General features: G+C 43.0%; 6 protein-coding genes and 3 long non-coding RNA genes across 17 annotated transcripts; 7 read left to right on the top strand and 2 right to left on the bottom strand.

The window, feature by feature from the left end:
- The first annotated feature begins 25,962 nt into the window (after positions 1-25,962).
- FOXA1 (forkhead box A1) lies at positions 25,963-31,977 on the top strand. The gene is made up of 2 exons (XM_006264253.4): positions 25,963-26,462; positions 29,534-31,977. Exons 1-2 carry the CDS (start codon positions 26,388-26,390, stop codon positions 30,767-30,769), a joined length of 1,311 nt encoding a protein of 436 aa, XP_006264315.1. The 5' UTR covers positions 25,963-26,387; the 3' UTR covers positions 30,770-31,977.
- A 38,137-nt stretch (positions 31,978-70,114) lies between these two features.
- On the bottom strand, positions 70,115-429,538 carry MIPOL1 (mirror-image polydactyly 1). 5 transcript variants are annotated; one of them, XM_019488729.2, is made up of 15 exons: positions 429,449-429,538; positions 370,218-370,309; positions 362,037-362,098; positions 359,222-359,359; positions 357,771-357,850; positions 326,822-327,035; positions 322,360-322,492; positions 319,365-319,470; positions 299,776-299,905; positions 292,761-292,794; positions 292,331-292,501; positions 247,915-248,022; positions 164,345-164,439; positions 111,494-111,724; positions 70,115-75,789 (listed from the first exon to the last, which is right to left on the bottom strand). In XM_019488729.2, the coding sequence occupies exons 4-15, from the start codon at positions 359,224-359,226 to the stop codon at positions 75,723-75,725; spliced, it is 1,374 nt and encodes a 457-aa protein (XP_019344274.1). In that variant the 5' UTR covers positions 359,227-359,359; positions 362,037-362,098; positions 370,218-370,309; positions 429,449-429,538; the 3' UTR covers positions 70,115-75,722. The 5 variants fall into 5 exon arrangements, with proteins under 5 accessions (XP_019344274.1, XP_059579047.1, XP_019344278.1 ...); XM_059723064.1 differs by lacking the exon at positions 111,494-111,724; XM_019488733.2 differs by lacking the exon at positions 292,331-292,501.
- On the top strand, positions 273,262-311,787 carry LOC132248800 (uncharacterized). Of its 2 annotated transcripts, none has more exons than XR_009460222.1 (3): positions 273,262-273,346; positions 279,920-280,063; positions 309,645-311,787. It is a non-coding gene; the product is annotated as an uncharacterized LOC132248800 (long non-coding RNA). The 2 variants fall into 2 exon arrangements; XR_009460223.1 differs by lacking the exon at positions 309,645-311,787 and adding an exon at positions 299,443-299,781.
- A 248-nt stretch (positions 429,539-429,786) lies between the features above and the next one.
- LOC109283500 (uncharacterized) lies at positions 429,787-431,027 on the top strand. Its single transcript, XR_002090666.2, has 2 exons — positions 429,787-429,864; positions 430,355-431,027. It is a non-coding gene; the product is annotated as an uncharacterized LOC109283500 (long non-coding RNA).
- Positions 431,028-440,022: 8,995 nt separating this feature from the next.
- SLC25A21 (solute carrier family 25 member 21) lies at positions 440,023-885,115 on the top strand. 3 transcript variants are annotated; one of them, XM_019488791.2, is made up of 10 exons: positions 440,023-440,372; positions 710,920-710,968; positions 794,594-794,677; positions 844,697-844,763; positions 851,705-851,764; positions 856,715-856,822; positions 859,884-860,048; positions 875,710-875,891; positions 876,716-876,768; positions 882,605-885,115. In XM_019488791.2, exons 1-10 carry the CDS (start codon positions 440,306-440,308, stop codon positions 882,664-882,666), a joined length of 897 nt encoding a protein of 298 aa, XP_019344336.1. In that variant the 5' UTR covers positions 440,023-440,305; the 3' UTR covers positions 882,667-885,115. The 3 variants fall into 3 exon arrangements, with proteins under 3 accessions (XP_019344336.1, XP_019344338.1, XP_059579045.1); XM_059723062.1 differs by lacking the exon at positions 440,023-440,372 and adding an exon at positions 486,384-486,582; XM_019488793.2 differs by lacking the exon at positions 851,705-851,764.
- A 350-nt stretch (positions 885,116-885,465) lies between these two features.
- PAX9 (paired box 9) lies at positions 885,466-910,244 on the bottom strand. 2 transcript variants are annotated; one of them, XM_019488799.2, is made up of 5 exons: positions 910,025-910,244; positions 908,626-909,252; positions 905,859-905,998; positions 899,694-899,846; positions 885,466-889,995 (listed from the first exon to the last, which is right to left on the bottom strand). In XM_019488799.2, exons 1-5 carry the CDS (start codon positions 910,026-910,028, stop codon positions 889,741-889,743), a joined length of 1,179 nt encoding a protein of 392 aa, XP_019344344.1. In that variant the 5' UTR covers positions 910,029-910,244; the 3' UTR covers positions 885,466-889,740. The 2 variants fall into 2 exon arrangements, with proteins under 2 accessions (XP_019344344.1, XP_019344345.1); XM_019488800.2 differs by lacking the exon at positions 899,694-899,846.
- A 131-nt stretch (positions 910,245-910,375) lies between these two features.
- LOC132248799 (uncharacterized) lies at positions 910,376-923,488 on the top strand. Its single transcript, XR_009460221.1, has 6 exons — positions 910,376-910,460; positions 912,219-913,018; positions 914,053-916,013; positions 920,289-920,393; positions 922,019-922,343; positions 922,643-923,488. It is a non-coding gene; the product is annotated as an uncharacterized LOC132248799 (long non-coding RNA).
- Positions 923,489-1,002,238: 78,750 nt separating this feature from the next.
- NKX2-8 (NK2 homeobox 8) lies at positions 1,002,239-1,004,164 on the top strand. Its single transcript, XM_019488688.2, has 2 exons — positions 1,002,239-1,002,715; positions 1,003,241-1,004,164. The coding sequence occupies exons 1-2, from the start codon at positions 1,002,568-1,002,570 to the stop codon at positions 1,003,747-1,003,749; spliced, it is 657 nt and encodes a 218-aa protein (XP_019344233.2). The 5' UTR covers positions 1,002,239-1,002,567; the 3' UTR covers positions 1,003,750-1,004,164.
- A 66,444-nt stretch (positions 1,004,165-1,070,608) lies between these two features.
- On the top strand, positions 1,070,609-1,073,231 carry NKX2-1 (NK2 homeobox 1). Its single transcript, XM_006268394.2, has 2 exons — positions 1,070,609-1,071,068; positions 1,071,834-1,073,231. Exons 1-2 carry the CDS (start codon positions 1,070,702-1,070,704, stop codon positions 1,072,502-1,072,504), a joined length of 1,038 nt encoding a protein of 345 aa, XP_006268456.1. The 5' UTR covers positions 1,070,609-1,070,701; the 3' UTR covers positions 1,072,505-1,073,231.
- Positions 1,073,232-1,120,870: the final 47,639 nt, after the last annotated feature.

Genomic DNA, 1,120,870 nt, shown 5'->3' with positions numbered 1-1,120,870 from the left:
AGGGCCTTCTCTGGCTCCTGCCATCGCCAGCCGGGAAGTCCCCTTAGCTAATGTTGAGGATGCCGCTAAGACAGAGCAGAGTTCATCTCGCACTTCCGGCCCTGCCGCTTATGAGTCTAACAAGGGTAAACAGGAGTGAAAACAGTGTTGTGAGTGGCATCTTGTCTCTGTGGCTCTAGGTACAAATGGCCAATTGACCTAGCCTTCAAAAAATAGGGGCATATCGACTATATCAGACAGCAGCAGTAAGAGCTGTACATTATAACAATAGGCCTCTTAACTGACAAGAAATGGAAAAATGGTCTGTTCATCAAAAATGGGGGGGAAAGCTACGTGGAAAGACTTAGAAAATTCAGGGATAAAGTGAGGATTGCCAAAGTCAGGCAGTGTTGTTAGGCCTTGCAAAGGAGAGTACAACACATCATAGATGCTCTTTAGCAACAGAAAAAAACAGAACAACACATTAAGAATTGGTGGGCTACCATGCAAGGAAAAAGGAGTCAGAAGTTAAGTTACGGCCCAAAAACCATGTGAATATCTTGCCTCAGTTTCAGTAAGGGCAACACTGTAAAACAGTGGTTCTCAGCTCTGGCACTGCAGCACTCCAGGGTGCCTTTCAAGGGTGCTGTGGGATGCCACGCAAGGTTAGCTTGTTAGGTGTGCAAACATGATTCATAAGATCAACCCAGATGTTTCAAATAGAAATCCAGTGTTATAAACATTTGGACCTGTTGTGGTGTTTCTGAGTTCTTTGCAAGAGAAGAATTGCTCTATTGTTTTTCTGTAATGAAAAGACAAGTGAAAACTAAGAGCTGGCATTTTCTCAGAGGGAGTCTTTAGTCTAACAAAGGGTGCCTTGAGCCTAATAAGGTTGACAATCACTGGGTGTGTCTACAAGTGCATTAATGCACCTCAGATACTGCGCATTTAGTTTAGTACTTCCTTAATAAAGCATTAACTAAATGCATGGTACCTAAAGTTACTCTGCAGTAGCACCAGCACACGGTTATTTAGTGACGCTTACTGCACATTAGCCTAATAACACTGTGCAGTAGACTGTTAGTACGGTTTTTGCTGTGACACACTACTGTGCAGCGTTATTAGGCCAATGTGCAGTAAGCATCTTGTGTAGACATGTCCACTGATGTAGAATATGGGGACAAAGGCAGCACATCCAAAGATGAAGCAAAAGTCAAAAAGCAAAATGGTTTAAGAGGAGAATAAAGGAGCTAAATAATTCCCATTCCTGACTATTCAAAGAAGTGACATGTGAAACAGCAGTTCCAGTGGAAAGACATTTTAATTAATCCATCAAATTTGTGCTAGTACCATATGACTGGAGATTAACAAAAGCATCTAGTACCTATATTTAAGAAAGGTGAAAAAAAAGTGATGCAGATAACTACAGCCCTATTAGTCTTGCTGGAGACAGAGCTTGTCCAGACCTACGTGCAAAATTCAAATGAATAAATCATAACAACAGTGCCTTTTGCACAAGAATGCAAATTTGTGATTGGGACCCATGAAATACAACAATACTGTTAATCACATCTTTGGCTTCTAGTATTGAATACATCCCATGTCTAACAACCTGAAATCAATTATGAATAGGTTCCCCTTTTAAAGTGATTGCCCCTCCCTGTTACCACATTCCTCAGCAGTCTAAGCATCTAGGCTGGTTAACAAATATTTTGGAATCTGACCTATACAGTGACCCATCATGGTCTGAGGTGCTTGATTCAATTAATCAAGTCCTATTGCTATTAATTGGATGATAAAACTCTGGCTTCAGGTGCTAAATTTAAGTAATCAAGCCCTGTTATAGTTAAGTAAATAATAAACCTCCAGAGATCAAGGGTTTTGTGCATGTCAGTTTCACCAACAACAACCAGAGATGGATCTGAAAAGTTAATATCTACAGTGCAATCAAAAAACAATGACCCTCCACCCTGTTGGCTTTGTCTGGGCTCTAATCATGAGCCCATCAAGAAAATATAGTTTCAAAAACTAGTATAAGAGAAGAGTACAGATGCCAGCACAGGGTGGTCATCCTAGGAGAGAAAAACCCCATAACCTGCACCCAGCTGACCACCCTCAGAGATGGATCCATGCCTGGTGAAAGCTACAACAATCAGAACTACTTCCTTGGTGAGAGAACATTACTACCACTAGAGATTTGCTGGACTTGATTATAGCTTGCTTTATTTGTTTATTGCAATAGCCTACCTGTCATTTTCCCATTAATCTCATTATCTAATTAATAAAGCCTTTCTGCTTAATATGGATGGAAGTGTTGTGTCAATCCTCTTAAAGCACTAAGTATCCTATTTTAATTGCAACAAGCCTGATCTCAGCAGAACATGAGGCTTTAGAAGGAAAAAATAAGTAAAGACAAGGAGGTAAATGGAAAATGGGATAAAATGCATTGTGGCCTCAAGGGTAGTTTTTGCCAGATTAATAAGGTATTTTTCTTTGAGAAATAACTGCTTCTTTAAAACAAGGGAAATGTTATAGATCTAACCTAGCTGGACTTCAATAAGGCACTTAATAACAGGTGGCAAGTTACTAGTTATGATAGAGAATAGGGGGATTAGAACAAAAATTGGAATGGGAGTAAAGAACTGGATAAAGGGGAAAAGACAACATGCTGAAAAGCAAGCTGTTAGGTTAAAGGGAGGTTATTAGTGGAGTTCCTCCAGGAGAGGTCCTAAGAATTATATGATATTTTCATTAATGAACTTGGCACAAAATGTAGGAGAATATTATTCATATTTGCTGATGACAGAAAATTGTGAAGCCTCACCAGTATGGAGAAGTATTGGAATACCATACAGACTGGATGAAAGGTGGATGACCTCAGAGAATGAAGTAATAGAAATAGAATGAAATGTAATACAATAAAGTGTAAGGGATTCAAAACCTGATCAAAGGTGCTGGTTAATCAGAGGCTGACTACAAGCCATCAATGTCCTATGGACAGGAGAAAAGCAATTGTAAACTTAGGATGTATCAGGCAAAGTATTTCTAGCAGAAATGGGAAGTATTAATGCTATTTTATAAGAGATCTCACCTGGAATGCTATTTACAATTTCTGGTTGCCCATGTTCAGGAAAGATTAAAGTCAAAATGAAAGAACTACAGAGTGGGTTACTAGGATAATTGGTAGAATAGAGAAAGAACCTATTGTAAGAGAAGCTTGGCTTGTTTAACCTACCAAGACAAAGACTGAAAAGGGTACTTGCTCCCCATAAACATAATGGTGGTGAGGGATAAATACCAGGGAGCAGAAAGAGCCGCTTAAGCTAAAGGACAAGGTTGGTGCAAGAATACATAAGTACAAACTAGCCATAAATAGATTTAGAACGGAATTTAGAAAAAAGTTTCTAACTATCAGAGCAGTTAGATTCTGGAAGGGATGTGAAGCAGTAATGGCAAAAACCTCACTAGTTTTAAGGTGGAGTATGATCACTTTATGAATGTGATTGTGTGATGTGTATGCCTGCAATAGGTCTAGGATCCAGGTTTCTCTCCTATTTTTCTTTTAGAAGTTTTTGAGTTAGGAGCATGAGGATCCCACAATAAAAATGGCCAGCCTCAGTGAAGTAGGAAACCATTTTAAAGATTTATCTAAGATGATCCTTGGCACCATCATACGTTAACTCATCATTGATATACCAGGCAGCCCCTGAGCTGGAGGGCAGGGGTTCCTTCCCTCCGCCACGGCAACACCCCCCCCAGGCATGGCTGAGCAGGCTGCCAGTGGGCTGGGTGCTGCCTGAGCTCACAGGGGCCAACTTCCCCAGAGCCCGCCAGCATGCGAGGGCCCAATCTTTTTTTTCACTTTGACAAAGATCAAAGCGAAAAATAACTTATCCACCGGATATATGAAAATCTTTTTTATAAAAACATTAGGGTCGACTTATGCACCATGAAAAACGGTAAATGGCCATAATCTCCAATGTTTATATATCATTCAAAATAAAAAAGAACCATAATTTCTCATGAGAAAGTCTGAGATGAAGAATAGTGGAAGTAAGACTAACAAATACGAATCCTGAAATGCTTCAATTATTTCTCTGGCAACTCATCTAAACGCAGAAATTTCCTTATGTCAGGAAAGTGCTTTCTCTTGACATAGAAAATGATCCTCTTCTCCTAAGAAAGTTTGTCATCATCCATTATGTTCATATTAAGGTGGAAGGGGGAAAATAAACAAGATATGCCAGAAGAACATTTTAACAATAGTAAATCTCAAATTGAATTGTAATTAAACCTTTCATTTTCACAACATCCAGGTACAACTGCTATCAGATGCTTGCTGATGATTCTGTTAAATCAGAGATGTTCATACCTAAGTGATATGGGCAGAACTAAACCCCGTCCTTCTGGTTTCTGTGCTTATCCTTTCTATTTTCACTTAATGTGCAACCTGATAAGAGAGACCTCCTGGCCTTCCCCTGTTATAGATCGGACTGAGTAATCCCATAAATATTTATATATAAAAAAACCCAAATTGTTTGGTAACCTCTTGATGAGAGTCAGTGCGTATTCCTTCTGTGTGTCCAGTCCACAGAGGATATGAGTCTGATAGCTTTAGAAGGACAGTTCTTGATGTCGGGTAGTAGAGACTTTTGCCTTCAGCACAATTCAGTCCTTTATGTTGGCTGAGATGGTAACCATCACAACTGCATTAGAAAAATGTTTAAAGCAAGCATATGCCATTCACCATAATCTGCATCAAGTGAAGGCTCCCTTCCCTTGCGAAGCAGTAATTCAGTTGAAGTCTAACAAGACCTTAATTACCAGACTTCCACCTCACTGTGGTGCTCCAAACACCAGAATTCTGAGACTTGGCAATGCCCATGGCTTTCATACCGTGCCTTTGCTTTTCCATCAGTCCTTAGGAATTTCTCCTCTTTACAGAAATGTTTTCTAATAAGAATACATGGTTCCTAATTATACCCATTAAGGGGGAAGGGAACCTCAGAGACAAGTTATCCTTATTCCCATGACACACTGCGCCATCAACATACAAATCAGGCAAGTATCCATCTTTTGTGATACAAAGCCCCTGTGATAACTATCCAAGAGTTCCTGGCTGCAGAAATTTGCAAAGCTGCTTCCACAATCCAAACTTTAGATTATGGCTACACATAGATGTTTTTCTTTCACCAGCTGTCGCACCCAAACAGATGCCTGATGTTGATAAACTAGTGACTGACTGCCTCCATCAGATCCAAAAGCACTGAAAGACAGTGAAGAGCACAGAACCAACATTATGATGCTCTTAAATAGCCAGTGTCTTTTCTGATTATTCTCTTTCTGTCTGCATAGCTCAAAGGTGTATTTGCTACCTATTGGGTTGCTCTAACTCAGGGGAGTAGCAAGTGCATTTCTTGTAAAAAAAAATCCTAGTTAGATTGAAGTAGGAGGGAGATTTCTATTTTTTTCATGCAGTTCAGGACCTGTTGAAATACAGCAAACTCATAAGCCTGTCACAATACACCCAGGACTACATGAATGGTTTTCTTCTACTAGCAAAACAGGTGATTAAAGCATTAGGTTCTTCTGACTGCACTCCATGATTTCAGTGTGGAATATTGTCAACTTCAGCTGCCCTCAGTTATTTGCTATGTAATTTGTTTCTCCTTTTCCCCAATGCACACATTAATATAAGTTGGTTGTTTTATATTGTGGAGACCTGGTTAATCATTCAGGACATCATACTATCATTCTGCACAAAAGGAATTGAAGCAAAAGTTTATAGTGATTGCTTCCTTCTCTGACATAAGGATCATTAGCTGAGCAATACAGCTGGGATTCTAGGGAACAGCTGAATCCTAAATTAGCTGAGTGGTAAATAAAGCATGAGCATTTAACTTTACCTAGGACAGTTCTCTGCAGGAATCACGGTGGGATATGGAAGAGAAGGTGCTGAATATGAAGAGGTATTTGCATCAGGAAGGAGACCCTGAATGTGAAGAAATATTTGCATACAGAAGCTTCAGGAAGAGGGCTTAAAAGATGGCTTCTTCCAAGTCAAAATAGTGGTGCATTACAAGTTAGCACCATGTACTGTCTATAAGGTAATTGTTCTGTTTTCCAGACTGAAAGAAGCAAACTGGAGACTAGTTCAAATGTATTTAATATGGCTACAACGCAGGTTTCAGTTGATAATGTTTTTTTTTCCTTTACACTATCTGGCTTCTGTGCCATGTGAGTTAGGGGGGTCAGCACAGGATGATGGAAAGACAGAAACTAACATTGGAAACTGCCAATGGGGATGATAGCAATTTCAATCCCAACTACCATTTAGTTAGCTGTATAAGAAGTACTGTTACTCAAAGGCCATTCCACTTAACAGTTTATTATCTAATTATTTGCTTGAAAAGTGAAGACTACACAATCTGCATTTCATGAAGCAGCTCAGGAGAAGTAGTGACTGGTTGGGAGATCATAAACATGATCCATACATGGAGCTAATGTTTTCCTTTTCATGTATATTAGGGTTGTCTTTGCCCTCTTTGCTGATAATTTCACTATGAAAGTGAAAAACAGACCGGACAAGGGAAACCCCTGCTTCATCATCACTCTTCTAAGATATGAGTTATATGCCAGAATTTTAAATATAGCGTACTTTGTCTAAGCACATAGCCCTGAGACTGCAAAAAAGCACTTACCCAGAGTATGCATGTATCCAAGGCGCTTAAATTGCTGATTAACCATGGGAACAGCCTAAGCTAAGCTTCTTGCACTTCATTAGACACTTTGGGCATGTCCAGATGAGCACACACGTGCTTCTTGCAGCATCCTGAAGCCCTTTGAGATGCTGCAAGAAGCAGGTGCAGGAACAAAAAAATGTTCCAGTGCTGCAAATTTGCAGCACGGGGGCAAAATTAGACCCCTGAATATCCAGAGGTCAAAAAACACCCTGGGGAAAAAAACAGGGCAGGGCACAGGCCAGGACTGGGCCCTGAAGCAACCAGAGGCCTGGGTCCTCCACAGAGACACTGGTAGCCAGCCAAAGCTCTCAATGGTTGGCCCTCATAGTTTCATAGTAACTAGGATCAAGAGGGACCTGATCAGATCATCTAGCCTGACCCCTTGCCACAGGCAGTGCTGAAGCACACTGGCTGCCCATGCAGGGCAAGCAGCGTGCCAGCTGCAGGGAGCTGAACCCAGGCTCCATGCCAGTAAGTAGGGGGTGGGGGGACCTGGAGGAAGGGGGAAAGGACCATGGGGGGACCCCCATTGGCCCCATCCCCCACCTGCTCCCTGAGCCCCCCCATCACTGCCCTGCCTGGCCCCATCCCCTGCCTGACACCCGAACCCTCCCGATGGCTGCCCCATCCAGCCTCAGCAGCCCAGCAATAAAAATAAGAATTTTTTTTTTAAAAGCCCCACACTCACTGTCAGTAGCAGCTGCCGTTGGGGCACTCGGAACTTCTGGTAGAGCCCCCTGCACAGCAGGGGGCAGCAGGGACCAGCCCTGGCCACCTGGCACCTGCACTGCCACTGCTCCATTGTGTGGGTACAGCTTGGGTCGGCAAGATGCCACGTGACTCTGTGGGCTGTTGGGCCACTGGGGCTGAACAGTGCCAGGCCCCAGGTGACAGCTGCAGTGGCCCCAACAGCGCATGGAACTGTGCAGCACCCTGCCAACCCAGGCTGCACCTGCACGATGCGGCAGCGGCAGTGCAGGTGCCAGGCACCTGAGGCCAGTCCCTGCTGCCCCAGGCTATGCCATGAGATCCCAGTGACCCCAACAGCAGCTGGTACTGCCAGTGAGAATGGGGCTTTTTTCTTTTTTTATTGCCACGATGCTGGGGCCAAGCAGGGCAGCAATGATGGGGGGGCGCTCGGGGGCAGGCAGGGTATGTGGCCAGTGGGGGTTGCCTCATGTTCCCCACCCCCCTCCTCCAGCCCCGCCCCATCCTGTACTTACCAGCCAGGAAACCCGAGTGACCCTGATGGCGGCTGCTACTGCCAGTGAGTGCAGGGCTTTTTTTTTTTTTTAAGTGCCAGGAAGCTGGAGCTAGTTGGGGCAGCCATCAGGAGTCTGGGGGTGCAAGCAGGGGATGGGGCTAGGCGGGACACCATTGCGGGGGGCTGCAGGAGCCGGCAGGGGATGGGACAGTAATCGGGAAGCTGGGGGAGCAACGGGGGTGGGGTACATGGGCCCTGCAGGTAGGGGGTAGACCCTGCTGGGGCAATGTGGCCCCTGTGGGCAGGCAGTCCATGAGCTGTGCGGGGGGGCTTGTGCCTTATGCGGGGCAGGGGACCCACCCTTCCTGAGCAGCCCCCTCCTACAGTCCCCCCACGATCCACCCACACCTACCCACACACCCCATGGCCACCCACATCCCCCCACCCCTCTTCTGCAAACCCCACATCCCCCCCAGCATACACCCTGCTTGCCCAGCTGCCAGACAGGATGAGACCTGCAGGGGCAGCTTTCCCTACATCCTGATTAGTGAAAGGGTCAAGGGGAGCTCTAACTGCTCTATGGTAAGAAAAGCAAAGGCAAACCACAAACATATAGGTATTTAGAATTCATTTTATTGTAATGATAGAGACACTAGTAGGCTTCCAAAGTGCTTTAACACTGTAGATATATCAATAAAACATTGCCCAACTGATTACTGTGTCTCTGTCTCTTTTTCACTCTCTATATAGTGGTCTTTTGTTTTAAATTGTGGAGGAACATGGATTTGGGGGTATTTTACAGAGTGACTTTGGGATTTTTTTTATCAGGGATTTTTCAGTTTTCCAATAGGGAGCACCAGAATTCCTGCTAGGGAGGCAAGTGGCAGACCCAGGCAGAGAAGCCTGCTCAGAGCTGGTACCTTGGACCCATCTGGAGGTGGCTGACCTCCTGGCCAATGTTTTGACAGTTCAAAGCAGGCTACCACACTGGAAGCATCTTCCGGTGTTACACAAATTGCCAATTGCTCAAATCATGAGTGAGACCTTATGAGGGAGGATAAGGCAAGATGCTGCTTTTATTGATTAAGAGCTTAATACACACACACCGCCTTCATACCCCAATTTCTGTTCTGCACTGGTATACATTACAAGTCTTATCAGTACTTGGATCAACTTAGTGGCCAGCCAAGTTGAACATGAGTGGGAGCCAGGCTCCTGCTGGTCCATCTTGTCAGATGAACCAATGCTCCAGGATGACATGCAGAACAAGACCCAAAATCTGTATGTCTCACCCCATCTTTTATAGCCTTGTCAATTCACCCAGTCGTCTTGGCTTTTGCTGGGTTATCACTGTGTTCTTTCTTGAAGGTCGATTGCCATTGTTTTTTTGCTGTTCTGGGGCGGATTTTTCTTGCTTGGTCTTCTGCATTCTTCAGCCAGCCTCCAGCTGATGTTTTCCTTTTCCACAAACACATTTTCACCCGTACAGCATACAAAAGAGTAAAAGGTTGAGCACTTATGTCAAGCTACAGAGCAATACAAAATGGAGTTTAAGGCAATACAAAACTCAAGAAAATACATAACATTAAAAGCAATAAGCAAAAGTCTATTTCCAGGTTATTTATCTAACATCAATCTGGTATTTATGCTATTTGCATAACACCGGGCAATAGTTACCCAAATGGTCGGGCAGGGGGCACACATGGCAGTAGTGCCACACAAAGGCCAACCCTGCAGCCACACCTCACTGGCAGCTGGCCCAGAGGGGCAGATGCCTCTACTGGATGTTCAGTCCCCATCTGGGTCTAGCAGGTGCACAACAGGTCACAGCCAAGCAACAGCCCCCACTGCCAGACTGCTGCACTGGGTAGAGGGCGCAGGGAACTCTCAGAGCTGCTTCAGCAGTCCAGCTGGCACAAGGGGTACTGTCCCCAGGCACCAACTGACTGGGCCCCAGAAGCTCCTGAGTGATAGTAGCCCTGAGCTACTTGCCAGGGCAGCTTTTTGTACTGATAGGGCCAGGACAGGGCAGCTTTTTACACTGCTGGGGCCAGCACAGGTGCTGGCCCCAGGCTTTAGCTCCCCCTGGCTGAAGATCTGGGAGGAGCCAGGCAGGGTTATTTTGCCCCAGTGGCACAATTTGCACCGCACCAAAGTGCATGTCTGGGCGCATGCGCTGAGACAAAAACCCCTGGCTCAAATTTGCACCACTTCTGTTTGAGCAGCTGCAAGCGCACCTGCCTGCATGTGTGGACACACCCATTGTCTTCCTTCTAAGACTGTGTGGTTCTCAGCCTTTTTAGTTATGGGACCCCTCAGAAAGCTCTAGCTCTTTCAGCTTTTGGCTTTCATTCATTTTTTTACTATTGTATTTTGGAAAAATACAAGATCAATTTGTATGTTACATAGAACTTAGGAAGACCACAACAAGTCAGAATGTTTTGGTACCCTGAATTCCTATTTGAAATCTCTGGATCTGTCCTGTGAATCATGTCTGGGTAGGGGTCTGTGCACCTATCGGTGCTTATATTATGTGGCTCCCTACTGCACCATAAAGGAATCTTGGGTGGCAGCATGGTTTGGAATCACTGTTTTGATATCAGCCTGAGAATTGATAGGACCTTGTTGGTTCAAGTCTGTCTTAGAAACTTTGGCTTCAAATTAGTTTTAACAATTATGTAATTAAAGAGAAGATTACCTTAAAAAGCAGTCAGTGGAGCAGAAGCCACTAAAACAGTTATGCATTTAACTAATACAGTAAAAGCTCTGTTATCCGGCATCCCCTGGGAATAGGGGATGCCAGTTAATCAAATATGCCGGTTAATCAAATGTGCGCTGTCTGGTGCACTTCCCGGAGTCAGTGTGCTGGGGGACAGGGAAGGGGGGGGCCTGCGCAAGCTGCTTTGCCCCGTGCAGGCTGCTTTGCCCCAGGCCATGGGCCAAAGAAGTGACAAAGAAAAACTCGGCTTGCGGCAGCAAAACCGAAAGTCCCCCAGAAGTGGTACGTCTGGTTTTGCTTTTGCCGCATCCCTAGGAAGCCAGTTAATAGAGTTTTCCAGCTAATAAAGTGCCGGGTAACACAGCTTTTGCTGTATGAAGAAAAGTAGAATGTGTTACACTGTAAGCAGTAAGCAACTGACATGATGTTATGCAGATAGAAGTGAGGAAGCGAAATATTAAGATAGACAATGTTGCAGGAAGTGTAAAAATGCACACCTGCATTAAAAAGAACAAGCAGTATTACAACTAACTGATAGCAGTGGAGCTCTGCAACACGGAATGACCAAGATGGAATCTGTCCAGCTATGAGCAGTTTAGGAAAAATATGAGCAGTTGGCTCTCAGTTGTAATTGTAATTTTGTTGGCTGTAGATGTTTCCTTTCAATTCTGTATCTGAGAGCATACTGGCTTTCCTCATCTGCTTAAGTTCTTTTATCCAGTTTGTTAGTTTGAGGTTTTACTTTGATGCAAGTTAAACGAGGTGATCACTGAAAAAAAAACTTCTCCAGAGAAAGCATAGAGTAATGAATATAAGAGAGCAAGTAAGAATAAGCCATGGAATAAAAAAAATGAAAACGATTGGCAGGATACTTGGGGCTAACAGGAACACTTTAGAAATTCAGAAACAATGTGACTGATAAATAAGATTATGGCATATCTGACTTTCAGCTAAAAAGAAGGCATTTTACCTATGGAGCAGAGATATAAGAGTTAACCAGATCATCTAGTGTCAGATACAGGTGGTGCACAGTAGCATCAAAGAATCACTAGGAGAAATTGGAAAACTAAATGACTGGATTAGGAGCCAGGGGAAAGTCAGAAGCATGAAGGGCGGGGGGGGGGGGATCAGAAATACATATAGAAGCACTGTGCATTTATCTCATGGATGAGAACAACTGGTGACAGAACAGATTCATTGATTCATTTTCAATAGAATAAAGAAAAAAGCCTGTCAAAAGTACAGATCTGTTGAAATGAAAATTTAAACCAAATTGATTGCACCTGAGATAGGCAGAGGTGAAAAAAGAAAACTACAAATAGCATTCTCCATGCTCCGAGACAAATGTAATTATTGACAATATTACAGCAAATTGTATCTGTAGTACTTAGGAGTATTCTAAGGACAATCACACTGGGAAATGTGTGTAGTTTTTTTGTAATAATGGTATGCTATACATGAGTATTGCTAAGAAACTGAGGTACATTTCCTGGCCTCGGTGACATACCACAAGACAAAATCTACCTCTGCCATGTAACAATGGCTACTGTTACAATTTTCGTTCCAAAAATCTAAATCAGAGACCAATTTTGTATTTGATTAACAGTCCTTTTTCAGGGAGAGCTTCCATTGTAATCAAACTGAGTTTTACTGGATAAGAATGATAGCACTGATGCCCTAACCCACAAACATTTTTATGTACCTAATTCTCCTTAATTTCAGACTAACCTTTTCACTATGTATACTATAAAAATTACACTTGAATGCATTTAATTATAGTGCATGATACATTAATAACAATATCCAGAAGAGGGGTGGTGACTTGCTAATACTGTAGGGAATGTGGTAACAGGGAGGGACAATCATTTTGAAAGGGGAACCTATTCATAATTCATCTCGGGTTGTTAGACACCAGGTGTATTTAATACTAGAAGTCAGAGAGGGAATTAACTATATTGGTGTATTTTGGGTGGTCCCAATCATGAGTTTGCATTCTTGTGCAAAAAGCACTGTTATTATGATTTAGTTGTTTGAATTTTTCCTGTAGTTCTGGACAAGATTCTTTCTGGCCAATAGGAGGAATGTCATTTATTATAAATATTTAAGCCATGATAGGCCTAAGGCCCAGATCCTTTAAGGTATTTTGGCACATAACTCCCATCACAATCAATGGGATTATGTGCAATCAATAGGAGTTATAGGTGTCAAACTGCGTTTGAGGATCTGGACCTAGAACACTTGGGACCCTGATCCTAATGAAGTCAATAGCGAAACTTATACTGATCTAAACAGGCCAAAATTGGCAGAGTTATTAAAGACCCAGTTGCCATTTCTGCAGAAAACCCACAGCAGAGAATGGAGCTTATAAACAAGGAGGGAATAATTCAGGGGTGGGCAAAATGGCCAATCCACCCGGCAGCCAGACTCCATTTCCCAGCAGCTCCTGCCCTTGTGGCTTGGGCCAGTCTCCATGGAGATCCCAGCTGCACCTGCGCAGGGAAAGCTCAGACTGGAGTTGCCATGGAGAACAGCCTGAGCCATGCTGGCAGCACACGAAGCAGAGCAGCACAGGGGGATGCTCTGGAGCTGCTGGGAACTTGGGATGGGGGCAGCTTGCTCCAGAGCCAGGGCAGAGCTGCAATCTGTAGCCTGCAAGCTCCAGGCACAGGATTGGGGCTCTGCCCTGGCTCCTTGCAGCGGTGACAGCCTGGTCTGGAGCTGGGGCAGAGATGTGATCCCCTGCCTACGTGCCCCTGCCCAGAGCATGCAGGCTAGCTCTGCCCTGGCTCCAGAGCAAGCTGCCCCCATTGCAAGTTCCCAGCGGCTCCAAAGCAGTTTCCTGTGCTCCTCTGCCATGTGCACTGCCCACATGGCTCAGGCTCCTCTCCATGGCAACCCCAGTCTGAACTTTCTGTGCAGATGCAGCTGGGGTCTCCATGGAGACCAGCCCAAGCCATGAGGGCAGGGGCGGCTGAAAAATGGAGTCCACAGCCGACTGGATCCAGCCTACAGGCTGGAGTTTGCCTGTCCCTGGAATAGGTGATTCCTCCCTCCCAACTCAGTGATTGTTCCCAAGACCTGCAAAGGTACCAGGAAAGCAAGGCCATCTACACAGAAGACTGTGCCTCTGAACTGTCTTGAATTTTCTATTTTTTTAGTGTAATGTGGTAACAGGAGAGGTGTAACATGGACAAGCGCCCTAAGTGTTTAACAATTTAACCTCCATCTCTAGCCTTAGTCCAAAGATGTAATTAATAGATGAATCCCTATACACAGCAGACAGACCTAGACTGGAAAATTATGTGGAGTTTAGTCCCTAGGTGCATGCTATTTGCTGGACACACAGCTTGTTGAGACCTACATGCAAAATTCAAATGACTAAACCATAATAACAGTGCCTTTTGCACAAGAATGCAAGCTCGTGATTGGGACCACCCAAAATACAACAATATAATTAATTCCATCTCTGGCTTCTAGTATTGAATACACCCCATGAGATCAATTCTAGTATTGAATACACCCCATGAGATCAATTATGAATAGGTTCATAGGTTCAGCCTGAGATCAATTATGAATAGGTTCCCCTTTCAAAATGATTGCCCCTCCCTGTTACCACATTCCTCAGCAGTCTAGGCATCTAGTCTGATTAACAAATATTTTGGGATCTGCCCTGCTGTAACAATGACCTATACAGTGACACTACTCATGGTCTGAGGTGCTTGACTTGATTAATCAAGTCCTATTGCTCTTAATTAGATGGTAAACATCCAGTTTAAAGTGCTAAACCCCAATAATCAACCCCTGTTATAGTGAACCTCCACAGATCAAGGGTTTTGTGCATGTTAGTTTCGCTAACAACAACCAAGGATGGATTTGAGAAGTTAACATCTCCAATGCAATCAAAGAACAATGACCCTCCAAGCCATTGTCCAGGCTCTAATCATGGGTCCATCAAGCAAATATGGTTTAAAGAACATGTTTAAGAGAAGAATACAGCTGCCAGCACAGGACACTCATCCCAGGAGAGAAGAACCCCATAGCCTGCGCCCAGCTGACCACCCTCTGGGACAGATCCACACTGGGTGAAAGATGTAACGATCAGAACCACTTCCTTGCCCCTGATGGGTGAGAAAAAATTGTCAGGCTAGAGATACACTGGGCTTGATTATAACTTGCTTTATTTGTTTATTGCAATAGCCTACCTGTCATTTTCCTATTAAGCTCCTTATCTAATTAATAAAGCCTCTCTGCTTAATATCGATGGAAGTGTTCTGTCAATCCTCTTAAAACACTAAGTATCCCATTTTAATTGCAACACTATTATTTTTCTTACTTACACTTCACCATATCAGCTTTCTAACTTCATGTAAACTTCGCCTTCTAGGTAATTGGGCTATCAGTGTTACAGCGTTCAACTGACTGGAGAGAAACTGTAAACCCAAACAAATCTCTTAACTCACACAAGCTTTGTTAAGAAACATTTCTTGAATAGCTAAAAAATTAATAATTTTTAAATAAAAGAGATCAAATCTTTAGAGCAAAAGGCAACAAACTTGCACAGAACCATCTGTCTATCCAGTTACTCTGATAATACACAAGTGATAAGAAATACATTTATTATCTTTCAGTAGGAATCTCAAGAAATACAAAATTGAAATTAAGTAGAAAATAGGACACTAAGACACAAAGGGTTACCTAACATCGCAAATAGAATCAGTGGCTGACTCAAGAACTGACTTTGTTTCCTGACTTTTAGCACAGGGCTTCTCTTCTACATCCTCAATCCTTGCAAAGTAGAAATAAACTGATACAAACTGCTGAGACAGTAGTCCTATACTTGCTGTTTAAAAACGTTAATATTTCTATTTTAATATTTTGATTCTGTCACATACACAGATAAAAGAACCAGAAATGTCCCAGAGACAATTCAGAGCAACCCTGGTTAATAGAAAAAAATATTTTATGTGCGTGTCTACATGACACGCTAATGGTGCAGTAGACTAATTCTACTGTGCTTTAGTGTGGCAGGCAAAAACCATGCTAATGCACTAATATGCAGTAGATTTAGTCTACTACACATTAGCATCACAAAAGCATGCAGTGGTGCTACCGCATAGGAGTGCTAATTACCGCACATTAATGAATGTGTAGACGCGCCCTATTATACTTGTGTGTGGCCATTAGCTAACTAAACCATGAAGCATATTACAAAACAAATTGATATTTCAGTTTAACCCTGAGGAAACAGATTTATACCTAATGGATATAACCTAGAAGACTGATTCTCAACCTTTTTTGAATCAAGGCACCCCTCATTTTACTTCCCCCCTCTATAACATTTGTCAATTGACAGGCATTCCATTTCAAAACTAATTAATTTATTCCAATGCTTACCTCCTTCCAGAGGGGCTGGGCAGTAGGAGCAGGCAAGGGGAGCCAGAGCCTGTGCTTTACCTGCTTATCTCCTCACAACTCTTGGCACCTTCAAAGGACCTCATGGTACCCCAGGGTGCTGTGGGCACCAGTTGAGAATCACAGACCTAGAACCACCTGATTTCCAATGTTTTAGTGAGGCCATTAAAGAGGCCCATCATCATGCATCGGGGGCATTGGGAAGAGAAACGGGATTGTCCTGCAGTAGGACTTGCTTTGCCTCAAAATTGTTATCATTTGAAACATGATTCTATTACTGACATTCCACATGACACATTCCATGAATTCAAGCAAAAATCATGTGGGGATATCAGCTCAGACCTAGTTTAGAACTGAATTACGTCTTTGGTGCAACTCTCAATGACTAATGAGAGTTGATAGGCCATAGTCATCTGCAAGATGTATAAATTAAATACACCATCTTTTTTAAATACTGCTTATGTGGGCTACAGTGTGAAACTGCAACCAAATTGCAGTTTTTAAAGTAACTACAAAAATGTAGACTATAAAATAACTAGCCCATATTGGGATTTTTTTCATAGCAGCAGACACTAGTTGTAGGAGTCACATTCTGAGAGTTACAGTATCTAGAAGACTGCAGTTCTTCTAATCATATCATCATATCTCTGACCTCCACAAATTTGCACACATTGGTTCTTTTAAGTTCCTCTGTGCATGCAAGATGTCTGTGCTTGCCAACATTATACCAACAGAAATAGCTAAATGTCTCTTTTTTCTTATTATTTTTGTTTTATTTGTCTGCCAATTTAAACATATATAAAACCTGGCATTTCCTTTATAGCTCAAAGTAGAGTTGATAAAATATTGATGATGTCCCTTAAGCAATATGTAATGAGCAAATGTAGCTACTTTTTGGAAGCGTAAGTTTAGCCTTGTTATGTTGTAATAGTAATTGTAACACGGATAAGTGTCCTGTTTCTTCATACGTGTGTCATGTTATTTTATAGCCTAAGAGAAAATGTCTGATTTATTTTTACAAATTAGTCATAGTCTTTTTCACAATAAGAAAAGCAATTTGTCTTTTGTTTCAAAGGCAGCCATAAACAGTAAGTAAAAATAAACCATGTCCCACTGAATAATGAAGCATCCTCTTTAAACAGCCAGACCTAACCATTCACTAAATCAGTGCATCTATTCATGATTTTAAGTATCCACCTAAATCTTCCCTGGATTAGGCCCTAAACTTTTGATTTAATTTTAAAGTTCGATCTGATTACTGCCCTCCTTCTTTGATTTATCCTGACAGGTCCTTCAGACTTCTGTCCCAGCCCCTTCTCACCTGCTGTCTAAGGGCCACATCTTGACTTTGGTTTCATATGTGCTTCACTCTCAACTGCATAGTTGAAAAGCTCTGTCTTTTGAAGTGTGCAAGTCCCACATAGATACATGTGGAAGCTGCATGCTAGGGCAATCTGTTGAAAAAAAAGGTCAAGCCACTGAATGGAATAAGGAGTGTAATCTGCTGCGATTCCAACAAAACAGAAAGAATAGGGGAGTCTAGCATGAATGTTGCTAAAAAAGAGTGAAAGGATTTTCTCCTGACCCTGCAAAGGATGAGGTGTGGTACGACAAGACTCTCTATTAGTGATCCTGCAAAAGGTAATGTAGAACAGGTCTCTTCTACCTGATCCTACAGATCAGGGCTTCTGCTTCTAGACATGGTATGTCAGGTCCTTTATGACTGCTGTTGGGAGGAGGATGTGGGTTCCCCTCTGTTTACCCTATCCAGTAGCATTGCTGCTGGAGCAACAGCCCGAGGCACTAACTTGAGGGGTGGTAGAAGGACAAAAATAACAGCTGCTTTCTTTGCTAGCTGGCTGTGCTTTCCACCAGTGGCAGCCAGGAGTCATTGATGCCCAGGGTATTGAACTATCCTGTTACACCTATGAACCTATCGCTGTTTTAGACAATTTCTCTCATTTATCACTTGAAGAAGAGGGGAGATGGGGAACCTGAAGCTGGGTGGATTCCAGAAACTCTCTTTAAGTGAGTTCTCATTTAATGTTGTCAGAGAGAGATGTCCTGCTGTCCTACCCTTCTAAGGTTCTTCCCAGCTCACTGATTACTGCACTCCATCTGAGGATATAAGAGGAAGCACTCAGTCCACTAAGTACCTTTCCTGATGCCATTTCCTTGAACCTGAGCAGAGTAGGAGTCAAGGCTGTTGAGTGAGTTGAGGTACTGTGTAAAAAGAAAATCAATGCCATGCCACCAGCTAGGAAGGGAAACCAGAACTGGGAACAGGTACTGTAGAAAATGGAGCTCTGAGCCTTGGAGAACTTGGGAGGTCTCAACAGTGATTTGACAATATTGGTCTGGATAAAGCCCTAAAGACTATGAACTGAATGTAGCCTCCACACCTGCTTCCTTGGGCCTCCTGTTCTTTATCATGGGCCTGGTGGTTACAATTTTAAGGTGATGTCTGATATTCAGTTCCCCACAGTAAAGTCATCAACTTTATAAATATGTAAAGCCACAGAACTTTAAATAAACCACCTATACATTTTTATATTTGGCTTTTCTATTCCTGTGAATTCAAAATAAAGGTAAATCTAGGACAGCATTTATGACAGTCATTTGCCTCTACCATACTTCTCTCCTATGCAGATACACAGGTAGGCCGCATATAGATGACTGTGGACATATGGTTCCCTGGGATCAACTTGCAGTGGGACACCTTGCGCTACTGCTACTTGTCCCCAGGGAACACCTGTGCCACACGCCCTCCCATGCACAGCAGGTTACCCCAGGTGGGGTAAGGGAGCCTGGGTTCAGCACTGGGCTGGCTCCAGCAGCCTTACCTGGGTCCTGGGGGTCTCTTGGGGCTGCAGCAGCAGCAATCTTGTTGCTTAGAGCCTGGCTGGCAGCTGGAGCATGGCTGCATCTGCCCAGGCTCTGGTTTTGAGCAGCAGATGCTACCCCCCATGCACCACTCTACTATATATGTTTGTTTGTTTGTTTGTTTGTTTGTTTGTTTGGGTTTTTTGGGTTTTTCAAAACCCTGTGCTGCTACCTTGCAGCATGGAGAACAAATGAATGTATAGTATGTGGCACCACAGACATGTCTGCAGCACCACATACGTCATCGCAGTGCTGGTCTGGACACAACCATAGAGGCAACTGGCTGAATTAAATCTCTCTCCTTAGCTGATTTGAAGGAAAGATAGAAAATGAAGAAGCAAATGTTTGACAGCATAATGCCACAGAAGAAGAATGGTGCTAGACTATACTTTGCACTTACCTTCCACAATCCTAATCAGTCACAATTTGAGTGAGCAAACAAGTGCTTCCCTATACATAGGGGTGCCAATTCAACAGAGAATTTGAGTGATGCATTTACATGCAGATCGTGGTTAAATGGCCTTCATCAATTAGCTGATCTTCTCCCTGGACGAATCAACCTACTGCAATTCTAGGATTCATACTATTTAAGAGACCTTTGGTTTCCACAGGTTTTAAGGTACAGTTCATTTGCAACTGTTTCTTATTTCCATGTTTTTGCACTGTGAAAACCAAAGCAATGATTGAAAGATTGTAGTTGAAGTCTGTATGGAATGCCACAAAATTGGAAGCCAAAGTGGGTGGGTGGGTGTACTAAATTAAGTCCTGAGCTACTGTTGCTGCACAATGTATCTTGGACATCCTATTTAAGAGACTACTGAATGTACCCAATAAGCAAGGTAAACAATTATCTTTAAGGTTCACTAAGTCATCTAATAAATATTACACCCTACATTTGAAACAAATGCCTGTTTGAATACTGTTGCACCTTATGTGAAAGTAGAAATGAGTTTTTTAATAGTCTGTTCCCATAATTAAACAATGTTACCTGTGAGTATCCAGGCAATTTGAACTATCCAAAAAACACGTACATAAAAAGCATCGGTCACAAAGGATTGTGTTACCCCAGATTTTGCATAGCTTAAGTAGGTTTGCAAAAATAATATTGCTTTAAACAAATACGGAGGAGGCTTCCTTGTTACCCCGCTCTGAGTCTGTAGTAATCACTGGGTCTCGGTTTGTTATTGGCAGTTTTAATTTTAAAGATAGTTTTCATTTTTCTCTTGTTTAAAGGGCTTGGGACACAGGGATCTTTTGATTTCTCTTGAATCAAGTATGTCGGTCATGTAAATGGATTCTGAGGACAGACGCTACAAATTCAATCTATATACAAAGGAAGTCATGCTAATGCAATAATAAGAAAATATAGCACAAAATAGCACAACCCCCCCCCCCCCGAGTTGCTGCAACAACGTGCAGAACAGTTTCCTAGGATTGATATCCCTTACACCCTAATTAGCCTAAAGAAACACACTGAAGTCCAACACGTTACAGTCCAGCAGCGCCTACTGGCGAGTGCTCTAGCGTGTGCCCAGTGCTCTCCAGGAGCTGTTGGGCATCTACATGACCTTCTCTAGACACATCCTCCCTAGGGTCTTGTTTCTGATCCCCTGCCCTATTATAAGTATCTTCTGAGCCGATCCTGCTCAGGATCAAGCCCCCTACCAGTGCTTGGTCAACCTATTTTACAAAGCTATCTGCCGCGTCCTGGGTGGAAAGACGTCTTCTTGTGGACCTGAGCGACACCTGCCCTTCGGCTCTCCGCACAGCATGCCCCGGTGCCGGGGTGCGCGGCAGAGACGGGGGCGGGCAGTCTGGCAGCGGGACTGTTCGAGCTCGATTGCTGGTGGAGCTGCGAAATCCACCCGGGGGATGAAGGGTTTGGGGCTGGAGACAGGGAAAGGCGCGATGTTTGTGTTGATGTCCATGTTCCCGGCTCCTGGCAAGTCTCCAGGACTCTGAGGTGGGGAGCAATTAAGGACTTTGCATCGCTGCCTCGTGAAGTTTACAGACATCCGCGCATCGCGTGGACTCTTTGAAGGGGTCGCTCCAGCTGCTGGCCCGTGTCACCGCCTGTCACTAAGGAACCTGTTCAATGTGCTGTACTGTATGGAAGGAGTAGCAAGCCCGGTCGAGTGAGGACAGCTCCCACTCTCCCATCACCCCCCCTCCCCCTTTATTTGCACCGTGCATGCGAAGGAAAGTGAGAAGTAGGAAAGAGCGATCCACTGGAATAGGTTAATCCGGATGCATTTCCTAACTGGTCCTTCGCCTGCAGGCAGCAGGGCAATGACGGATTCGGTTCAGAGCGAAGTCCGTGGAGTGGGACCCATGACCCACGGCGGGGCAGAAGTCATTTGTGTCCAGGGCATGCGGGAGCAATGGAAACTGCTTCCCCGCGAGTGCATTTGAAGGGGCAGATTTCTCGGTGCAGTTAAGCAGACAGGCAAAGAGGGAAGGGAGAGCCGCTGTTAGGGCGGATCCTTAAGCAAGGAAGTTTCAAAAATTAATTAGCAACCCTGCTTAGCTGGCAAAGGAGGAGGCAGGGAAAGTTCAGGTGGAAAAAGCTACAAGAAACTGCTGACCCAGTGAAGTGTTCCTGTCTGGGCAGGTAGAGGGATCCCGAAAGAGCGGAAAGCAAATGCAACCTTATCTCATCTCACCTGGTCTTGAACTCCTCGAGCGGCGAGGGAAGAGCTGAGCCTGGGAACCAGAGGCAGGTCCGAAAATGAGGAATAGAGAGGGAGAGGAGAGGGAGAGGGCTGGGAGCTAGGGGTGAAACGCCGACTGTCCTGATCGCTGCTCACAGCCTGGCAGTGCCGTGAAGCGCCCGAGCGGTTGTGCTGTGCCCGGAGAAGCAAGCCCTCCTCCCCTGGCACTGCGGCTCCTCTCAGCTTTTGCGGGCCCCTTCCCGGAGTTCAAACTCTCTTTCCATGAATCGAAACCCGTTCAGGGAAAGAGACAGGGAGCCTCAGGCTACAGCAACCAGACCTGCCCCGGCCGCGGGTTTACTGGGAGCCTTCGCTCCCCTCTGCCACCTGCCAACCGCGGGATTTTCGTTCGCTTGGGGTTTCATTGCCCTTCATGGGAGGCTTTTCTTCCCCAGTTGTTTTTTTTCTGCGGCAAAGAGCAAGGCTAGGATCCCTGACTCCCCTTGTTCGGTTCTGTAGAAGAGAAACAACCTTGCCTGGATGGCCGGACTTTTGGGGCAAGGGACTTCTGGGGGGCAAAGATGAGATGGGGGGACAGAGGAAGGGAGCTTCCCACCACCAACTTCAGAGCAAACAACTTTCCAGGTCCCTTCTGTCACACTCGGATCGGCTGGAAATCCTGGCTAGCAGTGCCCAGCTGCGGCGCAGGGCTCTCCAGTTAAACTGAAATGCAGGGCAATGAAGCAAAGTCTCCACATAAGCCTAGACGGAAATGCCCTTTGCTTGCATGCAGGGGACAGGTGTGGAGATACCCGCTTCCCCACCCAGCTGCGGGGGGTTTCTCGCGGACCAGACCCTCCTGTCTGGGTGAAATCAAGGAGCCTCTTTACAGGAAATGCAAAGAATCAGCCGCAGCAAATTCCCTCTTAAATCAAGTACAGAGGCTGTTTTTGTCCTGGGGAGCAGGGAGATTAAAAGGCGGCTTCCTCCTTTTCTAAAGCAAAGACCTATAGCCGGAGCAAGCAGGAATGGGGAGCGCGTGTGGACGCGCCTGACCGGGTGACTCGCTCTTTGCAGGGAGCAAATGAACTGGATGATCGACGGGAATTTCCAAGCTTCGCCCTTTAGCAAATGCAATGACAGGCCGAAAAATGTCCCGTTCCCCTCCCTTCATGAGCAATACTTTCTTAGGGAAGGCCTCTCTCCAGCATCCTTAGTCAGAAATAAAGTACACAATGTCCCCCAAGGAGCCTGTTTCCTAAAACCGGGTTTAACAAATGCTTCTATGGCTCAAAAGAAGTGATCTACATTATTGAAGGGACAGTTCCACACATCCGCTCCCAGCAAAGCCATTCTCTTTCCTAATTTTGATCTGTTCCCCCTTAATCTGCAACTTTCTCTGGTTTGTGATACAGCGAGAAATGACTGAAAGGAGCAGAGGCTCTGCCCCCGGTTAGGCGAGCTCCGTCCTTCTCTGCTCTACAAATCAACTGATCTTCCTGGTCCCCCAGACTTGGTCTAACTACACACAGGCGGCACCGTGCCAATAAAAAGCTGTGTCACCTGAATCAGGGGCATGTTCCTAGACCCTGACAAAGACATCTTGATAGCTAGATTCATCGTCTGGCCACACGCCTTATGGACACATACCATAGGACAGTTAGGGGACACGCCTCCTTTTTCTTCTTGCTTAAAGCCCGTGGTCTCCCATGCCAGCCATGTTAGCACACAGACTCAACACCTAGCTGGGTAATGAGATTGAGTGAAACCTGCTTTTTTATACCCCCCATATCAGCACAGATCTCAAACACCAGAGCCACCTAGAAGCACTAGGCAGGTGACCAGGAGCCAGCGCAGGCTGCCATGCAGGGTGATGGGAGCTCCCAGTAGCCGCGGCTACTTTGCCCCAGGCAGCTTGATTTGTATGAATAAGTGGAAAGTGCTGTCTGAAGATTATAGACTGCAATTATTCGTGTGGTATCCTAACCAGTAGCTGTGTTTAATACAGGTATGTGCGCTTGGCGTGGGAGCTGGCCAACAGGAGGCGCTGTGACTTTATGCAATCAAAGGAGTTTCCTGCACACCTAGAAGTTCAGTGACACAAACTTCTCTTACAATCACCCTTTTAGCAGAGGAAATCTAGCACGGAATCAGCTTTTTAACACACCTATTTAATCCGGGTCTTTAATCAGCTGTGTATTGCCGTCGTTGCTTGGAGGATTTTTGGTTTAGCTTGGTGGGCATGGAGTGATTTTGTTTGGTTATGTTTTATTCTGGAAAGATAAAAAATATCATTGTGACCCGGGTTATATTTTGGCCCCTAGGTATTGCTGCTCGCCTAGGAAATGTGAGCATCCTTTGCAAGTGTATCAAACTGGTAGGCGTACAGTCCCCTTCCTTCAGCTCTGCAGCTGAGCTGTCTGGGAGTGTACGACATTGTGGAAAATTGTTCTTGTCGTTTTAAATTGAAAAACATAAAATAAAATTCACGATTTTGCTTGTGTCATACAAATGGAGAATAACTGATCGGACTGTCTCAAAAAAGAAGAACAAGGAGACTACTGCTGCTGAAAGTGCCTCCATGTTTCATGGTTTATTTCTGCAGGAGTATGATCTCCAAACGGAATTGGAGCATTGACATAAGAGTACTAATTCATATTGTATCTGTCTATTCGCTCAGACAGATGGTTGGTTGGTTGGATGAATTGATGGATGGACGGATAGCTTGATATAACATAGCATTCATTGTCTAATGTTATCGTCTATTAATATTTTCTATGTGGATTTCATTTCAATGTCTTTTTTTTTACCTAGTGTGACAATTTAAAAAAAACAACAGATTATAGTCCAAAGGTTTTATCTCTTTAGATCCTTAACAACACATTTGCATCCCTTGTTCTCTCCTGCTGATTTCACGGTTTTGTTTGTTTCCAGGATTTAACTTAATTCTGTTGCCAGATTTTAAAGGGAGAAAAGAAAAAGAACAAAGAAAGGGGTAACAGAAAACGCATTTAGAGGACAAGTTAAAACATATTTCTCCAACCCGAGATATTCTCTCTCTAGACAGGGCGTTAATTTATTCTCAGCTACTTTAACAAGAAACTTTTAAAATTGTTTTTGTGACGACTGAGAATTTTTTAAAGAATTAAAAAATATATATTAAACTCAAGGACAGGTAAACGTGCACCTAAACGCAGTTTAATTTTTCGACGTGATAAATATCCAGCACAGACATTCAGATCAGTTGGGCTGGGTTTTTTGTTGTTGTTTTTTTTATCAGTTCGGCATGATTAGCTCAGGATTGCTTTTCAAAACATTAGTTTACCTAAGGTTTATAACCCCCCACCCCCGCCCCACAACTTCAGAGACTTTTTACTCCGAAGTAGTACAAGTTCTACCCTACTACCCGGGACAAGCATCAGGGATGCTGCTGAGACACCCAAGGAGGAGAGTCTGGGATCTTAACATCAGAGCAGAGAACAGAAATGGAAAATATATTAGATCGTCCTCTTCATCCCTCTGCAAAGGCTGGATTGATCCCCACCGTTTATTTCAAGTGCTTAGTCCTACGTAATTTTGTTTTATTGTCATTGCCCTTTTCCCCTTTTAGCCAACAGAAGACTTTCTTGCCAGGACCTGAAACCACGCACAGTTTAGGATGTTGATAATATATCCGCTACTTATTGTTACGTGTGTTATTCCTGCTCCTAGGTGACTATTTCCAAGCACGCTTCAGGGCTGAGCCTTTCTACAATAAAGATATCAAACGGTTTCGGTGACTCACCTGGTGTTTGTCAAGTACAGGTTAATGTCACTGGATCCGCATTCGAGCCTCTGTTCGTGTTTATTGGGCGACTTAACGTCATGCCTCACCGCTGTGACTCACATGGTTTCTGAACGTATGACATAGCACAAAAAAAAAAAGGATCATAAAAAAAAAGCCTACAGCTACACAGACGCCTCATCTGAAGGGCTGACACCTCCTAGGTGTCAATAAAAACATTCAAATCAAGATCGCAGGTTGAAAGGGCAGCTCTTTTTCGGGGGGTGGGGGGGAGCCTGGGGGCGGGGAGAATTGTGTGATGAGGACTAGATCTCAGGGTGGGGGGCGCGTGTTGGTCGCAGGACTCGGCTTTCGGAGCACATCCCGCTCCTCAAATTAAAGAAGCATCTACTGTACTTTAGCAAACATGGCCTCTTAATCTCAGGGTTGAGGCTGGCCGGCCTTTTGCATCCTATCCAAACAGAGGGGGCTGCCCTTCCTTATCTCCCTCATTTCATTTCCCCTGATCCCTTGCTAGCATTTGCCCTGGCCATTTGAAAGGAGTCGCTTTGCCTTTCCTCCGCTCTCTCGCTCTTTCCCCTCCCACCTCGCGCTCTCTCTCCTTCTTTCCCCATAGTTTAAACCAATTACACTGCTTTGCAAATAAAGTGCCGCCCCGGGGGAGTTGCAAGCGAGTGGAGCTGCCTTGTTTGCAGGTGCATCTCCGGCTTTGTAGGTGCGAACGTCTTTGTGCGGCGGACAAATGGGGAGAGGAGGAGGAGGAGGTGGGCACTTCTGCGACGTAAGATCCACATCAGCTCAACTCCACTCACATCCCAGCCGGCACTTCCTCACTTTCTCAAGTGTCTCGCCCCACACCGCTCCCTGCCTCCTTTTTGGCTTGTTATAGCCCGGGAATCCAGCCCCTTCTGCCCAAGGGCTGGCTTCCTGCTAGGCTGGGGCTCTCGCGCTCCGGCCCCGCAGCCCGCGGCTCGCAGAAGGACTGGATGGTTACCCCGGGCAGGTTGGCTGCATGATGTTAGGGACTGTGAAAATGGAAGGGCATGAAACTAGCGACTGGAACAGCTACTACACCGACACGCAGGAGGTGAGTGACTCCGAGGAGGGGCGCGTGGCGGAGCGGGAGGGGGAAGGGGGGAGAGCGGCGAGCTGGGGAATCACTTTGCGCTCCAGATCCTGCCAGTGCAAACGTGTCTTTTTCCAACACTGAAGCCGGCCAAGCCAGAAAGGAATCGACATCGTTTCCAGTAGCCCAATAGGAGCCCCAGTGCCGGTCGGGCGGCTGCCTGCCTGTTGGGAGCGCGTGGGAGGGCCGGGGCCGGGGCCGGGGCCGGGGCGGAGAGTCTTGATCTCTTTCAAGAGGCCACATTTGTACTTTTGCGGTCACAAAAGCGCCCCGTAAACTCCTGGCTCGGGGCAGAGGGCTGCGCCTGGGCACTCCCAGCCCGCCTGTGTCCCACACGCCGGGAGGCCCCGGGCCGACACGAGCCGCTTCCGCGGGTGCTCTTGTGCTTAAGGGCCCTCTTCGCGGGCAGCTTTGTTACGGCCTCACCTGTCAGCTCGCAGCTTTTCCTGGGCAAAACAAGCTCTCGTTTGCAGCCTGCCACCAGCTCTGGGGGACTGGGGAGCCGTTCTGCTCGGCGGCCGGCGGGTGGCGCTGCGGAGAGCCCGGCCAGAGCGGCCTGGCAGCGGGAACCGGCCTCCCGCGCCCCGCGCCCGCGCCAGCCAGGCCGTGCAGAGGGCAGCGCGGTCCAGCCCGGGCAGCGGGGCGCGGAGAGCAGGCAGGGAGAGTCCCGCCGCGGGCCGCGCTCCCGCCGGAGCTGGGAAGTGGCCGAGCAGGTCGGAAAGGGGGAGGAACAGGCTTAGCGACAGTAGGACAGCGAGCGCAACATCCAGGGCCGCGCACGGCTTCAGGCATGGAAAGGAAGCACTTTGCCGAGCAAGTGTGGAGGGCTCGTGTGCCGTATGATATGTATACATATATATTCTACCTTATCATTTATAATAGCATATATATGTACACATGCATGCACACAGTACATCTAAAATGTTAACCCGCAGTATTTACTACAGACGCGCGCACATAGATATATACACAGGTCTATAAATATTACTTTAGTATATAGGTAGTATACACACATAGTATACACTAGTATACAGATGTGTGTGTGTGTGTGTGTGTGTGTGTGTGTGCGCGCGCATGCGCACATAAATTATAAGTAGTGGATACACATAATATACACTAGTATAGTATACACTAGTATATACACAGTGTGTGCTGGCATGCACAGAAATTATAAATTATAGGCAGTGGATACACACAGTATACACTAGCATATGCACAGTGTATGTGTGTGTACACATGTATGGATATAGCTGTGTGTGTGCACATACATTATAGGTAGTAGATACACAGTATACACTAGTATATGCACAGCGTATGTGCATGTACATACACACAGATATCTGTGTGTGCACACATAAATTATAGGTAGTGGATACACATAGAATACACCATGTGTAGTGTATATGTGTGTACACACACATACGCAAATCTAGATAGATCTATGCGTGTGTGTGTACACACAAATTATAAATTATAGGTAGGTAGTGGATGCACACAGTGTATATGTGTGTACATACACATATAGATATATCTGTGTGTGAGTCTGTAACACATATACACTGTGTATATCCTTGTGTATACTATGTGTGTGTCCACTACCTAAACAGTACAGTACTATTTATATACCATATATATGCATACACTAGATCTAGGCACTGTACACATGTACATACAAACATGTGTATATACATAACTACTCTACACTTGCTAGCTTATTTAATGTGGAAGGAGCAAATAAGGGTCATATAAATAATCTAGCCTTTCCATTCCAGTATTGGCTAATAGGAAATTCTGCGACCCTCCCATTTCCTTCTTTAGGGTCGATATCCTCTTCTTATCGGTTGTTTTAATTAAGCCATTGCCCAGATTCTATCAGGGAAACTCATTTCAGTACTAACTTATGAAGTGATTATTCCCCCCTCCTCCCCCCCCCCAAATTAAAATGATGTTTGCAAGAGAGAGAGGCAGCCTGGAAGCTCCCACGCTATTCATGTTGCTATTCTGTATACCAGCAACTATCTTTAAGCCTAGTTTCAATTTCGAACCTGCATTTGTTTTCTGCAAAAATAAATCCACTGAAAACGGCTTTTCCACTTCTATTACATTAAATGCAGCATTGATACGTCTGCCTTTAGCCACTCTGGGGTAGGACTGAATAACAGCTTTGCTCTATGCCAAGCTGGTAAATATTTTTGCATCTTACATTACAGAAAACCGCGGGTAAGGAAAGTTTGGAGTATTTACACTTCAAGGAAAGTTTTTAGGTTAAACTGAATAATCGGAGTCCCTGGCTGTGAGATAGATACAGATACACAAGGTGCCCTGCAGAAATGTATGCCCAGATGAGCTGGTGAATGTCCTATAATAGTAATATTATTAAAGCTTAACCAAGAAAGAAGAAAAAAAGGGAGAGAGAGAAAAGCAGCAGCGTGGCGCAGTTGTGATTATCCGTGGGGAAAGAACCGCGGCCAATTCCATCTCGCCCGGGTCACACGTTTCATCAGACAATGCGCCCGTTTGTTTCAGGGATTGTGCTAGTTTTAATACCCAGCTAGCAGGGGCAGGCGAGACCTACATCTGTGTCCTTGCATACGTGGGTAGGTACGAGAAAAACGGGGGCGATCTACCGAAGCAGGAGCACGCCGGAGCACTGTTTGCCCGCGCGGTGCCTGCCTGACTTGCTGTGGGGACGAAAACCCGAGATTGAAGTTTTCTAGCACAACTCTTGGCCGAGTCCTGCCGGCCGGCGCAGCCTCCAGGATGCAAAGCAACCAGGGACACTTTCCAAGGGAGGTGCGGGGGGGGAACTGAGCCTCGCACCCTACCGGGAGACGACCTCGGTGCGAAGCAGAGCGCGGAAACAGGGGGGCTCGCCGCGGCCCCGCCGCGCACCTCTGCGCCCTCGCGCTGCGCGGGGCAGGGCAGGGCAGGGCGCCCTTCCCGGGGCGGGGGGCATCGGGGCGTCGGGCCAGGGCAACCCCTCCTCCTCCTCCTCTTCCTCACCGCCTGTCCCGCTCTGTCCCCTTCTGCAGGCCTACTCCTCGGTGCCCGTGAGCAACATGAACTCGGGGCTGGGCTCCATGAACGGCATGAATACCTACATGAGCATGAACCCCATGACGACCAGCGGCAACATGACCTCCGGCTCCTTCAACATGTCCTACGCCAACCCGGGGCTGGGGGCCGGGCTGAGCCCCGGCGCCATGGCGGGCATGCCGGCGGGCTCCAGCGGCGCCATGGCGGGCATGCCGGCCATGGGCGCGGCGCTGAGCCCGGGCGGCATGAACGCGGTGCCGGCCGCGCAGCCGGGCGTGAACGGGCTGGGCCCCTACGCGGCCATGAACCCGTGCGTGAGCCCCATGGCCTACGCGCAGTCCAACCTGGGCCGAGCGCGGGACGCCAAGACCTTCAAGCGCAGCTACCCGCACGCCAAGCCGCCCTACTCCTACATCTCGCTCATCACCATGGCCATCCAGCAGGCGCCCAGCAAGATGCTGACGCTGAGCGAGATCTACCAGTGGATCATGGACCTCTTCCCCTACTACCGCCAGAACCAGCAGCGCTGGCAGAACTCCATCCGCCACTCGCTCTCCTTCAACGACTGCTTCGTCAAGGTGGCGCGCTCACCCGACAAGCCGGGCAAGGGCTCCTACTGGACCCTGCACCCCGACTCGGGCAACATGTTCGAGAACGGCTGCTACCTGCGCCGCCAGAAGCGCTTCAAGTGCGAGAAGCCGGCGGCGGGCGGCAAGGCTGGCCAGGAGGGCCGCAAGGAGCAGGGCGGCTCCGGCGCCGGCGCCGACTCCCCTTTGCACCGCGGCCACCCCAAGGCCGCGCCGCTGGAGCCCGCCGGCGCCAACCCCGCGGCCAGTCCGCCGGCCATGGACCACAGCGGCTCCAGCCCGGAGCTCAAGACCTCGGCGGCCGGCGCCTCCTCCATCAGCGCCGTGCCCGCCCTGGCCGCCGTCCCGCACGCCCCGCACTCCCTGGCCCACGACTCCCAGCTGCACCTGAAGGGGGACCCCCACTACTCCTTCAACCACCCCTTCTCCATCAACAACCTCATGTCCTCCTCGGAGCAGCAGCACAAGCTGGACTTCAAAGCCTACGAGCAGGCGCTGCAGTACTCGTCCTACGGGGCGGCCATCCCGGGCGGGCTGCCCCTGAGCGGCGCCTCCATGGCGGGCAGGGGCAGCATCGAGCCCTCGGCACTGGAGCCGTCCTACTACCAAGGTGTGTATTCCAGACCGGTGCTGAACACCTCCTAGCTCGGGGGCCGAGGCTTTCCCTCTCCGCCGGCTCCCCAGGACTGTTACTTCATTATCGTGTGTATGTTACGATCCGACGAGCCCTCCCGCCCAGCTGAGCGGGCCCTCTTGTACAGACCCCCACCCACCGCCCCGCCAGCGCTCGCTGCAGCCCGGGCAGGGGGGCCCGGGGGGGGGAGACATTGTTGAGCTTGTAAACTATTTGTTTGTGCTTTCCATCTCCTCCCACCGCCCCTCAGTGCTCTAGACTCTTATGTAAGTTTACAGGTATGTGGCAATACTTTCACCCCACGGAGATGAAGAAGCGAGTAGGCATAGGAGGCGCTTGTTGTTTTTGTTTTTAATTAAAAAGGCTTTGAAGGACAACTCAGCTGTGAAGTAGCTACACACTCGCCCCTCAGAAACAGGGGGCTGTTTACTTTCTCAGATCATCCTTTTCATACTTGCACCCCCTCGGGCGAGGAGAACACGCGCACGCAGGCCGGGGCCGGCTCCTGCACTCGCCCGGGTGCCAGCGGGAGGGCGGAGGGGGCAGGAGCCAGTCCTTAGATTTCCAAGTGTGAGGTGGCTTGGGATGTAATATAGATACAGAGGTCACAGCCAGTCGGATATTTTTTTTTCCTCCGGAGCTGTTACTGCAGATTCTCATCCATCAAGAACTCTCTTCAACATGTGGATGACATGCTTATTTAATTTCAGAGTCTTTTCATCGTGTACAAACTAGAACGATATATGTATAACGTTATCCCCACCCGCCCCCCGAAAAAAATATTGCCTATTAAGCCAACCCAAGGGAAGAGGAGATCTCCCTCTCCTTTGCAATTCAGTTTCATGATAACGCCTCCAAAATATGTTGTGGCCGTTCAATTATTGCCATGGGTAGCTTGTTTCATCCAGTGTTAATGCACTTTCCACAGTTTTACACGGTGTTAGCATAGACAGACGGGTTTTATTATTATTCCTGTTTGCTTTCTCAATGTTCTTAATTTATTGCATGGTTTATATTTTCTTTCTTTACAGCTGAAATTGCTTTAAATGACAGTAAAAAAAAATTACACGTGAATTTAAAAAAATAGTTAATTTTATAAATGTGATTGTAATTCAAAAAATATTTTGATTTAAAATGATAACTGAGAATTTAAGCCGTGAAGTATGTTTTTGATTATTTGCAGTTAAGGACTTTAAATAAATCGAATGTTAACAATGAACGATTTCTGCTATTTTCTTTGAATTGCATACGGTGGAAGGATAACTCAGGTTTATACCAAATAAAAATAGAGGGGTATTAGAAAGGAAGGATACCTTAAAATAAAAATATTTTTATTATTAACTATTCTAACCCCACGGGGCAGGAGCGGGTTTGCCGACTGTGCAACTGTATATATGTGTGCGTGTGACAGCTATTACACTCGAATACACTGGTATTGAATACAGCAATAAACATATTCATGCATGACCAAATTAAATATTCATTTTGGGGGAAAAATCATTGGAACGAAAGCTATATAGGATCTCTTTTGTCATTATTTTTTTTTAAAGAATTCCTCGGGTAGCAATATTCTTAGCTTGTAGAGTGAAATGTCATTTTAGGGACTAAACCAACCGGCTGGTAGAACTCGGTACCCTACAGGACACCAGAAAAAATAAAACTAACCTTTCACACGGTATTTCCATTTTAAACCTCCACGCTTATTTTCTTAATTTAAATGTAATCCGATCTCAGTGCCATCCGTTGCCTGTTTAATCTGTAGCAATGGGAAATTTATTCAGATATTTCTGAGTCCAGTTGTGGATCCTGGAACTCATTTAACAAAAGATGCCTCTCTTTCTTACCGCGGATCCTAAGCATTAACTGAAGGACGTTGGTTTTGGTGGACAGATAGATACGCATGGAGCGTGTATTTCTTTTTCTACTGAAATGTAGCACAACTATCAGCAGTACACAAGGAAACAGGTTTATGGCATTGCCTGAGCAAACCCCCTTTTTTTGGCCCCGATTCTTCCAACGACGCGGTTTCCAGACCTCATGCTGTTGGTCATTATTACATTTGAAGAAAATCTCCTACATGCAACTTCACACCAAAAGCGCTGCTCTAACCCACAGAAATCATTCATCTCCTTGGATGCTAGGCTCAGTTTCCAGACATCAATAATAACAGCAGCAGCCCTGGCGAACATGGATCCCCAGCAAGCCCTTGTTTGTGTGAACTGCATCATCGGGAGGGGTTTGAACTTGAACAGCTTTTGCTTTGATCAACCCACTTCATCCAAGAACGCGAGACAAAAGAACTGTAATTCTCTTAATTATCACACAATTGCCCCCTGACTGGTCGGGGAATCTAAATTGGTGGGGGAGGGGGAAGGGGGCCAGAAATCCCGTAGCAAAACAGATCCCTCAAACCCGACTGCCCAGCGAGGAAGGAAAGAAAAATATACACGTAGCCCCCCGCGCTGGGCTTCTTAAAGCAGTTTGGTCGTCCAGACACTGGCCACCCACTGAAATAAATCAAATCCTCACATTTTGCTACAATTGTATATTTGATCAGCTAGAGATTTCCAACGACCCATCCTGGACTCTAGAACAACATGCAAGGCACGGTTACGCTGCTTCAGGAGGTTAGCAGACTATCCTGATGACACTATTTTGCTGTCCCATCGCATAAGACGAGACATACTCGTCTGCTTTTCAGAAGTGCTAAATGCTGGCGAGCGCCGGGGCAGACAGTAGGAGCTGCAGGTTGCTGGGCACCAGGTTTGATGGGCCCTGTTCCTGAGTCTTTCCTCTGTTAATGGGAGTTTTGCCTGTTTCAGGATCAAACCGGTTTTCAGGAAGACTTCAACAGTCTTCCATGGAACAGACCTATAGATAATATGCCACTTCAGAACGGAATCATTGATGAATGCTTTAGGTCTGAGCACAGAAATATCCATTGACCTACAGCGGTAAGACAGCAGGATTCAGACATCAATTGTGGGACACAGGCTGTATGTAATTGACCTGGAAGAAATACTTGGGGTGTGTCTAACAACGTGTATTAACTAGGCCATTGTGGTTCAAAGTTATGCCCAGATAAAGCATGCAGTCAGCTCTAAGTGGCAGATATTTCCAGGATTTACATTAGAAATAATAGTAGACTCTCTCTCTTTTCTATGACTGAGAAATAGTGACCGCTCGGGGGAAACTATTTAACTGCAAAAGATTGGTACGTGGCCAGCAAGGAAAAAGTATTTCCTTCAAGAGAGCGAAGGCAGCTTTTTGTGCTCCGTTCAAGATTTAGAGTCAACAGAAGGCAGCGAAGTCGGCTGCTTTCTGCTCGCCTCTCAGCTCTTTGGATCTGTTGTAGCTGCTGCACTTTAATCCCCTACTCATGAAGCGTTCAGCAGCAGCCTCAAAATAAACTGAAACCAGGATTGCCTGGGCAAGACTGCGAACCACCAAGCCACAATATTCATAGGAGAAAATAGCAGCAGTTATGTTCTGCTAGTAACTAGTTCTGCCGGGATCCAGGTAACTCTACAGCTCAGGGTCTACCTATATCCCAATGTCCAGTGCTTTAGCCTAGGAGAGGGGAAAATTCATGTTGAGACCCGCTGTGCGTTTCGGACACTATTCCCGTTTATCAGGAAATTTCTGCCTCTCTGAAAAGGCAATTATCTTTAACCAGCCACGTGCTGGAAAGCTGCAACTGCTGGCATCCATCGGCTTCTTTTAACTTAATTAAATGTAAGCGGGCAGTAATCAGTACATGACTGGACCTCTTAGAAGATCTAAGTGGATTTTACGTAGTGTCAAAGACCTGAATTTGGGAATCAACCGAGCTTCCCTGCATGGACATTTTTTAATTTGAATTTGATTTTTGGATCGGACCCTGGGCTTCTGGTACAACGTAAAAGAGTGTCCGTACTTTTTCATTTAAGCCTTTTTAAAACGCTGAAGTAACTGGGATCCTGGCAAATTCTATGAGCAATGAACAGAAACATTCACGCCCAGACTGTCGCAGGTGTAAAAGGAAGCACTTTCTTTCTCCCTTACCTTAAAAAAGACTGAGGGAATCTTATTCCGAGCAAAGGTCGATTGGGGGTTTTACTCCTGATTCCGATGTGAGCGGGATCGTCCCCCCCAGCACAGAAATGTTCATTCCTTTTTTAGTGAAGAAGAATGAAATTGTGAGAAGGAATTAGAAAAAAAAAAGTCGGGGTGGGGATATGGGGGGACGCCTCCGAATTAGGAAAAGAATACAGGAGTCTGGTGTTTGCTGTCTCTGTCTAGAAGGAATGATATCTGCAATGGAAAAGCAATTGGAGGTTGGCTACTTATTGAAAGGAATCGATAAAAATGCAATATCAAATATAACCCCCCCCCAGAATTTAATGTTATGTTTGTCTTAACTTTAGGTGTTTGAATAAAGAGAAGGGGAAAACACCCTGGCATATCTGTTTAAAACGCATTTGTGCTTTGACATTATTTCCACACGTTGTTTAAAAATGATGAGACTGAGCTGACTTTTTAATGATTTGTGATCAGTCGAGGCTGAGCAGAGTCTCCCGAAGCAAGTGCAACTATAACTAGCCTTTAAAAAATCAATTGAATGTGTGTTGATTTTGCTTCAATATTGTATATAAAACACGTGATGGAAGTAGCCCAGAGTAATTGTTTCCAGTATGATAACTAGTGGTTCTAGATTGGGGGGAGGGGAAGGAGGGACTCATCCAGAAAAAAAAAAACTATTTAAAAACTACAAGGAAAGAAAAATACTTGTTAAACATACAGTTGTTAATGCAGGATCGGACTAATAGCTCTGATTTCATGCGAACCAAGCCACCTTCACCGATTGTGGGACCGGGATTTTCCTTAGAGATGTATATATATCCACGAATTGTGTGTATGTATATACAAATATATAATTAATATGCACACGTTTCCATTATAGAGACATTGAAACACACCCACCCACAGGTATAAGGAACAAACTGGCATTATATTGGGATTGTTGAGTGGTATGTGTCGTTTCTAATTGATTCTCCCTTCCTAAGCCAAAACCCCAATTTTGTAATATGTTTTATTCCAGTGAAGAAGTAAACATAAACATTGCAATGAGTTCACTGATTTGAATTCCACGGTCGATGCTGCAAAACAGAGGTCACTTTCCTTAATTGAAGCACAGGTGTCTCAGTCTCCCTGCAAACGCAGAACAGCAGCTCATACATTTAGACGGAACGGTCTCTTTAATTTGTAAGGTCGGTCTAAAGCTCCTTATAATGCATTTCCAGAGGGCCAAGAGTTAAATAAAGAATTGAAAGCGAAGGGTGACTGATGATAAGAAAACCTGTCTACTCTCGCTGGTTAATTCTCACCAATTATTCTTCCCATTGTGACAAAGTAACATTTAAGGACAGATAAGTCATTAGCCCCAGCCATTCCGTACTATTCGTGTTTCTCTTTTTCGTCTCAAACAGAAACTCACATTGAGATTTCACATATTTGAACTTTGGACAGATAAAACTAGCACTCCTCACCTTTGTTTTCAGTCACTAGGGTTTGAAACAGACTCAGGCTCCGGACAAAATCCATTTTGCTCTAAATAAAGGCGATTGCCAGCTTCTCCTCTTTCCCCTCTTAACCTTCTCAGACTAACCCAGTTCACTGAAATGTGCCATCTCCAGAAAGAACAATCTTACTGCAAAATAGACTCGGTCAATTGGTTTTTGCAAAGGTGAACTATTGTAATGAAAGCTCATTGCAACTCTTAACCATTGTTTTACTAGTTATTATTGTTTTAAAAAACGCATGAGATCTCGTTATTCGAGAGCAGCGTCTGGCAGAAGGGCGATTCGTTTACGAAGGGGGAGGGAAGTGTTGTTTTTCCACTCAGAATGCTGAAAGCCCAGTAAAGAGTTAATATTCCCAAATCTCAGCCTTGTACTATGTACTCTCTCCTCTGGAGCCTTGTAAAGGTAATGTGGGGCGGGGGGCGGAGGCAGGCACCCTAGCTAGCCAGACAGTCCAAAAGATCAGTCCTTGGAGCCTTGCTATAACGCGGGCTACACCCAGGGGGAAGGGCCCGCGCTACAGCGCGCTGCGGCAGGGCGCGGGGTCTCCCATAGCCCACCTGCCGAGAGGGGAACCCAGAGATCCAGCTCTATTAAGCTCTGTCCCGCTTAATGCCTATGACTATAGCAGGACTAACAGGCTGCTAAACTGACTTGTTCAAGGCAATTTCCGCCCCATTTTTAATCCCATTAGTCCCATTTTCTGGGTGCCTGACCCTGACAGCCACTTGCGGGGAACCAGCGGCTCGTAAGCAAGGTGTCCGTGACGCCTAGCAGGTGCCTGCCACCGCACTCAGTCGGCTCGAGGAACGGTGCCCTGGACCAGCTCCCTCAGGGGAGAAGAATGAGTCGTTAATTGACGTGAAATGGCCCTAATCAGCTGAAGAAAGGAGCATCTGCTCCCAGTGCGGCCCCTTTCTCTTAGGAGCGCTGTGAATGAGCCTTGCACTGGCCTTGCGGGGGTGCCTTGTGACCCCGGAGGTCTGCCTTGCTCAAGTCCCCCCTGCGGCTTCAGCTCATGTATCCACTCAGTGCTGGCATGGCTGAAATGCCACAGGCTGTAGCAGGACATCCCTGCCGCAAAGGGGCTGGGAAGCAACTCTGGGGATGATCCTGCCTCCGACTGAACTCAACAGAACAAGCCCCCACCTCGGGGCTCTATAGGAGCAGGATCTGGCCGGGCACTTAATGCACCAGTTGCATCGCAAGCGTTGCTTTTGTGCCCGAGACTCCTAAATGCTCCCCAGTTCAATCATCGACATTTGAAATGGGCTGTGTGCAGCAGCAGAAATCCATCTCCCCTTTATTCCCTCTGCTCTCCCAGCCGGCCCTGCATTCATGCTAACACACGGCTCCTCCTGGTTCTGACTGGTGGAAAATGTAAACAGACTGGTAACTAGGAGGTGTGGTTCCTCCGGCTGAGACCCGGGATCTCTCCATAGTGCCTCTTTGTATTGCCTCCTTTAGCATAATGACGACCTGGGGGCGGGGATCCCTGAACTCTGGGAGGGAGGGACCTGGAATAAGAGCATGGATGAATTTCCTGCAAAGTATGCAACAAGTTGTCTAGTTCTGAGGTTATCTGATGTGACCAAGACACGTTACTTCTCGTCCTTTTCCCTTGCCCGGCTGATTTATCTAAGGAAGCAATTTATAACCGGGCGTTATGTAACCGCGTTACACGAAGCGACAAACGTGTGCCATAAAATACCCAGCTCTCTAGTTAGACAATTAAACAAAAATCACATACAAATTCCCATCGAGAAACTGCAAATGGCCCTCGTTTTCCAGCACAGCCGCAGAGCAAAAGCAAAGATTTGGAATCAGATCTATACACAATCCTCCCAACATCAAGGGGGGCGGAGGGTGGGGGCAGAGTTATTGGTCGCATCCTCTCGGGGTAAATTAATGTTCTATATTAACGGAAACTTCACGGTCTTTCTAAGAAACATCCTGCTCTTCCGCACCAGAAAGGGGCGGGAGGGGGGGGCGATTATTAAAAAGAAGACCAGATTTCTAAAAACCAACACCAACACGCCAGGCAGAATCTCATCAAACCTCCCGTAAAGCATCCATATTTCGTGTCCCAGAGGTCCAGAGAAAGAGCCTTTAGCTGGTGCGATCCGGGCTGGTTTCCTCCCCCGCCCCAGCCCGGGCAATTGTTCCCTTTGAGCCTCTATTAATGCGGGACATATGTTATCCGCAGGCAGTAGGCAGCGGCAAGACTTTGCCATCTAACTTGTTGCTCAACTTACGAGGCGGTTCTCATCTTCTCATCAAAAGCCGTCGGTCTTTCTTCAGCCGTATGGGCAAAAATTTGAACAACAATGCTCGACCCCCTTCACTTCAAAAGCCGCTATCAGGGAGGCTACCCAGAGAATTTTCTCCCTGCCTTTCATTCCCAGTTTGAAAAAAAAGCCACTACAGGGCCAAGGCTCTCCTAATACTCTTTGATGGGGATTGAATTCATTATGTCCAATAACACAATTGTGCTTGGCCAACGAAAAGAGCAAAGCAATACTCATCTAGAATTAGAGAGAGGGGCTGAGAAGAAAGGGCGAGGAGCGGGTGAGGGGGATGGGGACGTTTCAAAGGCAGAGGGGGAGGAAAGGAGAAAACACCTAGACGGACAATCGGCTTGGAAGAGGGGGTCCCCGGCAGTTGAAATGCCCCAAGTGCATTGAGTGGCGCATTGTCGGGATCAAGGCACGTTGGTGGTCCGCCTCTGCATTCCTGCCTCGGCCCTCGATAGGGTGCTTGACCCAGCTCCGGCCACGGAGCGCGGGGACCCGCTCCCGGCTCCCTGCCCTCCCCGGCGCCACCTGAGCCGCCCCTGGCAAGCGCCCCGCGCCACGTGGGCGCCCAGCCCCCTCCTCGCCGGCACCACGTCCTGCCTGGCTCCCACGTGCGCTTTGCAGAGGGGACTTCAGTGCCAGTGAGCCGGCCTGTGCCCAGACCCGCCGCTCCACGGAGTGGGGGAGACCCCCAGCGTGTGCCTTGGCAGGAGCAGGGCGGTGGGAGGGTCTCGCGGCCCGGCTTGAGGCAAGGGCTGGGAAGAAACGCGGTCAAATGTGAGCACAGCCGGAGAAGCCGGGTAGTGGGGCAGGAGCCCCTGCCTACACAAGACAAGGCTCCTTGGGTACATGTGGTAACTGTTATTAGACCAACTAAAGAGAAAACTTCTTTGCAAGCTTTCGGACACAGAAATCCTTTTCCATGCATTGGGAGGTGTGCAGAAGGGTGCTTGTGCCCCAAGCTTGCAAAGAACAATCCCCCCAACGATTTCGTGGGTCTAATAGAAGATATCACATCTGCCCAAAAAGCCTCGTCTGCACCCAGCTCCCCCCTTGCCAGACGTGCGAGATTACAGCAGGTCCAGGCTTGGTCGAGACGCGGACGCGCTGCGGTTTTGTATCGGAGATGCTCAGTGTCCAGAGCCGGGAAAGGGAGGAGTGGCCGCTTAAATAAATAGCGCGGGGTGGGGGGGGCAGCACACGCACAGCCCTGCTCACGCCGCCTTTATTTCCGCGGGCACACGCACATCCTGACCTGGGGAGGTGTGACCCGAGTGGGCGACTGCGTCCACACGCGCACGTGGGCGTTTGCGGGCAATGTGTGCGTGTCACGTGGGCCCCGCCAGCATCCACTCCCTTCGCACCTCCCGCCTCCGCGGGCTGCTGGCGCGGGCCGGCCGCGTGACCCCGCGCCGCCAGTCAGCCCCGGAGGAGCGGGTCTGGCAGGCGGCAGCTCGCAGGTAGCACTAGGATAAGGAGGTGCAGAGTTCAGGACTCTGGCTCGGGGCTGCATCGTGTTAGCGATTTCCAAGCAGAGCTTTCTACTAGAATCAATGGGGAGACCTGGGTTTTGGCCCTTGCTTTTAAAAAAAAAAGACTCGATGGTGCAATAAAACACTTTGTCATCAGCCCCAGCACTGGCCGGGCTGCCCAGAGGCTCCCTGCCTCAGCTCCTCAGCTCCCCCTCAGGTGCAGGCTGTTGCGGGGAACCCCCCTGCCTTCCTCGGCCACTCTCATTGCAATATCAAGCCAGGGATGGGGAGAAGAGAGGGAAAACCTGGCTTTGCAAAGTGTTCAGCACCTGTTGGGAACAGTCCCCTTCTAAGGGATTATTGCAGTGGGAGTTGACCTCATACATTTGGGCCCTAAAAGCAACCAGGCCTTCTCATCTTAATGGACCCTTGTTAGCATACAATTTAAAAGAAAAAAACAGAGCCACAATGAGAGGAGGGTAGCAATGGGCTGGGCGGTGTTCAGGACAAATGCCAGTGCCTAGTAAGTCAGCATTAACAGTTTTATAACTATGTGGGCATTTGGCTGTGGTGAGTATGAGCTACCTGCAGAAATTCCTGAGAGAGGGGCACTTATCCTCTCTTCCCTGACTTTAGACTTAAGCAGAAATGTGTGAAAGTGAGTGAAGGGGGGAACCTAAATGATACTAGAAGAAATGTCAAATGCTAAGGTATATTTTATAATTTCCTGGCTTCTGTATATTTGTCAGACTTTTCAAATGACATTTTAACACATATTTTGCTTTAGCGGAGTTGTCTTTTATAATTTAAATCTTTCATGGAAGATTAAAAAAAGATATGGATTAGTTAAACTAGAGGCTGTCTATTAAGACTAATATGTCCTTCAGTGAGAAATAATTATATAAGGTTTTCATCATAAGGTTTAAAGAACCCATGACATTTCACAAGTGTAAGAGCACCCTCACCAAATTCCAATCTGGGTAACTAAAGGCCTTCCTAAAAGTCCTTACTATTTCAACTGAATGTGACAGTATTGTTATAAAGGTCCTACCCTTCATTAGGGCCAGAAGCAGAATTCTGTGGAAAAGAATATCTTATTGACTTCAGTAGAACTGTTACCTGAATGAGGATGGCTTTAGTTTATGTGACTGACTGGGTGAGGGATCCGGGTCAGGGGAGAGATTGTGCCTTCTGAACCTATATGGATTTCCCCACATGCAATAAAGCTGACTCTGTCATCTTTCCTTTCACAAAACAGAGTTGACCTTGACAGGATTATTTGATGTGGATTCCTACTCTATGCTCTCAAAAACAGCCTGAAAAATTTTATTATTATTATTATTATTATTTTGACCAAGTATGAGTTTGAAGCCATAGCCACATAGGTTTCAGTGGAGGTTTGGGTTAATTTAGGAGTTCAGGATCTCCCAGCTTGTAAAGAGTTTTAGGTTTCTTAGGTATTAAAAAAGAAACAAGCAAACAAAAAACCCCCAAGAACAACACTACTTACATAGAGGTCCAATCCTGCTTTCATTGATGTCAGTGGCAAAATTCTCTCTTTTCTATGGAACAAGAGCAGACCTCATATCCCTGATGCTGAGGTCAATATAGACCTACATGAATATATTGTCATTGGTTAAATAAACATTTTACCATGTTTATGATTTACCTAATAATGCTTAATGACTCCTCCAAAATAGATTATCAAAATGAACTATATTAAACTAACTAATAAAAAGGTATCTAACTAGTAAACCGAACTGGTCAAACCAAATGAAAATAATCAAAATGAAATTAAGTCACTACATACTGCATAGGTGCAAAAATTATTTTTACAAGACTATATGCCTTTAATATCAATATTCTATTTACACACATTCAAAAATGCATTTACATGGTACGGCTTAATCACTGAAAAGGAGCCCTTTGGTTTATAACAATGAAATGGTCATAATCAACACTAAACAGAGAATGAAGAATTTAGGTAGCAATAAGGAGCAGGAATAGTTTAACTTCTAAGGAAAACGTGTTTTTATGAAAAAAGTTTTTACTAATAAAAATCAGAAAATGACTCTATTTTCACCACAAATAAATAAAATAAATGCATCCATTATTGTGTTTTTGTTTGTTTCTATCTTTTATATGCTTCTATTTTGTCTATAGTTCTACAAGCTACATGGAATACTATCCAGTGCTAAATAAAATTAGAGAAGCTCTACATAAAGAAGAAAATGCACTAATTAAGCATAATTATATTTTTTAAAATATGACATAAATAATGAACAAGTAAAATTGTGTAGATCTGGTGGCTAAAAAGTTGTTATTTTCTATGAATTCAGCAAAGGGCAATTGAGTTTCAAAGCATTCTTTCCATTTGTATTGATAGCTGAATTTTTAAATCAGCAATGCGTCATACAGTTTATTAAATCACTGTGTATAATAGAGGAGACTCCTGCTCTATCTTTCAGACTTAAACAATAATAGCTACTAATCATTGCAGTATCATAAATGGGCAAGGCATAAAAAAAAATTCTCCATTCCTTCTTCATTTTGCCTGGACTATCCATGTGAGATTTTGGGATGATGCTGTCATTATATAACTTTCAAATACTGTTGATTTTTATTTGAGAATTCACTTTGATAAATCACATAAGATAATATCTTCAAATGTTTGCATACCAGTGGCCAAAATATATTTTGTCTAGGGACATACCATCATAACTAACATGCATGAAAACAAGTTAAGCGTTTCCTTCTTTTAAAAAAGGACCAGTCAAGCAAACCCAACCAGCCTTTATTTAAAATACTAGTACAATTGTTTGAAACAAGCCCACTATTAAAGTGTATTTTCCTTTTGAGGAACATAAGGGGAAATATACATTTGTATTGTGCTTACAAAATGGATCCCTTTACTCCCTTACTCATCATTGCACTCTTTACATTTTCCCTTCTTCACTTTGGGTGGGGTTTGTTGGGTTTGTTTGTTGGTTTTTTTTGCTTTTACTTTTGCTCTTTTTGTTGTGGCGATAATGTTAAAGATGGAAACTATTTCTGGCCTTCTTATTATTTAAAAAAAAAATCCGAAGTCCAGTTGTTGCTAAATGAAGGATGGGGAGAGAGAAAAATGCGTGTGCAGTGTGTAGATTTCAAAATTTAAAGAGGTCCTGAGATAGCACTGTGATGGGAATCATGTATGGATCTAGATACATAAGAAATACTAGTCCAAGCAGAACACAGAGAGCAAGATCTCTGTGACTGGAAATCTTATTGCCTCTTCCTCCTGGTTCAAATATTTTAAAATATTTTCCCCCACTTCCATGTATAAGAGGATGGGCAAAATAAACAAACAGGAACAATATACGTATCTCACCACTCGAATGATAAGGTAGTCAAAGAAATACCACTGGAAACTGAGAGAGAACAGGTGCAGGGATTTATGGTGAAAATAGTTTTTGTTCTCCTAACCCCAGAAAAGTAGCCATGTTGCTACATTCTGGAAGTTAGCAGAATCTGAAATAGTATGTTTCTTCCCTTTCTGGTGTTAGAAGCATAAAAATGGAATCAAAGCAGCTTTGAGAACTGGAGAGTGCTATGGGATCCATTGCATTGCCTGTGCTGGACTTCTTACAGTTACTATTAAGGTCAGAGAGAATTTTGATATCAAAAAGCTGGGGCCTTATTAGGTTCTGTGTACCTTCAAAAGTCTATTGTAGACTGTAAATTCTTTAAGCCAGGGATTACTTACTATAGCCCTACTTTCCTATGATCCTATATCAAGGTTCAAATTACACTTTGACTCTTGGGGAGGTCTGCAAAAAAATTGGGCTGCCCATCATGATGCCCTAATTAAATCGGAGACCCCCCGGGTTATGAGTTTCAAATCTTACAGGGGGAGCTCTCATCTCTTCTGGGGGGGGTCTCAGGTCCCCAAGTTCCCCTGGAATTTGAACCCTGTCCTATATGTTTCTATAACACAAGCAAAATCTAAAAGCTATGGTAGTGTAAATGAGTACAGAAATACATAGAGAAATCACCCTCAGCATCATGCTGAATTCCCTTAGCAATAGCTCAATACCTTGTGACTAGAGTCCTATGTAGCTGGTTGTGAAAGCCATATAAAGTATTTGTAATGGTTGCTCGGATTGTTTTAACATTTAAAAAACTCTTATTATGTACTTTAAGTGTCGCTGAAGTTTCATCTTGTTGTTATGGAAATTATACAAGAAAAGTTGTTTTTTGCACTTAAATAGGAATTGAAAAAGAAAGAAAACTAGAATATAGCTTTCAGGAAAGGTCATAAAGTGGGGATTATTTGCTCAAGAGTCCAGAACTCCTTGGCAAATACATATTTATCTGATAAACCAAAGCATTTCCAGCTTGGTCTACTGAGTGTATCTGTAGGCAGTTTTTACAATGCCTATTATGTCCTGGATAGCCTGACACACTTAACTAGATATTAGTTTTTCTAAAGGATTGTATTTTTCTAAAGGATACATTTGCATTTGTCGTACACATTATATAGATTGTGAAAGTTTATATTTAGAATACAAACTATGGGATATATATTCATATAGAATATAAATATTTGTGGAAACATTATTACACATATATAAGTTATTTTTCAATCTATTTTACTTTTTAATTAAATAGAATGACAGAGAGTTATTTTATTTAATAAGATAAACAAACAACATAACAAAACACTTTTGAGTCCAGTAGACAATACCTAGTTTGGACTACATACTCCTTAACAATGGTTGCTGTGGTGGATGTAATTGTTATGTCATAAACTGTGGATTCTAGCTCTAAGTGATGAGAAAGCAGCAGGAGTAGATGAACTCATAAAGTACATCAGTCTTGTTTCTATGCAAATTGCCTTAGTAATAAATAAAACTGAGAGAAAACACATTCAGGAAATATAGAATATGTCATTAGAATTTTAAACATCTATTTTCTCAAGTATTTCTGGAAGCACCAATAACTCTTTTCAATATCCAGTGTCAAACTGCACCTGAAAATCTATAAAAGTACATACCTATATATATGTGCACATTAATAAACCGAGCAACTTACATCACAGAATATACAGAGAAATACTTGTAATAATCCATAAGAATCTGTGGTTTATAGACTGTGTGGACTATGCATATATGCAATTCATGAATCAATATCAGTTTAACATGAAACTTAGAAAATTAAAGACCAATAGTGAAATATCAATATATCTATCTATATATATAGATAGATATATTGATATATATATATTTAATATGACACTCATTTTACCTGAAAAAATATTGACCTCTGCCACTTAAAAATTAATTCATAAGGAATTAATTCATATTCTGGTTGTAATTTTTTTAGGTCTGTGATAAAATATTTATTTCTCTGGTAAGATAAGAATTTGCATCTGCGAAAGAGAGTTATAAGAAGGTACTGGATCCTGTGTGGTGCAGATTATCTTCAACTTCCACTGATCTCAATAGGAGTTAAAGGTGCTCAGCAGCTCACAGGATGGGGTCCTTTCAGAAAAGCCTAAAGGGAGAGATGAGTTACACTGAGCAGCAGCAGGTGTTGGCTTAAGTGTGGAGGCTGGACGAACAGACTTAGGGCCCAGAGGCCACATACGCATGTGAATTAATGGCTGGAGAGGGCTAGACGGAGTGTGCTGTGGAAGACAAGGCGTGAAAAGATTTGGTGTAGTTATAGCAACCGGCTCAGCCCCTGTCCTCTCTCCCTTCTCTAAAGCCCTTTCAGCTCAGGCTGCCGGAACACGTTTTTAATTAAAGCGTATAAAAAGTTGTTTTGTAAGGACTTCTCATCCGATTGGTTTCAAAATGGTTAATCAGGCTTCAGCTCCTTTTGATGCTCAGAGAAGCATGGGACACAGAGGGGCTCGCTGTAACTGCTGCTGGGAGAGTTATCTCTCAATCAGCTGGATGGGGAACGTGAAGCTATCCAATTTATTGCACAAGGATTGAAGGATTTGGCCCCTAATGATTTAACACAACACATGAGAGAGTTGTTACCTGGGGATTGCCAATCTGAAATGCACAATGGACATTTGGCAGCCCATGTCCTTAGCATTTTAGAGTTCCCCACCTCTGACTGTGTGTGTGGCCTGCCATCTATGACAGGAAGCATCATAGACTCAGGGGCTCCTACCCTGATAGAACAAGTAGGTTGGCACTAGCAGAGAAAGTTGGGCTGGGGAGACTGATGCTAGAAACAGTGACAGAGATAGAAAGTAATGTCCATCGTTAGAGCAAAGGAGGACGGAGAAGGAGGGGGAATGGATCCTATAAGCTTGTTGGTCTTTGAAATTTATTGTGACTAAATCTCTTTCAGCAGCACTGGTCACTCAAGCTACTCCTCCCTCTTCCATCTCTTTGGGGTGAGTGTTTTCACAGAGGTCAAGGGAGCACTAGTTCTCAACCCCTATGCTCCCCTCTCAGTATTTGGGTGTTAAGCAAAGTCTGGCCCATATCTGATGCTTTTCTGGAGGAAACAGGCAGCAAAATTCAAGCACCAGGACATGGGGAGTTCCCAGTGGGTGTGTAGTAGCTGGAGAATTCCTGCACGCTGACGTATTTATTGACTTATGTTAAAGGGCTACTATCAGAATAAAAATTACTTGTATCTCTCTTGGTAATAATAATACCCTGGATTATTTAAACCGCAAGGCCATTTTATACCTTATTCACTTCTGTGCATACTCTTTGGTTCCTTTCTCCCTGCCCTGAACTCAGTGAAAATCAGTGAACTCAGTTTCACTTTTGTTTGTAATCGGTTTCACTTTCAAGATGTTAGGACTGCAGAGTCTGGATTGCAAGCACTATGTCATTGTTCATGCTTAGAAACAACTCTTAGTACCAGCATTTTTGAAAGCATTAATTACATTTCTATTAAGCCTCAGTTTTGTTTAAAAACATTACCAAAATCTAAATTTTGGGCCAATTTTAAACAAAAAGGTTGTGTCACAAGCATAAAACCAATCAATCTGTTCCCTCCAGTCCTCTCTGGGCATCCTTAAAATATGATGAACTAGTCTGGCATGGATGTGAAATCTGACCTTACTTCTGGTTCAATTAAAAGACACCAGTGATTCATGCTTTACTCTTTCCTTGATATTTCTCATTTACAATTTTTTCCTGCTTCCTCCCTCCAATATTTTTGTGACTAATAATTTCAAAAAGTCCTTTAAAAATAGAAACAGTGTCAGAACAATGCCTCATGTAATGGTATTCCTTGGGGGACACTATTGCTACATCTTTTTTTTTCAAAGATAGAAGCAAAAGAAAAGTGACCTGTAAGATTTTTCTTCCAAAAAAAAAAAAAAAAGTTAAAGGCGGGGAAGCAGGAGGGGAGAAGTGAAGGTCTCAATTTCTCTGTAACTAATATTACCTCCTTTTCTTGTGAGTTTCACAATAATTTTCTGTTTTCCTTTTAAGCATTCTGTGGACTTTCTGATGTTTTCCCTCAGTCTTGCAAAGTTTTCCCCTTTCCCCAAATGACTCTCATCTCCTTGTTAACAGGATTGATGCCATATATTGTTCTCAGAGATGTGGCTTTTACACCCCTTTAATCTTTTTAGGTGAAATTGAGATTTTTCTCAGCAGAGAAAGCAGCTCCCTTCTACAGTGTTTACCAGGACTGAGCCCAGGATGTTTTCATGGAATATTGTTTCCTTGTTCACAAAGCTAGAACCATGGAAGGGACTGGCAGACGTGGGACATTAAGGAGAAGGTAATGTGAGGGGGAAAGTCAGATGAAAGTGGTATGCAAACAGAGGGAGGAGAGTGTTGGAAGCAGGAGGCTGACAGAGAGTGTAAAAAGGGTAAGGTGATATAATATAGGAGACGGGGGAATAATAAGGGAAGGGAGAAGGCGTCACATAGGAGAGTGGGGGGAGCCTAGCTGGAGAATAGAAATGAGGTAACTGTCTATACTTTCAAGGTAGGAAAGGGGGTAGAAGAGAAATAGAATGCAGCTCTCCACAGACCAAAGGGCAAAGGGGATTCAGTAGGGTCCCCCTCTGAACAGCAAACAAGGAAGCCTGCTTTCTGTGTGTATATCTAAGGTTGAATTTTGACCCAGAGATAACTGTGTACAAGTTAGGGGCTGGCTGCTTCCCCCTGAAGGTGAAAATATGATAAATGAAGCTAAAAACAACACAGTTTATTATTGCCCTTTTGTTTTGTGGTTTTTGGTGTGTTTGATTCATGGTTTCTGAGTGCCTGTGGTTGGCAGAAAAGTCCATTTAAAATGTTACCTTTACCAATGGTCCAGAATAATAATTCATTTGCTGGATTGTCCACTATGTGCTAGGTACTTTCCAAACACTGGGGAAGGACAGTCTCTGCTCCAAGCAATGTACAATCTAAAGATTAGAGATTAATTAGGGTAGGATTACTATTCTATTCATCAGAGTAGAATTTCCAAAAATCATGAAGTCAGGTTCTTTTCTAGAAGTTCACCTCAAAGCATGTAAGAGCATGTGGAGTTTACTATGGCAAAAGTTACACAGCTATAAGCAATAGAGACTCAGGTTAGATAAGGGGCTGGATGGGTGGAGCCAGTGAACAATACATGAGAGTGCTTTTCTTTCACTGATCTTGGTTCAAATTAAGGTTAAATTCCAAGGGGAGTGTATTTTTTTTCCAGGAAGAGGGTTTGAAGGACATCATTTTTGGTTTGAAAATCACAAAGGAAGATTCATGTTAGCAGAAATGTAGTCTTCCACCGGGGAACAAATTAAACTATTCTGCCTCCTTACAAAAAAATGATCCTGTCAATTTTGAGCGCGCACAGTTCCCTGTGCAATCGAGGCAGATTGGGTATTTTCAGAATCTGGCAGGAATTGACTTAACCCCGTGGTAGAACTTTGTCCCATTAGAGTCAAAGGGGTTGTTTATGGGCTCATAGGTGCTGAGTACATGGGGACCTGAGGGCCCTGCCCCCCCTTAGGAAGAGGCCAGAATGACCAGCCATCCCTAAACAAAGACTGACAAACCCAGGTTACTGTGCACCCCTGCAAGGGGCTGTAGGGAGCAAGACACAGCGGGTGACGTGTGTGTGTGTGTGTGTGTGTGTGCATGTGCACACATGCAAGTGGCCAGGAATACAGGCCCAGGCAGTGGTGTAGAGCAGCTCCCCCAGCTACCTGCAGGATAAGTCTATGGTTGGGGTGGGGGTGCAGATTGAGGCCCCCACAGTGTGGGAGGGAATGGGGCAAGGGCTGGGCCTGGGAGCAGTACCCAGCCAGGGTGGTGCAATGGGCCCAGGGTGGGAAGTGGGACAGTCACAGGAGGCTCATCCAGGGCTGGGGGGGAGGGACTGCTGCTGTATGCACTTCTGGGGAGGGAGGCATGGGGGGACACATGCCCCCTAGATTTGTGCACAGGGTGGGGGCAGATGTGGGCTGTCCATGGCAGGCTCAAGTCTCCCCGCCATGCTGCCCTGCCCTCAGAAGCCCCGTACTGCCATGGTGAGGTGCCCCCTGCTCACCCAGCAAGTGCAGGGGCATGGGCAGTAGCAGAGTTGTCGCTGCTGCCAGGCAAGCAGAGCAGAAAGCACCTTGCCATGGTGGCACTGGGCTGCTGTAGGGAAGGCAGCAGGGCAGGGAGCCCTGAGTCTGCCACAGGTAGCCTGCATCCACTCCTGCCCCCACACGGGCTCTGCTTAGGCTTTGTGCCACTGGGGTGGGGGGGTGGGGGGCATCATCTTAGCCCCCCCCCGAAAAAATAAAAGTTGGTGCCTGTGTATGGGCCTAAACCTGGCAGATACTGATAGCATGCCACAGAAGCTGTTGAGAGTACTTAGTTTCCAAAGAAGTTAGCAAAGTTACAAGCAATGAAGACCTTGCAGATTAAGTCATGTGTAGTTGGTGTACCTCATCTTGTGTAAGGGGACAATGCTGGCTTCACTGTGCTCAGGGCTGTCTGTAGTTGTCTCTTAAAAATAAAATGTCTCTATAAACACATCATGCATGTAAACACACACAAACATCCAAAATCAAATGCCTCCATAAGGACTCCATTCTGTTGTGCAAATAATATGTACACAATAATGTAAACATGTGAACATTATCTGTCTTGTAAATATTCCATTCTTTGTTCCATCAAAACATATCAAAATGTCTCCAGCTCACTATAACAAAGCCTTATCAGGGATGACTTATTTTATGGGTATGGAAAAGAATATGTTGATGCAAAAATATTCTTATGACACACTGGGTGTGTCTACACAAGATGCTGACTGCCCAGTAGCCTAATAACACTGCACAGTAGTGAGTCACAGCACCAACAGTGCTAATACACTACTGTGCAGTATTATTAGGCTACTGTACAGTAGCGTCACTAAAAAGGCATTCACTAGTGCTACTGTGCAGTAACTTTAGTTACTGTGCATTTATTTGATTATACTTGATTATACAAGTTCCTGTGCAGTAGCGCCTCATGTAGACACATCTGCTGTTATGCTTCTAAGTCAACAGACAGTCCTTTCTGCTACAGTGAATCATCCATGTTCCTAATGCTAGTTAATTAAATTAACACTGACATCCTAAAGAATTTTACCCCATGGACAGATTGGTACAGACTGGGTGCATCTTCACATGCTTTTAACATGGATCAATAAACTCTGGCACAGTTCACACTGCAGTCAGCTGCTCCTGGGCACAGCATATACATGTGCTCCTGCGACTGCAGCATTTTGAGCCAGGGCAGAGTAGCCCCGGGTTGGCAGGGGGACCAGGGAGTCAGCTCTGGACTCCAGGAGATGGCGTCAGGTGGCGGAAGGGCTAGCTAGGGCATAAGGGTGCTTAAGTGCGGGGCTAGGTGGCAGGCAGCCCCTACACTTAATCACCCTTGTGCCCCAGGAAGCCCCTGTTACCATCTACATATGTGTTTCAGTGCATGTATTAACTGTAGGTGTAGTTGACTATGGTGTATTTAACTATGGTGTAGTATTGTAGGTGTATTTAACTACAGTGTAGTTAATTTACTCTTCCTTAATACCAGTGCATGTGTAGAGAGTGACAGCCTACTAAGGAGTTAATTAGTCATTTGCAGTAAAGTACATGTGCAGATGCATCCATTGTGGAGGGTTTTGCTGTCCTCTGTACTGGGGTGTGTGGCCTTCTACCAGGGATCAATTGAGCATATATTGATGATATTTCATAGAAGGACATTGGCTGCCATAGTTCTCCTGATTTACCTGTGGCAGGTTAAGGTGTTAGGTCTGCATTGTGTCAGGATTGACTGTAGTCTTATGTAGAGTTTAGATTATGATTGTATGGGATGGCTTGATTCATAGATTCATTGACATTAGGGCTGGAAGGGACCTTGAAGATCATCAAGTCCAGCCCCCTGCCCCAGGGGCAGGCAGTCAGCTAGGGTCAAAGGATCCCAGCAAGATAAGGGTCCAAATGTTTCTTGAAAGAGTCCAGAGTAGGTGCCTGCACTACTTCTGGAGGGAGTCTATTCCAGGCCTTGGGGACTTGGACAGTAAAGAAGTTTGTCCTTATGTCCAACCTAAAACAGTCATGGAGGAGTTGATGACCATTGGTCCTTGTTATCTCTTGGGGCACTCTGGTGAAGAGACATTCCCCCAGATCCTGATGCACACCCCTTAGGTATTTATAGGCAGCCACCAGCTCACCCCTGAGCCTGCGCTTTTCTAGGCTGAAGAGTCCCATGGTGCTCAGCCTCTCATCATAAGGCCTATTGCCCTCTGATCATGCGCATGGCTCTCCTCTGGACTCTCTCAAGCTTCTCAGCATCCTTCTTGAATTTGTGGAACCCAGAATTGGATACAGTATTCCAGCTGCGGCCACACCAAAGCCGAGTACAGCGGGAGGATGACATCCTGAGATTTACTTGAGAAGCATCTATGGATTCCAGCCAGAGTTTTATTTGCTTTACCAGCTGCAACATCACATTGGTGGCTCATGTTCATCTTGTGGTCAATCATGACCCCCAAGTCTCTTTCAGTCATGGTGCTAGTGAGCATAGCACTGCCAAGCCTATAAGTGTGCTGCGGGTTTGAGCCCCCCCCCCCCCCCCCCCCAAGATGGAGTACCTTGCATTTTTCAGTATTGAATGTCATCAGGTTTATCTCCATCCACTTACTAAGCTTATCCAAGTCAGCCTGGATCACTAGCCTGTCCTCAGGTGTGGACGCTATGCCCCAAAGTTTAGTGTCATCGATGAACTTGGCCAGTGCACTTCTGACACCAATGTCCACATCGTTGATAGAGATATTAAAGAGAACTGGTCCAAGGACAGAGCTTTGGGGGACACCACTGGTCACGAAGCACCATAGTGATTCACTTCCATTGACTACTACTCTCTGGGTCTGACCCCGGAGCCAATTTCCCAGCCATCAGACTGTGGTGTAGCCCAGGCCACAGTTGGCCAATTTTTCCATGAGGAGATCATGGGACACCAGATCAAAGGCTTTTTTAAAGTCCAGATACATGATGTCAATCTCTTCTACCTTGTCCAGGTGATATGTCAGCTGGTCATAGAAGGAGATGAGATTGGTCAGGCAAGACCTACCCGTGACAAACCCGTGCTGGCTGTGTCTCAGGATGTTGCCATCGGCCAGCTTATCCAGAAGGATCTCTTTCATAATATTCTCCAGAATCCTACTGGAGATTGAGGTCAAGTTAATTCCCGGGATCTACTTTCTGCCCTTTCTTGAAGATGGATACTACATTGGCCTTCTTTCAGTCTTCAGGTACTTCACCTGAGCACCAAGAGTTTTCAAATATTTTTGCCAATGGATGGGCTATGACACTTGCCAGCTCCTTGAGTAGTCTAGGATGTAATCTGTCAGGACCAGCTGACTTGAAGATGTCCAGCCTCTCAAGGTGCTCTTTTACAAGGTCTACACCGATGCTGGCTATAAATACGCCCTCAACCTGGCCATCCCACGTCATGCAAGGCAGGGCGGTCCCTTTGGGCTGATGAAAGACCGATGCGAAGTACCCAGGTTGGCTTTTTCCTGGGTGTTGGTTATCAGTTGTCCCATTTGGTTCAGCAGGGGTCCAATGTTACCCTTGCTTTTTTCCCAACTCCCTACATATCTGAAAAAGGACTTTTTATTATCCTTGATATATGAAGCCAGATGGAGTTTGATTGCAGCCTTGGCTTTCCTGGATGCTTGAATAGGGATGATCCTGCCTCAGGCAGGGGTTGGACAAGATGACCTCTGGAGGTCTCTTCCAGCCCTACTTCTCTATGATTCTATGATCATCCCAGTTATTTCTGAGGTATGCAAGAGAATAGGTAGGAACTCCATTAACTGGGAGGGACAAGTGCTTTCTTTATTCAGTGTCAAAACACACAGGTAGACTTAAGGTACAGCCTTGTGTATACTGTAAGATATCTGCTAAAGAAAACTACTGTCTTTGTTCAGGTCTCCTTACTGCTGATCTCCCCCTACTTGAGTCCATTCAATATACTGCAGTTATATTCTTCCTCTGCCACTCTGATCAAATCCCTCCCCCACCATATTGAAGTCCCCCCACACTGGCCTCTCCGCTCTCTGTTGGCATCATTTTCATCCTTCTCAACTTCACCTTCAGTTCTCTGTGTAGTGCAGCCCCACCTACATCTTGTCTGTCATATTTACCTGTTTTTCATCTTCACACTTCTGCACCCTATTCTCTATGCCAAGAACTGCCTCCCCCTCTCCCTACCATGCCAAAATCACTTCTTCCAGCTTGCATTTTGCTAAGAACTGCCCACCCACTGCTCTTACTCTACGGCATCTAATAATCCTTTGAGTTAGCTCATGTTACAGTATAATTAAAATCACTACAACACAAAACTAAGCCAACAAGATTAGCTGCTCAGTCACTTAGCTTTTATGTTGCAAACTTTGTCCTTCTCTCTGACTTCTATTTATTTAAACTGTACGGTCTTTGCAGCAGAGAACTGTCCCCTTACATGTCTATGAAGCCCCATGGCACAGTAGCAGTACTATGGAAATAAGAACCACCAGCTTTAAAATCAAATCAAATCCTGAAGAAATAAAACAAAGTTCATTAAGCTGCACTCCTTTTTACTTGTATTGTCCCTTCTTCCATCTCACTCTGTCTTTATCTCCACTGCTGCTTTATTTTTTATTTAATGTTTTTACTTCCCTCACAAAGTGCATAGATCTTGAGCCTAACGGGACTACTAGATTACCCAGGCTGATCTCCTGTGGAAACAGACCCTCGTATTTCACTCATTTTTCCCTGGGTTGAGCCCAATAATTTTTGTTTGACTGAAGCATCTCTCTCAGAAAGGAGTCCAGGTTTAATTTCAAGACATCAAAAGAGAGAAAATCCACCATTATCCATGTCTCTCCTTTTCTCTTCTTGTTTGTCTTTTCTCATTCCCATCTCTTTGTTGTCCTTTCTCATGATTTGGTACATCCTTTAACAAGCTACCCCTCTCTTGTTTTTCTCTTCTTTTTCTTTGCATCTTGTCTTTTTGGCCCGTTTTCACTTTATGACTGTCGCAGGGCACCTCGGTGCTCTGCTCCTAGAGAGGGGAAAGCTGCCAGAGGAGAAGCTCTGACAGTACATAAGAAGCCCCAGCAGAGATAAAGAGCACAGCTGCAGGTTGCCAGGGCAACTGATAAGAGTCAGCTGGCCAGAAGGGGGCAGGGCCTGGCCTTTATAAAGCCCAGGGCTGAAGCCAGGCTAGCAGTTCCCTGCCAGCAGCCAGAGAGGCAGGAACTCATGGGGCTAAGATACGAGTACTGCTCGAGCAGGCTGAAGGATGGTGGCTCTGTGGCACAAGAGCTATGTTGTTGCAGCCAGGCGGCCTTAAGTTAAGTTACAGCCAGGAGGCTTGTGTTTTGTTTGGTATTAAGTGTTTGTATTACTCTGGAGATTTGGGTGAGGCTGTAGGGGTTGGAGGAGGCCTCATAGGGACCCCATAAGGGTGGGGTGCTCTAGTGCCAGGAGGGTGCATTGACCTCGTAAAGGGCCCCACGGGAGTGCGGGGGCCCCAGTGCCCGAGGAGGGCGCAGTATCCTCATAGGGAACCCAGAGAGTGTAGGGTGCCCTAGCGCCAGTGAGGGCACGGGCTAGCGCCAGGAGGGCGCATCATTCTTACAGCGCCAGTGAAGGCGCAGTTTATGCACCAGTGTAGGAGCAACTGGCGGCAAGGGGCACAACCAGTGGGTTGCGGGCAGGGAACGAAGACCCCAGGTTGTGTGTGGGGTATGTAGACCCCAGCCCTGGAGAGGGGTGGCTTTGTGAGGCCCCAGTGTGGGCATGATGAGCCCCAGAAGGGGGCACTGCTAGGAAACCCTAGCATAGATGTGGTGAGCCTCAGGAAGGGGGAGCGCACTTCTTAGAGGAGCCCAGTGTGGGCCCAACGAGTCCCCGAGAAAGGGGGGGACTATTGAGGAGCCCAAGGTGGGCACGGCAAGCCCCGAAGAGGGGGGAGCGCCATATTGAGAAGCCCGAGATGGGTGTAGTGAGCCCAGCTGTAGGCTAGTGTGGCAACACCCCTCAGACAGAGGCAAGGCGCTGCGGTTGTCCCTGAGGAGAGGGGATAGCAGTGCGATGAGCCTGGATCAGAGATGGTACCCGTGTGGTTGGCCTGAAGGACCAGAGGCCCGCTAAAGGGTCCGTGAGTGGGACCACACTTTCAGAGAAGGCCCAGAGTGGGCTTGATGAGAGTCCCAGTGAAAGGCTGGGTACTAGAGAGAGCCCAGAGTAGGCTAGACTATAGAGGAGGCCTGGGAAGCGGGCGTGCAGACATACGTTGGTATGTCTATACGTCTATTACATCTGCGAGGCTTGGGGTGTGGTATTAGGGGCTGGTAGGAGCCACGCGTAGCCCATAAGGCTAGGGTGCCTGGGGAGCACCCAGTACACCGGGAGACCACAGGAGTCCGGAAGAACCGCAGGGACAGAGGTCCCGAGTAGCCGGGCCCAGGGAGTCATAGGCAGCCTCCCAACTAATATATATCATCAAAGACGTGGCGGGCGAGAATAAGAGGGTGCCTTGGGCCGGCCTTGACACGGAGCGAGGGACCTCGAGGAGATCATGGCCCTCCTGCAGGACCCCGCCGTGACAATGACCCTTCTCTTTTATAATTCTATCTTTTGCCTTGCATTTTCCCTCTCCCATGTTCTTTCCTGTTCTGCTTATTTTCTGGTCACTCTGCTTCTCACTGGTTTTCTGGAAAGGCTTCCCCATCTTTTCTCCTTCTTTTCTTACAGTCCCAGGAACTCAACTTCCTTTTTCTATTATCTGACACTTACAGAAAGTGATTCGGGTTGATTTGAAGAGCATATTTTAATACAGACAAATGCAAGTTCATTTCTCTGGGGATAAAAAACATGGGTCATACTTGAAAGACAGCAGATGTTATTCTAATGCTTTGGCACTGAGTAGGATATAGGGATCACGCTGAATAACCAACTGACCGTGAGTTCCCAGTACAATGCTGTCACTAAGAAAGCTAACACAATCCTGAAATATGAAGTAGGAATCAACAGATAATCTTTACTGTGTATAGTAATAAGACCATCAGTTGAATACAATTGTCCACTTCTAGAATCCACACTTCCCAAAGGATTGAAAATTTGGAAAGGGTTCAAAAAAGATCTGTAAGAATGATACAAGGTATGGAGAAGACTCCCTTAAGTGAGAGATTGCAGAAGTTCAGTTAACTTAGTTTATCCAATAGAAGACTCAAAGGTGACTTGATTATAGTGCATAATTATGTGAGGAAGAAGTCTTGTGGGTCATATCTTTTATTGGACCAACAGCATGGTTGGGATAGACATAGCCTCCTGTGAGAAGGAGGGTTCCTAAGAGTAGACAGTACTCTATTCTATTGGAAAAAGGCATCATGAGATACAGTAGTTTGGAAGTTAAGTTAGATAAGTTCAGGCTAGACATAAGGGGCATTTTTACGTGTAGTGTGGGATGCAGTGCCAGGCACTTTTAATTAGTGTGGATCGCTAAATAAAGTGCCCATGTTCAATGTGTATCAGAGTCTCTGCGTGTCCCCACACTTAAAAAAAAAAAAAAAAAAAAAAAAAAAAAAAAAAAAAAATGGCAGCAGGGTGATTTGAACTAAAGCTCATCAAACGTGTTTTATTTCAAAGCACCCTGCTGCCATTTTTTTCAGCATGGAGACACGTGGTGACACTGATACATGTGACATGGAAGGCTGCCGGACTGTGTTAATTTTTGTGCTCCAGCAGACTCGATTAATTGATTAATCAAGTCTGCTCTGACACACTGGATTTCCAGTGCATAGGAGTAGGCTCCTCATACATGTATAGGAGCCCAAGTTGCATAACCACTGAAACAACTTAGCAAGTGACTTTGTGGATTTTTTTTCATATGAATTTTTTTAAGTCAAGAAAGACCAACAAGAGGATGTTACACCAGTGCTCCTCAATCGTCATAAATTCTCTATTCAATTCAAGATCCACATTAATATCTTTGTGTTTAAAGCTTCAGTCATGCTTAGTTGTTTTAGAGACTGTCTTTTCCTTGTACCACCCCATGAACCACTTGACATTCTAAAGGAGAGGTTGGCAAATTTTCAGAATTGCAAGATGCCAGGTCTGAGGTGGCCTGGCATTGCAGTGCATGTACCATGGCCCTGGCTGCTGCCATGGTGGCTTTTCTCTGCTGCCACATTTCTTCACCCCCCAGCTGCAGTGCGGAGAAGCACATATGAATAGATACAGGGGATGTTCTTCATTATTATTTTTTTCATTTTGAAATAATCTACCAGATGATAGAAGGATTCCTTAAACTTAAAATAAATAGATTTCAAAACCAAAGAAATTTTTAAAGTGTGATAACACATATGGTATTGTAACAGGGCACAGAGTCTGCTCTGTTACTCGCAGGGGCATGAGCGGACAGCAAAGCAAGCTGCAGGTGGCTACACTCCCAATCAGGCAAAACTGCCTGATTGGGAACAGGGCCCAGCTGTTGCCTATAAGAACAGGTCACTGAGCAGTGTAGCCAGCAGTCTTCTGCAAGCAGCCAGGAGAATACCACCTGGCTGGAGCTGCTGCTTTTGACATCTTTGAGGTACAGAGTAGGAGCTATGGGGATGGCTGGAGGCTCCTCATCCTGGGGCATGACCTAAAACTACACCCTGCTGGGGAAGATGGTGTGGTGGGACTGCCGGTGGTGGGGCAGTCTTCAGAAAATGCCACACCTGTGTCGCCCTAGTGAATGGTGAGTATGAGGTGCCAAGAAAAAGCTTCAGCCCCTGCTGCCTTGAGGGTGATCCTGTGGAGGGGAAAGGCTGAAGAACAAAGCAGGAGCCCAAGCTCACAGTGAGTCCTGAGGCAGGGCCCAAGTCAGGAAGGGACCTGAGACAGCTTCCAGGCTCACTAAGAGACCTGAGTGGTGTTTAGGAGTCGATGTGAGACTCCGGGGGGGGGCAGGGGGCCCTAAGCTGAGGGAGCTAGATGTGAGGCTCCTCAGGCAAGGGGATAAGGGGATTGTTGAGGGCCATTGTGGGGCACAGGGGATGAACTTGGGAATTGGGAAGCCCAGTGTGGGGTGTGTGGGATGAGGCCCTAGAGTGGGGCATGAAGGGACCAAGAGGGTCCTGAGCTGGATCGGAGCCTGAGAAAAGGTAAAGGCTGGATACCCTGAGTGGGTAGGGGCTGGGAGCCTTGAGTATGTGGTTTTAAGTCCCAGTGTGAGGGTATAAGGATCACGAGACATGACATGAGGGTATGGGGACTGCGAGCTCCTGTGTGAGGGCATGGGAGAGAGAGTCCTGGCGTGTGGCACTGGAGTGAGGGTCCCAGTGTGAGGGCACTGGAATAATATGGATGTCATCTGTGAGGCATGGGACATGGTATAGGGAAGGTTGGAGTCATGTATGTAAGCGCTTGGCATCAGGGCAAGTAAATGGGCAGCCTCCCACCTTGTTGTGAACAATAAATTGTTATCATCAAAGGTGTGGCAGGTGAGGTAGGCAGATGGTTAGCCCAGAGACAAGTGGGCGGGCCAACCATCTGACTGGCCCCAGGATGCCCACTTGTTACAGGTATAATATACACATATTGTATGTAATATATGTTATACATATATATTATAATTCACAATAAAACAAATTATTAGGATGTGTAACCAAAAATGAGTCAAGGACAAAGTTTATGCTCTCTGCTAGCAGGAGAGGCATTGAAGATAACTTAAATGGTTGTGAAAGATTAGATATGCATAGGAGGGGGGGAAATAGCAGGTGTACTTAACAGCATGCATCATCATCTTTAAAGGAAATGAAGAAACAAATGAGTGGAGTCTTAAATATAAAATGTCTTAACTGACATAATTAACAATTATTTGATCAGAATCAGAGTGACTGGAAAACTGCAAACATAATGCTGTTCTTCTTTTTTTAAAAAGAAGTCATTAGACATGAGAGACAGTTTATAGACCTGCCAGATGAACAGGAGCTGTGTAAGAATATTGTAAACAATTCTGTAAGCTATCATGAGAACACATCAATGACATGCTTAATTTGATTAGACACAGCTGATGTAGATCTACAAAAAGGAATGCTTGCTTTACTAACTTGTTAAAGTTCTTAGAAGATAAAACTACCATGCATATTTGATGCAAAATTAGGAGGGAGTATTCATTTAGACTTTTGAAAAATATTTGATACAGATAGCTCAGTCATGTGATCACAAACTAACGTGATTGTGGAGTTTTTTGGCTGTTTTCCAGAGAACTTTATGATGGTGCTTCTTGATGGCTTGTAAATGTTTGATAATACAGAACAATATATATATTATTCATACTAGTGAGGAGGTGTAAAAACCCAGATTATAATCTAACGATCAATTTTTAGTAGTATACATGTGCACAGATTTGTTAGATTGAATCACCTGTTCTGGCTTGGTGATTCATTCATTATCATCAGTTGCTGAATCCAGTCTTTCACTGGGTCTGACAACTTATTAATTCCATCCATCTCTCTCTATATTCCCACCATTTCTCTGCTCCCAGGAACCACCCCTTGTAATCATGTCCTTCATCTCAACTTCTCATCTTTTCTTATGATTTTCTCTGGAGACACTTTACTTCATTATGGATCTTCAGCATTCCATATGGTACCCTATACTTAACAGATTCTTTTCACATGTCCAAACCACATCAGTCATCATCTATCTGGGTCTACTGCCTATTCTTATTTTACATGCTGCTTATTCAATTATTTCTCATTCCAAATCTTCAAAATAGCTCATGTGCTCCTAGAGTCATTTCTATAGCCTGTACCTGGCTAAAACCCTCATTCATTAAATACCTACGTTCAACCTATGGGGTTCTTTTTTCTTGCTACAACAATCATGGTTTCACTCTTATTTTTACTGATCTTCAACCAAATTCTTCTGTACTCATGATCCACATGGCAATTTTTCTGTATTATTGCATTTTTCTGTATTTCCACCCCCAAATCATCACAGTATCAGTGACCAACATAGTCTTCTTCTTTACTCTATTCAATCTTTGAAAAAATTCCTTCCATAGCCATATTAAAAAAGATGGGATCCAACACATTACTCTGCTTCAAATGATGCTTCAAATTAAAACTATTCCAGATTCCTCAGCCTAAATCCAGCCTAATATCATTGTAAATGGTGGGCAATGGCTGATATGTGCTAAGAGAAATCTATGACAACAAAGATGACCTAAAAATAAGTCAGCCATACTAACTGATTGCCTCTGGTGAACTTACAACAGGCCTAACCATAGAGGATTTTAATTTGCTCAAAATAAAAGAGATATGTTAAACCTAGAGTAGATTTTTAGCTACCTGGATCATTCATTATTAATCTATTATAATTTATTATTAGCTGACAATGCAATCAAATATAACTGACTGTCTAAAGTGTATATGTGTGTATATATATTTATGTAGAGTGTGTATGTGTGTGTGTGTGTATTTTTTATTGTATATATTTAACCCAATATTACAGTCTGGGAAACACTAGAAGTAGAAGGTGTATTAATTATTTAGCAAATAAATGAAAATTAGAACATGAAAATCTAAAGCAACAACAGTGTGATATATACAAGGTTGTGGGTACAGCAGCATCTTGCTAACTTGCACTATTGTTTGAGAGAGCTTATTTTGAATGCCAGAATTCTGTGAACTAATAGAATACTGGCATCTTTTCTTGCAGTGAATGGTGCTTTACTGGGGAGACTGAATTGCTGAGAGTGTCACAACTTGGATATAAGTGGTAGAATCTGGCTCTAGAGCAGTGATCTCCAACCTTTTTATGGAAAGGATCACTTGTTGTAAGTTAAAGGGCACCCCAGAATCTACCGCTCCTACCCCACCCCGCCTCACCCCCCGCCTCCCAGACAAGCCACCTGGCTTCTGACCACACTCACCCAACCCGGCCTGGGTGGCAGGGGGCATGGCTTAGCCCAGCTATGTGCATCCTGCCACTCCTGATCATGGAGCCTCTGACAGACTGAGATCGACTGTCAGAGGCTCCACGATCGACCAGTTGATTGAGATTAACTGGTTGGTGACCACTGCTCTAGAGGCTCCCTGCAGTAAATAGAAAAATTCTCATTGACTTCATTAGGTTTGGATCAGACCCTGTATGACTAGACACAGTAAAAACACAGACAAATACATGACTAAGTGCACTTTTAAGATTTCTTTTGTCAGTTTGAAGATAATAATGTTTACCTCCATTTGTAAAGTGCCTTGAGATTTACTGATGAAAAGTGCTAGATAGAAGCTTAACATTGTGGTTATTAATTGTAATGACATCTTATTTATTTATGATAATACATCATACCATACTAGCAAGTGTATTAGGACAAGGAAGCCTTGATCATAAAGGCAACTACAACCTCTGGTGATCAAGGTCTGAGAAGCAGCAGGAAAACTGACAAGGTTTTATGTTGATTCTAAAGTGTTTGAGCTCTCTAGTGTGACTCAACAAAGTGCTGCTTTATTATGAATTTGCCTGCCTCATCAGATAAGAAGTCAATGAACAAAATCCACATCCTAAATCCACATTTAGATACTGTAGTGAAAGAAATCTGATACTTAATCTGGTGTGTTTCTTAAAACTTGATAGGGTAGTCTTGCTAGAGGGATCAGTACCTTGCGAGTGTGTCCAGACAAGTGTGCACATGTAGTTTGCAGTACCTCAAAGCTGTTTGAGGCACCACAAACTGCACACAGTGCACATGCACCTGTTCACCATGCTGCTAATTAGATCTTGGTATTAAAAAAATGCTAAAAAAAGTGGTGTTGCACACATAGAAGCAGCATGCACTATTGGAAACAGAGCTTGGCTAGCCAGAGCCACACTCTGGCTGCTGGCCAGGCTCTGTGCAGCCAGATTGGTGATGCTGCTGCCCTGGGAGGCCCCCATGACACCAGGTAAGGTTGCTGGAGCCAGCTTCCCCTACCCCATCTGGGTCAATTTGCTGCATACCAGAGTATGCATCCAGGGGCATGCCCTGGGGCAAAAAGCTGGGGTACAAATATGTACTGCTGCTATTTGTGCTGCAAGAAATGCATGCCCCTGAACATGCAAGCTCATCTTGGAAAACATGTGCTCTGCATGTCCAAAGGGAAGTAAGTATCCAGCATCTGGAGAACTAGGTGGGAGTGCTACATGTTGCAAGCAGGAATGGACCCAAAATACACTGTGGACACATCTACATGAGACACTATGTCTATGTAGTGTTGGTGGGTACTAACCATGATGTCACTGCTACTGTGTAGTAGCTCATTGCTACTCTGCAGTAGAGTCGAAAACAATTACTTTAGCAGGTACTAAATGACTGCACAGTACCAACTGCACAGTCAGAGGCACGTGTAGATGTGCCCAGTGTGATTTTTATTCTCCCCTGAGAATTTGTCATGTCTAGTGCCCCACAGTGGTGGTAGTTTCTCCCAGGGGCCACAGCTGGTCTGATATAGAGCTCAGTAGATGCACCTTCTAAGTAATGGCCTGGCTTCCAGGTCCCCTGAAGCAATAGGAAGGATTGTGCCTGCATTAGACACAATGCTGCCAACTGCTAGAGCTCAAGTAGTCCATTAAATGAACAGAGCTGTAACCTGTGATTTTGCACTTGTGCATGTAGCCTGAATATCATCTGTAAAAACAAGGGCCTAAACATTCAGGAATTAAGTAGTGTTAGTTTTGGTGAGATGTAAGAAAAGCATTTTATAATCTTTTTTTTTTTTTCCATAGGGTTGTCAGATGATAACAGAATTATAAACAGTTTCTTAGATTTTACACAAAAATGTTTGTCCTCCAGACATTAATAATTTAAAAAAATCTTACAGAGGTTAGATAGCTTCACATCTATAAAATTATCAAAAAAGATACACATTGATATATTGATTGAAGAATGAACATTTCAGTTTCAATCTATTTTCAATGCACCAAAAATAAGCAACCTTCACTGAAAGAACTGCTTAATTTTTTCTCAACATGCTCTTGTGATGATCATGATATTTATAGCTCCTCTGTAGGGAAAGCAGTTGGCCAGAGTAGTCTGCTTCAAGCCTTGCCAAGCCTCTGGACTGCCCTGTTTAGAGGACAAGGCCCTTTGAAGCAACATGGATGAACTGGAAGATTGAGCAAAGATTATAAACCATAGGACTGTGGGTATATCAGAGATGGCAGGGAGTTCAGGCTCTGAAAGGCTCATTATTGTAACACAGATTTCTTGTTCAAATTAATTTGGATTGGTCAGTTGCTTTGGCTTCAGAGGCTCTTTATCAGGAAGACCTCTTACTTGAACAAGAAGACCTTGTTGCTATAGTAAGCTAAAATGTGAATGGAAAACAGGAAGAAAAATTACTGCAAATGGACCAAAAAGAAGGCTCTATGAAAGTCAAATATAATTTCTAAAAAGGGTAAGGGAAAACATTAATCTGGCCTGATTTACAAAGCCTATACTTTGTGTGTCCGATAAGAAGGACTTACTGCTTTTTGGCAGTTATACAGCAGAAATATTTTCACAGGGATGAACAAGTAATTTTTTTAGTTTAAGTACTAACATGTTTTCTGTCAATTTCAGGTATAATCATATTCTTCTCCCACTCCATTATTTTCAAACTACTGGGGCCATCACATAAAATATTCCACTTTTTTGTTTCCATTTTACAACACACAACAAACCACTAGCTGATCTTGTTCCAAATCCACCTCTGTTTCTGGACCTTGCCATAGCACAGTTCAGTTTCTAGTGTTCAATGACTTGCACTGATACTATGTCTGCTCTACTACATAAATCTTATAATGGAAACTGAGGGGAAAGTAAAACTTCCCCCTGTGTATAAAGGGGATAAAACAAAAGTACTGGTTCCATAGGAAATATGAAGGGACTGGAAATGGTGGGGTAGATATTAGAATCATCTGTTTGATGCAAACTTACTGTTTGTAGTTCTATTTCCTGGTCTTGTATACTCTGATAGAGACTGCTGCTCTGTTGATGAATAAAGCATGCTGTTCAAATAACTAATGATCAAATAGCTATTGAGCAACAGCCTCGAGTTGCAGCAAAGGAGGTTTAGGTTGGATATTAGGAAAAACTTTTTCACTAGGAGGCTGGTAAAGCACTAGAATGGGTTACATAGAGAGATGGTGGAATCTCCATCCTTGGAGGTTTTTAAGGCCCAGCTGGGCTGGAATGATCTAGCTGGGGATGGTCCTGCTTTGAGCAGGGGGTTGGACTAGATGACCTCCTGAGGTCCCTTCCAACTCTAATTTTCAATTATTCTAAATAAAGTGAGTTATTTTACTGTCAGAAAGGGGCAGTCTAATCTACTGATATCTCAAATCCTGCTTAGACATAAATAGCCTCATATTCTGAAAGTAACTTTTATAAAAAAGCACATGAAGCACACATACATTCAATCAATCACAAAAATAACTCCTGAAACAGTAAAGCTACATCTGTGAAAATCAAATATTGAGGAACACAGCTCTAAATCTTTAGATTGCAAGTTTATAGCAACACCAAGGCGGCTTTTTTTTTTTTTCCCCCGAATGCATCTTAATTTTTGGAATCTTTTTTTTTTAAAGAAAGTTTTGCTTCAGAAACTTGTAACAAAAGTGTGGTGTTATAGATTCTGGCCTTCTGAATCCTTTGGGGGTATCAGTAACTAATTCTTCAATTTTAATGGGGGATAAAATTTCAGATCCATTTAGAACTTGTAGGTGCAGACAGAAGTGACAATTTTTACCTGATCTGGCTGTAGAAAGCAGTTCATAGCCATGACCAAACACAAGTGCATGGATGCAAACAGCTTAAAAAAATAGCTGATTGGGTGAAAATCTGAGCCCTCATTGCATGAGGCATCAGATAAAGAATTTCAAAATTAGTATCTTTTGTAACTTGTATCTGCAGAGCTCCCAGCCTGTCTCTGTTTTCAGAATAGGAGGAGGGGGAAGGGGAAAGGGAGCAGAAGGAGTTCAGTGTGGGGGTGGTTTCAGCAACTCAAGTTGTAGGCCTTCATTTTCCTAAGGGATACAAACCTATAGCTCCCATTTCTCAAAAGGGTGATCAAGATTCCTAGCTAGGCTAACTGGGAACCTGTTCCACCTCTCTTGTTGAACCTATTCCACAGGGCAGCCAAGAATGCAAGATTCATAAGATCAGAGGGACAGCAAGCGAGATGGAGGTTGTTTCTGGGCCTGAGTGGTTATGGCATCCCTGAAAGAAGGGAGAGTCCTGAAACCAGGACTGTTTATGACTTCCCAGACAGTCACTGATGAAAATAATAACATGCGCCAGAATCTAGCACCCTTCCCTCTTAGGGTACTGCTATAAGGTTGAGTCATACTCTCATGGGCCTAGGACTCTGGCATTCTTGACTGCCCAGTAAGACAGCTATAACAGGAGGTATGAATGCCTTCCCAGTCAAGCTTAACCTATTGCCTATTGCAGTGATTCTCAGCCAGCAGCACCCTAGTTGCTGTGGAGAGTAAAGAGGAAGCACATCCCTATCCTTTACTATTCCTTTTCCCCCACTACTCACTGCCCAGCTCTGACTAGGTAAGGATAGGCTTGTTCCTGTCTGGCTGCTCCTTCTCCCTCCCCTTCCACTTGGCCCCTGTGCAACATGGTAATAAAAATCAGGTTTTGAAATGGGGTACCGCTCAAGTTTATGGATTGGTACCTGGAATCTAAAAAAAGTTGAGAATCACTGGTCTGGTGGCTTGGGCATTCTTGTAAGGAATGGGAGATATGGTTTCAAGTCCTTTCAAAATGAGGAGGGCCTAGAAGACATGTCTGACTTCCTGGGAAAGTGATTTTACTAGTTGACTTTTAGGCACAAGGTACAAATCACCTCCACCCCAGAGTGAGCAAATGAGTGTGCTATGCTTTATACTGTAGTGAATGATTTTGTTACTTGTGTATCCTGGCTCAGGCAGATGCCTCCACTCTGAGCAATGTGGATCCTAAGATGGTGGAAGAACTTCCCTTGCAGCCCTGAGAAGGTGCCTAAACTCTGAGGAAAAGTAAGTTTTCAGACATGCTCCTTGCACTAGCATTCCTATAGGCTAAATGTAGATGCCTCTCTGCAGAAAAGACTAGGCAGGACTGCCCTTCTGAAATCTAGGCTTCTTACCCTATTGATTTGGATTGCCCATCTGGGGCAAGGCACTTAAACTTTAGGGCTAGGGACAAACCGTCAAAAAGCCTGAGCCTGAATTGAGTCAATCTTTGCAGGTTAGTCTAACCTGGCTAGACTGAACCAATTTGTAACTGGAGACATTCTCTCTGGACTGAGGAAATTCAGGCAGATGCCTGCAGTGGCTCAGGCTAGAAGCCAAGGTACACTAGAGCAGCCCCCCCTTCCCTTGTGTAGTGCTGAGCTGAGGGGGGCGTGGCCAGGCCTTGGCAGGACGTTCTGATTAGTGAGGTCTGCCTGTACCATCCCAGGCTTTCCCCCGCTCACTGCTCAACGGGTAGGAGTGTTGCCAGGCCCAGGCCCCTGCTAGTACTCTGAGGCAAGGTGGGAGGGTGCAGTATATGCATCTGTTGATGATACAGAGCTTTTCAATTTTCCTCCCTGCTTCTTTATACTGTCTGCAGCAAACTGATAGGTGAACAAGCCAGCTGGGGGTTGATAACAATATTTATCACCCAATCAGCAAAACAATATCCTCTCTACATACTTCAAACTGTTCTTAAACAGTTTACCAGCTGACCTGCTGATTAGCTCCAAACAGCCCTAAGTGGTTACTATTCTATCTGCCTGTCCCAGTGAAATTGGAGACGCATACACATCTGTATTAGCTAGCATACCACATGCCTAGTATCCGTGGGGCTGGGGTCCCTGCTGTGGGAGATGGTGGGGGGGGTGGATTTCCTGCTTGAGCAGCAAGGGGGAAGTAGGGCAGGGGGAATCCAGACGGACACTGCTGTGCCTGTAAGTCTCTGCCAGAGTTCCAGCCAGGGAGCAAAGGGGAGGCGTCCAGCCCAGAGAACTTGCTGGGGTCATTTGGTTTATCTTAAACCAGCAAGGGGTTTGGGACAGACATTGCATAAACTGGTTTGACGCAAATCAGTTAAGTCTAATATTACATTCAACTGGGTTTATCTCAAGCCAGTTTCAGCCATTTTCAAACTGGTTTATGTGCACTGAACATCTGTTCTGTTACAGGTTTAAACCAGGTTCTGATCACTTAAACCAGTTTATGTGTAATGTCTTCCCCTAGCCTAGGTGCTATAATATCTAGATGGAGGTGACTATAAGGTCAATTTGGAACTGATTCATAGTGTATGCAATTACTCATACTTAGCATGAGTATCACTCCTAAAAAGCTCTGGTAACTGATACAATGGATCTCTGTTTTGGTCAGTGTATAGCATAACCTCCCTTTAGAATCACCATTTAGAGAATGTGGGGCTGGTTTCTACAGGTATATTGTCATTTTATCTCATTCCAATGGATACACTTATATTTAATCCATAAATTATTTCAGTGGTCACCAACCGGTCAATACCAGTCAACTGGTTGATTGTGGAGCCTCTGACAATCAATCTCATTCTGGGACGGCTGAGCATGGGGGTGTTCAGCCCCTCCCCCAGACTGAGATCGACTGTCAGAGGCTCTGGGATCAGGAGCAGCAGGGCACATGTGCGGAGTGGCTGGGACACAGTCTGGGAGCACCAGGATGGTGGCAGGATGAACATGACTGGGTTGAGCTGTGCCACCTGCCACTGGGGCCAGGCCGGGTGAGTAGGGTGATTCCCCTCCATGTCCTGCAGTGCGGGAGGGACTGGGGCAGAGGCAGGAGTAAGTGGGGCCTCGCTGGGGCCAGAGGAAGGTAGGAGCCTGGATGGCTCATCCAGGGGCACAGGGGTAGGGGTCTCCCATGCTGCATGCACCCTGGCAGAGGCCTGGGAGCCCATGTGCTCTCCCAATCTGCATGCAGCAGAGGCTGCTGCTGCTGTATGCTGGGCTTTGCATCTGGAGCTTCATGTACATACTGGGGTTACATGCCCCCCAGGCCTTCACCAGGGTGTGTGCAGCAGTGGGAGCCCCTGTGTGCCTGGATGAGCTGTCCAGCCCCTGACCCTCCCCCAGCCCCACTGGGGCCCCATTCCCCTGGTGGCAGGGGGCATGGGGGCATAGGCAGCAGAACAGAGGGGGAGCTAACAGGGCTTAGCTCCCCCAAATGCAAAGCAGTTGCTGCAAGGCAACCCAGCCGCAAGCTTTCAGCAGCAGCATAGGGTAGATCTTGGATTGCTTTTTAATTCAAAAAGTGATCTCCTACCCAAAAAGTTTGGAAACCACTGACCTATTTGAAGGCCTGTAGACTTCTGTGAATACAATGCAGTCAGGATCTAGGGGCTGAATTTATCCCTGGTTTAAGCAAACCAACCTCCCAAGGAAGATGGGATCTGTACGTGTTTCTTCAGAACTCAGAATGATCCTTTATCTGTGGGCCTAAAGCACTGAAGTCCATGCTGAATCGCAAGAACCCAAGAGGTTTAAAACAAAAGATGGTGGTTTCACTTTGCAGGGGATTTCACTTTTTCTATTTTAGACTCATTATAACAATAAAACTCAAAGTAAAACATAGCTTGTTTTTTAATATGAAATGATAAAACTCTCTTTTACACTTCTGGGGGAAGAAAAATGAAGTGAAAAATCTTCAGCTTCTGGCATAATTTAGGATTTTCCTTTTCCTGAAATTATTCTACTTTATCAATTGAATACACAGCCAAGCTGCTTCCTGACCCTGAAACACTCTGTAGTATTAATACTTATTAACTCACAAGAAGAATTGTTTCTAAGGGTTAGGGTCTGTAGAACCAGGTTTGTAATAATCTATACATTTTACAAAGAAACCTGGGCCACCAACATGAAGCTCTGAATTCCATCTGACATGTTTGGAACTGCATTTTTGGTGTTACAATTAATTTTGATTCTCATTAATTTAATGAAAATTGTTTATATTATTTTTTTTTTTTTTTAAGCCAACCTTTTCAAAGACTATTTTAATAAAGAGATTTCAAAATACAAAAGGAGAGAGAGACAGGTAACTTGAGATGCAATTTTGGTATGTATACTCGTAGTTCAAATGTGCAAGCTTGAACTTAACAAATGTTTAAAATATTTGAGTTTTTTAAACCATGCCAAAATAAACCACATCTTTTCTAAAGACTACATATTTAGCTAGGCACTGGCAATGTAAATCTTTCAACCATTTCAAGTATTTGTTTAAAAGCCTCACAGAACACGTGCACTCCCAACAAAACTGAAGAATGAAATGTTTAGACCACTGAAGTCCAACAGCTGACCTCAAATCAAACTAAAGCAAGACATGGTCTTTAGTTTTTTTGTATTTGCTAATATATATTTATTTATCAATGCACTATAGGAAAAACTAAAAGTCATTTTGTGCCCACACCTTTTGTTAAATGGTGCAATGATAAGTCAGATGCACTGTGTGTAATGCTTTAATTCTGATTTTGTATAGTATCAGAAATATTCCATTAATTTATTAGATTAAATTAATCTGCTCTCATATAAATTGTTTATTTTGATACAAAAGAAAAAACATTGTGTGGTACAGTATACAGAAAACAATTTCCATTTGGAATTATTTTAAATAAAGAAAACAAAGGCATAAAGAAACCTTGGTATTAAGATAACTTTATTTTTTACATGAATTAAAGCATTTTACAGCTTGTGGTCTCCTAATAAGACTCTTCATAAAGTTATTTTAACTTGGAAATCAATTTTAATGAAAATCTTGTAAAATGTCCTATAAAAAAAAACAAACAAAAAAAAACCAAAAACCCGCAATTATTCTGTGACAACAGTTTGACATTACTCAACTATTTCAATCTGATGACTTATTTGGAAAGGCAGTTTTAAAATTCTTGCACATTAATGTTAACTAATGAGTCTTACTGAATCAGCTCTCTATATTTAAGAGAGTAATAAATTATTTCCTCTATAGGCTTCCACTAACAAGGCTGCTAGGGCTATGAACTTTTTAACTATCAGCAGTTTTCCTGACACCAGTGTATAAAACTATGTTATCATGTTTAGTTGTGGGCTGAATGAAAAACAGTGCTAACTGACTAAAGGTCCACAGTTCTTTTCTGTTAAAGTTGACTTGTCACAATATTGTTAATTAGTGAGGGCTTACAGAAGGCTTACTATGAATATAATTACGCTGCTGAAAAGCATTAATAATGTTCTTATTCTAAGACAACGTGATGTTATTTACATATTTTATACCATGGCGTGCATCATCAATGGCGCATAATGCTGTAACCTGCTGCATGATCACAGGAGTATGCAAAATCTCATGAGGGATATGAGATGTGTGTGTATCTTTCTGCTATATGGTGCTGATAATATAACTCATACCGGTATAGTTGTTAGTCTTTGCCTGTGAAAGACAGTCTTTTACTCACTTAAGAGTGTGAATATTGGTAAGAGGCAAAGGAACTACCATTACTCCTTTGCACTCTGACACATCCTCATCCTTTCCTCATAAATTAGGACACAAATAATTGGAAATGATAATAATAGTTGCTATTATATAGTAGTTTGTATTTTTGAAGTACTGTGTGGACATTAACCAATTAAACCTGATAGTGAATCTATGAGGAAAAGCAATTTAAGCAAAACACTCCTTTCCTAATCCTCTAAATTTTTCAGATGGTAAAAATAGACAGAAGGTGCCACCTCACTGAAGTGAGTGGCAAAACTCCTGTTGACTTTGGAAAGGCCAGGACTTTACCCACAGATGCTAGAAGCCTGATCCTGCATTTTTCTGCATCAGGGTTTTGCCATAAACTTCAGTGGGTACAGGGGCAGAGATCAGTTTATTTCTGTGGGAGTTAGATGCTTAAATGCTTTTTAAAATCTTATTAGATGTCCATCTGCATCTTTAGGTTCCTACATACTGACTTAATGGAACTTTCCAAAGGCCACACATTTCACCAGAGTAGCAGAGTAGCTCTAAAACCCATGAATTCCTGACTTCTAACCTTTCCTCTAGACTAGATTTCTGAAGCAGTCTGTTAAAGACAAAAGATCTGTAGCTGAATTTTTAAAAGGTGATGGCTCACTTAATTACAAATCACAATAGTTTAGGAAAAGTGATACACCCTTTGATAAATGGTAATTAGATACTGAGCTCCAAGGTGTTACTAATAACACAGGGACAAGAAGGATTCTTTTACCCCTCATACACAGCATGACAACTGTATTATGGGGATTTTCATCTTATACTGAAGAATCAAAGATTGGCCACAAATCTGGCATTATGATGGCTTCTCTAATCCTATGCACGTGGCCATGCTATTTTCCTAAACAAGGTAGGGCATAATAAGAGGAAGGATATGAAGATGTAACATTGTGTCAAACAGCAGAACTATGTGGAGTCTGCACTTAAGGGACTACCTGACCTTAATGACAGACACAGTGGGAGGGGATAATTGTAGACTTACTTAGGTAAAGGTGAAACCTAGGTCACTCAAGCATGGCAAACAACTTCTTCCTTCCTTGCTTGGCCATTGCCTTCCAGTCTAATTGGCTAAGTACAGACAGTCAAAAAGCCCAAAGCTGAATTGATTCAGTCTTTTCAGGTTAGTCTAAGCTGCAGAGATAAGCTGAGAAACAACTGGACAGACATTCACTTTTGATTCAGGAAATGCAGCCACATACCTGCAGCGGCCCAGGCCAGAAGCTGGAGGCTGCTGGAGCACAGCTCTCTGGCACTTAGCCAGAAAGGGCTGTGTGTTTGCTTCCTCTTTCTGCTGCTTCTGAGGTCTCTGGGATTTGCAGTCCAAAATCACAGCAGAAGGATTCTGCAGGGTTGCTCATCACTATCTCTTCCTGCTTTCAGGAGCCAGCAGTAAGTTTTTAGCAGGGCAGTGTAGGGTAGGGCAGCTCTGTACTTGGGGGAAGGGAAGTTTAATTCCCCTTCCTGGCCCCAGCCCTTAGCCGGGGTTTGCCGGGGGGGGGGGAGGCAGTCCCTCCCCCCCCATTCTGCCTTCCCCTTCTCTGCTGGACAGATAGGGCTGGAACCAGGAAGGGACCTGGGACAAAAGTTTCATAAACTGGTTTGACCCAAACAGTTAAGTCTGATACTACATTCAACCAGGTTTATATTAAAACAGTTCCAGCTATTTTGAAACTGGTTTATGTGCACTGAACTTCTGTTCTGTTACGTTTAAACCAGTTTCTGAATACTTAAACCAGTTTATGTGTAACTTCTGTCCCTAGCCAAGGAGTCCACATGAGAACTCCCCTTTCTGCTCACTGCACCAAGAGGTCTAATGAAGATATTAGAAAACAAGCAGCAACAGCTTCCAATGGCATTCCCAGGACTGTTGTCATAGGCTCACCTTGCACAGGAGAGTAGCTAGGAACATCTGTGGGCTCTTCTGGGGTTTTACTAGTGGTCAGGCCTAAAGGCTCAGGATTATTGAGAACTGGGGCTGAGAGGGTGTTAGAGCAGAAAGGGCGGGTTCTCAAGAGATCAGTCATATGGGCATAACAAATACTAGATTCTGCAAATAGAATTGGCTTGAAGGAGAGCTACTCCTTTTACAAGTGCTCTAGCTTGGTGCTCTGAAACTAAGGCTAGGTACAGATATTATACATAAACTGGTATAAGTGACTGGAAACCAGTCTAAACCTGTAACAGAACAGAAATTCAGTGCACATAGGCTTGTTTAAAAATGGCAGACCCACTCTAAAATAGACCAGGATGATGTAGTATTCATTTTAATTGGTTTAGGTTAAACTGGTCTACTGAACTTCTGCACCAGCTCCCCTCCCAACTCAAGTTCAATCCCAGTCCCTTGGTATCCTGGGTGCCTTTGCAGTTCCCTTGTTAACACCCCCTGCAGGGTGGGTGGGCTAGTCCCAGCCCACACTCATCTGCTCTTGCTGAGCACTGGGCCAACCCTGCCCCCAGTCTGTTACAGAGCTGAGGCAGCAAAGCCTTTGCTCCCCACCCCTGTGTCTTGTCTGCATCTGTCAACCAGAACAGGCAGCTGGGGGTGAAAGAGCAGAGGCCCTGCCCCTAGCCCAACCAGTATAGCTAGCGGCGGCTGCATGGTGGAAACTTTCCCCCTTCCTTGTGGCCTGGCCCAGCTGGCCAGTGTGGCTTCTCTCCCTGGCCCTGCCCCCTGCCAGCTGTCAGAGAGATGGAAGAGGGGGAAACCAGAGGCCTCTGCCCCAGCCCCTCCCCCGAGTTATTCTGGCTCAATTTCCTCCTCTCTTCCCCCCACCACTGATAGCTGGCAGGAGGGTGGGGCTGGGGAGAGAAGCCACACTGGCCAGCGAGGCCAGGCAGTCAGGAAGGGGGAAGCCCCACTGTATGCCCCCTCCCTAGCTGTTTTGGCTGGGTCTAGGCCAACCAGGTTCAGAAAGTGGGGGCCTCCACTTTCCTCCCCTCTCTCCCCACTGACAGCTGGTGGTGGGGGAGAGGCCTGGGGAGAAAAGTTGTGCTGGCAAGTTAGGCCAGGCAGCAAGGAAGGGGGGAAGCCCCTGCCGCATGGACCTGGCCCATCCAGATCCAAGCAAACACAACTGGGGCAGGAGGGTGGCCTGCAAGGCAGGGGGCTTCCACTTCCTGTTCTCTCTCCCGGTGATGTGTGGCTATCACCCCTGGTTCCTGCCTTCCCCTGTCAGCTGATCTGGGAAGTAGCCAGGGTGCAAGTGGAGGCCCCTGTCCTGTGGACCGAACCCCCTTGCACCTGAGCAAGCACAGCTGGTGAGGGCACCCCCCCTGCTGCCTCTGACAGCTGGCCACTGGTGGGGGGGCAGGGCTGGGGAGAGAAGCTGCACTGAGAGGAATGTGGGAGCACCCCCGCCTTTTAGCCTTGGCCATTAAAGGCATTTGTGTGCCCCCTACCACCATAGGGCAAATGTGTTCTGTTTGTTCCCAATCCAGTCTACACAGTTTAGAGAAACCCACCTAGACTTGATTGATTCCATCTCAGGGTTTTTAAATATCTGTATCTAATCAGAGAGTAGGTATACAGATGAAGGTAGTTCTGCAATATCTGACAGACACTGACGCTCCACAAACCATGAAATCTTTTCTTCTTATATTCTTCTTTCTGCTACCCTTCTGTTTCATTATTGCTGTAAAACAAACTTTAAAAATCAGACAGCATAAACAAGCTAAAGCAAGCTAGGGAGACTGAGCAGAATGCCCAGTGTTTCCCTTTGAAAGAAGGCAAAAGGACTGATAGAAAAGAGGTGAAGCTGTGCCTTACATAGTAGAGCTCTTTTGACATTACCAAGTGGAGTATTAGTAGATCAGAAAGGTTTTCTTCCATAGGAGAGGGAAGAGGAGTGACACACAGCTATCAGGATAAGCTTCTCCTTGGCTTGAGATCCTATGCACTATAGTTGCACTTCTACAAAGTAATACATCATTCACTTATTTCTGTGAAATATAACTCCACGCTTGTGTTTATGATAAGCTGAAATTGCTGTGTCATAGGAATCTGTATTAGCTATAGGAATTCTTTACAAAGCCATGTGCATACCTTCCCTCTCCAATGCATTTGCATAATTTCCCATACTAATCGCAATACAATGGGTTACAGTGTGCTTCAGGAAGAAGGTTTCTACAGCATATTAACCAGAAATTGTTCTTAAATCTGGATGCCTATTATCCATTGAATATTTTTATGTTGAGTATATTTCTCAATTGTTTACAGACTCATAAATAGCAAAGGGGATTTATATTTTGAGACTCTGCTTTATAGGATTTTGTGCCTGAAGCAGGTAGCATTTAGAACATGATCATCTTGGGCCTGGAAGCAGACTGCAGTCCAATAATATTAAGAGAGCATTCTAAAATATGCATCTCAAATATTTTCAGACTCTTCACTGACTATGCTACAATACAACTCCCTAAAAACAAACGCGCTTGCAGTGATACATTTTGACAAATCACCAAACTCAGCAGCAAAGTGGTTAAACATTTATGATTTGATTTTATCTCAGCTTGGAATGTCGTTGGAGTGTCCCACTTCTAACAACTGTTTGCTAAGTTAAGGCTTTAGTGTTTACATAGTGCTGAATGAAGCAGCCTGGTCACCAGATGTGAATGCTTCCCTAGACTGGAGCTTTCAATCAGATCACGGTCCTAATGGTCCCTGCTCCAACCTTCTTCCTCAGGACATCCACCAGCCTTTCCAACCTGAGGTGGGGGTGGGGGAGAGGGAAGGAGGGGAAAAAAAAGAAGCTAACATTAGGAATGTTCTGCCTGAAAGAGACAGTGTTTGCATTGAACCAAGCTGTCCTGGTGGTGGTCATACTAAGAAACAAAGCATTACTGTAAAAGACAGACATTAGGGCAAAATGCAGACAAATTGAAAAAACTTTTAACCTAAAGCCCGGCCCAGTCACAGTCAGAGGTGTTAGATCAATTAATCTTCTCCTTTGCAATATATACAGTATCTGCGATTCCTATGACACACTAGTTAACACAGGACTGCACACATCAATATAGGTCTGGATATTCCATTTTACAGAAGCAGCACATTCAGTTCCTGAAAAAAGAATCAACTATGTGGATATAGCTGTCATTAAATAAAACATTTAGCTGCTGTACTTCTTTTGAAGAAACTCAACACCTGTTACTCAGCTCAGTTTTGGAATGTATTTTAGTGCTGTGTGTTTACCTCTAAAAATCCCAAAGGCACTATGTCAAAACCTCTTTTCAAAATACAAGAAAAATAAAGTCTCTGAGGAACTAGGGATGTATTTTATGTTTAAACTGGTGAATATGGCTGTTCTATCAATTCAAACAACAATATATGATAATTCAGGACCTACCTCAGCAAGGTACTGGGTGGCTTCAACTCCCACTGACTTCAATGAAATGGGAATGAGGGTGCTGAGCATCCCATCAGACTGCGTGCTTAGTTACCTCTTTCCTTCTTTAAAAGCACACAGCTAAACTCAAAGATTTAATTTTGTCCAGGATTTTGCATTCACATATATTTTTCTTAAGCACTCCAGGAACAGTGTGTAATAGCCATTTCCTTTGTTCATTCCATTTTATAGAATCCCTCTATCAAAGTTCTCCCATAAATAAACACATAGCGTAAAGCCTGACATTGAGGGCAGAGAACTTTTTTCAGAGTTGTGCCCAATGTATAATACACACAACACGCTGTTAAGAAGAGATGCAAGTCCAATTAGCTGCATGCAGTACTGAGAGCTCACTATCTTTTCTGCTCTGAAAAGGCCATTTTTACTTTCTTTTTTTGTTGCAAGCTGCACAACAGAGAGAATGTAAATACAAAATAGAAATAAGCCAACCATTTTAGAACTACAAAATGTGTTTGACCTACTGGATGTATAAATGATCTAAGGGCAAAAGAATTAGTTTGTGCTTCTTGGATTTATTGTCCCAAGTCATAACATATGATAATGACTACTACATACAATAGGTATTGAAACACTCAGATTTTCCGGTAACCTCTGAGCATCATGAAACTATACCTTTGATTGTACTATTTAGATTACTTAATTCCTGAAACTAGATTAGGATTTCATCACTCAAAAGCAATGGAGGGGAAGATTATTAATAGACACCAGGAAACAAAACACAGTTCTCCAGGGTACTGGAGAAATGGTTTGTCAAGTTTGGCAATTTCACTTTCCAAATGATATATTGATATTCTGATTATAAATCTACCTTTTGCCTCCTAAAGAACTGTAACATTTGAACTCAATTTTCCCAGCTTTCTTGACTTTTGTACTTGTATTATTTTTCTGCATGCAATACCATATCAGAATTATTTTCCAGTAAAAAAAATTCAGAACTTTTCTTTGTCATCTTAGTTGCACAGTAGCATTTTTCCCCCAAAGCATAAATATACAGTTCCTCATCCATGTGAAGGGAAGACATGGACAGATGATAATTTCCCATGACCTACACAACTATCAAAATGTGGGCTTCTTAGTTTATCCTTACTTGAAATACTGGCTAGCGAGTGGCTTCCAGATCCTAGAAAATCTACTGGACATATTTTTCCTCCCTTCTTTCTGAGAAGTTCACACATTTTGTCATTTCTGATGTTCAATACTTTAAAAAAATAATGATTTGGAACACATTTGCCCTCATTTTTAGCAGCTGCTAGAACCTTTGAATTTTACAGATAATTTATTTATGCTCAGCAGAACTATCCTGACCTTCTCATCCACATTAATCACCAATGGAAGCTTCTCACTCACTGGTACTCTTCCTCTGTGTGTGTTAGGAAAATACACCCCTGCTAGGAAGCAAAAAGAGTTGAAGAAATGGAGCCAAATATCTTTGACAAATTGAAAGTCTGAGCTGATAGGAGTTTTTATTATTTTCTGAAAGACAGAAGGAAAATAGTGACATCTGACAAGCTGGATTATTTAAATCACTTTGTGGCTACACACACATGAAAAACAACTCTAAAATTGTTTCAGTTTCTTAAGTGCCTTTAAAACGATAAAGGAAATAGAGAAATGGGCATCGTGGCTTATATGTTATCCTGCACAGTTTTGTGTCCAACCAATGGCATTGCACAACAATGCAGACAGGTTAGTGAAGAATTGCCCATGTTTGAAGAGAAATACCAGTAGGATGAAAGTTGCTGTCTTCTGTTTAACCTTGAAACTGTCAGGCCTCATTGAAAATAATGAGGCTTAACAATCATAGCTTCTGCCCTTCAGATGAATGATGACTGCAATCATCAAAACAGAGTTTCCAGCATCAAGTACAAGCTGTGCAGAGCTAATTTTTTGCCTTTTGTTTCAGTGTTGTAGAGATTTGCAAACTTAGTTATTCTTTATTTGGGAACAAAAACAGTAGGGGATTAAGAAACTGGGTCCCTAAAATAGATCTAAACAATTCTGTGGAAGGGAAACTGTAACAACTACTCATGAATTAAATCTCAGAGGGTGAAATTCAATAGGCAGCTCGAGACCTACTGTGTCACTTAACTCCCACAAAATCCACAAAACAATGCTGTAGCCCTAATCAGTGGTTAGAAGCCCCTGGTACAAGCCTCTATATTAGTACTTCAGGAACACACAATTCTAGTCCCTGTTATCTTTCACAGGGCCCATTTCTGCCACTCTTACTCACAGTGAATAACATCTTTCTCTGTGAACAGGCAAGAAGAGTTAAATACACTACTTATGCTGTAAGGTATCACCCAAAAAGGGTTCAGCTGATAGAACTGGTCCCTTAATGATCAGACTCAGTAGGCTGCTGCAGTACAACTACCTCCCTTTGAAGGGTAGGCAGTCTAGGGTGTTTTACACAGCTCATAAAGAGAGCTCAGGCTCACAAAAGCTTATGCATCTCTGATTTAGGTACTCTATAAGGTGCATCTCTGCCCTGCCTTCTACTAGGCAGACTAATTCACAGCTCTAAATGCCATTCTCATAACAGCAGCTTAACTTTGATCGTGGGTTAGAGCCCGTATAGCTAAACAGGAAGTATTGGGAACTAACTGGTATACCGGGCTCCTAATTTTGGCAGTTTCATGAAAAAGGATGGAAGCCAATGACTTAAAGAAACAACTTCTATTGCCTACTAACTGCATCATCGCCATATAATCCAGAAATATAATGATAGCATCTTTTACTTAACTGGCAGCTATATTTACAGCATTTGACTGTGATCCTCAACACTGAGCAAATTAACCACAGTTGCTTTTTTTGCTAGAACGGGTTTTAGAATGTGACTGACTAACTTGTGAAGGAGGTAGTCTTTGTAGGATGACTGTGATGTAAAACAGGGTACTTAAGTAGGTCCTAGGGGGTGCGTGCAGGTGGGTGGAGATGGAGTGCCACCATGCATGATCCTACGCTGCTGGCGCTCCTGGCTGGAAGTGGTGGGGAGGGGAAGCTTGCACGTAGTGGCTGCCCCACACCACCTGCCTCCCCCCGGTTCCAGGTCCAGCCTCCGGGCCAAAAAAGGTTGAAAACCCCTGATGGAAAAAAATGGAACTCCGTTTCCTAAGTATAAAAAGGACAATAATCCAATTCCCTTCATCTCACAAAGTTGCCCAAAAAGCGAATTTGCAGAGAAGATATTCTTTCTGATGTTTAGGTAAGACAGAAGAACGATGATGGAAAAATCAGCTACAGTAAGAAAGGATCGTATGTCTGAAGATATGCAGGTTTCTAATAATGCTAAGAGAGGAATATTCACAAATACCCAAGTAGGTCAGAAACCCATTTTCTATTTACTTCTGTAGGATGATGCCTAACCCACTTAGGTACTTTTTAAACCCCCTAGGCACCTATCTGCACTTAGGTACTTTAAGCACCTTTAAAATCCAGCCCAAAGGAAATAATTCACCTTACAAATGTTGCTTTGTTTATATGTAAACTGTCTTCTATTTTTGTGTTTTCAGAAATTGGCATTAACAGGGAAAAAAAGGCCGAGCCAAAATGTTCTTAGAAAAATAGCTGCAACCCCAGCATTTGTCATATTGAGCTGCATGTATTGAAAGGTAGAAAATTCCATGCCTTCAGGACAGATGGAATTTGCTGTATTTGAAGAGCATAAAAAGAAAGAGTGAAAAATATTCTCTATACGCATAAGTTATTTCTGTAGTGTGCATTTAATGGCTTCTTCTAACATCCCTGCTCCAGAAGCCAAAAACAGTTGTTTGTGAAGGGGTAACATAACCTCATTTTTTAAAGAGGCAATGGCAAAGCTGATACACAAATATTTCTTACTTTAGCAATAAAAGCACTGCCTTAAAGACTCCCTGATTTCTGAGGGGCTGATAATGACCTTTTGTGAATATGGAGTTTACATTAATTCTAGGCCAGAACCAAGATTATCTGAAGTTAAGTTTAGTAGCAAACAGATTTACCTGTGGGGTCTGCTATGGTGATGATATCAGTTGGAATAAACATTCATACTCTTTGAAAAGTAAATCTCTCCTGCTGAAGCCTAAGCTAGAATATTTGTCATTAGGTATTTATTTCCAAAGCTATATTTTAGTTGCTTCCTTATGCAGTTATATTTAGTTTGTGCTTTCTTGTCACCTATGTATGCCACGTGCCTGTGGCTTATATGGATCAATAACTGTTGGATATGGTTATATAGTTCTTGAAGTAGTCTAGTAATGGTCTTGATTTTAGCAGACTTCTGAATTTTCCTTCAATTGTGTTACCCTTTAGACCACACATTAAAGGTGACTCCAGATATTCAGAGACTGGTGTCAACTCTGAAGGAAAATATTTTTGTTTTTTAAAGTAGTTTCTTTAGTCTGTGTCTGTGTATGTACACATGCATATACACACATTCCTAATGACAGACACTTCTGCTCAGAGTATGCGAATGGATAGCTGCAGAACAGTTTTTGGGCTCTGTTGCTCTCTCTGGTGCAGGGTGTGCATGTGCAGTTTCTGTCCACTGTCTTCCCTCAAACATTCAGATTATGGCATGAAGCTTCAGGTTGGGGTTTCAGTTCAATAAATGCTCAACCGAGTAATGTTGGCTGAGTGAGGTGTTGGATCAGCGTATCCTCCAGCTGTGTCCCTTCTCTGGCCACTTTAGGCTAGACTGTGGCATTTAACTGTAAGCCCTGAATAAGGGTAGTGCTGCAGTGCCCCAAGTGGATCACCAGATAATGGTTTAGGAATACCCACAATTAACCCCAACAGAACACAGCATCTGCCAATTAGCCTTATGTCCTAATCTGCAAGGCAATACATAGACTAGGCTGAAACAATAGTTTCTAACTGAAGCTGGATGAGTTAAGTGATAAAAGCAAAACTCTTCTGGGTTTTGAAATACTACATACATTCTTATTAACCTAAACTATAACCTTTGGTTATCTTTCCGGCAGATTAGATTAGGCTCAGGCTATGAGGATGGACTTACTTGGGTGCTTTCAGGCTTCTTGTGGAATGTGTTTTGCTCACACTAACCTTCCCTCGTGAACCTAGCATTTCTGAAAAAAACTCTTATAACTAGAATGCAGCAGACAGAAACATCTGTGTTTAACGGTAGGGTTATGTCAGTAATTGATTCTTCAGGTAGGTGGTTAAATTAAAAAAAATAAAAGTCAATTAAAATATTTTCTCCAGTTTTTCTCATTGGAACATTTCCATTTGCCTGCAAATGTAACATTCCCTTTTCAGGCACCTGTCACAAAAGCAAGAGAAACACATGCCTGAGGCAGGATGGGGATGCTATTGTGCTCTTACTATGCTATTGAGTAAAAATGGGTATTTAGGGATATTCCCACAAGAGACAGGCAGAGAAGGGACCCCTTTCCCTGAAAGGCTTTGGATCATCAGGCACCAGAGTACTCCGACCTGGGTTGCTCTCATTCTGAAGTTTTCTCCCTTTCTATACAAAACCTTTAAAGATTCATTGGAGGCAGGCATGGACTCTAGGGAGACCATCTCACAGGTGAATGGCATAGCTTCCAGAGTCATTCTCACTCTCCTGTTCTCCATAGCTCAAGGAGTGGTGGTTGTTTTTTTAATAAAAAGTATTTTTTTATAAAAAGTATTTTATACCAAAATTACCAAATATTTTGGGCCACCTCAAAACTTCATTTCTCAACCAAAAAGGATTAACTGAACAAAAATTCAGTTGCATTGAAGGGGAGTAAGTAGTATATATGCTACAAGCTTTTAATACATTATTTTTATGATAAAACCCTAATACATTTTAGATGGATCGTGCTACATTCCTCATGCTTAACAAACATTATTTGATATCTTTTAAGTCACAGCTGGACTTCTTTTTAAAAGACATACTAGCTTAGCCAGAAATTAAGAACATAGTGGAGGAATTACTAGGTGAAATTCTATGGTCTGCAGGTGTATCTACACATGCATTTGATCTGGGATCCGTTTACGCAAGAGTAAACTACTCACATGTAAACAGTCCTGGGCAGGTGTCTACACATGCAGGGTAGTGGGAACAGATTTGTTGCTAATGGCAGCAAACTGCTTTCATTTCCTGGGGCCCTGCAGGGAGCACTGGGCCAGGACACAACTGTCTCCTGGCCTTGGTTCCCCAATCAGGGGCAGGAGACTTGGAAAGAGCTGCAGGGGAAGGCAGGTCCCAGCACCGCCTCCCCTGCCCCCCCTCCCCCCCCAATGTGCCGGTGTGGCAGCTAGCAGCTAGCTTGCTCCTAGCTGCTCCACCAACAGATTCAAGGAGCAAATTTACTTTCGATTAGTAATGGCACAGTAGTGCTTGTGTAGACAACTGACTGGGAGCAAATCTGCTCCGAGTTAGCTGTCCACCAGAAGGCAAGGAAGAGTTGTGAGGCTGGCACTGCTCCTCATCTCCCAGCACCAGCTCCGTGACCGCAGGGCTGATGCTGGGAGAGACAGATCTCTCAGCGCTGGCCTCGTAACTGTGGAGCTGGAGCTGGGAAATAAGAATCTCCCAGCCACTCCGCTCCCCTATCGCAATGGCAGAGCAGGGGGCTTGGAGCTCCCTGCTGCCAAGGCAGGGGGACATAGTGGCCACCCAGGCTCTGGTGGCAGACCCTGCCTTGGCAGCAAGCACCTCCTGGGGGCAGGGAGCAATCTCCTGCCCCTTGGTGGATGGCTAACTGGGAGCAGATATGCTCCCAGTCAGTCATCTACACAAGCGCTACTGTGCCATTACTAATTGAAAGTAAATTTGCTACTTGCATTTGCAGGTAGCAAATTTACTCACAATTAGCAAGGTTTACTCCTTAGTAAGCATGTGCATATGTAGGTACACATGGTTACTTTTCAGTAAACTAAGCTACTGCACAGTTAAGCGTCTTGTGTAGATGCTCCCAGTGTTACGCAGGTGGTTAGAGTAGATGATGATAAAGGTCCTTTCTGGCCTTAAAACCTATCTCAGAGACTGATTCATCAGAGTCAGTCAGCTCTAAACCACAGTACATCATAAAAATGATTAATTTAATTACTTCGGGAATTGCCTCCAGCTACTGACTGCCCAACAGTTTGTTATGTCACTCCAGAAAGTATCTTCCATTTAACTCTAGGCCTTAAATTTGGCAGTGCAAGTTACTTTCACAGACATGCATTGACACACAAACAAGCAATTTTGAATAACACTCCTTCAGCTTCTTTGCTTCCAGAAAGAATAATTTTGTATATTACTAAACTGAGGTAAATACAGCTGGTTGGGCCCCTGACAGCAGGCAGATTTCAAAATAAATCTATCTTACATGGGCCTTGGCTTAAATATTAAGTATTTCTCTCTGGTCAACAGAAACTAATTTGGTCAAATTGTTTTGTCTATACCTTCCACTCTGAAGACTTTGAATCTGCTCCAGTGCTATTCTCCTTGTCTTGCAATTAATACCAATGAAAAGTTAGAGTTGAACACTACCATTGCAGTTCTGATAGCATCTCACTCCACTTTTCATTGCACAAATTACTACACATGGTGCATGACCATGGAGAATCAGGCCTTGTGTGCATATTTTGGACTTACATCATTTGTGCCAAGTTGCTAAAGGTGCTGCTGCTTTGCTGTTTTAAAACACTTAGTCATAGAATATATATTGGTTGCCCAAGAGGAAATAGTTTATTACAAACAAAATAAAAAATCCTGAAACCATCATGTTTGGATTTCAGTTGGTTATGATCTACCATGTCTGAATAATCAAATCTTGACTAATGGCCTGAGCAGGGACTGTCTGTAATTTGATATACTATGCAGTTCTGAGCATGTGGTGGAAACAAAACAAATCATAACTACTTAATAGTAATTAACATAGATGATGGATTATTCTAGTCCAGAAAAGACCATCAGATCTTTTAATTTGACCTCCTGTGTAATAAAGGTGATAGAATGGCACCCCATACTGAGACTGATAGCTTGTCTGTTAGTTTAATCATGGCTTAATGGTATTTGTACATTAAAAATCTCCTCCTATCTTTAAGTGCAAATTTATATTGGTTTCTGGATGATAATTTGTCTCTGTCCATTGTTGCTTCAGGCCATTTTGTTTTACAGTTTGTGCCCCTTGAAAATGCATCTGAAAAACTCTTATCCTCCAAACATATATCATAAAATGGTGGCATTTTCCTGGCACTTATGCTGATATTAGCAAGGGAGCTGTTTGATTTACTTGCTAAATATTTATTGGAGAAACTCTGTCAGATGCACAAGAAAAACTAGCAGTTTTTCTTTAAAGGTATCTTTACCACAGAAAGCATGTGTGCTATGGTACTTATGTAGACAAGGTTCCTTGGGTGAATTTGATATCTTTTATTAGACCAACCCAAATAGTTGGAGAATAGTTATTAAGCAAGCTTTCGAGTTCAAAAACCCTTCGTCAGGCTAAGGAAGCTGCAGCAGTTGGTGGATGGAATGAAAAGTAAAGAAGCCAGGGGCTGGGCTGGGGAGTCAGTTGCCAGGCAGATTATAATGTGTCAAAAATCCAATGTCTGTGTTTAGTCCATGATCTCTAGTATCCAGGAGGTTGATGAAATGGAGCTCATAGGCTCGTCTCTGGGAAGTGTTATGTAAGTTTCCCTTGAGGATCAGGACTGAGAGATTGGAGAGAGAGTGACCCTCCTGTGAGAAATGTGCCCCCACCGGTAATTGGGTGTTTCTGTCTTTGATAGATTTCCGGTATGCATTCATTCTGGTGCGCAGTTGTTGTTTGGTCTCTCCTACGTATTTTCCATCAGGGTATTTGGTGCATTGGTTGAGATATATTACATTTCTGGAGGTGCAGCTGTAAGATCCAGGGATGCTGATGGCTCTGTTGTGGGGTGTAGCAATAGTGGGGGTGGTGGAGATGTGTTGGCAGGTTTTGCATTTCTTGTCCTGGCACGGTCTGGATCCTTTCAGTGTGTTCTGGGCTTGAGGAAGTTTGCTTCTGGTGATGAGGTTGGCGAGGTTCGGTGCTTGTCTGAAGGCTAGGATGGGTGGCTCTGGGAAGATCTTTTTAAGAATAGGGTCTCTTTCTAGTATGGGTTGCAATTTTTTGAGGTACTTATGTGGAAGATAGAAAATTCATTGTCATACCAACTACTAAATACAAGTCTTTCATTTTTGTAGGGCTGTTTAATGTTATTAAAAAGTCCTGAACTCTAGCAAGGCTCATTCCAATTCCTCACAGTTCCTCAACCTTCCTCTCAAGAATAATCTTTCCCCAAAAAGGAGTTATCCATTGTTATATATCATGCATGTACCATGAAGAGAGCCTTAAGTGTGTGTGTATATATTTGATTTGTTCACATTCATTTTGATCACAGAAAAATGTGGATTTTGGGTTACTTTTTTTAATCTGAAAATTGGGGATTTTTTCAATCAGAGAAAACCAGGATCCTTGCTAATTAGTCACCTTTGAGGGTACAGAGTAGTTATCTTATAGTTGTCAGTCGTTGCTTTAGCAGCAATAAATACAAATGTTAAGAAGTATGTTGGGTTTTATGCCAAATGGCTTGGATATTACAGAACTCTGCACAGTATGTCACCCCATCAGAAAGTATATCAGAACAGTAGGCCTGAGTTATCTTAACTTCAATGGAATCAATGGAACTGTTCTGATTATGGCACTTAAGGCTCTCTTCATGGTAGATAAACTGGAAAAGAAGTGTAGCAGTTTGTGTAGATCTCTATCTCTGGGATCTAGGTCCCTAAAGTGGCTACTAGGCTGCAGCAGAGGCTTTTTGTTTCTTTCACTAATTAAAGTAACTACTGTATTTACTTGAATATAAGATAAACCTGAATATAAGATACCCCCCTGATAATTAGATTCTATATTTGGAAAATGATACATTTGGTATAATTTTCCAGATATAGAATATAATTATTGGAGGCTTGCCTTGAATTTTCCCCCTTTCACTGCTATAGCAGGAAACATAAATCTGGGGGGTCAGGTAGCCCCCTTGCCCTCTACCTCCCCCCAACTTCTTCCCCTTGTATCCCCTTTCTCCCACCCCCTTGCTCTCCCTGAGCACATGGAAGTGAGGAGAAAATTTGAAAACAATGACCTTGAAAAAAACATACCTATTAGGGGTGTGCGAAGCAGGCTCTATTCAACGTGGATTCAGCCTGAGTCAGGGACAGTGATTCAATTTGTTGATTCAGATCGCTGTCCCCGATTCAATTCGACCCAATCCGAATCTGAAGATTTGATGCTGATTCGGAGAATCGGCGATTTGGACATAGAAACAACTTTAAATGTTTTTTTTACATACCTTGAGGTACCAGGATGGCTTGTGATTGCTGAGACGCTGGAGCGCATGGAGCATCCCAGAGGAGTTCAGAGGAATGCGGGGAGGCCCAGCACGCTCCCCGGCAGACCCAGAAGTGGACCAGAAGTGCTTCTGATCCACTTCTGGGTCTGTTGCCGAGTGCATTGGGGAGACCCCCACGCTTCTGTGGGACACTCCAGGCGGCCCACCATCACAGCATACACAAGCTGCCTGCTACCTAGAGGTATTTAGAAAAAACATTTAAAGCTATGTCTATGTGGAAGTGGAAAGGGATCTTGGAGTCCTAGTGGACTCCAAGATGAACATGAGTCGGCAGTGTAACGAAGCCATCAGAAAAGCCAATGGCACTTTATCGTGCAACAGCAGATGCATGACGAATAGGTCCAAGGAGGTGATACTTCCCCTCTATCGGGCACTGGTCAGACCGCAGTTGGAGTACTGCGTGTAATTCTGGGCGCCACACTTCAAGAAGGATGAGGATAACCTGGAGAGGGTCCAGAGAAGGGCCACTCTTATGGTTAAGGGCCTACAGACCAAGCCCTACGAGGAGAGACTAGAGAACCTGGACCTTTTCAGCCTCCGCAAGAGAAGGTTGAGAGGCGACCTTGTGGCTGCCTATAAGTTCATCACAGGGGCACAGAAGGGAATTGGTGAGGATTTATTCACCAAGGTGCCCCCGGGGGTTACAAGAAATAATGGCCACAAGCTAGCAGAGAGCAGATTTAGATTGGACATTAGGAAGAACTTCTTCACAGTTCGAGTGGCCAAGGTCTGGAACGGGCTCCCAAGGGAGGTGGTGCTCTCCCCTACCCTGGGGGTCTTCAAGAGGAGGTTAGATAAGCATCTAGCTGGGGTCATCTAGACCCAGCACTCTTTCCTGCTTATGCAGGGGGTCGGACTCAATGATCTATTGAGGTCCCTTCTGACCCTAACATCTATGAATCTATGAATCTATGTCTGAATCTCCGAATCTTTCCAAATCAATTCGGAGGATTCCGATTTGAGTTGGAGAAATTAAAGTGTCCTCTGATTCAATTTGGATTCAGAGATTTGGCCACCAAATTGGCTGAATCTCCGCTGAACTGAATCACAGACTGAAGCTTTGCAGCCCAATACCTACAGTAATTTGCATGTGGCACCCATAGACTTGGTTTAACCAGAGTAGGTACATTTTACTTTTTTTGAAACTGCTACAAATTTTAGTACAGGTACTCCATTAACACACTTTAAAGCAGCCCTTTTATACCTACTTATATATAGTACAATCTAAACATGATTCTAATCCAAAACCAGAGGCCTATGATTTATCATATAAATCATTGGGCTGGGCCCCAACAGAGTCAATAGTATTCCAAGCCATGTTGGTCCCACAGCTCAGCACTGCTCAGTATCTGAATGTACTCCAGATACTTCCCCCAAAAAGGATCTATGTGCCAATTAGCCCTACAGTCATGACTGCAACCAAGTATTCTTGTCACAAGTCCTGGGACCCTCCAAAAATGTATATGCAGATGGGGTGCAGGGCAACCTGGTCTAGTTCCAACTCATGGACGGTGGGGCCACACTAATCATATACAACAGGGGGAGACAGAGTGATTCTGGGTGAACTGTTTTGGGCCCCAGTTGATGATATTTGCCAGACATTTAAGGCTGAAGTAACAGGAATAATTGGAAATAGAAAAAAAAGGCACCGCTCAGCTATGGGAGTGAAGAGTAAGTCAAAACTTATGCAATATGCATCTCACCATGGCTTGAAAGAGCCTGCACAGAGTGGGAGTGTGTTCTATGGGCACTACCATATATCTTATTCAGATGGGCTGTGCTAACTTATCCATATGGTAGGTTCCCTTTATAGATTCATAGATGTTAGGGTCGGAAGGGACCTCAATAGATCATCGAGTCCGACCCCCTGCATAGGCAGGAAAGAGTGCTGGGTCTAGATGACCCCAGCTAGATGCCTATCTAACCTCCTCTTGAAGACCCCCAGGGTAGGGGAGAGCACCACCTCTCTTGGTGGTGCTCTCAGGCTTGGGAGCCTGTTCCAGACCTTGGCCACTCGAACTGTGAAGAAGTTCTTCCTAATGTCCAATCTAAATCTGCTCTCTGCTAGCTTGTGGCCATTATTTCTTGTAACCCCTGGGGGTGCCTTGGTGAATAAATCCTCACCAATTCCCTTCTGTGCCCCTGTGATGAACTTATAGGCAGCCACAAGGTCACCTCTCAACCTTCTCTTGCAGAGGCTGAAAAGGTCCAGGTTCTCTAGTCTCTCCTCGTAGGGCTTGGTCTGCAAGCCCTTAACCATACAAGTGGCCCTTCTCTGGACTCTCTCCAGGTTATCCGCATCCCTCTTGAAGTGCGGCGCCCAGAATTGCACGCAGTACTCCAACTGCAGTCTGACCAGCGCCCGATAGAGGGGAAGCATCATCTCCTTGGATCTATTCGTCATGCATCTGCTGATGCACGATAAAGTGCCACTGGCTTTTCTGATAGCTTCGTCACACTGCCGACTCATGTTCATCTTGGAGTCCACTAGGACTCCAAGGTCTCTTTCCACTTCCATGCCACCCAGCAGGTCATTCCCTAGGCTGTAGGTGTGCCGGACATTTTTCCTCCCTAGGTGCAGCACTTTGCATTTCTCCTTGTTGAACTGCATTCTGTTGTTTTCTGCCCACTTGTCCAACCTGTCCAGGTCTGCTTGCAGCTGTTCCCTGCCCTCCGGCGTGTCCACTTCTCCCCATAGCTTTGTGTCATCTGCAAACTTGGACAGAGTACACTTCACTCCCTCGTCCAAGTCGCTGATGAAGACATTAAAGGGTATCAGTCCCAGGACCGAGCCCTGCGGGACCCCACTGCCCACACCCTTTAGTATGTTTTCCCCAGCATGGGCCATGTATTTTATAGTCATGTTCAGTGTTGGCTACATTTAATCAACTTCAGAGTTGGTTTCCATTACTGAGCACGTGCTGATTTTAGCAACAGTTTATATATAGATCATGTATTTAATAAGGTTTCCTTGCATGTGAATGTAAGACAAGGAGCTTTTCCCCCCATGCTGACTTGCGGGGGGAAGTGAACCTCATCTTGTAGTTGAGTAAACAGGGTATTCTTTGAACCCTAGAGTGTCTCCACAGGTTACAGAAGAGATAGGACTCAGAGTGCAGCAAAGCCAAAGATAAGTCTTAACTTAATCTGATGAGCCAAGCCCAAGATCTACTTCTTTATTTCTTTTAGATCTTAAAGTGCTTTACAAAGGCATATAAATCACATTAGCTCTATTTTTCAAATTGGAAAACAGTGTCGGAGAAATGACTGACTGAAATGCAAACAATACACCTGGAAGGCCCTGATCTGGCAAACACTTATAAGCTCATTTAACTTTACTCCCAAGTAGTCTCAACAGTTTGCAGGGGATTGCTCATGTCATAAAGGTAACCACATGTACATACGTTTGCAGGATTAGCACTTGAAAGTATAGGTCTCAAGACCGAAGTCTTGAAAGCAGCTACAGAATAATACCCTGGAGTGGTCTCACCAATGTATTTCCAAGTTTGGAGCATGTGAGCAGGAGAGGGTGGGTGAAGCATGCTTGGAAATATCCTGGTCAGGACATACCACTGCACATAGTGTGAGCATAGTCTAAAAGAGCAGGGAATAGACTCCATACCCCGGACATATCCACTAGACTAGACACTATGGGCAGGTGTGAACTAAATAGGAAAGTTCTCTTTGGTGCTATGCATCAGAGGATATATGCTGCGGGGGGGGGGGGGGGAACGGATGCAGTAGCATAGCGCAGTTAAGCTATACATACAGAAATGTGAATTCAAGCCTTGCTCTGGACTTGCACTTATGTCTGCTTCCAACTGACCAAACTGCTAATGAGTATCTGGTCATCTGAGCTGGAGAGTCAAAGGTGGACAAGTGTGATGCTAGCTACTTTACCTGCCGCGTGCTGTTGGTTATCTGACATGCTGTGTAATCATGCATACACTACATAGAGTTGGATGGACAGTTTCACGTAAAAAACAAAACAGAACAAAAAAACCACAACATACTTTTGGAGGGTTTCTATGCCCCAGATTACTTCTGGGAAATATTTTGTATTTCTGAGAAGGGATTTGAAATTGGCTTATCTGAAAACTCTAAACATTTGTGTGCGGGCCGGGAGTAATCCGGGCCCTTTTTCGTGCCGTGCGGGCTGTGGCCAGCAGCCCGGGCACGCTGGGTCGGAGAAAGCAGGCGACATGCTAGAATTAGGCACAGACGCGTAATGGTTGATTTAAGATTATTTTACTTACACCAAAGATGGTCGCGGTGCAGGCAGGAAAACTTGCTTGAGTTACAGTTACAGATAGAAAAGAAGAGAGGCGGACTAGAGTTCCTTCCCATGAACATTCTTCTAGCCCATCCAGTTGGAGGCTCTAAACCGCGAGACCGTTGCGCCAACCGAAGAAAGTACTCGAAGCAAAGAGCTCTGAATAGACTCACACGAAGTTTGCTAGGCTCCATGGAACTTGCGCGCAGGGAAGAAGGATACGTCGAGGATTGCGCTCGGCGACAGGGAGAGGCTAGAGGCTGATCAGACCCCTGTTGCCTTCTTGATATTCACGCTGGGTCCAATAGGCTCTGCAGCGCTTAGAGATCTTCACGAGACATGAAGTCTCCTCCTCCTGATGTTCGTGGAGTCCTCCAACTTGGGCGGAAACCACTCAAGCCTCTTATACGGCTAGCAAGCCAATCGCTAGCTGCCACGTGTGAATAATTTAGAACTGGCCAATAGTGGGGCACAAATTTGAATACAAATGGTGGGAACTCCTTGCAGTGCGCATTTCTCTTTTGCAACCTAGAAATGCACCCTGCAAAGAAAGCTACGAGTGGCGGGAAACAATTTAGCAGTGCCAAAGCACGTACAAACAAAAATCACACCCTTGGGTTGTGACAATTTGTAAGCATAAAAATAACAGAATAATACATTCTTAATAAAGCACAATAGATATATTATGTTTTTGAAGCATAATAAATAACAGTTTTAGAGTATTGTATGTTACACAGCAGCAGCCAACCTGTATATTTTAAGAGTCTCTAGGGCAGATGGGATTATCAAAAGACTGTAAAAGTTAAAAGTTAATGGTGGCACCCTAATACCATCATGTTATACCTTTCTGCATGTTTCAAACAAGCCTTCCTTGTAAAGCCAAGTCTGAACTTCTTGCCTGTCTATTCCGAGCCAGCCCCACCTCCCTTGTGCATGCCTGAGTCAAGTCTTGTTTACATGAGGTTTGCAAAATCTTAAATAGTGTTATACTGTCCAGGTTGTGTCTCTCAAGTGCATCCCACCAAAACGCAGTTTTGGCGGGGCTCTGCATAAAAGACCAAACACCCTCTTGACGCTATAAACAATAAAGACAGGATTGTCTTTTTTCTTGATTCCATGCATATTTTTTACAAACACTGATGCAGACTTATTGGCTCTAGACAGCTGTTCATGTTGTTCTCCTTTCCCTTCAGGTAGTCCCACCCTTATGACCGACAGCAATTTGAAGCCTGTGGAGAGAGAATTCCTTTCTACAAGTCACTGCCAAATCCCCTTTACATGCTATTTAACAAACCCCTTTTTATATATGTTCGATGTATTTTAGTTGATTTTTCTTCTTGAGGTGATGTTACCCAAGTTTAAGACTATTGTGATATCACAGAGAGATCAAACAACAATATAAATAGGTTTAGAAGCAAGTGAAAGTCTCACTTCCATCCTTGCTAAAGTCTTTGAAAAAATTGTCAAGGCTCACATACGCGAGACCCCGGCAGGACAAATTATGGTGAGGGGAAACCAGCACGGGTTTGTAGCAGGCAGATCATGCCTGACTAATCTAGTCTCTTTTTATGACCAGGTTATGAAACACCTGGACACAGGAGGAGGGGTGGATGTCGTATACTTAGACTTCAGGAAGGCCTTCGATATGGTATCCCACCCCATACTGGTGAACAAGTTAAGAGGCTGTGACTTGGATGACTACACAGTCTGGTGGGTGGTGAATTGGCTAGAGGGTCGCACCCAAAGAGTCGTGGTGGATGGGTCGTTTTTGACCTGGAAGGGTGTGGGCAGTGGGGTCCCACAGGGCTCGGTCCTTGGACTGATACTCTTTAATGTCTTCATCAGCGACTTGGACGAGGGAGTGAAGTGTACTCTGTCCAAGTTTGCAGATGACACAAAGCTATGGGGAGAAGTGGACATGCCGGAGGGCAGGGAACAGCTGCAAGCAGACCTGGACAGGTTGGACAAGAGGGCAGAAAACAACAGAATGCAGTTCAACAAGGAGAAATGCAAAGTGCTGCACCTAGGGAGGAAAAATGTCCAGCACACCTACTGCCTAGGAAATGACCTGCTGGGTGGCATGGAAATGGAAAGGGATCTTGGAGTCCTAGTGGACTCCAAGATGAACATGAGCCGGCAGTGTGATGAAGCCATCAGAAAAGCCAATGGCACTTTATCGTGCATCAGCAGATGCATGACAAATAGGTCCAAGGAGGTGATACTTCCCCTCTATCGGGCGCTGGTCAGACCACAGTTGGAGTACTGCGTGCAATTCTGGGCGCCGCAATTCAAGAGGGATGCGGATAACCTGGAGAGAGTCCAGAGAAGGGCCACTCGTATGGTTAAGGGCTTGCAGACCAAGCCCTACGAGGAGAGACTAGAGAAACTGGACCTTTTCAGCCTCCGCAAGAGAAAGTTGAGAGGTGACCTTGTGGCTGCCTATAATTTCATCATGGGGGCACAGAAGGGAATTGGTGAGTATTTATTCACCAAGGCCCCCCCAGGGGTTACAAGAAATAATGGCCACAAGCTAGCAGAGAGCAGATTTAGATTGGACATTAGGAAGAACTTCTTCACAGTTCGAGTGGCCAAGGTCTGGAACGGGCTCCCAAGGGAGGTGGTGCTCCCCTCTACCCTGAGGGTCTTCAAGAGGAGGTTAGATAGTCATCTAGACCCAGCACTCTTTCCTGCCTATGCAGGGGGTCGGACTCGATGATCTATTGAGGTCCCTTCCGACCCTAACATCTATGAATCTATGAATCTATGAAACAATTAGAGGTGCACCGATATATCTGTTGCATATTGGATTGGCACCAATAAAAGGAAAATGCCTGGAGAAGTGCAGGCTTGGGGGTGACATGGTAGCAGCCTATAAGTACATAAGGGGTGTGCATCAGGATCTGTGGGAACACCTGTTCACCAGAGCACCCCAGGGGATGACAAGGTCCAATGGTCAAAAACTCCTGCAAGACCATTCTAGGCTGGACATAAGGAGAAACTTCTTTACTGTCTGAGCCCCCAGGGTTAGGAATAGACTCCCCACAGAAGTGGTGCAAGCACCTACTCTGGGCACTTTCAAGATACATCTGGACACTTATTTTGCTGGGATCCTTTGGCCCTAGCTGACTCCTGCCCCTTGGGCAGGGGGCTGGAACTGATGATCTTACAAGGTCCCTTCCAGCCCTAATGTCTATGAAATCTATAAAAATTAACATCATCTGCAGTTATCTTTTCTTGGCTGGTGTAGCTGATAAAGTCACCAATAAATAACATGTGCATATGCACAGCCGCCTTGCATATGGCCAGGAATGCAGCCCGGCAACTTGGAGAGCAGTGTCTGGCTGGTAAATCTGTGAGGAGAAAGGAGCATTGGGGGAGCATATTGAGGCCCCCATGGTAAGGAGGGAGTGGAGCAGGGGCAGGCACTGCCCAGCAAGGGCAGTGAATGCAACCCTAGGGTGAGGTTCAGGGTGGACCCATGGGCGGCTTGTCCAGGGGACACAGAGGGGCAGCTCCCTGCTGCTGCGTGCACCCCTGGGGGATGCATGAGGGGCATGTGCCCCCCCAGGCTTGTGCAAATTAAGGGTGGGCTGCCCGCTGCAGGCTCAGGGCAGGGCTGCACCAGGCTCTTTCTAGTGTGAGGCTGGGCCAGAGCTTCGCTTATGGTGGGCAGGGGCAGGGCAGGCAGTGGTGGTCCTGGGAGGGGTTGCTATGGGGAATTTTGAGGTGGCTCTAGGCCACCCCATAGCCACCCCTCCCAGTGCCACTACTGCCCGACCACCCCCAGCACAGCCTCTGCCCAGCTCCCCCACTGGGAAAAGGCTAGCACAGCCCCTGACCTGGAGCCTGCAGCAGGCAGCCCACTCTCACCAAGCACACAAATGTGGGAGGGCACATGCCCCCCATGTCTTCCCTGGGGTTGTGCACAGTGGCGGGAAGTCACCCCCCATCCACTGTGACCCCTGGATGAGCCTCCTGTGGCTCTTCCCCATGCCCTGCCCTGGGATTGCATTCACTGCCCTGGCTGGGCAGTGCTTGCCCCTGCCCCTGTTTCCCTCCCTCTCCCACCTTGGGGACTAGATCTGATCCTCCACACCCCTTCCCCTCCTCCCCCAGACTTACTGGCAGGAGGCTGCTCTCCAAGATGCCCAGCTGCATTCCTGTATATCAGCTATTGGATCGGTATTGGCTGATATGGCTGGTTAATAATTGGCCATCAGTATCGGCCAAGAAAATCTTTATTGGTGCACCCCTAGAAATAACTGAATAAAGCTCCCACTTGTGAGAGCCTCATTATCATGTGCTCAGAGTGGTAGCTTGAACTCCCCAATCCTTCCATTGTAATTCAATGGCACACCTCTAGTTACATTTGACTCATGGTTTTCCATACCTCTGGATTAGGAGCTATTTGCATTTAGTCACAGCCCCATAAGCTTGTAAAGAAAAACAAATCAACAAACTGGAAAAAATGCCTAAGTGCTCACTTAAATGTAACAAAACATTTTAAATGTAGTGCACTAGGAATTAATATTACACAGCAAAATGTCATCGGCACCTGCTTAGAACCTTCCTATAAGCACTGTGCAGACTTCTCACTAAGTTCTCTGTTAGGGTCTGTTACATTTCCTATTAAAGTCTTTCTACTACCCCACATGTCAATAATACATGTCTGGCCTTTAAATCTCTCCACCACTCTGCACTGTCAGCCACTTACAAGTTAAAACTTCTTCTCCTTGCCTTTAGTGTCAAATCTAGGATTTTTGCTGAGTTTCTGCTTATACAGTTTTATCTAGTCACAACATTCAGCATATTAAAAAAAATTATATTGATATAAGGGACCCCAAACTTTTCCTTTCAGCTAACAGATAAATACTGTCTCCCCCCCCCCCTTTTTTTTGATCAAGCTGCTCTTGAAAACAAACAAAATACCATCCAGTAACAGTAACATAACTACCAGGGATTTATTTCACTTGGATATAAATCATTAAAGGAAATAATTATTTGATGTGATGCTTCATCAGCTTGGAAGAAAAAAAAGCAAGCCTCATAAAATCTCTTTTACATTTCTTTAAGGACTACTCAGTCTGTTTTCAAAAAGGAAATTTAACAGTTTGTCAGGGAACAGTTGACTATATGCTTTAAAATACTATGTCAATATGCTTCTTAGTACTGGATAAAGAGCACAACCTCAAGATCTAATTTGTGTTATTGGTCTTACTAAATATTAGTCTTTGCTAGTCTGGTTTACACCATTTATCTCGACTATGCCAACATTCTGATTTTGTTCTGAAATATTCCACAACAAGCTGATGTTATACAATCCTAGGCCAAGAGTTAGTGTTTCCAGTTTACTGAGTATACTTAGTATATTTTGTTACTGATAAATCAATAAAACCATGTTGTAATCTACAAACTTCCATCTCTGTGAAGCAGCTATAAGCAAACTGTAAATGAACACATAGGTCAAAAAATAGGATGCTGTGATTATGTTGACTCTGAAAACATTTGACTTTCATAGAATACACATTACTCTTTGGGAGAAGTAAGTTGTAGCACTTACAACATAATATTTTCTTGAAAGAGTAAGATGATGTCTATTCAAATGATAAATATTTGTGTTTATATCTTTGCTACTCATGTTTAAAAATGATTAATATCTGTGTTGCAGGTCACATCTTAAAGTGGATCAGTAAATTATATCTATTCATAGTACGGAAAATACTTGACTTAGATTGTGAACTTGACTTCGCATTCTGTTCGTATCTGAAACTCCTTGAAGTCAATGCATGTTGTGCGTGTTCAAGGAATTCAGGAAGAGCCCCACTGTAAATTCCTGGTGGGTGCATTCTCTTGTCTTCGCTATGTTATGCACAGTATAGAACAGTATTGGCATTCAACAGAAAACCCCAGATGCCAGAAATCTGACTGTAACCTCTGATGTCTGGGATGTTAATAAGAAACATTTATCATTGTGTGATATCATACAGCGCAAGACTGTAATGAGGCTATGGGTACTGGTATCAGACTGATGCATTATGGAAAATCTTAAGGAAAAGTGGAAAGTGGCTTACACTCCCTATGCAGTGCACAGGGAGAAATAGATGAATGGGATTCACAATAATTAGCATGCAGATTGAACTGCTGCCTATGCTAATAGGAACAGTTAACGAGGGGTGCATCTTATATCCCTCTCTCCTGTAAGGATTAGGCTCTTAACTTCAGGCTGCAGAGACTACCTCAGACTTAGATTCACATTCAAGAACCCTCCTATAAAAATTTTTCTGCCTAAAACACCCCTTTAAAAAGAAAGAGTGGGGCAGGGAGGCAATCCTTCCTTTTCAAGATGACAGTGACAATGATGCCATCACTCCCATTTTATGCAATTCACCCACAATGTGGGAGGCCTGGGTTCAACTCTTGCCTGAGCCTGAGAAGATTCAAACCCAACATCTTTCACTATCCAGGAAAGCAAGCTCTGCTTTCCAGAACTCTTCCTGCTGGAGTCATGCCATTTTGCAGAAATTAATTCAAGATATAATACTCCAGAGAAGGAAACAAGAGGAAGCAAGGCACTCTGACCAAGGAATGAGAGCACTCACTTAGGAGAGGTGAAACCTGGTTTCTAGTCCTAGCTAGCTCCCAACAGTATTTCTTTATTTTACAGTTAGTTTTTAGTTCCTGGATAAAATACAGAAGCCATCTTGGAAGAGAAGAACTGAACCCAAGTACCCCTTTCTCCAGGTGAGTGCCCTAATCACTGGGCCACATAAGCATACTTCCTCTTTCTAGTGCAAGGAGTCTTGGTACTTAGGGCAATTTCCTGGGAGGTGTGACTGAAGCTCATTAAGAGGATGAGGGAACTAAACTCAAGTCTCCAACTTCTACAGTGAGTCTTCTAGCTACTTAGCAACTGCATAAAACTGATACAGCCTATGTTTTTGAGTGAAAGTGGCCAGGGTTACTATCTGGCACAAACCTCAGTCCTGCTGCTGTGTGTTAGGTGTGGTCCAAGCACACTGGATCAAACCCTTCAAAGACTTATGTGAAGGAATGCTTACACTGAGGATCCTGATTAGACTCGGATGTGAGACAGGCACTCTGCTGCTAAACTTTAGCAAGGTGGTGGCAGTTCTGCACATGCATCTTCATGCTATTAATGAACTTTATAGACAAAACTTTGTGGCCAAACTTTAGAAGTTAGGTGGAATGTAGGCACCTAAATCCATACATGAAGCCCTCAAAATTCCACTTAAGTCTTACTTTAGGTACCTATGTAGCCTTTTTTGGACATGGCTCAAAAACATTTAAATAGATTAGATATAATTTATTTTTATGCTAAGTGTTCCCTATTGTTTAGCTGGGAGATGGCTGGGGGCCATTCAACACCTGAATCAGCGATTAACTGAGTTTTCATTCTAATGAGTTCTATTTAAATATTTTTGATTAATTAATTGCTTTAGATTTCATTATATAAATGTGATGTAGCAGACTCTACCTAATTAGTATTAATCATTACATAGCAAATTGCTTTAATATTGAGGATAGATCAGTGCCTGAAACATAGTACTTATCTGTGTATACACTATCAACTGCCAACAGCCTGCCATCTTTTGTGTTACTTAGTCATACTACTTTACACTTGGAAGAGAGTTACAAAAATGTTCTGCTGACATTTCAGATGTGTCAGGAAGTTCCTAATACTGTAATTCCTTTTTATACTGGCTGCAGAATCTGCAGAATTTTAGAAAACATTTGGCTTGAATGACTTAGATCAGTGATGCTCAACCTCTATTCCACAGGCCAGATTCAGCCCATAGAGTCATGTCATCATCCATCCTGGGGGTGCTCCCCCCCCAGGTCTGAAATTTTGGCAGCAGAGGAGTGGCAATTAACTGCTCTCCAACTCCAAATTTCCAGACCTGTGGAGACCGCTGCAGGCTGAATGATGTGGCTGTATGGGCTGAATCTGGCCTGTAGGCTGGAGGTTGAGCACCACTCATAAGCCATTCAGAACAAATGTTTCCCGAACTCTACCTAAAAACTTCCCATGCCAGAGATTCTACAACCTCCTTAAGTAATCTATTCCAGTGACTCACCACCTTTACAATGAGAAAGTTCTTTCAAATATCTAACTTAAATGTACTTCAACCCTACCAATATATTCTCATGTCACACAAGACTCCATGTGTTTCAAGACCTCTGATTTTTTTTTTTTTTTTTTAAACACACCATCAAAATAAAATTGACATATTTTGCTCAACTCTTTCTGGTACATGCTAGTCAGACAATGGTTTTGGTCATTCACATTAGAATCACTTGATTAATGGGATACTGTTAACCTAGAAGAAAAATCTGTGTTTGAATCAGACCATAATTGATGTTTCTGATGCTCCAAGATATTCTTCAACAATATTAAAACACTGAATTTCTTTTCTAAGACCACAAGAAATCACTGTAGCGAAGATGTTGCTTATCACATGGTTCAGACTGTACAAACATAACAGTTTAATCTCAACAACGTGCTGGTCAATTCATTTTACAGTAGACTCAATGGTATAATGGTTAGTTTATATGTGGAATTAATTCCCACAAATGAATGATGACCTTTTCCCAACACAAATAATACAACAATTTCCATTTTACTATGCGGGAGAAGTTTTTCTCTTTCAGTTTGAATAATTGGCACTGAAGAAATGGCAAATGGACTAACAATTAGCATATATCCACTTTGTTGACTATCAAGTGTCGGTGTAATCCATTTGTTTTGACAAAAACCCTTGCAAAATATGAACTTTTGCTAATGATGCCTTTAGCTTTTCTATTTTTTTAGTCAGTTTCAGTTTCCATATTCATGAACAGAATTTTCTTAGCAATTTTCTGGCATAGTAGCTGTGGACATTAAGATTTGGAGAAGTGCCTGACTAAAATTAAAAGTATGACAGGTTCCTAGGAACTAGTAACAGAAAATGTGCAATAGCCTTTAAAATGTAGGCCTTGTACAGACATTAAGTTTCTCATGGGAGAGTAACTGCTCTCCTAGAAGAAACCATGAATGTACAGATGTTCAGGCTTTTCCTCCCAAAGTAGAAGTGGCTGCTCCAGGAGAAAAATAACCTGGGAACAGTCAGGGTTAAATCACTCCCAGAAGAGTTTCTCTTTGGAGACTGAATGTCTGTACAGGCTGTTGGAGTTATCCTGTTTAATTACTTTTCCTGTCAATACAGCTGGATATGTTTTACCTTTCATATTGCTCCTTCTAACACAGAGTACAAGATTCTAACTGGATGCTAACTTGGGGTAAGAGTGATTTAAATTCGCAGACAAAATGCCATTCTACTTTAAAACTATCCTTAGCTTGGCAAGAGGTAGGTATGTAGATATCATACCTAGGACAGGTACATTTCATGATGATTCGTGGTGGAACTAGACCAGTTTTGAGGAAAAGAAAGCCTGCCAACTGATGTGAGAAATGTAATAAACCTAGAATACTGTTTGTCTGTCCAGAAGAATTATCCTGAAGTAACTAGATACATCCAACATAACATTAGTATTAAGCTTCAGTCCAATGTATGACTAACAAGCCTCGTGGGTCCAGCTCCCATTGCCCTACCACCTGTTGCCCCCTGAGGTCCAACCCACCTGCAGGCTCCTTCCAGCCCCACTTCATCTCCAGTCTCTCATATGTCATGCCTTTGGTGTTTGTCTTTGGTTTACTGAGGAGGCAGTCCCTGGAGCTGGGAGTAGCTACTGTGGTTTCTTCACCTACTGGCTTTATCCTTGCTGCTAGGTTCAACTCATGCCTGGGGGACTGTGCTTCTTTTGGGGTGTTTCTCCTTTAAGGGAGCACCCTCTCAGACCTCCAAGCACCTGTCAGAGCTTTAGCAGTCCTGGCCTTGGCCCCCTTTGTCTCTGGCCAAGTCCTCAGCCCTAATCCACTGTCTGAGACTTCAGCTCCAGGGCCTCTGCCCTAGTTTTCTACAGCCCCTCCTGAGGTTCAAGTTCCACTCTGTCAGCTTCAGTCTCCTCAGCTTCTGTCTAGCTCCTAGCCTTGATGGTAGCAGTGCTTCCCAGGCACCCCACCTGTGTCTCCTCTTCCCCTGTACCCAGAATCTAGCCTTCCAAGCCAAACTCAAACAAGAAAATCCCCATCCTGACTGGTCTGACACAAATACCAACCCTTCTGGGTCACCAGGTACATCTCCTAGGCTGGCCAGATTCCAAACTGCAGCCAGATCTACTGGGAGATTCATATCCTATGGCAGCCACTGCCAAATTGCCTGCTCTATGGCCAGAGGCTGTGTTTATATACCCCAAGCCCAACCCTTTTCAGTCAGTTGACCCTGTATCCTGTTCCTAAGGCTCAGGTGCTCTTAATTCTGCCATTAGCAGCCTGCCCTTTTCTAGCCTGTGACTCAGTTTGCCTGGGCAGCTCCCACCTGCTGCCACTTTACCCTCAGACTTCCTGCAACCTATTTCTGGCAACACTCCACTTCCTATGCCCCTCCCCCCCATCCTAGTAAGTGGCTGGGGTTCCCTGTTACAATGACTTATTTATTTCAAAGCTGGGAGAGGAAACCGCTTTCACTTTATAGCTTTATTACATGCCTTTGGGTATCAACATATGCTAACCAACTTGTGTTTGGGGTTTCTGCCACCACAATTACATATGTCTATATGTATAGGCTTTTTTATCAACTGTAATTTCAGAATACATGGTAGTTCCTGTGGAGCCCCCTTTTCAATGCAAATGAGATGTCAGTGTAATTGGGATTCCCTCAGGGTTTAATATAATGGTGATGTGTGCAATCCATTTTAAACACCCAAATATTACCTGTTAGTACTGTTTATAGCTTTTATTAGATCACATGTGGCCTCCTTTGCACAAATCATGGTGTAAATTCTTCACAAGCTTTGATCCTTAATCCCCCAGTTTCCACACCCACTGTCAAAAATCCAGTGATTCTTCAGTATCCTTTATTGACACCATTGTTAAAATCCCAGTTGACAGCAATTTCTCCATGCTGCGTGCTATAATTTTTTTTCTTTCAGACTTTCTCCCGTAACTATCCAAGCCACAAAGACCTAAGGAACACTGCATCATCTGTGCCACACACTGCACAGATGGATGGCAGGCAGTGTAGTGGGGAAGTTTCTGCCTTAGTGGGAACAAGGGTCCAGGCTAGAACCCAGGGCAGCAACCATTTAATTCAGCCACATATCCTTCATTCAGCTACATTCAGCTTGTTCTTATCTTCTTGACCCCACGTATCTCCCTCTCTTTGCTGCCTAGGGTGTCAGCTTCAAAAGGAGCACTGGAGAGGGGTCTGAATAATGCCTGATCTATGGTCAACATTGGAACATTTTGGTTAGACCACTGTACTGGTCAGACAGACACAGGTTCAAAACCCCATCCTAGGCAAGCAGAAGGAGCTAGAACGTGGTTCTCTAGCCTCCTAGAAGAGTGCCCTAATGATTCAGCTATCAGAGTTAAAGCATGGAAGATCCTCCCTTGTCTGGATGCTAACACCCACTAGTTGTGAATTATGGAATGCTGAATTACAATATTACATGAATGTTATCACCCTAAATCAGTTTTCACAGGGCTAGATTCAATGGGGTGTTGAACACCATCAACTCTTGTCTATAATAAGGACACCTGTCCTTGCTCAGGTATCTTTTGAGTAAACACTAGAACATCTGTTTTACTATAAACTATGGAGCAGATCTTTAGATGAAATAAATTACTGTAACTCAACCCCAGTCAGGTCAATAGAGCCTTGTAGATTTGCACCATCTAAATATCACACTCTATATTGTTATCCTTTAATATTACTACTGGTAAAAATTTAAACTGAAATGGTGTTATAATGTATCTCATTATGATCAAACCAACTTTTGATATTATGGGTCAGATTCTCTTCAGGCACAAAATGGTGAAACACCATTAAATCTATGGAACCACATCCACTTATAGCAGTAGTAAATTGGGTTCTCTGTTCCCTAGCATAGTTTTATAATCAAGCAAAAGAAAAACATGTTGAAATTTAATAACAGAATTTGTATACAAATATGAACATCTCAATAATAGAACAGAACCAAACTAGGTCTAGATATTTTGAAAGCTCAAAACTAACCACATTTATTCCTAAAATTTAAAATATAACCAAATTAATTCTCTAACCTTAGGTAATTTCTCCAAAACATTTTTTTCACTCTGTGAATGTACAACCAGTTTCTTTTGTGCAGTGCTTCTGCCTGAAATCTTTAATTAACTAGACTCATTCTTATCTTTGAAGAATGACTTTAGGCATATGTGCTATAACATGTGTCACCTACATATATTTAGGTCTATTTTTAATAAGGAAGATAAACTATTTAATAGCATATACATGGAACAAAAAGAATCATTCACGTAATTCTGAAAGCTAGTTTTTCATCTGTTTCTTGATTAACAGAAGTTGTGCTCTATAGAATATAATCTGTACATTAAAGATATCATGTTTACAGTTAAAAAACTGAAAAGACTTTAGACCTATATATAAAAGATACTCGTTTTATCCTTTTCTGAGACACTGACCTGTATCCTCATTTAAAAATGAACACCGCATCTTTATGTTATTAAATCTTTGTTTTGATCTATTAGTATTCACCAAAGTGCCATTTTATAAAACCCCACACTGAATAGGCAAGGCTGGAGGTAACCATCTGCAGCTTTAGAGTCTGCGTTTGAATTGATGAAAAGAGCTTTGTGTTTTCATTGCCAAGTTTGATTCTTCCAGTCATTAGGCATTCCCCTCAGATCGCATCAATGAAGCTGACTCTCTTACACCCATGTGTTAAATTCTCTTCTCCTCGTGGTTTCCTTTGCCAGCTATACTCCAGAAAGACTACTGGGTCTTAGGCACATTCTTCTCACAGCTGTGTTAAAAAAGAGCATCAGAGCGTCTTCCCAAAACCCATATGTGTATCTGGTCAGTCCCCTGTCTGAGGGTCACCTCACATTGTGGTGTGATTATTCAAAGATTCATTCTTGTTCTTGAACTGCACTGCTCAGATCATTCTGGGAAAGATTAGACCCCTCCAGTAGGCACTGGAGAACGTTTTGGTCATTGATGTGAAATGCACACAACTCCTGTACTCAGAGGGCAGATTAGTTTTACTTTCAGAGGAATAGGAGCCTAACATTTAATAAATGTTCAGTCCTCCTTTCTCTTTATTTTCATTTTCTTTTCACATGTCAAACGCCAGTATAAAATGAAAAGAAAAATGTTTACTTGTGGATGTAGTAAACATTTAGTAGATATATTTATCATGCATAGCAACAAAAAAAAACTTAAAGTGAATAATAACACATCTGAAAGCACAAAGCATTCATACCAGAAGTATAACAGACTAATCCAGGGCTCCCCAGAAATGGATATGTTCTATTAGCAGTGAAATCTATGCTGTCAAAGAGGGGGAAGATATTCTTATTCTATTCTATACTAATAAAATCACTAAAAATTAGGCAGATCAATTCTATTACAAATTAAATACATCTTCTACAGGATACAGAAATTTCACTTGCTGAAATCACCTAATTACATATGATGCAGTTTAATTTTGTCTTTTACTTCTTCCAATAAAATACTTCATGCAAAAACAGTATAGATTTTTTTAAAAGACTGTACCTTTAATAAATCATACAGAATAAAGAAACCAAAAGACATTATTATATTGCTTCAGTATTTATTTTGAATACTAACTTAGCAAATCATATATACTATATCATATTTCATGGCTTTTTTTACATGTGAAGTACTGTTTCATTGGCATACATGTCACTGAGGCATATATAGGAATATCTTCTATACATATATACAAATGTGTGTATATATGCATGTAAATAAATGTGTGTGTGTGTACATACATATTTATGCATGTGTGCACATGTAAATATAGATAGATATATAGGCAGCCAGGCAGGCACACATATATTTACATGCGCACACAAAGTCAGACCTTAGTGATCTATTCAGTGTCATTGTATTTAAAAAACCCTAAGGGGTGAAACTGTCACTAAATTCACATCATCCTCAATCCGCAGAGAATGAAGAGTTCACTGGGAAAATCCATCATAAACGTATCTGTCTTTATTGATAACTGATTAACATTGATATGGTATTATATTAAGAGCTATTCCTCCTCCCACTGAAATCATAAACCATTGCTCATCCCCAGAGATTCTACCAGGGAGGTCAGCTTTAAAATACCTAGTTTCATCTGATTCCTGCTGGCAGAGACACTAATTAATTCACAGAATCTTCCAGCCACCTTCTCCAGGTCAGCCCCCATTTCCCTTCTGGGCTTGCACCAGCTGGCTCTAACTCCCTTCATCACTACAAACTTGCAGGGGGGTTGTGCCTTGGTGCCAGCACTCCTGGTGAACGTTATGCCACTGGCCCATATTCTTTGTTTATAAAAAAATAAAATATACACAACAATCACAAATTGAGAATTATAGCTGTTCTCTGCAGTATAATGATAACATGATATAATCATTCAATAGATCATAATGCTCTACAGAGTAAATATGTATTGTGCTTTGCATGCATATACACAACAGATATATGTGTGCACACACACACACACACACACACACACTTAGCATATGTATTTGCTTTATAAACAAAAATGATGCCTTACTTCAGAAGGCAAATATTTACCTAGGTGATATTTTTAAAGCATAGTAGAAAAATTCTATGATATTCATGGAAATAATTCAGAAGAGCTGTGTGGCCATATTCTGACTTGCAATATCTTTAATGGCAGTGTAACTCCAAATGGCAACTCATATATTGCAATATATTAAAAAAAGTGAGACTTTCATTCTGCTTAGGAATAAACAGAAATTTACTATATCCAAGTTCACTGTGAGCAGATTCCACTGTATTCACCTTCTGGCTCACAGCTGTTGCTTCATGGGGGGTTAAATCCTGAAATTTTTTAGATGTTTTGTATTCATATGCCAAAGGCAAGACACTATTCTTAGTGAGATACTAAATTTAGCAACAGTTACTTACAAAGTGACTTACTATATATACAGATTGATAAAATCGAAAGAAGTACCTTTGATGGGCAAATTAAATCTATACTGTTTTCTGAATGGTTGATGTGGTGCACATTGTAAATGTAAAAAGAAAAATTAAAATCTTAATTTCTGTAGTACTGCCAAAGGATCAGTCTTCTAAGACATGAAAGTTAGTAAATGAGTCCAAGAAAGAAATCATTGCTTATTTAACTTGGATTAGTTTTTTCTAAAGATGATCCTAGGTAACTTAAATATATTATTCTTAGCAAAGCTCATAATTATTTTCCTTTTGTTGTTTCTTTCTTACTGTAACTACATTCTTAATGTATCTTACTAAATAATATAGAAATAATTACTTTAAAAAGTGCTAGAAAATCCTTCCTTTACATGTTAGGATTAATTTTTGTTTTCCATTTTTAGGTCATGGAGAAGAGAAGTTAAGCAGCTAGACAATTCATGTTTGGGCTATGAAGCTTAGGTTCATATTTTAAATCAAAATAAGTATCTCCCTGGAATAATTATAAGACAGCACAGTTAACAAGCTTTGAAACTGTCAGTTCCCTTTTGAAATGTAGAACATCCTATATCTTCAAAAAACCCCAAAGCTAACAAACTAGTTCCTGCCTAATTGCCAAACACTGATTTGTATGAAGCAGTTGAGGTTACAAAGAAATCGTGAATTCTCAGCCTGGTTTCCCTGCTGATGAGTAAGAACTGTCTGTGTAGTTCTCCCAGAGGTGTCAGTGGAATCTCTATAGTGTCACACAAGGGTTCTTAGCTCAAAGTAAACACACTTTCCACAAACTCAGCTGCTTAATCTGTTTGCAGGTTGAATTATAAGATGGGGGGTGGGTGACTCTGGGTGCTGGGAAGATGCACTGAGCATTTCCACAGTTTCTTGATAAAAAGGGCATGCTATTGTCATCAAAAGACCTCACCCAACTGTGTAATTTTACTACAGGCTCAAAGAACTGATTTTAACAATAATTAAATCTAACCTGGCCAAAATTTTCCCAAGTAGTTAAGCACGTTAAATTGCATAAATTCTTTTCATTATTACAGTGCATTGGCAAAACTGTCATTCAGGTTATTTCTGCACTTTTATTATAACCACCTTGGTTTCAGGGGATTAAAATATGACTGAAAATTTTCCTCTGGGACAAATCTCAGTCTATAAATTCACAGTCCACAAATAGCAAGTATTTTTTACTAAAATTAAAAACAGTAACATAATCGCTTTCCAGTTAGAACATTACAGGGTACATTTTTCTCTTATGTTGTTTTTAATATTTGCGTAAGTTGAATACACTGTGAATCGGAAATCTTAATTTATCAGGCTAAAATACTTATAATTATATAAGTATGTACTTTATACATAAAGTCCTCAGAAATGGTCCATGAAGCCTTCACAATCTATACAGCATCAAGCACACTTTGGACAATCACAAATAAATAATAACAGACAACTTATATGAATTTGTCAAAAAAATGATATTAGGAAGTGACTCCAGAATAGATGCTGTAACTGCTTCTCATAAGTTTATTTTTAAGTAAACATGGCTAATATTCTGAGTATTTCTTACATATACATAAGTATTTAGATCACAGAACTTAAGGATTCTCAAGTAACCCCTGTGGTTTCTGAAGTGATGCCCTATTATACTTTTTTCTACTTATTAAATGTATGTTTGAATTAATTTTAATTATGTACTGGTCCCTGCAATGTTTATGGGCTAGTTTCTAGCTGCAATGTGAACTATGCTGGGCTAGGGTGTTGTTGCAGTTGTGATAGTCCAGGGAATATGTGAGAAACAAGGCGACCGGGGGGGGGGGAGGAGTGGCAGGGGGCGGTTGGTGATATTTTTCACTGGACCAATAGGTTCTTTCCCAGACCTGAGGAAAGGTACTTTGTGCCTGAAAACTTGCCTAGCATCTCTCCCAACTAGACAGTTGGTTCATTCAAAAATATAATCTAAACCCTGCTTATTTCTTGCATGTGAGTTATGGCACATGCTTGGAAATATATAAAGATATGGGACAAATGATGGGAACTTTCTGTCTGAATTCAGAAGCCACTGCCTTATGTGGAGGCCATCTGGGATCTCCATGTATCATGAATGTGTAAAGCAGGGCCAGTGAGTGAAAAGGCATGGTTTGCACCTTGGCTCATGACAACAATTTTATGCACATCCTGGGTTGGGGCCAGGCACTTGTGTCTGTTGTCCTGGAGGACTGGGTTCCTGAAACTCCAGGAGTGATCCCATGACAAAAACAATGTTTGTTTGTAGCTTTAGTGTTCAGTGTTTAGTAGTTCTTTTTAACATGAGGTCTTACATTAGAAGGTATTTTCATTTACCTAGTTTGATCCAAAGTCTGCTGAAGTCAATGGGAGTCTTCCTATTGATTTCAACAGAATTTGTATCAAATCTATAAATATATGGCCCAAAACATCCCAGGCATACAAAACTAACACAGTTGTACATTATTAATATCGTTGTACATAACATAAATGAAATTGCATTGCCATAATATTTCCATGTATGCAAAGGGCACTGAAAACCATTTCAAACTAAAAGAAATTAGTTTAAGAACACTTTTCATACCTTGGATAGACATAAAAACACTTAATCTATGATGCTATGAGAAAGCTTATCATGCATCCTATAATTCTTATATAATAAAGGGCTGAGTCCATCTATCTGTCTGTCCATAACACTCTTGGAGCACTCTGATTGGTTAGTGAAACAACCAATCAGCCTGCGGAGCACTTCCGTGACTGCAGAGACAGAGGGGATGGAGTGGGGAGGTGAGGCCATCGGTGTTGGTCTCGCCCCCCCACTCTGTCCTTGCAGTCATGGTGGCACTCAGCCGCCTCTGAGGAGCAGGGCTGGGGGGGGGGTGAGGCCCACAGTGCTGGAGGTGGTGGCATGGCGTGCTGGAATAGGGGGACAGAGGGGACGGCAGGGCAAGCTTCCCTCCCCACCTCTGCTCCTGGGAGGCGGTGGTGGCACGGGGTGCTGGGTGGCGGTGCTCCATTTCCCCCTCCCCACCACCATCATTCTTGATGGACAATTGGCTAGTTTCATTATAATGCTGTTGAAAACATTAACATTTAGAAACCTTTGACAGAAGTGGCCACAGAACTCAGAGTTTTACCTTTGATGACTCCTTTTCCAAAATGAGCCATAAGTGAGCATGTCTACATGAGACACTAAATATGCAGCAGACTAATTCTGCTGCACATTAGTATGTCATGGCAAAAGCTGTGCTAATGTTCAGTAGAATTAGCTTACTGCGCATTAGCATCACAAAAAACTTCACCAGCACTACTACGCAGTAGTGCCGGTTACAGTGCATTCAGTTAGTATCTGTTATTGCAGGTTACTAAACTGAATGCGCAGTAACCATGGTGCCTTAATGAATGCGTAGATGTGCCCAGTTAGTACTGAATCAAAGCTAATAGTATCAGGAGAATCCCATTCAGCTCAACATGCCTTAATTTAAAACAATGTAATCAGAAAAGTGACTGGCTTTGTGAGCTTCCAAGTATGGTCTCCTCCTGACTTCCCCATTTGCTAAATGTACAAATGTGACAATATTGCCCCTCATATCACTGTACATTCTGTCTGGATTCTGAAAATCAGTCTGGGTTAACCTCTTTCTACCTTATTCATCACCACCTAAATGATACTTCACTGATCTTAGTTAATAATTCTGTGAACGATGCACAAGGCTGGATGAAATCCAGTTCATTTTCCCAGAACCATGTTGGCTGTACCAAACAAAAAGAACAAGCAGTAGAAAAACCTGATTTATCATTGAAGCAAGTGGAAGCAACTCAATATATAACAAGAAACTGAGCTATAGAATAAGAGCTTACTACTCTTACTACTACAATTTTAAACAGCCATTTTTTTACCTCAACTGTACTTTAAACTGTAGTCAAAATATTGAAAGAAATGATATTTCATAGGGCTGTGTGAAATAGCACCATTTGGTTTCGACTTCTGTTTCACCATTTTGAAGAGACAGTGTTTCATTTTGCTTTTTTGAAGGGCTATTCCATTTTGTTTCATCGAAACTATTTCACTGTTTTGGCCCCTGGATCTCCATGTGGGATGACAGCAGGCTGTCGCTGCCGGCTGGGGCCAGCGCCAGCACTGGTTTCTTCCCAGCACTTGGCACAGGCTGCCTTGGGCAAACTTGGGTGCTGGTGCTGGCACTGGCCCCAGCTAGCAGCAGCAGTATGCTGTCATCCTCATGCTTCGCATCTGGTGAGTGCAGAGCTTTTAAAAAAGCTCTGCACTCACCGGCTCTGGCAGCAGCAACTGGGGCCTCCAGACACTTGTGGCAGAGCCCCCCCGTGCAGTGCGGGGCAGTGGGGATTGCCCCCCTTTCCCCTGCCTGGCACCCATGTGGCAGCTGCACCATTGCGTGGGTGCAGCATGGCTCAGCAGGGCACCGTGCACTGTCCCAGAGCTGGGGCAGATCCACCTGTCAGCTGGAGCTCCCGGTTTGATTCTCCAGCTCTCTGATCGTTCCTCCATCTCTTCCCAGGGGATGAGGCCCTTGGATCTACATGTGGGGTTTCAGCAGACTACTGCTGCTGGCTGGGGAAATAGCCCAGAGCCACCACCATCCCCAGCTGGCAGCAGCAGCCTGCTGTGATCCCACATCAGCCAGGAAGAGCTGGGGAAAGACTGGGGAGCTGGGGAATTGAACCAGGAACTAGGAGAATGTTCTGGGACCTAAACATTCTCCCAGCCTCTGGTTCAATTCCCCAGTCCCTGGTTTGATCCCCCAGGTCCAGCAGGCTGGAGCCAGCAGCAGCACCACAGTCTTCCTGGCACAGGCTGCACCAAGCAGCTGCTGCTGGCTCCAGCCTGCAGCAACAGCTTGCTGAAACCTGCTTGGGGGCCCATGCCCCCTGGGAAGAGCTGGGGAAAAGATCAGAAAGCTAGGGAAAGTGATCAGAGACCTGGTGAATCAAATCGGGAGCTAGATGTCAATAGCAAACCAGTCCTTCCCTCCCCTCTTTCCCCTCCCTCTCCTTAGTTTCTGGTTAGTTGCAAGCAAACCCAGCTTCGAAACTTGAAATGTTTCAAAACTTTCAAAACATTTCAAGTGCCCCTGTTTTGTTTCCAAGCTGTTTTGAAGCCTTTCACTTCATTTCAATTTCGCCATTTCGAGCTCAAAACACATCAAAACAGCTTTGAAATGAAACATCCATTGAAATTTCGCACAGCCCTAATATTTCATTTGGCATATACATGCCATTTTTCTAGAAGTAAAGACAACTTGACTTACTTTTGAATTTTTTTGTCGGCCTCTTCTGAAGCTTCTAAAGCTCCCTGAAGTTTCAATTCCATGTCTTTTCGGTCTGTTATGGCTTTCTGCAGTTTGGTTGCTAACTCTTGATTTTGGCGATAAGTAGTGGACACAATATCCTCCCTGCTTTTCAGTGCGTCTTCATATGTACTAAGGGTACAGTTAAACTGATCCTTCAGGCTTACTTCTTGGGATAAAGATTTGTGTAAGCTGGTAAAATAAAGATACGCATATTATTAACTCACAATATAAGCTCCAAAGTTGAATGGTAAGAATATCACACTTAGGTTAATATATTTACAATTATTATACATGGATCAGTATGAGGCAGATCTTTATTATATACCTAAACTGGAAGACCTGGAAAAACAGAGAAAGATGTAAGTGGACTGGTGGTACATATGATGAATGAAGAAATTGTATATAAATGTAAAGTTGAGCTGACAAATCTCTCTATTATTAACTCCAAGGAATGTAGAAATTAAAAACAATCATTTTTAAAATGTTCTTTTCTTAAGCGTATAACTTGCAAAGAAAACAAAAAGAATGCAGAAGGCATTCTCAGATTAAGAAAAAAAAGGAATACATCTAAAAATTAAATCTTTGTAGATGAAATTTGTGTTCAATTCAAGTTCAGTTTTACGATATGTTCCATGGAAAAAGTTGCATATATGATTTACTGAGTGTGGATTCACTAATATAACAAGTATATCAGACTTTATTTCACATGGGAAAACCATGGCTATATATTCTCTCTTTCTGTCTCCAGACCCTTCCCTCCCCCATCACTGTTTCTCTGGCCATCCCTTCTGTCCCTCCTCAAACCTAATGAGAATAGTGCTGGAATCTGCACTGAGATCCTGTTTGGGAAGGCACTATACACATGGACAGTCGAAGTACATCATGTCCATGTCCTCACCACCCATCCTGACAAGACCTCAAGGCAGCACCTAGTGGAAATGACATCAGAAGAAGCCTGTCCAGCCTGATGCACCCTGTACAAACCGCCCATCACCAAGAGAATTGGTGATTTTCAGTAGCAACTGCTGCATGGGGCTCTGGCCATGGGCACCTCTGTCTGCCACTTAGACCCAGCAGCTTTGGCAGCTTTCCCTTTCTGCAAAGAGGTAGTAGAGGAGACCCTGTCTTCCTGGACTGTCCCCAGCTCCAGCCACTCTTTGCTGCCCTTGACATACTAGACTTGGACTTCTCCAAAACTGTGTGTACTTTCTTTATCCTATACCAACAAGCCAAAGGGAGCATGATCTACCTAGTTAGTTTTTCACTACGCCAGGCCAACATGGTCACCCTGAAAAGCTGCCGAAACTAGCTTGCAAGGGCTAGCTCTGAAGAAACCCTCCAACTCTTCCACTTCTTTGTCTGGGCACAGATCACTAAAGAACTAAATATGTGTAGTGTGGCTAAGCCAAAAACAAAGAGAAATGTGTAACACCAAGACCTGAGTGATTATGTAGGATGGTACATAAGTTAAAAAAGGGAAAATCTGAATGACTATCAGGAAAAAACTTCCTATGAGTAAGTTTTATTAGGGTGTGGAACAAATTCCAAGAAAACATCAAAGTTAGTAAGAAAGCTGTTTTTATTAATAAATGTCCTGTGAGGGACAGTCTCGCACTGACAGGCTAATGGATTAGTTAGTACATCTTTTCCATTTCTAACCATCATCCTTCTATGATTCACCTGAGTGCGAACTGACTCCAACAGTAGAAGAAAGCTGGGAACTGATTTACTACAAAGTTGGCAGTAACAGGTGCAGGCTGTTAATAGCACAGCTGAGGTTACTTCAGGACTAGTTCATGAATACTAGAAGCTGTTAGTAAACCGATTACTTAAATTTCTTCATCTGAGTGATGATCATGAAAATATCAAACATTATTTACAAAGTCCTTTCCAAGTCTCATATTTGAAATGCAGACCAAATAGAATACTCCAGCCAAACCCTGCATCCAGGGTTTTGGCATGCAGAAACACGTTTGTTTTTTCTTTTAAGATATTTCTTTTAAGATATTGAAGACGTCACTACCCCACCAAGATATATAAGGATATCACATAATAATTAAAATATAATGTACATGCAGAAGTAAACTGTAGATGGATGAATAGAAATCTAAAAGTTAAAGGTCAGAATGTTCATATGTCATTACCCCTACTGCTTGAGGTTGTTTGAAAATGGTGTGAAGCACTTATTCAGTAAAATAAAGACATTTTGAAAATGCACATAGTCTATAAAGGGACATGAAAAATCCACAGAGGAGAGGCATTAAAAATTAAACAATTTTAGAAGTTGTATATAAAATGTATTGACAGCAGTTTCACTATTGATGGTCAACTCTTGTGTGCCACTAAGAAAAGCAAATAAGGTCTGGAAGCCATGCTCTGACCTGAGAACTGAGGATGATTTTGCTTATTGGAATCCATTTTTTAAGTACCTGGCCCAAGGTTTTTTAAAAATGGGACATTTAAGTTAAACTCTTGTGTAAATCTTTAGGCGAATGGCCTGATTTCCAGCTGTCCTGAACATTCAACTATTCCCATTTCCTGAGAGCTGCTGGTTTTCTTCAGGATTTCTGCAAAATCAGTTCATTTATTTCAGGGGCGGGCAATTATTTCAGGCAGAGGGCCACTTACTGAGTTTTAGCAAGTCATCAAGGGCCACATGACAGGCAGCCAGGAGCAGATAAATATTAATTTTCTAAATTTTTTAGGGGCCTCATGGGCCAGATAGAATGGCCTGGTGGGCTGCATCTGGCCCATGGGCTGCATTTTGCCCACCCCTGATTAGATGCCTGAAAGACTGACTTTGGGTGTCTAATAATTAGGCTCTTTTTGAAAACTGTGGTCCTGAGCAATATGTGTGCAATGTAGTTACACGTTTCCCTCATGTTGATTTCATTTCATTAGTATATAAAGTGATTCTAACATATACTAAATGCTGTAAACTAATCTGAAATCATTACATATAAGGTTAGTATTATATATAAAGGTAAGTTATCTTACTTATATTAACTTTTTTTTCAAAAGATTATAAAACACAAATTGAAGTTTACATGTGATTTAGTAAAATGTCTTCCTTAGGACCATGGCACTTGCTCAGCCCCTTCCAACAGTTATTTATTTGTTAATAAAACTATTTATTTCTTTAGCATTTTAAAATAAAATGCATCAAGGACCAGCCCTTTCTGATGGCATAGACTCAAGGTATATGGATGGCTCAGGCCTGAAGAATGCTCTGTTTGAATTATTTCCAAATTTTTTCAGGGCGATGAAAATTCAAATTTTCTGCCTCTTGGATTGCTCTGCCACTGTAAACTTATAGCTTCCCTTGTTGATCTTAGATGCAATAGCTTCATTTAATTTCATTCACATGAATTATGTCCAGCCTGGAAGGGAGTGAATGTCAAAAGTAGCAGGATGCTACCTACGCACTGTGTGACCACATATATAAGTGACCTCAATGTTACAACAGCTTCAAGGCTGCTATAAATTATAACTAGCTACAACAGTCCACAAGAGGCTCTCACATTAACTGGAGATCATTCGCTTGGTCATGTCACCTCCCTACTTCTGATGTTTATTTGTTTGTATATTACCTAAGATATTGATACAGACCTTACCTATGATCAGGACCCTTTTGTGCTGTGATACAAGCAAAATATCAAGGCTAGGGACAGACATTCATAAAGCTGCGCCTGAATGGATTCAATCTTTGCAGGTTAGTCTAACCTGGATAGGCAGAACTGGTTTGTAACCTTACAGACATCCCTTCTGGACTGAAGAAATGCAGGCACATGCCTGCTGTGTCTTAGGCTAGAAACCGGGGGAGAGGGAGCTAAAGCAGCCCTCCCTTCCCTTCTACAATGCTGAGCTGAGGGAGGCATGGCCAGGCCCTGGGGGGACCTGTGATTAGGGAGGGGTCCTCCCTTACTGCTCCTGACCAGCCCAAAAGGGAGTTGATAACAGAGCATTTAGCTCCCTATCAAGAAAACAAAAGCCTCTCTCATTAGTTCAAGCTCTTCTTAAAGAACTTTTTCCAAGGAAAGACATTACCAGCTGACCTGTTGATTAGCTCCAGAAGCCCTAAGCGGACACTGTCCTGTCTGCCTTACAATGACACCTCTCAGCATTACCTAGCATATCACATCCTGGCTACAGTCTGTGCTGTGGGAGAGGGGAGGGGGGAATCCCTGCTTGAGCAGGGAGTAGTGGTGGAGGGGCATGGGGAAGCCAGGCAGATGCTGCTGTGCCTGCCATCTCTGCCAGAGCTCAAGCCAGGGAGCAGAGGGGAGGGGCCAGCCCAGCTTTCTGCAGCAGAGAGCCCCACCAAGGGCTGGGAGACTCTGGTTTAAGTTAAACCAGGAAGAAGCCTGGGACACACATTGCATAAATCATTTTGACTCAAATCAGTTAAGTCTGACACTACATTCAACCAGGTTTATCTCAAACCAGTTTCAGCCATTTTTAAACTGGTTTATGTGCACTGAATATCTGTTCCGTTACAGGTTTACAGGTTTAAACCAATTTCTGATCACTTAAACTGGTTTATGTGTAATGTCTGTCCCTAGCCAAAGTAATAACAACTAGAGGAAACCCCATTTGCCTTTGGATCCTTCTGCATTGCTGTATCATGGCCAACTACCAATCTTCCATTCCTTAGCAAGATCAGAGGCTGTGATGGCGGCGTGTCGCCATCACGGGCACAGGCTAAGGGCAGGAAGGGTTGCAGGGCGGATACAACCCCGAGACAGAGCCCCGGGTGGGGGTACTTACCTCCCAGAGAGACAGCGGCGTCAGAGCCGAGACCACGGCAGCAGCTGCAGCCTCAATTACAGCTGCACGAGCCGGCATTACGCCGGTTATTTAAGCAGCTGTTCCCGGTGAGGGAAACAGCTGAGCCAATCACAGCGGCCGCTGCGGCCACTGTGGGAGAGTTTAAAAGCCCTGGCATCACCCGCGGGCAGGGGGAGCGAGAGAGAGAAGGAGAAGGCGGGCAGCACGACCGGCGTGCTGCAGCTCCCCCATTGGAAAGTCACCAGCAAGGCTGCAACGGATCCACACTGCAGCGGAGGCAAGGTTTGGAGCCCCTGACGGAGGCAGGAGGAGGCTCGAAGCCTCTATCAGAGGCAGGGGGCAGGAAGCTCCTTGTCGTACCCCAGGTAGGGAGTGGAGAAGCTCCAGGATCCCTCTCGGGAGGAGGGAATCAGGGGGAGCACCGAGGCTCCCTGCACGGAGGAGCAGGTACCCTAAGGGAAATAGGGGCAGAGATAGGTGGAGCTCTCCCTAGGAATCGCTGGGTACCTGACATCAGTACGGGAAGTCTGCCCGCCCAGGCGGAATATTATTTCTAGAGGAAAAGGGGAGGAAGAAGGACTGCCAGAGCTAGTGGAGGAGCCAGCGAGAGTAGAAGACAGGCTGGCCCAGTGATATCGCTAGGCCTGGGTACACATAGTTGGAGGAAAACCAACCCCAGGCCTGCAGTGCACCGTAGGCCACCATACCACCAGTACATGATCGGTTGAGAATGGACGGGGTGTAGGGGTGGCGAAGCCCCGTGGAACAACAGAAGCGTCAACCGTGAGTACACCCGCACCGGGGAACCCCTCAACTAAAAAGCTCCACTGAAACCCTCTCACAGATCAATCATAACAGCAAAGTTGTGGCAGGCGGGATGAGGGGAGGGGCTACCTAGATGACGGGTGGTACTGGACTCAAGACGTCCGTCATCACAGAGGCCAATTTAAAACTCCTTTAACCTCTTTGTGTACAGTTTCTCTATCTTTAAAATGCAAACAATTCTACTGACTGCCTTTGTAGAGTGCTTCAAAATCTACTCATGAAAAGCATGATACAATAGCTATCTTCTATTATTACCATAACCAATCATATTATTATTATTATTTTAGTTAACATCCTAGCCCCAGCCCAACTGCAATCCAGGCCTGGCAATGGAACTGAAACCACATCAGTGGCACTGACAGATGGATTTCCTCATATCAATGCAAAGAGTAAAAAACATTCATTCTCATCTTCCTGGACTTCTTTATACCATTTAATACTGACAATCATTACATTTGCCATGTCTCTCATTTTCTCACTATAAAGACAAATGTGCTAAATGTGGCAAATGTGCTAAAATAGTTTAAGTATTCCTTGAGGAATGCACCCAAAAACAGTGATGGGAAACTGTACCTACTTTGTTAGACCTCACATGTGTGCAGTCCAACAGAATCAAGTCTCTCCAGTTCTACTCAACATCTATATGCTATCCCTAGGTGACCTGATCAGACAATATGGATGCATGCAAATGCCAGCAATATGGATGTGACAGAGCTCTTCACCACATATAACCATACTGATAGGAAGGCCAACTATTTTTACAAGATTAGTTCACAGATGAAGCACAGCTAAATGAAGATGAACCTGTGTAGGACAGAGGTGATTCTGATGGTCGGAGGAAAGCATTCTGAAGACTTTTCAGTGATAATGCAATTTTTATGGTTGAAAGCACTTTTCACAATTCATCAATTTAATCTGTAACTCGAAGATGCTCCTGGATTTTTCAGTGACACTAAGTTCTGGCATTGCAGCCTCTACAAGTTAATGCTTCCTATACTATTTAGTTGGTTAGAAGACTCTCCCATTTTGGCAGATGATTACTGGGTTTCAGTTTTCCCATACTACCTGTACCGTTCAGCTGGACTGCAGTATAACCTGGTCATGAAAACATCAACACTAAGGAAACTTCAACTCAGTGTGAAACATTGCAGTGTTCACCTCAGCAACACTGGCTGTCATGAGCACATCAAACCTGCCTACTGCCCCTTAAATGGCTTACAAAAAATAGTAAATCAGGTTCAAGGTCTAGATGCTTATTGTGAAGTTGCATGTTGGTCTAGGCCCATTCTAAAAGACTGAGTAAAGTTTTGAGATGAAGACAGAGACTGACAACTACATTCCTCTTGCACAAAGGTGTCAAACTCACCTGGCTCTGTGTCCGATCTAAACTGTGGAGCTTCTTGCAGGCTAGATCCAGAGGTGTGGCAGCAGTGGTAGGATAAGTGGGGGTGGCATAGTAGTTCATGCAGGCATTGGTCAGCCCCTGCTGCCAACATGTATTCCCAACAGAGCTCTGTATCCTAGATTCTGGAAGTAGGATTTGCCATCCCTATTTGTCATGCCCCCAAATTCCCAGCCCCTAGGAATCCTGCAAGCCAGAGAACATGTCTCCATAGGTCAGATCCAGTCTGTGGGACATATGTTTGACACCCCTGATCTAGTACAATGAAACTTTCAATAGTAAGGGTAAAGTATGACTGCTCTTAAGGTTGACCTGTCTTGACAGCCAAGCCAAGACTGTGAAATGTGTTTGTCCATGCACTAAAGACCACTGCAAGCTTCTCCATCTTGTGCTGTAAATGCAAGATGTATTTGACCTTACCTTCTTTAACATAAGTGTATAGCAACATATGTGCATATATTATAAAAATCCAAAAGACACTTCACTGTATATACTTTTGCTTAGTGGGAGAGAGAACTAATATATGACAGATGCTGATCATACTGAAGGTAGTCAGATGCTACAGTGAGGAATGCTATATAGAAGCCTACATAGAACAGAACAAGACTATCTGGATTTTCTGCTTTAAGTTTGAATTTCTCTCAGTACATATGTGTGTTAGCAATACCTTTTCAGAGATTCTCCAAAGATATGTCCATATAATTTGCACTGCACATCCATTCAACTGCCTAATGGTTCTTTGATATCATAAATATGGATTTTGTATTTTCAAGTTTGTGCAACTGCAATTAACTGTCACTGCCCTTTGCATTACTTATTATATAACTACATATTACTGGAGTGTTTCAGATGTGCTCATTAGACCCGATTCTTCATACATTTATAACAAATAAAGTATGGAACTTTGCATAGGCCCTTCCAAAGCATGTCCATGAAAAGGGTATTCACACAGCATGTCTCTGAAACATTGCTTTTCCATCTTACCTTTCATATTGTAGTAGAGTCGGAGTCATGATGATCCAGGGAATATACAAGATGCATGAGTTTTCTGGCAGCATCCTTTATTGGACAAGTGTTTGGAAAAATGTTGGACAAGCTTTCCTTAGGTTGAAAAACTGAGACCTAAGGAAGACCACTCTGTGCTCAAAAGTTTGTCTAGCATCTCTCTCAACTATACAGCTGGTCCAATAATATATATATAAATCCACACTTCGCTTCTCTCTGATTATAAAATTTATCCTAATTTAGAGTATCCATATTTTGCATAGTGCCTTTTGTTTTATTTTGCCATTAACAGTTATAGAAAAGATTTTTGCTATCTTTTATCTACTTGGTATTGTCAATTCATACACTTTGGTCATTCTTAAATATTTGCCAATTGCTTTAGTTAACAAAGGAACTTTAACTTAGTATTTGCAGTACTGTAGTTATTCCCTACAGTAATAGATTGTTTAGGTAATACTGCAAATACTGAGGTAACCTTATCTATTAATCGAAGGCAGAACTGGCATCAAGTCATTAGGAGTGACCTTAGTATTTGAATGAAAAGGATGTTTAAGATGGTGCCAAAGATTTCACGTTTTACAATTTATTAGAAAAAATATTAGCCATGAAAGGCCAAATTCCTCAGCTGCACTAGAGAAGAACTTGTTTCAGTTAACTGAGAAGGCAATAAAGGGCAAAGGTGGTTCAAAGACCAGGTATATTTCCACCTTCCCCAACCTATGTGCTGAGAAAAGTAAACTGGACCCAGTGCACATAAAACAGTTTCAAAATGACTGAAACTGGTTTAAGATAAACGTGGTTGAATGCAGTATCAGACTTAACTAATTTGGGTCGAGCCGGTTTATGAAACTTTGGTCCCAAACCCCTTCCTGGTTTAAGTTTAATCACAGTCCCCCAGCATCCCAGCATGTATTTCAGCCCTGGGCTGGGCTGTCTGCTCCAGAGAGCAGGGCTGGCCCCACCCCTCTGTTCCCTAGTTGGAGCAGTGAGGGCAGGCTGACAAAGGGGTGGGGGGGGCAAGCCTGGGTGGGGATGCAGCCCAGTCTGCAGGCGGTGGGGAGAACTGCCCCCTCCAGGCAAATCCCAGCTGGGGTCTGGGGCCAGGGAGTGGGGTTAAACACCCCTTCCCTTACTTAAACTTACTGCTGGCTGTGATTGTGGCCTACAAATCCCAGATGCTTGCCCCACCCCCTCCAGTTCCTAGCCTGAGCCACAGCAGGCATGTGCCTGCATTTCTTCAGTCCAGAGGGGATGTCTGTACAGTTACAAACCGGTTTAGTCTAGCCAGGTTAGACTAACCTGCAAAGACTGAATCAATTCAGGCTCGGGATTTTTGAATGTCTGTCCCTAGCCCTGATGTTTTGCAGTCCACATCAGGAAAGAAGAGGAGGAAATGATAAGCAAGCCTGCAGAGTCCTGCTGCTGTAATTCTGGACTGCAAATCCCAGAGACCTCAGGGGCAACAGGAAGTGGAAGTGAACACACAGCCAGAGAGTCATGCTCTAGCACCCCCTGGCTTCTGGCCTGAGTCACTGCAGGCATGGAGCTGCATTTTCTGAATCAGAAGTAAATGTCTGTTCACTTATGTTTCAATTTAATCTGTCCCAGCCCCCTCCTTTAAGTTAAATTTTAAGTTAAATGAGAGTTTCCTAGAATTCAAGCATACTTTTCAGCCCTGGGCTGGGCTGCACTGTGCTGTCTGCTTTAGAGAGCAGGGCTAGCCCCACCCCTCTCCTCCCTAGCCAGATCAGGGGCAGGGATGTGGCCCCCTGAGGTGAAGGGAGGGCACTTATTCCAGCTGGGGTCTGCCTGGCCAGGGTGCAGCAGCCCATCAGGACCAACCCCCTGCTCCAGTGGCAGGGGTATGGCCAGATGCCAGCTTGGCATGCCCCCCTATGGCAAAGGGGGAAGGGAGGGAGTTTATTCCCCCCTCTGTCCCCTTTCCCACCAAAGGACCAGAGCTGGGGTCTGCCAGCCCTGGGCTGCTGCCTTCACTGCTCGCAACTTGCCAGGCAGACCCCAACTGGTGTTCGCTGGGGGACACTTGAGGGGCTATGGCTACCTCAAAATTCAACTTAGCCCTTGCAGCCTCCCCTCTGAGCCCCTCCACCACTGCTTGCCCTGAGCAGGCTGTGGCACCTTTGCCCACCCTACTCTTGCCCACAGTGCGCCCCCCACACCAGGAAGAGGCTTGCGCTCCCTGGGACACCATGACAAGAGCTGCTGCCCCATCAGGGTCACTTCCCTCTTGCTGCTCCAGCACCAGGGGTGGGGTGTGGCCAGATGCTGGCCAGCATAGTCCCTTGAGACAAAGGGGGCAGGGAGGAGCTTTATTTCCCCCTCCCTCCCCTCTCTCTCCCGGGGGACCCCAGCTGGGGTCTGCTTGGCCGGGTGCAAGAAGTGGAGGTGGTGGCCGGTGCTGGCAGACCCCAGCTGTGGTTCCCCAGTGGGAGAGGGGGTGGACAGGGGAATGAACCTCCTCGCTGCCCGCTTTGCCTTAGGGGGCCGTGCTGAGCCAGCATGTAGCCAGGGGCCAGCCATGCTCCTTCCCGCACCTCAAAATCCTGGCAAGGACTACTTCCTCCCTCCCCCTCCAAGTACACCCCAGCTGGGATATCTGCAGGCCATGGCTGGGGTTTAAAACCCCTCCCCAATCATATTCAGGCCTGCCAGGGCCTGGCCGTGCCTCTTCCTTCAGCTCAGCTCAGCTCAGGTTATCTTCCCCCCACCCAGCCACTGTGGAAGGGAAGGGAGGGCTTGCTGTAGTGCCCCCAGCTTCTGGCCTCAGCCTTCTTTCAAGGCCTGGCAGAAGGGTTACATTTACCTTATTTACATTTACATTCAGTAAAAAGTTTGCAGATTCTCATTAAAAAGTGTTTTGGGTCCAGTAAAGTGTCCACTCATTTGAAATTGATACTTAATATATATTAGCAGTTTGAGAACACTGGAGCATATCAAGACACAGGCATCATAATCACCTAAAAGCAAGTTCAACTTAATAACCACGCTGTGTGTTATTTACTTTTATTTTCGTCTCCAGGGAATACTGTTTACCTTGCTTTAAAATTTGTATGAGTCATTTTGTTATGCGCCTTTTTTAATTAGTCTGAAGGAAATAGTCATTTAGGAAAGAGAGCGGAAATCAATTCTGATTCGATATTGATAGCTACTGTGTGATGTAAACTGTGTGTTCTTTCTAATTAAATGTAAACATGTTCAGTTTTAAAGTCCAGCAGGGATGACAACAACCACTAGAAAGGATTGCTTAAGTGTTGATCAGCCGATTCTCCTGAACCTTTTGTTCATACCGTAGGTGAGCTTGTGCAATCTGTGGCAGGGGGAATGCCAGTTGTAACTGACTTTAATTTAGGTCATCTTCAGAGAAAAGACTTGACAAGAATGTGGAGTGCTCTGTTATACCTCAAGTTACTCATTAACTATGTTCTTCTGATAGCTAATCAATAGCATTGCAAAGAGCCAAACACACTGCACGGAACTGCCCCTCTTCCAAAAGCCAAGTCTTGGTAAATATTTAATGGCAGTAAAGGTGTTCTGACTCTTATCAAACTGATATGTTAAAGAACTCTTACAAGAAATTTTATCTTGCTTCTCCCTGCATAAATAATTTGTTCAGTCACTATATGGTCCTGATGCAAAAGCACTCAATTAATGCATTTGAATCAGTGCATTCAACAAAGAATGCTGAACTTTACTCTGGGTGCTTAAATAATGAAAATAATTTTGCTCTCACAAAATAAAGAAAAATCAAGGTTTATTTCCTTGGTAAAATGCCAGTTTCAAATATACAGCAAGCAACCCAACCCCTTTATATTATAGTAGTAAATGCTGCACCAGGCTTGCTCAAAACCTGTTATGCAAGTGCATGCTTGAGGTTCTCTTACAAGGCTTCTATTGCTGTACAGTTTCCAGAACACTCTAGAATCAGAACGGACTTCTATTTTCATTCTTTGATTGATGTGGAAAAAACCCCATTTTTAATTACGCTATCATCTGTGTATTTTTATTTCTCACAACCTTCCTATACAATAGTTCTCCTCTAAAGTGGATCTATCCCTAGCCACTGAATTTGATTAGGAGGTCTTCTATTTGTCTTGATTCCCTCTATAAAATCAGCATGTATTTATTTTTCATGTAAATACTTAAGCCTTGACCCTATAATATGGAGTATGTGGTCACACTGCCATGAGTAACTGACTCCTAGGCAGGGCCTAACAGGGCTGAACAGGCATGGGTGAACTGGGCGGCTGCCCGAGGCCCGGGAGAAAGGAGGCTCAAAAATGGTAATTTTTTTATTATTATTATCATTACCTCTGGGGAAGGGAGGCCCGATACTAAAAGTTTGCTCAGGACTACCAGGAGTCTAGGTACAGTGCTGCTTCAGGAGGGTTCTGTCAGTATATCAGTGTACAGTATATGACAAGATTGAGGACTTAGATATCTTCTCCCACAGATTGCATTGAAAGATCAGTTCTTAATCTAAGTTTATGTGTTTTGAAGGAAACAACGGTTTAATGAAATTTTCTTGGAAAATAATATGGGGACGTAATATTATTAGTGCTTTGGCTTCTGAAATTTAACAGACTACAAATGTTTTCCTAGAAATACAAACCTTCATGTTTGTTTATATCTATGTTTAGAGGATTCCTGTCAGTGCTCGGGAAGCTATTCTGCAGATTAAAAAAATACTGGTTACTGGAATAATTCCTAAATATGAACAGGTACAGGTAAACTGGGCAGCGAGAAGTTTTTAAATCAATAATTGCCCAAGAGTAAAACAATGTTAATAAAACAACAAAAGTGTATCAACCAGTCAGGAAAGAAAAAAAAAAAAAAATGTAGGGCACCATCTGGGGATGAACGACCACTAGTTAAAGAAAGATTATTATCAGCAACCTCAGAAAATGTCCCACATTTCATATATTGTTATCACTGTAGATCAAACACGTGAATATACACGTTAATGTTGACGGTATGGACAAACCTATGCTTGTAGCTGTTTTAAAAGGGGAAAGGAGTTATTATGTCTTCAAAAGCCTGTAGTAATACATGTGAACTAAGTCACTGTAACTTGGACCCTATGCTGCTTGCAGATGTGGAAAAAAAATTGCTTTACTTTAAAACTTGGCAGGTTCCTGTGCTGAACCCATTGCATGCTCAGAAGAGTAAGCACCTTAGTAGTTCCCAACTTTTCCAACATCTGTAGAGATTGGGTGCTTTAGTGGTGCTTTTCTGGTGCTTTTATCTAATAGCTGATTGAATCAGCTTTAGCTAAAAGTGCTAAAAAGTCCTGCTGAAGCACCGGATCTATACAGATGCTGCAGAGCTGTGTCAAAGTAACATACTGCTGCTTCTGATAAGAGTATGTTTTTTTTTCCTATGTCTGTCTGTGCCCTAGATAAAGCAAGATTAAACCTGGAACATTTTGCTATACTTATCTCACTACATAATCATGCAGATATAATAGTGGCATTGTAACAGCTTGTAATGGTATCCTTTGATAGCAATGCAATTTTTCCATTTATGTCATTAGTTCTATGGGCATCAGTTTAGTATCATGACTGAATGACTAAACTCCATCTTGGATGAAGGCAGAAAGATATTATTAGACACAGAGAATGCATATATTGTGCTATGTTCTGTTACCATTCACTTATTTGTTCATAAATACAATGGGTCAAAATTTTTTACCCAGAATTTTTCAAATTAAGAAATGTTTACATTTTTTCCACAAAAAATGACAAATTTTCAAAATTTTGCCTGAGTTTAACAAAAGCATAACTGAAAATATGATAGAAATTCTAGGACTATAATGAAGTCACTTCCCTGAATAGTCACCTGCTCAAAGGCATGGAAATAAACAATGACAATGAAAATCAGATATCCTGTAATCCAGTGATTCTCAACCGGGGTGTTAGGGCATTATAGGGTACTGCAAGATCCTTTGAAAAGTGCTGCAGGGTGTTAGGAGATAAGAAAATAAGCACAGACCCAGGCTTGTCCCTGCCTGGCCGTTCCTCCAGCCCTGCTGCCTGACCCCTCTACACAGAGGTAAGTAATGTAATAAATAAGTTAGTTTTTGAAATTCGGTGCTGCTCAAGTCACAAAAGTTATGGAGGGGTGCCTTGAGTCTAAAATGTTTGAGGACCACTGCTGTAATTCATCCTGCTTCTGCCAAGCTCTTACTCATAAAAATGCTAAGTGAGTCCCCTTGAACATTTAGGGTACCTACACACATGCTTGGGGGTGGGTAAGGGACATTTTAATTAGAGTGGTTCCCCAATAGCCACTCTAATAAAAAGGCTCACCATGACATGTATTACGCCCCCCCCCCCCATCTAAAATGGCCCCAGGAGCACTTTAACTAAACCTTATTCAACGAAATTTAGTTAAACTGTCTCTGTGGCCATTTAAAAATGCACAGGGGGCTTAATACACGTGATGGTGAGGTGATGCTGGAGCACTGCATTGAGAACGATGAAACAAGTCTGCTGTGATGTGCTCTAATTAGAACATGAACCAGTATATCTATAGGCAGCCCTTAGGCCTATGAAACAAGAGGACTGAAATGTCAGCTGTAAATGATGAAAGGAAAGCCAGAAGCCTGGAAAACCTAATTTGTTGGAAGCCTGCTCACCAGTACAGTGATTACTGAGACAAGTGGCAGGTTTGTTTGGGCCATGTGCCTTAACACTGCAGTATTGTTTTAGAACACGGACAGGAGAATGATCATGTAGTTAAAGCATTGGGATTCAGAGATCCCTTTGGTTTTACCACAGGCTTTCTGGGCAACACTGGGCAAGTCACAACCTCTCTATGCTTCAGTTTCCCCACACAGAATAGGGGAAAAACACCTGCTTTTCCCTCACTATGTTTCCTTTACTTAGACTGTAAGATCTCTGATGCAGGGACTTCCTCATACTGTGTGCAGAGCACTTTGCATACCATGTTTTTTGGCTGAGACTTTTAAGTACTATTGAAATACAATTTATTATTATTTGTTGTTAATGAAAAGACTTGAACAAACATATTCTTTGTAGAAATTCACTCATCAGGCCTAAGCCACATGAGTCTTGTAGGAGTAGGAGTTAGCTACACTACTGCTGGAGAAAAATTAGAGAAGCCGTAGCAGAAGACTCCAAGTGTTAGAAGGAGGCTTGAAAGTGGATCTTGAACTAACTTCTGCATTGCTGGGCTCTTAAATCAGCTCGTCTAATTTTTTTCTTCCTTTTTCCTGAATCTCACTGCTGGCCTCTGTAAATCAGGTGTAAAAAGAAGTATGTTGTCATGTACCATAAACAAATCTAAGCTAAGAGGAAGAAATACTTCATGTACCTAATGAGGCAAAAGTTCTCATGAAAAACTGCAGGTTTTTCATTTTGCCAGCATATCACTTCTCTATAACAGGCAGGTAACACTGAAGTAACAGGAAGTGTGTTCACTGCACTAAACCAAATGGCTAATTATTTTCAGAGAACATGACAAGGAAGCTGAATGAATATAGGATCCTTCTGAAATGTAGCCAATCCATTTTGCACTGCAATGTTCAATTACTTTTTTTTGAGAGGACGAGGAAATAAGCTAAGTATGAATGTAAACTAAGTAAAATGTTTTTTCTACTACAGTATTTTGCTTCTCTCTCATTGGAATTAAATACTGCCTATGACATTGAACCTGAAGTATATCATAGGTCACTCCTAGTTTTTACCATTATAATTGAGATGAAAGTAGTAAAACAGGCTTCTGATCTGACTCTGTAGATTAGACAGTTAATTTTCTGTAAAGGGAAGAAGATGGTTCCTCTGCATCTCCATCAAAAGGCTTTAGGAACAAACTTCAGCCTGTGGAATGCTCAATTGTAAAATACTCCTGAGACAACTCACATTTAAAGTCATATTAGCTTAGACCTGAAAGCTAGAGACAGAAGTTACACATACACCAGTTTAAGTGATCAGGAACTGGTTTAAATCTGTAACAGAACAGAAGCTCAGTGCACATAAACCAGTTTCATGATGGCTGAAACTGGTTTAAGATAAACATGGTTCAGTGTAGTATCAGACTTAACTGATTTGGGTCAAACTGGTTTATTAAACTTCTGTCCAAGACCCCTTCCTCATTCAAGTTAAATCAGAGTCCCCCAGCATCAGCATGCTTCCCATCCCTGGGCATCACTGGCTCTGCCCCTCTGCTCTCAAGCTGGAGCAGTGAAGGCTGGCTGACAGAGGGATGGGAGGGCAAGCCTTCCTGGGAATGCAACCCAATCTATGGGCTGGGGGGGGTGGGGGATGGGACGGGGACTGCCCCTCCCCTCCACAAATCCCTGCTGGGGTCTGGGGCCATGGAGGGGGGTTAAACACCCCTTTCCCCACTCAAATTTACTGCTGCCTGCAACTGTGGACTACAAATCTCAGAGGCATCTGGAAGTGGGAAGAGGAAGAGATGAGCAACCCTGCAGAGTTCTGCTGGTGTTTAATTCTGGACTGCAAATCCCAGAGACCTCAGAGGCAGCAGGAGGAGAAAATGAACACACAGCCAGACAGCCATGCTCTAGCATCCCCAGGCTTCTGGCTTGAGCCACAGTAGGCATGTGGCTGCATTTCCTGAATCAAAGGTAAATGTCTGTTCAATTTAATCTGTGCAGTTTAGACTAACCTGCAAAAATAGAATTGATTCAGCCTTGGGCTTTTTGACTCTCTGTACCTAGCCTAAAAGTACAGTCCTGTTGGTTTAGAGATTAAAGTGAGGGAAAGCAGAGAGAATGGGGAGGGATAGTGGTGAAAACCTACCCTTTCTCTTTAACTAGTGGGACAAAGGGTATAACAGGAAGCCTGGGGCTCCTGCTATTTTAAGAAGAAAAAGCAGTAGTAGAACACACTTGGGGGGACAAACAGAGGCTAGTTGCAAAGGGATAAACATGAAAGCTAGGGACAGAAGTTACACGTAAACCAGTTTAAGTGATCAGAAACTGGTTTAAACCTGAAACAATAGAAGTTCAGTGCCCATATACCAGTTTCAAATGACCTGAAACCGGTTTAAGATAAACCTGACTGAATGCAGTATCAGACTTTAACTGATTTAGGTCAAACCGGTTTATGAAACTTCTGTCCCAGAACCCTTCCTGGTTCAAGTTAAATAACAGTCCTCCAGCATCCCAGCATTTTGCATCCCTGGGCTTAGCTGTTTGCTCCAGAGAGGAGGGCTGCCCCTGCCCCTCTGCTCCATAGCTGGTGCAGTGAGGGCTGGCTCACTGGCCCCACAGGCAAACTCCTGCTGGGGTCTGGGATTAGGGAGGGGGGTTAAAATTCCCTTCCCCCAAGTACAGTGCAATCCTGCCCTGCTTGCTTAGTGCTGGCTGTGACTGTGGGCTACAAATCCCAGAGGCACCTGGAAGCAGGAAAAGGAAGTGATGAGCAAGCCTGCAGAGTCCTACTGTTGTGAGTCTGGACTGCAAATCCCAGAGACCTCGGGGGAAGCAGGAAGAGGAAGTGAACACACAGCCCATGATGGCTACATGCCAGAGAGCCGTGCTCTAGCATCCCCCACAGCTTCTGGCTTGAACCCCTGCAAGCATGTGGCTGCATTTCCTGAATCAAAAGTGAATGTCTGTTCATTTGCTTATTGGTTCAATCTTTGCATCTTAGACTAACCTGCAAAGACTGAATCAATTCAGCTTTGGGTCTTTTGACTGTCTGTATTTAGCCCTAGAAGCTGAGAGTGACTATTGCATAGCAATAATACAATAAGACAGAGGACTGCTGCAAGTCACTTGACAGGAAGTAGGCAGAACTGGAAGCAGCATATAAGCTAGGGCTTGAGCCACAGTGGTCAGTTTGGCTCAGGAAGTTGCAGGTGGAATACTGTAGTGGCAGCAAGCTGGCTGTGGCTGAGCTAATGGGACCCTGCTATGCTGAGAAACAATAAGTAAGGAGCTGAGGGCTGGCAGGGAATGGGGACCCAGGATTAGTGGGGGAGTTGATATGCAGCCAGTGTGCTGAGAATTTAGTTACGGCTAGAGTGCTTATGTTTTTCACTTGAAGTTTTTAACTGGTGGTTTGGGTGAGACTAGAAAGAGGTGAGCAGAGATCCCAGTGATACCCAAGGGGCATGTGGCTGTCTGGAGCCCTGCCAGAGGGCAGGAGCTTGGTTACAACGAGAGAGAATAGGCCAGTGAGCCTGCAGCCCCAAAGAGGCAGAGATTGGGACCAGAGGCCCATAGCCCAGGAGGAGCAGAGATAGGGCTAGAGGGACCCCAAAGCCCAGAAAGGGGCAGAGATAAGAGCTTGGAAGCAAAGCAAGGGTCAAGAACCCATAGCCCAGGAGAGACAGAAGCAGGGCTAGTGAGTTGACAGCCTAGAGAAGAGCAGAATTTGGGGCCCACAACCCATGACAGGCAGAGATAAAAGCTCAGGAGAATGAGGTAGGGGCTAGAGCCTAATACTCCAGGCCTAGTGTGGTGAGCCTAGGGCAAAGGGACCAGCCAGAGCAGTTGGGGATGGAAGCTCTGGCAAGAGAATGGAGGTTGGAGGCAGCCTGGTGCTTTGGGGCAAAATGCCCAAATAAAGGATGGTTGAAAATGCCTGTGAGGTATGGACAGAGCTGTAGGGGAGGGTTCAGAGGTCATGATTAGCTCATAAGTAGGAACATCCTCAAATCATGATTTTGCAGTTCCTGTAGAAAGCATGAAAAATGACCATTTCTGTGAACAGTGTGAAAAACCCCAGTTTCCATGATTTTGTGCCAAATTGCCAAAAACAAGCTTACTGAAAAGAAAATGTTTGCTCCCCCATGGGAGCCAGCAGATGCTGTGGTCCAGCCTCACAGCCCACCTGAGGAAGGAGAAGCCACTGGTATGAAGGGGAACAACCGAGATAGTTGCCATCCCCTCCTCCCTCTGCTGCTGATTGGCCAAGAGGGCTGCCTTTGAGGCAGCCACACTCCTCTCAGTCAATCAGCAGCAAGGGGTGGGGCTGCATGAAGGGTAGCCTTCAGCCAATCAGTGTCAAGGGGTGGGGCTGCTGGGGCACCTCAGCCAGTTAGCAGCAAGGGGTGGTTCTCACCATGAGAATACCATGAAAATGGTACCAGGTGCCATGAGTAACCTGCATTTTTTTTTCTTCTTTGCCTCAGCACAATTTAAGTAGATCCCTACCTATAAGGTAATGAGTGCCCTGGGGAGGCATGTTTTGGCCAGGAGCGCCCATATAGTAGGGTTTGAGAGGGATCTGTGAGCAGATGATAGGTCGTAAAGCAAGTTGTATGGGCAGCCTCCCTTTTCAGGTGTTATTAACAAGATCAAGACATGGCAAGTGAGAGTAACCTTAGAGTTTGAGCGGTGCAGGAGTCAAGCCCTCACCAGGGGTGTAATGGCTGCCCCTGGTATGCTTGCCCTCTTACAAGAGATAAAGGCTCCTCATCCTATTCCCACCTACTTTAACTGCTGAGTAGGTTGAGGTAGTTAGCCATGTTAGTCTATAAAGGTGCCACCCTGCCCTGCTTTTTGCCTAACTTCAGACTAACTCAGGGGTCAGTAACCTGTGGCCCATGGGCAAAACCAGCCTGAGAAGCCACTGGATCCATCCTGTGGATGTGGGGCTTCAAGAACAGGGAGCTTCATCTGCAGGTGCTCTCCCTATGCTGCTGCAGGCAGAAATACTGGCTATGGAGAGGTCCTAGTACCCACCTTCCAGCTCACCTCTGACCTAACGTGCGTCTTTCTGGCATACAGCCAGAAAAAGTTGCCTAACACTAAATTAACTCATTCACAGAGACATGAGCTGAGTAGATCCTTCTGAGGGCAGGGAAAGAGTTTATTCCATGAGGTTGAGGAACTTTAATGTGGATTTCAGAAGGGGCTAAAGACTGGTAATCACTGCAGATCATACTGCAGGGCTCCATATATAGTACATTTTTATTCTTTCCTTTTAATCTTGGAAGAATGGCCACTGTCAGTGGCAGAATAACAGATGAAGAGGAGTGCTCCTAATGCTTCTACAAAAATATCTTAAATTCAAAAAGAAGGGCAATTGGACAAAGTTATTTTGAGACCAAAAACAATTAGCAATAGTCTGAATACTAGAAATTTGGCATTAACCTCATTTAGCCTGATAGCAGGAGATGGCTATGACACAAACCCTCAGGGGCAAATTCTGAACTCCCTGTACAGGGGTTTCATGTTAATGGAAGACAAACAGCCGAAACCCCATGAGTCAAGTTGATAATATGTTCCTAAGTCAGTGTTCCAGGGATAGTGAGCAGCAGATGAACAGAGGATGCCATTCCCCTGTTTAATCAGGAGTTAAAGCATGTACAATAATTTCTTATTTTCACAATATTCCTTCTGACAAAGATAACAACCATGAGAGCGGTTCCTAGCTGGCTAAACCTGACACACAGGTTTTGTTAATAAAAAAAATGCATGACTTAATTAATGAAACGGATCTATTAAGACTGTCCCCCCAATCCACTATGGCTGCCCCACCTACAGCTGAACTTCAGATGACCCATCTTATGCAAAAAGAATTGTAGTAACTTGTACTAAAAGCTGTTACAGAGGAAAGGTTGCTAAGAAGACAAACTATGACTCAGAAATGCATATGATGCCCCTAGAGGAGAAAGCTTAGTAAATTCATCTTTAACCAAAGTTTACATTTACAGTGAATAAATAGTTCAAATAATTTTGTTAAACTGTATAATTATTTCATCAACAGTAATTATGTTTGGTTCTATTAATACTTGATACTATCTATTATCTAAATTGGTTGCATTCAATCCACAAATAATGTCAATAGTATTAGAATAAAGTCATTACTGAGGCATTAGCTGAGTAAAGATAATTTTTAAGGGTTCTACATTTTTATAACCTTCTCTACAGTAATCTCAAGAAGTGAGACCATGCCACCAATATCTTTGTTTTTTTCAAAACATACATCTTTACTGAAACCTATTAGGTTCAGAATCTTTAAATGCAAGAACAATTTATTTGTTTTGTCCTGGCAAGCATGAATTTGCAGCAATCAATTCACTTCATGTTTCTCTGTTTGTTGTCCCAGCATAAACGGGTTTTCAAATCCACCTTCATCAACTTTGACAGGCTCAACACCTTCACTTCTTAAACTGTTTTCCCCAACAATAATGCAAGACTATGCCACTATCTCAAAACAAAAAGGACTCAGTGAATTTGAACCTATAAACTAATATGGTTGACTTATCAAGTGCGCTATTTCTGCTTCAAAGTAACATGCCATTTCAAACAAGAGGGTTCAGGTACAGGAAACTGTACGCTGGTAGCGGCTTCAAAAGGGGAGGGAAAGCTGCTGCTCTGGACTATGTAGCAGCCGTTATGCTGTTAACCATTAGGTCTGAATGGGACAGAAGTGTAGCAGAACTGCTCAGATGTTAACTCTGCTTCATACAGGGCCACAGTTAGGGTGACTTAGCCCACTTCAATTCCTACAGGCTCATTATAGTTTAATAGTTATGTTAGATACTGTCTGGGAATAAATTCTCACTTTAGTTGATGAATGCCACTCACCCCTTTATATATATGATAAAAAAACTGTCATTTACCTCCCTTTGCCTAGGGCTTCAGAGTAATTTAGAGGAACTAGGTCAACTAATTGTTTATGAAGCACCATGTGCATCAAATAGCATTCTCAATACATCATTAGCTAGCAAAAGCAGCTTAATGTTCTCCAGCTTTGGAAAATGTGCCGTAAAATGTTAGCTGCTGTAAAATACTTGCTTTTCCCTGGCTAAAGCATTAACAAGAAACTAATTAACAAACAAATTTATATAGACCTCACAGTAATTTCCAAACATGTACAATGTCATTAGTCTCATTTTACAGGTGTAGAAATGGAGGCTGCAAAAGGTAAAGAACAACACAGTCAAAAGTGACCTCTGATTTCTAGTTGCCAACTTGCAACCCCAAAGCTTCATTTTCCAAGTGCTTAGCAGGTGCAGCTCCAGTTGAAATTAATGGAAGATGAACTACAGGCCCAATTGTCTCTGGGTAAAGGCTCAAAATCACTTATAAACCCATGGCTCTGGGATCATGTCATTCATATTAGTCCTGCTTGGTTCTTCTGGAGACCTCAGATCCTGACACACCAGTTGTGTGCATCTAGTTGGTGGCATTTTCTCAGTTAGTGGTATGTTTGAGAATGGAACTTCAGCAGGGCAAGTAAAAGCCCCTTAACTTCAATGTAGTCTCCCTGTAGTGCATACCCTTATCAAAGATTCTTTCAGTGTTTCTGAAGTTAAAAACAAATAACACCAATTTCCTAGCAATGAGATCTTATTTAAAAAGATCAAAGGCCCAGGGTATTTTAAATGGCTGACCTACTCTGGAAATGACCTGTTTTAGCTTGGTCTTGAGCAGAGGACTAATATAAAGTATGCTACTTCAGAAGCTACCATGAGAGATACTACTGTATTTACTTGATTAGAAGGTGAGGTTTTTTCCCCACTTTTAACATGGGAGAAAAAGACCCTTACCCAGTATGAGGCAGTGGGAGGCGGCAGACGCAGCTACCACCTGCCCCCTGGTGCCTCTGCATGTGGAGTCACCTCCACTCCACACACCCCCAGTTTCCCTGACATGCTGCTTTTCCCCCTGTCACACTCCTTACCTTTGCTCTGCTCTGGCAGGCTCTGTCTTTGCTGCAGCCAGGCACAGAGAGCATGTGCTCCAGCCTGGCCCTGTAGCAGCAGTGCCGGCTCTGTGCCACTGCTATGGGACCGGGATGGAGCCATGCTCCATGCCCCAGGCTGCTGCAGGGACAGAGCCTGCCAGTGTGTAATAAAGTTATAGGGGAGGGAAGGGAGGGAGAGACTTTGGGAGAGGAGGAGACGGGAGGAAGGGAGGGGTTGGGATCTGAGCCTGTGGGAACAGAAGTGACATGAAGGGAGAAAGAAGGCAGGGGACAAGGAAAGGGGGATCAGGGCAGCCTGAGGTTGTAGTTAGGGCAGGACAGTCCCAGAATGGAATCATTAAGTCCCAGTTCTGGGCTGCATGAATCCGGGACAGCATTTTTCCCGGATTTGCAGCATTCTGCAGGGATCAGGAAATGGTGGGTTTTCCCTTCCACGCTGGCAGTGTTCCAGCCTGCAAGGGGCTGCCAGGAGCAGGACACGGGGTGCCATGGTCATGTATGAGGCTGGCAAGACAGTCACGCAGTGTGGACAGCAGCTCCCTGCAGGTAAGTCTATGGGGGCAGGGTGCAGAAGAGGGCATTGGGGAGCAGACTGAGGCTCCTACAGTGAGCAGGGAGTAGAGCAGGGGCTGGGGGTGGGGTTGCTACCTAGCCGGGGTGGTGACTGAGGCCAGGGCCCAGGACAGGGAATGTGATGGAGCCACAGGCAGATCCAGAGGGCATAGAGAGGGGGGTGGTGGCTCCCTAATGCTGTGTGCATCCCCTAGGAGGGGTGTGGGGGGCACACATGCCCCCCCCAGATTTGTGTGTGGGGTGCAGGCAGATGTGGGCTGCCCCTGCAAGCTCAGGACTCCCTGCCTTGCTGCCAATCCTTTGGGAGTCCCATGGTGACTATGGACTGGAGTTATGCCCTCTGCTGCTACCGGGCAGGCAGGGGGTGCATGGCCAGCATGGAGCTACCAGGGGGAAAGACAGCAGGGTGGGGAGCCCCAAGCCCTCAAAAGGCCTCCTGCATTTACCCCCGCTCCACTCAACTCAGCTCCAGCAATGCTGCAGGGGAAGGGGGGGGGGTGGGAAATATATCCCACCTTTCCATTTTGAAAAGGTGGTCACCCTAGCTGCAGTGGGGGCAGGCCCAATGAGGGGAATGTAGGGGAGACAAGCATGGGGCAAGCTGCCTTTCTATCTCACTGCCTGCCCCACTGCCTCCACATTACCTGCCCCTTATAGCCCTCCACCACCTGCCCTACCATGTATCCCATACTGCATTCCCCTCCACCATCTACCCCATTACTGCCCTTCTCATCACTCTCCTCCCACTGCCTGCAGTAGTAAGGGGACAAATTTAAGATGATATTCCAATAATTAGACTCCATACATGTAAAATTATAATATATTATAAATTTTCCTGGTATAGAATCTAATTATTGGGGGTTCATCTTAAATTTAGGGTTGTCTTGTATTCAGGTGAATATAGTAACACTACAAACAAATAAGAAGGTCCCCCCAGCCCTTGTTATTCATGACACAGAATGATGACACGGGAAGATCATTTAGTGTTTCTCCTTCCTGCTACAGATACAACTTTATTTAGGTAGCCACAAACTCCAAATTGTCTCTGATTCTTATGAGCACCACCCAAACTCAAGAAGCAAGAGGACTGATTAAAGCTCATTGAAATGAAGAGAAAATATTCCGTTGACTTCAGAGGGCTTTGTTTCAAGTCCAAGATAAGTATATAGCCCCACCAGGGGAGACACCTTGTTGGACCTGGTGTTGGCCACAGGCGATGACCTCATGAGGGGGCTGCGGGTGCTTGACCACCTGGGCGACAGCAATCATCGCCTGTTGGAATTCACCATCCAGCGCAAGGTGGCAAAAGCCTGCAGTAAGGCAGCAGCCCTGGACTTCAGGAGGGCAGACTTCAATGAGGTAAGGAGAATAGTCGGAGAGGTACTGAGGTCCCGGAGGGGAGGGGAGTCGGGTGTCCAAGAAGAGTGGTCGTCCCTTAAGGAGACGATCCTCCAAGCCTAAAGGGAGGTAATCTCAACATGGATCAAAGGGGGCAAGAGGGCGCAAAAGCCCCCATGGCTCACCAAAAGCATACGGGAACGTCTCCTAGCTAAAAGGGAGACATACATCTAATGGAAGGGAGGGGCCATCACCAGGAAGGACTATACCTCGGTTGCTCAGGGCTGCAGGGGGCGGTCAGGAAGGCCAAGGCAGAGATGGAACTGGAACTAGCTACCCAGATCAAGGACAACAAGAAGTCCTTTTTTAAATGCATAGGGGGTAAAAAGAAGGTACTGAGTAACGTGGGGCCTCTGCAAGACATGCTAGGAAATCTGGTCGTCACACCAGATGACAACGCTAACCTATTTAACAATTTCTTTGCCTCCACTTTCCTGAGCAGGGACCGAATCAGCCCGCCCATCGGGACCCCCTCAGGCCCCAGAGGAGGTGCACCCAGGCCTAGGGTCCATGAGGATCTAGTCAGGGAACTTCTGGAAGAACTGGACATATTTAAATCAGCTGGTCCTGACGATCTCCACCCCAGAGTGCTGAGGGAATTAGCAGAGGTCATTGCGGGACCCCTGGCATGGCTTTACGAGCACTCATAGTGCTCTGGTGTTGTGCCAGAGGACTGGAAAAGGGCCAATGTGGTTCCCATTTTCAAAAAAAGGGAGGAAGGAGGACCAAGGAAACTATAGGCTAGTTAGTTTTACCTCGATCCTGGGTAAGCTTTTTGAGAGAATTATCCTGGCGCACGTCCACGAGGGGCCAGCAGGGGAGGTTATGCTTAGGGGCAACCAACATGGGTTCATTAGAGGCAGGTCCTGTCAGACCAACCCGGTGGCCTTCTATGACCAGGTCACAAAAGCCTTAGATGCATGGGTAGCAGTGGACATAGTCTTTCTGGACTTTAGGAAGGCCTTTGACACTGTCTTTCACCCGATTCTCATTAAAAAAACTAGAGGACTGTGGTGTCAACACCTACACAGTCAAATGGGTCACTAACTGGCTGGAGGATCGCACCCAGAGAGTGGTGGTGGACGGGTCATATTCGACCTGGAGGGATGTGGGCAGTGGGGTTCCCCAGGGCTCGGTCCTCGGGCCCGCACTGTTCAACATCTTCATCAGTGACTTGGACAAGGGGGTAAAAAGCACCCTGTTCATATTTGCTGACAACACTAAGATGTGGGGGGAAGTGGGCATGCTAGAAGGGAGGAATAGGCTGCAATTGGACCTAGACAGGTTACAGGGGTGGGTGGATGAGAACAGGATGGGTTTCAACACTGACAAATGCAAGGTGCTGCACCTGGGGGGGAAGAACCAGCAGCAGACCTACAGGCTGGGGAACTCCCTTCTCATCAGTGCAGAGGCAGAAATGGATCTTGGAGTCATTATCGATGCCAAAATGAACATGGGCCGGCAGTGTGGGGACGTGGTCAGGAAGGCCAACCACACCTTGTCATGCATCCACAGATGCATCTCGAGCAGGTCCAAAGAGGTGATCCTCCCACTCTATGCGGCACTGGTCAGGCCACAGTTGGAGTACTGTGTCCAGTTCTGGGCACCACACTTCAGGAGGGATGTGGACAACTTGGAGCGGGTCTAGAGGAGGGCCACTCGCATGATCAGGGGCCAGCAGGGCAGGCCTTATGAGGAGAGGCTAAGGGACCTGAACCTGTTCAGCCTCCACAAGAGAAGGCTGAGGGGGGATCTAGTGGCCTGTTACAAACTACTCAGAGGGGACCAGCAGGCATTGGGGGAGTCCCTGTTCCCCCGAGCACTACCAAGAGTGACAAGAAATAACAGTCACAAGCTGCAGAGGATAGATTCAGGCTAGACATCAGGAGGCGCTACTTCACAGTCAGGGCAGCTGGGATCTGGAACCAACTTCCAAGAGAAGTAGTGCTGGCTCCTACCTTGGGGGTCTTTAAGAGGAGGTTAGACAAACACCTTGCTGGGGTCATTTGACCCCAGTACTTTTTCCTGCCATGGCAGGGGGTCGGACTTGATGATCTGCTCAGGTCCCTTCTGACCCTACTAACTATGAAACTATGAAACTATATGCATTCTCAGAAGGGGGGGGGGGGGTAGGGGAGGGGCAGGAAGAGTTTTCTGGTGCATATCATGGAGCATGTTGTCTGTGTTCTGTGCTTTTAGTATGATCTCATGGTTTGTAGCCCACCCACCACTCCATCTTTGAGAGAAAATAAAAATTGAGTCTTTATTTAGTTCCATATTAAACTTTGGGAAAGAAAACAGTTCAGAGTTAGAAGAATCCAAAGAGTGGAGGTACAAAACCAATATGCCTGAAGCTATATATTTTTCAGAATGAAAGTAGCTCAGTTGAGGAGTCATTTGTCAGATCAGAGCAGATGACAGGACTTTTTAAGGTGTACAAAAGCTTTGGGACACAAAAAACAGACCATGGAGCAAGTCGAAAAATCTCATTCGGTGCTCTTAAATAATCATTGTGACTGAAAGAATCTAGGTGTAAATGTGTCTAAATAAGAGTAATACATTGGCTAGTCCTAGAACAGGTAGTTAGTTGTTAAATTTGGGGAATATTACAGATAAACCTTCATGGAGAGATCAAGGAAAGAAGCAGAATATGCAATTCTCAAAGTAACTATGGTTGGGGGCAAGATTTCAGCAGCCTGCCTCATCAAGTACTGACAAATGGAATGTGAGAACTATCCCTTAGATGAAAGAAGGCAGACTGAACAATTCAGCTAATGGGATCACATTGAGCTAATGGGATCACTCAGACTTGCTTTGCTGCTGTTGGTATATGTCAAAACTCTAATGTTGTTTTAAAGGCATTTCTTTTTATTTTTTATTCAACACCAGTGGGGCAAAACTTTTTTTTTTTAAACTGTAGGGACTGGAAAAAAAACACATCCAGACACTTTAAGGATTGTGAGGAAAAAAATGAAACTTCTAGGTTTTAAAGTTGTAAGAACAAATTTTCAAGCCCTTTTTAACACAGAACAACCAGGAACTTTGTTTTAAATAATAATGCACTAAGCAGAAGTTTATTGCCCCTACAATCACTTTGAGATGAGAGCGTTGCAGACTGTTTGTATTCATGCAAGTCTGTAACTGATGTTTCTTGAATAAGCAATTGAAGGTTGAATAAAATCAAACTGACCTTCAGACTTGCTACAGTACCACATATTTTGGTAAGAAATTGTATAAATAATCCATTCAACATAATCTATGGCCCCAGCTTGCTTCTACTGATGTCAGTGACAGAACTTCAGATGATGTCAGCAGGAGCATGTTTGAGTCAGGCCATGGGGAGTTAGCTGTGTGGCTCTCATGGAAGTAAGCATCAGTACACGTAATTTTTTCTGTACTACTTTGAAAGCTAATCCATCCAAGTGCATAATACAGTGGGTGTCTAGTAACAACAACAACAATAATTTCTACAAGCAATGGACATCTTGCATGGTATCAGCATCTAGGACCTAACTCACAGTAAAGTTCTATGTTATGATACTAACAATTAAGGCAAAAGAAATTGGTTAAAATGGTCAAACTTAGATGCTTGAAGTTTAGCTGGCTTTTCAGAGGTGCATGTGTAGTTCCTTTGGAAGTCAGCACCTTTGAAAATTAACCTGCTGGCCACTTACCAGGTCCTTATATACAGACTTAGGTCATGAACAGGTGTTCATTTCTAGCAGAGGTAATGTTTCCAAGACAGAGAATACCACAGGTACTTAAGCCTGCCACTACCCTCTTCTTTGCTCCTCGTACCTTCCCAAGATCAGGTAATCCTGGTTTGGGGAAAGTGTGGGGAGCAGTGGCTGCTCCAATTATCTCATTTTCAGGGGGACTGAAACAGCAGAGCAAATAAATGATCCCAGGGAGGAATCAAGCAGCAGGGAAAGTGTTTAATCTCTTGGGAGAAACCCTCTGAGGAGGGATCTTTACCAGGTTGGAGATGGGTTATTTTTTTCCTGGAACTGGGAGAAACTGTGTGAATGCCTATACACTTGTAGGTTCTGTTGGGAGTGTGGTGATTCTCCTGCTAGAAATTTAACGCCCATATGTGGCCTGACATGACTAGCCCTATGCATTTATGTTAAAACATTCTAGCTATAATACTTTATGTTCATATCTGCTGGAAATCTCCTTGTATTCAGATCTCAAGAAATCTTAATTTACTGGTATACCCTGTCCAACCAACAATTACAAACCACCACTTTCAGTTTCCTCCAAGTATTGTCAAGAATTTTGATTGACTAAAAAAATTTGGTTATCAAGCCCAAAGACCAATCTTGGCTGGAAGATACTTTAATAATTGTGATATAGTAGTAACCATCTGCTTGTCTTAGCATAGAAAACCATCCCAAAATGTAATTATCTAGGACTCAAAGACTGATTCCTGAAGTCAAAGGGAATCCATGGGCATAGCAACTCAACTCTGAGGCAGTTAACTGAAAATGTGGTGTAAGCGAGCTCCTGCTTATAAAACCAGAAGAACTGATAAGAGTGCTTTTATTATCTACCACATCATTAGTTCTGATGATACCAATGATTAAACTAGATCATCTTAGGAGACAACAGTGGTATCTCTTTATCTTGTAACAGTAGGTATCCTATTGTGACATTATGCTGGTTGGCTTCTAGAGAACACTCCTCTTTCTTATTATATTTTAAAAGATGTTAATGAAACAAAAAAAAAAAAAAGCTTTTCTGATGCCAGTGTTAAAGTCCCAAAAGAACAAAAGCAGATTAATATAAATTATAATTAGGAGTAATTATATATTTTCCCAATTTTTCTATTGTCTTTAAAAAAGAAAAAGAAAACAAGCAAACAAAGAATATAAAATAAACTACTGTATTTGCAATTCAGTTTAATGGTTATTTCATGGATTTTATTTGGTCACACCAGTCTAAAACAGACATCATGGAATGCAAATTTAAGGAATAAATTAAAATGGAGAATTTCCTGGAATAAAAATAAACTAATTGCTATTAAACAATATTTGCCCACAGATTTTCCATAACTGCTATGGTTTTTCCTATCCCAGCTCAAATCAACCACCAGTATCTCAGATTCAGCAAATACTAGACTTTTAATTTTGGCCTCCCTATGGAGGTATGGACATATAATGTTCCTTTCAAGAAATCTTACCACTAGTTTAGGGCAGATGATCCTCAGCTTTCTCGTAGGATTCAACTTAATCTTGGAATCCTCCATCCTGCTTCCCTGCCCCCTGCGCAACTGTCTTAGGAAGCAAAGGTGAACTTTAGTCTGTGAAGTACTTTACCCTGTCTCTCATAGATGCAAGGCCTGCTAGTAAAAACCCAAGTATCCTGAATTTGTGGGAGGTAATTTGGAACAAAGTAAGCATTCCTATAAGCTGCTGAATATTAAATGTCAAAGTCCAACAGTTAACTGTGCTTGCTTCCCAACCCGGTTTAGTTATATGTGAAGATATTGTGTATCTAGCTGATTTGCAGCAGAACTTCAGCATCCCTCCTTCCTGTTTTCGTTCTGTATTTTTAAAGCAAGTCTACACATAGCTTCATAATCCATAGATCTCAAAGTGCTTTACAAAAAGCTAGAAATTCTTATTATCTAGTTTGTACAAATAAAGTAGCTGAGGAACAGATTGGTGAAGTGACTCATTTAAGTTCACAGAGCATTGAGGTATTAAAATCAGGATTTTTAACACTCATTCCCATGCTCATCCACCAGGTAACAGAATCCAGAGCTTTAGCATATGTTATTTATGGCTTTTCCCAGATACCTTTTAATTGTTCTTATACTAAAAAGAACAGATATTACATTCTTCCTCAGTTTCCTTACTGTCATGAGCCATTCTATGGAAATAACCTACTTTGTTTTATTCAATGGGTTATTTATAGACTATTTTTTCCCAGGAATGTTACCCTGTCCTTCTAATTCCCCATTGTTCAGGGCTTTATGAAATTTGGGAGACAATTCAAAGAATCTCCTGAACATGTCTGTCACAGGGCACCTCGGTGCCTGCTCCTGGACAGTAGAAACTGCCAGGGAGACAGAGCGAGCCCTGGCTGAACATAACCACAGCTGTGGGTTGCCAGGGCAACTAATCTGAGTCAGCTGGCCAGGAGGGGGCAGGGCCTGGCCCTCATAAAGCCCAGGGCTGAAGCCAGGCTGGCAGTTCCCTGTCAGCAGCCAGAGGGGCAGGAGCTCCTGGAGTTAGGATGTAGAGAGAAGCCTTACAGCAAGTATTGCTCGAGCGGAGTTAAGCCATGATGTTAAGTTATAGCCAGGCGGCTTTGGGTTGTGTTTGAGTTATAGCCAGGAGGCTTGAAGTTGTGTTTGTGATATTACACTGGTGGTTTGGGTGAGGCTATAGGGGTTGGAGGAGGCTTCATAAAGGGCCCCACGGGAGTGTGGGGGCCCCAGCGCCTGAGGAAGGCGCAGCTTGCAGTGAGGAGCGCAACCAGTGGGTTGCAGGCGGGGAACATAGACCCCAGGTTGTGTGTGGGGTACGTAGACCCCAGCCCCAGAGTGGGCAGCTTTGAGATGCCCCAGAGAGGGGGCGATATTATTAGGAAGCCCAGTGCGGGCGCGGTGAGCCCCTGAAGGAGGGCTAGTGCTGTGACAAACCCCGGAGCAGGGTAGAGTGCTGCGGTTGCCCCGATGAGAGGGGGTAGTGGCGCGGGGAGCCCTGAGAGAAGGGGGGAGCAGCGTGGTGGGCCCGAGAGTCAGGGGGTGTTGTCGGGAAGTCCCCAGAGTGGGCGCAGAGAGCTCCAGACGGGGGGCTGTATTTTAGAAGCCCGAGTGCGGGCAACCTTTCAGGGAGAGCCCCAGGAGGGGGCACTATTGCAAAGGCCCCAGACAGGGGGCAACATTACAGAGAAGACCCCCAGAGAGGGGTGACATTCCAGGGAAGCCCAGAGTGGGCTCAGAGAGCCCAAGAGAGGGCAACATAGAAGAGGAGGCCCAGAGAGTGGGCAAGAGCACGCAGAGGAGGCCTGAGAGACGGGCAGTGTGTGTGTGTGTGTGTGTGTGTGTGTGTGTGTGTGTGTGTGTATATATATATATGAGACATACCAGCGTCTTTCCCATCAGCGAGGCTTGGGGCGTGGTATTAGGGGTGGTAGGAGCCACGCGTAGTCCATAAGGCTATGGTGCCCCAAGGCACCCATGGGTGCTGGATAAGACCCACGAGGGGTCCAGGAGTTTACATGCCCAAGGAGACGCAAGGCAGCCTCCCTATTATATTTACCAGCAAGACATGGCGGGCGAGAATCGAGGGTGCCCTTGGGCCGACTTGGCACGGAAAGGGGGCCGTAGGGAGATCACGGCCCTCCTATACGACCCCGCCGTGACAATGTCCTTAACTCAAAAACACAGAATAAAATTCTACTCTCAGTTAGACAGCTAGCTGCTTGAAGAAAGTTGAGAATGGATAAAGCTGATAAAGAACGAAGGCAACAATGGACAATCCCAAAGAACCAGGTGAAAGAGAGAGGAAGGGAATCTCCTTAGATGTGAATCAGAAAGTTTGTATGAGGGGTACAGAGAACCACAAGATTTTGTAGCATCCAGTTACAACGAATTCTTTTCTGCTGAGTCAACCAATGACTCAAGACAGCAAGTTCCCTCAAGACTGTACATTTTTAGAGTTGCACAAGAAATTATTTTACAATCCCATACAATTTTTCCTAGTCCACATTGTTGGGGTGGGGAAGGGGGAGGAGAAACTTAGATGTGTCAAAATTTTTACAATCCCCCCTACCCCAAACCTGAGAAAGGAAGAGATGTCCAAGAACAGACAATTGCCTGGTGGCTAGGGCAGGGAAATGGGGTGTAGGACAATTCTCTGCTTTATGTTCCAAATAAGTGCTTTACGATTTTGTATTCTAGGATGGGTTCTTCTCAACATCTCTTATTAGAACAGCTATATTTTGTATAAAAAATTAAGAATTAATTGGAACGGAAACATAGACATAAATTACCCACATCATAGGTGCCCTAATGATTAGATTATAAAATCTCTCTTTAACAGTTATTTATATAAAATGGAACTATTCTAAAAGGAGAGACTGACATGACTGTCCAGTAGTTAGGGTACTGATCTGGGATATGGGACCTTTTTCAAATGCTTGTTACAATCAATATTTAAGGGTTTACATAGGTGGAACAGCATCTACAGGAGAACACAAGAAAGACCAGTCTAAAAAAAGTCAATAATAGGTTGGTGGCTACAACACTCTTGAAAGGTGGTAAGATGGCAGAACAGAAACATGGTAAGATGGCAGAGCAGAAACATGAATGTGGATCTCCTTTAGATGAGTGCCCTAACAATCAGAATATTAGCTCCTTTGGGAGCAATTTTTCTCTCTCTCATCTCCTTGAGTCTGCCAGAAACTAATTTTCCTGATCAGTTTCATCAAAACTTGCATGTTCCAGTGAAAATCTATGGTTCTAACAACTTGACATTTTCTGATTTAAAAAAACTGTCAGAAAATTCCCAACCATCTCTAGTAATTAACACTCACCTTAATGAATCAGCAGGTTAAAATCATACATATAAAAAAAGTAAAGGCCAAATCTCTATTCCTTGACACCCAAAACTCACTGAGTTCAATGGGACACATCTCTTAGGTAGTACCTGTGAGTTCTTAAAATAACAAAACCTATACAAACAACTCAGTGTTTCCTTACATTTCCATTGTTCTATACAGTTGTGCTGTATCAAGTTGCACTGGGTTAGGTTCCTTCACATGAAGAGAATAACTCAAGACATAACATTGTGTCCCACTGCATAATGCATGTAAACAAACACCTCTTTTTTGGTAGAACAGAAAGAGAATCTCTCCCCTTTTAAAGGTTTTGTGCCTAAAATTCTGAACACAAGGTGAATATTTGTACCATTCCTCAGTCTTTTTATGGTTTTATGCTTGCAATTGTGAGCATGAGATGAATGTTTGAAGCCACCATGTCTACTTCACAGAGAACTAGACACAATATGGTTCACCAGAAACAATACCATTTTAGAGTACTTAAAAGAAATATCACCAGAACAGAAAGAAAAAACAAGAGCAGGAGAATATATAATGATTTAATTATTTAAATTGGTTTTCTTTAGCAAGACTATAGCTAACCATATTACCATGATTCTGAATGAGCTAATGGTAGCCCATGGGAAAAGCAAAGAAGGAGGAAGCAAAGGATGGAAAAAAAGGATGAAAAGGAGTTAGTTAACATTACTATTTCATAAACCAATGTATTTTTTTAAGTTTAATTTTTACTTCTCTCGGGTGAAAATTGACATTTTTCAATCTCAGCTAAAAGACATGAGAAAAAGGCAGCATTTTCTTGGATAGCAAAGATGAAAAATGTGAATAGAGTCAGAGCCAAGTATGCCAGATTTGCATACGGTATTCACAGTATTATTGAAATTATTAACCACAAGTACCCAAGTCCTTTACATTCTATTTCAGATCAGCTAACACAATTGTAGCAGCCCAACAGAATATGAGTATGACTGTTGAAAAAGTATGTACCATAACTATATATCAATAAAGCACCTGCATTCAAAAGGCAGGTAATGGTATAAATGGGGACAAATTTATATTTGTCATATATTATATGAGTCAATGTACAGAATCCATGTAATCTAGTTGAGACAATCCTATTTCAGTATTAAAAAATCATAATATGTGCTAAAAATGTAAGTGAAATGAATGTGGACCACAATCTTCAGAGCCTGAATTATTCCAAGAGTGCAAATATTTTCTTTCTTCTTTGCTTCTACTGTTACACAGTTTCTCAGTCTGTAATTACAATGAAAATTGAGTGTCTCTCTGCCACTTGCAAAAATTATCAACATTTTGATTCCTTTGTTTTTCTTGTCTGCCTGTTTTAAGGTTTAGGAATCTCAACCCTCATGTCAGTGTACAACAGGGGTGTACAATTATTTCAGGTGGAGGGCTGCTTACTGAATTTTGGTAAGCTGTCAAGGGCCGCATGGGTAGCCCTGCCCCTTGACAGCTGCCCTGCCCCCTGGTCACCATCTTGGGACCCGAAGTCCCACCCCTAACCTCTGACCTTTGCTACTGGAAGTCCCTCCCCTTACCCCTGGAAGAACTCCTTTGGGGGAGAGGGTTTGCCATCTTAGAACAGGGGAAAAAAACAAATTATATACTAAAAATCGAACACCCATAATAATATATTTTAATTTAATTTAAAAAATTGTTTTTGTCCTAATCTGTGTGTGTTTGTGCTGTATATGTAGAGGTGATGGCATAATAGCTCAAAATGCAGTTTTACTTCTTGTATAGAGTGTGGGGTTTGCAGGGGTGTCAGGGGGGTTTGCAGGGATGTGTGGGGGGGTATGGTATTTGTGGGATGTATGATTGTGTGTGGAGGAGGGTGTGGCTGGGGGTTTGTGGAAAGGGTTTGAGGATATGTGGGGTGTGCATGGGAGCCCCCTCTGAGCTGGTCAGCACCCACCCCCACCCTGCGACAGCCCAGATCCTGAGAGCCCTGCAGTGCACAGCTCCAGTGCACCCCACACCCGCTCTGCACCACCTGGCTGTGGCATGACCTCTGCCCTGGGTATGCAGTGGTAGTGTTGGGGACCAATGCATGCAGCCGTGACCCTGCGCTGACTCCAGACTATGCTGCTGCTCAGCCCTGTCAGGTGAAGCTGGGTAGAAACTGCTGTTTGGCATGGGGGAAAGTGGCCCCTCCCCCTCGCCACCACCAGGCAGTTTTTGCTGTGGTTGCCCGGAGGCCGTGCTGCACCAAGCTGTGGTATGGTTCCTTCACTGCTGCCTCTGGGCTGCCCAGCCCAGCAGCAGTGACAGTGTGGAACAGCTTCAGGGCAGTTCACAGGTGGTGGTGAAGGAGCTGCAGCACAGCTTGGCACAGTGCAGGCTCTGGGCAGCTGCAGCAAAAACTACCCAGTGGTGATGAGGAGGAGGGGCCACTTTCCCTCACACTGAGCAGCAGTTTTTGCCCAGCAGCTGCTGCTCCACCCCGATCCGCGAGCCCAGAACAGGTGCTGGGGCCAGGCTGAGCTGTGGTGGCTCAGGACAAACTGCTGCTTAGCATGGGGGAAAACCACCCCTCCCGTTACTGGCACTTCTTGGTGCAGTCACTCAGAGCCCATGCAGGGCTGCCCTGCATCTGTTCTCCACTGCTGCCCTATGGGGCAGCCCATTGGTGACAGTGAAGTGGTAGACATGCAGGACAGCCCCCACGGGCTCCAAGTGACTGCACCAGGAAGTGCTGGCAGTGGGAAAGGGAGGGGCTGCTTTCCCTCACAATGCTGGACATCAATTTGTCCCACACTACAGCTGCTCAGCCCAGATGGGTGAGCGCAGAGCATGCAGGGTCGGGGCTGTGTGCACTGCTCCCCACCTGTACCACGGGTCTGGGGTGGGGCGGACTGGGAGTGAGCGGACACACGGGAACCAGTGACAGCTGCATGGGAGTGCAGGGCCTGCACAGGTGTCCTGGGGCCAGTGCCAGTGGGTTCCAGAGTGGGGTGGCAGGAGCGCCAGGTCCATGCCAGTTCCCCTCTCTCTCTGCTGGCACAGCCCAGCCCACCTCCATAGACCCCTGCCAGCCCACACATCACACTTCTGCTGCCCCATTCTGGGCCCCACCAACGCTGGCCCTGGAACACTGGCTCAGGCCTTGTGCTCCCAAATGCCCACTCGCTTCCACTCCCCCTTGCCCCCGCTTCCCCCCCTTCCTGCCTGCCAGCCCACTGCTCCTGCACCATGTGGGTCCTGGCTGCATGGCTGGACCGTGGGACTCAGCAGGAGCTGGCCCAGTCCCAAGGACTGAGGCAATCAGCCATGGTCCTCCCCTGCCTCCCACTCCTCCCCCCACTCTTACCTGAATTTCCCGCTCCGGTGCAGGGAGGCATGAACAGCCCCACAGTCCCAGGCCAGAAGCCTCTGGTAGGCAGGGGCTTCCGGCTGGGTGGGTGTAGGGGGGTGGGGCCAGGCAGACCTTGCTGTTGTAGGGTCCTGCCATGGTTTCCCCTGGGTCCTACTGCCCCTGTCATCTTTAACAGGCAGCCAGGGGCAGATAAATATTAATTTTCTAAACTTTTAGGCGCCCTGTGGGCCAGATAGAATGGCTTGGCAGGCCAGATCTGGCCCATGGGCCATATTTTGCCCACACCTTCCAACAGAGTGGCACGGTGCCAGCACCACCTGTGGCGGGCATGGCCTGGCGCAACATCAGGGAATGAGCCTTTGGGAAAGACTAGGCTGCTCTTGCTGTCACCTGGGGTCCTGGCATTGCATGCAGGGGACACACATCAGGCTGGCCCAGGTTCTGTTTACATGGAGCCAGCCCAGCCCAATGGCGTGTGGGGCACTTGGAGGCAGGACCTGGGCTGGCCTGATGTGAGGCTCTTGCATGTGGTGCCGGGACCCTGTGTGACAGCAAGAGCTGCCCAGTCCTGTCTAAAGGTGTACACCCCTGGGCCAGGCCGCACCGGACCCACCACCATGTGGCACAGGTGGTGCTGGGTCTCAGGTTGCTGGGGCCATGCTATGCTGCAGGGGAGCTCTGCCAGCAGTGGGTCCTGAGTGCCTGACAGCTGTTGCTGCTACTACAGGGGGGCTGTGTACTGTGCTGGGGGGGGCTGGGTTCCCACTCCTCCTGACCAGTCCCTCACCCCCACACAGTCCCCCCACAATCCACCTACAAACCCCATACCACCCCCACAACCCTGGACAGGTTGGACAAGTGGGCAGAAAACAACAGAATGCAGTTCAACAAGGAGAAATGCAAAGTGCTGCACCTAGGGAGGAAAAATGTCCAGCACACCTACTGCCTAGGAAATGACCTGCTGGGTGGCATGGAAGTGGAAAGGGATCTTGGAGTCCTAGTGGACTCCAAGATGAACATGAGTCGGCAGTGTGACGAAGCCATCAAAAAAGCCAATGGCACTCTATCATGCATCAGCAGATGCATGACGAATAGGTCCAAGGAGGTGATACTTCCCCTCTATCGGGCGCTGGTCAGACCGCAGTTGGAGTACTGCGTACGATTCTGGGCACCGCGCTTCAAGAGGGATGCGGATAACCTGGAGAGGGTCCAGAGAAGGGCCGCTCGTATGGTTAAGGGCCTACAGACCAAGCCCTACGAGGAGAGACTAGAGAACCTGGACCTTTTCAGCCTCCGCAAGAGAAGATTGAGAGGTGACCTTGTGGCTGCCTATAAGTTCATCATGGGGGCACAGAAGGGAATTGGTGAGGTTTTATTCACCAAGGCGCCCCCGGGGGTTACAAGAAATAATGGCCAGAAGCTAGCAGAGAGCAGATTTAGATTGGACATTAGGAAGAACTTCTTCACAGTTCGAGTGGCCAAGGTCTGGAACAGGCTCCCAAGGGAGGTGGTGCTCTCCCCTACCCTGGGGGTCTTCAAGAGGAGGTTGGATATGCATCTAGCTGGGGTCACCTAGACCCAGCACTCTTTCCTGCCTATGCAGGGGGTCGGACTCGATGATCTATTGAGGTCCCTTCCAACCCTAATATCTATGAAACCCCCCACCCACATACCCAGTCACAAACCCCAAACCTCCACACAAACCTCACCCCCACAAACCCCCCAATTCTCCCCCACAAACCTCACCCCACACCCCTTCCTCACCCCCAAACTCTACACCCCCCCCTCCCCAAATCTCACACCCTCAGTGTCCAGTCAGCCAAATGGGATGGGATGGGAATTGCTGGCAGGAGCCATGGCTGCAGGGGCAACTACCACACTGCAGCCCTGCCCTGTGCTAACACAAGTGCTGGTACATGCAGCCCCAGCCTTGGGCGGTGGGCAGAAAGTCCTGGCCCCAGGAGCCACTTGGGGGTGTGATGTGCTGTGGGGAGAGATGGAGGTGGAGCAGGGGTGTGTGAGAGAGAGAAAGAGAGAGAGAGATGGGAATCAGGGATGGGGGAGGCTCTGGGTAGAAGAGGCCACCAGAGCCAGGTATAGAGCCCCCGCCCCCCCCCCCAGGGCAGCCTGTGCAGGGGGAGACTGGCTTGGAAGGGAAAGTACTTGCCCAAGCCAGTCCCTGACCCCCACTCAAGGGCTTACCAAGAACATCATAGGGATTGCTGGGGCCTGGGCACAGGCACAGGGAACAGAACAGCAAGGGCTGACACTGAGCCACAAAGCAGCAGGTGGAACAGCTGCAGCTGGATTTGTGTCCTGGTGCTGGGATGGAGCTGCTGCCAGGAGAGAGCTACTAGAGGCAGGCAGGGGCTGCAGGTCAAGAGTGGGGAGCACTGGTTCTGGGGCGGGGGTTGCAGATTGAGGGAGAGGGGCAAGGGCAGGGGCAGGGCACTGGCATATCACTGCTACTCAGCACCCCATATCCTGGTGAGAAAAGGGGGCAAGGGGAGCTCTGATTTTTCTACGATAAAAAAAGTGCAGACAAGGTGGCTGACCTGACCATTTGGGGCTAGGAGGACATACTTTGACAGTTCAAAGCGGGCCACTGCAATGAGCACATCTTCCAGGAGATAGCTGCCCAGATGGCAGAGTGGGGGCACCAGAAGACATAACAGCAGTGCCACATGAAGGACAGCTGTGCAGTCATGGCCCACTGACAGCTGATCCAGAGGTGCAGGAAGCTCTGTTATAGTGCCCATACCACAACCCAGGTAGCTGTGCGGTCCTTGTCTGGGTCTGGCAGGTATGCAGCCATGGGGCTGAACATCCAAGGGGGTGGATGCTGTCACAGGTGCAGGTCACAGCCAGGCACCAGCCTCCACTGCCAGACTGCTGCAGTGGGTAGAGGGTGCAGGGGCCACTTTAGGTTAGGGCTACTTCAACAGTCTAGATGGCACAAGGGGCTAGTGTCCCAGATACCAACTGGCTGGGCCTCAGAAGCTCCTGAGGGCAAGTAGCCCTGAGCTGCTTACCAGTACAACTTTATATACTACTGGGGTCAGCACCCGTGGGGAGCCTCTAGCTCCCCCTGGCGGAAGATCTGGGAGAAGCTGGGCAGGGTCAGTTTGCCTCAAGTGGCACAATTTGCCCCACACCAAAGTGCATGTTCAGCCAAATTCATGCTGAGGCACAAATCTCTGGCACAAATCTGTGCTGCTGCTGTTTGAGCTGCAGCAAGTGCATGTGCCTGCATCTGTGGATGTGCCCACTAGATGCATTGACACAAGGTGCTTACTACAGAGTTCCCTAATTAGCTCCACAGTAAAGCATCACTATCTACATAAGCAGTGCTATTAGGCTGGAGTAAACTAATTAACTACACTGAAGGATAGTACTACCCAACACATGTACTATTCTATGGCAGAGTTATTTACTCTGCTGAAACACACAAGGATGCTACAATGCAGGGTTAGCTGGCAGGCAGCCCCTCATTGTAACACCCTCGTGCTCCAGCCAGCTTCTCTGCAGCATGTTGAAATGGGCAGCAGCAGTCCCAGGCTGGCAGGCTGACCTCACAAGAACCCTGCCAGTAGGGGCTGAGCTGCCTTGGCTCAATGTGCTGCAGTCCAAGGCGCGCATGTAAACACTGCACTTGGGAGCAATAAACTCTGGCACTAACTGTGCTATTTATTGCTTCAAATTAATTTTACATGTACATGAGTCCACTGAAGCCAATCCTACATGTTTATTGAAAATCATCACACATTCATGAACCAAGTTGCCCTCCCAGTACTGTCTTTGGTTATAGTGACATAATTTTCAAGAATTGTGTAGTATGTAATTCCCTGCAGTCTGACTTGCAAGCACCCATAGAACTCAGCAGCCACATACCAACAAAGATAGCCATAGTAAAATTCAAAATCTCATCCTAAACTAACAGGTGTTTTGGAGAAATGTCTGCTTGTTAGACTATCTAATATAAAATAAATAGTTTTTTCCCCTGCTAATTTGAGCAGTCCAATGGTTTGGCATTTTCAAAATTTCAATGAAAAACTTTTTATAGTATTTTGGTGAACATTTTAAATTATTTTTTCATTAGTGTTAATATTCTCCTACCTTAATAAACATTTTGGTTTTGGACCTCACTTACTACATTATAAATAGCATCCTTAAATTATCAGGATGCTATCAGGTGGTTGATATAACTACATGATATCAGAACTTTCCTAAATTCTACATTTGAGCCTAGTCTTAACTTATCATATATTAACTTACCATATATTTCAAGAAGGGGAGGAAGGAGGACCTGGGCAACTATAGGCCAGTCCGTCTCACCTCCATCCTTGGCAAAGTCTTTGAAAAAATTATCAAGGCTCACATATGCGAGAGCCTGGCTGGACAAATTATGCTGAGGGGAAACAAGCACGGGTTCGTGGCAGGCAGATCATGCCTGACTAATCTAGTCTCTTTTTATGACCAGGTTACGAAATGCCTGGACACAGGAGGAGGGGTGGATGTTGTATACTTAGACTTCAGGAAGGCCTTCGGTATGGTATCCCACCCCAAACTGGTGAACAAGTTAAGAGGCTGTGACTTGGATGACTACACAGTCTGGTGGGTGGCGAACTGGCTGGAGGGTCGCACCCAGAGAGTCGTGGTGGATGGGTCGGCTTTGACCTGGAAGGGTGTGGGCAGTGGGGTCCCGCAGGGCTCGGTCCTTGGACCGATACTCTTTAATGTCTTCATCAGCGACTTGGACGAGGGAGTGAAGTGTACTCTGTCCAAGTTTGCAGATGACACAAAGCTATGGGGAGAAGTGGACACGCCGGAGGGCAGGGAACAGCTGCAAGCAGACCTGGACAGGTTGGACAAGTGGGCAGAAAACAACAGAATGCAGTTCAACAAGGAGAAATGCAAAGTGCTGCACCTAGGGAGGAAAAATGTCCAGCACACCTACAGCCTAGGGAATGACCTGCTGGGTGGCACGGAAGTGGAAAGGGATCTTGGAGTCCTAGTGGACTCCAAGATGAACATGAGCCGGCAGTGTGATGAAGCCATCAGAAAAGCCAATGGTACTTTATCATGCATCAGCAGATGCATGACGAATAGGTCCAAGGAGGTGATACTTCCCCTCTATCGGGCGCTGGTCAGACCGCAGTTGGAGTACTGCGTGCAATTCTGGGCACCGCACTTCAAGAGGGATGCGGATAACCTGGAGAGGGTCCAGAGAAGGGCCACTTGTATGGTTAAGGGCCTGCAGACCAAGCCCTACGAGGAGAGACTAGAGAAACTGGACCTTTTCAGCCTCCGCAAGAGAAGGTTGAGAGGTGACCTTGTGGCTGCCTATAATTTCATCATGGGGGCACAGAAGGGAATTGGTGAGTATTTATTCACCAAGGCCCCCCCAGGGGTTACAAGAAATAATGGCCACAAGCTAGCAGAGAGCAGATTTAGATTGGACATTAGGAAGAACTTCTTCACAGTTCGAGTGGCCAAGGTCTGGAACGGGCTCCCAAGGGAGGTGGTGCTCTCCCCTACCCTGGGGGTCTTCAAGAGGAGGTTAGATAACCATCTAGCTGGGGTCATCTAGACCCAGCACTCTTTCCTGCCTATGCAGGGGGTCGGACTCGATGATCTATTGAGGTCCCTTCCGGCCCTAACATCTATGAATCTATTAGATATAGTGATAACTGCCCTAAGTAGCCCCATTTCAAGATTATGAATAGCAATGTAGACACCCAAGTGCATCTTAATTAGAGGGCAAGCGTCCACCGGTTTGATGCCCATCTAAGGTCATAATTTCACTGAAGACAGTGCACAAATTACAGGCTAATATGGCTGCTGTTTGTTTTAAAGGACTAGAACACCTCATCCTCTAGGACAGGACTGTCCAACTGGTGGCCCACAAAGGGTAAACTGGTGGCCCATAGACTCCAACCCAACTGCCACTCTACCCATTATTTTTGTGGTGGCAACTGCTGGGGTCTCCAGGCTCCCACTCCCTCCTCTGGCTTCTGGTTTCTCTGTGGGATGGGGCAGTGCAGTGGGAAGGAGTCAGGCTTCCTATGCTGAGTGTGGGGTGGGGAAGGGTGGTGGGCTGGGCATGCTGTATACTCAGGAAAGGAGAAAGACAGGTTGACTGTAGGCTGCCTGTACAACATGTACAGCCAGGGGGAGCTGGAATGCCCACGTGATATATGTGACTGGGAGTCAGAGGCTGTGAGTGCAGCAGTGGGGGGCAGAGCTGAGTTGCCCAGGCTGGGACGGGGGAAGGAGAAAGGAGAGAATTAGCAGGGGTCAGCCCCCAGGGTGGGAGACCCCTGGGTCTACAGCCTATGCTGCTTGTGGTCTCTAAATGCACAGAATTTGGACAGCCCAGATCCAGGACATATCACCAGGACATTCTTAAAGATGAGCAGGCTGGATTTTAGTGAGAATATAGGACCTGTGATCAAATTCTAGTGCTGGCTACTTGTATAAAAGATGGCTTCAGAAAAAGCTTAAGACTATTGCCAAGCTTAACAGCAGCCCATCATCCCATTTGGTACACCAGTCTTTTTGTCAAAATGATGTAGTTAGTCCAGCGGCAATGCGTAGGGGTTGCACAGGGGTGCACATGCACCTCCTGAGAGTACCGGTGCATCCCCTGTCAGGCTGTGCTCCCTGTTTGGGTGGCAGGCAGGGGGGCAGGTGGGAGGACCAGTGCCTCGCCCCCCCCCCCCCCCGAGCACTGGTCAGAGAATGGAACAGCCAGCAAAAGTGGCCATGCAACTTGCAGAAGTGGTCATGGGACTTCCAGAAGCAGTGCAGCTGCTTTTTGTTGAGTGAGATCGGCCACAGGGGGAACCCCACCCCCCTATTGCTGACTGGTGTCAGGGGGGGCATGTGCTCCCCCTAACTCAAGAGGCACCAGTCAGCCATGACTTAGTTTGAAGTCAAGTAGAAGGCAGCATAGTTTTGTACCTTACAGACTTACCATGGTGTGTGTGTACATATAGACACATTGTACAAATATACAAGTATAAATGTCTGTGTGTATAGTGGTTTGTAAATTCCCTTTGAGGATCAGGCCTGAGACACTGGAGACAGATGGTGTTCTGTTCTTGTCTTTGATGGATTTTTGGTGTGCACTTATTCTGGTGTGCAGTTGTTGCATGGTGTTGCCACGTATTTTCCATCAGGGCACCTGGTGTTTGGGAGGGTGGGCCACACACCAAACACGGGAGGTGCCATGGTCTCTCAGCCTGGCCAGTACCCCTCTACCCCCCAATTTGGCACACGGGGCCCATGGCCCCCTCCCTGCCCCTCACCCATCACTATACCACCGAGTGGGAGAGTGATGGCAGTTAACTCCACCATGAAATTTATGGACCTGTAGGGAACCATACAGGATGGATGACATACCTTCACAGGCTGGATCTGGCCTCCAGGCTGGGGGTTGTGCACAACTGTATCTGCTTTGATCCCACTGACTGGAACACACACCTTAAGGATCCCTATAATTACAATACAATCCCAAAATTGTAGCTACTCAAATCAACAAAGCCAGACTCAGACCTCACTCTGATTTGCTACAATACCAACCCCAGGAGAAGGAAAACAGATTCCTTCTGATTGTCACCTACAGCATCTGGCATGATCACTTTAGACATACCATTAATGCCCTTCCTGGAAAAGGATATCCATCTTAAAGTAGTCATGGGGGACAAACCTGTCCTGGCTTACAGGCAGCCCCGTCAACCTCAGAAGGTACATCTCAGGCAACAGACTTCCTAGTTCTCAGTTTCACTGAGATGCCAGGCCTTGCAACAGAACCAGATGTTCTGTGCCCCAACATTGATACAGACCACATCATTTCTGGATGGAAAAATATTGATATGAAGTTCATTCACTTTCAACTTTACTAATGTCAGATATGCCACCACCTGCTCACAGTGCTTTTCTGCTGGCCGCACTGGGCAGATGGGACAATCCCTTCGTGAAAGGATGAATTAATACTTCTCTGACATCAGCTATAGAAAGACATGCAGGCCAGTGGCAGAATATTTTAAACTCCCTGGACACTCCATTGATGACCTGAGAGTGGCTTCTTAGGAAGCAAAACTTTAAGAACTTATTTGAATGGGAAATCAAATCTCGTTACTTGGATTAGCTTCTGTGATTCCTTTGTTTTTTTTGGGGTAATTGCTTGTAAGTTTGCCTCTCCCAGGACTGTTCCTCCTCCCCTCTCTCCCTCTCCCTTGTGCCTACTATGTTTACATTCATGGGTGACTGGTACCACCTTAGTCAGGTAGAGCATGTGTCTCCCCCAGCAACCAGTCAGCAACAGGGGGGGGAGTCACCCACAGCCAATCTCATCGACCAGGGGGGAGGCCCTCCTCAGCCAATCCTGTGGACTGGGGTGGGAGGAGTCCAGAAGTGGCCACGGCACTGCATCTGGTTCTCCCACTTCTCAGCCAGTGCTCGCAGGGGGGGCACCAGTGCTCCTGCCCATCACCTAAGCGAGGAGCACAGCCAGTCAGGGGGTGCACCAGCACTCTCAGGGGGTGCACGTGCACCCCCGTGTACTGCCTACTCACCACCACTGTTTACATCTGTGTCTCCTTCTTGCACACTGCTTTGCACATGCCCTTTCACAGCATCTGATGAAGTGAGTTTCAGTTCGCAAAAGCTTTTGCTTCTTTATATCTACTTTGCTTTGCTACATGTGCATGACAGGAAGTGTGCACATTAGATTCCATTGCACCTTATTGCTGGTTGGATAGGGAGGGGCAATTCCAGGCTCCCCATACACCAGCAAGCTCCCATGGTTGGGAGCCTCACATGTCCCGGTTGGGAGCCTCACAGCCACAATGCACCTTATGTACCCTTGGGGCTGAAGGATTGCTACTGCAGCAATCCTCCCTGCCCCAGGGTTGCATGGAAACCCCTGGGTCCAGAGGATAGCCACAAAATGATCTCCTCACCCTGGAGCTGAAGGATCATTGTGATCCTCCAGCTCTGGGGGTTTCCCTGCACGCAGAGCCCTAGGAATCATGGCAGCTGCAATCCCTAGGACTCAGGAGTGCGGGAAACCCCCAGAGCCTGGGGATCATGGCTACTGCGATCCCTACGACTTGGGAGTGTGGGAAACCCCTGGACCCTGGGGACTGTGACTGCTGTGATCCTTAGAGCTTGAGGGTTTTATGCTGGGCATGGTGCACCCCTGTGGCTGGGGCCCTGTCAGCCCCACAGGGGAGACCCTTCTACATGTGTAGATTAAAGCTTGATGGCAACCAGCTATAAAGTTAGTACACATTTTCAAGGCCTATCTTTATAGCTGGTTGGAGCTTTTTATTGTGTGATCTTTTTACTTATTTATCTCTGCACATATAGCTGTTCTCCTGGTAACTGTGCAATTAACCAGTTAATTGTGCAATACCTGTAACATGTAAAGGGAGGCTCAGTTTTACTAAGGTAGGTGGTAGATCCTACAGAACTGCTTTTCCATGATAGGTGATTTGGGGTGCACAAGGGAAATAAACACATGAAGATGACAAATCTCTAATAAGGCTCTGTGCTAGTACTCATATTATTGAACCTGCACATCAACAAACTTCCATTTACTCACAGAAGTAATCTACCCAGACAACATCTGCTTCAGGAGCCAAGTCAGGTCATTCTCTGACCCAGATGCCATGTTAATTGCTGATATGATCAAGCTAGCTAAATACTGCAGCAGGAGGTGTATTCAACTGAGTTCAAACAAAAAAAGTGACAAGAACGTTGCATTTGCACAATGCTTCCATTACCCACAAACTAAATGTAATTCTAAATGGGCAGTCTCTGAAACATGAGCCACATCCGGTTTACATTGGCGTGACCGTAGATCTGACTTTGATCTTTCATGAACACTCAAATAAAAGAGTTTCTAAAGAGAACTTGTAATAATCCCAGTAAATTGCCTGGTCAGCCTGGGGAACATAACTCACGTGCTCCAATGTCCTTGGCTCACCATCTACTATTCAATGTCAGAATACTCTACACTAGTTTGCACTAGTTTGGTGCTTTTTATTACACATACTCCTTGGTCATGTGCAATAACATTTAATCTATATGCCTCACCTCAGAAATGCTGTGTCCTACCTCACTACCATCATTGCTAGTGTTAAGCAATGTAGTGTCACAGTGTCACTTCAGAACATTTATGGCACAACTCTCAAACTATTAGAGAACTTCTGTGACAATCCAGATTTACTATTCTAGGTGGATCCCTTCAATTCATCTGCAATTTGCTTGTCATTGAGGCAAGCCCTGTACTGCAACAGGCTAGATCAGAACAGCAGTTATGCCAACAGATGAAACTCCCTATACAACCTAACAATGCCCTCCTCACCATATACATCTTTTGTTATATCAAAGAAAAATACCTTAAAATGCATTAAGGCTAGTGTCAATCACTCAACTTTTCAGAAATCCCTGAATTTAGGTTGCTTCTCTAATTTGATTTGGTCATCAGGTGAATACATATATTACATGCTAGCTTTAATTACATGATCATATGCTACTTCATTTTCTGAAGGACTTTAATCTGGAGCAGAGGAAGACCTGACCACAAGCTTCCCTTCTATTTTCCTTCACAGTCAGCTCTGAAAAGGCCCAAATTCCCAACCAACTATGCAGCTATCTACTTACAGACTTGAAATCTGGCATTTTCAGATTTATTAATATTCTTGAGGAAGTTGAACAGAAAATTCTAAAAGCAACTCTGCCGCACCATATGAAATACTATTTCAGTTTATTTGATGAATGTGTCTTTGAATGAAAATAAAGGGACTTGATTGTACAAAACTGACAGATTTTGCAATTGAAAATTATGCAGTGGAAAGAAATATATACGATCAAATTCAAACAGTAGAGCCATCTGACAAGATGATAGTAATGTAACACTCCTACATACTTCAGAACTGATTATTCTAATACATCCTTCTTGGGTCACCCAAGTTTCTATGATTTGCATTAATCCTCAGGCTAAAGAATACAGTTGTGAAAGAATTACAATAGCTAAGTTGGGAACACTATAGCTCCTAACTGTTATGCAAATTGTGGCTTCAGACGTACATTTTCAAGTTACGCACCAGAAACTGAAATTTGGCTTTTGAGCCACAATATAAAAAGAACAAACACAGAGGCAGGGAACTTGCCTAACTTCATTCTGAGCCAACTTTCCTTGGCTTCTACAACTGAATTAGATCCTGATTTTTTTCATATCTCTTCTCTTTTAAAGGAGACTGAAATTAAGGTTTTGCTGACCCTGACTTTCAGAAAACTGACACTTATGCTGAAATGCATGAGCAGCCTTTGTCCTTCAAAAAATATTTTTAATTTGCTTTTGGAAGGCTATGTTCTTTTCCTCCATGAAACTCCTTTTCTGCTGGGTACTGTTTTGTATCTCATCTATAGGGGAGCACAACCTACAATAGAGGCTTCTGACAGAGAAAAAAGACTAATGTCTTCAAACAGCAGCTACCACATGGCAATATTGCTCTCAGAGAGGCAGTACTGTGCACATGTTCAGTGCCAGTTAGGTTATAAAGCCTCCCATGAGAGGTGAATTAACTCCTCTCTTTCATATTTCACATGAAGCCAACTGCCTTTGTCCTCCTTCCTCGTGGCCCTTTGATGTGCTGGAGGGGAAGCAAGGTCAAGGGGGTTGTACAAGCAAGTTTCTTCTTTCCCAGATTCTCCTTGTGTGCAAAAGTGGGGTACTCAGTACTTCCCCTGCCCTTTTGTGACTAGGGTCATAGGTGGAAAAAATCACCTTTATGTAAGTATATGAACATATACCCACTCCCAACTAGATAAACATACCTACACGGAATCACTGCACACTATGTGGTAGCATATGTGTTAACATTGGGCCATGTTACTTTTCCCCAAATTTCCTGCTCTTGAGTCAACTCATTATTTGAAACAACCAAGTTTCCTTTACAGTTGCAGAGGAAAACTTGAAAATAGGAACATGTGTTCCTCACACACTGTCCCTGTGCCATTGTTTGCCATATCCCCTGCTCTTGTCAGGAGCCCTTTGTATCTATCTTCTGCTTTCCGCAGCCTGCAGTTCTCCTTGTGTCAGAATCCCCCATTCTCTCCTTTCTGCCACAGTGCTGTCCCCCATCTATGCTTTACTTCTCCCTTTTCCCTCCCATTATTCCCATCATTTTCATTTTTCGTTCTTGGGAGAAAGTCTTTCAGGATATCAACATCTTTGAAGTGTTGGGAGAATTGGCAGAGCTGAGATGAGGGGGTATGCTGTCATGTTAGAAATTGTTAAAGGGTGATTCTTTGATCTGTGCTAGAGATGGATGGCTCTGGTACACAGATGGGCTCCACATGTTTGTCATTTCCCTTTTCTAGTTTTTCCAAATGTCAACCAAAATAAAGACAGCTCTGTACAGTGATATCTAGAATATTCTCTGAAATATTTAAATTGATGAGATACTACCATTCAATTGCATTACAGATAACACAAAAGCAGATAAAGAAAGAAATGCTAAGGTTGAGTATTAGGTTTCTTTTTGCGTGGCCAAAAATAAACTTAAATGTATTTTTCTTTTAATTTCATCATTTCAAGCTGATCTTATTGTGTTTTTTTAGGACTAGCCAGTGGTTTTTGAAGACTTGGAAATGCCAGTTCTGTATCTCTTAAATACCTTGGCCACTTTCACTTGCGCTCTGTTCCCCAATACATCGCCCGCATGGCAGAGTTCTAACATTCCAAATAGCTGGCGTTCAAATAAAACCAGCCTTCTACCATTTTCTTTCCTTTCTTAATTCCCAAATTTGGGATTCTTTCCTCACTTCTTGCTTTCTGCCTTAAAAAAGATGCTATCCAAAATTAGCTATATTTTTTAGTGTCAGATCAATTCATATGATACCTCACAATTTTTTGCAAAATGACATAACCAATTTCTAACATCTGAGAAAGGAGACCTTACTTCTTCAGTGAAACACAAAAAAAGAGGTCTAGCCCTGGCAGGATGCAAGGTAATGAAAGTAAAATTAGTTAATGTTATGTATAGACAAGCAGTTCTAGAAGATCCTTGTGATCCCTCCCAACCTTTCGATACTATGACTATAGTTTACTTGTAAAGGTTTTTTAACTATATTAGCTGTACATTTTCCTCAAAGAACCTGTTGGACTCATGGTAACTAGTCTGATTATAGTGGGTCAGAGGAAAAAAGTAGCATTAATAGATATTTTAAAAACTCTTAATATGTTACACATGCAGTATACAAGAGTCTGTTATCAAGATTTTACTGATGTTCTAGTATTAGCTTGAGAAGATCTGCAAAATATACTCATTGTTTTAGTATCTTCAAAGCATTAGTGGTTTTCAAATTCAAAGAATTGCTTCAAATCCCCAAACATTTCAAGTTAATGCATATGCATATTTCTTTTTTGTATGTGTAACTGTGCTCGTCTCCACGGTTTGGTCACTTCCTTAGAAAGTTTGATGTCAGGGCTGACACAGGCCAACATAAACTGGAAGCTTTTAAAGAACAAGGGGGGTATGAGAGCGACAAGAGGGGAAGATTTTTAGAGAATGTTTTCAAAATGCTTTTCTTGGTGTGCATTTTTTACATTCAGCCATGGGAGTGAAACAGAGTAAGAGGGAGAGAGGTTTGTAAATGGCTCAAAATCTTAACATTTTTGCTAAGCTTTCAAGTAAATTTTACATTGTGCCAAGGTTGTAATTTTCCTTTTTTTTTCCCCCTCCTGTATAGCTCTTCCTTATTTTACTACATAAAAATGAGAGGCAAAAAAGTTAATGTCATACTCCCAACTCACCTCCCGATGAACCTGCGTTCCATGTGATAACAGAAAACTTCATATGTGGGATTACTATCAACTACACCAGACTGTACGTTGGGAAAACTAGACGCACCCTCCAGCAAAAAATTATAGAACATTAAAGTACTAGTATCAGTTATTAGGCATATTAAATCTTGTTTTGTTGGCAGCACACAGTAGGATTTAGTTAGTGTTTAATTATTTCAGTTTGCATCTTCTCTCAACAATAGGAAATATAAGGAAGCATTGAAAATCAGCAGAGACTTAGGCATACTTTTTATTAGAGAAGAGGATGTCATTATTATGCCGGCTGAGCCTTGGAATGTAGTGTTACTGGTTTGTGACCCAAAAAGAAAAAAAAAAAGATCATGTACTGAACATGACTCTGACTGCTGTAAGTTTTAAAAGCTCTTCCTTAGAGTAGTTTTTCAGGCCTAGTTTAATACATCTGGCTAGTCACCACAGTGTGAGTTCTTTTATTTCCCAAAGAGAAACAGAGGTGAAAATGCAGAAATTTTCGATTTAACATCCTGGAATAAATTTAAGCTCTTTTTATTCTTTATTATTATTTTGACTTTTGCAAAAGTGTTATTGTACTCTTAAAAGCTGTTTTACAAGCTTTTCTGGATGACACATATGTATGCATCGGGAACCCAGCTCTAAATGTACTAGAAAAAACAATGCTTTGGGACATAAAGGTATAAAGAAAATTACAAAGCCTTTTACTCTAACCTTATAAAAGGATCTATAACCTAGTTACTAATGACACCAAAAACTCTCAGACAAGATGATGATATTTTTATTCAAATATACATTTTGAATATATAATGAACAGTCCTTGCAAAGGTGTATAAAGAAATTTCCACTAAATCATTGCCAGTTGAAATTAAAGGCCAGAAGTTAACTATAATACTGATATTTGCAAGTAAGCATGATTCATGTTACAGAGAATTAAGTATTTGTATCAAGAGACCATGGCCTAATAATTGCTGCCATGAAACTTTTTATGTTGGAAAGCAAAGTGTTGTCAGTGAGCTATACGTGCAATAAAAGTTTATGTAAAGGTTTTCTTGAATTTTTGAAACACCATGACAAAAAAATCTAGCTATTTGTACAAATTTGTAAATCATTTTTAATATAATAATTCTGACTTACTAATGCATATCTAGAATTTTTTTATTAAGTGCTGGGCAAATTTGTAAAAAGCAATAGTGAGAGATTGCTTGGAGTTTCCATTAACTTATAATAAAGGGGGAGGTTTTTAAAAATGCCTCCAAGATATAAGAACTCAAGTCATTTCTAAAATGTTTCCCCTAAAATTTTTAATAAATATAAGGAGCATGGGCAGCATTAGGGACTAACAGAAATCTGCACATGTTGTCACCATCTTAACTGTATCATTGTCTGGAAGCACTGAAAACACAAACAATGCACATTCAGTTGTTGCACAATATTTTTATTTGCAACTAATTAGTGCACTGTTTGCTTTAAGTGAAAAAAAGTATTTGTGCTGGACTTGATTATTTCAACAGCTCACATACCTTGTCATAACTATATGCTGAACTTTTAGATTTCTACTTTTCTGCTTGTAATGTAGCCAAAATTTTTGCATCTAACCTGTTGCCATTGCCATAGCCAAATTAATGAGGAAATCAGGATGAAGAGAAAATAGTAACACAACTGCTCTCCATAAAACAACCTAACTCTTTCACCAGACCACACAGAGGTTCCTTTAGAGACTAAACAAATCCAGTGATCCATGGAGGTGTTTGTCATAGCCCTCAGAAACTAAGGAGAGAATGGCTGTCACCTCCATTATATAAAATATAAGAAAGTAAAACATGCATTATGTAGCAATCTAGAGAAGAAAACATTGATCTAGAATTCAGCAGACTTTGCGTTTGTTAAATAAAGCTAAGTGCAAACAAACAACTACAAAATATACTCATAGTCAGTTGGTTCTTTTTGTCCTTACATTTTGAAGTGAATGTGTTGCTGTACCACAAATTTTTATCAAGAATGTTTCAAGATTATTACTGCCAAGAGACAAAAATGACAATAATCATCAGAACTATAAAAATGAAATAGTATTATTAGCCACAGAACTTTTCCTAGAAAAAGATACTTTGTTCAAATAACATTCTTTGATTCATTGACAAAAGACCTTAATCTTAGGGGATGGGACCTAGAAATACCAGTGTGAACTTGGTGAGCAGAAAAGGAGGAAATCTAGAAGAAGAGTTTGTCAACTACATCTTTGGATTTAAGGCTTTGATTCATCAAGATACTAACATATGTTCCTAACACATACCTATCTAATAGGATCATTTCCTCCCTTACAGTTAGGATGCCACACAGAAAATTTCCCCTATAAGTCATTGACTTACAACAGTATGAATTATTTTACCTGTAATAAACTCGCAGAGTCTGGATTTCTTCTACTAGTTTTTGACACTGGTGAACAGCAGCCTCTCTCTCTTGCTGCAGAGTTGCCAACTGCACCTGAAAACAGATAATTGGTAATTATTTTAGAGAAGCCTACTGTAGTCTTTTCAACACAATACAGCAAACGTTGAGTGTCAATTTCAGCTGTATTGCATGTTGTATTATATATAAATTCTATTATTTTGTAACATTGTTCATTTGGTCTTTCAGTAAGACTTTATTTATTTATTCTACTAGTCTAATAGTGTGAAAATAGCATAAACTTTCACTGGATAGTGTTCTAAATATGATCCCTCAAATTCTCTAAAAAACAGTTCTCACCATTCATTTCTTCTTCATTTTATCTTGCTGTTTGTCAACAAACACATTCACATGACATTCAAGGTGATTAACCTTGAACCAAAGTACCAATTTAGAGTGGTAAACATGGGCATTGACCATGCAGTGCTATGGCCTCAGAGAAGATTGGGAGAAATAAATACTCGCATAGGTTTAATGTGGTTCCACAGCTTAATCACCAAGAATTTTAAAAATCCAGTTCTAATAGTGATGGAGAACTCTCAGGAGTATCCAGTGTTCATACAATTTATTTAATAAATCACAGGATGATTAGCTGATTTAACCAGAAATCAGATTGAGCTTGCACTTCATATCCATATCATTTCAATTTTTTTTCTTGCATTGTACAGTGATCAGCTCTTGCAGGTCAATCAAATGCACAACATATAGGACACAAAACCAAAAATACTTGTGCAGCTATCTAATGTATTATATGTGAATTCTGCCACTGGTGGCACCTACCACATTTTTCATACTACAAAAAAGCTTCTCAATGAATTCAAGACTTGATACATGAGAAGAATAAAACATATTATTATTTTAATATTTAGAAGGGCCCCCTTAGCTTTAAAGTAAATAGAAAAAGGCAACGCAACATGACTCCTTAGGCTAGGGACAGCAGTTACACATAAACCGGTTTAAGTGATCAGAAACTGGTTTAAACGTGTAACAAAATAGAAGTTCAGTGCACCTAAATCAGTTTCAAAATGGCGGAAACTGGTTTAAGATAAACCTGGTTAAATGTAGTCAGACTTAACTGATTTGGGTCAAACTGGTTTATGAAACTTCTGTCCCTGACCCCTTCTTGGTTCAAGTTAAATCAGAGTCCCCAGCTTGCTTTCCAGCCCTGGGCTTGGCTATGCTGTCTCTTCCAGCAAAAAAGGGTTGGGGGGCAGGAGGAAGGGACTGCCCCCAACACACACCAGGCAAACCCCAGCTGGGGTCTGGGGCCAGGGAGGTGGGTTAAACCTGCTTTCCCCTGGGTACAGAGCTGCCCTCCTGCTAAACTTACTGAAACTTACTACTGGCTGTGACTGTGGACTACAAATCCCAGAGGCACCTGGAAACAGGAAGAGGAAGTGATGAGCAGCCCTGGAGAGTCCTGCTGCTCTGATTCTGGACTGCAAATCCCTGAAACCTTGGGGGTAGCAGGAAGAGGAAGTGAACACACTGCCAATGCTGGCTATGTGCCAAAGAGCCATGCTCTAGCGCCCCTCCCCCTGCTTCTGGCCTGAGCCACTGTAGGCATGTGGCTGCGTTTCCTGAATCAAAAGTAAATGTGTGTTCAGGTGTTTCTCAGTTTAATTTCTGCAGTTTAGACTAACCTGCAAAGACTGACTCAATTCAGTCTCCCACTGTTTGACTGTTTGTACTTAGCCTTATAGACTAAATTGCTTAACTTCAGAATAATGTGGCTAACTACCTCTCCCTAAAGTAAATGGTGTTAATCTCTCAATTACAATACTTTATAGCTAAAAGGCAATGTACTTGGAACTGGAAATCTGTAACTCCTGGCAATAAGAGGTTAAAATATTCTGCAAGCAAGCCATTTAGGTCCTGAGCCTGGTGCTGCGTATAGCTTTGCAAACAGAATTCACAGAACATAAGAATGTTAGCCAAACCAGGCTATTTTCTATAATTATATTGTACTATAGGTGAAACAACATTCTTAAAAATTGGAAAAACATGCTTGAATCAAAGTAGGTGGTTTGTTCTACAGGCCAATAATTAACATCCTTGCCAATTTGCAGTGTACTGTGAAGTGCGATTGAAATGGTAGACTGGAAGGAAATGTTTGCAGCAGACACACCTACTCTCAGAGAGATTAACGGCTAGTCTCTTTAAAGAAGTATCACAAAAATACCCCTAGCATTCAACTCGCATTTTTCAGGATAAAGGTCAGAAGACATTGAGGCTTGAGACTCTTACTTATGCCAGTTTGTACTGGAATAACTCCACTGATTTCCCTGGGGCTTTACCTGTCTTACTCTACAGAAAATGAGAGGAGAATCAGGCTTGTTAGATTCAATATTCTCAACCACAACAAAAACAGAAAAATAATAAGCATGTTGCTAATCTCCTAGCTGTGCATGCATTTCATTTGGATAGACATTGGGCAACAGGGAGAAAGTAAGAAAAAAATACCAGACTGGGATTTTATCTGTGTGGTATGTCACCATCAGTGTCAGAAGTGCTAGATAAGAAGCCTGCAGTAGTTTAAAAAAACTGAAAGACTTTTAATATATAGTAAATAATTTTATAACATTTTCTATTGAGTTATGAACAAATCCCCAGAGAACTCATGACTAACAATAACTACAGCTATTGGGGATTTTTTTTTTTACAAGATTTTGTTTTCCTTTGCAAATGCTGGTTTGTGGGAAACAAACCTTTTTACAATAATACCAGTTTTGATTAATCAGCGGAGGTGGCTCTCAGGTGTGTGAGGGAGAGATTCTAAGAGTCTCATTTCTGTTTGAAGAATTAATACAAATGTTGACATTTCAAAGTTTTTCACAAAACAATACATTTCTCTTCCAACCAGCTCTAAAAAACAATGGAAAAGGCAGTTTACATTGTAATAGAACAGTTGCACTTAAAAATCTGAATTTAACTTAATCCTCACATACTGGGATTAAAGTAGTTACAACTTTAATAAGGAAACTTAGATGGTGACTTTTCTGCTGTTACGTTTGTTTCAAGATATTTAAGAACGTACTGCTGCATGTCTTTCTAATCCCACAGGTTAGAAAAATACAAGAGTTCAAACAAAGGAATACAAAGAGTAAACAAGCATTTATCCTTTACTAATTACTATGAGGCCAATCCTGATTGCTCTCAACTGCAATCAAAGTCAATGGAAGGTAAGAATATAGAGCATATTACAAGTTTGGGCTTGAGAACGTAAAATATGACTTTCCATGTTGTTTAAATGCTGTTTTTAAGAATTAAGAAGGGGGGAAACATTCCATGAGCTAGTATAGTACAGAAATAGTACTGATGGTTGGGCAACAGAGGTGTGTACTGAACTCCTTCAGCACCCTGGGCTGAGGGAGGTGGGGGATTATCCCAAACACCAGAGAGCAGAGGAAGTGGGGGAATGGAGAGTGGAGTCTTACCTGCCCCTACTCTCCGTACTCTGGTAGCAACTACTACTGATGCAGCTCTTACTGTAGCAGCATGGGCTTAGGCTATTGCAGCTTGGGGACAGACTCGTCACAAACCAGCTGCAGCAGCACCATGGTGCAGGCTCCCTGAATGCTGCTGTGGTGACTCATTCACTCCTTCTCTCCAATATACTACTGAACGCAAGGCTGTGCCTACCTGGCTTTTTATGCCCAGATGGTGCAGAGCTGTACCTCCTGTGGCAGACTCTCAGGGTGGCAGAGGAATGCCATTCTGGTGCTTCCTCTGAGTTAGTGCCCAGAGCTGATGCTCTGCTTGCCCATTCCAGTTATGCTACTGTTTAGAAAGCTGCACCCAGAAAATTCCACAAGTGTCCCTGACAAAGCCAGCCAGGTGTACTGCCAAAGGATGTGGCCTACACAGGGACACAGGATGGATTCAGAGAGCGCCTTTTTAGACCTTACACTGTAAGCTGAATAAATGTTAATCGGCTTAGTGTTGTTCGGCTTAATGAAGCAGTCACACAGAAGAATGAAAAACCTGCTCTGACTGTCCTTCATCTGCACAGCTGAGGCTTACCACTAGAGGCTTGGTGAGCAGGGGCAGAACTAGAGGCAGGATGCACTTGCTGCTTCCATAGGGCCGAGAACAGGTCCACCACTGTTTCCATGGGCGACTGGTGCCTCCTGAGTTGGGGGGGGGGCACGTGCCTCCCCAGTGGCCAGTCAACAACTGGGGGGGAGTCCCCCATGATCTCACCGACTGGGGATGGGTCCCCCGCAACCAATCATGCCAATCCGGAAGCCCAGAAGTCCCAGCGGCACTGCTCCTGCCTGGCCCCCCTGCCGGTCACCTAAGTGGGGAGCGCTCGCTGTCAGGGGGTGCACCGGCACTTTCAGGGGGTGCACATGCACCCCCATGCACCCCCTACATATTGCCCCTGACTGTGTCAATGGCAGTGAGACCAGAGACTCTCTGGGACACTTTCACTGAAACCAACACAGCAGCTCTGCACTCCCAGAGGACAGCAAGTTGCCCGGCTCCCAGCACGTGTTAGGGGAAGTGGAAGGAGTTTTTCTCCCCAAGGTTGCTGCTCTCTGGGAGACCCAGGCTCTGCTTCACCCAGGCAGGGTGTCCCTGGCTCCACGCATGGGTGGAAGGGATTTCCTCCCCTACCTGCCACCCCTGTGCTTGCTGCAGCCCTGAAGTTGATTGCTCTGCCTGGTGGCAGCAGCAAGCCAATCCTTCCCTCAACATATGCAGGGAGCTGGGGATTGTCTGCCCAACCACAGGCAACCTGGATCTCCTGGTCAGCAGCAAGCAGGGAGTGTGGGAATTTCCCATGCTTGCTGATTCCTGGCAGACTGGGGCTGTGCTGTGGGGGGGATCCCTGGTTCTCTGCACTTGTGCAGGGAAGGACCAACTCACTGCTCCTACCCGGCAGAGTGAGAGACTCCAGGGATGCAGCAAGCATGGGAGAGGCGGAAAATCCCCTCCATCCATGTACAATACCAGGGATATTCTGCCTGGATGGAGCAGAGCCCAGGTCTCCCAGAGAGCAGCAAGCGAGGGGGTGGGGATCCCCACCCCCTCTTGCAGGAAGCAAGCCATTGGCTTTTCTGATGGCTTCGTCACACTGATGACTCATGTTCATCTTGGAGTCCACTAGGACTCCAAGATCCCTTTATGCTTCCATGCCACCAAGCAGGTTGTTTCCTAGGCAGTAGGTATGCTGGACATTTTTCCTTCCTAGGTGCAGCACTTTGCATTTCTCCTTGTTGAACTGCATTCTGTTGTTTTCTGCCCACTTGTCCAACCTGTCCAGGTCTGCTTGTAGTTGTTCCCTGCCCTCCGGCGTGTCTACTTCTCCCCACAGTTTTGTGTCATCCACAAACTTGGACAGAGTATACTTCACTCCCTCATCCAAGTCGCTGATGAAGACATTGAAGAGTATAGGTCCTAGGACCGAGCCCTGCGGGACTCCACTGCCCACACCCTTCCAGGTTGATACCGACCCATCTACTAAGACTCTCTGGGTGCGACCCTCTAGCCAATTCGCCACCCACTGGACTCTGTAGTCATCCAAGTCACAGCCTCTTAACTTGTTCACCAGTATAGTGTGGGATACCGTATTGAAGGCCTTCCTGAAGTCTAAGTATACGACATTCACCCCTACTCCTGAGTCCAGGTATTTTGTAACCTGCTCATAAAAAGAGACTAGATTAGTCAGGCATGATCTACCTGCTACAAACCCATGCTGCTTTCCCCTCAGCATAATTTTTCCTGCCAGGCTCTTGCAAATGTGAGCCTTGATAATTTTTACAAAGACTTTGCCAAGGATGGAGGTGAGACTGACTGGCCTATAGTTACCTGGGTCCTCCTTCCTCCCCTTCTTGAAAATGGGGACCACATTGGCCCTTTTCCAGTCCTCCAGGACCTGGCCAGTGGCACATGAGTTTTCAAATATTCCCGCCAGTGGCTGTGCAATGACATCAGCCAGTGCCTTCAGTACCCTCGGATGGAGATCTCATTAAGTTAGATGGAGCTCAGATGGATAACCAGGGGTGAAAAAAAAAAAAAAAAAGGCGAAAAAAAATTGGAGCAGCACATGCTTGGGCAGCATACACAGGTGAAAAGCGGAGCCAGCGCTGCGGCTGCCAGCCAAACTCTGTCCTACAGGATCACCACAGCTGTAGACCTGGGAGGCCCCCAGGACGCCAGGTAAGGCTGCTGGGGCCAGCACAATGCTGGCCCCAGTCTCCCCTACCACCTACAGGGTAACTTGTCATGTGCCAAAGCACACATGGCATGGGTGTTCCCCGGTCACAAGTACCAGCAGTGCAAGGTGCGCTGCCGCTACTTGTCCCTGGGGAACCAAATGGCTACACACATCTGGACATGTCTTGTATGTCCACCAACTTCCTGACTTAAATAATTTGAATATTTTTCTTTTAAACTTGATGGAAGGTTGATGCTATGTTCCAGAAATTCCAGCATCTGATGCAGTGAGCTTGGGCTCACAAAAGCTCATGTTGTATATTTTCTGAATTAATTAGTTTTTAACCCTGCCTTTTTCTTAACTTTAGACTAACATGGCTAACTACCTTTCCCAGAAACATAGGCCATTGGCACATGAACAGGTTACTTTGTGGCAAGTCAAGCTGTTCCAAATTTTTAAAAAACAGCTAGCAACATATAACACAGCCCCTAAAAATGATGTAGCCTTTTCCCTAACAAGGCAAATTTATCCTTGGGTAAACTCACTGGAAAATCAATGTGAATTACAGCCAGGCAGTGGTTTAAGGGCTGATTTTTCTTCTAAATTTTCATAGTGGCATCCAAGGGATTCAGGTAAATTAATCCAAATAACTTAAATGGGAGTCACAGAATCAGCAAGGAATTCTGCTTTTATATTTCAGAGGATGATTTCTGACTGTTTTAAAAATGATCAGTGTGTTAAAATGAGAACTTGGAATAAAATTATTTTCCTTTATCTGCACCATAGGCCTCTATGGCATATTACACAGACATCCCACATGCTAAAACACCTTTTAACATCAGTAAAAGCTTCTCATGGGGAATAAGGCTTCAGTGCTGTGAAGTACTTAGATGCATGCATAACTTTAAACCCTTCATCGTCTCACTGAGTTTAATGGGATTACTCACATATTTAACCTTACACTTATACTTAAGTACCTTGCTGATTTGGGGCCTACCAGCAGAATTTACAACAGAGATCCCAATGGGAGAGGACAACTGTGACCTTGTATTGCATATTCTGAAATATTTTCTGACAACTGCTCAGAAAGTAGTGTAACCAGTTCTCAAATGATTGTTTGGAATAAATCCGGAGCAAACTTGGAATTTTTACTTCACAGAAAATATTGACATTTTTCCTCATTCTCAAGTAGAATGAAACATTTTTAGGCATTTCCCATAAAATAAGCTGTGAAATATGTGAGTTCATGGTAGTCTGGGAGATAGTGACCATCACTTGGTCGAGTTCACTATCCAGTGAAGGGTGGGTAAAGTAACTAGTGGGGCTAAGGTGCTGGACTTGAGAAGGGCCAACTTTAGCAAGCTTAAGAAGGCTAGTTAGTGAGGGGATGCAACTCAAGAACATAGAGCAAATGGGGGTCCAGGAGGGTTGGAGGTAGCTCAAGGGAGTGATCCTTGGGGCTCAAAAGGAGTCTATCCCATTATATAGGAAGGGAGGTAACAGGGCAAAAAAGCCCCCTTGGCTGAACAGGGAACTCCAGGAGAGTCTGGGGGCAAAGAAAGAGATGTAAAGGCAATGGAAACAGGGAGCAGCCACCAAGGAGGAATATATCTCCCTGGCACGCTATTGCAGGGAATCAGTTAGACAGGCCAAGGCAGGGCTTGAGCTCAGGCTGGCTTCAACAATCAAGGACAATAAAAAGTCCTTCTTCAGGTATATAGCGGGCAAAAGGAAAGCTCAGAGCAACATAGGGCCCCTGCAGGACAAATCAGGACGGTTGGTGGTTGACGTGGGGAAAAAAGCAGAACTCTTCAATGAGTTCTTCACTTCAGTATTTCTATGTACCGACCAAGCCAATTCCCCCATCTCGATCACTGACGGATGTCCACAGGGCACCGGTGTGCCTATGGTTAGTTCTGAAATAGTTAAGGAGCTCCTGGAGGAGCTGGATGGGTACAAGTCAGCAGGCCCAGATGGCCTCCATCCACGGCTGCTGAAAGAATTGGCCAGTGAAATAGCTGAGCTGCTGGCACACATTTTTGAGCACTCATGGTGCTCCAGCCAGGTCCCCAAGGACTGGAGAAGGGCCAATGTGGTGTCCATTTTCAAGAAAGGGAGAAGGGATGAGCTGGGTAACTTTAGACCAGTCAGTCTTACCTCTATTCGTGGGAAAAAGCTAGAGAAAATAATCAAGGAACACATTTGTGCAGGCCCAGCAGGGGAAACGATGCTGAGGGGAAACCCAGGTTTGTCACAGGTAGATCCTGCCTGACAAACCTTGTAGCCTTCTATAACCAAGTCACACACTGCCTGGACGCGGGAGCCAAGGCTGATGTCATCTTCCTGGACTTTAGGAAGGCCTTCGACACAGTTTCGCACCCTATCCTCATTGGGAAGGTAGCAGACTGTGGAGTGGACACCTACATGGTCAGGTGGGTGGCTAACTGGCTTAGGGACCGCACCCAGAGAGCGGTGGTGGATGGTTCCTTCTCGGCCTAGAGGGAGGTGGGCAGTGGGGTCCCGCAGGGTTCGGTCCTCGGACTTATATTATTCAATATCTTCATCGACGATTTGGACGAGGGCGTGGAGAGCACCCTCTCTAAGTTCGCTGATGATACCAAGTTATGGGGCAGAGTTAGTACACTGGAGGGCAGGGAGCAGATTCAGGCTGACCCGGACAGGTTGGATCAATAAGCAGAGAGAAATAGGATGCAATTTAATAAAAATAAATGTAAGGTACTCCACCTGGGAAGGAGGAACCCCCAGCACACCTATAGGTTGGGGAGTGTCCTTCTCAGCAGCTCGGAGGCAGAGAGGGATCTTGGAGTCATAATTGACTCCAAGATGAACATGAGCCGGCAGTGTAACAAGGCCATCAACAAAGCCAATCGCACCTTTTCATGCATTAGCAAGTGCATGACTAATAGAACAAAGGAGGTGATGCTCCCCCTCTATGCGGCACTGGTCAGGCCGCAGTTGGATTACTGTATCCAGTTTTGGGTGCCGCACTTCAAGAGGGATGCGGGGAATCTTGAGAGAGTCCAAAGGAGGGCCACTCGCATAATTAGTGGCCTTCGTGATAGACCCTATGGGGGGAGGTTGAGAGAGCTGAATCTCTTCAGCCTTCACAAAAGACGGCTGAGGGGAGATCTTGTGGCTGCCTATAAATTTATTAGGGGAGGTCAACGGGGAATAGGGGAAGCACTGTTTACAAAGGCGCCCCAGGGAGTGAGTGGGAATAACGGGTGTAAACTAGTTGACAGTGGATTTAGGTTAGATGTTAGGAAGAAATTTTTCACAGTAAAGGTGGCCAGGATCTGGGCTTCCAAGAGAGGTGATGCTATCACCTAGCTTGGAGGTCTTCAAGAGGAGGCTAGATAGTCACCTGGCTGGGGTCATTTGACCTCGGTCCTCTTTCCTGCTAGGGGCAGGGGGTCGGACACAATGATCCATTGTGGTCCCTTCCAACTCTACAATCTATGAATATTTCCAATTTGAAAAATTAACTTCTGAAAAATTAAAAATTTAGCTTAAGGTGGTTTTGAAATTTATTTCATGTGTTTTCTTTTCCTTTTTAAATATTTTTATAACATTTTCTAAGTCAGTAATAGGGCAGACTATGACAACACATACGTTCAAGTCATATTAAGACATCATTAAGACATAATACTTTAAATATTCTGTTAATTTGTTTTACATTAATTTATTTTTAAAATACTTAAGAGCAGACATTACATAGCACACATTGAAATATATTACCTTATTTTCTAGATGAAACCATTCATAGTATCTACAGTTTAATTACAATACAAAAAAGTGACTTCTTGATCTAGAAAACAAGATAACCATTTACTGGTCTAATTAGAGAATCAGAGGTTTTCAATATCCTGGGGAAAAAAATTCTAGACTAGCACAAAGATATTGAAAACACCTGGTATACTAATTAATATACTGACTGCTAATCTTATTTTTTAGATCAAACTGACAATGTATCTAACAGTTCCATTACAACACAAACAGGAGATAGGCTAATCTAGAAAATAAGATAAAATGTGTCAATATATAGTTAGTAGCAACCACTCTTAATTATTTTAAAAGAAAAGCTACAACTATAATAACAGCATAATATATGAGGTCATTAGTTCTAATAGACTGGAGTCAGCAACAAGGCACGGCAGGATAGCAGCACCTTAGGGCATTTATACACATTCCAGGGAGGGTGGGGAGGGGAGGCTTTAATTAGAGCGGCTCCAAGACACTGATACACATGATGTTAGTCTGCTGGAGCACAGTAATTACCATTCTCCAGCAGACTTGATTAATCAAGACTTGATTAATCAAGTCTGCTCCGACATGCTGTAATTACAGCGTGTTGGAGCAGGTTCCCTGCATGTGTATAGGCCCCCTTAAAAATTAAATGGTTTAGAGGCATAAGCTTACATAGGCAACAGCCTACTTCTTCAGATGTTATGTCAGCTGTCATCTATGAAAGCTTAAGTCTCTCTGGACCAGTCAGTCTTGAAGGTGCTAACCTGCCCTGCCTTATATTGTGTGTGACATTAGGTACTGATATTATAAAAATATAAATTTAATAATTAATTAATTTCTGAAGTTTTAACATTACAATTTGTATTTGAAATTGTATTTCAAAATAGAGTTTAAAAATTAAATGAAAGTTTGTGGAAACAATTTTTCCTTTTATATTTTTAAATAGAAAAATCTGTTCATTTTTATGGGAAAAAAAATCAATATAATTTTTCATGAAAATACTGAAATCAGTTTTAAGTAAATTTTCCATGCAATGTTTCCTGAGCCTTGGTTTTGACTGCTTTGTTTTAGTGACATAGATCTCAATCAGAAAGCAACCCAAAAGGAGAAGCTAAGGATCACCCCTTCATTTTGTGTGAATTCCTGATAGGAACAAAGCTTGATATAACTGGTTCTGCATCAGTGGAAGGAGTGAGCAATAATATTGGGAATGGCAACTAACTGGAAGAGTTAGCAACCACAACTGCTGTTTAGCTGACATTACCTCAGGTGTATAAGGGTGAGAGAGAAAATATGGTCTTCATTAGTTTGCATCTAGAACCTGGCAAATAAGTAGGACTAAGTTCCCTTCTGTATGTTAAAGGCATCACCTAATTAATTGGTTAATTGCACAATTACCTTAAAACCAACTACACTTGCAAAGCAGGTATCACACCATAAAAAGCTCCAACCAGTTGTAAAGTTAGACCTTGAAAATGTGTACTAACTCCATAGCTGGTTGTTATTGACTTTTAATGTGAGGGTTTTAGCAGGATCTCCCTTGTGGCTGGGAGACCAATTCCCTGAGAAACCTAGCTGAGCCCTGGGTTTCAACTGATGGGGCTCCCAGCTGCGGGGGTGCACCAAGCCCAATGTGAAACCCCCAAGCCTGCAGGATCATGGCAGCTGTGATCTCCCAGGCTGTGGGATGCATGAATCCCTTGGGTTTCACATACCCTGAAGCCTGGGACATCATGACTGATGTGATCTCCCAGCCCTGGGGGTGCATGGGGCACCCCTGAGGCTGGGAGCCCCTCAACTGAGAAGGATTCCAGCTATAAGAGCTTTCTTTTTGCTAGTGCAGGGGGAGCCCAGGATCAGGCTCTCCCTGAACTGGCAATAAAGCGCAATAGGATCTAATGCACAATCCCACAATTACAAATCCTGCCATGCATGTGTGGCATGGCAGGAGTCATAAGTGTGTGGACTGCACATTAGATCCCACTGGGCCTTTACTTGCATATGCAGAGAGGGCCTAACACATGGCACCTGCCACTGGTAACTATTTAACTGAATATGGGATTTCTGGAAAACCAAAGAACTGTTTTAATCTAAAACGGCTGAAGTCAGGGTAGTGTGGTATACTTTAGGCTAGGTAGAGAAGTTACACTTAATGTGTTTTAAGTGTGCTGAAAATACTTTACAGCCATAACACAACAGATGTTCATAGATGATCACAGCCTCTGATCCCAGTCCACAGAGCCTGGTGAGGGTGGGTCAAGGGAATTGGGGTTTCTGTCCCTGCAGCTGCCCTGGCATCATGGTGCACCTCAGCCTGGCTGGAGGAGGTGGTGGTGGGTGCCTTGCAAGGGAAGGAATCTGGGTTCTCTCTTCCAGCAGCCACCCTGACTGGGTTGCAGCACATCACTGCTTGGTTGGGGGGGGGAAGGGTAGGCTGCAGAGGAAGAGCTCTTGGGTCTCCCTCCAACAGCAGTCCCAGCCAGGCAGAGCTGTAGCCTGGCCTGGCCAGGGCTGCTGCAGGGACACAGATGCTTAAGCCCTTCCTCTGCAGCACAGATGGACTATTACCTATGTAAACTAGCTATCAAGAAGGGCTGATCTGGGTTTCAACAAAAGGGCCACAGAGGCAATGGCACCAAGATGTACATTAAAATAAATATCAGATTGGACTTTGTAGGCAAGTAGTGTCATAAGCTGAGATGCTAACTCTTCCAGTTAGCAAAATTTTATTATAAAATTTGCTGGAGGCACTTCTTCAAAACAAGTAGCCTGAACACAGAGACCCAGCAAGTACTTACTTGTGTTACCAATCAAAATAGAAACTGTGGAAAGGTGAGGAAACAATGGACTTCATTTCCATATATCAGAAAATAGTCTTTCATCAAGGTAATTTTTGGATTTTATAATCTTGGCTTTTAGAATACATACACCAAAAAAAATCAACTCTGATAAAGAGCAAGAATGAATCATTCCCATCCTAGGGCAAAGACTTGTATAACTATAGGCAATTGAAAAGGGTATATACTTTTCCTCTATTCCTTGGTGATATCAAATAGTCTGTCACTGAAAATCCATGAGAAAAAAAAGTGTCCACTCTTTACGCTTGAAAGAATAGATTCTTGTGAAAAAATAAGGAGCAAATTTAATTCTGATAGGAAACCATGCCAGAGTGTTTTGCACATGATGCATTTAAAGCAAAGTAGATCTGCTGCATTAACTGAAAATACATTTTTTATCAGATCGCACACTGCTTTGTAGATCCTTTATGGACAGAGGGGCTGGGATAATTAGGTACATAAAAGAGAAATATTGTTTTAAAGACATGCTGGGTTGTCACACACAAGTCTAAAAAACAACCAAACAAGAATAAATCTATGATATGCATTACTAATGGGTATGTTACCTTACCCTTTAGTATACTGAAGACATACATACACCTCTAGTGCACAAAAATTATTATACTAAATCCTGTCCTTGTTGGCTCTCCCATTAGGAAAGGTCAAGTGGATTAGTGTGGGGACTAAATTAACTTCTTCAATCTAGGTGTAGTCATCCGGGCTGTGTTTGAAGCTGACTGGTTGAGCAGTATAGGTAAGTTTCAAATGTCTGTATCTGTGACATACCTGTTATTCCAATAGAGGACATTAGTCACCCGTGACAGGGCTATCCAATTTCTAAGTGGTCAAGGGGCAGACCCCCACACCAAAATAAGCCACAGGTCCCGCAAGCCACAGGTGGCATGGACACCCCCTCTGCTATACTGCACAAGTGCCCCCACTCCGCTGTTGCAGTGCACGCCCCTAGGCTTGCCCTCAGCTCCCTGTACCACACCACTCTAACTGCCCCCCCCCTCCCGCCCCCACAAAGTGAGGGCAGGAGACGAAGCTGGAAGAGGTGGAGCCTGGAGACTGCTTGCTGTTACAGCAGGAGCAGTGTGTGGAGTGGCAGTGAGGAGGGAGCCTGGGAGCTGCAACTTAAATCCTCACTCAGGCACATGGCTTGTGGGCTGTTGGTTGAACAGCACTGACCTGTTGTATGAAGCTAGCACCTATCACAAACATTAAGTTAATTTAGTGTTACTCATTTCAAATGCATCCTGGTAATGATCTCTCAAAATATTAAATGGGGACTGAACAGCTGTACACAATAAAATGAGCAATAAGTGGTCCAGTTCAGTGTTGAAGAATGCTTGTAGGAGAATATGGGGAACTTATTATACCTGTTACCTATGTTATATCTGTGCTGCATCCAAATCAGATTTGTCAACTTTTAGACCCATCAGTCCATGTCTTTCAGAAAAACCCAATTTCTCTTTGATAAGAAAATGCATGATTTTAAATTCTTCATACCTCATAAATGAGAAAGAGAGGAAAAAAATCACAACATATTTAAACAGAAACAAAAACAAACCCTGCAGTCAGTAAAATGGAGCTATTAAGCAATTTGTCTCCAATGCTAATCATTTATGCCAACTGACCAAGCATCATTTTTGTTAACATTTTTTGTTAATTTGTGAATGTCCTGTTTGTATCCCTGAAACCAAGCATATATCCTACATCAAACTCAGCTACATTTTAGCTATAAGAGTAGAAATTTCTGTATATTTGATATTATTTATAAGTGGAAAAGAACTCCAAATGCTAACATAACATTTGTATTTACTTTTGCAAAGACAAACTAAAATTTGGAAAATAAGATCCAAAACCTTTTATAAATTGTTAAATGCTCCAATACCTTTACATATATTATAAGTGCAGAAAGCATAATTTTTGCATTCTACTCATGCAATGCTATTGAGCCCATGTCAATCACCACAGACTATAGTGTACAAAAATCATGTCCTGTTAAGCCCACACAGTAAACATTTCCCTATATGTCACTATGCTTCTACAGTTAGAATTTTAGCCAACACTTTTGTTTTTGTTTGTTCAAAGAACCTCTTATACTTTCTCACTACACCTACTGTACACTTCATCACTTGAACACCTGCTGAACTAAACTTGTCTTGCCAGAATTTTTTTTATATTATGCAATCTACATGCAGTCAATGGCAGGGTCTTGGGTAGAATTTCTTTCATACCTTTCAACATAACCAACAGACAATTAAAGAAGAACGGAGTGTTCGGAACTATCTGCCAAATGTTAGTGAAGCAAGTTTAATCAAGTGATCTTTGACTAACCTTTCAGCAAAGATTGACTGTTTCAGGGCACTAGCAGAATGCTTAAAAATAAAACTTGAAAGACTAAATACAGCTTCATGTAGACTATTTGGTTGTCAAAGTCAAATATGCAATCTGGGTCACACTTTCATAATACTTAAGGCTCAAGGTCAACTAATATTTAAGCGTTTCCTCTGCATGTATAAAACAAGTACCTGAATGAATGTAAAATCTAGCTTCATCTTTAAGAAAATTAAATTGTATGCAGGAGATTTTGCTCCACTGTAGTCCTTTGGAGTTTTTCATTTAAAATAAATCAAGTTAAGATTTCCCTCTACATGTATACAGGCACATATCTATTTAGATATATGGGTTTTTCAAATGGGCATATAATGCATGCAGGAAAAAATATGCAAGGTAGGTATTTATGTGCACATTATCTTTCTCTGATTTTATGTTCATTGACAGATGCTAGAAACCCAGGCTGTTAAAACAAGTAAAACATACCATTCTCGACAATTCTATAATATCAAATGATCACAATCTGTCTATTCCAAGCTAATAAATGACTGCCACTTTTAAACTGACCAGCATATGTATATTTTAAACAGTGATGAAAAAATCTACCCACCCTGGCTTCATTTGGATAGTCTGGATTGCAACATTAAACTTGTTTTAAAATGGATGGTCATCTGAATGACAAACATTCATTTTGGGAGGGGGTATAAGGATGTAAAACCTACATAGCGAAGAGGTCACCCAGAATTCTCTTTTGGACGCTGTATGAGTTGGCAGCCCTATTGCCTAGGGCACACTGCTATGGATTTTTGCTGTTGTATGGAACTCCACAAAATGCTTTTGATCCATTTTATCTTGTAACTTAGCAAAGAAATGTTGCAATACGAAACACCAACAAAGATCTGAAAAACTTAAGCTGTGGATTACCATATTGTGTTCTCCTGCCATTCAATGCATCAGACAAAGGCAGTGGTGTTCAAAGTAGAAGAAGAAAAAGAAAAAAGAAACTGGTCACAGAAAGTGTAGAGCGCAAAGTAAATAATATTCCTCCACATCTCTACTCTTTCACAGATTTGTTGTTAAAAGAGTTGCAGCAATTAGGCTTTTGTTAATTACCAGCTGTTGAAACAGATGTGTTGACTGTCCTTATTAGCCAACAGCTGGGACAGGAGAACAATTGATGCTCCCTAAAACCAACAGCCAGCTGCTTTGTAGTAATTATCTCCAATCAATAATACAGGTGATAAGGCAGTAAAAACCTTATGAGTTTCAATAACTAAGGCACTGTTACTGAATATCACTGGAATTCATGGTTAATTATAGAAAATGAGGAAAACAGTAAGTTGCTATGGCTGCCAATCTGTAATATGTCATAAAAGGGGCAAGAAACATACAAATACTGAGGAATGCAAATAGAACAGCTACTTAAAATTTTTCATCTAACTTGCCATATTTCAAATGTCTCTGCCTATCTTCAAGGGCTATTCTCTCTCTCAGGTGGCTCTCTGTGTTTTATTTTCGTAGCACTGATGTCCTTACCACATGTCTTTTCTTTACACTTCACTGTACATCATTTGAATTGGGGGGGGGGGGGGAAGAAGAAGGGAACTCTACTTGTAGCCAGTAGCAAACCTTGTTATATAATACATAATGACAGAGGTATAGACCAACAGTTAGAGCAGGGGTCTCAGTCTCAGGAGACTTGGCCTGCAGTTCTAACACGTCAGTGACTCCTGACAAATCACTTAATTTTTCTGTGCTCAATTTTCTGCATCTCTGAAATGGAATAATAATGCTTATCTATTTTTTTACTTTAGTTGGCTATAAAAGTGCCACATTAAAGCAAAGTAACATTGTTACGGTTTTCTCTGCTATTCATGTATGCCAAAGATTATAAAAGGTACAGACCAGCTAGTAGAGAACTGCCATTCAAATTTTCCACTGGCAGGGGCCACTAGCACAATAAAAATATCTGAATGGATCATACTACATCAACACAGATAGTCATATGGCTTTTATTTACTTTTGTGCCTGCTCTGCTTATATTTTCTTGTCTCCATATCCTATTGAAGTACATTAAAAAAGAAAAGCAATGTAAAACAGAGATTTTAGACCATTTATATTAGCCAGGCAGTTCATCTCAGGCCAACAAAAGGCATGTCTACAAGAATCTACAACCATGTCTATTCACTAATTAGTCTGCACTTAAAGACACTGCCTTACTGAAAACAAGGATTAAGGCTGGCTGAATACTCGTCCTTTCATAGACCTCCCTTATGTCTCTGTTGGGTCATCATAAGCAGCTTGTTCACTCAGCTTTAAGTAGAGAAGCTTGACAATCAGTTCTGCACTCATCAATAGGCATTGTGGCAATTAAGAGGAAATACAGAATTTTTAAGAAACATGTTAAGAAACCAGCTAACAAAAAGGTTTTATCCAAATGTATTTATAAAACCATACCATACTTTAGCTTCCCATATTAGTTATATTTAAAGAAAGAAGTATGTTAAGCTATTTGGGACAGCATGCTGAAATAAACCTAAGTAATTCTTCTTCTTCTTCCTTCCTCCTCCAAAAGAAAAAAAATCTTATTATATGAAATTAGGACCCCCTGGACACAGTCTTTGAACATTTATCATTACAACTATTAATATGAATTCGCTTCACACCATACAAGGAAAACCTGTGTAGAACTTGGATTTAGATATCAATTTTCTATACTTTAAAAAAATACCTAAAAATAGAAGTAACTACCCTCCCTCTTTCCCCACCAGGTACTTAGAGTTCCACTAGCAATTATAATACAATGCTTTCGAAATAGGAGAGCCATAAACCCCAGCAAACCACACAACCCTCCAAAACTAACTGATGATAGGAAATTATGAAGAAAATAGTAGAGAAATAATGATAAACACTCTTTTGTTACTGTTTTACAGATTACAAAAATATCTACTGAACTCTAACTTTTCCCCTGCCCCTAGTTGCCTGGATTTTTAATCCCCTGCTGATTTTAACCCATAATCTATCCTTCTTTAGACAGTTCTAATTTTCACTTTCTACTGCAGAAATGAAATATCCCATATTTTTTATGATAGGTAGTGCAAGCTTAAATTGGCACAAAGATCACAAACATCTCACGGGGGGAAGGGAAGGAGAAGTAGCTGTTTTAAGCCACCCACTTTTTGGTCTTTCCTTCCCCTCCTACCCAGCTGCCTCTTCCCTATAGAATCCGCCCTGACAGCGTTTTCTGCTCATCGTATGGGTTTTCCCATTAGTAGACAAATTTTGGCTCTCAGCCTCTTGTTTGTAAACCATAAATGAATTGAGGCAGAGGAAGGGAGTGAATATGCTTAAATTATGGTCTGGCTCCACTTTGGTCTAGTAAGATATTAGTAAAATCTAGATCATGCCACCTAGGCACAGATCTGAATAGTGGACAGCATGGTGCCACTGTCACAAGGAAAGCTCAGGGAAGGTCTATGCCCATGAGTGGAAGATGCTTTTAGATAAATTAAATTAGATCTCCAGCTAAACATCAGGAAATTTTAAAGTGTTGTCAGTTTTAGTGGGAGTTTTACAGTGCAGCAACAGCAACAACAATGGTAACAGCAACAGAAATTGCTGTATTAAGTGGAAACTCTTCAAATATCAGCAATATTAGCAGTGAAAAAGGAGGAATTGACTAGGAGCATTATAGTTATTATAACTGCAGGGACAGAGGACATGACATTCTGAGGTGAGTGTGTACATACACTTGGGATGGCAGAAGTCTCAGCTGCCTGATATTCTAAGGCTGTATGACTTCTCACAAACTGGGATGATAAACCCAAGTTCTTGGATTTATTATTATCAGCAGTCTACTGCTGCAAAATAAATTTGTGGAACATACTCGAATAGCAACAAACCACATTATAGTATATCCTACTTGGCCACTAGCATTTACCTGAACTGAAGGCACCTGGATTTTAGCCTCATGGCTTGCAACAGTACTATGGTGTACACTAATAGATCAGGAACACACACTCTTGACTTGGCTCATTGCATAATTAGGACAAGGCTTCTTAGCCTTAAGACAGACATAAAAAGATTTGAATTCATATCCAACAGGGCCACATTCTGTCTTCTGAGGCACTCATGTAATCCCACTGAATAAGGCTGAGAGCAGATTTAGCTCATTGAATTCATTCCAATACACTTTTATGTCTTAATCTTTAATCTTTACCTTGCTAATGAAACACATACATACTTCAGGGTATTACATATCATGATGATAACCCATTCTGTCCAAAGCTATAGTATGTCTTTGCATTTTATTTTTAAAGAAAACAACTGTAGAAACAGTAAAAAGAGTTCCCTAATAAAATGTTAAAATTACGCTTGCTAGCTATAATAAATCCTTTCTGATATGTCATAAAATGTTGGTAAATGTTCCAATCAAGCTCTCAACAAAATTCACCTGGCAACAGCTGCACTGAAACAAAGTTACTGCAGCAACAAGTAACGTCACAGTGTTAATAATTGACATGAAAAGAATGAAAAGGTGAGCAAGGGATAAAGAGGACAAAGGAAAGATTTCAGTATAAACTTATCCTGGTAAGTAATGAATCAAAATTAAGACTGAAATAGTTTGCATACGTGTTATATTAAAAACTGGGGTAAATTTGATATCTTGGACTCTTGCTGATCAATCCATAAATGAATATCAGTATTCAACTTTATACATTTCTTTTCTAGAACTTGATTTGTAAAATCCAACAAACTAATCCCCTGCTGATTTGAATCTACCTTCATTTGTTTCCCTCAAGAAACTACAGAGAACACCAGAACAGTAGCTCCTGATGTTTGCTGTACCCAAGAAAAATGTGTGGTTCAATTCCTGGTTCTACAGGTTAAAACAGGAATTAGTAGTGTGTTGGTAATGAATAAGTTTCTAGATTTACATATATCTATCAAAAGGTCACTCCCCTCTGAGGAAGGAACTATATCCTAGTGACACTGTTTGGATGGAGTTGATTCACATGACTAAAATATCAACAGCCTTGGGTGGATTCTGCTATTGTATTAATATCCATGACTACTTTTGCTGGAGGCACCACAGCAAAGAAGCCTTAAACAAAATAAAGTTAAGAGAAGAGAAAGATAGTGAAATAAAGGCTTTATCATTCAATACTATGTTTTTTGCCTACTATCCACAATTTGACTAGCACACAGTTCTTGTATACAAGCTTAAAATATCAGTGCTTCCATTTAAATTGCTGGTGCTTCATACCCTGCTATTATCATAACATTGACAGAAGTTATATTTACTGTAGATTATCACTCCATTTCAGAATTTTCTACAAAACATGAACATTAAACAATCAAATGTACTTCAAAGGCTCAACTCATAACAGTAGGGGTTTGTAAATTTAAGTGCCTAATTTGTTCTTTTCCAATGAAGTTAGCAGTCACCTATCCCACCCTCTTAATTCTGACTTTTTATCCAATTATCAAAATGTCATTAATTCTATTCAAACAGATTGTATTCTTAGACTCTATTAAAAAACACTCTTTTACACCTTTTGAAGTGCACATAAAATACTGCCTGTCTTCCTGACTCTTAAAGATTTATCATTATAGGCTGTAGGGAGATTGCATATTATTAAAAGTTAATTGTTTTTCAAAATATAATGCAGATTTAATGCTAATTTATGAACCTTCCACACTTACTAGAAGTTGAACAGTGACTGTCAAAATACATTAAACAAATATATTTATAATTTACTGTGGACTGGAAATGGGACTGCCATAATTACTGATCATTAATGAGGTTATTAGTAGACATTTCCTAGAAATATTTATTATTATTTTATGCTACAATAAACTAAACTATACATAGTGGCATTATTTCAGTTATTTCTATCTGTTATTCTTCCGGTGTCTGACATTAATTTAAATAAACATGTCTTATTGTAGAAACTCAGTTCCTTTATTTTGAATCTGCTTAACCATGGCACTATTAAAACACTGAACACTTTGTAAAATAAATAACTGTTGAATAGTGTACCAACCAAAACCTTCTCATTTTTATAGCATCAAACTCCAGGAGACAGGAGGCCATATTCTGTTACCTATTAGGTGAGTAAGTAGGCTTAGGTGCCTAAGTGTAGTTCTATGCCATCCTTCTTAAGTCTGTGAAAAACTGTTAATGCAAGAAGTAGAAAGGTCCTTCTTCTCCTTGCTGCTTTTTACATGATTCAGTCTTAAGGGTCAGGTGATGGTATATTACAAACATAAATATGGACTTTCAGGGACTTGAATAGGGTGGCATAGAATCACACTTAGGCACCTAAATCTACTTAGATTGTCCACTAGGTAGAAGTAAATCTCGCCCTGGGTAACCAGAACTGGAAAAAAGCTGGCTCAAACAACTGGTTATAGGGCAGAACATTTCACTGCTAAATAACCATTCATTTGACTGAGTTCCCAGCTGGTCCTACTGCTTCCCCCTCCCACCCTCTTCTCTTACAATCTTTAATATTAATTTATATTAAGCATCTAAATTTTAGAATATCCTCAGTCCTCCCTAAATAACAAAGCTTGACACTAATGTTTGCTCATAATAATCATTATCAGTCTTGTCATTTAAGGTTTAGGTTGGGAAACTTGTTGCTGCAAACGCTGAAACTGACAGTTAGCATCTACAATAAGCTTCACCACTAAGAAAAACCACAGAAAGTAAACATTGATTGGTAAATACAAAGTACACTTGACAATACAATGATCTTGCATATTGTTGCTACAGCAGAGAGTCAAGTGACTTTTTAACAAAACATGATTTTTCATATTACACTGAAGCTTTCCAGTGTCTCAAATGATGTAATATAACCTTCAGTTTAAGATGACCTCCTATAAACTCTCATCCTATACACAAATGTTGAGACTAATTATTCCACTGCAAAAAATGACCAACAATTACTCTTGCTAGAACCACAAAATTAACTCTTTCAGTCATCTATATGGATTTTAAAAACCTTCCCTGGCACTATACATTTTAGTACAGCAATCTAGATTTAATTTGTTTTTTAATTTTACAAAGGAGGGTATTTTATCAAGATCATTAGTACTTTTGGACCTAATACTTTAAAGAGAAAGGGAGCATAATGCTAAGGAAATCTGTTTCAAGGTTAGGATAATCTGCTAAATGTGTTTCTTATAGACTAATATTGGTTGCAATGGAAATAAGGAAAAAAATTAAACATAGTACTGGATTTCCAAGCAGCATACTTATTGCATTCATTTCATTTTAAAATCAGAAACTCCTTTGATGACTTTTTAAACAATGTTTAGATAGAAATCTATTGAATATAACTGATCCCAAGAACGCCTGGGGTCATTCAAAATGGAATGCTATTCTTTATTAATGAGGATAATCTCCTTATCACTGTTACAAGTATATCACATTCTGGGGGACAGAAGTGGTTCTTGTCAGAAGCAGATGAAGATTTGGGCTAAATTCTATCTCTCAGTACAGGATGACTGAAGCTCTGTTTTTGAGACCTGATTTCCAATATACTTTGCAGTACTGATACTAGGAAAAACAATTAATATAAAATATAGACATGAGTTAACACAAAAATATATATGTTGTTTTAGAGTTATGAATGACTGGAAGCACATATCTTGAACACGCAAAGAACAGTGTGCTTACCAGAACTCAGGAGGGGATACGGCGGAGGTCTATTATAGCCCATGAATTAACTCACCATATAGGATGCCTTTCTCCTTAAGCACCTTTCTGTAAATGATATAGAGAACTTCAACTTGAGTGACATATGCCAATTATAAAATATCACTATAGGTTCTTAAAAAAAAGAAAAAAACCCATACTTTTCTAAAATAAGGTACATCCAACAGAAGTTAACTCTTTTTGGAACTCATTTTTGATGCATTAAGAGAACTGAATCACTGCATTTTAAGGTGGTAGGTATCTAGACAGCAGTAAGCTTACCCTGACTCATTCGGTATAAAGAAAGAAACAGTCCTACCCAGTTATCTTTGGTTTTTCAGGTCTAATTTCCTAAATATGGGAGGAAAAAAATTGCATTGAAGAAATGTGAATGAAAATAGGGAGTTCTTTAAGAAGAATTTATTATATGGCCAAAAAGCTATTACTTAACAACCCAGGAAAACAACAACATTGGGAAAAAACCCAAAGTGTAAAAGCAGAGGCAACAATAAGAAATAAAAAGCAATATATTAAGTAATAAAAAACCTACAATACATAGTAATACCTAGAAGTTATGCAATGTATTAAATTGATAAGGGAAGCTAAAGCCAGCTGGGAAAAACCCACTGTTGGCAGGTCTCAAGATAATACAGCTTTTTAAAGTATATTAAGTGGAACAACAACAGCAACATACCAGCAATGGCACAATCCCATTACTAGATGGAGATAGTGAAATAATTAATAATTATGAAAAAAGGAAGACTTGTTCATTAAATATTTTTGCTTAGTATTTACAAAGAAGCAGTTGTTGTGCTTTATCAAAATGATACATTTTCTAGTCCATTAATAATGAAAGAAGATGTTAACCAGCATTTAGTTAAAGCAGTGATTCTCAACCAGGATCTCACAGCACTCTGGGATCTTTGAGATCCTTTCAAGGGTGCTGTGCGGTGCCATACAATGTTAGCACTGTTAGGTGAGCAAAGTTAATCCACAAGATAAACCCAGAGATTTCAAATAGGAATCAGTAGTGTCAAAGATTCTGATCTGTTGTGGTCTGAGTTCTTTTCAACAGAAGAATTGCTCTATTATTTTTCTGTTGTTAAAAAACGAGTGAAAACTAAGAACTGTCATTTCTGAGGGGAGCCTCAAATCTAAAAAGGTTAAGGCTCTTTTACCTAAAGGATAAATATTCTTAAAACAGCAGACCTGTATAACTTTCAGCCAAGTGTACAAAAATAACTGATTGAGATCATTGGCTTCTTGATACTCACTCTTAATGAATTTAGCATGCCAGAGAAACTCAAGATGATTGTAAGAGTATTTATATTGTGCAAATATTCAAAAAAGACAAATAGGATGATCCATAAAACTCGAGACCAGTAAACCTGATATCAATTCCAGGCAAAATAATGGCAAATGAATATGGGATTAATAAATATAGAATTAAAGATCAGGAATATAAGCCTAGCTAGGTAACATTTAAAAAATATCCCCTGTCAAAGAAATCCAATTTCATTCTTTAATGAGATTACCAGTTTGGTTGACAAACGTGCAAATGGAATATTCATACATCCAGATCCTATTTCACTTACGTGACGAGGCATTATCCTATTCCTGAAAAACTCTTAACAGAAAAGAGAGCTCGGTCTTCCTTTTCCTTGCTGCTTCTTGTGAATTAGTTTTAAGATAATCATGAAAACATTACAAAAATACATTTTTGCATGGACTTGAGTGGGTAGAATACGAGTGTACTAAGCTATCTAATAGATAGAATACGTTCTGCCTTTCAAACTTTTCTAAGGTGTTTGATTTAGCAAAGAACACAGACTCAAAATTAGCACTGTACAGTAAAAATAAAATACACATTATTGGAATAGTCTAACTGACAGACCTCCAAAAAGCCATTTTCTAGAGAAAATCATTATGGAAAAGGGGTGTCTCTGTAGGGCATTCAATCTTTTCCTAAACATTCTGGAAGTAAATATAAAATTACTGTTGATAACATTTGCCAATTTTTGAATCATCCACAAATAACAATGAGGACAGAGCAGAGTGATTTGGATAACTTTGTAAGCCAAGACTATTCAAACAAAACACATCTTAATGCAGCCAAACACAGTGTTATACAACTAGGAACAAGGGACGCAAGCCATATCTGCAGGGGGAGTCTACCTTGGAAAGCAGTAACTGAAAAATATCTCGGGGTAACAGTGGATAAAGAACGGAACATGAAGTGTCAATGTTATGCTGTGGCAAAAAGGACAAATCCAGTTGTTAGAAGTATAAACAGAGGAGTACTGAGTATGCTAAGGAGGTGATTTTACCTCCAAAGACACCTTGGTGAGATGGATACCAGAATACTGCAAAGTGTTCTGATGTCCTTATTTTGAAAAGGATGCTGAAAAATTGAACACAGAACAAAAAAGAGGTGCTCATGTGATTTGACTCCTAGATAAAAAGAAAGATCTAATGAGCTTGCTCTGTTTAACTTAAAAAAGAGAGTAAATAGATTACAATGTATATGAATCTTCATGAGGAGAAAATACTGGATATAATCGGGCCCTTTAATCTAGTGGAGGGAGCATTACTAGAACCAATAGCTGAAGTCAGACAAATTCAAATGAGAAAGAAGGCACACATAGTGAGGATTATAAACCAGTGGAACAAACCATACTGGGAAGTGGTAGACGCTACCATTTTTTGAAGTGTGTTTACATTGCATTCCCAGGGAAGGATGCTCAAAAGCATGTGATGCAGACAGCTCAAATAGTCACCTCAAACTCTATGAAGCTATGAAAGCCAGGTCTAAGTTGTCACAAATTCACCATCCAAACATGTGGACACTTTTGATCTTAATCTCTTTGAGCCTTATTTTCCTGTCTGCAAGATGGGGATAATAATACACTTTTGTTTAACAGGGATATTGTGAGTGCTATAGAAAAATCCATGAGGAAATTAATAATTTCTGTCTTCAGAACAGGACTGGAATAGTGTGCAGTAGATAAAGCATGGATCCACACACTGAACAGTGAGGATAAAACAAAATACTGTAAGCGCTATCTATCCTGTAGATTGCATGGTGCAAGAATGCTGCAGAGAAATTAGCACATGATCATTTAGTTAAAGACTTTACTATAATATATATTCCTAAGGACCCTAAAAAAGGTTGCCTAGTTAACCTGGCATTTCCTAACTTTTGATTGCTTCACTTTTCAATCAAAAGTTTGACTTTGACTTTTAACCTAAATGACTAGTTTGCACATTACATATTCAGATATAAACACTGATATATACATACACAATAAGTACAGCTTGATTCAATATCCTGTTTGCTTTAGAAAACATCCTCGTCCCGAAACCAAGACCATTTTCTCATCCTGTCCTATATTTCCCCTGCTGTTTTACTACTGGGAAGCCTTCAGGGGCCACCAACAGACTTTTCTTGCTTTACCCACTGCCTTGCTCAGCCAGCCCTGCTCAGCCCCGGGGGAGGTAGCATGGTGGGTCTGGGTTGGACTGCAGACACAAGGCCCTTCCCAGCCAGCTGCAGCTCCATGACAGCCCGGCCTGGCAAACACAGGAGGCAGGTGGCTGGGCGGTGGCACAGAGGCTATGCTGCTGCAGCTGTGGGCAGGTGCTTTGGCAGCCAGGGATGGCTCAGAGGCTCAAGCTGGTGCCACAGGATCTGTGCGCTGGATTGCTCCTGGCTCCCAGTGCTCAGCCTGGCAGCTCTGGGTGAGGTGGACAGATGATGGGCCCATGCTGGCCTCTCTGGCCATGCCCCCTGCCATGTGAGCAGCCAACAGGGCAGAAAACTGAGGAGACCCTGGCTGGGCCCCCACGCCCATGCCCAGGAGCAGAGACAGAGGAGTTTAATTCCCTTCCTGGCCCACTCTTCGCCTGAGGTTGCTGCCCATCTCAGCTCTGGTCATGCTCCACGCTGCACAAGCAGCCAGCAAGGCAGAAAGCAGGGTGACAACTATCCCTGCAATTGTTTTGTATTTAAAAACTTCCAATGACAGAGATTCCATAACTTCTCTAGTTTCATAGTTTCATAGTTTGTAGGGTCGGAAGGGACCTGAGCAGATCATCAAGTCTGACCCCCTGCCATGGCAGGAAAGAGTACTGGGGTCAAACAACCCTGGCAAGGTGTTCATCCAGCCTCCTCTTAAAGACCTCCAGGGCAGGAGCCAGCACCACTTCTCTTGGAAGTTGGTTCCAGATCCTAGCAGCCCTGACAGTGAAGTAGCGCCTCCTGATGTCTAGCCTGAATCTACCCTCTGCCAGCTCGTAACTGTTATTTCTAGTCACTCCTGGTGACTAGCGCTTGGGGGAACAGGGACTCCCCCAGTGCCTGCTGGTCCCCCCTGACTAGTTTGTAAATGGCCACTAGATCCCCCCTCAGCCTTCTCTTGTAGAGGCTGAACAGGTTCAGGTCCCTTAGCCTCTCCTCATAGGGCCTACCTTGCTGACCCCTGATCATGCGGGTGGCCCTCCTCTGGACCCTCTCCAAGTTGTCCACATCCCTCCTTGAAGAGCAGCGCCCAGAACTGGACGCAGTACTGCAACTGCGGCCTGACCAGTGTCGCATAGAGGGGGAGGATCACCTCCTTGGACCTGCTTGAGCTGCATCTGTGGAGGGATGACAAGGTACAGTTGGCCTTCCTGACCGCGTCCCCACACCGTCGGCCCATGTTCATTTTGGCATCAATAATAACTCCAAGATCCTTTTCTGCCTCTGCGCTGACAAGAAGGGAGTTCCCCAGCCTGTAGGTATGTTGCTGGGTCTTCCCCCCCCAGGTGCAGCACCCTGCACTTGTCAGTGTTGAAACCCATCCTGCTCTCATCTGTCCACCCCTGTAACCTATCCAGGTCCCAACGCAGCCTATTCCTCCTTTCTAGCGTGTCCACTTTCCTCCCACATCTTAGTGTCATCTGCGAATTTGAACAGGGTGCTTTTTACCCCCTCGTCCAAGTCGCTGATGAAGATGTTGAACAGCGCAGGCCTGAGGACCGAGCCCTGGGGAACCCCACTGCCCACATCCCTTCAGGTCGAATATGACCTGTCCACCATCACTCTCTGGGTGCGACCCTCCAGCCAGTTAGTGACCCATTTGACTGTGTAGGTGTCGACACCAAAGTACTCTATTTTTTTAATGAGAATGGGGTGAGAGAGAGTGTCAAAGGCCTTCCTAAAATCCAGAAAGACTACGTCCACTGCTACCCCTGCGTCTAAGGCTTTTGTGACCTGGTCATAGAAGGCCACCAGGTTGGTGGTAAGCTGTTAAGTAAGCTGTTCCAGGTCTTGCCTATCCACATAGTTAAAAAGTTCTTCCTAATATCCAATCTAAATTTCCCTTGTTGAAATTTAAGTCTGTTAGTTCTTGCTCACCCTTCTATAGTCACTTACAACAGCTGATCACCATTCTCCTTATTATAACAATAGTTTTTGTATGTGGAGACTGTTATCAATCTTTCCTTGACCTCCACTCTTTGCCTCCCTAGTCTTCTCTTCTGCAGACTAAATATCAATTCTTCCACTTTTTCCTCATAGGTTGCATTTTCTAGACATTTAGGCTACTTGCAGACATGGGGGAAAAAGGCTTTACCAGAAGAACTAGCGCATTAGTTTGACCTGGCTCTGCAGCATCTGTATAGATTGAGTGCTTCAGTGGGGCTTTTTGGTGTTTTTATCTAATAGCTGATTCAATCAGCTATTAGATAAAAGTGTCAAAAAGCCCCACTAAAGCACCGGATCTATATAGACGCTGCACAGCTGGGTTGAACTAATGCACTGCCTCTTCTGGGCATGTGCTGGGCCTGGCACAGGAACATGCCAAGTTTGAAGTAAAGCACTTTTTTTTTTCACATCTGCAAGCAGCCTTAGTTGTTTTTCTTGCTCTCCTCTGGACTTGTCCAGGTCTTTCTTAAAGCATGATGCTAAAAAATGGATAAAGTACTCTACGTGAGGCCTCAGCAGTGCTGAGGACAGCAGAAGAATCACTTACCATGACTTGCACCTGACTCTCCTGTTAATGTTATTAGAGCAACAGTATTACACTAAAGACTCATATTCAGCTTGCAGTCAACTATAACCCACAGGTCCTTTTTTGCAATACTGCACCCTTACCAGTTATTCCCCACTTTGCATTTGATTCTCCTAAGTGCAGTACTTTGCATTTGTCCTTATAGCATTTCATCAGATTTATTCAGAATTTTTTTTATAATTTATCAAGATAACTCTGAATCCTGATCCTCTGATTCAGTGGTGCTCATGATTTTGGCCCTGTGGAACAGATGAATGGCACGGGACCAGTCCACAGGTCTTGCACTGCCCCCACCCTTCTGAAATCGGGCTCCAGGGTCCCCACACTGTCCCTGCATGCTGGGATCAAGCCTGTACCGCCTTGCATTCCCAATCTAGTGCACAGGGCCATGGCTTGCAGGGCTCCCCACATACGTGTGGGGAGCCCTGTGGGATGAATAACATGATGCAGGGTGAAGGCTGAACATGCCTGCTCTAACTGAATCCTCCAAAGCATCCACTACACCACTAATTCTCATGGACAGATACCTCTCACTTCAGTGACTGATAAATGGGATGACATTCCTATTGAATATAACAAATATGGATTTGCTATATATCATTAGGCCATTGTCTACATGTATGTGACACTTATCAGATTTTATCTTGAGATCTGTATAACACATGTTTGAGAGAGGCAACTTCCTAATAAGGCATCAAACGAAAGATTGATATCATTCTCACTCTGTATCAGGTCTTTCGGCACTGACCTAGTGGCTAGGCCCCAAAGCAGTAATATTTAAAATCTTATCAGGATACATAACCTTAGTCATGGATGCATCTAGGATGGCATGGGCAGTCCAATTGGACCACCAGCAAATACAAGAGATATGATCATAAGCATCTTGGAACTCAGAGCCATCTGTCTGGCATTCCTCCTTATTCTTCAGTGCTTTGTAGTACAGACACTAGACTATTATTCCTTTTCCATCTCCTTTGAAGGAAGTTGATTGAGCTATGGAATTAGTGCATGGGCTGGGAACCAGCAGCAGCTTGGTGAATTTCCTGAGTAAACCATCTCTTATGATAAATGTGTGGTTTCTGCTGAGGTCCATTGCTTAGTCAATTATTCAGCAAAATACCCTTGCCACAAGGAAGAATTGCAAGTGTCTTTACTTTTGTTCCAGAGGGGGCATGAAGATGCAGTCCCTCTTTCTTTTGCACTGAAGTCAAAATTATGACTTCCTAACAATTCTGCTAAACCCAGAGTAATTGGCAAATTCAGACTAGACCCGGCCACTGTCTTCCTCCTAGTGCACACTGGCTGAGACTGTTGCAGTTTGACAGACTTGCTGTGTGTGTCCAGGTGATGCCCAGTGACATTCTCAAACTACTCAGACCTATTGCTTCAAGACCAGGTACAAGTGTTCTACCTAAACCAGTGTCACTACAGTTGCCATCCTAAATGCTGGCCACAGAGAGGCTGTTCCACGTTCAATCAACAGATCCCAGCTCAAAGAAAGATCAGCTCCTCCAAATGGAAGATATATAACAAAACAGGGAGCCCAACACCTTTCTGTATCTGATGCATGTCTTGATACCAAGGATTCTGGGCTACTTAATATAAGCGAAATCTTCTAGTTTCCCTTTCAGTTTAGTCAAGGTCTACCTGGAGGAAATATTTTATTACCTTCCAATATAACCAATTTCAGTATTCTTGCATCCACTGGTACTAAGATTTTTTTAAGGCCTGATACACACTTATAGACTAGTCAGAGAAGCTACTCTGTTAGTGGATTTCATCACTGGGGATGGTCCTGCTTTGACTAGATGGTTGGATTAGATGATCTCCTGAGGTCCCTTCCAACCCTAATTTTCTATGATTCTATGATTGTCCTCCTAAAGCTTATGAGCCCCTTTTGAAGTACTCTGAGTGCTCTGTTCACTGGTCTTTCTGGGGGCCATAATTCAACCTAAAGAATGAGCAGATGTCAGTTTCTAATGGCAGAACTCCCTGGTGCAAACACTTGGTTCCACAAGGACAAAGTGGTAATGAGACCTTAGGTCTTCTGAAATTGAGTTTCACTTTAACCAGTCAATCAGCTAAATTATCTTCTTCGAAAACCCATTTACATGAATAGCTACATACTCTAAACATCTCCTATTCTCTCCTATACTAGGTTGATAGGACCAAATCTGCTGTCCACACTAAAAAACAAACTTTTTTATTGCAGGGAGTGTCAAAGGGCATGTCTGTATGGTGCACATATTAAGATATGCCACACTACCTTTGTAGGATAGCTCCAGAATCGGAAGTAATATAGCTGCATTAATGCAGCTTTGGGTATAGGCTAATAAGTTCAGTAGGGCTCAATGGATCCATGCTGTGACATATACTTAGTACTGTGCGGGCCGAGCTGGAACCCGGGCCCTTTCGTCGCTCTGCACGCGGGCTGTGGCCAGCAGCCCGGGCAGGCCGGGTCGGAGAGGGCGGGCACCGAGCTAGAATTAGGCACAGACACTTAACGGTTGATTTTAAGATTGTTTACTTACACCGAGATGGTCGCGGTGCAGGCTGAGAACTTGCTTGAGTTGCGGTTACAAACAGAAAACACGAACAATCACGTGGAGTTTGCTAGGCTCCACGCAGACAGAACACGAACAATCACGTGGAGTTTGCTAGGCTCCACGCAGACAGAACACAAACAATCACGTGGAGTTTGCTAGGCTCCACGCAGACAGAACTTGGGATGTCCAGGACAAGGGCGCCTCAAATAGAAAACTCGTCGATACGTCTTATAGAAAGTTACCGCTCGAAGACGGGAAGAGGTGGGCTGTGGATCAGGCTGCCAAGCTCCTCTGAGCAACACACAGGGTTTCTATTACCCTGCCGCGCACACCCAGAGTCCCCACGAGATGGATGCGGAGTCCTCTTCAGCCTGGGTGGAAACTGCTCAAGCCTCTTATATGGCTAGCAGGCCAATCGCTAGCCGCCACGTGTGAATAATTTAGCACTAGCCAATAGTGGGGAACAAATTTGCATGCGAAGAGCGGGAACTCCTTTGCACCGTGCATTTCTGTGTTGCAAAGAAAATGCACCCTGCAAAGACAGCTGCAAAGTGGCGGGAACTCTGTCCTTTGCACGCGGGTTCTCTGTGCAGCAGAACTCCACCGTGCAATGAAGCTGTAAACCCACGGGGATAATTCTTAGTGCTGAAGCACACACAAAAAGTCAGACCTTTGGGTCATGACAAGTACATTTGCAGAGGACATCGTAACTCTCTGGTAATTTCTGTAGGTTGGAAGGAGAGCAATATGGAAGTTTATAAACATAATAATACCTTTTTGTAATATTACAGTCTGTGTATATATATATCTATATCTATCTATCTATCTATCTATATATATAGTCTGTACATTATATATAATTATATAGGACAAATGTTAAGATTTTATTAGGAAAGTGTTCAGTTTAAAAAAAAAGTCAAACATTTTATCCAGAGAAATTTCTCTTCATGTCCAGTATCTGTTCCTAATTAATTTGGCCTAACAGACATGATCACTGGAGAAGACAAGTCAGAGACTGAACTCAGCTGGCTGAGAAGCTTCTGATAGGACCATATTCCTAGAAATAAAAGAAGGAAACTCTCCCCACCCCAGATTTTGGAATACCACAAGAAACTGAAGGCAGGACACATTGTCTGGTGATGTGACTAATACAATATTTAATAAAATATTAAACTATACCGTTATGATCTGTTCCAATTTAGCTTTTACATCTGTTTTCTGCTACAACAATATAACTGGAATGAAACCACTGTAACTTTGAATCCATTTTATTAGGTTTAATCATAGAATCATAGAAAGCTGGGGTTGGAAGGGACCTCAGTAAGTCATTTAATCCAACCCCTGATAGAAACTAGTTTAGTTTCTCTGCTGGTACATAAGTGAACAGATAACAGTTAAAGGGGAATCTCTAATGTGTATTTCTGAGTGTCAAGAGACCCTCTGTTTTTAAAACAGTTTAAAGTTACACAGTGTCACAGACTAGACTCCTACGCTGCGTCCAGATGAGCGCGGACGTTTGGTTCCCTGGGGACAAGTAGCAGCAGCATACCCTGTGTCACTGCTACTTGTCCTGGGGGAGGTTACCCCGGGCGGGGTATGGGAGGCTGGGGCTAGCAACTCTGCTGGCACCAGCAGCCTTACTTGGGGTTCTAGAGGTTGGGGAAGCTGCAAGCGTGGCGCTCCTAGAGCTCAAAGCGTGGCTGGCAGCCAAAGCATGGTTCCAGTGGATCAGGCTCCAGTTTTGGGTGGCGCACACTGCTGCTGCATGCACTGCCCCACTTTTTTTGGGCATAGGTTTTCCGTGCAGGAGATCCTGGGGTCAAAAAAACCCTCCATGCTGCAGGGCAGCAGTGCGGGGAATGCCTGATTTTGTGATGTGGTGCCACAGATGATCTGCAGCGCCACATACCACATGGCCCTGCTTGTCTGGATGAGGCCCTACATGTTTTTGAAAATCTGGCCCTGACACCTATCTAGGTTTGGCAGTCCACTTTTAGAAAGACATGCAGCCCCCAAAATTATTTATTTTCATATACTGTTCTAATCTACTTTTTTTTTTAAAGCCATTTATTTTTGGTAGCATAGTGAGTCAAATACCATTTTTACTCAAATCTAAGATTGCCCTGAAAGTAAAACGATAAAAATTTACAAATTTGTTATAATTTTCCATGTATAGAATCTAATTATTGGAGGGGTTACCTTTAATTCACACCCACAACCACTGTGGAAGGGCAGGCAGTGAAGAGGCAGGTGGGTCAAGCAGCTTATTCCTTGCTTATGCCTGCCCCTGCCATCTGCCTGCTCCCCCAGAGCTTCAGGCCCCACCTCCACCTTCCACCCAGCCTTTGCTCCCCCCTTCCCCCTCTCCTCTAGCTTCTCTTCTCCTGCCTTCCCCACTGTTCCTTTTGTTCCATGCTGGCAGGCTCCATCCCTGTTCTAGCCTGGGGCACTGGACGTAGCCCCAGCTTAGCCACCCTAGCAGCCCTGTGAGCTAGGTGCCACTGCTATGGGCTGGGCTGGGGCCATGCTGCTATAGATTGGGCTGGGCAGTGCCCAAGGATGCAGTGTGCATGGAGCTTGAGTAAGCAGGGGGAGAGAGAGAGGGGCAGGTAGGGAAACAGGCTGTGTATGTGTGTTGGGAGGGGGAGGGGCAGAGATAAGAAGATGCCGCAGGAGGCAGATGGTGGGGTGCAGAGGTGGCAGGGAAGATGGAAGAGGCAGGTAGCAGCTGAGGCCAGACCCCAGGTAGGGGCTGAAGCCTGAGACACAGGGGCTGCCAGTCTACTCCCCTGTATTGCCCTCATACATGATTCTAAGACAAGGGGCTTCCCCCTTGTCAAATAAAGAAAAAAACCCACCTTGTTTTAGAATCAATAAATATGGTATTCCATTGCTGAGGCATGCCATCTAAATTCCTTTGGAGAGATTTCTGAATTTAAGTAGTGCTCCACTTTTACCATTTGTCCTATTTATTTCTTATTCCAAATGCTGGGTGCTATGCCTGGGCATAATTACATTGATTTTAGTGATTTTAACAGTGTTATCAACAAAATCAATGTATGTCTGTCCCAGAAATTCTTCTCAGGAGTCTTCCATTTGATTCATGTTGGGATCATTGTTTCAGTTCTTTCCCTGGTATATACCTGGTTATATGCAGGTTGTACTGTGGTGAGAAAGGGAGCCAAGCAACTTGCGCCAAAACATATGCTGGTACGAATACTGTTTTATGTACTGAAGTAGAACAGTGCTTTTTTGTACTGTTGATGCAATATTATTATTTAATCACTTTCTGGAACACTGTGGAAAGGTTGCCACTTTCCTACATTTTGTAAATTGAGATAATTGTGGTACCATTTCTAAGTCTTGAGGAAGTGCCAAGTCTTGGAGGGTTGACACGTTACCCTATCGCTAAGTCAGAACAACCTTATTACACTAACTGTGTTTGGGCCTAAGGATCTTGATTACGGGTTTCATGTTGTTTATTTCTATATACTGACCCTGCAGCTGTCTTACAAAACATATAATTCTAAGAGGAATCAAGACCAACAAAGAGACAGTATATAGTTTTATGATCACAGCTATGTTTTCCTTCACTCTCCTTCAAAAAGCAAGAAAACTAAAAGAGTTTGAATTATTAGGGAATATCACTACAATAATGAGATAATAATTTTACAATCAACAATACTTTAAATTGTATGTCATATAGAGCATGTTATCCGAGCAGAAAAGAGATTGCCTAACTAATTAAAAAAAGAGAATAACTCTTAAAGAACTGAAGAAGTTTCAAAACCATGCCAGTAATATTAAAATGGAACAATACATGGCAATTAGAAGTATTAGTAGACAAACATAGCATCCTATCTGCACAACATAAATTTCTTAATATTAAACCAAAGCAAATATTTAAAAACTGTCTAAATCACTAAAATGCATGTTAAATTTCAACATTTTTAGAGCACACAATCTACTGTAGGTAATTTTTAAGAGACAAAGCAATCCAGATGCCATCTAGCTTAATTTTCTAAGCTATAACAAGAGGACAGGAATTTTTTATCTCAATGATAAAATGCAGACAGACTAGTTACATTTTTAAAGTAATAGATTTATGTAAAATAAAATCTTCCATTCTAAAAAGGGCTCTAGCTGAAGTTTTGTTTTTGATTTTTTAAAAACATAATGTGTTTAATAAGCCTTTGCAAGCAATTGGCTATGGTTAGAATATCATAAATTAACTAAAAGCCCTATCTAGTTACTTTCTCAATTCACTTTTAAAAACAAAACAGAAGTATTTATTTTTTACTATTCAGATCTGTAATACGTTGGCAAAAAAACCTATGTTTTGTCATCAACATTCTATACCCTGTAAAAGTCAAAATATTAGAAAGTTCTGCTGAAAAGACAAGTTACTAGTAAGATTAAAATAAGCTTCACAGGTAGAAAAAAAATTCCAGGAATTATCTGGTATCATATTAAATGTAAGAAGAAGTCCAAGTGTTTTCAACTAGGGACAAAAGTGCTGTTAATGATTAGCTGCATAAAGAAGTCTGATTTTTGTCTCTCTCTCTTTTTTTTTCTTTTACTGCAGAGGCAACACATGCAGGTCTGTCTGTGTCATTCTTAGGCCACTTTCAGGCAGATTGAGAAAAGCTGGAAAGTAAACACAGGTGTTTTAAAACTGGAGCCGCTGTCACGGACAACCACAAACACCCTTAACTCTGATGTGGCAACGCCTCTTTCCCGCCCTCTCCTATTTTAAAGCAGTGCCCAAAAAGAAAATGTCAAATGTTTCACCTTTCACCACCTCAAAATAACTTTGAGCTTAAAGCATTGTTTGGCAAATCTCAAGCAAATAGATCATTTTTTCATTCCGTTTCAAATGTAGTCAATTAAAAATTAGCCACATAAAATAAAGAGTTGTTTATTGTTAATTACTTTATTTTCCAGATCCTTTTTCTCATGTATCCGCAAGCACCAGGTTACCAAATTGAATGTTTTCTCTTTTTCCCCCCTGAAAACTCACTGAGAACACTGCTTGTCTCAATTATTCCATTTCAGCTAAAAACTATGAAAGGGAATTTTGTAATGACTAACAGATAGGCTTAATCCAAAGGAAAAGAGGATAAGAACACAAAATAAAAGATCTGTGCTTTTGGATTATTGTGCAAGAATACATGCAACACTGAAAAGTACTAACTTGTAAATCAGCTATTCCAGGAAACTGCACATCCTGTTTAACAGCCATGAAGAAGTATTGGCACTAGCTAGCAGAAAGGTACGGAAAGCAAAAGCAGAACAATTCCCCAACAATTATGTAATTAGTCTCTGCTTAGGCAGCCAAACGGAAAAAAAAAGGGAATCATTTAACAAAAATGTAACCAATACAAACACAGCTAATATTTCACCTTCACAATCAGGTAAATTAAAACCCTGGACCCAAACCATCCACCCTTCCCTCAAAATTGACAGTTGGTTCATAACCTAAATATAAAAAGATATGACACATGAACCAAAAATTCCTGAAATTCGATACCCCAAGCTGATTGGAATCCTTGCCTTCCCTTGCATAAACAGTTGTCTTGCTAAAAGGACAGTGCCAGTCAAAACCAGGACAAACATTACTTATCTTAAAAGATGATTTTTCTCATCAGTCTCAATCTCAGGATTCTAGAACAATTTTCTTTTTGAAATAGATGCCTACATACACTGAACTGTTTTAAAAACCAGACACCAGACTTAATGTGCGCCTTGAGCTCTAAGTTAAACAAACATGTGCACTACTTCAGAAGAGACAGTGCTCACGCATGCATTTATTTATTTTAGGACACAAGCAGGTTTCCTTCTTTTTCTGGAATTTTTCAATGTAGGAAAGGGATTTTTTCAAAAGATCTAACTGGCCAGGAGTGAGCATCCTTACCTCCTACTAGCTGTCGTGGGAATTTGAGGGTACTCAGTCCTTCACAATAACAGGCCTTAAAAAAGATGACTCCAGAAATCACTGCACAAGAAAAGTCGGTTTTTACAGGGAGACATTTTTAGGCCACTTTAGCTTGACATTTATGTGTTACAGAAATCTATATTCACACAAACTATGAATTATTTTCTATCGTGTTATTAAAAGCGTGTCAGTGTAGGATTGTCCAACCCACATTCTGTGTAGCTAACAAGAAGCAACAGACGGTAATGAAAGTAAAACAAACATCTAACTTTTGTCCTCTTAGGATTCTCTCCTTGCCCAGTATCACCTCATATATGAAGAGCAATAGTAAACAAAAGTATATGTAATGTTAATACTGTGGTCATAAAACACAGATTCACCCACTTAGCATTAATTTTTCTTAACCCCCTTCCCCCATGTCAAGCACAACACATAAGGCCTATAGTACAATACACTATTCTGAGACTGCTGTACATAATGGTGCATATTAAGAAGAACATGTCAATATTATACACAAATTAACTGTTTTATTATTTTGTATTTAACATCATTTTAACAGAATTTTGCATAAGCACAAGAAGGATTTATACCTTTAGAACAGCCTTTTTCCTAGTGGTTTATAATAGAATTAAAAATAAAAATACCATCTACTTCTTTTCAGGCTTTCTTTAACCAACAGAAGAGAACTATACGATGCAACAAGAATCCTGGTTTACATATCTTATATGTGTTCTTTGCTGTTAAAGGACAAAGATTCAGTTTTTTAAATTTGGACTAAAGGAATTTGCAGAAAATTGCTAAGAGATTACTGCTAAGTGAATTTAAAAAATATTTACTCAATGAAGAAAAACTACAGTGTTTTAGAAGGTATGATTTTAATCTGATTGACTAGAGTCAGTCAAGTTTACTAAGTCACTGAATACCATTAAAAAGTGAATGATAGATTTAACTTTCACACATCATGCAACTACACCATCATCTTTCCAAGTCTTTGTGCTCAAAGTTATTACTTATGCACAAAAGCAGCTGATTTTTGAAGCAAAAAAATCGTGCCCTGATTCTGAGACGTGATAAATGCTTACTGTTGCCACTACCTTCCATAGCAGTTGCAGACACTCAGCATTATTGGATTTGTTAACTGACATACCTGTAAATAACTTTGGACAGGGAACTATCGGTTTCTACATGTCTTCCGGCTTAGATCTGTGGTTCTTGATAAAACAAAGAATTGTAATACATTTTAATAATTTTTGTTGTGGAGGACAAAGCAGTTTCTGGTAATTGAAACAAGCATCTTAAACTGATAACCTGATTTTATTTTAATAAACACCACACCATATATCAAACCAAGACCTCAATCCTGCAAGTCTTACTCCTGTGAGGAACACATATTCACACAAATAGTCCCCTGAGTAGATTTACTGGATTATGCCTGAATTTGTGAAGATGTTGTTTCTAGAGTTAGACTTTCTATTCTAAGTTTCAGGCTGGAATGAAGTTTTTACTACTGAGTTCGTAAGCCTCAAGATAGGGGATGAGTATGGAAACAATTTAGTTGTGTGAATTATGCTGTTGCTGCTACAGTAAAACTCTACCAGGCAATCTTTTTTTCAAATTACTGAAGAGAGGAACCATGAAGTCTGATGTCATTTTCTTTCAAACATAAACATACCCCAGCAAGACTGCAAGTCTCTTTTTTTGGAAGAATAACTGGAAAAACAAAACTATGAAAGGCAGACATTCCTTCCTAAGGACAGAACTAACAAAACATTTTATTTTGGAAGTAGCCATGATACAATTTGAGTTTAAAGGAACATTTCATTTTGTCCTAATGGTTTCAGTTTGACAACACTGCATGTCAAAAGATGTTAAAATTGTTTTGTGGTCCAACAAGTCACTCGGCAAGAATAATTTTTAAGCAGCTTTTCTTTTTGTTTCAGTTAAAATTAAAATCCATGCTATCTAATCCTTGGAGTCAATCTGTAATTAAGGGGATTTGAAGAGAGACCATGCACTGCATTAATGATAAAATTTAATATCTGTTTTAATACTCTAACATAAGAAAAAAAACTAAGCAACACACAAAAACACAATCATCTCTCTATTTTATGTGAATAGAGTATATACACCATTACTATGTCTAGCAGCAACGCTATATTTGATGTCAGCTTTTCTGTTTATAGACCAAATGTTTCAGGATTTAATATCTATGCAGCTTAAAACTGCATCTGGTTGGAAGTTGGCATACAGATTTAGTAGGCTAGATAAACAGATTTTATTTTATCTAGTATAGAAATTCATTGCTGTTGTTGCTACTGGTATATAGCTATTTCTATTCAGCATTCCTATCAATTATATTTTCAAGATTGCAGCCCCTTCTTCTCCCCAAAATATGAGACAACTGTAGCTCAAAGATGAGAAGAATGACTAGGCGATAAACTAAACTTGACTAATTTTACTTCATATTTTGAGTTTTAAATGTTAGAAATTCTACTAAACCTACTACAAAAACTGCTTTCGTAATAGATTAGTGTTATACTTCCATTTGTATTAGAAACGCTTGACCATTGTATGCTTCCTAGGACAGAGTTGGAAATCCTAACCATTTCAAATTGCAGCAGTCTGATACCTACTATAATTTTCAAACTGTCTACTCAGCTACTCAGCTAAATGTAACCTGGATTGAAGTATTTTTTAAATAAAAACTGATACTAAATAAATCCATACCATATCCATACACTATTTTTAACATGCTATTTTTTATAAAAATCTAACTAAATAAGGTTTACATGTAGCACTTAAAACAGAAATTCCTAATCACACTTCAGATAAGAAGATGTTGAAGGGATCAGACATTGGACCCGAGTGTTTTCTTATTACAACGCCTACCCTCCTGAGACTTTCTGGCAATTCTGGTGGACAATAAACTATTACAGGGACTATTAATGATGCTATGTAAAATACATACCTATCCTGCAACACAAATCTACATGCAATTTTTAAAGATGTCAGTAAATATATACGAAGACTTCACCATTTTTGGGCCCAATCCTGTAAACATTTGAGTGCATGAGTAACCTTAGTACTTCAAGACAAAAGAAAAAAATCAATTCCAAATCCCGCCAAAACATATGCCTTTGAGTAATGCCATTGTGCTCAAAGGGACTGTTCATATGCAGAGTCACTCCCACACCTGTCTCTTTCTACAGGATAGACTACTCAGGTATATACAATTACTTACATACTTAATGATAAAAGCAGTGGTTCTCAACATTTTCAGACTCCAGGCACCCCTCATTGGACTTAAGCCACCCCTCAGAAAACTCCAGCTTTTGGATTTTACTTGCTTCCTGACAATGGGAAAATAGCCAAGCAATTTTTCTGCTGCAAAGAACTTGGAAAGATCACAACAGGTCAGAATATTTTTGACACTATGGATTCCTATTGGAAATCTCTGGGTTTATTTTGTGAATCATACAGAAGGCAGGGCAAGGTGGTGCCTTAAGCTAAGTACAGACATTCAAGAAGCCTGTAGCGCTTTAACTTTCAAGCTTTATTTTTAAGCCTCTGTTTAGGTCAGGAGGAAGCAGAACACACGTTAACCCGGGGGGGGGGGTGCTCAGAACCTGTCTGCATGGTCCGAGCAGAGGGGGGGGGCTCTCGCACATCTCCCAGCATGCCCTGCAGGCTCTCTGGGCTGATGAAAACTCTTGAGCAGAGCTGAACAGCCAAGCCACCTCTAATTGACGGGTGGAGACATCATGGTCACCCATCTGGACCTGCAGTGGCTCGTCATGGCCATAAGCCATCAGCTTGTCCATTCCGCACGTGCCCACCCAGTGCACCTTGCACCCACCAAGAGTGTTTGTATGTATATGTGTGCATGTGTCCCAGATGCCTGGGTTCTATGTGTGTGTGTGCGCACGTGCATGTGTGTGTGTGTGTGTGTGCGCATGCACCCCAAACATCCTACTCCCCAGATGAGTAGGGCTGGAGGACTTTGAGAACCCATACCCTGGCACCAAGCCATGGGTCTCCTGCCATGGGTTCTTCTGGCCCAGCTTCATGGGCACCATCCCCCTTCCCCTCTCCCTCCCCAGCCCTTTCCAGGGTTACACACTGGGGTGAAAGGAGTGACACGCAAGGAAGTGATGTGCCTTATTTTATTTAAATGTTGAAGCTGCCAAACTTTTAGTGTGTTTATTAAACAAGTACTGTGCAATGTTGCCTGCTCCAGAACTTGGAACCTTGTTAGTTAACATTGAGAGAGTGGGGAAAGACCCTGCTTGCACCCGGCAGTTATGCCATTGATGAGGGGGAGGAGGGGTTGGCAGTCATGATACCTTCATGCTCAACTTAAGAAGCATGAAACCTCGGGGTGACAGGGGGAATGCTGTCATGAAACTTCTGCCCCTTGGTTTAATTAAATGTTGCAGCTGCCCAACTTTTTGTGTGCATAATAAAGAAAAACCGTGGAACACTGCCTGCTCTGGAACTTGGACCCCCATTCCTTGCAGAGGCTATGCTGCTCCCTTGGAGCAGGACCCAGGCCCACACTGGCCTGGCTCAATGTGGTGGTGGGATGCATCCCACCGTTCCACCCCTATTCTCTTTGGGTCTCTACATATACATTGGTGACTGCCAGTGCTAGAGGTAGCAAGTTGACTGTGGAAGGTGGGCTGAGTCAGTGCTGGCCTTGGTAGGTCTCAGGAAGCCTGGTGCCTCTCTCCTCCTATACTCTTGCTCCCTAGAGCAGGCCCCACTGGGTGCCTTCCTGGCTGCTTGGACCATGGGTTAGTAGCTCCCATGCACCATATCTCCTGTTACAGGGCTTCGCACCCCCCCCCCCATAGCTCCCAATCAATGTGCAGTGTGGAGCTTCCCTGCCCAAACACCACCCAAGGCCCCCTCCCCCTGTGGGACTCTTAGGCATATTCCCCCAGGGAGGAGTTTCTGAAATAGGGTTCTTCACTGTGGGGTGGGGGGACAATAGGGAGAGGTGGGCAAACACCTGCTACATCACTCCGGCCCGGGAGGGCAATGGTCTCCCTGAGGGAGGCATCGCTGACACCTTTCGGGGTGTCATAACTGTATCCCAAGTGGTGTTTGACCCTGTGCATAAACGTCTTATTCTAGTGCTGAGACTTTCAGCTCCATAGTGGCATGTGCAACCTCCCTCAGAGTGGCTGGGCATCCATAGACCTCATTCTTGGACCTTCACTGTGTATTCCTGGTCCCGGATGGCTCATTCAAGTGCTGTGGTAGCACAAGTGCAAACAGTTGCAAACCAGTCCATTCCAACCCCTGACATCAAGGGTCCCCTTTGGTCCTCATGTTGCTGGTGCCATCTATGCACATCTCCAGCAGCCTGCAAGTGTCCAAGCAACCATCCTGTCCAGCATCTTGGGCTCTGTGACTGGATCTTCTGCACACAAGTATGGAATCTGCAAACAAGGGAGACACCAAGAGACCTCTGGTGAGTTCTGTGTCTGGACCCTTTCCCCCATCTGGGGCTGCAAGCCACGCAGCTCCTCTTGACCTGGTGCTGACCATGACACAGAATGCCCACATTCTGCCTCCCAGCTGGGAAAATCTGGACACCTAGGTTCCATCTCCCAGCTGTGGGAGCCAGGAGCGCTGGGAAACCTAAGAGTCAGGCCCAGGAGGCATAAGCCTTCTCTGGCTCTCTGGGAAGAGAGGAAAGGAGGGAGTGATGGGGGATTGTGAGGAAGAATTCCCATTTCCCATTGCACCTTACCTGCAGCAATGCTCATTTGTAGCTGCTCTGCCAAACAGTGCCCAGAGGATCGCTGGTGAAAATGTGCAGCTTCACCTGTTGGTTACACCTTGGCTGTGTAGTTCAAAAAAAAGCTTTCATTGTATATTTGGGGTCTGTTTGGGTTGGGGTTTCATCAGGTGGATCCAGGTAAACATGCTGGCCTCTCTCAGAAAAGCGACACAACCTTTAGTTTTCAATTATCCAGATTTATGGCCCCATTCAATGTAACACAAATTGATAAGCCCCCAACAATAGTAGGGGAACTGAGATTGGTGCCATACCTTCATTCCAGGCCAGTGGTGCCAGGGCTGGGGGCGGTTATTTGAAAGGCATGAGGTCAGTGAGGAGCATCAATAAATCATTATAATCAGTTTTCCACGTGGACAATCCTTGAGCGAAGAGCATGCTGAAGGTCAGGGTAGGCAACCACAGCCTTCTCCACGAACATACTTACCAAGAAGTCACATTACAATGTTCCCTCACCTATAAAACATCACATTCAGAAGGCTAGCAGTAAAAGCCCCTACACGGGTAGTTGCCTTAAGATATTTAGCCAGCACAACATGGGATGCCAACTGCAAAGTGCTCAGAACCACTGCATTTGCCCAGCAGATTACTGTGCTCCTGTATGGTCCACAGATTGTCGCACTAAAAAGCTTGACACTGTACTGAACAGTACACAGACACTTATAAGTCATAATGCCCAACCTCCATACACACACACACATATACCTTACACCCTCAGACATTAGACCAAGTGAAATAAAACAACAGACCCTAACAGTTCCTCTGCTGCCAGGGTCTTCTGGGCCCATAGAGAGCTTGGTAGGCTGGGCACTGTGACCTTGTGTGTTGCGCTAAATTTATAAAAGGGGTGGGGTGATCGGAAATCAAATGATCATTCAGAGTAATCTGCTCTGAAATCTATTTCTACAGCATTTTATACCAATACCGAATGAGTCCCCCATTGGGCATAACCTTGACAGACAAGTGTGGGTCAAGCTGAACTCACTGAGATCTGGTTACAGATGCTTCAAAACAACACTTATAATAATCTTGGACAGCCCCCCTGTGTGAATGCAGTGTTCAGCATACAGCAAAGCACTTAACTGAAAGCTGCAATCATTACAAATGCCCAGATGGGGTAGATGGAATCCACACACTGAGCAATAGTACCAGACAGTGGCTCATAGCTGACTGGATGCAACAAAGGAGGTGGTTTGGAAACAGGGCCTTTGCTGACTCTTGTCAGTGACAGCCCAGGGGCAGGGCTAACCTGGTGCTCTGGGCACTTTTAAATAGTGTGGCTCCGAGAGCTGCACTAATTAAAGTGCTCCCACTTCCTGCAGCATGTGTATAAACGCCCTAAGGTACCACCCAGCCATGTTAGTCAGAAGGTAGGGCAAACTACCTCTCTCTCTGCTTGTGAATCACTTCGCACCCTGGTTGAGAATCACTAGCTTAGAGGAGTGGACTGGATGGCCTTCACACATAAAGGATATTAAAACTATGCTGACAACATTTAAGAAGCTCTCTAAACTTTCCTAAAATATGTGGACGGAATAATACATATGCTGCTGTGGTGTCATGTAAAAGTTTTACTGGCTCTCATTTGTAATGACCTCACTTGACTCATAGCTTAGACTTCTGAGAAGAAAAAAAGGTATACCTTTTTATAGCAGTAAAACCTTTATAGTATATCATATCATCATGTGTTCGCTCTATATAATTAATATAGAAAATGTAAACAAGCATGCATATTAGGTCATCATATTGAAGTCTTAACTATAATCCAAATCTGTCACACAAAGAAATTACAACTTTATGAAACTGGGTGGAATTTGAAAGTGCCTAGTAAAACTAAAGGTTATATGCATTAAAAGACATCTGTTCTGGTGTAGGGAATTAGCTCTGAAGGTGAAAAAAACAGTATCAACCGACACAGTTCAGAAGGTGAAGTCTCAGCAGATCGTGCTTATACCTGGTACTTGACTAGAGTGGAGTTTTAAATCTTTGAATTTGATCTTTAAAACCTCAGTTGAAAATGTGACTTCACAGTAGCTTAACACTATCATCAATTCATGCTAATGCCAAGTTTGGATAAGCCATGCCCTGGATTGTTATTATACAATTATATTTGCTTCTTCCACTTCCTATCAAAAAGTATGAAGTTAGCTCAATTTTAATTTTGTATTGCTTCATTGATGACCCATATTTACCTGTCTCTTAAATGAAGACTGAAATTTTGGAATCACAATACAACTTACTATATTCTGGAGACATAAGGGCTAAGTGCAGACAGTCAAAAAGCCTAAGGCTGAATCCATTCAATGTTTGCAGGTTAGTCAAAGTTGCATAGATTGAATTGATCAGCAAGTGACCAGACATTCACTTTTGATTCAGGAAATGCAGCCATATGCCTGCAGTGGCTCAGGCCAGAAGCTGGGGGGGCACGAAAGCACACCTCCTTCCTCAGTTGAAGCAGACAGCTTGGGCCAGGGTTAGCTTACCCACCAGGCAAAGTGGGGTTTGCAGGGGACGTGCAAAGCATATTGGGATGCTGGAGGACTATGAGTTAACTTGATTCTGAAGGGGATCTGGGACAGAAGTTCAATAAACCAATTTAACTTAAATCAGTTAAGTCTGATACTACATCCATCCAGGCTTATCTTAAATCAGTTTCAGCCATTTTGAAAGCAGTTTATGTGCACTGAACTTCTGAGTTAGGGACAGACATTCAAAAAGCCTGAGCCTGAATTGATTCAATCTTTTCAGGTTAGTCTAATCTGGCTAGACTGAACCAGTTTGCAACTGTACAGACATTCCTTCTGAATTGAACAAATGCAGGCACATGCCTGCAGTGGCTTGGGCAAGAAGCCGGGGGCGGGGGGGGGGCACTAGAGCAGCCCTCCCTTCCCTTTCACAATGTTGGGCTGAGGTGGAGTGTGGCCAGGCCCCAGCAGGATGCTCTGATTTGGGAGGGGTTCCTCCCCTCACTGCTCCTGACCAGCAAGGGAGCCAGCAAGAAGTTGATAACATAGCATTTAGCATTGAGAAAACAAAAGCCTCTCTCGTTAGTTCAAGCTCTTCTTAAACAGCTTTTTCCAAGGCAGGAACGGAGGGACATTACCAGCTGACCTGTTGATTAGCTCCAAAAACCCCTAAGTGGACACTGTCCTGTCCGCCTTACACAAACATCTCTCGGCATTAGCTAGCATACCACAAGGTGGCTATGGTCCATGCTATGGGAGAGGGGAGGGGGTGAATCCCTGCTTGAGCAGGGAGTTTTGGGTGTGGGGGATGGAAAAGGGAAGCCAGTCAGACACTGCTGTGCCTGCAGTCTCTGCTGGAGCTCCAGCAAGAGAGCGGAGGGGTGGAGCCAGCACTGCTCTGGAACAGAGAGCCCTGCCCAGGACTACAAACCATCTGGGATGCTGGAGGACTCTGGTTTAACTTAAACCAGGAGGTGGTCTGGGACAGACATTGCATAAACCAATTTGACCTAGATCAGTTAAATCTGATACTACATTCAACCAGGTTTATCTCAAACTGGTTTCAGCCATTCTCAAACTGGTTTATGTGTACTGAACGTCTGTTCTGTTACAGGTTTAAACCAGTTTCTGATCACGTAAGCTGACTTATGTGTAACATCTGTTCCTAGTTGTGTTACAGATTTGAACTGGTTTTTGATCACTTATACCAGTTTATATAATTTCTGTCCCTAGCCAAGGAGTTGAATTTCTAATTGCAAATACTATGGCAGTGTATTTACCATTTCAAGAGAAATCAGGCCTACATTGGTTGCTTTCCCACAAATAATTATTTTTTATTAAAAAATAACCAACTACTCTGATCCAGCTAATGTGTCACAGCTGTGCATTCAGATTCTGTCTGAACAGAGTCAGAGATATACTCACAGTCAAGAGCACAGAAAGTTTGGACTTCTCAGATGTGCCTGATTCCATAAATGAAGTAGCTTTCAACAGTAAAGATGACTTTTATACACTTTTTCTGGTGGATGGAGCACGGGTGGGTCTGAAAATCATTTCACAGTTAAGTATCTGGAGCTTACTCTTTAAATTATGCAACTTGGAACCAAAATACAGGTTCTAAATATGGTCCCTCCTCTGTTTATACAAACCTAAAGAGAATTCCCCCACTGGGGACAGCAGTATAGAAAAGATCTTCAGATTAGGGTTGAAAGAAAGATAGGTAAGAGCAAACACACATATGTGGTAGTTACTGAGTCAAGGCTAGTCTGCATTAGAGCTCCAAGCTTCAGTGTCTTCAGCTGCCATCTCCCCTTCTTCTACTCAAGCTTATTCACTATAAATACTCATATGCAAAACTTAGCAAGTGATGTGTAAAACCAGGATAAACAGGGGATAATTTAAGGTACAGCACTTCCAGGATCTATGTTAGAAATATACAAGACTCAGAAATATTTATAGTGACTCTCCTTACTTATGTCTCCTTAGTGTCTCTCAAAGGCATAAGTGGGTTCTATTAACTATGAGAAGCTTTTCAGATAAGGAGGTCATGGGTGGGTCAGAGCAAGACCTTTGCTATTTAATGCCTTTTGGGCGAGGGCTTAGATTACTACCTTTTATACATTTAATTGTAGGACAAATAACCAACATGTCACCATGCACTCAGGCTGAAGATATTGTTTACAGTTATTGCTCAAACATAAGTTGATTATTTTTCTGTGCATCTTGTAAGATGATGATGTACAGTAAGATATAAAGAGAGGTTTTAGAAAATTGAGATCTATTGCATTTTTCCATGGAGATGGAAACAAGGCTTACATATAAAATTAAGCTTTATGAAATACATAATGTAATACTTAGTAACAGCATCTAACTTGCTATGGCTCTTCCCATTCCTGCTTCATAAAATTTGGTGTCTTGTCCCCAACAGCAGCCAATTTGTTGCTTCAGGGAAGGAAAAACAATGACTGGCTAAACATTTTGGTATTAGTTTTGTTACGTTATAAAGCTATACAATATAGAAACTAAATCAAAATAAATCCACCAGGAACAAAAAAAGGGAGATTAAGAAGAAATATTCTAGATTCATGAACCAAATATATGACTAAAAGTTAAATGGCAACATCCACTTGTTCCTAACCTAGTTTATTCAAAGCTGAAATTCTCATAGGCCACTATAGCTCCCTCGTCCTGCATAAGACAATTTCTTCAATATTAGATCCTGAAAGCAAGAAAAAGGCTTCACTGATGAGCTGCAACCAGATGATGCTATGCTGCAACTATGATCCCAATATTATATTGATCCAAATTATTATTTTTTTGTATCACAAATGCATTCAAAAGAGAATAAAAGGACAGTTTAAACTGTTCAGTATTAACTGTTCTAGGCAGAAATGAGATGGTAAAATACCAGATCATAAAACTATCTCTAAGGTTAGTGGCCACAGAGGTAATTCAGGTGCCTAAAGTGTTATTTGGAGCAGATTTTAGGCATGTAAGTCAAAACAAGTGATTCGGAACCTCCTGTTCCAGTGGTCACAAAACCCGTCAAGCACCTAAATTCATTTAGCACCTAGATTTCATAGACATTAGGACTGGAAGGAACCTAGGGAGATCTCTGAATCTAGCGCCCTGCCCAAAAGGCAGGAAGTCAGCTAGGGTCAAAGGATCCCAGCAAGATAAGCGTCCAAACACTTCTTAAAGGAGTCCAGAGTAGGTACTAGCACCACCTCTGGAGGGAGCCTTGGGGGCTCGCACAGTAAAGATGTTTTTCCTTATGTCCAGACTAAAACAGTCTTGGAGGAGTTTGTGAGCGTTGGTCCTTGCCATCCCTTGGGGCGCTCTGGTGAACAGATGTTCCCCCAGATCCTGATGCACACCCCTGATGTACTTATAGACTGCTACTAGGTCATCCCTGAGCCTGTGCTCTTCCAGGCTGAAGAGTCCCATGGCTCTCAGCCTCTCTTCATAAGGCCTATTCTCCTGCCTTTTGATCATGTGCACGGTTCTCCCATGGACTGTCTCAAGCTTCTCCACATCCTTCCTGAATTGTGGAGCCCAGAATTGGATGCCTTACTCCAGCTGCAGCCTCATTTGGTCTATAGACCTACGTTTTGGTCTATAAAGTTCCTAAACATAGGTTCCAAGTATGAGGATCTAGCCACCTCACTCCTGCCTAGGCTCCACTATGATTCTGATACAAGATAGAAAAGGGTTTATACTCCACTTACATCCCATGAGGGGCCTGACCAAGTAAACATGCTAGATGAATTGGCTGCGAACATCACTGAATTCAGTACAAAGTGCTATAGCCATAAAACATACTTGTAAGGACTATGCACTGTTAGGTGCACAACCCACCCTGGGTTCATTGTGTACATGTATATGTACATATACATACACAATTATATACATACACATACATACACACAAACACACACATACCAGCAGCACCTAATATAGGATATTGGCATTAAGATTGCCTCAGTGACTAATAATTAGGGATCCTGGTTTTGTCTGTTTAAAAATCACAATTTTTCTGATTAAAAAAATTCACAAATTCTATGATTAAAACCCCCCAAATCTGTGTTTTCCATGATTAAAATGAAACACCACTATGTATACAGATACCGGTTGAACACAATCAGACTAGACATAAGGAGGCGCTACTTCACTGTCAGGACAGCTAGGATCTGGAACCAACTTCCAAGAGAAGTGGTGATGGCTCCTACCCTGGGGGTCTTTAAGAGGAGGCTAGACGAACACCTTGCTGGGGTTGTTTGACCCCAGTACTCTTTCCTGCCATGGCAGGGGGTCGGACTTTGATCTGCTCAGGTCCCTTCTGACCCTACCAACTATGAAACTATGAAACAATGTTTTATTGATATATTTACAATTTTAACTTGGAAGCCTACCAAGTGGTTCAATCACTATAATAAAATAAATTCTAAATATCTATAAATTTTGGTGTTTGATTTTGGGTTTTTTATCATGGAATATCAGAGCTCTCCCTTTTTCCTTTGCTCACTGGGACGTGGGTCCAGCTCTGGCTGTCCCCTCACACTGTCTTGTGGCACTAAGCAGTCCTTATATGCCAGTGCCCTGCCCATGTCATTTCCCCTCACTCCCAAGCCACAGCTCCCTAGCCTTGCTGGTGCTCCTCACTCCCCACCTACAGCCCCTAGCTCTGCCAGTGCCCCTCACTCCCAACCCACAAACCCCTGCCCCCTCCCCCAAGTCCTGCCACAGGGGGCCCCCAGCTGCCAAAGTTATGGACCAAGGACCCAGATCTACAGCCCTCTGCCCCCCTAGCAGCAACTGAGCCCTGTCTGGGGCCTGTGGGAGGTGGAGGTTCCTGCAGCTAGAGTAGAGCTCGGAGCCCGGCTCTCCCTCCCCCACAGGTGGCACAGCTGGACAGAAGCTCATTGGGGTTGGTGGATGCGGCCTACCTGCTGTGGGCTTGGGGCTCCCAGCCCTGCTGCCCTCCCCACAGGGGCCTACGTGGCCAAGCAGGTGGGACCTGACACAGCAGGGCAGAGCACAGGTAGGTGGGAAGGCTCAGTGCCACTGCCAGGAGCCCAATGCCACCATGGTGAGGTACCCCCTGCCCACCCGGCTGCACTAGAGGCAGTGGTGTGGAGTTATGCCTCCTGATGCTGCGGCATGGGCAGGGGGCACCTTGTCCAGGGGCGGCACTGAGCCACCTCGCTCCGCTCTGCCATGCCAGGTCCCACCTGCTGGGCCATGGAGGCCACTGGTGAGAAGGCAGCAGGGCCCCTGGGGAGAAGGCAGCTGCTGCCTCCCATGGGTGGAAGCTGGGGCTCAGGCACTGCTGGGGCGGGGGGGGGGGGCAGGGGGCTATGGACCCAGATCCCTGGCTTGCATCTGCCCCAGCCCTGCACACAAATCTGGGGACATGCACGTCTGCCCCCACCCTGTGTACATGCCCCACATGTCCCTCCCAGGAGTGTGTACAGTGGCAGGGAGCCAGCTGCCCCCACTGCCCACTGGACAAGCCGCTCATGCCTCCATCCCACTCCCGGGCTGGGCCTTGCAGCTGGGCATTCCTGCACTGGCCCCGGGCACCAAGCCCCAGGCCTCATGAACCGCCCCAGCTGGACAGCACCCCCAGCCCCAGCCCTGCCCAACTCCCTCCCTCTTTCCCTCACAATGGAGGGCCTCAATCCCCGCTCCTTCCCCCAACAGACTTACCTGTGAGGAGCTTCAGGAGATGCTCTCCATGCTTCCTGGTTGCCACATTCATGTGTGCACACATACATTCACATAGTGCTCCCTGCCTGATTGCCTCCTCCCACTCCCCGCAGCCCCTTGCAGCTGGAACTTTGCCAGCCTGCAAAGAGAAACCTACCATTTTCTGTATCTTTCTCCTTAAAATGAGAAAATCTTCACTTTTCTCCATAAAACAAGAAAATCTATGCTTTTCTCCTCAAAACGAGAAAATCTGCAGTTTTCTCCCTGAAGCTTTTCTCCAGCTTACATAGGACCCACCACCCTCTTTCTGGTGCTATTCAAACTTCTGGGAGCTGCTCTCAGTGGGCACATCTACATGTGCAATTAATTCAAAGGAATAAACTTCAGTGTTTGGGCACACAATTTGAGCATAAGCCCAGGACCACAGTATGTTGAGCCAGGTCAGAGCAGCCCCAGCTGGCAAGGGGTCCCAAGGGTCAGCCTGCCAACCCGGGCCTGTTCTGACTCAGCTCAGCATGCTGTGATAGAACTGGCTGGGGCACTAGGGTACTCCAGTGTGGGGCTAGCTGGCAGGCAGCCCCCACACTGAAGCAACCTTGTGTCCCAGCCAGCCACATCAGCATCCACACGTGCACTACCATACACAAAAAAACTCTGCAGCAGGACAGTACTTGTATTTACATGTAGTACCCTGTGGTGGAGTTAATTAGTTTCCTGTGGCCCAATCGGGCTGCATTGGTAGATGCAAGACATCTACTGTAGAGCTAATTAGTCTACTTCATAGTACATATCAGCTTCCAGCTCAGCATCTGAACTCCATGGGTGCATCCACACATGTAGGCAGGTGCGTTTGCAGCAGTTCAAATAGAAGCCATGAAAATTTGAGCTGGGACTTTTTGCCTCAGTGCACATGCCCAGACATGCACTTTGGTGTGGGGGAAATTGTGCCACCTGGGGCAAAATAACCCTGACTGGCTCCTCCTGGATCTGCAGCCAGGGTGAGCTAGAGTTTGGGCCAGCACCTGTGCTGGCCCCAAAGTATAAAAAGCTGCCCTGCCAAACAGCTCAGGGCTACTCACTCTCAGGCGCTTCTGAGGCCCAGCCAATTTGTACCTGAGGACACTACCCCTTGTGCCAGCTGAAGCAGCCCTGAGAATTCTCTGCACCCTCTACCCACTGCAGCAGTCTGGCAAATGGGAGCTGCTGCCTGGCTATGACCTGCTGCCACTTGCGACAGCATGTGGCCCCAAGGCTGCATGCCTGCCAGACCTGGATGGGGACTGCATGGATATTAGAGGCATCTGCACCTCTGGGCCAGCTGCCAGTGGGCTGTAGCAGCCCAGTTGACCTTTGTGTGCCACTACTGCCATGTGTATCACCACCTGGCCATCTAGGCAGCTATCACCTGGAAGATGTTCTTAGGTTGGTGGCCTGATCTGAACTGTCAAAGCGTGTCCCCCTGGCCCCAAGTGGCCAGGAGGTCGGCCACCTCCAGCTGGGTCCTGGATGCCAGCTCTGCGCAGGATCCTTCTGCCTGGGTCCTGCCACTTGCCTCACTAGCAGGAATTCTGGTGTTGCCTATATAAAAACTGCAAAATCCCTGATAAAAAAAATCCCAAAGTCACTCTTTAAAATACCCCAAAATCCATGGTCTTCCACAAGTAAAACAAAAGACAGCTAGACATTTTATATATGAGAGAGAGAGAGAGAGAGAGAGAGAGAGAGATCAAATCAAAATCAGTTAGGTAATGTTTTATTGATACATTTACAATTTTAAAGCAATTTGGAAGCCTACCAGTGCCTCCATCATCATAATAAAATAAATTCTAAATATCTATACAATTTAGCATTGACTTTTGGCTTTTTTGTCACAGAAAATCAGAGCTGGGACGCCCATACCCGCTACGGGACAGGGAAGTCCGGGTGAGGGTGATCCCCTGCCCTCCATTAATGCTGACTTCATGAAGGAACATCTTGAGAAGCTGGATACCTTCAAGTCAGCAGGCCCTGACAATCTTCACCCCAGGGTACTCAAGGAGCTGGCGAGCATCATAGCCCAGCCTCTAGCGCGGATCTTTGAAAACTCTTGGCGCTCTGGTGTAGTGCCCAAAGACTGGAAGAAGGCCAATGTGGTGCCTATCTTCAAGAAAGGGAGGAAAGTGGATCTGGCTAACTATAGGCCCATTAGCCTGACTTCTATCCCGGGGAAGATCTTAGAAAGTTTATTAAAGAGGCCATCCTAATGAACTGGCCGATGCCAACATCTTAAGGGATAGCCAGCACGGGTTTGTTGCGGGTAGGTCTTGCTTGACCAATCTCATTTCCTTCTACGACCAGGTGACCTATCACCTGGACAAGGGAGATGAGATTGATGTCATATATCTTGACTTCAAAAAAGCCTTCGATCTGGTTTCCCATGATCACCTTTTGGAGAAACTGGCCAATTGTCGCCTTGGGTCCTCCACGATCCACTGGCTGGAAAATTGGCTCCGGGGTCGGACCCAGAGGGTAGTAATTGATGGAAGTCACTCATCGTGGTGTCCTGTGACCAGTGGGGTCCCCCAAGGCTCTGTCCTTGGACCCATACTGTTCAACACCTTCATTAATGATGTGGACACTGGAGTCAGAAGCGGACTGGCCAAGTTCGCCGATGACACCAAACTTTGGGGCAAAGCATCCACACCAGAAGACAGGTGGGTGATCCAGGCTGACCTGGACAGGCTCAGCAAGTGGGCAGATGAGAATCTGATGGTGTTCAACACTGATAAATGCAAGGTTCTCCACCTTGGGAAGAAAAACCCGCAGCATCCTTATAGGCTCGGCAGTGCTATGTTGGCTAGCACTAAGGAAGAAAGAGACTTGGGGGTCATCATTGACCAGAAGATGAACATGGCCTGCAGTGCGATGCTGTGGCTAGTAAAGCGACCAAAATGCTGGCTTGCATCCATAGATGCTTCTCAAGCAAATCCCGGGACATCATTCTCCCCTTGTATTCGGCCTTGGTGAGGCCGCAGCTGGAGTACTGCGTCCAGTTTTGGGCTCCACAATTCAAAAAGGATGTGGAGAAGCTTGAGAGAGTCCAGAGAAGAGCCACACACATGATCAGAGGTCAGGGAAGCAGACCCTACGATGACAGGCTGAAAGCCCTGGGGCTCTTTAGCCTGGAAAAGCGCAGGCTCAGGGGTGATCTGATGGCCACCTATAAGTTTATCAGGGGTGACCACCAGTATCTGGGGGAACGTTTGTTCACCAGAGCGCCCCAAGGGATGACAACTAGGTCGAATGGTCATAAACTACTACAAGACCGTTTCAGGCTGGACATAAGGAAGAATTTCTTTACTGTCCGAGCCCACAAGGTCTGGAACAGCCTGCCACCGGAGGTGGTTCAAGCGCCTACATTGAACACCTTCAAGAGCAAACTGGATGCTTATCTTGCTGGGATCCTATGACCCCAGCTGACTTCCTGCCCTTTGGGCAGGGGGCTGGACTCGATGATCTTCTGAGGTCCCTTCCAGCCCTAATGTCTATAAAATCTATGAAATCTATGAAAGCTTCTCCTACCCCCTTTGCTCACCAGGATGTGCAGTGCTGAGCAGTACTGATATGCCAGTGCCCTGCCTCTGCCCTTGCCCTTCACTCTCAACCCACAGCACCAAGTATGTGGGTGAGGGGTTTGTAGGGGTAGCTTGGGGGTGTGGGGTTTTTGGGTGGATTGTGGGGGGCTGTGGGTGTGGGGAGGATGTATGGGGGGGCTGCTCAGGAGGGGTGGGTCTCTGCCACTTGCAGGACACAGTCCCCCTGAACTCATGGGCTGCTCCCCTCACAGGGCCACAGCCCCCCAGTAGGGGCCATGTGCCCCCTCCCCTGCATGGCCCACATGACCCCCAGCCAGCCCCAGCCCCTCCTCACTCCCCCATCATTTCCCTGCCTGGTCTCAGCCCCTGATCACTGCTCTGCCCAGCCTCAGCATCCCCACACTCACCGGCTGAAGCAGCAACTATTGAGGCTGCTGGCTCCTCATGGCACAGCCCTCCCTTGTGGCAGAGGACAGTGGGGATTGGGCCTGGCTGCCTGGCACATGCTGCTGGTGCTGCATCTTGTGTGGGTGCAGCCCAGTTCAGCAGGGTGCCATGCACTGTCTGGCAGCTGGGGGCCACTGGAGCTGAGCAGTGCTGGCCTGGGTGACAGCCAGAGCTGCCAGACAACACATTGGGCCCTGCCAAGCTGGGCTGCACCCGCACAATGAGGCAGCAGCAGCACGGGTGCTAGGCAGCCGAGGCCAAGTCCCACTGCCCCCATTGCACAGGGGGCCTCTGCTATGAGGCTCCAAGCAGCCCCAATTACTGCTGCCGCTGCCAGTAAGCTCAGGCCATGCAGGGTGGCAGGGCCGGGTGGGGAACAGATCGGGGTGCTGGGGAGAGCAGGAAAAACAAGGGGAGAGCAGGGGAAATGATGGGAGAGCAGGGTAAACAAGGGGCAGCAGGGGACAGGAGGAGAAATGAGGGGAGATCAAGGGAACAAGCAGGGGGCTGGAGATGAGCCCTGGAGATGAGCAGGAGAACAAGCAGGATGCTGGAGACAAGCCGGGGAACGTTTCTGGCTCGTCTCCAGGGGCTCATCTCCACTGGGGGGGGGGAGGAAGAGGGAACGCAGGACTCACCCCCCCTCCCCTCCTCTACCTAAATGAAACTGATTAAGATGCAGTGAGAGACACACCTAAGACCCTCAAGATAAGGGTGACAAGAGTGAACCAACTCTTGGTTCTTGCCCTAGGTCTCATTTACATCTGAGATGGAACCAGATGACTGTTCATTTACATGAGAGATGGAGAACAGAAAGCCTGAAGCAGAGACTGCAGTGAATTCTGGGACCAGAGAAGCAGGGGAGCACTGCATGATGGGGAATCTGTGCTCCAAATGTTAATCAACCCATGTTCACACACACCCAGCTCAGCATTTATCAGACCAGTTCTAATCTGGATTTACTAAGGACTTTCCCCCCCACAGACACACACACATCTCTAAGTTTAATAGGCATCTCGGGCCGTACACTCCCCGGTCCCACTATGGGAGGCCTATTTAAACTTGATTGACTAAAACTCGGTTGCTGGGTTAGGGAATGCTGAGGCAAGAGACCGAGTCAGAGGGGGTATGGGCAACATTTGAACAATGGTTAAGGGTTCATCACAACGTCTAGCCCGTTGGAACCCTAATCACAGGTGTTGTCATACCTTTCCCGAGATGACTGGTGGGAGTCCTCTCCACAAAAGGTTATGAGCACCCCAATAATTGTCTTAAGTCTGTTAAAAGACTATAGTAAGATCTGGAAAAGTCATGCTAAGCTGAGGCTTGTGCACAACAAGTAAAAATCCAAAATCCTGATGCTGCAAGCTATCTATTGTTTCTGAAGAAACCATGAGATATCCCATCAGTATATCTGCCATCCATAGGAATTTCAAGCTGGCTCCCAAGTATTTGGTTACTCCCTAATCTTATGTGTTTCCTGACTATCAATCAGTTTCCCGAGATGGTCCAAACCAGATAACCCCTTGTCAATAGAAAAGACAATGACTTATACAATTAAGGATGCTTCGAAGCAGCTGAACTGAGGGTATAAAAATCTGTAAAAAATGTGTGCGCTTAAAGAAGAAGAAGGAGAAGAAGAAGAGAGAGGTGCTTCAGAAAGAAGAAGAAGAAAGAAGAAGAAAACTCCTGTGCTGACACCATCCCCTGTCGTTCTTGGGACGCTGGAAGAACAGCTCTGCAGCCTGAGTACCTTTGACTGGTGAGATCCCAGCGCGCTCTCTCTCTCTTCTCTCTCTAGGCATAAACTTCTGAACCTGAACTGTATTAGTTAAGCTTGAGCTAAGTTTCCCCAAATACTTAGTGAAACCAGGGTAGTATTGTAATTGCTTGTGTTTTTCCTTTGCATGTCTATTACTACTAGTACCATTATATATTTCATATGCTTAGCAATAAATAACTTTTATAGTCAAACTGGTAATAATTGGGTATATTTTTTCTTCTCTGCTTCTCTTTCCTTCTGTGCTTTGCAGCAACACTTCTTTTACCTAAGCTAAAGATCCCTGTGAAGCCCAAAAATATTGTGGGGTCTGCTCATCAAGAGGCCAAAGATTGGGACGTGCTGAGTTTGAAACACATAAGGGGATCAGCTTGTACAGGCTGATTGACCCAGTTTGACTCAGACGTGCCCTTATGAACTGAATGCTGGCCCATGAGGGTGTCAGCTGGACACCCAGCAGGATTCAGAGGGATCCTGTTCACCTGTGTGCTTGTGTCTGACTGCATTTTATTGTTGCTCTTATGAACTGATTCTTGGCATATGAGGGTGTCAGCCTGTCCATGCTGATCAGCCCAGCCAGGTCAGGTGTGTCACGTTAATTTGTGTGTGTTTGTGTGTATGACTGATTTGGTGACTGGAGGAACCCAGTCCCATTGAGATTGAGTCCTGCAAGATAGCTCCATTGGGGGTGAGGGCTTGCAGAAAGGAGAGATACAGCTCCGTATAGTAACACAAGCAGCACATTGACAGAATCACCAAGACCCTAGAAACTATCCTTAATAAACGAGCACACCCCAAAGTAATGGGCAAATTTGGTAACATAAGTCATTATCCAAGTAGCTGCAGCTTTGGCAGCTGCAGCCCTGTTTGGAAGCTCTGAGTACAGGCTACAACTGGGGACTGGGCCCTCCTGCAGGTGAGGGTGGGAGCATATACCCCAGCAGGAATAGGTGGGATTCAGTTCCATGTGGAGTGCAGCAGGGACATTGCCTGAGGGGTTGGATCCAGCCCATGGGCCGTATTTTCTCTGTTCCTGCTCTAATACATAGGGACATCAGGTTGTAATCTAGCATTGATTGAAGAGCAAATATTGCAAGCCCAGTAAAAGACCTGTGCAGTTTTGAAAGCAAATCCACATTTGAAGGAAGAAACATTTTTGGTCCTCATTTCATTCTTGTTTCCTTTTGAACTGCAGAAAAACAAAAGCCTGCTCAGAGATTTGGAAGGTTCAAGGCAATCTTACTGATGATAGATTATTGGGCTGAATAAAGTAAGATTGTCAAATGTGTTCACTAAGTTAATTAACTCTTGGATGCCATAATGTATTATGCAAAAATCAGATATATAAGTATGCATATCAGAACAGAAGAAAAGCCAGAGAGTAGGACTGAAGTACTGGGGAGCTTGTGAACATCATTTACTATCTCACAGTTCTCTAAAGAAGCATCTCTGTTCAATTATCTACATGGCAGAATTAGGAAGAAGAAAGTCCTTGAAGCTGTGGTATTAACTATGTTATTTTCTTCCTCTTGTCTATGGAGATGCTTGGTCTGTTGTCCAAAGGTCTATCACCTAAATTTAATGGTAATTATGGTGCAATGAGATGAGAATGCATTCAATTCACATTGGACTTTAGTATAGAACACAAGTACTTATGGCAGTAACTGTACATTGCATTATTAATGTTTACTTAGAATATATTACAGCTGCTTATGCAGAATCTGCTTCTGCAACCTCCTGTGTTGAATAGTACTTAATGAACTCAATGTATTGAACTCAATACAACTGCTTAAGTACACAATATGAAAAAGAATTGCAGGCTTGGGCCTAAATTTAAAGATACCTCATATATGACCAGCACATGCCAGTGTTCCCTAGTTTATTAGGGATATGTACAGACATTACACTTAGACTGGTCTAAGTGAACACAGATTGCCCTAAACCCGTAACTGTACAGAAGTTTGGTGCAAATAGACTGGTACTGTTCCCCTATTGATTCAAGTTAGATCACTGTCCTCCAGCATCCCACCCTCCTTTGCAGCTCACCTTACTCCTCCTTTGCTGGTAGGCATGTTAGCACTTGGCTCATGCTTGGCTGCTCTAGCTGAGTGCCCAGCAGGCCTTGCACCCTGGGCTCTTCCAGTGCTGAGCAAGCACAGCCCCTCTCCCTAATCCTGCCTCCTGTCATAGATTGCATAGACATTAGGGCTGGAAGGGACCTCGGAAGATCATCGAGTCCAGCCCCCTGCCCCAGGGACAGGAAGTCAGCTGGGGTCATAGGATCCCAGCAAGATAAGCATCCAAATTTCTCTTGAAGGCATTCAATGTGGGTGCTTGAATCACCTCCAATGGCAGGCTATTCCAGACCTTGGGGGCTCGGACAGTAAAGAAATTCTTCTTTATGTCCAGCCTGAAACAGTCTTGCTGGAGTTTATAACCGTTCAATTTTGTCATCTCTTGGGGTGCTCTGGTGAACAATCATCTCCAGTCATCTTTCAATTGCAGGCAGACAGAAGGGGAAAGGAAGGCATCTGTGGCACCTGCATGAGTCCCAGGACCTGGGCACATGAGTCCCTGGGCCTTGCCCCCATACCCTCAACACCCTGTCACAAAGCACCCCACAACATACAGAAAGACCTCAACACTGAGCCCAGGAGAACCCCTGCACTTGGGCACAAGTCCATGGACCCCAACCCTGGCACCCATATACCCAGCCAGGGATCCCCCCCCCCCATGCCCCTGTGCTCAGGGACAGTCCCTCAGACCCTACCCTGGCACCCATATACCATATCTCAAGAGGCTAGAGCAAGGCACCCTGTGACCTAGAATCAGCATAGACACTCCCCCTCCCTCCTGAGCAGAAGCCAAAGTAGGTGGCTTACTCCTAGTGGGTCAGGGTGGCAGGGGACAGAACATCAGGACTGGCCTGAATGGAGGAAACCGTATGACCTCTGTGGCTTGGCCACTGTCAGCAAGTACCTGGGCCATGTGCACCTGGGGTGCTGCAAGGGATTTTTGGTCTGCAGCTGCAGGGTCCCGGAGTACTAGGCCAGGAGAGGGTGGGGTCTCTGAGAATCCAAGCCAGGGCAAGCAGGAAGATGCCCCTGGAAACTTCAGGAGCAGGTGAGCCATGGCCAGCTACCTCAGTGTTGCAGGTAGACAATGGAAATTTCTAGGTCAGGGCATAGGATTTGCCAGCATCTTCTGGAAGCTCATGGGAAGTTCATGATCATGAGGGTGGCCTGACTAATGGAGCCCTGGTCATTATTGAGGAGGGGCCACACCCAGCTGAAGTGACAGGGAGAGTCCTGTGCTAGGACCTGCACTCACCATTCCTTCCATTCATCCATCCCCTGCCCTCCAGCCAGATCCTTACCCACCTATGGATACTGAAACCCCATGGGCACCATCGTGGACCACAGAAGACCCTAACCCATCTTCCTCCAGCACCCAACCCTAGTCACACAACTGGGACTATAAATGATGAAGGATTTTGTCACCATCTGGTATGAGGAGACTCAGTAGACCAGGACTGTCCCTCCATGTTATTTCACCCTTTTACAAGCCTCCCCTGCACCCACCCCCCTCCAAAGGTGTATTCCCCAACAGATGCAAGCAGAGGGACACAACAGGGACTGGGTGCAATCCAAGCCAAAATGGCTGAAGATCCAGTACAAGCACATGCATAATGCCAGCAAAAAGTCTGGAGCCAGGAGGCAGAGTATGACCTTCTAATAGGAGTTGTTCTGCTTCCTCACCACAGAAAGGGTTATCACTACCCTGCACATGTCCCTGCACAAGGCCCAGGGATATGTGCAGGGACCCCACTTCAGGAAGGGCCCCACTGCAGGAGGCAGCACAGGAAGTCTCCAGAATAATGGGACAACCAGGTGCCCAGGACCAGGTCCCTGGGAGCCACGGGACCCAAGTTCTGCTGATGGCGATGGCCCCAGGGACTCTGGCACATTGGTGCTAGTCCCTGGATCACTGCAGGATCTGGGAGTGGGAGGTGCAACTGCAACTGAACCTGAGCTCCCTTGACACCTTCTCAGGCATTGTTGAGCACATGGAGCATGGTGTACAGGAGTAGGGGTAAAGCTCCAATTCCACAGACATTGCAGCCCAAGATGTGAACCCTGAGGCTGTAGTTTCCATCTTGTGGAAGTGTCGTCCTCCCCCCCCCCCATGTCCTTGACCCTGAAGACAGCGGCCAAACACATGGTTCCCAGGACACCACTCGCAAGGCAACTGCCACTGGTGTTCAATTCCAACTCCTCTGACACCTCCTCACTTCCAGATGCACAGAGCACCCTCAACCCCCTGACTAGCAGTACCTTCCCCCCCAGTCAGTCTTCCCCCCAGTTTTGGTCAAGATTCTGGCACAGGTTGAGGACACGTGCTTCCCTGGATGGTACAACTCCTACTTCACATGGCCATGACATGGAACCCAAGCACTAGGAGAAATGCAAAGCTCCTGGGGAAAGGCAGGGGAGGGGATTGAGCGGATTGTGCCCACAGCCAGCAGGGTAGAGAGGTAGCAGCACAATGATGGCCTGCCAGCCTGTCTCTAGAAGTCACCAAACCCAACCTGCCAGCCTTCCCCCGCCCCACCTGTAAAGCCCCTGGGGGCCCAGTGGCTGCCACAAACCAGTCTCATGGTCACAGCCCTCTCTCAGGCCACTGTGGATAAGAACCCCAGGGGGCAGGGGGAACGACTCTGGTGCACAGATGGAGGGGTGTGGAGGTCTGGTGAATCACTCCGCTCTGACTGCTCAGTACAGGATCCCAGGCTGCAAATTACTCAAGAAGTTTCTGCCATTCAGTACTGGGTAGACAAGTCACCCTCTGCCCTCCCCTTTCTGGAGTGCAACCAAGGCACCAATCCCTCTCCCCCACAGCTTGGGCAGTTTGTAGCCAATCTCACATTCAGTGGGAGCATAACACTGCCTTATTCACACCTCCCTGCCCCCTCTCTCAAGGCCATGCTCAGCTACTGGGAGAAGCTAAGTGTTATCCCAGCTGCCAAGAAGACTGGCACTCAGGAGCACTGGCACTGAAACACTACCTCCCGCTTGCACTCAAGGAAAGACACTAAAAGACTTTATTGAGCTCTGAAGTAAAAGTGCAAAAAACATGTACATGTGCTGGCACTCTGCACCCTGCCCTGGTTGGTAGTGCATGGGGTCAGGAGACAGAGAGGACACTGAAGTTAGGGACAGAAGATCCCAGCTATCTGTGAGAACACTGGAGTTGCAGTAAAGCAGGAACAAGAAAAATTCCCCCTTGCCAAACAACTCCTCTCCCTTCCCCCTCCCTGTCCAAGAAAGGCACAGATGTGATAGAAGGAGTCCCACATGGGGACTGTCTTGGACGGCCAAAGCCGACTCGAGGTGATTCAATAATTACTCGTTCATCGGGGCGGGCTGGTGAATAGAGAGGCCGAGAAAGCTTTATGGTTGTAAAACTTTACTTACGCCGCTTGCTGTTGCGACGGAAAACGGTCCGGTCGTCTGAACAACTACGTTAGTTGTTCCAGCTGGCAGGGCTCAGGCCAGCACGTCCGTCTACAAATCGGGCTGGCAGGGAAAAGGATACGTCTGGGATTGCGCTCAGCGACGGGGAGATGAATCGATAGGTGATCAGGCTATCGATTAGCTCAGCCACGAGTCAGATCTCTTCAGAAGCACTCTGCAGCGTGCTCAAGGTTCTCTGACTTGGGCGGAAGTCGCGCTAATTTTTAAACAGCCAGCAAGCCAATCACTAGCCGCCATGTGTGCATAATTTAGAACTGGCCAATAGTGGGACACAAATTTACATCCGAATGGCGGGAACTCTCTTGCACCGGGGGTTTTCTGCAGCAACAGAAAGCCTTTACTTTTGCAAGAGGCTCTCATGTGGCGGGAAAATTCCACCGTGCCAAGGCACCAAAACCACTGGGTTGTGACATGCCCCCTTGCCGACGGCACAACTGGAATTTTAGACACATGAGCTCATCATCCGGCATCTTTGTTTCGGGACTCACTGACCTGGCAAAGCTTTAACAACCAGTAATAAACATACATACAACTTGATAGACCGGTCTTTTCAACAAGTTACAAAATACAATAACTTCGAACGTATAACAACAACTGTTGATCATCGTCTGATTGGAGAACAGCGGCTTGGGACTTCCTTCGTCTGGTAATCAGTCCATCCTCTCCTACTAACAGACAATGTCAACAAAATACTTAATAACATAAAAAAAAGTGTTATAGTGAGTCCTGAGCTAATGAACGTTCCCCGTCTCAGTGTCTCCTTCACAATCATCACTCTACTAACTCGAACGAACTGCAGTCTGGAGCTCGATGAATCTCACACTCGGGCGGTTATGAATTACTACTTTTCTAGGGTCAGTCCTGTGAAGAGAGAAAACAACAACACAAGACAAAAGACTCATAATTGGATTTACTGTAAGGATACTGGGGAAACGTTGGAATGGCGTGTCATCCAGTTGTGATGAACGATAATAGGGGGACGATCGGACTTCTCTTCCAATTGGACAGAACAGGTATTGGGATATTGTCCCGGTCATTGAACGGTCCCTTTATGAACTTGTGGATGAGACTGATGGGGGTGCGGTATCGAAATTCACACTAACTCGTCAGGTTGGAACTTGGGCTCCCAAGGTGGAGGTTTTTGGATATTAGCTTCGTCCCATAACGGTTTAGCGGTGTTTAGTGAAATAAGGACATCGTGGTTAAATTTAGTCCAGTTTTTAAACGTCCCTCCTCCTCTAAGGCGAAGCTGCTCCTTGTACAAACCTATGTGTCTCTCCACAACCCCGTTGGACTGCAGATGGTATGGCAAATGAAGATGCCAGGCTACATTATGAAGACGAGTGAATTTGTCCAGGGCATTTGAGTTAAACGGGGGTCCTCCATCAGATTGAATCTCGTGAGGAGGTTGCCAGGTAGCAAATACAGCAGTCAAAGCCAAAATGACAGCAGTGGCATTACTCTTCCGTAGGGGGACAACCTGTAACTGTCTCGTTCCCAAATCGACAACAACTAGTCCTTTATTTGGCGGCTTAGACCCTGGGAGGGGTCCTAGCAAATCCACCTGCCAAACTTTTCCTGCTTGAAACTGTGAAGAATCGAAAGCTCCTAGCTGGTGCTTGGTTCTATGACACTCTTCTTTAGCACATATCTCACAGGCCTGAGCTACCTTTTCCCAATCACGCCGAGCTCTGTATGAAGCTGGCTCCGTAAGGGTTCGGCACCAACGCTGATGGCAAGCTCGTGGTCCCGGGTGACCCCAATTCTCATGAAGCCACGCGAGGAACGGATTTACTTCAGGATCAGTGGTAGATGTGACAGGCAAGACTATGTTGGTTCGGAGTGGATCTTCCAAAAGCTTATCAATTACCTCAAGCACTGGATCAGTATCTGGACGATGGGACTTAGTGTGCCTAATTAACGGAAGGTGCATGAATTTAGTTAACGTTTCCCAAATATCTTGCCAATCATTCAAATGTTCAGAAGGAAAAGCTGTGCCCGTAAGAATTTTATAAATATATTGCGAATCAATTGCGATGATTGGAACTGGGAGTGTATCGTTATGATGTGTCAAACAATGTTCCAGTACCTTAAGGAATCCTAATAATTCACATCTTTGAGCCGAATTATCATCTGGGTCAGCTTGAAAAATTTCCTTATCGTTGCAAGCTTTGCAATAATATCCATATCCTCCGCCATGTCGGGAGGTTCCGTCCAAGGCCATCCATGCCGGGGCAGAAGTTCCATACAATGTAGGGACCTTCTCCTCATCCTCTGGGCTTGGATCAGGTACCGTGTCTTCCAACCTCCAACAATGCCAGTTGTAATGGTGAGCAAGCACTAGCGTATTCCAGGTTTTAGATTCTCCCTGAAAATGTGGGTCAACTCTGTCTTCGTCCAGCAAGGGTAACAATGTGGCACCGGGAGCGTGTAACGTCCCATGCCCCCTTGCTAAAGGCTCCACCAATTGTTCAGCTAGGAGGATTTTTCCTACAGCTCCATATCTATGTTGTGCCGCCTGAAGTGTTTTATGGGCTGTATATACTAACTCATCATGAGAATTATGTGCGACAGTCCACACATGGTTGATGGTGAACCCAAGGGTTACGGTTAGTGACTCACCCAGATCGATGGCATGGAGTTGTGTAACTTTAACCGTAGCTAGCAGGCGAAGCAGGTTCTGCTGATCTCTTTTCGTCCAGGGCGTAGACTTTCAGGATTTATTACGGATCTGTCGCTGCAATTTGGTGAGGAGGGCCAAATCACTAGGTCCAATATAATGTCAATACCAATTCAAATGACCTAACAGCTGTTGAAAGTGCCTCTTGGTCGTAGGGAAGAATGTTTTCAATGGATCGACGTCAGGACCCTCATGAGAAATTCCTTGGCGGATGGAACCAATGTATCGAGTACCAAGGAACGTAATGTCATCTGCAGGTTGCAAACACAACTTCTCTTTGTTAATTGTCCATCCCTCACTTTGAAGGTGAGTGACTAATTGACTGACTATATTAGTAACTACGGAACTATCACGACCCATAATGGCGATATCATCCACGTAACTCCAAATCTTTAGTTCCTTCTCTTGAGGAAGAAAATAGGAAGCTCGAAAATTCTTCAGGGTGTTATTCATGGCACCTGTGGCTAGTGATGGTGCGTTACAGTATCCTTGTGGACAAACTGTCCACCTATACATGATGCCATCAATACACGTTTAATATTCCTTCCGGGTCAGTTATCGGGATGGAAAAAAACATATTCTTAAGATCCAATGTGACTCCAACCCACTTACTTTGTTGGAACTGTGCCATCTCAAACATACATTGTGGCAGAGTAGATGGATTAGGTTGTTGAAGTACTTGGCACCTTTTGTTGACTTCTCGATAGTCTACAACAAACCGGGCTTCATTAGGCTTTCCAGGTTTCGCTACCCCCCATCCTGATAACAGGTAGGTGCTAGCTGTTACCGTCTTAATACAGCCTCGTCGCTCAAGCTGCCTCAGGAGGTCAGTAAGGGACTGCTTTAGCGAACCCTTAGTCGGTATTGGTCAATATCGCCAGGTGGAGTTGTTACGAAATGTTGGTCGATGCCAATCCTGTTCTGGGATAATGACGGGTAATGCCTGTAGCACTTGTTCTTTAAGGTCAAGTGTTTTGATCCCCAGGATCTCTAAAATGTTGATGCCCCCTAGGACAGCCTCTAGGGGATATCGGTAGCCTCGGACCCAAAATTTGACCTTCGTTGTGACAGCGATAGCATTAAGCCCTTGTACTTTAATCATTTTGGTGGTCTTTTGATGAGGTATCATTGAGATAATCACATTAGTCTGAGCTCCAGTATCGAGAAGGAAGAATGCTTGTTGTTGGTCATCCAGATCGGTAGGGTTGCAAACAGTGAGTTCGGCGTATGGTCGAGAATCCGTAGGGTCAGGTCTGAACCGGAGAAGGCCGCCGGTGGAGCCGATGGCCATCACTCGTTTTTTGATGAGTCCTCGAATTTGAATCCCAATGCTTCAGCTAGACGAGACTGGCCCCTTTCTCCCAGAATTCGTAGCTGCACCTTTGTAAGTCCGGTGTGGGAGAGAAGAAAACCAAACATGGTTCTTTCCCTCAAGGTTCTTTCCTTCGGGGTTCCTGGAGGTGACCATCCTTGCTCTCGTTGAGGGATAAATTCTTGCCGTCTGGGTCTCAGTGTTCCAGCTGGGCATATTGAAGATCGGTCCCTTATGGTATCAGAAGCTTCTTCACTTTGTTGCATAAGTGCTTGTAAACGTGGGAGATGGCCTAAGAGATTTCCCACCGGTTGACCTGCCATTGAGTTCAAGAAGAGTTGGAGTGTAACAGCATTTGCTCCTCCGTATACCTCCATGCAGGCCTCTATAGCTTCCAAGGGTGTTGGGATCGCCCCAGGTTCTGATAGGTGGCGATGAGCCCATCTCTCTTTTCTTTGCATGGCAGTTAGTCCCATGGGATTTGTTCTCGGACTCCATGAAAGATATGACACCCCAACTATAGCTAGGAGGAGTTGCTCTGCAGTAGCCTTCTGTGGGCGACCTTCGTGCCAGGTGTGAAATTTGTGGGTTACCTGTCCCACTACGAGCGCCGGGATCGGGATGGGCCAGTGTGCACTGTCTGTGACCACATTCAAATCGGTAGCACGTCCACCACTCCATGCCGCCTGTCGGGTCAAGGCACTCGCTTCTTCTTTAGCCAAGGTATCAGATCCGAATTCCACTATTAACCGCCCTAACCACATTGCCAAGGTTTCTCCTGATCTTATTTTAGATTCCTTGCAAAGCTCTTGAATCTCTGGCCTGGTGCATGTGCATGAGATAACAGTGGTACGTGTAGCACCATCTTCATCTGCAACATGCTTTGTCACAGCTACTGGGTGAGCTGCGGTAGAGAAAGAGTTAAATTCTTCGTCTGAGAACTTTGGGTATATCTCTCCTCCCATTGCCCCCTCCCCTTGGCAAGGAGGTGGGGCTGCAGGGAACGACGTCACCTCAAGGGGCAGAGACGCTAGGCAGATCCCCGCCGGGTCTTCTGAAGCTCCGCCCCTCCTTTCCGGGTTCCCCAGATGGCTCACGCTTCTTTCAGCGTCATTTTCTGCTAGCGGTATCATGCGGCCGGTGCTATTAATAAGTGCCGCTCCGGAGCCTTTTGCCGCCTGCTCCAGCGACTCCTTACCCGCCGTATGCATCTGTGCCTCTAAATTTGCGTATTCCCTTAGTAAACTCGCTACTGTACGGAACAGCACATTCATCATTTTTCCCTTCTTCCATTTGGTTAGACCCCATCTCGGCACATAATGGCCCTTAGTTTCCAAATCCTCCCAGAGCTGAACGAGGAGCTCATGACCCCGCGATTCTGGCACCAACTCCGGACAGTTAAACCAGTCCGTGGGGGTGGATTCCCCTCCTTCCCTTAAGTATCGAATACATTGAGCGAACTCTTGAGCGGGGGTTAGCTTTTCTGCCTTCCGCGCTTTCACCCCGGTTAAAGATATGGTCGAGGTTTCCTCCGGGGGTCGATAATAGACCCGGTCGCTCCCCATTATACATCCGAACTCCCCAAGGGATAGCTTAGTTCTCCGTTCCTTCACTACTGCTTCTTCTCTCTTTACGGAGAAGTAACCATCAATATTTCTTTCATCCCCTTCTACCGCCTGGTGGTAAGCGATATGCGCCCATAGATCTTTGGCATTCTCTATGTGGCGGGTCCCGGTGCGCCAGGGGCAGCACCTGATTAGGTTCTTCTCCATCACCGTGCCCTTTAATCCCATCCTCGTCGCCATGTCTCGGACGGCCAAAGCCAACTCGAGGTGATTCAATAATTACTCGTTCGTCGGGCGGGCTGGTGAATAGAGGCCGAGAAAGCTTTATGGTTGTAAAACTTTACTTACGCCGCTTGCTGTTGCGACGGAAAATGGTCTGGTCGTCTGAACAACTACATTAGTTGTTCCAGCTGGCAGGGCTCAGGCCAGCACGTCCGTCTACAAATCTTGCCAGCAGGGAAAAGGATACGTCTGGGATTGCGCTCGGCGATGGGGAGACGAACCGATAGGTGATCAGGCTATCGATTAGCTCAGCCACAAGTCAGATCTCTTCAGAAGCACTCTGCAGCATGCTCAAGGTTCTCCGACTTGGGCGGAAGTCGCGCTAATTTTTAAACGGCCAGCAAGCCAATCACTAGCCGCCACGTGTGCATAATTTAGAACTGGCCAATAGCGGGACACAAATTTACATCCGAATGGCGGGAACTCTCTTGCACCGGGGGTTTTCTGCAGCAACAGAAAGCCTTTACTTTTTCAAGAGGCTCTCATGTGGCGGGAAAATTCCACCGTGCCGAGGCACCAAAACCACTGGGTTGTGACAGGGACGATTATCTCAACTGATCCAGTCCCAGTGCCAGGGTGGCTCCTGAATTGGGCACTTGGAGAGGCTTGCAATTGGCACCCCAGCACTCTTGCCCAAACCCATCTGATCCAATACCTGGGGAAAATCTGTGGATGCCAGGCAACCCTATGTCTCATGGTGCAGGCAGTCACTGTACTGATCCTTCAAGGCAACCTCCATACCCCCTCCCACAAGTGCAGCCCCATCCCAGTACCAGACAGCAGCTCCCCTCCCCAACCCCTGAAAGCAAAGCAACCCCCACCCAGTACATTCAAAGCAGAAGAATGGTGCTGCAAAGCCAAGGGCTTGCAAAGATTTCTTAGGCTTCTGGGGTGTGGCAAACCTCTCCCTGGGTCAGGTCACAGGTTCAGCTTCATGTCAGTAGTTGTGGTGATCATGAACACATCCACAGGTGTCAGCTCATCATAGAGCCACAGGTAGCATGCAAGTTGAATTCTAACACTGAACAGCAACTTGGGCTTCCCTTGCATGCCTTCAAAACCAATGGCCTCCTCCACCTGTCAAACATCTACCAGGGAACCATTTCCTGCAACAGAAGCAGGGTGTATTGCCTGGTGTGTCCCTGGGAGTAGTGGTAAAGCTCACCCCTCCAGGCCTGGCTAACTTTCACCAGGGAAATGTTGGGAGTGAGGTATCACTGCTGCTGGGACGCAGTGCTGAAATGTCTCTCCTGTAAGGGAAGGACAGGTTGGGAGGGAGCAGTGTAAGAGTTCTGCCAGCATTCCCTGGAGTGGTCAGTCCCTGCCCACTCTGGGAATGGTCTGAGTTCTGGTGGGACCTCAGGCCCCAGGACCCTCTGAAGGAGCAGAGCAAGTATCCACCACAGTCCCTGGAGAGGGACACAGCCCCTTCCTCCCTGGCAACCTGTCCCAGCACTGCCGCAGGGCCTGCTGGCCACCCACAGGACAGCAAGCATCCAGGTCTCTTCTGTGCCAGGTGGAGAGCAATAGCACAGCCTCCTGGCCCCAGCGTGGGGAAGGGTCCAGACAGGGGACTTATCATAGCTATCTTGCTGTCTCCATGCAAGTGTCTGGGTGAGTGCTAGGAGGGTCCCAGATGTCTGTCCTTACACTTCATTTTATCAGAAAAAGTCGAAAATTTCAGTGTAGGAGTGCTTGGAACTGGGGGGGGGGGGGGGGAGTGCTGCTGAGCCTGCTGAGCTAGGCTGTCACTGGGGTAGAGCCTGACATCAGGGCCTGCCCCGTCCTGGCTCATTCAACCACCAGACAGGGGTGCAGGGGGAAGATTCTCTGCTCCCTATGACCTTTCTCCTGGCCTGGGTCCTGCTACAGGGGAGTGCCCCAGCCATGGCAGGGATGGGCAGCTCCTGGGCTCAGTCTTGCTGTGAGGTGGGCCCGAAGCATGGCTGATGGTTTGGGGTAAGGGTCCCTGCAAAGAGAGAGACTGGGACCTGGGGCAGGGGCACAAGTCCCATAAGAGAATATGGAGTCCCTGGCCCCTGCTGCGCTGATGCTTCCCAGCCCACAGCACTCAGGTGGATAGTGGGTCCAGCTCCTATGTGTCCAGCACCTACATGGAGAAGTCCCTGGTCACTCCTCAATCTGGGAATTAGCATGCCAGATCTAAAGCTTGCTTCTCCATGCCTCCCCTTCAAATTTCTGTGTTGAGTTCTGCCCCTGCGGCATTCCCCCTGACACCATCCCCCTCCCCATTCCCCATCCTAACTGTCCCTCCAAGTTATTTCACCCTTTTACAAGCCTCCCCTGCCCCCATCCCCCTGCAAAGGTTTACTGTTTGTATGAATGGGAACAGGGACCAAGTTCTGACATAAAGAAAACCTGTTCAATGTTGCCTATTAAAAACAAGAAAAGTTTGGCAACTGCAACATTGTAAACTGAAGCACATCTCTTCCTTATGATACATTCCCCTGCATCTCAGCGTTTGCCCCTTGGTGGAATAGGGGGTAAAGGGAAATTGTGTCTAGGCAGCCAGGGTTGTTGGTGGTACTGGCACTGAGGGGCTTGAAGCCTTTCAAGCCCTAGTCATCTGGGGAGCACTGCCTATCCTCAAGGGCCAGGGGATAGTCAGCCAGGGCGTTGCAAGGAGTATTCTTTGTCACTGTTTGGGACCTCCCTGCACTGCTCAGTGTCCCATGCTTGGGTCTGTATGCTGTGCCTCCTCTGTCCAGGTTTCACAGAAGAACTCCCCCTGGTCTAGCAGATGTTTTGGAGGACACGTGAGGTGATGGTGAGGTGTGGCAGGTTCTCCTCCTTCACCTCGAGGCATCTGCTGAAAGTCCACCAGCACACCTTGATGTGGCTGAAGGTGCACTCCACAGTCATGGGGCACCTGCTCCAATAGTAGTTGAAGTGCTTCTTTTGGCAATCCAGCTGCCCCATATAGAACTTCATAAGCCAGGTCACTGATGAGTGGAGGAATGACAATGGCACCAGTGACAAAACTGGGGACTTCAGGAATGTAGCACCCACGCTCCAACATCTGGGGAGGGGGGGAGTTGTGGAAGACACAAATATCATGGGTGCTTGCCCACCCAGCCAATGAAGATGTGGGTGAAGCGGCCCAGTTAGTTTATAGTGACCTGCAGGATAATGAAAAAGTAGCCCATGCAGTTGATGAACACCTGGGTTCCTTCAGGCAGTCAAAGGATGGAGATGTGGGTGCCATCTACAACATCCACACAGTTGGGGAAGTCCATGCAGCAGAAGCTGGCAACCACCTCCTGCAGGCTGATGAGATGGATGATGTATTTGGCCACGATATTCTGGATAACCAGGAATACCTCCTGGATGGCCTCTCTATCTGTGGACTTGCCCATGACATACTGGTTGGCAATGGCCACCCACTTCTCTGGAGTGAGGGTTGGCTGCATGCTGACATCCTGGTGGGTGATTGGGGGGGGGTAGGGTGGAGCGGTCACCTGGTCAATGATATCCATGAAGATGGCCTGGTGCATACAGAAGGTGTGGGTTCATCATCCCAGGTGTCCAGGAAAATCCATTTCTACCCATCGCTGCTGGTGGTGCAGGCCCAGAACTGGCACTCGATCTGGAGGTGGTGCCAGAGTACCTCAGTATCCATGGAGTCCTAGACAGCCTCATCCTCATTGGCCACTTGGAAGACATTAAGCCGGTCCAGGATGCTTGGTAGGTGCATGGTGTGGCAGGTGGCCCTGCTTGTGACAGCCAACTCTTGGCATGGGTGGAGGTAGCCACATCCCAGGGCAACCAGCTGCTGCATCATGTGCAGACAGCTGTGCGTGACATCTTGCAGCCTCCTTCAACACCCATGCAGGGCGACAAGCAGGACACAACACAGCTTTGGGGTCTGTGTGCTTGGGTATGAGCAGTGGGGCATCATGGTAAGGTGCAGGGAGGATGGGATACAGCGGCACATGCATTTCACAAGGCAAGACAGTTGCTTTGGGGATCTTCTGGAAGCTTCAAGGCAGAAGAGGTTATGAAAAACTCCAAGGATGGAGGGCAAAGGAAGGGTTTATGTTGAGGTGATGGGGGGGCTGGGGGCATGGTTGTATGTGCCCAGCAGCCAGTCAAAGGTGGCTTAGGTGCTCAAGCTGTGTTCAGTAGTCTCCAGCAGCCCAGGGAGCTTGCAAGGCATGTTGGGAAGTGTGCAGGAGGGTCCCCTGCCTGTAGGCTTCAGCCAGCACAGGCTGCCTATGCTGCTCTCCCCCTGGGATGAACCTTTATGAGGCTTGCTTCCAGTGCCAGATTTAGGCATAAGCTAAATAGGGGCCTCACATTATGAGGGGCCTCTACACCAATCCCCAGGCTGCCGAACCTGAAGTGACTGAGCACCAGCAAACCACAGCCCTGCAGAGCTGGGTGGAGAGGCCGCAACTCCTTCTGCAGGGCTTGTGGCAGCTGAGGTTGAGGTCTGTGTTCTGGCTGTATATTCCAGCCACGGGGCTCTGCGTGGTGGTCTGCAGTTTGCCAGGCCGTGGCCGCTTCTGGTCTGCAGTTTGCTGGGCCGCGGCATAGAAAGGTTGGGAACCCCTAGTTTAGGGCCACAATCTGTCATAACCTGGCCCTGCTTGCTCCTGATCTAAACTAGGCTGCTTAGAGAAAAGCGTGTAAGTGTGCAACTTAGATTGATTCCTCCCTGGGCTTCTTAAATGTCTGTACGTGGCCTAGGAAACAAAATCTTTATTTAGTGACAGGACACTTTGAGGATAAAGCCCAGTCACCCCAAATCTTAAAAGCAAGGATATTCTTCCTAATATCCAACGTAAACTTCCCTTACTGCAACTTGATACAGTTGCTCCTTGTTCTATCATCTGCCACCATTGAGAAGAAGTGTAACTCCATCCTCTTTCGAACCACCCTTCACGTAATTGAAGGTTGCTATTAAATCCCCCCTCAGTCTTCTCTTCTCTAGACTAAATAAGCCCAGTACCCTTATAAGTCATGTCTCCCAGCCCCTTCACCTTTTTGATTTCCCTTTGCTGGACAAGCTCCAATTTGTCCACATCCTTTCTGTAGTGGAGGGCCCAAAACTAAACACAATACTCCAGATGTGGTGTAACCAGTGCTGAATAGAAGGGAATAATCACTTCCCTTGCCCTGCTGGCAACACACTTACCAATGCAGCCCAAGATACTGTAAGCCTTCTTGGCAACAAGGGCACCATGTTGGCTCATATTCAGCTTATTGTCCACTGTAACCTCCAGGTCCTTTTCTGCAGAGCTGCTGCCCAGCCAGTCAGCCCCCAGCCTGTACCAGTGCATGGGATTGTTCCGTCCTAAGTGCAGGACTTTGCACTTGTCCCTGTTGAACTTCATGAGATTCCTTTTGGCCCAATTCTCCAATTTGTGTGGGTCACTCTGAATCCTAGCCCTAACTTCCAGAATATCTATGACTCCCTGCAGCTTGGTGTCATCTGCAAACTTGCTGAGGGTGTACTCTATGCCATCTTCCAGGTTGTTGAGAAAGACATTGAACAAAACCAGCCTCAGAACCAACTGGGGCACTCTACTTGATACCAGCTGCCAACAAGACATCAAGCCATTGATTACTACTCTCTGAGCCCGACGCCCCAGACAGTTTTCTATCTACCTTGCAGTCCATTCATCCAGTCCATACTTCCTTAGCTGCCTTGCAAGAATGTTGTGGGAGACCATATCAAATTCCTTGCTAAAATCAAGGTACACCACATCCACTGGTCTCTGTACATCCAGAGCCAGTCACCTCATCATAGACGGCAACTAGGTTGGTCAGGCATGACTTGCCCCTGGTGAATCCATGCTGTCTGCTCCTAATCACTTTTTTCTCCTCCAAGTGCTTAGAAATGGATTTCTTGAGGATCTGCTCCATGATTTTGCCAGGGGCTGAGGTAAGGCTGACTGGTCTGTAGTTCCCTGGATCCTCCTTTTTCCCTTTCTTAAATATCAGCACTATTTTTGCCCATTTACAATCATCCAGGACCTCTCCTGATCACCATGAGTTTTCAAAGATGATGGTCAGTGGCTCTGCAATCACATCAGCCAACTCTCTCGGCACCCTCAGGTGCATCCCATCCACCCCCATGGACTTGTCCACATTCAGCTTTTCTAAATAGTCCCTAACCTGTTCTTTCACCACTGAGGGCTGCTCAACTCCTTCCCAAAACTGCTGTCTGGTGCAGTAGTCTGGGAGCTGACCTTGCACCTGTGAAGACTGAGGCAAAAAAGGCATTGAGCACTTCAGCCTTTTCTGCATCCTCTGTCACAAAGTTGCCTCACTCATTCAGTAAGGAGACACATTAAAGCTGAACTGAGAAATGGCTACAGCAGAAAGGTGTGCTTGCCTGCATTACATTAGGCAGACACAGGTGCCATTTCTACTACAGCTCTTCCTGGTTTGGCTCTGACATGACTCCTGAAACTGGAGCATACAGGACAGTTTTACCTCATGGCAGCAACAGCCTGCCACCAGGTGGAACTGCCCCGTGTACCCCAGCTTTTTAGGAGGCACATGGGAACTGAACCTAAAAGAGCTGCAGCAGAAACAGAAAACCTCCCTGCATCATGTAATGCAGGCAGGCATATATGCTATTTCTGCTGCAATCTCTTCTCAGTTTGGCTCTGATGTGCTTCCTGAAAACCAAGGGGTGCAGGACAATTTCACCCAGTGACAACAGTGGTGACAGCATCGTGGCATCCCTGGCAGGATCTTGCGGAACCCTGGAGTGCCATGGTACCACAGTGGACAGTCACTGCACAAAAAGCTCCCTATTGAAAGAATGGAAGAATTGTGCATCTTGACAGTTAAAATAGGACCACCCCATGTTAGACATGGTGACGTTATGTTTGGAAGAAGTGGAAGCTCAGTCATGAATATCTTTGTGGTAAACCAGGATCTGGCCCATAGCTTCTGGGCCTGCAGTAATTTTACAAGAACTCTTTGCTAACTATTTAAAAAAACAGACACAGAAGCATTCAACAATTCTTCTTTACCAGCCGTCTAGGTTGGGATTATTGGCTGAAGTTCAAGAGGTGAGAAATGAACTTCTTGCAAGTGAACAGACATTCACTTTTGATTCTGGAAATGCAGCCACATGCCTGCAGTGGCCCAGGCCAGAAGCTGGGCGGTGCTAGAGTATGCATCCCTGCTCAGCTTGAAGCCAAGGCTAGTTCACCCACACTGTGGGGGGGGGGGGAGTTGTGGGGGAGGTGCAAAGCATTCTGGGATGCTGGGGCACTGTGATTTAACTTGAATCTGAGGGGATTTGGGACAGAAGATCAACAAACCAATTTAACCTAAATCAGTTAAGTCTGATACTACACCCATCCAGGTTCATCTTAATCCATTTTTGGCCATTTTGAAAGTGGTTTATGTGCACTGATCTTCTGTTGTGTTACAGGTTTGAATCAGTTTCCAATCACTTATACCAGTTAAGGTGTAATTTCTATCCCTAGGTGGCACTTTCTTTGTCTCCTTTTAACCAGCTCAGACAACTTGCTCCTTAACTACAAGGTATCTGGTGAGCATTTGTCTTAATTGCATTACACTGAAATCAAGTTATTATTTTTTACAGTAACAAAGCAGTCACACTCATTAAAAGTGAAGCTGCACCAGGTTTTTTTTTTTAAAAAAAGGTAAAAACAAGTAAAAAATTCTCATATATAGGTGTTATCTGTTGCTCATACCTTTTGACACAAGCATCATCTTCTGCATAGTATGTCATATGTCTACATAATCTGTATATTCCATGTATGTCAGTATGATAAATGTTTGTTCTAACTGATCTTTTGGGTCCATGATGTTAAAAACTCTTCAAGGGTTGGGGCTTCATATATGATGGGCTGAATCCTCAGCTAGGTTGCTTTTTGGGTTGATGCAACAGAGTGGACAGAGGAAAGTGATCATGTCATCTCTCCATTCCAGGGGTCAACATGGTAATGACACAATTTAGAGAAGCCAAAGGTGATCTAAATTGAACTTTCAGAACAAGCTTCCCAGGGATTTCAACATCAACTGAAAAATCAACAGGAGTGCTATGTACTTCAATTCTGCTGCTTTTTGCCACTAACAAATTTCTTGTGCGGAGAGGAGGAAGTGGGTGACTCAGAGCCAACTATACTGGCTTTACACCACTTGAGGATCCGCCTACTCTACAGATATCCTTGACTGCTCCTTTAGACCACCTTCCTCCCTTGTGCACCTGGAGTAAAAATTGAGAATCTAGCCCCAAATGTATTATAGTTTTACTAAAAATTATGGACACACATAAAATGTATTCTATAGAAAATGATAGCTAAAAATTTGGCCGTGGTAGAAAATGCAACAAAAATAACCATGAAAATAATCACAGCTAAAGATTAACACTAACAGCTTTGAAGGGGATGAATAACCTTTAAATGTTCTGCTGACATCATACTTGGCTGGAATAAGCTCATTAAGTCATTAAAGGGCACCTGATTTGTGTATCATCGTGAAACAGTCTCTCTTCCCCCATTTTGAGAGTTTAGCTTGAAAGTAAATTAGTGTGTCTCTTTGGTGTTTAACGCAGATTAATAGCTGTTTTACAAAGAATGTGCCACCTAATTAAAACCTACAACATAAATCATAGGCTGGTGAAAAAAAATCACCTCTCCAAACATTGCATTCAAATCCGGTTAAATATTTTCCATGAGATTTCACATGAACTTACTGGTTTCATAAGACGACTTCTCTGTTCCTTCCCTAGCAAAGAGGACATTTATATAAAAATCTATTAATGTTATGATGATCATGCCTCAAACTTGGCAAAACATTCTCTCTCCCATTTTAGTGCAAATTCTTTGAACCTCCATAGCTAACAAAAATGATGCAATAAGATATTTTATAACTGGTGACAAAAACCTGTGATTCCTGAACAATTCAATGTTTAATTGGGTCAAATATTTCAGTGTAATATGGTAATACATTTATCAGAATCACTAGAAGCCTAGTGTTAATTCTGAAGGCCAAGCACAAATGAATATTCTTATACCTTGACTCATTAGTACTGCAGAGTATTTTGTGGATTTTATTTTATGAAGATTATGCAGGGTCTATAAATTAGGCTTTTAGAAAGCAATTATCTGGAAAAATATTTAGGTATAATTTGATCTGGAATCTAATGAAAGGTTTTAACAAATGCTTTATGCTAGAAGAGAATTATATTACTTTAAATGAAAGTATGGACCCAAATCCTCCTCACAGTGGCATGAATACAACTATGGATGCCACTGTCAGAAGGATTTGGAACCAGAATTTTCATTCAAATGAATGTAATCCCTTACTATCTTGGAAATATAAAAATTTGAAGAGTACAAATTCAGCATAAGTGGATTTGCATCACTGTCATTGGGAGGAACATTTGTCCCATTACATTAATTAGCAACATAAATTTAAAACTCCACAATGTGGACCTGATTAATAAAGATTGGTTATGCCAGACACTACTGAAAGGATGCAGATAAGACAAACTGTACAGTAAGAAGATGAAAGTGTCTGGCATTGAATAATGGACATGTTGTAAACTGATAACATCTGTGACTTGAGGCATAGTGTTCAGGTCTAACTCAAGACTCAAAGGTATACCAAAAGAATGGCTTTACATCACAATTGTGCTTTCCTGATTCTGGGCCTGGCCAGCAGTTGGTTCATCTCCAGCAAACCCCAGAGCAAATTTCTGCTTAGTTCAGTAATTTGCTATAACTTTATAAAGTACTGAGAATCCTCAAAATCCATTCCAAGGGTGGAGTGATTAGCAGTGTACTTAAAATACCTTGTGCCCCTAATGTCTTAGAGAAAGTACCACTCTACAGGGCAGACAAACAGCTTACTCAGCAGCAACTCATATAGTGCTATAGATTCATTTAACATTATGTATTTTTAACTTTTTATGGTAGTTTTACAGTGATGTTGTAGCTATGATTGTCCAACAATTATGTAACAGACAGGACTTCTTAGGGAAATACCTTTTACTGGACCAACTCCATAGTTGCCATAGTGTTGGACAAACTTTCCAATGCAAGACATTCATGAATGTATTACAGGATGAAGAATGTCTTGCATTCAAAGCTTGGCTAACGCTATCCCAACTATGCAGTTAGCCAGTAAAAATATATCACCCTAAGAAATCTTTCTCCTGCATATCTTTTTATTAAATTAGTCATTACCTCATATCTCATATGCTTTTTAAAGTAAAAGAGAACTGTAAAGTACAGTGGTCATTCCTGAGAAGAAAAAAGCACTCTGCAATTCCTCGTCTCTCCCTCCCCAACCCCCACTTTCCCTTTCCAAATTGTGGATGGTGTGAAATTTTCTTCAGCACATCCATAAGAAGAAAAAAAACATTGATCCTTTAAACCATACATATAATGTCTTAATCCCCTACTACTTTACTTTGGTAATATCACTCTCACAGCCCTTACCTGAGACCAACTTGGCATCTCCCTTCCCTTGAACTATTACTATTAATTAACTGAGGAAGAATGTCTTGCATTTGAAAGCTTGTCTAACTTTATCTCCACTACATAGTTGGTCTAATAAAAGATATCATCCTAAGAAATGATCCTTCCATCCGGGAAGGAGGACCCGGGCAACTATAGGCCAGTCAGTCTCACCTCCATCCTTGGTAAAGTCTTTGAAAAAATTATCAAGGCTCACATTTGTGAGAGCCCGGCAGGGCAAATTATGCTGAGGGGAAACCAGCATGGGTTTGTGGCGGGCAGATCGTGCCTGACCAACCTAGTTTCTTTCTATGACCAGGTTACGAAACGCCTGGACACAGGAGGAGGGGTGGATGTCGTATACTTAGACTTCAGGAAGGCCTTCAATACGGTATCCCACCCCATACTGGTGAACAAGTTAAGAGGCTGTGATGTGGATGACTGCACAGTCCGGTGGGTGGCGAATTGGCTAGAGGGTCGCACCCAAAGAGTTGTGGTAGATGGGTCGGTCTCGACCTGGAAGGGTGTGGGCAGTGGGGTCCCGCAGGGTTCAGTCCTTGGACCGATACTCTTTAATGTCTTCATCAGCGACTTGGACGAGGGAGTGAAATGTACTCTGTCCAAGTTTGCAGATGACACAAAGCTATGGGGAGAAGTGGACACGCCGGAGGGCAGGGAACAGCTGCAGGCAGACCTGGATAGGTTGCACAAGTGGGCAGAAAACAACAGGATGCAGTTCAACAAGGAGAAATGCAAAGTGTTGCACCTAGGGAGGAAAAATGTCCAGCACACCTACAGCCTAGGGAATTACCTGCTGGGTGGCACAGAGGTGGAAAGGGATCTTGGAGTCCTAGTGGACTCCAAGATGAACATGAGCCGGCAGTGTGACGAAGCCATCAGAAAAGCCAATGGCACTTTATCGTGCATCAGCAGATGCATGACAAATAGGTCCAGGGAGGTGATACTTCCCCTCTATTGGGCACCGGTCAGACCGCAGTTGGAGTACTGCGTGCAATTCTGGGCGCCACACTTCAAGAAGGATGCGGATAACCTGGAGAGGGTACAGAGAAGGGCAACTCGTATGGTCAAGGGCCTGCAGACCAAGCCCTACGAGGAGAAACTAGAGAAACTGGACCTTTTCAGCCTCCGCAAGAGAAGGTTGAGAGGCGACCTTGTGGCTGCCTATAAGTTCATCACGGGGGCACAGAAGGGAATTGGTGAGGATTTATTCACCAAGGCGCCCCCGGGGGTTACAAGAAACAATGGCCACAAGCTAGTAGAGAGCAGATTTAGACTGGACATAAGGAAGAACTTCTTCACAGTTTGAGTGGCCAAGGTCTGGAACGGGCTCCCAAGGGAGGTGGTGCTCTCCCCTACCCTGGGGGTCTTCAAGAGGAGGTTAGACGAGTATCTAGCTGGGGTCATCTAGACCCAGCACTCTTTCCTGCTTATGCAGGGGGTCGGACTTGATGATCTATTGAGGTCCCTTCCGACCCTAACATCTATGAATCTATGAATCTATGAAATCCTTGCCTCTTACAAGTTAACTACCTCTGATTTTAATGCCAGAAATGTTTGTAATGTCTGAGGGGCAAGTAATTTACTATAACCTTTAGATATAGCTTCACATGAGTAACTTTTCAGATTCTAGTCAAAGAACTTATTCCTGCAAAGCCACTTTTTTGGAGGGATAGACTGTAGATTATAATGATCTTTTAAAAATCATTAATTTGGAGGGTTTTTTCCTCTTTCCTTCCTTTGAAGAAAAAAGCAAATCAATTACAAAACAAACACTTCCTTACAAACAAGCTAAGGTAAAATCAAGGTTATGATCACACAATACAAAACTGCTTCCTGCTCCCTGTAGTCTGGAATCTGAACCGAGTGCACCATCCCTTTGGCTAAGAAATTTTCCACCCCTTCCCATTCTCAACTGGGCATTTGCCTAGAGTGGATGTTCTTTGAAAGGATGACAGAAGCCCTATGAACAAATAAATACACGTTTGTATCAAATTCTGCGCCAAGCCCTGAACTGGCGTAGCAATTTTCAACAAATCTGACTGCTTATAAAGAGACTTGTAAATTGAAAGGCAGGAACTTCAATACAAAAAAGTTTAACGAACAGCTCTGACCCCAAATTCCTGCTCTCCACACTGCTTCTATACTGAACACTGCAACTCTCTTACTATAACTCCTCACATTTTCTAATGGCTGTATAATACAAAATACCTAAGTAAACCCAATAGCAGAGGCAAGAGCTTAGGCTGCCTCTGCCAGGGAATTGACCTCATTACTAGCCTACAGAATCACCTTCCTTGCTTCCTTTCTCTTAGGCCAGGAGTCTTTGGCTTATCGGTTGTCTAATGGCACAACTAAAACAGATGAGCTGAAAGTGCCCAACCCAGACCAGCTGCTTTCCTCCACTGTTGGGGACATTCCATTTCTACTGTGCTCTGCTCAACCTGCTGGCTTCTGAGATTCACATTTGTAGGGACCTAATCTTTCCTGTTGGAGTTGCAAATTTCACTCTGCATACCAGGCACCTAAAATTAGGTGTGGATATACTGAGTGGCACCATACCTAAATCTCTCTGCAGATCTGGCTCTTATTGTTTGCAGTTACCATAATATCTGTCAAAGAATAGTTTCTAGAGACTCCAAAATCAAAATACCTCCATTACTGCAGTCATAAACAGCTCTATATCTATGATTTACCTTTTTTCTTGCTTGCTCTGTCAGTCATTCATTTTGAAGGAGGTTGTGTTGCTTTTCAGAGTGTGGACTCTATTTTGTAATATGCAGTACAGACTTCACTGTCAAGTTTAAACTTCTGCAACATTTGGCATTTATGTAGCATGGCATTTCTTCTAGCTCACTTTTTTCCTTCTAGTTAATTAAACATTTTCTAAAATTTGTAGGACAAGCTACATAGGTAGCATTCACACAACACGTTGCTTAGGATGAAAATATGAGATTTTATTAAATCATAAATATATTGATGCAAATCAATCCTCAATACACTATCAGACTGAACACAGAGGACCACAATATTGTTAATACAAATGGGGAAAAGAGGAAACCAAAACAAAAAAAGAAGACAAAATGAATTTTCTTCAGAATTAAACTTATTTTCCAAATGCTTAATTTATAAACGTTACTAGCCAAACTTTCAACAATGGCTTCTAAAACTGCAGGATAATTTTTAGCAACTAAATAGACAATTTTATGGGGTCAAGTTTTTGCTCATGCAAAAAGGTAATTTGTCTGTGCAACTTGTATCCTCAAATTTACACACAAGTCTGAATGCTTCTTGAATATAAAAATATATACTTGTGAGTTATGTCCTTAGAAGCTAAGATGAACCTGCTTTAAAAATTCAGCACTTTGTATTCAGAATGATACAATGTTGTACTTTACTTTTGAAATAAGGGAAGACATAACTAAAATAACAGGTATCTGTTCCAGCTGGCAGAATCAAGGTCTGTCTGAGAACCTGCCTCACATTTCCTGTCTTCTAAGTGTTTCCTGTGCATTATACCACGGAGGTTAACTTCTACTTTTTTTTTTGCAGTGAGGTTGCATACATTGCTATCCCTTAAAAGTGACCAGAGATGAGCTGACTTGAGTTCTATACCTTGTACTGACCAAATCCAAGTAACAATGACAAATATGTCATGATCTCAAGAATAAAAGATAGGGCAATATCTGACTACAAGTGAGATGCATCTCATTCCTAGTGCCTAAATAAAACACAATTTAAAACGACAAGATGAAAGTGGTGTAGAAATACCAGCTCATACACATCTATCTCTCCACACATAAAAGGGAACTACATGGAAGAAAAAAGATTTCCCAGGATTTTATTAGTTGGACATACATGCATACTTTTGCTTCCTAGCTGGCATTTCCTCTTGTGCTGGCAAGTTCTGGTTCTTCCAATTAGAGGGATACCAATTCAAAGTAGAAAAAAACTTATCAAACCTTTTTATTGTCCTTCCTCTGTCTCTTCCTCTCTCTCCCCCATCTCTTTTAATCTTATTGACAAGACTTAATATTCCTCCTCCCAATTCCAACTGAAATAAGCTACCCTTTTGCAAATAGTAGTATCAAGTGTGTGGTCACTAGTAGTATAGGTCAACAATGTTATTAAAAAACATACACTGCCAGGAACAGATCAAAGAGCCACGCTTTAAAATAATAGTTTTGTATAGGTACCATGAGGCAAATGGCAGCAGTTTTATACTCATAAAACTGTAATGTTGTAAGAACAGACCGCAAACAGAATCTGGTGTCAGTTACTGCAACAAACAGCCCATCAATTTGGAGAATATATTATTTCTTTTTGTTTTCACACACACACAAAATAAAATAATGCCATAACAGAAGGGTGCTGTATCTGTGTTTAAAGAAGGGGTTGTTGGCAAACACCACAGCTCACTTCTGCCGAAATGTACACAACTGATATATGCAGCACAGAAAGCTGGCACCAGGGGCTTACAACCTTAATTTGCCTGCAAGAAGGAACAGAGATTTACCTTCAGAGCACGTTCTTGATTGTTTTCAGCAGTCAGATGTCTCATGTTGTTTGCTGAAGTCTGGTTCTGCTCTTTCAGATGATGAAGCTCCTGCTCCAGCCGTTTGCACTGCAACGAGGAAAGAATCCCATTAAGTAAAGGAGCTGGGGCATATTTTCTCCAACAAGCCAAATGAATTAATGTAAATAACACCAGCACCATTTTTGCAGTGGAAAAAGCTTCAGGCAAAGCAAGTTGTAATGCAAGAGATGAGATAATACTAGGCCTATACTATTTTTAAAAATAATATTCAGTCTTTTATTTATTCCGTCTTCGTGAGCCAGTTGTTCATGGAAAAGAAAGCTCATTAAGAAGTATATAGAGAAACTCAGCAAAATACATATTTTTTAAAACTTGGCAGATAAATAAGACACTCGGCCAAATTCTTTTTCTAGCTGTACTCAAATGCTTTTTCTCTCTTTTTGTATAACACAAAATTAGGCTTTTAAAAATATATAAAACTAGATATGAGAACGTTGTAGGAGAACAATGTAAGAGCATATATTTTTATAGGAAAGTATATGCATAATTTCATAAATGGTATATTAATTAAGGTAAGAGACTATATTAATTGCCAAATGCATAACAGAGTTTGGAGGGAAAAAGCTAGATAAAAGTATATCTATTTTTTAATATTTAACTTAAAAAAGCTAGATAGAACATTTTAATTTTTCCCATTGTATGCTTATGTACACAAATGTTTAAAGCAGTAAAGTTGAATAAGTATTTTAAAGGGCAAAAGGTTAAGAATATCAAATTAGCAGCCAAATCACATTTTGCCAGTTTTAAAGATCGTAATAAGGGATAAAACCCAGCTATCTTGGCTTAACATAGTAATTAAATTGTTAGTAGAAAAAAAATCCCACATAAAAACAGAAATGGGAAGTGGAGATGAAGGTTCAGTGGATTACTAAGGGCATATAAGAGAATAACTGCTAAAGCAAAAGTAAGAGGAGAAAACATGATACCTAAGATCATGTATAACAACAGAATATTTTTAACATACCACATGTTACAAGGGAACCATTACAATATTAGTACTGAAAACTAAAATGGAAGACCTTGATGAGACAGGAGTTGAATATTTAAATGATGAAACATTGTGATGGATAAAATTTCAAGCCTGGAGGAAAGGAATGAAATCAGTGACTTGCTGGCCACTAACATAGTGATCCTAAAGCAGAAAACTCAAAAGCAATCATCCTGATGGTTTATGACCATGGGTTATATATAAAGTTCAGTAAAAAATTATGAATTTGTCAGTAATCTCTATTCATCTCTCCAGTATGCAGTACTAAAGTACTGAAGCATGACTCCTAATGTTTAAGGGGAAAAGATGTGAACCAGAGATCTATAGGCCACTGAATCTTGTTTCATATCCAAGTAAAATTCTGTTGATCAGTATAAACAGTCCTGCAGACTGATGCAATCTGCTCAAAACACAAACATTTGAAGACATACAAAAAAGTATGATACAAGATAACCTTATTTTCTTTATTCAAATTCTAAATCACAAACAATGTACTCTGTTGCCCATTATCAAGTATTTAGCACCAAAAGTAGGAAGACCAATAGTTGTGGCTTTGGCTATTTTGTGTACTTGCACTAGAAGCCTAAGCTTGGAACGTTACCAATTCTAATGTAATTTTCCAGGTTAAAGATAGGAATATCACTGGGACTAGCATATTACTTTGAACTAGAGTCATTTTGGATCCGTGCTGGCTGGACTAGAATATATCAATTTTTACATAAATAAGAAAAATGTTTTTACAATAATAGGAAAATCCAGAAAATTGTTAAATTGTACCACGACTATAGTTTTATAAAGCAATTACTGACATTTTGAGTTTAGTTTTAAGGGTTATCTTACTGAAAATGGCTATTACAAACTACAGCCTATACATTCCTTTTCAGTATCCAGCATAAAAATATGTTTCTGTGGATATCATAGGTAAGGTGATAGGAAAATTACCCCAACAACTTTATGAATCACTTAAATCCACAGTCACACAGTACAATTTCTCTAATGTATGTAGCCTCAGAACAACAGAATTTTAAAATTGACCTGTTAATTCCTTATCATGAATTATGAGGTTTCAATTGCCATTTTCCCTTGGTATATTTGTTATTTTTCCATTTCAACAATGCCTCTTTAAAAAAAAAAAATCTTACAAATCTTTCATTTTGAAATTCCTCAATTATTATTTTGATTATAACAGTGATATTTTGAACTTAATGAAGTAATTAAATTAAAAGACCAAAATCTTAATGCACCTTAAAAAAACCCCAAAAAACCCACATTTTTTCATGCTGCTCTCCTGACTCAAAAATAAGTTTGACATACCGCAAATACCAACCTTAACTACTTTACAATCCAAAAACAAGATGCACATCAGGAAGTCTGAACAACTGAGGGCCTCAGCATGCACTTTATAACCTGATTCTCCTGTGTGCTACACTCTTGTGAAGACAGACATTTGAATTAAGTAGAAACAGCAGGGTTCTTACACCATTCTGCCTGTTCACAGACAGGTAGAAGAACAGTAGTGCAAATGCTCACACATGGAATCTCTAGCTCAACAGCATCTTTTACTCCAATTAAATGTTCCATTAGGGTTTCCCCTATTTGGGGAGGGGGGGGGGGCGGGAGAAGAGAGGGAGGGGAAGATCCTCTTTTTCATTGAAACCTTTGCAAATGGAAAATCAGACATGTTGCTACAATCCGCTGAAAAGTTTTGCTTTAATTTGACCATCACAGGAAAAGGTGTCTGGTTAACCTCTCTGTAATAGATCATACAAGTACAAGACTCGTATCTCTTAATTCGCTCAAAATAATGATTAACTAAAGCTGTTTCAAGCAAATAAAAAATATTTATTTTTTTCTCCTGGTCCTGAATATAGAAGTTAGCCATGTGTCATCTGTTAAGAATACATATTATAGAGAAAAAATGTTATCTTATATTATTGTACATTCTGTAAAATGCTTAGCTTTACAAAAGTTGTATATTTAGACTATTATTAATATTAAAATACTCTACTGAAAACTAAACACCTTTTTCACAAAGGTCAAGAACATATGAAGTTTCCTTGCAAACAATATTTCTACTGTCCAGAAAGAAGTCTTAAAAATAGTTTTAAACAATGTGGCCCTTCTATTCAGTTTGGCCAACATTTTTTGAATTCGGTGTCATTGGAAGTTAGCTGGATCCAATAAAAATAGATATTCTTTTAAAGAACATGTGTTTTTATTGGTTACCTTCATTGCTGAAGGACGCCAACACCTGCTAGTAAGAAACTGGACTTCCTTCTAAAAACATATATAAAAATACTTTTTGAGTAGGGTGAAGAGAAGTCACAGACCAGTTTAGTATTGATGGCAAGGAAACATAAGATTTTTTCACAAAGCAGAGGCCTAAAGGAAGTTTTTTCATTTTAAAAATCATAACTAAGAACTTCTAAAACCTGCAGTACCAAATTTATTAGAATATATATTTATGAATCAGTTAGGATGAATCCTAGAGAAATCAGATACATTTTTTTTTTTCTAAATGGTATACTGGTAATTTTTTTCCCTAAATGGTACATTTTAATATGAAAGACAACTACTCACTTTGAGGAAATTCTTCATTAAATTACCATGTTTTGCCAAAAGTAATGATTATTTAAAAATTGTTTGTTTCTTATTTCAGCTATCACACATCCTTAGCAGTATTGGCAGAAGCATGTGCTTGAAGGTCAGAGAAGATAAGCATGGAAGAGAGTCTTGAAGATTTATCTAGAAGTCACTAAAGCCTTTGGGTTGGCAGTGGGTTGTATCCTTTCATATAGATTTTGCATAGTAACCCTTAAGGATCATTTAAATTATGTTAGTAAAATTCATGCACATAAAATAGGTATATACATTGAGTACTCAAATGTGAGGTAGGATATGCCAAAAAGGAAGTATAAGACAGAAAAGAGGAGAAGTTTTCCTAATCTTTTGTACATATTCACTTTAAAACTATCAATTCCAAACTAGCATTGTCATGGTCACAACCTACATGAGTCAGTGCTACACTTTAAGGCTATCTTTATCTTCACTCCCTTACCAATCAGCAGCTCCCTTTTGTAGAGCAGTTGCCAATAAAATATTCTTTCCCCAAGATTGGCCACTTTCAGTTGGCTGAGAGAGAATGTTGGCTTTCTCTTATTATTGCAACCAGAAAAAATTGTAATAGTCAGTGAACCACTGTGTGATAAAAGTTGCAAATACATTTTGAACACAATCATTACACCAACTATCAAAATATAATCATTTCAATATGTTTTCCCCCCATGCATTTCAGAGGTAGTTAGAATGGGAATATATGATGGGAAATATAACATTTCTCAACTAGGATCCTGACAGAAAAGCTGCCACATTCCCTAAGGTGATCAAGTTCTTTAATTTAAAATACAGTGGGCCAAGGAGCAGCTCCACTCACCCAGATCTTTGTGGGTCTATTCCTTCCTACTAAGCCTACCAGCAGTGGGGAGTGGGAGAGATACTCCTCCTATGGATTCCTTATGATTGTGCTCTGAAGACCTCTATAACATAAACCAGGTAAAGATACTTTTGTGGTGCATCCCGGTCCAAACTTGGAGACAGGTACTGGAGAGCATGCTTAACTTCTGCTGTACCAAGGCTGGAGATTGGGACCGACTGCCCACTAAGCATAGAATGAAGGACACAGACATCTGTGAATGCTGTTGCTAGCTTTGACCTCTACTTCTGATGTTAAGGACCTTTCTTATGATGGTACTACAACCCCACAGCTAGGAAACAGAGTAAGTGTGCATTGGTAGTCAATTTTGGGACAGAGAACACTAAATCTGAACAAATATATGTGACCAAGTGAAACAAAACTTAATGAGATTAAAAGGTAACATAGAGATCTGCCAGGCAGAGGAGCTGTCAGGTAGAAGAGACATAGAGGAAAAAGTGGCAGAGGGGTAGCAGTGAGATAAATTCAGAATGGGGTACAGAGAACAGATAGAGGCATGCTTAAAAACATACTCTGATTCTTCCTGTTCTCCAATTAAAGCCCCCAAGGCTAGGAACAGACATTCAAAAAGCCTGACCCTGAATTGATTCAATCTTTGCAGGTTAGTTTAACCTGGCTAGGCTAAACCAGTTTGTAACTGCACAGACATCCCGTCTGGACTGAAAAAATTCAGGCACATGCCTGCAGTGGCTCAGGCTAGAAGCCAGGGGGCACTACAGCAGACCCCCCTTCCCTTCCATAGAGCTGAGCTGAGGGGATGTGGGGGATGTGGCCAGGCCCCATCAGGACCCCAGCAGGCTTTGTGGCCGCAGCAGGGCCTAGCAGCCAGGCCTGCAGTGGTTCTCCGCCCCCCGTGCCCCATGACAGACACAATTGCACAAGCATCCATGTCACGAGTTTTGCCTGCCTGCGGCCAGAGATGCAGGGCCCCACAACCCAGAAGCCCCTGCACCTATCTCCTTGACAGCTGGCAGGCTTCGTGAGTTCAGCAGGTGCTAGCAGGCCTGCAGCTTTCACCCTGCTACTCCGTGTAGTTTCTCCTAAAACCTACCTACCCCTGCACCTATCTCCTTGAAACTTGGCACATATCATGCCCTCAGTTTTTGCTCTCAAGCCTTTGGGGTGCAGGTTCTCTGAACCCCTTGCACCTATCTTCTTGAAACTTGGCACACATCATGCCCTCAGAAGAGCTACCATTCCTGCAAGTTTAATCCAAATCAGGTCAGAAATGACAGTTATAGGCTGTTTCAACCTTCCCCATTATATCCTATGGGTGAAATGTCAAAACGGCAAAACATTTTGACTTGCCTCATTTTGTTTCGAGGCTGTTTCGACCATATCTGTTCCATTTCGATTTTGCTGTTTCAACCTCAAAACGAGTCGAAACAGTGTTGAAACAAAACTGGTGGCGAAATTTTGCACAGCCCTAGTGGATGTGGGTTAGAATAAGTTCTGGAGTTTTAGGAGACAGACAAACCAATGCAGCCAACCATCTCATTATGTTAGTCTTCACTTGAAAATGAGGCTGATTTAGGATAACAAACATGACACTACAATTAAAGGGTGCATCTACACAAGACACTGCTAATACGCAGCATTATTAGGCTACTGCGCAGTTGAGTCACTTAAAAGCTGTTCGCTGGCTCTACTGTACAGTAACTCTGGTTACTGTAAATTTATTTAGTACTTGATTATACAAATTCTAAATAATTACACAGTAACCACTGTGCAGTAGGCATCTCATGTAGATGTGCCTAGGGTAGGCAAATTACATCTAACATTGTGTGAGCTGGTGAGCATTTTATTCCATGGTGTATCTACAAGTAGCTGGCGGCGTGCTAAAACACTGCTTGTTTATCTGCAAAGACTCCTGAATTATTGTTAACCTATTATGTGACCTGCTTTCTAAGCTGTGTTGTCATCATATGGCTTCATTTTAGAGCAAGGACATGATCAACAGGGTTAGAGGTAAAGAGAAATGTGCAAGTAACTTGAAAGACGGATAACATCAATAACTGCTGAAGTACAGGAGAAAGGGAATGCTTAGAAACGTGAGAAAAGGCAGTCAATCATTATCCTGCATGTTTTGTATATGAGAAGGCTTTGCAGCTCTATAGCAGCCTGATCTAAAATACACAAGTCTAAGTTCCCATTGGCTTTAATGAGACTCACATACTTAGAAATAAACTTAAATGCTGTGCTAGACTAGGACCTAGTCTCCATTTTATCAAACTAAACCGTCTAGGTGAGGAAATTAAAAATGTCCCAGTGAAAACAGGATCTGAATGATGACTAGCTAGCTGACTATGACAATGTGGAGAAGAGTGAAGAACTGTAATGTTTTTATTGGTCGAGGAAGCAATCAAATGACATGGCAGGCTGAGCAGGGAATGAGTGGATTGCAACAAGGAAATTATATTTACTGGGCCTATGTAATCCTGCTAATCTTTGTGTGCTTTTTATATCACTGACTACATGTACTGTTTAGATAGGAACTTTTATTAAAATGAATTAGAATAAAATAAAACTACATTTATAGCAAAATGTTATGTTAAAAAGAGCAGAGATAGCTGTGTTAGTCTGAAGTCAGGCAGAAGAGAGGGTGTATTTGCACCTTATAGACTAACTAAATCAGAGATGCATAAGTTTTCAAAAGCAGTAGCTTACTAGTACTTGATGAAGTTAGCTGCTGCTCACAAAAACTTATGCATCACTGATTTAGTTAGTTTGTAAGGTGCAAATCTACCCCACCTCCTGTCATCAATTCCCTTTCCATATATGTTTAAGGGTCAAATTTGCCAACATCTTTTGACTGTATTCGTTTAACAGAACTGAATAACTTGTATACTAGTTCAGTAGCCAGTAACCTTTATAAACTGTGGGCTGGAACAACCCAGCTCTGGTCTGACACAGGCTGTGAGGTTTTGGTGCTGCACCAGTACATGGGGGTTTTCCCTGTACCCATGCAAGGCCCAGGCAGCTATAGGTCACACCCACACCTCCGCCATTTCTCCCAACATCTGGCTGAGGCATGAACACAGTTTCTAGCCACTGGAAACCAGTGTGGTGGCTGGACAGCTGGAAGCTGCATCTACACTGCTGTTCTTTCTCCTACCCTGCCTATCTTCCTACCTCCTAGACTGCAATATGGGCACAGCTAGAATCTGTCTTGTCCTGGCACAGCTCCCTACCCACTGGAAGCTGCACCCACCCTGCAGCCTTCCAGGCAGAAGGTGAAGGGGTGGGGAGAAGCAGTGGCAGCACAAGCATAGTTGGGAGTTGCCTGGGCCCAGAGCAGCTTCTTGCTGTTCAGTCCTGGCACAGACACAGGCACAGGCAAAAGTCTTCAGCTGTAAGGGCTGGATCTGGCCCATGGGCTATATGTTGCCAACTCCTGCTCTAGTGACATCTGGAATCCAATAAATATTCACGATAGATTAGATTAATTCGACTCAAAACCTAATAAAGGCCATTTATTTAGCTATGAAATCAAGGTGTATTGTTTATTTAGCTATGAAACTTTACTCTTTTGTATGTAGAGGAAAACTTTTAGTCTGTCCAAATATGCAATACTGATACATTTGTGAGTATTTTTGCAGGAGCAAGGAATAAATAAATACATTAATTTTACTGACCACACTTTTTACAGTAAGATTTTACTGAATTATATAGTAATACATTTAAAGGGAAACTACCCATTTGAATTTAAAATGAATAATTCAAAAGTCCATGTTTATAGGAGACAATTGTATGGGCTGACATTTTAAAACAATTTCTTTTCCCTTCTCTTATAAAAGTTTATACTGGGCTTTTCAATAGGTGAGAAATCAACAAAGGTCCCAGGCTGGTACTGGCTTCAATGAGACTGCACATGGATGGAAGGCTCAATCCTAATGAATTCTCTTAGATAATATAGGCCAAGATGACTATTTAGTTCAGCAAGGCACTTAAGTATGTGTCTAACTTTAAGCATGCAAGTAGACCTATTGAACTCAATGGGATTACTCAAGTAATTAAAGTAAGTGTATGCTGAAATACCTTGCTACGCCAAGGTTTATACCACTGAAACAGTGACAAGGTTTAAAAAAAAATTTCATTAACAAACACTAACAAATGTCACTATGAAATAATGGGGATAGAATCCAAATTTTCATTAAACGTTTTATGACAAATGTAATTACCGATAAGGATTGAAGATAAAAAAGAGTATTACTTTCCTAAAAAGCAATTCAAGAACAACAAAATAAATCAAGTAATATATTCCAGGAGAAACACAAGAGAAATTAAGGGCCACACACCTGAATACTGTACCATTTGCCAAGTTAGACATTACTCTTAATTAGGGGTGCACTGATAGAGATTTTTGGGGCCAATACCGATAGCCGATGTTTGAGGAGGCATATTGGCTGATACTGATCCAATTTCCAATACAGCTGCCTCCAGCAGGTAAGTCTGGTACAGTGCAAGAGGAGTGGGGAGGGAAGGGGCATAGTGGGGGCAGATCAATGCCCCCTGCAGTGAGGGAGGGAGTAGGGGCAGGGGCAGGGTGGCTCCTGCTGCTGCTTGCACCCCAGGAGGGAACGGGGGAAGGGGGCATGTGCCTCCCAGACCTGTGTGGGATGGGGTGGGCTGCAGCCAGCTGAACATCCCATTTCCACCCATGTGCCAGGAATAGCTGGGGCTGTGCTGGGTAGCTGGCGGCAAAATTTGGGTTGGATGCAGCATTCTCCCAGAGCTGCCAGCACCTGCTCCGAGCCCAGACCCTGCTGAGAAGAGTCCTGTGCAGCCCTGGCTGCAGCCTGCCTCACCCTGCACAGATCTGGGGGGCACACACCCCCTTTATGCCCTCCTGGGCCACAAGCAGTGGCGGGAGCTGCCTTCTCCCGCACTGAGCTGCAGCTCCGTCCCCCCGCCCTGCCTGGGTAGCACCTGGCTCTGCCCCCTCCCTCACTGCAGAGGATGTTGATCTGCGACCCCCACATCCTTTCCTTCCCCCCTCCCCTTCCACTACACTGGACTCACCAGCTGGAGGCAACTCTCCATGCTGCTGGCTGTGCTCCTCACTACCTGAGTGCTGTGCTGCAGCTGCAGCTGCAGCTGCACGCAGCACGGGCATTTATTGGCCAAATTATCAGCCCCATCAGGCCGATATCTGATACAGCCAGTTTTCTTTATACCGGAACTGATCCAATATTGGGCCGATGTATCGGTGTGCCTCTCCTCTTAATTGTTAAGTACTCAGTGCAACAAACAACTTCAGTACAAATATTTATTCTTTACATCAAGCACTAGAAAAATACATTTTTTAAACCATAATATATTTTCACCTGTGATTTCTTTTCAGCCACCATATCTGGATATGTGCAACAACACAACACAGATAAACAGTTCAACTGACTTTATGCTTATTTTAAGATTCTCTTCTTCTTTTCTTATAACAAGCTGCACAGGAGAATAGCTCCCAACTCAAAGATGTCAAACAGAATGCAAGCATTCTTAGTGTTTGACAGATCCTTCCGCGTGCCCCCCCCCTTTTTTTAACAGTCTGCCCCTTGTCCCAAATTCATCACCATTGCTTGAGAAGCAACCATCTCACCATTTGGATGCTACACAACTCTTTCCTTTGCAGACAAAAATAATACCAAACTCTTCCAGTCAAAACACAAACCAACCTTTGGTGTCAATGTGAATTATGTACTTTGAACTGCAGATGTTTGGAAGCACTTATATTTACAGAAATAGCTTTTATCCTTTTTCATGTAGATGAATTATTTTTGCTAAAAAATAAATGAATTCCTGGGCAATAATCACAATGAAGATATTTCCATTAAGCTGTAATTTGACTTACAGTTTTCTAAAATCTGAAAAAGGCTATTCTTCAACATCCTGGCAAACAGTCAAATGTATTTAAATGATTATTTATACAATGCCCAGCAGTTTAAGACTACCAGGATCTCAAGAAGGAGAAATGCTTCGGAAACATCTGCATCTTTAAAAAATTATCTTTGATTGCTAAAAGAAACATTAAGCTTAGAAACATTTTTCTGCAATGGTGTATTGGTGTCTTGCTCAATCAGAAGCCATCAAAGTAAATGTACTAAAATAAAGATGAAACAATTTTTCTTCATTGCTACTTTGAGCTAGTTGGAGTGCAGCATTAAACAAACCAGATAATATGCTGTATACACGACTTGGCTTTTTCTTGCCAAATGTCCACTTATGAACATGACAAAGAATGGCAAAGAAAAATTTTGTATACTTTCATTAAAATACTTCATGAGATCATAAATATATACAAAATAAAACAATGTCTAAAAGCTTAAGGTGATGTTGGTTAACTATTTTTCCTCTTCATTAAAATTCTAGACATATACAAGCAAAAAGTGTTTTTAAATTCACTCACAAAACTTCATTTGGGGTGGTCTCATTAGCTCTGATTTTTATAGGATTAATATAGATCTTATGTTCTTTCAAGGTTGACGATTGCAAGAACCAAGACAAAATCAATTTCCTAGTCAATAAGTGCTCAACATACATTTCCACCATGTCAACCTGGTATTCAACGTTTAGGGACGTTAGGTTTTACTATCTGGTACCAAATCATTGATTGGAAACAGTCTCAACTAACTTTTGGTTCTTACATAAGGATTAAAAATGGCAATGGCTAAACCGTAAGGGATATGGTGGGTTGATTTGAATAAGATTGAATGAATAAGCTTGAATCAGATTGGAAGTCTTGCTGGAACAAGCACTTTCATAAGATTTTGATGTCCATGTGTAACAAGTTCCATTAAGCAGATCTGCAACTGATTTAGGCTAGGAAGCTTGACTGGACCAGATTGTAAATGCTATTCTATTGTTGCTCTACTCAGTGTTGTAGGGCCCAAGGCCCAGATGCCTAACGGCATTCTGTTGCCTAACTCCTCTTCAGAGTTAAACACCTACTACACTACCTAAGTGACTTAGGGGCCCAACTTGCATAGACTTTTAACAGAGAAAAATAATTGAAAAAATGTAACATCTAAAAAATTATTACAAAGTGTTGTTTTTTTTTACCTAAAAAGTATCATATAATTAACAAATCATGATATCCTAGCCTAGCAGGTGTAGTCCTATGCTAAGTCTCACCAGAACTTGGGAAAATTCCATTTTCAATGGAACAAAGTTTCTGTTTTTAAATTTTACAAAGTCACATCTGATTTTAAAATCAAACCTTTATTTTAAAGGTAGAAAAGCCAGCCTACAAATGAATCTTAATAATAGGGGAGACCTTAGATATGTTACTTGGAGAAAAAAAACAGTTTTACTACTAATTGTGGTATAAAGCAGAATTTCTCAGAGGCTTGTTCTGGGGCTGGTATTGTTTAACATCTTCATTAATGATTTGGGCCATGGGACTAAGTTCACACTTAGCACATTTGCAGATGACACCAAGTTGGGAGGAGTTTCAGAACTCTGGAGGGCAGAGCTAGGATCCAGAGTAGGGTGACAAGTCTCGGTTTGGCTGGGATAGTCCCATATTTCATAGGTTGCCCCGGCATCCCAGGCAGTTGGTGAGAATTGAAGTAAAAGTCCTGGACTGACACCACTCCGCCCACATATGCCTGGCCTAACTCCTCCTGAGTAGGCAGGAGGCAGGCTAGGCTGAATACCACCCCTGTCTAGGCTGTGGCTCAGGCACCTGTCATCCCAGCTTGACCTGAGCAGAGTGGAGTGGGGCAGGACAGTGTGGAGGCCTGTGGCCAGGCTCCATCCCCACATGCAGAGGCTGGACCTGGTTGGAATGGCCCCTGTACAGTGAACCCCAGGGTCTGCCAGCCCACACTGTACGGCCACCCAGTGCCTCCCTGCCACTACCAGAAGCCTTGTGCCCTGCCATTGTTCAAGTTGCTGAGGCCTGGGCTGCATGTGGCAAGCCCAGGAGGGTAGAGGTGAGGCACAATGTGGCCACACAACACAGGCTGATGGAGCCTGGGGAGCACCACATAGCGGCCTCTCCCAGTCAGATCCAGCCTCCATGTGCGGGCCTCTGTGCTGCCCCAGCTGGCCCCACTCTGCCATGAAGGCTTCTGGGAGCCATGGGGTTGGGGCTGTGTGTGCACACATGCAAGAATCCTCATGGGGAGCAGGGTGTGGAGGCACAGCACATGTGCATGCATGCGTACCCTGTCCCAGATTTCCTTACCCTGCTCCAGATTTCTCTAAAATTAATATGGTCATCCTAATCCAGAGTGTCTTAGATAAACTGAAGAAATTGTTCATGATCAATCTGATGAAATTCAAAGACAATTGCAAAAGATCCTGCGCTTGGGGCAGAATAGCTATATGCACAAAAACAGACAAGGAAACTATTGGGAAAGCTGCAGTACTGCAGAGAATGACTTGGGGGTTACAGTGGACAATAAGCTGAATATGAGCCAGTAGCATGAGGTTGTTGCAAAAAGCCAACAGTATACTGGGTTGTATTAACATGAGTAGCTTGCAAATAGAGGGAAGTGATTTTTCCACTACTCTATTCACCATTGGTGAGGCCTCACCTGGAGTACTCTGTCCAGTTTTGGGCCCCATACTTCAAGAAGGGTGCAAACAGTTTGGAAAGAGTCCACTGCAGAGCAACAGAAATTATTATGGGTCTGGGTGACAAGACCTATGAAGAAAAGCTGATGGTACTAGGGTTACTTAGTCTGGAGAAGAGAAGACTGAGATGGGATTTAATAACAGTTTTCAAATATCCGAAGGGTACTGAAAGGATGGAAATGGGCTTTGTCTGTTGCCACAGAGGACAGGATGAGAAACAACAGCATCAAACTTTGGCAGAGGAAATTTAGGTTGGAAATTAGGAAGCGTTTTCTGACTATGAAGGTAGTCAAGCATTGAAACAGGCTACCTAGAGAAATTGTGGAATCTATTTGTGGGAATTTTCAAAAGCAAGTTAGATAGACATTGGCTGGGATAGTTTAGTCAGGGATGACCCTGTCTTGAGCAGGGGGCTAGAGTAGACCTTCTGAGGTCCCTTTCAGTCTTACATTTAAATTTCAGTGTATGCTGTTTGAAGCTGTTCAGTGGCCTGGAATATTGAAATCCAAGGAAGAGGCCAAATGAAGTAGGCTTAAATTCTTCAAAAAACTTCTGCATGTGCTTAATGTTAGCCATGTAAGCAGTCCCATTCTGGGGACACGGTGAGCAGCATTAATATGGTGATAAGCATATCATTCATGTATCTGTGCAATTTATCATAGGACGTTGTCTTTTATCAAACAACTCTTACATCAGTGCATATGACATATATGCTTGTGTCATACCTTTCAACTCTAGCATTTTATTTAGTTATGAAATGTTACCCTAACATTTTTCTTCACGCACTACACAGCAATTGTATTAAAAATGGGTGAATTCAGCAGAGTTCTAAGCCTTGCAAAACCTCTCTAATTCTTTTAGGTTTTTAAAACTCTGAGATTGTCTTTTGAATCTTCCTGGGAATTACAATATATACACACACATATACACTTATGTATATGTAGATAGGGGGGTGTTCCCTCTGCCAATACACAGCATGATATATACGTGTGTGTGTGTGTGTACATACACACACATATCATGCTGCATATTGGCAAAGGGAACACCCCTTAGATAATATTGGCATAAAAGGATGCCTTATATAACATGCATATTGCACATCTTTCTCTGGATTATTTTTCTCTTTATCTCCTTATCCCTGTAGATTTTCTGTTGGATTTTTAACTCTGCCTCACCTCAGCTGCTTTCTTCACAATACTTCTTAATCAGAATGTGAACCCAATAACTTGGAGTCAAACAGAGACAACAAATGTGATGCTCTACTGTGAAATTAAGCAAAACTGCATTCACCCTTCAGAATGTTTTCTTAATGCATCTCATATATAAATAAGCGACTTCTGTTTTACATGGAAGTCACATTATTCATTCAATTTTCTAATTTCATGCCTATAATTCTAATAAATTATGTAGAAACTAAGCATGTAAGATGATAAGTAGTACTCCAGGTAATAGGTTAGTATGCTTGCATACACTTTACCATCTTGAGATTATACACCATGGCAGAGTACATAGTACAATGGGTTTTAAATAGTTCACACCTTTGTGCATGGTACAAATAAAAATAAAAATATTACCACAATCCCAAATAGGTCAGAAAATAAAACATTTTAATAAGAGTTCATCATGGAAGAAAAAAAAGCATTAGTGAAAAAAAATAAATACAAATTTTTATTTGAAAAAAATGTCAATGACAATGAAACAGAAATGTTTATTCTAACCCAACAATCTGCAGATCTTTGTTAGGAAAAGTTTTGATCCCAATATAGAGGTATATTTAGTGCATGGTAACAATTCCGATGAAAGGATTTCACAGTGAGCAGAAAACAATTCTGATATAATTAACCTGAAGTATTAAACAGCATTATATAAATTATTTAAAATATGACTAAATGCATCACATACACAAATCAATTTTTTGTCTCTTGATACTGATGTGCTTGATGGTACTGGTTTCCAGTTCTACTATACTTACTGGCACAGTTCTACTATACTTACTCAGATCGAGTAATACCTTAATCCAAGAGTAGTCCCACTGAGGTCAATGGAATTTATTGCACTTTATAGCATTGTTCAGATTGAGTAAAGGTAGCCAAATTCAGCCTTTTATGAGAATCCTCTTTACCCAGATTTAGTGTCTCCCATTTCTTCTTCTGTATGCTATTTTGCAGTGTGGCTCAGGCTGCTCTGACTTCCACTCTTAATGTTTATTTGATTTGATAGTACATCTGGACACATTTTGAAATGGGTACACCAAGCCTCTAAAACTACATCTTCTGCTCTATCATGATCATAATACTATGTAAAGAACTAGCCAACTAGCCTTAAGACTTCAGAGAGAATTCATTAGATTTTTTGGAGGCCCCTTAATTTTTTTTTCCTATAAAAGAAAATCAAGGACCTTCAAATGTAACCCTGGCTATGGAGCTACCTGCAAAACTATAACCCAACTCTGGATCCCTGGAAGTGTCCACAGCCTGGAACTACCTGCCCTCCCGGAGTGAGGGAGGTTCCCTTCACAGGAGGACACCTAGTGTCCCTGGACCTTTGATTAGATGCCACACAATTTACAACTATTTACACGTTATTTACAAAGGTTTTAAGAAAAGGAAACGAATTGAAACACAACTGATAAACTGTCAGAAACTTAGTCACACCCTCAGTTAATAAAGCTGTACATGATAATAACATTGGATGATATGTGTACACGGGTAGTAGGGCTGTGCAAAGCTTTGAATCGCAATTCTGATTCGAAGATTATTCAGATGATTCGGAGGCCAAATCTATGAAACTGAATTGAACTGCTAGAAGATTTAGGCTTTCCGAATCGATTCAGAGATTCCAAATTGATTCGGAAAAGATTTGGTGATTCGGCCATAGGGTATAATGGGGAATCAATGAAATATCTATAACTTTGTTGTTTTTTGGCTGATCTGGATGAAACTTGCAGGTGTGGTAGCCTCTGCTGAGGGCATGAAGCCTGCCAAGGTTCAAGGTGATAGGTGCAGGGGTTTCTGGGAAACTGCACCTCAATGTCTTGAAAGCAAAACTCATGTCATGTGTGTGTATTAAGCCATAGTGGGGTGAAAGCTGCATGGGTGGTAGCATTTGCTGAGGTCACAAAGCCTGCTAAGTTTCAAGGACACAGGTGGAGGGGTTTCTGGGAAACTGCATGTGAAGTGGCTTCTTGCTGTGAGGGTCTCACAAGGTGTGCTGCAGGCAGAGCTGACCCTAGGGGAACGCAGGGCCTGGGGCATATCAGGCTGTGCAAGGCCTGTGTGGGGGCAGGGATGGGGTGGGAAATGGGGTGGTAAGTGACCAGAGCATGGAACTGGGGGGTGGGGGGGAGAAGTGTCCAGAGCACAGAGCTGAGGGGGAGAGGGGAGGTGAGTGCCCGGAGCACAGAGCTGCTGGTGTGCAGTGGCCAGTGAGGCCTGTATGGCACTGTCCGCAGGGCCCCGCAAAGCATGGGGCTTAGGGCGATCACCCCAAATGCCCCCCACCCCAGGACAGCTCTGGCTGCAGGCAGGTGCTCCCTCACTGAAATTCCTGTAATATTGCTTACCCTGCCCAGATCCTCATCCCCTAACACAGGGAGTAGGGTCTGGGCTGGAGACCCTGGCAATCTCCCCTGCCAACACCCACACACACCCAGTTGCCAGGCAGTCAAAATCCACCCCCTCCCTTGGGTCTTAACTCTCATGTCACCTAGTTCTGCCTGCCACCAAGAACTCACGTGAGCTAGATCAATTACTCTCCAGTCCCTCCCTCCCCCTAGTGCCCCTCACGCCAGACAGGGGGCTTGGAGAAGAGCCCTCCTCACTGGGGGGTCTCCAGAAGGGCTCCTCTGAGCAGCTGGGCAGGGCTCCTGGGGGGGCGGAGAAGGAGCAAGACAGGTATTGTGGCTGGGCTTCCTACCCCTTCAGCCCTCAGCGCAGCCTGCGCTTTCCTCAGGTCCCGGCAGCTCTGGGGCGGGCCGCTGGACTGAAGCTCTCCCTCAGCCTCCTGCCTACAGCCTACATTCTTCTCTCTACTCCTGGGAGACCAACCTCTCTCTATATATCATCCCTCTCAGTCAATCCTTGGCTTATCCAACGGCTCTCCCTTTCCCCAAGATGGCTCCCTCCACAGTGGGCTTCATTTGCCCGTCTCACATGATCTCCAGGGAGCCATTTTCCCCTTTCCAAAATGGCTGCCTCTGGAGAGGGCCTGTGTGTCACATGATCTCTGAGAAGGCATGCTGTCTGATACTGCTGCCTAGGCTAAGTTCACCTGGGACCTTGTTCTCTCAGGTAAGGTGCTTTTATTGTTCATGCCACAAGTTTCCAACAGTCTCCAACCACTGAAGAAAGTGAGGGCCAACTGTCTGTGCCAAGTTCTGTGAATAGCTGCTAAGAGATAATTCTTCAGATAAGCAAGGATTCAAGGGGCTATTGCAGCCCCAACAACTAAACATGCACATACAGTCTAGTAATACTGTAGATTTTCTTGTTTCTCCAATTTTTTAAGTATAGACTCCAGAATAACCAGCAACATCAACAACACAACTGCTCAAAATAATCTTCATGGATATGTTTTGTCTGACAGGGGGCACACATATCAGGCTCATATTTGTCTGATTAAATGAATGTGTGCCCCTTTTATTAAGATATTAGTCTATAAGTTTCCATTTTTGCTCTCTCCTCATTTACCTCATCTTTCTAAACTTTCATGTCTGAACCATGTACATCTATTTTTTGGCTTTCTCTAGTTTATTCCTTCCCTTCACTTGAAAAGCACTTTCTTCCTATGAAAATCTACCTTCCTTTATTTCTGTGTTGCACTGCAGTCTCCCATGTAAATGTACTCTAATTCTCACCCTTCCCTGTATCATCCTCAGCGATCCTGGTTTTATCTGATAAAAAATAAATAAATAAATAAATAAAAATCAGAAATTCTCTGATAAAAACCCAAAATCGGTGATTAAAATTAAAGGCTTCCCACAGCCTCCTTGTTCCTGCTGGTGCCCTTCACTCCCCTCTACAGTCTCCCCAGCCCTTCTGGTGCCCCTCTTTCATGTGTGTATCTGTGTATGTGCATGTGTTCACATGTGCACGTGTGCACCTTCGCATGCATACATATGTACATCCCTGTGTACATCTATGGGTGTACATGTGTGCATGCATCTGTACATACATGTGTGTGTATGGACACTGGACACACTCCCATGGCGAGCTGGCTGGGAGCTGAGGGAGTGAGGAGGTGTTGGGAGAAGATGTGGAGTGGCCGCCTGGCTGGCTGCACATGGACTGTGAGTCTGCTACTGGCCCTTAAAGGAAGCCACATGTGGAGGAGTTAAGCCTGGTTGGGTCAATAGCACCACTTGGGTTCTATGTGCAGCCAGCCTGTCACTTGGGCCGGAAGTAGGGCTTTGCAGCCTGCCAGGCACTCCAGCCGCAAGCAGGGAGGCTGCAAAACCCCTGCTCCCAGCTGGCTGCAAACCTTCTCAGCCAGCTGCAAATCTTCCAACCATCTGCAAACCGCCCCCTCCCCCCCACTCCCAGCTGCTGCAAACCCCCCAGCAAGCCCCCAGCTCCTAGCCAGCTGCTGCAAAACCCCCCAGCTCCCAGCCCACTGCAAACCTCTCACCTGGCTGCAAAACCCCCCAACTCCTGCAACCCCCCTCCCCCCAATTTCTAGCTGGCTGAAAAATCCCCCAGCTCCTGCAGACCCCCCAGCTCCCAGCCATCTGCAAATCCCCCCAGCTCCTGAAAATCTCCCCACTCCCTCAGCCTCCAGCCAGCTCCCCCCCCCCCAGCCCTGCCCAAGAACCCCACCAGCTCCCTGCAAGCCCCACTTTCCTTCTGGAGTCTGTGAAGTGGTAAGTGAGCCTGACCCAAGGCTTGGGACTGACTAAAAACCTCAGGCCCCACCCTTCCCCCTCCCCCTCCAGGCAGGGCTGGGACTTTCCCTCCATTTTTCCAATCAGTTCTTGCAGGCTAGAACTCAGCCAGCCTGCAGATTTCTTGGCAAAAGCAGGAAATCTGCAGGTTTCCCTGCTAAAAGGGGAAATCCGCATTTTCTCTGATAAAACTAGGAAACCCATAGTTTTCTCTGTTTTTCCATGGGAAACGGAAAACCCAGATCATCCTTCTCACTGCTTTCTCCCACATTGTAATGTCTACACTTGTATGGTTTCTCTGTTGTTCTCGATCTCCATGGATCAGTAATTCTCAACCAGGGTGCCATGGTTCACACAAATATGATTCATAGGATATATCCAGATATTTCAAATAGGAAGCCAGTGTTAGAAACATTTCTGAACCACTGTGATCTTTCTGTGTTCACTGTAACAGAAAAATTGCTCTGTTGGCTTTCTATAGTAAAAAACAAGTGAAAACTAAAAGCTGGCAGTTTCCGAAGGGTGACTTGAGTTTAAGGAAGTTGAGAACCACTGCCATAGATGTTCCATTTATTAAACTGTCTCCTTCTCCTAACTCTCTCTTTGAACATATAATTCAACAGTGTGTTATTAACTAATCTCCTTTCTGAAGTTAGTAGATAGATTAACAGTAGTATTCTAAAAAGCTGAGTGAGAAATGGAGTAGTTTAATTAAGTCTAAGGAATCCATGATGAAGCTGGAATTAATCTGTCCAACACCCTTGCTCTCAATACCATGCTCAGTCAACTAGACTATCTGATGTTTAGCTACTGCTTCTTATGGACATATATTACGTTGGCTACTTAGCAGAGGAACTGGTTTCACTGCAACCAACTGGCTTGTGGCCAGGAAGCAGCTTGTCAACCATCTGACACATACATCCCCCTTTTACAGATAGCTACTAATTGCTCTTATCTACCCCTAGCCCTAGAAAAAGTTAAGTAACCTACAACAGTGTTGTTCAGAAGCACACACATAATTGAAGGGTAGCAGTGAACATTGACTGGGATACCTGACTTCTTAGCCTGGTGAACTGGTGAGGTTATCTGAAAAAGTAGTAACCACAGCTTTAAACTGTTGGCTAAGTAATACATTTCCAGACTGGCCTTTTCTCTACAGACATTTCAGTTATGTAGGAGCAAATATCCAGCCTCATGTGTTCTCTTTTTGAACTATTTTTGGTAATGAAAATTCTGATTTTTTGATTCATTGCAAGGCATTTGGCTGCTGATATATACTGATTTATACAACAGTAACCTTGTTTTATGGAATGCAACAAATGTAAGTTGATGGACAGGAAAACAAAATTCTGTAAACAATCTGTCATTCTAACGAGCTGGTTTTCAAATAAGCTTCAATGGATTTTCTTGAAATCCATATGCAAACAAGACTATTGCCTAAATGTTAAGTTGGCAGTTACTGCACAAAAGGACAGGAATGCTTGTTGTCCTTTTTTTAAATACGACCACATTAGTTCAGGAAACAAGTATCAGGGATCACTGTGTGATAGCCAGAGTATTAATCTTGCTCAGTTATTGTAATCATGGGATTGGAAGTGCTTCTTTATAGTACACACTATCTGTTTGCTCTGATAAATACTGTACTCTCAATTGAGCTGTCAATTGCTTAAGAGCCTGTTTTCAAATTTCTTGTTGTGTAATGTGCGTTCCCCAAACCTATTTAAATCCTAATAAAAGCTACTTTAAACTACACAGGACACTGGAAACTAAGACACAACTAGGAGCACAAGAGAAGAAAGTTTCAGTGGCCCTAACTAACTATAGCAAGAGATACTTCTAGAATAAATAAATTAACTCAAGAGCAGCTGGAACTTTATTCTTACTGCACCATTACATCCCACCCCCAAACAAAACACAAACTACTTTACATGCTACACTGGTCAAGAATTTAATTCCATTAAGGCCAGACATTATACTTTTACTGATAAAATTATCAGAAACTGGTCTATACTCATAATAGAAAAGAACTTTGGCACACATGGACTGGTTTAAAAATGGAAGAACCAGGAACCAGGTCTAAGATTTGCTCCCTGCCACCAAAGAGTGAATGTGTGTTTGGTTTGCTACCAACTTAAATTATGCCACTTACAGAAAGCCACATAACTTAGATCAAGTCCGCCTCACAAGTTTTGAATGTCCATACTAGCCTAAGTGAAAGCTTATTTGTATGCATGCAATTATAAACCTCCAAAGCTTATGAAATCAGCTTCTTTCCTTTACTCGTGGTTGCGATTTTTCCTTATCAAGATCTGGCCAAAAGTAGAATTGAAATATTTAAATTACAGATATTTTGTGAAATTTTATCAAATGCACACCCAAATCAGCTATATAGCAAAGAAAAAAAAAAGAAATGTATGCCAAAATCATGCTAAATTGAGAATACAGATTAAAAAAAGAATGGTCTGCTCAACTTAAACAATAGTGAAATATATATTTCATACAAATGGACATGTATCATGGGTTTTTGGGTTATACAAAAGGACTTCCAATTGTATTAGTGAATTATCTAGAATTTTTGGCTTTTGTAATAAGGGGGTTTCCTCTTATACTTTGGCAATGAGTCTAAGCAACCCAGACTAGTGGAGGCTTAAGAGCATTCCAAACCCCAAACCATCCATCTTGGAATGGAAACTGACCATTACCTCCAAAAAGATAAGATTTTGGGCAACTTAAGTTTTAAGTATGTCTGCTTCCTGCTTCACTAAAAGCAGCTCAGATCATTTCTTTGAAGTGCAACCCACATTATGTGCAACTACCAATATCATCTGCACCCAGTTGAAATTTTCAGGCAATTGCTCCACTTGTGTGTACAGGGAAAGGCACCCTAAGTAGAGGGTGAACTGATGAAATTTTTAAGCAAAACAGAATACTGACAGAATGTTATGATATCCCCTGAAAGCAAAGTGGTAGGTCTGTCTGCCAAAACAAACACAATGGATAAATGTGTGACCACTGGTGAGAAGCGTCTGGATATCAGAGGACAGTATGCAGGACATAAAAAGAAAGTGTAATGAGAGACACATATGCTGCTTAAATGTAATTTAGTCCCACAGTGCAAAGAAGAATAGCCTGAGTGTTAGTTTAAAAACATTGGGATTAATGAATAAAAACTTTTGGAATTTCTTCTGAGAAGTTGCTGATAAAAACCATTATTTCACAATGAGATTTATTAGATTGGTTTTGCAGAATGATTTAAATTAAGTCTCCCTATGCCATCTCAAGAGTCCTATCACATTCTCATCATCACTTTTAGAAGTGAGGTTCAGAAAATGCTTTTAGACTGAAAAAGTACTTGGATTGTAAAAGCCAAAGAGATAAAGGAGGCAACCTACAAAAGGCAAAAAGATTCTTACTCCTGACCTAGGCACCAAAACGTCAGCTTCTTTCAGTCAGAGGGAGTGGAGGCCATTATTTTATAACTAGTATTAACAAAAGCTTCTTTGCAATCCCTTTCTGGGATACAAAAAGTAATTCACCATTTTATGAAGATGACAAGGAAAAAATACCTAAACCAAGGGCACCTTAAGCCTAGATACTATTCTACCTATTTGATGTCTAAGGATTTAACCTCTGCTCATCCCATGTATTTAAGTTCAGGAGAGTGATCCTATTGTACCCAGGGAGGCACATAGTTCTCCTGCTCTTTCACCAGGCAGCCTAATGCATCTTAAGAAATGGATGCTATTCTGTCCTGTAGAATCCCAGAACTGGCTGCCTTATAGGCTCCTCCTCCCACAGGCCAGAACAGGATTTCCCTCTGGAAACTAATAACTCTCCATTCTCTCAATGGTTAGCTTTAGGGACCCCTATCATGTCAGGACCCAAATGAAGATGTCTAGCTGACAGACTGGGACTGGTATCAATGGTGGTGGGGGTGGCAGCAGAGAAGCCTGATTTTTACCCAGTAGCACCACAGCTAAGGCACTTGCCCAGGACATGGAAGATCTGGATTCCAGGTACCTCTCAGCCTCAGTGGTTTAAATCCTTATTTCCCACTTCCCAAAAATATGCTCAGGGCTGAGTACTAGGGCTGTGTGAACTTTTGGCAGCCACTTTGTTTCAGAGGTGTTTCTGGCCATTTTGGTGCCCAAAACACCAAATCCAAATTGAAATGGAAGGTTCTGAAGTGTTTCGGAGAATTTCGGAGTTTCAGAGTCAGGCTTACAGGCAAATAAAAACTAAGAAGAGGGAGGGGGAAAAGGGTGTTAAGGACTGCTCTGATATTGACATCTAGTTCCCAGTTTGATTCTCCAGGTCTCTGATCATTTCCCCAGCTCTTCCCAGGGGGCATGGACGCCCAATCTGCGCATGGGGTTTCAGCAGGCTGCTGCAGGCTGGAGCCAGCGGCAGCTGCTCAGCGCAGCCTGCTCTGAACGCTGAGAAGACTCAAGTGCTGCCACTGGCCTCAGCCTGCAGTGGCAGCCTGCTGAAACCCCGTGCACAGATCTGGGGGCCTGTGTCCCCCAGGAAGAGCTAGGGGAAATGATCAGAGCTGGGGAATTCCTGCCACGCGACCTGGCTCCGCAGGGAGCAGAGATCTGAGCCAAGGACTCCTCCCTGCCTCTGCCCACCCTGTGCAGCCCTGGATCTCTGGTCTCTGCGGAGCCAGGTCACGTGGCAGAGACCAGCACTGCCCTGCTGCATGACCTGGCTCCACAGGGAGCAGAGCTTCGTGCCGGGCTCTCCTTGCCACTGCTGCCACCCACCCCACACAGCCCCACATCACTGGGGCAGCGCAGGGCAGGCAGCAGCAGTGAGGAGAACCCCTCAGTGCAGATCTCTGCTCGCGGTGGAGCTGAGTCATGCAGCAAGGACAAGCAGGCTTGCTCGTCACTCTGTGCTGCTTCCCTGCCCAGCGACTTGGAGTGACAGGGATCAGAGATCCGTGTCTGCATGGAGGGCAGTGGCCCTCCCCCTCTCCTGGATGAGCCACCCACAACCCTGTCCTGCTCCCAGCTGGGTCCCCAAGCCCTGCCTAGCTAGGTAGGGCTGTGTGAAGCTTCCCTTGCAGCCCATTTGAAACAGATTCAGAGGAGATTCTCTGAAACAGATTCGACTGAAATGAAACAGGACAGCGATCTGAAACACCGAAATGAATCACTGTCCTCCGAAATGGCTGAATCTGAAACCAAACTGAAACACACCCGTTTCACACAGCCCTACTGAGTACATCGTCCACCCCTATGACTTGACAGTCAAGTGAAAGATTCATGGGGCCAGAAGGAGAGCAAGAAGGAGTCTGACTTTATCACTCTGAGTTAGGCACTATTCTGAGAGGGTGAGAGGCCCAGTCTGTGGCCCCTACTCCCTGTTTCCAGTGTTGTTTATGCATTTTGCACTAAATAGTCACTGGGTAAAATTAAATAACAGTATTGGAAAAAGAGAGCATTAGCCAGAATGTAGGGCAGTGCTCACCTTACTGGGCCAATCAGGCTCCTTTTTGCATGCTCTTATTTTGTTCGTATACATTTTCAACCTCTGGCTGTTAGGGACAGTACTATCTTACAGCAGAGTAGTTTACTGTGCTGAAATGCACATGTAGATGCTCACCACAGGTGTAAATGATGCCCATTCAGCCCAACCAGGCAGGGACCTGCTTCACCTTGGCTTAAATTTCTGCTGTCCCGGGCACACATGTCGATGCTATACCTGAGAGCAGTTTATTGTGGCTCAAAGTGCCCTGGAGTTTGCACATGTAGATGCACCCACTGGACACATTTACATGCAACACTGTGTTACAGTGGTAAGTTACAGCGATGTAGCTCATTGCTATGGCAACACAGCATAAGCAGGCATGAACCATGACATTGATGCTACTGTGCAGTAGGGTCGGAAATGACCCATGCACCACTGGGACTGCGCAGTAACAGTGGTTACTGCACAGTCATTTAGTACTTGCTAGTACTAAATGACTGTGCAGTAATGACTGCACAGTTGGGTGCTCATGTAGACGCACCTACTGACACCTAAAAGTCAGTGTCCCATATCCAAGAGGCTGAATGGAATATAGGTCTTAGAATATGTCTAATGAAACTAATATGAACAAAATGAGCCCACAAATTACTGCAGTATTCTTCCCTTTCTTATTCCACGTACATTTCAGTAACAAGGCATAATTGTTTTCCAGAAAATAATTTAAAGGAAATAAAAAATAAACCAACTAAGGAAGTAGAAACTGTTGGGAATGTGGCAGGCACCCTGGGGTGCCTGCCACTTTAAGGGCACAATCAGGTAGCTACCAGGTGCCTGATTATGGCAGCCATTTTGAGAACAAGGGATACAAAAGGCTCCAGTCTGCTGCTACCAGTTCAGGCAGAAATGTTGCCTGGCTAAACTGCAGCAGGAACCTCAGAAGGTAGGAGGCTCTTGGTCCTGGGCATGACCTAAAACTGCACCCTACTGGGGATGGGTGGCCTGGTGGGGTTCCTACTGGTGTGGGAGCCCCCAGGAAATGCCAGACCAGTTACCTCCTCAGTGAGAAGCAAGGAGAGGTGCTTTAACCCCAGCCCCTCATCTCTGGGTGGGCTTTGGAGGCAGTTGGGTGAGTAGTGGGGCCATGCATGGCAAGCAGAGTACCACTTGAATCCAGGTAGGATGTGAGATCCCAGAGGGGGTAGCATAGAGATGTGAGAGTAGGGGGCTAGGTATGCTCATGTGTAGGAGCCTGAGCCCAGGAGGGATGTGAAATCCCGGAGACCCTAGAGGCGGTAGCATAAAGAGTGTAGAGTGTGGACCCGCAAGGAGTAGGGCTGAATGGGAGTCAGCCTGAAGGGCTGTGTGTCAGGGGGGCTGAATACATTATTTATTGACTATACTATTTAAGGGGATAAAGATATATCACTTTTGAAAATGACCACTTATTAAGGGTCTTTCTGTCTGTTAAGAGATTACAACTTGCAGAGTTTTAAAAAACACTCTCAATATAGTAATCGTGTTATAAACTTGAATTAAACTCTTCAAAGTATTTTAAAATGTATTTTGTACATACTGATAGCATATAGTACTAAATGTGTTTAAAGGCACACAAGAGAAACCACAATCTACACAGCAAAACGCCCACAAGTTCATAAACAGCACTAATTTACTTGATTGCATTGTATATCTTCAGCAAAACTTATAAATTATATGAATGTTATGTCAATATGTATAACTGTTATTGTTCATCTTAATATATTGTTTTGGTGAAAGTTGTAAATAGACAACTACTACAATATCTTCTGAACTAAGTAAAAGCCATGATGTATGATTTCAAGACTTCCCAGGTAAGGACTGACAGATTTGAAGAAGTTAGAAGTGGAACAGAAATGTGGATTTATCTAGCTTTGTCCCTTTTACTTTAATAAAAAAAAAAAAAAGATTTTTCCTAAAATAGTCTGTGTCCCATCTAGAGTTAAAGGACTAACAACAATGAGGCTTCCAAAACTTCTCGGGGAAGAATATTCAATTGTGTATTATACTTCAGTGTCAGGAATTGCACATGACATTCAACCCAACTTATAGTATGAAATAAAGCAAAATTTAATTCTTTTCTTTTTACCTCTCTGATTTTCCTCAATCTCCTCCTCTTTACTGTTCACACAGATTTTTAACCTTTTAACTGCATATTTAATTCCCCCCCCCCTTTTTTTTTGTAGTTGCTTTCCTGTAGTTCTCAATTGGTTTTCCACCTTTGTGCACTCCTAGTTTGTGGGGTTTTTTTTTGTTTGTGTGTTTTTGGACATCAACTCAAGTCTTCAATGTTTTTGAGACATTCTACCCAATTTCACCACAGTCCCCGCCCCTGCTTTGTTTGGACCTCCCAGTTTTCTCTTCCACCCTGACCACTACACTGCCTCCATCTTTGGCCTGATAGCTCAGACTGCAACAGGTAACTGATGTGACCTCAGCCTGCCTATGGTAACTTGCTCAGTGACTGTCCATGGCTCAGTTACTCTTCACAGTTTGCTGGAACTACCAAGACACCCTTGGTTCCAGAACCCGTTGGGGTATGGATCCCACCAAATCTTCTACAGACGGGGACACCAGAGACTGTGGTGAGGCTTAGATTAGGCAAGGCAGGACAGGACCAAGGCAAAGGTCTGAGAAGCGCGCACAAGAGTGGTGTTGCTGGGACAAGTCCCACAGGAAGTAAGAGAGGTTTTGTAGTCCCCCGGTTAGAAGCTTGAAGTTCCTATAAGTTCTCCCTTCTCTCCTGACTCCTCATCAATATTCTCATGAGACAGACAAAGCTGGGCTGGTGAGGTCTTAGCCCCTGACTACTGGCTCAGCAACTCTGTTTGAATTTCCATGGTCATAACATGTCTAAGACTTTGCAAAGCTTACTGAAGTTTAATATATGTACTACATTGGTAAATTATGATTAAAATGACTGTTTAAGAGCCATGGCCAGAAATACAAGAGAGTATCAAAATCTAGAATAACAATGTCAGTTCCTGAACACATTCCTTCAATGTGTTGCCTAAGTAAACTGATTGTAATAAGACAGATTTACCCAATAAATAACTCTTAAGCCAAAATTTGAGGTTCTGTAACGGGCAACATTTCTATTAAAGTCAATAGGATTTTTAAGTACTGAGTTGGCAAATCAGAATGTGGCCCAACACTGCACAAACATAACATTCCACATTGTCAAAGTACAGTGCAAACATTCTTTCCAATACCTCAAAACATACATTTCAGGCACCAATATGACTTGCTACATCCACAGTGAGTACCCTTCTGTTCTCAAATCAAATACTGTTGTTTATAATACATGGAAAATATCTTCTATAAGTTGTCACTCCTGAAAGAGGCTGCCAATAATAATGTAAACTTTTTTCTTTTTTTTTGTTTCATCCCAAGGTTTTGACATTAAATATTTAAATTAATTCTAGAAAGTGGTTGGGGAGTCTGAGCTGTGTGAACCTAGAGCTTAGCACTATGATAGATGAGTCAAATAGCAATTAATCAAACAAGCTTGCATGCAAATTTACTGTCATTTTCAAAGGGGGGAGGGATTCTTATGTCTTGAAGAAAAGATGAATGCTCCAGTTGAAAATTCATTAAAGCTTAAAGATGTACGACTTGATCATGCCCTCAAATACTATGCAGACATGTATCTTGTAAATTCTACACAAGACACTGTTTGCACAAGAACAACAGGTGATTTAACAATGCAAACAATAATGCGTCTCAGGGCAGCATTCAGCCAAAAGCTTGTGACATTACAATGGAGAAAATGCAATATTAATTAAAAATTTGCTTCAGAAGTTCAAAAAGACAAATTTTAATCCTTCTTCTGAAGGAAATTTTACATTCACATTTACATATTTACTCATATTTAGCATTCATAGACTAAACAGAGAAATTTATTATGAGACCTTCTTAAAGTTAGACTAGGAACTCCTTTAGGATCCTCTACTCCCATTCCTGCAATTACCCTGCCTAATTACCCCACTGATTAGGTAACTGGGGTAGCTGCCCTGGGCATTGCCTGCATGGGGGAGGAAGAAGAGGGAAGGAGTAAGTGGGGCAAAATTGAAATAAGTGGCTGCCACCACAGCTGTGCAATCACAATTGTCATCACAGTTGTGCAGTGTGGTGGTAACCGGAAGCTGCCCTTGTGTGGCAGGTGCTCTGGGTGCCTATCTGCCTGTAAGCTAACCTGTTCAGCAGCTCAGGAAAACTGCACCCTGTGAAACCAGTCAACACCACTTCAGCAGTAAAATTAGGAACAGTGAAAGAGAAACATTGACTTTTACCAAGTGAAATCTTAACCCCACTGAATTACTGGAAGTTTTACCTAGAAACACCCAACACTGGCTTATACAGAAATTACAGAATATGTTACTTCAAACTGAGTGGCTAGGGTTAATATATTCCAACAACAAGATCTCCTCAGATCTTTGTTGACTACCTCTTACTTCTCTCTGAATGGACTTTTTTTTTCTTCCCTTGCTGTTTCAACAGGGAAATCCGAACTACATGCAATCATTAAATAATATCACAGAGCACGGAAATGAAAGAATAATGTTTGTTTTAATTTTTTAGGGGTGAGAGTTTTATAGGTGAATCATCATATCTGACTCAAGATTGTGAGAGTACAATGTGCAGTGAGGTTTTTACTATAAAACACTAGTTGGTTACCACTGACAGTTTAAAAAAGATAGCCTTTACATTTTTTCCCAGCTGTTGTCTGATACAATGTCACTCACAATTTAGGAAAGATCCAGGGATGAACTAACACATTTTAAGACCGTGAATTTCAACCAGGATGCAATAACACCCTGGGGTGCTTTGACAACCTTTCAAGAGTGTCACAGGGTGCCACACAATATTAGCACTGGTAGGTGTTCAAACACGATTCACAAGCTAAACTTGGAGATTTCAAATAGGAATCCATAGCATCCAAAACTGACCTGTTGTGACTTAAGTTCTTTGCAACAAAATAAGTTGCATTATTATTTTTCTGTAGTCAAGAAGCAAGTAAAAACTAGGAGCTAGCATTTTCAAAGTGGTACCTTGAGTATAAAAAGCTTGAGAACCACTGCTCTAAGAAATATTCAGGCAGCTGTAAGCCTTACTTATAAGTACCATAATTAAGCAAGCCAAACATATACCATATTTTCTCGTATTCACCACACCCCAGAATATAATATGTACCTTATTCTTGAAAGGCGGAATGAACAACAACAACAAAAAAGATCTTTCTTTACATTAAGTAACTAAGTGGCAGTAGCTAGAGAGCACAGCCTGCTCACTGTTCAGCTCCTAGCAACTCACATGCAGATTTACTTTCACTTTTGCCTGTAACAACATTTCACACACATAATGCACACTCAGATTTCCAGCAGCTATTTTGGGAGAGAAAGGTGTGTATTGTATATAAGAAAATACGGTATAAGAAATTAAGAAGTTTTCATTCATTCATTCATTCTCCCTAACCTCACCTACATAACTACCCTTCAAAAAGTAGAATCTTAAGTCAGGTGGTAGTCAACCAGCTCTTTTGTAAGATCCTGGTGGACAGTGCTTTCCTCATGTCATTCCAAAAAGTTCAAATGGATATGTATGGGAAGAGGTTATTCTGTACCTCACAGCTTCTAAACTCTCCCAGCCAACTAGACTTGTTTAGCCTAATTAACTTCCTTTCAGAACCAGCAGACAAAATAAGGTGGTTTTTCTGGTCAGCTTTCTCCAAAACATGAGATTTGGTGAATTTGTGCAAGCAATTTCTTAAAGTGGCTAGATGTACAGAGTAAGCAAATATGACAATGCTAAAAGCATTTACCCTATCAACTCAATGGAACAGAACTGAAAGAAAAATAATACCACTAGTCACGTAATTGGACTTCACTTTTTTGGTCACTTCTTTAATGGGCTTCTGCTGTACAGTTTCTGTGCTTGGCTTCCAAAATGAAGAGATTAGGATGGTTTTCCTAAGGCCGAAATGGAGACTGACAACTCGAGTGCAAATGCCACCTCCCTTGATGTACCCTGCAACAATACTGTTCTGAGTTAAACCTCAGCTTTTTGGAGACAAAGCAGAGAAGAGTTGCACCTTATAGATTAACTAATTCAGGGATGCTTATCATCTATAATGGGGATGCTCAACCTCCTGGCCCATGGGTCAGATCAACACCTCCCTCCCCCCCCACCACCTGGCCCTGTGTCATTCAGTCAATGGGGGCTCCTTATGGGTCCAGAAATTTGACAGCAGGGGAGGTGTGCCACTGCTCCCCAGCTGCCAAATTTCTGAACGCATGGGGAGCCTTGGGTCCTGCTCTAGTTCCAGCACACGGGGTCAGGTGGGATCAGGCCCAATCCCGGCATGTCGGACCTGGACTAGGCCCCAGGGCCCAACCCTGGCACATGAAGCCTGATCTGGACAACAAACTGGCCCTGCACTACTTGCCTGGTTCATGGGGCCAAAAGTTTGAGCACCACAGATCTATAAGAGGGGGCGAACTTTTTTGGAAAGTGTGTCACAAATTTGCCCTGCACCCTCCCCAAGTGCTACTCCAATCCCTTTCCTCTGCTCAATCTATTGCTTTCTCTTGTACTCCCTACTTTGTGCTCCTGCCTGATCTCCTTGTGTCTTCTACTTCTTGCCTTATCTAATGCTGTGCTGCCTGATCTTATGCGTCACACGGGGAGTCTGCCTGTGTCACTTGTGATACTCAGGATGCAGGTTGGCCACCCCAGGGCTATAAAGTCCAACTGTGCCCTGCCTTTTCCCCAGTTTCTGGCTAAGACAGCTACCTCTCTCTCTTCAGCTTTTAAATGAGCACTTATTCCCCCCTGCTTTAAATGGGGCTCACTAACAATTTCAGCATAGCACAAGGGTAATCTTGTAGGCTGAGTCTATGAGCTTATGCTGACCCTTTCATCTGTTACCAATCAGAGAAAAGCACAAGAAATAAAGGCAAAATGAGAATTTGCTGTTGCCAAGAGAATCTGGGAGAACAAATCAGGATTGTCCAAAAGTTACTCAAATTAGCTACAAGCCAGCATAAAGACCTCTACCACCCCAAGTCATAAACTGATTATTGTGCTCTGCCTTTCTTCTCCTAACTCCCAACAAATATTAGAGGAAGCAGGAAGAGCAGTAGAAGGTACAGTGTCTTAGCACAGCAACTATATCACTATCAGATGTTCCTTCTGTTGTGCTATTGCCCATCCTAGCACAGTGAACTTGGTGAATTGGCCTTTAGAGAAGGGGGGGAGGGAATAAGAGGAAACCAGTGCAAAAACTAATGCTAATTTGAAAGATTCATTTTATAAAAGCATTTTAGGATTTTATAGCAAAGATTTCATAGCATGCTTTTACTAGTGTGGTCATGCAATATTGCTGCCCTTTAAATAAAAACACAGAATCCCCAAGTTTAAATTCCAGAGTCCTAATTCTTTTCATCTAACCACTTTGTTGTTGTTCCCAAATTTGGTGCAGCTTACAGGTGTAACCCTTAAATGAGAAATGTTCCCTCGCATGTGGTGAGAATGCTTGAATGCTCCACGAATCACAGAGAAAACTAAGCTGTGCAGCACATTTGGTGTAAAAGCAGAGAAATGGTTTGAGAACAGCCTAAAAAAGGTTAGTATGATGCCGTCTCATTGTGACTACTGACATTTATCAGTTATTAGTCATTAGCTGAAACTGATAACAGTGGGCAATCAAGCATGCTGCTTCCAGTCCTTACTTTCAACTGCCACAGTGGCATCTGTTGCCAAACAGTGCCTTGAAATGAAAAAGGGTGCTTTAAACTTGTTTCAGATGAGCAACTGGGAGCATGCCAATCTTTTTTACATGAACAGTCATAAGCATGTTCCTGCACAACAGGATGTGATCAAACTACTCAAAGCTGTAAAACCAGGTTCACTTGCCAATTACATTATTGCTTCAGTCCAGGGTATTAGAGACAATACCACACTGGCCATGAAACTATTGCTTTTCTTCTTTGACAAATTCTATACCTTTTAATACTTAAAATTTGTATAACAGCAGTCTGTTCCTGATTATAAAATATTTCTACAGGAAAAATTAGGACACAGTAAATACATGATCTTCTGCGCTATGTTCTCTGTAGTATTATCCACACTCCTGGCCTCCTTTTAAAACCACCTTCCTCAAGGTTTACTAACAAAAATTGCATTTTTCTTCCCTTCTGGGAGAAGAAAAAGGGATATGATTACTCAATGCAAGTCAGTTTCAGCTGCCAACTTTTTAAACACATTAACATTCCAGTCCAGAAGGTGTAAAATGGTTGCTAGCCTGCTGCTGCTTTGAGGCATTACACCATATTGCCTCCTGCTGGTAACTAATTCCCTTAACTATTACATAATTGTGCCTATAAGCATTGTGTGTGTCAATAGCTGATTTGGTTATTCAACTGTAAACAAACAGAAACTTAGAAGAACTGTGTTACAATCATCTGAATAGACAGATTATTTCTCTGAATGGGTTAAGACAAATCTGAGCATAAAACAAGAAACTGACTTCTTCATTCTTGTAGCAGTTGGCATCTTTTCTCTATTTCCTTTTCCAAGAGCAGCCATAAAACTAACAGGATCTACACACTGCCTGGGTTTGTTCACTAAAAATATACCTTGGAAAGTACAACCAAATGGTCGAATATTAGGTTTTTGTTGTTGTTGTTTTTTTAATGGGCTGGTGGCGGCGGCGGGGGAGGGGGAGTAAGATGGATGTCAATGTTTAGCCATCCGTTAGTTGCTTGTTTTTTATTCACTTGAAAGTACATACTAAAAGTAATATCAAATATTTGAGTTTATACCATTTTATTTGTTTTTGCATGTACAAAAAGTAGTTTGCATATTTGCTCAGCAATGTAGTGAATGATCTAAGATTACATACACATGTGCAACTTGATAGAGTAATAATAGTACTTACATCTTTCTGTTAATAAGACACTGAGTTTACATTTGAAATATCAGAGGAGGTACAGGGGTTCCTCAGTGTTTGGGATCCACAGAGAACTCTATTCTATAATTTTTCCTAGGACTGAAGTAGCACTTCTAGTTTGTTCACCAGTGAAAAATTCAAGTAAAATTTAAAAACAAGAAATATAACTAGTTAACTATTATCAAGCTACGTGTACTGTATCAGGCAAATTAAATGTTAACTATACAATATAACCACCATAACGTATTCCTGAATCGCACCTGAAAGACCAGATGATGATAACCTGTATTTGCATGCTCACGGAAGACACACATTTTACTATAGTGTATGCACACTTAGCACATTATTAAATATTAAACTGAAACCAACTCAGTAAATTGAGGTTACATGGCCTCCATATGTCATAGCTTCTTACAGAGAAAAATTGAAATCCTAACAACAGCAACAGAAGATCTTCCTGCTACTTAACGTAAATTGTGATCAATTTTCAAGAGCATACTACTGTGAAGACACTCACTGAGAGAGGTAGTAGGTGCAGCTTCATGACGCAAAACCCATATAAAATCCTTAATACCTGACAGGCAGCTTTTGCTCATGGGGACTTGGCTACATTGCTAGTGAAGACTGGTATTGCTGGTCTTGGCACCAGAGAATACTAAGCTGTGGAAAAGAGATGGTAGTCTTCACACCACCTCATAAGGCTTTTAGCCAACACCACCAAACTCTTAAATGCTGCATTCCAGGGAACAGTCACAGTCTACATACATCTAATAGTGACTGTACTCTTGCTTTGGGTCAGTCTTTGTGCACATGTGATCTTGCACTCACTTAAAATGAATTAAGCATTTACCTTTACCTTGCAGACGCTACCAAGACCTAAAGCGGCCACAAATCTCTCAGTAATTCAGGTTTATCAAGCTAAGGATACCAATGTTTTGAAATACATCTGGTCCTCTATCCTCTTTCTTTTATCACTGTAATATCTGTACAACCTTAACAACAGAATAACAATTTCTTTGTCACAAATTTCCAAAGTAAAAATCTACATTGAAATCATTATGAACCATCATTAAAAAATGCATATGTTCTATTAACAGTAATTAGTTTAAAATTCTACTACTATGAATTGTAAAGATCATAAAATGGAATAATACTGTTTGGTATAAAATACAGACAGTATAGTATAATTTACCTAAAATGTGCCTATCGCTTGAATTATCGATGTAAACGCCGCTATGAAAACTATTATACTGTGGTATTCTTGGCATCTGCCCCATTAGTGTATGGAATAACCAACTTTTTATTAATTTTCTGGTTAATTATCTGGAAAAGCAGTGTCTTACAAATGTGAGTCTGTGAAGTTTACTTTTATACAAGTTAAAAAAAAAAAACAAACTACACAAATATACTGCTCCAATTCCAAAATCCAATAGCTTAATAGGTTTTATGAACCATACATATTTGAAAACATATTGCGACAGAAAAGCAAAACAACAACAAAAGAAAAATACCAAACATATCCTTCTCTTTTGCTGAATTCTTTTCTTTTACTGGTTACCCAACTTTCAATGTCCTGTATAAAGATAAAAAGCCAACCATAATTAAAAAAAATATTGAAGGCCATAAACCTTTGGCAGGACAGTTGGGTTTTTTCACCAGTACCTATGTCGTTTACTACTTTTTTTTAACATGTAATCACGTAACCACATACATTCTGGCATGGCAAATGGTTGAAGGAAACAGGAGCCCGGCAAAGATGAGAGCAGGAGAAACATATATCAACATATTCAGGCAAAGTTCATCTAATTTAAATAAAATGGTCAAACAGTGATTAGAAGGTATCACCATGCCCTGAGGTTGCCTTTACAAATGTTTATGCTTTGTTCAAAATAACTTTTTACAATGCTACCTGGAATCCTTTTCACTTGCTTACAGTTTTTGTTCATCTGTAAATTGTGCTCTACTATTTTATAAATAATGTCCATTTGCTGTGTAAAACCCTACCTCATCCCCAGATCCCCAGGATGATATTCACATCCATATAGAGACTAACAAAAAATCCTATGCAGGACTTCAATGATCTTGAGCATCACCAAGGGGGAAAATAAGACTGGTTGAAGTGTGGACCTAAATATGCCCCACAAACAGAAATCAGCAGTAGGTCTTCTGAATCAAGTAAAGGTGGTCTATTCTGCAACATATTTACTATTCCTCATTTGAAATGGGGTGGGGTTGAAGAAGAAAACAAAACCAAAAAATAAAGATACCCCAATTTTAATATCTACTGTATTCATTCCCAAATTCTCTGGACCAAAGGATGACCTGAAAACTTCTCTATGTCAACTATGCAGTTGGTCCAGTAAAAGATATCACTCAAAGAAATCGTTGCTGCTGACATAATTCCTGGACCATCCCAGCTACAACATCAGAATAACACTATAACTTTATCAATCCTCAAAAATTTCTCTTGTACCACCATGCACCTTTATCATTAAAACAGATAGTATCTGAGGGAGGACCAAACTGAAATTTGATCCTAGTTTTGGATGAAGATGAGAGCTGGCATTTAACTTAATCTACCTACTCTGGCAATATTGCCATTATACTTTAAACAGACAGCTGGGATTGTACTTGGAGTTAATATTGGAGCAGCCATAACATGCCTACACTCACCCTGTCTGCTGTGGAGGAAGCTCCTTGCAGTAGCTCAGATAACAACAGTGGCCTGTATGCCACGGGATCAAGCCACAGGACAGGATGAGAATAATGCGCATCAAATGCATGTGTACCTAGATTAAGTGGTGCAAACTACCCATGGAAAGAGCACAGATAAGTTGTGGTTTCTATTGCAGACCCAGACACCTAGCAGTAGACACTAAAAGACTGCATTCCTATCTGGACTCAAAGAGCAGCTGTGCTCAGCACCCCTATTACTGCAGTCAGTCATGGGAAAAGTTTATGGAAAATGTAACTAGTTAAAGTTAAAAGTTAGCAGCCTTTAAAATTAAGTTGAGTTATTTAACTTTTAACTTATTTCCACTTTCAACTAGTTAAGGTAAGTTCACTTTTAACTAGCTACTTTCTTTTTAAGTTGATTCGTGAGAAATGTGTGAAACATGGTGAATTGCCTCTTAGCATCATTTTTCATTTTCAAATGCAATGAGTGGGTTTTTTTTCCAGAAGCCCACAGAAGCACGTTACAGCAAAAGATTTGTTATCCGGCACCCATGAGGAATGGGGGGTGCCGGATAACCAAATATAGCAGTTACCTGAGAGGCCCAAACAGGGGTCTTTGCCTGTTGAGGCCACCACCTCTCCTGCTGCATCACCACCCCTCCCACTGCATCAGTGTGCCAAGAGACAGGGCGAGGGGGGCCTCACGCAGGCTGCTATGTCCCAGGCTGTGGAGATTGGCAGCGCAGGCTGCTTTGCCCCAGGCCATGGGGGCTCAGAGAAACTGGAAGTGCCATGGTGGGCACTTCTGGTTTTACTCTTACCTCACAAGCTGGCATGCTGGTTAATAGAGCATGCTGGTTTGTAAAGTGCCAGATAACGTGACTTTGACTGCAATTTACTTGGAACTCGCTCTGCTTTACCTAAAAACAATGTTATACTTGTAATACAGTTTTCAGAATAACAATTTACCAATACCTATGTGATATTAGATCCTTCTCACCCTCTCTATGTGAAGTACTTTGTAAAAGTCAATGCATCATACAGGTATACCAGAATAATAGAAAGGAGATATTCATAGCCAGGTAACAAATGAAAGCTGTTTCCAAAGAAAACCTCTGTTACAATTTTTATTGCTCAAAAGGTAACAAAAGGGTATGAAATACATCTGGATTAGAAATAACGAAAGTGTATGAAAATCAAAATTAGACTGAAATGAGAAAAATCAGTTTAAAGGAGAAAAAAAATGTTCAGTTGCTTAGCACAAATGGTTTAAACATGCTTATTGAACTTCAGCAAAAGCTGCATTTCAAAATTTACATCTGACAATTTTCCTCTTCCGTCTTACAAAACTAAGTCCCCACTACTGAACAATCACTCTACATGAGTAGATGAGGGAATGCTTGTGTTATAACGGATGAACAGTTTTTTCATAGTAGGTGACATCTCATCTAAGTTTCTCACAGATGAGAAGTAATGCTCAACACAGGGATGATGTGTTGGGGGTGCACGTGGTTGCACGTGCACCCCCTGCAAAAAGGCACTGCCAACACTGTCGGCGGTGCCAGCGGGCAGTCGTTGCTCATCACCCTGCCGCTGGCACTGCCGATGCTGTCTGTGGGCAGTCCACGATCACCCTGGCCACTGCCAACACTGCTGGCAGCACCTACGGGTGGTCGCTGACCCCTGGTCAGAGCTCACCACCCCCTCCCCCTCCCCCTCCCCCTCCCTCACTACCGACAGTGCCAGCAGCGTCTGCGGGAGCTCCCTGCTCACCACTGCCGGGCGGGCTGCCACTCCAGCTGCTGGGGACATGCGTCATTCATGGCTCAACTTCTTGGGCCCTGGTTCAGATCTTCATTAAAATTAAAAAAGTCATCATCTGCTCACTACTTGCTCCCACTCTTACTAGGACCAGTGTCTCTGCTTGCCTCTGCTTGTTCCCTCTCTTGCAGCCAACTGGCTGCTCTGTTGACTTCTGCAAATGCACAGAAAATTCCAGCATGAACTAAGGAACTCTGGGACTTGTACTTCTTAAGAGATCATATCTCATAGGAAGGCACACTACTCTGTTTCTCAAATAAGAAGTCCTAGAAATATTTCAATAAAGAAATCTTGTTCCATGCAAGTCCTAGAGAGTGGCTGTCAGGAAAAAAACTCTGGGAAAGCTGGATTTTGATTTTTTTTTTTTAACTTTTAACTTATACTTAAAAAAAAAGTTAACCTTTTTTTTAACTAAAGTTAAAAGTTGACAGCTGAAAAATTTAACTAGTTAAAGTTAAAAGCTAGCCATTTTCTTAATTTTTTAACTAGTTAATTCCCATGACTGACTGCAATGCTTATGGAAGCTGTCACAACCCAAAGTTGTGGTTTTTGTTTGTGTGTGTTTCGGCACCGCTAAATTATTGTTCCCGCCCAAATTGTAGCTTTCTTTGCACGGTAGAGTTCTCTGCTGTGGGAGAAAACTCCGGTGCAATGGGGGATTTCCCGCCAATTTGTAGCTTTCTTTGCATGGTGCATTTCTTTTGCATCTCAGAGATGTATGGTGCAAAGGAGTTCCCGCCATTTGTATTTAGATTCGCGCCACATTATTGGCCGGTTCTAAATGTAGGCACATGTGGCAGCTAGCTATTGGCTTGCTAGCCGTACAAAAGGCTTGAGTGGTTTCCGCCCAAGTTGGAGGACTCCACGAACACCAGGAGGAGGAGACTTCACCCAGTGTGAAGATCTCTAAGCGCTGCGGATCCTTATGGACCCAACGCTTTTCTCAAGCAGGCAATAGAGGCTTAACAATCGAACCCACGGAGCTTTAACTACTCCGGAGGGGGGAACAAAAGAACAAACTGCCTCTAGCCTCTCCCCGTCACCAAGCACAATCCAAGACATATCCCTTTCCTGTAAACCCAATTTTTGAACCCACGGAGCCTTAACAACTCCAGGGGACCAGGGAACCGTGCTGAACCCGCGGAGCCTAAACAACTCCGTGGAAAAGAATTTGTCATAGTCCTCCAACGAGGATTTAAGCGGAGCTGCACCTGGAAAGCTGTCCAGCCTACACCACTACCATCTTTGGGTGTAAGTAAATAATCTTTTCAATCAACCACTACGTGTTTGTGACTAATTCTAGCTCGCCACCAGTTTTTTCCGACCCCGCGTGCCCGGGCTGCTGGCCACAGCCCGCGTGCACAAAGATGGGCCATGGATCGCCCCTCCCGACTTGCACTTGGTGGCGGGATCGGGGCCCGGCCTGCACATGGCGACTAGGATGGGATCAGGAGAGAACACGCTAGAGCTAGAGTTGGTTCAGAACTGCCCTTGGCGCAATAACCAACGCCAAGTGAAAAGCTTTGAGGAACTGGAGGTGCATATTGCTTACCACCAGGTGGGCAGAACGGGTGAAAGATTTGTGAGCGGACGCCTGTCATTAAAGGGAGAAGAGGGAGTCTCCGAAGACGGAGCCCCGAGAGAGAGGGAAGTGTACTTGCTCCCCGCGGCGTTCGGGTGTATAATGAGAGATGAGCGGGTCCTGTTTAGGCCCCTCGATACTGTGTCCCTTGCTGGACCCAACCCAGCGGGCGAAACGAACCCGGCTTTCACCCGGGAGTGTGCCCGATGCCTACGATATGCTCGGGAGAGTGAAGAACCGGAGTCAATTGGCCGGTTCTCCCCGTGTATGGTAATGCCTAGATTACGGGGTCGCGAGCTTCCATCTGAGCTCCGCGAAGATCTGGAGACGGAGGAACGCGCCGCGGATGAAAGAGTGGCCTTGCGGTACAACAAGGGGGGAGAATGTGGTACAACTTTTCGTACTGTGATGAATTTAATGCAAAGGAACTTAAGTTTGAAAACCCAGCTGCAGATGGCAATCCAAGCGGTCAAGGAGGCGGCTGAGAAAAAGGAACTTGAAACACCGGTCCAAGATGGCGCCGAGTAAGAGGAGACCGCGTGGAAGAACCAGAAAAGAAGGGTGGAGCTTCTGAAGAACCCGCGAGAGTTTGGTCAGCGACTCCGCCCATTGACGCAGCGTCGTCTCCGGCAACCCCGCCTAGCGACGCAGCGACGCCCCTACCGACCACACCTTCCTGCCGACGAAGGAGGGAGTCAAGCGGAGGAGTGTATCCGCCCCTCCTGCCTGAAGCAATAACAGCAGCAGTAACCCTCGCAGCAGCAGTTCAGCCTATAACAACATCAACTCCCGAAAGAACAGCTTTCCCTACAACAACAACTAACCGAGTTGCTACTACCTATTATGCTCGCACCAGAGCTGAGTTGCAGGATTTGTGTAGAGCATCAAGAATTCAACCTGAAGAGACTCTAGCTGTATGGTTAGGACGTTTAGTCATAGAACTTGGATCCGACCTGCTGGATCAAGAAGAAGCAAGCTTCCTAGTGAGGCAAGCCTCGTGGAGTAGAAGACATGTCACTGACATCGACATGATAACATGTAATACTCACTGGCCTATTCCACTGCCAGTGCTTGTTGCAGGACTGATTAGTCAAAAGGCCCACGTGTGGCATGCAGGACGGCCAGAATATACCGGCGCAGAGCATCTTATGCTGGCAATTATCGGCATCTCGTACTGTGCTTGGAACCAGAGAGCATGTGTCCTGGGACTGACATTGCTCCAGCGAATAAGACCATGGCCTCACCGTCACTTACGAGATCCTGAAACCGTTCCACTAACTTCTCACAGCCTAGACAGTTGCCTTGAGATTTATGGGCAAAAGAACATCGTCGCCCTTCGGATTCTGCTCAGTCCAATGGTGAATCAACCCGTAAGTAATCTTCTTTGTCAGTTGCCACGACTGCGTATCCTGATGGAGCCAAGGGTTGTCTCTTGATCGGGACTGTCAACACCCGACCAGACCTCAAGGCACCAGACGTCGTGGATCCGATCTCCCACCACTGCCACCGAGAACCCTAGAGGAGCGATACATGTTTGGATTTCTCCTACAGCGTTCCGGACTTAACAAGCGGCAGCTTTGGATTTTAGGAGACGCAGGCCAATGGCAGTTAGCTTATGAGTTAGGTTTCCATTATTTAGAAGAGCCAGATGATGAATCCTCAACGATTTCATCTAATTGAGCCATGAAAATTGTTTAAGTTTGTTGAATAAGATCATTAATCTGTTTTTTGAGAGTTTTCTGTTTACCGATCCGAGATTCAGAGTGCGTGGCAAAGAGGAGCCCTGAGAGGGATGACATCACCGAGAGAAGTGAGGGCATGACGTATGACTTCGCCACGACGCCCACTGAAACCCTGATTGTGCACTTTTGTTATGAATCAGATTATGTGTTTGTGTTGATTATTGCTTCTTGATTGTTATGTAACTTAATCCCAGGGCAATAAATTTTATGTTTGTTTATTTGTTTGTTAGCTTATCTGTTCGTTTAATGACTCATGACAAGATTCTAGATAGCTAGAAGAGTATAGCATAATTTAGCTATGCTCTCAGCAAGGGGGGGGGATGTCACAACCCAAAGTTGTGGTTTTTGTTTGTGTGCGCTTTGGCACTGCTAAATTATTGTTCCCACCCAAATTGTAGCTTTCTTTGCACGGTAGAGGTCTCTGCTGCGGGAGAGAACTCTGGTGCAATGGGGGATTTCCCGCCAATTTGTAGCTTTCTTTGTATGGTGCATTTCTTTTGCATCTCAGAGATGTACGGTGCAAAGAAGTTCCCGCCATTTGTATTTAGATTCACGCCACATTATTGGCCGGTTCTAAATGTAGGCACACGTGGCGGCTAGCTATTGGCTTGCTAGCTGTACAAAAGGCTTGAGTGGTTTCCGCCCAAGTTGGAGGACTCCACGAACACCAGGAGGAGGAGACTTCACCCAGTGTGAAGATCTCTAAGTGCTGCGGATCCTTATGGACCCAACGCTTTTCTCAAGCAGGCAATAGAGGCTTAACAATCGAACCCACAGAGCTTTAACTACTCCGGAGGTGGGAACAAAAGAACGAAACGCCTCTAGCCTCTCCCTGTCGCTGAGTGCAATCCAAGACATATCCCTTTCCTGTAAACCCAATTTTCGAACCCACGGAGCCTTAACAACTCCGGGGGACCAGGGAACCGAACCGAACCCGCGGAGCCTAAACAACTCCATGGGAAAGAATTTGTCGTAGTCCTCCAATGAGGATTTAAGCGGAGCTGCACCTGGAAAGCTGTCCAGCCTACACCACTACCATCTTTGGGTGTAAGTAAATAATCTTTTCAATCAACCACTACGCGTTTGTGACTAATTCTAGCTCGCCACCAGTTTTCTCCGACCCCGAGTGCCCGGGCTGCTGGCCACAGCCTGCGTGCGCAAAGACGGGCCGCGGATCACCCCTCCCGACTCACACTTGGTGGCGGGATCGGGGCCCGGCCCACACAGAAGCTTGCTCTGGCTTTATAAAGAGGAAATAAATTTTGCCACAGAAGAGAATAAACTGCAAAGGATTTTTTGCCTTGATATCTAATGGAGGAGGAAGCATATCAGCATTATTTAGGACTAAGGCTGCCATAGAAGTCTAGTCAGGACTTGAGACCTGAAGCAGAGAAAACTGGCCTTAGAACCCAGCATGACTCTTGGTAAGGCATAAGTGACCATGTGACAGGCAGCAAGCTCAGGGCTGGGTTTCAACCTTAACACGCCCATTGTTTCCTGCCACAACTTGCTGGTTAAATAAACTGGTGTTCTAAATGGGAGGCCGCCCATTATAATGCCGTAATGCCAGGGGGTGCTATCCATGGCTCCATACCATCTCTACAATGTGGCCCATACCTCACAGATGGCATCCAAAATCATCAAACTTCCCCCCACTCCCTTACTGAGCCATACCACTTGGCCTCCGGCCCAAATCTGGCCTCAGGCATCCATAGACTTACCTTGGTCCCTATAGTTGCCCGCTCACAAGGGCTCACTCTTGACACTTCACTGATCTTGCGGCGCTGGCCCTTGTGCAGTCCTTCACTTTGCCCCCCAGGCAACCTTTCTCTAGGCACCTCTTGGTGCAGCTCTTCAGGTCTAGCCCCTGGGCAGCCCCTACTCTACACCCCATCGTGCACAGTCCTTCGAGTTGCAAAGGCACCCCCTACTCTGTGCGGGCCACTCTCCTGCCCCCTCACACTGGGGCCACACTATAGCTCCTTCACACTGGGACCTCCAGGGTCTTACAACCCTGTGGGGCTCAGGTGGCCACAGCCATGCCTGGCCCTTGCTACTCTACCCACTGAATGGTGGGGGCTGGGGTTAAGGTGCCCCTACCCACCTTTCACTGGGGAGGTCACTGGCCTGGCATTTCTTGGGGGCTGCTCCATCACAAACAGCCCCGCCAGGCCACCCTTCCCCAGCAGGGTGCAGTTTCAGGTCATGCCCAGGACCAGGAGCCTCCTTACCATCCCCACAGCTCCTGCTCTTACCACCAAGGATGTTCCAAGCAGCTCAGCTAGATGTTGCTTGCTGAGCTGCTAGCAGCAGACTACTGCCTCCAGCCCTGAAAGCGGAGCTCTAAAATGGCCACGCTCATCAAGCACCTGCCAACTGCCCGCTCCAGTCCTTAAAGTGGCAGGCACTGGAGGTGCTCCGCCACAGACAGTCAGAACTCTGAAGAAAGTGAAGAGCTGAAGCTCTTTTCTTTCTTCAGGGAGGGGGGATAACGTTTATGTGGAGGTTGGGAGACAGAAGGAATCAAGTGTTGTGAAGTACCATAAGCTTCTGTTGGGGGGAGGGGGAAGAGATTAAGACACTGAAAAGTGAGAGACTACCAAGGAGAACACACATGTCTGTTCCTAAATGTAGAGCCTTTGGGGGGAGAAGGGGGATCTGTTCATCTTTGAAGGTTTTTATGGGACAGAATCATCACCTATTTCTGTAGTTTTCCACTTTCTAATACTTTACACATCTGTTGGACCCTGTATCACAGTGAGGTGCATAGTTGAACCTTTGGTAGTTTTTTATATACATCAATATCTTTCAAAGTTGTTTGCAAAATGCAAGGACATTTTCAATAGCATTCCTGAGATGCATAATCATTGTGTACTCTTCTGGCATTCTGTAAGAAAAAGTGAACTTTCAAAAGGCAAAATACCAGCGTTCCCTCTAAGGCGCATGGTGTGTGCGGGCACGCAGGCGCACCTGGCAGTGTGGCATGAGCACGCCTGCACTGTCATGCACACTATACAGCTTAGAGGGAATGCTGCAAAATACATTGAAGAATGTGCTTCCCCAAAGATAAAGAGGGGGAATTTGGGCACTAAATACTTTTATAGACTTGTGGAGACTTACTTCAGACAAAGCAGCATCCCTTTCTTCTATCACTGAATTCATTTCCTCAGCTGTTATTTTCTTTTTACGTTCCTTGGTCCTGTGTATTCGATCCACAATTATAGCTCCATTCTTCTGTATAGCTAGCCCTGTGTCTGCATTGTTTATTCTGTTCAGTAATTCCTGTAATGTCTACCAACAGCATTATATGTTAGTCAGACATGAAGTTTTAATATATTTTATTTAATATAGGGTTTTAATTAATAGGCACATGTGAATTGTAAATTGACTGAGTGAAGTTATTGAATTTTCATATTGCAGCAAAGATGTACATTATTAGTGTGTCAATTCTTCTTTTTCCCACATCTTAGTTCTTGAAACCCACTCAATTGAACTTAAGCCTCTAAGATATAAGACTGACATCAAGAAATCTCCTCAGAGAATGGCTTACCATGTCATTTTCTTCAGGGTTAATATTTTCTAGCCTAGAAAAAAGGGACACAGAAAGCCTGATCAGTAGCATTTCCTTAGTGCAGCAAAATGAGTTCGCTTTTTAAATCTTTAGAACCTCAAGTAATTTCATTCTACTAGTCTTTAGAGTCAACCATGACACTGAACATATTAAAGTGCCACCTGCTCGACTCCATCTTTCAATAATGCTCCATATCTTCAGCACTGACTTCAGACTGTTAAGTTATTAATGTTTACTGCTATATATGACTACAAGGATCAACTGTTCATATGTGCTTAGATGAAGAAAGTTCCCCAGTGATAGAAAGCACTGGTGCTCTTATTTTATTTATTTCTGGACTTACAACTTTTACCTGAAAATGTATTTTTCTTGGTTTTATTGCACCCCAAAATGAAATGGGATGGTAGGTTGGGGAGATAAATCTTCCCTTCCCCCCATTCAGCCCAGACAAGTACCAAAAATTAGTTAACAACTCTACTTGAATTTTTCTTATTTGGTTCCTTTTTTGTTTTACACCATGTATAAAATACAGGAGGTGAGGCGTCCATAATTCAAGAGTAAAAATATCGTACTTTATTTTTTTTGCTTTACAAGTACATTCACTGATTTGCCAGATGGAAAGAAACTGTATACAGTTTCGTCAAATGGTGTAACAATTGCTAATGTGGTTTGCAAGTGCAATGAATAGTACCACAAACTTCTGCACATAGATATGATTAAGGGGAAGTTATACATTTCTATGACAGAAAAAGCAACTTGTAATAATAATATTTAAACTACAGAATATTACTGTTTTAAAAATGAAGAAAAAATTAACATTTTCAAAAAGTTAAAAATTGAAAAAGCACCTTCCCACTCTTTTCCAAGCTGTTTAATGGGGATATTGAATCAAACAGTAGATCAAACACAACACTTGATCTGAGCTTATAAAAGGCCAAGCTAAAATGCTAGTTTGGCACAGACAAGCATACAGCATTTCATAAAAATAGATACAGCAACCATTAATGTTATGCCAGAAGACAACGACACATAACATGAGCAGTGATGCTGTTCAAGTTGTTCCACTAAAATCAAGGTCCTCCCTTCAAACATTCCTCAACCACAAAACATTTAAAAGTGTGCTAGATATTTGTCCATAGATATATTGGTTGTCAGCACACTAGATACAGTTAGCCAGTGATGAATTCTTGTCATTAAAGGAAAGTATTGCTGATGTATTTTGTAAGCAGGTGGTATTCCCAGCATGCCCCAAACAGGCAACATGGATTTGAAAACTTACACTTTTGCTGGGTTTTGACTTTTATTAACAAGTTAATACAAACCAAACAATATAAACTCCTGATTAAATCCTTACTCTTGACTTGACTATTCTTAGAGTTCCCCCTTTAGAGGAAAAAAAATCAGTTCAAGATCTTAGATTCCTCTACATAAAATCGGCCTGTTTCACTAATTCATTCCCGAAGTGATGGGCACTTGAGCTCTACATGCTCACTTCTCTCTGAAGGTTTACAGCACCTACTAAAAGGCATGTCAACTGAAGAACCCAGTCAACAAGTTACAAAAAGGAAGAAAAAAAGGATTATTTTTCCTGCTGTGGTTCTTCAAGATATTGTTATGGCTCACAATGTAAGTACTTCATGCATGCAATACCAGATCGTTTGGTCACAGCAGTGCCACCAGGTCTGTGCACATGTCCTTTGGATTCTCTGAGAAGGCATGAAAAGCAGAAGGATCCTCAGTTTTCTCACCATCTGAAGACTGATATTTGAGAACTCTGAGAGCAGAGACTGGGGGGGAGGAGGGGAGGTTGAGATTCATCTCGTCTACAACACTTCAAATAACCCATCTGTACAGTATTTAACCATTTCTTCTTTTTGTGCATGTCCCTTGTAGGTGACTGTAGGCATCAAATCCACCCCCTCATGGTGGCAAAAATGAATGGTTTCAGCTGTATCAGTCAAACAATGACGGTAGTGCTGCTCTCGTGAGCTTGGGAACTAATCACACAGCTAAATAAGCACCTGACACTGCAACATATCTGAAGTAGTGGAGGCAGTCACTTGAGTTCTAATGGCACGTGTTTTGATATTTGTTGTGCAAGATGCACTATAGATTGGGGAGGGTCTAGGATATTGAAAAGGGGTGGGGGTGCAGCCAGCATTGGGCCTTTGGCCTCCAGGGATGGCAAGATGTGGCAAGTGCTGCTGAATCTCCACCTGCCTTGGAAAGTGGGGGGAAGGGGAGGGAGGTGACAGCTCAACTAAGCATGACTGGGCCTTCAGTTTCTATGGACAGTAAGACTGGAGGAAGAACTGAACCCCCCCCCCCCGACCGATTCACCCCATGATACTAGATAACTGCTATTCCAAGGAGACGCATTTTGCAATATCTTCTGATGTTCTTTGAGATGTGACATTGACCTTTTGTACATTTGGTTTTCAATAGAAATAGAAGGGGTGACAATATAATGGTTTAGTACTCTCTGTATCTTTTCTCTCAGGGCTGAGGATTGGTTTGTGAATGCAGCAGGTAAACTAATGGTTTAATCCAGATAAAAACAGTAGGGTAAATTTGGGATGAAGTCTCACCATTTTTTTATCCCGATGGAACGTTGCATAGAAAGGTTCAAACTATGAGCACTTGAAATTCACTTTCCAGTTAAAGTAAGAGACTAGAAAGATTATTTTCAGAGTAAGATGGTGGAAGGAGCATTCTCCAGTAGAAAGAGAAAAGTCTAGGAGCCTTAAAGAACTGTTTTTAACTCAAGGCAACATTGCATTTTTTGATTGATGATGGTCACCTTTCAAGAAAGTTCAGTGTTGTGGTATGATGGAAATTCTGAAATTGTTATGAAGCAGACTTCAGTGATGATGGTGCCCTTATAGCCCACAACAAAGACCTACTACAAGAACTTATGGATCGCCTCTCAAGAGCTTGCCAAGCATTTGCTTTCACCATCAGCATAAAGAAAACACTTGTACTAGGACAGAGAGTTCCACAAGATCCATCAATCATCCTTAATGAGAATCCCCTAGCAGCAGTCCAAAAGTTCAGCTACCTAGGTTCTATACAGTGACTACCAACCTCTCACTGAATGAAGAACTTATGTTCACATTGGAAAGGTTACCACCACCTTCAGCAGACTAACTAAAAGAGTTTGAAACAGCTCGAAGCTTACCATCAAAACCAAAATGCTAGTGTACAAGGCTTTTGTACTCAGCACTTTCACATATGGTAGGGAAACATGGACAGCTTATGCACATCAAGAGAACAGGTTAAACAGCTTCCACCTGCACTGTTTACGCCTCATACTCAATATCAACTGGCAAGAGAAAGTTACCAATGCAGAGGTTCTTCAAAAGGCAAATTTACCAAGTGTGACAGCCCTACTCAAACACAGATGACTGTGCTGGCAAAGTCACCTAAGCAGATTGGAAGGTGGATGCATACCCAAGGACATGCTATACGGGGAACTATTGGGGGAACAAGAACAATAGGACGTCCCAAGCTTCATTACAAAGACACATGCAAGTGAGATATGAAGGCATTTGGAATTGATCCTGACCAATGGGAAACCTTGGCGACTGATCATAACAAGTGGCATTATCATCTTCATCAGGGCATCAAAGTCCATGACAGAAATTGGCTCCAACAACTTGAAAAGAAAAACAGCCCATGGGAAGCAAGCAGCTCCCAAACCACCCAACCATGACACACACATTTTTAACCACTGCCACAGATCATGCAAATCCTGGACCGGACTATTCAGTCACATGGGACATTGCAAACCACCTACATCATAGCCATCTCCCATAGATGAAAGGATGTCAAAGAGATCAAAGGAGTTGGATACAACAGACAGCGTTGCTATATCCCCAGTCTTGCCTGAAATGCAGCCTGTAGTCCATGATAAGGCTTGGGTTGGGTCTATGCCATCATGGACTTGTAATATAAATAATTATTCTCTTCCATTTGCAAGAATACATCCCCACTTACTCCAAAACAGGAGTTCTGAACTTTCAGTGAAGAGCCTCTGTCCATGGTGCTCAGGCAACAAACAGCCACATTACCAAGTATAGTGATTTTGGTTCTGGATGGAATCCCTAGCCGTGAGAATGCCAGATCAGCCCCAGACAGTTTGGGAGTGAAAGTGGTCTTGAGCCTAAAGTGATGGAATGAGAGAAGCAAGTCATTCACTATCCTGAATTTTGAAGGAATATATATTTAGTTTTTTTGGGTCTTAGGATGAAGATTTTTTCTTCTTCAGGATAAGGAAATACTGTGAATAGAAGCCTCTTTCTGTGTATTGCTGCAGAAATTCTTCTACAGATCACAGAGAAAGAAAAGAGGCAACTTCTTTTCATAACTTCTTCACAGTCAGGGTGTCCAGACTGTGGAAAAAGCTCCCTCCAGAGGTGGTGCAATCATCTACCTTGGAAAGGAGACTAGACATTCACCTTACTGGGGTCATCTGACCCCCTGTTATCTTTCCTGCTTGGTGCAGGGGGCTGGACCTGATGATCTTCCGAGGTCCATTCTGGCCTTACAATTTATGAATCCACCTCTAGCATTACTTTGTTCTTGAAGTACAGGCATAAGCTCACAGGGTGCTTTACTCTAAAAATGGGTGACCCTGTTTCCCCTTCAAGTTTATGACTAAAAGACAGTTATAAGAAGGGCCTCTGAAGTGGAATGGGAAAAGACATGTGATGGGTAAAAAAGAAGTAGAAGAGAGCCTCAGATGACTATATCCAGCTTCAACTGTTCTGAGGTAATACCAAACCAAACCTGACACAATGAAAAAAGGCATCTGCCAAAGGCATTGGCTGGTTCTCAATTAGGCTTTGGTATGAATCCCAACATTACCATAACATTTTCTGTCTTGCTGATGGGGTGATGCATCATAGAAAGCCTTCGTAATTTTCATAGTTTGTAGTCTGGTTATCAGCTCTGGAAATCAGGATGCAACCATCTGCTTCTGTTGAGGTTGTTATACTTATAAGAATTCTATAGAGGAATTGTGTATAAATTCCTTGGGACCTTAGTTGTGACCTGAGTCTTTCAGGGAGTTAAACAAAAACTTACCTCCTCAGTCTTTGAAAGGATATCTTGGAAGTTTTCTTGCATCTCCCTCGGCATCCCAAGGCTGATTTCCAAGAGGCTCATCTCAATTCAGAGCTACAGCCATATATCCACAGCCTCCAGAGCTGTCCTGGCAAACATCTAGACCTCCTTTGTAATTTCCTTCAGCTATTCCTTGGCATCTAGAGGCAGCTTGGATAAAGGGGAGGCTGGGTCTGCTTCATAAGGAAATTATATTTGGCAAATACTGTCTGATCATTTGCAACACATATCCAACAGATATCCAGTTGTCTGAGCTCCATTTGTCCTTTGGTTAATTTTATATTCCCTTGACTTAGATGTTTCTTGTACTACTAAGGGTCATTACCTATGGTTTGGCTGGAAATAAAAGTGCCTAAAACTTTTCAGAAAGATGCTTGGTAATGTTTCTGCACTTTTTTTGAAAGTTGCCTGAACAGTGGGTAGGGTTTGCCCCAAGGGTTTTGGTTGGTTCCAGGATGACTTCATATACTGGGCAAAGGGAGGGAGGATCCTGGTAAAGTTCTAGGCAGGAAGCATATTAAGAGTTTGAGTTTTCCTGACTAGTCTTATCTCCAGGATTTGCACAATACATGGAAGAGATTCTAGAAAGTCCTGAAATAGTCAATGGTTAAAACACAGGATGGCTGGATAGCCACATCCACTAGGAAGTAAGATTCTTTTAGAGAAGCTGATTTGTAACAAGCACCTAAACACTGGCCTCAGGTTCTGTGTAAAAAAAAGATGTAAAAAATTCCTCATCACAACTTTTCTGGTTATGGTGGGATGGGAATGGTTACAGGACATATGGGATGACAGTCATTAAGTAATGTAATTAATAGGCTGGTGACCTACTGAGAAATGGGCATTAGGCAGGACATAAGGAAAAAAACAGAGGGAAGAAAACTAAGGAAAGACAAGGAAGCAGGCAGAGAAAGCGGGAGAACAAAAGAGAAAAAAAGAGAGGTAAAAATATAATGGGAAGAAAATGATGCTAAATTCAAAGATAGAGCAAGTGGAAAGGACTCAAACTAGGAGGGAAAAAGCAGGAAATTATGCACAAATTGAAAACATGTTTTGCCTATTCATCTTCTTACCTGCCTTGTATTTGTCTGGCAGGAAGATAGGTTGAATTCCTTGACCATCACTGAGTCTAGGATGTTTAGTATGGAATTATTTTCCATCTGACCATCTTTTAGGATAGTTGGGGGGGGAGGGAGAAAGTAAAAGGAGGGACTGGCTAGGCAAAGAAAGTTGTATTTTGAGTGACTGTATCCCAAAATAAAAGGAAGAGTTATTTTTTTTTTCCATTATCTGGCCCCAACCTATTTTATTACTGACCAATCCTGTATAGCATGTGTCAAATGTGGGTGCATTTTGTTAATATGAAAATGTATACAATGTTTAAGAAAATAGTTAATCTTATATTAAGACTTGCTTTTGCTTTAAACAGGAGGAAAATGAAAATATGCATAATATTACCACCTACACAGTAATAAGTAAAAATTTTGCTGAAGACAATGTCTAGTAAGCTCAAAGCCTTGATTGATTTCCTTTACAGAGCAATCTCTGACTGACAACCTTGTACTCCAAGTGAAGAAACTCCTGTATAAAATGTCACACTTCCCTGATTTATCCCTGAATAAATCAATAGTGGATTTTTTTATTTTTATTTTTTTTGCAATCAGAGCCATTCACCTTGTTCTGTCTGTGGAGGAAAATGTGACTTCATTTGATAATTTTTTAAACAAATTAACCAATGGCATAGAGACTTCTGCAATCCTCTTATGTTCCTTCACAGTGAAATTCACATTAAAATTTACCAGCAGCATTGGATTGCCCTGGCTTCTACAAACAGCTATGTTTTAGCATATAACAGAAAATGCATACATACTCTTTGAGATACTGTTCCAAATGCTGTGCTCGGAGAAGTGCTTCATCTCTCTCTTCATTGGCTAACCTAAGCCTTGCCATGACAGCCTCATCGCGCTCCCGTTGAGCAGAATAAACTTCTTCTACCAGAGCTGCAAAAATAACCAGTATGTTTAACAAACAAGTTTGATGGAGAAATGCAGACCCACAGCTTTAGAAGTATCCCCACATGGGGCCTTATCCAATGTCTACTGAAGTCAGCTGTTTTCCCACTAGCCTCAGTGTGCTTGCAAGTTCCTATATGCTCTACTTCAGTGATTCTTAACCAGGGTTTTGTGGCACCCTGGCCTGCCACAAGATCCTTTTAAAGGTGCGGTGCAATATCAGCACCGATAGGTATGCAAACACCTACATGTAATTCACAAGACAAACACAGAGATTTCCATACTGTAAAAAACATTCTGAACCATTACAGTTCTTTGCAACAGAAGAATTGCTCTCTTATTTTTCCATAGTCAAAAAAAACAAGTGAAAGCTAAGAGCTGGCATTTTCTAAGGGGTGACTTGACTTTAATGAGAGGTGCCTTGAGATAAAAAATGTTAAAAACTACTGCTCTAGATCAGTGGTCCTCTATCTTCTGACCCTATAGGCCAAATGAGTTGCGCTGGACCAGTCCACAGGCCAGATCAAGCCCTGAGCCCCAAGAACAGGTCCTGGGGGCCTGGCACCACCCCTCCCAGGCCCTTATACTAGGTTTGAGCCAGAGGGCCCAGTGCTGCCCCTGTGTGCCTGGAATTAGGCCTAGAGACCAGGTGCCACCCTGCACTGGGATCACATACCCGATCCAGCACATAGGGGTCAGGGCTCCCCATGGGTCTGTAGATTTGCTTCCTGTGCCAGATTTCTGGACCCATGGGCACCCCTGCTCTAGATAAAATGCTCCTAAACCCATCAGCTCAATATTGTGTTTCACCCTTCTGGAAATGTTACCCAAGTGGCATTAATAATTAGCATGAGTATCTGAAGAATCAGAAAGGGTACAGGGTTTACCCTCAGAGTAATCATTCAAGACAAGATAACAATTAAAATGATCACTTCTGAAGCAGTGACTCAGAAAGAAAGGGAAAGTTCTGAAGCTCACATTCATATTGAATACCAGCACATCACAAAAAATTTAAGAGAAACTATCCACTCAAGTTGCTTTTAACACCATACAAACTAAATTGCCTAAAGTAGTGAACATAAATACTAAGAAATAAATAGCTGGTCAGACCACAGGACCATCTAGCCCAGTAACCTCATTTCCCCCTTAGATAGATACAAACTCTAACTTGCTTAGGTATTTGCATAGTGCTCCTTTCCTTGGTATTCAGAGGATGATAAGGTTAGCATCCCTTTCTTCCTTTCAAGTCTTCCCTTTATTATTTAATATATTGTTATATTATCTGTTAGAGCATGCATGGGCTGTGAAGCATTAGGTGCCAATAAACTAAGATTTGCTATCTATCCTTGGGAGTAAACTAAACACCTTCAAGTCATTCTTCACCCTGTGCTTTCTTTTGCTTCTTGCATTTCAGTTTTCAACCACCTCAGGAACATTGCCAGAATCCCTACTGTGACCCTGCTTTCATGAAAAATCTTATTCATACTTTCATCTTTTTCCTTTTTAATATCACAAATCTGTCTTTACAGTAGTCTTAAATCTCTGCTCTCTAAACTTCATGGGACTCAGGACATTGCAACAAAACTACTTGCATTGCAAGAAGAGGTACTATGACCTCTATCACTGTCACTGCCTTCCTATCCATCGCCAAATTCATTTAAAAATTAGGTTTCTAAAGGTGTTTATACACCTTTAGAAATCTTTATACACCTTTATACACATGTGGCAGCAGGAAGGCATTTTAATTAGAGCAGCTCTGTGAAGGGGTCTGTGAAGCAGGGCTGGGCTGCACCAGCAGGGAGAGGAGGGAGCTGAACTGGCTCCACAGAGCCCCTGCTGGCCGGGACCCCTGTACTCCTGCTGCCCTGCTCTGGGCCCTGCCAGTGCTGGCCCTGGGACACCGGTGTGGGCCCCATGCTCCCACTAGCTCCCTGCCCACTCACTCCCAGTGCCCCCCAGCCCTGCAGTACAGGCGGGGGGCAGTGTGCAGCCCCGACCCCCTGCTCGCCAGCAGGGAAGAAGCTGGTGCTGTGCATGGGGAAAAGCAGTCCCTTGCCCACCCTATGGCACTCATAGCCCATGCGGGGCTGTCTGGAGCAGGCACAGGCAGCCCCATGTAGGCTGCAAGCCAGCTTCAAGCTCACCTGTTGGCGGCAGCAGCTGTAGCTCCCCTGCTTGCTGCACCCGGGCAGTGTTGGCTGCTGCTTGCCACCCGGAGCCCGCGTGCTGGGCAGCCCAGAGGCGACAGTGGCAAACACTGCCCAGCGCGGCAAGCAGGGGACCCGCAGCTGCTGTTGCCACGTGTAGCCCCAACGAGCGAGCCGGAAGCTGGCACAGGTCTCAGGCTGGCAGCGGGACTGGGTTACAAGGTGGTGCTGAGCACGGGGCAGGGAAAGTGGCCCCTCACCCGCCCCATGCCTGGTGCCCTGCGCTGCAGCCACTCACAGCCCGCCTGCGGCTGGCTGGAGCAGGCACAGGCAGCCCCACATGGGCTGTGAGTGCCTGCAGCGTGGGGCGCCAGCAGGGCTGATTTTCCCTGCACTGGGAAGGAGCCCAGGGAAAAGCTGAGCATGGAGGGGAAAACACGGGGGGGAAGTGGCCCTTCCCCTGCCCCGTGGCCAGCGCCCCATGCAGCCCGTGTGGGGCTGCCTGTGCCTGCTCAGGACAGCCCCACGCAAGCTGTGAGCGACTGCAGCGTGGGGTGCCAGCCACGGGGTGGGGGAGGGACTGCTTTCTTCCACACTGGGAACGAGCCCAGGGAAAATCTGAGCGGGGGGAGGAGGGAAGTGGCCCCACACCCGCCCTGTGGCCGGCGCTCCCTGCTGCAGGTGCTCGCAGCCCATGCAGGGATGTCTGGAGCAGGCACAGGCAGCCCCACGTGGGCTGTGAGTGGCTGCAGTGTGGGGCACCGGCCATGGGAGGGGAGAGGGGCTGCTTTCCCCCCCTGCACTCAGCTTTTCCATGGGCCACTTTTCCCCAGGCTCCTTCCCTGCCCAGGTTCCCCCCTGCCCTTCCCCTTTCATTTTTGGCAGGAACTAAGGGAAGATAAATATTAATTTTCTAAATTTTTAGGGGCCCTGCGGGCCAGATAGAATGGTCTTGCAGGCTGGATCCTGCCCACAAGCCATATTTTGCCCACCCCTGAGATAGCAGTTCAGTTAGTGCGGTCATTTGAAGGATTAGCAAAAAGAATATCAAATATTTGGGCAAAAATGTGGTCTATGCAATGAATACTCTTTAGCCTATAGATTCCCTGAGCCCTTTCCCAAGGAAAGTAGCTCAGGGGCATAGAACATGAGAAGAAAATATAGAGGAATGAATCCTAATAGATCTCTAGAATTTCACTCAGGATGTGAAATCCTCCCTGTGCTTTTAGACTGTAACAAGCAACACTATTAAGAAGCAAACTAAAGGGTGGGGAGACGGACATAATTTTTGTAATTCTGGCATAGTGGACGAGGAGAATAATCTGACTGTCTGAATGAAGAGGGACTGGAGACAGATACACAAGTCAGTTCTAGGGCTATGCTCTCCTTTTAAAAAGGAAGTCAGGTCCACCGTGCCAACATGGTCATGGAAGAGAGATATCAAATTTCATCATTGATAGGAAAACAAGTGTCATGAATACTCTCACAAAACTGTCCAACCACACACACATTTTGAGCTTCTAAATTCCAATTTAAATATCATAAAATATTTTGAATATCCTTTAATGTTTAGAGCTAGAGGAGTTTTCTGCTGCAGAGAGGATCATTTCTCTCATTCTTAGACTGGACCCCAAGCTATAGTTAACTGAGTATCAACTGTGCTTAGACATTGTGTTCTGGTACCTGGAGTCTGTAACCATCCAACAAATACAATGACCTGATAGCCTTAAAAAATGAGGAACTAAAGCACTTAGAGAAAAAGCATCTTCAAGTGGTCTACAAATATCTATTTTACCTTAAGTCTTTCCATCTCTTGATAGTAAACTGGGCAAGCCTAACTTCTTCCAATACTCTAGCAGTATCTATGTTTCAGTTATTTCTTTTGAACAATCACTCCCCTTTTTAAGATACCCTTCACAAACCTGCCACAGTGCTTTTGATCTCAAATGTACCTGAGCCTTCTTCTGATGCTGACACTGTTTCTTACCCACCCTCAAGTATTTGCAAAGAAATGGCTTATCTTGAGTGATTCTTTTTTCCCCCCCATTTTGTTTCCCCATTTCCTCACAGTCCCTATTAAACTAAGCCAATATATTTATACAGTAAACCAGGGCGGGTTTCATCTTTTTTGGTCAGGGTACCCCTGGCGGCCAGTTAATGAGAAGGAGGAGGGTTTTCATCGAGGGGAGGGGGGCACTTGCGGTTTTGCCGCCATGCTGCTGCATACCCCCAGGGCCTTCCAAAGTACCCCCAGGGGTATGCGTACCTCCGGTTGAAAACCCCTGTAGTAAACATTCAATAACCAGGTCAACATATCTTTAAGACAATTATTACACATCCATTATAGCTTCATATCCATCACACCTGTAATTGTTTTTAAAGTGATACTGCATTTTTTTCATATTAAAAATATATATAATTGAAAGACCAAAGAAAATCATGCACGAATCTAACTTATTCAAGTGAAAAAAGATGTATTCCTAACAGTAGGTGTACTAAGAAATGTTTAAAAGATGTGCCACTAAATAAATCTGTAAACATCTGTGGAGACCTTGTAGGATCCACATGACTGATTACTGAAGATTTATCTACCAGATCCTTCCACAGGAAAGAGCTTCCATATGATTTTTCATGCACAAGGAGCTGTGTGTGTGTGCGCACATGTGTAAAATAACATTTTAAAAATTCTATTATAAAATTAGCATTTCTTTAAAAATCCTTTTTCATATTACATGAAAATATCATTACTACAATAGTTAAATAATCACAGACTTGTTCCTCAAATGCTAATAATGAAGAGATGCACCCTACTTACAAAAAAGTAATTTCTTTCACTTAAAGCACTAAAGCACAGGTTTGAAAATAAATGCATTAAAAATGGATTTTGCCTAGGTTACCTCCACATAGGTGCCACAGTGGCAGAAGAGTCTGCAAAGGACATTTCCTTTCACTCACTAGCAAGAAATTGAGCAAAACGTAACCCTTGCGATCTTATGGAAACTAGGGCTATGAAACAGCAGATACTTGACAGACCACAACGTGTGGCCAGGATCACACCCACACCATAAGCTTAAGGACAGCACAGTGAACTCAGATTCACAGGCTGTTCCAGGTTGCCACACAACACAAGTGTGTTTAGGACAGGGGCAGGCAAAATATGGCTCATGGGCTGAATCCGGTCCACCAGAGAATTCCATCCAGCCCACAAGCCCTGGCTCTGGGCTGCCCCCCTGTAAGCCAGCACCATTATGCAGGAGCCATGGCCCTGGTTGCTAAGCAAGCACCCTCCCCCACCCCAGCCTGGCCTGACCCACCCCCAAACCCAAGCCAGGGGGCAACAGAGACAAGAAGCCTCTGCCTGGCAGAGCTTTTGCCTGGCCACCCTGAAGTTATTCCTGGCCCTCCCTGCCTGCAAGTGGGAATTCAGGTAAGGGCTGGGGCCAGAGATTTCATTTGGGGGAAAGTGGACCAGGAGCATAGGGAGCAATGCGCTATGGAGCTGGCTGGGCTGGCTTTGCACAACACAGGAGCTGTCTGCTCTGGGGCAAGGTGGGGCTGGCCCTTCATGTGACCACCATGTGCGGCTGGGGACTGTGGTGGGAGTGCAAGAGCTGCACGCTATGGGGCTGGATGGGGCTGGCCCCGCACGCTGCCACCATGTGCACCCAGGGACTCAGAGGGGAGCACTACTGGGACAGGTGGGTCTGGCCCTACACGTTGCCACCACCTGTGGCCGGGAACTAGGGTGGGAGTGTGGGGAAACTGTTTTATAGGGCTGGGTGGGGCTGGCCCCACCTGCGGCCACCACATGCAGCTCCAGGGACTTGCACACTCCAGGAACGCCAAGGACCCCCACACCCATACACACTCCCACCCCACCACAGTACTTCCAAGCACACCCAAAACGTCCCACAGCCACCCCACTTTCCCACCCCCTCACCATAGCCCCCCACACTCTCCCACAGCCCCCCACACACTCCCACCCCAACATAACTCCACAGCCCCCACAATCCCATAGCCCCCTGCCCCCCACCATACCCACACACTGACACCCTCCCACACACCCTACTCTCCACCATACCCCAAAACACACCCACACACTCCCACCCTCCACCAAACCCACCTTTACCCCCACATCCTCTGCCCCAAACAAATACTCCACATCCCTCCACAACCCCCACATAGACCCCACACACAATATACAAGAATAAGACTATTTTGAGCTATTATGCAATCGCCTCTAGATACACTATGCAAACGCACATAAATCAGGACAAAATATTTTAAAAATAAAATTAAAATAAGTACAGTAGATGTTTGATTCTTTTCGTATACAATTTGTTGGGTTTTTTCCTGCTTTCAAGATGGCAACCTCTCTTCCCAAAAAGAGTACCTCTGGGGGCAAGAGGAGGGACTTCTGGTGGCAAAGGTCAGGGGTTAGGGGTAGGACTTCTGATCCCAGAATAGCAACCAGGGGGTAGGGTACCTGTCAAGGGGCAGGGCTATCCTTGCAGCTCTTGACAACTCACCAAAACTTGTTAAGGGGCCTCCAGCCAAACTAATTGCCCACCCCTGGTTTAGGAGATCTAGGAAGTATCTAGCCTTTTGAGAGTGCTGCCAAAAAAGGCACATAATCTATACTTTTTAACCTTCCTTTCTTGAAAAGCAAGGACCAAATCAACAAAAAAAAGCAAACAAAGTATTTTGCGTAGTTTGGTATGCTTATATAGGAAAATAAAACTACATTCTATAGTATATAGAAATACATAATATTATATTGTTCTGTTACATACACATAAATGAATACTACAAATTTATATATAGTATCAACCAGAAGCATCCAGAAATGAAATATTGGCAAATAATTCAACTTTTAACTGTAATGCAGCCCATTCTGGGTTGTAACTGCACATCAACACTACATTCGGGGAAGGATGTGACAAATATTATGTGACAAATATTATGGGAGATATGCAGATCAGAAGAATGCAATCCTTCAAGTTGGAACATGATTAAGGTAATGGGATCAATGCTGCTCTGCTTATTGGAAAAAGCCAGAGGAATGGATGCCATGGGAGAAGTGCAAGTGATTATAAGGAATCAGATTTTAAAATCCCATTCAAAAGATGGCACCTCCAAGTTTGAAGCCAACATGTGTTCAATGCCTGACTCAGTGAAAAGAGTGCCAGCTACTTAGTCACCAGCTCCACTTTCTTTGGCACCTGGGTTTTCCTTGGAAGCCTTCCACTGACATACCAACCAACCCTGTCCATCCTGTTTGTTCTGAGGTTTAACCAATGAGGGAAAAAAATGTACTCACATTTCAAGAGAGAAAATTACATATAATAATTGAATATGAATAGTTGGCTTATTAGGTTAAAATAAAGAGTACTTTAACAAAGCATGTGTATTATATCTCTATATCTATAAATATATAGATATATCTATATCTATAGACATATATAGATAGATAGCTATAGCTATCTATCTATCTAATGATGTGTAATAGTCAACGAGTTTATTTCTATAATGCTGTATAAAACTGATCTAACATAAAAAAGCACTAGAGATTATTTTCCACAGCTTACTAAATGTGTGGTAGTAATATACATAAATATTACACTGCTATATAGCGTTATAAATTCTATCTGCTTTGGAATAATTTAATAACATCTTTTTTATAATAACCCCCCCAGTTATCCTGTAAGAGCTCTTTATTTCAAAACCATCATTATTCTAAACCCATCAACTCTAAAACATTTTTAGATTTTAGTAAAGAAAACAATTGTAAACAGAGAGCTTTTGTAAGGTAGATAGCTATTACAAAGTTCACTTAGAAAATCAATATAGCATTTTAGTTGGAATTTGCTCATTAAACACCCACAGCTCTAATGCAAATTATGATGGAATGAATAAAGCAAATACATATGCTTCTTTCTTTTTATTAAATGTAAAATCTACTGTTAATTGCGTCTGGTATGTCATATAAACTTTTCTCCTTAACTATTAAATGGGAGCTTTTACAAAAGTCATTAGAGATTCTCTTTCTTTGACTTGTATAAATTTCAATATTTGTTCAGTAAAGGTTCACAGCAGTTAAATTACATTAACAAATATTATTAGCTACTATGTAAGCCAACTAAGTAAAATACTTATATTGCAGGTAAAACAAATCATTGCGTGTTTACAATAATATTTGGATATGTCCATTTTTAAACAAGCTTATCAAATATCCTGTAATTCTTAGTCAAATGAGAGAGACTCAAAGTAGATTTTTCCCCCAAATACTCAAATTTGTTTAGTAAGCTAATTGTTTTCTAATATGGGAGAAAGTAAATATGAAGAAGATGAACCATACTGAGTATGAGTTTACCAAGTCAAAGCAGTGTACATATTTTCTTAGTTGAACCTGATTCTTTTGGCAAACCTGCATTCCACACTTTTTAAACTACCTTTAAAAATACAGTAGTGTTGGAAATCATTCTAGTTTAAACAGTGGTTCATGATTCTCCAAACAACAGAACTTTGGGGGAAGGGAGGGAGTACTTTCCCAAGAAAGGAATCTGTTTGCCGATTTCCTGAAGGTCATCTGTGTAAATAGAAAACTAAATGGGAAAGGCAAGGAAGAAAAAATGCTTAGGATTTAAAACAACTACCTCAGCAAAATCACTTAACATTATTCATATTAAAAAGCCAGATAAAAAGATAAGACCTTATTAATAGAGTGGAGAACATTATTCACAATGCTCTTTCAGAAGTAATAATAAATATTACAATATTCTAATGATTGGATTTCAAAATATTTCACTATTACAAAAATACAGTGATATTTTAAGATTCTACAAAGTATTTTGCATTACTAGAAGTAGACTTTTCAATTTTTTATTTAAAAAAAAAAGCTCCAAAAATTAGAAACAAAAGCTTAAAAAAAATTACTGCAGGATTTCACTAATTTTTTTAATGCTTTTTTTACTTTCTCTCATTAATTCTAGCTGCAATGGTTTATGAGAGATTTTCATGGAACAAGAGGGTGTCAAAAATGCCATAAATAATAATTTTCTGTTGTAGGGCATTAGGGTTCTTTTAGTGTTAGATTTAGTATTCAAGATTAGTGGTTGTTGAACTCTGTGTGACCTAGGATTTTCTTAGCATTTGTTCTGCAATCATCACAGCACTTTAAACAGTTACCCCCCAGTATTGCCATAACAGTAAAAAGACAGTGTACATGACAGGATATATATTTATGATAAAATGCTTGGAGTACCCCAAGTTAAAATATTTCAAAGCTAACTGAAAATAACATATTTGCAAGTCCTCTGGCACCATAATTTGACCCCCATTTCAAGCTGTATACAACTCTGTATGGAATTAAGGTATAGTTTGCAGAAAAAAATTCTTTATTCCCCTGCCTTTGAAGATATAATCTAAAGTCACAACAAGAAACAATATGCTTGGTAGAATTGTACTTTGAATTTAAGATTCCTGTAATGAGTTAATTCTGTTCAGTACTTTCCATGAAAGATTTGTCAGCTGACATTTATCTGGTGTGGTGGTTGTAACTGTTGTTCCCTCTCTTTTAGGGATGGGAGGGGGAAGGCGGCAGACAATTGCGGGAAGAGAAAGGAGAAAGGAAAATAGAGAAGTTCACCAAGGAATATCTTCCTTTTCAGCTTTGCCATCCCGCTTCCATCATCTCCCACAACACTGGGTTGCAAAAGCATAGAAAAGTTCCAAATCTGTTCTAACCAGATAGGCCATTACTATGGATATTTATTTGAAATTACTTCCCAAAATGAAATGTTCATTTATGAAAAACATTTTCATTATTCATTTATTTTAGAAACCCAAATACATTAACACTTTTTTTTAAATTGGGGTTAATGACTATGACTCTAGCTCTTAATTCAGAAACTGATCTTACTGTAATCAAATAAATGGAAACAGATTGATTACATTGCTGTGAAAGTCATTAAAATGTGCTATCAATCTGTTTCTGCACACACATGTTGCAAAGTGCTGATAATCCCTGGAAATATTCTAAAAGTAAGGGACTTATTCAGCTCCCACTGAGGTCAGTGGCAAAACTCCCATGATCTTCATTTTTTTTAACATTCTGTGATGTTCTAATATGGAGTAGGCAACTTGGTCAGGTTCTTTAGCTACAATTTTGGAAGTTGCAATCACATATTTTAAGTTTCATCTGGTACCTGGAAATTAGAAGTAAAATGACAAACAGTAATAAGAAAATGGCAAAAAACAACATTTTTGACTGGTCTATACTAGGAGTTAGAGAGTACAATCTATTTACATATAAATGTGGCACTGTAGATAAAACAATCTGAACAAACACAGATAGAATGCCCTGACACCTTTATTGCTCTGTGTTTGTTATATGTATTTAGTATGTAGTATTAATCTGTTCCTAAATTTCTGATGCTGTAAACACACTGATTTTACTAAAGAGCTAAAATTGCTTAGTTGGCAACTATCAAATGGAGCTCTGCATGGTGTTTTTATTATGTACACAAATCCCTGTTCAGTTAAAAACAAAATGGGGAAATTTGGACATAGACCTTCAGGACTTACCCAACTTGATTATTGTGAAAACTAGTTATTGTACAACTTTAACCCCTCCATTTTCAATATTTCAGTATTCAATCAGCTGTATTTCACACAGCCGATTTTACAAACAAAAAAACCCCCAAACCCTTGATATCCATCCTATTCAAACTTTTTCTATGAATGACCACTGTTGCCTGAGTACTTATTTCATGAAAAAGGATTAGCAGATAAGGTGGGCTTGCATACGGATGTCTACAGATTATGTTCATCTTTGCCTTTTATAGTTTGACATGTTCTAGTTTGTCATGTTATCCCTTAAACAGATGATGATTTAGGATTCCCCTTTTGATTTTAGGGATAGGGGAGAAGAAGAACATTTTTGTGTTTTTATTTGACATTCCAGAAGGGGGATAACACACGCACTCACTACCCAGGCCTTATCAGAAATATAACTGCAAAAAAGTCAGATGGATTTTTATGAAGAAACAAAAGCTATAAATGACTTAATACGGTAATATCAATCTTGTTATATATTCAGATTTTAGAGTGTAGACGGCTATGGCATGTACGCTATTTTTAGAACACTGACATTTTCAATCATTTCAATGCAGACTTTAAAGTAATACAATTTAAGCTACCAATTTTAGAGCTTTCAGTTTGAGTCACAACAAAATTTATTTTCTGTCCCTTTGATAGGGCAATACACATTTCCATACAGATAATGCAAATGGATGCTTTTGTCACTTGTAAATATTTTACAAATGCTATTGTCATTTTAAAAATATTTTATGATGTATCAAAAAGTTTTGTAAAACATTAAGAACATATTTACATAATGCAAGGTTAATATAATAAATAAAAATGATTATTTATACTGTACACATAAAGAAAAATTGAATAATTAGTGAATGTATAGCTATTACATACTTTTTATAAACATATGATAACATATATATTTAGGCTTATAAACATAAAGGTTGGGAACTACTGAGTTCTTTTGGCTAAAACCCAATATTGGCCTTAGTTCAGTTTAATTGGAAGAGGATCTTGAATTCATCTTCTCCATGAGATATCAGGAACCTGGATTTCTGTTTGTACCAAAGGTTAATAAGAAATGTGTCTGCAAAAGTCAAACAGCATTAAATACCAAAAACTGATTATTATTCCACAGGAGTTGTTCTGTCATTCATAATCTCTCCATGCTCCAACCTTCCACAGCTAATCTTTAATGGATGACATGCAAGAAAGAAAAATAACTAACATCTAAAGAGAGGACTCTAAAGTGGAGCTTTGAAGAAATGTAAAATACTTTTCTTCTGTGCTAGAATCCACCTGCTCTTACTAAAGAGATCACTTAAAGTAAGAGGAAATAAGCAATGTTAAATCAAACATTTAATTAATATCCAACAGAATATTTGTTTTCATTTTTTGCTGTTGTGAATACACAGAGAAATTATTTTTAAAGTTAACGCAGGTCATTTTTTATGGTGCTATGCACTTCATTATATTCATGTTCATATCTGAGGATTCAAACAACTTCACAATCATCAGTTCCCAATATTATTACACATTGGAACAGATAAAACATTTTACTTCACTGTAGCACTCTTGCTACATTTTTTGAGACACAGGCATAAAAGCAAATGAAATGTAATCAGCAAAGAGTTTCAGAGAAAGGTAGTTTCTTCCATTTTTCATTTTTGAGAGGAAGAAAAACAGGACACAGCTTTGGAAGAGGGGAAATGGACTTCCCAAGTACATAAGGCTTAGCACTTAAATGGTCAACTCCTTTCTGTGTTAACATTCACACAGACAAAAGTAAACTGTCAATATTTTTTGCATATATTAATTTATAAGCAGATCCAAATAAATGCTCCACTTAAAATCTGATAGATTTCTATAACAACACTTGGCAGTTTCAAAGATCTCAAAGCATTTCTCTCTGTTTATGATGGTCTAAAGCAGAGGTGATGAACCTGCAGCATGTGTGCCACATAGGCAGTCTTTGTGTATGGCATACAGCAGATTGGGGAGGGAACAGGTAGCATGCCAGCAGGTTAGGCAGGAAGCAGACAGCAGAGCAGCAGATCACAGGATGGGGAGTAGAAGGCAGAGCAGCAAATGGTAGGGGCACTCAGGGGACGGGGGATAATTTGTGGCATACCTAGAAAAAAAGTTGGTTCCCACTGGTTGAAGGCAGTGGTTCTTAACCGTTATAGACTCTGGGGACCCCTGGTTAGATTCAAAGCTTTCCTCACAAAATGCCAACTCTTAGGAATCCATAGTGTCAAAAACTATTTGAAATCTCCAAGTTTATCTTGTGAATCATGTGTAGGTGTTTGCACAAGTAATAGTTCTAGTATTGTGCCACAACCTTAAAAAGATCTTGTGGCACACCTTGGCTGAGACCACGACAGATTTCTCTTCATGTTGCCAGTCTCCTATTTTGAGAGCACTGCTCCAATCACATAGCAATGTCTGCCTCAAATACTTGCCACATGATTTTATTTTTGTATCACTTTCCCATCACATCTTTTAAACACTTAAGAACTGTACAAGTAAAGGTACAGTTTCCAAAAAAGCCTATATCTCAGAAAATGTAATATTGTCCTAACAGGTATGCAGGATACCAGTTTCATTAGCACATACTTTTCCCCTTCTATCATCAACAGTTCTCTCCCTCCATGAATTATTCATGCTATTTTCTTTTTTTGTTACCTTACCTCTGAATTGCTGCTGAAAATTGAATTTGGAATCAACTGCCAAGAAAGCTAACGGCATACTGGGCTGCATTGGTAGGAATGTTTGGGCAGGTCAAAGGAAGTGATTATTCATCTATTCAGCACTGATAAAGCCACATCTGGAGTACTGTGTTCAGTTTTGGCCCCCCCCTCCCCCCCACTATAGAAAGGATGTGGACAAATCGGAGAGGGTCCAGTGGAGGGCAACAAAAATGGTTAGGGGGCTGGGGCACATGACTTGAGGAAAGACTGAGGGAACTGGGCTTATTTAGTCTAGAGAAGAGGAGCTCAAGAGGGGCTTTAATAGCAGCCTTCAACTACCTGAAGGGGGGCTCGAAAGAGGACAGAGCTAGACTGTTCTCAGTGGTGGCAGATGACAGAACAAGGAGCAACGGTCTCAAGTTGTAGCAAGGGAAGTTTAGGTTAGATTAGGTTAGATATTAGGAAGAATTTCCTCACTAGGAGGGTAGTAGGGGTGTGTGAAATGGGCCATATTCGATTCAGATTCAGCCTGAATCGGGGACAGTGATTCAATTAATTGATTCAGATCACTGTCCCCAATTCAATTTGGTGAAATCCAAATCTGAAGATTCAATGCTGTGAGAATCAGCATTTCAGCCACAGACACAGCTTTGAATGTTTTTTCTACATACCTCAAGGTACCAGGTGTGGCTCATGAACACTGTGATGCTGGGGCAGATGGAGCGTCCAACAGAAGTGTGGGGGCCCCCTCCCCCCATGCTTGGCAGCAAACCTGGAAGTGGACCACAGATACTTCTGGTCCACTTCTGAGTCCGCCAGGGAGCGTGCAGCCCCCCTCCCCCCATCCCATCTGCTCAGCAATTGCCTGCAGGGGGATCCTGGGTGCCCCCCCAGACCTAGGAGGCACCAGTCACTGAGCCAGGGAGGCACAGGGGGCCCCCACATGCACTCCTTGGCAGCCCCAGAAGTGGACTTCTGGTCCACTTCCGGGTCTGCTGCCGAGCGTGCTAGGGACCCTCCCATGCTCCTGTGGGACACTCCATTCACCTCATCATCTCAGCATTCATGAGCCCCCTGGTACCTTGAGGTATGTAGAAAAAACATTTAAAGCTGCGTCTGTGTCCGAATCATCGAATCTTTCTGAACCTCTCCAAATCAATTCAGAGGGTTCCGATTTGATTTGGAAAGATTAAATGGTCTCCTGATTCCATTCGGATTTGGAGACTCGGCCACTGAATTGGGGCAAATCTCTGCCGAATCGAATCAGCAACTGAAGCTTCGCACAGCCCTAGAAGGTAGTAAAACACTGGAAAAAGTTACCTAGAGAGATCATGGAATCTCCATCCTCGGAAGCTTTTAAGACCTGGCTAGGCAAAGCTTTGGCTGGGATGATCTTGTTGGGGATGGTCCTGCCTTTGAGCAGAAGGTTGGACTAGATGACCTCCTGAGGTTCCTTCCAGCCCCAATTTTCTATGATTCTATCTTATACAGGGCAAAGGTTTCTACTGTTAATTGTAATAAGCTGGTATTTGTTGAAACAGTCTACCCTATCAGTCAATGTTGATTCTGCGGAGAAAGGGTTAAGCCAGTTTGCTGATTCATAGAGGCAGGTACCTTATTACCTCATACAGAGAGGTATGGCTCTTAGGCTCCATCTACACATTATATTTAAGGCATGTTTAACCAGTTAATCATACTTTAAGTGCTCACCTAACCACACATTCAATCAATTAATGGTGTGATGAAAAGAGGAATAAGCTACAACATCAGGTCCCTCCTGACCCTAGCTACTATGAAACTATTACTCCACAAAATGTGTAATAGGAAGCAGCTAGAAAGTTATCATGCCATTAACTGGAAGTGTGGCCAGAGGCCCCTATGGCTTCTCAGTTGATTGGAGCCTCCAGCTGGGAGGGCCTACATGCACACCCAAGCCTCAGAGCTCCCAGCTGACAGGGCTACCAGCCACAGGGGGCCCCATGTACCCCTGTGGCTGGGAAATGGCAGCGGCTGCAATCTCCCAGCTGCAGGGGCATCCCATGCACCCCCATGGCTGGGAGACCAGCTGCTGCAATCTCTCAGCTGTGGGGGTGCATAAGGCTCCCCCTGCACCAGCAAATAAGGCATGATGGGATCTAAGGCACAATCCCACAATCATGCCTCCTGCCAGGCACATGTTTTGAATATCTTGAAAATGCAATAGTCAATCCAGTGCTAAGTTCCTGCTAATCATACTGCTCCTTGTCTTTATGGCACCTTAAACAGTAAGTGTAAAGTCATTCTATGAGCAAAATGCTTGTGAGGCCACTTTTCTGGGAAAGTGAAGTGACTTTGGTTTACCAAATATAGGACTTAAATGCAAATAGCAGGAGAAAAAAGTCCCAAATCCACCCCAACAACAACAGGGTAGGATATTTAGGGTGACAGTGTGAGAGTTGGAGAAGCCAAACTACTACATAAAGTTTCTCTTCTGTATCCTTCTCCAACTTAGGTAATAGGCATTCCACTGAAAAACAGCACCTGGGAAGTGCACTTCTTTATTTCTGTGACCAAAAGAGTAAGTTATTTAATTGATCTAAAGTAGTGGCTTTCAACCTTTTTTCATTTGCAGACCCCTAAAAATTTCAAATGGAGGTGCAGACCCCTTTGGAAATTTTGAATATAGTAGTAGACCCTTTTGAATGGTAAGTGTGAGCATTCACATACTTTTGACTGATCATAAGCACCTTTCACAGCCCCCTAACACATAGCCTGCAGACCCCCAGAGGTCCATGGACCACAGATTTAAAACCACTGGTCTAAAGGAATGTAGTTTTTAAGAGTCATTTTTCAGAAACAGTATGCTGATCACCAGCTTAATTAGCATTTTCAGGTTGCCCCTATTAGGCAGTATGGCTTAGAAATATTGGTCTATTCCTTCCCCTCCTCCCCTCCCCCTCCTGATGAAATTGTTTCCTTTTCTGGATTACTGGTCCAAGTCTCATCTCCCAAATCAAAATGGGGGAAAAAGAAGTGTGTGCATCTGGGGGGACATGACCAAGCCCACCATAACAAACAAAATCCCAACAAAAACAACTTGAGATACTTGGGACAGAAAAGGTAACTGAGGACAAAGACTGGTATAAGGCAAGGACAGAGGGAGAGAGGAAGGCCCTATCTGACAACATATCCTAATTATATATTGCAGACGATTACAAGTGCCTTGTATCACTCTCCTTTCCATTTTTCCTTCCTCTTTTGTTGTTGCCCTACAGCCCTTCAGATATTTGCCCTCTTCCTCTTTATTCCTTCTTATGCAGGTTATGCTTTTCAAGAAGTGAGGACCATAAAACAAGCTTTGGGTATTTGTCGCTGAAATCTATGATAGTTTAAAATTCAAAATAGCTTCTTCTTCTGTCTCTATGTTTTCTTGTCCTGCCACAAATTTAAAATGAGCAGAAACCTCTGAGTTGGAAGGCTACCTTTTTAAAGCTAATTGTAATGTCTCTGAGAGTAGATGGTAACTGTTTTATGATGTACTTTTGTGATACTGTTTTTTTATATACTTTTGCAAAGTCATTTTCCTATTATGGCTTCCTACCGACTCTGATAAGAATGCAAACAGCCATATTTATTAACCTCACTCTTCCAGGTGCATACACAGTAGTAATTAAACATTAACAAAGTGCTAGGATTTCATATCCCCCTTCCTCAAAAAACTAAACACAAGCAAATGAAATAATTTTCCTAAATTTTAAATTCCTTAAAATTTCCATTACTAAAGCCTTTGGCTACCTACTAGATCAGTTTCTTCAGTTATTTTTTAGAGATACGCACAAACCTCCACTGAACCAAATTCAGTTTGGTTCAGATAACTCCATATTTCCAAATTATCCCAACCACCTCTTTTATATTGGTAAAGAGACCAAGAAGTAAACAATGTATAGAGGTTACTAATGATTTCTGCTTCCAGTTAGATTACAAACAGAAAGACAGCCTATTTCTCAGCAATTATTTATCACTATGATTTTGTACTATTTGAATCAGAAGGTGCAGAAGGCAGAAAGAGAGTAGGGCCACAAAAATGGTTATTGTATCATTCGATCCCCCACTGCATTGCACGGGACTCCACTTCAAGCCCTCAGAGGCCCTGGTTGCCGCTGCTGCAGCCAGTGACTGTGGGCCTTTTTTTTTTTTTTTTTTTTTTAAAGTGCTGGGAGGCTGGGGCTGGGCAGGGCAGTCATGCAGGCTTCTCCCGTGGCTCTCCCCACCTGAGGGGAGGCAGGCACAGCTAGAGGAGCCACAGAAGAACCCACAGCTGCCTGGCTATGCCTGCCTCTCCCTGGCCAATCTGACTCAGTGCCAAATCTCCAATTCTGATTTGGCCGAATCAAATGGGGAGAGTGATTTGAATCACCGAATCGAATCACTGTCCTTTGAATCAGCCAAATCTGAATCCAAATCAAATACTTCCCTATTCGCACAGGCCTACTATTCATGCCATATCTTTTTGGACAGGATACCATTCTCATATTTAGAAATATAATCAGAAAATAAAAAAGGAAAAAGATTCCCAACAGTTATGTCTCTATGGTTAGTAATTTGACTATATATTTTGTATCTATGGTATTTTTTCAGAGGGTTTAACAAGCAATGAAGATCTACTTTGAATAAAATATTTCTTTATTATACACACAGAAGTAAAACACTGCACAAACATCCAAAAACAAACATATAACCTGGAATTTAATCCAAACTATTTGCATAAAATTTTGGCTGCAACATAATCAAGATGTAACCATAGTATATACAGAAGATTTATTTCTTCTGATTATGCACAGGATGGCTTAGTCAAAAAGAAACTTTACTTCCCAGAACCTTGCTCTACCCCTGCCACAACAAACTGGCCCCAGGCACCCTCTCTTCTATCTGTGGCACACAAAGTAGATCACTCTAACAAGTCTCACATTAAACAAAAAGTCAACCATCCTTTTTATTGTTTTTAAGCTGGAGCATTTTATTTGTATTTTTTCCACCACTATTTTCCTAGGGAAAATGAGTCCCTTCCATACCAGTGTTTTGGACACAGGTATCTGACCTATTAATATTATATAAAAATGTACATTAAGTAGCAATTTTACACTTTGCTCCTACTTTAAAAGTTTATTTTCAAGAAAAATTAAGGTTATGTGAAGTAATTCATAAAATGTTCATATCCTATTTAAATCATATGGAGAAAGATTTGAAAAATAACAGTCATCTGTCTTTTAGGTATTACAGTATTGCCTCTCTATTAATATTATGCTGGATCTATATAGTATACTGTAGAACCCAAAATTAGAAATCACTTCTCAATACTAAAACATTCCTTTCTTACAAACCTACCTGAAGAACAATGGTTAAACAACACCAACACATGCGTGTTGTGTTGTATTGTGCTCCAAATTTCTTTTAAAGTAGTGCCAGTAGTGCCTTTTAACTTTAAAAACCTTTCACTTTGGAAATCTGTTATAAACTTCATCCTCTGGAGATATACCATCATCAACGTCATCAGACAAAAATTCATTAACTACCAGAAGAAGAGATTTTTCAAGTAAAGTGCAGGTCTCCAGTTGAGGTGAACGTGTGACTATCTCCCTACAAAGGGGGGTAGTATTGCTCTGAACAAGCTAAAACAATAAGTGGTATTTGAACTGCTGGTTGAAAGGTAGAGGCACTGGTAATCATTATTTCCCCTTGTTTGTTCAGGACCTTCCAACAAAACAAACAACCTTTTTGTGATTGGATTGACATGGTGTTAACAATGCATTTAATGCCCAAATCAGTATGAATACAGGTAAAGCTCTTACTAATACCAGTACCAGGATGTTAAAGCCACCTATTTTCTAGGCAACTCTAAACAGCCACACATAAAAAAAAAAGTCAAACCTTCCCTCCTTTAGCAAATATAGCTACCATTCACTAGGCCACGTCATATAGCAACCGCAGGTACTGTATGATCTATATGACCATCTGTTAAATGCTCGCCTACTGTACCTGCAGTCTTTTCTGCAATCTTAGCTTCTGTAGCTCTCTCTTGCAGTTCTAAGCCCAGCTTTATTGTCTTCAGCTCCTTGTCCTTTTCAGCCAGCTTATCTTGAAGCTGAATTGAACAAATGGACAATGTGATTCTTCTCAGGTAAATATACTCAATAAGCTCTATTAACCCACAGCAAAATATAAAATTATACACCTCCCAAAATTATTCCCCTCCTTCCAGAGAAAAACAAGCACTAAGGAACACAACAGTTGTCTAATGAATCTGTACTGATTTCAACTGCTGAAGAAAAACACACCCTTTTCTTCAACTCTTATTTTCATCTTCTCTGCTCTGTAAAGCAGATAACATTAGTGTCATTTTCACCTGGGATACTGCCTCTCAGAAGTTGCTAGCCATGGCAATACTACACAAAGAAATTCAGAAGCAAGAAGGGATGAGTGATGCATCTCATTCCTCAGACTATTGTCACTAGAAAATGCTTTCATGGCAATGTCTCAGCAAACTGAAACAACTGGATGGAGTATGTAGGAGTAGCACATTCTTTCATGTATATCTTGCATGCCAAAATGATGCTTGTGGAGGGCTTTTGTTGTATTGGGGCATTTTCTGGGTCTTTATTTGGGAGACTTAAGTGAAGTTATCATTCAATAATAAAATAAATACATCATGGAATGGCCAAAATCTGTCACTGGCTTTGCATATGTGACACACTGACAAAGGGAACTTTACAGAATGCCACTGAGTATAGGATTTGACTCCAAAATACTGTATTAAAGCAGTGAGGTGGCATAAGGGCCTTCCAATGAAGTGGCCTTGAAATACAGCATAGAGATTGCGGCGGGGGGGGGTAAAACAAATTTCTCCTTGTGCTTATAAGCATGTTGCAACTTATACTGAACTGGCATGGTCTGTTTGAGCTGTCTAAGAATGGGAATAAATTGCTTAAAATAAAATAGAAGGCATGGAAAGTACATTTTCACCCTTTGATAATGTGGATGCTTCATTATTTAAATTTCTATACCGTCTTAGACTGAAGTACTTTCTACACAACATAAAAGCAAATAAACAAGACATACAGAGTGATGCTGGAGGTATTAGATACTAAAATATCACTGATAAAGCATGGAATGGTGGTGAGCTGGAGGACAAAACACTTTCAGAACTGCAGACAAGCTCAGAGTCTCAGAATCCTCCAGATTCCAAAGAGAAAATTCCCTGGAGACCACAACAGAGAATCAGAGGATTTGGGAGTTAAAATGATCTGCACTTGGAATGTACACATTCTCCAAAGTTTCCTTCAAATAGAGCGCACTATAAAGTAGAGGATGGATCTTGTGTTTCATAGATTTCATAGACATTTGGGCTGGAAGGGACCCTGGGGGATCATCGAGTCCAGCCCCCTGCCTCATGGGCAGGAAGTCAGCAGGGATCATAGGATTCCCAGCAAGATAAGCATCCAAATGTGTCTTGAAGGCATTCAGAGTGGGTGCTTGAGCTGCCTCCAGTGACAATCTGTTCCAAACCTTGGGGGCTCGGACAGTAAAGAAGTTCTTCCTTATGTCCAACTTGAATCAGTTGTGGCGGAGCTTGTGACCATTCGATCTTGTCATCCCTTGGGGTGCTCTGGTGAACAGATGTTCCCCCAGATCCTGATGAACACCCCTGATAAACTTATAGGTGGCCACCAGATCACCCCTGAGCCTGCGCTTTTCCAGGCTAAAGAGCCCCATGGCTCTCAGCCTCTCATCATAAGGTCTGTTTTCTTGACCTCTGACCCTGAATGTGGTTCTTCTCTGGACTCTCTCAAGTGTTCTCTATATGTTCTAAAATGATATAGATTTAAAAAATAATTTTACACTGATTATCATTTTAATTTTGTTATTAGGCAAAGTAATGGTTCAGCACACAGAAAACAGAATATTCAAGAGCAGATCATTCAACCTGGGGATATAGAAATGAGGTCATGTTTAAATGACTAACTTCTGTGAGAATTAGGGTACAGTAACAACAAAACCTGGACAAATATGGTCAGGAAAGAACAATACAATAAGAAATAAAGTTCGGGTCAATCAGCTGTAATATGTAAATTAATTAAATTGTAGTACAATTTGGATATGCTAATAAAAAGAGAAAACTTCACTCCACCCTCAGTTCTGCAAATACTTAGGCACCTTGTGTAAAGTTTACAATGACTTCAATGAGATAACCAAAATGAGTCAAGTTAAGACAGTGTGTGTTTACAGGACTGGGGCTTAACATAATCATGCCTACTTGTGAGACTGTCCTTTCTCCCCTCTTGGCAAATACTGTAGTTGCAACCTGTAGGAAGATTTCATATTACTAAAATACCATTACTTTTGTGCAATTGCGTGTGGTACTTTTACTATTAATCCACTATAATAACCTCATAATATAGTCAACTTTATTTGCTATTGTCAAATTAACGAATGCGATAGTGCACCACAAAATATGTCATTGCTTCTGAATAGGGCTTACTTAAATCACTAATTTAGAAAGTTCTCTAACCTACAGTTGGTCTCCCTGTCCAAAGTGAGATGCACTAAGTTTCTACTGTTATATAAAACAAGTTCGCTGTGAGCCTTGATCCATGACTGATTGAAAGCAATTGGAACTTTCCAATTAATTTTAATAGATTTTGGATTAAGACTTGTATCTCCAAATTTTTCAGGCTCCATAAGTGTAATGAAAAGCCAGTAAAATGTAAATGAATGATCCCACTCATCTGCTTATTTTGCATCTCTATGATGCAGAAATTCATGTCACTGATTAAAAAGGTCATAGGAGAGAATAAAAGATTAATTACTTTCCAAGAATCATTTGTTAAATAAATACTAAGAGTCCAAATGACAAGGAAGCTATTGATTAATGTGCTAAAATAAATAGTACACCAAAATTGGGAAAGGTTAAAATGTAGATTTAGTAGGAAAAAGAAAAATAGCAAGTACTATCATTTGAATATCTCAATTGTACCTTTCTATTGTTTGTTCTCTCAAAGTCCAATTCTTTTAAAAGAAATGAAATATTCATTTCTTTATCTTGGTTGGCAGCATCCTTCCAAGAGGTCACAAAGTCAGAGAGCACTCTGCCACCTTGTTCTGCAGATCTGTGTTAAAAACAAAACAAAAATACCTTCATCAAATACTGAACAAAATTGTCCAAATATTCATTACATCTTCAGTTTATAAAATCTAGTTATTTGTTAGCTATCTCAGATTTATAATTTATAAAATAACCACATAGATGCATGCTGTCTTTTTATCATCTCTTAAACCTATTTTACCAGTAGTATTTGAAATAATAAACAAATTTACTAAAATGTCAGGATATAAAATAAACTAAGATAAATAGGATATGAAGCCTATAAATGGGAAATGCTTAAAGGAAGTAAATATTAAAAAGCTGGGCTTAACCTGCAGTGACAAAGTAATGAAATATCTGAGGATCAAATTGCTGCTCAAACGAAAGCTTATTTTTCAGTAGAATGGACGATGCTTAATGAAATGAAATGAAATGAAATGAAAATATTCAGAGATCAGGCCAAGGAATTCCTCCTCTACAAAATCTATAAAAAAGATTCTATTATTTCAAATAGTATATTTAGACACAGGTCTTTCTTTTCTTCTTCTTCTTTTTTTTTTTTTTTTACGACCCAGAGCATTCTAAAAATCACTTAGCTGAAGACAGGAAAGAGTTAAAAGGGGTTTAAAAGATAATTTTTGGAAAGACGCTGAGCGGACTTAACTTCTGAAACTTTTTAATGACTATTTTGCTGTTAATGTGAAATAAACCCTAGTGAGGCAAGCTCACTTCAAGCACAAAATTATTTTCTGGCTATCACTGCTAGGAGACTCTCTAGCTAAACCAATGATATTAAAATTGAAACTGATTTTAGTGGTAACAACAATGACCACAAAACCTTAAGTCTGCCTTTCTACAACCTGTCAAAGCAAGGTTGTTTAAAAATATTGTTGTCCTTCACCTGCTATTTGTAGATAAGCTGGATCTTACTTTTAAGTCAGAACCAAGGCAAACTTCTTCACAGTTTAGAGCAGGTATCACACTACAACACTGTACATTCTTTCACTTAGTACCCATGACATCATCCACTTTTTGTGCTATTTCCAAATATAACATAAATCCTAGAAATAATTATGAGAAAAATAAAAACGATCTATTATTACAGAAATCATTTTCCAACCTCATTGCTTGTTTCATGTCACTTCTCTTTAAGCATCTGTCCATTGGGTTCCTTGTTCCTTATCACATCAAACAAATTATTTGTCATCACTCTCAAAGCTCTTCACAGCCTATCATTTCTCATTTAGCATTGAAAATATGCCTCTTGCATTTTATTGGCCAATGATGCCAGCCTCAATTGTTTGAAAGCTGGCAAGTGGGCAAACACTTTCATGCTTTCTCCCACACTACCACACCTGATTGGAAAGTGCTTCCCGCAAAACACTCATTAGGTACCTTTCAAAGCTTCCTTAATAACTGTCCTTAGCCATGATGCCTACAAAGAGTTTGAGAATACTAATTCTGCTAGCACACTGAGCAAAATATTGCCTTTCAAACTCAGTAGCAAGATCTCATCGTCATTTCCTCATACCACCCACCCCTAGCCATGTCTGTTTTCATCTATTGTTTTTTATCTTCTGTTTTGATTGCAAGCTCTTTGGGGCAGGGTCTATCTTAATTATTCAGCACCCGTCAGGATGGGGTCTGACCCATGACTGTTGCACATAAGAGCCCCAATACAAGATAATCATTATTAAATACTGATGGTGAACCCTGCCTGACAACTGAAGATTAAAAATTTTTAAAAGCATTTAAGTGAACTTGGAGCTCAAACATTATTTTCAGAAATGACTAAGGAGTCTTTGAAAGCTCTTATGCCTAGTAAATAAATTACTCTTTCATGGAACAACAGTTCTTAAGTTTAAATTGCTTTGCAATGATAATTAAATACAATAAGATGGTCATAGTACTTCAAATAGGAAAAGATAAAGAATGGGAAATTCTGCAGATAAGTCCAAAGTTCTCATAGCATACATTGGACAACTGGTAACATAAGACGGGAGTTTATATTACTCCTAAAAATGAATAAAAAGACACTAGGGATGCTTTTCCTAGCCTACAGTGGTAACCAAACATTTGTTGTGGGTCTTGTACCAGCTGGACGTATCAGGTTAGGGAGATAATATTATGAAAGACAATATGTGGTGGGGGGGAGAGAGAATATTGTGGAGGAGGAGGAGAATAGAAAGACATCTCCATCCTGTCACCATCACCACTGACAACTCAACACCCTTCCCACCTCAAGCCTAAGGGCATTTTACACATGCAAGCGCCACAGCACTGAGCACTTTGAAAAGCGCCCGGTGCTACAACGCTTACAGTTGTGTAAATGGCAAAATGCATGTCAGCGTGCAGAAAATGGCAGTGGTGTGCTTTTGAACTAAAACACATCAGAGGTGCTTTACTTCAAAAGCATATTGCTGCCATTTTCTGCATGCTGATGTGCATCTCACCACTTATATAACTGCAGGTGGTGCAGCACAGTTCACCTCAGCTTGCGTGCGGAGCAGACCCAATTAATCGAGTCTGCTCCGAAGTGGCGGATCTCCGGCATGTTGCGAGACAGAAAAGTATGTGTATAAATGCCCTAAGAGTTGTCTTGACCCTACTTCTCTTTTCTCACATTAAAGCCTTCACAAGACCTTAGAAATACAAGAGGGGGAAAAAAATCTTGTTTTTCCTTCAAGTCCTCAACTGCCAAACCCCAGCTCACACAGCATGGTTCTCCTTGACGTAGGCTATACTACAATTACCTCCTCGAACCCCAGCCTCCCTAATCCTTCCCTTTTTGATCTATACTGTCACTGGAGACTTTCTGTCCCTCTCTGTTTCAGCCATATTAACTCTCTCTCCCACCCCCTGCCTCAACATACATACCCACGCTCCAGGTTACTTTGCAGAAAAGTATCTCTAAACATACTGTGATTACTCATCCTCCTTTTAAGCCTTTGCCTATATCTGACCTCCCTTCTCCCTTTGTTTCTTGTCTCATGCCATGTGGTACACATCCTCCTCACCCTCATTACACCTTTTGCTGCTTCTACATTTATCTTCCTTACCATCACTTCAATTCACTTGCTACAAATAAGTGAACTGGTTATAAAAGTGACCTTCATTCCTGTGCTCACTCGCTTCTTGTCCAACACAATTCTAGTAACTAGTGTCAGAATTTCATTCACAATGTGAAGTGACTTCCACTATTCTGTTTGCTCAATCCTTGTCCATCCTTTGCAAATTCTTTCTTTCTAATGTTAAACTTCATTTTTAATCTTTGTTCAATATGGGTTTTACAAGTTTTTCAGGGCAGTGACTGTACCTTGTTTTGATATCCACAGAGCAGATTTACTGTAACCCCATGTTAAATGCCCCCCCACACCCCCCAAAAACAACACTCAAAACATTACCACACAGCTTTGGATCAGTCCTGGAGGTGAAACTGAGAGGGGCTGAGAGGGAGTTGTGTGGGGCAGAGCATAGGTTTGTTGACCATTTTTATCACTGTAGTATTCTATTAGATGCATGTATGTTATATGTTTTAGTGCACAATGCATAGAGGAGGAGGCCAAGTACAGACAGTCAAAAAGCCCAGGGCTAAATTGTTTCAGTCTATTCAGGTTAGTCTAAGCTGTGTAGATTGAACTGATAAGCAAATGAATAGACATTCACTCTTGATTCTGGAAATGCAGCCACATGCCTGCAGTGGCCCAGGCCAGAAGTTGGGGAGTGCTAGAGCACATGTTCATGCTCAGCTGGAGCAGACAGCTTGGGCCAAGGCTAGGCTGCCCACCCTGTGAAGGGGAGGTTTATGACAGAGGTACAAATGATCCTAGGATGTTGGAGGGCTAGGAGTAAACTTGAATCTGGAGGGGATCTCGGACAGAAGTTCAATAAAGCAATTTAACCTAAGTCAGTTAAGTCTGATACTAGATCCATCGAGGTTTATCTTACCGCTTTGAGTAATTTTGAAAGTAGTTTATGTGCACTGAACTTCTGTTGTGCCAGTCTGCAATCAGTTTTTGATCCAGTTTCCAAATACTTATACTGATTGATGTGTCATTTCTGAACCCAAGCTGGGGTGGCCAACCTGCAACATGTGTGTCCCAAGTGACAGATATGGGAGGGGACAAGGAGCAGCAGCAGATCAGGCAGGAAAAGGGGATCAAGGTGGCACTTGGGAAGCGCACAAGGCTCAACTTTTGGTATGTTTGACAAAAAGTTTGGCCTTGATAATATAGATGATAGGCTAAGGAAAATAGCATCCCGCATCCCAATGAATTTCAATGGAAGTGTGAAAAGTTAATTTATTACACCAAAATATTCTGAATCCAGGGAGGGAAGGGGTGCTTGCATTCACCTCAGTTCATTAGTAAAATGAGAGGCAACATCTTCTACACAAATATTTTGGACACTAGTAGTCTGAATTTTCCACAGGCTTGTTGGCAAATCTGGCAGTTTATCTGCTTCAGTATTGCATTGAGTGATCAGTTCCTGTTTTTCTTGAAGGCTTTTAGAAGAATTTTGGTAGACTTTTGTTCCAATTTTTTTCTTTTCTTCCGGTTTATAAATTTCTGTTTGAAAAAAATAATCACAGTCAGTGTATCTATCCACACAAAGAGTTAAGCAATAATTTTGTTTGATGTATCTATTAACACACTAGATATTTTATATGTACATAAAAAATTCCCTTCATTTCCTAATCTCTTGTCCCCCATCAGTTACTCCTTCCTCATACAGCATCAGCCTTTAGAATCAGAATAACTTTTGTAAAATATCATCTCAGCTTTAATAATACATGCTGAATTTTTGCAGTGGCCAGAATAAGCATGTATTTCACAAAATTATGGACAAGATTCTCATTTGCAGAGACTTTTTTATGAAACTTTGGCAAAGTAAAGGGGACATAAAGCGAGCTGAAGTTATTGAGACTGACTTAAAAGCCCCCTGTGCAAAGCCAATATAATGTAAAGGACCCTCACAAGAAAATCATGAGCTTCATGAGAGTTACAGCCTTACTAGCTTAAAAACATGTTTTAATTTTCTTCTTGGCGTCAAAAACAAGATTTTCAGCTTCCATATCAATATTTTTTTCCATGAGCAATAATGACTGTCACAACAATTGTGGAAGCCTAGTGAAACACAGAACTAATTTACAGGGCATTTAGCATGATATTCAGTCTTCTTCCCACTCCAAGATTAATAATATTCCTTTTCTAAAATATTTTGCTAACCTATGGTTGATGCAGGATCACCTGCAACCTGCATGCTGTAATGTCACCTGGCCAAAAAGCTTAAAAAATAGAGTGAAACAACGTTATCAAAAATTAAAACTGTGTGTTTAAAATTAACATGACAAGAGGTGCCTACCTTAGTCTGGCTATTCAGTACATACTGTTGGTGCTAAAGGGTTTAAATTAAGAATAAGATTTACAGCTCATTTCCCAAAAAGAATACTCCCCTCCCTTTAGCAGTCCAGTCAGTAAAAAAGTATGCAGTTACTTTTTCCTAAAGTGACAAGCTAGTCTCAGTTACTGCCAAATATATTAACCTGTGTTATAAAACAGGGTACAAGAAACCTAAAGGTGATTTGAAAACAAGAAAATTGTATTGTTATTAGCTATTTGATTTAGATTAAGATAGAACATAAATGTTAGAAGTTTCACTTATTTTATAAAGCTACTATTCATTCATTTATTGTATATATTAATTTGGATGCCATCCTTCCCCAAAAAAGCTTCAGTCAGCTTATAGTAAAATACATGAAACATATTAAAACAAAATACAATTTTAAAATGAAAAAGTATAATGAAAGAAAACCCTCCCTCCTACCCAAACCTCCAAATTAAAAAACAATCCACCCAATTTCATACCTTCCTGCTCCCCTGCTTCCTAGGTGAGTGTTCCCCCTGACCCTTGCCTGGTCAAACCCGATTCCTAACCTACATCCAATGCTTCCACAAAAGAAAAGAAATTCCCCTCCCAATACTCCTTCCCATCCCTATGCAGACTCATGCCTCACATCCAGGAGAGTCTTCCCATCATCCTTACTGTCCCTCTCAAGCCCAGACCTCCCCTCTCTCACAGGAGGGCCTGGGTTGTCCTACCTCACGCACTCCCCTGCCTTACACAAGTGAGTCCCTCCCAAGCCTGTACCTCCCTCTTGAAGAGGGGATGTTGTCCCCCCCACCCAAGCATTCTTTCCTTTACCACGAGAAAACACATTATTCAATTTAAACAGTAATAACAATAAATGCAATAGAAACCCCATCTCCCTTTCTCTGTCTGTCTCAAATGACAGTGTCAAAGGGTGCTCATCCTGGGCACCCACCCAAATGCAGCTTGCAGTCTTTCTAAAATCTGCAAGCTGGCTAGATCTTTCCCCTTTCCAGCTCAGGTGGCCAAGCATTGCCTATTCAGAGCAGGGATGCAGGGATGCAATGATGTTAGCTTGATTTTCAAAACATCTGAAGAAAACTAATTTGGTTTATTTTATTTTGTTGTTACTGTTTATTGTCCCGAGTGTGACATTAAACTGCATCCTCCACTGCCTTGTGGACACTTCTTGGTTGAAGAAAGGCTAAAGGGCTTCACCCTGACAGAAAAGGTGCTCATGCTGAAGCAACAGGCAGTTAGCAGCTCTATTCAGGTTACTCTCTGGCAGGAGCTGCAGCCTCTATGTCAATGAATATCTAGACTTGTTCTGGCCTTTGGATTTTGGCTCAGTGGTCTAACGGGGGGATGGTAGATCTATGGCAGCCTCTACTACTCCATAACTCTGCCTAGGCATATGTGCTAAAGGTCTTGGTAAGATGGTCATAGGCATCTGAAGGAGGCATAAGGGCCCTGAGGCAGCTACCAAGATTTCCAAGCAGCCCTATTTAGGGAAGGCCTGCTTGCCTTGCATGAGGGTGGCCCTAGAAAATGTGGGACAAACAAGCCTTACACCTCACTGCTTACATCCTGGTTCAACTGATTTTATAAACAGAATTGCTTGCTGGAATATATGGACTTGACCCTTGGATATGACTTTGATCTGATTCAGATCTGAGGAAAATGGCTGTGTGGAGTAATCAGCTTGCACATTTCAAAATGGATATTGCAGCTCTTTTGGGAACTTGTCTCTCAGACACAGGCTTCATAAAGGAGAAGGGCTACACCATTTACTGGCATAGCAAACCTGAAGGAGTAAGGAGATAGCATGGTGTAAGTTCTACTATCAGAAATGAACATGTCATTGTGTGAAGCTCCAATTGCTGTGTCCATACATACCATGACGCCTTTCGGTTATTCTATACAACGGATTCATCAATCTCATCAGTTTCTAGGCTCCAACTCTGCAGGCAAGTGATGAGAAGGACAGCTATCAACAGCTGGAAGAACTCATTGACGGGATTCCATGGAAGGAACCCATTCTAGTACTTCAGACTTCAATGCAATACTTGGGTCCAATGCTGAGATTTGGCCAGGTATTCTGGGTAGGCATGGCATTGGACATATCAATGACAAGAGTCAGAGAGTTCTTGAGCTTTGTGCAAGTCAAGGCTCATCGGTGACCAACACCTTCTTTACTGGTAACGTCAGAAGAAGAACACTGTGGAGACACCCGAGTTCCAAGCACTGGCATCAGCTGGACTTGGTACTGACAAGAGATACACACTTGAAAGATATCTTGCATACACAATGCTTTTAAAGCACCGACTGTGACATAGACCACTGCCTTGTCTATGGCAAAGTGAAATTACAAGCTAAGAAGATCCACCATAATAAACCTGCTGGACAACCTCTTATTGACTTGTGCAAATCAATGATCCTGTCAAGAAACAGCTTTTCAATGAAGTAGCAGCAAAGTCAGATGGAATGAATGAAACTGCATCAGATGCATGGGAAGTCCTGAAGACAAGTATGTACAATTCAGCAATCAAGAGTTTTGGAAAGAATACTAAGAAAAACATTGACTAGTCTGTAGACCATTCGGAAGTACTGCTGCTACTCATTGAGAGAAAAAGAACTGCCCTAATCACCTGCAAGTCTACTCTTATTACTGATTCACTCAACCTAAGAGAAGCTTGTAGGGCTGTTCAAAAAGCTTCCAGGAGGTGTTCTCAAGAATTCTGGCCAAGTCCCTGCAACAACATCCAACTGGCAGCTGATGAAGTCAACAACAGATGGTTGTGTAAGGGCATTAGGAAGGCCAAAGGGCCAACAAAGTACGAGACAACTCTGTTGAAAGACCTGGATGGTAACATCATTACTGACAAGGGGAAGCAACTAGCATCATGGAAGGATATACATAAGGGAGTCTGTAGTAGACTAATGTGTGCTAGAAGAGTTGCCTGGGTTTGAAGTTATGACTTTGCTGGATGCCAAACCTACACTAAAGACACTTGAACAATACATTAAAAAGATCCCCAATAACAAATCTTCAGAATCCGACTTTACCTGCTGAAATTTACAAATGTACAAACAAAGACTTGCTGCAAAGATTATACAAGGTATTGTTACTCTATTGGAAGGAAGAAACTGTTCAGCAAGATTTCAAGGATGCTCATTTCATCCAATACTAGAACACAAAGGAGACAGAAGTGACTGTAAAATAACCACAGACGTATATCTCTTTTCAACAATGCGGGAAAAATGTTAAGCCATATTCTTTTACCTAGACTTCAAACATTAACTGAGATACTGGGAGCCAGTGTGGCTTCCACTTGGAAAGGTCCACCATAGATATGGTCTTTTCTGTAAGACAACTGCAGGAAATGTGCAAAGAGAAGCATATCCCACTGTACATGGCTTTTAGATTTAAAACAAAAGCCTTTGACATGGTTAGTTGATCAGGACTTTACACTGTTCTGAAGAAGCTTGGTGGTCCACCTATACTGTTAAACCTTGTGAGATCCTGATAAGATGGCATAAAGGCAACTGTAATGTATGAAAACCAAGAGTCTGACACATTCAACATTAGCAACAGAGCTGGCTGTGTGCTAGCTCCCACATTGTTTAACATTTACTTCTCATTCCTGCTTCAACACACATTCTATGATGTTCAAGAGGGTGTTTATCTCATCATTAGACATGATGGAAGACTGTTTAACATTGCATAGTTCAGAGGTGAAGGAGATCATCATAAGGAATCTGTTGTTTGCAAATGATGCAGCTATTGTGGCTCAGAGTGTTGATGCCCTAACAACATCTCATTGCCATGTTCTCTGACTCATACAAAAACTTTGGGCTAGCAATAAACTTGAAGAAGACTGTTATCATGCACTAAAGCTCTTCAGAACTAGTTCCAGGTACAACCCTCGATGGTACTCATCTGGATGTTCTTGACCAATTTTTCTATCATGGCTCTACTGTTACCAGCAACATAGATCTTGATGCTGAGCTCACTAGTAGAATCGGCGAAGCAGCCAGGAACTTCGGTCTTTTGCAAGACAGAGCCTGGAACAATGACAAATTGTCAACTAAAGTGAAAATCTGTATTTATGAGACACGTGTTTTATCCACTCTTCTATATGGCTCAGAGACATGGACAACCTATGCCAAACATAACAAAAGACTAAACCTCTTTCATATTACATACCTGAGTAAAATTCTTTGAATAAGATGACAAGTCAGGGTGACAATTATGGAAGTGTTAAATCCTGCTGGTATGTCATGCATGGGAACATTGATTAGTAAGAAAAGGCTTGGTCATTTCAAGCAAATGCCAGATCACAGAATCCCGAAGAATGTGATGTACTCTGAAACTCACAACAGGTCTAGGAAGAGAGGCAGACCACTATAGATTTCAGGATGCTTGCAAAGATTTCTTAACATCCTTTGGAAGCTCTACTAGATGATTGGGAAAGGAGTGCAGAATGTCACTTTTGTTGGTGGAGTCAGTTTGTAGTGTAGATGGAACAAGGCACTGCAAGGTAGACTGTATCAAGTTTTGTGATGACCAGCATCAGAGGAGGAAAGAATCTGCTTCTCAGATTCAGAGTATTGTTAGTGCATAGGTGTGCCTTACGTGTGGGCACGACTGTCTCACACATTGGATTCAGCAGCTATCAAAAAACTCATTGGCGCATACACCATGCTCTGTAAAGGACAAAGACGCAATTGATCGATTTACTGTTTATTCTGATAATTTCTATTCTATGCACATTTAGATCCAACTCATTATTTCTCCTCAAAAAAAATCATACAAGAAGAAACTGTTCTTGCTGCTGTTCTTTGATGAGCCTCAAAATACACGTTAAACAATGTTGGGCTATTGCACTACATATAAAATAGAAAAGCACAGACTAATCCAAGGATACTCAAAACAAGTAATTCCCTAAGATCTGTTGAAATAGTTGGAATCTCCCTTTCGTGAGGGAGAAATAACAATGACACAGTCACTTTCTGATACCTCTGGGCCCACACGGAAAGAAAATATAAATGTCTTTTTACATAATTAAGCTTCAGTGACTTACTGAACATATTTTACATAAATAACCAAATGTCACAGCATTTACAATGTAACCATTATCAAGAAGCAGTACTCTTCAATTTTATAAACTTCAGACAATAAGCAATGAGTTTTATTACAACTTTTATAACAGCAAGCATTAACCATAGGCATTGTTTATGCTTCAAACGACAAACAAACAATAACCAAAAATTAGCAATAATCAGTGACTTTCACTGCACATAAACAATACTGTTTTTCTATGTTTCCAAGCTGGACTGCCTTTCTCTCTCCCTTTCTTGTGAATGCCTCCTGCCACATTGCCCGTACAAGACTCAGCCACAGACATAATCTTCTTGTCTTGCTAACTCCCGCAACCATACCGTACAGGTACGGATGGCGCTGATGGTCCTATCTGTCTGGGTATCATAGATTCTTAGATGCTAGGGTCAGAAGGGACCTCAACAGATTATTGAGTCCAACCCCCTGCCTGGGCAGAAAAGATCTTAGATGCTGGGGTCAGATGATCCTAGCCAGATTCCTATCCAGCCTTCTCTTAAAGACCCCCAAGGTAGGGGAGAGCACCACCTCCCTTGGAAGACCATTCCAAATTTTGGTCACTCTCACCATGAAGAAGTTTTTCCTGATGTCTAGCCTAAATCTGCTCTCTGTCAGTTTGTGACCATTGTTCCTTGTTACCCCAAGAGGGGCCCTAGTGAACAGAGCATCTCTGATCCCTTGCTGCACCCCTCTAATGACGCCTATCATTAAGGCTTCCTATGTGGTCTGCTTTTCAGCAGCAGCAGCATAACAAGCAGAGCTGAAAATCAAGGAATGTGGGGAATTATTCTGTGCTCAGTAAATCAGATGAGCGGATATGAAGCGGTTGGGAAAAAAAACACTGAGAAGGGCTGGCCTGCCTGTCCAAGTTGTTGGACTGCAGACACTCACCAGCTGCAAACAACTGACTAGTAGAGCCTCCCTTGTGTGCATTCCCCTGCACTTCCCTGCACTGCCTAACTCTCCTAGTCTTTGAAACTACCCAACAACAATCCAATCCCCCCAACCATCAGTTTAGATGACAGTTGAATTAAAACCCACCAAGGAAAGGATGTAGCTTTATTAAGCAAGCAAAAACATCATCCTTAATATCTTTGGGCAGATAGTCTTTCCAATTCTGAGTGGAGAAGGATGCCATCTTTTCTTCTATCTTACAAAGCTACTAGGAAACGATTGGGTCCTTGCAGTATCCACCCTTCTTATCTCAAACAAGGTCATTTCCAGGCCCTAAGACTTGCTATTCAGTTGCTGTCCTTTACTTCTAGGCTAGCAAGAATCAAAATTATGATGAAAAATGCCTTATGCATCCTTTTTAATGGATGTCCACTCCCCTGTTTACCAAGCAGCATCACCTACCAAATAGGAACCCCTTTCCCATTATATGTTTTTCTCTCCCAGCTGTGCACCCCTGGTCTGACCTGCCCTTTGCTCCCTGAGCTGTAGTGGTACTCTCCTGGCCCTGCTGGAACTAGGGCGACCCTTGGTTGCTGACAACGGGACTGGGGAAACAGACTCGGTGATTGCACTGCTGGCAACCTCCCAGAAAGAGGCATGCCTAATGGATCTCACGTGCACTCTCCTGAGGGAGATCCACTTATGAATCAGGGGCTTGTTCATGTGCTTAAGGACATGATCCTTGATTGATGCATGTCTCCTGGAGATCCTCATGGCACTGAATGGCCAGTTCAAGAAACTGGTTTGTGCCGTCTAAGAGATGCTTTCTGACTTTAATAGCGTTGGCCACTCTTTGTGTCTCCTACTGATCAGCTGTCCTAAGCACCTCCCAGACTTCATCCTGCTAGTCATCTTCAGTGGTCACTTGCCATTGTGTGGCCTCCACCAAAGCCCCCATCATGCTCTCTCAGGAGTGTCGCTGCCTGTAGTGGAATTTCTGCATTCGCTCTCCTCCAGTGCTAGCTGGGTCCGAGGTTCAGACACGCATCCCCGGCTTCCATCAGGTATGCTAGCTGGTAACAGGAATGAAAACAAAGTATTTGCATCGCCATCTCTCAACCAGTAAAAAGGTTAACCACAACCTACGCTACTTGTAGAAATCCCCTAGCACATTCAACCCAATGGAAGCGAAACATTGCCTGCCAGAGTGCTGCAAATGGATGGAATGCCCTTTCCCCAATACTAACATGTCTTTGGGCCATGGGTCTTCTTGCATCTCCAGAACAGAAACAAAACTTTGGGTCTCAGCAACTTCTGACATTTCAGATGCATTCAAGGGGGACGGCACAGTTCCATCCAATGTGTTGTCCTCCTCATCAGTGCTCACCAGTGAAGCTATCCGGGAGACAGGGTGTAGGATCAGAATTACTTCTTGTTCATCCCTGCCCACCCTGTCCATCCCTGTCCACCAGTGGCTGTGAGCAGTTGCCCCACGCCTCAAGCATGCTTCCTGTTGGAGTCTCAGGACAGTCTGTGGTCTCATGGTCTTAATGTGCTCTCCAAAACACCGGTCCCAAATGACCAGAGACCTGCATCACCTGCATTCTTTCTGAGAATCAATGGACAACTGGTCCTAGAGTGGAGCAATTGTGCGTGCTGCCCCAGAACAAGAGTTCTCATCCTTGGCCTGATGAAAAGCACATTTTAGGGCCTCGATTTGCTGCGGCACCATGTCCAGTTCCAGTTGTGCCCATGCACAATCATGCCCTTGGCAACTGCTGTATACACTGGCTTATTCCATCTACTTTCCAGCTGCTCAATGATCTTTTCCTCTGACCAAATGCCAATCAACTCTTTAAATTCTTCCTGGGTCCAGTTTGGGCCATGGTTTATAGATGCATCATGTTCCTGCTTTGTTGTGTGAATAGTGGACTTGTTCTTCGGAAACAAAGAGAACTTTTTCGTGCCCAAAAAGTAGTCTAGAGATGACTAGCTACAGTGCCAGGAGGGTCGAAAAATGCTTTCTGGCAAAGTTTTGGGGCTGTTATATGGACATGTGTTTAAAGAACCTTTCAAAATTCCACATGCTCATACCTATGAAGCTGTGAACTGTGTCTCAGTACCAGCAGTCGGGGGAATTGGATCAAGTTACCTTTCCAAGCAAAGCAATGATGAAATGCATAGCCTGGCCCAAATCATCCCCCATTGTCCAGAATTATAGATCATAATGGCTGTCTGCCAATCACACCCAAGTGTCTGTGGCTGGCAGCTCTTCCTTCATTCACAAATTCCCCCTCACTGTGCCACCTATCAAGCGCTCAACTGCTCTGGGGTTTTATACTTTTGTAACATGCAAATAATATTTAAAAAAAGAAAATTAAAATAAAGGTTTAAATTTTATACAGTTCCTTCTGAATGTGCTGTGTTGTTTTTTGGGGGTTTTTTTGGCATAGGGCACCCTGCAGACAGCTACAGCTTTGGGGGGGTTGCGCTTTGGGAGTAAGGGGTTTACCGGTTTGCCGACACCCCCTGCTGCAATTGAGTACCAAAGACATCAGCAGGGTGGATTGTTATGTGGCTCCTCCTGCTATAATTTACTGTGAATTACTCACTGAGCTTAATTTGATTGAAAGGCTGTCACCTGTAAACAAATCATTTCAATTTTTTATAGATTTCATAGACATTACAGCTGGAAGAGATCTCGCAAAATCATCCAGTCCAGCCCTGTGCCCACGGGGCAGGAAGTCAGCAGGGGTCAAATGATCCCAGCAAGATAGGCATCCAAGTGTTTTTTGAAAGTATCCAGAGTAGGTGCTTGCACCACCTCTGAGGGGAGTCTATTCCAGGCCCTGGGGACTCAGACAGTAAAGAAGTTTTTCCTCATGTCCAGCCTAAAACAGTTTTCCAGAAGTTTGTGACCATTGGACCTTGTCTTCCCTTGGGGTGCCCTAGTGAACAGGTGTTCTCCCAGTTCCTGATGCACACCCCTTATGTACGTATAGGCTGCCACCAAGTCACCCCTTTTCTTTTCACTACATTTTTCCAGGCTGAAGAGTCCCATGTCTCTCAGCCCATCCTCATAAGGCCTGCTCTCTTGTCCTCTAATCATGTGCGTGGCTCTCCTCTGGCCTCTCTCAAGCTTCTTCACATCCTTTCTGAATTGTGGAGCCCAGAAATGGACACAGTATTCCAGCTGTGGTCTCACCAAGGCCAAGTAAAGTGGGAGGATGACTCCTCGGGTCTTGCTTGAGATGCATTGGCAGATGCAAGCCAGAGTTTTGTTTGCTTTGACGGCTGTGGCATTGCATTGGTGGCTCATTCATCTTGTGGTCAATCATGACCTCCAAGTCTCTTTCGGTCATGGTGCTAGTGAGTGTAGCACTGTGGAGCCTACAAATGTCATGTGGGTTTTAGCTCCCAAGGTGGAGCACCTTGCATTTCGCTGTGTTTAGTGCCATCGGGTTTTGATCTGCACACCTTGTAAGCCTGTCAAGGTCAGCCTGGATTGCTAGCCTATCCTCTAGGGTGACTGCACTTCCCCATAGCTTGGTGTCACCAGTGAGCTTAGCCAGTCTACTTCTGATACCAAAGTCCAGATAATTTATAAACACTTTAAAGAATACAGGTCTGAGAATGGAGCCCTGGGAGACACCACTGGTCACCACGCGCTATGTTATTTTGGTTTCATCAACCAAATAACCATCAACCAAATTCTCTCTGGGTCCGTCCATGGACCACTTCCCCAGCCATCAGACTGTAGTGTAGTTGAGGCTGCAGTTGCCCAATTTTTCCATGAGGACATCACAGGACACCAAGTCAAAGACTTTCTTGTAGTGCAAAAATATGATATCCACCTCTTCTCCTTTGCCCAGGTGATCCATTGTCTGGTCATAGAAGGAAATGAGATTGGTCAGCCAAGACCTACCTGCAATGAAACTGTGTTCGCTCTCTATCAGAATGTTACCTTCTGTTAGCCTATTGTTAAGGGTTTCCTTGATGATTTTCTCCAAGATCTTCCCAGGGATTGAAGTCAAACTGATTGACCTGTAGTTTTCTGGATTTTCCTTCCTCCCTTTCTTGAAGATGGGCACCACATTGGCCCTCTTCCAGTTGTCAGGCACCTCACCCAAGTGCCACAAGTTTTTTAATAACTTTACCATTGGCAGTGCTATGATGTCAGCCAGTTCCTTCAGGAATCGTGGGTGCAATCTATCTGGACCAGCTGATTTGTGGGTGTCCATCCTCTCAAGGTGTTCCCTCACAAAATCAATGCCAATGATAGGTGCATGTTCACCCCTCCCCAGGTGAACCTGCATCCTGTCAGGCAGGGTGATCCCCTTAGGCTGATGGAAAACGGACGCAAAATAGTCATTAAGGAGATTGACTTTTTCCTGGGTGTCACTTATCAGCTGCCCCATTTGGTTTAGTGTGTGGGAATCACATACATGACACACTCTCAGTATAATTAGGCCAGGTACAGACATTACATTTTTACCAGTATAAGTGATCGGAAACTGACCCATATCTGTAACAGAGCAGAAGTTCAGCACATACAGACTGGTTTAAAAATGGCAGAACCCAGTCTAAGATTTGCCCCCTGGCGTACACACATGCACACCAAAGGGAAAAGGTATGTTCTGCTTGCTACCAATCTAAATTATGCCACTTACAGAAAACTGCATAACTTGGATCGATTGCACCTCAAGCTTTTTGAATGTCTGTACTTAGCCTTAGTCAGTAATAGCAGGGAAAACATCCAGGTAGTGGATGTTTTTGTTTCCTCTAGAGCCCAAAATGGGGAGACAGCCCTTTTAGTTACAAAACAATTAAAGCTATCAATGAATTATTTATAATTGCTTGCCCATATCCAAACTACACCTTAAAAGATTCTTGTCTAACCACATTGTCTTCAACATTTTAGGCAAATCTTAGGCTGGGTTCTGCCATTTTTAAACCAGTTTGTATATGCTGAACTTCTACTCTGTTACAGGTATAGGTCAGTTTCTAATTGCTTATACTGGTAAAAACATAATGTCTGTACCTGGCCTAATTATACTGAGAATGTGTCATGATTCCCACACAGTAGTGAAGGAAGATTTTTGGAGATAGTCCACTGAGTGGGTACATCTGCCATTTTAGACATACTGACTTGCATACTCAACTTTACCAAACCTGCTCCTGCACTCTGTAGATAAAGTGCAACACTTCTGAAGTTGATGCTTGTACTGATTTGTTTTAAATTTAAATCTCAGATGCTTTTTGTTTTTCTGTATCACAGCATAACTAATATTGATTGTGGAAGGCATCAAATTGGGACAGGAAACAGTTTGCAAGGAAATCTCCAAGCACCAGAGACAGCTATCACTAGAAATACTGATTATGTCTACCAGTAACATAACAGGTGGCCGAGAGGGCAACTTATCCCAGATTCCAAGTTAGGAGAGGTGCAGGAATCACCCCCCAGTCCCCAAAGTCCACTCCCCAACAGCATACCCATGCTAGGAATTCCAATACAGTCCCCTGCTGTTGCTGTTCCTGCTTTAAGAGAAACAGCTGAGCCAGACAGAGCACACAGAAATGGCAGCAGGTTAGCCATAGACTGTTTAGGAGTTGCTAGCATGAGTAATACTGCTGCCCCTCCCTCTGCTCTAGGAACTGCCCCACCCACTTCCCTCCACCCCAGGTTTGCCCCAGGCACCAACTCTGCTTGTTACACCACTGGTGTCTAGAAATCCTAGTCACCGACCATATGCACACTTTCCTAGGTAGTGTATAATCATAGAACAGATCAAGGAACTAACAATCTAAATGACAAACAACAGGACACTGTAGTTATATTTACACTGGGATAGATCAAATTATGACAATGTAATTAATAGCTTGGAGTTTTTCCTTTTTCAATCCTTCCAGATCTCCAAGTTTGCAGCTGTTAAACAACCAATAATACTGAGTTCCTCTGGGTAAGCAAGCTAATTGGGGCAATTTAGGGCACAAGGCAGCTTGAGTCTCCATTTGCTCATCTAAATCTACATAGGATGTGGGACTTCTCTACCTTCAGGCATGAATGAGGCCAATGGTTGCTGGTACAGGTTGGTCCCTGTGTCATGTAAATTTCAATCTTTGTACATACTGCCAGTGATTATTTTTTTTAATAAAAAAAGATGCATAAGGTATTTTTCATCATAATTTGATTCCTGCTAGCCTAGAGGTAAAGGACAGCAATTGAACAGCAGGTCTTAGGGCCTGCAAATGACCTTTTTTGAGATAGAGGGTGGATACTGCAAGGACCCAATCCTTTCCTACTAGCTTTGTAAGACAGAAGGAAGGATGGCATCCTTCTCGACTCAGAATTGGAAAGACTATCTGCCCAAAGACATTAAAGATGACATTTTTGCTTGCTTAATAAAGCTACATCCTTTCTTTGCCAGAAAACTACATCTGAGTTGAGAGTGTGTGTGTGTGGGGGGGGGGGGGGGGCGGCAAGGGGGGCGGAAGGGAGGGGAAGCATACAGCACAGAATGCTTTGGGGGGAAAACTTTCAAAACCCAGTCTATATGTATAGTGAATTTTATGATCTTTTCAGAAACATTTTATTCACTAGATAGCTGTAGCAATATTTCCTCCCTAGAGCATTGCCATCTTCTCTCTAACTGATAAAATAGGCTCTGGGTCTCATACGAGATATTTTAGCAATAAAATCAAGTAACCAAGCAGAAGGGCTGATCAATATATTCCGTAAGTATATTGCTTTATGTCTCCTGTGAACTCCAAGGTGTGCATTAATCAGTCCTGATGCACAAACACAGACGTATTTAGATAATCAGGCTGCATAAAGAGCATCACAGATCGTAGATGGATCATGCCATCTTTTCCAAAATTAAAGAATTTTCATTGAGCAAGGCCATCACCATAGATCTCGACTCTTCTTGCATGGGCTAACCAACTAATTTTCAACATAAAAAAGAAAAAGTTCAGTTCTCCCACATTAATATTTCACTAAAAAAAGTGAGAAACTGACCAGCCAGTCATCTAATGTATTTATCCCAAATGATTTGCTCATTCATATAATGGAGGGGTGGAGGAGGGGTGACAAATGCTAGGAGGGAGAGATATGAAGACACTAGAATTAAGACTGGGAATTGATGTGTGTGTGTGTATAAAGTTAAAGCAATAGGGTAAGGTGGAAGGAAATTTAATATATTTACCTTGGGAGTGGTAAAAGTAAAAAGCCATGTAAATCACATGAGCCCATTATATGTTATGAAGCCCTTTCCTTTATTATTCATCTGTCTTTTTTAACTGTATACTGAGGTAAGGACCATGATTGTGTTTGGAAAACACCTAGCACATTTTGGGTGCCACTATAAGTCTAAATTAATTACAATCGTCATCCTTTCTATTACTGCAGCCCTCATTATCGAGAGGTCAGAAGTGTGAGAGCAGAGGAAGCAGAACACTGGGAAATCCTGTAGCTACAGAGATAATAAGGAGAAAGGGAAGAAATTTTGGCTTCAAATAGGAAATGCATTTGGGATCCCCCAGCACTACTTGCTGCAGTCTGCTAATCAGTCTTTGGTTTTTCAGGAAATTTGTGGGAGACTTTATGCACAAACATATGCACACACACACAGAAAATATATTAGCATCATGTGGTTAGGTAGGATAGGAGATTGATCTGCTACAGATACAGATGGCCAAGAGGGATGGGGCTTGGAAGCAGAATAGCAAGGCAGACAGGCAGAGAGCAGTATCAATTCTGAAATATGTACCAATAAGCCTTTTATGAAACTTATTACAAAATTATCTGGCTACAAGCCAAAGAGTTAAAGGGACACTGTCAGGGTAAAAGTCATATATACCTTTCCCCACCCCCTCCCCCCCCCGGCACAAAAAAACCCCCAAACCCACAAAAAAACAACAGGTTTTCCTTCCAATAAGAACTTATGATTAAAAAGGAATAGTAACAGTAATGAAAGATAAATACATTGATTTTTATTTTGTTTGCTTCTCCCCCCTTCCCCTGCCCCTTCTTGTTTTAAACCATCTAATTTCATCCAGTTTGTTTCCAGTTAGTTTTGCATTATCATTTTCATGCGTTAGCATAAAGCTGTAATCTTTGAGTTCCAAACATTGTAACAGAATGTTCTTTTATTTAGAAAATAATTAATTCCCATTGGAATAAGAAAATCATAAACACTTTTAGAGGTTTTCTAAGCATTTATTCCCCATCCTTGGGTTACACAATATATTTCTATATGAACTGGAGATCAAATTTAATTTTGAGTCACATATTGACCTATCTATTCCTACACTGCAGTAGTAACTGCTGGATCACTACAAGAGCTCTTTCGCTAATTTTCTTGTGTAGGTCACTGATTACTCTTGTTCTTGTATTGCTGACTTGAAAAATAATCCAAACTCACTGTAGTATGCTAGAGTAAATAATGAACAAGGACGAAATATTCCTTGTTAAAATCCCATCCTGTAACAATCAAGATTGTCCCATTTTAGAATTTCCATGTGCTAAGTGTATCTGCACAAGTGTATTGAAACAAAAAATGTTAATTATAACAAAGACAGCTAGCATCATTGTCTTCAAGCAGCTTCAACCATTTCCACTAAAATAAGCTAAAGAGTTATTTTAAATTAATAATGTTTGATGCACTTTGACCTAATTTCTATGACATAATACATCTTATGGAAGAGACAATATGTCAACTTGAAGCAAATAAATACTTTCCCACCCAAGCAAATAAAAATGAAAATTATGATAAAAAAGAAGTGATTCAGTTTTGTTTTAAATAAGCCTTTAACACATTCAAATACAATCTCTCTAACTTTTATCAAATAGAATATTTATGAGAGATCGCTAAACTATTCACCCCACTTTTGGCTGGAGAGAGGAAGAGGAAAAGGTAAATTAAAAGGGTTTATTTGAACTTATACAAGAAAATGAAGTGGAGGGAAGGAGTTTGATTCTGCTGCCTCACATAACTGGGAAGGAGAAGGGTTGTTTTTTGGACCAGTTGCAATAATTCATTATCCACACCATTTTCTCCTCCCTTATTCCCATTTAGTTCCTTCACATATGCAACATGCATGAAGTTAAGAGTACCACAGGCAAAAGTGCTTTTGAACCTCTCCATTAAATTGACATGCATTTTCTTCCACTACTGTTGTGCTTTTACATGTCTGCAAACAAGTCTTCATGATCTAGCCCAACAAAAATTGTGACAATGTTGGGTTAAGATTTGAGAAATTCAGTGTAAACAGATAATGGAGGTAATTCCAACTTCCCTTTGACAAAAAGTTATAACATCTGGCTCAAGCACTTACTACAGACCATTGGATCAATAATTTCCTACTTCCAAAAGAAAACCCTCAGCTTTACCTCATCTTGAGGGACTTAACTACCTATATAAACTGATCCATGCTATTTTAGCTTGATTGCTATAGTATTGAGCACTTAGATGTGGCATTTGTCTAGCAAAAGAAGGCTATTATTTTGGGGGACTGTATTTCATTGACACTTCCTTATCCAGGTAAAATGGATAAATATTATTCATTATTATTATCATCACATCCCATATACGACAGCCAGCTCCTTGGGAATTGCATGGGGGAAGTCACTAAGCAGATACAACATATCCCCAATATCTCAGCAGAACCTAATTGCCATCCAATTAAAAAGACTGAATGGACAACATTCTTTAAGGATAGTTGCTTCATGCACAGCTGGGAGAGGAGACCTTAAAGACCTGGAAGAGGTGAATGGGAGAGGTCCTCTTAAATAATATCTCCCACTACAATGCAAGGCAGAATTTTTCTTCTCTTTAAAAAAAAAAACAACCCAAGGACCTATGGGTTGGTTAATTAAATATTAATACCTAGACTCGTTATGGCTCCTTTAATCAATTGATCTCAGAGGTGCAAATTTATTATGTATTATTTTACAGGTGGGGAAACTGAGGCACATGGCAGTGAAGTAGCTGATGCAAAGTCAATTAAGCAAGCCGGTGTTAGAGAATGAAATAATCTCTTGAGTCACGGCCCAATAATTCACCCATTAGGCAGAAACGGCTCATTACTGAATGAAGTTCAGCCGTGCCCCCTGCTTTTATTCTGCTGCCATGTGGGGACACACTCTTGCACTAGATTTCTATTTTCCTCTCTTATTAGTTTAATTGGGATGACAACATTGGACCGTATGAGTACAAGTCATACTTCAAAGCCATTTACACATGAAGTCAAAGAATGGTGATCTTATTTAATAGCGAACAGTAAAATAATGTTTACCCTATCAAAGGGTAAAGAGGAAATTCAAATAATTATATTGGTATTCTTCCAAACCCCAGTATGACCATAGCTTTCATTCAGGTGCCAGACTGCAATATGAGCACATGCGCACACACAAAAAAAGAATCCAAGGCATATTTACAAATTTCTTGTAATTTTAGTAGTATATGTAAAAGTGAAGCTGTCCTCTCCCTTAAACTAAAATTGTCATTCTTATAAATCATTTTTAGAATATGAATCTGTTTTAAAAAGTTATATTAATAAAAGTACTTTAGTTTGAGAGCTGGGAGTTTTCTGTTTGCTTTAAATTTTAGGAATCCAAATGGTGATAAAATGGGCCGAATCTTGTTACAGGAAATAAGCAAGAAAGTTCCTTGCTAAACATTTACAAAGTAAAAACAGTAGTTTTATTCTGAAATAATGTGTAATTTTACTATATATCCTACAGACACAGAACATGTAAACATATTTTATTTTTAAAAGTCAGCAATCCTTCAGTGTCTGCTAGAATACAGATAAACTCATTAAGTGTAATGGTTCATCTCTTCAGGCCTTGATGGAATCTAAAGAGAACACTGAATTCATTCTGTAAGCAATTTAAAGGAGGACATTTGTGTTACTTTGAATGCTTCTTTATTTCACCTGTACTTGTTTGGAGCCCTGGCAACATCCTTTAGAAAGAAAGAAATTGAGAGAGATTAAGAACAGTTGGAGTTATGCTGGCAGAAAGGCAATTTTTACTATTCTCCAAGGACAGTGATTGTTTTAATAATTATGCTCCCCTATTATTAGCTTTTTGCTATTTTCTTTAGCATCCAAAAAGGCCGAAGTAAAAATCACAGACATAAATATTTACAGGATAATGAAATTTCGATAACGCTTTAAAATAGGTGGTTAATAATTATTTTAGTATTCACTTTGGTTAATCATGATGCATTTATTAATGTGTAAATATCATACATTTCCTTTGGCATTCCATTCTAAATTTGCAATTAATTTACATTCTGTTATTTTAAAAATTTAGCTCTCAAAAAGAAACCAGATTTTCATTGAACTGGTTTTTTACTTTAAAAGCATTTTTAGATTCTGAACACATCAAAATAGCAGAATCGCTAGTCAGATACTAAGTGGGATTCACTGAAACACAATGTTAGTTCTAATGGATGGATGATTGTGTTTGGTCTTTTGAAACTTTGAAGTATAGGTAAGTCTTGATCACACAAATTAATAAATCCTAAAGCTGGAGTTAACAATAACCATTACACCCAAATTCTGCAGCTTAGCCCAGCCAATTTTTCAAAAGGTCAGGTTGTGAACTGGAGAAGATCAGGGAGGTCCACCGCATAGCTTTGTTGCCAGGCATCTCTCGTCTGGATTGTTGCAGGCATTTATTAGTATTCGTCAGCAGACTCAACAAAGCAAACAAGAAATTCAAGCACGAATAATAAAATGAAATGCTGCTATATAACCCTTTGTCATTCAGCAAATATGGGACTTTTTAGCTACATTGTTCCTAAACCTGGGTTACTACTTTAATTTTTCTCCACAGCGCTGAGTGAATGAGTATGCATGTGTGTTAAATGCAGAGCTCCCTTAACAACTGCAGGACTGCCATTTAATCTGTTGGTAGATGGACCATTTCCTGTGGGAACTCTAGCTATGATTTCCAGATCCACCAAATAAATCTCAGATTAAGATTCCAAATGAAACCTGCCTTTGGCAGATAAAAAATGTCAAGATGGATATAAACAGTAAAATTATAAATTATCTAGGTGTTGCACGATGACTTGATGTGAGTTTTTTGTTTACACGTTCCCTGATATCACAACTATACAAGGCATTCATCAAATGTCACACTTTCATAATATTGGAGGCATCATTAAAACTGTTTGGCTAAGGACCTTGAAGTGTTTAAGCAGTAGCTCAAAAGTATATTTGTGCAAAGTAGAAGAATAAATTTACATATCAGCAGCAGCTCATAAGGGATGGGTAAATATTCTGTTTATCTCTCATTGTAATTCAGGTTAGTTTAAATACAGGGTTTCAGGATATCATTACAGCCTATATGGAGTTATTACATAATTTCCAAACACAGCATCTGCTAGAGTTGTATTCAAGCTCACTAGTATTTATGTTTTCTAAAACAAGTCAAAACAAATAGAATAAAGTAAACCCTCCTATCTCATTTTTCTTTTGTTATTGTGATAATAGACCATCACATTTTACAAATGACCACCTTAGATATCTAAATCTTAATTATCCAATATTCTCTTTTATCTAAAACAGGGTCACACACTCCCTGTCATCCATTAATTATACCAAAATTTCTCTTTTTATCTAAATGTATTCAACATCCCCCACCATATTTGGATCAGTAATGTTCTACTGTATTTAACATTCTAAACAAGAACCATGAAGAAAAAAGCAAATTCCTCTTTAAAAAGATTTTTCTTTAAAGATTTATTCTGATATTAGATGTCCACCATGAAAAAAGAAAGGTCACTTTTGGCAATAAAATGCCAATAAAAATAATTCAGAACAAATGGTCTATTAAAGACGCAGGTGAAGTCTCTGATGATAGTCTCCAATGAACTCCCCAGAGAACAAGGCCTGCTTTTTTAATGAAATTTTTTGTAATGTCTTTGCTCATCTTACCTGTGCTAATGCAGGTCTGTTCTGGACTTAAGCTTCATACTAGTTGATATTAAAATACTAGGAACGAAGGTTTCTAAAGAAGGAAACAACTATATTCTTGTTGTACCCATGCCAGTTCTTCTAAAGCAGATTCTGAGGCACAGTGTATGACCACTGTGGTAATAACTGCCAATACTGTAAAAGTAGGTTCAAGGCTTTTTAAAGTTAACTGTACCGCAAATTTCAAAACATTTCACTTTAAATGATGCATTTGCAAGGACTGCATTCTCTTTATATATTTGGCACAGAAAACAGTAAGTTTTCAATGCATGGTAGAAGAATATGAGTTAAGCAAGTGTTCCAGGACTTAATTTTGCATTTGGAAGGGAGAAGTTAGGGGGGAATAAACACACATGCAACATGTTCAAGACCACCTATTCAAAATGAAGGGGTAGGGGAAGTGTGTGAGAGGGAGAAGCAAGCAGTTTTATAAAGCTGGTAGGGAGGTTCCAGTTGGAGGGAAGATCAGATAGCTGCATCTATCTTAGCCACCATGGCTTATTTGCATGCCTAGAAAATAGCAAAGGAAACAGAAAACAATCTTCCCCATGCAAAAAAATAACACACCTCACCTTTATCCTCAATCTTTCCACCATCAGCTGCCTCCTTTCTTCCTAGCATTCTTTGAGGTATCCTGTTCCACATTTTTCAACCTGCAATTTTTTGTTTTCCTCCTTTCCTGGCTCTGACCTGTTGCCTAATTGATATAAACCTCTTTTCCTGTACTACATGTTGTCATTCATCTCTTCCAAAACACTTCCATTCTACCTCCCACTCTGTGCTGTGTATCCTACTCCCTCTATGTTGCCTTTCAGGTGGCCTCTAGGCCGAGTAGTAGCAGTTATCCCTTCCCTAGAAGAGAAAGGAGGAATTACATTTCTGTTTCTCTTACTGCCACACCTGAAAAACAGACTCAAACATGCTGAATGCAGTTCCAATGTGTCCCTGTTGTGGTTTTGGGAATAAAGAGCTTCAGAACTGCCATTTATTGGGTCCAGCATCATGTCTTACACAGTGGCAAAGAGTGGATGATCAGAGGGAGGGCAAAACGGGAAGGTGCAGGGGTAGGATGTCCAGGATTTTCTATCCCCTGCTCCTCTCCCACTGGAGCTTCTAGCATTCAGGGGCTTTAAAATGTGCACTATAATAGGCCCTCGGCTGCTTACTGGTGATATGCTACAGCATTTGCTTGACCAAAGTTTGGGTAAGAGAAGAAAAGGCGAAGGAAATTATCAGGCCAGATGACTTCACAAGATGTGAACCATTTTAGAAAATTCAAGAAGGATGGAATGGAAAAGTAGGCTAAAGTTTAACTAGAATGTATTTAGTAGTGTGTTGCATGGCAAGGCTAATTTTAGACAAAATATAGCTCAGATATGTAGTAAAAATAAGCATATGGATATTAATTGGGGCCAATTAGAAATGCTTTTATAAATTCTTTATCAATTTTTTTGATATTGGAATTAGACAACAGAGTATAAAATTGTTTTAATCTCAGAATGAATCTTTGCTCTTCAATCCTGAGCTATGGTTCTTGCTGAATAATCAATCTGCAGATGAACTAAGATAAGCGCTCTTTTAAAACTTAATTTGAAACTTAAGTGAGAAGTCCCCTTCCCTAACAGGATAACCACCTGTTAGAGGCTTTTTGAGACTTTAGGACTTAGAGAAATGAGTTTTAAATTCTCTCAAATGTTAACAAGATTGTTATTTCTTTAAATATATATATGTTTTTATCAATTGTAAACATTTACTTGTTATGTCTTATTATGACTGTTTAAGTCATTTATATCTTTTCTGTATTTGATTACCGAATTTGCTATTAAAATTTTTGTATCTTTATGCTTGTGATTTCATTTTGGCAGGACTGAATCTTTGAATCCCTGGTGGTTCATAGAATCTTTCTGAGGGTTAACAGGAAGTTCTGTTTCAAAGACTTCACCCCTATCTGCCTTGTTTCATATCTATGGGTCAACATTTCCTCCATGAATTATCCAATTCTTTTTTGAACTGGATTAGATTATTAGCCACCATAAAATCCTGTGGCAATGAGTTTCACAAGTTAATTGCACACTGCATGAAAAAGAATTTCCTTTTGCTAGATTTAAACCTGCTATCTAGTCATTTTAGAATGTGTCCCCTAGCTATATCCCAGTTTCCTACAGCAGCCCCTGTATTTTCAAGACAATGTACATCCCTTCTGTACCTGATTGGGGCATTCACAGAGCAATCGTGCTCCCAGAGTTCCACGTAATAAAACTGAAAAACAAGGGCTAGCCTTGTTGCTCAACCACAGGCTCATAGATTCATAGAAGTAGGGTCAGAAGGGACCTTGTAGATCAACAAGTCCAACCCCCTGCCCTGGGCAGGAGAGGAAACCTGGCTCAAATGACCTCATACAGGTAGATGTCAAGCCTCCTCTTAAAGACCCCCAGGGTAGGAGCCATCACCACTTCCAGATCCAGATCTTAGCCGCTCCTGCTGGGTCCTGCTGCTGCTGGCCACCTGTCATCTTTGACAGGCAGCCATGGGCAGATATAAATTAATTTTCTAAAATTTTTAAAGGCCCCGTGGGCTGGATAGAATGGGCTGGCAAGCTGGAACCAGCCCGTGGGTCGTATTTTGCCCACCCCTGCCATAGGGTGTGCGGCCCCCCAGCCACACTTTAAAGTTAGACAGCCCTGACTAACTGATCCAGAGGTGTACTACCTCCTACAGGACAGACTAACCACCAAGTCTCTACAAGTACCTGGCCAGAGTCTCGTATTGTCAACTTGAGAGAGCGAGAACAAAAAGAAAGTTTAGGACCAAGGCTGCTCAGCAAGTTAGTGACAGAGATGGGGTTCCTAGCTCTCAGTCCTATGTTCAGCTTGTTGGACAACAAACTCTATTGATAACTAATGATGATGGGGTAGTATAAATAAGAAAACAGAACAGACTTTCTTCCATGGTTTAATATTTTTTCAGTGTTGCATTACCTAAGAATTTCCACATTACTTCTAAACAGAATTAAGTGTAAACAAACCATAAAAAAAAAAATTAGTCTGCTACAATAAAATGGTTCTCTCCCTGTTAAGGTGCTCTATATCCTTAAGAGCACTGGGAAGCAGGAATATTTGGTTGCAGTCAAAGAAACAAAACATAACAAAAAGGTCTTTATGAGCATCTTAATTTAAATTATCCTACATGTTTATGTTCCAGATTCCTAAGTGTATAGACAGATCACAATGAATTTGACACTGTTGATAACCAATGGAATTATTTTTATGACACTGTTGATAACCAATGGAATTATTTTATGGCATATATTATGCATTTATTGCATTCACTTCTGAAGAGTTTTTCCCTGATTAATATTTTTTCAGTATATTACATAAAAAAACTCCATATCTTTGAATATAAACTCTATATACTTATCTAACCTACACATATGCCAAAATAAACATTACTATGCGCATGCCCACAGCAGATGTGCACAAACATCAGGCAGTTACATAAATAAAATAAACACATGCAAGTGTATCTGGGGGAAGTACACATATTCAATTCTGATAATCTGACCTACATATCCTCCCCTCTTTTCTAGCTTTCTAGAGCGGAGACAGAGAAATTCATGAAGATGACAACCGGCTACAGCCAGAGCAACATAAAGGAAACCCTAAGTAAACCTTCACACACAGCTGCGCTAATGGAATCTAAATCATCACAACTTTGCTAGTTCATAACAGGCCCGTGATTATTATGCAATGCATGCAGAATTTTATACAAATGAAAAGGTATTCTAGGGATAAGATGAACTAATGTATTCATTTTCACTGCTACTGAACTAGAATTTGACTCCAAGTCTTTACAGTAAGCATTAGTTTATTAACTTACTCTCCAATAAATCCATTAACAAGCAATAAGATGAATATAAATTATTGCTAGTATACTCCAATTTTATTAAGATTTTAAACCTGGAGGTTCTAACCAAGGTTTAGGTGTTCATCATTGTCCTAGAGCAGGGCTGTCCAACTGGCAACCCATGGGATGCATGTGGCCCACAAGGAGTTAAACAGCAGCCCCAGGGTTCTGCTTGGCCTCTGCTTCCCACATTGGTCCAGCTGCAAAGTCTCTGGGCTCCTCCTTCAGCTTCCATGTCCTGTCCCCACTACAATAGGCAGGGCAGTGCAGCAGCACAGGGTGAGCTTGGAATGTACAGTGGGAGTTGTAGGTGCATGGTACAGTGATGGGGCACCTGCATGGGCGCCATGTAATTATTTGGGGCAAAAGAAGCTGTAGGTCATGAACAAAGAGCAGCCAAAGCATCTTTAAAGTTAAATCTTATTATTAGATAAACTTGAACTAAAAAAAAAAGAAGATAAAAATAAATACAAGTAAAATCTTCACAGTCTTTGCAGACATTTCATATTTAAAATGAACTACTTCGCCAATTTTAAAAGGAACACAAAAACCAAAAACTAAGTTTCTAACTTTTAAAAAGTTAGTGATGCTATAATCACAGTGAATATAATGGCCAATGTTTTCACTTCGGATGCAGTGAAAGAATGTGCCTAGTTTTTTGGTTGATTAGTCAAAATATCTCTATATTTTAAGAAAGTGTGTTGGCCTGTTTACCTAAGTATAAAAAATTCACAAACTCAAGACAGAACAATGGTAAAAAGCAAAAATTCAAAGTTAAGAACTGAATATACCCTGATCCCTTCGCATACAGCTTATCATGTAGTAAAAGCATCCTTTAAATCAGACGCAAATTTATTTCCAAGGCCCCTTCAATTTTACTAGTTATTTTTGAGATTTGACTTAGAACATTGAAACTGCAAGTTTAGACCTGGGAAGCTTATATGCATATTAAGAGCCTAATATTTTTTCAAGCTTCTCCATCTGCTTTTATTAATTTTTGTTTTTTGTGTTCTTTGCTGTACATTTATGCAACTAAAGGATAACAGATCTGCATCCAGGTACATTTTCAATGTAAACATTATATGCATTTTTTATTAATAAGTTTGTGGGGTTTTTTTATAATGACTGTAGCCCTATGTTTTCTAGCTTGGAATCTGTGCATTTCATTTGGAAAAGAAAATCTCTCTTGGCCAGCTGCCAATGATCCTGAACCATTCTCACAAGTAGTCTTAGATGGAAATGTGAAAGAAGTCACTGTCCTCCCATTAAAAACAAGGTCCTGTGAAGATAAAGACTATACTTTCCAAAACAATAATCCTATCAAACTAGTTTTTAACCCTTTCAAGTATGTATGAACAAAGGCAGAATCACCTCTTCGGTCTATGTGATGACATTTATAAGCAGTCAAGAGGTTTCAAAAGACAATACTGAATTCCAAACTTTAAATAGAAAAGAACAATCTTACATTTCTCTAAAATGTTTTGTTTTGTCATGTTCATTAGTAAGTTGCATAATTAACCACTTAAATGTTAAAACTGATATTTCTCCATAGGTCATAACTGTGAGGTTTTTGGGTTGTTTTTAATTCACATTGGTTGGCTGAGTTTCTTTTACTCAACTGAATTTAATCTCAGCCATGCTTAATAATATTTGCTTAAGTTTTTTGGCTATCCTCCTTCTCCCTAACCAGTGTTATTAGCACTGCTGTAAAACCAGTTCTAAAATCAATCATTGGGAGTTATTCTTGAAGCAACCTATAAGCAGCAACAGCAGGGGAAAACTGGAGGCAGCACAGTATACACCACAGAAAGGAAAGATACCATGAATGATTAAGAAGCCCGACTAAAAGCTTAATTGGTCAAAAATAGCTTTAGACTCTCAGGGAAAACATTATTAGTCATTTTGGATATACAAGGTCATCCAGAAAATTCATCAGGTACCTACCCTGATAACCTTCTTCCATTTACCCAAAATGGTGGCCACCTAAATTATACCAACATAATGCAACTGAACTGTAAGTATCAGAATAACGTTTCAGGGAGGTGTCCAGTGAAATAACATTGTTTAACTTAGACTAATATGATAGCAAAGTCTTGGGCGCAACAGACCTCAGCAACCTGCAACATATAAACTATTAACAGTATTAATAGTAAGCACTTTTTCTAATCTTTCCAATGGATGCTGTGTTTTATTCCTGCAAATGGGAACCACGTGATCCATCAACTGGTGCTTAAAGCTCAGTTTTTTGCCATGCTTTGCCTGCCTTCCATCTTTCCTAATTCACTCAATGTAAAATGCATGAAGTTTTATAAAGACCACAAATATATAAACATTTGGATGGAAAATAACTTTTAAAATGTTCTCAGAAACTGCTTATAAACAGAATTTATTAAATAGCTGGCGGGGGGGTGTAAAAGAGTTGTTTTTGTAAAAACGTTTTTTGTAAATTTATAAGACACCAAACATTTAAGGTATTCATTGTTAGGCCATTTTGGAACAGTTAACCTTTTGAACCATTCTTAGGGTATGCTGACCCCTAAAGGTCTAAAGACACTAAATACTTCCAAAAGTGATATAAAATGTACAATATAATACAATGAAAGATGAGAATTCGAGTTTCAACTAAGTTACTAAACTAAGAACACTTTTGTTTTCAAAAATATTTGATTCAGAAATATTTTTCAAGGAATTCACAATATGAATATTAAAAAGATGTCTAATGTTAATTTTCTTCATACTGCATACCTACAAAATTCTCCATGCCAACTTATATAACAGTCATCTTCCCCAATAAAGAATGCTTTCTCTGCTTTGCAAACAAAGTTCGTTTTATGATATACTTGAAACTAATTCTATTTGGAAAAAATTGGAAAGTAAAAATCCAGAAAACAAAAATACATTATGTACTACCAAGTTTTTTCATAGGAGAAATCTTTATGGGTAAAGCCGGACACTCTGAGCATAGAAGTATGGTAGGAAATTATGAGAGAGCACCATTTGCCTATGAGCTTCAGCCTTCCTTTGCCCGTCCTTGCCTTTCTACATGGGCCACTTCATGATGCATCATCTTTCTGACACTTGTTTTCTACGAAGGGTATGACGCTTCTTTAGAAAATTCAACCCTTAGGATCATAGGAAAATAGGGCTAGAAGAGACCTCATGGGGACATCTAGTCGAAACCCCTGATCAGATAAGGATCATTCTCATTAAGCCATCCCAGCAAGTGTCTCTCTAACCTTCTCTTGAAATTTCCAGGGCTGCAGATTCCACAACTTCTCTAGATAGTCTGTTCCCATGCTTGACTACTCTTATAGTCAGAAAGTTCTTCCTAATCTCCAGCCTAAATTTTCTCTGCTCACAGGCAGATCTAGGACTTCGTAAAAGGGACTGGGGGGTGGGGGAGAGGATGTAGAAACAGTAACTAGTATTACAGGGGTGGCTGCACTCCCACTCCCAGGAGCAGCAGCTGGGAACTTTTTTAAAGTCCTCAAAGTAGGTAAGAACCCCGCCTCCACTCTCCACACCTCCTGCCTTCCTGTCCATGTTCATCAGCACTATAGGCAGTGGAAGGCCAGGGCTAACAGGTCTTAGGCCCCACAAAACACGGAGCAGTAGTGGCAACGCAGAGGGCCACAGGGCAGCCTGGGCATGGGCTCCGGGCAGCTGCAGTGGGGGAGGGGGAGAGGCACACACAGACAAACAGGCAGGCACAGCCTGCTGCAGGTGGCAGCCAGGAACACAGCCCATTATCATGTGGAGAAGTGCCCAGCAGGTAAGTGTGTGGGGGGAAGGGACATGGGTGGGGCAGATTGAGGTTCCCATGGTGAAGGAGGGAGTAGGGCAGGGGCTGGGGTGAATGGGGCCCCAGGGCAGTTCTTGGGACAGTTGGAGCCCTGGGAGGCTCATCCAGGGTTGTGGAGGGGGGCTCCTGCCTCTGGGCACACCTGGGGAAGGCATGGGGGCCATGTGACCCCCAGATTTGTGCACAGGGCAGAGAGGAGGTGAGCTGCTGCTGCATGTTGGGACTCTGTGCCCCACTGTCATTGCTCTGGGAGGCACATGCTGGCTGCACCACGTCCCCTGCCCACTCAATGACAGGAAGCACATGGCATAGCATAGCATGGCGTGGTGTGGTGTGGCTCAGCTCGCTCAGTCTGCCCCCTCCTACTCCTCTTCCCTTCCCCACTCCCCTCCCCCCCACCACACACTTATCTGCTGGGTGGTGTCTGTGTAGTGGCACAGTAGAAGTATCTTTTAAGTTTAACTCAGCACCCCCAAATAATGTTTTCTCCCTCTGCCTATGGTCAGCACATCCTTTCCTCTCCTCTACTATTCCTTCCACTCCTGTCCACCACTGCCACTGTCCCCAGCTGACCCAAAGGCATGGAGAGCTCCAGAGCTGCTCTTCCCAGCCTGCATGGGAAACTAGGTACATCTGGGGGCAGTGGACAGGTTCCTCCTACCTGCCTGATCCCTCTAAGTCCCCAAGCATTCTTTATTAGCTTGGGGACAGGCTCAGTGAGGGAGGCATCCACTTGCCACTACTGTCACAGCTGCTGTCCCTGGCTGAGTTTGGATCCCAGAGCAGCCTGGCTAGAGTAGGATAGGAGTGGCTCTAAAGCTTCTCCTGCCCCAGAACAGCTGAGGACAGTGGTAGCAGTGGGTGGGGGATTGGAAAAGTGGGAGGCTAGAAAAGAGGAAGAGAGGGGATGTGATATAACATACCTCTCCTGATCATGGAAAGGAACAGGCAGGAATTCCTACCTGATGTAGGGACCTAAAATCCCTGGCTGTTGGCCTCTTGGTATGCTCTGAAAAGAGGTTATGACCATGCCACTGCACCCCTATGGACCTGCCTCTGCTGCAGCTTGAGGCCATTTCTACTAGTTCTGTCCACTATGGTCACAGGGAAATGTCTGATTACCACCTCCTTTATCAATGACTGTTCAGGTATTTGAAGGCTATTATTTAATTCCCCCTCATCCTTCTTTTTTCATGCTAAATAACCCTAGCTTTTTCTATTCTTCCACACAACTCATATTTTCCCACACTTCTAATAATTTTTTGCTGCTCAGATGGACTCTTTCCAAGCTGTCTACATCCTTCTTGAAGTGTGGGGTCTAATACTGGACACAGTACTCTAGATGAGGTCTCACTGGTACGAAATGGAGCAAAAGAAACACTTCCCCAGATTTTTAAGAGGCTCCTCTTAAATCAGTATGCTGTTGCTTTCTTTCTTTCTTTTTTTTTTTTTGCAAAAAGAGCATGCTGTTGGCAGCCCACTGTAACCCCCAAGTCCTTCTCCACACCCATATTTTATATTGTGCACACACACACACACACACACAGTGGGTGTGCATGTATACATATATCCATATATATTAGAATACAAAAAAAAAGTACATTTGTATATGTATTTTATGTATACACATACATACTTTTTCTAGTATTCTAATAAATATACACTACAGATACATTTAGTTACAACAGTCACCACTACTATTTTCAACCCCCAGGTGTTTCTCTTCACAAAATGCTCATTTATTGCAGAATTGTGTATGCTGCAACTAAGGCATGCCCATGAATTCCCTTTGGTTCATTTAAAAGCAAGATGATCATTCTCTATCATGATCAAGAAAGTAAAAGTCCCTTGATCTAGTAAAAGTCCCTTGAGTTGCACCAAATTCTATGTTGCTACATAAACTGAAATAATATTAAATTATGTCTTAGTTACCTTAACAGACAAGGTTTCATTTCACACCACAAATGACAGCTTCAGTAGTGGGAAAAAGTGGCTTACTTCAAAATGGACTTGAGAGAGACAGAAAGAGAGAGCAAAGAGCAATCTTAGGGACTTGTTACACATTACACCAGGGGTGGGCAAAATGAGACCCGGGGGCTGGACGCAGCCCACCAGGCCATTGTATCTGGCCTGTGGAGCCCCTAAAACATTTAGAAAATTAATATTAATCTGCCCTGGGCTCCCTGTCATGCGGCCCTTGATGGCTTTTCGAAACTCACTATTCAGCCCTCTGCCCAAAATAATTGCCCACCCCTGCATTACATTGTGAGCTGCTCAAAAGTTGATTAGCATTACTGCTAGCTCAAGTTTGGAGCAGAAACACATTCAGGCTAGCAGGGGCCTGGAGGACTGAGAGGTAAGAACCCCCCCCCCCCCACCCCCATCATTCCAGGCTTCCCCCTCATCTCTGGGGCTTCCCTGGTTCCTCCTGCCCCTGGGGCTGCCTTCCTACCCCTCAGAGTTCCCCACACCCTCCTCAGCACCCAGATGCCCACTCACTGCCTCCCACCCCCAACTTACTTGTGGCTTCCTGTGCTGTCTATCTTAGGGACACATATAGGGATGAGTCCCTTGCCTGCTCCCCTGCGACAGACAACATGGGGAGCCACATGTAAGCAGGGAGGGGGAAGCAGGGGGGCAGTGAGCAGGGATCTGGGATGCTGGGGAAGGCAAGAGAGGGCAGGGAGCCCAATCTGAGCCAGTGGGGAGGGGTGGTGGGTGGGGTGTTTATACTAGCATGTAGCCTAGAGAGGCTGCACATTAGTGTAACATGAGCTGGGTAATGCAGGTCAGAGAGAAACCTAGGCTGGGAGTGCTGCAGCTCTAAACCACCTAAAGAGTGCTTAAAACTAGTTTCAGGTGTTAACGTATGGACAATCCACGGGTTAAAAGCTCCAGGAGCTGACTAAGATTAACATGTAACAAGGCCCTTAGAAAGTAATGGTGAGAATTTAAGCGAGATTCCTTAATGTTATAAAACCCAGAAAAACTAAATGGGTAGAAGATTTACACCCCCCCCCCATTTTCATGGAAGTTTCAGAAAGTTCTCTTTTAAAAGAAAGAAGCTTGCAGCTGGTCATCTTTCACCCAAAAATGTTCTCTAGAGCTGGCACAAAATTATTTTAAAAAGTCGCTATTATATCAGCAAAAACAAATATATTCCAGTCAGTACCTAGCACTGGCATAACACCTGAGGTTACGTATTAATACCTTAAAAGTCCTTACCTTTTGACCAGTCCTCCATTTGTACTTCTGAACTTGTTTGATCTGGCACGAACTCTGAGTTTTGCTCCAAGATTTCAGAGCTAAAATAAAGCCAACTCTAGATAAATAAACTTGAAACAATATATTAGAACACACCTATACCTTGCCTTTATTTGACAGAGAATTTACAAGACAAATGATTTAAAAAATATTTATAGTAGTACAATAAACTCTGTGTATTTTAACAGTTAATGCTAAATTATGTTCCTGAGTAAGAGATTTCTCTCTCTTCACACGTTTAGTTTATATAATGGTTTATTCAGTTTTCTGTTGCATTCAATGCCTTTGCTGAAGAATTTATTAGTTTGCCTTCTTGTTATAGAGCTTGATCTTGCAAATACATGTTACTGAGCAAAGCACAAACTACAATAAATAGTCCCTTTAAAAGACTAGTCAGTGTAGCAAGCTTTACTTGTTTAGTAAGTGCTTCCAGTATTACCTTTATCAGCATGAGTATGTATACCTGAATTTCATAGGCAAATACACAAACAGAACAGCCCATTTTCAAATTTTAACATCTATGTTTAGAAGGGGTGGGTGGAAACCAAACTTTTGAAGCAAAATGCTCCTATCTCCAAAAATAAAAAAAGCCTGTAATTCTTATGTATTGGCCCATAATGTATATACTGTTATATAAAATTACATTTTTGGTCACAATATTAACACCACCTAAGATATTAAAAACCCTAAATAGCCTGTAAATTAGGCACATAATAAAAAGTTTAGGTCAAATATCAGATTATACTTAATAAATAAAAATGAAGCAAGAAAAAAAGTTCTTGTTTTATATAATGAGAAGTGTAAAAAAATCCATGATACCAAGCAGTTTATGGAAATCCAAAGAAATAAAGGTTTTATCTATTATAATATTTATTCTACCATCTATTAAACACAGTATACAAATAGCAATTTTTCACTCCACAGTACACGTGTTAGAGGAACATGCAAGTAGTAAATGTAAAATGGAACAAATATACGATTTATCTTAAAAATGCCGTTTGAAAAGGTAATGTTTGAGCCAATGAAAATGCATAAAGAATTACCATTTCAGCTGATAAATCTGATGTAGTGTAAAAATGTATCTCTTAAAAGTGAAGATGTAAAAGTCTACTCAATTATATCAACATACAAGTGTTTCAATATTCAACTAATTAAGCAGCAAAAGAAAGAGTTTTGTTAGGTTTTTAAAAAAAATAAAATGCTACAGGGGCTCAATTTTAACTTCGAGATAAAAAATATTCTTTAGGACAGCAACAAGATTTATTCAGACTAATAGTCACAGTTAGCATTCAGGAATTAAATTTATTTCTAGCTCCTAATTGTTTGAAGTGTAAGCGCATATGGTGAAAGCAGCACAACTGTTTATTTGATGTGCTTGCTTCTTAGAAATTTTTTTTAAATGATAGCTTTACCTCATATCTACAGCATGAAGTTCCTTACAAAAGTCCTCAAATGAAGCTGTAAGCTGCTTCTTTTTCAATTTTGTGTAACCGTGTTGATTTGGAGTTGGCAATCTTAGTTTCTAAGTTCCTCATTTACTTTTGGATTAGCTGAAAATATAGAAGGTTATTAATATCAAGGAAATATGTTTCAGTCAATGAAGCCATTTCCCTACATATTGCATGAAAAAGGTTCATAATAATTGCAGTCTTTTAATAAGATATTCATATAGCAAGACATGAAGAAAATACGGTCTTTAATAACCTCTGGAGTATTTTAAAACATGTCTTAGGGCCTTAATGTGCCTAGTAATATACTATTTAAAACCATAATTTTATCCCTCCACAATATACAGTCATTCTTCCTCGCCATTTACCCAGCTAATGAATGCCAGCAATTAGTAAAATGTAATCCCATTGCACAATCATTTTAATGCTTTTAGCACTCAGAAAAGTAAACACCAAATTAATACTGCTCAAGCCATATCAGATCCTAGTTGGAAGCAAGCAATTATAGTTCAGCTCCTCAGGTGTAATTAAATGATTGGAATGATTTAGTTCCATAAATGCAAGTTAATTCATAAGCAAGCAACAAATATACTGGGAGTAATTACAAGAAACATTGACAGTCTAAGCAGGGCATGTTCTTTTATGTACCTGATGTAGTAAAATGCTGCCCTCTCCTGGAGATAATAGTGCATATACATTGAATAATACACTTCACAACCCAAAGAATGACATAACTAAATCAGAGGTAAAATAAAGCCTTATTTGAGAAGATTATATATATATAAAAACACAATTGTTGGGTTTATCTTACATGCACAGAAAATTAACTATAGCAGTTGAGCATATAGAGAGACTTACTAATAGCAGTCAACTTACACATTTTAAGATTGCCAAGTTCCCTGCTTTCCCCCCCTCCTTTTTTCCTCATGTTACCAACAAATGAAATAGTACCTTTAAAACATTGCATTTCTCAGCCAAGTACCAAGGCTTCTTCATAAAAAGACAACTCCCCCCTCCCCCCCCCCCCCCCCAAAACCTAATAAGCTTAGAGCTTATACTAAGTAAACTGGTTAGGAAATCTGTTTCCACTAAGTTATTTTCTGAGTGACAAAATTAATTGCAATGCTAGAGCACTGTGACAGCATTAAAGCAATTCAGATATCAACAACACATTTAGATGTTAGTTGTAGTCATTAAAGGTTCTCTGGAAAGAAATCACTTGACAAATACAAAAATAACTGTTCTATAATCAATTCTCTTCACATTAAATGAAAGTTTTAAAATGGATTGATCATAGGGAATCATTACTGAAATGTTTTATATAAAAAGGAATGCCTAACATCACATTTCAGTTATTCAAAATAAAATTTCAAAAAAACACAGTAAATCCTTGGGTCAAGACAATTTTTAAAGAGGAAAAACAAAATGAATATCAAAAAAAGATCAGAGATAAAGTACATACTTCAAATATAATGCATTTAAAACCTTATTCAGAATCCACTGAAGCAATCTGTGAAGTTGATTACACTTGCACTGTTTTGCTATCAAAACATATTCCTACTACAATTACATTCTGTAAATCATGCAAGGAAGGCTATAAACTGTCTATGATGATGACATATTATACATAGAACCATGCAAAAATGAACCTTGTTAAACTTAAAATGTGAGGTGACTTGTCTATCAGAATATAGAATGTAATAATTTGTCACAAATGTAAAAGGTTCCATACTACTTGTTCCCTCTACCTTTCCACAGGAGCAAAACATAATGGTTTCAGGTTAATTATATGAAAATCAGTAACAAGTATCTGCAAACATAAGTATATGATTATTTTTATAAAAATTCTTTACAAAAGGTATATTCACGAGTATATGGCAATCTGCTAAATAATTTGAGTTCTTTGTCAATAAGATTTTTAGCAACAAATTATGTGCATTCTCCTAATCGTTCTGCCCTTCAAAAGAAACAGAAGTTGCAGATAAAGCTCTACATAGATATTATATACACTGTAATGCTGAAATAAATCAAATAATTTTAAGAAGTCATATTACTAAGTTTAAAATGTACAGCACATTTGCTTTGCCCTTTTATGTCACCATCTTATTTTTCTATTCAAATCTTGTACACTGTAAGTTAATTGCTTTTGGAAGCTACTTATTATTCATGTAAAAATTAATGTGCCAATGTGTTTAAATCCTTTTAAATGACCATTCATGCATCTTTCTTCTTTAAGTACCAATGAAATCTGTCAAAGATATCAATGCAAGATGGTCTTAACGGAAGTTCTAATAAAGATTATTTCTGCTAACATAAGATTTTCATTTTCACCAACTTTACTTAAATTCCATTAATTTTTTAAGCTGCTTTTAATAAATTCACAAGTAAAAATTTTTAGGCCCCATAGTCTGTCATTTGTGTTCCAGCTGACTTTATGAATATTAATAACAGTGTTATCCTGATTAAATAGGCTTCATATGAAATCCCTGTGAATCCTATAGCTCAGACATCTCATTTTTCCAACTCTTTATGAATTTGGATTCAGACATTAAACTGGAAAAAAAATCTTAAAAAACAGATTTAATGGTACATTTGCGTATTCTTAAGCAAAATTAGATGTTCTAATGATACAAATAATTAAAACCTGATAGGTTCACATATTAAGATTTCAGGCTTTCTGTAAACATGCAACATATTTTAACGCTAATGAAAACTTCAACGCTTTCCAGAACAGAGGAAAAATCGATCATAAAATACTAATGCTTGTCCTTATACTCACCTTAAATGATAGATAATATAATCTTGACTCTATATATGAGGAGTAGATTTTCAAAAATATTCCTGCAAATGAAAGAAATATTGATGGATATTCACCCATTTAAATTTAAACATCAAATATAGGTACACATTTATTACAGTATTACTGCAATGCTTTCAATCTTTTAAACACATATAAACATATTTATATTAGCCACTCAAAGTAAACTATGCAACGTTAGCTCTTACCTTGTGTATTTTTGTGTTCATTTCACAAATGACCTAAGTTTTGGCACAACCCTGTTTGGGAAATTATGTGCTATTTCAACCTCACCAGATTTGGGTGCCTACAATGCGCAGCATACCCACAAATCCTTAAGATCTACCTATACTTATGCATTGCGGTATGCACTCCTATTTCATATCATAATTGGAAAATAGGGTACAAACTCTTTTGTGGTCTGCATATCTAATACAAAAAAGGATCACCTTCATTATGGAATGGCAATTAGAATCATCACTTGCCTCATTCATTTAGGGCCTAATCCTACAAAGGAATCCGCAGAGTCTTCTGCCTTTTGGAGTTGTGGGTGGGCACAGAGGTTAACTTAAGTATATTCCTCTGCAAGAACTGGACCTGAATGACTAGAGTTGCTGATCCCCATTTAGTTTACTCATTAGTACAGCTAACATATTAGAATGAATGGTTAAAAGGGAAAATAGTATAGATATTATTGTATATAAATGTATTATGCATTTTTCTGACTTTTCAAGAATAACCAACAATAACCTGGTAGCAATGTATGAACAAGTTTATCCCTTGCTTTTTATTGCTGTTTTTCTTTTAAAGAAAATAAGGATTTTGTTGTGCCCTGCATATGCATCCAGGCTCTTCACTCCAGCTCACATTTGTCTATGTTCAGTGACCTCCATATATTTGCAGACACAAAATGATCAGGTTTGCTTTCTCTGCCTCAGCCTACAAAGCTACTCCTTCCATTCATCTGACACAAACTTATGTTTCTGGTTGCATCTGAATGCAATTAGGTCTGCTCTCATCCTATTGCATCTTAACATATTGGTATCTAGCTCTTATAATGGACAATAGTCACTTAACCTAAAGCAAACTGACCATTTCAGTAAGACTTATGCCAATAATTCTTACTCTTTTTTCAAAAGTCCAAAGAACATGCTAACACAGAATGTCTCAAACTTCCCATGTCATTCACAATTACATAAACATCTCAAGACGAACACAGCAGCAGAAATGCACTGTACAGTAGCTATACCCAAGCTAGCTCCAAAATATCTAGCTCAGTTACTGCTAAGAGATACAGCCATGGCTGAATGGAGTTCAGCATGGGTTAACCACCCAAGTATTTACTCAACTTGTCAGGTGAGTTTTGCAATGTGCACCGAATTCCCTGCTGCCATGGCTAGTCACAAGCTAGTGACAACAGTGAATGTAGTGCAAACATATCCTAAGGGAGCTGCCTTCCCACGCTGGCTCATACAGCAAAATCACCCTGGTGAGTCTTAAGTCATCTTAAAGGACTTTGATAACATATCACTGTATTCAGATGTTAAATCATTCTTTTTTAATAAATAACTATTATCACCAAAGTAGAGTGGTTTTGGAGCCAAGAACTTGTGAGCAGTATTGCCAATGTAGAGCACATTCATCAGAGTGATAAAAATTGCTTCTTTGTGTTAGGTCATATTTTGCTCACTATACAGGTAATGCCTTAGTGTTTCTGCACAAACATCCTTTTGCAATTAAATCCCAAATGGAAACACTCTTGGGAAGCACCACAGAAGGCTCAACAGACTGGATGAAATGTGCTGCTGTGTGAAGTCAACATTCTCCAAAAAAGTTAAATTAGTAAGCAATTTGCACTGAAAAGCAGATACACACCAATACCAGAACTAGAAATTGGGCTATCATGTGTTAACACTAGAAGAAGAGCAAATCACAAAGGTTACTTACATTTATGTATTCCATATTTAACAGTCATGTTACAAATTTCTTATTTCCTACTAATGCACAGGCAGGGATTGGGGCGGTGGGGAGCAATGGAGACATACCCCCTTCCACTGCTGTCCTTAGCTGATCTGGGTGTGGAAGGAGACTTAGCGCAGCTCCTGTCCCATTCCAGCCATGGGCTGGGCTGTGAATGTGCTGGGCATGAGGCTTGGCAGGTAACAGCAGCAGTGGTGCATGGGTTCCTCCTTCCAGTACATGCTCCCTGCCTGATCCTCACCCACAGGTGTCCCCTGATGGCCAGGAGCAGGCACTGGAAGGAGGAACCTATGTGCCACTGCCACATCCCTGGTTGATGCAAGTACAGGACAGAGCTCCAGAGCCATTCCTGACATGCTCCTGCCCTGCACTGCTCCAGGGGGCTGGGAAAGTGGCTGTGTGGGAAGCTGGGTTTGGCCAGGGGCAGCAGTGGTGGCACACAGATTTCTCCTTCCAGTTCCTGCACCCAGATAGCAGGGAGGGGCGGTGTGAGGGTGGGAATAGAGAAGGAGGGCAGAGGACAGGGGCTGGAAGGAGGAAGTTGCATGCCACTGCTGCTGTCCACTACAGAGCCCATCTTCCCACACAGCCTCTCTCCTAATCTATGCCTGAAGCAGGGCAGGAGTGGCTCTGCACCCCTCCTCTATCCCCAGGTCTGCCAGAGACAACAGAATGGTGTCAGGAGGTAAAAAACGTTACCCACCCGGCATCCCAGTGTTCCCTGCCAACCCAGGGGCTCCAGCCACATCTCACTCTTGTCCTCCCCATGATCTGAGGGGCAGTCTCTGCTGCACTCTCCGCCCCCTGCCCCTTAGTAGATTTTGGATCATCCATGCAGTTACTTTCACCTTCTCCTCCTAAACTTTCAGACAAGCAGCTCCTGCTCAGGGGTTAGGAAACTGAGTTCATCTTCTCACAGATTTCAATGCATTCTTTCTTGGGTGCAAGTTCAGAAAGTGTAGTGTTTAGCTGGGAGTTGTTCCTGATTCCCTAGATATTCTCTAAAATCTCTGCCTACTAATATGATTTACAGACAACTTGTGCCTCCAAGTCCTCTTCTTGTTCCTCACCATTGAGTTTAAGAGCCCAGGGACCAAAGACTTTCCTGCTAACCATTGTCACCAGAACCATCACCAGAGACTAAATAAAAGTTTGAATTAATACTAATTCTATTATCATTCTAAGAATTCTTTTACTGAAAAGTCAGTCAGGCTTATAGGAGTAATAGGTCATAAAGAGTGACCATCCTCCCCACTCTCTCTTCCAGATCTACACAAACTCATTCCCACAAAAGCATTTTTGAAGAAGTTTCTAAGACTGCACAAAGACAAGGACATGATACTAAGATCGGTAGGATCCCTGTCTCACTACCTCGCTTGCCTGGACATCCCCATTTTTCATCCCTTCCATTCATAAAAACAAGTGGGGGTCAATACACCTTACAGGCACAATTTTGTTATTTGTTAGGATGGAAAGATCGTGTAAGATTGTGTACAGCTTTTTATTTTTAAATATACTAACTACCAGCCTTCCATACATTTGGAATGGAACCAAAGCCAGCATTTGTCTTGTACAATAAAAGTTAGTGACAGTTACCATTGTTATATGAGGGACATTGAGAATGAGTTTTATAAAAGCAGCAAAGATCTTACAATTTATTGATAAGGAAGCACAGTTTGAAATTCAGTACTATTTTCATAAGGTTAATTAGACACCAGGAACTTCTAAAATATCCTGAAACGTTTTGCCTCAGGCCAATCCAAACCAAATGACTTAATCTAGGAAGACATGCTAAATAAAAAAGTTAGCTCTGAAGGCATTTCCCCAGGGAATGAACAGACAGCTTTCTTAATGTTCACTTGGATGCCAAGTTTTGATGCGGTGATGCACACCCCCACAAAAAGCTTACATTTCCACACTGAAAACTGAACATACTGGCATATCAAAAATTGATGAGCGCCCAAGACACAACCAAATCAGTCTGTGATTGGCATAATAACTCTCTACCTCTCAAATAAGACAGAGGTAGTTAGCCATTTTAGGATGAAGTTAAGCAGAAGGCTGGCCAAAGGTGGCACCTTATGGACTACCTCAGAGAGGCATAAGCCTTCATAGGCTGCAGCCTACTTTATAAGAAATAAGCTAAGTTAGTTACTGCAAATACATAACATGGAATTTCATGCTTTCATGATTTTCAAGTATTCTCATTTAAAACCTAAACTTTCTCTTACAGTATTTGGATTATATGCCATTTCTTCCTTTTTCTATTTTAAAAGAAAAATAAATTGTGTACATGTATAAGCAGCCCTCAGCTTGCATCAAGATCTCGGTTTGAATTCTGAACCTCCAACTCTGCTGCAAAGGACTTTACCAATGGAAATACAGGATGTACTGCGTCTCTTACACCATCCATCCAGAGTGGCTGGTGATTCCTGGCTTTACAGTGTACCTGAAAGGGGAGGCACACAGAAGCTTTGGAGAAGGTTCAATCCAATGCACTTGAAATGTTTTGAAAGCACTTGCCACGTATTCTCAGTCCAGTGTTTGTTGCTGCTTTGGTGGTAGCATATGCCTATCAAGAGCCTGGAGAGGTATCACCAGTGATGCCTCTGGAAAATTCTCTGAATCAAATGTGAGGATTGCCACACAAATGCCAGTATCTTTGCTGAAGCCATTGTTACCGGCACTGAGTCGGTGATCCTCGAGCACCAACTTCGCTGGACCAGGCATTGCATGAGGATGCTTGACTCCCAAAATGAGTGCTCTACTCCCAGTATAGTTGAGGTTGAGATCTCATGACAGCTACAGGAAATGCTACAAGGACACACTGAAGGCATTCTAACATAATAAAAGTCTTTGTCTGTCTGTCTGCCCGTAACACTTTATTCGCACTTTGATTGGCTGCCAAGACAACCAATCACAATGCTTAATGAAACAACCAATTAGAGTGCTCCAAGTGCATTCCGGACAGGAGACGGTGGTAGTGGTGTGGCGGCATGCTGCCATGATGGCAGGGATGGAGCAGGGGGGCAAAGCTAGTGGCGCTGGCCTCATCCCCTCTCCCCCTGCTTCCTGGAGGCAGCTGTGGCAGAGGGTGCTGGCCGAGGGGGATGGAGGGGACAGTGGGGCAAGCTTCCCCACCCCCCCTGCTCCTCGGAGATGGTGGCGGCATGAAGTGGTGGGTGGCAGCACTCTGTCCCCCCCATTCCTGATGGGCAATTGGCTAGTACCTCAAAAAAAGAGATGCTAGCATCAAGAGCTAAGAGGAGCTGGTTGCTAACTAACTCCTATGGCATTGCAGCCACAACCAAATGGCAGCTCATTTCAAGGTAAAGTGCCTTGCCCTCAAAGCAGAGAAGAGAGAGTGGAAGAAGGAAAAGGAAAGGACTCTCAGCCTACAGTCAGCTGCCCCCTCCAGAAAGGCCTGCAACTTTTGCAAATAGGTGTCTACTCCAAACCAACAAAGATTATCAGTGGTCTAGGAAACCAAACTTACCATGGAAAGTTGGAAGATTGACATTATATAGGCTGCAAAAGAAAAGTTTAAAGGGGGATTTGATAAGAGTCCACAAAAAACATATTTTCTCACATATCATATACTCCCAAATAAGACACACACCTTGTTTTTGGAAAGCCAGAATGAGGAAAAAAAAAATTTGCCAGCACTATGGCTGCATAGAGCAGGGACAGAGCCTAATCTTCAACTTGCTCATTCTCTTGCCTGCTCAGGGCAAAAGCTACACTTCCAATCCTTTCACAGCTGAACTGTTAGTAGCTCTTGTCTGCTCAGCCAAAAGCTGAAACTGTAGGGTTGGATAGAAAGGTTCAAAAGGTGGAAATCGTGGTGGGAGCTACCAAATCTAGAAATGAAATAGAAGTACTTAGCTAGCAGATTTACATTTTCCTCAAAAGTCACCTCTAAAAATATTGAATTTTCCTAAGAGCAAATTTACTGTAAACATAAAATAAAGAACTGTAAATAGTTCATCACTAATTTCTAAACTGCATGATCATTACCACTTACTTCAGATGGGCCTGCTCTTTGCACTGTATTCTTTCTGGACACAGAATAAAAAAAAACCTGGGAACCCGTATATTTCTGCCACGTAGTTTTCCAGGTGTTACAAAAAACAAGTGTGCATCTATTTTTCTTTTAAGTAATGTTAAATGCAGATGGGCAGAGACGGAACTGTTGATCCTCTTAACTTGTGTGGCGCACAGTTCTGGGGTCCAAACACATTGCAGGTAAGTTATAAATCATCATAAATCTAAGAAAAACATCCATAAAAGTAAAGTGCAAATTCTGCCCAAAATCTCTTATGCACTGCTACAGATTCATTAAAGCTAACAGTTGTATAAGTATAACAGAGGACATATTTTTGCTGACAGATGTTTAAAGCTTCAATAGCAATTCCTTCCTCAATTTAAAATGTTTTAAGTACCGTAAACAAATCATCATCCAAACAGTATTTTCCCTATGCCCCACAGAAAAACTCTACCTTTCAAAACTAGGTAAAAAAGTTATTAAATCAATAATGCACTTAGGGATAAATATGCTATACCCCATTAACAACACTTCAGACTATTTTCAGCACCTACACATTGGCTTTGTAACTTGCAACATACCTAAGGTGTATGATACGGCACATGCCCTATCATGTGCTGTTGCTTATTTAGCTTAGGATAGGTAGGCTAGTGTTTCTTTCAATGTAACACAGAAGATGTTTCTCTCAGATTGTGTGAGATACTACAGAAATTAAAAGGGAAAAAGTACTTAGAGGAGCCAGCTAAACAGCCAAGGCAGTCTTGCGGGGCGGGGGAAGGGAAGGAAGCCTGGCACCATTGCAGAAGAATCACATATTGTAAAGCAAGTCAGAGACTAATGAATACAGCAGACAAGCGTGGCATCGGAATGGAATTCAGCATGATGAAAACAGTTCAGAATGTAAATGGATACTGAAAATTAAAGGACCCAGCCTGCAAGTGCTTCCTCCCCTCAGAGTTGTCCCCATTGCAATGACAACAGTAGGGGGCAAAAATGGAACTTTGGGTTTACATAAATGTAGATAGATCTTAGGGGTGTACTGGCTAACTGTAGGATGATCACCAGGGTCCTGGTTTTCTCTATTTAAAAATCTAAAATTCTCTGATTTAAATAATTTCCCCCCATAATCTGCGTTTTTCCATAATTAAAATGAAACATCACTAGATATATAGGTATCAGTTGAACATAATGTTTTATCAATATATTTACAATTTTAAAGCAATTTGGAAGTCTACCAGTGCCTCAATCATCATATAAAATAAATTTCAGATACCTATATAATTTGATATTTGATTTTTTTATCACAGAAAATCAAATCTCCCCCTTTCCCGACAGCCATGTGGGTACGGCTGCAGCTGCCCTCCCTGTTGCTTTGTGGCACTGAGCGGCCCTGATATGCCAGACCTTGCTCATGCCGTTGCCCCTTACTCTCAATCTACAACCCCCCAGCTGGTGCCCCTCACTCTGGACCTGCAGCTCCCTGGCCCTGCCAGTGCCCCTCACTTCCAACCCAAAGACTCCTACCCTCCAGGCCTGTTGGTGTCCCTCACTCCTGACCCGCTGCCCCTGAGGTCACTTGCATGGCTCAAGATCTGGCTGGAGCCCCTTTCACACAGCTGCAGAGCCCAGAGGCCGAGTGCTCTACACTTCTGCAAATCCAACCCCAAGTATTTCAAAATGGGGCCTAGAAAGTTAAGAGTATCAAATTAATAGCCAACTGAAAATGTTGGTTTAAACAAACTTGCCCAACACTACATGGGAACTCTGATAGACTCCAGACCCCACTGTTAAATTCAACTCTACCTATTCAGCATCACATCTCTTTTCACCATCCTCTGCTTCACTTGTTGTACACCTTACTTGGTCATATATGTGATCATGCAAATAATGCTTGTGTCAACAGGGAGAGGGTCTGCTCAATTGATGTTTTCCTGGGTTGCAATATATTTAGATCAAAGAGACTCATCAGAGGTTTAGTTGCTAAACTCTGGCAACTCTTTAGTTGTCACATGAAGTGACAACTTTCAAAGGCTTATAAACTGACAAAATTTTCACATAGATGTCAGAGGACATGTAACCAACACCCGAGTAATCCACCCCCTCTATCAAATTTCAAGAAAACTATTGTAAAAAAATACCAATGCTTGAAGTTTCCAAATGTCTGTAAGAATATACAAAACGATCTTCTTCCTCTTGATCTTTTTCTTGGAAAAAACCTCAACCTCCTCATCTGAAAATTAAAAATGAAACAGAACCAAAACTGAGCCAGAGGCAAACGTCAGACAGAAAATTTCAGCCCCAAATGTTAAAATTTTGCAGAAAATCACAAGCAACTGAAACCGAAGTACAGGGCAATGTTAATCATAATTGGCCCTACCAGCATCCTTACAGTAAAACCCTTACTATTTATTCTGTGTTTCCTTTTTAACATTAATGAAATATTACTTAAAACTGATTTGAAATACATATTTGAATAAATGGAACATTCTAGTTAGATAATATTTCTTTCATTTATGAAGTTATACAACCTAGGTCATGAAGAACAGCCTTGCTTTGCTAAAATATTCCATGACTGTGACTTGAATAAATATCAACTGCAAATGCTAACAGTGCATGTCACACATGATAGCTGCATTACCTGGACTAGAAAATGAGAATAGGGGGGAAAATTTTTCAAAAAAAAAAAAAATCACAATTTACACAGTAAAATACCTTTCAAAAATTCCTTTGAAGACATTTACTTGGGTGGAGTTCAGATAAGTTTAAGGTTACACAGTTAATAGAAAAGCTGCTTATTTGTGATTCAGAGCATTTTTGCTACTAAGTTGATATGGCAAACAGTCAAACTGAAGTAATAATTTTTTCTTGTTGCAACATGGGACTATATAACCTGTTTCAGCAAGCTTTTCTGCTTGAGTTTTGCCTAGAAACAGGAAGATAGACAATCTTTTTTTCCTATAAATACACTAGCACCTCAATGAGCTACATATTGATGAATTGATGAAAAAGAAATGTACTTAACAAACAGAGGTTTAAAGAAACTAGATTAATACTGGGCAGCATCCACGTGTATTCATGGATAGAGCAAGGCTACACCAGAGGACAGAGCTATACAGTATATCCATCTGCTCTCTACCTCTATGGGTGGAACAAGTATTGGATTTACTCAAACATAACATGAAGTTTTCCCTCAATCAACACGAGGAAAAAGCCCTCATCTTATATTTGCATACAAGGAAACCTCACAAAATACACTATCACTAAACTGCTGCCAAAAGCAGCATGTGATTAATAATTATGAAGTTGGTTAAATGCAGCCAACACTGGGCAAGACTAAAAAACACATGGCCTATGTGGGGCAAACATAGTAATGGGAATAGAGATGTGAAGGCCTGGAAAAAAACTCAGAAAAATTAGGAAAAAAAACTATTTTCCCCCATTTTTTTCTGAGGACTTTTTTTTGTTTCCTTCTGAAAATTGGAAAAATTGAAAATTTTTTAAAAAATTAAAAAAAACCCCCTCTTATAAAATATTTTCTTTTGAATGATGAATAAGATGTTTAAGACAAGGGGTTCATATATTGCTACCCTTTACTCCCCCAAAATGTTTTCTAATAACTATATAATAGAAAGATTTTAACGTAAGACTATCTACAGTACCAGATCATTACAATTCCTGTACACCGAGGACAAGCAGTACAGCACAACTCTCAGATGCAAGAGCAAGATCCATTTCTGCCCCCAGGGCGCACTACCATTTCACCAGAGAAGGAAGAAGGATTCAGTGCCTTCTTTGCTTGTGGACTTCCTCTATTGTTGACTTTTGATCTAGAGTTTGGTGGATCTGTTCCTGTCCTCCTGACTAGGCCTCAAAGGACTGGGAATAGACACTAGCAGCAGCATCCATTCATTCCTGTAGAGATTAGAAACAAGCAGCGTATTGCCGTGCTTGCTAAAAACCCCCAGGGGAAGAGATCAAGTCTAAAGGTTTTGGAGATGGAAGGGCCTCTTCCTGGCCCTGTGACCTTGAGATCCACAGAAGCAGCACAAAGGAGCTGAAAGCAAGTATACTTCTTTCTTAAAAGATAAGAATTTAAATGCATCTGAATTCAATATATTAAACTATATTTTAGCTGCATTAGTATATTTTCATAACCTACATAATTCATAACTGAATTCCTATTTGTGAAGATGCAAGAGTGGCAGAAGTGGCAAAACACGGAGAATGCTGCTTCCAGAGCAGCTGTCTCTTTAAGACAGAAGTGCTAAGACAGCAGCAGCTCGGGGGGCTGAGAGAGTATTGGGAGATGAAAGGAGAAGGAAAGCAGCCTGTTGGGATGAAGGAGACACTGGAGGATCCTTTCTCTGAGCCGCAGGTAGATTGGTCAAGCTTATTTGAGCTCAGATTGAATGGAGAAGAAATTTAGTCTCCCGGGAAGGACTCCAAGCAGCCAACGGGAACATTGGCTGCAGCGGCGATGAGCTAAAAGGGGACAATTACTTTGCAGGGTACACATAAAAAAAAGTATTTAGGGTTTCTTTGTTTGTGTTTGGAACATTTGTTGAAATGAAACAAGAGTTCAAAGAATTTCATGAAAGAGAGGGTCTGAGTGATGGCTACTCCAACATCAGAAAGAAGCAGAATCACTCGGGGAGATCTGGGGAGATAAGATCTCTCTTAAAGGCAGAGTGCACTGAGCAAAACGAAGAAAAGGAAAGAAGAATTTTGTTGTTGATATCAGCCGTTAAGTTTCAGTTAATTTATATTATATCTGATATAAGAGTGAAGTAAGACAACAGAAGAGTTACTAGGTTAAAATTTAAGAGATACCTGAAAGGCATACAATTGCCATATTCTGTCTGACTCTGTATCATTAAAAAAAAATGTAAAAAGAAAATTAAAAAAAAGTTATTAACACAAATCAAACTGATTCTATCTCTGACTTTAAGTTCGGGTGTCATCAAGAGGAGATTTGACTGAGCTGGTGATCCAGTAAGTCCATATGTAAGTTGCTGTTGTATGATTGTGGTAAAAAGAAAAAAAGAGCAAGTAACACCTCCCGACTAGTAACATCAAAAAATATTCAAGATGTGGCAGGCGAGAGAGTCGGAATGTACCACAAAGTCTCAAATAGTGGCAATCACAGGAAAGGGTCTTAATAAGCAAAAATAAACAGAAACATCACACTATTAATCTGATGTTTTGTGACAAATTGCCCAACCTTAGCAGTCAGGTGGTGCCTGCAGGGCAGGGAAGTTGTTCACAGCTAGCTCTGAGGAGGCCTCTCCTCCATTCATTACTAAATTTGTACATGCTATAGCTTAGTATTTATATATGCAAGCTAGCCACTAAATTACATTTTTCTTTTTTCTTCCTCAGCAAAATGGTGCAACCAATTTCTAACATATGGAAACATTTCCACGCTGTGAGTTATTCTGAGAAAAAAAAATGTGATTTGCAAATACTGTCAAATGAAATATGCATTTCCAAATGCTACTAGGATGACCAAACATCCTTGTATGTAAGAAGTGTCCTGCAGACATTAAAAAAAATCCTTCATGGATGTAAGTGAGGAGGAGGTAGATCATGATACTGAAAGTGGAAGTAGCTCTTTCCAACGTTCTTGATCCAGAAGTCCTGCTGCTGCTACTGCTGCTGCTTCTAGAACATCAGCATCACAAATGGTTGCTCAATCAAGATCCTCCAGTAATCAAATATTGCAACCAACTGTATACAAAATACTCTCAATAGCTTCATTTGTAGACAAGTTCACACCTGAAGATCAGGAAAATTGACCAAGCTCTTGCAACAGCAATATATTGACAATGGCATCCCAGAATAACTGAAAATACATACTGGCAGGAAGCTTTTAAATTACTAAGACCATCATATCGTTTTCCCAGCACATATTCTTTGAGCAAGCCTCTTTTAGAGTCAGAATATGAACATGTAATGCAATCTGTGCAAGGAAAAAAATCAATGAAGCACTATGTCTTGCAGTACTCACAGATGGATGGACAAAGGTGTGGGGAGAAGGAATCATAAACTTTGTGATAACAACACCTCAACCAACTTTTTACAGAAGTATTGAACCAGGAGAGAACAGGCATACTGCAGAATATATCAGTAGTAAAATATGTGAAGTCCTACAGAAGATTGGGAGTGGTAAATTATTTGTTATGCAGAATGACAATGCAAGTAACATAAAAGCAGCATGGGAGCTCATAATGCATAAATACCCACATATTACTGCAATAGGATGTGCATCCCATGGGCTAAACTTGCTTCTAAATGATATCATGAAGTTGGACACTCTGCAAAATATCTATAGAAGACCATAAGAAGTTATAAAACATGTAAAAGCTACTCATATTGTAGCTGTGGTCTTTAAGAAGAAGCAGGAAGAAAAGAATGCAAAGAATAAAATGGTGACACTCAAACTGTAGTAAAACTAGATGGGGTGGAGTGGTGATCTCATTTAAAAGTTTACTAAAAAAACGAAGCAGCTCTTCAAGAAACAGTAATAACTGAGGATCGTAAAATAACCAAAAGCGTAAGGAACACTGTTAAAGTACCCAAAAGTGTAAGGCACATTAATGAGGATGTCTTCTGGGTTCAGCTGCAGAACTACCGGAAGATTCTAAAGCCAACTTCTTCAGCAATCACTGCATCTGAATCAGACAGTGTACTTTTGTCAGACATTCCTTACCAAATGGCCCAGATAAAATCAACTGTTTTTGAGAATCTAACTGTAACTCCACTTACAAGTACAGAAGAAAGAAAAGTGAAAGACTTTATGAACAGACAGGAAGAATTTTGTTGCCAATTGATTCATGCTGCTGCAAATCTTTTGGATCCAAGATTCAAAGGCAGATGTTAGTGATGATAGCACTGATACTGCATTTGACTAGATTGCAAAACAAGCAATACACTTAGGACTTGATGTTGAAAAGGTACTTTCAAATGTTGCAGAATGCCTTCAGGAGTTTAGTCCAGGAATGCAGTCTGGGACTCTGTCAAGCATATCCCTCCTGCAACCTGGTGGCAAGACCTCTGCATGACAGAACTCCTCTTACTTCTCGCTTGCTTCAGATTCCTCCATCTCTGGCAACATGTGAAAGAAACTGGTCTATGTTTGGAAATACACCAAATCAAGAAATAAACTAACATGTGAAAGAGTAGAAAAACTTGTCTGAATTTTGGCAAAACTTGTTTTCAGAAGTCCATGAAGATGATAAAAATGAAGGATCAGAAGAAGCAGAAACTGCTGATAGTGATAGCTCAGAAAATGAGACTGATTAGACAAAGTTTCATGTAGCAATGTTTGTATTCAATTAGTCTTTTTTTTCCGCTTTTCTCAGCTCTTTTTCTAAAATGAATGCTTTCTGTATCTGCTTGACACTGTGGAGGAGACTAAGTCCAGAATACATAATAACTTTCTTTGTTTTATTATTATTTTGATGGTTTCTTCTATTTTCAACTTTAATTTTTGCCTGCTTCTCATAAACAGGCAAAAAGTAAGAGATACTAGGTTTCTTAGAGTTCAGCAGCTTGCAGCTGCATTTGTAACAAAATTTAAAACATTTTAAAGTACATTCAATTAGTAAATTTGTAATTGTCTGAATAAACTATACTTTTAAATGTAATAAATATACCAAACATGATAATTTTATGAGCAAATCAACTTATACATAAAACATTTTATGTTCTTAAAGTAGCAAAGTTAATTTAGATCTGTAGCATGCTAAGAAAATAAGTATTGTTTCCCAAAATTTCCATTCCCCACCTCCCAAAAAAGGAAAAAAAAATATTTTTTCCCCATGGCTTCAAAATTTCCAGAAATTTTACATCTCTAAATGGGAACTTATTTTTTTATTTACTAATTTTTTTTAAATGTACTTATCACCCTACACTTATTAAGCTTCCCATACTGAGTATGCTTGTTTTATCAATATCGCAAAAGAACTACAAATCCAAAAACGTACAACTACATATATTAAATCTTTAAACAATATATATCAACTTCCCACAAAAAACCCTTACAGAACTCTTTTCTTCATACAGAACCCCACGAAAAACTATTTCCTCAGTAACCACCTGAAACTTTCCGCCCCTCCCATCAGTCCTCTCAGTTGGGTCAGTGAAACAAATGTGTCCAGTCCTTTTTCCTCCACATCTCCTCTGACTCTTCTTCTCTGATCTCTACATTGTCCCAATCTAAGTATATTTCAGTTCATGCAGCCCCAGTTTCAGGCACACACTTTCAGTGAAAATCAGCCCCTTAAAAACGCTAAAGTTTCTTATTTTCCATAACACATGCTAACAAAAAGTCCTTAATAATGTTTCTTCTGGTCCCTTTGGTGTGAATCCATATAGAATAGGGGAAGGCAATTATTTCGGGCGGAGGGCAGCTTACCTAGTTTTGGCAAGCTGTCAAAGGCTGCATGGATAGCCCTGCCCCTTGACAGGTGCCCTGCCTCCTGGTCACCATCTTGGGACCAATGTCCCAATGTCTGGGGACCAAGGTCCCAGGGCCAGAGCCAGCAGGGCCCAGAGTGGGGCACAGGCTGGCAGGGGTCTATGGAGCCAGGCTGTGCTGCACCAGCAGGGAGAGGGGGGAACTGGTTCAGGTCCAGAGAGCCCCTGCCAGCCAGGATCCTGTACTCCTGCCACCCTGCTCTGGGCCCCACCCGCACTGGCCCCGGGATACCAGTGTGGGCCCCATGCTCCCATGCCCATTCACTCCCAATGTCCCCTTCAGCCCCGTGGTACAGGCGGGGGGCAGTGCGGAGCCCTGACCCCATGCTAGCTGGCAGGGAACAAGCTGGTGCTGAGTGTGGGGGAAGAGCAGCCCCTCCCCCATCCTGTGGCCTGTGCTCCCTGCTGCAGCCGCTCGCAGCCTACGCAGGCTGTGAGCAGCTGCAGCACAGGGCACCAGCCATGAGTGAGGGGGGGCCACTTTTCCCCTCGCTCAGCACCAGCATGTAGCCCCCCTTCCCCCCTCCCCCGCTGCCAGCCTGGGCCCCATGCTGGCTCTGGGCTCACCTGCTGGGGCTGTGCTGCAGCAGCAGCAGATGCGCCCCCTGACTTGCTGCACTGGGAAGTGTTTGCTGCTGCTACCTGACCGGAGCTCGCATGCTGAGCAGCACAGAGGCAGCGGTGGCAGCTGCACTGCAGCCTACCACAGCACGAGCTCTGGGCAGGCAGCAGCAGCAAACACTGCACAGCAGGGGGCCGCTTTCCTCCGTGCCGAGCAGCTGCTGCCACTGTGGTGCAGCCCTGATGAGAGAGCCCAGACCCCACACAGGGCCCAGGCTGGCAGTGTGGGTGGGTTACAAGCTGGTGCTGAGCACAGGAAAAGGTGGCCCCTCCTCCACCCCGTGGGTGGTGCCCTGCACTGCAGCCACTCGCAGCCCATGTGGGGCTGCCTGTGCCTGCTCAGGGCAGCCCCACGCAGGCTGCAAGCAGCTGCAGCAGGGAAAGCAGGCCATGGGGCAGGGGAGGGGCCACTTTTCCCCGCACTCAGCACCAGCTTGTTCCCTGCCCACAGTCCTCCCCTGTCCTTCCCCCACCATTACGTAAGTTTCCTGCACCAGTGCAGCCACGAGGAGCCACATGGTCCCAGGCCAGAAGCCCCTACATGGGGCTTCTGGCTGGAGAGGTGAGGCCGGGCAGGCCCTGTTGTTGCAGAAGTCCACCGGGGCTTCCCCTGGGTCCTACTGCCCCTGGCTCCTGTCATCTTTGACAGGAATCAAGGACAGATAAATATAAATTTTCTAAATTTTTTTAGGGGCCCCGTGGGCCAGACAGAATGGCCTAGCAGGCCGAATCTGGCCTGTGCACTATATTTTGCCTAACCCTGATATAGAACCATCTCCTGCTGACGTTCAAAGTGAAGGACACTTTCTCACACCCCCTTTGCTTATGCACACTCCCAAAATACGTTCCACCATTTCTTCTTCCCCGCACCTCTCCCTTGATGAGCTCCTGATGACCCTCTCCTGATGAGCTCATCAAAGCTCTGTGTTGCACATCTTTCACCAACACATATTTCTTACAACCATCCATGCTAGGGCAATGTGTTCCCCTTTTAGTTGTTTACCCAGCACCGTCCCCCACACCTTCACTTGTCTTTCTGCAAAGTTTCATACCAGCACCATCCTGTCTCTCTCCTTTGCCACTTTCATCAATTTCTTATGATCCTTTAGGACCTCCAGCCCTACCTTCCCTATTTTATACCTCTGCATGAATCCTTCCATCCTGATATAATGAATTGATAGTAACAGTCCCAAGTCTGATAACCTGCATCCCCACATCTCTCTTGCTTTGTACAATTCAGATCTAGCCAACCTTTCTCTTTTGGCAATCCAGAACACATGTATTTGCTATCTGCTGCCATGTTGGTGGGAATACAATTCCCATATATAGAATAATCAGCAGTAGCATAGCCTAAACCACTACCACTTCCCCTGCAAAGGACAGTGTGCTTCTGAGCTATAACTAAGGCATTTGCTATAGCCTTGCTGTCACCTTTCCCCATGCTGTATTACCTTTCCCCTCAGAGTCCATCAGGATCTCTGGCACTCTGATTTCTCTCTCTCTGTTATTTCAAGGCCCAACTTCTCCAAGTCCCTCCAGTTCTCCACTCCCATTATAGTGCTTTTCAATCTATTTAGTTTAGTCCCCATTGTCCTCCCTACTCTGATGTATGCTTTAGTGTCCTTTACGTTGAAAATCTCTCTCTAATTACTACACTTATATCATCCATGTATACTATGCATCTTACTTCTCCCCTTCCCAGTAGCTTTATTTTGCTTATAACCTTGTCTTCTATTATTCTTTATGCTAATGGTTCCATGCTGCACACAAATAATAGTGGCAGCAGGGGGCACCCTTGTCTCACCCCTGTTAAAAGCCCCACTTAGATGCCCATTAATTTGGACTTGACTCTCCACTTATCTATACAATAGCCTTATCTAACCTACAATTTTTTTCTAAGAGAGCCCCATTTTTCCTAGCACTTCAAATATGTAATCATAATCTACTCTGTCATATGCTTTTTCTAAATCTAGATTTGCTATAACTGTGTTTGTGTTCCTCTTGTCAATGTGGGACAGTTGAATCTCATCACTCTGATCACTTTGGAGATCCTTCTACCTGGTACTGTGCATACTTGGTCTTCATATATTATCTTTTGGAGGTTTTTCCTCAAAGTGCAGCCCTTGGCCATTAATTTATATTCCATATTAAGGAGTATAATCCGTCTCCAATTTTTCAGAAGTTCCTTCACCCCTTCCTTGAAGAATAAGATCACAACACTTCTTGTAAAATCTTTCCCTGCCTCTCCTGTTTCCACTATTTCCTCGAAAACTTCCAATGCATGCCCAAAACTTCTTGAAAGATTCCATAGTAGTCCATCTGTTCCTGGTGACTTCCCTCTTTTAAAGGTTTTAAAGCACTCCTGCACTTCCTTTAAGCTTATCTTTTCTTCTACCTTCTTTGCTTCCTCCTCCTGTACTTTCTCTTCAATTTCTTCCAGCAAATCCTTCATCTTCCTGTCTATTTCCTCCTTCTGATATAGCTCTTCATCTTCTCATTGCCTCCAACACCTTCTGCTTTTCCACCCAGATACCATCATCTTCCTGCACTGCTTTTAGCTTTCCTTTCACCGTCTTCACCATAGCCAAGAAGTATCAGGACCACTCTTCATTTCTCCCCACCCATGGTGTTTGTGCTAAGAACATTTTCTCTCTCATCTGTCTTTTAAACAGGTTTTCTACCTCTTGCCTTATTTCTTCTAGTTCTTCTCATACCCATCTTCCTTCTGCAGCTTCGTTTAGCAGCTCCTGCATTTTTCCTTGCAGCTCTTTCAGCTCATTCCTTCTTTTCCCTTCAATTCTTCCGCCTTGTCTTCCTGAGGAATTCTCCCATCCTCTTCTTTACTATCATTCACCATTCTCTGGTACACTTAAAATATTTCTTCAGTGTTCTCCACCCCTCATACTGTCTTGTGTACGCCTGACATCTCATCTTATAACAGCAGCACATTTAACTTCCACGCTCCCCTTCCTCTTACGGGGCTCTTGCCAAGACTCAGTTCCATCTTCAGCATCTGGTGATCACTAAATGCCACAATTACGGGTTTTTTCTTCCTTATCTGTTTCTTTTGATAGAAACACAAAGTCAGTTCTTGATGGTTTCTTTTTACTGTGGTCAGTTCCAATGAAAACGTTCACCCCTGCCCACACATCATCTTTTATTATCTTCAATTTTCCCATCTCCCCACCACTTCCCACCTGCAGCTTGCCACTCTGGGCGGAAGCTGATATGTTGTGAGTTCAGCAACAACACTCTGGACACTCCTGAGTTGAACTGACAGTTATTTATTATTATCACTCTCTGGAATCATATCCAGGGTGGATCTTAAACAACTGCCCTTTCTATATGTATGCAAAACTTATATTTGCTCTGTCTCTGACCTTGGCCTGGCCCAGTCCTGGTGTGTGAGAGGAACCAACAAAATGCACCATTTTGTTTCAACTTCCATTTCACTGGCACAGTGTTTCATTTTGAGTTTAGTTTAGTTTCGAAGCACTGTCCTGTTTCAATTTGTTGAAACTGTTTTGCCCATAGGCTATAATGGGGAAGCATGAAACTCCCTATAACTTTGTCATTTTTTGGCAGATTTGGATGAAAACAGCAGGACCATAAAACCTTCTGAAGGCATGAAGCCCACCAAGTTTCAAGGAGATAGGTGCAGGGGTTTCTGGGAAACTGTACCTTAAGCTGCTGACAAGCAAAGCTTGTGACATGTGTGACTTTGTGTGTGTGTTAAGGCATGCCCTCGCTGGCACTGGGACCTCTACATGATATGGTAGTGTTCCCCAATGAGGTCTCCTCCTCCCTTACAGCCTCAGTCCGGTCCACCACTTTACATGACAACAGGTAATAACCCCATCCACCACTTTAAATGACAACAGGTAATAACTTACTAAGCAGCACAGTAGCACCAGTTGCATCTCAGGCAGCCAAACTGTGACAGAGCCTTTCTTTCCTCTCCTGTAGGAGCTTCTTCTCCAGCAGCTGCCAGCCCCAGTCCTGGGGCTTAGATGTGTCCAGGACCCTGCATCCTTCCAATCAGGTGCTAGGGGTGTTGGTCTAAGGACATGGCACTGGCATACAAGGTTCTTTGGGTCAATCAAATTTGGTATCTTTTAGTAGACCAACTGAATAGTTAGAGAAATATATCTTAGAAAGGTTTCGAGCCTATGAACTGCACTTCATCAACCTCCTAGATACAGGAACTCATGGACTCAATATTGACATTGAAATTCTGACACACTACAACCTGTCAGACATCTGACTCCCCAGGTACCTCTCCACTTTCACCTGCACTGCTACATCCCCCTCCACCTAGCCTGTCCCTCACCCCTTGACATATCCATTTCCATTTTCACTGACTGGCTTTCTTGCCTGCATTGCATGCCAGTCTCTGGCTTCTTTACTATTCCTTCCATCCAGGAACAGCACACATACCAACTGAAGGTGCTTCCTCAGCCTGACAAAGGGTTTTTCAACCCAAAAGCTGGCATCCCAGGCAGCTAAGCTGAGCTCACCTGGTGCCTCACAACTCTACTGCAACCAGCAAGCCTCACACCTGTCAAAGACGTAACAGGTCTGGGCTTTCCCCAGCCAGGACTATGTGCGTGCGTGTGGTGGCTGGAGGTTATGGCACCACCTACCCACCTTTCACCAGGAGGATCCTTGGTCCTGCCATTTCCTGGGGCTGCTGTGCTGGCAGCAGTCTCACCAGGCCTCCCAACCCTGGCAGAGTGCAGTTTTAGTGGTCATGCCCAGGACCTGGGGCCTCCTCCTTCCCCATAGCCCCAGCCCATACTTCCAAGTTCATCCTGGCATGAGAGCTCAGGAGGGCCATGTGTTCCCTCTGCTGTTTGGTGACGCAGCGAGTCCCCCCCTCCAGCTCTAAAAGTGAGGCATTAAATGGTTTTAAAAAAATGAAAAAAGGAAATACGTGCAGATGGAGTGAGGAGGGTGGCATTCACTCCATCTGCACCTAGAGCTTGGGGAACCCCAGTGGTGGGAGGTTCACCTTCAGGAACACCAGCTGCTCCACCAAACCAGAATCCAAGGAGGTGCGGTGGGGTGTCACTACATCACCAGCAATGCTGAACACCCTCTCACTTGGATCATTGGTCAGTGGACAGGATAGGTGTTCCCAGGCAACCATGGCCAAATCTGGCTGCGGTTTGCCTAGTAGGCCAAGGGGTTGGCACAGCAGTGGCTCCACATCCTCAGTGAGATAGGCAGCCACCAAGGTCTGAATGCTACCTGCCTGATGGTGGGGTCCAGTGCCTCTGGACCCTACCATGGAAGCCATGCCCTTGGCCCACATTGGCAGCACCTGTGGTAGAGGAGGAGACTGGCTGATAGATGGCATGCTAGAATGGGACAGTGGATCCCCTTCATCCATGTCCCCCCGCCACTTTCATTCTTCCTCCCTGACTCTCTTCACCAGCACCTCCGTCCACTGATTCAGGCTTTGGCTGCTGCATATGCTGCCCTTCACCCTTGGGTCACACATGGCAGCCAGCACACGGACCGTACTGGACTGCAAGGGATCGAGCCATTCCCTGATGCCCTGCCTTCAGCTGCCTCACCAGTGCTTGGACATCTGGTGACAGCAGCTTGCCCCTGCCAGGAACATTGATCCCCTGGAAGCTCTCCATTTGGCTCTGAAGTTCCCTCACTACAGGGACCACCTGGCTAAGGAGAGCATCGCCAGTGCTGAGGGGCTCAGTGGCCTCAAGGAAGGGCTTGAGGACCACCAAGATCTGGGAGATGATATTCCACTCAGCTCTGTTAAGGGAGCCGCTGATCCTAATCTCCCCAAGCAAGGCCATTTCATGGATGGCCTTCTATTGCTCCACCAGACTCTCGGGCATCAGGTTATGTGAAGTTCCACTGAGTCTCCACATCCTGCATGATTTTGTGCTGTGGGATGTTCAGCTCTGCTTGTTTCTCCCACAGCATCTTGCCCTCCCTGATGCTCTGGTGGAAGTAGCCTGTCACCTTCCTGCATTTAGACATGGGCTTGCTGGTGGTGCTGGTACCGTCACCAGCAGCCCTGTTCCCCTCCAAGGCATCCCTAACAATGAGGTAGAACTTGTGTGCCACATAGCAGATGCCAAAGTTGGTATCACAGACCACCTTGACCATATTGACCCCATTGTCGGTGACCGTGAACCCACAGGTGAGCTCGCCTTGCCCAATGAGTCACCCATACACCAAGTGGTTCATGGCCCCCATAATCTCTGTTGCCATGTTAGACTCATCCATCACCTCGGCTTGAAGGAGAGCCCACCAATGGCCTGACTGGTCATACCAGTGCCCTGTGAGGGAGAGGTATGCATGATCTCCACCCCAGCTGCTCCAGATGTTTGAGGTGAAGTGCAAGGCCACCTGCGGACCTGCCTTGAGCAGCTCCTCCCTCAAGTACTCCCTGCATGCCTCATACAGGGAGGGCACCACCATCCTGCTGAAGGTGGTGCATGTGGGCACTTGGTATGATGGGGCCACGAGCACCATGAGCAGCCTGAACCCTGGCCGCTCAACTAAGGAGAAGGGCTGGCCATCCACAGCAAGCATCTCCCCAATGCTCTCGGCGATCTTGCTTGCCCTTGCAATGCACCCCCCTTTCTGTCCACCTTTCCCCCACTGTTCCCAGGTGGGTTGTCTCTGCTTTGGGGGGGTGGGGACTTTGGAGCAAGAGGGGGACTTCCCTCTGGGCATGGTCCTACTGGTGCCAGGCTAAGGAGGAGCAAGGGCGAGGGAGTGGTACCTGAAGAAATGCATCAGCATTCCTGTGGTGCTTATGTGTTTTGTTCCCTTGTCCCAGCTGGTTTTGGTAGATAACATATGTGGGATCATCTGCCAGTTCAAAATCATCCCAGACCACACTACCCGCTCATTTCTGGGGTGCGGGTACATGTGTGAATGCTGCAGTTTCCCCCTCCTCAGCAGGCAGAGGTACAAAAACAGGAGGAGGGGACTCAGGTGAGCCACTTGCCTCCACAGCCTCTACCTTAGCCTTCTCTGAAGTGCCTTCTGGGGAATGAGACCTGGCTCTAGGGGAAACTCAGCCGATTCCCCCTCCATCCACAGAATTTCCCTTGCTAGGGCACTCAGATCCAGCTCCCGCTCCAGCTCTACCTCCACCTCCAGCTCTTCCTCTGGCGCTGGAAGGCTTAGCGTGGAAAGTTAAATGGGGATGGAGGAGACTGTCATGCTGGTGCTGCTGCTTGTTGTCAGGTCGGGAGTTATGGCTGGTGCTTTTGGAGGGGATGCACACACAGGCACATGTAGTGCCACTGGCACTGCTCCCCTCTCCTTGCTGCCTGTTCTAGTGGAAGCTTCATGCCTGCTTACTGTAGCAAAGAGGCTGCGTCTCAGTTTGGGGAGGGAGGAAGGCGCAGAAACTTACAGCTCTCCCTCTATTCCCTCTTCCACCCCTCCCTGAAGGCTTGCCAGCTGCCTTTCCAGCATGCTTCATGGTGTGTTTCATAGTGTCTTGTCTTTGCTTTGGTGTGCTGGAAAACCTGTCTCTTCTCCTTCTGTAATATTATCTATCTGACTTATGTAATATATGTACCTATTAAGATAATTGTATGTATGTATTTATGTAATAAATAAAATAAAAATATATAAATGTATGTATGTTGTTTCCTATATAACTTCTATATTATAATAAGCAATATAATTATGCTGTGCTTCCCTGCACAGTGAATGGAATGCATACCATGAGAGAAAGCACAGATTTGAAAAGAATCAAAATAGACTAATCAAAAAGAGTATTTTTGGGGAGGAATAAACTGTAAGGAATCAACCAATGAATATAATAATAAAATAAAAGGATATAGAAAGAAAGCAAAAGGTATTGCTGAAATCTACTTGCTAAGCTATCGAGTAGGAATGAATGGTAGTAGCCTTTGTTGTCTAACACTGCTGAGCTTCTGGAAGACAGCTCAATAACTGATCCCAGGGCTGAAAGCAGCCCAGTTCAAACAATGCTGCTTTTTATGCTGTTTTTCCATCCCTCCCCCAAGAGCACTGGGATTGGAAGGGACCTCAGAGAAGGATCACAGTCACTGGCCAGCTACACAGTCAGTATCAAAGCAGTCCTTTCCCCCTCTTCCCCTTCCTCTCTGTTTCCCTGCAGGCAAGTCTATTCAGCTTCAAAACTCGAAACATTTCAAAACTTTCTAAAGGTGTCGACTGCCCTCGTTTTGTTTCAAGGTTGTTTTGAAGCCATTTGTTTCATTTTGATTTCATTGTTTCGAGCTTGAAATGAGTCAAAACAGCATCAAAATGAAACAGGCAGTGACATTTTTCACAGCCCCAGCTCTTATCTGTTCTACCTCCATTTCTTCTGCTTGTTTGATTCCTTCTTTCCTCCTCTTCTCCACTCCCATGTCTGGGCTCTCTCTCTTCTCCCCCCCCTTCTGCTGTTTCTTCTTGAGCCACTTCAATTACAGATATTATGCTCTCCTCTGGATCACAGATGGGAAGTATTGCATCCCACCTGGGCTCCATTCGTTTGCTCTCAACACAACTTGTGCCCTTCATGACCTCGTCCAAATATCATGTTTGCCCCGCACCGTCTTTACATACATTACTCTTTGTACATGCCCCCCTTTCACCCCCCTTTCTGTCTTCTGCCTCTAAAAAAATCTATATTCTTGGTACAATCACTCATTCCCTCGACTTTTCTTCTGCTATAAACGTTATCCCTCTTAATTCCTTCTTTCCACAATCCTCTGTTTGTTTCTTCCAAAATTTCATACCCTTCACTGTTCCAGTAAGTGAACTCCCACATCTTTCTGTTTTGGAAAGTAATCAAGCTGGTGAGATGTTCTGCCTGTGCCTCCAATATCTCAAACAGTACCTTTTCTATGAACTCATCTGTCTGTTCAAAATCTAATAACATCTATCCATCACCAGTTGCTATTTCTTTTATCTGCAGTCTCCATTCCTCCCTGACATCTCTTGGTATATCTTTTGTGTCCTCCTGCCATGCCATTCCTGGGGGGAGGGGGGAAGCATTCCATTGTGCTCCTACTGCTTTCTGTATCTCATTCAATGTACACTCTCCTGCTGTTTCCACTCTATCTCCCATTCTCCTGTGTGCCCATCTTGCCTCTGGCCTTGTTCCTCTCCCCATCACCTTTTTTGGTGCTGTCTCCATCATCATTGCTACTTCTGCTGTTGCTTCCATCTTCTTTGTTGTCTTTCTTCTCCACCTTTGTTCACATTCCATCTGTCTCTAGACTTCTTTTCCATTCTTCTACCTCCTGGTTACTTGCCACCACTGGCATTTTTTTAACTTTGGGTTTTCCTCCTCCACTCCTTACACCCCAGCACTCGGTCAATCCCTATCTCTGCCCTTAAGGCACTGATCAAGCTTTCAGCTGATCACGTGATCTTAGCTCAAGAGACTGAAAAAATGCTGATGGGAACCTACCAGAAGGATAGGGTAGTCTAACCCATCGTATATCTTAAAGACATATGATAGTGCCCATTGCATTCAGTCTCCCTCAGGGCTAACTCTTTTTCAAGTCATGGTGAGCCACTGAATTGAATACATTTTTACTTCCTGTTCACTCCCACAGCTGAATTTTACCTTTTTTCCTATTTCCAATGAGTCCTGTTTTTAAAACCAGTCTTTTTTAACCAGAGAGTTAAATTAGATAGGGGGTATAAAGAGATGGCACCCAATTCCCATCATAGGTATGCCTTGGTATAGATGCAGCTATCCAAAAAGAAAAGAACTTGCCACAGTTTCATTTGTGTAGTTCAGGTGGACTGGAAAACTTGTGGCAAAAATATCCCTTCTGTAAACATATACTGCATCTCCATCATAGGGCTTTGTCAACATAGCTATGCTGAAAGTTAGAGCAGTAGAGATCCCATAATATAGACAAGCCCTCTGAAACCTTTACTTAGGCAGAATACTTCTTGGGCAAGAAGTCCTGCTGAACCATTTTGGGTCTATTTTTCCAGAGTTTCTGTTCATTCATGTAGCCTATTACTCAGCAATTCTAAATAGCAAGCCTTACAGAAATACTAGATTGTAAAATAAAAGGTTGTGGGGGGAGGGCAGTGGCACACAGGGAAGGGAAAAATAAGACTATAGCTCTGTCGCAGGGCACCTTAGTGCCTGCTCCTAAGAGAGGAGAAACTGCCAGGGAGAGAGCCCTGGCAGAACCAAGTGAGCACAGCTGTGGGTTGCCGGAGCAACTAAGCGGAGCCAGCTGCCTGTAGGGGGCAGGGCCTGGCCCTTACAAAGCCCAGGGCCGAAGCCAGGCTGGCAGTTCTCTGCCAGCAGCCGGAGAGGCGGGAGCTCCCTCGGCCGAGATATGGGAAGGAGCCTAAGTCACAAGTACAGCTCATGATAGCCCTGGAGGCTTGAGCTATGATGAGGAGTTATGGCCAGGCGGCTTGCATTTGTGTTACAGCCTAGGGGCTTGTGGTTTTGCTTTGTGTTTGTGTTATTACACCCGGAGGCTTGGGTGAGGCTGTAGGGGTTGGAGAAGGCCTCAATTACTCGCACGCCACTGCGCGAGCAGCTGGCGGCGAGGAGCGCGGCCAGTAGGTCGCGGGCGCAACCCGTAGGTTGCAGACGGGGACCTAGACCCCGGATTGCGTGTGGGGGAGCATAGACCCCGAAGGCGCAGCTCGCACGCCACTGCGCGAGCAGCTGGCGGCGAGGAGCGCGGCCAGTGGGTCGCGGGCGCAACCCGTAGGTTGTGGACGGGGACCGAGACCCCGGATTGTGTGTGGGGGGAACATAGCCCCCGGCCCCAGGAAAGGGGCGGTATTACGGAGTAGCCCAGTGTGGGCGCACGGGCATAGCGAGCCCGGCCGCAGGCTAGTGCGGCAATCCCCCTCAGACCAAGGCAGGGCGCTGCGGTTGCCCCTGAGAAGACAGGGAGTAGCAGCGCGGGGAGCCAGAGTCAGGGAGGGTATCCGTGCGGTTGGCCCATAGGACCGGAGGCCCGCTAGAGAGTCCCGAAACGGAACCACACCGGCAGGGGAGGCCCAGAGTGGGCTAGACGGGAGTCCCAGCAAGAGGCTGGGCACGAGAGAGGGAGCCCAGAGTGGGCCACATTTGAGAGGAGGCCCGGGAAGCGGGCGTATAGACCGAACAACGTCCTTTACATCTGTGAGGCTTGGGGCGTGGTATTAGGGGCTGGTAGGAGCCACGCATAGCCCATAAGGCTAGGGCGCTTGGGTAGCGCCCATTGTACGGGGAGACCCACGAGGGGTCCAGGAGCTGACAGGCCCGAGGAAACACAAGGCAGCCTCCCTATTATCTATTCCATCAAGACGTGGCGGGCGAGAATGGAGGGTGCCCTCGGGCCGGAGTAGCGCGGTGAGAGGGCCTCAAGGAGATCACGGCCCTCCGCGAGGACTCCGCCGTGACAAGCTCAAATAGAGAAGTATCAGATAAATTGCACTTTCAGCGGCTTCTGGATTTTAGGGTTCATTTTACTTGCCATGCTAAAGTATGTGACACTTTCATGGTCTATGCTGTCAGTGCAAATCTTACAGGTTATTTCTGATCATCAGATAATGCAAAACAAGTAGGGGTTCTCTGAAAATGAAGAAAGGTAATGCCATGAAAGTCATTATGGACCTTAAACCTTTTGGGGAGTGGGGAGGAGGGGGGTTAAGAGCAAAGCCTAATAGGTGAGATTTCCTTCTAAGATCAGATCCAAGTTCTCTCTTGAAATTCTAGTAAAAAAATAACACAAACAGAATTTTTTATGTAGGTCCACAGACAAGTTCCTTGCTATCTTTGATCACTCTGAATGGGTAGGATATATACAAGTGAAAGAGAGAAACTAATATTATTCTAAAGCATAAATCTCTGTGAATAAAACAAAAGCTACCATTTCTTTTAACAGTTAAGATATACTTGGATATAGTGTATTATTTAAAATAAAAACAAGGTACTAGCAGGTGCCATCATGATGGCTCCATTAGAAGCAAATACTATTTTACATAAAACACCTATCATAATTTTCTGGAATATTTTTAAGAGTTACATATGTAAAGTAGTTAACGTTTGTAAAGAATGTTTTACATGCAAGAGCTTTTGTGGTACGTGCAAAATATTTTTAAAATACCAACAAAATTATAATTTTTTTCTTCGTAACCTTCAACTACTATAATTCCACTTCAGATCATCGAGAGACCGTCCGGAGATAAATATTAACCTAGCACAGGATAGCAAAGAGGAGAAACAAAATTACATTTCAAGGGGAAGTGGTATTTTAATTAGTGTTACCTAGTACACCTCCACAGCAGTCACCTTCAGTACAGTGTGAAGAAAATGTTATACATTTTAAACAATATGCATTTGTGCAGCTATATTAGAGCGTACAGGAGTTAGAATCCTAAGTGGGGGTAGGAGTTGGCATTTGGTTTCAAAGCCACATTTCTGCTTCGTTTTAGGCTCTTCTAGGCTTCTCTTCAGCCTCATAAAATCCAAGAATACTCTAGCCACTCCGTTTTCCATCCCAATCAACACGTGCACTAGAAAACATCTCAGGGGCTATTCCATTTTTTTATGCTGCTGGAGTGGCATAGAGGAGTTGGTACAGTAGATAAAAGTTGGCCCTATGTGTCCTTTCAACAATTCAATTGCATCAGAAAAGCAATCCTTTAAGTCTGGAATGATTAAAGAAATTCTGTAGTATCCTGACAACAGGATGCTGAGTCAGTAACCTAATGCATAGCTGAGCCAGCAGTCTCACCAAGGCTTAAGATTACTCAATTGATGCAAGTGCAAAGCACTGAGAAATCTGAGCAATAACATGAGTCCAGTATATTAAAGCTGCTGAGATAATGCGCAGACCTGTGTGAGGTTACTATCAGACTACCATTCCACAGAATCAAACACTTCACAGGAGCCTAGGGGACCTATATACGAGCACAGAGGCTGCTCCAACACACTGTAATTACAGCGCGTTGGAACAGACTTGATTAATCTGCTCAATTAATCAGACAGATTAATTGAGTCTGCTGGAGCATGGTAATTACCACAGTAATTACCATGCTCCAGCCAGCCTCCACATCTTGTGTATCAGTGACCCCGCACTTTGAAATCACGGCAGGGGTGCTTGAACTAAAATTTATTCGAGCCTTAGTTCAAGCGTCCCTGCTGTCATTTTGAAGTCTGGAGACACTGATTTACAAGAGACTGCAATGCTTTAATTAGAGTGGCTCTCAGAGAGCTGCTCTAACTAAAGCCCCCCCTCCTCCCCAAGAGCACAGGTAAAAATGCCCCTAGATTTTGAAATCCACCCAGCAAGTCAGAGATACTGAACCAGATACCACAAAGCATACTGTCCCCTGACATCCAACCAATAGGCTCCAAGACAAAGGACTCTGGAATGAAACTGACTTCCTAGACAAGCTTAGCTAGTAGTTGCCACTAGGTCTATACCAGGAGTAGGCACCCACAGGCATGGGTGCCTACTGTGGCAAGTGAAGGCATTTTGCTTGGCACGCACGCCTTGTGGAGGATGGTGGGGAAGGGGCTGGGACTTCATTGCCACAACAAAGATCGGGCCCCTTGCGCTCCCCTGCCGTCTGCCCCATTATGCCAACATCTTACAAGTCAAGGTTGCGGGTGTTTTTGGCACTCTGCCCAAAAACATTGCCAACCCCTGGTCAATGCTTTGATCTCAGCACAGTTAGCTGTATTTGCTATGCTAAAATGCTTCAAAGAAGTGTGCATATTAACATCAGATCAGAGCTGCTGACTTCAGAGCCACTATACTTTGGCAAAAGTAAAACAAAATAGGACTGGCCTCAAAGAGATGTATTCCTTGACAGACACTCAGAATAAGAGGTCCTTAACAAGCAGCTATTATAAAAAAAAACTTTTGCCTCAGTGTATTGAACTTAAAAAATGAGGAGTGGTGACCCAAAGACCCTGCAGATACTAAAGTTTTTAGATGCAAAACTTGAAAAAACCCTGAAGACTTTAAAATCACATAAGTATTCACCAGTTCTAGTTATAATATTTTTCCTGACGTGACGTGAACCATGAGAGATCCATTTCCTTTTCACCTCAAGACCAGGCCAGTGTGAAGTCAAATACTTGGGGAAACAAACTGATGCAAGTGACACAGACAACTGTTTATGACAAGACTGGTCTTTTATGACTTGTTCTAGCTGCTTAGTGGTTTCTAAGTGGGGCCAGTGACCTGGCTACATATGTTGTCTTCTGTTTTCTCTTGCTCTCCCCCCCTCTACAGAGGAGGTGCTGTAAACTGAGGTGCCAAAAGCTTGAGACACTCCATTGTAGAAGAGAGTTGCCAAACGACTGTTCTCAGCAAGGACTTCAGAATTTGCTTCCTTTTCTACAGTCTGAAATAATCCAGACATATTTCTTTTCAAGACACACAAGAAGATCCAACCCTGAACTGATAAACCTTCCTTTTAAAAGTTTAAGTGAAAACAAACAGACTTTTGCAAAACAATTCGGTTTTGAGATTTTGGCGTTTTTCATCCAGCACCAGTGGATACTTCAGAGTGGACTGTAATTTTCATCAACTATCAGGATATACAGAACTGTGAACAGGCTTTTTATGTGTAATAAATCAAAACAAATTTTAAAGTTACTGAAAGCAAAGGCTGCAGTTTCATGGCAGAGACTGCCTTAGTCCTTTGGCTTGGTTGCAAAGCAATGTTGTCACCTTTCCCTTATATCTATTTCAGTCAATGACTATCACACACGTATGACTAAATATATATAACAACTGCCACATAGGTATCTATCCTATTGAGTTAGTCTTTAAAGTTACCCTGCTTTCTACTCATGTGACAGGCGTTACACACATGTATGGCAGTCATAAAGCATATATATCTGCAAGACTCCAAGTTCACTTCATCAGATGCTGTGAACACATGTGCAGAAAGCAGGCATCCAGTTATGGTGACCTGTGGGGAAAGTGAGGGAGGAAATTATTTGGGTTTTCACCACAAAAACTTAACCTCTTTGTTTTATAATATGGTGCCTGCTAACAGGAATATTTGGTTTCCCTCAGCCTCTTGTGCCAGAGAGCACTGTTGCAATTTATTTTCAGTTTAACTGGTTTAGCTTTCACAACTCTCCATTTGTACATGGGTTAGGAACTTTAAAAACAGACAAAACATACACACACATACACATGGAGTCTCCTTTACAAGGTTTGAAGGATCTATTCGGCTCTAAAAGGAGGTAGGACAGATATTTGGCTAGGGTGATATGATCCCGGCACCCATTCCTCCTCAGGGCAGGGGGTCAGACCTGATGATCTGCTTAGGTCCCTTCCAACCCTAAGCACTATGATGCTATAATTATTGATCAAGGGCTTCCTGTGAATGCCTTACAGCTGAATACTGCATCTTCTGAAGTAATATTTCCATCTACTGTTATTCACAATAGTTTTCCTACAACTCTTAGGAGCTGTGAAGTATCAAAAGACCTTTTTAACTAAAAATTGTTTATTCAAATGCTACAGCAAAACATTTCTTCAAGATTTATGTGCAGCATATAAGCCAACATGTCTCTATTAAATTTCTTTCTGACAAAAAAAGATAAAGGATGATCTTCTGAGAACCTACACTTACCTGCAGGACGCATTACTTGGAATTAAACTTTCAATAAAAAAAAAGAAGTTAACTAAACTATGCTGATAGACTACTTCATGGAGTCATCTGTTCAGCCATTTTCATCATGATAATGATAACTGGCAGATAGTAAAGAATGCTGAGGACACAGTAATGTTATACATGGTTTAAGGGGGCACAGTAACTCAAGATACAGTTACTCTAAAAGCATTAACTCTGATGCATCTGTCAATAAAGGTGACAAGTGTTCAGATTTAGTTTTTAAAAAGCATACCTAACATGGCATATTCTGTAGGTCAGAAGCACTCGTTATAAAAAAGGTTTGTATCCAAATCCCAGACTATTTTGAAAAAGAAGGGGATTATTTAATCATAACTTTAAGCATAGAGGAAGGAAATTTCTCAAAATTCATACTTGCAATTAGCAGCACTATCTTCTGTTATAGAAGTGCAGTGTTTTTACACTACTGGTCTCTTAAATAGGAGGCTGCAGTTCTCCATACTTGATTTGGTAGTCAACAGCAGTCCCTGATCCTGAGAGGCTGTTTGATTTCCACATAAGTTACTGTGGCATGAATCTCACCAGCTATATTGTAGCAGCAAATGTTACACTCACTGCTTTTTAATAAAAAAGACAGTCCTATTTTTGGTATGCTTTTTTGTCACTAATTAAATGTAGAAGGACATTAGAAGCATTAAGATAGCCTCACTCCCTTGTAAGACAAAAAATACCTGACTGTACCAATGTTATAATGGAAGTAGTGCACACACAGGAAGTAGGGCAACACATTTCAATCTCATTTTATATTCCTTACAAAAGTAATATGTTTTGCAAGTGAAGGGGTTTCATAGACTGACCTTGGCATTCATCAAGACCATACTGTGATTTGTATTGAGAATTCCAAGCCTTTATCTAATCTTATAAATAAATGTAAAATACATAAAACAATTATCCTACAGTAAAATTGAATTTTATCTCTCTGTAATCAGCTTTTGTCTATGCGACACATTTCTATGTTTGAATACAATTCAAAATTAATAACAGCTATAATTTATTTTCTGACTTTTCATTATCTTGACATTTTAACAATCATTTTTTATATACTCAGGCTTTAATTTTATCTAGGGCTTCAACCCTACAGTTGATTTTTAGCCATGTACAACGTACTTTTCCAGAATACCTGTACAAGGAATAAGCCTATTTCTGACTTCCTATTTAACAAACCAAAATACAGTATAAAGAGCTAAAAGGACTTTAAAGGAAAAATCAGATTAAGCAAAAATGTGTACTGTTGCATGTAAGTACTACAAGGACTATATGGTCTTAAACACTTAGTTACTAGGGGTGTGCGAAGTGGGTTCTATTCTGTTTGGATGTGGATTTGGCCTGAACCAGGGACAGTGATCCAATTCGTTGATTCGGATCACTATCTCCGATTCAATTCAGCTGAATCTGAATCTGAAGATTCGATGCTGATTCAAAGAATCAGCAATTTGGACAGAAACACAGCCTTAAATTTTTTTCTACATACCTTGAGGTACCAGTGCAGCTTGTGAACACTGCAATGCTGTGGCGGATGGAGCATCCCACAGGAGTGTGGGGGTCCCCCCTGCATGCTCGATGGCAAACCTGGAAGTGGACCAGAAGTATTTCTGGTCCACTTCCAGGTCTGCTGCTGAGCACACTGGAGAGCCCCCCGCACTTCTGTGGGATGTTCCATGCTCCCCAGCATGATAGCATTCATGAGATGCCTGCTACCTAGAGGTATGAAAAAAAAAACATTTAAAGCTGTGTCTATGTCTGAATCTCCCTAATTGATTTGAAGGGTTCTAGTTAGATTCAGAGAGATTAAATGGTCCTCTGATTCGATTCAGATTTGGAGATTCAGCCACCAAATCAGGCCAAATCACCACCAAATCAAATCAGGGACTGAAGCTTCACACAGCCCTATTAGTTACAGCAAAACAAGTTAAAAACATAGTAAAAGCTTTTGTTTAGAATTTGCTTGCTCTTTGAAATCTGTCTCAGTTATTAACCTAAGATCTGTCTCTGTATTCTACTGCCTCTGACAACAGTGCGTATTAGATGCTTCAATGCATGACATCTCAACTATATAATGACTTGCCAATACATATTTCTCCCGATCCTCTCCTGTATTGGTTGGCTTATATTCTAATGCATGAACATTTATATCCATTCCAAACTTTTTCACATATTGCTAACAGAATTCTTTAACAAGAATCTAGTAGAGGGAACTTTTAATAATTTAGAAAAACATTATGCACCATTAGAAATGTGCACCATTTCTAACTCCAGAGAGGAACTTTGAGGAAATTATAAAGAGGCTACAAGGTTTATCAGAAGCCTGTTGGTACTTAAGTCTCCATCCTCAAAAGCCTAACTCAGTAATTTATAACATTTTAAGACTTTCATTTTTGGACTGGAATTTTTCAAGTCTGTAGTTTTTGGACATTTTAAACAGTTTCAATTTGAAAAATCCCATATGCTTCCCACTACTAAAAAAGATAGCAATATGAGTGTACTTGTTTGGCATGGAGATAAGGAATAAGTTAATATATGCCTTTCAGCAGTACAGTGAAAGTCAATTTTTATTTGACATTGTTACAAATTTAGAAATTGACTGTCTCATGAACAGATTTTTTTAAGTGCAATATGGGCTTCTTCTTCTTCTTCAACTCTCTCCCAGAATTCCACTGGTAAGCACCAAGTTCCCTATGTCCATGGGTCAGCAATTAAGTTTTGATACTCTGAGTGTCTACATAGGATCAGCACTGCCTTGCTCCCTACATTCTCCAGAGAGCATGAATGGAATCTTATTCAGAAGGGGATGATATATTCATGTCAGTCTAATTACATGATCAAATGGTGCTCCTCCCTTCCCCATCCTCCAAATACAAGGCCTTTGGTTCTATATACTCTATACATCATAGAAATCATAGAAAAAGTAGGATTAAAAAGGACCTCTAAAGATCACCTAGTCTAACCCTTTTGCCAAAGCAAAAATCACCCCTATCCAAAATATCATATATAAATCAATTGTCCAAACTATTAGTAAAAACTGACACAACCATAAGACAAAGCACCCTATGTTGCAGCTAATGTCCTGCTGTTACAAGGGTTGTTAAAAATACATTTGAGAGATCCAAGGAAGAGGCTCGTGCCCCACACTACAGGGGAAGGCAAAACACCCCACAGTCTGTGCCAATCTAATCATGAGGTAAAATTCCTTCCGTAGCCTAAATACGGCAATCAATCTGAACCGAAGCAGATTAACTCCTAGCAGAAGCACTGGCACAACCCAGTCAAAATCTCCAGCCTTGGACGCAGCCAACCCCAAGTGCTTCCAAGGAAAAGATGATAGCATGCTGCAAATGCGTCATGGATTTGTACTGAGCAAGGCACAGATAGGGTCCTGCTACTCTGTGCAGTATAATTTACCAAATCTAATGGCAATTACCTCACTATAAATCTAGAGTAAATCCCAGTTTTACACCTAGGGAGGAATTTATCTGTGTTTTCTGAGGATAGGATGGACCAAATGCAAGAAATGAGGCAGAGGTTCAAACAGCAAACAGTAAATGTAAAATTACTTGAATAGGTGCTTCTTTCACAGTAGCATCCAGACTACACCATGATAATTTCAACCAAATCTAGTGCAATCAATTTTAACTTTGGCATGTCTGGACATAAAGCCACCCAAAACTACGAGTCTCCCCTGCCCCCTTAGATGTGCTTCCTCAAATCTGGATCTTTCAGAATTGATGGTGCAATACAACAGGGGTGTTCAACCTCAAGCCTGAGGGCCAAATGTGGCCTGTGGAGCCTTAGAAACTGGCCTGCAGGGCTCCCTACACATCAGGGATTCTGGCAGCAGGGGAGCAGGGGCAATTAATGCCACCATCCTCCCCGCTGCTGAAATCCTAAGCTCCACGTAGTGGGTTGGAGCCAAGCCACAGCCCACCCCCATATGGCCATACTGGGGCAGGCCACACCCCTTTCCCTCCATGCAACCTGGGTGTGGCCAAGCTGTGTTCTCATCTCCCTGCAAGGCTGGGCCATGCCTCCTCCCTCTACAGGGCTGGTGGGCCATGCTCCCTCACCCTGTGAAGCTGCTTCAGGGCTGGGCCATGGCCCCCAATCCCCGCGCTGGGCTAGGCCATGCCTCCTCCCTGCTACATAGGTAAATTCTGAGCCAGGACATGCCCCCTTCCCCCTGCCCATCCAGGCTGGGGCCTGGCCACATCCCCTTCCTCCCACTGGGCTGAGTTGGGGCTGGGTCACACCCCTTCTCCCCTGCCAGGTGGGTTTAGGGTTGGGCCAAGCCCCCTTTCCCCTCTTGGGTGGATTTGAGCTGGGCTGGGCTTCCCTCCCCCTGTCCTCTCTGCTCAGCCAGATGGAGCCTCACTACACACATGCTCCAGGTGCCAGATTCGGGACCATCAACTGGATCCAGCCCCGTGGCCAAAAGGTTGAGCACCAGTGCTATACAGAATCACTGCAGGGACAAAGACAGCCAACTATGGAATGAAATATACTTCTATGCATGTGTAGATTCATCCTATTTCCTTTGCTCCAACCCATCTTTGGACGGGTCTGTCTGTTTCTCTAAATCCAAGTCAACGCTAATTTTTCCTCCTGAATTTCTCTCTTGCCTTGCACTCCTCCTTGTGTTCACAGCACTTAACTAGCACCTGCAGAAATGGAATTCAATTTACTAACAAGAACGATCAAAACATTTTTGACCAGAAGATTTTGTTCAGAAAAAACAAACACAAATGCAATTGGTCTTTACAAAAAACAAACAACCCCCCCAATAAAGATAAAAATTAAAATCCACCCACTCCAAAACTGCCAAATTTATTGAATTTTTCCACTTTTTTCCCTTTAAGTTGTGGCCCTTTCTAAAGTTGTTTTATATTTCTTTTTACTGTCTCATTAATAATTATTTGTATACCACATTGAGGGCCTAATGATACAACATTAAAAAATAGATACTTTTCCTACCCAGTAAGCCTACAGTGTAAGCTAGACATATGTGAACCAGTGTATAGTAATTCATATGTATGAATGGCACAGATGGAATCACGCATATCAGTTAATGAAGGCTTCATCCCAGTAAGGTGTTAAGGAAAGATATGAAAAAGAAAAGTGAAGCTGTGTGGGGATTATTCCAAGATCCTGACCACATTCACTGCCACTATCTTAAACATGAGCCAATGGAGTTCAAAATCTCCACCTGGCAGGATCAAGTCCTTAATATGCAAATTGTTAAGGGCCATTCCAGGCCTAAGAGTTTTCATAAAAGAAAAGGCAAGACCTGGAACAGATGGAGAAGGGGAATAGTTAAGAAAAAGGTTTCAAAGACAGAATATAGGAAGGGTAGGCTGAAGCACAGTTTGATAGAGCACTGATAACAAAGCAAAAGTGAATGCAATTCAGGCACTACCTGTATGTACAAAAGCATATAATACAACATTTAGCTCATTAAAAATAGTTTCCTCCTCCACAAAACAATAAATATTGATTAAAGAAATATGAAGAACAGATCTGGCCTGTGGCTTTATCTAAATGCCATGTGCCATGCTACCTGACAAGTAAAAAAACAATAGGCAATAAGGGAGGCTGGTTGTACAAGTGCCTTTTTTACACCAACAGTGGATTGATATTTTATTTATGCACACCTTTTGCCACAAGTCAGCCCCCTTTCCCCAAACTGGGGTGTATGCCTTCAGCAGGAAAGCTGATTTTCTGCCCAGTATAGAAGCGCACTGCTTTGATTCCTGCTCCATCATGCAGTAGCAGTGATATTTCTATTCAGGTAGTTGAGTCAATTGATGTAATGGCTCATTGTTCTTCATTCCTAGCAACCATCTCTATTTTTTAATGCTCTTGATATTCCACTAATCAAGCCAAATTTTCTTCTGCCACTTTTGCTGGCTACTAGCTACTTTTGATCTCTCTTATCCTTTATCACATTTCTATAGATTGTTTTAGCTCTTTGCAAACTCAACGATCAACCTATGGAGACCAGTCTTGATCTATAGCTAGTATTACAACAGCAGGAAAGGTATGATGAGTGAGCTGAAGATTAGGCTCTGTCCCTACTGTATGCAGCCAAAACTGGAAAAAAATCTTTTCTTCTTTTTTCTACCTTCCCCTAAACAAGGTGCATGTCTTATTTGGGGGCATGTGTTATGCAAGAGAATATAGTAATTGCATTATTTTTAAAAGGAAGCTCTTTCCTTTATCTCCTTGACTGAAGGAGGAATGTTATAACCTTGGTGGTCTAGACTGTTAAGCACAAGAAAAAAAAATGCATTCCCAAGAATGAGCAGCCTTCGGTCTGGAGTGTCCTTGGGTCAGGGCTAGGCATGTTTAGGAAGTAGACCCTTAAATTCCTTGTGGTAAAGCCATGGGGAGAAAATGGTATGAAAGAACGCTGTAGTTAACTGAGGAAAAGGTTAAAGAAAATAAACAATATTTTTACAGCTTAGTATTTATTTGTGAACTGCTAGTGCAACTCTATGCCTGAAAGCAAAGCTATGAAGATCTTGGGTGCTTGACAAGACAAGCTACAAGCTTGAATGAAATGTTCAGCTTAAAGAATTAGAATAAATCTGATGATTGATGTTTTACTGAACGTGACAGGCTGTCATCTATTTTAAACAGGATCTTTGCTAGGATGTACTGAAAGCAATTTTCTATTACCTTGAACATATTAAAGCTTTTTCCCAATAAAATTAAACTAGACTATTAAGACAAAAGACCAACTAAAAATGCTGCCATTTAAAAAAAGCAATAAATCAGTCACTGAACTAATTTGGATAATTAATTCAAACTAGAAGTATATCTGTGTGATGAATTTACACTCAATCCATACAACACACACACACTGCTACTTCCTGAATTAACTCCAAAATCTTTATTCATTCATTTGATCACCCAATCCTTTTTTGTATATTTAATTCCACATTTTTAATGTAAATTGTTTATCTGAGTATCATTGCAACACTGAAGTGCAGTCTTTACTGATGAGGAATAACTGCTATAATACAGGTTTCCCTCACTCTATGTGGGTTCTGTATGTGCACATTTGCTCTTATGTGATGCCCCTTTTTATACCAAAAATTCATTATATGCAAGGTCTATTCACTCGTACGCAATCAGTGTGGTGGAAGCCTGCAGTCAGCTGCTTTGTGCAATGCATTGTGCAAAATATAGTCTCCTGTGTGGATCTGTGCTTTTCACTTGTTGTCCGCAACATGTGTGTCTGTAGTTGCCATCCCCATTATAATAGTGCCCTGTGTGTACGGTTTGCTGTTGGCGAGTACCAAAATTGTCTTGTAAAAGTGGTAGAAATGGGCCTGGCGATCAGTACAGTCAAGGTCTTGGAACATATCCCTATTTGTTACCTTGTAAAGTGGGTTCCCTTTATGCAAATTTGAATTATTCAGTTAGTGTGGGAAATTTGAACCCGTGACTTCAAAAGCCGCGGCAATTCCCAGCCCAAGCAGTTGGGACCAAGAGCAAGAGCAGGAGTGGGCACACATGTGCCCTTGACACACACACACTCACCCAGGACTGGCAGCGGTGACAGCAGTTGAAAGGTAAGCAGGGTGGAGAGGTGGGCGCAGCTGCAGCAGATCCAAAGGGAAAGCCGCCAGATCCCATTTAGCTAGAACAGCAGGGAGCTGTGTTCCCAAGCCATACACAAACAGAGCGTGCCAGCATTTGTACTGGCGTTTGCGCAAGGTGGTGTGGTGTTTGCGCAAGAGGAGCCAAGTCGGAGGCTTTGACAGGGAAAAGAGGAAGACACTTCGCGCTACAATAATGGTGAGTACACGGCAGACTGCCAGGGCCCTGCCCGCGGTGGTGCTGCCTGCCCGGGGCTCCTCTGAGGCCCGCGGGGGGGGGCAGGTCTAGGGGCCAAACGAAGCCTGCTGGGGGGGGCTAAGGCCACCCTCCTCCCCATCTGTGGGGGCTGCTTGGTGGGGCCTCTGTGGCCTGGGGGGGAGTGGGAGTTTCCTCACCTGTCCCACATGTGTCCACCTTCAGGCCTTAGAGGAACAGGTGAGGGAGCTCCAGGCTGAGGTCAGCAGGCTGCAGGGGATCAGGGCTGCCAAGGACGAAATTGACAGATACTTTAATTCTCTGCAGGGTCAGTAACTTAGTGGAGAAGCCTCCCGGGAGAGACCCGCTGCAATATGGCAGATGGTCACCTCCAGAGCCAGGGATACTCATGCTACCAGTGTCAGCTCCCCAGGTAAAGCCGGGGAACAGGTACGAGGCCCTGACTGCCGTGGAGGAGGATGGAGGAAAGAATACCTCCAGAGGAGCCGATGCCACTCCATGCACAGTGCAGACTGAGTGATGCCGGAACACCAAGAGGAATAGATGCCAGGTCCTTGTCATCGGCGATTCCATCCCAAGGGGAATGGAGGGGCCCGTCTGTTGCCCTGACCCCATGTGAGGTTTGTTGCCTGCCTGGAGTTCAGATTTAGAACATCACAGAGATGATCCTGGACCTCATCCGACCCTCTGATCAATACCCCATGGTCCTCATCCACGTGGGAATGAATGGCATGGCCAGGGGCAACCTGGACTACAAGGCTCTAGGGGCCAAGCTCAAGGAGACGGGGCACAGGTGGTTTTCTCCTCTATTCTTCTAGTAAACAGACGTGGATGGCACCACAAGGCACACATCGGTGATGTCAACTGGCAGCCTCAGAGCTGGGGTTACCAAGCGGGCCTTGGATTCTTGGACCATGACCCATAGTTCCGCACAGAGGACATGCTTGGGCAGGACGGGATTCATCTCTCCCCGAAAGGTAAGTGTGTTTTTTCTTCCAGGCTGGCTGATCTCATACAGTGAGCTTTAAACTAGGTTCGCCGGGGGACGGGGATGCAGAGGAACATGAGGACACCACCGTCAAGCCAGGGGGTGTGTGCAGGTAGTACCCAGATAAGTGACAGGGGCCAGGGCAGGCATAGGAACAAGGGGGCAGCATGTGCATCTAGAGGAGGCCCCAAATGCCTCTACACAAATGCTCGAAGCATGGGGAATAAGCAGGAGGAACTCGCCTTCCTGCTAGCTAGCAAAAACCCAGACCTAGTGGGACTCACAGAAACCTGGTGGGATTCTACCCATGACTGGGCAGTGGACATCAATGGCTACAGACTGTACAGGCAAGATGGAGAAGGGAAAAAAGTGGGGGGTGTAGCGCTCTACATCAAAGAGCAATACACGTCCTCGATGATCAGGACGGGGTCAAAGGAGGGGCAAACTGAGGTGCTATGGGTAAGAATGCAAGGGGGTCGTGGGGAAAGGGACTTGATAGTGGGCATCTACTACAAACCGCCTCACTGGGGGGATGAGCTGGACCTGGAATTCTCAGGTCAGCTCACGGAGGCTGTAAAGTCAAGGGATGTGGTTGTCATGAGTGACCTAAACTAGCCAGACATCTGCTAGGAGAAGCAGTCAGCCAGGTCCGACCGCTCATGTAGGTTCCTAGCTGGGATCCAAGACCTCCACCTAACCCAGGAGGTGCATAGTCCCACCAGGGAAATTGCCTTGCTGGACTTGGTCCTTGCCACAGGCCATGACTTGGTGAGGGGTCTATGGGTACTCAACCACCTGGGTGACAGTGATCATTGCCTGCTGGAATTTACTATCCAGCACAGGGTGGTAAAAGCAGGCAGTAAGGCAAAAGTCATTGATTTCAGGAGGGCTGACTTCAATGAGCTAAGAAGATTAGTAGGAGAGGCATTGGGGTCTCGGAGTCCAAGATGGGTGGTTGTTCCTCAAGGAGACAATCCTCTAAGCTCGAAGGGAGTCAGTCCCAATATGCACCAACGGGGCAAGAGTGCTAAAAAAACCCCATGGCTCGGCAAAGGCATCCAGGATTGCCTGAGGGCAAAAAAGGTGACTTACAAACAGTGGAAGCAAGGGGGATTACACCTCCATTGCTCGTGACTGCAAGGAGGCTGTTAGGAAGGCCAAGGCAGAGATGGAGATAGGGCTAGAGACCAGAATTAGGGATAACAAAAAGTCTTTTTTCAAATACATAGGGAGTAAGAAGGCACCGGGTAATGTGGGGCCCCTACAGCACAGGCTTGGCAATTTGGTGATTGCAGCAAACAAAAAAGTTGACCTCTTTAATGAATTCTTTGCCTCCATATTCCTGGACAGGGACTGGGACATTTCCCCCACTAGGATTATGGAAGGACCCAAGGGAGGTCCAAGGGTCAGGGATGACCTAGTTAGGGAACTTTTGGAGGGGCTGGATGTGTTTAAATCAGTAGGTCAAGATGTTCTTCACACAAGGGCACTGAGGGAATTGGCAGGGGTCATAGCGGGGCCCCTGGCACGGCTGTATGAGTGCTCGTGGGGCCCTGGCCAGGTACCAGAGGATTGGAAAAGGGCCAATGTGGTCCCCATTTACAAGAAGGGGAGAAAGGCATTTACAAGAAGGGGAGAAAGGCAACCCCGGCAACCATAGGCCGGTCAGACTTCCCTCGGTCCTTGGGAAAACCTTTGAGAAAACCATCCAGAAGCACATCTGCAAGGGCCCAGCAGAGGAGGTAATGCTCAGGGGCAACCTGCATCGGTTCACTGAGGGCAGATCCTGCCTGTCTAACTTGGTTTTTCTTTTATGATCAGGTCAAAGTCCCTGGATGAGGGCGTTGAGGTGGATGTCATCTTCCTGCACTTTAAGAAGGCCTTTGACACTGTTTCCCACCACATTCTCTTAAAAAAACTAGGTGACTGCAGCATTGATGACTACACAGTCAGATGGGTGGCAGATTGGCTAGATGGTCACACCCAGACAGTGGTGGTGGATGGGTTGTTTTTGACCTGGAGGGATGTGGGCAGTGGAGTCCTCCAGGGCTCAGTCCTGGGGCCTGTACCATTCAACATCTCTATCAGCGATCTGCATGTGGGTGTGGAAAGCACGTTGTCCAAGTTTGTTGACAATACCAAGATGTGGGGCGAGGTGGGCACGCTGCAGGGGAGGGATAGAATCCAGCTAGATCTAGACAGGTTACAGAGGTGGGCGGATAAGAATAGGATGGAATTCAATGCAGACAAGTGCAGGGTGCTGCTTCTAGGGAGAAGGAACCAGCAACAAACCTATAGGCTGGGAAACACCTTTCTTGTCAACACAGCGGCAGAAAGGGATCTTGGAGTCACTGTTGACTCCAGGATGAACATGAGCCGTCAATGTAAGGAAGCAGTCAGTAAGGCTAACTGCACCTTGTCATGCACTTTAAGACGGATGTGGCTAGCATTGAGAGGGTCCAGAGGAGGGCCACTTGCATGGTCAGGGGGCAGCAGGGCAGGCCCTACAAAGAGAGGCTGAAGGGCCTGAATCTATCCAGCCTTCACAAGAGAAGGCTATGAGGGGATCTAGTGGCCATTTACAGACTCACCAGGGATGACCAGCTGGAATTGGGTGAGGCTCTGTTCCCCTAGGCACCATCAGGGGTTACTAGGAACAACGGCCACAAATTGTTAGAGAGAAGGTTCAGGCTGGACATCAGAAGACATTACTTTACAGTTAGGGCTGCCAAGCTCTGGAATGGGCTCCCAAGGGAGGTAGTACTCTCCCCTATCTTGGGGGTCTTCAAGAGAAGGCTAGACAGATATTTGGCTGGAGTGTTATGACCCCGACACTCGTTCCTGCCCGGGGCAGAGGGTCAGACCTGATGTTCTGTTTAGGTCTCTTCTGACCCTAAGCACTATGAAACTATAATTATGCACCATTTTCCAGGGACACATGTACAGCACAAAGCAAGGGAAACCTGTACCTTCTTTGTACTACTATCAGATTGCTCATGGAAGATAGTAATACAGAGTAATGCAATTGTCTTTTCAATTTCAGAAAGATTCATTAGTGAAAATCCTGTAGCAAAACTATGCAACAGGAGACAAGAAATTAACATGCAGCTCACCAAGCTTATCACACTAAATTTGGCATTAAGTTTAAGTTTTACAAAGGAACCCTAAAATATTTCTCTCTCTCTCTCTCTCTCTCTCACACACACACACTCTTTTAGTACAAATATATAAATCCCAAATAAATAAGACCTGCCTCTAAAATACACCAGTCACAAATTAATTTGGTCAAGAGAATTGGTGTACAAACACTTGCAGATCCTTTCTAAATAATAAGGCCCTCCCCTCAGTAGATGGTAGATATATACATAGCTGTAAGAATTAAATAGTGATGCATTATATCTTCAGTCTAGAGATCTTGACTCAAGTCTACGCTAAAAAAAAGTGAAAAAATTAGTTTTGGCTTCATCTAGTCTTGGCATTATCTAAAGGAAGGTGGCAAAATTGATTATCCTTGCTCGTGAATGGAACAGCAGGGATAAAGTCAGAGCTAAAGTGCATTAATACAATTAAGAGGGAAAGTCTGCATAGTACCTGTCCAGCTTGCTTATAGTAATGTACTGCAGCTAGTGAATAATATTTCAAGAACACCTAATTCACCCATTATGTTATTTTGGAAAACCAGCAGTATATTCTTCGTGATAAAAGCATAAAGTCACCATTTTAAATCCTGTTTCCTGAAAAAAAAAGTTAGAAGCAAAGCAAATTTGAGTGAAGATTATGCTAGCCCACAAATAAAAATGTTTGATGACCCAGAAGACATTATGTATGGAGAATGGAGTTTTGAAAACCACTGGCCTGTACTGTTAACATTTGCAAGTAGAAGGAACATCATCCTCAACGTCACTGTTCATTTGAGCATTCTATTTTTGTTCCCTTCAGCAAGCAACAAGTACAGTCTATTCTACTAACATGCACCTTGGACAAGTGCATAATTTGCTTAACTGCATAACACAATGTCAGCTCCAATCTGCTATCTTTAGCTTACCTTGAAACAAACATCAGTTAAGTACAGAAACCTCTGAAGTACACATAGCATCTTTTCAAGCATCTTTCCACTATTTACTTTGTAAATAATTATGTTATTTCACTTCATCAGAAATAGCGAAGAGGAGGAAGCAGCTATCAAAAGAAGGTTTTTAAAAGTTCTGAAAATGAGGGGCACTATTCAGTTTCAGTAATATCACACAACTGACAGTGCTATGTACTTAATGAACATGGTTTGTATTAAGTATAGATAAGTGCTGCATACTCTGGGTAAATGCATAGCCTTTTTCAGTGTGATATACTTATACAGGACACATTGTATACCCAGTCTGTTATTTCTGCTACTCACACTGCCAAAGCACAGAGCCTATATGCAGATCTTTCTTTAGTCTCTGCCTTAATGCAAGTTCCTTTGCCCTGGGGATATCATGGGACAGTTGTATTCTTTCAACTCTGTTTTATAGTCTGTTAAGAGTTCCTGTATTCCCTGGAAGGCATCCTCAAACACTTCCTTGAGTGGAGGGGCAGAAGACTAAAAATAAGACTATCGTCTTTAAACATTTTTTAACCAATAATGGGCACTTCCCTTTCACCTTAGTACTTTTACAAAATCATGTCTTTTCCACTGTGTTATTTAATCATGTTGGATTCACATATGTCACCTTAGGCTAGGGATAGAAATTGAACATAAACTGGTATAAGTGCTTGGAAACTTAGTTCAAATCTGTAACAAAAGAGAAGTTCAGTGCAAATGAACCCCTTTCAAAATGACTGAAACTAGCTTAAGATAAACCTGGATGCATGTAGTATCAAACTTAACTGATTTAGGTTACATCGGTTTACTGAACTTCTGTTCCTGATCCCCTCCAGATTCAAATTAACTCATGGTCCCCCAGCATCTGAGGATGCTTTGCACCTCCCTTGCAAACTCTCTCCTTACAGGGTGGGCAAGATAGGCTTGGCCCAAGCTGTCTGGTCCATCCCAGCAGGGAGGCATGCTCTAGCACCCCTGGTTTCTAGTGTAAGCCAGTGCAAGCATGTGGCTGCATTTCGGGAATCAAAAGTGAATGTCTGTTCATTTACTTATTGGTTCAATCTATGCAGCTTAGACTAACCTGCAAAAAAAGAACAGATTCAGCTTCAGGCTTCTTGACTGTTTGTACTTAGCCTTAATGGGAATCTTATCTTCCCTCTAAGCCTGAAATTAACACTTTATCTTCTACTGTCTGTTTTTTTCTTTCAGTCATAATTTTACTATTTCTAATGCCACATTGACTTGTATACCACTGTCCAACTTAAATGAAATGTTCTAACAATTTCTAGGCTGACAGTTTGTTGCTGTTATGAAGAATCTGTCTGTGCTAATGGTAATATCGTCCTCTCCACCCGTGAAGTGTATGTTTTATTGGTATTTGCAGATTCTTGCTACATGATCTTTCAGTGCTTGTATCTTTTTCCCCTAAATGGTGAGCATTACCTTGGTTTATGCTTGCCATATCACATGCAGCTTTATGTGCTGCCTTTTTTTTTTGTTAAACCATGCCCATATTGTCAGAGTACTGACCAGTCTTCCGCAAACTTTGACCTGGACTGCCTTTGCTTAAAAGATTCTAATTGCTTTGTCAAGGGTTATTTCTGGAACTTTTGGGAATCTCTCAGACTTTTTTGTCCATTGGTGGCTCTCAGATTTTGAAAGGGGGGATGCAGAAGGTGTGGCATATCATCACATGTAACACAACACATTTTTCTCCAGTTAAGGAGAGCTAGCACTATATTATTCTGTTTAAGAAAACAGTAAAACAAATATAACTTGGTATGAGCACCAATTTGCTAGATTAATATTTTTAACACCCCCCCCCACCCCAACCTAGGCAAAAAGGAGTCCAAATAGTCAAGGAGATATTATATCACTAGTCCTGTATTATTATAGTTAATTTTATCTCTCTCATTTAGATTCATAAAAGAAAATCTAGCCCATTTGAGTGTCTTGGCAGTGCCTCCAATACTTCACTGTCAGTCATTTCAGCACATTGAGTTAATATTACCACACTCCAGTTAAGGTATTTAGCTAGAGCTAAAAACAGCTGCAAGGCTGTAAAATAGAAGAGGGGCTAACAGACAACAAAATTAGCAGAAGAAATGACACATTGGAGAGCAAGCATCAAGACCATTAAAATAACAGGGGATTATTAACACGTGTGGAGTGGAGAGAGATTAGCAGAAATCAGACAGATGATAAAAAACCATGAAATCAACTGATTCTTGAAGCCAACTGATTCTCTCAGCACTTCATAAACAGAAATACTGCTGTTCCTCCCAGGCAGTTGGTTTGCAAGTTCAGGTGGAACAGGAGTCAAAGGCAGGGTGGGTGGGGAGTGCAACTTCACCACTGTAGCCGTCCTGCCCCATTTTGTCTCAGATCAGCAGGGACTCAGGTTTTCCATTTCCCGTGGAAAAACAGAGAAAACCACAGATTCCCTATTTTATCAGAGAAAAAACAGATTTTACCTTTTAGCAGAGAAACCCACAGATTTCCCACTTTTGCAAAGAGCACTGCAGGCAGGCAAACTTCCAGCCTACAAGAACTAATTGCAAAAAAAGGCACAAAACCCCCAAGGGAGAGTGGGAAAAGGTGGGGCCTGAGGCTTTTAGTAACCCAAGCGTTGGCTCAGGCTCACTTTCCTTCCTGGAGCCTGTGAGGTAAGTGGGGCAGGGCTGCAGAGCGGGGGGAAGCAGACTGGGGGCTGAAGGAATGGGGAAGTGTCAGGGAAAGACATTGAAGCACCTGCCCAGCCAGTCACACATGTCCACACAAGAGGAGGCTGGACAGTCACCTCGCTGGGGTCACCTAACCCCAGTTGTCTTCCTGCCTAGAGTGGAGAGGGTGGACCAGATGATCTCTAAGGTTCCCTTCCAGCCCCTAAATCTATGAATCCATTTGGAGGGTTCTGATTTGATTCAGAGAGATTAAAGGGTCTCCTGATTTGATTCGGATTGGGAGATTCAGCTACTGAATCGGGACGAATCTCCACTGAATCGAATCAACGACTGAAGCTTCGTACAGCCCTAGTAAGAACACGTACCAGGCACAATTTAAAATTTGGAAAGAAATCTTTTGCTGAGCTAGTTTCTGTTTTAATTTAGCAGTTTTAGTAAAATACTCATGAGTAAATGTAGTGTACAAAATAATTAGTATTCCTAATTAGCATTAAGGGGGAAAATGGATTTGTAAAAGTCAATTGTTCTACAGTATTCTGAAAGTTCCATTACAGCTTCCTATCAGGTTCTGATTTTCACTGCTTCAACCAAATAAAGTTTCCTGAAAGCTGTGCTTTCTCATAGTTCACAGCTAGCCAAAAGCATTTGCACTCAAGCACTTCCATCCAAACAGCAGTCAAACCAAACTATTTAACAAACTTATAATAGATGAGCTTTCTTATCAGCTGTAGCCTACAAGATCAAAGAACTTCATTCAGATTATCCATGCTGAATGCTGCAATGAGTGTTTGGCAGCTGAGTATAGGAGCAGTACCTTAGTTTGCACAATTTGATTCAAAATTAAAATTTTCATATTACAGGCAGCTGTTGCACCTGGAATATGAGGCTAATTATAAATATGAAAGAATTCTTTTAACAACTGACTTTTGGTGGAGTGGAATGGCACGTATTCTTGTTTTCGTTATTTTAGAACTCCACTGTTGGCACATAGCTCCATCTAGCGGTTAAAGTTACTAGAGATCAGAAAGACTAAAGGTTGTGTTTGCTGAAAGATGTTTTAATGTTACATTTCCATTTAGTGCTGTAAGATGCTGCCCTTAAAGAAAAATGAAAATATTACCTAAAAACAAGTATATTAGTTTCATTGATTGTTTTCATCAATATTCTCAAAGTGTATTTCAAGAAATTCCTAAACAACTACCATTTATCTATATTTATCTAACCCATGACACAATAAGAAATACCTAATGCCTAATTTAGTTATTTTTCCTTAAATAGTAATATAAAGTTTGTTAATATTTCCTCTTGCTAATCTGCACTCAACACACTAATAGCCTATCATCCGAGTAAGGTCCTTAGTAATAGCAATGTTTATCCTGCAGTGACTGCAGCTCCCATAGACATACCTGAGCCAGCTTTAAAATAGATTGGATATTGCTAGCCTCAGAGGTGAGGTGACATGGAGCTTGAAATGTGCTGCAAAACCTTCCGGGACACAGGGTAAATCTCAGGCAGTTAACCTGTATTGTGCTCTATGTCAGTACAGCTACACAGCTAGCAGTAGCTGAGCTACAAAGCATGCAGGTAACTCTAGTTACTTGCATGAATTGCATCTACTAAAATGTAGACATGCCCTTTCATTGGAAAGGGTAGGAGAAACAATATTGGATCCTTTTAGCTTTTGAGTTAATAAAATGAAAGCCCTACATTAAAGCTGTAATTTTAATATTACTAGTTTATTCTAAAAAGGTGTTTAAAAATGTGACCAGCAAGAATTGTAGGGCTATTAAGTTTATGTTCTGTTCCTTTATGGAACAATGAAAGCAGGACAGACTGCCCAACAAGGATATAGGTGTGGAAATATATCCTCCTTCGTCACAGTAGTCAGGTGCAAAGATAAAAGCCTGACTTTAAGCTTCCTGTGGTCTAATAAAAATCAGCAGTGCTAGAGGCAAAGCCAAAAATGCAGATTTATAATATACTGTTTGCATTTCTTTAGATACCTATAGTCTAGTTCACATGATTTAATTATATGTTGCATTTTACATGGTCTTAAACTATAAAGTCAACAAAATCATGGTATCTTGACCTAAACAAACAGCAAAATCTCTCAAAATTATGCATTAGCTTGCTTGAAAAGAGATTAAAGAGATTATATTAATCAAGTATTTAGCTTTTTAATTGTATTTTTCTGTCCAAGTAGAATATAAAATACAGAGATTGGATATTAATGCTAAGTTTCCACAAATATTATTTTTGCATTAATAAAAGTTAACCAAAGAAATTAATTTTTATAACTGTACCTGAACAGCTCATTTTAACAGCATTTATACTGCAGTTCAGAGTTTATTTTATTTTAGTCACTGCTCAATTAAAACTCAATAATTTTATTAGTGCTATTGGTGATAAGGGCATTTCAAAGTTGCCTTCAGTAGCCACTTCTAAGCATGCTGAAGTCAGAGGTCTCAACACCAACCATTAAGAAAACCCCTGCAAAAGGAGCTTCATCACCATGTTTTCAGGTCTGGCACATGTAATCAGGGCATGCTCAAGAGCATCCTCCACAGAGAACACTGCCAACTTTCATCCCCAAAGAGCAGTGGCTCTCAAGTTTTTTGGACTCCAGGCACCCGTCAATGGATCTGAGGCAGCTCTCCATAACTCTTGTGAAGTGAGTAGCATCCAATTTCAAAAACGAATGTATATATTACAGTGCTGAAGATTGGACAGGCAGGGAAAAACTTGTGCTTGCATTCATCTGTTTATCTCCTCATACTTTGTGGCACCCTTCCAAGAAACTGGTGGCACTCTGGTTGATAATCACTGCCATAAATCAAGCCATTTGTGTGACATGTATCAGGGACTGTGCTCACAAAGAAAAAATAACCTAATATTTTCATGTGGAAAAAGGAATATTTACATTTAAAAACAGGAAAATTTAGTTTACAAGTGTACAAAATGTACACTATGTACACAGAGAAAATAGACACACAAAACCAATGAGATCATTAAAAATCACTACTTACTTACTGGAATTGCATCTGTAAGTTTATTTTTAGGTCCATCACTGCTAAATACTTGATATTGTAGGATCCTAAGCAACCTCAACATTTCTACTAGAAAGAATTATCTAGTCTGAAAAGAAGAGAAGACTGAGGGGGGCTTTGATAAGTCTTCAAATGCAAAGAGAGTTGTTATAAAGAGCTACTACTCTCCATGTCTGCAGAGGATAAGGCAAGTAATAACAGTGTTAAATCACAACAAAGGAGTTGCAGGTTAGGCATTTTGAGCTACTATAAATGTAGTTACCTGGCAAGCAATGGGCCACTGGTTACTTAGGGAGGTTGCAGAATCTCCAACACTGGAAGTTTTTTATCTTCTGGTTAGAAAAATTATATCTAGAATGGTTCAGATCAGTTGGGGGTCAAGCTTTTTGGCAGATGGGGCTAGTCTGGGGCACACTTCCTTCCTGAGTGCCACTCTGATACCTTTTCCTCACCCAGTGTGTTGCTCAGCTTTCTGCCCCCTGCCCTATCTGCCACTGCGGTGCCTATTCCATCCCTTATCAGCTGTGTGCCATACACAGAGGCTACCCATGGAACTTGTGGCACCTGTACCACAAGTTGCCATCCCTGGGGTTTAAAAAGAGAATCTCTTAGGGTCGCTTTCAGCCCTGTTTCTGCATGACTAACCTGAATATACAGGGCAGGAATGCAGTATCTTGATAACCAAATCCCACAAAATACAACCATAAATAGGGACCCACTTAATTTGTGAATTCATGGATTTTCTGGAAATTGCAAAATTGGACATTGTCTGCTAAATCCATGAAAAAATCCCTAAAAATAAAATACTGGCTCCCCGGTGAGACACACAGGTCCTTGCGGCTGCTGCACCCAGCTGTGTAGCCTCGGGGGGGGGAGGCAGCCACCAATGCAAAATGAAGCAGCCAAGATGGTGCCCCCTAACTTTGCTTCTGATTGGCTGAGAGGGCTGCCAGTCAGTGGCAAGGGATGGAGCTGCATAACAGACAGCCCTCTCAGCCAGTCAGGAGTAAGGGGCAGGGCTGCATGACAGACAGCTCTCAGCCAATCAGTGGTGAGGGGCAGAGCCACTGGGGCCCCTCAGCCAGAAGCGTAGAGGTAGCCGGCTGTGATAAGCCAATGAAAATGGTGGCCGGCTCCGCAATCTGTCCACGAAGTCAGCCACCCGCCTCCTTGATTAGAGTATGTCCTTAATCATAAATCAAGGACCTTGGAAAGGAAGAATTATATTTATAAGCATCACCTTCTTCAATGTGCAGTTTACACCAGCCCAGATATTTTTTCTGCTTACAATATGGGAACACATCAAATAATAATTTTTATGTGCTCAATGATGTCCAGACAACACATAGGTATCTCAGTTTGGACTTCCTTTCACAAAAGAGTTGAACTTATAAAATAAACCATTCTATATCACATACATTTCTGAACAGCTTTCAGGTAATACCAGAATGAAAATCGTAAGAAAGGACAAAACAACACTTTTTCTTTCTGATATTACCATAACCATACCTGCAATAGGCACGGCAGAGTTGCACCTTATAGGTCTCTGGCAGATGTTATACCTAAAATGCAATTAACCTGTTAATTGCAATGTAAATAATACCCAGCCACACATTAAGACAATTAATCTAATGACAAAACAAGAAACTAAATGTGTGCAATATTTTTGTGGCTGGTTTCCATCACACCTTAAACTGAATGGGCAGCTGGGTAGCCCCGCTATGCAGTCCGATGCCAGCTGCATGATAGAGGTTGGCTGACAGATCCCCCCTTGTCAACAGGCTTACCACTGTGTGGTACAACCCTGCATGGGACTGAACTCTGCTGTTTTCAGGGTGTTATTAGTTGGGGCCCCCAATAACCTGATATGGTGCTTGCCTAGCTTGTCAGGAGCTGAGGAGCAAGGCATGCTCTAGTGCTGGGTTGCAGGGAGCTGCAGGGTTCCCTGTGATCTGGTAAGCAGACTAGCTTTCCCCACAACCCCAAGGGAGCTGTGGAGCAAAGCACTTGAAATCTCAGACATGGGGATCCTCGGATTCCAATCCCTCCTCCCACCCCCATTCACTGGGACCTTTAAAAACCTTGTGTGTGGCTGGGCTGCTCACCAGGTTTTCTGACATCCAGGTGCACAGGGCTGTAGGACTGGCTCCAATATAGTCCCAGGGCAGGGACCCACAGTCTACTGATTGTCAGTCACAGCCCTGGAACTGTACCAAAGTCTCAAACTGGGCCAAGTGAAGTCCTGGGACTGGGACCCAAAATTAGCTGATTGTCGGTCTCAGCCCGGGGTCCGCACTAGAACCCATTCAAGGCGCTGATGTGATCCCTAGGCTGGGACCCACAATCAGCTAATTATAAGTCAGCCCTGGGACATCATTGGAGCCAATTCAAGACTGATGAAGCCCCAGGCCTGGGACTGACTATTAGCTGACAAGTACTAATGGTGCATGGTGCAGGAGGCACCATTGTTGGGATCAGGGATCAGACCCAATTACACCATTAAATGAACACATGCTAGGAGCCAAAGACTAATTCAGAGAGGCCTAAGATTTCATAAGCAACAGTGTACTTTGTCAGATGCTATCTTGCAATAGCTAGCCTGGGACAAGGAAAAGATGTAACATTCAGTACCTTTAAACAATCCCTGCTAGGAGTAGCTGTTTGCTACAATGTATAACACACTAGATCAGTATACCATGTCTCTCTATAATAGGTAAAGATGATTATTTTGAGAGCTGGGCCATTTATTTATTTATTTAAGGTAAAGTAGCTAAGAAATGCAGTTCTGTAAATAGTTTTCAGTCCCACCAAACTGAATACAAATTTGGTAAATAGTTATGGATAAAAATGGGGGCGGGGGTGGAAAACACTGTGGGTAGATTTTCTATTGCAAGTGGAGAATGTATCTCGTTATTTTTTGTTTTGGAGAAGTATTTAAAATACCTCCCCCAAACCCCTCCCCCCCCCAATATATCTTTTTAGCTGTTTTTCCCCCTACCATTTCATTGGAAATGAAACAAAAAACAAAGTAAAACAAAAAAACCTGGTTTTAATTTTTTAGTGCACTCATCAAACACAATTATGCATTATTTGCACAACTCAATTTAGCACTATCTTGATCCAAGACAAAGGCCTATGTCATAAGTAAACATGGCTGGAGACAGTCCAGACTAGGGACAGACATTCAAAAAGCCTGAGCCTGAATTGATTCAATCTTTGCAGGTTAATCTAACCTGCATAGGTTGACTGATGCAAGTAAATAGGCATTCATTTTGACTCCCGCAGTGCCTCAAACTAGAAGCCACGGATATTAAAGGAAGCTCTCCTTTCCCTGCAGGCTGGAGGTAAGCTGAACCCGGGGGTGGGGGGAAGTGGCCAGGCCCCAGCAGGCTAAGTATGACAGGGAGGGGCTGGGTTTTTGCTTGGGGCCAAGACCAAAGGCCACAGGATGGGGGGGAGGGGGGGGGGGAGTGAAATGGCTCCAAGCCCAGGTGGGGACACACACGGAGGGATCATGGTGGTGGCACGGCTCCATTCTGGACATGAGCCCCACCAAGCAGAGGGACCCAGGCTGGGGGAGGAGGAGAGGGGCGGGGAAGGGGCTCAAGTGTGTTGGCACTAGCCTGGGGCAGAGCAAAGCCAAGCAGAGCATGCAGCTGGGGAAGCAGCTCCTGCCCAGCAGCCTGTTCTACACACTGGAGACTGGTGCCCAGAATGGCCCCAGCCCCTGCAGTAGTGTGCATGGCGTGGGCTCACCCCCTCACCCTCAGCATTATTACTTGTGTCCCCCGGGTGCTGAGCTGAGCGCACCCTACTCACTGTTACCCTAGCCAGCAGTGGCAACAGTGCAGTACGGGCCCATGTACCAGATGCCAGGCACGGGGTTCTACCCCTATGGCTTTCCCACCACTGCCACCATTGGGGGGCCCACCCTGGCTGTATTGGTAGGCACCACCTGCACCACTAAACTGTGGTCATCCACCATGCGGGCAGATGATGGTGGCGGGGAAGCAGCAAAGGTAGTGCCGCATGCCTAGCGCCTGGTACACAGGGTCATGCTGCACCAACAGCTTCCCCACCACCACTGTCTGGCACGTGGCCAGATGCCAGCCTGGCATGGCCTCCTGAGGAGGAGGGGGTTTATTCCTCCCTCCATCCCCTCTCCCACTAGGGAACCGCAGCCAGGGTCTGCCAGCCCCAGTTGTCCCCTCCTCTGCTTGTACCTGACCAGGCAGACCCTGGCTCCAGATCCCCGGGAGAACAGGGGACAGAGGGGGGAAGAAACCCCCTCCCTGCCCCCTTTGCCTCAGGGGCCATGCTAAGCCAGTGCCTGGACACATCCCAGATGGCTACAGCAGCAGGGAAGCAATAGGCACAGCATGGCCCCATGTACCAGATGTGGGGCACTATCCCTACTGCTTCCCTGAAAATGCTGACACCATCAGGGGGGTCCGTCCTGGCAATACTGGTAGGCGCCACCCAGGACACTGAACTGCAGTTAGTCACTGGGTGGGCAGATGGCAGCAGCAGGGAAGCGGTAGAAGTAGCACCCTGTGCCTGGTACATAGGGCCATGCTGCACCAATTTCCCTGCTGCTGCTGCCACCACTTTCTGCCTGCCCAGCAGCCAACCACAGTTTGGCAGCATGGACCTACCAGTATGGCCAGGGTGGGGCCTCCTGACGGTAGTGGAGGAGAAGCCACAGGGGTAAAACCACACGCCTGGTGCCTGGTACATGGGGCCATGCTGCACCGCCACCACCACTAGGTAGGGGAAAAGCCAGCAGTGCATGCCCAGCCTGGCAGCCACAGGTAATAGGGCTCAGGGCTGAGGGGATGAGCCTGTGCCATGTACATGGCTGCAGAACAGAAGCTGCTCCACTGGGTACAAGAAGTCACCAGGCAGGAGCTGCTCCCCCAGCTGCACGCTCAGCTCAGCTAGCCGGCACATTCAAGACCTTTCTCCCACCCCACCAGGGTCCCTCTGCCTAATGGGGCTTGTCATAACCCAATGATTTTTAGTGCCTCGGCACATTGGAATTTTCCCGCCACATGGAGCTTTCTTTGCACGGTGGATTTCTCAGCTGCAGAGAGAAAACCCCAGTGCAAAAGAGTTCCCGCCACACGCATGCAAATTAGTGTCCCACTATTGGTCAATTCTAAATCATTCCTACGTGCCGGCTAGCAATTGGCTCGCTAGCCATACAAAAGGTTAGAGCAGTTTCCGCCCAAGTTGGAGGACTCCACAACCATCTCGTGGGGAACTCTGAGCGCACTGTGGAGCCTAGCAAACTCCGCGTGTGTCTTGGAGGAGGACATAAAGGCCTGATCAGCTTTTAGCCACTCCCCGTCATAGTGGAAAATTTGACGTACCCCTGTATGAAGCGCTCATGGAGTCGTACATCGACGACTCATCTCAGTTCGGTTCGGCAAGAGATCTCACTTGTGTTTGTTTGTGTGCAACTGCAACTCAAGCAAGTTTCCTTCCTGCACTGTGACCATCGGCAGTGTAAGTAAAGCTTTCTTTGTAAAACTAATACGCTTCCGTGCCTAACTCTACTCCATCGTGGAAAAACCCCCACCTGACAGTCCGGGCTACTGGCCATAGCCTTAGACCGCCCTCGGTCCCGACAGGGCTCACATCCAGGATGGAGCTGCCACTGCTGTGATCCCTCTGTGCATGTCCCCACCTCGGCTTGGGGCTGTTTCGCGTCCCTCCGATCTGGCCTTAGCTTCTGGGCTGCCCCAAGTGAAACCTGAGCCCTGGCAGCTGGGAAAGCGCAACGTAATAGCCCCCTGGCTGGGATGGGGGCTCTGGGACTCCTGGGCTACACTGAGCCTGCAGCAGGAGGGTAAAGCCAGGCAGACCCCGGCTAGGGTCCCTGCCAGTGGGACAGGGGAGGGAGATGGGAATTCAACCTACCTCTGTCCTCCTTTTGCTCGAGGCTGCTTCCGAGCTTGGCCATACCACCCACCACTCCAGAAGTGAGGGCAGGGGGAGTGCCCTGGCAGGGCTGCTGTGCCCTGGTCAGGCAGACCCTGGCTGGGGTCCCAGATCTTCACCTCACAGGGCCATGGCGGGCCACCATCTGGCCACACCCCTGCCCCAGCAGACAGGGCTGAAAAGAATGTTGGGATGCTGGAGGACTCTGATTTAACTTAAACCAGGAAGGGGTCTGAGACAGAAGTTCCATAAACCGGTTTGACCTTAATCAGTTAAGTTTGATACTAAATTCAACCAGTTTATCTTAAACCAGTTTCAGCCATTTTGAAACTGATTTACTTGCACTGAACTTCTGTTCTGTTACAGTTTTAAACCAGTTTCTGATCATTTAAACCAGTTTATGTGTAACTTTTGTCCCTATCCCCAATGCATATCCTTTGTCCAGCAGATGTTATCTCTGGAGCCTCTAACTAAACTATTATGCTGCAAGCTAGGTCCCTCCCACAATCAGAACACTTAATTAAAATAACATTTATTCCCAAACCAAGTAAATTCACCTCACCAAGTGATACTTTCTGTACTTGGTATGTATATAGTGGATGTCTGGCAAGCATTTCCTCCCTTTGAAACGTTTAGGCACCCATCCTGTTGTAGTGAACTAGAAGAGGACAAATGGTGTACTTACATCAGAGAAATAACAAATGAATGCTAGCCAGCCTTATACAAAGTTGTTTTAAGCCATTCCAACTCTGTTGAAAACAAAGACTTCTCTGCAAATTAACTTGTCTTTATGCCAAATAAGAAAATCTATAACTGACAGAAAAAAAATCAAACCATGTTCCAAGACTTTTTTATTTTATGTTAGAAGTGTGCAAAGCATTTTTGATGCATACAAAATGGTTCAGTTTCCTTAACAGGTGGTAGAGTGGGATTTAAAATAAAACAAAGCAAAGGTTGCAATCTGAATGAAGTATTTTGTATAGAGTAGTGCAAGCAAATTAACACCAAATCTCATTTTTGGGCAGCTAGTGGATGGGGAAAAGTAACTAAGAAAATGCAAATTAGGGACCTAATCCTAAAAGGGTTTAAGCATATTTTCAAGTGTAGAACTACAGTACAGTAATTTTAAAATGACACAAAACATTTTACAAAATATTTCATTTTTGTACATATCACCAAACAAGCTTTGAAGAGTCTTACTCAGTTACTCTCACGGCAGTACAAGCACTGTGCCACTTGTTATATTGGTGTACATAAAATTTAATTCTAAACAAAAAAGCTGATAATTTAATTTTCAGCTCCATGTGCCAGTAAGGGTTGTTGGTTGTAGCTGTGTTGGTCTAAGGACATAGGCAGACAGGGTTCTTTGGGTAAATGTGGTATATTTTATTAGACCAACTAAATAGTTGGAAAAATTGTTCTTTGCAAGTTTTCAGGTACAAACCCTTCTTCAGACATCAGGAGAATCTGCTGGTGTTTTGTGTGCTCTGCCTGTCCTTAGACCGACACGGCTAAAACCCAACAACCCTAAAACATGAAAGACATTGGATTTTGCCATTTGAAATGGAAAGAAAGAAGCGAAACTCATTTTGGCTTTTATTCCACTCAGGGGGGCAGACAAAACACCAGCAGACTCTCCCTATGCCTGACAAAGGGTGTTTTTGCCTGAAAGCCTGCAAAGAACAATTTTTTACAGCTATTTAGTTGGTCTAATAAAAAATATCACATTTACCCAAAGAATCCTGTCTGTGCTAGTAATGTGCATTTCCTTCATATGAACAAATACTAAGACCACTATATTTTCAAATTTCTACTAAAAACTCTGCCTGTTTGTTTCAAGCTCACAATTCCTTGACCTTAAAAAGATTCATATTAATCTATTTTACATCCCTGAAGGCATGTTCCTCTCAATCTGAGGTACAGTTTAGACGCATGATTTAAGTAGAGACAGTCAAAAGGCCCGAGGCTGAATCAATTCAGTCTTTGCAGGTTAGTCTAAACTGCACAGATTAAACTGAGAAGCAAGTGAACAGACATTTACTTTTGATTCAGGAAATACAGCCACATGCCTGCAGTGGCTGAGGCCAGAAGCTAGGGGGCAGTAAAACACACCTCCAACTCTGCCAGCCACTGTCAGAGGGAAGGGAGGCAGTGCCAGGCTCCAGCCCTGGGCTAGCACCTGGAGTGTGGGAGTTTAAATCCCCTCCCTGGCCGGGTCTGCCTGGCTGGGGGGCCAGCCCCTGCCAGGCTGAGAAGGGATTGGGTGGGGAGAAAGTGGCATTGAATTCATAAAAGCTTGAACAAGGATAGTCCTTTCTCTGAAACGAGCACGTAATGAACACAGCAATTTGCAACCTCAAGCACACAACAAAAAACAACCCAAAACCTTTGTTTATGCTAAGATACAGCCCAGTAAAACACAGTGAGAGTGCATACAAATTAGTCTACCTTAAAATGTAAACCAAAAAGACAAGAGAAAGCCATGCATAACTCTTATGCAATCCTGGGGGCAGAGTGTCTCCTTACAGCCAGGTATTCAGAAAGTCTTTTTTGGGGAATCAGCAGGTCATCTTAGGTGTTGGAGTGGGGATCCCACAGGCCTCATGTCTACTTGGGTTTTTACAGGCACACTTGCCCCCCCTTCTCCCTCTTGGGTGCCTTGACATTAGTGTGCTCATCACCTTTGGCAGGACTCTCATGCATTCAGTGTCTTTGTATCTTCTTAGGTATCCCAGACTCCCGCCTTTTACAGGTTCTGCCTTGTAATGTAAATGTGGTTCTCTGCTTTCTTTGGTCACACCAGCCCAAGCAGTCTGGGACCCTCTCTTTTTCCCTTAGCTCCGTCTCCAGCACATACATGTGATGATTGTGCCAGGTCTTTGCCTACACTTCTCAGTCTGATCCTGCAGGGCCTGTGCTCACCTGGTGGCAGGGGACCAGTCCCTCCAGCCCTTGTTCCCCAGCCTCCTCCCCCTCCCCCATGGCCTGGGAGAGCGGAGGGGAATTACATCCCCTCCTCTACCCCTTATCAACTGCTTGCCACCTCAGTCTGTGCCAGAAGCAGTAGGGGGTGAAGACTGCTGGTCTCCTGCTGGTTCCCTGTCTGCTGGCAGTCCCTCTCAGGCTGTCCCCCCCGCCTACCACCACCCCAAGTCTCGCTCCTTCCTCCACCCCAGTGCCAAGGGAGGAGTAGACTGGCAGGTGCTGCCCCTCACCGCACAGACCCAGCTGTGGTCCCCAGTCGGGTTTCCCACCCTCACCCCCTTGTCAGCCACTCCTCACCACTCCAGTTAAAGAGGAGAAGGGTGGAGCCAACCCTGCTCCCTGGAGCGTACAGCACAGCCCAGTCCAGGGCTGCAAAGCATCCTGGGATGCTGGGAGACTGATTTAATTTGAACCAGGAAGGGGTCTGGGACAGAAGTTCTAGAAAACAGTTTGACCTTAATCAGTTAAGTTTGATAGTACATTCAACCAGGTTTATCTTAAAACAGTTTCAGCCATTTTGAAACTGGTTTATGTTCACCGAGCTTCTGGTCTGTTACCGATTTAAATCAGTTTCTGATCACTTAAACCAGTTTATGTGAAAGGTCTCTCCCTAGCCATGCTCTGACAGGATCGACCACCGCAACTGTGATGTTACTAAGTTCACTTACTTTGTAATTGACATCCACATACAAAGAATTGCATCTTTTTTTTTCCTTTTCATGATGTTTTAAAATTAAATTATCTTTACATTCCAGAAGTATCACGCTTCATACTACCAGGAGAGAATCTAGAACAAATGTAGCTTCTTTCTAATTTCTTTCACACTTGTTTCTTCTTCACAGGACTATAATTTAATTTAGTACATAACTGGCTTGCAATTCAAATGAACATATAACAGAAACAAAAGTCTGTCTTCAAGGGAGTTACAGATAATGACAGTAAAGGTAGTATTTGGCCATTAGTATATAGAACCCCTGAGCTCTTTTTATTGAATTTTGCATCCATAGTGACCTACAAGAGATGAAGGTTTAATCCTACACTATTGAAATTGATGAAGTTCTGACACTGACTGCAAAATGAGCCAGCCCTGAATTTGCTAGTTCTTTTACTATGACTGATACATTGATGTATGCATTTCAGTTTTCCTCATTAGGAAGAATTCTTCAAACTGAGACCTATAATATCAGTCTATTAGATTTTAACCTTTGCTAAAATCTGAGAACTTTCTAACAATGCTTGTGTCTATACTTGTCTATAAAAGCCATCACCAAAATTCTATGACCGTTTTCAATATTCATTTTTTAATGAAATCGAGGAAAAAGGCATAGGCAGACAAGGTTCTTTGGGTGAATCTGACATCTTTTATTAGACCAACTTAAATAGTTGGAAAACAATTATTATTAAGTAAGCTTTTGGGTTCAAAAACCCTTCGTCAGGCTAAGGAAGTTTCTGCAGTTGGTGTGTGCTCTTCCTGGATGGAATGAAAAGTAAAGAAGCCAGAGGCTGGTCTGGTATGCATACAAGACAGGTAAGTCAGTGAAAACGTAGATTGAGGAGTCAATGGGTGAGAGACAGGCTGGAGTGGGGGGGAAGAGAGAGAAGGGGGATGAATAGTGGAGAGATACCTGGGGAGTCAGTTGTCAGGCAGGTTATAATGTGTCATAAATCCAATGTCTATATTTAGTCCATGATTTTTAGTATCCAGGAGGTTGATGAAGTGGAGTTCCTAGGCTCATCTCTGGGAAGTGTTTTGTAAGTTTCCTTTGAGGATCAGGACTGAGAGATTGGAGACAGAGTGGTTTTCTTGTGAGAAATGTGCCCCCACAGGTAACTGGGTATTCCCGTCTTTGATAGATTTCCGGTGTGCATTCATTCTGGTGCAGAGTTGTTGTTTGGTCTCTCCTACGTATTTTCCTTCAGGGCATTTGGTGCATTGGATGAGATATACTACCTGTCTTGTATGCATACCAGACCAGCCTATGGCTTCTTTACTTTTCATTCCATCCAGGAAGAGCACACACCAACTGCAGAAACTTCCTTAGCCTTACGAAGGGTTTTTGAACCCGAAAGCTTGCTTAATAATAATTGTTTTCCAACTATTTAAGTTGGTCTAGTAAAAGATACCAGATTCACCCAAAGAACCTTGTCTGCCTATGTCCTTAGACCAACACAGCTACAACCTACACCCCTGTAACAGGAAAAAGGCAGGTATTTATTGAACATGATGTTTTAATATGTCTTTGGTTCTTCTACATTTAAGTTGAAATTTGAAAATGGAATGATTAACTATATTTTTAAAACAGTTTTGCCTTTTGAATAAATCACACATACCACAAAGTTCATACTTAGTTGCAGGCTTAGAAACAGTTCATAAACCACTGCCCTTCCATCACCTTTCTGAAATGAAAACTAAATGGTAAAGACAAAGGATAAGAAAGAGCTAAGATCCCAAATAATCATTATTTCTACTTTTTTTTAAAGTATTCCAAGCAAGTATAGGCAACATTTGCATTAAAACTAACTTGCTTCAGGTTCATAATAGCAAATCGGTTTGTTACAACCAGGTTAGTATGTCAGACAAATAACCAAGATGGTACCTATGTAATATCAGGTATCATCCAAAAAGTAAGAATTGTGACAATGAGCTTTGGTAAGATTCAGCCAACTTTACTGATACACAGTAAAACATTGTTAAAATTATTTTCTATACAGTTGGCCTATACTTACATGGCTTATTACTACACTAATGCTTTAAAAACCTTGTGAAGTGACTAAAATCACTCCTACCCTTGCCAGGGTAGCAAAGCTACAGTGAAAATTTTCATCCCAAGTACCTGTTTACAGTAGCTAATAAAGCTTCTCAAAAAGTTCTAATGGACTATAAAGTTACATTGGTTCTAAAATGTGTATTTTTCTCATATGAATAAAATACCTTACATAATTGTATCGACTGCATGCAGAATTAATAATTTAACAGGTAGTGCCCATTATGAAATTATTTCAATGCCTACAAAGAAAGCAACAAACAACATATACTGTATTGGGTTATATATCTATTGCTATTCAGTGCATATTTCCATGTTTCAGTTATCATCTAATATTTTCCTAAGTGTTTGCAGTGCCTTTTTCAAAGGAAAGGGAAAATGGAAAAGGGAAAACCAGAAATCATACTTTCAGGATTACTTGGCTGCTGAAATATTGCTATATAATGAAACTTGCTAAACTACCCATAGTCCAGGAATGAACCTTTCATTAATCCATTCAAATGAAAGGGAGCTTTAATACAGATTTGTGAGGTTTGAGCTGAAAAAGAACCTTAAGGGTTGCCTTTCCTGGATGGACCTGCAAAAATATTTTTTAACTACTGGTCCCCTCCACAAACATAACCATCTCCTAACTATTCTATTATACTAAAAGGTGGCCTATGAATTTTGGAAGTACTTATTAAGAATATACCCCAAATTCTACATAGAATTGTTATAGATTTGCTATTAGATGATTATAGATGGGAAGAATTTTTATGCCCCTAAACTCCTGGGCTAGGGACAGATATTACACATAAACCAGTTTAAGTGACCAGAAACTGGTTTAAACCTGTAACAGAACTTATGTTCAGTACACATAAACCAGTTTGAAAATGGCTGAAACCAGTTTGAGATAAACTTGGATGAATATAGTATCAGACTTGACTGATTTGGTTCAAACCAGTTTATTCATAGATTCATAGACTGTAAGGCCAGGAAGGACCTCAGAAGATCATCGGGTCCATTCCCCAGCACCAAGCAGGAAAGATAACTGGGGGTCAGGTGACCCCAGAAAGGTGACTGTCTAGTCTCCTCTTGAGGATTTCCATGGTAGGCGATTGCACCACCTCTGGAGGGAGCTTATTCCACAGTCTGGACACCCTAACTGTGAAGAAGTTTTTCCTAACGTTGAGCCTGAATAGATCTTCCAGGAGTTTGTGGCCATTACTCCTGGTTTTCTCCTCAGGTGCCCTGGTGAACAGTTGCTCACCGAGCCCTTGATGTACTCCCCTAGTGTAGCATCCAATGTCTGTCCCAGATCCCTTGCTGGTTTAAATTAAATTAGAGCCCTCCAGCATCCCAGCATGCTCTCTGGGCTGGGTGGGGCTCTCTGCTCCACAGCAGGGCTGGCCCCTCCCCTCTGCTGCTTGGCTGCAGCTCCAACAGAGACTGCAGGAGAGACTGCTCCCCCCCACTCTCTACTAAGCAGGCATTCCCATGTCCCTCAGAGACACCTCTCAGCATTAGCTAGCAGACCATGAGCTGGCCACCTCCGAGCTGTGGCCCACAGGACAAAGGCAGAATCAACAGAAAGCTGGTAATGTCCCTCTGTTGTTTTCTTAACGGGCTGATAAACACTGAGTTAGGGGTGATAAACATTGCCTGCTGGCCTACTCAGGAGGGAAGGGAAATCCTGACCTAATCATAGCATCCTGCCAGGTCCTGGCCACACCCCGCCTCAGCTCAGAAGTATGAAAGGAAAGGGAGGGCTGCTCTAATGCACCCCCAGCTTCTAGCTTGAGCCACTGCAGGCATGTGCCTGCATTTTTTCAGTCCAGAGGGGATGTTGGTACATTTACAAACCAGTTTACCCTAGCCAGGTTAGACTAAACTGCAAAGATTGAATCAATTCAGGCTCAGGCTTTTTGAATTTTTGTCCCTAGCCCTGCTGGTTACAGCTTTGTCCTTTTAATGCTAATGGCCAGTTTATATTTTCAAACATACTATTTTAAAGTGATTTCTGAGATTCTCTTTTAAATTGCAACCAATCAGAGGGAGTGAAGTGCTGAGTGGGGTACAGGGCCAAAAAGCCAGATATGCAAGTACCTCACACTGTATTAAGCCAACAAGAATGAAACACTGAATACAATCCCTATACACTATAAAGTATCAGGCTGGTATACCAGAGGCCAATGATAAATTGAACCTGATTCAAATATCCTCATTAATGGTTGCAGAAAGGAAGAATTCCACAAAGCAGTAAATACAAAGAAATAGCACAAGGATCAACACATGGACACAACCTGTAAACTAGTAACTCAGGTAAGAAATAATCTGAAACAGTACAGAAAAAGAGAAGTCTGATTAGAATTAATGAGGAGGGGAAGAGCTTTGGCTACACAAAATCATCATTCAGTTCCTACCCCACTAATGCATTATAGCAGAAAATGTCAATAGATTTTTGTCATATTGAATGAAATAGTTTGAATGTTTGTAATAGTTGCCCATTAGCCAGTTTAGGAAGAAGACAAGATTTATCTTCTTATCTATGCCATTGTTTTCGTCTACATGCGGAAGGTCCTGACTTTGCTCAAAGTCTTAACTCTTGAATTTTATCTTTAGAGGCCTTTAACAAAGAGAACCTAAAAATGACCCTTAAGCAAATATCCCAAATTCTGAGAGATCAAACCCTAGGAGCCTTTTGACAAGATTGGAAATAAAAAATCAATTCAGTGATATGGAAATTCCCCAAAGTAATTAGAATAGTCAAGAAAGAAACTAATTACCAAGCAAAAGAATCTGTTGAGAAAGATCTGAGCCCAAATTTGGGAGTAGTGACAGGTTTGGGTAGGAGGGGCCCTAGATGGCAACTCACTCAATAAAAACTGTAACCTACTGTCCCAATTTGGAGGTAATCTTACTTGCAGAACAACGAAGGAAGAATTGCAAGTGTAGGCCGGATCAGACTGATCACCTGAACCACCCTCTCCGTGAACACGAATCTCTTAGTTCACACTGAAGCTGCAGAGTGCCCGAAAGGGACTGAAGGAAGGGGACTTGGTCCTATCACTGCTGAGGCGAGCCCATTGAACCGTACTACTGAGGCCAACCCATTAAATTGTACTACTGAGGAATGAAACCATATTTAGGTGTTTGGCTTCTCGGAATTCTAGGATTGTAAGTATATTATGAAAAATAATAGTATTGATTCAAATTTAACTTTTAGTTGTAATTGTAGTTGTTTTTGTAATACTAATTCTTATAGCATTGTTTGGGAAGGAAGTGCATTCGGAGCATTGTTTGTGATATATGTAATTATTGTGTTCTTAATGTTTGTGTTATTTCTTAAAGCTAAGCAGTGTTATATGCGTAGCAAAGAATTTTAAAATAAAATTGTGTTGTATGAATTAAGTGTGTAATCATTGTGAAATCGTGCAATCAACTAACTACTCCCCCAGCCAGCGCATCAAACGAATCAGTAAGTTGTGTGGGATTTTCTCTATTCCATAACCCACTATAGACAATTTGGTGCAGCATGTGTAAAAGTTTCATCAGCAGGGAGGTAATAATTCTTTTCTGGTGAAATATTAAATGTTCTTTTTCACATGTAATTCCATTCTGAGCACTGAGTTCTAGAAAGGTATTTTAAAAACCCTACACACATCTGCACACCTGGAGATAATTCAAGCAAAAATAACAACAACAAAAAATAAGAAACTGGAGTTACAGATTTATGAAACCTCAGAATGTTACAAGATCACATCCTATGTAGGTTCATGAAAACTTTTAGCAAATACATCAAGGATGTAAACAACAAGAATGGAAAGGAATAATTTAGAGAGATACTATCATAACTTGAAGTAACAGGAGTTTAAATTTAGAAGATGAATATTTCTGATTTTGAGATCTACTAGCTTGATCGTACTTAGAACTAGACTAGAAAAGCAACTAGAAAAAAAAATAAAAGTGATCAGTCCTATGTTAAGCAAGGGATGGGCTGGCTATCTTGCTACTGCAAGCCTTTCCCTCCCTTAAACTCTATGAGCTCCTATACACGTGCAGGGAGCCTGCTCCAACATGCTGTAACTCCAGTGCATCGGTGCAGATTGGATTAATTGAGTCTGCTGGAGCAGGGACATTAATGCACTCTAGCAGTGTCACGTGCATCAGCATCCCCATACTGAAACATGGCAGCTGGGCACTTTGAACTAAAGCTTATTCAACAAGCTTTAGTTCAAAGAGCCTCACTGCTATTTTTCAGCACAGGGAAATTGATACGGGTGATGCTCTGGGTGCTTTTTAAAGCACCCCCATGCCTCCTGGAGCACATGCATCAATGCCCTATGTATCTCATTATATTTGAATCCCTCCCTCTTGGCTTTCTATTTAACAACTGTCATTGCAACAGCTTCTCTTCAGCCACAGGGGAGGATGCAAATCTTCGTAATATGAGATTGGGATCAATTCTGGGCCCTGTACCAGCTAGTAACAGGCATCAGAGGTGATAATTATCTTCCCTGAGCCTAAAATCATGCCACCTTTGCTATACAGCAAGACCTTGATAATTTGCATTAACAACCAGGAGACAATTGTAAATAAATTAAATATTGTAAATTAATATGTAAAAGCAAGACTACATTACTCAACAAATAACTTTCATTTGACAGTTTTGGCTTAGTTTTAATTACCTTAAAATTCATGAACTAGTTACAAATAACTACTTTGGTAGAGTTTATAAGTAACCGATGTTGTAACCTACGGCCATTCTATAGCCCTCTGCTATTAATTCTATACTGGAAAGTGTGGAGAAATAGCGGTCGCAACAATTTTTCACAATAAGGATCAGCAGGCTTCTGCTGCACCTTATCTCCACTAATTCCCATGTCCCCAGGCCCAGATCCCAAAGTCAGTACAGATCTGGATGACTAGGGTAGAAACACTTTAATAGTCTTCTGGAATTGCAATGGTTCTAAAAGAAACCCTCAGCATACATGCCCCTTTTACTTTCCCCTCTTCCCCACATTGATAAGACATTGCCCCAAAACCTCAGCCCATAGCAGATTGATTGAGTTTCAATTTGTTTTAGGAACATTACCTAATGAATTCACATGGGTGTGAGAAAGTAGATAAGAAAGCATTTCTCCTATTACACAGATTGGGAAACTCAAATAATAATATTAGCTGCTTGAATCAATACACCATTTTAAAATCTGAACTTTTTAAGAGAATGAAGAAAACTGTTTTTATGTGGTTAACTGTTCTTTGTGTCATGGAGTACCACCAATACACTACTCCAAAGAATTCATTACTGACCTTCCCAACTCATGAGTTTATAGGGTAAAGGCCTTCTTTCATTGTCCACAGTAATTCAACAAATCCAGTTCCTACCCTCTGAAACAGCTCACCAATCTTTTCCACACCACAGCTATTACTATCCTTATACAAAATATTTTTCCTAGTACCATTACTTCTTAATGTCTTTCTTGATTTTTATAGCAAGTGTGGTGACTTGAGCACTGTATAAAGACCCCTGTGGAAGGAAGCCTTCTATTCCCAGGGCAACTAATGACAGTGCAAGAATCCTTATGCTCCCCTGCCATTGTGCTTCACAGGAGGCTAGGACTGAGCATCTTCAGAGCAGTGAATAATTTGGTTGCTACAAGCCAAAGCCTCTAACTCAACGGATCCCAAACTGTGGGCTGCCGGGTTTAACTTATGGGAGAGCCCGGGAGAAGGCCTGAGCCCCCTGCCCCCCATAAGAGACAAGAGCCCCCCTGTAAGATTTGAAAATCATAACCTGAGGGGGTCTCAGATTTTATTAAGGCATTGTGATGGGCAGCTCCATTTTTTTTGCAGACTCAAAGTGCATTTTGAACCCTGGGGGACTCCAGCCCCAAATGGGGTCACAACATCAGCAGATGGGGCAGCAGGGCTGGGGGGCCATGGGTTGGGAGTGGGGGCCATGCTGAGGAAAAGTTTGGGAACCACTGCTCTAGCTGCTGTGCTGGCACTTCACAGCTGCAGCCTTTCCTTCTGATATGCGTATTAAGAAACTGAGGGAGACCATCAGTACTTACAGGCCTTAATTCTCTTAACTGGGGGTGGGTGGGAGTAACTTGTAGGCAAGGCACCGCAAGCTGCAAAGTGGTCTTGTATAACAGGTGCCTTTACTGAGCGCAGGGCACGAGCAGAAGTTCCCTGTTGCCCGGTGCCCACACCCGTCCCATGGGCACAGCGGGTGAGCGAGCCCTTCCTGCAGCTCCTGAGAGCAAGTGCCATCAGAGGGCGAGCCCCCCTCCCCGCCAGCTGCCCGGCGAGCCCGTTACCTGCGTCCTCCTCCCGCGGCTCGTGCCAGGCGCCCCGAGGGAGACGCTGCTCCGCGTGTGCAAGCAGCCCTGGGCGCCCGCAGGCTCGGGCAGCGGCAGGCCGAGGAGGGCGCGACGCAGCCCGCCAGGGCACGCAAGGACGAGCAGGAGCAGGAGCAGGAAAGGAGGGCCCAGGCCGAGCGAGGAGGCGGAGCTGGAGCTGCAGCGGCCGGCCAGGAATCCGGTCAGCTGGTCGCGCCTGCTGGGGAGCCGGGAAGCAGTTGGGGCTAGTCTGTCGCTCGCCCGGGGGCGGGAGGCAGAGCCGTGGTACTCCTTGGAGATGGATCCGGGGAAGGAGCTGGAGCTGGAGCTGGCGGGCTTTGCATCTCCCTGGGAGCGGGAGGGCCAAGCGCCTGCGAGGTGTTTTGAGGCACTTGGTGAGAAGGTTACGGGCGCGGAGATCGTAGGAAGTCTGCGGCGTCGCGCTTGGAAGGCGCGGATCTCTGCCGCGCGCCGGGGCTGGAAAATGAGGGGGAAATATTCACTGATCGTTTACTGAACAGCTCCGGGGGGGTCAGCAAGTAAACCATTTGCGGATCCTTCCTGCTGTTATAGAGGCTGGTTTTGTGTCCCAGAGGTGTAGGCGATGCGGTGCTGGGGGAGGAGAGGGGTCGGGTAAAATGCCTTTGGTTTTCAGTGCTTTGGGGACAGTGCCCGGTGGCAGCAGAGGCTGTTTGGCGGGGGAGGCACGGGGGGACTCGCGGGGTATGTAGCCAGTGGGAAAAGGTTTGTAAATTGACTCCCTGCAGGGCTGTGTAATCAATCGTCTTCCAGGCCTCTGACACTTGCTGGGAATAATTTGGATGTGTCTGTTTCACTGCTGAAGTTTTGTCTTTAATGATGCTGTGTTTGTGTTTCTAATAACAGACGTCTCTCCGTGTAACTCCCTGCACTTTGCCTGCTGCTTTATTTTAAATGTTTTAATGATTCTGTCCACGTGGCGCAGCCTCACTGCACAAATGCCCTTTTTGCTGTTGTGGCACCCACTGAGGAATACAAGATCTGATCCGTGACAGGGCCTTCATCTGATGAAGTGCTACAATGAGTCCATCCTGATCCCATGTCTGTTATCCGTATCAAAGTGAACAGTACAGAACATACTCTCTATTCCTAGAACAAAATTAAGAGATGCTCTGGTAGCTTTTTTTTTTCAACAAGCCACTGGGGTATTTATTGAGCAGTGTTGTCCCTGAGCAAAAACAAGGGAATAAATGCAAATGTTAACAAAACATTAATGCTGAGATGTTAATTATGTGAAGGTCAGCACGTTCAAATTTTATTATTTTAGAGGAGCTATTCTATATTCCTGCCACAATCATTACTCCACTTTTATAACATGAATAAGTTCAAGTTACTATTTGTTTTCTGATAAGTACAAGGGAATCAAGTTACATTTGCAGCAGGAACACGTTTGAATTTCCATATTTTTGTGCAATTTAAATCTCAATCTTTACCACTGTGTTAGCATCTTTTGCATGATTCTCTACATGTTTGCATATTGTCTCATTACAATTAAAGGTCTGACAGAGGTTTATTCTAAGCAGTTAAAAGCTACAGTTTCTTTTGTCCATAAAATATCTCTTCAGTCAACATAACTTGTTGATGAAATAGTATAAGATGGAAGGTTTAGCAAAACAATTTATTGGAACTAAACCATAGCTCAATGAATTATCCCTTAAACAACAACATTTTATTGGGTTTTGGCTTCTGATATACCAAATTCTCATTTTTGTAACAGCAAAATACATCTGGAGAGGTTTGACAAATCATTCTCAGAAAGGCCAAAGTGTGCTTTGGCACAACTTCATCCGCTTCAAAATGCCTCTTATCTTCAAATGTTCTTCTGTTTGTAAAGGATAAGTCCCTCTGGCACAGAAACGGGCTGGGAGAGTAAGATTAGACAAATTGTGTTTCTGATGTCCTTTCTGTGGTGGCTTGCTTCCCCTTCTTGGGCCCCTTGGTAGTCTAACACTCACCTCTTAATTCCTTTCATACCTTCACCAGTGATACAAAATCTTTCTCCTTTGCAACTTTTTGTTGCTACCTCAAACAGCTTTCCTTCATGTGTGTTGTATTTCACCGTTACTGTGGCATTTTATTCTTACCTGAAAATATATTTTACCTTGCCCTTACATTTATTTTTCCACAGTTATTGATTAAACTTTGTGATTAAACATTAATTCTGTGAAACATTTCTGGAATATACAAAATTAAGCTGTACTGTAATCTCAGTTACTTCCATAGCATCCATTACCATAGTTTCTGACCGCCTCACAATCTTCAGTCTATTTATCCTAACAGTTCCCCTATGACACAGAAAAGTATAATAATTAGAAGAGTGAAATTTCACTTTATATAGATTCTATCCCTGAAGAGATTATTCAGAAAAATAAGGAGAAGAAAATTTGTGTTGATTCTCTCTCCTCCACCCCCACAATTTACTAGAGTTCGTTTACCTCCTAATTTGCATCATTATTATTAATAGGGAACCCTGTCAACAGTGAACAGCAAACAGTAGTTTGCCTGCAGTTGCTGTGTCTAATTTGTGGTCACTGTGTTTAACTAGAGCCTCTTTTGTAGTGACTGTCTGACTGGGTATGTATTTGCAAATTTGCATGGTCTGCTTTGTTTCAGGTGGGCCTTGTCTAGTTAATTGAGGTATGAACCAGGCAGGCTCAGGCCTGGCAGTCTTATAAAAGACAGCTTTTCCAGCAGACTGAGCAGTGAACTGAGGGAGCTTGTTTGAGGAAGAAGGGCTGAGCCCAGGAGAAGTGAAAAGTTCTAAAGCACAGTCTAAGCATTTTCCACAGCAGTTGTTACCTATTTGGCAGGGCTTTTCAACCTCTTTTAATAAGTGTACCCCCGGCAGCTGGACACAGAGCAGGGAGGGGGTGTGACGCATGGCCAAACACAGAGTGGCAGCAGTGCAGGATGGTGGTGGTGGCGGCAGCCGCTATGTGCAAGCTTCCCCCTCCACCTATTCTGTGTCTGGCCAGCCGGGTGGCGCCTATGCAGCCCACAGAGGGGCACCGTTGCCCTTGCCCGGCCCCAGCCCTGCTCCTGGGAGGCAGCGGCATTGGGTGGTGGCACTCCATCCCCACCTGCCCACACATACCCCCTAGGGGCTTCCCAAGCACTCCCAGGGGTATGCGTACCCCTGATTGACAACCCCTGCTATATGGGATGTGCTATGTTTGTGTTCCTCCTAGAGGGTCAAAGTGACTTCCTGTGCACCAAATGCCAGCTGGTGTCCACCATGGAGGAAAAGGTTGAAGGGTGGGAAGTACAAGTATCAATGTTATGCAGTTTCAGAGAGAAAAACTTCCTTGATAAGTCATGAGAAAACTTGAGAGACAATGATCATCACATGACAGAATTCATGACTCTAAGGCAGGGGTGGGCTGCTTAATGAGTTTGGGCAAGCTGTCAAGGGCTACAAGGGTAGCCCCTTGGCAGGTGCCCTGCCCCCTAGTCACCATCTTGGGACTGGAAGTCCTACCCCTGACCTTTGCCACTGGAAGTTGCTCCCCTTATTCCTGAAAGTACTCCTTTTGGGAGTAGGGAGCACTGCCATCTTGGAACCAGAAAAAAAATGAATCATATACAAAAAGTAGGGTGACCACCTTTTTTAAATGTAAAGGTGGGAAACATGCCTGCCTCCCACCCCCCACTGGTGGTGCAGCTGGAGCCAAGCCGAACAGGGCAGAGGTGGATGTGGGCTGCCCGCTGCAGGCTCAGGACTCCCCACCCTGCTGCCTTTCTCCTAGGAGTCCCTTGTTGGCTGTGTCCCTCCTGTGCCTCCCTGCCTCCCCTGCAGCAGTGGGCGCCAAAACTCCACACTGCCAATGCCTCCAGTGCTGCCAGGTGGGCAAGCAGCACATCACCATGGCTATGCACAGCCCCTGGGCACAGGCTTCATGCTCCTGCCAGCCCCATGCTCCCTGCCCCATTCAGCTGCATCTTCCCCCTGCTCCTGCTGCAGCTTTTCCTCCTCCTGCTCCCCTACTTGCTGCCTGGAAGAACCACTGGATGCCAGGGAAGCTGAGCAGGACCCCAGTGGCTGCAGCAGGGGCAGAAGCAGCCCTGCCCAGAAGTGCTGGCCAGGCCGGGGCCCTTCCTTACACAAGGGTGGGAGTGAGGTGAATGGGCTGGGCAGGGAATAATTAATTGGAGGATGCCTGTGGGCTGGATGGAATCACCATATATTGCTTGCCCTCGCTCTAAGGGGAAATATAAGATCAGCAGGATACCAGATCTCCAGAAGGCTGATTTCAACCAACTCAAGGAGATAGTAGGTTAGATCCCGTAGGAGGACAATATGAATGATAAAAGGGTCTAGGAGGGCTGACAATTTCTAAAGGGCATAGTATTAGAAGCTTAACAAGAAGCTATTGCTATGCAATGGCAGGAAGGATGGCAGGAGATTGATGTGGCTGCACAAGGAGCTTCTTGGATGCCTCAAAATCAAAATGTACAGATAATGGAAGGAAGGGCAAGTCACTAAAGGCACCTATACACAAATATTGAGGCTGCTCCAATGTGCTGTAATTTCAATTGAGTCTGCTGGACTGTGGGATACTATTAAAGTGGTATTAATAGTATTAAGTGGATACTATTAAACTGTGCTCCAGCAGACTCCAGCATCATGTGTATCAGCATCCCCACACTGAAAAATGGTGGCAGAGCCACTCTAATCAAAGACACCCCCACCTCCTGAAATATGTACAAATGCCCCAAGGAAGCATACCAAGAAATAGTAAGATCTTGCAGGAACAAAATCGAAGAAGCAAAAGCAAATTATAAGTTATAGCTAAGGCCACGTGTAGACAAAACAAGAGGCGTGTGTGCACACTTTAAAGTGGGCTAAATGCTTTTGCACCACTCTAACGGTGTTAGTGTTTGCGTGCCTCGGCAGCATATTGTGCATTAATTCCAGCCGCTGTAGGAAATTCGGCAGCGTAATGCACCTTAAATGACTTGGGGCACAGGAAACTAAAACTCCTTCAAGGAGTTTTAGTTTGCTGCCATACAGCCTTGGAGTAAAGCACTGGGCTCTGTGCAGCTCCACGGTTGTGCAGGAAGCCCATGCAGGCAGCCTAGCAGCAGCCTGGGAAAGTGGGCTCTGCTCAAGAAAAGTGGCAAGCTTGCTCTGTTTCCCCACCCCACCCCAGAGCCTGCCTGCCTGCCTGCCTGAGCTACACAGGGTCCTGGCGCTTCCCTCTGTGGCTGTGGTACCCCCCGGGACTGCCCGAGCCAGGTGCCTGAAGGCAGGTGCCACCTGGGGGGGAGCGCTGCTGCTGCTGCGGAAGGAAGCACCAGCCCCACCCCGCAGCCCAGGGACTGCTCCGCCTGCCAGCAGCTTGCCCTCCCTTCCCTGCCAGAGAGGCAGGTAAGTCAGCAGGGTCTGTGCACAACACGGGGGTTTAATCAGCTCTAAATTGAAGCGGTGTTTTTTAAAACCCACTGCTTCAATTTAGGGCCCCCGTTTCATCTACACATGGCCTAACTGACTAATCAAGATTCCATCTAAACTATCAAATTTTGTTGAAAAATTGCCCTTTGTCAATACAGGTTTGCTTTAATCCACACACAAATTTAATATAAAATGGCAAAATCTGGCCTGTCACCCAAATAAAACCATCTCCCTGGATTACACTAGCCCTGAACCATGTTGTAGCTGACAAAATGCCAGCACAGAAACATTCCAGGAAATCAGCCATGTGAACAGTTGTAAGTTTTAGTCTCCTAGTAAATTCTGGTTACCTTTGACTTCTGCAAGTACAACCTCTGACAGTGAAGATATCAGCACCAGCAAAGGAAGTCAAATAGGCATGCACTCATTATGTACTTATGATGACAGCTGTAAACCAATACAAGTTCTACTATTAGACTAGGCTTGGCCTCAGCCCTCTGTTGTAAACGGTTTATTTGTAACAAACTTAATTTTTCTTAAACCTATATATCTTCTTTAGTCCCATGCTCTTCCTTGACAGCAAACATCCTAGTGCAGGGGGCAGCAGAATTTTGCCCCCTCCCATCCTCTGTCACAGCTTGCCAGCCCACTCCCTGCCATAGGATGCAAATCTCCATCTCCCCAGCTCCAGCTGCATGTGGTTCCTTCACTGCAGAGCGGGCTGTGAGAACAAGGGAGGACTGCTGTGGAGGGTGCCGTGGAAGAAATGGGCAGCTCAGCACATCTGTGTGCTGCTCAGTTCCTTGTGCCTTAGTCTGTGTTGGACCTTCCAGAACCAGATCCAGCCTTTGTGAGCTGGAGCCAGATCCAGACCAGGGGCTATAGGGTGCCAACCCTTGTCCTAGTGGAATGGCTTCAAAAACTATTCCAAATACAAGAGCTAATGCAGAGAAACACTTTCACTTTGGACTGGTGCCTGGTGAATTTTGGGACTGGTTGTTCAGTGTTCCCCACCTATATGTACACTAGATAAAATCTTAAATCGCACTACTGTATAATACTATACCTGGCCAAACTTGTTGCCTATTTGTACATTGTAATAAACACTGGTTAGCTGAGTATCAGTTAAATGCATAAATCCTTCAAATATGTACTATCTTTCAGTACCAGTCCGCTTTTAAAAAGTAATTTCTATTATTGCATCATAACTGTATCTGTCTACTGTGTAACTATTATCCTCCATTTAACTGCATTGGAGATGGTAAAGTGTATGCAGCTTGCAAGGGCTGTTATTAAGAAATCTTAAAACATGAAAGGAAACATAGCTGCTCTCCTCATTTTCAAGGCTTCTAATAATCAGTTTGGGGATAGTTCCTTGGAGCTTTGAAAACAAAGGGACTTAGTCTGAGATTGCTAATACACATCACTGAAAAAAATGTTTATATCAGCAGTTGGCAATGTTTTACAGTGTAATCCAGTTTGGGTCCAAAACTGCCAGTGCTAGGACTTGACTGCTGCTACCATTAGCACTGTCACTGCCACTTCTCTCTTCCACCCAGCTGCAGCATGGCGCAAGTGAAGCTTTCCACTGTTAAAGCCCCAGCTCCATGGGCCAGATTCAGTAGCTCTGTGGTTGCTGTTCTCTGGTGTATATAATGATTAAGGCTGGATTAAGTTTGGATTACGGCTCCTAATAAGACTTTTTCTGTCCTGAGGTTAAACAGAGTACACTGCATATAATGTGAGGCAGCACTGGCTGGACCTAAATGCTTGGGCTGAAATCCTGACCTTATCAAAGTTAATGACTAACTTCCATTGACAGCACCCATTGACAGTCCTGGGACCATTGACAGCACCCATTGACAACTCCCATTGACAGTACTGGGACCAGGATTTACTCTAAATGTCACTGTGGCTTGGCATATCTTTGGACAATACCTGGATAATACCCTGCTCTCTCTCAAGGCATGATATAATTATCAAAAAGTTACTTTGTAAGGCCATAGGGCCAGAAGCCCTCAATCGACCTGCCAGACATCCCAGAAGGTAAATGAAATGCTTTGCGAATGCATCCCTTAGCATAAATCTCACGTATTCACTGATCATCTGCTCTTAAAATGAAAGATATAAAAAAGATTATCTGTAAGGGCATGGGACCTACCTTGACACTAAGGTTCATATTGTCTTTAGTAACTATGTGAGATCATGCAACACACATGGCTACAAGTATCTACTGGTTTCAAGAATTACACTGAAGCTTAAGTTGATGTTTTATGGTGATGGAAGTTTTATAGGGAAAAAGTTAAATGCTTCAAAGTGAAAGAGACAAAAGCAGCTCTTCCTTAAGGCCTAGTTTTTTCCACAAAAACTTGCCAGCCAACCTAAACCATTTGTTTTGGATTCTAGATACCTAGGATTAGGGACCTACTTAATTTGAAGTTTTACAGACTGTCTGCAAAATCAACCCCCAAAAAAGTGCTGGCTCCCCAGTGGAAGCTGTCTCTAGTGGGTTATGAAATAGAGAAAATCCCACGCAATTTACTGATTCGTTTTGATGCACTGGCTGGGGAAGTAGTTAACTGATTGCACGATTTCACAATGATTACACACTTAATTTATACAACACAATTTTATTTTAAAACTCTTTGCTACGTATATAACACTGCTTAGCTTTAAGAAACACCACAAACATTAAAAACACAATAATTACATATATTAGAAACAATGCTCCGAATGCACTTCCTTCCCAAATACTATAAGAATTAGTGTTACAAAAACAACTACAATTACAACTAAAAGTTAAATTTGAATCAATACTATTATTTTCATAATATACTTACAATCCTAGAATTCCAAGAAGCCAAATACCAAAATATGGTTTCATTCCTCAGTAGTACGATTCAATGGGTTGGCCTCAGTAGTACGGTTCAATGAAATGGGCTCAGCAATACAATTCAATAGGCTGGCCTCAGCAGTGATAGGACTAAGTCCCCTTCCTTCAGTCCTTTTCAGGTGCTCTGCGGCTTCAGCGTGAACTAAGAGATTCGTGTTCACGGAGAGGGTGGTTTCAGGTGATCAGTCTGAACCGGGCTATACTTGCGATTTTTCCTTCGTTGTTCTACAAGTATAGTCACCTCCAAATTGGGACAGCAAGTTACCATTTTTATTGAGCGAGTTGCCGTCAGAGGGCTCCTCCTACTCAATATATGGTTGCCTCCAAATTTGGGCTCGGATCTTACTCAACAAATTCTTTTACCTTTGTTGAGCATTTTAAATTACCTTTGGGAAACTTCCATATCACTGCAAATGCCCTTTTCTTACCAACCTGGTCAAAAGGCCTCAGGGTTTGATCTCTTGGAATTCAGGATATTTGCTCTCTTTGTAAAAGATTTCTAAAAGATGAAATTTAAATTAAGACTTTAAGCGAAGTCAGGACCTTTTGCACATAGTCCCCAAAACAATGAACTAGATAAGGAGATAAATCTTATCTTCTTCCCGAAACTGGCTAATGGGCAACCTTTACAAACATTCAAACTATTTCATTCAATATGACAGAAGCCAGCAGTCCTTGCTGCTGGTAGAGGAAGGAGCTGGCTGGCAGGGTGGCACAAAGGGCAGCCAGCAATCAAGATGGCGGCTGTCCCCTCATTCCTTCTTCTGCTTGGGACTCTCTGCCAGTCAGTGGGGGGGGGGCAGGGCCTCTCCACCAATCAGCGCCTAGGGGTGGGGCAAAAATGCCATGAAATCCGCTCTGTGCACCATGAAAAACCCTGTCTCTCTGTAATTTAGGTAGGTTCCTACCTGCGATCAGCATGCCTTTGAGAAAAATACAAAGGGTTGCTGCCAGGGTTCAGAGTCCCATCATCATCCACTTTAATAATATCCCACAGAAGGAAAGTAAAGATCCGTTTATCCCGGATTGTTCCTAGACAGTTACAGGCTACTGAATTCAGTTAAGAGAAATTTACTAAATGTGTATTCCCACCTCTATCAGAGAAATGTCCTTGAGATAAAGAGGGTGACTAAGACATGATCTGTTAAGCAAGGACACGATGTGCATAGATGCCTGATTAGAAAAGATTAGGAGGCTGAGGCCTATCATGGTAGTCAGGCAGTTCCACTTTCATGTGGGAAAAGAAAACTCAAAATAGGGTAGGAAGGGAAGCTTGGGGGCGTGCCTAAGAGCAGGGGCAATGGAGGAGGCTAGATGAACAGTGGTGTGCTGCAGGGGGAGAAGATAAAGAGGAAGAAAGGAGGTTGCTAGGTGGACGGGACAGGAGGAGCAAAAGTTGTACTAATAGATCTGAGGCAGTTCTGTACTGGCACTTGACTAAGCAGCAAGGGATCTCGACAGCCTGCTTCAACCAAGTCACCTGCTTCAGGAATGCCCTGTGGAAGACCGGAAACTTGCGCATAAACACACAAACCTCTCAGTCAAGAGCTGCACTAAAATGGGACTGAGTGTGACGTACTGGTACAACAGGAAGACAGTAAAAGATGATGGGAGGGAGCTAGCGGACATCATATGGAAGAGAGGGGACTGGCATAGACTGTTCAGAGACAAGCGCTCCAAAGAGAGCAACAATGATAATGATGAGGACAACAATGAGGACGATGAACATGATGATGAATGAAAGGATGGGCAAACAGACGGAGGAGCTGGGAAGGGAGGGGAGAGGATGCTTTGCATAATTGACAGTTAAAGATGATGGTGACAGGTGCACGGGCACACAGAACACAGGTGCGCAGTGCTGCTTTTGTAACTGGAATAAGAACGGTGTTTTGGACTGTCACATGAACCACAGCAGTCAGGAGAGGTTGGTAGGGGTGTGTGTACACACACATACTGTCTCTCTCCCTTTGCAAAAAAAACCCCCAAACCAAACCAAACCAAACCAAACCAAACCAAACCAAACCAAACCAAACCAACCCAGGCCAGCCAGAGACAGGCTGGGACTAGGCAGTGAAAGAGGGAATGGGTGCAAGGGGTTGGGGGACTAAGTGGATGGGGGCCGGGCCTCACAGACGGGGTTTCAGAGGGGAAGGGCAAGAGGGGGGGGCCCTTCCAGTCCCTCTAGGGGGGAGGCTCCTAACATCTGCTGCCTCCCCCCTGGCTGCCACCCTGCCGCTGGGGATTTCTACCCCTTCCCCTCCCTACGGCGGCTCCGTACTGCGAGTGAGGCATTGCAACGCCAGCAGGGCGGCGGCTGCCCGCTGCGCACGGGGGATAAAGGTTGCGCCGCGCGCCCTCCCTGGCAGTCCTCGGCGCGTGCCGCTTCCTCCCGGGGCCCAGTCAGTCGCGGGCTCTTCGCCGGGCCGGGCCAGAGCGTGGGGCTCCGGGAGCAGCTCCGCTTCCCTCCCTCCTCGTGCGTTGGCACCCACGGGCCTTCCGCAGCGGCGCCGCCATGACGGAGTGGCGCGGGGGGTTTCTGCAGGAGGCGTCTCATCAGATCGCGGCGGGCGGCTCGGCGGGTAAGTGGGAGCCGCGGGCGCCGCGCGGGTCTCGTTCCCGAGGCGGGGCGGGGCGGGGCGGGGCGGGGCTGAGCTGAGCTGAGCTCCGGCGTTTAGCTCCCCCTCCTGCCGCCAGCCCGCCCCGCTGCCTGTTTCGGGCACTGACCAGGAAAAGCCGAAGCGCAGCGTTGGGGCTCGTCCCGCCGCCCCTCCCGCGGGCTGTGCGCCGCCGGAAAGGAGGCGTGGGAGCCCTTGGGCTCCGGCTTCAGCGGTTCCCGGCGCGGCGAGGGCACGGCCGGGCTCCCCCGTGGGCGCCGAGCGAAGCCCGCGCGGTGTCTGCCGTCGGCGGCCGCTGCCTCTCGGGGCGCCCCGCGCGGCCCCAGGCTCCCCCAGCGCCGCGGCGGGCAGCGCGCCTGAAACTTCTGGAGTGGAGAGCCCTGCCCAGCGCGGGAGGGAGGCCTGCACGCGAGGAGCTGGCTGCTCAGGTTGAGACAAGCTGACGGCTTGACTGGGACGGGGCTCCTGCCCTGCTGCAGGCTCGCGTGGAAGGACAGGCGGCCCTCTGCTTTGCAGAAGGGCTGAGTACTGCACTGTGCCCTACTGTAATGCACCTTCCAGCTTCGGCCGTCCTGATCCCGTGGGCTCCTCTAGTCAAGTGTTCCTAACGCTGAGAAAAGAGTTCAGCTTCAGAAATGCATTTCGGTGTTTTATGATAATCTTCATTTTGGGCAACCTCTGGATCAGGGTGTACTCCTAAGAGGTCTAATCGAGTACCCTGTGCATCCATTGGTGACTGACAAGCCCCATTTATGATCTATTATTATTATTATTCAGTACCATTTGTTATTATGTGTCACTTATTATTTATTAATACTCATGTATTACTATGGTGGTTTTATTGTTGATTATTATTTACTGATATTAACCATGAATATTGCAGAGTTAATAATGTCCTATTGCAGCATGATGTAGAAATATCATGCACATTACAAACCATACTTGAAGTTACATAATTCTGGGTTTTAAAATCTACAGCTTTAATAGTAAACTTTGCACAACACTGAAACTTACAGCCATGTCTGAAAGCGAAGCACGCTGCCCTGTTGTTCCTTTTTCTATCTTGTTAGCAGCAGAGTTCAAGATCAGCTGTACTGTTGCATCTCCAAAAAGTTAGCTCAAGTAATATTCTGTGCTTTAAGCAGTTCTGATCTGCAGGGTTAAAGTGGCAAGATCTGTTTATAATAATGCATAACATTAAAGCCTTTGTTATGCATTCAATGATTAAAACCACATTTATTTAAGTTTCCTTTTTTTGCATTGAATTGATCCTATATAATGCAATTTCTGGGCATTTTCCCTTTTTTGCTTTTAGTTTGGCTTTCTGATTGCCAGGTAGTAGACAACTACAATGTAGGGTTGCAGATAATATACAGTGTATTTATAGCTATAGAATATATTGTTTTTCTTTCTGTTTAAATGAAGCCCTATAAGCATTGTTATTGGGTTGCCTATTGTTGATTGTTTCTAAACGCATTGACAGACATTCTTCAGGCTTAAAACATCTAAAGCATGTCTGCCACTAGTATTACAGTCTATCAGACCCTGATACAGCAGAGGATGTAAACATATGCTTAATTGTAAGTGCCTGAATAATACCAATCCAAATCAAATCCAAAAACATGGAATATAAATAAGAAAAAGACAAGTAAAATAAATTATAGAAGTAAAGCATGCAGACACAATTCACCATATGTCAGTCAGGAATAGGAAACTCTCACAGGTCCTAATTCAGGTCTAACTATTTTTTCTTGTTTATCACACATTTGTTTCTTCTTCTTTTGCTAGAAGCAGATGTGACAACTTCCCACATGGAAAATAAAATACAGTTGGTGATCAATTTAGAGGTGCACTGATACATCGGTCCCATGTTGGATCGGCACTGATATGAGGAAAATTGAGATTATTGGCAATTGGTGTTTTTTGTCTGATGTAGCTGATTTTTAAATGCTGTGTGCAGCTGCAGCATGGCAGCCCTGCAGTGTGAAGAGTAGCTGAGTCTGGCTGGTAAGTCTGTTGTGGGGAAAAATGGTGGGGGGCAGATCAAGGCCCTGGCAATGATGGAGGGAGTGGGGCAGGGGCAGGTGATGCCCAGCTGTGGTGGGACAGGGCACAGAAAGGAGCCACGACTCATCTGGGGGGTGTGGGGAGGAAAGGGCAGCTCTTGGTGCTGCACACACCCCAGGAGGGCATGCGGCGGGTGCCCCATGATCTGTTCGTGGGGTGGGTGGGCTGCTGTTGTAGTCTGGGGCCTGGGCTGTCACAGGCTCTTCCTGACAGGAGGCTGGGCCAGGCTTTGCTTGGGGCAGGCAGTGTCGGTGCTGGAAGTGGGAGTTGGGGGGGGGGGGGGGGGGGGGGGGCTGCAGCCACCCCAAGATTCACTGTAGCCTGCCTCCCCGCCCCCCCCCCTCGCCTGCCCTGAGCACAGCTCTGCCCAGCCCCCCACTGGGAAGAGCCCAGTACTGGCCCCAGCCCACCCTACCCTGCATACTGGTCCGGGGGCATACCCCCCCCATGCTCTCTTAGGGTGCATGCAGCAGTGGGAGCTGCCCCCCACCTTCCCTGTGGACCTCCCCCCAATGAGTCACGTCTCCATCCTGCACCCTGCCCTGCCCCAGCTGGGCAGCTCCAGTGCTAGACCCACTCCCCATCTCCCCTCCCCCCCCCCCCCCAACGGACTTATCAGCCAGACACCGCTCTCCACGCTGTGGGGCTGCATATCAGAATCAAATTAGTATTGGTCAATAGGGCTCATTAAAAATTGGCCATCGATATCAGCTGAAAAATTCTCTCAGTGCACCCCTGTGATCAATAACTAACATTAATAGTTACAGTCATCTCATACCAAAAACTGGATATGGACTCTAAAAGTATAAACATTCTTTAAACCTACTTTATTTATCAACATAAAACAAATCTGCTTGCTGCTTTGCTTCAATTAAGCCTTAAGTTTAAGCATGTGAGTATCCCCACTGGGGACATCTACGTAAGATAGCTCTACTGCACAGTAAACTAAGTACTGCACAGTAAGTATCCATGTCTACACATGCAGATGCTTACTGTGCAGTAGTTGGGTCTAATCATGAGTAAACTTGCTATCTGCATTTGCAAGTAGCAAACTTACTTGCAATTACTTACTGGGCAGTAGCGCACATGTAGATGCCTGACCAGGAGCAAATGTCTTCCTGGTTAGTCAGGTAGCAGAAGGCGAGAGAGTATTCCTTGCTCCAGGGAGCTACCTACTGCCAGGGCAGAATGCCACTGGGGCCCAGGTGGGGACAATGTCCCTCTGCCCCATTAGCAGGGAGCTCCCACCCCCCACTCCATGAGTGGCCCTACAACCACATTGCTCAGGCTGCAAGGTAAGGATCTTCCAGCCCCAGCCCTGTGACCGTGGAGTTGGTGCTGGTGGCAGGAGAGAAGGATCTTACAGCTTGGGCCCCGCAACTGCAGAGCAGGGGCTGGGAGCTCCCTGGGAAGGGGGATATTTTCCCTGCCAAGACTTCAGTGGCAGAGCCTGCCCAGCAGCAGGCAACTCCTGGGGGCAGGAAGCAATGTCCCTGCCAAGAGAGAGCTGTTTTTTGGCCCCTGTGCTACCACCCGTAGGAGCCTAGAGCTTCCCCTGGCTACTGCAGGGTCACAGGGAGTGGGAATAATCTGCTGCTGCAAGCAGCAAACTTGCTCCTGTGTCCCTGCACATGTAGATATCTGCCCAGGAAAGTTTACTCTCAAGTGGTTTACTTGAGAGTAAACTACTCCCGGATTATTTGAACATGTAGGCGCACCCAGTGAGTAACAGGTTGAAAGCATCTTTGACTTCAATCAAACTACTCAAAAGCTTAAAGCTTGGCAGTTGGAACAAGCTAGATTTAGACCAAGCAAGTCCTGCTTTGGCCAAATGCTAAACATCAGCCAGCATATAAAAAACAGATTAGACAAAGGGTTGATGATAGTTGCTGTCTTTCTAGACCTATCAGTAGCATCTGAAACAGTTAACCACTAAAACCTCCTTGCCAAATCTATAATATGACACACAGTTACCACCTAGTGCAGATCATCTGATCTCCTTTGGAGAATAGATGTTTTTATATAGAACTGCAAGAAACAGAGCCATTGAGATGACAATGAAATGGCCTTTCACAGGATAGCATGCTAGCACCGATCCTTTTAAACATGTATGTTTAAATGACCAATCCATACAGAGTAGTACAAGGAGCTTCTTATAAGCTGAAGATCTATGCATCACATCGTAAGGCAACTTTGCTATGGTTGAGAACACTAACGTGTACTGAACAACCGGATTACAGATTACAACAATAAGAACAAAGTTTGCACCAATCAAGATGTGGGTCATGTCTCTAGTGGGTTATGGAATAGAGAAAATCCCACGCAATTTACTTATTCGTTTTGATGCACTGGTTGGGGGAGTAGTTAGCTGATTGCACGATTTCACAATGATTACACACTTAATTTATACAACACAATTTTATTTTAAAACTCTTTGCTACGTATATAACACTGCTTAGCTTTAAGAAGCACCACAAACATTAAGAACACAATAATTACATATATCACAAACAATGCTCCGAATGCACTTCCTTCCCAAACAATGCTATAAGAATTAGTATTACAAAAACATCTACAATTACAACTAAAAGTTAAATTTGAATCAATACTGTTATTTTTCATAATATACTTACAATCCTAGAATTCTGAGAAGCCAAAATATGGTTTCATTCCTCAGTAGTACAATTTAATGGGTTGGCCTCAGTAGTACGGTTCAATGGGTTCACCTCAGCAATACGATTCAATAGGCTGGCCTCAATACTGATAGGACTAAGTCCCCTTCTTTCAGGCGCTCTGCAGCTTCAGTGTGAACTAAGAGATTCGTGTTCACGGAGAGGGTGGTTCAGGTGATCAATCTGATCCGGCCTACACTTGCGATTCTTCCTTCGTTGTTCTGCAAGTGAAGTCGCCTCCAAATTGGGACAGTAAGCTACAGTTTTTATTGAGTGAGCTGCCATCAATGGGCTCCTCCTACTCAAACCTGTCATTACCCCCAAATTTGGGCTCAGATCTTACTCAACAGATTCTTTTGTTAATCATTTTAAATTACCTTTGGGAAACTTCCATATCACTGCAGATGCCCTTTTCTTACCAATCTGGTCAAAAGGCCTTAGGGTTTGATCTCTTGGAACTCAGGATATTTCTTTCTTTGTAAAAGACTTCTAAAGATAAAATTCAAAAGCAAAGTCAGGACCTTTTGCACGTAGTCCCAAAACAATGACTTAAATAAGGAGATAGATCTTATCTTCTTCCTGAAACTGGCTAATGGGCAACCTTTACAAACATTCAAACTATTTCATTCAATATGACAGATCACAACTTTTCACTTACACCAGGGTCAGCAATGTTTTTGGGTGGAGTGCCAAAAACACCCCATGCCTTGACTTGGTGTGCGAAGGGCAGGCTGCAGGGTTGCCGTGAGAGGCCCAATCCTTGTTGCTGGTGATGGCTGTATGCATGCCTCCTGATGGGTGGTGTGGGAGGGACTGGGGTTGCACTGCCTTACCTTGGCCCCTTCCCTGCCCTTTGCTCCAAGGTGCCTGTGGAGTCACCTGGACAGAGCTGGTGCTGGGTTCCAGAGCCTGGTGCAAGTGTTTGCAGCCTGCCCATCACCTGCTGCAGCTGCCCAGAGCCCAGGCTGGCTGTGGCTGGCAGGCCAGAGGCTGCAAACAACTGCATTGGGCTCTGGAGTACCACCCAGGTTCCATGGCAGTAGCAGATGCACACACACACTTCCAGGTGGATGGCAAGGGAGTGTATGGGGTTGCACTACCCCAGGGCCCTCCCCCACCATCCACCCAAAGGCATGCATGTAGCCACTACCTTCATGGTGCCCAGCTGGGCTGCAAAGAGTGGCACCAGTCTCCTGGCTTCAGCCAGCCTGGGCTCTGGGCAGCTGCTGCCAGCCACAAGGCCTGGGCAGTTTACAGCAAGGCTTGCAGCCTCCTGCCTGCCTGCTGTGAGCAGCCCAGGCTCCATGGCTAGCTGGCTGTGACATACCAAGCAAAATGGCCCCACGTGCTATGCTCTGGCATGCATGCTGTGGGTTGCTGACACCTGACCTACACCATGGAGAGGCCAAGTGGAAATTAAACAACATTTGGGTTGAATCCCACTGACTAACCACCTGAACCCTGTGTACTTTGGAGTTGCACTGGACCGAACATTTACCTTGAAATCGTAGAGACAACAAAAGGGAAAGCCTAGTATCTCCAGCATACTTCAAAAGTTGGTCACCTCAAAGTGGGGAGCAACTCCAGCCACATCTTGAACCACTGCTATTGCCTTGTGTTACTCCACAAGAGTATGTCCAGTATGGGAACGATCAGTCATGCCAAGAAACTGGACCCAGTTCTAAATGACAGCTGTCGTCATTGGCAGCGTACCAGATATTACACTTCTAGATGGAAGTGTAATATCACAAACTGTGGCAGAGGGATTTATAATCTAGTTCTTCCTGTGTACTGTAGGGAGCAGCAGCTGCATTAGCAGAGTCTGCTGAGGCATTTGGAGGGATAGAGAGACATGAAAAACAGTAAACTGGTGTTATGATCAAAATGGTTTTCCTGTTATCTACTGCTCTTTTTGCTTGCGTGTATTGGTCTAAGGGGCCAGTCCTTAAACAGTCTTCCTGATTGTTCTCTCTTTGTCTCTATACCCTGTGAAGACAACCCCAACTCTTTTAGGGGCACCTTTTATGACAGAAAACCCTGGTTTATAAATTAAATGGCTCTATCAGAAGAATCCAAGCCTAAAATAAAATTTAGAACTGCAGTTCAAGAGCCAGGATTCAGACTTGTACAGAAAGTTGACTTTTTTTTGTGGGAAATTTTGCTCCTAAATGAACATAACGGGGGGTTTTGTTTTGTTTTGTTTTTGTGCTGTCTGTGTGTGGAATTCAAGAAAAGTAATATAAAGCAATTGTGTCTATATATAACAGTTTCTAATTTAAAAAAGGAGACTGATAAAACTGTCTGGAGTCAAATGTACTTTGTCCAAGTTTGCAGATGACACAAAGCTATGGGGAGATGTGGACACGCCGGAGGGCAGGGAACAGCTGCAGGCAGACCTGGATAGGTTGGACAAGTGGGCAGAAAACAACAGGATGCAGTTCAACAAGGAGAAATGCAAAGTGCTGCACCTAGGGAGGAAAAATGTCCAGCACACCTACAGCCTAGGGAATGACCTCCTGGGTGGCACAGAGGTGGAAAGGGATCTTGGAGTCCTAGTGGACTCCAAGTTGAACATGAGTCGGCAGTGTGACGAAGCCATCAAAAAAGCCAATGGCACTTTATCGTGCATCAGCAGATGCATGACAAATAGGTCCAAGGAGGTGATACTTCCCCTCTATCGGGCGCTGGTCAGACCGCAGTTGGAGTACTGCGTGCAATTCTGGGCGCCACACTTCAAGAAGGATGCGGATAACCTGGAGAGGGTCCAGAGAAGGGCCACTCGTATGGTTAAGGGCCTGCAGACCAAGCCCTACGAGGAGAGACTAGAGAAACTGGACCTTTTCAGCCTCCGCAAGAGAAGGTTGAGAGGCGACCTTGTGGCTGCCTATAAGTTCATCACAGGGGCTCAGAAGGGAATTGGTGAGTATTTATTCACCAAGGCGCCCCCAGGGGTTACAAGAAACAATGGCCACAAGCTAGCAGAGAGCAGATTTAGATTGGACATTAGGAAGAACTTCTTCACAGTTCGAGTGGCCAAGGTCTGGAACGGGCTCCCAAGGGAGGTGGTGCTCTCCCCTACCCTGGCGGTTTTCAAGAGGAGGTTAGATGAGTATCTAGCTGGGGTCATCTAGACCCAGCACTCTTTCCTGCTTATGCAGGGGGTCGGACTCGATGATCTATTGAGGTCCCTTCCGACCCTAACATCTATGAATCTATGTACCCATCATAATTTCAAAAATGCACAAACTATTACATGTTACATGCCTTGGAGTAGATGACCTTATCTAAATAATGTAAGAGACTGTTTAGCATCCCTACTTTAATTCTTCTACTTATCTATATTTTTTTAAGGCAGCTAATTGTAAATTTGGGTACAGATCCCTTTTCATTCAGTTTTGAAAATAATCTGGCAAAGTGTTTTCAAGTGCCAGCAACAACAGTCTTAAAATCATGTCTGGGAGAGACCTGAAAAAGAAATGTCTCTGTGCCAACTGTAAAACATAACAGTTAAGTTCAAGTTATCAAAAATTTTCACCTTGGTTACTGGAAAAATCATGGAGCACGTCCTCGAGGAATCCACTTGTAAGCACTGAGGGATAGTCAGCATGGATTCACCGAAGGCAGGTCATGCCTGACCAAACTGATTGCCTTCTATGACAAGATGTCTGGCTCTGGATTCGGGGAGAGTAGTAGACATAATATACCTTGACTTTAGCAAGGTACTTCACTTCATAAATCTACTGGATACAAAAAATCATGGACTAAATATAGACATTGGATTTATGGCACATTATAACCTGCCTGCCATCCAGTAACCCCAGGTAACCTCCCTACATTTTTACCAGCTATGTTCTATCAACAGGTCAACATTCGCCACCCTTCCCCCCCACCCCCACCCCTGTCTCGCACCTATTGTCTCCCATGGTCTCTGATCCTCACTGCCATGCATTTGCATTTTCAGAGACTTGCATTTTTACATACTGGATTCTATGCCATGCAGGAGAACACAAAACAACAGCAGACTCTCCCTATGTCTGATAAAGGAAGTTTGTGCCCAAAAGCTTGCAGAGAACAATTTTTCTAACTATTTAGTTGGTCTAATAAAAGATATCACATTTAGCCAGAGAGCCTTGTCTTGACTTTAGCAAGGCTTTTAATGTGGTCTTCTACAATATTCTTGCAAGCAAGCTAAGGAAGTACAGGTTGGATGAATGGATTGTAAGGTGGATAGATGATCCAGCTAGTTTTCTGGCTCAAAGGGTAGTTATTAATGGCTCAATGTCTAATTGGCAGCCAGTATCAAGTGGAATACCCCAGGAGTTGGTCTTGGGGCTGGTTTTGTTCAATATCTTCATCAATGATATGGAAGATGGGGTGGAGTGCACCCTCAGCAAGTTTGTGAATGGCGCCATGCTGGCGGTACTAATAGATACACTGGAGGGTAGGGCTAGGATTCGGCATGACCTCGACAAATTTGTGTTTGGTCCAGTCCTCTATCTCATGAAGTTCAATAAGAACAAGTGCAAAGTCCTGCACTTAGGACAGAACAATCCCATGTACTGGTACAGACTGGGGACTGACCAGCTAAGAAGCAGCACTGCAGAAAAGGGCCTGGGGGTTACATTGGACAAGAAGCTGAAGATTAGCCAACAGTGTACCCTTGTTGCGAAAAAGACTAACAGCATACTGGGCTGTATTGGTAGGAGTGTTGCCAGCAGATCGAGGAAAGTGATTATTCCCCTCTGTTTGGCACTGGTGAAGCCACATCTGGAGTACTGTGTCCAGTTTGGGGCCCGCTACTACAGAAAGGATGTGTCCAGCGGAGGACAATTGAAATGGTTAGGGGGCTGGGGCATGTGATTTAGGAGAGGCTGAGGTAACTGGGTTTATTTAGTCTGGAGAAGAGAAGATTATGGTGGGGGTGATTCAATAGTAGCCTTCAACTATCTGAAGAGTTGTTACAGAGAAGAAAGAACTAGACTGTTCTTATTGGTGGCAGATGACAGAATAAGTAGTAATGGTCTCAAACTGCAGCAAGGGAAGTCTAGGTTAGATATTAGGAAAAACTTTCTCCCTAAGAGGACTGTAAACACTGGAACAGGCTACCTAGAGGGGCTGTAGAATCTCTATCCTTGGAAGTTTTTAAGACCCAGGTAGACAAAGTCTTGGCTAGGATGATATAATTGGTGATGGTCCTGATTTGAGCAGGGGGTTGAATTAGATGACCTCCTGAGATCCCTTCCAACCCTAATTTCTATGAAAGGCAGTTCTCTTAGTGTTACTGGATGTCTGAAAAGTCAATGTGTTTTTAGGGATCGTGTTGCAAGGAGGGAGGGATCGTGTTGCAAGGAAGGGTAGACGTGTAGTTCTCTACGTGAAGGACCAGTACACTTCTCTACAAGCAGAGATTGGGACCTAAGGAGGGCGACTCGAGACCCTCTGGGTTAAAATACAGGGAGAACGTGGTGAAGGGGATATAACTGTAGGAGTCCATTACAGACCTCCTAACCAGGAGGAAGAGCTTGACCGTGAATTCTCTAGCGAACTGGCAGAGGCTACACGCTGTCAGTGTGTGGTCATCATCAGTGACTTCAACCACCCTGACATCTTATGGGAAGAGCATTCAGTCAAATCTGATCAGTTGCAAAGCTTCCTCACTTGCATCGATGAGCTCCATCTAACTCAAGAAATCTATGAGCCAACAAGAGGTAAGGCGCTGCAGATCTGGTCCTGGCCAAAAGGGATGATCTAGTGAGTGATCTGAGGATTGAAGGGAAGCTAAGTGACAGTGATCACAAATTGATCACTTTATCCATTAAAAAGCTGGCAAATCAGTGATGATCAATGCAGAAATCCTTGACTTAAGGAAAGCTGACTTTCACAAGCTCAGGAAATTGGTTGTCGAGGCCCTGAGAGATCACGACCTGATGGGGAGGGGAGTTAATGATAAGTGGTCACTCCTTAAGGACTCAATCCTAAAAGCACAAGGGGAGCCCATTCTGACCCATAGGAAAGGTAGCAAAAGGGCTGGGAGACCCCCCGCCCCCCTCCCCTTGGCTCAGTAGGGAACTCGTGGACCTCCTGAATCTGAAAAGAGAAGCCCATAAGGGATGGAAGTCAGGAAATACCACTCAGGATGACTATGCGGCACTGGCCCACACCTGTAGGGAGTGGACCAGAAAAGTCAAGGCTGAAACCGAACTCAAACTGGCTACACGAATCAAGGATAATAAAAAGGCCTTCTTCAGATATGTGGGAAGTTGGAAAAAAAACAAAAGCAACGTTGGACCCCTGCTGAACTAAATGGTACAGCTGACAAGCAACAGCAAGGAAAAAGTTAATCTCCTCAACGATTACTTTTTCATTGGTTTGCTACCAGCCCAGCGGGGTCACCTTGCCTGACAGGATGCAGGATTTACCAGGGTTAGGGAAATCATAAAGCTATAATTAGTGAAGATCTTGTGAGGGAACACCTTAAGAAGCTGGACATCCACAAGTCAGCTGGCCTGGGCAAAATGTCAGCCAACTCTTTTAGCACTCTTGGGTACATCATAGCATAACCAATTGTTGGGAATCAGAGCAGCGCCGGCAGCTGCTTTCTGACACCCACCGGAGCAGTAAAACTTTCACCTTGACAGGCAGGTAATTAATGGATGGAGTGAAATTAACCAGGCACAGATGCGTGTTGGTTACAGGAGATTGTTTACTTACGTCGCCCAGATAGTGACGTGCGACGCAGGCTGAGCCTTTGCTCCATTACAGTTGCTTCGGTTACAGTTGAGCTTACGAGGTCGGGTTACAGTTTAGCAATGACAGATGTGGCGCCGGAACGAGCTATCGTGCCTGCAGGGCTTTACTACGTCAAGATTTACGATGACGGGGAGTTATTAGTGATTGATCAGACCACTAAGTCACTCTGGTGATGGGCTCAGGTTTCTCCTCAGAGATTCCCCCAGAGTTCTCTGCCTTAAGGCGGAAGTTCCTAAACTATTTATAGACAGAGGTAACTAACGGAGATATCCAATGATGGGCTGCTAAGTGGAATCTTTAATTTTTTGGCAAAGCAGCAGTTCTTTGTGTTATCAGGTTACAAGGTAGTGGGTCAGGTTTCCTGCCTGTTGCATATGAGGTTACGTGTGAGGGGCTTACGCATGTTTCTTGACCGATTTATATACAGTTTTCGCTCGGATTTTATTTCAGCTGACCAATTACTTGCAGTTCTCCGCCAGGATTTTGTTTCAGGAGTTTCTGGCAAGGATTTCTTTTAACCCTTAGTTGACTACTGTGTGCGAAGTGAGGGTGGTCTGAATGGTGTCTCTTGCTAGTGGCATGGGCACTGATTAATTGGGTTGTAACACCAATGATAAGGATACTTGAGAATTCGTGGCACTTGGGAGAGGTTCCAGAAGACTGAGAGAGGGCCAATGTGGTGCCTATCTTCCAGAAAGCAAGGAAGAAGATCCGGGGAACTACAGGACAATCAGTTTGACCTCAGTCCCTCAAAAGAGCTTGGAAAAAATTATCAAAGAAACCATCAACAACAGGCTAAGGGAAAGCAAAATTCAGAGAGAGAGCCAACATACCTTTGTTGCGGATAGGCCTGACCAACCTCATTTCCTTCTACGACTAGGTGATGCATAACCTGAACAAGGAAGAAGAGGTTGATGTTATATACTTGGATTTCAAAAAAGCCTTTGACTTGGTCTCCCATTATGTCCTCATGGTAAAAATGGGGAACTGTGTCCTCAATAACCTTATGATCTGATGGCTGGGGTGTGGCCATAGCCAGAGAGTGATGGTCCATGGAACCAAGTTTGCATGGTGACCAGTGGCATCCCCCAGGGTTCAGTACTTGGACCAGTACTCAAACATATTCTTAAATTATTTGGATTCAGGTGTCAGAAGTGAACTGGCTAAGTTCACACAAACATCAAATTATGGGGAAGTGCAGTCATGCTAGAGGATAGGCTGGGGATTCAGGCCGGCCTGGACAGGCTTTCAAGGTGGGTGGATCAAAACCTGATGACATTCAAGACAGAGAAATGAAAAGTGTTCCACCTTGGGAGAAAGGCCTGGCAGTGCTACACTCACTAGTGCCACAACTGAAAGAGACTTGGGGGTCATGATTAATCACAGGATGAACATGAGCCACCAATGCGATGCTACAGCTGGCAAAGCAAATAAAACTCTGGCTTGCATCTACCAATGCATCTCAAGCAAGACCCAAGAAGTCATCTTTCTGCTCTACTTGATCTTGATGAGGATGTAGCTGGAATACTGCATCCAATTTTGGGTGCCAAACTTTAGAAAAGATGTGGAGAAGCTTGAGAGAGTCCAGAGGAAAGCCATATGCACGATTAGAGGTCATGAGAGCAGGCCTTATGAGTAGAGGCTGAGAGGCATGGGACTCTTGTTCCCCCCTGAGCCTTGTCTTCTCAGCCAAGATGGACTTGGATTTTATACCCCACTCAGCCGTAGGAAGTGTCAGCCCACATCTCCCACTTCACATACCCTAACCACCAGGTCCTGTGTGAGGTAGAGGACGTTCCCAGCCCTGCCTTGTCCAGTGGCCCAACCTAAACAGGAATCTAAGAATGAAACAATGTGCACAAAAGAAGAGCAAGAAGAAAAAGCCTTTTTCTGTGACCTAGTGAGATACGCAGTGATCTAGGAGGGGGAAGAGCCCGCCCCTACATCTCAATGCTACATACGTAGTTTGTATTAAATGATCACAGAATAAACAGCATTGGGAGCAGGCAAAAGGCTCCTTAGCATGATGATTCACCTGCTTAAATCACCTTTCCAATATGGCTGTAATATAGCCATACTGTGGCATTTCAACTGCCTTATGATGGTAGTTGTAATTACAGTACTTCTCCATATAGGAAATGCCTAGAGGTGCACCGATACATTAGTCCAATATCAGATTGGCACCAATATAAATATAATTGAGTGTATCAGAAATCGGCCTGATGGGCCTATTAATTTGGCCAATAAATGCCCGTGCATGCATGTAGCTGCAGCGCAGCACGTAGGCAGCCAGGAGCACATCCCAGCAGCATGGAGAGCTGTGTGCAGCTGGTAAATCTATTGTGATGGAAGGGGAGAGGGGAAGAAAGAGACATGGGGGGGCAGATCAATGCCCCCTGCAGGGGACCCTACCAACTATGAAACTGGGAGGGAGGAAGTGGGACTGGGGTAAACAGACTTTGCAAGGGTGTTCCCATTATAATGTAGAGCATAGAAGAAGACATGGATCCATAGAGGAATAGGATACAAAGGGTGCATTTACACATGCAATTAATGTGACTGTATAAATTTTGATGCAATTTGAGCTGGAATAAACTAATCCCAACATCATCGTCTACACGTGCATTTAAGCGCAGTTAATTACTCCGCTGTCGGATAGTACCAGTGTCTGATAGGACTACCTGGCAGGGCTGTAAATTAATCTAAACTCACCCTATGCCATGTCCGTGTAGACTGTGAAGAATCGGAGGATACTTACCCGGGGTGGGCCCCTGCTCACAAGCATGAGTCTGGCGGGAGCAACATAGCCACGCTACAGCTGGAGCTCCTGATCCGCCCGAGCTCTTCTTTACCACCTCACCAGGTGAGGCAGATTGGCGGGAATCAGCGGCCGGGCCAATATCCGGGACTGAGCAGCGAGCTGGATGGGGGAGGCAAGTGAACTGGGAAGACGACAGACAGGTAGGGCAGTTGCCATACCCGGCCCGGAGACTGAAGTCCCTGGGAATGGGGCAAAGATCAATCTAGTCTTGTGGGCTGAGAGGAGTCCTCATAAAAGGAAAAAGAGAGAGGAAAGGGATGCTCTCTCTCTCTCTCTCTGTGCTTGATTTCTGGAAGCTTTAAAGTGCCCCTGCCTACCATTAGCCATGTTCATTTTCACGTGACAGCAAGAAATGCAAGATAAATCCAGAGCTCAGAATTACATTTGAGAATCATCAGTGTGTTTCAACTGTGTAAAGTTCTCTGACCTCTTCTGTGTCTGAAGTAATAACTATGTCTGTTCTCTGCTGCTTAACTAGTTTTGCTTAGCTAGTTCTGAGTAAACTCACCATCATGGGTTATAACCACTACTTACTCAGAGCCAACCCTAGGGGTGTGCGGGGTCCAGGGCCTATCAGCCTGTGCTGGGGCGGGGGGGGGGGGAGTGGCGTGGCATGTGGAGTGGTGATGCCATCATGTGCACCAGGGACCACAGCATGTTGAACCAGGTCAGTGCAGCCCCAGGTGCCAGGGGACCCCAGCGGTCAGCCTGCCAGCTTGGGGCTGCTCCAGCCGAGCTCAACATGCTGTAGAGGGGCTGGTTGAGGCATGTGGGTACTTCAGTGTTGGTCTAGCCAGGAGCATCTACACGTGCATTGCTGCACACTGAAAAATGCCACCACAGGATAGTACTTGTATTTACAAGTACTAACCTGTGGCAGAGTTCATTAGTTTCCTGTGGTCTAATAGAGCTGCATATGTAAATGTTGAGACTTTACTGCAGCTCTTATTAGGCAGCTCCCCAGTAAATGTCTCATGTAGATGCATCCACTATGTGCAGAATTATCAGGAAAGCTGGTAAAACTAGAACTGTCCCACTGGGGAGAGGGAAAAAAATCTTGGTGTAACTTTAACTAGTGAACCACTGTCAGCACCTCCATAATACATCTTAGGAAGTGTGAGAACCATTACTAGAGCAGTCTAACAGGCACATGTTCAGTTGTCTTAGAACTGCCTCTGCAACACATAAGGATTATAAAATCCCTGTGCTTTTCTGGCACTGAAGAAAAGACAGACTCCAAACTAAAAAGTAGCAGTTTTCCACAGATCTGATACAAGGGAAGGAAGAAATAGAATAATTCTGCTGATCACAATCCAGATACAATAATTAATCTATTTTGATGATTGACAGGCTTCTAAACCAATGCCTGAGCAATTAAGGACAAACACAATTTCAAACAATCCTGAGCTGAGTGAATTTAAGTATATTGAACTTCTGGCCCAAGGTTTCTAAGACACTATAATTGGATACCTTTCCACCTGCAAAGCAATAATGCAAAAGCTGACTATAAATCACAAATGATTTTTATATATATCTTTATATTATATTTCTTTTGAGTTTTTTACATATCCACCTCCCTAGGAAATGTAGATGTGTAACTAAATAGAACTATAACCATGTTATTTTGAAATTGAAATTTTGAAGTATTGATTTACTATTTATAGTGCGGACGACACATTCAAAGGAAGATTGCTCTATAAATCCAGTCTACTGAACTTGTCTTGTGGCATTACCTTTCTGATATGACTCAGTGTTTTTCTTTTTTTCTTCTATGTATCTTATTTAATAAATGGTAAGAATGACTACTCATGGCATCTTCTATTAGAAAAGAATGTTGGAAAACTGGACTGTCATATATAACAAAACATCCTCATTTTAAAAAGTTTAAATTTATATATAGACCAGGTACAGACATTACACTTTTACTGGTATAAGTGATTTGGAAACTAGTCTACACCCATAACAGAAGTTCAGCACACACAGACTGGTTTAAAAATGGAGTCTAAGATTTGCACTCCCTTCCCCTACCCTCAAAAGGTATGTTGTGTTCACTACTGATCTAAACTATGCCACTTAGAGAAAACTGTGTAACTTAGATTGGTTCCACTTGGACTTTTTGAATTTCCGTACCCAGCCATAGCTTAGACAGACAGAGATTTTCACAGAGCAGAATGAATGAGTAGGTGAGCTTTTTGACTCAGATTTAGGTGCCCAATGTGATTAATATTCAGTGAGATTTTGGGCCCCTAACTCAGGAGGATGGGTAGAGGGAGGAGGCTTAATAATTCCAGTATTTGTCTACTGCAATATATTGTATTTGAGAAGCAAAGTTGATGTATGTTGCAAAAATTAGATGCCTGTTGGATGTCTGTCTATACTTCAAAAAGCAAGACAAATTGTTGGTACGGTGAAAGGAATAGCATTCTCCTCCCATTGCTTTGCTTCTCTGATCATGTCTTCCAATACGCATCCATTTGTATTTTGTTCGGATACAACCACTTTCTTTCTGTTGTTTAATTTGTATTGCATCTAAAGTTGTACTGGAGGGTTCACTGACCAGATGCTTAGATGAGCTTAATGTCCATGAAAACTTGAAATCTAGAATTTACAGGATGCAAATCTGGAGAGGAAAAAGAGTCCTGGGGTAAGAATGCAGAGAAACATAGCAGAGAAATAAGTGTCTCTGGACTGAGTTGTATAAAATAGGTAAGTTTGTGTGCACTACTTGTTGAACCATGGGATTCTAGGGAGTGAGACAGACTTCTTGCTTCTAGCAGAAAGGCCAATAATAGAAAGCAGTCAAGTGTCATTAAGTTGATGATCTTCCACTCATAGTTTCTAGGGAACTGGGGAACAGACACCAGATTAAGGGTCTAGAGTCTAGACAGTTTGACAAGAGTTCCATCTCGGAACCTGTTCCTACCATACATATCTAAAATTGTGTTTGGTTCGCTAGTAATCTTTTTCTTCCAACAAAATTCTGGGTGCCGCACTTCAGGAGGGATGTGGACAGCACTGAGAGGGTCCAGAGGAGGGCCACCCGCATGATCAGGGGGCAGCAGGGCAGGCCCGACGAGGAGAGGCTAAGGGACCTGAACCTGTTCATCCTCCACAAAAGAAGGCTGAGGGGGGATCTAGTGGCCTGTTACAAACTAGTCAGGGGGGACCAGCAGGCATTGGGGGAGTCCCTGTTCCCCTGAGCACTACTCTAGGAGTGACTAGAAATAACAGTCACAAGCTGGCAGAGGGTAGATTTAGACTAGACATCAGGAGGCGCTACTTCACAGTCAGGGCGGCTAGGATCTGGAACCAACTTCCAAGAGAAGTGGTGCTGGCTCCTACCCTGGGGGTCTTTAAAAGGAGGCTGGATGAACACCCTGCTGGGGTCATTTGACCCCAGTGCTCTTTCCTGCCATGGCAGGGGGTTGAACTTGATGATCTGTCAAGGTCCCTTCGACCCTACAAACTATGAAAATTAATTCTGAGATCTGCAAGACCAGTTGAATTCTTTTTTTCATTGTAGTATCACTCATAGTTGGGCGTTCCATTACCTAGTCATTTCCACTCAGTGCCAAGAAGGTTCATCTCATCTTACAGATGCTACGAGAAGGCTGGCGCTTGACAAAACCATCTCTTTTTTTATAAAATGAATGCATTTTTGTTTGGAATCCACTGAGGAACAATAAATAAAAAGTTATTATATAAAACTCTATCCTTAGTACTTTAAACAGAAGAGAATAAAACATTTAGATTCAATAAACAAGTAATCCATATATGAATCGATAAGGTCCTGATCCATCAAAGCACACAGTCAGCTACTTAACTTTAATAAGAAGGATGCTCCATTGAACTGGATGCATTGGAGAAATGGGAATGAAAGATGTACTATAATTATACTATATTGTATTAATAATTTAAGTTAGTGTCTGCATTCCCAGAACAGTAAGATTTTGATTCTTTAACTCTGATATAGCAAGGTACTTAAATACATGCTTAACTTTAAGCCTATGACCATCCCATTGATTTTGGAATTTGACTCTATTATGCTTGGTACCTGTATGTCAAATAGCTCTAGAGGAAAATGTCCCCTCAATCTTTTTTCTTGTCATGCTCATTTTCTAATGTTGTATTTTTCCATTGGTATTCTTCCAGTTTCTAGAACTATTTCTGAATATGATCCTCTGTAATGACAAAGTAACTATGAATTTTCCACATGCCAGAACTTCTATCATCTATAGGCAAAGTACAAAAAAGATTTGTCCTGAACAATTTCTAGATCCATTCTGTTGATTATAAAGATTGGTAGTAACTATTAAGGCAGAAATAACTAGTTCTCTTTCTTCTAATGGATTTAAGAGCATGAATACAGGGAATGAATACAGAAGATTGCAACCAGTGCTCACCAGTTGTACCTCATCCTTACCATAGGGATAGCTAGCAAAGGCAAAGAAAGTAGCAGAGTCGGTCAATAATGTCAGCAGTTTTGGGCAGCCTTCTGTGTAGAAAGTGTAAGTTTCAGCTTCTATTCCTCATGGAAATAGAAAGGAGCATTTGTCCCTAAGATACTATATTTCTTCTCTGACCTATATGTTAAAGAATCAGGAAGGTAACAGAGGCCTCAAGTCTCCTGAGGTTTTTCTCATAAATAAAGTTTCTAATCCAATTTAAAGTAATTGTATTTAAAAAAATGCAAGAGAAAACATGCCTTAGTAAATAGTAAAAAGAATTTAAAATAAAGGGTTAAGGTATATATTAAAGTACATATATCTTACTTTTCCTAGTTGTTTGTTATATTACCCACAAGATGGCAGTCTGATATTGTGTGATGATGTTAAATGTAGTATTTGGTAGAAGAATCAAAACCAAATGTTTGGGCTAAGACTTCGCAGTTGAGAGAAGATTTCAGTATTTTAATACTGGATAAGAAAATGTGTGAAAACTTAATGTAAAAACATAGGAAGAAAATGTCATTTACAAGACCAATAGGTACCAATTGTACACATTCATATGCGTAGACATCCACATGTAAATTACACATGATTTAATATGTTAAAGCACCCCTTCTTCGGGGATTCAATAGTTTAATTGGAAAATAGAAACATCTTTTTCTTTTAAAGTGTAGAAGAAAACCTGATGACACTGAACTTTATTATACATGAATCTGCAGTAAACATCATATAGCATAGTGATAATCAGTTGTTTAGACTAAGGAAGGATGGCCTTGTGGTTAACACAACAGATATGAATTGGAATACCTAGAATAAAATCCTAGTCCCACTCATATCAGTGGACTTTTTCTATGTCAGTAGAATTGTTCCTCCTGCTTCCCCTGATTCTATTCCTAAATCTGCTGTGGACTTCAGGTGACCTTACATAAATTGTATAATCTCTCTCTTCATGTTGAGCCTAATTTTATTTAACTTTTTAATGTGCTGAGGTACTGGCAGTGATTAAAGCCAGAAAATATTCAACTCTGACTAAAAATAGATACTTTTCAACACATTTCTAAAACTGTACAAACAAACGACGTGTTGGAAGGTTGTGATGATGTCTTTTTTAATCCTTGAATATTTATTTTAATGAATAGCAAGAAAAACATGTATTTGCTATTGCAGTTATTCTACTATTAATTTAATAGACAAAATGTTTTGTTTGTGGAGGTAATATGACAAGAAACTATCAGAATTTGTGTGAGTTGAAACTATGTTGTAGTGTACAATACTTTTAATTACTTTTTGTTCTTGTTCGTTTCTTCTTAAAAGTCTCAGTTTAATGACTAGTATTCAGGATAGCATTCATAAAAAGTTCTCACATACCTGTTTAATAAAAACCTAGAAGATATTATATAGTCTAGTGATGCTCAGTTTATGGCCTGCTATACCATCTGGCCTGTGGGGCTTCATACCTTTGGCCACGGGAAAGTGGTAGCAGCGTTAATTGCCATGGCAGAGCCTAGAGCTGCTGCAATAAATACTGCCACTGCTCCCTACCACCTGGTGTCTGGTCAATGGGAAATTGCATGGGCTGAATGACATGGACCCATGCACCAGACTGTACCTGTGCACAGGGTTGCTTTGTGGCTGGATCTGGTGTGTGAGGCCAGGCTGGTACATGGGGTCACTGCAGCTGGATGCAGTATATAGTACTCTATAGTCACACAGATGACCCTGTGCACCAACCCTGCACAGGATCCAGCCCACAGACTGGCCATATGCCACTCATCTGGTCTACAGGCCCAGATAGCTTGACCACCATCAATTTAGTCCATGCCACTGCTCTGAGTCAGGATTAAGTAATTAAGAAACAGGCAATTTCTAATATTTTCAAAATCATGAAACTGGGTATAAGATAGAAAGACCTTTTTAATAAAGAGCTGTCTTCTCTGCAACATTAAAAGGTTAACAGCTTTTCTAATGACTCCAGGAGTTATGATTTTAAGGAACCTGCCAATATTGGAATATTATGAGAGTTGGCTGCATTGGCCACATATAGGTATCCCATTTCTCCTGGGAGTCATTGCTTTGAGAAACCACAAGTATACAGATGTTCAGGATTTTTCTCCCAGGGCAAAACTTACTGCTCCAGGAGAAAAATAACTGAGAAACAACCAAGTTTAAATCACTCCCAGGAGAGTTTCTCCCGGGAAAGATAACGTATGTACATGTTCTCGTCTGAGAAGATGCATTACAGTCCTTCAGCATCCCAGGTTGCTTTGCTTTCCACCTTCCCCCTAGGAGACAGTGTTGCTCACTGAACTCTGCCGCTCCAGCCAAACACAGAACAGAACATGCCCTCTTCACAATCCCACGTTGTGATGCAGAGAGACATAGGCAGTCTGGGTCAGCCAGTCCGGGCTGCCATGTGTACTGTTGCCATCTGTCTCTCTGTAGACTGAGAGAGTCTGCAGAGCATACTGAGATATGTGCACAGGGGCTCCTTGTTGCTCAGCATCTGCACTGCAAGTTCCCTGCTCTTCAAGGGCTCGATATTCAGATGTCTCTTCAGGGGCCTCTGGGTAAGTTTTTGTACCAGGAATTTTCCCAGATCATTTGAATGTGTGTACACAGCCCCTGTCATTGCAGCTGTCTTTCAGGTGATGGAACAGTTCTAAATAATAATGATAAGTAGCACTTGCCACTGTGGTAGAGAATATCTTGAGCATGTAATTCAATTAAAATTATTCATTGGGACTAAAAGTTTGTAATGACTACTTTTCCCAAAAGATAAATATTCATGCAGATTTTCCTTTTGTCTCAAATTGGCCTCCCTTACTTGTGGAACGTAATCATCAGCTCTTTGACTTCTGGCAGTGCAGGGAAGGAAGACATAACCAGTTTCTAAGCAGGAGTGCCAGTTAATCTGCTTTAGATCATGGTAGGGTATAACAAATTCCCTTCCAACTTGCTGCCTGCTGCTGATTCACTTCCTTTAATGAGCAGCTAGCACAGTCTTTATAAGTTACTTGACTAATAATTATAAAATTATATTAAGTGATAAAATTCACAAGTGAAGATCTAATGGCCTACATTCCTCACTTTACTTCGTGACTCATGTCTTGAATGATCTTGGGGCATTTTTACATATGCTCGCGGGGGGGGAGGTGCTTTAATTAGACCTGCTCTAAGAGCCACTCTAATTAAAGCGCCTGCAGCATCTCATGTATTCATTGTCCCATGCTTCAAAATGGTTGTGGGGGCACTTTACCTAAAGCAACAAGCTTTAAAGTGCCCCTGCCACCATTTTGAAGCATGGGGACGCTAAATACATGAGATGCTGAGGCTGCTGGAACATGCTAATTAGCATGCTTCAGCAGACTTAATTAAATAACTCTGCTCCAATGCGCTGTTATTGCAGCACATTGGAGCAGTGGGCCTGCACATTTACAGGTACCCTTAATGTTGGTAGCTTAGCACTGAATACAATGCAGGCACCTGTGCTTCATTTATCCTACATCAGGAGATAGTTAATTATTGTGATACCCTAGAACATCATTTCACTGACATACCACAGCTAAAAGGCTGACCTCTACAACAGTATCATCCTGGCACTTAAAGCCTTGTTACATTTTGAGTGTCTGGATCTGGTTTTGTAGGCCCACCCAGCTGTGCACAGAGCTGTGAATAGACTACAGGAGTTCTTGGTATGTAGGCTACACTAGACTATACTGTTGCTTACTGTTAGTTTTATTTTTGTTCTCTCTGCCCTCTTCAGTTTTTCTAATTTTGGCAGGAAACTTGGTTTACAGGTCATTTTTCAGCCTTCAGTCAATAGATCATTTCCCAGTTTGGGATGTTAGTTTCATGGTTTCTTGGGCATTATATTGTTTGTACTTTACTGAAATGTGCTAATGCACGACTCTTGTCCCCCTAGGATTTACCCTGTCAAAAACAAAATGGGAACCTTTCCCAGTGCTTGAGAGTGAAATCTTCACAATTTACTTAACTTCCTCTCAAAGTTAATTCTTTAAGTATTTTTACCACAGAAATGGGATTTTTTTCTCCTACTTCTCTGTTCTCAACTATTTGTTAAAATGTATTTAAAGCTGCTTATGTTTTTAAAATTTACACTTCATTTTAAGGGTGCTCATAAAAGTATAAAGAACGTGAACTTTGCTTTTTCAGCTGATGCCAGACACCATCATTTAACAGATCATCAGATAATCTTACGTGAGAGAAATAATTTCATGTGTGCTAATACCATTGCCACAGTATTTGGCAGTGACAGTATTGCTAGCTCTAATTTTTATCATGAATTTTGTGATAGGGTTTTTTCTTTTTACCTGTGGGAGTCATGTGATTTATGTGCATGCACACACACTCACGTACACGCACACAATTTTTAAATCCTTTCTGATGAGTGTGTCAAAGCCGCTATCATGATTTTTGAGCACTTGAGGTTTGCAATTCCTTAGTAGGGTCTTTTAGCAAGGGCTATGAATGTTATCTCCCGGCAAGCTTGGAATTCTGTCTTGCCACTAAAGGAAATACATGCTCTTACTAACAGAATTAATTTTGCCTTATGAAGACCAGTAGAGTTTTCATGAAACTGAAGCATTATTTTTGTTTATTGAAATTCCTCCCAAGAGTCTTGGCACAAAATGACATTTCAGTATGAAAGCTGACAGATATCATTACAAAAAAAAAAGATAGCACCCATTTTAGTGCTATTGAGACTACTTGGAATATACAATACTTAAATGGGACAGAATTACCAGTTAGTGTTGGAGTACAATAGTCTTTTTTTTTTTTTTTATGTCTGGTAGCATATTCTGTTTGCATTTGTCCTTTGAAAGAGTTTTCTACCAAAGAATGAGTGCCTAGAGAGGGAAAAGAGATGGTACAAATTAATCTAATCTTCAGTATACAAAAATACATGCTGGTTTTTGAAAAAATACTTTTATTACCTATTTCCACCTTCTCTTATTCTACTCTGTGGAGCCTAAATCACACAGAAGGATATTGTGGGATTGGAAAAGAATACTGCATAGGTAACCGCTTCCTTTCCCTGAAGAGTCCCTATTTTCTAATCTGACCCCTACTCTCTGTCTCTTCACATTGCAGGAAGAAAATAGGGTTTAAGTCTTGAATACTTACCATACTAGACAACAATGTTTTTTTCAAAAAATCGTTTCTTCTTTGGATTTTTGATTATATCTATTAAAAGTGAAAATAATCCTCAATTTTCGGAGTAATAACAACTCTTTTAAATTAGACCCATCATGGATTATTGTGATAATTCTTGTCTTCAGAATGAGTTTGCTACTTTTTGAGGGAAAATTAAGCTTGTTAGATCATTTTAGTATCAACAAAAGAGATGCATTGCCTCCCTTTTATTTTCTACTCTTGTAGAAGTTTTCCAGGAAAAGAATATTCAGAAGGGTCTTATGAGCAAGTACTTTTGCCATCATGGAGTTCTCATGATAAACTACAGAAATAAGTTCATAGATGGAGGAGGAAAAAGATTGCATGGCCTGGTTTTCAAATATTAAACACTGAATATTGTTTGAAATCAGACTAGATGGAAAAAAATGTCCTCTTTGGGATATGAAACTATTTTAAGTTAATGTCCATAAAGTTTAAATTAGTTCAGACTTTTCTTATTAGAATAAATGTTTCCTCTTAAAAAGCATGATAATCATAATCAAGACAAAATTTGTTCTGTTATTTATTTTCAAAATGATTGTACATGTTTAGCTGACTTTTGATTTAAATCCCTGGGGATATATTGGAGACAGATGTTTAGATGACCTCATGTTTAAAGTAATGTTATATTTGGACACCAGATTAAATTTTCCTTAAAATCTTTCCTTATATGTTAGACTGTGTAGAGGTGCAGAAAGTAATAAGTGATTTATGTTGCAAAGATATATTAATATATATTTCTAAATAAAGATTTTCCATTTGTCTAGATTTTTTGTAGGATTCTATATATGACAAAATGTCTGATTATGAAACAACTTGTTTACAAATGAAAATATTATTTCTGGCTGGAGGGCTAAATAGGAAACAGATTTTAAAGTTCCATGCATATGAATGCAAATTTACCATGTCATTTATACCTTCCCAAAAACTTGGTAAAAGCCTGGACCAAGATTTATAATGTAACATCACTTGAAGACTGCATAATAGGGCTTAATGGAAACAAATATTTTTATCATTTGATTACTTTGAACAATGTCTATACTCAGCATAATGGCACATAAGTATGAAGGTTCTTCATGGGAGGCAGTTCATTGACGCATTTAAAATAAAAGTCAATATTTCAGAAGCAGCAATTATCAGAATTGGCCTGTTTTAAAAATATATAGATGTAAATTAATTGACAGATAAAATGATAACTTTCAAAGACTAAAGTGATATACTATTTGTATTAGGCATCTCCTTGCTTTAAATGTGTTTAAGATAAACACCAGTTATTGAATAGCTGGCTTTAAGCCATTTGCAGTTATAACTAAAGTACAGCACTTGTTGATGTATAGCTATTGCAAAAAAAAAAAAAAATTTACTGGCATAAAAAAAATTGGGTGTTATTTTCCTGTAGACTGGGGAAGAGGGGAAGGTTATCCTAAAATATTCATGACATTATACCACTTGGGCCCAACCTCCTTTTCAACTACAAAGGCATACTCTAGTAAAAAACTATATATAAAAATGAGGCAACCAGAATATATAGTAATTTGTATCACTCAATATATCACACTTGCGTTTACAAAGAAGTGTATTGGTATGGTCAGTTGTTTCTAGGACCAGGTAGATTAACTTGGAGTCTTGGGAGTGGAGAGTGAAGGCAGTGTCTTTGTACTGTTATTTCTATAAGCAAAGATATTTTGTTTGTTTGTCCTTTTCATGTTGAATCAAGACTTGGAACTTAGTTGCTAATAACTGCTGAGAAATACTGGCAAACACTCTGTTTGCAGACTTACTCTCATTTCTTTCCAATAGTTTTGGAAAATAGGATCTAAAGTGTCATAAGAGTTCATCTGTTCCTGCTTTTCACATGAAAAACAGAGGCCAAGAAGAAAGATGATGTGCAAATTAGACTCTCTTATAAATTAGTAAGAATGATGGATTTTAAATTGCATTTCTGGAGTGGGGAAAAGGTAAAAGTAATGCCATCTTACATTTTTTCTGTGTTTGATCTCTGATCTTTCACATGTGCTTTTTCACAGCTAACTGGTGTTAAAAATAACTTCAAATAAGGAATAAGCAGCAGGAGCATACATATTCTAAGCCAAAATTACTGTTCTATTTTTCATGGAAATATATTATAAGCAGAAATAAGAGAGCAAAAGCATTAAAATAAAAACATTCTGTACAAACACTATTATCTCCTAGAGTTTTCTGATGGGTATCATGAGGTCTTTAAATAGCAACCAAGCTGTTATAAACAAAAAATTAAAATATTTTGCAGGTCACTTGCCAAGAATATTTTCACCAAAATAAGAGGCACTTTGCAATGTACTTCAACATGGACAGAGTCAGCATCTTGTGTAGACGTGGCCATAGACATCCAAATTTAATGTAGCGGTAGAATCTTAAAATCTACATCCAGGTGGCTTTATCTTCAGGTATCATCTGACGTAATTACAGTGCAGCAAAGGAGATGCATTGCTATTACTTCTTACATTTGAACTACTCATTTTGCTTTGACAGACAAAAAACAAGGTGCAGAAAGCAGCCAGATTCTGGGCAAATCAATACTGGATTAAGCTTTGTGATGAGATACAAAAGCTCTAGGCCCTACTGTTAACAAGGTTGCCCCTCGCAAGTCATGCAGTGGTAAAGCCATTACAGATAGAAGCAAGCAGATATCCCATTCGGTTGAACATTACTCAGAGCTGTACTCACAAGAAAGAAACACCACCAGCGAATCACTGGACCAGATACCAACTCTACAGGTCATGGCAGAGTTAGATGTGGAGCTCACTATAGAAGAGTTAAGCAAGGCCATTGATTCATTATCAAGTGGCAAGGCTCCTGGAAAAGATGGCATTGCAGTGGAAATTCTCACATGCAGGGAAGGAAGCCTACTACCATATTGTCATCAGCTACTACTCAAATGCTGGAAAGAGGGTGAGGTACCACAAGATGTGTGTGACACAAACATTGTTACTCTGTATAAAAATAAAGGAGATAAGGGCAACTGCAACAACTATAGCGGTATCTTGCTACTAAGCCTAGCAGGAAAGGCTTTTATAAGGTTGTCTTGGTGTACCTACAACATCTGGTGAGTTGTCTACCCTGAATCTCAGTACAGATTCAGGGCTGGAAGATCAACCATCAAAATGATATTCTTCCTGTGTCAGCTTCAAGAAAAGTGCAGAGAGCAAAGCTGACCATTGTAGATTGCCTTCATGGATCTAACCAAAGCATTTGACACCGTCAGTAGAGCAGGCCTGTTCACAGTCCTAGAAAAGATTGGATGCCACTAATCCTGTTAAGTCGCATATGTTCCTTCCACAACAACATGAAAGCAACTGTCCAGTTTAATGGGTCCACTTTGGACAGCTTCAAGGTGAAAAGTGGAGTGAAGCAAGGTTGTGTTCTTCCCCAGCACTCTTTGGAATCTTCTCAGTACTCCTGAATTGTGCATTTAAAGATACGGAAGGTGGAGTGTACCTCCACACAAGATCTGACAGAAAACCCTTCAACCTGTCATGACTTAGGATAAAGACTAAAATTAGAAAGGTGTTTATCGGGGAGCTTCTATTTGCTGATGATGCTGCCCTAGTAGCCCATGGTGAAGACCTACTACAAGAACTTAAGGATTGCCTCTCAAGAGCTTGCCAGGCATTTGCTCTCAATATCAGCATAAAGAAAGCAGTTGTATTAGGACAGGGAGTTTTACAAGATCCATTAATCATCCTTAATGAGAACCAGCTAGCAGCAGTCCAAAAGTTCAGCTATGTAGGTTCTACAGTGACCGTCAACCTCTTATTGGATGAAGAATTTAATGCTCACATTGAAAGGTTGCCGCCACCTTCAGCAGACTAACTATAAGAGTATGGAACAATTCAAAGCTTACCATCAAAACCAAAATGCTAACTTACAAGGCTTGTATACTCAGCACTTTCACTTATGGTGAGGAAACATGGACAACTTATGCACATCAAGAGAAAAGGTTAAACAGCTTTCACCTGCCCTGTTTCCACATACTCAATTTCAAATGGCAAGATAAAGTTACCAATGCAGAGGTTCTTCAAAGGGCAAATTTACCAAGTGTGATAGCCCTACTCAAACACAAATGACTGCATTGGCTAAGCCATCTGCGCAAACTGGAAGATTGCATGTCCTTGGATATGAATCTATATGGGGAACTATCAGAGAGAACAAGAACAATAGGTAGTCCCAAGCTTCACTACAAAGCCACATGCAAGCAAGATGTGACGGCATTTGGAATTGATCCTGACCAACGGGAAACCTTGGCAAATGATCGTAACAAGTGGCATCGTTGTCTTCACCAGGGCATCAAAATCAATGACAAAAATTGGATCCAACAGCTTGAAGATAAAAGAGCCCACAGGAAGCAAGCAGCTCATGAACCACCCAACCATGTCATATACATTTGTAACCACTGCCACAGATAATGCAACTCTCGAATTGGACTATTCAGTCACATGATACACTGCAAACTATCTATGTCATAGGCTGCAATATCCACTGTCTGCCATAGACAAAAGGATGCCAAAGCAATTAAAAGACTTCTCATAGTTTCATAGTTGATAGGGTCAGAAGGGATCTGAGCAGATCATCAAGACCCCCTGCCATGGCAGGAAAAAGTACTGGGGTCAAATGACCCCAGCGAGGTGTTTGTCTAACCTCCTCTTAAAGAACCCCAGGGTAGGAGCCAGCACCACTTCGCTTGGAAGTTGGTTCCAGATCCTAGCCACCCTGACCAGGAAGTAGCGCCTCCTGATGCCTAGCCTGAATCTACCCTCTGCCAGCTTGTGACCATTATTTCTTGCCACTCCTGGTAGTGCTCAGGGGAACAGGGACTCCCCCAGTGCCTGCTGGTCCCCCCTGACTAGTTTGTAAATGGCCACTAGATCCCCCCCTCAGCCTTCTCTTGTGGAGGCTGAACAGGTTCAGGTCCCTTAGCCTCTCCTCGTCAGGCCTGCCCTGCTGGCCCCTGATCATGCAAATGGCCCTCCTCTGGACCTGCTCCAAGTTATTTACATCCCTCCTGAAGTGCGGCGCCCAGAACTGAACACAGTACTCCAACTGCGGCCTGACCAGTGTCGCATAGAGGGGGAGATCACCTCCTTGGACCTGCTTGAGTTGCATCTCTGGAGGGATGACAAGGTACAGTTGGCCATCCTGACTGCCGTCCCCACACTGTTGGCCCATGTTCATTTCAGCATCAATAATGATTCCAAGATCCTTTTCTGCCTCTGCACTGATGAGAAGGGAGTTCCCCAGCCTGTAGGTATGCTGCTGGTTCTTCCTCCCCAGGTGCAGCACCTTCTGATTTAAATACTAATGGTGTTGTGTTTTCCCTGCATGTTTCATGAAGGTTTGTGGAATGTACTTAATCTACCAATATTTCATACAAAAAGTACTAAAATAACATTATGGTTGCAAAGTAAAAGACTCAAAAATGAAGAAATCCCAGAACTGAAGTTGTCTGGGCAACCTTAATACTTCTGCTTATGCGCTATGATTCAATCTCTAATTACATGACAACGTGCTATTTTTCTGTAGCATCTCTGCCTTGTTCAGGACTGATGTTGCTGACCAAATGGCTAAATATTCAATAGTTCTTATTGTTAAATTTCTCATTCAATATGTAGCTCTGCCGACCAGTTAAACTGTCCACTGAATAGAAAATGATTAATTTTCACATTTTTCTATGTTTCTTGCCACAATACTTGACTGTGTTACACACATTAATGCATTTCTCTTCAAGAATCTACTGTAATTTAAAAAGCATTATTATGGCCATTTTATAGATGATTCATAGATTTATAGATTGTAAGGGGCTGGAAGGGACCTAGTAAGATCATTGGGTCTAGCCCCCCTGCACTAGGCAGGAAAGACACTTGGGGTCAGGTGACTCCAGCAAGGTGACCATCCAGTCACCTTTTGAAGATTTCCAGGGTAAGTGATTGCACCACCTCTGGAGGGAATTCATTCCACAGTCTGGACACCCTAACTGTGAAGACATTTTTCCTAGTGTTAAATCTGAAATAGTCTGCCCTAGGAGTTTGTGGCCATTACTCCTGGTTTTCTCCATGGGTGCCCTGGTGAACAGTTGTTCACCAAGCCCTTGATATATATTCCCCTGATATAACGGTAAGCTGCTACCAAGTCCCCTCTCAGCCTTCTCTTTTTTAGGCTGAAGAGACCCGAGTCCCTCAGCCTTCCCTTGTATAGGTTGCCTTGCAAGTCTCTGATCATACGGGTAGCTCTTCTCTGGACTCTCTCAAGCTTTTCCACATCCTTGTTGAAGTGTGGCACCCTGAACGGGATGCAGTATTCCAGCTGTGGTCTCACCAGTGCCGAGTAAAGTGGAAGAATCACTTCCTTGGTTTTGTTTGACATGCATCCACCGATGCATGCCAGGGTATTGTTTGCCTTGCTGGCTACAGCATTGCAGTGACAGCTCATGTTCATACTATGGTCTGTTATTACCCCTATGTCCCTTTCAGTTGTGGTGTTAGTCAGTTTGGCGCCACTGAGCCTGTAAGTATGTTGGAGATTGTTTATCCCCAGATGGAGCACTTAACACTTCTCAATGTTGAACTTCATCTGGTTCCAATCTGCCCAACTTGACAACCTGTCTAGGCTTGCCTATATCTGCAGCCTATTTTCAAGTATAACCATGCTCTGCATAACATGGTGTCATCCGCGAACTTAGCCAGTGAGCTCTTCACCTCCACATCCAAATCATTGATAAAGATGTTAAAAAGCACTGGACCAAGTACGGACCCCTGAGGGACACCACTGGCCACTTCTTGCCAGCATGACACATCCGTTCATTAGAACTCTCTCTGTCCTACCCCTCAGCAAGTTTCCTACCCACCTAACTGTTGAGCAGTTAAACCTGCAATCCTCCAGTTTTCCTGTGAGAACATCATGGGATACCAGATCAAAAGCCTTTTAAGTATACCATGTCGACCTCTTCTCTCTTATCCAGGTCCTGCGATGACTTTAGCCAGCTCCTTCAGTACTCTCAGATAAAGTTCATCTGATCCTGCTGAATTTTATAAATGTCTAACTTTTCTAACTGATCACACATCAGCTCAATATCAACAGTAGGAAGGGAGTCATTCCCACCATGCCCATTCTGAACCTTATCTAATATGATTTTCCCCTTAGTCTGGTGAAATACGGAAGCAAAGTAGTTATTCAGGAGTTCAGCTTTCTCCTGAGTGTTGGTAACCAGCTGTCCTGAGTTGTTAAGCAATGCCCCCATGCTTCCATTTCATTCGTAGATTCATAGATGCTAGGGTCGGAAGGGACCTCAATAGATCATCGAGTCCGACCCCCTGCACAGGCAGGAAAGAGTGCTGGGTTCAGATGACCCCAGCTAGATGCTTATCTAACCTCCTCTTGAAGACCCCCAGGGTAGGGGAGAGCACCACCTCCCTTGGGAGCCCATTCCAGACCTTGGCCACTCTAATTGTGAAGAAGTTCTTCCTAATGTCTAGTCTAAATCTGCTCTCTGCTAGCTTGTGGCCATTTATTTCTTGTAACCCCCGGGGGCGCCTTGGTGAATAAAACCTCACCAATTCCCTTCTTTGCCCCCGTGATGAACTGAGAGGCAGCCACAAGGTTGCCTCTCAACCTTCTGTTGTGGAGGCTGAAGAGGTCCAGGTGCCCCAGTCTCTCCTCATAGGGCTTGGCCTGCAAGCCCTTAACCATACGAGTGGCCCTTCTCTGGACCCTCTCCAGGTTATCCACATCCCTCTTGAAGTGTGGCACCCAAAACTGCACGCAGTACTCCAACTGCGGTCTGACCAGTGCCCGATAGAGGGGAAATATCACCTCCTTGGTTCTATTTGTCATGCACCTGCTGATGCACGATAAAGTGCCGTTAGCTTTTCTGATGGCTTCGTCACACTGCCGACTCATGTTCATCTTGGAGTCCACTAGGATTCCAAGATCCCTTTCCACTTCTGTGCCACCCAGCAGGTCATTTCCTAGGCAGTAGGTATGCTGGACACTCTTCCTCCCTAGGTGCAGCACTTTGCATTTCTCCTTGTTGAACTGCATTCTGTTGTTTTCTGCCCATATGTCCAACCTGTCCAGGTCTGCTTGTAGTTGTTCCCTGCCCTCCAGCGTGTCCACTTCTCCCCACAGTTTTGTGTCATCCGCAGACTTGGACAGAGTACACTTCACTCCCTTGTCCTAGTCGCTGATGAAGATATTGAAGAGTATCGGTCCAAGGACTGAGCCCTGCAGGACCCCACTGCCCACACCCTTCCAGGTCGATACCGACCCATCCACTACGACTCTCTGGGTGCGACCCTCTAGCCAATTCGCCACCCACCGGACTGTGTAGTTATCCAAGTCACAGCCTCTTAACTTGTTTACCAGTATGGGGTGGGATACCGTATCGAAGGCCTTCCTGAAGTCTAGGTATATGACATCCACCCCTCCTCCTGTGTCCAGGTGTTTTGTAACCTGCTCATAAAAAGAGACTAGATTAGTCAGGCATGACCTACCTGCTACGAACCCGTGCTGGTTTCCCCTCAGCATAATTTGTCCTGCCGGGCTCTCACAAATGTGAGCCTTGATAATTTTTTCGAAGACTTCGCCAAGGATGGAGGTGAGACTGACCGGCCTATAGTTGCCCGGGTCCTCCTTCCTCCCCTTCTTGAAAATGGGGACCACATTGGCCCTTTTCCAGTCCTCCGGGACTTGGCCCGTGTGCCACGAGTGTTCAAATATTACCACCAGCAGCTGTGTAATGACGTCAGCTAGTGCCTTCAGCACCCTCGGATGGAGCTCATCCGGGCCTGCCGACTTAAAGGCATCCAGTTCCTCCAAGTGACTCTGCACCATCTAAGGGTCTACGCATGGCAGTCTGGTGCCTTGCTGCTGCCTCTCTACAATCCCAGTGAGAGCCTTGTCCTGCCCCTCGCTTAGGAACACTGAGGCAAAGAACTCGTTGAGGAGTTCAGCCTTGCCCCCCCTGTCCGTCACCAATTGCTTTTGCCCATTTAGTAGGGGTCCTATTCCACCCTGGGCCTTCCTTTTACTCCCTATATAGCTGAAAAACAATTTCTTGTTATCCTTTACTTGGGATGCCATCCTCAGCTCCATGGTAGCTTTGGCCTGTCTAACTGCCTCCCTACAAGTGCGAGCAGAGGGGGTATACTCCTCTTTGGTAATCTCTCCCCGTTTCCACTTTTTTATATGCTCCCCTTTTAGTCCGCAGGCTGCCCTGGATTTTTCTGGTCAGCCAAGGAAGCCTCCTGGCCCCTTTCCCTCTTTTTCCTCGCATCGGGATCGTCTCCCTCTGTGCCCGAAGGATCATTTCCTCAAGGTACAGCCACCCTTCCTGGGCTCCCATCTCTTCAAACTCCTACTCTGCAGTGCGTCCTTGACTAATCACCTGAATTCATTGAAATCAGCTTTCCTAAAGTCTTGCACTTTCACCCTACTAGTTATTTTACCCACTTGACGTCTTATGATGAATTCTATTATTTGGTGATCACTGTCCCCCAGGTGACCACCAATCTGTAGGTCCCCTACCATATCATCCCCTGTTGCCAATACCAGGTCCAGTAAGGCATTCCCCCTAGTGGGACCGTGTACCTCCTGTGTCAGGTGGAGGTCCTGTACACAAGATAGGAACATGCGTGAATGGTGGGACTTTGCTGTCTGTGTCTCCCAGCGGATGTCTGGGTAGTTTAGGTCCCCCATGACTACTGCCTCTTTAATTTTTATGGTCTCTGAGAGCTGCCTCAGGAGCCCCGAATCTAGTTCTTCCCCTTGGTGTGGGGGTCTGTAGCAGACCCCTACCATCAAATCCCTTTCTCCTTGCTCCCCATGTAACTTAACCATTTGTTTTCCTTCTGTTCTCTACGTACCTAAAGACAGACTTCTTACTGTCCTTGATTTCTGTTGCTAGTTTAAATTCCGTCACTGCCTTAGCCTTTCTAATCTACTCCCTACAAGTGCAGGCCATTGTTGTGTAGTCCTCCTTGGCGACTGTCCCAAGCTTCCATTATTTGTATGCCTCTTTCTTCTTTTTCAAGAGGACCATGATATCCCTGTTAAGCCAAGAGGACTTACCAGCTCTTTGCTACCTTTCTTCCACATGGAAATGGACTTCTTTTGTGCTTCTAGAATCATGTCCTTGAGGAATGACCACTCTTCATGCACTCCTTTCACCTTCAGTCCCTGGTCCCTCAGCGCTTCCCCTACTATTGCCCTGAGCCTGTTGAAATTCACTTTTTTTGAAGTCCAAAACTTCAATCCTGCTAGCTGATTTGCCCGCCTTGCAATAGACAGTGAACATCATAGGCAACATGTTGTGGGGGGGGGGCACTTGCACCCCCTGAGATTGGCCACCACTGGCTTCTGCAGGCAGTTGCCTCTTGCACTCGTCGCCAACACAGCTGGCGGCATCTGCGGGTGGTCCCTGCTCACCACCTCCCTTCCTCCCCACTGCTGACACCGCCCACTCACCGCACGCTGACACCAACACTGGTGCTGCTGGCAGCCCCTGCTCACTGCTCGCTGCCATGGTGCACCCCCAGCCTCAGGAGGCTCTAGTTGTTCATGGTGAATGTGATGGTTTCATGGTCACTGTCATCCAGGCTATCCTCTATATTCAAGTCACTCACCAGATTAGTCTTGGCCAAAGAAGACAAGTCTAGGAGAGTGTTATCCCCCCCTCCCACTAGCAGCACATGGAGCAGCAGGACCATGTGTCCTGCTGCAAAGTGCACAGCCGGGGGTGTGCACTGTGGAACAAAGTAGCGGCATACATTTGTGCTGCTATTATGTGTGCTGCTGCAAATGCACACTCCTGCTTGTGTGGGCACAGCCATCCAGCCCATGGAGCAATTGGATCTGAGCTGTAGAGCTGCAGGGCTTTGCATCTGCCTGTGGCAATGCTGGGGTTGAGCTGCAAGGAGCTGCACCAGAGTTGTGGGGCTGGAAGCTGGGCCTGCACCACTGCTGCTACCTCTTCTTTCCACTCCCATCCTTCCCCAGGGCTGGAGTGCAGCTTCTAGCCAGTGCAGGGTTGTGCCATAACCAGACTGGGAAGGGAAGGGGGCACAGGGGTGTTGACTTGACACACGCCAGATCAATACTTGGGATCCCACTATTGCACTGTTAGAGAGGAGGGCATGATACAAAATTACACACACACACTCTACTATGAGTTCACACACACATGCACTTCCGTGGCTGTGTGTTAACACTAGGGAGCATTTGGGGTAACTTGGGCTCAGGGTTACTCAGGGTCACAGTAACTTGGGGTAACTTGGGCCAGGGTTACCTGGGGTCACGGTGCTGGGGTTACTTGGGGTCACCTGGTGCTGGGGTGGAAGCGATGGAAAAATCCAGGGTTTTAGAGGTGGCAGAGAGGAAGCCAAGATGGCAGAGAGAGACAGACAGAATGAAAGTCAGAGGGGCAGAGAGCAGAGATTGGAGCAGGGCCAGGAGGTCAGTAAGACAAATACCCAACTCAGGGTTCCAAAATACAGTTTTATTAAACAGGCAACACACTACACAGCCCCATGAAGTTATTGGTTCCCACACACACACAAACATTCACACACACATACCCACACAATGGTAGCAGGAGAGGAAAGGCTTAATGGAGGGATTTGAGGTCCAGGTATGTAGAGACAGAGTTCAGGTCCCTTGCTTGAGGGAAGAAGGTGGGTGATCGCTACCTATCCCAGGCTGAGCTTTGATCCTTGATGGCCAGTTGAGGTCTTCTCTAGCAAGATGTTGTCCAGAGGGGGGGTCGCCAGCAGGGCCTCTGGGTGGATAGGTGGTGTGGCGTAGTTCTGGTCCAGATGGAGAAGGCATCCCAAAGAGATCACACTCTGCCACCCCTTTTATAGGGGTGGGCTACCTGTGTCTCTTATGGGAGGGACATGTCCAGCAAGGACAGTCCTTCTCAGATGTCTACGTGCAGATTCAGGTGTCCTCATTGTCTGGTAGGACACAATGGTGGGGCTGCTGGTTTCTGTAGGGTCTTTGTCTTCCAAATGTTGGGTTTCTGTTCTGTTCCTGGGTGAGTTAATGCAAGGCAATGGTCCAGTCATTGAGTTGATCATTCAGTAGAGGCCTGCTACCATTGTACCTCAAGTACCCTCCCTTCATTCCTGTTCATTCAGGAACCAATTTGCATGAGACTGGTTAGACATGAGTCACAGTTACAACATAGGTTACACCTGGGAAGGGGACATAAGATGGAGGCTTGACATACAAAATTGAAAATTGACATTACTTCACATTACTTTACAGACATAGGCCTATATCATATAAATTCAATATAAAGCAGTAAAAATCAATACAAACATAATATGAACATAATGTAATACATTATAAAGCAGTAAAAATCAATACAAAAATAATAGCACACTATTTACAATATAAAAGGGGCTTGTTACTATAAGGGAGTATAAGAGCTTATCTTAGCTTACCTAGTACTACTTGTAATCACTTATAAGGGATAGAGAGGGCAGAGAGAAAGACAGAAATGGTTGGGGAAGGGGAGGGAATGCATTTTTAAGTCTAAAAAAAAAAAAAAGAAGAAAAACCTGGGGGTATTTGCTACAGGGGTGGGGTCAGGGAAAAGTGGCAGCAGCATGAAAGCAACTTAATGTAACAAAAAATAAATAAATTTAAAATCTTTACAATCAATCTACAACTAAAATTTAACTACCCATATTCAGTTATTGTTTCAGGTGCCATGTGCTGTGTGTAGGGGTTTAGGTTGTGTGTGGATTTCTTGAGGCAGTGGAGAAGATTAGTTACCTCCAATTGTGCCATGTCCTGATTCTCATCTGTTGCAAATGTGTTATCTTGGTGCTGCTTATCTTCTTTCCCTCTGGTATTTGGAAAACCTGTAGCATTGTGTCCATTCAGGGTGAGAACCCTGTGCAATCACAGAGGTACGTTTTGTGGCACACCACTGCTCTTTGCAAGTGTTCTTTCACATTTTAGATGCGCAGAGCAATATCTTTTCATTAAATAGCAGCAGTTCACAGGACCCCAATGATAGCTAGTGGTTTTTCTCTTGCATTACCTGTTTCTTTATTCAATTGGTAGTTTCCAGTTACTTTGTCACTCTGTAATTATGTGGGCATTCTCATTTTCCATTGAACAAAACTTTCAGCAAGTGATAATTCATGCTTCATTGGTGCAAATCGGTGTTCCATATGGATTAGATTTTGGTTCCATGCTTATTATTATTTGATGCTGTTTCCCAAGAGCCTGTTCGATTGGTAGTAATAGGGATTCATAGTAACATGTCTAAATCTGTATTTCACTGCAAACTACTTAAATTCATGCACACTCAACTGCCACTCATTGTCAGATATTATATCAGATTTTCCAAGTCTAGTGAAAAGAGCTTTAATCTGCACAATAACTTGTTTAGCTGTATTGTCTTTTAGTAAGACTATTTTTGGGAAGCAAGGATAAAAGGCTAGAACAAGTACACAGGTGCTTCTTGCCAATATAAACAAATCTATGCCAACTTTGCTAAAGAGCCTATTTTTCCTGTGCCACTGTCATGGACTCCCTCACTTAGCCTGTATTTTTAGCATTTGTGAGAGGTCTTAACAGTTTCCTCAATGTCACTCCTGGTATAAGCTGGTATAAAATATTTCTGGCTCTTCTAGAATTTCCAGTTCCCAGGTGACATTGATGTATCTGTGGTGGAAGAAGACTCCCTAGAGTTCGTTATCTACCTGCAATAGGGACCAGACAACGCGGGTAAAGAATTGACAGCCGTTTATTTGCTTGAGCAAAGACCATAAAGCCAGCAAAAGTCAAAATGCTGGCACCTCAAGGGTGGGGCGATCTTTTATACTTTTTACAATAAGGCAAGACTACAGGGTTAACAAAAAGCAATACTTGGGCGGTGCTTTACAAATCTTTGTAACAGCATATTTCTATTAAGCTGAACTAGCACTTTTTAAAAGCTAAAAGTTAAGTAACAGTAACATTATGATATGTTAGCAAAACCTTGCACAGTAGTAGATACTTCTTAAGGACACGATCACTGTACTTGGAACAATGGCTTTTTTGTCTTATCTTGCTTCTTGCTGTAGCTGATTTTCCAGCACACAAACACAGATCCACTTGCTGCATTTTACTCAGAAAATGCTTAACACAGTTAAAATGATTACTTGACACAAGCAAAGGCTTAGCTATCATTCTTCCTTGTGGTCAGCGTCATTGCTAGGCCTTGTATTCAGCTGCAAAGCTAATACTTTTTAATAATCCAAATTATTGTTAACCTAACAGTATGCTATCAGAAAACTATTCTATTTCAGGGTAATAACAAACATGCTCACTACATATCCTCCCAATTCCTTTTTTTCTGTATCATCTGCAAATCACCATCCTGGTGCTTTAAACAAAATCCCATCTAGTACAGAGAAGTCTCCCCTATATCAGGACAGTTGGACTTTGCTCTGGACTTTGCTTTTACTGCATTTTTGTCAAATGCTTAAAAGATCTTGTCTGCACTTATGAAAGCGCTCTCAGGTTTGGATTCAACTTGTAAAAGATGATCTTAGTATCTTCACGGGAGTGCTTCCAGGCCCCTTCAGCAATGAAATAAATTAGTGCTCACCTATCATAAATACGGATTTTACACTCATAGTCAAAGGCCTTAGTCTCCCTCTTTATTTAAACATATTAACATTCTCTTTATGCCTCTCATATGCTGCTATTTTCTAGTATTGAGCATGATGTGTATGTAAGAGGACAATGCCAATGTCCTCATGGGGCACATCCAGACGAGCCCACACATGCCTCTTGCAGCATCTCAAACTCCTTTGACATGCTGCAAGAGGCACGTGCATGAACGAGAAAATGTTCCCTGCACTGCAAATTTGCGCCATGGGGGCGGAATTAGACCCCTGGATATCCAGGGGTCAAAAAAACCCACCAAAACAGAATGAAAAAAAGCAGGGCAAGGTATGGTCCCTGACCATGTTCTGAGGCAACTGGAGACTGGGTCCTCCACAGAAATGCTCTGGTAGCAGCCAGAGCATCTCTGTGGTTGGCCCTCGCTCTGGTGCTAAACCACACTGCCTGCCTGTGTAGGGCAGGCAGTGTGCCAGCTGCAGGGAGCTGGACCCAGGTACCAGTGCTGGTAAGTAAGGGTTCAGGGGGGCTGAAGGAGGGAGGAGGGGACCATGGGGGGGGACCCCCGCTGGCCCCACTTCCTCAGCCTCCTGGATCCCTGCCCTGCCCGGCCCCATCCCCTGCCTGCCTGTCCCCCGAAGACCCCCCCATCACTGCTCTGTCCAGCCCCATCTCCCTCCAGCCCCCCCAGCCCTGCCCCCCCAGCCCAGCATCTGCACAATTGAAAACAAAACAAAACAAAAAAACGCAGCGCTCACCGGCACTATCAGCTGCAGGTTGGGATCACTAGGTATGTTGGTTCCATAACATGGAATTTATAGTTTTGTATGTAGACAGGGTTCTTTGGGTAGATGTGATATCTCTTATTAGACCAACTAAATAGTTGAAGGAATTTGTTCTTTGCAAGCTTTTGGGCAGAAACACTTTCTTTAGGCATGGGAAAAGTCGGTTGGTGTCTGTGTGCTTTCCTGGGTAGAAGAGAGCCAAAATGCAAAATGCAGGTCTGTGAAATGCAAATGTGTGGCAGTAGGGTTCAAATGAAATGGGAAACAATAGGTGTGAAAAGGTAATGGGGTTGGGAAGGAAGAAGGTGATAAAATGTAGCTAGTCAAATGCAGGCAGGCTACCTGGGGTTATCAGATGGCAGGCAGGTTGTAATGTTCCATAAATCTAATGTCTATATTTAGTTCATGTATGTTTGTATATTTAACCCATCAGCTTGGCCTCTTTCCAAAGCTGCTCAAAGACCCTGGGCATGCTCTTCTGTAAATGTTATTCAGATCAGAACACCGTATGTAGATCTTACTACCCTCTGTTCCATCAAGTATGGTCGATATGATCTCTTTGATATGGTCTCCCATGGTACTCATAAATAAACTGGGGGATTGTGGGCTGGCAAAGTCTATGGTCAGGTGGGTTGGGAACCAGCTAAGGGGTCAAACCCAGAGTGTTAATGGATGGGTCTGTATCGTCTTGGTGGGAGGAGGCCAGTGGTGTCCCGCAGGGTTCTGTTCTTTGCCTTGCGCTGTTCAACATCTTTAGTAACAATTTAGATGAGGATGTGGAAAGCATGCTGGCCATGTTTGTGGGTGATACTAAGTTATGGGGAAAAGCAGTCATGCTAGGGAATAGGATGCAGATTCAAGTGGACCTGGACAAGCTGGAAAGGTGGGCAGAGTGGAACTGGATGCAATTCAATAAGGATAAATGTAGAGTACTTCATCTGGGGAGAAGTAGCCAACAACATGAATATAGGTTAGGAGATGTCCTGGCTAGCATGTTGGCTGAACGGGACCTTGGGGTTATGGTTGATCACAGGATGAACATGAGATGCCAGCGCAACACTGTAGTCAACCAAGCTAATGGCATACTGGAATACATTAGCTAATGTGTCACAAGCAGAGATAAGGAAGTGATGCTTCCTCTACTCCACCCTGGGGAGACCCCAGCTGGAGTACTGTGTCTAGTTCTGGGTGCTGCACTTCAAAAAAGATGTGGAGAATCTTAAAAGGGTCCGGAGAATGGATACAAGAATGACTAAGAGGACAAACCTAAGGGATCTGGGATGGTTCAGCCTGGGGAAGTGAAGACTGAGGGGGGACTTGGTGGCTGTTTTAAGTATGTAAGGGGTGAGTATTGGGAGCTGAGAGAGAAACTGTTCACTAGAGCAGCCCAGGGGAGGACAAGGAGCAATGGTGATAAACTGTTAGAGGATGGTTTCAGGTTGGATGTAAGAAAGAACTACTTTACGGTAAAGTTGATCAGAATCTGGAATAGACTTCCCAAGGAGGTGGTGCAGTCCCCAACTTTGGAAGTCTTCAAGAAGAGACTGGACAGACATTTTGCTGGGATCATTTGATCTCAGCGTTATTCCTGCCCAGAGCAGGGGGACTGAACTCAATGATCTTTCGAGGTCTCTTCCAGCCCTTAATTTCTATGATTCTAAATACAGCAAAAGCTGTGTTATCCAGCACCCAGGGGGAATGTGGGGTGCTGGATAACCAAATATGCCAGTTACCTGAGAGGCGTCTTTGCCTGGTTCGGCAAAGATGCCCCTCCCACCACGTCCGGCGTGTCCAGATCTCAGATTAACTGTGCCACCCCTCCCGCCCCTCCTCTGGTGTCAGTGTGCTGGGGGACAGGGAGCAGGGGCTCCGCTCAGGTTGCTTTACCCCACGCAGGCTGCTTTCCTCCGGGCTGTGGCTTGAAGTGGGATTCGGCAAAACTGGAACTCCCACTTCCAGTTTCACTTTTGCCACGTCAACCAGCATCAACTAGCATGCTGGTTAATAGAGCATGCCGGTTAATGAAGTGCCGGATAACGTGGCTTTTACTGTACTTGTTTTATTTTGTTGTGAAACATGTCGTTTGCCAAGCAGGGCCCAAAGGACAGTCTGCAGAAACAGTGGCTCTAGTGCCGCCAATTTCTACAAGCATGAATTCACCAGCCTTAGCTCAAAAAATCATTAGCTATTACTAGATAAACCTCCCAATGTCATCAGAAATCTCACCAGACAATTTATCAAGTATTACACATAGTAAGCTGATACCAGATCTATAGTACATACTGGGAAGCCCCAAAAGTCAATAGTTCTGGTGGCCAAATCATTACATTGGCAACATTAAATGTCTCCCTAAAGCAGCGGTTCCCAACCCCAGGTCATGACCCAAATGAAGGTTGTGGGGGCAACGTTAGTGGTGCCGCACAGAAAAGAGAAGCTGCGCGGTGTGCTGGGAGCTCCCCTGCCCCTAGGCTGCCAGCAGGGTGCAGGAAAGAAAAGGTTAGGAACCACTGCCTTGAAACATAAATGTGTCTGTTTTTCAAAGAGCACCTGTCAGAACCCTCCTGATGCACCTCTGCTGAGAGGTTCCCTGTCTCCTGGATGACATTCTCAATCTCACCTTGTTTAGTCTCTTGCATCCTTTTGTTGTGAACAAGGTTTCTGATTTCTAAGTTCAGATTTCCTCTATTCACCTTCAGGTGCCTTTTTTCTTACAGTGCTTATCACTGCTTCTGGTGCCATGCTGGCTATACTTGTCTCCAGGTAAAAATTAATACATGTTCCAGTTGCTTACAAGCTGATGATGTATTTTTTGTTGTTGCAGAGTTGTTCATTGCTTCTATGAAAGATTTATCTGATCTAATGCTGCTGTCATCATCCTTTTTATCCTTGTGGTGCTTACTGTGCCAGAGCTTGCTAAGTGATGTAAGCCACTGCAAGTCTTGCATCTTTTTCCACATGCTGGATATTATCTTGCTTCTGGTACTTGCCACAGCATGTGCAGCTCCATTTTATGCTTTTAAGGACTCTAGCTTTCTTGGTCTTCCAAAAGTCCCTTTCTGCTTTTGTACCCAATCTCAATCCAATCTCTTCCCCAATCTGCTCTTTTTTTTTTATTTTTATTTTTTTAAGGGACTCAGTTTTATGCTCTTCCTCAGTTACAAGATAAATCCTTCAGCTTGAGATGTCACACATACTTCAGAATTAACTGTTGTCAAACATAAGTTTATAACTAATTCAAACTGACATATCCTAGGGTCTATTACAGAGAATTTCCCACAGTAGCCCCAATATGCTATATATAATATAACAGCATTTTAATGAAACCTTGTATGAAAATGTGTGTTGTTTCTGTAAATCTGTAGCAGGAGAAAGTGAGTGGGCAAAAACTATAAAAGACAGTGTACCTATGCCCAAAGGAGCAAAATGTAGTTTTGGAATAATGCTGATGTCTTGCATGTAATAAAGTTCATTGTTCAATATTAGAAAAATATTAGAGGAAAACAGTCTTTCCCCATTGTTACATGACAGTGTCTGACACCAACATTTCATGTTTAGGAACCAGCGTAAATCGGAGGAAAAGTGTGTGCCAAATTTCAAATCATTCTTTGCAGCGTGGTATATCCATGCTATGTGCTGAGTGACAGGAATGCTTCACCAGCTTCTGACCACCACTAAACCTTAACACTGTCAGCAGCAGTATCCAGGTTTGCTAATTTAGACACCAGTGTAGGAAACTACAACATCATTAACCACCTAATTGGTGGCCTTGTGCAATGAACTGGTGGTCTCAGTATGTTTCCTTTTGTACAAGCATCACAAAAACCACCATCACCATGGTTCATGCTAACCAGTAATGTCAGCAGGGAAGCTAACAAATAAAAACTCAAGAGTAGACATTTCTTCTCTCTCTCTCTGTCTCTCCAAACACCAAAAAACTCTTATATAAAATAATCACTAGATGTTTTATGATGCTTGTACTTCAGCATATAAGATGGAGATGGCAGTGTTGTGCCTCTTCACTAACTCTGTATCTTCCCAAGATGCACAAAAGGCAAATATGACACACCAGTTGGCTAAAGTTCATTCTCATCTCTTGAGACTGTCTTTGGCTACTGTGTTGTTGCTGAATTTGTGTGCAAGCAGAAGCCTCAACGTGTAAAGGTGTAATCTAATATTAGAAAAGATGCACAGCACACCGGATGTGTACACGAGATGCTACTACTCTGTGGTTACTGCGTATTTATTTAGTAGTTAATCATACAAGTACTAAATAAATGTGCAGTAACCAGAGTTATTGCTCAGTAGTGCAGGTGAACGCCATTTTAGTGGCACTACTGCACAGTAGCGTATTAGTACTGTTGGTACTGTGATGTGCTACTGTGCAGTATTACTGGGCTGTTACACAGTTAGTATCTCGTGGAGACATGCCCACCATATTTTAATTTTCTGGTATCAAATGTGAGTATAACAAGTGTGAAAATAATTAGCTAAAAGTTCAAATCAGCCTATGGACATTGGAGGATAATACTTCATTTATTGAAATGGTTTATGTTAGGACTCATCAAGAAGAGTGAAGTTTCTTTACTTTTATTAAGCCTTTTATTAGACCTGTTTGGAAAGTTGATTTTTTTACTATATTGCACTTAAAATAATTTTAAAACACTTCAATAAACCTTAGTATCAATCTTATTCCATATAAAGATTGCCTTTAGTAGTTCTAAACTAAAATATTTTAAAAAAATCAAGCTTGAAAGAGCTCATAGGCAAACAGTAATAATATATAAAGCAGGATATTTTAAGGGGAGGAAAGATTTTGCACATATTGTCCATTAGGCCTGTGTGAAGTGGCTAGTATTTGCTTCGGGTTTGGATTCACCCGGTTTAGGGGACAGTGATTCAATTCAGTGATTCAGATCACTGTCCCGAATCAATTTGGCCAAATCTGATTTGGAGATTCAGCGGCCGCCCAATCAGACGAATCTCTGAATCAAAAAGGCCCCATCCAGCCCCAGCGTCCTGGTGCTTTAAAAAAAAAAAAAAAAAAAGAAGCCCTGCATTCACCGGCTGCTGCCAGGTGGGATGGGGGAAGGGGGTTATCCCCGCTGCCCCGCACTGCAAGGGGGGCGCTTTGCCATGAGCCCCCAGAGGACCTGATGGCTGCTGCAGCAGCCGGTATGTGCAGGGGGGAGGAGGGGTTTAAGCGCCAGGATGCTGGGGCTGGGTGGGGCAGCCATTGACGGGGCTGGGAGAGTAGTTTATGGGTCAGGGGACAGTCGGGGGTACTGGGGGAGCAGGCAGGGGATGGGGCCTGGCAGGGGTCCCCCAATGGTCCCTGCTGCCTCCCTCCCCGCCCCCTACTTACTGGCACAGAGTCCAGGTCCAGCTCCCTGCGGTGGCTTTGGATCGATTTGGACATTTTTATTGGTCTCCCGATTTGATTCGGAGATTCGACCGCCAAATCGAACCAGCAACCGAAGCTTTGCACAGCCATATCAGTGGTAAAGAGAGAACCAAATCTGGATATCCATTTTGTCAAAGAAAATTTCAGCTAACTGTGAAAGACACTAGCTCTGGTTCTCAACCTTTTTAGATTTAAGATACACCTCATTAGACTGGAGTCTCCCTTGAGAAAATGTCAGCTAAAGCTTGACTTTCACTCATGTCTTGACTATGGAAAAATAATAGAACAATTTTTTCTGATGCAGAAAACTCCAAAAGATCAGAACAGGTCAGAATATTTTTGGCACCGTTTGAAATCTCTGGGCTTATCCTGGGAACCATCTGTAGGCATTAGTACTCCTGGCACCCTTGAAAGGATCTCATAGCACCCCAGGATGCTTCATCTCCCCAACTGAAACTCACTGCTATGGCTAAAAACACAGACTGTTTTAATCTCCATAGAACCTCAGCAATATTAATTGTCTTGCAATATCAGCCTCTGTTAATTAAATGCATTGGGCCAAAAATTTGCAAATTGTTCTGCGCTTACTTATTCTTTATTGCTCTTGGAAATTCATTGCCAAGAGCAGGGCTCTGAACAGAGGCATTGGTTTGCCTGCGTGGAGAAATTTCAGGATCTGCTCAGGTGTCTCTAATGCCATTTTCATAGTAAGAATCTGAAATTAAAGGCTCACAAATCATATGATAGATGTGCCATACGTTACTTAATTTGTCAGGTTTTGGAAGTAGAACTCTTCATGTTGTTGCATCTGACCAATACATTACGGGGCTAATTAGTCAAAAGTGTATTCTTTTATATAGACACAGACTCTCAGATGATAGACATGTTTCTTTTATATTGTTTTGGGACATTAGATTTTTTTTTTAACTGAAATGGAAGCTTTTGAGATGGACTCTACAGTGAAAGAGTTTACTCTTTGAAAATGAGAGCATGCCTCTTTTTATTATATGAATATATGTTTTAGTGACCAACACACCCATTAAAAAAGTTCAGTAAGTGCATGAATTTGAGAGTTACGTTAAATCATGGTTTAGAAAATATATTGTTACATATTTTAGAAATGTTGAGATGCATGCAGTCTGCAAGGTGAATGTATTGTATATTAATACTGGTGCATGATTTTTTTTTTTTTTTAGAGCGGTCAGTTCCTTTTGAAACTCCCACTGACATCAGTGCTAGTTGCAAGAGCATAACTCTTAATATATACATACAGGATTTGTGCTGCTGCCAAAAGTGGGCTATTTTATCCTACAAGTGAAGTCTTTGACAGGTTAAGCACTTGAAGAGCCAGAAATGTGTGAAGCAGAGTTGGAAATGGCTGAGTATGATGCATTTATGTTATGTATATACTGTCTATTTTTTTTTCTTTAATAGCTGTAACTGCATTTACAACTGCAGGTCTGTCTGCAGTTTATATACCTTAATAAATTAGGTTGATGTTTAAAAGGTGACATCATTCATGTTTTCTAGTCCTGATTCCCTGTAGTCTATGCAAGTTCTGTTTTTTTTTTTCTTTCTCTTTGTGTGAAGCAAGAATTTTCCCAAAACCAGTCCCAGCCTAATATGAATCAAGATATAGCTCTATTTACAAAATGTAAAGTGATATAGATAGCTAGCTAGCTAGATAGATAGATAGATATATCTATTTCATAGGCTAAATATCTGACAGTAATAACAACTTTAGATCTATTTTTGTTTTGTAACAAAGAGATTCTTTGTACAGTAACTTGTAAAATCTCAGGTTTAAAAATTTGAAATACTGGTATTTTTTTCTAGTGTAACAGTTTCAGTCCGACTTCCTAAAATGGCCTTTAGAACTATTTACATTGTCTGGTTACTGAAACAGTTGAAAAAGATATCCCTCATAATCCAGCAAATCCAAATTAGGGTTTTCTAAAGAGCACAGGCCAGAAAGTGAGACAGGACAAACCTGTTTTTGTGCTTGTTTGTTTTTGTTTTTTTACTCACTATATCAGTTATGGTTGTAAATAAAATAAAACCTAAAGTGAACATAATCAAGACAGTGACATCTGCCTCAGTCTACATAGAGCTAGACACAGTTCTGGGGTAGAAACTGTCTTGTACTTTTTAGCAAATGCTAATTCATGTATCATGATGGTACTTTGTGTATTAACATTATTAACATTTTTGTTGCTCATCAAAGCATGTGAGAAAGGAAAGGAAGTATCATGTTATAAAGAACTTAACCAGTATTTCCTAAAGCAGAGGTGTACGTAGAAAGGGGTAACTTGATGGCCAAAGCCAGAGGGAAGGGTAAGAGTAAAATGTATACGTAAAGATAGCTAAACTACTTGGGTTTCAGGGTGGTGGGGCTAATTCTGTTTTCCACAAGTGGTTTTCCACTCCCCAGGATGTGGAAAGTATTGCATTAGAGCAGTGGTTTTCAGCCTTTTCAATTTTGAATGGAGGTGCAGACCCCTTTGGACATTTCAAATAGAAGTGTGGACTTCTTTTGAATGGTAAGTGTGGGTATTCACATATTTTTGATTGATCATGGTCATCTTTTGTGGACCCCTTAGACGTAGTCTGTGGACCTCCAAGGTTCAGCCTGGCCCTGGCACAGTTACCCACCAGCTGGAATCTGCACTTGCACTGCAGCCGTGTGGAGGTGGGGAGAAGAAGAGGGAACAGGGAAGTGGGGAGAAGTAGAAGTAGTGTAGGCACAGCTTCCAGCTTCTTGGCCCTGGTGCAGCTCCTCACTCCTGAGTCCCAGCACAGGCACAGGCAAAGCATTGCAGTTTAGCAGGCTGGATCAAGTGGCTCCGCATGCTGGTCCACAGGTTGTATGTTACTGGCCCCTGCCTTAAACATAGCAGCCACTTATCATGCCCTCATTGTTGTATTTGAAATTTTGTTCTTTTTTTCATAGCCAGACTCTTCTGTAGCCAGGCTGCAAAACACAAAGGGATAGGAGTTATGCATTATAGAGTCATAGAAAAGTAGGGCTGGAAGGGACTTCCAGAGGTCATCTAATCCAGCCCTTGCCTGAGTTAGGATCATCCCTTTCATACAAAGCATAATCTAAACTCTACATAAGACTGCTGTCAACCCTGATGCAACACAGACCCAACACCCTAACCTGTTATAGGTAAAGCAGAGAAACCACAGTGGTGAATGTCCTGCTTCAATAAAATGTTGTCAATATATGCTCAAGAGGTCCTGGATAGAGGGCCAGACCCCCACTACAGAGGAAGGCAAAAACCCCCACAGTCCAAAAACCTTCTCTCCTGATCAGAATGTTACCACAGAAGAAGGGAATTTAAGGAGTCTGAGATCTGCATGCCCTTACAGCACACAGCGCCCATTTACAATTACTAGCTGACTTGATGCAATATTTAGTGGTTGAGCTGATATGCTGAGTACCAGCCATCCTGTATTTGGAGTGATATATTGTTTTTGGGTAACTGAATCAATATTTTCATCTCAGATTAGCCAGTAAAAAATGGCCCTCCTGATGATGTGGCAAATCGTTCCTATGTAGAGATTCCTACCCCTTGAAAATCAACTCTATTAGTGTATGAATTCTGGGCATAACTAATTCTTGTTTGAGTAATTTTGTCTTTGACACAAAGATGCAACGTTTCTGTGTACCTAGTATTTTACTGATAATATAAGCAGATCAAGAGAAGGTGTGGAATTAGTCAACAAAGCACAGTATGTATAACTTTTGATTGTATAAAGTTCTTTTTTAAAACACTCTGCGTATTTAGAATGCTAATGTATTTTAATTGTTTCCATCTTTCAAAATATGTCTAGGAGTTCAGTTTTTAGTTGTTGTTACACAAATAAACTGGTATTAGATGCATTGCTTTCTTCCTTTCAAACATACTTTCAAATTAGTGCTTAATGTGGTTTGAAGGTTTTGCCAGAATATTTCTCCAGATCCTACTTTTGTATGAGGGTGGTTGATTACATCTATCTTTTTTCAGTTTACAAATGCCAGTATAGTCAGAAGAATGCAAACCCTGGGACCATTTGTCATCACACTTTGATTGTAGTTCATTTCATTATTGTATGTAGGAGGAAAAGCAAACAATTTTGATGTCTGAGAAGGGAAAAAATTTGGAGTGTCAGGGCATGCTAAACATTCTTATTGCATCACATACTTCAACAGCCTCCTATTTTTTCCACTGCCTTTAACACTTACCTGCCTGCATTTCAAAGATGCACTTCTGCGAAAAGGCCTTCAGTGCAAAAAACCTATTTTAGAGGTAAATCTGGAAACACTCTTGAAACAAAATAAGACTACATCCAAAACAAGCGTTAGTTGCTGTAGCCCCATTAGATTCTCCCTTCAGTTACCTATGTCCAAACTACAATCTTCAAAACCCCATCTCAACTTTTACTGAACTCTGGAGATGTATAAACTTCATAGGTGCTGTTTTTCAACATTAACTTTCTCCACCCACCCTCTTGTGGATTTAACCCTGAGACAATAGCTTTAGTGTTTGGGAGTAAATGCATACTCCTAAGTGAAAAGAAGTTGGAGCACAGTAAAGACCTAAAATAAGAATTCCAAACCATCCTAAAGGAATCTTTAGACAAGAATGATTTGATTCAATCTTTTCTTTCTAGGGAAGTCCCTAGAACATGAGCATTATCTTGATTCATGTCTCAGAATGGAGAAAAAGGGGACATGGAGGGCGAAATGAAAAGAGAAAGGCTTAAATAACAGTGTGATGCACTCTGCAACTTCCAAGCAGTGTATCAGTAACCGCATTTACATGAGACACTTAACTGCACAGTAGTGTAATTTACTGCACAGTAAACATGTGCATCTACACATGCACATGCTTACTGCACAGTAAACCTTACTGATTGTGACTAAATTTGCTACCTGCAAATGCAAGTAGCAAATTTACTTTCGATTAGTAACAGTGCAATAGTGCTTGTGTAGATGTATGACAGGGAGCAAATTTGCTCCCAGTCAGCCAGCCACCAGGGGGCAGGAGATTGCTCCCTGCCTCTGGGAGCTGCCTGTTGCCAGGGCAAGCTCCACCACCGGAGTCCAGGTGGGAGCTATGTCCCTCTGCCCTGGCAGCAGGGAGCTTCAAGCCCTGCCACTCTGAGATCCTCTGAAATCGTGATCGGGGAGTGGGGAGCTGGGATACCTTTATCTCCCACTGCCAGCTCCATGGTCATGCTGCCAGCACTAGGAGATCCAGGATCCAGCACTGGGATATAAGCCAGTGCTGGGAGATAAGTGTTACCCAGTCCAAGTCCCAGGACTGTGAAGTTGGCTTTGGAAGATGAGGGTCTTCCAGTGCTGGCCCCACTGTCGTGGAGCTGCTGGTGGGAGATGAGGCTTTCCCAGTGCTGGGCCACAGTTGCAGAGCTGGCTCTGGGAGATTCCTGCTGGCAGGGTCTGGGGAGCCTTTTCTCTGCCCAGCTCCATGGTTGTGGAGCTGGGTGGGGAAGAGGCAGCCTGTTCCTCACCCAGCTTCATTCTCGTGAAGCTAAGAATGGAAACAAGCTCCACAGCCTCTACCCTGCAATCGCAGAGCAGAGGCTGGGAGCTGTCTTGGTCAGGGCCAGGTCCACACCCATGCTCTGATTGGGTTATTGAGGCATGGGGCTTGGAAGGAGCTGCAGGGATGGGGTAGGTCCTAGCCCCCTGCCCCATCTGCCTCTGGGACAACTAGAATAGAATTGTAGAACTGGGAGGGACCTGTAAGATCATCAAATCTGGTGTCCTGCCATGGGCAGAAAGTTACTAGGCTCAAACAAGCTCAGCAAAGTGTCTCTCCAGCCTCCTCTTGACTACCTCCAAGGATGGTGACTGCACCACCTCTGCTGGGAGTGTGTTCCAGATTCTGGTGACCCTTACAGAGGAAAAGTTCTTTCTTATATCTAGATTGAATTTACTGTCTATCATTTTATGCCCATGAATGCCTCGTGCCTCCTGAGGCTGGGGGGACACGGTGACTGCCCACAGGCGGCGGCGGGCACTGAGCGGGGACCCTCTATGCATCGCCAGTGCTTATGCCCTCATATTCCCTTGAGGTGTTTTCCTGAAGAGTTGCTCACCTGAACCTCCCATGCAGCTCTTCACAAATCCCCTGCCCTTGATTTGAAGAGCCAGAACTAGGAACTCCTTGTTTGTGGGGCAGGAGGACATTGTCCCCACCCCAGCAGCAGGCAGCCTCCAGGGGCAGGGTATAATGCCCCAGCCCTTGGCCAGGAGACAGCTGCCTCCTGGCCCAGAGCTCCCTGCCTAGCACCCAGGGGGAGCTTAGAGCTCTCCTGGTGGTGGCAGGGGCCCATTGCAGGGCCCCAGGATGTGGGAGCAGTTTGCTGCCATTAGCAGCAAATCTGATCCTGCTTCCATGCCTGTGTAGATGCCTGCCAGGAGTGTTTACTTGTGAGTAGTTTACTCTTAAGTAAACTGATCCCAGATCAAATGCATGTATAGACATGCCCAGTGATGACTTAATTTGCTGCTTTAGGCTAGGGACAAAAAGTTGCACATAAATTGGTATAAGTGATTCTGGGGTGGGGGCCAGAGCATGATGGTGAGCGCACTGCTTACATAAACTTTGCACAGGCATGCTGAATGTCTGTGAGTGTGCCTGAGTTTTGGGACTCTGTCCGTGATTGGTTTCCAAACCTGTATGCCCAGGCCAGGTGCGGTCTCAGTATCCCAACAAACTGAGTGGATACTGAGCGTGCCATCTCTGCCTGTGGACAAATGTTCACCCCACAGAGGTGGGAAGTGTCCCTTTCAAAAGCAGCTGGGTGAAGCATGATTATGTTTAATGCCTGAACTGCTTCTCTCAAGGTTAAGATGGGTTTCAGTTACCTGTTTTTTTTAATGTCCTGTAATAAAGTGTATCTATTTGGTGTTCATTCCAGATAATTTTGTGCATAGTACAAGTTTATTTTTCTAAGGTCTTTCTGTGAATAGTTTGTGCTGAGTTAATAAAGTGTATATAGTTGGTGTTAATATAGTGTTAGTTTTCTTCTTTAATAAAATTTTGCAGTTGGTATTTTTTTTAATTCATTGTCTCTGTTGCTTTATTTTAGCCAGGTGGCTAGCTTTACACTTCATTTGGGTACTGAACTGTTTAATTGCCACACTTAAACGGTTTGTTTGCTCAGTAATTATCACCCTGGCCCTTTGAAGGTGATAATTACTGAATTAACTAGCCATGCAGCTCCAGCTAGGGCTTTCAATCAATGCCTAGGAGGGGTGAGACTTGCAGCGCCCCTCAGCCAATCAGAGGCATGTCCCCCCCCTCCCCCCCCCCGCTGTGCTCCACCTTCAAAATGGTGGTCCTGGCTATGATACGGCTGTGAATTCGGGGGCCCTGGCTGTGTTACAGTTGTGTAATTTGCTTCCAGGGCCTGTGAATTTGGTAGGTTCCTAGGTATAAGTGACTGGAAACCAGTTCAAATCTGTAGCATAACGGAAGTTCAGTGCACATAAACCTCTTTCAAAATGACCAGAACTGGTTTATGATAAACCTGGATGGATATAATATCAGACTTAACTGATTTAGGTTAAATCAGTTTATTGAAATTCTGTCCCAATCCCCTCCAGATTCAAGTTAATTTACAGTCCCCCAGCATCCCAGGATGCGTTGCACCTTCTCTACAAATCTCTCCCACTCCTCACAGGGTGGGCAGACTAGGCTTGGCCCAAGCCTTCTACTCCAGCCAAGCAAGGAAGCATACTTTAGTGCCCCCCAGCTTTTGGCCTAAATCACTGCAGGCATGTGGCTGTAATTCCAGAATCAGAATGAAAGTCTATTCACTTATCAGTTTAATCTACACAGTTTAGATTTACCTGTGAAAATTGAATCAACAGCCTCGGGCTTTTTGACTGTCTGTTCTTCAGCCCAGTGACTACTCAGAGATTTTGGATGGGGAGGGTCCTAGGAAAGGGAGTGCAGTTCAACCAGCTCTCTATATGGCAGTTTCTCTCTGCCTCTGATATGTTCATCAGTACAGGGTGTGTTCAGCAGAGTCCCTGGGATAGACAGAGGCAGTAAGTAGTGGTTTATATTTGCCTTTGTCTCAGATGGGCATTTTTAAATGGTTCTCTGACAGCAGTATAAGCCTGGAAAGTAGTGAAATTGGATCTGTGCTATTTAAATTGACCAAGGTATCAGTTCCTGAAGAAACTGAGAACCAGTGAAGCAGGGGAGAGATTTGTTCTCTTGAATCCCTATTAGTGAATGATGCATGATGTGCAGAAGAGAACTAAATACTTCTGAACATGCAAAGACTATTTACAGACTATTTGAGCACTATAAGATATGTTAGTAGATTATTTGATAGCGGTTGCTTGTAGTCAGGGTAGGGTGGGTAGGTTGGTATGAGCTTTCTGCCAGAATCTAGTCCAGTTCCTCATAGTGGCTGGTATAGTGGACTTCAACTTTTTTGCTCCTTCTGAGAGCAGCAAAACCAAATAAATGATGCTCTTGGTCTCAATACACCTTGTTTCTACTAGGGACAGAATAGAACAAAATAAGCATGGTTTTCTTCTGAGCTTAAAAAGTGATGGATAAAGTTAGCTTATTTGGTCCCAAAGTCAGTTTTGAGTTACAGTTAACTTTGAATTCTTGTCTGTCTTACAAATCTCAGGATGAAAATAGTCTTTGTAAATTGTTAGGCTACTTTGTACTACTTTTTTGAAAAACTCCCATTGATGTAATTGACAAAATTACACATTCCACTTTTTATAAGACTGGGATATAGTTTTAAATGTTGTAATTCCCGGGATACTTCAGTGCATGAATAAGCTAAAGTGAACACATACTAAATAACCATGTGATTATGTTGCATGCCTATGGAAGCTTATGCATTTCTGAATGTTGCAAGTTAGTGGAAGGTACCACCATACTCCATTTTCTGCATGTCTGAATGTCTGTGTTAGGAAACTATTTTGAAAAGATTGCCCAGAATGGCTACCTGATTCCTGCAGGTTGACAATCAAGGTATATGAACAGTGGAAATAGAAACAGTTAATACATTTTAAATTAAATATAATCCTGAGAGCAGAGCCCAGGTGTTGGCCTTCTCGGAAAGTGCAGTAACCATTAAGATTCATAGTCACAGTCTCACGCGCTGTCTCTCTCTCTCTCTCTCTCTCTCTCTCTCTCTCTCTTTCTCTGATCCAATGAATCTGTAATAATGCCATCCATCATGGAAGAGGTATAGGTTGTAACCATGTTGGTCTAAGGCAGTGGTCTAACATTCATTGGGGCCCCTGGCATCTTGAGGTCTGAAAAAGCATTCGTTGAAGTCAATGGAAAACTTCCCATTTACTTCAGTGGGCCTTCAATGCATGAGGATTTTTCCTGGTTCAAAGAACATCTGTCAGCTGAAGTAGAATTGTAAACAAGCCTTGGCCTGAACCTATCTTCCCTTCTTCCATCCTGAGTGATGGGTATTTTGTTTTGTTTTGTTTTTAACAAAGAAAAGCAATCCCAGTCCAGAAACTGGCCTAGAGCCTATCTCCCCACCCATGGCTTTTCAAAAAATGGCATTTTTTTTTGTTCACACTTAGTCCTAACTGAACTGCTCTGGGAATCATGCCTTTCATAGCATAAGTTATAATTTCTCCATTCCTGACCTTTGCTTTTGGCAATTCCACTGAAGTTTTACCAAGGAGCAGGAACTTTTTGGCAGTTTGTTGGCCTTCCCCTGATGCTTCTGTTGGCTACAGAGCTTCCATCTATTGTCTTTTGAGGATCCTGCAACTTTGAGAGACTGGCTGTTTAGTTCTGGATCTGGTCATGAACTTCAGAGAGCTAGAACAATTTTTTGCATTATTTTTAAACAGTGGAGAAATTATTTCTAGTTATTTTTTGTACTCAGGCCTTTGAAAGGATGGGAAAATAAGCTAGATAAAGATCTATTTTATTATGCCTTTGCAGATGCTTACATGGGAAAGCATACATATAAATATGTGCAAATCCTGATGATTTTTTTTGAGCTGCTGAGGGATTTAAACTGAGATAGATGTAAACTTAATCTACAAGGAGCAAAGAACATTTGTGCACAGTTGAATCAAATAATTTGGCATCTCTTCCAAGGTATTTAATATTGAAAAGGAAAAATATAGAAATTGTCTGCTTCTGTATATTTGTGTTTTGTTCATTTTGCTGTCTATCATTTATACATAGTCTTTGACAGTCCCTTGTGAGTTTTCCTCTGCCTATGCTTTGCTTTGCTTTGCTTTGCTTTGCTGCTGTTCTAATGCAGCCATTGTCAAACTAGCTTTCTTATGATGAGTGACTTCGTGACATTGCTTTTAAAACTATAAGCATGAAGTAAATGCTTTGAACTTCAGCAATTATTTCTTATTTGTTTTAAGAACAATGCATCGCATTTGAAAACTAGTAAGAATTCTTTCAGGGTCCACGCTGAGCTTGATTCTTGTTTCAGTGCAATCGCCTTGGAGCTACTCAAGATTAAACCCATGTAAATGAAACAGGAATAAGACCCATTACACTATGGTACAATTATAGTGAAACAGCAGAATCTGTTGTTGTATTAAATCAAGGATTTGAAATATCATTTGTGCATACTATTTATTTGTGATGGGCAAAAACTAAACCCCCAACACCCAAATACACTCCATTTTTAAGGAAGTTCAACCTTAAACTTTCTAGCAGAGGGTCTATCTCCTTTATCTCTGCTATATTCTAATGTTTCCTAAATCCTGGACACGCTTTTTTTCCACATCAGATTATACTTTTGTGGTGTTTTGTTTTTAACACTATCAAGTAAGAAGAAGTGAACAGAAGAATGTAAAATTGTCAGCCCTATTCAAACTATAGAAATACTAACATCTTTTAAAGACTAATTACAAGTAATCCGTTTAATTTATTTTAAGTCATTTCTATATTGTTAAATTAGATTTTTTTTGTTATGATGTGTATAGAAATAGGAAAAAATCCATGACTCCTCCCCCAGTGCATAAACATAAAACTTGCAATGATCAAGACTTAGGTTTTATTTTTACTAGGCTGCTGCTTCACTTTTTTGTTGATAGAGTTTTCTGTTTAAATATTTTCTTTTGGTTCAGAAATTTTCTTTGCCTGGTTTCTATGCCTTATTATGATACAGTATCAAATAATAGCAGTGAGCAGGAAATGTGTTGTTGCTCTCCAGAGAATGATTAGGCAAATGGTCTTTTAAGTAACAACATACTTTTAAAAATGTATTGTCCCCAAGTATTGAAGAGATTGATCAAGAAAAACCTAGACTAACATGAAGCTATGATACCATGGTTCATGAAACCGCTACTATATATACAATAAAAAAGTTCCATGAATGAAGTCAATTAATTACATACTGAAAGCACTATCACAGTTGGTCTTGTTTAAAGTTTTCCAACATAAGCTTTTCTTTATCCTTCTGAATCTTGTAAACAAAGGACCCTTAACTTGCCATCCCTCATGTGAGTGCATAGTGTCCTAAATCATTATGTAACAAATTCTGGGATCAATTTTGGACCAATTTTAATACATATATGAGATGCTTAAGGCACAGTAGACTAATCCTACCACACATTAACACATGGCAAAAGCCATGCTAGTGCACTAACGCTCTGTAAAATTAGTCTACTGTGCCTTAAGCATCACAAAAAGACAGTGTGCCGGTGCTACTGCACAGTAGTGCTGGTTAGTGTGCTTTTAGTTAGTATCTCATATTAGAGGTACTAAACTTAATGTGTAGTAACAACGGCTCATTAAGGCACATGTAGATGTGCCCACAGTCCACTTTACTTCAGTGCCCTGCTGGTATGAATAAAGCCCCCGTACCTTCAAATTTAGATCTTTGTCAGAATATTTGAAGTCTGATGGAAAGAGAATTGCTTCCAGTGTAGCACTTCGTATCTAATAGAGCTTAGCTACTAATATTGCTTGCCTGTTTCCATTGGCACGTACATGTAGTAAATGTTTTGGAACAGAAACAGTTTTAATACGTGCTTTTTCCATTTCAATGTTTAAGAAAAACTGCATAATAGAAACCTTTCTCATTTCTAGGTACGGTTTGAATCAGTTACAGGGTATTTTGTGGAGATTCAAATATTTGATACTGAATAAGGTGCAGATACCTAAGAGCTCTGAATCTGACAAGACTAAAATTGAAAATGATAGAAGTCTGCCTGCCTAACAAGGATGTGAATTTTTCTGGCTCAAACTTATCTCCAGCAGAAGGTCTTGTATGTCTGGAATCTTTAAAAATAAAAAAGTTGACTTCTCCAAACTGTTACATACAATATGTTCTAATTAATGCAGATAAAATGTTTAATACACTTTTTGTTCAAAATGTTGCTTAAATGCACAGAATATGTTGTCTAGTAGCTTATCTCCTGTCTCCTAGATTCCAAACTAAGTAGATGAATTAGTTAACACAAGAACATCAACTAAACTTAACTGAGTTTTGTGGCTAGGGACAGAAGTTACACATAAATAGGTTTAAGTGAGCAGAAACTGGTTTAACCTATAACAGAACGTAAGTTCAGTGCATGTAAACCAGTTTCAAAATGGCTGAAACTGGTTGAAGATAAACTTAGTTGAATGTAGTATCAGACTTAACTGATTTGGGTCAAACTGGTTTATACAACTTCTGTCCCAGACCCCTTCCTGGTTTAAGTTAAACCAGAGTCCTCCAGCATCCCAGAATGCTCTGCAGCCCTGGGATGGGCTGTACTCTCTGCTCCAGACAGCAGGGCTGGCCCCTCTGTCAGGGTACCCCAGGGAGTGCCAGCACAGAGGGGGTTTATTCCCTCCTCTCTTCCCTGTCCCACTGGCAGAGACCACCCCATAAGGCTAAGGGGGCAGGGAGGGGTTAATTCCACCCCCCTCTCCCACTGGGGACCACAGATAGGGTGGAGCAGCTCCCCTCCTCCCCCCCCCACTGTGGGGAGGAGGGGGGCTCTGTGCAGTGCTGCCTGGTCCCAGAGGGCAACTCTTCCCCCTCCTTTTCCTCCTTCCCCCACCTCTGTGGCTGCAGGGCAAGAAGGGGAGCTCTGTATGGTGCTGGAAGGGGACTCTTCCAACTCCTCTTTCTCTCCCACCACTGGGGTGAGGAGGCGGGCTCTGTGCAGCGCTCCCTGGCCTGGCCCAGCCTGGGTGCAGGGAGCAGCTATCACTGAGCTGCACCTGCTGGAAAAGTTCCCACCCCCACAGCCCATGGTGGCCCTGTTCAGCCCCAGCTAAGGTAGCCACATGGTGGGGATGGCTGTGGCTTAGTGTAGCACTGCTGAGTCTGTAAGCATGTTGTGGGTTATTTCTCTCCAGGTAAAGTACCTTGCACTTCTTGGTGTTGAATGTCATCAGGTTTTGATCTGCCCACCTTGCAAGCCTATCCAGGTCAGCATGTAGTCCCAGCCTATCCTCCAGCGTGATCTGTGAACTTTGCTAGTACGCTTTGAACACCCACATCCAAATCATTAATGAATGTGTTTTAAAAGCACATATTCAAGTACTGAGCCCTGAGGCTCACCAACTAGTGCCATGTTGACTCAGTTCCATCTATTATTATTCTCCTGACTCGCAGCTAATTTCCTAGCCACTGGACCATCGGGTTATTGAGGCCGCAGTTCCCCAATTTTACCATGAGTACATTGTGGGAGACCAAGTCAAAGGCTTTTTTGAAATCCAAGTTTCATAGCTGGAGATATGACATCAACCTCATCTCCCTTAACCAGGCAGTGGATCATAGAAGGAAATGAGGTTGGTCAGGTATGACTTGACTGCAGCTAAGCCATGTTGGCTATCTATTGGAATGTTGCCTTGCATTAGCCTATTGTTAATGGATTCTTTGATAATTTTTTTCCAGGGATTAAGGTCAAACTGATTGGCCTATAATTCCCTGGATCATCCTTCCTTCCTTCCTTCCTTGTAGATAGGCACTACATTGGCCCTCTTCCAGTTTTCTGGAGCCTTTCCTGAGTTCCACAAGTTCTCATATAGCTTTGCCATGGATCATGCAATGACGTCAGCCAGTTTCAGTGCTCTCAGGTGCAGTTCATCCAGCCTTGCTGACTTTTAGGTATCCAGCCTCTCTAGATGTTTCCTCACAAGATCTTTGCCAACTGTTGGTGGGTGATCGGTCCCACCTTGATCATTCTATATCCTGTCAAACAGGGTAACACCCTTGGACTAGTGGAATACTGACACAAAGTAATTGTTTAGGAGTTCGGATTTCTCCTGGGTGTTGGTTGTCAGCTGTCCCATTTTGTTCAGAAGGATCAGCAGGGGTCCAATGTTTCTCTTATTTTTTTCTCTGTTGTCCTATGTATTTGAAGATGGACTTTTTATTGTTCTTGATTTTGGTTGCCAATTTGAAGTTAGTTTCCATCTTTACTTTTATAATCCTCTCCTTACAGATGCAGACTATTGCTGTGTACTCTTCCTTGGTGATATTTCCTGACTTCCATCCCTTGTAATTTTCTCTTTTCAATTTCAGGAGGTCCATGACTTTCCTATTGAGCCAAGGGGGTTTCCCAGCTCTTTTGCTACTTTTCCTGTGAGCTGGAATGAACTTCCCTTATGCTCCAAGGATTGCATTATTGGACCATGGTCACTCAGGGCCTCACCAACTAAACTCCTAAGCTTGTGCAAATCAGATTTTCTAAAATCAAGGATTTCTGCTTTACTGACTGATTTCCCTGACTTGCAATGGATGGGAAAAGTGATCATCTCATGGTGACTGTCGCCTAGCTTCCCTTCAATCATCAGGTTGCTAGCTAGATTGTCTCCTTTGGCCAGGACCAAATCCAGTAGTACCTTACACCTTGACGGCCTGTAGACTTCTTGAGTCAGATAGAGCTCATCAATGCAAGTGAAGAAGTTTTGTGACTGATCAGATCTTACTGAGCACTCTTCCCATGAACTTGAAAAGATTGAATCAATTCAGGCTCATGCTTTTTGAGTGTCTGTCCCTAGCCTGTAAGTATAGTCTCCAAGTATGATGTTTTTAAAGACAGAAAGCAGGGGGGATATGCACTTTTATATTTTTAAAAACAAACACTTTTTTGTGCTTTTAAAATGTTTGGTACCAACTTTTGGAGAAAGTTGAAGATGAAATATTGCATTCTAGCTCCGCACTGGGTGGAAAATAAAGGACAGAAGAGCCTTGAAGCAGTTGACACTCTGCTATCCTTGCAAAAGCTAGACAACTTTAGGAAACATTTCTGGTAACCTAGCTCCTCTCCTGGCATGTATAGGCCGCAGCTGGCCTCCTGTAGAGTGGGAAGACTGTTGGTTTTTTAGAATCCCCCTGCAGCCCCATTGCATTCACATTCTAGTAATGATTTGTCATCTCCAGGAATTTCTCTTGTGGTGGTTTTTTAATGTAATTTAAAATAATGTGACTAATCAAAGAATGGTAACTAACCTTTGTATGGCACTGTCCAGTCCTAGAAACCACAACTGGAAATGATCTATTAGTATTAGAACCTAGGGTGCCTATACATGAGCTGGGAGCCTGCTCTGATGTGCTGTAATTACAGTATGTTTGAGCAGACTTGATTAATCAAGCTTGCTGGAGTATGGTAATTATGGTGCTCTAACCAGCCTCTGCGTCTAGTGCTAATGTTCCCACACTTCAAAATGGCAGTGGGGGAACCTTATCTAAAGCTCACTCAACCAGCTTTAGGTTAAGTGCCCCCACCACCATTTTGAAGCACAAGGGCATTGATGCACAAGATGCTGCAGGCGGTTTAATTAGAACAGCTCTCAGAACCACTCTAATTAAAGTGCCCCCTCCCCCACCCCTGGAGCAAGTGTAAAAAATGCCCCATATCATCTAGCATTAGGCACCAAGAATAACGGAGCATGTTTTTTAGTCTGCTATTAAGGGTACCAGGTGATAGGACTGTACTTTCTTATGAGACTATTCCACAGCTAGTAGAATTTCATTCTTATGAAGTTTTTGCTGACACTTTACCAATCTTTCCAGCTTCAATTTATCCTTTCTACTTATCTTCCTGATCCAGAGTGTCCCAGGGAAATAAAAATGGAGGCGCCGGAACAGCCTCCTGTGGTGGGACCCAAGGCAGGGGCAACGGTTCTTTCTTCTCCTGAGAAAAAGGAAAAAGAACCCTGAAAAGAATACTTACCTCCCACAGGGAAGAGTGAGCCACACCAATAAGGGCAACTGGCGCATTTCATCAGCTGCTTTTATTGCTGGCCAGCTGGTGGTGGCACTGGCAGATGACGTCATAAAAAACTGCCTCCTGGTGGATTTAAAAGCCGGCGGTGGGGAAGTGGCGGGAGAAGTGGCAGGGATACTGGAGGGTGAGGGTGCTCCCCAGCCAACATCCCAGGGAGGTCAGCAGCCCTGATGGGAGTGAGACAGGGATCCCTTGAGAGGGACTCTTCCCACATTAGAGAGGCCCAGCACCTTGATTGGCGGGACAGCTGAGGAAAAGAGGGACGATGTTGGGGGATCGAAGAAGGTCAAAGACAGCGGACCCATGAGTGGGGTGGGCAGAAGCCCATACCCAGACCCTTTCGTTATCTTTTTCTCTTCTTTTTTTTCTTTTCTTTGACCTACTCTATTTTTGGAGGGCACACAGAATGGCGACTGAGGAAAGACCCTCCACAGGTCCAGGATCACTGAGAAAGATTGAGGCAAGATTGGGCAGGGGCCTCGGAGGAGGGATGGGTGCAAAGGCGAAGAAAATTGTATGCCCCGTGGTCATTGGGAATAGGAGAGCCGAGGAGCAGGCAGAAGATCCACCATCCAGCGGCTCTGAGGGTTGGCGTTTGGCTGGGGTGTAGGGGAGGTGGAGCTCCAAGAATGTCTCCAATGGGTAGTACCAAGAGTAGTGAGAAACCCCGGGAGGGAGCCTCACTACTGGAACATAGAAGACCAAACCGTGGCAGGTGACTGTCAGGGCTCCCCTCAGGGTGGAGCGCAACCCAACACTTAAGTTCTGGGGACACTTGGGTTACTGTGCAGTCAGTGTGTCATGTAGATATGGCCAGTATGTATGCTTCACCATTTGACATTGTGCTCCTGTTGCAAAAAACAATACGGGCCAAAGAATTGATAAAAATTTAAATTTGGATTTTTTTTCTATTTAGGATAATAATTTGGTCAACAACTTTTAATATTACTGCCCAAAAGGAAATCTTCCTTGCTGATAGGATAAGCACATTTAGTTCCAGGGTTTCCAACCCAAGAATTTTTTTTTTCCTAGTGACAATCTAAAAACATTTTGACAACTAAACTTTTTTAACTGACTTTTTTAATATAAAGAAAACAAAGTACAAAAATACATACTTTATTTGTGTAGTTCATAGGCACAAAAGGACTTTAATCCTCTCCCTTATGTCCCCAGAAGCCAGAGACTTTTTAAAAATCTAGTATCATTGAATACAGCAATTCGCAGCATTGGGTCCCACCCTCATTCTTGTTGTGCCATTCTTCCATCAGTGAGAGTTAAAGCCTCCATGGGCACAGGTCAGTGAAAGCAGGAAAATCCAGTGCTGAAGCCACAGAGTAACTTTTTCCAACTACCACACTTGGGAATCACTTGCCTGCCTATTTGCTCTAGAAACTGCTCCAGGGCTGCTCTCCTCCAAACAAACTTTCCCTCTCAGTGCAAGGAGCAGAAAGGTAGGGCTGTATCTCTTCCATCCCCCTGCTATGCAGTGTCTCACCTCTGCCAAATTGCTGCAGGCTGCCCCAGGAGGAGGGCTGAGGTGCAAAGAGCCTGACTGCCCCTCCCTTTGCAGGAGAAGGGAGAGGCGACTGCTGCAAAGAGCCTGATTCATCCCTCCCCACTGCTGCTGCAAACCTCTTTACACAGGAAGCTGGGTTGGCACGGGAGACCGTTGTTTCTTGTGGTAGAAGCCTGCACGTGACTTAATTTAATGTGAGGAAGGTGATGCGCAGAAACAACAACCACATAATCTTAACAAGGTGGAGCTCTGTACCCAATAGCAAGGCAAAATCTTAGATGACAAGAGACCTTCATCTTGCTAGAGCCTTCTTTTGTCTTTACAGCCACTCATTAGGGCTGACATTAGGGCTGTGCGAAACAGCACTGTTCTGATTCGGCTTCAGTTTTGACAATTTGATGGAACCTTGTTTCATTTCGAAACCAGTTCCATTTCATTTCATTGAAACTGTTTTGCTGTTTCGACGCTGTTTCTATGTTTTGCCCATATTTATTATGGGGAAACATAAAATGCAGCAGGCAGGCAGATCGGGGCCTCGCCAGCACCCCCAGGAGGACTGTGGGGGCTGTACTGGAGTCCTCCCAGGGGTGTGAACCCCCAATCTGCCTGCCAGATGAGAGAAGCTGGGTGTTGCCACCTGGGACCGGTGCCAGGAAGATCGGTGCTGCCAAAGGTCCTAGGCAGCAGCACCCTGATCCTGTCACCCGGCAGGCAGATGGAGGGCTTGCACCCCCAGGGCACAGCCCTCGCAGCCCTTCTGGGGGTGCCAGCAGGCCCCCAATCTGCCTGCCAGCTGACAGGAGATGGGTGCTGCTGCCTGGGGCTAGCAGCACGGGACTGGGGCAGATCAGCTGGTGCGGGGACCCGCCACCCTGATTGCAGGGTGGGGGAGGGTCCCCACACCAGCTGATCTGTCCTGGGCCTGCACCCTCCTCCAGCCAGCTCTGGTACGGGGCCAGGGCAGATCAGCTCATGCAAGGACCCTCTACCGCCCCGCAATCAGCATGTCTGCCCCGCCATCCGCTCCCCGCAGCACCATTGGGGGTTCCCAGTAGGTTGCAGCCTAGTGCAGGGGGGTGAGGTGCAGCCCTGGGGGCTGTGCTCTGCCTACCCCCCACACCGGGCTCAGGTCCCAGGGGCTTGCAGCCTGGTACAGGGGGCGGGGCACAGCTGCCCCTCCACTCCGGGCTCGGGTCCCAGCAGCTGGTTTGGGTCCCAGCGGGCGCTGCAAGGAGCAGGTGGGTGGGGCAGATGTGCTGATCCAGGGAAGGGAGGGTCACTGCTCAAGCTGATCTGCTTCAGCCCCATGCCGGAGACAGTTGGAGGAGGGTGCAGGCCCAGAGCAAATCAACTGGTGTGGGGACCTTCCCCCACCCTGCAATTGGGGCGGCAGGTCCCCACACCAGCTGATCTGCCCTAATCCCTTACTGGAGTTGGCTGGAGGAGGGTGCGGGTCCCAGGGCAGATCAGCTGGTGCAGGGACCCTCCCCCAACCTGCGATCGGGGCAGTGGGTCCCTGCACCAGCTGATCTGCCCTGGCCCTGTACCCAAGCTGGCTGAAGGAGGTCCCAGTGGCTTGCAGCCTGGTCCGGGGGGCAGGGGGCAGCCCTGGGGCTGCACGTAGCCCCCCTGCACTGGGCTCTGTTCCCAGCAGCTCACAGCCCTGTGGAATTCAGTGTGGTGGTGGGAGGCAGAGCGCAGCCCCGACTCTGCCTGCATCCCACTACCGGGCTGAGCTCCATGGGACTGGTTGAGCCGATCATAGCACAACCTGGCAGCAGGAGGCAGGGAGAGCTAGGGCTGTGGTCTCCGCCAGGCTGAGCCACCTGGGGCTGTGGAGATGCAGCCCTGGCTCTCCCCTACCTCTCACCACCTGGCTTCTGCTTGGAAACTTGAAACATTTAGAAACTTTTGAAACATTTTGACTGGCCCCATTTCATTGTGAGGCTGTTTTGAAGCCCTTTGTTTCATTTCGACTTTGCTATTTTGAGCTCGAAATGAGTCAAAATAGCATCAAAATGAAACAGCTGGCAAAATTTTGCACAGCCCTACCTGACATCATTTTCTGTCTGATCTGATGTTGAGGAATTGGGGTTGGACCATAGTTTGTCTGGAACTTCCCTTCTGGCCTGACCACCACTGTGACCTGCCAAGAGTGCAAGACCCTGGACAACAGAACTCTAAGGATCATTGGGACATACAAGCCTCTCCACCCCTACAAGTTCTTAGTCCACAGAAAGGAATAGGAAGCTGGAGGGAGGAGGTCGAACACACAGCTTGTGAATGCCACAAGCTGCACAGCAAAGAGAGGAGAACTTGAGTGCAGGATGAAGACACTCCAACCTCTTCTCCCTGTGCTCAGGACATGCTCCCTGCCAGCCAGGACTGTCCTTACTTGCCCTGTATCGCCTTCTTCCCCCTAACGCAAGTGAGGAGGAATCTTTTTCCTGCACACTCGAGATAGAAAATGTTTCTGGAAATGTACAAAGGTCCCAGTGGATAAGAGTGGGGGCGGCAGTGGAGGGGATGGGGTGGAGGAGGGTATAGATTGCAAACTGCCTATAAATTTTATGGATATTTAAATAATATTGTGGACTTCACAGACAAGCACTTGTAGCCCCTTTATGAATGGACTACCCGTTCATTTTCAGAGTTAGCAAACCTGTTCAGTACATCTTAATTAAAATACACAATCTATGCACATCTTAAAAATCTGTCTTCTAATCTCCAATAACATAACTTTCCCTTTCCAGGTTATATCAGCTAATCTATTGCTGTAATATAATATTGATCTTTAAAGAAAGACACCAGAATAGGGGCCAATGTATGGGTAAAAGAAGACATGAGGATACATGGAGTTTTTGTCATGTGGTTGAGAGAACTGACAGCACTTAGCACTCCTAAAATTAGGGGAGGTCAGGTTTATTAGGTATATAGGCAGTTTGAGGAGGGTGAAGAGTAGAAGAATGCAAGGAGCACCTGTCGTGCACAATGCATTCTGCCTATGGAAGCAAGATACTGCGCGACCCTCTCATATTCTAAACGTGAAATGAGCAGACGAGAACCTGATGGTATTTAACACCGAAAAATGCAAGGTTCTCCACCTTGGGAGGAAAAACCCACAGCATCCTTATAAGTTCGGCAGAGCTACACTGGCTAGCACTATGGATGAAAGGGACTTGGGGATCATGATTGATCATGATTGATCACATGAACATGAGCCTTCAATGTAATGCTACAGCTAGTAAAGCGAGCAAAACACTGGCTTGCATCCATACATGCTTCTCAAGCAAATCCCAAGACTTCATTCTCCCATTGTACTCAGCCTTGCTGAGGCTGCAGCTGGAGTACTGCGTCCAGTTTTGGGCTCCACAATTCAAAAAGGACGTGGAGAAGCTTGAGAGAGTCCAGAGGAGAGCCACGCGCATGATCAGAGATCAGGAAAACAGACCTTACAATGACAGGCTGAGAGCTATGGGACTCTTCACCCTGGAAAAGCGCAGGCTCAGGGGTGATCTGGTGGCCACCTGTAAGTTTATCAGGGGTGTTCACCAGAGCGCCCCAAGGGATGACAAAGTCGAACTGTCACAAACTCCTCCATGACATTTTCAGGCTGGACGTAAGAAATAATTTCTTTACTGTCTGAGCCCCTAAGGTTTGGAATACACTGCTGCCAGATGTGGTTCAAACACCTACTTTGAACACCTTCAAGAGAAATTTGGATGTCTATCTTGCTGGAATTCTGTGACCCCAGCTGACTTCCTGCCCCTGGGGTAGGGGGCTGGACTCGATGATCTTCTAAGGTCCCTTCCAGCCCTAATGTCTATGAAGTCTATAATCTCATGAGGCATGTGTGGGCTACCTACTCTATTATGTGCTGGTTATCCATGGACTATTAAAAATACAGAAAAGAGTTGCAGACATTTCTAAGACATAGAAGAGAGTTTTAGCTTGGCTGATGTTATGCAACCTTGCATTCTGAGGGTACAGACAAATATACATTTCAAAATCTTTAAAAGGGGTTGATGGACAATCTGCTGAGGGACTGTGCAGCAGCTGTTCTGATTTAACAGTTTCCTCTGTATGATCCTGTACTGTTATGTTAACTAAACTGCCCCAACTGGATGAAGCAGGGTTAAAGTTGAAACAGTTTTGCTACATTTGTATCATTGCAGAGTCCCAGTTACTTAAGAGTTGCATCATAACAGCTGTATCAGAATCCTTTTGATAGGGATATAGCTGTTATATCTTTATCCTCACATAAACATGCTTTCAAGAATAGAAAGCCAACTGGAGACAAATATTAGGACTTTTGGCCATGTTGCTATACCTTATTACAACTCTCCATGCCAAACTCTTGCAGTTACCCTATCCCAGCTGCAGTGAACTGAAAACCACAGTGATTCTGAGCTATCACTGACCTTGATTTTACCTCTTCTTTCCTTGCTTTTACCTGGATTATTCTACCCTGTGGCAGGATAATCAGCCTTCTGAAACCTAAAGTTCTACTGAGTTCACTTACTGAAACTTAATTTTCTAATGAGTTCACATGGGATTTCTTTGACCCTTTTCTAGAAGATAACCTCTTCTAGAAAGTCAATCATTTTTTCATCAGACATGTTATTCCTGGAAAAAGTTCCCATTCTCCCAACAGCTCTGGTCACCTTGTAGATCCAACATCATTTTGGCATAGAAGATGGATTGGTACATCAAGCACCAAATCTTTTCAGAGTTTTAGTCACAGAGGTCATACTTCCGAAGTCTTCCACTTGCACTCCATTGAAACTGTCCTTGCCAAAGTTTCAAATGACCTTCTCTTAAGCAAATATCAGAACCATGCCACACTCCTCAATTCTCATCAGCTTATGGCACCATTAACATTTCTCTTTCTGTTGTCCTACTTTAGTTTCTGTGACACTCTTCTGTCTTTTCATCTTTGTAATTGTCCCTTCCACTTGCTCCTGTGCTTTTTCACAAGCTGATCATGTCCAAGTAGCACCACCAACAGTATTTTTTTCAAGTTCAGATATTTCTCCCAGAAACTGATAATTACAGCTATGACATACTGCACCTATCCAGTGCAAAATGTATTGCATGGTATAGATAAAACCACCATGAAATGGATACATCCAATAACCAGGAAAACTTTATTTCTATATCAAGACAGGGAAAAGGAGTTAGAAACCATTTCTATCCACTGATGTATTTTTGACTGTCTGGGGTGGGGACGGGGCAGGGAAAGCTCTCTTTTATATAGAATAACAATCATAAAATCATAAAGAAGTAGGGCTGGAAGGACTCAGCCTCTCAGATAATGTGCTAGATGCAATACTGCCTACTATAATATGATTGATTACTATATTGGGAGCAGTACCCCATGCTGAACTAAGAAGCCACCTGGAGGGCTTGAGTTTTGTTGGTTCTGTAGTTGTTCTTTTTGTGCAGAAAAATGCAGACTCTGAAGTATATGTTTTCCAGGCCACAAAACAGGGAATGCATACTGATGAGGGACTACATGAAATTAGCTTCACAGATAAAAGGCAACAGGTTAAATGCACATGTTTTCTCCAGTGACATACTCTCTCTGCTGCTATTCCTGCTCCTGTTTCATGGGACTGATGGGTAGAAAGCTGCAGGTCAGTTTTGAATGTCAAGGGCAGGGCTTGGCAACATATTGCCCTTAGGTTGAATCCATCCCACCCAAAGATTGGATCTGGCCCATGGTGTCATGCAACGTGGAGGGAAGAACTTTCTCTGCCTGGTGCTTTGCATTTTTGCATCCTGCCAATATCTTCCACAGCACCCAAGTCCTCTTCTGTTGCCCCAACCCTCTCTACTTTTTGCCAAGGGCTGTTCTCTCACCCTATACTGCAGCCTCTACTTTCCCTCGCTGCTGAATTTGGTGCCCCACATTACCCTTGGCACAGTGCCCATTTTGGTGCCCCACATTATCATGGCTGCAGTAGGGAGGGTGCAGAGCAGAGACGAATGAGGTGCTGTAGAGGGGATCAGCAGCCAAAGGTTGTGCTTGGGTTTCAAGCACTGGACCACCTTTCTAAAAGGTTGACAACACCAACTCAAGAGGATTATCATTTAGTATAAGGGTGTTAAACAATTGAATTGGTTGGCCAGATCCTGACCATGGGGTTTGGCCCAGGGGGCTTCTTGCCATGGGTACTAAAGCCATGGTCTTGGTGCAGACAGCACGTGGGGGTTAGTGCCGTTGCCACCTCACTGTAAATTTGCATACTGAACCACAATTGTAATCTGGAAAGTTGGTGGAGGGTAATGGTGGGAGTGGTGTTAACTCCCTGGGTGTTGGGCACAATGGCACAGTGACTCTGGGAGCTGTATGAGAAGTCCCATGGGCCAGCTCCAGAGGCAAGTCATTTGGTCAGAGAAAAGCCCACAGACTGGATGAGCCACCTCCACGGGCTACATCTGGCCACGGGTCATATGTTTGACATCCTTAGGTTAGTATGAGGGTTGGCTGTGGTTTGGGGGTAATGTGAATTGTGAGCTTTGAGGGATCAGGATGAAGCATGCAGCATTTTGAGAAGAAGTAGGCAATTTCCTTCCATAGGAAAATCACAGAGGCATAATGAGAAGGGAGAGAGCCCTGCTCCCTGTGGGAGAGTCAAGGGAATGGGAAATGTGCCATTGAGCACCAGAGGAGAGTGGGTGCTAAGAGCTGGTTTTTGGGGGGGGGGAGTAATACCTATTCTCCCCTCAGGGAATCAGAAACAGACCTACACTGCTACTGCCATGGCGTGATCAGCAAACCCTGTTGTTTCTCCTAGAGCATCTGCATGGCACACATGCATCTGTGGGACTACTGCTGCCAGGGTGTGAACTCTGCAGGAGTGAGAGCTCCCCTACTAAATTGGCACCTAGAGCTAGTTCCCCACTTACCCCCACCTTCCTCACCCCTGCCCAAAGTTACACTACTGAAAAATTACATTTGTTCAGTGTGTATTTAAATACCAAACTATTTAAATTCAGAAGCGCTACTCTGGTTCATCATGGGAATTACAGTTGGGTTGTTTCATGCTTGCTCCATACACTGTATAGGCATTGTGGCTAAACTGTGTCTCCCTGGTTGTACCATGGTCTTCCTTCTGGGAAGGGTAGGATGTAATGGGAGGTCTTAGCTGCAATGAATCTTGGAAAATGTAGTCAGGTTGAAGAGTACAGCCCATACAAAAAAAATGGGATTATGAGGCAACTGAACTGCAGTTCCCATGCATAACTACAGCAGAACATCCTAATTGAAATATTTTGGGATTTTAGATACTTATTTTTTAATAAAAAATGAAATATACTATTTTTGATAGGTGCTTCTGCCAAAAGTCTTCTCTATCATATACCACCTCTCTCAAATTTTCATGCTGTAGCTCGACTAATGCTCAGAGAGAGTAAGACCTCACAGTCTCTTCTCCCTCGGTATTGTTATCTGCTACTTGACTATTTTGGGTCCCAAACTTCTACTGTTCTTCTTGCCTCCAATGTCAGAAAAGCATATTTTAAAAAAGAACAAAATGAACAGTTGAGGTATTGAATCAGGAAATTAAAGAGCAAAGATAACTCTTCCCCAACTAGTGAAAAAAAAATAGAGCTCTGGTCAAATCCTCACCATCCCATTGTCATGTCAGTGTTAGCAAAGGATGAAGGAAAATTAGATGGAAGGAAGAAGGTGCTGCCAAAGCATGATCTCTGGAAACTCACTGGGGTAATTCAGAACCAAACAGAGTTAGTCCCAGGATGATATAGCAAAGCAGAAAACCCCCCATTTATATATGCACCTCTCATTACATGCTACTTTTCCCAAAAAAGAGATCATGGTACAACCAGGGAAACAATGTTTAGCCACAATGCCTCATATATATATATATATATATATAAATAAAATAGAAAACCTGTTGAAGGCCTTTTGCCTTTACTTATTTAAGGTGATGTTGTAAGTCTCCTCTCTGTAGTTGTTCCCATGGTTACAGTTAAGGCTGTTCCTCGGGCATACACTAGTGTTCAAATATATTGTCACCATTATTCAAAAGGGCTACAAATTCCCTTTATGCAGACTTTTCTTCTCCAAAACAAGGACAGATTTCCTTGTTCAGTAATTAAATATAAGGTCTCCTAGTCAGATATGGGGCAGGGTTAGGGAATGCACATTTAATTGTCTGTGCAATAAACTAAAGTAATAATTTCATTATCACTTTGAGGTTAGAGAGAGCACTGGGATTTTTCAAGACTTAGAGGGAATTTGGACTATTTTGCTCCTCTGTTGCCTTTTGCTCCTTCCTCTTGAAGAGCTGTCATTGTATCTGTAGCACATATGGAGAAGCACAGCTAGAATGCAGGAGTGCCAAGGCTGCTCCCCTTTCTGGCCCCTGCAAAGCACTGCTTCTGTTTCTGTATGATCCAATTTGATAGGCCATTCTCTCATGCCAGTAGCTGATGAAATGCGTGCTGAAGCTATCTTCATATTAGGCAGAAAAGAGAACATGTAAACTTAAAGACGCAGAAAGAAAGAGAGAGTGAGAGAGAGAGAGAGACATTTTAAGACTTTGGCTGTACCAAGGCAGTCATTTCAATACTTGAATTTGTAGGTGTAGTGTGCTAATTAGCTGGTAAATGAACATGCATCATTTAGATCTATTGTTGCATCATTTAATTTAAGTATGTAGTACATTGCCAGCAGCAAGTATGCTGACTGAAAACTGTCACAACAGTGATCACTACAATCTGGGAGTTAAGTTTGACTGAAACATATGTCTTCAATTTTAATAGCTCAGCTTCCCAGATGCCCTAGAGGAGAATATTGCCTGAGAAGGAGCTTTTCATGTAAGAATAATTTGTGTTAAGTAGCTCAGTGATCTGTTTGTTAGGTTAGAGCTGACAGTTTGTTTATATTTCTAAAGGGGTATGATGAATGGGGGAGAAGTTGATGCTAATTAGCCTAAATTGTTCCTAAGAATGCGGAGCACTTTGCCAGTTTCATTGTTTCTGTTTCTTTGCACATTTTCAATAATTGAATGGAGCTCAGACCATTCATCATAATTTTGGGCAAGATGGAAATAAATGAATATAGCACGGGCCAACCTGTGCAATGGAAGATGTCACTTTAGAGGTCAATTAGGTAAGACATCAACCGAGGACTAATGCAGTGTTTTCTAATCCAATTGCGTAAATATAGCAAACATGAGCATTTTCATTTAAGAAATTAATTCTCTCTGTCATTACATGACTATAAGTATTATTAATAGAAAGCTGCTTTTTCTTATTAGCCTGATGTTTCTTTGTTCTTAGATCTCAGCTATAACCCAAAGATACAGACTCCCAACCCTCTATGTGAGAAAACTTGCTACTTTTTAGTATATCATACCTCAGATACAATTAAGGGGGAAAAATCCCATTCTTTGGAGCACTGAAGCCTTTAAATGCTGTGGTCAGGCGTAGTTCACAGAAAATGTTAGGAAGAAGGGCTGAAAAGAATCAGTTGTACAGTGAGGTTAATAGCTTTTAATATTGTTTTAATAGTGTTCATTCTACTTGACACACATTGTATTGTGCATCCATATTAGCCTTTATTTTATACTTGGGGATTGCAACTTTGTTAGCCCAATTTTCTATACATGTGTAAATAGATACATTTATATGACTGTCTAATATATTGAATGCTTTCTTTAATAAACTAAACATCAATTTAGAAAAACCCATAAATGTAAAATTTTAGGCCTTATTCAAGACCATTCTTTTTTAATTTATGCACATATAATACCACAGGAAGAGATGGTATAAATTTGTGGACTGTGGAGAATGAGTGAACATTTTTGAATCAGGATCTTTAAAAGGGGTGAAATTTGAGTATGATTAAGTTAGGAAAAAGGCTCGCTTACGGCGGAAGTCAGAGACTCTGTATACATTATAGGCATGTCATGGCTTTTAAAAAGTTATGTTAGACTTCTATACAAATTGTGAAGGAATTTGTATAACCCCAAACAAAATTCTGTGTCTTTCTGAAGCTCTTAACAACAGTAAAAAATAATATAAAATAAAAAGGAGTGCAATAATAATAGTAGTTAGTATTCAGATCAGGAGTAAGCCTTGCTGTAGGGCAGTCTGGTAGTTTACACTGCATGGGTGTTTTGTTGGTCACTAATTTTCTCGGAAGGAAATGATCCCATGGCTTATGCTATCCACGTTTGTGCATATTTGCCCTATAATTGGCATTTATTAAGGAGACTTTTGGTTTGATGGATGACTGTCAGGGTATAGCCTGCTAGCTTTGATGCGGATTGCTTCTGCATGAGTTTTTTTACATTAACTCATTAGAACTCTGCTCTCCTTCAACATGCTCTTTGTTTACCTTCTGAAGATTTTTCAACCACAGTTTCAAGAGACTTAGCAGAGTTTTAATTCAAGTACCAGTACTTTAGTTTTAGGTGGAAGAAAAGCAGGTAACATAAAAATATTTGAGTTTTGAACTTCGTAAGTTTTAAAATTTAATGTGACCTTAATTAGTTGCCAAATCAATTAGTTACCTTTGAAATGTTAAGCCACTTGCTAAATATCTTAAATTTATAGCATTAACTTCCTTATACTTAAACTTCCTTAACCCCCCCCCAAATAAAAACAAAAAACAAGGCCCATAAAATCAGCAGGTATAGTAATATTTTCACAGCAGGTTGATATACAATGAGCATTCAACAAGCCCAAGTTTTGTGTCTGTGGCATGTTAACATTTTTTTCTGAGCAGACTGATTAGGCTATCTTGTATTTGGAATACAGTACCATTAATTAGAATTAGGAGATTTAACTTTGTTTTCAAGGAATGGAATGTTTTCTGGATACCAGTTTAAATTGACTGATAGGTTTAGCACTGATGGAAAAAAATTCTCCCTAATGTCAAGTTGAGGTGTATAATGTTAATACAAAAGCTGATGAATGAAATGATAAATGGATGTTTCATGCTGTGAAGCATGTTTAATAAATACAAATATAAATAAAACACTTATCTAGGAATAAAAGTGGATCATCCCATAGTTTATTTACTGCACAAATTATAATTTTTATATTTTTATGAATGTAGAAATAATTGAAAAATTGATCATGTTGAATACTTTTTCTGGATTTATATTTAGGGATGTTTTCTAACAATCAGTTAGAAAATTTCCTTTGGATTAAGGGAGTACTATTGATGAAAGATAAATATGTGTCTGTGTATATTTTAGGAAATTGGATGCATCTTTAAATTTTAAATCTCCTATCTGGTAAGCTTTTAAAAAAGAAAAAAATGGGTTTTTATTTTTCCTATTTTGTTATGGTCATTTTATGTTATCTACATTTAGTTTTGATGATGATGATGTTGATGATAATTATGTCTCTGAATACTGAGCACTGATATAGATCAACTTATCAAGTTCAAATTCTTTAAAACAAATCCATTTTGCTAAATGTCCTTGATGGGACATTTTGGATAGAGGTTAGACATACTTTGTTATAGTGTACTTTAAGACACTAAAAGCACATATAGCATTAAAATACAAAACCAGGTATTAGTATTAAAAACACTGATGTTTAAAATTTATTTAGATTTGGAGTTTTGGCTGGCCAATGAGAAGTGTCCCAGATAACAAAATTTGGGTCTACGTTCTCTGAAATTTGGGGACACTTTGGATCTGGGGTTTCTGGTTTGAGGCCAGGGTCCAGAAAAAGAATTATTTTATCCCCATTCTTGTAGATATTTATGTAGTTAATTTATCTTACTTCAATGTTACTACTCAAATAAGTGGAAGAACCTGACATGGTCAAAGTGAAGTGATTGTATAAAGGCTTGTTGCTTGTACATATTAATTATATTAATTATTTAGGTGATTCCATCTAATATCTATTTAAGAGTAGTACTGATCAAATTATTTGTTGCAAATTATCTGAGAAATGTAACCTGTTTCTTGTGTACATAAATTGTTCTGAAGTAGTCTTCAAGAATTTTTTTTTAAGTATTCACCTTTCAGAAAGCTCTAAGTAATTTATGTGAACACAATGTAACCTTTAGTTTGTTAGAGCTGTTTAATTTGACTATACAGTTGTCATATGACTGGCCACCTTAGACATGTTTCTGGTCCTAATTGGATGACTAATATTTATTAAAGGAGTAAGCTGAAATGCAAATACAAAATGTGTGAGAGAACAGGTATTCTTATGAAATACAGACTTGTTCAACAAACACAATTCTTTTTACATGAACAAATAGTAAACTGAAAGGGCACCAAGCCTGGTGGAGCTGAACAGCCATCTGGAATAGGAGCAGTATTCACGAGCACTATTTTGGAGTATTCAGTTAAGTTTATTTTTCATGGATTTATACCGTTCCCTAAGGGTATTCAGGAAAAGACATGGGAAAGGAAAGTGAAAGTAACCAATGCTAATAGTTTGATTTAGTTAATTTAAGAGTGAACTCTTTTGGTCCCTGCCCATAGGTGGTAGGGGATGAAGATATTTGGCAGGAGCATATTTGCACAAATGTGTCAATGTTAAGTAATTTTTAATTCTAACACTGACAAAGACATGTGTTTGAATTCACATGATTATGCTGTAGCTGTGGAATGCAAATTATAGGTTGCTTATTATGTACATCCTCCTGGGTTAAATACTTAAAAATTATTTATTGATTTACTTACTTATTATTTAATAAAAATAACAAGACCCTGGAACCAAAGTCATGGATGTTTCAGTAAGCATGGCTTTGTTTGATAGGATTACTATCAAATGGTTAATGGTCCCAAATGTGGCTAACTGAAAAGTGTTGCAATCTGTTGTGAGCTGTGAGCAGACATGCCTCTCTCTACAATCAAACTCTGCAGCACAGTTGAAAAAAAATTTTACTCCCCTAATGAAGTACTTCAGTAGGTAAATGTGAAAATTTGGGGCCATATAATAGGCTGCAAATCATGTGCTTTGGCATTTTTCTCCTCCAAGTACATGAATGAAAGTAATAGGATTAAGCTAAACCAATAATGTACTATAGGATGCTAATGTTAACAGTGTTTACTTTTTCAGTTTTATGCCCCTTTCCAAGAATGAAAAACCAGAAAACCGTTCTAGTTAAAAAGGTTGTCTGGGTTTAAAACATTTTTTTTAAAGAGTTAGTACAGAATAACTTGAGTGAAAGAGAATAAATATTTCAGCTGCTTTTTCACTTTGCTGCAAGCACTTAAGTAAGGAACCCCAGTCCTAAATTTGTGAACATATATGAAGATATTAATGTATTATATAGATAGAAGTTGTAAGCTGAGTTAGTTTCATTCTTTTGGCTTCAGTTTCACTGGATATTTTGGAAATATACTAAGCTGGTGAAAGGAAACAAAAAATATGTTTACCAAAGTTTAATTTGTTCCTTTTGAAAAAAGAACCCTATCTAGCAGTCAAAGTACAGGACTAGAATAAAGAATTACGAGCTTTGTTCCTAGCTTTGCTACTGTTTTGCTTTGTTCCTAGCCTTGTTCCCATAGGACTGTATGGAGGGTTCCTTGGGGTGATGGGTTGAGTGAGATACAGAGGCAGAGGGGCCTGTTGGGGAGTTTCAACAGAAAATTAACTGTCAGTTTATTTCCACTCTGATAAACTCTCAAGGCTCATCTGAGAGCATGTCACAGAAGCTGCTTCACACAGGTTCACACAGCAGAAAGGATCATCTAGATTTCACTTCTCATACTATATCTTCCTGACACTTAACCCTTCTGTTCCTGCTCTCTCCACATCTTTGACCTTCTCCCTTTTGTCTCCCCTGTATTCTTCTTAGGTATCTGGTTCCTGTCTCAGCTCCCCTTAGCATTCAGTCACATTAAGGACTGAACCAGGAACTCCACAGTTAAAAGCATGAGCTGCTATATATAGCCAAAGATAAAGCTTTGTTATAGCTCATAGCCTTTGTGGATTGGCACATAGTAGGATACACTACAGACTTCTGCTACTCAAACCACGTCCTGAACCCCTGCACCCCTCAGTGGGTTGAATGCTAGACTTATATGATAATCATAATTCTCTTGGATGATATACTAGGGACTGAACTAGAAATCTCCAGGGGCAAAAAAGCACATGCTGCCATAGAGTGAGCTCAAGAATCAAGGCCCTGTAGCTGAAGCCTGGAACAGCACATATACTCTGTGGATTGACACAGAGCAAAACTTTTAATATACTTACCTGTGAATTGCACATTGAGGCCACGTCCACACGTGTGGACATTTGGTTCCCTGGAGACAACTAGTGGGTTTCCTGGGTGCACCTTGTGCTGCTGCTAATTGTCCCTGGAGAACGCCTGTGCCACGTGCACTCTAGTGCACGGCAGGTTACCGCAGGTGGGGTAGGGGTGGCTGGGGCCAGTACTAAGCTGGCCCCAGCAGCCTTACCTGGAGTTCTGGGGGCCTCCTGGGACTGCAGCAGCAGCAATCCTGCTGTACAGAGCCTGGCTGGCAGCTGGAGCATGGCTTTGGCCAAGCAGGCTCCAGTTTTGAGTGGTGTGTGCTGCTTCTGCATGTGCCGCTCCACTTTATTTTTCTGCAGGTTTTTTTGACCCCTGGATAACCAGAGAAAAAGTGAACGTGCAGTATGTGGTGCCGCAGATGTGTCTGTGGTGCCATATTCTGCACAGCCGCGCTCATCTGGACATGGCCTGAGGAGCCTAGCAGCACAATGAGGGGCAGAGGAAAGTCTTCTTCCCACATCCACAAAACAGACCCTTGCTTCTCGCATTAAACCAAAATCTTTTGGTGAATTTTATTGCTATATGCTGTTTCCTCTTTCAGTTACTTGACATTAATTTCTGTAGAAACATATCTGCCCTGAAAAAAATTAAATGTTCAGGCCCAGCTCCACATAGCGATATAGGCATCTAGCCTTCATAGCTGTGCACACAGCTCTGAGTTACACACCTAGACTCCCACTGAATTTTATGCACACCTCAGAATAGAATCTAAAAAGCTGACATACTCTTGAGTGGGGAGCCACCTAAATTAGCCAATAGAAAACTTTGAGGAAAGGGATATGTCTTTAAAAAACACCTTTTCCAAGGCTCAGGTGTCTGTTTAAGGTATTCCATATTACACAGAACAATGAAAGATTTATTTGGCCTGAAAGAAAGAGAATACAAATGTAGGAGTCACAGTAAGCAAAACTCCCCATTTTGGTTAGGGTAATCAAGGGTAGGTGTGGAGGCCTCTAATGAATGTTCATATATCATTAGGTAAATTACAATGATAGGTCTTAGAATAGGAAGTGATATCCAGGTCTCCTGACTTCCATGTGAATGGCCTAGCCATGAAACCAGCAGCACGTGTTGACTCAAGTCTGTCTGTCTGTTTGTCTGTCTCTTTCTTGCCCATTTAACCTTTATTTTTAATGCAGTGGGGCAGTTTCAGTAGGAAAGAGTAAAAAGTACCCCTTTCCCCTCACAGCCCAAGAATACCCTACAGTCTAATGGTTACAGGGAACTGATTTCCTTGTGAAGTATGAGATGTCTGAAAAATATCCTCAAGCAGAGGTAGAAAGTTAGTCTGAGTCCTTCATGTCATGGTTGAATACTAGAGCATTTAGTGAGAACCATTCCTGTAGGAGAAGGAGATCCAACATTATCTCCTGTAGCCCTGCTTTGATTGGCAGAAACAATTTTTTTTTCTATTCAATACAGAGGTATTTTGGTACCTAACTTCCACTGAAATTGATTGAGGTAGGTGCTCAAATAGGAGTTAAGCGCTTTGGTTAGGGATAAACGTTACACATAAACTGGTTTAAGTGATCATAAAATGGTTTAAATCTGTAACAGAACATAAGTTCAGTGCACGTAAACCAGTTTCAAAATGGCTGAAACTGGTTTAAGATAAACCTGGTTGAATGTACTATCAGACTTAACTGATTTGGATCAAACTGGTTTATGCCATGTCTGTCCCAGACCCTGTCCTGGTTTAAGTTAAACCAGACTCCCCCAACATCCCAGATGCTTTGCAGTCCTGGGCTGGGCTGTGCTATGCTCTCTGCTCCAGAGAACAGAGCTGGCCCAGCCCCTCTGCTCTCTAGTCAGAGCTCTGGCAGAGACTGCAGGCACAGCAGAGTCTGCCTGGCTTCCTCCTGCTCACTGCTCAAGTAGGGTTTCCCCACTCCGTCCCTCCCATCTCCCAAAAGCAGGGACCCCAGCCCTATGGACCCAGGTCATGTGGTATGCTAGCTAATGCTGAGAGATGTCTATGTGTGTCTCCAATTTCACTAGGACAGGCAGACAGAACAGTGTCTGCTTATGACTTTTTGGAGCTAATCAACAGGTAGTTGGTAATGTCCTTCCTTTTCCTCTTTGCAAAAAGTTGTTTAAGAAGAGCTTGAACTAATGAGAGAGGCTTTTGTTTTGTTGACAGGCTGATGAATGCTGCGTTATCAGCCCCCTTCTGACTCCCTTGCCTGTCAGCTTTGCTGCAAACAATATGAAGAAGCAAGGAGAGGGAGATTGAAAAGCTTGGTATCATCAACAAATGCATGCACTGCAACCCCCACCTTTGCCTCAGAGTGCTAGCCCAGAACTGGGGTCTAGCAACACTCCTGCTCCTTGAGCAGCAAGTAGGAAAAAGCCTGGGAATGTGTAGGCAGGGTGAGGGTTTAAACCCCTCCCTAATCAGAGGTCCTGCTGGGGCCTGGCTGTGGCCCCCCCCCTCAATTCAGCACTGTGGAAGGGAAGGGAGGGCTGCCTTAGCACTCTCCGATTTCTAGCCTGAGCCACTCTATGAATGTGTCAACATTTCCTCAGGTCAGAGGGAATGTCGGTACAGTTGCAAACTGATTCAATCTAGGCATAACCTGAAAAGATTGAATCAATTCAGGCTTTTTGAATGTCTGTCCATAGCCTTTAGAAGACCTGTGCGTAAGTGTTTTTTCTGACATTTGGAGCACAAGAGATGCTACATTCTATGTCACACAAGTGTGTTGGGGAATATAAGAGTGCTGGTACCTCACATTGAAGTGAAACTTCAGCTGTAACCTTAACTATGGAGCTGCTGGTCCACGTCCATTACAATAATATAGTTTTAAAAAATAGGAAATTCCTGGACATACTACCAAAACTTTGGATTTGTATGTAACTTAATCACTGCCAACAGCATGCCAAAACTATTAAACATTCCTTTAAACATCTAGATGTGAGAAAATTTACATCAGATGTTCACAAAGCACTCTTAATATAGTTGCTCAACTCATAGTTATCAACAAGCCTACCATTCTTGTCTTTAGTTATACAAGGATATTTAAAAACAAAACTCTCAAATGTTTTTAGATAGATATGGGTCAGAGGCTTGCGGGGGTGGGGGGATGGGGGAGGAGGAGAATTGGATCTAGTATAGTAATCTAGCTTTATGAGAGAGACTGAAGATAGAACTCCGAATCTAGATCTGAATTTAGATCTGGATCTGCCAGTAAAAATCCACCTTCACAGATTAGGTGAGTAGGGCAGATTTAGTTGTAAAGCTCTACCTCATCTGTCTTATCAACACTTCCATTCCCATGTCTAAATATATCCATATGTTGTGCTATAAACAACATAAACGACAAGCTTCACAATCTATTCCATGCACTTCTATGAGAAATATAGGGTTAAGAAGAAAGTTGCATTTGAAACTAAGTACTTGAAATTCTGGAAGTACAAGACTAACAAAGGTAGATAGACATTCAGTTATAACAAGCAGTTTCACAATCTGGGGTGTGTGTGTGTGTGTGTGTGTGTGTGTGTGTGTACACACAAGTCTAAAATATCACATTGCATATTCAAAGCCTCTCCAGGAACCCTGGTCTCCTTCACTGTCTTTTTTTTCAGACAGGGAAATTAATATATTATTAGTGCCATTTTTATACACTACTAAGTTTGTACAGGAGAGAATCTGATTTTACTGCGCATTAATCAAATAGGATGTTGTCATATAATTACTTTCTCACTCTGTTGCATTAGTTTAAAGTCCCTTAGTGGGGTACACAAATTTTAACTGTAACTTAAAGATTCTTCCCTGAGTTGTAATGTTACGTCATTCTAGGTACATGCTTAAGCTGTTCATAGTATCCTGTCTCTATAACAAAACAAGCCTGAATTTGTTGCTTCCTATGTGTATTAATTTCATAGGTTTATATAAAATTTCAGTTTCTGCTACCTGTAATTGTCTAGTTCTGCAGCAACCTGGAACTGACTATGGGAGAGGAAAAAACTTAAAAAGAGAAATTCCTGCCTTTGGAACATTGGCTTGCCTTGGATATTGGCTAGCAATAAGAACTCTACTGGTAGGCAAGAATGTTTCTCTCAATAGAAATTTGTTGTGGGTTATACCCGGTTGGGAGAGGGAATATGAATTAGTGGTCTAATACTTGGTTTTAAAAATTTTGAGTTAATATTACATACGTACATGGGAGAACAATAAGAAATTTAATAATTTTATCCAGCTGAAGGAAATATTTTTTTGTTAGGCCTCTACAGTGTACTTGGTTAATAGGTCCCATGTGCTAACTAGAGTTCACCATTGTTAAAAGCAACAGAAAATTTCCTGTGGTTGTATTCACAAGTGGAAAATAGGAGATTGTGTGTACAGGCAGTCCTCGACTTACAACATTTCGAGTTGCAACATTTCGCACTTACAACGTTTCTAAATTGACACCCTGTTTCAACTTTCTGATGTTAGTTTCAACTTTACAATGCTTGATCTGACGTGATGCCATGCCAGCAAACAAGTTGGCTGTGTCACCCATCTCCCTGGAGAACATCTGTCCAAACTTCCTTGGACACTTTCTTTAAGAAAGCAGACAAGACTCCAGAAAAACGTGCAGCCAAGACTCCTGAGAAGAATCCAGTCAAGAACAGCTCAAAAAGTCCAACCAAGAGCCCTTCAAAAAGTCCAGCAAAGTCACCTCAAAGAAGTCTTTCCAAATTAATATGAGTGCTATTTACAATATACAAACATTACTGTAGCTATATTACTCATCTATAATTGACTGAGTACAAAATTCTGGGTTATTTTTGGTGAAAACAGGGTATCGGGCCTTGGTTCAGTAACCAATCCCCCATTTCTAACATTGTTTCCTATGGGAAAATCGGTTCTAAGTTACAATGTTTTGACTTAAGACACCATTTTCAAGAACCAATTGTGTTGCAAGTCCAAGGACTGCCTGTATAGCATAATATGAAGAGAGTCGAACATGGAAGTAGACAAAAGTTTTAAAAAAAAGGTATCCATTTGAAATCCAGAGAACTTTACAATGCTTGTAAGTAAGTAAAAACAGATGTTGTAAAGTTTAGAAAATCAAGACATTATTTTCCTGTTTCCATTGATTTTTTTTTTCTAAACACATTATAAATAAGCTTTGAAGTAATACAAAATACCCTGTTTGTTTTGTTGATAGCATCTTTTTGTAAAAAACGTTATCAATGCTTGTTTAAGTTATAGACTAAATGATATCTCAGTGTGGTCAAACAACCGACTGTATCTCTTTGCAAATACAATGTTGAAATACTTGCAGTGTCTGAGTCCTCTAAGAGTCTATCTGATTAGATCTTTTGAGTTTAATTTCAAACAGCTTAAATATTTTTGTATGCTTCCAGAATGTAAAAATTAAAGTGAAATCTTTTATAATTACTTCCAAATAATGTGACTTTGCTCCAGAAGTCATTTAACCCAGTAAATAATTCTTCTCAAATCTTTGGTTTTCTAAAGACATTTAAAATCATGATTTCAACAGCTTTGCTCATATTTCTAGACTTATACTTTAACTTCAAAAAACTTTATGAACTGATAGTATCCAGAGCCAGGTACAGACATTACATTTTAATTGGTATAAGTGATTGGAAACCAATCTATACCCATTACAGACTAGAAGTTGGGCATACAAAACTGGTCTATATCCATAACAGAACAGAAGTTCAGCAAACATAAACTAGTTTAAAAATGATGGAATCCAGTCTAAGATTTGCTCCCCCGACCAAAGGGCAAATGTGTGTTCTGTTTATAACAATCTAAACTATGCCACTTACAGAAAACAGCATAACTTATATTGTTTCTGCCTCATGCTTTTTGAATGTCTGTGCCTAGCCCAGACAAATGCATCTGTGGCATGCACACTGTATGCTGTCTGTGTGATTCCATAAAGGACAGGTCATTTGCAAAATGGCAAGGATTTTCCCAATTTGGTGAAGCATTTCTAAATAATAATCAGATATTTGGGAGCATGCACATCCAATCGGTACTGGGCCCTAAAGGGAGTGTTTGAAGTCAAGTTTAAATGTGTTCCATTAAATTAATAGCTAAATCATATAGTCATATAGAACAGCCATTTCCCATTCATTCCTCATTCATTTTGAGTTCTGGAGTGGCTGCGGGTCAGACATACAGCAGGAGGAATATTTCTGAAACTTTCACATATACTGTTTGTTTTGTAATAGACCCTCTCCTCCCAGAATGATCTGGGGTATTTTCATGACACAGGATTAGAATTTGGAGAAGTAGAAGGTGGCTTCTCAGATGCTCAGTGCTTGCAGTGTTAGTGCACTGGCAGGCAGCATTAGCAGTGGACAGAAAGGTACACAGACTGTATTCAGAACTACAAGTACAATGCTCTGAATCTCTGCACTTTGCCTTCAGTATTTTGGTGCCTGTTCTTGGAAGAGTTAGGTAAAGTTTAACTACTATTGTAGCAGGCTTGCCTTTCAGAGTTTGGTTTGAGTCCCAGGCTTGAGATTTTGCTGTTTTGATTGGTGGAGCCCATCCACCAATCAGGAGGCAGCAAGAGGAGTTAAGTCACGCCCCTTTCCTGAGGGGAGAGGGAGAGGAGCTCCCCTGGACCTGATTGAAGACTGCAACACTGTCAGGTCTGGAAGACTTCAGGGGCAGAGCCCTGGAGAGTATAAAAAGAGCTGCATACCCAGCACAAGGGAGATGAGTCAGGGATGAAGAAGAGACGAGAGTGGGGCTTAGAAAAGCTGAGGAGAACTGCTCAGCAAGGCGAAGAACCCCAGAGGAGCCTCTGATGACTTCCATCAGTGGGGAACAGCAGACGGCTCTAGCAGCTAGGTTCTCGGTGCACAGCACGGTGCACGGCGTCCAGACCCTGGGAGCTGCGTGAGGCGGCTCAGGTCTGCAAACTCAGGGTTGCGGCCAGAAATATGGTGCACAGGCCGGTGCATGAAGCAGGATCTTTGGAGCACTTGGGTGGCTCAGGTCCCCAACCCCTGGCACAAAGCTGGGAGCTCGGTGCAGGAGGTGCTGAACAGAGGGTCTGGGAACAGACTGAGCCTGGTGCTGCACAAGGCAGCCCAGGCCTCCAACCCATAGCAAAAGGTTGAGTCCAGGGAGCCAGACGGTGCTCGGGCTACTGAGCCAGTAGACAGGGCCAACCCAGAGGCCCCAGAAGCCCTGCGTAGCAGAGCCCTGTTCCAGGGGACAGCAACCCCCTTCCCCCCCCCCCCCCCACCCCGAAGCCCACTGCAGGTGAGATAGCAACTTGGCATGAGGACGAGGGCCACCCTCCAGGCCTGGGAGCCGTGAGTTGTAGGGGAAAAGGATTCCCACAGGGGAGGGGGAGTCCCCCCTGGTTAGTTAAGGGCTCCTGAAGTGGAGGTCCTACTGGGAGGGCACCCTGAAGCTACCAGTTTCCTTGAAGGGCTTGGGAAAAAGCCCAAGGGCATTGGGGTATCCCCTTGGGATTAAGTTTATCTTTGAGGTTCTTGCACCATAAGTGGTGTGATGTCATGCTTTTTATTTTGTGAACTCTCATGTTTGTAAATTAGTAGATGAGTAGAGTCCTAGGACTCTGCTGGGACCCCCTTTTGCTATTATTTCAGTTGTTGTTTGTTTGTATTTATTTGTGGCTTATTTATTGTTCACCTATACTTATCTATAGTTTATCTGTTGGCTATCTATGTTTATTTTGGTGTTTTCTATTTCAGATCAGATACTTACCTGTGACTTACTTGTATCTGGAGCACTGTTATAAGGTTTTATAGCATTTACCCAGAGGGTATTGTTTATGTTATTTGTTTAGATATTAAATATATATTGTACATATGTTTATATCCATGTGTCTTTTCCATGTGATAACTTAATGTAAATAAATGTGTATATAGTTAAGTTCCCTGACTGTCCTGGCCTGTTTCTATAGGGACAGAGGGAAACTGAGCTGTCTGTAGTTCCCCCGCAGCACACCTACCAGCTAATATTCCCTTCAATTGGAGAAGGGGAGTATATACCCGAGTACACCTGGGCTACACTATAGTACAGGGATTGTTTAAAAATTGTTGGTTTTAGATGCTTGGGGTCTATAAAGTGACAGTACTTTAAAATATGATCCTGTGAGTCGCGTGTCTTTAGGCATAAGCGAAAATTCTTCTCTTTTTGTCTGACCTGTAATGAGCATGTGCAAATTCTGCATGCACAGTTGGTGCATTTGCACACTTATTTGCCACAGGTGCAAATACCTGTTTGCATTCACTCATGTAGTAACTGTTTTTGCATGTAAGTATGTGTGATTAAATATAGTCTGCAGTTTGAAAATTTACCACTATATAATGTTTCAGCTTTTCTATATTCTCTTATCTTTTATTACTTAATCATGCAAGGCAATTAAACTAAATTAAGTTACAAAATATTAATGACTGAAATAAATAAGAAGTTGTCATATTAGAACTGTTCAGCACAATGGCATGTGGCAGACAGATTGTAACACTAGATTTAGGGTTCTGAGACCCTTGGGTTCCCTAAGGGCCAGTGCAGCCATAAGTTATCCTTTCCTGCCATTCTTGATCTTTGCTTAATATAGATCCCTCTGTGATGAATTTTGCCTGGTTGCATAACTGAAAGTATAGTGCTTTGGTCATTAAAAGAAAACTAAAAGTCTTGGTTCTTCTATGCCTGCTGTTTTGATGCTGTTGTCTATCTTACTGCCCTTTTAAGCATACCTGGGTGAATCTACATATACACTTTACTGTGGAATTGACTGATTAGCTCTACTGGTATTGGGGCACAATAAATGAACTCCACCATAAAACAGTACTGTCTGGGACAGTACTATCTTATGTCAGAGTAATTAAGTGCAATGGAACACGTGTAGATAGTGACAAGGGTTTACTGGTGCACGAGGTTGCTACAGTGCAGTGGCTGCCTGCCGCACAGTTCCACACTTTAGCCCAGTTGTGCCCCAGCCAGCCCCTTTGCCACCAACGTCACCACCTGGAGCCTAGGACTGACCACCCCCCACCCCCCCAGGCCTGCTGCCAGCCCCAGTCTGCTCCACCCTGGCTCAAACTGCTGCTGTCCCAGGTGTGCGTCCAGACACTGCACCCAGATGCTGCACCCAGAAGCAGTTGACTCTGGCAGAAACAGCTCTGGAGTTTGTGTCACATTAATTGAACATATAGATACATCCCTTGTTGCTCTCCTCTCTCACTACTACCTGGACAGTTTTATGAAAGATAAAGGCAATTTTTAAAAATCTAGTTTTATCTCTCTCTCATGGATTATTTTTGTGATGTGCCTGCAATCTTCATTTCCCTTCTTCTCATCTCTGTATAGCAGGCATGCTACTGCAATTATTTCTAGTCTATAATTTTTTTAAGCTGTGTCTTTATAGGAGCATCAAAATAGCATCTACACCTAACTTGTTGTCTATTTACATTTTCCAAATCCCCAAAGCACTATCATTCTTTGACCTTATGAAGTTAGTGTCACTGTGATGTGCTATATTTAAATTGCTTGTTCTGTGGCTATTTTTTTATTATGTGGATGTACTGTCCAACAGAGCATGGCTGATATTGATCTTTAGTTGCTATTTCAATACAAATAATAAACAATAGCAGAGGTATGAGCATCTATTGGCTAAGAGTTGAACAGAGACCCTTAATTTGTTCAAATAGGCCATTTCTGAGCCACCAGAAGAAAATTAATTTTGGCCAGTGTAAAGCTCTTTCTCTGGAGCACGATGGTCAAGACAATGTAAATAAAACATTAAGCTACTTAGATTGAACTACATTATTTACAGCATTCCAGGAAAATCCACATTGTGATTTTATTTATTAAAACTGATAATGCAGTGGAAATTACAGCACATAATTTTTCTGAAGGAATAAATTTTATTAGCATTCTTTGTCTATCCCAGTATGAGTAAGTTTTTACATGTTTTATTCCTGTTTTCAGGAAAGAAGCCTAGCACTCATTTAAATTGAAAAAACATGTACTACTAATACAATGCATATGGGACTTCTTTTCTCACCTTTTATCTTCACAAATGAAGGTATGGTTTGCACACTCAGATGTAATTTTACAAGATGCTTTAGAATATAAATCTATAGAACTACTGAGCATTTTAGCTGTAAAATGAAAATGATGAAAAGTTACACTGTTTTTAGAGCATCGTTAATATTTACAAAGGGAACTCTTAAAAGGTTCATCTGCTTATTTTTACTACTGTACTTTAGTTATAGTATCACAGAAACAAAGCAGTTGATTGATATAAGCAACTTTCCTTTGATACGTGTGACAAACAATGACTTTCTTAAAGTTTGCAGAGAAATTGAAATCAGCAAAGATATCATCCTTTTTAGTTCATATGTCTCAGAAAGCGTGTGTTTATTTTCAGCATATCCTATGTTCACACTCCACCACAGAATTCAGTGGTACATTAGTACAAAACAAACAATGCACTAACCTTTTCTTCAACAAGGCTAAGTTGCTTCTGACAGTTTCCTTGAAAAGATTTTCTAGTTTTAACATTACCCTTTTGTTTCAAATGCCACCTTCAGAGGATCTGCCTTGGGGCAAGACACCTTTGAAGAACATTTCATGAACCTAAAATGCTGCAATCGGAGAGATTTCTATCAGGAAAATTGTACCACGACTCCTTAAATGCAAAGAAGTCTCTGTTAGGAGTATGACCTGTCTAGACATTCGGTGATGTGTTTTTCATTACCAAAAAATCTGAGGCTCACCAAATGATAGTTACTGTATGCTCATAATTAATTTACCCTATCTTTTTGTTCTTTTGTGTTGTCTCTTAATACTGAGGAGATGAATTACTGCTTCCAGTTTAAAACTTAACATCTTAATTATTAGATTTCATTACTTATATTCTGATTTTGTATTTTTGTTTGCCAGATCTAGTCATATAACATGTAGCCATGTCATGCTATAATTTAATTAAAAGAACTTTCATTTAAGACAACGGGAGAGGAGTCTTGCATTAAAAACCATTTTAAATGCTATTATAGCCCATAGTTATAAAAGACTGCTACTATAGTCCCTGGCTTTTGACGTGGAAAAATAGTACCATCCTGAGGCAGACATGTGAATAATGCAGACAGCATTATAGGTGAGTGAAGCTAGCAAGAAAGCATGTGTGCTTGTGAGGAGGAAGGGGGGTTACAGAAAAAAAATTATTAAACAAGAGAAAATAAATGGACTTTAGTAAGTCTGAGTGATCAGTAAAAAGGAAAATGGACCGAATCATCAAAATGTAATATATACTTTACAGTTTGAAAACCTGAATCTTTCATAGGTCTCCTATTAAGGAGTCCTGCAGAAGGAGATTGGCAGCTGCCAAGCAGGAACATATGAGAATACACTTTAGCTAGGGGTGGATCCAGGGAGTGGGCTCAGCAGTACAGTTGCATCCTTCTCCCCCTCCCCCCTTTGATTAGAATTTGGAGAGGTGGAAGGTGGCTTCTCAGATGCTCAGTGCTTGCAGTGTTAATGCACTGGCAGGCAGCATTATCAGTGGACAGAAAGGTACACAGACTGTATTCAGAACTACAAGTACAATGCTCTGAATCTCTGCACTTTGTCTTCAGTATTTTGGTGCCTGTTCTTGCAAGAGTTAGGTAAAGTTTAACTACGCTCCCCTCCCCCTTCCCCCTTTGATTCCTGCTCTTCTCTAAGTGTAAAACAAACTGTCTGACAAGGACAGGCTCATTTCTATTCAGATAGAGCTGAGGGAGTCAGTTGACTTCATGGTTCATTATTATCTACTTGATTTCTGCTAATCTCCTCACTCCATATATGTTAACCCTTGATTTTTCCTCTAATCAAACTGGTCTTTCTTCTGTAACTATCCTGTCATAATCTACCCCTGGTGATGTTTCTCTGCTCACCCCTCAGCATGTCCAATAAAGGTGTACTGCTACCTAGGAACATGTACTGGGTGACTTTGTTCCTAGGGGCTTTGAATCCACAGCAAATCAGACAGGGAGAGCAGGAGCAGGGCTTCAAGCAGGCTTATCTTTGCAGTGGCTCAGCAGTCAGAGACACGAAGGAGTTACAAAGGTGAGACAGGGAGTGTCTACATGAGATGCTACTGTTCATTTGTTACTGCGCATGTATTTAGTACTTGTTTTAGCAAGTACTAATTGCGCAATAACTGGAGTTACTGTACAGTAGTGCCGGCAAACATCTTTTAGGTGACGCTACTACACAGTAGCTTAATAACACAGTGCAGTAGTGTATTACCACTGTCTATGCTGTGATGCACTACTATACAGTCTTTTTCAGTTACTGCTTAGTTAGCATCTTACGTAGACGTGCCTGCAAAGAAATATATTACTGTAGTGACCCTTTCCTGGGTTATTCATTGTAACAGATGACAGACTCTATGAGACACTGAACCAGTGGCACAGCCAGGGCAGCGGAAAGCTGGGGTTGGTCTCCCTGGGCAGGGACACTGCTAGCTTCAGGGTACAGTGAATTCATAAGGGCAGTGAGAGGGCAGGGTAGGATTCAGTGGGGTAGGAGAGGGATGGCGGAATCTGAAGGGTTTGGAGCATGATGGGGTGAGGCTGAGAATGAGAGATTGAGTAGAGCTAGGGGGCATTTAAGCTGGCAGGAGCAATGTGTAGAGAACAGTGAGGAGCATATTGGGGCTATGATGAAGTGTCTGTAGGTCTCATCTACGGGTGCAGGGAGCAGTTCTGTCCATGGTTAGATTGGGAGGTAACAGCTGCATACCCTTCCCCTGCCTCCCCTCCACACCCTGACACCGGGGCTAGGGACGGACATTCAAAAAGCCTGAGCCTGAATTGATTCAACCTTTGCAGGTTAGTCTAACCTGGCTAGGCTGAACTGGTTTCCAACTATACAGACGATGCCTCTGGACGGAGGAAATTCAGATAGATGCCTGCAGTAGCTCAGGCTAGAAGCTGAGAGGGTGGTAGAGCAGCCCTCCTTTCCCTTATACAGAGTTGAGCTGAGGGGGGCATGGCTAGGCCCTGGCAGGACTTTCTCATTCGGGAGGTCTGCATGCACCATCCCAGGCTTTTCCCTGCTGGCTACTTAAGTGATGGGAGAGTTGTCAGCCCCTAGACCCTTGCTAGCACTCTGAGGCAAGTGGGGTGGGGGGGTGTAATGCATGCATCTGTTGATGATACAGAGATTTATAATCTCCCTGCTTGTCAGAGTGTCTGCAGCAAACTGACAAGCAAGCAAGGTAGCCTGGAGCTGATAAGAGTGTTTATCACCTGATTAGCAAAACAATAGCCTCTCTCCTATGACTGTGTGAAACTTCAGTCCCTGACTCAATTTGGCCCAATTTGGTGGCCAAATCTCCAAATCTGAGTTGAATCAGGAGACACTTTAATCTCTCTGAATCAAATCAGAACCCTCCAAATCGATTTGGAGAGATTCGGAAAGATTTGGCAATTCGGACATAGACACAGTTTTAAACATTTTTTCTACATACCTCTAGGTAGCGGGCTGCTCATGAATGTTGTGCTGCATGGAGGGCTCCCCAGCGTGCTTGACAGAAGACACAGAAGTGGACCAGAAGCACTTTGGTCCGCTTCCGGGTCTGCCAGGGAGTGCATCGGGGGGAGCCCCCCACACCCTCCCAGCTCAGCAATGAGTACCTCCTGGGTCGGGGGGGGGGAGGGGGGGGCACCTGTGTAGAGGAAGCGTAAATGCCACAAATCTGAGTGCAATGAATCCCAAACATGTATTCCTCCTTTATATTTTCTGTTCACTTCTTGGTTTGAAAAATTAATTCTAAGAGCCTTTGACATAACTTAAAGATATTTCACAAATAATGTCCTAAATATAGCAGTAAGGTAACCCATCCTATAAATAATAAGCCAGACAATTTAAAAAAAGCAAATGACCTTTCCTCTGTAACATTTCCCCACCCTTAAACATAAAAAAAATTTATACTATGCCAAAATGAGCTTCAGGTATTAGTTAATGGAAATTCCAAAGCCAGATAGTCCTATGAAGAACACTTTGCCAGTAGTTCCATACTAGTCATGCCAATGGGACTTCAGTTTTAGCTCTTCTGCTGATATCAGCTCTATCGTGTCATGGAGAGAGGAGCATTCTACCTTTGTTTGGACATGTCTTTACATGGTATTAGGGCAAAGCAATAAAATCTGGCACATATTGGGACCGTGGCATGTTGAGCCAAGTTGGAGCTGGCACTGGGCCTTGGGGGTCAGCCTGCCACCCTGGAGCGGATCCACCCTGGCTCAACGTGCTACAGAGGGGCTGGCTGGGGCACGAGGATGTGCCAGGGTAGCCTGCAGGCAGCCCCCTCACTGTAGCAACCTTGTGCCCCAGCCAGCTCTGTCAGTGTGTACATGCGTTGCTGTGCAATAAAGAACTCCACCACAGAATAATACTCGTCCTAATAGCACCGAACACGTAGCAATGTTTTACTACGGAGCTAATTGGATAGCTCCACAGTAAGCAGCTTGTGTAGACACACCCTTCATGTCTACATTAGAATTCAAACTAAGTTAGACATAACGGTATAGAGGTAATATAGAAAACCTGTGGTTCTATTACAGTGCTGAGTTTCAGTTTCGAATAGAATATGGTTTTGCATACGTAGATAGACTAAACCATGTAACTATGTTACTGAATCATATTACTGCACATTAAGGATCTTTAGACTGCTTTAATAAAACAGCATATAGCTGGAGGGGGTGCTTTGAGGGCTCAGTGGATGTCCTGGCTAACATTTCATCACCAAATTTATTCCACCCTCTTCCCAAGAGGAAAACTGTGTGTGAGTGTAGTATTTTGTTTTGGTGCTTTATGTAAATGTTATGTATGCTGTGTTATGTGTTTGTGGTAGAGAAGGCAAGGTCAAAGAAGGGGTCATTTCATTTGGAATGGAAGGTAGTTAAGGTCTAATGGTTTTTAATTCCTGTGGGAATTCATTCCACAAGCTTGGAGTTGCATCCAAAAAGATAAGCACAGATTAACTTATTCTTGCCGTAGCCATTTCTCATGTTTTAGAGGCACTGAATAAAACTCTTGTTCCAAAACTTTTGGCAGTTGTTCTAAAGGTGTCCTGGGTCTAGGCTATTCAACATCTTGAAGAGAAGGACCAAGACCGTGACTCAGTATTTAACTCAGTATTATATGGGAAGCTAATATAAAGACCAGAGAGCAGGTATAATATTTTCACAGTAGTTTGTTTATTAAGAAGAAAGTCTGCAGCATTCTGTACTAAGGATAGTGGCTAATAGTTTCATGCCCAGGTGTATTACCTCACTGTAGGTTTGCCAAAGAAGATAAAAGAGTGAATAACTTCAGGCCATGTTAGGCAAACATTCACAAGAAATGGGAAGAGAGGTTTCCTAGACAACCAAGCAAAGTAGAAAGCTTTACTTAAGAATACTGCTATATTGACAGTTTAGCATCCAAAAGAAATGCAGAAGCACTTCTAGACCATGATCTGAACTGAGCAGCGAGGGTATATGTGACTTATCTCTGGTCTTCGAAATTACATGGAATAGCCGAGATGACACCAGAAGCTAGACTATTAAAAGATGCTTGCAGGAAAGGATATCCCTAAACTGTGTACAAGGGTCTCATGGAGGATTCTGGCACTTGATACCTTTAGAATATTTTTCAAGCAGTATAATAAGTTTTCCTGTAAAATACAGTTAACCTAAGAATCTTTGCCAGCCTTCTTGGTTATGAGAAATGGTTGTTGTTTACATGGGAAAATAAATTAATAGATTCTGCTGCCCCCCATCACTCCTCCTGGCGAGGATATATGCCGCAGGAGGCAGATTTTTGTAAGCCAAAGAGGAACTTTACTTGGAGCTCCGCATTTGGTTTACTTGTAGTACATCAGTGTTTTACTGTGTGATTCATCCTTAACTATGTGGGCTAAAGAAAAAGTGTTTATTCATTTTTGGCAAGCATTATACATATGTGACATATGTGGAGGTGATATCAATGTAACAAATTGAAGTCACCTGATAAATTGTATTTACATCCACCTTTGACTGCCTCACCTGCTCTTTGCCCACTAATCCATTTCCACTGGGATTTATTCTAACATTCCAAACCTTGGAGCAGCTTCAACCATCTGCTATTTTAAAAAAACATCAGCCTGCCAGAGAAAAATTTCCTGATCTCCTTCCAGCCAAAGAATTACCCCCCACTTCAAAAATTGTGTGAGCTTAAGCCATAAAATGGGCAATAATCAGTTATATGCCAGTAGAAAAGTGTGCACAGATATCTTTCAACCCACCACATTTTGGAAAGACATTTCCAACTTTCCAGTAAGTTGTACAGCCCTGATGTGTCTCTCTTAAATTGGACTATTTTTAAGTATAGATGATCTCTATTGTAGGTCATTTGATTTTTAGATCACTTTTGAAGATTTCCCCCTCTGGCATCTGTAAATGAGACTTCATCATACAAAATGGACCTGAGTTTACAACATGTGAGATTGAGTTCAGTGGGAGAAAAATCTGCAATTTTAGTGGCATCAATTTGGGATGTATTACACCAACAAGCAAATTGTGCAGCTCATCACAAGCAAATTCTAATAAATCCTTTATGCTGCAGTATTTGAATGTGTTTGTCTGTGAAAACCCGCCCACATGCACACACTCAGAGGCAGGCCATTCTACCTGGATAAGATAAATTTATCTCTGGAAGTTTGGCCTCAAGCCCCAGTTCAAGCACATGACTATATTTAAGTTGGAAGTTTAGGCATGTGCTTAAGTATCTTGCTGAATCAAGATCCTAGTTAGGATTCTACTGGCTTTTGAACATGTTTCTCAATGTAAGTTACAGACCATTTAGCCTCTGTTTATGGCAGATGGCTGATCTTATGGGGAGCTTGAAAAAAGTGGCTATGTGAAGAAAAATAGTTAGATATTTGCACCTGCATTTAAAAACTGACTTTATGAACTGTTTTGTTACTGCTACTGAGGAACTTCTAATTAGAACAGGACTTCTAGTATGAAAAAATGAGATCACACCAGTAAATATGTGCACCGCTTTGGGAAAGCAGCCCGACATCTGCTGAATGAAGGGCTGGCCAGGGAATATGCTGCAACGGGCTTTACTTTACAACCTACAATGTTGTTGGCTTCAGGATCTTATGTGACAATGATAATTAATGTGTAATGTACTGTCCAGTGGTTACTATTGTTGTTAAAATACGATTGCTTATGAAAATATTTAATGATACTTTTCAAATAATAATATGCTTTTCAATTAAAAAGACTTTCAACCTAAAATTGGATTGTTTAGTTTATTGGGAATGTGTTTGAATTCTAAACAATTATTTCCCCCAAATAACCAACTTACCTCCTCATAGAGACATTTTGAAAAGGTCACCATTTTTATGTGACACACCCAAAATGCATGAACATCCCCTGCTGTGCTGTTTCAAGCTGTGCAGTAAGTCCCTTCCCAGCTGTGCACATTCTTTCCAATTTCATTGGAGTTACTGGGACATAAAGAGAAGTAAACAAAAAAAAGAGTCATTTTAGTGATGGAAGTACTGAAAACGTGTTTGCCAAATGGTCACAATTGGAAGGAAAAGACATTTTCCACAATAAAAAGTAGTAATTGTGAAAAATGCCAGACCAATAGAATAGGAAACTGCTGTTCTCTATTTGAGCTGAGACAGTATAGAAACAAACAGTAGAAACTTCCCTATATTTCTCACAAGTGTTGTTTTTCTGTTTTTTGCTTTTTATGAGCTATAAAGTTGTATTTTTAGAGCTATTTGGGGTGTATGAGCATCTTAACACTATTGTGGCAAGAACACTTTGCTTATAAAAGACATGTGGTGCTCATCAGCGAGACTGAAACAGTATTCATGAATATGGGTTTCTTTGAAAGTTACCGGTCGGTGGTGAAATTCATGCCTGTGAAATTCTAACACAAGGCCTTCCTTACTGTTTAGGGCCTGTCTTAATGAAATATTTGACACCTAAAATGTGCGTAGGGCCACTGACCCAAACCTAAGTGGATATGGAAAGGTCAGCACATGAACAAACCACCAAAATAATTGGCACTATGTAGGTATGTTAACTAAAATCCTACACAGCAGAAATTCAAACTGGGACAATTTTTCTCAGTCTGTTTATGAATTACTGCTGAAAGAATTGGGGTAAAATGTTACTGGTTTAAGTTATAACTATTTAGGGTTCATTTGTCCATATCTATCCTAGTGTAAATATTTAGTAAAGGCAGTGTGGTACCATAATAGCTGCTTCTTGTGTAAGATATCCCAGGATAGCTACAAGTCTGTCCATTCTTGAGCTCAGTGTAATTTACAGAGTTGTACAAACCAATGTAAATTTCATTGGAGGTATGTTTTACTTTTATAATGCCCTCAGTTTCACCTCCTAGAGGTTAGTGACCAGATGCACCATTTAAAATCACTTGTTTAGTTAGTTCATAAATCTTAACTTTGAAGAGGACTGTTATAAGAGAAAGTTCCAGCCTATTATTATGAGCATCATATTTCTCTTCTTTTTTTTTTTTTCTTGTTTAGTGAAGAGGGTCTTGCAGGAGGGAAGACAAAGGGAAGCAAAATTAATCTTATGTACTTGAGGATAAAATAGTTACAAAAAGTGATATAATATATTCCAGCTTAATTAGACTATGCAATACATTATTTTAATGGTTTTTTCTTGCACTTTTTTGCGTAAGGTGCCTCTAGAGAGTTGAATTTCTTTTGTCGTTACTTTTTCATGGTCAGGACTTCCATAATCATGAAAATGCACGGGTATAATTGGCATGTATAGAAAATCACTTTTGTAAACAAGGCAAAAGCCTTTTTTTTTTTTTTTTTTAAGTTTTTGTCAATGTACTTGTTCTTTGAAACTGTTCTCTTATCTTTGCTTTGTTCCTTTCATAAAATAATAAAACATCTAAGGAGGCAGTAAAGAGAAGGTATTCTGACAAATTGCTATTGTTGTCCTAAATGTTGTCCTATTGAAAATTGATACTCCATGAGAATGTTGGATTTTAATTTATATTTTTTTTATTCTGATATTTAAGTTACAATACACAGAAGTAGATATTTTAAATAGATCTTTGATAACATTGAAGACAAGTTGAGCTGCATTTTTTTCTTTCAGAATAATTTAATATTTCTAATGTTCTTGGAAATCAGGAGAGACATTTAGCTGTTACTTAATTGTGCTTTTAATCTGCCATGTGGCAGCAGAAGCAAGGAAATTTCATGTTCTGCACTTTGCCAGTCAGTTTTAAAAACACATCAACAAGTACAGGGTATCAAATTCACATGTCTGTTTTTCCATGGCAAATAAGGGTTACCCGGAGCATATTATGAAAGGGAAAACAGTGAAGAAAAAAACTGTTTTGAAAAGAAGTTTCTTTAGCATGGAAGTTGCTGTGAATATTTTTTTTAATTGAACTTTCTCTTGCTAATGTGGGCTACAGGAATGAAAAGTTGCTTAGTGAAGGCTTCCTGTACTGCTTTAAAACCTGCAACTAAAGTTAATCTAATTTAACTTTACTATAGGCTGTTGACCAGCTCTTTCATCTCAAGTTGCCTTTGTTCTCTATCCTGTTGTTATTCAGCTGTAAATGTAGCTGGATATAATACATATTGCATCACAATAATTTTGTATCTTGGGGATAAATCAAATATTATTCTCAATCTGCTTTCGAGGCTATTTTGCAGATCACTTGTAACTAACTGTTTAAAAAAAAAAGAAAAATGGTCCTCTTTCTGCATTTAGTCATTCTGTTTGCACGTCTGTTTAGCATTTGTGAATCTCTTGTAAGATACAAAAATCTTCACTGGAAATGCAATCAAAATTCAGAAAGGAGAAGAATTATATAAAGAGTGGACAGCTAATGAAGACAAGGAAACTGAGAGGGAACAGATTGAAAAATACAAAGCAGGATATTGAGAATTAAATCTTGAATCAGTTTACAGATGATTGGTGTGTCATTGAAATAAATGTAAATCAGTTCATTGTCTTCTATGGGAACTGAACCCGGCCATCACTTCCTAAATTGCATAATAGCTTTTAACAGCTCAGATTGTACAGGAGAGTGGAGTGTAAGGTAGTAGTAAGCATGTCTTCGATGGAAGTTGAATTAAATTGCTGTGATACCATCAATTTAAAATATTTTTTCTCTTTCTCTCATCTCACAGGCCTCTAGGACCTATAAACACCTTAACTAAAGCCTTCCATCTTCTCCTATCTTGAGCAATCTCCTTCCATCTTGTTGCATCTTTGTCTATCCCCTCCAGATCTGTTTTTATATTCTCTTCTCATCATTGCTTTGATCTACCTTGGGGTCTAATATCCCCAACTTCAGCTTCAAAAATCTGATTTATATAGCTCTTCTCTTATTGGTTTTCACAACATGCCGTGTTCATTTCATCCTCTGTGGATCTGTCTACATGAGATGCTTTACTGCACAGTAGAGCAAATTACTGTGCAGTAAGTGTCACCATCTACATGTGCAGATGCTGACTGCACAATAAGTTGCTATATTCCACAGTTAATTTGCTGCCTGTGGGGTGTATCTATATGTATACGTACACATTTAATGCACGTTAGCCCTATTTAAGGCACATTAAGGCACAAATAGCTACATTGCATTAGCGAATGTGTAGATGTGCTAATGGGCATTAATGTAGTATATGTCCATTGACTTGGGACTGACTTTAATCCCAAATTCAACCGTACACTTGTGTTAAGCTAATGCGCATTAAGTTTAGACATGCATAAAAGTACATGTAGACATGCCTGTACAATAGTTACTGCACAATAAGGCACATGGCCTTACTGGATAGCCAACTGGAAGCAAATTTGCTCCCGGTGAGCTGGGCAACAGGGAGTGGGAGATTGATTGCTCCCCCTGGGAGCTGCTTGCTGCCAGGGCAGTTGCAGTGGCAGAGCCTGGGCTGGGACACTGTCTCTGTGCCCCAGCAGCAGGGTGCTTCCCACTTCAGATCCACGATTGGCTCCCTGCTGCCGGGACAGGGAGACAGTGTCCCAGCCTGGGCTCTACTGCCAGAGCCCCACTAGAGCCTACACCAGCCACAGTCAGCTTCCAGGGACAGGGAGCAATCTCTGAGCCCCCACTCCAGTCTTGGAGCCAGGGCCAGGAGCTCCCTGCACAGGGAGAGTTCCCCACCCAGCCTGGAGCTGGCTGGGATCTGCCCCAGACTGGGACAGTTGTCGGCTAGCCTTGGTCTGTGCAGGAAAGTCTGCATGTGCAGCCCAGAGCTGGCTGGGAACTGTCCCAAATCGAGCAATTGAAGCATGGGCCTTGGAAAGAGCTTTGTGGGAGGGGCAGGTCCCAGCTCCCTGCCCTGATCCACTAGTGGGGCAGCTAGCAACAAGCTCCTGGCTGGGCAGGAAATCCCCACTCAGTCAGGGGGTCACTGCTAGCTGCCCCACCAGCAGATCAGGGCAGGGCTGCCTCTCCCAAGCAACATTTTCTAAGCTCCCTGCCCACAATTGTGGAGCTGGGAATGGGAGCCCCTTGCTGTTGAGGCCATGGGGCATTGTCCTGGCCCAAGTTCTACCACCGGACCCTGCCCCAGCAGCAGGCAGCTCCCAGGGATAAGGACCAATTTCCCAGCCCCAACCAGGAGACAGCTCTCTTCTGGCCTGTGCTCCGTACCAGCCCCTGTATGTTACTGCAGAGTAAACCTGGCCAGCAGCATTTGCATGTCTAGACTCACCCCGTGTTCTTAGTTTGCTCAAGACTTTGTGTCTTTTGTAAAGATCTGCAAGCTCTTGATTATCTCTTTTCCTCTGGGCTCCATTTTCTTGTACTGTACCTTTTTAAACACTTGCAGCCTTTTTTCCATTTCTCTTTGTTAGTGCCCAGGATTCACATCCATAAAAAAGATAGGTTGAACAATTATACTTTAAAGCTGGACTTTAAGATTGCTTGAAGTTTTCATTGATGACATTATATTATCTGAGCTCCACAAGCTCATATATTAGCACTGTAAATTCTTGCCTTGATTTCTTCAGTTATTTGATTGTCCTCAGTGATTTATTGTTCCTGGATAATTAAATTTCTCTACCTTTTCCATATTTTCATTCCCAAGCTTTATCTTCCTTGATCTTGTGATTTATTTCTGGATATGGTCATGTATTTAGTCTTGCTGACATCGATATCAAGCCCAGTTGCTTTACCATTTGACTCTATGATCTATATATACTTTTGTACTTTTAAAAATAAAAATATATAAACAATATAAATATATGTAAATAAGATTTTAAAATAAAGTTTCAATTTTTATTAAAAATAAAATATTTTAAAATAAAATATAAGCAATATAAATATGAATATGTAAATAAAAGAATAAATAAAAAAATAAATAAAAGCAGTATCTTAACAAATTTCCTCAGTGATTACCCTAGCTTTTAAAAAATTAAAAATCCAATTTACCTGCTACTGTTTATACTGCTTGCTCAATTTCTCTTAGCTTCAGCAATGAATAACCTGTTTTACTGTATAACCTGTTTGATTTCCCAATGCTTGGGTTACACTGCATGGATGTACTTATGTAAAGTACTTTCTCCATTGCAAATTCATAAGAAAATAAAAAGTATTGTAATCAAGTTTTAGGAAAGCCTGTTTCATCAGATTTCAAATAAGGATAACCTGTGAAGAGTTCATTTTTATTGATTTGGCATGTTGTTAGGATGGGCATTTAAAAAAATGTTGGGCCATAAGAAATGTATTTGGGTTTTTTGCCCTAAATTTCAACTCCTGCTCAGGTACAAAACATTTCTAGCAAGAGGCTGTTTCTTGTGTTGTAAAGCATGGTTGTGCAGGAGAGAGTAGATAGATGTCTTCACAACAGTGTGTGGCACTTTGTGTTGGTTGAAATTTTGTTTTGCTTACTATGGTAATATTTAGTGTTATCATTGGCAAGGCAAACTTGTGTAGGAAAATATTGGTGTGAATTTTACTGGTGAGGGGAGAGTACAGGCCATAAAAATTCTCAGTTTCCCTTTTAAAAACTTAATCCATTTGTCCAACAGGAATAAATACAGAAGGACTAGGGGTTTTGAACTTCCCTAACATCTGGGTACAGCAGTGTATTTTGACTCCAAGCACAATAAAACAACCTTACTTGCTGGTGGTATATGACATAATGACCCAAATATGTTTTTAAAAAATCATTTATTGCTGTACATAAACAGCTAAGTTAGCACAAGGGATGATAAAATAACATTGGTAATTCTTCCTTTAGTCAGGAAGCATTGGTGGCCCATTAGGATTCCAGATGTAGCCATATGTGTGCTTTTCCATTTGTTTTCCAATGTCTAGTGCTTGGACCCTTGGTACCTTGGCTGTAGTTGTCAGGCATGTTGGCTTTTCAGCTTGAGGTCTTCCTGGAGAAAAACACTAGCCTGGCTAATAGCTATAAAGCAGCTTATTGTCTTGGGCCTAGTTTGTTGGGAATAACCAGAGAGAGGGCAGCCTCTTGTCAAAGGTCAAACACCAGCTTGACCAAGTTTTCTATAGTAAACATTTTCCACTAGATCTCAAAATGTAAGAGAAGTTAAAATAGAGAGAATGAAAAGTTTAAATTACTTTTAAACAGTACCAGTCTCTGCAGAATACATTTGATTGCAGTCAGGTGCATTATGTGCATATTAAATATATTTGTAATTATTTTTGGAAAAGAGAATGTAAAATACTTGCATTCAATAACAGAAAAAAGGACAAATCACTAGAGAAACTATTGTAGTAATAATTTATTTTATAACTTTTAGGAATTATATCAGTTATATCTTGCTTTATATATAAAGCAACTGTCTCTCTTACATACACACAGTCTCCCTCTCTCTCTCTCAAAACCTTTTAAAGGTTTTGGTATGTTAGTTTAAAAATGTCACAAACATCGTTTTTATATTAAGCAGAGAGAGAAATATTGAGAACTGTTGCCAAATTGAATGCCAGCCTTTCTTATTCCATAGTAATTCTGATAAATAGCACATGCCAACTCCAGGACAAATTATGAACATTTTTCTTTCTGTTGTTAAGCAATTACTCACTTGAGTAATTCAACTGTAGTCATAGAGGCTGCTTTTGTGATTACTCACCTAACTGGAGTAAGGATTTGAAAATCTGGCCTTTATGATATCTGGCTGGAAAAAAAATGTTCCATTTGACCTGCGATTGATTGTCCCAGGATCTGACCAACATTAAAAATGGTGTAGCAGAGTCCTGGACATGTTGCCCTTCCCAGTAGGTGGCCAGCAATGCACTGTTGCTCCTTCACCAGTAGGTGGCCAGCAAGAGCACACGGTCTGAACGGGCCTGTCTGCAGAATGAACCACAATAACTGTACAGACCCACAACAGACTATCCCAAGAAAAATATTAGTGCATTTTACCAGCATACTTCAGAGGAACTTGAAGTGGAATAAAGGATTTGTATGATCATACAATCTCAGGACAAAAGGTTTTCTTCCAGGGCAGATGCACTGTCTATTTATACCCTCAGTGGAACTGCTGTCTTGAGTGTGTTTAGGAGAGTTTTGGCTGAAAAGGCATATGACTCTGTTTAGAAACCTCTTTGGATCTTAGTAGAATCAATAGTCTTCTAAAATCTATGCTTTGAATGAGGTGAGCGTGTCTGAATCTTTTACCAAATATGTACACTTCAACAGAACTGAGCCAAAAACAAAAGTGTTGATCTGGACAAATCTGAACTTGTCCATGTATAGATCAGAATTTAATGGAGGCCAATATGTAATTTACAGGGGCGAGGGACAGACGTTCGAAATGCCTGAGCCTGAATTAATTCAATCTTTGTAGGTTAATCTAACCTACAGAGAGTGAACTGGTTTCCAAGTGGATAGACGTTCAGCACATGCCTGCAGTGGCTCCAGTCAGAACCCCAGGGGCACTACAGCAGCCCTCCCTTTCATAGCAAAGCTGAGCTGAGGACGGGGGCGTGGCCAGACTCCCCAGCAGCTCCCTGACAGCCGGGAGCAATCCAGCCACATGGGGCTGCCTGGACTCAGAGAGCAACTCTTCCCCCTCCTCCCTCTCCCTCACCACTGTGGGGATAGGAGGGGGGCCCTGTTTGGTGCTAGGGGGCGCTCTTCTTCCTTCTCCTCCCCTACCACCACCGTGGGGTGGGGAGGGGAGCTCTGTGAGGCTGCCTCACCCCAGAGGGGAACTCTTCCCTCTGTTTCTCCCCCATCACTGCAGGGTAGGGAGAGGAGGTCTACGGGATGCTGTCCAGCCCCAGCAAGGGACTCTTCCCCCGCTCCCAACCCCAGGGCAGGGGAGGCTCTGTTCCATGCTGGGGCTTTATCCACTTGGAGTCCAGACCTCAGAATCCTCTTTGGAAGATAAGCCTATGTACATTCTCTAAAATAGCTGAACAAGGCATACCCTTTTATTAAGGAGGTTGTCACCGATTTTTTTCTGGTGTATAATAGCACAAAGGTTAGAACGCTTGTCGGAGAAGTGATGCACTCAGGTTCAATGACCTCCTCAGCGTGACAGGGCTCAAACCCATGTCTCGTTCCTCTCAGGAAAGTGGCCTAATTACCAGGTTATAGACTACTCTGGATGGGTGCACTCTCTAACAATTCACTGAGGAAGTGAGGGGATGCTGGCTTCCTGTCCTTTCTCCCATCAGTATATATGCATTTTGCATGAAACAGGCATTGGCTAAAATACAGAAATTCTGGAAGCAGGAACTAGAACTCTAGACTCCCTCTTCCAGTGTGTGCTATAACCAGGGATCCTAGTTTTCCATGGGGAAAAAAGCAAAGAATCTCTGTTTAAAACACACAAAAATCACTTTTGGTAGGTTGCAGAAAAACATGGAAGGTGGTGTCTCATGGTGAGCAGCACCATTTCTGCTCTCTCTTATTTTTGCCACAGTTTTTGTCTCTTAGCCAATCAGCACAGGGGCATTCATTGGCCAAAAGACAAAAACCGTGGCAAAAATGAGAGAGAGTAGAAATAGTGCTGCTTATCATGGGGCACCACTGTGCTTTTGGTAGGTTGCAGAAAAATGCAGATTTTGTGTGCTTTTCCATGTTTTTTTGTAACTAGGATCGGAAGTTTTAACTACTAGGCTCCAAAGGTATCTTGGGTCATGCACTTGCTTTTTCTGGCCTCAGGAATCTTGCATATTTCTTACAGAATGGCACAGCTTCAATGGTAGGGCTATGGAGTATCTCCCCTCCCCATGCTCATTCACCTTATCCCAAAGCATAATGATTAGAACACTGTTTGGAGTTGGGAGAAGTGGGCTTGAATCCTGTCAGGCATTGGATGGGGGAACTGAACCTGACTTTACCACTTTCTAGGTAACTAACTACTAGGTTTTTTATGTAAGAGCCCAATATATGTAACACCTAGTTTATATAAAAACCTGTATTTTAAAACCTGCCCAAGCTGCATTTTAAAAGAAAATGATAAGAACTTTGTATTGTGAGGGACCTGCTCCTCTATGACTATATTAAGCATGCTTGAGCACACCTACCAGATTGAGCCTCTTAGAGGACTTGAGTATGACTCCTTCAATTGTCTGGATACCAAATGAGCTAGCCAGATTTGGCCAGTTCTGGGCAGAAGTGGAATTAGAGGCATCTAGCAGACCCTCATGTCAAACAGGGAGGTGCCTAGTGAGTTTAGGTGTTTCTAAGGTTGTTGAGCAGAACTTTTTTTTGGATCATAATTTTGGACTTATGCCTATGGACTTAAGTCTGTCTAAGATCTATTTTAGATGCTAAAAGTCTAGTTTGGATCTGATCTAATGTGCCTATTCTCCTTTTACTGCAGTCTAAAAAATGATGTTGACCCAGTGAAAGTAGGATCAGGCCCAAGATATTTAATAGTTGAACACTTCCTGAATAGCTCATTGTCTTTATTAACAATAATCTACTTCATTAACATGGTTTAATGACAAGTCTTCTTAATATTTCTAGATTTTTCTCTGCACATTTTAGTTTAAAATAATTAATTTATTTTCTTTTTTAATTTCCAAATTGTGAGATGCCATGATCTTATGTGAATCAAAGTTCAAGAAAAAAATTATTACAATATAAATGATGGCTAGTGAATGGTATTTAGAGGTTTGTTCTTGGGAATTGATTTGTAGGTAGATGTATATGCATTAGAGTAATAGTCCATGGCAGCAGCAAGGAGTTTCTAAAAGCCTGGTCATGCAGTCACACCATTCTCACAGCTTTTAAGGCAGACCAGGTGTCTAACACAACAAGGCCAACACACAGCCTGGGAAGTTGTGGAAGTGTACCACACTGTTCCATAACATACGATAAGGTGGCACCAGCTCACAATGCCCCAGAGTGGGGGCCCTGAGAGTTCTGTTTTTGGGGAAATAGACCAAATTAGGAAAAGACCTAGAAAGCCCAAATTGGGAAGCGTGCATGTGATGGGCTTGTGAAACAAAGGAATATGCTGACAAGACAGAATGTCCTGACAATCACAAAGACCAATCAGTGATAGCCACAGACGAAGAGTCATCAGGAGGAGAACCCCCTCCACCCCCCAAAAAAAAAAAAAACAACCAGAGACTTTAGAGCAATAAAGGGTCTCCCATCCCTGAAAAGTGTTCCCTGACAAAGTGTCCCTGAGAGGGAAACCTGAGGCCACATGGACAGAAGGGTCCCCCGAGAGGGGAACCCAAAGCACCGCAGACAGAGGGCATACCACCAGCCCATTTCATCTACCCCAATGCGGGAGGATGGGCCTTAGCCTCTGATCTCCAGGCTGCTGACATCTGACATTCAAGAGAGAACCTCAGAGTGAAGCTCACATCCTGGCCAGATGTATCTTGACTCTGATGACAGCTCTAGGATTGGTAGCTATAGAATTGCTTGTATTATTCTTTTCTGTTGTCACTGTGTATCAATATATTTGCCTATTATTGAATGGAAAGGTCATGGTCGGTCTGAGGGTTTTGGGTCCCCCCTGGAACAAGGCATCTGGGTCCTAAATCCAGTGTCAACAATAAATACATTTTTAAAATATAAAGAGCAGTGGGTATAGTACTTCAAAGTATGGATAAGTTGAGAGTGTGTTTGAGTGAAAAAAGAATAAGGGGCAAAGGACTGAATGAAATGGCTACACAGTTGTAAGTATGATTCAGTGGCAGACAGAATTTTATTGGTCTTTGTAGAAATTCCTGAGGGAACACTTCAAAAACCAAAATGGAATTGGAAAGGAATGAGTGATAAGCTAGAGAGAGGGAGGAGGAAGCAGTAATGGGAGAAGTGGAGATTGATGCAGAGATGTAAAAGACAGTCCCATAGGACTATGGGTTATGACAGTAGTGCTGAAGCTCCAGCTCACAAGCCAGATCTGGCCCATGAGGCTGTGTCATTCGGCTGACTGGGCTCCCCATGGGTCCAGAAATTTGGTGGCAAGGGCATAGTGGCAGTATTATTGTCACTCTCCTGCTGCTAAATTTCTAGATTCATGGAGAGCTCCATGGGCCTGTTGTTGTAGCCCTGTGCGCTAAATCAGGCCACTGTGTGGTCAGATCTGGCACACAGAGTTGGGCCAGCATGGCAGATCACGTCCATGGACTGACCCTACATGCCAGCTTTGTGCTGGATCAGGCTGGACCAACCCTGTGCCACTCATCTGGCCTGTGGGGCCTGATGGTTGAACACTATAGGTTTATGATAGTAGTAGTGCTCAACAGACCTATGGGGAGCTCTGCGGGCTAGATCTAGAGCATGAAGCCATATAATCTGGTCCAAAAAGCTGGAATTTGGCAGTGGCAGCTTCAATTCCTGTGGCTCTTGTGGCCATGGCAGCTACTACTTCTCTACCATGCTAATTTCTGTCTCTGGATCCAGCCTCAAGAGCTCCCCACAGGTCTAGAAAATTGGCAGTAGAATGAGTGGTGGCAGCATTAGTTACTGTGACTCTGGAAGCCAAATTTCTAGACCTGTGGGGAGCTCTGCAGGTTGGATCCAGAGCAGAGCCAGAGACACAGTATTCTAGGTGAGAGAATAATAGAGTGCTGAATACCAGTGCTGAATAGAGTAGAAGAATCACTCTTACTGATTTGCAAATTACATTCCTGTTAATATAAGTCAGTACACTATAGGCTTTTTTTTTTTTACAACAAGAGCATACCGTTGGCTTATATTAATTGTATGGTCTGCTGTAACCCTCAGATCCTTCTCTGCAGTACTGCTGTGTAGCCAGTCATTCATCAGTCTGTATTTGTGCATGTCATTATTTCATCCAAAATATAGGCCTTCGCACTTGTCTTCGTAGCATCTTATCTGGTTGATTCCAGATCATTTCTCCAGTCTATCTAGGTCATTCTGAATTCTAGATCTACCCTCTGAAGTACCTGCAACTCCACCTGGCTTGGCGTTGTCTGAAAATTTGCTAAGCTTGCATTTAATACTGTTTTCCAAATCATTAATGAAGGTGTTGAACAATACTTGACCCAGGACAGACACCTGGGGAATCCTATCGGATACCTTCAGCCAGCCAGTAAAAAGTTACTGAGTTTAGGTGTGGGGGCAAGAGGTGGTGGTATATATATATATAAGGCACCTAGGATCCTACCCTCTCCTGGAGTTAGGCAGCAATTATGCTAATCCTTATAGCCATGAAATAGGCACTTCGGTTAATGTTGGATCTACACGTTAAAACCCCTGCTTATACTTAATCTCCTAAAATCTACATGGCAGTGGCAGAGGACCTTCTGCTCAACAGCCTAGTGGTTGGGGCACTGGTCTAGGAAGTGGGATATCAGGATTTTTGAGTCCCACTAAACCAAGAAGTATCCTAACTACTAGCCTACTGGGGTGGGCTGCTCTGGGCTGAAAGCAATGCCCATCCCTGTTGTTGAAGAGGGCCAACCGGGCAGTCAAAAGTGCAAGAATCATGAGGGCAGGAAGAAAGCAAGGCATGAGGGAGCCTTCCTCAGTAGGCCAATAAAAATGGCATTTCCTTGATGGAAGGAAGACCTGGGTTCTGAATCATGATCCCAGCATTTTATCAATAATAATTTAACACACTCCCAGGAATCAAACCCATGATTGCCCCCTCCCCCCGACACACGCATACACACACGTTGGGCTACAAAATTCAGACTTGCTCTTGTTTTCTCTCTTTCTGGCCCCCTGAATTTTGCATTCTTATATTGCTGATGGACCAGTTTCAGCAGAAGGCATGGAAATTGCCCTCAGCTTGGTTTGCCCTGTAGCCTGGTGATTGGGGCACTGCTGGAAATCAAAGATGTGAATTCAAACTCTCTCTGGCTGAGGAAGGTATTGGATTTGGGATTGACACTTCATGGGCAATTACCTGAACCAAGTACACCTAATGGGTTGGACACTTCAGAGAGTTGGGCACAGATATGTCTTGAGTGTGAATTCTTAATAGCGTTAGGCAACTGAACACTAACATGCAGATCTCATTCAAAATAGTTGATGTATCAAACCTGCATATCTCCTATATTTTCAAATACTTGTGTCCAGTCTTGCCTAAGTGCTAGAACATACTGCTTTACAAGTCTTCATAAGTGCATAAACATTTAGGTAAGACTGCTGAGCTACACATTAAAGAAAAGACACAAATTCTGCCTTCACAAATCTGTCTTCATTGGCTAGACTACTTATGCAGGAAGTGGTTGTCCCAGGTCCAGTGCTTTCCAGAGCATTAGGGAATTCAAATCCACATTTCCTACTTCCCAGGAGAGTGCTTTAATGACCATGTTATAGGTTTGGTTGCCTGGGGATGCTTTCTACCATTCCCACTAAAGCTGTGCCACACTATAGGAAGATGTGCAAGATTCACAGGGCCAGGAAGAGTGAATTCCAGTGACAGCCTGCCTCTAGTTCAGTGGAATGGGCACTTACCTGGGAGGAGAAGGAAGTCCCAGATTCTGCAGTTCTCACTCCCAGGGTTACTTCTGTTTTTAGTCCAATGACTGTTTAATGTAAAATGTAAACAGCCCTTGGAGCAAGGACCAGAACCCAATGTTGCTGGTGGGCATTCTCTGAGCAAGCCCATGTGAATCAGACTCCTTATGGGGACTTGAGTACCCCTCCACTTATCTTCTGGATCCTGATTAGGTATTGGTGGGAGGTAGGTAATTAGCTGCTTAGGTTGGCACAGCTCTGGGCATCCCCAGAAGCAGAAAGGTTTACCTATGGTAAACACTCATCTGTTTGACTTGGAAGTAGTGAATTGGGGTGTTTCCAGGATTAGGCAGTTACTGATCTCAGTTTTGGACTTGGCCATCTAAAATCACCTATATACTACTGTAAGCACCTTCATTCCTTACATAGATTTAACTTGGTCACCAATAAAGCCAGCCCATGAAAATGGGGAGAGCTTGGACTATATTCAATGACAGGAGCAGGTGAAAAGCTGATTCCAAGGTGTAGTGGAAGATTTCTCTCATTCAGGAGAATCCCTCAAGCCACATTAAATCCATAAAAGCAGCAGAAGCAAACCATCTGCTTCCAAAACCCATGCAGGAGTATATGAAGACTAGTGCTGGAGGTCATGTACTTTGGCTGATCCTTAGCTCTTAGGTTGCCTAATTTCTTAAATTTCAGGATCAGGAAACAGGAAAGGTGATAGACCTTTCCCATTTTTTTCCCTTCTGAATATCTTTAGCTGCTCCAAGCATGAGACTTTCTGTTCAAAGTAGGGTTGGAACTTTACCTGCTTCAACTGTTTTTCTGTACCCCTGCTTGAGTTGGCTGTCTGGAAGCTCCTATCTATTACAATTTATAGTCAAAGTGTCTCTTTGGACTTTATCCTACACGCAACTAAACAGTGTTGAACTAGGATTTGCTCCTAAAATGAGAACCATGCAGAAGGGGTTTCAGATTGATGTCCTTTGCTCTACTTACAGCTAGATATTTAAAAAAGCAACGTAATGACTCAATTTGCTACTGTTTTAACAAGAATTTGTGCCTGATCTTTTTCCATTGTCCATAACACATTGCTGTGTTGGCATGGAACACACTGAATGCATAAAACATGCATCTGAATACATATAACATGTAAAAGATATTTACTGTGGTGTTTGTTGGTACACACGCATAATTAGCAGACTTTTTAGACTGAAACATTTCTGAAGAAATATTTATATGAATATCGTACTTTTATTATAATATGACTGGGTAAAGGATTATTTACATTTATCAATGTTAAGGAAACCTGGAAATAAAACAAGTTTCTGTTCTGGGCACAGAAAAGATCTTCCTGAAATGTGCATTTGTAATTAGTCCCTTGGAATTTCAGTCTCCAATTATTTTCCTTGTCAGCACCAGCAGCAGTCCCTTGATACAAGAATGATAGCCTTCCAGTAAATTGAGAAGTCATCAGTGAGCCAGTCCTCAGATGACTGAGGAGGCCAATCCAAGAGCCACATGTTTGACTGCAGATGTGGCAAATAGTTCCAGGAGGAAGGAATAGATCCTGGTGATGTTAGGTCATAGCTCTTTCCCTTTGTTTCTCATCTTTCTGCCACATCCAGACATGAGTGGATGGTTGGTTCCCTAGGAACGAGTAGTGGTGCACCTTGTGCTGCTGCTAGTTGTCTCTGGGGGACGCCCATGCCACGTGTGCACTGGTGTGCGGCTAGTTACCCCAGGTATGGTAGGGGAGGCTGAGGCCAACACTGGGCTGGCCCCAGTTGCCTTACCTGGGCTTCTGGGGGCTTCCTGGGGCTGCAGCAATAGCGAACCTGCCACGCAGAGCCTGGCCAGCAGCCAGAGTGCAACTCCGGACAGCCAGGCTCTGGCTTGGGGTAGCGCACACTGCTGCTGCATGCACTGTTCTGCATTTTTTCTCTTTGTACTGCTTCCTTGCAGTGTGGAAAACAACAGAACATGTGGTGTTGCAGACGTGTCTACAGCGCCACATACCCAGGGCTGTGCTCGTCTGGACGCAGCCATAGTGAGGCAAGTTCTCTCAAAATGATCAATGCCTATATATCACAGTGCCACCGGGAACAATTGAGTATTTGAGTGTCCCACATATTGATATAATATCACATTTCTTCAGACTGGCCTTCAAGGTGTCCTTGAATCTCTTATTTTGCCCACCTGTAGGATGGTGACCATCATTGAGTCGGGAGTACAGAAGATGTTTTGAGAGCTGGTTGTTGGGCATCTTTATGACATGTCCTGTCCAATGGAGCTGGTGCCATATAAGCATGGCTTCAATGCTGCTGGTGTTTGCTTAAGACAGAAAGCTGGCATTTGTTCTTTTGTCCTTCCAATTGATATAGAGGATTTTCCAACTATATCCCTGATGGCAACATTCAAAAGCTTCAGAAGTTTCCAATATGTCATCCAAATTTCAGACCCATACAATCAGAGTAGGAATGATAACAGCCTGATAGATGAGAAGTTTGGTTTGGGTCCTGATGTCATGATCATCAAAGACATGATTCTGAAGACATCCAAAGGCAGCACTAGCAGATTTTATCCAGTGATGAAAATAATTGTCTGTGTTTCCTTTTTGGGAAATGTGGCTGTCCGGGTAGGGGAAATGCTCAGCATTCTTCCAGGACTGCCCACCAAATGTAATATGTGGAGGGCCAGCTGGTTGGCTTGGGGTGCATTGGTAAAAGACCATGTTTTTCATGAAGCTGACTGAGTTCAAATATTTCATATACTTAATAGAAGCGGTCAGTTGTAACCTGGAGCTCTTAAATTGAGTGGGCATACACAACACAATCATCAGCATATTGAAGATCGCTAATAGAGGTGCTGGTTATCATGGATTTGCAACATAATCAAGTAATGTTAAAGAGATTCCCATTCATATGATACTGTATGCTGACTCCAGATGGAAGTCTCTCACCAATGATATGCTGAATAGCTGCGGTATAGATGGAAAAGAGTGTTCATGTAATCACACATCCTAGTTTGACTCCAGTTCTGATAGTGAAGGGGTCTGTTTCTGAGCCACTGCTTAGGATAGTTGTTTTCATGCCATCGTGAAGATTTCATCAGGATCTTTTATAGGGTCTCTCTGTTGATTAAATCAAAGTCCTTAGTCAAGTAAATGAAGGTCATGTAAAGATCTCACGTTGCTCATGGCACTTTTCCTGCAGCTGTCTAGCAATAAATATAATTTCTCTTGTACCTCTTAGGGGTCTAAAATTGTGTTGGAACTTGGGTAGAATCTCCTCAGCAAGGAAAATGAGGCTATTGAGGAGAATGCAGGTGAGGAACTTCCCAGCTATGGACAGGAGTGCAATATCATGATCATTGCTGCAATACAATCTGCCTCCTTTCATGAATATTATAACAGTTCTGGAATTTCTCAGGTTACTGGGAATCTGTTCATGTTTCTAGATTCTCATAATGACATACAGTTGGTGAGAGAACTTTATTCCACCTTGTTTATAAATTTCATTTGTATTCTATCAGGATCACATGTTTGTTTCATCATTTGCTTAACAGTCTTCAAAGCCTCTTGATAAGTTGGTGGATCTGCAACATAGTCTTTAACAGGGTGTTGTGGAATAGCTTTGATATTGTTTTAAACACTATAATCTCAGTTCAAGTGCTCTTGAACGTGCTTCTTCCACCATGTCTTGATGGTGGAGCTGTCCTTAATGAGTGTTGTTCTATCCTTGGACCTCAGAGGAACATCTCTTTGTAGTACTTGACCCATAGCTAGCTTTGGTTGTGCTGAATAACTATGCAAGTTGTGGCCATTAGAAAACTTTTGAATCTTTTGCTTTGTCCTCCCACCACTTGTTCTTTCACTCTCAAATTTTCCTCTGGGTCTTGGCTTTAACGTGACAATAAATGTCCTGCTTCTGTATGGAATTGATTCTGCCAAGAGGCTGTCCTCTTTCTGTTAATGAGATCTTGAATTTCCCCATCATTCTCTTCAAACCAGTCCTGATGTTTCCTGTTGGAGAAGCCTGGAAATTTTTTGCGTGCCTCATGGATGCATTTTTTGAGGCTCTCCAGGTGAACAATGGTATCAAGATCATCAGGGAGGTGGGAGAGTTTTGTCACTAAGGCATTGCTGGAAACAATCACTTTTAGCTGGTCTTTCAAGCACTCAACACTGAAACTCTTCCTTGGTTGCTTCTTTCATTTGCATTGTTTTGTGGGGATACAAATGGACATGAAAGAATGTCTCAAATAATATTCTGTACAGCAGTTGTCTGCTCTGGTCATAGCTCTGGTAGTACAGATGTCACATTAGTCCCAGGCATACAATATGATGTAGTCAACCAGGTTCCAGTGTTTTAGATGGGGGTGCATCCATGATGTCTTCCATGTGTTACCTTAGTGGCAGAAGAGGCTTGTGATGATGAGATCATGTTCTGAACACTTGCTCAGGAGAAGAATTCCATTTGAATTGACTTTCCCTGCCCCTAAATGCAACAATGTCTATGTGAAATCAAACAAGTTCTTTGGCCTTGAGTTCTGTCCTTTGCTCCAGTTTGCTGTTAGTGTTGTCCATCAGGTTCCAAGTTGTAGTAAACTTCATTACTAGATTTGGACCACAGATAGAGCAACCACACTGCTTATGATTTTCCAGTCAGGTGAATTTTTTTCTAGCCCTCTCTCCGTATAGGGTGAGTAGAGTAGATCCTAAGTAGACCTGCTTAGTCATGATTGCAGCTACCAAATTGCATACCCATCTCAGTTCCAAGTACAAAATGACAATCATACAATCATCACCCGTGTGTACGTCCATGACATGGGGCTTCTGATAATCACCAGTGCCTATATCTGTCACCACTTGTCTCTACCCATCCTACAGTGACTACTTGTCTATACCTGTCCTACAGTGATGCTTTCAGCTTGCTGTTGAAAGCAAAGGCCTTTGCATGTCTTACGTTAATGTAGGGATGTGATTGAGCATCACTAGCCTCATTATACTTCACAGGAAGGAAACTTTAATCTCATGTTAAGAAAAGTATAGACAACCACAGGTTTCTATTCTGCTGTAGCCTTCATCCACCTTTGCAGCCATTGTGAAATATATTTTCTTCATCAGCCTGTTCTGTTGTTGAAGACTTTTATTTATATTTTCTCTATTTACTGTTTACTTTGAGTTGACCTTATATTACCCAAATCATTTTATTTGAAACGTTCAGTTGGTCTTAACATGAAGCTTCAGAAGGATAAGCATTTTAGTTTGTAACACTTAACTGGGATTAGACTGTAGTTAGTAAAATATTCTTTAGTGTTGCTTTCTTGTGCTTAAAATGAAAGATTAAGTTCAGCAACATACTGTAATTGGTACTGATTCAAAAATTGCAGCCAGTTTAGAATGGAAGCCAAATTTTCTTTCTACTTTCCAGATTTGAAATCCTAGTACAGTGCACATAGAACACACATGATGTTTCTTAACCATTCATTAAAAAAGATACTCTAGCCAATAAAACATTTTCATATAGGTGTTCAATATACAGTATACAACAGACAATCCAGTAAAACAGTTATAATAAAATAGTAATGTAATTACTAACCCAGCCAGAATATTGATTGTAGGTAAAAAAAGATACTAAAGTAACTAATCAAACTGTAATAGCTCATGAAAAAAAGATTCAAACAGATCTAGGATTTACCCCATTTCATTAAAAGAATGAATCTCCAGTCTTGAACATTTCAGTTTAATAGCTTTATATCTTTAATAACTATTGGCATGCAGACTGTAATAGAAACTCTTTAGCTTATAAATGTTTTATCATAAGAAGTACAGTTTTGCTTTTCTGCAGTTGGGTTTGAAAGCATTCTATAAAGACTAGGCTACTAAGCCTAAATAACATATCAATCGCTACACTGTTTTTAAAAACATTGTTATTCATACATATTGCTTAAAAACAGAATTGGAGTCACTTAGTAGTTTAAAATTAATATGTCATTTCCTCAACATATAAATTCTATCTTATAATAATAATATAATTAATTGTCATGTAATTATGCAGACTATATAAATTGGCATTTTAAAAGATTTATTGGTAAGTTTTTAAAAGGTTACATTTCTGGAATTTTTTTATACAGTGGAATTTCTGATGCTACAGTAAATTAAGAAGTTGGATGATTTTCATATACTATCCTATTTCACTAATACAGAACAACCTTGAACCACACTAGGGCAATAATTACCTAACTTAAATCAGAGACAAAGTCAGCCAAACAGCTGTTTTCAGTTTGTTAGGAGACCCATTTTATTTACTCTCTTGGTCAGCTTTCATTACTATATAAGACAAAATTTCACTTGAGTTTTTAACCCTGAATTCCCAGCCTTGTTTGCTGCCTGCTATAAAATTGTATGCTTGAACTGTCACAGCCACTCAACAGGCTAGGAGCTACTGGTGTGTTTTGTGTTGATGGTATTTTTCATGAGGAGAAGTTTCAAATACCAGTGGTACAGGTACAATGATGCTTTGAAACCTAATTCTACATCTCTTTTTCTCTTTGGATCCAAACACATCCTCCTTAGCCTGTTTATGCATTGCCATAATGCCAAAACGACAATTAATGCTATGGTATAAAAACATCCTTAGCAAATTATCTTTATTTGAATTTTGCAGCACTATGTAAAGATCACAAAAAAACAAAAACGGTATTTTTTTTTAATTGCATACCTGACTATATAAAGGGCTCAGTCCATCTGGCTGTGTGTCTGTCTGCCTGCCTGTAATGCTCTTGCAGGGCGTGGTTCCTGGCAGGGCGTGGCTCCAGCCAGTGCTGTGCGCGGGGTGAATTGCCTATCAAGAATGACAATGGGGTTGGAGCACCACCGTGACAAAGGGGACGGAGCAGGATGGGGAGGGGTGTGGGGCCAGATGTGGAGCGGGGTGGGGGGACAGAGTGGGGGGGCAAGACCAGCACCAATGGCTTCACCCGCCACACACCCCCTCCACCCTGCTTCTTGGAGGTAGCAGCAGCCCAGGGTGGTGGCAGTGCAGTGCTGGCCTCACCCCCCTCTGTCCCCACTGTCATTCTTGACAGGCAATTCTCTGATAAAAGAACTAGAAGTTCTAGTGCAGGCTTCTCCAACATACGGCCCATGGGCCACCATGCGGCCCGCCAAGCCATTTTATCTGGCCCACAGCAGCGGCAGCACCGCTGCCACGGAGTGGGGAGCCGCGGCAGTGGCGGGGTGACAGCGACAGCGGTGTGGAGCTGTAGCGATGGGGCCGCAGTAGTGGCGACAGCGTGGAGCGTGGAGCCGCCGTCACGGAGCGCGGGGCAGTGGCAGCGGTGCGGAGTGCAGAGCTGCTGCCATGGAGCGCAGAGCCGTGGCGGCAGCGGTGGCACGGAGCGCGGGGCCACAGCGGCGGCGGCATGGAGCCACAGTGGCAGCGGGGCTGCGGCGAGGCAGGCAGGGCTGGCCCATGGGCCCCAGCTGGCAGCGAGGGGAGGGGAGCTGCTTACCCCTGCAGGGCCTGGGGGAGTGGCTCCGTGCAGGAGGGCAAGCAGCGGCCACTGGCACTGCTGGCCTGTGCCTGCCTCCTCACCCACCTGCTTGAAGCCAGCCCCGCTGCCCTGCCCTTCCCTGCCCTGCCCTGCCCCAAAGCAAGGCAGCGCCTGCTCACTCCCCCAGTCAGTCTCCCCCTGGGCACTGCGGCTCTCCGGGCCTGGTTGCCCACACGTGAGGCCCCAAGGGGGCCGCTTCTCATGTGCTGCTGGGGATGGGAGGAGGCTGGCCGGGTCTGCACTGGCCAGCAGAAGCAGCAGCAGAGCCATGTGCCGCTCAGGACAGGATAAGCCTGCACCGGTTAGTCCAGAGCAGCACACAGCTCCACCGTCGCTTCTGCTGGCCGGTGCAGACCTGGCCAGCCTCCTCCCATCCTCAGCAGCACATGGGAAGCTGGCTTCAGCTGCATGCTGCTATTCCTGGCCAGTACCGACCCGGTTCTGCCCAGGCGGGTCCTGCAGCACCATGTCAACCTGGGCATGGCACCAGCAAGCAGGGCGGGCCCCAGGTTAACCCCGGCCTGGTCCCGTGGCTTCTCTAGCACCAGGTCAACCAGGTTATAGCCAAGCGGCTCCTACAACACCATGTCAACCCGGGCATGCATGCCATGTCAACCCCTGCAACTTCATTGGTGTCAAAGGTCATGTGACATCATTTCTTGATATGATACCACTTCTTGTGACATCTTTAAATATGGCTCGCCGGCCCACTGGGTGATAAAAAGTTTGTGATCCGGCCCCACATTCAAAAAGGTTGGACACCCCTGCTTTAGAGTGTTTTACAAACTTCATGAATTTCTTCCTTTCCTTTTTCATGTCTTCGTGACAAGGTATTTAGTAGAATTTGCAGATTTGTTGGAATCTGACAGGTCACACCATGAGCTCTTCTGCTGTGGCCTCAAATTTGTGACTTCTGGGCTGTCAACTGTATGCCTTAGTGCCCACAACACCCCAGCCTCCTACTTCATGAATTCTAAACTTCATAACACTTCTGTGTAGTAGGTTAGCATTGTTCTCAGGTCCTTTACATACCCCTGCCATGCAGCCAATCTCTGGGAAGCCTGGCCTGACAATACTAATTCTGGAGATTAAAATGCCAATCCTGGAGATTAAAATTATTAAATGATCTACTCCAGAACTTTTCAACCAGTGAGACTGGCCTGGAGCTGAGCTGTGCGCCTGTCCTAATTGTGTCACTATATGTAAAACTTCCAGGACACTATTCTGCCACCTTGGCAGTTTTTTGGCTTGAGCACAGCTCATTGCAACTTGTGGATAAAGGTACTATTCTTATAACCCAAAGGGAAGAAAAAATCCTGCAGAAACAGTTTGGAACAAAAAACAAAGTAGAGTGTGCTGTGTTTTACTGACCCCAATAGATTCAGAGATTTGTCACTGACTTCATTTGGACAAGGATTTCACTGAGAAGATTTCACTTTAATTTCCATTGCATCTTCTGGTTATTGGCTTATTAGGCCCCCCTCTACACGTTACATTTAAAGCGTAATTAACCAGCTAAGCATGCATTAAGTTGTGACCCAGCTATACGTTCAACCAATTAATGGCATGATAAAACAAGCCATAAATTACAAAGTTATTCCACACAAAATGTTACCTTATTCTAACCATACTGTTAATTGGATGTGTGGTTAAATGCTCCCCTGTGGCTGGGAGCCACATGAACTGAAGGGCTCCCAGCTACAGGAGAACACCATCCACTGCCAGTCCCACAGTTGACAAGGCTTGCAGTGGTGGCAGTGTTCCCTGTGATGCCCCACTGTGAGCCTTGTCAGTCTTGTCACAGTGGGGGCACTGGGAAGAATGCTGTTGCTGCTGTGAGCTTCACATCAGGTGTGGGGCTCACAGTGGCAGCAGCATTCCTGGCGCTGCCCCCCACTGTTAGCCCTACACCTGAAGAGGCTTGCAGCAGCATTTTTCCTGCTGCCCCACTGCAAGCCCAGCAGCTGACAATGCTGCCTCCACTGCATGCCCCACAGCTGATGTGCAGGCTCACAGAGGTGGTAGTGTTCACAACACTGCCCCTGCTGCACTTCTCATAGCTGAGGTTGGGGCTTGCAGCTGTGGGAGCCAGCACAGGGGGAGCCCTGGATCATGATACTCCTGCACTGGTGATTTGGCACGATGGGATTTAATGTTTGAACCCACAATTTTGCCTCCAGCCATGCATGTGTAGCATGGCAGGAGGCATGATTGTTTGGATCATGTATTAAATCCCATTGCACCCTTATCTGCATGTGTAAAGGGGCCCTTATATTTGGGTTTTCCAATGCCATTTTGTACTTGATATAACTTTTATACTAGTTAATGAACACCTGAAACCAAACAAGCTGCATAGATACCTAAAAAAAAATCATAAAAAGCATACCAGAAAATTCCTGCTTTGGTTTTGAAGGTGGTTTAATTGTTCTCAAGCAACAGAAGAACAATTTTCAAAAGAACAAGTATTATCATCCCTTGCCACTGCTGTTGTACCATGTCTCACTGTCTCTCACTCATTCATGGACACAACAGGCAAAAACAATGGACACTGTTACAATTCAGACAGAGTCTAATGTCTACTGAGTACCAATCTGATAAGCTCCTAAGGTGCAATCTAAAGTGATTGATACAACATACAAAATGAAGAAAGTTTGTGCTAGACTTGTTTGAATGTAGATGTTATTAGGTTTTTTTGTTAATTAATGAGAGTGCTTTATTGTATAAACCAATAATTTAATTTTTAATATTATTTATTTGTCTTTCAGTGAAAGCAGAATTAGAATTCACTAGGAATAGTGTTATTCCATCTGTACCAATACTAATAAAGTGGAAATTTGCTAGAAGATGTGAAGAAATGGGGTGCCAGTCGAGCTAGGTCCAAAATCACAAAAAGATTTTTTCCATATTTGTAGTAAGATGGCTTCCACAAAGGAAAATTTGAACTGGTTGCTTCAAGTCAAATGGGACACTGCAGCGACTTTCTGTAACATCCTACCCACTCTAACAAGGAAGATGATAGCTAGCCCTAGGGTTCCCTTCCTTTTTCACTCTTTCTGTGTATTGGAAGTCTGTGATTTGCCCTTAATCATCTGGCACAGTTGTTTGTTTGTTTGTTTGTTTGTTTTCCCCTAGCTAGCTGACAAATTGCATGCAGAGAATAGCTGAGGTTTAACACCAATTCCTTAACTTCCTCTTGCTTATTACCTAGTAGATTGAAGAACAGTGGGCTCTTCCTCTGGGTTGCATTTCCTCAAGGCAGTAACTATTCCTCACCCTCTAATTAGCCCTTTGCAGTGCCCACAGGGAAACTGAACAATTCTCTTTTAGAAATGTGAACCTCAGTTTTTCTGCTTCATAGTTGATTTGCAATTTGTCACCCTAGAGATAACTTCCAGGTTGCCTCAGTTAGGGTTGTGTATGATTGCTCTCTGTTTTTCTGTAGTCCTCCATATTTGGTCTCCTGTAACAAAGTGGTTCTTTACATTAGTCCTAATGTTTTTATCTGACCAGGGAACTGTACCACCTCTTAGTGTTTCTGCCTCAGTCTTAAGCCAGGAAAAAGCCTAGCGTTCTCTGGAAACCAGATGGGCCAAAGTGGTATGAGGTTCAAAGTCAAATTAACCTCTCCCACCCCTACTTGGTATTTTCTAGGAAAAGCCTCAAGGCATCCTGGTCTGATAGTCAGAAAATTTATGAAATCACAGAACTGCCTTTTTGTTTTAGTTATATTCCAATCTACTCCTCAAAGGCCATGGTGGGAGAGGAAAGCGTAAGGGGATGAGTTTTACAAAGCTACTACTAACCATTCTAGGGAGTTTTTCATTGAACATTACCAGTAGAGTCAGCTTGTGTACAGAATTCTTAGAGCAGGGCTTAAGTGGAAAGCTTTTCCTTCAAAGGATGAAGTTTGAAAGGGAAAGGAGTTCCTTTTTGCTGAGATCACCTTCCTTTTCAAATCTCTTACTCTTTCACACTATTGTATTTTCTCTTAGGGTATCATTATGCAGAACCCAGTGTCTGCAAAGTCACAAACCAAATCACAAAAAAAATGATTTCCCAACTAGCTTGTTTTCTGTGACACAATCAAGATAGTGCTGACTCCCATCTAGGATTTTCAGGCTCAGGCTTCAACAAGATATTCTACTTACTTAATGGAGAATAGTTAAAACTCAGAAATCAACTTGAAAACACCCCAGAGGGAGCCTTGGAGATTAGAAAAGTCATGGATAGCGACTAGTTTGTCAGAGCAAGGGAAGAGAGAAAAGCCTATTGTCTGTGTGGTCTCAATTGAGCCACTACGCTAATTGTTTGGGAAGTTGAAATATAATTTGTCCCCATATATGAGAGGCAAGCCTATGCAGAAACTATTCAGTGGTCACCAGGATCATTCCTAGACAGTGTATTGAACAAGTTAAATCTGCTTAACTTTGTCACTATAGAGCTGTGGTTCAAACAATGTCAAGCAAGGTAGCTGGAGCTTGAGAAAAAAAGCCTTGAAGAAAGTGAAAAGAAACAATAGAACAGAAAATAGAAACATAACCTCAGTTGAACTTGTTATTGATGTAAAGATAGAAATTCCTGTTAAATGAACAGTTAGTGAGTAAATAGGAAAATTACAAAATGAGTCCATGCACTACTTTCCAGATTCTGAGAAAAAGGAACTGAAGTATGACTCAGTGAGGATTCATTTCAGTGAAGGAGCTGTGCTCCTCTTACAATAAATACAGGAAGATGGTGATTGAACTTTCAACCACCTGACAAATAGAAGATGTTAGTTTTGTCTATTAAGACTCAATTGAATAATTAGACTTTCCTCTCCGACTTTGAACGTATGGGCATAAAAGATAGCACCATGTTTTTGTGAAAATTCTTCCTGCGACTGGAGTCTCTTCCCCGACTATGATAATACCAGATATAGAAAACATTTGCTCCTGGAGAAAAATCTGATATGATGGGTTGCAAACACTAAATAGAGAATGAAGGAATTCATAAAAGAAAGTTCCAGTTATACATGTGGTAATAATGCAGCATAATAAATAACAATACTTTAAACTATGATTCAGTCAAACTACATTTTAGAATGTCATTTTACTATCAATTCAAAATTCTATATTACTATAACCTATAATACCATATTTTCTTGAATACAACGCACCCCAGAATAAGATACATACTTTATTTTTGAAATTCAAAATGAAGAAAAAAAAATTCCTTGTAGTAAGTAACTGAAAAGAAGCAGCTAGGGAGCCCAGACTGCTCATTGTTCTGCTCCCTGTGGATCACATGCAAAATTACTTTTGCTTTTGCCAGGCAGAAGCTGAAGTGGTAGAAACTGCTGTTACTGTATTTCCATGTTTATAAGGTGCATCTCAATTTCCAGTAGCTGGTTTTGGAAAAAAGCTGTGTGTTATTTGTAAGAAATATGGTATATAGACTCTATAATATGAAGAAAGTACTGTATGCACTACATTTCCATTTCTTTTGGGTCCTTTTGGTGCATACTTTCCATGGTAATAGATCCTTACTTCTAATATATGTGGTGCATCCATAGGCCATTCTGTTATGTGAGATGTCTGTATATGCATATATTTTGTATCTTTACAATCAGTCAGTTCATCCAGTCCCATTCCTAGAGTTTACTTCCTGATCTGTCCTGGTAGCCTGACCTCCATTCCTATGTATACACTTAACACTCCTTTTGCTTAATGCAAAACCAGAAGAAATTATGACTGTTGACTTGGTGCTCTTCTCATAGTTAATTTAGGAAGCAGAGTAGGTAAAAGATTACACTTTACAACAAAGGCAAGGTGAGATAGTTAAACATTTGGTGGAATATTTATATCTACCATTCTGATTTTCTATGACCTGAGAATCATTTGAACAAAAAAAGCAGGAAAAATGCAGATGGTTTGGGGAAAAAAATTAAACTACATATAAATGATGTTCTAATGGTGATTGCTGATCCCTTTACCTCAGTGCCTCATGCCTTATGAAACAAATGATGACATGCAGAGAAATCTCAGGCTTTTGAGTCAATTATACCAAATCCCAAGTAATAGCACTTGGAATGAATGAAGTTACCCAAAAGTCACTGTCAGAAAAATTAGATTATACAAGCAAAACACTTGATAATATTCTTAGGATTCCATATTACTTTCCATCTGGAAAAATTTTACGAAGTAACTTGCTTGCCTCTGTTGAAAAAAAGTAACACAATTAATAAAATGGGACATGCTAAACATACCATGGATTGCCTAAATAACATCATTTTAAAAGGGGGCCTTTTCCCAAAGATTATTTCCTTATTGCACATTGTTCTAGTAAAAATATCTACCAAAGTATCAGAACAAATATAGTCATATTAAAAAGAAAACCTAAATCAATATAAACATTTCAGGGCAACTGTAACAATCTATCAAGATGTGCTTGAGTAATAACTGAAGTGTGATATGAAACTAAGCGTTGTCCTTATTCACTGGGGATGTCCAAGATCAAAGGAATATTTACTAAAAATATTAAATCTCAACATGTCTATCAAGAAAATGAAATTACTAGTAAATGTATTGGGTTGTTCCAAATTAAATAGGCCTACCTTAAATGAAGAATCTAACTCCTACCTCCTTATAGCAGTATAATACACTTTTGCAGAATTGGGGGAGCAGAATAAATTCACGATAATTTGTAGTCAGGAAAAGTGTGATGTTTTCTCACATATAAAATATTACAAATTATGTGAAATGAGATAAAAATTTCTTCCAGTCTGGGCTATCATTTTCTAGGCTATTATAAAAAATAAGATGAGAGAGACCTGAGAAATTTTATTTCCAAGTGAACTATTTCCAGTAAGCAGTTATTGTTTTCTACTAGTAGAATGGATGGATATCAATCTTCTATTGCTTCTTTGCTGTCATTCCAAAGACTAGTCATGGTGCTGTCTTGTAATCTGCAGTTTAAAGACAATTTTATCTTGCAGCTGCCTGAATTCAGCAATAGATATATTTTATGGAAGGATATACATGTCCTTTCATGGAAGTCAAAGTTCTCTATAAAACCATTCAAATTTTGGTAATCAACTTATAAACATAAAATCAATTGAATTACCAATTTTGGGATGATTTTATAGAGAACTCTGACCTCCAAGGAAGGATTTGTAGTTTTACAGAATGTCTATATTCAAGAGATTTTGCATATGTAATTGCACATTGCACAGTTAATATAACACAATTCATAATAGCAATTTTCCTTTTTATACTGATAATGACAAACAGTTGCATCTCTATTGGGGTGAAATTCTGCCCGCTTTAACTTAGCGAACCTCCCATACTCTCTCCCATACCAAACTCTTAATTTTAAGGCAAGAGCCGTGGGATCTTGCTATGTCTTGCTTTTTACTTCTACTTTTGCAATAAGCACAATAGTCTTAATGTTCGTTAAGATAAAGGAGTCCAATTTTCAGTAGTACAAAATAATTTCCTAAAGAAGCCTGCTGTATTCATTATGCCATCCACTTCAGTCAGCATATTAGACTCGTAGAGTTAAGAGTGGCTTTTAATAAATCAAAAGGCTTCTTTCTTTCTATGGTTCCTACTGCTCTATCAATAGCATTCCTTTTAATCAATGGTGTTGTACCTTACTACAATGCATTTTTCAAGCCAGTGGATCCATCAGCCATCTTCAGAGATAGCCAGTATGTGTGATAGACAAATAATTATATTCAGTATAGTTAAACAAACCAGCAATAGCAATTCTAATTGCTAATTATATCACACAAGGCATATTCATCATTGTAAGTGTCATTTATGTGCATATAAATATGCACATTTATGTACACACACACACACACACACACACACACACACATATGCATCTATACATACATATATACATATACATACACACACACACATATATATATATAAACAGGATGCAGCGATAGTGGCCAATAGAGAAATAGATGACTTCAAGAAAAGTCTGGATTGACAAATGCATATCTCTAAATTGGAAATCTAATTATTTGCCTTAGATTTGCACTGCTGGGAACCTAATGCAAGACTTTGTTAAATAAACTTATTATTTCCGTTTTTCATTTAACCTGTAGGTTATAGTATGACCAATCTGTTTTATATCCTCAATCAACAGATGATTGTATTTGGTAATAATTTATCAAGAATAAAAATCTGTTTTTGAAACTAATCACCTCATGTTAGGTCTGCCCTTTTTCAAAACCGCCATCTGATATTCATTTTGTCTGCAAGACAAACATACTGATGAAAATGCATCTACCACAGGATATGGTCAGTGGAATGAAGCAGTTCCACTCTTTGTATATATTTAGAATATTTTATGTTTTCTCAACAGATGGACCAAATTTTAGTATTAAAGAAAAAAATCAATTTTACATAGTACATAAACAATTTTGAACAAGTACATTTTGTTTTTTGATTAGTTTGTAGCAAAGTGTCCAATGGAATTCAAGGGTCAACCTGGGCCATATCCGAGATGTGAGATTTGAAAAGATTACTGCTTTAAAAAAAGAAAGAAAAGAAAAGAGCAAAAAACTAGATTTTCTACACTTGAACTAACAAAGCTTTGTGTTGAAAACCTGTGTTGTAGTCCTGCTTGTGAATATGCTTGCAGTGCAAAAGAAATTGAACAGAGTTGGATGTACTTTTATTTGAGGATTGAATTTGTCCCATAGAGTTTAAATATCTGTTTATTTTCGTTCTTATTTGTTTAAAACATCTAAATGGAAAAATAAATCCTTTGAAAGGAGATGCAGAGACCAAATATATCTGCCCTAAGACTGTAGCAAAAACCCCCTTGACTTCCTTTGCACTGTTCTGACAACTTTCTACCCTGGCATAATCTGCCTTTTAGGAATATGAAGCATGTAGGTCTCCCAAGCATCTAGCTCTTTCATAAACAAAACTGCTAATAAGATAAAAGTAAGGGCATGCTAGCCACATGCAAGGATAAATGGGATTCTGTGTCCTGAACACTTACAGAACTGTCAACATGTGAATAGTCCTGTGATATTAACTGTTGTCTCCTGAGGACTGAATTAGAGTACCAAACTCATTTTAATTTGGTGCTCAAACTAATTTTAGGCTTTTGGGCCCCACTGGTGAAATGAAATCCAGATCTTTATAGTGTAACAAATTTATTTAATTCAACAGTAAATCCTAGAAGGGGGAACTATATAATTAAAAATCATAACATGATATTTTACCATTATTTTTAATTTTTAAGAACCGCATGTACAGAGTTATAGTATTTACGCTATTCATTCTCCTTTCTCCCATTGTCCCCAGATGCAGACTATACTATTTAAAAATCCAGATTCTTTGAAGTGCACTCAACATATCTTTCTATGCGACTCTACCTATCATATCACACATGATTTAAGTGGCACTATTTTTAATATTACTTCTTTAACAGTAACTCATAATAAAATGTATTTTGGTATCAATATTCTACCAGTTTAAGGTTAAACTACTGTTTACAAAGCTGCAACTAAAAGACCTTTTTCTAATTCTACTGGTACATTGGCCACCAGGACAACATGGATTTTGTCTGACCAAAAAAAAAAAAGAGGGAGAGAAAACAAAGAAGTTAAAAATGAAATACAGCTGTTTGCATACAAATAAAAAACAGAAGGCCCCAAATCCTCTCTACTGATTGGTTAGATTACTTGAAATGTGGCTCATTGTTTTATAATAATCACCAGTTATTTTTCCCCATTAAAATGTACACGGACAAACTATTAGAAACAGCTTTAACAGTCTACTTCTGAAAGGAATTAAGAGTATGAAATATACCTCTAACTTTTATTTTCATTACCTATATGTTAGGGAGCTATGAAAACAAAACTGCAAATATTCAGATACTTATGTGTGTGTAAAGAATTTGGTTGTATAATACTATTTTTCAAACCTAAGGAATATGAAAAAATGTTACAAAATAGCATTTTAGATACTGGGGTTGTAGTAAACAGGCGAATGTGGCATCCACCAGCAATAGTTCTAACACAGACTTGGATATATTTAGATCTTATTTTACTAAGAGAGGAAATGTTGGCCAGGACACTGGAATTATCCCTAACATTTAAAATAAAATGACATGGGATCAGTCCCATTTGGACATCAACCAAAAACAGACAGAGATTTACAGCTGTGTCATATATCACAACTCAGCAGGCTGAACTTTGGAGCTAACTGACATTCTCATTCCCTGTATGCTTTTTTAATTGTCTGTAGCAGTATTTCATTCATATTCAGTTATCATACAAATTATAACTCCTTTTTCTGCTTCTTTGAACCAATAACACTGCAGTATTGGGATATCAAAATGAATGGAGTAAGGCCTTATCATTAAAATACCCCTCCTTCTTATGCCCTCCCTTTCCCTCTGCCAGACACTCTTCCACAGAGAAATGCGTCCAGAGCCTTCACACAAGCATGCTTATCTCCAGAACACGTGGGAACAGAGGTGGCAGCCAACCCACTTGCAACTGGTGAGGTGGGGGTTGCAGATCCCCCACCACTGCCAGGCAGTGGCTGCAGAATTTATATTCAGGCAGCAGTAAGGGAGTTATCTTACTTTAATGGCTCATTATAATCTGATTCCTTCTAAATTGTTATTCCACAGGTATTAACAACCCTCTCTCTTTTTTTAATGGTCTTGATGTTCCACTACTCAAGCTATCCTTTCTTTTGCAATTCTGTTGTTGGTTAGCTGCTTCTAGTAGTTTAGCTCCTATTTTACAGCCTTGAAGATTGTTTTTAAATCTAGCTAAAAGTATTACCTCATATATGGAAATAACTTTCAGTGAAGAATTGGATGCACCATCAAAATGCTCAGGAAGGGTGGACTTTGTTTTATGAGTCTGAAGAAAGACATGCATTTAATTCTAATGTCTACAGGACTAATGAAACAACCCCTTTTGATTATTTTTGGCCTAGTTTGTTTATTTTTAATGCATAATTAATGCTCATTTCAATAAAGTTACACTCATTTTGGCTTTGATCTTTAGCTGAATAAAATAGCCGTGGGCCGTGAACTATTAGTAAAACTTCTAGTTATTTTTTAACTGGAGAAAAATATGTATTGTAGTATATATGTGATGCTGTGTACCCCCTTTTAAAAATCCTAGATACACCCATGCATGTAACCCTATTAGTAAGTGTTTATTTATTTTATATTACATTTTAAAGACTATTGCTCCATAATCACTAAATGTATATGATCCCAATTACCATTTTATTATGAAGCTTATATTGTTTTCATTGATACAGCTTAGTTACTTAAATTATTTGGAGGCAACAACTCCTATTGTACCCTCTCCTGCAGCTTCTTGGGGCTGGGATGGGTGTAGCTGGAAAATATTTGCTTCTGCAGTTTCCAGCAGGTTGATAACTCCAATCTCAGATGGAAACCCAGTGAAGGAACTGGAGCATAAATGGAGTTTCCAAATGTTTCATTGCTGAAACTCAATGCCTTATAGTAAGGACCATAATGGGAGAAAACTGTGTTCTTGAAAGCAGCCAAACTAAAACTGGCCAAATTTTTTACATCTGTTGCTCATGCAAAACTCATGTTACAAGAAGCTAAAAACTTTAATTTCTTATGTCCATTTGAGCATGCCCATTCTCAATAAAAGAATAATATTTTCTTTTAAAAATATGACATTGCATTTACTGTTTGAATTGTTTTGTATTTAAAACTGGGTGATCTTGTTGGAGGTTTTGGTTGGTTTGTTTGTTTGTTTTTGAGTGATACAAGAGCCTGATTCACAGTATTCTCCTTGCCTCATGAGGAGTAAGGAAAATCCATTAATGAGGTTTGGAGGATGTCATAATTTTGAGCAAGAAGTAAGGAATTAAAGAGATGACAATAGTATTGGAGTTTATATGTCTTTTATTTGATATATGGAGAAGTCTAACTCTTCAGCTTGTAAGCCAGCTATACATGACTGTCTCAATTGTTGAGCTGGTTTGTTGCCTGACATTTACAATATTTAAGCATGAAAATTCAGCATTTAAGAAACTTGGATGGTTGTCTTCATTGTACTGTAATATAATAAGCTTTCCATGTCTGCAAAAAATAAACAATTAAAATGCTAACACAAATCTGTTTAATAATTCCATTGCGCACTGATGTACTGAGTCCTGCATATTATAGTTTAATGTTGTAGGGATTCAAAGATGAACAAACTGGTAATGTGCTTTAGTATATCTTGTCCCTTAACAATTTATTTTCAAACCATCATGGTGCTGCCTTGAGCACAAATGTGTGTGTGTATGTATTTCGATACATGTTTGTTGGTGCATACTACCCGAAATGTCTATACATCTATTTCATTGCCATGGTGCATAAACATTATACAGGTTTTAGGGGTCTGTCACTCAGCAGCATTCTACTTTGCCTTGTGTACTGGCCTGAATCTGAAATTAACAGCTAAATACTGTATGCAGCTATAGTTTCACCCTATGTGACTTGGGCAGTATTGGGTATATTCAGAAATGATTTACTGCTGTCCCAGAAACATCTAACCCTTTTGTGATTGACTTCTCCAAGGACACACAAAAGTTCTGAGTAAAACTCCAAAATGGTAGTCGACCAAAAGCCATGACTAGCAGCTGCTTGACACTGAACTGAGAATATTTTGTTTACTAGACTAGTGCAGGGCTGGGAAACCCTGGCACAAGTGCCAGAACATGGCACGCAAAGACTTTTTGCTTGGCAAGTGTGCCCTGGGGAGGACAGCAGGGAAGGGGTTAGGGCTGCACTGCCACAACAAGGATTGAGCCCCTTGCAGTTCCTCCACCATCTGCCCCTGGCTCGCCAACATCTTCCAAGTCAAGGTTATAGGTGTTTTTGGTACTCTGCCAAAAAATACTACCATAATAGCAAATAAATGTATTTCACAGGTCAGAAATAAAAAAGTAAATATAAATTAAAAAAATAAATATACATATGGGGCATTGATATTAATACTGCATTCTTATTCATATTGCAGAGGCAAGCTGTTTACCTTGTGAACAGTCCCACTGATGTTTATAGATTTACTTGTATCTAAAGTTAAGCGTGGGACAAGATAAATGTGAGACTCAGGAGGATAACTTAAAATGAAAATGCTGATTCTGAAAGCTGAAAGAGCTGTATCGTAGTTATTTTAAGATAATTTTGGCATAGCTATAGCATACTCATTCAGCTCCTAAGTGCCACTACAAAAAATCTTGGAAAAGTCAATAATGGAATGGAGTACTCCTTAATATTAAGCAGTGCCCTTTATGCTGAAATGTTGTTGAAAGATTGTAATGGATAACAACTTCTCTAGTCATTTTGTGGAGAATTGTTTGAAGGACAAATAAACCCTGGCCCTTCTGCCATTTATAAACATTTGTATTAAGTTAACAAGAGCTGGTTATGGTAGCGTTAATGAAGAACTAGCAGCTAATGACCCAACATTTTAATCTTTGTTCTGACACTAATTTCTTCCATGGGAAAACCACATGACATCTCAGACACTGCATGCCATGCTTGGAAAGGGAATAACTTATTACTTTTATTTACTTCATCAATTACTTTATCCGTCAGTTTACAAATCCAGTTTTCACATTTTAAAATACCTTGGCATTTATGGTACTAACAGACAAATATTCATGTTAATGCTAATTCTTTTAAAAAAAGAGTTTTTAACAAACCTCAGTAATGGTTCCCCCTTCTGAGGAGAAGTGGTTTTGTAAAACTGAGGCCCACATGAGATGGAAACAGCGATATGCTGGATACATGTCCCAGCTAAGGATTGATATGGCAGTTGAGGAAAGAACACATCTTTACATGAGCACCACTGAAAACAATTAGGCAAAAAAGTGACACCCCTCTGCCAATCTTAATGCAAACCCGCTAAAGAAATGGTCAGTTAGAAATACATTAGATACTGGACACCAGTTAGGCAACAAAGTGATGCCTCTATACCAACCTTAATGCAAAGCCATTGAAGAAAGTCAGATGTGTTTGAAGCAGTTTCTTTTCAAGTGTGTTTGCACTTATTTGAAGCAGCTTATCACAGCTAGATTGAAATCCTTTCTGTACTTACTTGACCTCCTGAAATTTAAGTACAGGTCATATTTACCTCAGGAATAGACAGTTAAGTAACCACATACTGTTTATGTTCACTGGTTGTATAGCACTTTTACCCCAAAGTACCATTTTCCCTCTCCCTCAAACTTAGTTTCAAACTAATCCTGCTGTCAGACACAGTATCCATTCACTCCGTTGGAAGTTAGGCAAATATGATGGCTGACCCTTTATGCCTTATGAGACTAACGGAGAATCACTTTCAATTTTTCTAGGATGTTGCAACTGTTTGAGAAATATATATCATGGCCCAAATTCTGCTTTCCAAATTGATTGAACCCCTGTTACAATTAGCACTGATCTCTAGGTAGAAGAATTTTTAGAGAAGTTCTAGCTAAAGTGAATGAGATTTAAATTAAGAAAGAGAATATTTGAACTGAGAATCAGGAAAATGTTCCAAATCTCAGATTAGTAAAGTGGTGAAATACGTCCCAAGTGAAATGACAGAAGAATATGAGGTTGGACAAAATAGTATAAGTTATACCAGTTACATCCTAAAGGAGGTGGAGCCAGCGACAGTGTCCCCTGCTTTTGGTCCCATGAGCTTGATCTAAACCACAGAGCTTCTCATGGGCTGGATGACTGACCCATCTCCAGGAGTGGGATGGCAGCTTGAACTCAGTAGTGTAAAGATGGATGGGCAAGTGTGGCACAAGCCCCAGGTGCTGCCGAAGGTGGGGGCTCCAGGATGGAGCAGGGGGCACCTCACCTTTCTGTCCCCTACTCTCCCTACTCTTTCCAGCTCCAGCAGCAAGGTGCAGGAGCAATTGGTCCGGGAGCATGTCAGTGAGTTAAGGGCATTAACTGCTGGGAAAAGGCGGGGAGACATGTCCCCCATTTTTTGTTTCTGAAAACATGAGATTTTTTTTATCCACTCAACATTTGGCACCTGCAGCAAAAAATGAGTGACGTCTCCTGTCAGCAGAAGCGAACTTCTGCTGCTGTTTCTGCACGCTGTTCACTGCCAACGACTCCAGAAGCAGAGCCCTGCCAAGAAGGTACTGGGGGAGGAGCAGGGGGAGTGCCCTAGATGCAGTCCTGCCCAGTTACACCTCTGCTGGAACACAGGGTGAATGCCAGCACCACTAAGCCCTCTTTTCCTCTGCCACTGATTTCTGTTGCCTACAGCAACTGAAGATCCAAATTTGATGCTGTCCAAACTGGGCCAACAAGGCTTGTGGGCCACAGTTTAAGTAATTGTGAGCTGCCAGTTGAACAGTCCCTTATCTGCAAGGGAAACAGCCCCTCATTGGTAAAGTACCATATTTATTTGAATCCAAGATGAGTTGTGCGCCTCCTCCCCCGCCCCCCCCCCCCCATTTAACATGTGGAAAAACCCCTCATCTTGGGCTCAAGTATGGGGGGTGGGGGGAAATGACAGGTGGTTGCCTTCACCCTGGCCCTGACCCCAACCTTTGGTCAAGGTTGAGGCCACAGCTGCTGCCTACCCCTCCACCCCACCAGTTCCTATCCCCCAGGCTATAATCCCCTGCCCGCCCTTGTTGCTTCCTCTGGCTCTGACTCCAGCATAATTCCATCCCCACTCCAGCCCTGGGCATGTCATATATGGTTGCTCTGGACCAAACCCAGTCTGGTAACAGCTGTTGTAGGAGTGGCAGCTCTGGCCAGGCAGGCCCTGGAGTCTGGTCTGGAGTTACAGCTACCACCACTCCTACCAGACTGGGCTGGGGCTGAAGCAAACGCAGGCTCCATGCCTCAGGCTGGAGTGGTGCCAGAGCCCTGCTAAGTGGAGGGAGCTGGGGGAGGAGGGGACAGGCATTGAAGTGGTAGGGCAGGTGCTGTGGGAACAGGCATGGGGGAGAATTAGCAGGGGGGCAGGTGCTGGGGGAGCAGGCAGCAAGGAGGGCAAGTGGCGGAGGAGACAGACAGCAGGGAGCAAGGTGTGGGGAGGCAAAAGGAAGGGGTGAGGCAGCTTGACTCTTCCACCACCTCCCCACTGCCTGTCTCCTCACAGCCTTCCCCCCTGCCACTGCTTTCCCCATTGCAGCAATGGGGGGATGAATTTAAGATGACTCTCCCATCATTATAATTTTCTATATATAACATCTAACAAATTTATACATTTCCCATATATGGAATCTAATTACTGGGGGGTTGTCTTAAATTCAGGTTCATCTTAGATTTGAGTAAATACAGTAACTAGACTATTATAACTCCCTGCCAAATCTATATATGAAAATGTGCCTGCTCATCTTTTGGCATATCTCTTGGCACCTACAGAAGAAAATAATTATTTGTAAAGGCAACAACTTCTTGTTTGCAGAATTCAACTACTGACAGTAATATCTAACTTTGTGGTAGATGCCAACTTTGCAGGCAGTTGTCCTGATGGCTTTTAAGTTCATTTTTGGGTCTGGAATATGACTAGATTGCTATGAGGCTGGGTAGACAACTTTCTTTGGGAGCAGTTTAACCTTTAATTTTGGGAAATTAATGTTCTTTTAGGTTACATATCTGTGTATTAAGGTAATATATATTGTGGCTTGTGCATTGTATGTGGATTGTCTGCTTCCATGCACATTTTAAATTGAATCTGTATTATATGAAGTTGACATATTACATTCAAAGACCACCTACAGTCAAGCTTCTGACATCATGTTTTTCTTGAGAATCAGTGTGGTAAATTGTACAGATCATGCTAACTGTTCTTATTGGTGGGTAGGTTGCTAATTAGACAGAGGAGCAATAATTACAACTGTGTTCTGTGGATGCAAAACCTTGTACATTTTATGTGCGTTTTGTTCATTCTTTTATTTTATGTGGCGTAATGGGAATTTTTACTGTTTTTTCATAATACTCTCAATCCCCTCTTGGCATCTTGACTTCATATGACTTAAAGTTTTAAAGAATTTTAATTCTCTTGTACCTTTCCCTCTACTCTCCTAACATTTCTACCTTTGATTTTACTGGTATCTCAAGAAAAATAAATGATAAATAGATGCTTTGAATAAATATTTTTGTTTTATTTCCATTATGTGTGTGTTCTACAAAACAGAGGCATTTTAAAAAATATTCAGCATGTGTACGTCTTCCAAGTCTTTGTAATTTTGGAAAAGTACTGATATTTATTTCATAACTCCAAGTAATTTTTATATTTCAGTAAATATTGACTAATTTGAATTACTTCCCCACATTAAAGTTTATAATTTGGAATGTTTTATGAGATAGGATGATTTCCTAGATAAAGTATCACTGCCATGGGAGATATCTATTCTTTAAAAACAAAACCAAACCCTGAAGAACAAACAAAATATGCTATATTATTGAAGCTAGGTATACATATGTGTTTCTTGCATCCTGTGGGAAAAAATCTAGGTGTACATATATTTTTTCTGTTCCTGTAGATCTCGTGATTATTTAACTTGTATTATGTTAGCACAAAGAGGGTCAAACCAAGGGCACTTACACAAGTTACGTTTTTTGCATGATTGGGTCCCTGAAAGAGTGCTACAGCCATGACATAATACCACATGCATGGCTGCAGAGTGCTTTTAAAATGACTGATCACACAAAAAATTAACCCTCAATAAATCGGGTATTAGCTGAAGGTACTATAGAGCAAAGCACCTTAGGGAACTTTTGTTCCCTCAAGGGTTAATTTTTCATAGATTGTGAGGCCAGAAGGGAACCCCGGAAGATCATCAGGTCCAGCCACCTGCACCAAGCAGGAAAGATAACTGGGGGTCAGGTGACCCCAGGAAGGTGACTGTCCAGTCTCCTCTTGAAGGTTTCCAGGGTAGGTGATTGCACCACCTCTGGAGGGAGCTTATTCCACAGTCTGAACACCCTGACTGTGAAGAAGTTTTTTCTAATGTTGAGCCTGAATCGATCTTCCAGGAGTTTGTGGCCATTACTCCTAGTTTTCCCCTCGGATGCCCTGGTGAACAGTTGCTCACTGAGCCCTTGATGTACTTCCCTAGTGTAGCGGTAACCTGCTACCAGGTCCCCTGTCAGCTTACTTTTCTTCAGGCTGAAGAGTCCCAGGTCCCTTCGCCTTTCTTCACATGGCTTGCTGTGTAAGACTATGGTCATACAGGTGGTTCTTCTTTGGACTCTCAAGCTTGTCCATGTCCTTGTTAAAGTGTGGTGCCCAGAACTGGACACAGTACTCCTGCTGCAGACTCATTAGTGCTGAGTAGAGCAGAAGAATCTCTTCTGCCTCTTTGGCACCTCTTTGGTTTTGCTGGAGATGCATCGATTGATGCATACCAGAGTATTATTTGCCCTACTGGCTACAGCATCACACTGCTGGCTCACATTCATACTGTGGTCTATTATTACCCCCAGGTCCTTTTCATACGTGGTGCTAGTCACTTTGGTGCCGCCAAGCCTGTAGGTGTGTTGGGGGTTGCTTGTCCTAAGGTGGAGCACTTTACATTTCTTGACGTTGAACTTCATCAGATTCCGATCCGCCCAACTTACTAGCCTGTCTAGGTCTGCCTGTATCTATAACCTATCTTCAAGCATGACCACACTTCCCCATAACTTTGTGTCATCTGCAGACTTGGCCTTTGAGCTCTTCGCCCCCACATCCAAATCATTAATAAAGATGTTGAAAAGTACTGGACCAAGCACTGACCCCTGCGGGACACCGCTGCCAACTTCTTGCCAGGATGACAGATCCATTCACTACGACTCTCTGCATCCTATCCTGCACCTAGTTTCTCACCCACCTGGTTGTCTCGGAGTTGGCCCATAATTCTCCAGTTTTCTAGCGAGGACATTGTGGGATACTAGATCAAAGGTCTTTTGGAAGTCTAGGTATACAATGTCAACCTGCTCTCTCATGTCCAAGTGGTGAGTTACCTGGTCATATAAGGAGATGAGGTTGGTAAGGCAAGACCTGCCTGCAACAAAGCCATGCTGTCTGTCATTCAGAATCTTACCCTCTGCAAGCTTATCGCAGATAGACTCCTTGATGAACTTTTCTAGGATTTTCCCTAGGATGGAAGTTAGGTTGATTGGCCTATAGTTACCTGGGTCCTGCCTCCTGCCCTTCTTGTGGATGGGCACAACATTGGCCCTCTTCCAGTCCTCAGGAACTTCTCCAAAGTGCCACAAGTTGTGGAAGAGTTTCACCAGAGCTTCCACAATGAGTTTGGCCAGTTTCTTCAGCACTCTCAGATGAAGATCATTTTGTCCCACTGACTTTTGTATATATCTGATTTTTTTAATTGGTCATACACCAATTCTATAGCAATAATAGGAAGGCAGTTATTCCTACCGTGCTCATCCTGTACTTTACCTGACGTTGTTTTCCCCTGGGTCTGGTGAAAGACCGAGGTGAAGTAGTCATTCAGGAGTTCCTCTTTCTCCTGGGTGCTGGTAACCAGCTCTCCTTAGCTGTTGAGCAATGGCCCCACACTCCCATTTGTTTTCCTCCTGTTCCCTATGTACCTAAAGAAGGACTTCTTGTTGTCCTTGATTCCCATTGCTAATCTAAGTTTGGTCACCATTTTAGACTTCCTAATTTGTTCCCTGAAAATGCAGGCTGTCATGGAATAGTCCTCCTTGAGGCCTGCCCTGAGCTTTCATTGTTTATAAGCCTCTTTCTTAAGAAGACGGTGATTTCCATGTTTATCCAAGAAGGCTTCTCAGCCCTTCTGTTACTTTTCTCTGCATGGGAATAAACTTCCTTTGTGCTTCAATGATTGTGCCCTTAAGGAACAACCACTCTTTGTGCGCATCTTTCGCCTTCAGTCCCTGGCCCCGCAGCACTTCCCCTACTAGTGACCTTAGCTTGTTGAAATTTGCATATTTGAAGTCCAAGTCTTCAATCCTGCTATCAGATTTGTCTGCTTTACGTCGGACAGTGAACATGATGGTTTCATGGTTGCTGTTGCCCAGACTTCCCTCTATATTTTAGTCAGTCATTAGGTTGTCTCCTTTGGCCAGGACTAAGTCTAGCAGAGCATTATCTCTGGTTGGCTCAAGCACCTCCTGAGTCAGGAAGAGCTCCTCAACACAGGTCAGAAAGGATTGCAATCAATCCATTTTGGGTGAGTGTTCCTCTCAGGAGATCTCTGGATAATTAAAATCGCCCATGATGACCGTGTCACATCCATGTGCGGCCTCAGTCAATTCTTGGGTGAACTCCAGATCGAGTTCCTCCCCCTGGTTTCGTGATCTGTAGTATATACCTACAGTTAGGTCTCTCCCACCACACCTTCCCGCCCCCCCCCCCCACTTCCCCATGCAACTTGATCCAGAGGGGTTTCAAGCTGTCCATTTTTGGAGCTGATGTCAGCCTCCAAGGAGGTGTACTGCTCTTTCACATAGAGAGCAACGCCACCACCTTTCTTCCCCACCCAGTCCCTTCTATGCTGGGTGTAGCCCTCTATAGCTACACTCCAGTTGTGTGAGGAGTCCCACCAGGTCTCCATAATCCTTACTAGATCATAATGCCCACTGGAGAGTAGGAGAACTAGCTCCTCCTGCTTGTTTCCCATGCTCCTGGTGTTAGTATATAGGCACCTGAGTTGGAGTCGCTGGTTCACTTCCTCGATGCATCTTTTCCTTCTGGGAAGGAAGTGTGCTCCCTGTTGCAGTGCTTCTGCAACAGGGAGCACAGAAGAAAAGACTACCTGGGCCCAGCCCCCAGAGCCCTGTAGTTGTGCATGACCTGATCTGGATTACCCCTGGCCATGTCATTAGTTCTCACATGTAAAACTAAGAGCTGGCATTTACCAAAAGGTGCCTTGAGTCTAACAAGGGGTGGCTTGAATTTACAGGGATGGGAGGGGAAACCAAGTGATAGAAAGGGAAAGGTATATAACCAGGTATAGAACCAAAAGTACTCAGAACAGTGCTATATCTATTTTATAAGACTGCTTTTCAGCATTCAGTCTTTTAAGTTCAATGGCTAAGTTAGGCGAAGATATTTTTACTGACACTGTGCCCAGTCAGGGCAGTGAAGAGACTAACATGACTGTCAAGGCCCCTCAACACACATCTGATGTCCAAATCTTACACTTTGCTGTGTCTCAGGAATGTTTCCTGTGAGAGAGATCCCTCTTTACTTGACCAACATGACTTGATTGAGGAAAGAAAACTTGAGGGAAGGCGACTCCAATAATGGGAGGTACACTTCCCTCAGGGAGGCTCCCCTAGGAGTGTTTCATGGGGCTTCACCTCCCCTACACTCCATCCACATGCCAACCGGGATGTTATCAAAATGGTGCTTTATGACCTTAGGTTGTTGCAGCTGTGTATGTACTTGGGTTGGTTTAGACACAAATAGCTCTGGGCTTCGTCCCTCAGTTACAGAACTTAAAGTATACTTTCAGAAGAAATAAAATTATATAATTTATATAATTATAAATTTGTTATAATTTTCCATGTATAGAATCTAATTATTGGAGGATCATTTTAAATTCATCCCCTCCCACTGCTACAGTGGTGGGGAGCTGGTGGTATGGGGAGGTCAAGCAGCTTGTCTTCTCAAAACTTGCAACCCCCGTTGACTGCCCTGCTTGCCCCTGCCCCCTGCAGCCTCAGGCTCCTTTTGCTTCCACCCCGACTGCCTCTGCTTCCCTTCCCCCTTTCCCCCTCCTGCCCTCAGCTCCTGCTTCCCTCAGTTAACCTTGCTCCTGCACCAGCAGACTCCATCCCCACTGCAGCTTGGGGAATGAAACATGGTCCCATTCCAGCCCTAGAGCTGCCATGCCAGCTCCATAACACTGATATGGAGCTGGGCTGGGGCTGCACAGTGTGCCCAAGGCAGAAGCAGACATGGAGACTGCTGGCACAGAGCAAGGGTAAGCGGTAGCAGGGGAGGGAGGGAGGGGCAGATGGGAGAACAGAAGCTGTTGGTGGGAAGATGGGGAGAAGTGGATGCAGAAGTGAGATGGCAGGGTGTAGAGGCATTGGAGGGGCAGGCAGCAGCTGCAGCTTCAGCCCCTTCTCCAGGTCATGGTCAGAGCTGGAGCCAGAGCTGCTGCAGCAACTGCCTACCCCGATCCCCACGTGACCCACCTCATATCTGATTCCAAGATAAGGAGCTTCTTTCTCAATGTTAATTGGTAGGGGGGCTTGTCTTGGAATTGAGTAAATATGGTACTAACTATTCATGCTGTCTAAGTAGTGCAGTGTATCATAATGACCTTTAAAATAGTCAAAGTGAGAAAAATAAAATTCCCATTAAAAATATTTTAAATTCAGATTTGAGTATAAAGTATTTAAAAGCTTACAGAAAACGACAATTTTCTTCCCATTTTCCAGTTGGTCTAATAAAAGGTATCATTTTTGAACCAAGAGTTCTAGTTTTTTGTAAGTATTTAAATAGGTATCTCTGAAGCATATGTACATGATCAAATTTCAAGAAGTTAATTGCATAATATGGATATGAGCAATTGAGAATTATTTCTGACAGAACACGTTCAGCAGGCACTTATGATTTTTAACAAATGATAAAGAACACACTTATGACATCTCTATACCCTCCTGCCCCACCTGACTTTGTCCAGAATTTGTAACATGTATACTGCCAGAGGGACAATTATGCATGACGAAAATTCTTGATGTTTCATTGAAATATCCTATTAAACCTGTTCAAGAAGCCACTGGAAAAGGATAAAATTGCAAATCTGTAGTGTTGAGAACCTTTCAGAATTTTTTGCAGTGCTCTGTAATATTTTACAAGTCCTGAGGTTTGCTTTTGAAAAGAAAATAAAAATCTAAGTTTTTCAAAGCACTTCCCATTAGCTTAGCCCTGTCCTCATTTACTTTTAGAGGAAGTAAGGACACTTAAAAAGCCCTACCATTGCTAAGATAAAGTTTACATCATATTTAATTATTTTTCAGTGTAGCTATAAATACAAACTGGTGTCAAGAAATGAGGGAAATTTTAATTTCTTTTAAAAAGGCATGTATATCTGTTTGTGGGGAAGGGAGTTATGTCTGTATACAATACATGGACACCATATAGGATCATGAAAAAGTAGGGCTGGAAGGGACCTCAGGAAGTCATCAGGTCCAACCATCTGTTCAAAACAGGATCTTTCTTGTCTAAACTAGGGGTATCAAAATGACCTAGCCCTATGGGTGAGATGAGGGGTACAGGGCCAGTCTGGGCCAGATCAGGCCCATAGACCAGCTCCATGTGCTGATCCAGCAACACACAGCGCTGGTCTGTGAGTCTGATCCAGACCAGCCCCTGATCTAGTGTGCAGGGCCAGCTCCAGCACAGGGCAGCATGCAGTGTTCAGGGCCAGTCTGGGGCACACAGTGCTTGCAGTGTCTGCACCAGACCTGCTGTGCATGCTGGATCCCACATGGATGGACCTAATCTCTGGGGCCCATCTTCATTCGCTCTGGATCTAGCATGCAGATTTGGCATGGGCACCACATGCAGTGTGCACCCTTGACCAGCCCTGCACCATGTGCAGCCTTCATAATGAGAAAGATCTTTCTAATACATCCAACTTAAATTTCTCTTTCTGTTCCTTGTCCTGTCCTCTGCAGCCATAAAGAACAGTCTATCACTATCTTCTTTTTAACCACCCTGCAGGTATTTGGGGATTGTTATCAAATCTCCCCTCAATCTTCTCTTCTGTAGACTAAATTATCTCAGTTCTTTCAGCCTTTTCTCCTAAGTCATGTGTACTATACATTTATGAAAGCTTTATTGCATCAGTTAGGGGGTGAGGGTCATAAAAAATGAAAAAAGAAAAATCTATAAGTGACTGAAAAGACCTTCTCTTCACTTTCTCTCCTTGTTCTAGTGTTCTGGAGCACTAGAACAATTTTAAAGTTGCATTATTTTGGCCTTTCTGTGGTTAAAAGGGTTCCCATTGGGATGGGTCCCATAGGGATGGAGGGAAGATCTTCTTTTTCCAATGGTATCAAGTATAAAGCTGTTTTTAAGGCTTGCAGGGCCATCAATGCTTGGATTTGTAAGCTGTACTATTTTTACCTGTAAAAATAAAAAAACAAAGACCTGTTACCTGCCCAAATTGCATTTTGCTTCTTTTAGGGTTCAGGATGAGGTAATTTTACAAAGGAGAAAACATTTTTCTGTAAAGTATGTGTATGTGTCTTGTTTAAGTCCAGCTGTTTGAAGCTGCTCAGGGGTTTGGAATGTTAGAATAAATCCCAGAGAGATGGATTAGTGGGCAGGTGATGCAGTCATGGGTATCACATGACTTTCTAATTTTTTATATGGCTATTGCCACCACACACTTGGGATGTGAGTATGGTCTATATACATATATATTCTAAGGAACCTAGACAGATGTATTTTTGTTTATTTGTGAAAGACACACCATAGGTGGGGTGGGGGGGGGGGGAATATTACCTGTCATGAATTCCTAAATATTGTATAGTTATCAATTTACATTCTATGACAACCTAGCTCTGAAACTGCTTATTTTTATGTGAAACAAGCTTTCCCCTAATATCTATTTTCAATATAAAAGAAACATCAAAATTTGTTTACAGGATTTTAACCCTAAAGACCTGCAAGTTAATCAAGGTCAGTTATATGATGAATGGCATTTAGTACCTCTGTTGTCCCAGATGTCCTGGAATGAGGAATTAAACCTAGACTTGCTGCATGCCAGGACGTTACTGTTAAGCTTTCCCAGACTGTCTGCATGTGTGTGTATTTTGAAGCCTCTGTACATGTAAGTGAGTATGTCTCCATACACAAGGGATAATATGATCATGATTCTAGCAAGCTGAAAAATGTTAATTCTTGTGACCTGGCTCATGTGTTTCATTAGAGGGACTTCTTTCTATTTTTTTTATGAATGTTCATTTGTCTTACTCATTTGATTTGTCCTGTTTAAAACAATTTATCAAAATCCTCTATAGCTTTTAAATGGTCTTTGCTGCTAGAGCATGTAAAATGGCTTTATAAAAATACTATGGGTTTGTTTTTCCTTTTTGCAATGGGTTTAATCTTGACCTGGTCTGTACAGTGAAAGGGAACTAAGATGCTTGCCAGTCAGCCATCTGGTAGAGAAATCCTATAAGCCAGGACAAAATCCTCCTAGGAAGGCTGAAGATAACATGTTGTAGAGCTCACATTACCCATAACCAGAAATTGCTGCCAGGGTGAGAGGGCTAGGCAGGCCTGTGAACCCACAGACCATGTCAGTTGGGAAAAATGGAAAGCGGGCAGATAGATTAACAGTCTATCAGTTCTTATACTAGTGATTCACTAAGAGTGTAATGTTCTGTAAGAGCGATGGAAGAGTCTATTGGATCCCCCTGTGTGAACAGATACATGCTCTCTTCCCCAGTTGGGCACTCTGTGCCTGCCCCAACTATTCCAGTGGCACCTGTGGCTGCTGCTGCCTTGCCCCCAGGCAGCCTCTGCACTGCCCCCTGCCCCCATGCTCCCAACAGCACACTCTGCTGCAAGCAGGAGGGTGGACACAGAGTCACACTTCGCAGCCTGGCTCATTCCCTCCACTCCTCCCATGTTCCCTGGGCCAGCAGGAGGGGCTATGGAGATAGTGAGCAGAGTGTGAGTCCCTGCAGGAACCCCCTCAGCAATGGGAGCTACCCTTGCTCCATGTCATACAGACCAGGGGGCAGACAGTGGAAAGAACAGGGGACAACAGCACGAGCTCCTGCCTCTGCTGCCCTTAAGTGGCTCTAGCTAGATCAGTGGTCATATCTTTTCTGAATTGAGATCTCTCAGTGATTTTTCTACTAGGATGCCATGAAATTCAGGGTGCTTTGAGGCTAAGAAGTTTGAGAACCACTGATATAGAGACTCATCCTTTGGTTAAATAAAGATATTTTTGGTGTCATTGTTTTAATAGTACATCTCAGCACTGGTATTATTTCTTCTGGCAGGGGAATGGAGTATGTTATATGTTTTGGGGAAAACACACACACACCCTTCTTTCTGGGAGTAAGAGTGAAGTGTGCTGTCAATTTTACTCCAGAAAAAAACTGTGCCCCAGGTATCAGAACTTTGGGAAACACTGCCTTGTATGCTCAGATGCTATGAAGAGATTTTGCCCTTTGCTTAGGGATCATTGATATTGAAGTAGAAAGCCATTTCAAGTCAATAGGGGTCTTTCAGTTGTCTTCACTGCAATTTAGATAAAACAGAGAACATACACTTTTTATGCCCTATTTGCTCATCTTGTATTTCATTGAAATAAAGCACAGACTTTATCCTTATTTATATTTTCTTCTACTACATCCATCTCATTTATGTTGAGGTGACCATACCATTTATACAAAAGATTGATATGAAATAGAGACACAATCTGGACTTGCTAGGAGATATATGCATGGATAGAACATCTTCAAAAAGGGCCCATCCAGACTATCACTGGTACGTGATGGTGGTACAAGAACAAATAAAAATAATTTTTTACTAGAAATCAGAAGAAGATTTCTAACCATTTGGGAAGTGAGATAATGAAACAAGTCTTCCAATAGAAATAATGGAGCACAAAACTTAACACAGTTTAAAATGGAGTTTACAAATTTAGTAATTGGATTATGTGACATTGTTGCCTGGATTATATGACATTGCTGCCTGCACTAGCTGGGGACTTCTAGCTCTATGTCTGGTCTATGTTCATAAACCAAGACATTTGAAAAGGGCATGAATTTCAGACAAGGGGAGCTAGCTGAGCATTTTCTGAAAAGCCCATTTTAAAGGAACTTTGGTTTTCCATCCAAGTATTTGAGCATCTGTCACTGAGTCGGCATCACCTCACGGGTAAAGTTCATTGAGCTCGGTGTCCTTGTCCTTGTAGAGGTCTGTGCTGGGTTAAAAGGACCTTTTTCTCTCTCTTCAAGGGAGAGCTATGACGGTCAGCTTGCCTCTCCCACCATGACTTAGATGGAAATAACGATAAGAGGAAATGGCTAATGACAGTCACCGCCCTCCTCCAAAGGGATGATCAACACCTCTCCAGCTAGAGATAATCCAATATGGTATTTTAGTATGCGGCCTTATGGACCAAGTTTGGGATCTCCTCTGCCCCTACACTGCCACCTCATACCTCCAGATGTTAATAGTCACACTCAATGCTGCGCCTCAGTGTCGTTGCCATAAGCGCCACTCTTGGCTCTGGGTTCATTGGCTCTAATAGTCCATTCACCAATAGAATCCGAAAAGGTGAGCAGAGAAGCTGCTCCTCACTCATCAGCGGCCGGATGGGCTCTCTCCTCAGCTCACCACCCCATCCAGTTTCTGGGAAGCTTTTGAATTCCCTGCCTGCTCCTGGGAGTCAATCACCAACCATCGTTGCTGCACAGTTGGAGGTACTCCCTTCAGCTAAAAGGGATAGGGCCTCCACATCAGAGGGATTTTGCCTCACCTCAGAGGCACCTGTGGAGCCACAGCTATGTCCCTGCCTGTACTTCCTGTTTGAGCTAGCAGCCTCTCTTATCACTGGCTCCCAGCCCTCCCTACACCACCGAAGATCAGCAGAAATGCCTTCCCGGTTCTGCAGTTCTCAGGTTAGGACCAGGCTTCCAGTGAGTTTCGGGGCCTCGAGCAATCAGAGCAGGGGATGGGAGTTTCCCTGCTCTTCTCCCCGGCTCTGCCACAGCATTTGAAATCACTAGTAACTTTTGAAAATGTAAACTATAGTAATACAATTTAATTCCAGAATATGTATTGCAATTTATACAGACTTTGCAAATAAACTATAGTAGTATATATGGGACATACATGGTAATACTATTAGTCCCACTATAGAATCATAGAATGAAAGGACTGGAAGGGAACTGTAAGATCATCAAGTCTGGTCCCCTGCCATGGGCAGGAGGTTATTAGGCTCTAACAAGCCCAATGAGGCGCTTATCCAACCTCCTCTTGAATACCTCCAAGGATGGTGAATGCACCACCCCTGCTGGAAGTGTGTTCCAGATTCTAGATACCCTTAAGAACAAAATTTTTTCCTAATATCCAATCTAAATCTTTTCTCAATTAGCTTGCTCGCATTGATCCTCGTCCTCCCTGGAGCTGCCTTTCTGAAGAGTCGTTCCCCTAGATCTTGGTGTTCACCCTTGACATACTTGTTGGTGGCTATCAAGTCACCTCTCAATCTTCTCTTGCTCAGATTGAACAAACCCAGTTCCTGGAGTGTCTCCTCACAGGGCTTATCCTCCAGGCCCCTGATCATCCGGGTGGCCCTTCTCTGCACCCTTTCGAGGTTATCCACATCCTTCCTGAAGTGTGGTGCCCAGAACTGGACACAGTACTCCAGCTGTGGCCTCAACAACATCAAGTAGAGGGGGAGGAGCACCTCTCTGGATTCATTGGCAACACATTGACTGATACACGCCAGAGTCCTATTTGCTCTGCTGGTGACTTCATCATACTATTGGCTCATACAATATTCATCTTCTGGTCAATTGTCACTCCTGGGTCCCTTTCAGATACAGTGCCAGCCAGTGGACCACCACCCATCGTATAGATATGGTGAAGGTTCTTCCTACCTAGATGAAGGACCCAGCACTTGTCCCCATTGGACTTCATCTGATTGCATTCAGCCCATAGGACCAGTCTGTTGAGGTCATCTTGGATCCTTACCCTATCCTCAGATGTGCCCACATTTTCCCACAGTTTAGTGTCATGCGCAAACTTAATCATTGCACTTTCCACCCCCTCATGCAAATAATTGATAAAGATGTTGAAGACCACAGGCTTAACCACCGATGCCTGGGGAACACCACTGGAGATGGCCCTCCAGGATGAGGCCATCCCATTGATTGCAATTCTCTGGGATTGGCCTCTGAGCCAATTGCCAACCCACCTCACTATAGACTGGTCTAAGCCAGTACCCTCCAGCTTAACTGACAGGATCTCATGGGAAACAGTATCAAAGGCCTTGCTGAAGTGTAGGTAAATGATGTCAACCTCATGCCCCATGTCCAGCTCATTAGTTACCTGGTCATAAAAGGACACCGAGTTTATTAGGCATGACTTGCCCTCGACAAATCTGTGCTGGTTGTTTTTTAATGCCACACCAGTTACAAGCCTGTGGTTGATGACCTCCTTGACAATTTTTTCAAAGATTTTTTCCCTGGGCCTCTGGACAGGTAAGCAGCTTCAATCTGATTTCAAGAACAGCGATGTGAAGTAAGCATTTAGGAACTCTGCCTTTTTGTGGAGATCAACCGTGGGCTGCCCCCCCCTCCCCCCGAATTCAGTGGGGGTCCCACAGTGGAGCTTGATTTTTTTTTTTCCTGCTCCCTATGTACCTATAGAAGGACTTTTTGTTGTTTTTTATTTTAGATGCCAGCTTGATCTCCACGCCTGCCTTAGCTTTCCACATCTCATACCTACAAACTCTTGCCATGTGATTGTACTCCTCTCTGGATGCTGAACTGTTTTTTCCATTGCTTATATGCTTCTTTTTTCTTTTTCAAAAGTTCCCTGATGTCCCTGTTAAGCCAAGCAGGTCTCTTGGCCCCTTTCCCATTTTTTGACTGTGTGGGGGTGGCCTCTTTTTGGGCAGTAAGAATTGCCCCCTTAAGGAAGCTCCATTTATCCTGAATTCCCAAGTCATCCAGTTAATGGTTGCAAAGGGCCTTTCTAACTAGACTTCTGAGCTTACTAAAGTCTGCCCTTCTGAGGTCTAGGATTTCTTGTCTACTGGCTGAGTTCCCAGCCTTTTGGTGGATGGTGAACCTAATCAGGTTGTGGTCACTGTCACCCAGAGCATCTCCAATCTTCAGGTCACCACTATGTCCAGAGTGGCTTTACCCCAGTTGGTCCTTCCACAGCCTGTGTCAAGAACAGGTCATTGATAGCTTCCAGGAAGCTGGTTGACCTGTTGGAGCTGGCTGAATGGTCTTCCCAACAGATGTCAGGGTAGTCAAAGTCACCCATAACAATCAGGTCTTTGGTGTTGGCTGCCTCTGTCAGTTCCCCGGAGAATGCATGATCACTCTTCTCTCCTTAGGGAGGCCTATAGTATACTCCTACCTTCAGGTTCCCCTCTCCTGAGCCCCATTTGGTCTCAAGGGACCTCTCCCTGCAATCAAACATCACCTGCAGGGAGGTGTACCACTCTTTCACATAGAGGGCCACACCTCCTCTCTTCTTCCCAATCCAATCCTTCCTATAGAGCCTATAGCCCTCAATATCCACTGCCCAGTCATATGTATCACCCCACCAGGTCTCTGTCAGCCCAATGAGGTCAAATTCATTGTCTGCCAAGAGTGCCAGTTCATCCTGTTTGTTGCCCATGCTTCTGGTGTTCTCATAAGCACACCTGAGTTCACCCCTAATCACATCAAGTTTTCTGTCCCACTTCAAGTGCCTCAGGGCTTTGGTACTCCTCTGGATGTCCCCTACTTGAAAGTCCTCCTTTGGGTCATCTTGGCCACAGGATTTGTGTACAGCAGTGAAATCTACCCTCCCTCCCTGAGACTTGCCTATTTTAAAGCCCTCCTCAGCAAGTTGGTGATTCTCAGTTTTCTATGGTTAAAATAAAAACAAATAAACATTTTCAAACAAAATAAATATACTACTTTAGAACATATTTTTTCTCTAAACAACATATTTTTGAGTGAGTGACATTTTATCCATTCAGAGAAATACCAGCTTGCTAATATACTGTAGTCTCTAATATATGTTATTGTAACATCCATCAATATGAAATTAATAGTGGCTGACCTCATAGGTTCTCTAAAATTCTCTTTAAATGAGAGATGCTACTAATTTATTTAAGTATAGCATACACAGACCACCTGTGATGCTGATCTTGATTTCAGGGATTTTTTGAAGAATAAATCAGACATACAGGATCTGTATTTTTTTAATGGAGCCAGTATAAAATGACTCTCTCAGTTGAGTGAAATCTCATCTTTAATTTTTTAATTGTAAAAATGAGTTAATTTTGAAGACCTAAATGTTTCTGATAAGGGGCCAGTCTTGCAATACTTAATTGGGCAAGGATAGCTCATGTGAGTAAAGGTATGTTGAACATTTCTATAGTCCATCTGTTGTATTGGCAAGTTGTTTTTGTTTTTTGTTTGTTTTTTAAAAATCACCTAACCAGTATAATATTTCTGGATACATCATAGGATTGATTATACCATGACCCGAACACTTCTTTTTTAATAAAAATAACAGCAAAATGAACTAGGAACAGCACAAAAGAACTGTAAGAAATGTTCGATTGTTGCTTAAAGCTAAACAGGGACATATAAAAACAATAATAAATATGTATGCAGGCATTCTAATATGCTTGCCTGAGCAATTTTTGGCTGGAAAAGCATAAGTGAGTAATTAGATAATTGCTGCCTTGATTGAGCTTAATAGGAAACATTTCAATTAGGCTAAAACTACACAGAGAGGAAGTAGGCTTTTACAAAGGGAAACATTCCTTGTCATGCAACTGTCAGCTTTTGCCCACACCAAGAGATGGGATTAAGTGGATCTATGCAAAGGAAACAAAAAAAGAAATGATTGCAGTAATTAGACTTATACTTAAACACTGTGTCTTCTGATATAATTTCTTGATGATTCCAGCTTTGATAACACAGCTTTTACAAACCTCTTGCCTGTAACAAATTATAGCTTTAAATCCATGGAAGAAGATAAATTCCTATTTAAGAAAAAGAAAGATTTTTTCTAATTTTGCATAATCTGGTATTCTTCTGATTTCCCCAAGCTGTCTACAAAGTAAGAACTAAGCAGAAAAGCCATTTGGCATGAGGTTATGTGGTATTCTTTCTGACATAGATCAAGGAAGTGTTTGTGTAGTCCACTATGCAAATTAAAAGTATGTTCATAAGAGACTGTGGTTGTGGAGACTGCTCCTTTTGCAGAAGGTTGTTTCTCTGTTGGTAGCAGATGGGAGTACCTGAACTGGTGTTGTATGACTACCAGTGCCTTTTGTCATAGGGGTGGAGTCCATTTCTTCACCAAAAACCATAGCCATATATGGCAATCTAGCTCTTGGGAAAATTGTCAAAATTTAGGCCATTCATAGACTCCTAACAACAATTAAGGGAGAAAGTTCTTCTATAACAGATGCTGCAGTAAAACAAAATTTATCAGATGCTTTGTTTCCCTCAATTTCCTCCTCCCCTCCTACCCCCTCCCCCTTCCAACCTCCATTATTAGATTGCATGCAGGGAGTATACTAGTCATAAGTTCATCATAACTCCTATGGGCTGCATAGCTTCAATTCTGGACAGGGCAGGGGAATGGAAAGACTTAGCCAGACAGATGAACCCAGCATAGGGAGTTTCAGTATGCTGGAGGTAGGAATCTCATTTACAGAATGTGGGCACTGCTCCATAACTGCCTGCTGTGGAAATGGGGGTCTTTTCCTTTTATTGGACTTCTGCAGTGGTTACTTCCCCTTGGATAAGTCTGCTGGTGAATAGCCCATTGCAGGATTAAAGTAATGAATGTTTTCAGCTGGGTGGAGCCTATGATAAGTAAAAATGGCAGTGCTTTACTTACAACCACATTGTTTGTCTACCAGAGTCCTGCAAAATTTTATAAGCAGGGATCTGGAGCAGAGGGAGCATGTGTCCCCCAGATCTGTATGTGGCGTGGGATGGGGATGTGGGTGGGCTGCTCACTCTGCTGCCCTCCCCCAGGGCCTCCACAGCCCAGTGAGTGTGGCAGGGCAGAGCAAGGTGGGGTGGGGAAGCTTGTTGTGGCAGCTGTGAGCCCTGAGCTACTCTGGTGAAGCACCCACTGTGCACACCACAGCAGCAAGGGGCACAACCCTGTGCCGCCATGCCTGCTGGTCTGGGGCAGGTGGGGGGTGTATTACCAGGGCAGCATGGGGCTCACAGTGGCTGTGAAGAGCTTCCTTGCCTGGCTCCGCTCTGCCCTGCTGCACCTGCCAGGCTGCGGAGGCCCTGGAGAAGGGCAGCAGCAGGGTGGGGTGCCTGAGCCCACAGCAGATAGCTCACACCCACCCTTACCTCTGCCCTGCACACAGATCTAGGAGGCATGGGTCCCTCCCTGCCATCCCAGGAGTGTGCACAGCAGTGAGGAGCTCGCTCCACCCCCCACCTGAGTACACAGTGGGCAGCCTGTACCTGCTCCCCCCCATGGGCTCCACTCTGGCCATAGCACCATGGAGAAGGAGGAGCCAGCCTCCCTGCTTGGGCTGAAGCAACCACTGCCTCCCATGGGCAGCATCTGTGGTTTGGGCCCTGGCCCTGTAGCCCCTGCTGGGGGTCAGGGGGCATGGTTGGAGGGGCCAGGAGCAGCAGGAGGGCTGAGGGAGAGTGTTGGGGGGAGTGAGGGGCATCAACAGGGCCCAGTAGGCTGTGGTTGAGGAGTGAGGGGCACCATCAGGGCTGTGGGGCTGTGGGTGGAGAGTGAGGGGCATCAATGGGGCTAGGGAGCTGTGGGCAGGGAGTGAGGGGCACCAGCAGGGCTGTGGGGCTGTGGGTGGGGAGTGAGCGGCATCAATGGGGCCAGGGGGCTGTGTGCGGGGAGTGAGAGGCACCAGCAGGGCCAAGGGGCTGTGGGTTGGGCATGAGGGGCCTGGACCTGCATCCTGGTGAGCTAAAGGAGCTCCTGATTTCCTATGATAAAAACCCTAAAATAAACTACCAAAATGTGTAAGTACTTAGAATTTATTTTAATATAGTGATTGAGGCACTGGTAGGCTTCCAAATTGCTTTAAAAATGTAAATATATCAGTAAAACATTGTGTTCAATTGATACCTAGAAATATAGTGGTTATTCATTTTAATTGCAGATTTTGGGGGGTTTATCAGAGAATTGTGATATTTTTTTATCTAAGTAACTTAGAGAGATTTAGATTTACGTAGTAAAAGTATGAGAAATGAAGCAGGATTGTGCTAGATTAGTGCCTTGAACAGTGGCTTCTAAGGGACATGTGGGTGATGCAAGAAGTGCTGTTGTAATCTAGGAAGCAGTAGTCTCTCCTCTGAGTACTGGCTTCAGGGCGCAGGCAGAAGTGAAGTTCCCCGCTGTAACTGAGAACACTTTGCAGGAAGCGTTCTGAGTTACAAAAGTCCCCAGGACCAAACAGAAGTTCACTGTTGGTTCCAGGGGGGAGGGGAATCTAGCTGCTGGCTGCCAGCCTGAAGCCAATTTCACCTAGCAACAGCCCCTCCTGTCTCCCAGCCTGTCCCTGTTTCAAAATGGGAAGCACGGAAAGGTAGCAGAGGGAAGCTCATTCTAGGGATTTCCTAGCTGGCATTAAAGGGTGGGGTTGGTGAATTGGAGCCCCCAATCTCAGGGGGTCTCCAATACACCCTTTCCACCCTCCAGTGGGGGCTGAAAAAACTCCAGACTGAACTCCCTCCTCTCCCTTTTCCCCTTCCCATTCTGAAAACAGCAACAGGCTGGCAGGCAGTGAAGACACAAGTTACAGAAGATGTTCTATTTTGAAACGTTTTCATCTGACCCCTCGTGCAATGAGAGTTCAGATTTTCACCCGATCGGCCATTTTTGAAGCAGCATGCAGCTGTGCACTTGTGTTTAGTCACAGCAATAGATTGATTTCTCCGGCCAGATCAGACGAAAACTGTCACTGCTGTCTGCACCTGTGATATCAGGAGCACTGAGTCACTGGCAGAGTCATCTTTCCCAGTTGCCAAATACTTGTTTTCACTAAAGATCCTGTTGGACTATTTAAGCTATAAACATATCAGTGTTGGCTAGGTTGTCCTGTTCAAATTCTAGTTCAGGCAATTACATTCTCACTACTTAAATATCCTCTGCAGTTGCAATTGAATAAAGTATTCTTCATGTACCCTAAAAATTGTGTAGTATTGCCATCCTCTGCTTAACAGTTGTTGCTTTTCACCCTAGAGACTGGTGCTTTTCAGTGAGGGATGAAGTGATCCCTTACCTGTCTCAGCAGAAGGGTTAGTCTTCATTAGTTAATATTTTAATTTAATTTTACTACTGGGATTGAGAATCTGAAACATTCTGATAATCCTCACAATGAAGCTAAAACACATTATTTTTATGAAAAAAGTGTGTATAAACAAACTTCAGTAACATTTAACTTTTTTTTACTTTGATTTCAAAGAAAACCTGGAAGTTGTCTAAAAGAATGACTCCTGCCAATTTGTATTCATGTTGTGGGGGGTTCAGAGCATTCACTCCATTGAGCATGAAATTGCAGAACTCAGGGGAAGGCTTACTTTACCTGCTTAAAATCAGAATGAAACTAGTGTTGATGTGACCTCATTAATAGAAACAAGGCATGGGCCATTTTCAGTTACATGTATCAAGCTTAATGCAAAAGCTAGCTCAGAGAGGTTAATATATGTAAACTGACAAAAATCTTGATGAGGTTTTATATATTTTTTATATGTAAAGGTTTACCAAAAATTAAATTAATTTTGTCATACACTGAAAATTAGGTGTAATTTGCATATTTTCACATGGCATAGCTCCTAACTCCCTTTGAGATCATTGTGGAATTGTTAATGTTGCTGTTTAAACCTGGTGTTGAGTTTGCTGAGACTGGAAATACTTGGCCTGAGGTAAAGAATCATTGGAGGTTTGCACATCCGCAGTTATAATTTAGTAATTTGTTTGCATGATGTATGACAAATTGACTAATGACTGCCCTAAAGAGAAATGCCAGCCTGGCATTTCATATGGGGAAATCTTATGATAATATTCAGGTGCATTGTCTACCCTACAAGGCAGAAATTACTCTACTGCTCCCTTGCATTTTATATTTTACTTAGGTTTGAATTCTGTGTGTAGTCTTTTTTTCAGGAGCTGCTTTTACATAGAGTTCTGCATTATGACAGAAGCTTGACTTTCTGCCAGAAAAGTTGGAAATGGAGGCAACTTAAAATAAATACTGATGGTATTTCTCTCTCTCTCATTCTCTCTCCCTCTTTTTTTTAAAGGAAAGGCATATGTTTGTATCCTAACTTGTCCCAATAGAGGGTCAATTACAACCAGTTGGCTGCATATCGAATCCAAGAAAAATACTGAGCTAAAGAAACTGCAGCAGCAGGTACCAAGGGCCTCTAATACAGTCAGTTACTCTCTGTACATGTGAAATATGAACATAAAGCCTATGGGTAAGATATTTTTAGGCGTCAAGTTTCCCATGATGACCCAAAATGAATCAATAAATTAAGCAGACATTTTTGCATAGTTAGGTATTTTTCTAGATAGCCCTTTAAATGTCCACAATGATATGTGAACCATAAGAATAAGGCAACTTCCTATTTAGAAAAATTTGCTGGACTAAGTGTTCATATACAGGTAAAAATTCTGCACATGTGATTAGGGTAAAAGAAGCCAAATATATAAAGCCAAATTTAAAGAAATAAAATATTCTGGCTAGAGACTTACAGGCTGCAATCAAGTCACCCCTGAGCCTTCTCTTCTCCAGGCTGAAAATTCCCATGTCTCTCAGCCTCTCCTTGTAAGGTTTACACATAAACTAGTATAAGTGATCAGAAACCAGTTCAAATCTATAACACAACAGAAGTTCAGTGCACATAATCCACTTTCAGAATGGCTGAAACTGGTTTAAGATAAACCTGGATGAATGTAGTATCACACCTAAATGATTTAGGTTAGATCAGTTTATTGAACTTCTGTCCCAGATCCCCTCCAGATTCAATTTAATTCACAGTCCTCCAGCATCCCAGACTGCTTTGCTCCTCTCTCGCAAACCCCACCTTCACAGGGTGTGCAGGCTAACCTTGCCCAAGCTATCTGCTCCAACTGAGCAGGGAGGTGTGCTCTACCAGCCCCAACTTCTGGCTTGGGCCACTTCAGGCATGTGGGGCATTTCCAGAATCAAAAGTAAATGTCTATTCACTTGCTTATCAGCTTAATCCACATGGTTTAGATTAATTTGTGAGGATTGAATTGATTCATCCTCAGGCTTTTTGACTATCTATACTTAGCATATGTGTGTATCCACAATCAAACACAGTAATGAAGATAAATTTAATGCATAGAGAATGGGTCTATTTTCTAGATATTGTATGGAATTACCAAAATGTAAATCTGATGTGTATATATTTAACTACACTTATTTGAAGCCACAATGGCAAGTGGATTTGGTCAAAATTATTTTGCTGTATATACTGAGGGAGCCAATATATTATATTCAAACTAGGATTTTGGGGAACTGCACATGAATGGCCTGGCAACATGCAGGAGTTAAGAATTGGCATTCTTTATCTTTGTCTGTTTTTCTGCTAAATATGATGTTCACACACATTTGTAGTATTGAGTCCATCTTGCTGATATGATGGCAAGGTGAATTGTCTAAAAGTCGGTGAAGATGATCCTTCAATAAATTGAGTACTAGCATTTTTGTCAGACTGGAATTAGGATAGCTATAAAAGAAATCATACCAAGCGAAGAAAATTGATTAGTGGTATAATTTATTAGTAAACTCTCTCTGTTAAATTGGAGAGACTTAAACAGTCTCTCAGTACAATAATCCTTGATCCAAACAAATAAATGTGCAAAGCACCCCATTAGCCTTTCTCCAGGAGTTAGAAGGGCCCTCCAGCTCTGGCCCTGCCTATTGGCAAGTTCCACTGGGTTTCAGTCTGTTCCCTGCCCACAAACCACTCCTTTCCCAGCTTGAGCTCTCTGTTCCTTCTCCCAGGGCTGGACACAGGCATGAGTGAACCCAGCAGTGACCCAAGGCCTGGACAGAAAGGGGGCCCAAAAATGGTAATTTAAAAATTATTATTGTTATCATTATCTCTGGTGAAGAGGGCCTGATACTAAATGTTTGCCTGGGCATGTGTACACATCACCCTATGGAGATGTAGTTTTGTGCTACATCACCATATGGCACTCTATGGTGACATAGCGATCATGCAGGTCTACACGTGATCACTAGTTATGTTGCTGTAGTGGTGTGCTATAAGAGGGAAGCATGCTGCTATGATGATGTAGCAGGGAAATTTAAGTATGTGCTGCCAATACAACACGGTATAGGTGGTTACTGTGCCATTTTTTAGTACTTGCTCAGTAACAATATCGCCATATGGCAATGTGTAGACACGCCCACTGAGTAAGAAAGGGCACATGGGCAGTTACCATGAAGTAGTTTACACCCCACTTCACAGGATCCTGTTTGTGTGTTCAAATTGAAACTAGAGATGATCAAATCAATTTAAACAGAACAGTTTTCTGTTAAAAGTTTTCTGACCATTTTGTTGAATGGGAAATTTGGTGGGAATTTAATTTCAGATCTGAAATGAACATCATTTTACATCTCAGCTTGTTATAAAATATTTCAGCATTCTCACCTCAATAAAATAAAAATGTCACTTCAGTGGAGTAAAAATATTTCATTTTAAATTTGTTAGTCCACTTGGGAAGGGGAGTCTCAAGGAATGGTTATTCCTTAAGAACTCAATCCTAGAAGCACAAGGGAAGTCTATCCCATCCTGCAGGAAATGCAGTCAGTGGGCAGGAAAGCTCCCTTGGCTAAATAGAGAATGGTTGGACCTCCTGAAACTTAAAAGAGAAGCCTACACCAAATGGAAAATGGGAATCATCACCAAGGAGGACTACTCCACACTTGCCTACACCTGTAGAAAGCAGTTCAGAAAAACCAAGGCAGAAACTGAACTCAGACTAGCCATCGGAATCAAGGACAACAAAAACTCCTTGTGACAAAGTGGGACTCCCCACCTAGCCACAGTGCTAGGTTCCCCACTTGGCTTTGGACACGCCACCCACCTGACTTTCCTGCCACACCTTGTTCTTAATTAATTAAGATGTTAATTAAGGCGGGAGGCTGCCCATCCTTGCCCCGATGCCAGGGGGTGCTATCTGTGGCTCCGTACCTTCCCTACACCTCAGCCCATGCCTTGCAGATGGCATCCAAATGTTACAGTACTTCCGGCCTACAGCTGGACCAAGCTTAGGCCTCGTCATCAGGCCTCAGTCACACACACATTCATACCACCCTCCTCTCACTAGGGCCTCTCACACTCCACCCTCTCTCACAGGGTCTCTTTCATGCATCAATGACTCATCCTGCCTTGCTCCCTCTTTGAGCGGGCCCCTTAGGCCATAGGCTTAGCTAGTCCATTCCTTGGGTGGCAGACATACCATCTTTTGGGCCTCTCCTGAGGACCCTCACCGGGGTAGTGGCCAGCCAATTACCTGACCGAGTCTAAGCTTGCTCTGGCCCCTTCCAGCGGCAACTCTAATATATTACACTGGGGCTCCACACCACCCCCTCACTTGGGACCATGGGGCTTCCCTCCCTGGTGGGCTCAGATGGCAATAACTGTGCTTGGCCCCCACTCTCTCTCCTTGGGGTCTTGCACCCCACAGGGCTCAGGTGGCCGCAGCTATGCCTGCCCTCAACTGCCTCTGATGTTATGCAAACCCACCTGAAGGTGAGGGCTAGGGTTAAGGCACCCCTTCTCACCTTTCACTGGGGTAATCACTGGCCTGGAATTTCCCGGGGGCTGCTGCACCACTGAGAGCCCCACCACGCAACTCACTCCTGGCAGGGTGCGGTTTTAGGTCATGCCCAGGACCAGGAGCCTCCTAGCCATCCCCTACAGCTCCTCCCTTACCTCCAGAATAATACAAGCAGCTTGCAGCCAGGCAATGTTGCTGCCTGGCCTGCCAGCAGCAAAATGCTCTGCTTATGTAGATAGCCCTGAATCTAAAATGGTTGCCACAATCAGGCACCTGCTGACTGTTTGGCTTAGGTCTTAAAGTGGCAGGCACCAACAGTGCCCTGCTACACACCTTCCCCCTTAAAATGGTACCTGGGGAAGGTTTCCCCTGCTGCTTCTCCAAAAACAGGCTCCCCTCAGAGCCTGTGAGAGCTCTCAAGTGGCAAGCACCCCCAGAGGTACTCCGCCACACACCTCCCCTCTTTGAATGAGATCTGGGAGGCTTCACTTGGCTGCCTTTCCTGCTGGGCTCTGCCCCCGCCTGCTGCAGCCCCTGCCACATGGTGAGCACCCCAAAGGTGCTCCGCCACAGTTCTTCTTCAGATATGTGGGTAGCTGGAAAAAGAACAAAGCCAACATTGGACACTTGCGAGATGAAATGGGGCAGCTGATGTCTGATGCCCAAGAAAAGACCAACCTCCTAAACGAATACTTTGCATCAGTTTTCCACCCACCCAAGGGGGTCACACTGTCAGACGGAATGCAAAACTTCCAGGGAGTGGGAGATGGGACCATAATTGATGCTGATCAGGTGAAGGAACACCTCAAAAGGCTAGATGTTCATAAGTCCACAGGCCCAGATGGAATGCACCCAAGAGTCTTGAAGGAGCTGGCGGACATCATAGCACACCCTATGGCAAAGATATTTGAGAATTCATCGCGCTTGGGTGATGTGCTGGAAGACTGGAATAGAGCCAACATGGTCCCAATCTTCAAAAAAGGAGGAAGATCTAGGGAACTACAGGCCAGTCAGCCTGATGTCCATCCCTGGAAAGATCCTGGAGAAAATCATCAAGGGATCCATCAGCGACAAGCTAATGGAAGGCAAACTTCTGAATGCCAGCCAAAATGGCTTTGTCACTGAAAAGTCTTGCCTGACCAACCTTGTCACCTTTTATGATAAGGTGACGCATTGCCTTGATAAGGGAGATGAGGTTGATGTTATGTACCTGCTTTTCAAGAAAACCTTTGACTTGGTCTCCCATGATGTCCTCATGGTTAAGTTGGGGAACTATGGTCTCTACCCTCTCACGGTCCAATGGCTAAGGAACTGGCTCTAGGGTCAGACCCAATGAGTACTAGTTGATGCGAGCCAATCAATGTGGCACAAGGTGACCAGTGGAGTCTCTCAGGGCTCAGTTCTCAGGCCGCTACTCTTCAACATCTTCATTAATGGTCTGGATGCGGGCATCAGATGCAGACCAGTATAATTCGTGGACAACACCAAACTATGGGGGAAGACGGCCACACTAGAAGACAGATTGACCTAGACACCCTTGCAAGGTGGGTGGACCAAAACCTGATGGCATTTAATGTAGAGAAGTGCAGGGTGCTCCAGCTTGGAAGGAACAACCAGCATTATACTTATAGGCTCAGCTGTGCTGCGGTCGCTAGCACTATGACCAAAAGAGACTTGGGGGTCCTGATTGACCACAAGATGAACATGAGCCACCAATGTGATGCCGTGGCTGGCAAAGCTAACCAAACTATGGCATGCATCTATTGCTGCATCTCTAGCAAAACCAGGGACGTCATTCTCCCACTTTACTTGGCCTTGGTGAGGCTGCAAGTGGAGTACTGCATCCAGTTTTGGGCCCCCCTGTTCAGGAGGGACGTGGATAGGCTCAAGAGAGTCCAGAGGAGAGCCACCCATATGATCAAAGGCCAAGAGAGCAAACCTTATGAGGAGAGGCTGAGGGACATGGGACTTTTCAGCTTGGAGAAGAGAAGGCTCAGGGTTGACTTGGTGGCAGCCTATAAGTACATAAGGGGAATGCATCAGGATCTGGGAGAAGAGCTGTTCACCACAGCTCCCCAAGGAATAACAAGGTCCACAAACTCCTAGAAGGCTGATTTAGATTGAACATAAAGAAAAACTTCTTCACAGTCCAAGTGTCCAGGGTTTGGAACAGACTCCCCCTGGAGGTGATGTAAGCACCTTCTTTGGACTCATTCAAAAGGCATTTGGATGTTTATCTTGCTGGGATCATTTGATACCTACAGACTTCCTGCCTATGGCAGGGAGGCTAAACTTGATGATCTCATGAGGTCCCTTCCAGCCCCTAATGTCTATGAAATCTTTGAAATCTGTGAATTTTGCACCAACATATAAGTTACATTAAAAATATTGCATTACTATTTATTTAATATTTCTATAATAAATATTGTATGTCACATCAAAGCAAAATTAATCAAGAAAAATACATTCAAAATGAAATATTTTTATCTTGTGACAATGAAGCATTTCAGCATCATCAAAACAAAACAATTTGACACTATTAAACAAAATGGTTCAGTGGCTTTGAATCAATTTTTTTTTGGTACTTTTTTGTGGGGCACTGAAATTTCATTCTTTTCAACCTGGTTTGCAACAATTTTTTTCCTGTCATACTAGACTGTCTTGGTGACGGGAAATTCTCATTTCAGACTCATTCTTAAAAAGAACACTTAGGAAGAATCTGCCACTTCTCAAAATTCAGCAACAGTTTCAGCAACTCTACACTTATTTACAGTTTGCATGCTAGCTTCTCACTTTGACTTGGATGGTTGTCCCTCTTTTCTGTAGTATATTAAGGCTGAGTCTTTTGGACAGCAGCACTGTGATATCTGCAGCCAGAGCTGCCTGGCTGGGAGGCTGGCATAATCAAAGAAGTAAAGGTATCACCTCTGATCCTGACTGTGTCCATTTTGATAAGTGTACCTCTCCTTATACAAATGTCTTCTTTCTTTTTGACATAAATGCTACAGTTTCTATTTCTGATCATTTTCATGAGGGCAGCTCTGCTCCCACAACAAAAAAGTCTTATTTATGTGTATAATACCACAGCAGTCCATGGTACTTTACACAGAAACTATTAAAAGAAACTTGCATTATTTTCAGTCTAAGACTGGCAGTTACCAGTAACTTAGAGTGGAGAAAAGATCTTGGGACATTGAGAATTTCATTAGCAAAAAATCACGAGATATGGAGAAATTATATAGATATAGATACAGATATAGAAATTTAAACTTAAAATTAAATTATAGGAGACAGTGACTTAGATAAGGTAGGTGATAAGATGATATCTGAAAAAGTGGCTTTTTGTAAAGTGATTTGAAGGAGAATATGATGTTTAATTAACCCATAGGGTTAAATAGGGTGCTCCAGATATAAAGGGTGGTATATTTAAAAGCACCATGTTGTGTAATGGGACAAGAAATTCAAAACAAGCATTAGTTGAACTGGCAGAGTGTTGGTTGTGAGCCATAGAATGGAAATCCTCATCTTTCTTAAGGGACTCTGATTACCATATAAATAGGGTGGCCATAAGGAAATCTGGGATATCCAAGACACTTTCCCCCATCAAGTCAGAGGTGCTGCTGCAGGCAGTAGCAGAGGCTGATGGGCAGGGGTGTGGGCACAGTCTGGTGGGGAGGTGGAGCTGCCTGGTGCACTGCTCTGCCTTTCAACTAGACTACGCCCTGTGTCCCTGTGATTCTGGGACTCTTGTTTTAATTTTAACTAGGTGGCTGGGACTGGTCTTTGAAATCCAGGCCTGTCCTGGCCAAACTGGTTTGTATGTCCACCCTACTTATAAAATAGTTATTACTGATAACAGATGCAAGATTTTGAAACTAAAGAGGGGATTCTTCAGGACTGCAGGGGATTTCCTGAAAAATATCCCCTATTCAAATCTACTGGAGTTTTTGTTTTCATTGTTCTTTACATGACCCACGCTTTGCAGACGAGATTGAAAAATGATCCAAAAGAAGGATAAAGGCATTTGTGTCTCATGTTCTAACACATTGCAATTATTATTGATATAATTACCTTCATAATTGCATCAAAATTCTGTGATATCCAACTCCAAGTTTGGAATTGGCACAAATTCTCCTTCCTTAAGGCCACATAACTACAATTTAAAAAAATATTCTGGGTTTAAGCTGATTGGAATCTAGCTAAATCATCTCAATTTCTTGTAACTAAAGGAAAGGTTTAACTAGTTGAAAACACAGGTGCATTCTGACTTTCAATAATTTTGCAGTCTAATCATATGTACTAAAGCACTTCTTTTTTCATGGTTAATTTAATTCATTTATTTGTCAAGCATGTGTCTTACTTTTGAAACAGATACAATGAAGTCAGCTAACTCACCAAAATGAGATGTAAAAGCAAGGCCTCTAATTATGGAGTTGTTTTGTCTTTGTCACCTTGACTTACCACTACATGCTAACAGTTTAAGGAAAATTCTAATAATATAAAAGTCTTAGTCTGTCTGTCCATAACACTTTATTTGTACTCTGATTGGTTGTCTGAAACAACCAATCAGAGTGCTCCAAAAGCATTCCAGACAGGAGGTGGCGATGGGGACAAAGCAAGGGGTGAGGTTGGCCCTGTTCCCTGGAGGCAGTGGTGATGGCGCTGAGGGGGACGAAGCCAACACCACCCTGACTGCCCCCGCTCCTTAGAGGTGGCAGTGGGTGGAACGGGCCTGGACCCCAAGCACTGGCAGGGGGAGGGGGAAAGCAGTCCTTGGTCCCAGGCCTGACACAGCGAGGGGAGGGAAGGAGCAGGCTCAGGGCCCAACACGGTGGAGGGGGGAGGGGAGGAGCAGTCCTGGGCCCACCTTGGTGGGGAGGGAAGGGGAGGGATGGGGAGGGGAAGAGTGGGCCCAGGCCCGACCCGGGGGGTGGGGAGGGAGGAGTGGGCCCAAATCCCAAATGCTGGGGGGGGGTTGAATGGTCCCAAATGGAGGGAGGGGGAGACTAGGGGCTCCATTCCCATCAGCCCCCACCTCCCCCATCATTCTTGACGGGCAATTTGCTAGTACTAGATAACTCCCTAATGCTATATTTTGGCTCCTTGAAAAAGTTATGATTTACTGAGTGCTGAAGACAAGATTTATTTTAGGTAGTTGGTGCAATTCTTAGCCCATGAAAAAAAGCAGTCATTGATGTCCAAGTTGCGCAACAGTATATTATCAATGGAAATAAGGGACCTCAGTTAAAAGGTCTGCATATATTTTAAAACCCAAGTCTGTAAATTGGGCTCCATAGCAAAGAACTTGTATATGAGATTAGTTCCCTGTATTAAGGGACAATTTATTCTTAATGTGGACTGTCAAAGGAAAAAATAAGATGGAAAAAGTTTGTAAAACTCACAACTCATCTAACACTCTTTCCTGTTATGTGAAATCATTCCTGGCTCTGATTTGGTCTGATTTGGCTTCTTTGAGCTGTTGAGTATTTAATAACCAGGGTACATTTTAGTGTCAATGAATTGTTTAATCTCTTGGAAGTATGAATGTTGTAGTTAAACATAGTATCTGTGGCCTATTTTATAAAAAGTCAGTGTATAATCAAAGGCATCCAAGTAGAGATCCCATGGTACCTGTGTATATATCCATATGTGCTAGCCAGGACTTTCTCCATGTATACCCATAAAAGAACTCATGTATTGACCCAGTTAAATTTACTGACAACTATGGTAAGACTGCCTATATGCTTACTCCTCCATTAGGAGGTGTGTTAATTAGCTTGTTGGCACATTTTGACTAAGAATCGCTGATATTGAACACATTCCTTCAGTTATGTGCAATATTTTAGGAGAGGAACAAGTCAAATCTATGTTGCCTAGAAAAATTGCCACTTTGAATTCTTGTTTCTTGCAATTATCTGTTTTTGTCTGCAAAATAAGCACTACTGATATTGTGGCTCTTGGTCAGTACATTCATATACAGAAAGTCTTGTAGTTAAGACACTGAGAATGGCACTCAGGAACTCTGCCTTCAGTCCCAGTTTTGCCAGGGAATTACTGATGTTGGACAAGTCTCCGAGGCTAAGTACAGACAGTCAAAAAGCCCAAGACTGAATCGATTCAATCTTTGCAGGCTGGTCGAGGCTACGTAGGTTGAACTGATAAGCAAGCGATAAAGGTACTAGAAAAACAGCACATTAGCTAATGTGCCATAGTGGATGTGTAGACACTGACTGGGAGCAATTTGCTCCGTCAGTCTAGGCAGGAGTGGGCCACAGGGAGCAGGGAGAGCTCTCCCAGCTCTCAGGGTGCTGTCTGCCAGCCATGTGGAAATTGCAACCTGTCCCCATCTCCATGTAGCTGGGAGGCAGATGCCCACCCAGCCTGCACAGCTTCCCCACCTTCCCACTCCCCACTAGCTTGGGACCATTCCAATCTCCACACACCCCTGCACAGAAAATTCAGGCACATTAATTAAATATGTAGATGTGCCCAAATTCTATAAATCGATTTAACTTAAATCAGTTAAGTCTGATTATACATCCATCCAGGTTTATCTTAAACAAGTTTGGGCCATTTTGAAAGTGATTTATGTGCACTGAATTTCTGTTGTGTTACAAATTTGAACTGGTTTCTGATCACTTATACTGGTTTATGTGTAATTTCTGTCCCTAGCCCAAATCTCTCAGCTCCCCATCAGCAAGTGTGGATAGTACTTTTTTACCTCATGGTCTATTGTAAGAATAGATTCTTTAATATTTTTGAGGTATTCAGAAGCTAAGGTGCAGACTAAGCCAGTGGTTCTCACCCTTTTTTAGACTCAATGCACCCCCTCATTAAATGCCACTTCTTAGCTCTCCCTCCTTTTTTGAATGTGGACAAATAATAGAGCAATTCTTTTGTTACAAAAGAACTCAAAAAGACCACACCAGGTTGGAATGCTTTTGACACTGTGGATTCCTATTTGAAATTTTTGTGTTTATTTTGTGAATCACGTTTATACACCTAACAGTGCTAATATTGCATGGTAGTCTTAGAAGGATCAAGTGGCACCCCAGGGTGCCATGGCACCCTGCTTAAGAATTACTGGACTAAATTTATAAAAAGAAGTTTACCAGATATCCCTCCTCCTTGTTGAGCAACTATTATATTCAAAAGGATTCATCTCTGACTTCTTTAAAGGAAAGTTGGTAATTAAGTTATATGGATGTACTAAAACTCAGTGCATTAAGTTGTCATCACATCAGTTGCTAACAGATTACAAAAAGTATTGGCAAATGGTATTTAGTAAACAGCTGTTTTAAGAAAGCCCTAAATTAGTAGACAGCATTCTCGTAAGAAGCCTGACTGCCGCTCTGTCTTCCAGCTGTTTGTTTTAACCTCCTACAGGCCATTATACTTGTCAGGATTGGAAAAACAATATGTGCACTCCCTGTGCCCTCCAACATGCCTATTCCTGTCAATGATGTATTTCCTATGTAAAGATGGGGAAGCTGGGACTGGCTAGCATAGAACTGACTGTGCTTCTTTTGTGCTAGCCAAGCCTTTCTCCATGCCTTCAGCTGTCTCTTTAGAAGAGTTTGTACTCAGTTTGTTTTGCAGAACCCCAAAAAATCCTTAGATGTCCCAGGGGCACTGCAGCAACTTGCCGATCCATGTTCATGCTCTTTATAAACCTTCAAAATTAAAAATGGTATCATATCCTGATACCGCTCCTGAACCCTATACACAATTTTTCTCTAAACCAGCAGTTCCCAAACTCTGACAGATCGCACACCACCAAATTAAAATAACACATCCTTAAGTACCAGCAGCAAATTTTTGTCATATAAAGTAATTATAATAAATCTGTGAATGCATACCATTGACAGCCAGTCTACGTACCACTGGTGGTACACATACCACAGATTGGGAACTGCTGCTCTAAACAATTCCAGGAAACAAGAAAAACTATTTAAAAGTGAGAAGAGCCTAATCCAGCCTGTCTTCTTGCACACTGCTCAGTTACATGAGGGAAAGTACAGGAAGCCTTGACAGGAAACACAGCAATGGGTAAGCAGGGTGCCAAACCTTTGATTCTGGTTGTGATTTCTTTGGATTCTCATTGTGATTTCTTAGAAGAAACAGTTTCCACTTAGTTAATTTGACTCTGCATGGCATATCTGTCAGCAGATATAAATGTAGATGAGAAGATAGGGATTAATAAAAAAGCTTAGACACATGGTCAGAGTCAGCCTTAGGAGTGGGTGAAGTGGTCAACCACCCAGGGCACCATGGTCTAGTTGGTGCCGGTGGGGAGGGGGTGCCAGTGGGATACACACACATGCCTGCACACACCCCACCACCCCTCTCCCACACACACATGACTGGGGATGAGGAGGCTGGGATGTGGCAGCTGGGGATGAAGAGGAGCCAGGGATGGGGCCATCTGCCTGGACAGCTGTGCTCCTTCTACCCTAACTGGCTGCGGCTTGCTGTGCCAGGGGTGTCATGATCACTCCTGACTGCAATGGTGGCTCTATGTGGGTACTCAGGCAGTGGCAGACTAGTCTGCCAGCTGCCAGCTGATTGCAACAGGGTGGCCAGGTACAAGGACAGGCTGAGGACACGACCACCTGCCCAGGCAGCCACTCCCCCTGCCCTTTCCTTCCTGGCCACCTCCCTACCTGCCTCTGCCTGGAGCAGTGCCTTTGGTGGGGGGGGGGGGGGGGGGCACCAGGGAAAGGCTGCTGTGGGGAAGGGGGAGATTACCAAAATACAATTTATCCCAGAGCACCATTTGCTCTAAGGCCAGATCTGCCCATGGTCATGCAGATACTCCAATATATTTCTGTAGTTTTTTGTCCACCAGTGTTCTCTCTCTCTGCATTTAGTGTATATGAATTGTGCTGTGAGAAATGGAACTGCTTTATTATACACATCAGAAAGTTAAGTGGTCCATTTGCTGTTCTCTAACATAAAGAAATAGTGATCCAGTTTAGCTTAATTTTATAAATTAGAGAGAGATAGCCAGATAGTTAGTTAGTCAGTTAGTTGGATAGTTAGGCAGAAGGTAGGGAAGGGTGCAGTAACATAACAGAGGTGCACAGCCAGGGCACCAGCCCTGAGTGCTGACTGTGAGGGGGTACAAAAAGAGCAGCAGCTACACTACAGCTTCACTGCTGCCAGCAACACAGCCACGGATACTGCCCCACATGCAGTTGGTGCCTAGGGTGCACAAGTGCCTAGTTATACCTCTGACAGAGTGCCATTATAGGATCTTGGCAGACATGCAAGTGAAGGTGCAATGAGATCTTATATGGTAGTCCCACAATTGTACTTCCTGCCATGCCACACATGCATGGTGCCATCCTGCTCTGCCTTCTGCCATTTTATAAATTCATGTAACATTTTTATCATTATACAGACTTGCATTAAAATACTTGTCATCAACTCTGTGATGTATTACGTTAAAAAGTCAAAATTTGAATTTCACGTATAAAATGGGCCTTAAATTAGGGGAAAAAAGGGGGGGAATTGATAAGAAAGACTTGTGCATCAAGGGGGCATCCCATTCAAATTTGCTGGATATGGTTTCTTTAAATAGAGCAGATTAATTTAAAAGACTATAAAAATGAGTCCGGCAATGAAACATAAATAAACTTATACTCTGCAGAACTGTTGTTCTAGAAAGAATCTTTCTAATTACAGCTGTAATTATATAACTTGTATACAACAGTTAAACATTAACTAATATCAAGTAATGTACTTTTTAACAGGTTTCTAAACAGTATTGATTATATTGTATGTATGGAGGGAGGTTTCCAAGAACTCCATACAACACAAATAAGTACTTGAAACTTGTAAAATAAGAGAACAGAGTCATGAATCCATTCTTCAAAGTGACTGGAATCTATTCCTGGTGTTAGAATGCTCATATGAAAATGTTCTTGTGATCACTGATATTCAAGCATATACAAAATATACGTGAGTATCAGGAAGTTTGTATGAACTGTACCACAAGTACATAATTTACTATTTTTTAAATATTTGTTTTCCATTATTTTCCCATTTAAAAAACTGTCATCCAGTCTAGGAACACAAAAGATAGCACATAATACCGACCATGCAATACATGTTTTTTGAAGAAGGCAAATAACACATATTTGACAAGAACCATTCACAAGAACCCTTATTTAGAAAATGTTGTCTAAACTATTATGTGAATAATTATGAATATCAGTGTCTTGTGAAAGATTTTTCAACAAAAATATGAATTGCTATTTTTACTGACACTTTTCTAATAACATTATGGATAAATCTACAAGTCAATGGAACTTAGGGCATGGATATATACATGTATTCCCAGGAGGTAACTGCTCATGTGCAAGCTCTTACCCTGTGGTAAATGAATGCTAATCTGTGGCAGCTAAATCCTGGATAAGAGCATGCATGCCAACCATTACAGCAGAGTAGATGACATGCTGTAGATTTCTTCTTCTTGTTTACCTTGTGGTAACTTGTTTGTGTGCTGATATCCCTAGGCTGGGGAATTCCTAAATCACTTTAAAAATGATTTAGACTCCTAAATCATTTAGGCAATTATGGAACTCTTATTCTACAACTCATGCTATGTTGTTATTATATTTTACATTTATTATAATAAAATAAGATTATTTAAAGATTCATACTTAGCAATAGTTTTCTGTATTTCCTATCCCAGGCAAAAATAAACAAAACAAAGCTCTACCTTCATTATGTAATGGTTGAAACATTACCTTTTAATGACTGCTGTTTTATATGTTATTTGTATTAAAACATAGGTGAGTGTATGAACCTGAGTGTGGTTTTTGCTATTGGGTTTCCCTCACCTGATATCTAATGTTCATTTTGTCATATGTGATTGTTTTATTTATTCAGTGGAGTCGCACATGTGATATAATGAAGAGTTCTAATTAGGTTTGAATAGATTCACATTTTTTCTGCTATGTGATATGTTGAGAACAAGGAGGGTTTTGGCTATATGAAAAAAAACCCACACTGCCCATTACATTGAAGATTATAAAGACAACTTAATTTTATTTCCCTAAAATACTTCATATGACATAAATACAACTGAAAAGTGAAAACTGAAAAGCGGATAGTTACTTATATGTTTGACTATGTTTTTACTTGTTGTTACTTACATGTTGACTATGACTCTATGCTGGACTTTCAAAGTGGGAAGGATATGTCTCATGTTTAAAAATATAGCCCTCCTAAACTGTGGTCTCTTATGTAGTTCCTACATGATTAATAAGGCATGGAAAATCTACTATAGAAAATCATAATGGTATTCCACTGAAACTACATGTAATTTAGTCCCACTGAAATGCTAAGAGCAATGTGTAACATGTTAGATCCATTTAAATCAATTGCGGTCTTATTTCATAGATTTCATTTCATAGACATTAGGGCTGGAAGGGACCTTGGAAGATCATTGAGTCCAGCCCCCTGCCCAAAGGGCAGGAAGTCAGCTGGGGTCATAGGATCCCAGCAAGATAAGCATCCAGTTTGCTCTTGAAGGTGTTCAATGTAGGCGCTTGAACCACCTCCGGTGGCAAGCTGTTCCAGACCTTGGGGGCTCGGACAGTAAAGAAATTCTTCCTTATGTCCAGCCTGAAACGGCTTTGTAGTAGTTTATGACCGTTCAACCTAGTCGTCATCCCTTGGGGCGCTCTGGTGAACAAACATTCCCCCAGATACTGGTGGTCACCCCTGATAAACTTATAGGTGGCCATCAGATCACCCCTGAGCCTGCGCTTTTCCAGGCTAAAGAGCCCCAGGGCTCTCAGCCTGTCATCGTAGGGTCTGCTTCCCTGACCTCTGATCATGCGCGTGGCTCTTCTCTGGACTCTCTCAAGCTTCTCCACATCCTTTTTGAATTGTGGAGCCCAAAACTGGATGCAGTACTCCAGCTGCGGACTCACCAAGGCTGAGTACAAGGGGAGAATGACGTCCCGGGATTTGCTTGAGAAGCATAAATGGTTGACTTCATTTGGGCCAGGTTTCATCCATTGTCAAGTGCAAGCCATTTTACCTGCCACTTAGTCAAAACCTGGCAATGAAATGTACTTTAAAAGTTTTTAAGTATTATTTTTGCAACATTTGGGATATGTGCCAAACAGAATGAAGCATAGAAATGTGCAGTTACTTTTAGTCTTCTCCACATTAAGCAGGGTGTACAGAAGGGCATTTCTTCTTTCCATGGAAACTGGAGGTAGGACAAATCTTTACTCTGAACCTGGCTTAGTAATACACCTCAAAAAGAAATCTCTGGAATTCTCTGCCTCCACTTAGCACATACAACACTCCTCACTTCCCACTGTATGTCTGAGAAATCCTTTTTGTGCAGACATTACTCAGGATTTTTAGGAGTTTTAACTACATATTTGTCAGTTTTTCCATTGCTTCAGCGATCTCCTCCTCCAAACTGCTTTCTGGGTAGGGTTTGAAGGGTAGACCTCTCTTCACCTGCCTCAGAAATGGTGAAGATAGTATGCCACAGAAATCCATCTCCCAGGTGACCAATTGTCCAGGGTCCATACCAAGATGCTTGAAAAGGTTATGTGCAAACTCTTTTGCTGAGAACAGGTCAAAATCAGTAGCATGGACTCAGCAATATTGTTTTTTTATCTCTACCTCTCCCCCTGACACTGAGACTCCTATTTCTATGGCTTGCAAAACAAACAGGAAAGTTTCCCTGAAAGTTCCTGAATCTGAGAAAACAGCAAAATCTTAAGCTGTATTACCTACAAAATCTGAGCTGTGATCTTTTTAATGCCAATGAATTTTTTTCTCTCTGATTTTTTGTGTCAATCCCCACACTTTCAGCTAAGCTGCTTCCCACAATTAAGTACATACAGGAATCTATTTTCACAGGTGCTTTTGTTTTTAGATAAATAAAGAGGCAACACAAAGCTTTGTGGACTTGAAGAGCATCTATGGGATTCTTCCCCACCTGGCTTATGAGGTAGAGTGGAACTTCTTTCTCAACATGGTTGTACATACACTAGGGCTGAAAGGTCTTCATTTCTCTCCCTAAGGTTAAGCCTGTTGCAGCATCCCTGGAAAAGGGCATAGCTATATCAACTGAGAGAACAGTCTTGCCAAACCCACAAACAGGAAAATAAGATTATTGTGCAGACTAAACTTGGATGCAGTTGCCTCAGCCATGAGACTATTGGCTGTATTTTGTGATTGTGGAGATCTGTGTTCAACTGGCAAGTCATTGTGAGTTTGGGCAAAAAAGCAAGCAAACAAAAACCCTACTGCAGAAAATGTTTTTTTTTAATTGTTCCCTAGCAGTCTTTTCAAGATGGTGACTTTACCTGGCTGATTTGTTGCATATTCAAAACTTACAAGGAGGAGTCTCCAAGGACTGTTACAGCTTTAGTGAAGAAAATCAGCTTGCAAGCTAAACCTATAAACTCTGCCAAATATATCACTGGATCTTTGAGGAGTACAGAGATAAAGCAGACACTGATTTCATAGATTTCATAGACATTAGGGCTGGAAGGGACCTCGAAAGATCATTGAGTCCAGCCCTCTGCACAAAGGGCAGGAAGTCAGCTGGGGTCATAGGATCCCAGCAAGATAAGCATCCAGTTTGCTCTTGAAGGTGTTCAATGTAGGCGCTTGAACCACCTCCGGTGGCAGGCTGTTCCAGACCTTGGGGGCTCGGACAGTAAAGAAATTCTTCCTTATGTCCAGCCTGAAATGGTCTTGCAGTAGTTTATGACCATTCGACCTAGTTGTCATCCCTTGGGGCGCTCTGGGGAACAAACGTTCCCCCAGATACTGGTGGTCACCCCTGATAAACTTATAGGTGGCCATCAGATCACCCCTGAGCCTGCGCTTTTCCAGGCTAAAGAGCCCCAGGGCTCTCAGCCTGTCATCGTAGGGTCTGCTTCCCTGACCTCTGATCATGCGTGTGGCTCTTCTCTGGACTCTCTCAAGCTTCTCCACATCCTTTTTGAATTGTGGAGCCCAAAACTGGATGCAGTACTCCAGCTGCGGCCTCACCAAGGCCGAGTACAAGGGGAGAATGACGTCCCGGGATTTGCTTGAGAAGCATCTATGGATGCAAGCCAGCGTTTTGGTCGCTTTACTAGCTGCAGCATCGCACTGCAGACTCATGTTCATCTTGTGGTCAATGATGACCCCCAAGTCTCTTTCTTCCATAGTGCTAGACAACATAGCACTGCTGAGCCTATAAGGATGCTGCAGGTTTTTCTTCCCAAGGTGGAGAACCTTGCATTTATCGGCGTTGAACACCATCAGATTCTCGTCCGCCCACTTGCTGAGCCTGTCCAGGTCAGCCTGGATCACCTGCCTGTCTTCTGGTGTGGATGCTTTGCCCCAAAGTTTGGGGTCATCGGCGAACTTGGCCAGTCTGCTTCTGACTCCAGTGTCCACATCATTAATGAAGATGTTGAACAGTATGGGTCCAAGGACAGAGCCTTGGGGGACCCCACTGGTCACAGGACACCATGATGAGTGACTTCTATCAATTACTACCCTCTGGGTCTGACCACGGAGCCAATTTTCCAGCCAGTGGATCGTGGGGGACCCAAGGCGACAATTGGCCAGTTTCTCCAAAAGGTGATCATGGGAAACCAGATCGAAGGCTTTTTTGAAGTGAAGATATATGACATCAATCTCTTCTCCCTTGTCCAGGTGATAGGTCACCTGGTCGTAGAAGGAAATGAGATTGGTCAAGCAAGACCTACCCGCAACAAACCCATGCTGGCTATCCCTTAAGATGTTGGCGTCGGCCAGTCCATTAAGGATGGCCTCTTTAATAAACTTTTCTAAGATCTTCCCCAGGATAGAAGTCAGGCTAATGGGCCTATAGTTAGCCGGATCCACTTTCCTCCCTTTCTTGAAGATAGGCGCCACATTGGCCTTCTTCCAGTCTTCGGGCACTACACCAGAGCGCCAAGAGTTTTCAAAGATCTGTGCTAGAGGCTGGGCTATGATGCTCGCCAGCTCCTTGAGTACCCTGGGGTGAAGATTGTCAGGGCCGGCTGACTTGAAGGTATCCAGCTTCTCTAGGTGTTCCTTCACGAAGTCAGCATTAATGGAGGGCAGGGGATCACCCTCACCCGGACTTCCCTGTCTGTAGCGGGCATGGGCGTCCCATGGGACTGATGAAAGACTGACGCAAAGTACCTATTTAATAGGTTGGCTTTTTCCTGGGCGTCAGTTGTCAGTTGCCCCATCTGGTTCAGCAGGGGTCCAATGTTGCCCCTGCTTTTCCTCCGGCTCCCCACATATCTGAAAAAGGACTTTTTATTGTCCTTGATGCTCAAAGCTAGTTGGAGTTCAGTTGCTGGTTCTGATGCTCCAGGCAGACAGATAAGTCCCTCCCTCTTCTCAGTAAAAATCTTTAAACTAATATGCATAGACATACTAATGTATGGGCCAGCCTTGGTGCGAACAAAACTGACAGCTGTGGCTGCCATGGCCCTTTTTCTGGGTGCCACTGCACCCAGACTGAGCCATGGTGGAGTGAGGGGCTGCCCCAGAGCTCAGTACAGACTGCACACACCTGGCAGGCAGCAGCTCTGCACCCCAAGTGCCAGCTCCAGCGCGGACCTGTGAGCGGGGGCAGCCACAGCTCCTGCCCCGGGCCTGAGGGCAGCGCATCCCACTCCAGCTGCTGTTCCCACTGCATTGGCCGGGGATGGAGCCTGAGCCGCAGGGTGGGTCAGGGGTACCTGGGTTGTTGGGGGGCAGGGCAGGGGGGCCCAGGCCCAGGGCCCTGGTGAATCTTAATCTGCCCCTGCCAGGAGGTCCCTTTGAAGCTGCTGCTGCTCCAGGTTTCATCATAGAGATCAAATATTAGGAGGAGGCCATTTCTACCTTTGTGATAGTGGCAAGGCAAATGTTAGATTCCCTGGAAAGGCATTCCACTCCAGGAATGTCCCTTGTTCTTCTTCTTTTCCATGACTGGGCAGATTTCTCCTGCTAAAAAGGTTCCTCCTAGAATGGGCCACTGAAGAAAATGTATGCTTGAGATAATCAGAGGAGGAATTCAGTGGAGCTCATTTCATACAGGCAAGTGAATAAATGGCAATAAATTAGTTCTAGTTATAAGACCTTCACAGCATAAAAACAATTAAAGATACAATAGTCTATCTCCAGTATTTTGGAATGATGGAACTATCTCCGCGATGACAGAGAGATTTTTGAAGAAGTTGCAAGATTCTCTGTGGAAACAATAGCATACAGCTTGCTTTTATATCTCAAGTCCCTCAGGAAATCCACAGAGGGATCAATATTCCCAATCAATCGATACCTACCTGATGAATTCTTTACCAAAGCCTGTCTTTTGTAATACACAAAAAGATACCTCCAAGAAACACAATCAATAGCCTTTTCTGCATCAAGTGCTAAACGAGCTATAGGGACCTTTCGTCTCTTGTACTGGTGCTATTATATCAGTAACCTGATGTACATTATTTGAACCATGCCTTTTTTTGATAAATGCTATTTGATTTTTGTGAATTAACTTAGCAAGGATTTATTGTAATCTGTGTGATAAAATATGACCAGAATTTTGGTGTCAACATTCATACAAGAAATTGGTCAATAGTTAGAACAAGTCATAGAACCTTTGCCTGGTTTAGAATAATAACAGCTTCATGTAAATTGATTGGTAGTATATCGTATCTTTTACTACCATTATATAGAGGGGCAGATCCAGTGGGGGTGCAGTGATGTGGTTGCACCAGCCTTTCCATCACCTCCCGTCTCCCTGGCTTACCAGGGCACACGGGGCCATAGTTGTGTAGAGTGCCAGGTTCAAGAGGGAACAGTAGCAGCAGCAGGCAGGTCGCCTCTTTGTACCCCCTCCCACTCTTCCACCGTCTCTCTCAGTGGTCAAGAGCAGGTGATGGAAGGAGGACTTGCATGCTGCCACTACTGTCCCCAGCCAAGTCCAGTATCTTGCATAGTTGCATGCCAACAGCCCCTGGATGGAAGGGGGCAGGAATGGCTCTGGAGCTCCACCCTGTATCTGTCAGCCCAGGGACAGTGGCAGTAGCAGGGGGTGGGTTCCAAACATGGATCAAACCTCCAGAAATCTGTGGTTTAAGCAGAGGCAGTTGAAGTGGTAATAGTATTAGGGTGGAAGGTGCAAAAGGAGGGAACTACTACAGAAATGTTAACATAGGAGGGAAGGTGTTTGACAATAGGAAGAGCATTGGTATGCCAACCACTTGGCTCCAGTATGGTTCAGGAAAACCCACCAAGAATTGATTCAAGAGCAAACTGGATGCTTATCTTGCTGGGATCCTATGACCCCAGCTGACTTCCTACCCTTTGGGCAGGGGGCTGGACTCAATGATCTTCCGAGGTCCCTTCCAGCCCTAATGTCTATGAAATCTAAGAAGAATGAATTAAATGTAAACAAGGAATAACAAGATAAGTGTGTCTAGAAGTTATAGGCTAGATCTGATAAGATGATATAGTGAGAACTCTAATGAGATAAAATAGAGCAAGAGGGAAAGTTCTTTGCCAGTGAGGCTGAATCTGTCAGAGCTAGAATTTCTCTGTCACTGGCCCAGTTCTAAGTATTCTAATGAAAAGCTTGTAACCAATTTATTCATGTGGTCATGAATAAATACTGTGCCATTGTCATCTAATATATAGTTGGTATTACAATATTTTAGAAAATTCACTTACAATAACTACTATCAGCCTTTGGATTTATTATGGAATTTTAGTTGAATTATAAATATGGTCAGTTGAGTTTCAACACAGTTAATTACCATTTACCTGTAAGGACAACTGAAATGCATCATTGTGCATGGGATTCTGGTAAAAGAGACAGATAGATAGATCAGTACATAACAATAGAGGGAATCAGAAATTTGAAAAGGTTCATTTTCTCTGAAGAGTGATTGGGAGTCTCCTTTAATTGATGCAACAGATTTTTAAGTCTCTTCTTTTTTCACATTTTTCACCTTGATACTCTTTTTTTCAGGCCAAAACGTCTTCCGATACCTTAAGAAAGGACCATTTTATGATGCTGTGGCTCATAGCTCAATTTATATTTTGCAAATTTTATTTTGTTGGCTTATCCCTGTTATCTACAAGGAACACTGGTATATATGTTTGGTTCTTCCCTGTGGTCATTAATCTGAGGGGCCTTAGCTGGGGATCTCAAACTGTGAAGCAGCTGTCATTGAGCCTTCTGAAGGGAATGCAAACTATCCAGATGAACACTGGTGCCATTGTTTGCTTAACTTGCTTGTTTCTGCCATTGTGCAACAATGCTCTTGTCAGTCCTAGAACAACTCTTAAAGTTGAAAAAATGCAGAGTACTTTAAACTCTCTAGTGAATATATGCAGTATGTTAAATCTGTACTAGAACTAGTCTAAACATTTTCCTTGAAAGACTTTTTCAATGAAATATTTCCATTTTTAGAAACACTTATTTTACATGATTAACTTAATTTTTTTAATTTTGAAATTTTCTATTTTTGAAGTGGGCAAACCACAAACTTTTCCATTTTCTCATACAACTGGATACTGAAAAGTTTTATACTATTCCCTTGAAAAAATAGACAGCTTTCATGAATAATAATTGGAAAAAAAATGATGCTTGCATGAAAGAAAAACTGGTTGCATAAGTACAGTAGATCATTACACTAGTTCAGCTACAATAAAGAATCATCCATATTTACACTTGCATGTACATGTCAAAAGGTAACTTAAAGTTTTTGATTGTTCTTAGGATCACTGATCACATTTACAGTTTCCAAGCAATAATTTTCCAAGACATTCATGATATTCCAAATGGTAAAATGTAATATCATAATTTCAGTTCAGATTAAACTGGGCAAGCACTGTCTATTTTATTGCTTCTCCCTGAGGGTCACAAAAGGAGAGAGAGAGAACTGGATCAGACACAGAACGTTAAATTCATAAGAACTCATGTTTACAAAACAGCATGACTTTCAGGACTATAAGCAAATGAGAGATGATGAGATTGAATAAGAAGCCAATGCACTAAGAGCAGATGAATGAGTCTGGCAATGTAAGGAGTCCCATAACCTCTTCCCTCTCTATGTCTAGAAACAAACTAAGAACATATAACCTTGAGAAGAATTTTAATTAGAGTTTTTACAGAGTGTACCAATTTTCTTGAACATTTGGGCTAAGTACAGACATTCAAAAAACCCAAGCCTGAATTGATTCAGTCTTTGAAAGTTAGTCTAAACTGCATAGATTGAACACCAGAAGCTGGGGGGGGCACTAGAGCAAGCCCTCTCTTCCCTTTGGCAGTGGCAGGAAGGCTGGAGGGAAGCTGGGAGAGAAGCCCTCCAGGCTTTTCCCCCCTTCCTACTTGAGCTGAGGCGGGTGGGGAAATGGCCAGGCCCCGGCAGGCCACTGACTATGATTGGAGAATGGTTTAAACCCCAACCCTGGCCTGCACAGTTCCCAGCCAGGGTTTGCCTGGGGGAGAGGGGAGAAGCAGCCCCTGCCAGGCTTTCCCCCACTAGCCGCTTGAGTGGTGGTGTCAAGCCTAGCAGACCTCAGCTGGGGTCCCATGCCAGTGGGAGGGGGGATTAATCCTCCTTCCCTTCTCACCCTTTGCCTTAGGGGGCCAGCCCAGGCTGGCATCTGGCCATGCTCCTGCTCCCACTGCTCAAGCAGCAAGAGGAGAGAAGCCTGTAGGAGAGAAGCCTGGCAGGCCTGGTGGGAGAAGGGAGGGAGGGGAAATTAATCCTCCCTCCTTCCCCCCACTTCGTCTCAGGAGGCTGGCCTGGGGCTGGCCATGCCCCCTGCCCGCGAGCAGTGAGAACCTGCCAGGGCTGCAGTCCCAATGCTTGTATGCTTTCCTTTTACATTTGAGGCACTTTAGAAGTTCCTTGTGCAGCCACATTTGTCTCTTGCCATTCTTCTTGTGCTTCCATCATGAGGGTGATATAAAAGGCATTAAGGTAGGAGATAGTGAACACAAGATCCTGTTGTATGCAGATGATGCATTAATACTTCTGTCACAGCCTGAGAGATCAGTTCCTGGTCTCTCATTGCTAATCAGTAATTTTAGCAACTTATTTTTTTTAAGTAATTAGACTAACTTGAAGTTACTTGAACTAAATCATTATACCATAAAGGATATGTTTGGCAAATGGCAGTTTCACTGGTAATCAAAACACATAACTTACTTGGGAATTAAAAGTGTCAAGAATGTTAATTCTATTTTCTACTAAAAGTTTAAGAAGGTTCTTGATGTTATATTACAGGATCTGTACAAATGGAGAAGTTAAAAAGTATCCTTGTGGGGTCATGTTAATATTTTTTTTAATGAATGTCTTACCTCATCTAATTTACATATTACATAACCTATCAGTTGTAATCCCCCACTCCTATTTTGTTAAAATCAACCAACTGTTCAACAGGTTTCTATGGGGAAAGCATAATGTACTAAATGATATATATATAATTGATAACTCTCCTGTCTGGATAGAAATTGAATTGGCACGTATGTTTCCCCTTCCATTATTAACCATCACAAGTTCTATTTACCACTATCTTTCTAACTATCTAATCCCTACAATGTTTGCAGTCTGGCAAACTTGGAAAAATTGGCAAATTTACCTAAGTTTCATCCTTCATTACAGGATAAGGCGTCTATTTGGGCCAAACCCATTTTGAAGTATGGGTCCCACAAACATGCAGAGAAAGTGAATTGATGAGGGTTATCATGTGTGTAGAACAGCTTGCAGTAGGAAATCATATAAAATCCTTTTCTTAGATATGTGATGAATTTGAACTTCCAAAACAGTTGAATGGCAATATATGTGGTTGCATCAAGTATTAAAAAATCAGTTTGGACCTGAGGCTTTAGGTGTAGCAAATGTTCCAGATACACTATTTTTACCTTGAAATTAGCTTCTCTTCCCCACCCAGTCCCATCGCTCTACAGTCACATAACAAGCCTGATATAGACTATTTAAGAGTAAAGTAGAATGATACCCAGATATCCTAGGTATCCAGATGACAAAATCCCAGTGAAAATCAACAGTTCACAATACTAGAACATCAAAAATACATCTTAGCCTTCATCTTATACAACAAAAGCAAGTTTTTGGCTGCACTGGGCTCCTTGTAAACTTAAAAAATAAATATACTGCCCGTAAATTCATGCCGATGGGATTCATTGCAGGTAACACTTGGCCACTGGAGGCCTACTTAATTCACAGTTTGGCAGATTTCTCAAATTTTGTGGAAACTGAGAAATCTGGGATTGTCTGCAAAATCTGTGAAATCAACAAAAAAAGTAATAAAAATAAAATGCCGGCTCCCCAGAGGGAGTCAGTGGTCCTTGCTGCCTGGTGGGGAAAGTACTGGGTAGCAGGGCAGAGCGAAGGGCAGCAGACAAGATGGTGGCTGCCCCCTTGTCCCCTCCTATCCCCCTGTTGCCCCTCCCTGGAGCCTCTCTGCCAATCAGCACCAAGGGGTGGGACTGCCCTGAAATGCCTGTGAAATTGGTGTTGCATACCACAAGTGGGCTGCAAAAGCCCCTTTGTTTTACTGCAGTTTAAGTAGGTCCTTATAAATCACATTTTGGTTATGCCTTATTATCAATTCTTTTTTAAAAGAAATTATAACTACAGTTAATGTGGTTTTGAACACAACACTGATACCTTTGGCAAATATATGTATTGTTGGGTATATCCCTAAGGAATTCAAACTGAATCCTTCCCAGATTGAACTTTTACAGCAGGACTTACTAGTGACGTGCAGGATTATATTACTGAATTAGGAAAGTAGGTCATCTCCAAAGGTTGAGACCTGGTATTATAGATGGCACAGATGACATCAATTAGAGTATGAAAAGTTTGGTGCAATTTCTTAGAATATTTTGATAATAGTAAATAAATTTTACTCCTTGCACATTTTTCCTTCTTCTATTCCTCCTCCTTCCTGCTTCATTTTTTTCTCTCTTTTCCCCTTCATTGCATATTGTTTCTGACAGATATGTAAATAAGTCAGGTTTACATGTGTAGATTATATATACAAACCAGGGCTCATGGACAGAGGTGATTTCTTTTATTAGACCAAGAACAAAATCAAGATCTTGTTAGAACAAGAGCTAACAAAAGATATCACCCCTGTCCATGAGCCCTGATTGCTTTTTCCTCTAGACCGATATGGCTACTGTGCGGGCCGGGTCAGACCCCGGGCCCTTTTCGTCGCTCTGCACGCGGGCTGTGGCCGGCAGGTCGGAGAGGGAGGTCGCCGAGCTAGAATTAGGCACAGACACTTAACGGTTGATTTTAAGATTGTTTACTTACACCGAGATGGTCGCGGTGCAGGCTGAGAACTTGCTTGAGTTGCGGTTACAACAGAAAACACGAACACACGTGGAGTTTGCAAGGCTCCACACAGACAGAATTCGAACAATCACGTGGAGCTTGCTAGGCTCCACGCAGACAAAACTCCGGATGTCCAGGACAAGCGCGCATAAAACTCGTCGATACGTCTTATAGTAGGCTCCGTTCGAAGACGGGAAGAGGTGGGCGGTGGATCAGGCCGCCAAACTCCTCTGAGCAACACACAGGGTTTCTATTACCCTGCCGCGCACACCCAGAGTCCCCACGAGATGGATGCGGAGTCCTCTTCGGCTTGGGCGGAAACTGCTTAAGCCTCTTATACGGCTAGCAGGCCAATCGCTAGCCGCCACATGTGAATAATTTAGCACTAGCCAATTGCGGGGCACGAATTTGCATACGATGAGCGGGAACTCCTTTGCACCGTGCATTTCTGTGCTGCAAAGAAATGCACCCTGCAAAGACCTCTGCAAAGTGGCAGGAACACTCCTTTGCACGCGGGTTCTCTGTGCAGCAGAACTCCACCGTGCAATGAAGCTGTAAACCCACGGGGATAATTCTTAGTGCCGAAGCACACACAAAAAATCAGACCTTTGGGTCATGACAGCTACAACCCGCATTCCTGACACATAGTTGATATATATGTATTTCTGATTTTGGTGTTGCATTTTTTAAAGATCAATAAAAATAATTTTAAAAAATAATATTCACATTTCTACCATCCCCTATATAACGAGGATGGAGATAAACTATTTTTTGTATCTGCAGAAGGAGCAATGATCTCAACTTGTAGCAAGAGAAATTTAGGTTGGATATTTCTCACTGTGAGAATCTGTCTATATGTGACACTACACTGCTATAGTGATGTGTTATGGTGATGTAGCAACCACATGTTTCTACATGTGACCAGAAGTTACTTAGCCATAACAGTGTGCTCTCTTGTTATAGTGTGCTTCTATGGCAAAGTAGTGGCTAAAAATAACCATACACCCAGCTGCTACTTCCTTTTGGAAGTATTAAAGCATGGGGCAGTAGCAACATCGCTGTACAGGCACTTATAAACGTGCCCTGAGGGTAGTTAATAATTGGAACAGTTTACACAGGAAGGCAATAGAGTTTCCATCCTTAGAAGTTAAGAGAAGGTTAGACAGATATTTCACTGGCATGATTTAGTCAGGGATGATCCTGCCTTGAGCATGAAGTTGAACTAGATGACTTCCTGAGGCCCCTTCCATCCCTACCTATGTATGATTATATTAAATTTACTTCGGGCTGTGCGAAATGGCTGTGTTTTGATTCGGTTTTGGATTCAGCCATTTCAGAGGACAGTGGTTTGTTTCTGTGTTTCAGATCACTGTCCTGTTTCGTTTCAGCTGAATCTATTTCAGAGATTTGGTTCTGCTGAATCTCCTCCAAATGTGTTTCGAACTGGCTGCAAGCTTCGCGCAGCCCTAATGCCCAGCCAGACAGGGCTTGGGGCTGGGGTTTGAAGACCCAGTGAGGAGTAGGATGGGGCTGTGGGTGGCTCATCTGGGGGATGAGGAGAGGGAGTGGGAGGGCCGCTGCCTCCGTGCACATGAGGAGACCCCTGCGTGGATCTCTGATCCCTGTCATGCCAGGTCTCAGTGCAGGGAAGCAGTGCAGAGTACTGAGCAAGCCTGCTGGTACCTGCTGTGTGGCCAAGTCCACAGGGAGCAAAGATCCGTGCTGGGGGTCTCCATGCCACCACTGCCTGCCCTGCGCTGCCCCGGATCTCTGCTCCCTGTGGAGCCAGGTCATGCGGCAGGGAGCAGCACTGCCCTGCCATGCAACATGGCTCCACAGGGAGCAGAGATACACGCAGGGTTTCCTCGCTGCTGCTGTATGCCCAGGGCAGTGTGGGGTGGGCAGCAGCGGTGAGGAGACCCCCAGCATGGATCTCTGCTCCCTGTGGAGCCAAGTCGCGTGGCAGGGCAGCCGCATACAGTTCCCCTGCAAGCCTGGCTCCGAAACTGTGAAATTTTCTGAAACATTGCTGAAACATTTCAGATGCCTCGTTTTGTTTTGAAGATGTTGTGGAGCCTTCCATTTCTATTTGGATTCATTGTTTTGGGTGCCAAAATGTACTGAAACACCTCTGAAATGAAACGGCTGCTGAAATTTCACAGAGCCCTACTTAGCATACTACAAAATGGTCCTTACATGCTGATAGTATTATAGCAATAATTGATCCAGTGAAGTGAAGGTGAAGTGAGGGGGAGTACCAGAGAGTGGGAACAGAGGTATGTGTGTATATGGAGAGTGAGTCAGTCCTGTTTTAAACACCTTTCTCAGATACCCTGCTGAAGACAGGACAAAAATAATTAATTTGTCCAAAACAGTGGGACAGCTAGGCACAAAAGAAAATTACCTGATTTTTTAAAGAGAGCTTACCCTGGATCCTGCCCCCATGCTGTTAGATACAGAGTTCTTTGGAGAATCTGGACCCATGTTTGGGTGAAAAATATTTGGTGGGTTCTGACCTCCTAAAAACCTAGCCTTAAATGTCTGTGAGGAAATCATGCTTTCTTGGCTGGCTGAGGGATTGGCTATTATAGTTGACAAATAATGTTCAATTTCTTCAGCTCAGATTGTAACACTAGCCTGTGATTTTGGAGATCCAAGAGGAGTCAGTTTCCAGTATTGGCTCTTTAGATATTTGTAATAGGGAAAAGCAATAGCTTCTCAGTAACTACCAGGGTCCAATATAAAGCTGATTTTGAACTTTCTTGTACCACTGCAAAAGTAAGAAATATAATTTTCAAGATTTAAAATAAGGAAGGAATAACATCAAAGAAGAGATGGATGTGGGGTAGAAAGAAAAAAGATACAGAGAAGAATGGTGGAGGATGTGGAAAGAACATGCTACCATACAATAAATCAATGTAGTTTTTCTCATTAATTACAACACTGAGAATAAGTACCGTGCATGTTCACGTGTTAGTTTGCTTCTGCTGTAGTATGAAGGTATGATCCATATCTCATTGGATCAATTTCTTATTGAGAATTTACAAGTGGCATTTTTCTAAAATAACTGTCGAGATTCATATGGTTGAAATAAAATATCTATTTGAAGAGATAAAAATATCTATCTAAAAAATCTCTGAGCCGCTGGCAATAATATTTGCAAACTCATGGTTGATACACAAGGTCTTAGAGGACTGGAAAAGAGTTAACATAGTGCCCTTCATTAAAAAGAGGAAAGAGGAAGGAAGAGTCAGGGAACGATAGGTCGGTTAACATGACTTTAATATTTGAGACGGTACTAGAGTTAATTAACAAACATCCAATTTTAATTTATCTGAAGGTTAATGAAATGATCACTAGCAGGCAACATGAATTTGTAAAAAAAACCCCTAATTTTGCCATATCAAAATTGACTTCTTTCTTGGTCTGGATCCAGCAGTATTTTTATTATTGAGTTGTATAGAAAGATAGAAAATATGCTAATTAAGTTTGCAGATGACACAAAAGTAGGACGTATTGCAAACACTTTGGATGATAGGATTCATTTTTAAAGGGATCTTGATAAACTGGAGGTTGGCTTAAAATGACAAAATGAAATTCAGTAAATATAAGTTCAAGTGCTACACTTAGGAAACAAATGCTAAACATAAATACAGACTAGGAGATAAATGGCTTGGCAGTTGAACATTCAGGAAGGCTCTAAAGATTAATACGGTGAATCTCAAACTCAACATGAATTAGCAATGTTAAGTGGCTGATACATACTATTACAAGAAAAGTACCACTAAATGTGTTTTGGGATTCCTCTGGGTGTGGGTGTATGTGTGTGTGTGCACACTAAAGAAAATTACAATATATGGTCAACTTCACATTTTCAAATAAAGTAGTGCTGGTAAGCAGCTACCTATGTATTTTCCTACTTTAAAATAATCTTCTCTTTGACTGTTTTTTGTCTTTCTGTTATGTCTTTATTTAATTCTTTCTACTGATGCTGAAAAGAAGTCTGTGATGTATGTGTAGCATCTGGGACAACCTGATACTATAAACTGGGGTTGTCAAACTCACCCTGGGCTGGATCCGAACCATGGAGTTTCCTCCTGGGCTGGATCAGTGGGGCCAGCAACAGCTGTCGAGGGGCCATATTTTTCTGATGGGCCCACATTCAAGGGACAGCACAGGTCAAGTCCATGTTCAGATAGTAGTATAACTTCAGCTCAAGCAGCAGTATATGTTGCGGCCACATTTGTGTGGTAGTGTGGGTTCAGGAGTGGGCAGCTGCAGAGGTCAGGTCCACCTTTGGGCAGCAGCATAGGTTCAGGGACAGGCAGCAGTGTGGGTTGTGTCCACAATCAAGTGGCAGCTTGGGTTCGGGGCAGTTAGAAGTATGAATTGGGTTTGCAGTTGGGCCCAACATCATGGATCTGGGGGTCTATCCCTAATGGCCATGTCCACTGGGGCCCTGGGATCCTGAGTTTTGCAGCAGACCATGCTCACCAGTGTGGTGGCAATAGACTGCCAGATGGAACAGTTCACGGGCCAGATCCAGCCAGCAGGCTGTATGTTTGATAGTCTCTCTCTAAACTGTGGGTAGTTATAGCATTTTTTCATAAATGATTTTACTTTAAAAATGTACTTGTCTATCTTCCAAGAACACAGTGGACTGTGTATTTAGGAGTCTGAGGCCTGGCCTTACCTGGAGTACTATGTTCAGTTTTGGGCTCCACACTTCAAGAAGGATATGGACAGTTTGGAAAGAATCCAGTGCAGAGCAAGAAAAATGATTAGGGGCTTGGGAGGCAAGACTTATGAGGAAAGGCTGAAAGAAATAGTTATTGAGTCTGGAGAATAGAAGACTGAGATGGGATTTGATAATAGTCTTGAGATACCCAAACAGTGATTACAGAGAGGATGGAGATGGGCTTTTCTCCATGACCATAAGGGACAGGACTAGGAGCAATGGCCTCAAGCTTCACCAGGGGAAATTTAGATTGGAGATTAGGAGGAACTTTCTGAGTATGAGAATTGTCAAGCATTGGCCATGCCTGGGCCTCTTAAAGACACAGTCCACTATAATGACATCCTGGGTATATTCCTACCTATATCATTAGGTTCAAAGTAAAAGCTCCAGAAGCAAACAACCCCCAATTTGGGCCTATCTCCATATAATATTATGATAACAACTTGTATTCTTGGAAGACAGGCAAGTAAATTTTTAAGGTGAAATTCAGAATCAGACCCAGGACAAACCCTTGAGGAACCCCACTTGATACCTTCTCCCAACTAGAGACTGAGACATTGAGCCAAGTATGGCAGCATCAGTTAATTCCTTGAAAATGTTTTGTGTGCACTGTGGCCTTTTAATAAAGTGAACAGATCTGATCTCAGAAGGCTCTAAAATTCCTTTTATTGTGATATGTGGTATGAAACCAGTCTTTTGTTCTTAAATTTAGTCATCACCTCAGTGGGTCTGATGAGAATGGTGCACATACTTTTATTAGCTCACGGAACTATTAGATACAGAGAACCCTTCCATATCCTCACACTGTGGCAATACAAAGTTTCCCATCTGTCTTTGGTATTTATAGGGGGATGAATCACTATAATATCTAGAAGCCCATAATTACTGTACTTGTTCAGAGAATTATTGAAGGATATAGAAGTTACCATAAAAGTCCAGCGGCTGAGGTATCACTCATATATCAAGGAATAAAGTGACTAGTGCTTACCTGCAGTGAGTAGATACTTTAGTATCATCCTTGTTTGCTTAAGATTTCACAGATTATTACATGAAAGCAGCTTTTAAAATGCTATGAACAAACCACTTCATCTATGATGCCATAGTTTCATGCTTTTGTAGTGCTAAAGGCAATGAACCCAGATTGGAAGACATAACAAGGAATAAGTCAGTCACAAATCTTGTTGCACAGCGTCCTCAACATGTGCTTTGTGGTGTTAGACTTAGCTGCACACACAGAGTGCCTTTGCTGCCTGACATAGGTCGATGGGTGAGAAATCTGGCTTCCTCCTACTGAGTAATGAAAGGAAAAGACAACCAGTGAGTGGTTATACATATGTATACATATGGAGGTTATGCCACTCAGTGGGATGCCTGTCTCTGACCTAGACTTAGACGTGCTTGAATTGTTCCAGTCCTTTCTCTCCTCCTCTCTTGGCTCTCCTTTGCGGCACTACTGGTGGTCTGCTGTACACTGTGCAGATGTTTCTCCCTTGCTATTTCATGGTTATTTTTCAAGTGGCTTCTTAGTAGAGGAATGGAGGGTCCACACATGGGAACATCTGCTCTAACAATTTTTCTAAGCAAACAGCAGATGGCATTGCTGCTGTCCGTTTGATCTAGAAAGAAAAATCCCACACCAGGGATGTCGGTTTAAAGTTTAGGCTGCTTGGCAATAGCGTACGTGAGCATGTGTCTCCTCTTCCCTCAACAGTAGCATGATTTGCAGATGTTTTCCCTGTGACTTTCTTCTTTAGCCCATTTTTCTCTGTGACCCTAACTCCTACCGGGTGACTTGAACTTTGCTTTCTTCTTAGTTTTTCCCTCCTGAGACTTGGTAACCAATGCCATATTATCACCAGATTCAGTCATTTTATTTTTTTGTGCTACTTGTAAATAAGTAGGAGAGAGGTTGTACCTGGTTTGGGGTTCAGCCTTTTCTATCATTATGCCCCAATGTATATATAGAACAGTAAGCTGCAGCACATGCTATTCTCCTCCTCACTTTTCTTCTTTAATAAAGAAAAACAAGAAGAAAATGTTTCTTCTCCAGAACAATTAATTTGCTCCTAAGTAAAGTTCTGGCTGATTATATACATTTTCACATTCAGATCTTTGTATTAAAATGCATGTAAATATTGCATGTTTACATAAATATACAGGTTCTTGATCATAGTTGTACAACATTAATTAAATATTTATTCACTGTTTCTATTTCTGTTTTTTACAGGCTGTTTTATGGAATATTTTATAGTACCTCTCTAAATATGATCTCTTAGAACCTGATTATATTCAGGGCTTATTTATTAGAGTTATGTTAATGTATTAGTATGTATGGGAAGAAAACTGCAATAGGTTTTCTGTGTGAGATAGGTAAAAATGAAAGCACTAGGAACAGTATCTAGTGCAAATTCAGGAGAGTATATTGTCAGCATGGTGTGTAAGAGTTATGAATACCATTCATATTAACAGCCATACAAGATTATAGAGGAACTTTTGAGCATTCAGCCCCATTAGGATTCTAGGACTGTAACCGAGAGCAGAGTATATTGTACTTGGTCATTTCATTAGTGGCCAGCCTAGGAACAGCAGTTGTCATGGAAGAGTGAAATGCTCATGCAAGTTTAAAGGGTCTTAATTTTTTCTGTCTTCTCAACACATTTAACTTGTGCCACTCCTGCCAGACTCCACTTATTCCTACTCCTTGTGGGCCATACATTTTGTTGCTATAGCTTACATAAAAGATTCTTTTAAACAGTGGGTACAAATTCTCTTCTCATGAAGAGAGATTTTGTCCTCAATTTATATCTTCTTATCCTTTCTTTTTATATTAACATGATGCTATGTTACACCAAGTTCTAAAATTTCTCTGCTGACATAAGTTTCCAGATAAGCTTATCTAACATTTCTTGCAACAAATAAATTAATTTAATTTGTATTCCCTCTCAGAGCACTGAATTTAAACTAACGCTTACCTGAAAGACTTCATATATGTGACTGACAAAATGAATAAACCACTGGACTTGAACTTCTGTGGTTTTTCTATGATTTGACGTTAATTTGACATCATAATTCAAAAAAAGCTTAGCTTTTTGGTAAGAACTAATAAATAGAGAGTTTGTTTTCCACAGACAATTGCAAATGACTTTGGTGCCTTTCCATTCTAGATGAGTTGGCAGCTTTATTTCTGTTAGGATCAGTGAGTTAAAGAGCTTTCATATAACATTTTTATATGATGTAGCTATAGCTATGCACATGAAATACACTGCTCATTTGTGTCACATATAACTAATTAATAAACATGGTGAAAAATAAATACTTGAGTCAAACAAAGATGCCACTTTGTTTTCATCCTAAAATTGTTAGAAATTCAATAGCAGTGGCTAAATCTCTGACTTGTCTAGGTAACAAGTGTTTAAATGGGATTCTCCAGAAGTGGACTTCAATTTAGCTGAGTACATTACTGTATTTACTTGAATAGAAGATAACCCTGATTATAAGGTTACCCCCAACAATTAGATCTTATATATGAAAAATAAATTTGTTGTAATTTTCCAGGTGTAGAAGCTAATTATTGGAGGTTTGCTTTGAATTTGTCCTCCTTCCACTGCTACAGCAGGGAAAATAAATCTGGGGGTTCAGGTAGCTCCTTTGCTCTCTGCTTCCCCCCAGCTTTTTCCCCTAGTAGCCCCTTTCCCCTCTCCTTACAGTCAGACTCTTATCTCCCTGAGCACATGTAAGTAAGGAGCAAATTTGAAAACAATAACTATGAAATTAAACATGGCTGTACCAATTTGCACATAATATCTATATACTTTGTTAATCCAGAATTGATGCAGTTTACCTGTTTTGAAACTACTGCAAGTTTTCGCACAAATAGTCCATAAACACACTTTTGAGCAACACTTTAGCACCTATTTACATGTACAAACTAGGCATGATATTAGTCCAAAACCAAAGACTTGTGATTTACCACATAGTTCATTGGGCTGGGCCCTACCACAGTCAACAGCATTTCAAGCCCTGGTGACCCCACAGCTCAGCACTGTTCATTATGTGAGGGTACTCCATATATCCACTACAAAAGATCTATGTGTTAATTAGCCCCACACTCATGACTGCAATCAGGTGTTTTGTTACAAGTCCTAGGATACTCCTAAAATATACATGTAGATGAAACACAGGGCAACCTGAGGGTGGGATTGCACTAATCATCTGCACCAGGCTAAGAGAGGAGGCAACAGAAGGATTCTGAGTGAATTGTTTGAGGCCTTGTTTTATGATGTTTGTCAGGCATTTACGGCTGGTAAAGAAACAGGAATCACTGGATATGGGAAAGATAGACACAGCTCAACTGCTGAAGTGAAGAGGAAGTCAAAATATGTGCAATGTAGTGGCTCACCCTGACTTGAAAGAGAGTTGGTGTTGAGGAGGACTGTGCTTAATGGGCACTACCATATATTTTATGCAAATGGACTGTGCTAACCTGTGTGGTAGATTCATATTCTTATGTTTGCCCAATATGTGCCATGTGTTTTACAGCCATGCTTATATTAACTGTATTTAATCAACTTTATATTTGGTTTCCACTGCTGAGCACATGCTACTTTTGGCAGCAATTTAATAATACTTAGTGTATTTGGTGAGATTTCCTTGTATGAAATTATAAGATAAGGGGCTTTTTCTCCCTTGCCAATTGAGGGGGGAACCTCATCTTGTATTCAAGTAAATATGGTAGTTGTTTCCTGCCATCTTAAATAGGCCAATGTTATTAAGATTAAGTGACTTAAGAATTATTTTTAAAAATTCATTTCTGACATGTTTTCAGATTTCCTTGTGTAATTTTTGGATCTGAGAATCATCTCTTTCCATATAGAAAATGCACCTTACAGCTGCCTCTAGAACAGGAGTCAGCAACATTTTTGGGCAGAGTGCCAAAAAACTCCACAACAACTTGTAAGATATTGGCGTGCCAGGGGAGGATGGCGGGGGAGTTGTGAGGGACCTGATCCTTGTTGTGACAGCTCAGTTCCAGCCCCTTCTCCACCATCCACCTTGAGGTGCATGTGCACCTGTCAATGAGCCAGGCTGAGGCTCTAGTGCATCTGTTTGCAGCCTCACTGCTGCCTGCTGCGAGCAGCCCAGGCTCCATGGCCAGTGGCAGAGGCCTGTTCTGAGCTTGGGCTGGCTGTGGCATACCAAGCAAAATGGTGTCATATGCCATGCTCTGGCACATATGCCAGTGGTTGCTGACCATGCTCTCGAATACTCAGATATCATCTATCAGAAGCAGACTGAACCTTGCTGTGGGAAAGATTTTCAGCTTGTTCTGGAAATTCTCTTTTTCATCATGGCAGGTGGAAGAAGATGTGGTTAGTGGATGTTCTTCAGAGCACAAGCTACACACTGTGATGTGAGAGAAGGGATTGTCCATGCACTCGCAGTGGGCTATGAGTGCTCCAGAGCTGGTCAAAATTCTTCCCTTAACACTGCAAGCCTGGAATTTGCATGCAGAAGAGCCTGTATGGATACCAAGGGAGTGATGTTGCTGCTGCTTTAGCTCATCTTTGTTTTCCACCTCTCCATGTATTGACTCACATTGGGTAATATTTGCCCATGAACCTTTTAAGGATCATTTAACCTAAAACATTTTATGTAATGTTTCTGGCAATCACTGCTTTAGACATACATAAGTTAGCCATGGTAATATGGGTGGGACTCATTGTGGGGTTAGAGAACTCCACCCCCCCCCCCCCACCCTAACCAAATATTTACCCAGCTTCTTGTGCAGGGTTTGTAGCTTTTGCTGAGGTGCATCTACACTACAATGCATTCACCATAGCAGGCATACACTGTGGGTCACTTACCCCCAAATTTCAGGCATACTTGAAGATATTACTGCTGTTTTTGATTAATCACCGCTTTCCCAAGACACTATGTATCTAGTTTTTAATTGCTTTTATGGAAAGTCCTATAAAATTGCAGTGGTCTTTTATTTGAAAAAAATCTTCTGAAAACATCTTTTGAAGTTTAATAGATATCTTAGACTTTTCAGAGCAGTTAACGCGATGTGCAGTTTTTTCTGTATTAGAATAAGAATTAATAAGCATAAATCCAGCCTTAGCAAATGATTCTACCAGTTCTTTTTTTGTTCCATGCTTTTAATTTCTTCAGCTCAGACTAGAAGTCCAATGAAGAACTTTTCATATATATTTTTCTCTTATTTAGCAATAGACTGTTATCTTTACAATATGCCCTGAGTAATGGGCAACAGTTAATTGCACCATCTCAGGAACAGATAAAGCAATGAAGTATGATTCTTAATCACAATTTGTTCCATCTTGTTTAAGAATGAAGTGGCTGGCTTGGATTTAGCCTGATAGCAGTAATTTCCCATCTAAACCAGTTCTTCAAAGCTGGCAGGCAAAAAAACCCAACAAAAAACACTGATTGAATTTCCAGTACTACAGCATTAATACAGGCCAGCAAAACATTTAAGATGGGCTAGATTTTTACTCAAAATAAATGGACTTTATTCCTCAATCATTCCAAATAAAAATATATAAAAAACCAGAAGCATCAGAATAAAGTTGGAAAAATCTTCAAAGTACATCCAAAAGAAACGTGTGGACATGTAAAAAATACACCTCCATTCATTTTTTATCTTTAAAAGTTCAGGAAGTAGACAGTAGAACTGTATATTGTGTGTGTGTATGCATACGCACATACATATAAATAGGGGGCTGGACCCAATGATCTGAATGGTCTGTTCCAACCCCTAACAACTATATTTTATGCTGAGGACAGTTGTCAAGTTTAGTCTGTTCATCTACTCTACTTGATCTCTTTGAATACTTGCAAACAAAAAGCAGAGTAAGGCTATTTACAGGAGTTATGTTTCTTTTGGGAGAATCCCTTCTCTCCTGGTAGACACATTATACTTTCACTGGTATAAGTGATTGCAAACTAGTCTATACATGTAACAGAACAGGAGTTTAGCCCAGAAAATTAGCCTATACCAGTAACAGAACAGAAGTTTGGTGCACATAGACTGGTTTAAAAATGGCAGAACCTGGTCTAAGATTTGCCCATCCCTGTCCCCTTCCTCCCTCCCCAACCAAAGGGCAAATGTGTGTTATGTTCGCTACCAATATAAAATACTCTGCTTACAGAAAACTGCATACCTTAGATAGATTCCACCTCAGGCTTTTTGTACCTAGCATATAGAGATACAAGCATTCATACAAAGAGCAAATGCTTATACTGTCCCAGGGAAAAGAGTAAACACTTGCTTCCTTCCCTGTCTGGTTTGGCAAGGGAGTGAAGAAGTGCAACAATACTACCTGCACTTACGCAGAACGGCAACTGTCCCATCAGGGGAATGGGTGAAAAGCACAGCCCTGCTGTTCCAGCACACTCCTGAGGAGCGGGCGTGCCATGCTGCTCACTGTCTGGTTCCTCGGTGGCCAAGTGGAGGAGCAGCCACTCCTTGCTCCATGCCTGCTCCTCAGACTGGGGACCCCAACTGGGGGAGCAGGTAAGGGATTTGCCCCACTGCTCCAGTTGCCTCCCTCCTAGACCAGTTTACAGGAGGGAGACTCTAACACCTGTTCCCTAGACCTAGTTGTCCCCAGTCTGGGGAAACGCAGGGAATCTTTTCTTGCCTCCCCCTCTTCCCCTGTCCCACTGGCAATGGGAGGACGAGCAGCCACTGCTCCCAATGTCTTCCCCAGACTGGGAAGGTACAAGGAACCTGAGAGAAGGGGCAGTTGCAGTCTGAATACCTGTACTGCTCCCTCTCCCAGAAACATTTCTAGCAGTGGAAATTTTAAATCACTATTGGGGTGCCTTGCACTAGTATTCCTGAAATACTTTTACATTTCAGTATTCATCTGATTTCAGTTCTGTGTTGAAGTACATTCTGTGTGGGATGTAACAGTTCATATTGTGACAGATTACTGAGGTCTGTAATTACTACATATGTTGTAACAGTGAAAATATGCACAGTGAAATACCATCCTTTAAAGTACTCCCTTACTGGGCTGCATCTCCCTGAGAGAGAATTCACTCTATTGGTAGACGTCATGGCATCAGGTCTCTCTGCTGGTGCTGTACAGAAAGGACAACATCGCTGAAAGCTTTAAATTCTCATATTGTTGGGGCTTCTTAGTTTTGTCAGGTGCTGTGCCTTGGACCTAACACTGAGCTGTAACTCAGGAGACAAAACAGTTGGAAAACTTGAAGAAAGGCTCTAAGGGTCAGTGATATTTACTATGGCAGCTGCTGCTTCAAAGCAACTCTCTGTGCAGAAGCCTATTAAGAAGTAGTAGGTTACTTTCCTACAGTTTCCTCAGCATGATGGATGACATTCTGAAAAGTGAAAGGACTTCCTGTGCCATGGAGGTTTTTCTCATGGTATGGTGTGAGTTCTTCCTTATTCAGCTCGTTTTCAAAATATTAAGTATCTTCTGCCCAATTAATATTATGAATTTTAAGAAGTGGGGGAGTGGCTTCAGGTTTACCATACCAAAGCTTCTTTTATAAGAATTCAAAATTTGTCATTTCCAGCTTCTCCTACCAATGTTCCAAGAATGCATTTACAATTAAAAACTGCCTGTAACTTTAAATTAGAAACTAGTTCAAAGCTGAAAAGTTTGGATATGGAATTTTACTTTGCCATCATTTTGATATATTTAGACCGAAAGTCTTAATTTGGCCTGCTACTATGATAGAAGCCATTAGTAAAGTTTGGATCTAGATTTGAGTTTCAATCAGTGTTTACATGTGGGTAATACCTATTTTAAAGTCATCATATGATGTTCTACTCCTTATACTGGAACAGCAGATAATGTGCTATAGCGTTCATGTGGTGCTTAACAATATTAAAACTCCAAGTAAATTTGGAGGTCCTGGTACAACACATGAATGTGAACTCTCGGTCCAATTAAGTTTGTCTAATCAACAAAGGTGAAAATTATGAAAATGGATTTTTTTCTAGAAATATTGCAATTTTCAGCATGTTTGTTTTTCATAAAGTTTGATGGAAAATTTAAATGAGAATTTTTTTTCCATATAGATTTTCCTACTTGTTTTTTGAAAGGGTTTTTTTGGTGGGGGATTTTTTTGTTTTAGTCTTGTTATTTTTTATTGATATGTTAGTGAGACCTTTTCAAATCGGACGTGCTTTATTCTAGAATGTTTCTTCAAAAGTAAAAAAAAAAAAAAAATTGTGAAAACAAAAAAGTGCAAAAAAGAAAAAAAATCAGATCTAAGACACTGCTTGTGGGAAGAAGTGTTTATGGGGATTTTTGTTTTGTTTTGTTTTTTTTTAAATCTTAATGTGATGGATCAGAATGGGGAAAGGATGAGGTTGCATGACCTAATGGCCAAGATAATTCCAAAGGCTATATTCTTAAAGAAAAAAAATATACATTTCAGGATGCCTAGTTTCCAGATAAAATGTACTCTTCAGTTTTTCTGTAGTAAGGTGTTAATGATGTATGCTGGATACCCTTAAAATGTCAGCCTTTGCTAAATATTACTGTGCAAGACATCTAAGATAGCTCAGCTTTTCCTCAATACCTGGAAGAGGAAATAACTATATGATAATGTTTCAATTCAACCATTGCACTAGAAATGTCTAAAATTTTGTATATTGATTGCATATATGCCACAGGAAAATACTGGGAGGTAAATGAGCATTAATTCTTAAATGTTATCTTAAATGGGATTTTTATCATTACAATCTCATATTTCTGAAGTCAGTACAATATTTACCTGTAAGAGGCCTATTAATTGTCCAGAATTTAATAATAGTCCAAGACAAAAACTATTGTCTGCAAAAACTTTCTGGTATAGCAGCGGCAGTTAGATGTGTAATTTTTTTTGCAGTATCGAATTACTGGCAAAAGCCCAAAGGTAGATGCAGTTACCCCTTTTTGAACCAAGTGGTTAGCCAAAGTTCAGAGTCCTCCAGGCTTTTTCTATTAAGAGGAGAAGTTGACAATGGAGTCAGGTATCTGACATAATCCTGTTTGTTTACAAAGCGTGTACAAGGAACACAGAAGGAATCTGACAAAAGGAGATGGCTTCTTTACATGTAATGCCAAGCCTCTTTCACTCCACATTGATTCCCAACGTTTCTCTCTAGCCATTCTTCAGGTCTTTGCTGCCAGTATGTCTGTTATCTGTATCTGGTTCTTCCTTTCTGCCTTCTCTTTCAGTTTCTTTGATTTTAGTACTGTTTGTCTCACAGGCAAACCAACTTTCAGAAACCACCAGGCAGTGAAGATCCTGCATCACCATAACCTTAATTGTATACTTTTGTCTTGCCTATTTTTTGGGTGGAGGCTGCTATTGTTTCAGTCACCTGGTTACATAAGGAAGCTCAATTTCTGGTTTTCCCTGAATGAAAGTCAGTCGTTATACCCACCAACTTCAATACAATTGACCAATCGAAGTGGTATAGTTTTTTTCCCCCAGTATAGCTGGTATAAACTCTATTGTGTATACATCAATATGCATAGATATTCCAGAAAATTTGTGTGTGTTGAAGAGGCCTATCCTGAACTGCTAGGAGTAGGTTTGTAATTCCCAGTTAGATTAAATTTATTTTAAAACATGCATTAGATATTACTGGGGTTTTTTTCTTGTGTTGTCATTCCAGGGCAGAGGTAGCCATTCTTTCCTTGCCTCCTACCAGTCCCATCCCTATGCTCAGAAGTACTAACAGCAGGGTTTCACCTAAGTTAGGTCATGGATAGACTGCAATACATAGAGAAGTATTCTTCTTCCTTTTCTTCCTCTCCCCAAAAGCTCCATATACCAAGTGGAATTTAATCCTTAGAAAAAAAACAAGTATTTGTGATTGGATATTATATCTAAATTATTTGCCAGTCCTGAACACCCCCAGATTCTTTTTGCACAAAATAGGTTTGAGAAAAAAAGTGTGCAACTCTGCTGCTGCATCCTCCTTGCCCCCTACATGCTCCCTACCATGTATCCACATTGATTTGCTTCCCTCCACTCACATAAAGGGAGGGCAACATCCAGTCCCTAGTGAGGAAATATTAAAAATAACGGTCTGCAACACACATGCTTCCAGGAACTGTGTCAAAATAAGCTGATTTAGTACCAACATTCCTATCTGCTTAGGAAAGCAACTTCTAATATACTATGTGCGTGCAGATTTTTATCAGGCAGTGTAACTACTGATTCTACTTTTATACTATGTCTTTCCTTGACCATTTTACCTCTTGCAAAAAGGTTACACCATGAGGTACATTTTCAACTTGTAGAATGAGTATTCAATAGTATTCTTTGCTTTTACAGCAGAGAGAGAAGTACGCTTAGCAAATTAACACTTATTTTGTACAAGGATCACTGTGTTTAGTGTCTGGAAGACTTCTGGCCACATTAGCATAAATTAATAGCATTAAATATCACAGATTCTCACAAAGAATAAGAAATTTCAAGTAACTCCTGGAATGGGAGCACACCAGAGCCCATTTACCTCCCAGGCTTTAGATCTCTAATGGATCTGGAGGCTTCCAAATTACGATGGAAGCAAAATAAGCAAAACAAGAAAACTTTGCCAGGACAATGTAAAAGTTGAATCTTAGAGATTGCCAAGATCATGGGCTTTCAGCTTTCTCTCACATCCTTTTCATTTTCTCTATCAAGATAGTTAGCAGCTACAGTGCTATGAAGAAGAAGGGTACCTTCTAGGTAGACTGATTTTAAATAACTTCAAGGTTTTTTATTTTACCTCAGAGGTTGTTTGCCAAGTAACAAGAAGCTACTGTAATTCATGGAGTGCCAGCATCAATAAGTTTCACTGGAAAAAGGTCTCAAGCCACGTGTATTGCCATGTTCTGCAGAAACTCCAGTCTAAGGTGGTTTTCTAAGGCAGCCTCACACAAAACATATCACAATAATTCAGTCAGGAGGTCAACTGGTTGAATGAGCTATTGAAGTGGAAAGTTTTCACTAGGGACATGAAAACCAGTTCATTTATAATCAAATCTCTCCCTGGAACTGAACTTTTTATGAGGTTAGAAAAAGTTTAGTTTCCAGTTCTGCCCAAAGGAAGAGGGGGAAGAGATTACCCCTTGACCCACTCCTGTCTTCTCCGAGCTCTGCTGTTTATTGCCTTTCCACAGGACCTTCCCCTTGCAACTTTCTTCCCTTTCTTCTCCCCATCTTCATAAACTAGTTGGAGTTCTACATCACATATATAAGTGCTTTCTTATACCTTTACTTTATCAGTGTTGAAGTTGTGCATGAAAACAAACTCATGTCTACACAGCAGTGTTTTGTTTATGTTCTAGAGCAGTGTTTCTCAACCAGGGTGCTGAGGCACCCTATGGTGCTGCCAGATCCTTTGAAAGACAATGTGAGGTGTGAGAAGATAAGGGCTCGGTACAGACAGTCAAAAAGCCTGAGGCTGAATCAATTTAGTCTTTGCAGGTTAGTCTAAGCTGCACAGATTAAACTGAAACAGAAGTGAACAGACATTTACCTTTGATTCAGGAAGTGCAGTTACATGCCTGCAGTGGCTCAGGCCAGATGCCAGGGGGCAATAGAGCATGGCTTTCTGGCTGTGTGTTCACTTCTTCTTCCTGCTGCCCCTGAGGTCTCTGGGATTTGCAGTCCAGAATTACAGGAGTAGGACTCTGCAGGGTTGCTCATCACTCCCTTTTCCTGCTTCCAGGTGCTTCTGGGATTTGTAGTCTATAGTTACAGTCAACAGTAAGTTTGAGTGGGGGAGGAGGGTGTTTAACTTCCCCGCTCCTCCCTGGCCCCAGACCTCAGCCAGGGTTTGCCTGGGGGGGACAGTCTCCTCCACCATAGACTGGGATGCATCCCCAACTGGCCCTGCCTCCCTCCGCTCCCCTCATTGTCAGCCAGCTCTCACTGCTCCAGCTAGGGAGCCAGCCCTGCTCTCTGAAGCAGACAGCACAGCCCAGTCCAGGTCTGGAAAGCATGCTGGGATGGTTGTGGACTGTGATTTAACTTAACCAGGAAGGGGTCTGGGACAGAAGTTTCATAAACCAGTTTGACCCAAATCAGTTAAATCTGATACTACATTCAACCAGGTTTATCTTAAACCAGTTACAACCATTTTGAAACTGGTTTACGTGCACTGAGCTTCTGTTCCATTACAGATTTAGACCAGTTTCTGATCATTTACACCGGTTTATGTGTAACTTCTGTCCCTAGCCAAGCAGATAAGCTAAGTAGATAAATGTAGGCTCAGGCTTGTTCCTGCCTGAAGAATCCCACACTCCCACTTCCCAGACCCTCTGCAAGGAAGTAATATATAAGTTTTTGAAGTTTGGTGCCACTTAATTCACAAAAGTAAGGAGGAGGAGGTGCATTGAGTCCAAAAAAAGGTTGAGGACACTGTTCTAGAAGGAGGGTTAAATTACTCAACCTCTCCCCAACCCAGGGCCATTCAATGGAAAATGATGAGGATTTCCACCACTGTCTTTTTAATTTTTCAAACATTTCTGTAGAAAGCAGTCAACATATGTAAGTAATTTAATACAGAGGTTTTGAGTGTTGATGATAGCTTAGCCATGGTATTGGTGAAAAAATGATTTTCCAATTTAACCTAATATATTCAATGTAATTTGATGCTGTGAGAGGGAAGAGCTGAAAGAAAGGAGGGATGTGAGGAGCTGTTTTTTCTTTGATACTGCTGAGCTGTTTCTAGTAAAATGTGATATGAAGCAGCCACAGACACCAATGCCAAGTAAAAATCATTAATAATTTTGTTAATGGTATGCACAGGACTAGGAACACTTGACAAATTGTTATGCCCTAAAATAGAGAAAATGAGGAGACAACAGGGAGACAGAGTAAAGAAAGTAGATGGGAAGAAAAAGAGGTGGAGAGATGTCCAAACACTTTGTGACAAATCTTCAGTGGCCCAGCTGATCTTTATTCACACAAGAATTCCCAGAATTTCTTAGATATTTTAAAATAATTTTTAAATGGTTAAGGACTGGATAATCTAATAAATCTCTTCACGTGAGCATCTAGGGAAGTCTTGGCGTGCTAGTTACTTCTCAGTTTCTCCATCCTGAGGTTGAGTGGTACCCTCAATGAGATTTTCAAGGTACACAGCTGGCCACTTCCCTTGATTAGATTTTTTGAATGGCTTGATTTAGTACTGTATAGTATAAGTAATTCTGGCTTGCAAACCCACAAGGTTCTTTGCTGAGACTGAGTTTGCATGGCCTATCTACCCTTTCAAAAGTATAATGAGTGCAGGAGAACACTCTTGTTCCTCCTGCTTACAATCAGCTCCTTGAAGAACTCAGGGGCTGTGAACTCCCATAAATTATAATCCTTATAAGTGCACCTAGGGAATCCCTGGGGTTGCCTAACATTCATACACTGAGAATTATGGGAATGAATTTTGTGGCTTACAGTTGCTAAGGAATCAAGATGTGACCGTGAGTTTGAATCTTTAAGCGAACAAAGAAGGGTTGGTTCCCTTCCAATCTTTGCGAATCAAACTGCAGGGGTTCTTTTTGTGAACTGAGCCCTGCAGGATTCACACAGCTGTAGAGAGAAACTTAACACCTAGGCCAAGTGAAACAATTCCAAAATCCAACAAAAAATTCCTAAACCAGACAAGCCATAAAGCTTGCTTTCTAAAGTGCTGTTTTCTGGTTTTAATATTCCTGTATTGGATCCATTTATTGTCCATTTCCTTATTACCCAATAAGTGACCATTCTTTGCTTCAGGCCAAATCATAAAGCCCTTATTAAAGGTTTTCCTCAGGCAAACTCTTGTTGAAGTCAGTGGAAATTGGAAGTTTGCCTGAGTAAATTCTGAGTAAGGGTCTTATGATCTGACCCTTAATGTGTTTTACTGAAACCTTTAACATAATAAGATTAGTAGAGCTCAGATACATATCACCATTCATTTGTCTAGGACTCTGCTTCCCTATAATGAGGGCTGTGTAGAGTACAAAGTAAGGCCTGAAAGTTATTCAGTTGCTTTAAACTTAGACTGTTAAAGATTAGTTTAGTAGATTATTGAGTTAGTAATGTAAGAAAAGATCATGGAACATGATTTCAAAATGTATACAGATTACAGGAAATTTAAAAATTAATAATATATTTAATAGACTTACTTTGAAAAAATACAATGTCAAAAATGCTGTATGAGGAAACCACCAAGTACAGCTTCTGTTACAGGTAACAGGAGTAAAATATGAAAGTGCACTGTTTCTGTTTCATGTAGTAAACTCTTAGTAGAAGAAGAACTAGGCCTCACTTTCTACATGTGAATAGAAGACCTTAAAATTAAAAGAACGACTCTCACATTTCAAGGGAAGTACATGCTTATCTACCTTGTTGAATCAGGACCATAAGTGGAAAATAACTGCTTTTCTTTAAAATAACATTGTCTATCCCACCCTGAAGTTTGTACCCTTTTTACCTCTGGCTAACCAAATTAGTGATAAAATGTTTCTACTGATATGTGTCTGAAATAAATACACTAGAGTAAATTATTATTCTTACATATCTTTATGCAATCTCTAGCCTTTAGAAAATAAACATTAAAGGTCACATATTTCCCTAAAACTTGATAATAATGGTTGGCAATTTTAGAAAAAGTGACCTAGTTACTGCTTTAGCAACTAATATGTTAAGTTCTTAAAACAAAAGTCATACAAGACTCGTGAAATAAAACCTATCCTTAATCAAAGACTGAACTGTCATAATTTAATTGAAAACATCCCCCACACCATAAGATTTCAAATTATGCCTTAATATAAATTCATATACTATAGAGCCAGAATGGACCCTTGTGATCTGACAAACTCCTGTATGATCTATGCAGTAGGATGGCCCTGAATTTATTTCTGTTTGAACTTGAGCAGGCTTTTCAGAACAAAATATTAGTCTTGATAAGTCACTTCAAATTATGTAAAATGCAACACGACACTTAGTAAACTGTTCCACTAGCTAATTAACCTGACTAAAAGTGCTTTATTTCTAGTCTGATTTTATCTGTCTTTAACTTTTCTAACTGTTGGCTCTTGTTGCATTTTTATCTGCTAAGCTGAGGAGCCATCCAGTTATCAAATATATAATTAATTTTTGGTTTATGAAGAGAACTACTTTGACATTAACTGGCTTATATTAAAAAAACACACAACTAACTGTATATTTTCTTAGTCTTCTTTAAAACATAATGTAGAGTGCAACATGTACTTTATCTTGCTTGAATCTTAATAAAAAGTCTACATTGTATTACTGATATTTTTAATTTTTATTTTTTGTGTTTGTACATTTTTCAAAGGATTTTATGCAAATAAAGTTCTATTTGTGCCTCAGTGTTATAAAGTGCACATACTGTGCATCTCTGCCAGACCTGGAGCAGACATGGAAAGGATATAAATGTGTCAGTATTACAGGAGAGAAAACACATAAATGTGCATGGTGACTCTCTTAACTCTGGGGCTCAGTGTGATACTAATTCATTTTTGTGACACTTGGAAAACGTCTGCTAACATTAATAATAAGTGTATAGTGGGGGGTAATTCTGACAGACTGTGTTGAAATAAAAGCTTGAAAGAATGCACATCAGATTTTACAGGTGCATAGAACATTCATTTGCAGTGATTGATGACCTTTTTGTTAAAGGTTGACATAATGTTGAATGGAATGTTTTGTTTATATATGGTGGTCTAGTTTATTGACCAGTACCAGAATGTATGACCAAGATGGGACTTTGTACAGCTTGTATTTCTTCTTTTCTAAAACAATTTTCTTTCTTTACTTCTTGTTGCTCTCTGGTCACTAGTTGTTGTCTTTTAATGATTTTATCTTTATTTAATCATTGTCTCCTGATATTTCCTTAGAAAAGAAAAATGCTTATGAAGGCGACAATTTTAGATGCAGGGGACAGAATTTTAAGATGTATTTAGTACTTAATGGATGCTAAGACCTAGTTTTATGCCATTTGTCAAAGAACTTAGTTTGTCTACAGCAATACTTTTATCCTGAAAGCTAAAATTACAGTAATCGATACAGGTTTCCCTTGATTTATGCGGGTTCTATATATGCAAATTTGCTCTTATGCAATGACCTTTTTTATACCGCAAATTCATTATATGTGAGCTAAATTCACTCTTATGAGATTGGCTCCGGGGGTCCGCTTGTCCCCACTCACCCCAGCCCCTTTGTTTTGCCGTACCGTGGTGCAGGCAGGTGGTGTCGGCTGTTCCTGAGGCCACTGCAGCAGGGGCTGGGGTGAGTGGGGACAAGTGGGACAAGCTGGGGTGAGTAAATCTGTGGGGGAAGGTGCAGGTGGAGGGGTGTGGCACAGCCCACCTGCAGCTCCCGGGGTTGCAGCAGGGAGCAAAGCAGAGGAAACTGTGAGTGGGTGCAGGGCGTGGGATGGGAGGGGTGCAGCTCTTGCTGCTATGTGCACCCTGGGAGGGCTGTGGGCTGGGGCACTGTGCCAGGCTTTGCAAACAGAACAAGAGCGAGCTGCCAATACTGGCTGGGGCTGCCAGTGGCACCAGGCTCTTCCTGGTGCTCAGGGCTGGTGCTCTTGTTGGCAGCCTGCTCTTGTCCCTCTGCAGGCTGCCGCTGCTGGCTGGGGCTGCCAGTGGCACCAGGCTCTTCCCAGTGCTCAGGGCAGGTGGCAGCCTGCAGCGAGATGAGAGTAGCCTGGGGCCGGTGGCGGCACCGGGCTCTTCCTGGTGCTTGGTGGCAGCACTGGAAGGGCAGGTTGGGGGGAGAGCTATGGTGAATTTTGGGGTGACAGCAGCCCCCCTCTGATTGCCATGGCCCACCCGCAGTGCTGGGGAGAGTCTGGTGCTGCCACCAGCCCCAGCCTGCAGCGGCTGCTGGCCCCAGTCTGCTCTCATCCCGCTGTAGGCTGCTGCCCGCCCCTCACCCCACCCCTTCCCTAGCCCAGCCTCCCTCTCTCCCTCCCTACCTTCCTCCCCCACTGCCATGGGAATGTATCATTTGTTACATTATAAACTGGGTTCCCTTTATGTGAATTCAATTTATGCACAGTTTTCCAGGAACGCATCTACCACATAAATTGAGGGAAACCTGTACTTGTTTAAAACTGCTGTGGTTTTTCTAGATGGAAGATTGTGTCTTTTTAAAAAATTCTAAGAAAATATACCTCTCATACTTTTGTCATGTGATAGAATTGGGAGAAGGATTACAAAGCCCAGTAATGAATTTAACTGTGCCTTATTTGTTTGTTTGGTTGAATGAAAAAACCTTGGTGAACATCTAGTTCAACCTACTGCACAGATGCACGATGTTCTGGTCATCATTGATTCCAGACAGCTTCCTGTTCAGACTGTTCTTGAAAAACTCCAGTGGAGGAGATGCCATAGCTTTCCCAGGCAGCTTATTTCAACATTGTATTGTTCTTATAGTTAGGAAAATTTCCTGAGATTTAATCTGTTGTTCTCCCACTTTTGTATAGCAGTTTTTCAAATGCCAAAAAACTGCTCATATGTCCCTCCATAATCTCTTTTTCTTCAAATTAAACATTACTTAGTTCTCTCAGTTTTTCCTTGTCTGACTTGAGTTCCATCCCTGTTACTTACATTAAGACCCTCTCTAGTTCCTCTACATGTGATGACCAAAAGTGGACACAATCCTTTATCTGGGGCCTAGCCAGTACTGAATACTATGGTACTATTACTTCCTCTGTCTTTCATACAGTGCTTCACAATAATGCAGCCCAAAGCTGAATTTGTTTTTTGGGTTTTTTTACAACTGAAGTATGCTGATGTTTTGTGTTAAATTTATGACCAACTCTAAACCCTAGATTATTCACAGCAGTGCTACTGCCTAACCAAATATTCCCCACTCTGCATGTGTACTTTTGGTTATTCTTCCCTAAATGTATTTTTTTTATTGAATTTTATTTTGTTGTCTATAACCCAGTTCTTTATTTTACTAAGAAACATTGGAATTCTAATCCTGTCCTTCAAAGTTTGCAATGCTTGGCAATTTTGTTTTGTCTGCAGATCTAATCAGCGCATCCTCTATTGCTGTATCCAAGTGATTAGGAAAAATGTTAAAGACCATTGGATCCAGAACAGACTCCTGTGGGATCCCATTTGTCTCTGCTTCTGCACCAGCTCTAATTACAAGTAGTAGATACAGAAAATGGGGTGCAGGAAGGCCACTGACTGCCTCCCTTTGCATTTCGGTTGCTTGGCTCTAGTCAGTGTCTGAAACATTTCAAGGATGGACAGCAAGGGGAGAAGCTGAGCCTCAAGGGATAGGTACAGACATTCAGGGTGCAAACTGTACAGAAGTTCCAGGAAGATTAGATTGGTCAAAACGTGGCCAATACAAGTTAACTGTACCTCGAGGTCAGTCTAACTTAAATCGGGTACAGTGAGGCCAATCTAACTGAACTTCTGTACATGTTCCCAATGCAGCCCTGGGCCTGGGAAAACACAGCCACTGGCCCCCGCCCCAGAGCTTCATTTTTTTCTACCCCCACCCCTGGCACTGGGTAATTTTTAGCCCCCTACCCACCCCCCCCATGGACCAGCCAGCCCTGCCCAAGCCTACCAACCCCCATGATCCCACAAGTAGCCTCTGGTGCTACTTTTACCAGTGTTTGCTGGTGCCGGGAGCTGAGGGGCAGAGGGGCAGGCAGGATCGTGGGTGTTACTTTATTGGGGGAGCTTCCTCATATGGGGTGAGAGGGTTCACGGGTTAAAAACAGTCCCTGGTCTATGTGGGAGAGAGCCCCCGCAATCCTGCTAACTCCCCCCCCATTGAGCCACCAGCCCCCTTGATCCCACTAAACCCCTCTGCAAAGCCGCCAGTTCCCCTGATCTACCTGCCCCTCCCCCCACCCCGACCTACTTCATTCATGCTCCTGAGACTGGTGAGCACTAGTAAAACTGGCCACAGGAGAGGTCTGCAGTTTTGTGACATTGGTGGGAGCGGGGGAGCTAGGGGGCCCAGCAGGATTTGGCAAGATTCGAAAGCCTGTCTGATCCCACCAACAGCCCTCCCCCTGACCACTTAAGGGTAGTAGAGTCAGCTCTCCACTCCCCTTAAGCCCCCCATAGAGCCCACTAGCTCCCAAAGCCCCCAAAGCCCCTCTGCAAGCACCTCCATTCCAACTTATCTTAGATAGCATGGCCATTTTAACCCAATCTAACCTCTCCCTAACCTCTCCAACTATCTGTGCATATCCAAGATCTGAGGTGTAGGCAAACTTCCAGGGATGAGCTAGTCTACAGAGAGGAGCAAGTTGTTTCCTGATTACAGTATATACTGGAGCTGGAGTGGCATGGGCACTAAGGCACAGAATTGACAGTCCAGAGGTTTAAGGTTTTAGCAGAATCATTGTGCAGCCTGTCAGATTTCAAGAAATCTGAAAATTCTGCTGAATACCTTGTCAGGGCACAAAAAAGGAAAGGACAATATACATCATCTTCTCTGGCAGAAGAGAATTTCCCATGCCTATGCAACTTTGCTTAACTATTGCTGCCTGCTTGTAGGTTCTAAAGACTTCAGCCTGTAAAGTTTCTATTTTTATCCTTCTTACATTTAATGCAACTGCGACTTGAAAGGGCTAGATCTCCCCGTGAGCACATTTTAGCCCTTACTACATCTACTGTTAACATCATAAATTGCTTTCCAATGGAGTCTCAGCATTTTCTTACACATTAAACTATAAATCCTCTCTCTAAACCTTAATTTAATTCTAAAAGATATGTACTCAGATTTTTCAGATCAAGCTTTGATTATTTTTAAGTTACTATATAAGGTATAGGAGCTTGTTATCCAAGTTGTCAAGCCCTCACATCTGATTTTCTGGAAGCAGGAAGTAGTTTTCCATCCCCGTTTAATGTTTTAGTATTCTTCTTTCAATAGTGTTATTATTACTACTGAATCCAGAAATAATTCACCCCTATAACCTGTCAATATCTAAACAAAGCTATGAGTTTAGGAAAAAGCCAACCCCTGGCATTCTCTAGTCTCTCTCTCTCTGCTCTCTGGCATTCTATAATTTCCGACTCTCTCCTACCATAGTAGCTTTCAGAGGTGTAAAAGTAGTTCCTGCAGTAAAGAAGCAGATAGCAGACCTGCAGAGACAATAGAAAACTCTTTCTCTCTGAGGCCAAAGAAACACCTGCCTCCTTGTCAGGGGGAAGTAGAAAGGCTGAAGAGAATGATGAACGAAACTAGCAACAAGGGAAAATTTGAGGGGGAAACTAAGTGTGTGAATTAGAGTGGGGAATGTGGATGCTTGACAGAATTTTGGAATGGTTCATCTCTAAGTGTATTTTGGGACAAGAAAGTGAAAGCTACCTGAAAATCTTTTGGACAGTGGATTTTAGCTTTAAGAAAAGGTAGGATTTTCTCCAGCAGTATAACACATTTATACTCCAGAAATAAATTCATTACATCTTGCTTTAATAAATAATTATTTGGAACAACCCCACTTATAATAAATTTTGCTATGAATTTTAAAACAGAAAACAAAATGTTCTGGTAGTTTGTTATTTAGAATAAGAGCCAAATTCAGTTTGCATTTGGAAGCAAGGTTGATAGATGTTAATGTTTGGATGCATTTTGTGTAAAAGTATTACAGCAATTAAAATAGATATTGAAAGCAGTTATTTCAATGCAATACATTTTATGACAATAAAAGGATACATCTCTACATTGCTGAGTACTTGATGGACGTTTTTTTTGCTAACAATATATTATATTTACAACGGCACATTCTACCAAATGCTTAAATATTTTGACTAATGCTACATGGAATTTACCAGTGTTAATCTGTGCTGTTTGTTCTTTGTCTTTTGGCTTTGATTTATAAGGTTTCATATTTGTTACATTCATGGGACCCAGAAGTCCAATATGTGATCAACTAGCAGCAAGTTTAATTATGAGATCAAAATGAATCTATAAAATTTAACATCTAAAATGTCATTTTAGCCAGAGATTACAAATCAAACTGCTTGAGATTAGCTGGAATATGAAAGGAACTACAGTATTTTTTTAAAAGTTCTTTTTTATACTGTTATATTTTTCTGCATCATTATTAAAACTGCTGCATGGTATTCTGATTTTCTTTCTTGAATATCAAAAACTGCTTGTCAAAACTCTATCATTTTTATTTTTCCAGTTCCTAACTTGTCAATTTAAAGGTTTTAAATAAAGAGAAAGCATGTTTGCATTAGTTAAATGTTTGGTTACATAGTATAGAATTATTTTTCTTCTAGTGCCCTGTGTCCATAATGTGTTATGTGTGATTTAAAGCATAAAAAACAAAAACTACTGAGGTCTTTAAAATTAAAAGTTACTTTAGTCTCCTAGTGAACTGCCAAAAATTATTCTAAATGCAAAGAATACTTAAGATATCAAATTGACAACTTGAAACTATTGCCAGTGAATTTCCTCTCAGTTCTATGATATTCTGCCAATGGTAAAAACTCTGATTTTAATTAGTAGTTGGTGCTCTTGCAAAGCTGTGCTTGGCACATCACTTTAGACATAACTGTCTGTTCTCCTTGCAACTATTTATAAAAATAGTACAGAGAAAATTACATTTACAATATTTTTTGACATAAGGATAAAATCATCACTACTATCTTAGTATTCTTTATTACAACATGCATCTAAATCCAGTACACAGTTTTTGCAGCATATCATTTGAAAAAATGAGAACTAACATTTAACCAGATTCCATGATATACTAACATTGTCATGACAGTAATATGTGAAAATAATATGAGAATAATACATCTGAAGCTGACACTAATTAATCCCAAAATCTTGTAATTCAGGTCATTTTCAAAAGCACTGACTAAATTTTAAGAGGAAAATTTCAAGTTGGCCAGACTTTCAAAGGCCATTTATTCATGTTAGATGTACTCAATGTAGAGTCTTGGGAACCTTCGCTGGATACGTACCTTTTGGAAATTTGGCCTTGCATTGTTAAAAAGTGGTCAGACATCTAGTTCCCAAGAGCCAGTTGTGGAGTTTTGGAACCCAAGAATGGAACCCAAAGAGCAGCTCTATTGACTCTGGACCTTAGTAGGGAGCACCAGAGTTAAGCATAGCATCCATGCTTTGTGTGTGTTAAATTGTGAAACAGATTTAATGTAGCCATCTGTGTGTGGTGCTAGGCCTGCTTCAATAAAGTCACTATCTCAGGTGTATTTATTAAGGTTTGCCCATCTCCTTTTTAAGGCTGCTACTTTCATCCTTTTGGGGGTGTAACATGCTTAGAGATAGTATGCATGCTTCACTGTAGGATTCTCAAGCATGATCCCTGGGCAGTGTAGACATGCCTATTATGTTCTCTGAATGCCCAGCAGCACTTCCCCATGCAGTGGTCCTTAATGTGGGCTCTGGGAAGCATTCTCCTCAACTGTAGTGGCTGAGGGAACAGCACTAGAAACCTGTCATCTGAGGTGGCCCCAGCGCATTACCACCAGTGGGGGATAGCTGACAGTACCCACCACCAGGCTTGCAAGAGGGGTGTCTAGCTGAAGTAACACTGATTCATGACTGACTGACTACACTCAGAGTAATGCCTGAATGTAGAGAAAAGGCTCTCCAGTGAATGATGAGTGGCTGGTTTCTGCCAACTTTTTGATTTGATAATCTGATCATACATATAATACAGCTGGGGGCTCTAGAGGCTTATTCAAAGCTTATAAAAGCCAATGGAAAAAGTTCTATTGACTTTTTAAGTAGACTTTGAATCAGACTTGTAGACAGGATTCTGGTCTCAGACACATGATGTTTCCTAGATTATAAAATCTTTAGGCTAGAGACTGACCTTATTTTGTTAAATTTCTATTTAAAGTTCTATATACTGCTGTAGAGATGATATATTACCATATCAGTTGAAGTATATAGTGTTGAGTCAGTGAGAGCCAAATGTTTAAAGCTGTTTAAGTCCTTGATGCCTGCAAATATGGCCTCAACTATCTATGAAGTCATGAGAGAAGTGGATAATAAGAGAAGAAAAATAAACTATGACAAGGACTGCATATATAAGATTAGATTTTGATACTAAGGCTAGGGACAGACATTCAAAAAGCCTGAGCCTGAACAGATTCAATCTTTGCAGGTTAGTCTAACCTGGCTAGGCTAAACCAGTTTGTAACGGTACAGACTTCCCAGAAATGCAGACACATGCTTATAGTGGCTCAGGCTAGATGCCAGGGGTTGCTAGAGCAGTCTTCCCTTCCCTTCCAAAGTGCTGAGCTGAGAAGGGGGGCATGGCCAGGCCCTGGCAGGGCACTCTGATTAGGGAGGGGTGTAAACCCCCCACCCTCCTAAGCAGCCCAGCAGGCAGTTAATAACACAGTGTTTATCATCCCTAACTTAGTGTTTATCAGCCCATTAAGAAAACAGAAAACAAAAGTTTCTCAGCTACCTGTTGATTAGCTCCAAAAAGCCCTAAGCAGACGCATTCCTGTCTGCCTTTGCCCTGTCTGCGACAGCACCATAACCAGCATGTGGTATGCTAGCTAATGCTGAGAGGTGTCTGTGTAAGGCAGAGGGGAGTGGGGATAGCAGGGAGTGGTGAGGGGATGGTGGGGAGGAGCAGGGGAAAGCCAGGCACATGCCTGCAGTCTCTGCCCAAGCTCCAGCCAGGGAGCAGAGGAGATGGGCCAGCTCTGCTGTGCAGCAGAGAGCCCAGCCCAGACAGCATGCTGGGGTACTGGGGGAGTCTAGTTCAACTTAAACCAGCAAGGGGTCTGGGACAGACATTGCATAAACCAGTTTGAGCCAAATCAGTTAAGTCTAATACTACATTAAACCAGGTTTATCTCAAACTGGTTTCAGCCATTTTCAAACTGGTTTATGTGCACTGAACATCTGTTATATTACAGGTTTAAACGGGTTTCTGATCACTTAAACCAGTTTATGTGTAATGTCTGTCCCTAGCCTAAGAATTCAGATTTTTAAAATGAAATTTGGGTGTTAATTTGTCCTATTGCTCTAGGGCAGTGGCGCCCATGTGTCTGGCCCCACCAACTGGGGGACTGATGTAGGGTCAGTCTGTGAGTCAGATCCCTTGCAGAGGCACTGCATGAGGCCATGTATGGGCTGACTCTGTGTGCCCAGATCCGGGCCTCTGCTGGCCCAACTCTGTGCAGCTGAATCCAACCTTGTGCCAGCCCAAACCTACATCCCCATATCTGGCTTCTTGCCAGCCTGACCCCATTCACCCAGTTCTGGCCCTATGCCATCCTGACTATCCATCCCTTAATCCAGCAATGCACCAGCGCACAAGGCCACATTTTCCAGCCCACAGGATTTCCCGTGGGTCCAGAAATTTGACAGGAGAGAAGTGGCAGTAAACAGTGCAACTTCTCCCCCACCTCTAAATTTCTGGACCATTTGGGACCCCTGTGAGCTAGATGACATGGCCCAAGGGGCTAGGTTTGGCCTAGGTTGAGCACCCCTGTTTTAGAATCTGGGTGTAAAGGAAAAAAACATTGGCAGGAGTTTCTATGCTGTTTTAGGCTTTTTTCACAACATCAGTTTCTTCAGGTTGTTCTTCCTTTATAAAAGAATAATATTTTTGATAGATGTTCTAACCAACTTTAAAAGCAGTTCCTGTCTGAAAGGGAAAAATGTAATATTTGGCCAATAATAACCCTGCAGTTAAATTATTTGTGCAAAACATAACAGCATTGTAAGTGATGTTGTTTTAAATAATATGTCTCAAGGAATATATTTTCTGGTTAATAATTTGAAATAAAATACAGGTAGATATCCAGGCTTTTCTGCATTTGAGATGTTAAACATACATTAAAGACATCATCAGGTGTATGTGTGTCATACCCTTTTGGAAAACTCTATGTCATGCATTTCAAAGCAGACATGGTAAATCTATTCATCATGAGCTGAAGACCACCACTGTGTTTGCAGAGCAAAAAGCCAGCCTTTCTTTTCTGGATAATAAATGATCACAGGGCTGGAAATGAGTCAGACTTCTCAGACTAGCCAAAGACAAACTATCTTTGATTCCAGTCTTCTTGATTCACCTGTACATATTCCATATTATTACTCAGGTGCTAAGCAGAAGTGCTTTTTGTCTTCAAGCCTGAAAGACCCTTTAGTTTAAATTAGGGACGTTCACTGGTCTTCCTTGAGAAAGTAAAATAAATTCGCTAGTGGTTACTAGTTGTAAAAAGCTGTTAAAATACACAAGTTCTGCCTCATTTCCAGTGAAATGCTGTGACTTAAGAACACTCGTTTATTGTTACACAGTATGCTGCCAGACTGTCCAGGTAGATGAAATCTGATTCCCTTTTTTTTTGCTTTAAACATTTCATTATCATTTATGGGTTGTTTCAAGGGACAAGGAAAAAATATAAAACTCCTCAGAGTATAGTAGTAACTAACTTTTTTCAGTAACTTGCAGCTGAGTATTTTTTTAAAGAATAAATTGACTGTGTTTGACCTTTGACTCAGGAGGACCTTATGGTTTTCTATTACTGAGGAAATAGGTTTCCTTAATGACAGTGCCATCAGAGGTGAGATGAGTAAAAGAAGCAGTTATGTAATGAAACATGAAGAGAGACGCATGAAATATTAAAAGCTTGACTGGGCAAGTCAGTCTGTGTCAACAGTATGCTAAAAACATCTATCATAGTAGACTGTGCCCAAACTGCGAAATCCTGATTGCACATCAGGTATGTAGTCAGATTGCTGAGTGTAGCCCTCTTTCACTGACCTGTTACACTGATATGAAGTGTTAAATGTATTTTTAGATAGGGTGTCATGTCTGCTAGAGTAAACCTTGGCTGTTATTGATTGGTTCCCACCATTGCTGTCCCAGAACACTTTTTTATAATTTCTAATTTCTAATGAATCCCTACATGATTATAGTACCTTGAAATTTCTGTCCTCCTTCTGTCCTTTGATTCATACAAACTAAAATACAGATGGGAAAAACAGAAGTGCAACTACTACTTTATTTAAATACATTTAAACAGCTGTCAAAATGTTTTACTTCTTAACATGTTTTCTCACTGATGAAAGGACTAATACTACCACATATGCTACTGCTGTGGGTGCATGTATACACAGTTTCAAACTGATATATGTTATCTTCTGGAATAATGATGATTCAGTTACTCAAGTTAATGCAACTGTTGTTTAGGAGGTAGAAGCAAGTCTTGCAGGCATCTGCAGTTTATTAGATCCCTGATTCTGCTTTAAAGCTTTTAACACTAGTCTTTTATCACGTTTGGTGTCACAAGCACAACTTATAAAAAGAGAGTGTATTTGAATAAATGCCACTTGGTTCATTGTTAAAAAGATTATAGGTTAATTCCAGAATTAACCTAGTTGCAAGATTACTTTTAATTTACAGCTTTCCTGGTCTCTGTGTTGGTAGTTTATATAATTATCAGCTTGTTAACAAGGTGTTGGTTCTTTTTTTTATATACTAGAGATAGGTAAATGTAAAAATTCTGTAAATCCTAAATAATTCCACAATCCAAAAACCTTGATATTTATCTGAGTTTTATCAAACACGGCACTACTTATTTGCCTATGTTTATGTAGCTACTTGAATGACTGTGTTCATCACAGCCTCGTAGTTACTAAATATATACCATAATGTAATATGTATAATAAATAACATACACCCCTACAACTATTAATGATTTTTATCCACACAGGACCCTCCTATGGTAGGTAAGTATCAACCTTTTTGCGGGGAGGGTATTGTGTCACAAGATAGATTATATGACGTATCCAGGACACAAAGGAAGCTTGTGTTTGAACTGGGTTTTGAACCTATACCAGTCCAATGACCTACACATGGTTTGTGGTCGTAATTTAATCTACTCATTATTTTTGTCCTATTTTGGTGCTTATATCAGTCTAAGTTTCTTTTTAAAGAAATTTAGGTTACTGTAAAGTTTTAGGATGGGTTTGCTACTGATATGCTAGGGGAATACATCAAGGGCTTGGTGAACAACTGTTCACCAGGGCACCTGAGGGGAAAACTAGGAGTAATGGCCACAATCTCCTGGAAGACCAATTCAGGCTCAATATTAGGGAAAACTTCTTCACAGTCAGGGTATCCAGACTGTGGAATAAGCTCCATCCAGAGGTGATACAATCGTCTACCCTGGAAATCTTCCAGAGAAGACTAGACAGTCACCTTGCTGGGGTCACCTGACCCCCAGTTATCTTTCCTGCCTAGTGCAGGGGGCTGGACCTGATGATTTTCTCAGGTCCCTTCTGGCCTTACAGTCTATGAATCCACCTCTACCATTACTTTGTTTTTGAAGTGCAGGCATAAGCTCACAGGGTGCTTTACTCTAAAAATGGGTGACCCTATTTCCCCTTCAAGTTTATAAAATGTTCCCTTTCTTCAGCTTCCTTGCCCATGTGCCTTTGCACTTCCCAGGTTGGCTGGAACAATAGGAGGAAATACCCCACAAAATATTTTTTTATAATATCTTTAATCATACTGGCTCTAACAAAAATCTTATAGGAAAGTCTTTTCATATTTCCTATGTAAGAATAGGAAAGACTTTTTTCCACTGAGAGCAAAGAAATATAGGAGAGCAAAAAATCCTGGCCTCATAAGTAAAGTTTGAGTAGTGTTTTCTTAGTTACAACAAATACGAAGGATTTGGAAGTTAAGGACCTGCACAGCCCAGCTATTACCATTCACACTTAAGGCAGGGAACTGTAGACACAGCCAACATGCCATGCAGAAATTAATTGGCCACATTTCTCTACTAGCCATGGAAACTGGTTTTATGCCTACTGCTTTAGCCCTGCAACATAGCAGATCTGCAGCTTTTTCATTATTTTGGGCCTTTACGTATGTTCTTAAGAAGGTGCATGATTTGGACCTGAGTGAACTGTTGTTCACACATTTAGGAAAAAGTAACAGCCCTGCTTCATGTTTCTGCTTCCTTGCAGTGTGCAACTCAGAAAACCCCTGGAAACTTATAAAGGGAAGAAATTCCCTGTTCTATATTGTGTAGAAATTTCAGATAAATCTGGTGCACATGTCCCAGCTGCCTTAGGTACTAAAGCTTTCATTTGTTCTACTAGCATTTACTCCATAGATCAGTTCAGGTCTCATTAATCTTGGCAGCCTAACATGCTCAACTTTGCTTTCAGATAGAAATTTATTTTCCTTCCATCTGTTTGTTTCCAGGCAACAAACTTATTCCAGCCATTAAAAGGATATCCAGCTTGACTGAATGTTCTTGTGTATGTCATAAAATCTTGTAAAGCCGGAGAAGAAGTTTGTATTTACATTTTTTCTTTCACTATTGTTTGGAAGCTGCTAGGTGAGAGCAAGCATTGGAATTATTGGTTTCCTTATCTAACAGTTCTCCTTGTGAGGAAGAGGCAAAGGATGAAGATGGAATTATGGTTACCTTAAGTTAAGAAGATCTAAAGTGTCCCATTGCTCTATGCTGCCATCAACCAAAGATGATTATTTAGATGGAAAAAAGAAATAATAAATCTAAATTGTTTCTTGCATGATCTACCAGTACAGACTGCCCCCCCCCCTGTGCCTCTGAGCTGTTTACAATATATATTCTGTAAAAGCTTGATAAATACTGAAAATATAGTAATACAGTCTGGGCTTGCATCAGTAGCCCAGTGGTCAGTTTCCTAGTCCCACAAAATCCAAATTAAAAGGGCAAATACTGCAAAAGTAACTTATAAACACTGTTTTTATTTCCTAAAAATGTAATTGAATTGATCATGCCCCTTTGTTTGCTTCCCAAATTGAATACTGCTGTAAACGTTGTTCCTTGTGGAACGATTCATTGAAATAAACAATAAGAATGTGGATTATGAATTTGTAATCACAAACACTTATGCCAGGCACCTGGTTTAGGAGCAACTCTTATCCCATTAAGACAAGTTGATATACTGTCTGTTTGTACACCGAAGGAAAACAACATGATTTTCAAATATACGTAATTAACTAATTGTGACTCCTGATTGTCTGAAATATGATTGCATACAATATTTGTTAATTACTTCTGAGCAGTGAACAAATTAGTGGAAATTATCATCTCATCAGGAACAATTCATGGACAAGAAAAAGGGCTTAAATTTAACAAATAATTGGTTTGTTGTCAATAGTTTCTATAGATCTATTCCAAATGCATAGCTTGGATTTTCCTTGAGATGCATGCCTTTAGACCAAACAGACTTCCTGCCATGCAGGAGATGCCCAGGGAAAAAAGATTTATGTGTACTACAAAAAAAAAATACCCCTGTAAAACTCAGATGATTATATTTGCCCTCAACCTGTGATAATTTCCCTGTTAGCTCTGAGAAATACTGTTTTTGCAAATTCATTTAACTTTACATTGACAACTTAAGATATCACTCTTAAGAAATGAGTCTGTCCCAAAGCATGGATTTGAAAATTCCTGTTATAAGGCATGACTGAACTGGAAACCAGTTTTGACTTTATTTTTAATTTCCAGTGCAACTAATTTTTAAAGTTTTATTTTGTTTAAAATATATAAAGGGCATATAAGGATACAGATAGAATTTGTATTGTTGTCACAGTTGGTGCTTTCCAGTTTGTCTGTCATTAGAAAGCAGTAGACTTTAAATCAGAAGTTTCTAAAAAAGTGTAATTAAATGGTGTTTATTATCCTTTTCTTTTTTTTTCAAACATGAGCCTTAGTTGAATAAACAAGGCCTCTGACTGAAGCATTAAAAACAAGTAAATCTGTTTGCTTCAGTCTAGACAAACAAGGGTGAAATGGTTTAATGTCAAGTAATACAACACCATAGAGGCATCTTTTAGCAAGTTCCTGTGCATATGCCATTGTTTCCTATGACAATAATGGCTTGTGGTAACGAGGTCCAATGTGAATTCCCACAGAATTATTTAACTGTTACAAAATGAGTTTGTGCTGCAACAAGAACTTCCCAAGAAATAATCAGCAGGGGAGAAGCAGTGTTTTCTACAAGCAAGTTTTTATTTTCTAAGATTCATCCCCAAAATATAGACATAAATGAGACAGACCTAAAAGTTCTTCTACTTCTGCTGTTTCCTACAGATGCCTAAATGGATAGAAGCTATTACCCTTGGGAATGACTCATGAATTTCTGTGATTATTAGGCAATAACACATTTATAAAATTTTCATGATAATATTTTGCCTGTTTTTAACCAACTTCATTAGACAGGAGGCTAGTGGCCAGGCCTCCTTCCCTAGATGGTCCCCACAGCATCTGCCTCACTGCCTTCATACTGAGTTACACGAAGTCACGTCCCTTGCACCCTTGCTTTTGGACTCAGTATCTTGCTCCCTTGCTCTTCCGGGTCTGCCAGGGAGCACGCTGGCAGCTATTCTTTTGCTCTGTTATGAGGACTGTCATACTGACATCCTTGGTGAATCTCATCCTTTGGTCCCAAAGTTTTGGAGTTTTATGGCATGTATATAATTTCTTTACCTGAAAAGTCAGAATTTAGGAGTTGGAAGAAGCAATGGTTTAACTCAGCCTTTCATCTTTAGAGACGTGCATATGTTGCTATTAGGTAAAAAGTTAATTGAGCTTGACGGTTTAAATTTCTGTTAATGTAGATGTTTCTTCCTATCTTAGAAACATCATATCCTTCAGTTTTCTTGCCAGACTTTTCTTGAAAGACTTGCAGGATTCAGACAACAAAAACGGGCTGTTCTGTGTCAGATTGGAAAACAAAAGAAAGGCTGCATGGCATCTACATACCTTATCCCTAGCCTTAGTCTATGCTATCAATCACTCTCTCCATTCTATGATTACTTCATCTTGCCGATACATCCCCAAAACTCTGAAAAATTGAAACATTACGCTCAGGCTCACGATTCAGTTGAATTGTAGTATAGTCAATGGAGTTACGCCAACAAAGGATTTAGTTCTTGATGTTTAATTGTTTCCAGTAGGAAATTAATATGAAATTAATTGAACTTCACTTTTTCATAAATACTGTAAGTAGCTACAGGAATATCCTAGGTGGGTTATTCTACTACCTTTATCCACTAGGTGACAGTACAACTCTTTTACCTTTGTATTATTATCTATAGGTGTTTAGAGCACAAGAAAAAAATGGTGATCTAAGCAAACTTCTAATATTTTCTTTGCAGCCAAAAGTGGTACACTGTGTGTGCATATATTTTTTCAGTTTAAAATTATTTATATTTTGAGGAAACATGTCAGCAAAGTTCTTCGCTTAATACAGGTGAAGGAATTATTTAGCATTAAGCAATGTTACTGTTTGTTTTTAACCACAAGACATTACAAAGCATCTTAATTACAGACTGATAAAGAGTCATGAAAAAGTAAATACTGGAAGTTACTGAAAATGAACAAATTTTCAACAGCTGAAGGTAAGATAAACTGTAAATCTTTGCACTAGTCTGCAAGAGGAAAGTTAATTATTAAAATTACCTTCTAAGTACAAAAACAAGAGGTACGATATAATTAACACTTCAAAAAGAGGTTACTATTTTGTGATTTAGATTGCTTGTCATTTAAAAATTTTAGTTAAAATGTAATTACTAAGTTTCAGTGTTTCCACTGTGCTTTCTCAAGAGGCTACCTTTTATATATGTAAAATATTTATATTTTATAATGTAACTAACCAAATGCCTCTTTAATTGTTTACTTTGTAAATTTGCAGAGGATTCTTACTCCCTTTCTTTTAAACTTCAAGCTTCCCAATAATTTTTTGTCTAAGTAAAAAGAGTTTTGTGTGGGTACCAAATAGTTTATATTTTAAAGGCTGATCCTATTAATATGTATTTCACAGGCACTACTGACATAAGTAAAGTTACAGGTCTAAATGTTTACACAATCAAGTAATCAACAACTACCATGTAAAGATAAAATAAGTTATAAAATGTTGATGCTGCTTATGTTGTATGATTACATGACAAAATAAGTCATTAAAAAGTTAAGTGCTGAATTTTATAAATATTTCTAGGAGCCAAGACAAATATTAAGAAAGCCCAATAACTAATTATTTGTGGTCATAATAATGATGAAGTTTAGCATAATATATGGTTTTGGCGGGGTTATTTTACTTTCTAATGCACCAAAACCACTTCAAATATTGTTTATAATTCATGACAAAGCTCTAATTCCAGTTAACGGAAATGACAAGATTATTCACATAACACAACAGATTTTTATCATCATAGTAATGTACTCTGAAAATAAACCTGTTAAATTAATAAACTAATCTCCCAATGTATTAAATACATTAAACAAAAGTAATTTTTCTGCAATAACAGAAAAAAAAAAACACTAGTGAAAGGTGAAAAGTTAAATAACACCTGGCATACCCAAGAACTTTCTTATAGATTAGTATTAAAATACACATAATCATAAGTTCTATTTTTAAATCCTTTGGCAAGAAAATAAGTTATGATCACCCAGAAACATAATTCAGAAAACACCATTCCTGAAAAAACCCACTCAAGCAAATGATTTACAGTAGTGTTTGATGGACTAAATTCTGCCATGATTTAAACTGAGGGTAACATCCCTTCACCCCTCCTTCCCTTCCTCTCCACCCCCGATTGGGGTACAAGGTAGTTTAGAATATGGTCCATTATGTTTAATGGCTGAGGACCACGAAAGAGTTCTATGTTTAAAATTTATGATAGAGCGTTACAAAGGTTTACTTTGTACATGGAGCTAGGGTTTCTAGAGACATTAAACACTGTTTAGTTTCAACACTTCTAGTAAAATGGTTGTGATTCACTTTTGAGACATTAGTTTATATAAATATGTACTATATGTTGTATAATATGGTTACTTCTGTCCCAATCCCAGCATGTAATATGAAAAAGAATTTTGTTTAAAAAAAATGAAATCTTCTTGAATCTTCTGCAGAGATTTATGTTTCAGCTCAAATAATTATAAAGATCAAATACAATGTGTTATGTGGTATAATGCTTAAATGTGCCTCATTTTTTTAGTTCATTGGAAGCACAATTATGTGTCCTTTTCTGGATCACATAATATTTTGAATAATATTGTATCTCACTTAGAAACTCTTCTCTACTTTTATTTAACTCTTCTATAAATAAACTAAAAATAAGAACATTTCAATATTGAATTTAGCCCAAACCACAAAATGATTAGATTGTTTTTTATTTATTAATATGTAAACAATTTTGTAGACGTCTCTCTAATTTGCTTATACTTAGAGAAAAAATAAGCTCTTAACCACATAAGGCCTGTTAAGTAGATGTGAAGAAAATGTGCCAACAATACATTAAATTTTTCTGTACTTGACTTAGGCATTAGTATACTGACTCCATTCATGCCTCTGTACTGAAAATTGTGTCATTTCCATTATAAAATCCTATTTTGGGGTGTTTATAACTCAACTCAGCCATTTATAAAATAAGCAAGCTAGTCAGTAAAATGTTTGTCTAGCAATGAATTTTGCAGTACACATTTGAAAAAATAGTTGTTTTTTGAGCTGTAAAAAATTAAAATACAACTTAGTGGTTGCAGACACATTTTTATACACCTATAAAACAAGCCTGTTTAATATTATAAAATGAAATTTTAGGAGACGTTAATTCTCAGCAAATATTTATAGTAACTAGATATTGAGTATATTAATGTGCAAAAACAATTATGTTGCTTTAGTTTTCCTTTGATTCCAAAGAAAAAATTCAGTGAGCCACACCATGCCTTTAGTTTCTAAACAGAATGCAAGTAAATTGGGTGTTCTCTTTAACATATGTTGATTCAATAATATAGACTTGGAACTTTTTTCTTTTATTCTTGGTTTTAAAACAGTAACGTTCCATTGACTTTAGCAAAGTTACTCCTGATTTATACAATGTGAGACAAACATCAGAATAATTGTGCATATGGAAGGAGAATGAGAAAATAAAATATAGTGTTAGAGGCAACAATTTTGGGGTGATAAATTTATTAAGCCAATTGTATGGTTGGGACAGACTTACACAAGAATGTTTTGCATTCAAAAGCTTCTCTAAGTCTATCCCAACCATGCAGATGGTCCACAAAAATCCTTGCCTCACATTTTTTCTTGGACCATCACAGCTGGAACATTGCTCCAACACTACTAAAATATGGAAAATATACAGTTAAAGTCTATATATCCCATATCCATGGTCCCAATATAAATTATAGCTTTTATTCTTTGCCCAGTACATCAATAAGAATTTTTCATACAGTACAATGGGTGCCAAATCAGGTGATTGATAGGGGCCTACTTAATTCACAACATGAAGGGCAGCAGGCTGGGATAGGGGTGGCATTGGGAGGGGTGGCTACAGGGAAACTAAGGCTACAGGGAGACTAAGGTAAATTTTGGGGTGGCCATAAATGACTGGTGCCTTCTGAGACTGGGAGGGGCACCATTTGTAGTCGGCGGCAAGCAGGGACCACCCACAGACACCAGTGGCAGTGTTGGCAGCAGTGGGGGGTGGTGAGCAAGGACCACCCACAGATGCCAGCGCTGGCACCGGTGTTGGTGGCAGTGAGTGGGGACCACCTACAGATGCCAGTGTCAGCTGCAGGGAGATTTCATAGATTTCATAGACATTAGGGCTGGAAGGGACCTCGGAAGATCATCGAGTCCAGCCCCCCGCCCAAAGGGCAGGACGTCAGCTGGGGTCATAGGATCCCAGCAAGATAAGCATCCAGTTTCACCTTGAAGGTGTTCAATGAAGGCTCTTGAACCACCTCCGGTGGCAGGCTGTTCCAGACCTTGGGGGCTCGGACAGTAAAGAAATTCTTCCTTATGTCCAGCCTGAAACGATCTTGTAGTAGTTTGTGACCATTCGTCCTCGTCATCCCTTGGGGCGCTCTGGTGAACAAACGTTCCCCCAGATACTGGTGGTCACCCCTGATAAACTTGTAGGTGGCCATCAGATCACCCCTGGGCCTGCGCTTTTCCAGGCTAAAGAGCCCCAGGGCTCTCAGCCTGTCATCGTAGGGTCTGCTTCCCTGACCTCTGATCATGCGTGTGGCTCTTCTCTGGACTCTCTCAAGCTTCTCCACATCCTTTTTGAATTGTGGAGCCCAAAACTGGACGCAGTACTCCAGCTGCGGCCTCACTAAGGCCGAGTACAGGGGGAGAACGACGTCCCGGGATTTGCTTGAGAAGCATCTATGGATGCAAGCCAGCGTTTTGGTCGCTTTACTAGCCGCAGCATCGCATAATACCCCCAGGGTCCATTAAAAATCAACAGTAATGGTCCAGAAGTTTCCTCAGACAGTGCTTTTAAAACCCTTACACGGAAGTTATCTGGACCTACCCATTTGGTCATAGCACTGCTGAGTGCTTAGAGTTAAGCACCCGGTTTTCTGGATCAAGGCATAACTATTGGATAAACCCTTCCTTTACAGTCATGTTATACATGCTGTTGTGATCACAGATGTTAATGAATATTAATTTTCCTAATCTACCATGGAGCATGAGCCGCGGCGGCCTGTGCTGGGTAAGCAATCCCTGTACGCAGCACTCCAGACAGGTGGCTGGTACCGTACACCGACTCTTGCCTTGCCAGGTGTTGCTGCCTTTTGTTTCTGGATCAGGAACAATCTCTGTTTAAAACTCTCCGGGCTTCTGTGGGCTGGAAGATGTCCACTGGTCAGGTAGAAGCAAATAGTACGACTAGGACTAATTTCATAAATCGTTATAGTCGCAACCCCAATAACGACAGTAACAACCAGCAACAGCAATTAGACAATTTATTATTTGCCTGCTCCACCCTGCGCAGAAGGACCTCTGTCCATTTTGGGTCAGGAGATGCATGTCGTTAGCACTATGCGGGGGTCGTGAGTGGGGACTGTCTGCAGATGCCAGTGGTGATGTCAGCGGCGGGGGGGGTGGCAAGCAGCGGCCACCCGCAGAAGCCGGTGATGGCTTTGGTGGTGGCCAATCTCGGGGGGGGAGGGGCACGTGCCCCCCCAGACCACTCCTACGTGTCACCTATGGGGGTGACTATAGCTCCAGCACTGCCCCAGCACTGCCCCTGATTTCTAGACTGCAGGGATAACATCCCAAATGTTCTCCTTTTATTATGTATGTTGCAGGCATCAGTCCATGGAGGATTAGCAACCAATGTGTCCTGTACTCATTTCAGCCTGTTGTGAATGAGTGCTTTATTAGTATGAGAGCTCAAAGAAGGCAAACCCTTAGTCCTAGTATTTGCCAGCATCTTGTAACATTTTTATATACTTACTGCTCCTTCTATAACAATATTTACTGGTCCCAGTCTTACATACTTTCATAATACAGAGTTCATTTGGGGTTATAAATTACTTCCATCTCTTCATCCCTTTCCCACCAGCAAGGTCCACCCGGACATCATTCACCATTTCTTCTCTGGCCCATTAGATCCTTGTTACTCTCTCTGCACTCTGTCTAAGAATTAAATGATTTTCTCAGATCTTAATCCTATGACTTTTCTCACCAGTAGGGTACCAGGAACAAGTGAGGGCCACATGGACATTTACTGTGAGCACATACATAGGGCCATTTCTGACAGCAATATCTGTGTTGCTTCTGCTGTGGATCTTTCTGAAGTCACATCAGTAATTATCATACTCATTAACATTGTGGTTTTAAATAATTGCAGCTACTGTTCATGACCCAGTTTGGCAAAGTAATGTATCTGTCACTTTTAGCTAGGAAGCAAAAGGACTAAATTGTCATTCAGAAACACTGATTCAGGGTGACTAAGGTAGGAATGTCCCCACATAACTCAACTGTAATATACAAACATACTTTATTAAAGGTAAAAAAAAAAAAAAAAAATCAAGCAGCCAGGGGCAAGATAAACATGTAAGCCAGAGAGTGAAAATGTTAACCAAGTGTCCAAAAACAACTCCAGCATTTCATTGTTGGTTGCACGATAGCATAGTCTTACCCTTATTGCAAGTCTTTTAAAATAAATAAATAGCCAATCAGCACACAGAACTCATACAAGGACTGTTTGAACAGATTTTCACCTAGAGTTTCTGAATCTACATCTTTATCTACAGCTTGCATAGGTTCTTTTCTACAGCTCACAGAGTTGACCTTGCACTTTTCAGGTTACATGAATTTGCTCAGATGAACTGACCATGTTGTGACAAATTTTCAAAAGAGCCTCACCCTAGCTCCAAAGTGGTGCCTGCAAAGATTTCCACATAGAATTTTTTCTTTATTCTTTTGCAAATAAAAGGTCCTTCTCTATGCATAGCAGGCAGCTAACTGCTTTTTCACGTATATAAGATCCACATGCACATGAAAATTCAGGTGTTCTGAGTTCACAGTGACTGTGATCATGGAGGCAGATGCAGGGAAATACTGGGGACTATCTGTTTCTGTCTCTCTCTCTCTCATTCTTTTCATGTTATTCTGGAAACTTCTCTGTTAATGAGGTCTCAAATCCACTGATTTCATAGATTCATAGACGTTAGGATCGGAAGGGACCTCAATAGATCATCGAGTTCGACCCCCTGCATAAGCAGGAAAGAATGCTGGGTCTAGATGACCCCAGCTAGATGCTCATCTAACCTCCTCTTGAAGACCCCCAGGGTAGGGGAGAGCACCACCTCCCTTGGGAGCCCGTTCCAGACCTTGGCCACTCGAACTGTGAAGAAGTTCTTCCTAATGTCCAATCTAAATCTGCTCTCTGCTAGCTTGTGGCCATTATTTCTTGTAACCCCCGGGGGCGCCTTGGTGAATAAATACTCACCAATTCCCTTCTGTGCCCACATGATGAACTTAAAGGCAGCCACAAGGTCGCCTCTCAACCTTCTCTTGCGGAGGCTGAAAAGGTCCAGTTTCTCTAGTCTCTCCTCGTAGGGCTTGGTCTGCAGGCCCTTAACCATACGAGTGGCCCTTCTCTGGACCCTCTCCAGGTTATCCGCATCCTTCTTGAAGTGTGGCGCCCAGAATTGCACGCAGTACTCCAACTGCGGTCTGACCAGCGCCCGATAGAGAGGAAGTATCACCTCCTTGGACCTATTTGTCATGCATCTGCTGATGCACGATAAAGTGCCATTGGCTTTTTTGATGGCTTCGTCACACTGCCGACTCATGTTTATCTTGGAGTCCACTAGGACTCCAAGATCCCTTTCCACCTCTGTGCCACCCAGGAGGTCATTCCCTAGGCTGTAGGTGTGCTGGACATTTTTCCTCCCTAGGTGCAGCACTTTGCATTTCTCCTTGTTGAACTGCATCCTGTTGTTTTCTGCCCACTTGTCCAACCTGTCCAGGTCTGCTTGCAGCTGTTCCCTGCCCTCCAGCATGTCTACATCTCCCCATAGCTTTGTGTCATCTGCAAACTTGGACAGAGTACATTTGACTCCCTCGTCCAAGTCACTGATGAAGACATTAAAGAGTATCGGTCGAAGGACCGAAACCTGCAGGACCCCACTGCCCACACCCTTCCAGGTCGAAACCGACCCATTTCAGAAGTGCATGATTGTGCTCCAACTGTAACACCTATAGGAGCTGTACCCATTTTAGATTATCTACTATTTCAAAGACAAGCAACTCTACTACAGTATCCAAACAAAAGATTTAAATTAGTATCTCCCCCAAAGTCATGTTTTTACATCATTTTATTCTATACTTAATTTGTTTTAGTCTGTTTTCAGTTAAACACATAATGTTAAGTAACCCAGTCTGCAAGGTTTTATGTGTTCACTTTTCCATTTGTAGAACAGCACACCAGTGTCTAGTGCAGGAAACTTTTTTATTTTTCAAGTTGTTTAAAAGTCATGACCAAATGCTGAAAAACAGATTGTAAATTGGCACTGCCTTGTTTGCAGTATAATTATTTCTGTAAAGATGCAATCTCTGTATGCAAATAGTATTCTAAAAATGTACAATAGGTATAGTAAATCATCTCCCAAATGCCACTTTTCATGCATTTCCTCTTGTGGATAGAAGCGATTTTGCAAGCAAGCATATGGTGTCTCATAAGCTACTTGTATATCAGAATTAGTTACATAAATTTTTATATAGATGAAAATCAGACATATTCTTAAATAATCCCGTAATTAGTGATGTGAAATAGAAAAAGATATTTTAAAATATTATAACCTTTATTTGAGTACCAAACTATCATATCCATCTACTTTTAGTGAATTAAGAAAAGAGTTCTAATTAGGAGCATGAACACACAATGTGAATGTTGAAAAGCAGTTTACCTGTGTGAATTACTGAGTCATTTTATTCCATTGTAAATGTATTCTATAAGAAGTGGACACAACCAGTTCTCCAAACCTTTTGGCATCCTATAGGTGCTATTACATGGCCTGGCCAGTAGGCGGTGGAGGAGCTGGCTTGTATTCAGCAAATGGCTGCCCTAAAATGAAATTAAGTAGCTAAGTAAACAAATAACTTGGTAGATTTTTGCATAGCTATTTTTCACTTCCTAAGAGGTAACTAACCCACAGTGAAGTAGCTTACCCTGACCAGTGTAAGACTGCATCCTGGGTTCACTCTATTTTTACTACAGAGTAAAGTCAATTTACACCATAACAAGCATGCTGCTTATCCCCATGCAAAGATATAATAGTATGATTCTCTAATGAGAAACTTAGATTTTTTCCTCCTTATGCAAAAACTCTTCAGAAAATGTACTGAAATTAAGCGTTAAAGAAAGGGAATATATTTTTAAGCATTTTCCATGGAATTCCCAATCACCTATCATAAGCTCAGTATCTACAAATGCATTTTGATTACTGTTTATAATAATAAAAGGATTACTATAAATGTACTGTACTGATAGCTTAAGCTTTCACCTGAAACACAGGTTCACGAGATACTATATTTTCTAGACATCTGGTATATGTAAAAAGATGTGTTGAATCAGATTTAAAACAAGAGTCAGCACCAATCATTTGGACAAACTTTCAAAAGAGTTCAGCACCCATAGGAAAACACTTATTTAGATGCCTAAAGGGGAACTACCAAATTCTGAACTCTTTTGAAAACTGCATCTATGTTCTTATCTAACATGATAACAAATATATCTATATAATATATTTCCAAACTCTACTTTGAAAGCTAACACAAAGTACTGCAATCACTTAAGAAGCCTATCTTCTTTTTAGGACAAAATGTAAGAGAAGGCAAACATCAGGACAGCACAGACTTAGGGAATAATTTAAGGGAGACAGATAGTAGAATCTTATTGAAAAGCATTCCAAGCCATTTAGTTCCCTTTACTAGTCCTAATGAGATGATAACTCTTCAAGTCAAAACCATTAGTTACTTTTAGGAAGCTCATCTCAGGTAAATGAAGAAATTATTTGAAGAAGGATCATGGTGGGTGGGGGCTGTTTGTGGTTCAGCTTGGTAAAGGTACATGTTTATTTACTTGTTTTCCCCTGCTAGAATTGGCTCCCACTGATATGACTATCTGGTCTTATCTTGGTTGTGAGCTGAGAAGATGGAAAACACTTAGAAACTGATATTCTTGGGGCTGTAGCAAATAAAAACTCAATACCGGTAGCAAAAGGAAATTTGGAAAGTCTGAAGTTAAAATAACTAATCATAGTGAATGTTTGATGGCTCTACATTAAAACACTTGAATTCATATTGTTTGAAATATCATTGAGGTTTTTGGGTGTTGTTATTTAAATCAATGTTTACACTGAATTTCCAAATATCCTAAGAATGCAATAGGATAATGTGCACTGAAATCTTATATAGACGAAAAGAGCATGTTTGTTAAGCCTGGGGGTTTTGACGGGGTGCAGTAGATGCTCCTGCCAGTACTCATAAGACTTAGAGATTCCTGATTGGAAGATTTTGATCTTCAGCTCAGGGTTGTATTGATTGCCAAATATGGGCTCAGGAAAGATTTTTTCCCCTCTTTACAGTCCATTTGTATGGACTGTAGAGAGATTTGCTTTCTTCAAAGCATGGAGCATGGTTCTCTTCCTGGGTCTTCTGGGTATATATTAATTTCCCTGGCATATTACCACATTTACCCAAATCCAAGATGACTGAATTTTAGATGACCCCCCCCAATAATTAGATTCTGTACATGGAAAATGTATACATTTGTTATAATTTTCCATGTATAGAATCTAATTATTGGAGGGTCCACTTAAATTGACCCCCTCCTCCCCCCCACAGCTGCAGCTGTGTAGCCAGGCAGGGGCTAGAGCAGGGATGGGCAATTATTTTGGGCAGAGGGCCACTTATTGAGTTTTGGCTAGCCATTGAGGGCCGTATTACAGGCAGCCAGGGGCAGATAAATATTAATTTTCTACATTTTAGGGGCCCTGAGGGCCGGATAGAATGACCTAGCAAGCCGCATCTGGCTCGTGGGCCACATTTTGCCCACCCCTGGGCTAGAGTGACCATCTGTTCCTTGCCTTGGGCTGGAGTGAGACCAGAGCTGGAGCCAGAGCCAGAGCCACAATGTGGGGGAAGTGGTGGTGGGGAGTGGGGGTGAGAGAAGGGGCTGGCAGAGTAGCTGGGGAGCAGAGGTCATGAGGGGCAGTGGCTGCGGCTCCAACTTTCACTTTGGGCTGGGGCTGGAGTTAGAGTTGCAGCAGCAGATTTGTACTCTTCCCCCTGCCTGCCCTCCCCCCCCCCAAAAAAAAAAACAAACAAAAAACTCCTGTGCTTGAATCCAAGACCAGGGGGCTTTTTTCCCCAGGTTGAATGAGGGGAAATTCCTCATCTTGGATTTGAGTAAATATAGTACATCTCTGTCATTGCAGTGGTAGGGAGTTGAGAGTGCCCCCATCTCCCTTGCTTTTATCTATGTTACATTAGAGAGTGTTCTTGGTGTTTCAGGAACTGTCCCTTATGGGTGTGGGTGAGCATTTGAAGTTGTGATCTGGGGGGTTCTTCAGGTAAATGATAGCATGTGAATCCAGGGGACAGAACTTGATGGCCCTTGAGGCCCCTTCCAGTCCTGTGTTCCCAAGAAGAGCTTGATTTGCTTTACAATTGAACTCAGTAAGTTTATGGAAGGGACAATGTGATAGGTTAGGGAGATTTTGGTTGAACAATCAGCATGTGTGATTTGTGAAACCAAGTGTTTGCAATCCCCATATTGGGGTAGAGAGGTAACTCTCTTGCAGTGCTGTAAGTGCCTGGCACTCCCATACTTCAGGGCTTTTGCTATTTTCCTGTAGGTACCAAGAAAGTATTTTTTCCCCTTGCATGGATACTGTTGGTTTCTGGGCCTTTTGTATTGGGTTTTGGTAGTTGTTTGTCTTTATTTTTCTTTTGTCACCTACTGAAACATTTGGTATTAACCACAACTATGGCTGGAGGGTTTTTTACTGTGGGGGAAAAGTGCTGATGTTCTTGCTAGTACATAGGAACCTCTTAGGTTTCTACCTGAAGGGTCTTGCTGTTGTTTTGTGCAGTGCCATCCCAGCTGCCAAATTTGGGGCCAGGAAAGAGTTTTCCTTTAGAAAGAGAAAGACTGGGGGGCTTACCTTTCTCTGTAGTTTGAAACATGATCTTTTTTAAAGATTCTCTGAGTCTACGTTTAACCAATTACTTCTGTCATTGCAGAGTTGGGGGATTGGCAGTGCCCTCATTTTCTTTTCTTTACCCATGGCACATTATAGAGTAGGGGTGTCAAACGTATGGCCCACGGGTCAGATCTGGAGCATGGAGTCCTGTGATCTGGCCCGTGGGTCTTAGATTGACCCTGCACAGTGCATGCAGCACACAAAGCCAGTTTTGTGCATGGGATAGACACAGCACCATTGGTGCTGCACATGGGACAAGGGGTCAGCATGGGGCACATGCTGCATGCAACATCTATTCCAGACTAGCCTTATGCACTGGCTCCAGGGCCCGTCAGATCAGGCTATGGCAGAGCCAGTCTACTGGGTTGGTCCAGCAGGGTGCTGTATGCTGGACCAGCCCTGCACACCACCTGTAGCACATGTGGCCAGGATGGGGAGTGTGCTGCCTGGAACGTCCTGCTAGACCGGCCCTGCATGCTGGCTCCAGGACTGGTTCGGTGCATGCATGCCAGCACACAGGGCCAGTCCAACAGGGCTCCCCCTGCAACATATGCCCATCCTGGTCCTATGTAGATACGGTGGCTATCATAGAGGACATTCTGGTTTTCTGCTACTCTGTCCTCTATTGAGACGAAATCCAACAACTTTATGTTCAAGAGAAAAATAAAGCATGATAAAAGCACCTGGTTTAGTCTCAATAGAGGACAGAGGACAACTGGACTGTCCTCTCTGATGGCCACCTACACGCAGAGCAAGCCGCAGAGTAGGGCCGGCATGTGCTCCACACAGCACACAAGGCTGGACCTGCTGCATGCACTGCTTGTGGCACAGGGAGCTGGCACAGGGTATGCACTTCAGTGCCCTGCCAGACTGGCTCTGTGCACTGGCTCCAGTGTGGTCTAATTTGGCCCACAGACTCGCCCAGCAACCCTTATCTGGCCTGCAGAGTTTCAGACTCATCTGGCCCCTGTTGTAGGGTATTCTTTGTTTCTAGTTTTTGGCCTTGTGTTTATGTTTGAAGGCTTGAAGTGGCAATTTTAGGAAACACTGCAAACACAGGGCCTGAACTTGTTGTCCCTGAAGGCCCCTTCCCATCCTAGCTTCCTAAGAAATGATGGCAAAGAACAGTATAGCCCATGGATCATTAGGGCCAAATTTCCCACAGATATGCCTACTTCCCATTTACTCAAATATTTATGTATCTGAGGACATACTGTAATTGAGTTAAAGGAAGGATTTTTGTGTTAGTAAGTTTGTAAAAACATCAGTGTAAGCCACATTTTTGTAGAATAGGTGGCCAGTAGGAAAACAGTGAGTTAAATCATGAAGCAGCCAGTGGTGTAACAATGACATTGCAAACAACTGAAATAATATTCAGAAAGAGAAATGTACCGCGCAGTATTTGGCAGCATGATGTGTGTGTGTGTTTCTATCCTATGATAAACACTGGGTTCAATTAAAAAAGCCTGTTTTTCATGCTTTTATTTTTTACACTCTCAGATAACTGCAATGGACCAGTTCCACTAAAAATAATGTTACAGAGCCTTTACACATTAGGGGGCTTTCATATGGATCTTATTGCACCTGAAAAAATAAGTTTAGTTTTCAGCACTAAATATAGAAAGAACAGCATCAACATTCACAGTGAATTTTCACATTTTAATGTACCAGGTGAGAGAGCTGCTCTTCAGAATGGCTGTCATACTAGCCAAGAAAAAAATAAGGGCCTTCTGAAGTTGAACATTGCTAAGCCATAGTCTGTGCTGGCAAGGTGCCAGTATAAGTAATGTGTAGTAATGTACAGGCCTGGGGAAGCTTAATAAGTGACACTATAATAATTAGGAATCTTTAGGGCTCAAATAGAATATGCATGTTTTAAACAAATATTTATCAATACTTTTGGGGAATGCTTTTCATCTAATAAATGTGAAAAAAATACTGCAACTAAGGATAAATATGCCTAAATTTAAAAAAAGAGAAAAATTAATTGTATATCAAAGGATAGAGTACAACATTTAAAGGGAGCATTATTATTAACAGCAGCATTAGCACATAGAGGCCCTAGTGGGGGATTCAGGATCCCTGTGTTTGGCACTGCATATCTGTAAATAACTGGTCTACAAAAATGGCAAAACACCATAGGTGGGTGAAAGTAATAAAGCAGTTGGGATGGAGAAGGTAGGGGAGAGAGGATGAGAGTGACTATACTGCAGGCCAGAGTATAGGTTAAAAGAGTACAAACCAACTGCAGATGCTTCCTCAGCCTGACAAAGGGTATTTGTACCCAAAAACTTGCAAAGAAGAATTGTTTCCAACTATTTGAGTTGGTCTAATAAAAAATATCAGATTTACCCAAAGAAACTTGTATACTGCAGGCATGCTTTCATGTTGCCTAGCTATGTGCACAATGTGCCTGCCCCCTCTTTAGCTAAAGTCAGCTCTCTGGGTTCTGAATATATTGTAGAACAAAGCATCCTTACATGTGGTTTGCCATATATATATAGTTCTTGACCAGAAGGATAGTTGCAGTGTATACATGTACCGTCTCATTTCTGGGATGAATACTCAAGTACTTCTAGCAAATGTGTTGGGTTGCTTATGGCTGGGTACACAATGTAACTGTGTTTCAGTGGTTTAACAATATCTGATATCAGAGTCAGGTAATTTTTGTTAGAAATAAAAGGTTTATAGCATTTATAAAAAAACAAAACATGCCTTAACTTCTTGTCCTACAAACACATATTGTTAGTGGTACTGAGTAACACTGGAGGTGTAACAGGGTAGTTCTGTGCCCTGGGGAAGTGGTGGCTGCTGTGTGGCCAGCGGTAGCAGCATGGCCAGTCGTCAGTTGTAATGGTGGCTATTTTTGTGCACACTCCTCCTTCCCAAAGGCAGCACCTGGAGCTACCACCTCAGTCATCCACCCCTCAGTTACACTACTGAGCAGAGTATGTTTTGTGAAATAGAAAATTGTAATATGCCAGCTGAGGCAGGCAGTAGGCAGTTATACAGAACTGACTTATAGCAATTGGGCTATCAAATTCACAAGAAAACATTGCCCCATGTTCTGAAATCCTTGGAAGAGTGGATTTCACTTTATTTTCAATTTAATTTTCAGTTTATTTTCTCAAGTGACTTTTTACAATCTAAATGCTAATGTCTGTCTGTTCAGCATTACACTTTTGTGTTTAAACAGAAGGAGCGGCAGCAGGAGTGGCAAGCAAGAAGTCAAGTGGAGGTAGAAAAATGCACTGAATCATATCCTCAGAGCTGTCATAAGGGACCTGGAAAGCAGTTCCTTTGAAAAGTATTCATTGACCATTGTTCATATCTTTATGGTCACTCCCAGTGCCCTAAGCAACAGCACATATGGGGAAAAACCCACTTGGCCAGGGAGCCATCAGATAGCAGAATTAGGTTGAGGAATGAGATTTTGATGAACTCTTTAAAAAAAATAATGATCCCCGAGATAAAACCAAACAAGCCAGTCCCAAAGGAATCTGTTCTAAGAAGAGCCAGTAAGGAACTTTCCTTTACAATTAAATATGGTAGTGGGAACACACACACAGTTTCATGACAGTTTTCAGGGGTTTTTTTAATGATATTTTGAAAACAATGCCAAACACACTCAGGAATCTTTTTTTTCCATTTTCTAACCAGCTGTAGTTGTGAGCAACTAAAAAAAAAGCAAAGCAGGTATAATGGAAATATCATTTCAACCATACATAAGGCACATGTTCCGATTATATTTTCATGTAATAGGCTTGCAACTTTTTTATTTTGAAAGAGGCTATGGTGAGCATTCTGAATTTGCAGCTTGTCAGAAGAGATAATGAAGGCAGGTGTGAGGATTTCAGATAAGCTGGTGTGAGGCCAGTAGAACAGGCAGGAACTGTACACTTGAGAGAGTGATATCAATAACCCAGGCTAGGTGCCCAGATTGCACTGGTTTGCAGTGACACACTAAGTCAAAGTTGCTGTTTTGGTCTCAAAAGATTTTGCCACATTTAAGGTCAATTTAAAAAAATAACTTTGGGCTCCTATACACATGCAGGGAGGCTGCTCCAACCTGCTGTAATTACATGTATCAGTGTCCCCTGCTGAAAAATGGCAACGGGGCCCTTTAAACTCAAGCTCGTTAGATGATCTTAAGTTCAACGTGACCTGCTGTCATTTTTCAGCACGGGGATGCTGATACACGTGATGCTCTGGGTGCTTGAAGTTGCATTAATTAAAGCTCCCCCACCTCCCAGAGCACGTCTATAAATGCCCTTTAAAGTCAGCCACAAATGCTGATTTGGAGTACTATTTTGGAGGGTACTTTCATAGATTCATAGATGTTAGGGTCGGAAGGGACCTCAATAGATCATCGAGTCCGACCCCCTGCATAAGCAGGAAAGAGTGCTGGGTCTAGATGACCCCAGCTAGATGCTTATCTAACCTCCTCTTGAAAACCCCCAGGGTAGGGGAGAGCACCACCTCCCTTGGGAGCCCGTTCCAGACCTTGGCCACTCGAACTGTGAAGAAGTTCTTCCTAATGTCCAATCTAAATCTGCTCTCTGCTAGCTTGTGGCCATTGTTTCTTGTAACCCCTGGGGGCGCCTTGGTGAATAAATACTCACCAATTCCCTTCTGTGCCCCTGTGATGAACTTATAGGCAGCCACAAGGTCGCCTCTCAACCTTCTCTTGCGGAGGCTGAAAAGGTCCAGTTTCTCTAGTCTCTCCTCGTAGGGCTTGGTCTGCAGGCCTTTAACCATACGAGTGGCCCTTCTCTGGACCCTCTCCAGGTTATCCGCATCCTTCTTGAAGTGTGGCGCCCAGAATTGCACGCAGTACTCCAACTGCGGTCTGACCAGTTCCCGATAGAGGGGAAGTATCACCTCCTTGGACCTATTTGTCATGCATCTGCTGATGCACGATAAAGTGCCATTGGCTTTTTTGATGGCTTCGTCACACTGCCGACTCATGTTCATCTTGGAGTCCACTAGGACTCCAAGATCCCTTTCCACCTCTGTGCCACCCAGGAGGTCATTCCCTAGGCTGTAGGTGTGCTGGACATTTTTCCTCCCTAGGTGCAGCACTTTGCATTTCTCCTTGTTGAACTGCATCCTGTTGTTTTCTGCCCACTTGTCCAACCTGTCCAGGTCTGCCTGCAGCTGTTCCCTGCCCTCCGGCGTGTCCACATCTCCCCATAGCTTTGTGTCATCTGCAAACTTGGACAGAGTACATTTGACTCCCTTGTCCAAGTCACTGATGAAGACATTAAAGAGTATCGGTCCAAGGACCGAACCCTGCGGGACCCCACTACCCACACCCTTCCAGGTCGAGACCGACCCATCCACCACGACTCTCTGGGCGCGACCCTTCAGCCAATTCGCCACCCACCGGACCGTGTAGTCATCCAAGTCACAGCCTCTTAACTTGTTCACCAGTATGGGGTGGGATACCGTATCAAAGGCCTTCCTGAAGTCTAAGTATACGACATCCACCCCTCCTCCTGTGTCCAGGCGTCTCGTAACCTGGTCATAGAAAGAGACTAGCTTGGTCAGGCACGATCTGCCTGCCACAAACCCGTGCTGGTTTCCCCTCAGCATAATTTGTCCTGCCGGGCTCTCACAAATGTGAGCCTTGATAATTTTTTCAAAGACTTTGCTAAGGATGGAGGTGAGACTGACTGATCTATAGTTGCCCGGGTCCTCCTTCCTCCCCTTTTTAAAAATGGGGACCACATTGGCCCTTTTCTAGTCCTCTGGGACCTGGCCCGTGCGCCACGAGTGTTCGAATATTCCCGCCAGTGGCTCTGCAATGATGTCAGCCAGTGCCTTCAGCACCCTCTGATGGAGCTCATCCGGGCCTGCCAACTTAAAGGCATCCAGTTCTTCCAAGTGACTCTGCACCATCTCAGGGTCTACGCATGGAAGTCTGGCGCCTTGCTGCTGTCTCTCTACAATCCCAGTGAGAGACTTGTCGTGCCCCTCACTTAGGAACACTGAGGCAAAGAACTCGTTGAGGAGTTCAGCCTTGTCCCCCCTGTCCGTCACCAATTGTTTCTGCCCATTTAGCAGGGGTCCTATTCCTCCCTGGGCCTTCCTTTTACTCCCTATATATCTAAAAAAACAATTTCTTGTTGTCTTTTACTTGGGTTGCCATCCTCAGCTCCATGGTAGCTTTGGCCCATCTAACTGCCTCCCTACAAGCACGAGCAGAGGAGGTATATTCATCTTTAGTGATCTCTCCCTGTTTCCACTTTTTATGTGCTCCCCTTTTGTCCCTTAGGCTGTCCTGGATTTCTCTGGTCAGCCAGGGAAGCCTCCTGGCCCCTTTCTCTCTTTTGCCTCGCTCGGGGATCGTCTTGCTTTGTGCCCGAAGGATCGTTTCCTTAAGGCACAGCCACCCTTCTTGGGCTCCCATCCCTTCAAAACTCCTACTCTGCAGTGCATCCTTGACTAATCGCCTGAGTTCATTGAGATCAGCTTTCCTAAAGTCTAGCACTTTCACCCTACTAGTTACCTTACCCACTTGACGTCTTATGTTGAATTCTATTATTAGGTGATACTTGGATACTTACAAAGGCTTGACGCTAGGAAGGTGGCTGTTAATCAGTTTCTGAAAATTCAGGTCACAGGTTGGGATGTGGTATTTGCAAAGCACTAGCTACTTTGAAGAACCTGGCTAATGTCTTAATCCTTTAGGTTGTTAAATCCTTGTTCTGGATGTGAACTAGTGTCATGCCAGGCTTATAGCTAGCTAAACCTAACCTGAAGAGCCCAAGTGAAATGGAAGGCATCATACAAGACTGTCAAGCCATGACCTCAAGCATCGGCTGCCCTGCACAGCCATTCATCCTAGTCTACCACCTCCCCAGCTGACCTTTTAGGCTGATCCTAGCCATCTAGCCATCTGCCTACTCCCTACCATGGGAGTGGCTGGCCAGGGGCAGCTGACTTATTAGCCCCTCCCAGAGAAACCCCTGACCCAAACAAGGAAGTGTCAGGGCAACAAGGTTTAACCCTTATTCTGGTGGTTTTGCTGTTCCTTGTGACTTGCATCTCTGCCTGCTGTCTGCTTGATCTCTTGGCTACCTGATCCAGTTTGCCCTCTGATTGTGCTCTGCCTGACCCTTTGACTTCCTAATTCTGTTTTTCCCGAGACCTGGCTGTTTGCTTGACCTCCTGGCTATTTAGCCCAGCTCACCCTCTGACTCCATGTTCTACCTGACCTTCTGGCTTCCTGACTCAGTTTCTTGAACTGACCTCCTGGTTTCCTCACCTGGCCTGGGCCTGGAGTCTGCTCACTCCTCTTGGCCCAGGTTGGCACCTAGTTTCCTGAGTGGCTCCCAGTCTGGCTGCCCATGACCCAGTGTGACAAAGAGGACAGTCTTGGTTCCCATGTTGCAAGAACTAAATACAGAAGGTTTGGCAAAGGCCCCAAAATGAACACACAAAAAATTGTGAATTATTAATTAAATCTGAATGTTGTGCAACTCCTTCCACTACAAAAAGTAACTGTCTGTAACTTCAGTTTCATGTTTCTGTATTTCAAATGTGGGGTCAGGCTGGATGTGTCCCACACTTAAAGCTAAGCTCCGTCAAAGTAGCCTCCCACTCCAAACATTGCCAACCCCTGCTCTATACATATCATATTTATTTATCAAGTTGTCAGAGCTAGTTGTAAGAGAGATGGAAAACTTTGCAACTGCATATTAATCCTGAAGCATAGTGATGGCAATGTCAAGTCAGCATTTTAATTATTTCATGCAGAAACATCTTGCTGATTTTTGTTTGTGGAAAGAAGTTGCAATTGTTGACATAGTGTAAGTAGAATATTACCATTTCCCCCTGCCCTTATAACCTGATCCCTAGTCCTGGGTGAGCAAAGTAATAAAGAAAAGAAGGGGGAAAAAAAGAATCTGTGTAGAGGTGATGGAACTGAAGTGTTGTATACATTGGAAAACATATTCTACCTTTGAAGTTAGAAGAAACATTTGATTACTTAATACTTGGAACTTTTTCATCTTTTAATAATAATTTTCAATACTTGAAGGGAAAAAGGTCAGTGTGTTTAAAAATGAATACCTTAGTAATTGATTTACCAACATTAACTTGCCTTTCGCTGAAGGCTGCTGTTTATTTATTTATTGTCACACTACTAGTTTGTTTCTGAAAAAAAACCCTCATATTTGAACTGTTCAGAAAATTATCTCAGTTTCCCCAGAACAATTCTTAATCATAAAAAGATGCTTTCCTGAACAAGCATTTTATTGGCTGTGATTGAATAACCAGATGCAGCCACAGATTTTAGTTTAGCAGAACAGTTCAGCATTCTCTAGTAGGTTTCATAATAAGAACCATCATAAAAACCAGTTTTAACCAGTTTAAAATTAATGAATCTTCAATGTATATTTGATATATGTTCCTATAGATATACTTAGTTCTTATGCATATAGTAAACAATGTTTTTAGTCATATATACAGAGTAGTATCCTCTCCAGTATCAAGTGCCATCAATCTCTCATGAGTCACTAATGCAAAATTACCTCCCTATGGATTCTCAGACTAAAAAGATTTAAAAGGACAGGACCCAAACCTCTAGGAGGCCTTTGATGATTCCTGGAAGAACTAATTTTCAAGAAACCTGTAGAGAAATAGCTCTTAATTTTGCTCATATAATGCTGCAAAGAGTGAGAACTCACAACCTAAGGCTTGGACAAATTAAATGTAATATTACTTACAGTTTCCTCCATCTACTTTCTCCCAAAACTCTCTACTTAAGATAATTTCCTAATTAAAGTATTCCCCTATTCCCCTTCATTGTATTCAAAGCATAAAGCTGTTTCTTTAGTAAATTCCCTGCTATGTCTTTTTAAACATGGCTACAATGTATCTGTATAACTAAATGTATCTTCTCCTCTTAATCTGGTTTTCTTTACTACAGATCCACCTCTACTACTCAAGAGATGAGGTCTATATCAGGGGTGGTCAATTATTTTGGGCGGAGGGCTGCTTCCCAAGTTTTGGCAAGCCATTGAGGGCCACAAAGGTAGCCCCCACCCCTTGGCAGGTGCCCCGCCCCCTGGTCGCCATCTTGGGATGGGAAGTTCCAGCCCCTAACCCCTGACCTTTGCCAGCAGAAGTTCCTCCTCTTGCCCCCTGGAAGTACTTTTTTCAGCACATACTCCTTTCATCTGACCAAGTTGGACCTGCATCACTTATACAGGACAGGGTACCACATTAAGGGACTGGTGAAGGTGAAGGTTGTTCTCTTGTCTAAACCTGTAATGATAGAATTTAAGAACTTTATATTTTTCTACTTTTCAGTTGCAACTTCCTGATCCTGTCTTGCAGTCCTTATTTAAAGTAGGGTGCATGAGGAGAACCTGTAATGAACACCAGTAATGAAACTGACATACTTAAATTGAAATAAATTTCTCATTATTGATCTATAAGTTTGTTGTGATAATATCTATGTTTAAAACCAACTAAAAGTCAATTGTGAAGCTAATGGAATATATTTTACAGTTGCCTCATCTAAAAATAACCTGTATATGTGAATTACCCTTTTAATATATTAAGTATTTTTTATGTATTAGGAGTAAAGTCAAAGATTATTCTTCTAAGCTCTCTGTATATATATCTGAAAAACAATGTCAGAAGAAGGATAAGACGGAGTTTTCAATTCTGTCTGCTTCTCCATCAAATGTAGGCATTTATACTGCCATCACAACTGTATTATCTTAGGTGTGGGTCTCCATAGTGCCTTTCACTACAAATATCTTCCCAAACCACTCTTGGTATATCCACCATATTTTACCTGACACCATCAAAATGATTTTATCTCTGTGTTGGGATGCGCAGTCAAGTGCTGAACTGCTCCTCACTACATTGGGTCTAGAGAAGGTAAAATCTGCCAGTGACATCAGGACAAGCCATTGCCTTTATATGGAGAGCCATAGCATGTATAGCATGTAGAAACAAAAGGAGGAATCTTAATGCTTAGGGTCACAGCTCAAATATCCACACCTACTAAATCCCAAGAAACTCAGGGTAATTTATATAAGAGAGATGAAGTGATGAGACAAACCTGCTAATCTGTAGTTCTACAAAACATTGACATTTGAGGCCTGATGCTAGGCTTCTAAATCAGGGCCAAATAATATATAATTTAATTTGATTAATTAAGCCTCTTTTTCTTTTTGTGCACACACAGATTAAGTTTTCCTTTGATTTATTCATTCATGAGTATTATTCTACCCATTTACGTATAGGTCTTTTTAAACTGTTGGATTAAATGTGAACAATTCCCTGAGTATTTGATGATAACTACTGTTATTTATTTACTGCTGAGTACAGACAATGTATTTGGCAATGCAGGAGACATACAGATTTCTTTCCTTTAACTGTTCAAGAGTTTTACTAATTAGATAAGACGTGTAATTGTTTCTATACTGTGATTGGATAACCAGAAATTTCTGTTGCAGAAACTTCTGCACGTGAATTTAAAGTCAGTAGATACATGTAGCTTTTAAAATCATCATTGTAAAAACCTTGGTCCAGTAAAGCATCTGTTTGGATATTTGCACAAGTGCATAAAAAATGAGAGCTATGTATTCTCTTCAGCAACAGTCGACAGAAAGATATTGATCTGTTACCACCACTGCTATCACCAGCTTTACTGGCTATTTAGTTAAGCTGTAGTGATTCCCTTTTTTAGCTTTTATATCTCTAGCTCAACCAGCACCGGGTTAGGTGGCAGCTCCCAGAAAAGTGAAGCTTGGCCAAGAGTTGATCTGTGAACCACTTACACTTAGAATCAGGTTCTGCAGTCCAGTATTCAATAGGTGTCACCTCTTCCCAAAAGACAAAGAATATTAGTCTTCTATAGAAGATGACTAACTAGCTTCTAGGGTTAGTTCAGGTAATATGCAAGTTCATATTTGTTCATCTCTCCTCCACCTGCTACCTTTTTTAGAGATGTCAAATGGCAATTAAGATACAGTGTTTTTAAAAGTGGAATAAAGTTTTTAGCAGTATAATATAGCTTATGACAAAAGAGAAATGACTGCATGATGCTACATTAAAAATATATTATTCAGTCATTTGAGTGACAAGTATTTGCCATATTGACTTGAATCTAAGAGTTTAAGATGACTCCCAATAATTAGATTCTATACATGGAAAAGTTATACATTTACTATAATTTCATATGTATAGAATCTAATTATTGAAAGAACATCTTTAATTCATCCTCTCCACTGCTGCAGTGGGGCAGGTAGTGGGGTGGGGGGGGTAGATGGTGTGGGGAGGTCATGCAGTTTATCTCCTGCTTGTGCCTGCCCCCCTGCCACCTCTGCCCCCTACCAGAGGTAGGGACAATCCTGGGGATAGCTCTATCAAGCCTTCAGTCAGTGCAGATGTAGTTAGGGATCTTCTGGAAGGGCTAGACATTTTTAAATCTGCAGGTCCAGATGCCCTCCACCCAAGGGTGTTGAGGTATCTGGCAGGGGTCATCACAGAGCCCTTGGCCCAGCTGTACGAGCATTCGTGGTCATCTGGCCAGGTGCCAGGGGATTGGAAACTGGCTAATGTGGTCCCTATTTTCAAGAAGGGGAGGAAGGAGGACCCAAGTAACTATAGGCCTGTAAGCCTCACCTCGGTGCTCAGGAAGATCTTGAAGAGAATCATCAGGGAGCACATCTGTGGAGGGCCAGCAGGGGAGATCATGCTCAGGGGCAATCAGCATGGGTTCATCAAAGGCAGGTCCTGCTTGACCAACCTGATTGCCTTTTACGACCAAGTAACTAAATTCTTGGATGATGGTGTCGCTGTGGACATAGTCTTTCTAGACTTTAAGAAGGCCTTTGACACTGTCTCTCATCCCATCCTCATCAATAAATTAAGCGACTGCGGCATTGATGCCTGCACAGTTGGATGGGTAAAAAAATTGGCTGATGGGGCGCACCCAGAGAGTAGTGGTGGATGGGTTGCACTCAACCTGGCGAGATGTGAGCAGTGGGGTACCCCAGGGCTCGGTCCTTGGGCCCGCACTGTTTAACATCATCAGCGACTTGGACAAGGGTGTGGAAAGCACACTGTCCAAGTTTGCTGATGACACTAAGTTGTGGGGCAAGGTGGACACACTTGAAGGGAGAGAGAGGCTGCAACTAGATTTAGACAGACTACAAAAGTGGGCAGATAAGAATAGGATGGGTTTCAATGTAGACAAATGCAGGGTGCTGCACCTTGGGAGAAGGAATCCACAGCATACATACAGGCTGGGGAGTTCCCTTCTTGAAAGCACAGAGGTGGAAAGGGATCTTGGAGTCATTATTGACTCCAAGATCTACATGAGCCGCCAATGCCAGACTGCAGCCAGCAAGGCCAGCCATACCTTGTCATGCATCCAAAGGTGCATCTCAAGCCAGTCCAGAGAGGTGATACTCCCCCTCTATGCGACTTTGGTCAGGCCGCAGTTGGAGTACTGCGTCCAGTACTGGGCGCCGCACTTCAAAAGGGAAGTGGCCAGCCTGGAGAGGGTTCAGAGGAGGGCCACCCACTTGGTGAGAGGGCAGCAAGACAGGCCCTACAAGGAGAGACTGAGGGACCTGAACCTGTTCAGCCTCAGCAAGAGGAGGCTGAGGGGGGACCTGGTGGCTACCTACAAACTCATCAGGGGGGATCAACAGCAAATAGGCAGAGCCCTTTTCTCCCCAACACCACCTGGGGTGACAAGGAACAATGGTAATAAGCTGATGGAGAATAGGTTTAGGTTAGAGATCAGGAGGCAATATTTTACAGTTAGGGTGGCCAAAATCTGAAACCAACTTCCCAGGGAAGTGGGTCCTCGCCCCTACCTTGAGCAAATTCAAGAGGAGGTTGGATGATCATCTGTCTGGGGTCTTGTGAACCCAGCATTCATTCCTGCCTGTGGCAGGGGGTCAGGCTAAATGATCTGTTCAGGTCCCTCCTGACCCTAGCTACTATGAAACTATGAAACTACCTGCCCTCCCTCTGCTCTCCCTCCTGCCTCTCCCTGCAGTCTCTGCTCCCTCCTCCCCCCAGCTTTTGCTCCCCCTCCCCCTTCCTCCCCAGCCTCTGCTCCCACCTCCCCTTCCCCAGCCTCTGCTCTCCCTCCCCCTTACCCTTTCTCCACACTAGAAGTCTTCATTCCTGTTTTAGCCTTAGACACAGAGCAGGGGCATGGATGGAGTCTGCTGGTGCAGAGCAAGGGTAAGTGGGGGAGGGAGAGGGGCAGGCCAGGGAACAGAGGCTCCATGGGGGAAGATGGGGGGGAAAGGGCTGCAGTGGGGGGAGATGGTAGGGTGCAGAGGTGTGGGAGGCAGGCAGTAGTTGTATCTATGGCACCAACCCCACATAGGGGCTGGATCCTGAGCCACAGCGGCTACTTTTTCCCCCTTCCTCCCCCACAACTGCCCTCCTACGTGATTTTAAATCAAGGAGCTTTTTTTCCTGTGTTAAACGGGGGAGGGACTCATCTTAGAATTGAGTAAATATGGTAATTCTAGCTTGAATTTATCTTCATTAGATAATTAAATAAGACCAATTGCCGTGTTGGTTTTTTTTGAGTAAACAGGATCCTCTAACTATCCCCATATAATCACACAGGTTGCTCCTCTTTGGTGCTGAATAATTGCTCCACATGCTACTGATATTCCCATGTGCACGTATCCTCTACTAGCCCCTTTCTGAAGTAACTCCCCAAATTATCTTCAAATCAAACATGACTGATCAGAATCATAAACACAGAAGCACTAAAATATCTGTAACACATGCACTCAACCAAATGCTTAATGTTAAACATTTGACTAAATATGTAAATTAAAACTATAGAAATATGCATTCAGATACATATATAATTTCATTCTAACTTGTGTGTGTCTGATCTTTTCACTATTTTCTTCTGTCTCCTCTCCCCATAAAAACAGACTTCAGGTAACTTTAGTTTCTAATCCAAAGTTCCTACTATAATTATATTCCTCTCTCTCTCTCTTTCTCTCTCTTTCTCTTTTCCAGAAATAATTAGACTTGTTAGAGGGAAATCAGCTTCTATTTTTAGCAGACTGTTCTATCTCTGCTCTCAGAAGTGGTAACAAAAATATCAGTGTCCACTTTTTTCTCTGCATTTGATCTAGCCATTTGAGACTTGCATTTCCTGCATTTCTAGTTTGGCTGTTTACACACATTCAGTTTGTTCTTCCTCTTTCTTCTCCTGGACAGTTCAAATATTTTCTCTTTCTTCTATTAATAATTCCTTCCTCCATCTCCATAATATACAATCTCAGATCAAATTTTGACAAATACAGTCTCTCCTTTTCCCAAAGTTGCTTAAGTCTTTGCACCTTTGTGAAAGAGCAATTTCTGCTTTGCTTCCCTCAGTTCTAAACTATTTTGTACATCTTCTTTTATCAGTTTAGGTGATTGTAGTTGTAATAAAGTTAGTAATTTGGCCAGCAACAGTGAGGCAAAGGTGATATGGCCACGCCCTCTCTTTGGCTGTGCCATACATGTGCAATGAGTCCTTTATGGTCACCAGTTAGTCAGTGTGCACTCTAGGTGGAGCCACTGCTTTTGCACAGCTCCAGAGCCCAAGAGGTGAGCACTGCCACCACTCATCCTCCATTCCCTGCTGCTGAATTCAGTGGCAGGGGCTGGGAAAGAGGGGGCAGGAGACAGGAAGAGCAAACAGCCATGGTGCTCAATCCCTGGACTCTGGAGCCATGCACAAGAGCCCACACCAGTGAGTGCATAGAGCACAGTGCATGTGAGGAGCTCTAGTGGGAACCTGTGCTGACCAGTCAGTGAGCTCAGAGCACACCACAGCTCTGAGCCAGTGTGGACACACTACTGAATTCCCTGGATCTACCCTTGACTAAGGCCTTAAAACTGCTGGAGATGAGCAGATGATAATTGTATTGAGGTTCATCCAGCTTCAGAGGGCTGCAGGGCACACTAATTGTGGGCCTGGGGCTCACAGCACATGGGCCATGTGTCACATTGGGTCCCAGGCCCTGGAGGCTCACAGGCTGCCTACTGTGCAAGCAGTGTGAAAGCTCCCCCCAACCTACTGCTGCCGCTCAGGTGAGCTGCTAGACCTGCCCACCCTCGCTGTTGCCACATAGGCAGCATAAGCCCAGACCACTGCACAAATGAACCACCAGAGCCCCTCCCCACTGCTGCCACATGGGCAGCGCAAGTGCCTTAACTGCTACTGTACTGCCACATGAGCCCTTTCCTGCAGCCACTGTGCAGGCAAGCCCCCAGCCCCTCTGGCACTGCCCCTGCCACCTCCTGCTGCTGTCCCTGCTATGCAACTCTCCCATCACACCCCAACTGGCACTACTGCACAAGTAGCACAACCACCCCATCTCCACACCACATGGGCAGCATGCTTACCAGGCCCTCTCTAACTATGCTATTCTACACCAGAGACCCCAGATGCCACCCCAATAACAGGAGCAATTGGAGGAGTGGTAGTTAGGTGGGAGCCTGTGGGCTGTACATTAATCCCTCACAGGCCACCAGCTGGACAGCCCTGAGTTATACAAACTAGATTTACTAAAAAGGAAGCAAGGAACACAGTAAGCAGGTAATATAAATATAATACATGCAGGTAGGATAATAAGAGTAGTTATTTTACTAACACCTGAAAAGTATTAATTTATCCTACCCTAACTTTACAGAGATTTGACCTAAGATAAATTGAAGATACCCAGTCACAAAGGACCAAGTCAAAATTTGTTCAACCTTTCCTAGAAAAGGTTGTGAAATTTAAATTGATGCCTAAAGGCGCAGACAGAAGCGACAATTTTCACTCTATACGGCCATAGAAAGCAGTTTGTAGCTGTGACCAAACACAAGTGCACAACTGCAAACAGCTTAAAATATGGTTGATAGGGTGAAAAACTAGCCCCTCATTGTATGTGATATCAGATAAAGATGTTTCAAAATGTAGTGTTTTTTTATTGTGTCTGCCGAGCTCCCAGCCTGTCACTGTTTTCAGAGTGGGAAGGGGAGAGGAAGCAGAGGGAGTTAGTCTGGAGGTTTTTAGCTGCTCCCCTCCCCCCTGGAGGGTAGGGCAAGTGTATTGGAGCCCCCCCCCCACCACCACCACCAAGGGTGGAGGGGCTCCAATTCACCCACCCCACCCTTCAACACCAGCTGGGGAGCCTGAAGAATGAGCTTCCTCCGCTGCCTTTCCCCCCTCCCATTCTGAAAACCATGATCACTAGCAGAGAGCCCTAGCCATTGATAGATTCCCCTCCCCCCTGGAACCAAAAGAAGCTTCTGTTTGGTCTGGGGTAATGTAACTCAGAATGCTGCAGAAATCATTCTGAGTCATGGGCTACTGGTGCTGCCTCAGGCAGGGCGCATGCCCCCCCTGTGACCAGTCCTGCCAACCAAGGGCAGGATACTCCACAGCCAATCCTGTTGACCAGGTGGGGGCCCCCTGCAGCCAATCCTGCAATGGCCATCACTGTAGCTTCTTCCAGGAATGGCTGTGGCCACTTCTGGGAGCAGCTGCAGCGATCGGCCGGCGCTTGCAGGTGGGGCACCGTTGCTCCTGCCTGCCCCCCTGCCCATCGCCTAAGCTGTGAGCGCGGCTAGTCAGGGGGTGCATCGGTGCTCTGAGGGGGTGCATATGCACCCCTGTGCACCCCCTACATGTCAACACTGTTCTGAGTTACATCTGGGAGCTGCACTTCTGTCTGCAGCCTAATTTATATAGGGGTTTATTTATATAGGGGTTAGCATGTCCTAATATAAGGCCCATTTTCATTTTGTGTGGTCTGTTCTAATAAATCCTCTAGATATCAGATTGCTAATTTATAAAAGCAAAATCCCATAGACACACCCACTGATTTGCCTCCTTTTATATGTGAGACATTTACTGCAAGTAGCTCTGCAGTAAGTGTCTCATATCTATAGGTGCAGCCCTATTAGACTGCAGGAAACTAATTAACTCTGCAGCATAAATACAAGTACTTTCCTGCTGCAGAATTTTTTACACTGAAGCAGTGCACATGTAGACACTGACCTGGCTGGCTGGGGCAAAAGTGTGCTTCAGTGCTAAGGCTGCCTGCCAGCTAGCCCTGCACTGGAGCACCCTCATGCCCCAGCCAGACCCTGTGAAACATTTTGAGCCAAGTTAGAGCAGCCCCAGGCTGGCAGGCTGACCTTCAGGGCTACCTGTCAGATGGGGCTGCTCCAAGCCGGCTCACCATGCTGCAGTCCCAGGTGTACATTCAAATGACATGCCTGGGAGCAATAAACTCCGGTGCAATAAGCTTATTGCACCAAAGTTTATTGCTTCAAATTAATTGCATGTGTAGATGTGGCCGGAATGTACTTATTAAAGCCCTAATTCAGCAAAATATTTAGGTAATGGGTAACTGCTTCTCACACTTCACTTACTTATCCACGGCAACTCTAACCTTATTCCTTTACCCACACCCATCTACTACTATCCATATTGCAACTGACCACATTTTTAGGCTTAGGGTCATACCTTCCTTTGGGGAAGCCCCATATTTTAGAGTTGTGCAAATAACTTCCTTTTCACTCCATTGGAAGCACTAAGAAGTCAAAATAAATCATTTCAGAGAAACATAATTTTTTTAAATAAATTTCACAGAAACACAATTTTTTCAAAATATCCAGATACACCCACTTCTAAAATGTTTCAAAGTTTTCTGTGAACCAAAATGTTGAAAAAAGGAGGTGTACCAGGTCAAATGAAATATTTTATTTGACCAGAAAGGAAATATTTTATTTCCACTTGGAGAGGTTTTTAAAAATAAAACTAGAGGAAATTTTGAAATTAAAAGCCATTTGGAATTGAAAAATCAAAATATTTTGTTTTGATAAACAGATTAAATTAAATGTTTCAACAACTTTTTTCATTTTATCAAGATGAACAATTTAACAGAAATTTACAAAACATTTCAGTATTTCCAAATATGCATTTTCATTAAAAAGTTTTAACCAAAAAAGTTCATCCACTTCTAGTTGTGTCCCACTCAAAACTTTGGGGAGAGAACATTTCTTAGAAAAGACCATGCACTAGCTTTTTTCTATTTTAGAATTGAGTCCAGAAAAAAATATGTCTTTTACACTGGACTACACAAGTGTTGTACATCTATAAAAAATTCTCAAATTTAGATGTTAACAGCATCCTTCTTACTGACGTAAACATATGTGTCCCAGCTCCAGTCCCTGAGTTATAGAAAAGGGATCACCTCTTAATTCCTAGAGTACAAGTTAAGTCAAACCACAGCACCTGTTTTCTTGATACCCCACGTTTAAAGAGCTTCTTCAGTTCTCTTTACAGATCTCACATTCTCAGGTTGTCTGAACCCTACAATTAAAAATCACTCAGCCAAAGTTCTATAACCTCTGAATGCACACAAAGTGAAACTTAGTTGGTGATGTTTGTTTGATTCTCAGACCCTTCAAGTTCTTTTACTAGCACTCTTCCTGAGTTTTTATATCCTCAAATTACACAAAAAATACTTTAAAAGCAGCATAAGCTTTCAAACAAGCATTATGATTGCCTTTATGAAAACTATGGTGGTATGTCAATATGAAGGTCATGCAAAGGAGCAAGTGGAAATCAGTTGTACGATTTGGGCACAGTCTTATATTTATGATGCAGAGATGCTCTGCCTTTGGGGAAACTGGAGAGAAAGTCTGCTTCTCTGATCTCCCAGTGTGCAAGGAGAATTCATTTCCTTCTGCCTCCTGCCTACTAAGTTCCTCCTTCAAACTAGGACTGCCCTTTGCTTCTCGACAAATAAAGGCAAGAATGGTCCCTGCTTTCTCTTGTGTGCATGAATTGTCATTGTGCTAGGCCTGTGCAGTGAATTATCAGCTATGAGATGGTGACATATTTCAGGGTATCTCGTGTTGAGATACAGGAGCTGGCATTTTGGACTTGGATTTACAGAACACATTCGGGATTCTGATCAAACTATATGGCATGATTCTAGGTAATGTGCCCTTGTAGGGCATCATTGATCATTCCTGGGTGATCTTATCAAAGAAGTAATTACCCAAAGAACAATTCTTTGCTATATGGTTTCATTTTAGTCTGAGTACTGACTCTTACACAGGAAGGAGGGTCTCACCTGAATAAAATGCTTAGGAAGATAATACTGATTTCAGCATGTCAGAGCATGAGTATTTGACATCTCTTCTATGACAGTCAGATTTTATTCTCAGAGAAAGTTTGCAACTCTAGAATCTGTAATATTAAGACCTTTTACTTTTAGTGGAAAGTTATTCCCCTTGGATGGTGATTTAACTATTTTTTGCAGAAGTTCACTCCTTGGCAAGTTCAACATTATTAATCTCTGTGCTTTGGTATGATGTTCATGATTAATGACGGATTATTGCTTTACCTTTGTGTTAAAACAAACTCATTTTTTTTCTCTCTACTGCTAGTATGCTGCTGCTGCAATGAAGTTTCAGAAAGGAGAGAGGGTGTGAGAGCCTACAAATGTTAAAGACAGGTTAATTCTAGACATGGCTTTACATGTTGACATTTCCCAGTTAACACACAGCTCATAGTAGATTTCTGTTGAAACTCTGCCATGATATACTGCCAGCAAATGGGAGTGGTGAAAAATACTAGGAAGACCAATGACTACTAAAATAACACAAAATAGTACTGCTGTCATCACCTGTTGCCACAACACAGACTTCAGCAAAAAACACACATGGTGAGAAGGCCCTGGCATATTTGACTGAATTGTATATACTGGTCATCCTCAGGACATTTTTGTTGTTGTTGTTGCATTTTTATATTCAATCCACAGCTGTGTAGTAGTTAGATACCATGTTTAGTGACTATCATGAGGGATCTAATTCTTTGCTGCTATAAATGAGCAGAGCCCCTGGAAGACAATAGAGCTGCACTTAATTACCCAAGCAGAGAATTTGGTCCAGAGTTTCCTTTTTCCCCATATTTGGGCCTAATTCTGCAAATGGATCATATGAATATATCTTACGCTCACAGCATGTCATTGCATTAGTGGGCTGTTATATAGGAATACAGAATAACATGTCTAAATCTTTTTGTAGAACTGGTCCTTGAAACTATAAAATGTGCATATTATTGCCAGTATTTAGCTTCATTCATAGTTTTAGAGAGAGCTCATTTGGGATATCATCCTTCACTCCTTGCAAAAACAAAATGCCTGCTGGATTCAATGGAAATTTTGGGTGTTCAAGGAATGTAATAATCCCAGGTTCTGCAAAATTTTGTTCTGCAAGATCAACTCAGTTATAAGGTATGTACAGACATTTGTGAGGTTAGATGGTGTTTGAAATGGGTGCCCAAACTAAGTTCACTCACATGTGGATCTTACACTTAGATCTCTAGTTAGATTGATCTAAACGCTGAACAGTACACAGGTTCCCCAAAAGTTAGATTGATTAAAAAATGGCTGGCTCGGTCTAACTTTAGTTTACCTGAGAGGTATGCTAAATTAGATCGGGCACAGTTAGACTGATCTTGCCAAACATGTATACATTTGGAGTGCAGCCCAGGAGCTGGGAAAGCCCAGCTGTGTCCTAGCTCCAGGACTCTGCTTTTCCTACCTGCCCTGTCTCTCCTGGCCACCAAGCTATTTTTAGCACCCCCACCTCTTCCCCTAACCCCAGACAGACAACACCCCCACCTTTGTACCAGTTAGCCCCTTCCAAGCCTGCCAAACCCTACCCCCAAGCCTGCAAACTGCTCCTGGCACTGGTTTTATCAGCATTCTCTGGCACAGGATCAGCAGGGAAGGGTTATTCATCTGGGCATGTGAGGGGTCTAAACATAGTCCCCAGTGGGGGGAGCCCCCCTGATCCTGCCAAACCCTCTCAGCCCCTCCCCCCCCCCCCGCTAAGCCACTACCTTTGATCCACCTGCCCTTCCCCCACTTTGACTTACTGCAATCAGGCTCCTGGCATCACTGGTAAAACCAGCACCAAGAGTGGCTGGTTTTACCAGTTTGGCAGGATTGTACAGGTTTGGCAGGATTGTACAATCTCTCTGGTGTCACCAATCCCCTGCCCCCCTGCCCCGATTTCCCCAAAATTTCTCACAGACCCTGCTAGCCCCCCCAATTCTACCAAACCCTCCTGGACCCCACCAACCCCCCAAATATACCCTACCAGCATCTCTGCAGACTCTGATAGCCTTCCTTAATCCCTACAACCCCCCATGGATCCTGTTAGCCCCTTGATCTCCCAAGTTCTCCTGCCTACCCCATTAGCCTCCTGATTCTGCCACCTCCCCTCCACCCACAGTCCTACTATCCCCCCCCCCCGTCCCAATCCTACTCACTCCTCCCCTTACCCGGACTTACCATAGATCAGGCTCCTTGCACCCAGCTATTTACTGAATTAGATCAGCTGACCATTTCTAACTCTACCTAACTTCCCAAATTCTAAGTGTAATGTTCATTAGGGCTGTGCAACACTTCAGGTGGTGATACAATTCGGAGGAGATTCGGCCTGATTTGGTGGCCGAATCAGGCCGAATCTCTGAATCCAAATTGAATCAGGGGACCACCTTAAAGGTACAAATTGATTCAAAGCTCTCCAAATCTTCAGCAAAGGTTCGGAGAGCTTTGATGATTTGGACAGTCCCTGGTGGCTGCAGCAGGGAACTGCAGCCACTCCGAGCTGATAAGTACTAGGGACAGGTGATGAGGGGGCTGGGGGAAGGAAGCATGGGGGGAGCCCTGACCCCCCCACCTGCTTCCCCAGCCCCCACCCATGGCTGCCCCCGCCTGCCCCAGCTCAGTACTTTAAAAGAAAGCCCTGGTGCTCACTGGGTGCTGCTGGGCAGGGGGGCAATCCCCACTGCCCCCATTACTCCATGCTGCATGTGGGGCTCTGCCATGAACCCCCTCAACCTCCTCCTGCTCCCCCGCCTCCCCCCCATGGCTGCCCCGCTTGCCTGGGCTCTGGCTCTTTAAGAAAAAAAAAGCCAAAAAAACCCCCAGGACTCACCAGTCCTGGTGCAGCCTCGGGGCTTCGGGGGCTTGTGCAGAGCCCCCACATGGTAGGGGGCAGCAGGGATCGCTCCCTGCCAGCAGGAGTGGTGAGCCCAGAGTTTCTTCACTTTTTTTTTTCTTAAAGGGCTGGAGCTGGCCGGTGCAGGGCACCCGTGAGGGGGTTGGGGGAGGAGGGGGGTTCAGGGGCTTGTGCAGTGTGGGGCAGTGGGGTGCAGTGGGGATCGCCCCCTGCCCGGTAGCACCTGCTGATTTGGGACTTTTTTTCCCCAAGAGCCGGGAGCTGGGGTGGCCGGGGCAGCTATTGCTGGGCTGGAAGAGGGGCAGGGGATGGGCCTGCCTGGCTGATGCAGAGATTCAGCTGAATCAAATCAGGACAATGATTCGAATCACCAAATTGAAACACTGTCCCCCGAATCAGCCGAATCCGAAGTGAATACTGGCTGCTTCGCACAGGCCTAATATCTGTATGCACACCCAGAGTTTCTGGGTGCTAGACTGCTGAAATGCATAGCCCTGCCAAATCATTGGGAGTTGCATACAGCCAGTGCAAAATTCAACCCACAGTCTTACCTAAAAAGCAAACCTACTAAGCAATGCTATATTACCTAATATTCACACAAATATGTCTTTTCCATCATAGGTCAGTTTAGTAATTAGTAATGGGGTTAGTCATTAGACAAAAGTGCATTCTTAAACACTTCCAAAGTTCGGGCATTCCATTTCTAGATAACAACCCAAACTTTTTTCTTCTATTTTCAGTTTATATAAGGTGAAATATTTTCTGCAAATTCTAAAACAACTGGAGTGAGTTCCTTATAATAGCCCCTTTTTAGTTTGCTTGCTGGCTTTTTTGGTCACTTCATACTTTTCCAGGGAAAAGAAAAAAATCCCATTTGATCTTTACTATTAAAGACTAAATTTTGATCTTTAATATAAAATGCAGCCTTTAATAGTAAAGATCAAACAGTATCATTGCAGTATGGTCTTATGTCAATTGGAATGGACGAAATATCCAAAAATCTACTCTCTTGTGCAATATTTACTGTAAATCAGCAAAAAGGGTCCGTTTATGTTAATAAGCAAATCTTACAGTATCCATCTGGAAATGAGCTATTGCATGTGTATTGCAGTAGTCTACCAACATTTTATATTCTTGGATTGTAACAGAAATATGTTTTCACTAGAGAGGGACTAAACCAAAGGTGGTTTTGGTTTCTGTTTAATTTTTATAAAACCTTAGCTTATTTGCTGTTTTGCAATGAGCTGGGCAGATCCAGTGGTCATCATACCTTGGAATGGAGTACTGGCGAAGTTTGAAAAATTGTTCTACCATTCTTGATCTGGACTGCATTTAGTCCAAAATTATTTGGACCTTTCAAACATAGGTTAATTAAAACAGAGATGGTTTTGTTCTGCAGAATTTAATTGGAAAAGGATTTGATGTGTTAAACTATGCAGATTATTCAGATCTATATCCCCTTGTAGCTGAACTCCTAAATTGTTGGCAGTAGATAAGTGAGGTTTGGGAATTCAGAATATGTTTTTTTATTCAGTCTCTCATTTTCACAAGTCATAAAAATATATTAATATAGCCACATATTATGTGATGACATGCTGTCTCAATAAATCAGGGTATTGAACATAGCATTATATATATATTTTATAGTCACTAACTTTAGTGAGTAGATTTTTTTTAAACAGACTGTTTTAATTGAACAGATTGAATTAACATAGAGTATTTACAGACGGATCTTAGTGTTTTCCAAATCAAAACACACATACATAAACAGAAACCCAATATATGCTGTAAGTTTATGAATTAAAGAACAAGTTCTGCTGTCAGCTATATTCACGTAAATGCAAAGAAAGTCATTTGCATTTGTGTAAGTGAGATCAGAATAAGACCCAAAGTACTTAAATTTTCTAAGTCACACAAGTAACAAGTAAAGCAATCAGGGCCAGACAACAGTTTGTTTCTCGAACTGTTGTCCATTTTTCTGCAGCAAGTTTTTCAGGGGTGTTAAATATATTCAGAGAAAGTGAGAGACAGCACAGGAATTCAGGAGCTTGCTATGCAGGACAATGAGTTTTTGAGTCGCCTGCCCTTTCTGTGCATTGATCTGCCAAATGTCACACATCTTGCCTGACACTCATGTCTGCATGTTCCCACTGTTCATTTGGCTGCCTTCTGGATCCCCTGACAAATTCAACTGCACCCAGCTTTTCTTTCTAGCCACCCAGCTACTCTTCTAAATGTTTCTACAAGCCCTACTTTCCTTAACTACTTTTTTAGAAAGCCCTGCCACATCCAGCTTCTTCAACAGGCCCCAGCTACGCTACATTCTGAGAGATGCTTAGACACTCCCACAAATAAAGTGCCTTTTGTCTTTCCCCACCTTTATCACTGAGTACTCTAACTTCCTGGCCTTTGGTTATCCTTCTCTCAATCCTTCCCATTGAAAGGAGGCCAGGGTGACACATTGAAATTAATCCACTTTTTATAAATAATGACACATTTATTAGAGCAGACATGAATCTGGGGCTCCTATTAGACGTGCAAGGGAAGACACAATAGGAACTGATGCAGGATCCCCGCAGTCACCTTTCTGCCATGTCACATGTGAATAGCAGGCAGCGTGATTATGAGATTCACCATCAGACTCCATCACATCTTATTACTGGTGCAGAAGGAGCCAGGGTTCATGATCTTGGGCTCCCTCTGCTCCAGCAAGTAGCAAGCTTCCACGGCTGGGAGCACCCATGGTGCCCCTGCAGCTGGGAGCCTAGATCAGCTGACACGCTCCTAGCCATGGAAGCACATGGTACACTTCTGCAACTGGGAGCTCCATCAGCTGACAAGGCTCCCAAACACAGGGGCACACCCCACAGCTGGGAGACACAGCCTGGCCACATGTTCAATTAATGGCATGATGGGAACCATTCTCAAAGTTATTATACATTTTTTGTGTAATAACTTTATGGCTTAGTCTCTGTTTTATCGAGCCATTAATTGCATTAACATGTCAGATAACAAGATGTGATTAATTGGTTAATCAACATCTTACGTGTAATGTGTGCCAGGGACCTGGGTAATGTCCATCTCAGCCTCAATAGCTCTTTTTTTCCCTATCCAACAATTTAATGTTTGTTTACACGAGGCAAAACAGCTCCAGCAACAGGTACTGAGTGGCCAGAGCAGCTAGGCAGTCAGAGTGTTCACGTAGGATATGGGAGATTAAAGTTCAAGTCCCTAATTTAAAGACAGCAGAGCAGGAACTTGAACCTGAACATACCATGCCTTCAGGACTGGCCTTGGAGAAAGAGCTCTCTCTCTCTTCCTGATCAGGAACTCCACCCTGGAACTCAGGAACAAACTGAGTAGACTGCCAGGTCGTCATAACATTTTTGTTTTTGACAAGTCGGCACGTTCAGCTGAAATTTTCCCAACTGACTCCACTTGGTAGATAGGTGTATGACCCACCAGGGACCTCTTGTGAGTCATACACATAAGATTTAACATCCTTCCAATTTTGAACAAATTCAGTAGCAGTTCTGGCATTGGTCTTTAGTTGTTGCTCTGATAAGGACCCCTTTGCTGTGATGTATCAACTTTTTACATTTATCAGTTATGAAAAACCTTAAACATCTTTTTATGGCTGTCTTCATTTTTTTTTGGCAATATTTGGCACTTTTTAATAGTATAGTTCGGGTCTTCCCAACTTCTGAGTGGCCAGGTGCCACATACCATGCCACACCACACTGTGTGGATCTTCCCCCCCAACCAGTGCAGTGGACATGCCCTGCTATACCACATCATCACCCTAGGTGCCTCTAGGCATGAGCTTCCTCTGTCCCATGGACTATACCACCATACTATACCATGGGAGCAGAAGGAGGGAAGGGAATTTTGGAGACTGGAGTGGCAGAAGCAAGGGAGTGATTGTTGGGGGGGGGGGGGGGAATGGGAGCAGCAGTGAGACCAGAAGCCAGGGGCCACAAGTTAACCCTTTGGGCCAGGTACAACAGACATACTTTTACTGGTATAAGTGATCAAAAACCAGTCTATACCCATAATAGAACAGAAGTTTGGCACACAAAACCAGTCTATACCCCTAACAAAAAATAAGTTTGGCATATAGACTGGTTTAAAAGTGGTGGAACCCAGTCTCAGATTTGCTGCCATGCTGCACCTCTCCCTGTCCCCCCGCCCCCAAAGGGCAAATGTGTGTTCTGTTTACTACCGATCTAAACTACACTGCTTGCAAAAAACTGCATAGCTTAGATTGATTCCAATTTGGGCTTTTTGAACATCTGTACCTAGCTTCAAGGGGCTCGTGCAGTCCATGGGCTGTGGGTTGAACAGTCCTGGTTTAGTTAGTAGCATCTGTCAGTCAGAAGAGCAGTTTATACAGTAGAAAAAATCTCTCTCTCTTGGAGCTTCCAGTGCACAACACTGTAATCTGTATACTCTTTGTAACGTTAATCTTACACGAAGATTTCTATTTCTGTTGTGGAGTTTGGAATTAGTTGCCCTTTTTCCTAGAGCATTTTTATACATGTTCTGTAGTGAGTTCCCCTACATGAAAATTCCTGAGCCTTTTGGGATGTCTCAATCTAAGATCATATTAATTGTATTCATTTTATCCTACAAATGATTTACTTCTAGACAAGCCTAGAGTCACGTGCAGTATATTCCCATTATTTAGATGACAGTGCCAGCATTTACTATCCTCTTTTTAACTGCTTCCTTCAGTCAAACTGACACTGAGTACATTCTGAAAAAAAACCTATTTGTGAATAATTAACAATTTTAAGTCAATCAGTGATATCTTCATTTGAGCACAGATGACTCAATCCAATATTCTCTATTCTCCATTCACCATAATGGTATTCAAAATAATTTGAAAGGATATATTCATTAGCAATTGCTTTTGGAGTACTGGTAATGTTTGCTAACATTTAGAGAACTGTAAGTATGGAAGCTTGTTTTGCAACCCCACTGTATTTCATGGGTGTCAGGTGTGTGTGTGTAAGTGCGTGTGTGTAAAATACGCTTTTCCCTAAATTGTAGGCAGTGCTACAATCGATTCCTTTTTTAATAGATTACAATCTGTTAAACTGAAGAGGGAAAAATATACGTAGCTTGAAATAATTGATGGATAGTTATAGCTTTCAACTGTACAGACTGGGCCAAATGTTTTGCATCTTTTTAGAAGTGAGGTTATTTTGTGAAGAATAAAGTTTGAGTATGTTAATAACCCTTCAAGGTTCTTATTGTGAAAGGGAGTTTACCAATGCACACCATTTAGTGTACATTCTTTGAATAATGGAGTTTGGCTGTAAGCCATAATCCCTTACTGGCTACTATACACAGCCAATAACAAGAAGTGGGCACGTCTGCTTCTGGAATCCAGTCTAGTTAAATAATGCTGTTGTTAGAAAATATGTTCCTAACCCAGTTTAATTTTTGTGACTTACATTTTAAAGCAATTACTCAAATCTGTTTTTGTTTTTCTGTATTTACACAAAAATTTGAATATTGGCATCTATCAAATACATTCACTTACAATTTCTTCCATCGTTTTCCTGGTTTAATGACTCAATATTACAATTTTAATTATTGTAGAGAACGCTTGCATAATTTTTTCACTGTCATTAACATAGTTACTTATTGTTATTGTCATAGTTTAACCATAAGTATTAAGAGCTAATGCAAACAAAATTTCTAAATTCATTGTTTTCTTATACACATCTTATACTCATGTTCTCTTGGGACTAAGTTCTACCCACTGTGATATGGAAAGCTTCTGCTGAAGACAGTAGGAGTTATATGTATGCATCTGAGTTTTTAGTTTGGCTCTTAGAGTGAAAGGAAAAAAATCACTACATATTGGCTAATATGGTATTTTGGTTGGGGGAGAATCTTTAAAATATTTTAAATAAAAGAAAGTCACTGTTGCAGACAGAATCAGGATAGCCTGCTGGATTTGTTTTTTAGTGCAAAAGCTTAATTATATTAATATTCCTTTAATATGTTAACAAATCATTTTATACATGAATCTCTTGAGCAGGTCTTACTGTATAATTATAACTGTGAAGGAATGCAAATAAACTGCTATAAAACATAATTTATTGTCTTTAGGTTTAGCAAGAATACTTTACACATACATTAACACTAGCATCTTTGAGAGTGTATTCATTCGTTTAGAAGTGTGATTAATCAAAACTGTGCTTAAAAAGAATTCAGAAGTTCATGGTTTTGGAAAGGACAAAAAGATTAACAAAGGTTGCTTGCAGATGTAGGAAAAAAAACCCAAATGGCACTTTATTTTAAACTTGGTGTGCTCCCATGCCAAGCCTAGCACGTGCCCAGAACAGGCACCGCGTTAGTTGCATTCAGCTTTCCCAATGTCTGTATAGATCGGGAGCTTTAGTGGAGCTTTCTGGCGCTTTTATGTAATAGCTGATTGAATCAGCTTCAGCTAAAAGCACCAAAAAGCCCCACTGAAGCACCTGATGTATACAGATGTTGTGGAGCCAGGTCTAAGTAATGTGTTGTTGCTTCTGATAAAGCACAGGTTTTTTTCCGTATCTGTCAGTGTACAAAATGTTTATGCAAGAGCTGATTTAAATAGAAAGACATCTAGATAAAGTTTAGGCTGCAGTATCAGCTTTCAAAGTCCCTTCTGTTCATGTAACTTTTTGTTCATTTTACCTTCTTTCAGTCAAATGCTTTGGGACTAGAGGCCTAAACCAAAACCCAGAGAATTCAAGAAGTGATTTTCCATTGATCTCAGCAGGCTTTACTTTAGACTCTTAGTGTCTAATTATCCAGTTTTGTTAGATTAATTTAGTGGTGCTCAAACTTCCACCCCTGCAAGTCAGAGGAATAGCACAGGGCCAGTCCACAGGCTGGGTCCTGTGCACAGGGTCAGTTCATGGGCCTGTTTCAGCATGGGCTGGTCTGCAAATACAATTTGGTATCCCAGACCTGGCCAAGTGTGCCAGCCCAATCTAGTGTGCTGGATTTGGTCACATGCCAGCCCAGCCCTGCTCATGGCCCAATGCCACACACCATATTCAACTGCATGTTAACCTGACTCCATGCATGGGATCCAGCTACAGAGTGAACCTTCGCACCAGCCCTGCCATGCCCGGCATGATTTAACATGCAGGGCCACATGATCTAGCTCCCCATGGGTCCAGAAATATGGCAACAGTGGAGTGGCAATTGAACTTGCTACCAATCCCCTGCTGCCAAATTTCTGGACTTATGAGGAGCCCCATGGGCTGGATGACATGCTGCATGCATCAGATCTGGTTTAGAGGTTGACCACCACTGGTTTAGCAACCCTGATACTCAAACTTTTGGCCCTGCATGCCAGATATGTGACATAGGGCTGGTCTGTGGGCTGGACTGAGTCCCTATGCACCAGGATCAGGTGTTACTCTGCCTCTGTCTGGCCCTGTGCACCTAGATAGGGTTCACCGTGGCCTTAACTGGTCTCTACATGCTGAGATTGGGCCCTGGTGCCCTGTGCTGCCCTTGCCTGGTTCTGCATACCGGGATCAGGCTTTGGGGCTCAGGGCCACCCCCTCCTGGCCCAGTGTGACAGGATTAGACCGATACACCTCTGTCTGGACCCATGTGGCAAGATAAAGTCCCATGCACTGGGATCAGGCCTGAGGGCCCAGAACTGGCACTGATACTGCCTCTGCCAAGCCACACATGCCAGGTTCAGGTGTCCAATCTAGTGTTTAGGGTCCAAGGCTCTGCATCAAGGGAGCATTGCTACTGCTCCCTCACTGCCACATTTTCATATCCATGGGGAACCCTGTGGGCCAGATGACATGAGCCAGGGGCCAGATCCTGCTCATGGGCCAGGGGGTGAGCACCCGTGGTTTAGCAGAGTATATAATCTAAAAATATATCACTAATCTAAAAATATATCAGCTTCCTAACGAACACTGCAAGGATGTCAGAGAGAGGCAAGACACTAAAACACCTAGTGGTTACTGCTGATGTACAAAAACCATTTATTAAGGCTGCAGTGTTGATTGGACTTGTAGGGGATTATTCTCAGAAAAAACCCTTCTAGAAACTGCTCCACCCTCAGGAGCTATAATGTGGAAGAACCAGTAAGCAGTGGGTACCTGTGTAAAAAAAAAGTAGTTTGAAGAGTGCCAAGGTGAAGTTTTCAGTAGTGGCCCTGGTGCAGGCCAGGATTCCATCAGTTTCTGTGGGACTTTTGCCCGTGTAACAGCTATATGCTCTAACTCCAGGCATATTTTGATATTTTTTCTGAGAACAGGCCCTTTAAGGCCCAGGTTTTAGGTCCTTTTTCCTGTCTGGGATAGATACGGGTTCCATCACAGGCAAGTTACTCCACATTGAAAAAAATGAGCATCCCTTAAATTCTGCAAAAACAAATTGCAGTTAGAATAGCTGCTTTATCTTGGCTGTCATGCCTACATGAATAATGCCCAATGAATGTAGCTCTCTGTTAATTTCCTTATTTGTATATGTCAGTTCCATTTTATAATAAGCCATCAGGGCAAGCAAGCATTATTGTGGACTTACTGCAGTTCATGGATGTTTCAAGTCATTCAGACATTACTTATAGAAAACAACTAGGCAACCTGGAGATGAACATGAGTAGATCTCAACATGGAGTTTCATAGGGCCAGATCTTCAAATTGTATAAATAGGCCTATTACTGTTGACTACAATTGAATTATACTCATTTACCCTTGCTGAGGATTTGCCCCTGGTTTCTATTGCATGTTTAGTGGCCATGTACCTACCAACAATTTTCCAGAGCAGTTTAAGAGTGGTAAACTAAGACATGCTGCTTCTATCTATCTAATAAATTTCATAACTTCCCAGCCCTGTCCACATCGCTTTACTTTCTGTAGATCCACCTGCACCATAATAGTGAACCACCATTTCCTAGAGCACAGTGCTTTATGTTAATTACTGAAAGGAAAATTGAGGAGGACTTTCCCTCCGCTTTGGGCACCTGTATATCCCTGTGCGTATCTACATGTACAAATGCTCTGGGGTGGGTTAACTCTAGAGTAATTTAGTGTAAACCCACCCTGGGCAGGTGTCTACATGTGTGGGGAAGTGGGAGCAGATTTGCTGCTCATGGAAGCTGTCTGTTCCCACCCCCACTTGCCCTGCAACAGTCCACTGCAGCAGCTAGCACCCCAGGGGCTGTCAGGGAGCAGGAGCCCAGGAAACAGCTGTATCCTGTTGGGAGATGGATGATAAGAATCTCCTGTGGGGAGAAGCTCCCAGCCCTGGCTCTGTGATTGAAGACCCGGGGCTGGGATATAAGAATCTCTTGCATGGAGATAAGAATTTCTCATCGTGGAGTTGGGGCTGAGAGCTCCCTGCCGCCAGGTCAAAAGAACACTGTCCCTGCCCAGGCTCCGATGGTGGAACCTGCCAAGGGCAGGGAGCCAGGGGCTCGGAGCAATATCCCACCCCCTGCTGCCTGGCTGACCAGGAGCACATTTGCTCCCGGTCAGCGTCTACATGTGCCATACTCCACAGTAATTACTCCCAAGTAAATTTGCTACTTGTATATACAGGTATCAAATTTACTTATGATTCGAGAAAATTACTGCACAGTAAACATCATGTATAGATCGTGATGCTTACTGCGGCATAATTTGCTCTAATCTTGAGTAAGGAGTCTTGTGTAGATGCGCCCGCTGTTGCCTTATTTGTCACATAAAAACACTTTATCCAGCCTGGCAATGTGTACAACAGCCTATGCAAGCCATCTCAAGTTGCAGAAGGGGCATGACAGGCACAAAAAGCAGCATGTCAAGGTTGGATGGGGAATTTCAGTTCTTGTATGCTCTGTGGGCACCTTAAGCAGCTACCTTGTGTGGAGGGGCATCAAAAAGTAGATAGGCTTTTGGCACCTCTGCTTTACTCTGGACTTGCACTGGCCACTGAAGCGGTCAAGAATCTGAAAACATAAAAATGAGTAAAAGCCATTCCTTCCCCTGAGCTTTGTGTCTTTGTGCTGTCACACAGGGCACAGTGGAAAATTTCAGCTAGTATGTCCAGAAATGGTAGTTCCTTAAGTCTGTTTTATGTTATTGTTGTGTTATAGTCTCTCATATCCCATGGTGTTGAGTCTGACAAAATGTCTCATAATTAAAACTGCTAAATAAAATGTGGAATATAAGTTCAGGAACCATCCAGTTGTGAAAGGGTAATTTGATTTCCAAACACCAACCAGCTTGAGCAATTCCAACTTCGTATTTCCTCAAGCAGCAATCCGATTTTGGGAGACCACAGATTTCCTCTCTATCCCATATTTAACATTTTTAGATTTATATTTTGTTGAAACTTGTGTAATGGTACAGTACTCAGGGTCAGGTCATAGGGCGTATAGACTGTTGAATGTGTGACAAGGAGGCAATAAAGAATCTGGTCAGATGTAGTGAATTAACAGTAAATGAAGGACAGCTGCTTTTTATGTTGCCGTCACATCTTTGATCTGCACTACCCTTCAGACCTCTGTGGACAAGGTAGTTAAATACAAACTAGGAGGCCTATTTTAAAGACATTAAAGCCCTCAGGGGCAATCAAGTGACAGTCCAAGCATCCATAAGCTGTTAGTTTTATTCATTAGAGAACATTAAACATGTCATGAAATAGAATAATATCCCCTGCTCTTAGATCAGCCTTTGCAATGAAGATTACAACAGCTCTGGGACACTTGAGTGGGCAAACTTGTTATGAAAACAAGTTTATTGAGAAGTATTTGACTACAATGGCAAAAATAAAGTATAGCTTACACATTTTCATTGCAAGGGATATTGGTTCAGTATGCAATGAAATGCCTAAAGCTGAAATGGCACAAATGCAGTGAAACCTAGTGCTGACCTCAGTGATCCCTTCAATCATATTTTTAAAAACTTTGTTTTCAGTCACACATACCAGAGAGGATATGTCATATGTAAGAGACATAGCAGTATGTAATAGTTGCTGAAGAGTTTATATAATAAACTGGACCACACTTTTGTCCAAAGATACAGACACTTAAATGTATCTATAAAATATATGCATGTATTTTGTGAGAGACAAGGATTTTTGTGGGTGTCTTTTGTTGGACCAATTACATAGCTGGAATAGTTTTAGACAACCTTTAGAACAAAGGGTCTTTCTCATGCATGTGATTTGTAAGTCAAAGCTTTAATGTAAGCAAATACTAAATTACATGTAAATTCTGTTTAGTTAATGAAGAAAAATATGGTTTGACATATAACCTTTTCATTGTTATAGTTATTATTAATAATAATAATCAGTGATCACATTGGAAAAAGTGGTTTTGCATAGAAACGTTTTTTCAAGCATTGACTAAGTGATATGCATATTTTATTTTGAGATGTTTGTGTATATATTATTGCTAATATGCTTTGTAGCTCAGATTTGACACTGAACATAATGAGCATGTCTGTACATGCTATTAATGCAACAGAGGCTTGCTGCATAGTAAGACATGCCTGATCAGTAAGCCTTCCCCAAGAGCACATTTACAAGTGCACCCTGTTGGAATCTAATATACTCCCAATATGACTCCCAATCCCCTGCAGTAGCCAGGAGGAGCTCCAGGCTCCGCAGGGTGCTAGCGTGGGGGTTGGCAGGTGGTATGGGGGGCTCCCAATGCGCATGGAGCTCTACTGGCTATAGTAGCTGCTCTCTTCTGGTGTTCTCATCCTGTGAACATTGGGAGGGGTCCTGATGAGCACAGGGCCAGGAGATAGCTGCCACTGCAGCCAGCAGAGACCTCTTGGCCCCATGCACATTGGAGGACACAGCTGCCAGTGAGCCCCGTGCCCAGCAGAACTTCCCTGCCTAGCAGGGGGCTCACCGGGAGCTGTCCTGCTGGTGGGGCAGCTGCTGGCAAGCCCCTAGCTAAGCAGGAAAGCAAACAGCTCTCCAGTCCTGGTGCTGCTTGTCTCCTGTGGGGAGCCAGGAAATGTGCAGCACTGGGACATGATGGGGGCAGAAAATGACCTCGTCCTGATGCTGGTCAGCTCCTCGGGGGAGCCAGGAGCTAAGCAGCACCAAGACTGGGGACGGAGAACTTCCCTGTGGTCCCCTGCTAGCTTGGCTGACCGGGAGCAAATTTGCTTCTGGTCAGCGTCTACATGAGAGGCAGGCAAAATATGGTCCATGGGCTGGATCCAACCCATGAGACCATTCTATCCAGCCTGAGAGGCCCCTCCAAAAGTCAGTTATTAGCAGCCTGCAGCTGCCCCTCTGAAAGCTGGCAGGAGGTGCAGGCTTGCAAAGGTGCCAGTTACAGAAGTCGTGGGCTGCAGCAGCAGTTCAGGCTTTGGTTGCTAAGCAACCAACCCCCCTGCCTGGCCAGCCCTGCCCTAGCCTCAAGGTGCGGGGCGCTGGAGACAAGAAGCTTTTGCTAGGCAGAAGCTTCTGCCTGGTCACCCTGTGGCTGTTCCCCAGCTTTCCCTCCCTGCAAGAGTGGAACTTAAGGGAAGAGCCCCAGGGACTCTGGCTGGAAGAAAATTGGGAAAAAGGGAGGGAGCTACACACCATCACCCAACTCCGTGCTGATTGTGCAACTCCTGGGACTCTGCCTGGGAGCCACAGGCAGCAGTGCATCATTGGACTGGGCTGGCTCTGTGCCTCCACCTGTGTCTCCCAGCAAGAATGCCAGGAATCGCATGTGGTGGCACAGAGCTGGCCCAGCCTAATAGTGCGCTGCTGCCTGTGGCTCCCAGCACTGCAGCCAGGAGCTGCAGGACCCACACACAGTCAGGCCAGGTTGGCTCCATGCCACCATGCAGCTCCCAGCATTGCAGCCAGGAGCCAAGCACCAGTGGGATGAGCTAAGCTGTCTCTCTGTGCCTCCATCTGCGACTTCCAGCTGGAGTGCTGGGAGTCCCACATGGAGATATGGAGCTGGCCTGGCCTGATGGCATGTCTGCCCATGGCTCCTGGCACTCTAACCAGGGGTCTGTTCTTGCTGTGGACCATGAGCTTCCTGAGGGCCCATCACCTGCTGCTGCTGCTGCTGGTGGGGGCTGTGTGTGCCTGTGGGGCGGGTGCGGGTGTATGTGTGCGTATGGTGGGGTATGCTTGTCGAGGCTCCGCCTACACATTCCCTCTCATGGCGCATAGCCCCTGCCTCCAGTAGCAGCAGCAGCAGGGGGCAGGTCCTTAGGGTCCATGTGAGGCACAGCCCCCTGGATGGAGTGCCAGGAGGTGTAGGGAGCCACACACCATCAGGCTGGGCTAGCTCCATGCCTCCACATGGGACACCTGGCACTCTAGCTGGGAGCTGAACACAGAGGCACCAAAATGGCTCAGGCCATTCCAGTTGCATGTGGTTGCCATGGAGCTGCACCTGGTGGCATGGAACTGGCCTGGCCTGATGGCATGTGGCTTCCCATGGCTCCTAGTGCTCCAACCAGGGGGCTTTGCCTGCTATAGAGCATGAGCATCCCAAAGGCTCACCACCTGCTGCTGCTGTTGCTGCTGCTACAACAGTGCCTGTACACCATGATGGGGGGCTTGTGTGGGGGGGGGCCACGCACACACCCCATTAACTCTCTCACACCCACACCCTCCCCCACATCCCCACAAACCCACCCACACACCCCACACAACCCCCCCCACACAATATACAAGATTAAGACTTTATTTTGAGCTATTATGCAATCACCTCTATATATACCATGTAAACACGCATAAATCAGGACAAAAAATATTTCTTGAAATAAAATTCAAATATGTTATAGTAGATGTTTGATTTTTAGTATATGATTCAGTTTTTTTCTAGTTCCAAGATGGCAAAGCCCCCTCCCAAAAGGAGCTAACGACTCTTAGCTACCTCATGCTGCCTAATGTCTGGAAGGGTACTTCTCTAAAATAAATGTGAATATAGCAAAAGGTTCTCTGTGAGCAGCTAGAAGTTTTCCTGGAAAGTTTGACTTTGCCTTGTATCCTCACAGTAAATGTACATAACTGTACATAATTTACAGTAATTCTGCAAAGAGTTATACATGTGTTTAGGTATTTGAGAAGCCCCATTGACTTTAAGCCCCATCAACTTCAGTTGTGTAAAGTTAAGCACATGGATAAGGGTCTGCAGAATCAGGGCCTTAATTTGCAATTCATAGATTCATAGATTGTAAGGCTGGAAAGGGCCTCGGAAAATCATTGGGTCCACCCCCCTGCACTAGGCAGGAAAGACAGCTGGAGTTCAATGTTAAAATGAACCATTAAAAAATATTCCATAACAGCATCTGAAAATAGTCTTTGTATGTTTTATTTGTTTTTCTTGGAATAGAATATTTTAAGTATTTAAATAATTGTTAAAGCTTATAATTATAAGGCATATATTCGTTCATAAATTAAAAATTTTGATACTTTTTCAATGTTAAAGATCTGCTTTTTAGGTTAGTAAAGGTTCTCCGAGTTGTATTTAAAGCAAAATAAACAGAAAAGGCATGGTTCTTACAGATCAGAAGTTCATTAGACTGACTTGGCTTGATGTGCAAAGAATATTGTGAAAGGCAAACAAAAATGCTGAATTTTTCAACAGTTTAGAAACAACTTGCATTGTATTCTTTAAACATTATTTGGGGATTTCTGTATAAAGCCAGACAATATTTTTATTAGCCTTTTTAAAATGCACTGCTAACTCTGATCACTGAATTCATGCTGAATGTGTGTGGATAACATGCATCTGCCACTTGTGTATTAAGTCCACTTGTATATTAAATCCACTTATGTTACTTTTACTGTACAATTACTAAAACAAAATGAATGCTTTATGTACTGTGCATTACTATAAAAAGAAGTTATAGCAGTTTAACATTTACCTCAGTTTTCAAGGAGGCTTATTAACCAATTTAGCAATATAAGAACTGTTTTACTACTATAAAACCATCAAACTAATTTTATATATATGGGCTCACAAGCCAAATTCTGCTCTTTCTAAGGATCCACTTGTATGTATGTTGTTTCCATGGATATGTGCAAGACATGACAGCAGCTTGATTTATGGTGTGTGTTAATGCTGCTTAGGTCCATGCTGTTGTCTGTATCTCTGCCACTCTCCAGCTTTCAAGCAGAGAATAAGGTTTCATATTCCCACTTTATTTTTAGCAGAATTGAACTGTTTCCCAGTTGGTAAAAATAATGGATCTCATGCTTTCTTCAGCCATGCAGAGGGGAACAAACTCATGTAAACACTGGATAAATATTGTCAGTTAACACACGAGGAGGAAAGCAGAGTTTAAGCAGCCTAGTGGAAATCCTCAGCATGAGCAATTTGCAACAGGGAGTATGAGAATTGAAGAGGCTGTCAGGGCTGAGGAATAGCCAGCATAGATGACAGGCTGCCCAGAAACACTCATTTCCAGTTTTCAATCATTTCTACTCAGCTGAAGTATCTTTCTATCACTGCTTCAGTCCTCATCATTGCTTCAGTCCCCAAAGTGAGGACTGAAGCAGTGATAGTCGAAGTCAAGGAGCCATTAGCAACTTGCCTACCACCTGCCATTGGGGTAAAAGTGCCTGAACCACTTGTGCAGAGAGGCAGCCTCATTGTGTGGATAACACAAGTGCTCACATTTTGAGAACTTCCTACTGATTCTTGGGTTTGCACAGTTAGGAAGCCATGATATCCCCATTTTCCACACAGCTACTGTTTATTCTCCTTTAGTCCTAAAACCCATGTCAACACTGGGAAACATGTTATCTAGCAAGATATCTTGGTACCTTGTGTAGACATGGACAAAACTTGTTTAACATATATTAGCTAGTTGTGATATAAATCGAAGAGGGGTCCTAAGGTTAATCATGGTCAGCTAATGCATTTAAACATGGTTATCCCTGTCCATACCAAAGGCAAAATTGAGCTTAACTTCTTGTTAATTAACTTGTTTTTTAACACAATTTATTTTCTCTGTGTAGACATGGCCTCTGAGGAAGAATGACTCATGACTGCTGCACTGCCATTTCAGAATATGTTTTGGATTAACTTTCCACTTCTCCACATTTTTCTAAGGAAAGGATTGATTTGGCTCATTACCTACCAGATTAATTAATGTTAGTCAGGAACTCTAGGGTCCCATTAGCTAATCCCAAATCACACTGCTAAACAGATTCTTAGGCAAGAGCTAAAATAAAGTGTCACTTTTTAATATAAAAACTAATATAATGCAAATCTCTTCCAGTACTTTTCCTTTGAGACTGGCTAAAACAAATCACAATTGGGAATGGCACAATATGGGACAGTGTCTCTGGGAAAGGAGCAGGTCTCAATATCTATCTATCTATCTATCTATCTACACACACACACACACACACAATGTTGAAATGGGCATATTGTACCTGTTTCCAGGAGAAAAATATCCCATTAGATCAGGTAAAAGCTGTATGTGTCTGCACAGATGCAGTGGGCTTGAAGCCATGGATAAAAAATTAGTTTGGATAAAGTTCATAATGTACGACTGACTGATTGGACACTTATGCTTCAGATATTATGCTTCAGAGATTGTGTTTCAGACTTGTGCTTCAGATGTTGATTATTCTCCAAACAAATGATGAGGTTCCACACCTTTGAAAGTATTTGTCTTTCAAATAACCTCTAGAGTTTAAGAAATAAATGTAATAGTTTTAGTAAGAAAACAACAGCTCAGTCCACATTTTTAGAAGGTTTTGAGTCAGACATGTTTGTTAGAAGGAAATGCAAGGTACATGTAAAATATTTATTATCATTTCTTACATTGTGACTTTATCTCTAGGAAGGCCAAAGTAAATACATACTGTTCCAGCTCTAGTTTATTGACACATTTTCTATGAGCAGTCTCCTTTCTGTTATGTTTCTTCAGTGACTATGTTATTCCAGAGAAATGAGTAACACAAGAGGAAAAGGGTGCATAATAACGTCTTCACTAAAGGGGATTGTCTGAATTAAAACACATGGACTATGTTTGCAGACCTCTCTGATCTTCACTAGAAACAAACTTTCTGGGTGCAATGCACAGAAATCCTATGGTGCAGCATTTCCAGAGGTTTATGATAACTAATACTTGATGTTCATCACTTTTAACTCACACATTCTGTCCAGGTCACAGATGATACGGTATTGCAGGACGCAACATCGGAGTCCGATGAGGAAGAGCAAATCAGAATAAATCTATTTTAATTAATACAATTTAACTACCTGTATTAACTCTATTGCAGATTTACTACTTTTTATCTCTACTCAAGGGTTATGATGGATATTGTTCTGCATTAATGAAGTTTCAGCTGTGTAGCATTGGGAAATACTTGTATTTGTACATAAATCTGACATTATTAAGAAGATTATGTTGCCAACTGGAATATAGCTTTAGACACTTAGCGTTCCCATCCCCCCCTTACACAGAAAACAACTATGCAGAATCTGTGTATTACTAGCAGCTCTTGGTGCAAACCTTAGGTGTATTTTAAAGCACAAGGACAAAGACCAAGGAAATTCAGCTAACCAAGATATTTAGCAATCACACACATTGGAGAGATATATTGCTGTTGATGTATGTATCTTACTAATTTTAAATATTAATTGCAAAACTTTTTAAAGACCAAAGTGGGAGGATATGAAATATGTTCTTCTACAATGAAAAACAGTTCTTAGTAGAAAAAATAAGAAAAAATATTCTGGGAAAAAAGAGTTGGAATAGAATCCAGATTGCCAAAATTTAAAATTATCAGTAGAATATGGCTTACATAATAGGTGTCTAGATTATCTTCTGTTCAGTAATAAGAACGGTGGCCAAGTAGAACCTGAGTTCCTTCATGCCTGATATCACCAAAAGACACAGTCAGGGTATAATTTTGGACAATGTGTGTCTCTGGTGCTGTTAAAATAACCATGTTATAAATACTGAATTGATAAATACCCCTGTGACAAACTAGGTTACATTGAATCATGGGGTTGCAAAATTAGATAATTCATATTATTTATTAATACAAATGCTAATTGACTTTGTCACAAAGTTGATGCACATTAGCTGAGGTGCAATATATTTTATTTTCCTGTGTGCATCTCAGATTGCTTGTAATGTAGTAGGGCCACCACACTTTCTGGGCAGGCTATCAAGTAGGATGTTGTAACGATTTGCATGACTACTATAGTGGATGGAAAAATATAGCTTGCGTTTGTAGCTGTTCCATTAGTATCTTGCACAGTTTGCTCTCTGTGGTGCATTTTAGAGAACTATGTTACAATCCCTAGATATTTTCCAGGGAGCTGTCTGGTAAAATTGAGTAACTATGCACTGTTTAAAACCTAGAACATAATTGACTGATGAGAACAAAGGAAAGATTTTTCTCCTTTGAGAAAGACAGATAACTAATAGAATCTTGAAGTTATCAAAACATATTTCATGCCAAAGAACTTGGAATTCATGTGATTCAATTGTTGGAAAAATGCCTGAATTAAAAATTGTCCTATGAGGACCAAGAAATTAGAGTTGAATTCTGGCACTGTACAGTTTTCTCCCAAAATGGACATTAATGCTACGAAAAACAGAATAGGGGAACAAATCCCTGGCCCCAAGCTTGGCCCCCTACCACTCATTTTTGTTGCCAGAACAAGATGGAATTGGAAGATCAAAAACTTTGGGGAAATGTTGCACGGGAAAATTTGCAGACCATGCCCCCTGCCAATGCTGAAACACTCCACTGTAGCTCCACTTGTAAAGCACCTGTTGGCAGCTGTGGAGAAATGTATACATTTTGGGACAGATTCAGGAAACAAAAACCTGGGTTCTATGTTTCCCTGTCTGATATGTGATTTAGTCCTTATTTCAGTAAAATACAAGCCTTACATGAGCTGTGAGAATTACAGTAAGTATGGGAGTGAAATATAGAATCAAAATGAGCTAACCTATATAGGAATGATAACAGTGCAGTTCTTTCTTCCTGGAAAATTATGATTTAAAACACGATTAAACTGCTTTTACTCTAAATGCATGTCCCTGCAGTATATATTAATATTCTAGGATTTTCCCCTGTAGATTTACTCCCTTTTCTACACTCCTGAAAAAGGGGGGAAGGGAAGTAAAATAATAACAGAATATTAACACAAGTATTTGGAGGCAGTAGTGATGGGTTTGGAATAACAGGCTCTCTAATTAGTGTTGTACATTCTATAAACTTTGCAAGTATTATAATATTTGAGAGGTGATGAAGCTTTGTTATTTTCTCAGTGGGCTCATCTACACAAGATGCTACCTCACCATTGTAATGGTAGTTACTGTGCAATCATTTAGCTAAAGCAAGTAACAACTGCACAGTTGGATGCACATGTAGATGCACCCAGTGTGTCCAAAAAATTGGTGTAGGTATAGGGATTTACATACCTTAACAGCAATGTATGAGACAGGTGCTCTGAGTTATTTTGTTTAGTGATAAGTTTGTGAAAAAATTCTATGCTACAGGATTACAGCAAATAATGTTGTATAACCAGACAGAGAGCAATTGCTCTATTTAAATAAAAGTAATAATTAGGGCTCTAAATTGATTGCCGTTAACATGTACAATTAATGCATTAATTGGTTCTTGCCTTAATTATTTTAACACATTAATTTCACACATGGTTTTGAAGCCCATACCCAGGCTTCACTCTGCTGCCATCACCGAGGCCTCCAGGTTGCCCATTGGGGTAGCAGTGGTAGTACAGATGACCACAGGGCAGCCCGAGCACAGGCTCCGGGCTGCTGCATCAGGAAGGTGGGGGTGGGGTTGCAGGCACAGACACAGACGGACATGAGCAGCCCCAGCATGCACATGGCCAGGAACGCAGCCTGACTGCGTGTAGAGCAGCACCCAACAGATAAGTCTGTGGAAGGGAAGGTATGGGGAGAGAGGGAGGGAGCAGGAGGGGGCAGATCAAGTTCCCTACAGTGAGGGAAGGAGTGGGGCAGGAGCATGGGCTTGGGTGAATGGGACCCCAGGGCTGGGGTAGGTCATGGAGCCATGGACAGCTCATCCAGGGGCGCAGGGGGGAGTGCAGTTCCCAACCACTGTGTGCACCACTGAGGGGGGTATGGGGGACATGTGCCCTCTGGATTTGTGTGCATGGCAGAGGCAGGCTGCCCACTGTGGGCTGGGGCTCTGTGCCCTGCTGGCTTTGCCCCAGGAGCCGTGTGATCCCATGTTGTGCCTCCCACCGCTGCGTGGGCAGGGGACACATGGCCAGCACATGGCTCCTGGGGCAAAGGCAGCAGGGTATAGAGCCCCAGCCCACAGCAGGCATCCTGCCTCCATCCCATGCACATGTTCCCTATGCCTCCCTCGGGGGTATGCACAGCAGCAGCAGTGGCTTCCTGTGGGTCTTCAGTGCCTGGCCAGTGCCTGCATTTGCACCCCCCGACCCTGGGACGATCCAAGCAGAGTGCAGGGCCTGAGGAAAATCATCCTGTGTGAAGCCCCGCCTCCCACACCATGGCACTTCCATGAGGGAATTAGCAGCATGGCATGCCAGCTGCAGGGGGAGGGCGGCAGCTGGAATTTCTGGCTGGAATGGCCAAAGACAGCCACAACCCGCTGGGCAGGAGGGTGGATCACACACAAAATGCAGGAGGCTCTCCAGCTGTCACCCCCACCCTGAGGCTGGTCTCCAGGGGCCATGGTCCCCTACTGCCCACCCCTGTTGGTATGCCACTGAGCAGTGGAGAGCCACACCCCCTGCAACCCTGGATTAGCCTCCCACAGCTCCATCCCATGACCACCTCAGCATCTGCCCCCACCCCAGCCCCTGCCGCACTCCTACCCTCACTGTGAGAGCCTTCATCTGCCTGCCCTCTTCCCTGTCTCCCCACCCCTCCCCCTCCACAGACCTACCTGCTGGGCACTGGTCTACATGCTGCTGGGTTCCATTTCTGTAGGGTTACCATATTTCCGGTTTCAAAAGTTTCAGAAAAGAGGACACTGGGGAGTTGCGTAATATGATTCAGGGTGGGGGGGGCCATGCCCAAGCCACAACCCCATACCCAGCCCTGCTTCTGCCCCTCACTCCTGACCCACAGTACCCTGCATCCTGGAAGGGTATGCAGGGAACCCCCCCTCCCCCCGGGCTCCAAACCCCACACATACACCCCACACCCACCCCACAACCATACAAAGTACCTGTATAATTTTGCATAATTTTGAGTTTTTCTGAACACAATTTTGAGTTTTTAGCTGTGCGATTAAAATCACAGTTAATTGCAACTATTTTTTTTAATCTCACAACTAATTGCAATCAATTTTTTTAATCATTTGACAGCCCTAGAATAATATAAAACATGTGCATCTTTTTGCAAAAGAATCTAATAAACATCAAACATCTCCACAAAATCTAGTTTATTAGCTGTAAAATATTTTGTTTAATTTTTTGTCCATTTTTTTCTTTTGTAAATGTGAAAAATATACTTTTCCTCCTGCTTCAAATTTTGTAATTTAGTCATTCAGAAATGTCTGAAGCTAAAAAAAAAAGCAGTTTAATTTAGAGTGACTGGCTGCATACACATGTTCAAGTGATCTAGGAGAGAGCTTGTAGTGCTGATCCGGTAAAGCCAGCCCTATGCACACATCTCAGCATGCTCCGCAGGCTCCCTCCTTGTGGAACAATGTTAAAGGGGTGCATTCTGTTCTCTGCTTGGCTGGAGCAGTACAGTCCACTGAGCAACACTTTGTGTCCCTAGGGTGTGGTGGGAGCAAAACAGCCAGGGATGCTGGAGGATTGTGCTTTGACTTCTCTCAGAAGAGAACATGTACAGAGATCCACTCTCCCAAGAGAAACTCTCCTAGGAGTGTTTTAGCCATGGTTGTTTCGGGGCAATTTTTCTCCCAGTGTGACCATTTTTGCTCTGGAAGAAAAATATTGGATATCTGTACACTTGTGGTTTCTCTTGGGAGAGCACTGACTCCCCCAGGAGAAACTGAATGTCTGTACATGGCCAATAATGGATAAAAACTCAGATCTCTGTGGATCTCTTCTGTATACAGGCCAACCTATGCACTGGCACAGATATCTGCTGGTGTGATAATGCAACAGATTTCCCATTGCTGCAAAAAACTCTGTGTTTGAGTATTCTGATTCCTGTAGGCTTGACTTTTCAGCCATGTGGTGACATCAGTGTTAGTCTTTATATTGCACACATAAATGCACTCCTTCTCCTTCTCCCCCTGCCCACTCCCACCCCTCTGGCTATATATATATTTTTTTAATTTTAAAACAGATTTTACACTGTGTAGTTTGTTATCAACCCCCAAGGCTGACACATCTCAAATTTCAACAATGCACTTTTACTATGAGCAGATCAGTATGGTGGTTTCTTGCCTGATTTTCTTTTTCCTTTTTACATTATTGTTTCTGCTTTCTTAGTATGTGTGGAATGGAGGTGCATGTATAAATGGGCAGGGAATAGGTGAACTTAAAAAAAGGCCAGCAGATGTCAAGCATCTCTGAAGTGTGTTAGAAGAGTAAAGTACAACACAACATGTAGCTGATAATAGTTCACTTTAAGAGTCAATAATTGCATGAGCTCACGAATGACTATGTGGGCCTCTGCTGAGCTGAAACTAGCTTTCTTCTCCACATAAGCTTATATGTCCCTTTATATGTGCTGACTGCTAACGATGTCTCTGCTGTGCTGTCTAATCTAAATGCTCCATTATGTTGCTCAAAATGGGGCAGAAAAAATAATTTAGCAAAGGATGATATACATATTTTGCATTTTGCAAATAATTAAAACTATTGCCAGACAATAATTTTGGTCTGAGACTAATACATCAAGACATTGATTCTACTAATAATTCTTGACTCTTATAATTTTTCATGTATCTTTTCTAGCTATAGAGTAGCAATTCAAGATTAATCCATTTAGAAATTTGAGAATAAAGAGCTTATATTTTCTTAAATGTTCCCCCAAAAAAGCCAAATAAACTACGCTTAATAAGAGTATCTTTACTATATTGTACATGTTTTTGTAATTTACTGGCAGCCTTCAGTTCAGTTTTGTTAATTGTACACAGCTTTCTTTTATAACAGTCAGACTTAGAAAACCATTGCAGTCAGTGAAACATAAACTGCTCTTTGCACAAATATTTACAAGGCCTCTCTTCTTTATCATCTTACAGGTCTTGTAGAAATTTGCCTGATGCATCCACTTGATGTTGTGAAAACCAGGTAAGGTTCTGCTTGAACAAGTTTTATTGACATTGGAAGATGTCCAAATTGGGAGCTGTCAGAAAATAAAATGCTAGAACTTGTCCAAGTAAGATAACTTCTCCTTTTAATGGCATTTTTATTTACTTATTTTTTTACTGCATTTGACAGAATTTGAATAGCATAATGCATTTCTGGTTAGAGGTCAACTGAAGGTATTAAATATGTTTTTATGAAATATGGTTTCCAAGGAACAGCAAAATAAGATCTCATAGAAGCTGCCCATAGTTAGATTTGCTTATTATATTCACCCTCTGAAGTAATACTTTGATTTGAAAGTAGAAAATGGCATATTGCTTTAGAAATAGCATATTGCTTTAATTAATTGTAATAATTAATGAGACCTGATACATGTGGCCATGTTTTACAATGATAGTTCAACACCAAAACTGGTATTTGCAAATTGGTAATTTTATGCCAGCTACCCTTTCCTCCCATGCACACATTTTCCTATCTGATGAATATAAACTTTTTGGTTTTGTGCATAGAAATGGTGAACCAGTTTTGAGAATATTGTCTTAGAATTCCTGTTGTAACTTCTTGAGCAAAATATAAATGTTTATAGTCTAGGATTCCTGGTTATTCAGTTTTTCTATGCTTTTGCATTTTTAAATCTTCATGTATAGTGTTACAAATGAAGAAATTGCTAGTGCCAGGTATTCATGATAGTGACCATATACATTCTTGCTAAACTACTTTTAAAACTTATTGGAAAGTGAGAATCGGAAGAGGTAGCTGGTAGGGGTGTGCGAAGTGGGCCGTATTCAATTTGGATTCAGCTCAAACTGGGGATAGAGATTCGATTAGTTGATTTGGATCACTGTCCCTGATTTGATTCAGCCGAATCTGAATCTAAAGATTCGATGCTGATCCGGAGAATCAGAGATTTGGCCATAGACGCAGCTTTAAATGTTTTTTCTTCATACCTTGAGGTACCTGGCATGGCTCATGAATGCTGTGATGCTGGGGTGGATGGAGCATCCCACAGGACCATGGGGGACCCCCCACGTGCTCAGCAGCAAACCCAGAAGAGAGCCAGAAGTACTTTCAGTTCATTTCTGAGTCTGCCAGGGGAGCGCTTTGAGGGCCCCCCCCCCCACCCCCAACCCTGAGCTCGGTGATTGGCCACAGGGGGACACTGGGTGCCCCCCAGACCCAGGAGGCACCAGTTGCTGAGCTGGGAGGGCGCGAGGGCCACCCCCCAGTGTACTCCCCAGCAGACCCAGAAGTGGACCAGAAGTGCTTCTGGTCCACTTCCGGGTCTGCTGCCAAGCATGCTGGGGAGCCCCCTGCGCTGCTATGGGATGCTTCATCCAGTCCACCATTGCAGCATTTATGAGCCGCCTGCTACCTTGAGGTATACAGAAAAAAACATTTAAAGCTGTGTCTATGGCCGAATTGCTGAATCTTTCCAAATCTCTCTGAATCAATTCGGAGGATTCCGATTTGATTCGGAGAGATTAAAGGGTCTCCTGATTCAATTCAGATTCAGAGATTCGGCCACTGAATTAGGCCAAATGTCCACCAAATTGAATCAGGGACTGAAGCTTCGCACAGCCCTAATAGCTGGAAGCAGAAAGTGACAGCTTTTCTTGTGGATATTGAAATCTTGTTTTTAACAGCAATCATGGTTCGGTTTTTATTATTTCTTGAAGGACTTTGGCAAAAGGAATTATACCTCACAAGAAAATCCAAATAAGAAAACACATAAATAAAACAAGGACAAAAACTGACTCTTTTAAGTTTGGGACAGATACTAGTAAGGTGCCTGCAATTACCATACACTGTCTTAAGATTCCAACCAATTCCCAAGTAAATGGAAAATATCCCAGTAAAGGGGGAGAGAGCTGTGGTCCTTGGATTAAGTGTGAAGCAGCCATCTGGGAAAATGGAGTTCTATTCCTACTTAGTGTAAACTTGGTCATACCATTGGGCATCCATCTAAATCACTTTCCTCATCCTTAAAATTGGGATAATGCTAACCACTTTGAGATCTACAGATGAAAGGCATTTAGTATGTGCCAGCTCTTATTTACTATTAAAGCTTACAGACACAAAGGTTTACTAATATTTTATAAGAGAAACTCCAGTCCATACAAAGAGTTACAAGCACTATAAAGTATAGCGGCCTGGTAATACCAATTTTGGACTTGAAGAGGAAAGTAGAAAAGAAATAAAAAAAGAACAACCTTATGGGAGATGCAGTTAAATTAAGGTCATGAACCTCTAAAGATCACTGGCCAAACTCCTGTACCTTTCCAGAACTCCATTGACCTAACCACAGCTTTGCATGAATGCACAGGTCCACACATGTCACTTGTGTGGCACGATCAAATCATGGAAGTGCCATAAAACAAATATGACAGTGAGCATACCTACACGTGCATTAATGTGCCATAGTTACCATGCATTACATTTAGTACCTATAATAGCAGGTACTAATGCAATGCACAGTAACTGATGCTACTGTGCAATAACACCAGTACATGCTTTTTTGTGACTCGAATGCTCAGTAGACTAATTCTGTGCACTAGCGCATTAGCACCTTTTTCCCCTGCTGCACTAATGTACAGTAGAATTAATCTACTGCTTATTTAGTATCTCATGTAGACACACTTAGTGAGAGAAAAGCAAACTACTCTGAGAATCAATGAGAAGTCAAGAACATACATATCTTGCTTTTCCTATGGCCAGAGTTGTGGGTGCAATTATAATCAGATGCATTGCACAGACCCTTGCAGTATTACCCATCAGCAAATTCTCAGTGGTACATATGCATGAGAGGTAAATGCCATTATCCCCACCTTGCAAATGGGGACAGTGAAGCATAATAACTTGATCAACTTTGCCCAGCAGATAGGTAGCAGAATCACAAATGGAACCTGCTTCTATATGTTTCTGAGTTCAAGCACCATATCTACAGGACCATGGTACCTAGCTTTACAGGGGAATAGTCTGAAATCCTTGATATTAATATGGCAGTTTAATTCTATGCCCTAATTTGGTGGGTTTGAAGATATTTAAGACAACAAATGGTTCAGAGAGGTTTCTGGTACATTTTCATATATTCTTTGCCCTTGTTACAAATTTTCAACCTAATATACATATATATGAATCTCTTCCATTCACGTCCAGGTTTTGTTTTTGTTTTTTTTAACTGGATGGAAAAAATATATGCGGTATCTCAAAAAGTGCATATACACTTCAGTCATCACAACTGTAAAATGACGCTGATAGAATCACAGTCAGCTGTCTCTCATCATTTCCTGGATGTCACTTTGGATGTCAATTGTAGTGTACATAGTTAGTTATGCTTCTTGTGTTCTAAGGAAATGAGAATCATCACTGTCATTCAATAATTCCCTGTATACCTGCTGAGTAACTTGTGCATATGTTTTTTGAGACATCCAGGCTAAACTGATGGAACCTCATTCATTGTTGATTATTTTTATGGTATTTTGCACTTTCTGAATGTTTTTCCCTGCCTTAGAAACGGGGATTATATTGCCCTTTATGATTAGTGAATCTTTGCTTAAACTGAGTTTAGCATTGTAGCGGAACCTAAAAAAGATGCCAGAGGCCTTTGTCTTGTGGATTTGTGGCTATGTATCTTTCCTTGATTGCTATGTATTTTGTGTTTATTTTAATATGTTTTTAATAAAAACACTAGAGAAAATAAAGTTCCTGCCTGAGATTATTTTAAATCCCAGGAAAAGCTTACCATAATGGTTTGGCTCTATTAGGACAATATTTTGCAATATCTTTGCTGTAATTAATACATTTTCTATTATTATACAGGAATAATAATATATTTGGTTATTCACAGCAGGTTTTGGAGCAGCAACAATATAGAAATTATATGTTTTTTATAAAATATATACTAACAACATGCTTAATGGAGCTATTTTCTGCTAAATATACATCTGAAAGTAGGTTCTATTAGTAGTAGTAGTAGTATACATTGGAACTCCAAAGAAGTTCCACAGAACTTCAGTCTGAGGGATTCATCCAGGTGACAGAATCTGTTGTTCTAGCCCAGTTCATTCCACTTCCTTTTTTTAAATAAAATGCTGTTCCCACTTAGGGAGACCAGCAATGTCCATTCTGATAAGAGTATTACTTAAGGTTTTACACTGCATTTGTTAATCTTAGAGCAAGCTTTCCATTAGCTTTTTTATCAAATTACTCTGGAGAATGGAGCAGTCGGCAGTCCATAGAGTATTAGATTCTCATTCCCTCCTTACAGCATACAAAAAATTCTTACTGACTTCAGAGGAAAATATTTGTATCCTCATGTGTGAGTAGAGAAAGCAGCAGCAGAGAAAACCTTCCAGGTAGAGATGCTATCAAAATACCAGAAGGATCATTTTCTTGATCAAAGAATCTTCTTAAAAGGAAGACCTTCCTTTTCAGCATGGTTTTGGTTGCAGTGCAATGTCATATTCTTCACATATCAGACCTACCAACCTATGATGCAAGGTATGACAGTCTGAGATATGAAAGACATGATTTTGTCAGTGCTATTATTTTGAGCTAAAAATAGTATAGTGTTTTTCCAATTACAAAGCTGTGGTTTGTGCCTGATTGACATATGTTTCAGTTTAAACAAATATACCAAATTCATAACTTAACATGTTCTATTGTTGGAAAAATGAATACTTGTGCAGCAGTTGACAGAAATAGTTGGAAAGTAGAAGGAAGACAGCTAAGGGAAACTGTTTGAAGTAAAGAGAAAGTTGGTAGTGAAAACATTGTCTAGGAGGTTCAGCCAAACAAATCAAGACAGGATGAGTTGTAATTGGAGGATTAGGTCCAAGCATCCCCAGTTTGACATGCTTCAAATCCTGCTGCATATGGTCCCATATTAATAAATAGGTTTAAAAGGGTGAAAAAAAATACCTGGTCAAAATTTTCACTTTCCCACTACAGAACATACAACAGAATTTCACCACCATAAAAGCAGATGTGTAAAGAGTAATTAAACCCAACAACATCCTTGCAGTGGGCCTCTCCCTAAACTTTTAAATATTCCTGGAAATTACCACCTTAGAGAGAAATGGTACATCCAGGAATACATTGCCAAGAAGACACTAATGCAAGTAATGCACAAAAGCAAAATAAAATCAAATTTCTTTTAATAATTGATATTTATAAATTAATTTCCTTTGGCCATGATTGCTCTCTTTCACATTCACTGCCACAGATATTTGTACAATTGAGTTTTACTGGTATCCATATCCCTGGAAAGCAAATTTCAAGGTTGAAATGGTGAAATTTTGATTAGAGTGTAAGTCTTTGCTTTGGATATGGTTGTGCATCATGTATTATGATACCTTGTGACTTATCTGACTAGTCACATCTAAGTATCATAACTCAAGTAGAAATACTTACAAAGAACTACATGTGACCAATTTCTGGAATTAAAAACAAAAAATCATAAAAGCTTGGTGAAAACTTTCAATAGTGAAAAAAACCTGAGATCTCCATCTACTGATCAGAAAAAGATGCTCATTTGCTGAATACATTTTTCAGTTATCCCTCACTGTGATACTGCTTTGACAGCTTGCCTAGGAATATTATCATACTTGCTGTATGAATTAAAAGAAATATTTGAAAGGGATGGTCAGGTCAGAGCAGTTAATAATTCTGGGCCCGATCTTCAGCTGATGGAAATGGACATCACTCCATTTACTTCAATGGACCATGTCAAATTATACCACTTAAAATGAATTGATCTTCTGTCTTTGTGGGGGAGAGGGAGAAGAGTGTGGTAAATGCTATTTTAAGATGTTTGCTGTCTGAGGGGATATGGAGAAAGTCTGACTTATTATTACATTAAGGGCATTGCTTGCTTGATCTCTGTGCTCACAAACTAAACTTTGATTCAACAAAGCAGAAATTGTATGTTTATTAGATTCAATAAAATAACCACAGTTCCAGAAATCTTTTTAAAACTGTCTTCCTCAACTTTGAAACTCAGTTGTTCCCTCACAGTGTAACATCTCACTGGGCTTTGTGTGTTGGCAGGTTTGGTCCCCGAGAAAGGACCCAGGAGTAATTCTTGCCCCAAATTCTTGGAGCTTCAAAGAGCACATGGGAAACCCACAGAGCACTGTAAAAATGATGGATCCAATTCTAAGATAACCCTGGCTGAATGTGGTATCAGACTTCAGCACTATAGGTTACAGCACCATAATGAACATCTGTACCACATCCCATCTCAACTCACAGTAGGTCACATTCTGCTGACATCCCATGGAGCACTGTGGCACCCGCCTTGTGGGGCAGTGATCTATCCCAGGCCAGAGCTTGTCTCCTCTGACTGAGTACTGTGCCAGCCTCACCCCCAGGCTCTCAGTGACCTGAGATGGCAAAGCCCTTGTTTCCACACACACCCTCCTCCTTCTTCACTCCAGCGAGCTACAAGCTACTGTCTGGTATTATCTGTCTGTACACATTTCATCTACCCGAATCTGAGCATTTGTAAAGATGGGAGTTTTTGATTAAGCACTGTGCTGTCTGCTGGAAATTGCATTCAAACAGGGGCTGTCCATGATATTCATCTTGTGAAGTGTTATTTTATAGTATCCATATCCAGATCTCAGTTAATGCTTCTCTGTCAAAGTCATGCCCAATAGAAGACTCATTTGGTGCTGGTATAAAACACTGTAGGAATAGATTTCAGAGCGGATTACTCTGAATGTTCATTTCATTTTCATTCACTCCATTCACTTGATCCAGTGCCCTACAGTGCAGAGAATACAACTGTGTATGTGCAAATTGTGCAGCCTGTTATGAGTCTCTGTGCCCTGTTAAGTACAGTGTCAGGTTTTTTAGCGCAACAACTACTGGACCATACAGGAGCACAGTAATCTGCTGGGGCGTATATCATTGCAAGTGCTGTGGTTCTGAGCACTGTGAAGTTAGCATCCCATGTTCTGTTGGCTAAACGTCTTAAGGCAACTACCCATGCAGAGACTTTACTGCTGGCCTTCTGAATGTAATATTTGTAGGTGAGGGAACATTCTGATGTGACACCTTGGTGGGTTGGGGTATGCTCACGGAGAAGGCTGTGGATACCTACTCTGACCTTCAGCATGCTTTTGGCTCAGTAATTATCCCCAAGGGAGACTGATAATGATTTATTGATGCTCCTCACTGACCCCATGCCTCTCAAACAACCCCTCTGCCAATCACCATGCCACTGGCATGGAACAAAGGTGTGGTCCTCTTTACTGCTGATGAGTGCTTATCAGTTTGTGTTATATTGAGTGGGGCCATAAATCTGAATAATTGACAACTGACTCAAGATCATGTTGCTTTCCTGAGAGAGGCTAGCATGCTTATCCAGATCCACCAGACACAAACCCTAACCCAAACAGACCCCAATATACACTGAAAGCTTTATTCAAGCCCCACAGCCAAGGTGTAACCAACAGTCACAACTTTGGGTTTTTGCTGCCATGTCTCAGGGTACCATTTGGCAGAGCAGCTATGAATGAGCATCACTGAAGGTAAGGGACAGCAGGAAACAGGAATTCTCCCTAGCAAAAACCCCTGCACACCCTCCTCCTCCCCCATCACCCCACCTCCTTGCAGAGAACTGGAGAAGGCTTATGTTTCTGGGCCTTGATGCTTGGGTTTCCTAGTCCTCCCAGCTCCTACAGCAGGGTGATGGAACCCTGGTATCCAGGTGGTCCCAACTGGGAGGCAGAATATGGGTATTCTGTGCCATGATCAGCACCAGGTCATAAGGAGCTGTGCAGCTTCCAGCCCTGGGCAGAAGAAAAGGTCTAAACAGGGAATTCACCAGAGGTCCATTGGTGTCTCCCTTATTTGCAGGCTCCACATTTCTGCATGGGGGGTCCAGTCATGGAACCTGAGATGCTGGATCCAGGATGGTCACTTGGACACCTGTAGAACACTAGAGATGCATATAGATGGCATCAGTGACATGAGGACCAAAGGGGACCCTCAGTGTGGGGCATTAGAATGGAGAGGTTGATGATTGCTTGTACCTGTGGTGCCATGGCATTTGAATGACCCATCCAGGCCCATGAATACACTGAAAAGGTCCACGAATGAGGTCTGTGGATGGCCACCCACTGTCTGAAGGAGGCCACCTGTGGTGCTACAGAGTGGAGAGAGTCACAGTACCAGGATAGGAAGTTTATGCACAGGGTCAAAGACCACTTGGCATCCAGCAGCAACACTCAGTGCTACCTCCCATGGGGAGATCATTGCCTTCCCAAACCACAGTGGTGGGATGGGCTGCTCCTTACCACCCCTGCCATTGAGAGCCCTGACATGCCTGAGAGTCCCTGGGGGGACCAGAATCATGACTGTGCAGGAACACTGTACTCCCCACATTGATTTGGAGATGCCAGGGTGCAGGGGAGCCTCAGAACAGGAGGTATAGCACATTGAAGCTGCTGACCTGTGGCCCAAGGAGCCAGGAAAGCATCCAGTGGGGCCTGTTCTGGAGACCATTACTGGGGGAGAAGAAGGGGACTAGGCTGCCTGAGACCCAGTGCCAGGGCTGGCATTGACTCCACCTGCCTTCCAGGGCCAACTTGCTACCACCAGCCACTGATGGTCACCAGTGTAGGCTCAGGGCCCCAAAGAGTGTCCATGCCAGTCCCAGAAGGGGGAAGAAGCACTTAGAATGGGGGTGTGGGCCAACCACTCACCGGACCAGGCTGTTGCAGGCTTGGGTCCTGCTGCAGGGGAGTGGTGCAGCCTCTGCAAAGATAGGCAGCCCCCTGGTCTCTGGTCCAAGTTCTGGAACAAGCAGCATTTCAGTTTTTCTTTATTATGCACATGAAAAGTTTGGCAGCTGCAACATTTAATTAAACCAACGGGCAGAAGTTTTGTGGTTGGCACTCCCCCGCCGTCCCAAGGTTTCATGTTTCATTATGTTGATCCCCCATGGCTGCCCACCCCACTCTGGCCCTCAACAGCATAACTTCCTGGTGCAGGCTGGGTCTTTCCCCACTCTCTCAATGTTAACTGAGAAGAAGGTTCCAAGTTCCGGAGCAGGCAATGTTGCACAGTTTTTGTTTAATAAACACATTAAAAGTTTGGCAGCTTCAACATTTGATTAAAACAAGGCACATCTCTTTCTTGCGCTGCATTCCCCCACATCCCAGGTTATGCCCCTGGGGAAGTGGGGTGGTGTGGGTTGTGGGCAGCAGTATCCATGACACAGGGCCAGAGGAGCCCAGGGCAGGGCACTAATGGCCCGGTGCCAGGGCAGGGGCACTCAAAGCCTTCTGGCCCTACTTATCCAGGGAGAATTCCCAGTGTATGCAGGCAAGGAGCTACTCTACTAGGGCTTTGCAGATCCAGACAGTATGCTGCAGTGCAAGGCTGGGGCAACCAATATCAGCAGGGGTGCTGAGGGGGAATACAGGCATCCAGGACACACGTGCATGCGCACACACACATATACACAGAACTCAGGAGTCCAACACACACACACACACACACACACACACACACACACACACGGCGGGTTCAGGGTATGCTGGGTAGGCATGAGTCACAGGATGATCAGCTAATGGTTCATGGTCAGGACAAGCTGCTGTCTTATCAGGTCCAGGAGGGTTAGGCATCATGTCCTCGCCAGCCAATTGGCAGCTCATCCATTCAGTTTTGCTTGGGAAACCTTTGTATGAATGAAAAACTGGTCTCTATCTTTCATTTTATGCTTGGCCACTGTGTCTGAAACCGCAGGGATACAGAGGCCATTTGTACATGCCAAAAATTGGCCTTTAAAGCTGCTTAATGCCATTTTGCACTGCTTTAATGTTGCAACTGTCTACGTGTGTTTTTCCCTCCCTGGAGCCTGCTGGCCTGTCTGAGTTGCATATGGGCCTGGTGCTTCCCTCTGTGGCTGCGGTGCCCCCTGGGACTGCCCAGGCCAGGTGCCTGTGGGTGGATGCCACCTGGGGGGGAGCGCTACTGCTGCTGCTGTGGAGGCAAGCACAAGCCCCCCCCCCCAGCTCAGGGACCACTTGGCCTGCCGGCAGCTCGCCCTCCCCTCTCTGCTGCCGGAGAGGCAGGTAAGGATTGGGCTCAACCCTTGTGTACAGACCACAGGTGTTTACTTTGCCCTAAATTGAAGTGGTGTTTTTAAAAACCCACCGCTTCAATTTAGGGAGAATTAAACTGAAGTAACTCCCTCATGGCATGTACAAATGGTCAAAGTCCCCAGAACTTTTAAAAGCTGGGAATTTTAGTTCAGATCTGAACTCACCAATGCAAATGCATTTCTGATCCAAGACTTTTCGGCTGATTTCTTTTTTTGTTGTTCATTTTGCTCTTTTGTTCCAATTTCTGTCATTTTGCTCTTATTAGAAGAGTTCAGCTTACTACATGTGTTTCCGATCTCATTCCATCTGTTGTTTTGCAAGAGCTACTTCCTTTTATATCATTAATTCCTCTTTGATTTCTAGTCTTTTTTGTTTAAATGAGCAGTAGTGGAGCCTGTTCTAAAACCTTTAGTTTGGAGATAGAGATCCATGGCAGTTGTCAGCTGACTTCTAGTTCTTTCTGTCCTTATCTGAGTGCACTGTCTTGATACAACATCAGCTTTTCTGAATGGTACTCACCTGGTTCATGGCATTCTTGGTTTACTTAGGGTCTTTTGACCCTAATAGTTCTAGTTAGGTTCTTTAAACTAGGGAAAGGTAGGAAATAGTTTTCCTGTCACAAAATTTTCAGGATATCCAAAAAAAATTCCCATTCTGAACTGGGATTTTAGAAAGGTTTTCAAACTAAAACTCAAAAAAATTAAAAATGTTTCAGTCAAAGGTAATATTTCATGTTTATATTTTTTAAATATTTCATTTCAGTTTCAAATATTTTCTTACAATACTTAGCTTAAGTTTTTAATTGAAAAGTCATTTCAAATTAGAAAAATGCAATTTTTCATTTTGAAAATTTCCAAAAAAGAAACATGCCAACCATCTCTAAAAATATAGAATAATGTTTAGTTTAAAAATTGTTGAAATTTGCTTCTTTCCAGGGAAAGGTTTCTGGTTTGACAAATCAACTTTTTTTTACAAAAAGTTTTAGTAAAAAAATTCCTCAGCAGCTCTATTTAATAACCTTATTTCTGCCTATTGTCAAGGTTTTTCACTGGCATTAATCTTACTTGATCTGTCAGTGACCTTGGACATACTCATTCATGTGTTCTGCCTGTATACTGTAGTTAATCTTTTCATTTTAGCATTTATGGTTTGGCACTCAAATAGTTTGAATGTTTCATTAGAGATCTTTCATTCCAGGTTTTATGTAATAAGAATGTATCTCAATTTTACAATAATTTGGATGTGGATGTGGTCCAGGGCTCTGTAATTTGCCTTTTATTTTTCCTTCTCTGTAGAGTCTGTTAGGAATTAATAAGGGCACATGGACTAGTAATTCCAGTTAGATATGCTATTCCAATTTAAATCCTTCCCTGAATTAAATAACTGTATTGATGCATGATGTTAAATGGATGCTCTGCCTTGCTGTGCTGGACAAAGTGATTACTGCTTATATATTCCTATTCATTTCCATAGGCACCCCATGGACATGTCCACACATGCAAGCGCGTGCTCTTGCAGCAGCTCAAATAGAAGCAGTGCAAATTTGAGCTGGAGCTTTTTGCCTCAGTGTATGTGCTTCGACATGCACTTTGTTGAGGAGCAAATTGTGCCACTTGGAGCAAAATAACCCTGCCTGGCTCCTCTTGGATCTGCAGCCAAGGGGAGCTAGGGCCCAGGGCCAGCACCTATGCTGTCCCCAGCAGTATAAAAAGCTGCCCTGTCCTGGCCCCATCAGTACAAAAAGCTGCCCTGACAAGTAGTTCAGGGCTACTCATTCTCAGGAGGTTCTGGGGTCCAGCCAATTGGTACCTGGGGACACTACCCCTTGTGCCAGCTGGACTGCTGAAGCAGCCCTGGGAGTTCCCTGCGCCCTCTACCCATTGCAGCAGTCTGGCAGTGGGGGCTCCTGCCTAGCTGTGACCTGCTGTGCACATGCCAGACCCAGATAGGGACTGCACAGCCAGTAGATGCATCTGCCTCTCAGCGCCAGCTGCCAGTGGGCTGTGGCTGCCCAGCCATCTGGGCAGCTTTCACCTGGAAGATGTTCTGGGTGTGGTGGCCTGCTTTGCACTGTACCAAAACATGTCCTCCTTGCCCCAATTGGCCAGGAGGTCAGCCACCTTCAGCTGGGTCCAAGATGCCAGCTCTGAGCAGGCAGGGTCCTGCCGCTGGCCTCCCTAGCAGGAATTCTGGTGTTCCCTGTTTGAAAACTGAAAAATCCCTGATAAAAAAATCCTAGTCACTATGTAAAATACCCCAAAATCCATGTTCCTCCACAATTAAAACAAAAGACCACTATATAGAGAGAGAGAAACAGTGAGAAACAGAGAGACAAGGATTAGTTGGGCATGTTTTATTGATATATCTACAGTGTTAAAGCAGTTTGGAAGACTACCAGTGTCTCTATCATAATAATAAAGTGAATTCCAAATATGTTTCATTAATTCATGAATACATGAATATATGTTTTGCTGCCCCCCACAAGGGGGACAGCCCCCCCCACAGGGGCCATGGCATCTCAACAGGGGCTATGGATCCCCCTCAGGGGCCACATCCCCCCCACAGGGGTTACAGTCCCCCACAGGGGCTACGGCCCCCTGAAGGTCCACAGTCCCCTCACAGGGCTTACAGCCTCCCCCTTAGGGGCCATGGCCCCCCCACAGGGGCTAAAGCCCCCCCACAGGGGTTACAGGCCCCCTCAGGGGCCACGGCCCCTCCACAGTGGTTACAGCCCCACACAGTGGCTACGTCTTCCCAGCAGGGGCCACAGCCCCTATCATAATAATAAAGCAAATTCCAAATACATTTCATGAATTCATGAATACATGAATATATGTTTTGCTACCCCCCCACAAGGGGCCCCCCACAGGGGCCACAGCACCCCAACAGGGGCTATGGCTCCCCCTCAGGGGCCATGGGCCCCCACAGGGGCTACAGCCCCCCTGAGGGTCCACAGTCCCCTCACAGGGCTTACAGCCTCCCCCTTAGAGGCCATGGCCCCCCCACAGGGGCTACAGCCCCCCCCCACAGGGGCTACAACTTCCCAACAGGGGTTACAGCCCCCCAACTGGGGACAGGGCCCCTTCTGAAGGGCCCACATGCCCCACCCCCACTTGCTCCCCTAACCTCCCGGATTTCTACCCCGCCTGGCCCCATCCCCTGCCAGCTCCTACAGCCCCCCCCATGGCTGCCCCACCCATCCTAAGCTGTCCCACCCAGCCCCAGCCCCCACTTGCACCCCCACCTCCCATGGCTGTCCCCCTCAGCCCAGCCTCCGGCACTTTAAAAAAGAAAAAAAAGAAAAAATGAAAGGAAAAAAAAAAAAAAAAAGGATGTACTCACCCCAGGAGCAGGGGCTGGGGGGGCTCTGGAGCCTCCTGGCAGAGCCCCCCTGGGCCACACAGGGCAGTGGGGGGCAGCAGGGCCCAGGCTGGGGCTGCTGGGGCTGTTTTTTTGTTTTTTCTCCCATGAGGGTGGGGTTGGGGGCAGGGATCAGGGGACTGGGGAGATGGGGCCAGGTGGGAGTTGGAGGAAGGGATCAGGGGCCTGGGGGAGTGGGTGGGGCCAGCAGGGGTCCTCCCCATGGTCCCTTCTCCCCTCCTCCAGCCCCCCAACCCCTTACTTACTGTCAGTGAAGCCTGGGTCTAGCTCCCTGCACCTGGCATTCAGCACCAGGGCAGGGGCTAACCATAGAGACGCTCTGGCAGCCAGAGCATCTCTATGGAGGACCCAGCCTCCGGTTGCCTCAGGACCCTAACCCACTTTTTTTCTCTGTGGGTTTTTTTGACCCCTGGATATCCAGGGATCTATTTTGCCCGCGTGCCGCAAACTTGCAGCGTGGGGAACATTTTCTCATTCCTACATGTGCCTCTTACAGCATCTCAAAGGGGTTTGAAATGCTGCAAGAAGCATGTGTGGGCTCATTTGGACACACCCCATATGTATATTTATAAAGACCTTTGGGATAAAAGGCCTGTATAAATGCAGGTTTATCATCATTCTCTTTGACACAGTGGTATTTGTGATCAATCAGCAGAGGTGCCTCCTATCTCTTATTTTGAATCTGGGTGGTTTTGATAGAGGGCTTTTGATTTTTAGAATTTACTTCCATCTGCTCTCACAGAGCCTGGATTTCTTAATTTGGGGGACATCCTGTCAGCTCTGTTGTCTTAGTCCTTCGTGGAGATTGGTCTAATGGAGGGCTTTATTTTTCTAAACAGTATTTTTAACACATATTATAAATGAAACGTTATTTTTAAGCAACTGAAAGCCAATAAAATATTTACTTCCTTCTAAAGGTAATAGGCTCATCAGACTGTGCTTTGGGTTTGGCAAAATCTCAGTCATCATGTTTTTCTATTTTGCTAGCCGAACAAAAACTGCCCATAGTGGTAGTTTCCTAATTCACACATGACCTGGGGCAATATGAAGTATATGACACATACCAAATATCTCTTATGCACATTTAACAGACCCAGGATAGAATAATAATCTCCATTCCCCTTTTAAGGATCCTTGCTCTGTTTCTAGGCCTGTCAGGGGAATAAAATAAAATAAATGAAAACTCCAGACTCCTCATTAGGTATCTGTATACTAGAAGTATGCAGCTGGCCAGCCCTCTTGCACTGGAAGGACGGGAAATGGCTGTGGGTAGTTAACAAGTGACAAGGTTCTCTTGGGAAAACTGGGAAGCAGTACCAGGTGGTGGGGTGAGCTTTTCAACAGGGAAAGCAAGTGAAAAGATTCTCACAGAGGATAAGAGTAGGGCAAGGACCAACACAGGGAATCAGTGACAGCTATTCTTACTTATTTTTTCCTCAAACTAAACCTGGATATGAAAAGAAGACCATGGTATTTTGGAATCACATTGGATCCAAAACTATAGGGACTGTTGTAACAAGTGGTATAGGCAGCCTCTGTGTATGCCACGTGGCAGAGAATGTACGAAGTAGAAAGAAGAGCAGTAGATCTAGCAAGGGATGGGTGCTGGAGTGGCAGTCAGGGAAGACATGGAGCTTAATTTGTTGGGCCCCACTGTTCTATACGTATTGCTCTGAATCAAGCCGCTCCCACCTCAGCCTGTTTGAATTTGGGACACTTAACTAGGCCCTTCTTTACTACATTATTCCTTTATTTTACGTACCCAAGTACTACAATTTTGCACACTTAATTCCTTTGAGTGAAACTCGATACTGCTGATTATTTGTGCAGTTGTTTCTGGGGACAAATTGAAAACATACTTAAAAGATACTCTCTTAAGGCAAATCAATATTTTGTTTTGTTTTTACTTCCTTACCTTTCCTGCTAGTAACAACGCATTAGATTACAGACATGGGCACAATTTAAAAAAATTAAATTTGCTCTCTATGGTTTTCTACATCTTATGTTTTGCATTTTACCCAACTTAGACAATGCAGCTAGAGTGGTCCATTTTCACTTCCTTCTAAAGTATGTTTTGCTTTCATTCTAATGCAATAGCACAATACTCTTTCTATGTTTGTGTTTCCAATACTTGCAAAGATTGAGTATTCACTTTGTATAAACATTTCCTGGCAACTACAAAAGTAGCACTGGTAATTTGACAGGAGCCTGAGGGTTTCCCTTCTATAATCTGCATATATATATTTACATCTTTTAAAAATAAATGTACACAGACATGTTTGCTTGCACTAGTACAGTATCTTCCTTGATACAGAAGGGAAAGTGGCTTAATGTTTGAGTTCACTAGCAGTGGAAAAACCTGCAATTGATTAGCTATGTTCTCCTGCTGCAGTTACAAGTAGATATCAGTCAGGGACTGCATTTTATGATTCTGTGGCTGGCACACGGTACACTTCTGATCTAAATCTCCAAAAGTTCAGATTTTCTTTAATTTTTAATGTCATGAAAATATTCTCTTTTTTAACATAGGGCCATAAATCATCTCTGCTATGCACAGGAAAAGAAAGTGACTAAAATGGCTCCAAAAGTGTAGAATTGGGTAAAAATGCCACCTGGGCCCTCTAGATGCAGCAAGTCAGAATGCATCCACATGATAAGAATTGAAAAGGGGAAGCAGTAGGACAGGGAAGTAGCCAGGGACCAAGTGCTTTCTAAAGCATGCTCTCCCTTAGAACTCATTGCATTTCCAGTTTGAACTCTGCCCATGAGCTATGGTAGTATCTGCCCCTGCATGCAATCCAGCCTCTGGGAAGGTTTTGTGAACAGAAATCATCTGGAAGCAAGGCACCTGAGAGAATGATGTCTTCCTCTCTGTTGTGTTTCAACATTCACATGGAGGTCTAGAAATCCATGGATTGATAAACCTGGCCTGGTTTCTCACAAAAAAACTAAGTTTCATTCCAAAGTACTTGCCTATGTTGCTTAATATTTCCTTTTTTTATTTGGTATATGTGGATTTTACTGTTTTGGAAAAGTACCAGGGATCCAACTGGCAGCCATGGAAAAATGTGGCCTTTATTTATGCACAGAATACTTTCAACATGGGCAAACAGTCCCCTTAATATGACTAAACCCTAACTTGGAAAAAACACCTTTAGGGTTAAGAGGAGCATTCACTTTCCATAATCTATGCAATCCTTGGCCTCTTTACTGTGACTGTTAACAGGTAGGCCAGTTTTTAGTGTAGCAACATGGTACCAAGAGCAGTATAGTGTCACTAAGCAAACTGAGAGTAGACAGCAGATAACATAATGATTACTGATCAATTTTTACCTGAGCTAGATTTGAACCAGAGACTTAGCCATGAAAAATTTTGTACTGCCTCAGTTCTCATTTGGAGAGTTGTTTAAAAATGTTTTTATAGCAGTTTTCTTGGGGTTTTTTTATATGCATCCATTGGATTTTTGTATAGTACTATGATCCATGTAAGTGGTGCTCTCTGAATATATCAGCATATCATAATAATATAACTAATGTTGGTATGGGGCTGTGTGAATGTTGCTGTATTTATTAAATCCATCATGTTTGGAAACAAGTTTTTGTCTCCTGATGGAAAAAGTGATCATAAAGGAAACAAAAGTAAGGGGAATCTGATGGGAGAGGGAAAGACTGAGCAGCTGATAGATTGTTAGGGGCAAATTCAAAAGTGATGGTGTGGAACAAGTTAAATCTCATTTCACCCATTTAGAGTTTAGTTACATGTTACAATTAACATGTGTTAAGGGCTCTTAAAATGGGAGTGTCCACACGTTAAGGTTGGAAAAAATGAGCAAAGTGCTCTCTGAGCATCTCAGAGATAGTCCTCTTCACTCCTTCATCTTAGGCAGCTCTTATTACAGTAACATTAGACTGCAACAAGGGGACAATATGTGTTCGGAGCAGTCCTCCAGCATCCCAAGAGACACCATCCCCTCCCCCCCCCCACCCCATGTTAATGCTCTGTCTTCCGGAGCACTAGGAGTGACAGCCAGCAGCCTGGGGAATCCCAAAGATAAGAATTAGAATTCCATCCATTCCCCCAACCCCATCTCTTTCACTCCCATTCCAAGCTCACCCCTGTTCTCCTCACTCCCCCAACTCCCTGCTCACCTGCAGAGAAGCTCTTGTCCTGTCCCAGGGGCTGTACAGAGGCTAAGTTCAGCCTAGAGAGCAGTGCTGGCAGCAGCTGGGATTTGGTTAGGAGGTGGGTTCTCCCATCCTGTCTGTTCCCAGGCTGGCGAGGGAGCCCAGCCCCCACACAGCCTCTGGAGCAGGACAGGAGCTTCCCTACAGGTAAATGGGCAGCTAAGAGCTGGGTGAGAGTGGAGTGGGGAGGGGGGGATCAGGTGAGCAGGGATCTGGGTAAGTAGGAACCAGTCCAGGCCAGCAGGGCCTGATCTGGGTCAGCGGGGGTAGTGGGGACCTATCTGGGGCAATGGGACCCAATCTGAGCAGCTGGTTGCTGATGGAGCCCAATCCTGGAGCCTATACTGGCTATACAGGTTCTAGAGAGCCAGTGAGCTAGGTGGACATGGAGCAGACTTCATGGCAATTCCTAGCCAAACCCCTGATCACCAGCCCTTTAGCAGCAGATCTGAGCTGTGCATGTGAGGGAGGGTATTAACTTTTACAGCACAGCTTCTCTCAGCATGTGCTAACTTTAACACTGACTAACATTCCTTAGAGTTAATACATGCTAATTGTAATGTGTAACTACACCCTTAGGCTAAATACAGGGGTTCAGGAAGCCTGTGGCAGAAGCACTTTAACTTTTGAGCATTACTCTAAGTGCCCTGGTTTAGGTCAAGAGAAAGCAAAACACATGTTAGCCCTTGTGGGGTTGGGGCTTGGAGCCTGCCTGTACAGAAGGTAGGGGTGCTCTTGCACAGCTTCCAGCATGCCCCATGGGCTTCCTGGGCTGCCAGAGACTCCTAAGAGGGGCCAAATGGCTGAGCTTCCTGATTGGCTGGTGGGGACATCATAGCCTCACACCTGCACCTGATGTCATGGCTACAAGCTGTCAGCCAGCCATGCCTTACATACCCTGTACCCAACGAGTGTGTATGTGTGTCAGACACCTGGGTTCTGTGCATGTGTGTGTGTCCTGGGTGCCTGGGTTCTGTGTGTATGAGTATTCAGGATGCCTGGGTTGTGTGTATGTGCTCACGCACGCACCCCCCACCCCACACACACATAGAACATGGGCATCCTGGATATTCACATGTATGCAGATATATACACACACACAACCCAAGCATCCAGGACTCAACTGGGCCACTGACTTTCATGTGTCTGATGAGGACGATGCCCAACTCTTCTACAACTCCCCATTCTGTGGGGTGATGGAGAGTGGGTGCTGCACTCCCAGGTCCCTGACTTCTTCATTGGCAATGTCATCACTCCCCCAAATTTTGTTCGGGGCCTAGCCTACCTGCTCCTTCCCTGGCTCACAAGACCATATGAGGGGCAGCTGGACCGCTGGAAAGAGTACTTCAACTGTGGACTGGGCTTGGCACTGTGAGCAGACATAGCACAGGAATGGGGAGAGAGTTAGGGTTAGGGCCCTGGCCTCACACTGCAGCAGGCTGTCCAGATCCATGAAGCCCTGGCAGACTGCCTCCTCACCTGCATAGACTGGGAGCCCTTCCTGGATGAGTATGGTGGGAGGGCTTTGAGTGCCCATGCTTGGGTCTCCTGCCATAGGCTCCTCTGGCCCTGCCTCACAGGCACTGCTGCCCACAACCCAGGCTGTCTGGGCCCTGTCCCCTTTCCCCTCTCTGTCTTCAACCCCCAACAGGGGCACACACCAGGGTGTAGGGAAATGCAGCATGAGGAAGAGATATGCCTCAGTTTAAAATGTTGTGGTTGCCAAACTTTTCCTGTGTTTAGTAAAGAAAACCTATTGGATATTGCCCATGTCTCAGTCTACTCCCTTCTCTCAATTAACACAAAACAGCAAGGCAGTGGCAGGGTTGGAGGGGGGCGGTGAGAACAGGGCAACAGAACCTAGAAGGGGGTTTGGGACCAGGGGGAACGCCACAGGGCCTGAACTCAACAAACATGAAATCCTGGTGGATAGGCATGAGGTAGGTGGCTTTTTACCTGGCAGCCTTCTCTCAGTGGTTTGGAGTCAAGACCAGGGACTTCTCCATGTAGGAGCTGGACAGCTGCATGATCCCGGACCCAATGTCTGTCTGACAGAGCTCTGGCTGGGAGGCATCGCTGCAGTGGGTGCCAAAGACTGCTGGTCCTCCTACACAGGACCTCTGGCCCCTTAGCCCCTGAGGCCATATCTCCTTCTTCAAGGACCATGGACTTGTGGCCTTCACTGGTCTCTGAGGCTCATGTCAGGCAGCTGGGTGAGCCAGGGTGCTGCTTATTCCTGCCAAGTGTAACTCCCGTACCTGGCCTTAGACTCCCATAGCATCTTGTTGTGTAAAGGAGCTGCAGTTGGCATAATCTATACAACACAGATCTACAAAAGCTGCAGATTGAAAAGACTGTCAGATTTTTTGCAACGTAAGATTTGATCTATTATTTTTCTGTAGTGAAAAAACAAATGAAAGTTCAGAGCTGACATTTTTCACTGGATGCAGTGAGACTAGTAAGTGCCTCAAGTCTAACAAAGTTGAGAACCACTGTTGCACATAGATCTGAGGGATTATGCATGTACTGGAATCTAACATAGACCACCTTGTGCATAATTTATTATTGCAGATACCAGAGCTGAGAGACAGCTTTTAGAGTCATCACATGTATCCACCTGATAGCTACAATTTGTATAACTGTATATATTGTACAGATACTAGTGTTTTATTCAGTCTAGGTTTTGATATGCCAAGTGACAGGTCTCCCACTACTTCTCTCAGGATGCTCTTACACAGTCTAATATGTTTCACTTACAGGAAGCTTTTCCTAATGTTCAGTCTAAACTTTCCACATGATTTCATCCCTACCACTACTAGTTCTGCTCAATTTTTACTATTGTACAGCATTCTTCTTCCTCCTTTGTGTTTACTTTTTTTAGATATGTGTAGACTATTGGCAGGTCCCTGTTTTCTTTCACCCAAACCTAAATTAGGGCAAACAAACAGACTTTAAAAAATCCTCTTTGAATATAAATCTTTTATTTAAAATGTAATTATATAAAATGAAACCATAGGGGATAGTTTGGAATGAGAGCAAGGGCGGAAGGCAGAAAGTACATGGCTAGGGGTTGGGAAAGTACACAGTATTCTATTTACAAGAAAAATATATGTTTAAAATAAGTATTTAAGATGGGAATTGGAGAGTGGAAGTGAGCAGATGTTGGTGCAGACAGAACAGCAGTCTGGAAACAAAGAAACGGGGTATGTTTTTTAAAACATATATTTTTTTTAAAGAATATTTAAAATGAGAATTGAGCAGCTGGGAAAGGTTAAAAGGGATACGGTTTGGAGACAACTCTGTCATACATAAGATTTTTAAAAACAATTTAACAGAGCAGCTGGGTGGGTTATTAACAGATGTTAATGATTTGACAGCGGTATAAAACATTAAGATCACATTCAAGGGTAGACCGTGGTCATGCCTGATTTCTAACTCAGGGACCAAAATTCTGGGTTAGACCACTGTCATGCCTTATTTCTAACCATGGAAGACACATGCCTAAAATAAAGCAAGCAAGGAACCACTTTGTTTAAAAAAAATTTTAAAGCTATATTTACTTTTATTGGTGTTTGGTCATGTAACAAACATGGTGAGAGATAATTTAAAGCTAGGGTATCACTACTTAACATCTTCATTCATAATAAACAGAAGAGAAATTATCTACCTCTTCATAATTGTCTTATTTTTAATGTTTCAGTAAGCTAGCTTTTAAAAGTTACTGACAAAAGAGGAAAGCTGTGTATGTTGGAAGCACAATGTAACTGTAGTGATGCCAATAATTCTCTCAGAGAAGTTGGCCATTAATACTGTATTTAAGTATATCCCTAAAAATAACTGCATCAGGCTAATGGGTGCCAAACAAATCTATAAATAAATAAAAAGAAAGATAATATCTTTATGAACCATGCTTTCTGGGTATTTTTACTAGCAGATGGATCACTGTGTATTCTAGGTCTGGAGGGGTTTTTGAGAAACAAGAGTCCTCATGCTGAGTAAGATGAAAGTAAAAATACCATCTCCAAAATAATCTTGGCAAGATAGACATTTCCTTTTTATTTATTCCTCAAGAGATTGTACAAAAAATGTTAAAGGAGTATCTGCAGGTTTTAGCTGCTGTGATCTTGTAATAAATGGATGACTCTCTGGTGAGAAGGCAGTGGGCTAGACTAGACTTTTACGACCTGAAATTAGTAAACTGCACCCTACATAAGAAATCATGCTTCTCTGAGATAAATTTCCTTACTTGCCTCCTCTTGTCCCTGAGGGATAGCAATTAATTACTGGTTCGTCTCTGTATCAGTTTACTGGCACTACCATTCCTCCCCCTGGCCCACAACTCCCCACCCACCTGGGTTAGGGCTGAAATAGAAGATGAACATTCCTTGCTGTGTCTCTCCCTGCCCCATGCCTGAAATGGAGAGGCAGGGGAGTGTCAGGGGTGTTCAATCTACTTGATGTCCTTGCACACAGCAGCATAGATTGGGCCACAGAGTAGTGGAGAGGAGTGAGAATACTTTAAAGTGAACCTCTGATAACTGGCATCTGAACAAACCTCAGGCAGCAGTGGCTTAATCCAGGGTAGTTTCTCTCAGGAGGTAATTCAAGTACTTCCTGTTGAAGACAACATTTCTTGGGGTTTTTTTGGTGAGGAGGGGGGTAGGAAAAAAGCACTCTTATTCATAGTGCACTATTCAGGGCAGTAATGTGAAGACTAAGGTTCCTCTGCATGAGCTTAAACCACTGTAGTCACTGACACTCTTGTGCTGTGAGATCTTGTTTTATAACCTGCTATTTGGCTGCAAGTATTTTTGGCTGGTTTGAGCTAGCAGAGAACTACAGCATCCTTGGCTGATAGGAAAGGACAGTTCCTCCTTTTAGAAGGGCAGCATGCCAAGCATTCTTAAAGAAGCTGTGTATGGTCTTTATTCAAGAAATCATCACTTGACATTAGCAGTCTGGCCAATTATCAACTTTATTAGCCAATATTTAGAGGGAAATTCCCTATCTTGCTTCTTTGTTTAATAAAGAAAATCTAAAAGATTTTTCAAGAATGGAAAGTGGGTATTTTTAAAGTTGTTTCCTATAGCAGAAATTGGAGTCATGTCAATTTTAAGAACAATGTGGTCTGCTAAAGAGTTGGTGAGAGTATGACATCAGAGACACTCTGAAAGTGAAGCCTGAATTGAGATGGACATTAATTTATATTCAGGGTTTTTTTTAATGATGTATTTCTTTGGTGGTTTGGTTGTATTTTTTCATGCCTTTTTAACTCAAGAACTTTAGGAACAATAGGGAAGATCTCTTTGAAGAAGCACTACGTTCGTTCCTTAAGTGAACTACTGAGGCAGCTCGGAAGAGGCTCCCATGAGTTTAACAGCAAATCAGGAAAGACCAAATTTAAATAGCCTTGAGATGACTAAAATAAAAAACAAGTTGGGACGGGGAAAAAGCAACTATTTTAAAAACACCTTTTAGATTTTTACACATCATTAGGAAGCAAAAACCATTTTTTCCCTACACAGTTCACCTGTAAACAAAGCAATGTACAAAAATTTGTGCACCGCATAGGTCTCACTCCATCTCAGAACTGATTAAATAAGGTTTTTGTTTACATCATTGCTAGTTGCTGTCTCCTGCTTGACTACAATACTTCACAGCATTATACCGGTGCTTATTATACCACCCATAGAAAATATAGAGGGAATTCGCATGGACAAAAGCCTTCCTGCCCCAAAAGGCATAGTTTGAATTCCATCCTCATTCTTTGAAGATGAGTAGCAAATAATACCATACTATCAGCTGGGCTAGAAAGTTTTCTTAATGTAGTCATGGGAAGGTGAGTTGTTTTGTGCGTGAAAGATGACTATAATAAATCAAAAGTAACTGAATACCCACACTTCCAATTCAAAGGGGTTCACACCTCCATTTGAATTTTTAAGGGTCTACAAATGATAAAAGTTTGTACACCTGCTTAACAATTGGAGCTGCTTACTGTTTCATAGATCAATGGATAATAACAGCCTGGTTCATGCAGTACAATATGTCTGCATACACGTCTCATGCATTCTACGTATATACCAAAGTTTAGCTGCATATAGGCCCCAATTCAGCAAACCATGTGTAAGTTCATCTCTGTTCATCAAAGCACTTAACACATGCTTACCTTTACAACACTTAACTTTAAACATATGCTTAAGCACTTTGCCTAAATTAGAATCTGAAAGAGCAAAGGAGTTGCCTGCTAATAAAATAAACAGAGAATTGCACAATGTCACAGTAACTGCTTCCTGTTCTCACTATGGGAAGTTATCACACTGCAAGGGGCTGTTGATTTTCCTGTGAAACATGTAGCTAGTGTGAGGAAAACAGGCCATATCCAGGTGGTCTGCCATTCACATCCAGAAAGTAAAATCAAACATAGAAATAAGTGAGAGGCTACACATAAAATCCTCTAATTCATTGGTAGAAAAGGAGAAAGGGCGGGAAAAGAGTTATTTAAACTAAAAGATAATCCTGGCACATAAGCAGTAAGTATAAACTGGCTATGAATTAATCCAGGCTGGGGATTAGAAGAAAGGTTCTAATGATGTTCTGAGATATCCTTGCAATAGGAAGGAAATAATAGGGGCAAAAACCTACATACCTTCAAGTTGAAGCATCATATAAAGGAACTATATGAAGTAGTAGCCTGTGATAGAAAAGAGCTTGTCTCAGTGACCCAGAAACTCCCTTTCTGCCCGATAGGATAATAATGAAAAAGATGATATCCTTAAACAAAGAAAAGAGCAGTGCTCATCTAGACAACCTTTTAGGTATAAGAACAACCTAAATTTATAGAGTAAATTATTAGTATTGTTGTTATGGTTTAATTTATATACTGCCTATCCAGAAAGTCCTAGAGCAGTTTATAATACTGGCAAGTAGTCGACAAGTAAGTAACAACACCCCACACCTTAAAAATTCTACTTCCCCTTATTCCAGCTTCACTGCATATCACCCTGAATGCCTGGCAGAAGAAGCTGATTCTGCCAAAATCATAGAAGTAAAAATGGCAGACAAGGTTCTTTGGGTGAATCTGATATCTTTTATTAGACCAGCTAAGAAGACTTCCTCAAGAACTGCACCGTCAAACCCTTGCTATACTTAAGATATATCAATGACATCTTCATCATTTGGACTGAAAACCTACAATCTCTGATTAAGTTCCATCAGAAATGCAACAATCACCATCCCTCCATCCAACTATCTCTAAATACTCCAGCACCAACATCTCCTTTTTAGACACGATGATCAGTATCCAGAATGATAAAATACAGACCACGTTATACAAGAAACCCACAGACCAGCAGACATATCTGCACAGAACCAGCAATCACCCTAAACACACCAAAAAAGCTGTGATATACAGCCAAGCCCTCGGATACCACCCCATTTACACTGAAGAGAACACCCGGGATTGCCACCTCACCAATCTTAAAAAGGCTTTCACCCAACAAGGACACTCCTCCAGAGAGATAGATCACACATTTGAAAGAGCCACCCAGATACCACGTGAAGAACTGCTGCAGTACAAAAGAAAACCCCCCACAAATCGCACACCGCTGGTTATGACATATCACCCCTCCCTTGAACCTTTACGGAAAATTCTCAAACAATTGCAACCTATACTAGAAAGGGACCCTATTCTTAAAAAGATCTTCCCAGAGCCACCCATCCTAGCCTTCAAACAAGCACCAAACCTTGCTAACCTCATCACCAAAAGCAAACTTCCTCAAGCCCAGAACTCACCAAAACGATCCAGACCGTGCCAGGACAAGAAATGCAAAACCTGCCAACACATCTCCACCACCCCCACAATTACTACACCCCACAATAGAGCCATCAGCATTCCCAGATCTTACAGCTGCACCTCCAGAAATGTAATATATCTCATCCAATGCACCAAATGCCCTGATGGAAAATATGTGAGAGAGACCAAACAACAACTGCGCACCAGAATGAACGCACACCGGAAATCTATCAAAGACAGGAATGCCCAATTACCTTTGGGAGCACATTTCTCACAAGAAAACCACTCTCTCTCCAATCTCTCAGTCCTGATCCTCAAAGGAAACTTACAAAACACTTCCCAGAGACGAGTCTATGAACTCCACTTCTTCAACCTCCTGGATACTAAAAATCATGGACTAAATATAGACATTGGATTTATGACACATTATAACCTTCCTGACATCTGACTTCCCAGGTATCTCTCCACTATTCATTCCCTTTCTCTCTCTTCCCCTGTCCACCCCCGCCCCCCCCCCCGCCCATCCTGTCCCCAGCCTGTCTCTCACCCATTGACTCCTCAATCTACATTTTCACTGACTACCTGTCTTGTTTTTCTACCAGCCCAGTCTCTGTCTTCTTTACTTTTCATTCCATCCAGGAAGAGCACTTACCAACTGATGAAATTTCCTTAGCCTGGCAAAGGGTTTTTGAATCCGAAAGCTTGCTTAATAATTGTTTTCCAACTATTTAAGTTGGTCTAATAAAAGATATCACATTCACACAAAGAACCTTGTCTGCCTATGTCCTTAGACCAACACGGCTACAACCTACACCCCCTAGAAGTAAAAATAGCATTCAAGAAACAAGAACAATGTTAGAGGTCGATATAAACAAGCTAAGCATCAGTTTGTTTGGCACAGCAGGACTCAAAAAGATGCAGTTTTTCATCTAAGCCATTAGTTGAATGACCTGTAGCTAATAAAGGCCTCAAGTAAAGAACTGGACATGATTTTGTAAAGATCTTTACCTCGGAAGATCCAGGATTTTGAAAAGCTGCGTGCAGGTGGTGTGGTGTATCATCACATGTAACACAATACATATTTTTCTCCAGGTAAAAATAAACTAGAAGCTTTGCTAATATTATAAGGGCCTAAGGCTATATTATTCAGTTTGAGATCAAAGCAAAAACAAATATCACTTTATTGGAATGTGCATTGATTTGCTATATCACACATTTTGTATTAAAAAAAAAACAAATTAGGCAAAAATAATCAAAAGTCGTTTCTTCAGCCCAGTAGGCATTATAATTAAACATACATATCTTTCAGATTCACAAAACAAAACCAAGCCTTTTTGAGCTTCTTGACAGTGCATCCACTATTTCACTGAAAGTTATTTCCACACCTAAGTTAATGTTTTTAGCCAGAGTTAAAACCAGTCTGTAGGGCTGTGAAAAAGGAGCTAAACCAGGAGCAACTAAAAGACAGGAAAATTGCAGAGGAAAGAATAGTTTGATTAGTGGAATATTAATACCTTTCAAAAGATGAGAGGGTCATTAACACCTGTGGAATGAAGAGGTTAGAAGGAATCAGGTAGATTGTAATGATCCATGAAGTCAAGTGACTCTCTCACTGCTGCCTGACTAGAAATGATGGTAGTTTCTTTTCAACTTTGGATGGACCAGAAATCAGAAAGAGATGCAACTGCATCACTTTTCCCCTGCCCCCTCCACCCCCAGATCCACCCCCTGGACATTTCTTCTAAGAGAATTAGAGTACAGAATTATGCTAACTGCTGTATGTTATGTATGCACTCTGCAATCTCTATGGAAATGTGCACATTAGAAGTGCTAGATTGGGGTGGGCAATTATTTTGGGTGGAGGGCCACTTAAGTTTTAGTGAGCTGTCGGGGGCCCCTTGATAGTTGCCTCATCCCCTGGTCCTGCCTGCTAATGCCCAGCCTTTGCCAATGAAAGTCCCTCCCCTTGCTTCCCCCACCCCTACTCCTTTCTGGAGAAGGGTTGCCATTTTAGAACCAGGAAAAAAAACAAATAATACATATCAGGGGCATACATCAGGGCTTGGGGGACCATCAGGGGAGGACAAGAAATAATGAGCACAAACTGATTGAAGATCGCTTCAGGCTAGACATAAAGAAAAACTTCTTTACGAGTCAAGTAACAAGGGTTTGGAACAGGCTCCCCCAAGAGGTGGTAGAGTTATCCACCTTGGCGATCTTCAAAAAGCATCTTGATGCCATATTGCTGGGGTCATCTGATCCTAGCAGTCTTTTCCTGCCCAAGTGCAGTGGGGCTGGACCCAATGATCTGTAAGGTCTCTTCCAGTCCCTAACAACTATGAAACTAGAAGTCAAACACCTACTATAACATATTTTAATTTTATTACAAAACATAATTGTCATGACTTGTGTTTATGTACTGTATATGGAAGAGATTGCATAATAACTCAAAAATAAAATGCCACTTTTATACTGTGTGTGTATTGTGGGGTGAGGGATGTGGCTCTGTGTGTGTGTGTGTGTATGGTGAGGTGTGGGGGTGTGTGGGAGAGTGTTGAGAGGGTGTGGTTGTGTAGGGAGGTATAGAGTATGTTAGCATGTATGTATGTGTCGGTTGTGGGGTTGGGTGTGGGTGTGACGGAGGGTGGGGGGTGTAGGAACCCCCACACTCTCCCCGCCATGGCATGCAGCCCCAGCTACTGGCAGCAGCAGCAGTCAGGCAGGTCAGAGTGCTCATGCCCAGAGCAGGCACCCTGTGGGGTGTGGCTTTGGCCAGCATTGCACGCGGGGGTGGGGAGCGCAGACTGCCTGGCTACATCTATCACTGGGGCTCCATGCCACATGCCAGCAGCTCCTGCACTCACAGTGAGGGAACCCCACACTGAAGCCGGCTGCCTTCCGTGCCCTCTGCTACGTAGGAGCCCACACTCCACTGGAAGTGGAGGGAGCCCTGCCCCCTGCTTCCCCGCCATGAGTGTGAGAGCTGCAGGCATATATAGAGGTGGCCAGCACTGTGCAGGGGGCGAGAAGCACAACCTGCCCAGCCGCCTCTTATCACAGGGATTCAGTGTGGCATGCCTGCAGCTCCTGCACTTGCAGAGGGGAAGCCCAACACTGGACTCCACAGGGAAGCAGGCGGCAGGGCTCCCTCCACTCACAGCGCAGTCCGGGGACCTGTGCAGCAGGGGGTGGGGAAGGCAGCCAGCTCCAGCACAGGGCTTCCCCCTCTTCAGGTGATGGAGCTGTAGGCACACAGTGTAGACCCCCAGTGATAGCAGTAGTGGGCAGGCTGTGCTCCCTCCCCATGCACAGGGTTGGCTGGGCACAAGCACCCTGACCTACCCATGAGTGCCCCATTAGGCACCTGAGGTGGGTATGAGCACCCTGACTTCCCCACCTGCTGTTGCTGCTGCCAGTGGAAGCTGCATGACATGGTAGGAGTATGTGGGGGGGTCCCTACACCCCCACCCTCACACCCACACCCTGCCCAGCTGAGCTCCATACTCCTGCCACCCCCCTGGGTACAGGCTCCATGCTTCCCCCCAGCTGCAACTCCATCCTCCCTCCCCAGCCCCACTGCTTCCCTACCTGCTGCCCCAAGTGAGTTGGACTTCCAGGAAGCCAAGCAGGTTCCTATGGGGCAGCTGCAGCAGAAGCCCTGCCCAGATGTTGCTGCTGACTGGGCAGGGCCCTTCCATGCAAGAGGGTGGGAGTGAGGCGCAACAGAGTATTTTGGGGGGGTCTATATGTTGGGTGGGTGCCTCCTTCCCAGGCTCATGGGGAGAAGGGCTGTGTAGGGCACAATTCACTGAGGGACTTTGATTTATCTTAAACCAGGAAGGGTGTTCCCTGCCAGCCTGAGAGCAGGCTAAAGGAAGGGAAATTGCCCACCACCACTGCTGCTGCCAGTGTCTGCAACTGAGCCCAGTTCCCCATACAGCCCAGCTAGAGCAGGGCAGGAGTAGCTCTGGAACTGCCCCCATACACCAGGTCAGCCAGGGACAGTAGCAGTGACCAGTGGCGGAGAAGGTGCATGGGAGAGAAGATGATGTGTCACTGAGCACAGTCAAAAAGGGATTGGGGAGTGTAGAAGGGGGAGATTTTTGCTTGATTCAGGGACTTTAAAAAAAAATCCCTGGTTGTAGCTTCCATGGTATGGTGTGTCTGCTCCAGTGGGAGGACATGGGTGAGGCTGTGAACAGGGGTGCCACCACCCTGTGCTGCCAGCTGCTGTTCCCGTACCTTTCCAAAGGTATGCTTTGCTCATGGTGCAAAACCATCTATCCAGTGATCCTGGAAAGGATTATATGCCTTCATGGTATACAAGCATTAAATCTATGTTGAGAAACAGAAGAAGGCTTTGTAAAACACCAGCGTCTCAGAACATGGTGTAGAGGATATATGCATCTATAGATCACTTGTGTTCCAAAGGGCCACATTCCTTGAAATCTGCCTTATCTGTAAAATAAGCCAACACTTTTATCCAGGGTATAATATAACCAAGACAGACATAAACAACTTTGGTTAATGAGTTTTGATAAGTTATATGTCATCAGAAGTATAGGTGAGTGAAATGTTTGTTGGAACTACATCAACTATTAGAACTTTCATTAATGTTCTTGGATTTCAAAATAACTGAGCTTCCACTTGGGGAAGTCATGTGAAATATTGTAAATAATACTGCTACTTAATATCTTTTTGGCACTTTGCACAGAGTGCTGTGCAAGCAATTTTATAGTGCTCCTAGGGACCTCCCCCCATTATATTGACCTGCCCTACCATTTAACAAACAAGAAAAAACTGATGCAGTAGGTTAAATGATTTGCCAAAGTCTCCATAGTCAGAGGGTGGCAAAGTTAGGACTGAAACCCTTTCAGCCTCAGGCTCAGCCCTTCACATTAGCTAGCTTTTCATCTAGCACATGGCACTGCAAGATCAACTGAAAAGAGAGGACTATCAAAAATCTTCTTAAAATCCATGTGATCCATTTGAGCATTCCATATATTGAAATTAATGTCTCTGTTCTAAATTCACCCTTGTGCAGACACAAAACCCTGCAGCACCAATTAAATACTAGTTCAGCCCCATTTTGAACACTTGGGTGGGACTGGAATCGTGTATAGGCATTGTGCTAGCCCCCTGAAAAAGACCGAGATTCATAAAGCCATAAAACTTTTAGCATAAAAATTCATTTTTAATAAATGGAACCATCTGGATTCTGGGGAACTTTTCTCTTATGGATCTCTTCTCTGTCAGAAATAGTTTTGCCAGAATTGCGAGTGGCACACTGCAATCCACCAAAAAAACTCTGGAGCTTTTGTTTCACTGTGCTATATAACTGCTTGTGAGTATATCTTTGCTGCAGAATTAACCTGGGCTTTTACTCAGGTATGGACACTAACATGGCCCCTGACCCAAATGTAGTAGTGTGTATGAGTGGGAGAGAGGTAGATATTAATAATGGTCTTCTGACCTGCAAGAACAGGACCTTCAAGTATCCTGCTGTATATTCAGAGGCCTCATTTCAAATGAATATTGTTAAAGTAATTGTATATCATTTCTTTGGACATTTTATAATGGAACTTTATGTATGGCTTTGTGTTCATACTAGCCAATTACTTATGTGCATGCCAAACATATCTTAATTAATATTTTATCTGTTTTTATAAGTTATTTTGCTTTGCACTGGAAGCCACCCTGAGCCTTTTTGGGGTAGGGCAACATGAAAAAAATAAAGTCCATCAAATAATTGCTGTTTAACATCTTGACAAAATATATTCTATTCTTAATTAATGTCCTTTCAGATTTGGCTTTGAATTGTGCATACACTCAATTATATAGCTGTATTAATTTACAGTACTTTTATCAATCCTTATTTTCAGTATTTTTCCTATCAGTGTTGGCACTCTATAGCACTTTTCTTGTATGCTGAATGAGTTGAGTACAGGTAGAATTTAACTGCACTTTCTGTTGTTATAAATAGTCATGTCATGCAAAAGCATTGCATTGACATTTTAATATGCTGTCACTTTAAGATACTACATGAAGTGTGAACAGAATACAGGCACTTTAAACAGGTGGGTCTAATTGTTAGTTTGTTTCATAGAACTAGCCATCATGTAATATTTTGTGAAACATGTAGATCCTGGGAAGGTGTTTGAATACTGAAACATGCTAACCAGGTTTTCTTTTGCCTGCTGGTAACAACAAATTGGGGTGTGTAATTGATTTTTTGTAAGTAAAGCTTTTATGTTTGCTTTGAGTTCAGACTCCATCTTTTTCTTGTTATGTTTTGTCCCTTAGGAAGGTTTGCACCATAGGCTTCTAGAAAAAAAGTTTAGTATATTCATTTATATAGCACTAGAGTGTTTCTATTACTTTCAGATTGTGCCAGTCTGTTGCTGCAAAAATAATCGGGGAGGGAGGCAGCTCAACTGCATTCAAAATGTGTGAGGGTATTTTCATTAAAATGTACAAATACTTTATATGTTTTGGGAGATTCTAGAATGCCCGATTCAGAAGAGATTTGAAAATTTTATTTCCTAAAAGAAATAGATCCACCAGGGAAAATAGTTTATTATTGGATAAACAGTATTTATAAAGAAAGCATTGGCAAAAAAGGAAACATCAACATACATACAGTTCTTTCAAATGCTTTGTGGCTATACTACTAATTTCTCAAAAAGACTTTCCACGTAAACATCTTTAAAAAAAAAGAGAATTGTGCAAAGTTGGTAGTGAAAGTTAGTACTGAATTTTCAACAAAATCAATGCTATTATGCAGAACATGAGTTATGAACATGCTTTTCCCCCTGCAAAATGTAGTCGGTTTATAAGGATTTAGTATAAGTACTTATTCTTTCTCCCATTTGGAAAAATGATAAACTATATACATTCTTCAACATTACAAGCTTAAGATTTAGTGAACATTTCAAGATTAAATGTTTCACTAATTTTTTAAATACATGTAGATTGATTGCAGAAAATTATGGAAGTCAATTTATTAGTTAAGCTGTAGTTAAGGTAAAGGAATTCTGATCAATTTGCTAAGAATTGCCTCCAGCTGTGTTAGTTTCCGTCCTTTAGTTAAACAGAAGCTGACCATAGTTTGCCTTTGTCCTTATTTCCATGGTCACTGAAATAAAATAGGATTGGCTCACAGACAGTCATGTGATCTTGACTATCTTTCCGAACTTCCTGAAAAATGTTTGGCAACATGTTAAGGTTTTTTGTAATTGAAATTTAAATGTTTTCATGGAAATGTATCAAGGCCTGCAAAAGTTCTCTCCAATACAGAATGGAAGCAGAGAAGTAGGAGTCAAACTGAAATAGGCAGAAGTCTGGTGGTCAGAGCACTTGATTGAGAAGTGGGGCAAACCAGTTTGAATCCTTTCCTTACCTGATTCAGTGTAAAAACTCAAACCTGACTCTCCCATATACCAATCAAGTGTCTTCATGAGTACCTGGAGAGTCAGTCTTTTTAATTTAATAAGTATTTAACTGTTTGTTAAAATTGAGGCAGCTCCAGTCTGAGAGTGACCTTATAATATGCTCAGTAGGATCCTCCAAATATGTAGAAGAAACAGGCTCAAGCCTGTGTTCTGAATCAGAGAAAGCAGAAATTCAGTTTTCTTTCTTCTGGATCCTACTCTGGGGTCAGTCTCTTTCTCTTTTTTTTTACCTAAAAAAAAAAAAAAAAGCCCTTAAAGGTTTTTTGTAAAATTAAATTATTTTCTAGCCAAACCCAGCTTTCACATTTGCTAGTACTTTATATCTAGTAACGTGTAGAAGGATGCATTACATTAAGGCTCAGGACATTAAGGCTCAGGACTTTAAAGATTTAAGTTCACTGCTTACTTCTAGCACAGACTTCTTGTGTGTGTAACCTTCATAGATACTTACCTGCTGCCTTGTGCCTTAGTTCTCCATCTGCAAAATAAGAGTAATATTTCCTGTCTCTCAGTATTTGCTTACCTAGGTTTCCTTAAAGTTAATGTCTGTCAAGAAAAAGCATTCTTTAGTTTCCTTATGACAAAACTTTTCAAAAGGAAGTTCCTTTGCAAATATTTAAAGAGCTCCAATGCGAGTCATTAAGTATGTTCCCTACAGGGTGCAGGGTGCTGTGTGTGTTCTTGCAGTCTGTTTTGGTAAACTGGACCCAAATGCTGGAGTTAGCAACTTGTGAAAATTGCCTCTCCCAGTCTTCAGCGCTGTGCTAGGGGATTGCTTCAGGTAAGGTGTGGGTTTTTTTAGGGCTCCGTGGCCACATCTACACATGCAATTATGTGCAGCAATAAACTCTGGCATATATCGCACCCAGGCACCATGTTTGAACATGCGCGTGAAACCACAGCCTGTTGAGCCAGGCCAGAGCAGCCCTGACTGGAAGGGGCTCCAGGAGGTCAGCCTGCCAGCCCAGGCCTACTCCAGCATGTTGCAGAGGGACAGTTTGGGACATGAGGGTGCTCCAGTGCAGGGCTAGCCAGCAGGCAGCCCCTACACTGAAGCACCCTCATGCCCCAGCCAACCCCATCAGTACCTACATGTGCTATGCTGAGGAGTAAAAAACTCCACCATAGGATAGTATTTGTGTCTACAAGTACTAACCTATGGTGGAGTTAATTAGTTTACTCCATCCTAATAGCACTGCATGTGTAGGTGCCGAGTTGTTTATTCTAGAGCTAATTAGTAAGCTCCACAGTGATGTGGCTCGTGTAGACATGCCCGGTGTGTGCAAACAGATGTCATTTTTATGGCAGTTCCAAGCAAACAGACATCCTAACCCATGTTGTGCATTAAGTGCCCAAATATGTTGCTGCAACCAAAGTTTGTGATGCCTTATAAGGGAGGACATCTGCTTATTGCATGCCACAAGAATTTTCCTGCAGGCAGCCTGACTCAGGACAGGCAGGAACCCCCTCAACACATCCTGGCACAGGAGTCTGCTCCAAGGATGATGACTGCTTATACCTTGTTTATGTTACTAACTGAACAAATGTCAAAGCATGGTGCTAGTGGGGCAGGATGAAGAGGATATTGTGCTGATGGAAATAGTGGAACATATTTCAGATGAAATGTAAAAACCAGCATTGTGAGAACATGTGGTCATAAAGGATGCAAACCTTCCTTGGCACTTTTCAGAAGCATAGGGTTGTTGATCCTGGTGTTCTGGTCAAATGTTATTTTGAATAAGTGATTTTATTCTGTCTTTTATATAATCCCTGTCCAATTTTATAATTCCCTCTCCAAGCTTCTGAGGCATAAGCTTATTGATCACACTTTAAATGGATGATTACTTTAAATGGATTACTATTTTAATAAACAGTTGATCAGTTGTTAGACTGCAAGAGGGCAGTAGGTCTCTAACTATCATAGTTTAATTACCTTTATGACCTTGGACTAATCTGCCTATAGCAACTTCTACCACATACTGTTGTTGTCTGTAATATGCTCATAGTAGATATTCATAATTTATTAACCCTTTACAAGTCCAAAAGTCTTGATGGAGGCTTAAAAGTCATAAACATATGTGAATGTACATAAAGCACACAAGCTCCTGGAAGAAATTGGGGATGTTGAACTAAACATATGGGCGGCAATAGTGTGTGCTGACCACTGGGAAAGATTAGGCCTATTCCTATGGTGTTTTATACCAACACCAAATGAGTCCCCCATTGATCATGACCTCAACAGAGAAGCATAGGTCAAGCTGAACAGACTGATATCTGGATACAGACACTTCACAAGATGAACCTCTTGGACAGCCCCCTGTGTGAAAGCAGTGTCCAACAAACAGCACAGCACTTAATCAGAAGCTGCAGTCTTTACAAGTGCCCAGACGGGGTGAATGGAATCTGCACATTGAATGATAATGCCAAATAGTGGCTCTTAGATTTGGAAGTTGAATTCTGATGGTTGAGTTGTTATTTGGTAGTGAAGTTGATATCTGAAGAAAAGAATCATTTACAAATTAATAAATGTAACCTTAATATATAGTGCAATCAAGTCATTCTCCTCTTCTACACTTTGTGTAATGCTGCTTTACAGTATTAAGCAGCTAGTTTGTGAAAGCATTTTTGAGCCCATAGGACAAAAGACTTGTGGAAGGCTTAAGATCAGCAGTACTAGATTGACACTGTGGTCAAAAGCTTTGGGTGAATGCCCTTTGCTGGCACTCACATTTATCATACTAGTAGTGACTGAAATAGTGATATCAGACTTCTCACTCGGTTAGCAAAACTCAGTTTAAACCAAAGGAATGAATAAATCAGACAGAAACTAACTAGCTTATAGGAAGAGCTGCCACATCAGGCAGCTAATTAATCTAATGGCTTTTTATTTTTAAGATCAAACTGACCTCAGTGCATTACCACATTAATGAAATATGCTAAGTAAACCAGTAAGAAGTTCAATTTATGTTAACTAGTCAGTCCGATAAATGATCAGTTTTTACCTAACTGGTCTACAGAAATGCTGTGTCCAGGCACCAATTGGATCTGCTTTTTTTCTTGACTGTAATACAAAACCAGTCTGATTAGACTCTCTGAGAGTAATGTTTAGCTTTTAAAACAATTATAACAATCAAGAAGATGCTTTTGACACTACCCCAATACCTGCCCAAGGTTTCTGCCATTGGTAACCACTTGTTGCTGGTACTACATGAAATAAGTTAGTTATCATACTTGAAAACAGGACTGAAACACAGTTCCTGTAATTCACCAAACTTCTTGAATCCAAACTAGTTCAAATATTTTTTTATATCTGTTGTGAGATTATAGATTTAAATCCTAATTGTTTCATCATTGTTCTTCTATTTTAACATTCCCTGATCTGAGCTGCCAGTAAAAAAAGCCTTTCAGTGGGCACGTCTACACGTGTATTAATGTGCTTTTCCTAATACACATTAAATTTAGTACCTCCAATGTGAGGTACTAAATTAATGCACATTAGGGTGCTCAAATGCACAGTAGTGCAAGTGCACCCTTTTTAGGTGACGCTTAAGGCACAGTGGCCTATTTTACTGTGCATTAGCATAATAGCATGGTTTTTTATGGGCCGCTTTAATATGTAGTATAATAGGCTACTGTGCATTAAAGCGCATGTGCAGATGTGCTCAGCGAGTGTGAAATGCCATAGCATGTTTGCTTTTGTTTCCTTGAACCTGGTTTTCATTTTTATTTGATGCTATTTGGTTTCACCAAAGACCTCCAGAGCCAAGAACTGAAGCTTCTACATGTTGAGCTAAATAGGTAGACTCTAAAGTGTGAACTAACACACATTGATCAGTGGGTCACACTTACACATGCAGTCACCTGAAAGTACTTTTTCCTACTTGCATGTGCAAATGAAAGACTTGCAAATATTGCCTGTGGAAATCATAGCAAAGGATTGTGGTGCCTGAGGAATTATCTGGATCTTTGATTTTGTAAAGTAGGTATTTATCCTGTTGTACTTTTAAATTGTTTTAAGGCAATTCAGAGGTAGGGTTGATGGGTGAAAGCATAACCAAGAAGGAGAGTGACAGGACCCAAAGAGCTTATTTGTACCACCTCCTTGCTGAGCCTGGGAGCATTGCCATGAAGTATAGCTGCCTGTTTGCTCCCACTCCTTGTATACCAGTCCCACAAGTAAGACAATGCTACTGTTTTAGAGGATCCCTGTGGATGTGACTCACTGTCATTCTTAGGCTCTCTATCTTGACCCTACTTTAAACATATCAAAGTCCTCAGACCCAGTTACTGTCAGAAACAGGATTACCTTCTGATTGTCTTCCTTTCTGTTGGCTTCCATTGTTTGGTGGCAAAGAATGAGGCACTTTTTTAATTTTCTCCAGTTGTTTTTCATAATTCTTAAGGGTTGTACTTCTGGTGGGGATTTTAACAAGCAGTTCCATTTTTCTTAGATCCTTTTCACTCCTGGTATTATGTTGTCTTTGTGATCACTCAATAGCTTAAGGTGTTTCCAAGAGCTCTGCTCAATTCTGCAAACAGTTATAGCTGTGCATAACAAAAGTTCCTCATTCTCCCGTGTAGGCTTCTGGTCTGAGATACTCAGCCATTCAGGCAGTCCCCAGTATTACACAGGGATGTCTTAATTAATGCAGTACCTAAAACATCACATACATACAGTACTCCACTTACCCCTGCCAAGCTTTCCCCTGCTCTGACCACTAGATAGAGTTTGTGACCATTCCAAGGTCCTGAGTATCCAACCAGACATCCTGGGTGCTGTGAACCCTATGGAAGTTTTATATCCAGGGGTCTGAGAAAAAAATCTTTACTGAACACCCAAGACATTGATATGTCTGGGCTTACAACATGCCAGAGAATCCAGTTTTGCTACCCTTGAGACTGTTAACTTAGAGGAAGGGCTGGAAGGAAATGATTAAAGATTAACATGGTAGTAACAAGGAAAAGGCCTGCCAAGCTGAGGGATGTAAGCAGACACACACAGGGCACCTATACACATGTTGGATGCCTGCTCTGACATGTGCTAATTAGCATGCATCAGAGCAGACTCCATTAATCAAAGCCGCTGGAGCATGCTCATCAGCATGCTCCAGCAGTCTTGGTGTCGCATGTATTCAGCGTCCCTGTACTTGAGTGGCAGTGGGGCACTTTAACTAAAGCTTATCAAACGAGAATTAGTTAAAGTGCCCCTGCCACCATTTTGAAATGCGGGATGCTGAATACATGAGACCTTGCGAGCACTTTAATTAAAGCAGCTCTCCAGAACTTCTCTAATTAAAGGATTCCCCCCACCCACCCACCCTGTAGCATCTGTAAAAGTGCCCATAGTCAGCTGCCTTCCTTGAACCAGCTTATGTGGGGTCTATGGAAATGGGGAAAGTATTGCCTCAGTGTCACCCCTTTCCTTCACCACAGGCAACAAACTTCTTCCCTGCCACTTCGCTGAATTAGTCATTATTTCCCCACCCACACTGAAAGGAGATACATAACAACACATGATATATAGAACTGTTGAATGTTGTAGCTACAATTAAAACAATACCGTCCTCTTAGCTGGAGCATTGAATGCTAACAGACTGATAATTCAATCAGCCCATTTTGGAAGCAAAATAGCTTAATCATCAGTTTACTAGTCTTGTCAAGCTCTAAACAACTATAAATCTTTGTTTTCAAAAAGTAAACCAGAAAAAAATGTAACACATTAAAAATGAATTAGACATTGCTCACCACCCATAAACTGTATAATAAACAGATCATGGCCCTATCGTAAGAGTTATGATTTCTGGCAATTCACTGGAGAAGAGCTCTTCGGCTTTTGGAGTGACCTGCCTCATAAATCACCAAATTTTCATTTACATTGAGCACATGTATCTAATTTTCCAAGGGTGGCTTCTGAAATTGTGATGAATGGCTGCAGAACTGATCAACTGAGTTTATGAAAAGTAATGCCACTAGCACCTTTTCTGAGGAAGGAAAAAAATTGAACATGGAATCCATTTAAATCTGGACACACATTTCAGCCCCTTTTTCACTTCATCATCACCAACACAAAACAAAAGAAAAACTTCAGGTCAATGACAGGCAGCAACATTTTTCTTTAAATAAGCCAAAATAATATGTTTTCTACATAGAAATGAAGTCTGGGCATGCACAAACTAAACATGCACCTTTTTTTTGGCAAGTACACATCAACATTTTACTGCCTGGTTTAGTGTTTTATGTATGCATAAGTAAATATAATTTTAATGGCACAATGCACTGTACATGTTCAAAACACCAAGAACTAAGAGCACTTCAAGAATGTTAATTAAACTTGACAAACCTACTGTGGCATCATTACGAATTTTCTACTCATTTTACTTGTGAGGACCAGAGTTGAAGGTTCTCAGCTCCTCCCCATTTTCTGTTTAGTGACAGATAAGAATAGACCAGGGAAGAGAATCTAATTTTGTGTCCTCTTTGTAAAAATCTATTCTGCAAGCACGCTCAAACATGATCTAAACCATTTTATGCAACACCAGTTATTAAATATTTATCAGCATCAAAACCCTAAAAAAAATTTTATTATTCCTTTATGAATCAAGCAGCAGATCCTTAGCTGGTGTAAACTGTTGCTACACCATTGACTTCAGTGGATTTGCAACAATTTAGCCTAGCTGTGCCTTTGGCCAGCTGTGTGTTATAACTTGTATTTCTTTATTTTTTCAATATAGCAGCGGTTCTGAACCTTTTTCAGTCGACGTACCCCTTTGTCTCACAGTGAGACTTCACGTACCCCCTTTCAACGGGAAATTAATTTTTTAGGCCCTTCAACCTGTGTTAGACAATGTATGAAATATATCTCACGTGCCTCCTGATGAGGCTTCATGTACCCCCTGGGGGTACATACCCCCGGTTCAGAACCGCTGCAATATAGCTATATATTTTTTTACATTTATGAATATGTGTGATGCTTGAAAACTAAGAACACCTAAGTTGACTAGTTTACATGACTATAGCATGTAGAATCTGATTTGGTGTTGAAAGAAAGCCTTTGGCAGATACTAATGAAATGAAACACAACATGTGCCATCACCTAATAAAAAACATCAGTTCGTAAGAAACACTGATGACACTTTATAAAGATTTCCTTTTTTAACTGATAGATTTGATCTTTTTCTCTAAAATATACCTTTTTAAAATATAATTCCAAAGACTTGTCTTTGTCCATCCAGCCTCGGGTTTCATGATTCAAAATGACCAGCATTCATTAAACTTTATTACTGAGGTGCATGAAAGTTTCTTTGGATTAGGAAAGTATAACCTCTGTCCAGGTCTTAGAATGGTGTTGCAGCTTTTCATTAACCTGGAAACCTCCTATTTACATGGTTCACATCCTGGTCTCAGCTCACTTGGAGGTAACAAAGGGTGTCGGGACAAGAGTGCAGTAGGGGGCTCACTTCTCTAGGGCTGCCATCTGAAACTGATCAGTTCAACTGTTTTAACTCCTGCCTCATTAGGCAAAATAAAATGGAGATTACTGTGTGCGGGGAGGGATCAAATTACAGAGAGCTGGATCTGCCTCCTGACACTAACTGTTGATTTTCGCATTTTGACAAGACCTTGCTCACTGTGTTTCCTATTCTATGCTACAGCAGGCTCTAAATTATTTTGAAGACAAGATCATTTGTATCCCTTGACATTTCAGAGCTTAAGCAAGGAGTAAAGTAACAAGTGAAGACACATTAGTCTCAAAGGCAGTTTACCTACTGGAGAGATGTCACTGTGTAGTATGGAGTTAATGATGGAAGAGGCATTAATTCAGCTTGTCAAGTGATGCCTATCTGTTCACTTTCAAAGTTTAGTGTGGCTATAAATTTGAAACTGTGACAAAAACAAAAGTTGATGGGTAAATTATTATTATTATCTGACATAGAGGATTAAATAATTTATTTTGACTACTTTTAATTAGCATGGTCTTGAGTCTATTAAATTTCTGCCCAGCTGCTGCTTTCAATGTTTAGTGAAAGAGTGAAATTACTTTAAATCTAATGTATTGGTGAGTTATAGTGTCCATTAATCTGGAGACAAAAATCCTATCCTCATAAGATACTTAACCACCTGGTTATCCACTGAAAAACATTTTCCTTCTTGAACTGATCTGTAAATGCCATATGCTAATAGAAAGCTCATGGTCTATAAATGTCAGGAGTGGCTTTGGATTTCAGATTGATCAGCTGGCAACCAACTGACAAGAATACTACAGATCTCTTACTAGAAAAAAGATGTATTTTACCCTCCTCAACTCACATGTGATTTTCCTTAGAAAATTCATATATGATAGGAAAGAGATGGCATCATGTGGCATCTGAGGAAGTCAGTTGTCACCTATGAAAGTTCATGTTTAGCAAGTGGATTTATGACTTCATTCCATTTCTTGGTAAAAGCAAAAGGAATTTGATTTTCTTACAATTATTAATGAATGAACAAGGGTAGGGCTACCTTTTGCTGCAGTGAGTCAGAACTTACAGCCAGACTTTCAGCTGTGGACCTCAAGTCTCCACCCTGTGCCCCTGCTCCAGCATCTAGGTGCCTGTACTTACCTTCTGATGCCTGGCCACTCTGCAGCAAGGATAAACCTCACAGGCCTGAAAGCAGTAGAAAATGCTGCAGAAGAGACAGGTGGCTCAGCACACCTGTGTGCCCCCTGATCCTGCCTTGTTGGCCTGGGCTGGGTTAAAACTTTGTGAGTTAGATCCAACCCCTTTGCAGGCCAGATCTGATCCACAAGCCATAGGTTGATGATGCTTAAACTAGGGGCACCAGCTCTTAATCAGTGCTGAGAAGGTATCATCATCTTGATACTTTGGCTATATCTATACTAGCTCCATGCCACTTTTGAGGCCAGTACAGAAACATAAGTTCCTCCTACCTGTTCCTGCTGTACGTGCTCCAAACTCTGAGGAATTGCAGACATTCCAGAGGCAGCCCCACTACTGCTTTTGAGGTCAACTTCATAAGAGGGGTACACCAGGACCTGGGAGAACACCTGTTCACCAGAGCTTCCCAAGCGATAACAAGGTCTCACGGCCATAAACTCCAGCAAGGCCGATTTAGACTAGACATAAGAAAAAAGTTCTTTACAGTTAATGTGCTCAGGGTCTGGAACAAACTCCCCGCCCCCCCCCCCCCCCCGAGGTTGTGCAAGCACCTATTCTGGACTCCTTCAAAAAACAGCTACATTTATTTCTTGCTGGGGTCACTTGATCCCAGCTGACTTCCTGCCTGTGGCAGGGGGGCTGGACCCAATGATCACATGAGGTCCCTTCCAGCCCCTAATGTCTATGAAACCTATGAAATCTCAAGAAGCTCAATAAGGAGTGCTCCCAATATATCCATATCTCCAGGCATGGAGGATGTGGAATGGAAACAAGTGGGTAGGGTTTATTTTTCGATGGCAGCCTCAAGAGCAGCACGGAGCCACGTGAACATACTCTTTGTTACTGAAATAAAATTCAATATTTTACTAGTGATTTGGATTTAGTGATTTATAGCAGTGGTGCTCAACCTTCCAAACCCACAAGTGATATAAGTCATACAGAACCAATCCACAGGCCAGATTTAGCATGGCATTAGCATTTGGGGTCAGTCTGTTGGCGCAGCCCCACACATCAGCCCAGACCCACACACCGGATCTGGCTTTGGAGCTGTCATGCAGTCCCCAGGACTCCCCATGGATCCAAAAATTTGGCAGCAGGCATTAATTACTGCAGCCCTGGAAATGGAAACCTCATGGCAATGGATACTGCCACAATTAATGCTACTACTGCTCCCCTGCCACCAAATTTCCAGACATATAGAGAGTCCCGCAGGCTGGATGACATGGGCCCATGGGTCCGATTCAGCCCACAGGGCAGAGGTTGAGCCCCACTGGTTTACACAATTGTTGCCTCTCAGCTGGACTACAGCAGCCCTCAGGAAACTCCAGCTAGCACAGAGCATAACAGTATGTCTCCTCTGCAGTAAGGGTTACCTAGAACACTTCTATGCTATCTTTTGTTGTCTGTAACAGCTTAATGTCACCTAATTCACAACAGAACCCTGATTTGTTCACAGGGTATACTTAATGAGCAGGGATCCTGGTTTTCTCTGTTTAAAAATTACAAACTCTCTGATTACAAACTTCTAAAATCCACGATTAAAATGAAACACCACTATATGTATATATATATAGGTATCAATTGAGCACAATGTTTTATTGATATATTTACAATGTTAAAGCAATTTGGAAGCATAACAGTGCCTCAGTCACTATAATAAAATAAATTCTAAGTACCTATAAAATTTGGTATTTGATTTTGGGTTTTTTATCATGGAAAATCAGAGCTCTCCATGTCCCTTTGCTCACCAAGATGCAGGCCCAGGCCCCTGACTCCCCATCCATGCCCCCCCCCCCCCGCCCTGGTCCTGCTGGTGTCCCTCACTCCCCACCCACAGTCCCCTGCCCCCCCAGCCCTGGTGAAGGAAGCCCCCAGCTGCCTGGGCTATAGGGGCAGGCCCCTGGGTCCAGTGCCCCCCACACCAGTGTCTGAGCCCTGGCTGCCACCTGTGGGAGGTGACAACTGCTGCAGTGGAGTGGAGCATGGAGCCTGGCTCCCCCTGCCCCACAGGCAGCATGGCTGTAGCAGAGCCCATGGTTGAGGTGGGTGCAGGCTGCCGCCACTACTTCTAGGAGTGTGTGCAGCGGCAGAAAGCCACCTCAACCCCCTCCTGCCCCCCAGATGAGCCACCGATGGTCCCATCCTGCTCCTCACAGGGGCCCAAGCCCCATGCACTGTCCTAGCTGGGCAGCAGTCCCAGCCCCAGCCCTGCCCAACTCCCTCCCTTCTTCCCTATGGGGACCTCAAACCTCTCTCCCCCCTGCCAGACTTAGCTGTGGAAGCTGCTCTCCAAGCTGTCTGGTGGCCATGTGTATGTATGGAGTCCCCTGCCTGACCACCCTCCTTCTGTACCCCCCAGCACCATGCAGTCTGGAACTCTGCCAGCCTGCAGAGAGCTCTCCAAAAATGGAAAATCTGCATGAAAAATCCATGTTTTTCTCAGTTAGAAGAGAAAATCAATGATTTTTTCCATTTTTCCATAGGAAACGGAAAACCTGGATCCCTATTAATGAGTCCTTTGGAAAAAATAGTACACAAAGCTATTTACAATATTTTTGAGTAAATGCTTCCCATCCTCTCTTCTCCAACCTACCCCTAGGTTTTGTCCCACTTGTGCATTATGAGCCACCTCAGCTTCTGGTACCCTTCACCCCTGCTCCTATCCATCCCACCCATCCTGGAATCTTCTTTGCTCCTCTATCCCCCACCCCAGATCCATCTTTCTTCATGCTAATCTAACTCACCAACTCCTGTCATTCACCCTTTTTTACGTCACTTCACACACTGATTCCTGCAATCCTATCTTCAGCTTCTTCAGCCCCCACACTTGTTCCTCACCCCCCTGCAAATCAGTCACACTGCTTCCTTCTTTTCATTCTTGTTGCCTGGATTCTGGCAGGGGCTGCATTGAGAACATAGTGCAGCCAGTCTCCCTGCTCTCAGTTCCTGTGCCCAGAGTCATAAATAACCCTAGTAACCTGGAAGAACAATTGTAGGGAAAGTTTTGCTCAGTTTCTGTAGTGCTGGGCTGGATCATGCCCAGGCCAGAAGGAATCTTTGCAGAGTTTAGCTGTCCAAAAATGATCAAGCATGTGTGCAATGTAATTTTTTTCAGAAGTTTATTACTTTCAAAGGTTTATCACCACATTTAGGTGATTTTTCACTGAAACAGCAAAAGGCACATCCCTGACACAAAAAGACCACCCTCTTTCTAAATATCTGCTTCAGAGAATGATCAACTGGACCTTCTCAACAAAAGAGTTGTGAGAATTTTGAACATGGGAAAAACTGTATTCTTTCCTAATCTCATTCTCAGAAATAGCTGAACAGTTTTCAGCTGGAAAAAAGGAGCAGCCTGAGGCAGAGACAGACATTGGGCATGGAAAATTTCAGCCTGAATGTTTACAGTTTGGTAAACTTATAAACAATTGAAAACAGGTTCTTATAAATAGAAAGTGTCAAGGTCCATGTCCTTCTGTGCCTATCATGCGTAGTACTAGTATGGTTAAAGCATACCAGTTTTTTTAGATAACAGTCTATAAAGAAGTGATGTATGACCAAATCTGACCATTTACAGCTGGGTTGACAGGGAGCAGCCCTTACCATGAATCTGGGACAGGCCTTACACTCCTACCTCTAGAGCGGTAGGACAATGCCTTATCCACTCTGCCACTGTGCCCCAAGAAAAAGTGTCAAACAACCTTAAATATTAGTGGCATGATGACCAGCTCTGCCTAAAATAGACTAGAATAGAACAACAGTTACCCTGTGTATAACTAAGACATATGTATAGTTGATATTATTATAAGAAATTTAGAGTAAGGATTTACATAAATAAGTGATTATCAACCATGGTACCAGAGGGAGTACCATGCAATATTAGCGCTGTTAAATGTGCAAACACCTACATGTGATTCACAGGATAATCCTACAGATTTCAAATAGAAATCCATAGTGTCAGATATAATCTGACCTCTTACAATGTGTTTAGTTGTAACAGGACAATGACTAGATTATTTTTCCTTAGTCAAAAAATGAGTGAAAATTCAGTGCTGGGATTTTCCAAGGGATGTCTTGAGTTTAACAAAGAGTGCCTTGAGTCTAAAAAGGTTAAGAACCATTAACTTGGAATAATTTTGTCTCAGTAAAACATTATTTGTATATGTTTCTATATCAAATTCTTAACACAGTTTTATTAGCAATGCAAAAAATGTTTAAAAATGGTATCAGCACCTAATAAACTAATATCAGTGGGATCACAGAAGGTAATGGAGATGTGGTGGTATTTATTCTTATAATCTAGAAAGAAAAGAGAAAGACAAAATTAAAAGAACAAATTGCTGACATTTACAAGCATATATTTCTGTAAATGCACACATGTACTACCACCACTGACTTCAATAAATATGGTACTGCAAGTACTAAAGGCAGAAATTAGACATTTTAGTAGTCTTAAAGCTCTTGCTCAAAACTCAATTTGAAGAATAAATGTGTGTGTGTGTGTGATGTACACCCCACTGCAAACAACTAATGTATTAGCAGTTATCATAATGCAGATACCCTGCACAACATAAAGCTTAGATGATGACGTTTTAAGTCCCTCTATACAATGATGGACATCAGTGTCCAAGAACAAAGGAAAACTGTGCTGCAATCTATATTTTAAATCAATATATGAAGAGGTGATGACAGAGGTGATGGTGGCACTTTAACCTCAGGCCAACTATATTAGTTCTTGAAAAGAAGAAAAGGAAATTCCATTGGTCTACCCCAGGAGTGGGTAACCTACAGCCCATGGGCTGACTTCAGCCTGCCAAACAATTTCAGCTGGCCCACAAAATCCAGATGTCAGCATTAGTTTGGCAGTGATGGACAGGGTTCTGTGGCATGTGGCAGCAGTGCATTACAGTCACAACAGTAGCAACTTAGTGGCAGGGGAAGTGGCAGCAGTGGTGACTGGGTCGCAAGCAGCAGCTTGTCTTGGACTGAGCTATGTTATTTCAGCCTGCTGCTCCCATAAACTTGCCTACCCCTGGTTTAGCCTGCTGAAGACCATGTGTCTTCTTAGTGATGTTTTCATTCTTTTGTTTATCAGGGGTCATGTCAACTGATGCTAATTTCTGGTCTGCCAGGAACTTTGTATTGCATTAAAGATACAATGTAGCTGTTAAGTGAAGTTTTAACCAAACAACATTTATATTCATATTTTTAAAATTATGACTGTTAAAGACTATAGCCTTGAGCCCCAGTTAAGCCAGAGAAGTACTTGTAGTATCTGAGCATGGGAGGCTTAAGGAGTCTTATTGCACTTTTTTGCTGTTTTAATCCTAAAGCCATATCTTCACCTGGGTGTGCCTCTGGTGCTTGAGATGGGGTGGGGAGCAAGGGATGCTACTATACCATCTTATAATTCCCCTTGTGCAGGGGCATGTCTACACATACATTTACACTGGCTTAAATTTACTGTGCAGTAAGTGACTGTGCAGTAAGCAGGAATAGGCTGGTGTCTACATATGCAGGTGACCTGGGAATAAATTTAGTCCCATGTGCCCCTGTGGCTACTGGGGGGAGCTCTAGCTTCTGGCCACATGGCTGCTAGCCCTTGAGACTAACTTTAGTCCCGAACTGAAGCCAGAGCCAGCTGCCAACACTTGGGACTAACTTTATCCCAAATTGAAGCCAGGAGAGGCAGCCAGCAAGGAGCCCTGGGACTGGGCTTAGGCCAGCCCCCTAGTAGCTGGGCAGACCCAGCAGGGAGGCCCCCTGGGTTACTGCTCAGTAATGTGTCTACATGTGCATTACTGCATAGTAGTTACTTGGGCGTAAATTTGATACCTGCATGATACAGTTATCAAGTTTATGCTCAAGTCTGTGTAAGTCGCCATATTTACTGCACAATATGGGCGTGCATGTGTAGATCTGTGCCCATACTGTGCAGTAATTTTGTTTACTGCACAGTAAATGCACACATGTAGATGTGTGTGAGGAGTATTATTAGTTAGTACTTTATGGCTATCTTTGTGCTGCTAATGCCGTTCAAACCAAGACTTCAGGGCCACAAAGATCTTGTTCTTCTAATGTAGTGGTTCCTAATCTTTTTTTCTTGTGCCCCGCTGCTGGGAGTAGAGTGTGGTGGCGGCAGCCCGGGGGGAGAGGTATGGGGGGAGCTCCTGGCTTGCGACGCTCGATTTCTATGTGCAGTATTGCCCCTGTGACCCTCATTTGGGTCATGACCCAGGGATGGGAACCACTGTTCTAATGTATGTAAAGCAATCACACACACAGCACAATGGGAAAAATTTTGCTTGTTGTCATTTTGGCTATACAGGTTTACTGGCAGGCCTGCGACCTGGGCAGGATGACAGGGTGCCTGAAGAAGAGGAACATGATCTATTCTTCAAAGAGCAGCAAAGTGTGACCATAGCTAGCGAAGCAGGTCACTAAAGTTAGACACAGAGAATAGCTGCATTAGGTACTGGGAACATTATACTATAATAACACGGCATTCTGTCAAGGCTAACTTACCCAGCTGAGAATGAGAAGTAGATATATTAGCCCAAGTGGAGCATTCTGCTAATGTCGCTATACTGTTTATGGTATCTGTCCTTAGAGCCAGCCCAGATATCTTCACATGGTACTACACTCTGGTCAGAGGGCTGGTCACATACCATGCTGATAAAGTACAACCCCTTGGAGCCAAGGACCAGTAATGAGCATGTTACCCTGTTTCTGCTCAGGACACCAGGAGGAGGGTATCTTTGCCTAGACTGCTTCACTAGGATACTACAAAGTGATACAAGTAGTAACACAACATTCTAACATAGATTAAATTATGAATTATATGTTGCTAGATTATGAGGCAGTGTATGGCCACATTCACAGGATAGCGGTTTCAAATAGGGCTTCTCCTTGTACACGGCAACCTGTTCCATCCAGAAAGCAGGAAGGAAGGAAGGAATATTCTGAATTGGAAAAACATCTGGATTTTCATCATTAATGTTCTAATTAGCTTTTAAGCACAAAATGGTTGCTGGTGTTCTTGGTCAGACCAATAGCTTTAGATCTGGGTGTAGGACTAAAATATGTATATATTAGAAATTACCGTGTTTGATCTGTTTGGCAGAACTGTTGTTTACAGTGATGCCAAGGCATTCACTTCTTTGCTTAGATTACTTTAGACAGTTTAGGGTAAGTTAATTCTTCCAAAAAAATTCTGTTGCATAAAAGTTACAGAAAATTCATTTGCATACATTTATATTTAAGCTATTTTAGATTGCACCATCTGACATATTCTAGACAAATTTCTATGCATTAAATGTTTCTGTGGCTCTTACCAAGTTCCAAAAGCATAAAATGTCTCTTGGCCTTACTACAGGAGGTCTGGATCTTTCCGACAAATTTAATAGCTATTTATGCATTGAGAAGATCTTATCTAATGTCCTATTGGTTCAGGGTCATTCACAAGCTCACATTATACTGAAACATGGACAGAGAGAGTAATTTGTTAATGTCATGTAGGATGAACTTGGTTAGGAAGGGAAGTGTACATGCTTTATAATAACACAAGTGTTTCCTTGCTAATCCCTTGGCAGGTTCATTATCTGTAGAGCCCCAGGCACTAGTTGGCCTATCGTGAGAGTGAAATTTAACCCACAGCATGAAATTAATCCTCAAAGACTTGTGTCTACTTGTTCTAGAAATAATAAATTCTAAGTGATTTTATAATTCTCCTCTCTAACTTTATGCAGAGGTGTTAAATTGGTATCTAAGCTCTGTGGCATATGTCAATCAAGTGATTTATGTTTAGTGAAGTAACATTAATGAGGAAGTGACTAGCAACCAGAAAAAAGAGGCTGAAGACTTGGATTGTAATATTAAACTGGTAACATGTTCAGCAAATCACAGTGGTCTCTCCTTGAAAACCCTAAAACACAAAGCTTCTGAAAACTTTTGTTGTAACCCTAAAAAATGAGGGGTTTGTAAATATGAAGAACAAGATGATAAAGGAAAAAATCTAAAAGCTCACTACTCAAAATCACCAAGTCTGAGGTTGCCAAGCTCCTTGCTTTTTAAATTACAAGTAATTTGGGATTTGTACATTGTATTGTGTTTTGCATATTTTTTTAATTTTCAGATTACTAAATATAATAGTGTTTTTCTTGTTATGTGTGCAGCTGAGTATGCAGAATGAAAATGTCATAACATGGTGACATCAGCTTGTGAAACTGATGACACTTAGATGTTTTTATGCATTTTTTCAGAACATACTTCACTCATAGCACAACCTATAGTATTAAGGCAGTTTAATATTTCTAGAAATCACTGATTTTATTTTGTTGAGGTAGATCATTTGAAGACTAACACCTTTTAAATAGTTTACTGACAACAGTAATTGCACTTTCATCATAAAAAAACTACCTTGATCACCAAAAGGTACAAAGTTAAGAGTTTTACCCACCCCCCCTTACACAGTATTGTGAAGTTATTTAGATACATTATGGGGGGAGGAAGGGTTCTGTTATCATCCACTAAATTATGCACAGCTGGAGGCAGCCAACCAGATAGATCAATGTGGATAATTTGGACAATGCCGGGGACCTTTCTAAGGACAAGAAAGACTTCTCTTTCAGGCTAAGGACAAACATTACACATAAACCAGTTTAAGTGATCAGAAACTGGTTTAAACCTGTAACAGAACAGTCATTCAGTACACATAAACCAGTTTCAAAATGGCCAAAGCCAGTTTGAGATAAACCTGGTTGAATGTAGTATCAGACTTAACTGATTTGGGTCAAACAGGTTTCTGCAATGTCTGTCCCAGACCCCTTGCTGGTTTAAGATAAACCAGACTCCCCCAGCATCCCAGCATGCTCTCTGGGCTGGGTGGGGCTCTCTGCTTCCCAGCAGAGCCAGCCCCTCCCCTCTGCTCTCTAGCCAGAGCAGGGACCGGTCCTAGTGGAGACATCGGCAGGCATGGACCAGTTAAGGCAAAGTGGGCAGGGAAGGAGTTAATTCTTCCCTCCTTCCCCACTTCCCTCATAGCAGCTGGGGTTTGCCTGTCTGCCAGCGAGCAGAGGAGAGGGGGCTGCAGCGGTGGCCCCTGGAGCTGCCAGACCCCGGCTGCAGAGGATGGATGGAGAGAGGCAATAACCCTTCTCTCTGCCCCCTTCACCTTAATGGGGCCATGCTGGGTTGGTTGTCCCTCAGGGTGAGGAGGGGGACTGTTCCATGCTGGGGGGGACTTTTCTCCCTCCTTCTCCTCCGAGGGTGGGGAGGGGTACTCTGTGAGGTGCTGACTGGGGACTCTGACAGTCAGAGAGCCACCGAAGTGGACCTGCTGGTGCATGGCCACACACCGCCTCCTCAGCTCAGCTTCCTTGTGGAAGGGAGGGCTGCTCTAGTGCCCCCAGGCTTCTGGCTTGAGCCACTGCAGGCATGTGCCAAATGTCTATCCACTTGCAAACGGGTTCACTCTCTGCAGGTTATACTAACCTGCAAAGACTGAATCAATTCAGGATCAGGCTTTTTGAATGTCTGTCCCTAGCCTCATTGTTTTTAATGACTTGGGGAAAAGTGAGATAGGATAGAACAGGACAGGTGTTGCTCTGAATGGTAGCAACTTACTTTACTATCAGATTTTGATGTGGAGCTATGTCATATCTTTCTGGGGTTTCACCACTGCCATTGCCAAGAATAGCCTTAGATATTTCTGCAGGAGAGGTATTCAACTGTGCAGCAGAAGCCACCCCTACGGGAGGGTTCCCTTCCCTGAGGATCCAGAGAGTTGGAGTCTCAGAGAATGTGTAGCCTCCCCGTTATTAAGCTTCCCAAGCTATCTCACCAAAGAGAATGTCACAAGGAAAACTCCATTAGAAACCTGTAGCATTTTTTCTGTGTGAGTTGCAATGTGGACTATTGCATCTGATTGGAAATCCTGCAGAAAACTTATTCAAAAAATTCTTATTCTGACATGGGCATTAAAAAAAATCCCCAAGTTAAACCACCTATAGAAAAGCCTTTGTTTTGTGTGTTGTGAGGGTGGAAGGGAACTGTCAGATACGGGAGAACATTAAAGAGGCTGATAACCAAAGGATATGCTTTCTAAACCCAAGCAAGGATTAAAGAAATACTAAAGCTGCCATTTGATATTATGTAGAAGAGCGGCACTGTAGATCTAAGTAACTTCTGAAAATTACAGTTTAAGGAAGTCCATTAATAAGAAGTCATATAAAATTATGATACATTTGTTTAATAAACTGTCCATGCTCCTTCTGTCATCTCTGTCATATATAGTTGATTTTAATCTGGGTGATGATAAAAATGATCAAGGTAGGTGGCTGTTGACTAGACTACAGGTGGTATAACAAATCAATACAAACTATTAATAGAGGTGTCAGATAGGATCATATTGTCTGCTTCCATACAATAACATAGTAAAGAAGAGAAGTTGTTTGCAAGGCCTATCCACCCGCCAGACCCCCACACACACCCACACTTTTCCCCACATACCACACATAGCCACACACGATAGCCCCCCCACAAACCTATACCCACCCATCCATGCCTCTCTCCCCCCACCCCCAACAATATACAAGAGCAAGACGCATGTAAATCGGGACAAAAATATTTTTTGAAATCAAATTAATGAATGTTGTAGATGGTTGATTTTTAGAATATAATTTGAATTTTTCCTGGTTCTGAGATGGCAAACCCACTTGCCAAAAGGAATACTTCTGGGGGCAAGGGGAAGGACTTCTGGTGTCAAAAGTCAGGGGGTAGAGGGTGAGACTTCTGGTCACAAGATGGCGACCAGAGGGGCAGGGCATCTGTCAAGGGGCAGGAATACCCAAGCAGCCCTCAACAGCTTGCCAAAACTTGGTAAGCAGGCCTCCACCCAAAATAATAGCCCACCCCTGAAATAAAAGTATAGGCTTGTTTCCTTTTGGTCTGCCCTTCAGTGAGACATGCAAAGGAGCATGGATGGATCTAGGATTTTGAAAAGGAGAGTGAAGATGGTGTGATGCATCATCTTCTATAACCAGGGGCAGATCCGGGAGGGTTGGCAACCCTAACAGTGATAGTCAGATGACTTGATGGTACTTATAATCTACCTGATTCCTTCTAAACACTTCATTCCACAGGTGTTAACAACACTCTCCCCTTTTAATTGTCTTGATAGTTTTATTAGTAAAACATCCTTTCTTCTGCAATGCTGTTGTCTGTTAGCTGCTCCTAGTAATGTAGTTCCTATTTAATAGCACTGTATGCTGTTTCTAACTCAGGGGTAGGAAATTATTTTGGTTTGAGGGCCACTTAATGAGTTTTGGTGAGCTGTCGAGGACCACAAGGGTAGCCCTGCTCCTTGGCAGGTGCCCCACCCCCTGGTTGTCATCTTGGGACCTGAAGTCCCACCCCTAACCCCTGACATTTGCCACCAGCAGTCCCTCCCCTTGCCTCTGGAAGTACTCCTTTTGGGAGTTGCCATTTTGGAACCACAAAAAAAAAATCATATACTAAAAAGTCAAACACCTACTATAACATATTTTAATTTCATTACAAAAGATATTTGTCATGATTTGTGTTTGTGTAGTGTACATAGAGATGATTGCATAATAACTCAAAAATAAAGTCTTACTCTTGTATATTGTGTGTGGGGAGGTGTGGGGGTGGTTGAGGTGGGTGTGTGTGCATGGTGGGTTGTGGAGTGTGTGTGGGAGGATTGTGAGGGGGTGTGACTGTGTGTGAGAAGGGGCATAGGGTATATTAGGAGGGTGTATATGTGGGGGAGTTGTGGGGGCAGTGTTTGGGTGTGTGGGGTTTGTGGGGTGTGGGGGAGGGTGGAGGCATGTGGGGATCCCTCACACACTCCCCCCCATGGTACACAGCGCCCGCCCCTGGAAGCAGCAGCAGCAGGGCACTCATGGTCCACGTAGGCGCTGCCACCTGGCAGTGCGTGGCTCTGGCCAGTGCTGTATGTGGTGACAAGGAGCACAGACAAGCCATCTTATCTTTATTGTATGGGGTTTCCCGCAGCACACATGCAGCTCCCGGCACTCGTGTGCCACCAGGGGGAAGCCCCACACGATGAAGCTAGCTGACTCTGCTGCCCTCTGCCATGCCGATCCCAGGACTACTCTGGGAAGCAGGGGGTGGCTCCCTTCCACTTTCGGTGGAGTTCCAAGACCTGCATGGCAGGGGGCAGTAAAGGTCGCTGGCTTTATCATGTGGAGGTTCCCCCCTGTGATGCGCGAGTGCCAGGAACTGCACGTATGTCATAAGGAGACCTACATGATAGAGGCAGGCTGGCCTGACTGCACTCCTTGCCACCATGTGTAGCACTGGCTGGGGCCACACATTGGTGGGCAGCAGCATCTACATAGGACATGAGCAACAGCCTGCTGCTGCTGCCGCCGGCAGCAGGGACTGTGCACCATGGCAGGGACTGTGTGCAGAGTTCTCACACCCCTCTACCCTCCCTCACACCCACCCTGCCCATCCAAGCTCCACGCTCCTACAACTCCCCTGGGTACAAGCTCCACACTCCCACCAGCTCCATGCTCTGCGCTTTTGCCCACCTGCAGCTCCCCACCACTCCCTCTACCCCTGCTGATTCCCTACCTGCTGCCCAGAGTGAGCGCTGCATGAGGGAGATGAGGAAGAGCTGCTGAACACCAGGGAGGCTGAGCAAGTCCCGCAGCAGCTGCAGCAATGGCAGTAGCAACCCTGCCCAGAAGCTGCATGCTGGCTGGACTAGGCCTTTCTGTGCACAGGAATAGGAGCTAGGCATGTGTGCTGAGCAGGGTAAAATTAGTTGGTGGGTTCCTGCAGGCCAGATGAAACTGCCTGGTGAGCCAGATGTAGCCTACAGGCTGTATTTTGTCTGCCCCTGTTCTACCTGTAGCTGAAAATATTGACTCAGGTGTGGAAATAACTTTCAGTGAAGCACTGGATAATACTCAAGATGCTTAAGAAAGGTAAACTTTGTGTGACGGGCTGGCTGGCAGTGACTTAGCCCAGGGGGTTTAAAAGGGCAAAAGATGATTGGAGGACTTGGGATTCCCTTTCCTCACCAATCTGGTAATGATTTGGCCCAGGAGTTTTGAAGGGGTAAAAGATGATTGGAGGACTTGGGATTCCCTTTCCTCACCAATCAGGCCCCAGAGACTCACCCTCCGTGTCCCCTGATTGGCCCCTTGGGTCACCTCGAGGGAGATAAAAGGGGCAGCGCAGCTGACTCAGGAGAGACCAGCGAGGGACCACAAGGAAGGAGTTTCAAAGAGCTGAGCTAGCGGGGTGGGAGCAATTGCCCCAGAAGAGCCTGAAGGAGCAGGACCTGCAGGCAGCAATTGGACCTTCAGCAGTGCGGCATGCGGCCAGCAGGAGAGGCTCCTCATGGGGCTCCAGGATCCCCTACGAGAGGCTGTGGCCAGTAGGAGAGGCTCCCCAGCTCCAGCAAGGATCTGACCAGTGACCTGAGAGGTTCCCAGCTCTGCTTCCAGCTCCTCCAATCAGAGGCCAGGCAGCTTGATGTGAGGCCAGGGCTCTGGGAAGGTCAAGCCCCCTAGCAGCTCAGAGTAGTACTAGCACTGGTGGCTGTGTAGCAGTGTTTCTGTCTACTGGGTGGGAGACCTGAGTTCAAGTCTGACTTGGGGTGAGTGAGCTAACAAGGAGCAAATCTTCTTGCCGTGGAAAGGGGCCATTGTGTTTTCTCCCCTTCCAGGTACCTAGGCCCTATATTTCCTTGTCATTTGACATTTTATATTTTGTGCCTTTTTATATTTTCCCAACCAGTATCGTTTGTTCTGCCGTTTGTGTTTTATATTTTGTTAACCCTGTCTTTTGTCAGTGATTGTAAGTGTCTAACCTTTGTTGAATCCTGCCCCCTTAGAGTGTTGTAGTTTCCCCTATACCTCCTGATTTATGCCTGTTATGTTTCCAGTACTGTTCTTTCATTAAAAGGCATAGTTAAGGCCCATTGGTGGTCTGGCTTTGCTCTATAGGGGAAGGAGAGTCCCTACACCTCCCACAACGCTTGTGCACCTGCTTTCATCCCTTTGATTGGAGAGGGGGTACCTCTTGGAGTACTGCCTGGATTACATTTGTTTTTTGAATCTAAAAGGAATGTATATTTAAGTCTAATGACTACAAGACTAATGAAACATCATCTTTTAATCATTTTTGCCTAGTTTGTTATGCTTTTTATGTATAATATCAAATTAATGCATATTCCATGGCTACAACATTACTCTTACTTACCATTCCAATAAATTTATATTTGCTTTTGCTTCAATTTTAAATGGAATAATATAGCCCTACACCCCTAGCATATGAGTAAAGCATCTCTTTTTAACTGGAGAAAAATATGTATTATGTTATATAAGGTTATGCACCACATCATCTGAGCCCCCATTTTCAAAATCCTAGATCCATCTATGCATATAATACAACACATTTTTCTCACTTTAAAAAAGAAACTAGAGGTTTTACTAATAAGGTAGGCACCTAAGGCTGTATTATTGTTTTTTTGATCAGAGCAAAAAAATAAATTTATTGAAATGTGTATTAATCGGCTATGTCATATATTGTGTATAAAAACACAAAAACCAGGCAAAAATAATCAAAAGGTGTTGTTTTATTACTGCTGCAGTCATTACAGTTAAGTGGACATCTTTTCAGATTCATAAAACAAAATCTAGCTTTCTTGAGCATCTTGACAGTGCACTGAAAGTTACTTTTATACCTGACTTAATGTTTTAGCTAGAGTTAAAAACAGTCTGCAGGGCTGTGAGCTAGGAGTTATATTACCAGGAGCAGATAAGAGACAGCACAACTGCAGAAGAAAGACTAGCTTAATTAACTGAACATTGAGATCATCAAAAAAGAAAGAGAGAGTCATTAATACTGATGGAATTAAGAGTTAGTTTAGAAAGAAACAAGTAGATTATAACGTGTCATGAAGTATATTGACTCTGTCTCTACTACCTGACTAGAAATACTGCTGCCACTACTGGCCAGTTGGTTTTAAACTTTGGAGGAAGCAGGAATCAAAGTGGGGATGTAACTGCACTACTGTATTCCCCTGGATCTGTCCTTGTGAAGGAGGAAATCTTTTTATATATGTCATGGGGCAACAGGCCCTAGGCACTGGAAACTCCAGCTTCAGGGGTAGAGAGGCATCAGAAGGGCTGGAACCAGAGCAAACTTACCTGATACAGGTGCAGCAGCAGGAGATGCAGTCTAATTCCAGAGTCCTTGTCAGATGGACTGTGATCTAAGGACTGAGAAACCTTTTGATTTGGATTTAAGTTTCTGTTCATTTTCTTATGATTGAATTAGATGAAGTTGCCTAGGCAGATCCTCAGTAGTCCTAGAGCTGTCTCCCTCCCATGAAAGTATTCACCAGGGCCGTGGGTCACGTGGCTGGGCTATCTTAATAAAAATCTGAACAGTCAGCCCCATACCACAAGGTTGGTGTATGGATGGGGTGTAGGAGAGGAGGAGCCCCAAGAAACATTTGTATGGAATGTGCCTGAGGGTGGTCCACAACACAAGAAGAATCTCCCGTATTTAACTTTTAAGACCAAGCCATGGTAGGTGAGCAGGAGGAGACCCCCTTAGGGAAAAGCGCTCAGCAAAATTGAGTAGCTCGATCCTAAGCCTCCCAAGAGTGGCTGGTCTGGCATAAGTGGGTGCAATATATCTGTGCTCCTGTCCATCTGAGCAAAAACCAGGGAAAATCCAGCCCAAGACAGACAGAAATTAACTAAGTCCTGGCACCAGACAGGTCCAAGAAGTTAAACCAAACAGAGCCTAGCATTTTGTGAAGGTCTGAATAAATAAATAAATAAAAGTTTTGCTGGCCCTTCTTCTCAAACTTCTCAATTAAACACTGTGGTCACTCCAGTATACACAAGGCCCGGATTTGGGGAAGGAATAGCAAGATGATTTTTAATGATAGACTCCAGAAGTAACGGAATAATTTCCATAAAACATGTAGGGCAGGGGAACTTTAGGTTTTACTGAAAACTGAAAACAGGAAGCCTGTATGATTCTTCCTTTCATCCCTAGAAGTCTGATTGGTTTACATTTGCAAAATAATCTTGATAAAGAATAGGGCAAAAACCCTTTTGTAAGTGTAAGGAAACTTGAGGTTCTCTTCTACAGAACTGTCAGGTCAGCCCTGCTCTCATAGGCCTCCACACCAGAAATTGTCAGGGGTGTAAATTTCTAATAGCATGGGACCCAAGAACCTATAGTTCCAAGACCACATGTCTCTTCCAGCATTTATGTGCATATTTAATCTTTCTCAGGCCTTTTCTTGTCATCCTTCATGCTTGGTAGCAAAAAGGGCCTGCTGATGCCACTGCATTCCTGTTAATGGCTGAAAACTACCATATTTACTCAAATCCAAAGCAAGAGTTTTTTCCTCTTTTAACATGGGGGGGAAAAGCCCTTTATCTTGAATTTGGGTACAAGGTCCCTTCCTGCCTCTGCCCTCCCTACCACATCTTCTCTTCTCCCCTTCTCATCCCACAGCCTCAGCCCCACTACCTCCATCCTGCTGCTGTTTCTTACCCTCTGTGGGAGGGCACTATTGGTACCTGTTACTTTAAGGGCTGGAGCAGGCAGCACCCAGGTGCTAGAGTAGGTGGCCATTTTGAGACCCTCAATATATATAGGATGAAGTAGCAGTTTGCTGCTGGAAGCCATGAGAGAAACATCAGGCAGTAGAGCTGAGACTCACGAACAGCATGGAGGTTTATGGGATGGGGTTATGGGGATGGAGAGGCTCCTGGTCCTGGGCATGACCTAAAACTGCTCCCTGCCAGGGATGGGTGGGGCTTCTGGTGGCATGGGTGGGGCTTCTGGTGGCATGGGAACCCCCAGGAAATGCTAGATAAGTTACCACCCCAATGAAAGGCTGGTCAGGGCACCTTAATAACCCCAGATCCCGCAACCAGGTGGGTAGCCCCATAGTAGGGCCCAAGAAGGTGGACCCATGTTAGAGAGTGTGCACTTGGTGCTCAGAAGCCTGTCTTGAGGCACCCTTGACTGGTAAATGTGACTGGTCAATGCTGGAGTCAGGACCAGAAGGGTCAACAGGGTTAGAGGGGGCCCACCACGAGGGATGCCCAGAGCCAAGAGCCTGGGGTTCTGAGTGGCCTTGGAGGTGAGGCCAGGGCCTGTGTGGCCAAAGGTCCTGGGAGGGCCATACCCAAAAGATGGAAGAGTGCAGGGAGCTAGGCAGCCCAGAATGAGGGTGGAGTAGGCTGCCTGATTAGGAGGGATCTAGGTGGGGTCAAGACTGGAGGATTATGGGGCCTAGTGTGGGCCCAGAGATGTTAAAAACTTAGGTGCCATCTGTGAGGCATGGGCTGCAGTGTAGGGAAGGTTTTGGAGCTGCAGATACTGCCCCCCTGGCATCAGGCCAGGAAATGGACAGCCTAATTAGCATCATAATAATTTTCCAACAAGGCATAGCAGATGACAGAGGTGGGCGGTTAGCCCAGAAACAGGTGGGCAGGCCAACATCCAACTGGCCCCAAAAAGGCTCCCTGTTACACCCTCCAACTCCAACAGGGCTCTAGCAGAGCTCCAGCCCAGGGCATGAAAAACATGGTTGTTGCAGCCCCAGCCCAGCCCAGTAGCAATGATGGCAGTGGTAGTGGCAGTGGAAGCAGCTCTGGCCTGGGCTCTGACTCTGGGGCACAGCCAGAGCTGCCACTGCCACACCAACTGCTGCATATCCAGGCTAGGGCCAGAGCAACCACATGCTCCATTACCTGGGCTGGAGCAGGGCTGGAGCCCTGCCAGAACCAGAGCTGTAGGTTATGTGGCAGAAGGGGTGGGAGGAACAGAGGTAGCAAGAGAGGGGCAGGCAGAGAGGTGTGGCAGGTGCCAGCGGGTGCAGGCATGGAAAATCAAGTGGCAGGAGGGGCAAGCATTGGGGGGCAGGTGCTGGGGCATGAAGGCAGGGGGAGCAAGTGGTGGGGGGGACAAACAGCAGTAGTAAAGATATGGGAGGCAAGGGTCAGGAGTCAAGTCACTTGACACCCCTACCACCTTCCCCCCCAGAGCCTGCTCTCCTACCCCCACCCCCACCCCTGCACTGCCTGCCCTACTGCCTGGCCTCACCACCTGCCTCTTTATTACCTACCTCTCTATTGTCTACCCCCTGCACTGCTTCCCATGCTGCAACGGGGCAGGAGGGGGATGAATTTAAGACAACTTTCTAGTAATCAGATTCCATACATGGAAAACTATAGCAAATTTGTAAATTGTCACGTATAGCAGACTTGTCTTAAATTCAGAGTCATCTTGGATTTGCCTAAAGCCAGTACCTCTTTCTCAGTGAAAATGAGGAACCACAGAAAGAGGAAGTTGTAAGGAGCAGTATTAATCCATGCAAGAATTGGTAACCTAAACTACAAGTTTAGTTTTATGGAAGAAAGAATAGCTCCTTGATAACACCACTTATCTTCCAATCAGTTATTTCCCCTACCAGTGAGTATGTGTGTATTTTTGTGGGGGTAACATGCTAAGAAGTTGCTTCTTTCTTGCACATTTCTCAGCCATGTTTTCTGTGTACTTGGTCTGTTCAGCATCCTGCACTAATTGACAGACCATTTTCCAGGAAAAGCAAACTGTACTTACTGCATACTAATAGCTATTAATTTTGTATGAATAAGTGGAAATATTTAGTTTTCAAATAGCCATTCTAAATTTAAGTGCTTCTTTTTAAGTATGTAATAGGATCCTAGCTTTATCTTAGATTCTCCAGTTTGCTATTGTTTGGTTCAGTTGACTCTACAAGGGTTTGACCCACTAGCTTTATAATATAGGTTAGAGGTACCACAACACATCAGTACAATATTGGATCAGCACAAATATAAAGAAATTTGACTGCAACAGAAATCAGCCTACTCTGGCCTATAATGTGACTAATAAATGGCCTGTGCATGCATGCATTGCAGCATGTACGCAGAAAGGAACGCAGTCCAGCAGCTTGGAGAGCTGTGTGTGGCTGGTAAGTCTGTTGTGGTGGAAGGGGAGCAGGGAGGGAAGGGGCATGGGGGGGACAGATCAAGGCCCCCATGATGAGGGAGGGGCTGGGGCCATGGCTGGGGCAGGTGCTCGGGCAGGCGCTGCCCAGCTGAGGCAGGGTGGGGCACAGGATGGAGCCGCAGCTTGTCTGTGGGGCGCAGGGATGGGGGGTGGCTTTTGCTGCTGTATGCACCCTGGGAGGGCATGGGCAGGGGGATGTGTGCCCTTGGATCTGTGTGGGTCAGTGTGGGCTGCAGCTGTTAGCTGGGGCCAGGGCTGTGCTGAGCTCTTCCTGGTGGGGGCTGGGCTGGGCTGCGCTTGAATTTTGGGATGGCTGCAGCCCCCTGCCATAGTCCTTCCCAGCGCCACCGCCCACCCTGAGCACAGTCCAGCCCAGCTCAGCCCCTCCCAGGAAGACCCTAGCATAGCTCCATCCCACAGCTGCACCCCACCCCACCCCACCCCATGCACATCTGGGGGCACATGCCCCCCATGCCCTCTCGGGGTGTGCACAGCAGCAGAAGCTGCCCCACACCCCATGCCTACTGAATGAGCCGTGGCTCTGTCCCACGCCCCGCCCTGCCCCAGCTGGTCAGTGACTGCCCCAGCCCCACTCCCTCCCTCACCATGGGGGCCTTGATCTGCGCCCCCATGCCCCTTCCCTCCCCACTCCCCTTCCACCATAGCAGACTTACCAACTGCATGCAGCTCTTCACGCTGCCAGGCTGTGTATCAGAAATCAGATTGGTATTGGCCAATATGCCTCCTTAAAAATTGGCTATCAGTATCAGGCACAAAAATCTCTATCAGTGCACCCCTAGTATAGGTAGAGAACTTGATAAGGAAACAAAGCAGAAGAAGCCATCGACTCCTTGGGAATAAACATGCCAAGATCTGAACTATCTTTGCTTCTATTAATCTTCTTAGATGGGACTACTTAACTCACAAGAGTCAGCCATAATTATGTAGGCTGCCTACCAGACAGAGGCAGAATATAAGCAAAGTGGTTTTAGAAGGTTTCTGTTAATCTGAAAAAGGGGAAGATTGTGTTTGATTCCAACTGATGGTTAAAGCATCATGCTTTGTTTTCTGAGCATGAAAGAGGCATAAACCATTGGGAATGGAGCCTTAAGACATTTTTTAGATGTAAAAATTTTCATGAGGTTAGAAACCAGTCATTTCACAAGGTTTAAAAAAAAAAAAATCTTAAAAAGGCATGAAGTTGCAAACAGGCAGTAAAAACTTGGTGCAGCCAGTGTCCTCTAGATTAGTGTGCTCTCTGCTTACCACAAGACTTTGGCTGTAATCCTTTCTCTTTTTCAAACATCATCTTGCTTTGTACCTTTAAAATGATCAACATTTGGGGAGAAATCTTGTTAAATGTAAAATAAGTTTCTTTAGCTTTTAACATTGGTTCTGATAGTAATTAAAAAAGGAACTCTCATTTTATTCCTGAAGTCAGTAAGAAATATTATGGAAAATTGTGTTAACTTTTGCAAATCCCTCTACAACTATAAAAGTACAAATGAGATTGTCCCTGCTGTTTCAGTCAGGCCTATGAACCTCAGAGCAATAGGATATTTATAAGAAAATTCCAGACATAGCAGTGGTGCCGTGATCCATATGACCCAAACTTTCCAGTCTTTGTCTATCCTCCTGTCTTTAAGGAAAAACAGAGGGACATAAAATGAAAACTTGGAAGATCACAAATCATTGTTATGACTCATTATAATGAATGATTTGTGCATTACTTTATGGAGTACTTAGGTTGACTTGGGGAAAAAAAAAACTTCCTTTTTAATTTTCACCACTTTATGCCAATACTCAAGCAACTGTCTCTCCTAAAATAATACTGCTCCTTTTTCAGCACTACCCTGGGTAACTAGCTAGTTTTTTCAGCTGGGAAAGTGTGTTGTGATATAGAGGTACAGACTAGCACTGCTGTTGTCAAGTGTCTGTTAGTGTTTCCATTACGGTCTTAAGTCCTGTTTTCAGGAGTTTACAACTTGGCCATAAAAACATTTAAAGTTGAATTTCAATAGTTTTCAAAATGTATTTATAAATAACAAAAAAAAAATATCATGGCTAGGTGGATCTTTTTAGTTCTGTGTGTGGAAAAAATAATATCCTGACGCTTCTGTGGCAACTGTAACTCAAAGAGTTTTTTATGTTAAAATTACAGTCTTCTGGCCTTTAGTGCACACTCTGAACTAGATTCCTCTGAGCTTTGGTTTCTGGTTGTCGTTGTTGTTACTATTACTACAATGTAAACAGAGAAGCCTAGTCTCAAATTAGCTGCCACTGCTATTCCTGAGTAACTTTACTCCATTGTTTTACCATTGTAATATCTTCATGCTGTGGTTTAATTTGGTCTGTTTTCAGATCACTGATGTCTGCTTAATAGGATAAAAGTTAATTTTTATACCAAAAATTCCCTGAAAATGGTGTGACAAAACTATTTAAAAACAAACTTGAGATTGATTCAACTCTAGTAAATATTCTTTAAGGACCTTTTTAAAAAATATAATAAAATTACATTTATGGATGTCTTAAAAACTATTCTGCCAGTTAGTTGTTTGACTTAAATACACCAAAGGAAAGAAAGTCACAGAATTTCAGAAGAAACTACATCCTTTGCTTGCCTTGTTATGGCCTACTGTATGGTAAGAATTGCTGGGTTTGCTAAGTCCTGGATGATAATGAATACCTTATAAGATATAATATTTGGGCACAGCTGGGTGGGTAAGAACAGTTTCAGACTTTAACTCAGAATATCCTAACTTTAGTGGATTCATTTCAGAATTTTATTTTATTTTAATGGAGTTTTTGTTGTTCAGCCACTCAAAGCTAGTAATCAAAAGCCATTTTTATATGGAGTCAGTGTATGTATACTAGTTATTATACAAGTTATAGAAAATAATAGGTATCCCTCACAACAAGTGTCACTCACCTTTGATAATAACAGACATACAAGGTAAAGTTTTCCAGTGCAGTGGATTTAGGTGCATATTTCACAGGAAAAGCGTGGCTAAATCCCTTCTACAGTTTTGAAAATCTCAAGCATATCACCTTAATGCAGTTGTTCCCCCCACCCCCCATTTAAAATATGCTTCCAGCCCAGCCATGGTAGGTGCTTACACAATCTAACTTTTCTTGCAAGACCTTACTAATACTTGCTCTTGGCAATTTTTCACTTAAAATTCATATGGATTATTATATTTTAAAAATCCTTGACATATTTCCTTTTTTCTTCAGAAAAAAGTTCAGGTTTCTGCACCACTTTGACAATAGGGAGTAAATTTCATGTGTGCTTCATTGTAGTGTACAGCGTTTTCCTTTTGCAAGATGAAAAAAAAATCATAATTCACCAGGGGCATAATGGGGTTGATCTCACCAAAGAACTCAGAATGGTAATGAAAACTTAAAAGGGGATCTTAATTTCTTATAGAATAGCAATTACAAAAAAGTCTCTTGCCAAAAAGCCACAGAGTAGCAGCATTTTCTACTCTCCTGTTCAGATGGAAAGGTGCTATGTGATTACCAAAAGGGAAATCAGAACCTCATAAAAAATATGTAAAAATACATAGGTTTTTTATAGGATTTTTTTCAATGGGAGGAACTTTCCATGTTGGATATAAAATTTAATGAAGATTTACTGGACATATGGGCTAAGTATAGACAGTCAAAAGCCTGAGGCTGAATCGATTGTCTTTGCAGGTTAGTTTAAGCGGTAGAAATTAAACTGAGATACAACTGGACAGATATTCACTTTTGATTCAAGAAATGCAGCCACATGCCTGCAGTGGGTCAGGCCAGAAACCCGTGGGTACTGGAGCACGGCTCACTTGCATGTAGCCAGCAAGGACTGTATGTCCATTTCCTCTTCCTGCTGCCCCCAAGGTCTGTGGGATTTGCAGTCTAGAATGATAGCAGCAGATCTCTTCAGAGTTGCTCATCATTTCCTCTTCCTGCTTCCAGGTGCCTCTGGGATTTGTAGACCACAGTCACAGCCAGCAGTAAGCTTTTAGCAGGGCAGGGCAGCTCTGTGCTTGGATGAAGAGAAGTTTAACCCTACCCCCTGGCCCCAGACTCTAGCTGGGGTTTGCCTGGAAAGTGGGGGGGAGAACAGTCCCTGCCTCCCCCACCAACCCTTCTCTGCTGGAGCAGACAGCACAGTCCAGCCCAGGGCTGGAAAGCATGCTGAGATGCTGGGGGACTGTGATTTAACTTGAACTAGGAAGGGGGCTGAGACAGAAGTTTCATAAACCTGTTTGACCCAAATCAGTTAAGTCTGATTCGACCACGTTTATCTTAAACTGGTTTCAGCCATTTTGAAACTGGTTTATATGCACTGAATTTCTGTTCTGTTACAGGTTTAAATCAGTTTCTGATTACTTTTTCACAGATAATGAACTGATGGTCTCTTGAGCAAATTGCATGCCAGGAAGAAAAAACTGCAAAAGAAAATTCTCATTTTTCTCCTCAATTAGTATTAGTTACTTGGACACGCATATAAGTTACTTGGAAACCTAATACCAGCCTTTTATGAAACTCTTTCTATTTCTTAGGTTACATATCTTAATTGTTTCTTGACCTGTGAATTTCTGATGACTTTTTTCAGTGGCAAATATATACATAGGACTTAATCCAACTTTCTTCCCACTTATTTACCAAGCCCAGAGAAAGAACCCATATGTAACATTATAAAAATAAGACCATGATTTTGCCAAAAGCATTCTGTAAGAGGGCAGTCTGACTCTTTAAGTGGGAGGAAACGGCCTGTGGTAGAAGTCCAGTTGTGGGCAGTAAGCTACACATGGGGTGCATCTACACAAGATGCTTTACTGTGCATTAGACTAATTTAATCCTCAGTATAGTGTCACTGTCTTCATGTGTCCAGCAATTACTGCATAGTAGATTAGTCTAATGCTCTGTTTCCTAGTATGTGTAGATACAAGTACTAGAAATCAGCGTATTAAATTAATGCAGTGAAGCACACATGTAGATGCTGACCAGGAGCAAATTGCTCCCCATCAGACTACAGGGGTCAGGGAGAGCTGTCTTAGCTTGGTGGGATGTTGCCTGCCAGCCATGTGGAGATTGGGATCCATCCTGCTTTCCACAGGGCAGGAAGAGCTGTCCCAGCTGCCAGGCAGCTGCCTCCCAGCCATGTGGAGATCGGGACAAGCCCCTGTGCCCCCTCCCAGCCCAGGGCTGGCACCCAGGGGAGCCTGGAGTTCCCCCTGTCTTCTGCAGGGGGGCAGAGCAGGACAGGAGCAGCCTTAGACTGAACTGCTCCCATTTGGAGAAAAATTGTTTCTGACAGGCACACACTCAGATGCTTGCAGGGGCACAGTTTTTAATGCACCTGAATTTTCTGGACAGAAAATTCAGGTACATTAATTGTGCATGTAGATATACACAAGAAATACCCACTGGGAATTAAAAACCCCAGAGAGAGGGTAGGGAGAGAGAGCTAGGTGAAAGAAGTGGTCCACAGGCAGGAGGTACATGGGAACCCAGAGAAGCACATGACTAGGGAGGGGCCAGAGTGAAAGGGTCTTTTCTGCAGCCCAGAAAAGGGCTGTAAGTTTAGATTTGCTCATTTGTTTGTTTTGTTTGTGGGAATAAGGGTTGTATTTATGTTCAAAAGATCAGCAGAAGAGCCTCTTCCAGGCAAAGCCAGCCTGTGAAGCAGCAGGCTTACTAGCAAGCTACTAAATTTACATTTACATACAGTTTTTACTCATAGAGCCTGTGTTTACATTTAGGGAACTGGCTGATGAGCCTTGAGCACAAGGGTTTGGGTGGACTTTAAATGTAATCACCAGTAGAATTTATAATAATATTTAAAGGGTAATTAAGATGTAAACTATTTCAGGTTCATGCTAGAAGTAATTGTTAATGCTTAGCAAAGGGCTATGAAAGCTGACAGCCCCATCGAATCTAGAAACTAAAAAGGGCCTTATTGGACCCAAGGCTGCCTGCTATTTTTGCAAAAGCAAGATGCACACCATCATCAGGTATTGCTGATGGGAGATCTGCTATCGCTTTGAATGCTTCCCCCCGCCAAGAAGCATGCTAAGAAAATTAGGATCCTGATCCTTCATCATCCTAGTCAGTAGAATCTTTTCATTTACTTCAGTGCATGAATATTCAGGTCCAGAAAACTGTCTTTTTTCAATTGTGTAATCAACACTGAGTATTGAGCAATGTTCTCATTTTAGTCTTCAAAACAGAAACATGCTTGCCCAGAAGTATACCCAACAGTTTGCTAGATATGTTTGTGAAATAAATTTTGGTTTAGGTTCCTTCTGTAGAATGAAACCATTGTAAACTTCCATTAAATGAATGATTTAGGTTTGTAAAACACAGTTATTGAATTAGATAATTATATAAATTTATGGTTTGAACCAGAATTCTGCTGTATTTCTTTCTCAGGAAGGTTCTAAAATATTTGTGTCATGAACCAGTGAGACTGTTATAATTAGTTATTTGTTAGCTAATAGCATAATTACTATAGCAAATTTCCATGGAATTGTCCCATGGGTGAGTCGGATCTGCTTCTGGGCAGGTTTTATTCATGCATCTTTTTTTTTTCTTTCCCCAATATTTTGTGTCTTAATTATTTTTAAAAATGGTATTTTGTTTTACCTTTGTAACTGTATTTTTTTTTGTCTTGGATTGTGCAACCTCATTGGCCAACTTTAATAAGTGTTATGATAAAAATAGTTTGTAATGCCTTAAAGCTTCACAACTGATGAAAAGTAAGTGTATTTTTCAACCTGAGATAAAGTCATATTGTTGTTGTCTTGCTAGGTTATGATATAGTAACACTATCCTAGTCCTGGATTTTTAAATCTGTCTCTTTACCTGTGGTATTTCCAAATACCTGAACTATATAGTCTGATGTTGCTGAGTAATTTTGATTCCTATCATGTTGCTCAAAAAATGTTATTATGGTTTCTGCTTCTCAATTATCTCAGGTTTTCAGAACATTTGCTTGTAAAAGGTGTTTCCTCAAGCTTCTTCACCTAGGAAAAACAACGTGACGAGTCTCATTTATCACAATTTAGACCAGGTGTGGCAAGATATGGCCAGCAGGCCAGATCCTGCCTAGAGAGCCATGTTGTTCGGCCTGTAGGGCTCCCTACAGATCTAGAAATTTGGTGGTGTGGTGAGTGGTGGGAGCATTAATTGCAACAAATGCCACCACTGCACATTCTGCTGCCAAAGTTCCAGACCCACGGGTCAGATCTCCATCATCTAGCCCATGCAGCTAGAAATTTAGCAATGAAGAGCAGTGGTTGCCATGGCTTTGCAAACCACATCACTTAAAACTGCCACCGCCTATTTCCAACACCATGGGCCAGATGATGTAGCTCCATGCTCCAGATCTGATCCACAGACCAGCTCTATGCCACTCATCTGGACCATAGGGCTGGATGAATTGGACACCACTGGTTCAAAAGAACATCTTTTGTGCTGCTTTATGTCTTCCACCAGCATTTTTTACTGCCTACTAGCTTCCTCAGCTAGAGCACGAAAGAGTAGGGGAAAGAGAAAAAGTGTTTATAAAAGGGAAAGAAAGTATAAAATACGAGAAGCCTTATTGGGAAAAAGTGCTGTACTATTTACTTGTTCACAAAGGATGAAATTCACTCCTGTGCAGAAAGTCATTTAAGCTAGAAATAGGTGTTGCACTTGTCCCTGGACAAATTGTACCTGGGTTTGCCAGGGAACAGAAAGACCCCAAGATTGGCATGTACACACATTGCCCTTCCAATCAGGGTTTAGTGAGTGGTGGAATGCATTGCCACTTCTCTGCCATTGATTCAATGATGCAATCCTTAGAAAACCATTCTGACACTTTGCAATGTCCTGTCCTAGGATAAACTGTAAGTACTTCTTATGCCGTGAACCTTTTTAGGATTTAACCCAGGACAATAGACATGAACATCTGAACTGTTGCACTTTGTCCTGGGATATGATTGTTTATCCTAGGATAAATGCAGCATGTGCTTGCAGCCTTAAACGCACTACCAAACTGCTTAAGACCTCAAATAGGACTCTGACAGTACATAGGTTTTTGCTGATATGTTTTACAGGGATGTTTTCTACCCAGATAAAATGCTTCAGAATAAATCGTTTAAGCAGATTAAAGCCACATCTTGTAAACTCTCTCACAGTAGTGTAACAAGGAGGAGATGCCAATAGAGGGGGCACACGAACCGCACCTGTCAGCCTAGCCAGTACCTTCATTCCTGTCAATGATGCTGCCCAGACCCTAGCTGTTAGACCTCTGCTGTCATAATTTAAACTGAAAACAATTTTAATAGCTTTATGATGATTTATTTATTAACCAGCTTCCATTTATAGAGATTTGTTCATTTGTTCATAAATTAAAATTATACAGTGAATAAGTCCATGAGTACTAAAAACATCAGTTTGTGGTTTGATTGTGAATTCTGCTTGCAAGTATTCAATAGTTCTAATTTACTGTTCATATTCTGTGACTGGTCACCTAACTAAGTCACCTCACTTATTAGATGGTTCCAAATTCACACAGGACTTTTGAGATAGCTATGGAAATATGCCAATTATGAATAATTGTACAAATACAAATCCATGCACATAACTGGAACACTTAGCCTATCTGCAAACAAAACTTTGCTCTCCAAATATCACAGACACGAGAAGGACTATGAATCTTACCAAACTGAATAAAGGTTTTATTCAAATGAAAGTTGGAATACTTTCTTTTTGTAGTATTTATCTATATGTGTCCATGATTTATCATTCATGAAGCAAGTAATTTACAGTTAGAAGACAGATAATAAGTTTGTGGTAAGACAGAAGTAAATCTAGGTCCAGCACGTAGTATGCGTGAATGAAATTCTGCCTCTTACCTGTTTCTATAATGTTATTGTTGTAGTCTGTTCCTTTATGGTCTTGTGCTTAAAATATCATCCAGCAGTACCATGGTACTTAAACTATAACCTCATATATTGGCATAATTTATATCTATGGCTTAAAATAATTAGGTTTTTGTTTTCAGTTCTAATTATCATTTCTTCAAGAGCTCATGTGATTTACCATTAAAATAAATGGTAGGATTATACTTTCAATTTAGTTATTATCCTGTAAGTAATGTAAACAGCCCAAAGACCTTGTGCCAAATAGTAAAACAAATTACCTTATCAAGGTCCAGTTTGTAATATCAGGTTTCAAATGAAATCTAAGTATCAATATATGTGCCAATCTAGATCAATAGATAATACTAACAAATGGCACTTGAATAAATGTTTACATTAAGAAATTAGATAGCTGTTTAAATTATGACTATACTTTATTTGACTACAAGCATGTGAACTATTAAATTCAGCGCATCAGACAATCAATTTTAAATCTCTTTGACAATAGAAGCAACTTCAATTACATGTGTATGGAATCACAGGAAATTAATTAAAATTAAGCCAGCTATAGATGTTGACCTTATATTTTAGAATAATAGTGAATACTTCCTAGTCATGGTAGGAAACATAAAGAAATGTTTTTCACAACATCTTAAATTGTACACTAAACTAATAGTATGAACTAGATATATCAAAGATATATGAGTTAAAAAGGAAGAATACATCCAGGATTGTTACTTATTTACAAAGAACATAATTACAGTCTCAAATTATTTGAGACAATATTTATATTTTCCTTTTTATCTCAGCAGAAGAACTGGGTTAATGACAGTCCAGTACTAAGCACCAGAAACTTTTGAAATTCCTGAGTAAAATCCTGGCCCTTTTGAATTCAATGACAAAATTCCTTTTGACTTGAGCAGTGTCCCAGTTCACCTCATGACCAAGGATCCTGGTTTTCTCTGTTTAAAAACCATGAATTCTCTGATAAAAATCATAAATTCTCTCATTAAAACCCTCAAAATCTGCAATTAAAATGAAACACCACTATATATGTAGGTATCAGTTGAGCACAATATTTTATTGATATATTTACAATTTTAAAACAGTTTGGAAGCCTACCAGTGCCTCAATCACTGTAATAAAATAAAGTCTAAATACCTATACATTTTGGTATTTTATTTTGGGTTTTTTATCTTGGAAAATCAGAGTTCCCCTGTCCCCTTAGCTGACCAGAATGCAGGTCAACACCCCTCACTCCCAAGCCACAGCCCCCCAGCCCTGCTGGTGCCCCTCACTCCCCACCCACAACACCCCCTGTCCCTGCTGGTGCCCTTCACTCCCCACCCACAGTCCCCCCGCCCTGGTGGAGGGGGGACCCCAGCTGCCAGGGTTACAGGGCCAGGACCCAGGTCTGCAGCCCCCCTGCCTCCCACAGCAGTGCTTGAGCCCTGGCTGCCACTGGCAGGCTGCTACAGCAGAGTGAAGCACAGGGCCTGGGGCTCATCCTCCCCCACAGGCAGCAGAGCTGGAATGGAGTATCTGTAATAACAGGTACTAATCTGAATGTGTATTAACCAACACTGCTACATAGTAGCACTGGTACATGGGTCTTTTTTTGTGATGCTAATGTGCAGTAAACTAATTCTACTGCACATTAGCGCATTAGCGTGGCTTTTGCCATGATGTGCTAATGCAGAATAGAATTAGTCATTTAGTGTCTCATGTAGTGTCTCATGTGTCTCTGGACTCATGCCCAGAGTTCATCAAAACATACCATTAATACCAAGCAATAAACTCCAAAGCAGTTTGAGTTGGAGAAAACTACTCCTGAGTACAGTGTCTACATGTACGCCCAGAACAGCAGCAATTTGAACTAGGTTGGAGCAGTTTATGCTGCTCCTGACCTGCTCTGTCCCAGGTTCCAGATTGCAGCATCAGGTGGTAGAGGGGCAGGCTAGGACACAAGGATGCTACACATGTGGCAATGTGTGGCTAGCTCTTAGGCAGGAGTCTGGGCCCTTGGCTGACTGGGCACATTTACACCTATGGTCAGCATCTACATGTGCACTTAATTGCAGTTAGTTACTCCACTGTAAGACAGTACTGTTCCTGACAGTACTATTTTATTGTGGAGTAAATTAGTTTACTGTGGCTTAGTACTGTCGCATGTGTAGATAGTGATGTTTTATCCATAGTAAATTAGTCTACCCAGCAGTAAAGTACATATGTAGCCATGGCCTCAAAGTATAATTGCATACAGATATTAAATTACAGATATTAAATATTGTAGCAGCATAATGATTTCCCCTGTTAGGTTATAAAAAAACCACAGTATTTTTAACATGAACTTGAAAATCTTGCATAGTATTGAACATCAAATGGGAAGAGCTAAATGAGAACAAAGTAAATAGAATTTGAAAGAAAAAACCCAAGATATGTGTGTCATCAGGAGCATAAAAGACAGTTTTGGTGGGGAATCCAAGAACTATGTATCAGAGTTAGCAGCTGACAAAGGGAAAACACAATTTAACAGGGGAGATATATGAGTATAGTACACAAGCACTGTTTCATTGTACAGTATGGTGAAAGAGAAAAATGGTAAAAGAAAAAACATGCTTCATGGTGAGGTGGAGTGTCTTTTGGCCTGAACAGAAGTTACACTTGTCACATGTTAAGGATGCAGAAAGCTCTCTAAAGCCATAACTGAACAGATGTTCACAGCACATAGAACGATTTAAAAATGGTGGCTTCAGCTCTGAGTTAACCCTGGGTAGATGTGGTATCTGACTAAATCCCTTGAGGTTAAAGTGCTTTATTGAAAGTCTGTACTACATCCCATTCCAAGTCAAGGTAGATCATGTTCTGCCAGCATACAGGGCAACCCTTGCTGGGGAGTTTGCTAGCCTCAGCTGGTGCTCATCTGCCACCCATGGGCTGTCACCGAGAGGAGACAGAAAAGGCTCTGTTTCCTCCCTGTATGGCCAGGAAAGGGAGTGGGGGAAAAGAGCCTCCCTGCCATGGGTATTCCCTCCCCTAAACTCATGGGTGTCTGGTGCCTCTTGAGTTGGGGGGGCACATGCCCCCACTGACACCAGTCAGCAACCAGGGGGTTGATCCTGCTGTCTGGGGGGGAGGGGTCCCCCATGGGCGATCACACTTACCGTAAAAGTGGCTGCGCTGCTTCTGGAACTCCCACAGCCACTTCCAGAAGTGGCACGGCTGCTTTTGCTGGAGGCCCCGCTCCCTGTCCAGTGCTCCCACCTGCCCCCCTACCTGCCAGCTAAACAGGGAGTGCAGCCTGACAGGGGGTGCACCGGCACTCTCAAGGGATGCACTTGCACCCCCATGCACCCCCTATGCATCGCCCCTGCCTAAACTCCATTTCTGTAGCTGTAGCCAGGAGCTGCAGCTTGGGGCTGTGCTGCTTTCCACCATGTTAGAAACTGTGCCTGGGGTGGGGGCAAATGAAGTCTCTCTGCCATGAGGATCCCCTGCCCCTACAGCAGGTTCAGGTCTTGGTGGAGTCTAAGCCAGGTCTGCATGTCAGGGAGGCTCCTCTCCAATCCCCCACCCCCACTACAGTTCCTAGTGTGGTAAAAAGCAGTGGAGTCCCAAGCTGTGTTTCCTGGCTGCAGCTGGGGAAACAGAGCCTCTTGGCTGCATGGACCCCACCCAGCCTGTACCAACATCCATACCTGCAAGCTTGGAGAGGGGGGATCCATGCAACAGAGGGGCTACTTTCTCCCCTGTCTCCCTAGTCAGTGCTAGCACTGACAGCAGCCAGCTGGCTGGTGGGCAGGGATGGGGAGAGGGCCCTGCTGGTCAATCGGGGTGGTTGGCGGCTCAGCTGGGCTCAGCATTCTTCTGCAGCCTCCTAGGAGGCATGTGGGAGTGTCTCCAGCCTGCTGGCCTCAGCCACCGTAGGCAGGCTCTGAGCTGCCCACACTGAACAGTGCATGTGTGTTTTGTTCTGTCCAGACATAATCTAAAGCACTTTGAGCAAAGCACTATACTTATAGCATTTCTGCGTCAGGCCCCTTGAACATTTGTACTTAGCCTTTGTGTCTAATGCAGTAAAATCACTGTTCAAGGATAGTTATATTCAGAAATATTGCGTCTGTCCTGATATCATGGTAAAAGGAACTTAATTGTCCCATAAACGCCAGTTTTAGAGGTATGCTGTGCAACCTAACTATGGGTGGTTGAGCCCAATTCACTCTAGTAGGTCGGGGACAAAAGGGTTCGGGCCTTTCCTCCTTCTTCTGTCTCTCCCTCCGTCGACAGAAACACACCGGGGAGGCAGTGAGATAAGAAAATCGCTTTACTCGCTATTTCAGGCAACAATCTTGTACAGCTGTATCAGGAATCTAGTTCGCCGATTCCTCGGGAGCTCTTAAGTATGCTCAGATGGTATACCAAATCGTGATGGGGCTGTCCAGGTTTTCGCAGACACAGGACCTCCGGCGAGGGTGATCAGTCCTCTCCAATATTACACAGGTCCCCCCCGTTGTTTTGGCGCGCTCCCCTTTTTAACCGGGCAGCGTCTGCCCGCCCCCTGCCAATCAGCACAGGCGGGAACGCTGCTAACCACGCCCATCACTCCTCCTCCCCATGCTATGAGCACAGCTTGCTCTCATGTTGGTGTTTGGTCATATCTTTCTCATTTCTTTACCGCATGCCCCCTTGACCAAATGCCAATCTCGAGCATGGTTGGGCTCAAGAACTCCCTTCAAATACAGCTTCTAATACAGGTATATAATAAAATACTAAGCAATGACTAAGTCTAATCAAGTCTGTCTAGATGCAGCACGACATTTCTGCCGGGGGTCATCGCCAGTGGGTTCACTCGTGGCGACAAACCTCGCATCGTGTTATGCATTGACGACTTCATGCCGCTTTGGGCTGGAAAACAAAACTCGGGGTTCATTAGTAGCATATACTAAACTGTACTGCGTCAACTTAGCCAATTATGATGAGCTAAGACTGCTTCAAGGGAAACAAGATAGGTGTTTGGGTACTCGCCGGGCTCGAGTACAACACCGGGAACTGGAGTCAGACGCTTACTGGTAGCCGTGGGAATGGTCAACCACACTGTTTCTTGGGATGAGTAACATGGCTTCCAGGCCGGACGTGGCACCGGGGTGCATTCATCCCATAAAGCTTTAGTGGCGTTCATGGCAATTAGTACATCATTATTGTACTTGGTCCAGTTCTTAAACGATCCATTTTCCCTCAGTCTTAGCTGTTCCTTGTACAGTCCTATCTGGCACTCCACGACACCATTCAACTGCAGATGGTAAGGTAGATGGTGATGGCACTGAATATTGTGCTCCGTCATGAACCGCTCTAAACTTCTGGAGTTAAAAGGTGGTCCTCCATCGGAATGTATGACATGGGGTACCTGCCAATGAGCGAAGGCAAGCTGTAGACATCCCTGAATTACGGGAGTGGTGGTCTTCCTCGTGGGGAGAACAAGGATTTGACGGGTTCCCAGGTCCACAATTACTAATCCCTTATTCAGTGGTTTGGCTCCTGGGAGTGGCCTGAGCAGTTCCACTTGCCACACCTTTCCTGGAGCAAAGTGTGCTGGGTCATAGACGCCTCTTTGGTGCTTGTGATGCACCGGTTTCTCTTGTGCACAAGTGGAGCAAGCTTGGACTATCTTTCTCCATTGTTTTACACTCGGTCCTTCATTGCCTTCTTCCCTCCAGAGTGCTTGTGCTCTTTTTGCTCCAAGGTGTCCCCAACGCTCGTGGAGCCAAGCAAGAAAGGGATCAATGTCTACGTCGGCGACATGTAACTGAGGCACTTCCTTCTCATCTATGGATCCTTGGTGTGCCAGCAGCTGATCTATAATGGCATGTACAGGATCTGTATCGGGTTGGTGAGACCGCGTGTGTTTAATTAAGGGGCGAACAGAGAAGCGTGACAAAATGGTCTTGACATCTTCCCAGAGAGTCGTGTGTTCCGTAGCTTGCACCTTTCCGGTGACAATCCTGTATATATATTCTGAATCTATGGCTATAACAGGTACCGAAAGCGTCCCGTCGTGGTGACGGTAGGCATGTTCAAGAGCTAGTTGGCAACCTCGTAGTTCAGATGCTTGAACTGACTCTTCTGGATGGGACGTTTTGAGCTCGTAGTCATGGCAAGGGTCACAATAATATCCATATCCTCCGCCATCGTGGGATGTACCGTCTGAAGCTATCCATGCCGGGGATGTGGTCCCATACAATCGCAGGACACTGGAATCGTCCTCTTCAGTGACTGAGATCACCTCTCCATCAGCGACTTGCCACGCCGACCAGTGATACTGGTGACAAAGGACTAGGGCGCTCCAAGTCTTCTCCGTGCCCTGATACTCTGGGTGGATCCTGCTAGGATTAAGCAGTCCTAGTGTGGTGCCGCCGGGTGCGACAAACACACCTGGGCTTGTTGCGAGGTGTTCCCCCAGTTGGGCTGCGAGCATAACCTTTCCTAGACAACCATATCGATGTTGGTGGCTTTTTAGTGTGCAATGACCCATATATGCAAGTTCCCCCGTTTCGGTGTCATTGGCTGTAAACCAGATATGCTCCATGGTGTAGCCTACATGGATCGTCAGGAGGCTACCGGCGGGGGGCGCGACCAGGCGCATCGCTTTGACCTCTGCCATAACCTGTCCTAGTGCAGCTTGGTCATGCTCACTCCATGGGACTCTACGTCGCGTCTTCTTACGGATTTGCTGTTGCAGACGCTGGATAACTTTTAGATGTGATGGCGTCATGAAGTTACGGAACCAATTTAGCTGGCCTAGCAAGCCTTAAAAGTCTGCCTGCGTAGTCGGCCAAGGCGAGGACAGCTCCGGGGTAGCATTGTGTGCTGTCCCCGATCGCCATGGTCTAGTGAATCGTGTCCCTAAAAACTTGATGTCCGAGGACGGCTCACTCATGGACTTTGTCGGATTCACTGTCCATCCTTGATCGCTCAAGTGGTCCTTTAGGTTTGCAGTAGTGATGTGGACCGCAGCACGGTCGTGCCCCATAATAACAACATCGTCGACATAGGTCCAGATGTGGACGTCTGCAGTCTTGGGCGGGTACGGACAAAGCTGTCGATTGTCCCATTCATCGCTGCAACTGCTAGGGCTGGTGCGTTGCGGTAACCTTGGGGACAAACCTTCCAGGAAAACATCTGTCCGCCTACACACACATTAAGGATCCCATACGGATCATGTATAGGAATCGAGTAAAACATGTCCTTTAAATCTAGCGTGGTGGCAAACCACTCTCTGCCTCTCTGTATCTCGGCCATGCCGTCGAGGATGTCCAAGACAGTCTGTATGGCGGGCATCTGGAGCGGCTTACAGCGACGATTCGCTTGTCGGTAGAGCCTCCGTCGGCTTTCCCGGTTTGGGGATTCCCCATCCGGCTGAGAGGTAGGTGGAGGACTTCACGGGCTGGATGCACTCTCGCTTGCACAAATCAGCCAGAAGATCTCAGATTTGTAGCTGCAAATCAGTGCGCATCGGGATTGGCTGATACCGCCAGGGTGTAGAGCTTGCTAGCGCTGGCTGGTGTTTTTCCCCTGATGTCACAGTCAATGGGAGTGCTAGATATATGATGTTCTTTAAGGCCAACGTCTTTATCGCAGGGATACCCAAGATATTTATGCCTCCTAAGACTCCATGCAATACCCTTTTGTTGATCCAAAACTTGACCACGGGCGCAGATGTCATGGCATTCAGCCCTTGTGCAAAGATGACCTTGGATGTCTTAACGTGGGGTGTCTCAGATCTCAACACATTTACTTGAGCTCCCGTATCTAGCAAAAAGCGTATAGGGGTAGCGGTAGAATCTGCAGTCGCGCTCACATCATAAGTTGCATGCGGGCGTTCATCATCAGTAGGTTGGCCGTTGTCACCCGTCTCAACGGCCGCTACTCATTTTTTTTCCTGTCTAGCTCCTGTTCCCTAAGCTTGAAGCCTAGGTTCAGTGCCAGCGTCTTTTGCCCCTCATCTCCTAACCCATGAAGCTGATTCTTTGTCAGACCGCTCCTGCTCAGCAGGAAACTGAACATAGCGCATTCCTTAAGTGTGCGGTCTGGTGGTCGTCCACGCAGTGAACGATCAGTTTGGGGTTTTCTAGGCGTTGCTTTCCACGCTCCGATGGCCTGTACCTCCTGTACCATCACTGGCGAGGTAGGCTTGGTTTTTCGCGCTGTGGTAAGCTTTCCCAGACTGCTAAGAAAATTTCCTATCAGCCCTCCTACCAGTAGGTGTAATAACAAGCGGAACATGGGTGTATTCGTACCTCCATAAATCTCAAAGCAGGCCTCCACTGCTGACGTTGATACAGGAACCTTTCCAGGATCGTTGCACCAGCGATGCGGCCAAACACTGTTCGCCTGTTGTGAAGTCAGGTTTAGTGGGCACCGTCCAGCGTCCCAAGTTAAATAACTGGCTCCCGCTATCACGTACAGGAGCTGTACGGGTGATGGATCATCGGGCGGATCCGCATGCCAAACGTGAGCTCGGCTCAACAACGCTGGGACCGTGGCAGCACACAGAGGGATTGGCCAAACTCAGTTGCTCAGTATGTGAGTCGCGTCGCTACACGCTTCTCCACTCCATGCGGGCTGGCGCATTAGGATAGCACGCTCCTCTGGGTCTACTAGGTCTGACCTGTGCTCTAGTATCAGTTGTCCTAACCATATTGCCAGTGTTTCACCCGAATTTAGTCGGGTATCCTTTGTTAATTCTTGGAGTTCCCCTCTAGTGCGCATGCAGAAGGTGGTAAGGGTGCGGGTTCCCGCGCCATCGACGACAGTCTTCACTATGGCTACAGGGTTTGCGTGCAGAACGGGTGAGCCTGCATCAGTGGGAAGGGCGGAGTACGGCTCCGGCAGGATGTTATATGGAGGCGGTTCCTCGGGCGGGGCCGACGGGGTCTCTCTAACGTTGGGGTTTCCCGCCCGGGGCTCTTTGGCCACGCCTTCTTCTTTGCCTGCGGCGCCATCTTTAAGCGGCGGCTCAGGCTGTGCAGTGCTCTGCTGCTCAGCCGTCCTAGTCAGCGTATCTATTATGCTGGCTTGGTTCGCCGCATGCTGCAGCAAGGTAGTCACTGAGCGAAACAGGATATTAATCATTTTCCCCTTGTTCACCTCTGTCCCGTCCACCCCGCGGCATCCCGTCTATCGGCCTCAAGATTCTCACGGAGTGCCATTAGGATTTCATTCTCGGTGCCCCCGAGATCGAGATCAGGGCAGTTGAATTTGTCGGGAGGGGTTTCGCAGCCACTCCCTTCCTTTAGGCACTGAATACACTTAGCATACTCTTTTGTGGGACACGGCAAAGTAACGCTTAGGGCTTTTTATCGGGTGGATGATAAAGAAGTGCGGGGCTGGAAAGGAGACATCCTAGGGCCGCAGGACTGAGACCCGACACGACTCATTCCTTAGGCGGCTCCTCACTATCTTCAGTCGGGCGGATGGAAACATAGCCTTCCATCTTCCCGTCCTGCCCAGCTTGATGATACACCACATGAGCCCATAAATCGTCGGCGTTCATGGTTGGAGGCCGGTGATGGTTTCCCCACGGGCAATGCCTAATTAACTTGTCGGCATCTCCTTCGTTTCCCCTTTTCCCCGAGGATCCCATCCTCGTCGCCATGTGCAACCTAACTATGGGTGGTTGAGCCCAATTCACTCTAGTAGGTCGGGGACAAAAGGGTTCGGGCCTTTCCTCCTTCTTCTGTCTCTCCCTCCGTCGACAGAAACACACCGGGGAGGCAGTGAGATAAGAAAATCTCTTTACTCACTATTTCAGGCAACAATCTCGTACAGCTGTATCAGGAATCTAGTTCGCCGATTCCTCGGGAGCTCTTAAGTATGCTCAGATGGTATACCAAATCATGATGGGGCTGTCCAGGTTTTTGCGGACACAGGACCTCCAGCGAGGGTGATCAGTCCTCTCCAATATTACGCAGGTCCCCCCCGTTGTTTTGGCGTGCTCCCCTTTTTAACCGGGCAGCATCTGCCCGCCCCCTGCCAATCAGCACAGGCGGGAACGCTGCTAACCACACCCATCACTCCTCCTCCCCGTGCTATGAGCACGGCTTGCTCTCACGTTGGTGTTTGGTCATACCTTTCTCATTTTTTTACCACAATGCAAATATGATCTATTTAAGTGAAACATATTTAGGTCACAGATATTTGCAACTTTGACACTAGATTTTGAATAAACCCCAATATCTCATAAGAAAATCATTTAAAAAGCATATTTTTACATGGTTTTAATCCTTCCTGGATTGAATCTAATCCCAGTCCCCTTTCAGGTTCTTATACTTAACCGTTTTGGGAAGCATTCATTTTAAGATATCTTCTGAATTAAAGACAAAGGCAGTTGTTACCTCTTAATGAGAAAGATGATATTGCAGCATTTTAGCCAGACTGGAAAGCCAAGCAGCATGAAAACCAGAGGAGAAGGAATTAAATTCAATTGAAAACATCAGTTATTTAAACTTTCTTATAGTGGTCAGATCCAATAAACTTGCCTCTGTGTCCAATGTCTCTGCTGCTTGTTGTATGGTGGCACTGTTGGCCTGGTGCTCACACAAAGTCTCATTGCTAGCTCACATCTTTATTGGTTCAGTGTCCTTGCATTCTGTGTCTGAAAACTGTTTCGTAGCTGAGTTTGCTTTTTTTAGACTTCTAGATCTTAACCAGACCAGAAATGTTTGTTTCCTTATATTTAGTCAGGAGATTTAGCTTCTATTATTCTAACAAGGTCTAATAACATACAAGAGAATTATCCTGCTTTCCAAGGTGCCTGTAATCCACTCGATTATGAACACTTGGATAATATTGGTTTCAGAGATAGATGGGTTCCAAGATGAAAAAGTGTTGTATATCCCTAGGTTGTGCTGTTCTATAACCATTAATTTAAAACAGACCAGGTTGTTTTTGAAGTGAATGCTCTCACCCTTCTTTATTATCACAATTACTACTACAGGCTGCTGATCCTGCCCCCAGAAAAACAAACAAAGATCTTTCCAGCTCTTCCTCAAGCTTCTTATAACAAGTGCTGGTGATTAAATTAGCTAGTTCATTAAAAAGTTAAACGTGATTTTATTGAGGTAAGCAATTCCAAATCAAAGAACCCAATTCACAGATCTAGATTGAAGCACATAATTGGCATATGTTTTGGGATAGCTGTTAAAGCTATAAAAAAGATTTACTAGAGAAGGAATGGATCCAAAAACCCTAAAGGAAGGAATATGGTATTTGTGTGACTCAGTTTTAAAAATGGACTCAATAGGAAGATTTTATCTCCTTTATGACAAGAAACTGAAATGAATATAAACCTTTTATGTAACCTCTTTAGTGAGAAGTTATCTGTTTATCCCATGACATAGATTAAATTGCTTAGTTTTTCTACAGGTTTAATGATTATTAGCTAAGGTGTGTATTTGTATGAAAGCATATGCATAAAAGTGAGATCTAGCTATAAGATAGGGGAAATGAGAAAGTATATTCTCTCATTTGGGGTAATTCATGATGAGTCTAGCATTAAAACCACAGTCCTGCAAACACTTAGGCATAGGCTACCTGTGTGCTACCTGTATGCATCTGGGTATCTAATAGGATGGCTGAAGCAATCAGGACTCATGGCAGAGATTTTATCTTTTATTAGACCAATTAGATTTTTGCAAAAACAATTCTTTAATTGCAAGCTTTCAAGCACAAACACCCTTCATCAGGCATCAGAGAAAAGATTATAAAAGTTCTCCTGTGTAGAAATGAAAGTTTGGAGATGGCTCACATTTATCAATTTAAGCCTGTGCATACTTTTTCCAGGATCAGGATCCAGGCTTTTCTAAAGTGTTCTTTTGAAGCAAAGAATTTTGTTCTAAGTTCTTTGTTAGGCCTCAAGTCTTAAAAGTTCCTAGGTTTTATGGGACTGTCTTCCTATTAAAATATTTTAAAATGTTTATTTCAAAATATAGTGATTTACTAGTTAATTTTTAAAGTTTTTTTTTTAACAAATTGAGTCTATCACTTTTTTTATTTTTCAATTGTGAGATTATAAATGATTTAAAGTATTAAAATACATTTAGATCCTTCATGTTTGTATGAACTAAGCTATTTTTTAAAGTCCTGATTGCTTGATTGATATAATGTAACAACTTACTACATTCTGCTGCTGATATTACCATTGGACTTTGTATGATGCCATTGAGGCATTTTCAACTATTAGCCTTCCCAAGGGCTCTTTTCAGACAAAATGTTATGCATCAGCTCTTATTTGAGTGTAAGCCTATTGAATAGCATTCTCCACTTTGCCAACTTGGCAGCAACTTTTCCTGCTAATAAAAGAGGTAACCCCAGATAGAGATCCCAGATGTGCCTGAGCTACTTTTATTAGCACTATGGAGGGGTTCAGCGTTTCCTTCTAAATGCATTCGAAAGAGGTGTGGGCTTGCCTTCATAATTGTCCAAAGATTTGCATTACATCACTGGAAATTTCTCTTCAAGACTGAAGAAAAATGGTTAGATTTGTTAGTGCAAAAAACAGTTTAGGAAATTTTGATAGGCAAAATTAAGACTGTTTCTTGCCAAAATACAAAACCCCTTTTGATACTGCTGAATCCTGTTGAGAATGGGGAGGAAATTGCTGTTTAACATCATCTGACTAAAATTGAACTCATTTGTTGCAGATTATCTGATCAGACTAAGTAGCAATATATGTATATTGGAATAGCAGCCACAACAACCCAACCTGGTGCCTATCTAAAAAAATGTGCATAAAACTGTAAGGAAGGTAAAAATGCCCATTTTGTGTTCTGTTTAGCCCTTCCCCCACCAAGATACTTGATTATGATAATTAATTTCTGAATAAGTATTAACTGTTATTTTCCATGTAGAAATAGTATTATCCATTAGTGATAATGCCACCTTGAAAACTTCCTGACTCTATCTTATTCTAAACTAAGACATGCTTTGGATGTAGGATGTTAATTAACTCTGTCTTATAAAAAAATAAGGTTTTCAGACTGTCCCTGGTAAGTAAATTCTCTGCACTATGAGAGGGAACATTTTATCTACTTCACAATTATAAAAATAAAATTATTATGTAAGAGTGCACATGTTAGTGTAAGATGATTCTTTTCACTACAGACTGCCTTTATTACAGCCAGAGGCTTTTAACTGCAGTCAGTCAGTTTTCAAATTGGGAAGCGAAAATATTGCCATACTGTTCCCCCACCCCATTCTTATTTTTTAAAAAGCTGTGTATGCTCCACTGTCTTTTTCCTTTTTTCAAATGTTATCTTTGAGAAGTGGGTGTAGCCACTGTTGGAGCACCCAGTAGATTAATACAGTGAATTATGCTGACCATTATTATCCAAAACTGTAAAAGCCATTATGTTTGCACTCTTGAATCATAATAGTGTTATTCCTCTTAAGGCTGATGATGTGCTGCAAACACTGTCAGCCTTCCGCTGAAAGATCTATATGTCTACATACTAGTGGGAAAATGTGTATTAATTAAAATCATTGATAGCTTCCTTCTGTATTGTCCATCTTTTTATTAAACTATGAAAATGAATAATATGAGCTTGATCTAACTTCCAACAAAATCTCCTGTTGATTTTATTTGTAGCTAGATGGACCTTTAAGAAATAGTACAGTGGATTCATTTCACAGTGGTGACATGCCATACCAACTAATTCAAACTTCTGAAGACAAGGTCTGATGGAAAACTGATTGAAAGGCTCCCATTAACATCAAGCCATTGAATGAGGCCCAGGGTTAACAGCTTATTTTCTGCACAGCAAGAAAGAGTTGTAAAAGGTGCTGGCTATATAAGTACCATGAACTACTCAAATTTTACTTTTAGGTTGTACTTCTGCTCCATGTATTAGTTCCTATGAAAATAGCATTAATACATGTATGTAAGGAATAGTGTCTAATAGTGAATAAAATATATCTATTAACTTTAAAAATCTTTTTATATAAAAAGTGGAAAGCTACAAGTGACTTAAAATCCTAAACTTCTCATGCTGTATACTTAACTGTATTTTTTAGGTTCCAAATTCAAAGAGGGAAAACTGATCCAACAAATTACAGGAGCTTGGGGGACTGTTTCAGGACCATTTCCCGGACAGAAGGGTAAGCAAGTACATTATTACAGGTGTCAGTTTTATGTGATTTTTTTTTTAATTGCCCAGCTTTACTGACACTGGAACACCATCTTATAATTCACTCTTTCTCCTGTCATCAGAATTTGGCTAAAATTTAAGTTGATACCAAAAACACAACTTGAAACCTCTTACAGATCTCTTATTCTTAGGGTGGCAGATCTGAGGGTTTGTCTTCCTGGGCAATGCAGGATATGTAGAGATACCAGAGCTAGCTCTGAACAAGGAGCTTGGTTACTGGAAGTAAAATAGGCAGGTTGGCCTGGTGCCCGGCTGTAGCTAGTTACTCCTGCTTTTCAGATAGGTCAGTATCTCTTTCATGGTGCCATAGTTAAGTCTTGTAGATATAACCTGCCTACACCAGTGTTGACCCAGTAAATTCAATTGGCAATGAATTCTAGCCTAACAGCTTATGTAATGTTACCATCCATCCTATTTCATATTAAGTAACACCCATGCAGTATAACACCAATTTCTGCACTCTGATTAATTAATATGCCCACTTAGCTGCTGTAGGTTAGGCTCCCATTAACTGTCACAGCTAAGGCTCCGCAGCTTTTCAGTTCTGTGGTGTATTCAAAATCTGCAGGATTTAAACTCCCTGAGCCATGTGTCTCCTAAACATTGGTCACTTAACCATCATAGTTTTCATCTTTTCTCAAAGGCATAAAGACCATTTATTTTACAAATATGACAACATTATTGTTGATATTATTTCCATTTGTAAATAACCCTGAGGTAATCTCAGACAAATTGTATGATATCCCTGTGAGATAACTTGCCTTTAATTTTTAAAAATATTTCTAGTTTTCAGTAGGTGCATCCACATGTCTGCTTTAATGCACATTAACCTATTTTAATATGCATTAAAGTGTCACAAAAACCGTGTTCCTTAGCTAATGAGCATTAAAATAGGCGCATTTTTCTAGTGCCTCACAATGGAGGTACGCATTACCTAAAGTGCATTAGTGAACATATAGATGTGCCCAGTAGGTTCATCTACATGAGATACTTACTGCAGAATTGTTTAATTACCTCTGCAGCAGAGTGTCACCATCTACATAAGCGGTGCTATTAGGCCAAAGTAAACTAAGTCTTCTATAGCATAGTACTGCCCACCACAAGTACTGTTCTATGGTGGAGTTATTTACTCTTCCACAATGCAGGTATAGACAGTGACCGGGGCTGGCTGGGGCATGTGGGTTCTACAGTGCGGGGCTGCCTGCTAGCTAGCTCTGCACTGTAGCACCCTCATGCCCCAGCCAGCCCCTCTGCAGCACACTGAGTCAGGACTGAGCAGCTCCAGACTGGCAGGTTGATCCCCCCAGGCCTCCTGACAAGTGGGGGTGCGCTGGCTCAATGTGCTGTGGTCCCAGGCACATGTGTAAATGCTGCATCCAGGAGCAATAAATTCTGGTGTGAACTGCGCTGGAGTTTATTGCATGAAATTAATTTCACATGTAGATGTGCCCAGTATGAAATAGAAAGTCAATGACCTTTAATGATCAGCCTTTTTGCTTCTTGTCTTCATTCTGTCAGTGACTCTACAAAGTATTGAGCATAACACATCCTAACTCTGCCGCCTTTGCCTTTCATTAACAAGCATTTTGTCACTCATTAAATGCCACAGTGGGCACATCTACACTGCACAGTAGCATGTCAGACAAAAACCATGCTAATATGCTACTGTGCAGTAGTATTAAGCTACTGCACAATACGCATCGCTAAAAATTCATGTTTTGATACTACTGCGCAGTGGCACAAGTTATGCACATTGATTTAGTACTTTGTTATCCAAGAACTAAATGTACAGTAACTATGGTGCATTAATGAACATGTAGCCTTGCCCATTAAGTGTAAAATACTGCTCTCAGCTTAAGGGTACTGCTCTTAGCTTAAGGGTGCAGACAGACATAACACTTAAACCTGTCTAAATGTGGTTTAAACCTCAGGTGGCCAGACATACAAGCCAATTTTAAATGGTTTAAGTCTCCTGAACTGTTTAAAAAATATACCTGGATAATCAGGAACCAAATTCAGAGTCCCTGTGAACTCGTGTTATGTGCAATCACCAAGTTTTTTGTGACTAGTGTCTGGTTCATCCTCCAGACATCCCACACTGTACTGCTCCTCACCCCCCTACCCCAACCTGTGCACAGTGGGGTTGTGCAAGGCTTCAGACAGAGCTTCGGATCTGGAGAAGCTTTGGACGCTTCGGGGTCTGAAGCAGCACATCCGGCTGGGAGTGCTGGCCTCGTTTGGCTTCTCGAAGTGGGTCGGAGCTCCCGACAAGCTTCAGAGCTGCCTCGGAGCCACGTCAGAGATCTGGCCATAGGGTATAATGGGGAAACAATAAAATATCTATAACGTTGTTGTTTTTTGTCCACTTTGGATGAAAGTTTCAGAGGTGGTAGACTCTGCAGAGAGGATAAATTCTGTAAAGTTTCAAGAAGATCGGTGCAGGGGTTTGGGGGGAACAGCACCCCAATTTCTTGAAAGCAAAACTCATGTCACGTCTAGGCGTTACAACATAGTGGGGTGAAAATTGCAGGGGTGATAGCCCTTACTGAGACCAGAAAGCCTGCCAAGTTTCAAGAAGATCAGTGCAGGGGTTTGGGGGAAACTGCCTCTCAAGCTGTGGACAAGCAAAACTCAAGCCATGGGTGCTTGTGGGACTGACTGTGTCTGGCTTGGGGCGGGGAGGGGAGACACTACTGCAGGCCTGGCTCTAAGCTGCTGTGTTACCAGTTACCAATCAATCAATCATGATTCACTCAAGGACCAGGGACTCAGGGTCCAGCTCAATACATAGGACCTAGCTACTACATAATGACTTAACGAGCATCAATTAGCACCTACAAAACCAAGCTAAGGAGAGGAAAGAATCAATACAGTCAACTGCCCCAAAACAGACAGTCTTGGCATGAGTTTTGCCTGTCAGCAGCTAGGTGTGCAGGTCCCCAGAACCCCCTGCACCGATCTCCTTCACAGCTGGCAGGCATTGTGGCCACAGCAGGGGCCACCATCCCTGCAGCTGTCACCCCGCTGCGCCTTAACACATGTAGTGTCACCCATGGCACAAGTTTTGCTTGTCCGCAGCTTGGGGTACAGTTCCCCCCAAACCCCTGCACTGATCTTCTTGAAACTTGACAGGCGTTGTGGCCTCAGTAAGAGCTACCAGCCCTGCAGTTTTCACCCCCCTGTGTAACACACAGATGTGACATGAGTTTGGCTTTCATGAATTTGGGGTATAGTTCCCCCCAAAGCCCTATGCCAATCTTCTTGAAACTTGGTAGGTTTCATGCTATCAGCAGAGGCTACCATTCCTGCAAGTTTCATCCAAATCGGACAAAAAACAACAAAGTTATAGATATTTAATTGATTCCCCATTATACCCTATGGCCGGATCTCTGAGGCCGGTCCAAAGCTTTGGAGCCACTTCTGCCAGATCGAGGCAGAAACCCAGTCCAGAGCTCCGGATCGGATCGCGGCCATCCAAAGCAGCCGGATCCGAAGCTGGATCGGATCACTGACGACTTGCACAGGCCTATTGCACAGCATCTTTACTGTCCCAATCTCTATTGCCTGTACTTGACCACAGTGTCCATGGCTAGGGATTCTGGGGCAGCTCTCTGCCACTTTTAAAGTTGTTTAGTTTCCACTGGTGGCAATGAACCAATATTCAGTGCATGTTTGAGGTGGGAGGTGTCCAGGTGTGGGGTTGCAGCCTGGACCCCTGCTTCTCAGGGCCTGGGGACCAGGGAATCCAGGGAGCTGCCCAGTGGAATTAAACTGACCAGCCCTTTAAAAGTAGCAGAGAGCTGCCTCCTGATGCTCCAGTCCCCAGTAACACAAGTAGGGGTCCAAGCCCCACATCATCTAACCCCTCTCCCCCACCCCAAATAAGCCCGGGATGTATGGAACCCTGGTCAGCTGCCACCCATGGAAAGAAACTGACCAGCTTTTTAAAGCCTCCAAAAACTGTCCCCTGAGCCCCCAGGCACACAAAATCAGGGGTCCAAGCAGCACCCCTTCCCCTCCACTCCCAAATCAGCCTGGGATGCACCAAACCCTGGTCAATTTCCAGGAATTGAAGTAAATTGTTGAGTAGCTTGAGAAAATGTAGATTTTAAAAGCCACACAAGTCCTGGGAACCCAGAAGCAGGGGTCCTGGCAGTGTGTCCTGTCCCCCCCACTCCCGCCTTACACACACCTAGGTAGTCCCAGCCAGGGTTCCACTACACAGATTTCAGTAAAATGCAGGTATGTGTCTTTACTAAACTCATTGTTAGTGAAAAGGGAAAGCAGAAAATTGCAATCAGTTTAATACTCACCACCATCCCTGGTGGTGGTTCCACAGTCCTGAAATGCTAAAAGGTGGTGGGTTCTACTTTTACAGTGTGTGTGCAGACACCTCTGACCCCAGACAATTAGGAACTGGCTTCTCATCTGACATTCTTGGAATGGTTCAAGTGCTATGTCTGTCTGTACCCTAAAAAGAGCTGATTTTGGATCTGAGTATAGTAACCAACAGTCTGTGATGTTAAAGGTGGAGAGAATATTTTTTCTTTTGAAGGCTGGATGCCCTCAGGCTGGAGTCAGGGAAGAACATTTCTAATATTTCTGAGTGTTGGTGTTTAAACCTACAGACAAAAATAAAAGATTAATTCTATACAAGGCCTGGTTCTAAAATAAATTTATGAATTACTACTAGTTGTGCTAAATTTCTTGTGGGTTACAGCTAAAGCTTTGAGGGAAACTCATTTCCCCAATACAAAACACTGCATTTTCTTTCACCTTTAGCACTTTGACAAAAATGAATGGTGGTTATCTGTGGGGAAAAATATGATTATGAATGTCACTGCTTTTTCTTTTGACTTTTCTGAAGCTAATACCCCAAACTGAAAATGATTCCAGGAAAAGTTATAGGTATTATTATAATTTTATGAGTCTGTAACAATTTCTCCTGTGGGAACTGCTTTATTCACCAAACATACACACAGTCTTTCAAGCTGTTCTTAAAAAAAAAAGGGGGCATTTTCATATTAAAGCATCCCTATGTTTCTCTCCTACCACTGGAAGGGGATGGCAGAAGCTTAGCAGCTCAGCTCCACATACAGGGCAGCCGTGCAGTGCCCAGGACACCATTGGTTCCTGCTGGGCCAGTTGTGACAGCAGCCATCCCTGTGGTAATGACTGCTGCTGCCTCATGCCCCTCAATTATGCCCTGGGAGGTGGTGATGCTATTTTGGATTTCTTCTATAATCTGGTGCCATAAAACAGCTGGAAAATTTATAATCATTCCTTACAAATAGTTCTTACTTTGGAGCACTGAAACAGTTTCTATAATCTATGTTTTGTGAAGATGTGTACACTGATGTAGTTACGTTGCATATCCCTTGTGTAGATAGGCTTTTAAATTGGCATCTGAAGACTCAAGACCTGCCCCTTAACTGCTCTTATCTGATTGGTCAAACAAGAGGGTTTACCACTGATTCCAGAGGAATCAGGAATTTGCACTGAATCTTCAACTGGAACTGCATTTAGGCAGAAATCCCCTAGGGTAGGCAGAGTCTTAGAAGAAATAGTTTGAGTATCCCCAGGAAAAGGAGTTAATTATAAGGAGAGTCTCTGAACACTACCAGTTGTTCAGTGGCACTGAAGTTTGGAAGAGGATATGGAGGAGACATTTGTGCAATATGCAAAAGGAACAGAAGCAGCCATATATGCAAAGTATAGTTTTTTGAACTGATTACAGTGGCTGTCTCTGTAGTGACATAAAAGAACTCTGTATAGTGTAATTACCCAAGTTTTACAGAGGGCTGGATGAGAGCAGGAGAACATCATTTTGAGACAGTCACCTGTTAGTGAAAAAGAGCTTAAAGGGGGAAAAGTATGAGATGAAAGAAATATAGGAAAGATGATGCATTTTAACAATGCAATCACTAATTTGGGCTTAAAATTAATATTCGATAAACCAGAATAAGAGCTCTTTATAGGATGAAACAAGATGAAGCCTTCTGTGCTATTCTTGCAGCCCCAGTTGTGGGCATCCCTGACCAAAGGGGAATTCTGATGGTGCTCTCTCAGCATGAGAACAGAAGTCAAAAGAAAGATACCAGTAGAAAGAAACCAGTTTATTATAGAAAACTAGTTCACATTCAGCCAGGATGAAATCCAGTTCTGTAACAGTGGGCCAGCAAAAGGCTTGCATACTTCTTCACTCCCAAATATGATTTATTTTGAGGACTTAAGTGGGTTTTAAATTATAAATAAACCTTCCTTGGCTCTCTGGGACTGAATTTCACCCATACCAAGTCAGTGACTCAGCCAAGTTTAGAGCCCTCTTCCTCCTAACTTGTGGCTGTTCTGTTCTGATTCTTAAACCACATGATGTTCCTACCTTAATTTCTCAGTGTATAAGGCAGGTGTACAGATTTTCAGACTAAATAGTCAGAAGAATCTCATTGAAGACTGTCAATTGCACTGGGCCAAGATTTTTAGTGAAATGCTATCCTGCTGTACATAATAGAAATGTATGTTGAAATATGTGGCCACCAAATCTTGACCGGGTGCCAGTAATATGCAGCTGCATTTTTTTGGCTTATAAATACCATGTTGAGTAGACTTCACATGTAGCCCTCCTCATAAAAATGAAGCTGTGTGCAAAAATACAGTATAAATTACTTGTTTCTTCAGTCCTTAACAGTTTTCTTTATCACTAATTTGTTTTGCAAATTGGTAGAACCCAACAACAAAATATGAGGGCCAAAATTTTCTATGGGTATAAGTTGGTACAGCCCCATTTAGAAGGTAGCCCTGAGTGTGTGCTTTAAAAGTTGGAGGAGACAGCAAGAATCTAGTTATTTTGCTAATTGGAAGATGGCTTTGTAAATCAAAAAATTAAAATGCTATAAGATTAAAAGGTATTTAGTGGCCTGTGTATTTTCATTTTTAGTGTTGTTTAACTATCATATTCATTATTTAATATGCTTACATTCTTTATTTTGGTTCCAAAATGATTGTAAATACTGCTAGGTTTTTTTAATTAGGCTTTTTTTTTTTTTACTTTTGTTAACCAATAAATAACAAAAATCTCATGCAAATGAATGTCTATAACTGGTTGATTTTTAAAGGATTTGTACTATACTTTTTAGTTTCCTGAAGCCTTGGAATTAAACTATATGTCTCACAAGATTTTTCTTCTAAGAATTAGAATGAATGGAGATTTTAAATAAAAAACAATAGCTTAAAAAACAATAGCTTGATTTATTCAGTGCCTGCTACCCATCCAAAAGTTGACATACCTTTCCTAGCTGGTTCTCATTGTATTCACTGAGACTTTTTGCTTGTTAACATTTCTACTCTATTCTATTCTATTCTTATCTTGCAAATTTTTGATGTGGCTTCATCAGCTTCTTCAACTATGTACTATTCTGGCTTCATGTCTTTTTACCAGGACCCTGATTTACAGTAACTTTTTATACAGAATATGCAACAAGGTCTATCAGTTAACATCTGTGGCTCCTCCTACCCAAATTTATTTCTCTTCTTTATTTTACAGCCACTGAGATCATTGGCTTTGTGTAGCCTTCATGCCTGCATCGAGGTTTGCTTGTGTTTAGGGGGATATTTAATTCAAATGTTTTGATAATGAAGTAGGTTACATGAAAGGTTAATAATATAGCGAGTAAACCACAATGTTATGAATAGCCTGATCCTGCAAATGTTTACCTCTGGGCATAGTGTGTACTGTCATTTGCTTGGCTGTGCAGAGAACTAAGGTGCTTCTTGGTTGCTTGACGTTGCCATATGATTGTGACAGTGCCCACTGGGAGGACAATAGGGATCACTTCCCCACTTATTCCCTTGGCCATAACTTTTCTGACTCTCTCAGCAGTTGTCAGCTAGCATAGCTTACTGTGTACACCCACTGGCAAGAAAGCTGTTCCATGAAAAAGGAACATATGCCTTTCTAAGAGAAATGGAGACACAAAGAAACTATTTACAAAATGGTACCCAACTGTTTTCAACTTTATACCATTTATCACTCAGGGTATAGTCTAACATTAGCAGGATCAGTCCCTAAAATGGTGCTTACCTTTTTTATACTTATGCCAATGTGTACATTCTCATTCTCTTCAATGCCTTTTTCAAAAAAAATTTGCCACATTTATGGTACTGGAGTATCACAATAATAAACTGATGGTTTCATGGAGCAGTTATTCATTATATTGTGCAGGCTCTTTTAAGCCATCATTCCACCTTTCTTCTCCAAGATAAGAAACAGGTCACAGTAAATAGCAAAAGCATTTTGGATTTACCACTTAGCCATTTGCAGAATACTATCCCTTTTAAAGGCCTTTGAGGCTCTTTCCTTCCACAAAATAAGCTGCCAACTATATAAGCACAAAAAAAAAATCTTTGAAGGGCTTTCTTGATGGAAATAAATTGTCCCCACAGGGAATTAAAATCTTCAAAGCAGGATCCATCCCTTGAACTTTTTTCTTGTCTTACTAGAAAACAGGAGCCACAAAACATAAAATTTAATTGAGACTCACTAAAGAAAGGCTCTGTCTAACAGCATTAAAGGTCACAGAGCTTTCTATTTCCACGTCTGCTGGAATCTTCTAATCATTGTCTCCTACATTCAGGTCACAACTTCTTGAATCTTATCATGCAGTGCACAAATTCCTGCACTAAGTAATAGTTTTACATTCTGATTTCTCTGTTTTGTTTAGTGTAAGGTGTATATATTGACAGTTCTTTGACAGCAGAGGTAAAACCACCAGGAGTATATCTGTTTATTGAGGAGTGACAGGTTTATAGCTAACATAAAAATAATCTGATGTTTATTGGGGCAAATGTTTGGACAGAGGATTAACTGAAACTGCTGAACAGAGAAAACTTATCGTTCTTTTTAGACTCTACAAATAAGAGGTTAGATCAAATTATATGAACATTTTTCATCACTGGCACCCTATCCACTGCATATATATACACCCATAAATGATTCATTTCAATGTGAAATTTAATTAGTTAATGATGTATTGAACTCTACATGATACGTTTACAGTAAATATACATGTGATTTTGCCTTATATTAAGAAATAAAAACACCCAGGGTCATAAGTTTGCATGGTCATAAGTTTGATTTAAAAGTTAAAAGTGATAGGTGCTGTTATTTAAATTCTGTAAATAACTGTATTCATATAAAATTGGATTTTCATGGGCTCAGTCAGTAGATGTTGTTTTAGACTACAGCTGGCTGTATGACAGACTGTGAGGAAAGGAGTCTGTCTTGTTGATTGGCTATTTTGTCCTTGGGGGAAAAAAAATAATTGTAGTGATTTCCTATTTAGTAAAAGCCCGATTTTAAAAATATTAAAATGTAACATGCAATTTAATCTTCTTTATTCTGTACAATTCCTGGAAAGTATAACATTAAATTTTTTTTCTTAGTCTATTTAAGAGTCTACATTATATTTTGAACCTATTTTAATAACGGATACTTCTGATGCTGGTTTTTGGGTTTAGTAATCTTTGAGCAAGATTTAAAACTCATCATTAAGGTTAAACTAGGGATCAATTTGGAATTAGTTTTAAAACAAGCTGCTAGAAATAAACTTTACTAAATGTTCAGGTGTTTGTTTCGCTACAGAAATTAGCAATAATGTAGATATTGTATATTATGTATTTGGTAGCTCATTTTAGATCTGGATTGTTGCATGAAACATGATAAAATTTTGCTGCCATACTCACATTGATCCAATGTAGGGTGAGGTATGGGCTGTGACCAATGTAGCTGACCAACATAGCTGTGCCAGCAACAGTCCCTAGATTCAGTTTTACTGGTAAAATTGCACTTTTGGTTATTTCACTTAGTTTGTCAAAAGAGTAGTTTTGCTATTGTAAACTGTGTCCACATTAAGTAGCATACTAGTACAGTCAGACAAGCAAAGTACTCCTGTAGACCTGGAAACACCAATCTGATTTTATTTGCAGGGATAGCAGTTTTGAACAACCTACAAAAGGCAACTGCTATTAATTATGAAATGTGCTGACTCACTTTACTACAGAACTGTAATTGCCTTTAATGATATTATTACATTCCTGCCTTATAACTCTGATAATATATCTATACAGTAAATATGTTAAAATAAGATTTAAAAAGTTAAATGAAATACATTTGGAAAAAGTAGCTACTCAACTTTTGCAATAACTATTACTTCATAACATTTTATTGTGTAACAGTGCACCCAGATCTCAGTGGAAAAATCTTGTGTTGTGGTTTCTCATAGACTTCCATTCAGATCTCAGTAAAATAAAATTATTTGAAACACTATACTATCATAAAAATGAAGACACAGGTATTAATTTTCTTTGCTTTTGGGTGCTTAGGTTAGATGCTAGACTGTTTACATGACTTTTAAGTTAAGCCAAAAACTGCTTTTTTTTAACTGGTGTTAGAGAAGTGACTATAACATTTTGGTATTTACATTTCTTTACCAGAAATGACTTCCAGACCAGATTTTCACAATATACAAGTCAAAACAAGATCCTTCTAACTTCCAGCTCTGTAGGTTAAACCACTTATTTGAAAATAAGGGTGTATATTGTTTGCTTTTTATATTCTTCATCCACAACACTGGTAATGAAGATTCTGGAATGAGAGCTTAGGTGACAATGTTGTTGATTATACCATCAAGCAAAATGTAGTTCAGCCAGGTCTTTTAGAACAGCTTGCAGTATATTGGGTTTGCCTAATATGATCAGTGTTGGTGAACTAAATCTACATAACCCAGAAGACATCCAAGGGCTCTATTTTGTATAAAATTTCCTACATATTGCAGAATCTAGTGGCCTCACAATGAATTCCACTTTGTTCTTAACTCCAACATGCCATATTGCTGTTTATGGAAATTTGTATCTGACCATAAATTTCAGTTTATAATCAATATACCCTATCCTAGAAACTGGTGGGGTGTAGGCTGCAGAATAGCATAAATCTTCACAGCTGTGGATAAGATAGGTGAGATTTTGGCGAAAGGGCTGCTGGATTGGATAAGTGTGTAGCTGAAGTGCTAGGAAGTGTCTGGGGGTTTGAATACATAGGTGGGTGTTAGAACTGCTAGAGATAAATGAATTGTGTGGTTTTCAGTGATCGGTCAGTGCTTAAAGTATTTTCAAGGGTATCTACCTTCCACATCTTGGAGAAGAAGATGAGAAAGAACAGAAGAAAAGAAAAGTTAGGGGGGGCAGGATTGATGTGGGATCTCAGTAGCAGGCTTGACTGGAGGCAGAAATGATGTAAGAGATCTGTATGAATAGGATTAATTTGCACGTTGAGGAACAGAATTAGTTGCTGGGCTGAAGCTAGACTGATGTAAGGGTGAGTCTTCCTGCAGTTGGGGCCAGAATCACCTTTCTCAGTACATCTGGGAGAATGGACAACACTAATTGTCTAATGTACTTACACACTTACTGGGGATAGGAAAAGAAAATTCAAGCAGCCCCAGACACTAAGTATGAAACCTTTCATACATAAAAAAACAATTATCATGCTTGTTGAACTAATCTCATGATTTTGTCAGTCTGATGGCTGACTTTTGAACCTTTGGAGCTGCTGCTATTTATGTTGTGCAGTAGCTAGGTCAGAAGCTGGGGAGACTCGCTTAGGTAGGACTCTGTGGGAAGAGCTGGGGGCTAGAGTTAATACGAAAGAAGCAGTTTTCCAGGGCAATGCATTTAAAGTTTGAGGGGCTATAAGAGGGCTCAAATGTCTTGGCTCTCTCTGCAGGGTGCAGCTCCTCTTCGTTATATTTACCCCACTGTGAGCCAGCAAGGTGGGGGGGAAGCAAAAAGGAAACAGCGACCTCTGGCAGCCACCAGCAGCAATAGCTACCCATTCTTGCAGTCCAGCTGGATGTTTGACTTTTCAGCTGCACTGCTGGAACATGGGAGAGGGCTGCCAAAGTAGTATTACACAAGATGCATGAAGTTGGCTGCCTTATGTATGAAATCCCCAAATGGAGCTGCCAACCAAAGAAATGTGACATGGCCAATCACACCAAAAAGTCTTTCCCCCAATAATATGTATCAAGTGGAGACTAGTTTCAAACAAGTAGAAGCAAAAGGTTCTGTGAAATCCAGAGACTAGACTAAGAGCAATCCCTTCCCTATACATCAGTGCTTGTGCTACCTGTATAATTCTAGCCAAAAGAGAAGAGCAAACTCAGAACTGGTAATTTCTGCAGCCTTTTTTACTGGAAGATTAACAGATATTTCCCTTTTTAAAACAGCGGAGGAGACATGAGGTCTGCTTAAGTCTAGGCCTCCTCACCTCTCCAAACAGCTCATCTGGTCTGGCCCTAAAGCCAGTTTTTCTTCTGTTTGTCTTTGCACATTTGTTAACTTTCTTGTGAGTGAGCTGGCTAAGGTAGAACTGCATATACATCTTTCTGCCATACACTTGAGTCTAGTGTAAGCTTCAATGAAGGCACTGTGATTTAGTGTATCAGAAATATTAACTACACCCATGTGTAAAATATTATCACTTGAAAATCTCAATGTTCTTTACAAGCAGTTAATTAAGCTTTATAATATCCCTGTGAAGTAAGGAAATTTAACAGGAAGTATGAAGGACAGAGTGTCTGCCCTAAATATGAACTATGTGCTTTTTTAGAGTTACATTTTCAAATCCTTGCACTTGTTTTGCATATCTTTTAAAAAGTAGTGCAGAGCTTGAAGCATAATTGTTTGCATATTTACAGTCAGCTGAACTTAAAAATATAGATAGGGATATAGTTTTAGTGCCTAATTTAAAATTGTCAGTTGTGTTTAAACTTTATATTTACATTTGAAAGCAACAGATTCTATTTGTTTTTCCATTTTTTTCTGAGAATAAGTCCATCCCAGTTTTATAATTAGGATTGCATTGGCAGAATACTGCAGATCTCTGTAAATTAAACTGAAGTTCTATGTGGTATGAAGGTGTTATGGCCTGTATTAAATGGATTTGTAATGAAAGGCAAATAGATGCTGTAGAGGGAATTTTATGCCACTAGAATGATATTATAGAAGAATTGGAGTCTTGTTGCTGAATAACTAACATATTTTAAAATGTGTCATAATGTTTCTATGTTTATTTGCAAGGTGATATAGTTGTGTTCAGCATACCTCATTGTGACATTGGCCTCATTCTACCATGTATATCCCCATTCTAAAGAGACTGCTGTACAACATTGTACACAGATTATCTTCTTGGATTCAGTTTCATTTTGTTATATATCACTTTTTCAGAAGTTTATGTTCCTGATGCCATTTACATTCCCTGCTTGAATGATGAATGTTGAGCTATTTAAACTGGAAGTCCTGTATAGCACTGTGGAGTATCTGTGAAGGCATTTAATTGAGTGCTGGTTTTGGGAGAAAGGAGGCTGAAAGTCTTAGTGATTTTTAGAATTTTCTTCATATGTTATTTTCAAATTGCAATGTATATTTTGCTTACAAAATTTTAGAGCAGACTGTGCTGCCCTGAGGACTAGATTCCCAAGTGATTATTTGTAGGTGAAGAGCTTTGTGCTTTCTTATTCATATTCACCTTTTATTTGAAATTCTGGCCTAGCTCCTATTCTGTTTTCTAGATGTTTAACCACCCTTCCAAGATGTAGGAGTGCTTAAAGGGGAGTGAACTACCTGAACTAACATGTATAGTTGGCTGCAACAGTGATTTTGGAAGAGGACCACTAGCAGTTAACGTACTTGTTCAGGAGGTTGGGAATCTGGACTGTAGGCCCTACTCAGCCTCAAGGAACTGACTCCATTTCTCCCACTTCCCAGAAAATCCACCAGGCTGTGGTGTAGGTAGGACTGACAGCATCCTTCATCCATCCTATTGACGTTAGTACACTAGGCAGCCAAGAATATAAAAAGACAGCTTAAAAGAAGAGCAAACAAGAGGCAGTATGTCTCTCCAGTCTAGTGGGATGGGCACTTCCCTGAGGAGTGGGGGGTCCTGGGTTTTGACCCCTGTTCCTAGCATTATTTATGCTTTTTATCACATGACTATTTAATTTAAACACACAAACAGAGTTTGGAGCAGAAATCCATGCACCCTTATTTCCAGATTAGCATCTTTCTCAGTGAACTTCAGAACTAGGTGCCATCATTCTTGGTCTCTTTTTGGCCTTATCACATCTGCATGCCTTTCCAACCATGGGGCCAAATTCAACAGAAAAATAGAGGCCACCATCACCCCCGCTTAATCCAGGGTGTTTTTATATGCTCTCCGGGGGGGGGGCACTTTAAATACAGTGGCTCTGAGAGCTGCTCTAATTAAAGATATCTAATTAAAGATATAGTGCCCCCGCTGCCATTTTGAAGTGCAGAGATGCTAATATATGAGACACTGCAGTTGTGCTCAGTATCATCTTCTCCAGGACCCACTGCTGATGCAATGTAGACAAGCCCCTAGAACTCCTGAAAACTGTGCAAGTGCCACTTAAATGCCGAAAACTGGAATAGGATCTGGGCATGTCTCATATTTTCATACACAGATGTTGAAAACCCCAGAAAATTCTGATATACTATTGTGTTGTATAATCATTATTATCATCATCATCATGCATGTTTCCTCACTCTTTGTGTGTGTGTGTGTGTGTGCACATGTGTGCTTGTATACAATATTTATATAATGGGCTGGCTGTTACCAAATTTTTAAAAAAGGATTTGTTTTCAAGTGAAGCTCTGCCAACAATCCTAGAGCAGTTGAATGTTTCTGCTAAAATAATTAGCAGTGAAACTAATAATAATACTTCCTATAAAGTTCTTTTTATAGGTAGCTCTCAAAACACTTTACTGAGGAAGGAAGTATCACTATCCCAGTGTTACTAATAGGAAAGCAGAGGCTTGGGGAGGTGAAGAGTTAAATCCACAAAGGGACTTAGGTGATGCTCAGACCTTTTCAGTACCCAATTCCCAGAATGGAATCTACAGCCCTGAATTACACACTGAAGAACCCTATGCAATACATAGGAAAACCAAGGCACTTGGTCCAACACTACCACCAGACTATAAAGTCCTGCTTCTTTTTATTCCCTCCTTCTATCCTAATGAAGCTTTAATTCTTTTCTACACAGACCCTCCCTAAGAGGGAGTCAAAATGTTCCCCTGAATTAGGCAGTCTCCTGGGAAGTGATAAATATGGGTTTGACCCATACTGGGCAGCATATGGAATTCTACAATATCGTAGGTAGGGATCTACCAAGTTCATGGCAGAAATGAGGTGGCCTGTGGCTCCTTTAATTTGCAGGTTCCCCCGTAGCCCTTCCCCCCTCCCTGATGATTGGTAGAGGGTTCCCACTTGTGGCTCACTGATCAGCAGGGAAGCAAAACCTGCAGTTTTAAATATGGCACCGTTTTTGCCTCTCACCACTGATTGGCTGAGGGGCTGCGGATGGCCCTACTGGTTGCTGCTGATTGTCAGGGAGGCAAAAACAGCACTATGTTTTAAACTGCTGTTTTAGCTTTCCTGCTGATCAGGAGGGAGCAATGGGGTTCTCCACTAATCAGGAGCAAGGGGGGAGGGGCAAGAGGTGAGGTGCATGTGGGGGAACATGTAAGATTAAAGGAGCCACTGCACACTCTACTTCTGCTGTGAATTCAGTAAGTCCCTAATCATAGGCTATTGTATAATGCAGGATATTATCTTTTCCTGAGTTTCTGAGTAACTACTGCACTTATATTTTGTTTTGTGTAGAGTCCAAGCATCTAAGTATGTATTAGGAAGAATGCTCAGAGCAAACATGAGTTCAGGTTCTTCAAGGGAGAGAAACTGGGTGAAAGTTCTCCTGAGCATAGTGTGAAGATTTTGATCATGAGTTAGGTGCTAAGCTGTTCATAGGCAAGAGCTTTGGGAGCAGAAGAAACTTCAATTGCAGAAACTTACAGAAATTAGAATGGATTTACATGGAATTTAGCACGGATTTTTAAAACCACATTTTTGGATTTAGATGTCCAGATTCTGTAGGCACTGAAGTACTGTTTGTGGATCCATCCCATGAATCACTCACTTAAGGGTCACAGCAAGCCAGTGGCTGTACCAAGAACAGAATCCAAATATCCTGCATCTTAAAGTGCCCTATTCAGTGAGTGGTGTTGCCTCTACCTTGTTAACAATATTCATAGTAACATTGTCATTGTGAGGTTTTCATTATTCTGTAGAGTACATCTATTTCTAATCACTGGTTTCTTGCCACCACCCTCTAATATTAATACTTGGAAACATAAATATTCCCTCTGAATCTAGAATGATATCTAATTCTATCCGCAGTTTTACATGAGAACTTTACCAAATACAGGGAGGCTGCACTGGTATAATCAAGGGCATTATTTGATTCAAAGAACTTTTCTTACTAATGTGATATGTAAAACAAAACAACACAGCTCAAGTTTCAAATTCCAGGCTGGCTTTGAAGCCTGGCATTTATGAAAAACATTTTATTCTCAGAAATGACAGAATTTGATCTGTAAGTCATGAAAGTATAATAACAAGGATTCAGCTTGTAAAAGATTGCTTTTGAGAAACACTAACTATAAAACAATGTCAGTAACTTTTCAAAATTAACTCTTTTTTTTTTATCAGAACAGAATACAGTAAAGTTTTATTTATATGTATGTATTTGTGGATTGATCAATCAAACCTATCTGCTTCTCTGTCTTTCTGTCTGTCTCTTTGGCCCAGATCCTCAGATGATTAGTATAATTGCAACTGATGTCACTGGAGATAAGCTAATTTATACTAGCTCAGTATCTATCCTGTGACTTCCTGTGACAAGTGTACTCAGCTGTGTACAGACATTCAGGGAGGTTAGATCACATTAAAAATGGCCACCTGATCTAACTTAGTTTGCCTGGGTATGAACCTTATACTAGTTAGATGGATCTACATGCAAACTGTATAGAAGTTCAGGACAGTTAGATTGGTCTAAAAACATCCAACCCAATCTAAGTTAAGTGTACCTCTCAGGTAGTCTAACTTAGCTCGGGTCCAGTGAGACCGATCTAACTGAACTTTTTTACAGTTCCAAGTGCAGCCCCACTCCCAGTGCCAGTTTTATCTGCGTTTGCCAGTGTCAGGAGCTGAGAAGTAAGTTGGAGTGGGGGGAGGGGCAGGAGGGATAGGGAGGATAGGTTCAATGGGGTGGGGAGGTGCAGGGTACTGAAAATAGCACCTGGTCCCCAGGGCATGGGAGAGAGAACCCCCCCTCCTATATCTTCCTTGCAGACCCCACCTACCCCCCAAACTCCTGATTCCCCCCCATGGACTCCACCTACCCCCCCCATCCCTCTATGGGCACCTGAATCCTCCCCAGAGCCGCTTGCCTCTCCCCCATTTCCCCCCACTAACCCTTCACCATCTCAAATTACCTTAGAACAGGTGGCTATTTTTAATGTGATCTAACATCCCCCTAACCTCCCCAAATGTCTGTATGAAGCCCAAATTTCAGATATTTATAAAATCAGGTATTTTTAAAATCTTTGCAATATTGCTGATTTGGTAACCTTTTCTATATAAGCTTTTCACATGATCCAATAAAAACATATATATATAGTATATTGTATTATTATCATTATTATTTAAACAGAAAACTTCTATAGCAGTCTTGGATATGGGAGCCAATTGTTCTATGAAAAGAGTACCTTCTTTAAACAATCTACATATCTACCATATATATTAAAGCACCAGGAGCCTTAATTTACATTCCTTGCTTATTATTTAATTATACTACATCTTACTATATTTCCATTTATTTTTTATCCATACAGTGTTATTCAGTCTGCCTCAACTGCATTGTATTTGTCATTTAGATTAAATGAATTTATTTTATAATTATGCTTTCAAAATCTCCCTTTAGCTCACAACATGATTTTATATCTCTGTTTATAGCCCACCCATTATCAGTTGAACCAATTTTTTTTAGTATGGATTTTTCTTCTCTAGGAGCTCAATATTGCTCATATTTTGAGGTGTGAACTGCAGTGTGTTTACGCAAAATATACAGCCTTAAGTGAACATCATGTCCTGAAAGCCAAGCTTCAGAACAAAACGTAATTATCCTAACATCTATGGTTCCATTTGTATAAGTGGATAACATATAGGTTTGTTCCATGGGATGAATAAGTATATGAGAGAACCTCTCAAATTTGACCCAATGCCATGCTGTCTCCTAGTCTCCAGGTATTTCTAATAATAACTCTGAAAACTGTATATTGGTCCCTTTCTTCTCTGCAGTGATAGCTCTGAAGTCTAGTGACGATATCAAAGTCAACACTGCTAAGTATTCCAGTGTAAAACTAGCCCTTAATGTTTAACATTTTCCAAACACAATAGTAATAGTAAATAACTATTAAATAACTACTGAAATGCAGTATTAATTTCAAATGTGTGGGGCCATATTCTAAAATGGAGTGATGTTATTTATTTCTTTGTAATTTGGGGTTTTGGTAGCTGTTAATTATTAACTTTTCCCTTAAAAAAAAAACCTAACATTGCGTCAGGAAAAAAAATCAGTGAACACAGAACGTGTATTATAAATCACTTTTATGTCTTTAAAACAGCTGACTTTACATTTTTATTACATTGTTTGAAAAAGTATCTTTTCATCTGGAAAGAATCAGTTTAAAATGTGATTGTCAACACAACTAAACCAGTTTTCTGTTTAAAACGGCTGCTTGTGAAGCTTAGAACTATATTTATGCCAGGATTTTCTTCAGAGGCATTAGTTACTAGGACCAAGAGAATTTAGATAGGATGTGCACAGGAAATACCTGGCCAACAATGTAAAATATGAAGTTAAAACACTTTTATTTAAGTTACGAGAAGCATATAAGTAATGATTGAGCAACAATCAACACTTTGAGGTGAAGAGCCTCCCTTTTATGTTGTGAAAGGGATGTTTGGCAACATTTTATTCAGTCTGAATAATTCCATATTTATGTGCTTATAAAAGGGTTTTGAGTAGATATCTTTTTTCTGGAGGATAAATTATTCCTGATCAATTTGTTTAATATTTTGATCAAATTAATCAGCAAAAATACCCTTCATGTATTCCTCTCATTTTTAGACTTAAATCCTAAATTGTATTTATTTAGAATAAATCTGTGCAATTTTTTTCTAGTCTGCCACTATGTCTATCTCATCCAGCCTCATTTTCTAAACTTTTCTCATGTGAAAACACAGTTATGCCCTTATTATTCAGTACCACTTAATTCCTCTTTTATCAGTTCTTTCATTTTCTGTGGTAATCACTTTAACGCTATAATACATTTGGGGCTGAAGGTTCTGTGCAAAATAAAGCAGAGTATTCAGTAATAAAACTTTTACACAAGTGTATATATAACATTGTTCCAGTTTTTAGAAGTACACTCTCAAGGATTTAATAACTGACATTTAGACAAGACCCTTTCAAAAGTGATCTTGAGATGCTTCATTTTTCAAAGTTTCATTAAATTCAAATATTACTTTATATAAATGAACTTTTGCTTTACTGATTTTTTTCATGGATTATACAGTCTGTGAAAACACATGTATCTTCTTATTTTGTTCTAATAAATGACCTAATTGTCGAAGTTTCAAGATTAGTAGTGTTAAATTAGAAATGGTTTGAAAGGAGAGAATCATTTTCAGTCAACTATTCTCATGCATTTTTTTTCTATGAAAGATAAAGCAATCATTGTGGCAATGACTGCTAAATCTGCTAATTTTTCATCTTTGACCAGTTTCCTAAAGTGCTGTTCTGTTTGCAATTTTCTTTGCACAAGTTGGGCAGCATTTGAAAACTTCCTATATATATTTCTCAGGTTCTGTAGGAATCTTAGTGAGCTAGATTCCTAAAGTATCCATGTTTGACCACTGAAATAGACCTATTAATCTAAAACACAACAGTGTGAGAACCATTAATATAATAAGGGTCAATTAGTAATAAATACTTGAAAATCATTGATTTATGCTGAGCAAAAGGACAGAAAATGGGGAGTTCACATTATGTGTGTTTCTCCACTCCTGATTTCAAGAAGCACTTTTTCTTATGTAGAGTTAAACTACTCACAGCACATTGGGGTTGGAATTCTAAAAATAACTGGAGTCAAATTGTAAAATATATTTGCTTACCTGAAGTAGTTAAAATACTTCAAGATCCAAACAGGATTATTAGAATGATTTTAATAGTGCTTGGTTGAATCTGTTTAATTTTTTATTCTACATTTCTACATGTTTTTTGTTGTTATTATTTACATGGTAAGAATGCAACAGTTCCTGCATTATATAGATATCATATGTGGCATATCTCTAATAGAGACACACATGTAGAAGCACAGACTAACAATATTGTCAACTTCTGTCATTCCAACCTTACTTTGAAGTTACTTTTCAAAATTAAGCAAGCACATACCCATATTAAGTTTCTAAAGTTATTATGTACCATGTGAGGCAAGAACTCTTATGGAAGGACTGATTCCAACTATGTATATATGGGATCATTTGTCTGCTGGGCATAAATGAGTGCCTTGAACATTTGTAGGGTTGTAGGTTGTAGCCGTGTTGGTCTAAGGGCATAGGCAGACAAGGTTCCTTGGGTGAATCTGATATCGTTTATTAGACGAACCCAAATAGTTGGAGAATAGTTATTGAGCAAGCTTTCGGGTTCAAAAACCCTTCGTCAGGCTAAGGAAGTTTCAGCAGTTGGTGTGTGCTCTCCCTGGATGGAATGAAAAGTAAAGAAGCCAAGGGCTGGGCTGGGCTGGGGAGTCAGTTGTCAGTTGTCTCCCCAGCCCAGCCTCTGGCTTCTTTACTTTTCATTCCATCCAGGAAGAGCACACACCAACTGGTGAAACTTCCTTAGCCTGACAAAGGGTTTTTGAACCCGAAAGCTTGCTTAATAACTATTCTCCAACTATTTGGGTTCGTCTAATAAACGATATCAGATTCACCCAAGGAACCTTGTCTGCTCTTGAACATTTGTGTATCTCTGCACGTTTTGATTTGGTCTGAACTTGCTTGTATGTCATTCTATTCCTGAATGATATGCTGCGGATCAAGTGCAGCATGATATTTTTTGTCTGATATGGAGTTTTCCATGATAACCAGGCACCTCTATATAATAAAAATGTAGTAGCCCAAACCAAAACACCTAATTCTTGTTTTCCAGTAGGAGTTAGCCATTGTGGCACAAGGAAATAGTTCCATATTGCTTATTCCTCTTGATTCAATTATAGGACCTGATTACTTTCTGTTGGAGAAAGTACTAACACTGTGGACCAGTGATAGAAATAGTCAGGGAAGAAAGAGCTAGTCAAAAATATTTAACAAAAATGTGGGCATTGCTTTGTTTTGGAAGATTCAAAATATACTTTTTAAATTTCTGAATGCATTAGAAAATGATCAAAACTTTTCAGTTATCAAAAGCTAATCTTGGATATATTAAACATTTTCATTAATTAAAAAACAGATTTCTGGTAAATAAAAATGTTAGTTTTGTTTCCAATAAAAATATTAATTCAAGAAGTCCTGCTAAAACTATATTATACTGTCAAAACATCACAAAAATATAACTTGGGGACAAATGTTTTTGAAAAAAGTTCAACAGCTTCAGTATTAGGTAGTGCCTAGTAAAATGAGTTTGCAGAATATGTCTATACATACCCTTTTGTTTAATAATTTAATGTAAAATGAGCCGATACTATTGTGGATAAAATACAAGTATTAAATAGTAGATGGAATATATTTGGATTTCAGTATATTTCTATATTGTATTAATACTTAAAAATACAAAAAAACAACAACCCCTGCTATATATCTTCAGCATAATCTCTTGTGTTTGTACATATTTATGGATCATGCCAAAAGCAGTTAAATTTTTCATCTGAATTTTTTTTCAACTAAAACTGGTTTGCTTTGGTTTGGTTTGGTTTGGTTTTGATTATGATTGACTGCTTTTCTTTGTTTGCTTTGATTAAAAGAATAACCTCATAAAAAGTTCATTTTTCATACAAGAATGATATGTCTGGATATGCTAAACCCATATATCAAAACATGTGAGATTTTAAAAAATGTTCAAAGAAAAATCTCCCTGAATTTAATTATTGCTAAATTTTTAGAAGAAAATAATTTTTTACCAGCTTTATCAACAACTAATCTTAAGAATTATACAAAAAATAAAATGTTGCTGAATGGCTATAATAATAATATTATATGCTACTCTGTAAGAAGGCAATGAAAGTAACAACACAGTTTAATAAAAATGTCACTTTATTCTTCCTTCCTGTGGCAATTAATAGGTTAATTTAATGTCATATTGAAGGAAATGGCAAGGATAGCTTACTTGTTCTGAGATATAACCCAGCAGTAAAGCTTTAATTCTAAGAGGGTAAAATGATAAAGTAAATATTTTAATATTTGGAGAACTCAGGGCTGTTTGCAAAATTCTAGGACCTGGTATGTAAGAAAATTATCCTCAATACTATGTTAAAAGATTGGAGAAACAATGCAGGTTCAGCAGTAGATCTTTCACAGTTATCATGAGGGAATGTTTGGTATTTTGTCTTTCTACCAGAAGAGATCAGTTTCCTCCTGATTGTCATCAGTTTGTTAGGTTGTCCTGCTATTTAAGCTATTAAAGATTGGTGTGCTGCTTGGTCTCAGGTGATCCATAAAGAGGAATGAAGCCTTGGAAAGGTAAACCACCATCAGACTGGCTCGGTGTATCAACCTTCCGTGACGGAAGCTCTTTGTTGAGAATTGCTGGCAATTGCAGCAGTTTCCAACTTAAGATAAGAGCCAGCATTCTCAGGTAATGCTCTCGATCACACACCTGATGACAGACTCCTGCACGCAAGTTTTTTCAGGTGCTGTGTTTGTTCAGTAATCCTTCAATGCCAATCTTATTCTAAGTAATGAGCAGGTCCCATCAGTAATGGACATCAGCCATTAAGCTTGTAATATTTGTCATATATCAGGTTACGGCTTTGTTACTCCAGTGTGATGAATGGATGCTGTTATGCTTTAAGAAAATAAAGAAGTGCGATAAATTTAGCAGTACTAAATAGTTGCTACTTTAGAGGCCTGATTCAAATCCCACTGAAATCAATGGAAAGTTCATCTTTCACTTTGTGTTTTAGATCAAACCCTTATTTTCCTTTTACTTTAAGAAAAATACTCCTAAAGTATCTATTGTTTTATTTTATTTAACTCTTTGGGTTTTATGCTTTTCCCCAACTGTGTTAATTCAAACAGGAAGAGAGGGAGCTGTTCACAGGCCTTGATTGTTTGTACATGTAATTTTCCAAGATGGAATTTAGGCATTAAAAATGGCATGTTTCAAACTATTGTTTTTCACAATCCCAGATATCTGTGAGCCAGCCTCTGAGGTCTCTACTCTGATTTGGGGTATATCAACCTGTTGAAGTCAATAGGAGTTTTCCTGAGAAAAAAAAACAAAACAAAACTAAAGTCAGGCAAAGACTTTAGGATCTATCCATCTTTATGTTAGTATTTTCCAAAGCCTGTACAGTGCTACTCGCTGATTTTACCTGCAAGAAGCATAGATTGCACCAACCACATTTAGTATTCATTAAAATCCACCCCCACCTCCCCCACACACACACAACTCTTCCTTATAACCTATGACATAAGCAAACGTAAAAGATGAATGCACATATGAAAAAATTAGGTTCTCTCTCAATATACAAACTATTCAAGTGTTAGAAATGTTTTTTTCAGGCTTGTGTGCATAGTAAATTTAATCTGTTAGCAGCTGACCTACTATTCACTCTGGCCACATCCATAATGGTTTTGTATAGCTATTTACTTTAGTAGTTTGTATGTTTGCCATAGCAACTCCTGTTTCAAATGACATAATATATATCCTGCTTCTGGGATAATGTGTATCATCTTACCATAATAGAGCCAACAATATATGCAGTCTAAATTTATGTCTTTCATTTTTAACTAATAAATAATTTTTCCTTGGATTCAACTGGTAATTGCTAGACAACCCCAATTCTCTTGGTGAAGCTAATAGTAGCATTACATAAGAATTTACTCTTTTCCATTTATTTATTAAATGTCAGTGGTATGCTTTGTGCTGCCACTAATGTGACCTAGAGGAAAGAACGGTCCCTCCTCCAGAGAGCTAACGATGTGGGGGAGAAACATACATAAAAATGTGGACAGTTTAGTGAGCTTATGCCAAGAGACCTCCTGTAAGAAGTAAGTTTTGAGGAGATATTTGAGAGAAAGAGCTATTTGCTTGGAATATAAGGAGAAGGCAAGGGTACCAGGAAAAAGGAGCCCCATGGAAGGTGTGAAAAAGGGAGAAGGAAAACAATGGGACGTTCAGGAAGCGAACCCCGAAGAATGTAAGTGAGAGAAGGAGAATGGGAGAGCATAGTTGTGTGCTGGAGTCAGAGCCAGGATTTTAACTTGTGCAGACCTCAAACAAAGGCTAAGGCAAGGGCTTCTGCCTCCTTCCACCTGCACATTGTTTGACTTCCATTAAGTTAGCCCACTGGTTATTCACCCTTAAAAGCAGCCCTGACTAGACTGAAGCTTTGATTCAGGGTTCTTTATGTATCATATACATACTATAACTATGTTTTTTGGTAATGGAAACTAGGAAAGCCCAAGTTAATACAGTACATACTCAAGATATAAAAGTGTGAATATTTGATTACTTAGACTATGGTAACACTTTAAAAACTCTTTTTCTCAGTAAGCAAATCCAATGTCTATGAATACTACAAATTTGTGGTGCTTCTCTGTAGAACCTACTTTAATTCCTTCTAAACTAGAGAACTAATTTGGCTCAAAATGAAGCTCATCATTAGCTTTTAAAACACTGCCTTACCCCCACATGAATTTGCATCCTGCTATGTTGTCATCCTAAAAAGCCCATGACACTAAAGACTATAAACAAAACAGTACCCTTTTTCTTCATTTACTAGTGATTTGAAAAATACATATTCTCTACCAAATTCTTATGAACTCCTATTTCTCAGTCTTTTCCTTGGCATATGATCTAAATCTGTATTTAAGCAGACTTTTTAAAATGGCACATTCCTGGATGCTTATGGAGTTATTTGGATTTATGATCTAATGGAATAATATTACAGAAACTATATTATTCTTTCACATGGGTAGTGTGTGTGTGTTTATCATAGTAAACAGGTGTCTGATATGTGATTCTACAGATAACCTAAAATATATGAAATCTGGGTTCAAATAAAACTACATAAAGCAACTGAAATACTTGAACTAGTCATCATATTCTACTTACTATCGTATTTAATTGTTTCTTTAAAAAAGCTGCAATTCCTTTTTCTCATAAGGGGACCTTACTCTGGTCATTAGTAAGATTTGTATTGTCTTTGAAAATATTTTAGATAGCAACAATCCTGGGATATGATCATGTCCAATTAACCTCACATGCCTACATTTCCTATTTTAACTGATGCATGACCAAAGCTTCTGCTTCTGTGATTCATCTGAGGTGATTTTATAAACACCTGTGAATAGGAAATCTCTCACAGGAAAAAGTTAATTATAAAACACTTAGATAAGTATATACATTACTATAACAAAAACATCTAAATGACACTGGTTGGACTATCAGCCGAATACCAGCTGAACTAAGTGCTGTCAGCCTACAAGGTTTGCTGCTAACTTAATAATGTGTGCCTGATGATCATTTCAACAGAAAAGAAAATAAACAGTAATTTTCTGCCCCGTGGAACACTGAAAGCATCCTTGAACATATGGGATAAAATCTGCCTTGTTTCTGGAAGAGCAAGAGGGGCTATAGAACTGGCTTACTAAGGATCACCCCAACATGAAGCAGAACTAGCAGAAAAATATAGGGATAAAGGAGTGTGATCATGTAGCCACTCTGTTCAATGGTTCCTCAGCTGCTGCAATGGCCCTTCAGGATGAGAAGAGCATGTTGCAATCAAGACCAGGCATAAGCCTGCAAAAAAGGTCTCTGATTAGCCCCAGTATTAGAGTCATGAATGGAACATCACCCCACTGACAAAACCAGTCATGTACAGATCACAGACCAGGAAACCTTGGCCAATATTTATACTTTCAAGTGGAATTCATACTCCACTACTTCCACAAACTACAAAAAGTTACTATTTGTCCAAGCTATAAACTATTCCCTTTGCATCTGAAAGGAAGTTAAAATTAGCCCAAACTAAGCTATTCTTTCCAAAGAACATTTTTGTTGGTATAAATGACGTTTAAAAAAAATCAAAAGAAGAAATCTCTTGAGGGATAATGTTTGTTTTTTTAATAAGAAGGTGAAATGTTTTCTGTGATAGTCATAATTCTCTGACATAGGAACTTTCCCTGCAGCAAGTAAGTATACTGTAGTTCATATTTCTTAGTTTCTCAGAAAAATCCTCTGCAGGGAATTTTAATTTTCTACTTCCACAGCACTGAGTGTGACACAAGGCTGAAGAGAATGGAGCATGTGAAGTATGCTGCAGTATGTACAGCTGGTAAATAATTGTTCCTTGACAGTTATAAACAGAAACTTTCACAGATCAAAGAGATATATCCAAAAAAGGACTTGGGATCTAAGTCTAACATTGCAGACCTGAAAATTCCCATTCCACTGCTACCTACCCCTGGTGGCTCCTGGAGTCTGGGAGAACTTTATATTTAGAAGTTTACAAGTTTCCTAGAATTTCACCTCGGCGCATAGCCATAACTACGCCAAACTTGCATGCGCACACACTCGGGGCATGATTAGGATCTAGAAACAAGGTGTTGCTTCAGTTAAGTCCCCTGACAGCTTCAATCCAGTAAGTGGTCCAACAGCCCTTCTAATACATCAACAAGATAAGGGTCATCATTGAATGCAGTTATGGCTGCAAATTACTTTTAAAAGCCAGTCTCTAGAGAGAGTTCCTTTTTATGTAAGGCTTGCACAGAAAGTGGGAGACAGATTTGCAGAGATCAGGAATTTCTTCAAGCCTGAGAGAATTCAAAACAGCATCTTCCACCTCCCACAGGCTATATGCTACGCTGCAGAGGGGCAGCCTTCACTACTCCTATGGAACGTGTACTACTTCACAGCAAATAATTCACGCTACATTAGCACAGAGAAAGAGGTTATGCACACAAGGAGCATGTCTCTATCTTACTTGTTAGAGCACATGCTTGGGAGGAAGAAGTTACGTATTCCATTCCTGGTCTATAAATTGTTTCTACATTTTACATTAAAACAGGCCTGTCCAATTGGCTGTTTAGCTCGGGTGGTTAGAACATGGTGCTAGTAACACTAAGATTGTAGGCTTGACTCTGGGTGGACTAGATGATTTCTTAATGTATCTTCCAGCCTTACTTCTCTAGGAAAACTATGATGATAACTAGCAGCCCATGAGCTTCCTGTGGCCCCCAAGCTCCCAGTTTGTGTACTGCTCCCTTCCTCTCCTGCCACATTACTAAAAAAGAAATGAGGAAAAGGAACTGAAAATATGTGTATAAGCAGAATTTGATCATTAATGTTTTGAACATCCTTGGTGAAAGCATTTGCATTGATTAAAAAAAAAGCTGAGCAAGGGGAGAATAGAGGATATCTTTTATTGGTTATTTATGTATTTTCACTAAAAGTTAGAGCAGGATCTTTGCTCAGAATATTTTATTTATGAACTTTATTTACTTAGCTGTAACATTTCCTTAGGCATGTAGATTTATGCTGTACTTTTGAACCAGATGCTTTACAGAGATATTACATCACCAGTAACACAACTTATGCAGTATTGTTATAATAACACTTAAGTTTTAGGTCTTGGTATCAGACAAAGTTAGCTAATTCCTGGGGGGTTTTATAAGCTATTATTCTCAACATACTAAAGAACAGCAGAAATACTTTAGCTAAAAATAAATATTCAATAGGCAATCACTGGTATTTATTAAAAAAACCCACCCCTCTGTACACCATGCTGAAACCAAATTATTCTAGCTTAATCATTCACAATCTATGGCCCTGATCCTGAAAACCATTATTTATGCGCTTTACTTCTAAGCAATAATTGCCAGGTGAATACAAGTCTCTGGGCTTTTCACTCATGCCTCAATTTTTACCTCAGTACAGGAGTTTTATATGTGCAGTCATCTAACGCTGGAAATATTCACTGCTAGTTTTACCTGCCAGTTCTCTTAATTTTGCTTAATGGCTACTTACTGGTACTTTGTTGTATTTCAAACTTCTTTTTTAACCCTATTTTAGAATTAATTTAACACATGAAAAATATGATAAATTAGTTCATCTCAGTGCTTTAATTTAGCTCTCTTTCCTGAAGGATTTGGTTGATGTTGTGTGTGACCTTCTATGGCAATGCCATAATCTTATCATGACATACCTGTCAGTGAAGGAAGCTTTTTTTACTGTATAAAAGCATCTGTTATAGGGAAAGGCTTAAAGAAGTATATACTTCACCTTGTAACTGGTTAACATGTCAGTGGTTTGAGACTAGGAGAATATAAATATCAAATAGTGTGTCGCATTTAGATAAAATGAGAGATTTGCAATCCAATAATTCCCTGTGGTAGTGCAAGAAAGATACTTTAAATATTCCCACTGGACTAGGAGCATTATTTCTGTAAAACTCATAGACTTCAAGAGCTGGAATAGTGAGGGTCCTGGGGTCACACCTGAAGTTGGGTAGTAGCATGTTGCATTACTGACTGAGTCATTGGGCCAGCTGTGTTTACATATCTTGAGCAATTCAATGTCAATTATCTTTATTCTGGTAACACAGGAGTATGCTGTACTTTGAATGCACAAGTAACATAGAACAATCTATTATTGAACTATTGTCCAAAAATGACAATGAGAAAAACAGGAGTATGAAGCGTGATTCGTTTTCTTCCTTCTTTGTAAGACTCATGCTTTTTAACTTGCTATTTTTAAATTGATGTAACTTTTGGGCAATAATCAAATATAGAAAACTGAGAATATTAATATAAGCAGAGTCACAATCAAGGCCAGATGGTCTATCAGATAATGAAGTATTACCTGGCAAGACATTGTTCTTGCAAGCCAACGTCCTCACCTACTTAGCACTGTGAAATGTTGACATATCTGTTACCATATTCACAAGGTGGTATGCACTGTACTTTATAAGCAGTCCCAGGAATAGGCTTTTTGATTCAGTGTTACCTTTTGGTAGGGGGAGGTAAAATACTATTATTATTGCAAAGTTATATAATATACACTACCATATGAACCTCACATTAAGAAATCAATTGAATAAGGAAGACAGAGCAGGTTATATTCTGGTTTATGTCTAACCAAATATAGCATAAAGCTGGGGTCAGCAACCTAAATCCACAGGCCAGGTCCAGCCTGTAAAGAGACTTTATATACCCCACAAAGGATGCTTGCGCAAGAATGCACCATCTAGCCGTCACCTCCATCAATTGCTAACTCCAGCCTACCATCTCCATTAGTTGCAGCCTCTGGCCCAAAAATAACTAAGCTGTGTTAATTCAGCCCACTGCTAGTGAAAGGTTACCAACCCTTGACATAAAGTATCATAGAAAATGGGGAAACTGTTTGTCAAATGGTTACAGTAATATATTAAAGAGAATATTAGGACAGAAAAACAGGGATGTTGTTTACAACAAGAATCTCCACCTGACAACCCAGTTTGTTTCCTTTTATTATTAGTAACATTTGATGAGCGATTGCCAAGCTATTGTCCAAGGATTACTTGTGGTCCACAGAACATTTGCTGGTGAGCTACAGAGAGCTTGCTGGTCACATCATGCTGACTCTTCAATTCATATTCTCTTCAATTCATTTCCAGTAGCCATATTGCACTGAAGATGTATTCTTAATATTTTTCATGTTAACATTTTGCTATAGTCACCACAATAATACTAGTTGGGCACTAAGTACCTCTAATATGAGATACTGCATAAATGCGCAGTAGCTGGCACTACTGTATCATCATAGATTAAAGATTATAAATTATGGCACTAATGCACAGTAGCAAAGGCACATAGTCCTTTTGTGCACCTTTGCTTAATGTGCAGTAGACTAATTCTACTGCGCATTAACACAATTTTTGCTGTGATGTGCTAATGCACAGTAGTATTAGTTTCATGTAGACATGCACCTTGATTATAAGACCTTCTGATGAACAAATTGGAGAAATGTAGGCTAGACAAAACTACTATTAGGTGGATAGGAAACTGGCTTAATAGCTGCAAGCAAAGAGTGATTATTAATATGTTTGAATGGCAAGAGATTATGAGTGCAGTGCTACAAGGGCCTGTCCTGGGCTCAGTGCTGTTCCATTATTAAGGATTTTGATGCTGACACAGAAAGCTTCTTGAGCAAGTTTGCAGATTACATGAAACTGGAAAGGATTGCAAACATGCTGGACAATGGGGAGCCCAATTCAGAAAGATCTTGAGAGATTGGAAAGCAGGGCTGAAGCTAACAAGATGAAGTTCAGTGCTGACAAATGTAAGGTACTACACCTCAGGAAGAATAGTAAAAAATACAGGTAAAAAATGTGTTTTACCTGACTGGATATCAGCACTGTACAGTAGGATCTGGGAAACTTGGTAGATCACAGTTTCAATATGAGTCTGCAGTTTTAATGCAGCCACGCAAGAAGCAATTATGGTTTTGGGATACATCAATAGAAGCATTAGGTACAAGACACAGGAAATGATAGTGCCTCTCTACACTGCACTGGTTAGGCCTAATCTGGAGTATTGTTTGTCAGTTTGGACTCCATATTTTAAAATAGACATGCATAAATTAGAGAGGGTCCAGAGACGGGTGGCAAAAATGGTACAGGGCTTGGAAGGCACATCATGAGAGGAGAGGTTGAAGGAAATTGGCATGTTCAGTTTGTGGAAAAGACCTTTAAGAGGGGACATTATAATAGTCTTCATAAAGTCTTCAGCCATAAAGAAGAGGGAAAACACCTTTTCTCTCTTGCTGAAGAGTAGGACATGGACCAGTGCCTTGATGTTTTAGCAAAATAGGGGTATAGATTAGATATCCAGAAAAATGTTTTCACTGTTAGAACAGTGAAATAGACTGTCTAGGGAATCTATATCATTGGAGGTGTTCAAGAAGAGGTTGGCCAGGCACTGTTATGGGATGATCTAGACATGGCTATGCCTATGTTCTACTATGGGTGTTTCCCATGCTTCTGGGCTCTGCTGGTTGCTGCATGGGGCCAGGAGGGAATTTTTTCCATTCCTGCCGCTACACTTACCTCAGAAACATTGGTTGTTAGCTGCAGCTAAGGCTCGTGATTTTCACTGGGGTGTACTGATGCTCCTGCTGGGACCTAAACCCAGAGGTTCCTGGTTAGAGGGTCTTGCCCCTCTGCTCAAGGTCAGACCAATTGCCATATTTGGCGTCAGGAAGGAATTTTACCCCAGTCAGGATGGTATGGACTGTGTGGGGTTTTGCCTTCCTCTGTAGTGAGGGGCATGGCCCTCTTCCTGGGATCTCAAGTAAGGCTGTGCAAAGCTTCAGTTGCTGATTCGATTCGGCAGAGATTTGGCCCAATTCAGCGGATGAATCTCCAAATCCAAATTGAATCAGGAGACCCTTTAATCTCTCTGAATTGAATTGGAACCCTCTAAATTGATTCAGAGAGATTCAGAAAGATTTGATGATTCGGACATAGACACAGCTTTAAATGTTTTTTCTACATACCTCAAGGTACCAGGCTGCTCATGAATGCTGAGATTCTGGGGCAGATGGAGCGTCCCATGGGAGTGGGGGTGGGGGGTGGTATCCTCAGCATGCTTGGCAGTGGACCCAGAACTGGACCAGAAGCACTTCCGGTCCACTTCCAGGTCCGCCAGGGAGTGCGCGGAGGACCCCCCCCCTCCCCCCCAGTCCCCCAGCTCAGCAACTGGTGCCTCCTGGATCTGGGGAGGCACCCTGGGTCCCCCCGTGGCCAGTCACTGAGCTGAGGGGTGCAGAGGGGTTCCCCACATGTCCAATGGCAGACCCGCCGAGCACGCAGGGGGCCCCCCGCGTTCCTGTGGGTTGCTCCATCCGCCCCACCATTGCAGCGTTCACAAGTCATGCCTGGTACCTCACGGTATGTAGAAAAAACATTTAAAGCTGTGTCTATGGCTGAATCTCTGATTCTCTGAATCAGCATTAAATCTTCAGATTCGGCTTCAGCTAAATCGAATCAGGACAGTGATCTGAATCAACTAATCAAATCACTGTCCCCAATTCAGACCTAATCTGAATCAAATACAGCCCATTTTGCACACCCCTAATCTCAAGTATATTTTAATAATCTTTGCAACAGCAGGGTGTTGGCTGCCATAGTCCCCATGCTTTACTTGGGGCACATTAGGGTGTTTTGTTTTGTGTTCTGTGGGTTGACTGTGTAGTTTTGCTTGTAGGTTGGACAGTGGATTTGTATAGGTTGGTTTGGGTAGGAATGAGCCTTCCTGTAACAGAGAATTGAACTAGATGACCTCCACTAGTCTCTTCCAACCCTACTTATGTATGATTCTATGAGAGGTGGAAGTGGTCTACATCTGTGACATAATTTATAATCTTTAATCTATGATGATACAGTACACTCTATGACATTCAATAGCCACTCTCTTGGATTATTAGAAGTAAAAGAATTCTATCATTTATTTATGTCCATTGTTCAGTTATTATATCCAGGCAATGGCAACCAAGAAAGACCATTTCACCTTCAAGTCCTCAGAGTTATTGTATTCAATATAAAATACTTTTGGAACAAATTTATTCCAGCCAGCAAATCCAGTATACAGACTTGGAGGATCGGTCAAAATAGGATGGATGTATGGTATCGCTAGTCCCAGTTATTTTGGCAATTCATTTTTTCTGTGTGCCAGTAGATGACAGAATCCTGAATTTCCTGATCTGATCAGGTACCTCTCCACTATTTATCCCCCTTCTTTCCCCCTCACCCAGCCTATCTCTCACCCATTGACTCCTCAATCTACATCTTCACTGACTGCCTGTCTTGTATGCATACCAGCCCAGCCTCTGGCTTCTTTACTTTTCATTCCATCCAGGAAGAGCACTCACCAACCACTGAAACTTCCACAGCCTGACGAAGGGTTTTTGAACCCGAAAGCTTGCTTAACATTTTTTTCCAGCTATTTAAGTTGGTCTAATAAAAGATATCAGATTCACCCAAAGAACCTTGTCTGCCTGATCTGAAAGTAGCACTCATACACTTAGAACACATTTTCTGAAATGTTATCAGTTGAAATCTTTTCTTAAGCTGAGTTGGGCGTCATTCAAAGTCCACTGAAATCTACAGATAGAATCAGTTTTATAATGGGATCAGACCATTAATATCTTGGAGTCTGAGAAGAAAGCAACAATAACTAAAATGAAATAAACAGGAAAAAAATGAAAGCAGGCGCTTCAATTCAGTATTGACTTCTCCTCTTAGTATGTATGTAGCCAACAAAATTGTTGGGGTAGTACATAATGAAAGCAGATCATAGTTCAAGAGTAATCTGAATCACCTGGTGAAATGATCATAATCCAAAAAGTGCACTTCGATACAACTAAATGCAGATTGTACCAACAAGACGGGAGACTTTGTCTTGGAAAAAAAAAAGAAACGGAGAAGGAGTTAGAGTTCACTGTAGTTAATCATCTCAGCACAAAGTCTCAGGGCAGTGCTGTGGTAAAAAGTACTAATGGAATCCTTTGATATTTAACAAAATAAAGTATTAAATAAAAGTAAGGGAGTGATCTTACCTTTCTACAGAGCCTTATTAAAGTTGCTGCTTAAAATACTTTAGCTAATTCTGGTGTCCATACTCCAAGAAAGACATAGAAACATTGGAGAGAGTTTACAAAATGTGATCTGGAAGCTGAAAAATCAGTTTTAAAATGTGAAGTTTAAGGAGATTTTTTTTTGTTTATCAAAGAGCAAATTGGTAGATGACTTGATCATGGTGTGTGGGTATTAGCATATGGAAGAAAATTGTCCAATAGTAGAATGCCCTTCAACCTTGCTTATAAAAGCAGAGCAAAACCCCATAGCTGGAAAGTGAAGCTAGATGCACTGAACCTTGAAATAAGCTTAAGTTTTCTGCAAAATATTTCCATTAAATATTGGAACAGCTAACTAGGAGATGTGGTAGACTCACCATTTTTAGGCATTAAGACGAAATGAGGTATCTTTTGAGGAAAGATTCTGTTAATGGGCATCTCGGAAACCCCTGTATACCACATTTTGCTGGGCCTCTGCTTAAGATGCCAGTTCTCCTGCAGCCGCTCGGTCTGGGTGACTGTATCCGCAACATCAGCCTTAATCCTCTTTTGTGTTGTTGCCCCAAGGCTTTTTGCCAGGCTTTTTGGCTTTTTGCCAGACCTCTTGTCTTTCCCTCAGCCCACTTTCGGGGGTCACTAGATGCCTACAAATCCCCTATTTCCAGGGGAGTCTCCACTGCAAACTCTTTTGCCTCCATTCTGCCTTCTGTATTAGTTAAGATCCAACAGCTTGGGCAGCCTCGCTTAATTCAAATATGCACGTGGAGATTTCCTTGACGAGCTTTATCCTAAATGTGCTGTATGTCAGACATTCCTCTGACAAGCCAGCCCCAGGAAAGATGCTGTTTAAATCTAGCAGTCTTGAAATCTTCCTTAGGTTATGCTAGAATGGGCTGGCAAAATCTATACATTTATTATACTTTTAATAAATTTGAATTTGGTTTAGACTGGGATTTTTGTTGTGGTGTGGCAGAGTTCTTACTCCAGCTGAGATACTTGGCCCATCCCTGCACATAAAACCAGGACAATCTAGTGACTCAGCAAATAATCAAACAGGCTGAGCTGCTCAATCTAAATGGATCAGTCAGTGGTGTGCCATACTCCTGACAAGAAACTTGGACCTAAGAATAACTTTTTGCACATCAGAGATTTGGACTAAATCCAACCCAATGCAATTTTGTTGATTTCATCTCGATCTTATGGCAGACATACTTCAGTCCATGAGGTTAGAGGATGCTTATTGTCACAGGATTTGCAGATCATATTGTTTTGGATTTTACCCAGGAATTTTTTTGGATTTTACCCAATCTATCTTTTACCTTTTTAGAGCAAATAAATACTCAGGTTATGCCCCTAACACCAAAGAGCACATTTTAACACATTAGTTGCCATGACAAAAACAAGCACTAAAAATGCAAAGTAGCTTTCCACATTTTTTAATCTTTATTTTTACCCTGGAGGAAAGAGAAATATTGTTCTCCAGAGAAGAATTAGCAATCTTCTTGCTAATCCTTTGTTGATGTAGGATACCTTTGAGTTTCTTTTTTAGTGTATGGTTTAGTTCAGCATTTCCCAGCCTTTTTCACCCCGTGGCACACTTGCATGGCCTCCCTCAGCCTACGGCACACTGGCTGAGTGGTGCCGGTGGGTAGTGAACGGCTGAACGCTGCAGATTGGGAGGGGGAGGGGGTGGCGAGCAGGGTGTAGTGAGTGGTGGGAAGCAGGTGGCACAGTGTTTGAATCAGTGGTTGGAGCCACGCTCCCCATCTGTCTGGCTGCCCACAGCAGCAGCAGAGGGGGCGTGGCTCCAGCCCGTAATGCCGCAGCATACTTGGATGTGCCTGATGCCACAGCAGTGTACCGTGGCACACGGGCTGGGAAACACTGGTTTCGTTTCACAGTTCTCAAGGTTCTAAGTGAAAATGGGCAACTCTTTTCCATTTCATCAATCCCTACTCCCAACTTGCAAACGTCCACAAATGCCACAGATATTTTTTAAAACACGATTATTGAATCCATGACTTCCTTAGCAACCATGACAAAAATACAGTTTTAGCAATGGGAATATTTTCCATTGGAGCCTGTCTGCAAAGATTAAAATATACTAAACAGATTGCCTATTATCTATGCATGATTTTTTATCATAAGTGCATTTTGAAATCTAAGAATTCTGTGTGCTTGGAGAGGTGCTGAGCTGCAGATGTTGCCACTGTTACCAAAATTCACTACAATCTGCCACAGAATTTGGCCCAGATGTGCTATTGAATTACAACAATCCTGGTAATAGTGAAACTTTAAGCAGCAAGCACCAGATGTCCAGTAAAATGATTAAGACTGAGATCCAAATAATTTTTTTTACCACATCATCGCGAACAAATATGGAGAGAAAAGACTGAAAATTTTCAAATAATACTTCATTATTCATCATATCTTTAAGTAGATTTGATGTGGTTGATTGGCTATGATATAATATATTTTGGTAATAAAATGACATATCAAGTCTGTGTACCCAGAGGCTTAAATAATTTTGAAAATGTGAGTTAATCAGATGGAAATATGGAGTACACTTGCAGCAATGATTGTGTTTCAATGCAAAGTAATATTTTGGCTTTGCATGTGAGCATGTGTGGTATTGCCTTTTGATGGTTTGCCACAGAAGATAAATGAACTACTATGCTTACCAGGTAATGTAAAGTTCTACTTTAGCTCATGTGGTTAAGAGCTGAAGTGGTACAGTTCTAGAGGCAGCGGCCACATTTGCTGCTGTGTATGTGCGTGTGTGTGTGTGTGTAATAAGTGTGCCTATTGTAGGAAGGAAAAGTATTCATTACATTGTGGAACACTGCTTTATACTTTATGAGTTTTTAGAGATCATTCTGTAGGGGAAGCCCCATAGACAACAGAAAGAATTAGATTTCTCACTGTGCTCTCCACTGGTCTTACATGCATCTTTTTCTCTTGTTCTGTTTAGTTTTTTGTTTATTTGTTTGCATTCTCGTGTGTATATTTTGCACATTCAGTACCAGAATGTCAGTTTAACAAGCTTTAACAAAAACTGTATTAAGAGTATGTTTATATTTTAAACATTAAACCATGACTTATACTTCATATTCACTGAAGCATAGTATATTACATTACTATATTAGCCTCAGAAAAGACCTGTTTCTATGCTTTCTTTCATTCTTCATTTTTTGGCACTTTATTTACCTAGAGTTTGGATTACAAACTTTCCCTTGAAACTGAACAAAGATAGGAAGAAATGAAGAGGAACACAAAGAACTGTAAGGAACATGGATAGATTAGAGCAGCATTGCCCAAACTATGAGGCACAGCCCACTGGAGGAGCACTAAGGCTAGGGACAGACATTACACATGAACTGGTTTAAGTGATCAGAAACTGGTTTAAACCTGTAACAGAACAGATGTTCAGTGCACATAAACCAGTTTGAAAATGTCTGAAACTGGCTTAAGATAAACCTGCTTGAATGTAGTTACCAGACTTAACTGATTTGGGTCAAACTGGTTTATACAATGTCTGTCCCACACCCTTTGCTGGTTTGAGCTAAACCAGACACCCCCAGTATCCCAGCATGCTCTCTGGGCTGGGCAGGGCTCTGTGCTCCACAGTAGAGCTGACCCCTCCTCTCTGCTCTTCCCCATACCTCCTCTACACCTCTCAACACGCGCTGCTTAAGCAGAGGTCCCTTCCTCATCTCTCCTACAGCACAGACTGTAGCCAGCATGTGCTACCCTAGCTAGTGCTGTCTAAAGGCAGATAGGACAGTGTCTGCTTAGGGCTTTTCGGAGGTAATCACCAGCTCAGCTGGTAATGTCCCTGCATGCCTTCTTTTGCAAGAAGCTGTTTATGAAGAGCTTGTAATGAGCTTTGTTTTCTGATGTGGTGCTAAATGCTGATAACAGAGCTGAAAAATGCTCTGTTATCAAGGGGGGGGGGACCCCTCCCTAATCACAGTGTCCTGCTGGGGCCTGGCCACACCCCCCTCAGCTCCCTGCAAAAGGGAACGGAGGGCTGTTGTAGCGCCCCCCAGCTTCTAGCCTGGGCCACTGCAGGCATGTCCCTGCATTTCTTGGATGTTTGTCTGGGTTACAAACCAGTTTAGCCTAGCCAGGTTAGATTAACCTGCAAAGATTGAACAAATTCAGGCTCAGGCTTTTTTAATGTCTGTCTCTAGCCTAAAGGCTCCTGAGAAGGCACAAACCCAGAAGGGCCATGGTGACTCGCAAGTGGCAGCAGTGAGGGAAGTGGCAGTAGTGGTGGGGAGACAGGGAATCAAATGGCAGCAGCAGTGTGGGGAATGACAGCAATTGCTGGAGAGAGAAGTAGGAGGCACATGCTTCAAAAGAGAACATATGACCTTGAAAAGGATTCTAGCTTTCCTTAAAATCACTTAGAGCTCTCACTCAGAAATTAATTTTCTCAGAAAGTACCTGATCTGAAGGCTATTAAAGGAAAAAAACCCAAACATTTCTATTGACATTAGTGAGTATTGGATCAGGCCATAAGAACCCAAAGTGATTATTCATTTTGACTTAAGAAGAAACATTTTCTAATTATTAAAAAAAAAAAAATCCTCTCTGGAGGAGCAAATTGTTGCAGGATATTAAAGCAGAGAAAAAGTTAAAGTGAACTGCTACTCTCAGAATTGGTGTTGTATAAGAGTTATAGATTCTAGCATTACCATGTCATTGAAGAGAAAGATCAGAGCTGTGCTCAACTTTGTAATTAGGATTCACAGGATCTATACAAGGATTTTGCTCTGACCCTGCACCTTCCTGTGAGTTTTCAGAACACTGAAACAGAGGGTAAAGTTCTAATCAAAATTGTGGAGGTTTTCCTGGTTTTGTTTCCAAACCTTATGACGCTGCCAGTTTCACATGGTTTCAATACAAAACCATAAATAAGCCAGATTCTTCTGGAACTGCATACAGGTGTGTTCTGAAGGCTCACAAATATTTGCAAGCTTTTCAACTGATATGAGTTGTTTTGATCTCATAACAAAATACAGCACTGGGATGAATCCAGCAGAGTAAAAACATCATGCATTTTCTTGGGTAAATCCATCAGGAGCCCTAGTGTACCTTCTTCTCCTTCAGAATCAACTGTAATTATAAAAGAAAACATTTCATTTTGAATGCACACACCCTAGGCATGCAGGGCTGCTTGGGACCTGGGTTTCTTTTGTATTCCCACTGGTTTTTAAAATCCTGGGTTTGCAAGAAAACTGTAGTTGTTACTTTGCAAAATAATGCAAAAGGATTCTTAAATTTTCTCTGATTTTACTGTCTGTGGAGAAGATCTTTTTTGCATATCTCTAAATCAACACTGTAAAATAACAGGTAATTACTTAGTCATGCCTACTGAAATAATGTTTATATTGGCTTTGTAATGGGCTGTGATGATGGCGAACAAGGAAGCACTGTCTTGGTTAAAAACAGCAGTTACACTTACAGACTGTGAGATCATTGCAAATGCTGTTCAGAATGATAATCTGCTGCTAACATAGTTTAACTATAAATGCCCGAAGTTGATTACTAAGCAAGCTTAGTCAAATGTTTGTGAAGCATCTGGGTAACTGATATCAAGAAACAGAAAACTGAGAAAAAAAGATAGGAGTAAAAAGGAAAAATGGATTTAACCCAAATAGACCTGCATCTGGAATAGTCTCTCCTTTAAAAACTTTGTTATCAGCTCAGGTAATAAAAATATACAAGAGCACTTGAATAAAAAAATCCATAATGCACGCTTCCAAATAGCTCATGATGATTAAACTTATATTGCTGTATAAAATATTTCCTGTTGCTGTTTGTTGAATAAGATATTGTAGGAGTATTTAAGATTTATTCAAGTTTCATTTTGGTATATTTTTATGCTGAGGTAACAATTTTTTTCCACTGAAGAAGCAAAGTGTATAAAGGGATCTGATTGAAGGAGTAGGTTCAGAAGAAAAAGAAAACATTTCAAAAGCGATACTCAACTTAAACCTTCCAAGGTAGGTCTGCTGCTCAAACAACACGCTGCAAGGTTTTAAAAAAATACATGACTCAGTAAGGACTACCACACTGGTGTGTCACCACTGAAAGCCAGATAACATTACTTTCAAAACAAACATGAAAACAAAAACTTTGTATTGCAGTTGGGGTGGCAGGTAGGGAGGGATCACACCAAAAATAATAGTAAGTCTCTAAATAATCAATAATAATAATTACAGCTGAAGGATTCTCTGTCTTTCAACTGTGCATGTTGACCTGTAGATCTAGTTGCAGAAGTTACTTGCAGATTCCTGCTCCAGAAGCATACAGTATTACTCCAACATAACAGCTGGCATAAAGAATGTCAGTCTAAACTTTTGCTGCAAACGTGATATAATGGTTAAATTACCCTTCCAGCACCTAAGAGGTAACTTTAGTTGGAAATCTTTAGCTAACTACAGGTCAGAGATAGTATTAGTCCCACACTATGTAAGGCACTTATTTTTAAGAGGTATGTTTAGTTCAGCCTTTGCCCCTCCTTCCTCATCTCCTCTCCTTCTACACCCCCAGATGATGCAAGGATTGTTGTAGATGATACCTTTTGTTGGACTAACTATATAGTTGAGAAAAACATAGGGAAGCTGTTGGGTATGTCTGTACCCTTCCTCAAATCTCAGAATGAATGATCACAGAAAAAAGATTTAGTTTTGAGGATAAAGAAAGGAAGCTGTGACACTAGCCCTAGGTAGGTACTGAACTATAAGAACTTTAATTATTCAAGTACTCTGTTTCTTGCCTCAAGGAATGTAGGACTCACTAATAATATATTTATCTGATAGCATATTAATTTTCTGCATAGAGGGACTAGCACTATCTGAAGCATGTTTCTCTTAGGGCAATCAGAGATTCAAAACAGAATTTGGTTTCAATGGCATGTACAGTACATGCCGCAAATGTCTGTCTCACATTTGAGGTAGCTATGTTCCATTGTTTTGGATTTCCTTGCACAGCTGTGCAGTAATGGACTTTGCTCCCAAGACATGTTTGCATACCACAACCCTCTGCTATGTGGAAATTAAAGTGAGAATATGTGCATGTTCATCTTACCCTTTACTAGCTAAATAGAGCAATGAAATGTACAGCTACCAAAATCTCTAAGTACATATGGCCCTATATTGTATTGGCACACATCAGGGGAAAATTATGACTGTTATGGTTTACTTTTAGAGGTGCTGTGAAAGAAAAAAGCAATAACAGTACCCTAAAGTACAAAGTTTTAGAATGTGTCATGAAATGAATCATCGTTTACAAATTAAACACACATATATTTAAGAGTATCTCTGTTTTTTACAATTCAGAGCGATGCTTTAAAGGAAATAGGTGAGTTTAAAAAAAATAAGATTTGAAAAATTCTGCTGCAAAATCATATTTGTTGAAAAACTCTACAAAAATAGTGTGGGCTTAAGTTGGTCTTCACATTTGTTGGTGCACAAGATCACAGGCACAGTTTTGCACCTGCAGCTATAGTTGCTTGCAGTTCAGGTTATCTAGAGATCTACATCACCAATCGCACCTGCAAATTAGAGAAATCTAGGTAACCTAAATTACAAGCACAAATAATTGCAGGTGCAAAACTATGCCCACAGAAATGGAGGCTGATGTCTAAAAACCTTAGCTATCTCATTGTAAATTATGCAGTGTATTATGGAGCCAGAATACTCCTGGGAGCATCACAAATCCATATAATGACTCTGAGTGCCTTTTGGAGCTCTGATTTAGCCAGCAGATGGGAAAGAATACAAGTGGTAGAGAACTCCCTGGTGACTCCACATGTGGATACTGAAGAGAGTAAGTTATTTTAGTGAAGACTGGAATTAACTTGCAATCAAAAAATTTTCCTCCCCAATCCAAACCTATTAGATGAGATAAAATAGGCCAGTGTTGTAATTTCATTAACTCTCTGTTAGTCAGAGAAAGGTGTATCTGTGATGCAAATATGAAAATTGGTCAAGTGTGATGACTTTTTTCTAATAGAGGATGGCATCAGAGATTAACAGAGAGAAATGGTGTCAACTCTTTAACTGTATAAATGACATGCTAAATTTCAGAGACCTGAAGTAATGATTGACTGTCACTTTAAAACATTTGCTATCACCTTTGATGGAAAGTGCCTAGATAAAAGTATTTTATAGATAATTGCCAAATCCTTCATTACTTTTTCTTTAAACATTCAAGGAAATAATGCTGTCAAACACATAGATAGTTGAACTGCTAAAAACTTAAGTATAAGAGCCTAATTTTTCTCTGGTAACTAATAGCAATAATGAATCATTTTCTTACATTCTTTAGCTTAAATAGATCTAGGTGTGGTGCAATTTTAAACTAGTGACTGCTTCCTGTTGTACCAGTTATGCAAAAGGCAATACTGTTAGCAGAAGGGGAAAAAAACCCTAAATTCTCTTCTAGTGTTTGAACAGCTAAAACTCATACTGAACAAATGAAGCACTCTGCCAGTTTGACAATCTGAACTGTAATGAAGAATTTTTCTGTTTTAGAAGCTTTAGACGAAGTTGTTTTGGCATGTCTGTAACTTGTTCCTACTGCAAACAGCAGGACAGTTAGAGAAAAGCCTATTGTGGGATCAAAAATCTGTAAAGTTATAAGAAATGAGACATTTAAACCCATTCTATGGCCTAGTCAGTGATTATAATCCAGACAGATCTGCACAGACCTGATCCAACTCCCACTGAAATTAAAAAGACTCCCTTTGATTTCCTTGGAAGTTGTACCAGACCCTAAGGCCAGATCCTCAGCCTGAATGAACCGATGCAACTCTACTGAAGTGTGTGGAGCTATGCCTATTTACGTTAGGGATAGGAACAGAAATTACAAATAAATCAGTATAAGTGATCAGAAACCAGTCTGAACCTATAACAAAACAGAAGTTCAGCACGCATAGACCAGTTTCAAAATGGCAGAACCCAGTTTAAGATGGACCTGGATAGATATAGTATCTGATTGAATCAGTTTAGGTTAGACCGGGCTATCGAACTTCTGTCTCAGATCCCTTCCCAGCACAAGTTTCCTTGTGGTCCCCCAGAATCCCAGGATACCTTGCAGCCCCCAGCTAGCCACCCCCACAGGGTGGGTGGGCTAGCCTGCACCACAGCTTTCTGACCAGGGCTGCCCCCCCCCCCCCGGGCTGTCATAGAGTTGAGGCAGCAAAACCTCTGTTCTGCAGGTCTGTGTCCTGCCTGTTCTTGTCAGCCTGGCAGGATGTAAGGGGAGGAAATAGAGATCCCCCCATCTCAGCCCCTGTCCCCAAGCCCTGATCTGTGAGGGTTGCCACCCCCTGCACATCTGGGCCAATGCAAGTCACTGAGGCACAGGGAGGAGGGGGCCCCTGAGCCCAGGTCTGCCCAGCTATGCGGCAGGGAGGGGCATAAGTGGGAAGGGTTAAACTGCTGGGGTCTGCTTTTCTAGCCCAGATAGCAGCAGCTACAGGCATGGCAGCAGCCGGGCAGGCAGTTTAACCTTTCTCTGGTTGCTCCCTGGGACAGACAGCCTGGGCAGGAACAGATAATATGAGGGAAGGGGGGAAATGAGCAGGAATCTGGAGTGCTGGGGGGGGGGGAGGGGAGTGGGCCCCATCCAGGTCAGCAGGGAAGGGGAGCAGACCCATGCTTGGCACCAGGATTGGGGCTCCTTTCATCTTCCCCCTGCAAGTCAAAGACTAGCAGAGAGCAGGGCTCAGCATCCAGCTCAGGGGTGTGTGTGTGTGTGGGGGGGAGGGAATCACGCTCAGCACAAAGGCTTCCTGCAGCTGGCCAGACCCCAGCTTGGAGGGGGCCTGGGTTGGGGGGGGAGGGGGGGAACCTCCAGAAGCATGGGGCTCCCCTCACCTGGGCAGTCCCAGGCTGAGCCCCAGGACAGGAGGTTCCTTCCCTTCCCCACAGGGGGTTGGGGGTGTATGCCAGACAGCCAGTAGGGGATGGCCCCAATTGGCTGGGCTTGGCAATGGCCGGCAGGCTGAGAGATGTACTCAAGCACCCTTTGCCTTCTGGCCTGGGCTAGTGCAAGCATATGCCTGCTTTTCCCAACTGAGAACTGAATGTGAGTTCACTTCATTATCAGTTCACTCTACACAGCTTAGAGAAACCTGCGAAGATTGGATCAATTCCACCTCGGGCTTTTTGACTGTCTATACTTAGCCGAACTGAAGATCTGGACTGTAGCCTTGCCAAGTCTCAGAAGTCATGGAAGGTCATGAATTTCAGTTCCATGCCAGATTGACTATTCATTATTAAAATCATATATTTTATGATAAGTTATTTTTAATCATATCAGCCTTCTATCCTTGGCTCTTTTTAAAACATTTTGTATGGGTTTGGGGTTGTTTTTTTAAATGTATGGTACATTCAGAATAAGTGGAATCTTCCACTTCAGCAACATACAATGAGGTTTTTATAAGCAAAAATACAAGCAATTTAGGAGAAAAGCCAGAACAAGATGTACATTTTGGAACAGTTGAGCATGGTGTGAGGTACAGAGTAGAGATTGGACTTTGTCCCTACCAGATTTTTTTTAAGTATGCAAGTATAGCAGAACAAGAACAACACATAGGCTTCTTATAGACGTAAAAAAACAAAAGCAAAATGGTACTTTACTTTAAAGTCCGCACACACATGCACCAAGGTCAGCACATGCCCAGAAGAGGCATGACATTACTTGGACCCAGCTCACCCAACATTTATATAGATCAGGCACTTAAGTGGGGCTTTATTTGTGCTTTTATCTAATAGCTGATTGAATCAGCTATTAGATACAAGTGCCAAAAAACCTTGCTGAAACGCCCAATCTATACAGACACCACAGAGCCAAGTCAAACTAATGCGCTGCTTCTTCTAGTAAGGCGCTTTTTTTTCTTCCATGTCTGTGAGTGACATATGGGGTATGTCTTACATGTACAATCTGAGTGAAGGCTCATGTTTAGCACAAACTTTGATCAAAAGTTAACAGAAGTTACGTTAGCCTCCTTTTTCTAGGCTCACTTTCCACAATTCTAGATAGCAGAAAGAAAGGTTCAGGTTTCCAATCTTACTATCGCTGGTGGAGCTTATTTTTAACTCATTTAAATTCAGAGCCAAAAATTAACAATGGTTTTGAATAAAAGATTGAAAGGGATTAAAAATCATGGAAGATAGATTGGTTTCTGTGCAAGAATAACAGTCATGTGGATGATGGCTCATAATAACTTTATAATATGACCCATATGTGGTAAATATTATGATGACTGTGATTCTGAATAAATTAAATAAATGGATGCCGATTATTAATCTATTTGTTGGCTAATCCAGTGGTTTCTGAGCCAATTCCTCAGAATTTTTTTCTGGAGTAGTTGAAAAGCACATTTCATTGATATTCTCTCTCCCTCTGAGATCACTTTTTTCATGCACTACATTGTCACTATTATTTCTTTGACTTCTATTGATTCCACTATTTCTTGTATTATGGACCTTGGTTTCCTATACCTTTATAATGTTACAGCAGTGGTATTATATCACCTTTCCATACATAGTATGTAGTTTTCAAACTCTTCCTGTATTATGCAGAGCTCTGAACTATATTTCCAGAATGAAAAAATGCCACAAAAATAAAATGTGTTCTTTTTCAAAAATATAATCATAGCAGTGTTCATAGTATTACTGTTAGGATTATGTTAGCTATTAAAACATTATAGCACCTTGTTTATGGCTGCTTATAATCAAATTTTATTTTACATTCCTATATCCTACAAATGGTAGGGATTTGGATGAATGGAAGCATGTATAGTAAACTGAAAAATGTCCTAAGGGCAAATAAATGCCAAGGTACTTAAGCTAGCAAACACATCTATTAGCCTGTAGTATTGATTACTGGTATCTTAAATTTTACTTGCCTGGTTTGTGGAATTATGAGATAGATATAGTAGCACTAACTCTGGGCACCATGCCTAGGTACTTAGTGTGCTTTAAGCATTCAGTAAGCACTTTGCAGCCATCACAGAACAGACATGGCAAATAAGATGCTTTAAAAATGGCAGAACTCATCCTAAGTTAACCCTGGATGGATGTGTACTAAACTAGAGTGTTTTCTGCTGAGTGCTTTATTGAACTTCTGTACCAGTTCCCATCGAGAGTTACCTTTGAGTACAATCACCATTATCCAAAGTGGTGTTGCACAGGGCTGCATTCTAGCCTTGGGCAGAGCTCATTTGCTCTGCACTTGCCTAAGCCAGCCCTGCCCCGCTATCTGTCACTGACCTGAGTCACCGACAGCTTCTGATCCCAGCCCCACATGCAACTTGGCAGTGGGGGATATGGCATGAGTAAAAGGGGGTTTCTGCCCCTGCAGCCACCCCGGCCCAATAGTGCCCTGCAGGCTGGCCATAGGTGGTGGGGCTGTGGGGAAAGGAGTACAGGACCTCTCTCCTGGCAGTCACCCTGGCCAGGCTGCAGCGTACCACTGCTTGACTAGAAGGGGCTGTGGGAGAAGGGCTCCAGGGTCTGTGTCCCCACAGCAGCTCTGACTAGGGCTGCTGCAGGGGAAGGGTGCTAGGGACCAGGTGAAGTCACACTGCAGCTGCTGGTTGCTGTTCTCAAGAGGTGGAGGGGAGGGAGCCCTCCCCATGCAGACCCAACCTGATCCCTACCCCAAACCCCAGCCAGCAAGTTGCAGGAGAGCCCTCACAGTGGGGTGGGAGGGGGGGGCTCTGTTACTCTTCTGTTTTCCCCCCCAGCTGGCAAGGGGATGGGGTGAAGCTGGGGAGAGGGGCCACTCTAGCATCCTCCTAGGAGGCATGTGGGAGCACCCCCAGTGGCCAGCATGAGTAGGCTGCAAGTCCCCTCCACTGAATAGAGAACACTTGTTCATTTGGCTCTTTCTCTAACTTATTGCACTCTGAGTAAAGTGTGGTAAGTTAGAAAGTACAGACAGACATGACAATTTCTGTCCAATCTGGCCCCAGAAAGAGGTCTACAGCCCTGACCAAGCACAAGTACATGGCTGCAGAGCACTTTAAAAGGCCCAATGTCATAACAATCTGAACCCTAATTGCATGGGGGTTCAGACGAAGGTACTCCAAAATGGAGCGTGTTCACTAATTTGCACCTGCATATACCAGGAGCAAGGCTCAGCTGATGCCACCCAGCCCTGCTCCTAGCAGTGTTTACAGAATGGGAGAGGGGAGAAGGCAGGGGAAATAAGTCTTTTCTGGGGGTTCCCCAGCCATGCTGGAGTGTTGGGGACAGATGGATTTGCCCTGCCCCCGCCCCTGGGTTGGGGGGCTCCAATCCACTCTCCCTCCCACTCCAGTTTGGCTGGGGAACGCCCAGAATGGACTCCCCTTCCCAGCCTGCTCCCCCACCCATCCTGAGACAGCACCAGAACTGCAAGGGGAGGGTCAGAGTTAAGGGAGAGAGGGTGCATACATGCAGCCTCTCTCCCTGAATCAGCTCGCTCCACCCTCCCGAGACAGCAGCTAATGTCTGCTGGCTCAGGAGGATCTGTCTAACTCATAGCGTTTTTGCAAAGTGCCATGAGTTAGACCAGGGAGCTGCATTTCTGTCTGCACCCTGAGTGCTTACACCAGGGGCTTTTTGAATATCTGTACATAGCCCATGTGTCAATGAAAGCTTTACCTGATATTCCTCTGTTAAACTGTTATTGACATTAAAAAAAAGATAAATCTAGGGTGCATCCTTATTAGGCTAAATGTTTGCTCTTACCTCATGTTAGTGATCATATGGTAACATGTAACATGTAATCTCTACAAGTATTAACAGTTCATTGTCAAGCCATCAGGGTTCCTAGAATTTATCTCAAACTGCTCACTCATGTTAAAAATACAGGTGCCTTGTTTTCAGTAGAATATAATCTTGTGTTAGTAACAAACTCTTAACATGTTGGATTACACACAGTAGGAACATACTTTGATTCCTGTAGAGGGTAAAGATGTAGGTAACTTTTGCCACATTTGAAAATGCTTTTCTCCATTGCTAAATTATTCTCTCCCCATCCCACATAAATGAATATGTCCTCAGGGTGCCTTTGATTTTATGAATTCACATTACCAAATCCATATAACCAAAATGACAGAGCCATGAAACCCTGGTCTTTGTTTTAAATTCTAGGATTGTTCTGTGGAAGTAAAGGCAGAATAGGGCCCTAAAGGTATTTAGTGTCATTGTTTCAATTACAGAACTATGTGGATAAGAGACTTGGATTTGACAGCAATAGAAGAAAGAGAATATTGTATGCATGCCTTCAATCAGCTTTGTATTAGATCCTTAAAGGGAAAATTATGTGAAAGACAGGGGAAGAAAACAACAAACTAAGCAAGAACCCAATTTCAATATAATTTGGAGAAAATAACTGATTTGGGTTGGTCATATTGCCAGGATGGATGACTCAAGGCTTCCAAACAAGAAATGGAAACCAGAAGGATGCCTAAAGCCTGAAAGAAGAACAAATTGAGAAGATATGATTGACTGTAATGTTTCAAAATCAAGTATTCCAAAGATGAGTTTGGGCTGGTGCCCAGAATACAATTGAATGGTGATGTTCATTTAGATCTTTAATGTAAAGCAATATAAAATGTTGAAGTTGTGTTTCTGTTAGAGATTTACTTGTTAATTCTTTCCAATTTCTCCAAACTGTGGATCTGATGTCACTTCCTCCCTCTTCTGTTTCATGCTTCAGTGATTATTGTTGCAGCTCTATAATTTTGCTGAACACAAGTTTTTTGATGAAAATCTAAATCCAGGCGATAACATCTTTAACTGTTACATGTCACTAGTCAATTAATGGCTTTGAAAGATTTCACATACCATGTATAAATGGACTGATGCAGTGTTATTGATCAAGGAAAAAGAAAAAGGATAAAAAATAAAAACCTTACATCCACACATGCATTTATTGTTTCTTGCTGGTTTTAGAACCACCCACATTTCCATTATCATTACATTAGTGTTTTGAATTTTTGCAAATAAAATACTTGAGGTTTTACATGATTGTACATTTTAAGTGTATTGGTTGTAAGGCATTACTGGAAAAAAAGTGGCTGATTTCTTGATCTTCATCTCAGACATTAAAGTTGCTGAGACAGACTGGGTGTATCTGCACATGATATTAATGTGCATGAATAAACTTTAGTGCAGCTTGCGCTGGAGTCAGCTGCTCCCAGGTGCAGTGTATTTATGTGTGCCTGGGACCACAGCAATTTGAGCTGAGGCAGTTCTGGGTGCATGTGAAGATGCTGTGCCTGGGAGCAGCTGACTTGGAGCAGGAAGCCCTGGAGGACCAGCCCTAGGTCCCGGATGGCAGTGCCGGGTCACAGAGGGGCTGGCTGGGACACAAGGGTGTTACAGTGTGAGGCTGGCCAGCAGGAAGCCCCCTCACTGTAGCATCCTTGTGCCACAGCCAACCCCAGTCACAGTCTACATGTGCTTTTGAGTGCATGTAGGTACTCCACCATAGGAATTCTTACCTAAATACCCTACTTAACTATCCTATGGAGGAGTTAAATAGTTTACTGTGCCCTAAAATGAGCATACATGTAGACTGTGATGCTTTACTGTGGAGCTAATTAGTCAACTGCACAGGAAAGCGTACATGTAGGTGCTCCTACTGTACATTAGACAAAACTCTGCCAACTGACTGAAGTTTGAGCAGTGGATCAGATTCAAATCACGGTCATTTCCATTTCTTCTTTTTTTATTCTCTTGCTGTGCTAACTCTATCAAGCCTGGCCACTCACTCTCATTCTTTTTCTACCCCAAATTAAATGGCAAAACAAAATGTAGTATCTAACTAATCAAGATGCCCAAATTAAGTGTTCTCTGTTTAACTTCCCTGGACTGGAAGACATTATAGCTTATCTAATACCCACCTATTGGGTCAGGTTCCTCACAGAATGCACTTTTCTAGTGTTAGCATTGCTGCTGACAGTTGTTCCACCAGCATGCAGTGGGATTGGTAGCTACGTGACAAAAAAAAGTGCTTCCTTATTGACCATGAGAGTTGTTCTGAATTATTGGGAATGCTCTAAGATTAGTTGCCTTACCCAGAAATGAAAATATGCTGGCTAATGCTTACGTACAAAATCTTTTGGTTTTTTTTTTAAATAGGTTATTTGGTTTCTACAAAGGCATACTTCCTCCTATTTTGGCTGAAACACCCAAAAGGGCAGTGAAGGTAAGGCACTATATTTCCTTCTTTTAGAAATGTGTTACAGTAAGTCCAACAGCAATGGCTCTAAAACATGAATTTTCTTCCCACACAAGAAATGTGCTGATTGACATTGAATCCCATGCTAAGTTAAACAGTGATTTTTACTCAGAAGAAACTTCCATTGATAACACTGCACATTTTGCCTGATTAAGAACAGCAGGAACATGACTTTAATTACTGGGTTATAGCTGAGTGGTTTTCATGAAATCATGGAAGAACAAATTATGACTAGAAGGAATAGTTCAGTTTCATGTTTTTTTAATTTTGGGTAGATGTTTTGTTTTATTATAAATTCTTTGTGAGATACAAATGAATTAATACTAGGAATATGTTAACAAATTAAAGCATTCATGAAGGAAACTTTTCACAGTAAATATTAATTAAGTGAGGTGAAGCACTATGTCAGAGCACCTCAAGTACCCCCTTCTTTGTAGTTTCCCAAACTTTAAGGACAATAACCCAAAAAACCCAAGGCATTTTTTACTCTTCCTTTATTAAGTATATTCATGGACAAAACTCCCTACAAAAAGGTTATTGTGCACTTCAACATAAATAAAGTAATGCTGACTGACCTATCAAATTCATTCACTATTAAATGCTATTTTTATTTGTTCTAATTTTTCTTACTTTGTGATACTTTATACCGGTTTTTACACTAGTATAATAGCATCATTATCACTTTTGCTATATCACTGTGGAGTTTTTACAGTGAGATACATTTAGTTCTCATTGAACCTGTTTATCTGAGAGGACCTTCTGTATATAATTTTATATGCCAATTTTCTTTTTTTCCTGAAAGACTACAAGTCATTCTGGGCCTCAGCTTGCCATCACTCATGTAAGGTATAATATGCATGTAAGAATGACATGATGCAAGCCCCATAATAAAATCCAACAGAAGATCTCTTGATAAAGCTTTCCTTTTATAGAATCATAGAAAAGTAGGGCTGGAGGGGACCTTGGGAGGTCATCTAATCCAACACCCTACTCAAGGCAGGATTGCCCTGCTCTTAAAAACTTCCAAGAATGAAGATTCTACAACCACTCTGGGTAATCTGTTCCAATGTTTAACCACTCTTGTAATTCTTCCTAATATCCAACCTAAATTTCCCATGTTGCAAATTAAAAGCATTACTCCTTGTTCTGTCCCTTGCGGCCACTATCAACATCCTCTTTTTAACCACCTTTCAGGTATTTAAAAACCATAGGCAACATGTGGCGGGGGCATGGGGAGGCACGTACTCCCCCTGAGACTGGCCACCGCTAAAGCTGCCGCCAGGTTGTGTGAGCAGTCACTGCTCACCTCCCCACCTCGCTGCTGACACTACTGCCGGCATCTGCGGGTGATCCCCGCTCACCACTCACCACCCCACCCTGCTCTGCCGACACCGCCGTCAGCATCTGCAGGCAATCCCTGCTCACCGCTGCCGACACTGACACCAGCATCTGTGGGTGGTCCCCACTCACTGCCATGGTGCCCCCTAGTCTTGGGAGGCACCAGTCATTCATGTTAAAAACTGTTATCAAATTCACCCTCAGTCTTCTCTTCTCAAGAGTAAATAATCTCAATTCTTCCAAACTATTCTTGTAAGTCATGTTTTCTAAACCTGTAATCATTGTTCCTCTCCTCTGGACTCTTTCCAAATTGTCCAGGTCTTTCTTGAATTCTGGGGACCAATACCGTATAATCATGCTATGTAAAGTCTCACCAGTGACAAATAGAGAAGAAGAATCATTTGACTTCACTTGCATGCAATGATCTTGTTAATGCAGTTTAGTATTCTATTAGTTTATTTTGCAACAAGAGCTTACTGTTGTTGCCTCATATTCAGCTTACAATCCACTGCATTTCCCAGATCCTTTTCTGCAGTACTGCAACTTAGCCAGTTGTTCCCCAATCTGTAGTTGTGCATGTGATTGTTCCTTCATAAGTGCAAGACTTAGCATTTATCCTTATTGAATTTCAGTCACTTAATTTCTGACCATTTCATCCAGGTTATGCATGTCATTCTAAAACCCTAATTACCAACTGCAGCCACGTTTAACTTCCTCTGGGGGGCAGTAGTCACGATCCTCCCAGGCTTTGGTGTGCATGGCTTGGCCTCGTCTGCCAATGGAGTAAGCTTCTTTTCCAGTGCAAAGGCTTCAGACTTTTTCTTCACCTTGACTGCCAGGGGTTCAAAAGAAGAGTACTGTGTGCTGCCAGAAATGAACAACTGCCAGCTCGTACCTTCATAAATATCCAAGTCTTTCTTGCTCTCCTGTGCCAACTATTTACATTTTGTAAATGCAAATAAGATGTCAGCTCTCTCTGTCTGAAAATTACTGGCTATAAGAAAAAAACTATAGTTGCAGTGCAGAATAGAAGGATGACATTTCGAAGTGTTCGTAATGATTTTTTTTTCCTGGTTTTTCACCTTCCACGTTAATTCTTTATATGGGAGGAAGTCATTCTCTTGGCACATTCTGAACAGTTGGAACTGGATTATATGAATCCCAACTCCAATCGTTCAACAATCATGAGTCTTCTCCCATTCTCCATCCCCCATCCTGTGCAAAAAAAATATGGTTTTAAAACAGAAAATCTAAAATCATCATAATTCATCAAACTTTTTCTCTTTTTTTTTTTTCTTCTGGGGTTTTTCTGCAAGCAGACAAACTAGTTGAGAGATCAATAAAAACCACAGACAGAAGTGATATTTGTTGCATGATCGGCCCCTTTAAAGTTCTCTATAGCCATACCTTAACAGAAGTGTGTGGCTGCAGAGTGCTTTAAAAGTGCCCAATCATGCATTAAATTAACCCTCATTTAATGGGGGTTCAGATGAAGGTGCTCCAAAGCCAAGTGCCTTCATTAACTTCTGTTTGCCCCTGTGCCAACTGGGGCTGAGCTGTTGTAGTCCAGCCCCACCCCTGGTGCTGTCTAAAGGACGGGAGGGGGAGAAAGAGAGGGAGGGGAGGGAGCTCAAGTCTGGAATTTGTCCAGCCTGAGCTGGGGGGGGGGGGCGAGGGCTGTTGAGTTGATTGGAGCCTCTCCCTCCTCCCATAAGGCTAGGCAGACCCCAGACGAGAGCTCCCTCCCCTCCCTTCCCCCCTTCCATCCTGCCAACAGCACTGGAGTTGTGGGGGGCATGTAGCTAGGGGAGAGAGGCTGCAGATGCACAGCTTCTCCTGGATCAGCTCCAAAGTGGAGCTTGATCTTGAACTCCCACCACCTCCCCCCGCTTCTCCCCTAACAGTGAACATCTGTTGGGTCGAGGGTGGGAGGGTCAATATAACTTATGGCACTTGCTGTTACAGCAGGGAGCTGTATGTCTGTCAGTGCCCAGGATGCTACTTTAACATTTAAATATGCATAGCTGTAAGACCATTGCTCATTTGGAATGCCCTACCCACTCCAGTTTAACAGAACTAAGCAGTAGTTAGGGGAAGTCTAGTTTTTGTCTATTTTTCACCTTCGAGGAAGTTTGAGGAAGGGCAATTTTCAGTTTGTGGCAATATCATTTCTTGTTTTATGGGGAGCATTTTGTACAGCTCATATTGTATGGGCCATTCATGTCTTATAAAAGTGTGCAGAAAGATTGATTTGGATTATGAAACTACTGTACTTATAAATGATCACCAACATAAATAAACAAGGCAGAGTTTGTGCTGAGAAGAAGTATAGCAACATGTACCTGGGATAATGCATTAATTTGAAGCAGCTATTTGCATGTAAAAAGCAAGCTATCAAAACAAAGGTGTTCTGATGCAATATTTTAACTGAGTGCTAAGTGTTGGAAACACAAGCACACTTTTTAAGATATTAGCTCCTTTGTGTTTCTATATTGGTGTTTCTTTCTTTCTCTCTTTTTCTTTAAAAAAAAAGGCTTTTATTTCTGAAAGATGAAAAGTCATACTTTATAACCCTGAGTTAGTTTGGACTTGGAGAAAAGAAATGAATGGTGCCAATAGAATGGTTAACAGATGAACTTTTGGGGTAAATATATATTGTACATATGTTCCCAGACATCTTGTTTCAAGCATATTTTACACTAAAGTTATTGAGACATCTGGTAAGTACTTTGGCTATTTTCTGTTTAACTTGAATTAAAGTGTATCTTTGCCAGATGGACAGTATTGCTTATTAGATGTATGAAAGCATATATTTTATATATACTTATCCTTGGATTTTGTGAGGGCTATTAACTTAATAGAATTATAGAGTGAAAAAAAAGTACGTTTTGTTATTAAAGACAGTTTGGATGCTCTCAGGTATCATACACCTTATTCATACATTAGTCATGTTAATACATACAGCTACTTTTATGTTGCATTTTATTGGTATTTATTAGTTTTCTTTAAAAAATAGTTGTGTAACCTGAAACAGAGTTTTTGTGAAGTAGTTCTTTTATTTATGACTCTAGGAAGCTATTGATATTCTAAGGTAAAAATGTTAAGATCAAAAAATTGCTAGGTAATATATTTCTTCCTTTATTACAGCCATTTTACAGATCTGTGAGGCTATGGAAAACATTAAGGAATACCATAAATTCCATGAAAGGTTAGGAGGATAACACTGACTAGAAAGATGCTGGAAAGAGAAGAAAGCAATTTTTACCACAAAAAAAACCCCCCTAATTTGATTCAGTATAGTAATTGACCTTGCAATGACTGACACTTTTCCAGAGATTTTATTTTATTCAAAAGGTAAAAGTGATTCAGGAAATTACGGCATGGTCTACAAGTGGGTGCATTTCATAATTATTTAACTTCTCCATATTGCTAGCCCTAACTTAACACGTTTATTTGGTTTGATTAACAGCAAGCTTATTCCAGTGATCTTAAATTTACTTTATGTGTAGTAAATTGTTCTTAAATCTATACATTTTGTGGACATTCTAGGTAATTTCTCTTGAGTAATACCAGTAATTCCGTTTAAGGACAAAAAGTTATTTATATCCTGTGACTTGAGTATCAAGCACTGAGATTTCATACTTTCAAATTTATATTTTGCAACACAGAGCTGTAATATATATATTTTCTGGTTTTAGTATTGTTCTACTAAAAGCGTGTCTGGTTCAGAAAATGCTGCCAAGCCTGCTATAGCAAAAAAGGTCTCCATCCCACCAAGCTGAAATACCAAAGTGATGTTTTGTTTCTCATGCTATTGTGTAGGCGGTACACAGCAAAAGCTGTTTTATGCACAGAACTCCGTGAAAGTGATAAATGGAGTCCTAGAGAATTAAGATGTTTCCCTTGTGCATCACAGATTAACTATTTCCTTCTGTTTAATAAAAACCTTCGATTCCTCAGTGCTTCTTGGGAGATTTGCATCAATTTGGCCTTGCTTCCCATTGCCTCCTTCAGTATGGCAAAACAGACTGAGGCATCTTAGTAGTGGGCCTTGTAGTTGGAAGCCACGTGAATAGCTTGCTGGGGAATACCACATTTAGCAGTCTCTTGTTTAAGAATATTGGAAAGCTAGGGGACCTCCAGCACTGAAGCACTCTATAGTCAGTGGTCAGGAAGATAAGAGGTTGGTGGTTGCTTACTTTTGAGATGCAGACACCTGTAGGTAAATTATAGGAAACATATCTAATAGGATTTATAGTCCCAGGCCTTGCATACCCTTCTTCTCAAAAGTGTAAAACCTGTAACTTTACATGGCATATTACTTGTAATAACTCCAAATTCTGCCTGGAATTTTGTCCTCTTCCTGCCCTCTCTATCCACTAAGATTCTATAGTCTCCTAGTTCATCATTCTAGCAGGCTATTTATAACTGCAGAAGATGCTGTTTACCATTCTCATTATCTCTGGTAGCATCAGCCTGGAAAATCCACACCTTGTGCATATTTCTTGGACCATCATGGCCAAAACATTACTCCAACCCTACCACAGGAATATGGGGCTTAAAAAAAAAACTTGTTGAATATAATTAATGTAGGAATTTGAAGGTAGCTCTTAGATGACTGAGTTCAGTCCCTTGCTGTTGCAGGCAATCCTGTCATAAGCTCCAGCTCCAGTTTAAAATTAGTTAGATTAATTTCCCATACCATTCTTCTTGGAACTCATTTCCAGACTCTCACTTTCCTGATGATTAGAAACTTTCTTTTTATTTTCATCTTAAATCTGTTCATGTCCTGTTTCTTAGCCACTTATTCATAGGTCCTTAAGCAACAGTAAATTATTGACTGGCAAAAATATTTTTAAAGGGTGGTAAAAATTGGAAGAAAAAATATTAATTTACAGTGGAAGACTACAAAAAAGTGCATAGATGTAAAATCTGTTCAAATGAGAAATTACAAATAGATGCACGCACCTACCCTGGAGATCTTCAAAAGGAGACTGGATGCACACCTTGCTGGGGTTATTTGACCCCAGCAGTCTTTCCTGCCCAGAGCAGGGGAGCTGGACCCAATAATCTCACGAGGACCCTTCGAGCCCTAAACTTCTGTGAATCTTTGCATCTGTAATGCCTAACAAAACTGGAAATAGCTGCACTGAATGGAAATTGTATGGTTCATTTTTTGCTAGAACAGATTACACCAGCTATTCTATAACTAATGTATCAGCATCTGAAAATGAGATGCTAGTGAAAGGTTAGTAAACTGAAAATAAAGACGAGGTACTGCAAGTCTGCTCTTACGTAAAACTGTACAGTCTTTTGTATCATTTACAAAGCAAAAAAGTTAAATTACCAGATTCTCCACTACCTTACAGCTTATATAGTTTTTTTCCTATGTGCAACTGCAGTATTTTATGTTTATAATTCACAGAGGAGCATGGTTACACAGTGTAGATATTCTTGAAAAATCAGGCCTTCATTATTTCCTTTTTTCCCTAAATCAGATAATAATAATAATTTGTTGTAAATTTTTATGTCCGCCATTGAAGTTGAAACAGAACTTTTTTTTTTAATAGTTTTTCACTTTCGAACAATACAAGAAATTACTAGGATATGCTACGCTCCCACCAGGACTGGTAAATATGAATACATGCCTTAGAGTTCTTATTATTAAGCAGTTGTTGTATGGGTCTATATCTCTCCCCAGCATTAAAAATATCAAGATAGCATATAGATTAAATGGACCAAGTAATCCAAAGTTCTTCAAGAGAGATTCGTTTATTAAAAACTTTTATTGTTTTGATTTTTATTTATAATATGCAACTTATAATATGATAGATAAATTGGAATGTCTTCCTAATGATAATTTACTATGTTATTGCATAAAATTTGTTAAACTCTATTGCAATGAACAATATAGAGCCATATTGGGGATATTATTTTTCATACTTGCAAATATTAAAAATATATTGATCTTGCTTATTATTTACTTGTATGGCACTAGTTCCTAGAACCACCATCAGGGCTCAGAGCAGACGTGTAAAAAAGATCTCTTTTCCGTAAGGGTTTACAATAGGGGATTGCAAAGCAGGCAGTATTCAATTTGGATTTGGATTCAGCCCAATTTGGGGGACAGTGATTTGATTTGTTGATTCGGATCACTGTCCCAATTCGATTTGGCTGAATCTGAAGATTCAATTCTGATTCAGAGAATCGGCGATCTGGCCATAGACACAGCTTTGTATGCTTTATCTATGTACCTTGAGGTACCAGGCGTGGCTCATGAATGCTGAGATGGTGGGGCGGATGGAGCATCCCACAGTGGGGGTCCTCCACACACTTGGCGATGGACCTGGAACTGGACTGGAAGTACTTCCAGTCCACTTTTCGGTCTGCCGCTGAGTGCATGGGGGACCCCCACACCTCTCCGGCTCAGCAATCAGCCACAGGGGTACCCTGGGTGCCCCCCCAGCCCCAGGAGGCATCAGCCGCCAAGCCAGGGGGTGGGATGGGTCCCCCGCATGCTCCACAGCAGACCCAGAAGTGGACAGGAAATATTTCTGGTCCACTTCCAGGTCTGCTGCTAAGCATATGGGGGACCCCCCCACACACTCCCATGGGATGCCCCATCCACCCCACCACCTCAGCTTTCATGAGCCACACCTGGTACCTTGAGGTGTGTAGAAAAATTATTTAAAGCAGTCTATGGTTGAATGGTTGAATCTCTCTGAATCGATTCAAAGGGTTCTGATTCAATTCAGAGAGATTAAAAGGTCTCCTGATTTAATTCGGATTCATAGATTTGGCTGCTGAATTGAGCCAAATCTCCTCCGAATCAAATCAGCGACTGAAGCTTTGCCCAGCCCTAATTTTCAACATAAGAACAAACCATTAAGAGTGAAATTATAAGCCCACTGAACCTAATGGCAAATCTCCGACTGATTTCAGTAGACAGGATTTCATCTCAGAACCATAAATTTGTTGTTAAAGCAAATAGTAACACATATTGTATATTAACATAGCAAGGCTGTTTATGCTGATACAGTGGATTTTTGTGAGGAGCTATGTATTTCCATATTTACAGTTTGATTCTGTACCTTTATATTTAGTGGTAATTTATTCTTCATGTAGTCCCTTTCATTTGTGGGACTGTTTGTGTAATAAGGTACCATGAGACATTCTTTTTTAAGTTCTGACCATATAAATACTAAACAACAAATAACATGCAACGCATTGGCAGTAAAGTCAGGTTTAAATAACAAACCTCTTCTTTTATTATGATCTAAGATAATACCCTACATAGCAGACCTATATTCTCTGAACTCAGATATTTCATTGGCAAGGAAAAATGTGGTAATTTTATACTAATGTAAAAACACTTTGAAACAAAATTTATGATGACCCACATGCCACAAAAAGAAGTAAATGTGGTAATTTGCTCCAAATATAGTAACTGAAATATTCAAGGGGCATGTCTACATGTGCGCTTTAATGCTCAATAGACTATTTTACTATGCATTAAAGCATCACATAAAAAAACCTTGACATTCCACTAATGCTCAGTAAAATAGTCTATTGTGGATTAAGCATCACTAAAAAAAGTGCAAATGCACTACTGCAGGAGTACTCACATTGGAAGTACTAAATTTAATGCACTTTAGAAAAGGTACATTAATGCACGTGTAAACACACTCAGGGAGTAGCAAAATCACTAATTTATTATGATGTAGCAAAACAAACAACATATCACCAAATGATCTATAAACAGAAGAAAAGGAGGTATATCTATGAAAAGAAGAGAAAAAGCATAATATGCAATATCCTGGCAAGATAAGGTAATATAGTAAATACAGTTCAGATAAAGCTTATCAAAGAATTAAAATCTTTCTTAAACAATACTTCATTTTTTTTCTCATTTTACAGTATTTGAAACATACCTTTTTTTAGACTTGTGTAAATATTTTCCTCAAAAATATAAAAAATGCTATTGATTTTTTATTGACATTTTCTGTTTACCAGTTACCCATTTTCAGTGGACATAAGAATTTTTAGAAATTGTTTTGAAAGAAAATCAATAACCATTTTGATACCATTTTCAATACAATTCTGAAAAAGGGCCCAGCATTTTTTCTATAAAAATGAAAAATATGGTTTTAAAATAGGCCATTTCAATTAAAAAAAGGTTTTGAAAACCACCAATTCTTATTTCAGTATTTCTATGTTTAATTCCTTGCCTCCCTACCTACTCATTTTATCTTATTTTGATTTTTCATTTTGTCATGTATAAAACACTTCTCATTTTATCAAGACTCCTGTATCCTGTTTATAATAGTCCATGTAGCTGAGTTTTATTCCAGGTTAAAAATGTGGAATATTTGGAAGAGTATATTTAACAAATAATAAAATCCTGAACATCTGGATTATAGATTTCTTGGTCAAATGAGTTTTGGATTATAATTCTTTTTACAGTTTTGGCTCCCAACATATAAGTTTGTGAGAGTTGAAGAAATATGTGGCAACTTGTCTTGTAAGAACAAGTGACTCTCCACTAGGCTATATCATATCAGCACAGGGCATAAAACAGAGAGATATTGAATTTATCACTACCCTTGGTTCACTCTGTATGCTACTGCCTTCCAAATCTGCCCCTCACACAGAATGGTAAACAATTTACATGAGACTTCCTCTTCCTCTTCAGTATTTATGCAACACTATAATCATTTGCAGTTTCCCATATTCAGGGAAGAGGCTGCTATTTGTCTCTCTAGCAAGTGTAAGGGTTTATGGGGTTTTTGTGCATGGCGGCCTTTTCCCAAAGAGAGTGTGCTGAAAACCTATAAATGTAGTGTATTCATTCTTCACAAAGAGCAGCTCTGAGTCACATAGCAGATGTACTGAACAACAAATGTTGCAGTATTTTTAAATGTATTACATTGCTATTAGCTTCACTTCACTTTGATGTCATAGCCATGCAAGGAAGACCTAAATCTAAAAGGTTTCAGATGTGTTCCATGCACTTTCAGGTTGAGGTAGGTATGGTTCTGGGTACCCTGGCACAACTCATGCCAAGGCAGTGTGTCTCATTAAAAAGAGGCAAGGATTTCTTAGGGTGGTATCTTTTATTGGATCAACTGTATAGTTGGGATACAGTTAGACAAGCTTCCAAATGCAAGTCATTCTTTGTCAGAGACAGGAAAGAGGCAGAATGCATTTTCACCCTATTCCCTGTGGCCTGAATCCAAGAGATGATGCTGAAGGGGTCAGGGCCATGTTCCCACTCCATATGGGAAACGTAGTCCCACTTGCAGTGTCACGTAGTTCAGGTACACAATGGCTAGGATTATGACTGCTCCTTCTACCCTTTCCCTTCTTGAAGATCCATTCAGAGCCAGTCACAGTCTGACCTCCTTTGAGAGGTGACTATTCTTTTCCTCCTTTTCTAGTTTAGCAAATGTACTACTCAATATTCTGTTCTAGGTTTGAGACAGGTTTGTAAGTAGGAGAGAGCTGGCAGTGAGAATTTAAATGGACATCTAAAATGCACTATTTTGAAATTGCCCGGATATTTTACTTATCTACTATGAACAAAGTAAGACATTGTTTATCTTCCTAAATAACATGTTTCCACCTTGACTACAAACCACAGGCCAGCTTCTGCAGTCTTTACACAGAGCTGTCGTGCCCTCAATTTCTTAGCCAATGAAATGCACACCTGTAAAGAGCACCAGCACCTGTCTTGTGCATCATTTAAGTCTCATTTGGGCCTTTTCAGGGTTGAAATTTACCCATAAAGGGTTTTCCTTTTTTAACTGGACAATTTGCTGGAAAAAATTCTTCACAGTGTTCTTTACAAAATTAACTCCTTTTTAAAGAAAATTTTACTGCTCAATACAGTTGTTTTATTGTGCTTCATAACTGCAGCTATGTTTCAAAAGTAAAATTATTGGGTACCTATACATGTGCTGGACATCTGCTCCAACACATGCTAATTAGCACACATCAGAGATAATCAAGTCTGCTGAAACATGCTAATTAGCATGCTCCAGGAGCCTCCGCATCACATGTATTCAGTGTCCCCGCACTTCAAAATGGCAGCAGGGGTGCTTTAACTAAAGTATGTTGAACAAGTCCTGCAGGAGCTTTAATTAAAGTGACTCTCAGAGCTTCTGTAATTAAAGACCCCCTCCCCCCCACCTTTACCCCATGGCATGTGTAAAGATGCCCATGATGCACTGAAGTCAAACTCTCCACATACATAACCGGAGAGCAGTATTTTTCCATGTGTGCATCTTAAATCTTAATACAGGTTTTATCCCAGCTAAAGAGAGGATTTGTTGTTGATGGGACTTTGACATTTTATTTTGCATTTTTTGGAATGTGGTTTGTGGCTTTTGTAATTTCTTCTTCATGAACTGTCAACATCTAATCAAGGACTAAAACTGTTTAGTAATGGTATACTGCTGCATTAGCATGGGTCTCTCAGTTTTCATCATATCATTCCGCTTTGTACTATGATGTATGGAGTATTTTACCACAGCTCTCATGAAAACTTGATTTTTAAATATTGACTGATTTAACCTTTCTAGACATTTGCAGTTGCTGGCTTGGGATCTGGATTAACAGAAGCGGTTGTGGTTAACCCTTTTGAAGTAGTAAAGGTTAGCTTGCAGGCCAATCGGAATGTTTTCACAGAGGTACGGTAACTGTTCCATTCTTTTCTCGATATTTTGTTAAATATAAGTTAAAGTTTGAGGTTAACTTTACAATCAACCAGAATTTCCATATTCATAAAACAGAATTTCCTCTGAACAAAATACTGGTCTTTCTATAAGCTTTACCATTTTGACAAGGTGGAATAGGAAACTGTAGACAAAAAAGAATATAGAGGAAATACAGACATGTATTATGAGCCAAATACTGAGCCACTGAGTCCCCTATGTGATGCTTTAACAGTGCAAGGGGGACTCAAAGATACTATCAGTGAGCAACTGAGGATTTCTCTAACAGTTGGGAATCTTGAGCTTGCATAGAGGCTGCATCATCAATGCGACATCAGCATCTCTTCTTGTGAATGAACCGAGGCTGGACAACAATTCACTCTCTCTAGAATAGCCAACAAAAGCAACCCCTTGAGGAGCTATTACTAATCACTAAATCTGAAGCTGCTCTAACTTACTCAGTTTAACCTGCAGCAGCCCCAGAATTCAAGTGGGGGTGGGTTAAGCAAAAGATGACCTAAAACCCCAATGCAGTACTCCTTGCCCAAACCCTTTATTTTAATAATACGTTGTAATTCTAGATTTAACACTGTGGATTAAATCTATATCGTGTTCACACCCATAACAATTCATAATGCAAGTATATACAATTTCATGTCACAACACTAACATTAAGGTATGCCCCCAGTGAAAGCACCACACAAGTTAGTTATTCATGGACAGCTGCTAGCAGCCACAAAACTCTGAGCTGTGATTTTTTGAGATTGTGAACCTAGCACCAGCCTTGTGTTATGCCAAGGAAAACTCACCTACTGCTGAAACTGGCATTAGGTGTTCACCAGCTAGCATCCTTCCCCTTCCAAGTCACAGTGCATCAATTCTTCAGTAATAGGCAGTGGGCACTGTACTCCCGAAACTTTCACTTTTGAGCTGAGACTTGAAACTGAGTTCATGACCACAAATTATCCTTAAAGATCCCATCTTAACTTTTTTCAAGAACAAGGATATTGCTCTCTGTGTACATTCAAGATAGATACTGAATTATAACATACAGCTTTGAATCTCTGAGTAGCTAGAAGGAAATTATAACAAAACAGGGCTTGTTTGTTTCTTACTTCTACAGATAGGGATAGATAGCAAAACATTATCAGGTCAATACTAGTTGCTAAATATGAAAAGCAGAGTGAAACAAAGTATTAAAGAAAATTAAACCTGCTGTCACCTAAATAAGCAGTCATATGTTGTGTCGGATATAATTGGGATCATTTGGCTGGTACTGTTGATCTGCCAGGGTGAGAATTTGAAATGGAAGTCCATTAAACAAATAAGTATATTGAAATTAGCCGTGTTTACAAAGCTCTAGTCAAAATCATTCTACATTTTCCTGTTTAAGCATCCTAGTAGAAGTCTTGTTTTGCCTTTCTAATTAAATATTTGGTTACGCAAAGGTGGCATTATGGTTTACAGAAATCCAAACAGATTAGTAAACATTTTTAAATGCGCTTTTTTCTTCTTATGATTAGAAAATAAAGGAGTTAAAATGTGAAAGATGACCTGTGACAGCAATGCGTAAAATCTGGCACAATACATTTAGGAACACAGTATTTGCCCTGGTGTACAAGGTGTACTGATAGTGACTAGTACTGCATACTTTGGAGGAAAGTGTAGAATCTTTATAATGGGCATTACTGTGATACCCTGGCCATAGGGAAATGTCTTCCCTGCTTGTTTGAGTTATTGCTTGGCTTATTCTCTGAAGTAATAGGGTTTTTATTCTTTATAGTCAAGATTTTCAAAACGGATTCAAAGCAGGGTTCTTAAATCTACACTGAAGGATTTAAATGAATGTACTTATTTTCAAAACCCAGCATCTCTCATTAAAGTAAAATATTTCATTAGAAAGCAAAATATGATTATACTAAGTTATTTAATCAGGAAAACGTTAAGTAATTTTAGCTACATTTTCAATATGTTTATAATACAGTAATATAGACTGAGATTTTCATAATTGTCTGACTAAAGTTAGACTTCTGAATCCAGATCAAGAAGTCTGACTGTATGATTCAGGTTTCAAAAGTGCTGACCATCCAGTAGTTTCCACTAAAAATCTGTTGTGTAAACATATATAACACTGACTTAATACTTTGACACTATGAGCAGGAACCACACCTGCACCGAAACACTGTTCAGCACACCTGGAAAGATGCATATATGGTTTCCTGTCACTTTTTTACTTCACCCGCAACACTGAATCTGGAGGCTCTCAGGGAATGAACTTATCCTTAGTGAAGGTTAGAGTATGTGGCTACATGCCAGCAAGTAATGGCTCCAAAGGAGCTGCTTCACTCTCCAGAATTGCCAAAACATCATGCTCTGGTCCTGTCCTTCTTCAGCTAGGCATGTTCTCAATACCTGGTGTCCTAGAGCAAGGAGGACACTGTCAGCTGAACATACTCCTGTGCAAAGGAAATTCTCAGATAGAGTTTTAGGACAGGTGTTGGATGCCTTAGAACCTGCTGAGAATTTGTCTCTATATACAAGAGCTGTTTTCATCTTTTTACTACATAGATGAATTGTGATATAGTCTGTGTGAATGTTTCATCTATTGCAATATTGGCAGCATAGCCTCTTTGTTGTTTGTAGTAATGCTAACCTGACTCATTAAAAGACATGAGTTCAGCTATAAAATATTATGAGATGTGTTTAAAACTTATTTTTTTTTAAAAATGGTTTGAGGATTATTTTCTTCACCTTTTGGTCTAAGCTCTTTCGGGTTACCCATTTCAAGGCTTTCTCTGCAACAACAAAGACTTGAAACTTTTTTTAATGAAAATTGTGATTTTCATGTAATCACAAGATTCTAGGATCTGGGGCTTTATGAAAAAAATGTACCAAATATTGCAGGAGAAACAATTCAAATCATGTGAGTCGGCAACACTGTGATAATCAGCCAGTTTGAAACTAGACTATGAAGACTTCTTGCTACACTTCCCATTTATAACAATGGTCTCATTCTCCTTTTGTTTAACTTGTACAGCAACCATCTACCTTTTCACAAGCTCGGCAAATTATTAAAACTAATGGTTTGGGATTCCAAGGACTCAACCGAGGTCTCACTGCAACCCTGGGCCGTCATGGAGTTTTTAATATGGTTTACTTTGGATTCTACTTCAATGTGAAAAACATTATTCCAGTCAATAAGGTAAGTGCTTTACAAGGGTATAATAGACAAAAATAGAGCTAATGCATGTGACAGTTTAATTAATTCTGTACCCTCCTGTGTAAATCTGTGGTCTTTTTTGAAACACTTATTAATATAGTTCTCTATTTCTGGAAGTTCTACAATGTTTTAGATTTTCAGGTTTTACATTTAGATTAAAATTTAGATTTGATTTAAACTTAGGTTAAGATTTTTCATAGCAAAACAAGTATTTACAGTTCTCACTTTTTAACAAAGTGAGTGATAAATATTGCTGTAAAGCAAGGATGTCAAACTGGTTTGGCCCCTTGGCCTTATCTGGGTGTCAGGGTCCTTGTAGGCTGGATCCCCACTCATCTCTGGCAGTGGGGGAGGGGGAGATGGAGTGCTGTCAGAGAGCCGCAGGGTTTAACACAGTTGTTATTGGCCTCCCCCACCACCAACATGGCCCCATGGGCTTCCAGATCCTCATTTTCAACAGTGAGCCTTGCCCCCAAATTCCTGGCTCCCCATGGAAACCTCATGGACCAGATGACATAACTCCGCAGGTTTATGTTTGACATCCTTGCTGTAAAATATACATGTGGCTTGAATTTTCCTTTTGAGTCAGTTCCCTCCACACCATTCTGTAAGTGTCAAGAATCTGGAAATAGACATAAATTACATTTACATTACGTGCATTTTAGGTACTTATATTTGAAAATCTTGACCTTAGTGTTTTCCCATAGCAGCCAATAGTGCTACAAATTGCACAAACTGCAGAAGATTGGGTATGTTGGCTGTACACTGTCTGTTCATTAAAGAGAAAGTTTAACTTAGTGCCCATGGACAAAGCAGTATATTTATTTGTCTGCAGAAGTCTAGATTCAGAAAGAGTGCTTAAATAGAACTAATGTGGTGGATAGATTTTTATAGAGTATGCACCACAGGCAAATTTCACCATGACAGCTAAGTTAAAGAGAGAGTCTTTGTAGTTGGAACTGCACATAAAACAATTTTCTTTAAGCAGCCTTGAAGGCTTCTGATGATGCAACAAAAAGAAAATGTGCTAGTGAAAGAATGAGAGTTCCAGGAACTTCCTAAAGAGTTGTACAAGCAATGAGTAATGGTTTATTAATGGCTCCAGTACTATACTAAGACAACTAATGTAATGCTACAACAATGACAGCTTAAACTATCATAGGTGTAATAGCTGGTGATGTTCATACAAGAAGCTGTAATTTACATCAAAAGGTATCAGTTTTTATTCCCAGATGAAGCAATGCCTTCTTTCTGTACTTTCTTCTTTCATATGACAAAATGGGGTCTGTATCTTTATCTTTGTATACTTTGGCTTTTTTGTTGATTCGGGAGCTCTTGGCCATCAGAGACGTTGCCAGAGATCACTACATGGAAGTGTCTCTTGTTGATCCCCTTTCTGTATTTGAAGTAGCCTCATAATTTTGTTGGCAATAGGAATATAAATGAAGAAAATCTCCATTTACTTATTTGCAAATTCTTATCATAAATCAAACAGTTCAATAGCAGCTAACATGCAAGTTTCTACAAGTTCCTTTTAGGTTATTTTTAATTTCTGATAGTACACATTCAAAATGTGTTAAGAAAGCTCAAAGCACATGCATACGTTAGCACTTAGATTAAAACTAAACCTATTTAGATTAGATGAAAAAAGGTAAGAAATGCTATGTGGCTAGTGGCTATTTAGATATATATTTTCCATGATACTGTTTATGAGCTTATGTGATTATATAGTGCTATACATTTCTGAATATAAAAAGGAGATTTTTTTGAGGAAATAATGAACTGTTTGGGCATGAGAGTCAAGAAATTGTGATAGGATTTGGCATAACCATGACTCAGTGTCTTTTACACAAAAATAAATTCTTAGTAATCACTCGATCCATTATGAGACCAAATTCAGGGACATACTTAAGGGGAGTGAGAGGAGTTATCATAGCGTTTATATGATCCAGTGAGCTGGTCAGCCCTGGAACCATAGATTTAAAATAATCAGCAAAATAAAAGGTAAATTAATTTAGTTCTACTCAGATGTTCCAAATGTACATGATGCCACATTGTTTCATCAAAGGTGTAGATGGTTAGGATTAGATTGTGTTAACTGCAAATGATAGAGAAATTTGCACAAAGCTGGACCACAACAGGCTTAATCCAACTATCTTTAGAGTTAATGAGAATCTTTCCATATGTCTTAATGGAAATAGATGAGGCCTAACATATCTGGTGTAAGCCAGAAAGACATTTCACATTGTCTTGAACTCTAAGCTCTACTTCAGTGGCTGGAGAACAAAAATATTCAATAATTCCTTATTATTGGTAATCTAATTCATTTTCTTAAATGGGAAAGCAAGAGAAGCTAACAACTACAAACCTCTAACTTGGACTTGATAGAAAAAATAGTTTACAGTTAGAGCTAAAAGGATTAGACTGTTCAAGTATCTTCACATACTTGATTTCATTACAAAAACTAATTTCTTCATTTCACACACTTCTCAAGAGAAGGAAAACTCAAAGTCAGTCCTATAATATTGACAAGCATATAAAATTGTGAAATAAAAATGTTACACTTTTTAAATAGTTTTGGCTCTCGACTATATATCTGCTCCTTGCCATCTGTAATGTAAGTGGAAAAATGTATTGAAATGTCCATATGAGTCTTTTAGCTGTCAACAGTGTTAAACTGTGCATTAAATTTGCATCCCAATTAAGGATGTTTGTAGCTTATTTTGCCAAAAACAATAAACCTTTTATGTTGAGTGCCTGAATGATATAAATGACGTGTGGGTTTTAAGTGTTCAAATAGTGAATAATTTTTTCATATGTTCAATCTATTCTGCTAAACAGACCATTTACAACCAACCTCATGCTCTGTTTACTAAACATAGAATAAACCAGACTTGTTTCATTCACTGCTAATGTATCAGCCATAGAGCGCTGGCTGCCATGCATCTGCACTAGCAATCAAATTAGTCTGGAAGTTATATTACCTTCGTTTTAGAGCACATGTTTTATAGCACATTGCACATACATCTGATAGCTTTCACTTTGCTCTTTTTTATCAAAGTTAGATGTAATGCCAAAGGCGAGTTTCAAAACACCATTAAAACCTTCACCCGCTACCACCTCCTAGTGGAATCACCCACCTAAACAACACAAGATTTCCTAACTTTTCCATAATAAGACCTCTAGTGAAAATCAGCCACCTGCAAGACACATTTCCGGTCACGTATTGACCCTCCCAACAGCTGTAAATGTATGCTGTGTCACCTATTAAAGGGGCTCTTGCACCTAAGCATAGGAGCCAATGAGCGAAGTAATGTGTTTCAGAAAGGCCCCAACATGTATAGGCAAAGAAGAAAAGACACATACCAAAAACACTGTGTGATTTGGAAGACAGTAAATGTCACACATATATGTGTTATAAATTAGAACAGTTTAAAGTTATAAATGTCATACAAAACTATGCCAGGGATTTTTTTTTTCAGTTGTACTGTGACCCTGGACATTTTGTGTGTACAAATTCTTGCTGGGTCAAGAAAAGTCATATAAGATGATTGAGAAGCTTAGAGTAGATTAAAAATAAAAAGATAAAAGGTCCATCTAGCCTTCACAGCCCATTGGCCTTGCATGATTAAAGCACAACAGTTTTTATAGCCTGTGCCACACAAGGGGAGTGAAGTGGCCAGTATCATGTCCAGCTGTCTTTGACTCCCCAGCCCGAGTGACCAGTTGCCCCCCCCACCCCCACATGCTCAGCAGTGAACCCAGAAGTACTTCCAGTCCACTTCTGGGTCCGCTGCCGAGTGCACAGAGGGGGCCCCCTGCACCTTCCCTGGTTCAGCGATTGGCTGTGGGGCAACCCCATATGACCCCCCCAGACTCAGGAGGCACCAGTCACCGAGCCAGAGGGGCATGGGGGGCTACCCCAGCATGCTCCCTGGCAGACCTGGAAGTGGACCAGAAGTGCTTTTGGTCCACTTCTGGGTCTGCTGCTGAGTGCGGTGGGGACCCCCTCCCCGCAATCCTGTGGGATGCTGCATCTGCCCCAGCATCTCAGCATTCACAAGCCTCCTGGTACCTTGAGCTATGTAGAAAAAACATTTAAAGCTGTGTCTATGTCCGAATCATCAAATCTTTCTGAATCTCTCTGAATCAATTCGGCGGGTTCCAATTTGATTCAGAGAGATTAAAAGGTCTCCTAATTCGATTTGGATTCAGAGATTTGGTCACCAAATTGGGCCGAATCAATGCCGAATCAAATCAGTGACTAAAGCTTCGCACAGCCCTAATGGTTATTACCTGTTCTCCTTAACCAGGACTCTTTAAGATGGGGTGTCCTGTGAGGTGTGGTGGCAGCAGCAGCCTGTAAAAAGCTTCAGCTATTCACCCTTTCCCTATCAGTGTATGCTATACTGAGTAGGAAGAGTATAGCTAGAATAGTGCTGCTACCTTGGTTGCTCCCGTTCTGCTTCCTTCTGTTTCCGTACAGTCAATGAGGTAAGTCATAGGGGAAGGAGGAGAGTGAAGTTACAGAAGAGTGAAAAATTGCACTCCTTCCCCCCCCCGCAAATAAACCTCAAGCAAATTATGATTAAAGTCCCTTTTGTTATGTTGTCCCCACTTTCTAACTGCACAGAGCAGACTTTTGGCATGGAAGCCATGTCTGTGGTGCCACATACTGCATGGCTGCACTCGTTTAGATGTGGCCAGAGGGTACTGACAGTTTTAGGAGGTGAGGGTTGAGTAACAAGATCCAGTAAAAGCCGTGTTACCCAGCATTTCATTAACTGGTATGCTCTATTAACTGGTATGCTGGTTGATGTGGCAAAAGCAAAACTGGAAGTCCCAATTTCAGTTTCACCAAGTCCCACTTTGGGCCATGGCCCAGGGCAAAGCAGCCTGTGCAGGGCCCCCCCTCCCTGTCCCTCAGCACACTGACACCAGGGAGTGAAAGCCTGGCACACCGGATGCAGCGGGAGAAGTGGTGGCCTGACCAGGCAAAGACGCCTCTTAGGTAACTGGCATGTATGGTTATCCGGCACCCCCCATTCCCCATGGGTGCTGGATAACAGAGCTTTTTCTGTACAACATGTGAAAAACATGATATTTGTCCTGGTGGTTCAGGGAGGATGGTTTGGATGAGTGTCATGAAGCAGTATACAGGAAACTTTTGGCAGCTGGGTGGGTAGGACAGTGCATTTTCTGTGCTCTTGTCTTCTCTTTTTCATTCCTGTACTACCTTCCTTTACTATGTATCTCTGAGTTTCTGAAATCGGAGTAATCTCAGCTGAAAACACAAAATCAGCTGCCTTCTCTATATGATGATTCAGACTAGTCTCTGTGTTCCAGACTTGCCTCTTTCTGTCCATGTTAAAATCTTGGTGTCTCTCACTAACATCTCCTCCTGGATGTCTTGCTATTATCTTAAATTCAACATAGCTAAAAGAGAGTTCTTAGTTTCCCCCACGACCACTACAACTTTCCCTGTTCCCTGTGGGCAACATCACTATCCTGCCTGTTAATGAGTTCCATAACCTAGGCATCATCTTCAATTCAAACCTCTCTATGAGGCTTCATGTCCAGGCTGTCTCTCAGTCTTGCAGATTCTTTCTGCCTAGTATCTGTAAAATATGGTCTTTCCTATCAATACACATACAGATTAAAATCTCCTACAAGCTTGTCTCTCTCCTGAAATATTTAATTTCCTTTCTTTTAGTCTTGGCAAATGCCGTCTTGGCCCGCCTAGATCTGTTGAGAATACTGCTGAAAATATTACTTTCCTAACCTATCATTTTTCATTTCTCCACTGGTTTCCCCTTTCTACCACATCAAATATAAGCTGACTGTCTTTCTTTTTAAGGCTCCTAACAGTCTGTTCATTCTCTACCTCTCCTATCTTTTTCACTATTTTGAGGTCAGATCCTACCGTTAGTAGTTTATAAGGCCACCCTCCATTGCTGAGTTGTTAAATTTTGATAACATTGTGCTTTCTCCTGTGCCACCCCTTGCACTTGAGAGATGCTCCCAGTAAACATGCCCTAAGTTAATTTACTGTTCTCCTTCAGTTCCCTCCTTAAAACTCTTCATTGTGATGATGTCTACAAGAGACTTGAAAATGATTAGGCTCATATGCTGATTTTTCTGCCAGTCGTGTTAACCAGCACTTTCTCATTTTTCCTTATTTTTCTCAATCCGTCCATCTTTCTATATCCATTTGTTATCTCTTGTTTTATGCTGAGAATCATAGACTAATATAAAAGTAGGTCTGGAAGGGATCTCAGGAGGTCATCTAGTCCAATCCCCTGCTCAAGGCAAAATCATCTCTATCCTATGCCAGTGTTTGTAACCAGTCTTCATGAACAAACCTCTTGCACAACTACCAGACACAATGCCTACAGGGGAGCAAAAGCACTGTCAGTGTCCTGTCACTGCAAGGACATAAGTAGTTTGTTAAAATACTCAAGAGATCCAAAGTAGAGGATCACGTCACCTACCACAGAGAAAGGCAAAACACGCTCCCCCACCAGTCCTTTCCAGTCTGACCATGAGGAAAAATTCCTTCCTAATCCCAAATGTGGTAATCAGTCTGACCCTGAGCAGAGAAACTTCCATGGAAAGCCAAAGAAAGCAAAATCTACAATCCCCACTCCCCGACCCCCTACACATAGACACATACACCACCACCAGCAAAAAACAAAATCCTGGCAGATGTAGCAACAAGAGGGGTGAAAATTCCTCTCCAGTATCATGTGGCAACCTACAAAGAAGCATAGGAAAAAACTGAACACCCTCCACTCTGCACCGCCCACTGGGGACAACAAGTGCATCTTCGCACATCATATACCCTAACTAGAAAGCCAGAACACCCTTTTTCTGTCATCCTATCCCCTACATAAACTTATCCATCAGCTTCCTTAATCTTATTTGCAAGCAAGCCAGTTGTAGAGTTCTGTTTCATTCTCCTACTGCTGAGCATAGTTCTCTACAATTTCCACCTCTCTGGGCTGCAGAGTTAGGGGATGGTGTTCCTGGACTTTCAACTATTGCTCTTCACAGCCCACTTCAGGCATTGCTACTCATAGAGCATGTTTACACACACATTTACTGTGGCCCAGATTTACTCTGGTGGAAGCTAAACTGGAGTAAGTGTTTTTAGGCAGGCGTCTGCACATGCAGGGATTAGGGAGCAGATTTGCACCCAGTTCCTTGCAGCCCTGCAATGGGCCCTTGCCACCACTGGGGGGAGCTGCAGGTTCCCCCTGCATTCTAGCACAGGGGCTTACAGGTCTTTGGTACAAGATCTACCTTTTTTCTACATTTGTAAAGGGGTTTTATACAATGAATTCTAGTCTGAGACTAACGCTCTTTGGAACTGCAGTAATTCAAATAACAAATGAATTACTATAATTACATTGTTAAATAAAGAAACAGATTGAATTATTAGCAAATGTGGATAAAAATGAATGTAGTTTGCATTCAGGGTCACTCCCATAGCTGAAAAACAAATCACACTGAATGGACTATCAACAGGCTGCAGATGTACACCACAGAAGCAAGTGACAATGTCACTCCAAGGACTGTGACAACAGTTTTGTTTCTGCAGTATGTTCACTCCAAAGCTTTTTGTGCATCTGCTTGCGTATTTAGGTATTTTACAAGTAATCTCATAATTTTGTAAATGAGCATCTATTGCAATGAGGCTGTATTAAATAAGCTTTCAGAACTGGTACAAATGTAACAAGATGCAGTTCTGCCAGTAAAAAGTTCAGTAGGAAGCACTGTAGGACAGTGACTCTCAACCAGATCTCAACAAGATCCTTTTAAGGGTACCAGGGTATGCCACTCAGTATTAGCACTTTTAGATGTGCATACACCTACCTACACATGATTCACAAGATAAATCCAGAGATTTTAAATAGGAGCCCATAGTGCCAAAAAATATTCTGATGTATTGCAGTCCGTCTGAGAATTTCTCTATTGTTTTTACATAATGAAAAAAAAAGTGAAAGCTAAAAGCTGGCATTTTCTAAGGGATGCTTGAATCTGACATGGGATACCTTGAGTCTAACAAAGCTAGAAGTTCATATGTTATGAAGCATTTTTCATGAGAATATTGTTGTTATTCTTTTCTTCTTCTTTCAATAGCACCTTTGTCCCTCATGAACGTGAAGGCACCATTGTGCTAGTCACATAGCAAAGATACTGAAGAGGCTACAAAAGATGTGAGGTGATAGCAAGACATAGAGGCCCTTGGCACATGTTCATTTAAAGGTGCAGTGGGATCTGATCCCCCAATCCCAGTTGAGGTAGATAGCTGTGACTTAAGAGAACTTGACCCTGGGAGATTTTCACAGGAATTGTATGAGGACTAGATGGTAATCTGAATGTAGGGAAGGATTTTGTCTGTTTTGTTTTACCATACTCTGGGCACATCTACACGAGACGCTACATCACCGTAGCATCTAAAAATAACTGTGTACTTCTGGGACTATGCAGTACTGGCAGGTACTGCGCAGTAGGGGTGTGCAAAACGGGTCGTATTCAATTTGGATTTGGATTTGGCCCGGATTGGGGACAATGATTCAATTAGTTGATTTGGATCACTGTCCCAATTCGATTCATCCGAATCTGAATCTGAAGATTCAATGCTAATTCAGAGAATCAGTGATTCAACCATAGACACAGCTTTAAATGTTTTTTCTACATACCTTGAGGTACCAGGCATGGCTCGTAAATGCTGCAGTGGTGGGGCAGATGAAGCAACCCACAGGAGCATTGGGGGGGGGGGGATGCGCTTGGAGGCGAACCCAGAAATGGACTGGAAGTACTTCCGGGCCACTTCTGGGTCCACCAGGGAACATGTGGGCCCCCCCGCCATGCCTCCCTGGCTTGGCAAATGGCCACAGGGGGACCCCGGGTGACCCCTCAGACCCAGGAGGCACCAGTTGCTGAGCTGGGGGAGCACAGAGGGGGGCCCCTGATGCAGTCCCAGAAGTGGACTGGAAGTGCTTCTGGTCCACTTCTGGATCTGCTGCCAAGCATGCTGGGGACCCCTCCCCAACCCTCCTGTGGGATGCTCCATCTGCCCCACCATCTCAGCATTAACAAGCCACATGGTACCTTGAGGTATGTAGAAAAAAACATTTAAAGCTGTGTCTATGTCCAAATCATCGAATCTTTCTGAATCTCTCTGAATCAATTCAGATGGTTCTGATTCGATTCAGAGAGTTAAAGGGTCTCCTGATTCAGTTCAGATTCAGAGATTCGACCAAAGCTTTGCACAGCCCTAGCACCACAGTGAAGCATACGCCTCCTGCCCTGTGTGTATTACCTCCAAAAAAAATGTAATGTAGCTATTTTAACACAATGCTGGGCATGCACCAATAATATTGTTCTCTTAACACACTGGGGTTAAAAGGTATGTACTAGGGCTGTGCAAAGCTTTGGTCCCTGATTCAATTTGGCAGATATTTGGCCTGATTCAGTGGCTGAATCTCCAAATCCTAATTAAATCAAGAGACCCATTAATCTCTCCAAATTGAATTGGGACCCTCCGAATCGATTGGAGAGATTCGGAAAGATTCAGCAATTTGGACATAGACACAACTTTAAATGTTTTTTCTACATACCACAAGGTACCAGGTGGCTCATGAATGCTGAGATGCTGGTGTAGATGGAGTGTCCCACAGGAGCACAGGGGGCTCCCTAGCATGCTCAGCAGCAGACCCAGAAACGGACCAGAAGAACTTCCCGTCCATTTCCAGGTCCGCCAGGGAGCATGCTGGGGGGCCCCCTGTACCTTCCCCCGGCTCAGTGACTTGTGCCTCCTGGTTCTGGGGGGGGCACCCAAAGTCTCCCTGTGGCTGATCACTGAGCCGGAGAAGGTGCAGAGGGGCCCCCCTGTGTGGTCCCCGGTGGACCTGGAAGTGGGCCGGAAGTACTCCTGGTCCACTTCCGGGTTCACCACCAAGCATGCGGGGAGGCCCCCCATAGTCCTGTGAGATGCTCCATCTGCCCCAGCATCACAGTGTTCATGAGCCGTAGAAAAGTAGAAAAAACATTTAAAGCTGTTTCTATGGCCAAATCGATGAATCTCTGAATCAGCATCGAATCTTCAGATTTAATTCGAATGAATTGAATCGGGGACAGTGATCTGAATCAACTAATCAAATCACTATCCCCGATTCAGGCCAAATCCAAACCCAAATCGAATACAGCCTGTTTCACACACCCCTAGCAGGTACCATGCAGTACACTGAGGTGGTTACTTTATATCCATGCCGGGAGGCCATGTGTGTGGAGCAAGCATGGCATGATTCACTGTGCTACTCTATCACCTGATCCTTTGATTATGTAGAAGGGGGATCAGCAACCCCCAGTACAGGTGCCAGAGCATGGCTTGCAAGGCCATTTTCCTAAGCATGCCACAGTTGACCCTGCCTCTGGGCAGCTTCTGCCCAGAGTCCGGGCAGAAAAGAACAGACACTCATTTTAGGAAAGTGGAACTCCTAGGCTTACTTATAAAAAATAAGAACATGAATGTGCTATTTTTATTATATTCTTTTATTGCCAGTAACAAGAAGAAAAAGGAGGAGTCTACCAGCATATAATTTAAGAAGAATTTTTAGGTATTCATCATGTATTTAGGAAATAAAATCTACATATTCCCACAAATGTCTCGGAACAAACTGTAGTACGATTGGTGGTCCAGGACATAAGTGAGAAGCAAGGTCTGTTTGCTGATATCTTTTATTGGACCAATTGTATAGTTGGGAGAGATGTTAGACAAACCTTTTGGCACAAAGTGTCCTTCAGATCTGGAGAAGAAGCAAGTGCAACCTGAAATAAATACCAGTGTGTTCAAAAAAAGATACAGCCAAAAAGGACCTTGTTTATCATATAGAACACAGTGAGATGCAACTTCTTATTCTTTCTCTCAGGTCAAGAAAACAAGAAGAATATGGGTGAAAATGACTATTTCTTAATGCTGCTTCTACTTTGGTTTGTTTTTGGGTAGTCTGTGGTAGTGAGGAGGTGCCATAGCAGTTGGTCAAGGTGCTGACCAGAGCTCCAGCACCATGAATTCAAGCCTTACTCCAGACTTGTAGTGACCACCAGGCTCAGTAAACACAGGCATATGTGAATGAGAAGAACCAAGCAATAAACTTCATTATGGAGCAGTAGGCAACCTCTGCAGACCGTTGGTCTCTCTTTCACTAATTAGCAGCTATAACCTGAAGGACCATCTCCCAATTCTCAACTCTTCTAAATCAGGGAGTGTCTCTAAATGATAACGTTTATTGCTATATTTTCTGTCTTAATAAATAAAAAATCAACTAACACAAAAATCAATGTTTGTGTTACAGAGGGAAAGTTACTAACATGTCACTCCAGACATCTTACAAATGGCACTCTGGACATGTTACAAATGGAATGTACTTTCCTGTTCCACCTTTTCTGCAATTCTTTTAACAAATCCCAGTGAGTCTTTCAGAAGGTTTCATTTTATTCCCAGACTGATGAAGTATCAGATCCACTTTCTGATTTGTTTTTTTGTGGGAAGCTTTTCCCCCCAAGTCTTAATAGACTTGAAGTTTTTACTGGGATCCAACTGACATGCACTTTTGGCAGCTGTACTTCTACACATAACGCAAAGTTCATTAGCTATAGACTGCTGAGACTGATTTCCTCTTTCTATGGAATAGTATTTGCATTTGTGTCCATAGGTACATTTCTTCCCATAAGGACAGGGGTGCTTCTTGTGTTCTGCAACACTTGGCTTCTTCCTGAGCAAACTGTCCAGATTTTGGCTGTGACAGCCAAGAGGACTGTCAGGAGGCATGTATGTTGAGTCTTCTTGTACTGCAAGCACAAGTTTAATGAGATTAAAGTTTTTCACAAGAGGGTGAAATCTCGGTGACACCAAAACTGGTATAATGTCCCTAGATACCTCAAAGAATGGGAATTTGTATACTCTCATTTTATATTGGATGCTAGTAATGTATTTCCCTTTCACTGGTAATGGACTGCTAGGCTTTGCCTGCTTCTGAATAGCCAGTTATTTTGATGTTTATTGAACTTGCTTTTGCTCTCAATTTTAATTTTCTGTGTTCATGCTCTGATAAGATATTAACCTGAGTTGCAGTTTTCATTTTAATTAAACTCTTGTTCCTTGCATTTACACTGGCAAAATCTAGTTCCTCTCATTGATTTTGCTTGATTCTACTTTATCTATATAAAATTTCTCTGCTATGCTGCCAACCATATGAACTTTATTGTAGAGAAGTAGGCAACCTATGCAGCCCCTTGGTTTCTCTTGCTCTTTCTCACTAACTGAAAGACCATTCCCTAATCCCAAACTCTCCTAAATTAGTGAGTTTCTCTACATTATAACTTTTATCACTACAAGATTCACAGTAAAGGCTGCTCTCAGTTAACTCATCTGTAAAATAGGTGCATAGGGTTTTGGGGTGGGTACCCAGACATGATACTTCTTGCATACTTCTCCTTTGTGTGCTGCTGCCAACAGAAGCTGATGTACTTTAATGATGCTAACCCAAAGTGCTGCTAGGGTTTGCCTGTTTTTTCTTTTTCTTTTCCTTTTTTGTGGTGTTCATGGAATGGAAAACATCAAGTGCAATGAGTGCTATTGCAAAGAGGTTCAGAGGCTTAACTAGCATGTTTTGCCCCCTGAGCAAAACCCTGCTGTGAGGGGTGGAGCAAGACCTGAGCTAAACCTGGTTGTGGGTGGGGAGTGAGAGGACAGGGGGAGTTACTGTTACTTGCTGCAACTAGTGCGGTGTGGTGTGCCTAGCCCTGGCTATTGCTGCACTTGGCTCAGCAGGGCTGCTGCTGCTGCTGCAGCACCATAGGCTCCCTGGAGAGCCTCTATTTTTGTGCTCCCTCTAAGAGGGCACCTGCAGCTGGTGCCCTTCTCACTTACCCCAACTGTGTTTCTAGAGGTTACTGTAAAGGTGTGGGGACCACCAATTCAGCTGTCCAACACAGCAAGAAATTGCTCTCAAATGAGTAAATTGGTAACATGTCTCCAGGATACACCCAAAAAAAAAACCATTTGAAGTCGACACCAGCCATGCTTTCTCAGTGGTCCCACTTTACATCATAGTGCCAACTGAATGCCACAGAAGTTAAGGACAAGTAGGTGACAATAACTGATCTTTTGATAGCAGGTGGTATAGTTTTGTTCCTGTATTTTTCTTCTCCCACCACATTTCACTATGCCACAGGCTTCTTCATGAAATCTGACAGTAACAGGAAAGGGAAAGATTTTAAGACAAAAGAAATATCATTTCCTAGTATCACCTGTGTGATATGCAGCCATTGTTCTTTTTGCTTTATTGACTGACATTTAATATTATTTAGGAATCTCTCTCTCATCCCTCTTCTTCCTGAAGACAGTTTCCCCAGACAAAAACCCTCTAGTGTTTGCTTTAAAAATGAAACTTTATTCATATTTTTAACAATTGTGTTTTTTAATAATCCAAATATAATGGTGAGGGATCCAATATAAAATCCTATAATAAAATAAAGAAGAAAAGTTAGGAGAAACTAATGTCTACTATAGTTTGTGTGATCAGGCTGGCATATTTTGAAAGGGTTAAACACTCTGCCGTACTTACAGTTTTTCTCACGAAACTGGAACAGGAATAACTAAATCAGGTTTAACTTATCTGTACTTACATTGGTCAATGCTACAGGTGGACACTTCTTTTGTCATAAAATGTCATATTTCAATAGAACTTGAGTTGATGCTGCACTCTGGTGCCCAAACTCCTTGTGGCACTTTCAGTTCCAAAGCAGGAGACCCTGAGATTTGAAGCACTGCAAAACACATAGGAATGCTCAACATTTCAAAGACAGATTTGCTAGGTGTTAGCACACATGCACTTGGGCTGAGGGTTCAGTGTTTAAAGTATAAGTATTATTTCTCTCTTTCTTCCTTGCACCTACAGGCCAACCCATACTGCTTATTGCGGTATAAACACATAGTAAACCCCTACCTCAAACCACATATGAAAGGGGTTTCAGACCATTCTAGATCCCAGAGTACCACTGTTCCATTTGTAACACTTCACCACAGATTGGCTCTAAAGGCTTTGTCAAACGTGAAGTTTTGTAGGATTCCTCTGCAAATCATAATTGCATCCAAGCTATGTGGATCTTCATGTACTACGGTACAGACAGCAATTTTCTGCTACACATTTTGGTAATAATATTATGTGATGTTTAATTACATCAAAGGCTATTTTATTCCTAGTTAAAAGAGTGTTCTCTGAGAATATCTTGTCCATTATTAAACCACAGCATTACCTTTTCTGTAAGTAATATTAAGCACCCTGTTGACTTTAAACTCTCTGTAAACGTACAACCCACTGCATTTATCCAGTGAATATCATGGAAGTTTTAACTTAAGTTCCTTGTTGAAAAGCAGTAAAGGAAAACCTACTGGCCCTTCCTATTTGGAGTCAAAATATAAGAGCTCTGAAAACAGAGATTAAAAGTAGGCTATTTCTGATTACTTATTTTCTAATATTGAGCTGAAAGTATGATGTAGTATGATCCCTTCTTCTTTTACTGATGATTTGTTATATTTAAAGTGCCTTCTTGCAAAACATTCCCTAAGGCATGCCAGGTATATAGTGCATTGTGCCAAATAAAAGGAACAGTTTTCTGTTGGTGTAGAAAACAGAGGCATAAAAATATGAATAGCCTAGGAAATTCATTATGACAGAGTTCGCTGTGACTTCCACTGTTCACAGAAATGGGATTAGACTTTGTTAAAGAATGTTTGACTCCCGAATAAATTTTGAGTGCTTTGATGTCACATAGAATGCCAAGACAAAAAGGATTTCTAAAGGGATCAAATAAAATACAACTGGATTGTCAAGATTCAAACAGAAAGAGCAAAATGTTTTTAAGATCAGGTTTATAACCTGTTTCTAGCTTTTACCATGAAATAGGGTTCAGAAACAATGTGTTGTAAATTCTTCAGCCAATTAGCTCAGTGAGTTACTACTGTTTATAATGCACAGAATGTGGAAGGCTGTTTTGCAGTTGCACCAAGTTGGATTGTTAATAACAGGAAGCTAGCACTTCTTAGTACAGTGGATCAGCTACATGTGAAAATAAATGTAAAAAACCTGGAGGGGAATGGCTGCAGACTGAGATTAGCCTTTATTTAATTTAACATTTGGGGGTCTAGCACACAAATGAGCATTTTAGTAGGCTTCATGGTGGAAGTTGCTGTCATTTGTAAAATATTCTGGCCAATTAGCTAATAGTGTGCTTGGATTTCTCCTGTTTTGATACAGTAATACTAAGTACATTGTGAAGCCCAATTATACAAATCATCCCCATATGCCATACCAGTCTTTCTTTATGAACTGTGTTTATAAATCCTGTGTGAGGAAATGTGTACTTCAGCAATTTAGACCATGTGTAAAAACATAGCCAATAGGATTGTCAAGAAAACAAGTTCCAGCATAGGAAATCTTAATGTGTCCGCTACAATAATGTGAGTGTGTCATGTTGTGTGAGTTTTCTGATTAAATGCATATTACTTTATAGTGTTTAACCTATTTAGGTGCTTCCGTTTCCCTGTTCATTCTTCTTTTTTTCTTTTTAGGATCCCACTTTGGAGTTTTTGAGAAAATTTGGAATTGGGCTAGTTTCAGGAACAATTGCCTCAATTATTAATATCCCTTTTGATGTTGCAAAAAGTAGGATTCAAGGGCCACAACCCATTCCTGGAGAGACCAAGTACAGAACCTGTTTTAAAACTATGGCAACGGTCTATAAAGAAGAAGGGTAAAACATTCTTATTCTAAATCATAGTCAGGCCTTTGTTTTAGTTCATATAGGTCCATAAAATCATGTTGTTATATGTCAGATCTGTTGAGGGCCATAAAGCCACCCTGAACTCATGTAGCATGAACATGAAATGTAATATTTCAAAGTGCATTTTAAAATGACCAAAAAACCTCTTTCTACTTAATCTGACCTTTTTAATATCTGGAAGTTTATGATGATGTGTTGTTAAAATGTATATTTTACAAACAAATGCCCAATATATATCCGAAATACAACATTTATGCTTGGTAACATTAAAATTAACCCTTCAGTCTGCAGATACAAAATGTGAGTAGAAAAATAGCATATTTCTCAGTTAAACTCTCTACTTGTAACTTATGTAGGTTTCTATGCATTGAGAATGATTGTTGAAATGAGCGAATTGGACACAGAACTTTATGGCAATAACTTTTCTCCATCTTTTAAATATTTCTAGAGGATCAAGTTGTAGCTTTGATACTCAATTATAGCAGTCATTTTGTTCATGTAATGCAGCTGTTGTTAGCAAACTTGTCTTGAAAGTAAAACCATCTCACTGATTAAAGTCCTGTTTCTGATTGGATGGGATCAGACCATAGCTTTTGCAACTCATTGTTAGCTTCTCCTCATGTGATTTGCTTCCATAAAATGTTAATATGCAGATACAGGCAATTATTTGAAATTATACATATTCCAGTAAGTGCTAAGCCAGCATCTTACACAGCAGATGCTAACATTCTATACACTCTTTAAAGCAGAAATGTTGTTTCAAATCTTTTATATTATTTTTATTTCTAATACAGATTTCTGGCTTTGTACAAAGGGTTGGTTCCCAAGATCATGAGGCTTGGCCCAGGTAATGTTTCGTCCATGAGTCCTGTGTTTTTATTTAATCATAAACCCTAATTACCTATAAAACAAATGAAATTCTGTTAAAAAGCCACAAAATCTCTCCCTTAATCTTTGAATTATTAATTTATTTTACTGAATATTTTAAATGTATTAAGATACATATGCCTACAGAAGAATATGCAAGCATGTACAACCTTGGGAATTGCTGGGGGATGTAATGATCTAATTTGTGAACAAACTGGGTAGGGAATGTATGCAAATAGATGTTCCAGAAAAACTTCCAGGCACCATTTAAACATTTTTGAAAGCTGTGCTTCATGTAATATTTAGAGCCCAATACACTAAAACTATTGTAGCAGGACACTGTTGGTGCCTGCCACTTTAAGGGCTGAGCCAAGCAGCCAGCAGGTGCTTGATTTCAGTAGCCATTTTAGATCTCTGGCTGCCCTGTCTATATAAACAGAGCAGTTTGCTGCTGTCAGGCCAGGCAGAAACATTCCCTGGCAGCAAGGTTGTATGCAACATCCTGGAGGTAAGGGCAGGAGCTTAAGGGGATGGTTTGGAGGCTCCTAGTCCTGGGCATGACCTAAAACTGCACCCTGCTGGGAGTGGGTGGCCTGGTGGGGCTCTCAGTGGCGCACGAGTCCCCAGGAAGTACCAGGCCAGTTACCACCCTGGTGAAAGGTGGGTTGGGGTGCCTTAATAACCCCAGCCCCCACAACTGGGTGGGTTACACCATAGTAGGGCCAAGAAGGCAGACCCAGGATAGAGAGTGGGCTAGAGGCTCAGAGGCCTGACTTGAAACACCCTTGACTGGGAAATGCTGGGGCCAGGACCAGAAGGGTCAAAAGGGCCAGGGGCCCACCACACCCACCACAAGGGATGCCCGGAGCTGAGGACCTGGGGTTTCCAACTGGGCTTGGAGGTGAGGCCAAGGCCTGTGTGGCCAAAGGTCCTGGGGCAACCACGCCTGAGAGGGGGAGGAGCTCAGGGAGCTAGGCAGCCCAGAATGAGGGCAGAGTAGGCTGCCTGATCGGAGGGATCTGGTTGGGGTTTGGACTGAAGGATTCTGGGGCCCAGTGTGGTGCCGATGACAGTGTTAACTGTGGGTGCCATCTGCGAGGCTTGGGCAGTGGTGTAGGGGAGGAACAGAGCCACAGATAGCGCCCCTTGGCATCGGGGCAAGAATAGAAAGCCTCCCACCTAATTACCAACATAATTATGTATCATCAAGGTGAGGAGGCAGGCGGTTGGCCCAGAAACAGGTGGGCAGGCCAATGGTATACTAGCTCCGAGACAGACCCTGTTACAATTCTAAAATGGCCACCACAAGCAAGCACCAACTGGCTGCTTGGCTCAGCCCTTAAAGTGGCAGGCACCAACAGTGCCCTGCCACACACCTCCCCACACTTAAGAAACTCACATCACCCCCCAGGAACCTGGGCTTCCAGCCCTCTATTAATACACCAGCAACTGGCCCCTTTCTGGGCAATTGGCTCTTGTGCTTACACAGCCGGGGCTGGCCCTTGCACTGGCCTTCAGGTTTATTCACAGTTCGGCCCTTCTCAGTGCACCCCTGGGACTGCCCTTCTACTGTCCCTACTAGACTCCATAACTCTGGGCTCCATGCCCTATTCTCTATCAAGGTCTCAAACCCTACCACTACAGGGGGGAAGGTACTACTGTGCTCAGCTGTCAGGCTGATGTTTCCTAGCCAATCCACCAATGTAACAGGGGAGCATTCTCAGGGCCGGTCTACCATTGGTCTGCCCACCTGTTTCTAGGCCTACCTCCTCACCTGCCACACCTTGATGATACATAATTATGTTGCTAATTAGGTGGGAGGCTGCCCATTTTTGCCCCAATGCCAGGGGTCATTATCTGCGGCTCTGTACCTCCCCTACACTGCAGCCTAAGCCTCCCAGATGGCATCCACAGTCCTCAACATCACCAGCCCCACAGTGGGCCCCAAGAATCCTCCAATCTGGACCCCAACCAGATCCCTCCAATCAGGCAGCCTACTCCACCCTCATTCTGGGCTGCCTAGCTCCCTGAACTCTTCCCCCTCTCAGGCGTGGTTCCCCGTGGTCCCCCAGGACATATGGGCCCTGGCCTCACCTCCAAAACCACTCAGAAATCCCAGACCCTTAACTCTAGGTGTCCCTCGTGGTAGTCAACTGGCCCTTTTGACCCTTCTGGTCCTGGCCCCAGCACTGACCAGTCGAGGGTGTTTTGAGTCAGGCCTCTGAGCCTCTAGCTCATTCTCTAACCTGAGTTTGCTCTCTTGGCCCTACTATGGTATAACCTACCCAGTTGTGGGAGCTGGGATTATTAAGGTGCCCCAACCCACCTTTTACCGGGATGGTAACTAGCCTGGTATTTCCTGGGGACTCCTGCACCACTGAGAGCCCCACCAGGCCACCCTCTCCCGGCAGGGTGCAGTTTCAGGTCATGCCAAGGACCAGGAGCCTCCAAACCATCCCCTTAAGCTCGTGCCCTTACCTCCAGGATGTTGCATACAACCTTGCAGCTCAGTTTATATATGTGGCCAGAGATCTAAAATGGACATCACAATCAAGCACCTGGTGGCTGCTTGGCTCAGCCCTTAAAGTGGCAGGCAACAACAGTGCCCTGCCACAGCCATTTTATGCCTCTCTGGCATGAATGGTGCCCTAAGTGAGTATAAATAGCCCCCTAAGGACACCCTTTGTACAAGGACTTCTCTCTGGCTGAAATAGGTCTGGCATTTTCTCAGGGGTAACTTGAGTCTGAGGGGTACCTTGAGTAACAAGTCATACTTTGAGTCTCAACAGGTTGAGTACCCCTGTTCTAGAATAGTGACTTAACCTTTGCCCTTCTACCCTTCTCACTATGGTCTCTGTCCCAAGTGGAGGAATTGGGCAACTGGAGCTAAATCATTTTTGATTTCCAGTCTTTTTTCCAACCTGGTTTTGATTAGTCCTGGGCTGTGTTACTAGAGCTTTTTATCTGTATAGGGGGCACGCCTACATGAGACCCTGAGTGCACAATGGCTGCCAAATACCGAGCAGTAGTGCATGACAGTACAGCCGGTGTTACTACACTACTACACATTTTTAGGCTAGTGCATAATAGCATCACCTAAAAGACATTTGCCAGCACTGTTGTGTGGTAACTCCAGTTACTGCGCACTTATTTAGTACTTGCTTATACAAGGACTACATAAATACGTAGTAACGACTGCACAGTCATGTCTCGTATAGACGCATCCAGAGGATGCAGAACAAATTGGAACTAAATCTTATGTCTGTGAAATGGTATTTCCAGGTGGAGTAGGTGGCTCAATAGGCAAGAGCACAATGGTTTAAAAGATAATAAGGACTCTGTTTCTTAATAGCAACTGTTTGCTTACATATGATATTTTGCATTATAAAATACCATGTGAATTTTTCCTGTCAATCTTTATGAAACTATTTACTCCTACTAAGACCTGAACTCTACCTAGTTTTCGTTCAGTTTCAAGAGCAGGGACACAAGGAAAACAGGCAGAACTCAAGAGCACAGAGCTTTCTTCCTTCAATATAACTAGTTTATGGGAGGCAGAAAGAAGGCATATTCCTGTTTCTCTGTACCAGCCAACTCAATTGATTTTGTAATAACAGAACCAATCCTACTGAGTACTCTGGACCCAGAACCAACAAAGCAGCTGGGCATATTCTTAACAACTTAATAGTCTCATAAATTTTATTTTCAGTATGAAACGAAAGGTAATTCCTTCTGCCTATAGCACAAATGTTTTCAGGAAGGGGGGTATACAAGCAAATCAAATTGAAGAACTATTTGAAATCAGACCTTGTTTGAGTTCAGGCTGTTTCTGCCAGACTGTGCATCTGTGAATTGTTGTGAGAAGTCTTATGCAAACTTTTTGTTTGCTCTGTCTGGCTACCTGTGAAACTTCATCAGGTAGCTGCTGTTAGTGCACTAGTGTTGCTGTTGCAGCCATGATGGTCTAGGAATCTGAACAAAACAAGATTGAGGAGCAGATGTAATATATTTTATTGTTTAGTAGAGGGAGATAGTTGTCAGTATACACCATATGTAAGCAGGGTTTCTTCAGATAAGATTCACTAGCCATTTCTTATGGTTGTTCAAGGACCCTGGCAATCCAGTGTAAGCAAAAAGGTTGCCCCAGTTCAACAGCAGTTACTGTATCTAGCTTTTCCAGAGAGGGACTGCATAGTTGTACCATCTAATCCAACAGACAAAATCTGTGAAGAAGAAAATCACATGTACCCTTGCACTTTCACTGACACATAGATTAGAGCATGTCACCTTAGTTCATATTAGGCAGAATTTGGCTGTTACCTTCTGAAATTATCTAAATGTAGCAGCCTCTTAATATGATAGCCAGTTTTGTGTATTTGTTTGAAAATCAACCTTTGTTAAAAGCTTGCAAGGTAGATGTTCTTGGTGTTTGAAATAATGTCATATACAACAGAACTGATTGTGTAGATTTAGGAATAGGTTTAAGTAATAGACATGGCCCCTTTTTGGGAGGGCATACTCATGGGGGGTCTAGGACTTGGAAACAGGGGCGTGGAGGCAGGGATCCACATTGACCTCTGCTGATGTGGGAAGAGTGGCCTACTAAAGGGGATCTGAGCTTCTTGCCCCAGTCCAAGCAGAGTCCTGAGCTCAGCCACCCTGGGGCTCCCTACAGGAGTGGGGGCAATAGATGGGGGAGCAAGTAGCATCCCCTTTCCTGCCTCATGGTGCGAGGTTGAGGAGGCCCTGTATTTCCTTGCCACTCCCCTTCTCCTTCACCTAGATCCTACAGGCTCTGTACCATGGGAAGTGTGCTGATGGGGAGTGGGGATATTATGCTGACAGCTAGAGAGGCGCAGCAGTGTTTATTGTTACCTGTCACAGTGTGGACTCCCTGCACTTTAGGTACTGCTACTCTGGCACTGGTGCAGGCATGAGCTCTGGCTACTACAGCTAAGGAATGGACAGTACTGTATTGGGGAGGTAAGTAGGGTGTGAACCCCATGTGCTGATTTGGAAGGGGTCCTAGACCATCTGACCTTGGGGAGACCACACCATGGGAGCTGCTACAACCACTCCCTAGCTGCAGCAGCCAGAGCTCATGCCCCTATCAAATACTGCCATTGTCCGGCTGTTGACATAATATCCCCCTGATCTTTACCCCACTCTGCCCAGGGTGAGCTATGCCTCTACCTGTCCCTGATCCCCCATCACCATCACCACAGGTCTAGTCAGCACAGAGTTGGAGAGAGCCCAAGGGAGCCATAAGAGCTTCCTCACAGCCCCTGTCCCTTTGATGAGGACCCAGGTCCTTCCTCCCTACACCAGTGGCAGCAATTGAAGAGGAGGTGTGATTGCATCAAAGCAGCTCCTTTGGATCCGTGCCCCCCCCTGCCCCCCCCCCCCCCCATGGACATACTTGTTCCCTCAGTTCTCTTATTGCTGAGTCTTAATTACACTTCAGGTTCTACCAGAGGGGTGGTGTGTTTATTGACTTTTGTTACACAACCTCCAAGAAATTTGGCAGGAAAATGTTAGAACGAAGTACCAGAACACATAAGAGAAATGCACTTAAAGCTGAAAGGAATCTTGGTGCAATATACAAGCTTTTCATGTGAACTTTTTTTGTTCTAAACTATTAAATAGTGTATGGTTTAAGAATTGGTGGTTTGATAGAATCCAGGGAATTCTACTGACCCAGTTTCACTATATTCCAATTTACGATTTCACTACACCTGAAATGACTTTATACTTGTTTTATAAAATAATGATAGTATTAAATTTTAAACACAATTAAACAATGCCCTTTTTTTTAGGTGGTGCTGTGATGCTCTTGGTTTATGAGTATGCTTATGCATGGCTTCAAGAAAACTGGTAATTGGAAGTAGTATGTGTAAAATCATGTACTCATTGACATAATGGACATGCTGAAAATATGTTATGGTCATGTTAGGGTTAAAGGATCTAAGTAATTAAAGCAAAATATAATTGAGACTTTCATGCTACAAGGTGCTCAGTTCCCTCTGGAGAGGATTCATCACTTCAGAACTAGACCTTCAGGCCCTGATCCAACAATGCATTTAAGCACATGCTCAGTTTTGAATGCATGAGTAATACAGCTGTTATGCTTAAGTGCTTTGCTGAATCATGGCCTCACTGTTCAGGAAATAGATCAGGGAAACGTAGAAATAAGTTAGTATCTCACGAACAAACTAAATGTTATGGGCACTTGATTGTGTCATATTGTAAATGCACTGATTTTTTTAACTTGTGATCACTTCAATTGACTTTCAAAGGAATGAAGTGGAAAAATGCATTAATCACATGGAGTCAGAGCCTAAACTGGCATAAATTGGTATAGCTCCATAGACTTATAATTGAGGACCTGGCTTAGCTAACAAAAAACCTGGATCCAATCATACAATTTTAATGCAAGCCGAACATGTTGTGAAGTGTCTGCAAGTTATATTCAAAAGAGAACATCAGGATCATTCTTCTGCTTCAAATAACATCCTACTGTCAAACTCCCTACATATTTTAAGTTATACATATAACATTATCCAGGTCAAAGAAAAATTCTAAATATAATTTAATTGAGCTGAATTTCCATCCTTGCATAAAAGTTCAGAACAGTCACTGAAGGAAACACTCAATAAGCAAGAAAGTTTAATTCATTTGGGTCATAAAGAACCTGACTGTGAAGCACTTACCCAGTTAGTGAGGAGTTAATCACATAGATAAATCCACTGAACTCTGCCTCAGAAGGAATACAGGTTTCCCTCGGTTTATGCTGCACGTGTTCCTGGAAAAAGGCACATAACTGGAATTTGCATAAAGGGAACCCACTTTACAATGTAACAAATAGGGATACATACGTTCCAAGACCTTAACTATACTGACCCCCAGACCCATTTCTACCACTTTTACAAGACAATTGTGGTACTCACCAACAGCAGACAGTGCACACAAGCACAGGGCACTATCATAATGGGGATGCCAACTACAGAAACACGTGTCTCGGATAACAAGCAAGGAGCACAGATCCACACAGGAGACTATATTTTGGTGCATGTCATTCCCACAATGCACTATACAACGCAGCTGACTGTGGACTTCCACCACACCAGTCACATAAGAGTGAATTTACCTTGCATATAATGAATTTTTGGTATAAAAAGGGTCATCACATAAGAGCAAATTTGAACATACAGAACCTGCATAAAGCAAGGAAAACCTGTATTTGAAAACTGTGAGGTTTTCACAGTTTTTGAACCTGTATTTGAAAACTGCCATGTTGGTCTGAGGATATAGGAAGACAAGGTTCTTTGGGTAAGAGCATTTCCAGAGGTGAAGCCCTGTCTTGTCAAAGTAAATGATGGAATTTTCATGGATTTTAACAGGACCAAGGTCTCACCTTAACACTTTTTCCTCCCCCCACCCCCAATCTTTTTTTTTAACCTTCAGTTATAAAAAAAATAAATAAATTTAAAAAATTGGAACAAGAAGGGGAAAAAAGAATATTTTATACCAGTGTTTCACAGCTTTTTTTAGGTTGGCAATCCTTTATTCAAAGCAAAAAAATTAATGCCTTCCTATTACATTTACTATAAATGTAAGCGTAAAAAATGTGTTAAGCATAACAATAATCACCCTGCATAATATGTGTGTGTGCGCGCACATGCGTGCATGTTTCAAGTTCTCGGAGGATCCTTGCCATTGAAAGGGAAGGGTATGTTGAGAGTGGGAGAAAGATGTTTTTACCCTACATAATATAATAAAACTTTCAAACCTCATGACCACCCTGATTGGCTTTTGTGACCACCCTGGGTGGAAGAATACTGTTCTATACTGATGTCATATGTGCAGACTTAATTAGATAACCGTAAGCCTTTCTGAAACATTTATTTCTATAAATACTGAGCACTGTTACATTTGTTTGTTTTCCCAGATATTCTTTATAAACATAGACCATATTTCATATCTATTTTCCTACTTGTTATTGTTCTATTATCTGTTTTACATCATTTGAAATATGATACTCTGAATTTCCATCATGCTTACTAAAGACAAAGTTTAGTTTCACATGCTATATCACCAATCTGTTGTTGTTAACATGTTGTCTTTTTCAGTACTAGAAAATATGTATTTCTTCTACAAATAAATAATTCCAGCTACCTAAACTTTTTTTTTGACAAGTATACATGTATTTTGAAAGTGTGGGAAATACTTATGGTATCACTATAGACTGTACTGGCACTGGATAAATTTACTTGTCCTTCCTCATAGATAATGACTGAACTTTCTCTTCAATAAATTCTAGAACAATATCTTTCTACATTATAATTTTTGAGTGACAGCTCACATGTAAACTCTGGAGTCATAGTACTTAAAAATGTATTATAAAAGCAAAAACATTAGAAAAGAAATGCATTCTCAGCATTTTCAAGGATTCCTGTGCTGACATGCACAGAGAGTGTGTCTTTTGTCTTGATGTGACCACACTGACAGCTCAAACCTGTACCACTTCAGTAGCTAAAATCAACAAATTGAGATCTGTTCCATTTTGTTATTTTATTCCAGTTCTTAGGCTACAATTCTTCAGTTGATCCTTTTATTATCAATACTTACCCAGGATAGGAGATACCACTCAGAAAGTTTTAAAAATAAAAATCCAAAATACATCATAATTATTTTTTTATTAATTTAGAGCATTCAAAATATAAAAATAAAAGGCTTTGAACATACTGTATATACATACACAGCCTTCTGTTTTACATCCTTTCCAACGTGATATTTTTCAATTATAGTTCAGCTTGATCTTTTGCTAAGAGGCCCATTAGAAAGCAGAAACATACAATGTTTTTTAAAAAAAGAAAAGAAAAAAGAATGTGTCTTTTTAAGCTGTTCACGCCCACTTTACATTATTTTGGTGCGCCACTGATCTTATTCACATTTAGACTAAGGCTATTTTTCACCACTGAATTGGAAGCATAAAGGGGCCTTCGTGAAAATGATTATCAGGCCTCATTGACCTCTCTGGAAGATTTTGATGCTCTGAGAATGCCAAACTGAGCCCTTCATGTGCACACTGTAGCAAAATATCTGTGTAATACAAAGCTAAATTATGTCCTTATTTACACTGGTACGAAGCCGAATAACTCCACTAATGGCAGTGTTTTCCCTCCAGATTTACACTTACGTACCCAAAACCAAGTTGGACCCATACTTACCATTTAATAGCTGAAACCCTTCCCATTCCTTTTTATTTTAAAGTGACTTAAAGCTGTAAAACTGCAAAGCTAATACATTGAATCTTTCAGTTTATCCCATAAATAATCTCAAAGAAAAGTCCTTGGGCAAAGGAAAATTATGCATGTCAATGTGGATTCAAAAATATATGTTAAAAAAACCTACATGACACAATTATAAATAGCTGCGTAAAGGCCAAGTTAATCTACCTCTGTTCATTCTGAATAACACTTTGCTTCATATAGCCCCTTCGGTTTCCCTGATGGAGTAAAATATTAATCAACATGAGAAAGAGCTGGCCCTAAGCAAACACATATGCAAATGCTGTATATCCACACAAAGAATAATTACAAGGAATGTCCTCAACTAATGTAAACTGTCCCTAGCTCCTTGGAAGAAAAGACCAGCAACAGTTTACACCACCTGAGCATCTGGCCACTTCAGTATAATTTAAAGGCATATTTGTGCCTCTTGGGAACCATAGGATAAGAGACTCATTCTACCTGGAACAGCATCTTACATTTTATGGATCAGAAAAGAAAGTAAGTCAGACGTTCAAAATGGTCACTGGTCAAACAGGGTTTTAGGACTTAAAATCTATGCTTTGGGAAGGCTTATTTTCCTCTTTCCCTCCTCCCCTTTGCTGTACTGTGTTTCTGTTGATATGTTCATAGAATCATAGAATCATAGAAGTAGGGTCGGAAGGGACCTTGTAGATCTTCAAGTCCGACCCCCTGCCTGGGCAGGAGAGAAACTGGGCTCAAGTGACCCCAGCCATGTAGGCATCAAGCTGCTTCTTAAAGACCCCCAGAATAGGAGCCAGCACCACTTCCCTTGGAAGTTGGTTCCAGATCCTAGCCACCCTAACTGTGAAGTAGTTCCTATGGATGTCTAACCTGAACCTACTCTCCAACAACTTGTGGCCATTATTTCTTGTTATCCCAGGGGGCACTGGGGGAAACAAGGTCTCCCCCAAACCCTTCTGGTCCCCCCTAGTGAGTTTATAGACAGTCACAAGGTCCCCCCTCAGCTTTCTCTTGTGAGCTGATACAGAATACAGATGTTACTGAATACAGATCAGCTTTTTCATTCAGGATTTATATTTTTCAAAAATAAGTTTAAAATTCAATATTATGTAGTGTTACAGTCATGTAACTGTGATGGTCCAGGAATTATGTGAAAAACAAGGATTTTAGGGTGATTTTTTTTTTTTATTAGACCAACTGTATGGTTGGGATGCAGTTAGATGAGTTTGTGAACACAAAGTGTTCTTTATCAGATCACTTTTTATTCAAAAGCTTATCTAACTTTATCTCAACCATTCAGCTAGTCCAATAAAATAGATCACACTAAAAGCCTTGCCTCTCTCTTTAAAATTTAAAAAACTCAAAAACTTCAGCAGATTTTGGCAACAAAACTATTTACTATTTTTCCCTTAATTTTTTATTTCTGCTTTTAGTTTGTTACTAGGGCATATGCTTGGAGTTAAGAAGCCATCCTCTTTAATGTGGAATGAAAATGTGAAGTAACTCCATTTAAGTCTCTGGAGTATCATTCATGTACAACTGAGACCAGCTTCAGGTCCTCTGATTACAGGCCCCACCTTAGCAAAGTTCTTATGCATGTGTTTTAAGTTTTGTTGTATGCTGTGAGATTTAAGCTTGGCTTTAAATTAAGCACATATCAATGTGCTTTGATGAATAGTGATGGATTTAAGCATATTTTTAAATAGCTGCTGAAGTCCGTTGCTGAACTGGGGCTTACATCAATAGAAAATTTGCTGAACTGCAGAATCTGGCCCAGGGTATTTGATTTTTTTAGGTACAGGCTATATCTGTGGTCTGTGTATAAAAGGCCAGTTGATTCAACTAGCTTTTTGTGCAAAGACCAAAAGTAATGATGGTCCTTAAAACCCATCTGCATTTCACTGCACATAATATATGCATATCATTTATACATTATTATCTTTGTAGAGTTATGGAAATCTGCCACTGGCCTTCCCAGTTATAAATAAAAGTATGATGTTTGTATAGAAATGGCTGTATCTCATTTTTGCATTACCTTATTGTTTAATATGGGTAGGAAGGAATAAGAGATGAATTGAAAACACTTAAAATTTCTGTCTAGTAATATAGTTTTAAATTATTGCACAATGATTATAAAAACACACAATATATTAATATTCTGTGAAGGATATTAAATGTTATGCCAATTTTAAAATCTTTCTCTTTCATGCTCATGTTTTACATGTCTTCAAACATGTAGTAGACTTTCTAGACTAATATTCTAATATTATTACCCAAGGGAAACAGGTATGTTTTGAAGGTCCAAAATATTAGCTCTCTTGGGGGTTAATGGAAAGTAAGGAAAAAATTAAAGCAGACTAATTAGGACAGAGATTTTTTTTGCCAGTGAACACAGAAATACAGAAAGGGAATTTGTTAGTGTGAAATAATATGTATTTGTAGTACCAACGCCAATAAAACTATGAGTGAAACATGCTTCTTATGTAAAACAATGTAAACTTTACCAAGAGCCATTTTTGACATTCATTAAAGCAGAAACATTAAGACAAGTTTTCCTTTTAAGAATGACAATGTAAACCTGGGCCTGAAACTGCTGAACACAGGTAAGCCAACAATGATAACACAGCTGTGTTTCACAGTGGTTATGTTAACTTTAAATGATTTTTAAGTGTCTCTGCACACATTTCACATTAAACTTAGGCTTCTCTCTATGGGTCTCAGGTTTATTCAGATATTTTCCACCCTTTTCTCTTTTGTACACTTAGTTATATCATGATTCTATGAGGATTGGTACAGGTTAGGAGAGTTACTTATCTGGTTGTTTGCTTTGACTCCTCTGCTGAAGAAACAAAATGTCTTTCTTCAGATGTTGAAACCTGCACTGTATGCACAAAACATGATTAAAAAAAACCTGCCTAAGCCTCAGTCATCAGAGGCTGTTGCCAACACCAAGCAAAGACACAGAAAATAGCTAGAAAGTCACCTTTTAACATAAAAAAAGAAGTAGAAATGTATTGTGGGGTGGAAACACAAATGCTGACCGAAGCCTATATTTACAAATGGATAAAAAATACAAACATGTTACTGTCTTTGTAACCATGATGAAATACAGGAAGAATCTGAGAGCCACATATTGCTTTGCTTCTATATTTGATTACCAAAAACTAAACAAATAAACAAAAAACTCTTAACAATAACAGTGGATTATGTAACCTTGTTGATAAAGATTTTCTTCTCTAGAGACAGATCATTGACAAATAACTTCTGATTAGTCGCCTTTGCTGATTAGAGGCATAACATGTATTTCTGTGTTGATTTTTCTTTATTGATTTTACATAAATCTCAACAACAATTGCACATTTAAAAAGTTCATGTTGATCAAGAATAAATATGTGTGGTTTAACCGATGAATAGACAAGAGTTCCATGAGCCCTTTGAGGGATGTAAGATCTTCTTTACTTAAAACAGTGCAAGGGCAACAGCACACATCTATCCATTTCTTACGTTGTTTTTTATGCTTTCAGTCCCACAGATTTTGTGGGAGAAAAGTCTGAGATGGGGAGGTGGGAGGGCAGGGATTTTAAATGTCACCAACACAAAAGATCAGTCTGGGAGTCAGGATTAAGGGAGGGGGAGAAACAAGGATGAGTTGCGGTTCTTCTAGAAGGAATCCTGTATCAGAGAGCAGAGGCTGTGACAGAGTGACTACCTTCTCTGGCTGTCTGCATGCCCTTGAATGCCAATGATGCAGGAATATCACAGTTGTGAGGTGTCAGTGGAGTGCCCCCAGCATGTTGCCAGCCATGGCCTGCCACGTAACCAGAAGGGGTAGCACTATATGTCATATAAGGTGACACCTGGGCTGGTGTAGGATAAGGAGCCATAGTTGGTGCTGAGACAAAACTGCTGACAGCTGGGAGGCCATTTGGCGCCTGAAAGGGAAGGGAAAAATATACAGATATATTTTTTCTGTTTCAGAGAAAATGAATGAATAATATTCTTAAATGTTTACACCTTAATGGGAAGCGCAGCGGACAAGAAGGAAGGAGACCCGGGCTCTGTACCTGGTTTTGCCACTGATATGTCTGTCACATTGGACAGTTCACTGCATGCAATCTTAATCTCATTGATGCCAACGTCAAAACTCCCACTGAGTTCCAAGGGACCAGGAGCTCCCCTTCTGTGCCCCAGTTTTCCCACTGGTATTGTGGAGAGATAATAATACTTCCCCAGCTTTGTACAGGATGTTTAGATCTGTGCTTGAAAAGTGCTGTACCTGCTCCTAGTATTCTTAGCCATGGTGTCTTTTTAAATTCACTTCCTAGCTTTTTGGTATATGTTCTTGCAGATGAACTCCCATTGCCTTACTGGTTCATCTTTATACAGAACAATTATAGAGTTGAGTATTTACTGCAAGCATCTTATTGTTTTCCCCAAGTTTTTTGTAGGTGAATGGTAATGATTTTTAAAAAAATAAATGAATACCATTCAGTCTTATACAGGCACTTTTTAACCCATACACTGTCAACATCTCCTCATCTTCATATATGCAAAACAAGGTCATTTCTTCCTCAAATTTTAATTCATGTAGAACTGTTTAATGCTTCACTATTATTTTTTTAAAAGGAAGGCATATTACTACACAAGTAAAATAGAGTTGCTTTTAGTCCTGATTCAGCAAAACTCACAGCATGTGTTATAGTTCCATTCCACTCAGTTTGAGCACAAACTTGAATAGTTTGGTGAATGGGGTCCATACTGTGTAATGGAGAGAAGTGACAAAGAGGGAACAATTTTGTTTCTAATTAAATGTCACACCATGTTAAGATTTTTTTATCTTGTCTGGTTTTCTCTATCTGGATTTCTGCTTCCCCCCTCACCTCCCTCCAATTCTCTCTCTCTCTCTCTCTCTCTCTCTCTCTCTCTTTCCCACACCCACACACACACACACACACACACACACACACTGTGGTTCTTTCTTGACTGTATAGGCCAAATTATAATCTCACATAGACATGTTCTACACCAGCACAATTCTACTGGGACAGATTCTTCTCTTATTTACACTAATAAAAATAAGAAATAACCTCACTGATGTCAATACAGCATAAAAAGTGAATGTATAAAAGAGGAGAATCCAGCCTTCTCTCTCTAACAGGCTTATTAATACAATTTATACATTAGGAAAAGCAAATTGTTAGGGGGTTTTTCAAAAATTATAAATATTTAACTGAAATTGAAATTTCCTTTTTATCCAAATCCAAATCTGTGATATGAAATTCAGCTCTAATTATATGTTCCCTTTTGTGTTTCTGACATACAGTTCTTCCTGAGACCTGAACTGTTGTGCTTTCACCAACAGTCAATAATCAAAATCCTTGGAAAACTGCACTACACATTAATACACTTATTTTAATGAGAAAGATTATTTTACTGACTCTATTGGTAAATAATAATACTTGGTCTAAAAGCTCCTAATAAGTTGTCATTATTTGAAGACTCCCTAGCCTGGTCTGATATTATAAAGCACTCTTCTGCACAGCATGAAACACAGATGAGCAGTTCCTGTGGTTCTTTTAATGGTAACTGAAAGTATTTCATAACACCAGGAAGAGACAGGCAGGGGAACTTTTAGATACAGATGATAAAACACAAAAAGCACAGCCATAATGTGAATATAGGACAGAGAATTCAGAAAACCCTAGGAAGATCTAGAAGGAAAGCAGATCTAGAAGGGCCCCTTGTGGAGTTTCCTCTGAATTTTTCTGATAGGAAGCCAAGACTTGTGCACCTAATGGAACTAGTTGGGCATTCATTCCTCTAAACCAAACCTGTCCCCAGTTGTTTGGACTCTATATGGTTACCACAAACCAGATCCCTTTGTGCGACATTCCATAACGGTGCTGCAGTACTTGGCACCACCCTGGTTGGATTCTGATGAAAAGATCTTGGGATTCCTAAAATACTTCTTGGGAGTCATTTGGGACCAGACACTGTTCCATCAATTAAGTGTCTAAAGCAACTTAGGCACCTAAGTTCAATTATTTTCTACAGTTCAAGTCCCTGAAAATTTAATTAATAAATCTACTGAGACTGCTCACATGCAAAACTGTCAATAAGTTTTTCCTGGTCTGATACTCCAGTTGTTGAAACATATCTGGCCATCAGCAAAGAATCTGTATGATTTTCCAACATGATAGGTCAACATACACACAGCCACCTACTCCTATTTATCTTTGCAAGGGTCTTCCCTAGTATGATTCCATTCCAATTATTTTAATTATTGGAACCACTTGTGTATTGTTTTGAATTGAATTTTACCTAGGTTGATATTTAACAAAATAGATCATATTTGAATGAATATATATTTATTTTTAAAAGACAAACTATAAAAATATAGCCTGATTTTATAATTGTCAAATTAAGACTATTTGCTTCTACCTCTTTTTTTTAATCCAAACTACTATAATTCAGTGGGTGCATCTACACAAGACGCTATATCACTGTAGCAACTAGCTATGGCGATGTCGCTTATCACTCTGGTGACATAGCATCAGCAGGCACTAACCTTGACGCTGCCAGTACTGCACAGTAACTCATTGCTACTGCACAGTAGGGTCAGAAATGTCCTGTGTGCTGCGGGGACTGCACAGTACCAGTGGGTACTGCACAGTGGGGTGCACATGTAGATGCCCCCAGTATGTTTTGATATTAACCGAATACTCAAATACATTGCTTTGAGATTTAGAGTGAAATGTCAGTGATGATTTTTGGTCAATATGGACTCTTTTGCCTTTTGGATATCAATTCAAATGAGTCCTTGCCTGGAAATGATGGAAATTTGTTATCACAGTGATTCTCAACCAGGGTGCCACAGCACCCCAGGGTGTCTTAAGACACCTTCAAGGGTGCCACAGGGTGCCATGCAATGTGTTCACAAGATACACATGGAGGTTTCAAATAGAAATCCATAGTGTTATAAACATTCTGACCTGCTGTGGTCTTTCTGAGTTCTTTGCAACAGAAGAATTGCTCAATTATTTTTCTGTGATCAAAAAACAAGAGAAAACGGAGAGCTGTCATTTTCCTTTGATCTCACAAGAGGTGATTTGAGTCTAACGAGGTGTGTCTTGATTCTAAAAGGTTGAGAACCACTGTGTTATTACCTGATAATTCTTTAAATCAGAGATATCAAAGGCAAGGCTTGTATTCTGCCTGCAGGTCTTGGACTGGCCCTGTGTGCCGTACCTAACGTGGGGCCAGTCCAGGACACATGCTGCATCTGGCACTGCACCAGACTGGTCCTGAATGCTAGATCTGGTGCATGAGATCAGTCTGTAGACCCAATCCAGCCCATGAACTGATCCCATGCCCTTCATCTGGTTCACAGGGCTAAATGAGTTTTATACCCTTGCTTTAAATAAATGCATCTTATTCTAAATGTCTTATTCTAGTTCCAGTCTCTCCATGATTTTCCTTTAAATGCCATCACCATAAGTTGACCCTCTCATGGGCAGTTTCAACAAAGATGCCAAAAGCTGAACTGGCATGGAAAGTGGATTGCTCTTGAGATTAGTTTTGATGAGGCAATGAGAGGAAGCTTTCATTGATGCTGACTGTATTCTGAGTTGTGTAGGTTAACAGAAAGGTTGAATCTCATCTGTCAATCTGGCACTTTTTACAAGCACTACATTCACTTAAAAATAAATGGAAGGGATTAAATTCCATGACCTTGTATGCATTGGATGAATAATTCATCCTGCATATTTCAATTGGAGGAAATGAACACGCAAATCCAAACATGGATAATTAGGACTGAGAGAACCCTATGGTGCTTATGGATTTGCAAAACCTTTAGAACTTGTTTTCAGTGCTGAATTTAGTGCAACTTTTTAAAGTTTTGTAAATATTTTTTTTCTTAATTTAAACCATTGCTTTGAAAGGGAAATTTAATTTAAAAACAAGCAAACAAACATGTATTTCTAGCTGACTGGGAGACGATAAAGATCCTTGATTGAAAGTAATTACTGTCCAGTTCCTAGGAAGACCAGGGGAAACATTTGCTTTTAATTGTTGCATCGTCTCAGCATTCCTGTTTGTTCAAAATGCTAAATGGGACTCACTTGTCAAAATTTCTAAGTCATATTCTACATCTAGAACCTGTGGCTTCCTTGTGGCTTGTAAAGTTAACAAAACAGGCCCTCACTACTCTGCATGTAAATTGTCAACATTCTATTCTGTCTTATGCTGCACTTAAGCCTAATTCACACAACTGCAAATGAAAGGAGTATCTTAATGTAAAAGTACTAGGCCCAATAGAACCTCAGTTGGTGCAATTCAGAATTACTCTGTTAAAGTCACCGTTGCTCCATTTTTCATCATCTGAGGGTTTGGCCCCAAAAATGTTAGTTGCAAATTTGTTTGATTTTGTTTGTTTGTTTGTTTTTAATTTAAAGTGAAGTAGAAAGGTTTTGGGAAAACACTGGGGACAGTGGCTGATGTCTGACCCACAACTGTCTTGGTAACACGCAGCTAACATTAACCATTTAAAAAGGAAGAAACCCTCTCCCTATCAAAGTTCATTGGAAAAACTCCCATTAACTTCAGTGATGCTGCCTTACCACTTAGAAGGAACAAATTCCTTGAACTATCCCTTTTATTTCTCTCACAGACTATACTGACTCTATCTTATTTCTTTCATTTTTGTCTGATCTTGATCATGTTGTCCCACAGAAACTGGATGGACCAAATTCAGTTCTGAGTTGTTCCAGTGGAAATCCTGGATACCATCAGTGAATAACTTATATTATCATAGGTTTTCATCCCCAGTTCTTCTTTCCTATCTCATCTTTTGTCTGCTATATGTATGTTCTGTAAGCATCAACATTTTGATCTGATAATGAAGAACCTTCCTTGCTGGGTTTTTGGCCTGAAGCCAATAAATCTGTGAACTATGCAAAGTTATGATGCTACATTAATGTCTGGTACTATTAATTATAATAGTCCAAATGAATTTATTTCAGAAATCATATTAGTATAAAAGAATGCAGAATTTGGTCCTGTATTTCATACAAATAAAATAAAATGTGGATCTTAATGTAAGTGTTAAAGACCAACCATGCAACTAGCTCTTAATATTTTGAATGAATACCTTCCATTGTTCTCAGTTACCAAACCATTGCTCTGGTATTCATTATGATACGTTATGAGATAGTTGGAGCCTTCATTCTGAAGAAGTAGTTTATACTTCTGTGAAAAACAAGCTATAATTTTTTTGAGAGAGAGCTTTTTTTTTTGCACAATGTCTTCCTCCACTACACAGACTACCAACACTAATGAGCTTGACCAAGTAGTTATGACCCAAACCAAGCTTACCCACTGGAGTCGACAGTAATTTTATTTGTGGTCAGTAAAGTAATAGACCTCTGGTGTTATTTCATTTGCATTTTTCAATTTTAATATTGGGTCGGATGTAACCCCTCTCTCTTCAGAACACCAAACTTCACATATTACCATTACACTCAAACATGGAGCCATTCTATCAAATTAGCAAAGGTATCAAATGAATCACATTTGTATTTCTGAAAAGAGCACTTATGCTATAAAACAAGAGGTTGCTAGTAGTCTTAACTCTGTAACTCCACAAAAAAGACATTTTCTAACGCTGATTTTTCAAAATGAAAAGCTTAAACAATTTCTGCAAACTATGAACAGGTATATTCTATATTCTGAAAAGACATTTGTTAAAGTAGCTTCTGAAGAAGCAATATTTTTCCACAGCAAAAGAAAGGCACGGCAGAGAGCACTGTTGTATACCTAGTCCTTTGACTAGGACCTCACAGAGACTTTGTTTCTCCTGGGAAAATTGCTGCTCTCCCAGGAGAAACCATGAGTATACAGATTTTCAGGTTTTTTCTCCCACAGTAAAAACGGCCACTTCAGGAGAAAAATAACCTGAGAACAACCAGGGCAGAGTCTCTTGGGACAGTAATTGTCTGTAGATGCCACAGCTTCTCTCAGAAGTGAACATAGTCCTCCAACTTCTTCCTGTCCCCTATAAGGACAGTGTGTGTCATTCACTGGACTCTACTGCTCCAGAACACTCCCCCTTCACAATCCCCACTTGTACTTCATGGAAGTGTAGGCTGACCATGAGCAGCCTGGGTTAGCCAATCAGGGCTGCCCTAGCCATGATGCTGTCTGTTGCCAGGCAGGCTGAGATGTATACAGAGCTCACCCTACCACCCCTACCCCTCCTGCCCCCAGCTGCACAGTGTCAGCACTGCAAGGTCTCCAGTCTTTGCAGCCTCAGTATTTCAATGTCTACCCAGAGAGCAAACCTGGGAGAAATCTCTCAGGTTATTTGAATGTGTATGTGCAGCCCAGAAGAGTATATCATCTTAAATACATAGAACTATACTAAACTTATTTAGTGATGTGCATATAATGAGTCAAAAAGGTTACGGTAACATGACTAGAAGCAATGAAATTCTAACTAGGAGCATAAAGGAAGCAAACAGGCTAAATCATTCCTTTTAATTGGATGGTAAATATGATTTATAAACCAAACCAATGTATGGATTCCCAAGGGAATAGTAAACAAATTTTCCAAGTAAAACATCAGCAACAAGCATGTAATGGAAATCTCATTTAAGAAAGTGCCATTACCTAAATATGCAATTAATACATCTACATTTTTTCTAACCTTCTAAAATAAATAACATTAAATAATATTTTGATAATGATTGTAGTTAACAGAATTAGGGCTAAATTCTGCAGTTGTTACTCAGGCCTTTGGCATCAGCAGGAGAAATGGCACGATCCTACAAATGTATATTTATATGAATGTTCCAGTGATGTTAATAGAGCTACCCATGGGAATCAGAATTACTTCAATGAGTAAGAATGTGCAGAACTGAGTTCCATGTAAGGCCTATGGTATTGGGTCTTTTTATGCTAAATCTCTTCAGAGGAAGATATTTATCAAAATCAATTTTAACAACAGTAAATTGTGTCACTGGAGTACCCAGATACATTTTAATAATCTAGTTAGGGTGGCTTCTGCAAACCTAATGACTTTTCATTATCAGACTGTTCATTATTATACTATTTTACCAGTGCTTCCAGCTTCCAGAAATTAACTACCTTTCCTGTGCATGCTCCTGTTTCTAACTGATGTTCAACTGACATGTTTTTTGTTGATCTAACTAGAAGCAGCAAAAGATGAATTTTAAAAAGTTGAAAGGAAGGAAATGATCATCATATAGGTTCAGTGTCCACACGAAAATTTTAACCTGACTAAAATGTTGAACAACTTGTTATAAGTAGAACACTACCTTCTAATGCAATACTTCAGCTTCAGCCTAGTATGAGTATTAGACTAGTAATGTTCAACCTCCAGCCTCTGGGGCCAAATTTGGCCCATGGGGTGATATTATTCACTGTGGGGCTCCCTATAGCTCTGGAAATTTGTGGCAGATAATCAGTGGCAGCACTGATTGCCACTGTAGTGCATGGGTTTGCTGCACAGCCAGATCCAGCGTGAAGGGACTAACCTCTAGGTGTTCAGCAAATCTGGATCTGGCCTACAGACTGCCATCATGCCATTCATCCACTTTACAGGGCTGGAAGGTTGAGCACCACAGTATTAGACTGTAACATTTGTAATATGAGAGCATTTAAAAATTCTAACAACACAAATGTAGATTTACATGTGCTTTTTCTTTACTCAAGAAATATCAAATCAGGATGTATTCTTAATTTTTCTGACTGTGAAACTTCTAAGCAGCCCTACAGGAACTGAAAGATATGTGGTTTATATATAAATGACATGGAGAAATACTAGCAATTCTATATCTGAAGTCAACACAATTACTCATGTGAGTTAGGTTATGTTTGCAGAATCTGGGTCCAAATATTTAATTAACTAGCTGTTCATGTTCAGTGACTCTCATTTCTTCAGTCATTTTCTTCACAGAACAATTATACCACCAGTCAAGGTCCTTTGTGACTAAAATTCAATGTTCATTGTAATACATTGAATTTACATGGTACATTTATGATACATAATTATAAAATGTAGTAATGAACCAGTTCCTCTCTCTATGCTTAATGTGATATTTTATTAAATTAAAATTATTCCCTTTCTCATACCGTAGACAGTTCCAGCCTCACCAAAAAAACACAAAAACCAGATAATAATCATTGAATGCTGGAACTATAGTTGCATTTTTCATCAAGATGCCTTTTCATTATGTTTGGTCATAACATTTCAAATATGAGTCTTTATAAAAAGAAAAAGCTGTTCTTGAAAATATTAAAAAGAAAGTTGATTTACATACCAACAATCCCTGTCTGAGGAAATTGAAGACATTTTACTTCTTCATTAAATCAAAATATAGCAAAAATATACATGAAAAACTTTCTTTAAAATCCAAACAGATAAAAACAGGCCAAGAAATCCACTACAAAAAAATTCAGGAAAAGAGAGAAGAAACAGAACAAATATCAATGATCATTCTAAAAATCAAACAAACGTGTTTCCAGGGGTTGAATGTTTTCATATGCTTTTTTTCAAAAAGAAAGGGATGAATTTAAATGACTTTCATGACAGAATGGGTTCTGCACCTTATGGTCCACATGAAAGCATAGAATACTATTCCAGCCTAAGATATTTTCTTCTATCCTTAAAGGCAGGTGATGTATAAGCATTGTATATACAGTGATGCTCTAGGGTGTACTTTCAATTCAAAATTGGATTTATAAAACATGATACTATGTAAGTTGTTTATGGTCTTGGGGATTCTACAAATATCCCAAATAGATCTAGTAAACCCTGTTTGATACAAAATTGACTAAAATGAAATTACATGTGCTTTAAGTGCAAAATTCCACTTTGACTACATCACAGCTCGAGTCACAACTGGAGGTATCATCATATATATAAATATGAACTTTATGAACTTTTTCCCCTACACTGATAGACAAAAAATACTGTATTCAGCAAAACTTTAAAAAGACAGTTTACCTAATACAGTATAGAGGTGATACCCCACCTCTGCCTTATTTAGTATATTTAGCAATATATAATTCACATAAAAGCTAGGATCATTATAAAGGAAAGTTGTGGAAGCAGGGGCTCCCTGGAATCTTGCTGGCTCATCAAAGCTGGGAGAAAGCTACTGGGTCAATACCATTGCTAATGAGCCATATTAGTGGAGATCTACCTAGCATTTCTACTGCTCAATAAGTCTCCTAGGCTGTAGGTACAATTATTAAGAGACCAGAAAGCTGACAGGAATGAAATTATAGCCCACTGCCTACTGAATGGTCCCTACCATTAGGATAGAGACTACAGACACTCACTATGGTCTGCCCATAGTGTAGGGGAACTTGTCTACTTCCCCCTGTGCTCCAAGCATAAGAAGGTTGACACGAATTATAATGAATTCCTGTTTCTAAAGATCTAATCATTTGTCCTGATGGGAATCCCTCATGACTCAAGCTCTTCTTTCCTCTAGGACAAGTAACAAGCTTGAGAACCATGACTGAGTTTCTGGACAGCAATGTCCAGGCTCTAAGCAGCTGGTGCTCAGAATGCAACCTGGGTGCTATTAGACCATTCACTCACCTCTCTGACTTTCTTTATTAGTTTCATCCCGATGGAGTGCCCTGAAGCCATGTGGACTGTTGGGCAGGGCACTGTGTTTTGGGCGTGGAAGCAGGTGGCCAGTAAGACGCAGGTCTCACAATTAGCATTCGAATGGGGTGCGATCCAGATCACCTGGGGAGGAATTGGGTGTATGTAGTGGAATTGGCTTATGCCCCCTCATCCACAACATGCAATGACATGGATGCCTATATCTTAGCATCATCCATCTTGGTGATGGGAACCATCATGGAACTGCTAATCCAACTAAAACAGGACTGGACATTCCCCAGGCCAAACTCAACTGTTCTAAACTCTGCTTTATCAGATATAGCATGTAGCAAAAGCCCTTGCACCCACTGGAAAATGAGGAACTTTACTTGGTACTTTGGCAGGAAAACCAATGCGCACTTGTTCTGAATGCTCAGGACACTATGGCTGGAGAATGTTCCATTTCAAATGGTTGTAGGGACTCGTTTAGCATGAATCTAGTTGTTTGGGGACCAAAATGGAGTAAAGGATACTAAACAAGTATTGCCTAGTGTCATTTTGTTATAAACGATCCTTGTAGGAGGCTTAGGTAATAAGCCAAAAATAGGGCTAAATTTTCAAGATTCTTTTACAAGAGTCACTGTTTTGTGAACATAAATAATTGTAGGTGAAAATAACTACAGGAGCTTTGTCAATTTGATCCACAGTTCAGTGACCAATGTAACCAAGGAGCAGGAACTTAGTTACATGGCCTGTATCTTCAGTGGAAATATGGGGCAGATCCAGAAATGCCTGCAAAAATTGCATTTGATTGCCCTAAAATGGAGGAAAGAGTCTCCAAGTCTCCCCCTTAGGCAGTTAGAGTCTGGGGTTTGTGATGTTCCAATCTTACAGGAACTGGAAAGCAGAGAAAGTAAGTACCATACATTCCAAAAGTAAATCACTGATAGCTACTAAAAGGTTGGCTTGGAAAAAGTAAAGCTCCCAGATTTACTTCTGGGAAGTCTCTCTCTATATATATATTTGTGTACAAAATAGCCATTATGGTGTTTCTGATATGCTAGAGTAGGATTTAATTCACAGTGGGCATATCTACATGTGCCCCTGACTGTGCATTTGGTACTGTGCAGTCATTTAGTACGTGCTAAAGCTAAAGCAAGCAAAGCTAAAGCTAAAGCAAGTACTAAATGACTGTACAGTACCTGCCAGTACTTCACAGTCCCAGTGGCTCATGAGTTGTTTTCGATCTGGCTGTGCAGTAGCAAGGAGCTACTATGCAGTAGCTCCTTGCTGCTGCACAGTACCGGCAGCATCACGGTAGTGCCCACGGATACTATGTCACCATAGCTCATCGCTGTAGCAATGTAGTGTCTCGCATAGACACATCCAGTGTGACCTAAACCTCACTGAAGTTTGTAGAAGTATTTTAATTTAATCCAGTGAGTTTAGGATCAAGCAATAGAACAGGTTATAAGAATCAACTCACAAGTATTACCTGCTTTTAGGCATTAGTTCTTAATGGTGGCCTGTTAATAAAGTAACAGCTAACCTAAGCAAGAATGAAGTTCTTTTCCTGCAATGGCCATTGCTGTAATTTATGAGAAAAATATAGTGCTGATATTTGCCTATCAGCATTTCACAAATTGTGTGTTCATAATCCAAATCCTTACAAATAAAAACTTCAGTTCTGTTCAATTTATGCTTCTACAAAACTACTCTAATGAGTCACAAGAACCAGGTCTGTGAACATTGCCCTTTCAAAATTATTCACATTTATTAAATGTTTTCATTGCAAATGCAATTCACAAAGGGAATTCTATTTATCTTAGCTCCACAAGGACTTCAATTAATTAGTTTCTCTAAATACAACTATTTATATAAGCTGCTTAACTCTGAAATCACATTTCTTTAAGTACTTTGTATATTCATCTTTTTATATTAATGTCAGTAGAACATAATTACCTTCTGTGCATTCCCCAATGCTGTATAAAGTATCTTTGCACATATAAATGTGGTTGTGTTACTGAGCTCTTAAGATGAGAAGCATTTGCGAACCAAAACTGTCAAGCTCCCAGAAAAATCTATTTTCCTCTTCAGTTTCTTCTTACTCAAAGCGGTTCTGTTTGCAAAGCTGCTCTGGCTAGAAAGTGTGTAAAATGATGCACTGGGAAAATATAATGGAAATACTTGCATATAAACTAAGACTTAAGGCTTCGGTTAATTAGAAATGAATGGGAGCCTTACAAAGCATCTCAGTGTTTTCCTATGGAACTGTTGGTGCAAGATTATAGTGTACTAGTCAAAGCTTTCAACCTGTTGAAGCCCAAATACAGAACAAAGTCTGAAATTGGGTTCCAAAGACACTAGAAGATGATTAATGTGGGAAGCTAAAAATGTGAGTTTCAAATGTAGTTTTATGCCTAATGCATGTGACAGCACATAGCTGAGGATTTCTGGCCTCATTCTGTAGAGTCCTTACTCAGACAAAATTCCCATTCATGTATAGGACTGAGGATTGAAATGGACCCACACAAAGATCATCATGTTGTAAAGGGGGTACTGCCTTAGCTCAAAATAGCCTGACATGAGTCAATGAGAGGGTTGCTTGAGTAAAGACTGCAAGATCTGGTACTCTGAAGTGACCGTGTACTACATACAGGGATGGATTATGTGAAGTAGCTCAGTGTAGGGCTCCATTCTGGCATCCCTTCTCATGAGGAATGAGATTCTGCAGGATTTGTGGTATAAAACATAATTCCACAAATTATGGCTGCCAGAATCAGGCCTGGTCCTATCTGTGTGCTGTATTTTCCCCAGAAGCAAGTGGTGTAAAGTGAGTCACAGAGTTACTGTGTTTTGTAAATTGCTGGTGTTAACAAAGTATAATGATCATGATTAATTTCAAATTGTATTCTCTTATCTCCCAAACTAAATCCTTAGTTAATGTGGTATAGTCTTATCCCTGTTCTGCAATTAGAAGTTCTGTTTAAAAAAAAGATCCTGATTCCCTCTATTTTACTCCAGTATTCGGTCAGTGAAGCTCCACTGATTTTAGTTAAACTGGCATATAACAAGAATACTGAATCAGGCCCACTGTTTCAGGCTCATCGCTTCCTTTGTATAGAAGAAATTCTACATCCACCCTTTCTATACAGAGCTTCCAGGATCAAGTTTGTGCATGGACACCTTTAGAGATTAAGAAAGTGACATTCATTTTGTAATCCACAAACACAGGACATATTTCACTGTAGTTCTTTTGTAGTATGAAGACTGGTTTCCCCAGATCCCACCTGTTCCAGATACCTATCCAGTCGATTGGCTTAAACAAAGACACAGTGGTCTCTCTTCCTGTCATGCCAGTCTATCTGAGTTGAGACAGTATTTCCTTTGCAAGATACTGGGGGCATGGACACATCAGTCTTACTGTCGGACAGAATATTTAGCACTGACTAACCATATTTTAGTGAATTTCAAACTTAAGTGAATGAGCTAATAAGAACATTGTGCATTGAGAATGCAATATGAAATCTACTTTGCACCTTATTGGAACTGTTCTATTAAAGCCAGTTAACACTGCAAAAATCATATTATCATGTTCTTCTTTGATATTTATTGCCTTTTAAGGATATTCTGAGTTAGAGAGCAAGAGAGACAGCATTTGAGTTATTAATGCAGTTACACAGATTTTAATTAATGCCTAGGCAGGCAAATAAAACCACTGTGTTGAAAGTAGCCTAAAATATGAATTTTCCAAAGCCAAATTTAATAAAGCAAAACTTTTCTGGGAGCAGGGGTGCAGACTTTTTTCTAATTATTCAACTATACTTTTAAGCATACACAGCTGAAAATGATGTTTTTTACATCATCTATTTCTGTCCTTGTCCTTTTACATTCTGTGCACAATGCCTTTATTTATCACCATTTTATTAATAGGAATAGTATAGAGTATGTTCTAATATTCTACATTTGAAAGTCCATTCTCCACACATTTTGTAAGTTGTGTGTAACTTTAAAATAAAATTGGTGTTACATCTATAACATTTATACAAAGGCATAAAAACAAAAGCTCAAATATTGGAAAGATGAAATCTAAAATATATTTTCCACTATTGGTGTTGAATACAACTTTTATGCTATCATAGTCTGTAACTCTAGTTTATATGATAGTATATCCATCACAAGCATTGCTTTACTAAGAGCCCAATCCTGCCAAAACTTCAGTGGAATTACTCACATAATAAAGCTATATGAGCACATGTGATTACAGGCCAGGGGGTCTAAGACATTATGCACAGCACGCAGCTGTTCTTAGAAGGATAATGACATGGCATTTTTTATAACTTATAATTAGTTTGCTTAAGAAGTATTGCACTTTTTAAGAAAATCCTAGAAGTTCTGAAATTCAATCTGATTGTTTAAAAATTGTCCTTTAATTCATGGCAACAGTGAATTGAGCTGCTAGTATTATTAGCAATAGGAAAAAATATATCTTTTAGCAAAGAATTGCACAATGCTTGCAAGCAGTCGCTCACATTTGAGGCCTACAATGTGGCCCGTTACACCTATGCCGCTGTATTTTGAGAATTGTTTGCTTATTTTGTGTGTGTCAAGTTTTGAGTGTTAGACCTTGGGCTTTCCTGATTTTTCAAAGGGGCTGAGGACCCTCAGTTCTTAAATTAACGTACAAGGTATATTATGTTTGGGCATCAAAAAATGGAGATCCATGCATACAACTTCAGAGGCCACAGCTGAAAATGTTGCTGTTAACCACTGAACAGAATCTCCATACAGAACATAACTAAGTGCAATAAACTGACTTACTTTCAGACTCTTCATAGAAGTGTGAGAAAGACACTATGGTTTTGAAAGGTATTTTTACTGTGTTTAAAAACTGTGCTACCCAGGTCAGTAATACTGAAGTCTTATTATAGCTTGAGCAACAATAGAAAGATTTAGACAAAGAGAAGTGTTAAGTCAGGTTGTTCAGTCATAACATCTGTAGAAAGCTACAAGAATACTTCGGAGTTTGAAAACTGCTCAAGCATCTCCTATGTGGTGATACTCTGTAGTCAGCAGGGGATAGCTGGTGGCCTGGAGGTACCTGCACATGCATTTGAAGGCTGATTCTTTTTGAAAGGAGGCAATATGAAATGCGCCCGAGCTAACTCAGAATAGCACTAGCCACGAAATCTGGATCTCTTCTGCAGAATCACTGAGCATTATCTAAGCCAGAGGTAGGGGTTTTATTCCGTGGGCGATGAGGAAACGACATCTATCACTCGACATAGCCCAAGGAAGCGCTGCCCTCTCTGCAGGGACATTGGCAGGTCAGGGAACGAACTGGCTCCCTCCGCACCCGGCAGCGACGGCCGGATCGGGGAACGTCCCTGCGGCCTGCCACAGCCCGCGGGTTTCTCCCGCTCCTGACACCGGGATTCACCTGAGCGGGTGGCTGGACGGGGCGGGGGGTGAAGCTGCCGGGCGCCTCCAAGGGGGGTGGGAAGGTTGGCGGCGCCTGCGGAGAGCGGGGCTCGCCTGGGATCGCCTAGGCTCGGGGCAGCGGAGCGGCGCGGTGGGGAGGAGGACGCCCCGTGTTGCGGGAGGAGCGGGCGTCCCCCTGGAAACCCGCTCCCTACCCGGCGGCACCGCCGCGGGGGCTGAGAACTGCCCGGGCGAGCGGGCTGGGCCCCGGTCCGGCCGCGGGCCTGGCTGCGCTGCGGGCGGGCCGGCCCCCCGGGGGGAGGCTGACTCAGATCCACCCTGTGTGCTGCTGACACCGGCCCGTCTCCCAGCCCCGCCCGCAGCTGCCCCGCCGGGCGGGCGAGGGGCGAGGTGAGCTGCGAGCCGCGGGGCAGGCCGCGCTGCTGGTCAGCCCCGAGGAGCCCCCAGGGCGGAGAGCGACCGGCCCCGCGGACCCAGCAGGGCGGGGGTGATGTGCAGCGCTAGCCCACTGCTGCCCCGCGGATCCTCCCTTGTGCGGCCCCGCGGCCCGGCCCGGCCCGGCCCGGCCCGGCCCGGCCCGCCACACGGGCCCGGGAGGCTGCGGGCGGGCTGAGGCCGGGCGCCCCGCCGAGCAGGCTGCGGGCCGGCGGGACCGTGCCCCCGGCGCAGCGCAGCGCAGCGCAGCGCAGCCCAGCGAGCGCCACCGCCCGTTACCTGGCTGTACTTGGCCTCCTGCTCCAGGGAGCTCTTGTCCAGCCCGTTGACCGCGTGCTGGGCGGAGGCGGGGAAGCTGCTTCGGCTCAGGCTGCTCCACTCTTCCACCTTGGGGCTGGGGTAGGGCGAGCTGTCACTCACTGCGGGAACACACGGCAAGGGGCGTCAGGGGGGCCGGGAACTGCCCGCCCCTCCCCGCGCACCCCCACACCTTCCCGTGCGCCCGGCCCGGCCCGGCCCGGCCCGGCCCTGGGCACATGGCTCTCTGGCTCCAGCCGGCGAACTGACCCGACCTGGCTGGCACCCTCCTGCCCCTCCTCAGTGCTATTACAACTGCCTCATCTTCTTCTCCCCGAGAAAGAGCCGGCAGAGAAAAGCGGGAGAGGGAGGGGGCTTCTCTTCCTGTTTGAAGCCCCCGCCGGCGTTGAGTGGCATTTGGATGCCACGCGTGGAAGTGCGGGCTGTGTCCCGCCCGCCGGCGCAGCGGGGCCCGGCCGCGCGGGGCTGCGAGCTGGGAAGGGCGGTGAAATGGCCAGGCGGGAGCCGCAGAGCGATGCAGCGGTGCTGATCGCCGGCGCCGGGCCGGGGCAGGGGAAGAAGCCCCTTCCGCGTTTCCGGGGACGCAGCGCGTGGACACACGAAGCAAATGAGACGGGATAAAGCGATTAGCACCAGCCCCCGGGCCGCTTCGATTCGGTCGTCAGCACCTTCCCCTGACAGCACGTAATTTGGAGGAGAAAACTGCGCGGGAGAACTGGGTCTTTGACATAATGATTTCCAAGGTGGGTGTAACGAAAGAATGGATCCCACCCCACCACCCTCCCCCAGAAGTAAACGAGATCGCGCTTGCAAACACCCCTGGCGCTGCTGCAGGCTGGGGAAGGCTTTCTCAGCTCGGGACGAGCAGCTCGGCCCAGCAGGAGTGGGAACACGGGCACGCGGGACAAATGTCTCCGCCGCCTGGTGAGAGCGGCCGGCCCTGCCGGGAGAGGGGGACCCGGGGGGACCCGGCCCCTGCCCTGCCCAGCCCGGCTGGTGGGAGGAGGGGGAGGGCTCCCACGGGACCCGGTTTCTGTTCTCAAAGCACGTCTGTCACCTCCTCGCTCCCTGGGCCCAAACCTGAAGTTGTCTTAAGAAACTGAGCTCTCTCCTCGAGCCCCCGTTTCTGCTGATCTCACACTTTCCCACGAATAGGGGTTTCCTTTCAGTGTCACCAAGGTCAGTTTATCCTATAAATCAAGGGCAAACAACCCTCATCTGCAGCTTCTGCTGCTCAGTCTTCCCAGCTTGGGCTAAGGGAAGAGGCGAATTCCTACTGCAGAGATTCTTGTAAATCCCGGGGCCTGAGACAGAGGAGGAAAGGAATCCAGACACTCCGTGGTACCAGGAGAGGCCTTGTTGCCAATGTGGTGTTAATAAAGGAGGAAATCATTAAAAGCCTCTCAATTTCTAATTTAATTTTCCTTGTAATGTTCATTTCAAACATTCCATCCAGCCCGAAACGAACAGTCCCTGCCGTGGGGAGCGTCTAAGTTCAGCTCCACACGCAAATTTGTTTGCTCCGAGTTTGGGCTTCTGGGGGTCGGGCATTGGATCTGAGTGCCAAACGGGAAGGACTCCCCCTCCCCTTGGACATCCCTACCGCCTCTTTTACAGAATTACTGGCCAGTATTTTACTACGCCTAAAAAAGATTTCTTTCCCCTCGGTAGCTGCAAAGCGCTTTAATGTGTGCAGCCAGATCGTGTGGTTAAAAACAGGCAATGAAAACAGAAATCGGATCCCCGGCTCTACTGGATGGAAGCGACCGTGATAGCGAGGGCTAAGGGTAGTTTTCCAATGTTGTTTTAATCGCACTGAGTAGTGAAGTGACAAAGACTAAACCTGTTCTTTTTTTGCCGCAAAGTCTAGGGACCGGGTCAGCTAGGAGCTAATGTTTTTAAGCCGGGATAAAAGAGGGATCGTAGAAGAAAAGGAGGCTTTTGGACAGAGTAAAACACAAGTTAAATACTAGTGGTTTTGCTTTTCTGGACCACCACTTCGGAGGAAAACAAAATAAAGCGTAAGAATGAGAGCAATTAGGTGACATTTGAACTTCCTGTCTGAGCAAATTTGGCCTGATTGCGAAAACGAGAGAAGTGAATTTCTCCCTCATTTCCAGAAGATGCCTTGACTGCTCAGTGCCTGATTGGGTAACGAATATGTATCATACACAGCGCTATGCAAGGTCATGATGGGATTACTTAGTGATAGGGAAGCCGCACACAGATCCATGTGTGCGCAGGCCTGAGACAGATACAGTTTGCCAGCATGGGTCGTTTTCTTTAGTCTACCTTGGCTGTCTTCCAACGAAACTGCCATTGGCAGATCATTAGTATTAATACTGTTAGTGGTAGTATTAGTAGTATCACCGCTGTATAGACACGTATGTTTCAACCACAGAAAAGATGACAAAGCCATAAGGGAAATACAGTGCCCGAGCTAGGGACTAACATAAAAGGGATGGGGGTGAACCATCCCACAGGATCTGGCTGCATATTAAAGCGCTACTTTATCTAATCTTAGTCTTGCGTGCCTGCTGGAACTCGAGATCTATGCGAGTTCCAGCTATGAAAGAGTTCAAGCTACGGAGAAATATACATGAAATTAAGCTCGGGAGCTTCCTGCTTTGAAACAAGACGCCGAAATGTTCCTGCCTCGGGGACAGGAGGTGCTCGGGACCCCTCTGGCGTCCTGTGTTATTCCTATGCGGGCAGATCAGTGTCTTACCTTGGTCTGTGATGGACCGGATCCCCAGGATGTCCGTGACCGAGTGGGAGGAGGGCCAGGTGCGCGGCATGGCCATGGCGCTGGGGATGGCTGGCACCCCCGGGGGGGTGGGCCCCTTGCCCCCCGCCGCCGCGATGGGGCTGGGGTAGGAGTAGATGTGGTTGTAGGGCAGGGCGGGCTGGGGAGGCGGCTGGTGCTGTTTGTAGGAGTCGTAGTGACTCTGCTGGGAAAGGTTTCCAATTTTGTTCCGGAGGATCCGGCTGATGGAGCTGACGGAGGGCACGTTGTACTTGTCGCACACGCCGTCTGCCAGCAGGCGATCCCGGATCTCCCAGGCGAAGATGCCCGGATCCCTTTGTTTGTAGGTCCGGATGTGTTTCACCACCGTGGGGGTGGTGACCCGGGGCTTGCTGCCTCCGATCGCCCCGGGTAGGATGGAGCCAGTCTCGTTGTAGCGAGCCAAGATTTTGCTGACACAGCCATGGGAAACCCGCAGTTGTCGGCTGATGTCACAGGGTCGGATGCCCAGTTGGGCCAGTTCCACAATCCGAAGCCTGATGGCATTGGGCAGGGGTCTCCCATTCACGAACACCCCGCCGAGCTGGTTCACCTCCCCAAAGGCAGGCTCTGCAAGCAAACACACAACACACGCATTGGACACGGTAAAGCTGGTTAAGGGGGGAGGGGAGGGGGGCGTCTGGACTCAGCAGCATCACAAGGCAGATGGCACTCAGCAGAGTCACTTCACTCGCATTTTTCCCCCCAAGGAAAAAAAAAAATCTCGTGTTACCGACACAGGAAAAATCCGCAGAAAACACTTTGCACTGGGCGAGAAGCGTATTCCAAAAACGCACATTCCAGAGATGAAAAATGAGCTCGGGCGAGCAGACAAATCTGCAAGAAGAAGCCCCGCGAAAGCGAGCACTGAGCTCTGCAAACTCTGCAGAGACGGGAGAAAACCAGCCTTCAAAAGCAGTCACTTAGAGGGGGAAAAACAAGAAAAAGAAGAAAAGAAAAGAAACACACCCTCCCCCACCAAATCTGGGTGCTGCTTGTTTCTATTCTTGCCGCTTTGTTAACAGCACCATTACACCGCCCTGCAAGGCAAACGGGTTACATTTTGAACTGTTCAAATCGGTGTCAGCAATAATATACAACGTGCCACGGGCTCCAGCCATCCATTAGGCTGCAGCCCTTTAATACTCACTCTCTTAATAGCATTAATAATAAACCAACCAGTCATTAGCTCGCTCCATTCTGCTCTGCTGACCCTTAACATGTTCCTACAACTCGTAGGAACACGGACAAAGTCAATAAGCGAATTGTGGCTGCCCATGATCTCACCCTGGTGCTCTGCCTTGACAGCCCTTGAGCCCTCCTGCAGCTCCCAGCCACTTACCCATTGCTCTTTAGCAGGACACCAGGGAGACTACTCTAGCTGCCAAGAGGCAACCTAACAACCGAGTCGGTGTCCCAGCCTCCTGCACTGCCGGCTGGAATAGCCCCCGGGTCCCTCTGATTTCCACTGAGGGGATAGCAAGCATGTAAGGAAAAAGGACTACGAGGAAGTCTGTTTCCCGATGAAAGAGACTTGAGTTCTGCATTTCAATCTCACGGCAACGTGGGCAGGGCTGGGCTGGGCAGGACGTCCCAGTCTATCAGTCACCAGAGGCCCGCCCCCTGGGGGGCGGACCCAAGGCAAAGTGAGCTCCCTATTGGTAGGGCCGGATAACAGACAGCATCATCCTGGAAGGCTCTTCCGCTCCCTCTTGCAGGCATGCTTAGCACCTGGATTGCTAATACAATAGAAATGAATATTTAATACCTGCGTAGTGGTAAGTTACACAGAAACTGGCAGTGCGCTGAATACTTAAATGCTAGCACTTTTGTAAGTCATTCTTTTGCAGGGGAAAAAATACTAATAATTTGTTCTGTCTGCTGGGTGGGTCAGAGCTCTCAAGTTGACCTATTTCCAGGGGTTGGCAGTACCTTTAATATAATATGCTGCTACTAGCAGGACAGATGTGGAGCTCATCTCTCTCCAGAGAGAAGCAATTAGTTCAAAGTCTGAAACTATGTTTGCCTTTTGTTTCATACAAGTGTCTGTGCCATGGTTCCTTGTAAAGCGAATTATCAGAAAGAAGAAGAAAAAAAAGGGGGGGGGGGTGATCTTTATACTCAGCAACTGCTGTTGGCAGCTTCACAGGAAAGTAGGAGAGAAGTCTGGAGAAATAAATCAGGGCTTTTTAACATTTCTGTCCCAGAGAATGGGATTTGGTTGTATTTTTATACGATCATCTGGCTGCACTTTTACAAATAAAATGCCTTTTCCTATGTGAACATGCGATTAAGCTGAGGCACCACAGAGCTGTCAGTGTTAAAGGTAAAATGGTGTTTGTTAGGAACCAGGAGTATATAGCAAAGTGAAGTCAGTCTGCGAGCTGAGAGGATGTGGATAGGCATTCAGCAGGGTTCAGAGGAGAACCCGTTGTCTTTTGACCTCCTTGGTGTTGGGTTGGGTGCTCTTGGGACAATTTCCCCTTCCCTAAACATGACCTACTGTTTGGCTACCCTATGTGAAGCCTCGGAGCTGATTGTTACTTCATAAAAAACCCTAGCACAGTTTAAAAAACAAAACAAACAAACAACCCCCCCCTAAACAGTGACAAGAAAATCAACCCAGAAAGTTAGCTGGCATACGAGGACGCGTGGTTCATCATATGTTTCTGCATATGTGCGAGTGTATTAGGCGTGTTGTTGTTGGCTTTGTAGCGGGTACGGTTCATGATCTCTGTGTGTGGACACACTTACGCAGGTCCCACAAATATTTCACTACACACACAGCTTAAACCTTCTCCAGTTCCAACCAGGATTCTCGTATTTTTCCTTTCAAATGTTGCGTTTTGCAACACTAAAGTTTACAAGGATCGGTGAATGTTTCTTCACCTAGGAATTACTTGTTGTGGACAAACTACCTGACAATAAAAGGATTTTAAAAAATGTGATTTGCCTTCAACTGAGTGTATTTGCTTTGCTTCCAGAAATCCTTTTCATATGAAATAGGTGAAACCGAGGGCATTTTTGAAAGCAGTGAGTTAGTTAGAAACCCGAACGGAATGTTAATGAATGCAGGGCTTTGCTGTGCAATATTGTTTGTGCTCAAGTAAACCTGCACACCATAGAAATGAGTAGGATAGTCCAGGATCAGTGATCCTCGGTGGAGGGAAGGGGGGACATGAGTCTGTTACGGATTTTTTTGTACTCGAATAGCGATAGGTACGTTTGGGATCTGCCGTGACTCGAACTTATGCGCTCTGTGCCGGGGTTCCGGCATTTGCCTAGTCACAATATCATAATTGGCAATCGTGAAATATCCTCACTTTCGCCCAGCGACACAAATCTCTTCCGTTGTGCAGCGCCTTGACATCGCTCCGCGCTGTTCAGCTGAGCGGGCTCAGAGGAGCTGCTGGGAACAGAAATACTTTTGTCACAGGCTGTGGACGCTTTCTGTGTGTTTTGAAAAGAGGAGGCAATGATGTATGGAAGACTAACACCGCACTAATCAAGGTTCATTATGTCATTTAACAATGCAGGGGAGGAGGGCATGGCCAAAACGCTTCCGATCTGAATTCATGACAGCCGCCTTTCGGAACTGGAATCGTTAGACGAAGCCTTTACAAGACCCGGTATTTTCTTCAGCTACGGTTTCCCCTCTGCCTTTCCCGGCTAGAGTTGCAGCATATCCCACCTTTGCCTAAATGACTGCATGCTAGCACCTAAAACCAGGACCTTGCCCTAGGGATGTCCGAAGATGCTCAGGGCTGCTCACATGCATGCTCTGTGCGGCAGTCGCTGCCTAGCAGCCATCGTGGCCGCTTCTTCCTGGGAAGTGGGGGGTGTGCAGGGAAGATATCCAGGCTCAGGATGCTTTGGACTTGGGGTGAGAGCCGGGTGCTGGAGGGCCCGATCCCGCAGCTCGGGGCTCAGTCCCGCCACCCCGCAGTGGCCTCTGGACTATCGCATCAGCCTTGTGCCACCCCCACATCTCCTCCAGCATCTTCCAACCGGTCTCCCTCGCTCTGCCCCCGCCCGCGCCTCCGATCCCTGGGATATTCGGTTTCTTTTCCTTTCTCAATGTGTGTTCCTGATGTGGTCCTGTCGGAAAAGCTCGTTTACTCTGCCCGGGTCTCCAGTGGTTTAAGGATAATGTTTATCAGAAGTGAACGTGCTCAACTTGTTTCCATTTAACTGCTGAGTGCGGGCTGAAATAACAAAGGTCACATCCACAGTGAGTCGGCAGAGGGCAGGGGGAGCCGCGAGGGGGAGGAAAACATTATCATATACAACGGCCTGTTGATCGCGGGGACCTGCCTGGCAAAAAGATTAATTTCAGGTACAAAATAATGCAATAATGAGTATGCATGGCTGCTTCCGCCCCAGCAGGCGGACAGTGGGGCTGACACTGGCAGAGGTTAATCAGCGCGTTTGGAAAAGTGTGTGTGTGTGTGCGGGGGGGGGGGGGGGGATAGGAGGGGAGTCCGGGGCGGGGGAGCCGGGAAGAGCCCGGTGTACACGTGAAACCTGCCGGGTCCCGAGCCCAGGTCCGGCCGAGCGGAATCGGCCCCTGTGCCTCCGCAGGGAGCTGGGGTCGGATCTGCCCCGCATCCCCACGCGCCGCTGGCGGGGCCCGTTCCCGTGTGCGGGGCCGGGGTCCCGACGCCCCGATCTCCGCGTTACAGCGAGGCGGCGTGTGACCCGGCTGTCTGGGCCTTGTTCACCGATCCTCTTTTCATGTGTTTTCTTAGAGGCGACCGATGTTACTGCCTGAGCGGTGCCTGTCCCCAGTGCTCCCGGCCTGAGTAACCAGCTGGACACCAGGTTCCAGCTGCAGCTTTGCCCCTGTGCCGGCCCGGAGTGAAATCGCTCCACTGTGTTCCCGCCCCTCAGACTTGTCCCTCTTTGACAATCGCGTTTTGTTCCAACTGCCTTAGGTCCGATCGACGTAAATTTAAAAAAAAATGTAGGACCTAGTCCGGCCAATCATCCCCCCTCCCCGGGGCCCAACTCCCCCTCGCCTGCAGGGGTCACGGGAAATGCAGGATCTGGTCACCTGGTTGCATCGCTCTTTCAACAGGCAGGCGACCAAGTCACTGGCAGACAGTGGCTTTCGTCAGCCTCTTTGGGTTTGATGGAGCTATTAGGGCGGGGTAGCTACTGGGTCCTTGCTTCCCGAAACCAGTGATGGGGGAGCTTGGTACCTCCGACTGAAGTCCATGAAAAGTTTCCCTGTAATTTAAATGGTAGTTCAAGCAGGCCAAGAGTGAACGCGTTTCCCCTCCCCTTCGCTTCCATTCGGGAGCCCTCATCTATACTGGGATTGCACGACAATGTCGCTATGGCTACTAGAGTCCCTGCATTTTAATTCAGCTCTCAGGTGGCAGCACTAGCTGGAGGTTGCGGCTCACTGAGACATCCCCGCGTGCGGGCACCCCAGACCCGCGTTGGCAGTAGAAATCACCGATGGATCTGCGCACGCTGCGATTTCGACACGGGCTACACGCGCTTTCCGGACCCGACCTTGGCGGCTTTTCAGCTGCATTGCAAAGCGGTCGAAAGAAACGACAAAGCCTCTCGCCTGTTCCCAGTGCGCTGCTTTTCGTTGATCTTTAAAGGAACCCAAATCACCTTCCCCGCCCCGCCAGTACAGACTGTGATTGAAAAGCACGAGCTCACGTAAGGCATAACGGGCTAGATCTTTTATTGAAAACCCTTTTGTATAGAGCACGCCTAACGCCGGCTCTCAGCGAGAGGCAGAGTTTCCTGGATGTGCTTCAGCGGCTGGAAAAGCCTGGCACCTGGTGTCACTCCGGGGCTCCCGCGGCGCAGAGACACGCGGGTTGCCTGCCCCCGCTGCGCAGGGAGGCGATGGACTGCAGCTCCTGCCCGGGCGCCGCGGCTGAGGCTGCCGGGGCTGGAGCGCCCGGGCGCGGCGGGCAGCCTAGAGCGCCCCGCGCCGGGCAACGAGCGCGCCGAGACTGGGCAGCGGGGTTGCAAGCTCCTCGGAGCGACTGGCAGAGCGAGCAAGCAGCTGGGGCAGGACTGGCGGGAGGGCGGAGGGAAGGTGTTTGTGGACACAGCTGGCGGTGAAGAGACTAAAGGAGCTCCGTGTGGGCTTTTCCCGAGGAGGAGGGGAGCCAGCCCGGGCCACTGGCCACTGAGTGCAAACAGGACCTTTGGTCTGGCCCACTTGGGCATCCTGTTAGGGCTGGGGCTGGGGGCAGCAGAATGACCCCGAACCCGTGCCCACAGTGGCAGGAGGCGTAGACAGATGCGGTTATTTTAACCAACTGGAAACCAATTACAGTCTTTTTTAAAATGTGCTCTGCCACCGAATTGGAGAAGGAGCCGGGGCTGGAGTGACAGGGGGCGGTGTATTGTGAGAGCTGATTACTCTGCGTACAATGCGACACGTTGCAGGAAGAATCATATGTAAGACTGGGTTTATTTTTTAAAAAGAATATAAGCTGCCCCCCCCCCCCCCCCGCCGTCTTCTGATCAAACCGCCCGGTGGGGGACTAAAGGGCTAACATAACTCTAAATAGTCATCTGTTTCCGCGCCTGGCTAGTATAGGGGATTTTTCTGAAATGTCTCCCAGCATAGAAGAGGGATCTTGGACTCTGTACCTTGCCTTAGATGGACACGGAGAGACCTAGTTCAAGATGGCCTTTTGCTAGAGGCCAGTGTGTTGAGTACTCAGACACAGAGAAGAGATGGCATCTTTCTGATGTGCTGGTGGGGAGGAGGGGTTGACCAAAGGTGCCTCCTGGGACTCTCTGTGGCATTGCACGGGGTCTCCCCCCCCCACACACACACACTTTGATTGCTTGCTGGACCTCCCCCCCCCCCCCCACGGCCTATTTCTACACTACAGTGTTCTCAGATGTACTACCCCCCCCACCTACCTTTACACAAAACGCACTTAAAACAAAGTCCCTGAAAGCCTCGCTGCTGAAAGTGTCTTTCAACATAATAGAGACGAAGAGCTTTTCGAAAGCGAGCTCTTCTCCTAGCCGGAGAGCCGCCATCCAAACTTTTGCAGCAGTGACTGAGCAGCAACTACAAATCGAGCGTGCAGCTTGCGCCGCCCCGCAGCCCCGGGCGCTGGCGGCTCTTCCAGGCCTTCTGCGTGCGGAGCAGGGGCCGTGGGAAGAGGGATCCCGGCTACACGGTGCAGATCACACTTTTTATCCATGGTATTAGCCTCTTCGCCTTTTGTATCCTCAGCTCTGCAGTCCCCGGGGAGTTCTGATACACTTGTTTTTTCTGGGTTTTAAGAACGAATGCATATGTCCTGGACCTATGTAGAGGCACAGATTCATACAGATATGTGAGTGTTACGCCTGAGATTTAACTTTCTGTCTGGCTGTCTGGCTGTCTCCCTCTCTCTATATATACCATTGTATATTATATAGCATGTATATGGCTCTGTGTGTGCCAACATTGACTGAGTGAAAATAAATTACTGTTCAAATTCGTAAGTAAATATTTCCAAAGGCTTTAGAGTGACCAACAGTGCCCAACTTGCCATGTCCCCAAAAGTCCTTTCTGAAGAAAAGTATATGTGTATATAGGTGTGTCTGTGTATAGGTGCATTTATACCCACACCCATATACGGTATGTGTGTATGTCTCTACCTGTGTGTTGGGGTGGGTGTAGTTCAGTATTCCGGGCCTGGTTTGCTTGGAGGGATCAGTGGGCTCCGTACGTAGCAGGATGAGATTGCTGTTTGGTGAGGGCTCAAGAGGCACAAGACAAAGCCGATCTGCCGGCAGGTTTGCCTTTCCCGCAGATTACGGCAACATCTGGCGGCTGACGGGGATGGAGCTGGTCTGAAGCTCACCTGTGCAGTAACACTCTCAGTCACAGCCCTCCACTCGGAGAGGAACTAAAGCTCCTCCCGGCAGCGGCGAGGCCGCTCCAAGCCCGGCGCCCGGAGGCACACGAGAGGGAGGGAGGCAATCGGCCAGTAGTCCCTCTTTTCCCAAGTTGATCTGCTGAGGCAGGTTTCCCGGGGCGGCTGCTGGGAGCGACGTCCCTCCTCCCGGCCCCACTCGGACAAAGCTCCTCTTGGCTCGAGGGGAAGGGGCCCCTGAGAGGCTCCTCTCCGCGGGTCGGCGGGGTGTGCCACACTTGCCGCCGGAGCAGCCCCTGGTCCCTCGCCCAGCTCTGGCTGTGGGTCCTGCGGAGTGTCCTTAGGAGACCTCCAGGGGGATCTACGGCAAACCGCATTGCCGCACTGGACCTCCTTCATCCGGCACAGGGGGCTGGCAGGAAGGGCCCTAAACAAGCTCGGGCCAGGCAGGTAGCGCTGGAGGAAAGGAATTCTCTTGATTCCCCGTGGGGGTGGAAACCGAGACATAATGAAAGAGGGGAGAAAAAAGACCCAACTCCGAGTCCGACCCGTCTGCTTGCAGCAGTATCCGATCCTGGCTCCGCCACCTCCCATCGAGGCCAGAGACAAGCTCTGGGGGTCTCCAGTGAGGCCAGGCTCCCGCATGATGAGACAGCTGAGCAGGTCACATGCGTTTGCAAAATTGAAGTGTCCCTGTGGCCTAAGACAGCCCTCTGGCGAGCCACTGAGGATCCAGCGGATCCAGCAGCGGTCGTTAAGGAGAGGACCCTGCGGGAGGGCGCGGGGGAAGCGGGACACTGGGTGACACCGACTCTGCCCCAGCTCCCAGCAAGAGCGTGGCTGTCTCACGCGTTCCTTGCTCTCCGGGACACTCAGATGGGTTTGCCGCTTTCTCTTAACGACGTGTTACTTGCTTTAGCCGTTTTAATAACTTTGCCGCCACTTGTTCCGAGCAGCCCCTCTGGAAACCAGACAGTGTCTCATTAGGGCTTTCCTGCTGAAAGCCTTCGACTTCAATGCGCAGCGCTGAGTTAATTTGGCTTTGCACTGGGAAATTTCCCCCCCCCCCCCACACTTTTTTTTTCCTTGAGGGCACGGGGGTAATAGACAGAGCTCCCACGTGAGGCTGGGGGGTGCAGAGAGAGATTCCAAACGCATGCTTTGTTCCAGCAGGAATAGGGCTTTCGTCTGTGGCATGTTAGACGGATTTAGGGCAAATGAAAGAAATCCGCTTCTATTGTTCTGCACGGGACCCGATAGAAACCAAGTGGGGAAGTCTAGGCTACGCTCCCCAGCCCCAGGTCCGCGGCCGCAACACCTAGTACCAGCGCCACCTGCAGGAGGCCTCGCGGCCTCGCCTGGCTTGAGAGGAGCTGCGAGGTTTCTAGCCAGGCTCGGTGCTCACTGGGAGAGGGACTCCCCCCCAAAATAAGAGCTGTCCAGCCCCCGTGATGCTCTGAGCTGAACCTGGACTCCTGACCCCCAGCTCTGAGGGCTCAGCTGTCCTAATGTGTATGTGTGGGAGAGCCCCTCTCCCAGGAGGGCCGATTTCTGCGGCGCTGACTTCAGGTTTCAGCCCTGTAGTTGGGCCAGGACAGGTGGGAAAGAGAGCTCTGCCTCTGTCCCGCGCAGCGCAGTCCTGCACCCTCCACAGTGCCTTCCCCCGGGGCCAGGGGACCGGTCCTGTCCGTCACAGCCCCGCGCCTGGCAGGGGCACAGCAGGCCTCTAACGCCAGCCCGGCGGGACTTCCCCACGAGGCAGAGTTGACACGCGGCAGCTCTTCTCTGGTAGCTGTTTCCTGGGCTCTGAGCTGAACCGCAAGCAAACCTTGGGCAGAGTCGGTCTTTCCTGCTTCCAATCCAAAAGATGTCAACAAAGTCTAAGGGGGGAAAGAGAGGCTTATTGTTTTCCACCCCTTTGATAGATCGGGTCGTGCTCTAGGTAACCTCCTGCCTTCCCTGCCAGGCAGGTGAGGCCACTGGATCTGAGGGAAGAGAAGGAGAAGGATTTAGGGTCACCTTCCTAAGCCCTCGGCATTGAGGCCACGAGGCTTGGCAGGGCTGCAGGTGACTGCCTTCGCGCTCGGCTCCAGGGGCTGAATTCCTCCCCCTTGAGTTTTGTCTTGGCTCATTCTGTCCCCACGGTTGATCCGCACCAATTTTTTTAACCTACTATTGCCCCAGCATGTTTGCTTATTGCCTTTCTCTGCCCTATTAGAGCCAGCCTCACATTTGCTCTTTTATAAAAGGAGGGGGCATATTGATATGCACTTTCATACCTATGATTTATACCAAGGCGTGCCCACCACACCGCGGATCCTCTGATGGGGATTTGAAAATAAAACAGCGTATCCCGCAATTTACCCTTCAGCATTTGTAGTGTACTTCTGATGTACAGCGGGAGATCTGCTTACAGATCAGGGACAGAGGGACATGTGGGCCTGAAGCGACAGTGTAGCTGGTACAGAGGGCTATGATAGGGGAGAGGGGCAGAGAAGGTTAGTGGCAAGGACAAGGACTTGCCTTCAGGGAACTTTTCTACCTAACGCTGTGCACTGTGTAGCCCGGGTTGCGAAGTGCCTATTTAGTGGAAATCAATTGCACATGCCTGGAAAGGGGAACCGCGAGCCGTTTTTTTTTTGTTTTTTTTTTTAAAAGAAAGATGTTGGCTGATAGGACCGGATCGCAGCCCGTGATTATTCCGAGAGCTGCAGCTAGTCGTTTTCCTTATGCGGAAGAAAAATCCTTTTCAGCTCCAAATTGAGCTCCTTTCTGTCTGTGGTGTACCCCTCGGTACGGGGATACTTGCTGTTTCGCATGCTCCACCTGGTCTGCAATGGCCTCCAGCTCATAACTGCATTCACTTCGACTCTGGTCATTATCTCATATACGCCCGCCTTACATTCATTTGTGGTCCAATACAGCAACTCTATCCCGGGACGGAGGTTTTAGGGCCACCTCCGTTCTCCCCGAGCTCACTGCATCCGCATTTCTCCCTGGCTGTAATACAGCGGGATTTCACACCTCCTGCCTGGCGGGGTAGGTGGGCGAGGGCTTGTTTTTCACCCTGTAGACACAAGTCTTGTTTAATTTAAGCTCAGCAGCCTGCTTGGTTGTCTCCTCAGACAGGGATCGGATTGTATGTATCTGGACAGGAGGACTTCAGTTCCTGGGAGTGATTGTAATTAAAAGCACTCAATGCTGATCCGCCGGACAATCAAATCATGCGAGTAACGCGTTTGGCCAAGAACAGACAGATCCCACGGCTGAATTTCATGCTGTCTCATATTGGTTTCATTTACACACTGGTTTTTTTTTTCTCCCCGGAGATTTTACCCTTAAAAGATATAGATATCGATATAGATAGATATTTTAAAATGTTGAATCGGCTCTTCACTGCATGGCAGACAGTGTGAGATTTTCGGGGGCACAGATGAAACTGGCCCTCGGAAGTTGGTTGGGAAAGACATTTGTGTTGAAAGCCTCAGTCTCTCCAGCAGTTATTCTTACAGTCAGAACGAAAAATATATACTCCAAAAGCGACAGCGAGATGAATGAGATGAATGATGAAAGCCAATCCACGCGTGATAACACAAGAAGGAAATAACTGTCGGAAAAAAAAATGTATCTGGGAAGGGAGCTGTCTCACTCGGTTTACCTTAGCGAGCCCCTTGTGGAAACAACCTTCCCCCTACTTTATTATAACTGTCTGCTTTTAATTACACTAAATGATTTTTTCCTCGAGTTTAGCTCGCTGCGGGGCATGGGGAATCGCCGCACCCACGGCTCAGGAGGGGACGCTGTGCGCTGCCCTGTTCTGATCAGCCTTCGACCAGCTCCAGAAATGGACTTTTTGTAAGTGGACTCTCTTTTGTGTTTATTTCCCTCAAAAAGCCCCCTGTCTTTCTTAGCAATAAATTTAAAAATCCGTAAAGAAATGGAAAAGATCCGGTTCATTTGTCTTGATCCAGGTACAAACAGCAATGCAGAAATAGAAATAGAAAATCTGTAACGACTTCACTTCGAGTTGGACCAGATTAACACCTTGCCTCTCAGAGCCTTATTCTTGTTTAAACTGATAAAAACCTTAAGGGCAGGCTGGGGCCCTAATTAGGGTCTCGCCCTAATTGGCCCCCACTACTTGCAGCCCGGGAGATTCCTCCTCCTTCAAGGCTGCGTCCTGAGCACTCGGCGATTCTCCTGATGGCAAGCCTCTGAGGTCCCTAATGGCTCTAAGCTAGTGCGAGCTCCAGAGCCTGCCTTTTGACACGGGGGAGTAGAGGTGGCGACAGAGACACAGAGCCGGGCTCAGTTCTGGCCCCAAGTAAATGCGACACGCGCGAGTGGTGCCCGAGTCCTCGCAGTGCCGCCCACAAGCCGCAGATGTGATCAGGCAATGCCCTGACCGCCGCTGCCCCCTTTGCCGGCCCAGGCTCGGTGCAGCTGCACCGCCGCCTCCCGCCCAAGTGCCGCCCCCCGCGCGGCCGCGCGGTGCACTGCGCTGTGGCGCGCACACCTCCCCCGCCTGATGTCTGCCCCAGTGCTTGCAATGCCTGGCAGCACCACCAGAGCCTTCCTCCCTCCTGGGCTCGGGCCTGCGTCCTCACCCACCCACAGCTCCTAGGAACTTTCAAAGATACCTGCGGGGGTGGGGGAGGATTGCCAGGGAAGCAAGACCTGGCCCCTCACACGGTTCTTGCAACATTTCCTTTCGCGATTCATATTTTAAAATGAATCTTTAAAGCCAAATCCACAGTTTATTTAAAATAATTGAGTGGACTTCCTGTTTATGAGCTCTGTCCTGGGCTAAGTCCATGCAAGTCTGAATACATTACCTCAGGAGATGGTTATCCCAGCACGACGAGAAGAAATGCCCTTTCTTTATTTTAATATAATAATGCTTATTTCCTCCCTTTCAGTCCCCCCACTCAGCCGGCTTTAACCCCCCCCCCTGCACTTTTGCCTCCCCCTAAATCAAAGAGAGGCCCTTTTGCAAAGACTGGACCAGGGCTTTGAGCCGCCCTTGGGGGGCTCCGCTCTGTGCTGGTAGATCTCAGGAGCTGAAAGGGGAGGGGGCAGGGGCTGCACCCGGGAGAAGGCTACCAAACGCTACAGCAGTGGCCTGGATATAGCTCGGGCAATTCCTCCTGCCGCTGTTCCCGCCTTCCCTGGGAACACCCTCATGCAGCAGGGTAAGAGTCATCCCTAAATGCAGTTTGAAGCCCCAAGAAGCAAAGAGCTCAGTTCCTTCCTTGCTGGAGTGCAAGTAACCCCTGCCTGTGCCAGAGAGGGTGTCTATCTGCCCAAAGACAACCTTGAGTCCTTGCAAGGAAGTAAAAAAAAGTGTCCCAGTTCGGGGTTAAGGGCAGTCGTCTACTGCAGTGGGAACCTATGGATAGGGGGCCTTGCACTGTGGGCGGAACATGCGCCTGGACTCGCTGTGACAATATGCCCATGGCAGGCAATGCTTTCTTTGCCAGGCCATGCTCTCCAGCCTCCTCCTCCGGGGACCTTCTGCTCCCTCAGGTGGTGGCGAGGCCCTCACTGTGGGGCTAAGAAATCCCCAGTCCCCAAAGCCTGGTGCATGTCAGGACACTTCGGGACACCCCCTAAGGCAACAGGCAGCCAGCATGACAGCAGGGGGGCTCGATGTGCCGGCCGGGCTGAGCGGGGACAGCACGGGGAAGCTTCCTGAGAGGGTTTACCTTTCCTGCGGCTTGAGGGACAGGAGGCTGGAGCTGCCCCTGCGGAGAGATGGTGACAGAGGAGGAGTCCACCAGGCAGGTCCGCGGGACGTGTCTCCAGGTAAGGTTGACCCCAGATTCATAGATTCATAGATGATAGGGTCGGAAGGGACCTCAATAGATCATCGAGTCCGACCCCCTGCATAAGCAGGAAAGAGTGCTGGGTTCAGATGACCCCAGCTAGATGCTTATCTAACCTCCTCTTGAAGACCCCCAGGGTAGGGGAGAGCACCACCTCCCTTGGGAGCCCATTCCAGACCTTGGCCACTCTAACTGTGAAGAAGTTCTTCCTAATGTCTAGTCTAAATCTGCTCTCTGCTAGCTTGTGGCCATTATTTCTTGTAATTTCTTGTTTTTCAGGGTCTCTTGGAAAGCAGGAGAGTGTCTGTCGCTGCACTGATCAAGGCCAAAACGACATCCCTAAGCCAGGCAGCGGGGGCGCTCCCTCGGCTGCATCAGAAACTCCCCGCAGTTCATCGCAGCTCAACCTCCAAACTTCAGGACAGCCCTGGCCTTAAAGAGTAGCGGGTGCCTAAGCAGAGACTTGGTGTGGTGGCCTGGGGGCATCTCAGGGCTCTGCCTCCCCAGTGATGATCTGATCTGCTCGCCAGATCAGCTTTCACTGCAGTTTACGGAACACCGCTCACGTACCAAAACCCACTGAAATAAACTGCACAATGCTGGCCTGATTCCCTTAGTGTCATCACAACCCCATCAGCCAGCGGTGCAAACAGCGTCTAACTGCGCCTCGCACTAAGCCCTCTCCCATCACCAAGCGCAACTCCCCTATGTACAGAGGCAAGACAGGACGGGGACGTCTGCTAAGCACAACACCTAAATAATAGCGTGCTGTTCTCCCCGTGCTTTTGTTAGCCGAGTTTCTCAAAAATAGGCAGCCAAGGTAGTACACAGAAAGTTTGCGTGAGATATGGGCGTCTCTTCTCGACAGTAAAACCCTGCGGGAGCAACCACACGCATTGTAAACATCCAAGAAGACCAGGATAAATGCCATTCTTGTTTATGATGTCCAGAGACACGATTTAACCGTGAGGTTATGAGCTTGACAAGTCCAGAGAAAGTTTCCTTTCCTTGGAGTCTCAGACCAGCAGAGACTCCTTATGCCTGAAGAAGAGTGACTGCGCCCGAAAGCTCGCTAAGAACTTTTTTCCAACTACTCAGTTGGTCTAATAAAAGATATCACATCTACCCAAAGAACCTCGCCTGCCTAATTCCAGAGAAAGGCCTTTATAAATCCGAATTACCTCTCCCTCTGTATTGACTGAGGATTGTTGTCTTGATGCTCTTAGTATTCTTAATGTAACAGATCGCATTTGGACACTCCTTGTCATGGATGCAGTTTGCAGCATATTTTCAGATGCATCAATATGCTCCTAACTTTCTTTAAAATTTGCCTTTTGGTACTGAATTTTTAAATGACAAAAGGTTCCTCCTCCAAAAAAAAAAAAAAAAAAAAACAACAAAAAACCCCGAAAACCTGTAGCGAGTACCTCCAGCTGTCTGGGGGCTTGATACGGTGGGGGAAAGTATTCTGCTCAGGCTACTTAGAGTTATAATAAAAATGGCTAAAGTTTTCAGCTTGAAACGTGGCATCGACTGAGGTCTCATTAAAGAAAAGGGTCCGTTTAATTGGAAAAAAATGACTTAATAGAGATTACTACAACTTTCTTACTCGTCATGCCCGATAGATATTTTTCTGTAAATTGTGCAGGTGGGTATTAAAACAGATGTTCGCTCTGTGAGTTCATGTGCTGGTTCACAGTAATGAGGTTTTTTTTCCGGTAAAAAGATTTTGGAGCATTAAGATGGGAAAGAAAAATAGCTACGGAAGAAGGAGGAATTCAGAGGTTTGGGTGTCTGGATGAGCAGGTCGCTGCGGAAAAAAAAAAAAAATCTCAAGCTCGTTTAACCCGGTCTGTCGAGTCTAGCTAGTGCAGTGTGTAAGGCAGGTAACCCCGAGAGCTGGAGGGAAGGAGTCGATCTCCAGGCAAATAACCCTTTTTTTTTTTAGCATTTCCAGCAAAGCTCATCCTCGTCGCAAGAGCACTACACGCGCAGGATTGATACAAAACAAAACGAAGGCTGCAAAATCTAGCCCCTAAAGTTTAAAATGAGGACAGTGTTTGGTGCCTTTGCACGCATGAGGAATTTCCTTTCCTTTAGCTTTTTCTGTTAGCTGTGTAGTGACCTGCTATTCTGTTGTTGGTCCTTAACGGGGTAACACGCAGGGTACCCAAGGTGGCCAACTTAATGTTGTTGGGAAAACGTTAGTTGTTGCTGTCTCCTTGCTTGGAATGCTTGATCGCACAACTTCACCCCTGCTGCATCAAGCGAGAGAGTTTTGTTTTGTTCTTATTTTGTGGCAATAGACACAATGTTTTCAGGAAACACTGGCAGTGAATGGCTACAGCGCAGAATTGGATCACCACTCTGCCTGACATTTGAGTCACCTGAACTTGGAGAGGGTAAAACTTTTCCAAAAGGGAGGCAGGTGCCTGATGCTCTGGCACGAACCAAAGATTTCATTTCCCCTCGGATTAGCCCTTCCCAGCCCACATTTTTAAGAAATAACAATAGCTGTCTATGACAAAAGGACCTTTTTCACCCTGGGCACTGTTCCTCCAGGATCAGAGTGGTGCTGAATCCCCGTAGCTGGCGACAGGATCAAAAAGCTTGTGTGTGGCTGTTTTATTGGAAAGTCCTCATTTCTGGGAGCCCGGAGCAATTTACTCAGAAGCGCACGTGTGTGTTGAAGTGCATAGGGCTCCTCTAACGCGATTTGTTTGTTCTCCTACTTGTACTGAACACGTTCCCCACTTTAGTCTGGGTCACAAACTGGATGGCTGTAGCACTGGATGCCTAGGACAGGGAGCAGTTTTATTCTTAGCCTTCCCTTCTGCTCTTCCGTGTTACATCACAGGGGCTCAGGGCGAGAAGCCGGGGCCAGAGCGGTCGGAGCGGCTCGGGCAGGTATTCGCGCGCAGGCAGCGAGGGGCAGCCTGAAACGGTGCGCCTCTGCCTGCCTGCGCCTGTCTGGGTAAAGGCCACTCCGCCGTATTTACCCCGATAACCCTCCGCAGCTACTCGGAGCGGACACGGTGCAAACGAGAAGTGCTGAAACATGCTCCCAGCGCGGCTCCGAGGCAGGACTCGGAGAGCTTAGGGGTGCGACACGCTCCACTGATCATGTACCAGGGCCTGATCCTGCTCGGGCCTGGACAGCACCCTCCCGTTTTCAGCCGACTTCAAGGAATCTCTTTCCAGGCGGCGCGATACAGCTCCAGCCCATTGCAGCGGGGGCGCCACTTGCTCCGGGGCTGTCCTGTGCGGGGCTGGCTCGCAGAGGCCCCGCAGCAGCCCTGCTCCAAGCACAACTGGCTGCAGGGGCGGTCGGGGGGAGCCCGGCGCGGCCCCCGGCAGAGCGGAGAGGAGCCGGCGGAGCTCTCCCCCCCCCCCCGGGGCTCGGGGCTTCGGTGCCGCGGAGCGGGGCGCGGCGCAGCGCGGCGCCCGGAGCTGGGAGCGGGCCTGGCCCGGGCCACCCGCAAAGCGGGCACGCGGCGCCCCCAGCGCCCTTCACGCTCCCGCCCTCCAGGGTGCCGTCTTGGCTGCTGCGGGAGGAATGAAACGCGGCTTCTCCTCCGAGGAGACACGTAGGATTTCAGGCAAAACCAGGTCCCCCGGGTGTTTTTCCCAAACTGCCTGCCAGGCCGCCTCGGGGCTGGGGTTTGTGGGAGGCTGAGGGCAAGGCAGGGGGCTTGTGGGGCTCAGCCCATCCCTAGCGAGGCTGTAACGGGGGAGTGGAGGGGCTCACTGGTCATTTCCCTCGCAGCTGCCGCTTTCCACTGCTCTGCTTCTTCCCTGTTCTGTGGCGCCCTCTGTCGATGAAGCGCACGCGAGCCGCGGGCCCGCGGGAGACCCAGCCTGCGCCCAGCCGCGCGCACCCGCCTCCGCCCGCCGGAGGCTTCCGAGCTCCTGCCCGGCCTGCAGCGCGCCCCGGGCTCCTTCACCGCGGTTGTTAAGCAGCCGGACCGGGCACCGTTTCCTATACTGAGCTGCAAAAGTGCCTCTCTGTAACCCTGGACATTTATAACAGAGTCCAAGGTAACGTTTCTTTCTGCACTGGAAGCATGACTTCGCTGATTACATGCTCAATCCTCCAAGCTAGATCAAAGTATTATCATTCAACCAGCCTGCTCACCCTCACATCTGTTTCCGAGTGTGAATCCCCTGTTAATTGCCCTGCTCCTGATTGCTTGACTTGTTTACTTCAAAGCAAGACCACAGGAAACAAGATGGATATGCATTTAAAGTAATGGTGAAGTTGTTGTCACTGACAACAGATGTCTTTTTCTTGGCTCCGTTTCCATTCTAAGGGCAGAATCACAGCATTAGCTTATGGGTTTATATATATGTATACACACACACACACACACACACCTGTATACATACATACACACATACATACACCACATTGTATCTGAACTGGCATTGCTTAGTAGGGCTGTGCGAAATTTCGCCCCCAGTTTTGTTTTGATGCTGTTTCGACTTGTTTCAAGCTCAAAACAACAAAATCAAAATGAAACAGAGCGCTTCAAAACAGCCTCAAAATGAAAAGAGGCAAGTTGAAATGTTTTGAAATTTTCAAAACTTTTTGAGTTTCGAAGCTCAAGCTGGGCTTTCCTGCAGGAAACAGAAACAAAAATAAGGAGAGGGAGGGGGAAGAGTGGGGAAGGGTAGGAAGGAGCGCTCTCATTATTGACTGTGTAGCTGGCCAGTGACTGTCATCCTTTCCTGAGGTCTTTTCCAATCCCAGTGCTCTGGAGGTGGGGTGGAAAAACTGCATAAAAGGGAGCATTGTTTGACCTGCCCTGCTCTCTGCCTTGGTGTCAGTTGAGCGAGGGTGCACCTTAACACACACACACACACACACACACACACACACACACACAAGTGTCACCCACCCATGTCACAAGTTTTGCCTGTCAGCAGCCAGAGGTGCAGGGCCCCAGAACCCGGACTCCGCCTGCACCTATCTCCTTGACAGCTGGCAGGCTTCGTGGCCACAGCAGGGGCTAGCAGGCCTGCAGCTTTCACCCTGCTGCACCTTAACACACAGTGTCACCTATGTCATGAGTTTTGCTTGCCTGCAGCTTGAGGTGCAGTTTCCCCCAAACCCCTGCACCTATCTCCTTGAAAGCTGGCAGGCTTTGTGGCCTCAGCAGGGGCTATCATTCCTGCATGTTTCATCCAAATCAGGCCAGAAATGACAAAGTTATAGGCAGTTTTGAGCTTCCCATTATAGCCTATGGGCAAAAAGTCAAAACAGCATTGAAACAGCAAAAACCGGAACAGCAGTTTTGAATTTGAAATGAAACGCTGTTCCATGGAAACGTCAGAATGCAAGTCAAAACAGAACGGTGCTGTTTTGTACAGCCCTATTGCTTAGGTAAGTAGGGCTGCAGGGTCCTTGCTAATTGTCATGCTAGGTATTCTGAGTGCCATCTGCATATTTTAGAAGAGCTGCAGCTAATGTCTTTGCCTGCATCTGTGCTTGAGAGCCTCCAAATAAAAATTAAAAAAATCCATCATCTGGAACACAAGACCAACCCTTCCAGTTGATTAAAATGCACACGGGCCTATCCCTCAAAGAAGCTAATCTGTATTGTCACAGACCCATTTGGGGGGGTACCTGCAGAGCCTCAAGTTTCTCCCTGCTGTACTGACTCTTTTCCAAGGAACAGACCAAGGGATAATTCCTTTACCCCTACAAGCCTCAGCTCCACTGTCCTTAGGTTAGATCACACAGCTGCAACAAGGAAATCTCTGCCCGCTCCAAGGGAGCTCCCCTCTGGGTTTGTGAAAGAAATGTTAAGTCCCCCTTTCCAGAGAAAGGACTAGCCTGGAATATCACTTACCTCAAAATCACTCTTTCCACAGGCAGTCAGTAAGCAGACACAATTGTTTATTATGTAGAAGAAAAGCATTATACAAGCCACACTGACCATACTTTTGGAGACAAAAACAAAGCCAGCACAGTTTCTTATCCTCTCATTTAGCTGCATCCTAGTCCTCCTGAGAGATCTGTCAATAGCTTCAAAATTCAACCTTCCTGCTGATTTTGCCAGCCCTGGCTGCTTGGACCATTTAACCTCCGAAGCCTTGAATCCAAAAGCCCATGACTCTATCCTAGCTAGACTCTCAAAAGCTTTCCAAAGCCAGCCCCTCTCCCCACCCCAATCAGCCTTATTCTAATTGCTCATGAGTCACTGATCCTCCAGAAATTTCTGGTCTCCCTGGCATTCCTCTCAGATGCCATTACTATAGAGTTGATTTCCTCATTACAGGCAGACAATGTCCTGGGTGTGTGCTAAATACCTTGCTTAATTATCTTCTAGCTACATGATGACATTACAACAGTACATGCACATCATACTATGATACAAAAATGACAAAACTGAATCCAGCTTCACATTAGCTTCAAATAGAAACTAAACACCACAGCAGTAAATCTAATTTGGGAGAAAATCCATGCATGACACAGGAAATCCAAGGTAATTCAGTTATGGGGTGAATCCATGACATGTATAACCCACTGATGCAGTTGGAGGCATTTAGAGACAAATATGATCATTTTCACCTGATCTAGTCACAGAAAACAGTCTATAGCCATGACCAAACACAAGTGCATGGCTGCATACTGCTTCAGAAATGAGCAACTGGGTGAAAATCTGAACCTTTATTGCATGAGGGGTCAGATGAAGATTTTTTTTTTTAAGGACAAAATTTCCTGTTCCAAGTCAAATCAGCCAAATCAATTCTAAGTCCATGAGTAATTCAAGAACCAAATGTGGCCCTACTACTGGCAAACATCCTCCACCCCTGTCCAGGGCTTCAGATGCTTCCAGATTCTTTGGCAGGCATCCTATGCACAGGCCCAAGCCTGGAAGCTTGGGGTTCAGGTGCCCTTGAGTTTGGCTTACCCTCAGCCATATGGCCACAGGAACAAGCCAGGGAGGAGTGTCCCATTTCCATAAAGTCAGCATGTAGCCGAGATCCTCCAACTGGAAGCTAGTCAGTGGAAAGCTAACCATGATGCTCTTGTAGGGAATCCTGTCCATGAGCAGACAAGGGTGCAACCCTCTGTGAGGGCTGGGCCCCGAGCCCACCCTCGGCGCCATGCGCGGCAGTGATTCCGGTCCCATTCTGACCGCCATGGGCAAGCTGGGGGCGAACCGGGGTCGTACCAGACCCATCTCCGGTGTACGCGGGCTGTGGCCATCAGCCCGGGCACGCGGGGTGGGAGAAACCGCGGGATGGTCTTGGTGGGACGCCGGGACGCTGCTACGTCACTAGGCGGGGTTGCCAGTGACGACGCTGCGTCGATGGGCGGAGTTGCTGACCGAACTCTCGCGGGTTCGTTAGAAGCTCCACCCTTCTTTTCCGGTTCTTCCACGCGGTCTCCCTCTTGCTCGGCGCCATCTTGGACTGGCGTTTCAGGCTCTTTTTTCTCAGCCGCTTCTTTGACCGATCGGATCACCACCTGCAGCTGGGCTTTCAAACTTAAGTTTCTCTGCATTAGGTTCATTATAGCACGAATAGTTGCACTACCTTCTTGTCGTACCGCAAGGCTATTCTTTCATCCGCGGGGCCCTCCTCCGTCTCCAGGTCTTCACGGAGCTTGGATGGAAGCTCGCGACCCCGTAATCTAGACATTACCATCCCCGGGGAGAACGGGCCGATGGGCTCCGGTTCTTCACTCTCCCGAGCATATCGTAGGCATCGGGCACACTCCCAGGTGAAAGTCGGGTTCATTTCGCCCACCGGGTTGGGTTCAGCGAGGGACACAGTATCAAGGGGCCTAAACAGGACCCGCTCATCTCTCATTATACACCCAAACGCCGCAGGGAGTAAATACACTTCCCTTTCTTTCGGGGTTCCGTCTTCGGAGATTCCCTCTTCTCCCTTTAGCGACAAATGGCCGCTTACAAATCTTTCACCCGTTCCACCCGCCTGGTGGTAAGCGATATGGATCTCTAGTTCTTCAAAATTTTTCACTTGGCGTTGGTTATCGTGCCAAGGGCAATTCCTAACTAACTCTAACTCGAGTGTGCTCTCTCTTAATTCCGTCTGAGTAATTACGTGCGCACTCTCTCCTGATCTCGATCCCACGTGCGAATTTTCTCCCAATCTCAATCCCATCCTCGTCGCCATGTACTGGCCAGGCCCCGAGCCCACCCTCGTCGCCATGCATGGCGGTGATTCCGGTCCCATTCTGGCCGCCATGGGCAAGCCGGGGGCGAACTGGGGTCGTACCGGACCCGTCTCTGGTGCACGCGGGCTGTGGCCATCAGCCCGGGCACGCGGGGTGGGAGAAACCGCGGGATGGTCTTGCGCACGCGAGTTAGAATTAGTCACGGAGGCGTAACGGTTGATTGAAAAGATTGTTTACTTACACCCGAAGATGGTATCGGTGTAGGCTGCATGAGTTTCCAGGCACAGCTCCCACTTGAACCCTCATTGGAGGATTCTGACAAAATGATTGCTCCCACGGAGTTTGCTAGGCTCCGCGGGTCTGGTTAAATCGAGTTCGAAAAGCTTCCCTGGAGTTTGCTAGGCTCTGCGGGTCCGATAAGTTTTCCCCCGAAGTTTGCTAGGCTCCGCGGGGTCCGAAATTATAGGAAAGGGACACGTCTAGGATTGCGCTTGGCGACGGGGAGAGGCAAGAAGCAAAAGCTCCGTAGGCTCAGTTCTATTGCCTCTCTCTGCCTGCTTAGGGGAGGCGCGCCGGGTCCGCGAGGGTCCACAGCACTTGGAGATCTTCACACAGAATATCTCTCTCTCCTCCCTCCTCCAGATGTTCGTGGAGTCCTCCAACTTGGGTGGAAACCACACAAGCCTTATGTACGGCTAGCAAGCCAATCGCTAGCCGCCACGTGTGCCTAAATTAGGAGTTGGCCAATAACATGGCATGGACTCTAATACAAATGGTGGGAACTTCTTTGCGGCGAGCTTCACTACGATGCAAAAGGAATGCACACTGCAAAGAAGCTACAATTTGGCAGGAAATCCCCTGTTGCACCAGAGCTCTCTCTAGCAGCAGAGAGCTCTACCGTGCAAAGAAAGCGACAAATTTGGCGGGAAATAATTTAGCAGTGCTGAAGCACACACACAAACAAAAAATCACAACTTTGGGTTGTGACACCCTCCACTATACAGTGACATGCATTTTAAGTGCATTACCTCAGGGTATTTCCCACCACCATTGTGGTCATGGTATTTCCCTAGCCCCTGCTTTGTGGGTGTATTGGAGCCCCACCCTGAGGTGGAGGGCTCAACTCATCCACCCCAACCTCCAGCACTGTCTGGGGAACCCCTAGAATGAGCTCCATCTCCTCCCTTTACCCCTCCCATTCTGAAAACAGGGACAGGCTGGGAGAGAGGAGGGGCTGTTGCTAGGGGAAACTGGTTGCAGGCTCAAGCAGCTAGATTCCCCTCTCCCTGGAACCAACAGTGAACTTCTGTTTGGACCTGGGGACTTTTGTAACTCAGAATGCTTCCTGCAATGTGTTCTCAGTTACAGAGGAGAGTTGCATTTCCTACTACGCCCAAAGTTTCATAGATTCATAGATTCATAGATGTTAGGGTCGGAAGGGACCTCAATAGATCATCGAGTCCGACTCCCTGCATAGGCAGGAAAGAGTGCTGGGTCTAGATGACCCCAGCTAGATGCTTATCTAACCTCCTCTTGAAGACCCCCAGGGTAGGGGAGAGCACCACCTCCCTTGGGAGCCCGTTCCAGACCTTGGCCATTCTAACTGTGAAGAAGTTCTTCCTAATGTCCAATCTAAATCTGCTCTCTGCTAGCTTGTGGCCATTATTTCTTGTAACCCCCGGGGGCGCCTTGGTGAATAAATCCTCACCAATTCCCTTCTGTGCCCCCGTGATGAACTTATAGGCAGCCACAAGGTCGCCTCTCAACCTTCTCTTGCGGAGGCTGAAAAGATCCAGTTTCTCTAGTCTCTCCTCGTAGGGCTTGGTCTGCAGGCCCTTAACCATACGTGTGGCCCTTCTCTGGACCCTCTCCAGGTTATCCGCATCCCTCTTGAATTGCGGCACCCAGAATTGCACGCAGTACTCCAACTGCGGTCTGACCAGCGCCCGATAGAGGGGAAGTATCACCTCCTTGGACCTATTCGTCATTCATCTGCTGATGCACGATAAAGTGCCATTGGCTTTTTTGATGGCTTCGTCACACTGCCGGCTCATGTTCATCTTGGAGTCCACTAGGACTCCAAGATCCCTTTCCACTTCCGTGCCACCCAGCAGGTCATTCCCTAGGCTGTAGGTGTGCTGGACATTTTTCCTCCCTAGGTGCAGCACTTTGCATTTCTCCTTGTTGAACTGCATTCTGTTGTTTTCTGCCCACTTGTCCAACCTGTCCAGATCTGCTTGCAGCTGTTCCCTGCCCTCCGGTGTGTCCACATCTCCCCATAGCTTTGTGTCATCTGCAAACTTGGACAGAGTACATTTCACTCCCTCGTCCAAGTCACTGATGAAGACATTAAAGAGTATCGGTCCAAGGACCGAGCCCTGCGGGACCCCACTGCCCATACCCTTCCAGGTCGAAACCAACCCATCCACCACGACTCTCTGGGTGTGACCCTCCAGCCAATTCGCCACCCACCGGACTGTGCAGTCATCCACGTCACAGCCTCTTAACTTGTTCACCAGTATGGGGTGGGATACCGTATCGAAGGCCTTCCTGAAGTCTAAGTATACGACATCCACCCCTCCTCCTGTGTCCAGGCATTTCATAACCTGGTCATAAAAAGAAACTAGATTGGTCAGGCACAATCTGCCTGCCACGAACCCGTGCTGATTTCCCCTCAGCATAATTTGTCCTGCCGGGATTTCACAAATGTGAGCCTTGATAAATTTTTCAAAGACTTTGCCAAGGATGGAGGTGAGACTGACAGGTCTATAGTTGCCCGGGTCCTCCTTCCTCCCCTTTTTGAAAATGGGGACCACGTTGGCCCTTTTCCAGTCCTCTGGGACTTGGCCTGTGCGCCACGAGCTTTCAAATATTCCCACCAGTGGCTCTGCAATGATGTCGGCCAGTGCCTTCAGCACCCTCAGATGGAGCTCATTCGGGCCTGCCGACTTAATGGCATCCAGTTCTTCCAAATGACTCTGCACCATTTCAGGGTCTACTCATAGAAGTCTGGCACCTTGCTGCTGCCTCTCTACAACCCCAGTGAGAGACTTGTCGTGCCCCTCGCTTAGGAACACTGAGGCAAAGAACTCATTGAGGAGTTCAGCCTTGTCCCCCCTGTCCGTCACCAATTGTTTCTGCACATTTAGCAGGGGTCCTATTCCTCCCTGGGCCTTCCTTTTACTCCCTATATATCTAAAAAACAATTTCTTGTTGTCTTTTACTTGGGTTGCCATCCTCAGCTCCATGGTAGCTTTGGCCTGTCTAACTGCCTCCCTGCAAGCACGAGCAGAGGAGGTATATTCATCTTTGGTGATCTCTCCCTGTTTCCATTTTTTATGTGCTCCCCTTTTGGCCCTTAGGCTGCTCTGGATTTCTCTGGTCAGCCAGGGAAGCCTCCTGGCCCCTTTCCCTCTTTTGCCTCGCTCGGGGATCGTCTTGCTTTGTGCCCGAAGGATCGTTTCCTTAAGGCACAGCCACCCTTCTTGGGCTTCCATCTCTTCAAATCTCCTACTCTGCAGTGCGTCCTTGACTAATCGCCTGAGTTCATTGAAATCAGCTTTCCTAAAGTCTAGCACTTTCACCCTACTAGTTACCTTACCCACTCGCCGTCTTATGGTGAATTCTATTATTAGGTGATCACTGTCCCCCAGATGGCTACCGATCTGGAGGTCCGCTACCATGTCATCTCCCGTTGCCAATACCAGATCCAGTATGGCATTCCCCCTAGTGGGACTGTGTACCTCCTGAGTCAGGTGGAGGTCCTGTACACAGGTGAGAAACCTGCGTGAGCGGTGGGACTTTGCTGTCTGTGACTCCCAACAGATGTCTGGGTACTTTAGGTCCCCCATGACTACTGCCTCTTTAGCTTTTATGGTCTCCGAGATTTGCCTCAGGAGCCCCGAATCTCTTTCTTCCCCTTGATGTTGGGGTCTGTAGCAGACCCCTACCACCAAATCCCTTTCTCCTTGCCCCCCATGTAGCCTAACCCACAATCCTTCTACTTCCTCATCCTTGGATTCCGTCTTGATGAGGGTTGATGTATAATGCTCACTGACATAGAGCGCAACCCCTCCCCCTTTCTTCCCCACCCTGTCCTTTCTGTACAGTCTATAACCCTCAATATGTACCGCCCAGTCATGGGATGAATCCCACCAGGTTTCCGTTAGCCCCACTAAGTCATAGGTGTTTAGTGCAAGCAGGAGCGCTAGTTCATCCTGCTTGTTCCCCATGCTCCTAGCATTAGTATATAGGCACTTGAGCCCTGTGACTGGTGCCTTTGCTGCCCCCTCGCTCCGAGTCCCAAGGGGCCCTTTGATTCTTACCTTCTCATTTCTTACCTGTGCTGTAGTGCTGGCCTCCCCATGGCTTTCAGGTTCCCAGTGCTCTCTTTCTTCAGGCTGAGCTGTCCTTGTGGGTGCCACATGGTTTGGTGGTCCACAGCTTCCCCCGCCCTCATCTTCCCCTCCCCCCGACGAGCCTAGTTTAAAGCCCGCCGGAGGAGATCCGCCAACCTAGAAGAAAACACACGCTTACCTTTGGGGGACAGGTGAAGCCCATCCCAGCTGAGCATGTCTCTCGTCGTGATGTGCGGGTCGTTGTCCAGGAAGCCGAAGCCTGCCTCGAGACACCACTGCCGAAGCCGCCAGTTGGTCTCTCAGATACAGTTCTCATGCCGTCTTCTGCGTCCGTTCACTGGTAGGATGGAAGAGAATACCACCTGTGCACCGAACTCCTTCAGCACGCCGCCCAGAGCACTGTAGTCCGCCATCAGGTGATCGGGGGTTCTCCTGGCCGCATCATTAGTACCCACATGGACTAGGACCATGGGGTAGTAATCGGTGGGCTTGATCCTGGCCTGGATTACCTCCGTCACATCCCGAATCTCTGCTCCAGGGAGGCAGCATACCTCTCATGCTGAGGGGTCCTGGCGACAGATGGGCCCTTCCATACCTCTCAGGATGGAGTCGCCTATGACAAGCACTCGTCGCCTCCTCCTCTGGGTCCTCTTGGATCTCTTGATCTGTTTGGAGTTCTTCTGGGAAGCCATAGCGTACATCCTCCTAAATGTTCACAGTAATTGTTTTTGGTACAAAAAGATGCATTTCAAGAGCAAAAAATGGTTTTTTTTAGAAATATCATCATGAACCAAGGATAAAAGTGATACATCCTTGGAAAAGATGCCTTAAACCAGGAGTGGCCAACCTCTGACACATGTGCCATAGGCAGCTGTAGGATTGGCAGACAGCACAGTTGTAGACAGGGCAGGAAGCAGAAAAGCAGCAGAATGGGCAGGGAGCACAGAGCAGGGAGAAGAAAGGAAAGGATAAGATTAGGCAGAGGAAGGGGACTGGATTGGCATTCAGGGAGGTCATGAAGCTTAATATGTGGCACTCTTACTGTAAAGGTTGGCCCCCCACTGCTTTAAACAGTATGCAGAGGGAGACACAGAGATGTGCCTCTATCCTTTCTGTCCATTAAAAAACACTGAAGAATAGTTATTACATTGCTCACAAAAGGTCAAATCATATGAAGTGCTGAGCCCTTCCTCCAGATTGCTGTGTGTGTTCAAGTCATTGAATGTTGGGATGTTGGGTGCCTCAGGAAGTGCTTAGTATCTTACATGATCAGGCCCATAATTTCTAGCACTCAGTCTCTTTAGACCTAGGTCTGCCACTATGGGCACTGATAGAAGTGGCATTTGTTGTGTGATTGACCCCTTGAAAGCTCTCTACAGCCGCACCCTGACAAAAGCACATGACTGCAGAATGCTTTAAAAGTGACCAATTGCATGACAAATTAATCCTCATTTAGTTCAGGTGAAGGCGCTCCAAAGCAGAGTGCCTTCATTAGCTTCTGTCAGTCCCTGTGTACAACTGGGGGATGCAGCCCAACCTTCCAGAGCTGTCTGTAGGATGGGAGGGGGGAGAAAGGAAGGGAGGGAGCTCTGGGCTGGGGTTTGCCCAGCCTGTGCTGGAGTGGGGGCAGATGGTTTGGAGCCCCCTTGCCTAGTGGCTCCCCCCCCCCCCCGAGCTCCCTTCCCCTCCAGCTTAGGCTAGGCAAACTTCAACTCGGAGCTCCCTCCCTTCTCTTCTCCCTGCTCCCATCCTGATGACAGCACCAGGGCTGGGGTGGGGTGGGGTGGGGTGGGGCAGGGCAGGGCAGGGCCAGAGGAGAGAGAGAGGCTGCAGGCAAGCAGCCCCTCTCCACTGGATTGACACCAAAGTAGAGTTCAATCCCCACCCCCACCCGACAGTGAACATCTGTTGGGTGTGGTGGCAACGCTCTAACTCATGGCACTTTCTATGAAGCACTACAAGTTAGAGCAGGGAGACGCACATCTGTCAGTGCCCTACAATTCACTGTGAGTAATACGCTACTCAACAACTACGTTTGTTGTCTCAGATGAATTTGCTTTTAGAGTAAGGTATTGCTCAACACTAGCAAGGGAAACAGAACTGCTTTTCTGATAATAATACAAGTGTTTGAGTCTTCATCCGACTTCTTCCTAAATCCTCTTCCCTTTCATTATGAGTGTTCATAAGACGTCCTAGAAAAATGACAACAGTAAAGTGTGGAAGCATCCAGATCCTCACAGACTGAAGGACAAACCTTGCCACTGGAAAAAAAAAGGATACAGAGTATTTCATTAAACCTTCTCAAGGAATAGTCCTGGTTATAACAAGAGAACATACCAGCAATAAATCACTTAAGTGTTTCATCACATGCTTCAACTACATCTTGTTCTTGAACTAACCACAAGAGCAATATATTGTTCCATTGACCTAATAAATCTATTGACTAATCCTTCTTGATTAGTTTGTAACCAAACCGCTGTGGCTATTTGTAAATTTTGGGCTGGCTTACAGGGGTGACAAAGAGTTTGAGTATAAAATTAACCTTCTCCTGCAAGGATAAAGGACTAAACGAATAATCACTGGGCACATCTACACAAGATGCTTTACTGTGGAGCTGACTAATTAGCTCTGCAGTAAAGTGTCACCATCTATACATGTGGTGCTATTAGGCTAGAGGAAACTAATTAACTCCACCACACAATAATACTTCCTGACACAAGTACTATCTTATAGCAGAGTTATTTACTACTACATGTGTAGACAGTGACTGGGGTTAGTTGGAGTACAAGGGTGCTACAATGCTGGGCTGACTGCTGCCTGCTGGGATAATAAAATAATTATCTTTTTCTGCAAGCTTTTGGGCACACACACCTGTCCTCTGGGCATGTGTGCCCAGAAGCTTGCAGAAAAAGATATATTTTTGAAAATTCTTAGTTGGTCATCCCCCCCACTGGGACCCCCTCAGGCCCCAGGGGAGGCGCACCCAGGCCTAGGGTCAGAGAGGACCTAGTCAGGGAACTTCTGGAGGGACTGGACATATTTAAATCAGCAGGTCCTGATGATCTCCACCCCCGAGTGCTGAGGGAATTATCAGAGGTCATTGCAGGACCCCTGGCACGACTTTACAAGCACTCATGGTGCTCTGGCATGGTGCCAGAGGACTGGAAAAGGGCCAATGTGGTTCCCATTTTCAAAAAAGGGAGGAAGGAGGACCCAGGAAACTATAGGCCTGTTAGTCTTACCTCGGTCCTGGGTAAGCTTTTTGAGAGAATTATCCTGGCGCATGTCCGCGAGGGGCCAGCAGGGGAGACTATGCTTAGGGGCAACCAACATGGGTCCATTAGAGGCAGGTCCTGTCAGACCAACCTGGTGGCCTTCTATGACCAGGTCATAAAATCCTTGGATGCAAGTGTCATGATGAACATAGTCTTTCTGGACTTTAGGAAGGCCTTCAACACCATCTCTCACCCCGATTCTCATTAAAAAGCTAGGAGACTGTGGCGTCGACACCTACACAGTCAAGTGGGTCACTAACTGGCTGGAGGGTCGCACCCAGAGAGTGGTGGTAGATGGGTCATTTTTGACCTGGAGGGATGTGGGCAGAGGGGTTCCGCAGGGCTCAGTCCTTGGGCCCGCACTGTTCAACATCTTCATCAGCAACTTGGATGAGGGGGTAAAAAACACCCTGTTCAAATTTGCAGATGACACTAAGATGTGGGAAGAAGTGGACATGCTAGAAGGGAGGAACAGGCTGCAATCGGACCTGGACAGGTTACAAAGGTGGGAGGATGAGACCAGGATGGGTTTCAACACTAACAAGTGCAAGGTACTGCACCTGGGGGGGAAGAACCAGCAGCATACCTACAGGCTGGGGAACTCCCTTCTCGTCAGTGCAGAGGCAGAAAAGGATCTTGGAGTTATTATTAATGCCAAAATGCACACATGGGCCAACAGTGTGGGGACACGATCAGCAAGGCCAACCGTACCTTGTCATGCATCCACAGATGCAGCACAAGCAGGTCCAAGGAGGTGATCCTCCCCCTCTATGCGACACTGGTCAGGCCACAGTGGGAGTACTGCATCCAGTTCTGGGCGCCGCACTTCCGGAGGGATGTGGACAGCATGGAGAGGGTCCAGAAGAGGGCCAACCACATGATCAGGGGTCAGCAGGGCAGGCCTTATGAGGAGAGGCTAAGGGACCTGAACCTGTTCAGCCTCCACAAGAGAAGGCTGAGGAGGGATCTAGTGGCCGTTTACAAAGTAGGCAGGGGGGGACCAGCAGGCATTGGGAGTGTCCCTGTTCCCCCAAGCACTACCAGGAGTGACACAAAATAAGGGTCACAAGCTGGCAGAGGGTAGATTCAGGCTAGACATCAGGAGGTGCTACTTCACTGTCAGGATGGCTAGGATCTGGAACCAACTTCCAAGAGAAGTGGTGCTGGCTCCTACCCTGGGGGACTTTAAAAGGAGGCTGAATGAACACCTTGCCGGGATCGTTTGACCCCAGTACTCTTTCCTGCCATGGCAGGGGGTCAGACTTGATGATCTGCTCAGGTCCCTTCTGACCCTACCAACTATGAAAAGGTATCATCTCTGAACCAAGAGTTCTAGATTTTTGTATTGCTTTGCATTAGTAGTGTAGATGCGCCCATTGTCAAGTCTGCTGCTGTGGTTTTAAAATGTACTAAAAGCATTAGAGTTGCTGTAAGTAGAAGCATTTTATCCCCTAATCCAAATGGCTATAAAAAAGATTCTAATACTTACATTTAAAATAAGTAGCATCTTATTCTACAAATAGTATAATTTCAATCAATGAGACTGCTTATGGAGTAATATTTTATTGAGCCTGAGTAACGGTTTCAGAATCTGGTCTAATGTTCGCTTTCCAAGCTGAAAACAATTCTGTTGAATTGTAAATGAAAATCTGCTCCTAGATCCCCCTGTACCTCTTCTGTTTTGGCCTGAATGCTCCAGTCCTGGCCTTACTGTACAGCATGAGCAGCTAAGCTGTGAGCTAGAGAGTTCAGTGGGACCTGCAGGATGAGTTATTACTCTTTCCTATCATCTATTTCCTGAATAGTATTCTATTTTCAAAGTTGAAGAAACATCTTCAATACATCTACTCATCTCCTCCTATAGATGTCTATGGAAAATGGCAGAAGGATCTGTGTAGTGGTAGATGCATGAACCCCACTCAAAACTTACATCATCCCATCCTTCAATCTTTGTTGTCTCATTTTATGCAGAAGAGCAAGGAAACTTCCCCTTTAGTCCTATCTCCTCTCCAACATTATAGAATCTCAGTTCTTTTGTAGACAGGGCCTTGTGCATCTAAGAAGGAGGAAGCAGAAGTTACTTGAACATAAAGGCTACATACAGATGTTAAAACAAACAAAACCAAAAAAACCTCTGTGCTTTACCAGAAGCAACAGCACAATAGTTCAACCTTGCTCCTCAGTGGCTGTATAAATCAGGTGCTTCAAATGAACTGAGCGATTCAACCAGCTATTAGATAAAAGTGCCAAAAAAACCCTACTAAAGTGTTTGATCAATACAGATGCTCGGTGAGCAGGGTTCAACTAATGCATTGCCTCTTCTGGGCATGCACTGGGCTCAATGCAGGAGCACGCCAAGTTTAAAGTGCCATTTTTGGGGTGTTTTTAACAACATCTGTGAAAAAACTCTCAGTGGAATGGGAGAAATTTCCATGGTCTGTATCTGACATATCCTGAAAACATCATAATGGACTCAGTTCAGGAATTCAGCTAATCCTTTTTTTCATTCTTTTATCACTGTTAATGAAAAAACTCCCAATAACTCAGAACCAGTTTAATCATTTAACTTGACTGACTGAAGAATTTTACTATGTGAGTCCTACATCAAGTTCATAACTTCTGAATAAGCTAAAGCGTCTCTCTTATATAGATCCTAAATGTTTACAATGACATCTGAGCTTGATTTCAGTACGTCAAGTGATGAGAACCCACTATGTCTTTAGGTAAGTTGTTCCAGTGGTTATTTCCTGTCACACTTAAAAATGTGCATATTGTTTCTAGTATGAATTTGTCTGGCTTCGGCTTTCAGTCTCAGATCTTGATGTGGCTTTACCTGCAAATGAAAGAGCTCTCTACTGTCTGATAGCTGGAAGAGTCCTGTGGTTGTTAGTCCAATCTGTTTTTACTTCTTTCTTTACTGTTACTTCTTTATCACCAGCTTTGATCTTTAATATATCCTCTCAGAATAAGTATGTAAACTCAGACTTCTTTGGGATTCTAAATATTAAAAGAATCCCTGAGACCAAGAGAGTGATTTCTAGCCTAGTGAGCATGGCATCTAACTATCCCAATTTCAGGATAAGTGAAATAGACAGTTCATAAAAAATAAATAAATAAACCAGAACAAATTTACAATATTTTTTAAACAAAGCCTCTAACTGGAATTCTTTATTCTCTTAGTTGAACTGTTCACTTGAGTAATGGCTGCAGGACTGAACCCAAAGTGATGCTGTTATAGATAATATAGCGGGTATGTTTACCTACTTATCTTTGTTAATGCTTCAAAATAAAAATTAGAAACAAAAGACCACATGGATACATGGAATACCTTTATTGGTTTATATACAACAAAGTTAAGGATAACTGATTTTGCTGTTGACCTAAGAGAAAAAAAAAGGAATATGAAGTGGCCCACTGCATTATTTACCTTCCCTGAAGATTTTCCTAGGCTTGCAGAATGAGCTATACTGGCATAATGGGGTGTGTGTAGACGAAACGGGTGCTCTAAATTTAAGCGGTGGGTTTTTAAAAACACAGCTTCAATTTAGGACCGTGTAAACCCCCACATCATGCACACATCTGTGAACTTACCTGCCTCTCCAGCAGTGGAGAGGAGGGGTGAGCTGCTGGCAGGTGGAGCAGTCCCTGGGATGCAGGGGGGCTGGTGCTTCCCTCTGCAGCAGTGGTGGCCCCCCCACCAGGTGGCACCCAGGTGGCACCTGCCCACAGGCACAGGCACTCAGATGGTCCCGGGGGGCACCACAGCCGTGGAGGGAAGCACCGTGCCCCTGCACAGCTCAGGCAGGGTGGGGGGCAGGAGGAAGATCACCACTTTTTTTTTTTTCTTGGGAAGAGCCTGCCTTCCCCGGCTTCTGCCAGGCTGCCTGACCAGGCTTCCTGCAGAGCCCCTGAGTTGCATGGAGCCCAGTGCTTTGGTCCGCGGCTGTAGGGCAGCAAACTAAAACTCCTCAGAGGACTTTTAGTTTGCTGTGCCCCAAGTCATTTAAGGCACATTACACCACCGGATTTGCTATAGCAGCTGGAATTACTGCACAGTACACCGCTGACATGTACAAACACCAGCACCATTAAAGCGGTGCAAAAGCTATAAAGTGTCTTGCACACATGCCCCTCTTTGTTTCGTCTACACATGGCCATGGTTGTAAGTCTTGCGACTGTTACCACATGGGGCTATTTGAGTGAGTAAGTATTATAGGATCATGTGCATTGTCAGCAGGGTCAGGCGTGTGTATTTACAGGTATCAGTGACTTTGAATCATGCAAAAGTAGAATGACAGTAGCATGTAAGGAGCCATCCAAATAGCATTGCACTTTGTTCTTTTGCTTTCTACACATAATTAATTTCGTATTTCTGTACTCAACAATGTAGAGCTGCTTTCTCATTGTCCTTATTTTCAGTCACATGGAGCTCCATATTGCAGGGTGCTGAATCCAAGGTGCAACACGGGATCACACAATGGCTACAGGGTTTGCCTGTCTACATCCACTAGGGCCTGTAGCTTTGTTGTAAGAAGAGAAAAATAGAAGGTCAGCCCAGGTTTATCCAGGTATCAATCTGTCACATTCCACGGGGCCTTCCCCACGCTCAGCCTTTGTTAGAATGTTTACCAAGACTGGAGGTAGCTGCGTTTAGAAACTCACTGCAGGTAATACTAGAAAAGAACAAGCTAGATTTCCATAACAGAGACTTATCTACCAGTAAATTCAATGCTGTTCCTGAACTGGACCTTTACATTCATAAAAGGTGTTATAATTACGTGATGGTAACAAGACTGTAATTTAGTGCCAAAGAGGTGTACTGTGAATTGGCTGATGTGTGATGCTGTGCAATGGTTAGCTGTATCTCATCATTTACTACAGGAATAATAAGGCAGAGAAGTCTGGTATGATCCTGATCTCAATGGAGACACGGGGGGAAGGCTCAAAAGCCTGTGTTTCTGTGAGTGTCTATCTATGGAAGAGTTGGTCTGTGGTGTGTTTTGTGCCAATTAGTGAACTTGGGTCCGAGTTCAGTTTCTAAGCTACTGGTTATAGGGGAACCTATATTAGGCTTTCTGTTTCATGGAAAGCCTACACTGTAAAAATTAATTGATGAATAGGCTAAATATGGTTTTACAATCCCACAAAACCCACAAAGTAGTCAAATTAGGAGTATACAGAAATCAGGGAGACCTACCTCTTATATACATTGTCCTTTTGTCCATTCCCTTACTCACTTCAAGGCCATAACCTGAAGTAATATAATCTAAGTAGGTGCCTCACATTCACTTAAGGACACAGGATTTTTTTTTCTAGAAGTAATAATTATTACTTATATATATCTGCACCCCAGAATTTAATGTAATTCACTTTCCTCAACCTGCAGCTACTTTCCTCCTCAGCACTCCTCCTCACTGTATTATATATTATTGTTGTGATAATGAAGCCAGCTAGTACAGGGCATGAAGAGGTGTGAGTGAAGCGTAAGCAAGCCTGTGAAGGGTGTAAAGTTTACTTTGTGCATCTGCAGAGCCTGCTGGAGCACATACTCTGGAGTGTAACACCCTTACTCACACAGACACTGCTTAACCCTGTACAGAACTACCTTTTTTTATGATACAGACGAGTAGACTTTCGTTTTCTAGAACTGGAAGAATCTACTATAATTTGGGATTCAACTTTGCAAAATTATTCAATGACTTTTTGAACATTTTAGAATTTCTTTTAATCCTATGTTCAAAAGGTGAAACATTTCTCAGTTTTCTTACATGGACCAAAAGTTTTACAAGTCTGGAAAATTAAATTCTAGTGATGAGGGAATAACAGAAAGTTTGACCAGTTCTACATTTTCTTGTCTCCATATTGTTATATTTTGAACTTGCCAACAATTAAGATTGTTTGCACTTATTTCTACTTTTGTTGTTGACTTTTCATTGTAACCCAGGTATTTGTAAAGTGTTCCCTAGTGCAGAACTGCCTAAACTAGCTACAATAGATAGAATTCAGTCACTGAATGAAATATGGGGCTACATGAATAAGTATACAAACAAGGTTCGAATTACAGGGGAACTTGGAGGGGAGGGACTGAGACCCACCATAAGAGACAAGAGCCCCCCTGGCTTGACCCATTCCTCAGGCAGTGGCAGCGATGGTGGCTCCTTCAGGCTTCTGGCTGCCACTGCCGCAGACCCCACCGAGAATGGGAATGTAATTTGAACGCTGAATACAAAGTAACTAAAAGATAAGCAAGTAACTTACTTGCTTTGCATTGGAACTCATACAACATTTTAGACACTGTTCTGGCTCAGGTTATGTAACCCAGGCGGTACTCCAAAAGGTACCTGTAACAGGTGGCCGCTCGGGGCCAGGCTAAAATGTGGCCCGCACACCTGCTCCTGGGGCAACCGCCCTCCTTCTTGCCTGCCATGCCTTGCTGTTAATTAATTAATTGATGTTAATTAGCGGGAGGCTGCCCTTGTACTGCCCTGCTGCCAGGGGGAGCTATCTGCGGCTCTGTTTCCTCCCCTACACTGCAGTCCACACCTCGCCAATGGACTAGCCGTTGTCTTAGCCTTATCACAATCGGGCCCCTCTTTATCCTCTCTGGGCCTTCCTTCCAGTGATCTCTGGGGCCTCCGAGTCCACACTGGGACTTCTCAGTCACTGCGCCTTCTCTGGGGCTTTCAGCAATGCTGCCCCCTCTTTGGGGCTCCCCATGCCCGCCCTGGGCTCCTCAGTAAGGCGGTCCCCCTCTCTAAGACTCCTCAGTAATGCCTCAAGTGTTGCCCCCTCCTCTGGGGCTCGCCACGCTCGCCCTAGGGCTTCTCAACAGTGCCCCCTCTCTGGGGCTCACCACGCCCACACTGGGGCTTCTCAACCGCCCCTCTCTGGGGCTGGGGTCTATGCATCCCATACGCCATGCCCTTACTGGCACTGGGGTCCCCACACTACTGTGGGTCCCCTATGAGGCCTCCTCCAACCCCTAATAGCCTCACCCAAACCACCAGTGTAACAACAAAATGAAATAGAAACTCGAGCCTCTTGGCTCTAACCTGGCTATAACAACATTGCTCAAGCATCTTAGAGCTGCCACAAGCTGTACCTGTGGTCAGGCTTCTTCCTGCATCCTGGCTTAGGAAGTTCCTGCCTCTCTGGCTGCTGACAGGGAACTGCCTCTGGCCTCCTGTCTGTGTTTTATATAGGAGCCAGGCCCTGCTCCTTTCAGTCAGCTGACCTCCTGGTTGCCCTCGCAACCCACAGCTGGGCTCCTTATTCCCTGCTAGGGCTCTTTCCCTGGCAGTTTCCCCTCTCTAGGAGCAGGGCACCTCCGTGCTCTGTGACAGTACCCCCTCTCCAATTGAAGGGATCAAAGTAGGTGCACAAGCACTGTGGGAGGTGTAGGGATTCTCCTCCCCCTATAGGGCAGAGCCAGGCCACCACTGGGGACTTAACCATATACCTTTTAATGAGGGAACAAGACTGGGAACATAACAGGCATAATCAGGGGGTATAGTGGACGCTATAATGCCCCAAGGGGGCAGGATTCAACAAAGGTTCGACACTTACAATCATTGATAAAAGACAGGGTTAACAAAATATAAAACACAAACAGGAGAGCAAACAATACTGGTTGGGGAAATATAAAAAGGCACAAAATACAAAATGTCAAAGGACAAAGAAATATAGGGCCTAGGTACCTGGAAGGGAGAAAACACAATGGCCCCTTTACACTGCAAGAGGAATTTCTCCTTGTTAGCTCGCTCACTCCAAGTCACCAAAGTTGGGACTTTAACTCAGCTCTCCCACCTGGCAGGCAGAAATGCTGCCACACAGCCACCAGTGCTGGTACTGTTCCAAGCTGCTAGGGGTCTTGACCTTCCTGGAGCCCCAGCCTCACATCAAGCTGCCTGGTCTCTGATTGGAGGAGCTGGAAGCCGAGCAGGGAACCTTTCAGGTTGCTGCTCAAATCCTTGCTGAAGCGGGGAAGCCTCTCCTGCCAGCCACACGCCGTGCTGCTGAGGGTCCCACTGCTGCCTGCAGGTCCTGCTCCTTCAGGCTCTTCTGGGGCAACTGCTCCTGCCCCGCTGGCTCAGCTCTTGCCAGCTCTTTGAAGCTCCTTCCTCGTGGTCCCTCACTGGTATCTGAGTCAGCTGTGCTGCCCCTTTTATCCCCCTCCAGGTGACCTAAGAGGCCAATCAAGGGACATGAGGGGTGAGTCTCTGAGGCCTGATTGGTGAGGAAAGGGAATCCCAAGTCCTCCAATCATCTTTTGCCCTTTCAAAACCCCTGGGCTAGGTCACTGCCAGTTAGCCCATCACAGTTATATAATTCACTGGTGTTTTACAGGTCCTGCTTTGGGCCATTTCACAGAGGCTATGATTTTGCACCACATCATGGAAGAGGTGTTGCAGTCCATACTTCAGGATACTTGGTTCTTTAGCCCGAGCTGTAGCAACTTATGATCTTAGCAGTGGAATTTCTCTGTTCAAGTCTTAGTGTGTTTATCAGAATGGTAGGCATAACTGGACAGCCACTGAAGCAATAGTAGCTGACCACCCACGTCCATCCTGCATAACTCCATTGGCTTATTTGTTCAAAAATGTAACTTTAATATCAGAGGTAGTGGAAATGCTCAAGGGGAAAATGTAGTTGAAAGTCATCAAGGAGTTAATAACTAACACTGTTTATGTAGAACTTCAGTATTTTGTAAGCAAGCTGTCTCTGTCTGTATATTTGTACAGCAGTAAGCTCAGTAGGACCTTGATCCTGACTGGGGTCTTGTTTCAACTACAGTACAGACAATAAGTAATAATGTAAGGTTTGACCTAGAAACTACTATGCAAAGCCTAAGCAAAAGTGAATGTTATGTGTCGAATGCCCATCTGCAATGATAAGGAGCAGACAGTCTTAGATAGAGGAAGCTTGAAAACAAAAAACAGAATCAGAGTTACTGGAACAAAGAGCTCATTATAATACTAAAAATCACACCCCTAGGCGGGGAAGATATAGGCTAATGAAACATATATGTATGTTAATGAGATACATAGCTAAAACACAGGTATAGAGACATGCTCAGTAAAGAACTCCTTGCGTCACTCCTTTATAACCAATTAGCAAACAAGGATGCTTATGAAGATTCAACCTCTTGTATATAAGGGGCTCAGTATTGAATGTGTGTGTGCTTGTCTTGTGAAATTATTCCGCTTGCACCTTTTATTGCTAGCAATAAATCTTTTTTATACTTTCACCCCTGGTATCTTTATTGGCCTTTGCATACCGGGCACGAACCCAGACTTGAGTTGGGGCCTAACAGTTTTTGGCGACCCAGATGGGACTGCCGTAGATAGCTTTGCCCGGACTAACTGACGACCAGCTAATCTGCTTTTCCTTATCAAAAGTCGAGCGCGCCCCGGGATTTCTTTTCCCGGTGAGACTTTTGTTTCAGGAGGAGCTGGATTGCTGAGGCGGCAGTAGCCTAACGGTGCAACGCCATAGAGTGAAAGTATCAGTAACAGGCACCTGGGTGAGAGGGTAGAAAGGGCATAAGGCCTACCGTCAGTACGTCTGCCTGGGATTATCTCTGTAAGTATTCTGTCTGGCCCGAGTCCAAGACCAGTGATTTTTTCCCCTGTGAGGACAAGGACTAAGAACAGATCCCTGGATCCCAGGTAAGTCGGACGGTCAGAACCGGGAAGGCAGCCCTGAAATGGGTACTATTAACAGTAAGGTTAGGAAATGTACCCCCCTCTCTTGTGTATTGGGACATTGGGCAGAGTTTGGTGAGGATCCTATGACTAAGAAGAAAGCTAAATTCTTCTGTGAAACTGCGTGGCCACGCTATCAGCTAGATGATAAAGAATATTGGCCTCGGGAGGGAAGTGTTAATTATAATACCATCTTACAATTGATTTTGTTCTGCCGGCAGAATGGTAAATGGGAGGAATTGTTGTATGCGCAAGCGTTTATGTCTCTTTGTAGAGATAAAAAAGTTTTGGAGGAATGTGGATTGGGGGAGGGAGTTGGGATCTGTGAGATGGCTGTGGCTCGACCAACTGCAAATCCTGTCCTGGACTGTCCAGAGCCGGAGGCTCCCCTCCCTGTGCTGCCTTTACCTTATCCTCTTCCTCCTCCTCCTCCTCCTGATTCATCTGATTCCTCGTTGGCATCTGCTCTTCCTGCTTTTTCCCCCCCTGAGGCAGAAGTTGTAAATACTCCCCGACATAGGGATCTGGAACAGCGCCAACCATGGCCGTCAGGTGCTTGGCAATCTCCAAACTCCCCGACTTCTCCTGATATAAGCCCGGGAGGAGGATGGAGAGTACAGTTAGAAGCAGACTCCGGGGTTAAGGGAAAACATCACAGGGAATCTGATTCTGGCCGTGGGAAGGGAAATGGGGTATTTCCCCTAAGAGAACAAGTGGTACCCGGGCCTCTCGAAGATGACGGTGAGCCAACCTACCGTCGAACCTTTGTGAACGTTCCTTTTAATACCTCAGATTTGTATAATTGGAAGAACAATAACCCCAGCTTGAGAGAGAATCCTGAAAAGGTACAGAACCAGTTTAAAACGATTTTCAAAACCCATAACCCAACTTGGGCAGATGTTCAGTCTCTTCCAGATATCCTGTTGACACCAGAGGAAAGGACAATGGTAGTGAACAAAGCTCGTGAGTACGTGGAAAAGGAAATTACTGCAGGGAACCTGCAAGGAAATAGAGACGATCATGTCCCCATCCAGGAGCCAGGTTGGAAACCAGACCAAGATATGACCTCCATCCGTGCCTATCGAGAATATATCCTCCGAGGATTGAGAGATGCTGTGAAAAAACCTCAAAATCTCAGTAAGGTATATGAGATTCAACAGGAGACTAATGAGACCCCGAGTGCTTTTTTGGAAAGAATTTACAATACTTTCAGGTAATACACTCGTGAGGATCCGGAGGATGCATCGAACGCTCGCATGGTAAATATGATCTTTATAGGTCAGAGTGCACCAGACATTAGAAAGAAATTGCAGAAGGCAGACGGAGCAACAGGTATGCCTATTTCCCAACTAGTAGACATTGCTTACCAAGTATTTACTAACCGAGAAAGTGTTCAGGGAAAGAAACAGGACAAGAAAGAGGAGAGAAAGATGAAAATGCAGACAGCCCTAGTGGCAGCTGCAATCACGAGAAAACCTAGAGATGAGGGATCCTGGAGACAGCCGCAGAGACGGGGTCCATTAGAGAAAGATCAATGTGCCTTTTGCAAACGAAAAGGACATTGGAAGCGGGAATGCCCTTATCGAAAAGTTGGGGAAGGTGAAAAGAAGAAAGAGGAGAGCAGTGGATTGTTCGCTTTTGGAAGGGATTCAGATTGAAGGGGACCGGAGGCCCGGGAGGGAAAGATAACCCAGATCCCAGTGTCCCCTGACGAGCCTCTGGTTAAAATGCAACTAGGGGACAGAGATGAATTGGTAGATTTTCTCGTCGATACAGGTGCTGCCCATTCTGTCTTAACTCAAAAACTGAAACCTTTAAGTAAAAAGACTGTGCCGGTGGTAGGGGTTACAGGGAAGGCAGTAACACGATCCTTCCTACAGCCAATGACCTGTAATCTTGGGCAGGCCGAAGTTACCCATCAATTCTTGTACATGCCAAACTGCCCCGTTCCCCTTTTAGGGAGAGACCTCCTCTGTAAACTGCAAACTACGTTGTCGTTCCAGGATGGGCAAATGTTTTTAACAGTGCCTCCTGAAAAGGGGTGGCATTTACAGGCTTGCCTTCTCGGCCTTCTCCAAGAGGAGAGTACACCAGATATTCCTCAACCCCTGCTCAATGCTGTTGTTCCATGGGTATGGGCAGGTCACCGACCCGGGAAGTCTAAAAATGCTGACCCTGTGAAGATTCAACTTTTGCCAGGGGCCCAGCCTCCATGTGTGAAACAATATCCAATGCGGATGGAAGCCAGGAAAGGACTGAAGCCATTAGTTGAACGGTTCCTGGAGTATGGCCTTCTCCGTGAATCTACATCAGCTTTTAACACACCCATCTTGCCTGTGAAGAAGCCTAAGAGTAATGAATATCATTTCGTCCAAGACTTGAGAGCTGTAAATAAAGTGGTTGTGAGTATATACCCGGCCGTGCCTAATCCGTACACCTTGCTATCTGCTTTGAACCCAGATCATAACTGGTTTACGGTTATTGATTTAAAAGATGCTTTCTTCTGTATACCGGTAGAGAGGGGATCTCAGGAAATATTTGCATTTGAATGGGAAGACCCAGATACTAGCATTAAGACTCAGTTGTGCTGGACTGTTTTACCCCAAGGATTTAAAAACAGCCCAACCCTATTCGGCAATGCATTAAGCAAGGATTTACGCAGGCTAGAATTGTCACTGTCCTGTGCTCTTTTGCAATATGTGGATGACTTGCTTTTAACAGCCACCACTGAAGCAAGCTGCCTGGAAGGAACAATTTGCCTCCTTAATTTTCTGGGTCAACAAGGATATCGCGTTTCCAGAAAAAAAATGCAGCCCATATCCCAGAAAGTCACATACTTAGGATTTGAATTACAGCCTGGTCAGAGAGCCCTGTTGCCTGAAAGAAAAGAAGCTATATGCCAGCTGGCACCCCCAGTAACAAAGAAACAACTACGAGGATTTTTAGGTACAGTAGGTTTTTGCAGGATTTGGATTCCAAATTTTGGGGTTATTGCAAAACCTCTATATGAGGCAACACACGGAGATGAAAAGGTACTCGAATGGACTGAAGAGTGTGAGCAAGCATTCTGCCAGTTAAAGCAGGCTCTCATTGAAGCACCCGCCTTAGGACTACCGGACATGAGTAAGCCTTTTTCCCTTTTTGTGCATGACCGAGGTGGGGTAGCCGTGGGAGTCTTAACACAGAAATTGGGTAGCTGGCAACAACCAGTGGCATATTTTTCAAAAAAATTAGACTTTGTGTCATGTGGATGGCCTGCTTGTCTCTGGGCTGTTGCTGCTACCTGTCTGCTTATACAAGAAGCTGAAAAATTAACCCTAGGCCATGAAATGATTGTATATGTTCCTCATGCAGCACTTACAGTCTTGGAACAGAAAGGAGGGAACTGGTTAACTCCAGGACGAATGGCTCGATATCAGGCCATCCTCCTAGATAAGCCTGAAATAAAATTAGCCATTTCTCGCAATGTAAATCCAGCAACACTGTTGCCATCTATGGGTGACACACCAGATCTTGTGCATGACTGTTTGCAAACATTGGAAACTGTTTATTCTTCAAGACCAAATTTGAGAGACAGACCTCTTGAAAAAGCTGACCTGGAGTTCTACACTGATGGCAGCTCGAGTATAGAGAATGGAATTCGAAAATCCGGATACGCTATCATGACTACACAGAATGTGATAGAAGCAGGACCTTTAAACCCATCTGTTTCAGCTCAAAAGGCTGAACTCATTGCTATGACTCGGGCTTTGCAATTGGCGGCCAACAAAACTGTCAATATTTATACTGACTCTAAATATGTTTTCCTTGTTTTACATGCTCACGGAGCGCTATGGAGAGAGCGAGGTCTACTTGATTCAAAAGGAACAGGCATTAAGCATAGCAAGCAGATAAAAGCCCTCCTTAAGGCAGTCTGGGAACCAAAAGAGGTAGCGATAATGCATTGCAAAGCTCATCAAAAGAAAAATGATGATTCATCCACAAAAGGTAATCGATTTGCTGACGCTACAGGAAAGAAAGCAGCTAAAAAACCTCAGACAGACTTGCTGCCCGAAGTAAGTAATCTGTTACCTCTCCTCCCAGACTTATACCAGCCTGTGACACCACAGTACGGGGGAAGAGACAAACAATTGATAAGAGAGTTTCAAGCAAAGAAGGGGGAGCACGGGTGGCTAGTAGCAAAGGATGGCTGCATTATCATCCCAGCTGCCTGGGTTCATATGGTAGTGAAGAGAGCTCATCATGGCACCCACTATGGACCCAGGGCCCTGATAAGTTGGATCAGTCACTATGTAACTGGAGTGGGATTAAGAGTATCAGAGACATGTGAGGTCTGCCAGAGAAATAACCCAAAAGGAGGGAGAAAAGAAACTTCAGGACATGAGAAAATAGGCAATGGGCCAGGAGAAGAATGGCAGGTGGATTTTACTGAGTTACCCCGGCAACAGGGGATGAGATATCTCCTTGTCTTTGTGGACACTTTCTCTAATTGGGTTGAGTGCTTCCCATGTCGGACTGCCCAAGCCTGAGAGGTGGTCAAGGCACTCCTACGAGAAATCATACCTTGCTTCGGACTTCCAAAAGGAATAGGGTCAGACAATGGCCCACATTTCATTGCACAAATTACTCAAAAGGTTTCTGAGTTCCTGGGAATCAGCTGGCATTTACACACCCCTTGGAGACCCCAGTCCAGTGGAAAGGTGGAACATATGAATCAGACCTTAAAAAGACACCTTGCAAAGATTTGCCAAGAAGCTCGACTCAAATGGCCAGAGGCCCTACCCTTGGCCCTGTTGCGAGTAAGGGTCGCGCCACATTCTAAATTGGGATTAAGCCCATTTGAGATAATGTATGGTAAGCCTTACCCTCTGAGTCTGCCCATGGGTACTGAACAACAATTACATGTTTTAGGAGAGGGAATGATTAGAGAATATGTATGGTCTTTGGTTTCTGTTTTGTCTTCCATCCATCAGCAGGTACGGGACGTGCTGCAGACACAGAACCAGTCTCCTACCCCGGAAAATCAATTATTACCTGGAAGTTACGCTCTTGTGAAAGATTGGAACGAGGAACCACTTCGAGCCAGATGGAAGGGCCCATATAGAGTACTTTTAACGACCCCGACGGCAGCAAAGCTCGAAGGAATCAAGACTTGGATACATTCCAGTCGCCTAAAGCCGGTGGCTGAACCAGAACAAGAAGAAACTCCTGCAAACTCCGGGACCGGAGGCAGAGAACAGTGGAAGGTGGAGCCAATAAGGGACTTAAAATTCCTATTCAAAAGAAAGGAACTTTGAATAATTTGTCAATCTTTTATCAAGTTTTACAAGCCTTATAATGAAATTGTTCAAGGTTTTAGTGTGGGGCACCCTGATCTGTCCACTCCTACTTATAGGAGGGGAAAATCTTTTACCACAAGAATTTGACCCTCAGGAAAATGTCTGGATTTATCTGGCCTGGGAAATATTAAATAGAACAGACTTCTGCTTGGCAGGAGGGATCAATGCTCATCTGGTTTTTACCTCATGCTTAATTGCAGTACCTACCCCTTTGAAAATTTTACAGAATTATACTATGCTGAAAGATGTAGAGAAGGAAAATACGTATCTGGATATATATAAGTGGGGGACTATTGTAAAAGAGAAAAGCAGAGACATGTTTTCTGTACGGGTTCAGGCAACAGCTAATGCTTCTGAATGTCTCTTAATAGTGAATTGTACCAATAATTGCTTTGAATTGAACCAAGGTAGAAAAATCTTCTGTAATAAGACCAGTCAAATATCCTGTGTATACACACATACCATCCTTCCTCGAGGATGGTTTCTGGCCTGCGGGAGAATGATATATTCATACCTTCCAGCAAATGCTACTGGGGGACCATGCACCATTGCCCGGGTAACTGCAGCTCTTCCAAGGAAGTCTGACCTAATGCACACTGAACAAACCCCTCTTGGTGGGAGGTTTAAACGAGCATACACTACTCTCACTGCTGATTGTGATGAGAATGATTCCCCTGGACTATTATCTAAGGCAGAATACATAGCATTAGCTGCATCTATGGTGGGGGTTCCGGGTCTTGCTGTAAGTAATAGCAGAAATCTTAATGCAGTGGCCTGTGTTTTAGCAAAAGGACTAAATGCTACATCTCGAGCGCTCTCAGCCTTGAATGCTGAACAAAAACAACTAAGAGACGCTCTCTTAGAGAATAGAGCCGCTATTGATTATCTCTTGTTGCGACACAATCTGGGGTGTGAAACCTTAAAAGGAATCCTTTTAAGGATAATTCCTTAAAAGGAATTATCAACCTCACTGATAATTCTGTGCTAATTGAAGACAAAATTGGTGCCTTACAACGATTGACACAGACATTGAAAGAAACATCTGGCTTAGACTTTACCTGGTTAACTTCCTGGCTTCCCAATTTTGGATGGTTGAAACAGTTATTTTGTATGGTTGTTCTGTTTTGTTTTATAGGGATTATGGTTTGTTTCTGTATCCACTGTATACCGGTTTGTATTGCATCTATCTTCAGGCCTAAGGTAAATCAAATGATTTTGCAAACAAAGAAAGCTGAGAATACTAGATTTGTGTTAAGTCAAATTGAATGGAGCAATCATAATTAATAATAATTATGAATGCTCCAGATGAGGGAAATGTAAAGTTTGACCTAGAAACTACTATGCAAAGCCTAAGCAAAAGTGAATGTTATGTGTCGAATGCCCATCTGCAATGATAAGGAGCAGACAGTCTTAGATAGAGGAAGCTTGAAAACAAAAAACAGAATCAGAGTTACTGGAACAAAGAGCTCATTATAATACTAAAAATCATACCCCTAGGTGGGGAAGATATAGGCTAATGAAACATATATGTATATTAATGAGATACATAGCTAAAACACAGGTATAGAGACATGCTCAGTAAAGAACTCCTTGCGTCACTCCTTTATAACCAATTAGCAAACAAGGATGCTTATGAAGATTCAACCTCTTGTATATAAGGGGCTCAGTATTGAATATGTGTGTGCTTGTCTTGTGAAATTATTCCGCTTGCACCTTTTATTGCTAGCAATAAATCTTTTTTATACTCTCACCCCTGGTATCTTTATTGGCCTTTGCATACCGGGCACGAACCCAGACTTGAGTTGGGGCCTAACAATAACACCACCACAGGGAGAATCAGCAGAGAAAACAACTTAAAACATTGTATTATGTGAATTTGTCCAGTTGTCCTCCATCAATAAAGGTCCAATTGTGTTTTTAAGGCACTGCTCTTCACTGGGGATGGCACAGATCCACCCTACATTAAGAGAGTACATAAGGAGAGATTATGGACCCTGGATCTCTTCAGCCTCTGGAAGAGAAGGTTGAGAGGGGATCTTGTGGCTGCCTACAGATTCATCAAAGGGGGCAGCAAGGAATAGGAGGTGCTCTGTTTACCAGCACACCCCTTGGAGTCACTAGGAACAACGGCCACAAACTGGCTGACAGTGGATTTGTTAGACACCAGAAAGAACTTCTTTATGGGAAGGGTTGCCAAAATCTGGAATGGGCTTACAAGGGAGGTGGTGCTCTCCTCTACCTTGGGGGTCTTTAAGGGGAGGCTAGACAGGCATCTGGCTGTGGTTGTCTGACCCCAGTGCTCTTTCCTGCCCAGGGCAGGGGGTTAGACTCGATGATCTACTGAGGTCCCTTCTGACCCAAACATCTATGAATCTATGAAAGGAATTGTGTGTAAGTAAGCAGACTTCCTCCTGGAGCTCTCAGATGCTTGGAAGGGCTTCACCCACTGCTATGCACTATAGCTGAGTAGGTGATGCCCTCCCACATGCTTATGCTTTTGTAACAGATTGGGGGAAGATGGGAACACAGCCGTAGCCCAGCCTCCTGCTCCACCTCACAGAACGCTGTGTGTTCTGCAGGGGAAGACAGAGGGATGTCTGGCGCTTGCTTTAGCCATGCAAGGAGATAAAGGTCCATTGAACTCTCCCCCACAACTGCACACCCACATGAAGACCAGGCACAGTCTGGCTTTGATCAAACTGGAGCACACATACACACAGAGATGTAAACATAAAAACCGTTAAAGTCCTTAAAGAGCATGCTTACATTTAAGCATGGGTGGTTCAATGGCACTGTGCAGATGCTTAAAGTTAAGTTAATATTTTTAAGTGCTTTCATGGACTGGAGTCTACATTGGCTTAATAAACAAATGCACCAAATAAACAAGACAAAAGCACCTGGGAAGAATGCCACTTTTATATTTCAAATTGTGAAGCCTGACAAATGGGTAGGTAGGCAATAGCATGTTAAGAAAAGATCATGTCAGTGTTCCTTGACTCTGTGTTCAAGGAAAATTCAGATAGAGGACTTATGGCATCTAAGTTTGCACCTCACACTTTGCAATTGCAGATGGGGTAGGTAAATGACCTGCACAAAGGGATGGCAATTTCTATTTCCAGAATGACTTCATTTGGGTTTTTGTAAAATACAAATGATAATACCTACCAACAGAGGAGTTTTGTAAGAATTAATTATTTGTTTTTCAGGCTCTGACAACTTTGGAATTCACTGGGGACTGCAGACTTTCATGCCTGGGAAAAATTTTGCCCAACATGAGAAAATATACTGATGTATTATCTTAGCACATTTCTCTTCTATAATAGTAAAATTTCAAGCTAGATGAAATGCTAACAGCACATCAGATTGGAGGAAATAAATGCTGTACATTCTCCAGAGATGATTTGACATGCTGAAAAAGTAAAAAGATTAGCATAATTTATTATTTTTATTACTAAAAGAGAAGCCTAGTGATCCCAACTGAGTCCAAGGCTCAATTATTCTAGGCAGTGTACAAATATATGTGAAAGAGATGATTTTTCCCCTCATTAATCTTAAACAGATTAACATTGTAATCAATTGAGCATGAGTGATATAGGTGTGGCAGAATCTTCTGCATGGTATCCAAGGCAGCTGGACAAGCCTCCTGATGCTGTGAGTAATAGTCACAGAATTTTTACTTACATTTTATTACTTCTAAATATTTAGTTTGAGGTATGTATATTTTTATATTTTTGGAGGGAATAAATGCCATAAAATCAAGACAAGTTGTGTAAGAGAATGAAGAAATACAGACTGGGTTAGGGTTAGGGAATGGGTTAGGGAATAGACTGGAGGAGGAAGGGATTCACAGATTGCCAGTGCAAAATTAGATCCATAAGTAAATCATAAAATAACAATCTGCAGAGTGTGGGATTAGGAAGGGCATTTAACAGATCACATTAATTAGCAGACAATGCAGGTCTAAAGTAAATTACATTAATTATTTCATGCTTTTGAGTGATTTGGCAGATTAGAGGCCGTTGAAGATGAAAACCATTCTTTGCACTTTGATTAAATCAGCTTTGGCCTAGTCTTGCTTCCAATAATATCCATAGATGTTTCACTACTACATTCAAGGCACGTGCAGCTGTTTGGGGAAGTTGGGGGAGGTTAGACTGTGTTAAAAATGGACACCCGATCTAACTTAGGTTTGCCCAGGTATGGACTTTCCACTAGTTAGGTCAATGTAAGTATGAACTGTATAGAAGTTCAGGACAGTTAGATCGATCTAAAAAAGGCCGACCTGATCTAAGTTAACCCTGCCTCCAAGGTAGACCTAGCTTAGATTGGGTTGCCATTTTTAGAATGCTCTAACTGTCCTAAACTTCTGTACAGTTACCAGCGTGGCCCCAAGGCTGGGAAATCCCAGGTGCTGGGGCTGCACTTTCCCCACCTGCTCCCTGGCACAGGCTATTTTTAGCCCCTCCCAACCCCTCTCCCCAACCCCTGATGGATGTACACCCCCTTCCCCCATGTACCAGTCAGCTCCCCACCCAAGCCTGCCAAACTCCCCACCCAGCAAGCCACTCTCGCTGCAATTTTACTGGCATTCACCAGTGCCATGAGCCAAAGCAAGTAAATCAGGGTGGGAGGAGCGGTAGCTGTGTGGGATGCGGGGGCTGGTTCACAGGGAAATGTTGTTCATCTGGGGATGGGAAGTTCAGAGGGCTAAAAATAGCTCCTGGTGCCAAGGGAAGGGGGAGAGAGCTCCCACATCCACCCTGCAGGTCCTGTGAGCCTCCTAGACCCTGCCATTCCCCTGTGGACCCTGTCTGCCCCTCAGTTTCCCCCATGGACCCCACTGCCCCCCAATCCTCCTGATGCCCCCTACAAGCCCCACTGCCCCTCTAATCTTTTCCTGGAGCCTGCTTACTCCACTATTTCCCTGCTGACCCCTCAGTCTTGATTTACCTTAGCTCGCGTGGCCTTAGATCACTCTAGCCTCCCCCTAACCTCCCTGAATGTCTGTACGCCCCAAGTAAGATGTGGGTTTAAATGCAATATAAATACAAACTCTTTAGTGCTAATATTTTATTCATTTTATTCCAAAATCGGATATATATAGTATCTAAATGAAGCCACCCTTTATTTTGTCAGATTATTTCTGGATTGCTAAATAAAGAAATGATAATACTGGGCTTTAACATGAAAACTACTATAGTGCTGTTTTTATATCTGACACTTTGGAGTTTAACTAAGTTTTCATTACTCTAGTGACTCTTACTGTGAATAAAATACTAGCGGTAACATGCTTAATATTGACTATGTTGTGAAGTTAAGCATTTTTGAGCAATGGGAATGTGTTTTACATTAGATGCAAAAGCCTTCTATACATTTAATGTAACAATAAATCTTAACTCAAATGCTTATACTTCTCTTCTGACAGAAGTAAATGCTGGAGTAGGAGCAGGGCAGTTATAAATTCTTTTATTGCCAAACCACATATTCAGCTGAATCTGCACTTACAATATCCTTTTTATACTTAATAATAACAAAAAGACAGAAAAGGGAATTTATATTTTCTTAAAATGAAGTATTTTTGTTTTAGAACACTGAGTTTAATGGTGGTAACTCCCCAATAAACACACAGTATAGGATTACAGACATAGAAATGAAATAATTAAAACTGGCATTTAATAAAATCCTTTTTTCAAAGGATGGAAAGCTAGGCTGAACTTACAAAAAATATCCCATAGGTTTTGATCTATAGCTCTAAATATTTAACACTGGAGAGTATGTATTACTTTTCCATTCTGAGGGATTACCAAGTTTGGCTTCAAATCTGCAAGCACCCAGAAGCAGCAGATATTATCTGTACATGGCTAAGACCAATATTTTCAAATCTGAAGTGGGGCTGCTGAAGGTTGAATGGTATATTGAGAGAAAATATTGAATCCAGTGGGATGGACCATCACATTTAAATCTTTCAGTGCCCTACAGGTTAATATTAGTAGTGAGGAAGAAGAGAAGGAAGAGCAGATGTAAGAAGAGAAAACACTGCTTTGGGTCCAAAGTTTCATTTGATTTCCATTCATTCCTTAGACTTCCCATACCTTGTGGGAATGACATAATATCTTGGGAATGAAATAATGTTGGCCCCTAGCAGACATTAAAATAATGGTGTGACTGGGATCTGAGGACTTTTATGCCTCATCCCAAAAGTCACATTTTCTGCCATACCAGATTTGGACTGAACAAAGGGGAACTGTGACCTAATCAGATTGTCAGGATGGGACACAGCCAGCCCCAGGTCTGGAACATATGCCACACATTCAATTTAAGACATGATTCAAATCAGCCCCAAAGAGGTTCCACATTAAATGTGGAACCTCTTTGTGGCTAGTGTGTCATTTTTCTGCAATGACTGAATGTGTTGCATGTTACAATTTTGGTGTGATTAACACGTTAATCGTGCCATAAATGCAGCATCTGCTGTGACCCTATGAAACACATAAAGGAATGTTTTCACTTTTTAAAAACAGAACTACTATGCGGCTATTCACAGTAGGGATAGAAATAGCCATGGAAATTAAAATAAAAAGTCACATTATGCTATATGCTTAGAATAAGAAGAGTGAAGAGCTGATAACAAGATGTGGGCTTCAACTGAATGCACTTTTCCATCCTTCAGACATTTACTACATAGCTGAAGTTGCCCATAATAAAGTGATCTATTGTTTACAACAAATTAATACTGGAAAACCTTAGTTCTAAGATAGCTCTAAGGAAAAAAACCCAAGATGCCAATCTTAGTTCTATAAGGCTCTGGAATATTAGCCTCACAGTCACATTAATGCTGACCTACTATTTGTCAAAGATAAAATGATGAATTATGATTGGAATATTCAGAGAGATTTAAGGGAGTTAGGTGCCAGAACCTCACTGAAAGGCAAGGTCAGACCCCTGAATTTAAACCCAGAGATTGTTCATCCTATTCCACACTGTTGCACTAGTTTTAAAATAGAACTCCCCATTAAGATCAATTGATTTTGAAGGGTAGTGGTCCCAAATGACCATCACCACAAAATGATCCTTTAATTTTAAACATGCCAGCATTTAAATTCCTCATGCTAATATTTTTAGAACTATTTACAGGGAATATTTCATTCTGAATAAGTAATAAATAATTTAATCTATTCTTTCATCCCGTGCTCCTTTAAAAAAATACTTGGTAGTTTGAAATGTTTAATGTAGTAGAAAATCTAAAGGGACAAATAAAGCATCAATAAGCTATTTTAGCAATGGAAACCATTTAAGACTTGCTTAACTTACTAAGCTCTTCACAAAATTTATTTTGAAATAGGCACATAAATAGCTCATCACTTTCCATCTCCAATTTTTGTATGTGAAGTACATGAAATATTTTAGCTTTGTAATCATTCCCCAGGCTGATCTTGAAGGTGCGTTGGAGTAACTTGAGATGTGTATTTTTTCCTTCTTTTGACATCTTTGGAATATCTGGAAGACTAATTAGCTTGTTCTTACTAAGCATTCTTCTTGATACTTGATTTTATTTATGCACATGTGCACCTTTATTGGTAACAGGCACACAAAGAGGGGGCAATTAAAAATAAATGATTATCACATCCCTGTGATTTTGGTTTTCCCTGTGCTTATCATGAGAAAGATTGCAAAGCCAGCAGTAAATTTAACTAAAGTCCAATTTTTCATGGCACTCACTGTTCAGTAGAGTCCCAACAATGCTATATACACTCTGAAAAAATCTCATGGACATCCTTCTATGCAGTTGTATTTTGTTATGCTTATAGACTGCATCCGGACGAACGAGCACGTGCCTGTTGTGGCATCTCAAAGCAGTCTGAGACACCACAGGAGGCATGCTAGGAATGAAAAAATGTTCCCTGCATTGCATATTTGTGGCATGGACTCGAAGTTTGATACCAGGAAATCCTGGTATTAAAAAAAAACATGCTAGAAAAAAGCAGTGCAGGTCATGCTCCTGGAGTGTGCCCTGAAGCCCAGAGGCTGCATCTTCCAAAGAGATGCTCTAAGTAGCCAGCCAGAGCTTCTATGCCCTCTGTGGCTGCCATGTGCCCCTACTGCTCCGGCTGCCTCAGCATACTAGAGCAAATAGAAGTGGGGCAAGGCTGGCAGCAGTGTCTCAGAGCTGCCTGGGACCCAGGCTCTGTTCCTGGTAAGCAGGGATGTAGGAGTAGGGAGACTGTGTGTGGGTGGGGGACTGTGGCAGTGGAAGGACTGTGTGCAGGTGGGTGACTGTGTCAGGGCTGAAGGACTATGTGTGGTTTGGGGGGACTGTGTGGTTGGGGGACTGTGTGGGGTGGGGGAGCTGTGTGGGAGGGGTGGGTCCCCTGCCCTTGTCCATGGAACACAGCCCCCACCGCCCTTCAGGAGCAGCAGTAGCTAGCAGTGGTCATTGGGGTACTCATGGCCCACTGCAGGCAGAGATCTGCCAGCAGTGCACAGCGCTGCCTGAGACCTGGGGGCTCCATGTGGAGACTGAAGCTGGCTTGACTTGCTGATGCATGCCTTCACAGAACACCAGGCCACCTCCTGCCATCACCTGGGGCTCCTGACAACACAGGCAGGAGCCACACACTATCAGGCCAAGCCAGCTCCTGCCTCCACGGAGCTGGCTTAGCCCAATGGCATGCAGGGCACATGCAGGCAAGAAGCTAGCCCAGACTGTTGATGTGTGACTCCTTTCTACAGTGCCAGGAGCTCCAGGTAATGGTAGGAGCCAGCCTGGCCTTGCATGAAGGCACACACTGAAGGCCAGTAAGCTAGGCCAGCTCTGGGTGCCACATGGAGCTCCCAGGATTCAGGTGATGCCACATGCTGCTGGGGGTCTCTGCCAGCAGTGGTCCATGAGCTCCCTGATGGCTTGCTGCTGGCTGCTGTAGGGGGAAGGGGCTGTGTGCCAAAGGGAGGCTGGTGGAGGACCCACCCCTCCCACACATTCCCCATCCACCCCACAGTCCCTCCCACCCACACATAGTCCACCCCACACCTACAACCCCCCGACAATCCACCCACAAAGCCCCCACCTACAAACCCCACACCCACAAACACCCCCACAATTAACCCACAAACCCCACACTCCCAAACCCCCACACAAGCCTCACCCCCACAAACCCTATATCCACCCCAATACCCACCCACAACCCCCCAAGACCCCCTCACAAGCCCCTCACATACACATCCCCACAAACCCCAACCCCACCCCTCCACACCCCTTCTTCCCCAAACCCCACATCCCCCCACAAATCTCACACCCTTGCATGACCAGCCACCAGACAGGTCAAGACCTGCTAGCAGGAGCTGCAGCTGCAGGGGCAACTGCCACACTGCAGCCCTGCCCCATGACCACACCAATGCTGGGACATGCAGCTCCAGCCTGAGGGGGCTTCTGGTCCCAGGAGCCACTTGGGGGTGTAATGGGCTGAGGGAAGGGGTGGAGATGGCAGTAGGGGTGTATGTGTGTGTGTGAGAGAGAAAGAGGTGTGGGAGGGCTCCAGGTAGGAGAGGCCACCAGAGCTGGGCTTGGAGCCCCTGGCCCCCCTAAAGGAGCCTGTGCAGAGGGAGGCTGGCCTGGAAGAAAAGGGGCTTGCCCAGTCCAGTCCCTAAGCCCTAGTTGAGGGCTTCCCATGAGTAACATGGGTATTGCTGGCGCCTGGGCACAGGCACAGGGAGCAGAACAGTAAGGGCTGGCACTGCTCAGAGCCACAAAGCATCATGGCAGGGGCAGGGCACTGGCATCCCAGTGCTGCTCAGCACCCCACAGGGGCAGCTTTGATTTTTCTGTGATTAAAAAAAACAAAACCAAATGCCAAAGTGTATAGATATTTAGAATTCATTTTATGATGATGATAGAAGCACTGGTAGGCTTCCAAATTACTTTAAAATTGTAAATATATCAATAAAACATTGGCCAACTGTGCAGCCACAGCCCACTGGCAGCTAGCCCACAGGTGCAGGACGCTCTGCTATAGTGCCCATACCACAGCCCAGGTGGCAGTGCAGTCCCCACCTGGGTCTGGTAGGCACACAGCCATGGGGCTGTATGTCCAAGGGGGTGAATGCTGTTGCAGGTGGCAACAGGTCACAGCCAGGTAGCAGCCCCCACTGCTAGACTGCTGCAGTGGGTAGAGCAGGGATGGGCAATTATTTTGCACAGAGGGCTGCTTACCGAGTTTTGGCAAGCCATTGAGGGCTGCATGACAGGCAGCCAGGGGCAGATAAATATTAATTTTCTAAATTTTTTAGGGGCCCTGCAGGCTGGATAGAATGGCCTGATGGGCTGCATTCAGTCCATGGGCTGCATTTTGTCCACCCCTGGAGCAGAGGGTGCAGGGACCACTCTAGGTTAGGGCTGCTTCAGCAGTCCAGCTGGCACAAGAGGCTAGTGTCCCCAGATATCAACTGGCCAGGCCTCAAAAGCTCCTCTGAGCAAGTAGCCCTGAGCTGCGCACCAGGACAGATTTTTATGCTGCTGGGAACAGCACAGGTGCTGGCCCCAGCCTCTAGCTCCCCCGGGCTGAAGATCCAGGAGGAGCTGGGCAGGGTCAGTTTGCCCCAAGTGGCCAATTTGCCCCACACCAAAGTTCATGTTCAGGCACGTGTGCTGAAGCACAAATCTCTGGCACAAATTTGTGCTGCTGCTATTTGAGGTGCTGGAAGCACGTGTCTGCATGTGTGGACACATCTGTAAAATCTGGTACATATGGACCTGTGGGACTAAGGGTATATAAAATTTAGATTCCAGAGAAGTTAGGAAGAAGTGTTTTGTATCACATCTAAACCATAAAGGTTTATTTACAAATATAATTTATATTATATATAAAGATGATATATAATTTAAAATACATATGACCAACAAAACAGCAGAAGGTGCTCAGTGTCACAGTTGCCTTTAAATCTCTTTTTTCAGCAATACACTGAGTCAGTTCCTCACAGTGAGTAGGTCCCCCTTCTACATTGTTCCAAGGCAGCTCAGAAAGGAATCCAGCAGGAGGACTCTTGCTTTCATGTGGACTTGCCTGCTGCAAGTTCACCGGAGAGCTGCAAATCGCTGAAAAAAACATTGTTAAGACAGCTGTATCCACAAATACTTTTCCAGGCAGTGAAATGTGTCCCACAAAACAATTTGAGGCCTATTGGCCCAGACAGGCTGCCTGACATGCCTTTTCCTAGAAGACAGATTCATAGGTAAGGGTAACAACTTCCTCATTTTTTAGTGCGGATGTGTCAGTGGGCCCTCATAGTGAGATGCATTTAAAATTGATCACAGAAGAATATGGAGGAAGAAGTGAAGGACAAAGAAAATGAGTCACGGAGGTTTACAGTGGACAGAAGAAAGATAATGTAGTCTTTTGAGGTAGATATTTCCTTACCATGAAAGGTTAAAGCTTTCTGTAAAAGCTTACTTCCTGGAGGGCTCTACTGCAGACAGTGACATCCTAAGGGAAAACTTGATCCAACTTGTCCTATTTATTAAAGTCTGTTAGCTTAAGCTGGTCTGTGTGTTGGCTTTTATGGGTCCCATTTTGAAGCACCTAACTCTTTCCATGTCTATGTACCTAACTTTGGTTTATGGATTCTACTAGGCAGAAAGACATCTAAGAATCAGGCCTTACATTGTGGAGCCTAAGACCTACCTGAGAATTTAGCCCTTGCTTCCTACATTTTGGCTGCATCTACACATGGTATGGATGTTTGGATCCCCAGGGACAACAAGCAGCGGTGCACCTTGTGCTATTACTGGTTGTCCGGGGAACTTCTGTTCCACGAGTGCTCTGATGCCTGGCAAATTACCCCAGGTGAGGTAGGGGAGGCTGAGGCCAGTACTGGGCTGGCCCCAACAGCCTTACCTGGGGTCCGGAGGGCCTCCTGGGGCTGCAGCGATTCTGCTGGAAAGAGTCTAGCCAGCAGCCTCAGCACAGCTGTTAGGCCCAGCTCCACTTTTGAGCAGTGTGTGCTGCCCTTGTATGTGCTGCTACGCTTTTTTTCCCCACAGGTTTTTTTGACCCCTGGATACCCAGGGGTCAAAAAACCCCTCTATGCTGCTCCCTTGTAGTGCTGAGAGCAACTGAACGTGTGGCACATACCACACAGCCACGCTTGTCTGGATGTGGCTTCTAGTGTTTGTAGAACAACAGCGCTATGGTGACAGTAATAAAAGAATTAATTATATAGGTGTGGCCCTATTATTGAGGTTGCTCAACATCTCTCATTAGAAGACTTCATTTTCCATTGCTTTTTAACGTTGCCATACTTTAAACATTTGGACTAGATGTTCCAGGTCAGCCTGGGGACATGCTTTGGCTTTGTTTATTTTAAATCCCACACAGTAGTGTTGCCATTTTTGAGTATGAGGCTAAGGGAAAATGTATTGTTATGCCCAGGTTAAAACATGCTGGTGACATTTTTATTTTAAAGTTACACCCCACTGCTTTGCAGCAGGGTCTGAAATTTGGCAAGGTGGAGGTATTTGTGTCAGAGGCTTGGTTTTGCTATTCCTGACTCACTGGACCTTGGGAAAATTTGCAGAGACCTGGTCAAGTTATATAGTTCACACATGGGCTTTAGAGACATGCTAGTGCTTTGCATTTAAATTCCATGAAGATGGCATTCACTGAGGGAAGTGGTCTAGGGTGCTGTAGTCAAGGACAGGGCCAACTTCTGAACTTTGAAAGTAAAGAGCTTATCTTTCTTACTCCCTCAAACCCCTCTCTCTGCAGGACTCAGAGAGCCCTGAGGAGGAAGCTGCTCAGTTCAGATGCTGATGGGAGAAGAACCAGGAGGCATGGGTGAGTATATTAGGACAAAGAGCATGGTACATGAGGGAGGAAACCAGGATTAGAGGCTGATAGATAGGGAAAGGAAAACTGGGACTGAGATTTGGGGTGTGGGGGAGATAGGGAATCTCTGGACAAGGGAATCGAGTCAAAGAACTGGAGTAGAGACTAGGTGTAGAAGCTACAAGGATACAAAGAACTGGGAAAACAAATGTGGGAAGTGGGAGCGAGTGGACTGAGGAAGATAGAAATGGAATGAGGAGCTGGGTGTAGATCCGGGGCTGGCTGGATAACAAGGCTGGAACCTGAATCTAGCGAGTCAGGGGAATGAGGTGTAAGGAAGCAGTAATGAAGAACTAGGCTAGACCTGATAGTAGCTGACACAAATGATGTGTGCCCCCGGAAGCTGGGGGTGGAGGGGCACAGTGACTGCCCGCAGACACCGCTGGCGGTGTCAATGTCAAGGCGGGGTTGCGAGCAGCGACCTCCCACAGGCGCAGCCGGCAGCAATGGCCATGGCCAATCACAGGGGGTACATCACCAATCTCAGGGGGTGCATGTGCACCCATATGCACCCCCTATGCATTGCCAATGGTATCTGAGGCAAAAGACTGGCATGATGAGCTGGTCTTAGGGATGTAGATTGGACAAACAGTTTTGGAAAATCCTAGGACTGGCCAGTTAGGGAGTAGAACAAGGAGCAGGGATTAGGAAGAAGCAGGACTGGAGCAGGATGAAAAGGATGGGACAGAAGGGTCAAGCTTTGGGGAAATGATGAGGAAAGTATATGTCCACTAAAATACACTTCCTTTCTGTACCTGGAATGGAACTGATGATGCCTCAGTGTCACCACTCTGCTGCTGTCAGTGACTGCCTACAAATCTGACTGGCAGAATCTCCCATGCTCCTTTAATGCTAGCCCACAAAGAGGATGACCATAAAGACCATCTTACTGCTCCTGTCAACTATTCTGTTAAGTCAAGTGTCAGAGGTCTGTGAGGTAGAGGCCAGTGGTGCCAGTGACCCATGCAGGTGCTAATATGGTGCTACATAATGGGCTTTCTGTGGGGGTGGGGGAGGTCAGATTGTTTTATTAAAAACCTGGAATTTTCCACACAGAAATTGTACTAAAGGACCATATCATGGGTGCAAATTCAAGCACTGACAAGTAACACAATTCCAAAATTTGTTTTGATTTGTTTGTGAAATCTTTTTTGGCTCCTTAGTGTGTACTTATATTGTGCAGTCTTTAACCTACTATTTCCTGCACAAGCCCACTCAGGGGAAGAATCAGGGTTGAATAATGAAGGAGACCCCTGCCTGCAGGATACCTCTTTCACTTGTTACAGACTTTGTAAGATATATATTGACTATATGGCAGGCAAATGCAGTCAGAGAAAGGAATGTATCATGTTTAAGTGGAATGCTTCCCTAGAGAGTTGAGGCCTATCCCTGCCAGTGCCACAGAGGTCTTATGTGCTGTTAGGCAAGTTCTTACACCAACCATTTCACAGGTGATCACTAATTCCTAATTATTTAGGTGACTGACTTGAGACCCTAGGGTCTGATTTGAAGATGTGCTGAACACTCACAGGTGCAACTGAGGTCAGTGGGAAACTGGGCTTTAAATATATAAAATACTGTATATGCTACGTTCTCTGAAAAATTAGGTCGTATGTGCCTCAAGTTGCGCACTCCATTTTGTGGGGTCCATATTAGTGGGCACTCCATATTAGTGGGGTCTTTTTTACTTTAATCTCATCATGTCCTGGTTTACCCATTTGTAAAACAAGGAAAATAATGCTTCCTCATATCACAGCGGTGTTCTAAAAAGAATATTTGTGAAGCATTCAGATACTGGCACAATGAGTGACAGAGGCAGCCCAGTGAGGAGATGAATAATTCTTTCCTCAGACTAAGGTTTGACTTGTGTTTAGTAAATAAGGCCTGGATTATGCATTGGACAAGACAACACCTCTACGTATGCATTAAGGTGCTTTTCCTAATGCACATTAAATTTAGTACCTGTGAGGTACTAAACAAATGTACAGCTGCTTTAATGTGCAGTAGCCTATATTACTGGGCATTAGTGTAATAGCACAGTTTTTTCTGTGACACTTTAATGCGCAGTAAAATAGGCTACTGTACATTAAAGTGCACTTGTAGATGCACCCAGAGAACACAAAATATTGAATAGTGGCTCACTAAATGAGCAGTGTCGATCCCAGGCACCAAATATGACAGGGATCCTATGGAAAAGCTAGCATGCGCTCATGTAATTAAAGACTGCTGTAATGCATATGCACAAGGGTGCCAAATGAAGCTTGCACAGCCTTAATGCTGGCATTTCCTGAAGTGCTTTACTTTGCTAGCTAGCCCATATAAAATGTGTTTAACACAACATTTCTGTGTGTAACAAAAGATATAGATAGAATTGTCTTGTCTATGCTTGATTTTGTTTTTCTCATTTAAATCAAACAAGCAATGTGCGTATGCACTCTTGTAAAACCTAATCGGACTCAGTGAGAAGCATGTGTATATAGTGTTACACAAACCTAATAGGAATTGGGTGACTGCCATATATTACCTGGCACGTTGAAACTGTAAAATCTGGTTTCACCATCAAAGTGTGACCTATCATCTGGAAGTAATTTAGTTGCATGGTTACCTTTGGACCATAGCTCTTGTTGGTTCTTTGCTAGCACGCAAATAACGATCTGGAGTAAGACTTTAACACTATCAAGTAAACAAGTAATTGGACTGTAGATTTCAAAACCAGAGGTGAGAAGTGAATTTGAAGCTAGTCAAAACTCTGCTGGCTCTGCAACCTCCCTGGTTGTTTTTAAAAGCAGTTATAAAATCCCAATCTCCCCCTTCTTTTTCCTCTTTCCCTTTGCAGCAAAGGAACACTGCTTGAAATAAATTGCCGCTTAACTCTGAACAACCCTTGTCCATAAGGTAAATTTGTTTTCTGAACTACCTAGCAAAATATAGAAATGTATTCTCTCCTCAGCACGAGCACATGTAATTTCCATCAGCATCAACAGGAGTTACATGTACATAACGAGGAGAAAATGTGTGCCACATTGGTCACTTCACAGGAGAATCTCTAAACCAGTTTATATTACATCTGCTGGACTGAAAAGGCTATTAAAACAGCCTCTGATAAATTTTCCTAGAACAGTTTAAAATAATAAGCATAAAGAGGCTAGTTATACCTTTATGTTCCTAAGATTTCTGACCTGATAAAAAGATTTCAAGAGTTGAAGACACCAAATAGTTTTTTTTAGCAACTTTCTTACAAGTGTTTCTCAAAAAGCTTTGAGAAGGGAAAAACATTTCATTCAGCAACAAACAAACACAGAGGAAGAAAGAAATGAATGGGTGAAGACAAAGGAGATCATACATGCTTGCAGCTGAGATTAAGCTGGATAGAATGTCCATAAGGTGCAGGGATATTGCAGAGAAAAGATACAGAGGCTGCAAGAGAAAGGATTGGCATACTAGCAGCAGTAAAACTGTGCAGGTGGAAAAGAGAGACCAGTATTGATGGGTAGTTTAGGAAGTGGAGAAGGGTTGGGGGAGGAAGAGAGAGAAATTAGAATTCTATGCAGTAGATTAAATCAAAAGCATGATGGCTTTCAATGTAAAAATGATGTGTAGATTACACCTTGCTACCTTGGGAGAGTTTTAAAACATAACACTGATACATATATTTACTAAAAACTATATGTAATCAGAATGAAATGTAGCAGAGGGTACACTGAAGAAAGTGGAGATATTATCTGGCAGAGGTTAAAACAAGCTACAGTTCCTACATGATAAATTTACTGTGCCTGGTATTGGCACTGGCAAGCATGTCATGCTGCTCTGCACAAATTGCCTCCTAACTGGAAGCAGCATGACAGCAGGGGTGAGGAAATTAGTACGGAGATAGGGAAATAGTCAGTGTCATTCAGCAGTGCCAACTAGCTCAGCTGAAATGGATGGACATAGCTATTCTGCTTCTGATTTAGGAAGCAATCCTTGCAGAGACCATGGCATGCTTAATGGCATTGCTGCTGAGCATGATAAATTTACATTGTAGATGAGGCCTGAGTACCACAATCAATTTATTAAATGTATTGCATTCTATTCTATTATATATGTGCACCAGCAATCAATGAAAAAGAAAAGTTTTAGACTGTACACCATGCAAAGTATCTGATATCACAAAAGAGCTTCACATTATTTTCAAAGCTAATTATTGTAGTACGTCATCAAAAACATTAATCAGTCTATTTCTTGAAAATAGTTAAATTCGGTTGATTATCTATAATCTAGATTAACTAAAGGGACCTAGATGTTGTGACCTTGAGCACTGCAATGCTTAGAAATGCCCTGCCACTAAGCAGTATTTACACCCATAGGTAAGGTACTCAGGCTCCCTCATACAATGCAAGGGGAGAGCAAGGGCCCCAAGAAAGTGGATTCACAGAAGCCACCACAGTGAATGAGGTTCTAACTAATCAAGCCAATTGCTTATGCCAAGGGGAGGGATTTGGACTAAGCCCCCTCCTTTAAAGCTATATCTATATGATACATTCCCTGTCTGTGTCCAGATGAGCAGGGGCCCTTTGTTGCAGGCCATGCCTAGCTCCTCCTGGCTTCTGGGCAGGCTCGGTGTGCTGCAGGTTGGGGGCTGTCTGGGGCACAGGGTGCTTCAGTGCAGGAAATGCCCTGCAGGCAGCCCCTGTACTGAGGCACCCTGCACCCTAGCTGGCTGAAATATGGGAGCCCGGGGTGTCTGCTCCCCTATCTCCATGTGCTGCGAGCCCCTGCACTAAGGCACATTATGCCCCAGCCAGCCACTCAGTGTGGAGCCCCCCGTGGAAATCCCGGTAGCAAATTTTGCCCCCTTGCTGCAAATTAGCAGCTCCGTGCATGGTTTAATGTGCAATGCATCCGGTTTGTGGTGCCACAAGCCACATGTGCCTGCATGTATGGAAGTGTTCCCTGTGCCTGGTGGCAGCACTCTTAAACATGCTGTGCTGCTTTGCTTGGGCAGTCCCCAAACTAGAAGCAGTGTTGCTGTATCCTCCAGTGGTCTTTTAGTGTGGGAGAAAATTAATTGGCGCTATCACTCAATAGTCATAATTAGCCCACCAGAAGCACTGGGTTGACTTCTTGTTTAGGGGTCAGCTCACCTATGTTAGTGCAGTGCTTAAGGCCACTGCCATTGGGGAGGGTAAGTTTATTATACAGTTATAGCCTAAGAAATATAGGCACCTAACTCCAAGCTACAGAGCGGTTGGCTCCTTCCACTTGGGATTCACAACTGTGAATCTGTCCCTGGAATCTGGTGCCTTATCTAGTGAACTCTTTCTTATAGAAGGACTGAGAAGGAGGCACATACCCACTCTGGCATCTAGGATCTCAGTGGTGAGAACATTCATCTGTCACACAGGAGACCCAGGTTCATATGCCTTATCTATCAGATTTATTACAAAAAGACTTTGGCCGTGTCTCCTGCCTTCCACAAGAGTGCTCTAAACCAGCCGTTCCCAATCTGTGGTATGCATACCACCAGTGGTATGCAGACAACATGTCAGTGGGATGTGTTAACCGATTTATTATAATTACTTTATATGATAAAAATGTGTTGGTGGTACTTAAAGTTGTATCATTTTAAATTGGTGGTGCACAATCTGTCAGAGTTTGGGAACTGCTGCTCTAACCATTGGGCTACTGCATTCTCCAGTGTGTGTCTTTGTTAGGGGAAAACTCATGCTTTCCTGTTGAAACTGTATCACTCACTTTGTATAAATTACTTCAATATTCATTGGCCCAAAAAAATAAGTCTCTGTAAACAGGAGGCTATGGCACTTATATGAGCGTTGTGAACGGAAGTTCAATCCCTAGGCCAAGAAATATGTAATTACATGGGACAGCAGTAGGGAACCACCTTCTGACAGTGTTCCATGGGGTGCTAGGCTCACTCAGGCCACGTTCAGATGAGTACAGCTGTGTGGTATGGGGTGCTGTAGACATGTCTGTGACACCACATACCACATTTGGCTGTTTGTGCAAAAAAAGTGGAGCAGTGCATGTGGGGGCAGCGTACACTGCTCAAAAGTGGAGCTGGGCTGCCTGGAGCCATGCTCTGGCAGTCAGTCAGGCTCCAAGAAGCAGGATAGCCACTGATGCAGACCCAGGAAGCCCCCAGGACTCCACATAAGGCTGCTGGGGCCAGCCCAGTACTGGCCCCAGCCTCCCCTACCCCACCCAGGGTAACCTACTGCATGCCAGAGGGCATGTGGCACAGGCGTTGCCTAGGGACAAATAGCGGCATCACAAGGTGCACCACTGCTAGTTGTCCCTGGGGAACCAAACATCTATGCTCATGTGGACACAGCCTCAGAGACTAACAGATCAGAATCTGCAGTAAATTGGGTATGGGGAGTATCTAGTTTGTAAATCCTGTCACGAACCACTTGGTGCTGTCAAGATTTATCCAGTTCTGTGGCCCATACGAATTTAGACACATAGGGGACTTCACAAGCAGAAATGTAAGTGCTAAAAGACTTTGGGTGCTCATTTCATGCCACAGTGGCCTGGGGGTTTTGTGACTGCCCATGGTGCCTACATGTGAGACTTGAGCATCCAAACGTGAAGTGAGACTGAGTTCTCCTTATAAATGTAGCACTGGGCGACTAATATTTTACACAGTTCTGTTGTAAAATAATTTGAAATAAATTACCTCTAGCCATATATGCTGTATATACTATGGCACCACAGGGTCTGGCTCACACATAATGGGGTATTCTCTTTTCCTAGAGTACCTGCATATAACTCTCTTTAAGATTAATGGGTGTGAAACATGGAGATATGTTATTCTCAGCAATTACAAAACTGATTAATTAGTTAATATTTATAAAGTGCTTTGGAAGTGGGAAGTGTCATAACAGTGCTTTGTGTTATTGTCACTAAGCTCTTAGCTAACAATCAAAAATATTTAAGATAATACTCAGAGCATCCATCAAGCTCCACACAAAAGGAGTGGTGCAGGGGAGATTTATGCACAGAGCCCTATTTAATGTTAATGGGAATTGTTCTAGTAAATCCCCTGTGGGCTAGTGGAAGACAAGATCCTTTGTTGGGTAATATACCAACAACGATAATTAATTGCTTGCAAAATGATTAGGAAAATGAATAGTCTGGACTCATTTTGACACTACAGAAAGAAAAGGCCTGTACGCCTTAGCTCAAAACAGTCTCTTGGTCCTCAGCTGAGTCGCGTTTTGCTGGAGCTCAGTATTATGCCTCTCAGAACAGATCTTGATCAGAGCGCTATGGGGATGTCTCCTCTCCCTAGGCCAGTTTTCATCTGCATTTGGAAGGCATGACTTCAGGGAAGTTATATTGTCCCATATCTCCCTCTTCATTCTCCCATCTCTTTCTTGCCCACTCCTCCTGCCTATCAGTACTCTAGAAGGGACATTGTCTGAGTAAATATTTATGAATTTTAGAAATTGTGTCAAAATTAAGAAGTTCGAGATACCTGTAATATCAGGTTATTTTTTTGTCTCTTGGTAGAAATGTGTTTTAGATGTTTTCTCTCTCTAAGTTGTAGGCCTGGCCTGAGTATGAATGAGTTAAATATTAGTGTAAGAAAATTCTTTGATTCATTTTATTATTAGCCTGAAGTTTATATTTGGGAATGCAGAAAGTATTTGGAGAATTGGGTCTCGAAATGCAGAAAGAAGTTCAGATTCATGGCCCTGCCTATGATTCCATTTCATGGCTTCAACAGCACAGAGGGGATTAATGCTACCTCAGACAGTTAAAAATTCTCCTTAACTACTTCTCCACCTTAGAGATGGGACATGGAAGGAGCATCTCAATAGCAGGAGGAAGAAAGCACTTTCAGAGTAGTTAAATTTGACTGGAAATAATTTTAGGAGAACAGGAGAATTGTGCACATCTACATGTTCATTCATGTGCTTTTGCTAATGCATATTAAATTGAGTATCTCCATTGTGAGGTACTAGAAAAAGGCACGTTAGCCTATTTTAACACACATTAGAGAAAGTGCATAGTTTTTTGGGTACTTTTACATGTGCTCCATGGGTGGGGGAGACGCTTTAATTAGCGCGGCTCCAAGAGCCGCTCTAATTAAAGTGCCACCATATCTCATGTATCAGCATCCCTGCACTTAAAAATGGCAGTAGGGGAGCTTGAACTAAAGCTTGTTTGTCAAGCTGCCATTTTTAAGTGTGGGGATGCTGATACACAAGATGCAGGAGGCCGCTGGAGTGTGGTGCTCCAGCAGACTTGATTAACTGAGTCTGCTCCGACGCGCTGGAATTCCAGAGTGTTGGAGCAGCCTCACTGCTCATATATAGGCACGATTTGTGATGCTTTAATACACATTAAAATAGGCTAATATGTATTAAAGTGCATGTGTAGACACACTTAGCATCTTCTCTGAACCTCTTTAGTTACAATGAATGTTTTGGTTAAGTACTTAACATGCATCTTCAGCATAAGAAACAACTGACTCTGATTTAGATTCACTAATATTTGATTTGATTTATTTCTTGGGAAGAATGCCTGAAGCTTTTTCTTTAGTGTCCCCATATACTTTTAGTCCTGCTACATTTTATTGTGTCCTACACTTACCTAGACTATGGGCTCCTACACATGTGCGGGGAGCCTGCTCCAATGCACAGGAAATCCAGCATGTTGAAGCAGATTAATCGCATCTGCTGGAACACAGAAATTGATGCACTCCAGCAGCCTCACGTGTCATGTGTATCAGTGTCACTGTGCATCTCCGAGCTGACAAAATGATGCCCATCCTAGCATCATTTGAAATAAAATGCATCCAATGAACTTTAGTTCAAAGCACCCCACTGCCCTTTTTTCAGTGCAGGGATGTGCAGCGACGCTGATACATGTGACACGCAGGCCCTTTTAATTAGTGTAGCTTGCTAATTAAAGCACCCGGCGCCACACGAGCAACACACGTAAAAAAGCCCTGACTAATGTAACAAAGGAACACTGTAACTTAAGGAAGGAATTTGTTAAAAGAAGTGCATAAACTCTTCCTGCTCCTCAGAAGTGGGCAGGGAGGTTACATGCTGATTTTTGAGTCCACAGGTTATTACCTTGCCATTGGCTTGTCCATGTTATAGGACAGGGGTAGCCAACCTGCATTACAGATGCCAAAAGGAGCATGGGCAGCCTCTGCGTGTGGCACATGGGAGATTGGGGAGGAGACAGGCAGGACAGTGGCAGATAAGACAGAAAGCAGAAAGCAAAGCAACACATTGGACAGGGAGCACAGGGCTGGGAGCAGAAAAACCAGGCAGGGGAAGAGGACTGGAGTGGCACTTGAGGAGGGTGTGGGGTAATTTTTGGCATGCCTGCCAACAAGCTTAGCCCCCACTGTTATAGTTTCATAGTTTCATAGTGCTTAGGGTCGGAAGGGACCTAAACAGATCATCAGGTCCAACCCCCTGCCCCAGGCAGGAATGAGTGCTGAGGTCATAACACCCCAGCCAAATATCTATCCAGCCTCCTCTTGAAGACATCCAAGGTAGAAGAGAGCACCATTCCAGAGCCTGGCAGCCCTAACCGTAAAGTAATGCCTCCTGATGTCCAGCCTGAAACTTCTCTCTAAAAGAGGAAAAAGTATCTGCATGCATGATACCTATGCCCCTCTTCCTAACTTGTATGGTGTAGAACAGTGTTTCTCAACCCATGGTACACATACCCCTGGGGGTATGTGAGACACAGACAGGGGGTATGTGGGTGCAGCATTTTGGTCTTTGCCTGCTCAGGCCAGAAGTTCCAGCCACTGCCTCTCCTGCCATGTCCAGTGCACCGGGGCTTTCACTCCCCAGCATCCGTGTGCTGGGGGATAGCGAGAGAGGCCCTGAGCAGGCTACTTTGCCCCAGGCCACAGCGCAACAAATGGGACTTGGCTTGCAGTGGCGAAACTGGAAGTGCTATGGTGGGACTTTCGGTTTCACTTTTGCTGCATCAATCAGCAGGGGGTACATAAGGTACCAAAGGTTGAGAACCACTGCTGTAGAATCGTAGGGCTGGAAGGGACCCCAAAGAATCATCGGGTCCAGCCCCCTGCATGAGCAGGAAGACATCTGGGGTCATGTGACCTCAACCAGGTGACCATCCAGTCTTCTCTTGAAGACCTCTAGGGTAGATGATTGCACAACCTCTGTATGGAGCTTGTTCCATAGTCTGGACACCCTCGTTGTAAAGAAGTTTTTCCTAATGTTCAGCCTGAAACTATCTTCCAGGAGTTTGTGACCATTCTTTCTAGTTTTCCCCCAGGGTGCCCTGGTGAACAGTTGTTCACTGAGCCCCTGATGTATTCTTCTGATAAAGTGGTAAGCTGCAATCAGGTCCCCTCTCAGCCTTCTTTTCTTTGGTTGAAGAGTCTGAGATCCCTCAGCCTCTTCTCGTATGGCTTGCCATGCAAGCCTCTGATCATAGAGATCAGATGTATGTATGGTGTATGTATGGTGTATAAAGATATAAACCCGTGTATTGGTGTATGGAGATATATCTAACATGCTTATTCCCTCCTGAGAAGATGCAACTGGGACTGCAGCCAGTAAGCCATGTTCTTTGACTACTTGTGTGTTACAAAACTCTGCATTTTTAATGACCAGTGGAGCTTCCATACATGTCTGTTTTACTCTTTTTATTGGTTAAGTTCACAGAAAACCCACATAATTATTGCATAATACCTTCATGAATCAAACTTTTAGTGTGCAATTCAAGTTGCAGTAAAATAAGTGTGCTTCATATGTTAACAATTATGGGCTAGATTTATAAAAGCATTAGACATTGTTTATATTGGCTTTACCAAGTATTTTATTCATAAAAGAGTGTTTAATGCACCTAAAATAAATCCGCCTTCCTCTGAAACTCTTTAAAACTGTCTCTGTGCAGATGATTCTCTTGCTATTATGTATCTTAGGAATGTAACATGTAAAACCTGGATGGAGTTCCTATTCAGACTCTCTGAACCTCAGCCCTTTTATTTTTCAAAAGAAATAATCAGGTACATGAGTAAGATATTTATTTGATTTATATGGTACCCTTTCCTTAAAAGGCTCATGGTGGCTGACAGTAAAAAGCAACAAAACTTAAAAGCAGATAAAACATTAATTAAGATGTATACTTACATAACAAAAACTCCCCATGCGACCCCCAGTTTAACATTACATGTGATATCCTGGTCTACACTGTGCTTCATTTGCAAGATTTCAAGCTAGGGTGGTAAGAATCATTTGAAGTGGGCTTGATCCTCCTGTAGGTCAGTGAATCTACAGTGATGTACACCTTGCCCATTAGGTGCAAGTCAAGACAAGATTTGGCCCATTAAGAGAATCAAAAACACTAATTAAATTCCATCAACTTTCCCATATGCTCCCCATTGACTTCAGTGGGTCTGATTTTTTGTTGTTTACAACTGTAACTTCCTTAAAGCCAATTGAGTTGTAACAGTATACACTCAGCAGAAGAAGAGACTCCAGACCATTGTGTTTATACTTGGTGCACCTTAACAGGGCATTTGTCTCATTGGTCCAAAAGAAGGTGTGCAAAGAATGTGGGATTAGGCTCTACCTATTTTTGGTATTACGTCTCACATGCAGCATGTGGATGGAAACACATAACAGTTCTTTTGCAATATTGAATTCTTTCTTGAAATAATTTTGAAATGACATGCTACTTCATAGCCATTTTCTCAGTGTACACAAAATTGTGTTTATTTTTTCTTTAGAATTGTACAGGAAAAGTTGGGGTACAAGAGGGTTTCGGCACTAGCACATCAGAATCTGCTTTTGTGTTAGCCTTGTGCTGAGCATTCATAGAAATAGAAATGTTCTTTAGTGAGGATCTTGGGAATTTCCTGAGGTAAGCATGTGATCATTTTGAGAGAGCTACATATTTTCATGCCATCATATTTCCTGACCTAATATAACTTTGCCTTTGGCAAAACCTGCACCACAAATCATAACCAATTAAACCTTCAGTTTTTCCTTCAGAAACCAGGCACTTTAGTTTTCTACAGGAAAGTACTAAAAGTAGGTGGGTATGTAAGTGTGAATGTTTTGTTATGTCATTCATATTAACTAAGCTCTATGGGTATCTGTGAACCATATTTTCTAAAATAAATTATAAAAAAAATATTTTTTTCTTTTTGGAGTGACCCCCAGACATAGAAGTATAAGTTCAACCTTTGTGCCCAAAAGTAATTTCATACTCCTATTCATAGCTTGGACCAGCATGTAATGTCAATTCACTTTTTACAGAAAGTGCTGAAGGAAAGGACTCAAGTATTTATTCTGTATTAGAGAAGAAATAAATTATTATCTGAAGGTAGCAATTCTCCTTCAGATTGACCTAATCAAGTAAAATTTGCTTCATCTTCTTACACATAACAAACAAATACTGACAAAATCAGTGAAGTGTTTGGATCCAAGTCTGGCTGTGATTTATGTCATTACTGAATATGAGGTAAAAGTCACACTTAAGTAAATACTATACATCCTGCTCAAACTGGTGCAACAAGCTAGTAATTTATGATTCAGATGAACTAGGGTTCTATCCTGCTCAGTGTCATGTTCCAGGTCCCAGAGACTGCCTTAAATCAAAGCATTAATATCTGATGTGGAGGTACATTGTGGGCACATCTAGAGTAAACTGTCCCAGGCATGTATATACACATGCAGGGATGCAGGAGCAGATTTGCTGCTCCTAACGGCAGACTGCTCCTGCTCCCTGCAGCAGCCAAGGGGAGTTCTTGGCTCCCCCTAGGTGGTAGCTCAGGGGCTGGCAGAGAACATGGGACCAGACGATTGCTCCCTGCCCCCAGAAGCTGCCTGCTGCCAGGGTGGGCTTCACCACCGAAGCCCAGACAGGGGCAATATACCCCTGCCCTTGTAGCAGGGAGCTCCAAGCCCCTGCTTCCAACTCCCAGCCCCCACTTCTGATCTCCCAGCCTGAGCTCTGCAGTTGCAGGGCCCTGGCTGGGAGATTCTTATCTCCCAGTGCCAGTCCCTCAACTGTGAAGCTTGGCAGCAGCTCAGCACCAGCCCCTTGACTACAGAGCTGGGGCTGGGAGATAAGAATCTCCTAGCCTGGGCACCATGACTGCAGGGCTTAGGCTGGGTCCTGGGAGATAAGAAACTCCCAGCCCCAGCTCCCTGATGGCAATTGGGAAGTGGGGGCTAAGAGCTCCCTGCTGCCAGGGCACAGGGACACTGTCCCCACCCGGGCTGTGGTGGTGGAGCCTGCCCTGGCAGCAGGCAGCTCCCAGGGGCAGGAAGCAATCTCCTGCCCCCTGCTGCCCAACTGACCGGGAGCACATTTGCACCCAGTCAGTTATCTACATGTGCAGTATGGCACAGTAAATAATCAAGAGTAAACTTGCTACTTGGATTTACAGGAAGCAAATTTACCCACAATTAAAGCTAATTACTGCACAGTAAGCATCTGCACTTGTTGATGGTGACAATTACTGTGCAGTAATTAGCTCTAGTCTTGAGTAAAGCATCTCATGTAGACATGCCTTATATGTGTAATGTAGAAACTTGCACCAATACACAAAATCAAAGATTGGCAGTGGCTTCAATGGACCATGTGGCAGGTCCTCCATTTTCCAACTCCTATTCTGGCATGCTGTGCATCCAAAACCTAGGGACAGTCTCTTTTTTGGCTGTCCCAAAATGATAGATAGGAAATTTGGAGGGGCTAGCCCTAAACTCTGATAGTTTCTTCTGAATGTTCCCTGATGTGCAGAGGGATTAAGGACTGGATGGATCAATAATGAGGCAGGAAACACCACCTCTCAGAACCTAGAGGTTAGTGGAGAGTCAAGTTTCATAGAGAGGTAGTTAAAAAAACCAACATTGACTGTAAAGAGCAAGATTCGGTGGCATGTCTCTTCTCAGACCTACCTTGCTTTGCCATATCAACTGTGATTGTTTTGATAGGAAGGCAACAGAGGACATGTCCAGAATGTGTCCAGGGTATGTCTCACTGGTACTTGCCAAAGGATTCACACTGTATTTGATACTAGGAGACACTGGAGAATAAGTGTGGGGACAATGGTGTTGACAAGTGCGTGAGAGCCCCAATCATGGATCAGAATCCCATTATGGCAGGCACTGTACAACCTTCAAACAAGAATAATGTCCTTGCCCCAGAGAAGTTACTGTAACCCTATAATTTCAAAGAATCTGTAGTGAAGTGCTGTCTAAACCCTGTGCTCTCTCTTTCTGTTTCCGAACTGGCCTCATTGGACTTCTCCTTACCATGGCAGCAGCATGTCCCAATGAGGACAGAACTAAGTTCACCCCACCCTCCCCCCAAGTCTGTAGGTAAGCTCAAGGTCTGGAAGTTTGCTAGTGAGGTTGCTCCAAACATGTGCTAGCTCCTGCTCTTGAGCCTGTGTTTTCTAGTGCGTTTTAGTGGCTGATGGGGCTGGACCAGCCTCACTGACAAATTTTCATGCCTGGCACACAAAGAGTCTGTCCCTTCATGCTCCTCTCTAGGAACTCTCTTCAGACATAGTTTTAATGACACTACTCATTGGCTGTGCTTAATCTGTACCCCAGGCATAAAGCAGTTGATGATGATGCAAGTAGTATTAACTTACTTTTAATGTGTAATACGCACTATTTTCCTGTTTTCATTGCATAGCTGAGAAGAGTGTAAGGGTCAATGCAAATTGCAATGCTTTGTTCTTTTTCTTCCGCACCATGATCTTGCATAACTTCTAATATTAGTGAAAACTATGGACTTGATCCACTGTCCACTGAAATAAGCTGAAAGTTTATCATTGAGTTCAGTGTGTGTTGGAGCAGGACCCACATGCCAACACTTTGCATTGAGTCAAAGACCTTAAAAAAAGGAGAAATGTAAAAGGTTCTGGGGCTGATTTTTTCCTTAATTTTTCTGGCATTAGGTCATCTCATACTTCTACTGACTTCAGAGTTACCTGCAATGCAAAACAGTGTGAAAAATTTAAATCAGACGCAGGGTTTTCAAAAATATACCAAAGTGACTGCATGTTCAAAAAGCCCAAGGGGTGTGTCTAGACAACTGCTAATTTGCAGCGCAGCAGGTTATTTTGACACCAAATCCTGGTGCCAAAAAAACCCGTGGCTGAAAGAAGCAGGGCAGAACATGTGGCAGCATTGTGCACCATCCAAAACTTGAGCCTGGGTGGCTAGAGCCACACTCTGGCTGCTGGCCAGGCTCCACATGCTGAATTGCTACACCTGGAGCCCTGGGAGGCCCCCAGGACCTCAGAGAAGGCTGCTGGGGCCAACCCAGGTACTGGCCCCAGCCTTTCCTACCCCACCCGAAGCTTTTTCCCCTGCACTAACCCCATGTGCAAGGGCATGCACTGGGGCAAAAAGCAGCAGCATGAATTTGTGCTGCTCCTAATTTTCCCGTGGCAACCGCACGTTCCTGCTCATGGAGATATGCCCAAAGTGTGCAACAAGTGGCAGTTCTCCAGAGGAGGCATGCAGCTCTTCATGCCTTTTTTGCACATGGAGCTGAACATTTGGGTATAGAGAGTGGGGGTCTACAGCTGAAATATTTTCCATTATGATCTTGTTACTTTAATTGGCCCAGATATTGCTGATTGTTACATTTGTGCCAGAAACTAATACTGTGTCATGATTCCCCCTCTAATTTCATTACCAATTTTATGTTTGTCCATACAGAATTGATCCGATTCCAACGGAAATAAATAATAAAACTAGCATTCACACCAGTGCTGAAGGACCAGGCTGCCCTGAAGGCCTCAGAAAATCATCAAATTTAGCTCAATACTATGGTGTCTCTGGAAATAACTGCACTCACAAAAAATAGGCAGAAACTCTGTGATGATACCATTTACTCTTTCAAAGAGCTACATTTAGAGAATTAAACATCTTCCATTTATTAATTTATGCTACTGAAGTTTTCATGCCCACAATGTCCAGATGAGTTTGATGCTGGGCCACACACAGCACATTTCCACTCAAAAACCAAGAACACTGCAGATTGTATGACTTACCTCTGGGGGGAACCAGAGGTAAGTGTTATAATAGCTTCTAGCACTGTACTCTCAGTCATGATGGAAATGCCAGCATCTATATGTTTAAATTATTGTCCATATTGACCACATATATTATTAATGAGTGAAGGAGTCAAGCACAGTAAGGATTCCTCACTTGTATAGAAAACATTGGTATTGTTTAATTATGTAAAAGAAGATTATTATGAAATATGAAAAATAAGGGCTTATATGAATGTTTTTATATATTTAATACAATCTAGCACTAAATCAGGAGATATGTTTCCCACTGCTTTGACCTTGTCAAATCCCTTAGACCTATTCAAAATGGGTGTATAAAATACTACCAGAGCAAGACAATAATATTTCTTTATACCTGCTTTGCAAAGGTATAAATATCTCTAGAAGTGGAAAGTACTAAATAAGGAACATGCAATTTTTGTAAAGTAAATAAATCTAGACTGAGGATGCTACTTGTAAGAGAGCTATACCAGTTACTTCAGACCAAGAAAATGTTTTTATTTATGAAAGGGATGCTTCAGACTTTTACCTCTAGAGGGGGATCTATGACCTGTATTCTACTTTAAGTATGTTGCAAAGTTTCAGGAAGTCCTGTAGGGTTAAGCTATGTTTTTCCAGTGCCCTTTCAGTATTTTTTACTTACCCTGTAATTATAAATATAAAATGTTATCTTAGAAAGAAACACTTGATGCTGGCAACACATTATAATGGCCATTTGCAGTGCATTCAAAAATGTAATAGTGTTGTTGCAGCTGTGATGTAGCCCTGAACGTGCAAGAAGCAGGATTTGTTTTTTGAAAACAGTGACATTACCTTTATCTTGAAAGGAACTAGTACATTTGGATCATTATAGATTTTATTTAATGCATGACTATACATTGTAAAAGTGTATAAAGTTGAAAAAAGAAGCTATTATATCTGTTATGCATTTCAGTAGTGTGATTAACAAGTATGGTCATCAAATATAATAGAAATTCCATGTATATTTTATTTGACTAAGCTGTCAGTATATGAGCCATTTTGCTCAAAAATCTAATACTTTCTCCTTTTTATGAATCCAGGGACAATATCAGGAATTCTGCTGTGTGTTCAGCTCCCTCCAGGCTTTCTCCAGTGGTTCTTGCTCTACAAGGACTGGAATGGGAAGGTGGCCAGTGGAGGTTTCAGGACAGGAGGGAAGAAGGATAAAGTGATACCTGCTCCCCATGGGAATGTCTGTCCTTTACTCTGATAGAGATTTTGTGTATAAATAACCCTAATACACATCCATTTATTTTGATTCATTGTGCCTTCTGCATTTCTGCCTGCTATTCAAGAGATAAATGGCCATTCTGAGAGCCTGTATGGTCATGGCTGGTGGGGTAGGGAAACAGAAGATACCAGATCTATCCAGTGATTGACCTGACACAGTTACAACAATCTTCTAGCCTTTATGCACATAGGACGCAAAACTGATCCATAGTTTCTTGCTAGTTGCTACTATAGTCACAACTCATTCCAGGTTTATAATATTTATTATGTATTACACGAATATAAAATATATTTTCAACAGCTCCTTTACGATATGTTTCCTCTGTGTAAGGTACTTATATGTTAAGCTAATGTGCTAATGTAAATCAGTTTTGCTTCAGATTTTTTACATTTCCATTGTTTGGAGCTTTTTTTTTTTTTTTTTTGCTTGACTACTTTTTCCCCACTCTCCAGGTTGTTGTTTTTTTGCTCCTAGTCACACTGTCTGACCATAATGATGATTGCTGAGACTAGAAGACCAGTCTCTGGTTTACAAATTGTGTCACTGGGATAAAAACTAAACATATGAGGATATGTCTTATACTAATACAGAGGCCTTTGTATCTGACAGTTATATCATGTGAGAACCATATTTGGTTGGGTTTTTTGTTCAGTTTGTTTTGGTTGGTTTTTTTTTGAGGGGGAGATAGGATTTGACAGCAGAGGAAGATTTTGAAACAGTGGTTTCTTAACGGTGACCCAAAGGTCCATTGTTGTTGCAGCTTCTGCCTTGATTCCTTTTACAAAATCTTTGAACTGCTTCTAGGTATGCCAGGCACATCTGTGGCTACCTTGATTCCTTGGTTCTTGTTTTGCTTTGACATGAAACTCAATTATAAAGAATGTAATGGCTTCTGGTTTGCAGAAATTCTTAACAAATCTCTTTTAAGCATATTTTTGTGATCTTGCAAGGCCGTAAGTACAGACTGTTCTAAGTAATGACAAAGAGTTCTAGGTAGTACTAAACTTCTGAATGGAAAATAAAGAGGTAAAAAGAGCAAAAAGTGTTTCCAGAGTCACTTTAGAATTGTGTATTTCAGCCATACCAAACTTTGAAAGGTAAAGTTTCTTGAAATAAATATTGAGAAACCAAAGATAAGTACAATCCAGTTTATTTAAAGTGAGGGTTTCTCCTATTGAAGCTATAGTTGTAGCTATATTACTTATTATTGGAGCTATAGCACTGCATCAGTATGAAATTTAAGAAAGGTAGCTAGCCATGTTAGTCAGACAGAAGCCAGGGCAGGATGACACTGAAGATGAGTAGGTCCTTAAAGGTACCACCCTGTCTTAGCTCCTGTATAAAATAAAAAATAGTTGAAACAGCTGTAGAAAAAGGATGCCTTTTCTTCCACTCATCTATAACACAGCTGTTTGACCCTCTAACGGTTTGGGGAGTGGGAGGAGGAAAAAGGTCTGACAATCCTGTTGACTTATCAGAATCAGATGAGAAGAAGCTAGGCATTATCTAGAAGGAGCTAAGAGTGCTCAACTGGTAGAAAGGAGAAGGCTGGCTGGCCTCTGGGCTCTTGGCAATAGCGTTAGTTAAGGGAAGAGGAGGAGTATTTTGGTCACTTTGTGAGTTATTTGATTGAATTAATAAATTGTACCATGAGGGAAAGATATGAAAGAAATTGGGGTACTCTACTAGTCCTTCCTGTTCTGGGCCAAGATCAATAAAATAACCCATGCACAAACCTTCACCTGATTTAAAAAATAAACCCAAGCCAATCTTTGGTTATCTTTCTGAAATAAACTATGCCCTATAGTGGTGATATGAGCTAGTGTCACATAGCTAAAGGATGACAGAATACCCTAATAAATTAATGTGCCTGGATTACATTGTTTATTAATACTTAAATCTTCCTGGCCTAAAAAAAAGTTTAGCTAAAAGGACTTTCTCATAATGTGGTTTATGGATTTGAGCTCAATACTCTTCCCATTAAGGTAGATGTGAGGTATCAGTTTCTGCCCATACACAGACTGAATGGGAGGTGAGGACCAAGTTATATTTAATACTTTATGCCAGGAGTCAGCAAGCTATGGCCCATGGGCTGGATCTGGACTGCAGAACCATTGGAGCCAACCTGCAGAGGAGGGGCTTTGGCAGCAGGGACTTTGCCTGCACCACACTGCACTGCGCGACACTATGGCAACAGAGAGAAGCAGCTGCTGGTCTTAAGAGCAGCCATCCTTTGACCAAGCTCAATCATTTTGTCCCACTGCTGGAAAAAGGTACCCACTCCTGCTTTATGTTATTGTGCTGCTTCAGCTCTACAGAAACTGAATGCAAAATGCAATCAGAGATACAATATTCACACTAAAGAATATAAAATACTTGACTGATATGTTGTTCCATGATCTGTCCCTGGTTGCCCAATCTGAGTGCTGTAGTGCTTGTCAGAAACCTGCCAGGAAACGTGGGAACAGAGATGAGGGTGATGGGTATTGAGGTTCTAGACAAATAACCAACACACAACTGTCCCTGGTCTTCTGCACATTCCTCCAGATTCAAAACATCACTGGGATGCTCCTGTATGTGGATGGGTAACTATAGTTCCATGTGAAGGCAAATCCTTTGCCCCTTATGGCACAGTTACAGGACTCTAGGATAAGAACTTCATGGGGTAATGGGACAATGGAAGCCCTGATTTGGGGTTGAACAGGACTGTACTCTGGATTCATAATCCTGACTAATAACTCCTCCGGCTGATACAAGAATTAGCACTGAACCCCAGTACTTTCTTTAATGGATGGAGGGCATCCATGTTAGGGAGCTTTAGAAGGAAAATAGATGGAAAGAATGTTGATATTGCCCTAATTCAAAATGGGGCTAGAGGCCCCTATGTGGGAACAGAAAAGAATTAGAAACTTTAAAAGTAATTTTTCTTAAGATAATAATTCTTTATTGCCCTTACTTAGAGAGCTACTAAATAGTTCAATCCAATAAAAATAGAGAAATGAAATCAAGGTGTAAAGATGCCTCAGGTCCTGCACTGTCCACACCCCACCTGCTTGGTTATTTTTTTGTAAGGAACATAATTTTGGTGTGATGCTAGGGCTTACACCAGGCCGACAGCCCTACAAAATGTGATTCTTTATTTATCCACAGAGCAAGTACATTGCAGCTCAGTGGCAATACAAATTTTCCACAAAGGTCTAAGCCTGACATGAGGAATTTTTAAATGATCCAATTCATTGTTCGAGTCTACTGTTGAGACTTCTGTGAACTGCACCTAACCATGGCAATTTTGCTCACAGCTCTTGTGATGTCAGCAGCCGTTGACTGAGGAATGGGCTGTTACCATCAGGTCCTTAGGGCTTGGGCCCCAAACTGCCATTAACTGGTAACATCTTTGTCAAACTGCATTGGATTCAAACTAATGACCTACTGATGAAAAAGTTGTGTCTCTCACAGACACTTTTAAATCATTTCATAACTCAAGACATAACAGTTTACCTTTACGGTCAGCCTGTAGCTGGCACCAATGGTAGTACGTAGTAAGAAGGTGACAGTGCATGAAACCTCCATCCTCATCTCATGCCCTCCCCACAGTCACAGTCTCTGCATTCCTCAATTTAGGGACTTTTCTCTGTTAGCATATCTTGAGACACTAGCTATTTAACAGTGAGAAGGGGTACCTATACATGTGGTTCGGGCATTTGGGGGGGGGGGTGTTAATTAGAGAGGCTCCTGGAGAGCCACTCTAATTAGACTGTTGCAGCATCACATGTATTAAGCCTTCACATGTTTAAAAATGGCTGTGGGATGTTCTAACTGAAGCTCATTTGAAGCAGCCATTTTTAAACCCGGAGGGGCTTATACACAAGAAGCTTTTTAGGAATGAATATATACTACATATTTTTGCCTAAATAGAGATTGAAACCTCTTACCTATATATGCATACTGGAGTATGGTAGCACTAGTCAGACTCTTATGGACTGTGATATAAACACTCATACAGCACTTTCAGGTAATGATAATTGGGATGATGAGCCATCCCTAACTCAAGACTTGTGCTAAGGCGCTGTAGGACTTGCCAAACTATTGTCTCTGCCACATCCAGGGCCTGATTCTTTGTTCTATTATCCTAGCTTTATGTGGATATAACTTCTCTGCTATAGGCGACATCAAACTGGTGTAACTGAGCACAGAATAAGGCCCTTGTGCTAGAATAATGTTCTCAAACCTTGGCACAGTAAAGTGAGATTCTCCTTTAACTCTTAACTTCTTGCTGCACTTTGGCATGTAATCATTTTTCATAATACTATATTAATGTGGTCATAGAAGTTTAATACAGCATTTATTTTATAGCAATATTTTTAAATAATTCTCTCCAAATGTTCAGTAATGGATCTTATTACCCTTGAAAGAGCAATGACTCACTTTTATAAATCCACTTGTTTAAAATTTTCTTCATGTGTACACACTAAGCACATTGTTAACCCCAAAGAGCAGTCAAACACTTAACTAGCACTACAAAACTTCAGCTCATTTTCAAGTGCTGCAAGGCTGCTTTCTCTGTGTATGTCCTGTAAGTTTGTTATGGGAATGGAATAAAAAAGGGAATAAAATAAATAATAACCCAATCCTTGACTGCTTTAAATCTGCACATCTTCAAAAATTACTTAATCTGTCCAGATTTACATCAACTGTGAATGTGGCCCGACCTTAAAAATCCCTAACTTTCAAAATTCACTTTCTTTCACAGGTTTAACCTATTCTGTTTTTTTCTCTCTATTATTTGCTCCTACTAACATTACTTTTTCAAAAGTCAATTTAAATAATGATTTTTATGTGTCAGTATAAAAACTTCTCATAGCAATATGATTTATTATAATAAACATATTAGAGATCTTACCAGCCCATCATTTGTATATGCTCATATAACTTTGACAAAAAATCCCAGCTCTGATACATTGTTATGTTGGTCTGTTTTTACACCAGTGCAACTCAGTTGATTTCAATGGAGATGCATTAAATTTTAAATCAAGATGAAATGAGTGTCAGGCCCTTATTGTTAGGTGAGATAAACATGTGAACTGTAGAGCTACATTTTGGGCATAATGGGTGAAATTTGGATCTCAACATTTCTGCAATGAGAAGAACAAATTAAGCACTGTAGTAGTGGTATAACACAAATGATAATTTAAGAAGAGCTAGTGAGAGTGAAAAAGAGGAGGGGCTAGAATGAAACTGCTTCTCATGCAGAAATTAAGTGAAATAAAAGTTTTTTTTCCTAAGAACTCTGAAAACAGGAAGATTCAGGCAATGAAGTGCAGGACATGTTAGAAAAAAAATGTTGTCAACACTAAAGGCAGAGGATATTGTGGCTGCAGCTGCAATACAGCTGCCATATCCATATCCAAAACAAATTAAATCCCTCTAAAAGTAAAAAAAAACCCACAATAAACTGTAACAAATTAAATGAATCAATATTTTTTCTCAGTATTCCAAGAACACTTGTTTAGAGCAGCCTGGGACTGCCCAGAAGCACAGAGGGTCTTTACAGGCCAGGGAAATCTCAGATCCAGTCTTGTTTATGTTAAAAATCGCAGTGTCTCCCCTCTGTTGCTGCTGGGATATAACTATGATTTTTTTTCTCTATTTCTGTCATTATTTCAAGGCTTTTGATCCCAGATAGCAACTTGAATGAAAACCCTGGATATTAGTGTCAATGAAAGACAATACACTGCACATACTAACTTCTAACACTGACTGTCACAATACTTGCTGACAGGCCAATTTGTTTGATTTGTAGGGTTACAAATGGTACTGTATTAATACAGCAGCTGGGATTCTGACTGCTGCAGGGAGATGTGATTTTGTGACCCCCCGCCTCTCCCCCAGTCTTATCCCAGTTGTACTTGGTTACCAAGAAAGTCTTGCATTCGTTATAAGGTGCTTATGCTGATTTACAAAGCCATTCAAACGGGGCCCAAGTTACCTTTCTGAGCTAGTGACTCTTTACTCTGCTGGTCACAGGCTGAGGTCAACTGATACAGGTCTCTGTGCATCTTCAATACCAAAATGTGTCACTTTGGGTGGTCGCTCTTTCAGCCATTGTGCACGTGAAGCTCATTGGCAACTGACATTAGCAGTGTCGCTACCTTCCTTGTGTTTATAGTCTAAACTCAAGACACATTTGTTTTCCTTGGCCATTAACTGGTTGCAACTAATTATAAATGTTGAAGGATAGACTTTTTTATTATTTCTTTTATCGCTACTGTAAAATGCCCTGAACTACATGTGTATAATAAGACACTAAAAAGATTAAGCATTTTCCCCTTTCATTTCATTTTGGTTTTACAAATGCCATTTACAAATGCAGTCATCCAGAGATACAGCAGGACAGAATGTACAGTGTAATTATTCAAATACTGACAGACTACTTTCTCCCCTGTGTAAATATGTGATGGACTGAATACTGAAAGGCTCTACAAGGCAATTCTTAAATTACATTCAGAAAAAAAAAAACAGTTAATGTTTTTACAGTAAGCATAAATTATTATACCAAATGCAAAAGGGATCAGCAAAGGCTGTGAAGAATATTTGAATGTATAAGCCAAATCAAATGCTGAAACTTTAGTCAGTCAGGAACTATCCTATTCCTAAGAAAGGAGTAAGTATTTTAAATAATTAATTATTATTATTACTGTTGTTGTCATTATGCATTAATTTTAAACACCAAAAGGATGCAATCCCTGCCTAAAGGTATTGTACTGTAACTGCATTGATTGTCAATACATTGGTTACTGATTGGAAACGGGAAATATTCCATATTAAAAAGACAACCCAAATAAATGAAACTCAAGTATAAAGGAGGTTAGCTGCACTCCACTGTAAAAAATTCTATAAGACAAAAATGATTACAAAAAGTTCACTCATTATTAAAGGTATAATAATAAATAAGTCAAAGCAATCAACAGTCATCACAGGATGGATATTTCTGCATTAAATAGTCTCAAAAAATGTCTCAGTCCAACTTTCATTCAGCAGCAGAAGACTAGCATGAATGTTCTGTTTTAGTCTATCTGATGCTCTTTCTCATTCACATCACTATAGATAGGCAGTGCAATTTAAGACTACCCATAGTGGAATTGTTCATGGTGGAATTGATCATAGTGGAATTGATCATGGAATTGTTTCCATGCTAAAAAAAAGTATCTAAGATCAAAGGCATGAGTGGATGATCCTAATCCTGTCTTACAATATGTGGAGTTTGAGCCAGAACCTTCACATTGCTGCATTATTCTGATAAGTATGTCATCTTCATATTCATCAAGGAAATAGCCAAAAAATACTTCAAGTGGGTACCAATGGCCTTTTGAAATACAAAGAAATTATTAAGAAAATGAGACGATCTTTTAATTCAAAGGACAAATATTTTAACTTAGAAAGGATGGCTGCATACAAACAATTATCAAATAATCCACAAGACAACTGAGCTGAGTTCAGAGCTATGCAAGATGAACTTGCTAAAACCCTAAACAAGACAGCATCTGTACAATGGATACGGCACTGACTTAGCAAATGAAGAGCATGGATCAACAATAATTTATTTGCTTTTAATTTATGTGTGCTCTTTTCCAATTCCTGACTTGTTATCCTATCAATTTCAATTAGATTATTTAATTATTTGGGGCTGACCACTTACATGCTCCTAATGAAGTTATAAGGAGATTTGCCATTGATTTCTATAGAAGGTTTAGACTTTGGCATGATGTTACACATACAAGGATGAAAATGTAGCCCTCAGCAAGCCTTTGCTTGTCCCCAGCAAAGTTGGAGAGATTGCACAGCTATAAATCAATAGGGAATGAAGTTCACCAATATAGAGAATGCTTTTTAAAAAAATATTATACCAAGAGTGTGTATGAATGTTTAACTTGTCATAAATGAATGCAGTCTGTGTTAAACAGCTGATCAATGGTCTTGACTTGCAACTGGAGAAGCACTTGGTGTAAAGCGTAATTGTCAGTGTTCTGGGAGAAAAGAGGAATTCGTACAGCCTGTTAATTTATATATATTAGCAAAAATCACAAAAAATGTCACTTAAATCATGTACATTTTTGTGCTTTTTTCCTTTTAAATAATATTACTTTTTAATGAAAAATTGTATAAGGCATTATCCTTGGATCATTGATTGATTGCCTACAGTTCATTTACACACTATTTTGGCTGTGAGTGGCCGGGTATCTAAGCCCAGAAAGTGGCCTTTCATTTTCTTTGATTTTTCTACATTTAAAACCTTTTTTATTCAATGACCTTAAACAAACACACAAAGGGAAATGCATTTCCTACTGAAGTTAAGAGCAAAAGTCTCATTGACTTCAGTGGTTCAGAATCAGGCCTGAGTCCATTATAAACCACCTGCCCAGGCAGCTTTATTTCAGTACTTCACATTTTATCCATTCAAAGCATGGTTACAAATACCAAATTGTCCTTACAACATCTATGTGATATGGGAGGAGAGGGGGTAGATTAGTATAATTATTCCTATTTCATAGACAGGGAAACAAATCCAGCAAGGTGATAAAGCTTGCTCAAGGCCATACAACAAACTAGTAGTAGACCCAAAAACCTCCTTGATTCTCAGGACTGTGTTTGTTCCTCAAGCACACACTGCTCTTTTTAAAATAAAATCTGGATTTCAGTAATTCAAGTGCAAAACAACTGCCATGATGAAATATCTGAGCTATCTGCTTTCTCACCACTTTACAAGTAGCTGCAGTTTGGTTAGCAAATGTTCAAAAGAAATAAAACTACATATTCTCTCCTGAATCAAACCGTTTGTGTCATACTTTAACTCTTCGCAAATTGTAGGTCTTGTAATATTTGGCAGCAGAATCAGATTTGATCGTTGCAATAGCTGCCTTGATCACAAGTCTAAAATTCTTCTTTTGTGAAAATATCCTTTCAGATAGTCTCATAATCAATTATTCTAATCTGGGAAATTATTTAGGCCCATTGGACACCCACCTCCCTGGTTTTCACTATTACCACCATTAAAGACATAGGTTCTGTTATATCTTTTTAGACAGCATGCTTAAAATACAGTAACACTTGTAATAGGATTGTAAAATTGTTGTTCCCATTCTTACAATTTCTTCCTAACTTCAGTGTAAGTGTGATCAAGGCCATGATCAGGGCTAGTAAAATGTATTAAGTACCAGATATATGTATAAGAAAGTGACCCCAGCGGAGATTTAAACTCCAGACAACTGAAAAGGTGGAGAGTGAATGGAGGGAATGAGAAATGGGGGCAGAACAAGAGGGAAGAAAAACCACAAAAGGTTAATGGGGAGATCTGAAATACAGCAAAAGGAAGGGAAGATGAGATATATACACTGAGAGAAAAATCTTTTAAACCATGTATATCGGTTAAATAATATATCCACAAGTTATGTACATAAAATAAGGCTGAAATCTGGTCCACATTTCTAGTTCTATTTTCTTTTGGTGTAAATTGAATATAAGAATACCCTAGATTATTCTACTACATTTCTATGGACAAAAAAAGAGTGACAGAATATGGAGTTGGGTCCAAGCTGCAAATTCAGATGCAGATTTTGAACTCCCCAAATGTAAAGGGTCATTTGGGTAGAGGGTTTGGCTACAGTCAAAAGTAAAAAGAGCAGCTTTGTTGTTTTGACTGTTTCCTCTAGCCACCCTATAAACAGTAATAGCATTACACAGTTAACGACACTGTTATTTATCATGGAGACTTCTGAGAATAGCATGTGCTGCTTTACCCTGTGATGTTGATACTGTCTCAGTGATGTTGCTGCCAATTTACTCTGTTCAAATAACAGCAGAATCAAGCCCAGTGACTGCAACAGCCCCTGATCCCAATGTGAAAATCCACTGTTTGTGAGAATTACTCTCAGAACCAAATCTTCCTGTCTGGGGAATGTCTGTAGGTTCACCAAACACCTCCTTCCTTAGGTTGTAACCTGGCAGCAATTTGTACATTTTGTCTAGCATCTTGTACAATAATACAGAAACATTCTTGAACATTAGAACTCTGTCACTTAGTTGAACAGCTGAGGAAACTGAATTCTAAGTAATTTGAGAACCCTGAGATCAAAGCCTGGCTTATCCTGCAGGGTACAGTGGCAGGCATTGTCCTTGCAGCATATGCAAAATATTGTCAGAACGAAATGACAAGCCCTGGTTTAGTTAAAATCTTAGGAAATTAATATAGAGAAAAGAATTTGTGCGTGTGTTCTGCTATGAAGAAGTAGGCTTTTTAATACCAAAATCATATTTTTCAGTCCAAACAGGCATTCCCTATCAGGATTTAATGCCATAATTTGAACAGAAATATACAAGCTAAAATAATTAAACAGTGCAGAGTTTTCATTTGACTTCAGCAGACATGTAGTTTCACTGTATCCAAATTCATTCTTTGTGAATTCCATTGTGATTTGCTGTGCAATTGGAAACAGTAAATAACAGTTCACTAGAAAAGTAATTTGTTTCTAAAATCCTAACAGAACTCAGGTAAGAGAGCTGTCTTTCTTTTTCTTATCGGAAATGTGCTTGGTCTTACTCCAATTTCATTCATGTCTCCTAATTCGGAGTGTCATGATGTTTGTTGTTTTACCTAATGCCCAATCTCCTTTATTGCATGAAGATCTCCACCTTCGTTATCAAAAGAAGTAAATTACTGGCATGCTTAGAGCAAAGAAAAATCTTCATTAAGGCTCAAAACCAGGAACCAAATAGAAAGAATCCCAACATTATTACTTCTATAATCTCTTGATTTTTAAGCCAATCTCATTAAATTTAGTAATGTAACTCATAATTTTTGGAAAGCTTAAGAATGTACCGCTATCTTAATAATATACTGCTGTCATCCAAAACATAATTTTACATTTTCATTAAGGAAACTCTTAATGAAGCTGCCCTAGTATAGTGTAAATTATGGTGTTTTTAGGTTTAGCTCAGTCTTTCCCTAAGCAAAATTCCCATTGAGATCATTCCTAATGTATTATAAATTATGGTATTTATAGGCCATATTTACACAGTAAGTTTACCAGGCTCAGCAGTGATGATGTCAAGCATGTTGCACAGCTTCAGGCAGGTGGCCTCCTATACCAGAAGCAATGTAGCTGCACCTGTGAAGTGCTGTTGACACCTAACTAGCTAATTAGCTGGTGACTCAGGCTAATTAACTTGCCTCTAGTGTCCTGTAGATGTGGATATACTGCTTTTGGTTTACATGTGCTCAGAGATGCTGCTGCTGAGCCTTAGTAAATTCACTATGTCAGCTTAGCTAACAGTACATTTATAATGAAACTCTTCTTTTGCAGAAGCAGAAGAAAAAGCCCAAGACTCTTCTTTGTACTGCAGCATACAAACTGCAGTTTGGATTAAGGTGGAAAGTATGATTGTGATGATAGCTGTTGCTCACTGTTTCACAGCAGGACACATGTCCAGAACATTTGTTTTAAACTTTTATTTAACCGATTTTCAACCAAATGAGAATTCTAGTTTAGCCCTTCAGATAATATTAAGCATGCGTCAAGCATAAACAATGGGAGTTTTGCTAAAATCATGGCTGAAGAAGGACTTTGGGTTTAAGTCCTTTCTTTTTGTTTTTATGATAAGTACATCTGTTCTCAGGTCTTCCTAGCTGTATAGGGTGGTCTTTCTTTCCTCACTTTGTGTGGTTTTCATTCATTTTTAGCATGTTTCACTTTTTGACACTGCTTAGCACCCTATTCTGTCAGGGTAAGTGATCTGGCCTCTCCTACGCTGTAGCCATGTAAAAAGATGTAGTTAATGACAGCCCTTCATCTTGCTGCCTCTGCAGCCCAGTGAGAAGGGAAAGACTGGGAACAGAAAGCAATGCAACTCAAGGGACATGGAATTCATTTATAGGAGCCTTTTGTCCTTCAAGCAACTCTGCACATTTCACTGAGAGGAATTCTTTTGCTTTTTTGCATATACATCAGATCATTTTTTGACATAAGTACCTGGCCTTCTGGAATAGTAAAGGCTGGAGTCCTTAGGCCTGGTATAACAATCCTGACACTCCTCTCACAGTTACCCCTGGCTTTTATCTAATAGAGTAATGGAGACAATGTCATATTCCCAATTTCTGCCTCTGACATGCCCTCTTGGGGGATTCATTGTTGCCAGTGGAGCTAGTGACCCTTTAACTTTTATACTCAGGGTGCACATCTACATGTGCTATTAAGGCAAAGCAATACACTCTAGTGCTTATCATGCCAGAGTTTATTGCTCCCAGGTGCACTGTTTGAACATGTGCCCAGGACCCCAGCATGTTGAGCTGAGTTGGAGCAGCCCCAACTGGCAGGAAGTCTAGGGGTCAGCCTGACTGCTTGAGGCTGCTCCAACACAGCTCAACATGCAGAAGGGCTGGCTAGGGCATGAGGGTGTTCCAGTGCAGGGCTAGCTTGCAGACCCTGCACTGAATCACACTTGTGCCCCAGCCAGCTGTCAACATCTACAAATATTTGCAAATACTACCCTACTGTGGAGTAATTAATTTCCTGTGGCCTAATAGGGTCACACATGTATACGTGAGATATATACTACTGAGCTAATTAGTCTACCCTGCAGTAGACATCTCATGTAGACATGTCCAAGGAGTGCTGACTTGAACATGAAGGCTATCATTTCTATGAAACCATTATCAGATGTGTGAAGGGTCCTACATGTTCATGTGCTACAGCTCTCAATTTGGCAATAGAGCTTGCCATATTCTTGTTATGCTTTGTTTTTAAATGAAAAACAAAAACAGATCCTGAGCTCCAGAAACATAACAGGGCTGTTCTATATCCTAAGCAATGGTAGTGCATGGGGCAGTGGTGCAGCCAGCCGTCAGAAGTGGCAGCTGTTATTTTTGTTCCCTCTCTGTGAGTCAGCATCCAGGGCTGCCACACCAGTCATGTTACATTGCCACTGAGATCTATGTACAGCCCAGGCAAGTGTGAGCACAAGTTTCAGTCAGGGGATAGATACAATCTTTATTCCAGGCCATGGTAGTGGAACCACTTCTTAGCGGCTATTACAGCCTTAAGACTAAAGTAATCCCAAAGGCTGCTACTTCCCAGTTGCTCAAGGAGCATGCATTGTCCAGATAACATGAAATACACAGTCGTTGATAATTCCTAAGTAGAAGGAGCATAAGTGGAGCAGAGCACTAGGGTTGTGGACCTGCTTCTTGTGCCCTTACAACTTCCCAAGGCAGAACCATACCAGTTCTAGTCTGAACAGGGGCTTTTAGGTGCATTCAATTTGCAATCCATCTGAAAAATACAACTTCTCCAGAAAATAAATGGAAGCTCCAATCCTGTGTTCCTTACCCATGAAAGTTTCCCTTTACAACTAATCATTTAAATGCAGAATCAGGCTCTAAAATCTAAAGCTGTGGGTTTCAGACAGATGACAGCCTGGAGACAATCCAGCTTCCTGAATATAATCTTGATCTGATTTTTTCTCCAGTGTTCAGCAGAGTGATTGTGCTTCAAAGCCCTCCTTTTGGAGGTGGCCTGGAAGGAAAAGGTAAAGAAAATAAGAGTCCTGAAACTCACCATGACAGAAAGAAATGTATTCCTCAGTTATGGCTTTGGGGCTTTTTAGGATTATGTTGAACTGAACAAGTGTGCACATATATGTATATATGTGTATGCGTGAGCATGTTTACATTGCAAAGTCTTTAAAACAAGAATTAAAAACAGAGAGTAAGACAAAATGAAAAAGAGAACACTAGTAAGTGGGGGAAAGCAACAATAAAACTGGAGAAGTGGCAATACCTTATGTATCTGTTCGTTTGTTTGTTTGTTTGATGGTTATTATCTATTTATCTGCCTCCTCTAAGTACCATTTATACCAGATAAAAGTGGCATTCTTTCCACTAAATATATTTTACACTGTACAAAACACTATCCCTTCCTTATCACTATATATTTCACAGAGACAGTAAAGCTAAAGAGACAATGGAGTGCTTAATGTACAATTTAAAGATAGTGAACCGTTGAGAGAGAGAGAGAGAGATTTATGAAGCAGTAGAAATAAAGTAATCTGAGTTTACAGAGAGTTGCAGGATGGAAACAGTGGGGCTGAGTATGATTTGGTTTTATATAGCATCTTTCATGCTGAAGGAGTGAAATCCTGCTCCCTCCTTAACCTCAAAAACAAAACTCCCATTGATATCAATAGGGCAAGGATTTCATCCACAGCTTTTGAAAGCATCATAGTAATAACTGTTAATGAATAGACTGTCTTAGCAAAGAGAGCAGTTGTTATGCACTCAACAATATGTCACATGCAGCTTTGAACATTAAAATCTGTCATAGCTGTTGAGAGCATGGATTTGAACAGAAGATCAATAGATCTGGACCCAATTGCTGGCTCTGCAACAGACTTCCTTTGTCACCTTAGCCAGGTCACACTGCTTCTCTGTGCCTTGGTTCCCCATCCGTCAAGTGGGGTGATAACACTTTCTTTCACTTACTAGAGGATAAGTTCTCTGAGGCAGAGACTGTGTGTTACCCTGTGTATGTACACACCTAGCCTAAGAGGCCCATGACTAAAATAAAGAAGGACAGAGTACTGTGTTCAAACGCCAGATACCCGTGTTCGGAGCACTGGCCATAGGAGTCACATCAGGAAAGCATCAGAAGTGGGAAAGATCCTTAAATAAAGGTGTGTCCCAGTGACATTGATGAAGCGTTCCTGAGATGGGTGGATCTCTCCTAGGTGGTGTCTCCCTGGATGCTTAACCAGCCTCGCTCTACATTATGTAAGTTTATTTGGGCTGCGACTGATGGAAAGTCTCCCAAAAGAAGAGTGTTTCTGGTCAGATTTCCATCCTGCCTATTTCTCTCTTGGCCAGGACTACTGAAGTCTCAGCATTAACAATGGGAATATTTCAGTTTGAACCAAAATAACATTCATGTTGATTTAATCCTTTCCCTCCTCCCCCTCCCTCTGCCCCCACCCCCCTCCCTCAAGGTGAAGACACGGCTAACTACTTTAGAAAATCGTGATTTCACCATCCCAGATGTACTGATTTGGTCAATCTGCTTTGCAATACTCCACTGAGCAAAATAAATGGCTTCATTCAAAAAAAAGGAAAGCAGGCCATATTTTCTCAGGTGGTCTGAATAATTCTTAAACATGGTTTTGTAAGACTGGAAGCCAGGTGCCTAGGCGCTGGCGAGCACATTGCTTGCTTGCCACGAAAGTGTAGAAAGGAAACGTGTGTGTATGTGAGAAGGAGAGAGAGAGAGAGTCTGAAAAAAATGTTTTTATAACCGCCCTGTTAAGAGTCTTTCTTAGCTTCGCATTTACCCGCGGCTCTTTCTGCCTTCATCAGCATCAGCCCGAATACGGGCTTAAATGGCAAGGAGCGGAGGGGCTCACGGAGCCCGCGGTGCTGGTCCCTTGTCCTCTCGAAGGGGCAAACGGTAAAGCGAGACAGTCCGTGGCGCGGCTCCCCTGACTGCCCGGCCCGAGGCAAGGCGGACCCGAGCCCAGAGCTGCGGCCGGCCCGGCGCTGCCCGCACAGCACAGGCTTGAGCCTCGGTCACGTCCAGACAGAGCTCGGCCGAGCCACCGCGGGTGCGCCCGCCTTGCCCATCGCACCTCAGCCCCGCGCCGTCGGGGGGCGAGCCCTTTCCCTCCCACCCCGGGCCAAAATTCATCCCCCTCCCCCAAAGGTTTCACGCTACGTGTCGGGTGCGGCCTGGTGCAGGCGAAGGAGAAACCCAGGGCGAAACCTGGGCTGGCCAGCCCCCGCACCGCAGCCGGCCCGGCCCTGCCCCCGCCGCCGGCTCCGGGTCCAGTCAGACACGTGCCTCGCGTCTTCCAAGCAGGACGGACTTCAAAAGAGCTCCGATTTTGTTTTAAGATAGAAAAAAAGAGCTCCCTCAATCCAGGGGGACCCCCTCGAAACCAACATATTAAGAATGGGGCTGGGGGCGCAAGAACAGCTGGGTTAGGGAATAATCCTAGGGCCTCGGGGCGCAGCGGTGCAGCCGAATTGCTGTCGGGGAAGCGTGGCGCCTACGCGGGACGGCTGCTCTGCCCCTGCCCCGCGCCCTGCAAGGGTGGAGAGGGGGGTCAATCACTCAAACGACCAGCGAAATGTGGGCGCCGATGCCAAGGGGGGCTTTTCCGCTACTGTTTTTTCAGGAGAACAAGATCTCTCTCTAGTCTCTTCCCCTGGAAATGAGCCAGCGAGGAGTCCGGTCCCGCCCGCAGAGGGGTGATGTTGCGGGCCCGGCTGGAAAGCAACGCAAACGTGAAGCCCGGGCCCGAGGGGCCGGACGCGGCGGTCACTCCGGGGCATGTGCGCAGGACAGAGAAAGCCCGGGAGGCCGGCGCTCGTACAACCTGCGAACCAAGCGGCTTGGGCTCTGCCGGCGACGGGCCAGTTCCGGGCACGGTCCTGGGCTGCGGCAGGAAACCCCCAAGTCCTGCGCAGCACGCCCCGGCCTCAGCACCGGGGAGGGGCCGGGCGGGGGCGCGGGCCTGCCTTTCACAGCCCCGCGGGACGGGAGCGCTTCTGCGGCTCTTGGGGAAAAACTCTAAGAGTAAGAGCAAATATTTGACGCTGAAGAGCTCTTAAGGCCTCAAGAGTACCATTTACTTATTTCCACACAGCGCTGCGGGCTTAGGATGTTAAATAGATTAAAAGGCTAAGAGAGGTCACTGGAGTAGAGCCTCTCTTTCTCCCCTCCTGACTCTTGTTCCCTTGATAAAATTGGGATTAAAAAAAACTAAAGTAAAGTAAAGAAAAGAAAAGCACCCCGCTTTCTCTGCAGCGTCCTGGGCGCATGTGTCCTGGGAGCCGCCCCAGGGCCGCAGGGCCCCTCCGCCCCAATGGCCCCATGGCTCCCGCGGGCGCGGCGGGCCGGGCAGTGCCCAGTGCCCACCTCGGGGCCCGCACCTCTGCCGAGATGGACATGATTATGAGATGGGGGGAGGCACCCAGCCAGGCCGGGGCTGGTGCCTGAAGGGAAAGCGAGTCTCTTCCATTTAATCTCATTTAAAAAGACATAACTAATAAATTTGTATGGCCGAGGCCGCAGTAGACGTAAAGCAGAGTCGATAGTGGTTCAAATCCCATTGAACCCTATTGAAAACCATGACAACAAGAAACAAGCTCCGATTTATCCCGGGGAGTTAAAGCACATTGTGAGGAGGCGTCAATCACCTATTATTCCCCATCTGAACAAATGCAAAATCTTGACTGGAACAAATGCTTCCAACAGGTCCGGGACATAGGGCTACATTTCCCCTTTGTCCGCAGGCTAGCAGTTGGCATGTATTTGTGTTCCCCTCAGCCCGACCACCCAGGAAGGTTGGGAGGCTGGGCCCGGCCGGGGAGATAACTACTGTCACCAGGCACGCTTGATAGGTGGCTCCAGTAATCACGGCCTGGGAATCTTTTATATGGAGCCTGTCCAGTCTCCGAGAAATATGCAGGAAGTTGGCCAAATGGAGCCTTGTGCCCTGTTCATCGAGGCCCCGGAGCTGTCAGATATAAATCGTCCCCTTTCCCTGTCATTATCGCTCTATTTACATTTTCACTCTCCAGGGGAAGCGTTTCCAGAAGCGCCCCCCCCTCACCGCCCCTTCCCGCGCCATCTCCCCTCGGAGCAGAGGCCCAGGGCGGGGAGCCGCGCACAATGGGGTCGGGACTCTATCTGGGCAGGATGCACATGAAAGGGCTCCGGGCCGCGAGATGCGCGCCAGTCTTTCAAAGGCATAAAAGGTGCTTCGGATGGGAGCCGGGTTGCCAGGCCGCTTTGGGCAGGGCTCTCTATCTTCTAAGGGGGTGCCCTGTTCAGGCAGGACAAGGAAGTCCCTCCGCCCCCGGCCGGGCCGGGCCGGGCCGGGCCGGCGGGAGCGCGGGGAGGCTGCAGCCGCGCGGGGCTGCGCGAAGCCGGGCACTTTGATTCCAGCCGCACAATAATAGACTGAAACGCGGGGAATCCTCCCACTCATTTAAAATCAAATCACAGGCGTTCCCCGGCATAAATAGGTGCCACCGGTGATCATCAATCTTTTGCGACTCAGTGATGCAGTGAGAGGCGACGGGTTCCCACCTATTAATATTCATTTCATATCTGAAAAGCGAATTCGGGAGGCTGAGGCAGTGCCCGGCGGTACCTGCTGGACACGGCGTGACACGGGGCCCCTTGGGGGAGGCACCTACCGCGGGACAGAAAGGCGGAAAGGAGGCAGCTCCCCCCTAGGGCCGCACAAACACGTTTCGGCCTCGATCCTGCTCCCCTTGGGGTTTATTGCAAAGCTGCGCCGCAGGGCGCAGGATCGGGGCCGGAGCCAGGCGGGCAGAGCCGGGCTGTTCGAGCGGGGCGCCGCATTGTTGGTGCCTCGCCCCGCTGCTCGCTTGCCGGGTGGTTCTTGCTGCGGGCGACCGCGATTTCGTTTGGAGCAGTCGCTCGCGCCCGGCCGCAGCGAGAGACACGAGCGACCCTAGCAATCGCCGCCTCTTCCCTCGCCCTCTCGGGAACCTGCGGGGATGCTGCAGGCGGCAGCGCTCCTCCAGCCCCCGCCCAGGCCTCTCCGGGCCGGCTCGGCCAGCGCCCCGCGCTTGCAGCCTGGCCCGGGCAGCACCCCGGGCATGGCCCGGCGGCGGGCGCGGCGGGGGCAGCGGGAACAATGGGCGCATTCCTGGCCGGGGAGCGCAGAGAAAGGCGCGGGGCGCGCCCGGGGGATGCGGCGCGGAGGAGTCACGTTGTCTGTGGCTCGCAGGGCCGCGGTGGCTTCGGCGGTGGGTGGAGGGGGGCGCTTGCTGGTCGCCGCATGCCACCCAAGATGTTATTCAGCGCTAACAATTACCATTATCTGTCCCACTTGGGGCTAATCAGGCAGGATCTGTCACGCCGAAGCCTGCTTCCTGCCGCCCTCGGGAGGCACCGGCCGAGCCCCCGGCGGGGGTCGCACCTACTCCCATTAGAGCCCGGGCACTTGACTCATTCAGGTACTTAGCATCCCCCAGACAGGGACGGTCCGGGCGGGCGGGCGGCCCGCGGGGAGGACTGTTTATATAAACAGGACACCTCTGTAAGCGACACTAGTACCGGGGCGAGGCGGGGATGGAGTGAGCGGAGCCGCCGGGCGCAGGGAGGCAGGTTGCAGCGGCCGGCGCGCCATGGCCACCCCCGGCAGGGCCAGCTTCACCGTGAGGAGCCTCCTGGACCTGCCCGAGCAGGAGGCGAGCAACATCCCGCGGGGCGCCGAGCCGCCCGCCCCGGAGCCCTACGGCGAATGGCTGGAGGCGGACCGGAGCCACTACCCGTGTGAGTATGCGAGCGGCGCCTCGCCATCTTAGCCGAGCCGCGCTCCCGGGGGAGGAGGACCAGCCAAGCGGCCCCAGCAGAGCGGGGCACACCCGGCCCGGGGCCGCCCGCCGCGCTCCTCGCGCCTGGGCACTGACGCCCGGCCCCGGCTGCGGGGGAGCAGGCAGGTGGGAGGGCCCCGCGCCCGGAGCACGACATCTTTCCAGCGGGATCCAGCGGATGCAGCCCCGCGCCGAGCAGAGCGGCTCTGTCCCGCCAAGGGCACGGCCTGCCCAGCCCCGGCCCCGGCCCTCGCGGCCGCCGGCTTTGTCAGTGTCAGCGGCACGTGCAGGGCCGGGGCCGCCGGCCCGCAGCCAGGGGCGGTTCGGCTCCAGGCGAACGGAGGGCGCGGCAGCCGCACCGGGCGCCCGCGCAGCGCTGGGCCTGGCCGCGAAGCCCAGCGCCGGCCGGGGGTGGCAGCCGCCAGTGCCCCCGGCCGCGGCCGGGCCGGCTCTAACCCCCGGCCCCGTGTTCCTGCCTCCCCAGCGTCGGAAGAGAGCGGGCCGGAGCCGAGCCCGCGGGGCCCCGCGCTGCCGCCGGGCGCCGCCAAGAAGAAGAAGCGGCGGGTGCTGTTCTCCAAGGCGCAGACGCTGGAGCTGGAGCGGCGGTTCCGGCAGCAGCGCTACCTGTCGGCGCCCGAGCGGGAGCAGCTGGCCCGCCTGCTCCGCCTCACGCCCACGCAGGTGAAGATCTGGTTCCAGAACCACCGCTACAAGATGAAGCGGGCCAAGGCCGAGGCCCCCGGAGGCGGCGGCGGCGACGCGGGACAGCCCGGCCTGCTGCGGAGGGTGGTGGTGCCGGTGCTGGTGCGCGACGGGCAGCCCTGCCACGGCTGCGCGCCCAGCCCGCCGGCCCGGGACAAGCCAAGCTACGGCTGCGGCACACGGACCGCGGTCCCCGGGCCGGGCTACCACGCCTTCCCGCCCGGCGCCCTCGGCCTCTTCCCCGCCTGCCAGCACTTAGCGCCCCCGGCCCTCGTCTCCTGGACCTGGTGAGGCCGCGCCGGGCCCCGGCCGAGCCCCCGTCGGTCCCGGACAGCAGGTGGCCGCGCGGGCCGAGCCGGGGCCGCGACGGCGCCGCTCTCCTCCCGGGACAGCCTCTGGCACGCGGCGGCGGGCAGCGCGGCCAATAACCCGAGCTCGTGGCACACGGCGGCCGGGACAGCGCCTCTGTGTCCCCGCGCCGGGCGAGTCCCGGCAGCTCCGCGCCCGCGCAGCTGTGCTGCCCGCCCGGCCCCGCGCCTGGCACGAGGCCGAGGGAGCGGCGCGGCGCGGGGCGAGGACAGAGGCTGTCGCGGCCGGAGGAGCTCGGAGCTGCGCCCCTCTGCTCCGTGCCGCGGGGCGGGGCGGGGCGGGGCGGGAGCCCGGGCGCACTGGCTGCAGGCGCGGCCCCTGCGGGAGAGCGGGGATTGGGCCCCGCCAGCGCTCGGGAGCGGCCCCGGCGGCGAGGCCGCAGCGCAGCCGGCTCGGGCGGGTCGAGGGAGACACAGACCCACCCCCCGACTGCCCCGGCTGCGCCCGCGGTCCCTGGGCCCGCGGCTGCTGCTCTCGCGGGCTGGGAAACGCGCCGAAGCAGCTCCCGGCCAGGGCGGCAGCCCCTGGCGGCGGCCTCTGCTCCGCGGGCCTTGAGCAGGGGCCTGAGCCTGCCCCGGGACGCGCGCTCCGAGCTGCCGGCCTTGCCCTCCCACCTGCAGGGAGCGGCCAGCTGAGCAGCGTCTCCCTCTTCGGGGAGCGGGATCAGGCCCTCTGCAGGGCGCTCCTTGGACCTGGGGTAGGGAAGGAGGGCCGGGATGGGCCTGTCTCTGTCACCTGTTTCCTCCCCCCTTCCTCACCCCCATTCCTTGTGTTTTGTCTCAGCTGCTAGCCACCTTGTCTTCCATATGGATGGGGTTATCTTAGAAGAATCTCCCAGAGAATCGCTCCTTAAACCTCCTTTTGTCTTGAGAGTTGAAAAGAGCATTGTTGTGCTTGAAAAGGACCTAGACAAAATCTGCACTGTTTCAATTCAGGACTGTTTAATCAGTCCCTAGTGACAATTTTATGGGTTTTAGGCGGTACAATGGTATCTTTTAAAACCTTGTGGCCTTCATGAAAACAAAGGCCTTGAATTTTATGGGCTTACAACTCTAATTAGAACAGTGCCAATGTGTATGGGAGATTATCAAATTTGTATCATAAAACCCCTTTATAATAAATGATTGCTGTTAGGGGGCAGTGGCTTCAAGCAATAGACTTTGTCCATCCTAGGTTTGCAACTGCACATGCTGCTTTACATTTTAACTCATTGAGATGGGACTTGTTAAAATGATCAGATGTGGAATGGAAGTAGTTATCCAAAATGAAAAAAAAAATCAGCAAAATGAAGTAATCTAGCCCAGAATGCGTTTACTTCCTAGCTAAGGCTTTCCTCAATTTCAGTGCTCTAACTAATGTGGACCTCACATATTCATTAGTTATTTGCTGATGTGTATTATATTACTACTAATAACTGGAAAAGCTGTTAAGTTCTTCTATTACCAATATCCAGTAGCAAAGTGGATTACTTTATTAAAATTAATTAATTGTAGTAATTTCTCTCCCATTTCTTTGTGTCGGAGGTATAGGTTCCAGAAAAGTCCTATAAATTATTAATCATCTTCAGTGTTCACCAGTGGTCCATAACAGAAATATCTGTTCTTCAGAATGCTTATTTAAAACCATAAAAAAAGGTCAAAGTCCCCTTCACATTAATGGGAAAAGCCTAAGCTATAGCATTAATAAGGAACAGCTTGCATGATTTGTGAGAAAAACGTAAAGGCAAAATTCAATGTACTGGTAATGAAAACAGTCCCTCTAATTGTTACATCAAATGCAAAGGAAAAATGCACTCCCCACCCCACCCCCTCCAAAAAAAAGGAAAGGAAGAAATAGGCATATTAAATAAAATGAGGAATAATGTGAAGAAATAAAGTCACTGATTTGACTAAAGAATAAACTAGAATGGGTAATACTGAATTTTCTAATAAAAAAAAGAAATCAAAGTCAGGTATTTCAGGATCAGTGGAAAAAAATTCTATATCGCTTAAATTGCTAATTTATTTTATGGTTAATATGTCTTTACATAGGAAGCTAGATAAATCAATATCTCGTTCCAGTTGCTTTGAACTCTTTTGCCTGTCTTTTTCTAATAAGAAAGTAAATTATTTCAGTCTTCTTTTGCATCAAAATTGACCTCCACTGAGGGCTATCATTAATATGGCAGGTCACTATGCAGAGAAAGACACCAGATCTTTCTCTTCTCACCCTAAACAGGCCTGGAGTCCCAACGTTCCCAATAAGTAAGAGGTCTAGAAGCTGACATTCGAACCAATGAAAAATAGTCCTAAAACCTCACAACCCCAGGTCCCACCTTGTAGATTTATCTGCTGTAATTCTTTCTTTAGTAGTCCAAACCAAAGGATAACTAACTCACTTCTGCTACAACTGAAATCAGTTACAATAAACTCTCTTACTAAGACTCGGAACTAGGACCTGATGTCTTAGGGATTTGCTTTCAAAGAATGTATGAAAGGTTTGAATGTACATAGATACATATGTATATTCATTCTGTGGTACATGCTGATTTGTATAAGTTCATACATTAATATAGAATTCTGGAAGTATGTATCTGATAATCAAATGTCAACAGTCTCTCAATACATTCACAATACACTTGCAACCTCACAAAAGATAGTAAAAAATGACAAAGGTCACCCCCAAACTAGAACTCCTAAAAGCTACAATAGAAACTTGCCCTCATCATTTATTCAGGAAAGGCTCCTATGTATAGGTAACAAACTCAGACTTGGTAATGAATGCAGCAAATTCCAGACCTGCAGGTTTTCCATTAACTTCTATGTCCCAGCTCCTTAATGCTCAAATCTGAGCACTGAATGTCCTACCTGACTTCAGTTACTATGATGGTGCTACAGGGAGAAAGCAGCACCTGAGAATGCTTCCAGAAATAAACTGGTAACTAGGGATCCTGTTTTCCTCTGATAAAAAAAAATCCCCAATTTTCAGATTAATAAAAGTAACCAAAATCCACATTGTTCCATGATTAAAATGAAACATCATTATATATAATATAATATACATTAAAATGAAACATCACTAATATATATAAATGAAATGCCACACACACACACACATATTAGTGGCATTTCATTTTAATCATGGGAAAATGTGGATTTTGGACTACTTTGTAAATCCGAAAATTGGGGATTTTTTTTTTAAATCAGAGAAAACCAGGATCACTGCTGATAACCAGCAAAGTACGTGGAGGAGCCCAGGTTTATATATCTCATATACAAAATGCCATACATGGAACAGTGTTTTGCAATATCTTAAATTTCTACCAGGGTGGAAGTTATGATGAGTCATTACACTGAATATAATGAAACACATAACTCTGATTAGAGTCTTATCTAAGAGGAAAGGTAAAAATGCAGGAACAACTGAGGAACCCCCAAAATTCCAGACTATGAATCCATTTCATAACTGGGAGAGCAGATTGAATTTTATTAGTAGATATTAAGAATCATGAATTAAAAAGATGACAAAGCCAGAAGGGAAATACAGAGTGCTCAAGTGAGGGACTAACGTAAGAGGGATGGGGTTGAGGAGGGGAACACAGAAAATACAGTGTTAGCCAACTAACCCTGGGGGTGGGGGACATTATTCTTCTGTTCTAGATGTTTTTCTTCTAGAAACTTTAATTACTTCTAGTACTTACCAAGCCTTAGGTAGACAGAGTGGGTCAACAACATAATAGATAAATGGTATTGAAAGCTGCTTTCAGATTTTATGAATCCCATAGAGACAAATAAGCTCTGTCCTCACTAAGCAGGAATCATTGACCTCTGGGACGAGGATAGCCTCCTTACCAAAGGATAGACCCCCATGAGTTAAGGACATCAGAAGTGTATAGGTAGATGACAGCGGCAAGTTTGCCACTACCATATATCATCTTCTCCTCTTTGAAAAACAAAAGGCTAAGGAATCTGCTAAAAGTGCTTCTAGTGTCAAGAGATGGATTCTCAAGTAAAAAGGATAATATACCTCTCATTTGTGTGAAGCTAGAACCTTTCCCCAGAGTCATTAAAAGTCTTATCCAACAATAGTTTCCACACCTCTCTGTTTACTTTCATTAGTATTGTGAGAAATTAGTTCATTTCACAGATTGTAGCTTGCAGTTCTCACATTTATCTTCTTGAACAAAACTAGGCAAACCCATTTAGAGAAACTACTTTATTTGTAAATCCTCCAGACATGGTTGTTCTCATAAGATTTGTGTAATTTACCCAGGTGTGATTGATTTTGTCCATGGACAAAAAGACACAAAAGAGATATGTGTTTAAAAAACAAACAAAAAATCCCTCTAAAATCAGAGAAGAGAAAAGAAGTAGGAGGCAGTGATGGGTAGGTAAGAGCCAGCATCTCAACCTCAGCCAATCTGGAGGGGCCAGAAGAGGGAGGTCAGTAGGACAAACCCCAATTCTGGCATTCCTCAGAGTGAGAAAATGTTGACTGCTTTTGGGCAGAAACCCAGTAACCAAAAATTATCCATTGCTCAGAACCACTGTAGTGATTATTACTTCACCAATTATGGTGTGGAGAAGAAATCTTCCCTGGCCTTCAGTACAGCCATGGCCCTTGAAATTGGATACAAAGTATTTCATAACACAAGATGTTAGAATCTATGGATGCATCTACATATGTGCTTTACTGCAGAGTAGAAAAAATTAGCTCTGCAGTGAGATGTTGCCATCAACATGTGCACCGGTATTAGGGTGCAGTAAATTAATTAACTCTGCCATAAAATAGTATGGTGCCATAAAACTATCTTATGGTGGAGCCAGTAACTGTACTGAAATGCACATATAGATGAAAAGATGATAATAGGGGCTGACTGGGGCATGAGGATGCTAAACTGTGGGGGCTGCCTGTCAGCTAGCCACACAACTCTGCAGGTTCTGCACCCCACATGCCCCAGCCAGCCCCTCTACCATCTGACACTGCCACCAGAAGCCCGGGGTTGACCTCCTGTGCCTTCTGCCTGCCCAGCTCCAAGTGCTGCTTTCCCAGGCGCATGTGTAGACACTGCGCCTGGGAGTAGTTGACTCCATCTGAAACTGCTCACTCTGGAGATTATTGAGTCACATTAATTTCACATGTAGATGCACCCTGTGTGTAGCAAAAGCTCTACTCACTTAATATTTTACTTCTGTTGTAGGTAATCTATATTCAAAGATGACATGGATAGATGGCAAAAAGGGATAGGTTAGATAAAAAGTTAGGCAAAAAGTTGATCTAACATTCTACTAAGCAATTAATAAACTGGCCTTCTAGTATTATACCTGATAAATTATAACTTTCCTTATTACTACTGAAGTGTAACTTGTGATGCCAACCCTAAAAAAAATTATACAGTCATCATAAATACACATGATACAGTTTCATTTTCACACAGAACAGTATCTGTATGAAGCTTACCCTATTAGAAAACACATTTATGCAATTATATGGTTTATTTGAACTCTTTTGGAAATTAGTCTTGGTATATAAAATCTTGTAATGTCAAAATAATGAATATCCTTCTCATACCATGAAAATAACTGAAAAAAAACACAATCTGGTATTATTATTTTAATGTTTTTATATTAAGATAGTGACCAGATGCTCTACCTACTGTATTTTTATAGATTTGCATGGATAATTTTCTTATTCTTATATTTCTATCAGCTTTCACTGTCTTATAACTATGTTACATACTCCTAACTTTCCAAACATTTCCGGCAGAAGTGACACTTTTTTAAAAGTTTGCAACTTAGTTTGGAAAGATGTTTCACTGCTAATCATATTCATTTTTCAAAAATGTTAGTTTGCCTCTTCTTGATCCAGTAGCATAGGAATGGCCCAGCTGACATCCAATGCAGCCATGTGGGGCTGGTTGGCCCTGATTGGCTGTCTCAAGCCTCACCTGGGCCATGCACATGGGGCTACATTGGACTCCCAGCCCCATATGGCTGCATTAGCCCCAGTTGGACCTGTACCATGCACCATAATGGGCTCATGGACCAACCTGGCACTGCTCATCTGGCCTGTGGGCTGAAAAGATTGATCACCACTTCTAGTTTAATCATAGCTGTTGTATTCGATGTAGGGATTAGTTCAGGAAAGTCTTATGGACTGTGTTATGCATGTCAAACAAAGTGATCACAGTGGTCCTTTCTAGCCTTAAAAATCTCTTCATCTACAGCATGGACTCTGCTGGCAACCTGCTTTAATTTACGGTGGATCAAATTGGCCACTGTCTGGCCTCAGCATCTGGGAGCCACAAGTATCTTCTATGTATTCTCCCTGGGCTGTAGTAGGTATGGTTTGGAAGTAGCCAAGCATCATGGTTATATGTTGCAAGCCAAAAGTTAACAGCTACTTCACAAAAGTTGCTGAGCACCCACAGGACCCATTAGGTCCAATACTAACCCTTTACAACTTCAAGAGTGGAGCCAACATTTAGAACTAGTTATGGAACTGCTCTAAGGCTATTCATCCTCATATCTCCAAGAGGTGAGTCAATGACTATGTGTCAGAGCCTACTGTCATATTGGACATTGGGGGGGCACGAGAAATTAGGGAGGCTGATATTTCTCCCAATGTGAATGTATATATGCATGAACATGAATGCAAACAGAGAAAGAAGAGAGAAACATCCTAAGAGACAATAGACTGTCTGAAAGTGGAAGGCTGCCTTTGGGAAATATGGAGGGCCTCTGAAGACAAAAGGAAATTCTCTTTCTAAAGCAGCTCATATGGAAGGTTTCCCCATAACTAATTTCTCTCTGTGATTTATTCTATCTCCAGAGGGAAGATAGTGATGCAATGTTCAGGGGCAGGGAGGCATTTAGATAATTTACATTAATATCTCAGCAGTTCAGAGGGTCACCAGTGCAGAGCTACTGCTAAACTAACACAGACTAGTGCAGATGTCCTCCTAAGTAAGTGTCCTTTGATCACAAAACAAAATAACAGTCTGATTTTGTTGGACCTGTGGGCTCACCACATTTCAGGATTTGTCCCTAAAAAGGATCTTCCAGCAGCTGGTAAGAAGTGCTGAATAACCAGGAAGCTGTGAAAGTATATGTGCAATTCTATTTCTCTCTCTCCTATATCCCCTTTCAGACTGTGCTTGCTATAGAATCAGACCAATAACAAATCTTAACCGTACCTCTTTGCATTTTTCACTATTGTCACCATACCAGCCAATCATGGGGAAAAATGTTATATTGACTTGGCAGGTGCTTCTGTTTTTGAACATGATTAAATAACTTTATATTGTAGTCTTCAAAGCATTTTTATGGTCATTTACAGAGTGAAAGGAGTTCTGATTTTGTGAGCATCTGCCGGAATATGTTTGATCCTGTCATCATTTCTTCAGAAAATCATGTGCCTGCAGCTAGAGTGCATGAATTGTCCATCGTGCACTGCACTTACAACATTGCCTTCATTGCCAATGATAACAACAGCAGGGGAGAGAACTCAGGAGTTAAGCTACGCACTGATTTCACCTTGATGTATGAGTGGTGGATGCCATATCAGAGATGCAAAGTGTAGCTTCTTTATTGACACACAGTTTTACTGATTTATCGTTAGGGGTGGCTGGATGGGGGGACTTTCTGTTTTGCAGGAAATTCCAAGTTGTTGAGTTTAGTTTTAGACTGACATGTTGACTTTGCAGAATTTCCAGCAAAAAAGAACAATCTGTTCATTGTGTTGGGGGCTTAGAAGCAGGCAAGGTGGGTAACCTATCTGCCTGGCATTCAAAACAAGTTTTCACAGAATTGACACATTTCCACAGATGCCACAGAATCATTTTATAACAGAAAACTCTTCAGTCAAATAGTTTTTGACCAGCTCTGTGTGTAATCCAGTAGCATAAGGCTGTCCAACTTGTAAGTGGCTGGTGACAGTGAGCTACTTGAGCCACCTGCTGCACGGTCCTCACTAGTGCAATCTGTGGGCTTCCCCAGCACTGTTGGAGGGAGAGGCAGCTGGGTGAAAATTTAGGGGGCACAGATTAACCTTTCATGGGCCACATGTGACCCACAGGCTACTAGTTAGACAGGCCTGCACTAGCACATGAGTTTTGGTTCAGGGTCCCACTGTGCTCGTGGCTAAACACATCAAATGAAGAAACATTTGTTTCCCCAGAAGAACTAGGTTTCTAGCAAGTGCCAATAAGTGGATGAATCAAACAGAGAGGAGTGGGAACATCAAATAGCAGTACATTTTTGTATAAGTTTGGTGTGCCCAGAACAACTTGCCCCTACCCATCAGTTACCAGCTGGTAGCATTCTACTGGCATTACAAAAGTGAATTTAAAAGAAGATAAGGTAGTGGGTCTACAATTTTTTTACAAGGAGTTCATGCCATGCATCAAGGATATCATGAGAAAGAGGCTATTAAAGGTCCGAGTATCAAACTTTTAGAACATGAAATACTCATAATTGTCACAACCAAATTAAGTAGTGCCCATGTCACAAGCAAGTAAAACCATTCAAAACAGTTTTTTTCTGCACTAGGTTAACTAAGGGTTAACAATAATGATAGTAACTGCTTTTTTGCTGCGCATGTCAAAAAGAAATTTATTGCTGCGCCACTAACAGAGATAGAACTTAGCCTTCTGTGCTGTACATAAATCATTATAATTGGTCAAAGAAAACAAGGTGTAACCCTATAATAACACCCTAGCGAAGACCGCTAGATAATTGGCGATTCTAATTAAATTTATGACGTGGCAAAAAGCAATTGGCTATTACACAAATAAAACCCGTCTTCACTTCCGTGAAGAAGGGGAGACCTCCACACACGCAACCTGGAGACCTCTGAACGTATGCGTCAGAGTAACTGACAATTTGATCACTTGCCAGTTTGCCCCCCCATCTTCGACCTTATCTCAGACGTAAATCAACGACCTGCCGGCCCGACCTTCTGCCTGACCACCAAACTCTTATGCAGACCGACCTACGACCTATGAACCTTAAGCTATAACTAACCAAGTATATCTGACCTCCGTCTTTCACCACCTTGATGGCGTGAGTAAATAATCTTGCTTTGCAACCGATAAGCGTCCGCCTAATTAATTCCACTCCAAGCGTCACAAGTACCCGCCTGATGGCCTTCTAAGGCCCCCGGACCCTTATCTGCCCGGGTGGGAGTCAGGGAGAGCTGCTGGCCGGCTGCCCTGGGTCCCGACAATAATCCTTCAAACCCTTCTAATATAAACAGAACATGCACGTGTCTGGAATATGGACTTCCCACAGAAAGTAATTTTACCAGGATTCTCTTCAGCAGCCACATATCTGTGTTTCATTATTACCCTATGATGGAGTCTGTTAGAATGAGCTGATGAAAGGGCAGAAATTTGAAAGGCATAGTATGAAAGTGCCAATATTCCTGGAAGCAATAAAAATGAGACTAATCAACAGCAGACTTGACACTACAAGAGAAACTGTTAACTAAATGACAACATCTTCAAATTTCTGTACACTTTCTCTTTGGTCCCTCTGGGCTGTTATGCCTAAACTATTGTATCATTGTCTGGGTCTCTCTTTTGGAACCTGTTAGCACCAAGTTTCTTCTTCTCACCTATGGCATTCATTCCCATTTTCCTCTAGAATTGTCAATGAAGTGACAGATTTCATAAAAATCTGTTTCTTTGCAGGGATTTTTGAAAGACAATGTACTGCACTAGATGCTGTTATCAATAATAATCCTTGATATCACAATGTAAAAATTCTGCTGCTTCAAAGGAAGGAGGAAATCCTAGTTCTTCAAAGGAAAGGGATGGCATTAAATTCTTAACGACTGTGAATGTCTATTTGGGGAATATATTGCATTTATTTCTATGCTGATGCTCTTAAAAAGTAAGGATCACATTTCAGGATTGCCTGGTCCAAGTATTTAAAAATACAAGTTACAAATCATGAGACTGGTTTAAAAATTCTGATTTTTTTAAAATTGTAGTTCTAGTTTCTTTGCTTCCTGGTTTCTTAGTTCTTAGAAAACACTGAACTCAGTGTTTCAAGCTCTCCCCACACCCTCCTTAACGACGAGAGGTAGAAATTTGCTTGCATTTTTTAAAGAACATTGAGCTTTCCTGAAATCATTTGATTCCAGGAGCTGAAACTTTTAGAGAAGAGCATCAAAAAGTGACAGACTCACAACAGCTGGCACTTTCAAAAGCAGGCCTTCCACTTCTACCTGCAAGCTTTGTGTCATATACCTGCAAAATCTTCCCACAAATGCCAACCCTAATGCACAAGCTAGTAAACAAGAAGTGGAGCTAGTGCACACACAAACAGGCTTTGCATGCATGTTATCTACATGTAATGTTAGTCAAGATGTTAGTCAGAGAAATCAAGGGCAGCCTAAGGGCCAAAAGGGGAGCACATAAAAAGTGGAAACAAGGTGAGATCACTAAAGATGAATATACCTCCTCTGCTCGTGCTTGTAGGGAGGCAGTTAGACAGGCCAAAGCTACCATGGAGCTGAGGATGGAACCCAAGTAAAAGACAACAAGAAATTGTTTTTTAGATATATTGGGAGTAAAAGGAAGGCCCAGGGAGGAATAGGGCCCCTGCTAAATGGGCAGAAACAATTGGTGACAGACAGGGGGGACAAGGCTGAACTCCTCAACGAGTTCTTTGCCTCAGTGTTCCTAAGTGAGGGACACGACAAGTCTCTCACTGGGGTTGTAGAGAGGCAGCAGCAAGGCGCCAGACTTCCATGCGTAGATCCTGAGGTGGTGCAGAGTCACTTGGAAGAACTGGATGCCTTTGTCAGCAGGCCCGGATGAGCTCCATCCGAGGGTGCTGAAGGCACTGGCCGACATCATTGCAGAGCCACTGATGGGAATATTCGAACGCTCGTGGTGCACGGGCCAAGTCCTGGAGGACTGGAAAAGGGCTAACGTGGTCCCCATTTTCAAAAAGGGGAGGAAGGAGGACCCGGGCAACTATAGGCCAGTCAGTCTCACCTCCATCCTTGGTAAAGTCTTTGAAAAAATTATCAAGGCTCACATTTGTGAGAGCCCGGCAGGACAAATTATGCTGAGGGGAAACCAGCACGGGTTCGTGGCGGGCAGATCGTGCCTGACCAATCTAGTCTCTTTCTATGACCAGGTTACGAAACGCCTGGACACAGGAGGAGGGGTGGATGTCGTATACTTAGACTTCAGGAAGGCCTTCGATACGGTATCCCACCCCATACTGGTGAACAAGTTAAGAGGCTGTGATGTGGATGACTACACAGTCCGGTGGGTGGCGAATTGGCTAGAGGGCCGCATCCAGAGAGTCGTGGTGGATGGGTCGGTCTCGACCTGGAAGGGTGTGGGCAGTGGGGTCCCGCAGGGCTTGGTCCTTGGACCGATACTCTTTAATGTCTTCATCAGTGACTTGGACGAGGGAGTCAAATGTACTCTGTCCAAGTTTGCAGATGACACAAAGCTATGGGGAGAAGTGGACATGCCGGAGGGCAGAGAACAGCTGCAGGCAGACCTGGATAGGTTGCACAAGTGGGCAGAAAACAACAGGATGCAGTTCAACAAGGAGAAATGCAAAGTGCTGCACCTAGGGAGGAAAAATGTCCAGCACACCTACAGCCTAGGGAATGACCTGCTGGGTGGCACAGAGGTGGAAAGGGATCTTGGAATCCTAGTGGACTCCAAGATGAACATGAGCCGGCAGTGTGATGAAGCCATCAGAAAAGCCAATGGCACTTTATCGTGCATCAGCAGATGCATGACGAATAGGTCCAAGGAGGTGATACTTCCCCTCTATCGGGCGCTGGTCAGACCGCAGTTGGAGTACTGCGTGCAATTCTGGGCGCCGCAATTCAAGAGGGATGCGGATAACCTGAAGAGGGTCCAGAGAAGGGCCACTCGTATGGTTAAGGGCCTACAGACCAAGCCCTACGAGGAGAGACTAGAGAAACTGGATCTTTTCAGCCTCCGCAAGAGAAGGTTGAGAGGCGACCTTGTGGCTGCCTTTAAGTTCATCACGGGGGCACAGAAGGGAATTGGTGAGTATTTATTCACCAAGGCGCCCCCAGGGGTTACAAAAACAATAGCCACAAGCTAGCAGACAGCAGTTTTAGATTGGACATTAGGAAGAACTTCTTCACAGTTCGAGTGGCCAAGGTCTGGAACGGGCTCCCAAGGAAGGTGCTGCTCTCCCCTACCCTGGGGGTCTTCAAGAGGAGGTTAGATGAGTATCTAGCTGGGGTCATCTAGACCCAGCACTCTTTCCTGCTTATGCAGGGGGTCGGACTCGATGATCTATTGAGGTCCCTTCCGATCCTAACATCTATGAATCTATGAATCTATAAGATGAAAATTAATTACTAAGAAATGTAATATACCATGTTCAAGTATTAAATGGCCAGATCCAGTTTGGCCATATAGGGCGCATCCAGATGAGCGCAATCATGCGGTATGTGGCACTGCAAACGCATTTGCAGCGCCACATACTGCACAGTCCAGCGTTCTCCACACTGCAAGGGCATGCTGCCCAATCATGTGCTGCTCCGTTTTTTTTCCAGATCAAAAAAACCTGCAGGAAAAGAAGGAGCGCATGCTCGGGCAGCACGCGGTGCTGAAAAGTGGAGCTGGGCCACCTGGAGCCACACTGCGGCTACCAGCCAGGCTCTGCCCAGCAGGATCTTCATGGCTGCAGCCCTGGGAGGCTCCCAGGACCCCAGGTAAGGCTGCTGGGGCCAGCCCAGTTCTGGCCTCAGTCTCCTCTACTGCCCCCGGAGTAATTTGCCACATACCAAAGCACACATGGCATGGGCATTCCCTGGGGACAAATAGCTCCTGCACAAGGTGAACCACTGTTACTTGTCCCCAGGGAGCCAAACATCCACGCATGTCTGGACACGCTCATAGGTGCCTACACTTAGGCACTGAAACACCTGAAATGTAGGTGCTTTGTCTCAGGAGAGTGATTGGGGTTAACTGCTTAGGATCCATATACCATCAGAGCTGGGCAGCTCCAAAACAAGGTTCATAAAGTCCAGAGGAGCCTAGAACTAGCCAATAGGAAACACTAAATGTGTAACTGAACTGTCAACCACTCGGGGCCTTGATTTAAGTAGCCCATTAGGTGCTTCCATTTGTTTGTGACCAAAAAGGCCTATTGCTACTTCTGAGGGCAGTTTTCAAGGACAGGCATGCCTGCCCAGTGCAGTGATTCTCAGCCAGGATCCCATGGCACTCTTGGGGTGCCTTGAGATTCTTTTAAGTGGGCTGCAGGGTACTATGTAAAGCTAGCACTATTATGTGCACAAGCCTGATTCACAAGATAAACCCAGATATTTTAAATAGGAATCCATTATGTTAAAAATATTCTGATCTTTCATGATCTTTCTGAGTTCTTTGCAACAGAAAAACTGCTCCATTATTTTTCCTTAGTCAAAAAAAGAGTGAAAATGAAGAGTTGGCATTTTCCAAGGGGTGTCTTAGGTCTAACAGGGCATGTTTACATGAGACACTTTACTGCACAGCAGACTAATTTGCTGTGCAGTAAAGTGTCACCATCTACATGGACATGGCAATTAGGATACAGTAGACTAATTTACTGCACTGCCGAATAGTCCTGTCAGATACAAGTGATATCTGGTAGAAGAGTAAATTACTGCACTTAAACTCACATCTAGATGGTGACATCAGTATTAGCTTACTCCGGGTCAAATTGGACCAGAGTATTTTCAGTCACATTAATTGCACATGTAGACACACCCACACAAGGTGTCTTTGATCTAGAAACGTTGATAACTACTGTTCTATTGGTTACTGCACTCATAGAGGAAGTGCAAGACCTGGGTTTAGGCCCTCCTCAGCCTGGGCACTCTCCACCTATCCTGCTAAAACTGGGACACTGAAGTGGCAAGAATCAAGGGGTCAAGAAGAGAGACAGCCTGACTATATCCTGGTTGTTAGGACACTCAGATGGGACTGGGGAGTCCTGAGTGATGGTTCTAGCTATCAGGTTTATTCCTGGTTTTTTTTAAACTAATGGCTGTTCAGTGTGAAATGCAAAGTGTTATGGGAACAAGGAGCAAAACCCTTTGCTCCCTACCTTCCTACAGTTAGATTGTATAAAAGCCAGAAAGAGCCCAGCCCTTTATTATTAAAATACTTTAAAACAGAATTGATTGTGATATTAACTGATAACAATAAATGATTTATGTAAAACAACATCTTGTTGAAATACTGAACTAAGTTTTATTTGATAATATGTTTTGTTTCTTTTCCCTTTACTTGCAAGCTGCAAACCAATACCCTCACAAGCTCCACATTTCTGCATTTCATTAATGCCCCAAAAGAAGATGTGGGCACCAAGTTAAAGAGTGGTTTTAGGCCACTTTAAAAATTTGGTCCATAAAGTCCTAATCAAAGGGATTGAAAAACGTTTTGAAGTTTTAAAGGAAGCACTGCATCTGGGAAGCCTGATTATTGAGAATGTAGATCAAAGGGAACTATGGATTCAATACACATCATTCATATAATCTGTTCATTGGGGGTTTGATTATATTACATGGTTTCCCTGAAGAATGTTTGCTCAGCAATTCAGAAGGAAAAGTGTTGTTCCATCAATGCAGAGTTCCCTTTTTCTGTTCTAAGCAGAGTTCAGTTAAGGGAGCTGAAACCCAGTAGCTCAGAAGAGACATTTAAAGCTGGCATAGGAGTGAAGGGAGCTGTGCCATGAATGAGCAACCTTTTAATCTGTAGGGTGCTGGGAATATTCTCCATTTCAATGGGCATAATTACAGCTTTCCCAGGTAGGTGCTCTGAAAGGATGAGAAATAAAGCAGAAAACTTTTCTCTTTGTTCTCCTGCACCTATGTTTCCATGGAAGAGGCATCCAATATGGCAACCAATGCTTCCTGAGTATAAAAGGAGATGATCTCCATGCTTCCCCTGTAGGTAAACACTTAACTGGACAGAGGCAGACTTATTTCTCCTCCCATGTGTCAGTAAACAGCTGAAACAAGCACCTGCTACACATTACATAGCAAGGCCTGCTGGCAAGCGCCCTCATTAGGGTCTCTAGAAGCATTAGGTCTGCTTCTGGCTTCCACAGACCCAGCATCCTAGATCTTCAGATGATATGAATCAGGGTTGCACCACTGAATGGTCATGTACTCCTGCTGAGGATCTTGCTCAATATATCCAATACATGCCATTCAAACAGCATCTCCTTCCCTTGATTCACACAGCCCTGGTCCATACATTTTTATAGAACTTCACACCTTCATTTTTGTAACAACTGTCTGATGCTAAAAAAGACTAATAAGGCTAGAAACAGACCCACTGAAATAATAATGCCTGATCTCTTTATATTTCCTGTTCTGTATCTGTTTTGAAGGTGCAGGCTAAGCTAGTCTGAGAGAAGTTATTTTAACAAATTGGGGTAAAAGGAAACACTTGCTGAATCTCAAGTGGATCTAACAGAAGGAGAGTTTAGATTATAAACACATAGGCTAAAGAGATGTTTCAGAAGACTGTAGTAATAACTAGAAAAATGACTGCAAAAGTAGTAGCTTCTTACTCAATAGGTCTGCTCTTTTTGTGCATATCAAGTCAAATCTGCCTCCTTTACAGACACAAGTGTCTGATAGTTACTTCCTCTTGATCCACTCTGAATGATGGCCTTTTTAGACATGGGCTTGGATACCAGGCTATTATGCTGTTGGGTTGTTCACCGATACAATAAAGGATGATCTGAAACTCACACTTGGTTATATATCATATGCAGGGTCAGAAAATAATCTAAACTACATTATCTAAACTAAACTAGAATCAAAACCAAAATATATAAACCAAGGGGGAGACAGAGATTATTACACTGCCCAGATAACATAGGTTCAAGGAGCAAAAAAATCATCTCGCATCAGCAAGCTGCTACCATACTGTTACCCTCACCTCATTTAGCTAAATGTATCGAGTCACTGATTGAGTATTTAATGCTCACTTAGCTGTATGTTGTTATAAGTATATTTCAGTTTTAAAATACTGGTAGTAATTATGGCCTGGACAACAGAAGTACAGGGAGGGCTAGACCATGGTGGTGGCAGTATAGGTTTATGTTTAAGACCTTGGCTCTTGCAGTCCTATGATTACAGTGAAATCTCAGGTTTCATTTAAATAAAATGGAAGTTTTCAGACTTCATAGATGTGAAGAAAAGCTTGAAAATATGAAATAACTGCAGCCAAAGCAGTGACAGCTGCATGAGGCTGCAGATGATGTGAAACAATAGCTCTAAGTTATGAACTGCACTTCTGTGGGGTGTTGACTTAAAGCCCCACTGCTATGAGTGGCTTCTGGTCCATATTACCCCAAAAAAGGATTCTGTGCTTGGGAAGAAGGAAGACACAGGGGGCCAGGACCAACCCACCTAAGCAGCCAGTATTCTGCTGCTATAAGTTTCACTGGTTCCCCTGACAGTGTAGGAGGCAGTAGGGAAAGGAGTCTGTTGTCCCTTTCTCTGACCCAGTCCCAGTCACTTCCACTTCAAGTGTGACACTATGGGTGGAGTTATGGGACACTTCATGCCATGGTGTGCCTATGGCACTGGATTATCTGTCTAAATTCTGGCTGAAGGTTGAGAAAAATGTCAGCATCTGTGCACATTGCTGGGTCTTAATGATGGGTCTACCCTTATGGTAGTGTAGAGCTCTTGTACAATACTTGAAAGAAGTATCTTTTCACACTGCTGTCAGCTTAGCCACTTACACTCACACTTACACTGCACAAAGAGTTAGGCACTAGGAATATGCTCCACAACTACCAGCAAGCTGAGTGGAAAGCCACCTAAAGCACCCAACAGGTAGCACTGAGGAAAAGAATATGTTTTAAATCCCATCCCTTTCAAGGAAAGCAAAGGAGGTTCTTTTGGTGATAACTTTTATTGGACCAGCTCTATAGCTGGGAGAGATATTAGGTGACCTGAAGAAGGACATGTTGTGCCTGAAAGCTTGTCTAATATCTTTCCCAACTATACAGCTAGTCCAATAAAAGGTATCACCACAAAGCCCTGGCTTCTCACATGTTTCTGGGACCATCATGGTGACAATAACACTCCAGCCCTACTACCCCCCTTCAGGGATGTTGGCACCTTGCTCTGGGCTGCAGGGAGACACTTTTCTCCACTTAGGAGTCACAAGTCTGCGTCCTTTGTTGGCATTAGGTACCATTCTTTCAAAAGCCAAGGAGGGCCAAAATCTGCCTTACAAAAGACAAAGCAAACAACAGAGGAGGCAGTCATTTATTTTATCTAATAGCTCAGTGTTTTTGAGCACTTGCCCATAATGTTCACAACTTAAATTCAGTTCCTTCTACTACTGAGAGGATCTGAACCCACATCTCCTATGTCCAGACAGAGAGTCCTACCCACCAAGCTCTAGTGTAGTCTGTATTAAGATGCTTTTATTCTTTCCTGCTGATGCTGTTCTACTTTGCACAGAATAATTTAATATTCATTAGCCAAAAAACAGAAAGCAAGTAAGCCTCACTTTACAGTCTAGTGGTTTGGGCACTCATGTAGGGGATCTACGTGGATTCCAGGCCTTGCTCCAATATGTATTTCACTGTTTTACATTGATCATATTATATAAAATAGCAACTTTAATGAGCTGAAAACAGCTTAATGAGAATCAATATTATAACAATCATTTAACTATGAATTAAAAAATAGCAAAGCTTATTTTTAAGTAAAGTATAATATGTAATCTACCCAAAAATGTTCGCTGGATTTTGCTTTTACAGTTAAATCATGTACCATGTAAAAGGATTGGGATTTACCACCTCACTAATCAGGAAAGAGGTAGATCTGAAAAATGAGACAATTATGAAAATCAGGAAGCAATTTAATTGTCTGAAAACAGCTTAATTAGAATGAGTATCATTTTCTTAAATGATAGTAATCATTTTACTGGGGGTTAAAAAATAGCAAAGGTTGTCTTTAAATAAAGTATCTTCCGCTATCAAACCCAAACAAAAGATACTGGATAATAACAGGAATAAAATAATCCTCCTCCACCAAGATCTCTGTAACATTAATAACACAGGGGTGTTCAAATCTATTTGCTTGGGTTTGGGTTTTTTTTGATGATGATGCTTATTATGTGGATATTATTAGCACCCAATAGCACCTGAACTCCCCAGTCAGGATCAGGGCTCCATCATGCTAGGTGCAGTACAAACATAAAAAAACCCCAAAAACATAGTACCAGTCCTACCATCCAAAAAGACAAAACCCAACTAAAGACCTAGACAAACGACATTATCACTGGCATACCTTACATCAGTTCTGTACAGATGTCAGTTATGCTGGTGCTCTGAGTTGACAGACAACCAGCACTTGGTGTAAATGCCACAGTAGGTGAATTACGGCGCCTCACCACTAGCTGGAGGAGTTAATAATAATCTGTTTTCACTAAGCAAATGGCTATCCGCATGACATTTATACCAGTGTTATTTTATCCCTGATTTTTCCCAGGGTAACTTTACACTGAAATCGAAGTTACAGAAGTGTAGGGCTATACAACATGCATGTATTCCTTTTTTACACTGGTGTAGGACAGATTACACCAGTGTATATTTATCATGTGCCCAGTCTAAAGGGATAGGGAAAGGAATATGATACACAAGCAAAATTATCAGGGCCATGGTAGATTTATATTTTTAGTCACATTTATTTCTGTATCTTTGTAACAGATGGACAGCAGGGGTGTGCCAAATGGGCCCTATGCAATTCTAATTTGGATTTGGCCCAAATCAGGGACAGTGATTTGATTTGTTGATTCAGATCACTGTCCCTGAATCGATTCGGCCAAATCTGAATCTGTAGATTTGATGCTGATTTGGAGAATCAGCAATTTGCACATAGACACAGCTTTAAATGTTTTTTCTACATACCTCAAGGTACCAGGTGTGGCTCGCGATTCTGGGGCAAATGGAGCATCTCACAGAAGGGCAGGGGGGCCCCTTGGCAGCAAACCTGGAAGTGGACCAGAAGTACTTCCAGTCCACTTCTGGGTCCACTGGGGAGTGTACTGGGGGCCCCCCACACTCCCCACAGCTCAGCAATCAGCTGCAGAGGGACCCCAGGAGTCCCCCCAGACCCAGAAGGCACCAGTCGCCAAGCCGGGGGGTGGGGTGCGGCTGGGCGGGGGGAGCCCAGTGTGCTCCCCAGCAGACCCAGAAGTGGACTGGAAGAGTTTCTGATCCACTTTTGGGTCTGCTGCTGAGCGTGCTGGGGGCCCCTGCACTTTTGTGGGACGCTCCATCCACCCAAGCATCGCAGCATTCACAAGCCATTTGCTACCTAGAGGTGTGTAGAAAAAAACATTTAAAGCTGTGTCTATGCCTGAATTGCCGAATCTCTCAGAATCTCTCCAAATGGATTCAGAGGGTTCCAATTCAATTTGGAGAGATTAAAGGGTCTCCTGATTCGATTTGGGTTTGGAGATTCGGCCACTGAATTGGGCCAAATCTCTGCCGAATCAAATCACGGACTGAAGCTTCACACAGCCCTAATGGACAGTTGTAAGGGTGGGACTCTGTGTCCAGAGGAGTCCAATGCTAAGTGGAGAGATTTTGTTTTAGGTAGATGTTTGGTACTTGCAGTCAGTGGTTATTGCTGGACATTTCACACTTCCAGAAACTAGCCTACTTCTTTACATGCTGAAGGATGGAGTAAAGAGCCTAATGTTAGTCTCCAGAATGTAAAAATCATTGCTTTGACCTACAGGATTAGAACAACAGTTAAGGTCCTTTCTGGGTCAGAAGGCATGGCAGCACTGCTAAACTTTAAGCTTTAAGATAACTATGTGCTTAGGGGCCTCTCTTGAATAGGACTGCCTTCTCCAAATGGAGCCTTAGTCTGCTTCTTCAACAGTATGTAGAAAGGCAGTATACACGCATACATAGACACATCATGTACAAACATATTATGCCCAAAAAGTTACATAAAAAGGCATTACTAAGAGTGCAAACACAAGCACATCAAAGCTGGAAATTGTTAGAATTAAGTTGTGTAATCTTCGTGCATATGCATTCTGGAATTTTTAATTACACAATCAAGACATAAGAAATGCCATTTACTGGGCTAGACTACAAGTCCATGTAGCCCACTATCCTGTTTCACATGAAGGTTGGGAATGGAAGCTGAGGAGGGATATCCAAAATCTTCCACTCTGCTCCTCTTCCATTGCAGCTTCCAGCATTTGGATGGTTAGGGAATTCTGATTCACGGGCTGCATCCCTAAGTTCAATACCTAATGATGGCTCTTTCCTTCAACAACTGGTCCAGTCCCCTTTTGAAATGGGTTAAGCTACCAGCTTCCACAGCATGTAACAATGAGTTTCACAAGTTAATTACACATTAGGCACATCTACACAAGACATTAACTGTGCAGTAGCTTAATAACATTGTGCAGTAGCATGCCAGGCAAAAATCATGCTAATACGCTACTGTGCAGTAGTATTAGGATACTGCACACTGTCACTAAAAATCTGTGTGCTAGTGCTACTGCGTGGAAGTGCGAGTTACTATGCACTGATTTAGTACTTGGTTATCCAAGTACTAAACTTAATGTGCAGTAACTACAGTACATTAATGAACATGTAGACATGCCCACTATATATATACATATATATATATATATATATATATATATAATATATATATATATAAAACTTCTTGTTGTTAGTTTTAAATCTTCTATTTAATACTTTTACTTTATGTGTCTAGTTCTAGTATTTTTAGAGACTGTAAATAATTCATCTCTATGTACTTTCTCTGTACAAGTTGATATTTTGTAAAATATTATGTGCCCCTCAATTTTCTAAACTGACATGGCCCAGTCTATTTAATCTCCCCTCATGTGAAAGTCCCTCCATACCACTGATCATCCTTGGTGCCTTCCTTTATTCCTTTATTCTAATTCTTCTATATCCTTTTTGAGGTGAGCTTATGTTTTCAGTGAACTGTCCACAATGTCTCTAAGATCTCTTTTCTATGTGGTAACAGGAAATGTAGAGCCCATTATCCTGTATATATATTGTAACGGGGGGCCTTCTTGGGGCCGATTTGCCTTTGGCCCGCCCACCTGTTCCAGGCCAACCATCCGTCTTCTCGCCTGTCACCCCTTGTTGTTAATTAATTAATTACCTTAATTAGGTGGGAGGCTGCCCATTTTCCTGCCCTGATGTCAGGGGGTGCTATCTGCGACTCTGTTCTTCCCCTACACCACAGCCCAAGCCTTGCAGATGGCATTTATAAATTCCTCTTTATGTTGGGGTCTCAACCGCTGTGGGCTTACCCCTTCTATCTCTAGCTAGGCCTCTCAGTCAAAAATCCATTAATCAGGGCTTGACTCCAAGGCTCTAGATCTCAAAAACTCACTCGGGCTCCTGCGCCCTCTCCGGTACTGGGGTCTGTTCACCCCGAATACTGTGCCCTCTCCGGCGCTGGCTCCCCACACTGTAGTGGGCCCCCAGTGAGGCCTCCTCCTTCCCCAATAGCCTCAGCCCGATCCTCTGGCAATTAACATCCAATGCAAACCATAGGCTTCTATGGCCATATCATGGAAAAAATAATAATAAAGAAATAAGAGAGGCAACATGCCTGCTTACTTTAGATGGTCATGCTTCTGGCTCACAGTGTGGCGTATTCTTCCGAAAAAGGCTGCTGCTGTGGCACCATGGTCATTGGGAGTCCCCCTCCCTGCTGCCTCCCTGGCCTTCTCCACTCACTGGTTATAGGTTTTTGGCCTTCCCCTGCCTGACCGGCTGGCAGGGCTTGAGCCTTAACCCCTACTTGACTGGCCAGCCGTGACTGAAAGGTTCTGGATTTAAAGGGACCACCCTGTTTCTTGGTAACAGGGCTAGGGCTCCCTGTTACATATATATATAAAATTATTCAAACCCAATATATATATATGTATATTTGTGTTAAATATATATTTGTGTTGAATATATATTTTGTGTTTTCAGCAAACTTGGTTACTTCACTATTGATCTCTCTTTCCAGATAATTTATGAATATATTAAATAGCATGGGTCTCAACACAGATCCCTGGGGGACTCCACTGTTTGCTTCTTTTCATTCTGGAAACTGACCATTTATACCCACTCTTTGTTTTCTACTCTTAAGCCAATTTCTGATCCCCCAAGTGGATCTTCCCTCTAATCTCAGGACAACTCAATTTAATTAAGAGCTTTTCATGGAATCCACATTCTTGTTGAAGACCTCAAAAAACTCAAATTGGTTGGTGAGGCATGATCTCTCTTTAGATAAGCCATTCTGACGTCTCCCCAGCAAGTTCTGTTCATCTATGTTCTGAACAACCTTTTAAAATTATTGCTTCTACAAGTGTGCCAGGAATAGAAGTTAGAGACACTGGCCTCCAGTTCCCTGGGTCCCTTCTGGAGCCTTTTTGCAAAGATTGGAGTTACACTGGCAACTCTCCAGTCCTCTGGTATTGAAGCTGTTTTTACTGATAGGTTGAATACAACAGTAAGTATTTCTGTAATTTCAGATTTTGGCTCCTTCAAGACTCTAGGATGAATGCCATCAGGTCCTGGTGATTTATCACTCTTTAATTTATCAATCTCCTCTAAAACTCCATCTACTGATACCTCATTTTGGGTCAGTTTTACTGACTTGTCATCCTGGAGGGAATCTTCCCAACATATTCCATAGGAAAGACTGATGCAAAGTATTTTCTACAGGTCCCTTCCACATTCAGTGCACAAAATATCTTGAGTCTCACTCACTGAACTCAGTTCAATGTTGTGTTTTCTTTCTTTTTGTTCAATGTAAGGCCCCAGGCTTTTTTATACAAGTCAAACCCCACTCTGATAACATAATTATTAGCTTCCTCATGGATTTTTCCACAGTGCTCACCACCACAGCATCAGAAACATTCACAAACATTTATTTATTTTAACAATGTCCCTGTCAAATGAGGGGTATCACCTCCAGTTTAATCATAATGACCTAAGGCACAGAAAGATTAAGGTCACAAGTATCCATAAATGATGGGTATGCAACTTAAGGCACTTCTGGAAGGTGGAGGTTTAGCTGATATTATTTTTAAATAATACCATGTGACAGAACTTGCAAAATAATTATTTCTTAGAGCTTCCTGTTATTTTGTTCTATAAGAGTAGTGGCTTTTGTGGTGAAACAGCAACAGTTGAAAATGGTTTTGTGTATGTGCAATGAGGTTTATAAATGGAGAATGCAGGCTAGGGGATTCACATTCATCTAGACCCCTGAAGAGGAGAAGCAGCTTCAGATAAATGCACCCCATGATCCCTAACCACCTGAGGACAGACTGGCCATCTGACCAAAGAAGTTATTGGTTGATCAATGTAATCATTATGTCATTGGTCTAGATAACTGTGGTTATCTAGATGTTGTACTAGATCTGTCAATAAATTCTCTGCTTTGAAAGACTAGCTGCAGGCTTGCATCTTTCTAAAATGAAAGGAATAAATTTAAACCCCTAAATTGGGGTAATAGTTATGGCACCCAAACAGGGACTCAAATAGGTGAGAGGTGAAGCATGAAAGCTATTAGATCTGGTCAGTCCTGTTTAACAGTCATAATTTTGCAGGTTTTGCCAGACCTGAGAAAGGAATTTTGGCAAGGGTAAAGATGAGAGAAGAGCATTAATAGTGTTACCTTAGTGGTGATACCTTGGAGAACTTGACAAAGTATCTCTAGAGGGTGGTAGCAGTGAAAGAGGGCCATATTTGGAATTGAGGGGATTTGATTCCATGAATCCATGGGAGGAGACTCTGTGTGAAGAATGGGAAAAAATGGGTACCACTTGGGGCATGTCCACACATGCGTGGACATTTAGTTCCCCAGGGACAAGCAGCAGTGGTGCACCTTGCGTAGCCACTACTTGTCCCTGGGGAACACCCATGTCACATGTGCTTTGGTGCATGGCACCCTGGGGGAGGTGGTAGGGGAGGCTGGAGCTAGCAGCTTGCTGGCCCCAGAAGCCTTACGTGCGGGTCTCCCAGGGCTGCACCTGTGGCGATCCTGTTGGGTGGAGCCTGGCTGGCAACCACAGCACAGTTCCAGGCAGCCCAGCTCCACTTTTCAGCAGCGCATGCTGCCCAAGTGTGAGCTGCTCCTTCGTTTTTTTTTTTGCTGTTTGTTTGGATATCCAGGGGTCAAAAATACCTGAGGAAAACAACTGCTAAATCCAGGTGCAAAAGCTAATCCAGGTAACGGGATAAATTAGTCCCTGTTTAAGCCATACTTAATGCAATCCAGTCTGTGGATGATTTTTTGTTCTGCAATTTCCCATTCAAATAGGTTTTTCAAGGTGTGCTGCCTGAAAGCAGCCACTGTCCGGTTGGCAATGGAATGTCCAGGCAGATTAAAATGTTCTGCCATAGGCCTGTGTGTCTTTCTGTGTATTTCTGCAGCTGGCATCAGATTGATGTTCATTCATTGTGTCACACTCCATCTGTCCATCTGTCCAATGTAGCAAAGGGGCACTCAGAGCTGGCAAAGGCATATATGACATTAGCAGAATTGCGAGTGAATGAACCTAATATGTTATAATCCATGTTATTCAATCCAGTGATGATGTGATTTGTATTGATAATGGGGCATAATAGAAGGCATCTGATTCCTTTGCAAGGCCTGGTACTATGCTGAGACCGGGAGTTACATAGCCTGTTGCTTGAGAAATGCCATCTGAGGCTGGGGAGGCTGTCACTAAGCTAGGACAAGTTTGTCTCCCATGACTGCTTTGAGATGGTCATCCTTTTCCAGGTGGCCTTGGAGGTCATTAATGATATGTTTCAGGTGTTCAAACCAGAGGCTGTAGGTGACAACCAGAGGGACCCTGTTTATCCTTGTCACTTGATTTCAGACTAACATGGATAACTTCATTTCACTGTTTATGGTGGTCATGGGGGCTTCCCAGAAATTGAGGGAAAAAACTCAAGAAGGTCAAGATCTAGATGAGGAAGTAAGACAGCTTAAAGGAATCACTGAGGCACTGCTAAGTAGAGAGTGCTGCCTTTCAGGCCACCGCACTGAAGGACACATTGCTGCTGGCAACTGTGTCAACAGGAAAGGAACAGATAGAGTTTCAGCCAGAAGAGAAAGATCAAAAATGTGAAGAATGGAAGGTGGGGTGCCAGGAGGCACAGGCAGTGGTTTGCTCTGCTCTGAGTGAGCAGGGAAAGAATGCAACCTCCATCTGGCATGTTGTTAGAAGGTGGAGGCACTAGAAAGGGCGTGAAGGGGGTTGTGGCTGCTGTGTGGGCAGAAGCTTATCTGACTGACTGTGGCAGTGAAGGTGATGAACTGGAGCTTGTAGAACCACATTCGTATAGTTGTGATGATGGGAAATGGAGAGGTAAGGATCAAAACAGGAACAATACTGACCATCTGTATAATCTCCTCTGTAAAAGGAGCTACAGATGTGGGAGGACAAGGACAGAAAAGGGACTCCAATGGTACCATTCTCCCAGACCATTTGGGTGATCCAAGGACTTGTCAACATCCAGGACCAGAGGAAGAGGTTCAGAGAAATGAGAAGGCCACTGCCTTTGCTTGATGGGGACATGAGCAACTGTATGAACTCCAAAAGCACTTGGGACTATTAACAGCAGAAACAGGGCCAACATAGCTATCCAAGTTCCATATGAAGATAGGAGGGGTAGATGCCATTGTCATACTTGATTTTTTAGGCTCTCTGCTAGTATGCATGGGTCTCTCTGAATTCATAGCCTTCCCTTTAAAGACCCAAATAGGGGCTTCAGAAAAAAGTGTGGAAGATAAAGTGGAAGGAAATCATGGGTGTTCTTGGGCCTGGAGAAAACCCAATGCAATGGTCCTATGGGGGCAAGCACAAGATGGGGGAACTCCTTAGGAATATGCTGAGTAAAAATGGATTCTGTATTCACTTACAGATCCAGAAAAGGAAGTATGTACTTAAGGAAACATAGGTTGGATTAATGGAATGTAAAGTGGATAGAAAACTGGCTGGATTATCGAGTTTAATTGGTAGTGATCAATGGCTCGGAGTCTAGTTGGCCGCTAGTATCAAATAGAGTGCCCCAGGGATTGGTCCCAGGGCGGGTTTTGCTCAATAGCTTCATTAACGATCTGGAAGATGAGATGGATTGCACTCTAAGCAAGTTCATGGATGACACCAAGCTGCAGGGGGTAGATATGCTGGAAGGTAGGGCTAGAATGAAAAGTGACCTAAACAAAGTGGAGGATTTGGCTAAAGGAAATCTCATGAGGTTCAACAAGGACAAGTGCAAAGTCCTGCACTTAGGATGGAAGAATCTCATGCACTGGTGCAGGTTTGGGACCAACTGACTAAGCAGCAGCTCTGCAGACAAGGACCTGGGGGTTACAGTGGACAGTAAGCTGAATACGAGTCAACAGTGTGCCCTTGTTGCCTTGGCGGCTAACAGCGTACAGGGCTGCATTAGTAAGAGCATTGACAGAAGATTGAAGGAAGTAATTATTCCCCTCTATTCTGCACTGCTGTGGCCATATTTGGAGTATTATGTCCAGTTTTGGGCTCCCCACTACAGAAAGGATGTGAACAAATTGGAAAGAATCCAGTGGAGGGGCAACAAAAATGGTTCGGGTGCTGGGGCACATGATCTATGAGGAGAGGCTGAGGGAACTGGGGTTATTTAGTCTGCAAAAGAGAAGACTGAAGGGAGATTTGATAGTAGCCTTTAACTACCTGAAGGGTGGTTACAAAGAGGATGGACCTAAACTGTTCTCAGTGGTGACAGATGACAGAACAAGAAGCAATGGTCTCAAGTTGCAGAAAGGGAAGTTTAGGTTGGGTATTAGGAAAATCTCTCTCACTAGGAGGGTGGTGAAGAACTGGAATGGGTTATGTAGAGAGATGGTGGAATCTCCATCCTTGGAGGTTGTTAAGGCCCAGCTTGACAAACCCTGGCTGGAGTGATCTAGTTGGGGATGATCCTGCTTTGAGCAGGGGGTTGGCCTAGATGACCTCCTGAGTTCCCTTCCAATCCTAATTTTCTATGATTCTCTGATTTTCTATGATTCTATTAAAATGAATGATGCTGCTTTTAAACATGCTTTTATGGCTGTTGCAGCCTGAACAGTGTATGGTAGCAGAGGTGGGATTGGAAGGCAAGCTATAAAAAGAGTTGGAGGTTTGCCTCAAGGAGGTATTTTAAGTGGTGCTTCTCAGGAGGAGAGGGGATAAAGTCCCAGGCCAAGATCATAGCAGTGACCTCCATGAATAACTTCATAACATGGGACACAGAAGTGGGAGAGAAGGCAAGTGTTCATCAGCATAAAGTAGGAAAGAAGGCAAGGTCTAAGCAGGTTGGCCACACTTCAGCTGGAGAATTGCCCAAAGGACAGTGCCTAGAATGGAAGGAGGAACCCTCCAGGGCAAAGTTTTGGACTCAACTGCTGAGATATGAGCCAAAGGAAAAGATTGATGGCCTGCCAGCCTAGAAATTTGACTAGGATGATGCAGGTATAGTTGGGAATGATCCTGCCTTGAGCAGAGGGTTGGACTAGATGATCTCCTAAGGTCCCTTCTGTCCCTAATTTTCTATGATGATTCTATGATTCTATGAAATTGTTGGCCAGGTTGGCACAGTACAAGGATGTGGACAGATGGAACAGTGAGAGTGGGTCAGTGACTCAGCTGCAGATACAGGCCTCCATTCTGCTTGAAGGCAGTGATCTATAATTGGGTGGGGGTATTTTCTCCCACAGCTAGAGTACCCTGCATTCTGTGGGGGCAACCAGCAGCTGTCATTACCATGGTCAGGGACCAGTTTCCAATGCTAACTGAGATGGGTGCATCATTGTGAGTACTCATCCTCCAGGTGATGGGACATGGAAGACTGTTACCACTACTAATTTTGATGGGTTTAATGGGTAGGTGTCCTGAATAGCACTCACTGCACACTTGATATTTTAAGTTATGATCACTTCAGTGGAAAGGAAATTTTGTCAAGTCATGGTTGGGATCTGAAACAGGCACCCTAGGAAGTGATGCCTTGAAGAAGCTGGAGGTAACTGTGGATTTGCCCAGCAGATATCTGTGAGTAGGTGTTGATGAGGGTAATGAGAGAATGCTAGTTTATGTGTTGCACAGTGTGCACACAATCAAGGCACTCCAGGAGGAGTCTTTGGGAGGATTCAGTGGGAGCCAGATGTGTAATAGCTTGCAGATCAGTGCCCCAATCTGGGTTATGGGAAAATTGAGGTAGAAATAAAAGTTATGGTACTTGTTCTCTCTCCCTAGGAACAGGATGCTTAACCTGCTAAGGTTAATAGACCATCAAGGCACTGATGGAGCAAGGGATGAACATCAAATATCAGATCAGTAACAACACTCTGATCTTGTCTTTGATCAAGTCTGATGTCATCACATAGTGAATGGCAGTAGACTACAGAACCTGCAGTCAGGTGACATCTATAGCAGTACCAGTGATGGCTAAACATCCAGAAGTAATGGCAGCCATCACAGGAGGACCCTGGTGATTCAGCTTATTGGATCTACCTAATGTATTTTTTGTCACCTAATTTCCCTCAGAAAGTTGCTGTAAGTTTTTCCCTTGTAGAAAGGGACACAATGCATATTCACTCCTGTGTCATAAGGATTCTGCAGTCTCCCAGCCAGATGCCACAAGCATGTAATCTGAATTTTGGACTGCTATCAGTATACGGATTATGTCATTTCATATGTAGATGATATCCTTACACATGTACCCACAAGGGAACATGTGTTTTCACCTGTTCCAGAAACAAGAGGTGACTTACAAGCCCATGAGTGACAAATGCCAGCCAAAACTTCACTTTGAAAGGTGGAACATGATGCAGTAACCACAGTCTGTAACAGATTGCTGTAGAAAATCAGAGGTATTTTGTCATCCCATTTATAGAAAAGGTGACTATAAAGGTCAATTGGATTAAGGATACTGTGAACTTGGATTGAGGACACACACAAAGACATCAGGATGTGTCATGGGTGCAGTTAGTATAATATTTGTGACATTTTATACAGCTGGTAAAGCCAGGCCAACAGACAGGAGGTCAAGAGGAACATGGATTCTTATTCTTTATGACCAGATGGTCTTTACTACAGACTAGAAACAGCACTGAAGTATCTTTATCTCTTGATATTACAGTGCTGTTTGTGGCAGTAAAGAATACAGTTAGTCAGAAGTTTTCCAACTGAATATTTTTTCCATTTAAGCATTTTATTTTGATGAATTCAAAACATTTTGTGGGAAAGGATCAATCTAATCAAATCTTCCAATGGAAACTAGGCAGATGTCCTGCCAGCTCACCTGCTTTCATAACAGTCCATCTGGTAGCCTTCCCAAACGTGCTAGGCTTGCAGCCCTGAGAGTCTTTGTTCAAGCTAGAGCTATTAGGGGTGACAGCTTTGCTGCTGCACATGGAGGCACTGCAGGCTTGGAAACCTTGAGAGGTCTTGTGCAAGCCAGAGACTCTTGGCTATGTGTCAGGGAGCCTGTGGAAGTAGGGCTACCTGGTCTTTGGGCATCTTGGATTGACTCATCAGAACAGTCAAGATAAAACTGCATTTTGCTTTACAAAAAAACATGTTGGAAATCTTGCTCTGCCAGAAATGTCAACAGTCTGATCTTCCTTCTGTCATGCAATGATATTTGTGTTTGTTTTTTGAATTTGTTCCATTTCTTTCAGAACAGGAACTTGGGATTCTGAGTGGTATAAGTAAAGAGTACTAACCTGCAGGAAACCTAGAGGGGAGTGCACAGACTATGGGAGGGAAGAGGTAGGAACAGGAAGCCAGCCTTTTTCCATATGCAGCACTCTTGTAAATAGTTATCTTAATAAAGAGTTGGCTCCATTTAGAAATGTGGAGTCCTTACATGTTTTTATCCAACTTATGAAACATGGAAACAACAGACAGTCTGGTGAGACCCACAGCTAGGAAGAGAATGTGATTAATGGGCAAACAAAACAGCACCTAGAAACAGAGCAAGCAGGCACAAAGGAGGGGTTGAGATGATGAAGAATACTGGATTTCCAGACAATAAACCCTATCCAATCAGGGAAGCAGGGAATGGGTCTATGTACAGAATTGATTGGGGGGGGGGGGTAGCAATGAGAAAGTAAAGTTAATGCTTTTTGTAACTATCTTTTTGGAGGAGAGGATAGAAATGGAGTGAGATACTGTTGCCAAGAATACTATTCAAAACACTGGAATACCTGATAAAAACATTTGATATGATCCTAGATAGACCTGAGAAACTGAGAGCCATTAAGAAAATACCAAGGTCAGACATGGCAAAGGGTGCAATGATTTAACTCTATAGATTCTACACACATCTCTCAGGAGCTTAAGGCCTTTCAAGGCTGTGAAAAATACTGGAGCCTGTGGATGGTCAGAATCCCAAGAGTGGACATTTAAAAAAAGAGATGCACAAGTCCCAGAATACTAAAATCTGGTTGAGGAGCAAGCACTATAGTATGATGCCTCTGGAAGAGGTTTCGGAGACACACTGAGGCAAAGCCAGCAGCCCATAACATTAGTGATGCCTGGACAGACAATGAAAGGAGGTATAGTTAGATAGAAAGACAGCCACTCTCTGCTCTCTGTCACATAACAAATTCACCTTTGGGTACAAAGTGGACTTGCAGTCTGATCACAAGTCATCATGAAGAAGCTACTGCTGAGTGAACTCCAGTGACTACAAGACATGTCATGGAGACCCATGTACTGTGAAGTAAAGTAAGAGTATGAAAATCACTACCGGTGGTAGAGAGGCTGAGCAGGCATACACTCCAGAGCACAGCACAGATGTTTCTGTGACAGAGTCTATGACCATTCTATAGTACCTCCATGTCTCTGAAGGAGGCTCCAAGCAACACAAAACATTAAACAGATTGGGATGCTCCAGGCAGCCAAGTATTTCAGACATCAGTTGGCTCAAGAAAAATGAGGCAAGTGCCACAAGAGTTTACTCTGGGTAAAGGATGAGCAGTATTTACAAGATTTTGTTTAAAGAGGACAGAGCAGTAATCCCAGCAGATCTAAGAACTGATATTATGAGACTGATACCCTTAGGCCTGCCAACTGTGAGCCAGGCAGTGTAGTTAGTGGCCAGGCATGAATGCCCAATTGATGGTACATAAGGTATGCAAAGATTACACAAGAAAACTCTACAGCCTGAGGAAATCCTGCTCAGACAGGAACTAAATGGACACACTAGATTATTATAATCCTGTTTCTGGGATGTGGACTATCTGGAACACATTCAGGCAGGGACTGGGATCTGGAAATTAAAGGTGTATTTTGCAAGTTATGGCATACCGGGCATGGCATGCTTGTACTGCAGCAGAACTCCAGTAGTTTAGTAGTAAGTGGGAATCTGAGCACAGGATGTCTTCACTGGGGTTCCTACAAAGCAATGGGAAGGCAGAATCAACAGCAAAGACAGCCAGAATACTTAATGTTAAAGGCAAAACAAATAGGAGGGGTCACACAGTCCTGGGCATTTAGCAGAGTAATGCAACTTCCTAAGGACTAGATAGTAGTCAGCACAGGGATTCGTGGGCCAGAGATCTCATACCGTTTTCCTGCTAGTCTGTTGCAGTCCAGCAGAAGAATGGCTGATAGTTCTCAGAATCAGTTCAAAGAATGCCAAGGTAATGCAGAAATAGAAGATGCTACATATGATAGCAAGTGAAGGGCCCACATACCTTTTGCCCAGTCACCTGGTGGCTAGGGCACTTGTCCAGGAAGTGGGAGGCCAAGGTTCTGAGCCTCTGAGAAAATTTGGGGCAGAAAGTGATTATAAGTCTCCCAACCTTGTATTGTCAAAAAGTTTTTCTCCAACTAAGAATTCAAGGAATTTCATAACATTCATGTACATTCCCAGATTAAATCAGTCACTAACTTTTTTTCTGTGTTCTTTCTCCTTTCTTCTCACTCTTTTCATTTTCTTCTTCCTTTCTTAGTATAATTTCCTTTCAAAATGACTCATGGTTGGCAGTATAAAAATAAATATTCTATAGACTGGCATTCTTTGTACACCCGTATTTTGTTACAGTTGTACAAAATGGAATAAAAGTTTTGGGACAGGAGATTTGCATTTTCTTCCGGCTTTGTGGACAGTATTATTATAGACATAAGGTCTATTTTTTTTTAAAGTGAACATCTAAATTCTGCATTTGTCTGGATGTAGACGAAGTCAGAAGAGGCAAATTTAAGCATGAACATGTTCTGCACCCACTGAAGTCAACTGAAACTTCAGCTGATTAATTATGAGTTGTATTGTTCCCCATGTGAGCATCCTAATTGGAGATTGTGGACTTCCTATACTTTTGAGGAGTGGTCCTTCTTTCTGTAAATATGTGACTTTATGCTAATTCAGTGATTCTCAACTAGGATGCCTTGAGACCCTCTGAAGGGTGCCATGGGGGGTAGCCCTGCTAGATGTGCAAACGTGATTCACATGATAAACTCAAAGATTTCAACTGAGAATCCACAGTGTTAAAAAAAATTCTGATCTCTTCTGGTCTTTCTGAGTTATTCGCAAGAACAGTATTGCTCTATTATTTTTCTGTGGTCAAAAAAGGTGTGAAAGCTAAGTGCTGGCATTTTCTGAGGGCTGACTTGCATCTAAAATGGTTCGAACCACTGTGTTAAGTATTAAGGATTTTTATAAGAAATCAGGGCAGGTAATGCTTAAAAATAATTAACTATGGAATTCTATCAAACTATTTGTTAATGTAGTGTGGTTTTAAGGCAATGCAAAGAAAATATCCCCTTTTGAATTAAAAAGTTATATATTATGCAAAGAATCCTAGTTATATACCTAATCCCCTAGAGGGCAGTATGACCTAAAAATAAATTAAACTGAGGCAAGCAATTAGTATTATTTTCAGTAGTTGTTTATGATAAATAGGAATCTGTTTTCTTCCTGTCTTTACAAATTCTTATGAAGGTGCATATGAGGCTTTTCTGTATTTTTAAGCTCCAGCAGCTGCACCAGAAAATGTAGCTTTATTTATATTAAAATGAAAAACATTGGTTTATATTTAATTTACTAAAATCACAACACAAAAATCTGCTAACATAGTCAAGTTTACTTTATTTAACAATTTACCAGTTGATTTCTTCATGTTTAGAATTTAGGTTGGTCTCAGTTGTTTCGACTAATCCCTAAGACTGTTTTGACTTCTGCCCCTGTACAGTGCTAAATGACCTCAACTTTCAAACTCAGTGGGATTTAAAAGTACTAAATATCCTACAGGACCAAACCCTACATGCATTGTAATACTGATACAGGATAGTCTCATGGATCTGAGACTGCAGACGCAGTATTACCTTGCCCAAATGTTCACCAAATTGTAAACAGAGCCAGATCCTGGGCATCCTCAGCCTCCGCTGAATTCCATAGGAGATGTGAGTGCTCCGAATGCTTTGCAACAGGCCTGCAATGAGTAATCTGATATTGCCTGGGCGTTTCTACATGAGACGTTTACTGCAGTGCTGACTAAATAGCTCTGCAGTAAACATCTCAGTGTCTACATGTGTGCCGCTATTAGGGTGTAGGAAACTAATAAACTCTGCAGCAGGGTAGGACTTGTAAGTACAAGGCCTACACTGCTGTGGAGTTCTTTTGTGTGCAGCAGCACATGTGTAGATGCTGACATTACTGGCTGGGGCATGACACTGCTTGGTTGGAGCAGCCCCAGGCTGGCAGGCTGACCTCTCGGGCCCCCTGCCAGCCAGGGCTGCTTCAACTGGGCTCCATTTGCTGTGTATGAATAAACTCTGGGGCTGATTGCTTTCGAGTTAATTGCTCCCAGGGGCATGTTCAAATAGTTCACCCAGGAGCAAAAAAGCTCCGTGGCAATAAGCTCCAGAGTTTATTTATGTGCACTAATTGCATATGTAGACATACCCCCTGTCACATTAGATACACAGAATATGTTTGGATGTTTGGACATACTGGCTTAACAGATGCAAGCTTTCTGCCAGGTGCCAACTGCAGGCCAGAATTAATCTGTTCCATGGTTCTCTTTCAAAAATAAATACATCTATTAGCTGTACTATACTCCTATTTCTGGCTCAGAAATGAAACACAACTTCCTCGGTCATCTTTGAAAGGAGCTCAATCCATTTGCAAACACTCAGAATCCTTTGGAACACAGCACCACAAGGATCTGCATATTTGGAGAAAAGGGAAAAAAACACTCAAAAGAAACATGGAAATCCTTTATATTTTAAAACAAGAAAATGAGCCACCCAAATTGGTGCATCACAAGGTTGTTCAATCTCACAGTTCCAAATAATGAGAGGGTCACACACTTCGTTGTTCAAGTATGCTGAGTGCTGCATACGATCCAACTTGTTAAGCAGAAATGGCTTTTTGGGGTTAAGGACCTTCTAAGAAGGTACTGAATCTTAGCTTTGCTGCCCCCAGAAAATGAGAATGTAGCTGCAGAAGCTAAATGCAGAAGAATTATAAGAATAATAAATTCCTCATTAGAAGACATTTGGCAAACTCTGGCAAAGGCAAAGCTGGCTTTTTTTTCCTGTCAGTTCTTTTTTTTTTCTTTTTCCTTTCAGTCAGACAGAAACAAGGGACTCCATGGGTAACAGCTGGCTGAAAAGAAATCAGTTAGGAAAAGAAAAACTCTACATATTTAGATATAACAAAAATAGATTGAGACTGTAAAATACTGTGCTTGTATGTAAATAATTACATGGGCATGATTACACTCCCATCAATCACAGACCCGGATACATGGCTCCTACTTTTTTTACATCTTCATTCCAGGATCCTCTGTGCTGTCTTCCATGGCAGGGCATAGTGTCCCTTTTTTTTTTCCTTATTTCCCCAGGTCACTAGATTCCATCCATTGACAATTATCATTCTCTGAAATCTTGGAGCTGACCAGAACTATCACTCCAAAATTACCACTTTATAAATAACCAGAGAAGTGCCCTCAAGTTGAAGCCTGGGTCTCATTCTGCTTAGCCATCAATTGTCCATATCACTTAAGATTGATGGCTACTAGTTCCATTACTATCCCTACCTGCCTAAAACCCCATTCACAGCTCCATTAGTGGAAGTCAAGTGGCATCCAGGGATGGATCTGCTCTTCCAGTTTGCTCTAGTACAACCAGTATGCCAGTTTCTGCTCTGATATGCAATCTGATCCAGTTCTGTGACCTCTGCTCTCCTCTCCCTGAGGTAGCAAGTTAAAATGCTGGAAAGTCAGATTTTCATAATTGCCATGTATCGGATAACTGTAATGTCAGCTTTATAGCCATATATCCAGCCTGGCCCACCCATTCAGATTTATTCCACACAGACACAGAATTACCAGCTGAAGAATCCAGAGCAAAACAGAACCATTACAGAGTCCTTAACCTTGGGAACAACTCTCCCTGTCTCTAGGAGACATCTTTTTCCTTCTGTTTCTCTGTCATTTTTTAAAATCAAAACAAAGTCCATTTCCCCTGAAGTAAAGCTGCCCCACTAACTCCTACATACACTTTGTACAATTTCCATGCCCTTTCACAAATAAAGTAATAATAATCCATTACTATTTCTACAGACAGAACATAAGAAAAAATCCCATCAAAGCAACAAAACACTGTAGGTGAAAACAGAGCAGGTGGGTAAATAATGAAGCTGGCCGGAGATGGCTTTTTTATCCTTCCCCAATAGAGGGAGCAGAGTTCCTTTCTTTGGAGAGCTTGAATAGACAACACATTTACACTGGTGTAATCTGCCTTTACCCCAGTGTGAAAAAGGAGCAGAACTTGATGTATAGCCCTCCATGGATCTAACTTTTTTTAATCCAGTGTAGAATTACCCTGGGAAAAAATCAGGGGTAAAACTAGATCAGTGTAAATTTCACCAGTGTAAGAACTGTGTGTCCTCAGTTTAACCTAGGGCAGCCAGTTGTGGGGCTCAAGGCAAACAGTCTCTCTCTTTTACCATCAGCCAGTTTTGAGGTCTAGTATCAATTCAGCAGCCTACTGCATACACCTACCCAGGAATACCTGCTTATGTGTCCACTCAGGATTACTTTTTAACTTAGTGTATAAAATAGATGCAAATAATACTGGTGTTGATATGTCGTGTTTTCAAGCTCTGCATCTTCTGGTCCTAGGGTTCGCACATATATAAGTTCTGACCCCTACATGCTCAGGAATCAAGTTTTGGGAATGCTTTCTTACTTTGGGTGTACCTTTAGAAAATGGGGCCTGGCATGTCGCACAATAAGGCAATGGTAGTTAGGAATACAGTCTAGAACTTCATGGTTCTCTGTCCAAGCTCTCACCATTAGCAACATTGCCTCTGTTACTATTTTGAAATAGGAATTACCTCTCATGTAAAAACATAAAATTAAAAGTTGCAGGTGCTATTTTATAGAAATGGAGTAGAGCTTGATCTTGCATTCGTATCTGCATATATACAAAATATGGATAAAATTGCACAATTCTGTTTAGACAACTGGGGCTCTTAGAGTTTATAATACAGTGGGCAGGAGGAGTTAGTATATATGATATTTAAAACTGTAAAATATTGATGATTATGAATTGGGATCACTGATGAACCACATAACTTAAATTCTAGCCTTTATGGATTGAGCTGGTAGGAACCTCCTACTAAACTCATTCATGATTATCACCGTTCAGGTTCTTTGAACAACACAAACCATAATCCGAATAACAAATATAATTTAACCATATATTTCACAACACAACACAAAAAAAGGAGTGATTCTAATCAGAGGCATAACTGAATACTCAAGTGCTCTGGGTGGCAGCAGCACATGGGGCAACGTTGGTGGCTATGCTACAAGCTAGGCCAGCAGCACTGCTGCTGCTGTTTTTTCACTGGAGCCCCAGTCATCCTCCCCCTTCATTATGTTGCTGGTTCTAATCATGATATATGGGATAGAATTGCTTAATATTTTCAAAATTAGTTCACCATTACTAAATTCAGCTATCTCAGCATACAAAGTTCTAAAAGGCAAGATTATTCTCTCAGAAAATCTGTATGGACTGTACTGAAAAATTAAACTAACAACATTGATATAGTAGCTCCTAGCTTGATGGAATATTATTTTCATAAGAATAGGTTTGAAGAATTAGATGTTAAAAGTATATTAGTAATTACTTAGTTTTCTAGGTATCACTATTGGGTATGATGACATGTTTTATGTTAACTACTTTAAATTTTTTTTGAAGTGAGTTTCTTAACAAAAATGTTTGTGCTGTTCACCTGCTTCATTAACGCCTGTTTAGAACACAGTGCTTAATGTGGTTTTTAACCCATTATAGAACTACATGCATATCATTTAGAATGATCATATGAAATAACAAACACATAATCAAGAAGCTCTCAAAACATATTAAAATTCAGGTCTCTATTAGCAAAACAGCTTCATTAACATATTAAGACAATATTCCTTTTACAATTAGCTCCCCCCCCTCCATGTTTTCTCTGCAGTGGACTGTGTGAAGGCTGAGGATCCCAGCACACTATTCATAGTCATCCTTCATGTTTTCCACTTGCTGGACTTTTTCTGCATATGATGTGAGTCTAGCCACTCTGTGTAGTGGGGATGGGGCAAACTTTGAAGCTGAGTAGTCTGAAGGAGGATTATGGGCTAAATACTGGTCCTCTTTTCTCTACAATCCAACAGTTTTCTGTTGCTGTGGCCTATGAGAAATTGCTGGAAATTCCTTGGTCACATTCTCTCCGACTGCTCCTGCTCTCATTTTTTAGCTCAGTCTGGCATCACATATGTGGTAGAACAAGAAGACTGAGTTTACAGAGGGAATCCCTCGTGGTCTTGTTCTTCCATCTTTGCCTTGGACCACAAGAGTAGGCAACCTTTTCTGGCTCTGGGCCAGAATGACTCAGCCTGGGTCAGAGGCAGGTGGGAAGGGGTCACTAGGACCCAACTGCCACCACCACTCATCCTACATTGGCATGGGGAAAGTGCCCATGCCACAGCTGGTACATATAGGCAAAGTGCTCACAGCTGGTATGTACCCCCAGGGTAGCATAGGAAGAGTGACTGCTGCCAAAGCGCCCCCCCCAAATGCCACTGAAGCCGCACATCTGAGGGTCAGATACAATGGTTCCATGTGCTGGATCTGGCCGGTGGGCGGTGGGTTGCCAGCCCTTGCCTTAGACAGCTAAATTATGCTAACTCTCACCTACTGACCTTTCCTACTTTGTGGCCATATTGAAATCATGCTGGTTACTCCTGAAAGCCACCTATTAGAGAGTTTGCCCTCATAGAACCATTCTCAGCACTGACCTGCACAGCTGTAAGCTCGATGCCATTTTATTCTGGGCTCCATTTCCCAGGCTGTAGCGTGTTTGTGTGAAGGAGCTGAACAATCAGTGACCTTAAAGGGGAAAAAAAAAATCAGAGAAAATTTTCAAGCCACAGTATTGAGAATAGAATAGAATAGATATTTACATCAGTAACCGGTACATACTCACACTACCTTTTCAAGGAAAAGCAGCTAATAAAGTTATTTAAAAAAATGAAGACTCAGATTCTCATGTATTTTTCTTAGTTCCCCCAACACCCAGTCTCATGTGGTTTATGGTTCTTAGTCCCCCAATACTGTAGTCTATGGTTTTAGTAACTGCAGGTCCTCAGAAGTCAGCTGTCTGCTCAGGTATCTCTGAACCAAACACCTGCCCTGATCCCAAAGGACAATACATATTTGCTGCCACTGCAGTTATAATCAATGAACAAGTTTGTTTTTACTGAAGATATCTACAGGCACCAAAACATCATATCTGAAACCTGAGTTTATAAAACATGCAAATTAGGGCAATTAGGGTCTATCCATTACTTACTCTGCATATTTTAGAGTTGAAGTTCATGTTAGTTTGTCTTTGAAGCACAAGTACTATGTGCAGCATATACAAATGCTTTGGGTTGCCTGGCAGAATGCCAATGCTCCAGGGACATTTTAGAACAGGGGTCGGGAACCCCCAGCACACATCACAGCATGACATGCAAAGGCATTGTGCTTGGCACATGCACCTGGGGGCAGATGGTGAGGAAGAGGCTGGGGCTGCACTGCCACTACAAGGATCAGGCCCATTGCAGCTCTCCCGCCATCTGCCCTGGAGGTGCACATGCACCCAATGTCAGCAATGAGCCGTCCAGGGCTCCACAGACCTTGCTGCAGCAGCCTACAGACTCTTGGCTGCCTGCCACAGCTGGCCCAGGCTCTAGGCAGGCCCCTGCTGCCCACCATGGAGCTCAGGCTGCTGACAGCAGATGACAGGGAAACTGCAACCTGCCGTACAGAGATCTGTGGAGCCCCAGCCTGGCTTGTTAGTGGTGGGAGTGCGCACCTCTGGGCAGATGGCAGGGAAGGGGGAGGGGCTGCACTACCACAAAAAAGGATTGAGCCCTTTGCAGCTCCTCTGCCATCCACCCCTGGCATGCCAACATCTTACAAGTCGAAGTTGGGGTGTTTCTGACACTGCCCCAAAAAATTGTCGACCCCATTCTAGAACTTTACAAATTGCCTGACATTTTCAGTGGCAAAATGGGTTTCATTTCCAGTGAAAAGAAGGGAATGCTTTGGGGCTTCAGTGAGGAAGAGCTACAGAGCAGGTTTTACCCATGACCACCTCTGACGATCAGTTTTGTAAGTGGAGTTTTGTAAGAGAAGGAAATGACGGTGGTGAGCCCTTGTGGGCGTCAGAGAAGAGGCCCCACAGGGATGCATACCTGCATGGTGCCACCCTCAGAGACCTATCAGGAGAACAAGCAGGATGTTGCTACATTCCAGCGCAGTCACATGCCCTCTTCATTTGTGCAAAACCTGCATAAGTGAGAAACAGCCTGCTTCCTGGAATCTTTAATAATGTGAGCTGATTAGTGATGCCCCGGGAGAGCAGGTTGGAGTAGTCCAGCTTCAGTTGAAATAAAGATCTCAACAAAATGCAGCCACCCAGTGTAGTAAACAGCACCCTGCGGTAGTGAAGGCATTCACATGTGTACAGTCTTAGTTCAGAGCTGTTTTTGGATTGGCTGTGTCTGTGTAAAAGGTAGAGATGATCCTACTAGATAATGTGATGTGCGTAATGGGCTACTATTAGAGGTGATTTTAAAAATGATATTTTATTATTTTCATGTTTAAAAATAACATGACTTGAACTGTATAAAACCAATAAGTGTGCTTCAATCCACTGCACCCATTAACAGTGAAGCTCTTACTGCAATACTGTAATAAGGAAAATGCTGCAGTTTTACATATAGCACCTCATATGTTATGTGGGAGAGAATCACTCCATGTATACCTTTTATCAGTAAAGTTCTAGTTCTTTGCTTTAGTGTCAGTAGTGTATGATATGCTGCCATGAATATACATGGTACCTGTGTATTTTGCTCACAGTTATTACACACCTGAGAAAATGCATACAAGACAATGAGCAGGAAGGAACCCCCCCACCCCCCAAATTGATAACAGAAAATAAAAGGAATAAAGGTTATTTAGACCAGACCATCCAACCCACTCTTTGGTGGCATCACCACAGAAGCATACAACAGTAGATACCAAAGGGCGGATGGTCTTCTCACTTAGATGAGTTTTTAATTAATTAAGTGGGCTCCTTATTGCACTGGAGTGTAACATTCTCCTTCTGTTCATTCTTCTGATGACCTGCAGTGGGTGGAAATGGACACCAATGCCTATCTGTGGGTTCTATCTTTCTATGGTTATGTCCAAGAGGAATCAATCCTGTCATTTCTTCTTGTTATGACATTGTAGGAGAGTAAGATGGTTAGGTTATTTGCCATTCTGACTTATGACTTATGCCATCATCAAGATGCTGGTGACATCCAGCTCTTCATCATTTTTAGACCTAACAGAAGATGTAGTTACCAGATCCTATTTCATCTATCAGATGCCTAAGGGTGTGGACAAACATTGATTTTAGCTAATCTAAAAGGAGGGGGATCTGATGTTCAGAAGCACACAGCATCTGTTACTCTGTAACTGTTACAGTTGTGAGATCCTGTGGTAATACAAATTAGCTAAAACACCCTAACTTTGATCCTAAAAGGAAAAAGCTTAAATTTAGAGTAGGTTTGCTGCACTTGTATAGCTACAGAATCATGTAGATATAACAGTTGCATTATAACAGCTTTTATTGATGTCCTTTGAGGTAGATACTTTGTTTATACCCTAAGTGGGTTCAGCTCAGTATTTAAATCTGATCCTGTTGCGCTCTCAATGAATCCATGAAAAACTGTCAATGCAAGAGACGGGTGGGTGGATCCTCTGCCTCCTCACTGATTTTTTGTGACTTTATCTAAAGGCTAAGATGTAAAATAGATATAGTAATGGATTTTCAGAAACACAAAGAACCTCAAGTAGAATCGCACTTAGGCACCTAGAAGATAGAATGTGAATTTACCCTAAGTATCTGAAGGAAACTAAAATCTCAGTGGCTGACAGGAGGATGATGCAAGTTAAACTCTTCTGAGACAGGAAGAGAAGTTACTAGGAAGAGGAAACCAGTTTGAGGAAATGGCAAGCACCAGGATCACAGACTCTGTTGAGGTCATCTGCCATCCATTAATCAAAGTTGCACATTGTTTAAGAATTGGATAGAAGCCATTGCTTTATCCAGATAACAATGGCCGACCAGTAGCCCCTTTTGTCATCTTTGGCTGGTCACCATAAATACTTTAAATTAAAGTGCATTTGTATTTAGATATTTAGTAAGTAATATTTAGTGTTTATTTTGTATTTAATTAACGTGTATTTATTACTGAAACTTTTGAGAGCAACTTCTCATAATTTAAGCTGGTATTTAGAATTAAGTAAAAGAACATTCTCACACCTAAAAATTGTAAAGTACTTGACCCAGACTTCAGCAGAGCTTCACCAGATGCTGTGCCACATTTAACCTTCACTTTAAGAGTTTAAAGAACATAAGCCCCGAGGTGCTTAAAGCCTTCAGTTTTTTTCAAATGAAAAGTAAAAGCTAATGGGTAAATCAGCAATAGATGGAGCACTGTCGAAAGCTGCAGCTGCATCAATATAAGGGAAAAAACAAAATGCTGTTAAAACAGAAACTGCTGATATGGCTCTTGGTAAAGCCTCTGCAACAGCTGTGATGCCTTTTAACTTTCATTTTTCATTGGAGAAAAATTATTTCTTGCGTTGTCATTTTTATTAATAACACAAAAAAATTAAAAAATCTTAGGCCAGGTTGAGGATCAGGGGTGCGAGTTTGCTGTGACTTGTATTGACAAAAATGTTGGGGTCCAAAGCAATTTGCTAGGGTTGGTGAGTAGCAGTACCTAAAGGTGACCTGTCTTCTAGCCAAGAGCTGCCTTTACACAAAAACAAATGTTGGGTGGAAATAGTGGTTACCAGGAAGGCCACCACCTCCTTGATTGAGGTGGAATATGTGGTACTTTACTGAGTGACTCATGGGGATGTCAAATGAGGACCAGTTAAGGCCAGTCAGACAAGTTAATCATGTCTTAAGTAGTAACTCAGCAACACATTCATTCAATTAGTGGTGCAATAAAATAAGGAATGAGCCACAAAATTATTAGACAAGAATGTGTAAAAGCTTTGTGGCTGGTTTCCATTACACCATAAATTGCATGTATGGCCAGTTCCAATTAGCTGACTGGTACTTCCAACCTAGGGAGCACACCTCTAAGGGCTGGGAGCACTGGTCAGTTGACTGGGGCTCCTAGCCTCAGAAGCACATGGATGTTCTTGACTTCAATTCACTCCTGTGGCTGGGAGCATTGTCAACTTATCAGGGCTACCAGCCGCAGGAGCACCAATCAGCTGACCTGTGTTCCCAGCTTTGAAAGCACCAGGCACCTAACTTGCTGCTTCCTGGTACAAAAGGAGCCCAGGAGCATAATCCCAGGCTCCCCCTGCACTAGCAATATGGCACAACTATGTTCTGTGCCCCAATCCTACATTTGCATTTCCTGCCATGCACACATAGTAGAATAGAAAACATGATTACTGGGATCACATTTCAGAGCCCGTTATGCCTTTATCTGACCATCTGCCAGAGGCCTAAGAACTAAATCACGGTCCAATGTTGGCTCTGGATGAATCTTAGGAGGATTAAGTAGGAAAAGCTATAAGGGAACATGTGCTATTGCAGTGTAAAGAATTTTTCTTCTTGCCTAAGAAAGAAAGTATATTGGATAGTGCCATCACTTGACACGTTTAATATTAAAACTCTGAATAATTTGGTCAGACCCCTTGCTATTCCTTAAGCCTGGTAGGAATTCATAGATCTGCAATGTGGATGATGAAGGAGAGAAGCTCTGTTTCTTCCATCATTGCTTAAACTTCTGGCAGAGTATAGAACTGGAAAGATCTACGGAACATTTTCTAGATATCATCAGATCAAAAGTATGACCTCCAAATAATCTCCTTTATGCAAAATCATTCAATCAGGCAGTTAATCTTACACATTTTGGCTCTAGTTTAAAAATCATTTTAAAGTCCTTTTAAGGAGAAAACTGAGACTGGAAAACCAGGGCCTCTTCAGCTTACAGGGAGCCAATGTGTGCAGAAAGTGCAGCCCCGTGGTGTAACTGAGAACAATTTGCAGGACACGTTCTGAGTTACAACAATCCCCAGGACCAAACAGAAGTTCACTGTTGGTTCTAGAGGGGAGGGGAAACTAGATGGTGGTTGCGAGCCTGCAGCCAATTTCCCCTAGCAACAGCCCTTCCTTTCTCCCAGGCTGTACTTGTTTCAGAATTAGAAGGGGGAAAAGGAGTAGAGGAAGCTCATTCTAGGGATTCCCCAGCCAGCACTGGAGCATGGGGTAGGTGAAGTGGAGCCCTCCCACCTTGGGAAGGGGTTCTAGTACACCTGCCTCACTCCCCAGTGGGGGCTGAAGAAAACCCAGACCAAACTCCCTTCACTCCCTTCCTTCCTCCCATTCTGAAAACAGCTCAAGGCTGGGAGGCAGCTCAGACAGAATTTTACAGAATTTACTATGTTTTAAAATGTCTTCATCTGACCTCTTATGCAATGAGGGTTCAGATTGTGTTTGGTCATGGCTAAGACCACTTTCTGTGGCCAGATCAGACAAAAATTGTCACTTCTGTCTGCACCCAATATTAGCCAGGCCCTCTCCTTCCTAATCTTCTAGGTAGTTCCAAGTAGCAGAGTTTTAAAAGGACACTGATAGAAGATTTTAGGAGGCAGTATATTTACCTACTGTTTTTGGACCTAGAATTAGTGAGGAATTTTTTTTCATTAAATGTTTTTCATTTCAACATTATTTTTTCACATCAAAACAAAAGATATACCTTTCAATTTTTTTTCTTAAAGACATAAGTGTTCTGAATCTGATTGTATACCTCAGTGATTAGACTTGTTCTGGTGATTTACCTCTTTCTTTCTGACCAGAAATTCCATTTTGGATCTGATAGAACTTTATTGTGGAATTTTGGTTGAAACCAAAATGTTTCTTTGAAAAGTTTTGGTTTTAAAGAATCAGCAATTTCCAATTTTAAAAAAATCCCTTTCAAGAGGGCTTTTTCAAGACAACGAAGAGATCCTGTATTTTCTATATGACACAGAAAGCTCTATCAGTAAGAGACCAAATATCCTCACAAGAAACTAAAATACTCCTGAGTGATCTAACACTCAAATCTAGTTTCTCTACATAGCCAGCCAGCTATGACGCTTTCCCTTTGACATTAAAGTGCAAAAGGACCCAAGGTTTTACTTCAGCCAATGGCCTCTGAAGTCATCATTCCACCCCATTGTTGGTACTGGCCATTGCTTTAGTGTCTGTCATGACTAGGACTAGGAAGTTGTACATGCTTGGGAACACGGCCCTGAGTTCACAGTTAATAGTCCTGAGCTCTAAGAAGCTTATAGTGTGTGCCCTCTCAAGCTCTGTGCAAATTACCTTTTTGAATTCACCCCCATGGAGCAACACTTGAGCTTGGTATTAGAAGATATAAGTACTAGTCTGTCCAGTTCAGCTACAGGAAATACCATCTCAAATGATGAGTGCTGAGCCACCATCTTAAAGACTCTGAGACTCAAAGGAAACTGAGAAGAAATAAAGCATGTGAAGGCACAGACGAGAGGTAATTGTAGAAATCTGTGGGTCCATACACAATATGAACAAGCTCAACAAAAACAGATAAATGGTCTGGAACACCCTGGAAGCTATTGACATCCGATTCAAAGAATTTAGTATGTTTTGTCTTCCTTAAGAAATAGAAACTTTGTGACATTATGTATTAATTTTACCCCCTGGACCAGGTATCTACTGCATGGCGCTAGGTGACTTATTTGCCAGTTTAGAATGAAACCATGGTCCCTCCATGGTCTATTTTATACTATTGTTCTTAATATGGAGCCTTTATTAGTGGATCACTGAAGAATGGATAGAGATGAACCTCTTTCTGCCTAAGGGTAGCTACTGAGACATTTGAAATCTTCATACATGTGGTACCTGTAAAGAGGCCAAAGAGCAATGTTTTGATTTTATTTGTTTTGTGGGTTGTTTTTTTTGGGTGGGGGGTTATTTGTTTTTGGGGGGTAGGATTTGGGTGGGGGGAGGTGGGGAGGAATGCTATGATCCCAAGGTAAAAGGGAGAATTTTCTGTAGGAATGATAACTAGGCAGGTGGTGGATGCATTACCTATTGATCATAGAAAGTCCTCTATTGATTGACACAAAGGTGGACTGTAATGTTTATATCTTGAATCTGGGCTACCTTAGGATCTTGTTGAAAAGTTTCAAGTAGATCAATGCCCTCTTGCACCTTGATTGGGAACAAAATTGAATATGAACTTTCTTCCAATTCTGGAACTAGACCAGTTCTATTGCCTCGGTTTTCAGGAAAGGAAGGATAATTGGTTGCATTTCTTCTCTCTTAATTGTCCTTGACAGTTGCAGAATATTAGTAGTAGTAGTAGTACTAGTAGTACTATTACTATTATTTTTGTTATTGTTGTTGTTTTGTTATTATTGTTATTATTCTGATGGTCACTGGCTGTAAAATACATTGGTACTTCATATTCTCTTAAGAATTTCCAGTCTAGAATTTCTCATACTCACCACTCTTTTTTGACCTCTCCCTTCTGACTGCCCAGGACTTTCTTTTATGTTCTTATGAATCCTAAGCCTGATCCCTAATTAGTTACCTGTATGACTATAGTTTCCACAGGCCCCTAGTTTCCCTAGGACTTTGATTAACTTTTTCTCTGCTGGATGAGGTTAATAAGTCTCAATACATACATGTTGTACATGCCCCAGCACAGGAATGGATCAATGTCAATCCAGTAGATGTCTTTTATCTTATGAATGTGCAAATGAGCTAAAAGTAGAGTATCAAGTACTGAAAGAAACCAAAAGATAAAAACAGAATAAAAATGTGTGGGTGGAAGGCTATTAGTTTTAAAATCCCAACACCAACTAGCCATACATACATCTAGAAAAAGACAGGTAGCAGGAGTTATCCTAAAGACAAGCAAGAGTCCCAAACCCTCTACTAAATTAGGTCGCCATATTTAAATGAAATTTTTTGAAGTGTCTAATTAACTCTCTACAAATTAACAGATTTAGATTTCAGTCAGAGGAGAAAGCAGTGATCTTGAGATACTGATGTATTTCAGAAGTAATGTTTAATTCTTTTTTTTCAATAGGAGACTTAACTACATATTGTTTGGTTAACAGGGCTCCCTAAATGCTGGTGAAATGCTGATAATATAGACTGTTCTATGAAAAAGTGCATCTTTTTATTAGAGAAAATAATTTTTTTATTCCATAATATTTTCACAGAGAATCAGAAACAAAATGCTCTGGCCTTAAGTACCAGTCTTTTGCCTTTTGTTATCACTTACAATAGCATGGCTGCTTGAATACCTCACCATATTAAATGTAAGTTTTTTGTGTATTTCTAGTCTAGGAAATCTTGACCTTGAAATAGAATAAATATGTATCATGTTCATTGCTAGCACCGCCTGTCCTACATACATAGATATTAAACAAGAATTTGCAAGAATGGGTTTTGTTCAATGCATTTAGATCATTGTTTCACAATGAAATAAGAGAATTTAAATGCTTATCCCAGACTTTGAAGGGCTATGCATTTGTAATTGATTACAAATGGTAATGCTAAAATGACTGAGATACAGAATTGCTTTGTCCTGCTCCTGGGTCATGACTTACTTGCTCCACTGAGATCAAATTGAACAAGAGGTGATCCATGATATTTAAGTTTTTGGATGCTGGGAAATATTAATTTATACAGAGCTTGATATGGCTATTTATTTGGGTTGACATTTCCAAAGCTACATAAGGGAACTGGTTCTTATTTAACAGGGTTAATGTGATGAGGTAAATAACACCTAAAATTGGTAAACTATCCTTTTAAAGTGGAAATCCAGTATTTTAATCCCTGGGCAACTTTGAACATCCCATCCTAAATGCTTGTATATCTGCACAGGACAACCATCACTGTGGTACATAGATAGCAAGGAACAGAGACTGGAGAATAAGGAATGCAAGTTATAATGGGGGAAGAGAAATCTTAGACACTGGCATCATAAAGCCAGCTGTAGAGATGCAGGGTGCACAGCTGCAGAGATGACCATTCATTCATCTTCAGGCCCCATGCCTTCATGGATCGGGGAATAGCTATCTTTGAAAAGCCCTGATCCCAGAAGATTAGGAAAGCTTGGCCTATGCCTGCCCTCCAGTTCCTCCTAAAGAGCTCCACCTACTAGAAGAAATGGTTTCCCAAAAGCTCAATATGAAGTTTTCCACTCTTGCTATGGGTTTTTCTCACATGGAACTTGTGAGCCATTAGACTAGGAAAACCAAACGAGACTAGGAAAACCTATCTTCAAAACAGGGAAAACAACTTCTCAGGTTTTTAAACCTCAGACTCAAGGAACGTATCTACTACCAAAAGAATGCTGTAGTTGTAATACAGCTGGATGCTTCTATAACATTGACTACAGCATCCCAGGAAGCATACTAAGGCAATACTAACTCAAACAAGGTTCAGTCTGAGCACTATGGAAAGGATAATGATAAGCAGTAATGTAATAAGTTTTGGAAGGTGTCTAGCTGCTTGCTACAGGGATCACTGGTAGCCAATGGAAATTCTGCTAATGAAATTAATAGGAACAGGATTGTTGTGAGACTATACCAGGAGTTATGTGTTTACTTCTTTATATCTTAGTACCGGAAAAATGCTGACAGATGGAGTGGGGTTCAGAGAAGAAAAAGACCAAGTAACCACAGAGTTGGAGGGAGAAATGTATTATGAAAGGTTAAAACACTAACTACGAATAACCCTGCTAAACATCACTATAGGAGGGTTATGGTAAACATCTACTTATGCTTGACAGGTTTAAAGACCTAGTAGAAAGTATTCATGACTAAGAGTGACAGGGGGGAAGTCTACATGAGACGCTTTACTGTGCATTGGACTAATCTAATTAGACTAAACTGCCCTGGAAGGGAGCTGCCCCTGGAGTCAGGACAGCTCCCTCTGCCCCCAGGAGCTCAGGGCTAGCCCTGATCTGTGTACAGCTGGGAGGGAGCTTCTCCTAGAGCAGGGGCAGCTCCAGCTCCCTGCCTCCTGGAAAGCCCAGGCCTGACCCTGGAGCTCCCCCTGGCTGCTGCAAGGGGGCAGAGCAGGGAAGAAGCAACCCTGGACTAGGCTGCTCCTGTCAGCCTCAGTTTGCTCTTGGCACAGGCACACAAGCAGACATGTGCCCTAATGCCCTAAATTTTCTGTGCAGAAAATTCAGGTGCATTAATTGCACACGTAGACATGCTCAGGATGACAAAATAACTGACTAAGAGTAACAGGAGAAAATTAAGAAAATAAAAATGTATTCTTAATATCTAGAAATATTGTAGGATAATCTCCTAGTGAAATAGATGAAAGTTCCATCCAAAATTGGACAAAACACTGGAAAATACATCAAAGGAACACTACTAAATTATTGGAACTAGTCCACTCTGAATAAAATACTGAATAGACAGAAAGCAAGTGAGTGATAACAACTCTCCTGAGAGTTATAAAGCTGTCCTGGAAAGTGAAATACCCAGATTCCAGTCCCTCCACCAATAAATACTTAATGATTTATATAGAATGGAAGGCTGTCCACTGGAGAGAGTGACAACCTGCCATCTCAGAATATCCGACAGCCTGGTGTTTAGAGAACTCATTTGTGAAGCTCGAGATTGGTATTCAAATGCCAAAATGCTAAGGAAGGAGCTAAGCGATGGCCAAATATATTCTGGGTGAGTGCTCTGCAAATCTTGTCCTTTAATTTTTTTTCCAGATGAAACATCACAGATTTGAAATCACCAATAACCTTATTAAAAGCAAAACTGGACTTTTGGTAAATTTATCATTCACCAAAAATTGTGCCTAATTCTAATGCCAATATGGGCTTGAGATCTTGGAAACAACAGTGTATCATAAACTTATAGAATCATAGAAAGTTAGGGTTGGAAAGGACCTCAGGAGGTCATCTAGTCCAACCCCCTGCTCAGAGCAAGACCATCCCCAACTAGATCACTCAAGCCAAAGCTTTGTCTAGCCAGGTTTTGAAAACCTCTAAGGATGTTTTGCAAACCTCCAACCTCTCTGGGTAACCTGTTCCAGTGTTTTACTACCCTCCTAGTGAGAAAATTTGCCCTAATATCTAATCTAAACTTCCCTTGCTGCAGCTTGAGATCATTGCTCCTAGTTCTGTCATCTGCCACCACTGAGAACAGTCTAGCTCCATCCTCTTTTGACCCCCGTTCAGGTAGTTGAAGGCTGATATTAAATCCCCTCTCACTCTTCTACTCTCTAGACTAAATAAGCCCAGTTCCCGTGGCCTTGCCTCATAAGTCATGTCCCCAGTCAGTTTTGTCTCCCTTGTTAATCGACAGATCTATGGTCTGGTCTGGTCTGGTCTGCCAGCATGAATAAATGAGTTGGTGCTAGGGAACCAGCAGAGCTACTTCACCCATGGATTTGGAATGAGGCAGACCAGTTAATGTTATTAAAAATTCAACTGCATTTGCTAACAATGGGATCCTTACCCTGCAGCCTGTGGGTTTCCCTACAGGTTCAGAAATTTGGTATTCGGGAAGCAGTGGTCATTAACACCTCACTGCTCTCCTGCCACCAAATTTTGAAGCCCCTTATGGCTAGATCAGCCCCAGACAGGCTAGCCCCATGCAGATGGATTAGGCTGCATCCCCACATGGCTGGATGGAGTTGGAGTATAATGCCGTAGGCAAGAATAGCCCAGCTGGCACCTGATGAATCTGCACAGAAATGACTTTCCCTGCGTCAGACCTCAGCCAGGCCATTCCTGTGTACCTGCATTGGGCCCCAGACACATGCATCCGCACTGACTGTGGCTGGGCTTTTTCCATGTGGTTGGATTGGGCCCCAGCTTGGCCAGCACTATGTATTTGATTGAATCTGCAAACCAGATCTGGCCTATGGATGGACCTGGCGTGGTCATTCAGCATGTGGGCCAAAAAAATTGGGCACCACTGCACTAGTATATTGCTGTCTGCATTTTAGTTTGTGTAGAAATGGGAACATTGAACCTCTGGCCTCATTGTCCTCTCTGGCTAAGCAAACCTCAAATAAAACATGGATGTGAAGCTGCAAGCTGTAGCTAGTGGCTTATGGCAGGACAGGTTTGGCCAGGAGAAGTCCTACTTGACAATACTTCCTCTATTTCCCATCCTGCTACTGGTTGTGGAAATCTCCCAACAGGCCACCCACTTCTATTACTCTAGAGCTGTCTCCAGCAAAGACTTTTCCTGACAGGGGGAATTCTCTCCTGGCTACTTTTAAGGGCACTTTGTGCTACTTACATACAGTGGCCTTAGCAGGTATGAGATTCTGACCCATCTCTGTTACCTAGCCCCTAATCTCGCTCCCAAATGGGTCATCAACTAAATAAATTTTCTGTGAAAAAAGTAATGGATAGGTGGGATTGGAGGGGACATGCCACACAGCTGTTTGGCCTTCTCAGAATCATCCAGCTACTATCTCCTAGCCTTCCTTATAAGTTTCCCACCCCTCACAGAATGGGGGACATGTAGGCTTAGCTGATTATTAAACTGCTGCAGAAAAGAATGAGTAAACCTAAAGAAGAAGTAATAATGGATATAAAAAATCTTAACATCTATTCCAAGAGTTGCATTCAAATTTAAAGAAAGCAGCAAGGGGTTTTGTTGTATATTGTCAATTGCTATGGTGACAATTACTGGGGCTCTATTTTCCTCTCCTTGTATGTGCATAACTCTCAGTGATAGCTATGGAAGTTATGTGTGATTATAAAGACAGGAGGATTTGAAAGTGAAGAGCTTTACCTAGTATTCATTTGGATGACTATTCTAAAGACAGAGATTTAAAGCAGCTTTAGCTGACAAAGACGACAGACATTTATAGTATACTAAAAGAATAATACCTATTGTGAAACTTGGTTGAAAACATTTGCTGCATAGAGAAACAAAGGTAAAAATGCTCACCTATGCACCATTAGAACTTCTGACCTGAAAACAAAAAATAAAGAAGATGCATTATGTCATTATAGAACTTAAGTTATTTTATGGAACTAAAGGGTTAGTATATGGATTATATTATGCAAACGGCCAAAGGAGTTGTTTGTTTAAGAAGTGATGGTTTTGCAGTTAGTTAAATAAAAGGATTCTGAATATATCTCATGTGCATATGGAGGACTTTGGTTTTCTCATTAAAAGCTGTAATGATGGATGTTTCCTGTTTTTTGTAGAAGGGCTAAAAGTTTTAAATAGCACATTTTAAAACATAATATATGCAGAAAAAGAAAAAAGAAAAACTGTAGGAGAAATCAATAATAAATTGGAAGCTAATAGTTATTAAAGAGAAAGCACTTTGAAAGGGAAAAAAGTTTGAAAGGCTTGGATTTTAGGCTGGAAGTAATGGAATTATGTTTATATCAAAGGAAAACAAGGTCCACATTCTAGATCTGATACAACAAAGAAATGCTAGTCTGCACCTAAGCAATAAAATCCTTAAAATGTGTGTGGTGTGTGGCTACTGTACCCATCACGAGAAGGCTCTGAAAAATTACCCATAAAGAGGCAAGGGTTAATGTCCACATAGGTGTAGTAGACTTTGTACCCTTGACAGTGTCTGTCAGTAATGGCATAACCACCATATTACTTGCTTTACATAACTCAAATGGAGAAAGGTCATGACCACTTTTGTAAGTTAAAGTGCTTTAAAAGTAGTAAGTGCCATGCACATTATATGTTAAAGCCTGTCTTAAATGGAACTGGATCACAGTACAATTATCTAAGTGAACATAAAGAACCATAGTAGTCTATATTAGTACCTTTATGGAAATATTTACACAATAAGTGGATATTCCAAGATGAAAATCCTTAAAGAAAAGAGGTGCATTTATCCTGTGTAAAGCATAGAAATCATAAATAGATATTGGCACCATCCTTCTGGGAGAGATAATAACTAGACTTCAAGTTGTTCCTAAAATAAAGGAGTATTTAGTTGGTAACTGAGCCTAAAGTGATCAATTCAAATGAACAGACTCAGGGCCAAAAAAGAACTGTTTTGGGCTAAACTGAAATTAAACATTTACTTAAGGACACTTCTCCAGTAGAATAATATTAACCTGCTGTACCCAGTTATCCACTTCCTTCTCTATGACCAGTACCAAAACTGAGATGGCATTGGAATAGCATAATCAAATCCATTGTTGATGTTAAGTTATATTTGATTCAGAAAAAAAATCATCTTTGGGGTTTACTGGATTCTTGTAAAGTAGAGCTAATAATATATATCCACCTATAGAAAAGTACCTTGAGCTCCATGGATAGAAGTACTACTTAGTTTTATTACCACATTATTATATATATGTATTTGCTCTTATTCTCTCAAAAAACAAGGTATAAATATGGTACATACACATGCTTTGTGTGCTAGGGTAGAATTTTCCTCATTTTAAAACTATTTGATAAAAATAGTATTAAATCCTAATTAGAAAAATCATCCAGAAAGCATAGCTATTCAAAAAAACAAAACAAAAAAACCCCAGGAGCAACAAAGAAGGAGGAAGCAATATCTGAAAGCACGGAGTTCACAGTGTGCAGAAGGGGGCTGAAAACTGAACATTATTTCCTAGGTAGCCAAGAAAGCAAATCATATATAAGAATTCAGACCTTTGGCCACCTCTGAAGGGTAAAGCTAATGGAAACAGCACCTCACTGGGGACATTACTGCATATCATAACCCATCAATGACCCTGAGAGAAATAAATGAAACTGAACAGAAACAGAGCCATTGTCACCTCTGAGCCCTTAGCAAAGCAGTTTAATTGGATATAAAGCAAAGTAAAATAAACAGACAGCATAGGAAAATATTTTTAACCTCTATAAAGAAATGACGGGTAAAGTGACAAAAAGTCCTCTGTTCATGGCCATTCACTATGAACACAGGATATACTCTGAATAATTCAGTAAAAGAAAAAATAAGAGAAACCAAACAACTCAAGAGACTGCATATTCAGCTAGGCATAGCTGTTTGCAAGGAACAAGTCACAGAAGTCATAGAATCAAAAGTTAATTTAAAACTTCCAACAGAAGCCAGACTTCTCAAGCTTTCAACTTTCAAATCCCTCTCTTTCTTGCCTATATTATCTTGACTTTTCTCAATTCCATTTGTGTGAAATGGCTGGCTAGTTGAGTTTATGATCACGTGTGATCTTTTCTGATATGCACTTTTGATAGTTAATATAATATGCATCTACGATGTCAATGTGATGTTTCTGGACTGCATTTTGGTGGCTGCCAATAGAATTAAGCATCTGCATTTCAAAAATTTACATCTTATTTTAAAAGCAAAAAAATATCATAATAATACCAAAACAACTCTTCAGTGCAACTTTCAGAGGCTGTGTATCAGATACTACTCTCACTAAACTCAAATATCCTGCCAGGGCCCACTCCCCAGGACAGATGGACCCTGGACAGGTACACAGGGGAAGGCAAGGAGGACTGTCAGCAATGGAATGGTTTCACAGCAGTGCTAAACAAAGTCTACACCACAGCTAGAACAGGTTACCCAGCCTCACTTGCAGTCGCCATATAGAAAAGGATAGGAAGATCCATGCAGCTGTGGATTCTCTTTTCCAACCATTATATACCAGTGGTTCTAAGCCTACAACCTGTGTTCAAAGTGACTGGATTCAGCCTTCAGCATGGAGGATCAACAGCTAGCAGCTCAGCCTGGTGCTTCCCTTTCCCTGTCCTGCACTGTGCCACCAATCTCATCCACAGCACTTCCTGCTTTTTCCCCCTCTCTCTTCCCCTACAGCAGGGTGGTGGTCACTCTTCGCCTTCCTTTCTCCTTTCCCTTTGCCCTAGGCAGGTGCTATTTACCTAAGGTAAGCTCTCTTCCTCTCAGCTTCCCTCCTCTCCCCATCCTGGCCCTCTAACATTGGTAGCCACCTCCCTCCCACCCCCTCCCCTCTGATAGGCCTGTGCTGCAACTGGGTCACAAGCATCTGGCCCACCAAAGGTTGAGCACCACCGTTTGATACAAATGCAGGTAGGGGGCTTCTACAGACTTGGTCTCAAACAAAACTGCTCAACCTATGCACGTTCCTCCACCCAGTATCCTGCCTCTTAAACTATGCCTTCCAGGAAGTCTATGCAACCATAGAGGCATTGGCAGGACTTGTCTCTATGCTGTGTCACTTTGTTCAGCATTTCACTCAAATGTCTTTTGTCTAGAGGAAACTTTTAACAAGATAGGACTTGACCACACACAGTCCTCAATAGAAATATTTATAATGTTGTCTACCAAACTGAACTTTGGAGGAAGGATGATCTCATGGTTTAGATGTATCATCAGGATACAGAAACCTACATTTTCTTCAATTCCTCTCCTACAAGATTTCTCTGTGATCTCGAGCAAATTATTTATGTTGCTCTGTGCCTGATTTCTCAGCTTAAAATAGGTGTAATAATTTCCCACTGTGAAAGGTGCCCCGAACCTAAATTCATAAATATTTGTAGCGCTTGGGGATTCTTGAATGGAAGATGACATGTAAGTGCAAAGCATTATTTCGATATTATTATTATAACTTACAATGGACCAAATGCTTGGTCCTCAATCTGGTTACTTTGCAAAGCAGCTGGAAGACTGCTTTATTGGGCAGGTGAGGATTCCTCTGATACAGGGAAATCCTTGGGTAGCAAGAAGCTGGTACAGCCAACTAACCCCTCCCTAAGTTATGTTAGGGGCTGAACCAGCCGCACAAAGTACAGAAGTATAAAAGCAGCTTAGAGAAACATTTCTATTTCAATTCCTGTGCCAAATGTAGCTTGGCTGGACCCAGAGATTTTATCCAATGAACAAATCTAGCTCCAAAGATTTCAATTATGGCAGGTTCAAGTTTCTACCATGTCAGCTCATTCTTTACTAACATGTAAATAAATTAATTTATGTTACTTACTTGTTTTTGATGACATTTTTCAAAGGTAATGAAATCTGTACATGATTTATTCTGAATCCAGTTGTCGAAACATGTATATATAGTGACCAATGTAAGTAGCAGTCTATTTTGAATCCTTACTTAATTCAATGCAGGATATACTTTTCATTGTCTTAGCTTGACAGCCTTGTTTTCCTGGAATTTGAAATAAGTGAGACTATATATTGGTGAAGCAACCGATTATAGAATACATTATTTTAAAAACTGCCCAGTGGTCAAAATACATTAATGTACTATTCCATCTCTAATCCAGGGCCATGAAAGTATCTGAGTTTTTCTACAATGAAAATGTAACTTGAAACCAACTCTACAGTTAGTTATTTTTAAAGGAGTATATTATGGTCTTTCATTTATTACAGGGCAAAGATGAGTGACATTTTAACTTAATTATGTCTATCATATAAAGTAATTTAGAAGATAGCCCTGCTGCATTCAGTCTTTTCTGGATTGGAATGCTAATGATGACTTACATCCCAGGAAAAAAAAAAACATTGACCTGCAAGTAAAGACAAGTTGTCTAAGTGGATTTTTGTTTCAATTTTAAAGTGCTGTTCTACTTCACAGACTGATATTCCTTGCCCCCTTAGAAATTTTTCACTTGCATTTATTCAGTTTACAATAACAAAATGTTTTTTCTAACTCCCTAATCCTTCAAGCTCAATTACGGATCTGAAAATCAAGATGCATTCTATCCTTCTTGCCCATCACCACAGTAGTAGAAATGCTGCAAGCCAATTTCTGTCTCCCATCAGCTAAGAAGTCTGCTGTGATGCACAAGACAGAAAAGAATCCAGATCACTGGCTTTACCTAGCCAGGAGAAACAGAGCTGTTACCAGTACTACGCCATTCTGAGAGATTACTGCTGAAAAACTAAGACATAACAGGAAGGGCAACTGTTTCAGGAGCAGTAATGTCCTTCACCATCAAGAGAGTGGTCTAATCTCCTTGGATGTGTCCCATGACAAATATGGTTTCCCAGGTCACAGTGAAAGAATGGCTCTATAGGCAAGTGCTTCTTCTTAACAGATAAAAACAACTGACAAGAGTCACCAGTCTTTGAATCATACAATCGATTTAAAAATCTCCTCTGATGCACTGAAGGTCAGACAATACTTATGCAAGAATGCTTGGATGATGCACAAAGTAACAGCTAACCACTATCACCTATTACCCCAGTGAATAGGTCAGCATTTATGGGATATTCCGGAGAAATATTTCACTGTTCACTTACCTTTGTTTTAAGTATTAGATTGAAGGGCTCCACTCTCATATGCTTATGCAGAGACCTTACCAGTGTGAGTCAATTAGTTATATAAACTGATCACTATCAGTAGAATAGTAACCTTGGAAATATGTTGTGAACAATATTGCTTTAAACCTCTTGGAGCAATGGGCAGACAAGGTTCCTTGGGTGAATTTGATATCTTTTATTAGACCAACCCAAATAGTTGGAGAATAGTTATTAAGCAAGCTTTCGAGTTCAAAAACCCTTCATCAGGCTAAGGACGTTTCAGCAGTTGGTGTGTGCTCTTCCTGGATGAAATGAAAAGTAAAGAAGCCAGGGGCTGGGCTGGGCTGGGCTGGGCTGGGCTGGGCTGGGGAGTCAGTTGCCAGGCAGATTGTAATGTATCAAAAATCCAATGTCTGTGTTTAGTCCCTGATCTCTAGTATCCAGGAGGTTGATGAAATGGAGCTCATAGGCTCGTCTCTGGGAAGTGTTGTGTAAGTTTCCCTTGAGGATCAGGACTGAGAGATTGGAGAGAGAGTGGCCCTCCTGTGAGAAATGTGCCCCCACCGATAATTGGGTATTTCTGTCTTTGATGGATTTCCGGTGTGTGTTCATTCTGGTGCGCAGTAGTTGTTTGGTCTCTCCTACATATCTTCCATCAGGGCATTTGGTGCATTGGATGAGGTATATTACAGTTCTGGAGGTGCAGCTGTAAGATCCTGGGATGCTGATGGCTCTGTTGTGGGGTGTAGTAATAGTGGGGGTGGTGGAGATGTGTTGCCAGGTTTTGCATTTCTTGTCCTGGCACGTTCTGGATCCTTTTGGTGTATTCTGGGCTTGAGGAAGTTTGCTTCTGGTGATGAGGTTGGCGAGGTTCGGTGCTTGTTTGAAGGCTAGGATGGGTAGCTCTAGGAAGATCTTTTTAAGAATAGGGTCTCTTTCTAGTATGGGTTGCAATTTTTTGAGGATTTTCCGTACAGGTTCAAGGGAGGGGTGATACGTCATAACCAGCGGTGTAAGATTTGTGGGTGTTTTTCTTCTGTACTGCAGCAGTTCTTCACGTGGTATCCAGGTGGCTCTTTCAAACGTGCGATCTACCTCTCTGGAGGAGTGTCCTTGCTGGGTGAAAGCCTTTTTAAGATTGGTGAGGTGGCAATCCCGGGTGTTCTCTTCAGTACAAATGGGGTGGTATCTGAGGGCTTGGCTGTATATCACAGCTTTTTTGGTGTGTTTCGGGTGATTGCTGGTTCTGTGCAGATATGTATGTTGGTCTGTGGGTTTCTTATATACTATGGTCTGTATTTTACCCTTCTGGATACTGATCATTGTATCTAAAAAGGAGATGTTGGTGCTGGAGTATTCCAAATAAAGTCGGATGGAGGGATGGTGACTGTTGAATTTCTGATGGAACTCAATCAGAGATTGAAGGTTTTCAGTCTAAATGATGAAGATGTCATCGAGCCACCTGGATACCACATGAAGAACTGCTGCAGTAGGGTTTTTGAACCCGAAAGCTTGCTTAATAACTATTCTCCAACTATTTGGGTTGGTCTAATAAAAGATATCAAATTCACCCAAGGAACCTTGTCTGCCTATGTCCTTAGACCAACATGGCTACAACCTAAACCCTTGGAGCAATGGGAGCACTAATGAAAACAAGTAACTGAGTTATTAGCAAGGGGAACTGACCTGCTATGAGAGTGTCTTGTGTCTGTATATATATAGAGTGTAGCATTGTTTGTGCTTGTCCAATATCTCTCCCAACTATAAAGTTGGTCCAATATATTACCAACCAAATCTTGCTTCTTCTAGATGTCAAAAGTTACTTAATAGAAAATACATGAAGAGACAGTACTTAAGAATGCATACTATTGTCTATGGTAGTGGTTCTCAAAACTTTTTAGTCACAAGGTATACCTTGACAAACTTGAGTCACCCTTTGATACATTCAAGGCACCTCTCAAAAACTACCAGCTCCTAGTTTTTACTTGGTTTTTAACTACAGAAAGATAATAGAGCAATTTTCCTGTTGCAAAGAAGTCAGACCACAACAGGTCAGAATGTTTTTAACACTTTGGATTTTGATTTGAAATCTCTGGCTTCATCTAAACATGCAGGGGTATGCCATTTGTGGTCCTGCAGACCTCTTTGTGGCACTACAAACCACACATGGTAAATGTTAAAATGTGCCCCATGCTACAGATTTGCAGCAAAGGGCCAAAAAAAAAGATGGCACAAAAAGCAGCAGAACTCATGCGTGAAAAGCATGCACATGGAGGCCTGGCCATCCAGAGCAATGGTCTGGCTGCCAGCCAGGCCTCTGTGCTGCCCAACCTGTGCCCCTGCTGCTCCAGGCCACCAGGTAAAACATCTGGGAACAGCACCAGGGTAGGAGCTGGGCAAGGGCAGTTTGCTCATTGCAGGACAATTTGTCCTACAAAGAAGTGTATGTATAGCGGTGTACACTATGGCAATTTGGACTGCTGCCAGGGTCTGCCTGGATTTATCTTGTAAATCATGTTTGTACTTCTAACGGTGCTAATATTGTGTAGTACCCCATGACACCCTTGAAAGGGTCTCAAGGCACCCCAGGCTGCATGGTACCCTGATTGAGAGTCACTGGTCTATGGATTTGGTAGTCAAACTAATCAAGTTCATTGCTGTTATGCCTTACAAATAGCACTTTCTCTGTAGTGCAATGGTTGCTGCTCTTAAATACACTAATTCTGCTGGCCAAAATAAGGGCTTGATCTTCCCAGGAAAATCTGGCTCCTTTCCAGGGAAAAAGGATGTGTGAAGTCTCCCCAGAAAATCCTTTCAGCCTCTAGAATGAGCCTCTTTGTCTATGAGACCTTCATTTTCCCCTGAATCATGAAGTGAACAGAAGCATCTAACTATCACTGAAGATGTCACATGCACATTCAAACATAACATCTTTCCACAGGAAAAGAACTTCTTTTGTTTTAATTTAAAATAAGTCGTACACCCCTCTGTAATGACCCATTAGCAATCAGGTAGGGGTGGGCAAGGAGTAATTTTAAGAATATTTTAAGAATAGTTTGCTGAACACTTGATATGGCCATAGATTAAGCTGCTCCTCATCCATGAAGAGGCCAATCACACATACTTCTCAGGAGAGGAAAAGGCGTTGGGAGCCGGGGGTGTTTACATGAGAGAATGTTGCAAACTAGCTGCAGAATTAAGGACAGCAACATTAGGGAAGGTAATGCTTCTCTGTAGATCAGGGAGACATATGCAGGTGGAGCAAGCCCGAGTGTAGAACATCATCATAATTACGGGGCTTGCCTAAACTGACGACTGATCAAAATTGCTGCGCGGTTTCTCCCTTGATTCGCAATCTGTGCAAAGAGAGCTTTAAGCCATAAAATGTCGACGACAAAACTTAACTTGGCAGATGGGCGAACAAAGCCCCCGGCTGCCCTCCCTCCGCGGGGCTGCAGTTCACGCGGCGGCCGGGGGAGGCTGCTGTGGATCGCATCAGGCCCGAGGGAGGCTGGTCCCATCCCGCTGCGGTGGGTCGGGAAACCCCTCCCACGGGCCCGGGCGCCTCGTGCAGCATCCGGCCTGACCAGAGCTGCACCGACCCCCGGGATTCAAATCACGCGGGGATCACACCCCGAGCAATTTTAGCCGGGGGTGTGGGGTTAAGCGAGCGGTAGAAGGGAAGGACTCACTGGGGGAAACTGCAAAACCAGCCCCTGCTTCATTGCTCAGCAGTGAGCAGAAGTCCGACGGGCCGCCGCGCTCCTCAGGGCCCCCTGCAGCCAGGCTGGGCAAGCCCGGGCCCGAGGAGCGCCCTGCTGGAGCCGGGAGCGCCTCACAACCACAGAAAGGCGCCGGCTCCGGCGTGACCACAAGTGCACGAGCCCTGAGGAGCGGCACAGCACGGCAGCCGGGCCCAGCTATGCCAAGGATGCCCGGCGCGTCCGCCTGGGCCTCCGGCTTAGCTCGTGCCAGCAGGGGAGGGCTGTGCAAACAGGGCAGGCCAGGAGGCCGCCCAGGGACAGACGGCGCCTGCAGCCGGGGCGCACCCGCCGCGGAGCACAAACAGCCCCGGGGCAGGGGGGCGCGGGCCAGGGCCGGGGGCTTTCCATGGGCCCGGCTCAAGTGCGCGGAGCTGGGGCGATGATCGTCCTCGGCTCCTGCCCAGCCGGCCGGGAGCTCATTGTGGCGGCGGGGCGGAGGGAGGCTTTGACTACCCCGCTCCCGCCGGCCACACCAGAGGCTCAGCAGCAGGGCTGGCGCGGGCCCCGAGCCGTGCGGGACTGAGCTGGCGGCAGGCAGCGAAGGGCACTCGAGCGGGGCGTCGGGCGGGCAGTGGGGCTCGGCCAGTGCCAGGGGAGCCGCTTTGGCCCCGGGGCTTTGCAAGGAAGCTCCCTCCGCGCCCCCGTTTCTGGGCCGGCAGTGGAGACGTGGGGCGCCGGGGGTGCTGCTCCCCTCTTCTCCCCGTGGGCAGCTCCGGCCGGGCGGGCTTTGCTCCGCGCGCCGCGAAGCCGATGCCCGGGGGCGGGAGCGGGGCTGGCGAGGGGGACAAGGAGGGGATCCTCTTCTCCCGAGCGGCCTCTCTAAAGATGCGCATTTCAGTAACCCCGCCGCAAACGCGCACAGCCCGCGCCTGGCCCAGGGCAGAGGGCTCCTCCTGCCCCACTCCCCTGCAGCCCAGTGTCTTTAGGCAAAGGGACCTGCTGGGCTCTTGCAGAACCCCGCAGCGCCCCCGAGCTCAGCCTGGCGCCGGCTCCCGAGTGAGCTACGGGACAGAGGCTCCGCTACAGCGAGCTACCCGGCGAGCCGCCTGCGCCGGGTGCTGCCAGGGCCCAGGCAGAGGCGGCGGCTTCGCACTTGGCAGGAGGCTCGAGGCGGCCGGTGGAGCCAGCCCCGCTGCCCGCGCAGCGCCGAGCACGCGGCTCCGGGCGGGACAAGGCTCCGGGGATCCGGGCGCGAGAGCCCCGCCCTTGCCGCTCACCGCCCGCGTCAGCCCGGGGCCCCATCCGCTCTGCTTTCCAGGGGCGTTATGAAGCCGGCGGCAGAGCCAGAGTAGCGCGGGGTTGTTACGCCGATTCCTCCCGTCGGGGACCGAGAAGCGGGGCTCGGGCCGGTAGCTTGTACTGACCAGCACAGGCGGGAGGCGGTTGGCAACAACCTGGGGACACCCCGCGGGTCGAAATGCCCCAGCCCAGTGCTAGAGTTATCCGGGTTTCATCTCAGTATCCCCGTGCCTTTCTCTCCGCTGGGCTCTGCACCTGGCTCAGCTGGGCTGGGAGAGGGGTGCACAGGAGAGATATTAATAAGAATAAGAAGAAATCATCATTATAATAGTTATTATTACAACCAGTGTTAATAATAATTAATAAGAATGGGAAGAACCAATACGCAGTGCATAGGCGAGATACCAATATGAATTCAGCTATGGGCTGGACCCGGGTTTTGCTTCTGTTACCAATACCCATAAATTACAAAACGGGAGCAGATGTGCTCCCAGAGCCTCCCGGCTGGGAAGCAAGGTGCCAGCTCAGCCAGAGTCACCAAGGGGGCACTAAACCTTGGACCAAGAGGTAACCACGCGCTCTCATTAGCTGTGCCCCCGCTCCCCCCGCGGCCAGCCTGGGTTTCCGTCCGCTCCGGGGCAGGGTGCGAAGTAAGGGGGAGCTGAGCCCCCCTATGCGAGACGACAGCCCCCCTGCCAGATTTGAAAATCAGAACCTGGGAGGGTCTCCGATCGGATTGCTCATTCACTTAGGCGGACTTCTTAATCAATAAACCGGCTTCATTTTTTTATTTTTATTTTTACAGACCCCCCAAGAGTCAAAGTGCCACTGGAACCCTGCCCGGGGGGTGTGTGCATTGCTATACTTGTAAAATGAGCTAGAAGCGGGGCAATGGGGCCACTCTCCGTCCTGACGGGCACCTCTTAGGTAGCAGCGCCCTAGCAAGCGGACCCGCGTCTAAGATGCCCGTCCTGCCAGGGACCAGGGAAGCTCCCCGAGGTGCGGGCGCGGGGCGCTGGCATGCACAGACCTCCTGCGCTGGTGCCCCGACGAGTCGGGCTGGGGGCTGCTCGGGAGTGAAAACTGCACTGAACTTTCACAGGAAGAAATAGAAATAACTTCCTGCCTAGCGCCGCGGAGACCTTGGACCCCCATCCCCCGGGTTCTGTTTAAAACTCAGTCGTGGGGGAAAGAACAAACTTGCCTAGAAGGGGCTTGGCGCCCTTTTTAGTGTCAGCTGGGCCCAGATCTACCGACGCATTTATTAAGCACGTGCGCAAATGGAAGCACTCAGTACTCTGGCATAAGCATACAGGCACGTGCCTAAGGGTTCTGCTGAATCGGGGCCTTCGTTTTCTCTGCTGGACTTGCAAAGGGTAAAAAATGCGTGCAGAGCGATCACTTTTCGTTTAAAATATTACAGAGAGCCAGCCCTTCGTGATGACACCTTTCAGAGCAGTTAAAGCAGCCGCGGGAACACGCAGCAGTCTTTGCCCTTCGCGTCCAGCTGAATGGATGGAAATGCTGCTTTTGTGTAGCCCCCGCGGTGACTCTGGCTGGACGAACACATTTGCTTTCCATCCGGGAGGCATGGGAGCACAGAGAAAGAAACATTGTTCGGTGTGGAGAGCCCTGTGCACACTTTAAAAATCCGATCCTTGAGTTCCCAGCCCCCGCAATCCAGTTAATGAGGAAAGGCGCTGCGGTCTTGGTGGCACCGTTTGCATTGGGATTGGCACCGTTTGATTGACAAAGTCTCCCATTCTTCCACATCTCGAGTGTTATCAAACGGATTGTGTGGGGTCAGAAGCTATTGAAGAAACGTCCCTGTAGCCGCCGGGGAGTGAATAAAGCATTCTGCAAACACGGGGTGAAGACTGTGGCATTCTCATGAAAATGCTTCCAACAGGCAAAATGTATTTCGTCCTTCCTTCCCCCTCCTTAGCATTTCCTTTCCACTCGAGCCTTGCATTAAGCAGCACCGCCAGGTGAAGGACCACGCCGCGACCAGGCGCCAGGAAGAGCGCGGGGGGCGGCCGGACCTGGGCGACTGGGGACACGGCTCCCGAGAAAGGAAGTGGGAAAGGACGTGCGGAAAGGGGGGGGAAATAAATACACTTTTCTGCCAGTCCTAAGGGAGGCTGAGCTCTCCCGCGTCAGTTGTCTGGGGAAAGGGGCAGCAGCGCCTTTCCCTCGGCCGGGAACTTCCCTGGCTGAAAGTCGTGCGCAGAGTCGCCGAGTCGGGACTGCTCAGCCCCGCGCGCGGACACACGAGCGACTTGGTACCGAGTCGCAGCCTCCGCGGACGTACCACATCCCTCACAGCAACTTGCCCGTGCAAGGTCCGACCCCAAGCCGAGGGCTTCATCTAACTGGGGGACATTTGTCGGACATTATAACCTGCCTCCTTTCCTTTGACTTGGGGCATAACTAAGAATGGCTAAGCACTGGAGCCTTACAAGGAATCCTTTCCACATAGCACCAGGACACACGTGCACCAAATCTGGCCCGACACTGGGGCTGTGTTCGCAGATGCGAAGCCCGAGATCTAGTGACATTGCTCGGGAAGGCACAGGCTCCATTGAGTGCGAGTCCCTGGCAAAAACAAAATAGAGAGGACTTCTACATGTGTCACTCGCATAACTAGTATTCAGAACAGAACCCCCCCCCCACACACACACACACCACCCATAACATTTTGCAGCAATTAATTATAATGGAGTCTTTCTTGGCAGTAGGTATAAGATGATGCCGACTCATTTAAAATACATATTTTGCCGGTTGGTACTACAGCATTAATATTTTGTCACGCCGTGTTCTGTCCTGTTCCTTTCTCATATTATAAAAAAAAAGGCTAAACATTCACGAGACACTTTATTTGAAAAATCCGAGGGGGAGACCCCCCAAAAACTAAAAAAAAAACACAAACCAAAACAACCCGTTGAATATTTTAATTGTATAGTCCCATCAGCCAGAGAGCTTCGAAATACATGTGTAAAAATAATGACTACAAATTAGCGCAACTGCACTGTGGGCTAAAGCCAATAAAAGAAATGTCCTAAGTAATTAGGAAGACAAGACGTAAAGACCTGGAAAAGAGAAGAGGCGGCATCCGAAGCAGTCGTATTTCTAACTGCAAGGTGTCCTTGCCAGCTGTATGTGCTGTGAGTGACACAGCAGACTCACAACAAACCCACTTTTAGGCATTAAGGCTTTAGCTAACCTGGTGCCCAAGGAGGCAGCTGAGTTGATGCAGAAGAACTGAGGGCCTGATTGAAGAAAAGTTCCCCCGATTATATTTGTGTGGAAAAGCTCACCTCTTGCAGAGCTCTAAAGTGTAATCAAGGCACAGGCTTATACTTGAAGGATGTTAACTCTCATACGGGAACCTACTTTCTCCTAAACGGTTTCTTGCCTACTGAATGAGAGCCTCCCAATTGAAGCAAAATGATCCTTATGTACTAATATCAAGCACAGTCACAAAGCGACTGGCCATTTACGCTGCCACTTTAGACAAAGATATTTAGTTATTCCCGGGTAGCAAGTGCACTTTTGCATTTTTAAGCACGAACAAGCAGAGCACAAACATATTTACAAGTGCAATTACTAAATAGTGATTTGATGCTGTAAAGTCACCGGGTTAACTGCAACTTTGCTGCAATTTTCTTAATATTCAGACAATCACTTTATTAAATTAGTTCCTAACACTTAAGGCCAGAGTGTTAACAGTCAGAGAAGGCTTTTTTTTTTTTTTTTGCCTTCATTGAATTTTTTTTTTCAGTTACAGTAAAAGTTGAAAATCCTCCCAAGGCAGCTCGATAAAAATAATAATTTGAATCACATTAACTGTTCGAGACACATGTATGCACAGAGATGAACGTGTTTTATATGCATTTCAAGCTAGATTGGGCAAAAAAATTAGAAAATGCAAGGGACGAGTCTTCATTGGCAAAGGCGATGGACCAGATGACCTGATAGGTCTTCATCATCCCAACTTCCTTGATATATAAATAACCTTAGAAAGCAGCTTTGGATACAGAAGGGCCCTCAGGAGCCCCTAACATTCCTTCTATTATAAAATAACAAATGACTCTTTGCTTTAATCTCTTTTCTCACCCCCTACGCTATTACTTTACATATTTTCAAATTTACACTGCCGGTCTCTCTCTAAGACAAAAATCTGGGCAAAATCTTCCTGTGGCTGCCTGTACACAGCGATGCACGGGTTGGGGTGTTGCATTTGGAGACTAACATGCTACAGAGAAGCCTCCCTTGCAGCACTCTTAAAATCTGGTGTTGGTGAGCATTAGCCAGAATTTCTACCTGACAGGCTTAGGATCCCTCTCGAGTGGGTAATGCAGTGTGGAAATCGGTGGCCAAATATAAACCCAATGCCCTCCTGACAGATTTTTTTCCCCCTCACTTCTCAGTGTTTCCTTAAAATCAAGCTCGGTGGGATCCATTGGTTCCCTGGGGTTAAAACCCAGCTCCCCATCTCTCCCAGGGGCTGAGGCAATAATGTCAGGGGCTGAGGATCCGATTTGAAATCATTTCACTTGAACTCAGCAAATTTCTCTTTTGAAATTACCTTAAATTCCCCACCCAGAATATTGCCACCCCCAGAAGAATAAAATGACTTGTGCTCGCGGGGTCTTCTTCTTCTTCCTTTTTTTTAAGACCTAAAAAATCCTGACAAGTAAAACTTAAAGGTGTTTACCTTGTCATCAGCATGTAAGCTAATTATCTTGGGCAAGATGTAGGCTTCTATTGTCTTGTTGCTTTAGTGCCTATGCCCCGCCTCTGGTGGCAGCCTAAAACCTGGCGTCTGGCTAAAACAAACGAAAGGCAGCCCTGAGCCTCCACTCAATCCAATTAAGGCGGACTTCGTCCACTCGGTTACGTGTACATCCAACAAGATCGGCGTTAAGGCAACACCAGAATATTTGGCAAAAAAAGATTTGCCTCCCCTTCCTTTTTTTTTTTTTCTCTCCCAGCCGCCGAATCATGTCGATGAGCCCAAAGCATACGACTCCTTTCTCAGTGTCTGACATCTTGAGTCCCTTGGAGGAAAGCTACAAGAAAGTGGGCATGGAGGGGAGTAACTTGGGAGCTCCCTTGGCAGCCTACAGGCAGTCTCAGGTTTCTCAGCCGGCCATGCAGCAGCACCCCATGGGCCACAACGGGGCAGTGACTGCTGCCTACCATATGACAGCGGCGGGGGTCCCCCAGCTCTCCCACACCACGATGGGGGGCTACTGCAACGGCAACCTAGGCAACATGAGCGAGCTTCCACCCTACCAGGAGACCATGCGGAACAGCGCTTCGGCCACGGGATGGTACGGCACCAACCCGGACCCCCGCTTCTCCACCAGTAAGTGCGCCCCGCAGCCCGTGGCGGGAACTTGGCGCTCACCTGCGGGCGGGAGCCCGGTGGGGACGCGCTGGGGGCTGCGGGTTTGAGCGGGAGAAGTGCGGGGGAGGGGGGCGGTGGGGAGCCCCAGGCGGGTCAGCTCCAGGAGCGGGGTGGCCGCGCGGCCGGGGCGAGGCGAGGCGAGGGGTCCCCAGCATCCTGGCCCTTTCCCCGGTTCCGCCGGCTTCCCAGCTGCGCTCCCGGGCTGCTTCCCTGCGAAGCAAATCGGCAGCCGGGGCAGAGCGATCTGGCAGTGCAGGAGGGACTGTGTGGGTGGCCGGGTCCTGCCCGCCCCATGCTGCCGCGGCCAAGACCCCCGCGGCCGGGCAGCGCGGGGGGCAGCTAAGGGCTCATCCTTGGCTGCGGGGCAGGAAGCGCTGCAGCGACTCGAGCCCGGCTCCGAGAGCGGCCGGCGGCGGAGCAGCGCTGGGGCCGGGCGCCTGCCCAGCCGTCCCCGAGTGCCCCGGCCCCGCACGCCGTTTCCCTGCCCGCACCGCCCTGTCGCTGCCGGAGAGGCGCGAGGGCTCGGGGCGGCGAGGCAGGAGCGCGGATCGGATCGGATCGGATCGCAGCCCGGCCCGCTGGCGGCCAGAGCCTGCCCCGCTTTGTGTGGGTGCAGACCGGCGCTTCCTGGGGGGGAAGCGGTTGCCTGGGGCCGGCTGGGAGAGTGGGTCTGGCTGTGCCTCTGCCTGTGGTGCTTACACCGTGCCCTCTTCTCGCCCGCAGTCTCCCGCTTCATGGGGCCGTCTTCTGGAATGAATATGGGCGGCATGGGGAGTCTGAGCGCCCTGGGGGACGTGAGCAAGAGCATGGCACCTCTCCAGAGCACTCCGCGCAGGAAGCGGAGGGTCCTTTTCTCTCAGGCCCAAGTCTACGAGCTGGAGAGACGCTTCAAGCAGCAGAAATACCTCTCCGCTCCGGAGAGGGAACATTTAGCCAGTATGATCCACCTCACCCCCACTCAGGTCAAAATCTGGTTTCAGAACCACCGCTACAAGATGAAGCGCCAGGCCAAAGACAAAGCTGCTCAGCAGCAGATGCAACAGGACAACAGCTCGTGCCAACAGCAGCAGTCTCCTCGGAGAGTGGCGGTGCCAGTGCTTGTTAAGGATGGCAAGCCATGCCAAGCAGGCTCCAACACCCCCACAGCCGCTATCCAGAGCCATCAGCAGCAGGCAGCTACAGCAATCACGGTGGCTACCAATGGCAACAGCCTCGGACAGCATCAGAGCCACCAGACAAACAGTGCAGGGCAGTCTCCAGACATGGGACAGCACTCGGCCAGCCCTTCATCCCTGCAGAGCCAGGTCTCCAGTTTGTCTCACCTAAACTCTTCTAGCTCTGACTATGGCACTGCCATGTCTTGTTCTACTTTGCTATACGGTAGGACCTGGTGAAAGGATTAAAAAAAAAGGTCAAATGTTCCCAGTCACACAAACCTCTGTCCTGTTCAAACTACTGGGTGGTTTTTCTTTTGCTTTCCTTTTTCTTTTTCCTTTTTTTCCCAATCGTGCTCCTTTCTCTTTCTTTTTCCCCCCTTTTCATTTTAACGAGTGGTTCTTTGAGGAACCCTACTAGAGAGAGTGACTTTAGGTTGTTAAATGGGTATTAAAAATATTGGTGGAGCAGTTGCAGAATGGAGCCCATGAGTGGCCACGGTCTGAAGGCTTGGATTGCAAATGTACACTTTGCCAGCGAATAGGACTCGTCTGTAAATATAGAGATTCTGGGGGGCGGGGTGGGCCTTCTCCCCCAAAGCAGACAAAGGAGCGGCCCGCGCCGCGCCCCGGTCCCGCCGCCAGGGCCCGCGGATGCAGACACCGATTCCTCACGGCGCGGCGATGATTTTGATTTTTTTCTCCTTGCGTTTGATGTGAACCTGTAGCTGTATAATGCTGTCACAAGTTGGACTGAACCCCTAGTTTTTAGTAACCTGTATATTTTGTTGTATAAAAAAAAACACAATCGAGCAACCAAAACGAAACTCACCCCCTCCTTTTTTTTTTATGGACATTGCCCGATCCGTGTGAAAGCCTTTGGCAGCTTGTCATTTGCGCACGTCTCCTTTTTCTGTTGTAACTTATGTAGATATTCGGCTTCGATATAGTTCATCAGAAGCTTCTAATAAATTATACACATTGCAAATATTCTTTTATTATTCTTATTGCTACTGCTAGTATTATTTCCATTCGCTTTTCCCGCATGGTGCTTTTGCTTTTGGTTTGAAAAAAAACGGGGATGCTCAGAAATGCTGAAGCCGGCATGAAATAGAGAAGGGCCCGGAGCCTGGCTTTGCCGACGCCCCAGGGGAGCCGCAGCAGGCTCGGGGCCAGCAAGCACTGAGCTGCCCTCGGGTGGCCGGAGCCCGGGCAGCTGGGCGAGGAGGACGGCGCTCCGGCGGCCCGCGGGCGTCCCAGCGCCCTACCATTAGGAGCAAGCTAAGGAGTCACCTCAGGGACAAGCTTTACAGAGCGCCCGGCTGCAGCGACTTGTAACCAGCTCCTTTCTACCTGGGTTCCCTGCGTGCTTGTATTCCCGGGGGTGTGGGGGTGCGATCATCTTTATTTCGAATCAAAATAAAACCATAGTGCGTTGTGTACGACGTGGAGGTGGAATTCACTTTCTTTCCGAGAGTGGCCTGAATTCCGTCCCCACGCGCAGGCAGGCAGGGCAGGGACGCCGGGCACCGGGCGGGAGCTCGGCGCGCACCAGGGAGCGCACGTGTGCACGCGCGCGCGGAGCAAAGCGCGCGGGGAATTCGAGGAGTTACCTCCTAAGTTTGCTGGGACGGAAGCAAGCCGCCAGCGGGAAGCAGCTTGACCTCGGCTGGCAGCAAACTTCTCGCGCCCTCGTAGGCATGCCTCTGAAAATCCCTGCTGCTCAGGCTGAGCCCTTCCCGCCGCCGTCAGTGAGCTCAGAGTGCGGCCGCCCGGCGTCTCGTCTCGAGCTGTGTCCCCCCGACAGTGACACGCCCGGGAATGCCTCCCAAAAGCCGAGGGTCTCTGCAAGGTCCGAGCACGAGGAAGGAGTTCCGAGCCGGAGAGGGAGGCAGGCAGGAGTGGAAACCCGCAGCCCCCCGTCTGGGCTGCGGAAGGCTCCTCTGCCGGTTTAGAGCAGAGTCTTGGCGTTACTCAGTGGCACAGAGCTTGCAGTAAGGAAAAGGAACGAGACTGCAAAGGGCAGCGACTCCTCGTTCCTACAATTAAGGGCTGCCATGTGTCAGTGGGAACCTTTCAGCCTTATCGGATACTCTGGTTCATGTAGGAAACCCCTCGACCAGGGCAGAAAATATTTCGCGGGTATTTATTAATCTATTAAGAGCAGACTTATAACTGTGTATGGATACCAGGATCCAGAGCCTAGAGCTGAGCGCTGTCTTTTCCAACAGAAGTGCAGGGACAAATCGTGTCCAACTTCTACACGGGGTGCGGAGCAGGGGAAGCACTGACATCCGGGCCCCATCATTCTGGGCACTGAAATGAGCCCAGGCTCCTGGCTCCCAGCTTTAAAACTGCATTATCAAGGTGTGGGGGGCTTTTGGTCCATCGCCTTGGAAATGAAGTTTAGAATCCGTCCGGAGCAGGGACCTGGGGGAACTAGGAGCAATTCGAAAATCCCATTCATATTTTAATGGCCCGAAAAAAAAAGTTGACACCTTAAATCTGGGACTAACTAGTGATTTATCTTAATAGATTTTGAGAAATAAATTATTTTATTTGTACCTGGACAACCTCATAAACACATATTTGGTGGTGGGTGTAATTACAGTAATGGATTATTATGTACACGGACTTATCTTTCTTAAACTAGATTTAGTTTCGATTAAATAAACTCGTTTCCACTTTGTCTGAAGTCGGCTTAGTTTAAAGTCTGTTTACTTGTTCCACAGAAAGGTGAATTCATCTCTTTATTAAGCACTAGAGACCAAGCAAACACAGTTCAAACTGTATTTACATATCAATCAGGAGAAATGCAAACAAACTGCTCTTTAACAAATTTATGGAGCTTTTTTATGACTCTGTATTATTGCCTTTTATCATAAACTTCCTTGTGTGAACAAGCTACGTCTTGAGATTAAAATATTTCGATTATTTTTATACATTTTAATCTAAAAATTCCCTTGAGGACACTTATAGGAATTTACCCACTGTATAGCTTATCCAAATTAAAATATATGCCTCTATGTACACGCTTGCATCTCCCCACGCACTGATTTTCCGGCTGTTGCTAATCAATGTATACATCAAATAGTGGGAAGCAAAAAGGGGAGAGGGACAGATAGAGTTTATTAAAATCTGAAGGGATGAAAGAAATCCACATTTCCAAATTTAGTTGCTTTTATAAGGAAATCGGATTAAAGGCATCACAAATTTTCGTAAAAGGGGGACCTAAACCAGAATAGGTATTAACACTCCTCCCCCCCCCCAAATACACACACACCATAACCCCTGGCATTGCATGTAGATGTATGAGATTTGCTGAGGGCATTTTTCCCTGTTGTAAATAGGAGTTCATGCTTGAGTACCATGAAGTGTGGATGCAGTGGCACAGCAGGCTGAAAAAAGAAGGAAAGAAAGAAAGGGGGAAAAATCCAACTAAGGCTTCGCCATATTTGCTGTTTGGTATCAAAGCATTTTTTTCTCACACCAACGTCCTTTTACCACCAGTAGCTGGGGAGGATCGGAAAGAAATACAATAAGAAGAATCGCCAATCTTGGGGGCTGAGCCAAATTGATATTTCTGTCCCCGACAGTCAGAACATGAAGTAATGCAAAAATTATTATTGTACATACAAGAAAAGCAATCGGGGATGCTAAACTGAATGAGTTTTGCCTGCATTTTAGTTCCAAAGGCAGTTCAAATCCCTAAGACAGTTGCTTAAAGTGCAGATCCCAAACAGTGTAATCTGAGACAGCTCTAAGATGACACCAAGAGAAGTTGCCACAGAAAAAAGTATATTAGCAGTTTTATTGCAGAGTGCAGGTACAAGGGCCTCGCTGGGGAGTCAGCTCTGTTCTAACTGCTCATGGCGACTGCTTTTACAAAGGGAACTTGGAGGTAAACACTGAATGTCTCCTGAAGAATTTCAATCCTTTTATGGCAAGGTTTGGAGCAAAGTTGACAATATCTTTCTGTCTGACCAGCTGTTCCTCCTATGATTCCCATCGAAAAACAAAATCACAGTAAATGGTCAAATTGCATATCTGTATCAATGTGTACAAAGGTAGAAATATTCTCTTCTCTGGCAAATTGGTGATTAACACGAAATGTCATCTGGTTGTTTCTGGATGCGAGCACATTAGGTTTCAGGTAAGGTCAAAGCTTTATATATACTATGTCTTTCTATCTGAGGCTTCTGGTCAATTAGAGTTAAAAAGATAGTGAATGCGTTGGCATAACATTAATTTAAATACTTTTAAATGTTTAAAATAACTTAACATGGAGAAAATGGCTTCGGAACCTACATTTTAAAGTTATTTGTGAGATTTAAACTCTGATTTAAAGGTTTGGTTTAAAAAGCTTGATTTAAAAAAAATAATAACGACACAAATATAGCATTTTTTATGCACGGAAAATGTAAAATGTGCTGCCGAAATCCTACCTTCGTTGACCTCTGAGCTACCATATAAGAACTTTAGAAATTATGTCTAATTTAAAAATATATCTATTATGCCACCAGCAAAGGTAAGTTTGTTTGAATGCTTCGCTCTGTATCTCACACTAACAAGAAGTCATGAAATCGACTCATGTACTTTTAAAAAATATATTCCTATTTGGTAACCATACTGGGGCTTCGCATGTTATTTTAAATCAATGTTTGAGCTGTCCCTCCTTATTAAATGAATCCCAGTTACTTGGTTTAGGGGTTTTAAGTTGTCCTGTATTCATTTGATTAAAATGGCTAATAACTTGCTATACAATGCTTCATTATTGCAAGTTACTTAGTGGGCTTTCTTAGGGTAGGCACGTAATTGTTTATACTTTCAGAGAAAGGTGTATATACGAGATCAAGAAAATAGTTTTAATTAAGAAAACGGAGCAGGGAATGACGTCTCCTCAGCCAGGTGCTCTGGCAGGTTTTACCGAAGTCCTTTTTTCGCAGAGAAAGTGGGTTTCCCCGAGTTCCGCTGTGCTGAGCCGTACACACACCTGCGAACTTTGAGGGAACAAACTTTTTCTGCTTCATATCAAAGGTGTAGCTGAAGTGGCTGAGTTCATTTCAGTTTGTTAGTGACCTAATAACGTAACTCCAGGACACCGCTCTTCGGGAGTTTCTCTTAGTGCTTTTGTTTCCCAAACTTTTTTTGTTTCGCAGAAGCACTTATAAATAATATACTCGAGTGTATATTTTTGTTTTGGTCATTTACTCTCAACTTGTCGATTACTCAAGATAGTTATTATTGTTGTTGGTAAAAGCGAATCCAATCCAATCAGGACAGTCATAAAATGCACCCACTATAGCTCTCTCCTGTCTCTGCATTAGTTTATCTGATTGGAAGTAAACAAAAGAGTAATTAATGTGGCCTGTTTTTAAAATATGTATTAAATGCCAAGTGTAGTGTATGAAGGAATTGCTTTGACAGGCTTTATCTCTACAGCCATCTGAACACAATCAGGCTGGGCTGAAGAAACTTTTACTTCGAAACCAAACGATGAGTTGTTGCGTGAAGTGTTTTTTCCCCTTTGTTTTCTCTTTTGTTTTTGTTTTGCTTTGGTTGTGCGCTCCCCCCCCCCCCCCCGTATTGTTACTGATTTATTTTAAACTCTTAAAAATATTTCTTTTTCGTGGCTTTTTGCGCCTCAGAACATTTTGAAATAAAATATTTCTTGTGGTTCTTTTGCACTGGGCTTACTCTTAGGGGAATCTGACCCATTTCTCCTGGCAATTGACGGTTTTATGAGACTTATCTCCCCATTAAAAAACAAAACGGGGCATTAAAGTAACAGCCCCGCTGATCAGGTAAAACCGGGCCTGCCAAAGTTGTCTGTATGGTTTACAATCATAGTCCTCAGCATGGAATAAAGGGCCAGATTCTGGTCTCTATTATATTGATGGGCGATTTGCCAGTGATTTCGGTGTCAGTGGGTGCCGGCCCAACAGGAGCAAAATGTATGATGTCACTAAAGTGCAGAATTTCTCTTCTGAACCAGCAGCTATTAATGTACAGTTCTGGGAAGTTACATTTCAGGGGGAGGAGGTAGTAGCAATCTGAAATGAAGGGCGATCCACGCACGACTTCAAAATTAAGCTTCTTTAAGCATTTTTTCCTTAAAAAAAATGTTAACTGATGTAACCGGAGTAGGGAAAACACTAACTCTAGGCGCAACTATTGTAGGTACCACCGCAGAAAACCCGTAATATGAATTTACAGTTTCTTCTGTGCATCCTTTGTATGTCTGAATTAAAGTCTCCAAAACTACTGAGGGGTGCTACCTAAACCCAAATGCTGATCTCAAACCCTCTTACAAACTACGGCTACTTGCAACGCTTCCTATCCTCTCCACTGGATCCGACTGAAGTATGCTTAAGCAATGTAAGCCACGCTGTAATGATCATACCGAGATATAAAGCCGTTGTGAGGTTAGAGAGAGTAAGTTTTACGGTGAACTTTTCTTTTAATAGTGGTAACCAAACAAACGTCCCTTGTCCTAGCTTGGAAAGGGAGGAGGGGGTGAGCCCGACTGCATGCTGGAGTTGCATCTCCCCAGAAGTGCGTGTCTATGTGTGAGCGCGCGTTGAAATAATGTCATCTCCCGCACGGAAAGAGCTGACAAACATGCCCGGTGCAATACTTTTCGGGAACTCGTAAGTGCTCAGGTGCATGGAGGGAAAGGCACCCAGGCCCGAGCTCCGTTCGCCTGCCTAGGGGAGTAATCTCATTTCCCTCGCCGGGAAGGGGTGCGTGAGTAAAGCCAGCAGGACCCGAGCTCTTTCCCTGCTACTTGAATTCTGCCAAGGCTGCGACTGACACACAAAGGTGCCCTCACCATTTTGTTACACGCGCCTTATATTGTAACCGCTTGGTTACGCCCTGCAATGTATTCTCCCCTTTGCAGTTGTTTAAAAGCAAATCACAATTTTAGAAGAGATCTGCTCGAGGAAAAAAAAAAAAGATCCTTTTTTTTTTTTTCTTTAAATGAAGTCACAAGTGTGGCCTGTGCCACTCCACATCACACTGTAGACAGTGATATATTTATAGGACAGCTATCCGTGGGGGTGGTATGTCTGTCTGCTCTACCTATCTGTACTTACTAATTAAACTAGATCGATTAATTCATTAGCCTGTGTCTATAGATCAATATATAGTATACGCGTCCAGCTGTCACATGCAGGAGGCATGGAAATTACTGGGGCACTCCCCTCGAGTGCCTGCTAGTTCCCTATATATATTTTTAATAAAGTTATCCCTCTGAATTTTAAATGGGGTTTGCTTTGGAAAATGTGCCTGGAGTTTAAGACCTCACTGCCTAACACTAGAAAACCGGTCACAAGGGAACTAGCGTTAATATTCAGGGTGTGAGCAGCAGATTATTCTCTCTCTCTCTCAAAACACATACACACACCCCCTTATCTGCAGATACAGTAGGTCACAGAGCTGAGAGCTGGGCGCCAAGAGCTCCTGTATTTTGGGTGGTGCGGGGAGGTGCTGAGGGTCGGACCGGCTGTGTTTTGTGGAGCAGGATGCGTGGAGACGAAGTGTGTGTGCGGCGTTGAGGGTGCCAGAGGCACTGGTGGCGGGGCTTGGTGTGTGTGCTGTGGGATTAGGCAGTCAAGGCTCTTTGGGTAAATCTGATATCTTTTCTTAGACCAACTCAAATAGTTGGAAAAATACAATTGTGGGTTTTAGGGGAGGTGAAGGCTGCGTGTGTGTTGTGCTGGGCCGGGCTGTTGTGACAGACGCGGGTGGAGGGGAGCCCAGGACCTGGATGTGCTGGGGCTGGCCACTGTCTTGTACACTCCTGTGGTGGGGGCTGTGTGAGTGTGTGCTGGTGCGAGCTGAAAGCGTGTGTGCGTGAGAGTGCGTTGGGGGCTGGGAGTTGGGGGGGAGCTGGAGGTGTTTGTGCTGCAGTGCACCGCCCTCATACAATGGTAACGTAATTATCTAGCTGAAACATTCTCAAACGGCAAAAAGTTGCAAAATAGATCGACCTCCCCGAGATGAGAAGGAGCTGGTTACAGAGGTCTGCAACCATCATCCTTTTTTCAATACATTTTAAACAAGAGGATCTAGTGAGTGATTCCGATTCAATACACATAATCAGTTTGGAAGTCCTATTTCCATTTGAAAACAGGCCTATTTGCAATCATGAGAGCCGGACATGCTGAAAGATACAGCGTGCATTCAGAGCAGAGGGGAGGTGAGAGAATCTGGAGATAAGCACTAAATATTTTCTTCCCGTTCCAGACCCTTTTTTACACGATGCTTTAATCACGATGCCTTTTTAATCTAATATTCCTTTTTGAAAATATGACTTAATTGCTTTGGCAAGCAAGGCTCTGACCTACAGCGAGACTCCCCGGTGGAAAAAGAAAGCAAAAACCCCGAAGAATGGTGATTGAAAAAGCATGTTGATTGTCCTACTAGTCTCTTAGGGTTAACAGTCATTTCATCAAGAGTACACTGGATAAATGATTTTGTGGGAAATGCTAACTTGTTTTTAAAGTCAGGCCTGAAGGAAGAACATTCGTCCAGAGCTATAAATAGGAGGCAGTGAGCGCGCCGGGGAAGTGTGAGGGAGGCGCGGGCGCTGCGGGCGGACCCGGGCCCCGCCGCCCGGGGCTGAGCGCGCGCAGGCAGCGCCGGGCACCGCGGGGCTCGCCTGCCCGCCTGCTGCCAACCGCGGAGCTGGGCAGGGGGGAGGCTGCGAGGCACAACCCAGAGTCCGAAAGTTTTATCACTTGAGTCACCAGCACTGTTTCACGCCCCCCTCCCCCCGCATCTTGGCTCGACCTAGGAGAGGGAAGAGTCCCTCCTGCACCCCGAGGCCCACCGGCGCCGCCGCTTCTGCCTTCTGGAAATGATCTTTCTTACTGCTCGAGTGCCAGAAGCTAAGTGAAAGTGAAGAGGCCTCCAGGCCCTCAATAACAATCAGGATTTATTACAGGAGTGGTGCGGGGAGCTGAGGATCGTCTGCATAGGAACGACGGGGACAATGCGACGCCGCCATCATTCAAAGCCCTCACAAGACGTGAACTTTTCGCATTTTTTCCTCTTTTTTTTTTTTTTTTTTGGACACTGAACAACACCTGCAGCCAGCGGTCCTGGCTCTCAGTGGAGCTCATTACAGCCCTTCGCACCGTGCCCGCGGCTACTTGTGGGGAGGACACGTGCTACCTGCAGCGACCAGACCCTGAGCGGCGCGGGGCGGGTCCGCACGCTGCCCCCGCCTGCCCCCACGCGGGAGTTTCTTCTCCACCGCGACCAAGTGCAAAAGCAGCCCTAAAAACCCCCACAAGCCACAGCCCGGCAGGAGCTGGTGCAGTCGCCATGGACTGCGCCAGGCACCGGGCGCGGGGGGCAGAGCCCGCCCCGCGGCTCAGGAGCACCGCGTCTCCTGGGCTGCGCGGCCCTTCCCTGCCCCTCGTGCCAAGCCCCGGCCGCCCCGCCCCGCAAGTCTCCGGTGCCCTCGAGCCGGCTCCCGGGCCAGGCCCTCTCCCGGAGGGTGGTGCCGGCAAGCGCTGCCGCGGCCGCCACTGCCGGGGGGAGACGCTGCTGCCAGCCCCGAGGGTCCATCAGCCCTTCCTCCCTCCTTCCCTGCAGGGTGCCGCCCCGGGATGTCCCCGCCGGACGCGCCCCCGCGCAAGGGCAGCGCAGGCGCGAGGCCTGGGGAGGAAGGCGGCCGCCGGGGCACCGCAGGGAAGCTAAGGCCGGGCAGGGGCTGAAGCCGCCGCTGCGCCCTGCCCAGCCCCGTGGCCCTGCCCCTGGGGAGGATCCAAGGGCTTCGCTGCCCGGGGGCTTTGGAGACAGCCCCTGGCACGGCTGGGCCGCTTGCAGCCAGGCTTTCCCGCACGGCACACGATGTCTGGGCGGAGGCTCGCCTCCTGGCGCAGCTGGCACCGCCTAGGGCGTTTGCCCCGCTCCACATGCCCCAGCGGATGGAGTTGCCGCATTTCCTGGCGGCTCGGGCTGGCATCTCCGACGTTCCCACCAAAGATCGTACTGCCAAAGTGGGGGGGCGGGGAGGTGCCACTCTGCTGCGGGAAAGGCACTTTGCGGGCCAGATGCGAGATATCCCAGGCGAGGCACCCACAGTGCTCCTCGGGCGAGGAAAGGAGCAGCTGGGTCCCGTCCCGCAGTCCTCGGTTTTGTTTCCTGCGCCGCATGGATCCGTGTCTATTTTTATCTCCTTCCAGTTTCAGTTCGCAACTTCTGCACATGATCAGTCCCCAAGTGACAGGCCGGTTAAATAGAAGAAAGTGACACCTATTTGCTGTCACACGCCAATCCTGAAACTGTAGGAATTGTTATTGTTAAGGGTTCTGGAAGCATAATACCTGAATGTTTGAGGGTCAAATTTTAAACTAGGTTCTCACAAGAATGGTCAGACTCAGCCTTCAGAGAGAACAGCTTTTGTGTGCCGCGTGTAACATACACTAGTCCGCATTTGTTCACCACAGATAGCACAGCATTTCCTTTTATGAGCACAGCACATTACACACTACCTTGCAATCCATCAACAAGTGCCCTTTATTCAAATGTCAGTGATTGTTCCAAAGGAAATACAGGATCTCATCCTCTAGTCTTCACACAGGCAGTGTTTCCACTTAACCCAAGGGGGGTGGGGGGTGTTGCTTGGGTAAGACTTCCGGATGGGGCCACATTTACTTACTTTTATGGCAATTTACTGAGAACCGTTTTTTTCTCGAAAAGGAATAAGAATCAATCTTAAAAAGAAAAACCCTGAACTTTGAAAATAGGAGGGGATTATAAAAGCTCTCCAGACCAATACAGATTTTTTTGGAAACAAGGGGTGTGTGCATAAATGGGTGCTTGGGAGATGACATTTTTGTGTTAAATTGTGCACCTGGTTTAAAAATACAATAGTGATTTATATCAAATCAATGTAAGTTTTGTCCAGAACTATGACTACTTATAGAGAGGGAAAGAATGAGAGAGCTCTAGGTCTAGGAATGTATTCTGTAGAAATAAAGCTTCTGAAACACGTTGGATATATTTTGCTTTATAGCTTTTGATGGTACAGAGCCAATCCCACTTTCCCATTTGCTGGACTCGGACTTTATTTGTTTTAAAAATCTACTTTTGTGACTTTTTCAAATATTATTATGGATATTTGCCAAAATACTAATTGGCTGATGACTTTCACTAGATGGTTTGACTGCACTGAAGATGCAGGATTTATGGATGCCTTTTAAAATATTTTGTATTTTAAAAAGCCACCATAGTTCTTTAATATTTTTTATTTTTGTTTTCAGTTTTTTTTTAAGAACAAGGAAAAGATGAATTCCTTTATCCAATGAATACAAACTGAAATACGATAGCATGCTTAGGAATTAAATGAGTAGCTAATCGATAGGTTTTGTTAAATATTTCACATGAAAAATCTGATACCTTTTATATGTACTTGTCCTTAACCTTTAAAAGCAACTGCTGTAAATACAAGATCTGTACTTTCTCTAATACATTTTACTAGTAGCTGGTGACAGAGAACTGATTTCTTTTCTATTAGGCTTTAGCACATCTTTGTTGAAGGCCTGTAGAATGACCAGGGATTAGATTTGCATCTCTTAGACTCCCTGTGTGGTCTTTGTAAGAAGCTTGTAACTGTTAAAAATGACTTGTTAGGAAGCGTGTGGGCTCTCATCTCTTTCCTTTTGACAGAATGATTGTGAAATTCAGATTGTTCCTATAGGCTTTAGCCTGCATATTCCACCTGAACCTTAAGCAATTAGAGTCTAATCTCAATGCAATCATATCTGAGTTAGGGTTTGTTGCATTTTGTTTACTTCAATTAAAAAACTACAGAATATTCTTGAGCATTTTAAAAGTGATATTCTGTTAGGCATTACAGAATTTTTCAAACCCTGAATTTTATAATCATCGCCCTATTATTCAACTGTTTATAGTGCAAACCACTTGTCGAATTCTGTGCACAGAATTTAATAGGAAACAGCAGGAAAGAAAAAACAAGGTGAAACATATTAGGATTCATAGAAAAAATGTATTTTATACTTTCACCACTTCCAAAACAAGCCTTCCAATTTCAGTTCAAAACTTCTGCACATTTCATTATTATAACTAAAGGTTTCTGTTACAAGCTTAAGAAACTGAAACCTCAGTGCAAGTTCACGGGTCTTGTACATCATCCTTAAGAAAGTAAAACAGCCTAAGGACTGGATCTGTGGTTTTCTTTTTTATTAAAATTATTATTATTTTCTGAATCACAGGATCATTTTGTTGTAATTTTCAGATAATACTGCTAAACCAGCCCATTTGTTTCCCCTGTTGTTTATTGCTATTGACTAGAAGAAATTATGCAAGTTTATTTTTCTAATGTCAAACATTAAATACATACTTCTGGTCATATTTCAGTTAAAATATATTCACACACATCATGTTTCTGGTGTTCTATTGTTCAATAACTTTTATTTTAGGATACAAAAAAGAGTGGGATGACAAACACCCAAGAACTTTTTGTTCACTCTGGCTATAAGTTCTTTTTTTATGTTCAAGTTCTGGGGACCCTGTGAATGATGCATCTAAATAATAATTGTTAACACAACTAGAATTTTTAAATGGCCTCTGCTCACACCAAAACAGAGCCCTTAAACTGCCAACAGTTCCTAGACCACTGGAGAACTCTTTACTAATTAATGTTGTGAATACAAAACTGATGATTCAAAGACACCTTACTTCTCTTAAACATTGTAATCATTCTGTTGTAGAACTTTGGATTTATTTTCCACTGGTAACATTTATCATTAACTACTCTGTAGTAAGGGAGCTTTGGGCCCAATCCTGCTTCAGTGAAGTCAGCTAGCAACATTTTCAATGGCTTCAAGGGAAACAGGAAATAGACCTATGACGTTAACGTAAGTTTCTTTTCATCAAAAATTGCTCAGCAGCTATCATTATAAGTATAACATGGCCAGGTTCAGCAATTCTCATTCACTGTTCTCTCTTCTTTTTTTTAGATGAATTACATTGATGATGGTATTGCCTATATTAACTCGAGTTACCCAAAGTTATTAATATTCTAGTTTTTCATATTATTTTCTTTTCCCCTATAGTATTAAAAAAAACCCAAATGCATTTTTTAGACCCATTTAAGTATCATGAATGAGGCATTTCAGTTTTAGCTGTAGTGTCAGAGAGAAGATAATATGGTTTAAAATGTGTAAAGGACTGATTTGTTGAGCAGTCTCTAAACTGACCCAAGAATATTGGATTGATCCCACTGGTAGTAGATCAAAAGACCACATCTGTCTTTTACTCAACAACGTTGCTCATAGCTCTTTCACATTTGACCTGAAAAAGTTCTTTCCAGTGGGCACTGGGCCACTCCAGCTTCAAAAATTGTTTCAATGGCTATAAAACAGATATTACTTCGACTATTATTAATTCATCATAGAAATCAAAATACTGCAGAAGTCTTCCAGAATTATTTAAAATATTTTTTAATCTAATTTATTTCTTGGACATAGAATGAGTTGTCATTTGTATTTTTTCTTTTTGGTTCACAATCACAGTTACAATTTTCCCTTATGAATCTTAAACTCACCATGATATCTCTGCAGAATAAACTTCAGCTTTCTCAGGTAATGATGTGTGTGTATCATTTACCTAACAATGTCTATCATACAGTAAGATAACATAATAAAAGACAAGGATATTCTCACCTGAAAATGATCTCTCCCAAATCTATTGCTTTTTGTTTGAAGAAAGCTACTCTTATTAAAATAGTCTGATGCAAGTAAATGTGCTTTCTTTCTGTAATCCAGAAAGAAGAGACAATTTTTCAGATGAAGCTGCACATTCTACAATTCAATGAGTTTCTTGTCAGGTGTGAATGGGCGCGAGTGAGCAATGGAATCCTAGGATTTTTTTGGGTGCTGGTCCAGATGTCCTTGAATGTGTCCTTCACCTCCTTTGCTTCCCACCCACCATCAGCAATTATTTTTACAATATTTGGAACATTTAAAAGAAATGCACTTATGCACAGAAGGCAAAGCTTTAGCAAAGCAAAAGCTCCACCCTGACAAATAAAGAAGAAAACTTGCAATGGTATAAGTTAATGATTATAAACTTGAATCCAGGAATTAAACACAATTTTAACAGGACATTAAAGCTAGCTGGACAAAGTTAAGGGTATCTGTTTTTAAAACTGCAATATTTTTTAAATAAATTATTAGAGATTGTTTTTCCATTATTTACCCAGCTTTGTACGATACATTACCCAAGGAAAGACAGACTGCATAGTTAAGAAACTCACAACAAGAATGCATAGGAATCATTAGGAAACAACACAAATGAAAGAGGGAAGATTTCAAGCTGGATGGAACTTGTGTTGTCAGAGAAATAGTAGCTTTGATAAGAAAAATAATCCTTTCTTCAAGGATAGTCTGTCCTAGTCCCATTACAGACAAGGCAGTAGTATCATGACCCACATACATAGTTCAGTTTACAGTCTACTATGTGTTCTAGCAGTCCCTCATCCACAGAAGATCATTTTTAAAAAACAGAGAGGAAGAACAGCTCTGTCCTGAAAAGTGAGAGTAATTTTATTGCTGTGTTAGGAGACTAAGTAGTCAAGCAAATACAGGCTACTGGTCAAAGCAGTTTGAGATGCTGTAAGAAGCATGCTGGGAATGAAAATATGTTCTCTGCACTGCATATTTACAGAACAGACTCTAAATTTGATACCGGGAAATCCCAGTATCAAAAAATAACATGCTGGAAAAAAGCAATGCACAATCCCCCCACACCCATAAACAACCCCACAATCCACCCACAAACCCCACACCCCCAAATGGCCCCCACAAGCCCCCCACCCACAAACCCTAGATCACCCCAAACCCTTGCAGAAGCCCCATACCACCCCCACAAACCCTACACCCATCCACAACCCAACCCCTCCCACAAAACCCACCCCCACCCCCCACACTCCTTTCCCCCCAAACCCCACATCTGTCCCATAAATCTCACACCCTGCATGCCCAGCTGCCAGATGGGATGGGACCTGCTGGCAGGAGCCACGACTGCAGAGGCAACTGCCACACTGAAACCCTGCCCCATGGCCACATCAGTGCTGGAACATGTGGCCCCTGCCTGGGTGGGGGCAGGATCGTGACCCCAGGAACCACTTGGATGTGTGAGGGGCTGGGGGGAGGCATGGAGGTGGCAGCAGGGGTGTGTGAGTAAGAGAGCTAGATGGGAATCAGGGATGGGGGAGTGCTCTGGGTAGGATTGTCCACCAGAGCTGGATGTAGAGCTCCACTCTCCCCCCTAGAGCAGCCTGGATGGGAAGGGGCTTGCCCAGCCCAGTCCCTGAGCACCAGCTGAGGCCTTCCCAGGAGTGACATGGGGATTGCTGCAGCCTGGCTACAGGTGCAGGGAGCAGAACAGAAAGGGCTGGCACTGCTCAGAGCCACAAAGCAGCAGGTGGAACAGCTGCAGCTGGACTTGTGTCCTGGTGCTGGGTTGGAGCTGCTGCCAGGAGGGAAATAGTGGGGGCAGGCAGGGTCTGTGGGTCAGGGATGAGGGGCACTGGCAGGGCTGTAGGTTGTTCATGAGGGGCAAGGGCAGAGGCAGGGCACCGGAATATCAGTGCTGTTCAGCGCCCCACATCCTGGTGAGCAAAGGGACAGGAGCAGCTCTGATTTTTTTATGATAAAAAACTAAAAGCAAATGCCAAAGTTTATAGATATTTAGAATTTGTTTTATTATGATGATAGAGGCACTGGTAGGCTTCCAAATTGCTTTAAAATTGTAAATATATCAATAAAACATTGCCCAACTGATCTCTCTCTATCTAGTAGCATTTCATTTTAATTGCAGAAGAACGCAGATTTTGGGTATTTTAATGAGAGGATTTGGGTATTTTATCACAGAATTTGCTATTTTAAATCAGGGAACATCAGGATCTCTGCTAGTGAGGCAAGTGTTGGGAAATGGGCAAAGAAGCCTGTCCAGGGCCAGCACTGGGGACCCAGCTGGAGGGCAGATGAGGTGGCTGATCTGGCCATTTGGGGTCAAGAGGACATGCTTCAACAGTTCAAAGTGAGTCACCACAAGGAGCGAGAGCTGCCCAGATGGTAGAGCGGAGACACCAGAAGATATGGCAGAAGTGCTGCCTGAATGCCACCAACTGGGCAGCCACGGCCCCCTGGAAGCTGTCCCAGAAGTGCAGGTGGTCTGCTACAGAGGCCATACCACAGCTTAGGCGGCCATGTGGTCCCTATCTGGGTCTGGCAGGCATGCAGCCATGGGGCTGCAGGTTCCAGAGGACAGATACTGTTGCAGGTGGCAGCAGTTCACAGCCAGGCAGTATCCCCCATTGCCAGACTGCTGCAGTGCGTAGAGGGTGCAGGGGCCACTCTAGGTTAGGGCTGCTTCAGCAGTTCAGATGGTACAAGGGGCTAGTGTCCCCATATACCAATTGGCTGGGTGTCAGAAACTCCTGCGGGCAAGTAGCCCTAAACTGCTTACCAGGACAGATTCTTATACTGCTCTAGCTCCCCCTGGCTGAAGATCCAGGAGGAGCTGGGCACAATTCACCCAAGTGGCACAATTCACCCCACTCCAAAGTTCATGTTGAGAAACGTGCTGAGGCACAGATTTCCACCAAAAAATTGTGCTGCTGCTGTTTGAGCTGCTGCAAGTGCACATGCCTGTATGTATGGACATGCCCACAAACTGTAAACAAGGGTTTTCTTAGTTATTTAGGAGTCAGCAGTAATGACACTTGTTCTTTCTATCAAGGATTGATTTTTGGTACCTCTGGAGCGGAGGGAAGAATTCAGACTAAGGACTATGGGATCAAAAACGTATCCACTGATTAAGCCTGAGGATGGGATTTTGAATGGTGCTCTGGACTGGCTTAACTTTGCACCTACTGATGTCAATGGTAAACCTCCCACTGCAACAGTTTAGCCAACAACTCTTCCTCCAGGTATAGAACTGCAGGATAAATCTGGGATGAGAACAGATCTAAACACTGCAAACTTTATTAGATTGTAAGATATAGAAATCTTAAGACAAATTTTCTAGACAATACATTCTAGACAGTACTTCAACCTGCTTCATATGATTTGGCAGTCTTTCCAGCTACAGGATGCTTGGGACTTAGATATCTTTCAGCCCAGCCAAACAGAAGCAGACATACCAAGGTTATTGCTTTTTTCAATAAACTACTGCTCCTTGGTCCACTCTGTTTGTCTAATATGAAGCCTAACTAATGTATTGCTTTTACTAGTGTGGGTATATACATTTGCTGCAGGGAATTTCATATGAAAACTGAAGTTGTTTGTATTAGGTAACAGCCCAAGAACAAAAATGTTCCAATTTGTTTTCTGTTTCTCTCCTTTCTCTTCAGAGAAGCTATATCCAGATTTCAAAGCTTCCTTCATAGGACTTAAATTGAAGAGGAGTCATGCTCGGCCAATAAGTATTATAGAAACACATTTTTTATCACTGACTTTCCAAAGTACAGCCATAGGATTTCACTATCTTTTCTTCTAAGGTCATCAGTAAAGTGCTATAAAATGGACTGATATTCCTATATGTATTTTTTATATTAATATAGTTAAAATGCACATAAGGGAAAGGTAGTAGTAACTCATTCCAATTCCCCTACTCTCTTAGAATTTGGCAGCACAAGCAAGAGGACAGGAAGAATACTGGAATCCTGATATGTCTCTGCATTAGGGTTTTATTAAACATGGAATGTTAAAAGTGAGAAAGCCCATGCTTCTAAATATTTTTCCCCAAATATATGGAAATATATACACATTTACAATTTATTCTTTGTAAATAGTAGCGGATGTACAGCAGCCTGAACTTAAGAGAGCAGACAAGGACTTCTTGTTAGTTCAGGTGGGCTACCACTGTTGTTTTGTCCATCTGGACCAGGATTTGGTCGGAGAAGACTTATCCTAGGTGCAACCAGCACCCTTTGTATGTCCTTTAGTTTTAGAAGGATGATGTGGAGCTTTGGTTTTAATCATTTTTTTCCAAAACTGTGTGTTATCCTATATAAATACCTTTGTCAGACAGCCTTATATCTGTGGTTAATACCACCAGCTGGAGACTGCATAATCAGTTTGACTTCTTGGGCAACTCTAACTATGATGCAGCCTCTCCAGAAACAATATCCAATGGGCTCTGTATTTTTCAGGAAATTGTGAAGTGTTCTGAAGGCCATGGTCTCTTGATAGGACACTTGAATGACAAGTGATTAGAGACATCTTGGTGAAAATAATAGCAATGAAGATTTTTGGGTGTCCTACAGCTTGCTTCACTTTGACTGTTCTTGCTTGGGTTAGGGGAGCTGTATCAGGAAGATATGTCCCTAGTGGACTGTTTGTTGATATAGAAGAACTGCAAGTAGTCATTATACCCACATGGACTAGAGTAATAGCAAGATGCTATCAGGGCATTCTGAGTCTAGGGACAGACATTCAAAAAGCCTGAGCTTGAATTGATTCAATCTTTGTAGGTTAGTTTGACCTGGCTAGGCTAAATCACTTTGTAACAGCACAGACATCCTAGAAATGCAGACACATGCCTGCAGTGGCTCAGATTAGAAGCTGGGGGCGGGGGGGCGCTAGAGCAGCCCTCCCTTCCCATCTACAGTACTGAGCTGAGGTGGGTGTAGCCAGGCCCCAGCAGGACTGGGAACACCAGGATCTCTGCTAGTGATTACGGAGGGGTTCCCCCCCCCACCTCTTCTGATCAGCCTAGCAGGGAATTGATAATATCACGTTTATCACCCCTAACTCAGTGTTTATCAGCCCATTAAGAAAACAACAGAGGGACGTTACCAGCTACCTGTCAATTCTGCCTTTGTCCCGTCTGTCACAGCACAGACTGCAGCTAGCATGTGGTCTGCTAGCTAATGCTGAGAGGTGGCTGTGTAAGGTAGAAGGGACAGGGATCCCTGTTTAGCACAGAGTAGGAAGGTAAGGGAGGGAGCAGGGGGAAGGCAGGCAGATGCCTGCAGTCTCTGCAGAGCTGCAGCCAGGGAGCAGAGGGGAGGGGCCAGCCCTGCTGTGGAGCAGAGAGCCCTGCATAGCCCAGAGAGCATGCTGGGATGCTGGGGGAGTCTGGTTTAACTTAAACCAGCAAGGGGTCTGGGACAGGCATTGCATAAACCAGTTTGACCCAAATCAGTTAAGTCTGATACTACATTCAACCAGGTTTCTCTCAAACCGGTTTCAGCCATTTTCAAACTGGTTTATGTACACCTAACATCTGTTATGTTACAGGTTTAAACCAATTTCTGATCACTTAAACCAGTTTATGTGTAATGTCTGAAAGTCCCTTCCCCCAAAACTAGTTAATTCGTTGAAGAGAAGACACATCGGGGTAATGAAAATGGGCAGAAACCATCTTGCAAATTTATAGAAGTTAGGAAATACATCTTCAAAGCAATGGCTATGTTAATAAACAGGTCACACAGAAACTGAAAGGTCCAATCAAACCAGTCATCCATATGGCCCAGTATCCTTCTTAATAATGGTTTGTGCCTAATTCTTCACAGAAATGTACAAGAACCCGCATAGATAATTATGGAATAACCCGCCCAGAATAGAAGTCAAATGTCAAATTCCTTTTGTCAAGCTCATTCATTTCTTGGTACCAGTGAAATCTGGTGTCAATGATTCTATGATTTAATTGGGTACAACTGTTTTGCAGCCCACTTTGTGTTAGCAGCAGTATAAAATACTGGTCCCAGAAAAGCTTATTTTCAAGAAAGATAGTAAAAAGAGGCCACTGTTTGCAATGTGACTAATTCTATCTGAAGTGACTCTGCCTTAAATTCTACAGTCTGTACTCTCCAGTCCCCACTTTTCTACTCATAACTCTTTAAAATAAAACTATTTTAAAAACAAAGTTTGAAAAATGCATATTCCTTTCTGAATGCAAATGTAACCATGGGAAGAGAAAAGTCATTTAGTTTCTAGGAAGGTTTCAGTATTTTGAAATATGATCAGGAAAAAAATGACCAATTCCAGCTGCCCTGAAGCTGAATATCTTTGAAATTTTGGGGTCCTTTGTCCAAGGTAGTCTGCTTGGAGGACTGCCCCAGAGCTATAGGAATTGAGAATAGTGAAAGCTGCTGAGGTGCCAGAAGCCTAAAAGCCAAAACTCCAAAGATTTCTAAGCCTTTCAGTTGCTTATCAACTCCCCATGCAGGCTGCTGAGGAACCAGGCAGTTGAGATAGCAGGAAACAAGGCAATGGTCTTGGGTTCAATCAGATCTTCCTCAAAATCAAACTGTGAATACAAAATATTACAATTTTGATGAATCGGCTAATTCTGCCAAAAAATGTGTTGCTGGAACTTTTCTGGCCAGCCATGCATTTCTTGCTTTTTGACTAGTAGCTTTTTAAAATCTGAATATGCTATACAGAATAGTCTGAGCTGGGAACACAGGACAGAAGTAACCATGGCATTGGGAAGGTATACAAATTGGGAAGGTATTTTTTTTGAAACTGCGGTTGTTCACTTTCATGGTAGACTGCTTTCCGTTACTGATGGTAGGTACCTAGGTGTCATGATGCTGGGTTTGTTATAAAAACATGGAAGGAGATTTCAAATGGAATGTATGAAATCATTTTAAGGGATGCAGCAGAGGTATGAAAGGAAGATATCAATTAAATGGACTTCAAGCCATAATTTTTGTATACTGTTGAGTTATGCATTTATATGAACAGCCAACAGTGCCAACATTTGGGTTGTAGAAAAAAGACTTTCAAAGACTTTCTTACTCTGCACCCTGTGTCCCCATTTGTCCCAGTGAAAAATAACTGTATAACACTATCATAAAAATGCAAGGCAGAAAATAAGGCAGGGAAGCACCTTAAGGCATGTCCAGGTGAATGCAGATGTTTGTTTTCCTGGGGGCAAATAGCAGTGGCACACCTTGTGCCACTGATATTTGTCCCCAGGGAATGCCCCTGCCACACGTGCTCTGGTGTGTGTCAGGTTACCCTGTATTGTACTGCATGTGTCAGGTACCCTGGTGAACTGTGCTGACCCCAGCAGCTTTACATGGGGTCCTGGTGGCCTCACAGGGCTACAGTTGCAGGAGGAAGCCTGGCCAGCAGTGGAGTGTGGCACCAGTTTTGGGTTGCATGTGCTGCCGCCACATGCACCACCTCGCTTTTTTTCAGTGTGGGTTTTTTTGACTCCAGGATCTCCCAGGGCCAAACAGCACCCCCTACCTCCCCCCAAGTGTGGCTCCAGTTTTGGGTGGCATGTGCTGTCGCCACGTGCACCACCCCACTTTTTTTCAGTGTGGGTTTGTTTGACCCCAGGATCTCCCAGGGCCAAACTGCCCCCCACCAAAATAGCAGCACATGGAACGCTTGCATGTGCAGTGTGTGGATCTGCAGATAAGTCTGTGGTGCCGCATACCGCACATCCATGCTCATTTGGATGTGGCCTTAGAGGTTAACTCATTCAGAAAAGCATAAGTTTTCATAAGCAACAGCCAACTTCATTAGCTGCATCTGACTGATAATGCTTATGCCTTTCTGAGTTAGTCTCTAGGATGCCACCTGTCCTACCATCTGCCTGACTTTAGACTAACATGGCTAACTACCTCTCTCTGTAAAAATGTAAGTGAATGCATCATTTTGATCTAGTTCTCCAACAGTCAGCTATACCTAGGATACTGGATACAGTTAATGACTGAGCCCTAAGTGTAACATACTCTATTCTTTATGTCACCTCTGCATTTGGTTCACAATTTTTACAATATCTTGCTGTAAAGAAAAATGTAATATATAATTTAGCCTATATGACACAATCAGCATCACAATGGAAAATATAAAACCTACAGAATTCACTACTGTAACAAAAATACTGTATTTCTTTTAAACAATATGCATGTATTAACAATCATTCACTTATTAGTTCAGGAAAAGTACTTTACCACAGTTTAGGAAGATCATCCAATTATGTAAAAAATAAGACTTCAGTTGAAAAGTGTGAACCAAAAATCATTGCTGCTAGTTCATTATCAGTGTTAAGGAAAGCCTGAGTAATTTATTTGGGGGATGGGAGGCAGGGCAGGATTACAGAAAACTATTCAAATGCTCAAGTGTAAAACACCCCCCAAACAATGCCATTGCCTGAACTGTAAATCTGTACCAAATCTGGCATTGAAACTTGTAAGTTATGAAAAGTAAGGTAGACTGGGATCCACTCTGCTTGGAGAATCTTCTGTAGTAGAAATGTGACAACTATATTTACTTGTCTTGCTCCAATGGCAAAGGGACAGACATTACACATAAACTGATTTAAGTGATCAGAAACTGATTTAAACCTGTAACAGAACAGATGTTCACTGTACATAAGCCAGTTTGAAAATGGCTGAAACCAGCTTGAGATAAACCTGGCTGAATGTAGTATCAGACTTAACTGATTTGGGTCAAACCGGTTTGTGCAATGTCTGTCCCAGACTCCCTGTTGGTTTAAGTTAAACCAGACTCCCCCAGCATCCTGGCATGCTCTCTGGGCTATGCGGGGCTCTCTGCTCCACAGCAGGGCTGGCCCCTCCCATCTGCTTCCTGGCTGGAGCTCCAGAAGAGACTTGCAGGCACAGCAGGGTCTGTTGGCTTCCCTGAACCCCCTCCCCCCACCACTTGCTGCCTAAGCAGACATCCCTTCCTCCTCTCTCCCACAGTACACTGTAGCCAGCATGTGCTATGCTAGCTAATGCTGCGTAAGGAAGATAGGACAGTGTCTGCTTAGGGCTTTTTGGTGGTAATCAACAGCTCAGCTGGTAATGTCCCTGCATTCCTTTCTTTGGACAAAGCTGTTTAAGAAGAGCTTGTAATGAGCGAGGCTTTGTTTTTTAATGGGGTGTTAAATGCTGATTACAGAGCTGATAAATGCTCTGTTATCAAGGGCGGGGGGGGGGGGGGGGGAGGGAGGGGGGAGAGTCCCTTCTGAATCACAGTGTCCTACCAGGGCCTGGCCATCCCCCCTCAGCTCAGCCTCATAGAAGGGAAGGGGGGGCTGCTCTAGCACATCCCAGTTTCTAGCCTGAGCTACTACAGGCATGTGCCTGCATTTCTGGAATGTCTGGGCAGTTACAAAGTGATTTAGCCTAGCGAGGTTCTACTAACCGTCAAAGATTGAATCAGTTCAGGCTCAGGCTTCTTGAATGTCTGTCCCTAGCCAAAGAGGGGACTTAAAGCTTCTCTAAGTATGGGAAATTCCTGAAAGGTATAAAAGTGAGCCTAGTCAGAGCATTCTGCATGATAGCAATCCAATAGGGTATTGGTACAGGATGGCTATTATAAAGCTGTGCATTTTACAGCAGCCTCAAAACTGCTCTAAACTGTGCCAGCTCTGAACTAGCCATAAAGGATAGAAAGTTGATGGATAATAGCATTTTTGTCCTCATCTGCTCAAGTATACTAAGCACTGCTGCAGTGCACCTGAGGATCTAGCATTCTATTTCCAGATCCTTCAGAGTTGTCATCAGTTCCTTTTTTCTAAAGCGGCAGTATATGCTTTCGATAATTTCTATTTTGACCAGGAGTATAATAATATTAATATTAGTCTGGGTAGTAGATGTATATTTTGGAAGACTAGAGGTATCCAAATGAAGCACCAGGTTCTAAACTATATTTCTATAATGTAAGGAATAAAGTTATTGCCATATAATTTAACTCACGCATAGGAACAATAAGACCTCCATGATTTGCATAGATACATTCCTTTTTCCTAAATGATGCCTATAAAAATGACTTCTACTTCATTTACTGGAAATGTAACTGACCACTGCCCTCTGCTTTGCTCCATCCTGTACATTACATTTCTATCCCCATCAAGCAGCAAAACACAATTTTTGATTTTTCTTAAAGAATAATTTTAAAAGGCTTTTCCATCATGTATTATCAATGCAATTATGCTACAGTGATGAACTATAGCTAAAACAGAAGGCAATGACTTTGAAGATGAACAAACCATTGCATCATTTGTCTAGCAGCCTAGGTCCTTTCTGAGTAGAAAGAACCATAGCATTTTAAATAAATGTTCACCAACAGTCACTAAAAGAGCTCATGGGATCTAGTCATTCACACTTGCCACCTCCAACATGCCTCTTCTTGTTCCAAGCCTAACCTTTGTGCTAAGGGCTGCAGGGAAGAAGTGGAGGAGGAAGACAGACGAACAGCCTCTACTGGTTTTGTATGCCATATATGTGATGCAAAAGAAACTGATTGGGGCAAAGAACCTGCCCACAGACTGCTGCAATGAACAATTAATACAACTGATAAAAGGGCTTTCTTAAAATCATCCACAGTAAACTGGGCATGGAGTGCCCCGAAGATTAAAAGGAAATATGTTTTCATATTTGCTATTATGTATCTTCTGGAATCAACCTGCTTTTCTAATTTATATCTCTCTCATTGGTGCAATTCATCCTGGATATGATTTTTCAAACAGTAACAGGAAACTGGTCTCAGATCCCTTTACGGGAAACTACTGAGGTTTCTTTTGGGTACTTCCAAATGGGAGAGCTGTGTTCTGATTCAAAGTATTTCAAAGCAGAGCATTTCCAGACTTACATAAACTTGGAGATAACTAGCATAGGGATGTCAAACACTCTGTGAGATACCCCGCCTTCTGCCTGACTTCAGATTAACAGGGGTAACTAGTCCTTTCTGTGAATTTATGCAGTCCACATGATGTATTCAGATTGTACAGAATCTACCCTGATATTTGAAACATGAGGATATTTCTAGCTGTCTTGGCTGTGAAGAAAAACTTCCAAAGGGCACTGAGAATAAACCTATGATTCAAGCTCCCTTTGACAGGGAGCCTGAATCAATGTGATTAAGGGAAACGTGAGCTTCACTGCACTTCTTAATCTCATTACAGTGTTAACTCTGAAGCTTGATGACACCTCAATGCCAACATTAGCTACTTTGCTGCCAATATTTTAGCAGAAATAAGGGGAACAGGGCAGGCATGAAATGTGCAGGAAGAGATAGTGAGAGCAGGGAAATACTGCAGAAAATGAAATGAAGAGTGAAAAACAAAGGAAGCACACAAAGAAGCACAGAAACACACACAAAGACAGGGAAAGGGGAGCCAAACAGAAAAGCACATGGAGAAAGAAAAGGAACAAACTGGCAGACGTAATGGTGGTCATAAAGGACAGAATCTTTTCTTGCTGAATGATATTGAAGGCAGCAATGATATATAAAATATAATAATTAAATGTTTAGCAACTGAATAAAGTCCACATTCTACCCATGGAAACTTCCCATTAACATCTGTGGGCATTCTTCAGTTGATGTAGTTCTAGAGGATTCTGAACCTTAGACTAACACTCTGGCCCATTGATGGTGCTTGAAAATAAAATTCTTCTCTTTGTACCTTATGTTTGTGATTTGCTAGTCACGCATAAAACCAGTCCCCTAACACTCTCCAAAATTAAGTGTAAAAGGAAGCAAATGTAAGTAGAAATTCATATTACTCATATTACAGCAGCAGAGAGAGGCACAGTACCTAAACAGAGTAAGAATCAGCCCCAGACCTAATAAGACAAAGAGGGAGAAAAGGAATATCACTGTTTCTCTTTTACATGAGAAACTGAATCCAAAAGAATGAACAACTTGCTCAAGGTATCACAGGAAGTCTGTAGCACAGGGAGTCTGTAGTGACTCTCAACCAGGGTGCTACAGCACCACACAGTGTTAGTAGTGTTAGGTTTACAGACATGATTCATAAGATTAACCACCAGAGATTTCAAATAGAAGTCCATACTTATGGTCTTGCGGAGTTTACAATAGAAAAACTGTTCTATTATTTTTCTGTAGTCAACAAAAGAGTGAAAACTAAGAGCTGGCATTTTCCAAGGGGTGCCTCAAGTCTATACAGGGGTACATCAATTCTACCCAGGGGTGCCCTGAGTCTAAAAAGTTTGAGAATCACTGCTGTAGCATAACTAGGAAATGAACTCATATCTCTAGAGTCTGCAGCTAACAACTTAATCATAAGACTACCCCTTCTTCTCCTGGATCTGAAAGCTTGAAAAGTAGAAGCAGCAAACAAAACAAAAAAATAGCATGCTTCCATTGACCCTGACCCTGAAGAGGCCTCTCAGTTCCAACTTCACTTGACGGGGGGGTATAACTGCACAAGGTTTTGGAGTATATCATGGTTGGCTGAGAGGGCATGACTATGGAGGGAGGGGGTGGGTCAGGGAGCAGACAGGTTCTACATATCATAGTATTTGAGCTTAGTCCTGATTCTTCTTACAATACATCAGATCACAGACTCTTTTGTGAATTTTCAGCCTTTTTGTGATTCCTTAGTTGGGTTTAATTTTGGGTTTTGTATTGGAATACCAAACAAGCCATGTGGACATTTTTATCTGTGTGTAGAATTTGGTGATGGTTTTTGTAGAATGCTGATATGCTTACTTATTTTGTGTACAAGCTGGGGAAGTATATGGCCCACATGGAACTTCATATAACAGCAGAGAGTGAGATATAATGACAGTATATGATACAGATGCAAAGTCTGATGCAACTTCTATTGCACTGAATGGAAGCATTATGCAATTGATGACTCCTATTTTATCTCTCTGTGATGCAGAAGCTGAACTATTATTGTATTTTAAGTCTTCAGAAGTCTTCAGAAGTCCCATTACTGTTCTGCCTGCTGTTTTTAAATGAATGTCTTACCCCTTAGCTTCTTACAGATTTTATTTGTGAGACTAAAGGTACTTTTCAGCAAAAATGAAACTGCAGTTTTGAAACAAGGATAAAAATTGTAGCAAAGGGTACAAACATTTGCAGCTGGCATTTGTGCAAACATCAGTGATCCCTTGTGTACTGGATTGAAAACATGTATTCTTTTCAATTATATTATTTAATGCTGTTTTTTCTTAAAGCATGTGTGTGTGTATGTGCATCTCCCTTTTCTGTGTGTGTGTGCATGCATGCATGCTTTAGAAAAAGTCACATAAAATATGATTGAAAAAAGCAGCATTACTATAACCAGTGTAGGTTTTATAGCTATTCTCATCTTTCTCCTTTCTAAGCTAAATTTCATATACCAGGATAGCTAAGACATCTAACTCCAAATTAATAGTGTTTTAGAATTCATTGCACTGACCCTTTTCTGGGTATTGGAGTTCAACAATGGGACAAAAATGTAAATCGTAACATTTTGCGTACTTCACATCAGGCTTTAAAACAATCTGACTTAAAGAATGAAAAAATACCTGTCTCTAAAGCACAATGATATTCTAACTCTCAGCACTTTGGATTTATATATATCTACTTAAACAATCAGTCCTGTGTTTTATATATAAGTATACATTTCTGATTCAAATTTTGCTTATCATGGGAGAAGAAAGAAAAATTTCACTATAGAATCTGTTTTATTATTTTTTAAAATACAAACATAAACCTTCGCTCTGATGCATAGCTTCTAAAAAGGAATGCAATTGTGGTTTAGAAAAGCAGTCATAAACTATAGCATGTGCAAGGTACTTATAAAGACATAACAGTACAGTTAATTTAACCAATTATACTTTCTGTGTAAACACACATTATAATATATTCTTTAAAAATATCAAAGTAAAATTTCCAGGAATTTTTAAAGAATAAAAGGTTAAAAATTAGTACTGATATTGAATTGATATTGAATGAATTTGTTTTTTAGCAAAAATCTATTGAAAAGAAAAATAAAAGGCATTGTGTACTGTGTCCCTGCTTAAACCTCAGAACAACACTGGAGCATTGCAGTTAATTAGCTCCAGTCAACACTGGATGCTTTACAACATTTTTCACATCAATGCTTCATCTGAGCTTTAGAGTAAACATTTCCCACACACTTGGTACAGAAATGAACTAGAATATATATAGTTTAGTCATTCAAAATATGGAGGTATTTCAGCTAATCTTTCCATCAATCAGTTAAAAGAGAATTTAAATCATTTCCATAAAAACAGATTAAAACCACTGAGCAGTGTCGTCTGTAATCCTAATTGTTTAGCATTTTGTGGGTTAATGGCTATTCTTAGTCATCAAACCATATTTATTGCTGTGAAAAAAAATCTTTAATCTTTATTTTATTTATCGTAATTTTCATGTACTTTTGTTATTTAGTGTGCAAGATAGCTGTCTTTCTGCTCTGTGAAGTCATCATGTAAAATGCTCCATTTAATGCATTATAAATAATGAAGTGCTACATTATAATAATTATTTTCATATTAACTGAATGTTGAGCTAAGTTAACTATATTAAACATCTACACTTTGCTTAATGCCTTTAAATAGTGTCTGATTCTCTCTTCCTATTTCAACTTTCAACCAATGTTCTGGTCCAGGGAGACAGCAAAGTGTATTTGTTATGGTTTTAGGCAAAGCCAGTTACTTTCTGCATCATATACTTGAGAAGCATATGTACAATTTATGTTTCGTAGACATTACTGAATAGAAAAGATCCAGGATATGTCTTCGTGTTCCAGTTCAGCAGTGCAATGATCTAAGAAGTAGGTTTTTAACAGCCAATTACAATTAGATTTCATGGATAAGATAAAAAGCTGGCTGATAATTTAATATAAAATAATTTAGCAAAAAAGATAATATTTGGCTTTAAAGTGTATTTATTTAAAATTTCTGGAGTGCCCTTTTTACTATTCAGTGTGGAAAAATAATTTGTACATATCTGTAAATGTATAAAACTTTTAGAAAAAACCCAGTGCTACTAGTCTCAGATTGTTTTTAAAGCAGAAAACTACAGGATCCTCTAAACAAAAATCCTCTGCCCCCAAAAACATGCTTAGAGGGAATACCTTTCTTCTGTTACTTTTTAAAAAAAACGACATCATATTTCTCTTGGTCTAAGGTAAGAGCTCCTTTACCATCTGCTCACTGATTACTGCTCTATATTTTGTGACAGTACAATAAATGATGCCAGAAAGTCTCTTTAGTTGTAAATGTACCGAACCAACATGAGCAGGGCCAACTTTATTGCAAAAGTGAATGGAGTTTGGGGATGGGTTTAATTAGGAGGAGGGAGTGTAAGGGCTTCTGCTTTAAGAGGCAAAGCACTTTGTATCATGAGTTTTGCTTTCTGGAGAGAAAAAAACAACCTTACAATAAAACCAGAATAGAGCACATTTTAATGGTTGTTCCTTAGTGAATGTAAAGTTTCAATTTGTATTTAAGCAAATTATTATGTGAACTCTGACAGTTAATATACTGAAATACTATTCTGTTGTAATATCTTGCTCTATCACTAGAAACCGTATGCTTTGAGGCTAATTATTTAATGTTCCAGTTTAAGGAGATATCCATAACTGACCATTAAACAATTGTCCTATTTGTATTTATATGAATGTGATATTTTGTGCCTTTAAGATGCAAATATTCAAAACACTGAGTTCAATTTTATTTATTAGCGCTTAGGTAAAAATTATAGTGCCAACACTAGTTTTTGCAAAGCAAAATGTAGATCTATTAATGACAACTCTGATTATTAAAACACTCACACACTTTGCCATTGTAATTACTATTTCTAAAGGCAAGTGTTCTACCAAGAAAAAATACAAATGATTCAGGTAAATATATTTGCGTTCCGTAGATAGGCATATTTAACTTACAAAGGTATGAATTAATGTTCTTAAAAAGAAACAACTGAAATCAGAATCCGTAAGCCATACTGTTTAGTTAATTTTTAAACACGCATATCAAACCAAATCAATGTTCTTATTTCTAACATGCCAAATTATCTTCTCAGTTATACTGATGGAATTGGAACAGAATTTGATCCAATGTGTATAATTTTAAAGCAGAACTATTATATAACATATATACACACACTAACAAATTAACAGGCAGGTAATATGCATTATATAATATATTTCCATGTAGAAAATATTTTTAAACATTTTTAATTTTTCTAAAGCTACCTGACCAATACTGCAATTCTTGCTCAGACACAATTGACACTGCAGTCTTCCCAGATTTTTGCCTAAGTAAGGAGAAGAGTAATTGACTATTTTATATTGAGCACAATGCTCTGTTCACTTAATATAAGTTTTATGTCAACATAACTCCACTGACATCAGTTGAATTATTCTTGATATACAGTGATAAGAGGGAAGAATAAGATCCATTATGTTATGTATTTTCTTTACGTATCTTAAATACTGTTGTGATTATTTAAAACAAATTACAGTTAATAAGTCTCACAGAAATGTATCTATAGTTTGGTGAAATCTCTCCCTTTTTATTCTATTTTTCTCCTTTGTGGGTTATTTAATTTAACAGAACCAGTAAAAACAACAGAAGCCACAAATCAGGAGAAGGATAAGAAACAAAAGACAGTTGCAGGAAAGTATGTTTTTTCCATTAATGGCTAAGCAAGCAGGCATTAGAGCACAAAAGGCAGCAGTATGGGGGAGAAGGAGACTCACAGAATAGCAAAAGTCAGAATGAAATAAATGAGAAATATTAAATCATTCTCCTTCAGCTTTCACATTAATATAAAGAAAATTGCTTTTGTTAAATATGCTGCATGTGATTATCAAGAGAGACATTTTCTCCTAAGCATCTATGAATAAAACATGCATTTGAATGTTAGGTAAACAAACAATAAATGAATGGATTTAATTGTGACAAAATATCATTATATTTAGAAAACTTATACAACCATGGGCCTAATCTGGGAATTTTTACTCAGGCAAAATGGCAATGTACATAAATAGGAGTTTTGGCTGAGTAAAGAGTGCAATACTGTGTACAAAATTTATACCTGGAATTCACAGCTAAAGACCTTTATTTAGGTCAAACTAGTATAACTCACTTTGGCATTTTCTTAAAAAAAGCAACTTGTTTTGTCATAGCAAATGATTTCCCTTTCCTGGAAGACGCATCTCTTTTAGATCTCTATTTGACAACAATTAGAATCTAAAAAACAAAAGCGATTTCTAATGCAAGTGACTAAAAAGATGGAGATCTAAAAAGAAAGAGCTGATTAAATACAAACAATATTTACTTTACTTGAACAAATTATACTTATTAGTTAAAGAGTATGTGGTAAAAGAGGCCAGTTTCTGCTTGTTTGGCCAACTGCCCTTAATAAGACTACTTGCAGAATTTTAACTAAATGTGTAGTGCCAATTCCCTCCTTGGAAAAAACTTCTGCATTGTGCCAGATGCAAAATCTTGTAGTTACTCTAGATTGTCCTGTAGGGGCACATCCCCATAAGCATGCAGAGGCCCAGTTTCCTGCGGGACAAAAGACAGCAGCACATATATGCAATGCAATGGCAAGGAAGTTTGGTGCCTGGGTCAAAGGTCACAGTGGCAGCCTGCTTTCACCCTGTGCACAGATCTGGGGGGCACCCCGCCACAATGTTTGCCCAGCAGCACACACAGCAGCGGGAGCCACTCTCCCACCAAATGAGCTGCGCACAGCTCCATCCCATGCTGCACCTCAGTTGAGCAGTGTTTGTTGGCACCCCTTTGCTTCAGTGCTCAGGGCAGTCGTCCCACTCACCCTTCCATTGCTATGGTGCTGTATGTTTGCAGCAGCAGCAGTACATTTGTCCCTGGGCACATTTCTGCATGCACGCTCTGGTGCATGGCAAATAGACCTGAGTGAGGAAGAGGGTGCTGGGGCCAGCACCTGTGCTGGTACAAGCAGCCTCTCCTAGGCTTCTGGGGCCTCCTGGGTCAGCAGCACTGAGCCAGCAACTTCGAGCCTGGCCAGCAACCAGAGCATGGCTCTGCCAGGCCAGGCTCTGGTTTTCTGTGGTGCATGCTACTGTGGTGTGCACCGTGCCATTTTTTTTTCAGCAGCAGGTTGGTTTTTTTACACTGAAATCTCCTGGTGTCAAAAAACCCCCCAGCATGCTGCAAACTATAGCATGGTGAACTCCGTGGGGCATGTATGCCATATGTGGTTTGCGGTGCCTCAAGTGGGTTTGAAGTGCTGCAAACCACGTGTGCACTTGTGGGGACACACCTTAAAGGTTTATCTCCGAAGTCTGAAATGACCAGTGGGGTTCAGAACCTAAAGCACGTGTATTGTAGGGATTCCACTGGAGGGCAAAGGTCATCTGCAGAGAGGCGCCTATATACTGTCTTTGACTGGTAATAGGAGAATGTGCATTTCATTTCTTCTTGTATGGATCCTCAACAATATGCAAGACCCTTTAAGTGCTGCATGATGCAAGTGGTACTATAGAGATGGCTGACTCCCTGTATTTGTCCCTAAAACTCCCTGTCTGTATATTGATCCAGACTGGGAAAAGACACAATCTGGCTTTTAGTATATATTGAAGGCCTGGTCTCACTGCCATTGAATCCAACTGGAATACAATTGGGCCCTAATGCATCTGGAACATAATAATGTATAATTAGCTGTATCAGAAAATTGACCATAACTCTTTCATTAAGATGAAATTTTACTTGGTAAAATATGAATGAGGAAAGGCATTTAAATCAGAAAAATAAAGTGACTAAATGATTCTCTTCTGTTGTTATTTTTATAACATACCATAGTTAAACAGACAATGGCATGAAGAACTCTCTTTAGGTGATATCACTTAATTATGCAAAGCATCCTAATCAGATCCTCCTCCAATTGTAATGACTGTAGGGAGTCAAGTGCATTACTCTATCAGAACAGCCAGCTGCAGTGATGTATTGATATTTATATTTTTAAATTATGATATAAATGTAGAGAGGACACAAGTGGTAAGAAGGAAAAGGTACATCAATTATGTTCTGTTATTTCAGAACAGCTTATCAAAGTTATACATAGAATTTTTAACTTAAAAAAATGGCAAGATCAGTACTTGGATGCCTGCAACTAGACTGTATCTTCAGTGACAGAAGAGAAAGCCATGGTCCATGAGACTTCCCCATATGTGGCCCTGTTCAGGGACCACACACAATCCCAGTCTTTGTGCTCCCTGTATACATTAATCTAGCTTGCCTATCATTGCTATACTATCCAGGGAAAATGGGAGAGGGAAGTATGGCAAAAGAGTGTAGACAGTCTCTCCTCAGTTCAGAAGAAATGTTGTGTATGGGTGATATAGAAACCTTCTCCTGCTTCTCCCTGTACATTTATCTGTTTGGCTGATAATTACTTTAAGTTATAGCCATAACATTCCATTCCTTCCACAGAGAAGGTGATTCCAGCTTGCAGTGAGTGACATTCACCAGTGCAGAGAGAACTAATGGAAGGTCTATCTATATACCACTTACCACATGAGACCTCAAAATAAAGCTTAGGTGTGATTTAAATGGTGAGTATGCCTTGTGCTGTCTTCTGGGATGGATAAACATGTACTGGATATTACATTACGTTTGTTCTTTTCCAGTGTAAAGTCCCATTGTATGGGTGTGAAACCTGGACAAATTATCAGGAACACCGGAAAGTCTTGGAACGTTACCATCAGTGATGTCTTCAGAAAATCCAACCTATCAACTGAAAGGACAGAAGCATGAATACCAGTGTTCTGGCTCAAGTAAACACCAGCAGTCCTGAAGCCATGTTCATTGGACAGGACATGTCATAAGGATGCCTGACAACCAGTTCCAAAATAGGTCCTATACTTCCAGTTTGTCAAGGGTCACCACTCTAAAGGTGGGCAAAAGATGAGATTCAAGCACACTTTGAAGGCCAATCTGAAAAAATGCAACATTAACATCAATGCCTGGGAGACTTGAGCACTGAATGGTCCCCAATGGCACTGTGATATATGTAAAGGCATTGACCATTTTGAGCAAAGTTACCTCACCATAGAGGCAAAAAGGTAAGAAAGACAAAGGGAAAGAGCTGTGATCCAACATCTCCAGGATCCACTCCTTCCCCCTGGACCTGTATGTCACATCTATAGTTGAACATGCAGATCTCAGATTGGCCTCTTCAGTCATCTCCAGACTCATGGATGACTTCCCTATCTGCTGGAAGACTGTTATCCTTGTATACAGGGACTGCTGACCATGGCATCCTTAAACGTACAGTGTGGTTCAGCATAGGTTTAAACGTACAGTGTGGTTCAGCATAGGTTTTCACTTAAACCAGAGGAAGCTTAGCCATGTCCATGTAACACTTTGGGTGGACTAATTAGCACTTCCAGTTAGCTTGCCCCTAGCTAATTAACCCACCAAAAGCACTATGCAGATGTATTCATCTTGCTTCAGTCTAGGGGGCAGTCCACAAGGAACAGTGTGGCATGTTTAAGGGTACTGGTACCCAATATGATAAAGTCAAAAGATTAAAGGATAAATAGAGACATAATTGTCACTTTATGTCTCTCTAATAAATGCAATTTACAGTACTGCCTGCTCCAAGCATTCAAAAAATCAGAAGATAATGAAATGTTACTGTATTTGTGAGTCTTTTCATGTTTCTGCTGGTAATTGAGGGTGTAGGGACACTTATTTTCAAATTTTTCTTTTTAACTACTAGGGTTAGATATTTATATTGTTTAAAAAATGAAAGTTGATACTCTCAGGTAATTTCATGACTCCAGAAGCTGAAGCTTTAAGAGAAATACCAAATACTGAGAGATATATGACAGAAATCCCAAGGTGTGGCAACATTTGAACCTGTGGAATTTGTGTGTTGAGCCTATGAATTATGGATGATTTAATGAAACTGTTGCATATTTGATTGTCTCAGCATCTCTGTGGAGTCAGTTACCTGTCATCACAACTATACCGTGCATCTCCCAAAGGAGGGTCATTAAATCATGATATCTCCCATTCAAATAGGAGCATCTTGGGGACAATAAAACAGCGACATCCTGGGTAGAACCACTTTCTCCAACTTTACTGAAGAACTAGGGCTGGGAAAATGGAAAATCCCCAAACAAGAGAATAAAGAGATCAGATATTAACAGTGGGTCTGAAAAAAACCACAGTGCTGAGACTGAAGTGCAACTCAAAGGGACTCACAGAGACAAAGGACACTTTGTTAGAATTTAAGTGCATGCTTTCACAGGAGAATGAGCCTGTTTAACTGCAATACTAGCTGAAGAAGGTGAAAACTGGCTGCTTAGGAGAGAAAGTCCACAGTTTGTCGATGTCATACTCAGGAAAGGGATGGCTTGGATCCTGAAGAAACCAAGGAAGATTTCATAGATTTCAAAAGCATATATTTGTTTCTCTACGTGTTTTTGTGCTAACTAAAGTATTGGGTTTTGGAACACTGACAGTCTGTCTGTTTACTTAACTATCTCATGCCTTTGAAGGGACAAACTGTTAAACCCAGAGTGCCCACAAGGTTGGAGCTCTGGGAGGAGGAGCGCTTAAGTTAACGTCAAAGAAACTTGTCCTGGTGGCATAAGGGAGTGGGCTTACATGGTCCCATTTCTATGAAGCAGTAACAGCAAGAACACATGCATAGGAAATGTGTTGTGGATACTAAAGAAAGAGTCAGTGCTGCATGTTACACATGTCCAGAATGGTGGGCAGTCTGGTGAGCAGCTAGCTAGCAGAGGAGAAGGCAGAGGCAGGAGAAGCTGATTCTATTAGGGCTGTATGACAATGATGAAAAACGTGATCTCCTGCCCAAAGCCAGAGTAGATGTGCAGCGAACAATGTGAGGCTTGGAAGAATGGAATTCAACTATTAAATTCTACATAGCCTACATGGCAGCCTCTATAACAGACTAGCAGAATATTCTTTATTGCAGCTATACAGAATAGCTTCAGCTGCTATCAAGCCTACGGAATGAAATAGTGGCCTCTATTCTAGTGGTCATGGCTTCAGTGGTTCTCTATGCAACATAACTGGAGCTGCAACAGAGTACCTTACAAGAAGCACAGGGACCCTGTGTGTGATGCCCTTATCCACACAGTTTATCCTTTCATATTGTGATGCACAAGTAGTGCAGAGTGCCTTATACCAGCGATGCCAAATTTTTGATCCAATAGGCCACTGTCAAGCCTCAAACTTTCTTGTAGACCACTGTCCACCCTCATCATCATTCTTTTAACTGAAAAGGGGTAGGGTAGTCCAGTTTATACATTTATGTTACATTTGTGCATACAGAGAATAACCACTATTTTAACTCTTTTTAGTTAAGCAGAAAAATTTATAACTGAATCCAAATACTGTTGGTCCCTTACTAGTGTCATATTTTGAATTAACATGTACCTCACATTTTTGTCTGCTATTTGTTATCTGTCACAGTACGAGACTGAGGTATCAGAATACATATAAGGTGTTATTTTTAGAAAACCATTATTGCCATACTCTTACTTATAAGCACCCCCAGTTTTTGGTCACTTGTGCTGTCTGGAAACATCATCACTAATGTTAGCTTTATTACATTAAAAAGTACAAACTCCAGAAGTAACACTTCTAGACTAAGCTTTCCTGGGTATTTTCATTCTCCTTTCTACAATTAGAAAGAAAAAGATAACCATAAATAAATAAATGCTTTAGAGCTACACACATCTCAATAAATATATTTACTGTGTTTTACAAAGTTACTAGGAACTCTTTATTTGATTTTATCTAATTATCACATAAATGCAAGCACATTAAGTGGGCTGATGTCAGCAATCAGGACTGCTTGTTGTACAACATCAATAACAGGGACTCAGGTGTGAAACAACTGTAATTATAGGTATTTAGACAAAATGTACATCAGTTGTAACTGATTAGCTGTGGAAGTCTTTATAGTTAATTGAAATACTTTATCAATGAAAATCTCAACTTAGCATCCAACAATATAGATATGATGTAGGAGTTCAGTTGACAATATAATTATATTTAATTGTTGATACCTTTTTCTTCTCTCTTTCTTGATTTTTATATGCCCTCTATCTCCTGTTGACTACTTCTTGCATTTGTACTATTTCTTTTTTAGTGCTTTTCCCTATTTTATTGTATAATTGCATATCAAGTTTATTTTGAGATATGATAATCAGGACAGACAGGTAGCTTACATAATTTATAGCTAGTTAGATTAGCCCATGATTCTAGTGTGCCATACCTAACTAAAGTATCCTAAAAATAATATGTTTTTAAAAATCACGCAGATTCCTTAAGGTCAAGTCCACGACTCGTGCATCTGAAGTTGTCAAAGCTGTCATATTTTGTGTTACTATGTCTGCCCTCTAATCCACTAGATGTTGGTGCTCTTGCCAACTGCTGCAGTCAGTCACTTTGCAAAGCAACCTGTTGTTTACATTTAGTGAACATCTCTTTCCCAGTGAAGAACATGACCATAATATTTTTAAACCCTAGATAAAAAATGTGGACAAAATGGAGTGACACACATGTCATACTTCATCATAGTCCACCAATGACAGCAGCACCTCATCAGCTGCCTGTTCATATTAACTGACCTTTAGAAAAAGGCTTACCTCCAGGACACATATAAGCAGTATTATTTGGTTTCCCCATCAGTTGTCTCTTATCTGCAGAGTTGCTGCAGGTAAGAGACAACACTTGTAAAAAAAATCCTGAATTGCTACACGCTGCCCATTCAGTCACTGAAGCATACACAGCATAGTGGAATCCCACCATATCACCATGGTTTGCTTCAGCTGCTGAAAGACAGAATCACTCTGCACCTGCTGCAATCTGGGTCAATGCTGCTCTGAACAGAACTAGCTAAATGGCTGCAGAATTTATGATAGTCTTCTTTTGTTCCCCATTTCCTTCCACAAGACCTTTATCATTATAGTGGTGAGACCCATCCTGATACACTATCCACTGACACTATCATCTGATATCACATGATTGGGAGGGGTCACCTTGCCAATATGTCTGCTATCTCTGCCTCTATGATGTCTGTTTACAGCTTTCAGAAGATCTGATATCAGTATGAACATGTATGCACACAGCACAGCATGCTGCAACTTAAAGGTAATGCTGATAAAGCTGACCCACTGGTCATTCACATGCAAGTATTAAGTGGCCTACTCATTATGATGAAGTGGCCAAAGGATGCCTCACTGCTATGTACAATTCTGAAAAGTCTTGGAACTGCCTCAGTGGAGTAAAACACCTGTCACTGGCAGGGTACAACTGCTAAAAGCCTTGGATCTCCATATGCAAGAAAAAAACACATTCATTGAGGACAACAATAGCACATCCATTGGTATTTCAAAGATATGCCCTCTATTGAAAATTATATTTGTTTTTAATATGGCTCCAAGGTACAGAGTCGATCAAGCATTTTGCAGTAAGGCATTGGATAATCCTCTGTCAGCAGTATGATACAAATTGTTCATATCAAGCATTGCAGATAGCTCAGTTAGTAGAACCTCTGACTCTTAAATTGAGGGTCTGGGGCTTAGGTACCTGAGCAAGTGGTAGGCCAAGCTCTGCATGGTGTTGAGGAGAACTAACCCTGCAAGGGCACTTAATGGTTTCCCTTCTGCAAAGGTGCCCATGTTTTGGGTTTCTGTAGTGTAGCAGTTATCATGTTGGTTTAACCCACAAAAGATCCCCAGATCAACACTGAGCAGAGACAGGGCCTTCTCTGCCAAAAGGACCCAAGCTTTATTTTTATGCCTTAAGTAGGGGTTTGGACTAGATCAGCGGTTCTCAACCTTTTGGACCTATCATCCCACCATTTTGTCAGAAAAACATCTGGTCCCACCATGATAAAAACAAAACCCCACAAAATTGCACTGTTTGAGATATCTGCTGATTAATCTATTTTAAATGCAAACAACTGATTTTTTTCAATCAGGCAATGAGTTGGAAGTCCCACCTACATGACCTTCGCGTCCCACTGGTTGAGAAACACTAGATTAGATGATCTCTTAAGGTCCCCTCCAACCTCCGTTATGATTCTACCTGCCATTCTCAAACTGGTATATGCAGTATGGGTAGAATATGGGCTGCAAATCACAGGGTGTATTTGTGGATTAGAGGAAGTATCTGCTGTAATTATCCTGAATTACATTGCTGCTGCCAGCAATAACGTATCATCAATAGAGGCCAAACTGAACTATGACATGAAACTCATAGCTTCCTGCCTAAAACAGTGGCAATTGAAGCCGAATATACAGAAGACTACCTTAACACTTTTTCACCTGAACAATCATGCCACAAATGCCAAGATAAGAGTTGCTGTGGAGGAAAAACAGTTAACCTTCAAGAAGACACCAACCTACCTGGATGTCACTCTAGACCAGGGGTGGGCAAAATGGCAGATTTGGCCAGCAGCTGGACTCCATTTTCCCAGCAGCCCCTGCCCGCATGGCTGGGGTCATGTTGTAACTAGCCCATGTTGTATCCACTAGTTTCTTAATGGCTGCTGCCCTTGAGGATACCTTGTGCCTCAACTTCTCCAGGTGGTGGTGGAAGGTTAAACTTCTGTCTAGAACAGGGGCAGGGAAAGTCCAGCCTGCAGGCCAGATCTGGCTGGCAGTGGACTCTATTCCCAGCAACCCTTGCCTGCATGGCTGGGGCTGGTGTCCATGGAGACCCCAGCTGCAGCTGCACTGTGATAGTGCAAGCCTGGGGTTGCCAAGGAGACTGGCCCCAGCTGAGTTGGCAGGGCATGCAGCTGGGCAGGCGGCTGCTCCGGAGCCACTGGGATCTTGTAACGGTGACAGCATGATCCTGAGCTGAAGCAGAGCCATGATCCACTGCCTGTGCAGCCCTGCCTGAAGCATGCAGGCTGCAGATCATGGCTCTGCCCTGGCCCAAGATCAAGCTGTCCCTGCCACAAGATCCCAGCAGCTCTGGAGCAGCCCCCTGCCCTGCTGTGTGCACCACAACCCTATGGCAACCCTAGCCTAGCGCTATCACAGCGTAGCTGCAACTGGGATCTCCATGGAGATAGGCTGCAGCCATGTGGGCAGGGGCTGCTGGGAAATGGAGTCTACTGCTGACTGAATCTGGCCCATGGGTGGGACTCTGCCCACCACTGCTCTAGACAGAAGCTTAACCTTCTGCCATAACAGGAAGTTGAGGCACAAGGTAACCTAAAGGGCAGCAGCAGAGGTCTGGAATACTGCTTGAATTGGCAATCAAAGCCCAACAGGAAGACCATCTACTACATGACATGATTAAAAAATACTCAACACAAATGTCTAAGAAGCAGAAAACCCCTACCAGTACCCACCAGAAACATAGAAGAAGCAGGAGACACCATATTGTTAACATGGCCCTAGAGAAGGTAGGAAGAGCAATGGAATAACAACCATACCCCACTACACAACTAAATACAACTACCATCCTCACACTCTCCTGGTCATAAACTCCCATGTAAGGCATGGGTAAAACTGAATTGACTGCAATCAGGCCTTCAACTAAATCAAACATGAAATGGCCTGACAAACACACCATCGCACCCCTGTGGCAAAGGAGATCAGACAGCCCAGCACATAGTAACTAGCTGCCCTCTATATGGTCCACCAGAGGGAGTGAACAGTGTGAAAGACTGCAGTAAGACTGCAGTAATATTGATGGATCTACTCTTAAATGGTTGGAGGAGTTGACTTTCTGAAGTCATACGCAAGAAGAAGACATTGAATAACATTATGCCAAAGGTACACAAAGTTTTCCATGAGAGCTAAGTCTATATATTAACACTTCCTGCTGAGGGCTTTTTTGACTGTGTTGTCTTCTACTGCTCATGAGATGCTGGTATGATGCTAACTGCAGGGAGAGCATGACAGGAACTTGTGCCACTGCCTTTATTATCACTTGCTGCTGCCAGTTTCAATGCTATTCATATGCTTTGTTTGTACCACAAAGAAAAATGTGGGAGGTTTTCTTCCTTAGGTAAAGTTTGTTGTTTCTCTTTGCCAGTTATATATGAAAAGATTTTAAGCCTCTGATTAAAATCCTTATAGGACAGCTTATCTGAGGAAAATAATAAAAGAATGATATAGTTTTGGGGGAATGATAAGAATGTAAGAATTAATAAACTTCTATTTTGAAGAATCTAACAGAATCAGGGTTAGAAATTTATTCAGGCTATTTTAGCAGAGCTCATTATAAAAACATCCACAGTAGCTTTTCACTTTTAAAAACAGTGAAGGCAGCTTCTTTGACTATCTTGAAAGTATAGGTAGAAGGCAGGGCAGTGTGGTACCTTTAGACTAACTCAGTCAGAGAGGCACAAGCTATTCCAGTGAAGCAATTCCAAGATTTTTCAGAACTGTACACAGAAGTCAGGCATCCTTTGGCCACCTCATCATAGTGATTCGGCCACTTCATATTTGCATACGAATGACCAGTGGGTCAGCTATGAAAGCTCATGCCTCTCTCACTGAGTTAGTCTATAAGGTGCCACACTTGCCTTCTGCCTTACTTCAGACTAACACAGCTAACTAGCTCACTCTACTTTTCAATATACCAGATAGACTCAGTCAGGGAACCAGAGGAAATATACAAAATGTAAGATGGAAAGCTTCTTTAGCTTCTGCTAACCTCCAGACACAGCACATACACCTGTGTATCAAACTCAATGAAAGTTTCACAAATACAAAAATAAGAATTCAAAAAAAGTTCAGACATCAAAAGGAATAAAAAGAGGCTGATTACTTTGAACTGTAACTTGACAGAGCTGTCACTGATCTATCATCACACTAAGAAGTCTCAGCATGGTGTACCAGCACAAACCAGCTGTGCAGTTCAGCTATAAGCCCTGCATCCATGCCTAAAAAGTGATACAAGTAAGATCTTTTTTTGTGAACTTATCTGTTTATACTGTTGATCTGCTCCATAACTACTACTGCTCTATCACACTCCAAATTTCATAGATCTAGATCTACAAACCATTTCCTGACACTCTGAACACGAAGAACTTGTACTGGCTTGTATTGAGGTTCTGCACATGAGGACAATCTTTCAAATCCTATGCTTTAGAAGTTGTAGAATGGAAAGGTTGCATACCAGATAGCAAAAACGGGCATTTTAATTCACTATTCTACCTGGGCAATCATTCTTTATGGAAAATAAGTTATGTATAAATTTATGCTGTATACCATTCCTTTCAGTAGCCTTCTATACATGTTGCCTACAACCTAAATAAAACAGCTTAAAAATCAGTGGCACAATATGGCAGTCTGCTTTTGCATCTGTATGTGTTTGTGTAAATAAAGCCTCCCAATAAAGAGTATTAGGTGTATTTGGGATTTCAATCCACAAGCAAAATAAAAAAGCAAAAAGGATAGCAAAGCAGAACTATAATTTTAAAGAATGTTATAAAATACATTTTTATGATTCTACATTCATTTTCATATTTCAGCTGTGTGGTATGAGAACAATGGGTATAACAGCTATTAAATGTTTTAAGGTGTTTTCTTCTTTAATTATTACATATATTTTAAATGATTCTAAATTTCTGCTGGAAGGTATACATTTTCACTGGAACAAAGTCTGAGCTCTTTATTTGTTCCTTTTTCCGTCCTTACAAGAAAATTGCATAGTGAAGGCATTCTCCTCTGCCAGTTGTGATGCCATCAGACCTAATCCTTTCCTGCACTGAAATTAGTGGCAAAACTCACAGCGACTTCAGTGAAATTTGCATCAAGCCATTGTTATGAGGTGAGGGGTTTAGGGCAAGAACAAAGGCAAAGGAGACTGTGTATGCAAAAACACCTCCCACTCCCTTGTTAACTTGGATTCTCTTTTTTCTCTTCTGCATCTAGATTTCCAGATGTTATACACCTCAGAAACACTATAACTTAAATGTGTTAAACACCACAGATTACAAGTGGAATATGCAGCAGAATTCTGCACAACAGACAAAAAGCAACACCAAAGTCCGCATTGGTGACCATGAGGTATCAGCCAGTGTCATGGTTGTTCCAATACCATACAGATAGCATAAACAGCTACTATGTCAGCCCCACCTCAGCTGTTAATGTAGTATAGTAGGAATAGCTGAGGAAATGAGAGTATGACCAGTGCTTAAAACTGCTGGAGTGCTTTGGCAGCTGGTACAAATTAAAACAGCCTTTAGGCTGCTCTAATTTACACAGTGTGGAGGATTGAGAGCATGCAAAGCTGTCTTAAAGTCTTCTGGGTTGCAGATCTGTCTTGTCTGCACTATTAGATAAATATGGGGGAATAAAGTCTAATTTAAGCAATGAAAGACACAATGTTTGAAGGTTAATCCACTCAAAACTGAGACCCACATGGTTTATTTAATCTATATTTTCACTTCTATGTAGGTTCCATTTTAAAATCTGAATGATGTGAACTAGCTGGGAGATTAGAATGGCAATTAAATACTAATTCCTTCATGATCAATGCATTTGCCAACCCGAAGATTCACAGCTAATCCAACAGAACATTATTGTTGCTGGTTTTGAATCTTATTGTTAAAAGCAGCCATTTTACCTGTCAGTTACCTCCTTTTAATTAGGTCTTCTCTGACAGCTGTTTTGTGATGACAAATGCCCTAGGGACCATTTTATGAAATAGTTTTGCTGGGTTTCAAAAGTGGATTGTTATTTTTTGGTAAGTCATATTAGGCTAGGCTATATCTTTTAGAGTTTCTTGTTGTAAATGTTATGCTTCTTGCCATAATATTGGGAAACCACATTCTTAAAAGCAAAAAGTATTGAGGGTTCAAATGACTCCATTTTCCCTATAAAACATTTTGTCTATGGTAAATATTCTAAGAACAACAGTGTGCCAAAAACTCATAAAGACTAAGGCCTGTTTTTCGGTTTTTTCTTTAGAATGAGGCAGGACTCACCAAGAAGGATTTGGAGAATAAAGTGTCGTGAGTGGGTTCAACTACCATTAGGATTGGGCAATTAAAGCAGATTTAATGACTCCCGGTCGATTTTCCAGTCTTTTTAGTAGCTTCCAGCTTAAAAATTCAAAGACAAGGAAGTTATTCCAGCTATTTGCGGTCTGAGTGTCACAGCTCTTCACAATAGAGCGCAGGCATTCCCCCTCCCCCACGGGCAGCCCGCCCGCCTCCCCGGGAGGCCGACCCCTCCCCGCCCAGCCGGCGCTGCCCGCCCTCCCCCCACAAGAAGGGCTTTCCCTGGGCAGCCAGGCCCCGCGCCGGCGCTGGTGCGCGGGGAAGCGCCTGCGCCCCTCCGACAAGGCGGCAGCGGGACGCGCAGAGCGGCAGCGCCGGACCCTCCTGCTCGTGGCCCTCGGGGGAGCCCGTCTGTCAGTGGCTCAGCACCGGGCTGTGCGGGGCAGACCCAGAGCCTCCGCCCTCCCGTGGCGCTCTCAAGGGAGGCATCGCGGTGGCCATCACGACGCAGGAAGCGCGCCGAGCCCCCCACTGCCATCTACGCTCTTCCGTCTCGGGCTTCCCTGCGCGGCCGCCGCCTCCTTTGTTGCGTTTCACTCTCCCCCGCGAGCAGGAGAAGCGCGCGTGGCAGGGGCGGCCGGCCGGCCGGGCTCGCCCTGCGCGGCGTGGGCTGTGCCGGGCCCCGCGGCCGCCGCGTGGGAGGCACAAGCCCCGGGCAGGGCTCTCACGTGCTTATTTCCCCAGAGCCCCCGGGGCTGGGCGGGCGCCAGGCTCCGCTCTCTCCAGGCACTTGAACAAAAACACCCGGGTGGGGTGAGGGAGGCAGGGTCTGGCGGCAGGCTGGAGCAGGGACCTGGCGCCAGGGCGCTGCCCGTGGGCACAACGCCGGGCCGGACCGGGCCGGGCCGGGTCCGGCCCCGAGGAGCTGGGCTCCCGCGCCGCGCCCTTCCCGGCGTGGCCCCGCGCCGCTCCCCGTCATGAATATTCATGCGAGCCCCAGCCCGGAGCTCGGCCCGCCGCCGGCTTCCGCCCGCGTCCTCCTTCCCGCCCGCGCAGCCCTCATTAAACGCGGCGGCTGGGAGAGTTGAAGCGCCAGCCCTTTTAAATCGCGCCCTACTTTGTCCAGGCTGGTGAACGAGCCTGAAAATGGATATTACAGCTTTTTATGATATAATATCCCCCTAATTGGTGCTTCATAGGGCCGTGCCTGAATTCTTTTCAATTAAGCCCTAAACTACAGTGACTGTTTCCCTCCGTGCGCGTTGGAAAAGCCATTCACGGAGGAGACGACTGGTACTGCACAATTCCGAAGTACCTAATGTGTCAAAAATGTTTTGTGAAGAAAGCAACACTGTAAATGCAATCACCTACATTGGTGTCCCCATTGTTAAACGGGAGCCAAAGTATTGCTAATTGTCCTGCGTTTTAGCTGGGTTTTTAGAGCATTATGTAGTAAGTACACCGAAGGGTCAATTTGTGAAGTGAAATACTTAGCATGCAAAGCGTAATACAAGATGCTGTGTAATACTTGACCTCTCAGCATAATAAATGTAGCAGTGAAACGCTGTGCATTCAGGATTCACTGAATAGAGCCTTCGCAGAGGAACAAAACCAGAAAATGTTCTCTTCATTCCTTTTTTTTTTTTCACTAAGCGAAAATTATTCTTTATAATGGCCATTGCAGCAATTAGCCAGCATTTGGGGAGAATAAATGTGCAGAAATAGCAATTTCTTATTTTAAATGAGATTTTTGTATGGAGCCTGCAAATTACTTGGAGGTATATGAATAATTGTTGCCTTAGCTTTATGCTACAGAATAGGGTGTGGGTGGGTATAAAGATTTCCTATTTGCAGTTAAATGTTTAGACATTTTATTATTTTAATTTCACTCACAGTCTGTCTCGATTGACCCTGCTTTCCCCATTGATCATTTCATGTATGCCTGGAAGCCAGTGTGCAGATGATGGGAGCTTTCCAATTAGAGCTCTATGGTGCGGTGGTGCTGGGGTTTTATTTTTATGAATGTGATATGTAAGTGCAATCAGGGTTTACTCTGGAAACTGCTACCCCGTTTTGAATTTCGTCTCCAAAATCAATACTTATTAATAATTTACCCTGATGTTTGATGGGCCCTTATCCTTAATCTCTACACCTGGAAGCCTAATTGGGCTTTTATAAATAAACATAAAAAAAAATTGTTCCCTCTGGCAAAAAAATATCTCAGGCCTTTCAGAGTCCTGTAATTATTTTGAAGTAGGATGGAAGTACTGCACTTAACTTTGTCCACTTTATAATGATAAAGTTTTGCAAAACTGAATTTTTCAGAGAATATTTGCTGAATTCTAGCTCCTAGGGTTTCACAGAAGTGCTCCTTCATTTCAGTAAAATTAAGGAGGTTCATTAGCAATAGCTCAGACCCAAGGCAGCACAGTTACTAAGGTACAAAGTATTCTTCCTGTGTAGGTAGGTCTCTGTCAGTGTTTTTTGTATCTCAGCAAAATGTCTGGATAATCAATACAGAAGTTAGAACCTCTTTTTATGGAATCTAGACATTTGAATGCACCAGTATTAGTCCTTTCCTTTTACACACACCTCTAAATCCAGCTGTTCTGGCCATAAACAACTGACATTGTGGGTTCTTGGGTTGACAAATCCATATTCTAAAGAGCTGCACTTTCACTTAGTTCAAGGAAGAGCTTCACTTCAGAACGGCTTCTGAATAGCTTCAGAAATTAAGAAACTCTTAACTGTATTTAGTTTTATTTGTATAATACAATCATGTCAAATATTTCTCACTCTGTTTATACTCTATCAGGGGGTTATATTTAATAAAATACTTACCCAGCACCCTTTTGGGGCCTGACCCTGCACGCTACATTCTAATTCCCCATCGACTTCACTGAGATATGGGTTACAGAAGGAATCTAGTTTGAGGCACCTGGTTATTAATGCTTAGTCATTGTTTCACAAACCCTCAAGAAAGAAGAGTCGCTAGTCCCCAAACCAAAATACACAGTTTATCACAGCAAACCAAAATCCATCCCAAATAAAAGACGGTAAAAATTTGCACCCATGTTAATAATTTTTTTATGGCATAAGACTTCTTTTCAGTGGTTGTATCTGCCAGAAAGTAAACCATACTTCCTGAATAGCTCACAACTGAATTAGAACTAGGTAAATGTGAACATGTGTAGAAAGGTGCAATGCATGTGCTCACAGGCCACACATTATGAGAGTCCTATAAAACCAAGACATTTCTAGTACTGGTATAAATGGAAATTGAGTTTCTCCAAATTGAATACAAGAGAAAATGCAAACACTCTCCACATTAAGTGGTGGAAATATCTATGTAATAAACTGCAGTCACATGATAAATTATAGCTCCCATACATTTTGACCACCTCTCTATCCTCTGCCCACTAATCCATCTCCCTGAAACTTCTGACAACCTTTCTCCCTTCAAAAGATATTAACCTGACACAAAAATTTTTTTCTCATCTCTCTCTAAATTCTACTAGTCTGAGGTGATGAGTGGGCAACTCTCAGATCTGTATAAGTGACAGACACCACAACTTGTGATGGCAAGTTAAGAAACAGCTTGAGACAAATTCTCTCTGGAAATACATTTCACTGAGGTTAGTAAATTTGTAGAGAGAGGTAAGTTTGTGCCATCAGGCATTGTTTGCTCTGGCATTTAAGACTACTAGAAAAAGGAGAATCAAAGCTTCCCAGGAAAGCACACCAGACTTGCTTCTAGCCCTTAGAAGTCCCAAGTTGCTGGATGAATTTAGGTAAATGTTGGATACTTTAAATCCATATCAGCTATCTTTTTTCCCCTCTTCCATGAGTTCTATCAATTCATGGTAATAAAAAAGCCTGTCTTAACAGGACAAGAATACGAAAAAAGTATTCCCGGTAAAATTATCAAAACATCTCTAGAGTATTTTTTAAAACAAAGGCTCCTCTTGAAAATGCATAAAATAAAGTATTTGGACCACACCATTACATATACTTATTTAAAACAATATGTATAATTTACTCTTGGTTTTCCAATTGTTCTGCAATGTGGTTATGCAAAACTCATGCTAATAAATCTGCAATACCTTGTATCATGTGTTCGCTCTACTACATTTAAGTGCAAAAGTCAGTATTATTTATATAAATATGATTGGTGCCTCTGTAATAACAGAAATGCAAAGTAAAACATTGGACATTTTTTATTAGTTCCATGTCAAAATGCTACCTAATGGCATATTTAGTACCTACAATTTTAAAAGACCTGATTAAAAAAGAAAAATATTTTTTGTCATTCTATTATGTGACAAAAAACATCTTTTTAGAGTTAGTGTAATATGAAACAGCCTCTTACTAGTCTGGTGCACAGAAATCTTTGCTGAATTTGTATTGTGCTCTTAATCAGGTTTGCTAGAGCAAAAAAGAATTATTAAAATATAATTTTAAATAAATCCTTATATTTATACAAACCAAAATGCTAATTCAAACAAATCCTGAACATCACTAGCTTTAGTAGACTAAAAAAGTTGAAATCCAGACATCTAGACTTTGTTCTGTTTCAGGCACCCTTTTTGAAACAGTATTTATTATTTTTTGTGCTTTAATGTTTTTTTCTTTTTATACCCCAAAACTAGAGCAAACATTAAATGAAGTCAGTACAAGCTCCTACATAAAGGTTCCCAGATATTTTGTAAAAAACAATTTCTTAATTTAAGATCAAAATAAAACATGCTGTATCTGTTTAACTGGTATTTCAGGGCAGATGTAGATTTAGTAATTGAAAGTACTTAAATATTTGTTTTAGAGATGCTGCAGGCACCTCTGAACTGGTAAAGGTCGACCAGTACTCTGAAGAAATATT

This window comes from Alligator mississippiensis, chromosome 2, assembly GCF_030867095.1.
Source record: "Alligator mississippiensis isolate rAllMis1 chromosome 2, rAllMis1, whole genome shotgun sequence".
NCBI classification, from domain to species: domain Eukaryota; kingdom Metazoa; phylum Chordata; order Crocodylia; family Alligatoridae; genus Alligator; species Alligator mississippiensis.
This window is presented reverse-complemented; position numbering and strand designations above follow the sequence as displayed.

What these genes read in the sequence shown, in the direction of transcription:
- PAX9 (XM_019488799.2), bottom strand. An exon ending in CCGGTCCATCACAGACCAAG is followed by an intron (nt 905,999 to 908,625) that starts GTAAGACACTGA and finishes GTGTTCCCGCAG; the next exon opens with TGAGTGACAGCTCGCCCTAC. An exon ending in TAATAAAGAAAGTCAGAGAG is followed by an intron (nt 889,996 to 899,693) that starts GTGAGTGAATGG and finishes CTTCCCTTTCAG; the next exon opens with GCGCCAAATGGCCTCCCAGC.
- NKX2-8 (XM_019488688.2), top strand. Translation starts at nt 1,002,568, where the DNA reads ATGGCCACCCCCGGCAGGGCCAGCTTCACCGTGAGGAGCCTCCTGGAC. An exon ending in GGACCGGAGCCACTACCCGT is followed by an intron (nt 1,002,716 to 1,003,240) that starts GTGAGTATGCGA and finishes CTGCCTCCCCAG; the next exon opens with CGTCGGAAGAGAGCGGGCCG.
- FOXA1 (XM_006264253.4), top strand. Translation starts at nt 26,388, where the DNA reads ATGATGTTAGGGACTGTGAAAATGGAAGGGCATGAAACTAGCGACTGG. An exon ending in ACTACACCGACACGCAGGAG is followed by an intron (nt 26,463 to 29,533) that starts GTGAGTGACTCC and finishes CCCCTTCTGCAG; the next exon opens with GCCTACTCCTCGGTGCCCGT.
- NKX2-1 (XM_006268394.2), top strand. Translation starts at nt 1,070,702, where the DNA reads ATGTCGATGAGCCCAAAGCATACGACTCCTTTCTCAGTGTCTGACATC. An exon ending in GGACCCCCGCTTCTCCACCA is followed by an intron (nt 1,071,069 to 1,071,833) that starts GTAAGTGCGCCC and finishes TCTCGCCCGCAG; the next exon opens with TCTCCCGCTTCATGGGGCCG.
- SLC25A21 (XM_019488791.2), top strand. Translation starts at nt 440,306, where the DNA reads ATGACGGAGTGGCGCGGGGGGTTTCTGCAGGAGGCGTCTCATCAGATC. An exon ending in ACCATTTCCCGGACAGAAGG is followed by an intron (nt 794,678 to 844,696) that starts GTAAGCAAGTAC and finishes TTTTTTAAATAG; the next exon opens with GTTATTTGGTTTCTACAAAG. An exon ending in ACATTATTCCAGTCAATAAG is followed by an intron (nt 860,049 to 875,709) that starts GTAAGTGCTTTA and finishes TTTTCTTTTTAG; the next exon opens with GATCCCACTTTGGAGTTTTT.
- MIPOL1 (XM_019488729.2), bottom strand. An exon ending in AGAGAACAAACAATAGAAAG is followed by an intron (nt 319,471 to 322,359) that starts GTACAATTGAGA and finishes TGTTCAATTCAG; the next exon opens with CTTCAAGATAAGCTGGCTGA. An exon ending in ACCCTGAAGAAAATGACATG is followed by an intron (nt 292,502 to 292,760) that starts GTAAGCCATTCT and finishes TGCTGTTGGTAG; the next exon opens with ACATTACAGGAATTACTGAA.